Source organism: Microdochium trichocladiopsis, assembly GCF_020744255.1.
Source record: "Microdochium trichocladiopsis strain MPI-CAGE-CH-0230 chromosome Unknown B0I36scaffold_3, whole genome shotgun sequence".
Lineage (NCBI taxonomy): Eukaryota > Fungi > Ascomycota > Sordariomycetes > Xylariales > Microdochiaceae > Microdochium > Microdochium trichocladiopsis.
The window spans coordinates 1,989,870-2,990,723 of record NW_025763546.1 but is presented as its reverse complement, the minus strand read 5'-3'; the positions used below and the strand labels follow the sequence as shown (position 1 = coordinate 2,990,723).

General features: G+C 56.6%; 334 protein-coding genes and 1 non-coding gene across 335 annotated transcripts in view; 167 read left to right on the top strand and 168 right to left on the bottom strand.

Moving 5' to 3' along the window:
• Positions 1-113, top strand: part of B0I36DRAFT_318504 (uncharacterized protein) — a 1,798-nt gene extending 1,685 nt beyond the window's left edge. The window contains exon 1 of the mRNA XM_046153297.1: positions 1-113. This exon is cut by the window's left edge and continues 1,685 nt beyond it. The gene's annotated coding sequence lies outside the window, so the exon portion shown is untranslated.
• B0I36DRAFT_285800 (DNA topoisomerase) lies at positions 114-5,959 on the bottom strand. The gene is made up of 4 exons (XM_046151592.1): positions 5,526-5,959; positions 2,059-5,388; positions 1,726-2,004; positions 114-1,671 (listed from the first exon to the last, which is right to left on the bottom strand). Exons 1-4 carry the CDS (start codon positions 5,598-5,600, stop codon positions 316-318), a joined length of 5,040 nt encoding a protein of 1,679 aa, XP_046015597.1. The 5' UTR covers positions 5,601-5,959; the 3' UTR covers positions 114-315.
• A 2,674-nt stretch (positions 5,960-8,633) lies between these two features.
• Positions 8,634-10,797, top strand: B0I36DRAFT_93505 (uncharacterized protein). The gene is made up of 4 exons (XM_046163610.1): positions 8,634-9,308; positions 9,366-9,481; positions 9,563-9,647; positions 9,716-10,797. The coding sequence occupies exons 1-4, from the start codon at positions 8,837-8,839 to the stop codon at positions 10,720-10,722; spliced, it is 1,680 nt and encodes a 559-aa protein (XP_046015596.1). The 5' UTR covers positions 8,634-8,836; the 3' UTR covers positions 10,723-10,797.
• A 192-nt stretch (positions 10,798-10,989) lies between these two features.
• B0I36DRAFT_318499 (uncharacterized protein) lies at positions 10,990-12,732 on the bottom strand. Its single transcript, XM_046153296.1, has one exon. It carries the CDS (start codon positions 12,412-12,414, stop codon positions 11,029-11,031), a length of 1,386 nt encoding a protein of 461 aa, XP_046015595.1. The 5' UTR covers positions 12,415-12,732; the 3' UTR covers positions 10,990-11,028.
• Positions 12,733-13,090: 358 nt separating this feature from the next.
• Positions 13,091-14,413, top strand: B0I36DRAFT_347262 (pyridoxal phosphate-dependent transferase; the record flags this gene model as incomplete). The annotated part of the gene is made up of 2 exons (XM_046156551.1): positions 13,091-13,164; positions 13,219-14,413. 2 exons carry the CDS (start codon positions 13,091-13,093, stop codon positions 14,411-14,413), a joined length of 1,269 nt encoding a protein of 422 aa, XP_046015594.1.
• A 451-nt stretch (positions 14,414-14,864) lies between these two features.
• Positions 14,865-16,327, bottom strand: B0I36DRAFT_347261 (glycoside hydrolase; the record flags this gene model as incomplete). The annotated part of the gene is made up of 4 exons (XM_046156550.1): positions 14,865-15,958; positions 16,020-16,047; positions 16,112-16,191; positions 16,246-16,327. 4 exons carry the CDS (start codon positions 16,325-16,327, stop codon positions 14,865-14,867), a joined length of 1,284 nt encoding a protein of 427 aa, XP_046015593.1.
• A 1,170-nt stretch (positions 16,328-17,497) lies between these two features.
• B0I36DRAFT_t53 lies at positions 17,498-17,569 on the bottom strand. The gene has a single exon. It is a non-coding gene; the product is annotated as a tRNA-Ala (tRNA).
• Positions 17,570-17,929: 360 nt separating this feature from the next.
• B0I36DRAFT_318496 (ETC complex I subunit conserved region-domain-containing protein) lies at positions 17,930-19,051 on the top strand. The gene is made up of 3 exons (XM_046153295.1): positions 17,930-18,622; positions 18,713-18,817; positions 18,889-19,051. Exons 1-3 carry the CDS (start codon positions 18,069-18,071, stop codon positions 18,953-18,955), a joined length of 726 nt encoding a protein of 241 aa, XP_046015592.1. The 5' UTR covers positions 17,930-18,068; the 3' UTR covers positions 18,956-19,051.
• Positions 19,052-19,339: 288 nt separating this feature from the next.
• B0I36DRAFT_318494 (uncharacterized protein) lies at positions 19,340-21,450 on the top strand (the record flags this gene model as incomplete). Its single annotated transcript, XM_046153294.1, has 1 exon — positions 19,340-21,450. Exon 1 carries the CDS (start codon positions 19,655-19,657, stop codon positions 21,446-21,448), a length of 1,794 nt encoding a protein of 597 aa, XP_046015591.1. The 5' UTR covers positions 19,340-19,654.
• On the bottom strand, positions 21,451-23,130 carry B0I36DRAFT_318490 (uncharacterized protein). Its single transcript, XM_046153293.1, has 3 exons — positions 22,853-23,130; positions 22,108-22,690; positions 21,451-22,041 (listed from the first exon to the last, which is right to left on the bottom strand). The coding sequence occupies exons 1-3, from the start codon at positions 22,917-22,919 to the stop codon at positions 21,792-21,794; spliced, it is 900 nt and encodes a 299-aa protein (XP_046015590.1). The 5' UTR covers positions 22,920-23,130; the 3' UTR covers positions 21,451-21,791.
• A 165-nt stretch (positions 23,131-23,295) lies between these two features.
• Positions 23,296-25,904, bottom strand: B0I36DRAFT_318487 (WD domain-containing protein). The gene is made up of 10 exons (XM_046153292.1): positions 25,614-25,904; positions 25,510-25,549; positions 25,355-25,431; positions 25,218-25,289; positions 25,032-25,157; positions 24,952-24,972; positions 24,720-24,881; positions 24,605-24,664; positions 24,436-24,548; positions 23,296-24,381 (listed from the first exon to the last, which is right to left on the bottom strand). The coding sequence occupies exons 1-10, from the start codon at positions 25,689-25,691 to the stop codon at positions 23,541-23,543; spliced, it is 1,590 nt and encodes a 529-aa protein (XP_046015589.1). The 5' UTR covers positions 25,692-25,904; the 3' UTR covers positions 23,296-23,540.
• Positions 25,905-28,454: 2,550 nt separating this feature from the next.
• Positions 28,455-30,184, top strand: B0I36DRAFT_360849 (uncharacterized protein; the record flags this gene model as incomplete). Its single annotated transcript, XM_046158395.1, has 3 exons — positions 28,455-28,482; positions 28,540-28,836; positions 28,905-30,184. 3 exons carry the CDS (start codon positions 28,455-28,457, stop codon positions 30,182-30,184), a joined length of 1,605 nt encoding a protein of 534 aa, XP_046015588.1.
• A 666-nt stretch (positions 30,185-30,850) lies between these two features.
• B0I36DRAFT_318480 (uncharacterized protein) lies at positions 30,851-33,415 on the bottom strand. The gene is made up of 6 exons (XM_046153291.1): positions 33,319-33,415; positions 33,090-33,237; positions 32,798-32,933; positions 32,534-32,717; positions 31,758-32,467; positions 30,851-31,689 (listed from the first exon to the last, which is right to left on the bottom strand). Exons 2-6 carry the CDS (start codon positions 33,159-33,161, stop codon positions 31,349-31,351), a joined length of 1,443 nt encoding a protein of 480 aa, XP_046015587.1. The 5' UTR covers positions 33,162-33,237; positions 33,319-33,415; the 3' UTR covers positions 30,851-31,348.
• Positions 33,416-33,886: 471 nt separating this feature from the next.
• Positions 33,887-34,637, top strand: B0I36DRAFT_360847 (import inner membrane translocase subunit tim-21; the record flags this gene model as incomplete). Its single annotated transcript, XM_046158394.1, has 2 exons — positions 33,887-34,332; positions 34,394-34,637. The coding sequence occupies 2 exons, from the start codon at positions 33,887-33,889 to the stop codon at positions 34,635-34,637; spliced, it is 690 nt and encodes a 229-aa protein (XP_046015586.1).
• A 3,593-nt stretch (positions 34,638-38,230) lies between these two features.
• B0I36DRAFT_93377 (uncharacterized protein) lies at positions 38,231-38,947 on the bottom strand. Its single transcript, XM_046163609.1, has 2 exons — positions 38,892-38,947; positions 38,231-38,816 (listed from the first exon to the last, which is right to left on the bottom strand). Exon 2 carries the CDS (start codon positions 38,744-38,746, stop codon positions 38,273-38,275), a length of 474 nt encoding a protein of 157 aa, XP_046015585.1. The 5' UTR covers positions 38,747-38,816; positions 38,892-38,947; the 3' UTR covers positions 38,231-38,272.
• A 1,941-nt stretch (positions 38,948-40,888) lies between these two features.
• On the top strand, positions 40,889-41,629 carry B0I36DRAFT_318475 (uncharacterized protein). The gene has a single exon (XM_046153290.1). The coding sequence runs from the start codon at positions 40,907-40,909 to the stop codon at positions 41,351-41,353; it is 447 nt and encodes a 148-aa protein (XP_046015584.1). The 5' UTR covers positions 40,889-40,906; the 3' UTR covers positions 41,354-41,629.
• Positions 41,630-44,402: 2,773 nt separating this feature from the next.
• Positions 44,403-45,010, bottom strand: B0I36DRAFT_318470 (uncharacterized protein). The gene has a single exon (XM_046153289.1). It carries the CDS (start codon positions 44,948-44,950, stop codon positions 44,474-44,476), a length of 477 nt encoding a protein of 158 aa, XP_046015583.1. The 5' UTR covers positions 44,951-45,010; the 3' UTR covers positions 44,403-44,473.
• A 3,543-nt stretch (positions 45,011-48,553) lies between these two features.
• B0I36DRAFT_93297 (uncharacterized protein) lies at positions 48,554-51,058 on the top strand. The gene is made up of 3 exons (XM_046163608.1): positions 48,554-48,780; positions 49,248-49,442; positions 49,534-51,058. The coding sequence occupies exons 1-3, from the start codon at positions 48,776-48,778 to the stop codon at positions 50,975-50,977; spliced, it is 1,644 nt and encodes a 547-aa protein (XP_046015582.1). The 5' UTR covers positions 48,554-48,775; the 3' UTR covers positions 50,978-51,058.
• A 620-nt stretch (positions 51,059-51,678) lies between these two features.
• On the bottom strand, positions 51,679-53,295 carry B0I36DRAFT_318464 (2-nitropropane dioxygenase). Its single transcript, XM_046153288.1, has 3 exons — positions 53,131-53,295; positions 52,784-53,045; positions 51,679-52,713 (listed from the first exon to the last, which is right to left on the bottom strand). The coding sequence occupies exons 1-3, from the start codon at positions 53,141-53,143 to the stop codon at positions 51,882-51,884; spliced, it is 1,107 nt and encodes a 368-aa protein (XP_046015581.1). The 5' UTR covers positions 53,144-53,295; the 3' UTR covers positions 51,679-51,881.
• A 1,441-nt stretch (positions 53,296-54,736) lies between these two features.
• B0I36DRAFT_239411 (Dihydropteroate synthase-like protein) lies at positions 54,737-56,229 on the top strand (the record flags this gene model as incomplete). The annotated part of the gene is made up of 2 exons (XM_046149688.1): positions 54,737-54,979; positions 55,054-56,229. 2 exons carry the CDS (start codon positions 54,737-54,739, stop codon positions 56,227-56,229), a joined length of 1,419 nt encoding a protein of 472 aa, XP_046015580.1.
• Positions 56,230-56,865: 636 nt separating this feature from the next.
• B0I36DRAFT_360842 (uncharacterized protein) lies at positions 56,866-57,759 on the top strand (the record flags this gene model as incomplete). Its single annotated transcript, XM_046158393.1, has 1 exon — positions 56,866-57,759. One exon carries the CDS (start codon positions 56,866-56,868, stop codon positions 57,757-57,759), a length of 894 nt encoding a protein of 297 aa, XP_046015579.1.
• A 487-nt stretch (positions 57,760-58,246) lies between these two features.
• On the top strand, positions 58,247-59,915 carry B0I36DRAFT_360841 (uncharacterized protein; the record flags this gene model as incomplete). Its single annotated transcript, XM_046158392.1, has 2 exons — positions 58,247-58,340; positions 58,459-59,915. 2 exons carry the CDS (start codon positions 58,247-58,249, stop codon positions 59,913-59,915), a joined length of 1,551 nt encoding a protein of 516 aa, XP_046015578.1.
• A 1,685-nt stretch (positions 59,916-61,600) lies between these two features.
• On the top strand, positions 61,601-62,730 carry B0I36DRAFT_347248 (actin cortical patch SUR7/pH-response regulator pali; the record flags this gene model as incomplete). Its single annotated transcript, XM_046156549.1, has 3 exons — positions 61,601-61,750; positions 61,809-62,133; positions 62,213-62,730. 3 exons carry the CDS (start codon positions 61,601-61,603, stop codon positions 62,728-62,730), a joined length of 993 nt encoding a protein of 330 aa, XP_046015577.1.
• An 815-nt stretch (positions 62,731-63,545) lies between these two features.
• On the top strand, positions 63,546-65,374 carry B0I36DRAFT_318456 (large conductance mechanosensitive channel protein). The gene is made up of 4 exons (XM_046153287.1): positions 63,546-64,001; positions 64,305-64,505; positions 64,687-64,831; positions 64,952-65,374. The coding sequence occupies exons 1-4, from the start codon at positions 63,820-63,822 to the stop codon at positions 65,009-65,011; spliced, it is 588 nt and encodes a 195-aa protein (XP_046015576.1). The 5' UTR covers positions 63,546-63,819; the 3' UTR covers positions 65,012-65,374.
• A 288-nt stretch (positions 65,375-65,662) lies between these two features.
• B0I36DRAFT_382177 (uncharacterized protein) lies at positions 65,663-67,401 on the top strand. The gene has a single exon (XM_046160902.1). The coding sequence runs from the start codon at positions 65,774-65,776 to the stop codon at positions 67,154-67,156; it is 1,383 nt and encodes a 460-aa protein (XP_046015575.1). The 5' UTR covers positions 65,663-65,773; the 3' UTR covers positions 67,157-67,401.
• A 507-nt stretch (positions 67,402-67,908) lies between these two features.
• On the top strand, positions 67,909-69,621 carry B0I36DRAFT_318452 (uncharacterized protein). The gene has a single exon (XM_046153286.1). It carries the CDS (start codon positions 68,316-68,318, stop codon positions 69,366-69,368), a length of 1,053 nt encoding a protein of 350 aa, XP_046015574.1. The 5' UTR covers positions 67,909-68,315; the 3' UTR covers positions 69,369-69,621.
• Positions 69,622-71,420: 1,799 nt separating this feature from the next.
• Positions 71,421-72,224, top strand: B0I36DRAFT_360836 (uncharacterized protein; the record flags this gene model as incomplete). Its single annotated transcript, XM_046158391.1, has 2 exons — positions 71,421-72,012; positions 72,079-72,224. 2 exons carry the CDS (start codon positions 71,421-71,423, stop codon positions 72,222-72,224), a joined length of 738 nt encoding a protein of 245 aa, XP_046015573.1.
• A 991-nt stretch (positions 72,225-73,215) lies between these two features.
• B0I36DRAFT_347243 (proteasome maturation factor UMP1-domain-containing protein) lies at positions 73,216-73,778 on the bottom strand (the record flags this gene model as incomplete). Its single annotated transcript, XM_046156548.1, has 2 exons — positions 73,216-73,695; positions 73,776-73,778. The coding sequence occupies 2 exons, from the start codon at positions 73,776-73,778 to the stop codon at positions 73,216-73,218; spliced, it is 483 nt and encodes a 160-aa protein (XP_046015572.1).
• Positions 73,779-74,215: 437 nt separating this feature from the next.
• On the top strand, positions 74,216-76,585 carry B0I36DRAFT_318450 (P-loop containing nucleoside triphosphate hydrolase protein). The gene has a single exon (XM_046153285.1). It carries the CDS (start codon positions 74,317-74,319, stop codon positions 76,273-76,275), a length of 1,959 nt encoding a protein of 652 aa, XP_046015571.1. The 5' UTR covers positions 74,216-74,316; the 3' UTR covers positions 76,276-76,585.
• Positions 76,586-77,051: 466 nt separating this feature from the next.
• B0I36DRAFT_360833 (glycosyltransferase family 2 protein) lies at positions 77,052-80,451 on the top strand (the record flags this gene model as incomplete). Its single annotated transcript, XM_046158390.1, has 3 exons — positions 77,052-77,182; positions 77,531-79,218; positions 79,283-80,451. The coding sequence occupies 3 exons, from the start codon at positions 77,052-77,054 to the stop codon at positions 80,449-80,451; spliced, it is 2,988 nt and encodes a 995-aa protein (XP_046015570.1).
• Positions 80,452-81,022: 571 nt separating this feature from the next.
• B0I36DRAFT_382172 (propionyl-CoA carboxylase-like protein) lies at positions 81,023-83,229 on the bottom strand (the record flags this gene model as incomplete). The annotated part of the gene is made up of 3 exons (XM_046160901.1): positions 82,625-83,229; positions 82,414-82,508; positions 81,023-82,327 (listed from the first exon to the last, which is right to left on the bottom strand). The coding sequence occupies exons 1-3, from the start codon at positions 83,106-83,108 to the stop codon at positions 81,023-81,025; spliced, it is 1,884 nt and encodes a 627-aa protein (XP_046015569.1). The 5' UTR covers positions 83,109-83,229.
• Positions 83,230-83,385: 156 nt separating this feature from the next.
• B0I36DRAFT_382171 (uncharacterized protein) lies at positions 83,386-86,030 on the top strand. The gene is made up of 4 exons (XM_046160900.1): positions 83,386-83,542; positions 83,664-83,998; positions 84,113-84,522; positions 84,628-86,030. Exons 1-4 carry the CDS (start codon positions 83,490-83,492, stop codon positions 86,002-86,004), a joined length of 2,175 nt encoding a protein of 724 aa, XP_046015568.1. The 5' UTR covers positions 83,386-83,489; the 3' UTR covers positions 86,005-86,030.
• A 16-nt stretch (positions 86,031-86,046) lies between these two features.
• On the bottom strand, positions 86,047-88,260 carry B0I36DRAFT_421266 (major facilitator superfamily domain-containing protein; the record flags this gene model as incomplete). The annotated part of the gene is made up of 7 exons (XM_046162177.1): positions 86,047-86,822; positions 86,940-87,198; positions 87,283-87,442; positions 87,583-87,678; positions 87,749-87,833; positions 87,910-87,995; positions 88,071-88,260. 7 exons carry the CDS (start codon positions 88,258-88,260, stop codon positions 86,232-86,234), a joined length of 1,467 nt encoding a protein of 488 aa, XP_046015567.1. The 3' UTR covers positions 86,047-86,231.
• Positions 88,261-88,936: 676 nt separating this feature from the next.
• On the bottom strand, positions 88,937-91,033 carry B0I36DRAFT_318442 (fungal-specific transcription factor domain-containing protein). Its single transcript, XM_046153284.1, has 4 exons — positions 90,601-91,033; positions 89,842-90,512; positions 89,563-89,763; positions 88,937-89,491 (listed from the first exon to the last, which is right to left on the bottom strand). Exons 1-4 carry the CDS (start codon positions 90,939-90,941, stop codon positions 89,109-89,111), a joined length of 1,596 nt encoding a protein of 531 aa, XP_046015566.1. The 5' UTR covers positions 90,942-91,033; the 3' UTR covers positions 88,937-89,108.
• Positions 91,034-92,276: 1,243 nt separating this feature from the next.
• B0I36DRAFT_382168 (uncharacterized protein) lies at positions 92,277-94,814 on the top strand. Its single transcript, XM_046160899.1, has 9 exons — positions 92,277-92,633; positions 92,741-92,933; positions 93,055-93,163; positions 93,226-93,322; positions 93,410-93,444; positions 93,525-93,626; positions 93,732-94,249; positions 94,344-94,519; positions 94,603-94,814. The coding sequence occupies exons 1-9, from the start codon at positions 92,307-92,309 to the stop codon at positions 94,753-94,755; spliced, it is 1,710 nt and encodes a 569-aa protein (XP_046015565.1). The 5' UTR covers positions 92,277-92,306; the 3' UTR covers positions 94,756-94,814.
• A 765-nt stretch (positions 94,815-95,579) lies between these two features.
• Positions 95,580-97,859, top strand: B0I36DRAFT_382167 (acetolactate synthase; the record flags this gene model as incomplete). Its single annotated transcript, XM_046160898.1, has 4 exons — positions 95,580-95,621; positions 95,770-96,095; positions 96,224-97,443; positions 97,559-97,859. The coding sequence occupies 4 exons, from the start codon at positions 95,580-95,582 to the stop codon at positions 97,807-97,809; spliced, it is 1,839 nt and encodes a 612-aa protein (XP_046015564.1). The 3' UTR covers positions 97,810-97,859.
• A 1,259-nt stretch (positions 97,860-99,118) lies between these two features.
• Positions 99,119-100,383, top strand: B0I36DRAFT_238199 (aldehyde dehydrogenase domain-containing protein; the record flags this gene model as incomplete). The annotated part of the gene is made up of 2 exons (XM_046149588.1): positions 99,119-99,306; positions 99,402-100,383. 2 exons carry the CDS (start codon positions 99,119-99,121, stop codon positions 100,381-100,383), a joined length of 1,170 nt encoding a protein of 389 aa, XP_046015563.1.
• An 881-nt stretch (positions 100,384-101,264) lies between these two features.
• B0I36DRAFT_405995 (FAD binding domain-containing protein) lies at positions 101,265-103,559 on the top strand (the record flags this gene model as incomplete). Its single annotated transcript, XM_046161804.1, has 4 exons — positions 101,265-101,319; positions 101,387-102,009; positions 102,089-102,382; positions 102,479-103,559. The coding sequence occupies 4 exons, from the start codon at positions 101,265-101,267 to the stop codon at positions 103,460-103,462; spliced, it is 1,956 nt and encodes a 651-aa protein (XP_046015562.1). The 3' UTR covers positions 103,463-103,559.
• A 601-nt stretch (positions 103,560-104,160) lies between these two features.
• B0I36DRAFT_405991 (uncharacterized protein) lies at positions 104,161-107,954 on the bottom strand. The gene is made up of 2 exons (XM_046161803.1): positions 106,240-107,954; positions 104,161-106,177 (listed from the first exon to the last, which is right to left on the bottom strand). The coding sequence occupies exons 1-2, from the start codon at positions 107,819-107,821 to the stop codon at positions 104,217-104,219; spliced, it is 3,543 nt and encodes a 1,180-aa protein (XP_046015561.1). The 5' UTR covers positions 107,822-107,954; the 3' UTR covers positions 104,161-104,216.
• A 221-nt stretch (positions 107,955-108,175) lies between these two features.
• Positions 108,176-108,778, bottom strand: B0I36DRAFT_318432 (uncharacterized protein). The gene has a single exon (XM_046153283.1). It carries the CDS (start codon positions 108,708-108,710, stop codon positions 108,360-108,362), a length of 351 nt encoding a protein of 116 aa, XP_046015560.1. The 5' UTR covers positions 108,711-108,778; the 3' UTR covers positions 108,176-108,359.
• Positions 108,779-108,996: 218 nt separating this feature from the next.
• Positions 108,997-110,579, bottom strand: B0I36DRAFT_93083 (uncharacterized protein). The gene is made up of 2 exons (XM_046163607.1): positions 110,381-110,579; positions 108,997-110,162 (listed from the first exon to the last, which is right to left on the bottom strand). Exons 1-2 carry the CDS (start codon positions 110,434-110,436, stop codon positions 109,175-109,177), a joined length of 1,044 nt encoding a protein of 347 aa, XP_046015559.1. The 5' UTR covers positions 110,437-110,579; the 3' UTR covers positions 108,997-109,174.
• Positions 110,580-111,960: 1,381 nt separating this feature from the next.
• Positions 111,961-113,557, bottom strand: B0I36DRAFT_360822 (uncharacterized protein; the record flags this gene model as incomplete). The annotated part of the gene is made up of 4 exons (XM_046158389.1): positions 111,961-112,032; positions 112,090-112,466; positions 112,525-113,059; positions 113,126-113,557. The coding sequence occupies 4 exons, from the start codon at positions 113,555-113,557 to the stop codon at positions 111,961-111,963; spliced, it is 1,416 nt and encodes a 471-aa protein (XP_046015558.1).
• A 1,596-nt stretch (positions 113,558-115,153) lies between these two features.
• On the top strand, positions 115,154-119,113 carry B0I36DRAFT_360821 (armadillo-type protein; the record flags this gene model as incomplete). Its single annotated transcript, XM_046158388.1, has 9 exons — positions 115,154-115,172; positions 115,263-115,307; positions 115,372-117,416; positions 117,474-117,765; positions 117,822-117,976; positions 118,032-118,319; positions 118,397-118,714; positions 118,772-118,910; positions 118,977-119,113. The coding sequence occupies 9 exons, from the start codon at positions 115,154-115,156 to the stop codon at positions 119,111-119,113; spliced, it is 3,438 nt and encodes a 1,145-aa protein (XP_046015557.1).
• A 3,142-nt stretch (positions 119,114-122,255) lies between these two features.
• B0I36DRAFT_92997 (class VII chitin synthase) lies at positions 122,256-125,073 on the top strand. Its single transcript, XM_046163606.1, has 3 exons — positions 122,256-122,430; positions 122,487-122,653; positions 122,732-125,073. Exons 1-3 carry the CDS (start codon positions 122,398-122,400, stop codon positions 124,965-124,967), a joined length of 2,436 nt encoding a protein of 811 aa, XP_046015556.1. The 5' UTR covers positions 122,256-122,397; the 3' UTR covers positions 124,968-125,073.
• Positions 125,074-125,703: 630 nt separating this feature from the next.
• Positions 125,704-127,234, top strand: B0I36DRAFT_360819 (BAR domain-containing family protein; the record flags this gene model as incomplete). Its single annotated transcript, XM_046158387.1, has 6 exons — positions 125,704-125,735; positions 125,889-125,982; positions 126,073-126,155; positions 126,280-126,880; positions 126,973-127,104; positions 127,199-127,234. The coding sequence occupies 6 exons, from the start codon at positions 125,704-125,706 to the stop codon at positions 127,232-127,234; spliced, it is 978 nt and encodes a 325-aa protein (XP_046015555.1).
• Positions 127,235-128,186: 952 nt separating this feature from the next.
• Positions 128,187-129,549, bottom strand: B0I36DRAFT_360818 (uncharacterized protein; the record flags this gene model as incomplete). Its single annotated transcript, XM_046158386.1, has 3 exons — positions 128,187-128,503; positions 128,584-129,431; positions 129,500-129,549. 3 exons carry the CDS (start codon positions 129,547-129,549, stop codon positions 128,187-128,189), a joined length of 1,215 nt encoding a protein of 404 aa, XP_046015554.1.
• A 1,411-nt stretch (positions 129,550-130,960) lies between these two features.
• On the top strand, positions 130,961-131,533 carry B0I36DRAFT_360817 (uncharacterized protein; the record flags this gene model as incomplete). Its single annotated transcript, XM_046158385.1, has 1 exon — positions 130,961-131,533. One exon carries the CDS (start codon positions 130,961-130,963, stop codon positions 131,531-131,533), a length of 573 nt encoding a protein of 190 aa, XP_046015553.1.
• Positions 131,534-132,187: 654 nt separating this feature from the next.
• Positions 132,188-133,358, top strand: B0I36DRAFT_92902 (short chain dehydrogenase). Its single transcript, XM_046163604.1, has 2 exons — positions 132,188-132,969; positions 133,066-133,358. The coding sequence occupies exons 1-2, from the start codon at positions 132,341-132,343 to the stop codon at positions 133,226-133,228; spliced, it is 792 nt and encodes a 263-aa protein (XP_046015552.1). The 5' UTR covers positions 132,188-132,340; the 3' UTR covers positions 133,229-133,358.
• B0I36DRAFT_92903 (uncharacterized protein) lies at positions 133,359-134,209 on the bottom strand. The gene has a single exon (XM_046163605.1). The coding sequence runs from the start codon at positions 133,944-133,946 to the stop codon at positions 133,488-133,490; it is 459 nt and encodes a 152-aa protein (XP_046015551.1). The 5' UTR covers positions 133,947-134,209; the 3' UTR covers positions 133,359-133,487.
• A 1,200-nt stretch (positions 134,210-135,409) lies between these two features.
• Positions 135,410-138,582, top strand: B0I36DRAFT_92884 (uncharacterized protein). Its single transcript, XM_046163603.1, has 4 exons — positions 135,410-136,603; positions 136,656-136,835; positions 136,892-137,389; positions 137,458-138,582. Exons 1-4 carry the CDS (start codon positions 135,504-135,506, stop codon positions 138,455-138,457), a joined length of 2,778 nt encoding a protein of 925 aa, XP_046015550.1. The 5' UTR covers positions 135,410-135,503; the 3' UTR covers positions 138,458-138,582.
• Positions 138,583-139,777: 1,195 nt separating this feature from the next.
• Positions 139,778-143,266, top strand: B0I36DRAFT_238462 (putative serine esterase-domain-containing protein; the record flags this gene model as incomplete). The annotated part of the gene is made up of 1 exon (XM_046149617.1): positions 139,778-143,266. One exon carries the CDS (start codon positions 139,778-139,780, stop codon positions 143,264-143,266), a length of 3,489 nt encoding a protein of 1,162 aa, XP_046015549.1.
• A 915-nt stretch (positions 143,267-144,181) lies between these two features.
• Positions 144,182-144,781, top strand: B0I36DRAFT_318405 (uncharacterized protein). The gene is made up of 2 exons (XM_046153282.1): positions 144,182-144,200; positions 144,326-144,781. The coding sequence occupies exon 2, from the start codon at positions 144,341-144,343 to the stop codon at positions 144,542-144,544; it is 204 nt and encodes a 67-aa protein (XP_046015548.1). The 5' UTR covers positions 144,182-144,200; positions 144,326-144,340; the 3' UTR covers positions 144,545-144,781.
• Positions 144,782-148,550: 3,769 nt separating this feature from the next.
• B0I36DRAFT_318399 (uncharacterized protein) lies at positions 148,551-149,870 on the top strand. The gene is made up of 2 exons (XM_046153281.1): positions 148,551-149,436; positions 149,498-149,870. The coding sequence occupies exons 1-2, from the start codon at positions 148,961-148,963 to the stop codon at positions 149,541-149,543; spliced, it is 522 nt and encodes a 173-aa protein (XP_046015547.1). The 5' UTR covers positions 148,551-148,960; the 3' UTR covers positions 149,544-149,870.
• A 1,284-nt stretch (positions 149,871-151,154) lies between these two features.
• Positions 151,155-152,333, top strand: B0I36DRAFT_92820 (uncharacterized protein). The gene is made up of 2 exons (XM_046163602.1): positions 151,155-152,250; positions 152,318-152,333. The coding sequence occupies exon 1, from the start codon at positions 151,440-151,442 to the stop codon at positions 152,010-152,012; it is 573 nt and encodes a 190-aa protein (XP_046015546.1). The 5' UTR covers positions 151,155-151,439; the 3' UTR covers positions 152,013-152,250; positions 152,318-152,333.
• Positions 152,334-152,586: 253 nt separating this feature from the next.
• On the bottom strand, positions 152,587-154,475 carry B0I36DRAFT_347224 (uncharacterized protein; the record flags this gene model as incomplete). The annotated part of the gene is made up of 2 exons (XM_046156547.1): positions 152,587-154,032; positions 154,413-154,475. 2 exons carry the CDS (start codon positions 154,473-154,475, stop codon positions 152,587-152,589), a joined length of 1,509 nt encoding a protein of 502 aa, XP_046015545.1.
• A 1,281-nt stretch (positions 154,476-155,756) lies between these two features.
• Positions 155,757-156,234, bottom strand: B0I36DRAFT_92797 (uncharacterized protein). Its single transcript, XM_046163601.1, has one exon. The coding sequence runs from the start codon at positions 156,125-156,127 to the stop codon at positions 155,840-155,842; it is 288 nt and encodes a 95-aa protein (XP_046015544.1). The 5' UTR covers positions 156,128-156,234; the 3' UTR covers positions 155,757-155,839.
• A 1,500-nt stretch (positions 156,235-157,734) lies between these two features.
• Positions 157,735-158,318, bottom strand: B0I36DRAFT_92788 (uncharacterized protein). The gene has a single exon (XM_046163600.1). The coding sequence runs from the start codon at positions 158,202-158,204 to the stop codon at positions 157,794-157,796; it is 411 nt and encodes a 136-aa protein (XP_046015543.1). The 5' UTR covers positions 158,205-158,318; the 3' UTR covers positions 157,735-157,793.
• Positions 158,319-159,484: 1,166 nt separating this feature from the next.
• B0I36DRAFT_318389 (uncharacterized protein) lies at positions 159,485-160,568 on the bottom strand. Its single transcript, XM_046153280.1, has one exon. It carries the CDS (start codon positions 160,172-160,174, stop codon positions 159,716-159,718), a length of 459 nt encoding a protein of 152 aa, XP_046015542.1. The 5' UTR covers positions 160,175-160,568; the 3' UTR covers positions 159,485-159,715.
• Positions 160,569-160,706: 138 nt separating this feature from the next.
• B0I36DRAFT_92756 (P-loop containing nucleoside triphosphate hydrolase protein) lies at positions 160,707-162,464 on the top strand. Its single transcript, XM_046163599.1, has 6 exons — positions 160,707-160,914; positions 160,967-161,180; positions 161,237-161,289; positions 161,372-161,650; positions 161,724-162,046; positions 162,109-162,464. Exons 1-6 carry the CDS (start codon positions 160,857-160,859, stop codon positions 162,388-162,390), a joined length of 1,209 nt encoding a protein of 402 aa, XP_046015541.1. The 5' UTR covers positions 160,707-160,856; the 3' UTR covers positions 162,391-162,464.
• A 3,061-nt stretch (positions 162,465-165,525) lies between these two features.
• Positions 165,526-166,070, bottom strand: B0I36DRAFT_360811 (uncharacterized protein; the record flags this gene model as incomplete). The annotated part of the gene is made up of 2 exons (XM_046158384.1): positions 165,526-165,548; positions 165,614-166,070. 2 exons carry the CDS (start codon positions 166,068-166,070, stop codon positions 165,526-165,528), a joined length of 480 nt encoding a protein of 159 aa, XP_046015540.1.
• Positions 166,071-167,312: 1,242 nt separating this feature from the next.
• On the bottom strand, positions 167,313-170,716 carry B0I36DRAFT_382151 (uncharacterized protein; the record flags this gene model as incomplete). Its single annotated transcript, XM_046160897.1, has 7 exons — positions 167,313-167,859; positions 167,949-168,852; positions 168,929-169,635; positions 169,698-170,003; positions 170,073-170,211; positions 170,305-170,478; positions 170,625-170,716. The coding sequence occupies 7 exons, from the start codon at positions 170,714-170,716 to the stop codon at positions 167,728-167,730; spliced, it is 2,454 nt and encodes an 817-aa protein (XP_046015539.1). The 3' UTR covers positions 167,313-167,727.
• Positions 170,717-171,923: 1,207 nt separating this feature from the next.
• B0I36DRAFT_347220 (mitochondrial K+-H+ exchange-related-domain-containing protein) lies at positions 171,924-172,819 on the bottom strand (the record flags this gene model as incomplete). Its single annotated transcript, XM_046156546.1, has 2 exons — positions 171,924-172,305; positions 172,383-172,819. 2 exons carry the CDS (start codon positions 172,817-172,819, stop codon positions 171,924-171,926), a joined length of 819 nt encoding a protein of 272 aa, XP_046015538.1.
• Positions 172,820-174,317: 1,498 nt separating this feature from the next.
• On the top strand, positions 174,318-175,705 carry B0I36DRAFT_92674 (uncharacterized protein). The gene has a single exon (XM_046163598.1). It carries the CDS (start codon positions 174,527-174,529, stop codon positions 175,595-175,597), a length of 1,071 nt encoding a protein of 356 aa, XP_046015537.1. The 5' UTR covers positions 174,318-174,526; the 3' UTR covers positions 175,598-175,705.
• Positions 175,706-176,360: 655 nt separating this feature from the next.
• Positions 176,361-179,689, top strand: B0I36DRAFT_318359 (ubiquitin-protein ligase-like protein). The gene is made up of 6 exons (XM_046153279.1): positions 176,361-176,814; positions 176,880-176,949; positions 177,028-177,044; positions 177,106-177,182; positions 177,255-179,146; positions 179,210-179,689. Exons 1-6 carry the CDS (start codon positions 176,741-176,743, stop codon positions 179,396-179,398), a joined length of 2,319 nt encoding a protein of 772 aa, XP_046015536.1. The 5' UTR covers positions 176,361-176,740; the 3' UTR covers positions 179,399-179,689.
• Positions 179,690-179,979: 290 nt separating this feature from the next.
• Positions 179,980-183,808, bottom strand: B0I36DRAFT_285744 (vacuolar protein-sorting protein BRO1). Its single transcript, XM_046151591.1, has 4 exons — positions 183,238-183,808; positions 182,737-183,166; positions 181,505-182,656; positions 179,980-181,429 (listed from the first exon to the last, which is right to left on the bottom strand). Exons 1-4 carry the CDS (start codon positions 183,513-183,515, stop codon positions 180,215-180,217), a joined length of 3,075 nt encoding a protein of 1,024 aa, XP_046015535.1. The 5' UTR covers positions 183,516-183,808; the 3' UTR covers positions 179,980-180,214.
• A 1,501-nt stretch (positions 183,809-185,309) lies between these two features.
• On the top strand, positions 185,310-186,051 carry B0I36DRAFT_92646 (uncharacterized protein). Its single transcript, XM_046163597.1, has one exon. It carries the CDS (start codon positions 185,465-185,467, stop codon positions 185,963-185,965), a length of 501 nt encoding a protein of 166 aa, XP_046015534.1. The 5' UTR covers positions 185,310-185,464; the 3' UTR covers positions 185,966-186,051.
• Positions 186,052-187,782, bottom strand: B0I36DRAFT_92645 (uncharacterized protein). The gene is made up of 2 exons (XM_046163596.1): positions 187,484-187,782; positions 186,052-187,412 (listed from the first exon to the last, which is right to left on the bottom strand). Exons 1-2 carry the CDS (start codon positions 187,679-187,681, stop codon positions 186,138-186,140), a joined length of 1,473 nt encoding a protein of 490 aa, XP_046015533.1. The 5' UTR covers positions 187,682-187,782; the 3' UTR covers positions 186,052-186,137.
• A 907-nt stretch (positions 187,783-188,689) lies between these two features.
• Positions 188,690-189,348, bottom strand: B0I36DRAFT_360804 (uncharacterized protein; the record flags this gene model as incomplete). The annotated part of the gene is made up of 2 exons (XM_046158383.1): positions 188,690-189,016; positions 189,094-189,348. The coding sequence occupies 2 exons, from the start codon at positions 189,346-189,348 to the stop codon at positions 188,690-188,692; spliced, it is 582 nt and encodes a 193-aa protein (XP_046015532.1).
• A 1,900-nt stretch (positions 189,349-191,248) lies between these two features.
• Positions 191,249-194,301, top strand: B0I36DRAFT_92591 (transport protein Avl9-domain-containing protein). Its single transcript, XM_046163595.1, has 4 exons — positions 191,249-191,646; positions 191,707-192,130; positions 192,187-192,399; positions 192,463-194,301. The coding sequence occupies exons 1-4, from the start codon at positions 191,423-191,425 to the stop codon at positions 193,945-193,947; spliced, it is 2,346 nt and encodes a 781-aa protein (XP_046015531.1). The 5' UTR covers positions 191,249-191,422; the 3' UTR covers positions 193,948-194,301.
• A 758-nt stretch (positions 194,302-195,059) lies between these two features.
• Positions 195,060-196,811, bottom strand: B0I36DRAFT_239740 (stress-activated MAP kinase; the record flags this gene model as incomplete). The annotated part of the gene is made up of 8 exons (XM_046149711.1): positions 195,060-195,138; positions 195,231-195,414; positions 195,471-195,549; positions 195,620-195,976; positions 196,140-196,239; positions 196,365-196,538; positions 196,631-196,678; positions 196,756-196,811. The coding sequence occupies 8 exons, from the start codon at positions 196,809-196,811 to the stop codon at positions 195,060-195,062; spliced, it is 1,077 nt and encodes a 358-aa protein (XP_046015530.1).
• A 954-nt stretch (positions 196,812-197,765) lies between these two features.
• Positions 197,766-198,719, top strand: B0I36DRAFT_318350 (uncharacterized protein; the record flags this gene model as incomplete). The annotated part of the gene is made up of 1 exon (XM_046153278.1): positions 197,766-198,719. A coding segment is annotated over exon 1 (569 nt), but the record flags the coding sequence as incomplete, so codon positions are not given.
• A 795-nt stretch (positions 198,720-199,514) lies between these two features.
• B0I36DRAFT_264593 (glycogen phosphorylase) lies at positions 199,515-203,262 on the bottom strand. The gene is made up of 6 exons (XM_046151187.1): positions 202,769-203,262; positions 202,383-202,703; positions 202,058-202,323; positions 201,493-202,002; positions 201,227-201,434; positions 199,515-201,110 (listed from the first exon to the last, which is right to left on the bottom strand). Exons 1-6 carry the CDS (start codon positions 202,932-202,934, stop codon positions 199,927-199,929), a joined length of 2,655 nt encoding a protein of 884 aa, XP_046015528.1. The 5' UTR covers positions 202,935-203,262; the 3' UTR covers positions 199,515-199,926.
• A 2,220-nt stretch (positions 203,263-205,482) lies between these two features.
• Positions 205,483-206,852, bottom strand: B0I36DRAFT_240195 (G protein alpha subunit; the record flags this gene model as incomplete). Its single annotated transcript, XM_046149745.1, has 6 exons — positions 205,483-205,582; positions 205,644-205,882; positions 205,945-206,074; positions 206,124-206,252; positions 206,309-206,654; positions 206,729-206,852. The coding sequence occupies 6 exons, from the start codon at positions 206,850-206,852 to the stop codon at positions 205,483-205,485; spliced, it is 1,068 nt and encodes a 355-aa protein (XP_046015527.1).
• Positions 206,853-207,534: 682 nt separating this feature from the next.
• On the bottom strand, positions 207,535-208,668 carry B0I36DRAFT_347212 (uncharacterized protein; the record flags this gene model as incomplete). Its single annotated transcript, XM_046156545.1, has 3 exons — positions 207,535-207,591; positions 207,692-208,049; positions 208,544-208,668. The coding sequence occupies 3 exons, from the start codon at positions 208,666-208,668 to the stop codon at positions 207,535-207,537; spliced, it is 540 nt and encodes a 179-aa protein (XP_046015526.1).
• Positions 208,669-209,229: 561 nt separating this feature from the next.
• On the top strand, positions 209,230-210,150 carry B0I36DRAFT_92513 (uncharacterized protein). The gene has a single exon (XM_046163594.1). The coding sequence runs from the start codon at positions 209,382-209,384 to the stop codon at positions 210,060-210,062; it is 681 nt and encodes a 226-aa protein (XP_046015525.1). The 5' UTR covers positions 209,230-209,381; the 3' UTR covers positions 210,063-210,150.
• A 1,463-nt stretch (positions 210,151-211,613) lies between these two features.
• Positions 211,614-212,850, bottom strand: B0I36DRAFT_318342 (uncharacterized protein). The gene has a single exon (XM_046153277.1). It carries the CDS (start codon positions 212,739-212,741, stop codon positions 211,980-211,982), a length of 762 nt encoding a protein of 253 aa, XP_046015524.1. The 5' UTR covers positions 212,742-212,850; the 3' UTR covers positions 211,614-211,979.
• A 1,013-nt stretch (positions 212,851-213,863) lies between these two features.
• Positions 213,864-214,141, top strand: B0I36DRAFT_318340 (uncharacterized protein; the record flags this gene model as incomplete). The annotated part of the gene is made up of 1 exon (XM_046153276.1): positions 213,864-214,141. A coding segment is annotated over exon 1 (242 nt), but the record flags the coding sequence as incomplete, so codon positions are not given.
• A 267-nt stretch (positions 214,142-214,408) lies between these two features.
• On the bottom strand, positions 214,409-218,353 carry B0I36DRAFT_318339 (uncharacterized protein). The gene is made up of 6 exons (XM_046153275.1): positions 217,704-218,353; positions 216,103-217,640; positions 215,950-216,037; positions 215,208-215,882; positions 214,975-215,151; positions 214,409-214,864 (listed from the first exon to the last, which is right to left on the bottom strand). Exons 1-6 carry the CDS (start codon positions 217,936-217,938, stop codon positions 214,779-214,781), a joined length of 2,799 nt encoding a protein of 932 aa, XP_046015522.1. The 5' UTR covers positions 217,939-218,353; the 3' UTR covers positions 214,409-214,778.
• Positions 218,354-223,088: 4,735 nt separating this feature from the next.
• On the bottom strand, positions 223,089-223,598 carry B0I36DRAFT_405963 (uncharacterized protein; the record flags this gene model as incomplete). The annotated part of the gene is made up of 1 exon (XM_046161802.1): positions 223,089-223,598. The coding sequence occupies exon 1, from the start codon at positions 223,506-223,508 to the stop codon at positions 223,089-223,091; it is 420 nt and encodes a 139-aa protein (XP_046015521.1). The 5' UTR covers positions 223,509-223,598.
• A 548-nt stretch (positions 223,599-224,146) lies between these two features.
• On the bottom strand, positions 224,147-224,749 carry B0I36DRAFT_318333 (uncharacterized protein). The gene has a single exon (XM_046153274.1). The coding sequence runs from the start codon at positions 224,654-224,656 to the stop codon at positions 224,219-224,221; it is 438 nt and encodes a 145-aa protein (XP_046015520.1). The 5' UTR covers positions 224,657-224,749; the 3' UTR covers positions 224,147-224,218.
• Positions 224,750-226,996: 2,247 nt separating this feature from the next.
• Positions 226,997-230,472, top strand: B0I36DRAFT_92464 (fungal-specific transcription factor domain-containing protein). Its single transcript, XM_046163593.1, has 3 exons — positions 226,997-227,430; positions 227,502-228,398; positions 228,457-230,472. Exons 1-3 carry the CDS (start codon positions 227,096-227,098, stop codon positions 230,366-230,368), a joined length of 3,144 nt encoding a protein of 1,047 aa, XP_046015519.1. The 5' UTR covers positions 226,997-227,095; the 3' UTR covers positions 230,369-230,472.
• B0I36DRAFT_92455 (uncharacterized protein) lies at positions 230,473-231,270 on the bottom strand. The gene has a single exon (XM_046163592.1). The coding sequence runs from the start codon at positions 231,188-231,190 to the stop codon at positions 230,576-230,578; it is 615 nt and encodes a 204-aa protein (XP_046015518.1). The 5' UTR covers positions 231,191-231,270; the 3' UTR covers positions 230,473-230,575.
• Positions 231,271-231,992: 722 nt separating this feature from the next.
• On the top strand, positions 231,993-234,530 carry B0I36DRAFT_92437 (uncharacterized protein). The gene is made up of 4 exons (XM_046163591.1): positions 231,993-232,388; positions 232,462-233,629; positions 233,708-233,849; positions 233,967-234,530. Exons 1-4 carry the CDS (start codon positions 232,125-232,127, stop codon positions 234,352-234,354), a joined length of 1,962 nt encoding a protein of 653 aa, XP_046015517.1. The 5' UTR covers positions 231,993-232,124; the 3' UTR covers positions 234,355-234,530.
• Positions 234,531-234,847: 317 nt separating this feature from the next.
• On the bottom strand, positions 234,848-236,518 carry B0I36DRAFT_360796 (Pex12 amino terminal region-domain-containing protein; the record flags this gene model as incomplete). The annotated part of the gene is made up of 2 exons (XM_046158382.1): positions 234,848-234,868; positions 235,121-236,518. The coding sequence occupies 2 exons, from the start codon at positions 236,516-236,518 to the stop codon at positions 234,848-234,850; spliced, it is 1,419 nt and encodes a 472-aa protein (XP_046015516.1).
• A 503-nt stretch (positions 236,519-237,021) lies between these two features.
• On the bottom strand, positions 237,022-239,998 carry B0I36DRAFT_264583 (calcium-activated chloride channel-domain-containing protein). The gene is made up of 5 exons (XM_046151186.1): positions 239,656-239,998; positions 238,536-239,578; positions 238,036-238,473; positions 237,427-237,967; positions 237,022-237,372 (listed from the first exon to the last, which is right to left on the bottom strand). The coding sequence occupies exons 1-5, from the start codon at positions 239,715-239,717 to the stop codon at positions 237,270-237,272; spliced, it is 2,187 nt and encodes a 728-aa protein (XP_046015515.1). The 5' UTR covers positions 239,718-239,998; the 3' UTR covers positions 237,022-237,269.
• A 661-nt stretch (positions 239,999-240,659) lies between these two features.
• B0I36DRAFT_360794 (calcineurin-like phosphoesterase) lies at positions 240,660-241,780 on the top strand (the record flags this gene model as incomplete). The annotated part of the gene is made up of 3 exons (XM_046158381.1): positions 240,660-241,186; positions 241,261-241,342; positions 241,409-241,780. The coding sequence occupies 3 exons, from the start codon at positions 240,660-240,662 to the stop codon at positions 241,778-241,780; spliced, it is 981 nt and encodes a 326-aa protein (XP_046015514.1).
• Positions 241,542-242,706, bottom strand: B0I36DRAFT_92409 (uncharacterized protein). Its single transcript, XM_046163589.1, has one exon. The coding sequence runs from the start codon at positions 242,481-242,483 to the stop codon at positions 241,827-241,829; it is 657 nt and encodes a 218-aa protein (XP_046015513.1). The 5' UTR covers positions 242,484-242,706; the 3' UTR covers positions 241,542-241,826.
• Positions 242,644-244,688, top strand: B0I36DRAFT_92379 (concanavalin A-like lectin/glucanase domain-containing protein). Its single transcript, XM_046163588.1, has 6 exons — positions 242,644-242,921; positions 242,979-243,193; positions 243,272-243,444; positions 243,533-243,802; positions 243,872-243,984; positions 244,067-244,688. Exons 1-6 carry the CDS (start codon positions 242,803-242,805, stop codon positions 244,407-244,409), a joined length of 1,233 nt encoding a protein of 410 aa, XP_046015512.1. The 5' UTR covers positions 242,644-242,802; the 3' UTR covers positions 244,410-244,688.
• Positions 244,689-247,479: 2,791 nt separating this feature from the next.
• On the top strand, positions 247,480-249,482 carry B0I36DRAFT_347204 (acyltransferase ChoActase/COT/CPT; the record flags this gene model as incomplete). The annotated part of the gene is made up of 3 exons (XM_046156544.1): positions 247,480-247,522; positions 247,632-249,294; positions 249,356-249,482. 3 exons carry the CDS (start codon positions 247,480-247,482, stop codon positions 249,480-249,482), a joined length of 1,833 nt encoding a protein of 610 aa, XP_046015511.1.
• Positions 249,483-249,907: 425 nt separating this feature from the next.
• On the bottom strand, positions 249,908-252,078 carry B0I36DRAFT_92357 (putative adenylyl cyclase-associated protein). The gene is made up of 3 exons (XM_046163587.1): positions 251,808-252,078; positions 250,667-251,735; positions 249,908-250,594 (listed from the first exon to the last, which is right to left on the bottom strand). The coding sequence occupies exons 1-3, from the start codon at positions 251,849-251,851 to the stop codon at positions 250,151-250,153; spliced, it is 1,557 nt and encodes a 518-aa protein (XP_046015510.1). The 5' UTR covers positions 251,852-252,078; the 3' UTR covers positions 249,908-250,150.
• Positions 252,079-252,714: 636 nt separating this feature from the next.
• Positions 252,715-254,612, top strand: B0I36DRAFT_92347 (Ribokinase-like protein). The gene is made up of 2 exons (XM_046163586.1): positions 252,715-253,062; positions 253,215-254,612. The coding sequence occupies exons 1-2, from the start codon at positions 252,960-252,962 to the stop codon at positions 254,486-254,488; spliced, it is 1,377 nt and encodes a 458-aa protein (XP_046015509.1). The 5' UTR covers positions 252,715-252,959; the 3' UTR covers positions 254,489-254,612.
• A 13-nt stretch (positions 254,613-254,625) lies between these two features.
• On the bottom strand, positions 254,626-257,993 carry B0I36DRAFT_285717 (MCM2/3/5 family protein). The gene is made up of 3 exons (XM_046151590.1): positions 257,711-257,993; positions 255,039-257,625; positions 254,626-254,955 (listed from the first exon to the last, which is right to left on the bottom strand). Exons 1-3 carry the CDS (start codon positions 257,781-257,783, stop codon positions 254,922-254,924), a joined length of 2,694 nt encoding a protein of 897 aa, XP_046015508.1. The 5' UTR covers positions 257,784-257,993; the 3' UTR covers positions 254,626-254,921.
• Positions 257,994-258,862: 869 nt separating this feature from the next.
• B0I36DRAFT_360788 (uncharacterized protein) lies at positions 258,863-259,786 on the top strand (the record flags this gene model as incomplete). The annotated part of the gene is made up of 1 exon (XM_046158380.1): positions 258,863-259,786. One exon carries the CDS (start codon positions 258,863-258,865, stop codon positions 259,784-259,786), a length of 924 nt encoding a protein of 307 aa, XP_046015507.1.
• An 806-nt stretch (positions 259,787-260,592) lies between these two features.
• B0I36DRAFT_318308 (uncharacterized protein) lies at positions 260,593-265,207 on the top strand. The gene is made up of 2 exons (XM_046153273.1): positions 260,593-263,928; positions 264,031-265,207. The coding sequence occupies exons 1-2, from the start codon at positions 260,745-260,747 to the stop codon at positions 264,879-264,881; spliced, it is 4,035 nt and encodes a 1,344-aa protein (XP_046015506.1). The 5' UTR covers positions 260,593-260,744; the 3' UTR covers positions 264,882-265,207.
• Positions 265,208-267,471: 2,264 nt separating this feature from the next.
• On the bottom strand, positions 267,472-268,380 carry B0I36DRAFT_92318 (uncharacterized protein). Its single transcript, XM_046163585.1, has one exon. The coding sequence runs from the start codon at positions 268,206-268,208 to the stop codon at positions 267,645-267,647; it is 564 nt and encodes a 187-aa protein (XP_046015505.1). The 5' UTR covers positions 268,209-268,380; the 3' UTR covers positions 267,472-267,644.
• B0I36DRAFT_405952 (uncharacterized protein) lies at positions 268,378-269,893 on the bottom strand (the record flags this gene model as incomplete). Its single annotated transcript, XM_046161801.1, has 2 exons — positions 268,378-268,848; positions 269,511-269,893. 2 exons carry the CDS (start codon positions 269,891-269,893, stop codon positions 268,644-268,646), a joined length of 588 nt encoding a protein of 195 aa, XP_046015504.1. The 3' UTR covers positions 268,378-268,643.
• A 7,462-nt stretch (positions 269,894-277,355) lies between these two features.
• B0I36DRAFT_238850 (exocyst complex protein exo70) lies at positions 277,356-281,368 on the bottom strand (the record flags this gene model as incomplete). Its single annotated transcript, XM_046149645.1, has 6 exons — positions 277,356-279,031; positions 279,092-279,318; positions 279,783-280,226; positions 280,294-280,547; positions 280,605-280,951; positions 281,008-281,368. The coding sequence occupies 6 exons, from the start codon at positions 281,366-281,368 to the stop codon at positions 277,356-277,358; spliced, it is 3,309 nt and encodes a 1,102-aa protein (XP_046015503.1).
• A 2,434-nt stretch (positions 281,369-283,802) lies between these two features.
• B0I36DRAFT_264564 (major facilitator superfamily domain-containing protein) lies at positions 283,803-286,233 on the bottom strand. The gene is made up of 4 exons (XM_046151185.1): positions 285,718-286,233; positions 285,547-285,657; positions 284,773-285,469; positions 283,803-284,692 (listed from the first exon to the last, which is right to left on the bottom strand). The coding sequence occupies exons 1-4, from the start codon at positions 286,065-286,067 to the stop codon at positions 284,099-284,101; spliced, it is 1,752 nt and encodes a 583-aa protein (XP_046015502.1). The 5' UTR covers positions 286,068-286,233; the 3' UTR covers positions 283,803-284,098.
• A 1,658-nt stretch (positions 286,234-287,891) lies between these two features.
• B0I36DRAFT_318287 (uncharacterized protein) lies at positions 287,892-290,134 on the bottom strand. Its single transcript, XM_046153272.1, has 2 exons — positions 289,496-290,134; positions 287,892-289,428 (listed from the first exon to the last, which is right to left on the bottom strand). The coding sequence occupies exons 1-2, from the start codon at positions 290,075-290,077 to the stop codon at positions 288,118-288,120; spliced, it is 1,893 nt and encodes a 630-aa protein (XP_046015501.1). The 5' UTR covers positions 290,078-290,134; the 3' UTR covers positions 287,892-288,117.
• Positions 290,135-290,283: 149 nt separating this feature from the next.
• Positions 290,284-291,416, bottom strand: B0I36DRAFT_318286 (uncharacterized protein). The gene is made up of 4 exons (XM_046153271.1): positions 291,342-291,416; positions 291,144-291,284; positions 291,019-291,069; positions 290,284-290,958 (listed from the first exon to the last, which is right to left on the bottom strand). Exons 1-4 carry the CDS (start codon positions 291,342-291,344, stop codon positions 290,761-290,763), a joined length of 393 nt encoding a protein of 130 aa, XP_046015500.1. The 5' UTR covers positions 291,345-291,416; the 3' UTR covers positions 290,284-290,760.
• Positions 291,417-292,471: 1,055 nt separating this feature from the next.
• On the top strand, positions 292,472-294,511 carry B0I36DRAFT_360782 (uncharacterized protein; the record flags this gene model as incomplete). The annotated part of the gene is made up of 5 exons (XM_046158379.1): positions 292,472-292,559; positions 292,635-292,708; positions 292,773-293,486; positions 293,553-293,693; positions 293,750-294,511. 5 exons carry the CDS (start codon positions 292,472-292,474, stop codon positions 294,509-294,511), a joined length of 1,779 nt encoding a protein of 592 aa, XP_046015499.1.
• Positions 294,512-294,775: 264 nt separating this feature from the next.
• B0I36DRAFT_92159 (uncharacterized protein) lies at positions 294,776-295,581 on the bottom strand. The gene has a single exon (XM_046163584.1). The coding sequence runs from the start codon at positions 295,449-295,451 to the stop codon at positions 294,855-294,857; it is 597 nt and encodes a 198-aa protein (XP_046015498.1). The 5' UTR covers positions 295,452-295,581; the 3' UTR covers positions 294,776-294,854.
• Positions 295,582-298,350: 2,769 nt separating this feature from the next.
• Positions 298,351-299,997, top strand: B0I36DRAFT_360781 (cell division control protein 3; the record flags this gene model as incomplete). The annotated part of the gene is made up of 5 exons (XM_046158378.1): positions 298,351-298,432; positions 298,530-298,574; positions 298,635-298,772; positions 298,830-299,296; positions 299,362-299,997. The coding sequence occupies 5 exons, from the start codon at positions 298,351-298,353 to the stop codon at positions 299,995-299,997; spliced, it is 1,368 nt and encodes a 455-aa protein (XP_046015497.1).
• Positions 299,998-301,263: 1,266 nt separating this feature from the next.
• On the bottom strand, positions 301,264-303,634 carry B0I36DRAFT_318275 (uncharacterized protein). The gene is made up of 3 exons (XM_046153270.1): positions 303,353-303,634; positions 302,684-303,133; positions 301,264-302,592 (listed from the first exon to the last, which is right to left on the bottom strand). The coding sequence occupies exons 1-3, from the start codon at positions 303,389-303,391 to the stop codon at positions 301,744-301,746; spliced, it is 1,338 nt and encodes a 445-aa protein (XP_046015496.1). The 5' UTR covers positions 303,392-303,634; the 3' UTR covers positions 301,264-301,743.
• A 48-nt stretch (positions 303,635-303,682) lies between these two features.
• On the bottom strand, positions 303,683-304,419 carry B0I36DRAFT_318274 (uncharacterized protein). The gene has a single exon (XM_046153269.1). The coding sequence runs from the start codon at positions 304,225-304,227 to the stop codon at positions 303,829-303,831; it is 399 nt and encodes a 132-aa protein (XP_046015495.1). The 5' UTR covers positions 304,228-304,419; the 3' UTR covers positions 303,683-303,828.
• Positions 304,420-304,705: 286 nt separating this feature from the next.
• B0I36DRAFT_318273 (major facilitator superfamily domain-containing protein) lies at positions 304,706-306,921 on the top strand. The gene is made up of 2 exons (XM_046153268.1): positions 304,706-305,535; positions 305,620-306,921. The coding sequence occupies exons 1-2, from the start codon at positions 304,907-304,909 to the stop codon at positions 306,794-306,796; spliced, it is 1,806 nt and encodes a 601-aa protein (XP_046015494.1). The 5' UTR covers positions 304,706-304,906; the 3' UTR covers positions 306,797-306,921.
• A 401-nt stretch (positions 306,922-307,322) lies between these two features.
• Positions 307,323-309,747, top strand: B0I36DRAFT_238612 (pre-mRNA splicing factor component-domain-containing protein; the record flags this gene model as incomplete). The annotated part of the gene is made up of 2 exons (XM_046149629.1): positions 307,323-309,326; positions 309,412-309,747. 2 exons carry the CDS (start codon positions 307,323-307,325, stop codon positions 309,745-309,747), a joined length of 2,340 nt encoding a protein of 779 aa, XP_046015493.1.
• A 503-nt stretch (positions 309,748-310,250) lies between these two features.
• On the bottom strand, positions 310,251-312,004 carry B0I36DRAFT_347187 (hexokinase-7; the record flags this gene model as incomplete). Its single annotated transcript, XM_046156543.1, has 3 exons — positions 310,251-311,667; positions 311,727-311,744; positions 311,820-312,004. The coding sequence occupies 3 exons, from the start codon at positions 312,002-312,004 to the stop codon at positions 310,251-310,253; spliced, it is 1,620 nt and encodes a 539-aa protein (XP_046015492.1).
• Positions 312,005-313,279: 1,275 nt separating this feature from the next.
• B0I36DRAFT_92050 (uncharacterized protein) lies at positions 313,280-314,579 on the top strand. The gene has a single exon (XM_046163583.1). The coding sequence runs from the start codon at positions 313,388-313,390 to the stop codon at positions 314,429-314,431; it is 1,044 nt and encodes a 347-aa protein (XP_046015491.1). The 5' UTR covers positions 313,280-313,387; the 3' UTR covers positions 314,432-314,579.
• Positions 314,397-315,818, bottom strand: B0I36DRAFT_360775 (HIT-like domain-containing protein; the record flags this gene model as incomplete). Its single annotated transcript, XM_046158377.1, has 2 exons — positions 314,397-315,346; positions 315,740-315,818. 2 exons carry the CDS (start codon positions 315,816-315,818, stop codon positions 314,397-314,399), a joined length of 1,029 nt encoding a protein of 342 aa, XP_046015490.1.
• A 341-nt stretch (positions 315,819-316,159) lies between these two features.
• Positions 316,160-319,863, bottom strand: B0I36DRAFT_318265 (fungal-specific transcription factor domain-containing protein). The gene is made up of 3 exons (XM_046153267.1): positions 319,026-319,863; positions 316,651-318,965; positions 316,160-316,578 (listed from the first exon to the last, which is right to left on the bottom strand). The coding sequence occupies exons 1-3, from the start codon at positions 319,369-319,371 to the stop codon at positions 316,435-316,437; spliced, it is 2,805 nt and encodes a 934-aa protein (XP_046015489.1). The 5' UTR covers positions 319,372-319,863; the 3' UTR covers positions 316,160-316,434.
• A 6,352-nt stretch (positions 319,864-326,215) lies between these two features.
• B0I36DRAFT_239500 (fungal-specific transcription factor domain-containing protein) lies at positions 326,216-328,330 on the bottom strand (the record flags this gene model as incomplete). The annotated part of the gene is made up of 2 exons (XM_046149694.1): positions 326,216-326,708; positions 326,760-328,330. Coding segments are annotated over 2 exons (2,064 nt in total), but the record flags the coding sequence as incomplete, so codon positions are not given.
• Positions 328,331-330,145: 1,815 nt separating this feature from the next.
• Positions 330,146-331,455, top strand: B0I36DRAFT_360772 (uncharacterized protein; the record flags this gene model as incomplete). Its single annotated transcript, XM_046158376.1, has 2 exons — positions 330,146-330,445; positions 330,514-331,455. The coding sequence occupies 2 exons, from the start codon at positions 330,146-330,148 to the stop codon at positions 331,453-331,455; spliced, it is 1,242 nt and encodes a 413-aa protein (XP_046015487.1).
• Positions 331,456-332,197: 742 nt separating this feature from the next.
• B0I36DRAFT_360771 (uncharacterized protein) lies at positions 332,198-333,703 on the top strand (the record flags this gene model as incomplete). The annotated part of the gene is made up of 1 exon (XM_046158375.1): positions 332,198-333,703. The coding sequence occupies one exon, from the start codon at positions 332,198-332,200 to the stop codon at positions 333,701-333,703; it is 1,506 nt and encodes a 501-aa protein (XP_046015486.1).
• Positions 333,704-334,143: 440 nt separating this feature from the next.
• On the top strand, positions 334,144-336,170 carry B0I36DRAFT_382113 (pyridoxal-dependent decarboxylase-like protein). Its single transcript, XM_046160895.1, has 3 exons — positions 334,144-334,327; positions 334,390-334,552; positions 334,630-336,170. Exons 1-3 carry the CDS (start codon positions 334,279-334,281, stop codon positions 335,984-335,986), a joined length of 1,569 nt encoding a protein of 522 aa, XP_046015485.1. The 5' UTR covers positions 334,144-334,278; the 3' UTR covers positions 335,987-336,170.
• On the top strand, positions 336,171-336,750 carry B0I36DRAFT_318247 (uncharacterized protein). Its single transcript, XM_046153266.1, has one exon. The coding sequence runs from the start codon at positions 336,198-336,200 to the stop codon at positions 336,687-336,689; it is 492 nt and encodes a 163-aa protein (XP_046015484.1). The 5' UTR covers positions 336,171-336,197; the 3' UTR covers positions 336,690-336,750.
• A 1,978-nt stretch (positions 336,751-338,728) lies between these two features.
• On the top strand, positions 338,729-339,612 carry B0I36DRAFT_360768 (uncharacterized protein; the record flags this gene model as incomplete). The annotated part of the gene is made up of 4 exons (XM_046158374.1): positions 338,729-338,881; positions 338,954-339,026; positions 339,084-339,415; positions 339,484-339,612. The coding sequence occupies 4 exons, from the start codon at positions 338,729-338,731 to the stop codon at positions 339,610-339,612; spliced, it is 687 nt and encodes a 228-aa protein (XP_046015483.1).
• Positions 339,613-340,549: 937 nt separating this feature from the next.
• B0I36DRAFT_318237 (ras family protein) lies at positions 340,550-342,194 on the top strand. Its single transcript, XM_046153265.1, has 5 exons — positions 340,550-340,851; positions 340,994-341,086; positions 341,176-341,329; positions 341,403-341,608; positions 341,683-342,194. The coding sequence occupies exons 1-5, from the start codon at positions 340,792-340,794 to the stop codon at positions 341,815-341,817; spliced, it is 648 nt and encodes a 215-aa protein (XP_046015482.1). The 5' UTR covers positions 340,550-340,791; the 3' UTR covers positions 341,818-342,194.
• Positions 342,195-342,383: 189 nt separating this feature from the next.
• B0I36DRAFT_91897 (uncharacterized protein) lies at positions 342,384-344,005 on the top strand. Its single transcript, XM_046163582.1, has one exon. The coding sequence runs from the start codon at positions 342,659-342,661 to the stop codon at positions 343,724-343,726; it is 1,068 nt and encodes a 355-aa protein (XP_046015481.1). The 5' UTR covers positions 342,384-342,658; the 3' UTR covers positions 343,727-344,005.
• A 745-nt stretch (positions 344,006-344,750) lies between these two features.
• B0I36DRAFT_347177 (uncharacterized protein) lies at positions 344,751-345,218 on the bottom strand (the record flags this gene model as incomplete). Its single annotated transcript, XM_046156542.1, has 1 exon — positions 344,751-345,218. The coding sequence occupies one exon, from the start codon at positions 345,216-345,218 to the stop codon at positions 344,751-344,753; it is 468 nt and encodes a 155-aa protein (XP_046015480.1).
• A 4,277-nt stretch (positions 345,219-349,495) lies between these two features.
• Positions 349,496-350,275, top strand: B0I36DRAFT_91868 (uncharacterized protein). The gene is made up of 2 exons (XM_046163581.1): positions 349,496-349,552; positions 349,608-350,275. Exon 2 carries the CDS (start codon positions 349,698-349,700, stop codon positions 350,148-350,150), a length of 453 nt encoding a protein of 150 aa, XP_046015479.1. The 5' UTR covers positions 349,496-349,552; positions 349,608-349,697; the 3' UTR covers positions 350,151-350,275.
• Positions 350,276-352,210: 1,935 nt separating this feature from the next.
• B0I36DRAFT_318230 (uncharacterized protein) lies at positions 352,211-352,586 on the bottom strand. Its single transcript, XM_046153264.1, has one exon. It carries the CDS (start codon positions 352,534-352,536, stop codon positions 352,246-352,248), a length of 291 nt encoding a protein of 96 aa, XP_046015478.1. The 5' UTR covers positions 352,537-352,586; the 3' UTR covers positions 352,211-352,245.
• A 50-nt stretch (positions 352,587-352,636) lies between these two features.
• Positions 352,637-352,986, top strand: B0I36DRAFT_318229 (uncharacterized protein). The gene has a single exon (XM_046153263.1). It carries the CDS (start codon positions 352,659-352,661, stop codon positions 352,872-352,874), a length of 216 nt encoding a protein of 71 aa, XP_046015477.1. The 5' UTR covers positions 352,637-352,658; the 3' UTR covers positions 352,875-352,986.
• A 261-nt stretch (positions 352,987-353,247) lies between these two features.
• Positions 353,248-355,294, top strand: B0I36DRAFT_382107 (uncharacterized protein). Its single transcript, XM_046160894.1, has 2 exons — positions 353,248-353,726; positions 353,847-355,294. The coding sequence occupies exons 1-2, from the start codon at positions 353,466-353,468 to the stop codon at positions 354,987-354,989; spliced, it is 1,404 nt and encodes a 467-aa protein (XP_046015476.1). The 5' UTR covers positions 353,248-353,465; the 3' UTR covers positions 354,990-355,294.
• Positions 355,295-355,305: 11 nt separating this feature from the next.
• Positions 355,306-360,320, bottom strand: B0I36DRAFT_429519 (peroxisomal biogenesis factor 6). The gene is made up of 3 exons (XM_046162503.1): positions 359,814-360,320; positions 356,344-359,734; positions 355,306-356,281 (listed from the first exon to the last, which is right to left on the bottom strand). The coding sequence occupies exons 1-3, from the start codon at positions 359,980-359,982 to the stop codon at positions 355,582-355,584; spliced, it is 4,260 nt and encodes a 1,419-aa protein (XP_046015475.1). The 5' UTR covers positions 359,983-360,320; the 3' UTR covers positions 355,306-355,581.
• Positions 360,321-361,735: 1,415 nt separating this feature from the next.
• On the top strand, positions 361,736-363,984 carry B0I36DRAFT_347174 (sterol esterase; the record flags this gene model as incomplete). The annotated part of the gene is made up of 2 exons (XM_046156541.1): positions 361,736-363,149; positions 363,209-363,984. The coding sequence occupies 2 exons, from the start codon at positions 361,736-361,738 to the stop codon at positions 363,982-363,984; spliced, it is 2,190 nt and encodes a 729-aa protein (XP_046015474.1).
• Positions 363,985-364,669: 685 nt separating this feature from the next.
• Positions 364,670-366,687, top strand: B0I36DRAFT_360761 (4-coumarate-CoA ligase-like protein; the record flags this gene model as incomplete). The annotated part of the gene is made up of 4 exons (XM_046158373.1): positions 364,670-364,769; positions 364,841-365,478; positions 365,617-366,211; positions 366,353-366,687. 4 exons carry the CDS (start codon positions 364,670-364,672, stop codon positions 366,685-366,687), a joined length of 1,668 nt encoding a protein of 555 aa, XP_046015473.1.
• Positions 366,688-367,099: 412 nt separating this feature from the next.
• Positions 367,100-368,188, bottom strand: B0I36DRAFT_347172 (ATP11 protein-domain-containing protein; the record flags this gene model as incomplete). Its single annotated transcript, XM_046156540.1, has 1 exon — positions 367,100-368,188. One exon carries the CDS (start codon positions 368,186-368,188, stop codon positions 367,100-367,102), a length of 1,089 nt encoding a protein of 362 aa, XP_046015472.1.
• Positions 368,189-369,067: 879 nt separating this feature from the next.
• B0I36DRAFT_202854 (ascorbate peroxidase) lies at positions 369,068-370,179 on the bottom strand (the record flags this gene model as incomplete). The annotated part of the gene is made up of 2 exons (XM_046148792.1): positions 369,068-369,636; positions 369,705-370,179. Coding segments are annotated over 2 exons (1,044 nt in total), but the record flags the coding sequence as incomplete, so codon positions are not given.
• An 884-nt stretch (positions 370,180-371,063) lies between these two features.
• Positions 371,064-372,188, bottom strand: B0I36DRAFT_318218 (uncharacterized protein). The gene has a single exon (XM_046153262.1). The coding sequence runs from the start codon at positions 371,849-371,851 to the stop codon at positions 371,267-371,269; it is 585 nt and encodes a 194-aa protein (XP_046015470.1). The 5' UTR covers positions 371,852-372,188; the 3' UTR covers positions 371,064-371,266.
• On the bottom strand, positions 372,189-375,127 carry B0I36DRAFT_318214 (uncharacterized protein). Its single transcript, XM_046153261.1, has 4 exons — positions 374,906-375,127; positions 374,487-374,806; positions 372,878-374,083; positions 372,189-372,811 (listed from the first exon to the last, which is right to left on the bottom strand). The coding sequence occupies exons 1-4, from the start codon at positions 374,975-374,977 to the stop codon at positions 372,643-372,645; spliced, it is 1,767 nt and encodes a 588-aa protein (XP_046015469.1). The 5' UTR covers positions 374,978-375,127; the 3' UTR covers positions 372,189-372,642.
• A 1,365-nt stretch (positions 375,128-376,492) lies between these two features.
• B0I36DRAFT_239798 (SacI homology domain-containing protein) lies at positions 376,493-380,703 on the top strand (the record flags this gene model as incomplete). Its single annotated transcript, XM_046149717.1, has 5 exons — positions 376,493-378,417; positions 378,477-379,012; positions 379,067-379,176; positions 379,237-379,346; positions 379,404-380,703. 5 exons carry the CDS (start codon positions 376,493-376,495, stop codon positions 380,701-380,703), a joined length of 3,981 nt encoding a protein of 1,326 aa, XP_046015468.1.
• A 1,033-nt stretch (positions 380,704-381,736) lies between these two features.
• B0I36DRAFT_429513 (uncharacterized protein) lies at positions 381,737-385,573 on the top strand. The gene is made up of 4 exons (XM_046162502.1): positions 381,737-382,127; positions 382,218-382,375; positions 382,484-385,110; positions 385,182-385,573. The coding sequence occupies exons 1-4, from the start codon at positions 382,010-382,012 to the stop codon at positions 385,270-385,272; spliced, it is 2,994 nt and encodes a 997-aa protein (XP_046015467.1). The 5' UTR covers positions 381,737-382,009; the 3' UTR covers positions 385,273-385,573.
• B0I36DRAFT_318205 (proteasome A-type and B-type) lies at positions 385,574-387,112 on the bottom strand. Its single transcript, XM_046153260.1, has 4 exons — positions 386,864-387,112; positions 386,778-386,796; positions 386,180-386,631; positions 385,574-386,095 (listed from the first exon to the last, which is right to left on the bottom strand). The coding sequence occupies exons 1-4, from the start codon at positions 386,864-386,866 to the stop codon at positions 385,952-385,954; spliced, it is 618 nt and encodes a 205-aa protein (XP_046015466.1). The 5' UTR covers positions 386,867-387,112; the 3' UTR covers positions 385,574-385,951.
• A 344-nt stretch (positions 387,113-387,456) lies between these two features.
• B0I36DRAFT_318203 (GLUT4 regulating protein TUG-domain-containing protein) lies at positions 387,457-389,344 on the top strand. Its single transcript, XM_046153259.1, has one exon. It carries the CDS (start codon positions 387,774-387,776, stop codon positions 389,328-389,330), a length of 1,557 nt encoding a protein of 518 aa, XP_046015465.1. The 5' UTR covers positions 387,457-387,773; the 3' UTR covers positions 389,331-389,344.
• Positions 389,345-389,933: 589 nt separating this feature from the next.
• B0I36DRAFT_347165 (60S ribosomal protein L36) lies at positions 389,934-390,851 on the bottom strand (the record flags this gene model as incomplete). The annotated part of the gene is made up of 4 exons (XM_046156539.1): positions 389,934-390,037; positions 390,100-390,161; positions 390,253-390,353; positions 390,795-390,851. The coding sequence occupies 4 exons, from the start codon at positions 390,849-390,851 to the stop codon at positions 389,934-389,936; spliced, it is 324 nt and encodes a 107-aa protein (XP_046015464.1).
• A 2,339-nt stretch (positions 390,852-393,190) lies between these two features.
• Positions 393,191-395,659, top strand: B0I36DRAFT_91699 (uncharacterized protein). Its single transcript, XM_046163580.1, has 4 exons — positions 393,191-394,093; positions 394,146-394,380; positions 394,436-394,660; positions 394,721-395,659. Exons 1-4 carry the CDS (start codon positions 393,341-393,343, stop codon positions 395,578-395,580), a joined length of 2,073 nt encoding a protein of 690 aa, XP_046015463.1. The 5' UTR covers positions 393,191-393,340; the 3' UTR covers positions 395,581-395,659.
• A 959-nt stretch (positions 395,660-396,618) lies between these two features.
• On the top strand, positions 396,619-397,154 carry B0I36DRAFT_212137 (ribosome maturation protein; the record flags this gene model as incomplete). Its single annotated transcript, XM_046148930.1, has 2 exons — positions 396,619-396,761; positions 397,043-397,154. Coding segments are annotated over 2 exons (255 nt in total), but the record flags the coding sequence as incomplete, so codon positions are not given.
• A 1,458-nt stretch (positions 397,155-398,612) lies between these two features.
• Positions 398,613-399,210, bottom strand: B0I36DRAFT_360751 (uncharacterized protein; the record flags this gene model as incomplete). The annotated part of the gene is made up of 3 exons (XM_046158372.1): positions 398,613-398,669; positions 398,743-399,059; positions 399,153-399,210. The coding sequence occupies 3 exons, from the start codon at positions 399,208-399,210 to the stop codon at positions 398,613-398,615; spliced, it is 432 nt and encodes a 143-aa protein (XP_046015461.1).
• Positions 399,211-402,773: 3,563 nt separating this feature from the next.
• On the bottom strand, positions 402,774-403,931 carry B0I36DRAFT_382094 (uncharacterized protein; the record flags this gene model as incomplete). Its single annotated transcript, XM_046160893.1, has 3 exons — positions 402,774-402,883; positions 403,036-403,754; positions 403,844-403,931. 3 exons carry the CDS (start codon positions 403,929-403,931, stop codon positions 402,851-402,853), a joined length of 840 nt encoding a protein of 279 aa, XP_046015460.1. The 3' UTR covers positions 402,774-402,850.
• A 640-nt stretch (positions 403,932-404,571) lies between these two features.
• Positions 404,572-405,882, bottom strand: B0I36DRAFT_382093 (optic atrophy 3 protein-domain-containing protein). Its single transcript, XM_046160892.1, has 2 exons — positions 405,573-405,882; positions 404,572-405,486 (listed from the first exon to the last, which is right to left on the bottom strand). Exons 1-2 carry the CDS (start codon positions 405,798-405,800, stop codon positions 404,830-404,832), a joined length of 885 nt encoding a protein of 294 aa, XP_046015459.1. The 5' UTR covers positions 405,801-405,882; the 3' UTR covers positions 404,572-404,829.
• Positions 405,883-406,558: 676 nt separating this feature from the next.
• On the top strand, positions 406,559-409,713 carry B0I36DRAFT_360748 (kinase-like domain-containing protein; the record flags this gene model as incomplete). The annotated part of the gene is made up of 3 exons (XM_046158371.1): positions 406,559-406,900; positions 406,964-407,412; positions 407,481-409,713. 3 exons carry the CDS (start codon positions 406,559-406,561, stop codon positions 409,711-409,713), a joined length of 3,024 nt encoding a protein of 1,007 aa, XP_046015458.1.
• Positions 409,714-410,340: 627 nt separating this feature from the next.
• On the bottom strand, positions 410,341-413,262 carry B0I36DRAFT_429504 (uncharacterized protein). Its single transcript, XM_046162501.1, has 2 exons — positions 411,051-413,262; positions 410,341-410,968 (listed from the first exon to the last, which is right to left on the bottom strand). Exons 1-2 carry the CDS (start codon positions 412,936-412,938, stop codon positions 410,709-410,711), a joined length of 2,148 nt encoding a protein of 715 aa, XP_046015457.1. The 5' UTR covers positions 412,939-413,262; the 3' UTR covers positions 410,341-410,708.
• A 2,507-nt stretch (positions 413,263-415,769) lies between these two features.
• Positions 415,770-416,273, top strand: B0I36DRAFT_347158 (uncharacterized protein; the record flags this gene model as incomplete). Its single annotated transcript, XM_046156538.1, has 1 exon — positions 415,770-416,273. The coding sequence occupies one exon, from the start codon at positions 415,770-415,772 to the stop codon at positions 416,271-416,273; it is 504 nt and encodes a 167-aa protein (XP_046015456.1).
• Positions 416,274-419,122: 2,849 nt separating this feature from the next.
• B0I36DRAFT_318182 (chitin synthase-domain-containing protein) lies at positions 419,123-423,328 on the top strand. Its single transcript, XM_046153257.1, is given in 6 exon segments — positions 419,123-419,383; positions 419,402-419,428; positions 419,441-419,467; positions 419,489-421,212; positions 421,236-422,529; positions 422,591-423,328. The coding sequence occupies 6 exon segments, from the start codon at positions 419,284-419,286 to the stop codon at positions 423,031-423,033; spliced, it is 3,615 nt and encodes a 1,204-aa protein (XP_046015455.1). The 5' UTR covers positions 419,123-419,283; the 3' UTR covers positions 423,034-423,328.
• A 1,702-nt stretch (positions 423,329-425,030) lies between these two features.
• Positions 425,031-425,899, top strand: B0I36DRAFT_318179 (uncharacterized protein). The gene has a single exon (XM_046153256.1). It carries the CDS (start codon positions 425,135-425,137, stop codon positions 425,417-425,419), a length of 285 nt encoding a protein of 94 aa, XP_046015454.1. The 5' UTR covers positions 425,031-425,134; the 3' UTR covers positions 425,420-425,899.
• A 161-nt stretch (positions 425,900-426,060) lies between these two features.
• Positions 426,061-428,719, top strand: B0I36DRAFT_318178 (WD40-repeat-containing domain protein). The gene is made up of 2 exons (XM_046153255.1): positions 426,061-427,173; positions 427,251-428,719. Exons 1-2 carry the CDS (start codon positions 426,460-426,462, stop codon positions 428,400-428,402), a joined length of 1,866 nt encoding a protein of 621 aa, XP_046015453.1. The 5' UTR covers positions 426,061-426,459; the 3' UTR covers positions 428,403-428,719.
• A 1,182-nt stretch (positions 428,720-429,901) lies between these two features.
• Positions 429,902-431,398, bottom strand: B0I36DRAFT_360744 (glycoside hydrolase superfamily; the record flags this gene model as incomplete). Its single annotated transcript, XM_046158370.1, has 1 exon — positions 429,902-431,398. The coding sequence occupies one exon, from the start codon at positions 431,396-431,398 to the stop codon at positions 429,902-429,904; it is 1,497 nt and encodes a 498-aa protein (XP_046015452.1).
• Positions 431,399-436,162: 4,764 nt separating this feature from the next.
• B0I36DRAFT_347154 (uncharacterized protein) lies at positions 436,163-439,191 on the top strand (the record flags this gene model as incomplete). The annotated part of the gene is made up of 2 exons (XM_046156537.1): positions 436,163-436,473; positions 436,548-439,191. The coding sequence occupies 2 exons, from the start codon at positions 436,163-436,165 to the stop codon at positions 439,189-439,191; spliced, it is 2,955 nt and encodes a 984-aa protein (XP_046015451.1).
• A 1,351-nt stretch (positions 439,192-440,542) lies between these two features.
• B0I36DRAFT_360742 (uncharacterized protein) lies at positions 440,543-442,366 on the bottom strand (the record flags this gene model as incomplete). Its single annotated transcript, XM_046158369.1, has 2 exons — positions 440,543-441,596; positions 441,660-442,366. 2 exons carry the CDS (start codon positions 442,364-442,366, stop codon positions 440,543-440,545), a joined length of 1,761 nt encoding a protein of 586 aa, XP_046015450.1.
• Positions 442,367-452,075: 9,709 nt separating this feature from the next.
• Positions 452,076-453,914, bottom strand: B0I36DRAFT_91465 (Met-10+ like-protein-domain-containing protein). The gene is made up of 2 exons (XM_046163578.1): positions 452,777-453,914; positions 452,076-452,687 (listed from the first exon to the last, which is right to left on the bottom strand). Exons 1-2 carry the CDS (start codon positions 453,638-453,640, stop codon positions 452,121-452,123), a joined length of 1,431 nt encoding a protein of 476 aa, XP_046015449.1. The 5' UTR covers positions 453,641-453,914; the 3' UTR covers positions 452,076-452,120.
• Positions 453,915-454,023: 109 nt separating this feature from the next.
• B0I36DRAFT_91453 (uncharacterized protein) lies at positions 454,024-455,525 on the top strand. The gene is made up of 2 exons (XM_046163577.1): positions 454,024-454,110; positions 454,188-455,525. Exon 2 carries the CDS (start codon positions 454,314-454,316, stop codon positions 455,454-455,456), a length of 1,143 nt encoding a protein of 380 aa, XP_046015448.1. The 5' UTR covers positions 454,024-454,110; positions 454,188-454,313; the 3' UTR covers positions 455,457-455,525.
• A 148-nt stretch (positions 455,526-455,673) lies between these two features.
• B0I36DRAFT_360739 (Decaprenyl diphosphate synthase-like protein) lies at positions 455,674-456,808 on the bottom strand (the record flags this gene model as incomplete). The annotated part of the gene is made up of 3 exons (XM_046158368.1): positions 455,674-456,143; positions 456,234-456,630; positions 456,704-456,808. 3 exons carry the CDS (start codon positions 456,806-456,808, stop codon positions 455,674-455,676), a joined length of 972 nt encoding a protein of 323 aa, XP_046015447.1.
• An 897-nt stretch (positions 456,809-457,705) lies between these two features.
• B0I36DRAFT_318163 (exocyst complex component protein) lies at positions 457,706-461,120 on the top strand. The gene has a single exon (XM_046153254.1). The coding sequence runs from the start codon at positions 458,150-458,152 to the stop codon at positions 460,757-460,759; it is 2,610 nt and encodes an 869-aa protein (XP_046015446.1). The 5' UTR covers positions 457,706-458,149; the 3' UTR covers positions 460,760-461,120.
• B0I36DRAFT_318161 (uncharacterized protein) lies at positions 461,110-463,745 on the bottom strand. The gene is made up of 4 exons (XM_046153253.1): positions 463,170-463,745; positions 462,985-463,096; positions 462,415-462,893; positions 461,110-462,360 (listed from the first exon to the last, which is right to left on the bottom strand). The coding sequence occupies exons 1-4, from the start codon at positions 463,343-463,345 to the stop codon at positions 461,199-461,201; spliced, it is 1,929 nt and encodes a 642-aa protein (XP_046015445.1). The 5' UTR covers positions 463,346-463,745; the 3' UTR covers positions 461,110-461,198.
• Positions 463,746-465,770: 2,025 nt separating this feature from the next.
• B0I36DRAFT_217011 (ATP-NAD kinase-like domain-containing protein) lies at positions 465,771-467,318 on the bottom strand (the record flags this gene model as incomplete). The annotated part of the gene is made up of 1 exon (XM_046148980.1): positions 465,771-467,318. A coding segment is annotated over one exon (1,548 nt), but the record flags the coding sequence as incomplete, so codon positions are not given.
• Positions 467,319-470,170: 2,852 nt separating this feature from the next.
• On the bottom strand, positions 470,171-471,061 carry B0I36DRAFT_360735 (uncharacterized protein; the record flags this gene model as incomplete). Its single annotated transcript, XM_046158367.1, has 3 exons — positions 470,171-470,581; positions 470,659-470,816; positions 470,878-471,061. 3 exons carry the CDS (start codon positions 471,059-471,061, stop codon positions 470,171-470,173), a joined length of 753 nt encoding a protein of 250 aa, XP_046015443.1.
• A 358-nt stretch (positions 471,062-471,419) lies between these two features.
• On the top strand, positions 471,420-472,703 carry B0I36DRAFT_240079 (uncharacterized protein; the record flags this gene model as incomplete). The annotated part of the gene is made up of 1 exon (XM_046149732.1): positions 471,420-472,703. The coding sequence occupies one exon, from the start codon at positions 471,420-471,422 to the stop codon at positions 472,701-472,703; it is 1,284 nt and encodes a 427-aa protein (XP_046015442.1).
• Positions 472,704-472,738: 35 nt separating this feature from the next.
• Positions 472,739-475,088, bottom strand: B0I36DRAFT_318154 (uncharacterized protein). Its single transcript, XM_046153252.1, has 2 exons — positions 474,590-475,088; positions 472,739-474,376 (listed from the first exon to the last, which is right to left on the bottom strand). The coding sequence occupies exons 1-2, from the start codon at positions 474,705-474,707 to the stop codon at positions 472,953-472,955; spliced, it is 1,542 nt and encodes a 513-aa protein (XP_046015441.1). The 5' UTR covers positions 474,708-475,088; the 3' UTR covers positions 472,739-472,952.
• A 271-nt stretch (positions 475,089-475,359) lies between these two features.
• On the bottom strand, positions 475,360-478,466 carry B0I36DRAFT_318152 (ELMO/CED-12 family protein). Its single transcript, XM_046153251.1, has one exon. The coding sequence runs from the start codon at positions 478,022-478,024 to the stop codon at positions 475,724-475,726; it is 2,301 nt and encodes a 766-aa protein (XP_046015440.1). The 5' UTR covers positions 478,025-478,466; the 3' UTR covers positions 475,360-475,723.
• A 32-nt stretch (positions 478,467-478,498) lies between these two features.
• On the bottom strand, positions 478,499-480,773 carry B0I36DRAFT_382076 (MFS sugar transporter-like protein; the record flags this gene model as incomplete). Its single annotated transcript, XM_046160891.1, has 6 exons — positions 478,499-479,443; positions 479,510-479,625; positions 479,709-480,113; positions 480,219-480,375; positions 480,455-480,677; positions 480,752-480,773. 6 exons carry the CDS (start codon positions 480,771-480,773, stop codon positions 478,807-478,809), a joined length of 1,560 nt encoding a protein of 519 aa, XP_046015439.1. The 3' UTR covers positions 478,499-478,806.
• Positions 480,774-483,230: 2,457 nt separating this feature from the next.
• Positions 483,231-484,278, top strand: B0I36DRAFT_360730 (uncharacterized protein; the record flags this gene model as incomplete). Its single annotated transcript, XM_046158366.1, has 4 exons — positions 483,231-483,672; positions 483,735-483,745; positions 483,799-483,851; positions 483,930-484,278. The coding sequence occupies 4 exons, from the start codon at positions 483,231-483,233 to the stop codon at positions 484,276-484,278; spliced, it is 855 nt and encodes a 284-aa protein (XP_046015438.1).
• Positions 484,279-484,582: 304 nt separating this feature from the next.
• On the bottom strand, positions 484,583-486,201 carry B0I36DRAFT_91360 (uncharacterized protein). Its single transcript, XM_046163576.1, has 3 exons — positions 486,046-486,201; positions 485,192-485,767; positions 484,583-485,095 (listed from the first exon to the last, which is right to left on the bottom strand). Exons 2-3 carry the CDS (start codon positions 485,733-485,735, stop codon positions 484,932-484,934), a joined length of 708 nt encoding a protein of 235 aa, XP_046015437.1. The 5' UTR covers positions 485,736-485,767; positions 486,046-486,201; the 3' UTR covers positions 484,583-484,931.
• A 466-nt stretch (positions 486,202-486,667) lies between these two features.
• B0I36DRAFT_91320 (cytidine deaminase-like protein) lies at positions 486,668-487,531 on the bottom strand. Its single transcript, XM_046163575.1, has 3 exons — positions 487,073-487,531; positions 486,919-487,000; positions 486,668-486,861 (listed from the first exon to the last, which is right to left on the bottom strand). The coding sequence occupies exons 1-3, from the start codon at positions 487,438-487,440 to the stop codon at positions 486,799-486,801; spliced, it is 513 nt and encodes a 170-aa protein (XP_046015436.1). The 5' UTR covers positions 487,441-487,531; the 3' UTR covers positions 486,668-486,798.
• Positions 487,532-488,242: 711 nt separating this feature from the next.
• B0I36DRAFT_318144 (uncharacterized protein) lies at positions 488,243-489,416 on the top strand. The gene has a single exon (XM_046153250.1). The coding sequence runs from the start codon at positions 488,638-488,640 to the stop codon at positions 489,307-489,309; it is 672 nt and encodes a 223-aa protein (XP_046015435.1). The 5' UTR covers positions 488,243-488,637; the 3' UTR covers positions 489,310-489,416.
• Positions 489,417-489,458: 42 nt separating this feature from the next.
• B0I36DRAFT_91312 (Alpha/Beta hydrolase protein) lies at positions 489,459-491,305 on the bottom strand. The gene is made up of 3 exons (XM_046163574.1): positions 490,755-491,305; positions 490,543-490,683; positions 489,459-490,475 (listed from the first exon to the last, which is right to left on the bottom strand). Exons 1-3 carry the CDS (start codon positions 491,010-491,012, stop codon positions 489,609-489,611), a joined length of 1,266 nt encoding a protein of 421 aa, XP_046015434.1. The 5' UTR covers positions 491,013-491,305; the 3' UTR covers positions 489,459-489,608.
• A 633-nt stretch (positions 491,306-491,938) lies between these two features.
• Positions 491,939-498,747, bottom strand: B0I36DRAFT_372877 (succinate flavoprotein subunit; the record flags this gene model as incomplete). Its single annotated transcript, XM_046160151.1, is given in 17 exon segments — positions 491,939-492,158; positions 492,221-493,444; positions 493,503-493,692; positions 493,745-493,824; position 493,898; positions 493,954-494,011; positions 494,085-494,158; positions 494,426-494,634; positions 495,575-495,648; positions 495,668-496,303; positions 496,360-496,399; positions 496,409-496,419; positions 496,429-497,457; positions 497,515-497,877; positions 497,932-498,240; positions 498,308-498,529; positions 498,688-498,747. Coding segments are annotated over 17 exon segments (4,800 nt in total).
• A 263-nt stretch (positions 498,748-499,010) lies between these two features.
• On the top strand, positions 499,011-499,244 carry B0I36DRAFT_318124 (uncharacterized protein). The gene has a single exon (XM_046153249.1). The coding sequence runs from the start codon at positions 499,026-499,028 to the stop codon at positions 499,206-499,208; it is 183 nt and encodes a 60-aa protein (XP_046015432.1). The 5' UTR covers positions 499,011-499,025; the 3' UTR covers positions 499,209-499,244.
• Positions 499,245-500,337: 1,093 nt separating this feature from the next.
• On the top strand, positions 500,338-501,377 carry B0I36DRAFT_91222 (uncharacterized protein). Its single transcript, XM_046163573.1, has one exon. It carries the CDS (start codon positions 500,481-500,483, stop codon positions 501,201-501,203), a length of 723 nt encoding a protein of 240 aa, XP_046015431.1. The 5' UTR covers positions 500,338-500,480; the 3' UTR covers positions 501,204-501,377.
• Positions 501,378-501,552: 175 nt separating this feature from the next.
• On the bottom strand, positions 501,553-503,047 carry B0I36DRAFT_360723 (uncharacterized protein; the record flags this gene model as incomplete). The annotated part of the gene is made up of 2 exons (XM_046158365.1): positions 501,553-502,336; positions 502,473-503,047. 2 exons carry the CDS (start codon positions 503,045-503,047, stop codon positions 501,553-501,555), a joined length of 1,359 nt encoding a protein of 452 aa, XP_046015430.1.
• A 309-nt stretch (positions 503,048-503,356) lies between these two features.
• Positions 503,357-503,830, bottom strand: B0I36DRAFT_91211 (uncharacterized protein). The gene has a single exon (XM_046163572.1). The coding sequence runs from the start codon at positions 503,667-503,669 to the stop codon at positions 503,427-503,429; it is 243 nt and encodes an 80-aa protein (XP_046015429.1). The 5' UTR covers positions 503,670-503,830; the 3' UTR covers positions 503,357-503,426.
• Positions 503,831-503,991: 161 nt separating this feature from the next.
• On the bottom strand, positions 503,992-504,535 carry B0I36DRAFT_360722 (uncharacterized protein; the record flags this gene model as incomplete). Its single annotated transcript, XM_046158364.1, has 3 exons — positions 503,992-504,132; positions 504,235-504,380; positions 504,454-504,535. 3 exons carry the CDS (start codon positions 504,533-504,535, stop codon positions 503,992-503,994), a joined length of 369 nt encoding a protein of 122 aa, XP_046015428.1.
• A 1,867-nt stretch (positions 504,536-506,402) lies between these two features.
• Positions 506,403-506,783, bottom strand: B0I36DRAFT_347132 (uncharacterized protein; the record flags this gene model as incomplete). Its single annotated transcript, XM_046156536.1, has 1 exon — positions 506,403-506,783. The coding sequence occupies one exon, from the start codon at positions 506,781-506,783 to the stop codon at positions 506,403-506,405; it is 381 nt and encodes a 126-aa protein (XP_046015427.1).
• A 5,777-nt stretch (positions 506,784-512,560) lies between these two features.
• B0I36DRAFT_240160 (ubiquitin-conjugating enzyme) lies at positions 512,561-513,331 on the top strand (the record flags this gene model as incomplete). The annotated part of the gene is made up of 2 exons (XM_046149741.1): positions 512,561-512,780; positions 513,006-513,331. 2 exons carry the CDS (start codon positions 512,561-512,563, stop codon positions 513,329-513,331), a joined length of 546 nt encoding a protein of 181 aa, XP_046015426.1.
• A 411-nt stretch (positions 513,332-513,742) lies between these two features.
• On the bottom strand, positions 513,743-514,886 carry B0I36DRAFT_360720 (Anp1-domain-containing protein; the record flags this gene model as incomplete). The annotated part of the gene is made up of 2 exons (XM_046158363.1): positions 513,743-513,763; positions 513,822-514,886. 2 exons carry the CDS (start codon positions 514,884-514,886, stop codon positions 513,743-513,745), a joined length of 1,086 nt encoding a protein of 361 aa, XP_046015425.1.
• A 2,795-nt stretch (positions 514,887-517,681) lies between these two features.
• Positions 517,682-518,629, top strand: B0I36DRAFT_347129 (uncharacterized protein; the record flags this gene model as incomplete). The annotated part of the gene is made up of 1 exon (XM_046156535.1): positions 517,682-518,629. One exon carries the CDS (start codon positions 517,682-517,684, stop codon positions 518,627-518,629), a length of 948 nt encoding a protein of 315 aa, XP_046015424.1.
• A 2,414-nt stretch (positions 518,630-521,043) lies between these two features.
• B0I36DRAFT_405877 (uncharacterized protein) lies at positions 521,044-522,246 on the top strand (the record flags this gene model as incomplete). Its single annotated transcript, XM_046161800.1, has 1 exon — positions 521,044-522,246. One exon carries the CDS (start codon positions 521,044-521,046, stop codon positions 522,244-522,246), a length of 1,203 nt encoding a protein of 400 aa, XP_046015423.1.
• Positions 522,247-523,093: 847 nt separating this feature from the next.
• Positions 523,094-524,263, bottom strand: B0I36DRAFT_239211 (putative nuclear mRNA splicing factor-associated protein; the record flags this gene model as incomplete). Its single annotated transcript, XM_046149672.1, has 2 exons — positions 523,094-523,506; positions 523,609-524,263. 2 exons carry the CDS (start codon positions 524,261-524,263, stop codon positions 523,094-523,096), a joined length of 1,068 nt encoding a protein of 355 aa, XP_046015422.1.
• Positions 524,264-524,837: 574 nt separating this feature from the next.
• On the top strand, positions 524,838-526,676 carry B0I36DRAFT_360716 (uncharacterized protein; the record flags this gene model as incomplete). The annotated part of the gene is made up of 1 exon (XM_046158362.1): positions 524,838-526,676. One exon carries the CDS (start codon positions 524,838-524,840, stop codon positions 526,674-526,676), a length of 1,839 nt encoding a protein of 612 aa, XP_046015421.1.
• A 93-nt stretch (positions 526,677-526,769) lies between these two features.
• On the bottom strand, positions 526,770-529,887 carry B0I36DRAFT_318112 (uncharacterized protein). The gene has a single exon (XM_046153248.1). The coding sequence runs from the start codon at positions 529,575-529,577 to the stop codon at positions 527,034-527,036; it is 2,544 nt and encodes an 847-aa protein (XP_046015420.1). The 5' UTR covers positions 529,578-529,887; the 3' UTR covers positions 526,770-527,033.
• Positions 529,888-531,384: 1,497 nt separating this feature from the next.
• Positions 531,385-532,251, top strand: B0I36DRAFT_347124 (uncharacterized protein; the record flags this gene model as incomplete). The annotated part of the gene is made up of 1 exon (XM_046156534.1): positions 531,385-532,251. The coding sequence occupies one exon, from the start codon at positions 531,385-531,387 to the stop codon at positions 532,249-532,251; it is 867 nt and encodes a 288-aa protein (XP_046015419.1).
• Positions 532,252-533,680: 1,429 nt separating this feature from the next.
• On the top strand, positions 533,681-536,926 carry B0I36DRAFT_360713 (uncharacterized protein; the record flags this gene model as incomplete). Its single annotated transcript, XM_046158361.1, has 1 exon — positions 533,681-536,926. The coding sequence occupies one exon, from the start codon at positions 533,681-533,683 to the stop codon at positions 536,924-536,926; it is 3,246 nt and encodes a 1,081-aa protein (XP_046015418.1).
• A 768-nt stretch (positions 536,927-537,694) lies between these two features.
• B0I36DRAFT_360712 (heat shock protein 78) lies at positions 537,695-539,881 on the bottom strand (the record flags this gene model as incomplete). The annotated part of the gene is made up of 1 exon (XM_046158360.1): positions 537,695-539,881. The coding sequence occupies one exon, from the start codon at positions 539,879-539,881 to the stop codon at positions 537,695-537,697; it is 2,187 nt and encodes a 728-aa protein (XP_046015417.1).
• A 1,605-nt stretch (positions 539,882-541,486) lies between these two features.
• On the top strand, positions 541,487-542,775 carry B0I36DRAFT_360711 (uncharacterized protein; the record flags this gene model as incomplete). Its single annotated transcript, XM_046158359.1, has 4 exons — positions 541,487-541,526; positions 541,704-541,743; positions 542,094-542,476; positions 542,546-542,775. 4 exons carry the CDS (start codon positions 541,487-541,489, stop codon positions 542,773-542,775), a joined length of 693 nt encoding a protein of 230 aa, XP_046015416.1.
• A 791-nt stretch (positions 542,776-543,566) lies between these two features.
• B0I36DRAFT_239550 (cytidine deaminase-like protein) lies at positions 543,567-545,517 on the bottom strand (the record flags this gene model as incomplete). Its single annotated transcript, XM_046149698.1, has 3 exons — positions 543,567-543,722; positions 543,827-545,306; positions 545,369-545,517. 3 exons carry the CDS (start codon positions 545,515-545,517, stop codon positions 543,567-543,569), a joined length of 1,785 nt encoding a protein of 594 aa, XP_046015415.1.
• A 579-nt stretch (positions 545,518-546,096) lies between these two features.
• Positions 546,097-547,081, top strand: B0I36DRAFT_91072 (DNA replication complex GINS protein PSF1). Its single transcript, XM_046163571.1, has 3 exons — positions 546,097-546,296; positions 546,359-546,882; positions 546,951-547,081. Exons 1-3 carry the CDS (start codon positions 546,270-546,272, stop codon positions 547,042-547,044), a joined length of 645 nt encoding a protein of 214 aa, XP_046015414.1. The 5' UTR covers positions 546,097-546,269; the 3' UTR covers positions 547,045-547,081.
• Positions 547,082-548,625: 1,544 nt separating this feature from the next.
• B0I36DRAFT_91051 (sulfate transporter family protein) lies at positions 548,626-552,536 on the top strand. Its single transcript, XM_046163570.1, has 6 exons — positions 548,626-549,072; positions 549,140-549,865; positions 549,921-550,063; positions 550,123-550,666; positions 550,733-551,166; positions 551,221-552,536. The coding sequence occupies exons 1-6, from the start codon at positions 548,847-548,849 to the stop codon at positions 552,418-552,420; spliced, it is 3,273 nt and encodes a 1,090-aa protein (XP_046015413.1). The 5' UTR covers positions 548,626-548,846; the 3' UTR covers positions 552,421-552,536.
• Positions 552,537-553,008: 472 nt separating this feature from the next.
• B0I36DRAFT_372869 (emp24/gp25L/p24 family/GOLD-domain-containing protein) lies at positions 553,009-553,768 on the bottom strand (the record flags this gene model as incomplete). The annotated part of the gene is made up of 2 exons (XM_046160150.1): positions 553,009-553,214; positions 553,363-553,768. The coding sequence occupies 2 exons, from the start codon at positions 553,766-553,768 to the stop codon at positions 553,009-553,011; spliced, it is 612 nt and encodes a 203-aa protein (XP_046015412.1).
• A 2,152-nt stretch (positions 553,769-555,920) lies between these two features.
• On the top strand, positions 555,921-557,068 carry B0I36DRAFT_90998 (ADP-ribosylation factor 1). Its single transcript, XM_046163569.1, has 4 exons — positions 555,921-556,252; positions 556,341-556,585; positions 556,654-556,719; positions 556,808-557,068. The coding sequence occupies exons 1-4, from the start codon at positions 556,105-556,107 to the stop codon at positions 556,898-556,900; spliced, it is 552 nt and encodes a 183-aa protein (XP_046015411.1). The 5' UTR covers positions 555,921-556,104; the 3' UTR covers positions 556,901-557,068.
• A 700-nt stretch (positions 557,069-557,768) lies between these two features.
• B0I36DRAFT_318093 (uncharacterized protein) lies at positions 557,769-559,635 on the top strand. The gene has a single exon (XM_046153247.1). It carries the CDS (start codon positions 557,871-557,873, stop codon positions 559,296-559,298), a length of 1,428 nt encoding a protein of 475 aa, XP_046015410.1. The 5' UTR covers positions 557,769-557,870; the 3' UTR covers positions 559,299-559,635.
• B0I36DRAFT_318092 (U3 small nucleolar RNA-associated protein) lies at positions 559,636-561,838 on the bottom strand. Its single transcript, XM_046153246.1, has one exon. The coding sequence runs from the start codon at positions 561,676-561,678 to the stop codon at positions 559,768-559,770; it is 1,911 nt and encodes a 636-aa protein (XP_046015409.1). The 5' UTR covers positions 561,679-561,838; the 3' UTR covers positions 559,636-559,767.
• B0I36DRAFT_318090 (estradiol 17-beta-dehydrogenase) lies at positions 561,839-563,582 on the bottom strand. Its single transcript, XM_046153245.1, has 2 exons — positions 562,957-563,582; positions 561,839-562,870 (listed from the first exon to the last, which is right to left on the bottom strand). Exons 1-2 carry the CDS (start codon positions 563,348-563,350, stop codon positions 562,182-562,184), a joined length of 1,083 nt encoding a protein of 360 aa, XP_046015408.1. The 5' UTR covers positions 563,351-563,582; the 3' UTR covers positions 561,839-562,181.
• A 483-nt stretch (positions 563,583-564,065) lies between these two features.
• B0I36DRAFT_90942 (uncharacterized protein) lies at positions 564,066-565,361 on the bottom strand. The gene is made up of 3 exons (XM_046163568.1): positions 565,091-565,361; positions 564,704-564,996; positions 564,066-564,605 (listed from the first exon to the last, which is right to left on the bottom strand). The coding sequence occupies exons 1-3, from the start codon at positions 565,251-565,253 to the stop codon at positions 564,243-564,245; spliced, it is 819 nt and encodes a 272-aa protein (XP_046015407.1). The 5' UTR covers positions 565,254-565,361; the 3' UTR covers positions 564,066-564,242.
• Positions 565,362-565,907: 546 nt separating this feature from the next.
• On the top strand, positions 565,908-569,118 carry B0I36DRAFT_90922 (Indigoidine synthase A like protein-domain-containing protein). The gene is made up of 4 exons (XM_046163567.1): positions 565,908-566,654; positions 566,721-567,397; positions 567,471-567,767; positions 567,853-569,118. The coding sequence occupies exons 1-4, from the start codon at positions 566,247-566,249 to the stop codon at positions 568,856-568,858; spliced, it is 2,388 nt and encodes a 795-aa protein (XP_046015406.1). The 5' UTR covers positions 565,908-566,246; the 3' UTR covers positions 568,859-569,118.
• Positions 569,119-570,322: 1,204 nt separating this feature from the next.
• B0I36DRAFT_90892 (uncharacterized protein) lies at positions 570,323-572,596 on the top strand. The gene is made up of 2 exons (XM_046163566.1): positions 570,323-571,389; positions 571,458-572,596. Exons 1-2 carry the CDS (start codon positions 570,421-570,423, stop codon positions 572,481-572,483), a joined length of 1,995 nt encoding a protein of 664 aa, XP_046015405.1. The 5' UTR covers positions 570,323-570,420; the 3' UTR covers positions 572,484-572,596.
• Positions 572,597-572,740: 144 nt separating this feature from the next.
• Positions 572,741-573,946, bottom strand: B0I36DRAFT_360700 (sporulation protein SPS19; the record flags this gene model as incomplete). Its single annotated transcript, XM_046158358.1, has 4 exons — positions 572,741-573,377; positions 573,454-573,518; positions 573,620-573,813; positions 573,892-573,946. 4 exons carry the CDS (start codon positions 573,944-573,946, stop codon positions 572,741-572,743), a joined length of 951 nt encoding a protein of 316 aa, XP_046015404.1.
• A 1,477-nt stretch (positions 573,947-575,423) lies between these two features.
• Positions 575,424-576,324, top strand: B0I36DRAFT_318076 (uncharacterized protein). The gene is made up of 2 exons (XM_046153244.1): positions 575,424-575,603; positions 575,687-576,324. Exons 1-2 carry the CDS (start codon positions 575,541-575,543, stop codon positions 576,263-576,265), a joined length of 642 nt encoding a protein of 213 aa, XP_046015403.1. The 5' UTR covers positions 575,424-575,540; the 3' UTR covers positions 576,266-576,324.
• Positions 576,325-577,289: 965 nt separating this feature from the next.
• B0I36DRAFT_360698 (vesicle transport V-SNARE protein) lies at positions 577,290-578,188 on the top strand (the record flags this gene model as incomplete). The annotated part of the gene is made up of 3 exons (XM_046158357.1): positions 577,290-577,358; positions 577,467-577,580; positions 577,685-578,188. The coding sequence occupies 3 exons, from the start codon at positions 577,290-577,292 to the stop codon at positions 578,186-578,188; spliced, it is 687 nt and encodes a 228-aa protein (XP_046015402.1).
• Positions 578,189-578,801: 613 nt separating this feature from the next.
• B0I36DRAFT_90862 (ATP10 protein-domain-containing protein) lies at positions 578,802-580,245 on the bottom strand. Its single transcript, XM_046163565.1, has 2 exons — positions 579,634-580,245; positions 578,802-579,486 (listed from the first exon to the last, which is right to left on the bottom strand). The coding sequence occupies exons 1-2, from the start codon at positions 580,107-580,109 to the stop codon at positions 578,814-578,816; spliced, it is 1,149 nt and encodes a 382-aa protein (XP_046015401.1). The 5' UTR covers positions 580,110-580,245; the 3' UTR covers positions 578,802-578,813.
• A 300-nt stretch (positions 580,246-580,545) lies between these two features.
• On the top strand, positions 580,546-582,627 carry B0I36DRAFT_318071 (2-oxoacid dehydrogenases acyltransferase-domain-containing protein). The gene is made up of 2 exons (XM_046153243.1): positions 580,546-580,829; positions 580,918-582,627. The coding sequence occupies exons 1-2, from the start codon at positions 580,655-580,657 to the stop codon at positions 582,276-582,278; spliced, it is 1,536 nt and encodes a 511-aa protein (XP_046015400.1). The 5' UTR covers positions 580,546-580,654; the 3' UTR covers positions 582,279-582,627.
• Positions 582,628-584,065: 1,438 nt separating this feature from the next.
• On the top strand, positions 584,066-584,482 carry B0I36DRAFT_90854 (uncharacterized protein). Its single transcript, XM_046163564.1, has one exon. The coding sequence runs from the start codon at positions 584,162-584,164 to the stop codon at positions 584,429-584,431; it is 270 nt and encodes an 89-aa protein (XP_046015399.1). The 5' UTR covers positions 584,066-584,161; the 3' UTR covers positions 584,432-584,482.
• Positions 584,483-584,534: 52 nt separating this feature from the next.
• On the bottom strand, positions 584,535-585,367 carry B0I36DRAFT_360695 (thermoresistant gluconokinase; the record flags this gene model as incomplete). Its single annotated transcript, XM_046158356.1, has 2 exons — positions 584,535-584,972; positions 585,092-585,367. 2 exons carry the CDS (start codon positions 585,365-585,367, stop codon positions 584,535-584,537), a joined length of 714 nt encoding a protein of 237 aa, XP_046015398.1.
• Positions 585,368-587,122: 1,755 nt separating this feature from the next.
• B0I36DRAFT_347104 (uncharacterized protein) lies at positions 587,123-587,581 on the top strand (the record flags this gene model as incomplete). Its single annotated transcript, XM_046156533.1, has 1 exon — positions 587,123-587,581. One exon carries the CDS (start codon positions 587,123-587,125, stop codon positions 587,579-587,581), a length of 459 nt encoding a protein of 152 aa, XP_046015397.1.
• A 1,855-nt stretch (positions 587,582-589,436) lies between these two features.
• On the top strand, positions 589,437-590,178 carry B0I36DRAFT_90838 (uncharacterized protein). Its single transcript, XM_046163563.1, has 2 exons — positions 589,437-589,750; positions 589,843-590,178. The coding sequence occupies exons 1-2, from the start codon at positions 589,556-589,558 to the stop codon at positions 590,095-590,097; spliced, it is 450 nt and encodes a 149-aa protein (XP_046015396.1). The 5' UTR covers positions 589,437-589,555; the 3' UTR covers positions 590,098-590,178.
• Positions 590,179-591,260: 1,082 nt separating this feature from the next.
• Positions 591,261-593,454, top strand: B0I36DRAFT_372863 (dipeptidyl-peptidase; the record flags this gene model as incomplete). Its single annotated transcript, XM_046160149.1, has 2 exons — positions 591,261-592,908; positions 592,979-593,454. 2 exons carry the CDS (start codon positions 591,261-591,263, stop codon positions 593,452-593,454), a joined length of 2,124 nt encoding a protein of 707 aa, XP_046015395.1.
• A 937-nt stretch (positions 593,455-594,391) lies between these two features.
• On the bottom strand, positions 594,392-595,470 carry B0I36DRAFT_347102 (ribosomal protein L6e-domain-containing protein; the record flags this gene model as incomplete). Its single annotated transcript, XM_046156532.1, has 3 exons — positions 594,392-594,544; positions 594,623-594,958; positions 595,357-595,470. 3 exons carry the CDS (start codon positions 595,468-595,470, stop codon positions 594,392-594,394), a joined length of 603 nt encoding a protein of 200 aa, XP_046015394.1.
• Positions 595,471-595,871: 401 nt separating this feature from the next.
• B0I36DRAFT_318060 (proteasome complex subunit Rpn13 ubiquitin receptor-domain-containing protein) lies at positions 595,872-597,883 on the top strand. Its single transcript, XM_046153242.1, has 4 exons — positions 595,872-596,066; positions 596,135-596,207; positions 596,275-596,797; positions 597,042-597,883. Exons 1-4 carry the CDS (start codon positions 596,016-596,018, stop codon positions 597,574-597,576), a joined length of 1,182 nt encoding a protein of 393 aa, XP_046015393.1. The 5' UTR covers positions 595,872-596,015; the 3' UTR covers positions 597,577-597,883.
• A 578-nt stretch (positions 597,884-598,461) lies between these two features.
• On the top strand, positions 598,462-599,360 carry B0I36DRAFT_347100 (60S ribosomal protein L35; the record flags this gene model as incomplete). The annotated part of the gene is made up of 4 exons (XM_046156531.1): positions 598,462-598,464; positions 598,553-598,692; positions 599,014-599,239; positions 599,352-599,360. 4 exons carry the CDS (start codon positions 598,462-598,464, stop codon positions 599,358-599,360), a joined length of 378 nt encoding a protein of 125 aa, XP_046015392.1.
• A 932-nt stretch (positions 599,361-600,292) lies between these two features.
• B0I36DRAFT_90767 (uncharacterized protein) lies at positions 600,293-602,405 on the bottom strand. The gene is made up of 2 exons (XM_046163562.1): positions 601,012-602,405; positions 600,293-600,953 (listed from the first exon to the last, which is right to left on the bottom strand). The coding sequence occupies exons 1-2, from the start codon at positions 602,303-602,305 to the stop codon at positions 600,496-600,498; spliced, it is 1,752 nt and encodes a 583-aa protein (XP_046015391.1). The 5' UTR covers positions 602,306-602,405; the 3' UTR covers positions 600,293-600,495.
• Positions 602,406-603,526: 1,121 nt separating this feature from the next.
• On the top strand, positions 603,527-604,016 carry B0I36DRAFT_360690 (uncharacterized protein; the record flags this gene model as incomplete). The annotated part of the gene is made up of 2 exons (XM_046158355.1): positions 603,527-603,739; positions 603,855-604,016. The coding sequence occupies 2 exons, from the start codon at positions 603,527-603,529 to the stop codon at positions 604,014-604,016; spliced, it is 375 nt and encodes a 124-aa protein (XP_046015390.1).
• A 367-nt stretch (positions 604,017-604,383) lies between these two features.
• On the bottom strand, positions 604,384-608,443 carry B0I36DRAFT_90759 (uncharacterized protein). The gene is made up of 3 exons (XM_046163561.1): positions 608,007-608,443; positions 607,656-607,943; positions 604,384-607,586 (listed from the first exon to the last, which is right to left on the bottom strand). The coding sequence occupies exons 1-3, from the start codon at positions 608,169-608,171 to the stop codon at positions 604,494-604,496; spliced, it is 3,546 nt and encodes a 1,181-aa protein (XP_046015389.1). The 5' UTR covers positions 608,172-608,443; the 3' UTR covers positions 604,384-604,493.
• Positions 608,444-608,770: 327 nt separating this feature from the next.
• On the top strand, positions 608,771-610,393 carry B0I36DRAFT_90737 (uncharacterized protein). The gene is made up of 3 exons (XM_046163559.1): positions 608,771-609,549; positions 609,630-609,947; positions 610,025-610,393. Exons 1-3 carry the CDS (start codon positions 609,040-609,042, stop codon positions 610,130-610,132), a joined length of 936 nt encoding a protein of 311 aa, XP_046015388.1. The 5' UTR covers positions 608,771-609,039; the 3' UTR covers positions 610,133-610,393.
• On the bottom strand, positions 610,214-612,210 carry B0I36DRAFT_90742 (uncharacterized protein). The gene has a single exon (XM_046163560.1). It carries the CDS (start codon positions 612,110-612,112, stop codon positions 610,655-610,657), a length of 1,458 nt encoding a protein of 485 aa, XP_046015387.1. The 5' UTR covers positions 612,113-612,210; the 3' UTR covers positions 610,214-610,654.
• Positions 612,211-614,977: 2,767 nt separating this feature from the next.
• On the top strand, positions 614,978-618,672 carry B0I36DRAFT_238991 (RhoGAP domain-containing protein; the record flags this gene model as incomplete). Its single annotated transcript, XM_046149659.1, has 4 exons — positions 614,978-615,331; positions 615,401-616,097; positions 616,156-618,200; positions 618,262-618,672. 4 exons carry the CDS (start codon positions 614,978-614,980, stop codon positions 618,670-618,672), a joined length of 3,507 nt encoding a protein of 1,168 aa, XP_046015386.1.
• A 624-nt stretch (positions 618,673-619,296) lies between these two features.
• Positions 619,297-620,907, bottom strand: B0I36DRAFT_238320 (uncharacterized protein; the record flags this gene model as incomplete). Its single annotated transcript, XM_046149601.1, has 4 exons — positions 619,297-619,847; positions 619,907-619,997; positions 620,055-620,494; positions 620,574-620,907. Coding segments are annotated over 4 exons (1,416 nt in total), but the record flags the coding sequence as incomplete, so codon positions are not given.
• A 1,328-nt stretch (positions 620,908-622,235) lies between these two features.
• On the bottom strand, positions 622,236-623,850 carry B0I36DRAFT_318048 (uncharacterized protein). Its single transcript, XM_046153241.1, has one exon. It carries the CDS (start codon positions 623,434-623,436, stop codon positions 622,357-622,359), a length of 1,080 nt encoding a protein of 359 aa, XP_046015384.1. The 5' UTR covers positions 623,437-623,850; the 3' UTR covers positions 622,236-622,356.
• Positions 623,851-626,345: 2,495 nt separating this feature from the next.
• On the top strand, positions 626,346-627,512 carry B0I36DRAFT_360683 (uncharacterized protein; the record flags this gene model as incomplete). Its single annotated transcript, XM_046158354.1, has 1 exon — positions 626,346-627,512. The coding sequence occupies one exon, from the start codon at positions 626,346-626,348 to the stop codon at positions 627,510-627,512; it is 1,167 nt and encodes a 388-aa protein (XP_046015383.1).
• Positions 627,513-628,029: 517 nt separating this feature from the next.
• On the bottom strand, positions 628,030-629,450 carry B0I36DRAFT_318045 (C-3 sterol dehydrogenase/C-4-like protein). Its single transcript, XM_046153240.1, has one exon. The coding sequence runs from the start codon at positions 629,327-629,329 to the stop codon at positions 628,199-628,201; it is 1,131 nt and encodes a 376-aa protein (XP_046015382.1). The 5' UTR covers positions 629,330-629,450; the 3' UTR covers positions 628,030-628,198.
• A 663-nt stretch (positions 629,451-630,113) lies between these two features.
• B0I36DRAFT_318043 (ubiquitin-conjugating enzyme/RWD-like protein) lies at positions 630,114-632,597 on the top strand. The gene is made up of 8 exons (XM_046153239.1): positions 630,114-630,566; positions 630,626-630,659; positions 630,738-630,832; positions 630,928-630,949; positions 631,007-631,103; positions 631,177-631,188; positions 631,257-631,425; positions 631,479-632,597. Exons 1-8 carry the CDS (start codon positions 630,534-630,536, stop codon positions 632,364-632,366), a joined length of 1,350 nt encoding a protein of 449 aa, XP_046015381.1. The 5' UTR covers positions 630,114-630,533; the 3' UTR covers positions 632,367-632,597.
• A 252-nt stretch (positions 632,598-632,849) lies between these two features.
• B0I36DRAFT_238027 (NPL4 family protein) lies at positions 632,850-635,131 on the bottom strand (the record flags this gene model as incomplete). Its single annotated transcript, XM_046149576.1, has 4 exons — positions 632,850-633,245; positions 633,310-634,777; positions 634,850-634,974; positions 635,048-635,131. 4 exons carry the CDS (start codon positions 635,129-635,131, stop codon positions 632,850-632,852), a joined length of 2,073 nt encoding a protein of 690 aa, XP_046015380.1.
• Positions 635,132-635,759: 628 nt separating this feature from the next.
• B0I36DRAFT_382029 (uncharacterized protein) lies at positions 635,760-638,747 on the bottom strand. Its single transcript, XM_046160890.1, has 6 exons — positions 638,627-638,747; positions 638,147-638,438; positions 637,508-637,955; positions 637,056-637,440; positions 636,320-637,000; positions 635,760-636,259 (listed from the first exon to the last, which is right to left on the bottom strand). The coding sequence occupies exons 2-6, from the start codon at positions 638,355-638,357 to the stop codon at positions 636,209-636,211; spliced, it is 1,776 nt and encodes a 591-aa protein (XP_046015379.1). The 5' UTR covers positions 638,358-638,438; positions 638,627-638,747; the 3' UTR covers positions 635,760-636,208.
• A 733-nt stretch (positions 638,748-639,480) lies between these two features.
• Positions 639,481-646,447, bottom strand: B0I36DRAFT_318038 (Sec63 Brl domain-containing protein). Its single transcript, XM_046153238.1, has one exon. It carries the CDS (start codon positions 646,180-646,182, stop codon positions 639,529-639,531), a length of 6,654 nt encoding a protein of 2,217 aa, XP_046015378.1. The 5' UTR covers positions 646,183-646,447; the 3' UTR covers positions 639,481-639,528.
• A 763-nt stretch (positions 646,448-647,210) lies between these two features.
• On the bottom strand, positions 647,211-649,171 carry B0I36DRAFT_360677 (sugar transporter; the record flags this gene model as incomplete). The annotated part of the gene is made up of 6 exons (XM_046158353.1): positions 647,211-647,810; positions 647,888-647,971; positions 648,033-648,391; positions 648,466-648,716; positions 648,786-648,911; positions 648,999-649,171. 6 exons carry the CDS (start codon positions 649,169-649,171, stop codon positions 647,211-647,213), a joined length of 1,593 nt encoding a protein of 530 aa, XP_046015377.1.
• A 4,815-nt stretch (positions 649,172-653,986) lies between these two features.
• On the bottom strand, positions 653,987-656,058 carry B0I36DRAFT_360676 (uncharacterized protein; the record flags this gene model as incomplete). Its single annotated transcript, XM_046158352.1, has 3 exons — positions 653,987-654,127; positions 654,278-654,353; positions 655,277-656,058. 3 exons carry the CDS (start codon positions 656,056-656,058, stop codon positions 653,987-653,989), a joined length of 999 nt encoding a protein of 332 aa, XP_046015376.1.
• Positions 656,059-659,274: 3,216 nt separating this feature from the next.
• Positions 659,275-660,054, top strand: B0I36DRAFT_360675 (uncharacterized protein; the record flags this gene model as incomplete). Its single annotated transcript, XM_046158351.1, has 1 exon — positions 659,275-660,054. One exon carries the CDS (start codon positions 659,275-659,277, stop codon positions 660,052-660,054), a length of 780 nt encoding a protein of 259 aa, XP_046015375.1.
• Positions 660,055-661,016: 962 nt separating this feature from the next.
• Positions 661,017-663,700, bottom strand: B0I36DRAFT_264404 (eukaryotic ribosome biogenesis protein). Its single transcript, XM_046151183.1, has 3 exons — positions 662,724-663,700; positions 662,326-662,663; positions 661,017-662,256 (listed from the first exon to the last, which is right to left on the bottom strand). Exons 1-3 carry the CDS (start codon positions 663,598-663,600, stop codon positions 661,168-661,170), a joined length of 2,304 nt encoding a protein of 767 aa, XP_046015374.1. The 5' UTR covers positions 663,601-663,700; the 3' UTR covers positions 661,017-661,167.
• A 494-nt stretch (positions 663,701-664,194) lies between these two features.
• B0I36DRAFT_318023 (fumarylacetoacetate hydrolase family protein) lies at positions 664,195-666,076 on the top strand. The gene is made up of 6 exons (XM_046153237.1): positions 664,195-664,549; positions 664,632-664,871; positions 664,962-664,997; positions 665,109-665,357; positions 665,488-665,583; positions 665,691-666,076. Exons 1-6 carry the CDS (start codon positions 664,535-664,537, stop codon positions 665,925-665,927), a joined length of 873 nt encoding a protein of 290 aa, XP_046015373.1. The 5' UTR covers positions 664,195-664,534; the 3' UTR covers positions 665,928-666,076.
• A 114-nt stretch (positions 666,077-666,190) lies between these two features.
• B0I36DRAFT_360672 (zinc carboxypeptidase) lies at positions 666,191-667,501 on the bottom strand (the record flags this gene model as incomplete). Its single annotated transcript, XM_046158350.1, has 1 exon — positions 666,191-667,501. The coding sequence occupies one exon, from the start codon at positions 667,499-667,501 to the stop codon at positions 666,191-666,193; it is 1,311 nt and encodes a 436-aa protein (XP_046015372.1).
• A 1,114-nt stretch (positions 667,502-668,615) lies between these two features.
• Positions 668,616-671,792, top strand: B0I36DRAFT_318018 (uncharacterized protein). The gene is made up of 2 exons (XM_046153236.1): positions 668,616-669,893; positions 669,952-671,792. Exons 1-2 carry the CDS (start codon positions 669,097-669,099, stop codon positions 671,513-671,515), a joined length of 2,361 nt encoding a protein of 786 aa, XP_046015371.1. The 5' UTR covers positions 668,616-669,096; the 3' UTR covers positions 671,516-671,792.
• B0I36DRAFT_318017 (pH-response regulator protein palC) lies at positions 671,793-673,644 on the bottom strand. Its single transcript, XM_046153235.1, has 2 exons — positions 672,323-673,644; positions 671,793-672,256 (listed from the first exon to the last, which is right to left on the bottom strand). The coding sequence occupies exons 1-2, from the start codon at positions 673,496-673,498 to the stop codon at positions 671,978-671,980; spliced, it is 1,455 nt and encodes a 484-aa protein (XP_046015370.1). The 5' UTR covers positions 673,499-673,644; the 3' UTR covers positions 671,793-671,977.
• Positions 673,645-673,886: 242 nt separating this feature from the next.
• Positions 673,887-675,948, top strand: B0I36DRAFT_90458 (ALG6, ALG8 glycosyltransferase family-domain-containing protein). Its single transcript, XM_046163556.1, has 2 exons — positions 673,887-674,274; positions 674,398-675,948. Exons 1-2 carry the CDS (start codon positions 674,040-674,042, stop codon positions 675,927-675,929), a joined length of 1,767 nt encoding a protein of 588 aa, XP_046015369.1. The 5' UTR covers positions 673,887-674,039; the 3' UTR covers positions 675,930-675,948.
• Positions 675,949-677,498: 1,550 nt separating this feature from the next.
• On the top strand, positions 677,499-679,306 carry B0I36DRAFT_318012 (SURF4 family-domain-containing protein). Its single transcript, XM_046153234.1, has 4 exons — positions 677,499-677,869; positions 677,962-678,074; positions 678,155-678,648; positions 678,734-679,306. Exons 1-4 carry the CDS (start codon positions 677,709-677,711, stop codon positions 678,869-678,871), a joined length of 906 nt encoding a protein of 301 aa, XP_046015368.1. The 5' UTR covers positions 677,499-677,708; the 3' UTR covers positions 678,872-679,306.
• Positions 679,307-679,477: 171 nt separating this feature from the next.
• On the bottom strand, positions 679,478-684,844 carry B0I36DRAFT_264396 (lysophospholipase like protein). Its single transcript, XM_046151182.1, has 2 exons — positions 681,264-684,844; positions 679,478-681,081 (listed from the first exon to the last, which is right to left on the bottom strand). The coding sequence occupies exons 1-2, from the start codon at positions 684,439-684,441 to the stop codon at positions 679,718-679,720; spliced, it is 4,542 nt and encodes a 1,513-aa protein (XP_046015367.1). The 5' UTR covers positions 684,442-684,844; the 3' UTR covers positions 679,478-679,717.
• An 858-nt stretch (positions 684,845-685,702) lies between these two features.
• On the top strand, positions 685,703-686,845 carry B0I36DRAFT_239240 (translation initiation factor 2, alpha subunit; the record flags this gene model as incomplete). Its single annotated transcript, XM_046149676.1, has 4 exons — positions 685,703-685,780; positions 685,846-686,008; positions 686,072-686,279; positions 686,362-686,845. The coding sequence occupies 4 exons, from the start codon at positions 685,703-685,705 to the stop codon at positions 686,843-686,845; spliced, it is 933 nt and encodes a 310-aa protein (XP_046015366.1).
• A 521-nt stretch (positions 686,846-687,366) lies between these two features.
• Positions 687,367-687,771, bottom strand: B0I36DRAFT_347074 (uncharacterized protein; the record flags this gene model as incomplete). The annotated part of the gene is made up of 1 exon (XM_046156530.1): positions 687,367-687,771. One exon carries the CDS (start codon positions 687,769-687,771, stop codon positions 687,367-687,369), a length of 405 nt encoding a protein of 134 aa, XP_046015365.1.
• A 485-nt stretch (positions 687,772-688,256) lies between these two features.
• On the top strand, positions 688,257-688,841 carry B0I36DRAFT_360664 (putative mitochondrial inner membrane protease subunit Imp2; the record flags this gene model as incomplete). The annotated part of the gene is made up of 2 exons (XM_046158349.1): positions 688,257-688,417; positions 688,556-688,841. The coding sequence occupies 2 exons, from the start codon at positions 688,257-688,259 to the stop codon at positions 688,839-688,841; spliced, it is 447 nt and encodes a 148-aa protein (XP_046015364.1).
• Positions 688,842-689,179: 338 nt separating this feature from the next.
• B0I36DRAFT_285535 (mitochondrial carrier domain-containing protein) lies at positions 689,180-690,979 on the top strand. The gene is made up of 3 exons (XM_046151589.1): positions 689,180-689,600; positions 689,659-689,956; positions 690,026-690,979. The coding sequence occupies exons 1-3, from the start codon at positions 689,553-689,555 to the stop codon at positions 690,763-690,765; spliced, it is 1,086 nt and encodes a 361-aa protein (XP_046015363.1). The 5' UTR covers positions 689,180-689,552; the 3' UTR covers positions 690,766-690,979.
• Positions 690,980-691,177: 198 nt separating this feature from the next.
• On the top strand, positions 691,178-694,744 carry B0I36DRAFT_318006 (uncharacterized protein). Its single transcript, XM_046153233.1, has 2 exons — positions 691,178-692,097; positions 692,176-694,744. The coding sequence occupies exons 1-2, from the start codon at positions 691,317-691,319 to the stop codon at positions 694,416-694,418; spliced, it is 3,024 nt and encodes a 1,007-aa protein (XP_046015362.1). The 5' UTR covers positions 691,178-691,316; the 3' UTR covers positions 694,419-694,744.
• Positions 694,745-694,942: 198 nt separating this feature from the next.
• B0I36DRAFT_318004 (squalene epoxidase) lies at positions 694,943-697,419 on the bottom strand. The gene has a single exon (XM_046153232.1). The coding sequence runs from the start codon at positions 696,976-696,978 to the stop codon at positions 695,404-695,406; it is 1,575 nt and encodes a 524-aa protein (XP_046015361.1). The 5' UTR covers positions 696,979-697,419; the 3' UTR covers positions 694,943-695,403.
• Positions 697,420-697,747: 328 nt separating this feature from the next.
• Positions 697,748-699,696, bottom strand: B0I36DRAFT_382011 (nucleotide-diphospho-sugar transferase). The gene is made up of 2 exons (XM_046160889.1): positions 699,395-699,696; positions 697,748-699,307 (listed from the first exon to the last, which is right to left on the bottom strand). Exons 1-2 carry the CDS (start codon positions 699,464-699,466, stop codon positions 698,162-698,164), a joined length of 1,218 nt encoding a protein of 405 aa, XP_046015360.1. The 5' UTR covers positions 699,467-699,696; the 3' UTR covers positions 697,748-698,161.
• A 137-nt stretch (positions 699,697-699,833) lies between these two features.
• Positions 699,834-701,762, bottom strand: B0I36DRAFT_90376 (uncharacterized protein). The gene is made up of 2 exons (XM_046163554.1): positions 701,004-701,762; positions 699,834-700,943 (listed from the first exon to the last, which is right to left on the bottom strand). The coding sequence occupies exons 1-2, from the start codon at positions 701,497-701,499 to the stop codon at positions 700,189-700,191; spliced, it is 1,251 nt and encodes a 416-aa protein (XP_046015359.1). The 5' UTR covers positions 701,500-701,762; the 3' UTR covers positions 699,834-700,188.
• Positions 701,763-702,519: 757 nt separating this feature from the next.
• B0I36DRAFT_429425 (uncharacterized protein) lies at positions 702,520-705,217 on the top strand. Its single transcript, XM_046162500.1, has 4 exons — positions 702,520-702,671; positions 703,681-704,006; positions 704,147-704,614; positions 704,989-705,217. The coding sequence occupies exons 1-4, from the start codon at positions 702,550-702,552 to the stop codon at positions 705,006-705,008; spliced, it is 936 nt and encodes a 311-aa protein (XP_046015358.1). The 5' UTR covers positions 702,520-702,549; the 3' UTR covers positions 705,009-705,217.
• Positions 705,218-709,166: 3,949 nt separating this feature from the next.
• Positions 709,167-712,647, top strand: B0I36DRAFT_285526 (component of IIS longevity pathway SMK-1-domain-containing protein; the record flags this gene model as incomplete). The annotated part of the gene is made up of 6 exons (XM_046151588.1): positions 709,167-709,760; positions 709,912-710,026; positions 710,119-710,203; positions 710,270-711,642; positions 711,710-712,008; positions 712,114-712,647. The coding sequence occupies exons 1-6, from the start codon at positions 709,641-709,643 to the stop codon at positions 712,645-712,647; spliced, it is 2,526 nt and encodes an 841-aa protein (XP_046015357.1). The 5' UTR covers positions 709,167-709,640.
• Positions 712,648-713,177: 530 nt separating this feature from the next.
• On the bottom strand, positions 713,178-714,359 carry B0I36DRAFT_372844 (zinc-binding dehydrogenase; the record flags this gene model as incomplete). Its single annotated transcript, XM_046160148.1, has 2 exons — positions 713,178-714,213; positions 714,301-714,359. The coding sequence occupies 2 exons, from the start codon at positions 714,357-714,359 to the stop codon at positions 713,178-713,180; spliced, it is 1,095 nt and encodes a 364-aa protein (XP_046015356.1).
• A 565-nt stretch (positions 714,360-714,924) lies between these two features.
• On the bottom strand, positions 714,925-718,105 carry B0I36DRAFT_317990 (peptidase family M1-domain-containing protein). Its single transcript, XM_046153231.1, has 4 exons — positions 717,589-718,105; positions 716,698-717,515; positions 715,527-716,638; positions 714,925-715,465 (listed from the first exon to the last, which is right to left on the bottom strand). The coding sequence occupies exons 1-4, from the start codon at positions 717,843-717,845 to the stop codon at positions 714,986-714,988; spliced, it is 2,667 nt and encodes an 888-aa protein (XP_046015355.1). The 5' UTR covers positions 717,846-718,105; the 3' UTR covers positions 714,925-714,985.
• Positions 718,106-718,897: 792 nt separating this feature from the next.
• On the bottom strand, positions 718,898-721,120 carry B0I36DRAFT_317988 (Pre-mRNA-splicing ATP-dependent RNA helicase PRP28). Its single transcript, XM_046153230.1, has one exon. It carries the CDS (start codon positions 721,019-721,021, stop codon positions 718,967-718,969), a length of 2,055 nt encoding a protein of 684 aa, XP_046015354.1. The 5' UTR covers positions 721,022-721,120; the 3' UTR covers positions 718,898-718,966.
• Positions 721,121-721,249: 129 nt separating this feature from the next.
• Positions 721,250-722,420, top strand: B0I36DRAFT_317984 (uncharacterized protein). Its single transcript, XM_046153229.1, has 3 exons — positions 721,250-721,977; positions 722,067-722,127; positions 722,202-722,420. The coding sequence occupies exons 1-3, from the start codon at positions 721,592-721,594 to the stop codon at positions 722,235-722,237; spliced, it is 483 nt and encodes a 160-aa protein (XP_046015353.1). The 5' UTR covers positions 721,250-721,591; the 3' UTR covers positions 722,238-722,420.
• On the top strand, positions 722,421-723,973 carry B0I36DRAFT_317983 (uncharacterized protein). The gene has a single exon (XM_046153228.1). The coding sequence runs from the start codon at positions 722,836-722,838 to the stop codon at positions 723,697-723,699; it is 864 nt and encodes a 287-aa protein (XP_046015352.1). The 5' UTR covers positions 722,421-722,835; the 3' UTR covers positions 723,700-723,973.
• On the bottom strand, positions 723,973-725,676 carry B0I36DRAFT_360652 (uncharacterized protein; the record flags this gene model as incomplete). Its single annotated transcript, XM_046158348.1, has 4 exons — positions 723,973-724,683; positions 724,749-725,053; positions 725,108-725,533; positions 725,595-725,676. 4 exons carry the CDS (start codon positions 725,674-725,676, stop codon positions 723,973-723,975), a joined length of 1,524 nt encoding a protein of 507 aa, XP_046015351.1.
• Positions 725,677-726,266: 590 nt separating this feature from the next.
• Positions 726,267-729,128, top strand: B0I36DRAFT_317979 (Nsp1-like C-terminal region-domain-containing protein). The gene is made up of 2 exons (XM_046153227.1): positions 726,267-728,641; positions 728,718-729,128. The coding sequence occupies exons 1-2, from the start codon at positions 726,584-726,586 to the stop codon at positions 728,907-728,909; spliced, it is 2,250 nt and encodes a 749-aa protein (XP_046015350.1). The 5' UTR covers positions 726,267-726,583; the 3' UTR covers positions 728,910-729,128.
• On the bottom strand, positions 729,129-730,551 carry B0I36DRAFT_317974 (mitochondrial ATPase inhibitor, IATP-domain-containing protein). Its single transcript, XM_046153226.1, has 4 exons — positions 730,384-730,551; positions 730,091-730,237; positions 729,834-729,965; positions 729,129-729,637 (listed from the first exon to the last, which is right to left on the bottom strand). Exons 2-4 carry the CDS (start codon positions 730,216-730,218, stop codon positions 729,598-729,600), a joined length of 300 nt encoding a protein of 99 aa, XP_046015349.1. The 5' UTR covers positions 730,219-730,237; positions 730,384-730,551; the 3' UTR covers positions 729,129-729,597.
• A 2,020-nt stretch (positions 730,552-732,571) lies between these two features.
• Positions 732,572-733,699, top strand: B0I36DRAFT_240096 (14-3-3 protein-domain-containing protein; the record flags this gene model as incomplete). The annotated part of the gene is made up of 4 exons (XM_046149734.1): positions 732,572-732,632; positions 732,725-733,031; positions 733,100-733,341; positions 733,404-733,699. The coding sequence occupies 4 exons, from the start codon at positions 732,572-732,574 to the stop codon at positions 733,697-733,699; spliced, it is 906 nt and encodes a 301-aa protein (XP_046015348.1).
• Positions 733,700-734,691: 992 nt separating this feature from the next.
• B0I36DRAFT_238338 (elongation factor Tu GTP binding domain-containing protein) lies at positions 734,692-736,269 on the bottom strand (the record flags this gene model as incomplete). Its single annotated transcript, XM_046149604.1, has 2 exons — positions 734,692-735,682; positions 735,752-736,269. 2 exons carry the CDS (start codon positions 736,267-736,269, stop codon positions 734,692-734,694), a joined length of 1,509 nt encoding a protein of 502 aa, XP_046015347.1.
• Positions 736,270-739,501: 3,232 nt separating this feature from the next.
• B0I36DRAFT_90128 (uncharacterized protein) lies at positions 739,502-741,400 on the top strand. The gene is made up of 3 exons (XM_046163552.1): positions 739,502-740,055; positions 740,122-740,589; positions 740,654-741,400. The coding sequence occupies exons 1-3, from the start codon at positions 739,651-739,653 to the stop codon at positions 741,242-741,244; spliced, it is 1,464 nt and encodes a 487-aa protein (XP_046015346.1). The 5' UTR covers positions 739,502-739,650; the 3' UTR covers positions 741,245-741,400.
• Positions 741,401-742,085: 685 nt separating this feature from the next.
• Positions 742,086-743,178, top strand: B0I36DRAFT_360646 (uridylate kinase; the record flags this gene model as incomplete). Its single annotated transcript, XM_046158347.1, has 2 exons — positions 742,086-742,410; positions 742,496-743,178. The coding sequence occupies 2 exons, from the start codon at positions 742,086-742,088 to the stop codon at positions 743,176-743,178; spliced, it is 1,008 nt and encodes a 335-aa protein (XP_046015345.1).
• Positions 743,179-743,415: 237 nt separating this feature from the next.
• Positions 743,416-745,242, bottom strand: B0I36DRAFT_90100 (uncharacterized protein). The gene is made up of 3 exons (XM_046163551.1): positions 744,591-745,242; positions 743,714-744,464; positions 743,416-743,649 (listed from the first exon to the last, which is right to left on the bottom strand). Exons 1-2 carry the CDS (start codon positions 745,139-745,141, stop codon positions 743,717-743,719), a joined length of 1,299 nt encoding a protein of 432 aa, XP_046015344.1. The 5' UTR covers positions 745,142-745,242; the 3' UTR covers positions 743,416-743,649; positions 743,714-743,716.
• A 1,477-nt stretch (positions 745,243-746,719) lies between these two features.
• B0I36DRAFT_347053 (uncharacterized protein) lies at positions 746,720-751,064 on the top strand (the record flags this gene model as incomplete). The annotated part of the gene is made up of 4 exons (XM_046156529.1): positions 746,720-746,803; positions 747,436-747,941; positions 748,787-749,029; positions 749,435-751,064. 4 exons carry the CDS (start codon positions 746,720-746,722, stop codon positions 751,062-751,064), a joined length of 2,463 nt encoding a protein of 820 aa, XP_046015343.1.
• A 748-nt stretch (positions 751,065-751,812) lies between these two features.
• B0I36DRAFT_90081 (uncharacterized protein) lies at positions 751,813-753,977 on the bottom strand. Its single transcript, XM_046163550.1, has 4 exons — positions 753,539-753,977; positions 752,995-753,477; positions 752,831-752,938; positions 751,813-752,778 (listed from the first exon to the last, which is right to left on the bottom strand). The coding sequence occupies exons 1-4, from the start codon at positions 753,815-753,817 to the stop codon at positions 751,885-751,887; spliced, it is 1,764 nt and encodes a 587-aa protein (XP_046015342.1). The 5' UTR covers positions 753,818-753,977; the 3' UTR covers positions 751,813-751,884.
• A 510-nt stretch (positions 753,978-754,487) lies between these two features.
• Positions 754,488-757,575, bottom strand: B0I36DRAFT_317954 (P-loop containing nucleoside triphosphate hydrolase protein). The gene has a single exon (XM_046153225.1). The coding sequence runs from the start codon at positions 757,568-757,570 to the stop codon at positions 754,961-754,963; it is 2,610 nt and encodes an 869-aa protein (XP_046015341.1). The 5' UTR covers positions 757,571-757,575; the 3' UTR covers positions 754,488-754,960.
• A 1,218-nt stretch (positions 757,576-758,793) lies between these two features.
• Positions 758,794-759,803, bottom strand: B0I36DRAFT_421176 (uncharacterized protein; the record flags this gene model as incomplete). Its single annotated transcript, XM_046162176.1, has 2 exons — positions 759,688-759,803; positions 758,794-759,588 (listed from the first exon to the last, which is right to left on the bottom strand). A coding segment is annotated over exon 2 (645 nt), but the record flags the coding sequence as incomplete, so codon positions are not given.
• A 739-nt stretch (positions 759,804-760,542) lies between these two features.
• Positions 760,543-762,032, bottom strand: B0I36DRAFT_347050 (uncharacterized protein; the record flags this gene model as incomplete). Its single annotated transcript, XM_046156528.1, has 2 exons — positions 760,543-760,827; positions 760,890-762,032. The coding sequence occupies 2 exons, from the start codon at positions 762,030-762,032 to the stop codon at positions 760,543-760,545; spliced, it is 1,428 nt and encodes a 475-aa protein (XP_046015339.1).
• Positions 762,033-763,489: 1,457 nt separating this feature from the next.
• Positions 763,490-765,181, top strand: B0I36DRAFT_317949 (uncharacterized protein). Its single transcript, XM_046153224.1, has one exon. The coding sequence runs from the start codon at positions 763,576-763,578 to the stop codon at positions 764,719-764,721; it is 1,146 nt and encodes a 381-aa protein (XP_046015338.1). The 5' UTR covers positions 763,490-763,575; the 3' UTR covers positions 764,722-765,181.
• Positions 765,182-765,501: 320 nt separating this feature from the next.
• Positions 765,502-767,191, bottom strand: B0I36DRAFT_238245 (ribosomal protein S5 domain 2-type protein; the record flags this gene model as incomplete). The annotated part of the gene is made up of 2 exons (XM_046149592.1): positions 765,502-766,459; positions 766,548-767,191. The coding sequence occupies 2 exons, from the start codon at positions 767,189-767,191 to the stop codon at positions 765,502-765,504; spliced, it is 1,602 nt and encodes a 533-aa protein (XP_046015337.1).
• Positions 767,192-767,989: 798 nt separating this feature from the next.
• B0I36DRAFT_317945 (thiamine diphosphate-binding protein) lies at positions 767,990-770,932 on the bottom strand. The gene is made up of 5 exons (XM_046153223.1): positions 770,571-770,932; positions 770,303-770,407; positions 770,173-770,240; positions 768,413-770,104; positions 767,990-768,341 (listed from the first exon to the last, which is right to left on the bottom strand). The coding sequence occupies exons 1-5, from the start codon at positions 770,669-770,671 to the stop codon at positions 768,283-768,285; spliced, it is 2,025 nt and encodes a 674-aa protein (XP_046015336.1). The 5' UTR covers positions 770,672-770,932; the 3' UTR covers positions 767,990-768,282.
• Positions 770,933-772,933: 2,001 nt separating this feature from the next.
• B0I36DRAFT_90000 (uncharacterized protein) lies at positions 772,934-775,879 on the bottom strand. Its single transcript, XM_046163549.1, has 6 exons — positions 775,424-775,879; positions 775,209-775,364; positions 775,035-775,144; positions 774,212-774,955; positions 773,853-774,145; positions 772,934-773,790 (listed from the first exon to the last, which is right to left on the bottom strand). Exons 1-6 carry the CDS (start codon positions 775,478-775,480, stop codon positions 772,979-772,981), a joined length of 2,172 nt encoding a protein of 723 aa, XP_046015335.1. The 5' UTR covers positions 775,481-775,879; the 3' UTR covers positions 772,934-772,978.
• Positions 775,880-775,984: 105 nt separating this feature from the next.
• Positions 775,985-778,945, bottom strand: B0I36DRAFT_317939 (uncharacterized protein). The gene is made up of 2 exons (XM_046153222.1): positions 777,439-778,945; positions 775,985-777,381 (listed from the first exon to the last, which is right to left on the bottom strand). The coding sequence occupies exons 1-2, from the start codon at positions 778,658-778,660 to the stop codon at positions 776,321-776,323; spliced, it is 2,283 nt and encodes a 760-aa protein (XP_046015334.1). The 5' UTR covers positions 778,661-778,945; the 3' UTR covers positions 775,985-776,320.
• Positions 778,946-778,974: 29 nt separating this feature from the next.
• Positions 778,975-780,458, bottom strand: B0I36DRAFT_317938 (hemolysin-III related-domain-containing protein). Its single transcript, XM_046153221.1, has 3 exons — positions 779,731-780,458; positions 779,444-779,674; positions 778,975-779,384 (listed from the first exon to the last, which is right to left on the bottom strand). Exons 1-3 carry the CDS (start codon positions 780,313-780,315, stop codon positions 779,220-779,222), a joined length of 981 nt encoding a protein of 326 aa, XP_046015333.1. The 5' UTR covers positions 780,316-780,458; the 3' UTR covers positions 778,975-779,219.
• A 173-nt stretch (positions 780,459-780,631) lies between these two features.
• B0I36DRAFT_317934 (translation machinery associated TMA7) lies at positions 780,632-781,255 on the bottom strand. The gene is made up of 3 exons (XM_046153220.1): positions 781,137-781,255; positions 780,970-781,059; positions 780,632-780,899 (listed from the first exon to the last, which is right to left on the bottom strand). The coding sequence occupies exons 1-3, from the start codon at positions 781,156-781,158 to the stop codon at positions 780,811-780,813; spliced, it is 201 nt and encodes a 66-aa protein (XP_046015332.1). The 5' UTR covers positions 781,159-781,255; the 3' UTR covers positions 780,632-780,810.
• A 438-nt stretch (positions 781,256-781,693) lies between these two features.
• On the top strand, positions 781,694-784,642 carry B0I36DRAFT_89941 (kinase-like domain-containing protein). Its single transcript, XM_046163548.1, has 4 exons — positions 781,694-782,695; positions 782,747-783,651; positions 783,707-784,075; positions 784,138-784,642. Exons 1-4 carry the CDS (start codon positions 781,774-781,776, stop codon positions 784,363-784,365), a joined length of 2,424 nt encoding a protein of 807 aa, XP_046015331.1. The 5' UTR covers positions 781,694-781,773; the 3' UTR covers positions 784,366-784,642.
• Positions 784,643-788,546: 3,904 nt separating this feature from the next.
• B0I36DRAFT_317925 (uncharacterized protein) lies at positions 788,547-789,779 on the bottom strand. Its single transcript, XM_046153219.1, has one exon. It carries the CDS (start codon positions 789,605-789,607, stop codon positions 788,990-788,992), a length of 618 nt encoding a protein of 205 aa, XP_046015330.1. The 5' UTR covers positions 789,608-789,779; the 3' UTR covers positions 788,547-788,989.
• Positions 789,780-793,192: 3,413 nt separating this feature from the next.
• Positions 793,193-793,687, top strand: B0I36DRAFT_317923 (uncharacterized protein). The gene has a single exon (XM_046153218.1). It carries the CDS (start codon positions 793,262-793,264, stop codon positions 793,502-793,504), a length of 243 nt encoding a protein of 80 aa, XP_046015329.1. The 5' UTR covers positions 793,193-793,261; the 3' UTR covers positions 793,505-793,687.
• A 1,311-nt stretch (positions 793,688-794,998) lies between these two features.
• On the bottom strand, positions 794,999-796,429 carry B0I36DRAFT_238659 (kinase-like domain-containing protein; the record flags this gene model as incomplete). Its single annotated transcript, XM_046149630.1, has 2 exons — positions 794,999-795,693; positions 795,751-796,429. The coding sequence occupies 2 exons, from the start codon at positions 796,427-796,429 to the stop codon at positions 794,999-795,001; spliced, it is 1,374 nt and encodes a 457-aa protein (XP_046015328.1).
• Positions 796,430-797,660: 1,231 nt separating this feature from the next.
• B0I36DRAFT_405777 (uncharacterized protein) lies at positions 797,661-798,254 on the bottom strand (the record flags this gene model as incomplete). The annotated part of the gene is made up of 1 exon (XM_046161799.1): positions 797,661-798,254. One exon carries the CDS (start codon positions 798,252-798,254, stop codon positions 797,715-797,717), a length of 540 nt encoding a protein of 179 aa, XP_046015327.1. The 3' UTR covers positions 797,661-797,714.
• Positions 798,255-807,855: 9,601 nt separating this feature from the next.
• Positions 807,856-808,759, top strand: B0I36DRAFT_89890 (uncharacterized protein). The gene has a single exon (XM_046163547.1). The coding sequence runs from the start codon at positions 807,931-807,933 to the stop codon at positions 808,615-808,617; it is 687 nt and encodes a 228-aa protein (XP_046015326.1). The 5' UTR covers positions 807,856-807,930; the 3' UTR covers positions 808,618-808,759.
• Positions 808,760-813,606: 4,847 nt separating this feature from the next.
• On the top strand, positions 813,607-814,186 carry B0I36DRAFT_317913 (uncharacterized protein). Its single transcript, XM_046153217.1, has one exon. The coding sequence runs from the start codon at positions 813,737-813,739 to the stop codon at positions 813,992-813,994; it is 258 nt and encodes an 85-aa protein (XP_046015325.1). The 5' UTR covers positions 813,607-813,736; the 3' UTR covers positions 813,995-814,186.
• Positions 814,187-816,182: 1,996 nt separating this feature from the next.
• Positions 816,183-817,606, top strand: B0I36DRAFT_317912 (beta subunit of citrate lyase). The gene is made up of 2 exons (XM_046153216.1): positions 816,183-816,363; positions 816,462-817,606. Exons 1-2 carry the CDS (start codon positions 816,306-816,308, stop codon positions 817,457-817,459), a joined length of 1,056 nt encoding a protein of 351 aa, XP_046015324.1. The 5' UTR covers positions 816,183-816,305; the 3' UTR covers positions 817,460-817,606.
• Positions 817,607-819,341, bottom strand: B0I36DRAFT_317908 (uncharacterized protein). The gene is made up of 4 exons (XM_046153215.1): positions 819,147-819,341; positions 818,950-818,968; positions 818,583-818,874; positions 817,607-818,518 (listed from the first exon to the last, which is right to left on the bottom strand). The coding sequence occupies exons 1-4, from the start codon at positions 819,185-819,187 to the stop codon at positions 818,055-818,057; spliced, it is 816 nt and encodes a 271-aa protein (XP_046015323.1). The 5' UTR covers positions 819,188-819,341; the 3' UTR covers positions 817,607-818,054.
• Positions 819,342-819,995: 654 nt separating this feature from the next.
• Positions 819,996-821,294, top strand: B0I36DRAFT_89763 (ChaC-like protein-domain-containing protein). The gene is made up of 4 exons (XM_046163546.1): positions 819,996-820,181; positions 820,253-820,302; positions 820,376-820,380; positions 820,505-821,294. Exons 1-4 carry the CDS (start codon positions 820,091-820,093, stop codon positions 821,163-821,165), a joined length of 807 nt encoding a protein of 268 aa, XP_046015322.1. The 5' UTR covers positions 819,996-820,090; the 3' UTR covers positions 821,166-821,294.
• A 671-nt stretch (positions 821,295-821,965) lies between these two features.
• B0I36DRAFT_360626 (uncharacterized protein) lies at positions 821,966-822,736 on the bottom strand (the record flags this gene model as incomplete). Its single annotated transcript, XM_046158346.1, has 5 exons — positions 821,966-822,042; positions 822,100-822,344; positions 822,412-822,518; positions 822,591-822,663; positions 822,717-822,736. 5 exons carry the CDS (start codon positions 822,734-822,736, stop codon positions 821,966-821,968), a joined length of 522 nt encoding a protein of 173 aa, XP_046015321.1.
• Positions 822,737-827,526: 4,790 nt separating this feature from the next.
• B0I36DRAFT_347038 (uncharacterized protein) lies at positions 827,527-829,116 on the top strand (the record flags this gene model as incomplete). The annotated part of the gene is made up of 1 exon (XM_046156527.1): positions 827,527-829,116. The coding sequence occupies one exon, from the start codon at positions 827,527-827,529 to the stop codon at positions 829,114-829,116; it is 1,590 nt and encodes a 529-aa protein (XP_046015320.1).
• A 481-nt stretch (positions 829,117-829,597) lies between these two features.
• On the bottom strand, positions 829,598-831,229 carry B0I36DRAFT_347037 (uncharacterized protein; the record flags this gene model as incomplete). Its single annotated transcript, XM_046156526.1, has 1 exon — positions 829,598-831,229. The coding sequence occupies one exon, from the start codon at positions 831,227-831,229 to the stop codon at positions 829,598-829,600; it is 1,632 nt and encodes a 543-aa protein (XP_046015319.1).
• Positions 831,230-833,307: 2,078 nt separating this feature from the next.
• On the bottom strand, positions 833,308-834,520 carry B0I36DRAFT_317894 (uncharacterized protein). Its single transcript, XM_046153214.1, has one exon. The coding sequence runs from the start codon at positions 834,373-834,375 to the stop codon at positions 833,521-833,523; it is 855 nt and encodes a 284-aa protein (XP_046015318.1). The 5' UTR covers positions 834,376-834,520; the 3' UTR covers positions 833,308-833,520.
• A 1,733-nt stretch (positions 834,521-836,253) lies between these two features.
• On the top strand, positions 836,254-837,990 carry B0I36DRAFT_89732 (RfeD protein). Its single transcript, XM_046163545.1, has 3 exons — positions 836,254-836,749; positions 836,811-837,221; positions 837,281-837,990. The coding sequence occupies exons 1-3, from the start codon at positions 836,399-836,401 to the stop codon at positions 837,701-837,703; spliced, it is 1,185 nt and encodes a 394-aa protein (XP_046015317.1). The 5' UTR covers positions 836,254-836,398; the 3' UTR covers positions 837,704-837,990.
• A 1,039-nt stretch (positions 837,991-839,029) lies between these two features.
• On the bottom strand, positions 839,030-841,114 carry B0I36DRAFT_381975 (uncharacterized protein; the record flags this gene model as incomplete). Its single annotated transcript, XM_046160888.1, has 3 exons — positions 839,030-840,144; positions 840,239-840,428; positions 840,494-841,114. 3 exons carry the CDS (start codon positions 841,112-841,114, stop codon positions 839,030-839,032), a joined length of 1,926 nt encoding a protein of 641 aa, XP_046015316.1.
• A 756-nt stretch (positions 841,115-841,870) lies between these two features.
• Positions 841,871-842,603, top strand: B0I36DRAFT_360622 (acetyltransferase; the record flags this gene model as incomplete). The annotated part of the gene is made up of 2 exons (XM_046158345.1): positions 841,871-842,273; positions 842,359-842,603. 2 exons carry the CDS (start codon positions 841,871-841,873, stop codon positions 842,601-842,603), a joined length of 648 nt encoding a protein of 215 aa, XP_046015315.1.
• A 593-nt stretch (positions 842,604-843,196) lies between these two features.
• Positions 843,197-844,685, top strand: B0I36DRAFT_360621 (uncharacterized protein; the record flags this gene model as incomplete). The annotated part of the gene is made up of 2 exons (XM_046158344.1): positions 843,197-844,105; positions 844,437-844,685. The coding sequence occupies 2 exons, from the start codon at positions 843,197-843,199 to the stop codon at positions 844,683-844,685; spliced, it is 1,158 nt and encodes a 385-aa protein (XP_046015314.1).
• Positions 844,686-845,047: 362 nt separating this feature from the next.
• On the bottom strand, positions 845,048-846,544 carry B0I36DRAFT_347032 (histone deacetylase; the record flags this gene model as incomplete). Its single annotated transcript, XM_046156525.1, has 1 exon — positions 845,048-846,544. The coding sequence occupies one exon, from the start codon at positions 846,542-846,544 to the stop codon at positions 845,048-845,050; it is 1,497 nt and encodes a 498-aa protein (XP_046015313.1).
• Positions 846,545-847,137: 593 nt separating this feature from the next.
• On the bottom strand, positions 847,138-848,249 carry B0I36DRAFT_317885 (uncharacterized protein). The gene is made up of 3 exons (XM_046153213.1): positions 848,160-848,249; positions 847,282-847,891; positions 847,138-847,209 (listed from the first exon to the last, which is right to left on the bottom strand). Exon 2 carries the CDS (start codon positions 847,767-847,769, stop codon positions 847,335-847,337), a length of 435 nt encoding a protein of 144 aa, XP_046015312.1. The 5' UTR covers positions 847,770-847,891; positions 848,160-848,249; the 3' UTR covers positions 847,138-847,209; positions 847,282-847,334.
• On the top strand, positions 847,727-849,650 carry B0I36DRAFT_89697 (inhibitor of growth proteins N-terminal histone-binding-domain-containing protein). Its single transcript, XM_046163544.1, has 2 exons — positions 847,727-847,891; positions 848,162-849,650. The coding sequence occupies exon 2, from the start codon at positions 848,191-848,193 to the stop codon at positions 849,496-849,498; it is 1,308 nt and encodes a 435-aa protein (XP_046015311.1). The 5' UTR covers positions 847,727-847,891; positions 848,162-848,190; the 3' UTR covers positions 849,499-849,650.
• A 578-nt stretch (positions 849,651-850,228) lies between these two features.
• Positions 850,229-852,993, bottom strand: B0I36DRAFT_317883 (UTP-glucose-1-phosphate uridylyltransferase). The gene is made up of 6 exons (XM_046153212.1): positions 852,759-852,993; positions 852,564-852,691; positions 852,334-852,349; positions 851,908-852,003; positions 851,772-851,848; positions 850,229-851,716 (listed from the first exon to the last, which is right to left on the bottom strand). The coding sequence occupies exons 2-6, from the start codon at positions 852,644-852,646 to the stop codon at positions 850,426-850,428; spliced, it is 1,563 nt and encodes a 520-aa protein (XP_046015310.1). The 5' UTR covers positions 852,647-852,691; positions 852,759-852,993; the 3' UTR covers positions 850,229-850,425.
• A 660-nt stretch (positions 852,994-853,653) lies between these two features.
• B0I36DRAFT_317881 (uncharacterized protein) lies at positions 853,654-854,632 on the top strand. The gene has a single exon (XM_046153211.1). The coding sequence runs from the start codon at positions 853,664-853,666 to the stop codon at positions 854,195-854,197; it is 534 nt and encodes a 177-aa protein (XP_046015309.1). The 5' UTR covers positions 853,654-853,663; the 3' UTR covers positions 854,198-854,632.
• A 1,414-nt stretch (positions 854,633-856,046) lies between these two features.
• B0I36DRAFT_317879 (uncharacterized protein) lies at positions 856,047-856,992 on the top strand. The gene has a single exon (XM_046153210.1). The coding sequence runs from the start codon at positions 856,250-856,252 to the stop codon at positions 856,892-856,894; it is 645 nt and encodes a 214-aa protein (XP_046015308.1). The 5' UTR covers positions 856,047-856,249; the 3' UTR covers positions 856,895-856,992.
• Positions 856,993-857,355: 363 nt separating this feature from the next.
• On the bottom strand, positions 857,356-859,002 carry B0I36DRAFT_347028 (peptidase-like protein; the record flags this gene model as incomplete). Its single annotated transcript, XM_046156524.1, has 3 exons — positions 857,356-858,416; positions 858,499-858,806; positions 858,887-859,002. 3 exons carry the CDS (start codon positions 859,000-859,002, stop codon positions 857,356-857,358), a joined length of 1,485 nt encoding a protein of 494 aa, XP_046015307.1.
• A 1,836-nt stretch (positions 859,003-860,838) lies between these two features.
• B0I36DRAFT_360615 (major facilitator superfamily domain-containing protein) lies at positions 860,839-862,709 on the bottom strand (the record flags this gene model as incomplete). The annotated part of the gene is made up of 2 exons (XM_046158343.1): positions 860,839-862,331; positions 862,418-862,709. The coding sequence occupies 2 exons, from the start codon at positions 862,707-862,709 to the stop codon at positions 860,839-860,841; spliced, it is 1,785 nt and encodes a 594-aa protein (XP_046015306.1).
• A 1,744-nt stretch (positions 862,710-864,453) lies between these two features.
• On the bottom strand, positions 864,454-865,744 carry B0I36DRAFT_347026 (uncharacterized protein; the record flags this gene model as incomplete). The annotated part of the gene is made up of 2 exons (XM_046156523.1): positions 864,454-864,495; positions 864,566-865,744. 2 exons carry the CDS (start codon positions 865,742-865,744, stop codon positions 864,454-864,456), a joined length of 1,221 nt encoding a protein of 406 aa, XP_046015305.1.
• Positions 865,745-868,688: 2,944 nt separating this feature from the next.
• B0I36DRAFT_317867 (uncharacterized protein) lies at positions 868,689-868,961 on the top strand. Its single transcript, XM_046153209.1, has one exon. It carries the CDS (start codon positions 868,702-868,704, stop codon positions 868,921-868,923), a length of 222 nt encoding a protein of 73 aa, XP_046015304.1. The 5' UTR covers positions 868,689-868,701; the 3' UTR covers positions 868,924-868,961.
• Positions 868,962-873,341: 4,380 nt separating this feature from the next.
• On the top strand, positions 873,342-875,492 carry B0I36DRAFT_360613 (uncharacterized protein; the record flags this gene model as incomplete). The annotated part of the gene is made up of 3 exons (XM_046158342.1): positions 873,342-874,929; positions 875,002-875,058; positions 875,134-875,492. 3 exons carry the CDS (start codon positions 873,342-873,344, stop codon positions 875,490-875,492), a joined length of 2,004 nt encoding a protein of 667 aa, XP_046015303.1.
• A 1,027-nt stretch (positions 875,493-876,519) lies between these two features.
• On the top strand, positions 876,520-877,862 carry B0I36DRAFT_317860 (40S ribosomal protein S15). Its single transcript, XM_046153208.1, has 4 exons — positions 876,520-876,660; positions 876,782-876,858; positions 877,143-877,439; positions 877,519-877,862. The coding sequence occupies exons 1-4, from the start codon at positions 876,640-876,642 to the stop codon at positions 877,586-877,588; spliced, it is 465 nt and encodes a 154-aa protein (XP_046015302.1). The 5' UTR covers positions 876,520-876,639; the 3' UTR covers positions 877,589-877,862.
• A 702-nt stretch (positions 877,863-878,564) lies between these two features.
• On the bottom strand, positions 878,565-879,933 carry B0I36DRAFT_317856 (uncharacterized protein). Its single transcript, XM_046153207.1, has 3 exons — positions 879,646-879,933; positions 879,284-879,522; positions 878,565-879,084 (listed from the first exon to the last, which is right to left on the bottom strand). The coding sequence occupies exons 1-3, from the start codon at positions 879,778-879,780 to the stop codon at positions 878,931-878,933; spliced, it is 528 nt and encodes a 175-aa protein (XP_046015301.1). The 5' UTR covers positions 879,781-879,933; the 3' UTR covers positions 878,565-878,930.
• A 443-nt stretch (positions 879,934-880,376) lies between these two features.
• B0I36DRAFT_89513 (uncharacterized protein) lies at positions 880,377-882,385 on the top strand. The gene has a single exon (XM_046163542.1). It carries the CDS (start codon positions 880,720-880,722, stop codon positions 882,136-882,138), a length of 1,419 nt encoding a protein of 472 aa, XP_046015300.1. The 5' UTR covers positions 880,377-880,719; the 3' UTR covers positions 882,139-882,385.
• Positions 882,386-882,389: 4 nt separating this feature from the next.
• Positions 882,390-884,346, bottom strand: B0I36DRAFT_317853 (uncharacterized protein). The gene is made up of 2 exons (XM_046153206.1): positions 884,324-884,346; positions 882,390-884,159 (listed from the first exon to the last, which is right to left on the bottom strand). The coding sequence occupies exon 2, from the start codon at positions 884,157-884,159 to the stop codon at positions 882,768-882,770; it is 1,392 nt and encodes a 463-aa protein (XP_046015299.1). The 5' UTR covers positions 884,324-884,346; the 3' UTR covers positions 882,390-882,767.
• Positions 884,319-885,225, bottom strand: B0I36DRAFT_89527 (uncharacterized protein). The gene has a single exon (XM_046163543.1). The coding sequence runs from the start codon at positions 885,050-885,052 to the stop codon at positions 884,456-884,458; it is 597 nt and encodes a 198-aa protein (XP_046015298.1). The 5' UTR covers positions 885,053-885,225; the 3' UTR covers positions 884,319-884,455.
• Positions 885,226-885,828: 603 nt separating this feature from the next.
• On the top strand, positions 885,829-886,668 carry B0I36DRAFT_89474 (uncharacterized protein). The gene has a single exon (XM_046163541.1). It carries the CDS (start codon positions 885,900-885,902, stop codon positions 886,530-886,532), a length of 633 nt encoding a protein of 210 aa, XP_046015297.1. The 5' UTR covers positions 885,829-885,899; the 3' UTR covers positions 886,533-886,668.
• Positions 886,403-889,856, top strand: B0I36DRAFT_317849 (uncharacterized protein). Its single transcript, XM_046153205.1, has one exon. The coding sequence runs from the start codon at positions 886,804-886,806 to the stop codon at positions 889,612-889,614; it is 2,811 nt and encodes a 936-aa protein (XP_046015296.1). The 5' UTR covers positions 886,403-886,803; the 3' UTR covers positions 889,615-889,856.
• Positions 889,857-891,213, bottom strand: B0I36DRAFT_317848 (RmlC-like cupin domain-containing protein). Its single transcript, XM_046153204.1, has 3 exons — positions 891,036-891,213; positions 890,824-890,899; positions 889,857-890,581 (listed from the first exon to the last, which is right to left on the bottom strand). The coding sequence occupies exons 1-3, from the start codon at positions 891,068-891,070 to the stop codon at positions 890,012-890,014; spliced, it is 681 nt and encodes a 226-aa protein (XP_046015295.1). The 5' UTR covers positions 891,071-891,213; the 3' UTR covers positions 889,857-890,011.
• A 1,261-nt stretch (positions 891,214-892,474) lies between these two features.
• On the top strand, positions 892,475-893,563 carry B0I36DRAFT_360606 (Ctr copper transporter; the record flags this gene model as incomplete). The annotated part of the gene is made up of 2 exons (XM_046158341.1): positions 892,475-892,721; positions 893,196-893,563. The coding sequence occupies 2 exons, from the start codon at positions 892,475-892,477 to the stop codon at positions 893,561-893,563; spliced, it is 615 nt and encodes a 204-aa protein (XP_046015294.1).
• A 434-nt stretch (positions 893,564-893,997) lies between these two features.
• On the bottom strand, positions 893,998-896,187 carry B0I36DRAFT_360605 (uncharacterized protein; the record flags this gene model as incomplete). The annotated part of the gene is made up of 4 exons (XM_046158340.1): positions 893,998-894,773; positions 894,927-894,936; positions 895,086-895,250; positions 895,786-896,187. The coding sequence occupies 4 exons, from the start codon at positions 896,185-896,187 to the stop codon at positions 893,998-894,000; spliced, it is 1,353 nt and encodes a 450-aa protein (XP_046015293.1).
• Positions 896,188-896,731: 544 nt separating this feature from the next.
• B0I36DRAFT_89420 (uncharacterized protein) lies at positions 896,732-898,252 on the bottom strand. The gene has a single exon (XM_046163539.1). The coding sequence runs from the start codon at positions 898,121-898,123 to the stop codon at positions 896,777-896,779; it is 1,347 nt and encodes a 448-aa protein (XP_046015292.1). The 5' UTR covers positions 898,124-898,252; the 3' UTR covers positions 896,732-896,776.
• Positions 898,253-898,860: 608 nt separating this feature from the next.
• B0I36DRAFT_89424 (uncharacterized protein) lies at positions 898,861-899,417 on the top strand. The gene has a single exon (XM_046163540.1). The coding sequence runs from the start codon at positions 899,032-899,034 to the stop codon at positions 899,350-899,352; it is 321 nt and encodes a 106-aa protein (XP_046015291.1). The 5' UTR covers positions 898,861-899,031; the 3' UTR covers positions 899,353-899,417.
• On the top strand, positions 899,418-900,158 carry B0I36DRAFT_317833 (uncharacterized protein). Its single transcript, XM_046153203.1, has 2 exons — positions 899,418-899,667; positions 899,798-900,158. Exons 1-2 carry the CDS (start codon positions 899,564-899,566, stop codon positions 899,871-899,873), a joined length of 180 nt encoding a protein of 59 aa, XP_046015290.1. The 5' UTR covers positions 899,418-899,563; the 3' UTR covers positions 899,874-900,158.
• A 298-nt stretch (positions 900,159-900,456) lies between these two features.
• On the top strand, positions 900,457-903,311 carry B0I36DRAFT_317831 (kinase-like domain-containing protein). The gene is made up of 4 exons (XM_046153202.1): positions 900,457-900,877; positions 900,945-901,521; positions 901,593-902,185; positions 902,279-903,311. Exons 1-4 carry the CDS (start codon positions 900,839-900,841, stop codon positions 903,101-903,103), a joined length of 2,034 nt encoding a protein of 677 aa, XP_046015289.1. The 5' UTR covers positions 900,457-900,838; the 3' UTR covers positions 903,104-903,311.
• Positions 903,312-903,355: 44 nt separating this feature from the next.
• Positions 903,356-904,295, top strand: B0I36DRAFT_89376 (uncharacterized protein). Its single transcript, XM_046163537.1, has one exon. The coding sequence runs from the start codon at positions 903,608-903,610 to the stop codon at positions 904,106-904,108; it is 501 nt and encodes a 166-aa protein (XP_046015288.1). The 5' UTR covers positions 903,356-903,607; the 3' UTR covers positions 904,109-904,295.
• On the bottom strand, positions 904,296-908,142 carry B0I36DRAFT_89398 (centaurin beta). The gene is made up of 5 exons (XM_046163538.1): positions 907,812-908,142; positions 907,408-907,746; positions 907,275-907,341; positions 905,856-907,212; positions 904,296-905,797 (listed from the first exon to the last, which is right to left on the bottom strand). The coding sequence occupies exons 1-5, from the start codon at positions 908,004-908,006 to the stop codon at positions 904,483-904,485; spliced, it is 3,273 nt and encodes a 1,090-aa protein (XP_046015287.1). The 5' UTR covers positions 908,007-908,142; the 3' UTR covers positions 904,296-904,482.
• A 3,219-nt stretch (positions 908,143-911,361) lies between these two features.
• Positions 911,362-915,576, top strand: B0I36DRAFT_239109 (uncharacterized protein; the record flags this gene model as incomplete). The annotated part of the gene is made up of 3 exons (XM_046149666.1): positions 911,362-913,962; positions 914,021-914,605; positions 914,662-915,576. 3 exons carry the CDS (start codon positions 911,362-911,364, stop codon positions 915,574-915,576), a joined length of 4,101 nt encoding a protein of 1,366 aa, XP_046015286.1.
• A 1,388-nt stretch (positions 915,577-916,964) lies between these two features.
• B0I36DRAFT_405749 (uncharacterized protein) lies at positions 916,965-918,009 on the bottom strand (the record flags this gene model as incomplete). The annotated part of the gene is made up of 2 exons (XM_046161798.1): positions 917,303-918,009; positions 916,965-917,062 (listed from the first exon to the last, which is right to left on the bottom strand). The coding sequence occupies exons 1-2, from the start codon at positions 917,715-917,717 to the stop codon at positions 916,965-916,967; spliced, it is 513 nt and encodes a 170-aa protein (XP_046015285.1). The 5' UTR covers positions 917,718-918,009.
• A 3,038-nt stretch (positions 918,010-921,047) lies between these two features.
• B0I36DRAFT_89303 (hsp90-like protein) lies at positions 921,048-925,525 on the top strand. The gene is made up of 5 exons (XM_046163536.1): positions 921,048-922,013; positions 922,071-922,103; positions 922,163-923,256; positions 923,326-924,816; positions 924,885-925,525. The coding sequence occupies exons 1-5, from the start codon at positions 921,167-921,169 to the stop codon at positions 925,281-925,283; spliced, it is 3,864 nt and encodes a 1,287-aa protein (XP_046015284.1). The 5' UTR covers positions 921,048-921,166; the 3' UTR covers positions 925,284-925,525.
• Positions 925,526-926,902: 1,377 nt separating this feature from the next.
• Positions 926,903-928,287, bottom strand: B0I36DRAFT_360599 (high mobility group box domain-containing protein; the record flags this gene model as incomplete). The annotated part of the gene is made up of 7 exons (XM_046158339.1): positions 926,903-926,937; positions 927,063-927,323; positions 927,382-927,615; positions 927,672-927,726; positions 927,836-928,015; positions 928,075-928,108; positions 928,169-928,287. 7 exons carry the CDS (start codon positions 928,285-928,287, stop codon positions 926,903-926,905), a joined length of 918 nt encoding a protein of 305 aa, XP_046015283.1.
• A 1,720-nt stretch (positions 928,288-930,007) lies between these two features.
• On the top strand, positions 930,008-930,661 carry B0I36DRAFT_347010 (uncharacterized protein; the record flags this gene model as incomplete). The annotated part of the gene is made up of 3 exons (XM_046156522.1): positions 930,008-930,366; positions 930,421-930,535; positions 930,569-930,661. 3 exons carry the CDS (start codon positions 930,008-930,010, stop codon positions 930,659-930,661), a joined length of 567 nt encoding a protein of 188 aa, XP_046015282.1.
• Positions 930,662-932,053: 1,392 nt separating this feature from the next.
• B0I36DRAFT_89217 (uncharacterized protein) lies at positions 932,054-932,933 on the bottom strand. The gene has a single exon (XM_046163535.1). The coding sequence runs from the start codon at positions 932,736-932,738 to the stop codon at positions 932,088-932,090; it is 651 nt and encodes a 216-aa protein (XP_046015281.1). The 5' UTR covers positions 932,739-932,933; the 3' UTR covers positions 932,054-932,087.
• A 1,426-nt stretch (positions 932,934-934,359) lies between these two features.
• B0I36DRAFT_317805 (uncharacterized protein) lies at positions 934,360-936,402 on the bottom strand. Its single transcript, XM_046153201.1, has 2 exons — positions 935,923-936,402; positions 934,360-934,556 (listed from the first exon to the last, which is right to left on the bottom strand). The coding sequence occupies exons 1-2, from the start codon at positions 936,264-936,266 to the stop codon at positions 934,439-934,441; spliced, it is 462 nt and encodes a 153-aa protein (XP_046015280.1). The 5' UTR covers positions 936,267-936,402; the 3' UTR covers positions 934,360-934,438.
• Positions 936,403-937,350: 948 nt separating this feature from the next.
• On the bottom strand, positions 937,351-940,239 carry B0I36DRAFT_285454 (dual specificity phosphatase). The gene is made up of 3 exons (XM_046151587.1): positions 939,928-940,239; positions 939,383-939,700; positions 937,351-939,320 (listed from the first exon to the last, which is right to left on the bottom strand). The coding sequence occupies exons 1-3, from the start codon at positions 939,977-939,979 to the stop codon at positions 937,792-937,794; spliced, it is 1,899 nt and encodes a 632-aa protein (XP_046015279.1). The 5' UTR covers positions 939,980-940,239; the 3' UTR covers positions 937,351-937,791.
• Positions 940,240-940,616: 377 nt separating this feature from the next.
• Positions 940,617-941,277, top strand: B0I36DRAFT_89176 (transcription factor Pcc1-domain-containing protein). The gene is made up of 2 exons (XM_046163533.1): positions 940,617-940,774; positions 940,829-941,277. The coding sequence occupies exons 1-2, from the start codon at positions 940,737-940,739 to the stop codon at positions 941,130-941,132; spliced, it is 342 nt and encodes a 113-aa protein (XP_046015278.1). The 5' UTR covers positions 940,617-940,736; the 3' UTR covers positions 941,133-941,277.
• A 144-nt stretch (positions 941,278-941,421) lies between these two features.
• B0I36DRAFT_238782 (HSP20-like chaperone) lies at positions 941,422-941,883 on the bottom strand (the record flags this gene model as incomplete). The annotated part of the gene is made up of 1 exon (XM_046149641.1): positions 941,422-941,883. The coding sequence occupies one exon, from the start codon at positions 941,881-941,883 to the stop codon at positions 941,422-941,424; it is 462 nt and encodes a 153-aa protein (XP_046015277.1).
• A 3,187-nt stretch (positions 941,884-945,070) lies between these two features.
• Positions 945,071-948,804, top strand: B0I36DRAFT_238254 (uncharacterized protein; the record flags this gene model as incomplete). Its single annotated transcript, XM_046149593.1, has 3 exons — positions 945,071-947,526; positions 947,582-948,270; positions 948,332-948,804. 3 exons carry the CDS (start codon positions 945,071-945,073, stop codon positions 948,802-948,804), a joined length of 3,618 nt encoding a protein of 1,205 aa, XP_046015276.1.
• A 529-nt stretch (positions 948,805-949,333) lies between these two features.
• Positions 949,334-950,381, bottom strand: B0I36DRAFT_372815 (phosphomannomutase; the record flags this gene model as incomplete). The annotated part of the gene is made up of 3 exons (XM_046160147.1): positions 949,334-949,583; positions 949,696-950,150; positions 950,271-950,381. 3 exons carry the CDS (start codon positions 950,379-950,381, stop codon positions 949,334-949,336), a joined length of 816 nt encoding a protein of 271 aa, XP_046015275.1.
• A 404-nt stretch (positions 950,382-950,785) lies between these two features.
• On the bottom strand, positions 950,786-954,448 carry B0I36DRAFT_317796 (Sodium/calcium exchanger protein-domain-containing protein). The gene is made up of 2 exons (XM_046153200.1): positions 951,531-954,448; positions 950,786-951,456 (listed from the first exon to the last, which is right to left on the bottom strand). The coding sequence occupies exons 1-2, from the start codon at positions 954,176-954,178 to the stop codon at positions 951,126-951,128; spliced, it is 2,979 nt and encodes a 992-aa protein (XP_046015274.1). The 5' UTR covers positions 954,179-954,448; the 3' UTR covers positions 950,786-951,125.
• An 817-nt stretch (positions 954,449-955,265) lies between these two features.
• Positions 955,266-958,041, top strand: B0I36DRAFT_372814 (condensin complex subunit 2/barren; the record flags this gene model as incomplete). The annotated part of the gene is made up of 4 exons (XM_046160146.1): positions 955,266-955,342; positions 955,472-956,063; positions 956,131-957,714; positions 957,772-958,041. The coding sequence occupies 4 exons, from the start codon at positions 955,266-955,268 to the stop codon at positions 958,039-958,041; spliced, it is 2,523 nt and encodes an 840-aa protein (XP_046015273.1).
• A 6,127-nt stretch (positions 958,042-964,168) lies between these two features.
• On the top strand, positions 964,169-964,736 carry B0I36DRAFT_89128 (uncharacterized protein). Its single transcript, XM_046163532.1, has one exon. The coding sequence runs from the start codon at positions 964,176-964,178 to the stop codon at positions 964,623-964,625; it is 450 nt and encodes a 149-aa protein (XP_046015272.1). The 5' UTR covers positions 964,169-964,175; the 3' UTR covers positions 964,626-964,736.
• Positions 964,737-975,333: 10,597 nt separating this feature from the next.
• Positions 975,334-977,143, top strand: B0I36DRAFT_360590 (uncharacterized protein; the record flags this gene model as incomplete). The annotated part of the gene is made up of 2 exons (XM_046158338.1): positions 975,334-975,889; positions 976,023-977,143. The coding sequence occupies 2 exons, from the start codon at positions 975,334-975,336 to the stop codon at positions 977,141-977,143; spliced, it is 1,677 nt and encodes a 558-aa protein (XP_046015271.1).
• Positions 977,144-979,432: 2,289 nt separating this feature from the next.
• Positions 979,433-980,751, top strand: B0I36DRAFT_89095 (uncharacterized protein). Its single transcript, XM_046163530.1, has one exon. It carries the CDS (start codon positions 979,702-979,704, stop codon positions 980,452-980,454), a length of 753 nt encoding a protein of 250 aa, XP_046015270.1. The 5' UTR covers positions 979,433-979,701; the 3' UTR covers positions 980,455-980,751.
• A 1,553-nt stretch (positions 980,752-982,304) lies between these two features.
• On the top strand, positions 982,305-985,896 carry B0I36DRAFT_89086 (uncharacterized protein). The gene has a single exon (XM_046163529.1). The coding sequence runs from the start codon at positions 982,407-982,409 to the stop codon at positions 985,587-985,589; it is 3,183 nt and encodes a 1,060-aa protein (XP_046015269.1). The 5' UTR covers positions 982,305-982,406; the 3' UTR covers positions 985,590-985,896.
• A 307-nt stretch (positions 985,897-986,203) lies between these two features.
• B0I36DRAFT_360588 (sulfate permease 2) lies at positions 986,204-988,921 on the bottom strand (the record flags this gene model as incomplete). Its single annotated transcript, XM_046158337.1, has 3 exons — positions 986,204-988,381; positions 988,441-988,586; positions 988,645-988,921. The coding sequence occupies 3 exons, from the start codon at positions 988,919-988,921 to the stop codon at positions 986,204-986,206; spliced, it is 2,601 nt and encodes an 866-aa protein (XP_046015268.1).
• Positions 988,922-991,094: 2,173 nt separating this feature from the next.
• On the top strand, positions 991,095-993,327 carry B0I36DRAFT_264293 (rab-GTPase-TBC domain-containing protein). Its single transcript, XM_046151181.1, has 3 exons — positions 991,095-991,859; positions 991,927-992,720; positions 992,804-993,327. Exons 1-3 carry the CDS (start codon positions 991,350-991,352, stop codon positions 992,925-992,927), a joined length of 1,428 nt encoding a protein of 475 aa, XP_046015267.1. The 5' UTR covers positions 991,095-991,349; the 3' UTR covers positions 992,928-993,327.
• A 1,631-nt stretch (positions 993,328-994,958) lies between these two features.
• B0I36DRAFT_405731 (uncharacterized protein) lies at positions 994,959-996,264 on the top strand. The gene is made up of 3 exons (XM_046161797.1): positions 994,959-995,256; positions 995,339-995,416; positions 995,478-996,264. Exons 1-3 carry the CDS (start codon positions 995,038-995,040, stop codon positions 996,024-996,026), a joined length of 846 nt encoding a protein of 281 aa, XP_046015266.1. The 5' UTR covers positions 994,959-995,037; the 3' UTR covers positions 996,027-996,264.
• Positions 996,265-997,193: 929 nt separating this feature from the next.
• On the bottom strand, positions 997,194-998,843 carry B0I36DRAFT_346996 (hemolysin-III related-domain-containing protein; the record flags this gene model as incomplete). The annotated part of the gene is made up of 2 exons (XM_046156521.1): positions 997,194-998,531; positions 998,604-998,843. The coding sequence occupies 2 exons, from the start codon at positions 998,841-998,843 to the stop codon at positions 997,194-997,196; spliced, it is 1,578 nt and encodes a 525-aa protein (XP_046015265.1).
• Positions 998,844-1,000,854: the final 2,011 nt, after the last annotated feature.

The window sequence follows — 1,000,854 nt, the reverse complement described above, 5'->3', positions numbered from 1 at the left end:
AAGATTACTCGCGCCGCCAGACGAGAGTTGGTAACATCACAAAAACATGTAACATTTCACAAAGGCTTCCGTTCAGATAGAGATAATGAATAGATACCAATATCAAGGCACCGTCGTGCCCAAGCAATATCATGAACAGAGGCCGAAAATCACCAGCGCCTTGCCAATACCAAGAGACATCCTTGTCTGCATTTCTTCTCTGTGCACTCAGAATAGAATGATCTAGTCCCCCTCGTTGTGCTTTTCCAGTTCCTCTAAACACCCTGAATGCATAGTGCTCTCCATGAGACAACCAACTGACAAAAAGCTCGGCGTCTAGTCGCTTTCGTCCATGTCATAGTCATCCGCGTCCTCGCTGTCGTCTTCGTCGACATAGACCGGCTTGGCCTTGGCGGCGGCGGCACGACCAGGTCTGCCGCGACTAGCAGGCTTGGGCGGAGGCGATGAGGGCTCGGCGAGGTCGTCCTCCTCATCGTCGTCCAGGTCCATGTCAAAGTCGTCCTTCTTGGACTTGGGCGCAGCCTTCTTCTTGGCGTACAACTTCGCAGCCGGAGAAAGCTGCGTCGGCTTGGCAGCAGCTGCCTTCGTAGCAGCTGGCCGACCTCTTGGCTTCTTGGCAGCCGCACCGCTGGCTGCAGACTTGGCAGCAACCTTTGGCGAAACCTTGAGCTTGGCGTTCTTCTTGACCGCTGGTAGATCGTCGTCGTCGTCGTCGTCAGAGAGGAAGTCGTCCAGGGGATCGGCCTGGGGTGGCTTCGCTGGCGATGATCGGGCTAACATCTCGTAGTTTGTGTCGTCATGGCTATCCAAGTCGAAGGTCTTGGAAGGCTTGCTCTTCACTTTCAGAGACGTGGAAGGGCCATGGCTGCTCTCTGGTCTTGTCATGTTGTACAAACTGACTCGAGGTTTGTCCTCTGAGGACTCATGTGCTGCGCCGCCACCGATGCCTTTCACCATTGCGCCGATGTCGCCGAGCATTTGGTCATCATTGCTGTCCGAGTCCGAGTCGTCGAGGATCCAGGTCTTCTTCTGCACCGCGGCCGCGCGCTTGGTCCGCCCAGCAGGTGCTGGGGGGAGCTCTGGCTCTGGCTCTGGCTCTGGCTCTGGCTCCGGCTCTGGCTCGCGCTCGATTTCCTCATCGGCAGATTCCTCTGGTTCGACAGGCGCGGCCTTCTTGGCTGGGGCTGCCTTCTTGGCAGGAGCCTCCTTCTTCACAGGCTTGCTCTTTAGCGCAGCAAAGTCGTCCTCGTCAAACGCATCTGAATCATTGGCGCCATCAGTACCGGCTCCGTCAGACTTCTTCGGCTTGGCTCCGAAGACATCCGCAAATCGTGAGGCAGCCTTTGGCGGAGCAACCTTTTCCACCTTGGGTTTCGCCGCGGGCTTGCTCCCTCTCTGGCGTGGTGCAGGGTCATAATCATCGTCGTCCTTCTTCCGTCCGCGGCCCGCTCCTATCTTCTTTGACACGCGGCGACCCATTCTTCGAATCGAAGTCTTGATCTCGGAATCGAGACGGAGTTGGTTCTCCCACTCAGCCTCGAAATCGTCCAGGTCCCGACACCACAGGTCCTTTTCGCTGAGAGCCTCGAGGTCATCATGTTCAGCCTTCTTCTTAGCAATCTGCTCCTTCAGTCTGTCAAGTCGCTCTTGTGTGAACGACCAGATAGCCATCTATCAAACGTTAGTCATGCGCCGAAGAGGTAGTCACAATGGATGGGCACCTACTCCAAGCAGATAGTCGTAGTCTTGTGCACCGCCAGAAACATCGTTATCCTGTTCTTGGTCGCCGCCCTCGTCTTCGGCATCTTCATCGTCCTCGGACTTGGCCTTCTTCGCATCGCCTGACTTGGGGAAAGCTTCGTAGTTACGTGTGCGCAGCTCGTCAACAATGATGGCCTTCTTCTTCCGGCTGACAACAAGTTCGCCATCCATAATCTCCTTGATGAAGCGGTACTGATTCTGAAGCTTGCGATAATCGGCGTGGTACACACCAAGCCAGTGTGACTGGGGATCATGTTAATCAGAGTTCGGAAGCCTTGGATCCACGGGAGTGCTTACCTTGCGCAGCTTGTACATCTTCAGGCGGTACACGTAAAACTCCTCGAGAATATCCTCAACCTTCTCGTACTTGCGAATCATGCCGCGAGTGTCGAACGCAACCAGGTTGCTGGTGGCAATCTGTTTCTGCAGCTTGAACCGCTCCAGAAGTCCTTCCTCGAGCGCAGCCTTCATGTGCTTCTCATCCATCTGAATCTCGAAATGGACATTGTTGTGGTCGTTGAACTCCTTGTAGTCCTTGATGAACGACGGGGCCTTTTCAGCACGGATGATCTCTTCGAGGCGGGCCTTAAAGTCGTCTGTCCACATGCGGATTGGCAGCTCCGTGATTATGACCTCGTTGGGTTTCTTCTCGTCTTGGTAGGCAACACCATTGAACTGGTACCGGTTGGTCTCAGCAGGAACGACGGTTCCCTTCCAGCCTCTGAACCACGGCGTCATAGGCTCGAAAGGCGACTCGATGCCTTCCTCGCCTTCGAGGCGGCCCATGCGACGTTTCAAGTTCTTGATAATCTCCGTGGGGTGGTAATTGGGAATTGAGGTACTCCAACCTGTGCCGATACCATCTGCACCATTCACCAGGAGCATCGGGATAACTGGCGCATAGTTTTCAGGCTCGATCCGCTTACCATCTTCGACATTGTGGTTGAGATTGGGCTCGTCCAATGGGTGGAACACACGGCGGGCAAACGGGGACAAGCGCGTGTGGATGTAACGAGCGCTGGCAGCATCGGATCCACCGGCAAGTCGAGAACCGAAGTTTCCGCTGGGCTCAAGACAGTTGACGTTGTTTGAGCCGCAGAAATTTTGCGCAAGACCGATAATGGTCATCTGCAAAGACTGCTCACCGTGGTGATAAGCAGTCTGTTCTGACACGTAACCTGCCAACTCAATGACCTTCTTGTCTTTGACTAGATTGCGCTTCAGACAGGCGTAGATAACCTTGCGCTGACCGGGCTTCAGGCCATCAATCATAGACGGAATGGACCGCATGTTGTCTGCCATGCTGAACAAGATCAGCTCTCGGTTCACAAAGTTGTCGTAGGAGATAGTCTTTGTCGTGTGATCCAGATATGTGCCTGGCACAAACTTGCCGAGCCATTCCTTGCGAGCATCAGCTTTCTTTTTTGAGAAGGCCAGGTCAAAGAGTTCAGCCTCAGATGGCTGCATGACCTCGAACTCTTTCAGGTGATCGTCTAGGTTGGTGAAATAGACTTGTGCGTCTTCATTCGAACTCGTTCCCAGACCCTTGTAGTATTTGTATTGCCACTTCTTGATCTCGGCTTGGTGTGCCTCCTTCCATTCCTCGTACTGGGGCTGTGTGAAGAAAGACTTCATCTTGAGTGGCTTCTTGGGGTTCGGACCTTGCCAGACTTTGACAATCGGAGTGATGAACTCTCTGAAGAAGTCTGGAATCTGCAAGAGAGAGGGGTATTGAACCTGGAGGAAGTTGATCAACAGCCCCTTGATGTGACTGCCATCGTGATCCTGATCGGCCATGATCATCAAGTGGCCATAACGGAGACCCTTGACATCAGTGTACGTCTGCTTATGCTTCAATCCAAGGAACTGCTTGATGTTTTGGATTTCGGCATTCTTCGTGATCTGGTCAATCGAGGCATCGCGGACGTTTAGCATCTTTCCTCGCAGTGGGAAGACACCGATGCGGTCTGGGTCAAGGATCGCACGGCCTGCCACAGCTAAACTCTTGGCTGAGTCACCTTCCGTCAAGATCAGGGTACACTCGTGGCTGTGTCGTGTTCCAGCCAAGTTGGCGTCCACCAGCTTGGCATTGCTAACTCTGGAGCGTTTGCTGCCGTCACTCTTGGCCATCATCTTGTCTGCCTTCTGCTCGGCAAAGTGGATGATGTTGTTTATGGCATCAGTCTGGCCAATCTTCTTCAAAAAGCCATCTGAAAGTACACATTTGCTTCCAAACTGGCTGACCTTTGTCGTCATCTGCTCCTTGGTCTGCGAGTTGAAAGCCGGGTTGTTGATCAGACAGTTGATGAAGATGAAGATGTGATTCCGAATATGATTGGCCTTCAAAGAGTGGCCCTTCTTCTTCTTGTTGAGTGACTTCAACAAAGATTCACAGATCTGATCAGCGATGTAGTTGACGTGCGTACCACCAGTCGTGGTGGCAATAGAGTTGACAAATGACACCTGCTGAAACGACCCGTCTGAGACGGCAAAACCAATCTGCCATCGGCCCTTGTGGCCCTCGGTCTCGATGATGACCTTCGAGTTGGGACCAGAGAGATCCTCATCGCCACGCTCCTTTGCAATGGCCTTGGAGTAGAGCTCGCAATACTTGGCAAAGTTGAGCTTCAGCACCTCATCGTTGAGGCTGACTTTGACGCCTGAGACAGTTCCAGCCATATCATAGATACGGCGGTGGAGCAGCGCCTCGAGATCGTCGTCAATTCCGTTTGGCATGCCAAATTTGTCCCAATCTGGCTTGAAGGTAATGCGAACAAAGTCTTTTGAAGTGCTCGATGTGATTTTCGCCTTGGACATGTTGGTCATGTTGTTCGTCCATGTCTGCTTGTAACGCTTGCCATTCTTGGAGTCCTGGCATTCGAGTGTGAATTCGGTACTGAACACGTTACACAGCTTGGCACCATAACCGTTCCTGCCTCCCACAGTCTTCTTTTCGTTATCATCGAAGTTGGAACCTGCAAGGAGATGACCAAACACGAGTTCGGGAATGTAGACGTTTTCCTTCTCGTGGATTTCGACTGGTATGCCTTTGCCGTTGTTTTCTACTGACACTTGGCCTTCGGCACGGTTGATTGTGATCTTCATATAGGTCATCGTTGCGTCTCTCTGCTTGTTGTCGGCAGCGTTGACGAGGATTTCGTCAAAGATCTTGTAGAGACCAGGCACGAAGCTGACTTTGCGGTTCTCCATTTGCTGGAGTTCCTTGTTGTACACCCACATCTGCTGTTCGGTGCGTTCCACGGAGCCGATGTACGTGTCGGGACGCACAAGGATATGTTCGCGTTGTGAAAGCTTCTGATATGTCTCTGTGGCTGTCTTCTTGCTAGGCTTGGGCTCCGAAGGTCCGTCCACCATCATGCTGTCGTTCTCAATCTCCTCGAGCGGGTTGCCGCCTGTTTTCTTGACAGCTGGCTCCTTCTTCTGCTTCTTCTTGGTAGGTGGCGTATTTGTGAAGCCAGACTCGTCGTTGTTGTCATCGTCGTCTTCCGGCTTGGCACGCTTCTTCGGAGCGGCCTTGCTTTTCAGTGTGGTTTGGGCCATCTTCTTTGGGGCGGCTTTTGGCTTGGCGGTTGCCGCCTTCTTCACAGCTGGTTTCGCCTTTGGCTTCTGTTGTGGCAAGACGTGGTCAGTATTGGAGGTGACTTGTGGATGAGGGAAGGGAATGGGTTGTGCCTGAGTTCGTGGTGAAGTTCTGGGGAAGCCCTCCGAGGCAGAACGTATCACACGAATGGAATGTCACGTACAGCCTCGGGCGAGAACGCATCAGAGTCATTCTCGACGTCGTCGAAGACGGAGTCGTTGGAAATGTCGGAATCCATCTTGGCGGTTTGCCAGCTCGGCGGCGGGTACACGATGGCTGTGCGGTTCTTGGGGGCGTTATGGTAGTGATTGTGAGTGGGCACTGGGAATGAGCTCTGCGTCCCGTGCAGTCACCATGTACAATCAGCCTGGATTGCAGCTTGGGCGGACTGTGACAGTATAGTGAACGCGGTTGGTGGCCGATGCGAGCCTGAAAGGAGAGTGTTGGCTGTTTGCTGACGGGGCTGCACGAAATGAAACGCGCGAAGAGTGAGTATGGGAGAGCGCGAGGCCAATAGTGTTGCGCGCGAGGGAGTCGACGCTGCGCACCAGGCAGCTGCTGCAACTGTCTGTCGCCAGCAAGAGATGGTGTTGCAAGATTGAGGCCGTTGTTGACTTTGGCGTCGCCAGGCATGTGCTGCTTCTATCTTATCGCGCTATGTAAACATGAGACGCGTCCAAGCAGGGTTCTGGCCTAATTTCTGCCCCGCTCCACTCCTGTCATGCAGGCTCCGCCCCTGCACCTCCAGGGTCACCCAAAGTGGGTCCCGAGGCTCTGTGCCTGTTAGTGCTCACTTAAGTCAGCTCGGCAGAAGGTGAGCCAACCTTGTGATGTATCAACGATGACAGAACCAGCCTCACAGCCACTCCATCTGCTGTGCTGTTGTGGCTGAGAGGCAGAGCAACCGCCAAACAGTTACCAAGTCAGAGGGAGGGAGGTCTCACCAATCTGCAAGCCTGGAGCTGGAAGCATCCAGTCTTCAGCCAGTGTTTGTGACATCTACACCAGTCTCCCAGGTCATCGCCACGGGTGAACACGTCTTCGTGCGGTTTGCTTCATCTCGCTCCTCCTTCTCTCGGTCATGGCCAGCATGTTCTGTATCTCAATTCCAACCCTCCATCATCCTACGCTCCAAGCCCAGACAGAGCTCCTCCCTTCTTAGCTACGTACACTGACACCCACTGTCGATGGGAACTTTCAGCAACCCGCCATGAGCGGAGGATACACAAAAGCCAGGTGGCCTAGGGACCGTATCCGTAGACCCAACTATACGCGAAGCAATCTAGCGAGAGTTCATGCTGAACCACTGAGGCAATCACTCATCTCCCTCGTCACTGACATCATGGCCATCTACCAAACTTGATCTTGACCGATCAGAGCAACTCCACCACATGGAAATGAGATGCAGAAGCACGGCACTGCTTTCACCACGCCATGATGTGCCACAAAGATTGCCACATGGCTTCCCGCCGTGTCAAATCCACCATTGGTGTTATTTCTCCGCACTGAGAGCCTTGCACGACACACCATGGTTGTTGTGTGGACAAAGCTGTGCGCAGCAGAGTGTGCTGGCTGCCACAGGTGATACGGATTGAAAGAATCCAGATCTCCGTGTGTCCGTCTGTGCTTGAGTGGCCCCCTCTCCATGCCTCACCTTCCCGTGGTCACACTACGGGACCGCTTGCCCGCAAACAAGTGGAACGATGACTGCCAATGGAGGTTCGTAATAAGGCATCATCACGGCCACCTCGCTGAGCCCTTGATTGGCTCGAACTCACAACAGTCTCGGCTTCGACCATATCGTCAACCTCACCAAACTCTTCCTAGGACAGTTGCGGCTACAGACACGACAGTGGAGGGTCCTGGCCCCCTTGGTACGCGTAACCAGTGCAGTCCAAGCGCCGGCAACCTGAAGGAGGCACATGCCACCAGGACCAGAAGCTCTGGCCTGGCACAAGGGATTTTGTGTTGCATTGGCCTGTTCACTATATGATTGTGTACAAACGCAACTCGCCCGATCCGGACGCTTTTGATACGCTCAAGAAACCGCCGACTGCTCATGGCGGCAGCCTGCAGCCAGGACAGTTCAGTAACACCCTGGCCAAAGCCTCAAGAAGGGGGGGTTGACTCGAGATGCACGTTTCTGCATGCTCGTGTGCAACCTATCTGCCAGATGCACGTTGGCGGAAGGACACCAAAGGACGGGTGCAGCAAAGGTCCCCATAACTTGGCTCTTCAACGAGTCTATTCCTTGGTCTCCCAAAATTCACGCTCTCCTGGCTGTGGCGATATCTGCCAGGGATTGTCTTAATAGGACGGAGGAGGCATTGGGCAGTTTGGCAGACAGGCAAGCTTTTCATCTGGCATGCCGACTATTGAGTAACGCGAGCCTTTTGGAATCCAACCCCTTAAACTTACGTATGGTTTCTTAATATCCGCCTATTGACAGCTGTTGTGGAGCAGGGAATGGTGATTGACATGGGAGCACATCTCACCGGAGATTCCTTCGCCAGCTCCCACCGTTGCCAGATTTGCGACATCAAGACTGAGTGCAAAGCCTCGTAGCACAGATTGGCTGCACGGCCAACGCTCTCCCAGTTTCAAAATACCAGGAGCATACTTGCGCCGAGTCAGAACACGTGTGTCCTCATCGATCTAACGGACGCTGTAGCTTTCGAGCAGCTGTTCTGGCGAGGCCCCAAGCTCTTCCCCCGGCAGCTCATGCACGCTGCCGCTCCTTGACGGCCGACTGTTATACGGACACGCGGCGTCTATCAAATATCCGGAGCCACGAAATGTGCTCCAAATTCATTGTTAGGATGCTGCCAGACTCCCCTCTGTCAAGCAGACGAGTCCAGCTTCCACGCCCGACGTGCGTTGCCAGATCGGCTGTCTTGTCCGGATTGGGTGAACACTGCTTCTGGGACGGACGGCCAGATGAAACGAGTCTGGTCATGATGTTTCCCTCGTATCCGCGGTTTGTTCTGTGTATTTGCCTTTCTTCTCATGACCGGCGTCCTGAGGGAGAAACGCAATGCACCGAACAGAGCACTGCACAGGCCTCCTAGGCAAGAAATACCAGCAGGCCTCACATGTGTCAGCGTGGATGCAAGTCTAGGCGGCTGCTGCCACCTTCTTAAGCGCGGCACACTCTGGGCCCATAGCGGGATCGTTGCAGCCGTTCTCACCTAGAGCTCCGTTGTTTCTGCGGCAAGCGGCTGCGACGCTGAAGCGGTGAACTCTGGCTCGTTTCCAGAACAGTCGACTTACAAACGGCCAGACTACTTGAGCATCAAGTATACTGAAAGCCATCACTCGACGTTCGAGGCAAGGTCAAACACAGCGTGGACTTGTCCGAAACGACCCTTCGATCACCGTTCATGGAGGCAACAGGGACGCGATTCCGCTGACCTTTACAATCACTCGAATCCCGTGAACCTCTCTGTCGTGGATATAAAGCAGGCTGGTTGAAGCATGAAAGCATCCTTCCGCCAGGGCAGTGGTTGTAACTCAGAGGACCGGACAGACACATTGCAGAATCACAAGATGCATCCAGCTCGGAACCCCTGGCCCAGGCGCCCAACGGACCTGAGGATGAAAATTGATTATATTCTCAATACGACCCTAGGACCCAAAGAGGAAAGGAACTCTGTCACCTCGGGCTTTTCTTCAACTACTGACCATCAACACACGAAACGATCCTTACACCATATTGCACTGGCAAATCGAAACACTGGTAAAAGGACCCTTGATATACCGCGGACGAACAAACTCACGGGAGACGTCAATTTCCCACCATTTGAGGACCTTGATAGTGCGGTGGTGCGCCAGCTGCTTCCTTTCTGCATCACCACTCTGGGCAGAATCAAAAGTACAAGCAGGCACATCCCATACAACAGCGACAAGAAGGACTTTCAGCTGAAAACTGGCCGCGAAAGCATTGAAGGTATGGCCCTTGCTATTGTAGGTCGCTCTTGGACAGTGTGCTCACTTTAGTCTGCAGTGTTCCAATACGATTTCACATGTCCCAAATCTGGAAGCGTATACACAGTCATGTGGGACTACAACATCGGCTTGGTTCGGATTACCCCCTTCTTCAAGTGCCATGGATATGCCAAGGTACGTTTCGCATTCAGCAGAGAGCGAAAGTGGTAGCAGACCAGAAATGGACAAGCAGGGCTTGACTGACTGAATCGGCAGACTGTTCCTGGCAAAATGCTCAATCTCAATCCAGGTTTGAAGGATATCACCCACAGCATAACGGGAGGATCCATCGTCGCTCAAGGTTGGTTTGCCTCATTGTTTTGCTATGTTCTCAGTGCTTGTAGCTTAGGCTGATCACCCAACCCATAGGATACTGGATGCCTTATGCTTGCGCGAGGGCCATTTGTGCGACATTCTGTCACAGCATAGCGCCAGCACTGATTCCCGTATTCGGCATGGATTTTCCAGCATCTTGCCTTCCGCCGAGCTCGGAGGCATTTGGCTACATGAAAATCGATCCAGTCATAGTACACGCGGCCACGAGAGAGTCGGAGATGTTTCGTCAGCGCTACGGCAAGTTGAGAGAAAATAATGTTCCTCAACCAATCCTCGCAGTCCCAAGCTCTCGACCAGCGCCTTCAGAAGCACGCGAGACGATCACGGTACATTTGCGACCATCAGTACCATACTCTACTCATCGTGATCCTGGTTTTCCATCATCCCAGGATCTTGAGCTGGCACGAACCTCGCTGCCCACCCCCTCCTCCCGTGCATACTATCCCTCCCCCGAAACGCGTTTTATCAGGTCTCCAGAGTTCTCGATACACAGCTCCCCCCTTTCTTCCGCCTATGGCAATAGAGTCGCTAGAGCACCTGACTCTGCTCCGGTCTCCCCACGGAGCACGAGACCATGGCCGAGGATCAGCGCGCGATTCCCTGATGAGCGACTGCGCTATTCAACATCATTAGACCATACTACGCACCACGGTGCTTATTTGAGCCCATCTTGCAAGCGCAAGATCGATGACATATCTGTGGGGAACGAAGACACTGTAGATTGTTCCTCTCGTTCCAACTGTGCGTCTCGTAGCACTGGTTTCCAGGACTACTTCTCTCCACCTGACTCATCATACCCGTCCTCGACCTGCTCGGAAGCTTCTCCAACACCAGTCTCTACACGAGGCTCTCCAAAAACTCGTCAGGCAGAACCCCAAAAAGAGTCCCTGCCTCCTGCAGCAACCTTGTTGCCCCCTGACGAGCACGAGCGCAGACTGGATACAACGCAGACTCGAGATCTGGCTAGAGCACTGCTGGATTTGAGGGGTTCTGAGGACGAATCTCGGCCAGACAAGCGGCGGAAAAGAGATGCGGACTGATTGGTCCGCCAAGAGAAGTAATAGTCGGATCGAAACTATTGGTCCGTGGCGGAGGAGGGTTTAATAGCTTGTAACATTATAGCATCTTGGTCTTCGTATGGTTTGGTTGGAGGATTCTCGCGTAGTTCACGTAGTCAGCTGCACCGTGTTTAACAAGAGTCATTCTGTGCTAGTAACAGAGAAGAAAGCTTGAGTCTATCATAGCCTGCGGACCTCAGCGTTGGCATTGAAATATGCACCAGCTCACTGCCAGAGTTTCTGTAAAGATTTGACTTGGATATTCATTTATTTGTGCTGAAGCTATAGCTATGATCCGCCCCTCTCGGCTGCCTTCTTGCTTTTGAATTCGGCAACCCAAGCGGTGGCATCAGCCTTGGGCACCACAAATATCCTCACAACTTCGTCCACAACCTCCACCTTGCCTGAGCCCAAGATCTTGAGTAGTGGCAACTTCTTGCCTACCTTGATCAGCCCGCCCGCCATCGTCTCCATATAACACTCAACGCCGGCACTGGTGTATTTCCCCTCCTGGTCCCACGGCAGCGGGAAGATGTACTCGAGGTGGTCGCCGACCGACTGCATCTCATTGAACGCCTTGATGAAGTCGCTCTGCAGGTGTACAGGGTACAGGAGCACGGTCGGGAAGCTCAGGCTGCTCCGGGGATCATCCGGGTCCGGGACGAGCTCGAGCTTGGCGTCCTCCATCTCGGGCGGCTGCGCCGTCTCGCGGGTCGGGATGTTCCGCGCCTTGAGGGCCGCCTGGAGCAGCGTCGCGCGGCGCTTCTCCCGGGCCTCCCGCTCCGCCTCCTTGCGCGCCTTGGCCGTGACCTGCTCGTTGCGCTTGATAATGTCCCGCGCAACTGCCTTGAGCGAGGCATTGTTCCCGTCAATCTCCAGCCCGCGGGCACACGCGTCGTCAGCCTCCGGGATCCTGTCGACGGCAAGAAACGCCCGCGCGGAGCGGTAGTACGCCTTGACGTTCTTGTCGTTGAGGCGCAGTGCGGCAGCGCCGTCGAGCCAGCAGCTCCGGTAGTTCTTGAGCTCGAGGTGGCATGCCGCGCGGTTGCCGTAGAGCTGCTCGAGGAGCTGTTTCTGCTTGGCAACGGTGGCGTTTGCAATGTCCTCGTCTGTTGTCTCGGCCCACTTCTCGTCGACGGCTTGCTGCCGCTCGTCGTCGCTGAGTTTCCACCCACCCCCCTCTGCTCCGGGTTTCCGCTTCCGCTCCTCGGCCGCGAGGATCAAGACGCCCTTTGTGTAGAACTCCTTTGCGTCGAACCAGCGCTTTGCCTTGAAGCACTCGTTGCCTTGGTGCTTGAACTCGCCAGCGTTCTCGAGGGGCGTGCCCTCGTACGCAAGCGCCTTGAACGCCTCCGTCTCGTCGTTCTCCTCGAGCTCCGTCATGAAAAAGGGCGACTTCTTCAGCTCGGCGGCTACTTCGTCGACAGTCTTCTTCTCGCCAAATGCTGTCCGGGCCGGGGGCATCGAGGGGAGCGCGCCCATCATGACGTCTGCCAGACCTGGCGGACCCGGTGCTGGTATGGGGCCATGCTTGGTGCTTGAGGCGGCGGCGGAATCTCCTGTTGCTGGCTGACCTGGTGTTGAGGCAGCATCGTTTGTCTTTTTCTCGTGTTCCTTTTCAATCGCCTTCAGGCGGTCTGCCATCTCGTTGCTGACCTCTTGTAACTGGACCATTTTTTAGTTTCCCAAGGCTGCTCCCTTCAGGCCTGTCTCTCACTTGCAGGACCAGTTCAGTGGCGAGAAAACTTGATGTTTTCGGTAGAGGATATTTGAGCGTCTTTGCCTGCACTTATAAGAAAGTTGTGTCAACAAACCTGTTCCTGAGCTGGCTGGGACATGCTCAAGATGAGAGGCTGCCAGTCTGCTAAAAATCGACACAGATCCAGGCTGTCGATCACTTTGCCATGCGTGATGTCCCAACCCCAAAAACAATGTGGTTCCTGGCCCCCACATGTTGGTCGGCAATCGTCCCTGCGGACTGTCCGAATTGTACACGGCTGTTTTTTGCACGGAATCTTTGCGAGATCTGTGTGGTGTCCCAATTTCCTCCATCGGCGCCGGAGCGGGGCAGCAATTTTGTCACCACCAGGGCCGGCTCCGGAGCCGGCATGCACGCCACCCCCCCTGGAGTGACTCCCCAGCCGGCCTGCCGCCCACGAGCTGAGTCAATTCTTGGCAATCTGGAGCCTGTGCAGTTGATCGAGTGAGGCCTATATCGATTGGCGTGTTTGCAATCACCACCTCGAAGCCTGGTATAAAGAAAGGACTCTCGAGTTGTGTATTTGTATCTGTCCATTCGTACCCCTCCACACCTCAAAAACGGACACAGGTACAACGGCAATCATACACCATGTCACCTTTCAACCTCGAGACATGCGCTCGGCCAAACATACTGACTCTCGAGCCGTATCGCTGTGCTAGAGAGTGGGTTTCCTCCACATCTCAGAGTTCTTGACACAATACTGACACCGCGGACAGCGACTACAAGGACAACGGCACCAATGTCCTGCTCGACGCCAATGAGAACGCCTACGGGCCATCTCTGCCAGCCAGCATGCCCTCCTCGTCGTCGGGCCCCCAGATTGACCTGCTGGGCCTTCACCGGTATCCAGACCCGCACCAGCACGACCTGAAGCAGCTCCTGTGCAACCTGCGCAACACCCACCACCACACCCCCAAGGCCATCACGCCAGACAACCTCTTTGTCGGCGTGGGCAGCGACGAGGCCATCGACGCCCTCCTCCGCTGCTTCTGCGTCCCCGGCAAGGACCGCATCCTCACCTGCCCGCCCACGTACGGCATGTACGCCGTCTCGGCGCAGGTCAACGACATCAGCATTCACAAGGTCCCCTTGCTCCCCGCGCCCACCTTCGCGCTCGACACGGACGCGGTACTCGCCGCCCTGTCCAACGAGAAGGACATCAAGCTCGTCTACCTCTGCTCCCCCGGCAACCCGACGGGAAGCCTGCTGGCCAAGGAGGACGTGCGCAGGGTGCTCGAGCACCCGACGTGGAACGGCATCGTGGTCCTCGACGAGGCGTACATCGACTTCTCGCCCGACGGCGCCTCCCTGGCCGAATGGGTCGCCGAGTGGCCCAACCTCGTCGTCATGCAGACCCTCTCCAAGGCCTTTGGGCTCGCGGGCATCCGCCTCGGCGCGGCCTTCACCTCGCCCCCGATCGCCCGCCTGCTCAACAGCCTCAAGGCCCCGTACAACATCTCGAGCCCGACGAGCGCGCTCGCCTCGTATGCCGTCTCCGAGCAGGGGCTCGCCACGATGCGCGCCAACCTCGCCAAGATCGTGGCCCAGCGCGACAGGCTGATTGCGGAGCTGCCCAAGATCCCCGGCGTAGGGAAGCTGATGGGCGGCACGGAGAGCAACTTCTTGCTGTACGAGATCCTGGACGCGCAGGGCCAGCCGGACAACGTGACCGCCCTCAAGGTGTACGAGACGCTGGCCGAGGACAAGGGCGTCGTGGTGCGGTTCAGGGGCAAGGAGCACGGCTGCCTGGGCTGCCTGCGGATCACGGTCGGCACGGAGGAAGAGGTCACCAGATTTCTCGAATCGCTGCGGAGGACGCTGGCCGAGGTGAATGGGCAGGGTGGTGCCGCTGCTGCTGCTGCCAAGGACGAGGAGAAGAAGGAGATCGCGGCCAGCAGCGTCGTGGCATAGATGGAAAGATACACTTGCAAGCACATATAGAAAGGCTGGATGTTCATAGATATTGACAGGCACACGTCTTTTAGACCGCCACGCTCCATGCTTTCCTTTTCCAATCACCTTGACCGGAATCCCTGCATCTTCGGACAGCAGATTCCGAGTCTGTAGTCCGATTGAGTGTGACAACAACTATCTGAGCTGCAGTGTCCCTCCTTTATTAACGGGCAAAAAGGAAATAAAATCCCGAACCTACAATCACTACGCAGCATCATCACTCGAGCTTATCTGCCGTTGACACTGAGAACAGTGCTTTATGATATCATTTCTCGAATTATCCCGTTATCAAAGGCAACTTTTCGCACACCTCTAGTCTAGTGACACTACCGCATCTATGCACGTCCCAAAATTGCTCAGGAGTGAAATTAACAAAGATTTCTAATCAAAACCAGACCAGCCCTTCGTCTCAAATCCTGGTCAACTTGCCCTCTGTCCCGCTCGGCTGTGGAGGTGGCGGCCGAGTCCCCTTGACATGCTTGATCTGCCCAGCCTTGAGCGGCGGCGCCGCACTGCCAGACAAAAGACCCTGGATCGTCTCGAGGGCAGTCATCTGCTCCCCGAGCCCCGTCTGCCCGTCGAACCCGCCAGTGTACCACTTGTGTCCGCACGCGGTCCCGCTATCACCACCCGCACAGGCCTTCGCCGCCGCCATCGCGCTGGGCTTCAGCAAAGCCTCAACCGCTGGACGTGTTGATGGCATCATCTGCGCCGTATTCCACAGGAATCGCGACATATAAGCCTTAAAGCTCGTCATGTCGTAGTTACAGACCCCGGCAGCCTCACAGGCAGGCTCCCACATGACGTTCGGCGCGACGTTGTTGGGTCCGCCAAAGTATATCTTCGCGGCGTTGAGCAGACCTTGTGTGCGGTCACCCCAGGGTCCAGAGCCGCCGGTGACGTCATTCATCACGGCTGCGCCGTACGTGTAGATGCCCTGTGTGTAGGTAAAGCGGACCTGATTGGTGTCGGTACACTGCTTGTTGGCCCCGGCGCCGTCGTAGACGTTGTACTGGGCGTCGATGAGGCCGATCTTGGCGGACCAGTCGTACACCTTGTTCGCCCAGTCCACGTACGTCTGGTTGCCGGTAGCACGGGCCAGGCGAGCCGACATCAGGAAGAAACCGCCGTTGGCGACGGAATTCTTGTAGTTCATGCCGTTCGGGTTGTCGGGAAAGATCTGCCAGTTGAGGCCGCCGCCGCAGCTCGACATGTCCCACCGCGGGGCCATCGTGTTCCAGATGTTCTCGGCGATGGTGAGCCAGGGCGGAATGCTGTCGTCGGGCTGCGGGAAGTTGCGCTCCGCGGCGTCGAGGATGGCAAAGCTCCAGAAGGCCTGGTCATCGTTGCCCTCGCTGCCGTAGTGCAGAGGCACCATGAAGTCGTGCTTCGGGCCGACCTGGGACAGGAGCGCCTGTGTGATGGTCTCGTCGTACGAGGAGTCGCCGGTGTAGTGCGAATAGTCGAGCATGGAACCCCATGCCGCTCCGGCTTGCCACCAATCTGGAGATGACGTGTCAACACCATGTGCTTGGGAAATAATCAGACATGTAGGAATACTCACAGTGAGGCGCAGGGAAGACTGCGATCGTCTAGAGATAAGATAGAGTCAGCATTTAGGGTCGGTATTTGAGAGAAAATGAATGCTTGACATACCTCTGGGGTCATGGTGACATTGCCCGAGTAGTAGGACATGGTGTCACGAGCAATGGTCTTGACCACACCGTGGATCGAAGCTTGGGTAGCGGTCAGTACGATCGGAATCCTAATGGCGTACTAGGGCAACTTACCAACATCGTTGAGCACGAGAGCACTGGGAGCCAGGAACTGGCTTACCACACTAGCCGGATTGACCGATTTGATAAGAGGCATGGTGAATAGCTGGGCAAGTCGAGAGACGTTGTTGATTTGCTCTTTGACGAAGAAAACAATAATGCAGAAAGTAATGTACAACAGTCCTGTGTTGCAAGAAAAGGTAGATGATGTTGTGGCCACAAAGAAGTGTCGAAAGAATGTACTTGAAGAGAGAGTCGTCCAGGTATGGGCAGTTGGCTGTGAAAGAATGTGATGCTCAACGAGCGAAGCAACAAGGCACCAGTACCAGTCAAAGAGAACAAATCACCGTGACGTCGAGTCCAGGTAACGTGAGGAACTAAGAGATAGGAAATACAAAGACGGTAGGGCAAGTAAGCGATGGCCAGACGAACGACGACGAAGAAAGCAGCGGACAGGCGATCTTTAAGGCATGACAGGTGGCGCACGCCCCCCAACACAAGGGCGTACCAGTTCTATGCGAAACGACGCTACCTCGAGGGCCTCAGGCGACTGGCTGCTGCCACCAACTTGGTTGGCCGTCGACCCTCCGCCTGTGCCTTTAGCGAGCCTGGGGTGATGGACCTTCTGGGCCCGCTCTCGAGCTGTCAGCATAAACAAACACGGGAAACATCCGCCGGGGTCTGGGGACGCTTGCCATTGGACTGCCGCGGGCGTCCCCTGGCGATCCAGGGCTGGCCCGCTCGCTGGTGGTTAGTGACCAGTCGATGACTGCCCAATCCAGGTTGTTTCATGTTTCGACGCCAGCCAGCGCCTACGCTTTCGCAGGTGGGGAGCGGGCGGCGGTTCAGGGGTCTGCTAGTCAGGGGTGCTGCTCCCGCCTGTGGACTCGATTGGCTGCGCAGTGTTCAGGGCCTGGGCTCGTGTTCTAGGCGCCTGTTGGGCAATGGTCCCAAGCGAGACAACAACACAGCATGAGAACAGCAGGGCACCGTGGAAGACTTCGTGTAAACCTGGCGCTTGCCCACCGTCTAAGCGCGTTGTTGCGGGTACGAAAATAGAGCACCGCAGCATGGGGGATACAATTCCCGGCGTGCGGAGCGGCCACCGAGACCTGCGCTCATGGAGTGTCGGTAACCAATGAGAAAAAGAACTGCCCCAAAAAGTCAACTCGAGCATCCAAATAAATCACAGCAAAGCCTCGCTTGCCGAAAAGGCGATGAAATTGGCAAAAAGAAGGTATAATGGAGGGTTTGAACCTCCATGCGATGGACTCGCGGGGAATCGAACCCCGGACCACTCCCATGCTAAGGGAGTATTATACCACTAAACCACAAGCCCGGGTCGTTGGAGGAGCAATGCTTTATACACGTATATATACACACTACGTAGAGACATACATGCCAGAACCTGAGAACCCACCTTGTGACAGGTGCGATTGCCTACATGCCTAACAACATGAAAGAAAGGAATTGCCTTGACGGAGCGGCTCAAGCCTGGGTATCGTATTCTGCGATACAAAATTTCCCGTAAAATATTATATTTTCCCAAGTTGACAAGAAGATCTGTTGGATCACTTCGTTTGGCGCAGACGTTGGACAATCTGGAGGTGTCCCAATCACGTGCAGCAAGGAAGTGGGGCGCCGCCTTTGGAAACTGGCGCCTGCTCATTGGTGCACGCCAGCACTCTCGTCATGAAATAATAGCTCCCGACCCGAAGCACCGTCAACGAACAGCTACCTCTGGGGACAGCGACCTCAATCGACCGCCCTGCGACCCGACCCAGCACAGCAGAGGCCAATCCGACTCGGCGCGCACACACACACACCTACTAGAAGTCATGCGGCGGACACTCAGACTGCTTGCGGGCGTCAAGCCCGCCCGGTACCTCACCCCCGGCAACCCGACCGGCCTCACTGGCCTCTACACACACAGCTCGCCGCGGTCGAGCCTGATCTACCTCTACTCCAAGACGCTCGACCAGCTCAAGGAGTTCCCCGAGTCCTCGGTGTACCGGCAATCGATCGAGGCACTGACCAAGCACCGCCTGAGCATCATCCGGGCGGCTGTGCCCCCGGGATACGACGAGTGGGCGGCCAATGCCGCCAAGATCATCCAGGAGAACCCGGAGGAGTTTGAGGTCAACGCCGAGACCACCCTCGACGGCGTCCACGCGTCCACTGTCACAGCTGGCGGTGACGTCTTCCTTTACCGCTCCGACCCGACCGATGAGGACCCCCGCGATATCGAGTGGGATGGCGAGGCGCCCGAGCGCGGCAACCAGGGCCTCCGCGCCGAGCAGGAGCGCTACGAGCTCGGATACCTCGATGCCAAGTCCCTCGAGCACCCCAAGAAGGTCGAGTGGACTCCTGAGCCGCAATTGACTGCCAACCAGTAAGCGCCAATCAAGCAGATATACCTGATCAAGCATCAGCCCTAAAAGAGGAATGCTGGCCGACCTAACGTGTTTCATTTTCTCACCAGGATCGAGGAGCTTGAGACCAAGATTGGCGCCGGCCTCATTGAGGAGGTGGTTCAGGTCGCCGAGAACGAGCTGAAGCTCGTCGAGGTCATGAAGGAGAACAAGGTGTAAGTAGTCCCCAAACCGCGACTGCGAGACGGTGGAAATTTAAATTGAACTAACATGAAACCCGAAATAGCTGGGAGAGCCTGGAGGAGAAGCCTCCGGCGGGCCAGTGGGAATACTTTGAGCGGAACTCTGCCTAAGCGGATGGGGGGATGTATGAGTAGATTGGATCGCGACTGTACATAGGACACGGAAAGCGGAATGCTTGCCGAAATAAAGCAGCGATTCATTGTTCATTTGCATATCTCACTTTGGCCTTGATAACCAAAGCGCTCAACTTGACTTGGATCATTGGCACGGTATCAGCAGTGTGTCGTTTTGCTGGTCAGCTGCCAGATCCTTTGTGGTCAAGTAATGATATCTAACAGAAACCCAGCTTGAGGAATCTCTGCTTGCCTTGACGTTTCCGAGTGATATTAAGGGGACATCCATTATAAATGAATGAGCATGATGGGGGTTTAATTGGTGTTGAGATGTCGCTCTTTGGAGCTGAAAAATGGCCGTGATGCGGACCGGCCCGCTTGCCGACCTCCAGCAGATTTCGTGCAGCGGAGGCGTGCAAACACTAATCGCATCTCGACTTACACATCTTCTCCAAACAGCCAACCTCTGTCGCCTTGAACAAAGCAAGCAGCATCAGCTCAAAGAGGGCATCCGCAAATGTGGAAACAGACCATGCATCACATTTCTTGGGCTCGCCAATGACATTTTCCTGACCGCATCCCCCATCGCCTCGTCAGTGCTACAGCTCCAACGAATGCCATAATGTGAACAGCTGCGCCCACTACACAACCACACGTTGAAAGGAACCGAGCAGCCGCAGTTGAAACACATCCACAATGAGCGACGGGCCTTTCGCCGTCCCGGTCCCGGCATACCGGCTGGGCATACACACGGCACGCAAGCGCAAGCGTGCATCCCCGGCCGCCACAACCGCAGCAGCAGCATCACCATTATCGCCCACGGGATCGCAGGTCTTCACCTCCGCGGTTGGACAGCCGGCCTCGAGACTGCCTTCAGACTCGATCAACCCGCTCAGCCACAGCCCAGATACCCTGCGGCAGTTCGCCGTCGCCGGCCTGACCCCGGAGGATGAGAACCCGGCCGCATTGTACCCGGGCTTTCCGCACAAGGCGCTGCCCCCGGACGCCATCTACTTCCAGCCTGAGCTCGCCGCTGCCCGCCAGCCAATAGAAGACAGCAGAAGTTTCTACAAGGGCAGTGATGCGGACGTCGACTTGTACGACGATACCGAGGCCGAGGCTGAGACTGCAGCTGGCGCAGCCAGTCGCGCGCGAGGGCGGCTGGTCGTGCAGAAGCAGACGGCGCGGCTGAAGCACATTGCCGTCATGACGGCCCTGGTGCACCGATGCATCGCCGATGGTGACATCTCTCGTGCGAAGCGTGCTTTCGGGTTGCTCGCGCAGACAAGGGATGTGGATATCAAGCTCAACAATTTCTGGCTCGTCGGCGCCGAGATATTGATGCGGCAAGGGGAGACACCCCGGTCGCAAAGACGCCCGGACGAAATGGACGTAAGGTCTATGGCGTTGGGAAACAGAGGGAGAAGGTCTTCAACCGCATCCGCATCACCAGAGGCAGGACTCGACAGGGAGGAAGGTGGTCAGCAAGACGTCAACCTTGCAGCGGCCCAGGAGCCCGATACGGCGGCAATCCCCGGTGAAGAAGAAGAAGAAGGACAGACCGCGGCGTCAGCGCGCTGGGGCAAGGCCGAGAACGCAGACGTTGTGCGATCCTACTTTGAGCACCTCATCGCGCACTTCCCTTACGACAAGCACCGGCCGCACCTCGTCAGTGCCGTGGACTTCTATCCGGCCTTGTACAATTTCGAGGTCTACAACATATCAACAGAGTTTGCCGTAGCCTTGGAAAGGCTTGAGGTGGAATACCCCGAGGATTATGACGGCGAGCTTGGCTCACAAGATAGCGAGATATCCGATGACGACGCCGACGACGACGACGAGGATGCAGACCGCCGCCTCCTCCGCCACGGCGGCAGCCCAGACTCAGAAGACGCAAACTTCAACGTTGAAAATGATGATGGTGACGAACATGATTCCTCTTCCCAACAGCGACGGCGCCGCCGGCAATTCCGGCAGGAAGCGACAGACGAGATCCGCAAACAGACGCAGCTCCTCGCGCAGCAAGTCGCCAGCGCAATGGACCGCACGATGGAGACACCGCCCTTCGCATCACACCCGGAGCTCTTGCGCCTGCGCGCCAACCTGGCCATCTTCATCGGCGATCTCTATCTCCCCACGCGGATCGTGGAAAAGGTCCTTCGCGCTCTGGGGGTCCCTCGACCTGGCAAGGGGACGGGCAGTAACAGTGGAGGTACCGGCGGCGGCATCACGGGGTTAGCCGCAGGGACTCAGACCCAGCGGAGGAGGAAAGCCGCCAAGATCATGGATCATCTGGCCAAGTACCTTCGCGAGCCGGAGGAGCAGATCGCCGCGCTGGACATGCGGCCACAGGAGCAGCGCCGGGCGAGGGACTTGTTTCGGAAGGTCATAGGGCAGGGCGTCGCTGTGGAAGGGTGGGTGGAGGTATTTGTGGCAATGGTCGGGAGGAGGGAGGATGATGACGATGAGGAGGAGGCTGTTGGCTACTGAGGAGGTTCACATTCAGGATATCTCCTATGAGAATCTCGGTACAAATCACCAAGATCATAGGCAATCTACGCCGTGAATTTGTGCGCATTTTCCAAAAACACCATGAGAAGAGCCATAACGAGTTGCAACATAGCACGAGCCGTGTTTTACATATTTCTCAAGCACAATGTCTGGCATTGCGGTAAAATGAATCGCTTCTTCAGTGGAAAAAAAAACGTGCGCCTTGTTTTCATCTTGTCAAGAGCATCGGCATGCACCTCAAGATGGTTCTCTCACCCAGACCCGGATTCACCAAAGTCCTCTGTCATCTGACCATCCTCAAAACGTCCAGCCAGCCGCAGCTCTAGCTGATGAAGCACAAGCATCCCAGCCCGAGGTAGAACACGAGCAGGGGGTAAACAGCGATGCCGACGCGATTCTGCACCACGCCGCTGCCTCCCAGGATACTCACGCCCGCGGCGAGCGACCACGCAACCAGGACAAGATATACGGGGATCCGGGGGATGACGGGCAGGCCCAGGGCGGACATGAGCGACGCGAGAACCAAGGGGAATAGGGTGTAACCAATGATGCATATGCTCTGGGCAAAGGATCTGTGTTTGCCGCTGTCAGTCTGGTGTCCGTTCTCGCAGGCGGAACGACCTGGCGATAAGACTTACATGTTCCCGCCGAGCAGCTTGATCTGCAGCGTAACCACGGCCTCGCCGATCCAAATCATGGCAAACACGCCACTGAACACGACATCCTTCTGATTGTCCTGGGCCCTCAGGCTCAAGAAGAAGCTGAGCAGCAGGCAGAAGATGAGGGGCCCCCAGAGATCCCAGTCCCGCAGGCCGGGGCTCATGTTGTTCTGGTTGAGCAGGCTCTCCGGGTCCATCACGCGGCCCGCCAAGCCGACGAGCTCCTCGCGCGCGCCGCTGAAGCCGCCCGAGCGCAAGTTGGCGTACACCCCGCGCAGGGAGTCGGGCGACTCGAACATGGTGCCGCCCAGGAGGTACTTGGGGTACAGCACCTCGCGCATCTTGGACCAAACGGCGAGCAGGTCCCGCCGCAGCGTCTCCCAGACCGTTTCGTCGATGGTGTTCTGCGGCGCGCGCCGGTCCTCGCCCGGGATCCGAGAGGTCAGGTATCCCTGGTCGAGCGGGCGTGAGTTCGATGACGACGAGCCCGAGGCCATGTTGCCGGTCAGGGGTTGACGTTGGGAGCTGTTGCCGATCGGGTCGTCGAAGTCGTTGAGGTCGGCTGTGTGGAATGGATTTTGTGGTTAGCCAGCGTGTTGCGCCGAGTACGGGAGGAGCTCAACGGTCCATAGTTCTGCTGTGCGCGCTAGACAACCAGATCGTCATGGCGTCTGAGTCCATGGCTGCCTTGGCTATCATTGTCATGCTGAAGAGGGGTGCCTACCATCATCAGGGTCAATGAGATCGTCGTCATCCTCGATCGAGGGATTGCTGTAGTGATGTGAAGTCATGCTGGATGGTATTTTGGCTGGAGGGCGTCGCGATCAATGGCTGCGTTGAATGCAGAAGAGTCGTCCTTGCGTGCAAGGCCGGGCAGGGTGGCAGCTGTGGCTGATTCGGACGTTGAGTGAGTTGTCGTCTGAACTCGAAAGGCTGGGCCGGGGTCGTGAGAGCTGTCGTCGTCGGTGCTGGTTGGCCGTGATGGAGCGCGCCCTGGGCAGGCTGGAGCTAGGTAGCAGTTTAACGGGGAGGTGGACCCCAATATTCCACGGTCGCCTCAAGCACAATCGGCAGCCCCCCCTGGTCATACTGACGTGGGCCACACCCGCTAGTGTCGGGTAGGTGCCTGCGCTAGCGTTGCTGAGCACGTTGTGCTCAATCACTGTAGCCGAACAATTAATCCATTGTTTGGACATTCTATCACAGCCGTGTTCACCAGCATGCAACGAGTTCTTGATCTGTCGCCAGCAACAAGAATGTTCCCTCACGTCGCATGAATTTCCTAGCGTCTGACCTTACATAAAGCAACCATGCCAGTCACCTAGAGGCATCGTTCCCTGGGCGAGGTTGCCAGTCAACTCTCCATCTCCTTCTGAGAGACTTTGCGATTCTCGTGGACAACCCTATACGTATCAGGCCTTCTTCTCGTCACTCTTGTCCTTCTTGTCCCACCGCTGCAAGATGATGGCCAGGTTCTTGCTGCCCACCACCACACACCAGTCTCCCCCTGCGCTCCACGCCACCTGCCGCCCAACAAAATCCTTGATGGTGATCTTACTGGTGGAGTGCGCCTTGATGGCATCCTCGACGCGGGTAGTATCGTATTTGGCCGCCCACGCCGCCAGGGTTTCCGGCGGAATGGCGAGTTCTCCTGCTTGTGCTGCTGCGGCGGCTGCTGTCGTGTTTGCCGATCCTCTCGTGGCGGCAGCTGCACCTGCTGGCGGCGCTGCTGGAGCGTCCACATCCATGCTCCCAGTCCGACCTGACTCTACCGAGTTCCTGTCGCTTCCCTCCCTGACTCTACTCAACGAGTCGGGCCCGGTCCTAGCTTTCGCCTTCGACGGTTGTAGCCAAGAAGGGCGCTGCACTGCCGCTGTCTTGTCCCTACCAGTGTCCGTGTACTCGTCCATGAAATCGTGGTAAGTAATAAGCCGCGCGAGGTCCCAGAAGAAAATCTCCGAGTGGGCACTGCCGAACGCAAGGACCGGGTGCTTCTTCGCGTCATGGAATATTTTGAAGCGCATGTAGAACTGGAATCCACAACCGGGGGTGTGGAATTGTATGAGGCGCGTGTACTGTGAGGCTGTTGTTGGAACGAATGCGGATCGTGTCAGACGTTCAGTATCACTCGTTGTGGGCGCCTCTAGTGGTGTCGGTAGAGGGTCGTCAGACGAGAAGCCGTCAATCTGCCAGAGGACTATTATGTCTTCATGGCATGCCCGTGACATGACCAGATCCCCGAAGAAAGCCACACTGAATCCAATGTCAGCTTTTGCCAGCAGATATGCACAGCCTCGCTGGACGTACCAGTCTACAATGCCACTGTGGACCTCGGACGTGAAGAAGTGTGGATAATGGACCACGACTGGCGCTGGCGGCTGCTTCTCTCGCGATGCCTTGGGTAGATCAGGGAGTGTCCACTATAGCTCCAGTCAGATTTGTAAAGCTATTCATGTTGTGGCCTTCCCCGACTCACCATGCAAACGACATTGTCATGTCCAGCGGAGAGCAAATATCGGCCGTTATTGTGAAATGCCTGAAAATACATCAGCAGTACGCCTTGAATTGAGCCATCTGCATGCTCAACATACCACTGTCAGGAGGCTGGAGGAATGACCCTCTCCTGCAAGCAGACAAACGCACGGCTGATCCTTGTCTGCTGCGTCGAGGCTCCAGATCCGCACTGTTGTGTCGTCCGATGCTGAAGCAATTAGAAGAAAGTTGGTAGGACATGTCGACAAGTCGTTGATCTCCTGTGTGGTTGTGTCAGACTACTACCATTGTTTGACGAATCCTGTCATGATGATTAGGAGCCAGACATACAGATCCGTGGCCAACAAGAACCTGCACAAGTTGTTAGCCATGAGAAGTTTTCCATCCTAGACTATCCTCGGGCAACGTACTCTGACGAGCTTGCCGTGTATCACATCATACACCTTGATCTTGGCATCCCTCCCAGCAACACACAGAAAAGGTATCTCTGTCTCGGGATCCTTCGTCCATGTGCAAGTGCAGTTCAATGCTTCTTCCTACCCGACCTGTTAATATTGAGGGGGAAGGTTTTGTCTCTTGTTGAGACGGGCACTCACATCATCGTCCCTGATGAGCTGCACCAGCTCATAGGGAGGCTGTGATGTATTGCACAATCTGTATATTACAATCTTGCGTTTCAAACAGGTCAGTCAATGCAACGTGAGAGAGAACATGACGACGGAGGCGTGCTCACATGTTTTTTGCTGACGGCGGCGAATATCGGGTCATGGTCAGGGGCCCCATAAGGATAGAACTTGACATCGAAGAATTCTGTCCAACATCGTAGTCAGTGGTGTGTCAAGGGCCCGGCATGATAGGTCGCAGCGAGAGGCACTCGGCGGGACTCACCGGTATCCTGATCGTCCGAGTGCAGGTACTGGAAATCATCCTGATCGTCGTATCTCATTAGGGAGCGGCCAATGGATGACGGGCAGGATGGGCAGACAACCTACTTCGAAACCGATCGAGGCTTTGAGCCGGGGGAGGTCCCAATCGTGGTGGCCATGGGCTATTTCGAGTGCTGGTGCCATGGCAGCTAGCTGCACGGTCAAGGCTGTGGCATGACCACACCACGCCACGGAGCTGCGTTGGAGCGGGGTTTTGATGCAAGTTTCTGCTGCAGAGCTTCAGAGAGGCAGCAGGCAGAGGTGACTTGTGCCTATTACCCAGGGGCAGAGGTGTGTGTGTGAGTGTGTGTGTTTGCTGCTAAGTCAATAACACGCCAGTGTTGGGACAGGCACAGGTTGTCACGGTGGACCAGCAACGCGTGACGAGAGCGTGGCGGCGGCGGCGGTAAGGGCCCGCAGCCGTGCAGCAAAAGACAGGGCAGGGGCCCGGCTCCGGGCGGGGGTGACGGCCTGGTGGGTCCTGGCTCAGTGTCCGGCTGGAAGTGAACAACCAGCTTTCGGGAATTTCCAGGATTGGACGACAACCCTGCACGGCATGGATTATACCTGGCTGCTGTGCTTTCTGTAACAGAAGAAGCAAAAACATCACTTAGCGATAGGTTCGGGTGCTTTCCTTTCGCCCAATCTGCCCACCCTCGCGTCCTTCCATAGAGGCGAGGTGCCGGACCTTTTCTCGCCAGGTAATCCTGGAGACGACCCTGTGAGCTACGGGCACTGTACAAATGGACGCGACCTTCCTAAAGGGCCCGGGTTCTGGCCCGCCGGTGCACCTGCAGCTGCGAGCGTGGCTTGCCGGCTCTGTTCCGCGGTGACATGTCAGAGACAACGTCCCTCTGGCCTTGCCAGCATGCCAAGGCGGGGGTTTGCAGGCATATCCTCCGGCCGACCCTGCCTGCATGCCTCCAGCTTCATTTGCTCCCTCGGGAGACGACGTGTCATGTTCTACAGCCTCTTTGGCGAGAGTGCCCTTATGGCGTCACACACGGACGGCTGATGCCGTGCTGAGTGGGCACACCTGGCAGCCTCCCTCCTCAGGACAAGGAGTGGTCCGGATGCACCCAGCCCCGGGTGGGAAGCGAACACAGGACAAGACATGATGTGGCTGAAGGTCCCGCCATTCTTCACCCAGCCAAGCGAGGTATGTACACTCTTTTGAACGGTCATGCAAGCGGGTGCCGCCGTTCTCTCAGAGACAATTGCGCAGATATTGCCCTGGGCAGGGCAAGCCTCCTAGCACTGAGACACTGGCTGCCATGTTGGGGGTGGCCACAACGCAGGGAGACGCAAAGGCCTTCAGCTTCACAACCTTTGAACCCAACTCAACACCATGCAGCCAACGGTTGTCGCTGCAGTGTGGCACAGTGGCGGGGTAGCCTTGCCGGCCTCTTTCGCTCTGCAGCAGTCCCGAAGACACAGCTGCGGCCACCATGAACAGATGAGGAGACAAAGACAGGCTGAAGATGGCATCTAATTATGTGATGGTGCAGGCCGAGGCTGGATATGGGCAGATGCCAAGGTCCATGCGTCACAGAAGCACGGCGCGACCGAGACGAATGCTCCGTCGGGGTTTGAAAGCTGCTGTAAGTGTCAGGCGGCCAAGAGACGTTCCGAGTCTGGCGACGAGTGCCTGCCTGGTCCTGGTCCTGGTCCTGGTCAGGCCATGATGTCTCCATGTGGCACTGGCTGGCCGCAAGCAATTACTGTATATCAGCTTGAGTATAACGTAATTTGTTTCTCAAGGTTGATCTCTCGCAAGTGCTCGAGGGCAGCGCCAACGACGTCGATCCTTTGTTATTAAATAGGATCCTTGTCGTTGGCTGCAGTGCAGGAGCAGCCGAGGCCTGCATGTCTTAAGGTTGCAGTGCCAGCCTGCAACGGCACCCCTCCAGACTGCCGCTGTACCATGATGCGCATGGAATGACGTTCCTCCGCACCGGCCCCTCGCCCGCCCGACTTTATCTTCGGCGCTCTCTCCGCCCTCGCCCCATCGACGACTCCCCTTGGCCACACATCTTCCACTCGATCAATCCACCACGACACCTCGCAGCAATTGAGCTTATTAGAGCGGTCTGCCGAGCGTGACGACGTTGCCCCCATCTGGCTCCATCTCGGCCCGTTCCTGCGTTCCTGCAAGCGGACCCTACTATTTGCATCCTAAGAGCGTGCCACTCCCGCGCCTACTAGTACTCCATCCCAGCTAGCTCGACATCACACAACTGCCATCCCGCATTGTCGTCATCAGGCAACTTACATACTTGCCTGCCCACTAAAGCACGGCCCTGTTCCCCCCCCAGAGAGCTTAATCCCAACGGCTGCCGCCACCATCTTCGGCCCAGCTACCGGTGATACACTATCCTCATCTCGCATCGGCCATTCGCAACATCTTCTCGCGTGGGTTGCCCCACCAGAGTCAACGGTTTGCCGCCTGGCCATCGCAACGCTTTCCTCTAACGAGCATCGCCACGTGGTGCCGTATTGTCCTTCGCTACATCCTGAGACATTGCCACCGTCCCGCCCGTCAATCCAGCAAAGAGTGCGTCGGCTTGCTGCTCTGGCCGTGCCTTGGAATTCTTGGCCATAGTCACCACTCTCGAGGCATATCTGCAGAGAATAGCCTGATCTGCGGCGAATTCCTCCACGCTCGTCCCGCTACATGTCAGCGAATTTCACGCCCGGCACAACGCTATCGGTTTGGCTTGCACACTACTGCGGACTGTCTAAGTGGACCTTTGTCAGCAGCAACGCGTAACGCAATCTGAGCAGAGGATTTGTTGGAATCCTTTTCCCACCCAAACCTCATCATATACACCACGATAGCAATCGTCGAAACCCCAACGGCGGCTCATCAAATATACCGAGGCTTCCCCGCTGGACCATTTCGCACACATGGAGCACACTTTTATTACCATCCACAGTGAGTCCTCCAGCCCACAAAGGAGCGGATGATGGCCAGCCAGCTGACCAGACACAGACCTGAGCCCCGAGGCAAATATCCTATTTGTTTCAGACTCAATCACGGACATCCTAGGTTGGAGACCTCACGAGGTCCAGGGCAGGTCGTGCTTCGACTACTTCCACCCAGACGAGGTCTTTCTCGCACAAGCGATCCACAACCGCGGGGTTCTGCTGGATAAAGCGGCGGTCCTCAACTATGCGCGCATCATCTCACGCTCCGGAGAATGGATCAACTGCGAATGCTGTTTTACCATCGTCCACGATGTCCTGGTCGCGTGTACGAGTGTGTACCGGCGTAGCATGAAGAGCGAGAGTGAGTGCTTCCACATTTGGGCTCAGGCATTCCGTGGGTTTGGAACTAAACTGACTGTTGCTGTCAAGGGCGTGCGATCGAGGCCCCGCAGATTCGCCGCATGTTTTCCTCGTCGAGTAGAGATCCGAGATATAACATGTTGGAGCACCTCTCGTCCAAATTCACCACGCCCCCTGCGGAACGGGAGCCGCGGGCGGCCATGATTCTCAACAGGTTCACGCGTACTCTGTCCGTCATGTTCTCGACGCCTGCCATCGCATCCATTATCGGCCTTGAACCGGACGAGATCCAGCACAAGAGTTTCTACGAGTGCATCGCGCCCAATTGCCTGCCCGATGCCATCAGGTGCCTGGAGAGTGCCAAGGCCAACGATTCGATCGCCTACATGCGCTTTTGGTTCCGAGATCCACGGACGGAAGAGGACTCCGGGCTCCCTGACGGCAATGGCAATTCGGGCACGATGGAAGACGAATCGAGCAGCACCAGCGATGACTCGGATGGTGGTGCACCCATCGACGATCCGATGGAGGTCGACATGGGCACGACCTCTGATCCAGACGGAAGAGCATCCGGGCGCCGTAACCGCTCCCGTCGGAGACGCCTACCGCACATCGAATTGGAGGCCGTCATCTCTTGTACGTCCGATGGCCTGGTCGTAGTCCTCAGGAAGGCTCGACCGGCCATACCGACACTACAAGTGCCAGAGGCACCCCCAGTCTATCAGAACGGCCTGTTCGCCGCGCCATGGGGTGCCGAGCCGATCCACCCTCATGATCCTCCTCCGATGTATACCGACTACAACGCCAATGTGGCCCCTGGCCATGTGCAGCAAGCCTCCAACGGGCTCGCAGCCGGGGGCGAGTCCCAGATGCATCAGTTCATGCAGTCAATCCGAGACGTGGCCGTCTTCGCATGGGCCCTTGTTGGCATCAACAGCAACCTGGCAAAGTACTCACAGGGAACACCAGGTGGGGAAGCCCAGCCTGAGGGTTATCCCTCGTCCAGCACGGACAGAAGCAGGAGTGATTATTGGTCTCACGGCTCGGGCGACGAAGCTGCGTTCACTGCACGGCCTCAACGATCAGACGTGTCCTCTATGACGTCTCAGTATCCCTCTTACGGCTGCTCCACGGAGGTCTCGCCATATACATCCGATGACGCTACCATGCAGCAGCATACCGCTGCCAGAGCGCTGACTCACGACGACGGACAGGAGCACATAAACCGCCCGCCAGCTGCCTCGATGGCATCAGGCACCCGTCATGAAGAAGATCAGCGCCCTCGGTCACACTGGGGCGAAGAAGGCACGTCTCGTAATGTGATGGATCATAGCCGAGGCCCGGAGTGAACTGTCTGGCATGCTCCAAACAACAACGACGGCGTGGCCTCACAAGACCCGTCGTCGTCGTTATGGCCTGCGCTTGGCGCAGCCGACAACCACGGCTGGACCGTCGCCGAGCTATCCTGCTGAATGATTGGTTCACCAGCAATTTTGTCTATTGGTCAAAAAGCGTTGGGTTAGTCAAGTTTGTCTTTTGATATTCCCACTGTTTCAAAGAGTTTTGTTTACCAAAATTTGCTACGTTTTGCTTTCCATTCTCTTTTTGGCCTCGACTACACTCCGTATGGAGTAGGTAGAGAGACCTGGAATCTGCGCCGCCGACGTTGTAGACATGGTTGCAAATGTATCTTGCAATACTTGACTTGGCATCAGCGCCCCCGGCCCGCCTCGCTTTGCTTTCAACTCTCTCAATAAATGTTCTAAAAGTATTTTTTGCACAACCACGAGCGGAATCCGTGAAGGGTTTTTTTTGGGGGGGGTTTTTTGGTTTTGTTTTTGTTTACTGGATGAGGAATAAGAGATGGTGATGGCTAGGTGTGCCTAATGCAAGCCACAGTTACGTTAAGCGTGGTCTTTCTCACAACCCAATGTACGAACACGATACCAGGTCTCCCTCACCCACTCAAAAAGTCAAGCGATCAATCCAAAAGAAAAGACATGAACAAACAAGCTTTTTCAGAATGGCCTGGTGAAAACCAGAGTTTCAGCGCGCACCAGCGCCCGGGAACTCCATGCGCGCGCGCGGGCACAGCCCCCGGTCCTCTTGCCTCCCGCCCTTTGTTACCTCCCGTCAATCTTGTGACTTTCCCATTTCCAACATCACTTTTTTATGTTGCTTCTCGGCATGAATATTTTCATTCTTTGTTTTTGTTATTAGGCTTTTCGTCATCATGATCAGCTGGCGTGTTTCTTAGGCTTGCCAGCTTTTTCTTTTTTGACCTATAGCGTCTATCGAGAAAGGACAAAATAGCAAAGGGGGGGTAGCTGCTAGTCAATTTTTCTTCTACCTCATTTCACTCTCCTCTCAATATCTCGTGCCCAATCCTGCTGCGTGGGTCCTGCCAGCAGATTTATTCATCTCTATTTCCGTACCGTTCAGGAGGCGGGGTCGGGCTGGGTTTGCTTATATTGGATTGTGCCCCGGCTCAAAACTCTTCGAGCACTGCCGATCTAGTTGTTCAAGTAGTTGCGGATGGCGCCCTGGAGCCTGGTGGCTCCCTCGCCCAGCGCGGCAGTCAGGTTATCCAAGTCGTCGCCAGCCGTGATGCCAAACTTGCGCACGAAATCCTTGGCGGCGGACTCGAGGTCGCCGTAGTCGTCCGCGTTGTCCTCGTCTTCGGGGCGGCCAAAGTAGGCGTTGGAGGAGATCGAGGTGGCGCCCTCGAAACCTTGCAGGCGGTTCTTGGCCTCTGACTGGGCGTTGGCGTCGAATGCGCCGCGGCCAAAGAATTCGTCCGAGGAGATGCCCTTCTGCGCGCCAAACTTGTCCCGGGCAGTTCTATCCAAATCGTCTGCAACAAAAGTCGTCGTGTCAGTAGGGTCGCTTTGGTAGACTAGAGTCGTAGATGGATGCACAAACCTTCGACAGCAGCCTTCACCGGACCAACAGATCCGAACCCGCCAGCGTTCTTCTTGGGTGCCGCCGCAGGCTTGGGTCCGCCGACCTGACCGAACCCTAACCGGCCGAAACCCATGCCGAGCCTCTCAACTTCGGCCGCCGACTTCTCGCGAGTGTGGCCACGCGGAGCCACTGGCGTGGGGGAGATGACGTTTGAAGCCTCGCCCTTTGTGGGTGCGGCGACCTTCTTCGCCTCCACAGCCTCCGCCTCTGGGTCGTAGCCAAGCTTCTCGATGCGCTCTGCCTCCTCCTTCGCTTTCCGCTCGGCCTCGTCAAAGTCGATCACGTCGCCAGTGACCTTCTTGGCGCCGAGCTTGCTGGTGGTCTTCTTGGCACCAAGAACGTTGGTCTTGCGAGCTCCAGTCGTGCCTGTCTTCCGGAGGGCTGCAGATGATGTGACGCGGCTGGCAGCCGGCTTGGGGTCGGTGGCAGAATCGGACTTGGCAAGTGGCGAGGCTGACCGCGCAATGTTGGAGCCGGCTCCGAGGAGAGGGGAGGCGGTGCGGCCGACGACGGGGGGCGTGCTCGTCCTCGAGATTGGCGGGGTGGGCTTCTTGATCGCAGGCTTGTCCCAGGACGAGAAGAAGTCGTCGCCATGGTCGCTCGCAGGGGTGGAGGTGCCGTCGGCGCCGTCGGCAGCGACATCGGTGATGACAACTTCTTCAGGGTACCTAGATGTACCCACGTCAGCCACGCGGCGCTTGTAGAAAAATGCGCTTCTTGACAAAGCCACTTACTCCAGCGCATCACGCGCAGCGCGCTTCTTGAGTTCTTCCTTGTACTTTGTCGCGGCGGCGGACTGGTACTTGGTCTTGGAATCCTTGCTGGCAAGGGCAGCGCTTCCGCCGTTTGCGCGAAAGAACTTGGTGGCGGACTCATTCCCGCCCACCTTCATGATCCGGAGCTGGTCCCATTGCCATTCTACAATCAGGGCGGTCAGTAAGCATTGCTGGTGGTGGCCTCGTTGCGTGGCCGGCAAGGGCGTCGAGGGCGTGACATACGGTCGAGGTTTGTGGAGCGGACAAAGGAGATGTGGACACCGAGGTTGCGGTGGTTGGACGAGCAGTCGAGGCACAGGTAGATGCCGAAGGGGACGGACGTCCATGTCGGGTGCTTTGAGCCGCAGTCAAAGCAAATCTGCAGATTCACAAATTGGGCGCTGTCAGTATTGGGCTGCCTCAGTGCGTGCCAGTGATCCGGATCATCCATCGGCTCGGATAGGGGCGGTCGAGATGGGTGCTAGGTTGGGCCTGCCTGTCGTGAGGCCGCGAGGGAGGCCATGGGCGGACTGACCTTGTTGGCTTGCTTCGTCTTGAGCTTCTCAAAGATCTTCTGAGACTGCTGCTTGGTTGCAAGCGCGGCCATGGTGGTTGTTGGGGTGTCCGATGCGCGGACGTGGTGAGATGGTGGAGGAGGGCGATGTAGTGGGGTAGAGATGGTCCTGCTTGTGGTTGCAGGTCAGTGCCGAGCTTGCGTGCTTTCGTCGTGGAGCTCAGAGAGGTTGTTGGGACCGGAGACGTACCAGGGACGGGCTGGAATGCTGGAGACGCGTGCCTGGGCTCGCGACGGGACAGTTGGTGATGTGCAGACAGACAGACAGCCAGGGCAGTGGTCTCAGGTCTCGGGAGTGCGGCCAGATTTCGTTATGGGGGCCGCCGCTCGCTGCCCAGCCCAGTCGGAGCGATGCGACAGACATGGCACATCCACTGGTGGGCCCACAGCGGCACCAGGCCACCCCCACTTCCTGCCGCTTGAGGCCTAGCTCGCCCGTCGATTGTTCAATGGCAGACCCCGGCAAATGAGCTTGCATCGTCCAAAGTCCCCCGCCCCGCAGTAGCACATGTTGCGTCTTGCGACATGGAAGCTGTGGGAGCTCTCGTGCCCATCGACCTACAACAACCCTCTCACTGCCCACTAGCGCTTGACAGACACAACAGAAGCGCAAGCTACGATTGGCACTCAGCCCGTTTCAGGTACCAGGTGCATCAGCCCTGCAAAGGGACGACTCTGTCACCGAGGAACAACACGGCATCAACGCTTCAGAACGCCATCGCCAGCGCCATCCAGCATCAGATGGATCCTCGCCCACTATGACGAAACTTCTGCTTCGACCACTCAGCGAGGCCGTCCTCGCGCCACACTTGCGCCAGGCAGTCATCCCTCATCGGAGCTATGCCACGACCACCTCCGGCAAGTCGACCTCGGCGCCCGGCTCTAAACGCCGGTCCGTAACGCCCTTCAACGACAATGGGCACGTGCCCTGGAGCGAGCTCTCGGCGGGAGAGAAAGCCGGACGCGCAACCCAGCAATCCTTCAACTTCGGCATGGTGTTGGTTGGCATCGCGATGACGGGCGGCGTGGGCTATCTCCTGTACACCGACGTCTTCTCGCCAGACAGCAAAACTGCGTACTTCAACCGGGCCGTGGACAGGATCAAGAAGGACCCGGATTGTGTTGGTCTACTCGGTGATGCAAAGCAGATCACAGCTCATGGCGAAGAAACGGCGAACAAGTGGCGTCGAGCAAGACCCATCGCGTAAGTCTTTGTCGTCAGTCTCGTATCCCGCCATGGCCACGACTAACGTCATCGTCTTCAGCTCAACGCTCAAGAATGATCCGCAAGGCAATCAACACCTGCAGATGCATTTCTATGTCCACGGACCGCTCAACAGCGGGACTGTGAGTGTACATTTGATCAAGCGGGTCGGCTCCGACGAGTTCAAGTACAAGTATTTCTTCGTCGACGTCAAGGGCCACTCAAGGATATATCTTGAAAATGCCGACGCCAAGACCGACTCCGGAGACGGCAAATTCAAGCTCTTCGGTGTCAACTGGAAGTGAAACATAGCCTTCGTCCTTGCTTCCTGCGGAACGGGCGGGGGGCCTACGAGCTGTCTGAGGACAGCGTCGTTTCCGCGGCATGTAAGCAATAATGGAGCAACTACTTTCACGCCCATGGTTCTGCGGTTCGGGCCAATCGCTATGGTTGTATAACATGTAAAATATATATCTTCGAGTGGCATTTTCGGGCGTCTTGGCTACGGGGCGCAATGGTCAGCGCAGTATGGGCAACAGGGGATGTTCTTCAACGTCGAGATACTGAAAGTTCTCGATCACCAGCGGTTAGGCTAGCTTGGAAAGCTGCGAAAACGCCGATTGACAATGATGAGTCTGTTAAGTTTCAGTCAGTTTCGCTCGCTCATGACTATTTGAAAGGAGTCGATTTGGGTGACTTTATTTCTTCGTACAGTAACGCCAGCACGCAACGCCAATAGACTCGCCTGAGGTTTGCTAGCTACGGTCTTGCTCCAATTTCATGCTAAGGCCGCGCCTGCTTGAGCTACTCCATTACTACTGCCATGCGTCCATTGCCAAACGTTCACTACAAGCGAGCATCAAACGTTTAGCACGTAGTGTCGTGGAAGTTGGCCGACCTGATTTGGTCTCGAGCCTCCCCAGTTATCGGCAAGAAAGCTTACAACTCCATGCTGGAGAAACGAAAGAAACCTGGACAGTATATCACGAAGAGCGCGCTTCCGATGATGGCATAGGTCCATAGAATGATGTGTCAAACGACTGGCAACCAAAGCCGTGGTCTTTTGTCGTTTCGACAATTCACAAACGCAAAGCAGTTGGTGGTGGCTGCAGCATAATCCTCGATTTCGCATGGAAGAGTAATTGTAATCAAAGCAAGCGACCATTTTAAGCAATTTTACGTGGCTTAGCACTTTTTTTGCATCACCAGCTTCTTTTTGCACAGACAGGGAGAAATCTCAAGGCGTGAGGCTGCTCAGCAAATGTGAAAGTCATTAGCTACAACCTGGAAAGAGTGCCCGCTTGTGAGCGAATGTCCCAAGCACTTATCCACAATTGTAAACATCAATATGTTGCAGCATCACGCAAAGTCAACACACGTCGTCACTCTTCTTTTCATAGGGACTTGTAGAGTAGCTCGCCGCATGGACCACGGATATCTTGCAACCCAGCTGTTCGACGCCATCCGTCCTTCATAGAAGGACCCAGAGTTTTGATGACCTATTCGCTAGAATACAAAAGTACTTGCCACGCCATGTAAGGAGTAGCGATACGCACTGCCATGAAGCCTTTTCTTCCGGGCACCGAAAACGTACCAAAGGATGGACTCTGCTGGTATCGCTCAGCCCTCTTCTCTGCTTCGCATCAGCCAAACAACAGGAGCAGTACTCCGAGACCGGGTCCCCTTTGTACGCCCATGTTGAAACAAACACGCGCGGCCTCAGCAGTACGCAGCATGGGCACGGAGCAGGGGAGGTCGTGAAAGAGCGGCAGCTCTCAAGCAGAAGAGTGTATGCAGCAGCAGAAACGGGATGGCCTCTTCCCACGCACACACCCCCTTCCGGAAGGGCATACCTACGCCCTTTCCGGCAACGGTAGGAAAGAGTCCATAATCGTCATCAGCATCATCAGCATCCTCTCCTTCCTCTTCTCCGTCGTCGGCATGGGCCGATATTGCGTCAGCAGCAGGCCTCTTGCCCCCCGGGCCAACGGCAAGCATGTTTCCTGCCGCGGGAAACCTCGCCCTATTCTGCCAGCTTCCTGCAGATTGTTGCTGTAGGCTGGTGGCGGCGAGGTTACACTGCTCTGTGTCACGATGGCTCTGGAATGGGCCGACTTCTTTTTCGTGCAGTGCCATTCTTCTTTTTTCAAGAAGGAGGCCGAAGCGGAAGCCTCCCAAAGAGTCTCGCGCGGCTGGGAGAATCCGAGAGGAGATCGTCTCCGTTGTCAGATGCAGGTGGAGTCGGAGAATGTCTCATGATGCCCTCTGTGCGTGGGCGGCGCAAAAACATCACATGGTCAGGAGGTCTCGAATGGGGACCATTCTGGGCTGGAGGGGATAGAAAGGCCCAGGACATACGGCATCGTCAAGTTCCGATCTCCGACAGACCTTGCTGACGCTTCTGTAAGCCTAGACAAAGTATTGGTCCGTCACGCTGGAAGCAGGCGGTTGGATTGGCGTGAATACTCATGCTGTCCTTGTCCTGGAAGACATCTGCGTTTGCCGATGTATCCCATCGGAGCACGGAAGAACCAGAGAGCGCGGTCTGGCAGCCAGCCACGAAGAGGACTTGCTCTTCGAGACAGACAACAGATGCCCACACGGGGGGGCGAAAATGTAGCCGGTCAGCAGACCACCAGGGACGCCCCTTCGAGGCGATGAGCCGATCGACGAGCCTATTCGTCACCAGAACCTCACCGGTGAACGTCAGACGACAGGTTGGCGTGGACATGCAGATTCCCAAGGACAACTTGGATAAACTCGAATGACAACGATGACGACGACGACGACGGCATGGACCGTGGTTGAGGTCTTCGCGAGACCCGGGACAGGTTAGTCATGCACGGTAATCAATTCTCACACGTGGTTATCGAGTTTCAGATCTGGCCGCCCGGGTCGGAGGCTGCCTGCTTCTGCCGCTGCCGCTCCCCTTTCCCGCCTTGCATATCGTCTAGGGCCAGTTCCGTTGTTCATCTTACTGGGTCCCTGCAGCTGCGGATGCTGGGACGGGGGTCGAGAAGAGAATCACGAAGACCGCAGAGAAAAACAAGGGAATGGCGTCCCTAGGCGATGTTGAGAGGGGAGGGTCAAGGCTCTCGTATATGCACGCCACGATGCGTTGACGAAACAACTTGGCAGGAATGGCGCCTTTGCTCAGGCAGCGGTGGCGTCCCTGACCTTCACGAACTTTTCTCGGGTCCGATGATTAGGAGCTGGAACTGGACACCTCTTTCGGACACTAGGGTAAACCTGCCTAGAGAGGTCGTTCTATGCAATCTTGTGTATATCCTAGCAAGCACAGCCGACGCGTTTGTGTGTGGAAACAGTCTTTGAGTAGATGTTGAAATGCGCACGCCTACTCTTCTTCCCATGCTACCACAAAAAATGGAGGCTTCCATCAAGGGTAGTCTAAAATTCCACGGATTGTTGCGGATGTAATTGGACCTGATGAATTCAATCATATCTGGGTATCAAGTAGAGGTGTACAAGGTCAATCGTCGGCAGGAGGCTAGCGGAGAATGACTTTGCGAATTGGCTGCTCAAGCAGAAGGAGCAGCTGGGAAAGCGGTGGCGACGCAACTGTCGGCACAGCTCGCTTTCCAACAGTACAGGTCCAGGGCCACAATATATTCCCGACTTGGAGTCATGATGTAGCTCATGCTCACGATGTCATGCATAATTCCACCGCAATGATCGAGAAAATGAGCTATTTCTCTAGGAGAGCGGAGGGTCACTCCCGCAGGTCAAAAGTCCCCATGATGATGCGGTGCCTTGTGCTAGTTCTTTTGGATATTCATCATGTCAGATCTTGTAATTCGCTCTTCAGGCACTGTTACAATTTCTGTTGGGATTTCTAAATTCCTCTGGGTAATGTCAATGGCCTAGGACAGACAAAGGGAGCCATCAGCACCATCCCAAGAGCTCAAGCCGCCAAGGAAACCTAACAATAACCATCTTGTCCTACCACACGAAAACATCTCTTGGTCATTTTGGCATCTGCAGATGACCCACCTAGAGGCCAGTGATAGCATAGAGGTGGAAATGCTAGAAATAGGGCATTAATTTCTAATTGAAGGCGTGAGCCGGAGGTTCGCGTTATGCTTTCAGTTCTGAAAGTTCCGAGTGGAGGGTGGTACCCTTGACCAGCGTCGCAAAGCACTGCCCGCTCGTCGAACAGAGGCGGTGACGCGAAGAGGCTGTGCCTGCAAAGTTGAACTGGACAATCAAGAAGTCGTTTGTTGATGTAAACTTGGGGGTCGGCAGACGGACTGGGGAAAACTCCTACGATGAAACTGTGTTGCTTCGATAGACAGCCACCCACGGGTCGCCTGATTAGCAAGGTCACGCCCTGGCAGGAACTCCACATCTGGAAGCACGCCTCTTTGTGACACACATATAAATTCTTGAGGTGCATTTAGAGTGCTCCTTCAAATGATAGTTCCCTGCGAGGAGAAAGGGGGATGGAGGTGACGGCTCTTCGGTTACTTGTGGCGTTCAACGTTAGAACAAAAGCTTCACCTCCTTCAGATGTTATCAGCCACAGGGGGAAGGGTGCCTACTGCGGAGACATGGTTGACTTTCAGTGCTGTGTGCTCGACAGCTCCCTGGCGGAAAAGCAAACTACGTCCAGACAGCTTTCCTCTTGGCTTAAAGGACATGGCACACTGGCTCGTACAACTTGGGATAAACGAGGAGCCCAGTGCACAGGGCGACAGCCGAGAGGCTTATTCCGCCTGTCTTAGATGCGATGGGTCTGTGCGACCTCATGTTGTAGGCAGTGCACATTTTGGAGTCTCCCCACGCGTATTCCTGGCAGGTCGATACGCCTAGCCCAGCTATTTCCCGTTAGACTCAGCTTTGCTCGTTCGTAGGAATTGTGTATCACGACAATCTGGGTTGCAATGTGCATGATGTTGGATCTTTGCTAGCTCGCACTGCCTGTCCGCAAAGTTCACAGACTGACAGGGCTTCCGCAAAGAGCAGTCCGTTGCCCGCCTCTCTCGAGGTGGACTGATGCCACCACGTTAGGATGAAAAGGCCAACCCACACCTGGTTTAGAGACTGCTCGCTGAGCATTTCGGTGCTACCGTTGCAGTACATGGGTACTATAGATGGAAAATCCCCATGGAGTGTATCGCTTCATGCGCCTCTCCGGTTTCCATCCCGGGGAGACCTTGCGGACGCAAGAAGTACCATGCATGGAAACGGGAAGCGGTCAAGCTGGCCCAGGACCGTGACTCTATTCGTATTGGCACGCAACAGCCGCAGTGGTGCGGCCAGATCAAAGGGTATGTCCGAAGCTGGGTTACTTGCAGAGGCGAGAAGGTGACCTTGTCGACGCCCAGCCGGCACATGCAGCACCACGCATTGAGAGCAGCCAACCAAAGCCCTGAAGTAACTAGGCTATGCATACACAGGCTGCCAGCCGTGGCTGGCGGCGAACGGCAAGTGCCATTTGTGAAATGCGTGGAGGAATTTTGCAAGCAGCAGGGCTGGGCACTCTCTGCCACCCAATGGAGAGCCAAGAATACCACTTATTTGGACCTATGCCAGTAAGTGACTTCACCAATCATGCCCTGCCATTTAGTGTGATGGCATGAATAGCCAGGATTCTTTTCAGGGGTCGGAAGCAATCAAGCATGGCTGTGGCAGGCCTCACCTGACTTCAGTGGCCTTCCACCACAGTAGTTGCATTTGTCTAGCCTATTTCGGTGCCGATTCATCACGGCTATGGAAATGTGTGCCAATGGGCATAGCGGCGGCCGAAACCCCTGGCGGGGATGGTGGCTTAGAACTCAAGTTGAATAGCCATGGCCGTGGGATGACTTTGCGCCTGAGGCTGAGTCTTGCAAGACCAAACGTACAGGCAGCGGAGAAGCCTCAAAGAGGGATCGCTTTGTGGTTCGTAGTTTTCTGAGTAAAGGTGCCGCAGGGGCAAGTGAGTTCTATGCAGCCGGCTTACGCTGGGTCGAGGGTGCTGCCAGCTGGACGAAGCGGAAAATTGGTGAGCGACGAAGACGACCCCAAGAGGGAGTATGTTCTGGATGGGATTGGCACAGAAGGGCATGTGCGTGCGTGCTGGGTGCTCCTGCCCCCCCCCCCCAGGCAACAACACCTGTTGCCTCCTACCAACACATCCATCAACAGGCAGGCAAGCACGCACGCACGCATGTGCTGGCAGAGGCCCCCCACCATCCGTCCCCAGAAACCACAGGCGAGCCATCATGATACCGCCACGTCTCATGGCGGCCGGCCGACAATGACATACGAAGATCGGCAGGAGACAGGCTGCCCCAGCTGTTCTCCTTGCTTGTGTTGGCCGTCCTATCGACAGCCACCCTGGCCAGCAACCTCATTCCCGACAACAAGCACTGCCTCAGCAAAAGGGCCACCCAGACCAATGAAGCAGCCTTGCCCGGTCGGAAGCTGCCAATCCCTGATCTCTCGTCCGACCTTCATGAAACAACCGGAAAGGTGCCTTGACAAAGAGCCCTCTGGCGAGCAGGGAATCTGGTTGGCGCCTGGCGTTACACAGATTGCTCCACCCGGCGCAGGTGTCGAGTCCAGGGCTAACATGAGAGCCTCACGTCGGTGCCGAATCATCACTCCAACCCAGCAGGCCTGCCCCTTCCAAACCCTCGTCAAGCTTCCCTCGCCAAGCTACAGAGGCTTGAGGGTGGCCTGTCACCTCTGTGCTCCACTGCAATTCACCAGCCACCATGTAGCTGTCTTCATTCATAATCACCCTGACCTCGAGACCACCTCTCCCCCGGCCGCTTCTGTGGAATGCGAGAGCACGGCAATGCCATGTCCGTCCAGCCATCTCAAAAGCATGCTTGTTGCTGATCCAGCGCAAGAAAGAGTAGTCTTCGTGTTGCGCAGCAAACGGTGCTGCGAACTACCATCGTATCACCTTGCACGAGATCGTGATTGCAGGCCCGTCGATGGCATGTTGGCGCAAATTCACTGCCGGGGCGTCGGATGCCGGAAGGCCGTCGGAACATATCACCTTCTGGAATAGTCATGGTGTCACATCACGCCTGAATGGTGTGGGTCGTAAGCCTCTACGGTTGGGATGCCTATTTGCCACGGCAGTAGACTTGCGCTAGGATCGTCCAGCGTCACGTACTGGGGCGTCGCTGGCTTGCGGGGACCACAAGAGGCGGCAGGCTTTGCTTGCACCAAATCGTGCGTGGAGGGCAGCTTGGAACAAGGCACATGCTATGAGAGTTATGCCCAGGTACCAATTTCTTCTGCATGGTCCCGTCATCGCGGGAGCCAGTGAAGCGTCGTAAGGAAACGTAGAGTTTGGTCACTAGACTTAAACTCAGCGAAACAAAGTGGCGTTGCACGTGGTAATCCTGGTCAGGTTCCTGCAGATGCTCACGTCTGACAGTTGTCATTGATACCTTCGTCGTTATGATGATGATGTGTTCCCAGCACGTCCGCATGCCAACGAAACTGCCAGGTTCCGTGGACAAGATCATGCCAGGTCTATCGCCACCTCACCAGATTTGATACTGACAAGGCCATTTGCCACAGAGATCTGACGTAGTCTCACGGATATTAGCCAAGCAGTTGTTGATTTGCGTGCCTGTTTACATACGACTCGTAGGTCTGTCCCCGTTCACTGAAAGAAGGTAACCCGGCATTTGCACACAACTTACCCACCAGCTGAGTACTAGGGTCAGCGGCGATCCCGAACCGCAAAACTCTATGCCACGAGGTCGACTCCATTTCGAAATAGGGAAGACCCGTGCCCAGGGCCTCGGCGGGAAGTTCACCAGACTGGCTAACTGCAGCGAGGTAGGTTGACACTGCCTCCTTAGTGGCTTGACGGGCCACGGACTATCGCGAGTCTCTTTACCTCGTGTTCTTTGGCACGCGCTGTATGTCTTAGCAAAGGAAAACTACGCCTTCGCTATCGGAATCGGTTCGAATTTGGGAGGCTGATATTGCTCGTGTATCCTTCGAAACCTGTCCAGCAAGTGAGCACTGACGTTTTCTTGACCTTAGTCACGTAAGCGAGTCAATATTGACCGGCGGGAGCGTGGCAGAGCTCCGCCTTTACAAAGCTCCAAGAACGACTGGCGAGACCATTCATGGCGACTACCGCCAGCCTAGAAACTTGTGGCCAAGGCTTGTCCTTGTCATGCAGGGAAGCTATTTGCGGACTAGGATGGCTGAGCTTTCGGCGGAGAGCAGAGGGGAGTTGTGGGCGCAATTAGCAACGCAAGAATGGCAGGCCGATGGTTCGCACGGACCGTTCGTTCCGTTGAACATGGCCGTTGGCACGTGGGCATGGCTCTGACAAATCTGACTTCCAGCTACTTGATGCTCGCATGGCCACACCGAGTCGGGGTGATCCCAACGTAAGAGTGGGACCATGTCGGCGCCGAGGGCTCACAGGCATGCGTCAGGCAACCGGGGGCCGGGTTCAGGGTTGATTACCATCTGACATGGAGCTGCAACGATCGCCCGGCTCCGGCATGTGCAGGGTCCGGACCTCTGCTACTGGCCACGGCAGTGGTCACTAGCCGCTTGGACGGAGACTAGGCGATCATTGCCTCGACCCACTCGCCCCGGCCTGGCACATCGTCAGTGGAGAGGGCGCTAGGCGGAGACGGAGACGCCGCGACGACAGGCCCGACTTGTCTGTCAGCACGTCCTGCAGCAAGCCGTCCAACAGCCCATTTCCAGCCAAGACATGGAAGCGGATCGCCCATCCGCATCCGTCTGAGGACCTGTTTCCACGGCAATCGAGGGGGAGGCTGCCAGCATGCTGGGTACGTCGAGGCGAGAGTGGGCGAGTCTCTGCGGATGGTCAGATCTTCAGCACGTGAGGTAACTGGATATTGTCATGGACTCGGTGTCTCTGAGCCACGGTTATGTTGAGGTCGCCGCCTCACGTTTACCTTGTATCAAAGAGTCTTATATTTCCACGCCCCCTGATTCCACAGAGTGCGGGTGGTGACACAATGGCGGATGGTCGAAGGTGGCACTTAGACGACCGCAGTCAGAAATCATACTTTGCCATAGAAGCTACCAGGATGGACTGACAGATACCGCTGATGTAGGGCCGATACAAGGCACAGGACAAACTAGCCATATCTGAGATCTGAGGCTTAGATACACCAGATCATGTAGCTTAACGCCTTCGGCTGTGCGCCCCCGACAGCCAGTCTTGTCAGACCAGCCGGAAACCTTCCCCGGTGCTGAGCTTCCATACCAGCACAATACAGTCGGCGCCGACAAGCAGTCGAGTCTTGGACAACCTTCAGCAGAATGGCAAAGTTTGTGTCCAGGCTGTGTGTCAGACTTCCTCTTTTGGATTGGCCAAGGGCATGACTGCCAACAGAGGTCGCCTCATGTAACGGAAAGGGGCAGTCTGGCCGGGTCCTCGATTTGTCGGCTCGTAGTCTCTTCCCTTGCCGGGGCCCAGCATCTGTGGGTCAGGTCCTGGTATTTCCGCGATTCTTGGGCTCCCCTTGCGGGTGCCGACGACCACGCGCATCTAAAGTGTCAGCATGGGACCCGTGCAGGGCCAGAGTGGGCAACGATGCAGATATGCGAGTCGGCAGAGGAAGTGCAGTAAAAATAAACTACATCAACCTAAAAGGGTATGTTTGCGTGCAGCGCAGGTGTTCTAGAGGACGAGCGAACCGCGTAAACCCTCTTGACCCTGCGGCAGGACCTATTGGGCCATCCTTGCCGCCGCCGAGGGCGTCATCGCACAAGTCTATAAAGAGGGTTTCGACGCCTTCAGTCTGCCACGAGCGGCTCATGAATGAAAGCTTTGGAAAACATCCGAGTGACACGCACCTTTGGCGCTCTCGATTCTCGCCTTTCTCGGTTCTTATTTCTGCCCAAATCCATGCCTCTTAGCCATACGTGTATTGCTAATCACGAAAGGTACCAAAGTTTCTGGCTTCTATCTCTCTCCTCCCCAGTTCCAGCCCCTTAATGCAACACCACGGCGTGCTGGATTAGCTTCGCGTCCCTTTTTTGTGCGGCTTCCTCCTGTCTGTCCTACGGCGCCTTGATCCTCTTGCACGACACGACACGGCACCGGGGGGGGGGGGGGGGGTACATCCTCGCTCTCTTGACGTTCACTGTCGTCTGGCAGGTTAGCCCAAGTGGGCTAATGAGCTCTACACCCATTTTTCCACGTAGTCTTACTTCCACGCCCTTCACCTGCTGTCATCTCCCTCGGTGATTCGACGCGGTACTGGCATGAAGAAACGGCCGCGGGGCAAGGCAGTAAAGATGGCGTTGAGCTCGTGTTCGAAACATTCCACTTGCTGCTGCTCCTTGAGCTCGAGCCGTGTCGTGCCTCGCACGCCTTGAAACGCATATGGCCCCCTTTCCCGCAACGACGAGCAGACGTGTAGGCATCACCAGACCCTCGGACGGCAGGCAGACGCAAAGTATGCCCGGAGTGTGGCCGAACGCGCAAAAGGCAGATCCGACAAGATGGGGCGATGGATGATGACGACGACGGCGAAGACGACGACAGCAACAACAACCGCGACCACAGGCGTCGACATCGCGGGCCAGCGAGGCGTGTACACGCCCAGTTGTCATGCCCGCGTTCTTTCTCTCTCACACTCACACACATAGGCACATACACACGCTCTCCCTCATGCCCACGCCCCCTTCCCTTATACACCCCTGGTCCCGCATGCTGCTTCCCTCTTCTAGCTCTTGATATCTTCTCTTCGTGTACTTCACCTCATGTCTTCCCCTTTTACCACTCTTCTTTTGGATTAGTCTTGTGGCCCCCATGGTATCTCTTTGATCTGGTCCCTCTCTGCGTGTACATCTCCAGAAAGTCCACCAAACCTACCAAGTGGTCGAAGGGAGACCATCAGAGTTTGCGTCCCATCTTTGCGTCTTTGTACAAGTACAAGACCGCTGTCTGACCGAAGGCATTCAAACCCCTAGCAACAGACCCGTCACGCATAGACACACGCCATTCATCAGCACCAAATCCGACTCCACCCGCCGATAATCTTACACTGGAAAGCTCTCCGTCTTGCTCTTTCTTTGTCACATCAAGAGGACCTTGTGTTCGAAGTTGGAAGTCAACCAACGTCGGAGGCGGGAGAATCCAACACACAGACGGGAAGACCGGTCCGGCGCAGAAGCACTGCTCGGGTATAAGTGTGTCCTCCACCACCTCCAGGCTGTGGTGGAATCATTCTTCAACCAGAATATCAACCATCCTTTCGACATAAAGTGGCAATATCAAACCGTGAGTGGCCTCCTTTCAGACTTTTCATGGGCCTTGAACCTTTCAAGCCATATCCCCTCTGGCGGCGAAAATGTCCTTCGAGATGCCAGTGGCCTTCATGCGGACCTTCGCTAAACTGAGCCTGAAAACCACAAAGCTAACAACGTAGGGTCGAGTCTCGGCAGCGCGGGTACCAACAGACCGCTCCGGCATTCACCGCAAGCATCAGAGTGGTGGAAACGGGAGATTCTGTGCTGTACAATTCCTGCTCTCGCCCAGAGCACTTCTAGGCAGAAAGGAAGACAGGATAAGGTGAGCCTCAAGTGGGGATCTGGTGGCTATGATTCTGCTGGTGCACGAATTCTAGACCCCCCTGATGACGCAATGGGAGCGTGATGAATAACCAGACATTAGGACTTGGGGTTGCCAGAGACTGACAAATCTTCTGAGACCTCTGCAGGGCGTCGACGAAATCAGGGTGAGTTTCTCCAGTCTCGTCCAGTCGGATGGCAGTCCTGTTCGATTTGGCCACTGCCACGCTGGACAGCGAGTGGCTGCCGCAAGTGCAGAGACAACGCACAAAAACGCCTTGCGGACCTTTACCGGCTCGGGAAGGGGTCATCGGCGAGGTGGCCTCATTGTCGGGTTCACGCACCCTGTGCTCCAACCAGAATGCGGGCCGACCCTGAGCGCAAGGCAGGCCAGCGATGCGAGTGGTTGCCAGCATGGGATAGGAGGACACCGCCTTGATCCCCTCTTTGAAACGGAAGCTAACCACATGCAAGGCATCCACGTCGGAGAAGCAGTGCGGCAAGTCAGCTGCAGTACCGGTCAGACGGTGTGCATAGACCATCGTGCTTGGCGATAACAGGTTCGACGGCCCAGGCCGACAACAACCACGTCGACGATAAGCAGAGCGCTGCAGGCATCTGATCACTCTCTGACAAGTGTTGAATTGCCGGCAATCTTTTCGATTCGGAACCGGTAGCCTGAGCCGTCACCGCCAGATTGTTGAGTGGTTACCAGCGCCCAGGTCAAGCGGCAAGGCGCATAGAGCACGTCGATTGAGCGTGAATCTGCTTGCTCGGGAGCGTCAACAGGCCGGCCAGCTTCGAATAAAACCACAGCAGGCGCTCCCATTGTTGCCGGGCATCGCCACGATTCTTTCGTCTCGGTCAAACCCCGAGTCCAAGGCATATGTTCGTCGTCCTTGTGCAGACGCAGCCCACCCACCTGATTCCTCAGCGCGAGCCGTCTAGCTTTGCAGGCGGAAAGCTCCAACCCTGTGCATAACAGCGCGGGAAACTGACGAATAGGTGCCACAGCCGATAGGACGTCAGAGATCCTCCGCACGCTTGCTGCATCCGCGGCCCAACAACCTGAACCCCTGCCCCCCCTGTTTGCCTCGCTGCTGCAGGCAGCGGGTGGTGTCCGTCCCCATGAATCAGCCACTTACTTCAAAGGTATGGAATGCCAAATGTCCCTTTTCTCCTCGACCTTGCGCATGCTTCTCCTCTCTGCCTCCTGCTTTCCTAAACGGCTGTTCTTCGCTGCGAGACCTCTATGTCAGGCGACATAACTGTCCTACGGTCGGTAGTCCATTGCACCAGATCCTTGCCTCGAAGGCTGCAGGCGTCTGCCGGATGATCGACATCGATACTACTGCTGCGCCGCGGACCCACGCAAAGCCGGCCGAGTGCCAGGAGGTTCTTGACCTGGGTTGATCCTGGGCGAAGAGCCTAGACATATCGGGCGGAGCCGACGCGTGGGAGCGCAGGCCCCTACGGGGACGGCTGTCGAAGACAAGGACCACGCCCGGGAGGAGGGGCCGCGATGAGAAAGAGAAGCGCGGGTGGTTGCAAGCCAAGGAGCGAATCAAGGTAAGTGGCAGCAGAGACGGCGAACGTGAGGAAACAAGAGCGCTTCCCGTTGTGCCTCAGCCTGGTCAATCGCTCCGCGTCCCCACTTTCCCAGCTTGTTACTTACGGGCTGCGCTTTCCCAACCCAACAACGTCTTCACTGCAAGTGCATCGAGGAGCACGTTCCCCGAAATTACATTTGTCTCGAGCATCTTGCTCTCCTCCCACAGATCCGTACAGACACATATATGGAGTCTCGCGACATACACCTCTAGCACCGTGCTTTTCTCTTCTCCCACGACCCAATATAGCAGCCTCAGAAATGCACCTTGGCCCATTGCCTTCTCTTCCCGTTCACTCAGCATGACGCCCTTCCCCTACTCTACCCCATGTCTGTCCCCGAGCAGCAAGCACTTTGTGTGCGCAGGGGCATGGCAAGGCTCCCAACGCCCTGCTTGACAGTCTCATCTTTCACCGCTTCCTGTCCGTGACGGGCACGGCCTGGCGAGGCTCAAATGCTGCTTACACGGAGCGAAGCGAGTCGTGGCGCAACCCGCTCGCCTCTGTTGTGCCAGGGACCTGCACGATTCTTGGTCGTCAGCCATTCCTGCCGGAGCAGCACGAGCAGCAGAGGTTCTAGACTGGGCTGAAGGCGATCCCGGCAGCTGCTAGCCTTGTGCTACACCAGCCATGCACGACGCAGCGTCATCTGCTTCTGCACTGGCACGTAGCTGGACAGTGCTTCTTCCGCCACCCACCCGGCTCCTGCGGTCTGGCAAGCCTTCATGCCGGCTCTCGCCGTCCAGCAGATCCGTCAAGCCCCCCGGCTGCCATGGCTCTCAAGTGACTGGTGGCATCGTGCTGCTACGGACCCCCGACCTGGGGTCGCACAGCGGGCAAGGATAAGCTCATACGCTCAGCGCGAGGGCGGAGCTCGGGGACTTGCTGACTGGCGAGCCCAAAAGTGACGGCCAGAGCTTTTACAATCCCAAGCACTGGGCTCTTTGTCCTCTTTGCCCCAGACCTGTCATGGGGGAGGCGCAACTGCTGAACCACTGAGCGGCATCCTGAGTTACATGGAACCTGGACTAACACATGCGATGCTCTTCAGGCCCTCTTCTCAACATTCCCCCGGCGAGGCCTGTACACAAAGAAGCAGTTCCAGCAGCTTCCATTGTACACTGCCGCCCGAGCTTGCCAATGCTTCGGAGCAATGCTGCACAGCCAACGCCTGCGCGAAATGCCAAACAGAGCAGACCCTGGACACGATCTTGAATACTAACTCTCGTTTGGTATTTCATAGCAGGACTTCGAGTCCCTAGAGTATCTCGAGCTGCCGACCCCGATTGATATGCGGTACGTGAGCTAGTCTTATTCCTTCGACTCTGTCCACACCAGCCACCGTTCTGCGCCCGCGGACTCCGTCAGCGGCGCTACATCACACACATCTCCCATCCTGCCAGAACTGTTTCCTTGCATCAGAAGACCTTCTTGGCCGGGCATTTCTGCTTTCGCGATGCAGAACCCTCTTCTTTCGAAAATAGGGTAGAATGCTGCTGGGCACTTTCACGTACCACAACACCAGCGTCGCTAGCTTGCTACGCTGCGAACACAACATCATGTGTGTCGTGCATCATCCATCTTTTCCAACCCGGTGGCACGATACAAGCTGTTGGTGCCACCGTCCCCTTTCTGCTTGTGACATAGCCATTGAATACCAAGCTGTCCATTCGACAGCAAGGTCTCGGCAGCGTACCGGCGTGAGGCTGCATATCAGAGATCATGGCAACAGCTGCGCTGACACCTCTTTTCTGCGCATCTAGACTGCAGCACGACCATCATTCAATATCTTCTCTGGCCATAGATAACAGTTGCCAATCTTCATCGGCTTTCAGCGGGTTCCCAGCGCCCCTACTGAATTCCTCGACCGGATATCCTTCAGACGTGTCGACCTTCTATACGCCAAATACGCACGTCTTTTCAAACCTGGAGCCAAAGTCGAGGTACAGTGGATCCGAGTACGTGCGAGCGTTGGAGAGCATGCCATGCTGCTTTTGTTATGTGTTTCAGAAGATGAACGAGAGTATTGGAGTCATGCTGACGATGCAGCTTCGCTGGTAGCACTTCCTTGACAGGCATGAGCCATGTCCAACGTTCGACAGCTCTTCCAAACCCTTCATACAGCGCACGCGATCTTTACTCGCGTGCGATTCCATCGTACCCTGGAAGAATCGATCACGCGGCTAGATCAGCCACGGCGACCACTTCACTGAGAAGACACCCTTTGTCACCAACGCCAAGCCCGAGTGTGAGCTTCACAAGTCCCAACAGAAGGATGGACACTGGACAATTCGCCAACGGGCATTCCCAGAACATACCTCCGCTTCTGCCTCTGACGATGAATGGCAGGCTTTGCTATGCAGACCCAGGAAGCACCCCATTGAATCTCGATATTCAAGGAGCTATTGACAAAGGGTTCTTCTATTCCGAAGGCGACTGGACCTGCTACCGCCGTAATTATTTTGCTTGCGTATGCTCGTACAGTTACTCGCCCATACTGGCCGCCCCGATACAATTCACGCCGGAGAACTCGTCTCACACATACACGGTCTTCGGCTTCGCCATGTCAATATCTGCGGTCGTCGCCGAAAGTGATTCGCAACAAATCGACCTTGTGCAACACACGCCAAAGCGGGACAAGGGCCCGGTCTCTAAACCAGACAAAGTACGACTGGAACCCAAGCCACCACAGCCAATTGGGCTCTACGGTACTGATGCCCACGCTCGTATGTTCGAAGGCGGCTATATTACCCACGGGCGGGGCAACTATCCGGTGGATCATACTTTCGAGAGAATTCAATTCAAACAGGCAACCGCAAACAATGGGAAACGGCGTGCGGCCCAACAGTACTACCACCTGGTTATCGAGCTTTACGGCGATGTTGGCAACCAGGGCCCAGAGCATTTCATCAAGATTGCACAACGAAAGTCGGCAAAGATGATTGTCCGGGGCCGCTCCCCAGGTCACTATCAGCAGGATCGCCGCGGAAGTACCGGTAGCGGAGGAGGCAGTGCAAGTGGGATGAACGGCTACGGAGGTGGCCCATTGCTGGGCAGTGATTACGGCGCCGGGCCCTCCTCGTTGCTACCCCACTCATACGGCAGTGGTGGATTCGATGGTCGACCTTCCGGGCACTATTCTTCCACCCGAAATGCCGAGTTGTCCCGGGACACGACGATGACGGAAGACCCAAAGTTGTTGCCCGAATCCAAAGATTACCAATATTTCCCCGGCACGATATATGAAGGCACAACAGATGCAAACCACCACCGAGTCCAGATGTTTGATCACCGCGGCGATCACGCTGATGAAATTACTGCAGCTCGACATATTGGTGCTGGTGATGGCTCGCGCGTCAAGCATGAGTATGATGGCCATCCGTCGACTCTGTACAACCCCGGACCCGCCTACTATGCCGGTAGCTGCCAACGGTTTGAGGGCAGGGCCAGCTCGTCTGGATATTACCCGACCGTCCCGTCGCAATCTAACTGATTCCTGGCTTCAGAGCCAAAAAGCTCGCGCCATGTTCGTTTGAAGATAACATGCATGCATGATTGACGGACATGAGGGCAGGCAGAGACTACGCGTGTTTGCATCTACATTTGAACAGCGAAGGAGAGTAGGTGCGTCGCTCCCGTGTCGTTAAAGGCCAATATGGTTGAGTCTACAGCCAAGAGCTTGCTCAGTATTCTATTGAATACGTACTCAAGTAGCCATGGGCACTTTTGGCGTGGAAAAGTTTGTTACATTGTATTAAAGGGAGTTTGGCGGTGGTTTTCGGTTGTGGGCTTTTCTTTCTTCCTCCAGCGCAGGGACAGGTCACACTCAACTGGAGTTCGTGCAGCTTGCCTACAATATTTGTCCTCACCACCGCAGACTCAAGGACTGCAGCTTCGAACCGAGTTTAGCGACGCCGGGTGAGGATGACAATCAAGGGCAATCGGCAGAGATAGCGGGAGGAAAGCGCTCTCAATATCTTTTCTTTCGTTTCAGAGATACCAAACAGTGTAGTGGCTGGTGACACGCCATCAAGGACATTCGCTTCACGCATTCCCAATTGTCCCGACTGGCCTTTGATCCATTGTGATGTAGCGCATGCCGGTTGCATCGAGGTGGTTGTTAATAAACCTGCCGGAAGCTGGGGGCTAGCAGATTGAATAGCGATAATCACAACGATAGTAGCACCAGAAGCAACATTTTGTCCCAGCTATTATCAACATGATTTCCATTTATACTAATTCAGATGGTATACAAAATGTATCGGTCGCTTGCAAGCTGCAGCAATTTCTGGAGGGTATCGCCCACAGCCGTAGTTTCTTCTTTTCCTTGTTCTTCTTCACGGTTGGGCACAGCGCCGTGATCACGTTCACAACCACGTCGACTTCATCTGACACGCTTACAACTTGGCAATAGCCTTGGATCCCTTGGTAAGGGCTGCGTAGGCATCCTCCACGAACTCATCAACGACAGCCTTGGCAGTCTTGTTCTCGTTGACAAGGGCGGCGACCTTGCCCATGAGGTAGGGCCGGAAAGAGTCCATGACATCGTCAACATCTTCGCCCTCCTTGAGCTCGACGCCAGTGCCGGCAATGTCGCCAGACATGACCTTCTCGAGATCAGCCTCGTAAGGTAGCGTGCCCTTGGCGGTCAGTTCCTTGAGCTCAGCTTGCCGGTTCTCCTCCCAGTTGACAATGTAAGGGTTTCTGCGGACTCTGAGCGGTCTACCGGTGAAGATGAGGGTGCGGATGGTGTCGTCAAAGCTAGCAGTACGGACAGACTCCTTGTGGCCCTCGGGGGCGCCGGCCTCCTCGACGAGGATGAAACGAGTGCCGACCCAGACCGCCTCGGCACCCATCATGAGCGAGGCGGCGAGGAGGTTGCCATTGGCGATACCGCCAGCAGCGATGATGGGGATCTGCTTGCCAGTGAGGGGACTCTTTTGGCCCTTGGCAATCTGGACGCAAGCAGGGATGAGGACGGTGGTAGGAACGTCTCCGGTGTGACCACCACCCTCGCCTCCCTGAGCGCAGATGAGATCGGCGCCAATGTCAATAGCCTTCTGGACATGCTTGGGGTGTCCAACCATGTTCATGTAGAAGATGCCGTGCTTGTGGAGCTTTTCGACGACAGCCTTGGGCGGCACACCGACGGCGGAGACGAAGAGCTTGGCGCCGGACTCGATGATGATGTCGACGAGCTGGTCGAGCTTGCCCTTCGTGTAGTCGTAGCTATTTTGCGCAGGCACGCGTCAGCCTGCCACTTCCTCACGGAACAGAACAGGTGTGGCTTGAGGCTTACTTGGTCTTTCTGGCATTGCCACCAACTTGGGGTAGCAGCAAGTCAATGCCGAAGGGGGCATTCTTGTCGTGGAGGTATGACTTGAGCTCCGCGATCTGCTCCTTGAGCATCTCGGGGCTGTAGGACATGCCTCCAATGACACCAAGACCACCGGCGTTGGTGACGGCAGCGGCGAGCTTGGGCCCGGCGGCCTGGTTCATACCAGCGAGCATTATCGGGTGCTTAATGTTGAAGAGATCAGTGATCTCCGTCCGGATCTTCTCTGGAGGCGCGGCGAGCGCATGTCAGCAACCTCGTCGACTTGCATCGTCACACGATAAGCCAGAAAGAGAGCAGACAGAACTTACGTGGCGACGCCATCTTGCTGTGATGTTCGAGGACGCTGTGGGGAGATGCAGAAATGTGTGTGAGAAGGAGCGAGGGCAATGCAAGCGGAGTCGGCGGTCTAGAAACACAGCAGTTCGTGGAAAGATGGGGGGAGAAGGAGAAGAAGGGGAGCGGACGAGAAGGGTTATACAAGCAGAGACGGCAAAGGGGGCCACCTGACAGAGTTGGAGAGGCAGGCGCGGGGACAAGGCGGCGGTCGCGATTGCCGTAGGCGTCAGAGTGGAGTCTGGGGAAAGCGCAGCAACCGCTGAGCCGAGGCATCCATCCGCTGGCGCCAGTGGGGCTGCAGAGTCGCATGTTGTCGTCTCGTCCGTCCTTCACCCAACAGCCCACGCTAGCCCCGTCCTGCCCTCGTCTTGCGAAGTCACCACGAGTCGAGTCAGGACCCTGTCCGACCGGCTCGTCTGCAAAGATCCTCGTCCCTGAGGCCGGGGTCATGCCGTGGAGAGGACGAAGCTGGGTACCAGAGGATGACCGCCGGCCTGCATGGGGAGCCCACATGTGTCCTCTACTCCCCCGACACAGTCAGGAACCCACGGGTGACGGCTCACAAGACTGACAGCAAACATGACAGAAGTTCCCGGCGGGCGAGTCTGTGGATGACCGGCCTTTGCGGTCAAAGACGAGTCGCAAAGCTGCAGCCTCCACGGCCATCCTTTTCTCGACTCGCTGAACATCAAGTCTCCCGGGTCCGTAACAACAAGGGCACATCCCGAGGCAGAATGTATGTAGCACCACCTGGCGGGTGAGCGCGGGGAACCGGGGGATGCCAACCCGAGCTGATCCTTGGATTTCTGGGGAAACGAGACACCAAGCCTGCGTATCAGAGCAAAAAAGCAGCTGAGAGACAGGGCTTGTCACATGCTCACCAGGACGTCGAGTGGCGGTGGGTACGCAACCTTAAGTGCCTGCCCTTGGCCTTGGCTTGTCAAAGCCCGATCCCGCCGCTGCCGTTGCGACTAAGCTGGTTTCGTCTGGCCAGGGAATAACTCGCCGACAGCCAGCTTGCACCGCTGTGCTGCTGCTGTAGAATACCCTGCAATGCAGGACTCCGAGTCTATCGGATAACTGCCAAGAATATGTCAAGGCTTCCACCGCGATCACCTGCTCAGGTGGAACGCCAATTCAGAGAGTCTTGCTCGTCAGCAGGCGTGCAGAGATGCTGACGTGACGATTACTTCCAAGCATGCCCCGTGGATGGCAGAAGATGGGGACCCTTCACCGGACCCCACTATTACATGTCAGCGCCTCTGTGGCCGCGGGGGACGAGTAATTTTACAACCATCCGGCCCTGCAAGGGAGCACCGCAGCTCGTCTCGACGCTCGATTCAACGCCTGTCGAGCCTCACCGGCGTCTTCGTCCGCGCAGGTTCGACCTGTAGACCAGTCTGCCCTCACTCTGGTCGCTGCCAAATGGCATTGCGTGCTGGCTTGTGGCGACGCCAATTGAGCCAGATTAACTGTATCCCTCGATTGGCCAACAGGGCCGTGGCCGCGCACGATCTCCCTCGATTTCCCCATGCTTGCAGACAAGCCACTCAGACGCGCCGGCCATATCCGATGATGATGGAGAAGTCCTTCGCAACGAGCCCTGAACGGCAACGCTGCGGCTGTGCAGAGGCTCGAGATGCCAAACGGACAGCCTACATTGCCCTCGGGAGCAACATGGGAGACCGGGTCGCCATGATTGAGCAAGCATGCAAAGAAATGGGATCAAGAGGTATCACTGTGAAGAGGACAAGCGGGTTGTGGGAGACAGAACCGATGTATGTCCTAGACCAAGACAGATTCGTCAATGGCGCATGCGAGGTGCGTACAAATTCACAACAGTGTTGCAAGCGTGAAGGACTAGGCAGGCACTGATATGCCGTGCTCTCGTCCAGGTTGAGACAGAGCTCGAGCCCCTTTCCCTGCTAGACGAGCTTCAAGATATAGAAAATGCCATGGGCCGCAAAAAGGTCATAGATAAAGGACCGCGCAACATCGACCTCGACGTCCTCATGTACGAGAACGAGATTGTCGACCACGAACGTCTCAAGATTCCACACATCGGCATCGCAGAGCGCGAGTTTGTACTCCGGCCGCTGGCGCAGATCGCAGCCACGAAGTCTATAGATGCGACGAAACCATGGAAGATGATCCAGGACTACTTATATGATTTGCCGCCAGCCAGAGAGCCATTGTCAACACTCACGCCAATTGGCGAAGGGATACAGCCCCTTAATGCGCTAAAATCGCACCGGAAAACACATGTCATGGCCATTCTCAATGTTACGCCAGACTCGTTCTCAGACGGCGGCACCCATGTGCCAGAGTCGCTCGCGCGGACCATCATCAAGTTCGTCAAAGGTGGTGCGACCATGATAGATGTCGGTGGGCAGTCCACTGCCCCAGGACGGCCTCAGGTCTCTGCAGAGGAAGAGATCAAGCGTATAGTCCCTGCAATCGAGCTTATCCGCAGCCTGCCAGAAGCCCAGGGCATTGCCATCAGCATCGACACGTACCGTGCTTCTGTTGCAGAAGCGGCTGTCAAGGCCGGCGCAGACATCGTCAACGACGTCTCGGCCGGTCTCATGGATCTGGAGATGCTGCCCATGATGGCCAAGCTTGGCAAGACGGTCTGCCTCATGCACATGCGTGGCGACCCAGCCACCATGAGCCAGCTTAACGACTATCCGGAGGGCCTCATCCCGACTGTCGCCAAGGAGCTATTAGAGCGCGTCGCTGCCGCCGAGGCAGCTGGAATTCGGAGGTGGCGCATCATTCTCGACCCTGGGTTTGGCTTCGCCAAAGTGGGTGAGCAAAACATTGAGCTGCTGCGACACTTTGAGGAGCTGAAGAACTGGCCGGGACTTGAGGGCCTGCCATGGCTTCTGGGCTCGAGCCGCAAGAGCTTCATAGGCAAGATCACCGGCGTTGCGACCCCGGGCGACAGGATATTCGGTACCGCCGCGACGGTGACTGCTGCTGTGCAAGTTGGAGCCGACATTGTCCGGGTGCATGATGTCGTGGAGATGGGCCAGGTCGTCAAAATGGCTGACGCCATCTGGAGGTATTAGACAAAAGCCTCTGAGATTACAGGCATATTTTTGCTCAGAAGCATTGACTTAACCAAGACGATTTGACCATATCCTCAGATCATCGCGACTGAGCAGGAGCATCTTCAAAATCCAGCAAGCCTTTGGTTGGGGCCCAGTCCCAAACAAGCCCGGCCGTTTTGTGCCGCCACATGTATTTTGTGGAAATGACTTCTTGAGTGTCCCAAGGCATTCGAATGGAGCAGTGAGATGAGCCAGATTTGTGTCAATGATTTCCTAGACTGCGAAAGCAAGCCTTCTTGATGTGCATTTGTAGGCCTGCTCGTCTAACCTGGTCCACCGTTACAAACGTCAAAAGCGGGCGAGCCACACGCAACAAGGAGCAAAGCCTCCGCACCAATCCAGCGCTACGTCACCATTGCTACATCCCTCCGACTTACACGCCCGCATCGAGATGTTCGCAGGCACGACGATTATTTCTGGATCGTTATGCACAAAAAGGAATCATCTTGTAGCGGGACAAAGCACTTTCGGTCGTACACTTACCTTTCTTCAGTTTCAGTCAGGCTTGATTTCATTCATCACCGCATCAGCCACTGCTTCACCTCACCACACCTTCAGAGGGTTCATATTGCACAAAACCAACACCCAGCAGCCATGGCGGAAACTCATCACTTCGAGGCTAGCCGCCTGTTCGACATGCGCGGCTCTGTCGCCCTCGTCACGGGCGGCGGCACCGGCATCGGGCTCATGATCACGCAGGCTCTCGCCGCCAACGGTTGCAAGGTGTACATCACGAGCCGCCGGCTCGAGGTCATCCAAGACTCGGCCAAGAAGCATCAGCCCCCACAGTCGAGCGGCGGACAGGTTATTGCCATTGGACCCTGCGACGTGACCAAGAAGTCCGACCTGGAAAAGCTCGTGGCAGATCTGAGCCAGAAGGAGAAGTTCATCAACCTGCTGGTGTGCAACGCGGGGGTATCCGGTCCCAAGGCGGAGCCCGAGCACGAGGACGCCGAGGACCTCAAGCAGAAGCTGTGGGACAACGAGTCGCCCGAGGAGTGGTCTGACGTGTTCAACGTCAACGTCAACTCTGTTTACTTTACGACGGTCGCGTTCCTGCCGCTCCTGCAGGCCTCGATCGCGCCCAAGGGCCCGCTGGGCGACTTTGCGCCGTCGGTCATCACTATCTCGTCCATGTCCGGCATCATGAGGCATGCGCAGGGCCACTTTAGTTACAACGCCTCCAAGGGTGCCACCGTGCACCTGACCAAGCTCATGTCGAGTGAGTTCCAGAAGGCCAAGATCAGGGTCAACTCGATCGCGCCGGGCTACTTCCCGAGCGAGATGACGGCCAAGGAGAGCGACGACCGGCAGAAAAGCAAAGTGCCTGCTGAGAAGATCCAGGAGAAGGGCCATGTGCCGCTCATGCGTGCGGGCAAGGAGGAGGAGATGGGCATGACGGCGCTGTACCTTGCCCGGAACATGTATGTCAATGGCGAGGTCATTGCGGTGGACGGAGGAGTCTTGAATGTCGTCGCTGGACGGTGAAATAGTGGCTTGGATCTGAGAATCGGGGGAACTTCTCTCAAAAGTGGGAGGAGTGTAAGCTCTGTGGTCCCGTAGACAGGGGTGGTGGTGCATTGGAAGGAAGTCGTAGCATCGCAGAAACATGCCTCGTGCGGGCCTGTGACTCACAACTAAATATTGCGCAGCAGTCAACAAAGACAGCCAGGAATAATATCCAACAGACGCTGACAAGGCGGACTGCCCACAGAAAGCACCTGAGGTCTTGCCGTCGTGTTGACTCATTTCCCAAATGAGCTCACAATGTGAATCACTGCTTACCTTATGGCACATAAACCCCACTAACCCCGGCGTCTAGCGCCAGGCTCATTCCCCACGCTGTTGCGGGCGTCACAGGTCCCAGTGATACTTGACAACCTCCATCCCACCCGCCGGAGCTCTTGGGGTTTGCGTCTCTTGGTTTTCTCTCCTGCAAGCAAGAACGCATCATGTTCCCTGGCACCACCTGGGAATGCCGAAGAAAAGACACCCAACGCAGTTCACCAAGCCGCCGACGACCGCGCCGGCATCTCTCAGTCTCTCGTCGTCGTCCTCGCGCAATGCTGGTAAGCGCCATCCCCTGCCCCCTTCTCTCGTTGCCTCTCGCCGAGCTTCATCGCGAACAAAGTTCGGCTGCACTTGACAATATGAAAGCTGACCCGCTTGCGTGTGAATGTCCTCCAGACCACCATGAACGCTCAGTCAACGAGCTCCTCGCAAATATGCGACGGAGCACCTTGAACTCGAGCCCAAGCCCGGCCCTGCAGTCGCAACTCCACGCCTCGCCCAGTGTGCCTCCAGACCTTCGTAGCATCCTCCAACTCCCCGAGTCCCCGGCGCCCCCGCCTCGACGGCTCCAGCGCCGCTTCATCAACGGCCGCCGTGGTCCTCCCGGCCCACCGCCACCGAGAAGCTGGATAACCTTTGCCGAGTCCCTGCACGTGGCCTCCTCGCCGAACTACTTTGGCTGGAAAGACGGCACGACCAGTACCCTTCGGGCCCTTCCTCTACCTGGCGCGTATTACCCGAAAGAGCAGAGCCTTATCGCGATGGTCTTGCGCCGCATGGCCGTGGACTGGGACCAGCAGCAGGACTGGAACAGGTTCTACATCTACACGCTGCCGAGTCGACTGCGCACGGCGCTCATTGCGTACATATCAGAACTTTACCACCTGGGCCTCAACGCTCGGGACCTGCGGCTGATCCTGCAGGGCCCGCCGCTCGACGAACTCGAACAGTACGGTGTGGCGCCGCCGGACCTTGCCAGCTTGAATGAAGACGTCAGAGATCTCGATCTCACAGGATCGATAGGCAGAATGTTGAGCGTCAAGGAGGTCGGCGACCTACTCTTTCCGGCAGCAAAAGCACCTGAGCAAGATGCAACGGTGCTGGAATCCTGGGACGCGCCGGCACCAACAGCCGCACCCCTCCGACTCTTACCCAACCTGACACGTCTCTCACTCGCCATTGATCCGACCATCGCGAAGCCCCCGTCGTGGAAACACCTGCTGGCCATCGCCAGCAAGCTCAACACCGTGACGCATCTCAGCCTCGTCGGCTGGCCGGAGCCATCACTCACGCCCAACGCAAAGCACACGAAAGTCATATCCCCGACGACCGGCCAGTCCGTGCAGTACAGCGGTACGGGGACGTACAGCCACACGCTGGACGACGACTGGACCGAGGCGACGCTGATACTGCGCCGGCTGAGCGGCCGGATGTACAGCCTCGAGTACCTGGATCTCTGCGGTTGCGCGGACTGGTTCCCGGCGCTCAAGTACGTGGTGCGCGACGACGGGAACTCTTCCGCGTGTGTCGACTGGGCAGGAGACTGGGGCAAGATCTCGACGCTGAGGCTCACGTCGGGCTATGCGCTGCCGGAGTGGCAGGAGTCTTCCTGGGCAGGACAGGCGGCGCAAAGACAGGGGCAGGGGCAGGAAGGCGCCAGAGGCGGCAGCCGCCCGACCAAGGCTCAGATCATCAAGTACGACGAGTGGGTGAGAGCCGCGTCCGAGGTCGAAAAGCACATCCGCGTGCAGCGAGGCGGACGGGGGAAGTGGATCACAGTCGAGCGGGATGTCCTGCCCGAATATGCCAAAAAGGTGTTGGAGTGGGAGGCCGCGCAGCAAGCAGCGCGGTGACATGTGCTCCCTGGGGGACAAGTCATAGATGCCATTACAAAGACACGCAAATAGTCTCCGTCAAGAAATAGAAGAGAGACGTAATAGGGCAGTGACCTAGACTCAAGATGGATGACAGCCACGTCGCTTTGAGCAAGCAAGCACATACAAAAAAAAAGTACACAGCCACGATGCGACGAAATAGAGTTGGGAACAAACCCCACAAGCAAGGCAAGGGGTCCTGGCATGCTTAGTGTCGAGGCTAGCCAACTTGACGCTCCATCCACGTTCCACAATCACTGAGCATGGAATACCAGGTCTGGGTCGAAATATATGTTTCCTGTGTTGTGTCGATGAAAGATTACGTCCCCTTTGAGGCATGCAGCTCGCGGGGCAAGTAAGCAAGCGGCCACACTGTTGTCTCCTTGCACGCACGGAAGACGGATTGCAACCTGCATTCCAAGTGTGCGTTTCCTCGTTCGCCCAGTAAAAAGCAGGTGTAAGGAGAATGGCCACGACCAGCTGGCCTGTCAGCCACTTGACTTTGTGATTCGATACCCAGCAGTGAAGTGTCTGAGCGCCAGTTGTCCAAAAAGCAGGTTTCACCAGGGTCCAGCACGGAGGGATCGACAGGCCAGCGGTGGGCCTGTGGCAAGGGTTATGAAGGTGACGTCACAGCGGGTAGAGAAACCCCCCTGTTCGCTCCAAGACGTGCTGGCGCATTGTTTTACTTGGAGGGTGATATTGGTCGCCAGAGCTGCTGGTGATTTTGACTTGATGTGAAGATGCGGCAATGATCTTATTTGTGGTGTTGAGACACTTTCAGAAACTGTCGAATGGTGTTTCGCTCGAGAAATGGAGAGGGGTGCATGGTGCTTGCTAATGGGCACCGTCAAGAATGTCCGTCGTTGACTAGCTCAGCTCAAACCCTGACCATCCCGGCCCCAGGAAACACTACGCAGTATGGTCACAATGCCAAGCTTACCGGCTGCTACGCAAGCCAAGCTTCGTGTTTTTCTAAATGGACCATGGTCCGCTATGCACAACATTGCTTGCTTACCGCAAGAATCGTGTGGGTAAGGTAGGATCGCGGCTGGCGTTTCGGGGGCAGCTCCCATATCTGCTGGGTTTCTTCATTCCACAGGCCCACGAGGCTGTTGCATCATCGCCAACACCCCCCGGCCACACCCTGCATCGACACGGCGAGACCCTGAACTAGCCCGGCCTGGCCTGACTCGATTTGCGCCTCTGACCGCTGAGCAGAGCGCGCCAGCCACTACCGACAAGCTAGCCAAAGACCCCTGCCGCCCTCTGATATCACCATGGCCGTGTCAACCTGGCAGATGGACGCGTTCCTGGCGGTGGCCTCCACGTCAGGGCTGGGGAATGGCTGGCTTGCTGTCGTCCTTGTCGTTGGTCCCCTGCTTGCTAGCTCCAGCACAAGCTGCCTGTTTCCCATGACCCGTTGCTTGTCTTGCATGTGGCCCTCGTGGTCTCCGGTCGGGAAATACATATGATGGACCTCGTGCCCTTCCTGTTCCTGATTCCGTGTCCCCTCGCGTCGTTTCATTCCCCTCACTCTTGAGACGGCGACCAACCATTTCCGTGCCCAGCTATTCCTGGAGTTTCCCACTTCTAGGCCACGACGAAAGAACCTCGACAGAAAGACAAGGAGAGTGTGACGGTCGTCACCAGCAATATCCACAATGGGCGTCTTTGGCTCCTGGAAGGTCAAGACATGGCCGCTCTTCATCCCGCTGGCCCTGTCGATCGCGGCCTTTGTGCTGTCCATGATTGCCCTCTTTGCCGGCACTGGGCCGCAGCAGCAGGCTCTTGAGGAGTACCATATGCTTTCTGTAAGCTCACCACCCTCCAACGCTGAATTATCGTCCCTCAAGCTAAACATCAACCCAGCTCAATGTATCCGGCTTTGGTCAAGATCTTCTCCCCAGCTCGACCGAGAATGACCCGGCCCAGCCGTCGGAATCTAGTAGCGGCGGCTTCTGGGACAGCCTTGGCGACACCCTGGGCGACATTGGCGACGATATCCAGGACGCTGTGACCGACCAGGTCAACGACGTCATCGGTGATCTGGCCGACGAGATCACCGACAAGCTTGGTATCTCGCAGTGGTACAGCCTGCATGTCATGAACTGGTGCCAGGGCGACTTTGCACCCAACTCGAGCGTCGTCGGAGCGTGGTACAACACGACAAACTGCACCGAGAGGGCCGCCGGGAGTAAGTCCTTTCTGCACATATGCCTTGATATCCATCTTTCCCTTCAATAGCAGCAGCAGAGCTGACGAAACCCTGCCAGTCCGCTTCAACCTCACCGAGATCCTGAACCACGAAATCTCCGTCGGTCCCTTGCATTTCAACACGGCCGAGATACCCCTCCCCGAACGCGTGGAGAGGGCCGTCGAGGACCTCAACTCGGCCCTCTTCGCGCTCTTTGTGCTCTTCGTCCTCGGCGCCGCCCTGTCCGGCTTCTCCATCCTGCTCACCCTGGCGACCATTGCCTTCAGCGTGCTCTGGGGCCGCAGGAACGGCCACCGCCGGCAGGCGGGCCACAAGAAGACCATCATCGGCAACGCCGTCTTCAACTTCCTCGCGGTGGTCGTGCTCGCGGTCGCCGCCGCCATCGCGACCGTCATTGCCCGCAAGGCCTCGGCCGAGATCACGGACGCCGGCGACGAGGTCGGCATCTCGGCCAACGCGGGCATGAAGTTTATCGGCCTCTGCTGGGGCGCCTTTGGGGCCATGTTCCTCGCATTTGTGTTCTGGAGCTCCCTGTGCTGCTTCCCCCGGGTCACGTACCGCAAGTCGCGTGTATAAACGAATAAAAGCAAGCGGAGGCGCCGGCCCAGGATCGGGGGTCTAGCAAATGCGACTTCACCGACCGCGGCAGAAGCAGACTGCAACTTCTCAGACATCGCAAACCAATCCCAACAATCAAGACCGCTGCAATGCAGTGGATTTCGAGGAGGGAGAGAGAGAAACACCAACTAGAATTGAGAGGAGTCACTCGATTGACCCGGAAAACCAAAAGGGTCTCTCCCGTTTTGTTTTTGCGCAATTGTTCATCCGCTGCAACATAACCAAACTGAACAAACTCTCCCCTGCTACCCATGATTTACGAAACCCCAAGATACCATTTCTTTCTTCAGTTCTAGACTGTGTACCTAGCGCGTTGATCGCGCTTGATAATAGCTATAGCAGAAATCCACTAGACAATCCTCCAAGTTTGTAACCGAAATGGACAATGAATCGACATTTCCGCACGATTGGATGCCACAACCCCGACGTCGTTCGAATTGCATCAAATGTTTCAGAAGGGTGTGGTGTCAGTACTTGGGGTTGCACCTGATTATGTTGAGACCAAGGACCGACAACCATGTTTATTGGTGAATGTTGGAAAAGATAACTTTGGACAATTTTATGACTTTATTCACGATATAACTCCAGCCAAGTGAGAGCAAGTTGACTTGGAATGTAATTGGAAAGCCTGGCTTGAGTTTGCAGAGTTGTCGTTGACCAAGTTCTGACTTATAAGTGTTGGCAGCAGCAGCCGTGCTCCACATTCAAGAGGCTTGGTTCGAAAACTACCCGGGACCACCCGCACCTCCAACCTCTGGGCGACGACGGTGATCCCCTGAACAAGTACTCACCTACTTCTGCAACCTACCTTGATTCCATAAGAGACTGCAGGAATCTCCCCGACGATTGACTGGTTAGGAGATTTGCTGAATTAGCACCGTTGCTTATCATCTGACCCACGACCACCCCGAGGCAGACCCCTGAACCCAGCAGCACAACCCATCTCCACATCTCCGCCCCCCTGATCGCCAGACCTCCCAGCCCGACTTCAAGTTGCCCTTCATCATTATTGTGCTTGGGGAAACAAATCAGCACAACAACGGAAAGATGCCGCCCTCCTTCGGCCGCGGAGATAGCAGCAGTCTCGCGACAGACAATGGCCACTATCAGCATGACGAGGAGCGCACCGCGCTGCTGCAGACCGGCCAGCGCCGCTTCAAGCGCTTCTTCTCCGGGTTCGTCGACTTTGCGTTCTCGGGAAACGTGCTGGACGTTGCTTTTGGTTTGATGTAAGTGCCCACTCGTATTTGTCTGAGCTTTGTCTGTTTATATGCCTCAAAGTTGGGCTGCATGTTATGGAATGAGTTGGTGCGAATATTTGCCGTGAAAGATCACTAGTGCTTTTAGAGGCAATGTCGTCTTTTGCTGCGAGGGCATTCGATAGGGAACACCCTGCTGCCGAAACGGATGCCCTTTCACCGAGATAGGATGTCCTGGCACGAGCAGCATCGCAATGAAGCCGCAGCGTATCTCTTCCAGCGTTCATGACCACTATCCCTATGAACTGGCTGACACTTCATCAACGTCTATAGCCTGGCATCGGCATTTACAACAGTCACGACCTCGCTGGTCAACGACATCCTCTTACCGCCCATCTCGGTAATCTTCCCGCTGGACCGTAACATGCAGGAGAAGTTTGCTGTCCTCAAGCCTGGGCCGCGATACGAGGAGATGGGCGGGTATACGACAATTGAGCAGGCCGTAACGGACGGGGCGGTGATCTTGGCCTATGGGTACGTTTCCTAACTTGATCTTTCCTTTTTTTTGTTGCCGCCTTTCGGCGTACGATAGAATGATACGCAAGTTCGGGCTGGCTTTTCACTTGAATCCAAAGTCAATATGCCTCTTCACTGCCGAGGTAAGATAGAGATGGTCAAGCTGACACCAGCGGACTGGCACGAAAAAAAAAAACAGCAAATTTCTAGCCCACGTCATCAACTTCCTCAGCATGGGCTTCGCGCTCTACGGCATTGCCGCCATTTACCAGAAAGCCTCAAAGGAGCCCATGATCCGGCGTCAGATGAAGTGCCGGTACTGCCGCAAGTGGATCAATGAGAAGGTAGGTACCAACCTTGTCTATTGCCATTTCTTTTTTCAGATTTTCCTGGGCGAGTCCGATTTGGGACCCGCGGACAATCAGTGTTGAAATTGGTGGAGCTCTGCGCTAATCAGATTGTAGGCATTGCGGTGTGTTAATTGCAGCAGCTGGCAGGACGGCCGGGAGGATCTGGTCCACTGAATTTCATTGTCGAAACGTCATTTGAAAGTCTCTTATACCCCGAAGCACTGGTTGTTCTTTGAGAATAAATGAGGAGCGGCGAAGTTGTTCACAGTCAGGGTTTGCTACACATTGAGCTATCCTCGACTAGTTCCTCTTCACCACGGCCAAGTTGAAGCAAGATTATGAGTGTGAGAACCTGATTATGACGTGAGGCTGTAGTGATACAAAACAACACGCCTACCACGAGGTGGTGAGCTTTGACAGTGGCGCACCATGTCGGTGAATACGCAAACATTCCACTACTCCATCGGCTCCGTTCGATGGTAAAAGATTGTCCGATGCCTCGCTCCGAAGTTTAGTGCCTTTGAAATGACAATCAAGACATCTTTCAAGTCGCATGCACAAATGGAACAATGAAATGGTGGGCATCGCGAGCAAGCCACAGAACAAATGAGTTTCGATGCTCCTGAGATGGTTCTGCATACCTTACCTTGCTATGGTCAGACCCAGACCGCTTGGATCACCATACGAGAGTAGGTGCCTTGAAACGAAATGTATTGTCCCATGCCAGCTCAGGATCAGTCATGTTCGACGGTATATCAGCACTCGTGCCAAGCACATGATTCTTCATGACTTGTCCAGCCTCACATCACATCACAACAACTCCATCTCATTCTGCATTGCCTCTGGATATTGCCTTCCCACAACTTCATTGTTTTCAAGATCCCCTTGACGCTGTCTTCTCTCTTATTTCCAAGCCACAAGCCAGCGACAGACACGATGTGGTCCGGCGTCGCAAGAGTCCTTGCAGCCACTCTGGTCGTGGCAGGACCATGCACCGCACACCTGACCATGGTGTCTCCAAAGCCATTTGTGCCCGACAACGGTCCTCTTGCTCGGGACCCTCTCAACGCCGGCCAGTTCCCCTGCCGTCCTGAGGGCGGCGATCCAGCGAACTGGTTCTCCCGGACGCGCACCGCACCCAACACCATGGCCATTGGTGAGAAGCAGACCCTCGCCTTTGACGGGACTGCCATCCACGGCGGCGGATCGTGCAAGCTCGCTCTCACGAAGGACCTTGTCCCGACGGCCAGCTCAAGCTGGCAGGTCATTTTGTCCATCGAGGGCGGATGTCCCGCCAAGGATGGGGTGACCCCGAGCTCGTACGAGTTCACCGTCCCCGAGGGCATTACTCCTGGAGACTACGTCTTTGCCTGGACATGGATGAGCAAGCTTGCCGGGCAGAGGGAGTACTACATGAACTGCGCTCCCGTGACTGTCACTGGCGGCAGCGGTGATGCTCCGTCTCGTCGACACTCGGACAGCACGACGGCCAACGGCGAGCAGTCTGAGGACTCCCACGCTTCCAGCAATAACAGCACCGCAATGGCTCGTTACGATACTCTCAAACAGTCGTATCTCCGCGCTGCCTCGGCTTTCCCGGAGCTCTTCGTCGCCAACCTCAAAGACATGAACGATTGCAAGACGGGCGACAGCGCCGACGTCGAGTTCCCAAATCCTGGTCCGAACGTCATCCGCCCCAACCCCAACGCGAAGTTTGCGCCCATCACTGGCGATCTCACAAAGTGTATCCCCAAGGTAGCTGCCGGAGGAGCAGGAGGACAAGGGGAAGGAGGAGGTGTGGCGCCGCCTCCTGCTACTCTTAGTAACACCGGTACTGGAGTTTCAAGTTCACCCTCGACCAGTGCTGCTGCTGGCGTCAGCACCCCTACAACCACTACAACCTCGACGTCCCCATATGCTCCGCCTCCCGCTTCTTCTTCGGCGAGCAACTCACCTACCATCGGCGACAGCTCCGCGTGCAGCTCAGAAACCCACAGTGCCGGGAACGCTCCCTCATCGACCGGAGCAGGATCAGGCTTCACTATAACGACGCCGACCACCATGGCCACGACAACACAGCCGTCCGTGGCTCCTGTGCTGCCGCCTGCTGCGTCGAGCACCAATGGCAGTGGGACCACCACCGGTGGTGGCGACAGCAGCGCCGTGCTGCTCTCGGGTCCTTGCACGACCGAGGGTGCGTACAATTGCGACGGCAAGTCGTTCCAGCGGTGCGCCGCGGGTACGTGGTCGCCTGCGATGCCGCTCGCCCAGGGAACGGTGTGCAAGCTGGGACAGTCGGATACTCTGTGGCGGCGGTAAAAGATGTCGAGTTGAAAGGGACGCTCTTGCTGGGCTTCTGCCATTCTATTCTCGTGTCGAGGGATGGGAGCGTCGGATGCTCTTCTTTTCCCCCCCGATAAATTGAGTCCTTTGTCTTATTACATGGGGTTTCCCCTTTTTATGTTGAGTTGTGGTTGGAAGAGGCGTGAACGGTGTAAACTGCCACCATATGGATATCCATGACATAGGGTCTCGCTTCGTCTCGCGCATGACGCCTCCGAAATGCCATAATTTTACCTCTTGATCTATGGCAATAATGGTGTCTCAGGGCAACTTGAATGATTGATGAAGCTTTTCTTCACGAGGACTTGAAGCACATGGACTGGAGAGAGCCTTGCCGGATTAGCGCAGTTCTTTGTTTTTCCTTTCAGACGCAAGCAAAATCGAAAGAAGATACAAAAAATTAAAACAAAACAAATGAAGGGGTGCCAGACTGGGCAAAGACAGAATTATGAAATCGGTTGGGATTGTATTGCCAACACACGTGCCCATGCTGTAGTGCACAGCACGAAAACCTTCATAAACTATTTTTTCTTTTTATGGGATTATTTCAGATTGAGCACTGAAAATACCGACCAACAGGCGGTAGACCGCAACATTTCCCGTGGAATTTGAATCATGTTTAAGGACCGGCATTGCGATCGGAGGAACGGCGGAGGCTGTGCATTGTTCACCATTCCCCCGCCCGCCTCACCCGCCTTACACGACGACGACGGACAGGGGTCCGGACTAGGCTGTGCCTCGTTGGGCAATCACGCAACCGGTGGGCTTATTACACAAAGTAAATGGCCTGCACTGAGGCTGCTGCTGCGGCAGTGCTCGCCATACTAGGACTTTTATAGGCCTCTTGCGAATGTGCTGTTCTGACTCTGCCTGAATGGGCGCATTTTCTTCATGGGCAGCAGGAGCCTTCGAGACAGCCTGACATGAGGCCACCCGCTGGTCTGCTGATGGATGATAATGTGCGTGTGTGTGTGGTTGCGGTGGCTTGGTTGTGACATGATAAATAGCCTCGCCCTTACAGAGCAGCAGTTACTGCCAGCTCTGGAAAGGTAGAGCTTATCGAGAACAGCTCATCTCCCATACTCGGCACAAGACTACCACCAGGCGACGCCGACATAGCAACTCGAATACCAAGATGCCCGTCACCAGAAGCGCGAGTAGGCGATCTCAGACACCTGCATCGTCTGCTACACCATCCCGCATATGCAAGATACCCGCGAAAAGCAAGGCCAAGACCAAGCCAGCAAGCAAGACAGCGGCCCGAGGGATGCATAAGAAGCTCAGCAAGAAGCGAGGTTCGACAGCGGGGCGAAGTCCGGGGCCTGCGACTGCCGCTGCAGCTGCCGCCGCTGCCGCTGTCTTTGCCGTGCCCGAGCTCCTGGTCGAGATTCTCGCAAACGTCGATGACACCAAGACCCTGCTCCTCGCCCAGAGGGTATCCCGGGCCTGGCACACAGCCATCACGCAGACTGTCGAGCTGCAAAAGCTGCTGTTCTTCCACCCAGTCATCGCTCGGGAGACTGACGACGTGACGAACCCGGAAACTCGGCGTATCAACCCGCTGCTCGAGGAGAGGTTTCCGACTTTCTTCCCGCCTCATGAGCTACAGTCTGGACAAGATTTCTACCACCTGCACGCCATGCAAGCCGACTGGACTGACGGCAACCCATTTGGATTCATGGAAGCCGCCGGCAGCAGCAGGGCAGATCGAGAGCCGTACCTCCGCAGAGGTGCCTCCTGGCGCCGCATGCTCGTGCAGCAGCCAGCAGTCATGAAGCTTGGGTATATCCAGAACCAGGGCAGGAGTGAGCAGTCCTACTATCGGGCAGTCGTCGACTGCCGTGACGAACAGGGGCTCCGCATGGGCAAGCTGTACGATCTGGTCTACCAGTATGCCGGGTCCTGGAAGGCCGGGGGACTTGGCAATTTTACCGTCTACCGCCGCGTGCCGCGTCTCGACCCGCCCGTACACAGCTACAGCGCGAAATGTGGCGGGGAGGAAGTCGCCTTGAGCCGGTTTGGACCAGACGTGGGGTTTGTAGCCCTACGAAATGCAGCGGGCGACAGATACTTCCCGCTCGACGCGATAACCAGCAAAGGTGCCCTGCTGCCGGAGTATCTTCCGACAGAGTGGCAGCCCATTTCACTGAAGCTGGAGCATACGAACTCGCAAGACTGGTTCGGTTGAAGGGGGTCGCGGCTGTCTGTGTGAGCTTGGAGAGACACAAGAGGACGCCCTTTCGGTGGGAGTGCCACGAGTTAAACGGCGCAGGTGTAACAACGTTTTCATGCACATCACAGTTAATAGAAGTTAAAAACGAACCACGCTTAGTCGTGTGCTTATGAGTCCTGACGATCAAGGACTCAGAGAAGGCCCGCCGTCTTAAGCAAATGCAACTTCGGTGGCGTTGCGGAGGTCTTTCAATCAAAAACCTATGAGCGCCAGCATATTCGTTGCCGTGTCCTGCAAAGGCCATGTACAAGACACAACCAGCGAGGTGGTCGGCTGATGCTGGGCTGGGAACTGAGGGCTCGTCAACTAAATGGAAGCTCCGGATCACCGGTATACTTGCCCCGGAGATTAGAGTTTGTCTTAAGACGAAAGCAGCCCCCATCGAGGCGTCGCGAACTAGTTGCGGTTCCTGCCGCAAGAGGGCTCACGGATTGATCCGGGAAATTACCCGCAGTACGAAAGATGCACGGGTCAACTCGAACAAGACCCTCGCCACGATTGAAGCACTGACGAGCAGAGTGGCAAGCGCGGCGCCGCGCGTCTTTCGATTGACCGAACACTTGTGATGGTGACGTGATGACGAGATCACGACGCTTGACGGATCCCCCGCCAATGGGGTCCATGTCGGATCTTGCGGGCCAGGGACGCTCCCAATCACGCTTGCGGTGCAGGTGCATGCGTAAAGGGGACACAGCCGTCGTGACAGAATAAATCAAACGCTCGTACAGATCCCGGGTGCGGACTTGTTATTTGTCCCCGGCCTGAGCAGGTCCCACCTGGCGACGGGTCGGGCTATTTCTCGCTCCAGCCAAGCTGGGGGGCCGGTCCAGGATCACATCAGAACAAGCACAGGGCAAAGCCCCAGGTACGGTTCGAGGTTGAGTCTAGGTAGCTCGTGCCTGATATGCTGCCTCAGAACGGCACCCGGTAATGCAGCTACTGTCCATGCGGCGGGGATCTCAATCTGCGCCAAGTCGAGTCAACGACTGCACGGAGGATCAGAGGGCGGGGGGATTCAGATAAAAAAAATGGTGGGACTACATGGGCTGCAAAGAGCATTCATTCTGCGATGGAACGCCAGAAGGGCTCCTGGCATGTCTCACGCGACCACCGTAGATACCCCCAGACGCCACTGGATGCTCTCATCGGGTCTCCTGTGCGGCATCAGCACATATTTCGGTCGCGAGCAGCGCTTTGTGAAATGGGTCTCGACGCGGAGTCGGCAGAGGAGGACCAATGTCGCTCGCCCGGTGCCAAGAGGCCAAGGCCCACGGCAGCATGCTCTCGGCCGGGTCATATGTGGAGGAGAACGAGGCAAAGACAAGGGGGCGAGGCGCGCTTGCGCTTGGTGGGTGTCGATGTACCTGAGGTCCCTGAACTTGCTTGCACGGTGCGGCCCTGCCGACGACAAAGGAGGTGCAGCAGCAGCAGCGCGAGCTTGGCACGACCACCCCGAGCGGCGCTGCGCCCAGCACGTACTTGCACCTTCCCAGTCGGCACGCCCCCCCCAGCCCGCAGGAGCAGCGAGCCCACTTTGCGTGCAGCCCAACTGGCTCCGGCCCTCTCGATCCACGCCGTTTCCCCAGACCACCCGGACAGCACCACCACCTCTCTGTCTGCTCCACGCTCGTCCGCCATCGCCAACTGCCTCCTCCTTCCCTCTCGCGTCTGCATCCCATCACGCGCAGGCCTCATCACCGCCTACAGGGCATCCCCGCCAGTCATCTCGCCGACAACCATCGCCCGCTGTCGAATTCCCCATCTATGCGTGTGCGCCACCATTCTCGACCCGGTTCCCCCTTCGTCCGACCTTGATCTGCCTCGTTTCCAACCACTCCTTCTCGCCAAGCAACTTCAGCCTTCGACGCTCCCACGGTCTCAGCACCTGCGGCCTGTGTGCGACGCAGGCATCCGCTTGGCCCGGTCCCAACACCCATTGACTTGCGCTTGACACGTCTTCACGTCAGCGCTGGTTTACCGCCTTATCTCTCAGCACATTCTACCAGCATGTCCGACACATCACCCCAGGCTGCCTCTACTGCCGACGCGGCCACAAAGCAGAACCCCCTCGCCGTGCAGCAGCCTGCCGGCGACGTCGAAATGGAGAATCTCTCAACCATCCCGCCGAAGCCGGTCAATGGCGAACCGTCATCAGTCCTGGCAGAGCCTGTTCAGACCGGCGAGGCCGCAGCAGCTCCTGTAGCCACGACGGATGGGGCGGCAGAGGATACCGCTGCGCCAACTGCCCCGGCCAAGCCATCCGCCAATGCAGATGACGCAGACCTCGCCATCAACCCGGTTGACCCAGCAGACCCAGTCAGCGCTGGAGATCTTGCGGTCGACATAATGTTGGTGCTTGTCTCAAACGGCAACAGGCATCCCTTCCGCATCGACGAAAAGTATCTCACCAAACGCAATGTCACAATCACTGGCAACAGCGAAGACGGCAGGCCAGACCCCTCCAGCATTACTGTCTATACTCTGAAGGAGCTCATCCTCAGAGAATGGCGTCCCGATTGGGATCAGCCTCCAAGGGAGCCCAGTGCCATTCGTCTTGTTTATTTTGGAAAGCTTTTGGAAGATAGGATGCCCTTGAATCGTAAGTCTAACGATTCGCGATGATGAGTATGCAATACAGGACGGCAAATACTGACGAGATCAACAGAACAACGCTTCAAGATGTCAGTCACCAATGTCGTGCACATGACCGTCAAGCCCCAGGATATAATAGACGAAGAAGAGGCCACGAAGCGCGTCAAGGACTCCGCAACAGAGGGAAGAGCTCGGAGCGGATGCTGTGTCATCTTATAGATGTTTGCAAGCGGCACCGCGCTTCTTTTTGATGTCCTTGGCCTTGCGAAGCCAGTGGAGGTATCCGCCACATCGGCACGCAATGTGCTTGCCAAGTTGAGTGGGCTACGCTCGAAGGCAGAACATATCTTTTCTTGCTATATGGGTCTTGTTATCATTTCCATTGTATTTTCTTGCTGTTTTCGGGCATGGGTTGGCGTGCTTGGGTTTGGGTATACTACGACAGAGCGGTCTCTATGCACTATTGGAGGCCCCGACGACAGCAAGTCGAAGGCGAAGAAAGCAGAAGTGGGCGTGGCGGGCGCAAGAGGCGCCATGGGCTAAAAAGACACGAGACATCATTTGTGTATAAGCTATCAATAAGCCCTCCCGCACGTCGCGTTGGGAAACAGTCGATCCTTCTACAGTACTATTCAAGAGGCTTTTCATGATCAGGTCACGTTATTTTGCTTGACGTCTTTTGCCTTGTATGTACCGCCAGGTCATGACGTTAAGTGGGACAAGAACAACCGTGGATGTGGCATGCTTGGCCTCCCACTTTCCATAGAGCGTCTGTTTGTATGGGGCAAGTAGGCCTCAGCGTCATGATCAATCGATTGAAGTCTGTTGCTTCTTGGCTGATCTTCATTGGGGTATAACTACTCGCCCACGCTCCTGAGCAGATGTTATGGCACCAAAGCGGTCAACACTGCGAGTTGAGGCCTAGCAACCATGCAAAAGCCCTTGCATAATGAAAGCCTCTAGTGCACTACTTGTTTGATCTAGGCAGTCTAGATGGCTGCTTGAGGATGGGTGATGTTTTGCTGTGCTCTATCTCTATCGACCGCTTTCCGTTCGCTGACGCAGCTCAGAACAGCTCTTGCTACTCGTGATAAGCCGTGTTGAAGACATCGAGCCGGCACTGAGCTGCAAGCCGCACTTGCTATCATCCCGCTCTTCTGATATGTCGAAAGAGTCACCGCCCATATGACGAACCATCTCTAGAAAAGTTTCAAATCTTGAGCTTCCTCTCCATCTCCTCGTGCACGCCCACGCTCGCCCGCTGCTCCTCGCCCGTGAAGACGTCGTTCCAGTCGACAAAGGCCTCGCGCCCGCGGAGGATGTCCTCGTGGACGTTGGCGCCCGTGGGGCCCGCGCCGCGCGAGCCGCCGAGCGCGAGGGGCCGCCACTCGCCGTCTCGCGTGATCTTGAGCTCCATGCCGCGGCGGATCGGCTCGGCCATGCCGAACGTCTTGCGCAGCGACTCCATCCGGACGGACTCCTGGGTCGCCTCCCACGCCTTGAGGCGCGACTCGAGCGGGTGGCGGGACACGGGGGGGTCGCTGACGCCCGTGGTGGACTGGGGGTCGGGACCCAGGCCGTGCCTCAGGGTGTCGTGCAGGCCCGGGGCGGAGGGGGCTGATGTGTTGACGCCGTTGGGCAGGTGTGTGAAGGTACTGGTGTGGTCGGCCGCGGGGACGATGCGCATCGACTGTGTGCAGGGAAGGAGGGGCGTGTTAGAGCTTAGATTTGGGAGCAAGATATCGTGATGGGTTGGGCTTGGGTTCTTACCATCTTGGCGGTTTGTGTCTGGATGTTAGGCCTGGCGTAGGCTTGGTGGGTGTTCGTTGTGAGGGATTGACTAAGGGGAAGGCTCGGCGAGAAATGAAGTCAGACCTGGGTCTTGCTGGTTGTCGTCGTGGCGGTCGTGTTCGTGGTGGATGATGGACAACGATCAGAGCTCTGGTGGGGATGATGCAGCATCGCTGCTGGCTGAAGTGGCGGCGCAAGGCTGCAGAGACGACTCGTCGACGTGGAGCTCCATTGGAACCCCTCGGTCCACTTGTGGGCCTGGTGCAAGCTGTTGGAGTGAGCGCGAGTACGACACTGTACTTGGTGATTGCAATGGATTCTTGCCTGGCCCCGGTACCTTGGAAGTACTTCTGATTCACATCGACCCCAGGTCTGTCTTGGTCCGATATCCGGTGATATTTTGAATGACATCTTGGACAACCACCTCGAGTCGACTTTGTATTGAGGCGCGTGGTTGCAGCACACATTTTCGACCGACGCCGCCATCGTCCCTCAGAAGTATCATGACCCAATTGGCACGATGAAGCCGTCTCACTCTCGCCTTCCGGTGATCAACATCGTCAATGGCACTTTCCACCGTCACCATCCAAGTTCAGGCTTGAGCCGGTCCAATCCGGCCCTCTTCTCCGGCCTCAACTTCTCTCTGCCTTCTGGCACTGATAAGCCGTCACATTGGTGTGTCATAGGCCCGTCATTGAGCGGCAAGACGACCTTTCTCAACATCCTTCGTGGTCAGAACCTCTGCACACCTCCAACAGCAAGGGCTTATCCATATCTGGCCAGCGATGCTGTCCCGAGCCGCCTCAAGGTGCCCAGCAACGCAATCAAGTATGTGGGCTTCAACAACGAGACCCTGGCCTCTACGTCAGCCACGGCGACCTACATGTCGGCAAGGTACGAGTCCAAGAGGCTCGAAACGGATTTTTCACTTCGCGACTTCCTCACTGGAAACATGGAACTTAATCCTCTGCACCAAACAAAGGAGGACACTCTGGGCCCGGCATTATTCGACCGTATCGTCAGAGACCTTAAGCTCTCACAGCTTCTGGACCTTCCAGTCATGTTTCTGAGCAATGGCCAGGGAAGGAGAGCCAGGATCGCTCGGGCACTCCTCACATCCCCAGAAGTGCTGCTGTTGGACGAGCCATTCATGGGCCTCGACCCTCCGACTGTCGCTGGACTAAGTCCGTTACTGCATCAGCTGGCAAGCAAGGCAGCACCACGGCTTGTCCTCAGTGCGAGGCCCCAGGATCCTATCCCCAGTTGGATCACCCATCTTGTCTTTCTTAGAAATGACCTTCAAGTGGGCAGTATGGGCGAGAAGGATGTCGTGTTGGAAGACCTAAGAAAGTATGGCCGTGGTGTCTTAAATGCCACCGTCAAGGAGGACCCCTCGATGCCTGTGCATAATATTGTGCATATGGGCAGGATTCTGACCGAGAAAGGAATATCTGGGACGGCCCTGCTGGAAGACCCAGATCACAATCGGCAGCATGTGCCGAGACGTTCAGCCTCAGACAGCTCTCGGGTCATCGGCGAGCCAATTGTCGAGATGAACGGTTGTAAGGTCCAATACGGCGACAAGGTGGTTTTGGGCAACTGGACCCAGCAGGTTGATGGCGTTGAGCGGCCAGGTCTGCAATGGACCATAAGACGTGGTGCGCGATGGGGCGTGTTTGGACCCAACGGCTCCGGTAAAACAACAATCGTGTCCCTTGTCTGCTCTGATCACCCCCAGACCTACTCACTGCCCATCAAGCTCTTTGGGAGAAGCCGCCTACCTGAGCCAGAGTCCGGCGAATTGCCATTGACGTTCTGGGACATCCAGCGTCGTATTGGTCACTCAAGCCCAGAGGTTCACCAGTACATGCCACGCAGCTTGACTATAAGAGGGGTCATCGAGAATGCCTGGGCGGACACCTTTGGCACCAAGGCCAAGCTAGACGAGCAGGCTCGTGGTAAGGTCGAAGCTGCACTACAATGGTTCGAGCCCGAGTTGAACCCAAATTACTCAGGCTCGTCCAAGAGCGACAGTCTTGCGTGGGCAGATGACTTCATGTTTGGTGGGCTGCCATCCTCGGCTCAACGAGTAGCTTTGTTCCTGCGCGCAACCATCAAGAACCCAGACATTGTCGTGCTGGACGAAGCATGCAGCGGCATGGACGATGGGGTCCGCAACCGATGCCTGCTTTTCCTCGAGCATGGCCAACGGAAGACTTACATTACAAACGAGGATGGCTCAGAAACAATTGTAGAGAGTGAAGAATCGAAGACTGGCAGCGTCAGAATAGAAGGTCTGACGCAGGACCAGGCGCTGATCTGCATCAGCCACGTCCGGGAGGAGATCCCGGATTGTGTCAGGGAATGGATCTGCCTACCTGAGCCCAACACCAGCAATCCCGCGCGCTTCGGCTTAGCAAGAGCTCCTCTAAGCTCCGATGAGAAGAGCTGGAACGACCTTTGGAGTATGGGGAAGTAGGCGGGTGCAGAGTATCAGGCTAGCTGTTACAAATACGATGTGGAGCGGCTGGCCACCTGTACAACACGAGTTGTTGCTCGGAGGCAGTCGTTGTCGTCATCCGCGAGCACACAATACGGTACTACCAGCATAAACAAACAAGCTATGCTTTTACGGCTTCATTGCGACAACGGGTCTTGGAGTTGTGTTTTCGCGACCCAATGGACCTCATTGTGGATTGTGCCGCGAGGTCCACCCCAGGCTGCCACAATAACCGGCGACCGGCGAACGCAATTCCGCCGCCAGGAAGCCTAAAATGCAGGGACGGGAGGTGGAGAGCGCGCAAGGGGCATGCTGGTGTGCGAGTGGCTGCTGCGCTGGCGTGGGGACCTGCATCTCGTCTCACACAACTAAGGGGGGGGGGGGTTCCTAGGCGTTGCTGGGTCAACAACCACCCTACGTAATGCGCTGCCCAGCCAAAACAATCTCACAGCACAGCCCAGCTTCATGTCAGCCAAGACAAAGTGTCCGACAGTGCCGCTATAGACGTCCTTTTGGCGCCTTTCCTAGATTGCCGCCTCCCGAGCTATCTAGGTGCCCTTCTCTTCATCATAAGTCGTCGTCCCGCTCACCTTGATTGCTACCGTACATATTCCAGAGAGTGGTACGAGGTGCCCATCCCACACCGCTTGAGCATCAAAAGGCGGTATAGCCTTGTGCAAGCACATTTGAAGCAAAATCATCCATTTACAACTCATTCACACTGGTCTCCGTCCATCAGCGGGCTTGTGGACATCATGGACGGCTCCCGTCCACCTGACTACTCGCTACCGCCATACGACGATGAGCCAGACCATGGCTACCCAAGCCAAGGCGCTGCCATCAGGCTACTCACCTCGATGGAGGAACATATTCCAGAAACCAGACCGTATGTGCGCCCGCTGTTTACAGAACCCTCACCATTCATCTGCCCAGGCGAACCTTCAAGGACGGTCCCAGCCGGAAGCACCTCAGTCGAGACACCACCAAAGCCGGTTGCCTCCACGTCGCCAGCCCGGAAGCCGTTGGCAAATCGGACGCCTACTGTAAAGTTACAGAGGAAGTCTCCTTCGGCTTGGGATAGACGCAAGTCTCGCGAACCTCTTCATCTGCCCTCAATTCCAGAAGGCGTCTCCCCAAGACGGAGAAGCCTACATCAGAAGAAGGGCCTCAAACCCGAAAGCCACCACGTTACATTTGAATCTACAGAGACTAATGACCAAGCAAATGACGATAGTATCCGGCCAACTCCCAAGAGATCATTCCAGTCATCCTTGAGATCCGGTCACTCGCGAGAGTCCTCTTTCATGGACCCTCCCTACATTGCACGACCCGACTCGGCCTACGAGCCTTTCAGATCCAGAGATGGCGCCTCGTCACCAACTAGATCATGGACACCATCGCGCATGTCCACGGCGTCCTTGTCAGACTTCTCCCGGCCCACTGCGTCCAACGTCCAGTACGAGCCAGCCGACCTCAACGGTAGCCCTCGCCCGGGCACTCCATCCTCCAGATACGGCGGAAGCCCTCGAAGGCCGCTTCCTCCAGCACCACTGTTCTCTGGCGCAGCCCGCGACTCTTCTTACACAGCAGACGACGCGACAGTCAATATCCCCTTAGATCCCGACAATGACGACGTGTTTGGTTCCGATGTGACAGACAACCGGCCTCACCTGCACTCGTACGCATCCGACTCTCAGGCAACCCTTAGCGCGGATCCCAACGCCGATGACTACGAGGAAAAGATTGAGCATTATGGCTCTGCGCCTAGCGGCAAGCAAGAACGCCGTGGTGTCCGCGCTCCCGAGATGTCGAAGAAGGAGGTGCAACTCATCAACGGCGAACTAGTTCTCGAGTGCAAGATTCCGACCATTCTTTACAGCTTCTTGCCTCGCAGGGACGAGGTCGAGTTCACCCATATGCGGTACACGGCTGTCACGTGTGACCCGGATGACTTTGTCGAACGCGGCTACAAGCTTCGCCAGAACGTGGGCAAGACCACGAGAGAGACAGAGATCTTCATTTGCGTCACAATGTACAACGAAGACGAGATTGGCTTTACACGCACGATGCATGCAGTCATGAAGAACATCAGCCACTTTTGCGCACGCAACAAGTCCAGAACCTGGGGCGACAACGGCTGGCAAAAAATTGTCGTCTGCATCGTATCTGATGGCAGAGAGAAGATTCATCCTCGCACACTTGATGCCCTGGCTGCCATGGGCGTTTACCAGCACGGAATCGCAAAGAACTATGTCAACTCAAAAGCCGTGCAGGCTCACGTCTACGAGTACACAACACAGGTGTCGCTCGACTCGGACCTCAAATTCAAGGGAGCTGAGAAGGGCATTGTGCCATGTCAGTTGATCTTCTGCCTAAAAGAGCGCAATCAGCGCAAGCTGAACTCCCATCGCTGGTTCTTCAACGCCTTTGGCAGAGCTCTCAACCCCAACGTCTGCATCCTCCTCGACGTCGGAACACGGCCCGGAAGCACCTCGCTTTACCACCTGTGGAAGGCCTTTGACAACGATTCGAATGTTGCAGGCGCTTGTGGTGAGATCAAGGCGATGAAGGGCAAGTTTGGTGCGTACCTACTCAACCCTCTTGTGGCATCGCAAAACTTCGAGTACAAGATGTCAAACATCCTCGACAAGCCTCTGGAGTCTGTTTTCGGCTACATTACGGTTCTGCCTGGTGCCCTCAGCGCGTACCGGTATCACGCCCTACAAAACGATGAGACTGGCCACGGCCCGCTGAGCCAGTACTTCAAGGGAGAAACCCTGCACGGCCAGCACGCGGATGTCTTCACAGCCAACATGTATCTCGCCGAAGATCGTATTCTCTGCTGGGAGCTGGTCGCCAAGCGCAGCGAGCGGTGGGTCTTGAAATATGTCAAGAGCTGCACAGGAGAGACTGATGTCCCCGGTGAGTCTACTCATTTATTTTCTTTGCGTTCCCCCTCGCAGACAAGTACTAATCTCGTATCTAGACGCGCTCTCCGAGTTCATCTCGCAGCGTCGTCGCTGGCTGAACGGCGCCTTCTTCGCTGCTGTGTACTCCTTGGTGCACTTCAGGCAAATTTGGTCCACTGATCATACCCTCGCCCGCAAGGTGCTGCTGCACATCGAGTTTGTGTACCAGTTCATCCAGCTGTTGTTCACGTACTTCTCGCTGGCCAACTTCTACCTCACATTCTTCTTCATTGCTGGCGGTCTGGCAGATCCATTGGTTGACCCTTTTGGCCACGGCATTGGCAATGTCATCTTCATCATCCTCCGGTACAGCTGCGTCCTGCTCACGGCCATGCAATTCATCATCTCTCTCGGCAATCGACCTCAGGGTGCACGCAAGCTGTACCTGGCCAGTGTGATCGTCTACTCTATCATCTCGGTGTACACGGTTTTTGCGACGATCTACGTGGTGGTCCGCCAATTCACCAGTCTCAAAGACGAGATGACGCTCGGCAACAACATGTTCACCAACGTCATTGTCTCAATAACCTCGACAGTGGGGCTGTACTTCCTCATGTCTGTTGTCTACATGGATCCGTGGCACATGATCACCAGTGCTGCGCAGTACTTCCTGCTGCTCCCTAGCTACATCTGCACTTTGCAGGTGTACGCCTTCTGCAACACCCACGACGTGACTTGGGGTACCAAGGGTGACAATGTCATCAAGACAGACCTTGGAGGTGCTGTCGGCAAGGGTGGCGGCACTGTCGAGCTCGAGATGCCTTCTGAGCAACTTGACATCGACTCCGGATATGATGAGGCGCTTCGGAACCTCCGTGACCGCGTCGAGGTACCCGAGAGTCCCACTTCGGAGGCTCAGATGCAAGAGGACTATTACAAGAGCGTGCGAACATACATGGTCGTGGTATGGATGATGGCCAATGCCATCCTGGCCATGGCGATGAGCGAGATCTACCATGACAAGAGTGTTGGCAACAATGCCTACGTCACTTTCATCCTGTGGGCTGTGGCTGCTCTTGCGCTGTTCCGTGCGCTGGGCAGCTTGACCTTCCTCGCGACGCATTTCTTCGCCATGATTGTGGAAGGAAGAGTCAAGATGAGTCTGAAGGTGCCCGTATGGGTCGGTGGATTTGGCGAGAAGATGAGCGATACAATGAGCAGCGTGGTAAGTAGTGTCAAGCGGTAATGTGCCTTTATGTCTGGGATTTCTCTCTGTCGGCACATTTTGGTGGAGACGAAGTGTGTCATCATCTAGATATCATGTCAAGAGGCGTTTTGTCATTCATATTTACGGTCTTCTGGTTTGGTGGCGGCCCAGTTCCTTGGCGGATTAGCGACGATTCATGTATTTGGATGAGGCTGTTACGATAATGAGCACGAATGGTGGGAGACGATGTTTCCGCGAAGACTGCGCCAACCTCGCAGCTTGACCAAGGTAGATAGGCGTTAGGTTTGATTATACCCCAATGGAAGGTCGTTTGACGATTAGGAATTAGTTTTGACGTGGTGCGTAACTTCTTCGTGATAATGCGTCGTTGACGACAGTCTTTGTCGGCCGCCTCGTAGTGATGTGGCCTTGATGAGTATCTGGTGCCAATGTCTTGTTTGTATCTGAGTACACGTCAAGGTTTTGCCTTGGCTTTTGCTGGCAGGGTGATTTGAGCAATTAAGCTTGGTGCTGTTGCGCCTTCATCCAGTGAACCTTTTTCAATCTTTCAAGTTTCCTTCCCCCTCCTCTCCTTTACCTCCTTCTCAACTCAAACAAACTGCGGCCTCAGTACTCCTGCGATCCTCTGCTGCACCCTCTGTGGCAGGATGACCTCGTACATGTGTGCCACCCACTCTGCGAGCACCCTGCGCGTGACGGCGGGATCTATGACCTCCTCGATGCCGAACTGGTTCGCCGTGCGCACGGGGTTCTGCAGCCGCCGATACTCGTCCTCGAGCTGCGCGTACCTCTGCCTCCGGGCCTCCTCGCCCTCGGTCCGCGCAATCTCCCTCAGCTCGTGCGCGTGGCCAACCTCGATGCCCCCATCGAGTGGCAGGCTGCCCCATTCGCCGCTGGGCCAGGCTACGCGGGCATGCGGGTCGCGCGAGTCGACCATGATCCCGCCCGCGACGCCGTACACCCTGCGCACGATGACGGAGAAGATGGGGATGGTGGTGGTGTAGTACATCGCGGCGAGGTCGACGCCGTGGCGCATGGTGGCGGCACGCTCGGCGGCCGTGCCGACCGCGTAGCCCGGCACGTCGGCGAACTGGACCGCGGGGAGGTTGAAGATGTCGAGGAAGCGCAGGTGCCGGTTGATCTTGCGCGAGCCTGCGGCGTCCAGGGCCCCCGCGTTGACCTCGCAGTCGAGCGAGACGATGCCCACGGGCTTCCCGCCCAGCCGGGCGAGCCCGACGATCGCGGTGGTGCCCCAGAGAGCCCCGATCTCGAACCAGGAGCCCTTGTCGACGACGGTCGTGATGATCCGGCGCGCGTCGTACATCCGCGAGCGCTTGCGCGGGATGATGGAGCGCAGCTCGGGGCACAGTCTGTCGATCGGGTCAATGGGCGCCTCCTCGGACGTGTGGTGATGGGGAGGAGGATGAGGGCCGAGGACGGGCGGCATCTGGGTGCCCGAGTTGGGCAGGTAGCCCAGCACGGTGCGGATCTGCTGGAAGCACTCTGCCTCGTTGGCGGCGAGGTTGTCGATGCTGCCGTTGGTGGTGTGCATGGCCGGCCCGCCCAGGTCCCGCGGCGTCAGGCCCTCCTCAAACGTGGCGCCCGCGACCACCTTTGGCCCCGCGTTGAACATGGAGCCGACGTCCGCGGCCATGACGGAGAAGTGGCATGCCACCACGCGCGCGGCGCCCAGGCCGACCGCGGGACCCAGGACGGCGCCGAGGTTAGGGATTCCCGCGTTGAGCTGCTTCACCACGTGGCCGAACGAGTCCATCGGCGGGACGTACGACCATCCTGAAGACCGGATCGTGGTCACGGAGCCGCCGCCCGAGGAGCCGTCGACTAGTTTGATGATGGGGAGCTGGAGGGACAGGGCGAGCTTTTCGATGTAGACCTGAGGTGGGCGAGATGGTCAGTCTTTGTGTGTCCTGCGTCTGACAAGCACCAGAGAGGATGTTTATGTATATAATATTTGCTTACAGTCTTTGCTGCCAGGGCGCCATCTGCGTGTCCAGCACGCAAGGAGAAGTCGTCGGCCGTGAAGAGCATCTTGCGGCCATTGAGCTTGCCAAAGCCTGTGATATAGCGCGACAAGTCCACTTTGTCAGCATGTAAACCCTTGGCAGATGCTTGTTGGTGCTTCATCCGCCAGTCACATCCTTTTCCCCCCTTGCTGTAAAGACACTCGTACCTTGAACATTGTTCGACGGCGTGAACTTGACTGGCCGCTCCGACGTGGGCCCTGTCTGCTCCCACTCGACCTCGCCGCTCACACTGCCCACCTCGACGAAGCTGCCCGGGTCGAGCAGCTGGTCGACCCTCTCCCGCACCCACAGCTTGCCAGACTGCTTCTGGCGCGCGTACCCTCGGTGCGACGGGTCCGGCGTAGCGGCCATCCTGCGCAGCGTGTCGAGCTGCCCGAGGATGTCGGAGTGGTCGGCTGGTAGCTGGGCCGGGTCATCTTTGGCTCTCTGGCGGGTTCTTCTCTTGCTTCCTCTCAGTGGCATTGGCGCTGTTTCGACATCTTCCTTGGGTGATGGTCCACCAATGTGTCGCGAAACTTGAGCTAGTCGCTGTGCAGCAGCTGTGTTGTTCCTTTTGTTGTCGTCGTTGTTGTCGTCAACGGCACTCGACCCTGAGGACGAGTTGTCATTGTCGTTCTTGCCGCCAGCCATGTTGGTCCTCCTTTCCTTGTTCCGCGCACACGCCCTGTTTGCTTGCTTTCCAGGACTGTGAGAAGCTGTATATCCTTGGATTCTTTCACGATGTCGTCTTGCCACGGGACCAATCGGACCAGTCTGTTGACTGACTGTGTGGAGAAGGAGAGAGCACGCTTGCCTCGGCCCGCCCCCGCATCCCCATCTTTGGTTTGTGGGGGTGCTGGTCTGGGGTTCCGCATTCGCGGAACGACGACCCATTCAACTGGATCTTGGGCACGTTCACTGAGGGCCTGCCCGTTGAGATGCCTTTCTCATGATTCATCTGACGGAAGTCATTCGACAGCTAGCAAAGAGGCGAGTTAGAGGTTCTGATTCCTCACTAATTTCTCTTCGACCATGACACAAAGACCTCCAGCACGGCCGATTCATCGGCTGCTTGTTGCGAACAGGTAAATAAGTTGCTCTCTCGTGAAAACACTTCGCCTTTCAAGCGAAATTCTGGTTTCCTTTAGATCTATGCTCGTCAAATGCTAACTCACGGATTCCCTCCTTTCTTCACAACACCGATAGAGGCGAAATAGCAGCCCGCGTCCTCGCCACCGCACGGGAGCTCGACATTGTCGCCATCGCCGTCTATACGCCCGGGGACGCCACCCACGCCGTCCACGCCTCGCAGGCCATAGAGCTGCCGTCACCCGCGTCTTACCTGGACATTGACCACCTGGTCCACCTGGCGAGAGAGGCCCAGGTCGACGCGGTACACCCGGGGTATGGCTTCCTGAGCGAGTCAGCCGAGTTCGCGCGGCGCATGTGGCAAGAGGCTCAGGTCGTGGTGGTCGGGCCTGGCTGGGCAGTGCTGGAGAGGACCGGGGACAAACTGATGGCGAGGAGGCTGGCCGAGGAATGTGAGTCTTCTCTTCCCATCCATCCCCAGAATGTGTATGCCTGTCAGCTGTGTGGGTGTTGCTTGCAGCGTGAAAGGACGGACTAGCTCACGTTTGTGACTGATCAATCAAAAGGCGGCGTCCCCGTCTGTCCGGCCCTGTCAACTTCGACTTCATCGTTAGCAGAGGTGCAAGCTTTTGCCAGCAAGACGGGCTTCCCCGTCATGATCAAGGCCGTGGACGGTGGCGGCGGGAGAGGAATCCGGCTCGTCCGCCGGCTGCGGGACCTCGAGCACCTGCTCCGCCGCGCAGTCCAGGAGAGCCCCTCGCGGCAGGTGTTCTGCGAGAAGGCCGCGATCGACGGGTTCCGGCACGTCGAGGTGCAGATCGTCGGGGACGGCTCTGGCGGCGCGGCGCACCTCTGGGAGCGGGAGTGCAGTATCCAGAGGAAGTATCAAAAGATTGTCGAGCTCGCGCCGAGCACTATATCAGACAGGGCCTTGGTAGATACGGTGATTGAGTGTGCGGTCCGAATGGCGGAAAAGGTAAGTCACGAGGTTTCCCGTCATGTACGCCAGACACACTCATGTGTTGTTCTTTGGCGGGGTCTACATAAACTGACATTGATCCTGCCCGGGGAACGCTTAAAGACTCACTACTTCTCTCTGGGGACGTTCGAGTTCCTCGTCAACCCGGACACGCAAGAGTTCTTCTTCCTAGAGATCAACCCGCGGCTGCAAGTCGAACACACAATCACGGAATCCATCTGTGCAGTCGACATTGTGGCGATACAGCTCCGCATATCCCAAGGGGCGAGCTTGGCACAAGTCGGCCTCAGTCCTCATGCACAAGCAAACAAGGCAGCCGTGCCCTCGTTGCATTCAATCCAGTTTCGCCTCACAGCCGAGAAAATCGAGCTACCAGCTATCACGGATCACGATATCAACGGCAACGGTAACGGCAGCGGCCGCAAGGCCCATGACGAGAACAAAGACGAAGAGACGACCACGAATTGGACTCTGAGCATCGGCAGGATCCAGTCAGCGCGGTTCCCCCAGGGCAGCGGGATCCGAGTGGACACGCACATTGTCTCGGGCCACGACACGCTCGTCACGTCCGACTTTGACAGCGTAGTGGCCAAGATCATCGTCACGGCCGCGAGCTGGGAGGACGTCGTGCGCAAGGCACGGCGTGCGCTGAGGGAGACGCACATCACGGGTGTCAAGACGAATCTAGACGTCCTGCGGGCTATTGCGGCGTCCGAGGATTTCTCGCTGGGCAGATGCGACACCACGTGGCTGGAGGTGAATCAGGGCCGGCTCGTGGAGGAAGGGAGGCAGTTGACCCGTGCAATGGCAGAGAAGCAGGCGGCCATGTCGAGGAGGACCGGGACTGGAGTTGGAGGGAATGACGGGGGCTCTGGCCAGGCCTCGGGCACCACGACGACGACAAACATCATCAACACCACCTTGCTGTTTCGCAAAGGCGACGCGTGGTCCATCACGCTGCTTCCCCGGAACGACGAAGAACAAGATGCTAACGACAAGGCCAACACCGTCACGAATGCACCACAAGTCTCGGCGGCGCCGACACATCACCTCGAGCTCTCTCGCGTCCTGCGCAACGAGTTCCCGGCGTCCATATCCGCGGACGTCGTCCTGAGCGACGCCGCAGGCGGCTCCTCCAGAGCTTACACGATGCACGTGTCGTCGACGACCTCGAGCTCGACAGCGCTGCTGGCACAGAACCACCGCCGCGGGAACCCCAGCGACCCGGCACACGTGGTCGCGCCGTTCTCGGGGAAGCTGGTGGAGGTGCTGGTTGACGAGGGCGACGTTGTGAGCAAGGGCGACGTGGTCTGCGTCATCCGCCAGATGAAGATGGAGCTGGAGGTGCGGAGCGCTCGAGCCGGGACAGTGACCTGGGTCTGTGAGGCCGAGGACGAGGAGGAGATTGGCGAGGGTTTGTTGGTCTGCGAGCTGGCGCTGGATGGTGACAATGATACCACTGGGAAACCAAAGCTTTGATAGAGACAAATCGAGTTCACAAACACAAATGTCTAGTTATGCGCTCTTGGTGTTCCGTAAATTGTGTCAACTAGAAGGAGGTATCATTCTAGTGTACATCTGAGCTCCTGCCCGGAAGCGCATTTTCTCTGCTGGCGGACTGTTGCTATAACTAAAGATGGTGTGGCCTCTCACGTAGAGATCGGCCACACGAGCAAGTTGGAAATCTACCATTCCTACCAACCGCCTTAAGTAGTGTAACGCCAGTCAGGGTGGTCGTCGCCGAGGTTGTGTGCATCCGGCTCCTGGAGCCTGTGGTCTCTCTCGCCACGATCCCGCTTCTTGTTCTCCATTGAGAGCAAAACGTACAAGGCGGTGCAGGCGATTGCGCAAATGGCAATCATGCCCAGGCTGACGGAGTACCCAGTGACGTAGCGCGGGGCCTCCCTGTCGAAGAAGACGTTGGAGGCGACGAACCCGCCGACGTTGCCGACGCCGACCTGGACGGCGGCGGAGATCGACCGCTTGTAGTGGCCAGACATTGTGTTGGACAGCCATCCGAGGACGACGGGCTGGGTGATGTAGCCACCGCCGACAATCAGGAAGAGGGCAAAGTATCGCACGCCGACGGACAGCGAGTTCTGGCACAGGAGCAGAATGTAGCCTACAGTAGCCACTGCAATACCAAGCAGAGTGAAGGCGAAGCGGTGGCGAAGCCGGTCGGCGAGCCACGCCGAGCCAAGACAGAGAACCGTCGCGACGACATAGACGGGGATGGTGCGGATCTGGGCGTCGGCCGCCTTGAAGCCCATCTGGTTCAGGATGGTCGGGATAAAGAACTGCAAAGATGCCAAGTCAGCACACTAGACAGAAGAAGAACGGGCACATTGCTATGTTTCTGGTTCTGAAGATGGCCATGGGCGACACTTCTGAGCGGACAGGAAGGGCTAACTTACGGATCCAGCATAGCCGTTGTTGACGATGCCCATGTATGCAATTGTGCCAAGGTAGATCTTCCAGTCTTTAGCGACGCGGCGAGCGGCACGTTTGTCCAGGTGGTCCATCTTCGCGTCTCCAGAGTCGGCAGCCAGCCGAGAAATGAGCATAGCCCTCTCACTGTCGCTGAGGAACCCGGCCGTCTCCGGCCAGTCAGGAATCCACCACCTGCAGACGATGCCGATGACAACGGTAAGAAGTCCCTCGAGGATAAAGATCCTGCACAAAGTCAGCAGTTGCGCTCTCGCGAGGAACACGGCCCCCCGGGCGCAGCCTTCAAGGGAAGAGGAAAGAGTAACTCACCAACGCCATGACGAATATCCGCCGACGCCATGCATGTTACCAATGGCATAAGCGAGGAGGCCGGAGAAGGCACCGGCGAGGATAGCGGCGCAGAAGAAGAGACTCATGCGCCACTGTACCTCGTAACGCTGATAGTACATTGAGATTAGGTAGATACAGCCTGTGCCTCGTCCCATCGACATTAGCTCGTGTCAAACAGCCAGGAGTAGTGGGCATGATTCGCCATTAGGGGGAAAGAAGGCCAAATCAAAGTGATAAAAGCGCTTATGCAGTCCGTGTGGGGAGGTGTCAAGTACTTACCGGGCACGATGCCAGCTTCAAAGAAGCCAAGCAGGAGCCTGCACGCAATGAGACCACCGTTGCTGTTAACGAAGCCCATGCCGATAGTTGAGATGCCTGGCGCAAGTAGGCCCAGAACTGTGTTAACGATTGACCCCTGTGTAGCCTGAATAGCGCGAGCACATACCCCACAAGACCGTGATTGAGCTTAGCCACAGTGATGGAGAGATTCGTTTGATGACCAAGTTCGACGGTACTTCGAAGATGATGTACTATATAGACGGTTCAGCATCCTGTCAGCCTCACAGTGTTTGCAAGGTATGCGTTGCGTCGGCAGGGCAGTCTCACGGGGATGAAGAACACGAAGAGAGCAATATTGTAATCAGCTCCTTGCATGTTCAAGTCGGCCGTCATGCCCTGGATTCTCGCGTTGCCTGGCGTGTTTTGTGCGTTAAAAACTCGTGCCCAAGGACAAATGGAGTATTGTAGTCGTAGCCAGGCTTTCATACCAATATTTGTGCGGTCCATAAACGAAAGAAAGTAGATGGCCACCAGGGGCGGGATTAGGTGCCAGTCGCATTTCCGGAGCAGCTGCTTCTCCGCCGCCAAATCGATCGCCGTCTCGCCGGTTTGGGTCTTCTCAGACTTTTCGACGTGCTCGAGACCTCCTTCGATCTTGGCTGGAGTATGCATCGCCATGATGCTGCCGGCGTGTTGTATAGGTATAGGATGTATCAAGTTTCGAAGAAGGGTAGAGGGGTATTCAGGCTTGTCACAAAGGGAAGCCTTCTGATCACGAAGACGAGACTCGTTACAGGTAGGTGTGAACCTGGCCTTGGGGATTTATAGGTATAAGAGCTGTGTAGACCATGTGGCACAGCACGGGCCAGCCGAAACTGAGGGGTAGCAATACCGAGTCAAGCGTCACATAGGTCACACGAATTGAGCAACACAGGACGAGGCAACGGACCAGTGTTGGGATGTAGCTCCTCAGAGGAGACGAATGAGCACATCCAGAGCCAAGACACCAGAATGGCCAGAGATCGTGGGGGCCTTGCATCCCCGTGGGGAACATCCCGGCTCGCATGTCAGTCGCTCAGAAGGGGTAGTATCTTACCCCACCCCTCGGGAACTACCCAGGTGTCCCTTAACCTACCGGTTCGTTACCGGGACCCTAGCCTCTCTTCTCTCTACTAGTCAGTGGCGTGTTCCCATTGACAGATGAAATCTTCCCCGCAAGTCATGGAGGAGGTAAAAGTGATTGCATGGCGAGCATGGCATGTCGATGCCTCCCGAGCATCGTACACAGCGCTTTGCAGCACATTTTAGCATGGAAAGAAATGAGACTATCCAAATAGAAATTACTATGCTTCATGGCACTCAAGTGTTTGGTGTCCCGGTATGCAATACAAAGGATTTACGTCCTCTCTGATGTGGAGTTGCTTAGGCAGCCAAGCTACCAAAAGCGCAGCACAATGAGCAGATAGAAGACAATGCGTCCAGAGGCGAGCCGTTGGCATATCTCGACGCCTTTGAGGTCATATTTGCTACAAAAAGGCAGAAACTGAGTAGCCAAGACTATTCAATCCTGGGCCCGCGCCATGGCCACCTGCATGCATGTCATTGAGATCCGCCTCCCAACTGCCCAGAAGAGCAGGGATGTCAAAGTCAAAGTCTGTAAACTCGTCGAAGCTGTCCGTCCATTCACCGTCATGAGGATGCTGTTGTGCATTCTGTTCCTGGTGTTGTTCGTTCATCGCCGGGCCCTGTGCCGTGTTGTCAGGCTCACTGTGCACCACATCATTCGGAGTGAGCCGCGCTTCATTCTCGCGATTGTGTTGCTGTTGGCTCGGCTGAGCCGGCGCCATGGGCGTTCCTGGCCGCGTTGGATATGCTGTTGACGGCTGCCGGGACCTTACGCGAGAAGCATCTGCCCAGGACGGAGAGGTCAGCATCTCTCTTTCGGAGCCCACAGGTGTCGATTACAAGAGGAGTGTATACTTTGGACCATGGCCAAACTCCGCTGCCGCAGGAGCTGGAGAGAGCGCAAGTAAGATTCAGCGCGCAAGCTCTTTTGGCCTATGAGGCTAAGGGCCTCGATGCAGTCGTCCCACGCCTTGTCCAGCATGGTCGAGCCTAGTTTTCGGCGCAGCGGCGGGGTGCAGTCGGCGATGATGATTATGACGGAACACGTTAGGAGGTCTGCAGAGACGTGTGAGGGAACTGGACAACCAGACACAAAGTATGAAACGCGGCAAGGGTAGATGGCTCAATGCTTACAGAAGACACGAAACCACCAGGCACCAGTGACATCTGCGATCGTGGCGTTCTTGACGGACTCCACAAGGGCGCAGGCGATTCTAACACAGTCCACGGCTGTGTTGAACTGAAGCGAGTTGCTGAGACTGGCTGGCTGACGGTATTTAGGGCTTTCAGCTGCAGGTTCCTTGGGGTGTGCATGTGCGCCGGCGCAGAAGCTCGTGAAGCTAGGCCGATACAGCAGAATCTTGGTGTGCAAGTACCGCGCGTGGAGGACATTTGTTTGCCGCCTCAGTATCCGACCTCGTTCATCCAAGCCCGCCGGGAGGTCGGTGCGATCCCATCGCAGCGGCTCTGGTACTTGGTTTGCAAGCTCTTCGAGCTGGGAGTCTAGTTGGAGGATAGAATGTAGGTCCTCGTCGACCGTGCTTACGGGACTTCGGCGGCTGCGAAGCTGCTGGTAAGCAGGCCGTGCCTCCACAGAGGGGTAATACAATGTGCGCAGAATAGTACCCAGAACCGTGGCGCACTTGATGTTGTGCCGGGTGAAGAGTAGCTGCGAAGGCAGATCAGGAGGTTGCGAGGCGTTCTCCCGGTCGAGGCCGAGAAACTCATCATCGATGGCTCTTGGCAGTGGCACCTCCTCCGTCATGTAGACAGAAGGTGGTCGCCCCAGTGTCATGCTTACAGTCCTGGAAGCATTCTGGAGTTAGCGTCGGGGCCCTATCACGGTACTTGAAAAGCGACGATGAGACCGCCTGTAGGTGGCTCACGACTTACATATCCATCTGCACACAGCCATACCAGGTTCGGCGCCGAACCTCGAGTTCGAGGTCAGACAAGCCGGCATCGTTGCGAGACGACTGCAGGCCCAGCCCAATGGCCATCCGACAAGCGAAGCCGACAATGTTCCAGCACTGCGTGGGATAGTGAGTGCATGTGAGGTATTGTCCCACGAGGAGGAGCGCTTGGACATGAGCAAGGCTGCCATTCTCGAGTAAGTCCATCTTCATCAAGGCCCGTGTCCGCTCGAAGAACATGGCAGCCGCTGCCTCCTTCTCCTCGGGGGGATGATCTGAGAACTCGCACCCGAGAGCGAACATGGCATTAACAGCCGTCATGAAGACGTGGCGTGGACAGCCGTCTGCTCCCAGTCCAACATTAGTGGACACAGTCGTTCGCTCCCCATCTCCCTCACCTAACCACAAGCGCCGGTAGGCCGCCATGAAGGACACGGAGTGTGTCCATGGGTAGAAATGTGATTGCTTGAAAAGTATATGTCGATCAAGTCGTCTGCCAGCTGGCGGGGCGGTAGTACAAAGTGTGCCTCGAGCAAGGCACCGGAGCCCAGTGGACGCCCAGCTGTTGGCGACCAAGAGGACGGGACAGAGCCACGAGAGGCCGAAGCAGGTGGCTGCCGCGGAGATGCTTCATGGCCGCTGCGGCTGCCAGCGCCCGTCGAGGGCGACTGCACGATCTGCTGGACGAGGGAAACGAGCGACGACTTGCCATAGAATTCGTGGGTACGTTGGCCGCCAGGGATCTGGTCCGGGCTCGGGATGGACGCGCCCATGGCGCTGATCTGGGCGTAGTCGTCGACCGGGCCAGTCCCGGCGCCGGCTCCTCTGCCTGACGGGCCCAGGCGGACCTCAACGGGGCAACCGTGGAGCGCAGAGCCGTGGGGCGAGTCGCCGCTCCCGGGTCCGGGTTCATGGCGGGATGGGGGACGGCGACTACTGGTCCCTGTTGGAGAGGAAGAACCGGGGTCGGCCGAGGTCCGCTGGAGAAGCTGGACCTGCTGCTTGAGGCTGGCAATGTACTCGCGCTCGCTGAGATGCTTTGCGCTGTCGGCGATGATGTTGTACTGGCAGCCGGTGGCGGGACCGCTGCCGCTGCGCCGGGAGCAGGGTCCGCAGACGGGTTTCGAGCCGTCGCAGCGGACCTTGCGTTCCCGGCAGCTGTCGCAGGCGAGGGCGATGCGCCGCCGGCGCTTGCTGGGGCGGGGCTCATCCCTGGCTCTGCCGCTCTCCTCGCTATTGCTGTCGCGTGCAGTCGTCTCCATTTCGCAGTGCTCGAGACATTGCTGCAGGGAACGTGGGAGGACGCTGGATGGTGCAGGACTGACCAGACGAGAGCATCCCCAAATGTCTTACGTGACATCGTCGTCCCAACGTTGTTTGATGCTCGGCAGTGGCCTCCTCCTTTTCCCCAAGCCAGTGGGGTCCACGGGTACTTCCCGGTGCGGGGTAATGTGGGGCCAGGTGTGGCCCCCCCTGCACCTTCCTGCTCCGTAGACGATGCCAGACAGCACCACCACGAATCAGCTGGCATTGAGTTGCTTGGCCTCCACGCCATGGCCAGGGGCTCTTTGGCGACTGTGTCGTCCCTGGCCCTTTGCAGGATTGACCGTTGACTTCACTATCGCCGTCTTCTCTTTTTTTCAGCCCGAGCCGTCCACCGCAAACGCCATATTCACGTCTGAAGCAATGTTCACCAGTCCACTGAGGCGAACGATCCCCCTCAAACGGATCTCTGGGCGACAGAGCGGTTATCTCGCCGTGCGTCGTGACCCGAGAGGCAGCAGGTGCTTCTTGGCTCAAGATTACCACAACAACAGATCCCCAGGCGGCCGCGGCACCGACAGCTCGCCACAATCTTCTGTCGTCCGCAGTAGTGTTCAGTGGTCTGCAAGCTCCCCTTTCGCTTTCTTGGGCCTTGCCATAGGAGTAGTTGGTGGGTGGCTTCTCAACCAGCAAGATGTCGTCAAGGATCTTGATCAGCAACCATACGCCACCGTCGGGGAGATGGAGCGGGTGAGTAACCATCAACCCGGACAACTGATTGGCTGACAAAGTCTGGTGCAACCCAAATGGAGTTAAGCAGACCTGATTGATTCATTGACTCTTTGTTCCGAGTGCAGGCAGTGGGCGAGATTGAGCAGCAGCTTGGTCCAGATAGTGTCTCTACAGACAGTGAGATCCTGAGAGCACACGGCTATTCCGAGTGGTCCACCGTCAACATCGACAGACTGCCAGTGGCCGTTGTATTTCCCAATTCGACGGAAGATGTGTCTTCCATAGCCAAGATTTGCCACAAGTACAATGTTCCAATCAGTAAGTAGCGCTATTTGGAAACTGCTCGACTGCGTCTTCGCCCAAGAAGCGGTGTCAATCGGTTTAGCCACACTTGGTAATGACCAGATTACAATCATCATACTGACGCGAAACTTGATAGTACCTTACTCTGGAGGTTCCAGTGTTGAGGGCAATTTTTCTGCGCCTTTTGGTGGCATCAGCGTCGATTTCTGCAACATGGCTAGCATTGTCAAGTTCAGACCTGAAGAGTTGAGTCACAAGCATCCGTTGCATAAATCAGAGTTTCCCCACTGACCAGGAAGCGCCTCAGCATGGATATTACTGTTCAACCAGGCATGTCCTGGGTGCAGATGAACAACATAATCAGCTCGAGCGGCCTGTTCTTCCCAATAGACCCTGGCCCATCTGTATGTCATAAGTTTTGCCGTTTTCTAGCTGTATGATGGTTGCCCGCAGCAGCAGGACTGACAATTTGAACTCCCTTGACATCGAAGGCTCAATTGGGCGGTATGATTGGTACCAACTGCAGGTAAGAGAGAAGTGGCAGTACATGAGGCATTGGCGCCATGCAGGAGAGGCTAATCCTTTGGTTCATCCCACCATACGCAGCGGCACGAACGCCATTCGGTACGGAACCATGAAAGACTGGGTCGTCAACCTCACCGTCGTTCTCAGCGATGGTACTATTGTCAAGACGCGGCGGCGACCAAGGTAAGCTTTGACAGCCTTTCCCGACCGACCCTCAGCGGCTCGTGTGGCAAACTGAATTTGTGCACAACTGTCCGTCCTGACAAATGATATATGTGGAATCTGCAGGAAATCTTCGGCTGGCTACAATCTCAATTCCATTATTGTCGGCTCCGAAGGCACGCTCGGTCTAGTCACTGAGGCGACGCTCAAGCTGGCCCCTATCCCCACTCACACTGGCGTTGCCGTCATCTCGTTCCCCACCATCAAGACAGCCGCGAGTATGGCTATCGACGTGGTGCGGCGTGGCATCACCGTCGGGTGTATTGAGATTCTCGACGACGTGCAAATGCGGGTTATCAACCAGATTGGCGCGACCGGGCGAACGTGGCGCGAAGAGCCAACATTGTTCCTCAAGTTCACCGGCGACGAAGAACTGGTCAACCACAGCATCAGGGCGGTGCAGGAGGTGGCAAAGGCGCACGGCAACCCGGCCATGGAGTTTGAAAACGACGCAGAAAAGCAGAAAGTGCTGTGGTCGGCAAGAAAGGAGGCCTTGTGGAGCATGCTCGCGCTGAGAAAGAGCGGCAGTGAGGTGTGGACGACGGATGTGGCCGTGCCATTGTCCCGCGTCGCAGATCTCATTGGTAAGTGTTTTTCCGGGCTAATGAGAGTTGAAATAACTGCGTCGAACCACGCCCCGTCTCTATTTACTAATCTTCGCCGGTCCCCATTCTTCAGAATTGTCCAAGCAGGATCTAGACAGCCTCGACCTATTTGGCAGCATAATCGGGCACGTGGGTGATGGCAACTTCCACGAGACGATTTTGTTCGACGGCGCGAAGGAGCGCAGCCGCGTCGAGCAGAGCGTGCACCGGATGGTTGACCGAGCCTTGGAAATGGAAGGCACATGCACGGTGAGCGATGGGAATTGTTCCGGAGCCATGATAGCCATGTTGGTGAAGGTCACTGACTGATACATGAACTTGTACTCTTGTAGGGTGAACACGGTATCGGTCTGGGCAAGATTGATTCTTTACAGGATGAGCTCGGCGAAGGGCCTCTGGCCATGATGAGGGCGATCAAGACCAGCCTTGATCCCAAGTGGTTGATGAACCCTGGCAAAATCTTTCACAGACAAGCAACAAAGTAGTCCGCAAGGTTTGGGCATGGAGGACAATGAGGTGATTAAAACAATTCATACAAGGGGATATAGTAGTTCTAGAATCAAAGCTCTCTGTTATCTCTTCATGTACTTGCACGGGGTTAGGTAGAGGGAATATTGGAGCATAATGTCTTTTCGAGCCTGAATTGCATCCGAATTGCACCTGAACCGTTCCGGGCCATTTTTTTGAATCATCACTGGCATCACTATGGTACCTCTCGATATCCCAACCTCTATCTCTTCCCTGTTCTTTCTGTGCGTTCATATCCCCTACGCTGCCCTTTCAAGCATGTGTTTAACCGTAGTTGTCAGTTCCCGACTCTTACCCTTGCCCACCTTTTGGGTCTCCACTAAAAACCCCAACCAAGAAGACGTCTCCGCGGTGGACCCTTTTCCCCAACTTCCACTTTCGGCCGGCTCGAGTTCGGCTCGTACCCGACGAGCCAATGGGGCAAACAGCTCAGATGGCAAATTGGGTTCCTTGTCCCGTAAAGACATGGTCTCGGCGCATATTCTCGACAGAGTCGCGAAAGAGTACAGCATATGCCCCTCTCTTCTAGCGATGCGGGGACAGCCCGGCACTGAGGAGAAAGAAGACCGAGGGTACAATGATCTCCCGTGACAGGACGTGACCAAAACCGCCAATGTCTCCAGATCTGCCCTGCACTACAGCATCCTTCTCCCTCCAAATCTGACATATTTCTTTCAACTCGTGGCTGTCCCAGAATACCGCCTGGTCCAGGGCCTTGCACCAATTCTTACTTGCTCCTTCGTTGCGTTCGTTGTCGCCGTCCGTTGACTCGGTCCTAACCATGTATACAACTTCGTTCGCCTTCTTCGAGGCTCTGGTCGAGGTAAGCAAGTCTCACGCTCAGTATCTAAAAGAGCTTCCCCAGAAGGCACAGTCGGGAACATGACGAGAATTGAGATGAGAATGGAACCTCAACCTTGAAGCCCAAGCCGACTCTTGTCCGTGTCTGACCTTTTCTACGCCAATTATAGGCCGGAGTCAAGAACTGCTTCGTCAACCTCGGGTCCGACCACCCCAGCATCCTCGAGGCCATGATCAAGGGCCAGACCGAACAGCCAGACACGTTCCCGCGGATATACACGTGCCCGAGCGAGATGGTGGCGCTGTCCATGGCCGACGGCTACGCCCGGGTGACCAACGAGCCGCAGTGCGTGATTGTGCACGTCGACGTGGGCACGTCGGCCATGGGCGCCGCCATCCACAACGCCTCGACCGGCCGGGCCCCCGTGCTCATCTTTGCGGGCCTGTCGCCTTTTACGATCGAGGGCGAGATGAGGGGCTCGCGAACCGAGTTCATGTAAGTGCACACAGCTCTCTCGAAAAGAAAAAGCCCTTTTGTTCAAAGGCAGGTGACATTGCGTTGCGAATTTCGAAAAAGCAAAAGACTGACAGTGGCTTCCTTCCCACGTTTGCCCCCACCCGCAGTCACTGGATGCAGGATATCCCGGACCAGAAGCAGATTGTGGCGCAGTACTGCAGATACACCGGCGAGATCAAGACGGGCAAGAACGTCAAGCAAATGGTGCACCGGGCGATCCAGTTTGCGACGAGCGAGCCCCGGGGCCCCGTGTACCTGATGGGCGCGCGGGAGGTCATGGAGGAGGAGATCACGCCGTACAGCATCAACCCGAAGCTGTGGCGGCCCGTGAGCCCCGCGGCGCTCCCCGCGGACGGCGTGGCCGAGATTGCCGAGCTGCTGGCCGGGGCGGAGCGCCCGCTGGTGGTGACGGGCTACAGCGGGCGGGACCACCGGGTGCCCGGCGTGCTGGTGTCCCTGGCGCGGCTGGTGCCGGGGCTGCGGGTGCTCGACACGGGGGGCAGCGACATGTGCTTCCCCGCCGACGAGCCCGGGTGGCTCAGCATGCGCTACGGCGTCGACGACAGCGTCCGCGAGGCCGACGTCATCCTCGTCGTCCACTGCGACGTGCCCTGGGTCAACACGCTGTGCAAGCCCCAGCCCACCTGCCGCATCGTCCACCTCGACTGCGACCCCCTCAAGCAGCTCATGCCTGTCTTCTACATCGACGCAGAGCTGCGGTACCGCGTCGACGCATACACGGCCCTGGCCCAGATCGCAGACCACCTGCGGACCGCCGAGCCGTCCATCCAGGCCCGTCTGGGCGCCGAGTCGTTCGCGCAGCGCCGGGCAGCCCTCGAGGCCGCCCACGCCGCCTTCATCAGGGACCTCGACGCCAAGGCGGCGGTGGGTGCGGACGGCGGCGGCCGGCCCAGCTCGGCCTACGTGTGCGCGACCATCCGCGAGAGCCTGCCCCGCGACACCATCTACGCCATCGAGGCCGTCACAAACTTTGCCATTGCGCACGAGCAGCTCCGGACCACCCTGCCGGGCACCTTTATCAACTGCGGCGGCGGCGGCCTGGGCTGGAGCGGAGGCGGCGCGCTGGGCATCAAGCTCGCTGCCGACGCGGTGGATGCGGCGTCGGCGGCGGCCGTCAACGGTGTCAACGGCGTGAATGGTGTCAATGGTGGGAACGGGGTTCAGGGGGCAAGCAAGCCCAAGAAGCCACGCTTTGTTGTGCAGATTGTGGGCGACGGTAGTTATCTCTTCAGCTTCCCGTCCAGCGTGTACTGGATCTCGCAGCGCTACGGCATTCCAATCATCACGATTGTGCTCAACAACAAAGGTATGTTGGTCCAGTTTCTTTTCTCTTTGTTTTCTTTTTTTTTTTCTCCTTTCCTCTTGAAAGGTCATAATAACAACGACATCAAACTAACGTGAATCCAATCTCTCCACCCCAGGCTGGAATGCCCCCCGCCGGTCCATGCTGCTCGTACACCCAGACGGCCCGGCCTCCAGAGCCACGAACCGGGAGCTCAACATCTCGTTCGACCCAGCCCCCAACTACTCGGAGATCGCGCGGGCCGCGAGCGACGGGCACATCTACGCCGCGAGGGTCGACACGGCGGCAAAGTTCAAGGCCGCGCTGGCGGGCGCGGTCGAGTCGGTGGAGAGCGGGACCTCGGCGGTCATTGACGTGGCGATCCTGTAGGACGATGATGACTGACGACTGGTGACGAAGAAGAAGAAGAAGAAGAAGAAGAAGAAGAAGAAGAAGAGACAATCTGTAGCTGCCGTGCGCGTTTGGATATTTACTTTAGAGATTGTGTCTTTGGATGAGGGAGCAGCTTGGGTTCGACCATGTTCGTGTCGTCCATAGAAGAGGGAATAGAGCAGAACATAATTGCCCGGGGATCTGTTGTTCTACTTAATTCTTTGTGCTCTGCTCGCACTGAGACCATCACCATCACTGTCACTGCGCTACTGCATCTTACCTCATCTTTGCTTAGTAACACGCATGGGTGGCAGCTCGTTCAACAGAGATCCCTTCAGCAATGAGTGTGGCCAGCCAGACGTCGGACTCCCTGACTGGTGTTCCCTTCCAAACCAAACGAGCTCGACCTTTCCCTTCCTTTACCCCAAAACGGGAGTTCCCGTGGGACGTGGGGAGCACAAGTGGAGATTCGGGTAGTAGCCGAAAGAGAGAGGCCACACAAAAGTGGGGTAGGAGCAATTGGAGCTGCTCGTGCGGAGAACCCGGCCCACCACGAACGAATGAGGATCTCTCATGAAAAACCTATCCGGACCCCCCGCATCGTCACCACTTTTCATCACGGCCCGCTAGGCTCGCGAGACTGCGGAAGAGCCGAGCACAGCTACCGCATCAATGGTACACACCAAATGGAGAAACAAATGGGGGCGGGGCTTTTCCGCAAGACTGGGGCCGTAGTGATGACTTTCCCGCTTGGATTTGCCGGCCGGCATGAAGTAGATTCGGGCTCGGGGCTCGGCAGGCGTTTTGGACAGCACTGGGTCTTCATGGCACGGAATTAAGGGAGGGTCACGGAGGACGAGGACGATTATTGCAACGACATCGAGGATGTCCTGGATTTCCGCTCCCTCTGCTTCATTGACAAAGAAAAATTCCCAGTCAACTCACCCGCCGAATCAGTCGATCCATCCATCCAACACGCACGAAAACCACAAGATCCTTTAGCAGGAAAATGGGCGATATACGCGATGCCGCGGCCCAACAACAAGGTGACGACATCTTTGTCGTCCCCTTGGTCACCAACGGCACGAGCGAGATCCTGCCCAGCACGTTTCTCGTCACATCCCCGGCAACAGGCAAGACCGTATGGCGTTGCTCCGACGCCGCTCCTGCCGATGCACTGCGGGCTGTAGACGCGGCCAGCGCAGCGCTCGACTCGTGGAGCGCCACGACGCTTGCGCAGAGGCGAGACATCCTCCTGCGGGCGGCCGTGATCCTCGAAGGGCGCGCCGAAGAACTCAAGGGCTACATGCAAAGCGAGTGCGGTGCCGGGGACGCCTGGAGCTCTATCAACATTGCCCTGGCCAAAGACTGCCTCCTGGGCACCGCCAGCCGGATTGGCACGTTGGAGGGCCGGATTCCGGGGTTGAATGACCCTTCGGTGGGCGGGCTGGTGCTGCGAGAGCCCTACGGCGTCATATTTGCCATGGCACCGTGGTAAGTTTGCGACTTAAACCCCGTGTGGAGATCAGGCACCTTTATCTCTGGGAAGTAAGAGCTGACTCCTGGCTCGTGCATGTCCTATCACATAGGAACGCACCTTATGCTCTCGGATTCCGTGCTGTCGTGGGCCCTGTGGCCGCGGGCAATACGGTCGTGTTCAAGGGCTCTGAGCTTAGCCCGCGCTGCCTCTGGGCCGTTTGCTCGGTGCTCGAGGAAGCTGGTGTACCGGCAGGGGTCCTCAACTACCTGGCGTGCAGCCCGGCCAATGCCCCCGGGGTGGCCGAGGCCGTCATTGGCGCCCCGGCGGTGAAGAAGATCAACTTTACTGGGAGCACCGCCGTTGGCCGCATCATCGGCAAGCTGGCCGGGCAGCATCTCAAGCCGGTCCTTCTCGAGCTGGGCGGTAAGGCGCCCGCCATTGTGTGCGAGGATGCGGACCTGACGCTGGCCGCAGAGCAGTGCGTGCTTGGTGGGTTCCTCAACGCGGGACAGATATGCATGAGTACCGAGAAGGTTCTGGTGCACCAGAACATCCAGGAAGCATTTGAAGCCGAGCTGAGGCGAGCCGTGGACAAGCTTTTCCCGCTGGATCAGGACCCGCCAGTGCTCATCAACGCAGCGGCCGTCGTCAAGAACAAGGAGCTCGTCCGCGATGCCACGAGCAAAGGAGCGAGGCTGGTCCACGGCCGGCTTGGTGACGGTGCTGGTGGCGAGCTCAGGACGGCACTGCGGCCACTGGTTGTCGCAGGTGTGCAGCCTGGCATGGATATGTACCTGGCCGAGTCGTTTGGGCCGAGCATGTCAGTGATTGGGTTTGACAGCGACGCCGAGGCACTGCGGCTGGCCAACGAGGGCGAGTACGGGCTGAGCGCGGCCGTCTTCTCGCGGGACCTGCGGCGGGCGCTGCGGCTAGCGCGGCGGATCGAGGCGGGCGCGGTGCACATCAACCGGATGACGGTGCAGGACGAGGCAGCACTGCCTCACGGCGGCGCAAAGTCGAGCGGCTACGGGCGCTTCAATGCGGGCTTTGACGAGTGGACGAGGGCAAAGAACATCACGTACGACCTGTGACCAAACGGAGCAGGCGGGCAGTGAGTCCAAAGAGAAATAGATCGAATTGACGAATGCCGCTCTTGACTACACTACTCCGCATGTTGAGGTGACTTCTGGTGACATGTCCGGCGCTGCATGGGAGCGGCTCTCCCTCCTCCATCCCTTGGACGACTCTCGATATAGGTCACATCGAGTCGACTGCTGCCGGCCCTCTGAGGTTTACAAGATGCGCAGTCCGTTTATCGTGGCGTGCCTTCAAGGGCAGGAGCGATGCAGAGCACAACATACACCATGACCGGCCCCACACCACCCCCACAGCAGGGAGCCGTTCCCCCATGCCGCTCCGCCCAGCGTCCTCCCCCTCAGATTCCGGCCCCACCGATCTGGCCAGCCACCGCCAGGATCGTGAGTCCGGCTACCATTCTCGGCTCAGCCAGACACCACCCAACGCCTGCCGATTGTGCTGCCGGCGCCCCGGGAGCTATCCTTCTCCTTCCCATTGGCCAGCCACATGACCAGGGCCTCATCTATTCTCCGCATGTCACCTTCTGGTGAACTAGGCGTTTCCAGCAGTCTGGACTCTGGACCCCGTCTGTCTCATCAAGGGCTCCACCACGGCCACAATGGCAGTTCGGGACGGCACCGGTCCAGTTGGGGTCGTCATAGGCCAGCCTCGTCCCTCCACTCGGGTCGGCCGATTCAAATATCGGCGTCTGTCCGCTGTCCTCCCCAAGATCTTGTCAATGGACTTCAAGCTCGCCCTGTCCTCCATCCAGCTCCCTTTTGGACTCACTTGCACATATTCGTGGCGAACCTAGTCGGTTGAGCGTGTAAGCGCAGGAAAAAAATAAACAGCCTTACCCCGTCGACGGTCTGATTACGACTACAGGCTCTAAACCATGCCGATCCCCACGGGCAAGATGGAGCGCCCAGCAGCCACCTTCTATGACATTGGTATGTGTAGGCCCCGGCCAGAAACAATATAGATGCTTTCGAGCGGACAATACTGACTACAACACAGTCATTGTTGGCGCGGGCCCCGTCGGGCTCATGCTCTCGACCCTCCTCGCCCGCCTGGGCTACAAAATCAAGCATATTGACAACCGTGCCGAGCCCACCCCACGCGGCCGCGCCGACGGCATCCAGCCACGATCCATGGACCTTCTGCAGAACATGGGCCTCATGGCTCCCATCATGACCCACGACCCGGCCAAGGTGTACGAGGTCGCCTTCTGGGAGCCCTCGCCCGACGGGAGCGACAGCATCGTCAAGACCGGCGCGTGGCCCAGCTGCCCGTCCTTCCTCCAGGCCCGGTACCCCTTTACCACCCTCCTCCACCAGGGCCTCATTGAGCGCGTCTTTATCGACGACCTGGCAAAGTCGGGCGTCTCTGTGCAGCGGCCCTGGACCATCAAGGACTTCAAGACGACCGGTGAGCACCCAGAGCACCCCGTCGAGGTCCTCCTCGAGCGCGAAGACGGTCTCTTCCAGCAGAAACTGTATGCAAAGTACCTCTTCAGTGGAGAGGGCGCCCGCTCCGGCATTCGCCAGGCCCTGGGGATCCCCGTTACTTACAAGGATCCCATCTCCTACGTATGGGCTGTCATGGATGGTGTTGTGCAGACAGACTTTCCTAGCATCAAGGTATGCTGATTCCCGCTTCTGGATTCTCTTCATGCAAGCATAACCAGCACGCACTAACATGCCCTGCAATGACACACAGATGAAATGCACCATTCACTCCAACCGTGGCTCCATCATGGTCATCCCCAGAGAAAACAACATGGTCCGCCTGTATGTGCGCATTGCGTCGTCGGCCGATCCAGATTTCGATCCGCGCAAGGGCGCAACCGAGGAAGAGGTGCAGCAGATAGCCAAGGAGATTCTGCGGCCTTACTCCATCACCTGGGAGAACGTCGACTGGTTCTCTGTATACCCGATCGGTCAGGGTATCGCTGCCAACTACACGCTCGACCAGCGAGTGTTCCTTGGTGGCGATGCATGCCATACTCACAGTGTACGTCTCGGTGTTTTGAACGAATTCTGCCATTGCAATTCGAGGGAGAAAGCCCACAACTTCCAGTTCCGAAGCTAACAAAGATTCTCAATGCAGCCCAAAGCTGGTCAGGGAATGAACACGGCGTTCCTCGACGCGCAGAACCTGGCCTGGAAGATCCACGCAGTCGAGTCTGGCTTTGCATCCCGGGAAATCCTCAAGACATATGAGACTGAGCGGAAGGCAGTGGCCGAGGATCTCCTCTCATTCGACAACAAGTACGCCAAGCTGTTCTCCCAAAAAGCGCCACCGGCCTCTGCAATGGGCACCAGTGGCAGCGGCAGCAAGACAGATGGAAGTAACACCGAGCACGTCAACGACTTTGTGGAGACCTTCAAGGCATCCTGTGCCTTTACCAGCGGCTACGGCGTCAAGTATGGCCCCAACCAGATCAACTGGTCCGGCTTGTCTGAGTCGTCGTCGTCCATCCCCGGATCGGAGCTCCTCTGCCCTCGCAATGTCAAGTTGCAGCCAGGAAACCTGATGATGACGGCCGACGTGACGCGCGTGGCGGACGCCAACGTGGTCGCGCTGGAGCAGGAGATCCCCGAGAACGGCGCGTTCCGGATATACATCTTCGCGGGCAACCCGTCGTTGCCGACGACGGCCACGGCGCTGCAAGATCTCGCCACATACAGCATGGCCAAGGGTTCCTACCTTGCCGAGTATCTGCGGGACGACATCGAGAGCGTCTCGTACCACGAGCGGCACAACCCGCACAGCAGGCACTTCACCTTTTGCACCATCCTCGCCGCCCAGCACGGCGACGTCGACCCTGTCAAAATGCTCCCGCCCTTGCTCGCGCGGTATCGGGACCACGTCTACGCCGACGACGTCGACGACCGGAGGCTGTCCAGGGGACGCTTCGCGGCGCACACCAAGCTCGGCGTGCAAGACCTAGCTGATGGCGGAGTTGTCGTGGTCGTCCGGCCGGACGGCTATGTCGGCGCCAGCGTCTGCCTGAAGCCCGGCCGGGCGACCGTGGACGCGCTCAACTTGTACTTCTCGGGCTTCTGTGCCAAGCCACTGGGTTGCGCGTAAGGATGACTGCCGGGTCAGCAGTCGACGAGCGGGTGTCGCGTTATTTGTATATAAGCCTCGGGCGTTTCCTATTTGGATAGACCAGCCCTTGGGTTCTTCTTTTTTGTTTCGACGTCTTCAGCGTGCTGTATCGTTCATTAGACTGTCAAGAAAATATTTATACCCAGTGTTCACCAAATACTTCGGGCTCGCTCTATGGCGTTCTGTTGCATGGGATATCAGCGACATAAGCTTCACCTGATATTTTTGTGGCGTTCTAGAGGCCGATGGCAGTACGTGTTCAATCATAGCTTCTATACAGTACGCTGCAACTGCCATCATTTGGCTCATTTTGTGCTCGCAATGCTTCTTCCTCCAGAGAAGGAGAAAGAGAGAACAATACAGCCCATGTTCTACTGCCACAGGAAACACACACACAAACAATACAGATGTCACAGATTCGTGAGGTTTTTACCAAACGAAACAAATTCGGCTTGTGGAAACCCTAAGCCCTCCCAATCGATCCACATAAGTTCCTCGTCTGTGATAAAATACGGAAGCCCGGAAAGTGCGCGTGGAAAATCGCCAGGGGGGTCCTGGGCAAGGCGAGCTAATGGTGCGACCAAGTGCGAAGGCGGACTGCCTCGAGGAGGAGGCAAGTAGTATCAACCGGAGGTTCGTTTATTGACTTGGACAGATAGGCAACACATGGCGCAGTGTCTCCCTGTGCATGCGTGACGCTAATCATATCCTACATCATCATGCATTATATTCATCATCTCATTGCCAGGAAGCCGCCTGCAGTGTCAGGAACGCCTTCTTCCGTGTCCTCCACCTTGACCTCAACATCATCAATCAAAATCCTGCCTTTGGAGGGCACCGTCTTGGCAAGCACGACAGTCTCAATGCCAGCTGGGCTGTTTTCCTCCGGGCCCATCGGCAGAGCCTCGACATCAATGTGCATGTTGAGCAACGTCTTGAGGATGACCATGCTGCCCGCCTTGCTCATGACCTCGTTGGCATGCTTGCACAGGTCGGAGCACACGCACTCCGGGCACCCGGACTCGCAGTAGCAGCACTCGACGCGCTTGACGGCCTGCACGAGCAATAGGTCGATAAACTCAAAGGCCTTTGTGCTGATCCCCGACCCGCCGGCACCGCCTTTGGCGTCGTAGAATGTCAACCTCGCAGGCCGCTTGCGGGTGGTCTCTTTCTGTGCGAACTCCTTCATGCCCAGCTTGCACTCTGTCCGCACGTCTCCTGGCATGCTGATCACGTAGTTGGGCATGAGGCTAAGGATTGCATGCTCGGCTGCGTGGATGGCGCCGGCGACGTTGAGCCGCCTCTCGACCAGAATGTCCAGAGCCCTCTTCGGCACGTCGAGCCACATTCCTTTACTGTTGCGGATGATGGGCGGATTATCCACCTCGACCGCGTCCAGGATCCGTCGGCGCTTGTCCACTTTGAAGTAACCAAAGACATTCTGCGTGACGCGAATCGCGCCGTGGAATGCTCGGGACATGGACCCAGGGATCTTGCGGATGGCTTCTGTCTCTACGGGGTCAATGTCGGTGAAGTCGCGCTGCTGTGTTGTCCACTCGACCTTGACCTTCTCAACTTTGGCAATCTGCTGGTCGGGCTTGAAGTCTCGTACCAGATAGGAGTTTCCCTGGTGTAGAAATATGGCCCCGTCGTAAAGTGTGAAGAACGCCCTTGAAGCCTCCAGCTCTTCGAGGACAACATTTCTGCCGTGAGATATGTCGACAATCGCAAAGTGGTCGTCCTCCGTGTCCCTGATGGCAACCATATCCGATGGTTTCGGCCGGAACCGGTCGTGGCAGTGGTAGAACCCCAAGTCGTCTTTGATCAGTCTCTCTTCGGCAATCTTGCCCAGATCTTTGCTAAAGTACTTCGCATCCTCGACGGGATTGATCGGCATCTCGAACGCGGCACATTGGATGTGACCCTCGAGGACCAGCATGTTCTCCAGATCTACTTGAAGCTCACAGTTCGGTTTTGTGAAGAGTTCGTCCGGGTTCTGCATGTAGTGCTGATCAGTTGGGAAGCAGTCGCCGACAAGAATAGAAAGCGAGTCGCGATTTCTTCGTCCCGCTCTACCACTCTGTTGCCGCAGGTTCGCAATTGTGTATGGAAATCCCAACGTAAGCACACAGTCTAGCGTGCCAATATCGACTCCCAGCTCCAGCGCCGTCGTGGCGATGATCCCGATGAGCTTGCCTTCAAACATCTCGCTTTCGATCCGTCGCCGGTCTTGCGCAGTGTAACCACCTCTATAGCCCATGATGCGAGCCATGCATTCCGGGCGCCCTAGAGTCTCCAGCTCGAACTTGGCTGCGGTGACAAGCTCCTCGCATTGCTTTCTGACACGGCAGAAGACAATGACACGGACGCCACGAAGGATCAGTGCGCAGAATAGCCGTGCGCACTCGGCCAGGGCATTCCCTCGGCCGCTTGAGGGATCTTTAGCGTCTTTGAACGGCGTGTTCCAGCACAGGAACTCCTTGCGCCCAGACGGCGATCCATCGAAGTCTATGAGATGAACATTGTCCAGGCCAAAGATGGTCTTGAAGTGTTGCTCCGGGTTGGCGACAGTCGCAGAGCAGGAAATAAACCTGACTTTGCGGTTGCCCAATGCCGCACAAATTCGGCGTAGTCGACGCATGATAAAGGCGACGTGCGATCCCATAAGGCCATTGTAATAGTGCAGTTCGTCCACTGTTTGGAGACGAATGTGAGTAGGCAAGCACGGCAGATAATAAGTTGGGACGAATACGTACCGACGACATAGCGCAAGTTCTTCAGAAAAGAGCGCCATCGATCTTCCTGTGGCAGGATCGTGATATGTAGCATGTCCGGATTCGTGAAGATAATTCGTGCCTCTTCTCGAATCATGTTTCTCTCGGAAAATGGAGTATCGCCATCGAAAGTCTCAACCAGCATGTTTTCCAGACCTGGCATATAAGATAGCATCTCTCTCAAGCTTCTCTTCTGATCCTGCGCCAAAGCCTTTGTTGGGAAGATATACATGGCTCGGGTGTTGTGATCTTGCTCCAGGGCATGTAGCACAGGGAGCTGATAGATGAGCGACTTTCCCGAGCTCGTCGATGTAGCGACAACCACGTTCCGGCCGGCATGTAAGCTGTTGATAGCCTCAGTCTGGTGTGCGTAGAACTGCGTGATGTTCTTTGCATTGAATAGCGCATTCACCATGTCCTGGCTCAGGAGAAAATCGAGCTCGCCGTATACCGGCTCTTGTGCCTCGAAGACGCGATGCCCGTCGGGCACGATCTGCCCTGTGTACCAGGGGCTGTCTTTTAGCTCTTGGACAATCTCTGGGATATCCTTGCGCTCCGTGGGTATCGTCTTGGGGATAGTGCTTTGCACAGGTCTCGGCGTTGTCGGCTCAGAATCTGGCGGCACGGGCACATAGGTGAGCGCCTCCTGCTTGAGCACCATCTCCGGGTCCACGTGGTCCTCGACGCATTTGTTCAAAAACTCCACGATGGCGTCGTTGAACTTCTGGTTGCGCTTGCCGATTAGCGTGGTCAGCTGCTTCTGGCTGAAGACGGGCATCTTCACGTCCTCGTTGCGGAGCTTGCGGTGTGGATTTGTCGCCTCGCCTGTCTTCTTATTCTGCACCTGCCTCTTCAGATCGCCGTCGACAAACTCAAAAAACAGCACCTGTCTGCCTCCTTCAAAGGGCACCTCGTCTGGATGGTACCGCCCAATCTCGTCGAGCCCAGTCAGGCCACCAACAGACGCATCCGCCGCCGGACCTTGCGACCGAAAATCCTTCGCACGGCCAGACTTGAACGTGCTGTCCCTCTCAGCGCCCTTGACCTCCATCTGCAGCATGACCTCGTCCACGTATGCGAACGTAATGCCGTCCGACCGCAGAGCTTTAATGGCAGCGACATCCTCGATCGTCAGCTTCCGCTTGGTTTGCGTCTCAACGGCTGCCTTGATCGTGTCAAACGTCGTGGCAATGTGTTTGCGTGTCGAGCAGAATGTTGACACCAAGTTCAGCGCCCCATGGGTCTTGGCGAGCTCCTTGAAGTATGGCGGCCATTCTATCAGGCATACCGGGGTGGAGCTTTTCGCAATGGAACCTCTCGTCCTTTTGTGCTGGGAAATGCCGCGGTCGGCGAGCGACACATCCGCATTCTTATTGATCTGTGATGCTCCTTCCTGCTGCGAAGTTTCATCGTCTAGTCCTTGCTGTCCATCACTTTGTACCAAGTTCGCCGCTTGAGGATCGTCGTGGCTTTCATTCTCAGGACTTGCTTGGTCCTGGGTCCTTCTTTTGCGCTTTCGTTTGATCAGTTGGTTGGAGACCGTAGCGGCTCGCAGGGTAGGCATCTTGGCCCGTTTCCACCTGGTTCAGCGTGATCCATATCCTGGTACCAGAGTTGTGAACATTTGCTAGTTTGCGACTTGAGCAGTGGTCACTGACGTCAGGGACTTGGCCCCTTGTCCCAGCGCGCTTGGGGCTGTCCCGTCCGCACATTTAGGACAAGACACCGGCGCGTGGTCCCGTGACTTGAGCAGCCAATTTACGCAGCACAGTTCAATGCCCAAGTACTTTTGGGACACCCCGTGTCACGGTGCTGGTGTCCGAATTCTGGTTGACATCAAAGACCCAGCCGTGTTCACAAACGAAACAATTATCCCTCTGCATGCCTCACAAATCTCCATCGTGTGAACTTCTCTCAATGGCTTGCCCAGAACGAATTGATTTGTCTGTGTGTAAAACCCGTTGAAGAACTGCTACATTGTGTCAAAGCGAAAGATATTTGCGGCTCAAAATCATAAGCTTGTTATGGTGGAATTCATGAACATATTTACAACAGATCGTGAACGTCCTCATAGTATTTTTCGAGCAAAAGACCTGGACATTCTAAGGCACAGGTTCCGTCGTCGCTGTAGTCACCGTGAGCAGCCTCTCGTCCGAAGACGTCAAACCTTGAATCTTCAGGCTGTACTCCGTGTGCTCCTCGTTCCACTGCGCCAACACCCACTTGTATCTCGCATTGGGCGATATATATCCCTTTTCATCCCTTCCTTCCTCCTCAACTTCTAGGAAGGCCTGCATGCCCAGCAACGAGCCTCGTATGTCCCACGGACTCGTCCGCGTGATACACCGCTCCAACAACTTCAAGCCTTTCTCGCGAACCTCCTTGTCGCGGCAGTGCTGCGTTATATAGTGTAGCATCGGGACGACCTTGTCGTCAAGCAACGGTGTCGGCATCTGCGCATCGGGGATCTCGCTGAGTGCCCTATCGAGCAGGTTCAGCGCGTCATAGCATCGGTCACCGAGAGTGTCCCAGACGAGGTCAAGCGGATCCAACGCGGTCATGACAAGGAAACTTGACACTCGTGCAGCGAATAGGCACACCTGCTCATGCTCCCGCTGGAGCGGGTCTTCAGTACGCAGTAAGCGGGCTTGCAAGAACGAGCGCCATTCGTTGGTGCGGGCAAGAATGCTGGCTTGCTGGGTCTCCAATTTATCTATCAGGGCGCGATCGTTCTGCGCCAACACGTCGGCAATGCCGTGATGGGTGTGGTTGTACCAGACAGTCGCGAGACTGAGGAAGTGGTTCCAAGAGTGCCTAGAAAAGAGAAGATGATTAGATCCGCTTCGAGATGAGACAATGGTCGTGCTGAGTATAGGCCTTGCCCTCCCGCACTAAATGGAGAAAACACCAGCAAGGCTTACTCAAAGTTTTCAAGCTCAAGATTCGACGGAGGCATTGAAGCCTTCAGACTCATGGGGTGTGTGCCCATCTTGAGCAACCACTCGCAAGAGAAGTCTAGCGTGGACGGGCACATGGACATGCGCATGGCCGCTATCCGCGGTATGAGGTAGATCGCCTCTACCACGCCTTCATCGTCGAGTCTCGACCGGTCCAGCAGCACGTGCAAATCATTAATCTTGCTGGCACTCATCTTTTCCTTCAAGGTCACCAGCGCCGTGGCGACGAGCCGGTCCACAGCCCTCGCATTCCCCTGCAACATTTCGTAGACAATGAGCAGGATGGTGACCAGCATGATGGTCCGACATGGTATTGTGCGAATCGGCTCCGTCAGGCGGTCTCGGAACGACGAGATGGCGCGTGAGTACTGCTTGATGGCAGGCGCGAGATCCTTCCAAACCATCGACCCTTGCGGCGCAGAAGGCAGACCGAGGAAGGAGGTGATGGTCGGTGATGGCACCCGGCCGTCCTTGTTCTCATATACGCGGCCCAATGCACCAATGCCCACGATGCAGTGGAACACGCAGTCGTCAGCGTCCGCCTCGCGGAGGATTGTCCGATACCAGAAGTCTGCCAGCCCACAGCGAGACAGGTTCTCTGCCATGCGGATCTGGAAGTTCTCAAAGTACAGCGACTCCGCCTGAGTCAAGCCGCCCCCGCGCACCCTGGCCCCGGTCGGCACGTTTGATGGCAGCGCAGGAGCGAGGGTGAACGTTGGGTCTGGTGACTCGCAGCGGACCACATCGCCAGGGCTGGGCGGCTGGACGGCCAGGTCTTCACTAGGCGGCGAGTCGCTCTTGGATGATGAAGGGGGCGAGGCAGACGCGGACCCTGCCTGTGGTCGCGCATTCAGGACATAGTCGCATTTGAGGCCGGCGATCTGGCAGCGCAGGCATTTCGGTCGTTCCTCTCCGCATCGAATATGACGGCGTTTGCAGCAGATACAGCTGTAGGAAGAGGGTGCAGGAGTGGGTTAGCACTGGACTCTCCTTCCCAGGCGTCCACCAGGACGGCCCACCCCCAGTGGGTAGGTGGGTAGAGACATTGGTGAAAGGCATGGCTCGTGAGGCGTCTAACGAGACCAAGAAAAAAAAAAGGAGCCCACGATATATCTGTAGCGTAATATAGGCATCGGGACGTGAGGAAAATGGATGTCGCAACTCACCCAGTCTTGACTTTCGGCCGGTGTGCGCGGCGCCGTGGCTCTAGCGCGGCCGTCATCGTTTTCAGCCCAGCTCCTCGCCTGCCTGCGTGGCTTCTGCGCGCAGTTTCAGCTCACAGGGACTCTGGGGGGTTCTCCTCTCAGCTGCAAGCCCGTGCGGCTCCCGATGCGTGCAGCATCGGACCAGTCGCAGGGAGGTTGTTGGTGCGGTCCGTTGGCTGACACCGGGACTGGACCTATAGTCGCGGGGAATGCTGTGCAAGCAAAAAGGCGTTCTGAATGCACGTATTGCCGTCGCTGTGTCTGGCAGATTGAGGGAAGCGGGAGGAGACGGGAAGATTGTCTCTTAAAAGCCGTGCCGCTTCAAACGGCAGGATGCAAGGCCGGGGCAGTTTGGTGCATAGCGCAACACCCTACCATGCCAGAAGCACCTGCTTCTTGGTGCATGGGACGAAAGCTGGACAGGACGAGGTGCAGTACAGGCAGTACCCTGATGACCAAGACAAACGACTGCCTTGTCCTCTCCTCCCTCTTGGGGTTCTCGACCTCGCGGTGCAACAGGGGGCTTGTGAGAGTGGCCTCAAAGCGACCTCGGCCAGCAGGTTGGGCCTGGCCTCGAGGCGCCTGCCCGCGTGGTGGTATTATTGGCACCTGCATCACATCTGCGTGGGGCCGGACCGACTGGCAGAGACTCGCTGGGCTGGCAGGGGCAAGGGGTCTCGGGCTGCTGGGCCGACGATTATTGCGTGGTCAGCCACTGGCGAGATCGTGTACCCTGGTCAATAGGCGGGCTTCTGGCCTGCCTGTTTCACGTTTAGTCAAAGGCAATTAAGTGGCACCGCTCGCTCTTTTTTGAGGCAAGGGTGACGCCGCATGAAAGTGCTCGCTTTTGGCTAGTCTGGAGAGTCGGGCTCGGAACACAGATGACAAGGCATATTCTGCCCTGTGAAGCCAACAGTTCACATCGCAAGGACGCGAAGACACCTCACACGAACGTCTGGAGTCGTTGGGCGGTGCTGTCCGCTCCACCTCGGATGTGGCATTACATCAATTATACGTTGCTGGGTGCGATGCTATCTAGAGAACTGGCCATAGGCATCGCTGATGCCACGCTCGTAGGAGACGATCTATTCATCCAATTCAAGCAGGACCATTTCGAATTGGACCCCGCATACCAAAGTGACCAGACCCTTGCCACGCCGAAGTGTCTTCCGTTTGGTGAAGAGTCTCGATCCCCCGGCTCGTCGTTGAAGTCCTCTACAAGGATCTCTACAATTGCACAGTGACACTGCGCGGCTGCACCGTCGTCTTTGCAGGGACATGTGAGTTATTGGTTACGAGGAAGGAGACTGACAGTGACAAGGACCCAAATACACCATACCGTTCGAATCTGCCTTGGTCCAATGGAATACCAAATTTGGCGCTTTACTTGGAGCGAAGAAGGCAGGACAATGGTTTGGCACTAGTCATGCCTCGAGCCGCGATACCTGAGCCCCCGGTCTGGTTGTCATGGGTTGGAACAGGCTAATTATCAACCAACGGCCACGGCAGTGCGGGGGCCCTCATGAAAGTCGCCCGTGCTTCTATGCAGATTGTAATTCCCGCTGGACTTTCGCGACTTCGTTTAAAAAGGATTTGGCGTTGACGGCGTTCAGCTGAGAACTTCGTTAGGTACTACAGTGACAAGGAACCGGGTCATGAAGGAAGCTTACCTTCAATTGTATGCTGACAGGCTCCGCGTTACCCTCAAGCGCAGTAAAGGATATGGCTACTGACTTCAGCCCCGCCTTCTCGCTGAACTTCATCGCTGGGAAGATTGCCGTATTCAGAATGACGCGGTGCGTGGAGTCTTGCCGCATAACAAGTCGTACGATCTTGGCATCGCCGTCCTCTAGGCTAGACGCATCGAAACTGCCAGGAAGAGCCGCTCCAGTGTCCTCGTCGATATCGACGCATTGAAGTGGTACGTTGATCTTGAGGTTTCCAGCCCCTCTCTCCTTCCAAGCCTTGCTGAGCTTGTCAAGGTAGTAGATCTTCGCGCGAACTGACAAGATCGTAGCCTCGCCTGTCTCTCCGTCGTCGACAACCACTGCCATCTACGTCAGTATTTGGCGCTATTAAAACTTTTCAGTGGGAAGACAACTAACCTTTATGCAACTTGACCTTCTTCTTCTCGTCCTCTTCTGCTTTCTTCTCCTCGGACGTCTCTTTTGGTTCGTCTGCATCCTCATCAGGTTCATCCTCATTGTCCGACTCGGCGTCGCTTTCTGGGGCGCCGAATGCTTTAGCCGGTTTAGTGCTCTTAAATGCCTCGCCAGCCTTGCCGAATGAAGTGAGTTTTGCTCCGCCAAAGGAACTACCGAACCCGCTACCAATGGAGCTACTGCCGAATGGCTTCGACGCAGCACTGGCTTGGCCGAAGGGAGATGAGCCGCTGGACAGAGAGCTGCCGCCAAAGACCGAAGATGAGGAGGATCCCATTGTTTTGAAAGGAGAAGCTGAAGCAGTTCCGCTGGAGAACGAGGACAGAGGCTTGCTGCTAGTGGCTGAGAATGGCGAGGACGTGGTTGCAAAGGCAGAGAGCCCGGAGCTGCTGAAGGCTGACGCTGTTGTTTGTGTTGTCTTTTTCTTGTCTCCCTCGGAGGACTTCTCTGTTTCGTCCGTGTCCTTGGATGCGCTCGTCTGGAGAACAGAAATATTAGCACAGTCGGGCGGCATGGCGAATTGACAACTGCAGCTACTCCTTACTGTTGCCTCTGTTGTTTGGCCCTTTACCTCGCTTGACACGTCGCGAGGCCGCTTCTTCTCAGGCTCGGATCGATCACTCCTATTGTCGCTTCCTGCCAGCGGAGAGACATCACCGTTGGCGGTCTGATTCGAGCCCTGGGTTTCGTCAACCTCGTCATGAGCCCGCTTCTTCTTTGGGGACGAGACTTGTTCTTTCAATCGATCAATTCCAGGCTCGGCGGCAGAAAGCTCAGGGGTCGTAGCGGCTGCCTGTTCGTCGTCGCCATCCTTGGTTGCTGCAGAGGCGGCGGACGGCGTATCCACGGGGGCCGGCAAGCTGTTTTGTTTGTCGGAAATCGCAGTCTGCTTGAGCTCCTTGCGCGTGGCGGCAGTATCGGGGTCTTCGAGGCCGGCCCGTTCGGGCGACGAACGCTTCGAGGAGGAGTCGGTCATGGTGCAATCGGGTGCTCGTGATGAAGAGCGGTCCTGGTGAAAGTCCCGTGATTCGCGGCTCGTGCTGCGATGCAGTCGGGCAATCTGGATCCGCTGCAGGGAAGGTGGAGGCGAGTGGGGATGACAGCCAGAGAAGTGGCTTGGGAAGCACACCGCAAAGCGTCTGCCAGCGATCTCGGCAAACGAGCGAGTTGCTGGACTTCGCGAACGCGTTGCAGCTACGATGCGCGGGTGGGCTTTGCAAGAGCCGATGCGAGATGGGCACAGCCTGTGTGAGCTCGAGAGATCAAGTCTTGCTCTGGAAGACCTGAGCAGCACGCAGGAGGTCGCGCGTGTCGCAACTTTTGGCGGAAGCGCCAGCCTCGCACCATTGGGTGGGAGTCGATGGCGGATCGATGATGGTGTGGGGGCCCAAGGCCACGCCCAAGTGTGGTGATGGAAGGGCAGCAATGCAATGGGATGACTTGCAAGGTCGGCGGCAGTGGGGTTCTGCTCCCAGCACGACGGCTCCTACCAATGGCCGTCAAATGCCCAGGTGGTGGCGTGGTGGCTGCTGAGACGGCCAGCAGCGTCAGGGAGCGTATGAGGCACGATATCCATCATGTTCAAATCAGCGCCATGGTTGATGTACAAGCGGCCTGGACAGCCGCTTCTGATCTCATGCACTCTCCCAGTGTTATGGTGACGCGCTTCATCTGGGCGGCCCGTGTGCAAGGCGCATCATATCGGGCTCGTCACCATATCTACCTCAGGTAATCAATCAGGGAGATTCGAGGCTGTCAGTCTACTTCGAACGTCCAACTGTGCAGCTTCATCGTTGGATCGGGTGCTATTTTCAGGCTCATTGGGTAGTCTGAAGCAACTTGAAGGACTTGGCGATGCATTCAATTCACCACTGCACCAACATGTCCCAGTAAATCCGAGAGTCAACCGTGCAGGCCTGCCTCAAGAACCACGACGCTGACGAGCTGTATGCTCCCAAGGTCGAGAGGCACATGCTGTGATAGCGAAACCCGGACAGCTTAGAGCCAGACCAGCGGGCCCCACATGCACAAACTGCAGGAGGAGCGGCCAAACGGGCTAGAGGCGTCTGCGGGTTGGGCTTTCCCGTTGCGTGCATCATCAACTTGAGCCCCAATCTTCAACGGGTCACTGGCGGTGCTCTCCTCTCTTGCGACACTCACTCAGCCCATGCCTGACCCTCAATCTCGACGTCTCTGGCCCATCAGCAGCGCCCTTTCTGCAAGACGCGCCCATGCCGCAACCTAGCAGCTTCGATCTGCCATAGCCTGCCGCCACTATTCCTGGCGCTTGCCCCTCTCTCGACCAGAAACCCGCGGTCTCGTGCTGCTCCCGACAACGCCCACGCACCGCACCACACGCCCTGCCAAGTTATAGGCGACTTGCAGGACCGCCTGTTATCACGGCAGTCAAGCCACGCTGCAGTCCGATGCCGACCGAGGCCGAAACGCCGAATCTTTTGTACCATCGCGGCCCTCTCATACCTTAGCAGCGGCACATATCTCGACCAGTCCCCGAATGTAGCCATCCGCTCGCCACGGTCTCCTCAAGCTGTCTACTGCCGAGCCGTCCACCATGGACCGCTCACGAAAACGTATGCGCCTCCGGACCAAAGCTTGTGCGGCAGGCTAAATAGCTGTTCTGGTGCTTCCTCGTGTACTCAGCTGACTGGAGACTGCACTAGGGGACCTTTTGTCTCTCAACCGACGCGCCTGGGATGGAGAAGTCGGTATGCATATCTGCATAGGCTCCTCAGATCACGCGCCGTCACTAACAACATCGCATGAGCACAGATGTCTTCCCAGTCGCCTCGGCTCTCGACTCGTCTCTCAAGAAGAATACGGCATTCATCAAGCGCCTTCGAACAGCTGTTACTCCCTCTACGCAGAACACCTTCCTTCAAGAGATTCGAACCTTGAGCCTCACGAAATACCTGTCTGAAATCATCTCAGCATGTTACGAAGGTCTCTGCAAGCTCAAGACCTCTGGCGAGATCGATGCTGCCGTAGAAATCGTCAGCGCTCTCCACCAGAGATTCGGCCCGGCAGAGTTCACCGAGTACCTGGCGTGGCTGCTAGGAAAGGGAATGGCGACCCCCGACAAGAGCCTGCTGAAAAGCCTTGCGCCTGAAGTGCGTGAAAAGGAGGAGAAAGAAAGGCTCGTTCGGCAACGTGCGCTGCTCCGCATCATCACCGAATTGTGGCTCGTTGGTGTTGTTAGGACCCTCGAAGATGCCAAACCGGATGATGCCACGCGTGGAGCAGTGGGCAAAGGAGCCGAGCTCAAGCTGAAAGCTTCCGGTACAAGCAAAGGCGGAGGCGCAGAGCCGTTTCCGCTGGAAGTCCTGAAAGATCTGCTTGGGCATGACAGGGAACACGTCAACCTTCCACTCCTCGTGATATTCGTAAAGTCCTTCTCCTGGGATATCCTTGGAGTCAGATCGTCATCAGCAGAGAGTCGCAAAACAGTGGAGGAAGACGGCGCGACGAAGGCCGTGTCAGATGATCAGGCGGAGGATCCAGCGGCCAATGGCGTCATATCCTCTGATGATCCGCCCCTCTGCGGCCCTGAGATGCAGGAGCGCTTCCGGAACATCTTGAAGAGATATTTCGAGGACGTCAAGAATCATCTGCTCAAGGATCAGAAGAGTATTGTTGCACAAAAGGGCCGCAACTCGGAGGCTTACGTGAAATCTGGGGAAGTGTTCGAGGACCGTCAGGCCAACTTTGAAAAGCAACTCAAAGCACAGGAACGCCTCGTTAGCAATGCGCAAGTGTTGGCGGAAGCCATTGGTGCGGATATGCCGGATTTGAAGGAGTCTGGAGACGGCCTGAGCAATATGAACGGATCCATCGGCCTTGTCAAGACTGGTGAGTACCTTCGCGGTCACAGCGACGGTGCGGGCATCTGGGAGGACGAGGAAGAGAGGCGTTTTTACGAAAACCTCGTCGATCTCAAAGGCAAGGTGCCTGGGATGCTTCTTGAGGACAGCAAAAAGAAGAAAGCGGATACCGATGAGCAAGTTGGCAAAAAGGTCGAAGCGTCCGAGACTAGCGAGTTCCCCAAACCGGGGGATCCTGCGGAGGACCAGTCTACTGCCATTGCCAACAAAACAATTGGAGCTCAGGTTGATGCGATTCTTGCACGCCTACCGGAGCTGACGAATAAGGAGGCTGTCGATGACACAGCCACAGACTTCTGCTTCCTCAACTCAAAAGCATCACGGAATCGACTCATCAAAGCTCTCACTGAAGTTCCAAAGGGTCGCACCGACCTCTTGCCGCTGTGGTCACGACTGGTAGCTACACTTGGCCAATACATGCCTGATGTACCCAAAGGCGTGGTTGAATATCTAGATGCCGAATTCCGCAGTCTTCAGCGACGCAAGGAAAAAGACTTTCTGGGCCAAGTACGCCTCAGCAACATCCGATATCTAGCAGAGCTGTCAAAGTTCGGAATCGTCCCAGAGCATGTTGTTTTTCATTGCCTTAAAGTCAGCCTCGACGACTTTTCTCGAATGAACATCGAGATCATCTGCAACCTACTCGAGAATTGCGGCAGGTACTTGCTTCGCAACGCGGACACTTCACCACGTATGGCTACTTTTCTAGAGACTCTTCAGCGGAAGAAGTCTGTGCAGCATATCGGCCAGCAAGAGAGGATGCTCATCGAAAACGCAATATACTACGTTGATCCACCGGAAAGAGCTGCCATACCACAAAAGGAGCGATCGCCCATGGAACTATTTATCAGGAAGTTGATCTACGTTGATTTGACCAAGCGCAACTACACCAAGATTCTAAAGCAGATTCGCAGATTGCCCTGGAGCGATCCAGAGGTCAGTTCAGCCTTGCATCGACCTCATGCCTTGGGCTTTCAGATTAACAGTGCATAGGTCGTCGTGGTACTGCGCAAGGTCTTCTCTAGACCTGGCAAGGTTAAGTACGGCAGTGTCCATATCCTCGCTATTCTCCTCAGCGCTATCTATCGGTATCACCCCGATTTTGCGGTTGCAGTCATGGACGCGGTGGTTGAGTCGGTCAATCTTGGACTTGAGCAGAATGACTTCAAATACAACCAACGCCGGATTGCCGAAGTGAAGTATTTGGGCGAATTATACAATTATCGGATGCTCGAACACCCTGCCATCTTCGACACGATGTACAAGATTTTGACTTTCGGACACGGTAGGAGGATCCCTGGCGACATATTTGCTTGGGAACCATGACTGATTTGTTTGTAGGCGGCGCGCCTGTGCCTGGGCGCATCAACCCGTTTGATCTGCCCGACGATTATTTCCGTATTCGACTTGTTGCAACCGTTCTTGAGACCTGCGGCATGTTTTTCAATCGAGGCGCTGCCGGCAAAAAGCTGGACTACTTCCTTTCATTCTTTCAGGTAACACGACCCGAGCCAGACAGGCATGTACCCTCGTCACTGATGTTATTACTAGTACTATATATTCACCAAGAATCCTCTGCCGATGGACATTGAGTTCATTGTCCAAGATACATTTTCTCTCACCAGGCCGCAATGGAAGCTAGCTGTCAATGCAGAAGAAGCTTTCAAAGCGTTCCAGCTAGCAATAGCACAGGATCAGAAGAATGCTGGTATCGACAAATCTGGCGATCAGGACGACGGCTCTAGCGTGTCCTCGTCTGATGACGACGGCGATGGCGACATAGATCTCCCCGAAGCTGGTGGCGACGAAGAGTCTGACTTTGTCGAAGACGATCTCGAGGTATGTAATTGTGATTCGTGGCGGGTCATGGAATTGGCAAGCTCGATATCGATGGCTGATTTGATTGTCTGCCCTAGGATGCTGATCAGGCACTTGACTCTCCTGGCGAGTATGAATCTGAGGACGAGAAGATCGTCGTGACCCGTAATGCCGAGCAGGTCGATCCCGAGGATGAAGCCGACTTCGAGCGCGAGTATGCCAAGATGATGGCGGAAAGCTTAGAGTCGAGGAAATTTGACCGGAAGACCCTTTTTGACGTGCCGCTTCCCGTCCGCTCCAAGCGGGACACGTCTGCCACGGCGGACACAGCGCCCGAAGCTGAAGACGGCGAAATCGACCATGCACCAAGCACTATGGCTTTCTCGCTCTTGACAAAGAAGGGCAACAGGCAACAGGTACCTCCCCTTCCGAGATTGGTACAAGCCATCTGCGCAGACTAACAAATACCACAGACGAGGACGGTGGCGCTTCCGTCCGACTCCAATTTTGCGGTGGCTATGAGAACTCAGCAGCAGGCCGAGAAGGAGGAACAGCAGCGCATCAAGAATCTTGTGCTGAATTACGACATGCGCGAGAATGAAGAGCAAGACAGTACGCATTCCTGTACCTGGTACTCACGATTAACTTTACAGCTAATCAGACCTTTGGGTCATACAGACTACGAGAGACTACCTTCCTTCCACTCAAATAGGACTGAGAAACCCAGCAAGGATCGTGGGGCACAACGAGCTCGCCGACTTCAGCTGAGCGATGTTGACTGGTACGGACACACCTCATCTGATGCAGATTCGTAATCGACTTTCCCTCTCCAGCAGTCTTGGCCACGAAGGGCCTGGGCAGCAAGGCTGCCTAGGCTATGCACCTCAAATCTACGAAACTTGCATTTCTACTTTGCACTGACCAGAAAACCCAACTGACGGTCATGTCACCAATTCTAGGATTCCTTGAGACAGACCCACCGAATCGTCGGACAGTCCTAATGGCAAACGCTATGGTTTCACGGATCTTCGTGGTCAACATGGCGCAAGCCAACCATGATATAAGGGGGCATCATAGACAGCATTTGTCACTTGCGTGGCAATATGTGCCTGTCAGTCGCTCTTCCAAGTCTTGGTGCTACAGACATGCTCATGGTATAGAGCAGTACGGGCTCAATTTCACGGCGTCCCTGGAAAATTCCATCAGTCTGGCCACGTCATGGAGAGCAGATCGACCCGACAGGCACGGATATCTGGAGATGGCGGATATCCGAAATTTGCGGCAACGAACACAACTCGTGGCTGTTGATATTGAAAACAGTTGAGGCGGCAATCGGAATGGGACGAAGGACGTGGTGGGATTGCTCAATGTCAAGTCAGTTGTCAATGAGCAGGCCGTCCCCAGCTATTCCGAAAGGGGCAGCGCTGAGTTTGTTAAGGATGGGCAGTTGTCACAGATGCAATGTTGTTGAACTGCATACTCTGTGCTTTCTGTTGGCCGCGTATATGCCAGGGATGTCCAAGGGTTTTTGAACTAGAGGTCAGGAGCCAGTTTGCTTTACTGCATGGTCACTAAGCCGTCCTGGAATTCGAGATTTGTGAGAACCGCTTGTGTGTCGGGGAACTTTGACACTGTCGCGCAATCCATTGGCCATCGGAAGTTCCGGGAAATGCGCATCAAGAGCCTGGGGTCTGTGACTTGTCCTTAATCGTCCCCCCCCCCCCCCGGATTCTTGGCGAAGTGGACGTCTGACCTGAGCTAATTTGGTGCCGTACCTGGCGGAAAAGAGCCAGGGAAGTGCCGCCTGAGACCACGAGAGATCGTTAGCACAGGATTGTCGTGGCTTGTCATGGCCCATGGCGAGAGAGCCGAGCACGACAATGCTCGACGTGGTTTGTGGCTTGTTGAGGTGTCAGTGGTTCGGAAAATGAGCCGAACATGGGCCTTTTCGGATGGACGAAAAGTCTGCCTCAGTCTCGGGGTAACCGACAACGCATCGATGGGATTTTTGAGGTCATTGTGCCGTACCAGCACACCTCGGACGAGAAACAATGCATGAGTGCGTGCGTGCGGCGTGTGTGGCGAGTGCGTGCACGGGCGGCTGGGTTGGTGACGAGATCAGTGCCAGCTGAAACTTTGGTCCGGAGATCGTTGCGTGCTAGTCCGGGATCAACATTAAGCTTAGCGCTTGCGGGCCGAGTACCGTGCAACAAGCACACGCGAAGCTGGCACGTTCCTCTCAGGAACCAGCTTCTCAGGGACCGCTTACACGAGCGGCCGTGGACGAAGCGCTTCTGCCACTACTCGGTAATCACATATCGATTGTCCTTGCACCTATTTCATCCATTTGATGAGGTCGCCGGGTTCCGAAGACAGCGGTCCCCCACGCAGATTGAAAATGGGCGGCGATTGGAATTACGGAGCATGATTCTGCCCCATTGGGTGATTCTACGGCGGAGACATCCGGCCCTCCAGTAATAGAAGGTCCCCCGGAGGCAAAGGGGTGGTGGGTGGTGACGCGGGCGTGTCCACGAATGAGCTGCCCGGCTGCTGATTCTGTGCATGACACTGCCGTATGCGCTGTCCTTTGCGAGGACTATGTAGCTGGTCGGTTGCATCGAAAGTCTTTTCTTTGATCCCATGGGGTTTGGTCTGCGGGCCTATGCCAGCGCGGCGAGGATCCATAAGGTCCACGTCCAGAATGCAGAAAGGAGTCGAGACCAGCCTGTGCAGGTAAACAAGCCGGGCTATAGCGGCAGCAGTAAGAGTCTGGGCATTGCCTTCCCAGTCTGGGCAGTTCCAAGAGATCGTACGTGTGTGAGTTTGTGCTCAGCGCCTGGAGCGCATGGGCCGCCGGGGCCTGGGTGATGCAACACAAAACGGGCAGGGGCGGCAAGCGGCTCTTGGCAGGCAGGTGCGACCAGGGGCAGGCCACTGCTTCCCTGCAGCTGTGCGTCTTCCACCGCTGCGCCAAGCCTCGCGTTGGACTGCTGCTGCACCGCCAGCACCTCTCTTGACCAGTGGGCCTTGCGAGGTCTCCAAGGTCTCCTCCAGCCTCAACGGCCGCTGCCCACTCGGGTGCCCCTGGCGATGGGGGCGCCGCCTACGCTAACTTGCTTCCTGAGGGCTAGTGTCGCCCGTGGGCTTCGATTGTCTGCTCTGGAGCTGCCTCTGGCGTAATTATGGGAACAGACCCTTGTGTCGATGAATGCCCTGGCCTGGGTCATCATCGTGGAGCCTCAAAGCTGGGCCCGGCCTGTGAGTCGCATCCTGGGCTCCCTGGGGCTTCAGGCTCATGCACCTCGCAGCAGCTGCCATATAACATGTATTGTAACCGTCCGCCTCCTGGGTGCCGCCGGCCTTGGCTGGTAAGCACTCCCAAGTCTTGCCTTGGGCCTCTTTCTTTTGGCACACATGCAGTTCTGTTTGCTTTTTCCTTGATTCTGCCTCTTTGTCCACGGCTCTCTGGCCTGGTTTGCACCTTCACTCGTTTGTGCGCAACCTCGCCCAGGCCCATCCTCCCCTCTTTGGCCGAATACTCTCGTTCCGCTCAGGAAGCCGCCACATCTGTCCTATCGACTTTGCGCTCGTTTCGGCCAGCCTCCGACTCCTCCGGCCTAGATTCCCAGAAGCCACCGGTGCCGACAGCATCGTGCTGCCAACTCACCCGACGTCACTTTCCCAGAGGCTGAGACAACGCCTGCCCGCAACTGCCGTGCCACCAAGGACGGCATATTTTGCTATATTTAGTCTTTGGGTGCCTGAGCCATCTCATCGACACGCACAACCTGTACTGGGCCTGGTCGCACAGTAGCACAACCTGTGTCAACAAAAGTTCTACCATACTTGCTCTGCACGTAACTGCCAGATCGTGTAAGCCAGTTACGAGTTCAGCCGCATCACATTTCACCTGGTAGTACAACCACCAGAACTCGATCCCCGAGGGAGCTGAAAGACCACCATTCCGACGCCCGTTTACCCGAGAATATTTCACTCCAGCACAAACCCCCGTGTCAATCGATTCCGGTTTCCAGCTGTTCACTTTCACAGCCAAGCTGTGTGGCGTTGACATCTTGCAACGCCCCAGAGGCTGTTCAAGATGGCGGCCTCTACGGAATGGCCCGCCAACGAGGTAAGACACACCCAAATTCCATATCCCCGAGGACAACATCGCTCATCTTCAATCAGATTGCCTATACGGCAATCGTTGGTGTCATCATGCTCGCAGCGTTTCTAGAATGGTTCCTATGGCTGGCAGCCTTTGTCTATTGCCTCGTCAAGGTCTTTCAAAAAGCAGAACACTGGACAATCCGCCTCCTCGCCATTGTAATTGGGACATTATTCTGTGGGTTTCGGTAAGTGCTGGTCGACATCAATGAGGCACTTTGCCAGTCTAACTTTGTCGTACCTCATCATGCTAAACAACCATGCAGATTCATTTTCCTGCCGATCATGGTCGTCACATTGCCTCTCCCCGATAAAGTCGTGGAGCATTGGCCCACCAATCTTGTCTCTTTCTTGCAATGGTTCGGATTCTGGAGTTTCGCAGCCCTCTTGACTGTTCCGTGGCTGTTTTGCGTCTACCAGCTCGTCACCAACAACCTGGGGCGAACGAAGCGGACAAAGCAGGCCCTCGACGAGGTGTCGGCACCCAAGGTCGTCATCGTGATGCCATGCTACAAGGAGGAGCCCGATGTTCTTGTTACAGCTATCAACTCCGTGGTCGATTGCGATTACCCGCCCTCGTGTATCCACGTTTTCCTGTCTTTCGATGGCGACCAGGAGGACGAGTTGTACCTCAACACAATCGAAAAGCTCGGCGTACCTTTGACGCTGGAGTCGTATCCGAAGAGTATCGACGTTTCCTACCGGCAAGCCAGAATCACCGTTTCCAGATTTCCCCACGGCGGCAAGCGTCACTGCCAAAAAATGTCATTCAAACTCATCGACAAAGTCTACAAGGAGTACCTCAAGCGCAACGACAACCTCTTCATCCTCTTCATCGACTCCGACTGCATTCTCGACCGCGTGTGCCTACAGAACTTTGTGTATGACATGGAGCTTAGTCCCGGCAATCGTCGCGACATGCTCGCCATGACCGGTGTCATCACCTCCACCACAAAGAAGCACAGCCTGATCACTCTATTGCAGGACATGGAGTACATACACGGACAACTCTTCGAGAGAACGGTCGAGTCTGGATGCGGTGCCGTCACCTGTTTGCCGGGTGCTCTTACGATGCTGCGGTTCTCTGCGTTTAGGAGAATGGCCAAATACTACTTCGCGGACAAGGCAGAGCAGTGCGAGGACTTGTTTGACTTCGCGAAGAGCCACCTGGGCGAGGATCGCTGGCTTACGCATTTGTTCATGATTGGTGCCAAGAAGCGGTATCAGATCCAGATGTGCACGTCGGCGTTTTGCAAGACAGAGGCTGTACAAACCACTCGCTCGCTGATCAAGCAACGCCGCCGATGGTTTCTCGGGTTCATCACTAACGAGGTCTGCATGTTAACGGATTGGCGTTTGTGGAAACGGTATCCGATCCTGCTTGTCCTTCGCTTCATGCAAAACACGATTCGAACCACGGCGTTGCTTTTCTTCATCATCATTCTCGCCATGCTGACAACAACAAAATCGCCCACGGACCTTCCCATCCAGTTTATTGCGATTTCCCTGGGACTCAACTGGCTGATGATGCTCTACTTTGGCGCCAAGCTCAAGCGTTACAAGATCTGGCTGTACCCGGTCATGTTTGTGCTCAACCCCTTCTTCAACTGGTACTACATGGTCTATGGAATCTTTACAGCTGGCCAGCGGACATGGGGAGGACCTCGTGCGGATGCCGCCACTGCCGATGCGACCACAACTCCTCAGCAAGCCATCGAGCAAGCAGAAAAGCAAGGCGACGAGCTCAATGTTGTTCCCGAGACGTTTATCCCTGCTGCCACCGAGGCTGCGAAGAACAAGAAGGGCGGCAACATGAGTGGCATCACAAGGAATCGCAGCAAGCTGTTGCCCCCAGACAAGGTCGAGGGTCGCTTCGCGGCCCCAGAGAGAAAGGCCAATGGCTTCTACGCACACCCTGAAGAGTCGCAGTTCAGTGTCAACAACTTCCATGGCAACAGCAGTGGCCTCATGTCGCATTTCAACGACTCTGTTGATTCTTTCATGACGACGCGGACAGGCAACAATTCCGTCTATATGCCAAGACGAGTCGAGAGCATCATGGGCGAGGAGGATCGCAAAAAGTACGAGCTAGCTCAGGCAAGCCAGTACAATGCTTATCTAGGGCCGTCTAAGCACAAAATCCCACCAACTGGCCAGGTCTACGAGTTCTCCGACGCCGAGCTGGAGCGCAGGGGCTGGGCAAATGCGTCCGATGGCTCTTATTCCGACATTGAAAGCCCAGGGCCGTCTCGCGATCCCTCGCCTGCGCCTGTTGCTTCACGAGACTCCGGCCGCGGCCACCACTCTAATCTGAGCGTGCCGAGTGGCAGCAACCGCAATAATGCGCGAGGAGGAAGAAGTCCTTTGGGCCGTCAGAGCTGGATGCGAACGTCTGCTGTTGAGACAGAAGAGGTCGAGATGGAGGGTTACGGATCTGGCAGTCGCACTTCTCGGCGACAAGAGGAGCGATACACAGACAAGCCACAGCGCCGTAGATCTTGATGTGATTGGTTGACGTCCGTACGGGGATTGATGATGTGCGAGGCGTGGCCGCAGCCGAGACGCTCATTCTCACAGAGTGAGGGTGATGATTACAACCTTTTTTTGCTTATGATTTTGCATGGCGGGCATGAGCGCTTGGACTGGTCGGATAAAGTACACGGGTGTAGAAGCCATTAGGATACACGCACCCGCCGGTAATGGCGTTATGGCATTTAAGTACCTAATACATTAAAACATAATTTCGTGGAGTTGAATGATTGCACTCTGCTGTGCAATGTATTCATAGACCGTTCTGGGGGGCAAGACAGCATGAAATATGCGGTGTGGTGTGTTCAGCAATGATCTGCAGGCGTACAATGCCAGGTTCACGGTTGCTGGATTCACTTGTTGAAGTGCTGCCAAAGCGAGCTGGAAGCCTGATTGAATGAAACGCAGCCGGCCTGGAGCGACCGTTGTATGCCTGGCCAATGAGAAGCAGGTGCTGTGCCTCTCCCTGCCCTGCCCGCAAGCATCTGATACCAGCCAGAGAATGCTGGGTGCAGGTGTGCTGCGCCGTGCCCCTCCCCCTTCCAGGGTCTGGCTCCTGGCAGCAGGGCAGCTTGCATCCATCCACCCATCCATCCAGCAAGGCATTCATTCAGTCGGTCGATTTGGCTGCTCGACAGAAACCTGCCAACCTACTCTTCAACATCGACACTGCCCCTCGTCACAGCAACCTACCCACGACTCGCCCAAGATGGATTTCAAGGCCTTAGGAAACTCGATCACGTACGCCCATTCCCCTCTTCCCCCCAGAGCTTCAAACTGCGCTACCTTGTGCGCTCGGCTTGCGCAGCCTGGACCCCTCCTTTTGAGCTCAACGCGCGATGGTCGCTTTAGCCTCACGGTCATGTCCCCCCCAAGCTGACGCCGTCGCCATAGCCATTTGGGCTCCCAGTTCGCCACCTCGGTTGGGCCAGCCGCTTCCCGCACCTTTCAGTACACAAAGGAGCAGCTCGGCCAGGCTGAGGACAAGGTGAGTGCTCCGATGCGCCTGGTGCTTGAAGCAAATGACGTCGTGCCCCTGCTGATCACGAGGTGCTAATGCGGTCAATTGATTCAACAGACAGAGCTCCCGCCCGACTACATCGACCTCGAGAAGCGCGTCGATGCCCTCAAGCAGGTTCACACCAAGCTCCTGGCTGTGACGTGAGTCTGGTTCCTCCCTGCGACACCATCAGCCCCCGAGAACCAGTCTTGGCTGGCTGGCCTCGTCGTCGTGGTGCTTGATGCGACCGAAGCTGACATCTTCGCCTGTTCCCAACTTTTCCAGCTCCCAATACCAGAATGAGGCCTATGACTACCCTCCCAACATCAAGGAGACCTTCCAGGACCTCGGCCGCACCGTCAGCGAGAAGGTGCAGCTGCTCTCGACCGCGACCTCGCCCGCCGAGGCGCAGGCCGCGCTGACGGCCCCTCCCTCGGCCAAGCCACAGCCCAAGACCTTCAGCCATGCGCTCGCCCGCGCCAGCTTGGCCAGCTCGCAGCTGCTTCACCAGCAGCACACGGACGCCGGCGAGGACCCGCTCGCGACGGCGCTCGAAAAGTACGCGCTCGCCAGCGAGCGTGTCGGCGAGGCCCGCCTCGCCCAGGACGCCCAGATCCAGAGCCACTTCCTCGCGGGCTGGAACACGACCCTCAACACCAACCTCACCTTTGCCACCCGCGCCCGCAAGAATGTCGAGAAGTCCCGCCTCACCCTCGACTCGGTCAAGTCCCGCGCCAAGGGCACCACCTGGAAGATCCCCGGCGGTCCCCGCGACGAGCAGCCCACCTCGACCGAGGAGCTGAGCCCCGAGGCCCAGGAGGAGATTGAAAAGGCCGAGGACGAGTTTGTCACCCAGACCGAGGAGGCTGTTGGTGTCATGAAGAATGTGAGTTTGTGATGTGACCCATCCGTGCCAGTGGCTCGACTCTTTCAAGACGAAACCCCCCCTTTGCTGACCAGGACAATTCACCTTGCTAGGTTCTCGACACCCCCGAGCCCCTGCGCAACCTGGCTGAGCTCGTCGCCGCCCAGGCCGAGTACCACAAGAAGGCCTACGAGATCCTCAACGAGCTGCAGCCCATCATCGAGGGTCTGCAGGTCGAGCAAGAGGTTAGTTGAACGCGTCTCAAGCACGCGATGACAATCCCTTGCGGCATGAATTAGAGCAAGTTGAAGCTGACATTTCAGAATTCCACTAAACTAGGCTAGCTACCGCAAGAGCCGTGAGAGCAACTCTTAGACTGACTAGTCGGGAAACACTTTCTTCGCCCAGCGGAGCGGAAGAGAGAGCAGTGGGGTTTAGTGCGCCGTTTTCGCCTCAGCAATAGGGGTGCTATGGGTACCACCAGCTGGGTACCCTTTGATGGGAGGTTTATGCTACCCGTGCCATGATGTTTCTTGGAGATCAGGTATGCCTTGAAAACTTCATTTGTCGCATGGCTCATGCACTGAGCTAAGGAAATCGGCTTGGAGCTGTATCCCGCTCTTAGTTGAGTTTGCGTGGACTTGTTTTTGGTCAACTTGACTGGACCTGAGAATCTAGTCGGGCCCAGTCGGTGAATGCAATTTCTTCCCTTGTCGTCTAGCCAGGTCAGATCCGGCCAGAGCCTCATTTGTAGAATGTTGATTCCCTTGATTCGCTTAGATTGCCGTGTGGCCATCCTCTCCATCTATATACTCTCTGTGACGCCCACTTTTTGTTATTGCCCCATCTTTGTCAGAAAGCTCGGGAATGTTTTCATTGTTCAAAGGGTGTATATTCGGAGTGCGCCTAATGATTTGTGCAAGGGCAAGTGCGGTGTGTTTTGAGCTACTGCCCGAATTCTCACTTTTTGACCAGATTACGGATTAATGTTGTACATGGATTTCGCTTGTCCAGCCCAATTCTGCTTGAAGGGTCGTTTGTTCTCCCCTCTGTCTACACATGAACCCAAGTTCGATAGGGTTAGTGATCGGCGGTGAAGTACTATCGCGGGTGTGTTGGGCACATCTGATGATGATAGTGTTCCCCGCGTGCCATGCCGAGTCGTATATTCGCAGCTCCTGCTACCCTTCTCGATGGACAGGGGTTCAGCTATGTGCTCGGCACTGTTCTCTTGTCCCCGTTGTACTTGTCATTGTCCTTGGCACTGACCATGCTCTCTCGCACAAGTATCACGAACTGATATCTCGTGACAAAGATTCAGACTGGCCTAGGCTGGCTCCTCCACGCCGCCCATCTTGAGCAGCCACTTGTCCATTCCTGCAAAATTCTTCTCAAAATGGTCCTCGAACTTTTCGCACGCGAGCCACGTCGGATTGCCCTTTGTGTGGTACGCATAGCAATTGGTCGCGATCTGGCGCACGTCGGCGGCGAACTCGTCGCTGGTGGTGTACTCTTTCCGGTCCATTTTGGCCTTGATCGTGGAAAGATCCATTGGTCGTGTTATCTTTTCAAGGTAGTCTGGCACGCCATCGGTCTGGGGATTGACTGGCTCCCTGAAAGGGCCAACCAGGCGGGTCCAGAAGCCTGCGAGGAAAGGGTAAAAAATGGTTAGTTGGGTTCGACAAACATGCATCACTGAAGATAGGACAAAAAGATGGACTCACCAGGCCCGCTGAGCATCCGTCCGATCAGGTCCGCGCAGAAGACGAGCTTCTCTTCCTCGCTAAAGGGTCGACCAGGGGTGATATGGATATTGACGCGTTGCTTTTTGGCGGGCTTTAATGCTGTCGGCAAAGATGTCCTCGACGCCTTCCTGCTAGTGGCGGGCTTATGCCCGGCATCGGAGTGTCGGTGTTTCAGTGTCTTTGAGGGCCACTCCGCGCCTTCATTATTTCCGTCTACCCCGTCGTGACCATGCCGTCGCCGTGAAGGCAAACCAGCTCCTGTATGTGATGTCGAAGAGGCGTTCTTGGCCGTCCCAAAGTCCGGATTGCTCATAACAACCACCAGGTCGCTGAGAACGTTGTGCGGCAAGGACTTTGTGAACTCTTCCCGCGAGTCTGACGAGCGAACGTACTCGGCTGCCCAATGTAAGAGCAGCTTGCGGAGTGGTGAGCCCGCTGGCGTGTCTTCCCAGACCTGCACCAGCACCGGAGTTGCGGGAATGTGCTGGGTTATCCGGCGGCATTCCTGCATAGCCTCGAGCGTCTCCTCACACATACCGTGGACCTCTAGCTTGCTGCCAAGTCCATAAAGAGATATCAGGGTATCGTAGCCAGGCGGTGTTTCACTCTCCCCGAAAACCGACCGTGTGTACATGAAATTCTGGGCGAGGCCAAAGACTTCTGGATCGACTTCCGGGAGCTTGACAATGTGCTCGAGTTGATCGTTGCTTTGTGCTTCGAAGTGCTTACTGAAGAATGCCGATTTTGTACAGACGAGGTCCTTGTGGACACCAAAAGGTATCTCTTCTTGGCCTACCAAGACAATCACAAACATTGGATGAGGATCTCTAGCTTATCGTCAGCAAGGCGTGAAGTTTGCATAAGACTAAAGCTGTATCGAATGCCAATTACTGACCTCCAAGTAAATGCCCGGGTTGGCGCTGGGCCCGCGTGCTCGGCGTCCATGACGCCAATGTAGTCTGTGGGTGAATATCAGCAACGGAGTCTGGTTGATATCTGGGTGGAGGGAAATTAGGTAGCAGAAGGTACGAATGGGGATTTTGGGCGACGGGAAGATGCCATGGACAATATTGAAGGGGTTTGTTGGCTTGACAAGCACTCACATATAAGAAAATCAATGCTGGTATTCGTTCACGGGTAGGATGAGCCTGCGAAACGTCAAGTGAATACTTGGCGCTGTCCCTGCCACGGGATAGATCCGATTTTTGCGAACTCTTATCACGAATGCTGCGATTTGCCCAGGTCTGTACGCCGCTTTGCGTGCGACGACCCTGTGAGGTGAAAAGTAGCTGTACCCTATGGCTCTCATTAAGATTGTCTGAGGCATCTCATCTGAGTGAGTGAGGTTCTCACTGAAGGTCGCGACTGCAGCATGGGTGGGTCGTGGTGGAGACGGGCCTGGTCCGAGCGTCTTTCCATCTCAGCTGTTCTTGATCGTTCCTCCCCAGACCTGCCTCCAAAGTTTAGGTACCTTAAGGTAGGTAGGTGGCCTGGCTAGGCGGCCAAGATCTCTCGGCCATTTGATGCCACTATGGTTTGCTAATACTGATCCTGTTGTCTGAACCCCCATGCCCAAGTACCAATTGCCGGATCGAGCATTTGCAGGAGTTGGAGTGGCATCATGAGCACCAGCTACGATCGTCCATCGCAGCCAGCATGCCAATGGAGGGAGGCCTGGCGTCCTCAACCTCGGCGCGCTAATCTCTTTGAAGCATGCTCGGCGGCTTGCCTCGAGGGGCAGACAGCCCCTTAGCGCACCGCGTCAGGGACCACAGCCTCCCTCCCTGATGCGAGCGGCTGTTCAGGCAGCAGTTTAAGGAGTCTTTGGCTGAACATCTTGACCATTTACCCCGTGCTTACGGGCTGGTTTAGCCGTGACCAGCAAGGATGCCTTGGCAGGCATCCTCAACCCGAGTCGGGGGGATGGCCACGCAACTGCCCTGGCATTTCCCCAGTTCGGCCTGGCCGGCAGCCGCCATTGGCTCTTGTGAGCCCGCCCACGAGTCCTAAATGCTTCTGGTTGCGAGGGCTCCATTGCCATCTCCAGGCACTCGGTTTCCTCGTTCCGCAAGCATGCCCGCCTACATGACGAGAGATCTGTACTGCAGCCGTACATACGTACCTTATACGTATGTGCGTACTACCGCAGCGATGGGGTCGTCGTCACATAGGCCGCCGAGCTTGGTTGGCGCCCTCACAAGCGTCCAGGCACCCTTTTACAGGATCGTTGTGGTGATATATAAATACCTGGCCATTTCTGCAACCTTCAGCCTTGCGCAGAGTCAATATCGCCTTCCAGCTTCCTTAACCGATAAGCTTTGTAAATCAACTCGCTTTGCTGCCAATCAACTCGCCTATGGGCTGTGCCGAGTCTCGTGAGGTCGACAGTGCGTCTATGAAGTCGTTCTCGTCCAGCCGCCATCCAGAGGCCTCGCCCCTGATGCCTGGGCACGGGTTCTCCGAGTCGTCGTCCTCGCCGCAAGGTGCCACCACACGCTTCGTCGCACAGCATGAGCGTCTAGTCCTCGAGCTGCTGCCTTTCAAGGACGCAGCCAAGTTCAGCGACTGGCTCCAGAGCGTCTATGTCGTCGGTGCCTGGCGCGAGTTCTGCCGCGACTTCCTCGCCGATAATCCGCACTCCGTCGAGCCCGACAAGACCAGGACGGCTCAGCTCGCCCGTGACGCCATCAAGTCAAACGACCCGAAATACCTTCTCTACCACCCCGACAAGACCGAGTGGACCGACATGGACCACCACGTCCGCTTCATTGTCGTCGTGATTCAAGACAACCTTCTCAAAAAGCTGTGGTCCAAGGACGATACGAGAAGCAGTAATCTCGATGTCCCCAAGGCGGTCTACGAGGTTCTCGTCTTTCTCCGGGCGACGCTGCTGAACCCTGCGTCGAGTCCGCCGAGGTACGAAGACTAGGGCGGCGTCATGATCAATGTCGGACTATGGAAGATGGGACAGAGTCGGGCCGCGACTGTGGCACGTGGCATAGAGCTGTGGGCATGGCACACGCAAACAACTATTATATTGCGGCGTTAGTGGACAGCAATCGTTACAGAGATATCCAAATCAAGGTCACCGGCTACCCCTGCTGTACCAAATTATTCCGCTGGGAAATGTTTGCGCAAATGCGTGCTGAGGACCAGAATGACTGCAGGCTCCGTGTCCCACCCATGCAACGCAACGGCCGCCTTCACGCTGGGTGTTGTAATCCAAGCCCTGTCCGAGCCCGTTCCAACTACGCCTATGCCACATACTCTGGTACGGCAGTAAACCGCGTTTCTTTGCTTGCCGGGCTGCAGCATAAGCAGACGTCGGCTACAAGCCGACTGTTGTGAATCTTGAAGGAGGTCGGGATATCCCCGAGTCGCATTGGGTGGCAGGGCAATTGTCGAGTGAGGAATACCTACCTCAGGTAGCATTCATTACTGAAGGCCGAAAAGGTACGCTCGGCTTAACCGACTAAGAGCGATCCCCGCACCGGGTCCCGGCACCGGCGTCGGACAGGTCCCCGTCCTCGTCTCCAACTTGCGCTGTAAGTCGACCCCACCCAGGGCAGTGCGTCTTAGATAAGACGGAGCAGCTGGTCGGACAGTCCGACAGCAAGACGAAGCCTATACCCCAGGGAGCCACGCCGTGAGGAGAAATTGGGATCGAGAAATACTCTTTTTCTTCGTAAATAAAGAGTTCAAAACACGAGGACAGCACAAGTCAAGAACCGCATCAATGTCGCAAGCACCCACCAAGGTCGCCCTGGTGACGGCCTCGTCCGCCGGCCTCGGCGCCGCCTGCGTCAAGGCCCTCGCGCCGCACTGCCGCGTCGTCGTCAACTACTTCTCGCGCGCGGAAAAGGCCGAGGCCGTGATCAAGGAGGCCGAGCAGATCCAGCCGGTCTTCTACGATGTCGGCGCGGACCAACAGGCTGGACGACCGCGCTTCCACGCCATCAAGGCGGACTGCAGCCAGAAGTCCGAGATGGAGCGGCTGGTGCGCGAGACGGTCGAGGTCATGGGCCGCATCGACATCATCGTGTCCAATGCCGGCTGGACGCGGTTCACCAACTTTATGAACCTCGACGAGCAGGTCCGCGAGGAGGACTGGGACCGGTGCTACAACGTCAACGTCAAGTGCCACCTGTGGCTGCTGTATGCGGCCAAGCCGCACTTTGACAAGAACCCGGAAGGCGGCAGCTTCGTCTCGGTGGCCAGCTTGGCCGGCGTCAGGCCCTCTGGCAGCAGTCTGCCGTATAGTGTCAGCAAGGCGGCGCAGCTGCACTTGATCAGAGGTCTCGCGACCATATGTGGCAAGAGTGTGAGGTGCAACAGCGTCAGCCCGGGATTGTTGTTGACAGAGTGGTACGTCTGGACTCGCCCGTTTGGAGTTTGGTGCATGTGTTCAATGTAGTCCCTTTGTCGTCTGATTGCTAACATGTGCTCTGTTTTACACTGCAGGGGCAGTCAATTCCCGGAGGATGTCATTAATGCCAACAGGGAGAGGAGCGCTCTCAAGAGTGTGGCGACGGTGGAGGATGTTGCCGAGCAGGTCAAGACCTTTTCTCTGAGCAAGAGCATCACCGGACAGAACCTCGTCATTGATTGCGGCATTGCTATATAGTTCAGCCAATGTATCATACCTGCTCAAGCGGGCTCATTACTCCGCCGGACGAGTTATCGATTTCGCCCTGGTGTGAGCGTGAACAACGTCAGGGAGTTGGTGCTGAGGCTCATTCATGAGGTCCAATTGATACGACCGTCGTTAATCACAGAGCGATAAACATCTGTTTTCCCTAATAGATTCGCCCGTATATATTAGGTGTAAACTAAGTAGTCATGGTCCATGTAGTAGACAACGGCTTGGTCGTCCGATGAACACGTTAAGAAGGCCGTCTGTTATAGCACACGTCTTGCTCACTTGCAGCAGTGACGAGCTCATCACTTGAACACCATGTCAAGCCAGGGAAATAATCGAGAAATAGCCTCTGGTGTCGTGCCAGCTCCTGCTGTCGCCCTGGAGGATTCAGAATCGACGTTTGCCCGCCAGCTCCGCGCTGTCTCTGAGTACTGCCCCGTTGCCGAGCCATGTCTTGCCGCCGTCGGCCCATCCCGCGACCCCAGTCTTTGCCCCGCCAACAGCCCTCGATTTCGTGGGGCCAGAAGCGATGCAACGCCGTGTGCGCGAGACAGCCCAGACATGCTGCGGGCAGCGTCGCAAGTGCACCGTGCGCCGTGCGAAGATGATGGCCGAAAGGGACCATGTCGAGCCGCCATCGACTCGCTGTTGTCTGTCTCGCGAGGCATCCCGCCCGGCTTGCCGTTTCGGAGAGACTAATCATGAGTGAGCATGGCAGGCGTGGACGTTCCTCTCTGAAACCAGAAGAGTCGGAGATTTCGACATGTGGCAATGAGCCGGCGCGGAAGTGGACGGCAACTTGGTCCTCGACTGGTCCACAAAGTCCCCGCGCCTAAGGCCCCGTGATGTGGTCGCTTTGCTTCCTCGTGGCCCCCGAAGGCTATGGCAAGGCTGGTAGAGTGGTGCTGGTGGGGCATCACCTGAGGCGGGACACGCACTGGGGGTGCATGGCGTGAGGGATCGAACTGAGATGCTGAGTAGATGCTGCTGCTGCTGCTGCTGCTGACCCGCGTAGATTTTGAGACACAGCTGGGCTGCCTCCTCTTGCCATGGTCTTCTCCAACAGGCTGGCCTCTGTCAGGAGGGGCGAGCAGCGGCGGCAGGTAACCCCAGGGTCGCGGTGTCTTCCAGTTTGGGTAGGTGGCGCCAGGGGGAGTTCGGCGCCAGCCAACTGCGAAGGCTCAGATGATGGATGAGCACTGGTCTCTCACACAGTCCCTAGCGTGGCAGTAGAGCGGGCTGGGCCGTGGTTGGCAAGGCCATGCCTACGTGGGGTTCCTTGTCAGCACCAGATCTCGCCCACTTCTCAAGATCTCGGCCGGAGGGAAGGCTCTTCAACGGACCAGCCGGTTGTGGTGAGAATGAGGTGAATCAAATGTCCTCCGTCCAGGGAGAAATCACATGACGCACAACTGCCCAGAACAATGCGATTGTCGTGTCGACCCAGGAGAGTAGGGAGCTAGTGGTCTGGCAGCTGAAGCTAGGGCTGGGTAGCTCGTGAGCTATTGTCGCCCGCCAGGACAGTTGCCCGCACCAACAAGCCCTGGCGATCAGTGCAGTGCCTTGTTTGGCGTGTGCGAGGGGAAGAGCGGTTACTCTTGCCTTGATCCGTGCAAGCCTGGTGGGCTGTCAGGGGCCCTTCACCCGCCAGCGGGCGGCAGTTCCCCCCACTCCGCTCGACGACGCTCCAGCTGCTGCGAATGTTCCGATCAGAGGACCAACCCCTCCTCTGAGCGCGTCACGAGCGGCCTCAGGTTGCCAGGTCCCGCGCCTGTCCCTGGCCTCGCCTTCTGCTATACCTCAGCTCCCGTTCGCCTGCTTTGATTGCTCTTCGACCTCCAAGCAGCACCGTCTCTTCTGCCAGGAGGCCACCTCTCTCACACTCTCTGTTCTCGTCCGCTCCTTGCACCACCTCTCCAACACTCGCTCCGACAAGCGGCATCTTGACTTGTAGCGCTGCTGCCCGATGCTGCCCGTGCATATTGGCCCTGTGCTTATGCAGACACCGTCGTCCAGTGCGACCTCCCCGGCCTGTCTGTCCAATCCCAACCGCAGGGTCTAGAGGCTGCATGCAGGTGCGAGTCCATTCAGCAGCTACCAGTTGTCTCCTGCCCGCCGCACGACATCGAATCGCTGGCCTGGCCCAACGCCCATCTGCCACCCCTCGCCGTCTTCGATATCGCTCCTCCTCCTCACGACCGCCTCTTCCTGCGAAGCCCTCTCCTCCCGGGCTACTTGCAGGCACGCTCCCCACGATCGAATGGACTATACACACAATGGCACAGGAAAGCACAGGACCCGGGCATCGCGCCCTCCACGCACATCCTCCGAGTCCCACCGAAGCGATTGGGACCCTGCCGACGGCTTCGAGCACGGCTCCTTACCCACACGAGAACGACGCCGCAGCAGCCAGACAAAGGTCCTAGATGATGGCCGCAAGTCCAATTACTACCCGCCCACAAGCTCACGGCCCAGACGAGCCTCTGATGCTCTGCCAGGCCGGGCTCAAGACCCTATGCCGCTTACACCGCAATCTGCTGGTCATAGGTCAGGTCGCGCAGCTACAGGCTCCCGAAGTCGGGCCCCTGTGGGCAGCATTCGGGCACCCTCAGCACCACGGCGGGTCGTTGAAGAAGAGGACGATTCCTCCGAGGAGGAAGAGGAAGACGATGAAGATGAGTCCGAGGACTTTGAAGATATAGATGATGATGATGCCGTCAATGTTCTTCCTCGATCACGGGCAGCCTCAAGAGCGGCGTCACAACTTCGACGCGGCATCCCGCCACACCCCCGGGACGAAAGTCCCAGCACTGAAGGGGGCGGGGACACAGATCTGTCAGATGATAGTGCCCATCCGCTGAAAACACCTGCTGTGCGCTCACGAGCAGTATCCCGGGTAAAATCATCAAGGCGACCCTCCCGGTCCGAATTTGATGCCGACCCAGACTCCGATTCCGATGACGAGTCCAGTTCAGACATCTCCTCAGAATCCGATGTTGCCCTACGTAAATCGCGGAGAACTACACCCCAACGCAAACAGATCGAGAGTGCTCCGATCCCCGTGGTGTCGGATCTCGTCCGGACGCAGAAGACCACACCAGTCAAGAAGCGGCTCAAGTCTGCTCAGGACTTGGATGACGAACTGGAAGACGATTCGTCATCCTTGCTCGAGCGTGACACGACGCGTGACCTAGATCGACTCAGATCCCGACAACAGCTCCCAGAGATACACATCGCCAATCACATCTCTCCGACGAGAGAGCATCGTAGGCACCACTCTGACCCAAAGAGACCTGTACGCGGACAAAACTATTCTCCGCAGCGCAAATCTGGAACCAGACGTGGCCCAGCGTCGCCAAAGTATGTTGGTTGTGCTTTTGTGCTTGCGTATCCATACTAACAATATTGCCAGGGTTTATTACTCTTCCCAGTCATCTGCGAACAACCTCCACCGGTCTCACACTGCGCCAAGCTCATACGTGACTTCTCGCAGCGCACCAACCAGGCGCAGCAACTCGACCAGACGGTCCTCCAGTTGGATTGAGCCTCAGCAGACATTGCAAGCTGTTCCACGCCAAAGACATGCAAGATCGTGAGTCGTCCCGACCACCCAGGTTGCTCTGCTCTGCTAATCATGATTGGCCGCAGGAAATGTTTAAGTTGCGGAACGCCCGAATATCTCTCTGAGAAGCTTGCCTGCCGGCATCGACTTTGTTCTCACTGCCTGCGCACCATCTTCCGGGATGCAGATCCTATATCGCCCCCCATTTGTCCCTGCGGGCGGCTTATAAGCACGGAAGCTGTGGACTCTGCCATGATACCCAAAGACAAGAAGTCTTGGAACAGGCGCTATGCCAAGCACATTGCTCACACCCGTCGATTTTGCCCCATCGACTTCTGCGGCGTCTGGATACCACCGGATCTATTTGACCAGCACCAGCGGACAGGGCGGTGTCCCCAATGCACAATTCAAGTGTGCTTGACATGCAACCTAAACATGAAACTTCACAAGAGAAATCGTGGCTGTCCCGGATTAGATGCACAAACCATGGAGCATCTCGAAGAGGTGCGGAATCATCCTCAGCGCTTTTGCCGCGAATGCGAGTGCAGCGTCCAGCTCAGCGAGGACGATCGCCTGGCGGAATGGTGAGTGCCATGTCGATCAAGTGAAGAGTGTAAAGTCAGACTGTATTTAAACACTAACGACTCCGCAGCCACAAGTGCCACAAGCAGACTTGTGCAGCCTGCGACAAAGAATGGAGATCATGCGACTGCCCATGGTTCGTTGATGGACTAAAACCGGAGCGCCTCGCGACCCATCCTGCAGCGAAAGTCCCAGTGTTAGAACCACAAGTCCCCGAAGCACCACCTATCTTGCCGACGTCGCGGAACAGGAGAATGTCATCTTCTGGTCGCACCAACCGGAGCCGTGCAAGTCAGCATCACGAGGAAACGCGTCGTCGTCGCAGACATGATCGGACAGAACCAGCCTTCAGCCAACAGATTTTGTATGACGAGCCCGAAGAAGACTATGGCGGCGTTGTAGGCATTAGCAACACCCCAGGTCATTTCATGAACGACAATTACCGACGAGGGCATGAGTCAATTGTTGAGCCGCCATCTCCACCACTTCCGCACCCCGGTGTTCCCTTTGACAGAATCGAGGCCGGAGCCAATTATATATCCGGGGTCAATCGGGCCCGGGGTGTGAATGGACGCGTAGGCTCCATGGAACGCCTAGCTGAGCGTTTTTCGGACCAGAGGAATGGTGGGAGCCCTGGACATCGGTCCTATGGCCCAGTGCCAATGCAGCCATCACCATCTGTCCCAAGAATTATGGCTCCATCGACAACTATGATGATGCCAATGTCCGGCCCGCCTGCTCCTACACTGCGAAGGCACCATACCGTCGACGAAGAGCTGTCGAGCCCGCGCATGCAACCGATTGAGCGCACACCGATGCGTCGGCGCACCAATGATTTCGTGGACGACATTGAATGGCCATCACCCTCGAGTCATTCCACAAGGAGTCAGCAGAGCCGCCGCCGCGAGGCTGAGATTGCACGTGCCGAATCGCCCCTCGACGACAACACCAATGCCGTACAGCAAGCTGGCTTGTCAGGCGAGGGACGTGGAGCTGACAGAGTCGATGAATGGCGTCGACATGTCCTTGTCGCACCCGAACGTCGAAGTTCTGTGACGGCTCAAGGTTGATGCAGCTTTGCAGGTCCTGCAGGGCAATGGGTTCTCGCTGGTACCCTGACACTCTTTTGGGAGCCTTTGCATCACAAGCAACAACAAAAACCAGCGGCAAAGGCGACAAGGACGGCATAAGACGAACGCGCCAGCGCTACCGTTGACATCTAGCACGATGTAAGACAGTGAATTCACCTCGAGACTGGAAAGTGCCTCATGGAACATGAACAAGGACGACTTATGAGCCACGATATATGTGAGAGTCAATATGGAAACGAGGCGCAGGGTGGGCTCCATCTGGCACCAGGCGACATCTCGAAAGAGGCATGCCTCCATAGCTGTTAGATACCCGACTATGACTCGAATAGGCGTGAGGGTTGCTGCAGTGAGCCTCGACTGGAGTTTTTGCTTAGCTGAGCTTTCTCTCTACAACCAGACTGCACAATAGCATGAGCCAATGGCTATATTCCCAGTGTCGCTCTCTATGGTTCCGGTGCTCGTGTTGAACATATAAGCCATTCTCATGACATAGCAATACAATTTGGGCCATTTGTTCATAACACGGTCGTGGGATGTGCACATGGGCATCGTATGACCTTGATGCCTTTGCTTGCTGTATCCCAGCTGCTTGCGGAGCGACCCCTGGGGCTTGAGGCGACAGAGAGAGGCTCTGGCAATGCTGCTAAGCAATTAAGGATATGTGGGCGACAGGGGTGCCCCTGATGCCGCCCCATTGCATCTGAGCAGACCAGGATCGCTGCTTGAGCGGCGCTGGCTGCCATTGTTTCGACAACGGGAGAGTGCCAATGTTAAGTTTGATGTCATGGACGCATTCGCTTGTGTCGTAAAGGACCAGCATTGGTGTCGCTCCTTTCTTATCGCGCGGTGCCACGGCTGCTGACCTCCCCGCGCCGCCGCCCAATCGAGCTGGTCCGAGGCGAGCTGACATCATTGCCAACCAGTGTCCACATGGCCGTCGCTAGTGTGGTCCTATAGTGGTCGCTGAGCCAGTGTGTCAGTCGCCCCAGCCCAAGCTTTCCTCCCCCCACGCCGCCAGCTCCGCCGCCTGACCGTCTAACTCAGCCGATCGCGTGAGCCGCCAGCAGTATCAGACCAACGTTCCTGCCAGCCACAAGAAAATGTCTCGCGTCCTGCCACAACGGTAGCAGCCCCTCGACGCAGCGTAGCCTTACGTCCGCGTGAACTCGACTCGCGACCACCGCTCACACCTCGTCTGCAAGCCACGACACAAGCTCCGCGCTGCGCAAATGACTATTGCGACCCCGATATCCTCTCGCAGCCCACGCCTTCTGTTCCGTCGGAACAGCCGCTCTCAGGATGTTGCTCCTCCACCAGGTCGGTAGCGTCAAGATAGGCGAGGTTGTCCGCTATACCGTCACCTACAACCCATCTCGCGATCGCATCCTGCCCTCTCCCGAATACCTTCACCTTCGAATCCGCAACACCTCGCCGATCCCACTCCGCGCTGCTTTTGTCCACGGACCATATACCTTACATGTTTCGGCGTATCCTTCACACTTCGACCCTAATGTCAAATTCGAAAATCCTCGCCGCTATGGTGTCCCTGAGTTTGAACCTATGCTCAAGGCTGGCGGCACATGGACGTGCAAGCTTACGGTCCCCGACAATATCCGCCAAAGTGCCGGTGCTGGCGCTGCGGCGGGGAACTTCCATGCACCACCTGGCGTAGGCGCCGACGGTGAGCCTACCACGGCGTGTTGGATCATCGAGGTTGCCAGCCAGGTCATGTTCTCATCAAGCGCTGCCGTTGGTTACGAGGTTCTCCTTGCGCGTGACGAGAAGAGCTTCAACATCAGTAGCCTCCCTGCCGTGGGAAACTCCTCCCAGGTTCCGCAGCCGGGGCGGGTGAGCGACTTCCAGCAAAGCGTCGGCGCCAAGGACGGACACCACCCTGCTCAGCACATGGGTGTCTATAGCAAAGCTATCACGCTTACTGTTGAGGACACAGCGAGTCTTTGGAACACGCCAAGGTTACCAGACAGCACCAAGCACGAGGTCCAACATATCCCCAAGACGCTGCCAAGCCTCAGTGCGACGGAACTGAATCCGAAGCCGCAGCGCAAGAAGAAGGTTCACCTCGTCGTGCTGACGCACGGCTTGCACAGCAACCTTGGTGCGGACATGCTCTACATGAAGGAGAGCATCGATGCGGCCGCAAAACAAGCCAGAGCGGACAGAAAGGCTAGGAAAGCCAAGGAGAAAAGCCAGGCGGAAACAGCTGCTCCAGATCGTCCTCACGAAGCCAGATCGGGTGAGGGGTGTGGTGAAGACACAGACGATAACGAGGAAGACGACGAGGAAGAAGTCATTGTCAGGGGTTTCTCGGGGAATGCGACGAAAACCGAGCGCGGCATCAAGTTCTTGGGCAAACGGTTGGCACGATACGTGCTCTCGATGACCTACCCAGACCAGCCGTATCTGCCATCATTTCAAAAGGTGGCTGATGGCATACCGACAGCTGTCAAGCACGACGATCCAAAATCGCAGACCGAGGAAGGCGTGGCCAAGTCCGCCCATAAACACAGCACAATTCACTTGCATAAACATACGGAAGAGGCCGAGCGGGCTTACAAGGTGACCAGTATCAGCCTCATTGGGCACTCATTGGGTGGCCTTGTCCAGATGTATGCCATTGCGTACATTCAAAAGCACTCTCCGGAATTTTTCACGCAGATCAAGCCGATCAACTTCATTGCCATGGCTTCTCCTCTGCTCGGTCTCAGCAACGAAAACCCCATCTACGTCAAATTTGCGCTGGACTTCGGTCTCGTTGGACGCACTGGGCGAGATCTGGGCCTCACATGGCGTGCTCCAACAATTGCAAGAAGTGGCTGGGGAGCGCTTATGGGCAGCTTAGGGGAATCCGCCCACAAGAAGGTCGTTGGCGAGACACAGCCAGAATCGAAACCTCTCCTGCGTATTCTGCCTACGGGGCCGGCCCATACAGCGCTTAAGCAGTTTCGGAATCGCACAGTCTACTCAAATGTGGTCAACGATGGCATTGTACCATTACGGACTGCCTGCTTGTTGTTCTTGGACTGGCAAGGTCTCGGCCGTGTGGAAAAGGCGCGGCGCGAGGCTGGTCTTGTAGAGACCGTCATGGGTTTTGGATGGGCTGAGCTCACGGGTGCCAATGTCTCCGCACGCCGTGGGCCATGGCAAGCAGAGCGGGAAGAAGAGGTCTCAATACCGCCTAGCCCTTCGGACCCCGAGGGAAGCTCGCACGATGGCTCGCGTGAAGTCCCTCAGCCGGCGGAGAACGCCATGCTCGAAGACGACAGGCAAAGTTTACACTTAGCTGCTTCTATGCGGGATAAGTACAATGACGGTTCGCCTGGGCCAGAGTCTACATCTCAGACAAACAACGACTTTCCATTTGCTGGCATCTTCAACTTTTTCAAGTCTGGCGATTCTTCAAAAGCCCAGAAAACACCACCGCACTCGCCGCGTGACAACAGAATATATCGGCGAAGTCAGACCTTGAAGGTTGATGAATCTCGAGATCAATCGACTTCTCCGGCAAGGTCCACGGTCACATCAGGGAACGAGTTGGAGGAGGAGCACGAGAACGGCCCGCCTCCACGTACCACGATCCTAGAAGCCGCGGGCGACCTTTTGAACCCAGTCATGCCCACTGTTGACTACTTTCTCGATCCGTCAAAGCGTCCGCGCACAATCTTCCATGATCGCGTCTACCACCCGTCAGACATCCCTCCACCACCTACGAAGAAGCGCTCTACCGGGCTATCTTTTCGGAGGAAATCGTACACATCAGCCAATAGCCAGTCTAGCACAGAGTCGCCACCTCACAGAGGCACTGGCGAGAGCGGTGCATCAACGCCCCACGAGCCGCCCACGCCAGGCATCAAGAAGGCCGACTCAACCTTGTCGACGGGAGACTATTACGACAGCAAGAACCATCCAAAGCTAGACCCCGACGAAGTGGTTGACAGTTCGAGCATGAAGGTAGAGGAAAAGATTGCGCGAGCTTACCATCGAGATCTCAGCTGGCGCAAGGTCCTTGTGAAAATGGAACCCGACGCACACAACAACATTATTGTGCGACGAATGTTCAGCAATGCCCACGGATGGCCCGTGGTCAAACATCTTTGTGACACGCACTTTAGCGACGCAGCCTCTGCGCGCACTGCCGATTCCGCAGAGACGAATGCAGAACGAGCCAAAGCCCCCCACGAGGATCCCAGCTCGATGGGCGCGGAAACCAGTGCACAGCCTCAAGGCAAGAGCTACAATATGGACAGCAGCCGGAGAGAGAGCTCATTGGCCCGTACTGATACTGAGAACCTCGAAGCCGATGACGACGTGCCCGACCTCCCTTCCCAGGCGCAGGAGCGCGGCTCGGCACCACACAGCACGCACCATCACCACAGCCACTCGACATCGTCGTCTTCTTCGTCACCATCAGCCTCGAGGCCATCTCCCAAAAGGATAGACTCTGCAACATGGAGCGATCGTGACTTTGCCGACAGTGGCGACGACTCAGAATGGGACGCCGACATCGCTTACGGTGGCGACAATGCCACGCGCCTGCAGCCACCGCCGTCAGCCAAACTGGCGAGTGCGAAGAGAGGTGATGCTGGTCATGATGAGGGCGGTAGCTCTGAGGCAAGTGGGTGGAATTGGACCGAGAAAATTGTTGGCAAAGGGGCACAGAAGAAGAAGCAGTCCCCCTCCTCTACCGTGCCGGCGTCGACAACTGCAGGGCCTATCAGTCCGACAGCAGCGACGCCGACGGGCACGGCATCGTTCTCACTCACGTCGTAGTACATTTGGTGGGGAGTCGCGACTCAGTTGCCCTTTTGAGGTGTTTCATAGCCTTGGGATGGGACGGGCAGGAAGGCATTACACTTTCCTGTATACATAGTCGAAAGTACATATAGAGAGCATCACTACTAGAATTTCTTCATGGCGTGAGATATGCGCGATTGCTTTCCCGCTTGATCACCACGGGCCAAGAGTTGTAGCTTCAAACTAAAGATGGGGAAACACATAGATACACACTGCCACCCGCCGTGTATAAAGCTACTGCTTGAGGCTCTGTGGGGCTCTCATGTTCAAAATTCGCACAAGCACCAACGTGGACTTTTGCCGGCTTCCAACCCCCAACCCGACAGTGCTTGCAGGCTTCGCTCCCGGATTGTTTGGCCCTTCGACTCACAGTCTTCGTCGTGCACAGAGGATCCTTCTCCTCATGGACAATTGGCACATCGTCCGTGGACCAGCGCCCCGACTGCCCGAGGTAAGTTCCAGACCTCTTGGCCCTCCCATCCCCCGCTCCCGCTCCCCCCCCCCTCTTCTCTCCGACCGGCCCCTTGCAACACATGCATGATCGACGTCCGGGGTGGAAGCCGCTAGTGGCACACACAAAGTGGCGCGGAAGTAACCCGCCCTTCTGACTTTGCATGTGAGCCAAAGCAATTATTCTCGACCTTGGACGTCAGGAGCAAGATTTAGCGATGGCTGCGTCTCCTTTGCCAACACAACTGTCACGTCGCTCGGCACGAGAGATACAGTGCCTGGGAAATGAGCTGTCAATTCTTTTTGCTGTGGGCGGGAACTGCGGGCCGAGGAGATAGCTGTCCTTCGTAACGACGTGCTCGTTCTGACCGTGGTGTCTGGCCCTCTTTCTGTCGAACTTGTCGTCATCGTTCCTGCCCGCGTTCCGAAACACTTGCTGAGGCCTGATACTGTGGTATCCATGCGGACGAGCAATATTAGGTTCACCGGCTTGCAACGTTGACAAGGATCCTCTTGGCTCCGCAGCGAGGAACTTTTGATAGTGCGTTCCAGTGGCTGCCAGAGACTGAGAATCAAAGCCCGTACCTTTGATATGGGACGATGGCAGACTGCGGTGTCTGCATCGTGTGCCCAAGTAGTCTGATCGATAATTCTCGAGGTCGTTTTTTGCATTGGATCTTGTCAGGGAATAAAGTTACCTCGACACTCAATGAGCTTGCTTCGATCGATTTGCTCACCCGGTCTTGGGAGGTGGCCATACACTTGCCAGTCGGGACTTGGAGAGCGCCAGAAGGGGGGCGTTGAATGCAACGATGTTGTCATGCCACGACCTGGTCTCATCGGGTGACTCCATTGGCGCTTCACTGGTTATGCAGCACCAGCCTTCATATTAACCGAGGATATGGGACATTGTACGCGTCTCGTCCACATTCTACATGCACAAACCTGCAGTTGTCTCTTCCACGGCCATAAGAGTCGTGACCAATGCAACGCACCTATGTCGGACATGCATACTTTAGCCATGCACAAACCTGACTTGGAGATAAAACTCAATGCTGGGGTCTAGTTGTCATCTTGCTTCAGAGAGGATCCATCGAGTATACGAGACATCGTGCCTGGTGATGACGCGCGACGCACGATATGGTGCGAGAGTCACCCTCAGGCTATAACAGGGTGATATTGCATGCGATGAGACCGCTGCTAAAGTGCCACCCCCATACGAAGAGCACCCCTCGATATGAGCTGGTCTTTATCGATGTACTTTCGGTCAAGGTCTTGCACTGTCCCAAGTCGCGCAACATGACGCCGGGTCCTCGTTGAGGTGCAGATAGCGCCTCGCATGGTTCGTTTAAGAATCGTGTCATCCGACCTTCAATGTACAGCAATTTTCCCGCTGTATAGTAGCTTCACTTGAACCACGTAGCCGAGGCCTTTGTGAGCTCGAGGCTGGGCATGGTGCCTGGAGGATGCGGTTTTGCTCACTCAAGTTGGCGTTATACATCTGTCCATTGTTAGCCAGCTTCTCTTGCGGCTCAGAGTGGAGCGTTTCTCTGGTGAGTTTGCCATGGGTAACATGCTGAAAGCTTGTGATTATGACGGGGAGTCAACTACAGGTCTTGGTGTGAAGGGCCGGCCGCTTGTGGATGGGCGTGACATTGGTGCTGTACGCAGTATATTGAGGCTCTTAGTGCGTCGACTTGACGTGGAGAAATTGCGGAGGATCCATGCCCGAATCCTAGTCCACCGAGTTTAGCATGTGAAGATGCTCCAGCTCTTGCATTGTCCCCCATTACACCCGGTCGGCAGTAATGAATGGGCCCATGATGATCCGGTGGCTTGAATGCAAAGATTCGGTTGGACAATTCACGTATTGACGCAGACTTCGGGACCAGGATAGCGCACCGCGAGGCCCTTGGAGCTTGGCCGGACACCCGTGCCGTCGCCTCCAGGTCCAGAGATCCAACTGACCGTGTACAAGTCGCCGAAGCGGAGTCAATGCAGCCATTTGAGCCACGGGCCGCATTGGCATGCAACGGCTGTTGAAGAGCCACATCATCCGCAGGCATTCGAGAGCTCGCCGTGACACGGCGGCGGTGGTCCGGCCAAGTATGCAAGCCAGTTGCAACCTCGGAGAGAGCCACGCTGCATACACCAGAGCAGCATATCTCCTCGTTCGAGACAAACCATCCTCCGCAATAGATTATGGTTGAACCCTGCATGATGCAGATATGCAGGCAGGTGGAAAGCTACCCTGGATCTCAAGCTGCGCGGCGCATGAGCAATCACGACACGCTTGGCACAAGGGCCGATCGATGCTGAGCCCTGCGAGGAACCAGGAGACCGCCGAGGCATGCTCTGTAGGCCGAAAGAGCGCAGGCCGACTGGGCAAACACCGCCCGAGCCGGTCACGCAGGTGCGGGAAGTCAAAGGTCGACCTTCCGAGTTCGCAAGTGCTGCTTTGCCGGATCGTTTGCTGACCGAGGTGAGGCGTCCCCGGCCCAGGCAATCAGCCGTCGGCATGTGCGAGCTTCGGCAGGGTATTCGGACACTGCAGCCGATTAAGCCGAAAGCTGTGGTGGATGTTTCGCATCTGGCCCGGGCGACTCCGGCGGCGGCGAGATAAGGCGTGCCAGGCCTGGGGAGGTGTCCGGGGGAGTGTGGGGATGAAGGAGGCTTAGCTCATCCTGAGGTCGGAACAGGCCCGGTCGAAACCAACCACTGAACACCAGTCAGGCGATGACCTGTCACGCTCCGGGGGGACGTGTCAGGGCGTCATCCATCTCATCAGCACAACGTCGGACACTCTGGGGCACTCGGCTTGATAGTGGCGGGCGAGCGTTTGGGCAGGATGCTGGCGATGGGGATGGTTGGCTGAAGATGCTGTACACGGAGGAGGCCGCAAGGCGACTGACAGGACCGAAAAGATACCCCTGAATGAGCAGCCGTGACGGGATCGTGCGCTGGGGTTGCAGGCGGAACAAAGACCGCAGGCTGGCCCTGGGCGTCCAGAGGCGGCGATGGGCAGAACCCCCACGCCCCGCATGGCAGGGGAGAGGGGTGTGCAGTCGAGTGCAGGCAGGCAGAGGCGGAAGGGGCAGCAGAGATAACATGGCACAGTGAGCAGCACAGTGCTGCGCACGCCTGCCCTGTCCGTCCTGGCCTAGCCCCTGCTATTGCAGGTGTGTCGGATCGGCTCAGGGCCCCGGACCCGGGAGCATGATAAGCTGCTGCAACCAGCCCAAACTCCACGAAACGGGCACGAGACGAGATAGGACACACGGGCGCAGCCACAGGCACCACCAATCAAGCAGCTAACGCTCGACGCCGCCAGCTCATTGGCAGTGGGCCCATGATCGTTACAGGGTCGTCCGAGGCGAGGGACCCTCCTGAGCAGCAGTAACAACACCAGGAATGACGACGACGACAACAACGACGTGGCCAGCCAAGCAAGGAGACCCTTTCGTCCTTGGCCTTCGCGACCAAGCACCGCCGCTGCAGTGGCGGCTCGTGGACCATGCAGTCATAGCCAACGACGGACTTGCGCAATGGCATATCTCTGACCATTATCGACAAAACTTTCGGCTAAGCTGAGGCAACACAACCCCGTGTGTGGGCATCCCGCAGGATCTGGAGACCCCGGCCGGAATCCCCACACGCGACGGCACGTAGCGGCGGCTTATCACATCACCGACCATCTGATCATCAAATGAGCCCGCAAGCACGCAATCCCCAGCCAGCCGTTCCTGAGGCGGCCAGGACACGTTTGCCTGCCTGCTTGCCTGTGCATGACAGGCAGTGTCTCTCCCTGCCGGCTTTGGTCCCCGTCTGGGACGCAAGCACTTCGGAAATCTCCAGCCTGCTGCCATCAAACAATTAGGCATATTCCCCATTGAGCAATGTCGTAGACAGTGCAACTGAAACCCTCGCCCTCCAAACGGATATCTGCGTTGGACTCCCGGCCCCGTTTTCCCCTTGAGTGGACCGCTCAGTCCTTCTCATGGTGGTTCTGGCGGGCCCCATCTGAGACCTGCTTGGTAACGGAATGTGAAGGGTACTCCTCTGCATGCACGGCGATTCATTCATTCATGCGCTCTGCGCTGCGACAGACGAAAAGCAATCCCCCGCGTACTCTGTCTACAGCTCGGACTTCCGGCATAGTACTTGCAAGGCCTCCTTCCATACCTCCTTGCTTATTGACGAAGGCTCCTAAAAGAATGATGCTCTCGCACTCACACACGTTACGGTCATCACAGCCACCTCAAGGGTAACAAGTCACAGTGCGCAGAAGACGACGGCGGCCGTGCTGAGCTGCTACACCACCACCCTGCGAGGACCGGAACCGCGTGACAAGAGGTTCTCGACATTTCTGTAGTCAGGTGCCATGGGTGTGTGGGGGTTCCCAAGGTCAGCGACAGTCCGCGTGGCCACAAGCCCAGTGAAATGCTTGTCGCTACGCTTGTTCCCGTTGGAGGAGGACCGTCCCGTCATGGCGGTACACGCGGCTTTTCAAAAGATCGTGAGGCTTCAAACGTCCGGCTTTTCGGGACAATGAGCACGCGGGCATCCACCTCATTAGCCGCGCCTCTGGGGCATACCATGCTGCTCCACGAGACTGGGCAACAGATCCTAGTAAACCCATAGCACGCATCGCCATGAGCACAGTTGTGCCCTATCGATCGATCTCCTGGCCTCGTAGCCTTGGACGGCGGGCACAGTAGGTTTACCTTTCCTTCTGTCCGGCTCTCGACGGACACGACGTCATTAGAGCGACCATCGCGCTTGCAGGGCTTCACAGATACCGCAAGGGTGCCGTCCCTGTGGGGTTCGCCATCTAAGCGATTCAGCCCCGATCTCACGATTCGCACTTTCTCCGGACGAACCCCGGTCCTACAGGCAAATCAGAGCCCTGGTTGTTGGTGTTGTGGCCAGCATCGTTACGGGCAAACGCAGCGTGACGCCCCAGAGATTGCAGAGATAACGACGGTTGTTCTGGCCATCCATCAACCCCAGATTGACCTATGCGGGATGGCGGGGTTACCTACCCCCAACACAGTGACACTGGGCAGCCGGTGCTATCCACTGGAATGTGCCGATAAGTGCAGCGCAAGGTTGGTTGAATGGACGGGATAGCTACCGGGCGGTGTTTTCTTTGGTCACTGTTTGCAAGGATGAGGCGGTTCTAGACAAAAGGTGCATTTGGTATGCTCATTGGGTGGTCGGATGCTGCCTCTGACATCCTATCAACGGCTAGACTCCAATGCGACCATCCTCCAACACCCATTGAAGTCGAGCGATTGGATGATACGTGTCATTCGAAACACATCGCTCGATCCAATGGCAGACACGCACGCGACCCGACTGCTGGAGTGGGAATCAAGAGAACAACTATGCCGTGACAGCGGACCGACAACGCGACAAGCGACGCGCGCTGGCCCACGTTTTCTTTTCCTGCTCACTTGTCGCTCCATCGTCTACAAATCTCGACACAGTGCTGAGTTCGTCCCGAGCAGTCGCTCGCCCTTGCAGCCTAAAGAGGATAACGCAGGCGACGAGACAAGCAGTTTACGCGAGGTGGATGTTGGAGAAGGTTGGCAACCATTACGACTCAGACTTGACCTCGCACAGCAGAATTTTCAGGGCTTTGTGAAAAGTCGGTGTGGCAAAGCCAGGCGGTTGACTCTCATGCTTCTGCTGCTCTGACAAACGCAAATCAGTATTGCTGTGTCAAACATGAGGGTTTTCGGCAGTTGCCCACACCTTGTGGCTCGGTTTCCCCTCGCCTCCACGTTTGGCTGGGGGCTAGATGGCTAGACGCCCACTTAGTGCCACCATAAGGTGCCAAACCAAGCACACACTTGCACCATCCATAATGCCGCTCGGCAAAGAGAGGGTCGGTGTCGTCATGCCGTGCTCGGGATGACGGAAAGTCTCTGTTCCATGGCGTGCTGCTCTACTGGAATCTTTGTGTCATCAACCAACCGAGCAGAACGGGCAGAGTCTGGGGTCAAGAGCGGGATGCGCAGAATCTCTCGGGGAATTACTAAAGCGACCTGGAAGCATGCGCTGCCCAATCGAGACAAGCAAGGCAATATTGGAACAGGGCAGTGCTCACGGCCGACCTATTTCAGCCTGGATCCCTGGCCGCCGCCTAGCTGAGGCTTCTGCATTTCTGCACGAAGGTCCCTCCCCAAAGGAGTACTGTGTCAGATTAATGAAAAAAGCACCAGGACGACTGTCACACCCACCGCCCGCACGTCCGCCCGCAAAAAGAAACACGGGGAAGCCTCCGGGGAAGGCGGCAGCCATCCATGCTGCCCACCACGTACCCCGGCCCCTTGTTTGCGTGGGTGTGCTTGGGGCAGACGGACGCCCAAGTAATTGGTTGCGCCACCATCTGAAGCGAGGCGCAACCTTGTCTCTTGCCCAGTCAGCCAGCCAGCCAGCAGCTCACTGAGAGGGTTGCGCTCTCGTCTCGCCGTAAGCAGCAAGGCTGAGTGAGCGCAGCCTGCTTCGTATGTGCTACAAGACGAGCGAGTGGCTGCCTCCCCCGGTTGGTCTCCAGGGATTGACAGTCTTTCTCAGTCTCTCTCTCTAACTCTGCCAGGGCTCGTTTCTACTCCTCGTGTAAGTCCTTCGTGGGCGTGAAACACAGCTGACGTGTAAGTCAACCAATGGGTCCGTTGCCACGCAAGCACAGTGCCCGTATGCCTCACAAATTTCCAAGCCGTCTGGCGCCTCAGCTGCTTTGTGCGCTTGTCAGTTCGCTGGAATATTCCTCTCAGCTTTCAGTGTGCCAAGACTTGCTTTTACGACTTTCCTTACATGGGAGTGTCCAGGGTTCTGCGCGTAACTAAAAGACATCCGCGCTCGTGTAAGCCACCAAATTGAACCTTAAGGAAGGCGAAATCATCTCGTCAGAAGTGGCTAGCAGCATACACCGCTCAAAAACCGCCTGAACCTTCTCGTATGCTCTCTCCTGCCTGCCTCTCTCCAGTTTTTGGAGTTGGCAGCACCGGAGATATCCGTGTACAAGAGCCTCTTGGGGAAGCACGGCTGCGGTTGGGAGAATAGCTCGCTCGTGTTTCAAAACGCCCTTCTCGGCTGCCGCGGCGTCACACGCGCAGAGCATATCGAATGGGGTCACTTGCCTAGTTTGCACGCACTGCAGTTATGACCAACTTGGGTTCTTTTCAGCAATGGGGCAGGAGGATACAGCAACGTCAAAGTCTCGTGTCAAGTTGCACATGCTATTCCAAGGTCGCAGGGAATGTGGAAGCGGGACATCTCCATGGCTCTTTTACGTACATTCTGTCACCAACATGCATGCAAAACTCGGGATGGATCGATAAATGGACGTTAAGGATCGACCTGTTTCCGCCCGTCCCTGTTCCTCCTCGTGACCGCGCATAACGCACCTCATTCATCGACCTTCAAGTCAATTGTGCCACGGAGTGCGTCTTGTTCAGAATCTACACGTGGTGTTTTGAACAAGAAACTTGGCAATATTTGGCGCTCCTCTCATTCATTACATACCAACAAAACGGTCAACCGCCTGCCGAACATCAGTCATAGGGTGGGGCACCAGAGAGAAGCATTATGGAACAACCCGTAAACATTTCCCACCAGAAACACGTCATCTTTCTCCGGATCGTACCACGCGCGGAACGAGCCATCATCAGAGAAAAGAACGTGGTACATTATGTTATTTCTACTGTGCTACATCTGTTCGCGTCCCCCCCCTCTCCAAGAACTTGGCTGTGGTGTGGTTTCGCTTTACTTTGCTTTGCTTCGCCCTTTCGCTTCGACTTTCCTCGGCCCCGGCCTCCAGCAGCAGCACCACCACCACCACCAGCATGAACGAACCCTGGTTTCCTTCTCTGTTCTGGGGGAGGGGACAGACAACCTTTTGTGTGTGTGTGTGTGTGTGTGTAGACTCTCTTTCCCCACGTCTCTTTGCTTTTCCTCCCCGGGGAACTCTCCTCGTCCGGTTGGCTGGGGTCATCATTTTTTGTGCGGCTTATTGGAACTCCCCCCATCCTTTTTTTTTTTTTCGTTCTTTTCTTTCTTTGCTTCTCGCTTCCTTTTATTCCCTTACCTTCCCTTCCCTTCCCCAGTCAGCCAGCCAGCCACGGAATCCCTGCCACATCCCTCCCCCCCACACACGCACGGACACGTACTGGCACTGGCCTTGGCCTCCTGGCTCTGGTTGTGTCTGCGGCTGCGCTTCGACATTTCAAAACAAACTTTGATGCGGGGAGGCCAGCTCTCATGAGCGAACATATCATGTAATACCCTAGGGTCTCAATGGATGGCATCAAGTGCGTCACTGGTTCAAAAGATAAATTCAAAAAGTGAGGCAACATTTATGTAATACTTTGGGTTATGGAGGAGAGATCTATTTCCGCCGATGAGGGTTGTCTTAAAAACAAAAAGAGGTCTATGTAAGCCGCCTGCTGGGATCACACAATCCCAATGCCGCACGTGTGCCCACGTTGGACGGGCGGAGCCCGGTAAGTCGCCCAAAAATAAGAAAACAGACTGAAGGTGTATTTTCAGACCATTAGAAAACCTCCGTAGTGCGCCATCAACCGGGAGCAGGCTAGCGATGCTAGCGGCCAAATACATTAACAAAGGTGTGCCCGAACGCTGCCCAAACGGCACCGCCAGCTATCCCTACAGGAACAGAGAAGAGAATCGAGCCACGCCGGACTCACAGGGGAAAAAAAGAAAAACCACAAAATACGCCGCCCCATGTCTATGTTGTACTTTCTATATCCTTATTATCATCAATCATGACCCTGTGATCGGACGGTGGCAGGGCTGTGCGGCGGGGAAATTCCAAAGACTCAGGCGCGATCCATCAAGTCGCCTCCTGCCAGACTGCCGGTGGCAGAACTCCGGCCACTTGGGTTGAAGGTGTCCGAGGGGCCAAGTAGATCGTGGACCGCGACCTTGGGCATTTGCGGGACGGGAAGTTTCCTGCTGCCGTCCGGCCGGCTGATGATGTCGGCCAAAGACATGCCGCCAGAACGATGGCTGGGGGCACTGGTAGGCGGGGGCGGCTGGTGGTAAGGGCTGCCCTCCATCTGAGGCTCCAGAGGGGCAAGAGCCGGAGTGTGGCCCAGAGACAGGTTGCGCAGCGTGGGCAGCTCAACTCCAGCGTAAGGCCTCAGTCGCGGCGAGTGAGCGGGCGTGGCCAGCGGAGTGTGGTCAGGAGTTGGCGACAACGAGTCGTGCGAAAAGGTCGGCGACGAAGGAGCAGTCGAGTTGGGCGAGTTAGGCCTCGAGCGTTTTGAGATACGTCCAGCGTGGTTGTAGTGGTCATCATTATGCTCGTCATTGGAGTGGGATCTTGACATGTGGTAGGCGGAGAGGGAGGGAAGATGACCCCGGGAGCTGTGCATGCTGTGCGAGTAGTAGGGGTGGTGACGCGCAGAAGGCACGTGGTGTTCCCGCTCGACCTGGTGAGCAGCGTGGCCGAGGATGCCCATGCCAGAATCACGGCCGTAGTGGTGAGCAGGGCCTGGCAGAGCATACGAGGAGTACGAGTGGGGAGGGGACACGTTGGGAGAAACCAGGGTCGAGTTGGGAGCAGAGCGGATGGAGCGAGGGCCGGAAGGAGGACCCATCATGCCCGAGTCTGGCGACAATGAGTGGTTGATGGAGTGGTGAGCAGCTTGGCCGGCCTTGTTTCCCCGGCGCGAGTTGGGGTTGTTGTGTATCCGTGAGTGGCGGGTGAGCTCGTCAGAACGGGAGAACTTCTTGCTGCAACCAGGGTGCTGGCAGGCATGAGGCTTCTCGCCCGTGTGTGTGCGGATGTGTCTGGTCTGGTGCTCGAGGCGGTGGAAGGCCTTGTCACAGAGCGGGCACTTGTAAGGGCGAGGCAGCTCGTTTGTGGCCTCTGTGGCCTGGCCGCCAGGGAGGGGGCCGTTTGGCCGGATGACGGTGACGGAAGCCATGCTTGAATCTCCGTCGGCGTCGACCTGAGGTTGGCTGGTGGTGTTGCTGGAAGCAGAGTCGGCCTGAGCCGTCGCGGGAGGAGCGTCTGGGTTCAGCAGGTTGGAAAAATCCACCGCTGACTGTGAGCGTTGCATGTGATCGCCGGCCAAGACGGCGAGGTTGCTATCCTGAGGACGGTGGGCGGTGACTTGATGGTATCTGAGCCGGCTGGTTCGAGTCGAGTCGAAGCTGGCACAAATGCTCTCAGCAAGTGTAAGATGGTGAACAGCTAGTGGTCTGGCGTTGCTGGTGGCGGTTGCCCGAGTAGTTGTTGCGGTTGTTGAGTGGTGAGACTGGCGAGCAGCAGTAGTGGTGGTGGTGGTTGATGATGGGTTGATGCGGGAAAAGTCGAGAACCGGGGGCGCGGGGGGTATTTGAGGCAGGCAGGTGCAGGGAGGAGGAAAAGTTGGGGGAGGGGGGTGGGAGCGTCGCTCCTGCCCAGGCAGGTATCGCTGAGGGTGGCCTCTCCAGTCTCTGAGGGCGGCGGGCCGGGAAAAGATCTTGCACGGCGGGCGCCCGCGCCAGTCAGGCTGCTTGACACATGCACGCCGCACTGCCCTGGAGGCAGGTAGCCCCAGCCTGCGCAAGGCACGCAGGTGCGCCAGGTGAGCGAGCGCCGGGGCGGGAGGTGTGTCGGACGAAGGGACAGAGGGAGGGGGGTCGCGGTACGTACCTGCTCGGGTCTCCCGTCCCCAGTGCGCTGCCTCCACGCCCCTCCGGGGTACTCACGGTCCATGGCGGGGCCCCTTAGTGGTGCCCAGCACGGCGGGCAGCCACGTTCAGGCACTGCAACTGCGCTGGCCTCAAGCACTGTGCACGGCGGCCGTGGTGGCACCGTCTTCTGGCCCCCAAGGTGTTTCTGCATCTCTCCTCCCAATCCAGTTCTCGTGCTTGACTGAGCCTCCTCGCTGGGGCCTCACTCGTGTCCTCGGGCTCAACACCCCACGGCTGACTGCGCTTCTGATCATCGCACACTCGGAGCATGGATTGGCTGGCTGCCCGTGGCGCTGCGTACCACTCATCTTCCCTCGGCAGCCAATGTCTCTATCCACAGAGCAAGCACGTACTCGATGGCCGTTCTCTCCCCTTGACGGGAATCGCCATCGGAGCTACTTGAAGGACGCGAAAGCAGCGATTACGCAACTCGCTCAGGCTGACGGCAGAGGAAACGTGCTCCCGTTCTCTGGGCACGCACATGCTGCCGCTGCTGCTGGCTGCCCTGCTGAAGCTGCCCGGGCATGTTCGGCTGAGAACCCAAACGCAGGGGGTGGTGATAAAGCGAGCGCAGTAGTCCCGAAGGTGACGGAAACGAAAAATATGGGGTGGCGTGGAAGTCCTGCCAGAGAAAAAGAACCGCGCTGTGCTGGCAGCACAGAAGAAAAAAAAAAAAGCTCTCGGGGAGAAAGTAGGCCCAGTGGGGGTCGGCGCATGGGGGGCGTGGACAAGCAAGGCGGGGGGGCTCAGGGAGGGGCGTGGGTGGTGCGTCTACATATTCCCGGCCACAATCGAGCCTTCTGTGCCCTCAGTTGCATGTGCACGCCTCAGCAAGCATGCCTCGAGCAGGCCAAGGCTTATTATCCTCTCTCTCCTCTGTGCTTCACGACTCGACTTTCAAGGTGTCCGGCTCCAAACGATGCAGGACCGAGTGTGTGTGCCCTGCCCCGGATTGACATGTCGGCGGCGTGCACGTGGGCGGGCCCCCAAAGTCGACACTGATAGCTCGCACACCATGCCTACACCATATCATATGGCGCATGGCCATCACTGTCGTGCACATCATGAATCATGTCCCCTTCCCCGTCAAACAACGAGCATGGACCCGCCAGCGATAAGTTTGGGCCGGGTTGCCAACCACCACATCATCATCACCGGCGGTGCATTCAGGGTTCGTCGAGCTGTGCCCAAACGCCTCTCGTGCGTGCTCGCTCCTGGGTCCGGCAAAGGAGATAAATTACCCTTTATGCGCCGTGGACGGCCTGCTCCATCGATAGGTCAGTGTTGCGTCTCAAGGGACCGCCGCCCACCAGATCAATGTCCTGCTGAACGGAGCACCTCCAGGTCTGCCCGGCCTAGTCCCTCGGCGATCCTCCGGTACTATCGTCAGGGCGGGCACCTGTCGTGTGGGGAGAGCTCCCTGGAAAAGCAGGGCCCCCATTGCTCTCTGTTAGGCGCAGTGGGCGTCGACTGGGGCGGCTCTGACGATAGCTGACCCAGGGCTGGCCAAGAAGGGGGTGGTGGGTGTGTCTCGAAGCGCTCAAGCAAGCGCACGGGTACTGGCGCTTCTCTCCACACTGTTTGTGCCCTGCCACTTCTTCCCCCGTCTGGGGGACGGCAGACGAGACGGGAAGGGCCATCCACGAATCTCCTCTTGCGTGCTGATAACCTCATCTTGTTCCGAGTCGCAAGCAGGCTAGTCGCTGACACAATTGGCCGGTTTGGCTAGTCCTCCACCGAAGCTCAGGAGGCAATCTAGAGACGAATCCATCGCAGATTCAAAGATAGATCTAGGCTCGAGTCTAGTCGTGCACTGGCCTAGCCAAGTCAGCTCGAGCTGGCAAGCTGCTGCAAACCCCCGACTCGCAATTGCGACTTACGTCGTGCCTGCTTGCTTGTGCGCGTGTCGAGGCTCGCGGCCACGACACACGCAATCAAACACCTGTTCCTCCAGCTCAGCCAGCTGGTGTGACGAGTGCCTTGCTGGGCCCCCGTGCAAAAACCCTCTGCGTGGTGGTTTCGAGGCGAGCACGCGCCCACTCATTCGTCTTGGCATCCATCCCGGGGGGGATCTTCTCCAGATTCGTGGGTGTCACAGTAAAGTGTGAGGCTTGGGAGCAGGCTTGCCCTGGCAGCGAAGGGATATTACCCCCCAAAGGGACTCGCCTGGAGTACAGCATAGGCTTCGTCCCTTCCCGCTCCTTGTGTCGGCACCCCACGAATTGCCAGGAGAGCGTGAGGGTGTGCCACCCCACAACCTTGTTCACTAGTGACTCTGGTGATACTCATGTGCCGTTATCAGCAGGCAGCTCATAAGTCTCTCGGCGTTGCGCGTGCTCATCACCCGTGACCCCTGACGATGATCAGAATATGAGGGAGGTTGACAACAGAGCGATCGTGCAGATGAGTCCACGACTGTCTTCCATTCGCTTCAGGGGAAAGACGTCACCCTGACCATTGCGCAGTCGGATCGTCGCGTTGATGCGGTCATCATGAAACCTCCGTACCCCATATTTGACCTCGTCGACCTCGCCCAGTGATACTTCATTCTCAAAAATGGGCCAAAGCCCTGGTGGCATCCGTCAATGGAGCACCAGATATGTTCCGTACGTCGACCTCGCTGCAACGTTTGGGCCAGAACTCGAGTCATGCGTGGGCTCTGGCGTCATCGTGGAGCAGCTAACGCACATTCTTGGGGCGCTGATTATGCAATGTTTGCCTCTTCTGTAGGGGCGCCTTCACTGCCATCGTCCACGGCCTATTTGTCTCTTGGCAAGCACCTTGGACATTTTATCCTTCCCGTTGGTCGCGAATTGACAGCAAGAGTGGACTTGGTGAAGCAATGTGTTCGCACCGTAAGTGTGGGGGACAGCTGCAGCATGTGCTGATCCTGGGGAAGAAGTTCCGGGGCATTCTTCGGCGGCGACTGACTGGCCAGACCGTTCGGGGTGGATGCCATCATTTCTGTCGTTATCTGTCGCCTGTGCTGGCGCCATGCTAGGCACTATGCTAGGCACTGGGCAGTGCCAGGCACTTATATCGTCGAATACGGTGCACGCATCTCTCAGCAAAAATTAAAGCCTCTGCAAATATCCGTGTGCGGCTATTGTACCGTCCGCTTCGTTGTCAGCTCCTGAGCTGTAGAGGTGAGCACCGATGCATAATTGACTTGACAGCAAACAAGGAGGCCCAGTGCGTTCGCCGTGGAGGATTGCATGCTTGAGGGCATTCGCAGCGACAAGCTTCACAAAACAAAGCCGCACAGCGCTCGGTCATCTCATCATCCGCCTTAGGATACTCCATCCTCCGCAAGCACACCTTCTGCAACAAAAATCGCGATTTATCGGGCGTGGGTCTTGACGAGGGGTGGGGTAGCTCTAGAAGATAACGAACTACAGGCTAGCGAGCTCGGCGGGTATTGCGCCACGGGGAAGAGCTGGGGTTGGCTATGAGCCAGAGTTGAGCCGAGTTGAAAGCTGAATGTAAAGATAAAGTCACCGTGGAAAGCTTGTGCTGGGCGAATGCTCGGGCTTGTTCGCAAGTTCGAGCCAGTAACTGCGAGCAAGGTCTGAGTTTCAGCTGCTGGGAGGCGCCATCCAGTAACCAAGGCGTCGCATAATCTGTCGCATATGCTTCTGATAGCTCGTTCTGTCGCTTTGTGCCCAGTCACAATTTGTGGGCATACGAATACTATGCCTGCTATCAGGTTAGGAGGTTCAGTCTCCATCCTGCGTAAGCCTTTGAATGACATATTCAGGCCGTCTGCCTTGTTTTGGGGGTTGACATCATCCGTGATCCCCCGAGGGCCAGATCATCCCGGCAAAATGCTCCTTTTGTGAGCCAACCCCAGTTCTTTGACCTAAAACTGGGGGTCACAAATCTGGGGAAGTATCGCTCATGCACAAAGTTAGCCTCCTCATGGCGAATATGCTCAGTGGCCTAGAGGCATCAGCAGACCTGCAGCTGGCAGAGTATCTTGAAGCTGAAGTGTAATGCCTGTGAAGCACAGTGCTCAGATGGATTGCTTTGCCGGCTCTGACATGTGAAAGGACCGGGAGCAAGCGTTATGTTCCAACAACTGCACCAAGACCTGCTACTGAATTCTGGATTAGACTTGGGGAATAGTCCGTGCTAAGGTTTGATTCCAGCTAGAGGTCCCCCTTCGAGATGCGTTGATTGTGAACATTCTCAGACGGTAATCGACGACACCATCCTTCTGTCGCGATGTGTATCACTCCGGCTTGTCTTCTAGGTGCTCGTCGGCAGTGAACATCGGATTTGCGAAACTGTGAATGCGAATGACGGACGATTTCCTAATAGACTCGATTCGCGCAAGCAAGGGCATGATGCCTCACCGGGAAATTGCCCATGGCGTGGTCAGCGTCATGGGGTTGACCTGACATTCCGGCTTCGGATATTGTCCTAAAACCAACAGAAAGCGTTACTGGAGGTGCATCGTGAGAACGCGTCCGTGGACTCGCGTGGACGGCCCCGATCATGACTTCTAATGCAGATCCCTTAAACCTGCCACCAATGTTCCCAAAGTGCGGAGTCCAGGACACAACCTAATTGGTGGCCAGGCTCATAAATCCCCGACATGTTCAGTGTGTAGCACAATGCTGCGCGATATGTCGGACCGACTGGGAACCTCCCTCGTGGGTGCGCCCTCCCAAGGTTTTTTCTGGATAAACTGGGTCCATAGATATGATGTACTGGACGGCACATAGCTGGCGGTCTGGTATCGTCCTGAACCACATGTTACCAAGGCTGACCTCGCGCTAATAAGGTGGACGTAGGCGCGAGAGCGAGGCTTCGGCCCTTCTCCGCACCAGCGAACCACTCCGAATAAGGCCCGCTTCTCCACATGTGGAATTGGCATGGCCTCTAGAGCGGTTTGGGGCGGAGGCTCACGGGGGGCGGCAGGTCCGAGAATTTCTCTTGGGCCGCTGGCATGAAAAGGCTAGGGAGCCCGCGGGCTCCTAGTTTCCCCGAAGAAGGGCCCTGCGGCATGATAGGCATGCTCTCTGAAGCGCCGAAGCACTGGCCTGCACCGGGGCCAAGTCACCCCATGCACTCGAATGAGGTCTTTGATTCCCATGGTCGATCGTGGCTGCTACAAGTTGCAAAAGGAGCTCCGTCTGTGGGGTATCAGGTGCACGACCTCAGCACAGTATGCCTCCTCATGCGATTATGACGGTGGTGCTTCTGAGCTGTCGTCTTGTCCCATGAGGAGAGGAGCTTCCTGACCTCGGACCTCGATGGTCACTGCGCCGAGAATACGTCCACGGTGTTCAAGAGGTCCTCCCTCCCAAAGTATGAGCTGCTCGGAGTCGCAGAAAGAATCGACGCAACTTTTCTCACAGACATGGCACACGCAGACTTAAGGCTTAGGTGGCGTTGGTGTACCTTGCAGTTTCGGCTCAAAGTCTCCGCCATTCTCAAAACCTGCTTGGATTGAATCGGCCGAGTGTCACCAGCGCCTTCAGACGCCACCTGCGCTGGGGTTTCCGTCGTTGGGCAGACTTGATGTTTGGGCATAGCCCAGGTGGACTGGACCAGATCTCGTCGACCTCCACACATTGCGCTGGCAATGGTCACGCGCTTCCAGACGTGATAGCGGGTTTGCGGCAGTGGCATGGTCTCCTCTCGTCTGCATGTTGAGGGCGGATATCGCGTGCCATGCTCACGCCGCGACGTCGTTCTAGACCTCTCAAGCCCCATGTTGAGGCGCAAGCCTAGGAGGTTTGGATCCTGGACGAGGAGTCGATGTGGCTGACATGAAATGCGCAATCATGCTCTAATCCGGTCCAGACCCAGCTGGCGAAAGGGCTCGTCTGATCATACGGGTAAGGCCATGGCCTCCAGACCGCGGGGACAATGCTGGTGAATCAAGATTGCTGTCGGCTTGCAACCTAGCGAAAGAGACCACATGGTTCTGTCGCCTTGAGGCTCTGGCGGAACAAGTGAAAGCGCAGATTGCGGTGAGCTCCCAAGGCTCCAATCCAAGGATGCAAAGTGGCCTGCCCGGTCGATGACTTTGTGCTCCCAAAGAAGAGGGACATACTGCGTGGTGCTTTGCTACCAGTCCGGCCTTGGAAGTTCTTGTCCAACGCAGTAGAACATGTTTGAAGTGATTATGGCTGATGCAACCTGCGAGGTGCAGCCGATTTGGTGGACCCCCGCGTCTCCACAATTAATCGGGCTTCGTGCCTCGAAGCAGTCGCTTGGCTTCCTCGACGTCTGCAGGTTGCATCGTGGTCGTGACTTTGGTGCAGCATTCATCGATGATATTTCGCGGCACTTTTGACAACGACAAGGCAGATCAGGATCAGATTCACGGCGAGCCAGAGTACAAGGAGCCATCGGGCATCATCATGTGTGCTGGCAGTCACGTGAAGGGAGGATGGATGACACAAAGCGCACCAACCAGGACGTGGCCAGTTTCGACTTGAGCTCGACCCGTGCGTATACTCCTGTCGTGGCCGCTCCTGCCAGCAGCTGATGTCCTTGCAGATCGGATGCCGACTGTTTCTGCTGCGCAAGTTCTGGACGACCTAGGAGAGCAGCGGTCTCGCTTTGTGTCTACGGGCCTCGATGACCTTGACGAAGCCCTCACCCCTTTGCTCTCAGTGAGTGGACAAGACCAGGCCACAGCTCCTCGAGGGCTTGAAACCAGCCAAGTCGTCGAGATTTGGGGTCCACCAGGATCCGGTAAAACAGCATTTGCGTAAGATCAGGCATGACTTCGGACGTCTGGAGAACGAGATTGCTCACTCAATGTAGACTTCAGCTCGCGGCAAGTTCCATCAGATCTGGGCATCAGGTCGTTTGGGTTGGTCAGTAGCTCACCAAATCCTGTTGGACATTTATTTATGTTGGGTCCAGCACACAGGCTTGCGAGACTGACGGCGAGTTCAGATGGCTTTCATCCCATTTCCGGACAGAGATTTCACAATGTCTTGCAAGGTCACATAGACCAAGCTGAAGACCACGCAGAGACCAGCCCGGTTTCCCTGGATAGTTTGGATGCGTTGCACCACTTCACCACCCCGAGCCTGGCTCATTTGCTTGCGCTTCTGTGTAAACCGACGAGCTCTGCTATTCCAGATGGCACCTCGCTTTTGGTTATTGACTCGTTCTCCGCCTTGTTTAACCATGCGTATCCCAGGAATGTGGAAACGAAGAAGACTCCTAGGGGTAAGTATCACTCTTAGATTCTTTGGCCAATCGTGACACTGGATGACGCGTGGTCTGACTATGCGAATTTCAGGCCCAAGTGCTTCGTCAAGACGACTACAAGCTATACAGTTCATAATATCGAGTCTGCAGAAGCTTGCTGCCGCAAAGGAAATTCTCGTCGTCATCATATCTCAGTGCGCCACGAGGATGCAGGCAGACCGGAGTGCGATCATCGCGCCAGCCGTCTCTTCCGCTGCACTCGAAGCCGGGTTGGGGACACGCTTAGTAGTGTTCAAAGACTGGATCGGCCATCAGGAATCGTCGCGAAGTGCCAGCCTTGTCGGAATCCAGAAAGTCAATGGAACAGCAGTTCCAGAAGTCATCGGACAAGTGTTTGCATTTCAGATCACCACAGTGAGTCTTTCCATGCCGTGGCACTTGGACCTTATGAAAATGTCATGACTGACTATTCCCAGAGCGGGATCAGGAACGTTCGGGACAGTCCAAGCCAAGACTTCCACGATGTGGCTTACCACAAGCGCAAGCTGGACGATACTGGCTTCGAGATCGCTGATAGCGACGATGATGTATATGGTTGGATATCAGATGACGACACACGTATACCCGGAATGTCAACACAAGCCCAGGGTAGTGAGGATTTGCTTCTTGGCGAGAACGACGATTACGACAGCGTCAGTCCTCACAGTGGAGACGAAAGCGAGCTCAGTAGCCCGCCAGAAACTGAAGACGAGCTTTAGCCGTTGTCTTGACAGCTCAAGGGCTGGACCATGACAGCTTTTGCAAATCTCGGCAGAAAGTTGCCGTGAGAGTAGTGACCGTCTCGGCGTAACTATCCTCGCTTTTGTCGAGCTGGTCCGGCCGGCACAAATGTCGGCCTCATCCAGCTCAGGTTGTTACACATCGACCCCACAACAGAACCAGACCACCCGAGCAGTCGGCCAAATCCGGGCCCCGCGAGAACGTAATCCCCACAGCAGTCCTCTCGGCACACGACGAGCCTAAGCTCGCGGCTAGCGCGTTGGAGGTGTGACTTTTGACGTGGCGGCATTGTGAGAGACTGGCCCAGCGTTGTCCCCTGGATGTCTTGGCAGGGAACAGGGCAACATCCAACACAAGTGGTGTGCACTGCGGAACACACAAGAGAAACGTACAAGGCGTAGTTGGCAGGCGCTCTTTCGGTCGGGACCCTCTCTCCAGCCTTTGTTGCTTAGAACCCCTGCTTCTTAATGCATAGAGCCCAGGGACATGGGCGATCAGATCAGCCAAGACATGCAGCATCATCTACCTTTGACATGGGCTCTCGAGCGTGGCATGGATTGTCCTACAGGGACTGATGTCCCCAGCGCGGCTTCAGCCGCTTGAGGCAATGCGTATCCCTACAAAGGGGGCTTCCAAGGGAGAGGGAGCAGACAACAATTGGGAACTGGGGCCCGCACAAGGAGGGACACCCATGAGCAAAGCACACTGACTCACATCTTTGGAGAAACTTGACGATCCAATCTTTGCGGCGGCAAGCGAGAGGAGTCCGACTTTCCCCACGTTCTCCAGGCTTGCCTACCGCCACAACATAAGGTGTGTGCTGTGCCTCACACTGCCGCCTTGGCGCGGCAGATGGGCGACAACCACCGAGCAGGGTGGAGCCGAGGCCGCCTCGGGGTGAAAGAGTGGGCTTTGTACATCTGTAGTACAGATCCACGACGGGGGAGGAGTGCGGCCGAGCTTATTAGCGGTGGCGAAAGAAGGCCGGGAGAAGCATGTCAAGGGCACGTGGGGCGCCGCAGAATTTCTCTTAGTGTTCCCACGGTGGTGTGGGCTACAAAGTCTTGTCCTGTTGTTGGCTCTCTTCTTGCCGTCCATTGGGTCTGACCGCTCTGGGTTCTGCTCGCAGTCTCTGGTCGAGGGTGGCTTCACGGACCACGCCCGACCGCGAAATATCACCATCACAGTGAAAACTAATGACAGTTGTTGACTCGTGGGTCCGCATGTTATATCGCCCCCCCAAAGCGGGTTGACGCGGTTCAGTGCCAAGGCGATGCAGATCCTTTTGTGCTTGTGTGTGCGCGGCGTACGTGTCAGTTGGCTCTCGAGTTGCCCCGTAAGGCAAGTCCATCACGTTGGCTGCTACGCAGGGCAGGCAAATGGGTCGATTCTGCCCCAATGGTGCAGAAAGGACTGGAAACGATGACTACATGCGGAAAGTCTAAGCAGCTAATTACGCCTTGATCCAATCATCACGGCAAATCTGACAAAGTGGGAGCCGGAGACATCTCGCAGACGTGGAGAGTCGATCCATCCCTGCCGATCACTTACTTACCTGTCACACAATCTGCACTAGAGCTGGTCCAAGACTGGTCTGGTTATTGGTGAGAGGGAAACTTACGCTGGGGTGCTCACTCTCTTGCCTGGGCAGGAATAGAAGACATATTCTGCTCTCCAGCTTGGTACATAATCCAACATTGGCCGGATGAGCACACACTCAGAGGGTACCGGTCAGTATTACTGCGAATGGGGTCATTGACCTCAAAGTTATTATCCAATCACACAACCTGTGCCTGCTGTGATGTAGATGTGTATCGTCCTACAGAAGGACCCCTGCCAACACACTGCTTTGACCTTGACCCGCAAAGTCGAACCGACCGCCAACAACACCATCCTCGGTTGCAGTCAACTCCCCTCCCCAGATGCACATGCATGTTTGCTCTCTCTCGCGCTCTCTCTCTCTCCTTCCCCGCGACCGGGGATCTTCCCAGACACCTGGATCCCGAGATCCCGCGGGATCTCGTTTCGGAGTCGGTTTCTCGAGCAAAGTAGACTAGCTAGTGTGGTGCCATAACTGACTAGGCTTAGACGGCACTTGGCATGTTCCGGGGTCGTGTGCTCGCGTGCCTGCATCAGTGTGTATGCTAGTCAGCACAGTATCTAATCCTCTCGTTTTGTGATTGGCTCGAGGCCAAATGGCTGTGGGATCGAGCCTTCCTTTGGAAGCTGGACGAAGGTATTCGGTCTACCAAGTAGACTGACTCTTGGCTGTGACTTCTCTTGCGCCAAGTTGGACAATCCGATGAGGGTTATTCGGTGTAAGAGGGCGAGGACGACGAGGACGACGAGGACGGCAGAGCTGGAGGCATCGCTGTCGCTCTCAGTCACACCAATATCGTGAAGGGGCTGGCAAAGTAGGCATTTGAGGAAACGCTAAAAATCAGAACGGTCGTCCATACGTCAAAGCCGGCTCCAGACCTCTATCTCAAGGTAAAGAACCCGATGTAAGCAGGCTAGGTCTTCTAATTCGAAAGCTAAGGGTCACTCTGGATTTCATTGTTGCCAGTGCCTTCATTTTTATTTTTTATATTTTTAATTCTCTTTTCGTTCGCTAGGCGAGATATAACTCCTATCAAGTGTTGATGCTCCGCTTGGGTATCATGCCATGGAATGATTATCCTCTCGATACTCTCGATACTCTCCAAGAAAACCCTGATGTTGACGGACATCCTTTGAAAAACCCACGAACCGATGTCACCAGGACATGACGCCCCCTTCCTCCCATTCACCAAAACAGTGATAGGAAGTTCAGAGGCATCCCATATATCACAACCACCAGCCACGAGACGAAGGGGCCTGGGGTGGGGGATGGGGGTCTAGATATGCACACATTGTCCGACGGGCGCCGGGCCCGATGGGATGGAGTGGCGAGGGCAGGTTCGTGTTGTTGTCAAGGAGGTCCTCGAGGCAGAAGCACACAACGAAGTGGTCCGCCATTTGGAGGGAGCCGTGGAACGGAGTCTGGAGTCGGTTGTGGACGGGGATGGGCAATGAGAACAAGCCCCCCAACCTCGCTTCGAGATGTTGTGGGGGGGGGGGGTTAGATTGATCGCTTAGATGATGATGGTGAGAGGAGCTGTGACCGACGTGTCAGTGACATGTCTTTGCATCAAAGCGTGCAGCAGAGGAGGGAATACTCACGAGTCTGGTCGACAACGACTCTGAGCTGGGGCTGGAGCACCGTGTTGATCAAGGTGTTGAGCGGGAAGTTGGCGATGGTGGCGATCTGGGCAAAGTTGAAGCCACCAAGCTTGACGCGAGACAGATCGATGTTGCTGAATGCGCCAATGGCGGAGAGCTGGGAGAGGATGGCGACCTGCTGGAGCTGGAGAATCTTGTTGACAGTAAAGGCGTCCTCCAGGAAGAGGCTCTGGAAGGAGCTCAGGTCGAGGTTGTTCTTGAGCTGCAGGTTGACAAAGGACTGCAGGTCAAAGCCGTTGATGGCCTGGAGGTAGGCGAGATCCAGGTTGACGAAGCGAAAGTTGTTGAAGGGCTCGAGCTGAATGAGAGCGCGCTCCTCGACAGAGGCAGGGGCGGCAGGAGCCGCAAGGGCGGCCGAAGCCAGGCAGAAAACGGAGGTGATGGCAGAGAACTTCATTTTGGAGGATGTGAAGGAACGGAGCTGCTGGTGCTTGCAAAGTGGGTATCGTTGAATATCAGAGAATGTAGAACGCTTGAGATCAATGCAGAGACCAGCTCAAAAGATAGACAAAAGGATTAACAAAGAGCACAGCTGTTCTTCATTGTCAGCAATCGTGATTCGGGGACGAGTCAGGTCTAGGATAAAGGAATTAAGCTTACCTCTGAAAGAATGGAAGAGAAGCGAAGAGGGGGTTCGGAGACGTTGTCAGATTGGATGATGATGATGAAGGGAAACATGATCAGCAGAAGGGGGAGGAGTAGAGTCTATATATACAGAGTTGTGTCAACGCCACTTCTGACGATCCTCACCCGCAAGCTACTCAGGAGACTGCAAAGACTGTCAACCACCTTGCTGGGAGCGTTCCGAGGATCCGAATCACAGTAGACCTCCTTACCGGATGTGTTTCGACACAATACTCCGTCTTTCTCATGGGGAGGGGGCCATCCAGGAAGGTTTTGTGCCGCTTGCCCGGGAGGATCCCCCTCACGGCAGGCTTTGGACGCTGCCGAGGGGTTGTCTGGTCAGACCTCCGACCCATGCCAAACCTGGGGTGCCTGCGTCGGGCAAATACTTTGTGACTGAGTTGCCCGCAAATTCAACAGTCATCGACGTGATTCGTCCAACTCCCCTTCGCCAAGCATCGTGAGTTTTGGCGGACGATGAGGTCACGGAGTTGTCGCCGGGGACACAGAGGGGTCACATCCCTGTCGGCGATCATGCACGGCACTACCGATGACCGGGCGCCAGTGTGCCGTCTCTTCCATCCCAAGCCTTTGGGTTAGGCGAAGAGGGCAGATGCAACTCATCCGGTGCCGGGTGTTGCGGCGGCCAGGCCGGGGTGCGTCTCCATAAGACAAGCTTTTAAGCTGTTAGCCGTGCGCTGGGCAACTTGGGCTCAACGGCACACAAAGCTGCGACAAGGGTCTGATACTTGCAAGCCCCTGAGGTCCCTGGGACGAACCACCGGGCTATTGCTATAGGCCCAAACGAGCAGTCTGGAGCAGCAGGGGTGGCCTAGCATAGTTGAACCTGACACCGGGAGGGGTTCAACTTATCATGCAACGTGTGCCCCAGTGACTTGAGCGCAGCAGTCATCGCCCGCCGTTGCAGTGCGACAATGGGATGGCAACATAATAGTTGGGATGGGCCGCTCGTGATGCTACCCCCGTCTCAACTCCATTCTCGACCTGCTGAGCCAAAGACGGGGTCGACAGGGGTTAGTGTCAGAGATGGGAGGACGGCAGAGTCATTTTCGTCTCGACGCTTCTACGTCATTGGTCACTCTTGGGTGTCCCCATTGCCGGAAAGTCACGATACCGGATGCCGTTGGGCATATGGCGAGTGCTCTAGCCAGCCCCTGTAGGTGGAAAGGTGTCTCATGGCACCACTTCCAGGCGGTCCTGCCAGCTTCCGAGATCGTTTCCATCTCCTCGCGACCACCGGCTTCGGTTCGCCGCTGCTTATCAGAGGGCATATTCATTTTGCTCAACAACAAGCTTAAACCTTAGTTGGCGCATCGTGTTGGCTGCAGGAGTATGTACCGTCAAATGGGCACCGAATCGTAGAGACATCTCATGCAGATATGACTTTTGGTTCAATTCAAGACCCATTCTTAATTTTGTCTCCTATCCGTCGCTTGTTTCTCATTGTTCGTTGATCTGTTCCTTCCAGTCTTCTCGTCGAGACCAACGGGTTCTGTAAAATATGCGATCGCTTTCTGATTGTGTCCGTGAGCACGTTCATGCTGCAGAAAATGGCATCGTGTTAGTCTGGACACAAGACCGGTTTCATGTCGCGGAATCAAGGGCCTTGGTTTAATAATAGCACACTTACTCGTCGAGACTGCCATCGTGCGTAGCGGGTGAGGCTTTCGCAAAGGCGGTCAAGCACCCATTCAGCTTCAGAGACTCCCGAAAGCATTGGACTGTCTTCGCCAATCCAGTCCCACTCGATGAGACCGCTGTCCTCCACAACCTTGTCATCCTCTATTTCCCCATCCTTCGCAACCTCTAGCGCCACAAGTTCATCCTCCTCGTTTCTGGCGAGTGCTCCCTCGTCTAGTTTGTTGCGAGCAATTGTGGTGGCCTTCTTGAGGCTTTCACGGCTGCTGTATCGGATCAACCTGGTGAAATATAACCATTCCTCAAAGGTATAGTTTTTGGGCGGATGCATCTTGACATCGCGGGCGACGTGCCGAATGGCTGCTGAAAGCTGTGGCGCAAAATCATGTGCCGTTATAGCCACATATCGACGCTCTTCCAAGTTGCTCCCCAATACCTCCGTCTTCTCGGAGCCAGGGTGTTGTCTGTTGCTTGCTAGTGGCCGCCCCATATTGCTGTCCCAGGCCGATGAAGTAGGTGATCTATTTTTGTTCTGAGCCTCACTCATTTTCGTTCCATCTTTGGTTTCAGAACCCCTTTCCTCGTCCCCATCTTCAATGTTGTTGACGTCTGGAGCCTCGTCCGGATCTTGCACCTGAAACCCCTCTTCTACTCTCTTTTGCGCGTTGTGCCTGTCGATGAGCCTTGCAATTCTTTCTCCTAGTCTTGGATTTGCGTCCAGAACGACCTTGAGGAACCCTTTTTGTGGCAAGAGCCAGTTTGTTTTGCGGTCGACGTAAGAAACCACAGTATTCGACATTGCTTGGATCAAGATGGTGAGTGAAGGTACAGCAATGAGTGACCACACTATGAACACCGGTTTTCCAATATTCGATTTTGGACTTATATCCCCGTAACTGATCCACATGTCCACGTTAGTAGGCAATCGAATAACCAGGCCAGATTCTGTCACGGGTCCATCTGCCAACATACCCTATGGTCAATAGCGAAACGAAACAGAAGTACAAACTCTCAAAATACGTCAGCTCAAGCAATCTGGCCTCAGTGTGCATGAATATGACGCCACCCAGAAGCCACAGCATGGCAAACACGATGATAGAGAGGATGAGGGCCGTATACGACTTGAAGCGTCTGGTCTCCTTCTGGATGGCTCGCATGGCATTGAAGCGGTCTTCGTCTTCTTTGAGAATCAGTAGCCGGCGCCTAGGACCGCTCTTCAGACCTTGTGCAATGTCGCTCAACGTCGGCACTCTCGAGAGCCTCCCCTTCGGCTCGCCAGCGTGGTCTCCAAGAGTGAGAGCGCGGCGAAGGGTGGGTTGGTGCTCCGAAAAGGTTAGTGTTCTACCCCGTTGCTGGAACTTGCCATATCTGCTGAGTCCTGACAAGGAGCCGGAACGAGAAATGGCTGAGCCGGTGGATGGTCTCCTCGGTATACTACGTAGTCCAAGGCGCTCCCGGAGCTCCTTTTCCGAAGTGACTGACCGATCGATTGTCATGGCCCTGCGCCGGTCTTGGTGTTTCTTCACAATGTTATCTGACGAGATTGAGGCAGCAAATTTGGCGATCCTGCTGATGACCAGACCAAGCTGGATCACGCCAATGGGGACGTATAAAAACAAGAAGCCTCGCCCAGCATTAGTTGTGGGGACAACATCGCCGTATCCAATCGTCAGAATACTCTGTAGATGTTGCCAAGCAAGTCAGCACGGTGAATTGTGGCGTGAACAAAAGAATCACTTACGACGTGGCAAAAGTATAATGCATTTGCGTTGGACCACTGTTCAAGACGCTCGTAAATTCCAGCACCACCCGCAAGCCAGACAAAATACATGGTGGTCTGAAGAATTAGAGTACGCTGGTCGTCGTTAAGGTCGAAATCTTGCGGGTAGTGACCAAGAAGATATCCAGCCATGTTCGCCATGAGCATCAAAGAGCCAAGCATGTACAAGCCCGCAGCCAGTATGGCGTGCCAGTAACCTTGTCCATAGATCTCGCCGGGACCTACCGGAGGACTATAAATGCTCAAGCTGACAGTGATCGCGATGAGCTTTGCAGCTTGGGATTTAGCGTGTTTAAAAGCTGAATGGGTGGTGGACAGAGATATCACAATGCTTACAATACCGGAGGCTAAGAACCAAAAGAGGATTGACAGTGGCAGTGCCACGATATAACGCACACGACCGATGAAGTGGAGGAGAAGGAAGATGTTCCCAAGGAACCCGCACGCCAGTGAAACGCCGTTGCATGTGAGTTCCCTGACGGCGATGTCAGTGACGCATCGTAACGCATGAGGTGTTGTAGTATTCGCGAGGCGATCAAGGTCTTCGCTGAGGCGACGGCGTCCTTACCACTGGGGATCTCGTAGGGGAGTGCCAAAGTTGTCGGCGCCCTCAGGTAACTCGCCATTATTCGGGAGGACCACTCGCCAGACATTGACCAGTGCCGCAATGGAGAGCACATTGGACAACGGACCCTGGGTTGCTGCTATCAAAGGTACGGCTGTTGCACAGAACCACCAGTCCCTGTTGTCAAATACATGTCAATATCCCGCTTATAAAGTTCAATCTCGGAAAGGCATGTGTGCGAGGGTTGGTCACAGCACAGAACTCACTGCGGCATATCATCTGTTGGCCCCCTCAATTTCAGAGGCCCCAAGGCACGGATGTACTGGCTGTCGACCTGCTTGAGCTGGAAAGCATCTTTATTATTGTCGTCCTGCTGCCGATCAACGGCCGTCGTAGATGATCCCGGCGCAGACATCCTGCCGGCGCCTGCGGCAATGTCTGCCAAGCGAGGACAGCTGCAAGCAAGGAGCTGTTCGCTGCTCTCAATCGCACTCCACGTGGTAGGAACTGTTTGTCTTAATCGTCGATGACCCGCGCAGCCCTTTGTTATTGTTGTTGGTACATTTTTGATGTATCTACCGAAACACGAATGACACAGACGATGGAAAGAAAGGGGAACCAGTGATAGTCCAGATTGGTAAGAAGAGGAAAGCTGGACAAGAATGCTAGTGACGGACATGAGGAAGGAAGGCGTGTTTGATTCGCCTCGAGCACCACACCCTCGGCAACCAATCGAGACTTTGCCACACGATACGCGAACGTACGTTTAGATAGCCATGCATAACACGCAATAACAAACTTGGTTTAGGGCCACCACTCAAAACCCCTCAAGCAATAAGAGCAGGGCGATTGAGCACGCCGTGCATGCGGAGTCGCCGCTGGCTCTGGCACACTACCACTTGCGGTGGTATGGTAGCGCAGACGGGCTCCAGATCTAGCCCAACACCCTCGTCGCTGGCGCCAGGGATTTAAGGTTGCTTAGTTCCAGACAACAAGCCTTTTTTTGCACGATACTGAAGGATAACGCCGTGGTGCGATAGGCGATGCGACACAATGTGACCGGTGCCTCAGTCATCTGCCGATAATTCAAGTTTCATGCCGACCATGAATGCAAACTACTCGAAGCATTTTAGTGCCCCGGTTTTCTTATCTCATCTCCCAAGTGAGAGCTGTGGTCAACGAATATGAATAGTCTAGACCTTCTTGTTAAGATCCCTCGCTTTCTGGAATGGTGGAACGACGCATCGTCTCCTCCCGCCTGTGGTGATGTCGTCTACACTATTTGACCCTGTGATACATGGTCTTGATAGCGATTCTCCGCGGTCACCCCTATCTTCCGTAAGAAATCTTACATATCTCACATCGCAGAAAGCTGGTATTTCGCTATGATTACCGTGGCTAAAAGTATGAGTAGAGACGGATTGTCTGTGAACCAGACGATGCTAAGTGGTATTTGTCGAATGTACAAAAAGGGGTCCGCCGCGCCCGTCTATCCGCATTTCGTTTGCTGTCCGTCCGACCAACCCTCATCGTCTATCATCCGTAAGCGTCGGGTATGAGTCTGTCTTGTACATAATGCATGCTGCCCTTCTGTTGATACATAATTCATTGGCGTGATGTGGTCATGAGTTCTTGTTATCGTTCGGTTTCTCCTTAGGATGAGGTACAACCTGCTGCGCACCGCTTTCTTGGTGCTTTTCGTTGATGGCATTCTCGACTTGCCAGATCGCTCGCTCCAGTTCCACCTCGAGCTCTGGAATCTCGAGGGCTTTGACGAGCTCCCGGCCCTTGGCCTGCGTGATGAGTAACTCTTCCTTGTCCTTGCCTGGGGCAGTGTCTGTGCCTTCCTTGAGAAGCGGCGGATAAACTGAGCTGAGAGTCTGATTCGGAGCCAGTGACAGCAGGGTATTCGCAATGAGGAACTGAATGTGCTTGCCCCCGGCTAGGGCGCGCCAATGCGACCACGCACGGTAGACGAGGTAGAAGAATGGAAGATTGGGTACTCTGCAGGTAGAAATGTGTGTGAGCTCAAGCCTCTTGAAGGGCAGTCGGTCGCTGACAAAGAACTGGGCGGTACTTACACTGGCACAAGGGCGAACGGCGCACTGATGGGCATGCCAATCAGGGACCATATGAGTCTCGTCCTGTGCAGTTTTTCCCTCTCTGTGCCGAGCGTGTGCAAGACCTGTAGAGCCTTTGTTGTCGGGATGACCGAGTCAGGGTATATGAGCTGAGCCTTGTAGTTGCCTACAGTCTCTTCTTCGCGGCGGCGTGTCGACAGAGGCGGGACCGACTTGAGGCCCCATTCCTCGTAGGGTATCCTCCGCAGCGCGTAGTTGCCATAGTCGACGACCTTGCGCTGCCAGCCACTCTCCTTCTTCTCCCAGCCGGCCCAGAGCTTCGTGGCGCGGACGATGACCTTGTCTGCAATGGTCTGCTTCTCGGAGGGCACGACATGGATCTTCTGGGCGTAGAGCAGGGTGCGCCGGGTCGATATGGGGAGCAGGAAGAGGCGCATCTTCGCAGCTCGGGCTTGCGCGAGGTCGGACAGTAACGACCGGTTCTTTTGCGCGGCCAGGACCGATTTACCTGTAGTTAGTTGGTGGTGAACAAGAGGCGGGCGCCAGGAACAGAGATCGAGCGCAGACAGGCTGTTGCAGTGACAGAAATGATGTAATCAAAGTGGGCTGGCGCGCCAAGGATCACAGGCTGCAGCTCAAAGCTTACCGGAACGTGGTGACCCCAAGGTTGCGCTAAGCTCGTGCTCTGGTGCTTGGTTTCTGCCAACTAACCGGGGCTCACCTCATGTGTATTTTTATTTATTTTTTTGAGGAGTGTGTCGTTGCGAAGAATAGAGGAAGTCAGAAAGGCTTCTCGTGAAGACGGGATGCAGCAGAGCAGGACTCGAAAGATCCAGAGAGGCCGCAATGCAGCAGCGACGTGGGCATTTAACCTTGTATTTAATGCATGGGATTCTGCTCGATCGTGGTCCCGCAATGCACCCAAATTGGGGCCCTGGTCCCTGGTTGGAGCCCTCGATCCAAACTCCTGCCAACCAAGAGATGCGCCCACGTTGAGGCAGGCCTCATCGTGGCCAGCAGACTTTTATGGCCGATCTCGCCATGGGCTGGAAGAGCTGCCCCACGCGAGCGAGGCGGGCGGCGCGATTGTTGGGCGTGGCGGTGCTGCCCGAGCGGTGGTGCCTGGTGCCTACGTACACTAAGTATGTCCATCGCAAAAGAGGCCTCTCAGTCCAGCAGGGAGAGAGTCATGATGCGTGTTTCGACGCTGCGCCGGACCAGGCTGGATGGAGACTCTGTCCCGCCGCGTGGGGTCGTCTCTGATGTTTCCTGCAAGCCGGCACTAGCTTATTGCAACGTGTGCTGGGGGCCAATGGCTGTACCTCCCAGCTGTTCCCAGTTTATGACGCCCGGGCTCTCCCCAGGACCCAGCAAGGATCCCTTCCTGGGTGCGCCAGGCCTCTGACATAATAACGCAGTCAGCCCTGGGCAGCTCGACCAGGGCTCGGCGCCCCCAACCAGGACCCAGCCTCGCTCGGATCCCCTTCTCGCGCGCTTGAGCCGCAGCGCCAGCCAGCCAGCCAGCCAATCTTACCTGCCTGGCAACCGCGCCCGAGCCATCCGCTCCATTGCATCCGGCCGCAAATTCCCATTCTCCCCTCAACCACATCCAACGCTCCTGGCCGCGCTCTGCTCCAGCACGGCCAAACGCCGCCGCCGCCGCCTGCGCCTGCTGCCGTCACTCGCTCCTCCGTCTCGCCATTGCATTTCATTCGTGATTTTCTAATATTCTCTCCTGGTATCGCTACTTCTCAACCCATGCGGCATGACGTAATACAACGACTCTCCTGTCTCTCTCGCTCTTCTTCATTGGGGTTGGCTCAGCCCGCGTGTCAGCCCAGCCGTGCCTCGCCTGCTGGCTGGCTGTTCGTGCAGATGCTCTGTGCCGCACCACACCGCAACCCGTGCTCACCAGCCTTCGTCTCTCAACGATCCTCTCGACCGACTGCCACTTCCACACGTCAAGCCGGACATCGGATTCCATCTTTTCGCTTCGGATCCTGCGTCTCGGAACCACAGCCCCGCGCGTCTGAGGGCACAGCGCACGTGGCCATCGACCCCCGTGTTGCTCAACAACCTTGACCCAGCTTGCCTGGGCTCGCTCTTGAAGCCCGAGGCGCGCATTCCAACCATCACTTCATGCCATGCCGAGCAAGGACGCCAACCAGCTTCGGGCGACAGTGCCTCCGTGGGTCGAGGTCTATGACCCTCGCGCGCATGGGGAGGACGACGCGTTACTCTCGACCAAGCCGCCCAAGCCCAATGCGCCGCCACCCGCGGCTCGCACAGATTCTGGGAAGCGCACCCATCACTTGAGGCGTAGGGTATCCAAAGACGGCTACGTGGACTGGGTTGACGAGAAGTACGATCATGTGTCAAAGCTGCCTGTCTTCTTGAGGAAAAGGGCAGACAAGCCTGGGCGGCGATGGGACCACCTCCGGACGGCTGATCCGGTCATTATGGGCTTGGGCTACCGAGATCCCCATGAGGATCCATATGCTCGGTGGCGCGACTTTGTTCAGTCGTCGGCATATGGCCGCAGTCAGGGTGAAGAGTCGCAAATAGTTCCGTACGAAGAACTTCAGGCGCAGATGCCCGGGCTTGACCAGCCAGTCAAGTCGCCATATCATCATCTCGATCCAAAGGCCGCGAAAAAGTCCCGGAAGAAAACCATCATCGCCAAGCTTCGTGACTTCGCCCTGCGCCACCCCATGGCACCCCTCACCTTCCGCCTCGTCGTTCTCGTCACCACCATATCGGCACTTGTCGTTGCGACCCAGATCTTCAGAAGATGGCATGACCCGAGTATCCCCACCAGAAACACTGCCGAGACCTCACAGGCTGTAGTAGCCATCATCATTGACGCCATTGCAATTCCTTACATTCTGTACATGGTGTACGACGAGTATACAGGGAAGCCTCTTGGCCTGCGCCGCGCCGCTCAGAAAGTCGGCCTCTCGCTACTGGACGTGCTCTTCATTGCCTTCAAAGCCGCAAGTACTGCACTGGCTTTCGAGGCCTTAATATATCATTCTGGTGATGCCAACGGTGCCACTCAGGCGGCGATGGATGCGGAGGAGACTAACGTTCGTCTGGCGCGAAGTTTAGCCGCTCTGGTCACTGTTGGTCTTATCTCATGGATCCTCAACTTCACTATCAGCGTGTTCCGGATTGCTGAACAGCTCGGCGGTATAAAGGAACTGCAGGTGCAATGAGGACGTATCGTACTTGGCTGTGGCATGGACAGCAGGGGAGGATGAATATCAGAAAATGAGACGAATTTCAGACTATCGGTCTACGCTATTTCGGTCACGTTGAATCATTTTTGGCAAGGAGTTATGGAGTCATGGCATTATGCTGCGTGGCGCAAACAGCAATAGTCTGGACTGGTTGGCCGCAGCTGGGATATCCTGGGGACAATACTCATAAGCTCAAACAATACTCAAATCTGCACTCTGGCTTCGTGGTTCGTGGTTCCGTACATATGCTGCGCATCGTGCAAGACGTGTATTCGGCCGCCACTTGCTACTATTAGGGGCCACATCGAAAACACTGCATATTGCGGAAATCGACCTTAGGATTGGGTGGCGAAGGGGCCACATGTCCAGCATCGTCCGTCACGCACGAGCCTCAGTTGGGGGGTTATCAGCGAAAAGGAACTTTGCAGGTTTCGTCAAGAGTTTTGTCCTCATACAGTATTTAGCTGAATCTCTAAATAGTGTTCTTTTTCCAGACAGAATGGAAATCGCATTGAGACAAAATCTGGGTGGTCCTGAGGGTGTTACACAGCCAGGTACCTAGGTGAGCAGCACACCTGCAACGTGAATCCAAGTACCGAGCTACTGTATGCTGCCTGTTTGCCCCGCCGTGGCAGCCTTAGGCTGAGCAAGCTGGCTGGGAACGGCAGCCCTGCGGAGCACGTATCAGGACTGCGACTCGCTCGGCAAGTGGAGTCGCGCAGTCACCCTCCTACCGCCGCCGGGCCCGACCTGCCTGCTGCCTTCCTCCTCAAAGTCCCCACGTCGTTCCTGCCCGGCGCATGCACCATTGCACATTTCATCATCCCTTCTCTGGTCGCGCCTCGTCTCGGCTGGTGACACCTTCTCTTTCGACTCACCGTTCCTGTTGTCGACTGCTGGCCTGTGATCGCAGGCGGCCTGCTTTTTCAACGTTCCAGCCCGCGACACGCTCGCCCGTGTCGGTTTCATCCAGTCCCGACTCTCCCCACCTCATCCTGTCATCACAACCCCAGTCTGCCGCCCACGAACCTCAACGCCGTCCACCTCACGCACCCACGCTACGCACAGCACTCTCTCCATCCGCATCGATACGCAACTCCATTCCATACCTCCCTCACCATGACTTCGGTAGCCGCCACCCGGCCGCCGGTGCAGATGCCTCCGGCTCCCAACCGCGAGGACATCGACGCGACGTTCGTCCCGTGCCCCTCCTCCATGAAGACCAAAGACGCACAGTGACTAACGACCAGCTGTCCAGATGGCGCTACTTGGAAGCAGGCATATCGAAGATCATGATCAATCTGTCGGACGGCATGGATCTTGAGACTGTGAGTGTGCCATGTCTAACCGCCAGCGCTGCTCTATTTTGTTGGTGACTCGTAGCTGACTCTAGAATCATTCAATAGTACATGGGTGTTTACACGTGAGTCCAAACGCCTTCGTTATCACTTGCTCGATGGTGTTGCTAACAGTGCTCATCTCAGCGCCGTTCACAACTTCTGCACCTCTCAAAAAGCGGTCGGCCTCAGCTCTGGCGGTGTCGGCCAGCACCATCGTGGAGGTAAGTCACCACATACCGTTATCCGTAGCTTGTCTCTCTGCATTCGGAATGCTCTGCTAACGTCGTGTCAAGCCCACCTTCTGGGTGAGGATCTCTACAAGAAGCTCAAGGAGTACCTGAACAACCACCTGGCGGAACTTACCGAACAGTCGAAAGCATACACAGACGAAGCGCTCCTCACATTCTACATTCGCGAATGGGATCGATATACGACGGCGGCGAAATATATCCATCACTTGTTCCGCTACCTGAACAGACACTGGGTGAAGCGCGAGATGGACGAGGGCAAGAAATCCACGTACGACGTCTACACTTTGCATTTGTTTCAATGGCGGAGTGAGCTGTTCACGACGCTCAACGAGAAGGTCATGTCAGCGGTGTTGAAGTTGGTGGAGAAGCAGAGAAACGGCGAGACGATCGAACACGGCCAGATCAAACAGGTCGTCGAATCATTTGTGTCTCTTGGCCTGGACGAGCACGACGCAAGCAAGACCACACTCGATGTGTACAGGACACACTTTGAGGGGCCGTTCCTCACAGCCACCGAGCAGTTCTACGTCAGCGAGTCCAAACAGTTCGTCGCCGAGAACAGTGTGGTGGAGTATATGAAGAAGGCCGAGACAAGACTGAATGAGGAGGAGGAGCGTGTCAAGATGTACCTGCACCAGGACATTGCGCTGCCTCTGAAAAAGACTTGCAACAAGGCGCTCATCGCCGACCATTCGGCCATCCTGAGGGAAGAGTTCCAGGTCCTGCTTGAGAACCACCGAGAGGAGGACATGGCTCGAATGTACAGCCTGCTGTCGAGGATTCCAGACGGGCTCGATCCCCTGCGGCAAAAGTTTGAGACCCATGTCCGCAATGCTGGCCTGGCTGCCGTTGCGAAGGTGGCATCCGACGCCGAGAAACTCGAGCCCAAGGTCTATGTCGAGGCACTCCTTGAGACGCACACGCTGTACCAGGGTCTTGTCAAGCGAGCTTTCAGGGACGAACCCGAGTTCACACGTTCTCTCGACAATGCCTGCCGAGAGTTTGTGAACAGGAACGACATCTGCAAGGCTGGCTCAAACAAATCCCCCGAGCTCTTGGCCAAATACACCGACGTTCTTCTCCGCAAGAGCGGTACTGGTGTTGAGGAAGCTGAACTCGATGCTACCCTCACACAAATCATGACGGTGTTCAAGTACATCGAGGACAAGGACGTCTTCCAGAAGTTCTACTCCAGAATGTTGGCCCGGCGTCTTGTACACAGCAATTCGTCATCCGATGATGCTGAGACAAGCATGATCAGCAAGTTGAAGGAGGCGTGCGGCTTTGAGTACACCAACAAGCTGCAACGTATGTTCCAAGATATGCAGACTTCGAAAGACCTGAACACAGGCTTCCGCGAGCACTGCAAGGGACTCGACAGCGACAAGAAGCAATCTCTCGACTCGTCGTACTCCATTCTGGGCACCAGCTTCTGGCCGTTGACGCCTCCTAACACGACGTTCAACCCGCCGCCGGAGGTGCAGGCTGACCTCGACAGATTTACACTCTTCTACAAGAACAAGCACGAAGGTCGCAAGTTGACTTGGCTGTGGCAGCTCTGCAAGGGCGAGGTCAAAACCAGCTATTGCAAGAACCAGAAGGCGCCATACATGTTCCAAGTCAGCGTGTATCAGATGGCTGTTCTGCTCTTGTTCAACGACAAGGATGTGCAGACGTATGAAGATATTTCCTCTGCTACACAGCTATCGAACGACGTCCTCGATCCACAGATCGGTATCCTGCTCAAGGCCAAGGTTCTGACGATGAAGCCGGACGGGGACAAACCCGGTCCTGGCAAGACATTCCATCTCAACTACGACTTCAAGAGCAAAAAGATCCGTGTGAACCTCAACGTCGCCACAAAGTCTGAGCAGAAGCAAGAAGAAGTCGACACAAACAAGACAATTGAGGAGGACAGACAGTTGGTCTTGCAGGTATGTCCAGATTTGCAGAGTATTCTAACCGTGAATAATGTTTTGCTAACGTCTGGAATAAAGTCCGCCATTGTCCGCATCATGAAGGCGAGAAAGAAGATGAAGCACTCCCAGCTCGTGAGCGAGACCATCAACCAGATCAAGTCGCGTTTCGTGCCCAAGGTCAGCGACATCAAGAAATGCATTGAGATCCTCCTTGACAAGGAGTATCTGGAGCGGTTGGAAGATGATGAGCTTGGTTACCTCGCCTGAGACGCCAAATTCAGGGCTTGGGAAGGAGTACATACACCAGACTTCATTTGATAGGTGCTTTATGCGCATTATTAGTTGTTCAGCATCAGCCGGCCGTTTTCTGGGTTTTAGGGTGCCGCGGGTAGCGGCAAATCCGGCTGGGAAAGGGATAAGTGAGGCACATCATCCAATTGAGCACAGTAACGAGTCTTGAGACGAATGCATGAGAACAATCAACCCATAGCTTATGTCTCGGCAGGCTACCAGGCTCCGTCACATATGGCGAACTGGCGCGGGTCTGTGTGTGAGATATGCAGAAGTGACGTTCCAAAAGTAGCACTATTGTGATTCAAGTACTCTTTCAAAACAGCTCGTCAATCAGCATTACTCGACGTATCACGTTGGCGGAATGGTCCCGTCCACCAACCCGGCCCGCGAGGCAAGCCGCATAATATCGGCCTTCAATCAGTCTACCATGCTGCCCATCGGTATGCTGGAATTCTGTTGAAGCTCCTCTGCTTTTCAAGAGCAATTCCCTGCCGCCCGTTAGCACAACAGCCCAGCGGGACGCATTTTCACAATCAAGCGACGGCTCACAGGTTCGCCATGTCAATTCAATCATTGTTATTGCGTCGCGTCTTTATCTATATACTGGCAAGCACCGTGTTTACAGCGGGGCTGTTGAGACTGCCCACAGCGCCGGGGTTCTTTGTTGTTTGGCCCTTTTTCCCCGTGCGCAACCAACCAACCAGGCATCCTTCTGCGAGTTTTCAAAAGGAGGTGCTTCCAGGCTGTAGAGAGGACAGCTTCGCTCTCTCCTTTTCTCTTCTCCCTCTCTCACTTCCAAGCGCTCAGTCCTGCCCAGGGATCTTGCTGCTGCTGTTGTTGATGAGGTGGCTGGCTCTGTCGGCCGTAGCCACCATGTTGTTGTTGTTGGTGATGCCCATAAGGGTTCGACTGCAACTGGTCCTGCTGATCGTAGTGGAATGTCTGCTGGGGACCCAACGGTGGGGGGCCTGGCGGGGGAGGAGGTGGCACAAAGTTGCTCGGTATGTTGTAGCCTTGCTGCTGTTGTTGAGGCTGCTGCTGCTGCGGCGGCGGTTGTTGCTGGAGTTGGTGCTGCATGTGCTGCGGCTGTTGCGGCTGCTGGTGGTTGCCGTACGTGCTATACTGGTGCTGGGCAAAGGATGTCTGTGTGGGTGGAGGTGATGCAGGGCCCAGGCTGAAGCTTGTCTGGTTGGGTGGCGGCGACGTCGGTCCAGGATTGCGACCCCAGCTGCCCGGGTTGTATGTGGCCTGCTGTCCAAAGGTCGTCTGCATGGCAGATGGCGTGTAGGGCTGCTGCGGAGCTGGGGAGGAATATGTCGACTGCGGAGGTGGACTAGAGAAAGTCGGGTAGGTGGCCTGGTTTGGAGGTGGGGACCGAGGAAGCTGGTACTGGCCTCCGAAGTTCGTTTGGGGGTAGCTAGAGTTGCTTGGGCTGCTGAAGTTGAGCGGCGCCGGCGTCGGTCGACTCGAGGATTTGGCCGGGCCTGAAACATTGGGCTCTATTGACATTCGGTCCATCAGACCACGCAACCTCTCCCGTTCCAGCTCGGCTTGGGAGCTCTTGTTCGCTGCCTGCTCCTGCTCAATCTGGCTCAAGAGAGTGGCGCCCTCTGATCTCCTGTTGTTGACGAACGTCTCAACATTCTTCTCCAGGCTGTCGACCGTTTCCTTCATCTCGCTGTACCATCTCTTGGCACCCTGCAGCCCGGCTTCGAGATCGAGAAATTCCTGATAGGCTCGCTTGTATCTGTTAACAACCGACCCTCGTTGCCGCTGTATGGTCTCGTATTTGGTCTGCTCGGACCGCACGCGCTTATCCTGCAGAAGAGAGTTGAAGGACATATTAAGCTCTTTCATAAGGGCCGACTGCTTATGGTTGGCCTGTAGCAGGCGTTGTTGATGCGGCCGGAATTTCTCGAGCTCCTGCTGAAAGAGTTGCGTCTCAAAGTTTGAAATGGATTTCTTGTTCAGAATGAGAATCTGGGATATGTCGTCATTGTGAACCTGGGCAACAGATAAGTTAGCTTACCGAGACTGGTCATCGGAAATGAACGCACGGGGGGGGGGGGGGGGACAAACCTTCTCCTTCAAGTCCTTGAGTACCTGGTTCCGCTCACGCTTGACCAGGTTCAGTTTCTTCAAGATGTCCTCCACCCTGCTGATCTGCTCTGCCACGCTCATGCCGCCATCCTCGAAATCAGTATCCAACAGGTTTGCCTCGCCTCCAATAGGGCTTCCGGAGTTGCTCGTTTTGCCACGGACTTTCTGTATAGCTCGCTGGAACAGCTCGTCGACTCGACCGTGTTGCGCTGCATTCCGCATTTCTTCAATGTCTGCCTCGTTCTGGCGGAACTTGGCGTACAGCTGTCCATCACTGCGCGAAGCTTCGTCCAGGGCCTCTCGGTAATTGCGAATATTGCCTCGAAGCGTAGTAGTAAGTCTCGAGCTTGGTTGCTGAGTCCACTCGCTCTCGTACTTTGATCTCATCTTTTCGCAGACACTCTCCTCCATGTCAAGCTGTTTCGAACATCGGTCAAGGGTGCCAATGATGGAGTCTCTGTCGATTCTCAAAGTGTCCAGTATCGAAATTGGATTTTCGTGGCCAGCAACGTCGTCGCACCAAGTCCGGAAATCTTCATCAGGCAGTATTTCCTGATCCACACCTCCCTTGAGTACCTGTAGGGCACCAGGTAGTCGCAGGTAGTCGAGACTCGCAGCCATTTCGCTATTGGCTAGATCGACTCTCTCAGTTTCGGCGCGGACAAGTTTTGCCTTCTCTTCGTCGTAGAGACTGGCTGATTCCGTGACCGCCAACGGCACGATCTTGGCAAAGAGATCTGGCCCTGTGATGCGTTGAATATCCTGTCCGGCATACAGTTCGCTCACAGGAATTGGTTTCGCCGCTGGTAGCTTGGGAATCGCCGTGAGACTTGCCTCAGCCGGCACGGTCTGGTGATAGATGTAGTCGTTGTCCTTGAGAAGTCCTTGCAGCTTTTCTTGGATAGTTGTCAGGTTTCGTTTCGTGATCTCAGCAAGTGCTGGTCCCGTTTCTGAGGTCATGTTTGTGCTTGGCGCCATGGAACTGGGGAAATTGCTGGCGATCTTGCTCGCCTCCTTCGCCTGGACTTCAGCCACCATGAGCCGTGCGACAGCCACGCCGTATGAATTGGCGTCTTCATCGGCAAGAGCTTGGTAGTATTGCGCATTAGAGCTCATCAGGTTGTATTTAATCTGTCAACACACAATCAGCGACTGGTTGTGAGTCTCGCAACAAAAGTCAGAGGAATAGGACACCCGGGCACTCGACTTACCTGAACGAAGAGGAGCCAGACTTTCTCAAATATAGCCTTGTTGACATTCTCCTGCGTCCCTTCTACCGCCTGTTGGTAGAGATCGGCAGCTTGGCTCGAGAGTTTGGCCAGAAGTCCGTTCTTCTTCTGGTCGGCCACCTGCTTTTCCAGAAATACTTCCTGTGCTTGTGCCAGCATGATCTGAATAAGGGTCTTCACTGTCTCTCGGCTGAGGTCGGACGAAGGGGCGTGCAGAAAGTTCTCGTTTATGTAGGTGAACATGCCCGCAGATGCTTGGAAGGAGTGATATGCTGTCTTGAGCCCAGACTCCTCGGACCGTGTCTGCAACGCGGCATGGCACGAAAGGACGGCGCAGATGTTGAATATTATGGACGCCTTCTCGAACGCGAGCGAGTATTGGGCAGTGGCCTTGTGCGTAAAGGCGTCGAACCTGTAAACCGAGAGGCAAGATGTCAGCCGAGCTTTCCCAGGACTGCGCTGGGTATCTGGCGGGATGCGCACCATGTGAATGAGATTTTGATGTGCTGCTCGTCGACTGGGAAGCGAAGGTCGAGCAGCTCGAGCTGGCCGTAGTAGCGATACAGCAGGTCTCTGCCTGCGGTGCTGTCCTTGCCGGCACCCCGCATGTCCTGGCGGAGGCGGTTGAGGGTTGCGCACTCTTCGGCATAGCGCTCCGGATCGTCGCCGTACGTGTTGCGAATGTAGGCCTTGAGAGGGCCTATCCAGTCAATCTCGTTTGTGGCCTTGAGCGGCACCGAGATCATGGGCGTCTGCGGCATGGCGGCAGCCGGCGCACGACGCGCAGTGGGATTGTCGGGCAGCAAGTGAGACGGACGGGGTGCTACCGCGACTCTCTGCGTCGGCGGAGAAGGAGTTGGCAGCTCGAGACGGGACCGGAAGGCGCCGGGAAGGATGACTGTCGACACTGGGATGGCTGGGTAGGGTGAGATGCGCCAGTGTGTCGTGGTTCTCAGAGGGGCGGGTGGTTTTGGGCTCGCAGCTCTGAAGCAGCGTGAGCTCCCCTAGCGCACATCGCACGGTGATGTGCAGTGGCGGTTGGGCCAGGGCCGCCAAGTTGGAGAAGCCACACGCCTGGAGTGCGGGCCTTGGAGCGCCGGACTTGGAGGGGTGCTCACCGCGGGCGGGCACCTCAGAGTCAGTGTGGGGCCGCCAGGCGGTGGCATGGCTAACATCATCACCTGGGATAGGCCACCACCAACACATGCTCTCTCGTTCTCACGCTCGAGCTCTCCCTGTCACGCTCCGTCCCCCATCCACTGTGCCTCCTGGAAATTATATGCATGACATGGTTGCTCGAAGCACAAACAACGCCAGCACCGTCGAGGGAGTGATGCCCGGGCTGTGTCCAAGTCCGTCCCTTCTCTCTCCCACGAAGCCCAACCGACCCTGAGCCTCGTTCCCGCGCCTCTGCAAGCTGGTCACACGGCTCCCATGAACGTCGTTTGGGGGCTTGCAAGTGGCCGGTCACTCATAACCGGCAGCCTGTCAGCGGTGTTCCCTGCATGCAGTGACGGGCTGCCGGCCCCGTCAGTTATAGGCCCTGGTCTGGGCCACTGCTGCTGCTGCTGCAGATTCGGGCGTCATATAAGTTGCGCTACACTTCTGGAGTGGTAGGGCTCTCACGAGAGCGCATATGGCGGCCAGCACGGGGCCAAACTATCTAGTCCAAATCCCCCCAAAAGACGATTGTCCATGTAAGACGGCCCATTGGCAGGCAAGGTTGCCATGCGCAGACGAACGAAGCCCGAGTTCTGCCTGAGGCGCCAGCTCCCGTCGCACCATATTCACTTAGTGTATTCATCCAGGCGGCAGATCCCAGCATCGCATGTGATGGGTCGGCGCTGCAACTACCCCTCTCCCGTACGTCATTGGCTGTCCCGCCACCCCGGTCGGCCCCCGGCGCTTCATGCCCCCGCGGCTGCCGCGAGGCCCCGCCCCACATTGCCGGCGACGGCGCTTAATGTGCCTTTAGTATTGGACTTTCACAACGGCTTTCGCTTCCACGTTCAAGAAGTGCCGCCGGGGCCACGGCAAGTCGCTCAGACAAACCTAGCAACAGCCATAAGAATGCCCCAGGCAACTCTGTATGGGCTATTCGGTCTCAGATGGCGCCTGGGCATCATGAGTCAAGAGGCCCTCCAAATTTAGCCCGCACACGAAAGAAGCCCCCCCCTCCCCCCACGCGCGCTCGGCTCCCAAGCTCTGGGCCGCAACGGCAGTCAAATTTCCCCAAAGCCAAGCAGGCCCGTTCTGCGACCACGGGAATCCGCGAGGACCCCTTGATTCTTATCTTGACTTCTGAAGTTCCAGGGTCGCCCAACCCAGGGCCCGCACTGCTGCTAAAGATTCTCCACGTAAGGACATGTAAAGATAGCACAGGCCCGGCCACCCATATCATTTGCAATTCTTGAAGTGGCCAAGCTAAATCCCCTTGGGCCTAGCGAAAGGACTCCGACGGTGGTGCTTGGCCCGGCTTCAATTCAGGACAGACGCAACATGTTTGGATAGTCGTCACACTGGGCGCTTCTCAGGGGCAAGGCTTGCTCTCGTTTATGCGTTCGGGATTATATACAGAGCTTCACGCTTCACGCACCCAACCATGGCTGGCACTGATCCCATCTCGAGTACCCACGCATAACTGCATGACCGCGGCCTGTACATACGCTTCAATATCTATGACCAAAAAACAGTTCGCCTTAAATTTTATATGATACAAGAAGAACACAAAGCACCGGATGGCCTTGTCAACGGTGAACCTGACGCTGCTGCTCGTCTGATGCCCCGCAGTGTAGCAGTGCGTGCTTCGACTCGGCCTCTGTCCTCCATCCGCTTGCATTTTTCCAATCTCTCCTGTCTCACTAGCTGTCTAGAATGTTTCCGCTCTGGAACCGTGTCGGTGCTCTGTGGGGATTTTGTTCTTTTCTTTTGTACAAAGGGTCGTCCAATCGTTCTTCAGGTTATAGTACATTTTCACAAATTGCCTCCTGCGGTTACACCTCCGCCTGTAATACAACGCGAGCCCTTCACTAGCCGGAGCCGGAGCCGGCCTGCTTCTTGCCCCCGTCGGTATTGTTGTTGCCCTTCGCGCCATTGTTTTCCGAATTCGGCTTCTCGTGGCTGGTGCCGTCTGTGCCAGTGCTGCTGCCGGAGCCATCCGGATCGTGTCTGTGAGCAGGGTGGTTGGTCAGGTTGTGCCACATGGACTTGAGGAAGCCCTCGTTCTGGTGAGAGGCAGGGTCGTCGTCCTTGGAGGCTTGTGATGACGAGGGGGAGCTACATCGTCGAGACCTTAGCACTGCAACTCTGTACTTTGTGCGCCTCTCTCTCTCTCTCTCTCTCTCGTGATGGGAAGGAAGTTTGACAGGGGCGTGAGAGTGGACTTACGCATTCATGTTGACATTCATGATCCGCTTGGCCGTCTTGTCGCCCATCTCGTCCGCCAGCATCTCGACAATGGTCCGCTGGTTGGCCGAGAGATACTTTGGCATGGCGACGCGGAACTCGACCTTGAGGTCGCCCGTGGCGCCACGCCGCGAGCCGACCTTCTTCATGCCCATGCCTACGAGCGTCATCTTGTCGCCCGTGTTGGTGCCTGTGCCAACCTTGACCTTGACCTCGCCGTCGAGCGTCGGGATCGTCACCTCGCCACCGAGCAGCGCCGTCGTGAGCGGGATGTTGGCCGTGTGTAATATATCGCTGCCCGCACGCTTGAACTTGGGATCCGACGCGACCTTGACAAAGATGTACAGGTCGCCCCTCGCGGCGCGGACGTCCGGGTTCCCGCTCTGGCCCGTCTTCGGCGCGTCGCCTTCCCCATCGAGCCGCAACCTCATCCCGTCCTCGATTCCCGCGGGGATGTCGATGTTGATCGTCTTGCGCTCGCGCACGACACCATCGCCCGCGCACGTCTTGCACTCGGATCCGCGGGGCGCCGCCTGGCCCGTTCCGCGGCACGCGCTGCACGTCGAGGCCGCCTGGAACCCGCCCGTCATGAAGTGCACCTGCGCTCCGGAGCCGCCGCATTGCTTGCACTCGGAGCGCTTGGTGCCAGGCTTCAGCCCGCTGCCTGCGCACGTCCCGCACTGCACGAGCGGGTATATGTTGATGGTCTTGCTCGTGCCCTTGGCAGCCTCCATGAACGAGATGCTCGTCTGCACGTCAATGTTGTCGCCAACCATGATCTCCTGCTCAAAAGGGTTGCGGCCGCCGCGACCGCCGCCGCCGCCGGCGCCCCCGAACGGCCCACCCCGTCCGCCCGTGAACGCCGAGAACAGGTCGTCAAAGTTGAAGTTGGCGCCAAAGCCACCTTGTCCGCCAAAGCCGCCTGCTTGTCCGCCGAATCCGTGGAAAGGGTTGCCGCCCCCCGCGAAGGGATTACCTCCGCTAGGAGCAGGACCGCCATTCGCATCGAAGGCCGCACCGCCGAACTGGTCGTACTGTTCGCGCTTCTTGGGGTCGGAGAGAATCTCGTAGGCTGACTGGGCCTCGCCAAACTTGTCCTTGGCGGAAGGGTCCTTGTTGGTATCTGGGTGGTACTTTTTCGCCAGGCCGTAGTAGGCCTTCTTGATCTCGGCGGGTGTTGCGGATTTGCTCACTCCCAGAGCCTTGTAAGGATCCTTGATGGCATAGGAGGCCGATGTCGCATGGAATGTTTGCTACAATACGACAGAGTGTTAGTATGTGTCAAGCTCGGATGTCTGCTATCAAGTTCGGGAGCGTCACTCACCTTAGGCTGGAGCCTCGACCGGTGTGCTGCATCTGGGGAGGCCGGGACAGGTCGTTTGGATATCGTCGAGATGGAAGCCTGGGACGGCGTTGGCCGTTTGCGCAAGTGATCCCGTAGCCTCTGCCTGCGATAGATGTGGGCAGGAGACAGCACGCGACTAGGCAGTGCTGCCTTTGTGAAGATCGCTGGCGAGTTCATGATGTTCGTGTTTGGTGATGATTGTGTAACGTGGAATGAAATGCGGCAGAGTCTATGTGGCTATTGTCGGTCTATAACATGTCGGGCGGGTCCGGCTGAGAAGAGTTTGGAGATGGTCGTCGAAACTGACACAACGGGCGCTGTTGCGCAGGGCCTTAGAACTTTGGTGTGCTTGCCGGGCGTCAGTCGGGAGTTGTGGTGACTAGAGGGCGAGAAAACGTGCGTTACAGATAGGTCTCAGCCGCGGATGCCGGCAGCAGGATCGTGGACAACAGAAATCTTGAGCCGGGGCGGTGGGTTGGCACAATGACGCCCCAACTTTTTCGGCGGGAGTCGCAAGGAACATTCTCCAATCATCGTCGAGGTTCAGCCAATCACCGCCGGCCCAAACCCAAATTCTGCTTTGCTGCCTGAGGCCAGCAGCGGCTAGCGCTGTTACGTACGAATAGACCCTCACTAATGGAATCATGCAGCAGCTAGCATCGCGTCACAATCCAGTCGCGCCAAGGCTTGGGAACCTCCATATTAGTCCCAGTCTCGCGTATAGCCGCTCTGCCTCTTGCGAAGTCACTTTGAAGCCAAGTTCAGCACAAGAGCCCGCAGGCGTGATCTTTACTGCTTTGAAACCACGTCAAAACGCCCGCCTCCGATGGGCAAGGTAGAGCAAGTCAATTGCGGATAAAGCACCGATGGCATAATTGAACGGCTATGCTATGATGGCTGTTGCCAGAATGATTACATGCGAACAAGCTTTTCCCCGAGCCCGGACCGGCTCTATAACACCATTGACGCCAGTTAACTCCTGTACTTGATGGACTCAACACAAGTGAAATGTTTCCCAGGTATGAAGAACTCCCAAACAGGCTAAGAAAGAAATCGACCACCCTGAACCCTGGTATCGTAACTGTCAAGCAATGGGACATTTAACCCAACATATTCGGAAACCAAAACGAGGCGAACAAAGTTGTTGTTGACCGTAGACTTCCAAGCATCTGGACTGGGAAGTCATCATGGGAGAGGTGACGAGTGTGGTGCCAGCTTGTTCCTCCTTGGCCGCGCGATGCTGGGATTGCGGACCTTGTGCAAGAAGCTGACCACAACGTCATTTTCTTGAATTCCCAAGCCATTGAAGTGTTTCCGCACGACTTTGGCAAGATCGTCCTTGCTCTGGCGGCGATACTCGGCTCGGCGAGCCATTGTTGGTGATCGGAGACCAATGCCCGGCCTCGACAGGATCCAGTGGTGGTATGAGTTGGAGAAGCAGGTCGGGGTGTCGAGGCGGTACTCGCGGCGGTAATCGTGTAAGACGTCGCGGTCAAAGGTTGACCATTGTAGCTAGAGATCCGATACAATCCTTGAGTTAGCCACTGACAAGTTGTGCGGGCATGAGGGATGGCAGAGGTCGGGCTTACGCCAGGGGGTGCGACTGCTGGCAGAGGCGCCGCGGTTGAAGATGTGGTTGTAGCAGCAGCACTGCGCTGTGCCGCGTTGCTCGTCTTGTCGCCGTTGGCTCCAGCACTGTCTTTATCCTTGTCCTTGTGATTTGAGCCCATGGCACTCGCGCCTCGAGACATCTTTGTCGATCTCGAGGCCGCGCCGTTGCGTTCCTTCCCATTGAGCCCCTCGGACTTGGTCTCGTCGTGGTTTGGTTTGCTTTTCGGTGCCATCTTGGGTGAAACCTCGTGCGGTCAAGTCGACGAGAGGTTGATGCCCGTTGAGATCGCTGGAGGAAGAGGCCTTCGCAGCTGGGATGTTGGTCGACAAGAGCAGTGCAGGGCAGTCAAACTGTCTAAGCGCCGGAACTTTGAGTTATTGCTGAGTCTGACCGGTGAGGATGGAAATATTGACAAGACGTGGAGAGGCTCAAATCCAGAGTGTCGACGGACTACAGAAGAGAAGACGGAGGGGGCAGGAGACGTGGAAAGAAGCGGAGGGGAAAGGATCATCGAGGAGGAGTGGACGGGGCACGTGGGCCAGCAACGAGGAAGCGACAACGGCCTGCCGAGTGGGCGGCGGTGGTGCGTGGTGTGAATGCTGCGACCTGCTCAGTCGGGCCAATTTTGCCCATGTTCTTTTCGCGCGGGCTAGGGGCGCCAGCGGTCAAGGACCCAATGACGCAGCCTCGGGCCCCTGGGCGAGGGTCCCACTTGCCGATTCGCGTTATCGATTACGCTTTCATCCCCTCGGAGCTGGCTCAGAGGCGCCGCTGAGCCACTGGACCCTGCATTTGTCCGCTATGGGATAAGGTTCGGGGGGCATCCGTGATATTAGGGGATGTCCTCGTTGGCATGACCTACAAGGTCACCCGCAAGGATGCCACCTGGCGACATGTTTGGATGAAGCAGAAAGCGAGACTCATGCATATCAGCTCTGTGGCCATGGAACTGAAATGGCGCACAGAACCGAGCAAGTCACGTCTTACGATACCAATGCGTTGACCAAGCTTGGAATCATCCGACCACGGGAGCGGGAGACTGTAGCTCGGAAAGGGTGCGCAGGATGAGCAAGTGGCAGGCGACAAGCGCGCAGGTCCGTCCTTTTCGCCTTTAAGGACGGATTCGGACCTCCGTCGTCCATGACAGGAGATGGGTCTCTTGTTTGTTGCAGTGGGTGCTTGACCGCACAAGCCGGTCTCATGGCCATGCCCTGCGGCGGCGCTGAGTTATGCCATGCGGGACAGCTGGCATGCCGCCACGTCAGGGCTGCATTGCGCAGGCGGCGTGGGCCTGCCAGGTTGCCGGCAATGCCTGCTGGGTGCGCAGGGGTTGTTGAGGAGTGGTGAGACACGGCGGCGCCGCCTGGGAACTGGACCTTTGAATCCAAAAGATGCCGCGAGGACGGGCCCGCTGGTGTCGACTTCGATATCGGAGTGTTGTGGTTGTTTGCATAATGACCGGCCTGGCACCTGAGCCGTTCATCCAAAGATCCAAGAGTGGCGGCTCCTCTGGCGCATAGTTTTGGCGGCGTCCTTCCCTTTCCCCTCCAAGGATCACCCATGCACGTGTAGAGGGCTGCAACCCATTAGCCCCAGTCGCAGCAGCCTCTTTCCAGGTTCTCGTGCCTCACTCTCACAATGTCGGGTATCTTAAGGTAAGTACTTTACTTACTTTACGTAGCGTAAGTACCCTCATCGCTGACCTTCCAGTCCATCCGCATCCAGAAGTACAACATAGATATCGCTGAATTGTGCAAGCTTGCCGATCACGTGAGTGCATTAACGCCAACAGCCAGGCGCAACTGGACCAAGAAGCGGACCATCTGGTGGCGGCGTGGGAATAGCCCCCTCAACCTTGCGCTTGGCTCCTGCATCGGCCCCAGCTTTCCAGCCGCGACTAATTTATTATTATAGGCCCAGCTCCTCCTGGATGGCTGACCCCAAGCCCCGCCAGCATCTTTCGTGATACTCCGTCCCACAAGCAGCGGGCAACCGGCACCGCCCTCGTCAGCCTACTTTTGGATTATCGGTTGTCAGCCCTCACAACCACGCGATTGCCGCCCGCAGTCCTCCAGCTTGTGCCAGTCACGAGGAGCCGCCATTCGCCCAGACACCAGAGTGGGTCTATTCGCTCCTCCAGCACGCTGATCCACCTCAGCTCAAGACAACATCATTCGAACGCAATCAACTCTCCAAATACCCAGGATTGGCTCCGCGAGCACATCCCAGGCACCTCTCGCCCCGGCACCTGGGGCAATAGCAAAGAGGCTCGTGTCTGACGACGCCCTAGCGGCCTCTCGCCCAAGATGTCTGGCGTCGATGCCGCGGCCACCACAGCCTCAACCCCTGGCTCGAGAACGCCGGAAAGCAACCAGAAAGGTTTCACGCCGCTTGTCGCTGTGGTCGACTTCCACCATGCACGAGGACCCGAGGTAGAACGCTGGTTTGGCGTCGAAGAAGGCAGAGATCCGGCAGAGGACTGGGCCTGGCCGAACCTGCCTTTCATGGCTCTTAGCGACGGTGCTCACGCGTAGGTAATCTGATACTTTCTAGTGCTTGTCCGGATTTGCAGCTGACAGTCTGCGAACAGCTCTACAGAAGACTTCTCCTACTTCACCCTGCTACGGCCTGCTACGGGCGACGGACCGGCCACTTCGCTGTTCGGAATTTCATGCACACGACAACTCGATGCCTCCCAGCTCCTCAATCGACCTCCCGAGGTAACACGATCGACGGTCCAGAAGGCAGTAGTGGTGATTGCCGACACGCCGCAATTCTTCGGCATGCTTCGAGAACGTCTCTCCGTCGTAACAAGTGCATGGTTTCTGCAGCGGGAGTTCACCGACGTTGAAATCCTGCGCAGATTTCAGGACAGTCTTGCGGAAGAAAAGGAGCGTGGGCAGCTGAGCGAGGCTGATAGGGATCAGTATCTGGGCATGAGCTTGAGAGAGCTTGTCAGAGAGTTCAAATGGCAGACTCTTGTCCTGCTCAAGTGTTGCTTGCTTCAGCACAAGGTGCGATTGAGACCCTCGAACACTCACAACGCGGCAGCTAACACTATCGTGCACAGATGCTCTTCTTCGGATCGCGCTGCGAACGTCTTTGCATGATGCAGTTCTCCCTTGTGTCTCTTATTCCAGGACTTCTACGAAACCTGGAGGATTGTGCGGGACCAGAGCTTAACAATTACGAGAAGAATCTGAAGCAGCCTACAAGCTTGCGGACGAGTGATCGTTCGTCTCTGCTTGCCTACATGGGACTGCCTCTTCAAATTTTCGGACAGGTGAGTTCCACCACCAGATCTTGATGACCACAAGCTTCAACCAGCTACTAATATCCGGAGTAGGGTAGCTTATTTGGTCCCTACACACCGCTGCAGCAACTTGATCTTCTGGCAGACCAGAATACGAAATCATATATTGTCGGAAGCACGAACTCTCTTCTTTTACAGCAGAAAGATCGATACAGCGATATCCTCATCAACCTCGATGACAAAACAATCAACATCACTTCAAGCTCATTGCGATCCGCGTTGGCATTATCGCACGCAGACAGGCGGTGGATTGACGCGATCACGCAGGAGGTTAACGACACCTGGGATGAAGCAAATCCTGGCCGGCCTAAGACCATGGGCTACCGCGGCAGCGAGGAGTTCATCCGTTTGCAGTTCGAGGAGTATCTCTTGTCGCTAATATCCTCGGTCAAGTACCATAACTACCTGGCACAGAACTCACTTAATCCCCGAGCCGCGCTGCCACATATCGAAGGTGACCCGGCACACGACTTCAACACTGACTGGATTGATGTATGGGAAAGGACGAATAACTATCGCCTTTGGGTATGCAACACGGACTCCCACCTCTTTGATATTGTCGAGCCCAGGCACCCTTGCGCGGGTGGATTGAGCGTCGACGACGTTCAGCGCCGAATCCAGCAGCAGGTTCAAGATATGCACCTGGACGAACGATTTGCAGTCGCAGGAGAGGTCCTTGGCCGCAATCTCGCAGCTGGGCGTGAGAAGGCAAACACAATCTTCAATAAACTATACTCTGACATGGAGGCCATGCGGGAGGCACAAAGAAGACGCGCTGAGGAGGCAAGATCGCCGCCTCCATCTGCGGGACTCCCTCCTGCCGGTGCGGGTCATAATGACGACCACATGAATTCAACTGCAACATCATCAGTCGGCGCCAAAGCTGGTGCTTACATTGGTAGCTGGACATCGTGGGCGAGCCAGAAGCACAAACAAGCCTGGGGCCGGCCAAGTGCTAGCGAAAAGGTGTCTTCGCTCAATACCTCATCTACCAACAGCAGTTCTGGCGGCAGCGGGGGATGGACATCCGCATGGGGACGCAAGTCGCGATCCACCGACTCGGAGCGAACAACGCCGGTTCAAAGTCCTATTACACCGCACGCACCCAGATTCTCGATGCGGTCTGGCGTCTTCAACGACAATAACGACACAGCGCAAGTGCCTAGCGGCTACAGCGCCGTGAGGCCATCAACGCAGGACAGCTTTGGTGAGAGCATGCTTGACAGCGCAATGTCCGACAGTGGGCGCGAGTCCGTGTCCACGGCGCCGCCGAGTCCTGAGAGGAGACGAGATGCTCCATCGGCACCTCTTGCCGCGTCATCTGCGGCCGTTGCTTCTCCTCGACCCGTACAGACTTCAAGTACGGACACCACAGCCACAGCAGAACAGCCAAAACCAGACTTGTCCGCGCCAGCGACGACCGCGACCGGTACGTCGATGCAGGGTGACAGACAGCCGGCAGCGGACGACGAGCCAGTCCCCAGTACGTCCTCTGCGAGCCAGGAGCCCAAGCCATAAACAGATGGACCAGATGAGCTGCGAAAGGGTCAAAACGCGGCAGTGAAGGTCTCGTATCATACACTCGGAAGCTTAATGAAAGGCACGGACATGCATCGAATCCACATAATCGGCATCGGCATCGCAATTTCTTGGGTTCAGGAACGAAATCAGTTAGATCATTGTATATATCGCGTGCACACACGGGCCACGCTGGCTTTGAACGAATGAGGAAGACATGATTCCTTGATTGAAACTCATTCAAGCCCGATCAATCGCTTGTGAAATAGTAACCCACCTCTGCATTGGTGCACTCTGCACATTTGTCGGCACATCACGCCCGTTCCACAGCATAGCGAGTTAAGAAGAGTATACTTTTGCTCGGTGTGCAACAAGATGCAGGGGCCCACCCTGTTCTCCGTGAGGAGCTATTCGGGCGGAGAACCCCCCTCTTTATGCGTGTCATGCTGGCCCTCCGTCACTTATCTATTCCAAGCGAACCCGGAACAAGTGACTGGCGTGTTAATTCACGACAAGCTTGCTGCGCAAGCCAACCACGAAGGGACTAACCAAAAAGAAAAGTTAAGCCAAGAGAGAACCTGCGGGCTGTGATATCTGCAAGAAACTATAATACGGAGCCCATATCGGGGGTGACCCGTCCCACAAGCACACACTTGCCCGCACGTCACTCTTGAACTAAGCAGGACCACTTTCCAGTCCTCCATAGAATGTCCGTCCCACGAGGGACTCTTTCTCCCCCTCGCTGCGTTTTCGTGTACTCTATATGCAGCTACTTCTCACTCCCTGGATGGACCCTTTTGCTCTCCCGACAAATTCATGGGACCTGCGGCCAGTGCGATAAAGGACAGAATGAAAAATTTGGACCTGAGAAACATCGCCGAAACGCCGGGGCCTATTGTGTGTGTTTGTGTGTCTGTTTCGTTCGGGTGTATGTGACTCGCAAGGGTGTGTGTCTTGTGTGTCTCTTGTGACAATCATGTGCTTTATTTCTTTGTTTCACTTCGTGATATCATAAAAACTCGACGACCATTATGAAAGCTTCGCTGTGCCATATTGAAAAGACGACCCTGGGAGACTAGCTCGTGGACCTTCGGGGGGTATTTTCTTCTGCATTATTGCGGGGCGAACTCGGTGCCGTCACCTTGCTGCATGCTGGACTCTATGTTGTGGTAGTCGAGGATCTCCGAGTACCTAGAAATTATGTGCTTCCGTGTCAGTTATCCGGTGTCAAAACGAGATTTCCCGGCTCGCCCCGAAATGTGTCAAGAGGCAAAAGAACTAACATCATGATTTTCCATGTGTCCACCGGCAGGTCGGCGTCGTTGAAACTCCAGTCGAACTTCTCGTCGGCCACCGGCTCGTCGGTGGGGTCGTGGTAGGGCGCGAGGTACTCGTCGGCCAGCGCGTCTGTCGCGGTGACACGCTTCTTGGGGTCAAAGACCAGCATCCGCTCGAGGAGCTCGATGGCTAAACCGGGGTCAGGCTTTTGCTCACAATGGGGTAATAATTACATAACCACATACCGGCAGGGTCGGCGTTCTTGAACTTGTTCTTGAGAGGCTGCCTCTCGCGCTTGGGTAGCGACTTGACAAATCTCAGGGTCTGCGAAAAACAAATCGTTGTTAGCCAGCAAAATCAATTTTTCTGCAATTACACAGCATCCGTTGCTTACGTTCTCGCTGGCGATTGTGTTGATGACGTCATCGGGGGGAGTGCCGAGCAGTTCCGTAATTATCGAAAACTGGTTGACGTGGTCCTTTCCGGGGAAAAGAGGCTTGCCCTCGAGCATCTCGGCAAAGATGCAGCCGGCACTCCAAATATCGACCTCGACATCGTATTTTTGCCATGTGAGCATAATCTCGGGGGCGCGGTAGTATCTCGTCGAGACATAGCCGGTCATCTGGGGATCCTGGATACGGGCGAGGCCGAAGTCGCAAATCTTCAAATCACAGTTCTCGTTGACAAGGATGTTGCTGGGCTTGAGGTCGCGGTGGACGACCCCCGCAGAGTGAACGTATTTCAGACCCCGCTGTTGCAATTGGCAGACGTCAGTATATCGTGAGGCTTGCCCCACCATGGTGGCGATGGTCCGCGCTGTGCAGAAGTGCCGCTCACGGGCTGCCACGCCTGGAATCGTGCGCAAGCAGCCCTGTATGGCTTCTGCACATTGCAGTGGCTACATGGGAACTTACCATGATCTGGTAGAGGAAATACTGGATGAATTGCTTCTCAAGAGGCCGCGAAGTGAGCAGCCGGTGCAAGTCTGTGCCGAGAAGCTCGGTGACGAAATAGCTATTCGGGAACGCGCCAATGGTCAGCACCGCGCACGCACAAAACTAAAAAATCGCCCAAACCCCACGAGGGCACCGGGTCTGTGGGCGCAGGATGGTCAGGGTGGTCCAAGAGGCTCAACTTACATGTCTTCAAGGGGGGAGATGAAGATGTCGCTCAGAGAAATGACGTTTTCGTGTCTGAGATGCTTGAGCAGCTTGAGCTCACGGTAGGTTCGCTTGGCGAGGACCGAAGTGCTGAACGGCTTCATAATCTTCTTGACGGCAACATTCTGGTTCGTCAGCTGGTCGCGGGCGGAGCTGTGACCACGGGGTTAGCAACTGGAGCGCGAGGACGAGCGTCGCTGGGCAGAAATATTGCTGCTGGCCGGCTGTGCGGGGGAGAAACATACCAGACGAGACCAAAGGCTCCCATGCCCACAGGCTGCAAGTCGGAATATCTGCCGGTTGCGCATAGCAAGTCAGTTTCTCATGGTCCGTAGATATGGCAATAGTAGTCGCCGAGCCAAGGACGCACCTCGAGGTGATCTCAAAGGTAGTTCCAAAGATCTGGGCGCGCACGAATTCGGCCATTTTTGAGAGTAGGCGGTGCTCGGCTTGGAGCACAGCAACCTTTTAGTAGAGTGTACAAGTGGTCCTGAGGGATGCTCTGGTGGGCGGAGTTGCGCTGCTGGAGGATGGAGAAGCAGCAGTGTCTGTTGCCGGACGTGAGGAGGAGCGACTGTGGGCGCGCTGGCAGCGGCGTGCGAAGAAGTGGTGGTGGTTCTGGTGAGGAGGAGGATTGCGCGGTGGTGTTTTTTGTGAGGGGCGCCTGTCAGGGGAGAGGGTGGGACGGAGACAGCTGTGCGGCGAGGAAGCACGCGATAGAGGATGCTATACGGCGGCGGGCGTTGTTGTGCGAGTTGGAGAAGAGGTAGGAGGGAGGAAAGACAGGTTCTCGAGGCACATGGGAAAGTCTAAAGACGACGAAAATGGAGAGCGCCAGCAGGTTGGGGAGACGAGGAGTGATTAGAGAGGGGAGAGCCGATCGGACGGGCGTGCAGGTAAGTAGCGTAGGTGGAGGGGATGGTGAGTTGACAGGCCGATAGTTAGACAGACACCACGGCCGCAACACGCAACAAACACATGGAAAGCAGGAACCGCGGCGGAGACAGGAGGGCAGGCAGGGGAAAGAAAAAACTGCGTGCCTCTTTTTGCCTGCTTGGGGCCAGCCGCTGACAACGGGCAGCCAGGACGGAGACTGCGATCGCGATCGCAGCTGGCTGCTTTCGAGTGACTGCCCGAGTGGTACAGGCAGTACCCAAGAGACTCGGTACATACACGCTGCGTGCCCCTCACCCAGTGGCACTGCACTGTCTCTGCTGCTGCAATTGTCACTGGGGGGCTGACTGCCTGCGGGCAAGTGCCGGGGCCCGGCCGCCGCCCCAGCGCTGGGGGCTCCGGGCTGCCGCCTGCGCCGTTTCGACCACTGCCCGGGCCGATCGAGCCCTTGGTGTGCGATCGTGGCCCACGCTCGATCCCCGTGTCCCCAAAGCACCGCTCAGCCAGGCACTCGACGCTCCCTCCGGAGGAAATGGCCCTGCCTCTCCTTACCTTAAGGTAGTCTACGTCCCGATGCATGCCTCGCTGCCCACAGCCTGCCATCCGCGCGATCGACAGCAAGCCCCCTTCTCGAACACGCACGTCCGCACGCAGCCCAGCCATCGGAGACCAGACCAGACCAGACACCAACCCGGTCAGCCAGTCAGTCAGCTACTCAGTCAGCTACTCAGTCAGTCAATCTTGCCGGTTGCACAGCGCGTGACCGTCCATGGGCAGCCACGCAAACACACCTCCTCCCTCCCCCTGCCCTTTCTCTCCGCTTCTCTTCCAGCTCGCTCGGCTCGCCAGGCCAGGGCTCAGGCACCACGCATCGTCGATGGTCCATCTCCCGCGCCGCCGATCCTTCCTCCTCGTCCTCAAAATCATGATGGGAACCTGATTTTCTCCATGCCCTGCCGTCTCGACAACTCGGCACCGTCTCCATGCCATTTCCAAACAACTCGATCCCCCCGCTTCCCTTCCCTTCATGTCTTCCTCTCTCTTCTGTTCCCCCCTCTAACAACCCCCCCCCCATTCTCCTCCGTGTGGCGGCAGCTTTCTCGTGTACTGTATTTTTTTCTTTTCGCAAACCAGTACCTTAAGTACGCTAGCTATATCTCCTGTGACGGCCTTGACATATGACTGCCCTGTGGTCGCCACTGGTCTCTCTTCTGCTAGCTGGACCACCAGGCACCAGGCACTTGCCCCTAGTTAAGATACTTAAGGCTTGTGAACATATCCATCAGGTCAACGCGGGCACAGTCTGTCCCCATGAAGTCATTACAGACTCCAGCAGGAGGACTATTGAAGAGGGGGGCAAAAGGCATCACGTTTTTATTTTTCGGCTCCAAAATCGACAAAGTAATTGGCATGCACGAATCCAAAAGTCCCATTGGGGTGGGTTGACCCGATCTCCCGCTGGACACACTGCTTCTGCTGCTGCCGCGACTACTGCTGCTGCATGCATTCCCCGGGCCACTCTCTTCCTGAGACATAAAGAATGCAAGATAGACCGAACCCGGAGCCGGAAAGGCGCAAAAGGCAGAAGCTTTTGCACACATACACACAGACACACACACACCCAAGAAGAAGCCAAGACTTTCGCAAGGGAAGTTCCAGCAAGTGGGGAAACAGGGGCTCCCTCCCCTTCTCCTGAAGGCTGCAGCAAATCATCACTTGAAGAGATCAAAGAGAGAAAAAAAAGAAGGTCCTCTTCCACCATGGAGGTCTTACCAACCTTCTCAAAGTGCATGCATGCCGCTGCTGCACTTGAGCATACCAGAACTAAGCTGAAGTATAACGACACCAAAAAAAAAACAAAAAAAAGGTCAGTTGGCACTTGGCTCAGTCACAAAGCAATCGCCTAAACACAAACATGTTCGGGCAATAAACGTCACGACGTCATAGTTCCATCTTCCTTGTCGTATCACGGCCAAAGAAGGCCAATCGGCCCCTTCTCCAAGGAAACTGTCCCGGAAAAGAACCAATCCCTGCAACGTGAATAGGTCGAACCTTGCAGAAGCGCATGGCGCCTCTTCCTCACAATGACGTCAGTGGCCCTCCCCCCGCCCACAATGTCAATTGCCCATGCCCCCAATACCCATGTTGGCATGCCCATGCGGGCCGGAGCTGGGGCTGCCCCCGGCCCCTCCTCTCTTTGGTTCTGTCGGGTCTTTATCCGATGTGTCCAATTCATGGGCTGCTCTTACTGGTCCATCTTGCTCCGTGCCGCGAGTCGTGGTGAGAAATCTTGGTTTGGGTCCCGCTGGCGCCCGTCAATCGAGCATCGCCAAACACAACGCTCGACGCAAAATCCCATGGTTGTCGTCATCGCCATCTCTCGATAGCTCGTTCGTGCAGCCATGAGCCACGTGGCGCGTGCTGGATGCACACCCTCTCCCTTGAGAACAGAGTTCCGACTACAATAGGTACGCCAGGCATCACGAGACTGGACTTGAATTGTACTACACGTGTAATGCTGTCTTGTATTACTATGAACTGTGGAGAGCGAGCTTTGGTGGCGGTTGAAGGAGCACACAAACTTGAGGTCCTAACTTCTCGAGCACCCGCTTTCTTGTCCTTTCTATCGAGATCATCGATGTAATCTCTAGACGGCCAACGGCTCAATGTTCCAAATCTCCTCGGCGTACTCGTTGATGCAGCGGTCAGAGCTGAAGAACCCCATCCGCGCAACGCTGCGAATGCACTTGCTCACCCACTCCTCTTGGTTCTTGTACTCCTCGTCAACCATCTTCTGTGTATCAATGTACGACTGGAAATCGTCAGACACGAGGTAGTAGTCCCCATGGTCGCGGACGGCAGACACGAGAGCACCAAAGTCGTTGGCATCTCCAAACTTGCCGCTCGTGATGGCGTCGAATACTTTCTGAAGACCACTATCGACGGCATGTTTGCCATATGTGTGGTTGTGACGAAGGTCTTCCACATCTTCCGACAGGGTGCCGAATAGGAAGATGTTCTCCTGGCCAATCTCACGGGTAATCTCAATATTTGCACCGTCACAAGTGCCAATAATGAGACCTCCGTTGAGGACAAACTTCATGTTGCTCGTGCCCGATGCTTCAGTGCCGGCGGTAGAGATGTGCTCGCTGAGGTCGGATGCGGGGATGATAATCTCGGCCTTGCTGACGTTGTAGTCCTCGAGGAAGATGACCTTGAGCAGATCACCGACATCAGGGTCCTTGTTGACAACGGAACCAACGTTGTTGATCAGATGGATGATTTGCTTGGCCATCCAGTAGCCAGGGGCAGCTTTGCCACCAAAGATGGAGACACGGGGAGCCTGCTTCTTGCGCTCCTCGGCGCTCATCTCCTTGATCTGAAGATAGCGGTAGATGACGCCAAAGATGTTGAGCTGCTGTCTCTTGTACTCATGGATTCTCTTGACCTGAACGTCGAAGAGCGCGGCGGGATTGACGGTAATATCCAGGGTTGACTTGATGTACTTCGCCAGCCGTACCTTGTTGGCATATTTGATCTCGGCCCACTCCTTGCGGAAGGCCTTGTCGTCCACATACTGCTCCAGCTTGTTCAGTGTCGTCAGATCTTTGAGGTAGTCGTAGCCTCCCGTCTTGCTAGCAATCAACTCCGAAAGTCGGGGGTTGGCTTGGTGCAACCATCTTCTGGGAGTGATTCCGTTGGTCACGTTGGTAAACTTGTCGGCTCCGTAGATCTTGACAAAGTCCTTGAAGATTGTCGTCTGGATGAGGTCAGAGTGTAGCTCGGCAACTCCATTGACCTTGTGAGAGCCGACTATAGCCAGATACGCCACTATTTGCAAGCTGTCAGCATCGGGATACGTTATTCTCAGCTCACAGCGGGAGCAGGCCGATGCGGCACTTTGCGACCTGTTGTTACTTTAGCTAGTACAGGGAGCAACCACTTACTGCGGACCATCTTGGGCTGCGACTCTTCGATAATGGAGACGCGGCTGAGCATATCCCGATCATCTGGGAACCTCTTCTCTACAGATTGAAGGAAGAACAAGTTGATGTCGTAGATGATTTGAAGGTGGCGTGGCAAAAGGTGCTGGAAAAGACCGACGGGCCACTTCTCGAGCGCCTCGGGAAGGACCGTGTGGTTTGTGTAGCCAAACTACGCAAGAGCGAGTCAGAAAATGCAATATCATAATCCTTGAAGTGCTTGTACTTACAGTCGCAGTCACAATAGCCCAGGCCTCGTCCCACTCAAGTCCCTCCTTGTCGATGAGGATTCGCTGTAGCTCGACAACGGCGAGTGTAGGGTGTGTGTCATTGAGCTGGATAGCGACTTGATCGGGGAACTCTCTCCAGGCACGCTTCGACTTTTTGAAGCGACGAACAATGTCGTACAGCGAGGCAGCTACCCAGAAGTATTGCTGCTTGAGACGCAATTCCTTGCCACGGTCGAGGTTGTCATTTGGATACAAGACGGCGCTGATTGTCTCTGCTCTCTGCTGGTCGGCCACTGAACTCTCATACTCGCCGCTGTTGAACTTTTGAAAGTCGAACTCGCCACTGGCAGCCTTGCTCGACCACAGGCGTAGGTTGTTGGTGGAGGGCGTGTCATAGCCAGGAATGGGCATATCGTAAGCGACTGCAGTCACGGTCTCGCCGCCTTCCCAATTGGCGACGGTCTTGCCATTGGCATCCTGTGACTTGCGAACATGACCATAGAATTGGATCTGGACTCAAGATCAGCATCTGAACATATCTGCAGGAAAAGAAATGAGGGCTCACGTCGACAGTCACGTCGTGGCGTGGGAACTCCCAGGGGTTGAAGTCAAGCCAATAGTCCGGAACTTCGACCTGGTAGCCATCAATGATTTCTTGCTTGAAAATTCCATAGCGGTATCTCAGGCCATAGCCCCAGGCCGGGTAGTTGAGCGAGGCCATGCTGTCAAGGAAGCAAGCGGCCAGTCGGCCAAGACCGCCGTTACCGAGGGCAGCGTCGTTCTCCTGGCCGATGATGTCTTCGATTCTGAAACCCAGTTCATCCAGTGCACCTTTGACATTATGTTAGCTGTATGTGGCTGCTTTATGAATCATCCAATTTGCGGCATACTTTTGGCAATGTCCTTGCCCTTCACGTTGAGCATGGCATTGTCAAGAGCTCGGCCCATTAGGAATTCGAGAGACAGGTAGTATATCCGCTTGCTGTCGGTGAATGTCTGCCTCTGCTGCGTCTTGTTCCAGTCCTTGATCAGGCGATCGCGGAAGGCCAAGGCGGTGGCCGAATATGCGGCAACATCGTCGCAGTTGAACATGCTGCGAGCCAAGGTGGTCTCGACATGGCGGACCACTTCCTTTTCGAACTCGTCCTTGTTCTTGAAGCCGTCAAATTGGTTCTTGGTCCAGGCCTCCCGCTGAGGCTCTGGGATGGAGGCTGGAGACGGTCAATATCTCAGCAACAGGCCACTATGCTGGACAAGATGTTGGCAAAGGACGTACCTTCAACACTCTTGATCTCTCCAGCACCAAAGCCAGTGAAAGTGCGCTTGTGCTTGGGCCGAGAGATGCCAGCAGGCCCAACAGAGCCGCTGATGTCGACAATCGGGGCACCCACGGACGGGCGCCGCTCACGCTCACGCGAGGGCAGTCTCTGCTCGGTGGCCATGATGATGAAGCTTGGCGGTAGAGCGAGCGAGCAATTAGAGCTGAAAGCTGAGGATAATTGAGTGGAACGAACCAAGAGGAGAAGGGTGGAAAGAAAGGAAAAGATGGATCGAATGTTGAGCTGGACAAAGAGAGGAGCAAGATTGGTCAGATAAGCTGGGAGCGGACAGCACACGGCAGGGCCAGCTAGAAACGGCGAGCGGCAGGAAGGACGTGGAGGGGTAGGGACGGACGGGCTCGGCAGTCTGTTGGGCAGGAACACACTGGCAAGCCAAATGGACCTTCAAGGTTGGTTCGGGGCAAGCTCAAGGTCGGTGCTACGGCAGGCGTGATGAGTGTGGTGTGGTGTGGCGTATGGGCGTGGTGTGGTGACTGGCTTACACGAGCGCAGGTGGGCAACCGCCCTGGAATGCGGGGGTCGACGGGTCCGGAGGGCCAGGCCGCGCGCTAACACGACGGAGCTGCAGCCAGTGTTGCCGCCCTGCACACACCATGGACGGGGCGGGGGAGCTTGGTGCAGACACAATGGGACGATGCTCCTCACGGGCGTTGCTCTGCCTCCCGCCGTTGTTTCCTGATATTTGCTTAATCTGAGGGGGTGGGGGAGACAAGTGCTAGCATGGTGCTCGTCCGATGGCGTACTTCTCCAATTCAAAGATCATCAATTCGACCTCCTAGAGCCGCGCTCAATGCTCAGCTTCTGCCTCAGCCGGACGGCTTCACGCATCGGGTGGTCTGGTACGGGCTTTCTTTGCTTGATGTCAGCCCTGTCTTATATCGGCTCTCCTGGCTGGAGGGGGGCACAAGCAGGACAAGCAAGCTATTCGCGTCGAGGCACAATGACGACTTTGGCCAAGCATGCTGCAGCAAAAGCACGCCTGCTCAACATGGTGCAGCTGCAGTCATCCCAGCAAAACAAAGTGTCGTGGCTGACGAAACCCTGTCGGGATGTGTCGGCAACCCATTGCAGGCCCGCCCGACAGACCTAGTGGCACCGCCCTGCACCGGCTAATGTCAGTACTCATTGAGACCATCATGTCTGTATCTCAAGACATCCGGTCGCGTTCTGATGCCACAGGTCCAGCATGGACTTCAGGAGCTGTCAGCATGGCATGGCATGGCATGGCACACGCGTCGTGGCTCTCTGCTGGGCCGCCTCCAGAATCCAGAGCTCAGGACCCCGCGATTCCCCATCTATGGCGGCGGGGCAACAGCTGGGGGAGCTCAAGCTTCAGCGGGCGGGGAAGCTCATGCCTGGGCCCCCAGCTCAAACTCATGCGGGGTTAGGTAGGTCCACGGGTGCTGCTGGGTGTGCGTGCTGATCCACTCACCTGACGCATGCGGAGCACCGCAATCGACAAGACCAGACAGACGCAGGCGGCCGCGCCAGCAAGCCACTGGCTCCAAGGGCACCATGCATGCAGGTGCACTTGGGTTGGGAGGCTTTGGTCCATCCGCGAGCCAGCACTTGTCAATCCTCGTGTGCCTGGCTTTTCCTCTTATCGGCGATGGCTCGTTTATCGACTTGGGGGCAGAGCGGGTGACCTCACCACAATGCCAAAGCCCGCCCTTGCTGCCCACCAGCACGGACACGACATCATCAACTCAACCATGCCTTTCCGTCTCCGCGACGAGCACAAAGGCTCATCCCTGGCGCTGGGCGGCAGATCGCCGTAGACACGCCCTTTGTGTCGAACCCACATGAGAGCGGCCAGACCGTGGAAATCGATGATGAAGATACTGACGGGCTTGCATTGGGCGGAAGGTCTCCCGCCTTTGAACTGCCTCCTCCACTTGGGTCCGCCGCAGCCGATTCCACTCACGACCTGACACCATTGGGTTGCCAGTTTGTCGACTAGTGCTGTGGGGGGGCTCAATCCCATTAGATCTTCTGACAACGGCCTTTATAGAAACAGTCCTGCCCTGGTACCTCTCCCAAGCTCCATTGTCTCTCCCCAGGCTGGCTCGGAGCGTGCCAAGGTGTGGCTGATTGCTCGCCTGGAAACCCGCAGGCGATGACTGATTCCCATTGCTTGGGAGCAGTGCCGGATTGTATCCTTTAAAACATTAGTCCTAGAGCCACATGCCCAGTACAGACGAGTCTGATACGAGACAATGGGTGATGAACCATCTACGTGCTCAAGTGGGCGGTGACATCAAGCACTTTCCCATCCAAGGGTTCTCCCGGATGGCCCCGATGATTAAATCAGACATAAAGTCCTCACCACAACTGATTTTCATCGAAGAACACGCGAACGTGCTCGGGAGCTTTTCTACCTACATTACACATGCCAAATGGACATCATAATTATGTTCTGCCAAGCTGCGCATCCCAGTGACAGCCTTGGCCACTTCACGTGTTGTCGTCCTCACGTCTCACCGCGAGAGACGTGTTCCAATCGTCGTACCCAAACGCTAGGCTCCCTAACGCCATGCAATAAAACCAATATATAAAACGATGGATCGAGCGTTCCCGCCAAACACAGAAACGCCGATGCGATGCAAGAATACCAATTGTGCCGCCAGTTCGACTTCCAGGGTCGGATGGTTTACAGGATGCCAGAGTCTTTCAAGGCATTGTTGAGAATCGTCTCTTTTACAGCCGCAAATACTAGCCGAATATTTGAAGTGTCGGTCGCTTGTGTCAAACTGGCAAGCAAGGTTAGACGCTGCTGCTCATAAGACTTGGAATATCTGTCAGTAGACTCACTGTGGGTAGAGGTTTAGACTAGCTCTGTTAACCTGATTGAACCTCCACAACAAGTACTTGGCAGCCTTGTTGACATCGTTGCCGCCTGAGTAATCTGGAAAGTAGTTTCCGAGTGGCGACCTTGGCAACTTCACCTTGAAAATATCGACCTTATTCAGAAATAGGATGATGCTCGTACGCACGAACCAACGAGAGTTGACAACGGAGTCGAAAAGCAGCAGACTCTCCATCATGCGATTCTAAATCAATGGACAGGCGTTAGAATGTCAAGATGCGAGAACGACACAGAGTGCTAACTCACCTGGCTGCTTTCTTCGAGGAGAACCTGATCATATTCGCTCAATGCCACACAGAATATGATTGAGGTGACGTTTTCAAAACAGTGAATCCACTTCTTGCGTTCACTACGCTGGCCTCCAACATCGAACATGCTGGTGATGGCGTTAGCAGAAATCTCGAGACACAAGACGATACACTTACTGAATGCTGAGAGCTCCCATCTGGAATCGTGTTTCGTATATACCTGTCGTCTTTGTTCGAGCTCGCAGGACGTCCATTTCGCTAGGGAGATAGTCAGGGGCGCATATCCTGGTGGCCTCGTCGAAGAAGCTGTGGCGGGCAGATTAGCGCATTGTCCAGCTTGGTGCATGCGTAGAAATACTCACTATCCGGCTGAGTCCATCAAATAGAACTCGGTGGCATGCTCCATTAATTGATCGATGCATGGATCGTGCCAAAGAGCCTGGACTGCTGTGGCGACGTCCGGTTCAACGTGAGCTTGGGGTCCGGATTCGATCGAATAGTTGAGCAAGAACGTGCAATGCTCCTTTATCGGTTCTGTACTGGGTTCGATCTCGAACTGGTCCATTGCGATGATGACGGCCTTCGCGCATTCCACCAGGTTTTTGAATACTGTAGGTCGATAGTTGTAGAGCTCGTCCTCGGAGTACCCCTGGAGGTGGATGATTTTCATCTGTTTTACAATCGTTGACTTGCCGCTCTCTCCGGATCCTGCACGGTCATACCAGTTAGCAGTTGCCTCGCTACTCAGTCTGCACGGTTTGATGATCGTGACAGGTCCTTACCCAGCAGGAGGATTTTGCATTCTCGCCGGAGACGTTTCGAGTCCTCATCTAATACTCTGTCGATAGCCTGGCTCCGCTTCTTCTGCTCTTCCTCCTCCTTATTTGAACTCATGCAGCCACCCATGATCAGATCTGGCTGCGGGACCTTCTGAGGCCGCGCGCAATGTTCTCGCTTGGATTTCGATTGGCAGCTTTTCTGCAGACTTGCGAAAAGTTTCTGCGTGGGCGGTTGTGATGTGTAGCAGCAATACGTGGGCTCTTAGCCGCGTTGCATAGCCACAACGAGTCGCAGATGGCTGATGGTGGTCGCAGGCGGGCTTTGCTGCGCTGTTGCGAGTATCGCGGGTTCACTGACAACGTTCCCAGCGGTGTTGACAGGTTCGGTTGACGCCCGTGATGTTGTTTCTAGGCGTCGTGACTCGTCGCGATGCGCATTATCTGGTGATGGACGAAGACAGCGAAATTTCAATTCGCAGGACCGGGAGACGGTATTGTTAGGGACAGCAGGTGCGACGTGGTTGCTGGCCTGGATTATCGCAGAGGTTAGAATGGGTCGGAATGACGAAATGGACAGACATTGCAGAGATGACAGAAGAGGGTTCAGTGGCCGGAAGCTGGGTCAGAGTCGTGGGTTAGCTCGAGCGGAGCTGGGCCGGGCGGTGCTGGGCTAGTGGTGCCGCAAGCTCTGGAGCACCAGCCAGTGGAGCTGAATACTGTCAAGCTAACTCGCAGTCGCAGCTCCGTCGCCCACTTTTCCCTCTCCTCTTTGCGAGATAAACGGTGGCTTGCAGACAAGGATTATGTGTCTAAGATTCATGTCCACAACGAATGGCCAAGCAGTAGGAATGGCCCTCACCGACACCCTGCAAAGCGCATGCACACGCGCATGCGCAATTTGCAACAGCTTGGGATCTGTGAGGGCGTGCTTTGCGTGTGGGACTGCAAGGAATTGGCGCTACATACCACGAGCACAGAGGTTATCGGTCTGCGGACCAAGTCCAAATTGCCGGTGCCGAGCTGGTCTTGGGGTGAGTGAGTCGAGACACGACCCCAGCGGATACGGAGCCCTGCGTCTTCTGGTGCGAGGTGGCAGAGGACGCAGGATGGTCCGGGAGCATTAGAAGGCCAGGATGCCGGGACAAGGCGACGCTCTCGGGAGCAAAGGGGAGAGAGACCCTTGCTGTGAGACGAGGCAAGGCCTGGTCTTGTCGAGCTGGCTGCTCGATCAACAGAAGCGCACCAGCGGCAGCGGACACAGATGAGCTTTGATGCGGTTCGAGCAAAGCGGCTGTCGTTGGCGGTGGGTGCCGTGGCCTGGTCCCTGGTTCCGTGGGAGAAAGATTTAGCTGCAAAACGCAGTGTGTGAAGCAGCGACAAACTTGAGCGGGACGGGAGGCGAGGCGGGCAAGCCAGGAGTCGCGTGCGAGCAGCGCAGGCTGGAGATATGCAGCGTGGGAGAGTCAAGTGGAGGTTGGAAAGAGGCGGGCAAAAGATGGATGCGGACGGAAGTGGCGGGCCAGGCTCGCCTAGGCTGGGTAGACACGGGATCGATGAATAATGGCTTGTCTGGCTGGAGGAGAGCCCTCGAGTCTGGTCTGGCTGAGCCAAGCAGGCGGGTGGCTCCACGTCCTCAATGTCCATTTCCAGCAGGGCCCTGCACCCCGGCTTCGACCAGGCAGGATCTGCTATCAGGTGACGCAAGGTGAGTTCAACGCGCCGAGGGTGTTCCCCGGGGACTGGTCTCCGCCGCGTGGTTGGGAATAAGCAAAGCTGCGAAGACCGGCAGCGTATCGAGCAAGTGGTGCACGTACGTACGGACATAACAGCGCAGCAATCGCATCATCGTCACCACCACCACCACGACCCTGGAGTGCGGCCAGAGAGGAAGCGGCAGGTGGGTGCGCTGATGCGGCTCGCCAGAGGCAGGAGGCGGCGTGCATTGCATTGATTGACGTGCCTTCCTGGTCGAGGCTGGTGCATGCTCCGCCAGATTCGGCCACCGCAGCAACAACAAGCTACGTACGCTACCTTAGCTAAGTAAGGTATGTACCCAGTACTTCCTGTAGGTCGAGGTTGCAAGCTCGCAGCGACACTGAGCAGGGCTCACGCAATCATCTATCAATTATTGTGACCAGAGAAGCGCTGGCAAGGTTTTTTAAGCTCCAGCCAGGCCACCGCCAATCATGGCCAAACGGACCCAGGTAGCGTCACTGGTGCTCCGCCCGTGCAGCCCTGATCAGCTATGTACTGTAATTACTGGGCCTCCCCTGCAGAGGCTGCTTCCCCCGGCTCGCCCATCCCACGAGTCCGCTTGCATCCCAGCCACTCAGCACTCAAGCCACGCCATCGGCTCGACGACACGCATGCTCGTCACAGGCCTGGCAGCCCGCCCAGCCGGACGACGATCAGTCGTCGATAGCTTGGGGTCGTACGGAGTACGTTGACAACTGCCAGCCCGCCCGGGTGCCCTCGACGCTGCCGAGCAGCACTGCATGCAAAGACACCTCCACACCCTCTCGTCGTCATAACCTCGGAAGCCATCGATCCACCCACGGCGCCCACAAGTTGTCGGCGCCAAACTCTCTTTTCTCTAGCAGCTTACTATGGTACTCAACCGCGACTCCAGGCAGGTCTTGTCAAGCTCAAAAGTCAGATGGCCACGCGCAGATCGCAAACCCCGCTTACAGCCTGCTGGGAATGGTCGGAACCGGATGTGTCCCCGGCGGAGCGCGCTCGTATCCCCAGGTCGAGTCCGGTCATCTTCGGGCGTCCCTCTCGGACCGTTAAGAGGCCCACAAAGTCAACTTCCCGTCGCGCTTTCTCACTGCGATGCCTTTGCTCAGATGCAACCGACCCGAGCTCAGCTTCGCGTGTGGCTCACCCCGAGTCTGGACAGTGTGTGGGTTCGCCGAGAGCTCCCAAGTCTCTGGGTCGAGCAGGGGACCGCCTCCGTCCGACAGCGACAGGCATTGTATGCATGGCATTTCGTTCCACTCTGACCGCACCCAAGGTCTCCCGAACTTGGCGCATTTGTCGCAGCGTGCCTCGGATAGCTGACGACTCTCCGCTGTGCTCTTCAAGACTAGCCTCTCTAAGTCGACCTAGACGTTGGCGTCAGGTAGCATCAAAGTTGCTGTGCCATCCTTCTTCAAGAGCTCCAGCTTGGAAGCGCGTTAATTCGCTTATCGGACCCTCGAAACCGTTGGTGCAGCTTGAGCCAAGACGCCTTCACTGCCGGAGAGCATTACGCAAGCACCATGCCAATGGAGAGCTATCGAAGGGCTTTTCTGAGTCCAATAGCACAGATTGTAGGTGTCGCTTGCGGTATCTGTGATGCCGCACTGTGTCGTGGCATCAGCCGCCATCAACGGCATCTTCCTCTAGCCAAGAGGCCGGCGGGCATGCCAAGATGATAACCACGGGAAGGGCTCACGGCCGAGGTGGCTCCACTTCTGGTCCATTAATGTTTCAGAGCACAGACATCATTTCGGGCAGTCAATCGGGACATTCATGTCGAGAGACAAACTTCATCAGCCTTATGTCAAGCACACGCTGTGGCATGGAATGTATCAAGTGGGACCCGTGGTGTTCGTGCTTGACAGCAAAACGCCGAGGCGCCTGGTGCTGAGGTCGGGCATTGATCGGCGGGTTGTCTCCGCTGCATATTATCGAGTGGGTTCCGCAACAAATTATTGGATGACATAACTCTAGCAGCCCCCGCCACCAGCTAGGGAAAGAAACGATCTTGGGGGCATGACGGGGCTTCACTGTTGCTGTTTCGCTTGCAAGACCATTTGACAATACTCAATCAAGCACTCGATATCACGAGACTTCCCGCCTGCCAAGGAACCCCTGGTGCGCAGCGCGTGTGTCTCTGCGTCTTCAGCTGTCGCATGTAGGGGAGCCCGGAGCCTTGCGAAGCTCAGGCCTCTACAGTATTGACCAAGCTGCGGTTCGACGTCCAACCACAATAGTGTTTGATTGGCACAATTTCACATCCTTTCTTGTCCCAAGTCATCACAACACCCGACCAGGATCAACGTTTTGTGCTAGCAACCATGAAGGCAACGGGAGAATGCTCTGTCCCCGTCTTGTACACTCAGGTGCCATGACGAAGATATCTATCTGACCTCGCATACGGAGAAATCCACAGCATGCACGATACCCAGCCTCCTAGTCTTTGCTCAAGAGGGTGAAACACGATGCCATAGAGGTCGCCATGAACTCTGGGCATCCGTGACATGGAAACGATGGTGTGGCGCTCATGTGGCGCACGGTAAAGGGCAATCCCCACACAATGGGCAGCCTGCCGCAGCGGAGATATGTCCGATGAAATTGCATGCCTCCGATGTTTTCATCACGATTGTGGAGTCGTCAGCGAAAAGTGCTGGAACGGCTGGTCGAGATCCGCAATGAAAACTTTCCGGCACAGTTTGATGAGTATCTACGCCACATCTTTTGCCGGAGGTGCAGTACGTGTACCCCCAAGCTTGCTCACACGTGGTCTTTGACTATGGGTAGCAGGGCAGGGTCACCCCGGCCTCCCTTATATGAGGCTGTTGCACAGACCCAGATCGACTACGGCATGAGAAAAATTCCAGTTATGATCATGGAAAAAGGTATCTGGATAGCTAAATACCAGGCGTAGTATGATTTGGGCAGGGAGGCCGGGTAGGGAGGCCAGGGGGGGCACGAGGTGCTTTCCCAGCAGGACTGCCCATGTCTGTCAAGATGGATAGATGTATGGATGGGGGGCGACATGGGCCGCCACGCCCTTGCAGACGATGTGCGTTCCTTTGACGATTGGCAACTCACGTAAGCACGGGGCCCGGCCTGGCACGATACGCCCCGGATTCGGCCTCGTGCATATCTTTAATCTGTCTCTGGACGATCCGCCCCGGTCGGACAATGACGAGTCTCCCTGTCGGGCAAGGCCTCATCTCATTGCACCAGGACTCGGGACTTGGCGGAATGAGCATCACTACCGAGCGAATACACCAGCCGTGCGAGGCAGCGATCTGCCGGCATTAGCGATTCGCCCTGGCTTCCCAGTGAGACTGAGACATGCAGACACGGGTGCGGAAAGCAAGTCATGGCTCAGCTACAGAACAATACATGACAAGATCATTCTACGTATGCAGGAGACACGGCCTTATCCAGCGTCAGTCCTCGCGCCATCGAATGCCCCAGTTTCCCTTCGCGTAACTCGGCTCGACTACCTTGCCCTGCATCACGGCCTCGCATTTGCGCATCACAGGAGCACCGCTAGGGACGTCCGTGTCGTCAGCGCCTTCAGCCCCTGGGGTTCTCCCCGACCTTTTCTTCTTTTTGCTGGAGGCGCTTGCCTTGCCATCCATCTCACCACCATGGCGGGCTCCCACGGCGCCTGTACTTGCGACGCCCTCCAGGCCGACTTTGAAGCCAAACACCACGCCACGCCTCGCAGCGCAACGCACCATCTCCTTGCGCTGAGCCCGTTGCTGGCCCTCGATCCGCCGCCGTGCCATTTCCTCCGTCTCCTCCGACCGTTCCGCGCGGCCCTTTTCGCCGCCAACGCTGCCGTTGACCTCGGATACGATCTGCGCAGGTCGGACCCTCGTGCCACTTCGTACTGACAACGCGGCAGCCGTGTGTCCGTCGATACCAGTGCTGGTGGTCTTGGTGTTGTTGCTGTTATCATTGTAGTTGCTGTTGTTGTTGCTGTTGCTCGTAGATCTGTGAATTCCATGCGGGTGATGCTCTTCGTCCCCGCTACTGTGTTCCTCATCGTCAAGGTCGTAGTCCAGCTCGACGGCGCTGTCTCCGCTGTCCGTCTGATACTTGGTAGTCCCGTAGGAAGGACATCGTTTGTCTGCAGCGGTGTCTCTGTTCTTGCCGCCGCCGTCGTCGTCGTCACGAGCGTGGATGACGCGCGATGCCCGGTTCTTCTTGCGCCCGTACACCTTGGCCGGGTTCGATTGGCGCCCAAACACAATCTCCTCGACGTCGTCGCACAGCACGAGGATCCGGCCATCCCCCTTGGTCACCTTGGACTTTGTCTCTTGTGGTGATGGCTGCTGCTGCTGCTGCTGTTGTTCTTGGCCGGATCTGAACTCTTTGCTGAAATATCCGAAACTCTTTCCGCCGCGGATACCTGGCCGCCGCCACTGCCGTTGCCGTTGTCCTCGGGTGCCATCTTCTGGGATTCTTCTCGAATGTGGTCTGCGCTGCTCGGCGCATCATGATGACCGCGCTCACCCCCGGCACCACCACCAGCACCGCCGCCGCCGCTGCCGCCGCCTGTGTTGGCTCGTGCTGCCACCACTGCTGCAGCGACGTCCTCGTGCCTCTGCCCTTGCAGGAGCTTGACAAAGACCCCTTCAATCTCCCGGTCCAGCTTGCCGGGCTTGCTGTGCCGGCAGCGAGCAGAGCAGTACTTGACTGCGGTGTCGCCGCCGCCGCCGCCGCCATGTGTCGTCGTCGTCGTCGTCGTCGTCGTCCCCATGGCGGCGGAAGACATTGTCGGTGCGTTCTGACTGCTGTTGTGGTGCTTGTGCTGGTGCTGCTGTTGAGTTTTGCGCGAGCTGATGACCCGCCCGCAGGAGCGGCAGTACGGCGTCTCCTCGCCGCCGTTGGGCAGCAGGTAGTACGGCGCCGGCACGGCCTGGGATTTCCCAGGGCGGGACCACGAGTCCATCCAGCTCATTGTTGCGGCTAGTGTTGTGAAGGGGGTGGTGGTGATGTTGGTGATTGTGGTGGTAGGAGAGGACTTATTCCCACAAGTTCTGGCTGTGGGAGTTTTGTTCTTTCCACCCGCAGCTTTGTTTCTCACGGCGTTGATGGCACCAGCGGTGAGAGGCGAGACGGCCTGCGTGGTAAAAGATGCTTCGAGACCAGACCCAGGTGCCAGAGGCCGGAATCCTCGGTCGCACTCGACCCGCTGATGGTGCCGCTGCTGCTGCTGCCGCGGCAAGTATCGTCCTGTCCTGTTCCGCGGCAAAAGACGACGATGCAGATATCGAGCTACACGAGTGCGAGGCAGGAATTGCCGCTGTGTGGTGCGCCCTGCGTTCAAGATATTTGGGAACTCGTGCATATACTGCGTGTGAGTATAGCTGTAAATACCTTTTCTTTGTCCTGCTGCTCCAACCTATATGGCCGTATGCATCAAATACTCTTTCCATGCCCTCCCCTTTTCGTCTCGTCTTTCTGGTTTGCTGCCCTTGGGCTGCCGTCCTTTGTGTGTCTGGTATGCCGAGTCAAGGATACTGTAGCTGTGCGAAGCTGGAATGCCAGGGCAGTCTTCACCAGCTTCCTGTGCCCCCCGTTTTCAGCTCTGGTAGAGATCAATTGGGCAGGCAGAGAAAGGCGAGATCACGAGGAGGAGAAGGAGCTCGTGGATTTGAGTATCAACGCAGCAATAAATGACACTGTGGGGGGTGTCCCTCAACTGGTGATGTGTGCCTCGTGGTGGCATGAGCACGCTAGATACTGACCGTCAAGCAGGATGACGTCACGGTTCTGTCCCGTCTTTCCTCTCTGCGATTTGCTCACCTCTCCAACCGTCAAGTAATTGATGTCGATCAAGAGCGAGAGCGGCTACTTCCGCCTCGACCCGTCACCCGCGCGAAGATCGAAAGTGGGACAAGGAATTGTGCTCTGGGATGTTGTAGAATGATCCCGTGGTGCATCTTGACGTCGGCGGTTACAAGGAGAGGAGACATATCACCGCCAGCTCGGTGGGTCCAACCGGACAAAAATGTCCGTCCATGACCAAACAGTAAATGGCTTTGCTATTTTTGGGGGGGTGATTTCGACGACATCTATCCAAGCTAGTGCGGAGAAGGTTATATACAGGAAAAGTGAAAGGGTATATAGCAGAAACAACAAAATCAAAATGGCCATAAGCTGCAATGAACCTAGTAGCTCAACCCATGCCCGCTTCGTAGACAAACCCCATAGGACCTCATAGAACTCATCCAATGAATGCAATAGATGCAAAACACCCTAATGATCTTGTCATACCCGCCCTTGACGCCTCATGAACTACATCCCTCGTCCTGAACGCCAATCAGTTATGGCTCGTATGAGAAAACTTCAACAGGCCCGGCTTCGACACGGCGCTATCGTTCTTTGAGAGAAACGATTGAAATGACACTGTAATAGAAAGAAAAGGCAAAGAAATCGCCGAGGGTTCTAGTAAATATTGATCCTTGACGTCGGGGAGCGGTTGCTGCTGTTGCTGCTTCCGAATGATCCAAACTTACGATCAGATGGTCTTCGGAGCCCGAAAATGAGAGAGCTCTTCTTCTCGCTAACTGAGCTGGAGCTGTCGCCTGGTTGGATGGACTTCAGGGCCATACGGTCGATGTGGGAAGCCGGGAAGATTCCGGCCGAGCCTTTTGCATTCTGGCCAGACCAACACCAGTGGTCATCATACACCCCTTGATACATGCCTGGTCAGTTTTTGTCGCCAGCCACAAGTGTGTCAGAGACTTACAGCTGATGTTCTTGATAACCTCTCCCTTGTCAAACTTGAGCCACCTGTCGTCGCCCTTCTGACTCCACTTCCACTTAGCGACGGCTTGCAAACTGCTGTCACCACGCATGCGGACTTCATCTTTGGCAGGGGCGTCGATATGTACCGCATCAGCCTCAAAAGCGCCGCGGGTGCCGTCATGCCAACCAATTCCCCAGCGCCCGTTGTACTTGTCCGGAAACTCAACCCCGACAATGCGGGCACCAACTGCGAACTGGAGGACCGGCGCCCGATCCGGAGGGTTCCTGGACATTCCAAAAACGGCCTTCTTTGTCTCGGTCGCGACAGCAGTGGGAAGTCGGGCAATTTCAGGAACGATGCCTGTCATGACTGATGTTACCGTTGGCCTTGGGAAGTGAAGGTCGAAGTTGTCTTTGAGGTTGTCCGGGATCTCCTCAGTCTCAATGACAGTAAGTCCGGGAACAGCAGGAAGTGGGCGGGGGTGCCTGGACAGGTGAGTGAAGAAGTCCTTCTGGGACATGAAGACAGTCGCGTCGCTCTCCTCCATCGTCTTCCCCATGTGTATACAAAAGGGACAGGCGAATAGCGATTCGTCCATTGCTTTACTCGACAAGTGACATTTCTGGAGAGCTCTGATGCGGTAGCCAACGCCGCTGGCGACATAATTTCCGGTGGCTTTCGAGAGAAATTAGTAATCTGGCGCAAGTTTGGGGGATCTCAATCACAAGGTTTGAATACTCACAATCGCCTTTCAGGTCGCCCTCAACGGTTTTCCAATCGAGCTCAAAGAGGCAGCTGGCGCATTTCCCTACGATGCTCATGGCAAAGCCCTGCGAGATACTCAGTCAGTTTAGGAAGAACTTATGATATAAAAGGGCGGACGCTCAACACTCACGCCTACGGGTCGCTTCATCTTCTTGAAGGTGGAGTTGCCCTTTAGCATCTCCTCCGCCCCTTTGCAGAAGCCTTTCAGCTTGTAGAACGAACTGTGAGGGCCAATGCTGGTGTCGAATTGCCGGGGAGGCATCATCCGATTTAATCCTGAAGTGTATTCGTCATTCTCCACCGGTATCTTTTCCTCAACACTGGCCGCATATCGTGCCACTTCCAAGCCAGCTGCTTGTGATCCAGCTGATGCCATTGACGCATGAGCTGTGGACCTTGTGTCACTTCCTCTAGAAGAGCCCACATCTGTGTCCTCGTACAGGATGGGATGCGTAGACACACCACCGCGAGGGACAGTATTTGCCGCAAACCCGTGTGTTGACAGAGCTGAGAAGCTTGATGATCGCGGACCACCTTGCACGCTTGCATTGGGGCTGCTGGAATATTCTAGAACATCCAGGACGGAGCTATTAACCGAGTCCGTGGAGTGCTGCCGATTCCGATGTGGAGGGCGTTCTCCGCTGAGTGAGGTCTGTCGGATTGGGGAAGCAAGACTCTTTTTGCTAGAGCGAGTGGCTGATCTGTTTGGCACGGGGGGAGGTGAGCCCATGGGAGGGGGCACTTCAGACGGCGCATAACTCCAGTGAGAGCTATAGGAATGCGACTGCCACCCAGAGTGATCGGTTCCAGTCGACATTGTCCTAGAAGTCTTTGGTAATTCGTTGTATGCAACGGAGTGTTGTCTGGCTGGACTGCCTGCCTCATACGAGTCCTGCGTCGAATTCGTCCAGCGATGGCTGATATCCGGACTTCTCGAGGCTTCTGAAGGAGCTACAATGCTTTGAGACGCAGCCCTAAGCTGCCAATCATCGACCTCCTCTGCAGCGCTGACGGCTGTGGTATCATCCAATCTGGTTGTGTTAAAGGAGTCAAGTAGGTCTCCACGAGAGCTCATCGCATGGAGAATTGGCGACTCGGACATTGGCGCACGCCTCGGTAGTGGGATGTGACCGGGAGTTTGTGAGTCAGGCTTCGTCCGGGGTGCTCGGCCTACATCCCACGGGTTTGCCGATGGCGGACGTGGAGGAGGCTCGGATGGAGGATGGGTGGGAGGCGCAGAGAACTGGGCGGACGTTGTGGCCGTTCCAGGAATTCCACGAGGAATTGTGCCTGAAGTGCCATCCAGGCCTTGATCGGGACCGGCGACTGCACTGAAAAAGGGCGCTTCCGGTTTGGCTTCTGTTACGACTGGGGATTCGACTGCAAGTGGTGAAGGAGAGCCAATGATCATGCCTGTGGCAGGCCCGTCGCTCGCTGCTATGCTTCCAGTGCCGGCTGACCTGCTGGCTATCTCTGAAATCGGTCGTGAAGGTGGCTCGGGTGCTGTAAGTCGCATTCTCTTCAAGATATGAAGTATTCTTGGCGCTGTGTTGCGAGAGGCGCCCTGCAGTTCCTCAAACTTGGATGCTTCGAAGCCGTCCACCTCGATATAGTCGTCGAAGTCCCACAGGAGATTCTCCAGCTCGTATCTGTGCTGCGATATATCGTCTGCGAATTCATTAGGTCAGCATCACGGCTTGCGCACTCGAAAGATGCTCTGGGAGACACTACCATTCTCTTTGATCGCTATCACGAAATTGGCTCCGTAATCGGCGAGGTGTCTTTCACATAGCGGATCCATCTTCTTGAGGGCGCGATCGCCTTCCTTGATCAGGCCTTGGGCGGCCTTCAGCATGGCCTTGGCGACATCCTCTGGGGCGTCCTTGCTATTTTCGACCGCAAGGTTGCCCTTTTCCACGATTTCCTTGAAAGGCGCCGTGATCAGGCGCTCGACCTCGTCTGCCATGCCTGCGTGGAGAACGAAGCACGTTCAGATGGTGGCGGTAATGGCAACCAGGCTGAACAGGAACAGCAGTGTGGCCGGCCTCGTGCCGGCAGTCGATTTGGTCAGAACGGATGGAGTGGCGGGGTGAAACAAGAGGCACATGCAGGCTCCGATAGTGTCGTCGCGGAAGGCTGCCAAGAGAAGCTTGTAGGTGTCTTGTATGGGAAGGGCGTCTGGGGGGCGGAGGAATCTATGGCGGTTCGTTTGGCGTCGCAGTGCCGGACATTGGCTTGGCTTTTGCGTGGCAGCCCGAGCTGGAATTGGAGTTGTTGCTGGCAGGATCTGGGAGAGAGGGACACGCCGAGGTCGAGGTTTAGGCAGGACAGGGACAGCACGGTGGTGTTGTGCGACAAGCACTAGGCAGGCAGGACGGGCAGCCCTGCGACGGAGCGACACCAAGACCCGGGGCGGGCTGGGACAGAGTGCTCCTGATACTGGCAAGCAGGTCGCGGGCTGAGCCTCAAGGAAGCGGTGCCGTGTGGTGCCGTGCGCTGCGGTGCGGTGCGGTGCTTTGGGCGAGCGGTGTTTGGCGTGTACTGAGGATCGCCGGGCCCCCAACCGATAGTAGGGACGCAGAGGCCGTCAGGGACGGAGCTGACAGCCGGGGGTTATGGCCACCCAAGTCTCCGGTGCGACGCTGGGCAGCACAGTACCCTGAGTGGGCGGAGGAGGAGCTGGGGGTAGGGGGTTTTCCTTGGCCTGCCTGTGGCCATGCACTTGATGAGGAGCGGCACACGCAGCGAAAGTGCAGAGAGCTGAAGCCGAGGGGCAGGCGATGGCCACGCAGGACTGGCTGGTGGCAGAGGCAGGGTTCCGGGGTGAGGCTGCTGATAATGGCCACGGCCTGCACATCATCGCGACTCTCATTCGCCGTTGCGCCAGGCGCGACCCCAGGGGGGCGGGGCGGCAGAGGGGCGGCGAGGGGGTGGAGCAGCACTCGACTGGTGCTGGCCCACGCCTGGCGTCTCAACTCGCCGCCAGCCAGGCCAGGCCCCAAGTCTGCCTGCCTTAGATAGGTAGGCCAAGCCGACTCTTGTTGATGGCTTGCATCTGCCTGCCTGCCTGCCTGCCTGCCCGCAGTTGGGACTTGTTTCATTTCCAGGTCAGCCAGTGTCGGCCTCCAACAGCTGCTGGACCCTTGGACAGACATCACCACGCACTAACGACTCGCGCAGCCTTCTCCAGTGCCTTGCCAGGCTGTGGAGTGGGCCCCGGCGGGGCAGCCTGATAACGCTAGACTTACGGAGTACATACCGCGTACAGGATGCAAATGGCTCGATTCTACCAACAAAGCTCCTTGATCTATCGGAACATCCTTGCCAACATCGAGGAACCCGAGGGCTGCCAGCATAGATCATCAGGATCGCGCAGAGCGGGCGTGGCGGCAACACAGGCTTCCTTTCGAGTCAATCCGCGAGGCTGTGTGCAGCCAGTCGTGCATCACAGCCGGTCTGTTGTCCTTGCTACGTAGCTACCCCATGGCCACGAGGCAGACTGCACTGCTCAACTGCGCCCCTTCAGCCTCACATGCGCCCGTCTCGCCTGCGTCGGACCGGTGTACGTGCACAAGCTGTCCGTCCGTTCCTAGGAGCACCTTGGGAAGCCATGTGCGGGCCCAGATCGACCAGGTCCAACTGCAGGCCGGCTACCGAGGCGAATCGGCGGCAGGATCCGTCCGTAGACGGGTCGTGGCCGTACAGATCACGGGGAGCCTGCAGTGCCCCAATGCACGTGTGTGCTCAGCCTGCTGTCTCGCTGCAGCCATGACGTCTGAATCAAGCTTTGGCCCAGCCTGGGCATCGACAAACTTGAGCCGCGCGGAATGACTCTGCGGATCTTTGGAGGGGGTCCCAAGACAAACCCATGGTGGGTATGGTTTGGTTTGGTCACTAAACTGGACGGGTTAGCAAGGGAGACACGCGAATGCCACTGCATCTCCAAGGGTCTCAATGTTGCCCGGCCCGGACATTATCTTGTACGGCACAGTCCCCCCCCACCATCATTACACTTTACGGCACAACGATGCACTATCGCTTTCCTCTCCAGGGCAGGCGGCAGAACTGTAGATAAACGCACCAAGGGGCTCGCCCACTTCCCAACATCGGCTGCGAGGCTCGATGAGCACACTCGCGACCAATTTGAATGATTCTTGTGAATGATGCCAGCCATATCTGGCCTTGAGCACACCAAGCACAAAGACCTCCATTGGTTGATTGATCGGTTATCCATCCCCATCCCCATCCCCAGTTACGCCGAGCTGGTCCCGTCAAAGTCTTGCGTCCCAACCCTAATCGATTATTTTGGGGCCATTGATCTTGACGGCATGATCGAGCCGAATACAGCCTTCGGGATGGCGGCTGCCGAAGACAAAGCATGATGGCGGCAATCCGATCTCTCGCCTATTTGCCTTGTCGAAGGTGTTAGCATTATCTCGTCTGGTTGTCGTCTCGATTGCGTAGACTATTAATATCTGTACCTGCACAGGCACACATCCGTACCCATACAACCTAGACAGGGTCACCTCGGATGATTTCCTTGAGCAATTATAGATCTGGAGTGCGTCGAGCGCCGCGGCGTGCTCATCTTAGTTCCCTCCATTGGTGAGCATATGAGCCAGCGCAACCACCAGGCGATATTACAATCGATGACCTCGGAGGAGGTCGAACCAAGACCATACATTTGTGAGAACATGCTGCTGTTCCCAGAGTTAACTACAACACATAGCCACACCGGCTCCAAGTCATCGGCAGTCTCGACACAAGATATCAATCAGTTGACCATGGTTTCTGGTATTCTACGCTTCCAACAGGGCGTCCTAGACACGCATTCTCACTGATTTACAGCTGACCAAGAACTTGGACATGCGCCTCGTAGGCCCGTCCGACACGCAGAATCCTATGAACACAACGTGCCCTGGCAAATACAAATTTGGAAGGATTCTTTTAAGGACCAAGTCGGGAAAACATAGTAGTCCCCAGATGTATCCCATACTGGGTCATCAATTACATTAACGTACTCTTATAAAATGCTCACTGCAACACCTAAAAACTGGATAGCCATGGAATTCATCCGAGTCCTACACAACATTTACATAGAAAATTGGCCATGTCCCGAATATTCTGAAGTCTGCAGAAATATACAAGGGCTCTACTGGCAACGAATGAACCCACCCGCAAGGAGTTGGTGCAAAACCAAGCGTGCTATGGTATATCGAAAGGATAAGTAGGGAATGCTGATCCAAAGCATTAGTCGAGGTCGATTCTACAATATTGCTCCCGGATGTACGGAACTCTAGATGTTAGCATGGACTTTCAGTGAGCTACCACTGGCTCAAGGCGCCAACTCTTTATACGTCCCGGCAATTAGAACATCCCCGAAAGGGAAGTTACCTACCAGTGTGCTCAGCCAACAGCTTCCCGTACAGGAGCCTCCCTCCTACTCAACAATTTCTCCGATCTCAGTTCACCGCAGCCGGAGTCGAGCCGTTGGCAAGGCCAGCGCAAGGATGTGGTAAAGGCTGGCACCACCGTTGTAGCCGGAACCGGCCAAACCCATACATAACCTATCTGCAAATTAGCCAATAGTTCAGAAACGCGATTGGCTCTATAGATATGTAAACAGCTCGACACCAGGGCCTGCTCTTTGGCAAGACTCCGTAAGGAGTCAACTCATCTCGAACCTTTCTGCTGTGCGCGCAAGCACGCCCGATTTATTGATGCGACTCGCACAGCTACCATTGGCGGTTCCGGAAACCGGGTGGATTTTAGTCAGAGTTTGGTCATTTCTCTCGATATTCCGGAAGTACAGAAAAGTCTCGCGGTGGACACCGGTCATTCACTTTCAAGTCTTGAAGCAGCCCGCGGCTCCAGGGGAAATTATGTTTCGAGCCATGGCTGATTATGCTTGCATAATGCCAGCAGCTGCAAGACATCCGCGGTTGAGAGGGCGATATGCTGCACACAAATTAGCCCGGTGAGTCGGGAGCCTGGAAGCCTAGGTCGCATCAATGACGAAAAGGCGAGGTATCCAGTCTGTTGGGCGTAGGTGGTAAGTATGCCGTGGGATCTGTGTAGTCCTGCTGGGATGCGATGTGAGCAGGATCGGAAAACAGCTGATAGTGAGTGTTGGACGGCATCGCAATTTGCGGTATCCACGAATTTTTGCAGGTTGGTTCTCTATCCATTTATCTACTGCCCTTGCCAACTACAAAAGCACCATGAACAGTGTCCAGCGGCGAGAGATGGGGGATCGACCCCTGGCGAATTTGTGCTGGAAGGATGAGAGAGCTCATCACGCACGAGCCAGAAGTAATGGACCATGATGCAGTCTTCTTTCGTGACCAAACACATATCGTATCACAACTGTTCGGTTCTATATCTTGTCTTGGAAGTGAACGGGGTTGAAAATAGCTTGAGTGAAAATGCATGATTGATGAAGCCCCAGAACCATCTGCGTCGAGAGTGGCTCTCCCAAGGGCAGTCACGACACTCAGCTGCAAGAATGCTTTTGATGCTCGTCCGCATCGCTGTGGGATCAATATCATGTTTGACGGTCTCGCAGATACCAATTCTGTGTGGCAGTGATGACGGCGAAAAGGCTTCCATCGTTGGCAGGCACATCAAGATGCCTGCCAGTTGCCTGGGCGTGCTGCACTGTCGGTAAACCCGGGCCCATGAGTCCGCTTGCTCTTTACCAAATATGATTGATCATCACAGCCTAATCAGCGTTGGAATTGTTGTGATTGTTAACTCAATGACCAACATCTCCATTCGTGTTTGGCATGGTAATAGATATCAACTCGCACGCCATGTCTGCTGTCTTACTATGAAATTGCCGGTGGTTCTGCAGCAGATTGGCAGATTGCGACGCCCACTGCCAAGCCGGCGTAGGACGAAGGCGTTATTCAACACGTAGCGTAAAATACAGGGGCAGCCACAGCCAGGCTTGATGTTGTCGTTGTTGTCGTCGACGACAAGGATGCTGACGGCTCGGCTTGGTCACGGCACGGTTCTTGCCGGCGCCTCCATCGGCAGCCGCCGAAGCCCACAGGCGGCTGATGTGCTGCCAGGATCGGTGACTATTGCGGATGGACCGTGAGGAGGGAGCGAGTGTCATGCATCCGCGTGGGGCCGGATCGATGGTAGCGCATCAACCATCATCAGGTGACGTTCAATAAGGCGAAAGAGGCTGCAGGCGATTGCTTTTTCGAGGTCCCGCCGAGGACGGACGACATTGGCACCAACCACTTGATGGGTTGCGGACGAACCAGAGTCGGCGGACGCAAGCAGGGCATGGATGGCCCCTGCGGCTGTGTCCAGAGGCGTGACGAAGCCAAGATTTGGGGATCTTGGCTGTCCGGGCCAGATGGTCGTTGACAAATTCCCATGACTGGTCGCGCCTGCCACACCTTGCAAAATTGACGCAGCGCCCAAGGCCAGCGCAGCCATCGAGGCCATTGAGGTCCAACAAGCAAGACAGGCACCCGCGCGCTGGCACCTCATGCTGCTCCAACTCCACGATCCACCCGTCATCTGGCGTCGTTGAAGACATGAGATGCTTCCTCGCTCAGCGCGGCCGGTCCCTTGTCCCACTTGGGGCCGCGCTTCGCGGCATTGCGCAAGGTCATCATCAAATACTCTGTGGAAGACGGGAGTCAGTTGGCATCGCAGCCTCGATCCAGCTTGGGGGCGCGATTTGTCCGAGGGCATGCAAGAGACTCCGCATCCTTGTTTCTGTGGCCGCTACTCCGTACCCTCGACTTACAGCCCTTTCCTCCGCGCTAGTAGTTCATGACTTGTTCCTCAGCTGGCAGGCATATCCTGGTCCAGGCACTACTCTGCCCTTTTCCCAGCACCATGGTCAGATCGCCATCTCTCCTGCAGGCCAGCAGCCTCCAGGGTCCAGGAAGCCATCCCACCGACAGCCGAGCATGGCGTTCAACGGAGCTTGCGTGGGGGTTCACCGAAGCACCAGCGACTTTCGAGACGCGTGCCCCTAGAGTTCCTTGCCAGAAGAGGGAACATGCCTCGAGGACAGGGAGCGCGGTGCCATTGAAATTACAACATTTGTTCTGTCTCGGTTTCTCCACGGAGGGCCAAGTCGTTTCAGCCCTGGTACGCGGGCTCTATCTACGACCACTTGTGCTTGGCTGCCCATCTTGCCTGATGCCCGAAGTCGGCACGAGCCCTCGGGGGTCGAACGCTGTTGGATTCATGAAAGCCAGCGCTGGTCATTTGTGGAATTATTCCTGGGCAGCATCCACTGCATTGGCGACGTAGACCACAGATTGGCTCGGCCGATATCGAGCTCCCTGGTAAAAAGCATGTATCACAGTCCAGGTCTGGACACTGGCATCCAAACAACAGCAGAAGGTCTCACCGCGGCTCACAAGTTGGCTGTGCCTTGCATGACACGGCAAGAGAAACATGTTTTGCTTTGAACAGCGAACCAAAAGACAAGCTCTCCAATTTGCTGTGAGCGCATCCCACCCACATTCGAATAACATTGGCCGCCGTGACAGGAGACTCGACCGTCGCGTGGCGCGGCCCATGCATGCGACATCGCTTCCGATCAAGCATGCGAAGACTTCTTTCACGCAACATTGCAGACCAGCTGGTGCTGCCAGCAGCGCCACAAACTTCAGCGGTCCCAGTGGATGCGCCCAGCAAGATTGTACCATCCATAGTACAGACTAAGTATCTGCTCGATCATCGGCATGCCACACGACCATCTCCAGTCCAGCATCGCTCCCCAGCCATCACCCCTGTCCGCGTGCCGCCCGAAGGGAAAGTGGAGTGCGGCCGACAGCCACCATCGAGGTGATGCGGGAATATGAACTAATTAACACACTGCAGATTTCGAGACAAGAGCTTGGTTGGAGCATGCACAGTCATGGCTCGAAAGCACAGGGGCGTAAGCCGCACGGCTCCCTCGGTGACCAGTGCGTTTCCCGCAGGCGCACGTAGAGGAGTCCATGATCTGCCATTGTTCCACCACTCTTCCCCACCTCCAGATTCTCCTCTGGAATCCGACGTGGAGGGGCTCGGACTGCCCTGAGCTGCTGGCACCACCACCAACAACAACAACAGCAGCATGGAAGCACCATGGCCATGGGTCACTACCCTGGTTGCGCACCTAGCCAACACACTGCTTGGTCTGCCACACTTTTCATCGGGGCTGCACTGCAAAGTTTTAGAACCCTCTATTCGGCACTCTGACAGTCTGGAATCGGCTGTCTTGCGCCGGGCCACCTGGCTTTGAGAAAGGACGGACATAGGTACACTACGCTAGGGCCGACGACGAACGCCTTGGCACTGGGGGCTTTCAATCTCTAGCATGGTTGATTTCTGGGCCTCGAAGCCCTGTTGCTGCCCTAGTGGTCAATAGGGCACATTTCGTTTCCATTGTCCCTTTGTTCACCATTAACGTTTCGGGCACGCGCCTCTGCGCGCTCCTAATCCTGTCAAACTGCATAAGTGTCGCTGACGACGAGTAGCTGCCCATGGTTGGCCGTTTCCGCGCTCATTCCACAGTTCTCTGCGCAAGTCGTGTTTGGTGACTGGGGGTCTTTTCCCGCAAAAGCCTTGACCTGTCTGAGTCTCTGCTTGGGCAACGGAGCGCGCCAAGGTGTCCGTCGTTCGGGTCACACAAAACGTGTAGATTGCAGTCCCTTTCCCCTCCTCTGGGGCACACTCGGCATGTTGCGGAAGCTACCGGGCCACGGCGGCCGCAACCTGGCGACTCTTCAAATATGGGTGATCTGCCGAGGGCATTCGCATTTGCGTGAAGCCAAGTTCAGGAACGGACCGGAAACCTCAGAGAGGGACGGAACAGATTCTGCTTGCCCACATCAGATACGACACGGCAAGGCGAGACCCCTCTGCGCAGCCCCGGCCATATCCCTCCCCAGGCCAGCGGGCCCTTGCGACCTGCAACAACCCTTGGGAAGACATCCCAGACACCACAGCACGCAACTGGTGATGCCGACCCACTCGACCCCATGCTCGAAAGCAGCGAGCGCGCAACACCAACAGGAGGACCCCGGGCATGCATGGGCAGCTCGATAGGTGCGCGTGGTGGGCCGCTTGAGCAAATGTCCCTATGCCGCCCGGGGGGTCGCCTGCACAGCCAGACAGGCAGGCACGCGCAAGACACTGGGGCATGCGGTGGCATACGCAGGAAATGGTCTCACCTCGCCTGGCAGGCTGGCTGGCGCCCTTTTTGCCCAAAGGGCCCGAGCAGCCGTGGGTGCACATCACAGACGGACCCCCGCTCGCGGCTGCGTCGGGGTGGGTGGGTTTGGAGGGTGGCAGCCGCACTAGCTTAGCCTAGGCGGCAGCTCCTCATGACCCTCCTCATCATGGACAAGCCCGCCCAAGTGCGCAGCCAGCCGGGCCTCTCCTCCCGTCCCGCCGGCCCCCCATTAACCCGTTCTCCAATAATAGACAGCCCGGCTCGTCGACCACGCGCCTGCGCAACTACCGCTTCCCTCCAGACTCCATCTCAACCGCCTTCTGCTGAAGCGGCGAGCATCCTTCTTCCGCCTCGTGGTATCACGGCCTCGCTTGACAGTTCCCCCGCGCCCCATGTAGCACAACAACGCCGTCGCCCCCCAAAGAAGCAGCGACCTCGACTTGCTGGCTCGGAAAGCCCGCCTGTCTCACCACCTTTGCTGCAGTGTGCTCGGCCGCGGAACCTTCTGTCTGTCGATTCCACACGCACCAGCGCAGCTTTTCGGCTGCGCCAATACTCACTACCCAGCGACCACAGCATCCTTTTGCATTTGTTCAAAACCAGACGCCAAGCAAAAGGTTGGTGGCTGTTCGTCTCAAGTCGTGCAGCTACTCTCCTCTTGCTCCCGAGCGAGGCGGCTCGATCCTTACGAGATTCGTGCGAAAATCTTCGTCCTAGGTTGTCCATCACGACCTCTAGCGCTGTCAGGCGCAGCACCGGAAGATTGGCACGAAGACAACCCACCAACGAGCACCGGCGAGCATTTACCCGCGTGCTGACAACGAGCTGCGCACAGTCCCTGTTGCCGTCCTCGCATGCCTAGATCAGAGCACCAGAGCGCGACCGATCGTGTCTACTCCCCAAGGACAATGTCGACAGCTGAATCATGATTTCGCTAGTCCTGTCGCAGTCTTCAGAGATTCAGACAGTGCTGCCACGGGCACGTGCTGACACAGCCATGACACTTATGCAAGATGTTGGGGCTCAGCACGGGACGAAAATGGAGGTCGACCGGAGCCGAGCGAGGGGTCTCTCGGAGGACAGGCACTCGGAAGATAATGACAGTGACCAGGGTGGTGATGGGCAGGGCAAGAACGATGGCGACTCCAACTCGGATGGTGGTCCTGCTCGGAAACGGAGACGTAGCCGCAAGGGCCTCGAAAAGAAGTTTGAATGCCCGACCGAAGGGTGTGGGAAGAGCTATTCCCGTGCAGAACACTTGCAAGTCTATCCACCAGACTCCCACGCGCGAGTTGTCAGCTGTGATGGACTGATGCTAACTTGCCCTTCAGATATCGGCACCAGCTGAATCACGCTCCAAAACAAATATACCGGTGCGATTTCCCGGACTGCAACCGCACATTTGTGCGCTTGGACCTGTGCAACCGCCATAAAGATCGACATTCGGCGAAGGGCTCAACATTGAGTCGGCGGGACTCGTTGGTTGGTCAGTCGTCTCCAGTCGAGTCCATTAGACCTCAGCTCGGCATGACGAACAGCCCAGCATCACCAGAAGCCATGCGCCCCTCTAGCGGCTTCCTCAAGACACAGCAGCCGGGCTATCAGTACCAAACACACAGGGATGGCAGTACTGGTTCTTATAGTCCGGTGGCAAACAGCGCTTCGGTGGGATATGCGCCCGCCGTGTCTACAAATGGGGTCGCGACATACCAGAGTCAAGAATCAGCCGCGTACGGAAACGGGCACGGAAGTGCCCAGTCGCCTGACACTCGCCGGCAGGCTCAGCGAAGCAACAGTGGCAACTATGGAGTGCTCTCCCCGGTGCCGACACAGCACGGTGCCTATCATGGTCCTCAGTCACATGCGCCACAATCTGCGCCCGCAATGCCATATGTCGCGCCGCAGAATTTTCCGCCGTTCTCCTTGCCTCCATCCGACTATTCGGCAGCGCCGGTGTCGAACGCGATGCGGGACTCATCCCATGGCTTTGAGCCCGATCCGGCTGGCGATTACGTCGATCCGAGCCAGAACCAAGCGTCCGCCGACATGATGCTCCTAGACCAGATTGGGGCGCAGCCGACAACGATCCCTGTCTTTGGTGAAGGGTTCTCCAACAAGTCACCATACTCGTCGATTCCTGATGATCTCGTGGCGTACCTGTTCAGCACCGGTGCTCCTGACGCGTCGCCCACCATGGGGCAAATGATGTCAGGCAACCAATACTCTAGGTACGTTACTCTGCTGCACTGTTGCGAGTGATGATGCGTGCTAACTATATCCCTGCAGCTATGGCGACTACCAAACACAGTATAGCGTGCCATATTATGGACCTGATGGAGGGCCGCTTGGCTTCTTTCCACCGTCGAACCAGCCGCAGCAAGTCATGTCTGTCACGAACTTGCTTGACCAGAATCTGCCAGAGTCTCTACTGTCTGAGGAGAAGAGCCAGGAACTTTTTGATTTCATCAAGGACAGGTTCCATGAGAACGATCACGCGCCAGTCGAGCGTCAACGCGACAACATACTCGAGGGCAACCGGGGTGACGACACTCACATGCTGAGTCGCAGGATGATGCAACAGTACATTGGCTCTTATTGGCTTCACTTCAGCGACCAGATGCCAATACTGCACAAACCGACCTTTTCACCCGACAAGACGCCAAACTTACTCTTGCTTGCCGTCATCTCCATCGGGGCTGCCTGCCTTGATCGAACCCACAGCCCTCAAGTGACTAGGGCTGGCGCTCAGCTCTCCAATTTCTTGGCGTGGCATCTCAGGTGGGAGATCTTCATGGATGTCAATTTCCGGCCACCAGCCAAACTCTGGATCTTCCAGACTTTGATCCTGCTGGAATTATACGAGAAGATGTACTCGACAAGAGAGCTCCATGAGCGAGCTCACATTCATCATGCCACGACCATTACCTTGATGCGCAGGGGCCGATCATTGATTGGAAGATCTGCAATGGACTCACCGCCGAATCCCCGGGACGACAAGTCTGGCATGAATGGATCTCGCCATTCGTCAACCTCGGCCCAAGCCCAAACACCCGATGAGTGGTGGAACCACTGGATCACAAACGAGACGACACGGAGAACGGCGTTTGCTGCGTTCCTCCTGGACTCGATCCATGCCACCATGTTTGGCCACTCGACGGTCATGGTCGCTCATGAAATGCGGCTCCCGTTGCCGTGCGACGACCAGCTCTGGAAAGCCACTAGTGGAGCCGAGGTAGGCAGGATCGAGTCAAACTTGATGTCGAATGGGATCAAGCCAATTTCTTTTCTCGAAGGCCTCAAGCGGACGCTGGGCCACCAAGAGGTCCGGACGAACCCATTCGGACGACAGATTCTCATGGCCGGGTTGCTCAGTGTCAGCTGGCACATGAACCAGCGAGACCTGCAGATCAGCACGTTGGGCAACGGCATCACGCAGGCGTTGGGAGGTCGTGATAAATGGCGGTCGACTTTGACACGGGCCTTTGATTCTTGGAAGACCGATTTCGACAAGTCGCTGGAGCGCATCGAGGCGGCAGCTGATCCCTACAGCTACGAGAAGCGAGGCGATTCATATGTCGTGTTTGAAAGTCGCAATGTCCTGCACCACTTGGCCCACATGGCCATGCACGTGGACATAGTGGACTGCCAGATCTTTGCAAGGGCCAAACGGCTACTTGGGCGGGCCATTGGTTCGCACGATCTGAACAGCGCGCAGAGGCGGATGAAGGACCAGTGGGCGCCATCGGCAAAAGCAAGGGATGCGACCTTCTACGCTCTCAAGTTTCTTTGCTCGGTACTGCTGAAGGAGGACACCAGCTCGCCGCAATCCGACGGGACCAGCAGCGTGTCCGGAGTACCATACGTTGCTCGAGACGATGTGCTGCTGAACCGGCCGTGGGTCATGTACTTTGCCGCCTTGTGCATCTGGTGCTACGGATATGCTCTGGAGGGGCCGTGTCCTAAGGCACCGGTGCCAACCTCACAGCCCGAAAAGGTCGAGCAGATGCGCAACTACCTGCAACGTCTTGGGTCAGTGAGCTCCCCAGAGGATCTGAAGCTGATGCGAGGGATCAACCAGAATAGTGCGCTATTGATGGTACTGAAGGACTCGTTTGCGTCGACGCGGTGGGAGCTTCTGCACGAGGGCGCGAATCTGCTGAGCAACTGCATCCAGCTCAACGCCACGCCGGCTCCATGATAGAGCCATCCTTGGGGGGTTAGAGGGGGGAAGAAAACGACCAGACGGGGGACGATGCCATGACGTGTTCTTGTTGCATTAGCCAGCGAACCCTATGATTTTGCGATGGTGACGATTTGGAGTGGCACGATTTTGGCAAACGACTTCAAACACTTATTTCTGTTCAGGCCGGGGCTCTACTTTTTGAGCCCGGTAAGCTTCCAAGTCTTACTGCTCATTTGGGCATATTGGCACTTTGCGCAGCCATGGCAGGAGGAATACCTGCCTAGAGATGCATTTTTCTTTTTTTCCCCATTTCCACATATATACCCCCGTACAAGGCGCAGCCTTGAGTTTGAATGTACAGAATTGGAGACGAACATGTCCGCCTGCGATGTCTCGAAGAACTGCGTGTGTGGGGGATGTGCCGCTTGGGCCTGCGAAACTGGAGATCTGGCGTGCTAACCCCGTTAGCTCCGGAGCTGAGGGAGACATAGCTCCGCAAGTCAGTGGAAGCGGACTGTGGGGGGGAGGGGGGCTCAAGAGCATGGCGAATTTGTAATTTGATGTGCGGACAGGATGTTCTGCTCCAATCGTGCTGGAGAGGACGCCTGGTTCCAAGCCGACAAAAATGAGTAAGCGAAGATACACCCGTCGCCTTGTCATCTCCAGGTGCGGCGCGCGTACTTGTGTGCCCCCTTTCGCCCCCGGTGTGGTCGTCAGGCTGAGTATGAAGAAACGACCTGGGAAGGCTACTGTGCTTAGGTAGAGGAGGAGGAGGAGGAGGAGGAGCATCTCGCTGGTGGTGCGGTCGGCGCGGCCCCACAGCAACAGCGTCAGCATTAGCAGTGCTGCTTGGTGCCCCGCAGCGACCTAGCTCACCCTACCGTACTTACGTACTTGCGCACTTAGAGAACCCTTAAGTGCGCGCTCTTGGCTGAGAAGAAGCAGAGGTAGACATTTGTCAACCTCGACAGCTTTTGGGTTACACCCGGAGGCGCATTCATTCATTGTGTAGCAGTAGGATCTGTACTTCGCGGAGAGCCCAGGCCATGCCCCGCCCTGATGACCCGCAGGCTGATTCCCGCCTCGGGGCAAGGTGCTGTTTGCTGTTGTTGCCGCTGCTGCTGCTGCTGCATTCGGGGTCGGCGATAAGCCTCGTTTCGCGCCATGTGCGTGCGGGTGAGCAGGTGGGTGGATATGGTCTGTGGGTGTGTGCGGAGACAAGGCGTGCTCCAACGTTTAGTGATAACATCCAACATCTTCCTCTTCTCGACTCCACGCCCTTGTTCTCCATGTACCCTGATCCTCCTCCTCGTCTTCCCTACACTGCCTTGGGTACGCCAAGTAGGTAGTCCTGCGCCGCAGTCCGTCTTGGGCGCTCTTTCCGATCGCAGGGCTGGCCTGGACAGGGTCCACAGCGTCCGTAGTCCAACCCGGTCGTCATCTACACGAAGACATCGGGCTGCTGCCATCTCGGCCAGCATCTTTCGACTAACAACACACGGCTAGCCTCACTCGGGTCTTTGCCTGCCGCTAATCAGCACCTGCTGTCTACGGGCATTATACGCCACGAGGCAGCACCGGGGCGGCTACTTATGCACCCCTTGTTCACAAGCCACATCCTCTGACAAGGCAGAGCACCCGATCCTTTTTTCTTTTCGCCTACAACTGGCCAATCTCCCCGGCAGGCGACGCCGGCTCCCAGGCCTCAAGAAACTCTCTCAAGGAGAGAGACCGGCCGTCCACGGTACCCCGCCAAGCCCAATCCACAGCCATGACACTCCTCACGGAGCTCCCTCCAGAAATCATTCAGCACGTCCTCGTCCATGTGGCGCCACAGGATCTCGCCAGTGTGCCTCAGGTCTGCAAGGCCCTCAGCTATGCCGTGCGGGACAACGCGCCGCTCTACAAGGCCGTCTACCTGGCCCATCTCGACACGCCGCCACCAGAGATCGCCCCCAACGTACAGTGGGAGCAGCAGCTCAAGGACTTTGTAAGACTACAAGTCGTCTGTGGGCGAAAAAGAGTGAATGATAAGGTAAAGGGAGCTGGCACTTCGTGCCTCGGTGCATTCCCACGACTGTGACGGGCGCGCTGACTCCCTGGTACAGAAGAAGGAGCTGCCATTCGTGTACGACACGGTCACCACGCTACTCAGAAACGCAACCACAAAAGGCTCGAGGGCTTCCACCTCGGCCACGCATCCGGTTTCTCGCAATGCCCAGGTGCTCGCCTCGTTATTCGCCGACGAGACGAGCCAGGCAGCATTCCTGTGCAGGTCGTCCATATACGAGCGTGCTCGGGCGGAGACCATCTACAAGTCCAACAGCAACAGCAACATCCGCGGCAGCAATGGTGGCCGGAACAACAGCAACGGTGGTGCTGCTACCGGAGGTTCTGGAAGCGATAACAGCAACGACAGCAAGGACGAGATTATTGAACAGGATCCGCGCAAGACGGACCGCATGCGCAGCGCAAAGCTGCATTGCCTGTACGGCAAGCCGGTTCAGTTCGCTCATCCAGAGTCCCACCGCACACGACAGAGCCGGATGCGCCCCTTTGCCTGTTCTCGCGTATATGACCTGCGACAGTACACGCCACAGACGCAGTGGGGACCCTTTATGGGTGGCAGCGGCACAAGCGAGGAGGGCGGCGACGCCACCTTGAAGGTGGATTGGGAGATGGTCGAAGCTATCATGCTTGTTCTCGGCGCGAACCTCGAGAAGCTCGGGCTCGAGTCGTTTCCGATATACAAGAACTTCTGGGCCACGCCCTTTGCGGGCGTGTGGCCAAACTCGTACATGGGCTTGCCGATGCTCGCGGATGACGATGACAAGGACGAAAATGGAGAGAAGCGGGTGCAGTGTGAGAACTGCTCGAGGCCAATCTCGATGCCCCCACAAGCCCTCCGTTCGCAAGCAGACGACGACGAGGACAGTGAGGAAGAAGTAGATGCAAATGGCGAGAGGAAGAAAAAGAGGCCTCTGGACGACCCGTATGGCATCAACGGCACCTGGCTCCGCGTCGTGTGCTTCCTCGACTATAACGACTTCTTTGCATACAACTTCGCCCAGGAACCGCACCCTCTACCAGCTGACGTGCCGCGGCCAGCCATCGATGTGGGTGAGGCCACGAGGTTGATCCTGATGAAAATTGCGGTTACGGAAATTGAGGAGCCTGGCCCTGACGACGGGCAGGATATGCCAGTTGTACACTTCCGGGGTATCTCGCGGTCGCTGGACGACACCTGGGACGATAATGCGAACTCCGATCTGGCAGGTATGATTGCTATTCGAGGTGTGTTTGGCCGGTGGTCGGGGGTGTTGGCAAACTGCTGACCAAATTATTGCGTTGCAGGCACTGTCAGGATGACAAAGGAAGGCGAGGTACGATGGACAACAGTCTCGATATTCGGGGGTATTGAGCGGTGGAAGAGCGAGAGTGTGCAAGTTGGTGGCGTCAAGTCTTCTCGCGGCGTCCTGGGAAACTGGTTTGACAGGTAAGCTTGCCGTTCCCAATCATGGCCTCCTGAACCCCAGTCACAACATTGAGGCCTTGGACGAGGCAGTATCCACGGCTGTATAGAGTCGGGGCGTATGCTGACTGCCACTTACAGAGATTACGACCCGCGTGGGCCCGTTGGACCTACTGCGTTTTGGAAGATTTCAGACCGGATAGCAGCCAGCAACCACGAGCAGCGCGTCATGCTCAACGACTTCCTGCCCATCATCGATGTTGCGATGGACGAGGACTATGAACCTATTACCGACGATGAAGAAGATGAGGAGGATGAGGATGAAGACGATCAAGAGGGAGAGGATGATGACGACGAGGCAATGGATCACAGTGATGGAGATGGTGAAGAAGCCGGAGATGGCGAGATGACAGAGGCTGATGAGGCTGCGCAGGCCGCCTTCCTGGCCAGCCTGCCCGAGATTGAAATTATCGACGGAACCGACATCGAGATTATCGGATCGCAGATCATCTGGACGGAGAGGGACTGACGATTCGGGCCGGTGCCCTTTTCTGCCTGCTCTTTCTTGGATGCCACATTTTACCATGAGTTCAGGAGTCTGTATATGCCTGGCGCCTTTTCTGCCGGGGCCAAATAGTTTTGGGAGCTTTCACGTCGTTCAGAGGCGGGTCGGAGATATCTGGAGGCGAGTCTGTTTCGTCACCGTTTCGTTTACCTGCCTTGAAATTTTGTCCCCAGGATCTCAAGAGATATCGTACCTGCGCTAAGTGTGTGTACCTACGTTGGTATACACGGAATTCAAAAACACTCAAGCAAGCCTGGAGGCCAGCAGAGTTCCCTACAGGGGCCGCGGTGGAGTCATCTAGCCTGGAATTTTGTGATGACAAAAATCACAGTGACCAACGATACCAATTTCCAAAAGCAGAGGTATATTGACATGTGCAGTATGTATACATTTGTAAAACTTGCCGTCAACATAACTATGCAAATATATGCAGAATTGCAATGCCGCGCCTGCCCGCTTATGATAGCCACGATCCGAACTAAATGTGTATCTGTACAGGAAGAACCGGGGGGGGGGGGGAGGAGAGAAGCAAGCGTGACCGAAGGGCACATGTATGTGCAATGCGACCAAGCGCTGTGCAGAGGCCAAGCGCGCCAAAGAAATCCTGACTTTGCTTCCCATAAACCTTTGATCATGTTGTGTGCTTTTGAATGTCCAATCCCCTCCTCCAGCTTCCCTTTCCTTGCCGAGCAATGTCTCAATGCTCGTGCGTAGGTTATTATTATTACACCATGATCCGCCTCAGGCCCTCGGTCCCGCCGAGCAGTCTGCGGCCCGTGACCGCACACCGGCCCTTGCCGCTCTCCCATTTCCCTTCCCGGCTGCCACTGCCACCAGCTGCACCAGCACCGCCGCCGCCACTCTCGGGCTCGCTGATGCTGCCGCCGGCCATGAACGCCTCCTGCTTCGGGTGGGCGCCCTCGACCCAGCGGTGGATGCACGTGTAGCAGTACACGACTCCCGTCTGGCACGCGGTCGGCGTCGTCATGTCGTCCTCGCAGATCGGGCAGACCTCGGAGTCCTCTGGAGCGGGGACTGTCAGGATCGGGAGGAGGGAGGGGGTTGCTATCGGGGCGTTCTCGGCGAGGGGATGTGGTTGTGGTTGTTGGGTTGCGGGTTCCTCGCTGTCTGTGTTGTTGCGTGTATTGGTGGAGGCGGGGTGTTTCGATGATGATGTTGATTGTGATGCTGGCGGTGGTGACAGCAGGCCGAGCCCGGATATTATCGGTGGAGGCAGCTCCAACGTCTCGGCGGCCTTGCGCGAGAGCTGCTTTGCAAAGTCGGAGGCGTACCACCACTCGAGGAACTTGAGCGCGAATATGCTCGTCGGGAGTAGCACGCTCAGACTGCCGAGCAGGCGAGGCCCCAGGGTGCGCGGGTTGAAGAACCCGCCGGGGGCCGGACGGCCCGCACCCGCCAGGGCAGCGGCGGTGGGTTTTGTGAGCTGCTCGATGGCGTGGTAGTCTGCGCCGTTCATGCGGCGGACACGGGTGCCGATCAGCCAGAGGAAAGGGTTGTGGTACTTTGAGCCGTCAAAGAGGTAGGCGAGGTTGAAGGCGATGATGGCAAAGTAGTAGGCGGCGTGGACGCTGGGGTAGACGTTGCGGACAAACCACTTGTAGTAGTGGAGGATGCGCTGCTTGACGGACGGGTTGGCGGGCATGCGCGTGTAGCTGGAGCCGAGCAGGGCGCGCGGCGCCTCGACCTCGTACGTGTCGTCGAGCTTGCGCTTGAGGTACGGGATGCCCACCATGACGGCGAGGTTCTTCCACACGTCGCCCGTCGTCAGCTTGAGCGTGTCGCGCACCACGGCCGGGCTGCTCGCCGCCGCGCGCGGGACCTCGGCCTCGAGCGCCTTTTCGCGCTTGAGCCCGTAGAAGTGCTCGGTGAAGGAGCCGCCGCGGGTGAGCAGGTAGTGCCGCTCCACAAGCACCATGAGCAGCGCGTACAGCTCGTCAAACGAGTTGAGCGGCCGCAGCAGGTACCGCGGGTAGCGCTGCGTCGCCACCGTCAAAAGGTATCGCAGTGTTGGGGGCAGCAGCGAGCTGAGCTGCTGCTCCGACAGCAGCTCAAACAGCGACGGCTTCTGGTCGTCAAACGAGCCCCGGAGGGCCGCCATGAACTCCATGGCGCCGGTGACCTCGCAGAGCCGCGCTCGCTTGTCGGGATGCTCTGTGCTCGCGCCTCGTCGGGATGGCCGCCACCCGAGGTTGACGTCGCAGGTTTGAGGTGTCGTCAGCAATCGTCGTTCGCGGTGGAGGTGGTAGGTCGTGCGGGCGGCTCGAAGTGCTAGGTGGTGGAGGCCGGTATGCAGCTCGTTGGCGGTCCTCGCGCTGATGGTCGCTGCGCTGTCGACAATGAATGGGCCTTGGTGTTTATCGTCGGGTGTCGTGGGAAGTGGGCAGTTACATCCATACGCTACGGACTTAGTGTACGTACGGCTGCATGGTAAAGGGTGCCCTGCCCTGGTAAGTGCCGAGGTCCGGGGAAGGCCAAGATACAGTGTCCACACTGTATTCATACTCCAATATGGTCTATCCAAGATGCCACAAGGATCTTGGCAACGTTTTGTCAATCACGCATACCATACGGCGCACCATAAATATGTAGTTGTATCCTTCAAGTGAACTCAAAAAAGGTCACGTTATGACCGTCCATTACTCGCTTTTGTGTTCAATTACGCGTCCACCATCTCTCCCACTCTTCTTCCATCACAATCTCTATCCCTCCACTTCCTCCTCGCTTGCAACGCTTTACAGTCTGGAAATATAGTCCAGCATTTTGGATAGGCCATGATCATGCAGCGATACTGGCTGTTGTTTTGAGTCTGGACCCAATCAAGCTTTTGCCGTCTTGTTCGAAGCATGCTACGTCCACAGTCAGCAACGTTCCCGTGGGCAAGGCGCGGTGAGACTTACCTGAGAGAAGATGTGCCGACCAACCTGCACGGTCTCATCCATCCCCTGCTGGCGGTGCCAGAATCTATAGGACATAATTAGCTCAATTGAGTCCGAACAGGACCCTTGGACGACTCACGCTTGTTCAGGGCTTGATCCCTTGACAGACATCTCCCTGGCCTCTTCCTCGAGTGCCTTGCGAGTGATCTTCTCACCGCTCTGCACCGTGGGCGGGATGGGCTTCTGGGTAACTTCCTCACCAAGGCTCTCCTTCAGCATACGCCGGCGCATAGCGAATCTCTCGGCCTTCTCCTTCTGCAGGCCAGGACTCTCGATCTGGCTCAACACATAGCGTACAGTAAATTGCAGTGCCAGATAGATGTGCTCGGAGAGCAATATACTCAGCAGAAGACCCCAGAGCTTAATCTCCCACGGCTCACCACCGGGACCCTCGTTCTCATTGTTGAAGAGAAACACGATGGCAGAGCTCACAATGCTACCGAGCCAGGATAGGAACCCTAGTGAGTTGAGCCATGGTCCGATGGAGTCGGCACGCCAGGGAATGGGCCGCTGGCTAGAGACCGCAATCTTCATCGCATCGGAACGCAGCTCTACCCAGTTGTTGATGAGGAACGAAAGTGGAGCAAGCGGCCAGATGCAGGAAAACAATGAAAGGTAGCCTGGCCAGAGAACCATACGTTAGCAATGCCCACTAATGCAGTTATCCAAATGTGCGGCGCCATCTTACCAAACTGCACGGCCATCTCGCGGAGATCGCCAGTCACATCGTAGGTCGCCAAGCTCGCTTCATGGCGTACACGCTCCAGAAAGGCATGCTCGCCCTCAGGATCCGCAGCAGCGGCTTCCTTTGACGTCATCTTCTCGACTTGCTGCGTTGCCTTGCGCTTGACAATCGGGACAATGGTCTCGAGTGCAAAGTTGACGAGCTGAGCTGTCACAGTGAAGTAGACAATCTGATTCTTGAGTCTGGCCTTGTTAATCTCAAAGCCCTGAGTGGTGATGGCGCCCTTTGTCGAGATCTTCTCAGCGGTGACACGGAAAATGTCCAGATACGGGGCTAGAAGGTTACCAAACGGCATGTATACAAAGGCCGTGAGGAACAGCGGAGTGTAGGATGTGATGAAATTGATAAAGAACAGTTTCTGTACGAGGGCAGCGTCGTGGGCTAGTCATCTGTATTAGAGCAAAGGAGAAGCAAGACTTGAGCTAGGCAGGCGTGACACTTACCGTCTTGAGTCTCATAGTTCTCTGCTTCCGTCAACTTCTCTGCAAAATTGCCAAGAATCGTAGAAAGCATTGGCAGCACGCCAGTCAGAATCAGGGTTGGTGTGAAAACTAGGTAGGTCTTGAATGGGCCATTGTAGATCTGTGAGATGAAGATCTCTACTGACAAGCAGAAGAGATACACAGCCCCGAGAACGACGAGACATCCCACGGCGAAGGGAATCTGCAGCAGTTGTGTCTTGAAGCGATTGATGGGGGAGTAGACCTTGACGGCCTCACCAGTGACGGGATCAGCAGCCTCGTGGTCCCACTTGAAGTCGTTTCGAGGAAGTTGGATCTTTGAGACGCCGCGCACGCCCCATTGGACAGCCAGGTCAACCTCCTTCTTCTTCCACCACTCAAAGAAGACAACAGTCCAGACTGAGTTGACCACGGCATACAAGAAGGTGTAACGACCAAGGATCAGCCAGGCGCCAAACCCGAAGCCAGCAAGCGCAACCAAAAAGTTGAAGTAGGACTGCAAAAAGGCGAAGTAGAAGGCAACCTTCTCGCCGAAGCGGTCCCGGATGTTGTGCAGGTCCTTGTCGGTCAGGACATACTTTGAACTCCATTCCTTAATCCACTGCTTGTTGAAGCCATGATCATGCAGAGGGAATATGGAAGCGACGTGGCTCCATTGCCCCGATCCTGGGGTGATGCCAGCACCACCGTCGTTCTTGGGTCTTGTGATGAGCAGGTATACCAACCGCAGCCGCTCAGCGTCACTGATGGGTTCAGCCTCGAAGGCAGCAGCCACGTTCTTGTCTGGCGCTGCGGCACGAACGCCGTAGAGCCAATCCTGGACACGCTCGCGGTAGATCTGGGTCGTAAGATACTGGCCAGAGGCTACCTTGACGAAGATGAGCAGGGACGAGTCGTGTCCATCACGAACTTCGGTAGCAAGGCCGACTTTGGTGAGGCCCTCGACAAGCTGCGTGAAAGCGGCCTCAGCCTCCGCCCGCTCTTTGGAATCGGTGGGGATCTTGTAATGGATGGCGTAGTCGACACTGTGAGAAGGGGAGAAGGTCAGCACGAGTCCATGATTGTCATGTTCACAAGACCGAAAACAGGAGGGGAAAATTACCCCATGTTCGTTCTGAGGCCCGGGTCGTCGCCCTTGGCGTAGAGGCTCCTGAGACTCGACATGGTGCCTCGTCTCGTGCTATCGCCTGTCACTCTCTAGGGATGTCTTTGTGAGAAGACGAAATGAGGCCTAGGTGTTGTCGCAGCTCGGTGCGTGATCTGGCAGGCAAGAAGAGGTGGCTTCCAGAGGGAATTGAGGTCAAGTGCACCGAGACTGGAGAGCTGCTTGGAAGCAGGCTGATCACTGCCTTGCTAGCTGCTGCACAAGCCTGAGACAAGAGATCTGGTATCCTTGTTGTGTGTGCAACACCAATGACCGCGACACTGTCGCTGCCAGCTTGATTTCCAAGGCGGGAGCTGCTTCTGAGCCCGGGGTGGGTTGTCAACGTCATTCTGCGATGAGCGGGGTCGCCTTTTGGGGAAGCTCTGGACCTGGAGCAGGCATTGATCGCTAGAGCCTCGCCCGCTAGGGGCGTGCCTGCAGGGATCAGAGCAGCACTCCTGCAATCCCCAGGGACGATCCGGGCGGTCCCCCTGCCCGGCGCTCAACTCAACTCAATCTTCGACTCGCTCCCTACGCAACGCCCGTCTCGCCTCTTCAGAAGTCAGCAGACTCTACAGTCTGGCCGGATCGTGGTGCTGCTGTGCGTGCACGCTGTCAGTTGGCATCGCGTGGCATCTCGACCACGAGCATGCGCGCTGGCAGGGATCAGCAGCTCTCGTGGGTCCCAGCTCAACATTGGTGCACGTTATGATGACATCGTCACGCACCGCCCTCGACCTTGGAGCCTGCCAGCCAACGAGATGCAATGCATGCTTGGTCCAGCCGCATTCCACAATTACTCTATTCAGGATCCTCTGTCTCGCTGTCCAGACACCCACGGGGTGACTTCCCAGAGGGGCCGCAACCTGCCGGCCCTCATCACCACCACCAGGAGAAATAGCGCCCTGGCCAAGCCCATCCCGCCCTCTCCAAGCTAGGTCTGAGGGCTTGTCAACTTCAGGATGGGCCTCTTGCAGCAGCTTGCCACCCGGCGCTCAAGCAAATGGGAACCACCGACTTTGCTCGACTGCTTTCTAAAGTCGCCGCTGCAGGCGGTTGTGTACTGGTTCCATCTCCTCTTCATATGGCTGCGAGGCATTCCAGTGCGGCCCCCCAAAGTTGGCCGCCCTCTGATCGTCGTCTGCATTTCCGACACCCACGATTCACTGGTCCCCAAAGTCCCTGATGGCGACTTGCTTATCCATGCCGGGGACACGACCAGTCTCGGTTCCGTCGCGTCCATCCAACGCCAGATCGACTGGCTGGCTGCTCTACCCCACCAGCACAAGGTGCTCGTCGCTGGTAACCATGACAACTACTTTGACCCGGTGGCCAGGAAGGAAGAGGACGCACTGAGGAACTTGAAGCTGAATCTCAAAGGCGTCCATTATCTCGAGCACAATGCCCTGGCGCTGTCTTTCAGCAATGGCCGCCGCCTCAATCTTTACGGCGCTCCAGGCATCCCTAAATGCGGTGGTTCTGACAACGCGTAAGTACTGCCAATTTGGAAGCAAGGACCGGCTGGGTTACGCTACACGATACCGTACTAATGTCATGGAACAGCTTCCAATATCTCTCTCAGGACGACCCGTGGAGAGGTGCGGTCCCCCGAGATACGGAAATACTGATCTCCCACACACCTCCTGTATGTATTATTCTCCCTTGATCGTGAAGGAGCTCAGCAGACAGGTCTCGTGACTGACAGATTAAGCTTCATCATATGGACCTGAGCCTTGGCTGTCCGAGTCTACTCGCCGAGGTATGGCGTGTCAAGCCATTGGTCCACGTCTTTGGCCACGTCCATTGGGGCAGAGGCATGCGAGGAGCATACTGGGACGACAGTCAAAGAGCGTACGAAAAGTTCATGGGGCGGCAGGCTCACGGTCCGATCTACGACATGATCCCTTCTATGGCCTGGATTGATGCACTTCGCTTTCTGTTGCTGAACGTCAAGGCTCTCTTGTGGCAGTGGCTCATGCTGGGCGGTGTCAGGCCGAACGGCAGTGTCATGATCAATGCCGCTGTGCAGGCAGGAAACACAGGGAAATTGGTGAAAGACGACCCATTCACGATTATCCTGTAAAACTGCATGGCAAGCACTTGACCATGGCTCAGTATCCAGTCCTCTGCTACTGTCTTTTTTGATTTTCTACACAATGGAGGAAGTCGCAGGTGTGGGCTATACCTATTGACCGGTAATCATAATCACTAGTCTGCGGTAACGTTGACAAGCTCAAGTACTGGGAACACGGACACGAAGAGGAGCACGAGGACGAAAAGCTCATGTGAAATTTGCTGCCGGCCCCAGTGCTGGGACGGCCATCCGGATTTGCAAACCATGGTCTTGGTCGCTTGAGCTTTGCCATGGAACACCGTGACTCGATCGTTCTCGGCCAGATCGTGTCCTTTTGACTGGTGCTTGTCATCGGCCTTGTGGTTGCTGGAGCACTGGACTGGACCCCCCCCTTCGCACGCAGCCCATCACTGTGCACGCGATTGAATGCAGTGCCCTTGGAATGTGTGTTCGACAGTCGACACGGGTCCACTCTTGGTACGCGCATCGATTTTCGTATCACTGCGCACTCCGGTAATTCTTTTTCGTTTAGTGACGAAGATGACAGGTAATCAAAACACATGATAACCAAGTCCAGAGAGCCAAATCCTTGGGTAGAGAACTTCGTATGTATCCCCGACGACCATGTCATGGCCCCCCCTTTCGCGGTAGACACTGTTCGCGACTTTGGGGGCCGACTAGATAGCCAATGTCTCACCTTTCTTTGCGCCATTCCGAAGGTCTCATCTTCATTCCCCGATCAACCAAGAGCCCAAAGCGATGATACCACGGCATTCTTTGCGCCTGGACAGACCAGCAGACCCCCCAAGGGCATCGACCCACAGACTCCCTGCCATTTATGGGAGATGGCGCCTCGCCTTCCGCTCCGACGCGTTTCCCTTTTCGATGCATCCTGACATGCTTGTATCGTGAGATCTTCAACTGGGAACGTCAACCACTCTTTTTGCTGCCTTCGGGCAAAAGCCTCTCTTTTCGATTCTTCTCCGGAGAAGCTTGCTCTCCTTACATTCATTGACCAGCTCAAAGCCGCCATGGCTTCTTCCACTCTTTCCAATGTTACTTACGCTCTTTCATCTCACTACGCCGGGGCCAGTCTCCTGAGCAGTTTCGACTTCTTCACGGGGGACGACCGCAGCAATGGATTCGTAAAGTTGGTCTCATTGCAACTCGAGGTTTGACTTGACAAATCTGACCAAGAACCGCCTAGTTATCTCGACGAAAACAGTGCAATGGCCCATGGCCTCGTATCTGTCCAAGAGGGAAACCATGTGCGACTCGGCGTCGACTCGACCACTGTTCTGTCGACAAACGATACTGGCCGGCCGAGCGTCATGCTCACAAGCAGGGACAGCTTCACACATGGACTCTTCATTGCGGACTTCGAGCACATGCCCGCGTCCTCGTGTGGTTCCTGGCCTAGTTGTGAGTGGGCAATCGCAACATGGTTTGCAGCAGGGGGGCGGGAAGGTCGGACAGCTAACGAGGATTTCTCTATTGTAGTCTGGGCATTCAACAACAACACCGACGCATGGCCAAAGGGAGGGGAGATTGGCATTGTAGAAGGCGCCAACAACGCCATCAGAAACCTGTACTCGGCGCACACAGACTCTGGTTGCGCGCTGCCAGAAGGCGGATTCTTGGGCAGCCAGGGCTCCGAGCAGTGCGATTCGCAGGTGAGTAGTGGAAGCTGGACGCCGGACGGACGGGGGCAGGTTGTAATCGGTTGATGCTGAGACCACCACTTTTGCTGCACCTCTGCAGAAAGGACAGATTGGGTGCAACTACGCAGCACCGGCCCGGGATCCGACATCATATGGCGACGCCTTCAACGCCGCCGGGGGAGGCGTCTACGCGCTCGAGTGGGATGACGAGTTCCTCAAGATGTGGCACTTTCCGCGAGCCGGCGTCCCCGCGGATATCCAAGTCGGCCGCCCGCAGCCGTCCGGATGGGGCCTGCCACACGCCCTCTTTGGTGGATCGGGCTGTGATGCCGACACGTATTTTTACAACATGAGCCTTGTCCTGAACATCGTAAGGCCCCCTCTGAAACACAAAGCATGCGCTCGGCATGGTAAAACATACTCACGACTTGAGACACAGAACTTTTGCGGAAACTACGCCGGCGGTCTGTGGCGAGAGACAGAGTCTTGCGGCAAGCTCGCGTCTACGTGCGAGGCATACGTTGCCGGACACCCCGAAGCGTACACTGAAGCGTAAGCGGCGCGCTTTCCCCTTGCTGTGACTATGGCTCAGCATCTTATCTCGGCCACTGACAGAGTTGCCACACTGCTCTAGGTACTGGGACGTCCGATACATCGACGTCTACCAGAAGAAGGTTCCCAGGGCAAAGAGCGATTCCCGGCCAGACTCGAGCTCCCCTCGCCCCAGCGCGAGGCCACAACTGGCTGCCCACAATGTCCTCACAAAAACCGTGACCCTCAGTAAGGCCCCGGCACCCACGACAGGTCCTCTCGGACTCAAGACCATCGGGCGCTACGTCCTGCTTGGGTGCTTCGAGTCTGATGACGGCTACCCGACCTTTGACGAGGCGATGAACTCGACATCGATGACCAACTCGATGTGTATATCGAAATGCACGGCCGCCGGCAAACGGTACTCGGGTGTTCAGGCAGAGTAAGTCTCTCTCTCTCTCTCTCTCTCTTTTTCTCTCTCTGCCATATCCATACCTTCGAAAATACTCTGACTAACCCTTTCCATGACGTCTGCAGTACCTGTTACTGCGCCTCAGAGCTCGGGGACGCCTCAGCGCAGACCCCGTCGAGCTGCACAACACCCTGCCCTGGCGACGGCTCCCAGTTCTGCGGCGGGCCAGGGCGCAAGGAGCTATCATACTCTGCGGCCTCGCCGGGACCCGCAGGAAGGTTCACCGTCTACGGCAATCTCGCCAAGGAGCCGCCGCCGCCCGACGCGCCGGGCAAAGGCCGCGACGGCGCCGACGGCGTGGTGGTGACCCGCGTCGCCTACACGGACATCTGCAGCGCGCCGCCGCCCAACCCGGCCCGGCTGTGCGAGTACGGGTACTACGCGACGCTGACCAACCCGGAGGAGGCTGGTGGTGGTGTGGCCACCGTGCCGATGACCACGATCACGCAGACTTGCGATGCCTGTGGGCCGAAGAACGAGAGCACAGTGACACTGACGGTCCCCGAGGCCGTCGTGACGAGCGACGTGGTCGTCACCATAGTCCAGACGGTCTTGCCGCTCGTGGATCCAGTGGGCACAACGGGATTCCCGTCAGCGGCGGCGGCGACGGCGACGGGGCAGACTCAGGCCTTGCTCGGCACGGCGTCCGGGCTGAGCGCCTCAATAGGCGGGTTCGGGACGCTGAGCATATTGATGACATTGTGGCTGGGTGTTTTGGGGGCAGTTGTGTTGTTTTAGAAGGGACTACATGGAGTTTGTGGTCTCATCGTGCGGTGGGCGGGTATGTTGCGGTAGGCGAATGATACTCTGGAACAGAGACCACGGGTCTTCGTCCGTTCCTTATGGTTCTACGACGAGGACACAATCACATTCCCTGTCTCTCATCTGTATATACTTGCGTCTCCTTCACGACTCTCGTTCATAAGCCTTTCCCTGAAGCCTTACCCAAACTTTAGAAATATAGGATAGCTTGACTTAGTCCTGTCATGAGAATGTGCGCTGGTGCATGGAGGTTTCTCTCTGACGATTGGGCATGTTCATGTCCTTCAGTTGGCGAATTCTGTGGACAACCTGATTATGTCCACTGATCGCAGGGGGGCGGCTAGCTCATCCTGGCTGAAAGTCTTGACTCGCTTGAGGGATGTAAAGCAAGGGGTAACAACAGGAAAGGAGAGTAACTGAGGAATGACAGCACGTGTATGGAGTGTTTCTTTAGTGCCACGAATTGGATCGACAGGGTCCAGGGGCACTCCAGAGAAAGTATGTGCGACTGGTCGATATCACGACTGGGCTTGCTGTACACGAGCCCAACATCGACTATCACCATGTGCCGTCGGGTGAAGTGTCATGACACCGTGCATGCGGAAATGCGTGGTGTTGAAACTTGGAGGTACGATTTTGAAGGAGCCCTGGATTCCCGCGACGACTGAGCCGTGTCAATGATCGTCATGCCGCCATGTTGTGTAGCGTACATGTCGTCGGATCCGAGCCGTGGGCAGTTTGACAGCAGCGGGCTGCCCAGGGGCGGGCGCCCAGACGATGGCGGCTCTGGCGGACTTTGACGGGCTGTGTGCATGGGCGGTTTTTGTGTGGGGCCCCAGCTGTATGTATGGAGGGCGCTTGACATGTGAAAAACGCTGAGCCGCTGATGTGATGCAGGCCGGCCTGCATGTGCACGTGCTGTGCCTGTTCGCCGCTTGCCAACGGCACATGCACGGTCAGACGATCACGAGCATGCAGAGCCTTGACACGATGGACGGCACGAGCCGGCCGGTGCCCTTTGATCTCCATCGTCATCCTCTGTTGGACGACCACAGTTGGAAGGCGTTGTGCTTGCGGTCCGTGACGTATGGAATGAATGGCTCAGCCACGGGTTGGACGAGCATACCCAGGCCAGGACAAGAGAACCAGGCGTCTGTCGATCACACTGATCAGAGCGTGTTAGTGGACTTGTGGCTATGTTTACAGAGACGGGCTTTCTTGCGGCCGACGTCACAACCCGCCGGGCCGCATGCGGTTCCCAGGACACAGTCAAGCGCGAGCCGGAGCACTGGGGGGCCCGCACGGTAAGACCCCACGGCGGAATTCGGCGTCGGTTTCGAGCTGGGCCATGGGGGGGGGGATGGGGAAAAGATCTGGAGAAGGGCCGTCTGTGGGGGCCGGTTCATTCGGTGCCATGGCTGCCCACTGGCCGCCGCACGAGTGGGCGGCTTCTTTTAACCTCGGCACAGCTGCGAGTAATGGGCTGGGGCCGTGCCAGGGCCAGGCCGCCTGGCCGCGTGCTGTTTTGTTGCAAGACTACGCTAAGTAAGAGAGAATCGAGGCTGGAGACCGATGCCCGTGCCAGAAGCAGGCAAGCCGATAACGCAATGTGTACACTTGGAATGCGCTGGTATCGCAGCCAAAGCACATCCAAAAGCCGTGAGGGTCTTGCCCCTTGTCACCAGGCAGGTCTCCTCCAGACGGCTGCGTCTGCTGGGGTGAGAGTCGATGATGCATGATGGCCCGTTGACTTGGCTGTTGTTTTTGATGGGTGTCTGGCCTGCCAGGCAAGAGGATACTTTTGCCTTGAGACCGATGAATGGCACGGCGCGGCCTAGGCTGGTTGGGGCAGCCCCTTCCCCGTCTCACCGCGGCTGCACGGCTCTCGCGACGGCCTCGTCCTCCACCTTTTGCGCCCGCCCGCCTGCCCGCTCATCCCCACGCACACTCTCACACACACACACACAAAACCCACACCCACTCCAAACATACCGGGGCCAGCCAACCAGCCAGCCTAGCCCATGCTATTAATTGCCGGCCACGCTGCTACCACACCTCCGTCCCCGTTCGGCCTCGGCTCTCCGTGACGCTTCCTCTGATTACTTGACGCCCTCTCTCTTCCACTCTTCTCCTTTTCCCCCCTCCTCCTCTCCCCTTCTCCCCATCTCTTGCGCCGACAAGCTGCTGGGATGTGGGCACAACTGGCAAAGAACAGGGTACCAGCTACCGCCCTCAGGACCTCTGCCCGCCATCTCCAGTCTACCTACAAGACCAGCATCCTTATGGCTCCCGCCGCCAAAAGGAGCAACAGCTCCCTGCCTCAGGGTAAGAGAATGCGCCGCCCACCTTGCTCCAATCCCCATTTGCCCGTAGCCCGGCTCGAGCGACAACTCCTACCGAGCGTCTAGCTAACGAGAACCCCACTATGCGCCAGGCTATGTCGAGGACAAGTCCAAGGGCCCCATGTTGAGATACCAAGAGTCGCTGCCCAAGCTCCCTGTGCCAAAACTCGAGGAGACAGCCGCCCGCTACGTCAAGACCCTCAAGGCCCTCCTGAGCCCTGCAGAGCTTGCCACAAGCACGAAAGCCGTCCAGGAATTCATCAAGCCTGGCGGTGTCGGCGAGCAGCTCCAGCAGAGACTCGTCGCCAAGCGCGAGGACCCCAAAACCAAGAACTGGATCTACGAATGGTGGAACGACGCGGCCTACCTCTCCTACCGCGACCCTGTTGTCCCCTACGTCAGCTACTTCTACTCCCACCGCGACGACCGGAGGCGGCGCGACCCCGCCAAGCGTGCTGCGGCCATCTCGACCGCGGTCCTCGAGTTCAAGAAGGACGTTGACAACGGCACTTTGGAACCCGAGTACATGAAGAAGCTCCCCATCTGCATGGACAGCTACAAGTGGATGTTCAACGCCAGCAGAGTCGCCGCCAAACCCGCCGACTATCCGGTCAAGTTTGAGGCCAAGGACCACAAGTACCTGATTGCCGTGCGCAAGAACCAGTTCTGGAAGATCACCTATGAGGTAGATGGTCAGCAGCTCAACACTTCTGAGCTGGAGGCTCAGTTTGCCAAGGTTTACGAGCTCGCCAAGCGCGCTCCCGCCGTCGGCGCTCTGACTTCCGAGAACCGTGACGTCTGGACCGATGCGCGTGCTGTGCTTCTCGATGCGTCGCCCAAGAACGCCGCCGCCCTTGAGGCCATCGAGGCGTCCGCCTTCCTGGTCTGCCTCGACGACGCTGCGCCTGTGACCAACGAGGAGCGTGCCCACCAGTACTGGCACGGCGATGGCCAGAACCGGTGGTACGACAAGCCCCTGCAGTTCATTGTCAACGACAACGGCACTTCCGGCTTCATGGGTGAGCACAGCATGATGGACGGCACTCCCACGCACCGCCTCAACGACTACGTCAACGATGTCATCTTCAACAACAAGCTGGACTTCAGCAACCCCTCTGTGCGATCCAACTTGCACGACCCTGTCGCTGTCGATTTTGAGGTGACCAAGGAGGTCGAGGCCGAAATTGACCGTGCCGTCAAGGACTTCAACAAGGTCATTGGCCAACACGAGCTCGCCGTGCAGGCCTACCAGGGCTATGGCAAGGGCCTGATCAAGAAGTTCAAGACGTCCCCCGATGCCTACGTCCAGATGATCATCCAGCTCGCCTATTACAAGATGTACGGCAAGAACCGGCCTACATATGAGTCGGCAGCTACTCGTCGGTTCCAGCTCGGCCGCACAGAGACTTGCCGGTCCGTTTCCGAGGAGAGTGTCGCTTGGTGCAATTCTATGTCCGATCCTACGGTATCGGACGAGGACAAGGTTGCGCTCTTTAAGAATGCGACCGCTGCGCACATTGAGTACATCAGTGCTGCGTCTGATGGCAAGGGTGTCGATAGACATCTGTTTGGCCTCAAGAAGTGTCTGAAGGAGGGCGAGGAGTTGCCCACCATCTACAAGGACCCTGCCTTTGGCTACAGCTCCTCGTGGTTTCTTTCCACCAGTCAGCTCAGCTCCGAGTTCTTCAACGGATACGGATGGTCGCAAGTCATTGACGCCGGCTTCGGTATCGCCTACATGATCAACGAAAACAGGTCAGTTCCATATGTCTCGCGTGTGGATGACAATACCAGATCACTAACGTCCTGCCAATAGCATCAACTTCAATGTTGTTTCCAAGGGCCTCGGCAGCGCCAAGATGAGCCACTACCTCAATGAAGCCGCAGGTGAGATGCGCGATCTGCTGGCTCCGACCCTCGAGGCTCCCAAGGCCAAGCTGTAAACGCGATAATCACGACTTGCATAGCGACCCCGTGGACACACAAAAGGCTCGCGCGCGTGGCCTACCACCGGCGAACACGAACATGACGAGACCACCACTACTACTTGTATATAGCCACGAATGATTGCGAGCCAGCTCCATGTCTTTTCTGTTTGCTTTGCCTCGACAGAAACATACCGCATAGACGTGGCAGCGGATGAGGAATGTAGGGCCACGCGGGCAACATCTCGGCACCAACCCACGAGAAATCTGTCTGGTAGCCTGTAAGCATAACCTATATAGATTTCCCTGCATAGAGGTCAAGAAAGAAGAAAGAAATAAAGCCCAAAGATCTGAGATGCCTGTCTTGGTAGTCTGTAGTAAATGCAATGTTCGCGTGCTGGCGTGATGGGTAGAGTAATGTTGAGAACTCCCGCCCCTGATGACAGCTTTGATGACTTTGCACAGATATATAGGAAAACTACTTCAAGTACCTAGTAGCATCTTTGCAGACTTGTCACGCATGCTTGTTCTGAGATCTACACAAGTCTATCTCACAGACCACCTCTGACCATATATACACTTCTTTGTACTGCCGCACAGAAAAGATGACTTTCTTCTAGCTTGCCGTGTTGAAATCCAAATTGCTTTCCTCCCCTGCATGCGATCCGCATCCCCAGCCGAGTCGTCTAGCCGGCATGCTCCACAATCTCGTTGACCATGTCGCCCTTCTTCTCGTCGTAGTACGAGCAGATCTGGTAGGGCAGCGGGATCTCCTTGTAGTCATCGTCGGGACCCGAAATGACATTGACGTTGACGCCAGAAGACTTGCTCGTGAAGACGCGGGTGCTCGAGCTCTCCTTGCTCAGGTAGATCTGGGCGCCGTCGAGCTGGTCGAGCAGGATGGTCGGGAGCGTGCCCATGACCTGCAGGGCAAAGTTGGACGACTTGACGGCGTCGACGGTGGAGACGAGCGAGTCAATGACCAGGGACAGGCGCTGTGTGTTCTCAATGGTGATGGCGTTGGCCTTGCCCTTGATGACAATGGTCGTCTGCGAGCAGCGGCTGATGAGGATGGAATGCGACATCTCTGCCTCGATCTCAATGGGCTCCGCATGCTTCTCGTAATTTTCCTTGGTACGATCCATGTTAGCTTCTGGTGTGATGGCATGAAATGTGAGAGCTCTCCGTCGGGGTCTACTTACAATCGTCCACTTGTTGCCATCGAGCTCCATCTTGGGAGGCTTCTTGACACGCATGCTCTCGGGCTTGGGCTTCTTGCCAGGAGCCGGGCTCTTCCCCCGGATAGATGAATCACCAACAGCCGAGCCTGCCCTCAGCGAGGGGTTCTTGTGTGTCATCTCCGATTTGTCGACCTTGCGCAATCCCTTTGTGACGGCATCGCCCTTGTTCAGTTCGCTGAAGACCGCACCAAGACCGCCTCCAGCTGCAGGTGGCGCAGCCTGCTCCTTGATCTGGAGGACAGGCGGAGGACCAGGAGGAGGAGGAGGCGGAGGAGGACCCCCGGCGGCAGGAGGAGGGGGCGGCGGCGGCGCGGCAGATCCAGACGACGATACCGATTTGGCGACCTCGGCCGCAGAGGGGCCCTTGGGGTTCCAGGGGATCCCGTTGGGGAAGTACTGCTTGACGTATTCTGTGAGATCTCTGAACACCTGGTAGAAGCTCTGGATCCAGGCGACCTGGTCCGGGTTCTTGTCCTTGTGCTCCTTGAGCACTCTGTTGCCAAAGAACTGCGCCGAGCCGAGCGACTCCTCGACGTGCTTGAATGGCTTGGTGTCCAGAGTGACCCACGCGAGGACCATGATGCCCTCGGCCACTGCGCTCAGCTGGGCGAAGTCGGAGGAGCCACGGTTGTTCTCCTTGATGTCCCCGACAGCGACCAGCGCTTCCTGGATGGGCTTGATGAGGGACTGGTAGAGGGCGGCTTCGGTGCTCATGTTGGGCTTCTTGGCCTTTGCGGTGATGAGAAGGAAGGTGCGCTGCTTCTGGAAGCCCTCGAGGACCTTTGCGGCCTGTTCGGCGATGAGGCCGCCGAGCTTGTTGCTGGCGTCGACATACTTTGTGACGGAGGAAGCGATGAAGGCGTCGAAGTCCTCGATGGACTCGGGCAGCTCCTCGACCGGCGCGGCCTTGGGAGCGGGTGTCGAGGCGGGAGCGGACGGGGCGGGGGACGAGCCCGGGAGGGAGGCGGGCTGGGCGAGCTCGGTCGTGGAGGAGGCGATGTCCTCGAGTCGTGACGTGGCAGCCTCGAGTCTGTGGGAGGGGAGGCGTCAGCTTCGACATCCATGGATGACGCTGGCAGTTGGTGCTGAGGGTGTCACTCACCTCTTGATGAGGGTGGTCAAGTTGTGCATGCTGTTGGACGCCATGGCGGCGGGTGGTGCTGGGCAGCTGGCACGCAGCTTTGGTCGTCGGTGCAAGGGACTGCTGAAGTGGTGGCGACAAGACGCACTGCAGAGACGGGCTGCAATTGTGTTGTGGGCGCTGGTAATGTATGTGAAGCTGGGTGGTTGCTGGAGATGACACTGTTGGGCTGTGGATCGCAGCCAGCCAGGGGCAGCACTAACTTAGCACCGAGTCCGTGTCTGGTCTGTCTTAATATGGAGCTGCCTGGAGCTGCCTGGAGGTGACGATTCCTCGGCCGGGGGGGAGGATTGAGTTACCTAGAGTGGGCCTTGCCACCTTTTACGTACGTACCTACCATCAGGTACGCTGCTGCCCTCAAGTGCTTCCACCAAGTACAGCCAATGTCACCAACCCCCACTACACACAATGACCAGCGTCGAGGCCGTCGTTGCCCTTGCATAAGGGCGGCTCTCATACTTACGTACCTGAAGGTACTTTGGCCGTCGACCCATCCGACCACAGGTTGCTCGTACCGGCCAGCCCGCATTGGTCTTGCTGCCCAGTGTCCCGCACACCTACCTCTCTATTCGGAGCACCAGCTGGCTGAGCCCTTGGGCCATCACGGCGCTCTCACCCCTTAGGCGTCATCATTCGCTGGCCTGCCGACCTCGCCTATCAACGCCAGCCACGACGGCATGCAAAATTCCCAGCGGCTCTTGGAATTTACGTCAAGGTGACAATTTTCACTGCTGGCGGGCCTCGTCCGCCCCTCATCGGCGACCAGTCCGCTGTCGGCAATCAGATAAATCGCCGTATCGACTCAGGGACCAGCCTACCAACTAAGATGACAAAGCCCCACTAGGGTCCATGGCCTCGTTCTGACAATCTCGTCTTGTCTGCCCGTCCTCCACGCCCCGATTATCGTGCAACCTACATTGAGTCCTCGACTGCCGTGATCTTTCGCCTCACATCGTCTTGTAGAACAAATTTGCCGTCAGTCAAGCTGGTCAGATCTGGCCGTGGCTTGCCAGAGCACCGTGCTGGTGCTTATCTGACCGCCAAGTCGACCTATGGAACCTCCAAGCACCTTTGCGATTTACCAACCTTGATTCACAACAAGCCAGCACCACCATGACAGACCAGGCAGAACCTGTGGTGTCATCCCAGGTTGAACCAGCCGGTACTTCTTGCAACGATTCGATAGATTTCGTCACGTTGGGCATGTTCATCATAGGTAAGAGCTCTCCTCGTGAATCCTTGCCGTGAATCAGCACCACATGTGTCCCACCCTCTCGACACGAGGATGCTCCTTGCCCGCTTTCCACGGTGTTGTATACTTGTTCGCCAGGGTCTTCGGCGTGAAGTTCTCACTGAACATGCTTGCAGATGACATTGAGTATCTTCCTCCTAAACCGCCAGTCAAAGACATCCTTGGCGGAGCAGGTGCATATGCAGCTCTCGGGGCCCGTCTGTTTTCGCCAGCGCAGTTGTCACAATCCGTAGGCTGGATTGTCGACAAGGGCTCCGATTTTCCGGAGAGCGTCGCGAACACAATCTCATCATGGAACACTTCAGTATTGGTGAGGGACAACCCAAATCGGTTGACGACGAGGGGCTGGAACGGCTATGACAAGCACCAGAACCGCGCGTTCAAATACACAACCCCAAAGGTGAGGCTTACTGCGGAGGACCTCGACTCGTCCCTCATCAGGGCTCGTTCGTTCCACCTCATTTGCTCTCCAACCCGCTGTCGCGAGCTGGTCAATGAAATCAGATCCCGGCGCAACGACTTGACCACGGCCGAGGGCAACCACCTGCCCAAGCCCATCTTCATATGGGAGCCCGTCCCAGATCTCTGCACGCCCGACGAACTGCTCAACTGCACAAATACCCTACCTCTGGTCGACATCTGCAGCCCAAATCATTCGGAGCTAGCTGGCTTCATGGGTGACAGCGGGCTCGATCCAGAGACCGGCGAGATCAGCACTCGCGCGGTCGAGCGTGCCTGTGAGCAGCTCCTCGGGAGCATGCCGCTGCAATCCTTCTCCTTGGTTGTTCGCGCGGGCGAAAAGGGATGCTACCTGGCCAGGAACGGAGGCCGCAAGCGGAAAGCCCGCTCCGGCGAAGGGCGGCGCAAGAAGCCCGCGGCACACCTGCACGGCCCCCTGCGGCCAGAGATGGACATGGAGGCTCTCTTTGCCGGCCTGATGCAGGACAGTGACGGGTCCGTGTCGCGGGAGGAGATCGAAGTCGACCCTGGCGTCGAGCGCTGGATCCCGGCGTACCACACGGACAAAGAAAAAGTCGTGGATCCGACGGGCGGCGGCAACACGTTCCTGGGCGGACTGGCCGTCGCCCTGGCCAGGGGGAAGAGCCTGGAAGAGGCGGCGGCCTGGGGTGCAGTGGCGGCCAGCTTTGCGATCGAGCAAGTAGGCGTACCTGTCCTGGGCAGGGAAGTCACAGAACAGAGCAAGACGGGAGAAGCCGTACCGGAAGCTCTGCAAGTCGAGGAGGCGACAGGGCCAGAGGCGACGTCACCGGCTGCGGTGGCAGAGAACACGGATGCGACACCCACAGCTGCAAGAGAGACGTGGAATGGAGTTGTAGTCGAGGACAGATTTGAAGAGTTCAAGACGAGACTGGCGTTCAGCCAGGCGTAAACGAACATGAAGGCCAGCGATATACTCCCAGGCAAGCAGCTGGCCCTAATTCACACCAAAAAGAGGCTAGAAGGTTATAGACAGACTAGATGAGGGTGGTGAAAAGAGAATTTAGATCAGCCAGACATCACGTCAACCATTTATTGGCGCCAAAGCGGCTCGGGTCATCGCTTTATTGTACATCTCATGCCGGACTAGTTCCATCGTCGTCGCGTTTCATTGCACATCTTGTCATCCTGGGCATTTCATGACAACAGCCTGTGACCTCGTTCCGCTGTCCAACGAACACCCACCACTTACGCCACTTCCTGACATGGCACACCAAACATTTCCAAACGCCATCGCTTTGTCTATATTCATACTGCAACCACTCCGATTCCCTGTTCCTGCTCAGCCAGTTCCTGTTTGCCGGAAGGACGAGAGACTGAGTCGGTTAGATCTTATAAACGAGTTCTCCCTCAGTGTACCTAACACACGTATCGTCATTAGTATCAAGGTCTACAGATACGAAAGGGGTTCGTAATAGTGTTGCGGAAAGAAGGAAACTCACATGACCTGGTTCGCCTCGTCCATCTTACGTAGCGCCTTGACCGCCTCGTCGCGAGTGAAGGTCTGCGACGAGCCACCGAGGCGCTTGTTGACGGCGGAAACGACGTCGCCGACAGTGGCCGAGTCGTCATCGAATAAGTCCGTGTTGAGTAGCTGGCCGAGCGCGGTGCGGAAAGTCGAGAGCCGTTGAGGAGTGATCTCAGCATTGATGTTGAGCGCTGCCGCGCCCGAGGCGAGGTCCTCATCCTCCTCTTCTTCCTCATCCTCGTCGTCTTCCTGCGTCTCAAGCTGTGAAGCGGGAATGGAGGAAGCGAACGACAATTGCGACGTCGGAAGAGCGTTCGAGGAGGCTCCGGCATTGGTCCGACCCGAGCGGCGTGTCGCAGGCGCGGAAGCCTGCTCTTCCTCGTCTTCTTCTTCTTCCTCCTCTTCGTCATTGGCGGGAACAGAGCTGCCATTCCGCGTGCTTGCTGTTCGAGCACGACGGTTTCCAGCGCTGACCTGGCTGCGCCGATTCGACCTCGCAGCACTTGCCCGAGCGGTGGATCCTCTGTGAGCTGTGTCGTCGCCATTGTCATCCGAGCTTTCTTCCTCCGAAGAGTCGGACTCGACTTGCTGTGTGCGCCTGCGCTTCTTGCGCGACTCATCCTCAACCACTTCCTTGAACAGGGCGAAACGGAGGCAAGCCTCGGCGGCAGCAGCATCACGCTCTTCGACCCTGTTGGAGAGGCGGGACTTGGCGTGGGCTGTGGCGAGACGAATCAGAGTCTCAAGAGTACGAACGGTCAAAGGGGATGTCCTCCGCTGGTTGCCCTCCATCTCATCATTGCGAAGGCCAACGTAGATGTCGGCAATGCGATCAGAGGCGGCTTGCGTCAGGATTGGCTTGATACGGCTCTTGGCGTACTGGATGTATTTCTTCATGAAAGGGATACTGAGCACTTCATGACGCTTGTTGGCACCACGGCCAGAAGTGACAGTAACGCCCGCGTGAAGCATCGCGTCGTACTTCTCGAACACGTCTGTGGGCTTCTGCGTGTCGGTTTGGCTTTGTAGGGCGACACCAAGTGCTTGCTGGCCGTTCTCTCGGACTGGGGCGCCCTCGTCCGTGCCAGGTTGACGATACCGGTGCATGCGAAGCACGTGCTCTGAGACTTGTCTGTCCCGGGTGTCCTCAATGTCATCTGTAACGACAAACAACAAGTCGAAACGGGATAGAAGTGAGTCTGGAAGGGCGATGTTCTTGTGCGGGTCTTTATGCGGATCGTACTGGCCGAATATGGGGTTGGCCGCAGCGATGACACTGCAGCGGGCGTTCAACGACGTGTGAATTCCAGCTTTGGCAATGGTTACTGTCTGCTGTTCCATGACTTCGTGGATAGCAACTCGATCGATATCAGACATCTTGTCAAACTCGTCAATGCAGACGACGCCGCGATCAGCCATGACCATGGCTCCCGCCTCGAGCCTTCTCTCGCCAGTCTCCTTGTCAGATGTGACAGCAGCCGTCAGACCGACGCCGGACGAGCCTCGGCCAGTGGTGGCAATGGCGAGAGGCGCCGTGTTCAGGACGAAACGCAGCAGTTGAGACTTGGCTGTCGACGGATCGCCAACCATGAGGATATTGATGTCACCTCTCAAGTGAGTTCCATTCTCCAAGTTCTTCTCCATACCGCCAAGGAGCATCAGAAGGATGGCCTTCTTGATGTAGTCGTGGCCAAAGATACTTGGGGCCAAGGACTGCGAAAGAAGCTGAAACAGGTTCTTCTTCTTGGCGATCTTGTTGATGTTGCGAATATCGGTGTCGGTGATAGTCGCAGTGGCAACGCCCCCACTAGCTTTTGAGGACAACAGAACGATATGGTTGGCGAGTAAAACCGTCTTGAAGAGCGCGCTGTTGTGGTTGGTGTTTCTATTTCCGAGCGTTCTGAAAATGCCGACGAGCTGTATTCTGTCACCGGGCTTGACCTTGTCCACCAGGTCGTCGTCAAGGATGACATCCACACCCCGAGGCAACTGGCCAGCCGGTGCTCTCTCGGGCATCTCCTGTATCGAAATGGTCTGATGATCGCGGTAGGTGCAGAAGCCATATTCTGTGAGAAGTGGGTTTCCTTCGTCATCCTCTTGTGGGTACACACTGGAAGTCGTCTGGCCATTTGTCATTGTCTGGTCACGGTACTCCCGGTAGTGGAAGATGTTCTTCTTCTCGTTGTAGTGGACACTCTTCACGACCTTGGGGCGGATGAGAGAGGTTCTTGTCACGATGCCCTCAATCGAGACCATGTGGTTCAGATGGTCAGAAGACAGCGTCCTCGGGTTGCAAGCATTCAAGCCGAAGCTGCCGGCCCAGGCGCAGTAATACAAGACCTCGGCGTCGGTCTGATCTGGCCTAGCCTGCGGCAGCGTCTTCACAATCTCCTTGAGAGCGTGGTTGAACGCCAGAGTGTACTCGAAAGGGTCGAAAAGGAGACCGTCGGCAAGCTCTGAGTTGTGGTCCCGCACATGATCAAGGTTGACGACAAGGCGCCTTTGGTTCTTCTGGAGCATCAATATGATGTCGGATCGGTAACTTCGCGCATGCTGGTCGTCTGTTATAGTCAAGGCCCATCAGTCAGACCTGCAAGCACTTGAACACTTGCCAGTATTATACTGGCTGTCGGTGTATTGACTTACGGGGATCGAGGAATTCCTCTGCGAGACGAATGCGCTCCTTTGTCGCTTCGTCTCGGAGCATAAAGGTGTCCATGTTGGTGGCGGTGTGACCAGAATCTGGCCGATGGTGGCCGTATGCGATGCCGCTTCTGTTTATGGGAGAGCTCAGAGATAGCGCTGTCACGGCTTGCACCTCTCAGGGCCAGACTTGGTGAGTTGGTGAACAGTCGGCGGGGTGGTTGTGAGGTCAATACCGGGGTTCGAGATGGCGGTTGCACGGCAACTTGGAAGGGAGAGGGGCAGTGGGAACGCGAAAAGCGCGTCTGTAATCTCTACGACGCGAAAGCGCGTAAAGTGGTTTGTGTTACGTAAGCGCCTGTGACCCCCCATTGACCCGGCCCTCCTATGCCACCCTGGTGTTGCCCAACATCCTCGATGTCCAGATTACAGCATCTGCCAGCTCGAGCTCTGCATCATGTCTGCCGGTGCTCTGGCCTCTCCTATTGAAGTGATGCCGGCGGCCCAATGTGCTTTCAATTGAACCATTGTTGCGGTGTGGCCAAAGCTCAGCCAAGAACCGGTAGGAGGAACCATGAAATTCTTATAGCACTCAAGCAGCTTGTATCAACATCACCTCCGACAACAGGGGAACCTGACGGTGTGCAAATGTTCAGGAGAGCACTGCGAGAGGCAGCCCACCAGCATTGGGGCAGGCACCAGAATAAAACATTCAGTGGAGGTGCTGGCCAGTGGCTGTGCCAGCCGCAGTGGGCATAGCGTGCTGTGCAATCTTCCGCTATGCTCATGGCTTGCTGCAGCTTCAGCTGATCTACACGGCAACCGACCATGCCGACTTATTCTGGCTGCCTAAGCCATCCGGATCACATATGAATCGATCCACACCTCAGCCGACCCTCGCTCAAATCTTGGCATCAGTCGAAATTCAACTACTCATCAACCCACCCTTGGAGGCTGCTCAGAGTCCAACTTCACCACAGCCGTTAAGCGCCTGACATTATTGAACCATACTTTCAGCGGCTGCTACAATTCAATCACGTGCCCAGGATGGACGACAAGTCTGCACAGGCTGCTGGGCCAGTCCATCGACCCCGTGATGAAGACCACTCCAGTAATCCTCACAATGAATCATCTCAGCGGGCAGCAGGCACTTCAATGCCTCCGCCCTACTCGGGCCCATCTCACGCCGCCCTCGAGTCTCATGTCCAGCAACAGCAGCAGGGCGCGGTGCCACTGGGCCCGCAGTATTATCCCGGCCTGCCGGCGATAGACTATCGGCAATATCTGCCGCCGCTGTTTGAAATGTCAACAGACACCACAACAATAACGAGCAAGGCCAGCTACTTGTCCCAAAACCCTGGAGCCCTGGCCGGATTGGTACGGACATTAGCCGCCGTCCCGCCCAAGCCCATGATCACGCTGCAAGGCAAGCGAGGGAACAAGGTCGACTTCAACGTCAAGCTGAATCTCTTCAACCTGCTCGTTCCTCGGGATCCCGGCTTACGAATGGACTATCTTCGCTTGGTTGGGTCCGATGAAATGGCGTTTCGCGGCGGCGCACAGGCTGCACTGAAGCCGGACCTGACGTCTGACGGCGGGCTCGAGGAGTGGTGTGACCGCTTCTGCAAGGACCCGGCGACTGTCAAAACCTTTATGCTCGAGCGCGTCGTGGCGAACCTTGACACCAACTGGCTCGAGGGTCAACTGCGGAGTCTGGTCGCCGCTACGGAATACAAGGGCGTCGTGACGGTCCAGTTTCCCATAACCCACGCCAAAGTGATTGTGCAGAACCCGGACAAGGTCAATAAGTTCTTCACAAGTGTCACCACGCTCTTCGCGGGCAAGGCGAAGTATGAGGTCGTCAAGGCCGTTTGGCCGTTCGCAACGGCCAGGAATGGGGACTCGGGCCGCAAGGTGCTTGTGCAGAGCGAGAAAACGTGGTGGGAAGAGTGGAAAGAGCCGATTCGGTACGCGGTCGTGACAAAGCGGCATGGCTGGATCACCAACGAGGACAAGCTTGAGTTCATCATGGAGGGCAAAGGGAGGCAGATGCCTGGAATCAACTGGGAGGAATACTAACAGAGTAACAGTGGGGAGACGATCATGCCAGCATGAACGGCTTGAGACGTCCGCGATGATTCGGATGGATCTTTCCTGCTGCCTTTTTTCTCTTTCACTTTGGATGCATGGCGTTAAAGGCGTTGCTGGCTGTTTGCGACGACTAGGATAAACCGTCTAATACACAATTTCGAACCCAAGCAACCAGTTTGCAGTCACGGAACAGATATGTATGGTGTTTTTGAAACAACCACCCACACGGCACGGAGGTCTGATTGGGCAAGACAGCTACCATCCTGCCTAAAGCAAAGAATCGCTGCCAAGTCTGAGTCTCAATATATGGGTAGCTCAAGCTTTTGCGTTCCCGTGGGCCCACGGCAGCCGGCCAATGCGCAAGGCAGGGTGGCTGTGAGCGCGAGTTCCACTAAAGTTATAGCAGAGTGACTCACAGAGCACCCCGGCACAGTCATCCAGCACGCACAACCCACAATGCAGCCAGGTAGTTCTAGCTCGGGATGAATCATAATGACTTTTGGTCACACCCTGGTTGGTTGCAAGGTTGAAACAACAACTGGAAAGCTTGAATGGCGGGACCTGCATTGAGAGTCCCGTAACATGTCCACAGTAGCGCACTTAGTTAGTGCTGCTGCATCGCCGGGCAGGGTGGGGCTGTGCCTGGTTGACTCGAGACGAGAGCCCGTCTCCCGCGCCCCGCCACTGTTATACGAAGACCGCAGTCGACTGCGAACCAATGCTTTGGTACCCGGGCTCTATACATATTGACCTGTCTCGGCCCTACAACTTACATACACTGAATGCTTGTGTGTTTTCTCTTGATACAAATCACTTCATCCAGCTTTCTTGTGTATACCCTGTTCCTGCACATCAGCGAGCGCGTTGGCAATTTCGCCTAGTCTTCTTTCCATATTTAAGACCACTTCCCATCTTTCTTCAACTCACGATTGAGCATTTACCTGACATGGCAGGGACCCAAGAAATAGCGTCAGAGTCGGCCTCTGTGGCCTTGAGTTCTTACGACACAGCTCTGTGCTGGATTCCCGACGAGGAGAACTGGCCATGCCTGGACAGGCTACGCAGCTTATACGACAAAGGTTATGAGAAGTGGCCCCCGCATGTCAACCTCTTATACCCCTTTGTGGCAACAGACGCCCTGGAGCGTGCGTCCCGAGACATACTTTCTGGCCTGACATCATGGCGGGATGATGGTGCTGCGACACCCACAGTCCATCTCAACTCCACCGGAGTGTTTCCGCATCGCAATGACAATACCGTATTCTTGTCCGACAACGACACAGATAGGAAGCGAGCTGTCTCGAGGCTTCGCACTGCTATCTTGAAATCTCTATCCCAAAAGCCCTCGAACAATTTCCAGATGCACATGACCATCGGCCAAAGCCAGGACCTCAACTCAGACTCGCATCATTTTCTGGTACAGAAGGCTGGCCTGCTACCAACACAGCCATGGCAGATGGACAAATTGCACATCCTCGTACGGGAGAAGAGTCCAGCCACTGCCACAACCAAGTCCTTGAACCGGATGACAACCTGGGGCATTATCGACCTCAAGGCCATGTCCGTGGATGTCCTTCCAAAGCCGCTTCCTTTCTACAACCACGTCAAGCTTACTTCTAAGACTGGTGAAGACGCTTCGGAGTTGCAGGCGGAGACGGACGCCTCCTCCCAGCTACCTTACTGCTTTGATACACTTCAGCAGCGATGGGTCAGGTACAACGCGAGCAACAATGTCTCTATCGAAGCTGTAGCCATCCCAACAAGCATCAGTATCGCCTCTTACAATGTTCTGGCAGAGTTCTTCTATCCGGTCTCCTACCAGAGGTACCCTATTTTGGTTAGAAATATTCTGGAGAAGGGAGCGAAATCAGACATCCTCGTTCTGCAGGAAGTCACGGATGACTTTCTCACATATCTTCTCGGCAATAGCAGCATCCGCGAACACTACTCCTTTGCGTCCCACGGTCCTCCTCAGCAGGACGATCTTGAACCGCTGCCAAGTCATCTGAACGTTGTCATCCTCAGTCGTTTCCGGTTCACATGGAAACGAGTCTCATTTCAACGGCGCCACAAGACCTCGATCGTGGCTCAGTTTCCAGACCTGGCCGAGCAAGCGCCAGTTAGCAGAGACGGAGGCTCTGGCAAGACACCCTCTTCTCCACTGGTCCTTGCTACAGTCCACCTGACATGTGGCTTGACCGATGGCTCTGTCACTGCCAAGAAGCTCGAGCTACAAGCAGTCTTGAGATATCTGGAAGAGTCACATCCCAACAACCCTTGGATCTTAACCGGAGACTTCAACATCAGCACCAGTGCGCATGCGATTGACATGGCTCGGCAGAAGGGGGCAATCTCCCCCCAGACCGTGACATATCTACACGACCTCGAAAGCCGCCTGTTTGATGCCGGTCTCGTCGACTCTTGGGCCACAGCCAAGATTCAGCGAGGCGATGGTCGGCTGCTCTCAGGCTTGACAGGCGACCATCAGACCAGCTATGAAGAAGACGACGATGCCTTTGAGGGCGAGGACGGTGCGACTTTCGATCCCCTGACCAATGATCTGGCCGCCGAGATTGTTGGCAGCGGCTTCAACAGAAGGCCACAACGGTACGATCGAATTCTGGTCAAGGGACAGGACACATTCCACGTTGCTGGTTTCAACATGTTTGGGCAAGATCTTGGTGTTCTGGGGCCTCGGCACCCGACGAAAGCTGACCCCGAGGAGTCACTGGGAGCAAAATCGTACGGAAGTGATCACTGGGGCGTAAGATGCTCATTGAAGATCTCGACAAGTGCGGCGGGCTCTGGTCCCAGCAGTGAGAGCAACAACAGCACTCTGGCAACTGCTATACAGGTCAAGGAGGCTCCAGAGTCCCTCAGGGATGTCACGGAGCTGAAGCAATGCCTCGACCGCCACCAAGTCATGCCTAGTGCTCAAGAAGCTGAGCTGCGGGAGAGGGCGCTCCGGCTCTTGAAGGAGATAGTCCTGCAAGCCGACTCAAACACCACCACTGCTGCAGCCACGACCACCGCAACGTCGAGCACGCGAGGCCAGCCGTCCTTTGTGATGGTTCCTGTCGGCTCGTACGGCCTTGGTGTCTGGACAGCTTCGTCCGACGTGGACTGTCTTTGCATCGGTCCGGTCAGCTCACACGTCTTCTTCAGTCTTGCCGTCCAGCGGATCCGCAAGGCGGAGCAGCAGCAGCGATATCAAGTCGAGAAGGACGGAGCCATGGTCAGCAGCGTCCGGCTGGTCCGCAAGGTCCATGCTCACTCGGGCACCATGCTCGAGCTCGAGGTCCTGGGCATCAAGATGGACCTGCAGTACTGCGCATCCGCCTTCATCGCCGAGACGTGGCCCTACGCCACGCGCGTGGCCCCCAACGACCCGACTTTCCAGCTGTCTTCTCAGGCCCTCGCGAAGCTCAAGCCCATGCGCGACCTGTACTACCTGCGCCGCACGATCCCCGACTTTGCCGCGTTCCGGACTGCCTACCACCTGGTTAAGCTGTGGGCGAAGCAGCGCGGCATCTACTCGGCCAAGTTTGGCTACCTGGGCGGCATCCACATCTCCATCATGCTCTCGAGCGTCTGCAAGATGATATGCCACAACTTCAAGGGCCACACTGCGAGCATGTCCGCCGCGACGATCCTGACCACCTTCTTCAACTACTATGCCGACTTCGACTGGGCCAGCCACGCCGTGTACGATCCGTTCTTCCACACCGAGAGCGGCGGCGGTCGCGCCCTGCGCTATGTGCGGACTGCTCGGGAGCCCCTGGCCATTCTCGGCTGGCACGGCCCTGCTCTCAACGTCGCGGTCGCGGCATCTGCGCCAACAGCAAAGACGATTGCCGGGGAGTTCCGGCGTGCAGCTGCACAGCTCTCGACTCCCGGCATGACCTGGTCCGGTTTCATGGACGGGGCTTCCGGGCCAAACGACGTGGTCGGGGAGGCAGTGGGTGCCGCGGGTGTACCACGAGGTGGTATCAAGGCTTCGGGCTCCGATGAGTTCTTGGCTTCCTTCAAAAGCTATGTCAAGATTGAAGCTCAGTTCTGGGGCGTTTCCCTGGCCAAGGGTACGGGCTTTGTCGGATGGCTTGAGTCGCGATGTACGATGCTGCTTGTTGGTAAGTCCTTTGAATCTTTGATCGTGACTGTCTTGTCTTGTGTCAAGTGCTCTCTCTCTATGTCTATGAGTTTCCTGCTAATAATTGCGACTGCAACAACAGATATCGACAGACGTGTGCCTGGTGTTCATGCAAGAATCTGGCCAGCCCGTTTTGTGGACAGAGAAACCACCTCCACCGCCGCCACCCGTGACGCCGACGGCCACATCCAAGATTACAAGGGCTACTACCTCGCAGGACTCGAGCCGAGCCAGAAGAACACCGCCGAGCCAGCACAAACGATGATGACCAAGGACGAGTCCAAGGTTGTGCTCGGGGCCCTGCAGACGGCTCTGGCCAAGTTCGAGAGCCAGATCAGGGGTGATGAGCGGTTCTACGACGCCAAGTCCAGCTGGATGAGCGCGTCCGTCGTCAGCCGTCAGGATCTGGGAGATCTCGAGCTGGACGATCGCGAATGGGGTCAGTACACGATCGGCGATGACGATGACGACGAGGAAGACGACGACGACGACGACGAAGAGGAGGAAGATGACGACGAGGATGTCGACGATGACCTCGAAGCTCTCACCACCGCCGCAGACAAGGCCAAGTCCAGCAAGAAGAAGCGCGGCACCGGCAAGGCAGCAGCAGCAGCAACAAGCAAGCTCCCCACGCGGCCCGCGTACCAAGGCAAGTTCCGCTCCTCGGCCGACGTCATCAACCGCCTGCGCTGGGACCCGGACCTCGACAGCAGCGAGTACATTGTCGGCTACGAGGACCGGTTCCTCGGCGTGCGCGAGCGCGCGCTCGACGCCTGGAAGTCGGAGCAGACGGACGAGGAGTTCATCCCCCAGCACCGTATCTTGTACTTCAAACGTCGTGGCGCTGGCGGCAGTGACGCAAGCATTGTATGGCATCGGGGCCAGCGGAAGGATGATATTTTCGGGAGCGGTGTTAGTAGTCTTGGGCGTTGATGCATTTAATCGTGATATTTCTGAGAAGTAAATTACACCATCAATAATCCTCTATCAATTCATAATTCGCATAATGATGATGCATCAAAAAGGGAACCCATGTCCTACCAGTTACCACGATTGACAACTGAAGAGGTTCTGCTAAAGTTACATTCCCAGGATTCCGGAATGATCACGGGTCAAAATAAGGGAAAGAAAAAAAAAAGCCAGAGCCACAAATTGATAATGGAACAATAACGACGGGCTTCGAGAAGCCGCGGAAAAGCCCATTCAAGCTGCAGTTCAAAGGTTATTCACCATTTTGGGAAATGTGACCGAACCATGCACGAAACAAAACGACATGGATTGCAGCTTAAGGCTGAGAAGCAGAAGCATGGCACGACTCAGAGGCTGGCCTGTGAAGCGGTCAAGACAGCCAGCCGGGCCGGGGGGGGCGGGGGGCGGGGGGGTGCCAGCTCAATCCAGACCAAGGCAGGAACCACCCGTCATGTGACCACCAGCTCATGCGAGTCTGCACGGTGAGAGAGGCATGCATATTGGTGTCGTTGACCTAACCAGGGCTCTGCCGGGGTCTACGCCCTCAAGGTCTTGCCTGCCCCTGGACCTTTTTCTTCCCCTTGTTCGTTTTATCTTGACAGAAGTGCAAGGTAGCACATGTATGACGGACGGTTGTCACGTACTACATGATGTGGCGCCGCTGAATGTTCTTCAACGCTTCCGTTGATGCTGCTGCATACCTTGCTGCAAGGGGCCCAGACCGCCATTATGTAAAGGAGCGTCCATTGTCCAACCCCTGATCACCAGCTCACTACTACAACACAATCGCTGGGCTGGTTCTACAGTTTCAACATCCTGTAACAATGATCACCACCACTAGAGACCCAGAGCACAGATAGGACGCGCGCGGACGAATAAACCGCTAGGGAAGGACAACCACGCGTCGGGGAAATGTACCGTGACGCGGTGCATACGAATGCATGTACACCCCAGGGTCCCTCGGGCGCAACAGTCGTATGTGTGTGCGCGCGAAAGCCGGAATCTGTGCCATCGCACCACGGGCCTAGGCTGGAGATCAGGCAGGGTTGGGGTATGGCGCGGAAGTGTTTCCTCGGGAGCGAGAACGTTGGGTAGGAGTACATTTCGAGCACATTGTACATCAAGCGCTAATACCTGCTAGCCAGCTCGGCACATGAGCTTTAAACCGAAAACGGTAGCAAATTCTGGAGTCAGGTTCTGGTTTTGGCATAAACACGATCATGATCTCGGGCGCATGAATCCCTTAGCGTGACCATGTGGGTCGAGCCGAAATCCCTCGAGCATGAAAAGTGCAGACAGCGCTTGTCCCTTGATCCATGCTGGTGGGCATCAGAAGAATCCGTCTCGAGCATAATTAGAAGTCGAGGAGCTACGGCAGTTGGATGAAACCAGGATAGCCCGGTGCGTCGACGGCCGGAAGCAGCGCCAGTAGCCCTTCCGTCGGTGCCGCTTGACGACGGCGCCACCACTAGCGTGGCATCAGCCCAGTGGCGGTCAGTCCATTCAGCACTGTGTCTGAAGGAGGGGATCGTGCTGTCTGTGCTGCCCCAAGCCTTTTGATGCTCGGATCTGGGGTGCGTCCTTAGCTCGAGGGATGTATCTCGCAAAGATTCCGATCGTGAACTTTGACAAACCTTATTGACTGACAACAGTTGTTGGTTTATTAGTGCCCAAACTCCGGAAAGTCCAGGGGTACATCATTTTCGGGATAGCCACTTGCTCAGTCAACGGCTTCGAATGAGAGAAGATATGGGAAGGAGCTGGAAGCGATTAAAATACACGAAGAGCCTTGGTTTTCTGCTTGTCGTGACTTTGTATCTCCAAAAGCGCGGCGACTCAGGTGTTACGCCGTCGCGAATTGATCAATAATGGAGGCTGTCACAATTCGGCTTGGTTCCGCAAGAAAAGCTCCGAACTTGCTTCATGCGCGTCACAACGTTGTTCATGCGGGATGAGTACTTGTGCTGGGCTAGTGAAGCGCGAGTGAACGTTGAAAACGTGGCGACCTGCCGAACTGCCGCGGGTGTGATCACCACGACAAGGAGAAGAGCTGGTTGGCGACGAGATTTCGACGCGGTAAATTGTCCTTCCAGCACGTGTAAATGCAAGTCGCGCTTCAAATAGACCGTTCGTACCCTAGTTGGTACGAAAGATTGGCAAGTCCTCACTCTTAATGGATGGCCATCGAGGAGGACGTGGCATGCCAACGTGCCATCATACCATTTTCCCACCATGAATTACGGGTCCCCTTCATGCGTTTTCGGCAAGGCCGAATCAAAGGGTCTCAAGCCAGATCAGTTCTTTGAAGTTCGCATTGAGCTGCGCTACACTTGCCATAGTATGAATGTTCCCCCCAGTCAGCTGTTGTGGGTGCTTCGCTAGTCTAGTGGTCCGGGATGGACCAAGGTTGGTGCTCGCATAGTGTTTCCAAACTTTGTGCAAGGAAAGAGCCTGTTACCAATTGATGCAACCCGCTATAATGAAGTGCTGCGCAGCTTGTGCTTCATCAGAGAATACCTAGTACGGCATCCTGCAATGGTGAGGTTCCTTTGCGAATTGTGGGTTTGCTTAAAAGGTGGCGAGGTTGAATGGGCGGAAGGGCAACGGATTGTTCTCACGCTCATTCTTAGTCGGAGTAAATTCTAGACAACTCCATAGACCTGGAGGATTACATATGAAGGCTCATGGCAGGCGTTCATCCTGCAACTTTGTCAAGATTTGTGTATCTTAAGCTTGCACCAATGCATATCGACCATGTTCTGAAGCATGGGACCAGAGTGGCCTTTGACTCCCCGTGCCGAGGTCGAAGGCTACGGCAGAGAATAATGGTGCAGCTGAGAGGTCATGTGCAGGTCTCGTTGGTTGATGATCTGACCTGGAGGTGCAACGGCGTTGTTCAGATGAGCGATTGGGTTGGCTCATTGCTCGCCTATCACAGACTGCCACGCACTTGTGCCAATCTGTGCCTCGAAGCAGGAGGATCGCCTTGAATGACTCCACCTGCGAGATCACGCATCTCCTCGCGCTGCTGCGCGAACGTCGTGATGATGCATGCATGAGTCGTGACCTTGATAACGCCAAATGACGATTAGTACGTGTGGAGAGTATGCTCGTTGATTCGTGCAGAGTCGGGCGTCGGATCGACCTCGTGGGCGCCGCATCGCGCGTTCCTCCATCTATCACACAGCCACGGCACCTTGGCATGTGAGTGCGGGTCGCTGAGCTCCTTTGAAGGAGGGAGGAATTAAGTTTTGCGCGCCACGATGGTCGGTAGATGGTTGCCGTGGTCATTTACTCTGTCTGAAGCTCTCAAGGCTCGCTCCTTCGACAGCTTTCACTCCTTCGTTGCCAGGAGCACTGTCTGTGAGGCCAAACCAAGTGATAGGGCGTGGCGGCTGGTTGATTTCTGTGCAAGGGTCTTCTGCGTTGCTTCTCGCTGGTCATCACTCTTGTCCACAGCTGTCCGCTCGGCCGAGCAGTTCATCGCCGAGCCGTACTGTCTCAGATCGAGACCCGCCAAACGGGCACCGGCACGCCAAAAGAAGAACGAGTGCTGAGGCTCCTTTCTGCCTCCACGCATGCATGGTTTGTGACTCGCCAAAGACTCGCGGTAGTCGCTATCATATGTATGCTGGCTAGCAGGAAGATTGCTGTTGCATGTTCGGCTGCTTCCTCGTGGCGCAGGATGACTCTGTTGCAGCTGGGTGGCACGACAGATGCGGGGCCTCAGGGACTTTGAGGTGTTGTGCTCCACGGCGATGGCAGTCTCCTAAACGTGGATCTTGTGCCGGTCGAGCCGGGCGACGAAGGGTTCGAGTTGAAGGAGCCGAAAGATGCACTTTCACAGCCACTGGTGTAGGATGAGGACTGAACATCAAAGCCACCCATGGGAACGGATTCAGCCAGCTCTGGCTGCATGGGTCGTCTAGGCCTATAACCATTTCGAGTCCGACGCAATGACACGGCAGCAACAACAACAACAACAACAACAACAAACCCAGCAACAAACACTTGTCGACTAGAGCGAAATGCAGGTCACGGAGGACCGACACGTCATCGTGCCATGCTAAGCTGCTTCGATGCTCTAGAGACGGGCGAGTGGGCCTCGACTCTGCACGAAGTCGGGGATTGGTGAGGCGCCGTGTCGGACCGGGATGTACAGCACTGTACATGGAGCAGAGGATTGTGACGATGCATCCTTCATGTCTGCTTCAGGTCAAGCTGGCGGGAAGGGTTTCGGGCGCGGGACAGTCAGCTCGCTCGGCGGACCCCGCGCAGGTCCCCGCACGTGCTGGCGCGGGCGGGCTTGGAGCTCTTTTCCAGAAGCGGAAAGAGCGAGGAACAATCGCAGCGGCTGTGTGGAAGGAGCAGGCTGCGGCGGCGGAACCAACTGGCTCTGCGCCTGATGAGACGCCCGAGCAGCAGCACCTTGGGGGCGTCTGCCTGCACCATCCTGGTCGGGCGTGCGTCCCTGGTCCGCCTTGCCGACTGAGGTCATCGTCGCCATTTCCCGAGGTCGACGACCGACGTGGTGACTCAAGAACAGCTGGCGGCGGCTCGTGCTCGTGCTCGCTCCGTCGGCGCCGCAATCACTCTACCGTAGTACGTAGCCGCCGGCTCCCGTCCCACAGAAACAACAGGGCTCCATCCATCATGGGTCCGTCCACCTCTTCTGACACAAACAGGATCCAGTTGTTGTTCGCTGCCGAAGCAGAAATACCATGGGGCGGCAGCTCTGGCTTTAGCGGGATCTCAAGGGCAGACCAGCACACGGCCCGTCCCACAAGGGCAAGCCGACTTCGGATCCCCACGACCAGTGCAGAATGACCCCTCTCGAGCCAGTGTCTGATGGGCGTGCGTGGGCCGTCAAGAATCAGACCCAAACCACGACCAAAGGCCCAGGGCTGCTTGTGGCACGAGAAAACCGGCTTGGCAAAGCACCACCACAGGGCGAACTCGGGCACAGCGCTAGGCATGCACGCCAATGGGGTCGTCGAGGTGATAGGCTCCCATGTTGCAACTGTTTGGGACTGACTGGCTCTCAGGGTTCACCGGTTTCAATCCTGCAAGGCTGGCCGAGCCTGCTCCAAGCTTGTCAGCAAGCTCGACGCTTCGGGTGAGACAGCACATTCCAAATTAAGCCGCACATGTGCAAAGGCTTCCAGGTGACCTGCGTCTCAGCCTGCTTGCGCTGTCTGCACGGCTGCTCAGTGGCTCGAAGGCATCAAGACACACCGCTGACATGGCAGAGCTGGAAGACATGACGCGAAGTCCACGCGATGGGTCGTCATACCATGTCGCAAGGCCAGAAGCAGCGATCTCCAGCGCTCCCACTTGTCAAGTCTTGAGAGAGCGACAAATCCCGAGTTCTGCTTAGCGCTGTGGTGTATAAGTGGCCAAGTAGAAAGACTTCTCCACCACCCTCCGTCCAAATTTGGCATCTTGACAACACCGCCGCGCACGCCCAAGACCACGGCCAAACAAAAACCACAGCGGCAAGCCCCTCTCTTGTAGAAGCCCTCCAGAAACTTCGCGGATCCCTGCTTGTCCAATGCAAACACTTGCGCAGACTGGCCCACTCACAATATTCCCGCTCGATTTGCATTTTGTGCGCAGGCACCAATGCCCGAGACTCGAGGGTTGTGCTCCTGTGGCGCTGTCGAATCACCGTAGGCCCTCGGTCAAGGCTGTTGGGTTTGTCAAATGTACGACCGGACAATTTTGCCATGGCACCTTGTTGGCTGCACAGCGGTCTTCGCACGTGTTACCCAATGAGCCGTCGAGTACACGATCCGTGGAGCTGTTTGGCCTGTGGTGTCGCGCCTGCGCCGGATCAGGGAGCGTCACGCCAAACCTCGTGACCTTCACCGCTGTCGAGCCGCAGTGCCGGTAATACTATGGCGTCTCCCAGACATTCTGGACAAGGGCTCGGCTTTCACTCCCCACACCCCTCTCGACCCCCTTTCCACAGCCCGGCCTGGGGAGGAGGGCAGGGCCGAGCAAAAACTTTGTGTGGACCCTTAGCACCCTGGCCGCAACGTTCCCACCTTGGGCTTCGGAGACATGCTTCAGTTTAGTTGTGCCGCTAGGACACCACCCGCAACTATCCCGCTTCTGCCCTGCAATTGGTTTTATTCTGATTTTATCGATTCCCAGGGCCTGGCAAGTACTGTACAAGCCAGCAAGCGGCCTTGCACCCCAAACCCTGGTCCTGCCGCCGCGCCAACCCTGCCATGTGCTCTGGCAGCTTGTGGGCCCCTGTCTGTGACGAGCATCCACTGGCCGAGCATGACGCTTCGTGTCAATCTCCAACAAGGTTCACCTCTCCCTTCACTCGAGATGGACATATAAGGTGCGGGCTTCGCCCTCGATCGACGCTTGTCCTGGAACCAAGAAATCAAAAACACAAGCTTCCTCAGCCACTAGTCACAACAGACTCCCATCCTTCATCTTTACCATTCGACATCACCATCCTCTTCTCTTCGTACTCCATTCTCCAAGAAACGCGGCCCCGGAACAGTACATACATACATACACAACTTCCTGGGTAGAATCTCCCCAAAAGACTCTCGACAAGCTGAACAAGTTCCCAACTGAGTGCTGCACTTCGCTAAAGACGGCCGCCCACGGGTTTCTGGATCAGCACACGAACCAATACAGCAACCGCTCTGCCCTCAATCACACTCTGTCGCCATGTCCATCAAGGAGGTGCAAGAGCTCGTCAACGCCTGCTGCACTTTCTGCTGCAAGGCAGTAGACTTTGGCACCCACGACTATTGCAGCGACCACTACGCGTGTCCGCGCTGTCCAAACTGAACTGGGCACATCAGAGTTGGGGGTGCTCACCTGGTGCCTTCGGCCCAATCATCCTTCCGGTGCGGGGCTCGAATTTCGACAACTCAGTGCAACCCTTTTCACGATCGAGAAACTCGAAGGAGCCAGAAAAACCTTCGTGGGCAATCTAGACCCGCCACCCTGGCCGCGGCCCTCTTATCGGCATCATCACGCAATGGTCATGATCATGCAGCACACGTGTCATCGGAACCCTACGACAACTTTTTCCTCGGGCACCAAGCCCTCGGTTCTGCTGTTCATGGAGTGCTCCGATGGTCAAAGCCGTCGCAAGCCGCCCCCTCCATTTCCATTTCACGACCTGCAGCACAACAATTTTGCATCGTGAACCACGTTGGCATTTCTCCCTGACTTGTGCCCACACAAAGGACCATTTCAGTCCCTGGTCAGCACCCAATCAAACCCCCACGACGACCCCCACATCTTTTCGAAGACCCCATGTGGTTCGATGTCCACGATTTTTGTTTTCTCTTGGTTTCCTTGAGCGTTGTATAGCATGGCATAACAAAGCGTGAGCGCAGCATGACACAAGACATACCCATTCGTTTCGTTACTATTTATCTTCTTCTCGCACTTGGATCGTGGGGCGGTCCTTGTCCCTGGACAAACCCGCCCACGATCCTCGCAAGCACTCTTTGTCTCGAACAGCCTCGGCTGTCTTTCTTGCCTTTTGATTTCAGTTAGGCTTCGGTTTTCCTTCTTCCGGATCCCAGTTGACTTTGTCCTTATTATGCGAGAGATACCATCATGTAGGCGTTTATTTTTGTCCAACAAGGACGCATGTAACATAGGGGGTCACTTGGACCATGAGCACAATGCGACGCATTGCAACGACTTCAGAGTACCTTGGCATTTTCATGCTGTTCCTTTGCTGTGAACTGGATTGATGGCTGTCTTCACTTCACAAACAGCCATGTCCATAATTCCCTGAATGTGTATAACTGATGCTACCACATTTCGATCATGAGGCCAACCGCCAGCAACATTGGTAACGGATAAGCTGCTCGTCACCTGCCAAGGCAGCAGATTATACAGATGACTTGCTACACATACGGGAGATGTCCTACTGGTTCCGGGCACAGCAGGCTGCTGTCCCAGGCGAGAGAGGAGGATTCGAAAGCCCCGCAGCCAGCAGCGGGCCTGATACGCCCATGCGCACGACTCCCCCGATCCATCAACCATAGGAGAAGTCCCAGTCCCAGTGAAGGATCTCGAAATGCCCACGCACACGCCTACACTGAATATCTTCGGTCATCTTCGGTACTCCGGCGTCCTCCCTGCAGAACCAGAGCAAAAGCGAAATTACGGTGCCGGCAAGGAAGGGAAGCGAGAGGCCCCCACGGAGGACGTGGCAGGCAACCAGGCAGGCAGGGAGGTGTAAGCATTTGCCGTGCTGGACACGGTTCCTTACAGCACGGGGGCAACGGTCACAGGACCTGGGCGACAGCACGGGTGTGCTCTGTTTTGTTGTCCCTATCCCTCTCTCTCGTCTCTCTCCCTCTGCCTTTTACACATATGCCGGCTGACACGCGGGGGTCGCAGTGATGTGTCGCACTAGGAGGGGAAGCTCCGCGAGGCGGCCGCCACAGGTACAGTACTTTGAAATTGGACATATATATATATTATGACAATTTGATAATGAGAAGAGAGCACCAGGGGAGGGCGAGAGCATGAGAAAGGAGGGGGGAGTGAAGGTAGTTACAGCACGCGACAATGTACACTCACTCGGCCGTGTGCGACGTGAGTCTCGGCCGATGGACACGGACGAGATGGGGAGGTCGGAGGAGGAAGGGGGATTATTTGTCCCGCCCAGGTAAGGAGCCTGATGGAACTTGCCGTGGACTTTGGTGGTGGTGGTGGAAAAAGCAAAATAAATTGTGTTGCTGAAACGAGACCGGTTTGTCCTGTCGGTCCTGCTCGTGTGAGCAGGCGCTTCCTCTTTTTCGGAGAGAGAGCTTCAGAACTGGTGTTGTGCTTGCTGTCTGGATGTTTTGGCCACGCATGGGCTGCTGCAAAGGCGGTCCATGGTGAAGGGATGGCGAGAACAGATGTCGAGTGCAGTGCCAGTCTGCCTGCCTGCCTGCCTGCCTGTTGACAGTCGACCGAGGTCATTGTCCGCATGCTGGCCGACACTTGTGCACTTGCTGACAGCCAGTACCGCCGCGTGCGTGCGTACGTGTACAGTACAGGAGGAGCAAGACAAGCATCCCATGCTCGTTGCTGCATGATGGTGAGAGGTGAAAGACTGCTGGAGCCTTGCCAGCCTCGCCTCGCCATGCCCCCCCCCCCCCCCCCCCGTGTGTGTGTGTGTGTCCTCGTCCTCTGCCGGCTAGGTGGCCTAGAGCTAGCAGTCAGAGGGGGGAGACTAACCACTGACTGCTCTCGCGATAGCTCCTCACCACGCGGCCTGTTGTCGGGCTCGGATAACTACCTTGTACGGCACACGTCCGGGCCAAGGATTCCGCGCGCGCGGGGGGTGTTCCTGCAGAAGCAAGAGAAAGCGGCAAAGCTCACGCATTAGCCTTGCAGTGCTGTGCAGTGCTGCAGAAGCAGAAGCAGCAGCTACAGCAGCAGCAGCTAGGGGGCGCAGCCTTGCGTGGTTCTCCAAAATGCGAGGCCCGTCATCCGGCCGAGCTAGCTGGGACGTCCCAGCCTCTCTTCCCGCCCGCCCGTCCTGCGCGGGAAGCTCCGCGACTCGTTCGTCCTGGCTGGTCGTCCCCCCTGGGTTGGGTATGTAGGGCTGGTGTGTTTTGTTTCCGCAGGACAAGGGCACACAGATCATCGGGGGGGTCCCCCCTTGTTCGAGGCACCGCGTGACAGTAGCGCCTTGGAGGCAGCAAGGGCATAAGTTAATGCTCAGGGGCCTGATGCTGGCCATGGCTACGTTGAGGTAGGCTTTTGGGGTAGCTCCGTAACTTTCTTTGTTGGTCCATACACAGACAGGGCACATTTTCGTCTACAGGGTTGACGACATCGGTAGCTTGATGGTTCACCGAACCTCTTGAAAAGCCGCGAGGTACCAAAGCTGAGAGATGCTAAGGGGGCCCGGTAAGCTCGGTAAAAGAAAAATTCACACATTACTGTTGCCTCTTAGTGATGGGAAAGACGGGGGGAGGGTTCCGCAATGGGCGGGCGAAAGTTGTCGCGTTACACAGCATGGAGTTGCCAGCATATCTTGTGTCACTTGCCCATGCTCTCATCCCACACGGGCCCCTGCCATGCTGGGAGAGGCTGCAAGTACAGTGCGTCTGTAGGTGTGAGGCGTCGAGGCTCTGGTCAAAACCAGTATCGCCATTTTCGGTGAACAGCAAGCAGGAGGCCTGCCGAAGGAGCGAAGCGGGAGCTGAAGGCCGGGAACGCTCAGATATCACGCGTGGAGCAAACAGACCAGCGCATCCCCCCAACGGCGAGAACCAGATCGAGATCCCGCGCGCACCGGACCTGTGCCAGGGTGAGTCTGAGGTCAGTGCGGTATTTGCCGTCGCGACCATTGCGCCAGTGTCTGTCTTTCTCAACAACCAAGGAGGCGCCGAGGCCAACAATCATACGATCACTGAATCGAGGTGACGCGGTGTCAGAGCTGACGAAGCAACACGCGAGGTATATGCAGGAGTGTTTTTGTCGGGGATGGCAGTTGCAACATGGGAATGTCTTCGCGTGAACATGACACAAACACCTTGCATAATTCTGTATAAAGCACGGGCTCTCTTGAACTTACCGATCAGCGCGTTTGGGCCGTTGCAACAGCAGCCGGTGCGAAGGAAGATCTGTCAGGACGAGGTTCGTGATGATGACAAGTCGGATCGTATTCCAATGCTAAAGAGCATCGATATCGAGTTCGCACTCCCCGTGAGATGCAGTCCGGAAATCTGTCCGCCTCCAAGACCAGTCGCAGGTGCCATTCAGGGAAGATCGGAGGCCGGGGTGCGACGCCGCAGCGACAAGGCCTCTTTGTGCATGCCGAAGAACTGGGATGGGGGTTCATGTTTGACTGTGTTGTTGCCGAGGTGTACCCTAGTTGTTGGCCCTTGGAAATCAGGGTACATTCTCGGCAAGGGGGTAGTCAAGCCACAAACCCTGGAGGACAGACAGCGAGGGTTCCGGACGCAGTGTAACTTCAACGGCCAGTCTTTGTCGTGGAGTTCTTGATGAGACTCAATCTGCAGTCTCGGTTGGCTGGAGATCCGGTGCGAGACGTTCGTTCGGTTGATTGGCATTGCCGAGACTGGCAAGTGAGAGCCTGCGACAGGCTTGTTGGAACGGGATGACAGGAAAGTAGTCGGAAATTACGCTACGGTCCGGGCCATGTCAGGATGTCAAACATCAGCTAGGTTCCCCCCCGCACACATGCTGTTGAAAGATAATGCTAATTTGGAGGCATACGATGCATGCAGCACACTCCAATAAGGGTGGCGTGGCCCGAGACTAGCACCAACTCAGGAATAGGTCGTCCATGATACAGAATTGAGAGATCGGTCCGGAAATTAGGAAGCAGAAGTATCGGTACAAGCAGACCCTGGTCGTCGGCAAATAGTGAACCCGTTGGAAAGAAATATCACAGCGGAATAAAAGGCGCCAATCCGTTGTTGACATGCCTATTGTTTCGTGCCATTACTTGTAGGATTTTGGAGCTGGTATAAGAAACACAGGATCGCAGTTTGTGCTCACGAAAGCCACGTCGATGGCTCGAACATTGTATATATATCACCTACCCTCGGGCAATCGTTCTTGCTCAATACGGCTACTAAAAGGTCGGCACTCAGTATACGTAATGTCTCGTTCAATCGTATTCTTGGGTATCGTAGGCAAAAAGTAGATATACACTGATTGCAGTCAGTACAATTGAGGTAGTCCTGCAATCAGCGCGGCGTCTCGTTTCCACGACCGTCTCGGTTGTTCGAGGCAAAGTCAGGCTAGACAAGACTCAAGTCATGAGCCGCGCCCTCCTACATGTTGAGTCTGTGTGCCTCCATGGCCTGACCCGGACTATCCACCACACGGCATGCCACTAATGCACAAACGACGCAGATGACCCCAAAAGGGTGCTGCTCGCCCACCATGGCTGACCTTCTCCTGTCCTACTGCACACTGTTGCTCGGGCTATGCTGTCGAATGGGCGACGTACTCCGCAAGGATGTATGCATACGCATGCTGCGGGTGCCAAATGTATTCTGACCAAGCCTGATCATGTGTTCAAAGCATACTGACGAGCTCTTGAGCGGATAAACCCGTCTTTCGCCTTCCCGAGTACGACATTATACTGGACACTGACTGGTCGATTGCCAGGCTGGCCATCAGCTTGTGGCTTGGGAATCGGGCAGTTTTCCGGCTGCTACATAAGCATTGAAGCATTGAGAGCAACCCTGAGGATATGTCGACCATGGGCCTAGTCAGGTGAGCGTTCGCTCACAGGTGGTGTGCTGGTAGGATGTTCCCTGCCAGTGCTCCTGCATGCAAGAGTCAGACGAGCGATAAGCGTCCGCCACAGACCAGGTAGAGTCGACCCAGAAACACGAGGGTTCCGCGCGGATTCACCGGCCCCTATTCGTATCCTGATGGCCGCGATGCAGGCGTCGAGGTGCTGGCTCAATATAGAGTCAGGAAAACAGCAGCGATTGAGGACTTCGAGTACTTGACATATTTGCCTTTGCCTTTGTCGATTTCGTGGTACCGGTCCCAGAAACGACAATACAGAGGTTCCAGGATCTGTTGCATGTCCCTTGCGAACATCAGCCGCACCTCCTTCTCCATGCTATACGTCTTGTGACGAGCCACAATCTCATCAAAGCTCGTGTTGAAAGTCTGGAACTTGTTTTTGATGCTCTCTTTATCCTTGCTGTTGAGACTCTTCACGATCGAAGCCGACTCGATAGATCCAGACGGAGGCCTCTGAGCCCTGTTGGTGTGAATGACATCAAACAGATGCATAGAAACGTCCTTGCAAGCTTCCGAGTAGAGCGCCTTCGCCTTTTTGCGCCAGCCCTCCAGGGAGCCGAGCTTGCCTTCAAGCAGGGGATTCAGATCAGAGTCTCGAATCATGCGCTCTATGATTGTGACGTTGTTCGCGAGGAAGACGCCCAGTACAGATTTGCCCTTGAGCAGCACTCTGGCTTTCTGCTCCAGAGCCAGCATCAGTGCGTCTATGGAGTCCGTGCAGTAGTGGGCAAAGATCTCTTTTCCATCGGCGCCAATGTCAAAGGAGGAGAGACTTGGGATTGCATCAGTGCTGCTTGCCGCGGCTGCGCCTGACTTCCATCCACCATCGCCGAGTGAGATCATGATGCTCGAGATGGGCCGGAGGAATTCTACCATGGTCTGCAGACGCGTCATGGTCTCGGAAGCCACGGGTAATGGGGCGCCATCCGAAGGAAGCGCCTGGATGGCGGACACTTTTCGCTTCGTCTCCTCCAAGAGCTCGCCCAGAGATGCCTTGGCTGTGTCTCGAACAGGTCGCAGTGCAGCGCCCAAGGTGGCCTTGAGTTCCCCGGTCCGGGTTTCCAGGTTATTCGATAGGCTTGACATGATCTCAACAACCTCGTATGCAAGGTAACAGTCGGTCGTCAGGTGGCTTTTGATGTGGTTGTTGAGCTCTCGTACGGTGCGAGCGAGCTCTGCTAGTGGCGACTGGCTTGTTGTCTGGAATGCCGGTCCCCAATCCTGCCTGGTAAAAATGCCACATATGTTCTCGTACTCAGCCACGAGCAGCCCCTCCATGGCTTGAGCATACATGCCGATGCCATTTGTACCAGACTTGTATATCGCATCGGCAGTCTTCTTCCGCGCAGTGTTCCCGCTAGCATATGCCAGATTTACTAAGCTCTGCGAGAGGTATGGGCCTCTGATCTCGGCATAGATCTTAACGAGGGGGTTCTCGCCTGCCGTGTTGGCTGACACGTAGGCATTCATGAGCCCTAGCTGACCAACAGGGTCCCGTGAGATGAGCGGGAATGGATTGTTCTTGGTGATGAAGTTCAGAGGCTCGATAGATCGCGGTGTCTGTGCGCGCAGGACCTTGTCGAATGCACCTTCGAGTTGGGTGTTGCCGGACTTGATGAGACGCTGCAGGTCGGCCATGGTATCTCGGTTGGCACGAAGATTCGAGGCCTTCATATCGGCCAGGGCTTTGTTCAGCCGCTTGATCGAGTTGAGGTACATCGACAAGCCTGCTTTCTCGGGGCCTTGTCGAATAATGGCTTCTTCATCATTCTTGTTCTCGGCGGGTTGGCGGAGCTTCTCGATGGCTGCAATGACAGAATCGATATCTAAGAGCATAAGCCGGTCAATCGAGGATTACCGTCAGTCTTGAGGACTTATAGACGTACTGTTCCCCAAGACCTGGAGCTTCTTGGTTTCTCCGTTAAGAGGTCCGGATACATCGCGAACGCTCTTGCCGGTGGCCTCGAGCCGGCCGAGGCAAGCCTGTATCTTCTTGGACAATTGGGTCGTCTTGTCGAGACGCGAGTTGAGGACGTCGACCTCGGCGCGGGCCTCCTCGTCGGCAGCATGCCGCCCGTTGGCGAGCCCGACCGCCATTGTCGCCATGATAGAGCTGTCGCGTCCGGTTGTTCACAGCAACATGTAGCTTGACGTATCCCAAGAGGACAGGAGTCGTGGTGGGGCCTGCTCTTGCGCTGTGGAGGTGGAGTACAGTCCCTGCAGGGGAATTCCGAGCAACGTGTCCAAAATAGCTGACGCACTCACGACACTGTGCAAGACCCAATCCACGGCCTGGGCCGTCAATCCTCCGCATTGCTCATGCCAACAATAACAACCCAGAGCGACTAAAAGCCACAGGGTGCTCTATTCAGCAACGAGGCTCTGAACGCCGGTCAATTTCCATTATATGTTCTTTCTATTGTAATTGGCCTTCCCGCCAATTCGATCATGACACTCATCAACCTTCGAAGACCAGATAATCAAACGTGCTACGCATTCCTACCAGCAATCTGGTCTTCTTATACTGCCATTTCCAATTCCTCTTACCATAGCCGAACGCGCATGAATCAACTGGACTCCTTCGCGAAGAAGTTCTCAATCAGACGCCTGACTTTGCCGGCAATGAGCTCGACATCCTCGGCTGTAATGTTGTACGGCGGCGACACAATGATATGATCGCCCTGGACGCCATCAACAGTTCCCGACCCAGGGTACACGGCAATATTGTACGGGTCAAGAAGGCCAAGCTCGGAAAGCCTCATCGCGATGGCGGCATTGGCAGGGAATGGCTCCTTTGTGGCCTTGTCGACGACGAACTCGATACCCCAGAAGAGACCACGGCCACGTATGTTACCCACATTCGGATGAGCTGCCAATTGCTCTTGCAGGCGTTTCGACAAGAGAGCCCCCATTGCAGACACATTTGACACCAATTTCTCCGTCTGCATGATTTTCATGACCTCCAGCGCGGCGGAGCACGCAACCGGGTGGCCCTGATACGTGTGGCCGTGCACGAAGACTCTGCGTTGCATTTCCTGGTCAGCCATAGCATGGACTCGGTGAAGCTCATGGGCCGCAATCAACCTACCCAGTGCCTTGTTCCAAAGCGTGCGCCACTTTCTTGCCGACAAGGACACCTGCAATGGGCTGGTAGCCACCACCAAGGCATTTGCCAAGAGTTTGTATGTCCGGGACGACGCCCTCTTGCTCCCATGCGTGCATTGTTCCCGTGCGGCCCATACCGCACATGACCTCGTCCAAGATGAGGAGCGCCCCGTGCTTGTCGCAGACGTCACGCATCGCTTGGAAGTAGCCCGGAACTGCGGGGACGCATCCGAGGGCCTACCCGTCTCAGTCAGTGCTGCAATCCCAACACAGTCCAAGCGTTACACTGCTTACCGCACCAACGACCGGCTCTGCCACGAATGCGCAAACGGAATCCGGGCCAACTCTCTGGAATTCCCGGTCTAGCTCATCTGCAAGCCTCGTGACAAACGCCTCGTCGTCCTCCCCTTCCGCTTGGCATCGATATGGAAAACAGGGTGAAACCCTGGAGGTCCCTTCCAGCAGCATCGGCTCAAACTTTGCTCGACGTCCAGCATGCCCACCAAGTGAAAGTGCTCCAAGGGTGGTGCCATGGTAACTTGACAATCTGGCAATAAATTTGGTCCGCTGGGGTTCGGGGGAGGCCTTCTCCAAGAAGTACTGTCTGGCGAGTTTCATGGCCGCCTCCATGGCCTCAGAACCTGTCACCTTGTCAGCTCTCTAGCCATGCTGAACTCGATACAAGGGCCAGGCTTACCGGAGTTGACGATGTAGGCACGGCTCATGTGGCCTTTCGTTGTCTGCACAAGCTCTCTGCACAAATTCTCGTATGCCTCGGTGGAGTAGAAGGTTGTGGCACAGTAAGATACCTCGCTCAGCTGGGCGAGCATTGCTTTGTGGACACGCGTGTCGCCGTGGCCGATGCAAGCAACTGCTGCGCCCCCAGAAGCATCGAGGATCTTGCGGCCATCGTTGAGCGAGAGAAAGTTTCCGCTGCTGCCAACAATGCGTGGGAATTGTACCCGAAGATCTCGCGACAAGACTGCGGTAGACTCTTTCTTCACCTTGTCGCAGGGGAGGTGCTCTCCGTTGCTTGTCGAGCCGTGCGAAGCAGTCATGATGGAGGTTTGTCTTGTGTCGTTACGGGGAGGGCGACGTGCTCCTAGACAGTGCAACAAGGCAGGTTACGATTAAGGTTCGCGGGCACCACCGGGTTATATACCCCCTTGCTGGCCTTTGGGAGTTGGGCTCCCCGGTTTGGGGCAGGACGATCTGACCGCTCCTATCTCGGAGCTCCAAGTGACCAGAAACAAGAGTCGACAGCCCTCGGCCCGAAGCTGACACGGCAGCAACAACAACGACAGAAAGTCATATGGCTCCTGACGCAGGCGTGGCGCCCATTCCTGGTCAATTTCGCTCGAATTGACCAAGCGCTTGTGGGGCAAAGCCACCTCACAAAGCCTAGCGTGCAAGAGTGGACTGGCTGCTTCCCGCCACAGGCTTCGCTCCCGAAACTGGCAAGACTGGCCGCGCGATGCTTGTCGATTGCACGAGGGCGTTGGCTGGCAAAGAAGGCGTACCTTGAAACGTCCCGATGGATTGCCCCAAGCACGATGCTTACGAAGCTCAGCTGCGTCCGCACCGTAGGGGAAGCACAAGTCAGAACGAAAGCACCTCCAACTCGGCCAAGGCCAGGTCGGACGCCGTGTTCGCTAGAGATTCCGACGAATCAGAGCTCTTGCCGACCCCGGAGCCTGCCCGGTGCGGCATGCCGACTCTCGGGCCGGGAGTGGGCCCCCGGGACCTCCCTCGAGAATTGCTCGAGGCGGACCAGGACCAGTCCTCCCCGCCGAGGCAAGCGGGAAAACCTTGCGCGGCTCGCAACACTCTTGGGCAAGCGGCAGGGCGAGCCCAAAGCAGCCTGGTGCACGTAGCTCCGGCAGGGAGGCGCTGGAGATGGTTCGCTAGTGCCGGGATCTGAAAGGGCGAGCTGCACGCCGTGCATCCTCGATGCGGCACGCAGCCCCTGAGTGAGAGGTCTTTGCGTGTGCAACCTCTCGGAGTGTGGCCTCCATGTTGTGGCACAGGGATCGTGTGAACAAGGCGGCCCAACCAACACAAGGTGGCTCGAGAGGGCGCTCTTGCACGACATGCCTAGTGTATGTTCTCCCCCAAAGGACGTATCACATTGGAGGAAGAGAGGTACCATCAAGAGTCACGCCCTCCACAACAAGGCCATCTTGATCAGCCGGGACAATTTGAACCGCTTGACGCCAGGCAGCCACGATACAGATGGACTCAGCTTATCATTGCGAGTATGCATGCAATTCCTCATTCGATACGCCCTCGGCCGAGTCTGTTCCGATTCGCTACATGCCCCGCTCCCGAAATCCCCTTGGTGTTCAAAAAGTAGCCTTGTTGTCTGCTTCAGCCACTCTCATCAGCAGGGCTTGGCCATTCATCGTTATCATCCCCTCCGGTGAATGTTGTGATGCAGGAGGGGATGCCCGGCCTCGGGCCGAACGTGCTATGTTGCGGCCCCAACTGTTCCGCCATATGCAGTAGGCTTGGGGATTTCCGGCTGCCAACACATACAATGACACAATCCTGGCTATGTCCCTGGGATTGTATGTGTCCCCGTCTTCAAAGGGGAGAAGAAGAAAAGAGGGGAAATGGAAAGAACAACCAGGTCGGACGTGCTTCTCGACTAGTGTCACAAAACACGGAGAGCCCATTGATTGTTTAGTCAAGGTGTTGCCAGCGTATGTATCCCCCGGCTTATGCAGGTAAGAGGGAGTCCATTTGCTTATCCTCTGTTATCAAATCCAGGCTGATGCCTCTCTCTCTCTCTCTCTCCTTTTCCATGTCTTTACCACCCAGCTGCCTGTCTCGTGACATGGTAGGTCTTTTTTCTCGAGCATTCTTCGCCCTACATCTCGATACACCATTAACGCCGCCTAAGGAACGCAGACAGCGGAGAAGAAATGTCTTTGGGGGCGGGTGCACAACGCCCCCCCCCTCCTCACCGTTGAAAATTGAGCAGAATAAGCACAACGCAAGTCAGACGGCTATTTCTGTGCTGCTGACAAATGCCCATGCGGTCTCTGATTAAGGACTCAAACCGCGATTTTTCCTTGGGCATGTGATTGCCAGCTTTGCTTGAATGACGGACGTGGCGGTTCCTTTGTGGTATTGGCGACTAGATTGAGGATGGCATTGCTCTCAGACTTGCACTTTTCACCTATTCTTTCTCAGTCATTTTGGGGTTTTGATCTTGAGCTGCGGAGCTGCGGAGACGCCATTCCCAAGTGTCACCGCCTTTACCGTCTTTCTGTCAACAGAGTATATTCAGAATTTGCCCATGGCGTAATGACTTTTCGGGGGGGCTTCCAGGGTGCCCGCTCAGTGACAGCGCCTGGGAAGGCACATCATGTGTGGACCCTCGTCGCAGGGTCCGACCAATCAAGATATCCGAGGCAGTGCAGGCAAGATACGGATTCTCCACCATGTCTTCACTGAGACCAGTCAACATTGAGCAGTCATCGTTCATGATCTTAGTTATTATCTCTTTTCTTTGGGTATCCGTCTATGTGTCTTGAGTGAGCTCCTCCTATTACCTGTCCTCCAGTCGGCCAACTCCGTAAAATGCTACAATGCAGTGATGTCTATGCCAGCGCAAACCCTCCTGCATAAGTTTGGGTATTGACAGACTCATCCTCAGGGTGAATCCCGCTTCTCTTTGAAGGCTTGCTCTCTATCACCAATCCCCTCCCCCCGACCCCACCTCATCGCTAATAAGGCGACAACTACTCGACGATTGCCTGTTTCAGAAACGTAGACTCATCATCTTACTCGGCAGCGTACACAGCAAACTTGCTGCGACGCCGCAGCCGCTCGCCAGTGTAGTACAGCAGCCAGATGCCGACAATACCAATGACGCTCAGGCCGGCGAGGAGCGTGACGCCCCTGGCCACGCCGAGGTTGCCAAACAGGGAGCCCGCGTAGAGGATGCTCGCGAATGCGGACGCGCTGCGGAAGAAGTCGTTGGCGGCGAACAGGCTGGCCGCGTACTGGGGGTAGCTGAGCGGGACGTAGACGAAGATGCACTGCATGACGACAAAGGCGGCGGCGCCGTAGACGGTGATGCCGATCGTGGGCGCGATCCAGTGGATGTCTGGGGACGCGGTCCAGGCAAAGATGAAGAGGCCGATCGTGGGGCCAAAGGCGGCAAAGAGGGCGGGCACCAGCCGGATCTCGTGTCGTGGCTCGGCAGGGGCGAGCCGGTCCATCAGCGGGTTCATGTAAAAGTAGATGTACACCACGTATATCGCCACGCCGATGAGGCAGGAGACGAGTATGCACAGAAAGACGAGGCCCACTTGACCCAGCGACATGCCGTAGTAGACGGGGAAGACCAGCGGGAAGACCTCGAAGAAGGAGTACTGTTGGGTTTCAAATGTTAGCCATAAGCCCGTGGCTTCGTCGTGTGGTGGCGTGTCTATAACACGTCTCGTAGACTTACGTAGATGCCGTACACGATGGCCGTGTAGACCTGGACAAACAGGACGGCCGGATCCTTGATGGTGATCTCGAGAGGCTTGATGATGGCGTCGACAAGGATCTCCTTGCCTGTGAGACCGCGCCGGTTCAACTCGTCTTGGGACATGAACCGGGCGTCGCCCGTGATCTTACGAAGGCGGGTGGCGCGGTTGTACAGCAGCGCCGGGGTCGATGTCTCGGGGAGGAGAAACAGCATGGCCAAAAAGATGGGACTAGCACCCCAGATGATCTCGAGGAGAGACCAGCGCCAGCCCATTGCGGGGACGGAGTAACCAGCAAGAAGCGGGCCGAGAGCTGGGCCACAGTAGGCGGAAGAAACCCAGCCAACCAGGGCGTAAGGAAGCGTCTTCATGCCGAACATGTCGCCCATCGTGGCGGCGCCCGAGGCCAAGCAGGGTGAGCCGAAAAGCCCCTGAAAGAAACGGGCAACCATCAGGCCCTCGAAGCTGGAGGCGAGCGCGGTCGGGATCGAGACAATGACGAAGAGGAACATGGTGATGATGTACACCGGGTTTCGGCCAATGTTTGGCAGTTCGCTGAGCGGCGAGAAGATCAGAGGACCGATGCCGTAGCCAAGGACGAACAGGGCGAGGCCGAGAGATGACTGGGTGATGTTGACGTGGAATACTTCCATTACGCCTTCAATACTAGGAGTGTATCTGCGCCCGATCGTGTAAGTTGATTGGTCGGCTGGTGAGGAGAAAGCCGTCCTGTGACGGTCGGAATAATGACTTACATGGCTGAACTAAGGTAGACGATGAATGTGTAGAAGCCAATGATGCTGGAGACCATGATCCTCGTGCCTCGAGACCAGTTGTATGGATTCTCCTCGTCATCCGTACGATACCTGTGTTGATGACTGTCAGCCGAGGGCCATTCCCTACAGCAATCTACAAATATCCCTTACCAGTCAACCAAGATGTGGCCGTCTGCTGTCTTGCGGGGAGCAATGGGGATGGACTTTGTCTGTGTGATTGCCGGCATGATGACATCCCCGTCTTGTGACGACGCTTCGCCCTCGATGTCACTGGCTTTCTCGCGCTGGTTCTCCTCGTCGCGTGCGTCAGACAAGCTGGCAGGCCGTGACTGCTCTGAGAGGGAAGTCCTTGAAGCAGGCGTCGTCTTCTCTTCGATGATGTGGCGCCATTCTGCTGGGAACTCAAAGTCGGGCTTCTCCTCGGGATACTGCAGATACTTGTTGCCCGAGAGCAGGCGAATCGCCTTTCCCGCGGCTGTCTCGCGGAACCAAGCCGACATTGTTGTTGTTATCTGTCTAAGTCGATGGTGGCTGCCGTGGTGTGGTGTGTTTATGGGAAGGACTGTACACAGAAGGCACTTGCTTGTTGTTGCCGGTGCAATGGAAGGGTTTGCAGGTTATGGCAATGCTGTCAAGGCTTGGTATTGAAGATGCTGTTTTAGACGATGGGACAGGACAGATGGGATGGACATGTCTTATATGCATCTTGCCAGCGACGAGAACGAGACTGTCTGCTTGGCATCGCCAAATGCGTGCTGATTCCACGGCATGGAGTTGCACCGGATTTCAAACCAGGACCGTGCATATTTTGATATGTCAGGCAGTCTGCACCCACCGACAGGATGGCGTGCTGCAGCCGCAAAGTGCCAGGCGGGAGATCACAGATGATGGCAGTGGTCCGCCATTGGTAATTGGGACAGGGCCCTGGACGCGGGCAGCTAGAGCCGCATGCCAAGCCATCGGCACGGGGGACTCGAGACGTGGAGGGCCCTGGAACTCGATGGAGTTAAGCAGAAGAGAGCTTGGCGCGGGTGGGATAATTGCCCATTGCCAGGCGCCACGAGAGTGGGATACGGGCCAAGCACTGGTGCGCACCGGCTTTAACTGCCGGGGGGGGAGCGATTACAAAGCTGCCACCGCCAGAGTGCTGTCGATCTGCACCAAACTAGCCCTGGAGGGCCTCATAGGGCACACCTTACTGGCAAGGGGGTCCCAGTTTTTAAGCCCCCCCCTGCCATCATGTCCCAGCTGGGACCACGCCCACGTTGCTTGCTTGCTGACAGAGATTCACGCTGCCAGGCGGTGGACAAAAAAGAATCCTGATCCGGTACCGTCAGAGATCAGTATGAGCGTCCGACTTATTCTGTCATACCGCTCGGTCGCTGAAGACAGCACCCTCGAAAGCCATCTTGGCCAATCACAGAACCCAAGGTAACGGAAGCTGACGTTATGGAACGTGGCAGGCTTTTGGCCCGGCCTGAGTCACGCCCACAAGCTGCAAGGGCCCTTCGTATGGTTGTTTTCGAGCCCAGACATGGCTGCGTCCTGATACCACGCGATCCAATGACGCAAACCCTCCCCAATATCTTATCTTAACGCCAACCTAATCGGCGAGGAAATAAGAAAAGAAGCCATCTTCTCGACCGGAACTCTCGACCGCCAAATATGCTGCATATATCCTTTAAGTCCGGATGCGGCGAGGAGTCATGGTCAGCTTAAGCTGCTGTCCTCGCCACCACACATCATCCGAAATCCTTTTTCCCCCGCAGATTGTGGTGTTTGAGGGCTGTCTCTCGCGATGATATTGTAGAGTGCCAAGTGGCTCGCCAGAGATGCTTCGGCATGTGCCATATCCAGCAAGGCGTATGTACGAATGTATCCTCCTTTCCCAGAATTATCAAATGTGCTTTGACGACCGGGGCAGGCCGCAGGGAGACCAGGAAGCAGCTCCTACGGAACGTCCCGTCTCTGCCTCCTTCTCCCTTTCCCCCACGTAAGGCCTCGTAAGAAAGAGAAAGAATACACGAGGGTGATCTGATGAGCCAAGACGCAGAAGCAAATCAACGTTCTGGCCCAACTTTTTGCCCATTTGTATTCCTCCGAGCTTAATAATTGCAAGGCTCGTTCTCCCAAAACAGGGTTCTCCACTTCGGGCGCTTGTTGGGGCGGTGGGGGCTCTGGGGCACCTTGAGGCCCTGGACATACCTAAGTGGTGCCGTTCTTTTTTTGGGTTTGAGCACGTCACATCACGACTGCTGTGCTTTCGTAATCTTGGTTTTGTCATCTTGTCAGGAATCGGAGCTGCGTCCGAGCTGCATGAGTCGCTCCAACTTGTTCACAGGCCGCTGTAAAGACTAAAAAATCTCAAGAGCTTGCGTCCCCCTCACGATTGGACTTGGGCACATGGCCGCAAACTGATTACGAAACAAGGCTAGCATGAAGTCTCAGGTTTTGAGCATTCGGTAGATACGAAGGTCTTCTACGGCCTGACGTGTACAAGACTCCGCGAGGATTTCCTTTTGCGCAGAAAATAACATATGGCCACGGTACTCAGGCCACTGCGCTCAACGCACGCAACGTCCCAGGGTCCCTGTGAGCTAAGGAATGGGCCCGGCCTACAGCCTCGATAGATGCAGGGTCCTGTGTGCCAACGCTTGCATCACCACCCAGATTGCCCTGGAAGCCAGAGACGAACTGCTCGAGCTCCGCGTCCAGCCCCATCCCTCGAGCCCGGCTCTCCTCGAGCAGCTCCTGCGCCCGAGGGTCGTGATTCTGAATGCAGCGTTTGATCAGTTCAAGAGCCGTCGCCCGGCCCATCCAAGGCCCGTTACTGAGCGACTCCGACGGCTTGCGCAGCTCCCTGATGTCTTGAAGATACCGGAAGGCTGCCTCGTAGTTCTGCTGTCGCGCACTGATGCGGATCAGCCGGTTGTATGTGGCCCGATTCGGCTTTACGGAGAAAGACTCCATTTCGGCAACGATGAAGTTCCGCGAAGTCTCCTTGGTGCAGCGGCTAAGCAGGATGTGGAATGTCCTCAGGTCCGGCAGGTCTGAGCTGAAATTCCGCACCGAACGATACACGTCCAACGCGGCCTGGAAACCCCGCTGGGAGATGATAGCCTCGAGAACGACATTGAATGACGCGATTGGAACGCTTCTCTGGGCACGAAGCTTGCCGAGAATTTGCAGAGCCCGATCCGTGTCCGTCTCTGAATCCTGCAGGGTGAGGAAGATGGGCCTGGTGCTGGACGCATCGACGGCGAGACCCTCGCCGCTCATGAGGCATGTTACGGTGAGTGCCTTCTCCAGGTCATTGCGCTTGAGGCTCGCCTCCATTAGAGCTTCATAGTGGTGCATCCCGAGCTTGCGGCCTCGTTCTGTCAATAACTGAACGGCAGTTGTTGCAAGTCCTACGTCGCCTTGCCGCGATGCAGCATTGAGAACCTGCAGAACAACGCCATCTGAGGGGCTCAATCGGCCTGGCGCAACCATCCTCTCCCAAATGTACGTGATGCCTGCGTAGAAGCCATCTCTGCTGTACACGTCCAGTAGGAAAGCCCACGAAAGTAGGGAGCGCTGTGCATTATGGATCTTGACTGCGTGCTGCAGCAGCTGGAAGCTCTCGGTGTGGAAGCCGAGCTCGCCAAACTTGACCAGGAAGATGCTGAACAACCAGGGCGGGATAATGACGGGACTCTTCGACAGCTCCTCCAAATTCTCCAGCGCGAGCTCATATTGCCCGTCACGTAATAGCCCGAGAATGACGCTGATACGATCGTCGAGGGTGAGGTTGTACCACCGATGCTTCATATCGAGGAGTGCTCTGGAGCGGAGGATATAGTCGGGATGAATCGCTGTGACCTGTCGGGGTGTCAAGAATTGAGCGAAGATCTTTGGCAGCACAGAGCAATTCTTGGAAAGGACGAACCTGAAGAACCGCATTGTAGACTGCGGGAGTTGTGGAGATGCCAGCATTCGACATCTCCGTCAACAATGCCTTTGCGACTCTGGCCGAGCCCAGGAACGGGTCGACATTGGCACGAATGAGGGCCTCGTAGAGCAACGCATTGGGCGCCTCCTTCCGTACCCTAATGAGGAACTCCACCAGTGTAACTATCGTACGATAGCTTCCCTCCATGTTCTGTAGCTCTTTCAGCGCATCGTATATATGCTGTGTCGAGAACCCGTCGAGCTGCTCCGGCGGAGCGTCGGGCCTGATGGACAACAGTTTGTTGAGCCATGGTGCGCGCTTGTCCGCTCGGTCCAGGTATTGTCGGCGCGTTCGAGAGAAATGACTGGATCCGGAGTCGGTGGATTCTGCTGGATCACGCTTGCTCGAGATGCCGGTGCTGGTGTGCCGCCGCTGGAAGTGATCGCGAAAAGTGGCTCGGTGCACAGCAGCGATCGGCTGTACTCGAGGGCGCCGTAGGGCCTTGGTGAGCGTCTTCAAGCCCACAGAGGGGCAGAGACACCGCCAAAGCCCATCGTAGACAAGCGGGCTTCCCATCATTTGGCTCGGCCGGGATTGTGCACTGTTAGGCGCAGAAAGACCTGACGCGCCGAGTATTATCGGTCCTGGCTACGTGGGATGGTGAGTGCCGGCAGCCGCACGTGGAGAGCGTGGAGCTATCGATAAGCCCACAATACCACGATCTCGACGGTTCACCATGAGTTCGTGGTGTTTGCTCGCCCAACCAACATTGCATGATCATGATATTGGGAAAGCTTTGGTTCCATATATCAACAGCTGGCCTCACTTGAAAGAATCTACAGCATGATCAAGCGGAGCACTAGCATCATCTTGTGGCATGATATGGTGATATACTAGCATGCTGAAATGTTCAGTGCTTAATCTGTTTCGTCCTGGTCTGTCAGCAGGTAGACCCGGCGCCGCGGTATGTTGGCAATTGTCCAAAATGCAGCTGCAAATTGTACCGCGGTATGCCACGCAGTGCTCTCCACATCATGGAACCTCGCTCTCACACCGGAGCCCTCCAGTCTTCTGCGTGAGAGATAATTCATGGGCTGAGTGTGACACATCAATGCTGCCCATAGAGACGTCCGCCAGCGCAATTATCGAGCAGTCCCCGTGCCGGCGGTGTTGCCGTGCCGTCTTGCGATGTGCTCATGCTTGTCATGGAAGGGCTTCCAGATGGTAAGTTCATCCTAAGTCGCCACCGTACTTGCAACACTTCAGGCTGCACCGCCACGTCCCCTTCCCCTTCCTCGGCTCTGGCCGCGCCCACCGCGCCCGCCTCGGTCACCGCCACGGCCGCCGTGATCACCTCGCCCACCTCCCCTTCCGCCTCTGTATCCGCCCTGCTGGCCGTGCGACTGTTGTTGCTCCTTAACCAGGTCGATGATCTCGTCGGGGACGCGGAGGTATTTGATCTGCAGTGTGCACTTGCGTCAGAACGTGCACGAGTACTCTGACCCAGTTGAAAGACTCACGTTGTTGCCCTTGACGTATACCTCGGGGAGGCGGACGAACTTGTCGGCTTCCTGTTCTGGGTGTCAGTGAATCGACCGGCACAAACTGCGCGTCAATGGCTATCTCTGGCGGGATACACGCGTACTGGACTTGTCTGGACGACTTCTTTGAGGGTGAGGTTCATCCAGGTGTCGCACTGGACGAGGTGGCCGTTCAGTGTTTCGCCGTTCTTGAGCTCGACGAGCATCGGGTGGCCTTGCGCGGCATTGAGAAGACCTAAGGGTAACTGCAACGCGCATAGTCAGCAAGATGTCAGGATATGGTTGGAGAGGGCCATGCGCACCATCTTGGCAAGCCTCGTTGCGGCAGTGAGGCGCAACGGATGTTGTGAAATATCTTTGGAAATGCGGCGACAACCACAGCATCCCGCATGGATGGGCACGAGCTCGTCATGTCGCAACGATGGAATGGTGGGGCCGCTTGCGCTTACCTAAGGTAAAGAGGTCTCCCTGCGGACAGTCCAGGTCCGCACTATTAGAATCCTGAAGTCTCCACCACGAGGGAACCCATCAGCAATACCAAGGGTTCGTATGTTGCCGGTCTCACAAAATAACAATCATTCAAGCGTTCAAGTACCAGCGAGGTCATGATGGATGGCGCGGAAGGTTATGCCCTCTTCATAGCTATTCTTCGGATCATAGTCTCTGAAGGTCCTGAAGATGCTGTTGTGTGTATGTGTGTGTAAGCTTTCCCAACAACACATTGTTTGCCTGGGCGCGTTCAAGAGATGTCAGCCACGCGAGCTCCTAACGAGCTCCATACGAGATGAAGCAAAGAATATAGATAATGGCACAGACGTTGTTTTCTGTTTCAGCAAGGGCCCACGCCCGTACGTCTGAAAGCTTAACCAGGACACAGCCTCGGAGCTAAACGAGCTGCAGCAACCTGACAGGTCAGACGAGGGTGGGTGGGTGCTGACACTTTCCTCCAGCTGAGACTCTGCATGCTGCGCCGCGCAAGAGCCGTCGCCCTTGCGCCAGGCAGCCATTTAAGTTAGCGGCCACAGGCGCATTACAGTACACCGTGCCTCATGGTCGGGTGTGCCGGTGGTCTCATATGCTGTCAGCCGCTCCTCAGCTCGTTGGCGCTGTTTGCGAACCCGTGTGCCTTGGTTTTCTCAATTATGCTTCCCAAGGGCTGCTCCTCCGCATCCTACTACAAGCACAAGGTCTTGAAAGCACGCACATCTCGGGACGCTTGATTGCCTCCGGCCGAGTCTGTCGTCGTTGCGTCAGCACCCTCGCCAGTGACTGTGACTACGCTGCCGATAGCCCGGCGCCCCCTCGACGTGGCTTACTGTCATGCGAGCAAGTCCTGTCACTTTGCCTTACCTCCCCTTCGCAACCATCGCGTTTTCATGCTGCTTCCATTGAGCGTCTGCTGCGAATAGTGCCGAGTGCCCAGCTCGTTGCAATGCACGGCCTCGTGCGGACAGCAGCCATTGTGCTGGCATCTTCAGTCGTATCGTCGGCTCTCCCATTCAGTGGCAGCAATGACGGTGGTAAGCCGCCTCAATCTCCTTGACCCCGGCTGTGGCCGGGACGTATCAATCTCGACTGACCTTCCTCTCCCAAAGACAATACCTTACCCCAAGCATTCATCGACCTTGACGTGACAAAAGTCGTCGAAGATGTTCTCATTCCCAGGACGGTAAGTCTACGCCAAGTCGTGCCAATCAATGTCCACCCAGATCTGACCAGGGTGATGTGCAAAGCTGCTCGCATTCGAGGTCTCGGAAGCGGACACTTCATGTGGACACAGCAATGTCACGCTGGACGGCAATTCACTGGATGAGGACGAGGACGGAATGGGTGCTGGCACCATCGTTACCAAGCACGGCACCAGAGTCGACGCGGAATGGCGCTACAGCTGTGTCCAGGTGGACGACCGTCAACACTTCGAGCGAATCTTGACTTTCAACATCATCGACATTGATGGCTACCAGATACAGGGCCTCAACTTCACAGTGCAGTTCCAGCAGTTGGCCCCTACTGGCGTATCCCTGGTGGACGGCGCCTTCTCAGTGATAAGAGTCCCTACCACGACGGCAGGGCGCCTCGCACCAGGCACGCCGAGGAACAAGCCATTCAGCCTCCAGTCAGAGATGTATGAGCTCGAAATCCTGAACGCGCGGCTTGCCCGACTCGAATTTGAAATCGCTGCCAAGGAGTTTTTCATTGCCAAGTCATTCCCGAAATCCACGTTCGCCTCACCTCAATCACTATCCGACTGTACCAATATCAAGTGCTTCGTCATAACACTCTACGACACTTTCAAAACCTATCTCTCTGGCGCACACCGCGATGGCTTTCACAGAGACCAGAATGGGATGATCATTGTTCCGCCCAATGTCCCGGAGGCTGATGTTTCGGACGTAGCCGCAGAAGGCACACCGGAAAAACACGCCCCCCCGGTGCAGGACGAAGAGGTGTGTCACCACTCGTAGGCTGCAAATACTTCGCATCAATTTACTAACGCCTTGTGACCATATCAGACCATGATGTATCCCATCATCGGCGCCTCTGTACAACAAGTCCAGAGCCCGATTGTGTTGACATCAGCATCAGACTCGGTTTCGAACGAGGCGCCATATCCCGAACAGCCCACACATAAGCAAGACCATGCATGGCGACTTGTAAGTATACCGACCGATATCCACGTGCACACATGTGCTGATCCGTTTTCAAATAGTCGACGGCAAGCCTAACAGCCAGCCCCTTAAAGACCTCGGCGGCTGTCGGCTCATCTCTGCTCCTGCTTGTGGCCGTCATCTTTGCCATCCGGGCTGCCTGCACTGAGAAGGCACGTGAACGCCGCCGTGCCCGTCGCGCCGCCCGAAAGGAATGGCGCGAGAAACGCGAGGCTCGCCTCCGAGCCATTAAAGCGATCTTTGCCAACATCTGTAGCTGGCTGCACGAACGAACAAGCCGCAAACGGGCCGCAGGCAATGATGTTGAGAAGGAAGCAGCTGCTCGCGATGTCGCCGGTCAAGCACATCAGGGCCACGAAGAGCACCACGTCGACTCCTCCCGCCTGTCCTGGGTCGCGCCCACGACTGAACATGCAGCGGAGTGCTCAACCTCGCACCGCGAGCCAGAAAGCGATGAAGAGTCAACCACAATGGAGCAGGATCTCGCACACTTCCGCGCTGTTGCGGGACTCGTGGAGAACCTCTTCGCTTTCACCACCACCTCTAGCAACACTCCGGCTGCTAGTGATGGTAACACCACCACGAACACCACCAACGCCAACAATAATAGCAACGGCACCATCATGAGCCGTCTCCGCGGCGGCGTCGCCGCGTCAAGACTGACGTGGGCTTTGCGCCGCAGCAGTCTCCCGAGCTACAGCGACCCGCCGAGCCCGACGTCCACAGTGCCGGACTACTCGTCAAGCGACGAGACGCTGCCTTCGTATGAGTCCTCGACCAACAGTTTTGTGGGGTGGGACTAAAAGCCTTTCTCTGTTTCATTTTCATATTGTGTAAAGCGACGACTCAACGTGCAGGTGAACTATATAGGATAATACAGGCTACCAGCCCAGTGTTCTTCTTTCTTCTTTGTATCAGGCGCAGGGCATATATGCGCGCGGCGTGCAGCGCATGGGGAGTTGATGGGGATTTTTGGAACCAGACCTACGGTCATTGCTTTCTTTATACCAAGAAACTAGTATTCTAGTACAATACAGTTAGGATTGATGACGACGACGATCATTGAAGCTGCGACCGAAAACCACAAATCTTAAGGTTCCCTGTAGTAGTGACAATGGCTAAGATGTGTCTTGGCTCTCTCGGCTGTTAGACCTCCCAACCACACAAGGACTTTGCTGGTCTCCATGTCATGAGGTGAGGAAGGTCGGGTCTAATAGGTCTCGCCGGGCCAGTTCCTGCACTTGTGTCAATCAGCGCTGGTACGGGGCGATTGGCGAACAATCTGTCGAACAAGCCCCTGATCAAGATCGCGGCCATCAAAATTATGGCGGTGACTGACGCTTGAGTTGCGCCGAGTTTGACGCCTTGTGCGCCGTCCTCGATGACACACGAAGGAGACATGATATCAGTCGCACAGGCGCCGGGACCTTGCCTTAAGTATGACAAGCTGTCCTGGCAGAGTACAAGATGGCCAGTACGTTGGCACTGTCTCATCGACATATAGACGAGCGTAGGTTTCCTCCAACAAAAGTACAGGCCCTTGGATGATGCATTGCCTGCCTGTACTACAGCGGATCGTAATTGTGGATTTCGGTTGCTCTCAAAGGTGTAGAGAGCAATCACATCACACATGAAAAAAAGACACTGCTTCCCGAGACGCAGTTCCTCCGTGTCTGCCGTTAAATTCCGGCCTTTCAACTCCGTGGCCCAGGGCAAAAACCCATGGTTCGAGGCACAATGCATCACACCACGACATAAGTGGCGTGGCCGGCCCGAGGTTCTGCTCCACTCTCCATGCCAATCTCGAGCTTAATCACTTCGCGTGGCCAAAACAGGGCAATACGAGGACCAAGACCAGACGAGTGCACGATGAACCAATAGAACGTCGCTTCTTGAGCCCGCAGGTGGTCAGAAATGTACTGTTTCGCAGTGCGGGGTGCGCCTGACGCGCGAGCTGGCGAGACAAAAGTACGTGCAATGCATTCCTGAGCTCTCCCTTTCCTATGCATGTATGCGCGAAGAACACCACATCGGAGAATTGGGCAGCGGCTCTAATAAGGGGTCGACTCCTATTGTTCGCAGGGGGTTTACGAGGTAGGGGTCTTAGCAGGACAGGACGACACCAGGGTGCAGTGCGCTCTGCGTGCACTGGTGCCCGAGCTCGATACTCAGTCGGCCCTGAGCTGAGGCAGAGGGTCCTCCCGTATCATTTTTGGAGTGTGTTTTCGTGGCTGGTAACTGCGACCTGTGTCAATTCACGCGTCAGCTCCTTTGTTGTCACTTGACCCAGCTGGGTGTCGTTGGTGGTGAAACTCTTCGGTGACCTCGACGTATCGAAGGTATTCGAGACTTTGTTGTAGGTCTCGCTACGGAAGCAGAGTTGCCGGATAGTTTTGTCGTCTGGGTCTGAGGAGGGCGTCGCAGTCCGCCAGGTTGAGATTGGATAATTGGCTGCTCATTGGCTGGCGAGTTAAAAAGGAAGCGATCTGGCAAAGCCCAGCGCTGGCATTTAGAGGCTGGCCTGGACACCCCGGTCACAAGGGGGAAAGTGGGTGACCCCCCCAAGGGATTGGGATCAGCCAGGCTTGCTGGGGAACGTGGGATGTTCTGGCTGGTCAACTCAGGAGAAGACAATTCCTACTGTGGTTGTCGAAAACATCGAGATGGTCCAGGAAAGCTCTCATTGCTCGCGGCATTGATTTCACATGTGTCAAGACTTCCATGCGTCCTATACCGCCATGGCAGTGCTCCGTCGGCAGCTGCCGAGCTCTGGCTGAGCCAATGTGGTGACGAAATCGCGCTGCGCCGCCGCGACAGAACACGCTGGCACGAAGAAGTGGATGCTTCCCAAGGTTGCTGCGGCGGAATCCAGGCATTGGACGGTGGGTGGCTGCTCTTGTCGTAGTAATTATTGCTTGAGCCACGGCGAGCACGCGGGCACTGGGGCGGGAGCGGCGCAGGACAGCGCAGGGCGATGCGCTAGCCACCGCGATTACTGTTCATACCGCCTGCAGAGAGAGTGATGATGGCCTGGAGGTCCCGAGTGTGTTTCGTTGGTGTGATGCCAGGACAGGCTGGTGGTGTAGATAATATGTGGGTGGGTGGGTGTTTCGCAGAGTGGACACGGCAAACACAGGCTGGGCAGCGCAGGAGAGCTCCCCGGCCCGCACGTCCCCGTCGCGCCAGACGTGCGACCCCAGCTCGCCCAATCTCCCTTTGTACCTGCGCGCCTGCACGGCGCAGGGACGGTACCTGGCGAGGGTCGCGGCCTGCCGTGCAGCTAATTTGCTGGCTCCTGGCCATTCGTCTGCCAGGAGACACCACACACCACGCACGCACGCACGCACTTAGGAGCACCCCCTTCTCCTGGCGACGACCCTTTGGTCACACTTTTCCCCCTGCCCACGACCACTCCTCCAGCCCTTCGTGTCATCGTCACGGCTGCCTCGTCTCCTTCTTTCCTGTCGCCGTCGCGCTCGTCAGGTCTTTTTCACCCCGCCCTTCTTGCCTCCATCGTTTCGCTGTTGCGCCGCCGCCGCTACGCACAGCTGTCTTCCTCCAGCCCGAACAGCTTCCTTCTAGGCCAGTACCGCCGCTTCTGAGCAGCCGCACTGAAACGCGACGACCTCGCCGGTGAGTCCATCTCCCTCCTTCAACATCCACTCGCACCTCCCCGAAGAACATCACAAGTGTGCGGCTTGGGCGCAGTAGAGGTTGAGGAAGCACAGAGGTTCACTTCGATCACTCTGTCGTGGACCGCATCCCAAATCTCCCTGCTCTGCAGCCAAAAACCTCTTCCAGCATGCTGGGAGGAGCTGGAAAGACTTGCAAACCGGAGCAGCTTCTCCTATTCGGCGCTTACTGCATCAATTGGTGCCGGCGTCGTTGCTTGCAAGCCTTGAGAGCTCAATCTGACCCTCCCGAGAAAAACCGTTGTTGCCATTGTTGTCGCCATTATCGCCAAGCTAACTGGTTCGCCCATCATAGACCTAGCACGCTCTTTCTACATCGCTTAGATATCATCGCCTCACACATCTTTCGATATGGGTAAGTCAACTCCTTCTCTGTTGCCAGAGCGAGGAAGAAGCAAGAGCGTACGCCACCGGCATTCGCAACCCGGGCCCGCGGGTCAGTCTCGTGACTGCCACGTCCATCTCAAACGAACTTCCTTCCCACGAATCATCGATATGGTGCCACTTCCCCTCGCGTACCGTCAACGCCTGCCCTCGATGTCGGTTTCATCTTTGTCTGCTGGACGGAACACGGCATATCCACCCCAGAGGTCGTCCTCCCCTATCGGCCGGCTTCCGATCGGTTTGGTCGATTCATCCACTCTTGATTCTTTGGAATACCTGGCCATTGTTAAGAACATTTGTCATTGAGTGTGTGTGCGCGCACGGACAATTGTTTGTCACAAGGGAGATATCACAACATGGCGCCGTTCCTGAATCACCACAACAAAGCGAGAGCCCGGAGCTTTCAGCTCGATTCCCAGCCCGGTAGCACCAGATCTGTCCCGACATCACCCCCGAGTAGCAGCGGAAAGTCAACAATCACCGCAACGTCGGCTAGATCAGTCAGTGTGGCGCTGCCAACTGATCAAGAGAATCAAGATCCTGCGACAATCCGCCACTATCGCAGCATGCTGGTGGTCGACGCGCCAAGGCTGGCTCCGCTAGCACCAGTCTGCTATGATGAACTCCACGCCTACAACAATCTTCCGGGTACACTCTGCCACGACTGCCGACTGCCCGCTCTTGCTTCTTACTAACATGGCTCCTATTTACAATCGTCTCCGGGCTTAAGCTAATAGTTTCACAGAGCCTTCAGTCGATTCCGGCGCTAGCTCGCCTATTGCCGCCAATGGTAGGAAGCCTTGATTGATAACTCGAATCTTGCACAACAATGCTGACACAGGCTCCCCAGCTTCATCTGTTCCTATCAATGACAGCAAGAACATTGTTCGCAGAAAGCTGACCGGTTACGTCGGCTTTGCCAACCTGCCAAACCAATGGCACCGCAAGAGTGTTCGCAAGGGCTTCAACTTTAACGTCATGGTCGTTGGTAAGTACATTCTTGCGACAAGTCTGAATTCGAGGCGCTCGCTGACTGTGTCTCTAGGTGAATCTGGCCTCGGCAAGTCGACCCTCGTCAACACTCTTTTCAACACCTCGCTGTACCCTCCCAAGGACCGCAAGGGTCCCAGCTTGGACATCATTCCCAAGACCGTCTCGATTCAGTCCATCAGCGCCGATATCGAGGAGGCCGGCGTCCGCCTCCGCCTGACTGTTGTTGATACCCCCGGCTTTGGCGACTTCGTCAACAACGACGAGTCCTGGAGACCCATCATCGACAACATTGAGCAGCGGTTCGATGCCTACCTTGATGCGGAGAACAAGGTCAACCGCATGAACATTGTCGATAACCGTATCCACGCCTGTGTCTTCTTCATCCAGCCTACCGGCCACTCTCTGAAGCCCCTCGACATCGAGGTCATGCGCCGCCTCCACACGAAGGTCAACCTGATCCCTGTCATCGCCAAGTCGGACACTCTGACCGACGAAGAGATTGTCAGCTTCAAGTCTCGCGTAAGTGCAATGAAATACAAAGTCTTTCCACGAGGCAAGTCACTTACTCATACTCTCTGCTCCAGATCCTTGCCGACATCAAGCACCATGGCATCCAGATCTTCGAGGGCCCTCGGTACGAGCTCGACGATGAGGAGACCATTGCTGAGAACAACGAGATCATGTCGAAGGTTCCCTTCGCCGTTGTGGGTGCCAGCAACGAGGTCACCAACGCCGATGGCCGCAAGGTTCGTGGCCGCAGCTACCCTTGGGGTACCATCGAGGTCGATAACGAGGAGCACTGCGACTTCGTCAAGCTTCGCCAGATGCTCATCCGCACACACATGGAGGAGCTCAAGGAACACACCAACAACAACTTGTACGAGAACTACCGTACCGACAAGCTCACCGCCATGGGTGTTGCACAGGACCCCAGTGTCTTCAAGGAGGTCAACCCTGCTGTTAAGCAGGAAGAGGAGCGTGCTCTGCACGAGCAGAAGCTTGCCAAGATGGAGGCTGAGATGAAGATGGTCTTCCAGCAGAAGGTTGCCGAGAAGGAGAGCAAGCTCAAGCAGAGTGAAGAGGAGCTCTATGCTCGTCATAGGGAGATGAAGGAGCAGCTCGATCGCCAAAGACTGGAGCTTGAGGAGAAGAAGGCCCGCATTGAGAGTGGTCGCCCGCTCGAGAAGGAAGGCAAGCGCAAGGGTTTCTCCTTGCGATAGGCGTCATGACATTGGGCACTCGCTCTCTACGTCACACTATCTGCATACCCATGCTGCCTTTTCCTTCTTCGCTTCTTCGTTCTGCTCTTCATGCACACTTCCATTTAATCTATCTATCCATCTGAGGGACTGCTACGTCAGTTGCGTCTAGCGTCGACACTATCCTCACATCAAGCTTGTTAGAGTCTCAAGCGGATCTCATCCTGGTACGGTTTAGGTGCTCTGCCAAGGCTACCATCTTGTGCATGGTCACACTTTCCGATTCGACAGGGAAGAGTGATCATCGTACAGATCGTAGGGGTGACCAAAGCCTGGATGGGAAACCTGTAACCAGAGACAAGGCGACCCTCAATGCAGCAAGGCCCAGATGGATCCAATACCTACAACCTTGACGACGACATGACACCAATACCAACGATGGCGAGATCGGTCGGACCGGGCCGCCTCGTTTTTGTATTCGCTGCGATGCGGTGTTTCCACTCGTTGTTCGAACACGTTACGATACAATACCCGGGAACTGGTGGCACAGCAGGGTGACTGGCGTGGTCATCAAAGGGACGCAAGTTCTTCTTAATGTCTTGTTTCAACCATCCAAAACCAAAAGAGCATACCCTCCCCCCACTAGATGCTGTATTTTAAGGGAGGCTCCTCTGGTTCGCAGTGGCAGCCTTCTTCCGCGTGGTTCGTTCCACCGAGGAGCGTAGCCCGGAAAGAAGTGGCCACCAACCATGTGTACACATTCACATGTGGATCACACGAGCCTGTCCCTCCGCTACTGGTCTCCTTATGTCCTCACATATCTTGTGTTTTCCTTGTTTATTGCCTCTTCGTCTCCTTTCCTTTGATGTCTTTGTAGCAATTAGGTGTCAAAAAGAAAAATTCCCCTTAACTGCACTGATGGAAATGTCAAGTGATAATTGTGTTGTTCCATGCTCGGCGTACGCTCCAAACAACGCTTTGCAGAACCAGTGTACCACAGTTGGTGGCCATTGGATCTGAGGTGCTCTAATCCTCGTGGGCTGATATCGACAGGCTTGCGCAGGTCTCGATTTGGAGTTCAAGCATGCCGATGATGCGTGGAAGATGTTCAATGGCTAAAGGCGCAAAATATGACCACCTCAATGCATTTGATCTTGACAGGCGATCACCCTGTAGTGGCAAACCAAGGCTAGGGTTTAGTCATAACAAGTGTGTCCTCTGCACGTCAATCCTCCGGACTCAAGAATAAAGGATTTCAGAAAGGGAGAGTGCCACGAGTTCAAAACTTGTGTCCCAGGCGTGATTGGGTGGATGGCTTTCTTTCTGGTGGTACAACGCACCCCCTTTGGTATATTGTAGTGGTATTATACATCGTGGAAAGAAGCCGAGACGAGGACTCTACATGCTCGATACGGTATTTCCCAAAGTCTAGGTACTGTGTGTCCTAGCTGTAGTCGGTAACGTTCCAACATCCTCTCCCACCCCTTTTCGCGCCGCTTCTGCGTCCTCCTCTGCGCCGTCTTTGTTTATATACAGCCCCATTACAAGCACGTTGGTCCTCCTCCCCAGGCTTGCTCACCCTTGCATCAGCGGGATAACGTGTGGAGGTAGTGGTGATTGGAGCCGGGGTGATGATGCTCGATGGCGATCGACGTGAGTGTAAAAGGTCGCCTATTGTACATTTTCTGGTCCCTGATGCCACGAGCCAAATCGCTTGTCGACTTCTGCCATTTGCTCGACGACAAGGTAGGCAAGGACAGTCCTTATCTACTTGCGCTGCAGATACCAGTTGAATGCGAGCTGGTTAGTCTGTTGGTCGTAAGGAGTCGGCACCTCGGCCAGGCCCTTCCTGGCGACGGGGTGGCGCAGGTATACGGCGGAGCAGATGTTCTGGTTGACCTCGAGGTACTGCGGGATGTAGGCGAACGGCGCCATGTACGGGCGCGGCTTCCAGGGTGTGAGGTACGGCTTGCTCGGGTCGTGCGGGTTCTCCTGCTCCTGCGCGATCAGGTCGCGCAGCCGGTTCTTTTCCTCGGGGCTCAGGTCGTCCACGCTGAGCTGCTGCTTCTTCTGCTGCTGCTGCTGCTGGTCAGTGGCACTGTCCGCCGCCTCTGCGGCGCTGCTGTCCTCAACCTTGAGGCCGGCCACCATTTCTGAGAGCTGCTCCAGGATCTCGGCCGGGTTTGCACTGGCGCGGCTGCTCTTGCCGAGCAGAGGCTTCGACTGCTTGATGAAGTCACGCACACGGCGCTTCTGGGCGACGGTGAGCTTCTGCTCGGACAGCACCTCCTTGGCCTGCTTGATCAGGCCTTGTATCTCCTGCTTCGTGGGCGCCATGTCCTGCTTCTCGGCCTCGGGCAGGTCTGTCGTGTCCGGGTCCTGCTCGGCTGCCGAACCTGACGTCTCCTCCTCGTTGGCCTCTTCCTCCGCCTTGGCTTCCTCAGTGGCGGCCTCCTCCTCCCCTGTGGCCTTGGCGGCCTTGCCGCCGCGTCTGTGCTGATCTCGTGGCCGCCTTGGCTTCGTGCCGTGCTTGGGCAGGCCTGTGGCGAACATTACACGCTCCGGGTCGACCTGGAACATGTCGCCCGGGTTGAGTTGATATGAAGGGAACGGCATCTGGCGGGTGAGGAAGCTCCGGGAGTCAGTCTGATGTGTGGGTGCAAGATACTGCCAAAGGCCCGGAGGGGGGAAGAGGGATATAACGTACGACTTTGCCATTGACCTTGACGCCCCCGTGGATGCAGAACTGCGCTGCCTGCCTGGCGCTGCTGGCAAACATGGCCCTGAAGACGGCAATGTCCAGCCTCCGCTCCATCGGCGCAAACGTCATCTGCATGTAGGGCGTCTCGGCGCCGTTCTTATTCTGCGGGACGTCGCGCGGGCGCGTGGCGAGGCCGAAGCCCTTGCCGCGGGCCATCTCGGAGCCGTCGTTCTGCGCGAGGTACTCTGGGCTCGTGCTCGAGACGCCGAGCAGCCGCCTGGAGAACATGCGCGCCCACTTGCGCTCGACGACGTGCTCGCCATGGTACGCCCGCAGCAGGCCCTTTGCCTTCCATTTCTGCTGGAAGTACGTGTCCTTTGCGCCGTTGCCGAGCCCCGGGGCCCGCGCCTCGGAGATGTTGTAGAGGTTGTATTTGTTCCAGCTCTGCCGGATTTTCTGTACGCCGAGGCAAACGGGGGCCCCAATGGTCAGCACACGGGTCTATGAAGGTGAGGGGCAATGTCTGCACATGTGGTGAGGCGTTTTCCTGCTGGGGAGGGGGGCAGCTGCATCGCCAGTCAATGGGTAGCAAAGCTCCTGGTGCTCATCCCGGCAGGCGTGAATGGGGGCATCGCGAATGCCGTGGAATTGGACTGGACGGAGGGGCGAACGTACCGGCCGCTTGAGGCCGTGCAACCTCCTGGGCTTCACCATGGTGGCGGTTGTAGTGTTGGTGTTATCGTCGTCGTTGTTGTTGCTGCCCGGCCGCACCTCAATCTGCTGCTGCTGCCGTCCCTCTTTGGCCGCGCGATACCCTCGAAATTTTTGGAGTGCAATGCCGCATGCACGCACACGCTGGCTTGCGGGCGGGTGTGCTTAGGTCAGCCGCTGAGGCAGGTCTGGTTTGTGGGTCAGGCCAGGTCAGGTCGTGGAAACAAGTTCTCTCGTTGATGGGGCGCCTCATTGTTGTTCGTTCGTTGAGCCACAGTGTGGCGCTCCACTCTCAACCAGCCAAAGTACGCTAGGTACGTGTAGTCGACCTTTGAAGAGGGACCAATACATCCTGAGAGTTCTGAAGATGGGAATCTGCCAGTCTCGCATAGCAGGGACCAAGCCTCCGGGCCCAAAGGTGCGCGGTCTTACTGCCAGTGTCATGTCTCGAGCCAGCTGCACGTTTTTCTCGATTCAGCCACATCACCCGAGGCCACCACCACGTCCATCCGCGACGTGACAAAAACGCTCACCAACTCCACTTCGCTGGATTCAGTCCTATTCCCGACAGCGATCTTCGTTTTCCTTGCTGACGACGGAGAGACCCGTGTCTTCTGTACACACGCAAACACCCAGTGGCATCCATCTCGTATGGCTTCACCGCCCTTGCCCCTTTTTCTGCAGGCAAACCCAGATGCATGCACATACCTGGCACACTGCCGACCAGCAATCTGTTCAAGGTTCCCAGTGTGAGCGCGTCCAGCTGGAACCCCTCCTCCCAGGCATAATGTTATCTGGATTGATAATCTAGTGACGAGTGGCGAGGCGATGCAGTGCATGCTTACCTTCCCCGCATAGGGCCCCGAATGCGGACCAGTCAGTCCGGCTGTGGACAGACCGTGCTGCCCCTGGCATTGCAGATTGCCATGGGTTGTGTGATATGACCCTGTGTCCGACGGCAGTCGTAGAATCAATGCCTTGCAAGCTGACAAAGTCTACGACAAACAAAGAGTCTGACGTCGACAAGCTTGTGGTCCGTCGGCAACTTTGCAATCACGCGACAGGCCGAAACTCTAAACAAGCACCACGACACGGAAGCCACCCCCGGTTTCCGGAAGTCGGTGGGCGGCCCCGAACTCGGCCCCGCCCCCGTAACCGCCTTACCAGATCAGGCAATTCGCACCCAGATAGCGGCAGGGTTTACGCGGGATTAGCGATGCTGGGGGCCGTTGGTGTTGCGTTCGAGTGGATCAGCAGCGTAATCTGTTCGGGGATTTCCCCTCTTGGCTCTTCCTTTCGCTCATACATCGCGTTCCTGTCATGAATCGTGACTGGAACGCCACGGCGAGCAGGCTGGTCGTTCGTCACAACAAGCCTTTCTCACCTGCATGTTGCCGGGTCCATGGCCGCTTGCTCAGAACAAAGACGTCCTTGTCGCAAGAGTGTCAAGTGCTGTCCAAGTAACGTTATCAGCAGAACCAGTCGCAACTCGGCAAACAGAGAAGACTCATCATCCTAATGGGAGGCAACAGCCCTGCAAATGACGACGAGGGAGAGAACCACAACGCTTCCACGACCATGGCATCACCCAAATTTCCACCGGCAGACAACGTCATAAGGACCGCCGACGAAATCGAGAAGCCCCATGTACACGGGGACAGCGACAGCGACGGACACTCGATCACGTCCCACAAAGACGGAAATGGCGTCGCAATACCCATTAGTTTACAGCGGACCATTTCGCGTTTGAGTGGATCGCGATCACCTTCACGAACCCCATCCCGGACCATCTCTTTGATCCACGATGGTATAGAAACCCGGCACGAGCCTAGTCCGAGCATTGATCTTGCCGAAGTCGAGCTTGGCCCAGAGCTTCAGGAAAAGAAGACAACCACGGCACCTGATCCCTCAGATCCGAACCTGGTCACATGGTCCGACCCCGGCGAGAATCCGAAAAATTGGCCGTTTGCTCGGAAATGGGTCGTTGTCTTCATCACTTCCATGTTTACTCTGATGTCGCCCTTGTCGTCAACCATCATAGCACCCGCGCTTACGACCATCGGAAAAGACTTTGGCATCGACGATCCCGCCATACAGTTCCTCACGCTGTCCATCTTCATTCTGGGCTTCTCTGTGGGCCCTCTCCTGTAAGTCCCTCGTCAGCCTTCGTCAAGAGCCTGTCCTGTCTTGAGTTGGGGATAGTTGCTGACCCCAAGGTTTACCAACCACAGTTGGGGACCCGCATCTGAGATATACGGTCGAGTCATTGTCTTACAGCTCACCAACGCCGTCTTCTTTGGGTTCAATCTCGGCTGCGGTCTCTCGCAGAACAAGGAGCAGCTGATTGTCTTCAGATTCCTCGCAGGTTTGACTGGCTCGGCCTCTCTTGCTACAGGTGGCGGAGTCATGGGAGATTTGTTCGTGGCGGAAGAACGCGGTCGTGCCATGTCGGTGTACAGCTTGGCCCCCCTTCTCGGCCCTGCGCTCGGTCCTATCTGCGGTGGATTCATTGTGCAGTATGCGCAATGGAGATGGGCGTTTTACGCCACGACCATTTTCGATGCGCTGATCCAGTGTGCCGGGCTCTTTTTATTGCGTGAGACTTATGCTCCAGTCTTGCTGGCCTGGAAGAAGAAGAAGCTTGCCAAGGAGACGGGGAATACGGAGCTGCACACTCCTTTCGATAGCGTCAAGCGGACAGCGGGGGAGATCATCCGCACTGCCATCAGCAGACCATTCCGCATGCTCGCGACCCAGGTCATTGTTCAGTTTATGGCGATGTACCTGATGTTCTTGTACGGAGTTGTATACATCATGCTGTCCAGTTTCCCGGGGCTCTGGTCCGGGCCCGAACCTGATGGCTATGGTATGAGCATCAGTATTGGTGGCCTCAACTATATCTCTCTGGGTGTGGGGTTCTGGGCAGGAGCGCAGACTTGCGCACGATTGCAGGACCGGATATACGCAGCCATGAAGAGGAGGAACGGCGGTGTTGGCGAGCCCGAGTTCCGTGTTTTGATGATGGCCCCTGGCGCCGTTCTTACGCCCATCGGGCTTCTCATCTATGGCTGGACAGCAGAGTACAAGACGCACTGGATCGGACCCAACATTGGCGCTTTTGTGTTCGGGCTGGGCTCCATCATCGGCTTCAACTGCGTGCAGACATTCCTGGTTGACGTCTACACCAGATACGCGGCCAGCGCGGTGGGAGCCACGACTGTGCTGAGAGGGCTGGCGGGCTTCGCATTTCCGTTGTTCGTGCCCAAAATGTACGCGCGCCTAGGGCTGGGCTTTTCCAACACGGTTCTGGCCGCGTGCGCTGTGGCGATCGGTTGGCCGGGACCAGTGTTCTTGTGGTTTTATGGCAAGAAGCTCAGACAGAGGAGTCCATTTGCGGCTGGAAGCTAGACTATGTCAAAGTTGAGTGTGGCGGCGCTCAATACTCGTTGACTCATGTTAACACGCGATGTTCTTGAGGGTTCACGACAGCAATTAAAGTAAAGAGCTCCCAATGTTCACGTCGGCTGCAACCAAGGACGAGTTCGGCTTGGACTTTAGTTGTGACTTTGTTTGGAGGCGCACTTGCGCGCGGCTGGGAGTGGTCGATGTCGTTGGGAAGTGGGACCCACGGTGCGTGATTCTGCCTATACCTGAGCACTACGCACTGTCTGCAGGCACGACTGGAGCACGCGCCTGCACACTTGCGTGCGTGCAACGTGCAAGTCCTTACAGATCTTCCGTCACGAACTTTTGCCAAGTTGCGCCTCCGGCAATTCTTCAGCAACGCCGCCATCCCACACCCACCAGCTATTGTGCCAGCGAAGCTGACGGTCGCTGCCTCACCCGCCACCCTCTCTGCCGGCTATACGCAGCCGCCACCACGCGCCTGTCGCGCGGCTGACACGGACACCCGACCACCATAGCAACCGCCAAGATGCCCGTTGTCAAGGGAGGAGTGTGGACCAACATCGAGGATGAGATCCTCAAGGCGTCTGTGTCCAAGTATGGGCTGAATCAGTGGGCGCGAGTGTCTTCGCTGTTGCCGCGCAAGTCGGCAAAGCAGTGCAAGGCCCGATGGAGCGAATGGCTGGATCCGAGCATCAAGAAGATTGAATGGAGCAAAGAGGAGGACGAAAAGCTGCTGCATCTTGCAAAGCTTATGCCAACACAATGGCGCACCATCGCCCCAATCGTCGGCCGCACTGCGAACCAGTGCCTCGAACGCTACCAGAAACTTCTTGACGAAGCCGAGCAGCGGGAGGCCAGCGCCTTTGGCCTGACGGGACCCGAAGGCGGCGAGACGCAAGCTCCCACAGCAGAAGATGTCAGGAAATTGCGCCCCGGCGAGATCGATCCCGACCCCGAGACGAAACCCGCGAAGCCCGACACCATTGATATGGACGAGGATGAGAAGGAGATGCTGAGTGAAGCTCGTGCTCGTCTGGCCAATACCCAGGGCAAAAAGGCGAAGCGCAAGGCCCGAGAGCGGCAGCAAGAGGAGTCCCGCCGCCTTGCGGCCTTGCAGAAGCGCCGTGAGCTCAAGACGGCCGGGATCAACATCAAGGTCACTACCCGCAAGCCAGGTCAGATGGACTACAATGCCGACATTCCTTTCGAGAAGGCCCCAGCCCCCGGTTTCTACGACACCAACGATGAACAAGCCCGCAATGAATTTCAGAGAGCTGCCTTCGATCCCAAGAAGCAGCAGATTGGGAGCAAACGCAAGGGAGACGAGGACGAGGACCCAAATAGCAAGAGGAGAAAGAATGACAAGGATGGCACGTCTGCAGCGACACAAGCGGCACTCAAGGCCGGACAAGCCCAGAAGATCCGGGAAGCAGAACGGAGCAGTAAACGGCGCGCACTGAACTTGCCGGCGCCTCAAGTCAGCGAGGGAGAGCTCGAGGACATTGTGAAAATGGGTATGATGGGTGAACGCGCAAACTTGCTAGCCCAGTCGAGCGAAAATGACGCCACACGCGGGCTTGTCAACACATACTCGACGTTAACTGGGCAGACGCCGATTCGAACTCCTATGGCGCCACCACAGGAAGATCGGGTTGCCAATGAGATTAGGAACATTCGGGCGCTGACCGAGAATCAATCAGCCCTTCTCGGAGGAGATAATGCAGAGCTCTTTGAGGGCGCCTCCTCGACAGGTTTTGAGGGTGCTACACCACGAAAGCAGGTTATGGCCACACCGAATCCTATGGCGACACCTCTGAGAAATGGAGCCAATGGTGTCTTGGCCACACCTGACCGTGTCGGTCAGACGCCTCTTCGGACACCGCGAGATTCATTCGCTCTCAACGCCGCAGGGGAGATGCTACCACCGACGGGAAGTGACGCGAAGAGGCATCAGTTGGCAATAAGGAACCAACTTCGGAGCGGACTCGCATCCTTGCCGAAGCCCAAGGAGACAGAATGGGACCTTGAGCTTCCCGAAGATCAACAGGAGCCTACAACCGTCGATGACCTGCCGGAAGACTCGGAACTTCGCGACCGAAGAGAGCGCATGATCCGGGAGGCGCAAGAGGCGCTAGAGCGGCGGCGTCGGACCCAGGTGATGCAGAAGGAGTTACCGAGGCCAGAACGTGTAGAGCTCTCAACATTGCTGGAGAGTGCTGCAGCTCTGGCGGATCCGTTGGAAGCCATGGTGGCAAAGGAAGCAGCTCTGCTTATTGCTCACGATGCAGCCCGATACCCTCTCGTCAACTCTGCTGTTGCAGCGAAACAAGTGCCCCTGCAACAGATTGACGACGACGCTCTGGCTCAAGCCCGTCTTCAGATTTTGAGTGAGACGAGAGGAGACATCAAGCCTGCCGAAGTTGAGGCGACATTCAACCGAGAGAACAGCAACGCCATCCTCTTAGGACTCGGCTGCTACGAGGACGATGACGACGAGGAGGAGATTGCGGCGATGAAGTCCGCCTTAGCAGTGAGTTTTCCCACTTCTCTTTTCCGGCCCAAATATGCCCTCAACTATGAACCGACCTTACTGACCATTTCCCCACCCACGACAGTCTGTCCAAGAGTCCACCATGGCTACAGTTGAAAAGTCTGCCAAGCTCGAGAAGAAGCTCACGCTGCACCTGGGCGGGTACCAGCAGCGCGCGAAGATGCTGCGTGGGAAGATGGCCGAGGCAGCCGAGGCCCTGGAAAAGGCTCGCGCCGCGCTCAGCGCGTTCCGCACGCTCTCCATCTCCGAGGAGATCACCATTCGCAGCCGCCGCGAGGCTCTGATGGAGGAGGTCACACACGTCACGCGCCGCGAGCGCGAGGCCCAGGAGGAGTACCGGCGCAACAGGGAGGAGCTGGACGCGCTTGTCGCGCAGGACGGAGTGAATGGGTATCATTAGTAGACTTCCTCATCATGATGCTTTTTCCACCATGGACTGGGGACGGCTGGCGTATTTATTGCCCGAATCTTGCATATATGTGTACTACTGCCAGTGGATTGGTAATGCAAAAAAGAATCACGGCAAGGCTACGTGGGTTTGGCAGTGGAGAAGAAGACCTGTACATCTGTGTCGAGTAGGGAACTGCTGAATAGAGGGAGCATCTCCAGTCGTGCAGCTATACCGTACGCCCATCACAATGGTTGTCCTATTCGCACCCCGCGAAGAACGCTTTCACCTGGACATTCATTGTACCAGCGAGGCAAGTCTCCATTGATGATCAAAATCTGTTCTGTAATTCATAGCTCGTGTATTGCTCATCATATCGCATCATAATCTTCAACCCAATGCAAAACCCAATAAAGCTCGCTGTCGTCTGTATGCCCCGTGCGCTCGCCATGGGTATAAAAAGCAGCCCTCAAAGGCGCAGAAACAAGAAAGGCAACTAGTGAGAGAACACTGTGTTATGCGCAAACCGCTGTGGCAGAGCCAACAGTAGAAACAGACGCTGCTCGCAGTGATGCAGCACAGAGGACGCCAGCACCCGTGATGCCACCATCGTGGCACGGCTTGAGCACTATGCGGATAGCAGGGTCCTTGCCGAACTCTCTCTCCAAGATGGTTGCAAGGAAATGTTCGACATCCTCCAGGTAGTCCTGGAAGTGCATTATACAGCCGCCCGTATAACCGACGCCTAGTATTCTCGTCTCAGCAGACGAGTGCTCAGTACTCTGCTGTTGTGCCACCTTGTTCTCAAGTGCCCCCCGGAGTGGTATGTCACCTGCGCATGCTAACAGGCCAACGATGGCAGCGGCAATGATGCCCGCAGCTCGCAGCTCGATGGCCTTGGCTGTACGATACAAGACCTGCGCCAGGTCATCAGTCCAGGCAAATGAAGTAGCGGCTGTGCTGCTGGGAAATTCAGTTTCCAACGTCTGAACCAAGTCAGTGTCAGAGTGATCTGGTCGGAAGTGGCTGAGGAATTTCGTGGTCAGGCCGAAGCGCTCCAGAAGACGTGCTGGTATCTGGTCGACAGTATGACCCAGGTGGCCAATCATGTACTCGAGCAGTATCAGGCGGCCAAGCTCACCCAGGTACCGACCGGCGGTCATGTACTCGAGCGGCTGGAATCCGGGTGCTTCACCTGCTGCATCTAGCTGTTCATCCCAGGACGTAACGAGCTTAAACTTCCTGAGAGCGGGCGCAGTACCGTTGATGCTCCATTCCGTGTTGACAGCAATATTCTCGTGAACCGCTTGGCTTGTGGCCGCAACACCGATCTTGCTGGGCTTCTTACTAGGGTGAAGTGTGTCATCTCGCAGCGGGATGGTGGCATTGCAGCCTGTGCCTACAATCAGGCCCATGGCAGCCTTGAAAGCCTTATGCTCCTGAGATTGGTGTATGAATGAGACAAGAGTGGCTACGGAGTCGTTCAGAATAGCTGACACTGTGATTCTCGGCAGGTCTGCGGGAGCGGAAGCCTTATATCCGTTGCGCAAATGTGTCGCGAGGTCCATTTTGGACGACATTGTAAAGCCCTTCCCCATCGTCATAAGTGTGGCGTCCGAGAGTGTCTGTTGTACCATCGGGAAGCTGAAGGTGACGCCCATTGGCAGCTCGTCTTCTGGAGAGTAGTTGAAGGCATCGCGGCCTGCTTGCACCACCTCAACGATGCAAGTGCCAATCCACTTGAACAGGTCTTCAGCAGTCTGGCTCTTCAGGTGTTCCAGAATCGGCCATGACCTCTCGAGAAGCCTTTGAAAAGGTGGCGATCCTGTGTCTGGGGCAGAAAGGTTGGGATCTGATTGATCGGCAACGAGTCTGCGCTTAACCGCATTCCCCGGGAGTTCAATGAACCCGACGCGAAGGTTAGTCCCTCCACTACGTGGTTGTCAGCAAGGTCTATGAATTCCATACCAGCAGGCTGCTAGTGCACTTACATGTCTATGGCAAGATACCTGCACGATGGTCAGTATGAGCTGAAGGACGTGGCAATAGGCGTGAAGGACTGGTGAGGTGATGAGGGATCTTACCGTCCAGTGTGCTGGCCATCTGCAGGCCGCAGTATAGACTCCGCAATGGGGGTAGGCAGAAACTGATCGAGGGATTCGGCAGACAAGCGCTGGAAGGTCCGGTACATCTCATGGGACAATTGATGGGCTGTCTCCGTGCTACACTGGAGGGGGGCCAGATAGTCTTCAACGCTGAAGGGAGCCATCGCTGCTGTTCTTGTCCGTTCGGTTGGGCCTAAATCCCCTTGTGGTCGGGATGCTGCTACCACGAGGGCTGGAGGCTATGGGTAACCTTCCTATCTGGATGCTTGGATAGAGACCTTGAGAGCTCCGAGGTTCTTTGGACGAGAAGGTGAGACGGGTGGCGGTAGCCCTGATGACAGTCTCCCATGAATAAATAAGCAATGACCACTAGGTCGAGCCGTTTGTGCCCTCGTGTTCGATGCCCGGAATCTTGGTTGCCGGCCCTTGTCGTCCCTCTCGTTTTTCCTGCTTCTCAGAACGCTTTGTGCAGACCGGGGCTGATTGTCCGGGAGGACCCTGATCCCAAATCTGGGCAAGACCCTGGGCCAGAGGTGGGGGAGCGTCGTGTCAGGAGGAGTCGCTGCAGTGAGAAAGTCCCTTTCTCGGGGTCCAGCCAGGGACAGCAGATTAGCCGTGGCTGGAAGGTGGATGAGGGCGTCACGATGGGGCTGCAGTGGGTACGGTGCCGCCCTCAGCTAGATCTGGCCGTGGCCCAGTCGAACATGGCTCTCGGTTGCTGCGGATTGGGCCCGTAATGGCAGTGGCGCAGGACGCAGAAAAATCAGGGTCTCAGGGTCAGCGTGTGAGCTGCGGGAGCTGGGATGGCGATCGAAAGGGTCCTTCCTGCCGGCTTGGCTGTGATGGTGTTGAGAGCCAGGAACCGGAGCAAGCGCTGGTCTGGACCCTGCCTGCAAGGTGACGTTACGTCTGGCAGCGGGCCTGGTGGGCACTGTAGCCGCCTGCCACTGGCCGAACGGCTTGCTTGCCTGGACAATGTCGCCGCAACGAGGGGAGCCGACCGCTGCGACGGGATTCCTGAAGGATTCCAAAGGGTCCTGCAGCTGCAGCTAAGCAAGATTGTGGCGCTCTGATTTCTCGCGAAGCTGGTTTACCATGACAATGCAGAGTGTGAAATGTGGACAGGTCGGGGAGGACATGGCATGGCGGATCGTGCATTAGCTTAGCCGGGCAACAAAATTCACGAGGCGGGTCCGGTCCGTCCTGTCAGTCACCGCCCGGGAGGGGAAAGTGCGAAGGAACGAACAACCTCCCAGACGTGACTGCCTGCATGTTTGCTGCTGCGGACCACCTGCACTCAAGGTCTGCTTCGACGGCAGTCAGTTTGATTCAATGGTGATAACGACGCTGTGTGTGTGAGATACACACACGTGCATAATACCAAAGTCCAGCAGCTGTCAGAGCAAGCACGAAGTATGCCTCCAGAATCGTATGTCTCTGGTAAATCCGGGGTGCGAGACCCGTTGTTTTAGCAATGGGCGTGCTTGGCAAATCATCTGAGACAGTGCCGCTTAGGTAAGCGTAGGTGTGTGCCTGGGTGCTCTTGCATGCAGGCACGTACAGCACGGCTGGGGCTGGTGGATTGCCGACTACAACTCCAACCCATCATCCATCGTCAACAGAAACCCGCCCTTCCGCCTCGCTGGCCGAGTCGCCCAAACGCTCCCACCCAAAAGATGGCGGCCAAGAACATCCTCCCCACCGTCGAGGACTCGAAGCTCCCCGTCCGGGGACGCGCGCCCCGCCGGCACCGCGCCGTCGCCCTCTTCCTCATCGCCACGATCGTCCTCTACTGCCTCTATAGCGGCAAGTATACCGCGACCCGTGTCAGCCGCATCGTCGTGCACCAGTCCACGTCAGACGTCCCCCTGCCAGTGCCGCAGAAGACGCTCAAAACCCCGGCATTTCCATACTTCACACCGGATGCGGATCTGCCATCCGCTAACACGCACCTTGTGCCTTTGGAGGCGCACATCATGAGCAAGTGCCCCGACGCCAAGGACTGCCTGAAGGAGCTCGTCCTCCCCGCCATGATGCGCGTCTACGACAAGGTCAACTTTACGCTGTCGTACATCGGCACCCCGACCGAGAACGACGGCGTCGAGTGCAAGCACGGCCCCAACGAGTGCATGGGCAACATTATCGAGCTGTGCGCCGCCCACCTCTACCCGGACCCCAAGATCTATCTCGGCTTCACCATGTGCCTCACCCGTGACTACAAGCTCATTCCGCAGCGCGAGCTTGTGGAGGACTGTGCCCTCGAGCATGGCATCGACTTTGGCAAGCTCAACAACTGTGCCGCCCAGGACGATGGCGCGTTGGGCATGAGTATGCTGCGCAGCAGTGTTCAGAGGACGGCCGCGGTAAGTCTCCGTTCGTCATCATGGGGTGTGCCTTTTATCTGCTGTTGTCTACTCTATTCTGACATTGTCTCTCATCCCCAACAGGCTGGAGTGACGAAGAGCTGCACCGTCCGTTTAGACGAGCAGATCTACTGCATAAGGGACGATGGGGAATGGTCCGACTGCCCCTCTGGCGCCGGCGTCAATGACCTGGTCATTGCTGTAGAGAAGATTTACCGGAGGTCTTGAGCTTAAGCGGCAGAAATACATCAGTCCAGAGCTCCGAGGCCTCGCCCACCGTATAGTTCATTGTGACCGTGTCCATGCCCGTCTCCTCGTCCCCTTGCATGCCCTCGAGCTGCTCAATGATGCTGTCCAGTCCCACGGCCTTGCCGACACCCTGCGTCCCCGTCGGCTCCAGCATGACGTGCACCACGTGGATGTGGAAGTGGTAGTACGTCGGGTGATAGTGCACAAACAGCTTGAGCTGGTCGGCCTCGATCTCCGGGTACGTCGCGACCGTCGCGTCCACCATCTTGGCCTTCATGTGCCGCAGCCAGGGGATGTGCTTCTTCCGGAGGTCCCTCAGGCTCCACAGGTCCCGCCGCTCGACGATGCCGAGCAGGTGCAGCGCCTCGGTCGTCGTTCGGTCCCAGTGCAGGTTCGGCAGCATCAGGAACCCCTCGTCCCCGTCCCGGCCGAGCGGCGTGCGGTAGATGACGTCCTCGACCTCCTTGCGGCCCTCGATGATGTTGTACACCCAGTTCAGCCGGCCCTCTGCGCGGCTGGCCTCCATCAGCGGCCGCACGTGGTCCGCGTAGATCTGGGGCGTCTCGTGCACCGCCCGCGCGCCCTGCCGGCTGTGCTTCTTGATGTGCTTGTCCGTGCACGGCCAGATGAGGTCGATCTTGAAGTCGGCGTACTTGTCCTTCTTGTTGTTGCTGCTAGTGTTGTCGTCGCCGTCGCCAACGGTGAACACGGGCCCGCCGGAGGCCAGAAACCACGAGTAGATGTCGTTGTTGCCCAGGTTCGCCAGGCTGCGCAGGTTGCTTGGGAGAGCCGAAAGGTACTCTTCCGCGTCGGGCAAGGGGGCCCGATCCAGGATCAGAAGAGCCGGCTGCTGGTCGATTGCGCCGAGAAGGGTGATGCGGCGTCCTCCTCCATCTAGATCCCGCGTCATGGGGATAGTGATTAGTTTATGGCTGGCTGTAAAACGACAGATTCCCGCTCAGTCTAGCGGCAGGCTTGGGTTGAGAGGAAAGGCAGTAAGGGGGGATGAATTGCGGGTTTGATCGCGATGCTCATATCATTTCCACCACTGGCGTGGTAAAGATATGCGAGCAAGTATAACAAGGGAGTCGGGACGTGACCGCTCTCGGCATCTGGAAGTAGTCAAAGACCAAAACCACCATGCAATACTATTTTTGGGGGGTTTTTATCTTTCCGTGCGCAATAGCTCGTCAAGACGGCATCAGGGTGATCCCAACACTCTTCAGAGCGCACACATCGTGAGATGAAGCGGTCGGGCATTGAGAAACGAAAGGCCCAGTCACTCACCATGGTTCAGGACCTTCTCAAACTGGAACCGCGGAACGAGCTCCTCGGCACGCCTCTTGCTCTCCTCGGTGGTGGCCATGCTCGATTTCCAGCAAGGAGCACTTGAGCCCGCCTCACTAAAAGTTTTGTTGTGGGTTCCGGACTTTGCTTTCCGAGACTTTCTGGGTATTGGCAGGCGAGGTGACGTGTACCAGCTCAATGTGGCTCATGTCTAGCGGGAGCGGTTGTTCATGCCCCGCCTAAAGGTTGCGACGAGGCAAGACGAGATAGAGTGCAACACAAGCCAGCCCCACCTGGTGTGGCCCTCGAGAACACAGAACGTCAACCAGTGAACATTTGCCGTGTCCCCAGTCTGGACACAAGCACAAAGTGCTAGACTAGACAGGCCTATCAATCGCTCACAAGCCGGGCGGTATGCAGTTGAGGAGATATTACTCAATTCCAATCCTTGTCCTGCTTGCTAAACTTCGACAGATTGCTCCGTCTCTCAAAATGACACCAAAACACCGAGCGCTACCTACTCGACATCTCGTTGAACCAAGCTCTTTTAGAACCTTCCCTTTGCCGCTACGTGCGCCGGCCCAGTTCCCAAGATGATAATTTGTATCCAAACGCCATGCTACATCGTTCCCATTTTTGTACATTCATAAGTGTTCCATGATCCGAATTCTGCAAGTCCATTACCCACCCAGCAACTACAGCGCAAGACCGGTGCCATTCCCGGTCCACCGGTAGAGTCCAAGAAGTTCTCTACGCCTCTGATGCTGTTCGCCCAAATCTTCCGAGACACGTCCCTTCACTTGTGCGAGCGCGCTGCGCATAACTCTGCTGAAATTACGCTGTGGGAAAAGCATGTCAGCACTGGCACATCAATGCAAAAGCATCTAGTCATGTGTCGATATGAAGCTTACCTGATACTCCGTGTTGAGGGTGACCACACTAGCCTCGTGGGCTCTTACAATGCTTTCGCAAGCTCGAACCACACTTGGCGAGGCCTCACCCTGAAGTTTGTCTGCAATCAAGAGCAAGAGGAACGAGCCCTGCAGCAGGTAAATTCCGTAGAAGAATGGCATGAACTCTAGTCCAGGATCGTATTCGAGAATGTTGCCAATGGCCTCGGCCGCCGAGACAGCATGTGCCGTTGCATCGATAAACTCCTGGGACGAAATCCACAAATCGTTGTCGTCAAATAGATTGATAGGATCCCACTTCCCAGTCAGTAGAATATGCAGTACATGCATGACATGTGTTCCGTACGATGTGACTATCCTGGTCTGCACGTCCGACTCCGTCATCCTCGAGGAGTTGGTGTGTACGGATCGCCCCGATGGCGAATGAGTATCGCCGTGATCATTCGTGGTCGAGTCATTGTTCGTCTCGTCCGGATGGCCTTGCAAATTCCCGAGCTCGAATTCTTTCAAACTTTGCGCATAATCCTCCAGGTGGCGAACGATTTCCATTTGCTGTTCGTCCCATTGCGGGGCGGTCCGGAAGCCGATGCCGAAGCGTGGGTGGTTTCTGACGTGGTGAAGATCCACGATCTCGCCCAGGATGGTCATAAGTGGCAGGAAATAGCCAAAAATGCTGTGGCCAGAGCACTTCATTGGGGGACCACAAGGCCGGCTATGGTGGGCCTTGAGGAGATCGTCGATTGGGCGTTCTTCGAAGCTTCCGTTCTGCCATTCTGTGTCGTCCATGGGCTGTCTCAAAGATTCACACTCCACGTCGAGGAGGAACAGTGGCCGGTTGTAACAAAGTGCAAGATGCCGATCGACGATGTAGACGAGCCACCAAATGCGTCTTCGTTCCTCGCGTTCTTCTTCGGTGGCAGAGCCAGGGGTGGCACGACCGCCAAGAATCTCATCTTGCTGTGCATCACAGTCTGCGTCGAGGTGATCGTTGGAGTTGATGGTTGGATAGGATGGCAGTTCGCGTCCGAGCTTGAGCTCCCTTGCCAGAGACCAGGCAGCGTTCCACCATCGCAAGCTTGCGCCCTTGTATTCACTGGCAGACGCGACCGTCGCGAGATGTATATAAGTCGCAACGTCGTCAAGTGTGCCTGCTGCCCCAAAAGCGCCAAACTCGCCTGCAAGTCCTTCCATGCTGATACTGCCTGGGAGAGCGACGCCAAGTCCCCCGAGCGCAACCCCATGGTTGACTGCCGTTGTCAAAGGAGACCCTTCTCCCGTTGGCGTATGAATCAATGGCTTGAGCAGACTGACTGTGAGCTCGAGCAACTTTTGGCATATCCTAGTTCTAGCCGAAGGGACACTCGTAAGAGCAGGAGCATCACTAGTCTGAGCAGCAACCCATAACATGCTCGCGAGGAGGGCAGGCTGGCAAACCCGAGGTTTTCGTGGATGCAGGAACGATCGTTTCCGAAAGACTAAGCCAAGGATGTATGGTGACATCGGGTGGGCGTGGGCCGAAGATGAACTTGCGAAATAGAGCTCGATGAGATCACAAGCTAGCGAAATCGGGATGATATTGTTCAGATAAGGGAGCAGTGGCTGCAGGACAGGATATCGAACTTGAGAATATTTGTTTTGGGCCAGCTGTGGTTGGTAGTGGTTCGGAGATGATGCCATGGGCATCCAGGAGGGAGAGGCGGGATCCCTTGGCATCGAGTACCCGCCGATTTGATTCTGGTCCATCTGGAATGTGACGTGACCATCAGCAGAGTATGTGGGCGGAGTCTGACCAGACATTCCGAATGGGAGATTTGGATAGTCCGCGAGCTGAGCTGACCCCGGATTGAAGGAGTTTGGGCCCTGCCTCGACAGCATATTTGGGCTCAGGCCTGCACCTTCATAGGAGTCTGGGACTGTGCCGTATGCAGCCATTGCCATCGTGTTTGGACTTTCTAGTTGGGTACCTTCCATGGTCATCTGCTCTGTGGGAATATGTGGTTGGTGCGAGCTCAGCTCGGCCAGGCTTTGCAGGCCGGATGCTGGGTGGTTGTGGCTCGCTGTCTCCTGGGTCGGCAATCGCTCAAGACTGTCGTCCAGCTCTCTAGAGGTGTGTCGTAAGGACTGATCGCCGTTCGTCTCTTCGGCAGGTGTATCGGATGGCGATGCGGCGTCTGCCCGGGCCTCGGGAGAGGTGCCGCCATTATCTTCGGTGGATGACGCAGCCTTGGAAGCTGCGGCCTGCTGGGCAAGGTCCTTGCGAGAGGCTTTCCCCCGCTTCTTGCGCTCGCGCATATACTCGCAGCCGAGCCCAAACTCTGGATGAAATGTGTCAGTCCTAGAGTGAGATGTGCATGTGAAGACGACAGGATACATACCAACACAATGGGCACAAGGATGCTGGCCATCACACTTTGTGCGCAGCTGGTTGCACTGATCGCAGGCCCGGCTGATGCGTCTTCGTACGACACCCGACCTGCCATTTGACTTTGCCGCAGTGTCGGCATAAGGATGGTGCCGGTGTTTTGCTGGATTTGCACGTGCAAGTGGTGGTATCTGCACGCCTACTTGTTGTTGCATGTGGGCAACCCCATATTGATTGCCATGGCGGAGCGAGGTATTCTGCTGGAAGTGGTTCTGGCTAACATGTGCACCATTTGCCAGCCCGCCGGTCGCCTGAAGCGAGTGGTAGGGCGAGAACCTCTGGAGGGGATTTGACAGCATTTCGTGAGCCTGTGAGTCTAGCGTTGTATCTTGTGGTACAAATCTTTAGCCCAGGTCGGGTCTAGTGATGAGGTCGTTGGGATATCCGCCAGAAGGTGAAAGGGGATCACAGTCGATCGGTTTCCATGTCGGTGCTAAGGGGCCTCGTGAGGTGGTCCGGATGGCGATTCCCAGAAACGTCCGCAGTAGTTGCAATCCACGTCTATTTTGTGGGCAAATTGGAGTCGATAGCACTGGTTGAGAAAATCTCGCCGACCAAAAGCCAGGTGTCAAAGAGCGAGACTGTGAACCGGAAGAGACTGCGACGTGGAGCTTGTGCCCGTGCGGTTGGCGATGAACAGGCAAAGGCGATGGGCTGACGTGGGTGCCGAGCTGCGGCCAAGCAGAGGACTAGAGGCGTGGTCGGCGAGCAGAACCTTGGAAACGAGGACTGCCGTGAGCGAGTGCCCCGGCTGCTGACGAGGCGTTATATGAGTATGGGGAAGTCGAGGGGGAAAGGGTCACGGCTGCAGGACCATGAGTCGATCTGCAAGTTGGGGTTCTTGACTTGTTGTTGGAGGTGGGGACAGGCTGGAGGCCGGGGCAAAGAGTGCTTGGGCAGACGGCGGCGAGGAGCGGTACGAGCGAGGGTGGCGGTAGAGGGGCCCGTGTGCGGAACAACACCAGCCAGCATACATGGAAGACCACCCCGAGAACACGGCCCCGTCCGTGCAGAAGAAGCCCTGGGGTCTCCAAGTCCATAAAATTAGGGAGGGGACGGACTTGGACAGAGCTGGGGGCGATGAGGTTGGTGGACGAGGGAGGGGGAGGGGAGGGGTGGGCCGGCGGCCGTTGGGGTGGGCGCTGCGGAGGCGTCGAGAAGGAAAAAGGGCCAAGCACAGAGCGAGGTGGATTGCGTGTGGGGATGCGGGACGCTCGTGACAGTGTCTGGCCTGCTGCTCTGCTGCCTCGAGGTTCTTACGCCAGTAGAGGTTGGGTTGGCACGATCCAGGGTTCCCTTCCCATCCCATGCGCCCGGGCAGGCAGGCAGGCAGGCAGGCACGACGTGACTCGCCGGCACCAGTCCCGTCCACCCCCAGCTTGGGGTATTACACAGCTGGGGTGAGGCAAAGGGGACATACAACCCAACTACACGCACCCAGCTCCGCTTCGACATTGCTCTTCACCGTCGTCACTCTCTGGACCTGCCATCCTCGCTGGCGCTGGTGAGTGGTGGTGGTGGTGGCGGGACCTGCTTGCGGGATGCGGCCCAGGTGCGGAAACATCCACATCCACATCACGTTCGAGGCATCCCAGCCAGCCAGAGAAAGCTATGAAAAGTTACCTACCGCTTGCGCCCTAGCCTCTGTTCCCTGGACTGCGCCAAGCACAACCGTCATCCCATCGCCAGGAGTGGTCATGGCTCCAGTTGCAAGGCCTGGGGAAGAGCTCCGGTAGGCCGTCCCGGCTGGCTGTAGGTGCCATGCACGCGTGGCCCACCCGGGCACCGCCTGGGGTGCATGCGGAGGATCACCGCCATCATCACTCCTGCCACACACTTCACCGCGCCCTCTGCCATCGCAGTTCCAGGCCAGGCCACCAACACTGCCAGTCAGACTTCCCGTCCATTCGAGCTCTGGGTACCGCTTTCGCGGCTGTCCCAGGCGCGCATCACCACCATCGGGGGTGGATCGCTAGGCAGGTGATGGCAATCTCGGATTCAGCACAAGTGCGGCATGGATGTTCATCAATTGTCGGATCTGTTCGGCCACCTTGAATGCGAGGCGGATGGTGCCATATTATTGCGCACAGCCGAGCCCAGTCTCCTTGGGCCCCTCAGCGCCATCCTCCATGGCCACTGCCCCATACGCAAGGAACAGCACTCTGGAACGCGGAGGACTGCCCAGGCCGGCCCGGTAGATCGGACGACAGCTGCGTCAAGGCGAACAGATGCAAGGTTCTCTCCGGTCAATACAATGGGCTATTAAGACGAAGGGGTGGCATCTGCTTTTGAGGTTTGGAGAAAGCCGCCTACTTGGGCCATTCGCTGCATTCTCTGACTTGGCCCAGGTTTTCATCCACGAGATCGTGGATGCAAGCACTCCACTCATCGGTCCTTGGTGTGTCTGGTGGCCGACGAACCATGGCTGTCGGGTGGAGACTTACGCAACTTAACGGCGCCGTACCCCTGGGAGGCGTCGGCGAGTCGGTCCGGGCTACCTTGTCATCTGCAGAGCTCTATCCACCGCGGCATGCGATTGGTGGAAAACAGGCTTGGCCCGGGTGGCGATTCGACCGCACCCGATGCTTTCGCGGGACTCTTAAATAGACGCAGGTCCGCAAGCTGTCGGTGAGTCTCTCACTAGTACCGTCCTGGCTTGGTGCTGCGAGCAGAACGCCCATGTGGCTTATGGTCGACTGTTTCGACTGGCTCGCTTAAACGGATCCGCTCTAAGTGCTGGAGTGCTTGAGTCTCCCTCACCCAGCCAGGCGGGTGTGGATGTCATCTTCCACCAAAGAAGGACCAGGATGACAAGCACAGCGCTGTGAAAAATGACAATCACGTCGCTACGATGCCGAAACCTGACATGCAATACATGGGTCAGACCGGGCTGTTGGCAGTCAAGACCTCGACAGTTGTGATCGTACGGACTGCATTGCCCCTACACGCCGTCTGCGCCATCCATCGGGAATGGATGCTGGTGTGAGCAGTGATCGGCTCCAGTGGTTGTCACGAGGCCTTCATGATTGTTCTTAGACATCCGAAAGCAGTCATGCCAGGTATTGGATTTGGAAATGCTGGACGGTCCTTGCTGACCGAGTTATGACAATGGCGAACGACCAACTAACCTTGCTCCACCTTAAGCCGGCGATCCGTCCAATCAACCCGGGGAGCGGCCCGCACTCCCCAGGCCCTGCTTGTCCAGGGATGGGCAGCACACTGCATCATGGAGTAATCTCGACAGACTCTACATTCACACCTGGGCAGAACAACCTTGGAAGGCCTCACCAGTCGTGATAATCTCAATCATGAGTGGCACAAAGCCCTCAGCATACAGCGCCAGTTTCGCGGCAAGCGCCCGTCATTTCTTCGATTCCGGCCGAGGATCTATATCCTCTTGTCCCAAGATCCCATAGACATGCCTGTGATTTGAGGGCGCCGAAAAGGTCTGAAATTTCTCCACGACAATGCCTACACCGATGACATGGTTTCGTCATGCATGTAGACTAATGAGTAGCCTCAGTATGCAAGTATATATTGCGACGAGGTCAGGATCGGCTCCGGTCAGCGACAAATGTGTGTGGGCGGCCGTGGAGAGAAAGGACCAGCGACCGGCTTGAATGTGACGGCCTTTCCAAATAATACCAAACAAACATGAAGATGACGCCACAATGTAGTCTTGACGCATCAAACTGAGACGCTTCATCTGCAGGACTAATCCCTGCGATGATCGGCCAGGCTAGAGCTCATCTCGCCCTGCTCGACAATCCCAATCATACGCAGTACTACCAACTCACCCACCCTGGCAAAGGCCAAATACAGGACCCCTGGCAACCCGGCCTTCCTTTATGGCGTTCGCGCGTTGGAGGGAACCCAGAACATTGTGGAGATTAAGCTCTTTCTAGATTGTACTCTCTGCTTCGTTGGTGCGAACGGATTAGCCCGGCGCTCTTCTGCCATGGACTTGACACCACGTACCCAGGTTTCTCAAGAATAGGCCCCGTAAGTCTTACCTGCCTTGCGAAGCATTGAACACCATCATATCGCCCAGGTCTGAGCTGTCGTCAATGTAGAGAACCCTAAAATCCACAGCCTGGGCCGCTAAGTGGCACATCCACATGGCTCATCTCAATGATTTCCAAACATACTGGATCCCGGTATGTCAATTCGACAGGAGATGTAACCGGTCATGGTTTAACCAAACAGAGTGTTACTCGTATTCCTCCTGGCTTGGACCAGGCTGGCCAGTTCACTCGCGCAGCAAAGATGCCTGGTGACACTGCGGTGCAAACAGGGGAAAAGCAGCCCCTGCACAACAAGTGCAAAGAGCTCTTGTTGGCTTTTCTTGTGTGGCTACTAATCAAGAATGAGTCCGCAGGCTTTTCAAATCAAGGCTATCCGCAGCCACTAGGGCAACTCACAGGACGTGAGACTGGGGTAGTGCCGCACACACAGGACCAGACCACAGACGAGGAGACCCTGCAGGACATGCAACACCCAATACGGGGTGCGTGCTGGCTCGCTGCCGCGCTGCTGATCCGGGGGCGGGTCCTCGAGATGGCTGTCGCCCAACGACAGCAACAATGCGGGTGGGCATCCGGACGTAAGTAAAGAAGTGTACATTAGCTCACCCGCCTTACAGGGGCCCTGGGGCAGCAGATCCGAAAGCCACCGCTGGGGGATCTTTGAGCACGTTTCCTTGCCGCATGTGTGTGGTGGCCCTCCGGCCGAGCGGATGGACATTACAAGGGTGGCTTCACAGCCTTTTAGTTCCAAACCAAGCCGTACTCCGTCGCCCTGCGCCCAGCACCCCGACGTGCATTCAGCTCCTGCTGCTGCCGCCGCTGGTGGTGGCGTGCAACTCCGCCTCGAGGAGCACTTCGTCAATCTGTAGTGGTGCAACTGGGCGAGCAACATCGCCTCCGTAGTGGCGGGTGTTCGTGCTTGAGCTCTATAGGATCAACTCGCCCAGGACCGAAATTGCCTACCACGTCCCGTCATCTACGCCACATGAACTGGCACTGTCATCTCAAATCGGGGACTTCTTCCAGCCGAGGAGATGAGGCAGACGAGACACAAACATTGGTTTTTGTCAAAGCGTCATCTCCCCGAACCCCCTTACACCGAACCCTTAGAAACCCTCACAGGGGGAAAAGGCAGGTAACGAGAAGAGACAACGCCTTTCAGGTACACAGAACCCTGGGGCCCCCCCTAGAACTCGCAAGCTTGACTTAACTTTTCCCCGCGACTTCTGCAGGAGAAGAGCACCACGGCAAGTACCGCCCAAGCCCATCCACGGAAGCACGGGACGAAAGGTCAGCCAATGCTAACCGCATCAAGATTCCGGAGAATTGGTAGAGTAACCCCAACTCTCTCCGCTTTTTAATATCTAATTACAGGCTTGTCGGCCAGGCGGGATATCTGGTGCGCGTGCCTGGGCGTGTATGTGTGTGTGTGTGTGTGTGTGTGTGTGTGCCTGGATGGGGTGGGCATATATCATCATCACCTATGGGACGCCCACCTGTCCCCCGTCACAAACGTCGCGTGGTGGTGGACTAGATTTGGTGAAGTGTCGCTCGGAACTGGGTATCTCGGAGACTAAAAGAGCCCTTTCGTAGAGAGAGAGGGGTGCCACGTGGCGGACGCATCGCCTTCTTCAGCTTCAAGTCCAAGGGCACACAGCGGGGGAGATATGGTGCAATGCGCAGCTGTGAACAAGAAAATGGGGCACGTAAGGCTGTTATTGACCGCTACGCCTACTGGTGTTCCACATGTGCTCGTGTCATGACTGCCGGTGGCGGTGCTGATGGTGTAGGAAGTGTTGACTCCATAAATGGCTGTGGCTGACTTGATGTCAAAGTACCTTTTTTTTTTTTGTGTACTATGTAGCTGTCACACCATGGTCGACTCAAGTATAACTGGAGATGCGATTGGCTGGCTGGCTAGTTCACCACAGAGATTGCTCGTGGTCGTCTTGGCCGCTAGATCTCGTGCATGTGGGTTTCGGCCCTGTGTTGCCCTTGCTATTTCCGATGGGAATTTCTCACTCACACATACGTCGATACACCGTTTCAAGAGGCACGAGAGCTATTGGCACCGAGGTGAAAAGCAGATAGATGGATGATCCAAGGACAGAAGACAACCAGGACTAGGAGGAAGGCGGACTACTCAGTCACCCGTGAAGTAGTAGTATCGTGCAAGCACGGTGTGGCCATAGGATACGTTTCTTTGAATTGACTCTGGATTGTAATTTTAGGCGTTCACGATATTGAATCTACACCTACGGACTTCAAAATGAAATTCGGTCCCTTTGTTGCACATGATCTGTCCCAAGGGATGTCAACATGATTCTGTCTGGAAGGTCATCCGCTGCAGACCAAGAACTTGATGCTGGCAGGGAATCGATAAGTAGGCTGGGGTTTTCGATCATTATTATCTTTTCGAAACATTAGTGTAGATTTATCAGCCAAGAAGTGATGGCGTGATGGATAAAATGTTAATTCTTCTTGTCACAGTAATAGTGCTCTAATCCAGCCCAGTGAAATCCCAATTTTCGAGATTCCCCGGCAGTGAAGCGAGACTTTCGAAGCCAAAATCCCGCAAGGGTCCTGCCTCAGTGTCACTGGCGCGCTGTGCCGTTCCCACGGTCTTCCCATCGCTCGCGCCAAACATAAACATTGACGACTGCTCGGTGCCAGCACCAGGAGCAGCAGCACTCATATCCCACGCGTCGAACCCGGACTGCCATTTGGCACCGTCTTTAAGATACCAATCATCTCCATCCACGGCATATGCTGAAGTTGGTGTCTGATTTCGTGTCGTGCTGGATGAGACTGGAGCTGAGGTGACGCTCTGAAGGATGAGGTTGTAACCTGCGTTAAAGTCGGAAGGAGCTGCCTGTCCCACTGGAACTGGACGCCAATCGGCTTCAGTGTAATTGTCGATGGACAGCGGAGCAGAATAGTCAGAGGCGCCTCTTGCTGGCTCTGCCGTGTTGGCACCCATCTGTGGTACACTGTGGCGTTGGGGCAAGTTTAGCATAAAAGCCGAGTCGCCCTTGGCCGTTGGTGGAGGTTGTGGAGGCGAAGTTGATGGCATGTTCAAAGGCTGATTGTGACCCGGGCTCTGTTGCTCTTTTTTAAGTTCCGGGCTGTGCGTTCGGAGGCTTGGGCTCGGCGAAACCCTCGGGAGCGATCTGGGAGAGGGTACGTCTGAGGTGCTGAAAAATCCCCATCTCTCATCCGTCCTTTGTAGAACTTGCGCGGCCTCTTCTGGGAGCTCGCAATTCCATTTCCTGGCCAGCACGCTGATTATGCTTAGCGTGCGCCGACCACATAGCCAATCCTCGGCGATCTCTTCGAGATGCTTCACACCGTGTACTATGTCTCGTTTCGCCGTCTTCTCAGGCAAGTTGAGAAGATGGATAGTGCATGCAGAGTGAAGCATATAAACGGCTATGTTGCATATTTGTCGTAGGTTGTACGTCTTTTTGTAAAGCCTCATGAGCTTGGAAATGGCACCCGCATTCGCCGTGCACATTCGCCGCGGGGAAACGTGGGATGGCAGCGGCGACGCATTCGGAGCGTACCGAAGAAACGGGCGGAAGAGATGTATGTACTGGAGGTGGAAGAACATGCTGGGTCATGTTAGTATCGTGGGTCTGATCCATAATTAGCACATTACTTACTGCATCAAGATGACGTTTGGGAGCTGGCCATCTTTCGGCTCAAGCTCTTTTGGTAAATCCTTCCGCCAATCCTCAAGCCGTCGATGGAGCTCACTCAGCTTCTTCAACTCGACCGACTTGCTGTGCGATCGTCCGATGTGGTTCGGATGGTAGAAGAACAATAAAAGGTCACTGCTTATTTCAGACAGCTTCAGCAGCTGCAGACCAACAGCGCGTGTTCTGCTTGGCTGCTTGTTGACTTCATCGTATCCAGTATCCGTGTAGGGACTCCAGTCCTGAGCATCTTCATCGGGAAATACGTCGTATTTTGGAACGTTGAATGAGTTCTTCGGTATTTGCGGCAGCCGGCCAAGGTAGTTGGACCAACACTTGTCAAATAGGAAGCAACCCCAGAAGGTGACACGGCGGGCATCGACCTCCTTCTCGTCCAGATGCTGGTCCTGGGCGGTAACACCGGCAATGTCCATGTTGAGACCAAGATCCTGAGCCATCCTGAAGCTCATGCCGCTGTAGACCCAACCTTTCGCTTCCCGCCCACAACCCGCCTCCCGCACAGACATGAGAGCCAACGCTTGTACTGTTGTAAGTCTCGGCTTTTCATACTCGTCGTTGACCATGATGAGCCTCTTCGCCTCTGTGAAGAAGTGATCGCCCTTTGTCCAGCTGTCACCAGGTACAGCGTATGCTACACCGACGTTGGTAAAGTGGCAGCCAAGAGCCAACATGGCGTTGACCAGTAATGCAGAGCAGTAAGCTGTCCTATGTGCCGAGACCTGGGACTTCCCTTTCAGGAAGTCGCGATAGAACAAGCTTCTGGAAAGGGTTGTGAAGTATGGGTAATGCCAGTTCCAGTACATGTTGAGCAAGTGGATGACGACCTGCGGGTCTTCTGTCACATTTGTCCAGCTTGTGATGGGATTTGCATCGACCATGACAGACTCCTCTGCCTCTGCATCTCCATGAGGCATCATCTCTGTGCCAAGATAGATGAGATGAGACGTTCCTCCAATGAATCGAACTGAGCCGTTCTCGAGCCGTAGCTCGCCCATTTTGCGGGCCAAATCCCGCTCCCCTTCCATGGGCAAAGTGGTCGCATAATCATGGTCGACCTCAGTGTCATCGTCGCTAGCTGTATGGTCAATTCCATGGCCAGAGTTGACAAGTGATGTGGCCATGGCATCAAGATTGTCACAGGTCCGTATTTGCCTAACAATCTCGTGAACATCATCCTCTGCGGCGTTGAGGATGGCCTCTATGAGAATCTGCAAGGTTGACTCGTTTGCCTTGGTGCTGTCGACTTTCTCCTTGTAAACGCCCTTTCGCCTATGGTCCGAATTGGGATCGTACACGCAATCGGTGCCGTAGACACTGGCGCATGCCGCGCAGCTCGGGAGTGCTCCATCGCACTTTGATTTCCGCCTCCGGCATGCGACGCACGCCGTGGACACACAGCGGCGCTTTTGATTGTGCGGATCCGCACTCCTCCGCGGCTTCTTCCTTGACGGAGATGGATCCGGCTTGCCTGCGCTGTCGAGTTCAAACGACGAGGACCTGGGGGCCGGTGGCTCCATTACGAGAGCGGGATCTGATGCATAGACGGCAGACCAGCCTCGATAGTGCGCTTGGGAATGTGGACCACGTCAAAGACCACGCGGAGGGCTCCGACTGCCGGTGACAAGGATGCGGCACGCAGGCGCTCCTGCTCAGATCATGGACAGGTGACCCTGCCGCCTCTAGAGGCCCGGGAGAGCAGTGATGCCAGGATAGCTTTGGAGGAGAGGTGGGCTCAGTGTTTGGTTTCCTGTGCAATGCAAGTCGTGCGTGTCTCTGAGACGGTTGCGGAGGTATGGCTATCAGCTGCCTGCCTCGAGGGAATGAAGAGTGATTTGGGACTGGACAGTTGGGATGGGCGATAAGCCAGCGCGAGCTTGCTGTGCAGCACGAGGATCTGGTATCTGGTGCAGTTTGAGGCGGAGGGAGCCGTTTGATAAGCGTGCGTCTATGATTCAGTGCTTACAGGCAGTAAGTTCAGCCGGCCCGGAAGGGCTTGAGGCTACTGAGCTGCCAGTTCTTGGAGCAAATGCCAGCCCCTGGGCTGGGAGTGCTGCTCAGCACAGAGCTGCAACTGCCGCCTGGCTGGAGACGCAGCTGCGGAAGGCCCCGCGCACCGCCTGGGCTGCGGGTGCCATCTAGACTAGCATCCATCCCATAGGCTTGAAGGCTCTAGAACTGTCCACGGGACGTTGACGAGACCTGCTTTACCTGGCCACTCACAAACTCGGTGTTCCCAAGGTTGTCCTGCCCTGGGTGCAGTGCAATTATCATGCACGGTCGGGAGGCGAGACCCGTTCAAGGTCCTCGACTCGTTGATCGTTGCGAGCTGCTTCCCGAGGTCCGCTTTCTATACACAACAGGGCGGCTGCCTGACACAGCTCGAACGTGCATCTCAAGCCAAGAGATGTGCCTAGGGAGCTGATCCTCCCTCCTTGCGCCGAGCTGTGCTTCTCATGTTGGCTTTCTACAGAGCTAGGGCCTGACCGAATGGGATAAGCATCCAGAACTGGCTACCATGCCACTGGTATTTTGCATGTGCCTTTGGATGTTGGGAGCCGTGGCAATCTTATACATCAATTCAAAGGGCAAGGCTCCGCGAACTTCATATCCAGTTGCTCAGTCTTCGTCAATGATTTGATGATCATGATGATGAGGTCATCCGACAGCAACCGCTCGAGGCAGCCCTCGTGAGACGCGAGGCTGGCGCTGCTCACGATCGACCGCCTGCCAAAGACAACCAGCGGGGTCGGGCTGGGCAACTGTGGAGCCCAAGCGCCTCGATGTGCAGACCTGGGGCCGTGCTGCTGCACGAAAGGCTGCTGCTAGCAACGTCTGCCCATTGGCGCGCGCGGCAGAAAAAAACCCTTGGGTGGAGAGCTCCAGGGTGCGCGAGCCTCGCTGCCAATTCTTTTCCTGCGACTGCATATCACGCCTGGTTGCCAAAGACCGCACGAAAAGGAATCCCGCGGGAAGCGTCGACGACATCCAATCGGCCATTCCTCGTTCTGTGACTACAAGCCCGAACAGGTATGTCCTGCGCGCAACCATTCTTCAGTCTGGTGTCCCGGTCCCGGCACTCTCTGTGATTCAGCACCCTTGCCGGGTGACTCTTTTCGCCCGTGGCCGTGCCTGTCCACGCATGATTGCGGCCGATCGCGCACCATACTGCATCAATCGATCCTCACAAGCCAGTTGGAGAATCAAAGACGCCACATGACTGGCCTTGTGACTAACCGCGTGTTGTTTTTCTCATCAGATATTACGGCCCGTCCTGCAGTCGTTCATACCAGCCGAGTCAGCTGTTAGTCGCCCATCAAACAACTGTCGCCACCATGAGCGACCAGGAAGTCAAGGCTGTAGAGCCCGTCGAGGCCCCCGTCGAGGCCCCTCCGGCGGAGGCTCCCGCTGAAGCTCCTGCGACCGAGGAGACGACCGAGCCCGCGACTACCGACAACAAGGAGACCGAGCAGACCCCTTCCGCGAACAAGACTTCTTCTGCACACCAGGCACCTGAAGGAATGCTCAGAGTCAGCGGCAGAAAGGCTGCGGACGATAAGGTCTTCCGCAACAACGTCAAGTTTGACCCTTCGGTCCTGCCCGAGACCGATGACCCCAAGCAGATCCGCACCCAGGTATGTCTTGCCCCTCCACGCCCGCCATCAGAGAGTCGCGGCTCCGCTAATACATAAATGTCCTGCAGGTCGAGTTCTACTTCAGCAACAGCAACTTGCCGAGCGACAAGTTCCTCTTCGACCTTGTCGGTGGCGCCGAGAACAAGGCCGTCCCCGTCAAGCAGATCAGCAGCTTCAAGCGCATGAGACGCTTCCAGCCCTACTCGGCCGTTGTCAATGCTCTCAAAGAGAGCAAAGTCCTCATCGTGGAGGGCGAGGAGGGTGAGGAGACCGTGCGCCGCAAGGTCCCCTTCGACCCTTCCAAGCAGAGCCAGGCGGAGGAGCAGAGCATTTACGTCAAAGGCTTCGGCGATGAGGAGCCTACTTCGCAGGTTGACATTGAGCAGTTCTTTACACAATACGGCGCGATCAACTCTGTCCGCCTCCGGCGCGCTGAGAACAGAGCCTTCAAGGGCTCCGTCTTTGTGGAGTGGGCTGACAAGGAGACCGCGGAGAAGTTCTTGGCTCTGGACCCCAAGCCCCAGTGGAAGGAGCACCCCCTTCTCATCATGTCCAAGAAGGCCTACATCGACCAGAAGAACGAGGACATCCGGGAGGGGCGTGTAGATCCCCACAACTCCAAGTCCCGTGGCGGCGCTCGCGGGGGTCGTGGTGGACGTGGCGGCCGTGGTGGGCGCAGTGGTGACTCGGACGACTGGAAGAAGAGACGCGACCAGGACCAGCGCAATGGCTTCAAGGACCGTCGCGGCGGGCGAAACGACCGGGGCCGCGGTCGTGGCAGGGGTGGCAACCGCGGACGTGGCGGCCGCGATCGCCAGGACGGTGGCCGCGAGAACGGCACTCGGGACCCGGAGCAGCGCGACAACAGAGACGTCGGCCGTCCCAAGATCAACATCAGCGGCGAAGGCGAGAAGGAGAACGGCAAGCGCACCCGCGACGGTGAAGGTCACGGGGACGAGCGCCCTGCCAAGAAGGTTGATACTAAGGAGGCTGCTGCGGAAACTGCTTAAGCGGATGATTCCTCGAGTTGCCAGAATGTCTATTGCGATGGTCGTCACGAACTCGAGACCTTCCTCGAGGCAGACTGCTAGGAAATGGACTGCACTTGACCTGGGCTCGGGAGGAGCACTTCGGCGCTCGCAATTGCATACAGTCGATCATGTCATATTGTTCAAAAATTCGTTTGGGAACTGGCGTTGGTGGCTCCATTTAGACACAAGAATGATGGCATCAAGTTTTTCTGTCCACCGTTCCGTTGGTCACATTATGCATTCAACGGCAATGTGACATGAACGAAGTGATTTACACCTCCGCAGGCTCGATTTGAATGATTAGGTCGACCAACCAGGTTCGCGCACATGTCTCAGGCCAGCGGCAAAGTAAAACATCGACTCCAGGACACGGGTGGCGAAGGTTGTAAGCCCGTCACGGGAATGGGAGGGGAAGCTCCGGAATGGAAAACAGGGAATGCGGGATTGAAAAGTAGCATCGGATGGAGCTGCAGCCTAGAGCTAAGCCCTGCCTAGTGCTCCACGAGATCCACTTGGGGGAGAGCACCACCACACTTATGCCTTGGGGTGCTTGCACTATGTTGGATGCAAGTTCCCACGTTGGTCGTTCGTACAAGTTCCAATTCTCGGATGTTTTTCTCTTGTTCGTTCTTGCCCGTGCCAAAAAGGAAATCGCATTCAACTTTGCACCAATTCCACGCGGAGGCGGCATTGTGCTGCGCTGACACGACTGACCAGCGCAATGGCTGGCACGGGACACCCGATGTCCATGTCCATGCCCAACCGCGCCATGTCCATGCTGCCAAACCCATTTTCGAGTTTCAGTCGGCAGCATCGTCAAGCTGATGACAAGACTTTCAACCTGTGCGAACACCTCGAAACGCAGCCAATTGACCCCCAGGCCACCTCGCCCTTCTACAATGGCCGGATCCCCGCCGAAATCCGGACCCTGATATTCCAGTACGCACTTACAGGATCCCCCGCACCGCACGCCAAGCAGTTCACCCACGATCCACATGTCCGTTATGATCACGAACCCGTGCCTGTCCTGGACGACCTCCTCCCCATTTCCCAGCCCTTCCGGAAGACCAGCTACCTCGTCACTGAGCGGGGCTTCCACAATGACGAATGCCGGCAGGTCGGCGAGGGCTTCGACTGGCTGCGGCCTGACAACACGCGGCCCGTGGTGGACCACTACAATCTCCTCCTCACCTGCCGCCGGGTGTACCTCGAGACGCACAGCCTGCCGCTGCAGCAGAAGGAGTTTGTCTTCTACTGCATCCGCGGCAACGACCCAGACGCCGCGTACTACACCGGCGATCCGCAGTCCTATCTCGCCCAGCGGCTGAGCAGGCCCGCTCCCGGGATCCTCCCCGGAGGACAGCCCGGAGAGCCGAGAAAGCAGCAGCGGGACTTGTACCCGCGCCAAGTGAGGCTGTTGACCCAGCAGTACTGGCTCGAGGACACGCATCACTATCTCCAGAATTCCACCTCGTGGCACCGGTACCCTTACTTCATGGCTGACGACGCGGGAATGAGCAACAGCAAGATGTGGTGGGCGCCCCTGCGGCACCTGCGCATCACGCTGCGCCGGTCAGACTGGTGGGACTGGGAGCGCAACCGCGCCCTCAAGATCAGCCCTTACCGGCGGAGCGTGCGTGACCAGGCACAGATGGCGTTGGACATGGGCAGGACGATGGCATGGAGTGAGATGATGGCAGAGAGGCGGAGGAAGCGCGCCGTTGGTGAGGTTGCCCAGCCGGACGACTCCTGTGCTGGAGTCCAGGAGGACCAGCTCGGCTTATTCGAGCCGGACTCTTGGGGCTTGGCGTTCCGCGAGATGACGAATCTCAGAACGCTCACCATTGACTTTGAGACGGCGGAAGACAAGAAGGGCGAGATGGACAAGATTGTCGAGTGGGCTGTCATGTGGCGTTTCCCCCTGGCACCAGGTCATAAGCCATCAGAGCTGAGCACTGCTACTGCTGAAGGGGGCAAAGACGCTGGGGATACAGGTGAACAGTACAAGAGATATCTCTGTGCTGGAGGTCGTCCGGTCGAGAAGATGAGCTGGAGAGGCAACAAGGCATACTGGAGCATGCGCTGTACGACTTGCCCCAAGGGCCAGCGCGAGGCAAATGCGGCTTGCCCTGGTTGCCGTGAGAGGCAGAGGCTCACGGACAATGGCCTAGGCCCGCGCCTATATGTTTGGACGGTCAAGTGGACCGCCATGAGGGCGGATGAGTGACATGGAGATGAAGGCATCGATCATACTTTTGGTTCATATTTACATGCACTCATATTAGTAGGAATGAGAAGCTTGGCCATGTATTGTTCTGGGTTTATTTAACTTGGTGTTGGTTGCTCCGTTGGTCGCGGAACAGCGAGTTCGTTGTGAAACGAGTTGTGCGGCCGGTGCCATGTTCTGCAAGACGGGCCATGCATATCAGGTAGTCCTGCACAAAACTGAGCTGATTTACAACGTAGAAGACACTAAGAAGCAATACTTCCGTGATACCTCTTTTGGCACACAACACAAAAAGCACTGGCTGATCTTGACCTAACATGGCGATTTTACTGTAGCGTGGACTCCTCCTGGCTACCCCACCACCCATACGGGGTAATGTTCCCCCTCCATCGTGGAGGTGTTCTCCTCCAAACTTTCAAGCATGTAATTGAACCCTCCTTCTCAGACCTGTTGGAAGCACCGGGATACACGGGATTGATCGATTGACGTCCGTGCATACCAGTTTTCACCCAGATCAAAGACCAGCGAGTCCCAGGCAAGGCCATTGGTGTCGGGTCACTACGTCATTTTCCGAGATGGACTCAAAGCAGTTCCGCGAGGCTGCGATCGCGTCCATTGACGACAGTGAGTGCAGAGAATATCATTGTCATGAGCCGGGTGGGATGGCCAGCTTACGAAATGCATAGTCGTCAAGTACTACGACACCGTCGAGGAGCGTAGAGTTGTCCCCGATGTCCAGCCAGGCTATCTTCGACAATTGCTTCCAGACGGCCCGCCGCAAGACGGAGAGCCGTGGGCAGACATCCAGAAGGACATTGAGTCGAAGATCCTGCCCGGCATCACCCATTGGTCAGTCAAGAGCTCCTTCCTCGCGCTTCTGGTAACCCAAAGTAAGATACTGACAAACGAGATCAATTGCATTACAGGCAGTCTCCAAACTTCCTGGCATGGTTCCCGTCATCAAGCAGCTTTCCAGCCATGTTGGGCGAGATGTACTCGTCAGCCTTTACGGGTGCCGCCTTCAACTGGATCTGCTCGCCCGTCGTGACTGAGCTCGAGACAATCGTCCTCGACTGGCTGGCCAAGGCTTTCAACCTGCCCGAGGACTATCTCTCTACCGGCCCAACACAGGGCGGAGGTGTCATTCACGGCACAGCCTCCGAGGCCATTGCCACCGTCATGGTTGCAGCCCGGGACAAGTATCTTCGTGAGGCTACGGAGCATATCGTGGACGAGGAAGCCCGCGAGGACGCCATTGCCATCCGGCGCAGCAAGCTCGTCGCTCTGGGTTCGGCTGCCACTCACAGTGCAACCAAGAAGGCCGCGCAGATCGCCGGCGTGCGATATCGCTCTATTCCCGTCCATGCCGAGCACAGCTACAAGCTCACAGGCGACGAGGTTCGTAGCACCATCGAAGCCCTTCGTGCAAAGGGCCTGGAGCCATTCTACCTGACCGTGACGCTCGGCACGACCGACACCTGCGCCATCGACGACATGGACTCTATCGCCGACGTGCTCGCGGAGCTGGCACCCCCCAAGACCGCAGAGAACCGCAGTAACCTTGGCGGCGACAAGGGCGAGATCTGGGTGCATGTCGACGCCGCCTATGCTGGTGTGGCCCTCATCTGCCCAGAGTTCCAGCACCTCACGTCGGCATTCAACCGCTTCCACAGCTTCAACACCAACCTGCACAAGTGGCTCCTTGTCAACTTTGACTGCAGCCTGCTCTTCGTCCGCGAGCGCAAGCATCTCATTGATGCCCTGAGCGTCAGCCTCGCGATCCTGCGCAACACGCACTCCGACTCGGGGCTCGTCACCGACTACAGGGACTGGCAGATCCCCTTTGGGCGCCGGTTCCGCAGCTTAAAGGTGTGGTTCGTGCTGCGCACCTATGGTATCTCGGGGCTGCAGGCCCACGTGAGGAAGCACATCGGCCTGTCCGAGAGCTTTGCCGAGGGCATGAAGAAGCGGAGTGACTTGTTCGAGATTGTCACCGGGCCTCGCTTCGCCCTGACGACGTTCAAGGTGAAGAATTCCCGGGGCACGGTCGCCGAGACTGCCGATGTGGCAGCTGCTACAGCAGCCCAGAACACCTTGACGAAGACGGTGTATGACGCCATCCTTGCCGACGGCAGGATCTTCCTGTCTAGCACGGTTGTCGGAGACGTCTTTTGTATCCGCCACTGCCCGGCGACACCTTTCGTCGAGCAAAAGCATGTGAACAGCCACGTTGACATCATCACGGAGGTGGCGGAGCAGACGATCAAGGCGTTGACTCCGTGAGGAGCGAGAAAACAAATGTCGAATGTGTATACACTGTAGATTTAGACCTCGTCACAAGCGAGCGAGATTATCTAGACACATCTCCAAGATGCACATTGTTGCTTGTGCTTCCGCAGGTCAACGAGATACTCTCTGGCATACTTCCATAACAAGCTGTTTAAAAAGTCATCAAGTCATCAAGTCATCAAGTCATTCATATATCTCGTACGAAATGCCAAAAGCAAATACTTCCACGCTTTCAGCCGTGACACATGCAAGCAGATACAACACTGTACACGACTCTCAATCACCACGAATCCCTGCGACTCCTCCTCCGCCGATCCGACCGCCCCGCGTCCAGGGGCGGCTCAGTCGGCATGCTGTCATATCTCTTTCTCTCGAACCCGTCATCATACTGGTCCGCCAGGCGCCGGCCTTCCGAGTACAGGCTGCCGTTCGCGGTGGCGGTGGTGCTCGTAGCATCGGTCGTGGTGCCACTGACCGCGCTGCTACCGGGGTACGAGCTGCGGCTGTCATCCAAACCTCCGTTACCACGAGATCTGCGCTCGCTTCGCGGGATGCCGTCCACGTCTTCGACAAAGTACCGTTCCCTGCGAGACGTAGGGGGGTAGTTGTGATAGTAGTAGTGGTCATCGTCGTAACCTGTTCGCCCCCGTCCCCGGGAAGGACAATAGGAGCCGTCACGCCGCTGTCCTCGAGATGAGCGGGTCGAATGGTGTCCATCGCGGCTCTCATCATAATCATCATCGTCATAGTAGTAACCCCCTCCCCCACCCCTTCCCTCTCCTCTCCCTGTAGACCTCGACCCACCACCGCCCCCGGCCGAGGAGGACGGTGGAGGTGCAGGTCTCCGACTCGACTTGGCTCGGCCCCGACTTCCATAGCCACGAGCTTCGCCGTCTTCCTCCCTGCCATCCCGCCACTCCTTCTCCTGCCTCTCCTTCCGCTCCTCGCACTTCTTGACCTGCTTCTCCATGTTCCAGATCAGCCCCACGGCCGCGAGACCCAGCGCGAGCGGCTCGGCGAAGCCGTACCCGAACTGCTTCTCGAGCTCCTTGCGCGTGCCGCGCGACTCCGGGTCCGCACGGGACGGCAGGAGTTTGCGTGGGTCTACCTTGTCCCGCTTGACCATGATTGGAAGGGGTTTCCGTCAAACTTTTGGGGCTTGGTGGCAAGAGAGTGGTGGGTTTGTCAGTCTCGTGTGCCTCGTTTCCGGGTGCTTCTCGGGCTTTGGTGAAGTATGCAACAGGGACGAGAAATGATGTGTGTGGGCGATGGTGTAAGGTGATTTGTTTGCTGGTCTGCCAGAAGTATAGTGCTTTTGCTTGTACTGGATGGTGGTGTTCTCCACCACTGATGGTACGTGTGTTTATGTGTGTGTGTGTGTTGTGTTGAGTTGCGTGCGACCTGATTAGAGTTTGGGCTAAGGCACGGCAAAATCTCCGAACCCTGGAGTTTGGACCTGTCAAATGGGAGAAACAAGGCCCAGTGCAGGATGGAAAGGCTGCGATCTCCAAGGTCAACAAGGGGGAAGGGAATGTGACAATATGGTCTTGATCGAGAGATCGATGTCTTGCACAAGTGCTCTTCAAAGTTGTCGGTTAGGCGTTCTGGTGTTGCAGGAAAACTAAGGTGGTCCTTCGGAAAGTGAAGAAGAGGGACTTATGACCCTGGATGTGGGCAGCTTGAAGGACATAAGAGTAGTGGCGCAATACAACTGCGGATTAAGCTTATTCCCTCGGGCAACACATCCCAAGAGGCCGGGATGGGCTGGACCGGTGACGCGGACTGATATGACAACACCTGGCACTTTGACCGCTCTCTACCCGTCCATCGATCGATGTCCAGCGACACTGCTTTCGACGAACGGAGGGGAAGCCTGCACCCGCCACCAGGATATGCCATCATCGGGCAGCTGGACGTGTGCGGGAGGGACACGCAGGCTCCGACCATTCGTCGGGGGCGTCCCTGGGGTTAATGATAATATGTTATGCAGGGTCGACAAGTGAGACACACTGGCACGGCCAGGGAAAGCAGCCGATGATGTCATGGGCTGGAGTGCCGAGACGAGCAAGGGGGCAGGGATTGTCGTCCCTTGTCCCGCCTCCGCGCGGTGGAGCTTTGAGACCGCCGTCAGAAAGGAAGCCAAGCATTTCGTCAGTGGGATACGACAACGAGAAGAAGCAATGTGCAATGTATGATGAGGGCGCTCATGCTGAAGCACAGCTTAAACTCCTGGCTGGACTGTCCCCAGGAAGGTAGAATGGCACTCGTGAGTCGTTGGCTGTAGGCGTTGTGGGCGCAATCGGACCACAAAAGTTTCAGGAAACTACAGTATCTGGAATCGGCCTTACAGAGGGTCGTCTACCGTGAGAACTGTATGCAGGATATATCTCACTGCAGAGACGAGTCCTCAACATGACATGTAAAGTAGCAATGATGGAGTTACAGGCATTAAGAAGTCTCTGGTGTAGCCTCCGCCGGGTTCTTTGTATGTGGTTTTGCAGTGAAAGAATTGGGGGTTGACCATTCTGGCGCTAACGATGCAGCGCGGGGTAGGTACGCTTAGATGGGGAAGCTCACCAAACGCTGCGGTTTTACAGAGGACCGCCTCGAAGTCGTACGCGTCTTTCTGCCTGCTCACGACAACGCCCTGAGCTCGCCGACAGCTCCACGCTGCTACGCTTTCGGAACATCATGATCTGAACGAAGTAAACGTGCAAGTCCGACCTCGTCGCAGCCATGGACAACATCCACGCACCCACCGTGCCGTCGGGCGAGTCGTCACGGCCTCTCGCCAACGGCAATGCGGCCCATCTCTCGTTCGCGGAGCTCCAGGCCAAGAAGGACAATATGGAGGCCGAACTCAAGGCACTCAGCGGAGTTCTCGATTCGGTGTGTGCACAAGCTTCCAGGTGGACTCAGTGCCCGGAACTTGAATTGCTGATTTGCGGACCGTTGCTGTAGCACGGAGTCAACATGGACACGCCGCTTACGACGGCGGACGGGTTTCCCCGGGCAGACATCGACGTTGCGCAGAGTATGTATGCACGAGTTTCAGCTGTCGGGGAGTGTGTCGCTGATGGTCTGCGAATAGTCCGAACCACCCGGTCCCGCATTATCTACCTCCGGAACGACTACAAGGACCTCATGAACACGATAGAAAAATATCTGCACGAGCACTTTGCCAGTCTCAAAGACACCGAAGATGCTGCGCCAACGGCGACAAGCGCCGCAACGATGATGGGCGACTCGATTCCAGAGACCCTCGACGAACCCTTTGCCCGAGTCAACAGCGTTGCAGCCAATAGCCCGGCCGAGTCTGCCGGGCTCAAGGCGGGCGACGAGATCCGCAACTTCGGCTATGTGAACAAGGCTAACAACGACGGCCTGAAGAAGGTGGCTGAGTGCGTCCAGGGCAATCAGGGAGTAAGTTTTCGCATAAAGATTGTCCAGAGAAGTCACGGACGGGCAGGTGCACTAATTCTTTGCCTCAGCAACGAGTGCTTGTCAAGGTATCGCGACGCTCAGACGGCGGACAGCGACAAGAGTTGCGACTCAACTTGGTCCCTCGTTCTGATTGGGGTGGCCGAGGACTGTTGGGATGCCACATCCTCCCAATGTGACGGCTGTAGCCTTGATTCCCCGAAGAGCTTCCAGCCGCCATAATCTGTCGAGATGGTCCGCCTGGTGCTGACATGCATACCGATAGCCACGAACAAACTTGGTCCATGATCCACACGGCAGGAAAAGAGCCGTTCTGCTTACTTCAGCACATTCCACGTGTACTACACTCTGGACGTCAATGAGCCCAATGTAGCTTGCTGCCTGATGTCGAGGTTGACCTCTAGACCCGTCAACCTCTGCCACAGTACGATAATGATGACTTAGGTCGACACAGCGACTCAAGATGACAAATCCTTTCTGCTGGATCGGGCTGCATCAATGGCAAGTGCGCTGGGTGCCTATTGTGAGGCAGGAAGTTTCACTGTAATGGTGAAGAATTAGTCAGCACTGACGCAGCAACGAGGCAGCAACCGCTCGGGCAATGGAGTGGCAAGGTGCTCACGTCTGTTGCTATTGGGCGCCTTGCATTGGCATTGTACGATAAGACACTTGCGCCCGGAAATACGAGAATGAGGAGCAGCACAGCCAGATCTGACTCATAATCTGGGTACCCAAGACGAAGCCTAAATCACCATAAAAGACTGCCGATGGTGCTTCTGGTAGATGTACATAGCATTCATTCCATTTGCAAGCGCTTTGTGTCACCTGCAACCTTGGAGGCTTTCAAGGTTGAGCTCCACCTCTACAGGCCTGTTGTAGTAGCTGATAGGGAGCTTGCGCCACACCTGTCTAAAGTGCTTGCCTGTGACAACCGTGCACACGGGGGCTGTCGGCGCTGAGCTGGGTCCCTCACCAGCCACAGAAAAATCGTTCAGGCAAAAATTTAGCCACCCTCACGGAGGGGTAGTCGGGCTAGCGGTTGATCTGCCAGGCTCTTTGTTGACCGACAACTTTTCACATCATCGCCGCGAGGAGCCCAGCCCACCCTCTTCATTCCCGCACGCCCCTATCCATAAGGTACGCACCCGCAAGGAAACCACCCACGCATCCGTCCTTCAGACGAACTCCCACGTTGCTCCTGCCTCCAGACACTCGAGATCCATCTCCAGCTGTCGTTGTGCGTCTCCTCGCAGTAACCACGAGCCTGCAGAATCCCCCACTGACGTCAAGCCCGCATCCGCCTAGGTTCCTGTTTATATCGCAACACCACACCACATACACACGGCCAAGTCAGCAACATGGCTACCGAGACTCCCACCTTCAAGCTCGTCCTCGTCGGCGATGGCGGTACCGGAAAGGTATGTCCCGTGGGCATCATCGTCACCAGCTCCTCAGCTTGTCGCATGCGGCACCTGCCCCTCTCCGTCCCGATCGCGCATCGGCAGGTGCCGTTTCATCGCGTGCAAACATCCAGACTGACTGTTTCTCTTTCAACAACAGACCACCTTCGTCAAGCGCCACTTGACTGGTGAGTTCGAGAAGAAGTACATGGCCACCCTCGGTGTCGAGGTCCACCCTCTCGGCTTCTCAACCGTAAGTTAAACGCCCCACCCGCCGCGAGACCGATCATGAGGAACAGTCCGCGAGCTTTTACAATGCGTCCATTCTAACGCTCGCGCTAGAACTTCGGCCAAATCACCTTCGATGTCTGGGATACCGCCGGTCAGGAGAAGTTCGGTGGTCTCCGTGACGGTTACTACATCAACGGCCAATGCGGTATCATCATGTTCGATGTCACCTCCCGTATCACCTACAAGAACGTCCCCAACTGGCACCGTAAGTCGACCCAAGAGCTCCAGGCGACAGCAGCATCGAAGAAACTTGATCTAACCAAGATCTGTTTGTCCAGGTGACCTCGTCCGTGTCTGCGAGAACATCCCCATCGTTCTCTGCGGCAACAAGGTCGATGTCAAGGAGCGCAAGGTCAAGGCCAAGACCATCACCTTCCACCGCAAGAAGAACCTCCAGTACTACGATATCTCGGCCAAGTCCAACTACAACTTCGAGAAGCCCTTCCTGTGGCTCGCCCGGAAGCTTGTTGGCAACCCCACCCTTGTAAGCTCTCACCCCAGATGGTCACCCGGCGCGCTGAGACGACGCATGAGCCATGACCTAATGTGCCCCTGCAGGATTTCGTTGCCGCGCCTGCTCTTGCTCCTCCCACTACCCAGGTCGACGAGGCGCTGCTGGCCCAGTACCAGCAGGAGATGAACGAAGCTGCCAACCAGCCCCTGCCCGACGACGACAACGATGATGACTTGTAAATAGTCGGCATATAACGAAGGATGAGCCAGCCGAGGCGTGGCAAGGCGAATCGATAAATCGTCTCCCGGCACTCACGCGCTCGGTTGGTGAGGACATGTGGATACGACGACGGGGCACGATAATCATGTTGAGCTCGACACGGAGCAAGACTTTTATGACGACAAGTCGCGCAGTCTCGAGACAAAAGACGAAAAAGCGCTTTGATTTGGGAGGGTTGAACGTCAAGACATCCTCGAGGGAGGAGGTGTTGACTTTCTCCAACGCTTCGCTGCCGTTCGCCAGCTTCTAGATAGCAAGATAGCACCAGCCATAGACCTCACTGACGACCAAAGGATGAAACGGACATCCAACCAGCAGGCATCTGTTCTTTTGCAATTCTCTGGCCATGACTGTGCAGTTTCTAATAGACGGAAGTGCGGATGTGGCAGTGATGTTGCTACAGACCTTCTACTTGTGTCATTTTGCCTGAGTTCTGTAAAAGATTGACGGGGATCAGACATCACGAGAACCGGTCAGGACATTATGCCCAAGTCCTGCTCTGCAGCCTTGAACTTAAGGCGGTCGAGCTTGATGTCCGTTACCGGAGGTGAGAATGTGTCGAAATGCGGGCATCGCCCTAAACTATCGTAGCAGAGCGCACCTGCTCCGCCGTTCACCTAAGACGGCCATACCCCACCACAGGCATGCGCACTCTAACGTAGCAAGACACACCAACGTGATTTTTGCACAGCTCGCGATCTGCTACGAATCAGGTTCGGCGGACGAGTTGCAGATCCGGCTGCAGGGTGCGCAGGTCAGGGGCCCCCAATGTGTTAAAAGTGGCAGCAGGGCCGGCTGAGGATGTCCCGCGCCAGCGATGCTACGTTGCGGGTTGCGCCTGTTGTTCAATCCGGCACAGCATCCTCCCGTGATTATGGCAGGCGTGGGCCACACGATGAGCAGGCACAGAAGCGTCAGCAGCGGAGTGAGGGAATGGCCACTGGGAGACCTGTGATACCAGGAGCTGTGCACAACGATGGCAACGCTCGTGTAGTCGAAGCAGACGCAGCTGCGGCAGTGGCAACGGCAGCTTCTACCACGACTATTGCGAAGCAAGGCTACGGCGCGGGGGAAATGATGACGACGCCGACGACGACGACGATTAGCAAGGCGTACTGCACGCGGTGGGAGCGAAGGCGCATCGTCGAGTGGATGGGCGGGATCTACGGGATGTGCTGCGTGTGCTCGATGCCGCGGCCTGGGTCTGCGGTACCGCCTGCTGCTGCTGCTGCTGCTTCGATCCAGGCGGTCCAGCCAGCGCCGCATCCTCCGACCTCATCGCTCGGTCCTGCTGCCTCGGCTGCTACACCGGCGAATTCAATTACGAGCAGGTCGCTCTCGTGGACCACGGCATTCCGCAGTTCGACCGTGCAGCGAGCGCGCAGCAGTGGCAGAGATGATGATCGCGGCGGCCGGAAAAGCAGGGCATGCGGGACGTGCTGCCACCCGATCGACGTGAGCGTCTCGGCGGACGGGTTGACCTGCAAGACGAAGGGCGGTTCCCTCCTGTCAGCGTCGGTCCTCAGCAAGTTCGGTGCATCGGTCGGCCTGCGGGGGAACAAGCAGCAGCACCAAGCTATACCAGCTGAGCTATCAACGACGAGGTCTCTGCAAGGGCTTACTGGGCTTGCGGCAACGAGCACACATGCACGGGAGTTGATGACGACATATGGCGAGGACGACGGCGCAGTTCTTATCGACAGCAGCGATGCTTCCTCCACGGAGCGTTCCGCCAATACGCTGGCGTGGCTGAGTGGTGACGGCAGCAGTGGTAGCGGAAACAAGGGCAAACCAGCACTCGATTTGGACGAGAAAGCCGCCCGGTTGCGAAGGGCGCAGAAATTGTTGGAGAAGTCGGCAAGCGGATGAAGCCTTCTGGTTGGCTCCTTTGAGCGGCCGAGCGCCTCACCTTACAACAAACAGGGCAAGGCAAGCAAAATCTGGACTAATACCGTGGTTGTCACGTCGAATAATTGCACGCATGGCATAGATCGCACTATGGTCGTATGAAACGCGACAAAGTCGTGGTCATCAGGAGTTTGCCTCATTCACGTCATCTTTGAGCTGGGCATCATTGGCCTGCACATGAATGGGCACCAGTTCAGGGCTCGATCAGCCTTCACGGGCGACATCAGTAATGGGAAGCGAACCACGCGCGGTCATCTGCCTTGATCGGATCTTGTATTTCGGGTGACGAATTTTGGTAGTCCTCTGACGCCGCCTGATCATATCGACAAATGTGGAAGGGTCGGGCTTCTCTCATTCCAGGCCCGTGGGCGGACTCTAAAGAGTCTATGGCAAGATAAGAATTCGTCCTCCTTGACAGTCTTCACGGCTGTAACGACACGAATGAATTGGACCAGACATGAAGGCACGAACAACTCGAGTATTCAGGAATCACGTTCACAAAGCCCTGTACCCACGAATCAGACACGTTTCCAAAATGTACCATTTCTATATCCAGGTCTATTTCCAATTGTACATAACCCTCGGAGCATGGGCCTTGAACCAAAAAGAAACTCCAATAGCAGTGTTGTTGATGCTATGTACCACCGCGAGGTATGGGTATCAAACTGCGAAAAGGGGGCTTGGTTGCGAGGCGATGTGTCGCGCAGGCACACTGTTGCCACGCAACCACGTTCTCAGTGATTAAACAAGAACGTCGAGCCCCCGCGAGGGGAAGAACACCGAGAATAATAAGCACAACAAGCCGACCGTCCCCAGAGAATAATAGAACCAGTATCATCCGAGAGGCAATAGGAGACTATAGCCTTGGACGAGTGGTAGAAAGAAAAGTGAAACCCAAAGAAAGCATGCTCACGCGCTTGAAACACGCAACGCCATGGTCGAGGCCGATACCGCGTCAAGGACTAGCGGGTCAAAGCATGCTCGCCTAAGCGAGGAGAGCAGCACCGAGACCAAGCACACCCATGAGGAGGCCGGACTGGACGGCGAGAGCACCAGCACCGCCGACGGGGATGGTAGGCTGCGACGGAGCTGGGCTGGCAGTGGTGGGCACATACGGCGGCGCCGTGGTAGGGTAGGCAGCGGTGGGATAGACCACAGTGGAGTTGAGGTGGGTGGTAGGGTAGACCTTGGTCGAGGTGGTGTTGTGGACCGGGTAGGTGAAGACGCTGGTGGTGTTGATGTGGATGGAGCTGCTGGTGGTCGTCGAGCTGGTCGAGGTGCTCGACGACGTGGTGGGAGGAGGCGTGTACAGAGGGCACTCAGGGTTGGCCGGGTTGCACTGGGTCAGAGTGACGGTGGCGGTGAGGTACTGGGTGCTGGTGCTGTACGAGGTGACCTCGTAGTTGGCAGAGACGATGCCGGCGGCGAGAGCGAGGATGCTGAGAACGCGCATTTTGACTGGTGTGGAGTGGTTGATGCTGGTAGAGCAGAGACTGGAATGCAGATTGCGTCGTGATGTCTTGGAGCAGCACAATAGGCTTTGTTGTTGTGTAGCCAGGGGCGAGTGTCTCAGGAGTCAGGAACGGGCGGAAATAGACTTTGTGGGAGTGAGATCGAGGGTGAACCTTGTGGGACGTGGGTTGGGTTTAAGAGGCGTGCAAAAGAGTGTGAGGCGGGGGCTAAAGAGCGTGATTTTCAGAGCCGCGGTGGGATTGAAAGAGCGTAAAAGCTGGGTCTAGGACGGACTGGCGGAGGAGGAGGAGAAGAAGAGAGAGTCAGGACCGTGAGCGGCCGAGGATGGAGCAGGAGGAGGAGCTCTCGAGCAGCAGGCGACGGGGCTGATGGGGCCCGCAGCAAGGCTAGGCCCGGTTGGGCGCCACCCTCTGGGCCGGGCCACGCGGCAGCCAACCGGCTGTTGGCTCCCTGCGTGGATTCCTGCCAGGGCAGGTCCGTACCTGGCATGGGTGTTGCGCTTGCCCTGCAGCAACCTGCAGCCTGCCCGATCAGAGTCTTCGCTCGAGGACCACACACACCTCGACACATCTTGTCCCCCCCGCCTGCCACGACACAGCGCACCCGCGCACCGGCATATGCCCGCGTCGGTGTGCCTTGCGGCCTCCGCCTACGCCTTGGTGAAGCAGGACATGCTCTGGAGACACCAGCGACCAGAGAGCCACCTCGACAGACTGATCCTTGGCCTGCTTCGTACGAGTGTCGTCAGAATGCTACCAGGACATAATCACGACCGTCCTTGCAAGCGACACAGCCAATGGCCATCGTCATCCCAAGGAGCCAGCCAAGGGCGCACACAATGCGTCATTGCCCACGCCTTCCACGGTAAAGAGAGCAAAAGATAGACTCCGCGCGGGGCGGCAGACTTTGGCCATTCACTCCAATCACGACCTGACACCAAAGCAAGCTTCGAGTCAAGCAAACAGACTGCAGAGACTGCCGTGATGGACTAATTGGGTATTTGGTGTGCTGGCACCCAACTAGACAGCCCGATCCGATTCGCTCAGGCCGACGCCGACGCAGCTCGGCTTGCCATTGACGACTCACCCACAGCGACCAAGCAAGCGCTGTGCAAAATTTGTGCACTTGCATCAGCAGAATGGGTTGTGCCTGTGGATCGGGAGCCACTTCGGCGGTGGCGCGGCGACGGGACCTGCAGTAGCGCCGTCACTGGAGCTGAGTCAAACCTGCTTTGCACTGTCGGGCAGGGCCACGATCAGCCCGAATCGGCGGCAAGTTGGCTGACTCTTTGCATAGCATGCTGAGCACCAGCATCCCGGCTGATGCAGGCACCCTTGCCTTACGCTGTCGATCCCGGTTAGCTTCGCTGCAAGCCCAGCTCTGCTGGCTGGGCTGGGCTGGCATGTCGACCAAAGAAAAATCCCAACGGCTTCGAATGTTCTCGGCCGTGGTTGCTGAGCTGGCAGCAAGCCAACTCACAGGAAGTGGAGCTCAGGAACGACAAGAGCGCAAAATACTTCTCAGCGTCTCAGTCTCATTGCCCAGGGAGGGAGACGGTGCCTGTGCGCGAGCAGAGGCGTGGTGCAAGGCCGCAGGACAAGCAAGAGCCTTGTCGTCTCCGTGCACACCATCTCTGTTCCTGGGATGGTCCACCACAGAACCAGGAGCACTCTCGTGTTTCTAGATTTGCCCAGCCAACATCTCATTACAGAGCGCCCAAGAGTATCTCGCTGCACCACTTTTGTGAAACTAATTTCTCAAGTACCTGACCCTATCTCCTCCTCCATCAATAGCTTAATAGCTTTCATGGCATCTAACATTATATAGTGAAAGCTCCTGGTGTAGCACAGACCATTTAGAATCCTTCCACGCTTCTCCTTGAGATTGCGTGGCTCCAGCTCTGCGTCATGTGCATGGGGCGCTGAAATAGCGATACCTACCTCCTGAGGAAGCTAGACTCGACCGTTGTGAGCACTGCTTGACGTGGATTGTGCCCATTGAGGTTGATGTCTAGCCAGCGCCGCCTCAATGTCACAACAAGAAGCTGACCAAGTCTATGCAGACCGTTGCGGCCTCGCTGCTCAATTGCTGACTCATCCCTTGGGTGGCTCGTTTGCGTTGACGGCCACCCATTGGGCCGTCGCACATGTCCACAATGGCAAGACCCTTAAGACGCGAGGGGCTCTGAGACGCAAGCGCTGATCATATGCGTACTGAATGCCCTATCTCGGTCCATCGACAGCTTTGAGGAGAGTAGTAATGGTGCTTGCGTCGATCCAGAACCGAACATTCGCTTCACTTGAGGCTCACCAGGTTCAGCATCTTGACCTTGGGATGGTTGTGCGCCTGTCAACTGATGCGCAAAGAGGGAAATCCTTCTTTCTTTCTCTGCACTGCATGCAGTTCCGCTGCAATGACATCGTCGGTGAAATTCTGTTTTCCCCGCATCATAGCGTGTCAAGCATCAAGCAAGGAGGTAGGTGAGGGAAACGTCAAGCTCGCCAAGGTGGCAGTGACACCAGCCTTGTAACGACAGGGGGCTCTTGTCTTCACACAAACTTGCCCTTGAGCAAGAGCCTGAGACAGCCCAACTTGACCAAATTTACAACAAGGAACCACCTGTAGGTAAGGTCGAAGGAACCTATATACCGGACTGCACCATATTATGTGAGCCCCATCAATCACTTTGTCCTCTGCCAGCCGGAGAAAGGTGTCAAGCGGCGACAAGACCGCGATCATCTTCGTGCAGAAAGGCCACTGCGATACCAAGTATGGCTCATTCCTAACTATTAGCAATCGTCGACCAAGTGCGGTTTTCGAGGACCTAGACCTGTTTGCGAAACTGGCAGAAAACTCCAGCGGTCCAAAACTGTGCAAGCTATCAGAGCCATGCTCATTGACAACTTTAGCGTACACAGACAATGTACCGGGTGTTTGACCAATCCTACAAGACTACAGTTGTGGTATAACAAATGGCCAGCGAGCCGCAGCGGTATCGCTTCAAGTGGCATCCTTCGTTGTCCCGAGATGCGACCGGGGTCAACCTCACACTGATGAGAGAGGAGGTTCCCCTTTCTTGACGACGCAGGCCTTGAGGGGGCGGGGACTATCAAGCAACACTAACAACGATCCAGTGTCACATATGCGCAAGCAATGCCAAGCTCCATGCCCTGCTGGGCTGTATGCTGCGACCTGTGGTTAGGAGAAATCACAGTCGCATCGGGCTGGTCGACCGAGAGGGGCCGGGTCTTGAATCTTCTGCGGATCGGTGTTGTACAGATAGAGTCTCCAGGGTTAACAAAAAGGTCCCGGTACTTCTCGTATACCCGAGTGTGAGTGGATTGACCGCACCGACGACGTACTGGGACTTCCGAGCAGGAGGAGGTAATGGAGAGCACCCGAACCTATCGCGAACAATGCTTTTGCTTCTTCTGTTACAGACAGCACTACAGTCAAGTACCATCCATGCAGTGCAGGGATTTCGCCAACCCTGGCAACCCTATAGCCACCGGTATGAGGGATGACATGCTCGGTTCGGGCCACTTCTCCCCGAGGGCTGCATGATACACCAGGCGCATAGCGAGCTACATGATCTGAAATACTGCACCTTCGAACCTTCCTGTGTCCGACCCTGTCCTGCTTTTGAGCGGTTGTTCTTCCCGGACTCGTCTCGTGGCACCCACCAAGTCTTCGCTCCAGATCTGCAGCTCACGGAAAAAGCCGAGCCCGGACGGCTTATTCAAACCCACACTTGTTGTTCTTGCACTTCTCCTCGCACAGGTCGCCGCCGCGCAATACATAGTTCTGGCAGCCACATTGGCCATGCGTCCAGTGTCTGCAACGCTGCAGTGACAACTGCATGATCACGGCTGGCAAATCGACCGACATCGAGCTTCGCCGCAAGCGTCCGCCCGGTCTCAAGGCGCCTCGGCACACCAACTTCTGACGAGGGCTTCGACCAAGATCATAGTCGGAACTGTCGAAGCATTCGTCATGCCATTCCGCCGGGTTGATTATGGATTCGACTGACCGAGATTGTATCTCGGCATAGAGACCGCCTACAGCCGTCTTCCTGGCCACAGCGTCCTCATCTTTGGATGGCATCCACATATTGACTTGGTTTCCTTATTCGTTTGTTTCTTATTTGCTGGCTCGCTGTTCCTGATGTATAAACGATGGTGGATGATAAGAGCCTGTCAGAGAAGCTAGAGGGCCTGAATCAGTCAATAGCATCGACACGCGATCGGGTTGCGGAAACAGGTGAGCTTGCTTACGAGTGTCTACCCTTTTCGTCCTGCAGACAAGGTCGACCAGGTATGGATAGTAGCAGATCTTCTTTACGGCAACAAGGACTGATGAGGGCAAACAGGCAGAGAGACAGTTGTCAAGGCGAGCCGCATACCCGAACGTGCCGGACGTTGGGGTTTTATATCACAGCGGGCAGCCCCTCCCAAAGCTCATGCTGGCCACGACGTCAAGGAAAGTCACCCTTTCACGATCTCAACCTATGTCGAATCGAATCTTATCCCGCACAGGGTGGTTCTTTCAACGCTTAGCCCAAATGGTGCAAGAAATCATCCGCAGTAATGAGAGGCTTGCTGGTGACAGGGGACCCCAGGATGCCCTCTTGTGCTCTATCTCAGCCCGCCTGCTTTGCTTCAATAAGATCTCCGACTGGACTGTGCTGGGACCTTCAAGCATCAAGGAGCATCAGCGCTCGAAAGTATCCCTGCATGTCCGGGGCGCCCCCCGAAGACTGTTGCAGTGGCATCGATTGCAAACTATACCACCGAAGCCCCAGCCTATAGAGCCTTCCATCAGCTTGTTCGCGCTGCTCGGCGGAGCGATGCTCCATCCACCCAGCTACCAGTCTCGAGGACGCTGCCAAGGGTTCCTCGGTCTCGAGCACTAGGGCTTTTTTGTTCCGGTGTCCACAATAAGCGGCGTATTTTGCCGACTCCGTGGAGCGACTCCCGGGACGCGCATGACTTACGGGGCATTGAGCAATCAGCTACCCCTGCGAAGTTGGCAATCATCATGCTGAAGTCATCAACAGTCCACCAGTCTGGCTCAACCGTTTGGTCCAACAGGGGTGCGCCTGAGATGTCTGCAAGGCATTGTGAGGGCGTTCCACTGGCTCGGGCTCACGCTTTGCCAATGTCTACGTGCTAGCATCGTTCTGGCTCATAATGCGAGGCTGTGATGGCCCACTGGGATCACGGTATGACACAATGTCCACTGAGATATCATATGACAACTTGCCATGGCGTTTTAGAGTAGATCAGCGCAGTCTCTGGCAGCCCTCCTCAGTTCCAACTTGGATTGAGACTGATCTCCTGTCTGTCACCTTACATGCAGTTGGACCTTGGACTCTGTTGGCCCGCCAAGCGCCCTTTCGCAATTATTCCGTCTCGAAACCACGGGCTATCCCTGTTCTTGTCGGCAATGAGAGATTTTGAGAGCACTTAGCGCGTGCCCACGCCCCCACAACCCGCCGCTTCGGACGACTTTGATTGCGATGATGGTTAGATGATTAGTCGTGTGTTCCGTGCGCCCAATGCTCGCCCCGCCACGACCATCAGGACTCAACACGGACGACACATAGCAAATAGCTCACGAGGCACGGCGAGACACGGATCTGAAACTGTGACCCCGCCTGGATCCTGGCCAGCTGAGTATCCTGTGCTCGAGAATGCAAGCTTGGGCAACGAAGTGAATCCTGACAAGACATGCCAGCGTAACCACTAGTGACCAGCCGACATAATGGTCCCATGGCACATCGGTGGTACCTCTCAACGCTCAAGACGCAACGCCACCTACACGGAAAGTCTGAATGTATGTCCCGTCAAAGTATCACGCAGCTCCTCTCACCTGGTCGACGTGCCTCGACATTACTCGATCAGGAAGGCTGTCATAGCTTGGCCGTAGCACAGAAACCCTGTGCGGCCCCTGGTTCTGACTCGAGATTTCCTCCGGGGTTTCTGAAGCCTGACACGCGTCTGCTTCCGCCTCTAGAAAGCGTGAATCCAGCGGTGCGGGGCGGACTGCACGCCCTGGGCACGATGCAGGTCGGTAGCACTGTTCCGCCGCTTTGACGGTTGCGGTCCTCTGTCGTTGATCAAATAGGCCAGGCCTGCGTCCCCCACGGCGAGGCCCAAGCGTCGTCGCGTTGGTTTCGAGGTCGAGGGCCCCGGAATTTAAGGTTTCCAGAGTCGACTGCTGTCCCAATAGGTTCCCGGCGGATGTGGCTGCCATAATTAGTGAGGTAGACTGTCTGGGGTCTCCCTGCATCCCATCCATGCACGTTTCGAAGCCATGAATCATGTTCGACAATTCTATCCCGCTTGATTGGCTCATGTCAAGCACGAAGGCAGAAGTCATGCCTGACATGATCTCTGGGCGATCTTAGCTCACCGCGAGCCCGATCCTTGACGCTGCAGAACTGAGCGCAGTGCCGTCGGATCTCGATGTGGAGCAGGGCCTGGACATTGTACTCGGGGCCAATCCTGAGGTCCACGCGAGGCATTCTCCGGATGCTATGGGAACCTATTACCATGGATTATGAACACCAGGCTACCCTTGTGATCTTGGGACGCTTTTGTCATGATCGGGACAACGGACACACAGCTTCGATGGGAACCGCCGCGTGAGCTTGACAACAACGCTGTGCCAGTAAATCACCTCATATCAGTGAGGGTCTCGTTGGTGCCAAGCTGGGATTGCGGCACTTTGACGCCACGCATCTCTCCAAGTGCCACCGCGGTAGCCGATTTTCAAAGGACATGTTGCCCCCCGGACCATGTCAAGCACGCAGCATCGCCGGAGTGGCTCCATACGATATCCTCGTCTGGAAAGCGAGACGCACGGGACAGACCAAGGAGGCGCCGTCGGGAGTGGACGCGAGTCAAAATGCCAGGAAAGACCAGGCAACGGCACTTGAAAGGGAGGAACTTCGTCAAGAAAGTTGTGACACTCAGACCCAAGTCCTTGCGCGTGCTTATTATAACCTATATCATGGCTGTGTAACAGAAGGGAAAGGTAGCCGAGGCGGCCCCTGGCGGTACAATTAACCACGACACTAAGCACGCCACTAGCAAGTGACACGCAGGGTCGGTCGCTCTCTTGTCAACCCTATCTACAGCCCCTTTCCAGCGCAGCCACCGGCACGGAAGCAGCTCCGGCCCGAAGTGGAGGAGTGTAGTGATGGTTGTTGTGGCACGCGCGTCGGTGTGATTCAAAACCCCCGGGCTATGGAGGACGGAGGCCACCGCCACCGCCACCACCACCGCCACCATCATTGAGTCTATGGATATTTGGGAGCGGTCAAGAAAGACTGGGGGCGTAGTGATCTTGTCGCCAGGCTAGAAGAAGACGCTGGCGCGATCTTGGGCTGCTTCCGGGACGGGGATAACGGGATGTCATGCAAGGCAAGGAAGGCCTTTGCCGGAGCTGCATGACCAGGGGGGGTCCGCGGCCGGGACGTTCCCCCGCAGCCGTTGGGAGACTGGGGTCTGGCCACGCGACAGGCAGGGAGGGCCACAGCTCTTGGCCGCCGCGGCAGAGGAGCAGGACGAAGATGCATACCGACGACGATGGGCGGCCGGGACTTTTGACCGTCGCAGAGGTTGCACCGTGAGACGAGCGGGTCGACCCGGGTGCGGACCGGTTGGCTCGTTTGTCTCTGCTCTGACCGGGGGACCAAGATAAGGCGATTCTTTTCCAGGCGGTCCCTTGGTGGTGGGTGAAGGTGTCTTGGTCGCCAAGCAGAGCAGCAGCATGTGCTAGCTAAAGTAGCTGGCTCCAGCTGCTCCGGGTATGGTAAACGTATGTACCAGACGCACCTTGAGAAGATACGTACAGCGCTGAACCCCGCCATTGATACGGCGCGTGGGGGAGGCACCTGGGCAGGAGCAGCGCACTCCTCACGAGGTGGGGAAGTGGGTAGTCTGGTCTCAGATTCATGCCCAAGCCAGCGAGCCCCTAATTATGTGATGTGTCTGTGAGACACTCGACACTGGCCACGACAGCATCAACACCAGCAACCACCACTAAACGTACCAACCCGCCAGACGCCACCCCGCGCCTTTCGCCCATGCTGCTGGCAGCAAGAGAGCACTCGAAGCTTCAGTAATACACCGCCTCACCGGCCCGCAGCGCTCCCAACCACGACGAAAAAGGCCGCCTTCAATTCCTAATCACCGAGGGGCGACCTCTCGTCATCGCAGCCATGGCGACAAAAGCACCCGACGACCTCATGGAAGACCCGGCCCTCTACATCTTTACCTCACTCACCGCCGGCTCAGCCCATATCGTCACTGCCACCTCGCGCCTCGAAACCATCCTCCGCGCCAACCGTGTCCCCTTCAAGGCCCTCGATATAGCTGTCGACCCGCGGGCTCGCCAGCTTTGGGGCCGCCGTGCCGGCAAGGATCCTTCCGGCCGGCAGCGGAAGCTCCCCGCCCTGTTCCAGGAAGGCTTTCTCGTCGGTGTAAGCAGCGCCCTCCTCCTGTTGTCGCAACTGCAGCACCACATCTGGGCACAGTGCCCTGCTCAGCAACAAGCACCCTCATGCACACAATACTGACCCTGGACTCAAACCCCAAAACAGGACCTGGTCGAGATCGAAGAGTGGAACGAGTACGGCGAGCTCAAGGAGCATGTCAAGATCTATCATGACGAGTTCACCATCCCCACAAAGGAGCAGGCCGCCGCAATGGTGCCCCGGATGACCAAGAAGCCCGTCGCACAGCCCGTGGCCTCGCAAGTGCCTGCCGGCGCCGCCGGTGCTACCAAAACCGAGAACCAGAAGCCGACAGACGCGCCGAAGACGCCCGCCGCCAACGACCCGATGCGGGGGCTTGCCGAGCAGGCAGCACAAAAGGCCAAGCAGCTCAAGTCGGATAGTCTGCAGGCCAAGGCGCAGCCGAAGAAAGACGCCGCTGCGGCAGCAACCACGGCAGCCAAGGCTGACGACAAGGCTGCTGCTGCTAAACCAGCTGAGAAGACCGGTGCGGCCACAAAGACAGCAGCAAAGAAGGACGAAGCCGCAAAGGCTGATCCGGCAGTGGCCGCTGCGACAAAGGGCGTCAGTAACCTCACGATATCGGCGGACAAGAAGGAGCCTGGTGCGACCAAACCGACGGAATCTGCCGCTGCCGGACTTCAAAGTCCCACATCAGGAGCTTGGAAGTCTGGAGGCGGACCCACAGGATCGGCAGACAAGGGCTTGCAGAGCCCTACGACTGGCAAGTGGGCGGCCGGGACAACCTCTCTAGCCGGAGCTGCTGCTGCTGCTGCTGCTGCTGCTGCTGGAACCAAAGACAAGAAGGCTGCCGAGAGCTCTGACGACGATTCGGACGAGGATGAGAGCGATTCAGACGACTCCGACGATAGCGACGAGGATGAGGACGACTCAGATGAGGAGGCCAGCAAGAAGCAGAAAGCAGAAGAGGTCAAGAAAGCCGAGCCAAGCAAGGCCACAGAAGTGAAGAAGGATGAAGCCAAGAAGCCAGAGGTCAAGAAGGACACAGTACAACCAGCTGCCAAGAAGGACGATGAGGAGGACGAGTCTGACGACGACGATTCTGAAGAGGAGTCTGATGATGATGACGAGGACGAGGACGAGGACGATGATTCTGACGATGAGGAGGAGGAGGAGGAGGATGACAAGACGAAGCAAGCCGCCGGGGCGGCAAAGAAGACGGACGCAACAGCCAAATCTGCCACTGCTGCTCCTGCTGCCAAGTCCTAGCAATGTTTTGCGATGTCTGGAGTAGCACAGAACGACCGGGAACAAGTTGTTCGTAGGACAGGGGGTGATGTAGTTGTATGCATGTTTTGTAGCGGGCGGCGGCGAGTGTCAATTTTCCCTGGTTTCTCTTCAACAAGCGAAGCATATCTCCAACCCAACACTACTCTCTGTCCACGCACCTACATTGCCTGCCCTGTGATTATCCGCAAGCTTGTGTGCTGCCCGAACTTGACATGGTCATCATTCTTTGTCATTGCTCAACAGCGCAGCCTTCGGAGCCAATCAAGTACGGACAATGCTCTCTCTTCTTTTTTTTTTTTTTTTTTTCGTACGTTTTGACGTACATCACGTCTCCGCAGAATGCAACGTCGCGACCGAGACAGAGCCATTGGCCAAGAATTTAGACCCCTGCCCGTTCTCCCGTGCGCGTCCTGCTGTTGCTGGCCGCCTATAAAGTATCCATATATACATGTACACAACAAAGTGATTTTATGTGACGGGGCCACATCATGGTATATATTCTTTTGGAGTCTCCCATTTTGTCCGGGCCTCCGCTTTCCCCAGTGACGTTTTGCGTAGAAGAAGAGGAAGATCAGTAAAGTCCCTCGTCATCGCTGGCCGTTCCGTTCTGGAACTTGGCCGCCACGGCCTTTCCCTTGCCTTTCCCACTGCTGTTGCTGCTGCCGTTGACGCCGTCGGCGCCGCCTTCATGCTCATCATCATCATCCTCGTCCTCCTCGTCGCTCGCCGTGGCAATGGCCTTCCCTTTCCCTTTGCCCTTGTCTTTGGCCTTACCCCTTGACGACGAAGGGCGCGCGACGACAAGATGCTGTGTCGTCGCTGGTTGAGAATGATGACCATTCATCTGTGACTGGGCCTCGGGAGGAGAAGACGACGAGGCCGTCTTCTTGTCCTTGGTCCCCTCAAAAGTAGCCCGTACCGTCTCGTAGTGCTGCAGCTCGCCCGCGCTGACGGAGGGAATCAGCTCGCGGTGGGCGTCGAGGAAGTCCTGCTCCGTGACCATGACGGCGATATCCTCGGCCGTGGCGTAGTGGTCGAAGAAGTTGGCCGTCGAGATGGGGTTCTGCTGCTGCCGCTGGTGATGATTGTCCTCCTCGTCCTCGTGGCGCGCCGCGTTGAGGGCACGAATTTTGGCGTCCACCGCGGCCGCCTGTCGCGTGACGGCCTTGAGCATGGCGTCACTGCATAGCGCGTAAAAGTCGGCACCAGTGTACGTGAAAGGAAGCTTCTCTGCCACGGATGAGAGCTGGAGCTGGGGATGCAGAGTGAATCTGTAGCGTTGTTAGTTTAGATCCGGACATATGCGGGCTCTGTCTGGGGAAGGGTCACTTACTTCCTCGTCAGGGCTTCCATAATCTTGAGCTGCTTGTCGTGCGTGTCCGATACACCCAAGTACAGCATCTTATCGAAACGCCCAGGACGCAGCAGGGCCTGATCTAGCAGATCAGGCCTGTTGGTCGCACCGATGACAAACACACCACCGCCACCGTCATCGCCGCCAGACATGCCGTCAAGCTCGGCCAGCAGCTGCGACACGATACGGTCCATGACACCACCGCTGTCGCCCTGGTTGCCTCTCTTGGGCGCCACAGAGTCGAGCTCGTCGAAGAAGACTACACAGGGTCTTGCGTCCCGGGCGCGCTGGAAGACGCGGCGCACATTGGCTTCAGACTCACCAATGTACATGTTGAGCAACTCCGGACCCTTAACACTAAAGAAATTGAGACTGTACTCCGTGGCGATGGCCTTGGCCAAAAGTGTCTTGCCCGTTCCCGGAGGACCATAAAACAAGATGCCAGAGCGCTTCTTCATGCCCTTGGCAAAGAGTTCAGGCCGCTCTAGCGGCAGCTGGATGGTCTCTTGCACGGCGTCCTTGACATTGTTGAGACCACCAACATCGTCCCATGTTACGTTGGGGATCTTTGGGGCGCCGATCGAGTCTGCAAAGTTCTTGCGAGCCGCATCGACAGCGAGCTCGAAATCGCTCTTGATCAGCGATCGTGCGGATGATCCTCCTGCCACTTGAATGTCGCGGACGGTGACAGCCATTCCATCAATGGAGGCCTTCTTGGAGAGCTTCTCAAGTCTCGCCTCACGCGCAAGAACCGCACGCTCAACGACATCGACCAAGTCGCCAGCGACGAGCGCAGCCGTCTTGAGAGCAACGCCGCTCAACTCGACCTCCGGTGCCAGAGACACGCCACGGTTCTCGACGATGCTGCGCAATATGCCTTCGCGTTCGCCCTCATCTGGCGCACTCATCTCCAGCTCGTGGGTGAAAAGACCCCGCACGCCATCCGGCACCTTGTCCACCTCGGTCGTCGTCGCAATAAGTACTCTCGCGTCTGCCAAGACCTCCTTCATCGCGGTCACCATTCGATCTGCCGTGAGGGCCTCGAGGTGTCTGACAAGGAGAGCACAGCATTCCGGACCGCAGCTCATTGCGCGATCTGCACGAGCTTTGAGGAATCCCTCCGTCTTGACGTCGCTGCCACCCGCGCCGCTCTCATTGACAATGTCGTAGGCATCGATTGAGAAGGTGTGCAAGCCAATGTCTGCACAAGCCTGGGTGGCAGCAGTGGCTTTACCGATGTTGCGCTGGGTCGACACGAGCAGAATCGCCACCGGAGGCATCTTGAGGTGGATGGCTCTTTTGCTAGTGGCTGCGGCCATGAGCTCGCGGAGTCGGCGCCGCAAGGGCGACACGAAACCCCGCGCTGGCTGTTGTACAGCAGAGGACAGCACATGCTGCTCGAGTTGGGGCGACTCCTCGATGCCCAAGTAGCATGGCCAACTGCTGTCTTTTGTGCCTGGCAGCACGCTTGTGCCACTTCCCGACTGTGCTATTTGGGTCGTGCCCGTGTCGACACATGCCACGCCGCCCCATACGTCCTCTTCATCGTCCCCTTCTTCGGTCGTGTCGGATCGCTGCCGGATGATATGAGATATTCTGAACCACGCGACACCATCAGGTCTCGTCTTATTGCCAGAGCGGGCGCGACTCGAAGCCTCGAGCGCAATGATGTCGTCTACGTCGAGGCCACTATTAGATGCCGAGGTATCTTGTATCGTGCGTCCGAGTTGGGTGTCAATTGGTATCGCTACAATGTCGTCCGTCTTGACCACCCGTATGCTCTTTGCGAAGTGGCTCTTCAACCCACCGAGGATGGCAGTCTGCAGAGCCTTTTCTGAGGAGAGCGGTGTGCGAATCTGCTCAATGGTAACCTCCCGAGCATACGGTGGATGCGATGCCCCCGTAATCTTGGCTTGACCAGGACGAGGATACGCGAGCCGCTTCAGTGGAGCCAGGCGCACATACGGCGTGTTTTCCAGATTGGCGATGAGTAATGGAGACATGTACGCTGTAGGCCCGGACGGCTTCTGGATCTGTGACTCGAAGAATGAAGGCCTGCGGACGCCATTATCGTGCTTTGAGCTCGGTATTCTCGTCACTGGGCGGTGCGAGTATCCCTCAGGAAGGCCGTATACCTTGGCTGGTCGGCTGACAGCTTCGTCCGTATCAGAGTGAATAAAGCTTCCGAGTCCAAACAACCCACTGCCGTTTGCCGGCGGCTCTTCTGATGCCTCCACGCGGACCCAGTCTCCAGAGAAGCACCCTATACGCGTCAGGGAACTAATGTCTACGTAGATGCGAGCCTCCTCATCGTCAGCTGCAGTCGGCTTCGGGTGCAGAAGGTCTGACGGGATGGGTGTCATGAGGCCTTGTGCTTTGAAGAGCCGCCCCTTGGGTCGATCAGCCCGGGCAGTCGTTGCAGTAAAGCTCGAGAACACGGACCCGGGCGTGGCAATGCCATTGGTTTTCCTCCCTCGGCCGATCGTCATGGGTGTACCTGGCTGCATCGTGGAAAGGCCGCTGACGTTGGTGGTCGGTAGTGCCGGAGCTTGTAGCGAGATCATGTCGTCCAGCGAGTCATCAGACAGGTCATCCTCAGGCTCGAGATCCGATACCTCTGTTTCCGTCTCTGTCACGTCGTCACCGGTATCGGTAGGGGCATCTGTCTTCGATCGTTCCTCGGCAGCGGAGTAGAATTGGTCATTAGCCGTGTCCTCATCGTCCTGGCGCACGCCATTCCTCAATGCCCGTACTGCTCGATCTTTTTTGGTTTGCGTGCCACCTCTCGTCAACACGATCTTGGTCGTTGGGGCAAGAACACCTTGTGCGACGGGCTCGCAAAGCGTTACGACACCAGGGGTTGGCGGGGTGTGCGTGACGGGGTGCGGCGCAAGCGGCAGCGGGAACATGTCGCCATTGTGTACGACCTTGAGCGTGCTGAGAGCGATGCGGAGGGCTGCGGCCAGCCGGTCTGCGGGGGTGCCAGCAGCAACAACATCGAGACCCCTTGGAGGGTGCTCGTTGAAGAAGGTGCCCTCCCCGTTCTCGAGTCGTTTCACAAGATCGCTTTCCAGGCTGACGAACACTGTGTCGAGAGCGAGCGCCGTAACGTCGAGGACATAGACCTCGATGCCATTACGACTATGACTGGATAATTTTGAAGGGGCGATACGCTGGAGGGTTGTCGCGAAGCTCTGGAGCGCTATCGAGGATGGCGAGAACTGGACGGTCGAGTGGGCAAGAGCCGAAGACTTGACAATGGGTACGATGGTCCAGTTTGAGTGCTGCGGACTGGATGTGGGTGTCCACGGCGCAATGGCGACATGGTAGACGTCGGAAGTGTCTGTGGTACCGGAGTCGGCGGCCTCGTCTGCCGGGACAAAACTGTTAGTATACGGCCTGTAGAGCGCGCTGTAGAGCAATCGACGGGAGTCTCTTCCAAGGCATACCTTCCCGTAGGTGAGGGAACAAGTCTGCAAAAAGGTCGTCCGAAAGGATGCCCACATCACCCTTGACGTGCCCGTCAAGAACAAGGCGTGCCGAAATGGCCGCCTTGTCCTGTCTTCTCCTACGTCTTCGCCTACGAGAGGGGTCTGGCGAGCGAGATGGCGCAGCCATCTTGTCTTGGCCTGGGCGCGTCGCGTGGTATCAAGGTGTTTGGAGATTGCTGCCGTCAAGCCGCTGGCGACATGAAGCTGCACGGCTTGCTGAGCTGAAGGATTGTGCCCAGACTGCTGCGGGACATGAAACCGGTCAATCGGCCGTCCCAGGGCAAGCTGCGACAGTCGGGATTAGATGCACGCGTGCTCGGGCTGCTTGGAAGGGTTTGCGAAAGCACCGGGCTGCCGTGGTGGGAGAGGGTGGCCGTTGGTGGAGGGGAGTTTGAGCTGGAGGGCTGCTTCGGCTGAGCTGGCGGCGCGGGCACAGGCGCGGCAGGCGAGGAGGACCCCGGCTGGCAAAGCGCCGAGGCATTGACAGCCGAGCCTGGTGGTATGTGGTGCTGGACTGTCCAGCAAGTGGCCCCTAAGTGCGCTAACCCTGACCACTGGCCGGCAATCTTGGGGTTGGGGAATTCAGGGGTCCTCCATAGCGTCGAGCCCGCGCTGCCCACGGGGAGGCCGGTCTGGTGGTGCGTGCCTTTCTGAGCTGTCGGCCAAGCATTGTCAAATACCACCCAGATTTGCTCCCCTCGGCTAAACACGTTAGTGTAGAAGACATGTGTTCCACGAGACCTGGCGCCTCAGACTGGGATGCTGCACCACACCCTCGCGCGCTTTCTCGCAGCGCTCCAGTGGTGAATTGTACTTACACTTGTGTACATACCGTCTTGCTCGAATGGCGTCATTGGCAACTGCAATCCCTTGCGCAAAGGATCTCATCTGGGCAGGCGTGTGTGGCCTGGCCAGACCAGTGACATCGAGTGCCCCCCAGAGGACATCGCCTCTTTTGACCGAATGCCACGAGGGTGAGGCTCGAGGAGGGGAATCATGCCTGTGGCATCTGTGGCGACCCCAGCCAGCAAACGGACCGGATCTTTTGGTCCTTGACAGCTGCGATCTGAGACGATGCGCCAGGTGATCGACGGCTCCCACCACGAGTCCCTCAGCCTGGCGCGGCTGCCGAGCTGGCGGACTGACAGGTGTAGTCTCGCCTCTGGAGCGCTGCGAGCGGAGCAAAAGAGAGTGCACGCCTCAGTGGTTCACTGCACCATCGCCCAAGCCGTCCTAGCGCCATGCGCCACCTACTTGGACAGTACAAGGCCTCGCACATGTTTGCATGCGCGCTGCCTCATGACGTAGCGCGGGCCATGACGCCCACCCACCACTGCGCAGCCCAAGGGGTTGGTTGCCAACGAAGGCAAAAGAAGCGGCCTCACATGTCGAGTGGTCCCACTTACACTCATGGCGTGCGTGCAGCGTTATCGCGGCGCGGCAACACGCGTGTGTGGCGGCCAGGGCCGCTTGTCAAGCTCCGCGGCCCCTTGACTCGCCTCGATGCGGCTGAGTCTGGATAATGTCCATCTCGCCAGGGTAGAGGTCGTTGCGTTGGTGACGCTGCGTCTAATATTACCCCCCCCCTCCCAGTTGCTCAACACCGTAGCTCAACTTTATAAACCTTTTTGTTCTATCCATGTCTCATTATAGGCGTGCCTCCCTTGCTCGCACTTGAGATACACGACGGCGCGGACGGGCAGACTCGACAGACCCGCCCTGTGCATTCCTGGAAAACCTGCTTCACATCGCAGCCCATGCTGGCTTCCCGCCATTGCAATCTTGGAAGTGGGGGAGCAGCTCACAAATCGTCATTAATAGGCCCCGGCCCTCGCCAGCATCTTCACTCAACCACGGCGCCAGTCAGGTGCTTGTCAAACATGAATGGCACCATGCAGCTTGGGTCACAGCCCTCCGGCTCTTCCACAGCAGCTGCCGCCATAGACTACGCCCATCAGTCGGAGAAGCTCTCGCACCAGCTCTCGCACGATAAGGAGCACCCAGAGTCCGTTGCCGTCGAGGCCCGCTTCGTGACTCCCCAGGATCCTGTCATCGTCACGGCCGATGGCCACCGTCTCCCCGGCGTGCCTTTGCCCGAGGCGTACAAGCTCAACGCCCTCAAGGCTGCCCTTGACAAGGAGAGAAGTCCAGTCCGGCGGCGCTCACGAAGCCAGTCTACCGGGCACCTGAAGAAGGTCAAAGAGGCCACGAACCAGAAGCTCCAGGGCAGGAGGGGCCGCAAACCGAGCGAGGCCGCCCTGGGGGCTTCTTCACCGCCCTCACACACCAACCCGTTGTTCCCACCACTCCCGCTTTACGGTCCGCCGTCACTGTTGAGAGACATACAATGTATGACTTTCCGGGTCTCGGCATTCTTCTTGAGCGCCGCCTTCCTCGCCGTCATTGTGCTGGGTGCGCTGTTCACGAGTATACCTCCTTTGTGCCTCAGGATATGGTCGCGGCTCAAGCTGCAAGACCCCGACACAAAACGGCCGTTTCATCAAGAAGAGCTGCGGAGGAGTAGGACTCGTGCTGAAGAGAACGAGGCTTGGGTAAAGCAAAAGGCGGCGCGTGAGGGGGCGACCAACGGAACGAGCGACGAGAAAGGGACACCGCAAACGAGCAGCAGTAACTTCACGCCAACCGAAGGTGGACCTGATCCCATTGTCTGCGACCCGGCCTACTATGCGCGCAGGGTGGGCCTCGACATCGAGGAGATCCAGGTGCAGACCGAGGACGGCTTCATCATTGACCTGTGGCACGTCTACGACCCGCGCGAATACACAAAGCTCGATGATGAGGAGCGAGGATACCGCACGCCGGACCCGTTCACCGGGTCCAAGCGCAAGCGACTCCGGAACCCCAACCAGAAGCCAAAGTTCCCCGTACTCCTGATGCATGGTCTCCTGCAGAGCTCGGGCGCATACTGTGTCAATGACGACGACTCCCTCGCGTTCTACCTGTGCAAGGCCGGATATGACGTCTTTCTCGGCAACAACCGCTGCGGCTTCAAGCCAAGACATGTCTTGCTGGAATACTCGGATCCGCGCATGTGGGCGTGGAACATTCGGCAGATGGGCGTCTACGATCTTGCGGCGCTGACCTCGCGTGTGCTTTTCGAGACGGGGTTCGACAAGATCGGACTGATATGCCATTCGCAAGGGACAACACAGACGTTTGTGGCGCTGGCCAAGGAGCAGAGGCCGGACCTGGGAGAAAAGCTCACCGTCTTCTGTGCTTTGGCGCCTGCGGCATATGCCGGTCCGCTCATAGGCAAAATGTATTTCAAGTTCAGTAAGTGATGAAAGAAGCGCCGAAGTCACCTGTTGGATCAGACTAACAATGCTTTCCAGTGCGGATCATCTCGCCTGCAGCCTTCCGCATCATGTTTGGCATACATGCCTTCATCCCACTCATGATGGACATGCACGCGCTTCTCCATCCGAAAATCTACGGCTGGCTCGGGTACAAGGTGTTCTCGTTTCTGTTTGACTGGACGGACACGCGGTGGGACAGGGAGCTCAAGGACCGGATGTTCCAGTTCGCGCCTGTGTACGTCAGCGCCGAGTCGATGAGATGGTGGCTTGGCAGAGAGTGCTTTGCCAAGCACAAGTGCATCCTTTCCACCAAGGAGCAGTGGACGGCCGAAGAGAAAGAGGACGAGGCTATGGGCACTCTGGGCACTGTTCAAATCAAGGGACGGGAGAACGGCAGTGCTCTGGCAGACCAGCACGGCAAGCAGCAGCAGCAGCAGCCTGGCAGGAGACGCCTCAAGGGATCAACAGCATGGTACAACGAGCAGGTGTGCCCATTCGCGCTCTGGGTCGCAGGTAACGATGACCTGGTCGACGGCAAGAGGCTGCTGCGACGCTTCGAGAATGGCCGGGAGCCCCATGTCAAGGTTGTCCACAGCAAGGTCATTGAGGGATACGAGCACCTGGACGTCATCTGGGCGATGGATGCCCGAAAGCAGGTTTTTGACGAGGTGCGGGACGTGCTGTGGAAGACGTGCAACGTCAGGGACAAGTGCCGGGTGCCGGCTGGGTGTGAGGAGGTAGAGGCGTGGGTGAGTCCAAAAGAACAAAGCCAGACGGAAGGGGAGCAGTCGAGCAGCGATGCAGTCTCGTGATGGCCAGCGATGCGGCTATATGCAACCAAAGACGCGCGGGAGTAGGGCATTTTGTGTCATGTATGGGATTTGCAGTTGTCGATTAGATGGATACAGGATACACACACAGAGCGTGGAGTACAAAAGGTCGTGGATTCAACGTATAGAGCTCCTGTCTGACATAGAAATACAAATTGCACCAGAGCAACCCACTCGCACACTTCCGCGAATTTCACCGCTCGCGCGGGCTGTGTGTGTGCACGATGTCGGCGTGACGGAGAGGCTGGGGCTGCGCCGACCACGCCGATTACGCCGACCTAGGCCCAGACTGGGGCCAGCTCCGTGCGGAGAAGGTGGGGAATGCTTGGCGGCGTCCAACCCCACGCGCTACCCACGACACTCCACGGCATCCCGGGCAGGCGCGGAACGGGCCCGCATCCACTCGGCCCTCGCTGCTTCGGCGCCCCCCCCCCTGTGTCTCGTGGTCTTTCTCCGCATGGCGATGATCCATCCAATCTGCCTTGTTATTGGTTTTCACACACAACTACACACACAGACACACATCCATTCCTCCTCCCTCATGGCATTGTCGCCCTGAGCAGTCTCTCCCAGTCCCAGGTCCTGATATCAATTGCATCCCCTGCCCTCATTCGGTCATTGCCCCCCTTCACTCACCCTTGCAAGGCTGCCATCCCAATCGTCCACAATGCCGGTCAAGGCGGTCTACCCAGACGTCGTCATTCCAGACGAGGATCTGTGGACATACCAGTTTGAGCAAAAGTCAAAGCCCTTTGCCGAGGACAGAGGTACGTGCATCTACGCCAGCCACACGGGTCTCATCACAGCAACCTGACCTGGCCGCCGCGACGACACTCAGAGATCTACATTGACCCAGACACTGGGCGCTCCTACACATGGGCGCAGACCAAAGCGACAGCCCTCGAGTTCGGCCGGGGCCTGCGGGCTGCCTGGGGCTTCCAGAAGGGCGACGTACTTGGCTTCTTCTCCAACAACACGATCGACTTTGCGCCAGCCTTCTTTGGCGTGCTGTGGTGCGGCGGCGCCGCAATGACGGCAAACCCGGCCTACACGGCGACCGAGCTGGCGTTCCAGCTCAAAGACTCGGGTTCGCGAGGTATCATCACGCAGGCGGCCTTCCTGCCCATAGCCACCGCCGCTGCCAAGGAGGCCGGCATCCCCTTGGACCGCATCATCCTCATGGGCGACGGCCGGGACCAGCAGTTCAAGCACTTCACCAGCATCCGCGACACGGCCAACAAGATCTCTCCCAGCTCACGCGCCAGGCTCGACCCCAAGAAGGACCTCGCGTTCCTCGTGTACAGCTCCGGCACGACAGGCCTGCCCAAGGGCGTCATGCTCACGCACACAAACGTGGTCGCCAACCTCGTCCAGCTGCTCGACTTGGACGGCAAGTACAACGGCCTGCACCACACGGGCGAGCCCGACGGCAAGGGCGACAAGCAGCTCGCCATTCTGCCATTTTTCCACATCTACGTGAGTTATTCTTGCTCAAGGCAGCTCGTATTACCCGTCCTGCTACTATCCCCTACTCGCCATTTTTCGGCCACAACAACGACTCTCTTCTTACGCGTTTGGCGGACAAATCGCTAACTCTCGCAAAACACTTTACAGGGCCTCACCTGCATCGCGCTTCAAGGACTGAAGATGGGTCTGCAGGTCGTCGTGATGCCCAAGTTCGACCTCGAGCGCACGTGCCAGATCATCCAGAAGCACCAGATCACGTACATGTGCATCCCGCCGCCCATCGTGCTCGCGCTGGCCAAGCACCCGCTCGTGGACAAGTACGACCTGTCGAGCGTCAAGTGGCTCAACTCTGGCGCGGCCCCGCTCGGCAAGGAGCTCGTGGAGATGGTCTGGCAGCGGCTCAAGATCCCCGTGATGCAAGGGTACGGCTTGTCGGAGACGAGCCCGACCTTGACGAAGGGCGCCGTGGCAGACTGGGCAAAGTACAACGGCTCGTGCGGCAAGCTCCTGCCCAACATCCTCGCCAAGATTGTGGACATGGACGGCAACGAGCTTGCCCAGGGCGAGGAGGGCGAGCTGTGGGTTAAGGGACCCAATGTGTTTCCGGGTTACCTGAACAGACCCGAGCTCGCCGCCGACACGTTTAGCAAGGACGGGTACTTCCGCACGGGCGACATTGGGTACTACGACAAGAAGGGCAATTTTTACATTACGGACCGGCTCAAGGAGCTGATCAAGTACAGTACGTTGTTCTCTTTTTGGCCCATTTTGGTTATCCTTTCGCGCGTGGCTAGCGCACCTGGGTACTCACCTTCCAGAATCGCTCCACTCAAGTCATTTACATCTATACGATACTTATACTAACGGTGACGCACAAAAACAGAGGGCTTCCAAGTACCTCCCGCCGAGCTCGAGGCCAAGCTCCTGGGCAACCCGCAGATTGACGACGCCTGCGTGATCCCGGCGCACGACCGGGAGCGCGAGACCGAGGTCCCCCGCGCGTACGTCGTGCTCAAGCCGGGCACTGAGAAATCCGACGCCAAGGCCCGGGAGATCCAGGAGTGGCTCGACGCCCAGGTCGCCGAGCACAAGAAGCTGCGCGGCGGGGTGCGCTTCGTCGACGAGATCCCCAAGAACGCGAGCGGCAAGCTGCTGCGGAGGGTGGTCCGGGAGATGGCGCGCAAGGAGGATCGCGTGGAGCAAGGGGCGAAGCTGTAGCCGTGCGTGTGCAGTCAGCGGATGGGTTTGGAGGGAGGCGTCTGAATCACAGGCGTGGCTGGGAATTATATATGAGTACGTATCCATATATATTGTTTGACAAGTTCTGGCGGAAAGTGTAGGAAATTGGGCATCTAAACTTGAGCTCGAATGCACGGATACCAAACATATTGGCTGGCACATGGCTACGACTAGTATATATAGACTCAACTCTAGTATACGTGTTTCCATCCTTCTAAGATGTGGTTTCTTTTTTTGTACAAGGGGCAATCTGCCCTAGCTCATGTCCGGCCCTGGGATTCTTAACCAAAGCTCATTCTTACTCTCACACGTAGCCTACACAACAACACATCTCCGGCTCTTTTTGCAGACAACTTCCTCTGCCCCGGAACGGGGCTGCTTCAGGGCAAAATCAACCCAGGCGCTCACTCTCCTCGAGCAGCTTCTCCACCGTGAACCGACTGTCCCCCTTGCCAAACGCCTCGAGCAGCTCGCGCTTGGCCCCGTCGACGCCCGTCCCGCCGGCCCCCTCGCCGCCGTAGAACCGCTGCATGAGCATGAGCAGCCACTTTGCGTCGTCCAGGCTGGCCCCCCTGCCCTCGACCAGGCTCCCCGCCATGAGCACGACCCCCTGGTCCCGCGCGATGTCCCGGTCAAAGTAGTGCGTCACGCTGGTGTGCGGCTGCGCCCACTCCCCGCGCGCCTTGTACTCTGCGAGCTGGGTGAAGAGCACCGTCGCGGTGCCGCTCTCGGCGTCGAAGACCCACTGCAGGAAGTGAATCTCGGCGCCGACGTCGGCTCCCCGGGGGACGGGCAGGACAAAGATCGGGTGCTTCCGCGCCGTGAGCTCCAGGTGCGCGTAGGTCGTGCTGGGGATCACGGCGCACAGGCTCGTCGGCTTGTGCGCGTGCCGGAGCCGCCAGATCGCGCTCAGCTCCTTCTCGGGCAGGGCGCGCGCCTTGGAGAGGTCGAGGATCTCGGACAGGGGCTTGATCGCGGCGTTCTTGTTCTTGTTCTTGGCCGGTGTCGGTGTTGACTCGGATTGTGATTGTGATGGCGTTGGTGGTGGTGGCGGCGGCGGTTGTGTCAGGCCATCGGGCGAGGCCGCAGTGGTGGTGGTAGTAGTCGTCTTGCTCTGCGATGATGCCGCGGCGGTAGCAGTAGCCCCCCTCGGCGGCTCCGCGTCCGAGAGCAGCGCGTCCAGCCCCGGGACCGACTCGACGCCGTCGCTGCGCCGGTACTGGTGGATCTTGTCCTTGTACGCCTCCTTGAGCTCCGCGACCCCGCCGTGGCCCTCCTCGCGGGCCTTGCGCTCCAGCTGCTCCCTGTACTTCTCGGTCACGCTGCGCGAGGGCGCCTGCGTCGTCGCCAGGAACCGCACGTCGTGGACCGCCGCCCACCGGCGCTGCTGCTGCCGCTGCAGAGGTCGCAGGGCGGCGGGCTGGGCGAGACGGCGGCGCGCCGCCGCCGCCGCCGCGAGGGCACGAGAGGTCGGGAACATTTTTGTTGCGGTGGCACGCATGGTGGTCGTGGCTGTGACCATGCAGGTCCCGAAATGAAGTTTTTCCAGTACGCCCGCTGGCTGGCAGAAGCCTGTGTGGTTCGTCAAGTGTGTCGCTTTGGTGACTTGGATGCTGGAGTTGTAGATGACAAGTTCATCAAAAGTCTCTCTGAATGGCTGTCGGTTGCTGCCAGAAAAAGCTCCCGACGTCGGGCGAGCTTCATAGTGGGGCACCGTTCACCCACTCATCAACGCAACGCACATGAGGACCGCTGACGAAGGCGAATCCCCGTACAAATGTTCCAGCATCATCTTCAATTTCTTGTCAAACCTGTTATAATCTAGGGGGCGTGATGCCTTGGTCCAGTATCTCGCAGCTTCCGTGGTGGGACAGAGCAGGACACAGTCAATCACGGCGCAATCACGTTGCAGGCACGTAGAATAGAGTTGAGGCGAAATCCGGTTGGACAAGCTCTTCGCCACGTTGGAGAACAACAGTGTATCGATTACTCCAACGGGACGAAAAGGCTAGGGCGAGCCAATGAGAAGCTTTGGCATGGTGTTGCAGACCATCCTTGCTCCCCCCAAATTCCATCGTCTCATGAGTCACGAACATCATCACAAGACGACTGTGCGCATTTCCTGTAGCGGGTAAACGGCTTGTTGATCTACTCTAACACAAGCATACATCTATGGCTCAAGGGTCCACCAAGGTCTGACTAGCTCGCCATCGAGGTTCTCCTTCTATATCCGCTCTATGTCCACCTCTATGCTCGGTGCAGGCACAGCACCTTCTAATCTCGTGGTATCATAATGTCCTTCTTTTCCACCGTCGAACTCAATCAAAACTGACTGCACACCCTCTCACGCGTTGGTGGGCTTGAGGACAAAGGGCTCGACACCCTCCTTGAAGGGGACACCGAGCTCAAAGAGCTTGGTGATGACGGCAGAGAAGTCCTTGAAGAAGAGCTCGTTGTCCTTGGCGTACTTCTCGACCCACGGCTTCATGGCCTTGTCCTGGATCAGAGCCACATCAGCGGGCAGCATCATCAATGTCTTGCCCTTGTCCTGGAGCTGGTAAGGGCCGTTCCACTGGCGAGGAGTCCACTTCTCGGAGAGGAGCAGTGTGAAGTAGTCGTTGGTCATGACCGTGGGGGAGAAGGTCCAGGGACCCTCGAAGCCACTGCGGTCAGTGTGGCACCGGCCGAGAGCGTGGGCGCCAGCAAGAGCAACAATCTCCTGGTCGTTGAAGCCCATGCGGTAGAAGATGTCGCGGAGGTGCTTGCTGCCCTGGGCAGCGTCGGGAAGACGTCCATCGGGCGTGCAGGCGGCAGCATCACGATCGGAACGACCAGGGCGGTAGGGAATGATGGGACCCTGCATCTCCTGGATGGCGGCGACACCAGCGAGAATCCACAGGTCGGAATACGAGATCCAGGGGAACTTCTCTGTGGAGGAGCGAAACAGTCAGTGATGTTCCTATCTGAAGGCGTTGAAGTGCGCGCCCGCCACTCACTCTTTACAGGCTCGAGAAAGTCGCGAGCAATCTTGAGACCGGCATTGGCACCGTGGTCACCCTCGGGGGCGAAGCGCATGGTGGCGCCGTTGCTGCCACCGGTACCAGTCTCCTTGTCGTATGTGCCGGAAGCATGCCAGGCCAGTCTGACGAGGACGGGGCCGTAACTGCCGTCATCGTAGTCGTCCTTCTCCTCGAGACGGCTAGCGATCTCGTTGTAAACCTTCTGATAGTCCTCCTTGGTGGCGGAAAAGACCTTGGGGGAGCCGGAGCCCTGACCGAGGACAAAGTAGCCACCAGCACCCACGGCGGCGGCACCGGCGAGCCAGAGGAGGCCGGAAGAGGAGCCGGCCTGCTTGGGAGCCTCGGCCGAGTAGAAGCGGCGGCCGTTCTGGCGGAAGGCCTGGCGGGACGCAGTCGAGAGACCGCTACGAGAAGTGGTGCGCAGAGCGGCGCGGAGGGCCTGGCGGGACATGTTGGCAGCCGACATCTAGAAGGGTGGCGGATGTTAGTTAGTGGGGGTTGCGGAAAAGGACAATGGCCAGTATCCCGAGGATCGGCAGAGAAACAGAGACAGAGATGATGGTCCCAAGTGGTGATCGACTGGGGAGGCGGATATGCTTGTGGAGGTGTTCTCACCTTGTACAGGGTTATGCGGGAGCGACAAGGAATGTACGGAGGTGAGGAGGAGTGGTAAGACGAGGCAAAGGAGCACGAGATGGCGAGTCCGGGGAAGAAGTGGGAAAAGGCGACCCAGAAGCGCTCGGAACGGGGACCCTCTGATCTCACTGCAGGGCCTGGCCGAACCACCTGCCTACAGCAGCAGGCCGGCAACTCGAGAACTGCCAGACGAGCCGCCTGCACGAGGGTCCATCTTCTCGCACGCGGAGCGGCGCCGGCCGCATCGCAGACGACGCTCTTTGATATGGCGTTGATGCCATTGGCTTGGTCAGCATCGTCGGCCCACCGCACATGCTGTTCGGGTCCCACCATCAGGGAGCAGGACAGGGGACTGGCAGCGATGAGGGAGGGTCCTTTCCGTGGGACATCCCCAGCCAGCCCACATCTTCTCACAAGGGGCCCTCCGCCTCTGTCGGGTCGGGTGTCTCGAAAGTATCTGCAGAGTCATTCTGTCGGGTCCAGTCCTTGAAACCTTGGAGCCCCCAACACGCCATCTCCATATCCCTTCGCTGCGCAGACAATGGGCACTGTCTCCGCACTGTGATACTCCCTTCCCCAAGCGGGCTGCTTGAGGTGCCAGAGATAAGACTTAGCACGGTGCTGTACCTGCATGACATGTCATTGGCACACGCCACTGCGAGCGAGCCGAGTTCAGCTCGGCTGCTCAGCTATTCTCAACTTGGGGCCAACGTCGATTTTTCCTGGGTCCACGGCTGGCAGGGGCCGATACCTCCCTCCACGTGTTCGTCCGTCAGGCCAGTGGCCGTCACGGCAGCGGAAGAAGGAATATGCTTCCCGAAGCCTAGAATAATCCACGAGTCATCTCCATCCATCACTCTTCAACAGCTTTGCCTGGGCTGGGGCGGCAACGAGGTTCATGACTAAGGACCTCCTGTCTGCGACTCTGCTGCGTGCGGTGTGGGCTTCCCGCACGCACTGATATCGCGGAGCACTCGGCTCGGCTCACCAATTGCCAGCGCTTTCGCATTAGTGAGCACAAGCCCGCCTTTCTCCGTCTCGGCTTGACCTCGTGCTTTTCTGGGGTCGGTGACGGGTCTGTCGACTGTGCCTGTCTGTCTATTTGGACCCACCCAATTTAAGCATCGCCAACAGCCGAGAACAAGACAAAGCCGAGAGCTGCTGCGCCATGTGGCGAGAGGTCCTTCAAAGTTTTCTTTTTCTCTTTCTTCTTCTTCAATCATATCTGAGATCCTCTGCCAGGCGCTTGTGCATATGCGCTCGCCTGCCCGGAATCGCGCATTTGTATTACGGAAGCGAGTAGCCACGGGACGCGGTGGATACTCGGTCTCGCCGCGTCGTCGCCTCCCTCCATTTTTCCGTCGGCAGGACTTCTTACCACACACTGCGCTGGGTTTTTTGGTCATCTGTCGCGTTACGATCATGCTCCAGGTAACATCTATCTGTATACACCACTGCGTACAGCCCAGGCATGGAGCATTTGTCATCCCTGTCTGCCCAGAACAAACTCCCCTTCTTTGTTTTTTCGTGAAGACTCGTCCTGCACACCTGCTGGACAGACACGTTTTCTTTTTTTGTTGTTGTTCGTATTTGGCTTCTGGTGCTTCCACGGCGTTTCGTCTTTAGGCAGGGTACGCCTACTCTGATAGGGCTGACGGAGCTTAACGCCTGCTGTGCCTTGAAGGGGCCAAGTATCCCGTTCCGCGTAAAGCTGGATTGCTCCTCTCACCAGCCTCAAAGAGAAAAGTGGCCCAAACGCCAAGGACAGGACCTGGTATATTGCACTGTTTCCATCATGCACACAAAAAGTCCAGAGCAGGTCTCCAATCTTTGGTCCACTGACCGTGGTATTGGGTATTCGAATTATTCTACAGTTCATGCTCAATGTTATGTTTTGTGCGCTGCCTATATTGCCGTCAGGCACCCATCCATTCATTATTCCTCAATGCCAGACGCAGATTGCAGCATGATCGGTCGGTCTGTGCTGAGCTTTCCAATCTCCACCCCAAAGTGCCTAGAGCCGACGTCGTGATTCTGAGTACTTGGATGCCACGAAGACGACGACCCTGTACGGGCGAGTTCGTCCGTTCTCCTTGTTGCAATCCAGTGTGGCTAAATGTACAGAAAGGTGACGAGATGAAACTCAGCTTCGGATATCAGTGCCGAACAAGGCAGGCAGCTCGTTGGATACGAAGATTCTCCATGTTAAATTGTCTGCCGCAGCCAAATGAATGGGGTCATCAGAATTGCCCTTTCGGTATCTGAGACAATGTGAGGTTTAGGCGAACGGAGCATTGCCTTGTCCGCTACCCAAGGGCTCGCCGTAGTACTCGTAGTAACCTGGGTACCGATTCTCGGCCTTGAGTTTCGTTGCCTCGTCCAGAGGTCCACTGCTCACACCGTTCTCCTTGGCGGCAGACTTGTCAAGCATTGACAGAGAGGAGGGACTACATTGAAAGGTGATTAGCCCCATGTGAAAGCAGAGCAGCACGCAACGGTCCTGTGAAACTTACCCATATATCTCGCGATCCACTGCCAAGAACTCCTTCATCGCGTCCTTGCCACCCCGATCTTGGAGGTACGCCATGTAAGACAGATGAAGCTCTTGTTTGGATGCTGGTGAGATTCGACTTTTCGTGACCAGTTCAGTGAAGACATGCTTGACACGCTCAGATTGCTGGTCTTCCTCTCCGGCAACTGCCGGCTGCTGCAGCTCGAAATCGATCCACTTTTGCCAAAAGTGCCGGCTATCGGCATACCACTGCATGTTTTTGACGAACACGGTTCTCGCCTCTTCACTTGACCCCTTGGTCCTCCACAGAAGGTAGGCCCAGTGGCTCACAAGGACGGCCTTTGTGAAGAGACCAACATTTTGGGAGTCGATCTGCGATTTGAGTACCTCAATCGCAGCATCAAGTCCGCTCTGCCTCCTCTCGAGGTTGGCCCACGAAATGATGGCTTCGGCACAGTCAGGCAACTGCATCAAGATAGCCTCATGGATAGCGCGGGCCACATCGACACGGCCAGAAGACTCCTCAAAGTATGCGAACTGCAGCCGAATGCCAGGGCGACTGATTGGGACAAAAATTGTCGAGGCACGCATATAGATGTGACGCACTTCTTCCTGCTTCCCAGGCTGTCCCGCCATCCACTTTGCGTAACGAAACCAGAACTCGTCGTACAGAGCACATGTGACAACGCACCGCTCATAGAGGAAGGCTGTTCTGGCATAGTCGCCTGCGCTTTCTTCGAAGTCCAGGTATCGTCGCCAGCTGGTCAGCTGAGCATGCTCAAGCTCTGTGACATGGAAGTAAGGGCGCTTAAGCTCGGACTCGAATGTCCATCGCTTTGTCGTCTCTTCCTGTGTGTGCTGGAATATCTCGAAATACATGGCATCGATCTTCGTCCGTACGTCGCGTTCGACTTCAGCTTCTGAGCGCGCTGCAGCACCATAGGCTGCCGCTTCGGCGTTGACTTCAGCCTGGATGCGAGCCAAGGTCTCGGGTTCGCAGACCTCCGTCAATGGTTGTGTGTGGGCGAGCTGCCGGAACTTTTCGTAGTATCGCGCGTACTGGTGCATGGGAATGCTGATTACTCTTTGTAAGATGGCAAATATCCTGTCTTGGGCCTCTTGTCTTTCCTCGTATTCTAGGTATTTGTCCCAGAAGGGATGGGCTAGAAAATCGAGGCCCACGCAAGTCGCAGCTCTCTCGAAAAGCCTGTGATATTATGTCAGCTAACGCAAACTAAAGGGGAGCGACTGGAATGGGATGGGAGAGGGACGGCAATACAGGCAAAGGAAAGCTGTGCATAATGTGCGCGATCCATATCCGGCATCATGCCGCCAAGCGTAGTAGCGCTGGGCAGAAGAGGCGACAGAAGGTGCAACATGTGACTCTCCGCGGGAATCAGCGCCTGAGATACGACTGTGAGATTCTCCCCAACAAGTTTGGCTGTTGCTGGTATTCTCACCATCGGAAAATATGATTTTGCGCTTGTTTCATGGTGTGACTTGACAACACGGAGTGGTTGTTGCGGGAAAGGGTTTCGAGGCGCACAAGGCCGTGCTGTTCCGATGAATTATGGTTATGGGGATAGGAGGAGGCCCTTCTCAATACTTACTCTCTGACCAGGTGTGGGGTGTGTGTTGTCTCCATCTTGAAAGAACAATACGAGGTCCAGAGATCGACGCAGTTGGTGATGCTGGCGCATCCACGCTCATATATCATCTCGGCAGACTCGGGCCCGGAAATGTTGAACTCAAGGTCGGCATATTTCTTCCAGTACCCGAAGAGCAGCGGGAATTTGAGCAAGAAGCGGTCGTAGGCGTCGCGCAAGGTAGAGAGCGCCTGCGGGCTCGAGTTGCGGTTCAGGCCGCCTTCCTGGGCCTCGCATGCGCGGATGAGCTTCTCCCAGGACTCGAAATTGTCGGTGTCGGCTTCCTGTTTGTGAGCAAGAAATAAAGTCAGCACGGGTCAAGTCATGGCAAGATTTGCTGGTCTTCCAAGCCGGGGCCGGACGGAGGATTGCGACCAACTTACCACCTCAAGCGCGAGTGTCTTGATCTCTGCATTTTCATCTTCAGGCGCGCCAAATTGGTTGAAGTCCGACATGATTGCGGAAGCGGCGCTGCAGAGTGACGACGCAAAGGTACCAGAACGTGCGTGGCGCAGAGGATTCGTCGCGATACGCAGTATTGCTTGATGGACTTGTGTTTGCGATGATGAGGTAGTGGCTGAGGAAGGCGCGAGGCTGGCGATAGCCGCGCTTGAACCAGGAAAATGCGCGGGCGAATCAGAAAGAGGGTCAGCCTGCTTTTTGCGGCCGGCGCTGCAGAGAGCCCCACATACTGGCGTCGTGTGAGGAACCACTCCGCGTTACGTAAGCCATTGGTTTTAATATCCCAGCCCCATCGGCCATGCAAGAAATTTTGTTCATTCTTCACCAGCAAGCATCCTCCTCTCGCCAGACATCAAACACCACAATGGCACGCCTCAGGAGCCGGGACGCCTTTCGCCGGAGATCGCGCCTACCGGAATGCCCGCTAAAGCCTTGTGTGACCTGAAAACTGGCACATCATTTTGTCAAAGCTTTTGTCAGGTAGGTTCGTGCACAACCACCATCGAGCGTGAACTATCGTCGCGGACGCGTTCGAGATGAGATGGTGGACGCCGTGTCCGTGGTGATCGCATTCGAGTATGGGCCAAGTCCCTGAGGGCCCAGGCCTTCTCGCCATTCTATTGGTCTGCTGTTTCATTCCGTGTTCCCCTTGTAGCAGGTCAATGATGATACTCCAAAAACATATTATGATAGGAAGAGGGATATCCAAAATTTTGGAAATGATCTTAACTATATAATCTGAGGCCTGCTGCAAACACATCCTTATCCCCTGGGCGCCGATCCATGATAGCTAGTTTAGACCATCGACGAGTACCGTGACCTTTATCGTGAACAAAAGCAAATCCAGACAAGAGTCAGACACCGACCACTGCGCATGAACTCTCGAGGAGAGTGGTCGCAGACAAGCGTCTCAAAGTCTTTGGCAGAACCGTACTTTTGCTGAGCTGTCCAAGATAATTTGGATGTCGGCACACGTTTGCCATGCATGCACGATGCTTCTTACCAGATCAAGGGTGAATATGGGCAATCTGGCGTAGAAAACCGACAGACAGGCAGGATGGAAGCAGCTTGGGAAATTACAGGATGGACATCACCTGGGCAGCAAGAAAACGTGTCAGCACACACCAGTATTCGTGCCATTTTTGGGGTGTTTCCAGAAGAACAGGCGTATGCTGGCGCAGCTTGGCAGTGGAAACGGGGCGGAGGGGTCCCAGCGCAGTAGCCAGGCTGGCCAACCAAAACGTCATAAGCACTTGCGCCCAAGCTGGAGGCAGCTGACTGCTGCGCAGAGCACACAAATAATCAACGTGGGCATTCAAGCCACGACAACAGGTTTCAAACGACGAGCCAAGCCGGTGTAGCTCGATACGCACACCAATGGCGCAGCCAACCAAGCCTAGCCAACGAATTCGAATGCTGGCAAATGCTCGACTCGATACGGCTTGAATCGGACCTTGAAGCAGCTGCTGGCACAATCCCCATCGCCGGATTCTCCAACAGGTAGCACGATGGAGCAGCATCATATCGCCGGTCCGCCCACTGGCACAACGTCTATCCCTTCGTCCGAAAAGTCGAGCCAGCTTCTGATCCGTGACTATCCACACCGAGCGATCGCCATAGCGACTCCCACGCATGCCCTCATCCTTCGCCACAGCTCTACGACCTCGGAAGCCATAAACGATGGTTTGCTCGCCACGGTGCCGTCTGCACGGCCTCGCACCGATAATCACACGGCGAAATGCATGGTCGAGTTTGCACCGGTTACCAAGTCCCTGTTGGCGGACTTCAGGCCCTTGACTCCTCGGCCGGTGTACGGAACTCTTGGTCTCATCTCCATAGATCAGGATGTGTTTCTTTGTGTGGTTACTCACGCCACAAGAGTCGCTCAGCTGCGCCCTGGCGAGACCGTGGAGCGCATCGTGAGCGTCAACTTCTTCTGTCTCAATAGCGCAGCGTACGACAATGTGTACTTGTTGAATCCCTACGATACCGAGACGGCTGACTCGGCCTCCGTCTACGGCCAGAACTTGGCCAGGAGGGAGGGTGAGATCGAGTACCCATATCAGGAGTTGCAGAAGCTCCTTAGTAATGGAAGCTTCTACTATAGCACGGATTTCGACCTGACGAACAGACTCCAAGACCGGCCCGTTGATTCAGACACCTTCAACATAGACAACTTTGACGACGCCTTCTTGTGGAATTCGTTCATGGTCAATCCTTTGCTTCGCTTTCGCTCACGGCTCCGGCCTCACGAGCGCGAGGCGCTGGATGCTTCACGGATACTCACGTCTGCCATACGGGGTTTCTGTCTCACCATGACAATCCCGCAGTCCGCAGCACCTCTCAGAGCTGCAAACACTGGTCGACCATCTTTCCTCACGGTTGTCTCGCGTTTATCTTGTCAGAGGGCCGGCACTCGGTTCAACAGTCGAGGTATCGACGATGATGGCCACGTTGCGAACTTTGTCGAAACAGAAACTATATACTGGAGTCCGACGGGTGTCCTCTTCTCGTACGCCCAAGTTCGAGGCTCGGTGCCAGTATTTTGGGAGCAAGCTGCCGGACTCATTCCGGGGCAGCAGAAGATCACTGTCACACGTTCAGCGGATGGAGCCCAGCCTGCTTTCGACAGGCACTTTGAAGAATTAGAGCAATCGTACGGTGCTGTACATGTTGTCAACTTGCTCAGCGCCACCAAGCCTGAAGAGGCACAGCTGACCCAGCTGTACCATTATGGGATCCGGCACAGTCCACTATCACGCACTGGAACAACTCAAGATGCTGATCATGCCCTCCTGCGGCACACAGACTATGACTTCCATGCCGAGACGAGAGCGACTGGCTATGAAGCTGCCAGAGGCATTCGACAATACATAGAGAACTCCGCCGATGGCTTCGCATATTATCTTGCTGAGGAAACAGATGATATGTATGAAACAGGTGGAGAGCTGGGTGATCGCCGGAGGTTGGTGGTGGTGCTTCAGCAAGAGGGCATTTTTAGGACCAATTGTCTAGACTGTCTTGATCGGACGAATCTCATCCAAACCCTGATCTCGCAGCTGGCCGTCGAGTCGTTCCTCAACCACCGTGGGGAGTACGCGGCCTCAGATTTCTGGATGAGACACTCTACCCTCTGGGCCGATAATGGCGACGCTCTCTCAAGAATCTATGCTGGAACAGGAGCTCTAAAGACCTCATTCACTCGGCATGGAAAGATGTCTCTCGCCGGTGCTTTCGCCGATGCCCGAAAGAGTGCCACCAGACTCTATATCAACAACTTTGCCGACAAGGCGAGGCAGAATACCATTGATCTCTTGCTTGGAAGGCTAGTCGGGCAAGCCCCTGTGCTACTCTTCGACCCAATCAGTGACTTTATCTCCAACGAGCTTGCGAAACGCAGCAATGAGTATTCTTCGACAGAGACCGTCAACATGTGAGTACGCTCATATAGTTATTGCCCTTAATTTTCTCATTACTGACACAGTCTCATAGATGGGTCGGAACTTTCAATCTGAATGGCAAGACAACTGGCATCCAAGACGACCTTTCGCCATGGTTGTTTCCTCCGGAGCTCGGCTCGGAGCAGCCCGAGATTGTGGTTGTTGGCTTTCAAGAGATTGTCGAGCTCAGTGCACAGCAAATCATGAACAGCGACCCAACAAGAAAGCAGCAGTGGGAGAAGGCTATAAAGACGGCACTCAATCGAAGAGCCGATGAGTTGAATGGCGAGCGCTATGTCCTCCTTCGGAGCGGACAGCTTGTAGGTGCTGCATTGTGCATATTCGTAAAGTCTTCTGCACTGCCAAAAATCAAGAACGTCGAGGGAAGTGTTAAGAAGACAGGCATGTCGGGGATTGCTGGCAACAAGGGTGCCGTCGGTATCCGAATGGAGTACGCCAATACCCAAATATGTTTCGTCACTGCCCATCTTGCGGCAGGATTCGCAAACTACGACGAACGGAACCGAGATTATGCAACTATCGACCACGGACTCAGGTTTCAGAGGAACAGAGGCATTGTCGATCATGGTATGGTTTCCATCTGATTCGAAAGTGTAATACAAGGACTGACTAGTGACCTAGACACCGTCATTTGGCTGGGGGATTTCAATTACCGTGTCGGTTTGACTTACGAGAGAGCCATGGAACTTGTTCGGAGGAGGGATATTGAAAAGCTCTACGAGAACGATCAAGTACGTTCAGCATTACCGTCTCAGCCCGCTCGTGCGGCTCCCTTGCTAATAGCATCGCAGTTGAATCTTCAAATGGTTGCTGGTCTCTCTTTTCCGCACTACTCTGAGGCTCGCATCACCTTCATGCCAACCTACAAATTTGACATTGGCACAGATCGATACGACACCTCGTAAGTCTTGGCGGCGCTGGCATGGACAGTAAGTAGCGTGTGCTAACACCAGATCAGCGAGAAAGCTCGAATACCCGCCTGGACAGATCGCATCTTGCGCAAAGGCACGAATATAAGGCAGCTATGCTACAACTCTGCTGATCTGAGGTTCTCTGATCACAGACCTGTGTACGCCACGTTTCAATGTACTGTCAGTATTGTGGACGAGGCGAGGCGCGACAAGCTCAGCCGGCAGTTGTACGAGCGGCGTAGGGCCGAAGTGGGACAATCCGTCGCGAACTTGTTGAGCGAGGACTCAGATGAAGATGAAGATCTGATCGGTTACGATCCTATCGAGCCAGGGCTCCCACCTGCAAGTTCGGACCAGCAACGATGGTGGCTAGACAACGGCAAGATGGCACAATCAACAATCGCGCCGCCTAAAAGCTCAGGGAACAACCAGGAGGACTCCGTCATGACATTGAACCCCAAGCGACCTGCGAATCCTTTCACTCCCACTGAGGAGCCTGACTGGGTTGCTGTTCCTCGGTCCAACTCGAGGCTGTCATCCTTCTCATCATTGTCCAGCTCACCTTACGAGCATGTTGGTCATTCCATGCAACTAGCAGCCAGCGCGTCCACGATTCCGCCACGCAAGTTGCCGCCCCCATTCGACTCGACCAAGCTGGCAGGACAGACTGGGCGAATGCAGCTGGCGGACGACACGCCCGCCACGAGGCAAAGAGTCGAAGTTGCCCCTCCGCCGCCACCTCGTCGGACCACAGGTGCCCAGATTAATGCGGTTCCCGCCGCGCCCTTATCCACCACTTCTGTAGGCAGTTCCGAATCTGTCCCATTGAGCAGCACGGGGAGCAGCACAGCTACGCAGGGTGGCAACAAGTCCAAGCCGCCACCAGTAGCGCGCAAACCGGCACATCTAAGCACAACGTCCCCCGCGACCAGCCCAAGGCTGTCAGAAGCTACCATGACCGGTGACCCGGGCAAGACCTCCCCGCTGCGACCGCCGTCCGGAAAGATCTCTGATCTGACTTCAAGGCTTCAGGCAACAGGTCAGGGACATCTGACGGGCGGGATGCAGCGCACGACGTCCTTCCCGCTGAAAGGCACGGCCCCCGGGACGGGCCACCATCCAGGACCCACATCACCACCGGGCGGCGTCAGCCTGCCGGGCCTTGGCCAGCTTGAGCGCAAGGCGGTCCCACCCAGACGAGCCGGAACGTTTGCGGGTTCAGATGCGCAGGCAGCCTATCAACAACATCAGCCGGCTGGGAGAAGCATCCCACGGAAGCCTATCGATCTGCTGGACAGTGACGAGGGCAGCGACATGAATGGCTGGGAGACCTTGAAACCCACATGAAGCGATGGAAATCTGGAATACACAAAATCAATGGCACGTATAGATTATAGACGACGGCTCGCCTCGGCACGAGTCCTGAAATATCCCGAGGTCATCTCTGAAGTATCAGGCCCGATTGGTGCTCACGGAAGCGGACGGCAAGGACGGGCAACACGGCACGTCCTGGGAGGGGCGTGCCGCCGTGATGCCGAACAGGTTGACCCCACAGCCGCGCGTTTTCGTGGGGACTGCGCAACCGACAAGGGCACGCTTCGGACAGCTGACACGCGTGTTGTGGTCAGCGTTGAACATTTGGGGGCTGGGTGTTGGAAAAGCTGGACTTGGTCCACCGGGTCTGCTCTGGGAAAGACAAAGGTGTTGTCAGGGAAGACTAGAGGGCAGGTCACCTACAAACCAGGAGGGGGTAGTCGAACGCCACGACTCAGGTGGCAATCATTTGCAGGCTTGCTGTATGTCGCACGGTAATCATGAAGAAAGCTTGACGAGACAAGATAGTAGGGCCCCTCTTCCTCCGTGCCTACTGCGTATAGAGTTTCCAGACTGACATGGATGATGGTCCTAAGCTTCTTGCCGAGATGAGAGCAGACTTTGGGATTTGGTGACAGGAGCTTTTGTCTCGTGGCGCATTTGTCGAGTCCGGGGAGTGCGCCCCGATGCGTGCGTGGGCCAGAACGTGGCGGCTGTGGGGTATGCCTGGGCGGGTGTGCTGGACTGTGCGTGGCGGCGACTGGTGCGTACCTTGCCGGGCTTGCTTGCGGCGGCGCGGCAGGCCTCGAGTCGGCGATGCAGGCAGGGTCCCACCACCCCAGCAGACAAAGATTCCCCAGTCCGGCCACCTTCCGCGTCGATGGGCTTCTCTCTGATTTCTAATGACGCTCGACAGGCACCAAGTAGACAGCAGATTGTCGCACGCAGAGAGGCACTGGCCGGCAACATCCGTTCGTTGCCAGAGTGCTGCTAGCAGCTGCCATCCGCGCAGCACTCCAAACCCCCAAACCCGGCGACGCTAGAACCAAACCCAGCAGGCGCAGGGCCCCCAGGCACCACCACCACCACACACCACCCCTCCGTCCCGCATTCGAGACATCTGGCCTCTTTTTCCCCAACTGCGCCAATCCTTCTGCGCTGCGCACCGGCCCAGTAGAGACACATATTATTCCCCCCCAGGGCAGAGCCGCATTGGACTCCCACTCTCAGCTTCCCGTGTCGCAGTCCCAGTCCCCGGGATCACGCAATACTCAAGGGTCCTCTCCTTCTCCTTCTCGAGCCTGTCCTGCCCGCCTGTGCCTCCGCCGTCCAAGCAACCATGGAGGCTTCCTTCGCGCAGCCTATCGACAAGGTCCTCGCCGGCTTCGGCGTCAGCGCTGACGCCGGCCTGACCGACGAGCAGGTCAACACTCTCCGCGCAAAGCACGGCAAGAACTGTAGGTGTCCTCCCCAGAACGCAACCCCCCAAAGACGGCTGACGGCCGCGGCAAACTGACTGCATGCTAACTGTCCCTCGTGCGACCCAGCAATCCCGGAAGAACCCCCGACTCCTCTGTGGGAGCTCATCCTCGAGCAATTCAAGGATCAGCTCGTCCTCATCCTCCTCGGTTCTGCTGCCGTCTCCCTCCTCCTCGCCTTCCTCGAGGACGAGGGTGGCTGGAGCGCATTCGTCGATCCTGCCGTTGTATGTACTTGCCACCCTCGACCTCAAGTTGCGATTCCCTCTTTGCCGAGCGGCCTGCTATGGTTGTCAGGGTCACCTGCTAACACATGCGCTGTCTCCTGCCTCTAGATTCTCACGATCCTCATCCTCAATGCCGTCGTTGGTGTCTCACAAGAGAGCAGTGCCGAGAAGGCCATCGCCGCTCTCCAGGAATACTCAGCCACCCTCGCCAGTGTCATCCGCAACGACGGTCAGATCTCGCGCATCAAGGCCGATTTCCTGGTTCCTGGTGATATCGTCTCTGTGACCGTCGGCGATCGTATCCCGGCGGACTGCCGCCTAATCTCAATTGAAAGCAACTCGTTCGCGGTCGACCAAGCTATTCTCACTGGCGAGAGCGAGAGCGTGGGCAAAGACGACCATGCCGTGCTTAAAGATGACAAGGCTGTCCTCCAGGACCAAATCAACATGCTCTTCTCTGGAACCACTGTCGTCACTGGCCGTGCCCGTGCTATCGTTGTGCAGACTGGCTCGAACACCGCAATTGGAGATATTCACGAGAGCATTACTGCCCAGATCTCCGAGCCAACCCCGCTGAAGCAGAAGCTCAACGACTTTGGTGACTCTCTCGCCAAGGTCATCACCGTCATCTGCATCCTCGTCTGGCTTATCAACATTCCCAACTTTGCCGACCCCAGCCACGGACACTGGAGCAAGGGCGCAATCTACTACCTCAAGATCGCCGTTTCCCTTGGTGTCGCCGCTATCCCCGAGGGTCTTGCCGTCGTCATCACTACCTGTCTCGCCCTCGGCACACGCAAGATGGCTGCCAAGAATGCCGTTGTCCGCAGCCTGCCTTCTGTTGAGACTCTTGGCAGCTGCAGCGTCATCTGCTCGGACAAGACTGGTACCCTAACCACCAACCAGATGAGCGTCGCCAAAGTTGTGTACCTCTCCGAGAACGGCTCTGATCTCGAGGAACTGGATGTGCAGGGTACCACTTATGCCCCCAAGGGTGACGTTCTCCGTGGTGGCAAGGTTGTCCGTGACCTTGCACAGTCCTCGGCTACTATCCGCCAGATCAATGAGGTCGCCGCTCTTTGCAATGATGCCCGGCTCAACTACGACGCTCGCACCGGCAACTTCACCAATGTGGGCGAGTCTACCGAGGGAGCCCTTCGTGTCTTGGCTGAGAAGATTGGACCTTGCGCGCCTGCCAACTCGAACCCTGAGGCCTGTGTCCACCATGCTAGCGGTTACTACGACTCCAAGTACCCGCGCTTGGCGACTTATGAATTCTCGCGCGATCGCAAGAGCATGTCCGTTCTCGTCAAGGACGGTTCCAAGAAGAAGCTCCTGGTCAAGGGCGCGCCTGAGTCGATTCTCGAGCGCTGCTCCCACGCTCTGGTCGGTGCTGATGGAAAGCGTGTTGCGATGAGCAGCAAGATCTACGACACTCTGTCACGCGAAATTGTTGAGTATGGAAACCGCGGCCTCAGAGTGATTGCCCTTGCCAGCATCGACGACGTCTCCTCCAGCCCGCTCATCACCTCTGCCAAGTCCACCGCACAGTACGCCCAGCTTGAACAGGATCTGACTCTTCTCGGTCTCGTTGGGATGCTGGATCCTCCCCGCCCTGAAGTCGCTGGTGCCATCAAGGAGTGCAAGGATGCCGGCATCCGAGTCATCGTCATCACTGGAGACAATCGCAACACGGCCGAGAGCATCTGCCGGTCAATTGGTGTCTTTGGCGAGTACGAAGATCTCAAGGGCAAGAGCTTCACTGGTCGCGAGTTTGACAACTTGAGCCCTTCCGAACAACTCGAGGCTGCGAAAAAGGCCTCACTCTTCTCGCGTGTCGAGCCCAGCCACAAGTCCAAGCTTGTTGATCTCCTTCAGTCCCTGGGTGAGGTCGTCGCGATGACTGGTGATGGTGTCAATGATGCCCCTGCCCTCAAGAAGGCTGATATCGGTGTTGCCATGGGTTCTGGAACGGATGTTGCGAAGCTGGCTGCGGACATGGTTCTGGCTGATGACAACTTCGCCACTATCGAAGTTGCCATCGAAGAGGGACGTTCCATCTACAACAACACCCAGCAGTTTATCCGCTACCTCATCTCGTCCAACATCGGAGAGGTTGTCTCTATCTTCGTCACCGCGGCTCTTGGCATGCCAGAGGCTCTCGTCCCTGTTCAGCTCCTCTGGGTCAACCTGGTCACTGATGGTCTCCCTGCCACTGCTCTGTCCTTCAACCCTCCTGACCACGACATCATGAGACGCACCCCGAGAAAGCGTGATGAGCCTCTCATTGGCGGCTGGTTGTTCTTCCGGTACCTCGTCATTGGCACCTACGTTGGCGTTGCCACCGTTGCTGGTTACGCCTGGTGGTTTATGTATAACCCCGAGGGCCCTCAGATCAGCTTCTACCAGCTCTCGCACTTCCACCGCTGCTCGGCCGAGTTTTCCGAGATTGGCTGCTCCATGTTCCACGGCGACATGGCCAAGGCTGCATCGACCGTCTCGCTCTCGATTCTCGTGGTCATTGAGATGTTCAACGCTATGAACGCGTTGTCGTCCAGCGAGTCCCTACTGACCCTGCCTCTATGGGAGAACATGATGCTCGTCTACGCCATCTGCCTGTCCATGGCCCTGCATTTCGCACTACTCTATACGCCGTTCCTGCAGAGTCTCTTCTCGATTCTGCCGCTCAACTGGAATGAGTGGAAGGCAGTGCTCATCATCAGCGCGCCAGTCATGTGAGTGTTCCAGTCGTGCCACTAATTCATTGTTCCTTGTTTGTAATGCCCACTAACGATCTTCTTCACAGTTTCATCGATGAGATTCTCAAGTTCTTTGAGAGACAACTGTTCATCCAGAAGACGACAGACCATGCTGTCAAGGCGAAGAAGGAGGCGTAAACTGACGGACTGTGCATGCTTAGAGAGATGCCCCCCCCCTGAACCATTACCATATCCTTGCCCACATATCTCATCATCTGCATCAGCATCTGCATCAGCATCTGCATCAGTCCTTTGTAGAATATATATCTCGTCAGAAAGAATTCAAGTCTAGAAAGGCCATGGACAGACAAAGGCATGTGGCTGCCGCGAGTAAACAAGAGCATATGCATACGATAGCAAGAGAGGTTCATAGACAAAAAGAAGAAGAGAAAAGATATACATCAAATTTCACCACAACGACACACAGAACCCCCATGAGTGCACACGAAAAGGCGGATGAGCCACAGCAGTTAAGCGTAGGGAATGGAACATCAAGAGTACAAAAGATGAGCTGCCCGACACTACATGCCTGGAAGGGCACAGGCCTCTGGGCAGAGTCATGTCGCGGAACAATCAGAAGGACAGAAAATACGAGCTCACTGGATTAGCATAGTCACTACGATGAGACGTCACTCCGCCTGTTCGCTTCCAGACTTGTCCTCTAGGCTTGTCTCACAGGACCCGCTGTTTTGCATCTCATCTTCACGTCAGCAAAGCAGGTGACTTTGTCAGATTTGTCTGGAAGAACAAAGATCTATGTTGGGTGTCTTTCTCTTCTTTGCTGTGGCTCAAGTTTATTTCGCCATCTTGTGAATGCCTAATCTTGCCGTCCCTTGAGTAACCTCTTGGTCACCTTGTCCTTCTCAATGATGTATACGTGGGCACCCCAGCCGGACAACGCGTCTCTGTCGACGGCGTTGAGCAGCGCTTGTGAGATGGTCTCAAAGAGATCCTCAGGTTCCTGGTGAAGCATCCAATTAGTATGGGCAGATCTCGATCGGATGCAATGTGCCTGCGTGGGCAGGGTGGTGGGGTAAACGCGTACCAAATCGGGCTCCCACAAACTCTCGCACATGCCGAAGAGCTGCTCGCTCGCTGTTCCGCTGACGATGAAGTCCTTTGCAAAGTCGATACAGCCGATGGAGTCGAAGCCGCAGATGAAGGGCTTGCCCGACTTGGGCTCGAGACCGGCGACGACGGGGCTGACAAAGTAGGGGCCGAACCGGCGCTCGTACAGCGAAGAGGAGACAAGATTGGCGAATGTGGTTGGGGCAATGTTGCGCTCCTCGCGCAGGCGGTACATGTTGACCTTGTAGCGGAAGAGGTCTGAGACGGTAGTGACGTCCGTCGCGAGACCCGTCAGGCCTAGGAAGACGTCGCCGTACTGGAAGATCTTTGGGAAGTTGTTGGAGACTGTCAGAGCCTGCAGACCAAGGCGCAGGTCACATGCGATGGCCACGCAGTCTTTTCCGACCATGGCCACACAGGCGCCGCCATCTATTGAGGGAGCTGGTCAGCATGCTGTTTGTGGATAGGAGCCATCTGTGTTGTTCCCGGACTAGGCCTGTCAAGAGCTTCGAGGGGTGGCCGGGTGGCCGGGTGGCCTGGGAGGTGCACGTTTCATCACGGAGGGTGTTGCATACTGATATCGAACGGTGACGACTATATCGCAGCATCGGCGGGTTAGCTCCGTGTTCTCCTGTGTCCATAAACCAGATCTGCTACTCACCATGATGGCTATGCGGTCGTATCGAGGGCCTCAGAAGGCTGGCGAGAGGCGGTCGTCGACGGCTCCGCACCAAGGATGGCGATGGGACAGACGTGGAATTGAAGCCTGAAGGGCAAGCGGCAGGCAGGGACTCGGGGGAGGCGACGTGAGGTTGTCTGGAGTCGTCTGGTTGTCGTGATGCGGGTGGAGGAGGCTTGGGGTGTGGTGGTGCTGGGAGCTCGGGCAGCTCGCAGGCGCCCGCGGCTGACGTCGAGGCTGTCGAGCTGTCGTAGCTCGCTCAAGGCGGCGGGCCTGGCGGGTGGTGCCCACAGCAGCTACAGCAAGCACGCACAGGCAAACACGCTGTCGCGGCAGGTGCACGCACGCACGACCTACCAGAGGATGCCCGCCCCGCGCAGCCTCCCTCCTGCCGCAGGCTGCCCGCTGCCGGGTAACCCACTACCGCATCTTGCATCTCAGCCAAAGGTCCCCTGTTCTTCGTGAATGCCATGACCATAAACAGCTTCGAAGCTTTCCTGCGTCAGAGGCGTGCTCGCCATCTACCTACTGCCGCCCTGTTGCTGTGATGCCTCTCTGTGTGCTTGCGTTGCGGTGCCAGCTGTCTGGGCGTGTTAGCGACCATCCTCGCCTTGCCCACCCGTTTCCAGGGCCTTCGAAGCTCCCCCGCAGGCACCGGGCCAGGCACGAATGCTTGCGCCACCTGCTCCCCCACCTGACAATGCCATGCTCTGGCCAGGGTCGACTTCCCGCTTCGATATACAAGTCCCCCCAGCCCTCCAAACCTCCAAGTGGCATCCGCTTGCCAACACGGAAACACGGACCTAAGCGCCTTTCTTTGCAAATAGACTCAGCTGTTGGCTAGACGGATCGTACATTTGTTGCTCGCAACGTCACGCTCACTCATCCACGGATGGCGTCAAACGTCAAGGTCGTCGGCACTGACCTCCGGCAAGTCGTCATCAAGGTCAACCCCAGCACCCGCCTTACCGAAGTTCTCGAGCAGGCCTGCGAGAAGCTCAAGGTCTCTCCGGCACGCTTCCAGCTCAGGCACAAATCGAAGCTCGTCGACCTCTCCCACACATACCGCACTTCCGGCCTTGTACAGGGCGCAAGGCTCGAACTTGTCGCTCGCTCAAACACTCCAACACCAATCAGCGTTGCGCTCCAGCTTCCGCCTCCCGAGGGAGGCAGGCTCACGAAGAAGCTTCCTAGCGATTACACAATATGGAAGGTCCTGCGTCAGTTCGAGAGCGAAAAGGACGCCCAGGGCAGAGCACGCAACTTCACCGAGCGAGGAATCCCGGCGACGGCGAATGGCTCTGGCAGCGGGCAGCTCTACTACGAGACCCCTGTTGTCCAGCTAGGCAATGACACCCAGAAGCTGTCCACCTTTACAGACTTCCAGAAGACCTTGTCGCAGCTCGGCTACAACACCGGTGGAGTTCTGCTTCGATTGTCATTCCAGAGGACGGAGAGGACCTTCTTCGAAGCGACTACTGAGATAGACCAGTATTTCAAGGAGGACGTTGCCGACAAGCAGCCAGCGAATGCCGAGACTCAACAGACACAGTCGAGCGAAGTTCTTAACACCCAGACGGAGAGTACTTCGCAATCAGAGGCCGCCTCTTCTCAACCTGTTGCGCCTCAGCATGAATCGACACTGTCGACAGGAGTTGGTCAACAGATGGAACTCACTTCCGGAACGACACCACGGAGCGAGGAACCAGTTAGAGAGCAAGCCAGCGATGAAAATACTATGGTCGTCGGGCCCCCTCCTACTTCAACAGAAGCTCGGCCTATTAGAATATACGAAGCGCCGTCTTCAACCGCGCCAGCAGCCGCTGTCGACAAAGATGCGGATGAGGCCTTCGTTCCTGGTATCGAACAGGCCCGTGCTCATCAGAGCTTGCTGAAATCGTTGGGAGAGAACAAGCGGCTGCTTTCCGATCGCGAACTCGAGGAGAAAGCTGCTGCCCAAAAGGAGGCGCTGGCGAAGACGCAACAAATTCTGATTAGAGTCAGGCATCCCGACAACACGATGTTCGAGCGAGAATACGGCCAGGATGATACTGGTAGCGTCTTGTATGCCGATGTCAGGTCACAGATGGCGAATCCTACAGCGGCATTTAAGCTTGTCATCCCTCCTCGCGAGCTCATTCGAGACACCAATGAGTCGGCAGGCAAGTTGATCACTGGCTACAAATTGCGCACCAACACTCTCGTCAACTTCGTGTGGGACGAGAGCGTGTCCCCAGAGATCCGCAAGAAACCTTTTCTTAAGGATAGTGCTGCCAGCAAAGCGCAACAAGTCAGGATCCCAGACATACCTGATGTTGCGAGCAAGGCGAACGAGGCTGGCAACGGCTCATCCATGACAGGCATGCCGGCTCAGAGCAAGCCAAGCGCTAGTGGTGACGGATCTGGCTTTAAAAAGCCAAAGTGGCTGAAAGGCTTCAGCAAAAAATAAGATGATTGACGACATGGGAAGCATCGCATTTGTATGGAGTTTGGGCTTGATAGCGTTCTGTTTGCTAGACCATTCAGCGTAATCCAACGTATCATGGACAGATGCTATCCAAAAAAGTTTTACAATTGGTGACACGATACATGTACGTAGGAAGGAGGTTCTTGTACACCGCGCCGTTGGCTGTGCGTCATCAGAACATTGTCAGTGCGAACTTGGTATATCATTGTCGGATCGAGATATCATCTACGGAGGCAATTCCACCAGAGGAGTCATCGTATGTGAGTGTAAGCTCACGGTCTTGAGTCGTGAAAGAAAATCAATTGCCTTCCATAAAAATGACGCCGGACCATGCCATAATTTTTGTCCCTGTTGGTATCTAGACCTTAACAACATTTTTTTTCTTCTTCATTCCCGCACGCCTTTTCGTGGCGCGGTGGGCTGCCGTCTGCAGAGCCTGGCAGCAGATACATCTTGTCCGCCACGCATGATCCACCTCTCCCAGTGATCTTCATTTCAGATGATCCATGGGAGGGATAGTATCATGAAAGTCTCGCCCATTTCGAAAGTTTTTTTGTTACTTTTCAAAGATGGATCAGGACCTGCTTAGTGGGCAGCAGTGCGGCGAGACTCGGCGATGACGCGCTGGAGCTCGTCGACCTTCTTCTTGGCACGGCCGAAGGTACCGAGCTGTGATGCTGTTAGCTTGACTATTGTGCGATCAAGTCGATATAACAGCGCTGGATGCTTACCCTCTTCTTCGCGAGCTTACGGGCACGCTTGTCCTTGCTGTTGCGCAGCAACTCAACAACACGGCGCTCGTAGGGGGCAAGGCTGACAAGCGAACCACGTTAGTAACTTTATTTTCGAATTGGAAGAAAAAAAGAAAAAAAAGCACATCAGTTTTCTTGGGATAAAGACTTACCCAGCAACCTCCTTGACGATGTCACGGACGAAGGCGGTGCGCTTGCTCAGGTGGCCCTTGGTGCGGGAAACACGGGGCTTGACGACGCGAGCGGTGGTTTTCTATACGAGCAAAAGTATTCCAGTCAGCCCCAGCGTCCATCGTCTGCCATGACTTTTTTTGTGTGCGTGTGGGATGCGACGCAGAAATGTAGCAAGAGCAGAGATCCTCCACGAGGTGAGACGGTGGTCGTGAAAGGGTTCCGTTTGGTATGTAATGTATGCATGATGTGTGTGTCCATCCATCCATTCATTTATTCATTCCTCCTTCCCCTTCGCGAACAGCGGCGTCGGGGGCGCTCGTGGTCGGATCTCTTGCCTCCTTCTTCACTCTTTTTCCTCTTCTCTCTCGCGCGAGACATTGCTGCGGCGGGGCTTTTCGGCGATCGGTCGCTTTCTGGCTCTTGCTCGCAGGTTTTGCCGTGCGCACGGAGAGTAGGTGTTGTGTGGTTCGGATGTGGGCAAAGTGGTGATGCTACGGGCGGTGTGGGTGGTTCATCTTACGTGGCCACGGTTAAGACCGATGGTGAGCCCGGAGCGGGCGGGAGCTTCCTTGGCCATCTCTGCGGTTGTTGACGGTGATGTCGCTAGATGGGGGTTGTCGTTAGTATCGTCGATGGAGATTCCTCAAAGGCAAGGTCAGGGAGGAAGGGCCCGAAAAGTTTCACTGCACGGGGCTGATTTTGCCAATAACCCTTGGTGTGGGCAAATTGGTGGGGCGGGTATCAAAAGTGGGTCTGGGTCAAGTATTTACGCGAATGTGCCGAACTCGAACTGTGGCTGGTGTGGTTGTGTGGCTTGACCTCGAGTCCACCAGCCACAACCTGGAAGCCCGGGCTCCGAGCTTGTGGAAGGTGGAGGGAAACAGGAACAGACCCGCCCAGGTGCGGCAGATCGGCGCTTGTCCCCTGCATGACTGGGGCTCATAAACACCCGTCAAGCTCAGGGCTGCATTCCATTGGAGCCAGCGACGTGCCAAGGCATCACGATGGGATCTGGGCTCTAATTTAATTAGTCGCCCAAGGTGAGAACGATGAAGGCAGGGCCCTTGACGGTCCCATGCACGCGCATCAGGATGACCAAGAACCGCCATTCGGGCTTTTCATCGTATGGGAGTCCTCAGATGACTACCGAGGTATATTGAAGGTGCGAAGCCAGCAGAATGGTCGCCGAACAACTTGGTGGTTCCAGTGTCTCTCTGTAATGGCCACGCACTACGCCAGAGCACGGACACGGCGGATCTGTTGTTCCTCATCACCTACAGCGCCGTTTTCGCGCATGATTTGCAACTATGACGCTGTCGATGTCGCTGTCGACAAGGTTCCAGAGTTATCTGTGGATCCTGGATCTCCCTGATGGGAAATGTTTTGCTGGGCAGACATTACCCCTTATGACGCATATTGTAGCGATGCTAATTCGCTAGCCGTGATGCACATTGTGCTAGTGTGCAGCAAGCCTGCATGGCCGCCTTGTCGTGCTTCCCGTGCTAGCAACGCCTCCGCAGGCCGGCCCAGCCGAAAAGAGAACGTAATACAGTGTCTACGCTGCTCGCCGGCGTACACTATCTCTCCGCGGGAGATTGTCGCGTCGATAGTGTATTTCTCAAAGGACCGGCGTTCTGACTGCTTTTGCTTGTCTCGTGCTCTTCTTCGTCACATCACGGTCGCAGCCTCTCTCGAGAGAGCATTTCGCAAAACCAGTCCCAGTCTCTCGTGCTCCCACCTTCGAAATTTAGTGCCATAGACCTACACGTGTCTCACCTACCGTGTGGAGGGGATCCGCTGCTCGTTGTCTATTCTCCCAGACATTATTCATATACAGTGACAGGCTGTGTCTCCATTGCACAAAGTTTCGTGTCGGTATCCGGAGTCGGAAGATAAGTGTCATCAGCCTGTCACGGGGGCCGCCCAAAGTGTATTGTACTTAGACACCTGACGAGAACACAGGCTGACTGTGGCTTGAGTTTATGGGCCTGCTGCCATATCACCCCTCGGCCCTACATTCCTGCCCTTTGGTGACGTTGACTCCCTCGATCGGCAGGTAGGACCGTATCAGCGCTGTGCCTGCCATTGTCTCTGTTGCCGTCTCAACCTCAAGACGCACATGACCGGCCCAAACAGCTGCTCTGCCACAGGTCCTCACATTTTCGCGCCAGGTCTACTGGGGGCCCGACATGCCCAGGGCAGCCTCTCTTGCTCTCCACTCGTTCTGCATCATGACCAACATGCTTTGATGCTTTTTGGCTGTCTTGGACCCCCAATTATCTTCACCTTCTTGGAACAGACTGCTTGAACAATGGCCGCCGCCGTCGCAAGCCCCCACCACCACCCGCGAGATGGGCCTCGAAGCTGTTCTCTGTACGTCTCTAGGCAAGCCATGGATGAGTACGCAGCTGCCATATCGCCATTGCGCGCCACGAAAACAGTTTCGGACATTGATCTGGACGGTCTCGACTTCTCCTATTTCGATGCTAAGGCCACGTGGGAAGCTTGCACAGAGAGACCTGAGCCGGAGACAAGCCCACCAGAAGACATATCGAGGCCTTCAGGCGTGGTTATACCATCCATTGAAGTCGCAGTCGAGGCCGAACGCCAGGCGGGGACTCATGCAGCGGCTGGACACAGACCCTTTCAGAAATGGATGCAGAGCCTGCATAGGAGGGCTCGAAGGTCAGCGGCTCTGGACATCGCAGATTGCTCCAGAGGGGCAAACGATCTCCATCCTGAGCACTCTCGTCCTCACCTGTTGACGAGACAGTCGTCGTCAGGATCCTCCTTCGCCTTCCTGACAGCTGTCCACAGTGCTAGTATCAGCCTCGCCAGCACCAGTCTCATGGCCCCCAGGAGGCGGTTGCCGGCACGCTCTTCCCATGGGTGGACCGAACGAAGCAGCCGAGCCTCAACACCGGCCCCCAGATTCTCTGAAGACAGCTATTTCGACGCAAGCGCAAACCCAGATGCAGAGGTCATCGAGCGATCCTTACAACGTCGGCGCATCTTGGAAGAGCTTTTGAGCACCGAGGAAAGCTATATCAGTGATGTCAGTTTTTGATGAACGTCTATGTCACAATTCTGGCTTCTATGCCTACCACCCACGAAGGGCTCCGGCAATCAATAAACAGAAATCTCACGGAGATCGTGGAACTTCATCAAGAAATGCTTAGCGAACTCCATTTGGTGGTTCCATGCTCTGAGTTCCCCACAGCCGACGGCTTGGCCCTGGGGGTACATTCCAGTGTGGTGCCAACCAAACGCCATCACCGCTGGCACAGTCTCGACTCGGTTGACGAGCATAGAGGCGACAAGAGAAGGTCGCAGGCTGGCAGCGGTATGGTTGCGGACCCGGTGGTAGCCGCAGAGGTGGCGCGAATTTTTGCGCGTCGAACACATCGATTCTTCGTGTATGAAGAGTATGGTGCCAAGTATGAAATGATGATCAAGGACTTGGCATCAGCTAATCAGACTATTCCCGGATGGGAGTCATACCAAAGGGGTCTTGAAGCGCTCGCAGCTTCTATTGGCTCGGAACAGCAGAACCTAGACGATTTCAAAAAGTCCCTCACGATCGCGGATCTGCTCGTCAACCCAATTCAGAGAGTCTGCCGGTATCCTCTACTGTTCTCAGAGCTGCTCAAGTATACCCCGGCATGCGACTGCCCAGGCTCGCATATGGAAATAGAGGACGTTCTATTCCGGCTGCGAGAAGCTACTACTGAGATCAACAGAGCAACCGATGATCCCGACGTAAAGGCTTCCTTGGAAAAGACATGGCTGTTACAGGATCGCCTTGCCTACCCTAGTCAGGTACGTAGGTCGTGCACCACATCGCGTGAAAGAGTATTGACAGCATACACAGAAAATGGACTCGGCGTCCCGATCCAAGACCCGGTCTTTTGGGCAGATCCAGCTCTGTGGGGTCCTGCATGTCTGTTGGCAGAGTGATAATGGGGTCGAAGGGGTTTACATGATTTCGCTGCTGTACAAGGACCGGCTCTGCCTTGCAACGGCCGACAAAGGCGATCAAAGATACCTCATTCGGCTGTGTGTCGGTCTCGGCGGAGTTCGGATCGAGGAAGTCGACAATGGGCGAGGTGAGACCAAGCCGCAGGCCGACCACGAAATCATGCCGTGCTGACATTTGTCCAGGACTCCAATGCCACACCGCTCCCTTTTCCTGGAAGCTTGTATTTGAGCACGACTGCCAATTGTACGAAATCATAATGACTGCCTGTAATCCGAAGGAAGAGTCTGAATGGCGCTCACGCCTCACTCGGCCCGATCCTGAGCAAAATTTCGGCGTCTGCGAGGCTGCGCCCTCAGATTCGATGAGCTTGAACATCAAAAGCCTTGGGACGATCTTTGGCAAGCCTGGTAATTTTCGAACCCAGACTCCCTGGATGAAGACGAAGAGGTTTACTGACAAGCACTCAGGAACTATTGCTCGTCGCGTCTCTATCCAGCGAGCAACTACTGTTGGGTCCAAATCCGCGCTGTGCCAAGTGGTGCTCAAAAACACAACAACAATCAAAGACAGTTCTTCTCAAGCATCAGGATCGACCATCAGCCGGTCACAATCACTACTCACAACAAGTCCGCGGAACACGCTAGCCCCTGCTATAGCTGAGCGAGTCAGGTTGGAGGTTTTGCTTGCGGATGTGTGGAGTAGGGAGACCTTGCCTTTCCCGGGCATGACGAGTCGTTCGAGAAGTGAGCACTTGGTGCGCAACTCTGCATCTACCGTCATGCGCAAGCTCAGTGTGGCAAGCATCTCTAGCTCGTTTTCAAAACGAACAACACCGCTCGGGCCAGTAGCCAAGAAGCAAGACAGCGGCAGGGTCGTGCCACGGACGAGCTGTGGCGAGTACACATCCTCGGTGGAGGACATTGAAGAGCCCGAGCCAGGACTTCCCATGATCAGGGATGAAGCCGAACGAAGCAAAAGCAGTCTTCCGCACGCCTTGGACAGTGGGGCCGCATCCGACCTTGGTCCTCACCGTGACAGCGTACCACGCTTTAAGTCGGCCAAGTCGTACGAAGTTCTGAGGAGGGGAGAGGACATGCTGACTTGTGGAAGCCCTATCCTTCGGACGGCCTCGGTCAACAGCAGCCGGCACAAAAGGCTATCCATCAAGTCTGTCTCGTCACGTATCCTAGAAAAGGAGAACGTTGTGGAGCATCGGGCAGTGCCTGTAGTACGAGAACAACATGGACCGTTGGGGAAAAAGTGGGCTCGGGTGAAGACCTTGAACCGAGAGCTCAGGTCGTCAGGACTTCGCAGCCTTTTCCGATAGGTGGGGGATGCGCTTTTCGCCTTATGCTTGCGCAATAGCGCCAGGGGCTCTGTATCAGTGCCGGTATGCAGGTCTTCACATGGCCTGCCGGAGTTCATGTACTAGGGCCGTTGGGAGCGTAGTATGTACTCACCCACACGTGAGCATCGTTACAATACTAGGAAACACAGCACAAGCATACGACTATCTCTGAGACGAATATTACGCAGCAATGTGCTGGGGTCAGTTTCTGACCTGCTCGTCCACCAACAAGAGTGCTCAGTCCCACGGAACAAAGCTAGCGTACAGCTGTCAAAGTGCCTGACGTGGATGTGGAGAGCTGTCGCGGGGAATGACGTCACTCCGTGGCCTGTGGGTACATATGCTGCAAAGAGAAGCAAGCTGTTTATTTGCGGGGAAGGAGCTTGCTTTCGAAAACAACCAGTCGGCTACGATGTCGCGTGCACATTGCCAGATACTGTGCCTGGCCCGCAGCAAGCAATTGGGTCAGCCTGGAATGCTCGGGCGGACGTAATGTGCAACAGAGGGCCCAGGTACAATGCTGTTCCGTGCTGCCTGCCGTGCGCGGCTGGATGTGGGCTGGGGACCAGGAGGGAATGTTCCTGAAGCTCGTGATGGGCGCCCCACACCAAATAAGCAGGCAGGTGCCGGCCTGCCTGGGCCCGCCGGCTGCTTGTCCTTGTCTCATGACGTAGCTCTGGCATGACGGGAGCACGGCAGAGCACGGCATCGCCAGGCAAGAGTGGACGAAGCTAAGGACGCACCTGCCACGACCTGCCGCGGGGTGCGCCCTCAGCCGTCAACGCCGGTGCCAGACCAAGGACGTGTGACTCGTTAAATTCTAAAAGCTCCCCCGCCCTTTCACACCATCCGTCTGCTTTCCCCTTCCCAAACTCATCATACTTTTACGACAACTTCACCACTGCAGCAGCTCGAGAACCGCAGCTCTCTAACGACTTCACCCTCACTCTCACCAAGACTTACCTCTCCCCCACTACCAACACAAACACCGTCAACATGGTCAAGGGCGCCACCACTCAGACAAAGGTCCACTACAAGGGCAAGGAGGAGGACTTCATCATCTTCCTTGACGACCTCGAGGCCTACAAGAAGTGGCAGTCGGACAAGTCCGTCCCCCTCGCCCACTTCATATCGGCCTTCAAGATCTTCATCACCCACAAGTAAGTCCCAATGGCAATCTCTTCTCAGCTCTTCGGGACAGACCCAATTGGGCTTGCCTCCGCATGTCTCGTGACTTCCACGGCAGGATGTTCCAGCAGACCGGGCAATTGGACCGGTCGTGTGCCCCAAATGATGCCAACGGGAGCGGTGCAGTGGATGGGGCATCTGAGCGTGACTCTACTCGCACACGCGTGAAGACTCCAGAGATAACTTGGCTTCTTCTGCACTAAACCTCATGATAAGTGAAGAGAACAGGGTGCTAACACAATCGGCTCTACAGGCAAGGCAACCAGGGCCAGTTCGACGATGCGTCTAAAGCCACCCTTGAGAACGAGTTTGGCACTTCCGGCGAGGACGATGTCATCAAGGTGATCTTGGAGAAGGGCACAGTTCAGGAGTCTCAGGTCAGTAATTCTTGTTCTCGAGTGCTTACTCACTCTGAATAATGGCCACGTGCTAATGATCGCTACTCTACAGTTCCCCGAGCGCCAAGGTCCCAAGAACGACTCTCAGGGCTCCCAACTCTCTAGCCAGCCCTCTAGATAGAGAATAGCGGTTCGGCCAGACAGAAAGCCTCGCGCGCCTCCTCTGCTGCGCAGGCATTTCTATAGGCTCGCCACAGCACGACACTGTACACGCTATCCAGCTATCAGGAGGCTGTAGACGAAAAGCGTTGTCGCCAGGTCAAGGCTGGTGCTAGTGCAAGAGGGATCTCAATCTTCTGCGATCTCGAAGGTTTACCAGGAGCGAAAGCCCCTAGGGACAAGCCCTTGACAGCAAGCACTTCCCAACTCTGTAATCTTATAATGCGAAACGCATGAGATATGAATAGCCAAACAGAATCAATTTCAGCGACTTGAGCCACTTTGATTAAGCTGTTTGACGAGCTCCATGTGTTTGACAGTCCCACATCCCGGCACAGTCCACACGAGGGCATATTGTGTTATGTCTCTGGTCCATGCAATCAAAGTTTCTGTCGCCATGGGATGAGAGACATTACGCACGTCTCCGTTGTCCGGCTAGCAGGGGCTCTCATTTCAGCAAGGAGATCGCGATCATCCAATGTGATAGTCAGAGGAGACTTGAGTGAAGAGTGCGTGAGCGAGCATGGGATGAATCTACGAAGTTGCAGTGTTTGTTCCTAGGGTATTCCCCCGAGGCTATGATGGTGTGATTTTACTGCTCACACAACTCGGTATGGCCCCAGTTTGCCGTACTCCGGCAAATTGGTCAGTTCAGGGGTATTCTCATTTGTAAATGTTCTCCTGCCCGGTTTTTTTTTTATATTTTCTTTTGTCTTTGTTCATTTTTGGTGATTCAAAAAATTGGTAATTTCAAAATAGAGTCTCTCCTGCCCCGTCTTCTTCTCATATAAACTTGAACATTTAGCAAGAATCCATCCTCCAGAATATGGGTATCGGCTGAGAGAAGGAAGATTTACCACACACGGCCCTTTCCTCCAGCCACAAGGCCTGGGGGTTACCTGTGTGTGTGCTTCCCACCCCCATGTAAATCCTGCTTTGCTTCCCCCTCCTTTGCTCTGCTCTTGGAAACCTTCTATCCATCAATCCATCCATCCATCCATCAATCCATGGGGGTTTCATCATCCCCTTTGACGAGAAAAAAGCCAATACATGCCCAGCCGAGCTCAGCAACGTGCACGGGTCTCCTGCTCGGGTTGCGGTTTGGAGCATTTTGGCTGAAAAACGGGAAATTTGGTGGTTGGTAACTGCTCGATTTCTTTGGGGGTGGTGGTCGTGAGATCTTGAATTGTACAAAAGCGGAGATCCAACATCGAGCAGACCGAAACCTCTTTCTCTCCCCTTTCTAAAGTTCTCTCTCTCTCTCTCTTACACCTTGCCGGGGCGACCACGCTGGGGGAGACTCCAAGGCTTTGCACAGATGATCTACAAAGAGACGGGGGGAGTTAGCATGAGGAGCGTCTTTTGCCAGAGTGATGGTGCTTTCTGCATTACATACCTCGCCTTCGCTGTACGCCCAGAAGTAGACGACCATGGCTGTGACGTAGTAGATTGCCGAGTTGGTGCTCTGGTACATCAGGATCGAGGCGAGCGCTGCGAGCGGCAGGACGGCCAGGCGGGCTTCGAGGCTGCGGTGGATGCTGGAGCCGGCGATTGGCTTGAGGGGGAACTCCCAGGCCATCATGGCAAGGCCCATGACCAGGTTGATGACTTGCAGTATCGGCAGAGGCATGACGACCGGGTTGAGCGACTTTGTCAAGAAGTCAAAGAAGATCTTGGGCCAGAAGAAGCCCTCCACGGCAGCACATACTTGGTCTGGAACGGGGGCAACAAAATAAGCGTGTCAGTCGCGAAGGCTCTTTCCCGATCTGAGCGTGCGGGCGTCGAAAGGGGGGGAGTACGACTTACATGAAGCTGCGGTCAGGACAATCAGGCGGGCCCAGTGGTTCTTGATAAGTCTGCCCATCTTGACGGTTGTTGCTGGTTGGCGGGTCTAGGCGGCGGTCGCGTTTTGCTGTTGCAGATGTGTTCGTAGCTGACTTGAGGTTGAGAGATATCCCTTCTGAGGCGTCTTATTTGCGACGGCTTCTCTGTTCTTCTCTTTTCGGTGATTTTCCGTTTCCCGATTCCTCGTATCTTCGCAGTCGAAAGGCGACCCAAAAGCTTAGCGTCTAAAGAAGGAATTACAACGATTGGCGAAGGATCGACCCTCTGAGAGATGGTAAAGGATTATGCGAAACGAGTGCCCGGCACGGAGAATACGACCAAAGGAGCCGGAAAGAAGAAAGAAGTCGAGGGCGGAGAAGCGAATCGAAGTGCTGCGAGGTAACCAGACCTGCACACACGAGGCGAGAAGAAAAGACAGCGAGTGGTTGAAGCGAACAACGAATGCGGCAGGCACTGGAAGGGGAGAGGAGAGAAGGAGGCGGCAGTAGGCGTGGGCAGACCGGGCCGGCGGTTGGCTATATTGCAACGGGCGGCGGCGGTGCTGGGCTGGACTTTGTCGGGAGCGAGCCCACAGTTTGCCAGCGGTTCCTTGGTCTCCCCCGTGTTGCTTCAGGTGCTCTCGGGAGAGCAGGGGGGATGGGATGCCGTTGCGAGGGGCGCAGGCAGGAGCTCAGGCGGCGGCGTCGTCTGATGTGCCGGCTCTGGTGGTACGGTCTGGGACGACAGCGGGCATAGGGGGCTCATGGGCAGGGCAGGGCCGTGTCCCAAGGGGCCGCATCCGAGACGGCAACGGCGTCGGGTTGTCTGGCGGTGCACGACGAAGGGGGCAGCACTTGGGCGGGTTTGAGACGGGCGGGACGCAGGGCTGCCAGGCGCAGGGCACGCTGCTCTTTTGTAACATTCACAGCCATGTATGTACGCCATGTATGCACCAGCGCCCAGGATCGAGCGCACTCGGGACGTAGATAGATTGACTGGCTGATTGATTGATTGTGCATCCATCGCTGCCAGCGGCGACCAATACGGGCAGCGCGTGACGGGCCCAGGTCAGCGAGGCCAAGTTGTCGAGCCGCCGAGGTGGAGCGGCTACCGTGGGCGGTGGCTGGCGGTGGCCAGCGGCGCATGCGGCCGAGGGCAGCACCTTGCCGACGGTGGAGGGGGCGCCCCCAGAGGTGATTGGCCGCGTGGGGCAGGGCAGCCCTGGCGGCTACAGGAGGCGCTGGCCAATGGGCAGGTGCGACACTCCTCGTCGCTGCAGTGTCGCCGGGGGGTCGTCCAGCGCCCGGCCGCCCCACACATCTTCTCCTCTCCTCCTCCGTGTCTGCAGCTCGCCCACTCGTCTGAAAGAGCCTCATCACGGCTGATTACCTCCAAGCTCGGCCGGCGTAAGCACCGCCTACGACTCATTAGTATATTCCCTCTTAGGGACATCGAGAGACCGAAGGTCTTGCAGACTTGTGCTTGCGTCTGTCGATGCCGACCACACTCATAAGCATTGCCCAGGCTCACCAAGTCAAGGAGCCTCGAACTTCGAGCCGGAAGAACCATTGCGGCCTCCCAGGTCCCTGACAATGGTGCGCCGCCAGGGTCTCCGTCTGCAGCCGGCGGGCCAACCCTTGACAGATTCTGCAGCATACAGCAAAATGCACATCACTGGGCCTCGATCCTGTTAGTTTCAGCATGCGATCTCCGTTAGCCGGTGGAGATGCGTCGCCCAGCTAGTCATCGATTGCAGACATCAGCGCAAAACGGTCTTCAAGATCAGATCGCTGCATTCAGCCACATGATCGCTAGTCAGAAGCCGATCCCTTGGGGTTCGGTACCGTCTACAATTTGGGGCGGGGGGGGGGGGGCGCCATCTGCACGTCGCACCTTGCGCCCCAGACCTGTCGGAGACTGCCTTCAATCATGGGCAGAACGGCAACCAAGGCGATGATCACGGCCTCCCACGTTACTCCTTCTCACAGAGAATTCTCCAGCTCTCCGGAAATCAAGACAACTCAAGACACAGCCGCATGGTCGGGCCTGGCACTGCTGAGGCACGTTGTGTTTTGTGGCCGGGGTGTACCCTGGTCAGCATCCTTGCCCACAGGAGGTGTCTTAGCGTAAAACCCTGTAAGAGCTTGGGCCTTGACGAGGTTCATGATGCAGAGAACTCGTCAGCTTTCTGCAAGCGATCACTCTAGAGTCTCAAACCCAACTTTTGGGACGATTGTTCCATCATATCTCAGGGACGAGACGATCCCCGATCACTTGTTTGGAATCAAGACGGCAGTCAGCCGAAGCTTGCCGCCGTTTGGAAACACAGGCTCTAGTCTGACGAACTCAGCACTTCTACTCCGAGGCCAGGGTGTTGCGGGTCTCCTTGCAGTAGCAGCCTGCTCTCAGTCGCAACTCTGCACAGGCCATGCACATCCAGGAATGAATGTACGACATGCGACGTGCGGCGTGCAGCTTCTTCCTCGCGCTTTACTGCAGCGAAGATGCGCGCTTCCCGGCTTGCGTCAGACCTGATGCGCAACTGCAGTACATGCCATTCGGTGACCATCCAGCACCCAAACATGATCAATGTCATTAGGTGACAGTGATTGTGGCGGCCATTTCGGGTCGACACGAGCCGATAAAAATGGGAGACGGCCACATGACCCAAATACGGCAAGCCACATCTCACCGCCAAACAGGACCGTACGACTTACCAATTATCAAGAATCCACAAAACCACCGCCGAGCAAAAGCTCGGGGACCGTTAGATCTGGGGATCTCGCTTTGACCTGTGAGCAAAAGGAAAGCTCTGCATTAGCGGCACGCGCCCAGTACACAATTTCCCAATCAAGCGAGTCGGCGGCTCGAGGGCTATTTCTATTGGTTCAGATGAGCTGGCGAGGCCGTGACAGTGGGGGCGACCGAATCTGGCCATTGGGGGCCGCCAGACTGGACCATCCACAGCTTTCAGCAATAGCATGGAATTTGATTCCTTGGTTCATGTACATGATTCGTTGTTGGCCGATCAAAGACTCCGGAGCATTTCGACGTGACTGGCTTCAATTGATGGACCAGGGCATTTCTCTGCGCACGTGGCTGCCATGAGTAACATGAGATCCAGCTGGAGATCCACTCTCGTGCCGTCATGCCTTCTCCGAGCTTCGTTCTCCCCAAGGTGCCGCATGTCTCTATTGCGCATCCGTTACTGGCAAAACCCTTCGCGGCCTGTTCATAACTCCTGACAGGTAGAAGAACAGTCAAATTTTGTGCGAATGTTCGGGGCTGTGGGCGAACCCAGAAACTTGTCCCTGTTGGATGCCAATCTGCAGGCAACCACGTCCTTGGCGTGCGCGCCGGCGTGCCTAGATGTCACCGTTCCTAGTGTATGCGGAATCATATGAGCACGGCACAGGTTTATTTATAGGCTCGCATCCCCAGACATGCAGGCCCGCGCTTGGCCAAATGCCCTTGTCACAAGCGGACAGATGCAGCTTCGGCCCTTGGGCACATACTTCTTAGTTCCTGGATTAAATATCCTCTGGGACCATTAGGATCAAATGGTTGTGCAGAGTGTGATTGATCGGTCAGCGACGTATTGAGCCATCACCTCCAAGCACAGACACCACGGGCACACTGCCAAGGCGTGACTTCAGGCTGCTCCAAAGAACACGCCACAATCAGACTCGTAGAGTAGATGAGCGTGGGACAAGCTGTGCAGGTATCGTGTCAGCTCTGCCATGAAAGGTTCGCGCAGGCAAGCCACCCATGATGGCGCTCAGTGCAGGACCCAACAGGAATGGGCTCTGCCGCGCGAGAAATATGTTCAAGTCTGGAGAGCCACAGCGCTAGCCTATTCCATTACAAAGTCCTCCAGCCAAAACGCAAGCGCCCGCTGCCCTTCCTCTCCGAGATACCCCAAGATCTTCTCCTGTGCTTCAGGGTCGTCGAGCTTGTCCAAGTAATCACGGAATCCAGTCGTCAGGTCCGTCAGTACGTGGATACTGTGGTCCGAGAGTGGTTTGTGGGTGATACTGTGCCGCAACACTTCGAGAGTCTGCTCGATTGAGGCGTTGTTGTTCTGGGCTCGTGGCACCAGCTTTGGACGGCGGTTGACGCACAACTGTCGATGGAAGGCTACGAGTGTCTGTGGGACTAGCTCCCACGTTGCGCAAGGGACGACGGGGATAACAAGATCGCTTTCCATGAGGCTGAGGACAGACATGGGCATTGTCAGGTGGCTAGACCTCAACATGATGTAAAAAGCGAGGTTTGGTCCCATGACGTACTCGGCTTGCAGTTTTGTATAGAGGTTCATCGCACGGCTACTAGACGCGGCATTGTCTTTGCTAGCATATTCGAGGACAAACACAATGACCGAATCTTGGCCGCTGCCATTCAGGTAGTACAACCGCTCGATACGCTGCCAGGTACCCGCCGAAAATGTACTGCCTGCTGTAGTCCCGTCATCGACATCAAGGTCGCTCGTCGACACAAAGCTCGCGCGCAGCACAGACTCGTGCAGCTGGCGAGACTGCTGGGCTGGGAGGAGCATGGCGGCATCGTGGGTCTCTAGTCTGGCTTCTGCAGTAGAGTAAGCGTTCAGGTCTCATGAAAGTTGCTGTGACGCCTTGGAGAGTATGATGTACAAACAGACTTGCTTCCATACATACCTCTCCATTTGGCGGTGCGAAAGGCCATCACCGCGTTACTGCATGCTGGGCGTTGGCGGAGACTGGTGCAGAACTGAAGCCTGTCCATGGTGCGACAAAGATAGGGATCTAGAAGCTGCTGGCTGTTTTTCGTGAAGAAAGGGCCGGCGGCGCAAAGAAACATGTGTTTTTGTCGCACGGGCCTGTCTCCCAAGATTGATTCTGCACAGCTTGAAAGGCGGGCTTGACGCTTTCAAGGGCCGGAGCGGTCTCGTATGTTCGGTCCATTGAGCGGGCAGAAGTCTTGGTGGTGTTTTTGTGTGCACGACTTTGAACACTTGTACTTAGAATGCCGGTGGTCTGCGTCGATCAATTCGTACATCACACGGGTTGCTCCTTCCGTGCCTGTCGATCGTTGTGTGCATGTCTCTCATCACGGTTGGCGCCCGTGGAGCGCTTCTTTGGGAGGTGCGCGCATTGCCCGATTTGATATCGCGGTAGGTTTTATACACAAGTCAATAACACCTATCCGTTCCCTGTAAAGATGCCAAAGCCCGGGAAGCCTTAAGAGAAGGCTGATTTCAATATAGACTTGTACTTGACATGTGCAGCAGAGTCTAGTGAGCGTTGCTGTGGAGGTTTGGGGCTAGTTTCAATGTATTCGTGCAGTGGTGAAATCAACAAGCAAAGTGTTCCCATTGATACTGAGACATGCATCAATCAGTGGAGCGGCATATCGTCACGATGACCTCTGGTAGCATTTCTAGAATCGCTCGAACGTAATTGTAATATATCCTCTGAGCTAAGTGGTGATGGTATACAAGCAAGTAAAGCACAAATGTCTAAAACTGTCCACCCAAATCGTCTTGTCTCAGACACCAGCGTCATACTTCCGAGAAGTGTGCGCCCTGGTTGCCCGTCAAGGTTGAAACATAGGCCGCCATGCGCCGGGTATATGCAGAGTTGCTATAATACAAATCTATAATGAAATGCGGAGGAGGAGACTTTTACGCTGCCGGAGGGCTCTGTGGAGGCACGCCGCCAGCTGCAGACGGTCGCAGTTCCGGCAGTGCCACGGGCAAAGGCGAGGGCTCCAAGAGCGGTTTCTTCGTGGCCGGGTCTTTGAAGCCCTGTAGCGCCGCCTCGATCAGTCGCACGCGCTCCTGCTGCTGCTTCTCGGCCTCTAGCAGCTTCGCCTCGCGCTGCTCGAGCTCGTCGAAGCGGGCGGTGAGTTCCTTGATCCTCTCGTGGTTGGCGTCGGGCTTCTGGGCCGCTTTCTGGTACTCGTAGAGGATGATGGCGCTGGCCACGAAGAGGATGAAGGCGTCGCCGAGCACGTCAGCAAAGAGGTCTACGGCCTTCTCCTCGGGCAGGGGCCGGAATTTACGGCGCCAGACCTGAAGGAAATTCATTCTCTTCTTGGCGCCCTCTTCTGTGGTTGTAGTGCCCGTCCTCGGCCGCAGTTTTCTGCTCTCCTCCTTCTCGACTTCCTCTTTGGTCTTGACGGTGGGTGCCTGGGCCTTCTCCTTGGCTCGCAGCTCGGCGGCGGTGTCGCGCAGCAGGGACACATTCATGCGCATGTTGAACTGGTGTATGTACTGCCCGTAGCGGGCGGCGAACCTGCGAAAGCCGGGGTGCTCGTGCGCCTGTAATTTTATACGATTCTGCGGGGGTTCGGTGCCTACGGTCAGCCGGGGAGTCTTTTGAGCGGGCGAGCAGGAAACTGCCCAAAAACGACGACATCACGTACTGCGCCATATTTGGAAATGTGTCGAATGAAGAGCGAGCCGAGCTTGAAGAGCGGGAGGGCAACCATGGCGGTAGGCGGACCCGTGTGGGTGGCCGTGGATGTCGAGGCCGGTGTGCCCGAAGGCGGCGTAGAGGGACTAACGTAGCGATTGTGCCGGATGGACGGGAGTGCCGGCAGGGGAGCGGTGAAACGGGCGGTTCGACTCGTGGTATTTGTGACTCGAAGCATAGAAGCAGTCGTCGCGGCCGGACACCATTCCAGAGCAAAGAAGAAAGTGTGCTGTGGAGGGGCCGTTCAGTCTGTGGCCAAGCTCAGGGTTGTCTGACGTTTGGTGGGCGGGAGCAGCGGCGGCCGACGGAGCTTGGCTCGGCCAGGTCCCGCCCGCAGTCGCAGTCCACAGGGCAGGCACCAGCAGGGGTTGACCCGCCGTTGCTCCGGAGCAACGCGCCCCACACCGACTGGTGGCCCCTGATTCGTTGCGTGTTTGGCATGGCATGGCAGTCGTGTGTGTGTGCGCGCGCTGGAGAATCCCCATCTCAAAGTTGTTGCTCAGCAGTCGCAGCTCCAGGATTTGTTGTTCTTCAAGCTACAACGACCCTCGCCTCTGCGCCCATCACAAGCCCTCACCGGCAAACGACACCCAGGCTTGTGGCCTCATGAGCATCCTCTCGCCAAAGCCACTCACCCCTACCGACACCGCGACTGGCCGTATGGAAGTTGTTGTCGTCCCTACCACATCCACAACACTCGATATTTAGGCTTGCTATTGTCTTTTATGGTCCGTTGGTCCCTGAGCAGCATCTTCAACGACCGCCTGTCAAGACTACTACCGCCGCGCCTCTGGTACATGGACACTGACACGCCAGCCCTCCTCTCTAGACGTCGGCTCTATTTATATACATGACCTGATCATCCCGTCGTCGTCCACCACTCGAAAGTTTAGCCCATCACAGCCCGCTCGGCTGCCCGCTACCTTTGTTTTCCAGATGGCGGACAGAGTCTCGGCGGCAAAGCACGGTCTTGATTCTGACGCGTTAACTCCCCGCGACGTCAACGTCCAGCGCCCACCCAAAGCACAGGAGACCGCCGCAAAGGTCAAAGCAGCCCTGGCGTCCAAGCAGACCCAGAAGGACAAGGAGCACCCGCCTCCGCCTCCGCCCATTGTCTACGAGCCTCCCAGCTCAGACCGCAAGGATGGAGCCTCTTACCAGGTTGGCAAGATGCTCGGCAAAGGCGGGTTTGCCATTTGTTATGAAGGCTATCTCAATAAGAAGCGTTACGCCCTCAAAATCGTCCGAAGCAAAATGGCCCCAAAAATGGAGCAGAAGGTCCGTCCGCTCACTCACTGTTCATGATGATGAATCGCCATTGCTGACTCAACCGTCGTCCAGTTCCAAACCGAGCTCCAGATTCACTCCAAGATGAGGCACCAGAACATTGTGCACTTCCTGAGAGCATTCTCGGCGGATGCCTGCACGTACCTCGTGCTCGAGCTGTGCCCGAACGGATCCCTTATGGATATGGTCAAGCGTCGAAAGGGCCTGACCGAGCCCGAAGTGCGATTCTACTCCATTCAAATTGCTGGTGCGATTAGATATATGCACAGCAAAGGCATCATTCACCGAGACCTGAAAATGGGCAACATCTTCCTCGACCGGCAGATGAATGCCAAGATCGGCGACTTTGGGCTGGCCGCATTGCTCGTGACAGGCAAGGATATGCAGACAATCCGCCGCACCACGCTCTGCGGCACTCCAAACTACATTGCCCCTGAAATTCTCGAAAAGGGCAAGAAAGGCCATGACCACATGGTCGATCTCTGGAGTTTGGGCATCATCATGTGCGTACCATGTCTTGCCTACGTCAACGCTTAAAATGAAAGTGTAGCCGCTAACCCATTCACACTAGGTTTGCCATGCTGACTTCGAAGCCTCCCTTCCAGTCGTCCACAACCGACGAGATTTACAGGCGAGCAAGAAACCGTGATTACGAGTGGCCAACGCCAGAGACATCAAACAAGTATATCTCGCAAGAAGCCAAAGACTTGGTGGCGTCCATGCTCGAAGAGCCAGACCACCGCCCAGAGCCTGATGTTATTGTTCAGCACGACTTCTTCCTCTCTGGCCACATTCCGACACCCGAAGAGATCACTCCCAAGCTGCGCGACTACCCTCCGGATGCGGAACGTTTCTATGCGACCGAGCTGACACCTCAAATGGCATCATACAACCTGCGGATACTCAAGGATATGTGCAGAGCATGCGAGGTCGGTCCGTGGGCTGGTGAGAGGCCCACGCCTAAAAGCACGTGGAGAGAAATGGCCCTTGAGGAGAAGGCAGGCCTGACTCCCATCATCCCCCTGGCCGAAGGCATTGTTTATAGGCCCTTTGACGAAGTGAGGAGGGAGCAGAGGCTCCTCGATGGTCCCATTGTTGGTCCTATGCAGGCGTCCGTCCGCCATGGGGAGACCTCCGCAGCGGTGCACGACGGTCCATCTGGCCTCCTTCGTGCACCTCCCCAAAGCTTTGCGGCCCAACAAAGAGCTCAGAACAAGCCCGCGAAGACAAACACCGCCTTGCGCTCGCAAACGATGGCGGAAGAACCAACGGCGCCTGCCGTGACAGCTGGAAGTCTCCGCACTCGTGCAAGACGGGAGCTCAACACGAGCTCTACTGCGAATGACGTCCTGGCCAAGCCGGCTTCAAAACCGACCGTCAGGACATCGGCCTCGCGTTCTAGACCAATTGAGACTCGCACGAGGACCCTGGATGGTGTCTCCAACAATGTCTTTCCTGTAATCGAGGAGAAGAGCTCGAGCACTGAACGTATTAGGGCCATTCCGGAGCCATCACAGCAATCTGGGGCGCTTCCTGCAGAGCCACCATTGGGAACTTTGTTTGGTCCGGACGAGCGCAGAATGTCAGTCCCGACAACAAAGCCAGACATTGTACTTGAGCGCCTGTCGCGACTGCAGGCCGAGCTGGAGAGAGCCCTAAACTCTCGCTCCATGGCCGTCATGGGCAAGAGCCCACCACCTTCCTCACCTCATATTGTCGTGAAATGGGTCGACTACTCCAACAAGTTTGGCCTCGGTTATATCCTCAACGACGGAGGTGTTGGGTGCGTCCTCCGGAGCATCCCGGGGAGCGCGAGGGGGGGCAAAACGGTGACTCTCCCACCCTCGTGCATTCTCGTGCGCGAGGCTGAACAACATTGCGCACGCCGGCACGATCCTGGCTACCCGGATCGCCATCAGATTGTGCCCATGGCCAATTCGGTTCAGTTCTACGAAAACAACGGTGCAGGAGGCATATCGACCGTGTTTGTCAACCCCTCACAATTCAGAATCACGATCAACGAGGATGGCACGCCCAGCAAAGTGCCAGTTGGGCGAGACATCTACGACTATCGGAAGCGTGAGCTTCTTATTCTATGGAAGAAGTTTGCGAATTACATGATGGCATATGGTCGGGATCAAGAGGTATCTGAGGATTCTGGCTCTATCCACGCACCGAAGACAGACGCAGTGCAGTCGATGCCGCCGAGCGATGTAGTGACATTCTACCAGCGCATCGGTGATGTCGGTTGCTGGGTTTTCGCAGACGGTCACTCCCAGTTCAATTTCCCTGATCACACGAAGATCGTTCTTGATGCCGAAGGGACGTGGTGCCACTTCTGGCACCTTCCCCAAGAGGCAGCAGAGAAGCTTGCAGCAACCGGCGAGCTGGACGAGTCTGCGCTGGATGACCGTGCCGTTCTGTCGTACCCTTTGCAGACACTTCTCAATTTCGCGACCAAGCCTGCAGTCCGACCTGTCCGCAACACGACGCGTAAGCGGCCTGAAATCAACCCAATGCTTCAAGGTATCCCCGCGGCGAATCACTTTCGCCAGAAGATTGAGTTCATCCGGGGCATTATCCGCGAATGGGTGATGAACGGTGGTATCGGAAATAGCCGGATGTCCCGTGAACATCGGCAGCAATGGACGGGCTGTCGTGAGACGGTCCACAGTGGTCCAAGCAAGCATGTATGGGTTACCATTGGCGCAAGATGGGGTGACGAAAGATACTCGGCCATGGTCGACCCCAAACGCCCCGGCGAGCTAGGGGAGGAAGTTGAGTCGAAGAGGAGTTCTTCATGATGCTGATGAGAGTAAATGGATGGGGGGGAATGACATTGCCCTGTTTTCACTGAGACGAGCGCATCGCAAAAAGTCTCTTTTCTTACGAGCTATGGTCACGAGGTTACGATGGGAGGCGTTCTTGGGTTTCTTTTGCTTGTTCGTCCTCATAATCAGTCCGGGGGTTCTTGCACTCAGCCATACTCACTTGCAACGCACAAAGAACACTGACTTGTTGTTTCTGGCATTGTCCATTCTACTGCTCTGCATGGCATAGCGTATATAAAGTATAATCATCCCACACTCTGACATGCTGGCGTAAATAGTCATGGTCTTATGTGCACTTCCTGATGTCCCAAAAGTAGGGTAATCGGATGTCTCTGTCAACACAACTTGCTTGACACATTGCCGCATTAGCTGTCGCCGCGGACAACCTTCCCTTTTCCCTTACGCATCTTCGACCTGCCCTTCAAGTTATTGATTCCCTTTGTTGCTGAGTTTTAATACGTGGAGTATTTGCGTCGTGAAAGAGCAGTCCCCATCCGCGTAATTCTGCAAAATCGGGGTCTTGGTCTTTTGATAATCTTGGCACTACAAGATGGCCAGTAGTTGTATTCACGTCACAAATTCACGTGCCAAAGAACCGTTCTGGTCATTACGTCAATTTTTCGATGATGCGATTACGATGGCTGATGCAGTTGATGAAAGCTCGAGCGATGCGATGCAGGTGCGAATGAAGGGGGGCAAAACTCGAGACAAAATGCACCTTTTCCCATGACCTCCTGATATCCCAGCAGTGAAGAAAAAAAAGATAGAAAAGTCGACAAGCTCCTCCCTCAGCCCTCAGAGTTTCCAAGAATGCGTATGCGTGCTGCATGGTCGCACGACCAGCACCAACAAAGTGCGAAGCGCTTCGGTGTACCTGCCAAACCCAAACCACAACCTGATACCATGAAGCAAAGGTGCCTGCGCCGAAACCCTTGAATTCTGCTCTCCCATCGGCCCCCGTTGAACAATTACATTACGATGCAGTCTTTATCGTCCTTGGATTGGTTTTTCTTCATCTTTGCGTTGCGCGGAGGAGCAACATCCATAGGAACTCCGCGAGGACCGCCTCCACTGACAGCCTCGCGAATCACGGCCAGTCTCTGCTTGGCTCTCTCATCTCCAGCGTCGGCAGCCTTGACGTACCAGACATTGGCTTCTAGAATATCACGTCGGCAGCCGATGCCCATTTCCGTAAAATAACCGACAGCGTACTGTGCTTTGACAAAACCTAAGGCGAGATGTTGAGGTTAGCAACTCTGGCATACTCTGTCTCCATGGGGTCATGTCAGTAGTGACAAGAGCACACGTACCAAGTTCTGCAGATCTCCGTGCCCACTCGTACGCTTCCTCTTCGTCCTTCTCCAGCACAGGCTCGGCGCCAACCATGTACCATGCGCACAGCCCCATCATCGCTCCGGGGTGGCCACGATCGGCTGCGCCTGTGTAGAAATGGACGCTGAGCGCAGGATCCCGCGGGCAGCTGAGCGTCCCATGCTCATAAGCATCGCCCATGCGGAAACTAGCCTCTGGGTGGCCAAGCTCAGCAGCCTGAGTGAAAAGCTCGGCAGCGTAGCCCTCGTCCTTGAAGATGTCTTCGCCATAGCCCGTCTCGTACAGAGTGCCGAGATGGTAGGGTGCGGCATTGTAGATCGTGTCCGCCGCCTCTGATGCACGTTTCAACCATTTCAAACCCTCCCTGTAGCGAGATTCTCCCAAATCTCCAGACAAGCAGGCCTTACCGAGACGTGTCATGGCACCTGGGTGGTTCTTGGAGGCAGCTGTCCTCAAGAACTGAATCGCCTTGGTGGGATCTGAACGGCAGCCCCATCCAAATTCATAGCACAAGCCCGCACGGTAGGCTGACTCCGCGTGGCCGTGCTTGGCCGCGAGCACAAACAGCGGGAATGCGGAGTTCGGATCCTCCTTACCCTTATTGAATATGCCGGACGCGTAGCCATCAGCCAGGTAGTACTGGGCGAAAGGATATCCAGCGCTCGCAAGCTTGGTGAGAATGGCCTTTGCCTCTCGCACAAGCTCGGTCGGCGATGATTCGGCGATTTCTGGAGTGTCAGGCTTGGCCGACCCCTTGCGTCTCGCAGGTTCTGACCGGCTCAGCCCCTGCTCTTGCGCGGTCGAAATCAAGAACACTGCGAAGGAGTACTGGATGGAGAAGTCGTTTGTCTTCTTGACGTTTTGTCTGTACATCTCGAGTGTCTTTTGTGCGCTAAGTAAAGAAGCATTCGTGCCGACATTGTTGCGCAATTGTGAGTTGTCGAATGTGATCGGTGCCGGAGCTGGCTGTGGATACGGCACGTTGAGAAGTTCTGCATACGACTGTGGCCTTACGTCTGGCGATCGACGAGCTGCTAGAGGTGACTTGCCGCGAGGACCTCCATCAGAGAGCAGAGAATAAGATGATTGCGGTCGTGGCATGGAGCTTCTGCGGATATTGGAATTGGGCGTCAGGTGGCGGTTGATGCCTGGGTCTCCGAGATCCGTGTTGGACGAGTTGCGCGAATGCATTTCCAACGGCACACTGGCCACCCGCGGCATAAATGCTTGGTGGTGATACTGGAGCTGAGGCACTGATACCTCCTCCAGTATCGGATCTTTTAATGAGCCTGTCTGGCTGCCACTCTTCTCCTGAGGACCTGCCGAGACGGAGCTGTGGCTCGTCTCCACCGAAGAAGCTTGAGAAGTTTCTACTTGGGATGTCGAGGTTGTGTCAGACTCTCTGCTGAGCCTATCTTGCTCACCAGCACCCTGACCATTCACCGTGCTCGCCGTGGATTTCCCAATCTGGCCGGGGATATCTGAATGTTCGGAGCCCGGAGGCAGGGTCTTTTCGAGCTCAACACGTGGGGCCTGTCGCTGCTTCGGGAGAGTAGACGAGTGCGCATGTGATGGCGCCCTCGCTTGTGGTTGCTGACTCGTGACCGGGGCGTCGCTGGCATCGTGAATATGATCGTCTAGATACATGGAAACTCGTTGTTGTTGGAAACTGGGATCGGATCCTAGCGCCCGGCTGTCTGGCTGGAAGTTGAGTCGGACTGGCGAGACTGGGGCCATGCGGATGTTGCCTGGCATGTTGTTGGGGATCGCGCGGGGAGGGCTGACGGGCTTCCTGTGCAAAGAGCGGACGGGAGACGATGGAGAAGCTGCAGTCGCGGGCGGCGAATTGGCCGTGACTGAAGCCATGGCTAGGTGTCAGGACGACTGATGGTCCTGCGTTGCCGTTCCGTTGTCCACACCAGGTGCTTGCTTGACCCTGAGCGAGCTCGGTGGGACCTGTTGAAAAGGCCCCTGCGAACCTCTTTGTGCGGGAGATGCTGCGAAACGGCGGGCCACAGCGGTGTTTGGCAGCCAGCAGACGGTGATATGCTGTACCCCAATGGGCGGGACTGAGAGGCGACAGAACGAGGAGCAGGTGCTGGACTTGTCGGAAGTACACAAGCAAAGGCCGTGGGGTGAGAGAATGTGCAGGGACCGGCGGCGAGCGGCAATAAAGGGCTTGGGAAAAACTGGGGTGGGAGGGTATCACTAGATCAAACACGAATAAGTCTATGGACTGACGCAAGAGCCGGGCTCCGTCAAGAAACAGAGGCGCGGAAGGGCACAAAGACAGGGGCCGAAGGAGGGGGGCCAAGACTGGGGCCAGGGTTGGCGGTCAACTCGGAGGCGGTGCGGCCCACGAACTGTCGGCGCTGGCGAGCTGGCTGGGACTCTGGCGGGTTGCTTGGCTCGCTCGCCCTTTGTGGGAGATGCGTGACAGCGAGCGGCCCTGCAGCAGGCGATGCAAACAATGATGGGGATGGCGTTGAGAATGATGCTGGCTATAATGACAATGGCACTGCGCGCAGCCGCTCACGATGCCGTCGTTGTTGGGTGGCAGTCCCTCGAGGCAAACCAGCGTGCTTTTGTCTAGGACACAACGCCAGCTGGCCAAGGTAGCGTAGACGCTGGCAGGCGGGAAATTGGCTGGGGGGATTTGTTTAGTGATTGGAGTCGGCAGGGACGATGAGCTGGAGCTCCCATGGCTTGGCCAGGCGTAAGGCAGGCAGGCAGGCAGGCACATATCTGCTGTCTGTGAGCTAGTCAGTCAGTCCAAGTCACCTCCCGCCCATCGCATTGCAACAGGTCTCTCGTAGGCCAGCCGGCCACCCAAACCGACGCATCCCACGTCCCTCCCTCGTGTCCGCCTTACCCGGCTCCCCCGCCCACTCCGACCTGCCCGTGTTGGCGCCCGCAGGAGGCCGTGGCCCCGTCGATCTCACATCGCAGCGGCTCAAGTGGCCGGGGCCCGGTCCTTCACAGCAGCCTGTCCATCGTGTTCCTGCAGTCGTTCTTGGCCTACTGCCATGTTGGGAACGTTACCAGCAACTCCCCAGGACCATGGACGATCCAGCGGGGCCTGCCACAACAGCCGTAATGCCTCGACGAGGGTCCAAGCGCCACTCCTGTGGCGGTTTGAGATATCAGAAGGGCTCCAGGCGCCATCTTGCACAAAAGGACGAAGGCGCCAGTCCCGGCAGCTCGCAACCAGGGGCATGACATGCACACAGAAGCTTCCTCGCTGGCAGAGTTCCCGAAACGCACAGGCCTAGGCAGAAACAGCATTCAGCTGGGTGGGTTGGTGTGGACCACCAGCATCCTCGCAACCGCTCTCTCGAACACTGTTCATCTAACTCATGCGCCAAATGATCGGTGTGCTGCTCCACTCGAAGAAAGCTCCCGCCGCACGCTAATTTAGCTCCTGGTAGTGCTGGTCGCATTCCAATAACCTGAACTCTGGGTTCGCCAAAATGCAGAAGCGTTCACGTGGTGCTGTGAAGACTTCGGGGAAGCCTCGTCCGACTTACACGTCTCACTCAAGAATTTGACTGCCATCATATGCGCTAGCAGGCAGCCTGCCCGGCTCCAGCCAGCCATGACGTTATTGCTGCACAGGATAATTGATGGCAGGGGATGTTTCAGCTCTTTGACGCACATAAGAGAACCCTTTGTGGCCAATCTCGGCCGGTCTGGTGGTGCGAATCGGTTTGGCAGGCGCACCAAATCCCGGAGTGTTGGATTCTCGATGCCGACCACACGTAGCAGAACTGTCCGCTGTGCTAGTCACCTCTCACCAGGAGCACCAGATCCGTTTCGACCAGAACAATAACAAGCACGGCATCAAATCAGGATTCACGACCATGAACCCCAAGCCTGTTGCAACACAGGTAGAGTTCTTGGCATATCAATGTTTCACCATGCAGCCTTGGATTGCCAGGCCGTCCGTACTCAACGCCCGAGTTGCTCCTACGCGGCGCCTGCGGCGCCTAGCACCAGAGCGGGCATCCCCATTCCCTGATATCAATTCCTATCGCAATCGACGAGGCTGGGCGGGTTCACGCTGTGTGCCATGCTTCCGATGTCAACCCAATCGCTAGGATGTGCCAGGACAGTGGTTGAATACGCAGTATCGCCTTGGCAACGATGGCTTCGGCTGAGGTCTGCCGAGTGTGTATTTGTGCCGTCCTAAAGCCAAGCGTTTGGCCTCTCGACTGCTGCGGTTGGACCATGACATCGTCTTCGAACCAGACGAGATAAGTGCCCAACATTCGGGGATGGTAAAACTCGTCTCGCGCAGGTTCATTGCTATTAATACTTCTGTCTAACCATCTCTGCATCCGGCTTCCCGTGGCTTGCCCTTCACTTTGCAATTTCAGTGGGACAGTGGGGCGGAAGCTTCCACCGAACTTGTCAACTTGGGGAATGCATTGACAGCCGCAGTGGGGTTCAACACAGCACCTGGTAGACGACAGGACCAGCGCAGTGGGCAACGCGTGGGTACAAAGTGGACAGCGTCTTGTACTACGTAGTGCCTGATCGCAAGCTACCATAACCTTGGAAGGTACTTGGCCGACTGCTGAAGAGCATCAGCCCATAACCGCAGATCCAGTTCCCCAATGAGGTGAGCTTCACGATGTGCTGTGAGAGCATCCAGGTCTGGTACAAGGGACCACATCCCCGGCGTGATGTGCACTGGGATGGCCTTTACGACAAGACCTCACAAGGTTGCAGGGAGGCGACCCTCCCTGCCAGCCAGCTCTCCACAACCATGGGTGTCTGAATTGCGACCGTCATGGCCCATGTCTGCCGGTCAAAAGTCGCCGACAAGACCTCAAAACCCCCCGTACCAGGCGCCAACAGAGACCAGCCAGCGTCTGTCGCAAGCAGAGGCTCGCGTTGAATGCCTCGAGGTCGAAGCACAAAATGCGCCAGACAAACCTGAGCTCGCTTCTGTTATTGCGTCGCCTAACACCACCAGGCCGAGCACCTTCTGCCATCGTGGCATTTCAGATAAATCTGTGATACACCTCGCGCCTCATTGCGCTTACCAACCCCCGAGCCGTGGACCCATCGAATGGGATACGAGGTTGAGTATGCATCAGGGCCATCTGGGCTCCGGGGATCCAATGCACCGGAGACCCTTGCTGGTATTCCGAGGAGGAAGCACCGAAACAAACCCTGCAAACTCCGATGGTGGTTAAATGAATGGGTGCATTTACAGCCTGAGGCCTTGCAAGTCACGATATTCGGCGAAATCTCAATCAATGCATTCAAGACCGCAACTGGACGAGAAGGCTGCGCGGCGATCAATATCAAAAGCCGTCCTGTCGACCTTTAACTGGTCTGTGCCGCCGAGCCCTCGGCAGATCAGCATCTGGCGTTTGGACTGTGCCGCGACCCTGACACTAAGTTTCCGAGAACCTGCCATGTTGAAACTTCGGTTTAGTACTTTGTGTGGAGGCTGGGGACCTGTGATTCGAGTATGCCTTCGAGTGGGAACAGCTACCAAACATGAGGGAGCCACAATCGGGCCTATATTCTTGGACATCAGCTCAGGCGTCGCTGCATTCATGACTTCCCAGACTGGCGGCTCGATGGCATATCATGCGAGTATATAAACCGCTGCTTTTCACAAAGACGGCGCGTGCTGGTGCCCATTCGCATCACGCGCTCAGCAGCATTCCAGAGACTTTCCGGAATCCAAAAAGTGCGCCTCGTCGAAAGACTGGGAACGACGCCCGTTACGCTAAAGTGAACAAAGGACTGGCGCGGAGCAGCCACCGAGGCCTGGAGCCGAATCTGTAACGACCACGCGATGGAATGCAGATTGGGGATGCCGAGAACAAAGCAGGCGCGCCTGCCACCTTCAGGCAGAGTCACGGCACAAAAACAAATGTCTCAGCATCTCGCAGACACACAAACGTCCGTCGGTGGCCAGCACTCCACGCAGCAACCTTGTCATCAACGAGAGAGTATGGTGTCATGAGGCGCTGGTCGGCAGCCCAAGGAGGTGAAGTCCTCGAGCAGCCGTGTCTGCCTGGCTGCAGGTACATGCACACAACTTTTGTCGTCAGGCCAACGCCAACACCACCTCACTCAGCGTCGTGCTGTGCGTGGGATAGCGCACGATTGATTACGTCGTTGGCAGGGATGCCATCCATGCGTGTGGGGTTTCGCAATCCTGGGCTGGTGGCATGCCCTGCCCGTGCGACATGCTGGTTGCATGATGCTCAGTCATTCCCTGGTTAGTACACGTTGCGACCTTGCTTGCCCCCAGGGCCGCTGGCCTTTGGAATCCTGAGCGCAGGTAACCTCTGGGCAGTCCCCCCAGCCTAGTTCGGGTTCTCGAAAGACCATGGGCGAATCAGCGGAGGCGGTGGCCAGGGGTCCAGCAGGCCATCCCTTTTCCAACACGAGAAAAAATCTCGTCAAGCGCAGCTCCACAACCCATCACGAGATCGGAAATGGCCATTGGACCGAAGGCCGCCTCGCTCCCAAACAGGAAATCCCACCATGCTGCTCAATGAGCATCGCACCACCCGCCGGCCCCCTTTCTCACGCCAACGTTGCGCGCGCACCTTGTTTGGTTCTAGCGTGTGATCGGCAGGCAGGTCGGCGCTCAGCGACCCAGCTGGGCATACTGTATGTGCATAACACAAGGGATTTGCATGCGAGAGTTCCAACACGAAGCCCGCAAACAGGCCAGGGCTCGAGGCTTACCCGTCGAGCTGGCCCCGAAGTCTTTTCTTCAGAGACATGGCAACTTCATGCCCCCACGTCATGGTATGCCCTGCGAGCGGAGGAGCGTCCCTGGCCGCGCCTCACCAAAATAGATCGAGGGCGAGAACCCGGCAGACGTTCAGGAGGCGCCAGCCGCGCCGGGTTTTCTTCATTGGGGCTGCCAAGAAGCCCAGCGAGCACAGTGCCTCAGCCTCCCAGTCTTGTCTCCCCGTGTGCGGCCGAGCTGCTGGCCGCCTCTGAGGGGCTAGTGTGTGTGCGGCTGCAACGGGCCAGGCGAGCGCCTGTCGATCCTCCTATCCCAGGGCAGATTCCTCTGTTGAGCTTGGAGAGAAACAGTCAAGAATATCAACAGTAGGCATCTGCACGTCCACTATTCAACCCCCTGGCCGCCTTGAAGCTCGAATTGAATGTTCGGCCACAGAGTCGCTGTGATGTGCAGGGAAAACCCCAACCTCCAGAGTTGTGAGAAGCGAGGCTGTCCAGCCTCGCGCTGGCCTGCAGCAGCAGTCTCACGCATAGCGTACCTTGACCCAGATAGTCGCCACTCAGAGCCTCGGAGTAAGTAGGAATGGTGCTCAAACGCCAGACAATTTACCTCGCGGAGCTTGTGAAGGACTGTGGCCCAGGGCAAATGCACGCTAAAGGACTATCTTTGCGGCACGCTCGCCTACATGCGTACGCAATGCACTGAGCCGCATGGCGGGCGCCGTAGAGGATGCTGGACTGTCCATGAAAGGCCGGCCCTGGACGAGCTGCTGGAGGATCCTCCGTGCCTGAGTTAATGAGTGCTCCGTGGTAGCGCGGCCGTGGTGTGGAGCAGGGGTGGTTGGCGCTGCCGCCGTGCCTTGATTGACCAGCGGTTGCCCTCCAAACAACACAGACGCCCCCAAATTTCCTGGGTGGCTCTCCTCTCCTCCCCTAACCTGGCGCCCGTCTTCGCACGTTCCCTCCCAAGGTTGCATCGCCAACGCTCGCTCTGCCTGCCTGCCTGCCTGTCGCTGCTGCCACTGTCGCTGTGAGGCTGTTTGTTTTGTCAGTCTCTCGCTCATCCGCTCCTCGTCTCCGCCGCCGTGTCGACCTACGGCGCAGAGTACACTCGTTTTCCCCAGCCGCCCCGTCCTCTTCGTATCCGCTGTCCACATCGTCATTCTCCCCTGCCTGCCTCGTCCACTTCGTTTTCTTCCCCAGCTGGCACGCACCCGAGCCCAGCACCGCCCGCCCCCCGTGCGGCACGCGTTTCGCCCGTCCTCGTCTGAGACATAGCAAACCTGGCCCTGAGCGGCTTCCTTGTACGTATCCTCCCAAGCCTCCATCCTCATCCTTAAGGCATTCGCTCCTGGTCTGGCACGCTTCCTTCAGCACTGCTTGGGTTGCACGAGCTGTAATTCCTCGCCGTGCTGCGCTGCTGGCTCCAAACCTCGTGGTCCAGGAAACTGCGTTGCTAACCTGCCCGTTCCTCTCGACAGAAACATGTCCCTCCCCAATCGGCCTGGGGCGCGACAGCCCTACGACCAAAGCTCATATCGTCAATCACCAACCCGACACCAGCGGCCTAATGATGTCGAAACTGGTGGCTACCAACCCGTAGTTGGGTCAGGGAGACCGGGACACCACCGTGCGCCTTCAGGAACCTCCTTCGCCGAGACCATACGGAGTTCTAATCATGGAAACACAGAGAGCCAACCTCTTTCACCAACAATGAATACCCACGCAGCCTCTGCTGGAGGCCCGTCGCGCAAGAGGAGTCTCATCCGCCCGGAGAGGAACAGAATCGACAAAGACCACCCAAACTACCACTATCGCAAGCACGCAGCCAAGATGGCGACTCTCCCGTCGTCAACAGGCAACGACCCTCTCTACGAGGACTATGAAGGCACCACGGAAGTCTCTGGCGGCGCAACCACCCTGCACAGCACCTCCGATGTCTCGCCACCCAGAGCCCCCCGCCATGACTCCGAGAAGCCCAAGGCGAAGGCTGCGACTCATGAGGCCAAGCGTCGTCGCCGCTCAAGTGTTGCCAATGGCAAGATCTCCAAGTCTGGCAAGAAGAGCAAGCGGCAAGGTCCGCAGGAGGTGATTTCACCCCCAAGCGCCTGGAACGTTTATTGCGCAATCGTCACATTGTGGTGCCCGGACTTCATTCTCAACTGTTGCGGCTTCCGCTCCAAGGCTAAGCGCAGGGCGTGGAGGGAGAAGATGGGTCTGATCAGCATCATTCTCCTCATCATGACCATTGTTGGCTACCTCACCTTTGGATTCACGCAGACGGTCTGCGCGCAGCCCAGTGTGCGCCTTCACGCCAACGAAGTTGGCGGCGGATACATGATCTTTCACGGCACCGCGTACGACCTCACCAGATCCGGCCACCCGCCCGCCGATGGCATCCCGCTTCGGCAGGATGGGTCATTCCTGAACGTCCTATACGATCTCCCCGTCAAGTACGGAGGCACAGATGGCAGTTTCATGTTCCAGAACGTCAACGGCAAGTGCAAGGGCCAGATCAAGCTTGCAGAGGGCTCCAGTATCCCGCGCAACGACCAGGACCCGGACGAGATGGCCTGGTACTTCCCCTGTACAGCCTTCAACCAGGATGGCTCCTCCACGCCAAACTACACCTGGCCGTACTATACGGGATACTCTTGCCACACCACTCAAAACTCCCGCGATACCTTCTACCTCGATCTCAAGCAGACGGCATCGGTCTACTTCGATTGGGATGATCTGAAGAACTCTAGCCGCAACCTCGTTGTTTATTCCGGGAACGTTCTCGATCTTGACTTGCTCAAATGGTTCGACGAGACACAGGTCACGATTCCTGAACGCTGGAAGAACCTCCGTAACAAGGATCACCCCACCAACCAAGCCCTACGGGGTCGTGATGTCACGCGCGCTTTGCAGTCTACCGACGACAAGCTCATGGCCGAGTGCTTCGAGGAAATCATCAAGGTCGGCACTGTTGATACTTCGACAGTTGGCTGCATCGCATCTCAGGTCGTTCTCATTGTGTCACTGGTGCTCATTCTCTCCGTCGTTGGTGCCAGATTTGGTCTGGCAGTTATTTTTCAATGGTTCCTCAGCCGCAAGTATGCTGCACCGAAGACTTCTCAGACATCCGACAAGAAGAAGCGCAACAAGCAGATTGAAGATTGGAGCGAAGACATCTACCGCGCCCCTCCCCGTATTACTGGCGATGTTGGCAGCAGCGCCGGTGGTTCCGATCGCACAAGCAAGCGCGCCAGCACTTTCTTACCCACAACCTCACGCTTCTCTACCGTTTATGGCGCCGATAGGAATACTCGTCGCGCTGCTCCGACGACCATGGCAAGCCAGGCCTCTAGCGGGCCTCTTCTCCACCCGGGTTCCCTGTACAGACAGGCAAACGACAGCAAGTCGAGCATAGTCAAGTCTGACGCCTATGTTAGCGGCACTGGTGTCCCCCAACGCTTGACAGCTATGGCCCTTCTGGCTTCATCCACGAGGCCGTGGTGCCCCAGCCTCCAGCTGACTACCAGCCTTTCGGTTTCCCTCTGATTCATTCCATCTGCCTTGTCACTGCCTACTCGGAAGGAGAAATGGGTCTTCGTACTACTCTCGACTCCATCGCCATGACAGACTACCCGAACAGCCACAAGGTCATCCTCGTTATTTGCGATGGTATGATCAAGGGAGCTGGTGAGACCATGACGACACCCGAAATCTGTCTGGGCATGATGAAGGACCACACCATGCCACCTGAGGAGGTTGAAGCATTCTCTTATGTTGCAGTGGCCAGTGGCGCCAAGCGCCACAACATGGCCAAGATCTATGCCGGTTTCTACGACTATGGACATTCCTCGCGCATTCCTGTGGAGAAGCAGCAGCGTGTCCCCATGATGCTTGTCATCAAGTGTGGCACGCCTGACGAGGCGACCAAGTCGAAGCCTGGTAACCGCGGCAAGCGCGACAGTCAAGTCATTCTCATGTCGTTCCTCCAGAAGGTCATGTTCGACGAGCGCATGACTGAGCTCGAGTTCGAGATGTTCAACGGTCTCTGGAAGGTCACCGGAATATCGCCCGATTTCTACGAAACTGTTCTCATGGTTGACGCCGATACCAAGGTCTTCCCCGACAGTCTGACGCACATGCTGAATGCCATGGTTAAGGACCCTGCCATCATGGGCCTCTGTGGCGAGACCAAGATCGCCAACAAGAAAGCCAGCTGGGTGACGGCTATCCAAGTGTTTGAGTACTTCATCTCACATCACCTGGCCAAGTCATTCGAGTCCGTCTTTGGTGGTGTCACTTGTTTACCCGGCTGTTTCTGCATGTACCGCATCAAGGCCCCCAAGGGTGGTCAGAACTATTGGGTTCCAATTCTCGCCAACCCCGACATTGTTGAGCACTACTCTGAGAACGTTGTCGAGACACTGCACGAGAAGAACTTGCTTCTGCTCGGAGAGGATCGATACCTCACAACACTCATGCTGCGCACCTTCCCGAAGCGCAAGCAGGTGTTCGTCCCTCAGGCCGTGTGCAAAACTACCGTTCCTGACGAGTTCAAGGTCCTGCTGTCCCAGCGCCGTCGCTGGATCAACTCGACTATTCACAACCTCATGGAACTCGTTCTTGTCAAGGATCTGTGTGGTACTTTCTGCTTCAGTATGCAGTTCGTTGTCGCCATCGAACTGATTGGTACCCTTGTCCTTCCTGCGGCTCTGGCTTTCACCATCTACGTCGGTAAGTACTTCTCCTGTCTGCAAGCATTAAATGGTCATAGAAGCTGACATTTCGACTCTAGTTGTCATCTCGATTATTTCACCCGAACCACAGATTATTCCCTTGGTTCTGCTTGGTCTCATTCTCGGCCTACCTGGTGCCCTCATTATCATCACTGCGCACTCCTGGTCCTACGTCCTGTGGATGCTTATCTACCTCCTCGCTCTGCCAATCTGGAACTTTGTCCTGCCCACGTATGCTTTCTGGAAATTTGACGACTTCTCGTGGGGTGAGACTCGAAAGACGGATGGCGAGAAGACCAAGAAGGCTGGTCTCGAGTACGAGGGCGAGTTTGACAGCAGCAAGATTACGATGAAGCGCTGGGCCGAGTTTGAGCGCGATCGCCGTATGCGGGACGCCAACCCGTGGGGTTCGCGCGAATCTGTTGTCGGCGGTGGCTGGCATGGTGCCCCTCATGCGCCATACTCGCAGAACTACGACGACCAGTACTACTCGGACGCGTAGTTGTCTTGTCTCTGAGACTGGTCGAATGTTTGTTTGGTTCTTACTTGCGCAGGGCTGCTACGTGAGTCGTGGGCCTATGTGTGCGAATGACACAAGCAGCATTCATTGGCATGTAAGGGGAAAAACACATTCTTTGCGGTTCCTTTGTAACAGGACCAAGCGGCATTAATACGGCGTCCTGGGTTGAAAATACAACAACGACATTGCTTTTCTTAGACAGCTTTGCGAGCTCTCGGGGTCGATACTAATAGTGAGAGGATATAAATATCAAAAATATTTATTATATATATACACACACACACACACACACACACACAACGCTCCACCGATACTACTCGTCGTCCCTCTGTCGGTTGTGAGTTTTGACGCTGGCCAGTGTGACAATCGGTGCCACTGGCTCAATATGACCTGTCAACCTCGGCAGGCATGCATGTTGAGCCCCTGGGGTTGGGCGGCAATGGCAATCTAACTCTAGCCGGGGGGTGGAGCAATGTGATAGATCACTCCTCAAGGGTCGGACAACTCGTTGCCTACGGGGTAGGAGCCCCCTAAGTCATTCGACTTGAACCAGTAACCAGCAGTGTTTGTGTGGGTGAGTTGCAAGTGTTGTCGACTCGTACGATACCGATCAATGCGTGCTGCGGGGCGGGTTGGTTGGCTGGGACCAGGCAGAACTTTCTAACCCTCAAACCCAGGGAGAGGGGGGTTTCTGCACTGTTGAGCATCTTCTGAGCCCTGCTCTTGACCGTTTTAGTCGGTGTGCCAGGCTAATTCTTTTGTTTTGTTCTTGTTTTTGTTACCTGCCCTAGTGTGAGGTCAGGCCACAATGAGACGTGCATGACGGGCGAATACAGAAGACCGGGTTTCAGAGAGCAATGTCAACTATGCAGATTGCAGGAGAATTGGAAGAAACACGGAAAGAGAAAGAATGATGCCAAATAAAATGAACAAAACGGAATGGGGAGGCGGGTTAGTTGCTCCGCTCCCTGGTGGAAACTCGACACCCTGTAAAAGAGTTACCGCGGGGACGAGGGGCTGTTAGCAGCGCAGCGGAGACAAGCAAACAAAACTAAGGTTTGGACATGCATCGCCAAGAAGCGTCGGAGAATGCTCCATGGTCCGCAGCGTGCAGGAAGGCGTGCCGTGTAGGAAGTCAGCCTGGCCGTACGTTTGGTACCGACGGGTTGGTGTGTGTGTGTGTGTGGACGCCCGGTGAGCCGGTCGACAACGGTGAGGATGCCTTGCCGTGCTGCCCCGAGAAAGGTTATTTGATTCGTAGAAATGAAGGTCCTTGGGCATTCACGATATAACGAACCTGGATTCTTCAAGTGTGTCGGCAGGCAATGATGGATGATGGTCTTGGTGTTCCGATAAGCTACTGACCACCCCGAGAACATCTGTGCGGCGCCAGGACCGAAGGGCAGCCAGCCTCTCGAGGGGACGAACCGCCATGACGGTCTTCACTAGTGTCGGCCCCCAAACGTGGCAGCTGCCCCCAAGAAAAACGGTCGTTGCCACCAGCCAGAGCTGAGAAAGGATGGTCTCGGCGGTCCCGGATACCCGGTGGGAAGAATGAAGACGGGAGACGGCGATCGATATGGCGGAGGCGACGACGGCAAGTGCCGCACACGGGACGGGCGGGGGCCCAAGGCTTTTGCTGTCACGGAGCGAGGCCAGGGGTCATGGTAGGCTGGCTGGGGACGGGGGCGGCGGGCACGGTTCCTGCACGATCCGTTGGGTGCGGCCGTAGCGGTTTTGTGATCGATCCCGCGAGGACGGACGGGCGGCGGCATGTGGCTGCCACGGATTCGATGCGTCGGGCATGAATGTTTAGAGTTTGGGCGTTGCTGGCTATTGCCGTCATTGTGACTATGTATTTGCCCTCGCCGCTCCTACACGGCAGCAATCCCCTCCTCGGAGCCGTTGAGCACGCCCGGCTCCCCGGAGTCAGTCCCATCCAAGAGTGGTGGAATTAAGGTGTCCTCTGCTGTGCCTCTGGTGAGCAAAGTCCCTCCCTGTTAATTACTGACAATGGCTCCTGGCACGGGGCGCCGCCACGGCCGAACCTGGAAACACCCGTGTCTCGTCTCATCTCGCCGGTATGTCTGTCTGTCTGTCTGTCTGTCCTGTGCCGTCTTGTGATGCTCTGGTTCCTGCCTCTTGCCGTGGGAGCAGAGACCCCAGTCCTCCATCCATCGTTGGGTTGGCCGCCGTGCCTGCCCCCGTCCTGCAGGCATCATCCTTGCATCCGCCTTCGTCACGCTGTGCTTGCCCAATCCTGCTAATAATCCCATGCGACACCCAGCCAAGTCGGCTGGTGACAAGTCGGCCTGCGAGAACCAACGAGAGAGCAGTCCCCGTGCCCAGCATGTTTGCTCTGTCCTAATAGCACACAACCGTGACTCGTTTTTGTAATATCAAGTCAGACTCATCCCCCCCAGCTCGAGACCAACCAGTCTCACGTGCCATTCAACAATCACTCTTGCCGCCCCGCCGCTTGGCTTGTGTCCGCGTCTGGCTGCCGCTCGTCTCTCTCGCTGCTTCTCTGTGCCGTCCCGCCGTGTCTGAGGCACGCAGCAGCCCAAGCAAGCAAGCAAGCCACCGGATAGATATCTCATCATCATCACCACCATCAGTCATCAGGCTGCCGCGCGAGTCCGGCTCTCCTGACCCCTAGCGGGCAGAAACTGGGGTTTTGTTTCCGGCTCCCACCCTGTCGGGCGTGTCTGTGTCTGCCCATGCCACTGCACATGCCAGGCCGTCGCCAGTCGCAAGATCAGCAAAGGGGAGTAAGTGCGTTATCGTACGTATTTTAAGTAGCCACAGCTTGGAAGCTGCGTCGCCGTGAGGCATCATCATCATTGACGGCTGCAGCAGACGACCCGGTGCTGTCCAAGGCGCCTAGGTATCGAGCCTGCTCCACCGGACCACCATCCTGCTTGTGCCTGACTCGATCTGCCCCGAAGCCGTAGCCGCGAAGACATGCAGCCTGGCCAGGTCGTTCTCAGCACAACTGGCCGGCCACAACCACCAACAAGCTCGCCCAGCACAAGCGCATCAACGGACCACCACCTCTCTCTGCACCCGGCCCTCGCAGCCTCCGCCTGGCGCCACCACCACCACCCTCCATCCAACCACGGCCATCACCTCCATCACCACCACCACAACAACAACAATTCTGCCCTCTTCCACCTCAACACTGTCCAGGCCGACGGCGCCAGCGACAGCGGCCGCGGCATCGCCCAGAACCACAGCCAATACACTGCATCCAGTCATGCTTCCATAGGGCTGCACGGCGGAGCGCCCTCTGGCCCACTCGGCCCATCCCCGCACACGACCCAGAACCTCTATAAACACGGCGCGGATGTGGCAGCGCCGGATGCTTCCCCGGACTGGCTCCTACAGTGTCTGAATCCCACCGCACAGATGGCCGAGTTCGAAGAGGACAAGGCCGACGACCACAGCCCAGACGACAGCGATGATGACTATGACCTGCATCAAGGCAGTGGCGCGTTCCTTTCTTCAGCTGGCTCCGCCCAGGTAGACTCCACCATGGACGACTCATACGCCTTCGGAGAGCTATCCCAGCTGTCGTCCGACGACGAAGGACTAGACGATGTCGAGCCGCAGACACAACCGAGCGCCTTGCAGTTGCCTCTTACTATACCTACAAATATTCCGCCACACTTGCAGCTGCCGCCGCTTCCCGATCCTCCGCCATTCCCTCCAGACCACGGCCATCTCGTGGGCATGCCCATGACGCAGCAGATGATGCAGATCCAAGACGAGCACGATGATTTCGACGAGCTGATGCAGTCACATCCGATGGCCATCAGCCCTCCGAACGCCGTCTCTCTCGGGCCAGAAAATCTGGACGTGGTCAACTTCTTACGCCATTGGCTTTGTGTTCGGCAAGAGGATGTCTATCACGATGTTTCACGATATCAGGCCAGGCGCGCGATTCTGAAGCTGGCTCAGGAAGACGCGCGCAGAATCCGGCTCGAGGACCTCGCAGGTGATGAATGCGATTTCCAGGGGATAAACTGGCCGAGCCTCAAAGTCACTAGGACTGCCGCACGCCAGCGGCGCAAGGTTACCTACATCAATTATGTCAACCGGGAAGGTTCTGACGGTCAAATAGTGAGTACCCACACCAACGAGTATTGTCTGCATGTCTCGGGCCATGTCGGCTCACCTGTTGTTTCTTGCCTTGGTAGCCATTACCGCATCTGCGGCCGGATTGCAACTTTTACAGGTTTCAAGGGATGAGCATCAAACGTGATGTCCGCCTTCTGCACTTTCAGCTACGCAACATCCTGGGCTGCTCGTCTCGGTCGCGAGCCTTTTATCCGAGCTTGAAGGCGGTGCGCGAGATCAATCCGAACGACGGCAGTACAAAGGCCGCCATGACATTCGAGAGTGACAGCGATGCTCAAACATCGACCTTGACAGCCTCCCAGGATGTCCTCATCGCAGGCGGTTTCTTTGGCGACTTCAGATACCGATCCCTCAACACTGAAGATGCAACACCCACAAAAGGACGCTTGACCGACCATCCCAGCGGTATCACGAATCACGTTCAAATACACGAGGCTCGGCGGTCACACGCTCCGCTCGCGGCTTTTGCCTCGAACGACTATGGTTTCCGCGTTGTTGACCTGGGAACAAATCAGCATCTGTCGGAATCAATGTACGAATGTATAATCAACTGCTCAGCCCTAAGCCCTGACAGCAGGCTGCGTGTGATGGTTGGCGACCATCAGGATGTCTTCATCACCGACGCCGATAGTGGCCGCATCCTGAAGACGTTGGTGGGCCATAGTGATTTTGGATTTGCTTGCGACTGGGCGCCAGATGGATGGACAGTCGCCACAGGGAACCAAGACCGCACGGTCCGGATATGGGATGCGCGGTATTGGGACCGGCCCGTGGCGATCATTCCAACTGAGCTGTCTGGTGCGCGGAGCCTGCGCTTCTCGCCACTCGGATCTGGCCGGCGTATCTTGGCAGCGGCCGAAGAAGCCGACTATCTCAACATTATCGATGCCGGCACGTTCCAGACCAAGCAGACCTTTGATGTTTTCGGAGAGATTGGCGGCATCTCTTTCACCAACGGAGGCTCAGAACTCCTAGCTTTATGCTGTGACTATTACAGGGGCGGCCTCCTGCAACTGAGCCGCTGCGACCACGGGGCTGGCGACTCTTTTCTGTATCCGACTGAGCGACACGATGGTGTATATTCATCGCTGATTTCGCGCAGCAGCGACTGGCTGTCAGAAGCAGAACTAGAGGGGCTCGGCATGGCGAAGACTCCTACAGAGCATCGCCGGCAAGCATTTCTTGCATACGGAGATTTGATGCCGTTTTGAGCGGATCATTGTGGCAGGCGGGCAGCCTGCACCACGACCGATACGGGCCGATACGGCCGATACGGTGGCACAATGCTGACCGCATTCACATACTTTATAGCGTAGATATTGTTTTCTTTTACTCGTGGATACCTCGAGCACAACCGCATGCAATTGGTGTCACTGGCCACGCTGGCAATTGTCTCACGAGTTGGATGAGAGAATGAGCATGGAACGGAATGTCTGATGTAGCCGTCATATTTACCTTGTTTGTAGTATAGTATGATATACCCGCACGCGCGCACAAGCATCAATTGACACACTATTAAATCCCCTGACCGTGATACTACGGCTGTCGGTTATTACGACAATCGAGACTGGGCGGGGTTTCTGTATGTGATGTGGGAAAAGGCTGGGAAATGAGCCGCTGCTTGTGTCTGCCGTACACGATTCCGCAACCAGCCAGCTTACAATAGACAAAGCGGGAGTGTTTGCCCGACAACTTGTAAATGGCGAAGCGCGCTGTGTGTGTGTGGGGGGGGGGGGGGGGGGAACAGACACATCTACGTAACTCATAGATGTGCGGAAGCACAAGGACCATCATCATTCAGCGTGGGTAGTTTGTACGAGCTAGTTACTGATTTACATGCGAATCTGTCACTACACCACGGGTCGGCGACGATTCGCAAGGGGAGGGCAGGAAAGAGGAAAAGGGGAAGTGTCTTCTTGTTTTCACATCATCTTTCCTCTCCTCCGCACCCAGCATGCATGACGAGGCCACAGACCACACAGGACGAGACGACAACAACGGCACGCGGCTGGGAACACGCACAACAGGATCATTTACAGTAATGCAGAAGAGAAAAGGGTCTACCATTGGTCGGGAACAGTAGTAGTGACAGCCAGACACCTGTGTCTACGTGTTGTGTATGTGTACGTGTGTATATACGCGAAAGTGTATACGAGTTTTGAGTTGTGTGCCAAAGCGAGAGACAGCGTGGGCTCACACCCCCAGCCAGTAAAGACGTGATGGGGACAAAACACAACAACAACACCACGAGGTACCAGATGGATAATAAAAAAAGCTGAAGCAAAAAAAGACAACTTCGGATTTGATGATGCTATGGTTGCAGAGCCCCGCCGCTTTGCTGGCCCGACTAGGCTCTCTCGTGCGAGGGCGTGCTAGAGAGAGAGAAGGATAGGACAGGGACAGAGAGAGAAGACTTGTCAAGCGTGTGGAACGTCGGCACCTTTATCCTTTAAAGATCTCTAAAAAAGCGTGGCTTTGCGTGTTTGGATTGTCGACCACCTCCCCAAGACGACGGACCACTGGATCGTCGAGAAAAAGCAATGTCTGGTTTGTGTATGTATGACCTCATTTGTCCTGGTCCAAAATTATATTCAAGCAGGCTAATCCAACAAAGAAACTCGGTCATGTACATTTGGGCATCGGACTGGTGCCTCTGGGAGAGCCATGGACGGCTTACCCCCTCAGCATCAGCATCTCATGCTTTCGCTCTTTAGAAGGGAAGGCCAGCGATGTTGATGATACTGCTGACACCGAAGTGCTGCTCACAGGCGCAGGCAGTGGAGCCATCCTTCCAGCTGTCGTTGAAAGGAGAGAGGACAACAACCTTGTCACCGCACTCCTGGATGATGGACTTGATGGCAGCAGCCTGCTCAGAGGGGCCGGGGACGGCAGCACCCATGGCGTTACCAGCCGAGGGCCAGCCGGTCTCGAGGACGTAACCGCTCTTGCCAGGGCAGACGCTGCTGATGATGTCGAGCTGGCCCTTGACGAACTTGCCGGCATTGGCAGCACTGGTGGCGAGGTTGAAGAAAGCCCAGGCGTTAGCACCAACGACGTCGACGGCACCGCAGAGGGCAGCCTTGGCGTCGTTCTGCTGCCAGATGTTGACGGTCTCGGCGGTGGTGTAAGGACCCTTGTAGCCGGGCCACTTGCTCTTGGCGGTCTGGATCAGGGTAGCGATCTGGGCAGGAGTGCAGAAGCCGTTGATGATGGCCTCGTTACCGAGGACGGCAAGAGGAACAATGTCCCACTGAGCCCAGGCGGCAATGGCATCGATCTGCTCAGAGATGGAGGGGTGGTCGGCCTGGCAGCCGGGCTTGTCAACAAAGACACCAATGATCATCTTGACACCGTGCTTCTTGCAAGCGTCACCAACGAAGGAGAGGGTGTCGCAGTCGGTGGAGTAGGTGCGGATGGTGGTGATGCCAGAGCCGGCAATGGCAGCGATACTGGCGTCAACCTGCTCGCGGGTCATGCAGCCACCGCCCGAAGGAAGGTAAGGGGTGAAGGTGATAGCCCAGGGCTTGCCAGCAGTGTTACCGCCGAGACCGCCAGTCGGGGGCTTGGGAGTGTAGCCGGGGCCGTTGGACGGCGGGGAAGCCACGGGCGGGGGGGCCGGGGCATAGGTGGCAGGCGGAGGAGGAGGAGCAGCGACGTAGGTCTCGGCCGGAGGAGGAGGGGGAGGAGCCTCGTACTGGACGGCGCCGTAGGTGGGAGCAGGCGGAGGAGGAGCCGGGGTGCTGGTCGGGATGTCGAAGGGGCAGGTGACGACAGTCTTGGTGTCCGTGACGGTCGTGATGACAGCGGGGGCAGTGTAAGTACCCGGGGCGTAGGTGGTGCAGGGGACGGTGGCCGTGGTCATGGCGGTGGCAGACACGCAGATGGTGGTGGTCTCGGTGAGGGTGACGATCTCGGCCGGGAAGGTGTAGACACCGGTGGTCGGGCACGAGTGCACGATCGGGGTCGGGACGGTGGCCGGGGTGTAGGTCGTGGTCGGGGCTGGGGGAGCCGAGGGCCAGATGGTGGTGGGCTTGCCGTGGTAGGTGGTGTAGATGGTGGTGCAGCCGCAGGTGCCGTTGTCGGCCGCGATGCGCTTCTCGATGCCGTGGAAGGCGGCGTGGCCGTGGAAGGCGGCGTGGCCGTGGCCGTGGGCAGCGGCGCTGACACCACCGACGAGGGCCGCGGCGGCGGCAAAGGTCGACTTCATGATGAACTTTAGATATTAGGCGATGCTGTGCTCGTGCAACAGGAGAAACGAATGCCCGCTAAAAGAGTGAAGCGGTAGGTGAGGTTGTGCAGAAACGAAGGACGAACGCTGGCGGGGGTGCCTTGAGCAACGAGGAGTCGTTCCGTGAGGAGGAGGAGAAGAGAGAGGAGAGGGCCAGCGGGCAGCAGGAGCACGCCCCAATAGTTTTATTATGGTCCTTGGGGGCGGCGGCGCATGGGCGCTGCTGCGAGGCCCTGTCTGGCGCCAAGTCGAGATGGGCCATGCGCGCGCTCTGGCGGCGGCGAGGTGGCAGGGTTGGCCCATATTGCATGGCCAGCACCCTGGTCCGCACCAGAGTGGCCCGCGGCCACAGAGTCGCCGGGGTCACGCTCTCCCCTGGCTCATCTCCCAGTAGCCATCCAGCCAAGAGGCGAGCACGCTGCTCATTTCCTGGTTGGCAACCAGCCCAGGACTGGCGGCTCGTGGTGGTGTCACAGGCATCGTTATGCACCGCAATAATGTTAGTGCCTGCCGACATCTGGTCGCGAAACAGGTCTGGCATCTGGTGCTCTGCACATTATCGTTCAAAGGGCAACACCATTGCGTGCTCGCCTCGCCCTGTATGTGTTGCTGTCGGCTTGACATGTTTCGCGACTGAGCATCTTCTGGGCTCAGCATGCACTTCTCATGGGTGAGCCTTGAAACCGGCCCAGCCCGTCTGCTTGGCTGTTCATACAGTAATTATCGACTCCACCACCGCAAGCTGCCATTGCCATCCCGATAGACCTCGCCTGGGGACGTATTGACGGCACTCCGTTCATGGTAAGGATCGGCTGGGGACGGACGATAATGAAGGATGGGGCCTGACTGGGAGCAGGCGGGAAGGGGGCGATGACTGGGTATGCGAGTGCCGGCGATGGGTCGAGTCGAGCTGGACAGGCGTGGGCGAGAGGATGGATGGATAGGACACGGACGACGGTCACGAGGTGCTACCTAGAGCGCTACGACGCTACAGTGGGCGGGTTACCCGTGGGGAGGGCTCGAGCGGGCGGCGGTGGGCGCGTTGCGTTGTTGGACAGGCAGTCTGGCAGGCGGTCGGGGCCCAGTCGGTCGTGGTTTGTTGTCAGTCAGTCGGGTCGTCGTGAGCTTGAGCTCTGGACGGATTGGATGTTTGGCTGGCCGGGGTGGGGCTGGGGTCCTGCAAAAGGGGCCGGCGAATCAGAGGTGCAGGGCTGCTGCATGGGGCCTGCTAGCGCCAGGCACGAGAGCAGGTGGTGGCTGCCGCAAGTGGAGGGCTGCCCGCAGGTAATTTCCCCACGTAGGCCAGGCTCAGTAGTGCCCGCTGCCTCGTCCTTGGCCAGCTCGTGTTGCCAGACCTGCAATAGGGGCCGGCCGCCCTCGAGATTGCTCGCCCCAGTCCCGCCAGCCAGCACCGTGCCAGGCTATTGTTGGAAGCAATCGTGGTCGCCGCCCTCGGTAACTGCGTTACGCATCCTCCAGCGCGTTCCCACTCTCGACAGCCGACTAACGGTCCTATCGACGCCACTCGACTGTGTCCCGGCACGCTTCAAGGTGAGCGATGACGACGCCCATGTTCAGCCCGCGAGGAGCACCAAAACCCAGTCCCGGATCACGGCTTGAGACATTCGCGTCAGTTCTGTCTTCCGCGTGTCTTCTTGGTGGCCACTACTGTAAAGTGCGGTGTGCACGGACTCCGGTGAACGTATGGCAGGCTGGTTAGGCATTCTGCTTTGTACCACAATGTTCTACCGCCTGCCGGCACGCCAAGTTGTCGGCCAAGTCACTTTCCTCAGCGATCCGTGAGCCAGCACCCTTCTTGGGAGCAATGACTACATACGGGATTTTGCACGGAATCTTCACCTCGAGCCACCAAGCTGAATCGGTCCGCCAGTCTGGCACTCCGCGTCCAGCGCGTCGTGTTTACGAGTCTTTCGCGCTGCGACGAGCGAGACAAGACAAGACAGAACGAAACAATTCAAGACCGCCGCCAAGACACACTCACCGTCTAAATCTGGCTGGCGGCGCTAAAAGGTGTTCAGACCGGCAGATGTGAGCTGGCAATCGCGGTGGAGCTCTTAGCCGTGCCTCAGCCTAGATCAGGTTGACGCGCCAGCCGATCTGATCTATTGTCTGCTGGGGCACCTTGCGCAGCAGCCCAGACTGTGGCTGCCGAGAACGCACGAGTACCTCGATCACCACCTTTCCAGAGCTTCCGCGAGTATGGATTACAATTTTGCAATCGAATCGCTGTGTGTGCGAGCCATGCGCCAGTCCTTGTGTACTCTGACCGTCCCACACCTTCACTTGCTGGTACCTGCATTAGCTCCACTGTGTGCCAGGCTTGCATAATGCACTTGAACAGCTTACGTCAGACTGCAGGTCCTGTTGCGCGGAATCACCTGTGGACGATGCAGTTAGTGAGTGGCATCGCTCCGAATCGACAGCTTCTGTCAGCTTGAAGGCCCTTCTGGACACGAGAACCACTGCTGCCGCCCGCCTCGCTTCCATACGGCATGATCGCTGCTTCGAGCGGGCGTGGCGTCTTTCGCCAATCCAGCCCATGCCGATCTGCACGGCCGGTCCAGATTCGCTGCAGGGCTTGAAATTGCCAGCTCGCTAGGTTCTCCTTTTGTCCTCCGTAGCACTCCACAGACTTGAAAACGTTCCCTGTCGCCGCCGTTGGACTCTTCTGGACCTCATCGCTACACACCGACATGATTGGACCCCTTTCCTCCACGTTCTTATCCCCAGTTGATCCTGTGTGTCACGGTGATGGTGTTGACGTCGCCTGTACACGAATGCAGGGTGATTGGTCCAGCTCAGCGGAAACGGAACAATGTCGCCGCTCCGCTACAACACGTTGCCGATGAGAGTGATGGAGCTTGTTGCGAATCGTGCCTGTTGCTCCAGGCATTGAGGACTGTTAATCCCGTTGATCTGGCAATGAGAATCTGGGCTGCCCTGCCGAGCATACGAAGATCAGTGATGCTTGTTGCGCCTATCGCTGCCAGATGGAGTTTTTGCATCGCCCATCGATCAGATAGATGCAAGGGGTTATGAAGGCGAGTTTGTCGCTTGGGAGATCGCCCCATTACGATCGTGTCCCAACCTTCATCAGATCTTCTGTATCGTCTGATGGCAGCCAGCCAGGAACTCAACTTCTCATTCTCCTCGCAGGACTGACAACTTTGATGCTCCCGACCACTGACTGGTTCAGTTACGAACAGAGTAATGCTGCCTTCGCGGCAGTGACCTGACGCTCGCGCCGAAGCCGTGTCGGTCCCGTCCGTGCCGAATCACGACGACGCCACGGCCCTTCTGTGAGCAGACCAGGTTGTTCGGGCTGTTTCTCTATACTTGTCACTGTCAACAGACCCTGAATTCCGAAGCGGAGCTGAGCCATAGCCACAAGTTCCAACTGGCTTCTCCGCTCCATCGTGGCGCTCGTTTCCTTCTTTTCGTAACGAAATGGGTCACCACAGCGCACGAGCGAAGGGTCCCCTTGCGCCGTCTTGTGCCGGGGAGGGCTGCCGACCCATATGTTTCAAAGTCCCAGCATGACATGGGGTGGCTTGACGGCGGGCGGAGCCCCAAGGTCTGAAGGAATTTTAAAGGGTCCTCCTTGCCTTTCTGTTATCCTGGCCCTGCACAGACCGGGCGAGCCTGGCCATTGCTGACAGGCTGTGGCTGTACAGTGCGATTGGTGCTTGTGGCTGGCAGTCGTTAGCAGTGGTCGAGACGATGAGGTTATCATACAAGCTGGTGATCTATGCCAACCTCAAGACACTCGGCAATCCACGATACAGACATATGTCAAGCGCCAATGTCGCGGATGCAGTTACGTTTCTCACACCATGTCTTTGTGTCTGCGACGAAGGACTCGAGTTCCGTCTATCCAGCGCATCTGCGCAGTGAGCGCTGTACGCACTTGCTGCGTTTTTGCTTATTGCGTACCCAGCGCTGGGACCGCAAAAGTCTCCTGTCCACTGTCTAAACGCGTTCCGCGTTGGTATCTATCGTGGTTCGTCGGTCGCTTGTGCACTTGTAATGTCAAACACTCTTCTGCTGCCCCAGAGTGTTTGCTAAGTTCACTGTGGTGGAGCTACTGTTGCTAGCACGCTGGCAGGCTGTGTCGCTCCAAGGAACTGGCCCATGGCCGTTGAGATTGTCTGAGGAATGTGGGAACCAAGAGTCATCATATCGAGCATGCCAATGATTCTTTGAGTTCTGTAGGAGGCTTTGAAAGCCTTTGGGAAAGCCCTGGAGCCCGTGAAAGCTGGGGGATACAAGTTCGGCCTGCAGCATAGCTCCAGTCACGTGAGCGCGGGTCAAGCTGGCGCCTGCAGAGCTAGCCGCTAGCAACCGCCGCCCCATACAAATTTCTTAAAACGTGGGCGACGTGGTGACGGCAAGACCATTCGGAAGTGTCGCCTACAACATATATCTTTTTTGGCTTTTTCTTGTGGCCATTATCCGCGACCAGACCCTGCAAGTAACACGATGTTGCAGGCCTCCAGGAGATCGTACGTGTGCTGGAGGTGTGCGGTGCGCACCTCCAGCGGTAAAGAGAGCCGGGCGATAGCGACGACGACAAAAAAAGCCGGATCCGCTGCAGAGAGTATACGGGCGCAGATTGATGCACGGAGGGTAAGTCTTTGCATGCGGTCTGCATCTCAGTCGGCTGTGGTGAACATTCGAAGAGGTATCATGTTCCCAGAAGGTTAACAGGTGATTTTCAAGAGCATGGCTACGGTCAGGCATTCCGGCGGCCTGAGCAGCGCTGCGGCAAGAGCACTCGCGGGCCTCCCGGATCGTGAGATCAAGCCGCCGATACGGGAGCGCCTGCGTGCATGGGAGAAGGAGAACCCAGGCGCGGTGCAGTCGATGCTGACGGACCACGCCGCGGAGGGCGAGACTTCAAACACCTACACCCGCCCGCAGAACATGACCACAGTGCAGTTTGATATCACCAAGCCGCTGTTTGATGGGGACGAGCTGAGTGACCTGCGCTCGGACGATGCCCTGCTCCAGGCGGGCGATCTTGTGGAGTTGAGGTATGCTTATCCCTGGCCTTGGGCTTACAGGAGAGGGGAAAACTATGACTGCATGCTGAAACATTATGTTGTAGCTCGGGGGGTTCACGGCGACCAGCCTTGGCGATCTGCCTGGGCAAATTCAACGGCTATGAACACTACTATACGAGTAGCGGCAAGTGGTTCTATGGTATGGGGGTGAAGACGCTCTTCATGGTCAATGGCTTTGCCACTCCCCAGGAGATTGAGCCTGTCATCCGGGAGCTCCCGCCCTCGGACGCGCCACTGGAGCTTCTCAATGCTCTACAGGATCTTGGACACGGCCCGCAAAGATCAACAGGAGCTGTACTACTGCATAAGATGCTCGAGTTTGTGCAAAAGTCTGAAGAGATCTATCAGCACAACGCGGGTACGCTTGATGCCTCGAGCGCCTTCATCGGTGACCAGCACAAGCACCGCTACCTGACCCTGTACGAGATTGCGGACAAGTTGCTCCCTGCAGGAATGAAGACGAAGGGCTCATTCGAACCGGCCGCCCTGTACGCGGTTCACCGGGCGCTGATGCAAAGCGAGACATTCTTCCGACCGCTCATGGCCACGGGCCACCGTAGGTCTTACCTTTTCGAAGTCAGTCCTCTGTCGGAGGTTCGTACCGTACAGCGAGTCGAGCAAATGGTTCGTGAGTACATCCAGATCGCCGCCGTGACGGGCAACGCCACCCACGAGCTGCGCAAAAAGGGCACTCCGCCCTCGCTGGCCTCCTTTGCCCGCACCGCTCGCGAAGCTATCGACCAGAGCCGGAAGCATCGACCCCTCACCTCGTGCGGCGTGATCGGTCCTTCAGATGGCAACTTTGTGCCCACCGTGAAATGGTCGCGGACAGATCGCGACTTCTTGCATTTCATTGAGTTGTGGTGTGGCTACCGCAAGTTCCCCAATTACTCGCGGCTGCAAGCGCTTGGTTCTGCGATCCTGCGAGCAGTGGACCGATATCAAGAGACGGAGCTCTTGAACGGCTCGACAGGGTGGACCTTTCTGCAGGAGGTCGGCCAGATATCACCATGGGAGATCCCCGCACGATTCACCACTAGGTTTCCAGACGTCGAGATCGACAAGAACGGCGGGTATATACGTCCGCTGCCCGAAGGTCCGCTCGAAATGCATCTGCAAAAGGACTTGTTTGCAGGCTTGAGGAAGAAGTGGACCGGTGTTACCGCGTTCTGTATCGATGCCGACACCACAGTAGATATCGACGATGCCGTGTCTGTGGAGAAGACAGAGAAGCATGATGAGTTCTGGATCCATGCACATATTGCCGATCCAGGTTCCCGCATCTCGCCAGATACACCCGTGGCAAAGTATGCAGAGCTTTTGCCGCAGACGATCTATCTGCCTGGCAACTTCGAGCGGATGCTTCCAGAAAAGATCGGGCGTGCCAAATTCTCTCTAGCCCCAAAGCGGCCTTGCCTTACTTTCAGCGCGCTTGTAGACGAGTCTGGCCAGATTCTTGAGTCAAAGATTACCCCTGGTATTCTTCAAGATGTGGTCTACATGAACGGCGAGAACGTATCACGAGCTCTTGGCGAAGTTAGAGGAGAGCCGGTCGTGGGGACAGGTCAGCTTGCGATAGGCTCACAATCGCAAGAGGCGCCACCACCAAACAGACCCATGACCGAAGAGCCAACACCAGCTCAGCTAGAAGACCTCAAGCTCCTCTCGAGACTAGGGAAGCGCATGCACGAGAGGCGGCTCAGCCGAGGCGCGACGCCGCTATTCCAGCCTCGGGCCGAAGTCGACGCATATTTCCAAGCGACACAACAACCTGACTCAACGGCGCCGAAGACAGATCCCTCGATTCGCATCGGCTACAAACAGAGGACAGATACCGACATTGTCGAGAACGTCATGAAGCTTGCTGGTGAAGTGGCCGCGCGATGGTGCCATGACCGTGGCATCCCAATCCCATACCGCACGCAGCCCCACGCCGCACGTAACATGGAGCGCATTGCGCAGTACACCAGAGATGTGTTCTACCCACTCCTCAAGCAGGGAATCCGTCCAGGCGATCAACAATGGCGGCAGCTGCGCTCTCTTGTTGGCGTCGACGAGCTCACGACCAACGCGGGCCCGCACTGGACCCTCGGCGTGGACATGTACACAAAGGCCACCTCTCCGCTGCGCCGCTACTCTGACCTCATCGTGCACTGGCAGATCGAGGCCGCGCTTCTCGAAGAGCAGCGCCGCGGGAAGTCCCTGGTAGGGAACAAGGACGACACGTTCCTGCCCTTCCCGAAGGCGCAGCTCGATCGGGTCCTGCCGATGCTGCGGCTGCGCGAGCGCCAGGCGCGCGCTCTGACCAACGGCGACGGCGGTGACCAGTGGATGCTGTACGCGCTCGTGCGGGCGTGGAAGTTCAACGAGGCGCCCCTGCCCGAGACTTTCCAGCTCACCGTCGAGCACGTGCTTGGCAAGCAGTCCATCTCGGGCAAGCTCGACTGGTTCGAGCGCAGCGCCGTGCTGCGCGCCGACGCCCTGAACGGCGTCACCCGCATCGGAAACGTCCGCGTGGGCGACGTGCTGACTGTCAAGCTGCAGGACGTCAATGTCCATGCAAACAAGGTGCTCGTCGAGGCAGTCGATGTCGTCAAGAGCAGCAGCCTCGCCGCCGAGGCTGACTCGGCCGCCACCCTCGGTGGTGATGCGGCGTCAAGCTCGCCCGTGACGGCACCCATCTCTTGAGCGCGCTTGGTCGGTCGGTGCACTGCCCACTCACCTGTATAAACCAGCAACACTATCGAGGCAGAGTAGACGGGCGTACGCTTAAGCATAAGCGGTGTGTACGAAAGAAGACGGGAAGCGTGGAAATTGTATAACAAGAAGTAACATGTATCATCACCATCACCATCGCCACCAAGAAACATCAGCATGCATGCGAGCGAGACGACATCACGAATCGGGCAGTAAACCAATCATGGAGATTAAGAAATTGTACCACCACAACAACACATAGATTATTGAAAAATACATATCCCTTGGGGTATGTACACCGCAAGAGATAATTCATGAGAATCCCGCCGTTTCCAAGTGACTTTTCGTCAGATGTTGCCACCAATGAGTGAATGTCCTCCATCAAATATTTGACTGGCCATCCCAAGGCTCTCCTTGGAAGAGAGAAAGACTAGTTGGTCACCCTCGAGTTCTCCTTGTCGCCATTGCTGCCTCCTCTTCCTGGTCTTTGGAAAGCCGTTTTGGGTCGTGACGACTTGCTATTGTTTTGTCGGTCGACGGTTTTGACGCCTGACGGGCTTGACATGTCCACAACAGACCTGAATGAGAAGGACACACAGCCGCCGAGTATGACCGTCACCACTTTGACACGACGAAACATTGCAAGCTTTTGCGGAACACCATCATCATGTACGGAGGGTTTCAATGAACGACTCGGTTGATGGCGGTATACACTGCCTGTATATACAGTTTGTACATAGGTATACCTGACTGTTCCATGTATAAGCCTGTCCCAAACCCTGACCGTGGCCCATTTTCCATACCCCAAAATGCAAGCCCGTTAGAAACTCCAGGTATCTAGTTTGCAATACAACAATTAATCATTATTGGGAAAATTCAAACACCATTGTTTCAGAGCAAGGCCGCCTCCGAAGACCCCTTGCTCCAGACCCGTTGCTTTTCGTGTGATTTGGGATACAGAGTGTTTCAGTTGAGCAAATCAACGCCCAAAACACAACAGCATGCGATGCAGATTGACGCATAACTCCGCTGTGGAGGGAGAAAGAAAAAAGCAAAAAAGCAAAAAAGATAATGACCAAAAAACGCTCAATGGCGGCTGTCTGATGGAGTGGCGGCGACGACCCCACTTTGGATGCGGTGAGAGAGACCCTGAATGCGGGGGTGGAGTGGGAGATCGGCTCAGCATGACATAAAAGCAGCCAGTCGTTTCGTTTGCTGCACATCCTTGCCAGAATTGGCCGCCGACGCTGGAGATGTGAAGTCATTCTTGAGATCGTGAGGATGCGGAACGGGGATCTGCCTCGCCAGGGGCTCGGCCCACCTCCTATTACCACACAGGTTATCATCTCCGATTCCAGCCGACATTCCAAATGACATGCGCAATGTCTTTGGCGGTGTTGACGGTATCAATGACACGCCCTATGATGCCTTCCTGGCCTGACTGGACGTTGCCGTGCTCATCGACCGGCATCAGCATGCCAGATTCTGTCCGCTTCATGCCTTTCGGTGCCTCGAGGACACTGTCGGACGAGGACGACCGGTGGAATGATGACTGTCGATATGAATTCGCCACCGAGTCAACAGGACTCGAAATTGGAGCCTGTCCACCCATCTCCATGTCAAAGCCGTCTTCCTCATCGTAGGGGTACAAGAGACTGGCGGGCTTTGATGGCCGCAAGGTCTCTTGTGAGGATGAGGTGGATAGCACTGGACTGCCGCTGTGCTTCATGGCGGTCTCGGTTGGCTCAGGCGAGTCGATGCGGTACTTGAGCGTGGTCGAGGGTAGCATTGCTATCGTTTTGCTGTCGCAGACGGGAGCAGGAGCCCTGCGCCGCGGCATGACTGTTTTCTTTGCTGATCTAGTGGACTTCATCATGATCGCACCGTCATCAGACTCGCTGTCGTCTTCAAAGTCCCATCTGTGTGGCTCAAGTTCATCCTCATCGTCGTCGCCCTTGACTTCGACCGCTATGCATTGCTTGACTTGCTCGTCAAAATGAATGTGCTTGCGCTCAGCAGTGGGAGATACGATGCCAGAGTTGTCCGTGGATGGATGGGGACTGGTGCCGGAGCGACTGCCCCTGTGTGATACCATGGGGTACGCCATGTAATCCGTAGTAGACCGTTTGATAATAGGACGATGTGGGATACGACACCGAGTACCCTTCTGTTCGGCCTCGATTGCCGCAGTGGCCTGCTTGAGTAGTGAAGACGATGATATAGATTTTTGCAGCATAACCTCAGACATGCTTCGCTTTTTCAGAATAGGCTTCTTATGTCCGAATGATGGAGATCGCGCGCCTCTAGTGCGACCGCGGCTGCTGTTTCCCTCCAAAGAGCCCACGTTGCTGGGTTGAAGCGGCCCGTACAGCCATGTGACATCACAGTCCTTCAGCCTGCAATTAAGCACGTATTAGTTGAACGAACAGTCAGCAGAACAAGATGAGTAGCAGCCATACCAGTTCAGTGTTTCCGGCGACACAGTTTTGAGCCGGTATTTTGACTTCATCCACGTCCTCCAAGATGCATTCTCCAGCCGCGAGGAGTTACTATAGTCGCCTCTTTTTGACACTATATAGCGCCACGAAGACCAAATATCTTCTTCCTTCCAGTTGTGCGACAGGTAGTCAACATGCTGGGTCGGGTGGTGCTTGGCGGCCGTGTCGTCTTCCGCGTGCTCTACAGGGTCAGGAGACTGTGGCCTTGATGTGCTTGCCGACGACACATCCGGCTCTGTGGGCGACACCGTGTATGAGTCTCCGGTATGAGGACTTGCTGGTGGTTCCAGGTCTTCGATATGAGCGTAGAATGTAGCATCCTCAAAATCGGACAGCGTAGTGCCCTCCATCATCTTGTCTCTCATGTCAAAATCGCAAGAACCCCCATCTAGTGAAAGATTGGAGGCCGGAGTGGACGGATACGACGGGTTCGAAGAGTCTGAGGGGTGAAAATCGTGCGGCGATGGCGGGCCGGACGAAGAGCTTGAGCCGGGGACAATAACGGGGTGCCTGAAGGGACTCCTGAAGTCGTCATCGATGTGAGAGGGTGTGTGAGCCGAGTTGAAGTCGCCAGATTGAGACAAGAAGTGTGAATGGGAGTGAGACCGTCGCAAGCCGGGCGAGGAGCCAAAGATGCTCAGATCTTCGGACGAAAGAACTGCTGCCATGGTCACAGTGGCTGGGAGGGATCGTGCTGGTCCCAGACGGGGAGGTGCGAATGATGGCTGACGATGCGAGCTTGACTGACGGGAGCGCCGTCCACCCGCATAGACCCTGTGTCCCACCCACTCGATTGGAAACGCTCAAGTATGACAAGTGCAGAGGCCGGGGGCGATTGGGAGGTTGAGGCGAAGCCTTCGACGCCGAGAGTAGTGGTGATCAAGAGGTGAGGAAGGTCGAGCTTGGACTGAAGAACCTGTGGCAATGCGTGGCGTGGGCTTCCAGAAGGCGTGCGCGACCAGGGAGACGGACAAGGGTGCGATTCAGGCGGGCGGCGAGTCTGCAACAGGCGGACAAAGGTTGGCGTGCGCAGGCAGGTCGACAGGGTTCGGTTCGAGCAGGACCAGGGCACGACTGCAGAGCGAGGAGGCGACGACGACGCACTGGAAGATGGAAGTGAGGGTTGGACAGGACGGGTTGAGCGAGAGAGATAAGGAGGGCAGTTGAAGAAGGCGTGGAAGCGTCCATATGGGCAAAGTCTGTTTTTTGCGGTCGAGGGGAGGAGCGGGCAGGGCACGGCATGGGCATGGCACGAAGGGGGAGTGGGCGCTCGAGAACGCACGCTGGGTGTGGGGGGCGACTGCCCGGCGGCGCAAGACCCCCAGCCCAGCCCAGCCAGAGAGAGCCGAGCGAGCAGAGAGGCGGGCTTGGCCGGTGCCCACACCGGGCAGGCAGGCAGGTAGTGGCATGGCCTTTCTCCTCGAAACTCCAGGGTACTGGGCTGCTGCTGCACAACAAGTCCCTCCCTCCCAGGGCCGGGGCAGGGCAGGGCCACTTAGCACCAACGCCATCGCGCCGGCTTGCTTCGACCCACCCCCCTCCGCTCCTCTCATAATAGCAGTCCAGTCCTGTCCAGTACAGTACGGCACAGTCATTCTCCCAGGTCGTCGCCCCCCCCTTGCGCGTCGCCAGCGATCATCCAGCCCGCGCGGAGTGCCCGCACACCTGCAGCCTGCAGACGAGATCCCGGCAGATCGGAAGAACCGCCCTTGACGTCGCACCCCGTCCAGGGATCGAGACAGCATCCTTGGTGGTACCGCTGGTGGTTACACCACAACCGTCGGCCGTGGGGTCCCCTCCTACGATACCAATTCAGTCAGTCCCCTTCCCTGACGCAGCTGGCATGTTACGCGGCAGCGCCCAGGCATTCTGCTTCGGTCGGCACCCGGCTGGAAATGTTTGCAGCAGAGCACCTAATCAGACATTTGCTTCGAGTCTGAATCACGAGTGGCCTGCCAGAGCCTCACAACAGCGTGGCCGGAAGCACATCATGTTCCCTTGGCTTATCTCGATACTCAAAACGTCCACAGAGCAACGCCGGATGGGCCCCCTCTGAGACATGCTGGCGTGATACACGGCCACCGTGCCGTTGCCCACTCGTCCTGCATCAGCATGTAATCTACGGCACAGGCGGCCGTTGGAACGCAGGAAACCCCGGGATCCATCATGCATGCCCGATGCCCGATGCCCGATTCGCTCGAGGATGGGTGCTCGTCGTGCTCCTGAAACGTGCCAGCTGGGCGCTGTTGTTCGTTGTTCTGGTACAAGCCCAACGAGTGACGAGGTGCTGCCATCCTTGGATCAAGATAAACAAAAGTCTCAGTGGCAGGGGTGTATCTCAACGCAAGTTGTATTGCCCACAGGACCGCGCCCATGCAGCCTACTGACCCAGTGGAGCCAGGCGTGTAACTCTATCTCCTTGGTGGCCGGCTTAACAACGTAGCTCATTGCGCCAGTGCTCGTAGCTGGCTGTGTGCCCGTGCCACACACAGTTCTGTCCACCTAAACTCTCGGTGCTGCTTTCGCCTACACGGAGCCAACACCCAGCCCCTGTCTACTTGGCGTTATCAGCCCGCCAGACAATGCACAACAAGCCATGTCGAGGATGAACGTGACCTTGCAAGTCTGCGCAGGCTCTGCGGATCAACCAGGCGGCTCCTCGCAACGAACCGATCAGCCACGGCGCTGAAACAGCGCCTGGCCCATCATGGGTCCATCTGCGTCCGAACACCAGACGAAGGCCGTTCAGCTCGCGCCCAAGGGAGGCCAATTCGTTGCGGGGGAGTGTCTTGGCTTGCGAGACTGGCAGGGGTCTCTCAGCCAGTATTGTGCAGTGCTGCCTCGCCACAAACAACGGCTAATGCGGGCTTCTCCCCATGGGACGGCGGAGTAGATAGATTGCCCAGGCCAGGGACTGCGGGGACAATGTCTTATGCTTGCACTCGGTCAGAGGAGTCCCGTCATTCTTATGTGCGCTGGTCACGCATTTGCTTCTCGTATAGAAGCCCAGAGATCAGACTGCTGAACCTTGTCAATCAATCTACGCTGCCGGGCTTGACTGCGAAACTGAAGATCAGAGACAAGACAGGGACTGTCGAGGGAAACCTGCGGGCCACAAGCTGCTTGATACGTAAGTTATCAGCCCCCCCTAAACCACGGGGCTTGCCCTTCCAGGTGCTGGCTTCGATCGCCGCCAGGCCTGGTAACCTATCAGCTGCACTGCATGTGCTTCAATGGCTCTGCACAAAGGTTCGAGCCCAAGAAAAGACCATATTATTGTGCATGCAACGCAAGAGAGAGAGAGAGAGAGAGAGAGAGAGAGAGAGAGAGAGAGAGAGAGGACACAGAGAGAGAGAGTGTGTGTGTGGCTTGCCTAGACCATGGCCTCTGCTTCTCACCATGCATCATATCGTACCTGCCAAGATGCATTTTAAGTTGGCAAATGCCAAGCTCCCCATTCCAAGGAAGCAGCCAATGCCGCCATCGTCTTCTTCATCTTCCTCGTCCTCTTCTCCTCGTGATGGATAGATCACATCCAGCATCTGGGATAGCACATATCCCAGGCATCGAAATCCAAGGAACCTGCGGCTCGCCAGGCCGTGAGGTGCCTTCCTTGCGGCTCCTGGCCCTGGCGAGCTGGGGAAGCGCCAACGGGAGATCTCAAACAAACCCTCCATGGTGGATTGCCCTAGTGCCTTAGCGGTGCTCTCTCAACCACTGAGCATAGAGAAAGTCAGCAACTCCGCAAAGTGGACTCGCGCCTACGTGCTGCGAGCCCTGGCCGGCCGGCCAGACACTTCCAGCCGTGCCGGGAAATCCCCGTCACTCGGGCCTAGGAACTCGGCTGTGCAGGGACCGACCTGTCTCTATGCGCCCCTCCGTGGAGGTAGGCACCACGCCACTGGACTCCTTCGGAACCCGCGATGGGCAATAAGACACGAGTTGAGGTGATGACTCCGCAAAGTCTGTTTGGCAGTAGTTTCCAATCATTCAATCCGGTCTAGCAACGCAAGTCTTTCACAGTCTTATTAACCAACACTGGTTGACGATGCTGACCTCTTTCGAAAGGAGCCAACATTGGCAATCCGTCATCGCTATCCTAGCCTCCACGTCTCGGCCTAGTAAGGATTGGAGGGCAGGATAGACTTTTGATGACTGTTCAGATATCAAGCGACCAAGGTGGCCCGCGTTGCTCGGCCGGGGTTTTCCTGCACGTTGACTGACAGAGGGGGTACAGAACTGGCGCCAATTGAAAACCCACACACAGAGAAGCGACTTACTATCGTGCCAAGCTCGCCCGTCAATCTCCGCCAGCCGGGGAAACTCCAGGTGATCCGCGGGGCCAGGGTTCATCCAGCCTTTCCCATATTTGGTTCTGGGGGCATCCGGCAAGTACGGGGCACATAAGCTGAGACTGCTGGCGTCGAGTATGGCCACATTCTCCCGAGGACCCTGACATGTTCATTGTAGGTTCTGGTTGACCGACAATCGGCACTTGAATCACCTCATATTTTCGAGGATTGGCTGATCGGGTAATTACGCGAGCAAACAGAAGAAATAACCTCTGACACCACAGGTCGGTTGCGGCACGCCACTCCTCCGAACTTGGAGCAGAGGACTAAACTGGCGATTCTCGCCGGTCGACACTGCCCTGCGAATAGTCGCGAAGCTCAACGACATGTTTGGCTGTTTGAACAAATCCGGCCATGACCTGGGAACGCCGTGCGACTCGACGTAACAATGGCGAGCTTCACACATCTCATTCTTTGGCTCTCGTGGAGCTCGAACCGGTTGATGATAAGACCCTTTGGGGCGAGATACCTCAAGGACATTGGCCAAGCGATACGTCATTGGCCCAGAGACTCTGGGCTTGGTCATGGATGCGCCGCGTAAAGTTTACGTCACGGATTTGTGCTGAGTTTCGACGACGCCAAACTTATCGCGTCAACCTCCTGTCAGCGGCAGCCACGGTTCTCACTAACGCAAAAGAACTGTAACTCCCTCAGGACTTGTTCCGCGTCCCCGAGCTTTTGACAGCACATTAGGGTCGTCTGCACGAATGCTTCCGTCTGCAAGAGGGCCGTCTAGACCTTTCACTGAAGGTGTCACAAGCCTCGGTGGCGCTTTGGATGTGGTGCACATTTCTATTTGACGGCAAGCTCCGCTTCCACCTCCTCAGGCGTGGCCGCAATCTCGACCCCATCTCCCGGCTTCATCCCGCCCATGTGGTGATGACAACAAACGGCAACCTTACGCAGGGGCGCCTGGCCGCCTGGCCAGTCTCACCTCCGGCGGCACGGCACTCGTGTCTGCTCGGAGCTAGTCGGCCGGCCCATCCGCTTCGGCCGCCTGCGCCCATGCGGAGCTGCAACAGTGCTGCCCGTACCCCTATGGCCGTTTCGGGATCCTGACCCGCGTCAACTCGCGAAGCTTTGCGTTTTCGTACTGGCCTGGAACCGAGCTGGTCAAGACCTGTCTGATAGACAGTTCAATACTGCGCAAACGCCCCGGCTCCCGAATCACTAGATACAACAATACAACCACCTCATCCCTGGGCCTGTGGCGAACCATGTTGAAACATTGTGGATCGGCTGGGTGGGTATGACTCCGAGCTTCTGGGCTCTCGATATTGTCTCAGCACTGATATCGGAAGGAATTCCACCCAAAGCCTTGCGGCAGCAGGATCAGCCGAGCAGTCCGCATTTTTATTTTTTATTTTTTTAATCTTGGATTCCCGCTTTCTGTTACTCAGCCGACCGGGCGTCTATCCGTCCACGGCCCACCCGTGGCCCGTTCGAAAGCAGACCGAGGCGCCCGCCCGTTGTTCTCTGGCTCCCGTGAAATTCCCGACATGGCGCAGATTAGAGTTGCAAAGCGCAGCCTTGGTGGGAAGGGGACACTTGGGCGACCGGACTGTTGGATGGTCTCAGCCTCATGCCAGCTAACCGTGGGGGGAACGTGGAACGAGGGCGAAACAGCCATTGGATGCATGATATGCTGCAAGCAGGCAAAGCCAGCCATTGTGCTTGTATTTGACACGGCCCGTGGTTGGTGGTGATGATGATGATAGGCATGACAGACAGATTGACTTCCGAGCCCAGCACCTGCGAACGACCAGGCGGCCAGGTCTCAGTTCTCTGTCAACAGCAACAACAACAACAACACACCCCCAGCACTACCACGACGGGCGGCGGCAGTGCTGGAGACTTGAGGGCTGAGCATACAACAACTCAATTGAAGAGCGGCGAGGCAAGCCATTGCTCGCCAACGGGCACCACTGGCGGATCTAGAATGCAGCCTGGCTACGCTACCCTTGAGGTAAATGTTCTCGAGCCGCTGGATCACAGAGGACCCCTCAGGTGTCCAAGTTTGTTTGTGCTCATTCCCCACAAGACATGGCAAGACAGCGACGAAATGAGCGAGGGAAGGCCAACAGCACGGCACGGCGAGAGGGACAAGCTTGTGGCGGCGGCCTGGGGTACACGTCAGAAGTGAGACGTACAGGAAGGAAGCGAGACGGCGGTCGACTGCAGGGACGACGCCTGTGAGGCGGGGAAAGGCGCACCACCACGCAATGTGTTGCGTGATTTGAGGCGTGCTGCGTTATCAGTTCGCAGGCCCCCCCGTTTGTAGGTAGGTCACTTATGCCACTGTGTAAGCACGCTATCTGCAGCCAGAGTCAACGGCGGGCCACGGTCGTCGTGGTGGTGGTTGCACACCTGCAGGAGCAGCAGCATCAACAACAACAGCTGTCCCCCCTACCCCGCCTGGCTGCCGGCTTGTCCTCCATCATCAACCTTGGAAGGTCGCGTCGCTCCATGCGTCCCATCGGGGCCAATTGATCCATCACTCCTCCCTTTGCCCTACCGCCACAACCTGGCCCCGACCGGTCAGCCTCAGTTGCGCCTGGCAAGGCCCAGTCTTCTCGCTCCGGCAGCTGCTGGCCCCATGGCGCGCTCATCAACTTCCGACGTTGCATTGCATGGCCGAGCCCGCCCAGGAGAGCCGCCGCCGCCCGCTTCCTGGTGCTCGTCCACCGCCCGATGCCACCGCGCCAATGCTAGTCGCCGGCCTTCCCCCCGGGGATGGGCTGCCAAGGGCCGCCCGTCGTGCAGTGCTGAGGATACGTACTTAGTGTACATACCCCTTTGGCCAGCCACCACAGAGACTCTATTATGCCACATGCTGCCCTCCCCCGGCAAGCCTCATTGGCCAATCCGTTTGGATGCGTTCGTCGTCGAACCTTGGGGGGGCACGCCGTGTTATCCACCCTTGCCGCCTGCCGTCCCTCTCTGATCGTGACACACACCCACGCCATCTTGGTCGGGCCGGTGCGATCGCAAACGACACTCACTGTGCCGTATGTGCTGGCCACTAATTACACTTGTAGCCAGAAGGCGCAAGTAATCATTCAACCATAATCTCGCCCGCCAGAGGAGGTGGTATCATCCTTCAGGTGGTGACGGCAGGCAACACGCGGCTTTCCAAAGAGCGGCCCGCCGGCGGAGGGCCCAGGAATGAAAACGTCCAAACATTTTCACATGCATATTATTACAAACCGTGCAGTGGTCGCCGCCGCCGTCAGCGCTGGCTCGCTCGACCCGGCTCCGAGCAATGTACGAATAATTGAGCGCTCCTTTGTCACCCTACTCTGCCGCGGAAAACACGCCAAACTCAGAGTTCCAAGACTTGTCATGCTTCGGGCCGCACGCGCCAAACGGGTACCTTGAACCCCCCACTCTGACCTGGCCCTCCCGGTTGGCCGAGTCCGCGTGTTTTTCCTGAGGTACGGAGTATGTGCTGTCCGGATGGAGTGGGGAGTTCTGTAGGCATGACAATGTCTTGCCCTACGGAGTCTTGCCCGGAAGGCGGCCTTTTCGACATTGCGCGGCATGCCGCAAGTGACGTCCTGCTTTGTTTCCATAGCTGGTCTCAGCCCACCGAGGGAGGGAGTGCTCGTACCCCTCGAGGCACAAGGCCAGTGGAATTCATTTGTTGCAAAGGGCTCCCAATTTCGACATTGGTCTGACTGGCGACCTTCCAGGTGATGGGGAGATGGCAGCCTCGTGGTCGCTGCAACGGACAGACCCCGTTCTGGGCCGAACCAAAAGACCAGTTGTTCTACTGGCAAAGGCTAAGCGCTATGCTCCTGGATGGCGTGACAGGTATCAAACCTTGGTAATTATGGATCAACGTCTCGGATCGGAGTGAAAGCACCGTGCATGGGGGTATACTGGAGACGACGAGCAAAGACCGGCAAGACGGCACTCATACCATGATTGCATCGCGATGCAGCTTATTCCAGCACGATAAGCTATGTCGTTCGTACGCGGCGCCCAGCGCCGTGCCAGAACCCTGCTCGGGGCTCCCAATGCAGCAGCGTTCCCCGGAGCAGACTTAGCACTGCGGATCTGGCACCGCACATCATTCGCGGCAGGAGCAGGAGTAAGGGAGCAACGGCATCAGTAACATGGGTTTGATGGTAGCCGCAGTGGATTTACATCATGCTGGAGCCAGGTTGGCAAGGCGGCGGAGCATGTCGTGCTTTGGGTCCCCACAAGGCAGACTTGGCGGAAGCATATGGTTCGCATCCCCGGACGCGACGAGATCGATCAGACAATAAGACATGCGCAGCTAATCTTGGGGGGGGGGGGGGGGGGGGGGGGGAGGACGGAGGCCCCGACTGTGGTGCAATCGGTACGATTGCAAGAAGGCTGTGCCATGAAAAACAGGGCAGGAAAACATACCGTCTGTGGCTCCAAGGATGAGCGATGCCGCGCTAGACAACGCCCACATGCGCCAAAGGTTGCTGGTGCTTGCTCCCAGGCGGTTCGGACAACTGGCGAGGGCGAATGACATGCAGTACCACCTGCATGGCGGAAACGCGGTGGCGGCTGTCGCAGGGTGTGGTTGAAGTGGTTGGTGGTGATGACGGTGCCGGACCATCTCGCTGTGGCTGGCTGCTGTATGCGGAACAGAAAGAGTTGCATGCATGCACTGCATCCACGCATGCAGGGAGGGGGACACGAGCAGCGCCGACGCCTGTAGTGGCACTGTAGGAACATGGCCAGCCACGCGCGGATCTTCTGAAGCTGTGGCTCGCCATGCAGCTCGTGCATTTGGCCCAACGGCAGCGAGGGTTTTGGGTGTAATTGGCCGAGGGTTTGGCTGCCTCGAGGGCCCGCTGCTGTGGGCAGCCTGCACAAGCAAGCCTGCACCCATCTCGTGTGTGCTTATCTGCAGCAGATTAGATGCGTTGGTTGCTCTCCAAACTCCTGTCCGCCTGGCATGAGGTCCGCAATTCCTCCGAAGAACCATGTGTTGCTCGCCGACAGATTCGGCTTGCCTAGACGGGTATCTCGGATGGTGGCGATGATGCGTCTACTTGCCCAGGCCGTCAATCAGAGTGTCTTTAGGGAACCGCTATCGGTGAAACACAAGGGAGATCAGATAGCAACGAGAACGCGATGTTTCGTTTCTCGGAATTGATACGGGCACACGGGAAGCACTTATTCTCCTGATACACGTCAATCGCTTTCCCAGAGCATATCGCGGCCTGATAACAAAAGAGTTCTGTTGGCTTCGGCTCTTGGGGTGGATCCTGGCTGCAATTGGCAAGTGCTCTAAAGCTAGGCGTCGTTCTGTTCGTGCCTGAACTTTATCGACCTCCGACATCAGGCCGGATCTTGGCCTCGCGTGGAATCTTTGGTCCTTGTCGATCAATAGGTAGAATTCAATCACGGAAAATTAATGACAAGATCGTCGTTCAACTTGCTCTTGTGACGCTGAATTCTATCGCTCCTTGCTTGAATTCTTGCTGTATACGGTTGCTGATCTCTGGTCTGTCGTTGTCAAATCCCGCACGGCATGTGCATGCTAACCGCGTACGCAAACCGCTGGTGCGCACAAGTGTTGCAACGATAAAGCTCTAAGCGGCTCACAACCGCGTCTGGAAGCATTACAGTGAAACCATGTAGCCGTGTGTTTGAGATATGATTGCAGCATGTAGCAACTGTTCACCACACAAATTAAAGCTTTGGGAAGTGACAGAAGCTATCATCTGGACGGGACGTGCGCGAAAACGTCTTCATGGTAGCACGGTAGCAGGTCCTCTCCCGCTTGTGCCATGCCACGTCGCGTAGTGGCCGATGAACCGGAGTGTGATAGCATGTCAAGCCGTTCGCACGGTCGACACAACCAATATTTAGATGTGCTTGAGCTGATGGCATGGCAGCACATTTTGTTGCGTAACCATATTGAAGAACGACCAAGGGTTCCCGTCGTGGTGTTCATCGCGTTCTCAGTGCAAGAGCTTTTTGTTGGCTGTGTATGAATCTGACTGAACTTTGGTCACTTGCACGTCTGAGGTAGTAGACATGGACATCCGAGGCATCTATAGATCCCGATGCAGCTCTGATCTCCTTAGGACCGCGAGGCGAACGCGACTTCTGGAAGCAGTCTGAAAGAGGCGCAGAACATGTCCTTATTTGGCGCCACAGTCCGCACATTGTGTATGGCGGCCCTTCCTGGGACCTCAGGGTCACCCGGCTGGATTTGGACGCCCAGCTCGGTTGAGATACGTTCACAGACATCCCACAGTGGTGCGTCGCTGTCCACCTGTTTCGGTGCGAAACAGTGGACGTGGACCATGGGCAGCTTGGTGCTCGTATGAGGCTCAAACAGCTCCTCCTTGCCAACGTACAGCCCTCGATAACTGGGCAAGAAGCTGATAGCTGAAGCGGGGAGGTTCATGACGAAGTGCGAAATTGTGGCTGGTATGGGTGTGCTCTTCGGCTCGGGCCTCGGCGCTGGTGGCGTGACACTGGGGTTGGCCGCGTTCGCAAGATCTCGCCTACGGTCACGTTTATCCTTCCTCGAGGGCTCATGCAGCGCACTTTCGCCGTTCTGGAAAGCTGCAAAGACCGAGTCCGCGGCTTCAGTGACGAAAACTTTGCCATCACGATTGAATGGTCGCACGTATTGTGACACCTATCAACCAGAAAGACTCGGTTAGAACAAATGCAAGAACAAGAGCTGATGACAGACACCGCAATACGGCACACTGTAATGCCACTCACCTTGTTGCGTTTGATGGCATCCTCGAGGCAGTTGAAGCTTTCCGGATTATAGTCATTTGCCCATACGAACACGCCTTTTTTCCCTGCCGGCACGGCGAACGGACCGATGCCGGCCATGATGTCGCAAACGACCTCTCCCGGCTGGAACATGTCGATGAGGCGAGTGTGCTCGCGATGCAGCTTGCTGTTCCAGTACACTTTCGAGTAGTCGAAGCGGAATGTGCACTCGTTCTCGCGCACCTCTACGTTGAGATCTGGATCGCCAGCCAGGATTTCGTACGAGAAAGTGCGGAACTCGGACTCATTGCCGACATCAGCCGTCTTGTTGATGACCGTGCGGATGTTTGGGTTCTTGTCGACGAGTACCTCTGCAATAAGCTTCTTGTACGGAAGATATGCATCACGCAGATTCAGATGTGCCACATGTCCAGCTGTGTTGAAGCCAACTGGGATGCCATCATGGACGTCAATGGCCTCCGGAGGGATAAGCGAGGACATTACGTCCTCGTAGCTCCAGTAGTCGTATTGCAGAGTGAGGTCGAATGGGACGACGCCCACTTCTTGTTGGCTCACGGCTTCCTTGAGACACGGGCCCCAAGTCTCTGGGTTGTCGTGCTTGATCGCGGTATCAAGAAGCAAGCATTTTGAGCCCTTGGCGGCCATTGCAGGGTCTGGATGTGGCCGGATTGCCTGGAGGCGGTCCACGACGAGCATCTCGTTGGCCTTCTCGAGCGTCCTGCGCCACTTTGCAATCTTTGTCTTGTCCTCAACTGCCGCTGCAGCCAGTCGGACTGTCTTTGAGAAGAGAGCCCGGTCGAGGACACCAGCGGCAGACCGCACGACTGGGGGGCGGAAGGCCAGCATGGTTCCAGTCTCTGCTGAGCCGCCTGGTTGGTGCTGTGAATCATTCTGGTTAGCTTTGTGGTCTTGGGCTTGTCAAGTGAGAGGATGGCAGGCGACGAAGCGCGCGAAGTGATCATACTGCCATCTGTGTTGCGTCCCTGAAGGTGGCCGCTATGAATTTCTCATGCACGTTCTGTTCTGGACGTGATCCTGCTCAGATTCCAGGACCCGTGGAAGGTGGCCTGAAGTTCAAAATTTCAGCATAATTCTGCTACGGCAGGTGTGAATCGTCAAGTGCGGCAACGGACCCACTTGCCCCAACTTGATGTTTCCACGCTCATTTTCATGTCTGCGGCGTCTAAGAAATGGGATGCATGATTGGACAAAAATCTGCGATGCCACATGAGAGACGGCTGCATATAAGGGTTCCTGGCCTGGGACGCAGTCACCCATTGTGGGATTCTGGGACAAAGTGTTCGGTTGTTCAGAGAGTACGCATCGTTGCTTTTTGTCTTGGAGTGCCTGTCACGCTTCCGGTTATTAATGCACACGTCATTAACCATATTAGACTCTAGTTCCACCGCAACGTAGTCCGCTGCACAAGCATTCTGGTAATCTGTGAATCATTGGGGTCAACGAAACGAGACTTGAGCGATCACGGGACACTGATATTTATGATAGCGAAGTTGCAAGCATGTCGGCTCGGAAGAGAACGATAGATGCCTTCTTCGGGGGCCCCTCATCCAAGAAGGCGAAGCCGTCCGCGATAAACCTGCCAACAGGAGCTACCAGCAACGGGCAGACGACTCAAGCGGTTCACGGCTCTGATGAAGGGCGAAAGGAAATTAACGCCCAGATTGGCTTTTCAGAACACGATAGCTATCCATTCCCCATTGCTCATCTGCCACAACACATCAAGGCTGAGCTGTCGTCCCTCCCGAGCAGTCTCGAAAGGGTCATCAACGACCAGCCTGATCTAGACTTAGTCTACTACGAGCCGTACATACCCCGTTCTTCTGCAAAAGACCTGTTCTACCATCTCCGCTCGTCGCTGCCTTTCTACAGAGTCGAATACGATATCCAGCGTGGAGGCTTCTCGACGCACATACGCACACCCCGGTGGACCACTGTCTTTGGAGTGGACGACACGAGCCATTTTGCATCGTCCCTCACATCACCAGAAGGTAGCCTATCAGAAACCTCGCTACTAGAAGACCCAGGAGACCAAGCAGACTCAACGGCAAGCAAGATTGTGGTCGACGCCAAGACCCTCAAGCCAGTCGACGTGGCCAAGGAGAAGCTCTACTCGGGGTATACACACCCGCGCCCGATCCCCAAGTGTCTGGACGACCTGCGCATCAGCACGCAGCGCGCAGCAGGTTGCACCTTCAACTTCTGCCTGGTAAACTACTACGCCAGCGGGGCGGACAGCATCTCGTACCACAGCGACGACGAGCGCTTCCTGGGGCCCTTGCCGGCGATCGCGAGCTTCAGCCTCGGTGCGCGAAGGGACTTTATGATGAAGCATAAGCCCCCACCAAAGGCCGGGGCTGGGAAGGACGAGCAGGCCAACAACGATGCCAAGCCCATCAAGCTGCCGCTCGGGAGTGGTGACATGATCCTCATGCGCGGGACTACGCAGGCCAACTGGCTGCACTCGATCCCCAAGCGAAGCGGCAAGAACGAGGCCGACGGCGGGCGGATCAACATAACTTTCCGCCGCGCCATGGTCAAGGGCGGGACAGACAATTACTATCGGTACAACGTCGGAACTGGTCCTGTATACACGTGGGATGAGGTGAACCAGGAGATGCGGCCGTGGAAGAAGGACATTTGAAGACTGATCACCACGGAGCATTGCGTATATGACGATGCAGGGGAGCTGGTAAGGTGATTATCATTTTGATGCAGATTGACGCCATGTGGTGTCCGTCTAAGCTTTTCCTGGAGATACGCAAGGTCCCCGTTCTCTTCATTACAGCTGTGCCTCTTGCACCTCTCTATACCAACTCTGCGCATGCAAGGCCACTGGAAAGGGCCGGGAGGAGCCTAAACTACTTTCCCAACTTGAACGTCGCCTCCCCGTACTTGCGGAGGCCCTGCAGGAAGACCTGGTACCCCACGCCGTGGTTGTCCGGTGCGTAGTAAATCTCCGTAAGGCGGATCTGCCAAGGAGGGTAACCCTGGAGGTCAATATAAGGCTCGAAAGAGATGAGCAGGTCGGGCTCGGCCATGACGGCCTCGCTAAGCTCGTTGTCAATGACATCGGCGGTAATGTCGGCGGTAGACAGCTTGTCCTTTTGCGCCATGTCGGCAAGCACGCGTGTCAGGTCGACAATGGCCTCGCGGCCGTCCTCGGCTGACAAGAGCATCAGGCCCATGATCGGGTCCTGGTTGCGGCCGTAAATGGGCTCGGCGCCGCGCGCAAAGACGGTCAAGGAGGGGCCGGAGTGTTTGCCGAACCATCTGCGGAGCTTTTGGGAGACGATGTTGTGGACTTGCGGCATGTATTGCTTGAGGATGCCTGTGTGGCGCGCGTGTGTTAACAAAATACATGAGTCAAAGAGTCATGGCCAATCTCCTGAAAACTTGAGCAAAAAGTGCATGCGCGTACCTGTCTTCTCGTACACAGAGAGGTTCATAATACCCGCAGCGGCGCACCAGGCAGCGACTTCGGAAACCTCGTCAATGAGCTTCTCGACAGCGTCGCCTTTCCTGCCGCCCCCTTCGAGGGTGAGGATGATGCTGACATGCTGGGGCATGCGCTTGAGCGTGCTGACATCGTTGCGGATGTAGGCCGGGTCGTTGTGATGGTGGCGGAGGATGGAGGCGAGCTGGCCAGAGACGGCGTTGTACGCGATGCGAAAGCGGATGTAGACGGAGAAGACGGCGTGGACGAGGACGTAGAGGACGACGTAGACCTGGTTCTTGAAGAAGCGACGGAGGCCAAAGTGCGATTCGAGCTCCTCCTGCTTGGCGCGCTCGGCAAAGGGAATGAGTCGTTGGTTACGCTGGCGTGAATTGCTCATGGTTAGTCCTTTCGGGAGCTCTGCCGGAATTGAGCGATGGCTGGGTTGGGGGTACCTTTATTATAGGGTCGTTCATGTTGATGAGGCTGGCGTTCGCCTTGGGGGCGAGCTTGTCGTCATCGCGGTAGACGGTGCCCGTCTTTTTGGATTTGAAGGACATGTTCGCCGTACCAAAGAGCCGATATCGTTGACTACAAGCAGCGGCCCGGGCGGTGTGTGGTGTGTGGTGTAAAGGACAGAGAGCCCACTCGGCGGTGGAGAAAGGTTGAAGCTCTCGGTGCGAGGCAATTGGGTTGCGGAGGAGGACAGTCAGTGCTGTCAAAGGCCGCCGGGCAGATGCCGTCACGGACGGGAGCGAACGGGCGTGCTATAGTCAAAGTGGCAGGAGTCGGTCGGTGCTGGAAGCTCGTGGCACTTCACATGCGAGGGGTGCAGGGTTTGTGCTGGGCTGACAAGGGACGCGGCCGTGTCTGCCGGCTCGCACTGGCTGGGCCGGCAAAGGGAAGTACTGTAAGTGGGCGGGTTTGCGGGCAGCGTGTCGAGGGGAGCGAGTGTGGTGGTGAGCAGCAAGACAGGCAGGCAGGCCGTACGAGTCGAGATATAACAAGAGTGGAAGTGCCGTAGGCCCGGGCCAAGAGGTCGGTCCAGTCTGTCTGGCAGACAGTGCCGCCTTAAAGTCGTTGGGGATGTCGACTGGCCCGCCGCATGGCATTTGGGCGCAGCACGCACGATCCGCGCGGGTGAGTGGTTGGCCTGCGAGATTCCCTCGCACAACGTCAGCCCTGCACGCTAATTAACCTGGAAACACGGCTGTTGATCTGCGAGCTTGCAAACAATGCGCCACACATTACGTAGCACCCACAGAGCCAATTACGAGGCTCTCGCCAAGGTCATTTCTAGGCAGCAAACCTCGTGAACGTTGGCAGTTACCTGCTTTTATGTGCCGACGGACGTACTTTAAGCTACCCTACGTTAGTGTGTACTTTGTTCTAGGCATGTAGTAGGTACCTTAATTACGTTGACAATGCAATAGTTGGCGCGTGCAGTAGTGTTTGTCAAAAGCCCATACCAGACACACCTACAGTACAGTGAACCCTACCCGGGAGGTTTCCTCACACTTGAGCACCCCGGACAGCGGCAACACCCCAAGGGCGGGCGGCCAGTCTAGAGCTCCTGTGGAACAAGGGGGTGTCCACGGGTGGTGTCGCCAAACATCACAACCACAAGCCCTCGGGCCGCGATGTACTTGGTCCCGTCCCTCTGCCTTGCCATGACGGGCATTCCCTCGCCAGCAAACGACGTCCTTTGAGCCTGCTGCACGACCACCATCCCGCCAACGACTGCATCGACGACGCCCGAGTACCAACCCCCTCGAAGGGCCACTGCTGTCTCAACCGCCTGCCAGCCCCTCTCCACCACCATCGATTGTCGACATCGGCCTCGGCGCATCAGCCCACGTCTTCGCATGTCGACGCTGCGCCTCATGCTGCCCTGATCGCCAATGGATCGCCCAGCTTCCGGGTCCCGGGCGCTCTACCCAAAGGGTCCCAGCTTCACCCTCGAGGACTTTTCCAGCAAGGACTTCATCGTCCGCGACTTTGTCGACAGCCTCGCAGAGACAATATCCCCCACGAACCGCCGCTCCGGCCCCGCACCAAGCGCATTCGACCCGAAGCCCCTCATCCGGTCCTTTGAGAATGCCTTGCAAGGCCTAGGGAACCTGTCCGAGGAACTGCAGGAGAAGGAGTCGGAGCTGTTGTCCCAGGTGCGCCGCGCAGAGGCGCAGCACCAGCAGACGCTCGACACGCTCGGGCGCAAGCTCGAACAGTCCATCCAGCAGTTCGAAGACCTCGATGTCCAGCTCAACAACCCGCAGGGATCTGCGTCTTCACGAGGCAGGATATCCAGCTCGGACGGCAATGTTGCTCTACAGATTGGCGAGCGCCTCGAGGAGCTCGACCGGAAACGACGGCGAGCCCTAGACGCCAACTTCCTCATCCAGTGCTGGCTCCAGGTCAGCGAAACGGGCGAGCTCTCGTCACTCCAGGACATCCAGAGGCAAGGTGGTGCCGAGAACAAGGTACGCTGCGCCGTCATCGCCCAGCAGCTGATGCGCATAAGCCAGAGGCTGGACCCTGCTTCTTGGGCTCAGACGAATGGCCTCGGCCGGAATGCTTCAACAAATGGGAATTCCCCGGCGGGCGGCAGGGCGCACAACACCAGAGAGATCCTTGAGAAGTTCTGCGAGACGCTGGAGCAGGACCTGCTCAAGCAGTTCAACAACAGCTACCGGAAGCAAAACTTTGAAGATATGATGGAGTGCGCCAAGGTCCTTCACGACTTCAACGGTGGCGCAAGCGTCATTGCGGTGTTTGTGAACCAGCATCAGTTCTTCATCGATAGGGACCAGCTCATCGCAGATGAGGTCACGACGGACGGAGAAGTGTGGGAGCAACTGGCCGACCCTGATGCAGTACCGCCGGGAGTCGAGCCGAGTCTGCAGTCACTTGTCGACGAAGTGCGCATCGTCATGCAGGAAGAGTCCTTCATCATCCGGAGGGCATTTCCTTACTACGAGACTGTCCTCATCAAATTCATCCAGAGAGTCTTTCAGCAGTCGATACAACAGCGGCTGGAGATGGTTCTCGAGAAAGCCGACAGCATATCATCATTGGCGTTCCTACGGTCCCTCCATGCTTCGAGGAGCTACATCGGCACTTTGGTGGAAGACCTGAAGAGCCACGGCCTGACGGAGCACCCTGAAGCTTGCTCCGCGCAGATCGCGCAGTCCTTGGACCAACAGCTCGAGGAGCTATTTGTCCCCTACATGATGGGCAACTCGTACATTGACCGAGAGAAGAAGAGCTTGGAAGAGTTGTACAATTCCTTGCTGTTCAAGTACAATATATATCACTCGCGTAGGAAGAAGGCGCCGTCGGGTTTCATGGCCTCTCTGGCGCAGCAGGGAAACCAGCTGATTGCCTCTGCCAAGGACGCCTACCTCGAGCGCATAGACTCGACCGATCTCACACCAACGCAAAAAGCCATGATGTTGAGGGTCGCTGGTGTGCGAGACTCGGACAAGAACAAGAACGAGATTGAGGTGTCCGAGTCTGACGGAGTGGTCAGCATCGCCAACGCGAAGAGGATGCTGACCTGGTTGGCCGAGGGCGTGCGGCGCACGTTGGAGCTGGGCAGCCAGAGCGAGACACCCAAGGACGTCAACATCCTGCTCAACCTGCTCATAACGAGCATGGGCCACACGTATGTAGAAACAGCCCTCGACGCGGCGCTCGAGAAGGCCACCTCGCAGGAAAACACAAAGACGACGCCGGACCTCACGTACGTACAAAACATGCGCCCGGCCATCACCATCACGAGCATCATGGAGCGCTTCATCACGGCGGTCCTGATCCGCCTGGCTGAGCCCAACACCACTGTGCGCCGGAGCATGGAGGCACAGAGCAAGATGGGCATCGATGCGATCGAGAAGAAGGCCAGCGGCGTGGTCAAGAGCACCATCGACGTCATTGTCAACTGGGTCGCCAAGTCGCTCGCTCAGCAGAAAAAGGGCGACTTCCTGCCCCGCGACGACCTCGTGGGCATCGAGTCCCTCGAGACGGGCACGTGCAAGTCCATCTGCGACTTCCTGGCGCGCGCGACGTCGCTCGTCGAGCAGACGGTCGACGGGCAGAACCTCGAGGTCTTTGCCAGCGAGCTCGCCCTCGCCGTGCAGCGCCTCGTCTTCGAGCACTTTAAAAAGTTCAAGGTCAACCCCACCGGCGGCCTCATGGTCACAAAGGACATTGCAAAGTACGTCGCCACGCTCAAGGTGTGGCCCCTGACCAAGGAGGTCGAGATGGCCGTCGAGCTGCTCACCGAGATCGGGTACCTCTTCATCATCGGCCCGGACGCCCTCCGCGAGCGGTCGCGGAACCTGGGCTCGGGCGGGGCCGGAGGAGGTGCTGGTGCTGGGGGCGGCGGCGGCGGTGGTGGCGCGGGAGGAGGCGGAGGGGGAAGGAAGTTGTCCAAGGCCGACTTCAAGACGTTTATCCAGAACCGCGACGATGCGCGGAGCGTGGGCGTGCAGAGCGTGCTCGCGGGTTTGTAGTAGGCCGCCGCCGCCGCCAGCAGCAGCAGCAGCAGCTCGACTGAGCGGATGGGTGTTTCTAAGCACACAGAGGGAGAGGCCATTTGGAACCGCGTCGGGGGAGGCAACAACAGTCTAGGCGTCCTCCTCAGTATATAGGTCGCAGGAACAATGAAAATAAGGCCTGATCCTGTGCCGCCTGCTACTAGTTCCCGTCGTAGAGACCCGATGGATTCGGGCCCGAGAATTCCAGCGCATAGCTCACGATGCCGCGGTCAATTACAATAGTCCTGCTTTGTCAATGTTTGGGCCGGAGATTTTCCAACTCTTCACTCGCCTGCACAAAAGACTTGTCAGTTCAGGTCAAATCATGAAATGCCAGTTTTTGTCGTTATTCGTGGGCATATTAGAACACAAAGATCTCTGCTAGACCGCTGCTATCATCAGAAACAGTACATCATCACCGCCAGGCCCCTTGACTTAAAGACAAGAGGCCTGCTATACAATCAAAGTCGCCCTTCTTGCTCGGGCTGACTGATCCACGCATGAAACGTTCCACCTCGTTTCGCTTCTTCGGCGGGCCAGCAGCTTCCTTGTCCGCATTTTCTTGCTCTTCCTCCTCGCCGGCAGCTGTGCTGTCATCGAATATGTCGACCTTGTCGCGGTTCCCGCTCCCGTTGGCACCCTTGCCTAGCATTGGCGCTGTGTTCGCTCTCTTGTTCAGTAAAGAGTGGTGCTCGCCCAGAACACGCCCAGCTCGTCGGATGTTTTTGCTTGCCAAAACCGGGGGAAGCTTCGGGGCCGCCGACAGTTCTGGCAAGGCTCTTCTCCTGTGTGCTGGGTTGCCCTCCTCATCCGGGCTCCAGTTCTCCTTGTCGCTATCAGCTGACGGACTCAAGATCACGGAGAGGCTTCCCTTGCCGGCAGCCTTCTTCTCCGGCTCAAGTTCCTCTTGTGTCAGCCCGTCGTTCTCCTTGTCGGGGTGCTGCAAGGCCGAGGTCTGCATCATAGCAACACTGCTGGTCGTTCGGCTGATCTTGGGTTTCTTATGCCCAGAGCCAGTGCGGCCATGGGTCCTGTTGCTCGGTGGCGCATTTCGCTTGTTGGAGTTTGCCTGAAGAACGCCGTTGCCAGGGCTGCTTGACAAAGGTGCGCTTGAATTTTGTACCAAGCTGCTCAGGCTTGCCGAGCTGCTGCTAGATCGGAGAAGGCTGATAGCGGCAACAGCCGAGCCTGAGGACTCGCTCTCGGCTAATTTAGTGAGCTCGTCACGGCTGTCTGCGTCACAGCACGACTCCCAGGCGTGTACGTCCCGGGACCGGCCTCGACTGAGCTGCGGCGGAAGGTGGGCTGTGAGTGTTGAAATTGGAGGGAGAGTTACACCCAGAGGTGAGCTCCGGCTTCTCTGCAAAGTCCGATTTAAGCGGACTGGTGGCAAGGGCGTTGTATCTTGTGGCATCGGCGAGATGGAGGGCCGCGGCGGGGAGGGTTGGGACGAAACAAGCTCTGCCTTGCCTTCCAACGATAGTGACAAGCGAAATTGTGAAGAAGTCTGGCTGGCAAAAAGTGAAGAGGTGGAGAGACGGTGCGTCGACTCTGCTGAAGAAGGCATTGATTCAAACCTTGTCTCATTATTAGTCGGTATGGTCGTGGAGACATAGATCAAAGTAACTTACCGATGCTCATCATCATCACGGTGGGCGGCCGCCGACGGCGTGGAGAACGAATTGCTCATGTTCCAGCGATTCGACAGATACCCTACTGACGTTGAGAAGGACTGAGACTGGGTTTCAGGTACCCGCTCCGGCTCGGACTTCTGAGATGAGGACGGGAGAGAGTTCAGATCGAACGGCTGAGCTGCCGCCTTCACGGTTGACTCTGGGGCGGGAGTGCAGACTGGCTCGGCTGGTCTTGGAGAGGAGGAGGATGGCGGGGTTCCGACCTCCGCGCTGATGGGTTGCTGTTGTGGGGATGTCGAGCTTTGGCGCAGATCGAATGAAGATGCCGAGGGCTGATCGGCAATATCGCTGACTGCAAAAGACGAGTCTGCCGACAAGATCTGGACGGCACCGCCGTACCGCAGAGCCGCAATCTCCTCTGCCGACAACGGCCGAGACTTCCGGCGATCATTTTGGCGCCTGTTTTGGAACCAGATCTATTTGGAAGTAACATTGTTAGTCAAGACTCATGGTTGCGCACTTGCACACTGCTTGACTGTCACATGTCCAGCACTATCCTTGACATACCTGTACTTCTTTCTCGTTCAGCGAGACCTGCCGCACAATCTCCAGGCGTGCAGCCTTGTCGGGTTTAGGGTTCGCGAGGTAGGATGTCTCGAGGATCGTCTTGTCATGCGATCTGGATGTATCCAGGAGAGGTCAGTACATTGGCGATCCAAGGAATTGGGGGTGACCTGCGGAGCTTTGCTTACGTCGTCCTCTTCCGCTTTCCCTTGGGGTGCTTTTCGCTGTCTGAGCCATGACCCGGAAAACCAGACTCTAGCCTAAAGGAAGATTGCAGAGACAGAGCAGAGGAATCTGGGCTGATGCTCGAAGGGCTGCTCGAGAGCGCTCTTTCGTTGCTTGTGGGGAGTGTAGAGTCCGCCATAGTGAGGCTCGCGATTGTTGCGGGGCTGTTGTCCTTCGGATTGCAGAACTGTTCCAACGGCTATCTGTCGACTGAAAGCACTACTGTCGAGCTCGGTGCATAATCACTGGCTCGATGGCGAGTCGGACGGTGGGTGGCGAACGAGCAGTGGTGCCAGCGGCGAGACCAGACGCGGTGGAGCACAACAGCTAGCTGTCAGGAGCCACAACAAGGGCAAAGTGTATCAGATGCAGCGCGTATGGGGCGGTGTTGATACTTGTCGCGGTCGAAGCGTACTTCTCCCCACGAGGCCGACGTGAAGCAAGCGCTCGGGCGTGTATAGTGAAGAGGATGAGGAGGAAGAGAGTGGCGTGATTTGCAATGACGAGAGCGAGAGTCTGGAAAAGAAGCGGGCAGGAAGTGGTGGTGGTGGTGGTGGCATTGGCTTTGATAGAAATGGGGGACCGGGGTGGGTTTGTTGTAAAGCGTGTCGTGCCTTCTGGGGTCTGGGGTCCACAGGCGCGGTTCCTGGCCAGTACGTACCGCTGCTGGTAAGCAATGCCCCACAAGCGCGTCTGCGTCCACTTTGCACCTGAGCACCAGCCTGGCATCCTCCGACCGCCCGGCTCACAGCGCGTCACAGCGCTGTGGCCCTGGTTCCTGCCGGCACTTGAGCACTGTAATCTCTCGACGTGCAGCGCCCGAAGCCCACGCGACGCAGCCTGCCCAGCCTCCAGAGGGCGTCCGGGCCCCGCCCCACGCCCAACCTCTTTCTCTGGGGCGCTGCCCAAGGTACAGTGACTTGCAGCCTCCCAAGGCGCGTCGGCCAATGGCATAACACTCTGCCCGCCCAAATAGGAAAGTTGTTTATTCCCAGTTCCTCAAGTAACGGCCGTCCGCTCTCCCGCCTCTCCAGGGCGGACTCGGACATCCACAATCAATCTAATTCAAATCAGAACCCGCACCATTGACTTCGAGCATTTGTTGTTGTCTTGCCGTCAAGGCGCATAATACATCTTGATACATGCAGCACTTTCTGGAGACCTTTGACGCGCCGAGACATGGCCGTGCAGCCGTGTAATGACGAGGCCTCGTCAACTGCACCTTTGCGCCTGAAGCACAACAAGGCCGCATTGGTGCGTGCTCGCCCACAATGTAGCACTGCGACCAACTTTAAATAAAGAAGAAGCAGTACCCCTCCCTGTAGTTCGGCCCAATCTGCTCCCCGGGAATTGCCCTGGTGTCCCTTTGGAGCAAATGGCATCGCAGCATCTGTTCTGGACAGTGGTGCCTTGCCCCCGCGGTCAGAACAGGAAGACCGACAAAAAAACAAAAGCACACACTCCTTAGCGTCGGTGCTTGCGCCGTCCTAATTACCACATGTCTTTCTGACACGCGCGAAGATGCACAACACCTTCTACCCTGAAACGATGACGCGTGCTCACTCATCCATCGAGCGGCAGATGAGGATGATGCTGTCTTGTCGCTTCAGTCTGAACGCGCCGCAGCGCAACATGTCCGTATGAGGACACAGACGTATGATTTCAAGACATAGACTCTCAGGAGAAGATATGTGCTTAGGTCTCTGATTCAGGATCGGTCATGGCTCAAGTGTGGTTATCAATTCAAGACGCACAAGATATTCAGTCATTCATTCATTCGACCATCATCGATGCTGAGAGGAAAGGAACCGTGGCCGGCCTTGACCCTAGTACATCGAAGACCATACTGTACAGGCCTTTATTCGGCTTCCCCGCAGTCGCGTGCAGGGCGATGCAGGTACAACACGCTCCCCCTCCAAAGGACGTGACACCCATGTTCAGCAGTAGAAAAGGAAATTAGATCGACGCAGGCATCCTCGTATGCAACCCCTCGGGGCGCCTCGCATAGCCTCGAAATGTGGTGCACCATCAACAAGAAGAAAAAAGCAAGCCGTTGTGGATGTGGCTCCGACAAGACGCGCACGCGTGAACAGATGGACCTGGGGATCACGGAATGAACACCATTTCCGGCGGATCTTCATTTTCCATGTCGAGCTCAAGCAATGCTTCCGTGGCGTCCTATCCGGCATGTGCGTTCTTATCACGTCCCTGCTCCGTGCGCTTTTTACACCAGATGGCAGACCCATACAACATACTTTGTCACGATGCAAGCAAATCACCTCTTCGCTTCTTGAAACAGCCAGCATTGTGTGTTTTTGAATGATAGACTTGTATTTCGAAAAGCTCACTCAGGACTTGTCCCTGAAATTCGCTGTTATACCAATGTGGGGGTATATATGTGTTTATATGTAAAGAGGAAATGATGAAAAACTGTGCATGTCCGGATCAGCTAGCAGCTGACCGTGCAGGTTGTCGTCAACCACGTTTTCTACGCGGCGGTTCGTTTCTTGGTTCTCTTCCGTCTATAGTTGTGCGGTCCTTCTATAATGGTTGTGCAAGCACATCTAAAAGCCCAGCAGACTCATTTGTCTCCTGAGCGGGCTTGCGCTGATGCTGCCGCCGTCTTCGCTGGCGTAGCAGGCCGAGTCGGTGTCAATGTCCCACTCGGGCTCATCGTTGTTGTCATCAGCATCCTTGCCATTGTCCGAAGACGAGGCGTGCGTGCTGGTGCCGCTCTCAAAACCCTTCTGGGTGGCAGCTCTCGTGTTCCACTGCAATGTGCGCGACACGCTGTCAAACCACTCATTGCCCGTCTTCATGACCGTCGGGAAGGGGTACTGCGAGGCGCTAATGGTCACGTAGTCGCCGTGCTTCAGTTCCACGCGTCCCTTGCCGTCAAACGCGCAGTAAGCGGTGGCGCGGGAATTGCGCGGCACCGCCACCCGCAGAAGCATGGTATCGCTCAAGACCATAGGTCTGAACGACAGCGTATGAGGACAGATAGGGGTCAGGAGAATGGCGGGAAGGTCAGGGTGCACCAGCGAGCCTCCGGCGGACAGGGAATACGCGGTAGAACCGGTGGGCGTGGAGAAGATGCATCCATCCGCCTGAACGACGGTCAGAAGCTCGTTGTCGCCGTAGAGCTCCAGATTGGACACATAGGGCGACGGCCCACGGTCAATGAGGAGCTCGTTGAGAACCTCGAACTGCTCTCCTTCCTCGCCATCCCGGAACACGGTACACGTGAAGCGCATGCGAAGGTTGACCCGCATACCTTCATCGCCCATGATCTTGTTCAGGTGCTGCTTGTACTTCTCATACTCGAAAGTGGTCAAGAACCCGAGACTGCCCAGGCTGAAGGACAGGACAGGTGGGACGATGCGCTGGAACAGCCAAGAAGTGAAGAGAACAGTGCCATCGCCGCCCAGAGTCAACACGAGGTCGAACTTCTCTGGGTGGCTCCAGCAGAGATCGGGGGACCAATACCGCAGCATCGACTCGAAACGGGGATCTTCGTCAACGATGCTTGCTGCGCCAAAGCGTTTTGAGTTGCGCAGCTTAGCATCAACGTAGACGTTGACTCCGACCTTTGAACCATATCTTGGAGTTCTGATCAGCCAGGAGGTGAGTTCTCTGGTGAGATAGACAAGTTCGTTGTCCCTGGCCTTTGTGACGATCATGACGTTGCGGACTGCGCGCCGGATCGGGCGGCGCTGGAGCTGCTTGGAGACCTCCCGCACGCCGGTCGCAGTCTGGACCAGGCGGGAATGCGACATGTAGTCATCGTTCTTGATTTCCTCGAGGACCTTGTCAATGTTGACATTATCATCGAAACGGGTGTGGTAGAAGCAGGGCGACTGCAGAGCAGGGATGGCAGTCAGAGGCGAGTTTCTGTTTGCGGCGAGCTCGGCCAGGGCGTCGGACAGTCTCTGGGAGGACGAGGACGCCGGGCGCTGGGCGGCCGCGGAGGCGTCGCCGTTGAGCATGGCTGGAAGTGAAAGGGACTCTGGCTTGTGTTTGCGGGCGACCGAGGCAAGCGCTTTCATCAAGGTCTGGCGCGGGACTTGGTCGACCGAGGAGGCAGTCTTGCGGTGGCCGCGAGGGTGGGACGGAGCAGAGAGCCGGGAGTCGGCTGGGGCAGCTAGGTCGACGGCTGGGGCAGCTAGGTCGACGGCCGAAGACTCATCGTGAGCGAGCTTGTTGGTGGGAAGAGGCGCGGAGCGGAGGCCGGCATGGGCCGCGTCGTCAAGTGCGGCACCGCGGAGGATGCTGTGCGTGACGACCCTCGTCGACGCATCGGCCGGCGAGAGGTGGCCGTCTTGTACTTGAGCAGGAGCAGGCGTGCTGGTGTCGGAGTCCGAAGGGGCGCCAGCGGGTGCAGCGGCACCCCCGCTAGCCACGGGGTTTTGGGTGAGACCCGGGTGTATGCCCGAAGGGGAGTTCAAGGCCGCTAATCCCGCCATCTTGTCGAGCTTATTATTATCCACAGCGCAGGGGGATTATCCGAGACAAAGGAATGCTATGCAACACGCCCATGTCGAGTCAGCTTGTGCCACTTTCCCCAATGTCCCGCCAAAGATCCCTCGGCCGCCCGTCCGCCCTTTCTCTCTCGTCTCTGGCTCAAGACCACACTCGTCGTGGCTCCGTGATGCGCCTCGTCATGTGCGCAACGAGGATGCACGATCCCCAAGCCCTGCATGCAGACAGTACCATGCAGCCTCGGATTGGCCATTGCCGCATTTCCCCTCACCATGGCCTTGGAACTTTCCACAGCAGCCCTGCATGCACGTGGGCACATGCGAGGTAAGCCCCGGCCAGTCACAGATGTGACGGTGCCGGCGAGGAGATGGCTATGTCCGAAAGAGCGTGACCGGGAGAGGGAATGGATGTCTCGGGTTGAACCTACCACCTTGAGGTGTCTTCTTGCTAGCGCACACAGAGATGCCGTGTGACGTCGTCGGTTTCGGGGCCGACAAAAGTATCGAGGCAGACCAAGAACCAGCTTCGTCAAATGGGGTTGCAACGACAATTAAGGTCGGGCGCTAGATCGGCACTATGAACCAAACGGCGGGCCGGGCTGTTCTTCGAGGCCGAGAGACACTGGCGCACAAGAAGAAGAAACGTGTGCAAGACAGGCGTGCGTCGTTGAGGCGGCTTTCCCAGACAGAGAAGACGAAGAAGAAAGATGGCGCTGTGTTGCTGCAAGACCGCGGTGACCGAAAACTATGCTGAGAAAGGAGGACAGACAGTGAGTGACAGAAAAGATTATCAACCGCACCGATGGAGAACTACCAGAGTTCTACCACTGCCGAACTGCTCGCACTGCAAACTGCACGAGGCCGGGCCAAAAAGGGCGCTGCAGATCTAAAGAAGGTTAAAAGTCTATAAGGTCCGGGAAGAGGTCGAGGGACCAGCATCGACAGGTGCAGCCGAAGCTAAATAGGCGACCCTGCGATATTCAGCTCTGTCAAGGGTTGACAGCTCCTGGCCTTCTCCTGACAATGAGGTATGGTGTTCCACGCTTGGTGCACGTGCCCGCGATATCTTCACCAAGGGGACTTTCTGCTACCGCACAGGGGCAAGGGTCAACATGACCTGATGGCTGCATATCCTCCACGATACAGTTGTTTTGGACAAGAGTTGAGGTCCCGAGGCGGTGGGGGTCTCAAGCACTGCCGCGTATCCGCCATCAGCGATAGGGAAATTCCTGAGGCAGGGCAGGGGTTGCTTGTGAATGGGCGGGACGTTCCCGTCCCTGCTCGCTTCGTGTCGGTAGAGGTTCTACAAGCGACTGCTGGGGTCCGTCCTACGGCGAGTGCGGTGAGGACTGCACGCTCCACAGCAGTATCAACGGCGAGCTTCACGGGACGGGGATGGAACCTCGAGAGGATCATTGCCGTTACATGGCCCCCCTGAGATCGCGACCGCCAAGGCTAACAGTCTGAAGCAGGCGGGACCGGGGCTGCTGTCGTCTCAGCCGAGTTTGGCACTGTCAGCGCTACCTTGACACAAACCTCGATGCCACCTTACACTGGTCGAGCCGGCGGCAGCGACGGGTCTGTGGGGTTCTCGGCCCCGTCCAGGGCAGCTTCAGATGGTTTCGAGTTTCGCTGGGGGCAGGGGACCTCCGCTGCGGAGCGGTCCCTCCTCCACTTTGCAGGCCCGACAGGATAGGAGAATACACCGTTTTGGGCCAGGTATCAGGGTGGCGGCACCGCTTGTGTTGTTTATTCACTCACACGCTCACAAGCAGCTCATTGGTCGTTGTTAGAAGTGCGGTCTCCATTGCGGGTAAGGCGACTGATTTCCAGACGTTGCTAGAAACTGAGTCGTGCACGGGAGAATCCCCCGGCAACGAGAACAACGCCACAAAATTGCACAGCGCTTGGCCCTGGGCACACTGCTGGGTGCAAAGTCCTGTGGCCATCTTGCTTTCCATTGTCCGGCGTAACATGACTGACTTATGGCGCATGACAACGCCCTCTCGTAAGCGACGAGGGGTCCATTTCAGCCCGACGCGGCTAGCATATGCCCAGATGTTGCACCGAGCTGAGGCTTCAGATGCCAATACTCAGGGGCCCGGTCACCCCAGACAACAGCCGCTAAGGGATCCCTTAGCCTGTTCTCTATGCTGCACACAATCCTACTCTGAGGCTGCGGGGAGTTTGATCTAGCGCTTACGACCTGGCGCCCAGGTCGCTGGCCGATCTGATGTGTTGCTGAAGAAGCGAACCATGTTAGATGTGTCGCTGGTTTCGTAACAAGCGGTGCACCTTTGTGCAGTGCTGTCCTCAGAGACGGCGAATGTGAGGCTGTTGTCAGGTCTTCGATCCCGCCACCCTCTTCATGCTGGATGGCTCGATTTCCAAGCCAGCAAACAACCTTTCTCTGGCTCGTGGGATTCGCGGGTTTGCATGGGGCATCGTTGCTTGGCGTTTCGATCATGACCTCGCAAGCAATAGCCTCAGCCAAGAGTCTTCCAGTGGAGGTCCTCGGTTATCTTTTCCTGCATGGTGCTTCGTACAAAGCTCTTCAAGTCGACATCGGGGCTGCGCTCATCATCCATGTCAATGTCAGTGCCAGAGGGGCCGGAAGGGCAGCAGTAAGCACGAGCTTGGTTGTAAAGGTCGTCCCACTGCCTTGTCGTGAAACTGCCTTCACTTTCTGCCAGTATCAATTCGTCGTGCGAAGTGAAAGCGAACACATGGAAGCTCTTGGCTGTTTCGACCTGGCGCGGAGAGGGGTTTACGACAATCTCAGAGCCGCTATGTTTGATGCTGAATGACACCGGAGTGACGGTGGCGGTCAGTGGTACGCCAGCTGAGAGAAGTGACAGGACGGCAGTCTGGAGAAGCGCCGGAAGCATTGGCAGATTCTAATGAGCCGCCGTGTCAGCTCAATAACACTACAGATGCCCATTATTCCTCCGCCGCTGCTGGAGTAAGTACATACCAGACTGGCCTGGGAGACCTTGGCATTGACGTATTCGTTCTCCGGCGCCACGGTGATCTGGAGGATGACCTGGATGAGCGTCCGTGGGAAGCTGTTGACGAGAATGATCTGGCGCAGAGTCGCCTCAAGGATGGATTCGAGGTGGCGTTCGCGGGTACCTGGTTGTAACAATTAGCTACGGCAAGCTTGCACGACGGCTGTAAAGGAAGTACATGCCACCAACACCGGCTGCTGGCCGGACTACGACGTCGATGGCAGCCTCTTCTGGCAGCTCATCACGTCGCTGAACCTCGATTGGCCCGTTGACGGCTCCGACGATTGTATAGCCGGCATACGAGAATGTCGCGGATCCGTCTGCCTTGGGGAGGTGCGACAGACGCGCCTCTGGGTCGCTGTGCGACATTGTTTTCGTCGACGGCAGAGGGCTCTGGGAGGTAAGGTACTGTCTCGGTGCCGGGGCGGTCAAGGCTGCGGAAAGGCGCGTTCTTGGTGTTGTTGAGCTGCCCAGGTGCAGGGGAGCGCTTCGCCAGAAAAAATGATGCCGATGCAAGCTCTTGTCGATAAATTGGCAAGCTGGAGCTAGGCGCCACCCACTTTGTTCCCCACCATTCCATTGACGATGGGTGAAGTGGGCATGGCGTGAGCGTGGCGTGCACCCTGCGCTGCACCTGCCTGCCTATCCGCGGGGACATATGTCAGTGCGTTCCATGTGTGTTCTAAAGGCTCACTCTATCTCTCCCTCCTTTCTATCCGCAGACACCATGACGTCCATCTCGATCTCCCAACCCGCAGCTCCTGCTGCATCGCTACCAAATCTCCGGGAGAGGCTACCCAAGCTCGAGCCTAGAAAGAAGCGAGCGGTCCCTGCTGGATCCCAGCCAGTCCCGTCCACGCCGTCCCTGCCGCCACCGCCAACGGCGTCAACGCTCTCGTACCAGGTCCCTTCGAGGCGGATTCTCTCTACTAAGGACCATGATCTGTTCCTGTCGTCGCTTACTTACGACTTAATCCTAGCCTTCGTGTTTGGGCTGTCCGATGCTGTCACAGACACCCCAACATCGGACCTCAAGGATGCTGACTGCAGCCCCGCCGTCAAGAACCTCGTGGCGATCCTGGACGAGGCCGAGGCGCTGGTGCTCGCGACACCCCCTGAGGACGCTGAAGGATCACGATTCGGAAACAAGCTGTTCCGCACATTCTTGGACAAGGCTAAGAGTGCGAGTCCGTCCTGGCATTTGAGTCTCGGGTTGTCTTCGCCAGAGGCGATCGCCGAGGTGGAGACATATCTCAATAACTCGTTTGGCAACCGTTCGCGCATAGATTATGGCTCAGGCCACGAGCTCAACTTCGTCATGTGGCTTCTTTGCCTTTACCAGCTGCAAATCATCCAGAAGTCTGACTTCAAGGCTTTGGTTCTCCGTGTGTTCAGCCGGTACTTGGCCCTGATGCGGGCGATTCAGTCAACTTACTATCTCGAGCCGGCTGGCTCTCATGGAGTCTGGGGTCTTGACGACTATCAGTTCCTGCCCTTCTTGTTTGGAGCAAGCCAGCTCCTGCACCATCCATTCATCACTCCTCTTGCGATACACCAAGAGCTGACCCTGGAGGAGTTTGGGCACGACTTCCTCTACCTTGACCAGGTCAACTTTGTCAACAGCACAAAGACTGTTCAGGGGCTCCGATGGCACAGCCCTATGCTCGACGACATCTCCTCGGCGAAGAGCTGGACCAAGATCGAAGGTGGCATGCGCAAGATGTTTGTGGCTGAAGTGTTGCGGAAACTGCCCGTCATGCAGCACTTCCTCTTTGGATCTCTGATACCGGCCGTAGCCGACATGAGCGAGGAGCCCGCCGGCGGTGCTGACGATGCTGACGAGGCCGACTCTGGAGACGTATGCGCTGCGCATGGTGGCGTCAAACACGCACATAAGCTCAACAGCTGGGGCGACTGCTGCGGGATCAAGGTGCCCAGTGCTCTGGCCGCGGCTCAGGCAATGAGGAAACAGGGCGGAGGGGAGGCGCTTCGCAGGATACCATTTGATTAGTGAAGAGCAAGCACAGAATGAAAAAAATGCATTTAAACGATGTCTACGAGGAAATCTGTGCAAGAACGTGGCGCGAGACAGAAAAGATTCAAGAGAAGATTTGCAAATAGGTATTGTGGAAAAAGAAAACGCCGTACAAATAAGCCAAGTCTTATCATCATCATCGTCAGTCATGAGGCCACCAACCATTTTCTCGTCCTGTCATCTCATGCTGGAAAACACGAGCTCGAGAAAACCACCACAACACCGCTACTCCTCCATCCGTCGCGTCCCTCCCCTGCGGGCCGCACGATCCAGATCCCGCGAGTTCTCCAGGACAGCAGCACGCTGCTCGAGCTCGGCGATCCGGCGCTGCTGCCGCCGGATCTCGCGCCTGCTGCTGTCCCGCCCGCGCTCAAACCCGGCGGTCCGGCGTGCGAACGTGTCGAGCACGCCGCGGATGCCGTCCAGGGCGGCCGGGCTGACGTGCTGCCCACGCAGGAGCTCCATGACGTCTGCCGTGATGTTGACGGCCTCGCCGGGGTCGCTGCTGAAGCTCGTGCCGGGCGTCGTCGTCATGGTCCTTGATGACGACGACGAGGGTGTCTGAGCGGCGGCGGCGCCGGCGGCGCCGCTACGGCGCTGTGTGGATGGCGTGTATGTGCCGTCTATGGTGTTTCGCTGGCGTTTGCCTCCTGCTGCTCCTACTGCTCCTGCTGCTGCCGCCGTGGGTGATGTGTCTAGCCGATGGTGGGCGTTGCTGCCCGGTGCGTGCTGTGCGTCCTTGTCGTGCTGCGAGTTTGGAGCAAAGAGGACACGCCGGACCGATCGATCCGTCGTTGGCGTCGGTAGGCCGTTGCCGTTGCCGTTTCCACTGTTATCGTCGTCGTCGTCATGATAAAACGAGGCGAAGATGGATCGCCCGCCAGGCACGTTCGGCGTAGCAAACACATCGCGGGTCCTGACAGTGCTGCCGCCGCTCCACCCACCAGAGCGCTGCTCGATGGCCGCCAGCTCCTCGACCTCGCCGTCTGAGAAGTCGCTGAACTCGTCGTCGCCGGCGGGTGCTTTGCGTTTCGTGCCCTGCTGGGAAGGGTCCGTCTGGGACGCTTGTTGCTGTTGCTGCCGCTGGCTGCCAGACGAGCGCAGGGTGCGAGACGAGGCTGTGTGTGATGATGATGACGATGCATCAACGTGGTCGCCCATCTGAGTCCGTTGCTGCTGTCCTTCTCCCCGCCCAGCCGCCGATCCGCCGCTCTCGCTGTCACCGCTTGCGGTCTCGCTCCCTGAAGAAGCATTACCGCCGTCCTCGAGCCCGTCAGCCGCAGCAGCAGCGTCCCTGGCCCGCCGACCACTCCTCGAACGGATAGGCATGTTCTCCAGCGTAGCCTGCGTGAGTGGCCGTCTCCTTTCACTCCTAGCGCCTCCCGTTCCTGGCGTCGTGCGCGTAGGAACCGCCGCCGAGGCTGGAGTCGCCGTGAACGGCAGCTGAGTCTGGGTCAGCTCGCTCCGGCCGTTCGACAGGAGATAGTTCCTCGCCCGCGAGCTTGCCTCGTCCTCCCACATGAACAAGCCGCACGAGTTCGTCTTGGTCTTGTCCTTCTGGCAGCTGTAGAAGTGCCTGCCATTGTTGGCCGGGTTCTTGCTGTTGGCGGCTTTGAGGTACAGGCATGGCAGCGCCGGGGAGCAGTCGCCTGTGATTGGGACGGTCAGTGACAATTTGCAAGTCTGCAGCCGCTAGAAGAATGCATGCAGCGGCAAGCAAAGCACGTGAGGTTGTGTCGAAGGTCACCATGATGTTATGAGAGAAAAGGTTCCCCGTGGTAATGACCAACGACCTGCAGCCGGCAAGTGTCACCGCACAGCATAGAACAAATCTATGAAAGAAAGAAAATAAAAACACTGACAATACCATGTCCCATTCCTGAAATTCCCACGGTGGTTGCGATTCGCGCCCCTGGTCGGCGTCACCGGCTCCGCTGGTAACTCAGCCATGCCACCAGGCCGCACCGCCTCAGATGTCATGTCGTGGGAGACGTCACTTGCGGAACCAGATCATTAGACTCTCTCGGTGGACTTGTCCGGGCAGCTCTCGATATAGTCAGCGTCACGCCTGACTTTTCCGAAGGTATCTCATAGAGTCGACGGGTCAAATCAGTAATGCGACCTTCGTCGTGGCGGTCGAGCGCTAGACAAGCAAATGTGTATAGTGTGCGAGGAGAGGACGATGACGAAGTGGCCGCTGAAGCTGAGGTTGCCCAATAGTGGGGCGGGCGTCCCACCTCGATAAACGGTCGTCGTTTCAATTGTCCTCTTGTAAGTTTGTTTGGACTTGGTCTCTGCTCTGAGAACGCTTGGCGTTGCAGAGGAAAATAAAAAGGTAAAGCTGAGAAAGAGAGACAAAACACGCCCAGGAGAATTGTAGAACCTCGAGAAAAGAAACAACAGGAGGTTCATGTACCCCGGACAGCTCGCACGTACGTGCGAGCTGTCTGCCCCGCCAGAATGCCCTCCCCTGTCCTCCAACCAAGCCCCCCTGCTGAACAGAACATGCAGAGTTGCATGTAAGTGCCCCCGGTTCGTGCAGCACAGCTGAAGGGGCTGGGCACACTTGGCATCCAGCTCGGGCGGCAGTGTCAATAGATCGCCCGTGAGCACATTATTCCAACTGAGCTCATGTGGTGGTATTGGGCATGTGGTGCTTGCATGCAATTCCCACGTCCCATGCAACTAACTCTCTTCAGGTGGATTAGGCGGAGTTCTCCAATTAATTGCTATCTTCCAGCGTCCTCTGTATCAGGGTATATCGCGTTCTCAACACACAAAATGCTTCCGCCTACAATCGCTCCCATGGGAATCCGAAGACAAGGGCAGCCAAGATTATCACCGTCCTAGCTCTCCTCTCCGGAACTTGTAAAAATCATCAAACAAATAATAGAGACCAGTGAGAAGACACGTGGACGTGCGTTTCCACCTCCCGCGGCGGCTCCCTGGCTAATAGCTCTCTTGGCTGCGCGCACCACCCGCCGACCAAACCCTCATCATATATCATACCAGTAATCATCATCCAGCCCCTCGCGGCTGGGCACCTCGCCCGCTCCCGGTGGCGGCCCGGCATACGCTGCCTCCATCCTGACATTGAGCAGGCGGATCTTCATCCCGTAGTCCTCAACCAGCTTGGTCATCTTGTTGGTCTCGGACGTAATGGGCGACTGGTCGAGCAGCATGAGCAGGCCGTCGAGCCACTCGGACGCCAGGCTGTGGTTGATCGGGTGCAGCGTGAGCAGCGGCTGCTCCTTGGGATGCTCGCTGTCGTCGTGGTCGGACAGGTGGCCGTTGCTGTCACTCTCGACGAAGCTGAATATCGTAATCTTGGCGAGGTGTTTGGTCCCCCCCGCGGCACCTCCCAGACCGTTCCCGTTCGGCTGCATCTTGAGCGTGGGGTCGCTAACACCGCTCTTTGCGTCGTCATTGCTGGTGGTCGACACGTTGGACACGACCGAGCTGATTGTGCGCAAGTCAATCTTCTCGGCGAGCGAGTCGAGGGAGGGCTCCTGCGCCGTGCGCAGCGCGAAGTCCGCCCAGTGCAGATAGCGCCGGTTATGCGACAGCTTGACATACCGCCACAGCGTGCCGTTTGCTGCTCTCCTGTTGCCAACGCCGCCGGGGCCGCCGCCGTTGGCAGCAGCGTCGGCCGCGGCGCGGCTCTCCTTTCTCGGCGCGGGCTTTTGGAACCATGATCCCTGCAGCAGGCACCGCACGCGCTGCTCCTTGATAAACGTGAGGGCTTCTTGCTTGAGGACGTCGCGGACCTGGTATAGATGCTGTCCCCACTGGTTCTCAAACGAGAGCTCCAGAAGCTCCATCTGCAGCTCCCGCAGCCGGCTGCACTCGTACTCGAAGAGCTCCTCCTCGACCTCCATGACGTCCTTTGTCCGGCCTGCCTGGCCAATGACTTGCTCGACTAATATTCTCATGAGTTCGGCGACCTTGTCAAAGTCGGATTGCTCGGCCCCGGTAGCCTTCCATAGTCGGAAGAACGCGTGCAGACCTGCAGTATGTATCCTTGACCACTGCAGTATGAGCGGCCGGAAAAGCTTGTCCTGGTGGTCGGCGTCTGTCAGCTGATAGCCGCGGACGTCTTCCCAGTCCGACTTGTCGCAGTCGAAGTGCTCGTAGAGCGTCAGCGTGACCGCCAGACTCGCCCGGGCAATCGGGCATCTCTCGTGCAGCGGCTTCGTGGACTGCTCGAGCAGCATCTTCTGGAAGTTGTCCTCGTTCCTGCGCACGTAGTCGGTGAGGTCCATCATGCCCAGGAACCCCGTCTCCTCAAACTCCATCGCGGGGCTCTCCGTCTCGAAGCCGAGCCGTCTCCACTTCTCCGGGTTGTGTTTGCGGCTGCCCTTCTTGCCGTTCTCCAGGAGCTCCTCTATCCTGGCAATGGGGTTCGTGCTGCCCAGGTCCTTGAGGTCCCTGCTCGGCGCACTGGACAGGTGCAGGCCCTTGAGCGCCCGTCTGTGCTCCGGCTTCTCCACGTCGACCTTGACCTCCTTCCACTTGCGCAGCAACAGCTTGGTCAGAGACTGGAACTCCAGCAGCGGGTGCGCCAGGTCCTGCAGGGCAGAGCTCTGCATGAGGTTGAAGACGGCCTTGATGAGGCCCAGGTCCTGCAGCTTCTTGATGAACTTGGGCCAGTCCTCGCCCGAGCTCGCAGACTTGCCGGCGCCGCTGGCGCCGTCTCGCTGCTGGCCGCCCTCGTTCGACACGGCGTCCCGGATCAGGGCGTTTATGAGCATCAGCGCGTTGGCGCAGAGCGAGTGGTCGGCCGAGTGCAGCTGCTGGATGACGAGGCCGAAGAACTGCGGGTACACGGCGACGGCGGGCTTGAGGGCGCGGAAGCCAAAGGAGCCGGGGGCCTTGGCGGCGCCGAGGGTGCCGGCGGTAGATGTCGTCGGCGACGTCGGCGCGGGCGCGGACTGCGAGTGGCTGACGAGGGCGACGAGGATGGACATTGCGCCCCTGAGAATATTGACGAGCGGGTTGGTGACGACGAGCTCGACGATGCGCTCGACGAGGTCGCCGGCCGTGGGACCCTCGAAAATCTCCCAGCCCATGTCGACCTCGAGGACGCGCGTCAGGCTCTGCAGCGAGTAGGCGAGCGTGTTGCCGCCCGCAGTCATGATGAGCCGCCGCAGGATGATCAGGCCTCCCGCGGAAATGAAGACGTCGGCAAAGGCAGGGTCGTTGATTGAGGACTGCAGCTTGAAGACGGCCATCTTGCGCGCGGCGTCCTCATCGCTGGCCAGCCGCGAAAGCAGCGCGGGAATGTCTGCCTGGTCCATCGTGGGGGTGTTGGTCGTCGTCGTCGTCGTCGCCGCGGGCGTCTCGTGGAGGTGCTGTTGGCGCTGTCGTGTTCACCGGAATGGTTTTTTGACCGGGCAGTCGCAAGAGTCGAAAGGGCAAAAGTACCAGTGTCGCAGGCGGAAGGCTCGTCGAGATTATCGCCGCAATGTCATGTTAGACGGTATTGCAATGGGCGTGGGTTGTTGCCGTCGCCTGTCGGGATGGTTCGCTGGGTAAGGGGGGCACGAGAGGTGATCACCAATGAATCGAGCTTGGTGTTTACTGGGCGTGTTGCGCCCCAGGGTCCCGATTTGGCGCCAGTCGGGCGGGCCAGGCCTGCATTCAGGCACAGACAGGCACCTGGGAGTGGGGCAGATCCTTGAAACGTGCTCCGGATGCAGACCCGCCAGCCCCTGATAGGCCAGCATTAATAGAGAGTCCTTGTTTCGAGGCTCCCTGAAGATGCTGATCTCCTACACATAACTCGATCACGCCTGTGCATACAAACACGACGTTACGACATCTTCAACCTGGGATATTGGCAGCTGCTCTTCAGGCACGATTGTCAAGCCACAGCCACCATGTATCGATGCTGAAATGGCAGTGTCATTTTGGCATTTGATACTATGATACTATGACACGAATCCCCACGGACTCGTGCTGGTTCAAGCTGTTTTCAACATCAAACACCTCTATCGTATACCCGGAAGAACGAAGACCATATCTGGAATCTTTCCTTCTGCATTTGAGGCCCCCCCCCCTCAAGTGTTAGCTACGCCCGTCAAACCTTCTCTGACGTGGACACGCGCGGCTCATCCCCACCATTCAAACCCCCGGCGCCCTTGCGATCCCGCACAGCCTGGATCTCTGCATCCAGGCGCGACTCGCCCTTTCTCGTCTTCCACGCCGGCATCGAGCCCTTGGCAAACATGACCTCGATCTCCTCGAGCGTCTTGCCGCACGTCTCCGGGTAGGTGAAGAACGCCTGTGCCGCAGCGCCGAAGCACAGGATGCCAAAGATGATGAAGATCTTGTACTTGATGTTGACGAAGCCCTCCGGCGTGAACATGCCCAGGGCAAAGTTGAAGAGCCAGTTGGCCGTGGCGGCGAGGGACATGCCCGTCGCCCGCGTGCCCAGCGACCACACCTCGGCGGCGTAGATCCAGGCCACGGGCGCGAGGGTGAGGGCGTAGACAATGATGAGGAGGTAGCTGAAGGCGATGACACCGTAAGCAGGCGATCCCGTGACTCGCATCGTCACGTTGGCGTTGCCGTTGACGCCCTCGGGGACGTCGACAGAGTACCCGCCCAGGAGGCCAGCGACGACAAAATGGCATATGCCCATGCCCACGGCGCCCCAGATGAGCAGAGTGCGGCGGCCAGTCTTGTCAATGAAGAAGAACATGATGACGGTGAAACTATGTTGGTCTTCGTTAGCATGCCTGGTCCAGAAAAGATTTGGTCCTGGAGGAGAGAAGACTCACATGATGAACAAAGCATACTGCACACCAGCGCTGATGGTATTGGTGTCACCGGAAAGATCGGCCATCAGGAAGACATATGGCATGTAGTAGACCATGACGTTGGCGCCAGACATTTGCTGAGGGTCAGTCCCAAGTTAGTATTAGCTCGTAACGTGCTCGCGGAAGCGATACATCAGACGACATCGGGCAGTGCGCTTACCTGCCACGCCTGGACAGACATGCCCGCAAGCGTCCGCTTCCACATCCCGTTGCGGACGAACATCCTCCAGCCGCGACCTGTCTCGCGCTCGGCCGCAATCACTTTGACAATCTCTTCCCACTCGGCGACGACAGCCGGGTCGTGAATATTACCGCCTGCCTGGATGTCCGCTAGGATCTGGATCGCCTCTTCGTCTCGGCCGACCTTTGCCAGCCACCGGGGGCTTCGGGGGAGGAAAGGCATGCCCAAGAGCAGAATGACGCAGGGGATGAACTGGCAGCCCCAGGCAGTGCGGAACGAGGCCGTTCCCGGGATCTTTGTGCATCCGAAGCCGATAAAGTACATGACCAGGATGCCGACCTCGATGGCAATCTGCTGGCAGCACACGAGTGAGCCGCGTTGATTCTGTTGGCAGGGGCAGATTTTGTGTCAGTGTGATCGAGCAAAATTTATGGTCATCGTCTCCTCTGCGGGATGTGAGGCAATGACGAAAGCCTTGTCGGTACTTACGTGCTTTGCGATCTCGGCAATATGAACGGGGACCTGGGAAGAAGTGATGCCCACGCAGACACCGTTGAGGATACGACCAGCGATCAGACTACCTACGCCAGTCGTAGCAACCTGGACAGAGGTGCCGGCGATCCACCACAGGCAGGCGAACATGATACTGGAGACCAAAGAAGAGGCTTGTCAGCAAAACAAGAGCTCGTACGATTTAGTCGCCGTACGGCTTGTGTAGTCCGTACCTGTCACGACGACCCCATCGATCCGAAATAGGCCCTGCCATCAGGCTACCAACGACGGACCCGGCGGCCAGGGAAGAGCCGATGGCACCCTGGATGACTCCCGAGGGGTTGTCAAAGTACTCGATATACTGCTCCGAGTTGATGATGCCGGCCATTGACGAGATGTCGAAGCCGAATAGCATGCCTCCAACAGTAGCGACGAGCGCTATGAAGTAAGGCTTGGCTGGTGCGAAAGTGTCAGCATGATGCTTGTCTGGGCAGGCCATGTCGGGGCCGTGGGAGTCACATGGCACGTACTGATCTTGGGGAGTTTCGCCATGTTGGGCAAATCTGTTTAGACCCCTCGAGATTGGTATGTGTGAAGTCCAGTGCAGCAGCTTGCCGATCCTGAGAGAGATGCAGAAGAACAAGAACGGCGGGCTCGGGAGGGAACGAGGTCGTGTTGGACCCCCTTCTTATAAGCAGGTCATGCACAAAGCCCCCAGACTCCTCTGCGGCTATCCCCCTCGTCTCCCCCAGACAACCTCCCTCCCTCCACGGGGCAGATATCCGCTTTGGTGTGGCACCGGAGTGCTTGTTGTCCAGCATGATACCCGCACTTTCTCCAGTTTCTCCACAGTGGTTCTTAGCAAGTTCGGCGCGATCTACACAATGGGGTGAACTCAGATGGCACGAGCTTCGGCATGATCTTGCCCATGAACCCGTCGTTATCCGCAGATCATTGTACCTTGGCAAGGTCCTAGTTTCTGCGTCTACGTCGTGCTGACCCGCTTATGGCGGTCTGGCCTAAACGTCTAGAGTAGGATGTACTCTTATTAGGTGAGGCCAGCCTCGTATTGACCTCATCAAAGAATCAACAGGAAATTCCAAGGTGGTGAGTGACCCACCAACACTGGAAACACTGGCATGGTTTGCGCGCGAGGATGCTGGGCGCTCACCACCGTGCACCCCTGATCTAGTGATGTCATCCTCCGGGGACGCATTTGAGCCGCATCGGCTGCCCAGTCGCAAGACGCGTTGCCCTGATGCCGCCCTGCTGCCTCCCGGCAGGTGCCGAAACACCCAAGGACTTGGGTCCTGATTGGTGCGGCTAAAGGAGGTCTGGCACTAAAGCCTGGTGGCCCACAGCGGGTGTCAGTGCTTCCACCACCATGGCTACGGGGCTCTGATTTCATACTGGCTGCTGGGACTCATGGCATGATGATTCTGGTAGGAAAAGCACGAGGAGACTTACCCAATCATGTAGACAGCCCCCACAACCATATGTTCTCAAACTATCCAGACCAAGAAGGAGCAAGATACATCATCAGACTCGCAGCCGGTACCGATCTCACCGGGCGATCCAACCTGGATCAGAACCTTGGGATTGCTGGGTACAAGTCCGCCTTTAGCTTCTGAACATTGTATCAAAGTACGAGTGTGAGAGCTCACCTGGCATCTGAAAACTAAGGCCCAGAGGCAACCAGTTGCGACCTGGTTTCCCCACAATCGATACGTCCGAAGGGATAGTAATAGTAGATCTAAGAATACACGAGCCCACGTCGAGAAAGAGCATCTTGTCCAAACTGTCGTTAATCGCCAGCTAGAAAGCGGCCGTATCGTCCGTTGTGCCATCACCAGAGCCGCCCCAGTCTTTGGCGTGGATGATCATTGAGACATCCTGGTCTTCGTACTCGGGACGGGGACGCTCAAAATAGTTTCCTTTGGGATCCAGTAGGGACAAATATCTGCGGAAACTATTGGTCTTCCTTCCGTGAGAGAATCTACGGGCAGTTGTCGAACCTTCGTGGACCGGGCCGACGAGCCAGTGGTCCGCAAAAGATGACGAGCCCAGAAGTTTGCACTAGCTGAATCTACTGTACACCTGCCGCCCCGACCCCTGAGAGCGCAAGGTTCTCGAGGACGAGACCCGTGCTTCACGTTTCTGGTGCTGCCGCTATGGAGTTCATGTTTATGAACAATGAGTCCGTATCGGAGGCGGAGCCGACTGTGAATACTATGACTAGACGACAGAGGTTCCATGCTTGCCTTGTGAGAGAGGTTTCGAATCTGGAATGGACGAGTCTCGAGCCCAGGCAACCCTCGTAGTGTCCGCAGATTGAGATGGGAATATCACAGCATAAAGAAATACTCACCATTACCAACACCGCCATCTCCACCAAGCTTGAAGCCCCGTCCCCACGGTGTCCATGGTGATTGACTTCCATGCCTAGCCCCAGTCCCAGATAACCTGCACACCTATTGTGCAGCCATTAAACGTCAAGCTTCGTGGGTTGTCTTTCACAAGGATCCAATGTCGACCAACGCGGCGGTCAAGGACGAAATGGGACCAAAGTTCCGCGACCAACAAGAAGCGCTAGGGGCTAGCTATCCACAGATTTATTGGCAAAAAGATGAACTTTTCACTAAGTGCCGACATGGCACCGCTCGGCTCTATGCAGCATCCACCAGGGAGCATGTCAGCCTCGCCAACATGGTTGCGCGAGTCCAACTCCAAAACGAAACTAGTGCATTGTGGTTCGGCGGACATACACGAACCAACATATCTCGGAGACGAGGTGAAGACGTGCAAAATAGAACAACAAGAGAACGGGGGTCGAAAGGAACTGCCTGTATTTCATCTAAGCGATAACCTGCTCTGCTGTGTCTTTTCTCGAGCATTCTGCCTTCTCAAAGACCATTCATTACCGTCTCTTTTCAAAAAGTTGCCCCCTACCTTAATCTTACGATCGTGTCCCAAACTTCACAGCTTCCGAAACACACGAAAATATCGAAAATGGCCGGGCAGGGTCGAGTCTGGCTCATGCCCCTCATCCTGTACGCCTTCTTCGTCCACTTGGCATGCGTTGTGCGAGCTGATGAATGTGAGCCCGCATGGTGGTTGCCGGACGAGTTTGAGATACACGACATGCCGATCTTTACTTCTGCGTCATCTGCCCCTACAAACGCTTCCACTTTGCTCGCCAGCTCAACATCGGAGTCTGCCATTCCAACTCCCGTCGGGCCAAACCCCTTGATTACGACTGGGAACCTGAACGCCGGCGAGATCAGCTGCCGATACACAGCCAACACCTACGACACTGAGCTGGACTGCTGCACCTGCGCCAAGTTGGCCAAACGCTACGGTATTTCCGTCGACCTTTTCTTCCAGCTGAATCCTGGAGTCAACAAAGAATGCAACAACCTCCGCCATAACACGGAATACTGTGTCCGCGGTTGTAAGTGCCGAGTTTCTGGACAGTAGCTGCTTCTGCTAGCAATAGCTAACATTGAGAGTCAGTCATCGAACCTGTAAGAGCTTGGGACAGAAAGTGCGGTCTTCCCAATGGCAATGCCACTTGTAGGGTACCAGCTTTCCATGTTGTAACTCGAACACGTTCACTTGCGGTGATTCCGTGTAAGTATCAGATCATCTGAACAAGCCCCTGAGATTCAACTACTAACATGGGCCATATCCCTCGTTCACAACTGTCAGAGAAGAAGACTGCGCGCCAGGCATATGCTACGAAGGCCTCTGCTATGGAGACAAGATTTGGAGCACCACCGGCGACTGTGGCAAACAGCACGGGTATAAGAAGTGCGCCGGGAAATGGGGTGACTGCTGCAATGCTCAAGGGCGGTGCGGTACTGGCCCCGACTTTTGCGGGATCGGCAATTGCCAGCTAGGTGACTGCAACCTCTCCGTGTCCGTGCCAGCTACCCAATTATCCATGAGGCCATTCACAGAGTCGAGCACGGATTTGAGCTCCTCGACCTCCGGCAACCCAGAAACAACCACAGCACGACCAAGTATGACAACAACCACCAAGCCTCCCAGCACATAGATTGCGGGCTTCGACTCCCTCCCGGCCTGCGATTGAGGCCTGCTTCAATAAAATGCTCGGGCAGTACCCGGCGCTTGGGTGCGCCGCCCGCGACTCATTCTGCCTGTGCAACAATGCCAGTCTCAAGAACGGCCTTCGTGACTGCTCCAACGGCGCTTGCGGGACAGCTGTGGCTAGTCCTGCCATTGCGAATCGGAGCTCCTACTGCTCTCCTTCGACTGCAGCACACAGATCTGCATGGGAGTATCTTTCTATCGCGAGGGTAGAAATAGCTTGATGTAATCTATAAACCTTATCGCAGGCTATAAATAACTAGGTTCTAGATGTACTTTCAGTAGCAGAGTCTATTACAGCTAGTCTCATTACTCAGTCCTGGTTCGATACTGTCTTTCCACCTCAGAACAACATTTCCTAAGAGATTGGCATATATACTCTTACGCCCAACAATCTTACAGCAATCTTCTCCTTCACAGGAGAATTGCAGATCGAAGGGTCTATCAGCACTACGAGCGCAATATATACAGCTATCAATTCCAAGAGAATCACATCTTCCAACCATGCTCGCTGACGAAGGGGGTACTTGCGATGGAAGCCTGTCGGTATGCTGATGTGGTCTTATTTTCTTCCCACAGAGAGAGCAGTAGTATTGAGCACTACTCGGGTGCCGTCGGCCATCTGTCTCCCATTGAGAGACTGTGTAAGGGACCAGGTAGGATCATCCATTTCCTGGATCTGGGCTTATCAAACTGCTCGAATGGCGCTACTTCTTTGGCTTTCATGATGTCCTCGCGCAAGCTCATAAAAAAAGGATGCAGAGCTATGGGATCAGTGGTTCAGCAAACAGAAAAGATGGCCCCATTTTATGAAACCCAAAAAGAAATGAAATACGCAAGAGAATAGAGTACCGACTAACCGCTTATATAGTCGCGAATCGTGAGATAGTCGCGCTCAGGAGGAGGAACGACCTTCAGCGTCAACGCCCTTTTCCCGATCGGCCGCTCCTCTCCGCAGCATCGGATGAGGTATTCCGTGTCGGAATCCTCCTCCCAGCTGCCATCCTCCTTCATTTCCTTGGCGTACGGCCTCACATCATCGTCGAGATCTCCATAAGTGACAAACTTCGCGCCGGCGCAATAACGATGGCACTCGACCCAGTCCCGCTCGTACACATTGAGCTCCCTCATCTCGGCCGTGATAGAGGAGATCTTGACCGGAGTGGTGAGAGGAAGGTCCGCAATATCATGCCATTTGTCGGTGGTTGGATCGTAGAATGGCTCGAGACCGATTGCTGTTCGCCGTTCAGCGGCAACGGAGATGGCTGCGGGATACTCGCCTTCGAGAGGCCAGTGGATGCGCCAGTACCCCTTTGAATAAGTGAGAGACTTCCGTGCGCACTTGAGTTCGGACCATGAGGGATACGGAGGCTGGTCCGTTGAGTCCTCGTTCGAGGTTGCCATGTTGCGTAAATTGGCGGGAGTGCGCAGCAAGACTGGGCGTTGTAAGTCAGTTGCCCTGAAGAGAAAGTCCAAAAGGATGGAAGAATTTAGGGCATGCTAAGCTACTTATAAGGCAGCTTGCCGACCTTGATTCGCTGGCACCAAGGGCACGGTGCCACAAACTAGCCGGTCCACTGCAGGTGAACCCTGCGATGTTGGTTCATGTTGAATGCTTGATGGCGGTAAAGTCAAATTGCAAACCAACAGTGGTGGATTATTCAGAAGCTTAGCTCCTTTGGAGGTGTGGGCCGTTTGGGAAACCTGAGGTTACCTGATGATGGAAAGGCCCCTATATATTCTGCAGCCTCTCAGCGAGACCAATGGTTGGTTGTCGTGAGTCAGATTATGACACAAAACCACCAACATTCGGGCCATACCAACCATTTGCGTCTCCAGTGGGCCTTTCGAGACCAGACTTGTGGACATTTGCTGAGCACCAATAGACACGCTCAGTCGACCGGAACGAAGTGAGGCGTTTCCGCTGGGCATCTTGGGCCCGGAAGTCCACATCAAATTTCCCTTTCCTGGACGATAACAACAACCATAATTCGTCTCCAGCACTCGGTTGATTTTCACATTGCTCGGGTTCACACATTTTCCATGTGTTCAATATGTTCAGTAGAGGTCCATAACTCGCAGAGGACAGGTTCTGGGTATCCTGTTTGGCCACGCTTTTGCTGAAGCTCGGTATAACGATGCTGCACCGCTGCTCTTCATTGAAACGACCTCTATGGCCCCCGCTGTTTGCGACATGGTGCAACATTCTCTCACACCGGGCATACTCGTCGTATGATCTATAGGGCCAACGACAGCCGCCGAGAACCTTGTATGCCGAAGCCGACGAAAACCTGGAGGGACTCAAGGGCGGACCATTCCCCTCAAAATATTGGTAAGCACCGAACGCCTTCGTGCGCCGAGTTTCGTCTTTGGTGCTGTAACCTGGCGTGTTTCAATGGTTCTGTGCCGCTCCAGCATATGCCGCCCCATGGTATCTCCAAGATACAAATCATAGCACGGTCACGGATTACTGCGGAGGCAGCGAGCTTGCTGGTGGCAAAGCTTCGGGCCCAAACGAGAGAGGCAGGAGCTGTCTCGCCGTGTTAGCCACCTGAAAATGCAAGAAGGCTTCTTCTGGAATGCTTACCTCTTGCAGCCGAAGGACAGTGTAGTTCTCATCCTTGTCGAACATGATGATTGGTCCCTCCAAAGCGCAAAACTCGCGGATGCTAAAAAAGCCAGACTGTCAGCCTTGAAGCAAGCAATGAGAAGAGTCGGAAAGCCAGGCCCCGAGAACGTACAACTGACGGCACATGCCGCAAGGACTGGCGGGGGGAGCGATGTCTGTGGCAACAGCAACGGCCCTGAGCTTGCGGTGGCCCTCGGTGACGGCCTTTGCGATGGCGACCCGCTCGGCACAGGTGCCTACAGGATATGAGGCGTTCTCGACGTTGGCGCCGTCGAAGTAGGCGTTGTCGACAGAGATGACCGAGGCGCCGACGCGGAAGCGGCTGTATGGGCAGTAGGCTGTGGCCTTTGCCGCAACACAACGCTTGCGGAGCTCGTGGAACTCATTGACGGTCAGGCCGTATGTCTTGCACGTGTCCTCGACGCGGGCGGCGTCGCTGGCTGGGGTGGCGGTCCACGCCGGGATGGTCGATGTTGCCATGGTTTCTACAGGTGACTGCTTGAATGGATGAATCTAGAGTCTTTCTTTAATCGGGCAAGAAGTAGTAGATTTCTGCGCCTAGGTATTCCCTTTCCAGAGTTGGGAGAAAGGGGTAGTTGTTGTCTCCGAGGTCACCTGCTCTCCCCACAACCAGTCTTTGTCCCAGTGCGGAGGCCGTGATGTTAGTGCGTGGAGGCGGCCGCCGAACCGGCGCACTCCGGCGGTGCCAGATAGAGCTCGGCGCTGGACATGGTCAGCAGCGCCAGGCACAACAGGCAGGTCTTCATATCTTTGGTCGCGTGTGTGCCTGGTACTGCAGACTTGGGTAAGCATGAGTCCAAAGTATTGGACTGGTTCATGGTCAGATTACTGCACAATACACGACTTGTAGCCCGAGTCTGGCAACCACCCCACTGGTGGTGACGACTGCCTCTGAGCCCAGGCTGGATCACCTCAAATGGTTGAGATGCATCTCTCTCTATCCCCAACACTTTTGTACAGAACCCTTACATTTTCGAGTAAAAGCACTTGGAAGTCGACGAAACTCGCTCATCTCTTTTCATCTGTAGTCGTTGATCCCTCTGCGAGACAGTCCCAGCAACAGCCGCTTCCACCCATAAAGGTTGCTGGCAGGAAGGTGCCTACAGTGGGGACCCCACCGTTTGACAGACCCCGCCATGGATAAGAGCACAGAGCTACTAGCACGGGCCTATCGCTAGCTTCATAGACCCAACAGCAAACGGCGGCCTTGCCCGGCTCAATTGTCCACGCTGCACACGCGAGCCTCCAATTTCTGGTCCCCAGGCGAGAATGACGAAGTTCTTCAAATGGCCCTTCTAGGAATTGTCCGATTACAATGTGTCACGGCGGATCCTCGTGCCGGATCCAGCATGATCTGTCAGCCAGAAAATCCGGTTTGGAGCCCCATTGCGTGACGTCAGTTTGCGCGCGGCCACGGGCATCGCAGTGGAAGCACGGCCAGCCATGCCGACACAAAGTTAACAAAAAGGGACCTTGCTCGGCCTGGCACCTGTCAGGAACTAGCAAGCAAGAGTCAATCATATACACATGCGAAGGGGGCCCAGTAGAAATCTTCAGGACAACCACAGGGCTTCCTGTCGAGCCCAAATTGCAGATCCAGAATCCCAACTACTACCCGCAACAGACAAAAAAACGAATTAGACGCCCGCCGCCGCCATGCCGCACCCATTCCACCCCGACGACTTCCCCCTCAACGAGGATGTCTACCTCGAGCCGACCAAGATCTTCTATGTCAAAGGAGGTATCCACTTCAAGGGCGATGCCTTCATCTACGAGCTCACCGACAAGATCCGCAAGCCCTTTGACGACTTCAGCTCCTCGTTCCAGAAGGAGGCGGCAAAAGTCGCCCAGCGCATGTCCGAGGGTAACGAGGAAAAAGGCCAGCAGCCAGAGCCGCCAAAGTACACCATCACCTCGAGCGGCTCCATGATGCGGACGCTCAAGACCATGGTCGACCAGAAGGGCGAGAAGGTCTGTGACCTCAACATGACGTTTGTCTCGTTTGACAACTCGACCATCCGCTTCCCCCCCGGGAGCGAGCACTCAAGGCACGCCATCGAGATGTACCCCGTCGACGACAAGCTGGCCGACAAGCACGAGGCCTTTATCAAGAACAGCATCCCCTACTTCTGGGACCTGACGCAGGGCGGCCAGATCGGCTACCTCCAAAAGTGCCTCAACCAGAAGCGCTGCGAGATTGCCCAGTGCACGCCCTGGGGCATGGGCAAGGACCTGATCCTGGCGCTCAACGGCGAGGAGCTGGACGAGGTGGTTGCGCTGACGACTTGCCTGATCCTACTCAACGGCCGTAATGCTATGGACCACTAAGATCAGAGTGAGTGAGGTTTGGTTGGGAGAAGGGAAGGAAAGAGCATTTTAATGAGCACGAGATCATGTCCCAATAATGTATGACACGGCGTTAACGATTTTGTAAACATCTGATTTATTCCAATGTCAACAATCTATCCTGTTGTTCAAACGACGATTCTAGAAACATGGCTGAACGCGGAAAACCAAGTCTAATGCAGAGGGGGGAGAACAAACGTGTCAATAGGTGGCCCCCCAAAGATGGCCAGACCTCGCTCAGATCTTTTCCTCTCTGATATTTTTGGCCATCCTTCCCCTTTTCACGAATCCTGCGCCCAGCCCCAAAACTCGTAGATCTGCTCGACCACCTTATTCGGGTGCGTGAACGGGAAGTTGTGTCCGCCGGGCACGACGCGCCAGAACACGTTCCCTTCCCCGCCCAGCAGCGGAAGCGCATCTTCGGCATAATCCTCCTTGTTCACCAGGGTGTCGTGCCTGCCGAGCAGCACGGCCGTGGTGCCAGGGGCCCGGCGCGCGAGCTTGCGCCAGTGCTCGTGCTGGTCGAGCATGGGCGCGAAGCGCACCGTCGACATGAAGGCCGGGACGAACCCGTCGTGGTGGTGGATGGTCCAGTTGACGAACTCGCCCACGCGCTTCTCGGTCGCCGTGGGCTCGGCGTCCGGCCGGTCCAGCGGGTCCACAACCTCCTGCAGCGCGGCGTCCTCGAACGTCTCCCTGCCCGTCGCCGATGACGACGAGGTGGCCTGCGGTGGCCCGGAGGCTGTACCGTTGCCGTTAGCGTTGCCGTTGCTGGCAATGGCGGCCGGCTTGCGCTTCGCCACCGAGTTGGCAATGGGCTTGCCCAGCCGCCGCTTCGTCAGGTACGCGAGCAGCCGCTCGGGAATGATGCCCGAGGTGAAAATGAGCCGGGTCATGCGGCCAAAGTTCTCTGGGCGGATGATGCCCGCAGGCGCGAGCAGGATGAGCGTGTCGACCATGTGCGGGAACGCAGCGGCAAAGTTGGCCGCGATGCCGCCGCCGAGGGAGTAGCCGACGATGCTGAAGGCGTTGTTGCCAGTCCAGGCCAGGGGCGAGGAGGCGAGGACCAAGAGGATCTGTGTGGTGTAGAGCCGTGAGTCGTACTCGACGTCTCCGGGAGCGTCCGAGTATCCGCGGCCAAAGAGATCCTTGGGGTTGAAAGCCATGAGTACGGGTGGCACACGGTGGGACTGATCACTGGCAGGGGTCACTTACAAAAAGCATAACACGGCAGCCTCGCTCGGCGAGAGGACGGACAATGTCCTCAAGGGTCATGCACGAGGTGCTGATGCCGTGGACGAAAAGAACCTTGCGGCCGTCCTCGGGGCCGAACTCGTAGACATGGATGCTACCATACTGCACGTAGCAATGATTAGCACGACGGTCACCTCTACTTGGAGGTGGGCGAGGGTTGAAGTGCGACTCACGGGAGTTTCAACATCGCGACCGCCGGGGAAGTGATCATGCGTGTACACAATCTTGTCCCTCTCCGCCTTGGGTATCCTAGGCAGACTCGTGGTGACCGGGCCCCGGATTATGCGTTGGCGTTGAGGCCACAGGGCGATCCGGCTCAGGGCCAGAAAGGCGACGGTGGCTACCACGGTCGTCGCAACGAGTGTGGCGGCGGTTGGCTGGGCGCTCTGACTGTCAGAGGGATTACCCATGCACTTTGATATAGCCTCCATGACTGCGAGGCTTGTGGATCTCTACTTGGAAACACGCAGCTGAGGTGGTTGTGTGTCTGGAGTGAAGAGAAAACGCACGCTGCCGAGGGAGTGGACGTGACTATCACGAGTCAGATTTGCGAGATGTCGTTGGTGGTGGGGCTGATTGACAGCAAGGAGACAAGTCCGCGGGCTCACGAGACGAGCGGATTGACGAATTAGGACTGGCAGTTACAGAGAGTGCGTTACCAAGGGGAAATAAAAACAAAGGGTATCGTGCGAGCCAGGCGATAACTTGGAGAGAAGGAGTGCGAGTGCACGAGAGGGACGGACCTCGGGAGAGATAAGGTGTTCCAGGCACGGCAGGGCTGATAGCCCGTCAGGTGTCACCCACACCCAGCGCCACGTGGGGGCCCGACTCATCCAGAGAAGCAAAGCGCCTTACTTACCACCTTGGCAATCCCAACACGTACCAGCAGTGCGACCAAGCACTAGCCTCCATTGTTCAGAACTGCCAACAAGGCAATGTTCGACACTATGATACAGGGAAAATAACATGTGCTGATGCCCACGGGAGAAATTCACCAAAAACAGAACACGGACAGGAACAACAGATTTGGAACTTCTTGTAATTTTTGACAGACAAAATAAAGCGAATGCTAAGCGAATCCTGTACACATGCGCCTGAGAGCTCGCCTAGGATTACACAAGCCCCTTCTCAACGCCACACTCTTCAACATGGTATGACTGCTGGCGGGGCTTTCTCATCATCTCCTTTCCGAGACTTCTCTCGCTTCTGAGCGGTCAGACTCCCGCTTCGGGATAGCGATTAATTCGAGGCCTCTCGCTCCTGCTCCGGGACTAATCATCTGCTGACATTGACGATCCGGTCAATCGCATGCTGAAACATGATCGAGCCTGAGCCAAGATGCCAACACCGCAATCGCTTAGTAGGTGCGCTTGAAAGGAGGGACGGGCTTGCACTCGGCCTCATCAAGCGTCGTGGCAATGACGCCTCTGTAGGTGAGGTCGATCTTGCCGTGGGGCTGCTTCTGGTAGGTCAGGGTGTGCTTCATCCAGTTCTCGTCGTCACGCTCAGGGAAGTCCTCGCGGGCGTGGGCACCACGAGACTCCTTGCGGTTGGCGGCGGCAACAGCGGTTTGGGTACTAAAAGGTATGTCAATAGCTGAACGTGCTGTCAGGGGGTCATCAAAGTCAGGTCAGCTTACGCGCAAGTGAGCAAGTTTCTCAGCTCAAGGGTCTCAACGAGATCCGAGTTCCAGATCATGCTGCGGTCCTTGATGCCCACCTGGGAGAAAGTGCCATCGATCTCGGTAACCTTCTGGACACCCTCGTCCAAGCTCTCCTGGGTACGGAAGACCGAGACATCCGTCTGCATAGCCTTCTGCATCGCCAGTCTGATCTCCGCAGTGCTCTTGGGTCCATCAGATTTGCGAACCTTGTCAAGGTCCTCAATAGAAGCAGCACCAGCATCGGCGCTAATGGGCTTGTGGGCAGCTCCCGGGGTGCCCTTGTCGCGAATGGTGTGGGCGACGGCACGGCCAAAGACGACGAGGTCGAGCAGCGAGTTGGCACCAAGGCGGTTGGCACCGTGGACGGAAACGCAAGCGGCCTCACCGCAAGCGTACAGACCATTGACAACCTTGTCCTTGCCGTTCTCGTCCAGGGTGATGACCTCACCAGTGTACTTGGTCGGGATACCACCCATGTTGTAGTGGACAGTGGGCAGGACGGGAATAGGCTGCTTGGTGACATCAACACCGGCGAAGATGGCGGCAGTCTCAGAGATACCGGGGAGACGCTCGGCAAGAATCTCGGCGGGCAAGTGGCTGAGCTGGAGGTAGATGTGGTCCTTATCGGGACCAACACCACGGCCCTCGCGGATCTCGAGAGTCATGGACCGGGAGACGACATCGCGAGAAGCAAGATCCTTGGCAGTCGGGGCGTAACGCTCCATGAAACGCTCACCCTCAGAGTTGAGCAGGTAACCACCCTCACCGCGAGAACCCTCAGTGATCAGGCAGCCAGCTCCGTAGATACCAGTAGGGTGGAACTGGACGAACTCCAGATCCTGGTTAGGCAGACCGGCACGAGCGACCATAGCCATTCCGTCACCGGTACAGGTGTGGGCAGATGTGCAGCTGAAGTAAGCGCGTCCGTATCCTCCAGTGGCAAGAACGGTGTGGTTGGCCATGAATCTGTGAAGTGTACCGTCCTCCTGGTTGTAAGCGAGAATACCGCGGCACTCGCCATCCTCCATAATCAGGTCAATAGCGAAGTACTCGATGAAGTAGTCGGTGTTGTATCGCAGGGACTGGCCGTAGAGAGTGTGGAGAAGAGCGTGGCCGGTACGGTCAGCGGCAGCGCAGCAGCGGTAAGCCTGACCACCCTTTCCATAGTCCTTGGACTGACCACCGAAGGCACGCTGGTAGCTACATGGGATATCTCGATCAGTGTCTGCCACACAAACAAGACCCAGGATCAACCTACATCTTGCCATCCTCGGTTCTGGAGAATGGGCAGCCGTAGTTCTCGAGCTCGATAATAGAAGCAGGGGCCTCTCGTGTCATGTAGTGAATCGCATCCTGGTCACCGAGCCAATCGGAACCCTTGACCGTGTCGTACATGTGCCACCTCCAGTCGTCCTCGTGCATGTTGCCAAGAGCGGCGTTGATACCACCTGCAATCGTGTCAGACATATGTGGTTGTGTAGAGGGTTCGGGCCTTCTTACCCTGAGCGGCGACTGTGTGCGAACGTGTCGGGAAAAGCTTGGAGATGACGGCGGTCTTGAAACCAGCCTCGGCAAGGCCACTATGAGTCCTGTTAGTATAATATCGGCCACCGTTATGCTAGCACCGCGGTACGCGGCGCAGAAATTACTGACACTACAATATAGTCAGCATTTGTCAAGAACTTCATTCAGGGAACGGGGAGAAAGACATCCTGCTCTCAAACCGGCGCCACCAGCACCGCACACGATCGCGTCGTACTCATGATCCTGTTCAGACGAATGTGAGAGTCTGTCGTGATGTGTTGTGGTGTTTTGGGGGGTTGGCGGTTGCCAAACGTACGATGACCGGGTATTTGTTGCTGATGTGCACATTTGCCTCCTTGGCACGGAGATTGTTATTTGTCCAGATGCGAGCTATTAAAAGATTGAGTTAGAGAGCTGTTGTTGTCGGGCTGGAAGGTCGTCGCAAGAATATGGGATGCGTACAAGCAGGGCGGGTCGAGGAGAACGCCCGGGACTGGACACGCGCGAACTATTGCGATATTTCCATCAGCAAAAGCACATCATCGCCAGGTTTGACTTCGATGCGGCATGATGCGCGCGGAAGAGTTGGTCGTGGTCGGGTGATCATGATGAGCTTCGGCTTGCAATCCTCGGGTTGCCGCCCAATTGCGCCGGAACCGCCACAATGTCCCCGACCGCCGCTCTCATCCGAGCATCGCAACGGAGTGACCAGGAATGCAACGTACGGCAGAGCCAGTGGCGAGCCTCCGCATGGCCATCGAAGACGCCATGGCTGATATTTTTTCGAACGCTGCAAGAAACGTGAGCGGCTGCGGGGAACAAGTCGGAAAGGCGCCGCGCAAGATGATCGGTGCAGACGAACCCAGCTACGACTCGGCGCTGTATTTCGAGGTTGTCACGCGGAAGATGCGAGTGGGCGAAATAAGTCCCCAGGCGGACGGAGATGGGGTTGCTCGTGGTCGGGAGCGGGAGAGGTGGAGGTCGAAATCGCCTCTTCCGGGCGCCTGGGCAGTGGATGATGAGTACAACCCATGGCCCCGGGTGCCGGCCCTGGGCCAATCGGAGCCGGCGTAATTCAGATCGCCCTTCCCTTGAACCGAGGTCTTGCCGACCAATCATGTTTATGGTAGGGCCATTTTAGTGGGTCCCTTTCCAGCCGCCGGGAACCCTTCTTTGATATATCTTGAACGTTGCAACTCTGCTCTTGTGTCAATTGTAACTCATGAGCTGCTCACCGTAATCAGGGGATTTCAATTCCTTAGCACGCACCTCCTTCCAAATGATCGGACGGTCGCGTGGCGATTGGCCATCTCGTGGCAGTCCCGAAGTGGGTCCCGAGAAATGGACGGGTAACCATCGCGGGCTGGCACAAATGGCCGAGAAATTGAGCATACCAGGAACTTAGCATACTGACTTTTCAGGAAACTGTATTCGTGCTGACCACACAGGCTGTCGAAAGCCGAGGAGCTTCATTTTGAAGATTGGAGGCTTCCATGACCGGCCAGCCGGTGTAGTTTACATACCTTTAATGTCTAATCCTGAGGGCCCTCTCAATGAACGACACAGCATTCCCCGCCGCCTGTGTAAACACCAAGTGAGCTTTTCCGTCATGTTTCACTTTGCGTCCTCATCTACCTCATGCCGACCGTCTCGGAACGACGACTTTAGTCCTTGGAGTACAAACAAATGAGCGGTCCAGCGTCCCAGGAGGCCGACATATCCCAGTCTCATTAGACACATTAATGGCAAAGTCCTTTACCCCCTCAGGCCATGCGTACAGTTTCGTGGACTACCAGCCCTCTGCACCTCTGCACCTCTGCACCTCTGGATCCCAACCTGGACGAATGAAGCTGACCAAGCCCGGCTTTTCTTTGTTCTATCTATCTATGGAGCAAGCACATTCCTGAGCATGGCCAGGAAGTTATCCCGTAGCTTATGTACCTCGCTAACAGACGGCTTGGCAGGCTCGCCTGCGCTTCGCCTCAGTCTATCCTGCTTCTTTGACCGGCGCCGGCGCTCCGCCTCTATCGGATCTAGTTCCTCCTCCTCGGCCGCTTCGGCCTCCTCATCAGAGCCGTCATCGTAGTTCATATCTTCGAGGTCCATCTCATCGAGGCCAAAGTCACTCGCGCTGAAGCTCGGCATGCCTGGCAATGTGGAGTCTACTCCTACTTCACCCTCAGCAGCCATCTTCTGACGCGTCTTGTCGTGGTGCCACTTCTTGCGGGCTTCTTGCCAAGATATGAGCTCGTTGATCTCGTTGACAGCCTTTTCCCGGTCAATGAGGTTGGTGCTAACGCCACCCTCAAAGACGGCATTGATGTCGATCGAGCCACCAGCTGGACCCTTGCGAAGAAACTCGAGGATGCCTTCGATCCATCCCATGAGGGCCGTGAAGAGGCCGTTGTCGTGTGTATGCACCTCATGGACGAACTTGTAAAAGTTGTGCTCATGTCGAGCACACAGGTCAATAAAGGCCTGGACGGTCTGATTAGGATCGGCTGATGCATCCTGTTCTCGGCAACGTTCAACAACCTGGGATATAATGTCAGTAATGCGATGATACAGCCACTTCTGACGAGACTGCTTACTTGTATCATGTCGTCAACAAACACACTGAAGTCTGTGATGCTGTTGTACACGTTCGCCGACTTGTAAACCCGGACAAGAGGCTCATAGAAGATGTGGAAAAGGTCCCGGAAGAGCTGCAAGGTGACGGGCTCCTCAATCAGCTGCAGCATCATGGTCTTGTCTCGCTGACGCGTCTGGAGTTTCATGAGCTGCTTGAGGTGTGAGAAGAACTGAGCGCCCTGCTTGAGCTCCGCGTCGATATTCTCTACCGCACTATTAAACGCGACGTATGCGTTGTATAGGCGAGTGATCTGTTCTGGGGTCAGAGCCGGCTCAATCAGTTCTGACCTTAGCGCAGCAACGATGATGTCGACATCATCGGCAACAGCTTCTTCTCGAATTGCCTCTTTGATGGGCTCATCTGCCTCGCTGAACGTCTTGAGTTTCAACACGAGAAGGTCGTCCTCGATCTTGGCAGAGACAGCGTCGATCGACCTCTGGTAGTTCTTGATGCCATCGTTGAGAGCCGCCGAGAAGATGCGCTGGAGCAGCGACCGAGATCCCCACGGCTGAGCAAGGAACAGGTCGAGGACGCCGGACATGACAGCAGCAGGGTTTGCGATTCTGATGACGTTCTTGAGCAGCGTGTAAGGGATGAGTGAGTGTATCCTCTTGAGCTGGGCAAACAGTTCCGGGGAATTGTCTTCAGCCAAGAAGAGATGGTAGACGACGGCTGCAATCTCTATGCGCAGCCATTCGGCAAACTTTTGATATTTGACGCTGAGCTCTGGGATGGTCTCCTTCTCCTTGATTTCTTGGAAGAGGTTGGTGAGCCCATTGGATTCCACAATGTCGCGGCGGAATTGCTCCATGTAAACGTCTAGCTCAGCCGCGCGCTTCCGTGCGATCTCGTAGAACTTCTTCTGCTCCTCGACTCTCTTCTCGTCAACGACTTTCCGCCGGGCGATGTCCTCCACGTCTTCGTCAGTCGGTGTGATGTGGTTTAGAGTAAGGAACTCGTCGATCGCTTTTGTTCCAGCAATTTGCGGGCTTTGCAGCAGTTGCCTCAGGAATGCCCTCAATGATATACGCTGGTTTTCTCTCCATAGTATCGTATTCTAGAATTTGTTGTTAGTCAACACGTCCTCTTCCAAATAGCTCGCGTTGAAACATACCTCAGCCTTGGGACTTCCCGCCCTGGAGCCATCTGTAGATGGGCGTGGAGATGCACGAAGGGAGGACGCCGTCGACCTGTTTCGGCGATGATCCCGAACCGACAGGTTTTTCATTGATGCTGCAAGTCCATTACCCCGATTCACTGTCGACATGGAAGACACACTAGAAGCGTCGGAATCGGCACCATCACCAGCGAAGAGACCAGTGGCGTCAGTGTCGGACTTGTTCTTCTTCGGCAAGGGAGGCAAGATCTTTCCAGGCAGTTCGGTCCGTAGTCGCTTGTGCAATTTGACAAAGTCGCCATAGCGTCTGGAGATGTAGTACTCGAGCTCGCCTTTCCTGTGCGCACGGAGAATGAATTCCTGTACTCGAAGTCAGCTTTCCGTCTACGAATTCGGGCCACTTATAAGACTCACTGCATGTTTGTGATACCGAATGTTGCGTCGCTCTGAAGTAATATGTACGCCAGCGACGTTGACGTCCCAGCCGTTGATAAAGTTTCCCTGAGGCATGGTGTTGAGCACACCGGTGTCGATTGCGTCTCGATCAACAATCTCCATCTCAGCGAACCTTATTCGCTCTTCGAAGCCGGAAGAGGTGGGAATGCCCGACACCATCATGAGCTCCACCAGCTTTCTGCATTTTATCGCAAGCTTGCGGCGCTTGGTCTCTTCTAATCTGTCTTCGGAGGATGAAATGGACTTGTTCGCAAAGGACTCAAGGAACTGCAGCAATCCAACAAAGACATCAGCGGCGCTCTGTACGTATAGCGCGGACTTTTGAAACACATACCATCTGCAACTTATCCTGCCAAAACTCCTTCTCCTTGGCCTTGTCGAGAAATGGGAACTCGCGAACATGGTGTACAAAGATGTAGCGAAGTAAGGGGAGCTCCGAGTCGAGAGGAGAGACCTCGCCAAATTCTGACTTAAACGGTGCGCCGAACCTGCGCAGCGCCGTCGGGGAGTTGAGCTCGGAGATTTCCCAGTGGACCTGCTCAGAGATAAGCTCGCGCTTGAGATCTGATTCTGTGTTAGTACTGGTGTACAAAGCTGCTGCTAGAGCTACAGGACTGAGGACGACGAACAGTGCTCTTGCTTGCCGGTAAGCATTTGGCCAGACGGGGGAGAAGCAGCTTCGTGGGATGGGTTGCTGCTGGCCGTCGTAGGGACCCCGCCATTCAGGGCGGCAGACTGGCCGCTGGGCGGCGCTGACGTAGTAGTTGTGGCCATTGCTGCGGTGCTGATCGCCTCGGCTGGTCGCTCAATAAGCTCTGTAGTGGTCCTCTGTGCCCGCACCTGGTGCTTTGTCAAGCAGTGGTGAAGCTGGTCTTCAGCTCGAGGATAAGGAAGAGCGAGAGGGAAGAAGGACGGAGGCTGCGCTTATTTGGCAGAGCTGGGAGCTTGCGCAGCGACGCCGTGGATTGTCGAGCGCCTGGGCTAGCTAGCGCGATGAGGTCAGCTTTTGGCGGGACCGCATGGGCATTACAATGCCACTCGCAGTTGGCAGGATGGCGCGGGCCTGCCAGGGAACATCGAGTCAGGGGACCACTGCCAGGGTTCCAAGGTTGTTTGCCAGTGGTTGGCTGGGACTGTTGGGAGTCTGGACAGTCCGGAACCGGGCTGCCGTGATGGGGTTCTGTTTCGTGATGGCCTTGGGCGATGTTACAGTTGGGCTTGTGAGGACTGCGTAAGCGTACCTACATACGGCCTCGAAGCCTTGCTTGAGGTTAGTGAGTGGTGCGTTGCGCGCCTTCATACGCGTACCCGAGGTCACTCGGGTGCCTGCAAGCAGGAAAGGGCACGGGCTGCCCCTGCCCTGCTCATCATGAAGCAGTTCTGGTCGAAAACAGCTCACGCCTCGACGCCTGCGCTTAACAGTGTTTGCAAGGTTTAATCCCGTGTCTCATCCACCCTGGGGCATACCATTCGCAACCAAGCGTGCTATCATAGTGCGCCAGAGATTACCTGGGAGTGCCCGCTGGTCCCTGCCGTAAGTCCTCAAAGTCAACCTCCCGTGGTGGCCCGGACTGGCTGACCCGCGGTCCCAGAAACAGATCGCCATAGCTTCAACTATCGCAATTTACAAGCCGCCTTGCGACGCGCGGCCCGTCGGGGGGAGCCTCCTTGGGAGAGAGCGCCCTTCGGCCCAACCAGAGCATCATCACATCATCACTACCTTAGTATTCTGCCGCGCCTGTGCCACGGCAAAGAAGAGCGTGTGATCACTGGGACCTGGTGACGCCTGCCCCCATCATGACCTCGAGGGTCCGGCACCAGAACTTGCGATTGCATACAACCCATCCCAACGTGGTTGTCACACCTGCACAACCCTCCGAACGTACCAGGATCGGCAACGACCAGGGTGGCGGGTCTCGTCTCCACAAGACAGCCCAGCTAGAGATGCCGGATTTCCAGGCGTGACGGCTCACGGCAGTGTGTTTTACGCATCGCTGTGACTGAGTGCCGCAACAGAAGCGCTGCCAAGCGTGCCGTCCCGGTCTGAGCGGGACACGGAGCCTCCACAAGCTCGCCGGAGTGCCCTACGCTTGACGCTTATTGTGCGTACGTCACCCACCTCCTGTCCGCCTTGCATAGCCCCTGCCAGCCAGGCACGTTGCCAACAGCCTTGGAGCAAGCAGTAGCGCCGCAACCCAGCTCTCGCTCTCCAGGCTCCCATTTGCGAAACCACCCTCGGCGACGGAGGTGCCCAAAGGGGTTGCGCGCGCGCAGGCGCGGTCTTCTTCCTGGAGGATCTGGCATCACTCCGCGCGGAAAATAGCTGGAGACCCTGATGAGATCATCTCATCTGGCTCTGGCCCATGGCGAGCCAAGAGGGCAACCATCCCTGCCTTGTGACACACGAAGGAGTGACAGGAACCAGATGACCGGGATCGACAGCGAGCATCGTGCATGTGTGCCCTGGCCAGCTGAGTTCGAGCCCTGTCCTGCCGGCCAAGCCCACCATGGCTCCCTGCGTGAGCGGGCGACACTGCATTACCATGACAAGATACTGCTGGTCTTCTTTTGCCCCGTCGTCGATTTGCCCAGAGCCACAGGTTCAAGCATGCATGTCTTGGCTGCTGCTCCGATCTCTACAGTTGTGGCTGCCCATGGAGGGCAATGTGAGACTCTCCCACATGCAGATGGATGATCGGCAACGTTGGAAGTGTTTGGTGTCCGATCCGTCTGGGCACTCCATCAAGCACTCCATCGATCAAGCCTTGTCATCACCGCACTCGGAATTACGACCATGCTGGCGAATTGTGCCGTTTCTCGTTTGGTGTTTACATATACCACAAGTTTGTATGCCATTTACTAGAGTGGCCAAGTGCTGTCATCAGCACCCTCGTTCTCGGGAAGATCAAAGAGCGCTCTGCCATGCTTGCATTCGCACCATTCGTGAGGCTGTGTACAATTATAAGACCCAGAGATGGATGTCTCGGCACATGGAACCAGGCCTTGTTTGTCGACAGTTCCCCACACCCACCCGCGCTCCACGGCAGTCCGGCATGCCACTTTATTCTTTCTCTTCAGAGCACGCGAGATGGATCGCCGTAAGCTCGGTCTTCCCGTCAAAAACTCAATTGATTCCGTTAGTTTGCGTCGTCACTGTGCCTTGGCGTGCATGTGCGTGTGGACTGTGCGGCCTATGTCTTCTTGACTGCTCTCCATGGCCAGATGAGTAAAATGCAGATAATTATGTTCCAGGGTGATAGCTATCAGTCATCTCGAATTAGAATCCAACGCATCATGCCGCAGCATGGCTTAGCTCATCGTAGAACGAACTAGCTTCTATGATTGTAACTTGCTGCTCTTGAATCATTTTTGCCCGCTCATTTTACATCATGATCTGTATTGTCTCCTTGTGCAGGCAAACACCATGTGGCAATGCACAGAGATAAAAGCAGATGGAGGATTCTGTTATCGAGATGCTGCTCGCTCGCAATTTGGGTATCTTTGATCTTGCAAAAAAAGGAAAATAATTTGAGAGTGGGGAAAAAATCCAACATATGACCTTTATGCCAATCCCCGTGCCTAAAGCTCGTCAAGGACTCTCAGCACGTCCGGATCTGGTCGGTCCTCCTGTTGCCGTGCCCGGAAAGCCTCCGTGACTTCATCAATCAGTCTTCTTAAACCACCCACGGCATCATCCTCATGACAGCGTTGCTCTGCCTTGCTCTCAGCTGGGAGCGCGTCACCGAGGGTGTCTGGGCCAACATCTCCCCCCGAGTTTCCCGTCGTTACTGGCCTGTGTACGGCTGAGGAGTAGACCGAAGCCCCAGCTGAGCTAATACCTGATGACAGTGCCGATGCTGCTCCCACTGCCGCAGCTGTGGTGGACGCGGACAGAAGCTCATCCTGGTGGGCGCCCAGCAAGACTAGCAGCAGCATGATGATAGCAGTGGTAACAACTACCACCCATATGACCCTGAGGCGCTTCCTTGTGCGCACTCGCCAGTCCTGGTCCGCAGCCTCCCACCCTTCTACGCGCTCGCGCACACGGTCTACGCGCTCGGTCAGACCTTTCGTCTTGTCTCGACCAACAGTGATGCGCTGCTGTAGGCTCTTGATGCGGTCCTGGTGCTCGTCGAGCTCGCCAAATGGCTGTATCTGGGCCTCGATCTCCTCGGTAAGCTCGCTCGAGTCGTGCTTGAACGATTGGGCGAGATCGCTGGACAAGCTTGCGAGCTCGCGCAAGGCAACAATGGTTTGCTGGAGGGTGCCGAGCCGCTCGAGAACCGAATAGTACGAGTCGTCCAAAGTTTTGGTCGCGTCATTGGAGAAGGCGCTCAATTCGGCCAGAGAGGTTCGGAGCGCGCTGTGTAGACAAGCAACTTGGTCAGTTTGTGGGCTTTCAGCGTCTCAAGTACTTGCAGCTTCCCTGCACAGCGGTCGTATCTTGCTGTTGTTCGCGCCAGCAGAAGGAAGTGCAGTACCGGCTGTGCATCACTCACTTTGCACGACTGATAGCATCGGCCCGTTCCCGGAGCAGCAGTGCCTCCCGCTCCGCCTTTGTCTTCCCCTTCGCTCGTCTCTGTATGTCCCCAGCTATCACTCCGGAAGCAGCATTCGAAATGTCTATCTTGCCAGGACCAGCTGCACCACCTCCACCAACTAGACTCGGCCGCCGACTGCGGTCTAGATCGCTGCCAAAGTATGAAGAAGTTCGCTCTGAGCGTGGCATGTCCGCTGATGCGCGGCCAAAAAAATGGTGGCCTCCCGCCGAGCCTGGCACTGGCAGGAGCTGGTTCACGAGTCCGGAGCGGTGCTCATCGCGGTCCTTGTGGGTGTGGTGTCCATGGTGGTGTTGATGATGGCGGGGAGAATGCCGGCGCTCGTCATGATCTTTTAGGTCGCGGCCTCGAAGCTGCTGTTGTTGACGGTCTTTGTCATTGTGCCGGGGCAGGCGGACCGGTCCTGCGAGCTCAGTCAAGGAGCGCTTGATCTGGTGCCGAGGTTGGCGGTGCTGTTTGGTGCCCTCTGCAGTGTTTGTGGATGCTGCTGGCAGCGGGCTGTTCGCCTGGGCCATGGCCCCTCTGGCTGCGTGAGAGCCTTTCAAAGAAGACTGCGCAGGAGTTGTGTGCCGTGCGTGCTGCGTTCCTTGCCTCTGCTGCTTGAACGCAGGTGTAGGGGAGATGCAGTGATGGGTTGTGTATGCGGGACCAGCTCTTCCCAAGGGTTGTGCTTGGGTCCCAGCCAGCGGCGTCATACCTGCCTGGGTCGTCCCAGCCAGGGGCCTGACCCACTATGGTTGCACCTGGTGCTTTGGAGCGTCCCCGTCTTCCCACACTTTCACATGCATGCAATATGTGCAGAAGTATAATTCATTAATTATGACCTCAAGTCGTGCGTCAAGTCAACTCAACACGAGGTCAAGCCAGGAAAGTCTTTGCTTCATTTCCAAGGACTCAGCCCAGAGCTTTATTCTGATTGCATTGTCTCATGATCATCTTGAACCGAGTAATGTCTCGGACACTCTGCCAAATATAGGAGCGGCACCATTTCCAATCCTGAGAATCGCGCAAAATACAGCCATGTTCCAGGCACATCGCGCATAGAGGTGGTCCGGTAATTTCCTTCAAAGCCTCCGCCACACACACAGGCGAGACTTGAAATTCTCGCAGGCGGCCCCGAAAGCAAAAGATCGCCATTTCCAGCGAGTCGAGCTGCGAGTTTGGAGGCTGGTGCAACGATACTGTTCCCCAAACGACACCCCGAGCTCAACGAGGGCCTGTCGCTTGGTCGTGTACACCCACGGGGTCATGGGTCTTTCCCTCGGCCGTGCCAATGTCTCCTGTTCGCTGAGAGGTTCGGCACGGAGCATAGCCTATGCCTGCTTCCTCTTCGGTCGTTCTCCGGAGCTGGCTGCAGGAAGGCACATTGGGTCTTGTGCCTCTTCTACAACTACAGGCCTGCATCGGCTACAAGCTCGTCTTGCTGCGTAACCAAAGTCTGTGAGTTCCATGACTGCAACTAAGAGTTGATGAGCTTGTTGCGCTTCTCCTTGCGCTTCAGGCGCTCAACCCGCTTTTTGTGCATCGTCGCAGCCATCTTCTCGTATCGCTCCTTCTCAGCCTTGGCCTCGCGCTTGTCTTTGATCGCTTGTACTCGTCTCTAAATGGGTTGGAAGATCAACTCTGGTCAGCATTCCTGCATTATGCGATGCCGTACCCTGCCAATGTGGCAATAGGTCTGTATCGACTTCGGCAACCATACCTGACGCTCTGCCTCCTTCTCATCCTTCATCTCCTTCTCTTTCGCCTTGGTGGCGGCCAGTTCGGCGCGCGCCTGCGTGCGCTTCGCGAATGAAGTCAACCCCGACGCCGGGCGGAAGGCCTTTCTGGGGGCGTGCCATTGCTTGCCTAGGTCCGGTGAACATTGTCAGTGACAGTCCTTCGCGGCCGGCCGTTGGGCCATCTGGAAATCCCCGCGTACCGTTCCTGCGCATGCCTTGTGCTGGCACCGCAGTCTCGTCTTGCGTCTTCACCGGCGCATTTTGGGCTTGCTCGGAAGACATGATGGTGTGTTTCAGATCAAAATCACCGGGCAGCGATTGGGAGCTGGGACTGAAGCCACGAATGGGTGGGCGGTGGACGGGCTGATGCGCACGTGTTTTCGTCTCGTCACAGAGTCTGTTCGCCGTGGTGGAGTCGGATGGATGTGCCAGATGGGACCGAAATTGCAGACACTCCCGGGCTGTTTGTTGTCGTGCTGCCAGTTGCGTGAGGATTGGATGATCCCTGAATGTAGGGTAATGCAAATCTCGACGGGTTTTTTTTTCTGCCGTTACGATCAGGTGCTTCAGTGCTCCATGACCAGTAGCCGTCCACAAGAGCAAGGCGGTGAGCGTGGGGCCTGCCCCAATCACAGTGGGGACTTCGTCCGAACCGCGGATTGTGACATTCGCCATGCCCCAGTGCTCCTCCACTCTGAACAATCGCTCCAGGGTCCCCTTTCTCACCGCCCAGTGATGCCGGCTCCGCTGGCCCTTTCCTTCTTTGGGCAGTGCCTGAACGGGCCGAGGCTGGCTGACGGGCGTCAGCGACCCCATGGACGGACCCTAAATCGCGCGCATGTTCTCGTGTGCCTTCTTGCCAGCTCGCTTGCGGGACCGAGTCGTGACACCCAAACTGACCCGGGAAAGTCGGGGTCTGGGACAGAGGCGCGCCAGGTGCGCTGGCATTGACTCGTGGGCATGACACTCAGCCGTCGGCCGTAGCTCAGCAAGCAGCCTGCGCCCCCGGTCCCGTGTAAACACCAGGGACAACTCCTCATAGACTTGCAAGAGAGCTGCTAAGATGATGAACTGGCTCTCATCTCATTTCTAATCATGCAGTCCTAGACAGCTGTCAGACTGGTCCCAGCTCAGAAGCAGACTCATAGCGACCTCGAAGACATGGCAAATTGCGTGGCATGAACTGCAGGTGCTGGAATGCTGATAGCCACAACCAGTGGCGATCAGGGTCCGCATCTATTTGCCTGGGCCACGACCAGAATAGTGGGTGAAGCCGCGGAAGTTCTGGCACATTCACCACTGATTGCTGCGCCAAAATGATCAATCCGGCTTACAGTCGCCGTCAGCCTCTATTCTCGGCCTCTGCACCGGGGGCCCTGATGCGGATCAGCATGAACGAACTCAAACAAGGTGCCTTAGGAGATGCAGCTAATCCTGTGTGGTGCGCGCCCCGGTCAGCCTAGTGGAAGGACACGATACGATACGAGCGAGACGAGCTCGGCAGCTTAGGCGCCCTCAAGGTCCCATTGGCCAATTCCTTCAGCTGTGCCTTGCATAACTTCTAGCATCAGGGCCGTGCAGCGTTTTCGGGCATGTCCTTGCCTTTTGCACTGATACGAGGTGTTCATATTATCCCATCCAAGCCCCGACCGCCCCGTCTTTTTGTGCTCTCTGGCATTCGCTGAGGCCGCCGGGCAAAGCAAATATAAACATTGCAAGGAGGCCCTGCCTATGGAGACACTTTGTCGTCATGGGGCTGCCGATGTACCGTGGCGGCTTGAAAGCCCATGTCGGAAGCAATCAGAGCGGTCGGAGGCCGCGTGACCCTCGTCAGAGCGAGCCGCGGCCCTTTCATTCTACCTTTTGGACATGGCTGAGCTGGAGCAACACACGCACGCAGGATGCAAGTTCTCGCGGCTCATCCAGACATATCCAAGCCGAATCCTCTAACAGGCGAGCCATTTCAAAGTCTGGTGAACGGGGCTGCGGCATCGCCGTTGTCCGTCCATGGAAACAAACATGACGGAAATCTGTTTCTGACGTGCACTCAATGCACTAGGCCTAATGAAGGTCGAGAAAGTGGAGGGCCACTCCGAGCGAGGCTGAGCATCCAGATCGTCCATCCGCCTGTGCCACAGGGTGTTTTCTTTTAACGGTATTTGGACATGAGTACCTTAAGGTATGCATTATCGACAGCACAGCAGAGAGACATCGCGCTGTGCCATTCCCATGGACCCTGCTGGATTTGTGCTCTTGCGTGCCTGGTGGGTTGCAAAGCTGGCTGTAGGATTGCAGGCGACCTTTGAGAGCGCATAGTCGACCCTTGCATGGCGAATCTGGTACCTTGCAGGAAACAATCATCTGCATTGCCCAGGGTGTCTGCCGCTAAGCCGCGAAGAGGCAACCCCTGACCGCCTGGCGAGCCTGGGTCCCCGAGGGCCGCCAGCAAAAAACCTTGAGCGTCGGGACGTGAGTGGCCAGAAGCCTGGGCAGGACTTGCAAGGTTGCCCAAAAAGATCCACCTGCACATGCGGAGATGTCTGTGCGCGCCCTGGGTTGCGCCGGCCGAGCAGGCCCAGGGGCATCCGTCTGGCTTGAAACGGGTTTACAGGCTGGTTGGGCCAAGATGTCGGCCATTGCTGAAAGTCGACGGCGCGGACGGGCTGGCTGGGGATACAAGCCACGGGCGGCCAGACCAACACAAGACAATCCATCGGCTTGGAGGTGCTGATTCGGGAGGCGGCGCCCTGCTATTTGCTGCCGGGAAACCGCCCTGCAGGCCTGGCCAAGGGCATGTTATCTAGCATAAGCCGGATCTACCAGGGTGCAGCCGAAAGAAGCCATCGCCGCACGGAGTGATCCAAGACAAACCCACCATGGTAATGCAGACGGGCGGTAGCCAAGCCTCAACCTGGCAGGACGCATGTCGACTGCTCCAACTCGCCTCGCGGGCCGGACTGCGCACTCAGGCCTGGTACTTTGAGGGCTGTTTCTTCGCATGATTGCCTAGGTGATTGTAGAAGCAGAAACGTGGAGAGCCAGCTTATATCGAGAGCGGTCGAGCACGTTTGACATTACGCAGTAGCCGTGGTTCACCGATTGATTGGCCAGTATGGACCATTCATGCAAGGCGAAAAAGGAAGCATCTCAGATTCACGACCAGGCGTGCGTGCCCTATAACGTGGCTGCGAGTGCCTGGCGATAACGAGCTCGACAATTGCAGGTCGGTTATGAAGGGCGGCAGGTCTCGGCAGCCGAGGACAGAGACGCCTGGCGAGAAGAGCGTTGGCAATGACTCGCCAGTGCAGCAACTAATCGCGCAAGCCTGAGGCAGCGTTCTGTATCAAGCAGGATTGTGAGAGATGGTCGCATGCACCGCGAGCACGCCTGCACGCATGCACGCAGAATGGTCGCATCCATGCAAGGACAGGCGCAGACCCGGCCAAGGCAAGGTGGGCAGGGCCTGCTGCCGCGATACGGGCGAGGGAGCGCCTGGGGGACCAAATGGGCGCCCGCGCAGTGGGGGGGATCCCCAGGCCGTAATCTGCACACTGTGAGGGTGCAGCTGCACGCGGGCGCCCACGCTGCCTGCTGAGCCAGCCCAGCAGCGCCCGGTCTGTTCTGGCCGCGCCATCCACTCCCGTCCGCCGCCGTCGCTCTGGCTGGCTGGCTGGCCCGGCTGGCGCTGCTCGCTCACTCCTTTCCCTTGCGTCTCTGCCCTCCACCCACTCGGCCAGACACCGCTGCCCGTTGCTCTTCCATCACCATTCCCACAACAACCTCAACCAGCATCGACACCCTTCGCCTCAACCACAACCACCACTTGGTTCAGCTCCAGTCGCCCTGCCTGTTGTCTAGCGACAGGCTTCGCAACTGGTCCTGACCGTCCGCTCCTTTTGTACCATCGCCGCTTTTGCCTTCTGCCACGCCACGCCCCGCCGTGCTGCTGCTCGCACACCATCGACTGAACCATCCGCACACGTCTTCTCCAGTCGAGACTTTACCGCTACTACACCCCCATTTTTAAGACGCCTCAAACGTCGACATTGCAGCATAGCGCCTGTATTCTGGGTCATCCGGGCCGGGAACACATTCTGTTGCAGGATCAACTCAATCGGTCTCGCGCAACTCGCGTCCTCAATGTCACACTTGCATTCGGCGAACCACGACTAGGGACGTCCGCCTTTTCTGCTTCGTCTCGTCTCGTCTCGTCTCATCTTCGCCTGGGCACGTCTCAGTGATTCATGGGAGCCTTGGCTGGCCGATAATTCTATCTCAGGCTGCAGTGCAGCTTGGAATAAAAATGGCTACCACAACAGCCGATAGCACCTTCGAACTACCGGCTGTTGGGCTGCCGGGCGAATCGCCAACTCGCAACATCCGCATCCCGGCGCCCATCAAGATCGAGAACACGTCATGCTCTCATCCAAAGTCCCCATTTGGCACGTCTCCGGATCTCTCGCTGCCACCGCCAAACCCTCACTTCGTCTTTCCCGCGCGGCAGGAACCCTCTTCCGCTCCATCTTCGTACTCTAGGGCGACCGGACGGCGCACTAGGTCCGCATTTGAGCCTGCCGACCGACTGCCGGAGATCCTTCAACAAGGGACTGATCGCAGCCCGAGACCCTCGCCTGGCCTTCCTGAATTCAGCTTCAACCCTGGAGCCTCTCTCGCACCAGACAGCACAGCCCGCCAGCCACGATCTCCTGGGCGCTCGCCTGCGTTACCGGACTTCTCATTCAACCCTGGTGCGAAGCTCGACGATCAAGACTCCCTGCTCAGCCCTCCAAAAACACCGCAATCTCCACACGTGCCACCGGTCCGCCATGGACACCGACGTGGTGCCAGTGAGTTTGTGGGCGGCAAGCTCCGGGCTGGCGAGTCAATCACAGTTATGAGCACGAGCCCTACCAAATCAGAAAGCGGCTTCGCGTCTCCTCACCTCAAGCCCTCTGATCCACCCGCTCGCAGACGTGGTCACCAACATCGCCGCTCTGCAGCCATTTCGCAACACGACCTCACGATGATTCTCAAGCCTAGCAACAACTCCTCCCGGGGCAGCAGCGCCCCGACCAGCCCAGCCGCGCTCAAACCTACCTCGCCATTATTGAGCCCACCTGGAATGGAACCACCGATGCTTGACAGTGAGAGCAACGAGCCGACAACTCCTCTCGAGTCTATGGCAGCTGAACCTGAACCACCGGTCCAAGCCCCCGAGCCAGAAGCCGAGACCCCTCCCAAACCGGCCCCGCGTGCTCGAGTTGGATTCTCCGACACCCTCGAGTTCATACCTCGCCCATTGTCGCTCGTCTCGACAGACACCACGAGCACATTCGCAACGATCCGACCTGGTGGCCATTCTGCTTCCAACAGCATCTCCTCCATTATCTCCCTCGGCGGAGCCGTGGTTTCAGATCGGGACTCCGGGAATCTGCTCGGGTCAGTCACGTCCGCACCGAGATCGAATTCCCGACCGAGCACTGCCGGTGCCGTTCTTGAGAACACGCCCACTATTGCGGTGCCTCCTATTGAATCCATGTCACCTCGCCGGCGTAATTCGATTCCCCTCTTGATTGGGTTGAGTCAAGACGATACTACAGAACCATCAGTGTCTACACCAACCAAAACACCAAAGCGTTGGTCCTTTTTCGGGCTCGATCCTTTCACTGGCTCAAATGCCCTGAGTAAGGGGCGACCGCACAGCTCGGGCTCAGACAGCTCGAGAACGTCCAATAAAGTGACGACTCCCGAGCTCGAGCCTGACGCGGCACGGGTCGACGTTGTGGAAGAGGTCACTTCGAGCGTGAAGAAGTCATCTGGCAAGAAGAAGAAGCAAAAGAAGGTTCGTGCCTGGGGCACTTCAATCTTGACCCGAAAAGGCAAATCCCGTTCGGCCAAGATGATAGCTGGGCGCCGTCGGTCCCTGACGCCACCACCACCAAGAATAATGTTTGATGACGAGGCTTACGAAGACGAGCCTGACGGAGACGACCTGCCTCCATTCGCCCCCATGTCTGCAGCCACATTCCCAGTAGCGTCACACAAGATCACGCGCCCCAGATCGAGTTCCGACGACGAAGCCTCGTACCAGATGATTGATTTGGATGCTGCATTGGGTCCTTTCAATACCCCCACCTACAACGCCGAATGGGAGGCTGCCCAGCGCACGGGACAATCTTCACGGCGCCCTCTTCACAGTGCCGCGGGCATGAGAGGATTCAGCGGTCCGGGTATGCATTATCATCGCCGTGCTGAGAGTGCGCCGACCTTGCCTCCCTTTGAGGGCAAGTTCGGTATCAATCGCTTTGGGTCGTCCTCAACCATGGCCGACGTCTTTGAGGAGGACGAAGAAGATGATGATGCTTCTGATGCCACCTCGTCTATCAATTCGATCACAGCGCCCGCCGACCCCAAAGGCAAGGCGGTCGACTCATCTGCGTCCGAGAACGACTCTGCCGACACTCCCACCCAGGAAAGAGATCTTAGTTTTCTCTTGCCAGAGTCGGCTTTGGCATCGAACTCTATCAAGCGCAAAGGTAGTGGGTCGAGCCTTGACATGCAGCCACCTGGCTCTCGCATGAGAACGGAGACGGCCGGGGGTTCTCTTCACGACTTTGTCATTGTTGAAGAGGAATGCCAGCCTGCTTTGCGACCTGATTCCGAAACGTCAAGCATTTCGGTACCATCCCCAAGACGAAGCGCTCGCGACCTTGCACCCGTAGACGTCAAGTCCGTGAGCTTGCCGCCTCCATCTCTGATGTCCGCCAGCCCGTACTCGATGAACCACTCGTCATCGTTCCCATCCCCACGATCGCCCATGTCTGATGTTCACCGCATTTCGACTGCGCCCTCATCCATCGCGGATGAAAACAGCTTCCAGTCTCTGTTGATGGGAGAGCCGGGTCCAGAGATAGTGAGGATCTCTGTCGATGTACCGTCATTGACCAGCAGCAACTCTACGATGACTAGGGACAGTAGTTTCCTACCGCCAGTCCGGCCAAGAGGCAAACCTTTTCATGATCAGAGACCCGCATCCTTCACGTCCACTGCGTTTGGGAGGCGGCGATCGAGTCTGGCTAGCCTGAGCAGATTGATCAGCAGTGCCCATGGGGAAAGAAGCAAGCTGAGCATGGAGGTTGCCGTGGAAGACGAGCCTGAGCAGAAGGCAAAAGTAAGCAGAGCGAAGCGCATCAGTCGGATGATGCAGTTCTGGAAATCGAAGCAGCACTCCGAATCCTAGACGGTGTTTGGACGGCACTTGCCCAGATTGCTAGCACATCGATATCGTCTCTCAGCGTCAACTACGCGCCAGCCACGGTCTGTCTTGGGCCATGACGGCGCCGCAAGAACGTCGTGATGAGGCTCTGCGCAGTACGACAGCCATATCGCGCAATACTCCTTGAAATTAACCGCCCAATGGGTGGATTGCATAACGATGATTGCACGATTCTACAACAAATTTTCAGGCACGACGAGAGCTTCCAGTCGTGGCCCATGTATCTAGCAGACTACTTTAGGGGTGTACGGTATTGCCCGTGGGAGAGATTGATTATGGTTACAGATTAAGCATGCTTCGAAGGGTAGCGGCGGCATGGACGTCCCCACACAACTATGCGCGTGACACGCAACAGCATGGTGGATTTGTCTTCTGGGAAGCAATGCTGAGGCTGGCAGAGACAGTCGACACTTGATACTCGGGCACTAGGCGGGGTGTGTAGTGTAGTAATACCGGGCAGTAGTGCAGGTGGGAACTGCGCTGGGTCCTTTAACATAGCATAGCCTACGTTAACCACCTCAACACCAGTACCACCACGATGTCTCCCCCCAAAGGTGTGAATCTTGATTTCTGGGGCGAGTGTGGGGGCGGGTGGAGGCCCGTCCCCTGCCCTGCCCAAGCATCCCGAGGCTCGACCCAGCTGGGCAGGGGCCCACGGGCGGGTCGCGTTTAATCTTCAGCTTCAGCTTCTGCCCAGAGTCAGGCAACAACAACAACAACCAGTGACAATCGCCGCCAGCATTCAATTGGTACCGGCCCCCTCTGAACGGCCTCCTTCAATTGACACCCACGCACTGGCCTGCGCGGAAGACAAAACAGCCCGGACTTCTCGGAGTAACCTTTATCTTGGAGATATTCTGGAAGCCTTTTTGTTTCGCGCCTCTATTGAGCTGTCCGACACCGACCAATCCGAAAAGACGACACCCACACGCGCATGCGCGCGTATCTACTCCCGCAGGCCCCCCAACAGACAGACTTCCTTCCACATCAACGTCAACACGCCACCGCGGCACGGCAAAGAAGAAGAAGATATGGCCGGCAGCGGATCCAAGTCGAAATCGAGCAAGAGTGAGGGCTCGTCGTCGTCATCGTCACGCAGCGCGACGAAGCGGCTGATCAAGGAGCTGGGTGTGTGGGAGAAGGAGCGCGCGGCCGAGGCCGGCATCGAGCGGCTGGGACCCGTCAACGAGGGAGAGCTGCTCGAGTGGGAGGCCGTGGTCAACGGGCGGGGGATCGGGGGCGGCTATGATGGTGAGTTTTAATAGCAGATGGAGGAGGGCGATTGTTTTTTATTGAAGAGAAGCGATCCCCTCTTTGCCTTCCTCCCCCCCCCTTCTACTTCCCCTGTCTTCTTACCAGCTGGCGATAGCTGCGCCGAAGCTCGGTTCTCTCGATTCGTTGGGGTTTTATTATTATCCATTAAGGAGACCGACCGCACACTTTCGCTGACACATTGATCCCCCGGTATACTTACAGACGGCCGCTGGCTCCTACACATCTCGATACCGACAGAGTACCCCAACAAGCCGCCCAAGATCTCCTTTGTGACGCCCGTCGTCCACGCAAACATTGCCCTCGCCACCGGCGAGATATGCCTGGACCTGCTCAAGGACGCCTGGACCCCGGCCTACGGCATCCTCGAGAGCGTCCGCGCCGTCCGCATGCTCCTCGGCTGCCCGGAGACCGATTCCCCGCTGAACGTCGACGTCGCGGCCCTGATCCGCGCGGGCGACGCCGTCGGCGCGCGGAGGCTCGTCGAGTTCTGGGTCAATGATGATGGGGGTCGGTATCAGGGACGATGAAAGTAGCGAAACGCGCGGGATATGGGCTCGAGGTGATGGGGGAGTTGGCATGCGGCGAGGCAGACAGCGGTGAGGGATTGCGATTGGGTTCAGAGTACAGGGCAGCTCTGCATGTCCCGAGTTTGCAAAATAATGCCTCTTAGGTTTCCATTCACTCTTCAGAAGCACAGCGTAATTGTAAAATCATGACACCACACACGAAAATTGTCTCGCCAGACTGCCCTACATAGTTTAAGGGCACACATAAAACAAGTCGCGAGTTCGCGATGCTCTTTTTGACACTGTTCAATGATACCAAGATGACAATGACCAGTCGGAAAAACTCCGGTTCTCCTATGCAACAATGACCCTCATGACATAATATAGTAAGATTTGACTCATGGGTATGGGAAAGCAGGGCTTCCCAAAGCTCTATTCGTTGTAGTGGTAGACCTGACAAGCATTAAATCGTCAGCATAGTGCATTCAACACAGGAACGAGGCGTTCTCACCTTGTAGTTCGGAAGTCCGAACGGCTTGTAGCCTAATCTCCTCGCCATTTTGGCGAAACCCTCAGTCTCGATCAAGTGGTAGAAAGGGAATGCAGGAAACATGGCGCCGTCCCGATGGACGTCAGCCTTGACCAGCAACGCAGTGCCACCAACGCCGTCGAGGGGAACTTCAAAGTTGGGGTTGTTGTTCTTCTCCGGATCGGGCATTTTAGCCATGAGCGCTCTCCAGGTGGCCATCTCTTGATAGCCTTCGACGATGATGTCGTCAGGACCCATCTTCGAAGCCATTTCTTGCGCGGCAGTGCTATCCTGCCAGCTGTTGTAGTCATACGGCCTTTCTTCCAGCTTCCCGGTCTCTGGGTTGGTGTATTTCTGGAAGCAGTTCGCCACAATAAGGGCCTTGTCGTGGGCAGCCAGATCTTGGATGAGGGTTGGCGGTGTCTCAATGATATCACCGTCCAGCCAGAGGACCCACGAGGTATCGATGCCGAGTGTCGTAAAGAGTAGAGAGTTACGAGCTAGCGACATGGCAGCACGTCTGGCCTTCTGGTTCGACATCTTGTGACGCTCGCTCTCGTCCTGGGATATCAATGGCGTCTCAAAGTCTTCTCGCTCGATGACGACGCTCCGGAACCGATCCTTGACGGGGCCTCGCTGCGTCTTGGAGACTGCTGCCTGAAGCGCGGCTGTGGCGGCGTTGCCCTCTTTTGTCTTCGGCAGGATATAGCCGAGAGTGATGAGTTCGTGCGGATAGTTGAGCTTGAGCAAGTTCTCCCAGTACTCGGGGTAGAAGCGCGCCATGGGCGTAAGGATCAGGACAGCCTCCCGATTGCCAATAGGGTCCGGTGTGATGGTGACATTGTTCAGATTGTACCGCTTGACGGGCGGCCGGTCGCCGATAAGACTTGATTTCGTCGGCTTCTTTATGGGCGTCTTGCTTGTCGAGGTTGAGGAGTCGCCGCTGCCGGAGAGGAAGTAGATGATGAAAAGGCAGAGCACGGCTCCGATGAAGAGGGTGACATAGTTTGTCCGCCGCATGCGAACTGCCCCCATGGGCCGCACCATGTTGAGAGATGGGCAAGCGTCGTGCGTCGTGGACTAGCCGTTGTCGAGGCACGTCAGCGAAGTCGAAAGTGAGCGTCGCCAGCGGGCAGTGGAGCGAGGTGGAGGGCTCGAGATGGAATCAAGAAGTCCGGCCAGCCATGCAGAGGACTCGAAGCTGACTGTTGCCAGCAACCTGGCTTGACAATGACGAGGGCACGTCGTGGTGCTGTGGACAGGAGATGCGGCGCGGTCAAGGAATACGAGGCTCGATAAAGTCACGATGAGATGCTGATCGAATTCCAGGGGGAAGGCGGCGCCCGGGTGGGCTTGGCGGGAGCGGGCCCCACTCGAGGCAGGCGCACCAGGACGGACCTGCAACTGTGGTCAGTTTGCGGTGGCAGGCCCCATCAACCACCAGCTGCAGAGACCTCTGGCAGGAACCACGCCCTGCCCACAATGCATGCTATCTCGGCCAGTCCACGACATCCGAGCATCGCCTTGAAACTAGATACTGTCTGATGCGCTGCAAATAAGTGCTGCCATCACAAACCGATCTATCGCCGTCATGTAGCGCGCCATGATTCAACTGTCAGACCAAGACACGAAGAGACAAAGCGAGCTCAATCGTACAGTACCCATTCATACTCACGGGACCCTACCTTAATGCAAGTAGCGTAATTCAGCGTGATCGTACCCATTCGAAAGCCTGCAGACTTCTTTTCACGCGGCCTACGTAAGGAACTCTTCCCATAGTCACTATAAGCAGGTAGTCACTGAAACCTCGCAGTCTGCAGACGACCAGGCTCGCCCTCTGCCGTAATCAATAATGGCGTCAGCCAAACATGAACATATCCAGTAGTTTACGCCATGGTCTCGATCCATTATCACCGTGACCATACACACGGTAGGACGGGTACATCCCCGACCCGAAATCCCATAGGGCGACCTTCCCAAGCGAATTCGTCTTACTTTGCTACTCATTCATTGCCAGGGCGGATGGCCACGACACTGGAATCTGTTCTTAGCAGGAATTCAGCCTTGAGCCAGGTGCCGGGCGTCCCTTGCCGACCTTCTAATCAGAGCTCGAGCCGATGCCATGCAGAATGGCGTCAAAGTTGTGGAGGCTTCACGCTTTTCGAGGTAGAACTATACCCGGCAACAGCGACGATGGGGTTTGTGGCAGCAGGTGACGACCGAAGATTACCTGCGACGTATTTGATGAGACACGAAGCGACCGGGCTTCGCTCCGTCCGAGTAGGCTATCCAGATGCCAGTGAGTGAGTGCAATGGTGTGGCAGAAGAGGCATTTTAGTGGCCAGGCACCTTTCCAGAACCCACCCACGTGGGCAGCCTCGATGATGGACGACCGACGACAGCCTACATGATATGGACCTTTATCCTGGTTGCCAATTCGTCCAAACTTCCAGAGAGGCGGGCGGGTGACCAGAGCAAACTGCGGGCTGTTCGGGAATCATCCGAGAGCGTTGCAATGGATCTTTTGGTCCATCGCCTCGATGCCCGCCGCTCCACTCTTCGCATGAGCGTGTTTGGCCAGGGAGCTGGCGGCTTGAAGGGCCGGGTGCGGAGTGCTCAAGTGGCAAAGGCGACGGACAACCCCACGAGGACCCTGACCGTCGGTGCCAGATTGACAGGCTGTCCTGCCCTGTCAAGCATCCAGGGTTCACGCGCTCATATGCATGTCCACCCACCTACAGTAGCCCGCGGGCAAACCGAGCTGGGTTCCATACTAGGAGCTGCGGCATGTCGACGAGCCGCGTGAGGCCAGGCGAGCTTCAATGCAGTCCTTTGCAATGCCTGATGCTTGCCTTTGGGCAGCAGAGATGGGGTCATGGCTCGTGGTAGCCCGTGGCCAAGCGAAGTTAGCAGCACTAGCCAGGAGCTCTCCAGCAGGCTCGTAGCCCAGAGTGCTCAGTGCGGACAATGCTGCACTTGCCCAAGCCATGAGGGGACTGACCTGACTGGCCTGGGCGGCCGTGGTTCCCCACTGACTACCTTAAGGTGCCTCCACCCCCTTTCTCAGGTCTTAGCTGCCGGCCCAGTGGGAGCCCAGGAATGGGCTGCAGCCGCGGACAAGTGCCTGTCTTTCGTAAGCTGGCCGTCCCCTTTCCCAGACCATCTGGTGCTCTTTGCAAGACGTCTTGTCGCTCGGCAAAGAACAAGAAGAATAGCACCATCCGGGCAGCTTGGTTCCCTTGCCTGAAATCATTGTGCGACCGCCCTCACCGACGCGGCCTCAGGTGTGCAGCCGCTGGCGTGTCACATCACATCTCGGCTGCTCCCTTGCGCCTCCGCCGCCCCTCTTCGGCCAACCCATCCCCGTCGCCTCCAACCTTCTCGATCCTCCGCACTCGCTCGTCGTGCAGAGCGTGCAGGCAGGCCAGGCCAGGGCAGGCGAGCCAGCACCACCGTTGAGCAATCAATCTTTGCTGCGGGCGCACACACGACACACAATCAGACTCGGCACATGTGACGTGCCCAGCATAGCAGCAGATCGCCTCCGCCAGCTTCCCCGTGGTTTCATCCTCCGTCGGTCCTCGCCCTTCCTGGCCTCCGGCTAAAGGTCCGCATTCCAGCTGCCTTGCACTGCGTGAAGCACGGCCCCAGCCTGTTTCCATGCCTCACCTCTAAGGCGGCCAGTCCCTGTCGTCCGTGTGCATGCACCTTGCACGAGGCTGCCTGACCTTGTTGTGATTCATCTCTTCGCAGCTGCCGAGCTCTCAACCCTCTCTCTCACCTTGACCACCTCCTCTGCTACGCGGCTGCTCAAAGAGGGACCGCCGACAACACAACCCAAGATGGAGCCTGTGCCTGAGACCGAGAGTCTGGAGGAGTTCCGCTCCTCCCCATTACCAACCATGCGCTTTCACCACAGTCCGACTACGCCCATCATCACCCACGACTCAGATCTAGCTCGCAAACCGCTCAACGTCCGCCGGTCCACCGAGCCACTCTCGCCGACCTCGCCATGGAGCACCACTGCTCTTCCCTACCGGCCACGCACAACCTCGCCACTCTCAGGCTCACACACCCGGTCAAAGTCCACGGCCAGTCTCCAGCTGCCAAGCATGAACCGCACACGCTCTCTGCCTGGGCTCGATGGAGCCGGCCGCATCGTCTATCCGCCACTCATTCGTCCGTCGAGCCCGTCTGGGTCACCCAGCCGGCAGCGCGTTCCCCGCAAACCTACTGACGAGGCTTTCCCGTCTTCACCCGTGCGGACATCAGTTCTGGATACCGACCAGCGTCACCCCGACCGAAGCAGTTCGCCAGTGCATGGGGCTCCGCCTTCATCTGCCCTCAGAAATGCATCTCCTCTCCGCTACACCGTGACAAGCTCTGGAGGCCCTTCACTCCCCGGAACGCCTTCCAGCCTGGCGACTTCGCCGTCCTACAGGCCCGACAGTAGCCTGGGAAGCTACAGCTTTCCCAGCTATTCTCATTCTTCCTCCGTCCCATCAACCCCCAGCTCCATGAGGTCTCGAAGCCCTAGCATCTCTAGTCTGGAGACGATTCCGGATACGCCAGATGCCGAAGAGGCCGCTCTCGAAGCCGAGCGCATCGCTCAACTCAAAGCTGCTGCTGATGCTGCCGAAGGAGAGGATGGGAAAGGCCGTGGCAATTTAGACGTGCCGACTCGGGGGCGGACATTGGGCGTCGGCTCACGAGACAAGCGGAAGAGATGGAGTGTCTGTGGTGCAGAGCGACGAGGAGATCTCGACTTGGAGACCATCTGGGAGGACTGAGCCGAAGCGCAATTTCACGGGAACACTCTTGATATTATGCGTCTGCGCCACGCGCGTTTCCCCTTCATAACACTCTCTCTACCATGCACGACCTCACGGCACCATGGGCTAGCATCACTTCACCAGCATTTATTCCGGTTACTGCGCTTGGGTACTACGAGAACTCCAACTCGTTCTTGTTTGTTTTGCTTCTCGTTTTGACGGCGGCGTTATTGCTTTTACAAACTCACATAAGGATGTTCGATACCCTGACTGCATTTACATCTACACTCTCACTAGTCTTTATGACCAACACATCACCGAGAGTAACAAAGCCGAGGTCCATCTCTTGTATCTTCCGAATGCGCGGGAAAAGAAATTCCAGAGCAGAGGGCCCGAAAGCTCGAAAACACGATGGAGGCCACGGACGAGTATAGGGGAAAAGCCCATGAGATTGCATAGCCCAGAGAGAAAAGCATTAACCATGGTTCTGGGCACGAGGGGGGATGTTTGAAGCGACGGAGAGATCTAGCACGATCGAGGGCCCTCGGGGCATACATAGATCGACACAATCGAGATGTGTGCACGGAGCCACATGAGCGACAACGCAGAATCTCTTCAAAACCTTGCGCGTGCATCCTGTGACGATCGTGTTGGCCCTGCCTTTTTCCACCATTCTCTTCTGACAAAGCTGCTGGCCACGCGAGAAATCAGCAAGGGAGCACACCAGCAGACGCCACGTACAGGGTGTATGACCGAGACCTGTATCCCTCCCCACAGCCCCTCCCTTCTCGGATACAGTTGTCGTGTTGGAATGATAGGATCCTATTTAAATCCAAAAAAAGACCTGTACTATCCCCCTCCGTTGCAGAAAATGCCATCGTTCCCTTTCTCAGCGACACCCGTGCACAGCGGGTCTCACGGACTTGTTGCCTTTTGTGTAGCTGTGAGACAATAACGGACCCCTCCTTGCCCTTTGCCCTCCTTTGATTCAGACTCTCCTAGAAGCTTTGCGAGTAGCGGTGAAAATCAGCGGTCCTGGGGATTAACAAGACGCAAAAATATGTCGACAATCTAGAGAGGCATGAACGAGATGAGAGGGGATAGCCGAGGAGACTGATAGAGGTTGAAAGCTTGATGTCGACTTGTGTGGCAGAGGGCCTTGACCATGGTGTGCACTAATCCAATACTTTGTTGAGGGGCTGGAGGTCGAAATGTATATTGGATGATGCTGGTAGGGGGAGGGTGATCTCATGAGTAACTTGAATGTTCATGTCTGTCCCGCTGTAAAAGAGCAGAGAAGATTTGACATCCCTCGATATGGTCAGAAAAAGAGGGAAACCCATGGCCGCGAAACCTAATAGCTCATGAGATTGCCAACGCCCTGCTAACGACATCGTCGGGCCAATGCTGCGAGCAACTATCGCTTTTGCGTGCCCGGCTGTCCGTCGTCATCTCTTGCACTTCCCCTGCCCGCCTGGAAATGTGCTAATCCAGAGAAGTTCCGCCTCTTTATGACAGTGGATGGAACCATCACTACTACCATGCGGAACTCCGCGGGCTTCCTCAAGACAATGTGAGAAAGCCACAGGGGATAGTCAGGGCGAGGGAAACAATAATGGCAAAACGACACGTACACGCGCATGTACACGCGCATGTACGTAGGGTGCACATCTAACTGTACCTGGATAGCTTCAACTCCTCATCCCTTCTTGAGATGCTGATCTATTGTTTGGACGTGGTAGGAACTGATGAAAAAGAAAAGGTGTCCCGATTTTCCGCCCTTTGCATCTATCATCTGGCCCCCTTTCCCTTTCCTCGCCTTCTTTTCTTTACTCTCTTTGCTCACTTCATCCCTGTTTCTCGTGGCTTTGTCTTTCTGTTTTCCCTGAGTTCAACCTGCACACACACACACACGATACCCTTCTCTTCGTCCTCCTTGCTTTCGGAATTCCGTGTTGCAGTTTTTCGACCTGTTCGGCACGATCCATCCCCGAGCTACACGCTGTGCCAGGTGCCGAGCGGCGCTTTTCGTTCGTTCGTTCGTTCGTTCAGACGGCAGCCGAGCGACCACAAGGTAGCTCTCTCGCGCTTCTGACGGCACTGGCCCTCTTCCGCTGGTGGAGAAAATATTTGTGTGAAGCTGTCAAGTCCAGAATTTCAATCCTCTCGGATTACCGCAGCTCCGTCAGATATTTTCGGATATCATCGGGGGCCGAAGACGAAAACATTGCAAAACCGACAACGACAGCACCGCATTACCTACACAGCAAAGATATCCCACAAGAGGAGAACGTCCTCAAAAGGAGAAGAAAGAAGAAGAAGAAGCGTGGTATCTGTGCCATCTTTCCCCCTTACGCAACAAAACAGACAGACAAACAGATCGAAAATAAATGACGGAACCAGCAAGAGGGCGAGGAGCGAGGCCCCGAAGCATGCCTTGCACCACCACAAGGCCCTCCCGCCGCAGCCTGCGGCCAAGATATCGTGTCAGGTCGTCCGCCGCTACTGCTCTGCACCAACCCGCCAGCCTCTTGGCCATCTTGATGCTGGTGGCCGCTTGCCTCTTCGCGCAGACGTCTCTTGCGGCACCATCACCCCCGCGACCGCCGCCCGCTCGGGGATTTCACAATGTTGTTGGAAAGCGTGGATCACCGGCTATTGCGAGATCCGCGCTGCCGGGCACAGCCCTGGATGACGGTGACAATGAGCAGCAGCAGCAGCAGCAGCCCAGTCCGACGGTGGTCCATGGTCCGTCGATCCCCTCGCCTGTCTCGCAAGCTGGAGGGTTTGTGGTAGCAAGCAGCAGCAATACGCCTTCGCAGGGTGCCGCTTCGCCAGTGGTGGTCTTGAACAGCGGTCCGATTCAAGTGCTCACCACCACGACTGTCCCGGTTCCGGATCCTCCTGCAGTAATGGACATGCCACAGTCACCACCATCTCCCTCACCATTGGTTATCCTCGGGGCGCCGGGCCAGCAAGCCGGGCAACCGCAGCCGCCCTCGATACATATCACTTTCACGACTGTCGTTGTGGACGGGTTTCCGGGACTGCCTTCCCCTCCTCCGGCGGCCTCATGGCCACAAGAGCAGCAAGAGCAGCCGCCGCCTCCGCCGCAAACCTTGCCCGTCCAGGGATCACCGGTTGTCCAACAAGCAACAAGCGGACCCGGCGAGAACACTGTTGAGGGCCAGGGCAGCAACGAGAACCACCAGCCACCACCGGAAAATCCACCGGCAGCCCTCGTACCTTCAACCACAACAATCACAGAGAGCGTCCAGAAGACAATCACAAAAACCTTGGCGTACCGCGTCACCACCCTCTCCAAGACAGTCACGCAGATGGTCACTGTGACCAAAACCCTCACGCCGCCCTCCTCCTCCTCCTCCTCCTGGTCCTCGTCTGCCGCTGCTGCTACAGCTCCCAACGGTACGATGAGCAGCAGTACGGGGAGTGTGAGTGTGGCTGGTCTTCTGGGACTGAGTCAAGCCAGCGTCGCGACGTCCAACACTGCAGCGTTTGGGGCGAGCGTGAATGGGACAGCGGCCGCGGAGCCGGCTATCACCGCCGAGGCTGGGGACCAAGGAGATAGGCGAGATCGAGGTTATCGCCAGGAGTATCGACCCGCGCCGTTGTGACAGGCTCACAAGGCCCGTTCGAGGCAAGTGGTGATATTATACGTAGCTTTTTGATTGTCAACTGAGACGTTGAATTGTGCATTCTGGTTTGGAACTTGTACGTAGATGGCGCAGGCAGATACATGATCCTAATTTTTTAATTTTTTTTTTGTTTTCTTTTCGCATGACTTGCACCACAAGACAACGTATCATTACTTCAAGTAGCATTTGAGTCTATGATTTTCATGTCTTTTTATATTTGCCGAGAACGTAGCTCGCGGCCTTTCTAGCCAGGAGCTTGGTCTTCTTCAGACAGCCATCGTATGGCGTTGAATATCAGCATAGAAGACTGATGGATTTCTTCAACATAAGAAGAGCCCGCGATTTAGCGACGCCATGTGCAGAGCAAGGGCTCGGGGGCACTTTTTACACGGCCTGAACGAGCGGGACGTATCTAAGCGCGCTTGGCGATATGCTCCTGCATGTCATGGGTAGCTCATGTGATGCGCTCAGAATCACCCGTAAAAGGAGCGGGCTTTCTAGATCCGCAGATCGCTTGCCGGGCATCAAGGTGCCTCAACAGGTGGGTCGACCATTATTCTGTGACATATATTGCTCTCTTCTGGGAACGACCACCGACCCAGAGCTTGGTTGGAAGCCTCGACTGATCATGGATGCCTGTCTCATGCTTCAGACGTCTGAATAGATCAGCAAACGATGGCTTCTTCGACTGTGGCTGTCGAAATGTGTCGCAGGTATGAGTGGCATAAATATCGGTATGCGCAAGGATAAAACCCTTGTGTAGATATCTCGTGGCATCCTCTTCCACGGGACGTCTTGGTATTGCACGACGTATCTTCTTGACCCTTCAATGCTCATCGTCCTCCACATCCCCTTTGTCCTTGCCTGATTGTCTTAACTTCTCCTTTCCAGTCGCGATGGATGCTCTGACTGTCCTTCCGTCGAAAGCGCGGCCATCCATGAGGTTCACGCAGGCCTCTGCCGCGCTGGGATCTTTAAACTTGACGCTGGCCACACCATCGACCTCAAGGTCATACAGCACCACATTGGTTACAGCGCCAAGTTTAGAGCACTCGTCGCGAATGTCCTCCTTGATATCGAGCAACGCGGCCGGATCCTCCTCGAGCTCCTGCAGTGTGAACATGTGCCTGAGAATGACGACCCGATCCTTACGTGCGTTGGTCTCCAGTTGACCGCCGTACGGGTCATCGTCGTCCCAATCCGCCAATTTCGCGTCCAGCTTCTGCGTCCGCTTGATGACTTTCTGCTTGTCCTGCTCCCGCGTTTTGTCCTTGGGTTTTACGCCGACGCCCGTGATAGCATTCGCGCGGTCCGACGCGGCTCCATTCTCGGCATGACCACCACCTGCACCACCTGCAGCGTCCTTGTCGTAGGTGGTCTTCTTGTAGCTCGAGTCGGCGGCCTGGACACGCATGTTGGGATCCGAGGCGCTGAAGCGAAACGGGGTGTCGTCGAGTAGCATGATGGCCATGTCTACGCTCTGGGGCTTGAAGAATACGATGAGAGCGTCGCCCTTGAATTTGCCGTCCGCATCCGTATAAAGCTTGATGCGAGGATTGCCGCTGTCAATCTCCTCGGCAATGACGCCGCATTTCCTCGAGAACACGTCGTGGACCTCCTCGACGGTCGCGTCCGCGGGGAGCCCGGTCACGTAGATGGCGGTGTTTTGTCGCGGCGCTGGTGGCTGCTTGTGCTTCTTGTTGGGCCGGTCGGAGCCATTGGCCGTCTTGCGCTTCTTGTTGTTGTGCTGGCTGTCTGCGCCGTCGTCATCATCGCCGCCCACGCCGTATGCCTGCTGTTGCTGGCGTACGAGCTCCTCGTCTACCTGAGGGATCCAGCGCTTGAGCTGGTTGTCGAATTCGTACTCTGTGCCATCGTCGTTGACGGCAAGGAACTTGTTGTCGAGCCTCGAGAAGGAGATGCGCTCGTCGCTGTCGAACTCTTGCGGATCGGTCGGAAAGGGCAGGCCACCTGGAGTCTGGGCCGGGTCTGCCATGGTGTCCATAGGCGCTACCACCAGGCGACGCTAGAAAACAGGGTGCGGAGATGGTTCAAGGCAAGGACGAGCCGGAGATGTGAGTCAAGCGGAAGGAAGAAATGATCAGGGCGACGTGCCTAGCTGTAAGCTTGCAAGTGGTTTGCGACGGAAGCTCCAATGGAGCTAAGTAGCCTAGTTTCTGCGCGCTGATTGGCTGTCATGACCCCGGCACCTGCTGTAGTCAGGCACCTTGACGTACGTGCAGAACCAGAGCAGACCAGGCCGAACAAGTTACTTCAAACCATCTACGATAGTTGAAGTACTCCTGAAAAAAGCAGGGCGGCAATGATGTAAATCGCCGTCGGAGCTGCTTGGCGATACGCCTCATGTCCGCTCGAATGCCTACTCGACGCATCGTGTACGTAGGTGCACCAAAGTCCAACACAGGCGGCCATCAAGGTTCCAGTGGCACCAGGAACTCCACCCACCTTGAAAATGATGTCGCCATGTCATGAGCACATCGGCCTGCCCGCAGAGGTCGCCTCCCATCCGTCAAACACATCTCCTCCTCGGTTCGTCTTCAGTTTGCACAATGGGCCGCACTGAGCCCTCGCTCGGCCGGCCGCCGCCAGAGTTCCGCCGTGATGCTCGTGCCAAAAGGGCAAAAGCCACGGTGAACAAGCTAATCCCGGCGCTGCTGAATGCACACCCCCGCGCCCGCCGGGGCATCGACGCGGCAGAGCTCATTGTTGAGCCCGCCGCCGCGACCACTGCCAGAACAACCACCTCAACGGTTGAAACAACCAAGTTCAAGGATGCAAAACAGCCTGCGCCCAATGGCAGTAGCAGATCCTCCGGCAAGGGCAAAGCTAAGGGCAGGAAGGGTAAAGGAAGAGGGCACGGGGACAACGAGGAGGAGCTCACGGCTCCGGAGCGGCCCGGTGCCGCAACGGGCCCGGCGCTGCCGGACGTGGCTCCGGGTTCGAAGTCGAGGCCGGACAAGACCGCCAACCCTGCATCGGCAACACCGCCACGCATCCGGCTCGCCATTGCAGACACCCTCACCGTCGCCCGGTACCTCCTTGAACCAGCAGGCGATGATGCATGCGGCGCGACAGCCAGTGCCGCCAAACCCACCAAGACCACCAGGGCGGACCTCGCCAACACTACCTCCCGCGTGGGCATCCTCAACATGGCGTCCCCCCTGAGCCCCGGGGGCGGCTTCCTCAACGGCGCCATGACCCAGGAGGAGTCGCTCTGCATGCGGACCACCTTGCTCCCGTCGCTGCGGGACGAGTTCTACCGCCTCCCCGAGCTCGGCGCCGTGTACACACCCGACGTCCTCGTCTTCCGTGACGAGGCCGGTAACGACTTGGATAAGAAGGACCGGTGGTTCGTAGACTGCGTCAGCGCTGCGATGCTGCGGTTCCCCGAGGTCGAGGAGGTACCGGATGGCGATGACGGAGGTGTCAAATCCACGACAGACCAGCCACGAACTTCACCTGAGAATGACTTGGACTCGAACTCGGATGAAGAGGAAGAGGGAGAGGAAGAGGACGAGGATGGCGACGAAGACATCCACGAGGCACTGGTCATCAAACGCTATGCCAACCAAAAGGACCGCGAGGCAGTTATACACAAGATGCGCGTGGTCATGCGCATCTTCCAGGCCAAAGGGTGCCGGAAGCTCGTCCTAGGCGGGGCCTGGGGCTGCGGTGCATACGGGAACCCAGTCGAAGAAGTTGCCGCGGCGTGGCGGAAAGTGCTCCTGCCTCCGACACCATCGAGCAACAAGGCTGGCGGTAGTGGCCGAGCCAGACCCCCGAAAGAGAACTGGCATGGCATCGAGGAGGTCGTCTTTGCCATCAAGGGCGGCGGCATGGCCGGCCGGTTCGAGAACGCCTTCCTGGGCTCATCGGCCACGGCGCCGCCGCCGCTACCAGCTGCCGAGCATGCTCATGGCAGTGCGGGTGGCGAGCTCAGCGCTATCCCGGGCACAATCGACCAGATCTCGCCGACGGTCCTAAGCCAGTTCACATCCCTGGCAAGGCCACCATCGAGCACCCATGGCGGTGGAGGAGATTCGCAAGGACAAGCCCCAGAAGAAGACCCTGAGGCATTCAGGATGCGAGAACTACGCGAGCGCATCGCCACACTGGATCTGCAAGTCCGGCAGGCCCGCACGGAGCAGCTTCGAAACGGGCTGAGTGCGGTGCTTGCAGGACTGAGAAGTCAGTTGCCTCCTCACGAGCGGCTTAGTGATGCTGGAGCCGAGGAACAGGAAGAGCTTAGCAAGGAGGAGGAGGACGACGATGATAATGAAGAAGATCGTGGTAGTGACGATGACGATGATGAGGCTGACGGTCGTGACGGGCTTAGCACGGGCGATGAAGACGGCGATATCAACCGCGGAGGGGTCAGTCATAGATGAAGACAAGCCATACTTACTCTAGAATGGGTACCAACGCGGTTCAGCTGCGAGAGGCGATGCATGAGTCAACGGCTTCGAGCTAAGAACACCTCATCTCTCTTATGATATGCATTTCAATTTCGACATTGGGTCACTCGGCAACCCGGACTTGATTTGACTCTGTTAAATACAAGACAGAATATCTATGCTGCCCGTGTACGCCCCAAGAAGTAAAGCCCAAAACGCCATTCTCTATCCATCATCGGAATTGTGCGCGAATGATATATACAACTATGTGCTCGCAAAAAGCTCGAAGGGTGCCGGGCTCAATCATGAAGGCGCGTGAATCATTACATCAGAAAAGCCAGGCTCCGGTCTTCAAGCATTAGGATCCGACTCAGGAATCTCGAGCTCAGCCGGGTCAGCCTCGACGGGAAGCTCGACATTCTTGATCGGGTGGAGCAACATCGGCGGCAGGCACATACGGCCTTCGCCGCCACGCATCTCGGGCACGGAGGCGCCGGTTCTGCTCTGGTCCTCAACCTGCTCGAACTCCTCGCCGCCATCGTTGTTAACCTTGAGTCCCAGCCAGCGTCTGTACAGATTCGGCGCGAAACCAGAGTCGTAGAACCACGAAAGACCACGCAGGTTGTGCTCGCGCTCACCAAACACCGACGTCCGCGAGCCTCCGCTGGCGCCGTTTTTGCCGTTGTTCAGAGTCTGACCAAACACAGCCGTGGGCCATTCGCGATCGACATAGAGAGGATGCGGTGCAAAGACGGCCTTGAGACCATGGTGTAAGGCAACGGTAGCCGGCCACATCTCGGGGAAAGCATGGTGCTTTTTGAAGGCAGTCTCTCTGTGCATCGTCATCAGAAGACGGCGGGACATGCGCGCGGCAGTGATGATCTGAGCTCGGCGAGGAACCTTTGCTTCCGTCGTGTTGTAGCCAGTGATGTCGTCTGCGAGGCCCCAAGTGGTGCCCTCAGGATCGTAGATCGGGTTGAAGGCAATGTACTCGGCTTCCTCGCCTACGCCCCAGGAATAGCGGTCTTTCTCATAAGTCGTCTCTGGCTGGGGATCATTGTCGGTCTCGAACCAGTCATCCTCGTTAAAGGGGCGCACAGGACCCCAGATGGGCTTCTCGCCCCGGCCCTTGGCTTGCTTGTTCTCTCCCAGACCACTCCAGATGTTGTCAGCCCCGGTAGTGCCCATCTCAGACTGCACACGAGCCATCTGCTTGAAATCTTCCCAGCTCCCATGGACCGTCGGCAGGTAAAAACGCCCGTTGCGTTCCCAAAGTCCTTTGCGGGGTTGCTGCTTTGACCAGTTCTCTACCTTGCTGAAGAAGTCGAAGTAGTGACCTGTATAGCGAATATCCATCTCCCACTGCCAGAAGTAGTCGTACTCAGGGTGCTTGTAGGCAAAGTACTGCATGGCCATCTGCAAACCACGATAGACACCGTGCACCGGCAAGTCTGGACCACGAGCGTAAAGGTCATATATGCCCTGGTAGAGTGCCAGCATCTGGGTCTCTGTCCATAGGGTCACCATGCCCCTGAACTCGGCAGGGATGGACGCCTCGATGCGCTCCTTATAGATCTCGGCATCAGCCCACACGGGGAACTTGGCGTCATTCTTGACCTGGACGAGGAGGTGGACATCGTAGCGACCACCAGAGGCTAGAGACATCTCGGTGATGAGCGAGCGCAAGTTCATGACATCCTCCTCACGCCACAAAAATTCATCCCAGCAACGAATGACCACAGCAGTACGCGACTGCTTCTGAACAGCACCTTGAGATGATTCTGGAGGGGTGGATGATGTGTCTCTTGCCCCCGGGCCGCTTGTATCGAGTTTCGTCGATGAAGTCTCAGCCAGAATGTTCTTTGGTGGAAAGGCGGCCGGCTTTTCATGAATATAGAAGCCATGAGGGTCTTGATGGACCGCAGGCATATCTTTGAACCGCGCAGCGTTGGCATTGTAGCAGCGGCGCTGTGTCTCGGCCCAGTTCATGTCTTGCCACTCAACTTTAGGCACCTTCGACCATGTGGACTCGAAACCCTCCTTCTCACCATGCTCGCCAATGCCCAGCCCACCAGTTTTCTTCGAGTAGCCATAGCCATACGGAGCGTATCGGCCATAGCGTTCAAAGCAGATATCTTCGGGCAGACTCAGCAGCTCGTAGGAACCGACGACCGCATCCGGAAAGCCGTTGGGCCGGCCGTCAAAGTACCGGATGGGCGGTACGCGGACCTTGTTTGCACTGTCAAGGAAGCAGTCGTGAATCTGCTCGGTACCAGCCTTGAACACGCTCTTCGGGTATTGTGTAAAGTCTTTACTGCCTGGGATGCTGCGTCTCTCGGCAGGTAGATCGCCAGTCGAGTTGAGGAACAGGAGCTTGTCAAGTGGCAGCTCATCCTGGGCCCTAGGATACTCGGGCACATTGGCGGACAATGAGACGAGATTCCTCACACCGCCATAGTATCGTGTCAGAAAGTCGTAGGACTCCCAGAGCGGCGGAGCTGAAGGTCGCGCAGGAAGAAGTCCTTCGATGATCCTTCTATTCTCGTTCTGGCTTGCGCGGACAAGGCTGAGTATGAAGAGACTGATGAGAGATACGAGCCCGAGGCACAGGTAACGTGTAACCTTGCTTGGTAGCCGGTATGGAAAGTGAAAGCCTGGTCTCCGCGGGCTGGCAAAAGGTCGCCTGGGCATTATCGGGGCGGTCACGGAGGCAGCAGATGCTGAGACGTTCCGCGAGGTGTCGGGGCCCGAGGGCGAGGAGTCGTCAGAGTCATAGTCTGAGGAATCGTAGGAGTCGTCGTCATCGGAGAGCCGATCTTTGTTAAGCTTCTCGTAGACGGGCAATCCTGCTCCACGGCCTTTGCGCTTGGCCAGCGGGTTCTGAAAAACACCCATAGTGTCCTTCAGCGGCGCATGGGACCGAGCCGCTCAATCGGACACACTGGGTATGGCAAGACAATCGCGTGGCGCGGAGGAATGCTGGCGTGTCGGAGAGCAAAGGGCGGGCGCCAGTGATGCACTTGTGGGAGTGGAGGCTGGTAGCACAAGTGCTTCGTAACACTGCCTCAAACTTGTCGGCTGTTGTATGGAGGTATTGCGTTCTTTTCTTTAGAGTGCAGGCGCATGGACAAGAATAAGAAGGAGAAGAGGTGGCAGAGGTAGAGCTTTGGCAATGCAACTGCACAAGCTTCCAAGGTTGCTGGTCGTTTGTTGTGTTGAGCAAGTCGCCGCCGCCCAGGAGCAGGCATTGCCTAGCCTCGGCGGGGCATAGCCAAGCGCAGCACCCGCCTTTTGCACCAATCAGAGGCCGGGCGGGCGGCAGAACCGGCAAGAGGTGCCCACCGCCGACCAAGGCAATGAGGCAGCGCGATAAGGGGGCTGCTAGCCATGCCCTCTAACAAGTGTCCGTTGTCAAGGCAACCCGTCATTGACCACCTGAGCAGCACCTGGTTGGGTCTGGCTTGGAGGCATGTCCCCGCAAACTTAGAACACAGCGTAGTATTGGCCACAGAGAGTCGACGCTACGAGACTTTATCTAGGTGCTGATCAAGGTCTCCTCGCCATACATTGTGAATGGTCCATTCTCATCAGCTTCATGACACTCGCCCAGGCACGCGTTCCGAGGGCACACATACGCTAAGTGCAACTTGCCAGAGTGGATGGAACCGAGAGCCAGAAGACGACAGTGACCAAGATGACAAGGACTAGGACCCATCAGTAACGTCGGACTACAGCACCACACAGAAGGTTGCCTCAACATTTTATGAATGCCGGGAATCTGATGCAACAATTTAACATTAGGTATTCCTCTTCATCAATTCAGTGCTGCAGCCTTCTGGCGCTCCAGGACATTGCTGCTGCCGCAAAGCACCAGCAGTACATGGCCGTGTCAACCCGAACCAAAACCATTCTGTTCAGCTAGGCCCCCTCAGAGTTACCCCAGAGCTTCGAGATTTTAACCGCGTCCTAAAGAGCGGCTGACAGGGCCAAGCTCCGACAATCAGCAATCTCGGACATGCTGACATGCCCAGCGCCCGTGGTACCGATCGTAGCAGGGGTCGTGTTGAGTTTCCCTGGGCCTTCTTGGCCCGCCGCGGGGGGACTTGACGAACAAATGACATCAGGCTGGTTTGTGGATTCTGCTTATGCACCTCGACGCCGCATCGCCCATTGACTCTGGCTAGCTATGCCTGAGGATCCCCAAAAGCTTGTCACACGGCCACGAGTGGCCAAGCGAACCGCCCAATGTCCTGGACCACGCACCCCGTGCTCGTCGTAAAGCGCTTTCCTTGTCCGCCGACCTCGGCGGGATGCTAGGCCCTGCAGGAGGCAAGTCCTGTCCACTCAAAGTCGCTCTTATCCGATCACACGACCACGAACCGCTTCCCCCGGGTGAGGGCCATGGGCATCCATCTGCCTGTTGCAGCCAGATTGCGTACTTAGATCGTCAGAACCCAACGCCTCTCCTCATCTGGGCCGTGACCCCCTCAGTCCCTGAACTCCCACCGCTCTTTCTGTCCTCTCTCCTAGATCCCAATGACCGAACGACATCCTCGCCAGCTCCGAATCCAGTCTCGCGCTTTATAGTCGTCAAGCACGCTTCACCTAGAGCACGCACACTTCATCTGATACATAAATTCGAGACCCCTTTCTTCCATGCCTATCTTCTAGAGGCAGTTGCACTGTTATTGTTTCTGACACCATGGCTTCATGCTCGACTAGAGCCGAGACAACTCAATGGCAGCACACGGACGACGAACCCGTCAAGTTTCTCGTGACCATTACCCAGGATCCGATCTGTGTGACACTAGGGGCACCAGAAATCGTCACAGTCTCGGTCTGCCTGATCACGGCAATACGGCTACTTCAACCTACCATCCTCGTTCTTGTTGTCGCTTTTGTCCCCGTCCTCTTGTTCGTTCACAATGATTTTCAAAACTACCTAAAGCTGGGCCCGGGAGGTACACCGTCGACGTTCTTGGGTTATCTCAAGATCAACTGGCTCAAGCTCTGGGCGTTGCGGGATCCCTTCGAACCTCTCATCCAGGACGACGGTATAGAGCCAGCATGTGGCATGCTCCGTAAAGAACCACTGCCGTACCGCTGTGGTCCAAGACCGAACGTCGTGGGTATTGCACCCCAGCGACAAACAGACCAATTCGGCTCTCGGGAATGTTATCTAGCCCTAAGACGTGTGCTGGCACGGCACAGCCAAGAGCACAACACCATTCTAGGTCTCGGGACCTCGTGCTTCGAGAAGCACGGCATCGGCTTGTTTGCACGCTACCCCGTAAACAATACCTGCCAGGGCGAGATTGTTCACGTGCACAACTCCGACTACGCCATGCACATGAACCTGCACCCCGAAGACCAGAAGGAGGTTCTCGCAAAGGGCTGGGGCCAACGGCATCCTTTGACGGCACAGAGATGGCTTAAAATGCCCGTGCCCAAGAACTTCACCATGGTATATGCCCCACGCTCGCCAGACGAGCTCAAGATTGTCTGCCGTATCATCCAAGCAGCAGGGTACTGGGTCATGGCGAAGGATATCGAACTGCAAATGGACTGAGGTGGACGGTCGCCTCGCTAGGGAGTGTATATCGACGGGGAAGACCAGACACAATACAAGCCTCGATCGGCCGCTTTCAAATCTGCCTGGTGTGTGTTCAAATATCTCTTGCACAGTTGTGAATCCTTTGCCAACATACTGGACTCGTCTCGAGTAAATTGATGGATGAGAAAGCTCCATCGCAGGAGCAGGGAAAGTGTTTGGCGGAGTTGTGGAGTCTTGGATCGCCCAGCAGGGTTCGCCATCTGGCCGGCATGCACGCCGCGGTACCCGCTTCTTCTATGCATGGAGGCTGGCGGCGGCCCCTGGCTTCGGAAGCCCAGCCTCCCCGGGGAACGGCCCCGTGAGGCACCAGTACCGAGTGCCGCGACTTCCATTGGAGATATGCTGACCGGCCTTGGGCTCTGCGTGTTGATGTGCCATTCTTGACGCCTTCTGACACGTGTGCGCCAAACGACTACATCCGCGGGCGGGTGGCTGCCCAAACCTTCCGCCTGGCGAGTGACCATCAGGTGTGGTGGCCATGCTTCAGAACCACGCCAAGGTCTGTGGTGGTGGTGGTGCCCACAAACGGCAGCCGTTTCCGCCCGACCCTCTAATACATCCGCCCCCGATCTCACCAACTCATGGCTGACAAAGAGGAGTTGGAATCCGGGGTTGTCGCGGAGGAGATGGTGTAAGGAGGTCTTGTTTGAATGGACAAGCCTGGAGCGGCCCTGCCTGGTGACCTGTCGAAGTGTAAGCCTGCAGCGACAACACACGACAATGGCTCTGCTGTGGCAGACCAGGAGCCCAGCGCGATGGGATGGTTCGACAAGGGCGTGGTCCGACTGTCGTGGCCCTGCATCTGCCGTTTGGCGCCGGCTCCAGGCCGGCTCCGCCAGGCGTGCTTTGTTGCATGACTTCTCCGCTGCTAGCCTGCCCGATGGCCCCCTCCTTGTCTGCTCGCGGACTAGTTTAGTCAGGGCCAGTGTCGAGAGTTTATGCACCTTTCTTGTTGACGTTGGCTGATGAAAACAAACACTGGTCCGGCACAAGTGACAAACAACCCTCACTCTTGTCTTGCAGAAGCCAGAGACCAAGAGTTGAAAAGGGAACACCACGCCTCGCAACTGCACCTTGCCACCGCCGACTCAGACACATGAGACTGTCAGTGTATGGTGCGACAATCGACACTGGAAGGATACTGCTAGTGATTGACACTACAGGACGGGCACCCTAGACAAAAACCGGGGACCTGCCCAGTCTTCCCCTGCCACCTCTGCCCTGGTCCGGCCCCAGGCGAGCAGCATCAACCACATGCATGGGCTTGCCCGCTCTCGACTTTTCCACCTCTCTTCCCACCTCGCGTCAGTCCAGTCAATCATCTTGGGCCCTCGACTGCAGCAGGACCACACGAACCTGTGCTCACCGCTCAACTGCTGCAAGCATGGAGGCACCGCGGGACAAGCCAAAGTCCAGGGGGGGCTTCAAGGGCTTCATGAAGAGCCTCACCAAAGATCTCCGCAGCCAGGACCGCCGTAGCAGCTCAGGCCTGCAGCTCGCAGCGAGCAACGCGAGCGGGCACGCCCTCCAGCGCCAGGTCACGGCCACCTCGAACCACACAACCAACACGACAAGCACCAACCTGCCCTTGCACCAGGCACCGCTCTCGCAGCCCCCAAAGCCTGAGCTGCTCGGCGAAGCCACAGAACTCGCCGTGCACGTGTCTCTGACCTTTGAAGAGCCCCTCGACTTTTCCTACAGCCGCATCTACGAGGGCTCGCCAGCTTTCAGGGCCTCAGACGCTGTATGTCAGGCCCTGCTCCGCCGTGTCGACCACTGCTGCCAAGAACTCATCACGCGCAAAGACCCCATCGCTCTGGACCGCACCAATGTGGGCGACGGCACTGGCAAGCCGTTGAGGTTCGAGATCTGCACGGACATCATCCGTGGGTCAGAGACATGGGCCTCACGGACGTACAAGTCCTACCAAAAGCAGCCGCTGACCGGAGAAGCTGCCCGCGAAGTGACACTTTCGGCTCACCAGATCATTGGCCTTTTTATGCGACAGCATGACGATGGCTTTGTGTGGAAAGATGGCCCTTTTAGAGAAGAGCCTCTGCCAGCCCAAGAGACCTTTCCGTATCGCCCCGGTCGCGTGCAGCCTCTGACATGTGTGCCTCGCAACCTGTTCCTAGAGAAGCCCCAGTCCTTTGAAAGGATTCCAGGGTACTCGGTGCAGATAGAAATCACTAGTCAGAACCATTTGCCCAAGCCGCGTGAATGGCAGAAGACCATCGAAATCAACAGCACTCAGGCCACCCCTCTCGATGCAGCCTTGGGCGAGGATCTGTTCTTCGAAACGTCCTACGCTGTCGAAGGCATCCTCCGAACAGCACGCAAGGCTTTCATCCAACGTCACTTGAGTTGCACTTCTTCTAGACGCTGTGCCCGATGTCGTCCGCACGAGGGAGACGGGCTTGAGCTGAAGATTACTGTCACTAATAACATCGGGCCACGCTTCGAGCACTTGAACAGGACGATTCGGAGTAACCTTGGAGGCTTCCTCGTGGACATCGACTCAGACGAGACGATTGACATGCTCAACTCGCTGGGGTCCGCATGCTACACACTGCGGGACGAGCTCGACCAGAGGATCAACGCGAGGACTGATATAGAGCTCACCATCACGGAGTTGCGTGGGCGCGGATGGACCCTCGATGAGCCGCTGCATTTCACAATCGGCACCGAAAAATCGCACTGTCGCAGGGACACAGAGGCCATTCTGGATAGAGTCCAGACCGGCCTCGCCAGTGTCCTCCGCGGCAATGCGCTCAAGGTCCGCATGACGGCACACAAGCGTGGGCACTTCATTATGGACAAAACACTTGTCGCCCGAGAACCATTCGAAGCTGCTGCCGGCTCACCGCTATCCGGGCAGATTACAAAACGGCCCAAGCCCAATGATAAATCTAGGGAGCAAGTTGTGGAGCGTTTGCAGAAGCAAATCAACAAGGACATTGACATGGTTACTCTTGACACACTCACCGTCGTCGAGCCCGAGGAGGAGCCCGAAACAAAACCTCTGCAACGAACTGCATATGCCAACGCTATCGACACCGCGGAGACCGTTGCAGGTGCTAGGCAGGCAGTCACCATCGGCACAATCGCCAGCCCCAAGAAGCTTCACGATGAGCCCCTCAGCCCAGGCCGCACAAAGCGTGCCAACACAATCGGATCGCTCCTGTCTATTCCCTTGCTGGAACGTGATGACCACCAAGCTGCCGCCCCACTGTCGATCTCCGATACGAACGTCACAGACGAGACCGATCGGCCGTCGCTGCTGCGGCAGTCTACTCGAGCTATCCGGGATCCAGATACAGGAGCACGAGCATTTCCCCTGGTACCCCCTGCCGGCAAGTACTCCGGCGTAGACGAGACAAGCTTAGACTTGCATGAGGACCCGCGGGTACAACGCGGCTCTGATGTGGGCACGACTTTGACAGCAACCGACAACTCGCTTACGCCGTCAACACCGAGTCTTGTAGGTGCCGATGGACCATCAACAACCAGCAGCATAATAATCACGCCTAGAGTGCATGAGTCGCTCCGTCGGTCTTCTCGCGAGACCCGAAAGACTGAGTCTGTCGTGAGTAGCGAAGTCAGCTCGACCAGTTTGCGACGAGAGGATTCTGCATCAAGTCGAGGTTTCGTGGCTGTACCTCGCCTGCAGACAGCCTCGAGTGGACATAAATCGACACCTTCGCCCTTGCACAATGAGCAGATCGCAGCCCAAAACCTCGATACGGATGCTGACTTGCTCACTTCTCCACCGGAGGACATCGGGCAGCAGCAGCCAAAGGCTCGTCCCGGGGCACATGCAATCTATGACGACGCAGAATTCGCTCAGTCTAAGCCCGACTTTGACTTCTCGTCCCCAACCCCTGTTTCGCCCATGAGCAATGCGTCTGATGTGGACCTAGACCAATCAGTTCCCACGTTAGGTTTGGATGCTGCCATCCAAGACTCTCCACGGATGTCAAGGATTGAGCATCACCACCAGCAACACCATACTCTGCCAAGGACGAAGCAGAGGTCGGCAATACCGGCGATAGATACCGCGTCAATTTTCGACACGCGTAGAGCGAGCAGCCGGCCGTCGGACAAGAGTTTGGAACTTGAACCGAGCGACGACGTGGATGACATCGATGACGACACAGACCACAACGAGGAAGCCATAGAAAGTGGCCCGCCCTCGCCTGCCCAGCAACGACCCAGCACTTCCTCCGGCCCTCTGAGTCGCTCCCCTAGCGGAACGTTCCCGGCTCATCGGCCAGGGCACCAGCACCGCAAGAGTCTCGGCTCCGCGGGCTTCCTTGGCAGCTTCCGGGATGACCGCGTGGCCGAAATTATTGGTCTGCGCAAGGCACTGATGTTGTCACCTCCGGGAGCCGGCGGCAGCGCAGCAGCCGTTCCCCCGGTCCCACCGTTGCCGCGGCACATGGGGACCAGGTCTCTGAGCGTGGACGCCACCAAGTTAATGCGCGATGCCGCGACTGACGACGATGGCGGCGCACCTGTCAGACCAGGCACTTCGGGCGGTCTAACAGTCGCGCCTCGAACAGCTGAGGCGGATGACGATATTCCTCCTGTCCCGGCGATTCCTGCCCTGGTGAGCAGCAAGTCTGAATGATCCGGTAGGATCACGAAAGCATGAAAGTTTTTGTTGCAGGAGCAGCGCCTCCGCGACTAAAGAGCATTTTGGCTCTGTCACGATTTTTTGAATTTTTATGAAGAGCTAGATCGATTTGGCGTTCTTGTTATGGTGTTTAGGATACCGCGACTTTCACGAGTTGGTGGTCCCCGCTTGGGTGATGGTTCCTGTGGTACTTGGTTTTTTTTTTCTTTAACCAGTATTCTTTTTATTACTGGTTCCATGATGATGATTACGAGGATGATGGCACGACGCGATATGCAAGGCGGGTTTCGGTTTGGATGGAGACCAGGAAAGGTAGAGCAGGCATGGAAGGGAGGGTAACATATATATAGACATCACAGAGTACAGGCCAGGCAGGTACGGGCGGAGAAATAGAGAAGCGGATCGGCGCAATTGGGTTCCGGCGGGCGGACGTGAGCATTGCTCACATTGATTGACATGCCATGATGAGACCACACCTTTGCAACCACTGACAAGCTGCGACTCTGGATTATTAGATATGTATGCCTGATACTCAGTCTGACTTATCACGGCGAAATGAATTTTTCAAGCACGTCATGCGATGTAAAATGTGCAAAACTATATTACAATTTGGTTGTAATGTATACAATGTTACAAGGTCGTTTCAGTCGTAAAAATATTGTTACAGCCTTGCTATCCAGCATTAACTCATACAAGCATATTTTGTACAGGGAAAAAAAATTGGGGGAAAATAGAAATCGCAGTTCACGCCGACGAGACTGTTTACGCGGATGCGGAAGCATCGTGCACAGAAACCTCGAGGCCCGACCCGTCGGCCTTGACCTTGGCAGAGACATGGTCGCCGCCCTTGATCTCGCCGCGGATGATCTTGTCAGCCAGGCCATTGCTGATCTGATTGGTGATGAGCCGGTTCAGGGGCCGGGCGCCGAATTTGGGATCATAGCCGCGCTCGGCGAGCCACTCGCGGACATCGTCGTCCACCTCGAGCGTGATGCGGCGGTCGTCCAGACGGCCCTGGAGCTCCCGAAGGCGGATGTCAACAATGTCGCGCATGGCGCTCATCGAGAGTCGCTTGAAGAGGATGAAGCTGTCGATGCGGTTCAAGAACTCGGGCGCATAGTTGTTCGATACAACGTCCAGCACCGCCTTGCGCACGTCGGGGCTGATTTCGCCGTCCGGGGTCTCTTGGTAAGGATGGTGCGGGTTTGCGCCGACCAGGATGTCGGCGCCAAGGTTTGAGGTGAGGATGATGATCGTGTTGCGGAAGTCGACCTTGTGACCTTGGGAGTCGGTCAAGAAGCCGTCGTCGAGGACCTGGAGTAGCAATGCCGAGATATCGCGATGTGCCTTCTCAAACTCATCCAGCAGTAGTACGGCGTAAGGCTTCCTCCTCACAGCCTCGGTGAGCTGACCAGAGTCCTCGTAGCCGACATAGCCAGCGGGAGCACCAATCAGCCGAGAGATGGTGTGCTTCTCCTGGAACTCGCTCATGTCGAACCGGATGACAGCTGATTCGGTAGAGAAGAGGAACTCGGCGAGCTTCTTGGCCAGCAATGTCTTTCCGACACCAGTCGGTCCAGCCATGAATAGTGAGGCAAGAGGCCGATGGTCATCGCTGAGACCAGCACGTTGCAGCCTGACTACATCTGCAACAGCCTTGAGGGCCTCGTCCTGTCCACGGATCGAGTTGCGCAGCGCGTCTTCCATGTGAATCAGCTTTTCGACATGTCCAGAGGTGAGCTTGGTAACAGGGATACCCGTGACCCTCGACACGACGTTGGCAATGTCATCCGCCGTCACAGAGTCGTGGAGCAAGCTGTCTGGTCCTTGACTTCCCTCTTGCACGTCGCCCTCCTTGGGCAGCTTCTGCTCCAAGTTGGGGATGACACCGAAGCGGAGCTCAGAGGCACGTGCAAAGTTGCCTGTGCGCTGAGCCACCTCGAGTTCAGATCTCGCCTTGTCGAGGTCCTCTTGCACCTTCTTGAGCCCCTCGATCTCACCTCGCTCTTTGTCCCAGCGCTCAGTCAGGGTTTTGGCCTCTTCCTGGTACTTGGCAAGATCATCCTCAAGCTTCTCGCGTCGTTCGCGGCTTGCGACGTCCTTCTCCTTTCGGAGACTCTCAAGCTCGATCTGAATAGTCATAATCTTCTGGTCGAGGCGCATGATGGCCTCGGGCTTGCTTTCTTGTTGTAGTCGCAGGGAACTGGCGGCCTCATCCATGAGGTCAATGGCTTTGTCAGGCAAGAACCGATCCGTGATGTACCGGTTTGAGTACGACGCAGCGGCCACAAGGGCACCATCGGTGATTCTCACACCATGGTGGACTTCGTACTTTTCCTTGATGCCACGCAAGATGCTGATCGTGTCTTCTACTGATGGCTCGTCGAGGAGAATGGGTTGGAACCGACGAGCGAGCGCAACATCCTTCTCAATGAGTCGATACTCGGTGAGCGTCGTGGCTCCGCAGCACTGCAGCTCGCCCCTGGCCAACGCAGGCTTGAGCAGGTTGGAAGCGTCGATGGAGCCCTCAGCTTTACCCAAGCCCAGAAGTGTGTGGATTTCGTCGATGAAGAGGATCACTTGGCCTTCGGCCTTCTGGACCTCGCTGAGAACCTTTTTCAGCCTCTCTTCAAAGTCGCCTCGGTACTTTGCACCGGCAATCAAGGACCCAAGGTCCAGCGAGATGACCTTCTTATCTTTGATGCTTTCTGGGACGTTTCCTTGAACGATGCGTAACGCCAAGCCTTCTGCAACTGCCGTCTTTCCGACACCAGCTGCACCAGTGAGGATTGGGTTGTTCTTTGTCCGTCTTGAGAGTACTTGGATGGTGCGTTGTATCTCGGCGTCTCTGCCGATGACTGGGTCCAGCTTGCCATCACGGGCCTTGGCCGTCAAGTCGATTCCGAATTGTTCCAGAGCGGGCTTCTCCGGCTCGCCGCCCAGGTCCATGCGGTGGGTGCCGCCAGGAGGGTGTGGCCGACCACTTGCATATCCTCTGCTGAAGGGGAGAGAGGAAGGGACTGTGCGAAGCAGAGTGTTGCTTGTGGCGAGCACTGCAGCTCTTGACGCAGGTGATGGGCGGGCACTGAGTCTGGTTAAGGACGGGGGCGTAACCCGAGTGACCCGCCGTGTGGTTGTGAGCAGTTGTCTTCGCGGGAGCATTTTGTAAGTCGTGGATGCCGAAACTTCCAAAGCACAGGGAAGAAGATGATCAGAACTGAGGCAGGTCAACAATAAGTAATGGCGAGACCGGCATCGCCGGCTCTGGAAGACTACTCGCTTCTGTCGTGATTCGCCGGTGCCAGAGGGTTCTGGCTTTAAGCTGAAGAGTCACCGACCAATCTCGAGCTTTCTAGGATGTTCGCTGCAAGGGTGGGAGCGCATCGCTGTGAGATCATGGCGCGGTCACTATCTTATCAGCTAGCAAGACCCACTAAAAGTTTCTGTGCAGCCCAAGCTCCTGGCCTTGAATTGCACCATGGCGTGGTCCTTCAAACACCACTACTGGCTGCCCAACACGTCAGGTTGTGGTCTACCGAGTCATCTCAATTACAGTGCTGTCGGACAACCCAAAAAATGAAATATCGTGCAGATGAAGAGACAGCCAGGCGAGGTTAGCATTCGGACGGGCAAGACAGGCATATCTCGGAAATGAGAGACCCGTCTGGGAGAGCACACGGTGAGTCCGTGCTGCGTACCAGGTAGGAACCACTGCTCCTCCACATAAATTCCGTCGCGATGTCTTCACCGTTGCTGATCTTTCATTCACTCCCCCATTCCTCTCAGAATGCGCCCAGCACGCCCTTTCGTGCACGCCGCCAGCAACGCCTCTATTGAGCGTCCAACCACAGTCGCAATGCCCTGAGCTTGCCCTTCAGCCTCGCGGCTACCCGTAGGCTGCGATGTCGCGGTCCTAATAGCTGCTACGCCTCGCCAGGCTCAGCATCAGCGCTCCGGCAGCTGCACGTCAGACGCGTCTCGAAGCTGTGCAGGCCTGGAACTTTCACCAGGCCCAGGCGGGTACTCTCCAGAGACGAATTCTGGGGCTCTTCTGAAGGCCGCCAGCCAATGGCTGCGCGGTCACAAGCCGCATGCTGCTTGGGCGCGTCTGCGGGTGCTCCTGGTAGGCGGGTGGGCTGGGCTTTGTGCCTGAAATGGATCCCTCTAGCGGGGAGTCTGGCTTCTGCCCGTTACCCTGGAGGCTGCCCAGGAGAAGGAAGGACGAGGAGGAGGAGGGGTCGCGCTGTGTGAGGCGGGAAAAATTGGGAACACCCTTCCCATGAAATTTTGTTGCCATGCGCGGCTCCCGATTGCCTGAGAAAAAAGTTCGCGCGTCGGCCCAGGCATGCTCTGGTGTAGCCGCGCGAATTTTTTTACACGTCCTCTGGCCATGACCCCACCACCGGGCAACAGCCTCTCCCACCTTCCCTTTCCTCCCCCTCTGCAGAAAAAGCGACCTCTCTTCTTTCTGAAGTCCATCTTCGCCCACGACATCTTCACTTCCGTCCCCCCACACACAAGACTTCTACTTCACGTCGACGTCAAACACTCACAATGGGCTTCACTGATCTCCTCACCGACGCCGGCGCTGCCGGTAAGTTCTCCCGCAACCCCCCGCTTCCCGCCATCTGCCACCTTTCCTCCTGTTGCTGAGGTCCTATTGTTTGTCGTCCGCGGGCCGCAAATGACAGACACAGGACCCCGCGGCCAACCCTCTCCTTCATCCCTTCAAACTCCTGTCGCGCACATCGTGCTGACTCTCCGGATACAGTGCTCAACACCTGGGTTACCTCCCGCTCTTACATCAACGGGTAAGCCTCTTTCTGCCTTGCTGTTGCCGCCCGACGCATCCCACGGTCCTCTGCCCCGCACCGCCCGATCACCACAGACAACCACATGCGCATCACTGCACTCGGTTCTGGCTCGCTGCGACTTGCTGGGACTGGCGCTCTTTCCTACCCCCCTCCTAGATGATGAGAACCTTGGTCCGTGTTTCCGAGCAGCTTAAGACCCTGCGCTTGAGGACAAGAACAAAGCACTCTGTGCAACTCTGATATATCAATCACTACACCTTGTCCTTCCTGAACAGCAGTACCGAGGAGCTGGCGGCCACAGTTTGTTGATGAACCCGTGGTTCATATTGCTGACCTTCTATACTTAGCTACGCTCCTTCGCAAGCCGATGTTGCCGTCTTCAAGGCTCTCTCCTCGTCTCCTGACGCCACCAAGTATGCCGCCGCTGCCCGGTGGTACAAGCACATTGCCTCTTTCGAGGACGAGTTCGCCACCCTCCCCGGTGATGCCTCCAAGCCTTACACCGTCTACGGCCCTGAGGTTGCCGAGGTCACCGTGAACCCCGCTCAGGCCCCTGCCGCTGAGCCCGCTGCCGACGACGATGATGTCGACTTGTTCGGCTCCGACGAGGAGGAGGATCCCGAGGCCGTTCGCATCCGTGAGGAGCGTCTTGCTGCCTACAAGGAGAAGAAGGCCGCCAAGCCCAAGGTTGCTGCCAAGTCGGTGGTCACCATGGAGGTTAAGCCCTGGGGTAAGTCTAGCACATAACCGCTGAATCTAGCTTTGAAGCCACTTACTGACAATGCACTCCTTTGCACAGATGATGAGACCGACATGACTGCCCTTGAGTCCTCCGTCCGCTCCATCGAGATGGATGGTCTGGTCTGGGGTGCTTCCAAGCTTGTGCCCGTCGGTTACGGTGTTAGCAAGCTCCAGATCAACCTTGTCGTTGAGGACGAGAAGGTCTCTCTTGAGGATCTGGCGGACAAGATCGCCGAGTTTGAGGACTACGTCCAGTCGACTGACGTTATTGCCATGCAGAAGCTGTAAGCTTGTGCCATGACAGTAGCTCGAACCAATCATATCGGACAATCTTTGGCATGATTCACGAATTTAGAGGCACGACCCGTTTGATGAAAATACCCCGGCGAGGTCAGTCAGGTTGCTGCCAGTGCAAGCTCCTTGATCAGTCTCCGAGGAGTCCAAGAGACGTCAGGTAGACACCACAAAATAGTAAAAGAAATCGATGCGTCAGATGCCCGATACATAATTTTGCGCAGAAGTGCAGTGAGTGTATTTTAACTTTGGGTCGATGTGACCATACGACACGTGAGGGATCAGCTTCATGCAATTTCAAAGCTTCCTGTTTCTCCACAACTCGGCACGCACGCAGTCGTCCGATCAGGGGCATTGGAGAAATGCCACTGTGCGTACCAGTAAAAGCAAGCGGATAAGCGCTTCTGAAGTCAGAATACCCGTGATCCGTCCGGGGTTACGTGCACAATGTGTACATGCAATGACCTATGGTTCAAACTTTCTTTTTGTGTCATTGTTGTTCGCCTGCGGGTATCAATACAATGGCGAGTCTCTCTCGCGGGAACTTCGTTGTTATGCCCGCCTGTCTTTCCCCTCGTCCATCTTCCCACATTTTGCCGCTATATTCGTGTTGAATCCCATTTCTTTTTTTCGCCATTCCCATTTCATATCTGTCAAATCATAACTCATTCCCTGGCTCGTGCGTGTTGACACGGCTCTAGATTTCTTTTTCTTTTTTTTTCGTTGTTCGCTTCGAGGACCCTGGACCCATCAAAGTGGCATATATGGTGAGGGGCTTGCCCGCGTTAGTGGTGGAACAGACGGATCTTCTGCTCGACGACGACAATGTTGAGCTTCTCAGCAGTCTCGTACACGGCAGAGTCGTTCTGCGAGCCGCCGGGCGCGGCGATGTACTTGACGCCGGAGCGGGCGGCACGATAGACGTTGTCGATGAAGGGGAACTGTACACGCCAAAGGGCAAGAATTAGTCGTTGTTATTGTTTTCGTTGCTTTACGCTGCACGAAGAAATCAAGCCTTCGTTGGATTGGTGGGAGTAGAACTTACGAAAGCGTCGCTGGACACGGCGACGTCGGTCTGCTTGTTGAGCCAGTCGTTGCGCTCCTCTTCGGTGAAGGCGGCGGGGACCTCCTCGAAGACGGCCTCGAACTGCTCGCGCTCGGGACCAGATTTGGGTAGCTCGCCGCTGACGAGGAGGTCGATGGCGTTGCTCTTGTCGGGGCGCTTGGTGCCCTTCTTCCACTTGATGGCCAGGACGCGCGGGTGGAAGCGCAGCCAGAGGTTGTCGGCCTTGTCACCGGCCAGGCGGGTGCAGTGGATGCGGGACTGCTGGCCAGCGCCGAGGCCGACGACCTGGCCGTTCTTGGCGTAGCAGACTGAGTTGCTCTGGGTGTACTTGAGGGCAATGGTGGCGACGGTAAGGTCGCGTGTCGCGGACTCGGGCAGGGTAAAGTCCTTGGGCGTGACAGTGCGGCTGAAGGTCTCGGGGGAGATCTCAATGTCGTTGCGGTGCTGGGTGAGGTTGATGCCGTAGACTGTCCGCGTCTCGATCGGGTCCGGCTGGTACTCGGGGTCCATCTGGAGGACGAGGTACTTGCCACCCTTCTTCTTCTTGAGAATTTCCAGCGCGGCAGGCTCATAGCCGGGAGCAATGACGCCATCAGAGACCTCCTTGGAGATGATGCTCGCCGTGGGGACGTCCACAACGTCACTGAGGGCAATCATGTCGCCGAAGCTGCTCATGCGGTCAGCGCCACGGGCGCGAGCATAGGCCTGAGCAAGACCTGAAGTCTCGATGCCTTGAATGTCATCGACAAAGTAGACCTTGCGCTCCTCTGCAGAGAGAGGGACGCCAATGGCAGCACCAGCCGGGGAGACGTGCTTGAAGCTGGCAGCAGCGGGCTTGCCGAGGGCTGCCTTGAGCTCCTTTACCAGAGGCCAGCTGTTGAGGGCATCAAGCAGGTTGATGTAGCCAGGGGCTCCGCCGAGCACCTTGAAGGGGATCTGGCCGTTGGTGGTGTACGCCGCAGCGGGCTTCTGGTGGGGGTTGGCGCCGTAGCGGAGGGCCAAGTGCTGCTCGCCATCGCCGGCATACTTGGAGCGGAAGAATCCAGCAATGTTGGAGTCGTAGTCGGCAGTGTGCTCGAAGGCTTTGAGCGCATAGCGCTTGCGGCTCTCCTCCTTGATCTCGCCACTCTCAAGCTCCTTCAAGAACTCGGCGTAGTCGTTGGGGTCGCTGAGAATTGCAACACGGGCATGGTTCTTGGCAGCGGCACGGATGAGGGTCACACCACCAATGTCGATTTCCTCGACGGCTTCAGGGACGGTGACGTTGGGCTTGGCGACAGTCTCCTTGAAGGGGTAGAGGTTGCAGATGACAAAGTCGACCTTGTCAATGCTCTGCTCGGCGAGGTCCTTCTCGTCGGTGGCCAGGTTACGGGCAAGAATACCGGCGTGGACGGCAGGGTGGAGGGTCTTGACGCGGCCGGCAAGCATCTCGGGGGCCTTTGTGATGGCAGAGATGTCCCTGTGCCAGTCCTGTCAGCCTGGAGTTGTCTTGTAGAGGTCCCGGAGTGGCTGCAAGCTTACTCTACGGGGAATCCAGATTCCCTGATCATCTTGGCAGTGCCGCCAGATGCAAGAATGCGGACGGACTGCTGGACGAGGCCTTTAGCCAGGTCCAGCAGGCCCGTCTTGTCAAAGACGGAGACGATTGCGATCTTTTGTGCGGCCGACATCTTGGCTGGAAGCTTGGAGAGCTACTGTCGCAAGACTAGTGCAATTGTGACACAAGACCCTAACGAGTCTCGGAGAAGGGATTGGCCTCAGAGAGCTGGGTTTCAATGCTGGATGAGCTTGAGGAGAGACGCCAGGCTGCTGTCAAGAGCAAGAACAGCAGCAGGAGAAAGATTTGAGCGACTCAGGACGTGGAGACTACGACTGATGGGACAGTCCAAAGCGAGCTAAGGCGACGAATCAGCTTGGAAAGTACCAGTTTGATCCAGTCTAAGGCGCAGATAGCCATGGGGGAGTAGCGGGGTCATGACGGAGCTCAGGATCAACGACAATTTTTTGGGATTCTTGGGGTCAGAACAGAAAAGGCGGGACTCTGTCCCTGCTTAGCGTGGTGGTGGAGACGCCAACTTATTGTGTCCGCTTGACAAGGGCGGGGCAGACTTTTTTTCGGGGCAGAGCAGACCCTTCCTGCCGGCTTCGGCCTGAGAGTATGATTTCATTGGACACATGTGATCGCGCGTCAGCCACCCTCTCATGGGCCAAACGCGTGCAGCCCAGACCCCGCCATCTCCAAGCGCGTCAAGCTGTCTGGGTCACGCCTACGGCATCATCACACATTTCATCATTCTGGCCAATTCTTCGTCAGTGCTGAGCGTCGTATCCCATCTCCGTCTTTTCACAAGCCCTGCCAGCCACCCAGGAGACTGCTCGAAGCCAATTGTCGCTGAATTCGTGGACTTGGACGTTGGACGCCATGTACGGGGACCTTGGAAACAAGCTTGTAAGCGCCTTCACGTCACCGCCCACACGAAAGCCCTCATCGCAAATCTGACATCTGAGCAGGTGCAAAATGCAAAGCGCATGCAGAATCTAGCCCACCTGCCTCCTTACCAGACGGAAGTTGTTCGCGCAGTGACGAGGGAGGTTCGTGACCTGGACAAGGACGTCAACAGCCTGCTTGAACCCTTCCAAGGGTCCTTCGACCCAAGCAGGGATCAGGCAACGGCATGCACTCTGCTTGTAAATCACCTGTCGATGAGGCGAAACAAGCGGTGCCTCCTCGCCTACCATCGCACACGCACGGACAGGCTCGAGGAGCTCGTGTGGAAAGGTTCCGACATTGTCGATCTCGCCGGTCAGCAAGTCCGTGATGGGGCAGTGTCAACCGGGTCAGGTCTGGGCGATAACACCACCAGCAGTCTGAGTCCCCATGAAGAAGACTATGTTCGGCAGTACAGTGATTTGCTCGCAGCATATAAAGGCCAATGGACGGATATAGATCTGACGGGGAGCCTGGAGCCGCCTCGCGACCTGTTCATTGATGTCCGCGTGCTTAAAGATGCGGGAGAAATCCAGACAGAATATGGGTATGTCTGTGGCGATTGCTCTTTTCATCGTACAACACATCTGTCGATTTGCTAATTCGTATTTCCAGCGCAATCACCCTCACCAAGAACAGTCAGTTCTACGTTCGCCAAGGAGATGTTGAGCGTCTAATAGCACAAGGCTACCTGCAGAAGCTTGGCTGAACGTTACAGCGAGGACCACGAACGATACTTCGAAGACCTTCAATCCGCACGTCGCCAGATTGCCACAAGGCACTCACAAAGGCTCGTCTGCAAGCCATCGACACATACTCAGGATACGAACAGTTGTCTTGCTGTGGATTTTCTTTTGCCGACGACAGTTGCACAGGAGCATCTCCGCAAGCATATGCCGAAGGATTTTTTTTCGTTTAGAACGTAGCGTCCGTATGGGCTGTGGCACGCGGCATGGCCATGGTGGCCATCGTACCAAGGCGTCGAGCCAGTCCGTCCCGCATGTGTTGCTGCCGATGCCGGAGTGTAAATGCATCATGCATCCGCACTGGCAGCCGGTATGTATTTTGGCATACATGCGGTCACGGGCGCTTTGTCACCACCGCATGAGACAGTGTTCCACGGAACAATAATGCTGTTGCGCGCACAATTTCACGTGGCCTGGTTGGATCACCCATAAGTGATTCACTCGCATGGCTGCAGCAAAGCTCGCGCAGGTGCCGCGCACGACAATAAGTTCAGCCCGGTAGAGGTGCTGACAGTCAACAGCACGCCACAGCCCTGAATGGCAGCTAGCTGGGCCAACTAGCACATGTGCATCCGAGATGGACTCCCCCTTGCACCTTGCGATGGGGTCATCGCACAGGGGTCGTCAGCAGCAGTTAAGATGCGAGAAAATTTCGCACGCAAGACACGATGACGATGGCGTGCCAAGAGAGCTGGGGAATGTCTTGTATTTCAACGGCTGTGATGTCTTGGCGCGAAATGCCGGTTTCGGAATATGCTTGCACGCCAAACCAAGCTCAACATACAGTGTCGCTCGCCGAGGCATGATTGGGATCGGGTGGACATGGCTCACTTTGCCTCAAGGGCTTCTCCTGACACTGGACAGCATTGTCCAGGGGCACCTCTGGGTTCACAGCGGATATTGTGGGTGGTTCCCGAGCTGCAGCACTAGAAATAGCCGCCGACGGACGGGGATGTACTCGAGGCGGGGCCGTCAAACTATCGCGTAAGAAAGTGAAGCAGTATTACTTGCCCGTTTGTATGGCGATAAGCAACTGGGGAGATGGCACAATCCACGCAGAAGCTAATGCTGAATCAAGCTTCAAAACCACGCTAGCGTGCACGAAGCCTGCTTTAGACGTGAGTGTCGCGCACAACAAGATACCTATACATGCTTGAAACATGGCACAAAAAGTGGTGGCTAATACGGACGAAGGCGGTTCTGGGAATGGAAACGTTGCTCGGACCTTGGAGCAGCAGGTCTGGGGTCTGGACCGCCACGGCCGTTGGATGCAAACTCTGCGGCTCCCCTGCTGCATGCCCGGAGCTGCATGCATGCATGAGCCCACTTCCACTTGCAGCGTTGGCTGCTGGCTTTTGCCAGTCCCCTGCTCCAGGGCTGTCTTGAATGCGACGGTGGGTGGGAACGCGCCGGCCGTTAGGTCGTCATCGCTGGCATCCCTGTTTCATTGACGCTCGACAGCCGCAAAAGTCTAATGCGGGCCGACTCTTGAAGGACCGCGGGACCACTCCGAGTCAATTGAGACTATCCACCTCTTGCTTTCACGATTGCCACTCGAGCCTACTTTAGGAGCGACCCAGCTCGCCAGCCGACTTTGTTTTTCTCCGGCATCTGGGGTTCAACCCACCACTATATTGCAACTACATTCGTCCTCCGCTGCGGCTTTCTTCCCACGCCTTCCCACGCCTTCCCACGCTCGACGTCACACCTCATGCCGTCGCTTTAAATCCGACACCTGCCGAGCTACCTGGCTCATACGTCGGCCATGACAGGACGGGGCGTGGGTTTCTCCTCCTGGAGGAGTAGGTCTGGCTCTTTGGGCCGCCGTGCTCAAACTGGGGAGGACGAAGACGACATCCGCGAAGCAGACGGCGTGCACCTGCCTCGGCAGTCGCAACACGAACCATGGCTTCTCTCGTCCTCCTACAGCGCGTCCAGCCATCGCGAACCCACGCGATCGTTCGTGCCTGTTTCTATCCGGGATCATTTGGGTATGCGCCCAGCCTACAACACTGTCTGGCCACATTCATTTTCGAAGACTGACCAATCGTCCCGTAGCTCCGGTCGACTCCACGCAATATGCTCGCAGCGTGCGCGAAGACACTGCAGAGCTGGCATCCTATGTGCTATCGGACCAGTCTGACAAGCGCTCTTCACCCTTCCTACGGGGTCGACGATTATCCTCCACCTCGCACAATGCCTCTGAGACCCCCATCGATCGGCTCGACGACCTGCAGCCCCCTTCTGCTGACACAATTGCCGAAGTCTCAGAACCGCCCTCACCCGAGGCCATCGAGGAATATGCTGAGGCAGGACCTTCTATGCTCACAAGCATGTTTAGGCAGTCCCCGCCTGCACTGGTGGACAATAGCGATACAAACATGAAGCGGCCACGTCTTGGCAACCATCACGCTTATAACCCAGCTACACAAGATGCTGATGCAGTCGTACCCAGTCCGCCTTTGAGCATTGGGAATGGCCTAATATCTGAGTACACTCCGCTCCTCGGAGTCAAACCATTGAGCACGACCTCTCTTGGCGGCGAGACAGATCTTGAGGACCTGGAGGGACAGAAGCCAGTGCAGGACCAGCCCTCGTGGGGTAACTGGCTCTCGACCGTGACGGATCAGAGCGCCAGCAAGTTTCGTGGTGTGGCGGAAACCATACACCCAAAATCCTGGAGTGCGAAGAGCCTTTGGCAGAATGTCGTGATGCAGCCCGTCCGCTGTCTTCCGGCTGTCGTTGTTGGTCTTCTTCTGAATATTCTGGATGCTCTTTCATATGGCAAGTGCTTATTCCAACTAAAGGTCAGATCCTCTCAGCAGCTAACATAACAAAGGCATGATCTTGTTTCCGTTGGGCAACCCGATCTTTTCCAGCTTGGGCCCAGCTGGCATCTCAATCTTCTATGTCAGCACCATCGTCTCTCAATTGACCTTCTCCACCGGAAGCATTTTCCGAGGCTGTGTTGGCTCTGAATTGGTGAGCTTCGTCTATCCCCTCAAGCTCCGCTTTCCTGCAAACACTGACAGGAACAACAGATCGAAGTGGTGCCTTTCTTCCACAGCATGGCGGCGAAGATTACCCAGATCGTTGGGGAGGATCAGCCAGATGCTGTCATTGCGACAACAATCACTTCCTTCGCCGTCAGTTCGATGCTTACTGGCGTAGTGTTCTACCTCATGGGCAAATTCCGGCTCGGCTATATCGTGGGGTTCATCCCGCGCCATATCCTCATCGGCTGCATCGGAGGCGTTGGCTGGTTCCTCATCGCCACCGGTTTCGAGGTGTCCGGACGACTGGACGAATTCCATTACGACCTCGAAACCATCCAGAAGCTTTTCCAAACCGAGATCCTGCCGCTGTGGATCATCCCGCTGGCCCTAGCCATTTTGCTGTTTGTCCTGCAGAAGAAGATCACCTCACAGTATTTCCTGTCGGTCTACATTCTGATGATTCCGTTCGTTTTCTACTTCTTCGTGTTTTCCATTGATGAGCTGCAGACGGACGCCTTACGAACGACTGGGTGGATCTTCGAGGCTCCTCCAGATGATGAGCCATGGTGGTACTTTTGGACACTTTACAGTAAGTGGCATTTCGACAACTTTGTCACTTTTTTGGTACGATCCGTTGGGCTGACAGCAGTGGCAGAGTTTAACTTGGTCAGGTGGGATGCCATCGCCGAGTGCTTGGGTGCCATGGTCGCATTGACGTTCTTCAGCCTGCTGCACGTGCCAATCAATGTTCCCGCACTGGCTCAGAGCACCGGAGAAGACCACGCCGACTTGAACCATGAACTTAAGCTGCACGGCTATTCGAACTTCATCTCTGGCTGTGTTGGAAGCATCCAGAACTATCTCGTCTATGCAAACACCCTCTTCTTCATGAGGTCAGGAGGTGACAGCAGACTTGCAGGCTATATGCTTGCCGCACTCACCTTTGTTGTCCTGACCCTCGGACCTGTCGTGATCGGGTTCATCCCGGTAATGATGGTCGGAACTCTGATCTTCGTTCTTGGTTTCGAGTTGCTGGGCGATGCACTTGTCCATCCAAGGCATAAGCTAAAGCTTTCTGAGTATTTGACGGTATGTGCCCTTGATATGCCACATGTATGAAATTATAGGTGCTGACTGGAACAGATTGTTGTGATTGTCTTGACCATGGGCATATATGACTTCGTCACCGGCATTTTCCTGGGCATGATACTTGCATTCATTTCCGCCATTTTCCACTCGTCCAGGGTCCCTGCCATTCGAGCAACGTATACTGGTGACCAGGTTGGTTCAATGGTCCGACGCAACCCGTCGCAGCATCTCTACCTGCAAGCTGTTGGCGAGCAAACATACATCATCAAGCTGTCTGGGTTTCTTTTCTTCGGCACTATCGTCGGAGTCGATGAGAAGATCAGAGAGCTGATCTCGGACGCTGCTTTCAACTTGCACCCAATCAAGTATGTCATTGTCGACCTGGGACACGTCACTGGACTCGACTACACTGCTGGTGAAGCCTTCATGACAATTAGTCGGCTGCTTCACAAGCGAGGTGTCAATCTGATTATCAGTGGCAAGGATGCAGACAGCAGAATAGGCCGTGACTTGCGAGCTGTTGGGCTCGGTGAGGCTGGCATCGAGGTCATGTTCATGCCTGATCTCAACTCCGCCCTTGAGTGCTGCGAGAATGAACAGCTCAAGACCTTCTATGCTCGACAAGAAGCTCTTAAGATCAAATCTCCTCCGCCATCGAAATGTCTTGATGTTCCAGGCAAGAGGTCTATCAATCAGTCCTTTGACGAATTGTCCCACTCACCACGGAGAAGTCATCTTCACGAAGCTGCTGGCAACGTCTTGGCCAGGACCGAAGAAGCGCGCCGTGTCACCCGGTGGCAGAGCCTTAGCGAGCCTCTACGTCTGATGCTGCAAATCTTCCACGACCTCAGTGACAAGAACGAGGACTTCTGGTACAAAGCCACGCCATTCTTCACGAGGAAGGAGTACGCGGTGGGGACCGTACTGTATCACCGTGGGGAGCAGGCCAATGGATTCTATCTAATTGAACGCGGCGAGCTCAGAGCCGACTACGAGACACCACAGGGTCGACTATCGGAGCCAATTGTGCAGGGCACCACCTGTGGCGAGCTGCCCTTCTTCTCGGAGACTGATCGGACTGCGACCGTGCTGGCCGTCAAGGATTCCGTGCTTTGGGTAATGGACCGCGAGGGCTGGGAAAAGCTTCAGGCCAATGAACCCAGTGCGGCGCACGAGCTGCTGCGCGTATCGCTCAAGCTCACAACTGAGAGGTTGCATGCGATGACGAACTACATTTCTGCGGTTGGCAACTAGCTTGTTTGTACGAAGATAGCTCGCGACATCCGTAACGAATATGAATAAAAGCAGTGCTCCGTTGGTATGTTGTACTCCGTGTCGACCTTCTCCAGTTCTTTCATGCGACTGTTCCTGGAGCAGACGCAATCTTGTAGGCGGAGATTGCCATTTCCATCCTCTCACCAGTCAGTCTCGATGGCCCGACTTGCGGACCGCAGGTAGAAATCACGTCAAGCAAGGGGAAATGGTATGAATCGTAACATGCGCTCATCAAACGGGTCCGGTGAGCTTTGTCATCTTTTGATTCGTCATTCTGTTGAATGGCAGGTGTCACACCGAATTTATTGTGCCTGCACCGGTATATCTGACTCCAGATACCCTTCGAACAAGCCACAAGTGATGACCGGGACGTGGCGGCATAGTCGACTCGATCAGAGCGGTGCTTCTCTACGAACGCCCATTGCCATGCTCATCATCGTCTGCTAGAACCCGTTACTTGCCGCGTATATCTCCTTGCGCAAGTGCAGCACGTCCAGCTCTTTCCGAGGACAGAGAGCTAGTTTGGCATTTCCCCTTCCCTTCTCCTTTTCATTTTAAATTTTAAATTTATAACACGCGCTTGACCTCGAAGAACCTCCGGAGCCACCAGACCTGGAAGAGGGACTCGCCGATGACGACGCCGATGACGAAGATGTTCCACCACTTGACTCTGCTGTTTGTGCTCTCGGCCGTGTTGCGGTGGGTGCGCTCGCGGACGACAATGTACGACTGCTCGTCCTTGACGGAGGCGATGAGCTCGGCGAGGTGACGGACTAGCGAATTTTGTCAGACAATTGAAGCGCCGATGGCAGCAGCAGAAGGGGAGCCCCAGACGAGAGACACCTGAGAAGACGGAAATTGCAAAGGAGAGATAGATGGGTAGATGGCGAGTGAGGGAGAGAGAGAGAACAAGAGACTTACCCTCCGTCTCGAGCGGGTCCCGGTCCATCTCGTGCTCGGCGACATAGACGATGCCGTGGACGTTGAACGAGACCTCCTTTGTGTTTGCGCCCCAGCCCTCGTTGCCGAAGCAGTAGACAAACTTGCCGTCCTGCTTGGCGTCGAACGAGTAGTCGCCGTTGGAGACGGCCTTCTGGTAGGTCTCGTAGTTGCCCTGCGGGTTGGTGATCCAGAAGTCGATGTCGAGGTTGCCCGCGCTGCCGAACTCGCGGTCGCCGACCTGGAAGGTGACGGTCATCTTGTCGTCGCGGTGCAGCTCCTCGTGGAAGCACTCGCGGCCGTGGGCGGGCAGCTGGATGTTGTGCGCGAGGATGGTGGCGGGGAGCAGCGTGGCCAGGACGGCCAGCGCCGAGTTGAGGACGTGCATGGCTGTTTTGGTTTTGCGGGTGGGCCAATTGTCCTTGCCGTGGTTTGTTGTCGTCGAGATGCTGGCTGGTAGAGGCTGTCGTGGTCTCGTTGTGGTTGCTGGGTGCTTTCCAAGACACTCCCGTCACTCTCACAATGTGCTTAGTTCGTTGCAGGTGGCCCAGAGTTGGACACTTGTGATCTCCGTGGACCTCGAGCGCCAAGGTGGGTGTGGATCCGCCCTCCAATTTGGTACTAGCGCTGTTCCCCCCAGGCAAGAGAAGCCAGATGCTCAGGTCCAGGGGTTCAGCTTGTGGGAAGAACGGAAGACACAAACAATGCTTGCATTGTGTCCAACGACGCCGGTGCAGCACGAGATGGTTGACGTACCAGGTGCACTATCCTACGCTTTGGTGACGTCGGCTGGGGTTTCTTGGCTAGCCGTTGAGAATCACACGATTGAGACTTAGAACCCAAAGCAAATTCCCCCTGAGGTTTTTAGAAGGCTCCCATCCTTGGTATATGTGTCTGATTGTAGAGTTCCCGGTCAAGTCCATCAGAGGCACGGAGGGAGGCCCCTAGACACGAAAACCGACCCCCTTTCCAAGCTCTCGAGAAACCTCCAGCCACACGCAACCAGAGAGCTCTTGCGACATGCACATCTGCGAGGACGGGAGACGCCCGTGGTGGATGCGGCGATGCTGTGCCTATCACGACAACGCATCCTGGACAATCTCGTGCATCCACAATTCCCGTGCCTGGCTGGCTCGCACAAGGCCCGCCTGGGCTGGCCAATGAGACGGCCCAGTGGTGGCCAACTGTCTGGTTTGGAGCCCACTCTTGTGCTCGTCGACTGCCGGGACACCCATGAAGCATTGTGTCCTCTGCGGCAGTGCATCAAATATTGCTTGTCAACACCTCATGAGGAGCCGTAACTGTAGGTGCCTGGACGGCTTGATGAAGTTGGTCCCAGTCTTTGCCGGGAGGTGTACCGGGAGGGGCACACCAGGAAAGCAGGCCACAAGATAGAACCGATGTGGCTCGAGGTCAAAGATACTCTACCTTTACTTACTCATGTCCGTTGTGAACACCTGGCAGATACATACGTACCAAGTAGATCAGTCCCCAAGGTAGATGCGATCGAGCTCCCCTTTTTTCGAGCAACAGCTGGCCAGATGACGCAGGCAGCAGGAAAAGCCGCACCAAGCCGCAGGCCGTGGTGGGCCTCATGAGCGACAAGAAGTGAAGCTTTGCACAGGGGCTCTTAGAGCAGATGTTGCAGTCTGTAGGCACGCTGTTGCCAGGACAGGATGATGTCGTGTGAAGCCATCCGTCCACTTGCAGTCTCCCTGCCCAGGTGCCCTCCAGGCCTGGGGAGCCGCCGCCGCCAGGCCACAGGCATCTGGCATTTGGCATCCCTGCTGCCAGGTGCTCTCACTCACCGCCAGGCGTGCCCTGCTGTCCCGTTCGCCGCCCACGCCACACTTTGCAGAGCCCACCTTGCACGCCCTCACCCTGGGCCATCCCACCTGCCACTCCTGCCCGGCCGCCCACTCGCTCTGCTCAGCCAGCCCAGCCCAGCCTGGCCAGCCTGCCCTCCGCCTGCAACGCTTCGTTATTTCCTCCTGCCTCCGTCCTGCCTGCCTGCCTCACCCCCCATCATCATCCCCATCCACATCCACATCTCCACGGCATCAATCCCACGTCCTCTCTTCACTTGAGCAGGTCTCATTGCCGCCGTCTAGTAAGTGCCCCGGCTTCCTCTGCTTTCATCACATACTGCCCCTGCCCTCCATTTGCCACGGCCTCGTGGGATCTGACCCCGTGCGCGTTCGCTGCCTCGCCGTCTCTCCCACTTGCGCCGGCCTCGTGTGCCTTCGTGTCGTCCTGGCCACCAGCCGCTGCCTCCTCTGGAGTCTCATCGCACTGGCACTGGTCCTGCACGTGCGCGCCTTGCAGCTGCTGCCTTTACTTCTTTGTCGCAGCCTAGCCGGCATCTGGTCGTCCGTCGCAAGTCCTGGTCAGCCTCATACCCCTATCGCCGTTGGCTCCGCAGTCCATTCCGTCATCCACGTTACCCAGAGTGGCCCGTCACGGCGGAACTGGTACCTGCACATGTGTCCTTGGCCGTCGGAAGGGAGTTCATAAAGAGCATGCTGCGACACGACGGAGACTGGATTGGACGCATCGGACAGCCACCAACCTCCCCTTCGCTTATCACGGACCCCTGGCGCGACACTCTCCAAGAGTTTCTTCCCCTGATCCAGCGCTGACCGACTCGACGCTTTCCAGATTTCAAGTCTCAACCGAGCACCCTTAATACCCACCTCCCGTGTCTTTCGATAGCAGGTCGCCAAAATGGGTCTCACATTTTCCAAGATTTTCGACAAGCTCTGGGGCAAGAAGGAGATGAGAATCCTGATGGTCGGTTTGGACGCTGCCGGAAAGACCACCATTCTCTACAAGCTCAAGCTTGGTGAGATCGTCACCACCATCCCCACCATCGGTACGCACACCTGCTCCCCTGAACTTATTGGACGAACCACAACATGTCCACAACATCGATATCTAACCCAGCCGCTACCTCCATACAGGCTTCAACGTCGAGACCGTCGAGTACAAGAACATCCAGTTCACCGTGTGGGATGTCGGTGGTCAGGACAAGATCCGTCCTCTGTGGCGCCACTACTTCCAGAACACCCAGGGCATCATCTTCGTTGTTGACAGCAACGATCGCGACCGTATCGTCGAGGCCCGCGAAGAGCTGCAGCGCATGCTCAACGAGGATGAGCTCCGGGATGCCATCCTCCTCGTCTTTGCCAACAAGCAGGATCTGCCTGTACGTTTCCACCATCCTTGGATACGAGTACTATTTGCGGCCTGAAGCTAACTTGAAATTCCTCGCAGAACGCCATGAACGCTGCCGAGATCACTGACAAGCTTGGTCTCCACGGCCTGAGACAGCGTGCCTGGGTAAGTTTCTTCCATGATATGCGCGCTGCACTGAGACAGACATTGGGCGGTCGCTTTTCCTCGAAGGATTTGCTAACGTCCGCGACAGTACATCCAATCCACTTGCGCCACCTCCGGTGACGGTCTGTACGAGGGTCTCGAGTGGCTCGCTACCACTCTCCGCAAGGCCGGCCACCAGTAAAGGACCAGACGCGCTGCTTCATCTACCACGGCTCGGCTTCACATCGTTTCTTCGGCAGTTCGCATGGGCCGATTGTATTTCGCTTGTCATTTTCCGGAGCAATCGATATAGTCCATAAACAACGCATTTTTCTACTCCTACCCATCGGCTGCCCTCCCGCTTTGCGCCCGTGTTGTGAACACGCACTCGCTCATCGGGTGCGCCTGCCTGGCCTTCTGGCATACGAAGACGTCTATCATGAGTTTGGAACCAAAATGGAAGAGGCGTCACGGGATGAAGTCTGTACAACTTGTTATCTGGGACAGATCAAAAGAAGTATCTCCATCTGTTTGTGCCCTAGACACGAAGTATGACCCGAGCGCTTAGAATGGATATGTTGGAAACTATACTCTGTCTTGAAAACAGCACACCGTGAGATATGAACTCGCCCGTGGCAGGTTCGTTACGTAAGCCCTGGCGTTGAAAAACCCAAGGTTGGGTGCTCTGTGTTTGCAAAGGGTTCTTCGTTATGATTGGTCTTGTCATTGTTGCTTGATAGGACGGACCCCTGACATTGATAGCATGTGCGTGTCGTCCAGGGACCACCCCATTCTTGTGCATTGACGGGGTTGCAGCAATGACTTGAGCTGGTTCATCTTGGGGCAATTCCCCCAGCAAGCAGTTAATGTCTGTTTCAGCAAAGCTATCCGTAGCCCGGAAGATGAATGTGTTGTGCAACGAGGCTGTCTGGGAAAAGACATGACTCGGAGCTGTCCCAGCAGAGCCCCGCCATCGGCGCGGGCACGGCACTTGCATGTGGCCAACCTGCCCCCGCCAATTATGTTGCCCAGCGCTGGGCCCTCTGTAGCCGAAGCGGCATGTCCGTTATCTGCTTGCAGAGAAGGCGGCGTTTGTGTCGTGACCTTCCAACCTCCAACAATCGATTCCTTTGCATCTGATATCTGCCAATTGGTTGTTGACAGTCATCACGATGAGACTCCAGCGGGTCATTGGCCGCCTGCCCACGCGCATACACTCTCTCCAGCAGTCCGCGGCTGCTCCCTTCGGCGCCCGAGCTGCGTCATCTGCCGCTGTTCGGAGCTCCCCAAAAGCTTCACCGTCAACGACATCCTCACAATCCAGGAGCACCGTCGCCGGCAAGACCCAACCGCCGTTCTCCAGCAGCCGCCGTAGCTATGCCTCGTCCTCGTCGCCGTCGTCTGGACCGCTAAAGCGCACCGCGCTGTACGACCTGCACCTCGCGCACGGGGCCAAGATGGTGCCGTTTGGCGGCTTCGAGATGCCCGTGCAGTACTCGAGCCTGGGCGTCAGCGCCTCGCACCACTTCACGCGGACCAACGCCTCGCTCTTTGACGTCGGGCACATGGTGCAGCACCGCTTCGAGGGCCCCGGGGCCGTCCGGTTCCTCGAGCGCGTCACCCCGGCGTCCCTCAAGACGCTGCCCGTCCACCAGGGCACCCTGAGCACGCTCCTCTGGCCCGGCACGGGGGGCATCGTGGACGACACGGTCATCACGAAGCTCGGCGACGAGCTGTTCTACGTCGTCACCAACGCGGCCTGCCGCGACAAGGACCTCAAGTACCTGGGCGAGCAGCTCGAGCAGTTCCGCTCCGAAACCCCGGGCGCTGGCGAGGTCAGGCACGAGGTCCTCGACGGATGGGGCCTCGTGGCCCTCCAGGGCCCCATGTCCGAGCAGATTCTCCAGGATGTCCTCATTGATGATGGGAACCTGCGCGAGCTCTTCTTCGGCCAGAGCAAGTTCCTCAAGATCAAGGGCTGCAGCACCGGCCCCGTGCTCGTCAGCCGCGCGGGCTACACGGGCGAGGACGGGTTCGAGATCTCCATCAGCCCCGAGGACACGGTGGCCGTGACCGAGGCGCTCCTCGAGACCGCGGGCCCGGAGCGGCTCCAGTGGGCCGGCCTGGGCGCCCGCGACTCGCTGCGCCTCGAGGCCGGCATGTGCCTGTACGGGCACGACCTGGACGACACGACGACGCCCGTCGAGGGCGCGCTGGGCTGGGTCGTCGGCAAGGACCGGCGGGACCCGGAGGCCACCGACAAGTTCCACGGCGCCGAGGTGATCCTGCCGCAGCTCGTGCTCAAGAGCAAAGGCGGCAAGGGAGTCGAGAGGCGGAGGGTCGGACTCGTCGTCACGGGCGCCCCCGCGCGCGAGGGCGCCGAGATCACCGACAAGCAGGGCAACAAGATTGGCGTCGTCACCAGCGGGTGCCCCTCGCCGACGCTCGGCAAGAACATCGCCATGGGCTACATCAAGGACGGCCTGCACAAGTCCGGCACCGAGGTCGAGGTCTCGGTCAGGGGGAAGAAGCGGCCTGCCGTCGTGACCAAGATGCCGTTCGTCCCGACGCAGTACTGGAAGGGCACCGCGCCGGCGTGAGCACGGCCAGAAAAGAGCGGGGGAGAGCTGGGGAGTTCGATCTCATGACATGGGCACTGCATGGGCAGAGAGACGGGGTCATGAGATTTGATGGAACTCCTTTTGCAAAGGAGCAAAGGGGGGAACGGAGGGAAGTGCTTGTGCGCTTCCCGGAGAGCTTCAACGCATATGCCAAATTCTACTTATCGTGGCAAGGGGGAAAAGGCGAAGAAAGATGAAAAAAGACAAAAGTCAAAAGCCGGGTCATCAGGCACGGCAGAAGCTCCAGGTTGACAATAACCTATCGAGACCATTTGCGTGAGAGCCACAATTCAACTCGAGGGAGAATTGCGGGAAATAATATCGCGTTCTCATTATACTCGACATTTTCTGTTCTCTCTACCCTGATGATGATATCTATCGCTCGATCAAAAATGCCGCGTCATGTCCAAGCTCGGAAAGCACACTTCCTGGAAGACACCACCCTCATCTAGTTGCGGATCTCCCATAACCTGACCTTGCCTCCGTCGTTGCCCACAGCCAGCATGTCGCTCTTGCGGCCGAACGCGACGGCAGATATCCGACCCAAGGGCGTCTGCTCCGTCGGCCAGTTCCTGTACACGGTACAGCTGGGCAGGTGCGCGAGCCGCAGGGCGTCCTTCTTGTGCTTGCTCGCCAGAGCCAGGAGCTGCCCGTCGGGACTGAACGTCAGGACCGTGCAGGGCGTCGTGAGCTGTTCGAATGTGCGTGTGGGCGTTGGGCGGTCCTTGAGCGTGACCTGGTCCTCGTCGTCCTCCTTGGCGTCCTTGGCGATGAGGTTCTCGCGCTCGTAGATGTTGACGATGCCGCTCGTCGAGCCGACAGCCACCCACCTGTCGCCGCCCAGCAGCGCGGGCCCTGGCGCGCTCTTCCCGCTGCGACCTGGTCCGCTCAGCGCCAGCGCCGATGCTCCGGTGGAGCCCTCGTCGTTCCAGATACCCAGGAACCGCCTCGATGCCATGCTGAACTCTCCGACTTGTCCCCCCTTGCCGAGAATCGTCATGCCGTTGCCGTTGCTCCACCAGCAGAAATCAATGATGCCGCCCCTGCTGTCCAGCCGCGCGGCCGCGATCCACTGCATTGTGTTGACATTAAGGATGTTGATAATACCGCCGCCCTTGCGTGTCGAGGCGATCAGGCCCAGATACCGTCCGCAGGGGCTCGTCTTGAAGCGCTCCCATGTCTTCTGCTCCAGCCGGTGGCCCTGCACCTTGTTCGTCTTTTGTATCGCGCCCGTAGACAGCTCCCAGGAATGAATGTATCGCCTGCGGCCCGCGAAGAAGATGCGGTCGCCCTCGGGATACAGAAACTCGGCGTGCTGGACGGGGACCTGCTTGATCTGGACCGAGGTCAAGAGCGGGTTTGGCGTCGGGTGGGCGGTGGGCGCGATGTGGTGAAGGTGCATAATGGCGGACGTGCTCGAGGAGAGCAGGACGGGGAATTCTGGGTGGAACGACAACGAGGTCACGACTTCCTTGTGCGTGTCGGGGATGTCGCGAGACCGCTGGATGTCAATGACCTCGGGGCGAAGTTTTCTCGACCTCTGGCCATCGCCGCCAGCAAGGGCCCTGGCATCGCGGAGGAAGCGATCAAGAGGGAGAGCTTCCGCGCCGTCCACATCGCCCGCGCGCATATCCTCGTCCGAGTCACTGCCCCTGGCCTCCGAGTCGTACTCGTCGTCGTCGTCAGAGCTGGCGGCGGCAGAGGACCTCCTCCGCCGTTTCGAGGGCCGCTCCTCCGCCTCCCGCACCCAATCGGGCTTGGGGTTCAGCATCAAGAATTGCGTCCGCAGACGCCTGATGTACTCGGATCCGCTCACAATGTCCTCGGCCTCGCTGACCCGGAATTTCCGCAGTTGCGACACGCTTGCGAGCGAGATTGTGAAGCGCTCGTCGTCGCTGTCCTCCCACGCCGGCGGGTCACCGTGGCTCAGGCCAGCACCCATTCCCGATCCCTTTGTGATTTGCAGACCGCCCTCCTCGCCGTCATCGCCGCCGCTTGGTTTCGAGCCGCCCACGTCGAATGTGAAGAGGTCCGCATCGTCCATTTCGGCGCTGTCGGAATTGTCACCGTCCTCGCCCTCTGCGTGGCCCTTGCCACCCCCGAGTGCCGAGCTGGCACCGTCAATGCCCTCGCCGCTGAACAGAGCATCCTTGAAGTTGGCAGTGTCGCCGAGGACAAGACGTTCGAGCTCCTCCTCGTCAGAGTCCTTGTCGAATATGCGCGGGTCGTTCTGGGCCGGGAGGGAGTGCTCGTTGTCGCTGTCGTTGTCGCTGCCATAGACAGACTCCACCTCGGCGCTGGACGACATGAAGTCGTCGTCCTCCTCGGGAACCGGCTTGCCTTTCTTTGTGGGAGGCATCGTGACTTCGTTTTCTCGATGGCGCGCGTGTGCTGGCAGGAAACTGTTGTGACGAGCGGCAAGCTTTCTTGCCTGCACAAAACTTCCGAGGCCTGGCCAAACAATAATAGCACAGCACCAGAGGGCAGCAACAGCGACCCGTCGGCGGGCTTCCCAGAAATTTTTGGCTATCGATAGGACGCCAACGCGGGCGCTAGACCCCTGCTCGCAGCACTGAGGATAGTGGGTTTGGTTGCAGGTAGTGGATACCCTCCATGTCAGGCCTTAGGTGGAGAGCTTCCAGCCTCAACAAACATCCAGTCGACAACTTCATGGATACGACTTAGTTTCGAGCGTACATGATCCACAGGCGTATATCTACTGGTTCCATTGCAGGCACCGTTCAAGTAGATTAGATGAGGTCGTGGTGTCTCAGATATGCCTGCATCACCGCAGCTTCCGTTCTCCAGTTTGGCCTAAAATATCTTCTCTCCACTTGTGGTCGTCAAAGACATAAACGCCCATCACGATTCCTTGTAATATTTCTTCAAATCCGCGACAACCTCCCGACCGGTAAACTTGGCCATCAGTTCATTCGACTTGGCCCGCTCAGAATACTGCAGCCAGGACGGCAGCGCGCGGAACCATGGCAGCACATTGACGAACTTTGGGAGCAGCACCTGCCCGCTCCTGCCCGTGATGACCTGATCGTAGATGGCCTCGGCGACCGTCTCCGGGTGCAGCGTTGGCGTCATGAACGGCGTCTGGTTCGTGTGCCCGCCAAACAGCGCCGTGTCCACGGCCCCCGGGTGGACAATCACGGTCCGCACGCGGGGCGCCCGGTAGTGCGTCTTGAGCTCCGCGGCGAGTCCCTCGTGGAAGGCCAGCGCCGCCGCCTTGGTGGAGCTGTAGTCGACGACCTGCGGTGCGCCAAAGTAGCTCGCCGCGCTGGCGACGGTGACGACCATCCCGTGGTCCGCGCGGACCATGGCGGGCAGGAATTCGCGGACCGTGTAGTAGTGCGCAAACGTGTTGACCTCGAAGGTGAAGCGCAGGTCCTCGTCGGACGTATCGAGGATCGCCTTACCCCGGAGGACCCCCGCGTTGTTGATCAGAATTGTGGGTGAGCCGATCTCCTCGCGAACCCGAGTAGCGACTGCGGCGACTTTGGCGGACTTAGTGAGGTCGACTTGGTAGTAGTGGACATTTGGGCCTGGGCGATTTCGTCAAGACGTGTCAGTGGTGTTGGAGTACAGCTCGTTTTTACAGGAGCTTGTGCTTGTCTCTGGGAGACCTTACCAGTCTTGTAAGTCATAGGCAAGATGTCCAGCACAATCACCTTCATGCCCTTCTCTTCCAGCAGCCTGACCAGATGCCCGCCAATCCCGCCAGCTCCGCCTGTCACCACAGCAATCTCCCTTGGCCAATCGTACCTATCGCTTAGGCCATTGTTGATCACCCGGTCCGAGAGCCATGCGTTGGCCAAACGGGCCACAGCTATCCATGTGAGTGTGCCCAGCCGCGAAGCAGCCAGAGGGTGCAGCAGCGCCAGAGCCTTGCCTCGCTCCGTCAGTCGCGTGAGTAGAAACAGCGGGACCAGCAGCGCGGGGTTGAACGCGGTCCTTCCAATGAGCTGAAACAGGACGTCCGCGTAGAACCCTTCACGGGGGAGCCAGCGTTTGTGCGTGGGCATATTTAGTCTCTCTGCAAGGCTTTGGTGACCATTGCGGGGAGGGAGGGAAGCGAAGCAACTGCGAGGGAGCTATCGTCAATTGAGGGTATGAAATGATGTTCCCCCCTGACGAGCTGACGGGTTGAGTCAAAGAGCACCTGCCTGGCAACCTCAGAGTTGATAGAAATACAAGTTTGAGACGGTCTCGGTGATCAGCTGGGCAGGTCGCGCCTCAAAGCATTTGTGAACAAGTAGGGAAACAACGCCCGCAGAGTTGCAGAATGAGGACACAGCGAGCTACTTATATAATTGCGGGTTGTACCGCACGCTTGCAAAAGGATAGTAATGAACGGGTGTGGGGTGCGCACCGACTCACCAACTATATGCTCCACGGAAACACCAGTTGCTTACTTAGTGTAGTCAGGGACTCTAATAAATCCTCAAATGGGCCATTTGCTACTCCATGGCAGAGTATTGGTTCTGCAAGATGCCCCAGTTCGACAAATGCAAGGAAAATATACAGCTTGCGAGACCAGATTTTGGGTATTGTTATACCATAGTAGAAGCCAGTTCTAGGGCTGGTGCGTCGGTGCTGCCAGACCCAAAACGTTGTGCTAGCGTGGAGATAGTTGTGTCGAATGGGTGAGCAGGGATGTGTGTTAAACGCGGGGATCGTCGTATATGTGACGTATCCATGTATTGCGAATGCCCAAATCCTCGAGACGGGCAAGTCAAATTGTTGGAGAACAGGATGAATCCGGGTGTGCCGCATCTCCTGCGAACAAGGCCTGCAAGATTCTAGTCAGTGCCACCGAAAGTGGTTCGCAGGCACATTTATGGCCTCTGTCCATCTCTCTCGAATATCATGCACATTCTCGAGGAAAGTAATAGTCATGCTCCAAATTAACGAGTACTAAGACAATATACTCAACACAAGCAGGGACAGGAAAGCTGTCAACCACCTGAACGGCCATGCCGTTGCACCAGCACCCGCCCCCGGCACGGCGAATGTCTGTTGAACTGTTATCGCATCCCCCGGTGCGAACAGCACCCTTACGGTTCTGGTGCTCGTCAAGAAAGCCTCCTCGGCTTCCTCAAATGGTGCCAGGGGGTTGTTGAGAAGATCACAAGACGGTCGGCCCCCTTGACCCTCTCCTCCGCCAAAGTCTGAGCTGCTGCCGGCGATGCTCTGGATGCTGTTGGTGACGGAGATGGGCACGTTGAATATGGTGTAGTGTGACTCGCCATTGAGCAGGAAGTTCTGGCGGATAGAGATCTGTCGCGGGGTCGTTAGTAGTTGCTCTCCTGGCTGCCCCAACAACCCCTAGGAGAAGAGAGACTATCTCGAAACACGCAACATGATGATTGACCTACGTTGTATCGACCACGATCACTTTCAGCCGTCGCTGGCGGCCCGTTGCCCATCAGGCAGTCTGGCCAGATCCACTTGACGTGCTTGACGGTGCTGCCGGGCTCGGAGAGCATGATGTCTCCCAGGCTCGCATTGCCGGCCGAGGCCGTGGCATTGGTGATGGTGAAGTTGCGACCTGTAACGTAGCTCTGCAGAAAGATGGTGATGTTGTGGATGCGGCTGGGCGTATCGGCTGGGTACGGCGGTAGCTGCAGCCTGCCGTTGGCGGAGACGTCAAGAGCGACCTCGAGGAGCTCTGCAAGGTCGCCGTCAGTGACTGTGCCTCAGGCTGAGGAGACCACGGGTGTGGCCCAGGGAGAGTCGGGTAACAAGCAAAGTATAGTACTTACGTCCGCCGAGAGGCGTTCCGGGCTGCGGCGCATCGAGCACGGCAGGACCTGGTGTGAAGATCTGCCCGTTGGCGATGGTGAACTCCTGGGCGGTTGCCAGCCCAGACAGCGAGGCCACTGCGACCAGCGCAGCAGCGAACCAGGGAGACATAGTGACCAGCATGTCGAAATCACCTTATGGAATGGCGGCACCTGGTGTTCTCCAGCGCATACTCGAGCACAAGCAGACAATCACGAGCAGGCACTGAATGATTGTCGGCCGAGTAGGATGGGATGGGACGGTCTATACATGAGCACTTGGGGTCCGTTGCGGTGGTCGCATGGATACGGAGGGCAGGCTTGTGTGCAAGACCAGGTTCATGAAACCGGATTGTCGACGTCAGACCAGGGTCACGGAAAGACGGGACGCCGACGAGAGATTGGACCTCGTGCCTTCGGTTTCTGCCGAGCAGGGGCATTCATCTCCATAAAGAATTGACAACATGATGGGGAGGCCCTTTGTCAGGCGAATTGCAGACGACTTGTTAAAGAGACTTGCTCGACCCATCGACGTGAGCTGGGCCATGTAGATGGAGATGGGCGGCTGAGTGTTGGAGCCCTGTCTGTGGAGAACTCCCTGGCCTCTATCCATTGTGGTCACTCCTGCTCTCAGACACTGGCAGCACAAAGCCAGCGCTCTCTCTCTTCTTCCTGGACCACGCCAAGAACATTTCCAACGATGGCGCTACGCCTCCCTATCTCGACCTGTCGACCGGGCTGTCCTCCGCTCTCCACCTCAATCTGAGCAGTAGTCTCGTATGGTTCCTGAGCTGAACGGAGCGGAGCGCCGGTCGCCGGCCGGCCCACTGCGACCAGGCGCGCTACTCTAGGCGCACACCGTGATCGGCCACCGGAGGACCCTGCCGACGATAACCACCCGCGACTTCCTTTTAACTCCCCCCGCCGGGTAGCAACCACCACTGTCGGCCTGCTCGACCTCGACACTGCCCTCCTTTCAATTCTTCAAATCAGTCGAAGTTGGTGCGATCTCACGGACATTGCCTGCCCGTTCGAGAGCTTGCTGCAAAGCGGCCTTCAAAGCAGAGCCAGAAGCAACTCTTTGCGACGCCCGTGCATAACTCGGGGCTCCCCGCCGACCACCAACGCAACAGCAACAATGTTCTCCAGGACACTTGCCTCGCGGTCGGCCTCGGTGGCCTTGACTCGCCGCGTCGCCCATACAAGGACCGCCGCGCGTCTGTCGGCAGCGAGGGCGTTCTCGACCCCTTCGTCTCCTGTATGGCAAGGCGGGCTCAAGGACCTTCTCTACGTGTCTGAAGAAGTCACCGATGCCATTGCCACCAACAAGCCTGTCGTCGCTCTCGAGTCCACCATCTACACCCACGGTGCTGTCGAGGACCTGGGTCTTGAGGAGATTGTCCGGGCCAACGGTGGTGTCCCCGCCGTGGTTGGCATTCTCGACGGTGTCCCGTCTGTGGGACTGTTGCCGCACGAGATCGATCGCATGTGTCAGGGTTCGGCAAAGAAGGTCTCCCGCAGGGATGTTGCCTTCATGGTCGGCAAGGTGAGCGCCATCTCGATGTGGGCCAACCAACTGGTGGTCGAGGCAGCTGGCTAACCAAGTCAACAGGGTCTCATGGGTGAGAAGATGAATGGTGGCACGACCATTTCTGGCACCATGTTGCTTGCACGCCTCGCGGGCATCCGGGTATTTGGCACAGGTGGTCTTGGTGGCGTGCACCGAGGCGGTCACAACAGCATGGACGTGTCCGCGGATCTTACAGAGCTCGGTCGGACTCGTGTGGCGGTCGTGTGCAGCGGCTCGAAGGGCTTCTTGGATATCCCAAGGACTCTGGAGTATCTTGAAACCCAGGGCGTCCCTGTGGCGACCTTCTCCGACAACGGGGCGCCCAAGGTTGACTTTCCCGCTTTCTGGGCGCGTGAGAGCGGCATCAACAGCCCCTCGGTCGTGTACAACGTACAGGAAGCTGCCGCCATGATCCTAGCCCAGGAGCGCCTCAGCATTGAGACGGGGCTTATTTTCGCTTCACCGATCCCTGAAGAGTACTCCATTCCCAGAGACGAGATGAACAGCATCATTGACCAAGCCGTCAGAGAGTCGAATGAGCAGGGCGCCCATGGAAACGAGAACACCCCATTCATCCTCAAGAGGATAAAAGAGCTCACAAATGGCCGCAGCGTGCCAGCCAACAAGGCACTTGTCCAGTCCAACGTCGATCGGGCAGCCAAGATTGCCACCGCTATTTCGCAGATGGTCTCCGGAGATATTGTACTACCTGTGAAGCAGTGAGCCTCAAATCAAGCATTTTGCGTCTTCAAGTCTTGTGTACAAACAGTGCCTAATGAATGTGCCGTCCAGGGTGAAGTCAACTAGCCAGAGACCTGTAGTACCGCCAAATGCCGCCGCAGTCCAACCAGAGGCATCACCTAAGCCCGCCCATGCCGATATCCTGGTCGCTGGTTCAGTGGCTGTAGATCTGAGTTGCGATTACACCAGTGGGAATGCAGACAGCTCGCCTGCACCAAACTTGCACACATCTAACCCGGCTCAAATCAGCCAGTCCATCGGCGGCGTCGGGCGCAATGTCGCTCTCGCAGCCCACAGGGCAAACAGTGAAAGCAGAGTCAAACTTTGCAGTCTGATCGGTGACGACTTGTAAGTCCTGCTGCGGATTTGGTCCGCAACCCTTTGAGCCTTGCGTTCATATTTCTGTCTGACCACGATTTGTTGTCGATATTAGAGCTGGCTCTACAGTCCTTACTTCACTCGAATCATGTGGTATGGACACTTCCTTGGTCAGACGACTAGACGGCCAGCAGCACCCAGGAAACAGGACCGCGCAATACGTCGCGGTCAACGATGCCAACAAGAACCTCGTCATGGCCATGGCAGACATGGGCATCTTCACGGCTCAATCCTTCCCGGCCCACTGGCACGAGATCATCTCGACAGAGTCACCGAAATGGCTCGTCGTCGATGCAAACTGGTCCGACATCGACATCCGCTCCTTCCTCACCGCCGCGAAGGACAACAAGACGACCGCACAAGTTGCCTTTGAGCCCGTTTCCCTCGAAAAGTCTACACGGTTGTTCTCCGGCACGAAATCGCTCGCGCCGCTCCGCGTCTTCCCCAACGCAAGCGTCCACCTAGCCTCGCCAAATCAGTACGAGCTCAAGGCGATGCACGACGCCGCCCAGGCCAATGACTACTTTGAGTCGCAAAAGTGGTGGGACGTGCTAGATGCCTTTGGCCTGCAGGGGGCGCGGGACAAGTTTGTCGCCCTGACGTCTGCCGAGATCACGGACACGGGCATCCCGCAGCAGATTGTCCGCCTGCTGCCGTACATCCCGACCATCATCACCAAGATGGGCAGCAAGGGCGCGCTGCTCGCCTCGGTGCTCCCGCGCGAGGACCCGAGGCTCTTCGACGCCGCGCACGAGCCGTACATATTGTCCCGAAGCAACAGCAGCCCCGAGCACTACACGCAGGTCGGCGGGCTGTACATGCGCATGTTCCCGACGGTGGAGACGGTGGCAGAGCAGGACGTTGTCAGCGTCAATGGCGTGGGGGACACTTTCCTCGGCGTGCTGGTCGCCGGGCTCGCACAGGGTGGCAAGGTCGAGGATCTGGTTGACGTTGCGCAGAAGGGTGCCGTGCTGACGCTCAAGAGTGCCGAGAGCGTGAGTCCGAAGCTTGGGGAGATTGAGAGAGAGCTGAGGTATCTGTCTTCATTGGGGAGGCGGTGATTTTGCTTGGCATGTGTCTGTTACGGATACGGTATGAAATAGTGGTGAGATTCTGATGCGAGGCTCTTCACTATATAACTCTTAGAAAGGGGGGGGGGGGCAATTGGCTCGATACCAAGCTGTTCCCATCTCCACGAACCTGGGAGCTGGAAGCTTGCGTGCCTGTCGATGGGGCAGTCGTTCCTTCGAGAATGGCTCTAGGACAAAGTCAGCCCACTAGCGTTTTGCGCAGCAAGTATGAGAAAAAAGTCGCATGTTCGACCTTGGGGAGTGCTATGGGATTCCACTTTCCAGCATGATCACTCCCCTCGTCCGAATACAGTAATGACCTGCAGGCACTGTTCCTGAGCTATCGAGATTACGCCAGAACAAGGGTTCTCGGGACGATGGAGTCGCACAATGTGCGGACACTAGGAGCATGAGAAAAGTGCGCACCACTGGAAGCCCCGCACCCGAAATAGCACTTGTTTTATTATTAACTATAAACGAGTTCCCATGAATAATCAAACCCTCGATCTCTCAGCCTCCTAGGGGTTTCATCCGCGCTTGACACTGGACGGACGAGGACACGCAGAGCCGTAAAAGATCCTGCCTAAGCGCCAGGTGCAAGGACGGGGACAGCATGGGGGACAATGTTGGTTTGTACACCACTCCTTGCTGTTCTGCACGCGCTAGTGTCGGCGGCATCAAGATTTGAAATCTCGCCAACACAGTCTATGGCCAGCATCAGAAAAGTAAAATGATGCCTGCGAGCACCAAGAGGCGATGGGGTCGACTGGGTAAGTATGTTGGGCTAAAAATAGCGGGAAAAGGGACCAGCCGCTGCGGGGGCCGGCCGGCTCCGCCACCTTGCCGGGGCTTATTCGAACAATTGATAACGCTTGCGAGCGTTGGCGCGCGTGGAACTGGGGGCGGGGCGTCGAGGGAGGGCTGCTCCTTCCTCTTACCGTACTAGCAGCTGCGCCACTGCCGCGTCAAAGGACATTTTAACATTTGTGTAGTCCGGTGTTGGCTGCTTTGTCCTTTTCGTGACCGGCTCTCTTCCCCAATTACAACCAAGGAACATGCGCCAGACGCGAAGGAGGCTGAGCGCGTCTTTGATCACCCCAGTCACAGCCGCCCTGTGCTGCACCGAGCCTTGTCTCTGGCATCCAGAGACAAGCCTTTGCCCAAGTGGGTAAATCACCCGGGTCTGAGCCTGTCGACTCGGAAAGAACTGCAGGGATGACAGGACGACAAGCAGCTTGCCAGGCCCCCGGGCATCGTACCCATGCCTCTCCAGCCCGACGACGTGCATAAGCGTCTCGTTGCGACTTCAGCTGGGCTTAACAATCGGCCCCAGCCTATCCCGCACGTTATAACCATGGTGCTTGCCTGCCTCCATGAGTCCCTTGCGAGCAAACAATGCTGCCTCCGTCATCTGCTGTCGGGGCTCCCCTCATCTTGGGACGTAGTTACGAGCAACGCCCACGCGTCGTTGCCTCTTGGCCACCTACACAATAACTTTGTTGAAAGGAAGGGTACCTCTCCATCACGGGACCAGCAACTCGCACACCGGCAGCATGGACACTCTCCGCCAGCTCGCGAGGCTGCCCAGCGACAAGTTCGCCGACGATACTCCCGACATCAAGACGCTCCAGTGCATCTCTGTCCGCAACTACAACAACGCCACCCGCGAGCGTGGCTGGTCAGTCACCGACCAGCTTCCCTGGAACGCCATCTCGAGCCTGAGCGCCCTCGAGACAGAGCCAGACGTCAGCGCGGCTCTGTCCCTTGTCAAGATCCCCCGTGACGACAACGAGGTGATTGGCGTGCCCGAGAGCACTTTCCAGGAAACCTTCAACGCCTGCCGGCTCGATCCGCGGTTCCTCCATCTCATCCGCAGCAACCGTTATGGGCTGCACTACGAGTCCTGGCAACGGAGGCATTGCTACTATATTGGCACCGTGCTCTACTCGCTCATGTGGGCATTCAACCCCAGAACCCGAATCACCAGGGCAATTCTGCTCCTGAGGGACAGCGGTAGCAGTCGCTCCTTTGCAGACTTTCAACGCATTCTCAATATGGAGAGCAACAGGTTGCACACTCCATTTGTCCTGTCCTGGGTTTCTCTGGTGCAGCTCAGCAACTGGGTCGACCTAGTCACATATTCGCAGCTCAGAGCAGTTCGCACCCTCGAAAACACCACCGGTCACGGGCCCTACGGTGGTAACCCCGTCACAACCAAGCTACGGCAGCAGCAAGAGAATATGGAGGAGCTCACCAAGGCATCCAGGAAGGTCGGCTCCGTGCTTGTCGACCTCGCCAATCAGTCCAGGCATGTCGCCATCGGCCTCAGCATAGCCTCTCATCTCATGTCGGCCATCAAGCTCGACAAGCTCGAGTCGTACACCATGGATCATACCAAGGACATGTTCCTCGAGCAGCTAGAGGCTTTTACCAGCGGTATCCCTTCAATCAAGCGCAGTCTGACAGACTCCAAAGAATACATCCTGTACATCCAAGAACGCTCGCGGAATCAGGCAACTGTGGTAAGTCTTGACAAACAGGACCATGAGCGCCGAGATGCGCCCGACTAAGAGTCTGACAAAGTCCGCAGATTACCTCCCTGTTGACACACGAGGATGCTCGCATCAGCATCAAGCTGGCACAAGCCAGCAAAGAGCTCGCAGAAGCCGCCAAAAAGGACAGCTCCGCCATGAAGACGATCGCCATCATGACGATGCTTTTCCTTCCCGGTACCTTCTTTGCCGCGCTCTGGGCAGTTCCCAGTCTAAAATGGGACCAGCCCGGTGTCATACAAGACAACTTCTGGATCTATTGGGTCTTTACAGTCCCGAGCACAATCATAATCTTCACGATATGGTTTGGCCTGCACCGTTGGCGGCACTCTCCGATGCCAGCGATTTCAACTTTATCCCCTTCGTCCTCATCGTTCGTGTCCTCAGTCTGGCCCAGAAAGAAAAAGTCTAGCAAGAAGAGTAAACTGAATGCGACTTGGACCACCGGCAGTGACTACCTGCCTCTTGCGATCGGCGGGACGAACCCTGCGTCCATATCTCTGCAGCATCTCAACGACGATTTGCCAGTGCCCACATCAGTGCCGATGCATGAGAACATGCGATACGCCCCTCAAACATCGGTCCCCTTCGAATATGTTGCAGACAGCCACCGGGAGCAGACATCGGTGCCTTTTATGGATCGGCAGAACGAGCGCGAGCCGACCTCTGCCACTTACACCAGTCCGTATCACAACGATCTGGCTGCAAATCAACCCCCGTGGGTTCAGGACAATTCGTCCAGGGCGGCTGAGGCGCAGTACTATGCCGCCCCATGGACCACGCCCGGATCAGGGGAATATGTGCCACAAGTATCTGCAGTGTCCGCTCCGCCTGTAGCAGCAACAGCTCCCCCAGCCCACTACACCGGGTCCAGCGACACCTATGCGGTCCGGGTTCCCCCTTACGCTGAGACAGCTCAGCCGTCGGCCGCAGGCAACCAGCGAATGGGCATCGATACGCAAGATTGGGCACAGCCATCACCGTTGTCACCGATCGCTGGAGCGCACAGTCAGGGTCAGCCGAACATTGCGCCATACCCACCGACGACGCCACGTTCTAGATGATCTACGCTACCCTGCCATCATCGTCGTCTTCTTATTCGGGTTTTATCGAATATGGAAAACTGCCTGTTTTGTCGGTTTTCATCATCCTCTAGTGCCATTTCAGCGAGGCGTTCGGACCACGGGAATACAGATGTCGCTTGTCTAGTATATGTATATTTGGAAATGTCAATAATAAACAATCCAGCATGCTTCCGTGCGAATGATTATGCAAGCTTCTCTCAACTCTTAACATTTCCCGCTCCCCGTGCCACCCCGCTCTATAGCTTCGGCTTCTCCTTGCGCCCAGTCTTGACGTGCGGCGAGAACTTGCCGTCGAGGAGGTAATCCGGATACTTCATGCCGACATCCAGCCCGACCCCGGAGTGGCTGGCCCGCCAGCCCGCGCCGTCGACGACGAGGATATTGCCATTGACGTAGTTGCCCGCGTCGCTGAACAGGTACACCGTCGCATCCGCAATGTCCCTGACCGTGCCCATGCGCCCCGAGGGGATCGCGCGGCCCATTTCCTTGGAGCTGATCTTGCTGCTGGCCAGCCTCTCCATGCCCTCTGTTCCCTCGATGCCGCCGGGTGTGACGACATTGGCCGTCACGCCAAAGGGCCCGTACTCGAGGGCCACGGAGACCATGATGTTGTCCACGCTCGACTTGGCGGCCATGACGTGCGCCTGCATGGGCGAGCCCGTGTAGTGGAACGCCGCGGAGACGGCGATTATCCGGCCTCCGGTCAGGCCGTCGGTGGAGGGGTTCGGGTTGCGCTTCGCGGACTCGACGAGGTACGGGATCGTGGCCTTGACGGTGTTGTAGGTGCCCATCACGTCGATCTCCATGACGGTGCGGAAGGCGTTGGAGGAGAGGCCGGCGATCGGGGCGACAAAGTTTCCTGCTGCGCCGGCGCTGTGAGGTAGAGCTTTTGTCAGCTGCGAGCGCGCCGAGAGAAAGGGAGAGTGGCAGTCGGGTTGGATGAGCTTACATGACAAAGTCGATGCCACCGAGCTCATCAGCGCATCGCTTGGCTGCGTCGACGAGAGCTTGAGGCTGTGGTGGGGGAGAATGAGCATCACACGTCAGCCGAAAAAGACTCGAAAACCTCGGAAGACTTTTGTCTCCATCTATCCAAACAAGGCAGAAGGACGTACATCGCGAACGTCGCAGCCGCCGATGCCAATGACCTTTGCGCCCGAGCGGGCCGTGGCAATGTCGGCGGCGACGCGCTCCGTCTTTTCGACGTTGCGGCCGATGATGGCGGCGTTGGCGCCGAGGGCGACGAGCGCGCGGGTCTGGGCGGAGCAGATGGAGCCGGCGCCGCCAGTCACAAAGGCGACTCGGCCAGCTGTTTGTCGAGAGGGTGGGCCTGCGTGTCAGTCATGGTGTTCTCGCGGTGTCGTAGGGAGAGTGACTCGTTGTTTACCAAAGATGCCATCCTTCCAGGTGCTGCTGAGGTATTCGGACCTGGGGACAGGCATGGTGACGTCGTTATACGCGGCGCTATGGGGCTGAGACAGCGATAAGTTGCCGATGGGGAGTTGGCCGCCTTGGTGATGTGTAGCACAGCAGGTTGAGCTTCTTGTGTCCCGCGGTGTGGTGGGAAGGAATGTTCTGCGAGGAAAGAGACGGGGGAAGTCTTGATGCTTAGGAAGTGCCGAGAAGTGGGCTTCGCCTTGGGGCAGGCAGAGCGAGTGCGAGAGGATGGGGAGGAGCAGCAGAAGCAGAAGCCTCGGCTCTGGGGCTGGCAGGGGTCGTTCGTCAGCCTTGGGTCAAGTCTGGGGTTGGGGTCGAGATCCACACTTGCACACTCTGCGGAATTGGCGCCGCAGTGCCTGTCTGCGAGGGAGCGATGCGGAACGAGACAATTGGGATGCAACTTGTCGGCGACTCCCGTGCACGGGCTCAGGATAGTCGGGGAGAAGTATGATGCCTATTTTACGCGTGTGGTGTTCCACAAGATGCATGCTTACATCAGACCACAATGGCTTCCTTGGGGAGACATTCAAGCCGTGGCTGTCATGATAATTTTCAAAACACATAGCACCACAAACTCTGAGAAAGAAAAAAAAAAAGGTGCCGCCAGCCAGCCGAATTGCCGTGCTTGTGTATCGTGAAGCCCAGAGAACTGCAATTGGCTGCAGGAGTCGTGAGAAAATATTGACACCAAAATGCCGTTTGGACGTGCCAACTATGGCGTGTGTCACAGTACGCGGGCGCCTAAAGTACACATACTCCAGCCAAGGTACTTCCTGGCACAGAGTCAGGGCGCACACACATTTCAACGTGGCAGGGTCAGCAGCGTCGCAGGCGAGCGCCTCCTCGTCGTGAGATGCCGCACCAAGACAGATGCAATATGCCTGCTTGTATAAGTATGGATTCTTGCTCGGCTCAGATATGGTCCACTGCTCCAGGTTTCGCGAGGGCGCCATTGTGGTACCTAGCGGCATCGATCAGATCTCTGATGGCAGGGATTGGGCGGAAGTGACAAGGTGTGGGTTGCTGGCGTCAAAGCGGCTGCTCAAAGGCTAAATTGAGTCAGTCAGTCAGTCGTGCTTGTGCTCGCTGCTGGAACGCTAGCAAGCAGTGCTGGTTTGCGGCGATGCGTCATCATCAAGTTGGTCCTCCCTCCCTCACAAAGTGCATCCATGGATACATGAATGTGTGGTCATGACATCCGTGGACACAACAAGCAGCGTGCACGGGTACCCGCGACATGTAATAATGCAACATTGAATGAACAAACAAAACGAGGCAGGCAAGCAAGCAAATCGCTGGCCGGCTGGAGAACGCCCAAGGTACCTCGTCTCGCAGATGCCTGACGTCGACGGTACCTTAAGTACTGTCCAGTACCTCCAACTAGCCCGGCCCCGGTCGCCCGAGCAAGCCTGACCCCGCCGCACGCCACCTCCAGCTCGCGCCCATCCATCCCCAACAGCTCCCTGTCCTCCCAGTCATCTGCCTAACCGGCAGCGTGACTTCACCTCACACGACTCAGCGACAGCACCAACTACTACTGCTTCTCGTGCTCGTGGCAGACATTCTCGCCCATCATCGTCGCCATCCTCAGCAGCCATGTCGTCCCGCAAGGTCTCCATCTGCAAGTTCGTGGGCACCGTCACCCTCGGTCTGATGACGGTACGCGCCATCACAGTTCATCCCCCAGCCCAGCATCAACCCGGGCACCACCATCGCTAATCCACATATGCATGATATCACAGGGCGCCTCTTACACGCTTACCACCCTCACCATTCCGTCCCTCCTCGAGCTTCCCTCCGCCTCGTCGGCCGCAAAGGCCTTGCGCTCGCTCTCGTCTACTGCCTCGGCCAACCTCAACATCCTCACCACTGTCTCCTGCTCCGCTTTCCTCCTCGCCTTTGGGCTCTCGCCTCGCGGCTTCAGGCATCCCTATCTCCTGTACACCTCCTTCTTCTGCCTCGGCGCCCGCATCGCCGACTTTGCCGCGCCGATGCTGCTGGGTTCGCCGTCGTCCAGCAACGCCGCTGCACAGAGGAGAGCTGCCGCCGCCCAGCTGCGCAAGGACAAGGCAGCCGCACGGCGTATGGAGCAGAGCTACGAGATGCTGGGCTCTGATGCCCACAGCGACGAGGGCAGCGCCAGCATCAGCGGCGAGGACTTGGAGGACGACGTCAATGGTGAGGAGGTGCGTGCCGAGGTCCAGGCCTTTGTCAACACGCAGCTGCTCCAGACCATCATTTCGGGCGTCGGCTTTGCGATGGCTGTGGTTGGGATCTGGGGTGATGGTGCGCCAGCCCAGGCTGTTGTCATTCAGATCTAGGAGTGGACCTTAGTCTCGTCGAGACGTCGAATCAATCACTAGACGCCACTCAACCCTTTGGGGGGGGGGGGGGGGGGGGGGGCTACAATAGGCCGCTACCTTCACGAATTGAACTCTTCTTAGGATATGCGCAGGATTTCAGGATGCTTTTATGGTGTAATACATGATGGATCGGGCTACTTCTTTTCTGGGGCTCATTGGAGTTTTGGGATTATCAATATTGCGGACATGGAGAGCTTGGGCAAAGGCCACGGGCTGAGACTAGCTCCATGAACTTGTGCCCTTCATGGCATTTGTGCTTGTGATCAATGTGCCGCCAATTTCCAGTTTTAGTACATAAATCTACACACACACAGATTTCCAAGATCGTTGCGCAAATTATTTTACGAAGAAGCCGATATATTTCTCAAATGTTGCGTGCAGTAAACACAGCAGTCACCACCAACCTGAGTGATCAGTATTGCGGTGGATGAAACTGAGCGCCGTAGTTAGTATATGTGCACAATTGCAGGTCTGCAGCCCACGAACTCAACTCAAGCTGCATGTAATTAAGCAGATGGGCTACTTGTATAAGTTACCTGGCAGCGTGCCAAGCGTAGTGACATCCAGCTGCCGCGCAATCCCTGCCCGTCGGCCTGTGACGTCTCGGAAGCCCTGCAGGGGTCCCGCGCAGCGTCTCTCCACAAGCAGCCGCCGGCGCCGCCTGAACGAGTTCGAGCTACAATCCCCACAGGCACCTGCCTCCCTTGCCTAGAACCGTCCGCCTCACATCATCACCAACCTTTGGAAGCGACAGGACAGTTCCCATACGACTGGCACGGCGACCACCACCACACTGCACGCCTTCGTCTGCGATAACCTCCTCACAAGACTCCTCCCTGCTCTCTGTAGCCGGCCCACGACCGACCGCCTCCTGACCAGATCAGGCCAGCTCTACAGGAGTTCGACTCCCACGAAGGACCTGACCGGAACAGCTGTTCGCACACTGCTACCACGGCGTCACCAGCTCCGAGAATCGCCGCAGATGGCGACGGCAACGGGCAACCAGGGCTGGGCCCAGCTACGGCAGCAGGCGCGCAGTCTTGAGTCTCAGGTGAGCACACATGGCGCCCTTCATAAAGGCTCCAGCTTGCTCGCTTAGCACAGACGATGGCCGAATGCTAAACAATGCACTTCTTCTCTTGCGGTGTCCCCTTTACAGACCGAGACTCTGTTCCACACATATTCACAATACGCGACCGTGTCGAATATACCACCCAAGCCGACGCGGGAAGAGCAAGAGACCGAGACAAAACTGGAGGAGATCTTAGAAAAGGTAGTCGAGGAAACCCACACCAGCACGACCGACCGGCCACATCTGCCAGCAAAGAGAGGACACTCAAGAGCTAACAACGGAACCACGATTTGTGCCTCGCGCAGCGTGACAACGTAGTAAACCAGCTCGGCCGGCTGCTCGACTCGGAAGCGTCCCTGACTTCGTCGGCGCTCAAGCAAAACAACCTGTCCCTGCTGCGCGAGAAGCTCGCAGAGCACCGGCGGGACTTGATCCGGCTGCGCTCGAACCTGGCCGACGCGCGCAACCGGGCGAACCTGCTGCACAACGTGCACGACGACATCAACACGTACCGCGCGCAGAACCCCGAGGCCGCCGAGGCCGAGTACATGCTCGAGGAGCGCAACCGCATCGACAACAGCCACAACATGGTCGACAGCGTGCTGAGCCAGGCGTACGTGACCAACGAGAGCTTCGCCCTGCAGCGCGAGACGCTGGCCAGCATCAACCGCCGCATCACCCTCGCCGCGAGCCAGGTGCCCGGCCTGAACACCCTGATTGGCAAGATCTCGGCCCGGAAGCGGAGGGACGGCATCATCATGGGCGGGTTCATTGCTTTCTGCTTCATCATATTCTTCTTCTTCATGTGAGGAAGGGGGAGGCATCGGTGGTGGGACTGCAAGGTGGGCAAACGGGCCAGGCTGTGGCAGCATGACCGATTCTTAGCCCATGTGCCACAGACGGACAGACAGGCAGACAAAGAGCACGCCTTCTAGTGAAAAAGCCGAGGAGGCCGACTACGCCGGTTCAGGCCGCACGAATACAGCAGCGACAGTCATCGCAAAGTCATTAGCAGGTGTCTTTCTCTCTGGTAGTCTCAGCGTCTATGGCACTCCGCTCCTCAGGCTGCAGGCTGGGAGCAGAACCATTGGGATATTTGGCGTTTTTCTGGCTGGGCATTCTGCATGTTTTGGTTAAAGCAAATCACGTACTTGACAACTTTATAATGTAACGCCATGACACTGGTGTATTTCGAATCCGGACATTTATAGGAGCTTTAGGGGCTATTTTGACACGATGTGGTATACAGTGATCTATCATGGCGTCTATAAGTACGTATTATTACAAGTCTGTTATACAAAGGTAGATCTCGAAGCAGCAAGCCTTGAATCGGTTCAAGTCATGATAATTGCTCTTGACACATACATCCGTTTCCCCCTGGCAGTTTCGGAGAAAGGAAGCGAATCATGACGGCGGCGACAGCGACGACGACGATTATGCCTTGCCCGCCTCCTCCAGTAGCCGCTGCACGCTCCTGGCCAGGCCCTCGCGCTCGTGCTCCTCGGCGTCGGCGCTGCCCGCCCAGCGGATCCGGCACTCGCGGTCCACGAGGTACACGTAGCCGACCTTGCTGTTGAGCAGGCCCAGGCTCTCGCGGATCTCGTCGGTGATCCCTCTCCGCACGACAAAGTACTTGTCCCAGTCTGCCTGCGGGATGCGGGAGCGCAGGCCGGACATGAAGAGCCGGATGAGCCAGTACTTGAGCGTGTCCTCCTCGATGTTGATGTTGACGAGCTGCAGGGTATTACTACCACCACTACCGCTATCGCTACCACCGGCGGCCGCGGCAGCATTACTTTTGTTGCTGCTGTTCTCCGCGAGGAGGATCTTGGCCAGCGCCGGGTTCTCCTTGGCACCCGTGAACGACCGGGCCTGCGTCTCGCCCCAGACGCCGCTGTACACGCTCACGACCGAGACCTTGCCCTCTAGGCAAGGGGTGGTGTCGCGCGGCCGGCGGTCCGTCTTGAGCAGGGTCTCGCCGTACAGGTTGGGGAAGAAGAGCGACACGTCGGCGCGGAACGGGCGGGGCGGGGCGATGAAGGTCTTGCCCTTGCTGAACTGCAGGTTGCCCCAGTCGCGGAAGTAAGGGCGGGCCATTTTGCTCTTCCTGTCCGTAGCATCTCATTGTCAGCTTTGTTTGCAGTAGCAATCTACGTGCCTTTTTTGTGTGTGTGTGTGTGTGTGTGTTTTTTCCCTTTGGTTGTGTAACCAAGGGCGGCAGAACTCTCGTTCTGAAAGAAAAAGGGGGACTCACAGTTCCTGCCGCCGCTGCAGATGCTTGTCGTAGTCGACAAAGTCGTCGCGGCGCTCCTTGAGGGACCGGTTGTCGATGCCCGTGTTCTCGCCCGGCACCGGCGGGTAGGGCAAGCCGATCGGCCGGGGCAAGGGCTTGGGCTCGAAAGTCTCGACTCGCTTTCCGTACGATCGCGGCGCGTCTTCAAACGTGGCGGGGGCGATGGGCCGTGGCGGGCGTTGTAATGAGGAAGTCCCGGGCGCTGCGGCGGCGGCGGCGGCGGCGCTGTCTGGTGTGGTTTTCGGCGGCTTGTCCGTTGTCGCGCTGGCCGATCTCTCTGTCGTGATGTTGCCGGCCGTGCGGGTGGCTGCTGGTGCTGCAGCGGCGCCAGCGGCGGACTTCCTGGCGGGCTCGGCCAAGAGCCTGGTGGAGGACATGAATGTCCGCCATTGGCAGCCGAGGCAGACCAGTGATCGACTGGACCGCGCAAAAGACATGTCTGAGGGGTGGTGCTGCCGGCTTGCTGTTCGCGGTGGGCGGGTGGGAGAGAATGACGACAGGTTTGGTGACTGACAATTACGGCGGGCCGCCTTTTTTTGGGAGTCGCAAAGTGCTATCGCGCTATCCGCCCACCTTTGGTCGCTGGAGGGCGGGCTTGTTCCAGCCAGAGCTCGCCGAGTGGAGGCAGTGTTGGGTGTCCCCAGAGCGAATCACTTTCCCCAGGTTTTTGGTCCGGTGGAGCTGCGGCCGGGCACAAGTACAGCGCCATAGTGCTGTGCCCTGAGCGGTACATCGGCCCACGGAGGTCGGCTGCCACCGGCGTACCCCAGATTCGTCGGATACCAGCGGCGTAGGCGGGGGATTCTCGACAATGTTAAGCCGCCGCCCGCGGCTGCCCTTGGCCTGCAACGGCCGGAATGGCCCTGTGTTTTTCCTCGACTTTCTTCCCACGGTCGTGTGACATTTGCCCGAGCATATACATCAGTCCCAGTAATCTCCAGAAGCTCAATCGCCAAGCACCACACCGCGGGGACTCGACAACATGTTTCTCCAGCGCAGCTCTCGCGCCCTCCGTTGGCAATGGCGGACATGCCACGCTGTGAGCCGCAGGGCCGACCCTACCACGCACAGCGCCGCCCTCTACATGTCCAGAGGTTTCCGCTCGACGGCACGGATGCAGGTGGTCAAGCCGGTCCTGCTCGCAGATATAGGCGAGGGTGAGTCTCGGGGGGGAGTCCAAAGTCCTGTTTGTTTGATCGGCCGTGGCGACAAGCTGACCAGAGCCGCTGTTCCGTGGTCTACCAGGTATCGTTGAATGCGAGGTCATTCAGTGGTTCGTCGAGCCCGAGGCGCGAGTCGAGGAGTTCTCACCGCTGTGCGAGGTGCAGAGCGACAAGGCGTCGGTCGAGATCACGAGCCGCTTCTCGGGCGTCGTCAAGAAGCTCTACTACGAGGCCGGCGAGATGGCAAAGGTCGGAAAGCCCTTTGTCGACATTGATATCCAGGGCGACGTCAAGAAGGAGGACCTCGATGCCCTCACGGGTGACGCGCCAGCTCCGGCGGAAGCGTCATCGTCAGGAGCCGTGCCAGAAAAACAGGCACAGAGCACAGATGCAGTCGCAGAGCAAACCCCTACAGAGCCAGCACCCACAGAGAGCAGCAGCAGCTCAGGTCCGACGCCGCCGCCGTCATCAAAGCCAAAGGGCAAATCCGCACACCTGGCCACGCCCGCCGTACGGCATCTCCTCAAGCAGCACGAGATCGACATCGCGGTGGTAGATGGCACGGGCAAGGACGGCAGGGTGCTCAAGGAGGACATATATAAATTCCTCGAGGAGGGCAGTAGTAGCAGCAGCAACCAGGCCCCATCAGCAGCATCCTCTTCATCCTCGCGAGCACCCCCAGCCAGCACCACCGAACAAGTCGAGACCCCCGTGGCCCTGACCAACATCCAGACGCAGATGTTCAAGGCCATGACGCGCTCCCTGACGATCCCGCACTTCCTGTACACGGACGAGGTCGACTTCTCGTCGCTGCACGAGCTGCGCCGGCGGCTCAACAAGGTGCTCGCGACTTCTGCGCTGGGGGAGAACGAGGTCTCCAAGCTCTCGTACCTGCCCTTTGTCATCAAGGCCGTCTCCCTCGCGCTGTTCAAGTACCCGATCCTCAACGCGCGGGTCGATGTCGGCGGCTCCGACCCGTCCTCGTCCTCCAAACCAACCCTGGTGCACCGCTCGCAGCACAACATCGGCGTGGCCATGGACACGCCCTCGGGCCTGCTGGTCCCCGTGATCAAGGACGTCGCCTCGCTCAATGTGCTCTCGATCGCGGCCGAGCTGGTCCGCCTCCAGGCCAAGGCCGCCGCGGGCAAGCTGTCCCCCGCAGACCTGACGGGCGGCACCATCACCGTGTCCAACATTGGCAACATTGGCGGCACGTACCTCTCGCCCGTCATCGTGGACAAGGAGGTGGCGATCCTGGGCATGGGCCGCATGCGCACGGTCCCCGCGTTCGACGAGCACGACAACGTGGTCAAGAAGCAGGTCTGCAACTTCAGCTGGAGCGCGGATCACCGCATCGTGGACGGGGCCACGATGGCCCGGGCCGCGGACGTGGTCAGGCAGGCCGTCGAGGAGCCGGACGTCATGATCATGCATCTGCGGTGAGGTGACTATTTCCCGACTTGTGAGGAGACTTTTCGTCTGGCGGTAGGCCTTTTCTGGCCCGAGGAGAGGAGGTGGGTTTCCCTAGCGGTTGGCAAAAGTTGGATGTCATGACTAGGCCTGGCTACGAATCAGGTCCTGATACGGACACTCAGATGTAAATAGTCACATAGCATCTCGCAAGAGAGAGACTACATGGGCAAACCCCTGATTGCCTTGAGCTCATCGCTCGCCAGACAGATTCAAGCTGATGAACGATAGACAAAACACGTGCAGCGCATGTGGATGGGTCCTTTTCAATCAACTACCGTGCTTCTCAATCAGATGACCGTCAATCAATCACAGATTCCTCACAACCGGCAGGAAAAGGGAACACGAGCACGACTACTGCTGATTTATGTTTTTTTTTTATCTGACGTGAGGGGCGAGAGAAACTCGATGCGTACAGGCTAGCAATTCTTTTCAAGTTTTCTTCGTAATCTCCATCTAATGGCCCATCGACTAGGAACGAAAGTTACATTACAGACAAGTTTCGCACGGCGTGACATGCTCGTTAATGTTGTGCGCCCACGCACATGCTTTGCTCTCTGAATTAAAACTTCCAGTAGCCTAGCAATCCAGAAACTATGTTGCTTCATCGTTTTCGTTTAATCCGTCTCATTTATCTTTGAATACTTGCAACACTCATTGCCTGGAGTGAATGACCAAAACTTAAAGTGGGCAAAAAAAGAACGACCAACAAGCCAGAATGACCCCTCCCCCCCCCCCCCCCCCCCAGGGGAAAAAAAAAACCCCTCCAGGATTAGCGGAACCAGTTCCGGTGACTTACCTTCTCTCTTTCCACACGAAGGGGTGGGAGCAGCTCGAAACCGCACAGACAGACGTATTACAACAAAGACTTTGGATTCTGGGGCGCAGAAAGAGAGCCACGACGGAAAGCCACCCGAGCCCTCTTATCGCTGAATGATGCTTTCGTTTCGTCATCTTTGTTTGCAGACCAAAAACACGCCACAGCCAAAAAAAAAACCATCAATCTGACCATGTATTCTGCCATGCTGGCATTTTTAAGTTCCACCCTCACATCACCTCTGGGGCATTTGAAGGGCACACGGAACTGATTGCGTTGAGAAACTGCACACATTGTCAAATGTAGAAGATGGCGCTACTGGTACAAAGCCGTAAATCCCGTTCCCCTTTTGATGCCATTGGCGGAGAATCCTCTCGCATTAAGTTTTAATTTCGCCGAGTAACCAAGCTGTATGGCGGGCAGGAATTTGTACACGAAAACCTGGCTCGAGGGACACCGCTGAAGCAGGCCGGGGTCGTCACTTGGGGGTTGGCAAGGCTGGCATGCATGCGATCGGCCAAAAAAGCGCTTAAAATATGGTCTTGTATCCAGATGTGGCCTAGGTAAGTAAGGACTGCCAGGCTGGCTTTCTATGTACAGAATTGATCTCTCATGCAGGAGCCAAAATGATGTACAGCAGCGGCCGTTGCACCCTCGAGAGAGAAAAGCCCGGCCATTGGCGCCTGCAATGCAATGCACACTCTAACCCCGCAAATCGGGGCGCGGGTGGATGGGTGGGCGGGCGGTGGTGACTCCGTTGTCCTGCAGCAGCAGCAGCAGCCCGCTGGCTGGCTGGCTGCCGAGCAAACCCAGCCCAGCCGCAGGAGTGGGCGGCGGGCATGGCCCATCCATGTCACAAGACCACCAGCCGTGTATGACGACGACGCTGGGCCAAGTCAGCAAAGTGCTTGCTTGCGCCACCCCGGCACGGCCGTGCTCTTGACCGGTCAGAGGTAACCTCGATCAACTGGCCACACAAAGTCATGTGGCCACTCTGGTGACATAGCAGTAAGCTGCCAACACAGAGTGATCTGTCATCATGACGATGGATGCAGACCAAGGCCCGGCAGCTTTGCGCCCAACAGTTCCTCCGCCCTCCTCCACCTGCACCCGAAAGAGTCCCTGTTCCTCCCCTGGTCTCATCAACCACCCTCCCTCAAGCAATAAGCCTTGTCCTCGTCCAACGAGCCAATGGTGCTTTTTCGATATCCCCAACCCAAAAACAGGAGCAATTGATATGACGCCAAAAAAACACTCCAAGAAAAACAAACACCCTGTACGCCCCGTCCTCGTGCATGCAAAAAGCTGAAACACGCAGCTCTAAGGGTCTGCCTCAAGTCGCTGGTAAATGCAAAATATGACAAATGTTCGATATGTGTCTTCACTCGCGTGTGAGGGTCTTGGCGACATTTTTACCGCGAAGACTCGTCAACGGCTTGCTGCACTTTGCTCAGTGCCTCGGCGACCACGGCGTCCATGGTCTTGCTGACGTCGATGCTGATGACGTCCTGCTCCTCGGCAGTCGGCGGCTCGAGGATGGAAAACTGGCTGTGGACCATGTTGGCGCCCATGTAGTGGCCCTGCCTGGCCCCGACGCGTTCCAGCAGGACCTCCTCGGGCGCATGGAGGTAGATGAAGTGGAGGAGGACGTCGTGCGAGTAGTAAGGGGCGACCCGGATCACGTCGCGGTATTTGCGCTTCAGAGCCGAGCAGGTGACGACCACGCCTTCAGCACCGGCCGAGAGCTTCTGGAGGGCTTGCTCGCGCAGGACGGTGAGCCAGTCCCACCGGTCGGCATCGGTAAGCGGGATACCGGCGGCCATCTTCTCAATGTTTGCTTGGGGATGAAACTGTGAGAAACGAAGCCGTGTCAGTACCTGTCGGGCGAGTTCCCTCTGGTCCATCCAAGGTGTATATAATACTAGCGCGGCTGTGGGCAACAATGCCCCGGGATGTGCACACGACTTACCTCGTCGCCTTCGACATATGGCAAGTTCAAAGAGGTCGCAAGATGGCTGGCAACAGTCGACTTGCCACAGCCGGCAGGGCCCGTGACAAGCCAGATGTGGTGGTGCGCCGGCGAGGAGTGTCCATTTGTCTTGGCAATGGTGTTGTTGGGCGTGACAGGCGTCATGGTTGTCTTCTTGGGCGCCGGGTTGGGGCCGAGGTTGTTGATATTCATGTTGACCATCTTGGACGTGGGAGTCTGGCCATTGACCGAGACGGGTGCATCGTAGGACAGCATTGCTGGGTTTATAAAGTCGCAAAGCAGGGCAAGAGTTGTAGCAGAAGAGAAGAGAGGCGTGGGCGAGTGGTTCAACGGTCTGGCAATGACGGCGAGGAGGCCAAGGGATGCCCCGGGCTGTGAATCAAGAAGCTGGCGGTATAAGATGTGCAAGGGTCTAAGACAAGAGAGGCAGTGCTTCCACGACAAGACTGAGACAGGCGGAGAGCGGATAATAGCAAGATGCAAGGCTTGAAACCAAGTAAGACCAGAGGCAGGAGCAAGAAGAAACAAAACCCGCCTTGGGCAGGCGATCGCTTTATCTAATTAATGCCAGAGGGGCGGAGGGACGGAGGGACGGTCAGGCAAGTGCGTGCGTGAGTGAGCGACCCCAAGGCAGCGCGAGGCCGGGGCGGAAACGACGACAGGCGGGCGGGCTGCACAAGGGGCGCCGACCGAGCCGGGGTCGGTCCCCCCTAGAGGATCCCGTCCAAGGATTAGACTTTTGATCGCCTGGCGGCTGGGAGCAGAAGCAGCGCAGAACAACAATTCATGATGCAAGTCTGGACGTGCTGTGCGGGAGCGGACTGCTGGACCCCCCGGGGGGGACTGGGGGTGGGCGTAGGTACTCGAGGCGCAAGTACCCGAGCACTGCGGTGAGGTAAGCCGATGACGGTGCACGGACCGGGGCACAGTCCAGCGCGCCCCACGATCCTCCACCCACAGAAGGGCCAGAGAAAACCAAAAGAACCTCGCAGGCCCTGCTACCGCGTGGGGAGTCTGCCTGGCTCGGCCTGGTGCGCCCGCCAGAGCCTCCCCTGCACACCCGAGGTGGTGTGTGCTCATCCGCGCGATGAGGTCAATGGGCCCGCCGGGCTTCGGTGGAGGGGGCGGCCAGGAGATGGGCTGGCGGCGGAGATCCTTTGCGGTCCTCCTGGGCACGCGCCTTAACTCTGGACAGTAAGACAAGGTACGTTCTCGAGGGCCATATTTTCCCGACGGAACTGGCTCCTGGCACCGTCAAGGACGCTAGGCGCTGCTTTTTCCTGCTGACCAGGTGAGCCTTGGCCACTAATTGAAACACACCAAGGAGGAAATAGTTGCACAGTTCGCCCTTGTTTACCGGCAGCCGGGCTTGCTGCCGAGCCTGCGGCCGGGCCAATTGGGACCTTTAGCGACTGCCACAGCCTTGGAGTCGGCCTGGCTCCCGGGTGGGGGGCACCTTCTTGCCCACGTGTTTTGGGGGGTTTGTGCGATGCCACAGACCACACACATTATGCCAGCGTCCAGTCTCCTTGCCTCGCCCTGCGCGTCTCGGCGAGCACTCATCTGCTGTTCGTAGGCCACGGCCAGTGAGGTTGTTCCAGGCGTGTCAGATGACAACAGCTCCTTTGACAGGGTGTGCGGCACATCTGCGCCGTGCCGCACACAAAAAGGGAAAAAAAAGAAACAAGGGCGTCCGGTGGACTTTGCCATGCTGGTGGCTCGTGACCAATGAGATGTTATGCATCGCAATGCCATGCCATACGACCCCCTGGACACACTGGACGTTTCGCACCGCCATGCGCGGGTGCCTGCACGCTTTCTCACCTCTGCGCAGGCAGAACATGCAGCACCATGATGATTAGGGGATGACCTGCATGGAGCTACGGCCTGTACTGTTGGGAGGTCGTGCTCGGCAACCGGTGAGACGGACCCTGGGTATAATGGCCACATCGTCGACCTCCTGGTTCTTTCTGTGGCCTTGCGCCAGCCTGGCGACGAGATAATAGTAATATGCCTCCACCCCAATGGAACGCCCTTGCGGTCCGGGTGCTGATTTCAATGCCCATGCTGGTGTTAGCGTGCAAAAGGCCATGTGCCCACCGGGGAAGCGAAAGAGGTCCCGCGAGGCCTAGCATGCATGGCCGGGTGTGTGTAGGAAGGTACTTCTGTTCCGGCCACGCGACGGCGAAAGAAGAAAGGCATGGCAGAGGCGACGAGGAAAAGCCACTCGCACCCGGCCCCACAGCCGCTGATACGCGCCTGGGCCCCCGGCCGCACTTGTCTGCATCGCAGCTGCGAGCACGCCGTTCCATAACTCAGATCTGCATTGCAAAACGCCCGTTACCTGAGGGCATCGGTGAGGCAAGGCGAGGAGGCACAGGCGCAGAAAGAGGCAGGCAGCTCGCTTCCTCTGGTCCCAACTCTGGACCACATGGTTGCCCTGTTGGGGCCGTGCCCCGCCTGCTCTAGTTATAGTAGGTCATGTCAAGGCTCATAAACCAGGCGGACACACCCAGGTCTGATCGTTTCTAATTTCCTTCGTTTGGCTTCCATGACGCAAACCCCTCCACGGCATGAGCGCAACCACGTCCCAGGTTTGACACCCCACATGTGCCAAGCGCAAGACATCTTGATGGACCCCACGGCACTGCTGATCAAATTCTCCTCCAGGACATGTAGTAGCCGGCACGGGCTCGAATCCGACGCGATAGCCGCTGATGCCACATGGCAACTCGAGCAGAATCGGTCGTGTGCCTGACCCGGCAGCTTGGTCAAGGCGCCGCGCAAGATTCTCAAAGCCACATCTCTTTCAATGCAGACCACCTCCAGTCTCGACTCCACACCGTCACCGACACCGTCACCGACACATCTGGCCAACCTTGTCACGCTGCTCGCGTGACTATCACACACGGACCAGGCCCGGCCTGCCCCGAGCACGGAGACTTCATTTCGGCGCGCTCTGGCGTACGCCCACCCATTGTCCATAGATTGGGCAGCCAGACAAGGCATGCTATCATCAGTTCATAACACTGCCGAACCTGGCTGGCTGGCTGGCTGGCTTGTCCTTGCTCGCCTTGTTGGGCAGTCGGCTACAGCAGCCATGTTCAGCCACGCTATGATGGCGGACTGGAGCCATTTCTTAGCGCAGTGGGGGTGGAGCCGCCGAGGATCTAGGATACGGCGACGCCTCCTCCGCCGGAACTCAAATCGCCCACGCTGTTGTGTCAAACCCGGCGAAATTTGCATCGAGAAGCGGCATGGCCCCCACGCGCACCTGCGTGGGGGGCTCTCTGGCTTGCTGCGTGACCATTTTTCGAGTGCCACCAGCATACCGTCAGATCTCCACCAAGCAAATATTCCCATGTTTTCTCGCATGGCCCAAGCGAAATCCAGCGCTTCTCAGGCCTGACCACCGCGTGCGGCCAAGTACAGCACAACCAAAGACATGCCTCCATCGACCTAGAAGTTCTGCTTCGGCGTGCCGCGTGCTTTGGGGTTGGCAGGCCCTGAAGGTTCAATAGGAAACGCAGCGACGTGGAATGTTCATCGCGGAGAGTTTACAAAAGCTTACCCGTCGTTCATTGGGGCCAAAGCTTAACGACATTCAGGACGGGGCACCCATCCACCTTCATGTTTCGCCTTCAAGACGGGGGTTCCTGGCGGCCACAGCCCGTGGCCGATTACGTTGCCCAACATTGCTCCCTCGCTTGCTGCGATGCCAGGGGTCTTCGTACCGAGCGCAAGTCCACGGCATCTCACAAGCCCGTGAAGCTCAACAATTCCCCGGCAGGGAGAGAAGCGAGCCTTGGCTGGCGCATTTGTGTGTACCATTCTCAAGTCTTTCTCGAGTCTGATGCAAGCTGCCACAGGTTGTTGCATGCGCGCGCGCCAAATTTTACCAGCTGGGCGGTAACACAAATCTGCGTTTCCCAATCCTGCCAAGGGTGGTGGAATTGCCGATGTCCATGCCCAATCCGCTCCCGCCAGTTTACGTGACAAAACACGAACAGACACGGGTCCCGCCGCCTAGATTGGCATGGGCAGAGGCGAGTCTTTCTTGAATTATTGGCCCTCTTCGGCTCCTGATTGGGTTCGCATCGGAGTGACTTGCAAGCGAAGTACCTCTGCCTGGCAGGCTTTGGAGCCTGGTCAAAGAATGATCTGCAGCCGTTGCTAATCAGGCAGTTTTGGCTGTCGCAATGCATATGTCGGCGCCAGCCCACGACAGGCGGGAAGCGCCGCTCGGCTCCTCTGACGAGATATCAGGGCTGCTGCAAGTTCTCAACAATTCCTAATGCGTTTCCACAGCATGGTCTGAACCAAGACTGTGTGCGAGATTCAGACCACCTGCCTCGTGTCTGAGGGCGGTGACATTGTGGCTCAGCCCAGGACTGCGCCGGCTGGCTCACGCCTCGCCCGTCATGTAGGCATATCCAGCCGTGTATGCAGTCACCCCTTCGCTTGTCGGGCAGTGGCAGCAGTCTGCGACGTGAAGCTGCGCTGAGACTTCGTCTGCCAGCATGTCCTGATTGGCGGGCTCAGGCCCCAAGTTGCAATCTCTCGAGCAACAGACTCTTCAGGTTTGGTCACCCAGGGCTGGACCATTGCACGTCTGACCTAAATAGGGCTACGTCCAAGGTACTTAATCTGAGCTGCCCACGCATCAGACCATGTCTACCAGTGCGCCTCCACATCCCGAAAACCAGAGCTGACCGAACATATTGAAACAGGCAACACCACCTGCACAGCCCAGGCTTGGCCCTGGGCGTCAAAGGGTTACGGCCCTGCTCCAACAGTCAGAGAAAGGCGGGCGCTACTGCAAAGCGAGCCCGGGAGACGTGCGTTGGCCTCCGGATCCCGGTCTGGGCTTCGGTTGCGGCTCCGCGCCGGGTCGGCTCAATGTTGGACGTTCGGAATCACTGTATGATTTCCGACGACCGACGTTGGGATTTTTTTGCCGACCTCAGTCTCTGAGAGGACCATAAGCAAACAAGTCTTGTGCCGTATCAACCAAAATATGGTTTTTCGAGACAGCACAGCCGCCCTCATTCATTGTCTACACCGGCAGCTCAGCTCCGCCCCCGCCAATTTGTACCCGAGACGACAAGCAGACTGTTCTCACAGACTTTTTAATTACGCAGCTCGCCTCAGTTTCCCGGTAGAGTTAGACTCATGATGTAGATGTGGCATGTTCGGTCATCAGTCAACACTATTAACAAAGGATGACTGAGCTCCCTTTCCGTGGGCATGAACGTCAGCTCAGATTGTGCTTCTGCTTGCAGTGGTATACGGAAACGATTGGACTGTTTTTCGCCATGTCGGCTGCTTGATGATGACCTGTTTCGTTTTGCTGGGAGCTTCTCGTGCGAGAGGAGGATCGCAAGGGATAATCCTTCGAGCTTCTGCAGACACTTGCCGGCCGTTGGTTGATTTGTTCCGCATTCCGCAGAAGCGAGGGACAAAGACGACTGCCCCTCACTTTCCCCGCACTGCGCAACACGCTGGCAGATCTTACTTGCAGCCACTCTCTCCGACCAGAAGCCACGTTCGGCATAAAGGGGCCAGCCAGATAGTACGTTAGTCTCTGACAGCAAGTGTGATGAAAACAGCACATTTCGAATTATTGCGCAGCTGGTGCCTGGGCCCTGTTCCGAGGTCCGGAGTGACGGGTCGGAGTTCGCTGCTCAAGGAGGCAGGCGGTCGGGGAGCCACCGCACAATGTGCACGGCCAGGTGCGGCTGTTTGCGCTGTTGTCGCATGGGAATGCGGAGTTGAAGCCTTGCGGCGGGCAGCGGCGCTTTGCTCTGCTGGGACACTCTCACTGGCCACAGCTGGGTATGCGTGCTGCGTTAGGAAGGTCAATCCACGCCGGTGCACCTTCCTGTTCACTACAAGCATGAGTTTTAGGGTCTTGTTCTGCCAACGGGCAACCTCACGTGTTTCCAGCTCCCGCTCCAGCTCCAGCTTCCGCAGAACCTCACCTATTGATGGTATCATCGCTGCTGCTTCTGTCGCAGCTCCTCGTCCCTCTTATTCCCACTTCCACACTCTGAGCATACGCCATTGCCGCCCTCGTGCAGCTCTCAGGCTACAAACCCTCGTGCACAACCCCTCCTTCCTCCGCAGACCCTCCGCCCGCCATCTCACCATGGAGGCCCAAGAGCTCAAGCACTACCTGGCCGATGCCCCGCCAAGCGTCGTCCGGCTCGAGATCGAGAAGCACTTTGATGCCCTCTCGGACAAGCAGAAGCGCTATGCCCACCACATCAGCAGGGCCGCCTTCGAGGGCACCAGGATCGTGCTGAGGCAGATCTCCCCAGAGGCCGAAGCCATCTATGACTTCATCCTCGCCCTGCACAAGAGCTGTGCCGGGGACTGGAAGGCCCTCCAGGGCAAGGCTGGTATCTCGGATGAGGAGCTCAGCCACTTCCTCCAGTATGCCGCACAATTCCTGGGCAACAGTGGCAACTACAAGAGCTTTGGCGACTCAAAGTTTGTGCCACGGTCCTCGGAGGCTTCCTTTGCGGCCATTGCGGCCACATCTCCAGACGCCGAGGGCTTTTACAAGGCCACCAACGGCGGCATCTTCTCGGCCGAGAAGCCGGGCCTGATGCACCTCGGCTTCATGGACGCCGGCCACATGACGACATACTATCCCAACTGCACCGACATCACCAAAGCCGAGATTGAGGCCGTATCTGCTTTCATGGAGAAGAAGGGTCTTCTCCCCGAGAACACTCGCCTGAGAAAGGCCAAGGACGGTTCTTTCGAGATCCTCATCGCCTCTGCCATTACCTCTGTGCCCGAGCAGGGCGGTGACATCGGCAAGGAGACCAGTTTCACGGTCGAGGATGGCCCTCTTACTGGCAAAACCATCAAGCTTGTCTATGGCGACTATGCCAAGGAGATGGCCGCAATCGCCGCAAGCGCCAAGAAGGCGGCCGAGAGCGGAGACAACGAGACGCAGACAAACATGTACATTGCGTATGCCAAGTCGTTCGAGACTGGCTCCTTGTCCGCCTTCCTGGACAGCCAGCGCTACTGGATCAAGGACAAAGGGCCCATGGTCGAGTCCAACATTGGTTTCATCGAAACCTACAGAGATCCTGCTGGTGTTCGGGGCGAGTGGGAGGGTTTTGCTTCGATGGTCAACCTCGAGAGGACACGTGCCTTTGGAGCGCTTGTCGACGCTGCGCCAGAGATGATCCCACTCCTTCCGTGGGGTGCCGAGTTCGAGAAGGACAAGTTCCTGTCGCCTGACTTTACATCCTTGGAAGTCCTCACCTTTGCCGGTTCCGGTATCCCAGCCGGCATCAACATCCCCAACTACGACGTCATTCGTCAAAACGAGGGCTTCAAGAATGTTTCTCTCGGTAATGTCCTGAGCGCCAAGGCTCCCAACGAGAAGATCCCCTTCATCGCCGAAAAGGACTTGCCCATCTACCACAAGTATCGTGATGCCGCTTTCGAGGTCCAGGTCGGTCTGCACGAACTGACTGGTCACGGTTGTGGCAAGCTGCTCCAGGAGACATCGCCGGGTGTCTACAACTTTGACAAGGAGAACCCGCCGGTCTCGCCCCTCACTAACAAGCCCATCACAACATGGTACAAGCCAGGCCAGACGTGGGGCTCTGTCTTTGGCAGCGTGGCTGCTTCGTACGAGGAGTGCCGCGCCGAGCTTGTGGCCATGTACTTGAGCTGTGAGTTTCCGGCGCTCAAGATCTTCGGCTTCGGCAACGGCGAGGTAAATATGGACGGCGAGGCCGGCGATGTCCTGTACGCCTCTTACCTTTCCAGTAAGTATCTTCTGCTTCTTTCATCGTGATGCCTCTGATCTATCGACGCAACCGACTGACAGCTTTATAGTGGCACGTGCTGGTCTGGCTTCTCTCGAGATGTGGGATCCCAAGAGCCGCAAGTGGGGACAAGCACACTCGCAAGCCCGTTTCTCCATCCTGCAGTGCTTCCTGCAGGCTGGTGACGACTTTTGCAAGCTCGACTACCAGGGCGACGATGTGTCCGGCTTGACCATCAAGCTGGACCGCTCTAAGATCTTGACTGCTGGCCGCAAAGCCGTTGGCGAGTACCTGCAGAAGATCCACATCTACAAGAGCACCGCCGATGTCGAGACTGGCACCAAGTTCTACAACGACATGACCAACGTGGATCCGGAGTTCTGGGGAAAGAAGGTCCGCGACGAGGTCCTGCGCAACAAGCAGCCCCGTAAGGTTTTCGTGCAGGCCAACACATTCCTCGACGAGGCGACCGGCAAGGTCACGCTCAAGCACTACGAGGCGACGCCCGAGGGCATGATTCAGAGTTTTGCCGAGCGCAATGTTTAGATATATATGCGAAAATGTACAAAGTAGAGCAGCAACGGTAGTGATTTGTCAACAATGCATAGCGAAAACTGAACGAACTAGTCCCATTCCATTTAGCTACTTCGCACGTGTGAAGTTGTGTCTGTCGCGCTTTACGAGCAGTTCAAGGAATAGAGCTCAAATGTCCGAAATCCGAGTGCACTCAGTCTATAATGCTGTAAGCGGTATAGCCGCCGGTCAAGAGGCAGACCTCGAGCAAAGTACAGGTCGTTCCTGGGGAACCAACGTATTGTTACTACCGGTCCGGGCATTTTAGTACTCCGGATGAAAGAGTTCCCAGTTACCATATGTACTTTGCTCAAGCACGTTAGAAAGGATGGACGCGAAGGGGTAGCGAGAAATGATGTCACTTCCAACGATATGCAAGCAATTGTCTCGAGGCCAGGTTTGTTTCATCTTTTTTTTAGATTGTGTGTGTTGTTGTTCTCTTTGTTCCATTGTTAGGTTTTGGAATGCATTTCTCCTCTTTTTTCCTTGAGCAGAAAAAAAACGAAACAAGAACCCAACCCCCGGTGTCGTGTCATCACATGAGAACTGCCCAAAAGAAGTCAAGACCAACTCCCGCGCTTCTCTTTCATTGAATGTGTCTTTTTGCTGTTGTCCCATCAATAAAAAGAGAATCCTTTAATTGTTTTCCCGTTTTTGTTTTCGTTGGTGGTGGTGGTTTTGTGGTGATTGTGGTGTTTGTCCCCCCGTTGCGCCCCCCAATGTTGGTTTCCTTTTCACCACAACTCAGCCATTCTTACTCATTTCCCGTCTCGAATCAAATCCGTGTGTCATCATGACAACGATTTCTCAGCAGAAGAGGAAGCTTTCGGTGGCTGGCTGGGGAAATTCATGCAAAGTATGGAATTCGCTCCGGGATGATGTGGAAGATAGAGTGAGAAAAACAAACTGTCTACCACTTCATCTCGTGGGGCTTGTCACCCTTGCGCAGGCTGAAGGAGCTGGAGAGGTAGCTGGCGAGGAGGTCGACCTTCTTGATGCTGGCAATCAGAACCTTGTCGACGGCCTTCTGGTCGGCGGCGCGGCTGCTGCTGATCTCCTTCTTCTGTTCACGGGGGTAAAAACAATGTCAGTCTACCATTCCTGACGCTCATGTCCAAACTTGGTTGCGGGCAAGTCGTACCTGGGGCTTCTCGCCCTGCTTGAAGAAAGCGTCCTCGGTGGCCTTGTCGCTGGTCTTGTCGCGGGCAAAGTACTTGGACTCGGCAATCTCGCTGATCTTCTTCTCGTCGAGGCCGGAGACGTCAATCTTGTAGGAGGTGGCGATGACGTATCTGGCGTTGACTCTCCGGATGGGCACACCGTTGATCTTGAAGGGACCGGTGACGAGCAGAACACCCTGCTCGAGGTTCTTCAGGAGGACAACGCGCTTGCCCCGGAAGCGGCCGGCCAAGAGGATCAGGACGGTACCGGGCTGGAGAGACTCCCGAGGAGCCCAGGCGCGGATGGCCTTGCGGACCTGTATCGTGCGAACGAATTGTCAGTGAACACATCCTATGACTTGAAGAAGTGCGCTTGCTGGTCTCGTGAATGGCCGGATGTCTCTCTCGCTTTCTCTCGCTGGGCTCGCTGGTTGATCTGACAAAGGATGGATGTTGCGCGTGCACTACTTGCGTTGAAGGTGCTGCGAAACAATATGTCGTTGTTGCTCGATCCATTCCCTGTCTTCGCATGGTGTCGGGCGTACCCATGGTCATATCCGGAGGAATTCTTGTCGACCCAGACAATATTCGATGCCGGGGCGGTGGCACAGGGCTTGCGCGTGATGTTTGGTTGCTCGAGTTTGCGCGCCGTGATCCGAGGCGAAGAGAGACATCTGGCAATCGCTTTGGCCGTGGCACGACAGGCTCAACTTACGGTCTTGGGCTGAGAGTCATCGTCGGCAGGGTACCACTTCTGGGCCTTCTGGGAGTGGTGAGGGACCTCCCGGGTCGACTTTCCGAACTTCTTCTGTTGGCTCGGCTGCGACATTGTGACGGTGCTGTGTTGGCGTGGGGTTAGGGGGTGTCGAATTGTCGGTGATGTCGGCGGGCTCTCAGTGTTGAAGTTGAAGATCCAACCCAGCTTTGCAGCAGGTCGATTTCATTCAATTTTTTGTGTGGGCGCAATTAGCGATTGAACTACCCTGTGCGATTCGCGCTAGCACCGGCCGGGCATAGGCTGGTTCTGGTCTTATCTTATCACACCAGCCACAGTTTGCCCCGCCATGGGGCTGGCAGTCGACCGCGACTGTGGCTCAAGCTCTCGAGAAGTGGTGGGGCTCTACTGACCAATAGACGCATGGTGGGACCATCCGCGCCTGCCTCACCGTGGCCTTACGTATGATGTCTTGTAGCCTTGTCGATTGCGAGCTGGAAGCTCGTTTGACGACACCCGAGTTCTGCAGACAACAACGTTCTCACGCGCCGATCACGTCACCACAAGCTGCCATAAGAGAAGACAACTCAACCTCGGACAACCAGACACACACAAAGGAGGAATACCACCTGGAGCAAGGATATCCGCCGACAGTCACAATGTCCATAACACCTCTCATTACGTTCAAGGCGGGGATGTGCGATGTCGATGTTCGTCCAACCCGCAAGGCTCTATTAGTCCATGTCCGAGGCGCAAGGAAACTAACCTCACATGCTAGTCATCGTCGAAACCCTACAAAGTCCGACCGGATCCTCGCAAGGGCTACATTTTTCTATACCAGGGTGAAGATGGTAGGTAGCCGAGGGATGTTGGCTATGGCGGAGCCACATGGTCCTGATACTAATGTTCTTCACGCAGAGCTTGTCCACTTCTGCTGGAGAGAACGCGCCACTCCCATAGACCAGCCCGAGCTCGATCTTGTCATGGTGCCCGGTGACGGAAACTTCCTCGCATACGACAGCAGAGTTCAGACGACGCCGTCCGCCAAGACGAATGGCCGCATCTTCGTTCTCAAATTCTCTTCCTCTAGCCAGCGATATATCTTCTGGCTGCAGTCAAAACCCCAAGGCCGTACCGGCGACCCGACATGGTTCAGCAAGAGGGATCTCAAGATCGGAGATATTGTCGATGACCTTCTGCAAGGCGAAGAGATCGACGTAGCACGGGTGCTTGCGAACGTGGACAACAGTGACAACGATGACCGACGGAACAACGACGATGATGACGACGATGAGGACGACGCCATGGAAGATGTCCAGCGAAACTCAAGAAACACGCCTGGTGGTCGTGGTAGCGGTGGTGCTGGCGCAGATGCTACTGGTGGTGACATCCGGGACGAGGGCGAGGAATCTAGAGAAGGAGGTGCTGATGGTGCCAGAGCGTAGGTGAACAACCCCACCACTTCCGAGCCTACTTCTGCCACTGTTTCCAAGACCAAGTCATTACAAGGCGAAAAGAAAAACCGATAAAGAATAGACGCATCTTTGGCCATCAGTGCGGTGCACTTGGATGTGTCCTGTTTGAAACCTGCGCAGCTATGGAGCAATTGACGCCGGGCAGTGCGAAGATGGTTCATTCAAATCATGGCTCCCCAACTCGATCATTTGCTAATTGTGTGAATGCAGAGCTGCTCCCGGAGGGCAGGATGCTGCCACAGCGGTTCGAAACTTTCTGGACTCATTGAAGGGTGGAGCGTCGAGTGGCGGTGGCCAAGGAGAAGACAAACTATATCCCATGCTCTCAGATCTTCTGACACCATCATCGACTGTTCCCCTGGCACAAGATGCCAGCGAGGAGCAGATCGATACGCTTCTAAGCTTTCTTCCGCCAGCTGTTCTCATCCTCTCACAACAAGCAGACAGAGGGGAAAACGCGACGGAACCTACACCTGCTGCCATTGAGGCTGCGAAACAAGCAATGAGCCTGGGCCAGAAGAAGGCACTCCTTCAGAAGGTCTTTCGCAGTCCTCAATTTCACCAGAGCTTGTCTAGCCTGACCATGGCGATTCGCGATGGTGGACTGCCGAGTATCGCGGACGCACTACAGATCAAGGTCGAGAATGGGGGCTATGTGAGAAGAGGACAGGTCCCGTTGGGCGGTGGAGAGGCAGTCGAGGCTTTCGTCGAGGGAGTCAAGCGAACCGTCGAAGAGGAGAAGTGATTCGACAATTACTAGTATTCTCAGATGTACTGCGGCACGCTTTGCATGAGGCGCTCGCTGGTCATTTTGACAGAAGTTGCGCATGGAACTCGGAAACCAAACCGGTCGGGTTTCAGCGAGACATGCTACTCAATGTCGATAAGTTCCACAGACCGTGAGACACCCGTACTGCCTAAGTTGGGGGTGGAAGTGGAGCCGTGTCCAAAGTTGATGCAAGACCTCGGGACCCATGGATGCAGTTGAGATGCCACTCAACTATGTACTTGTGTTACCTGTTGAACGAGACTGGATATCCAAAAAAAAAAAAAAAAAAAAAAAAAAAAGGTGAGCATGGCTTGGAGAATGCTGAGCGCGGTGATGCTGTACTTTGCCAATCTTCCACGTCACAAATACATAGACTGTATTCCAATGACGAAGGAAGCCCAGTGATGGTGAGCAGTTGCACGCCTCGAGTTGTGGGCGAGGACTGGCTACAGGTCTTTGCTAGACAACGGAACCCACTTGAGACTACATGGGCTGCAGGAGTACTCACGGGTGACGTCCCGTCTTGTTGGCGCCGTGCTGCTGACGGGAAAGTTTGGGGGCAGCCAACAGGGGCAAGGCAAGGGTCTTGCTGTGGCTAGTGGTTGTGGCTATCCAGCCAAGCACAGACCACATGCGAAGTGGATGCCGACGTCCCCCCCCCTCCAAGCCTCTTTGCACTGCCCAAGCGAGCTCCCACTAAAATTTTCCCAAATTTTGGCCATTTCGCTGGACCCGTTCTGCGTGCTGCAGGAAATTTACGACCACCCAGCGATCCGCCGGCAATCATCACGACAACCGACCACAGCACCCCAGGAGAGGCCACCGATTGCCCATATCCCACGACAACCCCTAATCGCGATCATGGTATGTCGGACCTCTGCCGGCAGGCTCTCGTCATGCCATTCCGACGTCGACACGAAATTGCTCGCTAACTCTGCGGCCACGCGAATAGTCTACTTCCAAGGTTAAGAGCGGCGAGCTCTGGAACAAGAGCAAGGACGAGCTGGTCAAGACTCTGTCTGACCTCAAGACCGAGCTCGGCCAGCTCCGCATCCAGAAGATCACCTCCTCCGGCAGCAAGCTGAACAGAATGTAAGCGACATACATCAACAAAGCGTCAAACATTGTCCATCTGAGCCAATCGCCCGTGTCCGACCATGCACCTCGCCAGCCTCGCCGACGACAACCCATCTGCCGATACGCATTCCAGTATTCTTTGTACATCTCAAGCATCTCGATTCCGCAGCCCGGCTGGGTTTCACTGTCTGGAGAATATGCGCATGGGAATTGTTGGACACTGTTGATTACGACTTGGAACGAATTCGCGGCAACGGCATTGGCTCATTTGGAACGATAACACGACCTTGGGGGTGTAATTGTACTTTGTATGCTGACTGGTTTCCCGTCTCCCAGCCACGACCTTCGCAAGTCCATCGCCCGCACCTTGACTGTCATCAACCTCAAGCAGCGGTCTCAGCTCCGCCTGTTCTACAAGAACAAGAAGTACCTGCCTCTCGACCTCCGCCCCAAGCAGACCCGCGCCATCCGCCGCCGTCTGTCGCCCGCCGAGCAGGCCAAGACCCTGGAGAAGACAAAGAAGCGCAGCACGCACTTCCCTCAAAGGAAGTACGCTGTCAAGGTATGTTTAGGTCGGACCCTGCACAATCTCGGGGCACACTCATCAGCGTGCCCAACATTGCGCACAACATCCTATGTTGTCGGGAGCCCTTGCTGACGTTCTATTTCTCCAGGCCAACTAAAGCTTTTGACAATGCGTGGGTGATTCGTGGGACGGAAAAAGCAACTACAGGGCTGCTCCACCCTGGGCGATGCTGCAAAAAAACAAAACAAAAAGCGTGCTTGCCCAGTCGTGTGAGCCCTCGATGGAGCCCTTCTTCTTTACTTTTTCTTCTTCCAGACGGGTGGAAATAGAAGGCTAAAAAAAGTAAAAAAGAGAAACGAACAAGACTACGACCAAACGGGGGGATCATCATATCTTGCATTTTGACGGCAACGGCTTTTCTCGGGTTCATTCATAGGTGTTATACGAGGTTTTACACACTGCAGCAGCCAAAGAGAGCTGCCCCCGAAAATGCGAAAGATGAAAATTTTGCCGAATTCGGAGGCACATGAACAAAAAACAAAGAGAAAACAAGTTCAAAAAAAAGACAAGACCCAAGACCCCAGCCTCATGACCTGAGATTCTACATTGTGACGCATGTGCCATGGATTAGGAGGAAGAGGCGATGGCTGACTTGACATTGAGAGCCTGTCAAACCTTCTTGAGGTTTCACATCCGGATCCTTTTTTACTTTTCACGCCCGTGGTTGAATGCCCAGAATATGCTAGACTATAATCGAACCCGCCCAGCTGTCTGTCTCGTTCCTAGCAGCATTTGCCCATACTTTCAACGGGAGATTTCTGATTATTCTCGCCTTGCGTGGTTCTGCCATTCCAAGTATGAATATGCGTGCAGCCGCACAGGCTGACAACAAACCCGAAGCTGAGCCATTGGAGCAACACTAGTGAAAAGGACTTGTTCTAGGAAAGAACGGTATGTACCCATTTCCCTGTGTGACCAATCACTCCGGAAGAGAGGGGCGGGAACAGAAATCTACGCCGACTTTCCATTGAAGCACGAGACGAGGCATGACCTTGGTCTTGCACGTAGCTATGCTTTCTTCACCCTGATGTTTGACCGTTTTGAAGCTATCGACGCGCGTATGTGTGCGCGGAGTGCAACATGTGGACAAAGAAATTGTGAAAAACCACGTCGTTGTACTTTTTGGGCTTCAGTTCTTCGCTTCCGCCAGTCCCTCATGGACGTCATGCTTCGCTTCGAATTATATACATGGGATGCTATGACGCGGAAACACGTTCAACGCGCGGCTCAACTTAGATATCAATCAACGCCCAATCCCCCGCGACAGCAGGCACCGGGTTCACTGTAGACACATTCGTCTTCTGCTGCTGCTGCGATGACCTTGCATCACTCTTCTTCTTCTGCCGGACATGCTTGGCCTGGTGCCGGCGCAGCTGGTCGATACGGATGAACTGGCTGTCGCACCCGGGCTCATCGCACTTATACTTGTAGTCCGGATTGTGTGTCTTGCGGTGCTTCGACAGGTTCGACGACTCACAGAAGCTCTTGCCGCAAATCTCGCACTTGAGCGGCTTTTCGCCCGTGTGCGTGCGGATGTGCATCGTCAGTGCGCTCTTCTGCTTGAATGACTTGGTGCAGCCCTCGTACGGGCACGTGTACGGCTTGTCACCCGTGTGCGTGCGCTCGTGCTGGTCTAGCGCTTGTTTCGCAGAGAATCTCTCGCCGCATATCAGGCATTGGTGTGGTTTGTCTAGCAAAGGCATTAGTGTATAGCCCTTCAGAGCGAAGGTGATGGGTGTACGACTTACAGCAGGTATGTGTGGCAATGTGTCGCCGCAGTTTGTTGCGAGAAGCAAATACCTGGTCGTCACGCCGCATGCATCCCTTCCATAAGCATATGTATTTCGTTTTACTCGACATGAAGGTCACGTGGTCCTGACATAAGTGGTCGTTCAGTTGCTCGCTAGTTTCGAAGACCTTGCCGCAGACATGCTCCTGGTCGCCTGATTCGGTCGTCCCCAATGACCATAGGCAGGTATGCGATGCGCAGTCCGTCTTTGACTCGGGCGGACTTGAGTCCACAGTGGAGGCGTATGTGAGATCTGGCTGCGCTGGTGGTGGGGAGAAGTGGTGAGGTGGAGGGTCAGGATGGTCCAATCCGTCTAATATGCTGCAGCCGAAACCTGGAAACATGGCAGGATGCATGTCACTGGACGGTGCTTTCAAGTCTCGCAACGTGGCGGCGACGTCATGTTCCGCATTCGTGTGGTTGCATGACTGCTGGCTATGTGCTGTCGGGTGGTCCTTCAGATGACTCTCGGACAGCCAGTCGTCGTGGTGTACGTGCCACATGGGATCATAGTGCTCAGAGATAGCAGGGTCCAGGCAGTCCACATTGTCGCATGGCGTGCCCTGATCACAGCCATCTTCCTGACAGAGACCATCTTCACACGCCTCATCGTGGCAGACCTCGACAGAGCAGCACTGTTCGGAGCAAGAGACCATGCTGCAGTTGACCGAGGCACAGTCGTCGATGACTGGGCACGAGGTCAGATGGCACACTTCGGCGTTGGGATCGCAGACATTGCCCAGCTGCTGGAGGTTTTGGAAAGTCATGTCGTTGCCTTTATGATCAAAAGCCATGGGCAGCTTGAAATCCAGCGCAGGGCCGAGTCCATATGAATGGGCATGCGTAAAGTGTTGTGGCTGCTGAGACAGTGGCGTCGGCTGGTAGAAATCTGTGGTGAAGCCGAGGTAGGGAGTGCAAGGAACCGAAGAGACCGAATGACGCTGGCGAGCGTGACTGGCCTGAGAGAGTACGGCGCCTCGATGAGCTGCCGGGGGCTGATGGTGAGGGAACCCGCCAATGCCTGCAACACAGGTCGAGAGGCAGGCATCGTCGTGTGAGGGCTTTTGTAGGGCGAACGAGACCGAGTCGAGGTCGGCAAAGGCCTGGTCAAAGTCAAAATGGAAGTCGTCAAGCTCCTGGTGGCCATGGTGTGTGCTGGCGGCTGAGGAAGGGACATCGTCGCGTGACGAAGGCGAGAAGGGCGAGACCGAAGGGTCGATGAAGAGCCCGGCACTGTGGTGTAGAGGGTCCATGGCGGCGAGGTAGACCCTGTGACGAGAAATGCCAGAGCGACCGCGCTTCGCCCGTGTCACGTCGTACACGGCGAGCGCAATGTCTCGGAGCGAGCACGGCGGCAACCGGAGCCGGAGGAGGAGGAGGAGGCGGAGGCGGAGACGGAGGAGTGGCGGCGGCGCAACGGCGATGGTTGCAACAGGACGGGGAATGTGTGCGCAATGATCACCGTCAGGTCAGAGTTTAGGAGCCGGGGAATCGCGGGAGGGATGGACGGGGAAGCTCTCAAGGGACTCGGACTCGATTTCAGGGTCGTGCCATGGCGTGGAAGATTTCCAGGGCCGAGTGCGCGGCGCCGACAGAGCCCTCGAGCGGCGGCGGCGGGAGGTGCATGCAGTCAGTGTGCGCTGCACGGGCTGGAGACGAGACGAGTGCTCGCCTTTTGAGTCCCTTGATGGCCACTGCCACCCCAAAAACCCATTTCTGACGTGCCTGCCCTTTCGGGCGGCTCTGACGTAGCAGCCAATCAGCAGGCGGCTGTTGGTGAGGAAAACACCCCGCTGGTTCTGGTCCCTTGTCCCGCCCGCCAGCTTGCACAAGGCAGTCGCGGAATGAATGCATAACTCAGTGGTGCATCTAACTGAGTTGTGACAGCATGCGCAGCTGGGCATGCGCTCCTCTCAGCCCTGCTAGGTACAATACACCCCCCTTTGACGTCTCAGCTCCCCAGAGATAGTATCTCATTGGCCATGTAGAGCTGCCGGTCGTACTACGGACCGTCCAGTCCTTCTTGTATCTCAGGCCAACTATGGATCCTCTCGGCCCGGGACCCCAGCCGGCTGCCACAACAGCCCCAATTCCTCCGCCTTGGCATCCCCGGGCATCAAGCTAGGTGGTAGGTATCTAATCACGCAGCCCGCCGAGTGTCGAGGACACACTCTCGGGTCACAATCGCTGAGGCACAGGTACAGTACCAGACCAGCCTCATCCTCATCCTCCAACATCAGCCGTCGGCTCCTTCCCCGTACATTCGCTCCGCACACTCCACCCCCCACCTATTACCACAACCTCGGATCCGAGGACAAACGACACCAGCGCAGCGCACCCTTATCATTGGCCTCAACACCACCAAACCTGCCTGCATACCAGAAGGTACTTGCCTGCCACCCGCCATCCGCCCACTCACGACACGTCACGTCACATCACGTCCCGCTCCGCACACCACAGCCTGGCAGCAACCAATGGGCAACCTCTGCAGCAAGTCCGACGGCGACAACTTCTCCCAGCCGGGGAGAGCCCTCGGCACCGCGCCCGAGCAGCCCGCCCGCGCCGCCGTCCCGCCCTCGGCCGTAGCAGCCAGGAAAGTCGGCGGCCCGCCCCGGACTCTGGGCGGCGCGGCCCCTGCTGCGGACGGTCCTGACGATGCGCGCAGGAGAGCCGCCGAGGCAGCAGAGGTAAGCAAAGGGACCTACCTAGTCATACATGTTCTTCTTCTTCTTTGTCGTCTTCTGCCCAACTCACACCACGCACACCACCTTGCTTACACAAACACACGCACAACTACAAAAGGCCCGCGCAAACGCGGCGAACAGCAAGAACACGGGGAAACTCGCCACCCAGCTCGCCGCGCAGAAGAAGCAGTCGCGCAACGAGACCCTTCAGGAGATTAGCAACAGCAACGTGAGGCAGCGGGACGCCGACGAGGCCGCCGAGGCGAGGACACATAACTAAGCTCGCTCGTGTGCTTTGGTGTGTGTGTGTGTTTGGGGGTGGGCGGGCTGAGATTGTGTGCTTCTTATTTGTGTCTGCATACATGTCTGTCTGTCTGTTTGCTTGCTGAGCCCATTGCGCGTTGGCGATCAGGGCGATCGTGGGAAGAAGGCAGTTGCGGAGAGCTGGAGGAAGGGGTTTTGTTCTCTCTTTCTCGTCCCACGTATGTTGGCATCCGTGGCATCTATTTTCAATAAAGCCTTGCATTTTCGAAAGCATGATAAACGTGGTGACGTATGATCGGTAGAGGCAGCACGTCTTTTGAGCGTAATACTCTCACATGAGCAACATTGGGGGAAAAGCTGTATAAATGGAGGCTACTTGAAACCTATAAATTACGAGCCCTACCGAACAGCCCACGCGCCACACGTGTTCCTGTTCCAAGAATGCTTTCCCGCCAGCCAGCCAGGACCCTGACAACTCCCAGATCATATGGTTCTATGTTACAGTATACCTTCCTCCAATAGGGGCGCGGTTGTCCGCATCGGCCGCAGCCAGAGTGCCCTCCTTGAGCAGGCGAGTAAGCTCCTCCATCGCGTTGGCGACAACCAGCTCCGTGTCGCCTTCCACCAGAATGTAGAGCTTGGCCTCGCCTCCCGGCGGCACCTCCTTGCCCGCCGGATAGAACGTGCCCTTGGTTGTGATAGATGTGCCCGTGGCCTCCAAAATCTTGGCCACATTCGTGCGATTGGTGACTGCCCAGCGAGCCTTTTGTGGGAAGTCGTTGATCTCGAGAGTCGCATGGTACGCTCCCGCGTCAGGACCCTTGTTGTCCACGGGCTGTCCGGTGCGGAACTGTCCTGTCTTGCCAAGGCGGGCGTTGATCGCATTGATAGCTGCTGATGCCTTATCCAACGGGTTGTTACTGGCAGTCGGTGCAGGCACGGCGGCAGGCGGTGGCGCATCGTCTCGCTTGACAATCGTGTACTTGAGCTCCAGGTCGACCGTCTTGGTCGCGTCTCTCGAGGTGATGCCCGAGGCGGCAGTCTTGATCGCCGAGACGGCCTTGTCCGCCTTGTCATCTGACCTCTTCTTCTTGTCCTCCTTCTCGCCGTCCTCCTCGTCGCCTTCGGTGCGGTGGGACTTCCGCTCGCGCGCACGAGTCGCCTCTCTCTCCTGATCGAGACGGTCTAAGCCTTTGCCTCCAAAGCCAGACTGATCCTTGGCCTTCCCGGACTTGACCTTTTCCCTGAAGGACTTCCGCATCTCTTCGAGCTGCTCAGGAACAGGCTGACCGCTTTGTTCCAAGGCCTTCGCAATACCCACAGCGCAGTTCTCCTGTTCTGATGTTACAAATGTCACTGCTGTGCCGGTATTGCCGGCACGACCAGTACGTCCAGCCCTGTGGACATAATCTTCCAAGTGATTTGGCGCATCGTAGTTGACGACGAGCTTGAGCTGCTTCACGTCCAGACCTCTTGCCGCCACGGACGTGGCGATGAGAATCGGGATGACTCCATTCTTGAAATCCTCAATAGTAGAGTCGCGATCGATCTGGTCCTTGCCACCATGGATCGACATGCACGGATAGCCCTTGCGCATCAGCTCCTTGAGAAGATCGTCTGCCTTCTCTTGCCGTTCGACGAAAACTAGTGTGCGCGCATCCTCATCCTGGTCGTACAGCTCTCCCAGAAGCTCAAGCAGTCGGACAAACTTTTGGTTCTCTTCACGAATCTCAACGACCTGGGTGATCTCTTTCGCGACAACACTGCGGCCGCCAACGGTGATCTCGACAGGTTGGTTGAGAACCTTTTTTGTCAGCGCATCAATCAGACGAGGCATTGTCGCAGAGAAAAGAATGGTTTGACGGTCCGGGCGCATATTCGCAAAGATTTTCATGACCTGGGGCTCAAACCCCATGTCAAACATGCGGTCGGCCTCATCCAGGACAACGTAGGTTACGCGTCTGAGGTTCGTGACGCGGCCCTGATTGGCAGCTAACAGGTCAATCATGCGGCCAGGAGTGCAAACCACAATCTCAGCACCGCGCTTTAATTCTGCGATGTGATCCTTGATTGGGGCTCCTCCATACGCACAAACAGCACGTAGGCCCATGGCTTTGAGAAAAGGTTTGCAGTCGCGGTGGATCTGAGTGGCCAATTCTCGTGTAGGGGTCATAATCAGACCGATAGGCCCTTCGTTCTCCTTGAGAGGCCGCTGGTCCATGATGTGTCGAAACATGGGCAACAAGAAGGCCACCGTCTTGCCAGAGCCGGTCTTGGCCACACCGATGACATCTCTGCCTGACATGATGGCGGGGAAAGCCTGCATCTGGATTGGCGTGGGCTTCTCGAAACCAAGGCTGTCGACAATATCCAGGGTCTTCCGAGACATTGCGAGTTGCGACCATTTCTGGACCGGCTTCGGCACATCCTTGCCGGTCACTTTGATTCCATCGAGCTCGAGGCGTAGGTCGGCCAGCTCAGCCTCTGTCATGTCGGCAAGTTCGGCCGGTTCTACCCAGAAGTTCTTCCTGATCGGATCCAGCTCAATCTTGCTGTAGTCAACGGCAGGGATGTCCTTCTTCTTGCGTGCCTTGGCCTTGAGAGCACTCATGAACTCGTTCTGGCCGTCACTCTTGCGATAGTCGTAATCATCATCGCTGAAGTATGCTTCCGGTTCCTGTTCGGTTTCCTTCTTCATCGCTTGGGACGTCTTGGTTGATGGCCTTGGCGCCGGTTTAGCTTCAAGATCGTTCATGAACGCATCTAAGGGATCGACGTCATCCTCTTCGTCGACGTCCATCGTCTCTGTCGTCGCGGCTTGAGAAAGGTTCCCGTTCGTGTGCTCCGCAGTCGTACCGTTGGCGCTGTCGATTTGCATTTCAGACGCCTTCTCTGCATTTTCGTGCGCCATCCGCTCCTCTCGCCTCTCCTGAGCTGCACGAGCGGCAGCAGCTTCCTCCTCTTCGTCACCAGCAAAGTTGTCGGCGCCGTCGTCATCGTCATCATCTTGGACATCATATGATGTGTCGTCCTCGCCTGGCAGTGGTAGTGAGGGCAGCTTCGCTAATTTTCGGTCTGATGCCTCGTCTTCGTCCAGCATAAGCTTTCTCTTTTGGGGTGCTTTATCCGTGTCCGTGGCCAGCTTTGAAAACCCAAACCCACTAGCCTTTGCTCTGTTCTGAGCTAAAGCAGAGACCTTGACCGGTTGTGATGGAGCGGGAGCCAGAGCCGTTGTTTGAGGAACGATAGCGCCAAGCTTTGAAGCTGGCACGTTTCCCAGAGCGGCTGACTTCTGGGCCGCCTTCTTGGCTATAGCCTTTGGGTCAAATTTGCCAGCATAGGGCGTCGCGGGTGAGATTACGTCGGCAGGCGAGGCTGTGCCTGGGGAGTTTGCGGTTGGTGTAGCAGTGGATGATGCCGCAGTCGACTTGTTGTCCAGGTCTGTTAGCAGTTGCCGTGGCCCCGCCGCTAACGCCTCCTTCTGCTTCTCCCCTTGCTTTTCTTCCTGCTTCTTCTTCCATGCTGCCAGTTTCGCTAGTCGTTCGGCTTTCTTCTCGGCTTCGCTCAATCCGCCTGCTGGCTTGGACTGTGGATGGGCTTGTAAGCAATTGCTCCCAAACATGACGGGTGATCTTGAAAGATGAGCAAGACTTACGTCGGGAGCTTTTGGTTTCGCATTGTCAGTCGCTCCCGATGCACGATCGCGGCTGTCGCCGCGCCTGCTTCGGGGATGAGAGTCAGTAGTACCTTCGCGCCGCGCTCGGTCACGATCCCGGGAGTCGTCTCGCCTGTCACGGTGTGAATCTCCGTTCCTGTCTCGGCTCCGGCGCCGATCATTGTAGCGATCACGCGACCTTCTCCGGTCTCGTCCTCCGCGGTAGTGGTCGTCGTCCCGACGGCGGAAGTCATGGTCGCGGGGTCGTTCACGCTCGCGTTGTCGGCGCTGTTCAGAGGTGTATATCAGTGGTCTGTTCGTGTCGTGGAGACGCTGGTGATGCCAACTCACATCAAACGGACTTCTCGAGCGGCTCAGCCTGCCATGGTCTCGCCGGTCCCGATCGCGATCCCAATCGCGGTCGCGCCCACGGTCTCTTCTGTCATCATCTCTGCGCCTTCTGGATTGCTGGCTTCCTGGAGAAGTTGGTGAGCGTGAGTCTCTCAGCCGAGCCATGGTTTGGTTCTGGTAGTTGCGGCTCGATTGCAACTACAGTGGTGAGAGCTACCAGACTCGGCTCCGGGTGCCTCCAGATTAGAAGCTCGGTTCCAGACGATGGGACGCAGCGTCCTTGCTGTTGTGCAATGTCCTGCGCAGAAATGTTGTAGGCTTGAATACTGCACAAGCGTGGCTATGCTGTCGAAAGTCTTGAGGGGAGGTCTGCCAACTTTGTCGGGAGGGTACGCAGTCACTGCCTGGACGCCCAAGACTGATCTTCAAACTTCGAGAGTCGACTGCAACAACTGAGTGGGTCTATGCATCGACAGCCTGACGAGCCTAGAAGCGTGTTTGCACGCCTCAGCCACATGCGCCTGCGCCACACATTGACGTCTGCTGCCAGCAGCCAGTTCCATCACACGGCGCTGCGTGGGGCCCGGCTCCTTGCGAGAGCCCCACTTGATGTAACGCGCCAGGGGGAACGCTCGAGCTAGTGATTGGGCCCGGCGCCGGGTAGCTTGCCATGCAGCTTGGAGCATTCGATCCCTGGGGTAGAGAGCTTGGCTTGGGGAGCTCCAGGCCAGGCTCCCAGCCCCCTCCTTCATGCCCTGACAGGAGCGACGCTCGTGTGTGTTTCACGCGACAGCCCAGGCGGACGCCCCAAAACAAGAAAGTGCCCACACGGCAGGACAAGAGACCCCCCCCCAGCGCAAGGTCCAAGGGCCCCAAACATCGCCGCACGGTTGCACAAGTCTTGCACAAGCCTGACGTCGCCGCTTGCAAGGTCCAGATCACAGCCTTTTGCGACGACGAAGCTGCCTCACAAGGGTCCAGCAAACTTGACGACAACCTTGACCGCTCAATCGACCACACGCATCCCATCGCAATGCTCTGCGCCGCCTCCCGCGCCGCGCTCCGGCGCCTCGGCCCGACAGTCGCAGCCGTGCCATCTCGTACTTTAACAATCCGGCTGAAAGCTCCCATCTCGCAGGCGCAAGCAAACTGCGCCTTCCAAGGCGTGCGCCAGTTCGCCTCGGTCGGGCGCCCCAAAGCCTCCACAAAGTCTGCGACAACTAAGGCCGCCGCTACGAAGAAGACAAAGGCGGGCAAGGCCGCGAAGCCCAAGGCCAAGAAGAAGGCCGCCACCAAGCCCAAGCCCAAGCCTGCCAAAAAGACACCAAAGCCAAAGGCCCCGGAGACTCTCGCGATCGAAGATCGGCGCCAGCTCAAGAGAATAGCTATTTTATTCGAGCCAAAGACTGCCCCAGAATCAGCATGGAGGATCTATGTAGCGGAGAACTTGCAGGGCAGCCAGGGCACTGAGTTCGAGAAGGTTACGGAGAAGATGGCCGGTGTCGCACAGGCGTATAAGACACTTTCCGCTTCTGAGCTACAGGTAGGTGGCCTCTGTGCCGGTAGGGGGCGCGGGTGCTCTTGATGTGTAAATGGCAGCCACTAACGTGTAGAAAATCACAGCGATATGCCGAGAAAGCCGAAGAAAACCGGCGCGCCAACGCTGCTGCGTACAAGGCTTGGGTTGAGTCTCACACGGTGGAAGAGGTGTCCGCGGCCAACAATGCCCGCCTTAAGCTGAAGCGCCTCCACAACTACCCCAAGGGCAATGTCAAGACCATCAAGGACGAGCGTGCACCCAAGCACCCGACGTCTTCCTTCGGCTTCTTCACCAAGGCCAAGTGGGCCTCTGGCGAGTTCTCGGGCGGCCCGGACGGTCTCTCCAGCACCGCTGGAGCCATCAGCACCGCCTGGAAGAACCTGTCCGCTGCCGAACGCCAGGTAAGTAGCTGCTCCTAGCTTTCTCGCATTCCAGCATACCAGCACAACGATATCACTAACCAGAATCATAAACATAGCCATATGAGGATCTCGCACGCGCGGAGTCTGCTCGCTACGAGAAGGATTACGAGGCTGCCTATGGCAGAAAGCCCGTAGTGAGGAAGCGGAGCCCTGATACAGCATAAGCACCCCTTGCGCACCTGCAGGCTCTCTCCTCCCATTCTTGCGTTACCCTGATGTTCTTTCGTAATGATTCAGAAAGACGCAGAGTGGACTTGAATTGCTCAGCCCCTCCTCCGTTGGACTGACGACGTAGATTCTTCTCCTTACACACACATCATGTATCGAGCTCTTCCTGTAGAGGTTTTGAGTGCTCCTCCTCGGCGTTAGGTCTGGGCAGGGTTGGAATGGGTGCTTTTCGGGGGAGCTGCTCGCAACCCCCGTCTCACGTGCCAAGGTCGGCGTTGCTAGTGTTCAGGCCCACTGTGTATTTCTAGAGGTCGGTCTTTCAGTGGTCGGCAATATATCCGTTCTCCTTTGGTGCCTTTGTCAAGTCCCATTTCTTGAGTGACTTTGGGCTTTGAACGTTTTTTTGGGTCAAGTCTTATAAACCTAGTTTATATGTTTCGATTCTTGTCTGGCCATGTAATCAGAATATCTCTCGCTGGCGGAAGAGTACCCAAGTCCGCTCCCCAAGTATGCAAAATCTAACGCATTCCCATGATCAGGACCGCCTCCCCATCTGCATCGATCCAAGCACACTCGACAGACAAGATTTTGCGATAGCTCGTGAGCCAGAGCAGATAATACAGATATGGTGCCGTCTCGCCCCAGCAGTACACCCTGACCCTGGTGAACCCGACGTCTCGCGTGCAACGTGTCCCCCAGCCCGCGAGGCCCATGCCCACCCAGTTGGCGAGGTGCGCCCACGTGGCACGCTTGAGCTCGGCAGGCCACGACGAGCAGTCCACGTCCCAGTACCCGCGCTCTGTCGGGCGGAGCGTCCTCGTCTGGGACTTGGGCTGGGACTTGCGGCGTGGCTGGGCGTCCGCGAGCAGGTCGCGAAGCTGGGGCGTCACGAGGTCGGCGGGCCCGATGGTGTCGCTGGCCACGGCGGGCTCTGGGGCGTAGAGGTCCAGCGAAGCATAGGTGAAGCCGTGCGAGGCGAAGAAGGTGACGTTGGACAGGCTGCTTGTTGTGGCCTCTGTATTGGAGGACCGTGGTCCAAGATCACTGATGGCACGGGACAGCGCTTGTGGGGAAGCAAGAGTCGTGTTTGCTCCGGACTTGGGTAGGATCAGAGGTTCCGAGTCCGACCTGCTCAGAGTTGTTCGATTCGATAAAGCTGTGCTTGCATGCGGAAGTGGCCGAGCCACTACTTGTCTGTCCCGGTGCTGAGAATCCAGGGATACTGTCGTGGCAGTGATATGCGCTGGCCTTGCTGGTGCCTGAGTTACGGGCTTGAGCTCAGAAAAGGAGAGACTCGAATCGTGGCTGTCATTATGCAGAGGGGATCCAGACACCACGTCTGTATTTCGCGGTTCTGGAGTGATATTTGTTGGAGCTGGCCGGCGGCTGGGAGAAGGAGAGACGTAGCTAGGAAGCTGCCTGCTTCCAGGGGCATTGGCCGCACTTTGCAATGGCGAGAGGGAAGATGTCGTGAAACTGTCGAAGCCCTGTAGATAGTACTCGAGCAGTCGCGTAGGTGAGGTCAAGTCTGCCAGCGCTGACAAGACTTCTGGCTGCGAATCGCCAACGAGACTGCTGGGAGACTGCCATGACTGCGACGCTGAAGGCGGCACGGAGGGTTGCGATGAAGGCACGTGGTGAGGCCTGGCAACGCGAGGGGAGCCCGCATTGTCAATGACACTTCCAAAAGAAGCCTCCGGGGAGGCGATGGAGAACAAAGGAGCTCGTAGGTCTGGTGACGATTCGCAAGTGTGGCGTGAAGGCAGAGGCGCTGGCGGGTCCTGCCTGGATATGTATGAGATTGAGCTGGCGGGTTGCTCGGTGTGCTTGCAATTGTCGTCCGAGGCCGGCACAGCCAGTCGCTTGGCCGGCTCAAAGTCAACATATGCTGAAGCGAGTGCCCTGTATCTGGCATCGTCGACTGCCCTGCTTGGTGCTGCGATGTGCACAAGAATCTCGACGGGCAAGTCCTCCATTCGTCACGTCGAACATGGCCATCTCAAGCGACAAGCGGCTCAAGTATGGTCGTTGTTTGCACAATGGATATCCGACCCGCAGAGCTACTTAGTCAGTATCGCTTGGGGATCGTACCCTCGAGAGCCCAGCCAAAATTGTGGTGCATGCCCTTAGGCAACAAGGCGAACAGGGTGGCAGTTGTGATGCTAAGTAAACATGGTGGATACAAATCAATTGCGCAGATGCATTCACTGGCGTTATGATCTGCACAAGGTGTTTGGTCCACGGCACCACATCCACTTCCGCTGCAGCCCCTTTGCTAAGCTATCGGTGATGCAAACTGCCATCATGGTCATGAAGCTGTCCTCATCGCAATCTGTGCTAGTCTTTCCACGAAGTTCTGGCGTTGTGGCTGCCGAGCTGCAGCCTTGTGGATGTGATATTTCATCAATATCAAGTCATATGCAAGTCTGCCCGCTGTCCGCAGGCATAGCCACGATGCGGGCAGTCTATCATCGGCTTTCTATCCAGCATTCGGCACGCGACCAGGCTGCTCAATTTGCGCACAGCCCATCGTGGTGCATCTGACAGGTGTTGGGTAGCTGTTGATGCCCTCCATGTTTATTTTTAGTGTGCAGACTGGGCTGTGCTCCGCCCCGGGATGCATTCAAGCTTATTTTGGGACGCTCCTGTTTCTATTTTGCTCGCGAAAGTGGTCACAATTCACGACGGGACAACAGGTTCTGCCGATGGAGAGGCATTGTCGGGTCAATGACCGTGGTCGTGTGAAAATCAGAGACCCAACATAGCTCTGGCCCGAGCAGCTTGCAAGAGTTCCCCTGCAATCTTCGCAGGTGGATACCCTTTGTTGCAGTATTGCCCAATTGCTACTATAGTACAGTGGCAGTCTTGGCACATCCTCGTCTACTGCTCGGACGCGCGCTAATAGCCAGCACCACTGTGCCTGGAATGTCTCCAGGGGATCTCAAGGCGCTGTGATGCGCTATCCAACCTTGAGAGTAAAAGTACTATCTAATTACACCCCTGGCTTTCGTAGCTCATGGCCAGTGACAGTCGCGGGTGGGTCCGTCGTTCTCACCATGGGCAGTCAGCTCAACGGCAAGGCATGTGATGTGTGTCGCTGCAAGGCTGACAGCACCGAGCAGAATAGGACCCCTGATGTAAAAGGCAATTCGACGTCGAGCACAATCAAGCCAGCATGCTTCCGAGCCTGTCGGGATCAATAGAGTACCCTAGGGTAGTGCAACGAGGACGAGCTAGGCTGCTCTGACTGCGCTAACACACACATTAGCGGCTCCAGAGAGCCCTCAGAACACACCTCAGCGCGACTCGACGCGTCTGACTTTGACTTGTGTGTGATTGGGATAACCGGAAGCCCGTGACTCTGTGCGCTTAGCCACTTTCCCAGGTGCTTGTAGATCGGCAAGGGCGTGGTATGCAGTGCTCTCTGCGCATCGGCCACATGGGCGGAAGTGCCAAGCTGACGAAACCACCTCGTCGAACATCCTGCTGCGCCTCTAGTGGTCTCTCACCCTCTACCCTGCACGGGATACGTAAGTACCTAGGTAGGTAGCTAATCAGAGGCCATCGTCAAATGCGACGCAGAACGGCAAGACCTGGTTGTAAACATTGGCATTCCCAGCCGTCGAGACCGGCGGGGCGATGGGCCGACCCATAACACTGATGGACCTCCGTTGGGCAGAGCCAGCATCTGGATTTGACCAAGAAACCGGAATGTGTATTGTGTCAGAGTGCCGCCTCACAACAGCTGCCAAACTACCCGCCTTGCATGCCCAGCCCAGCCCAGCTCGTCTTGTCTTGTCGGGGCAAGAAGAGGAGCCACGCTGGACGACCTCAGGAGGAAGTGGCAGGGTGCGGGCTCGTCCAATAAACGCGCGACGCCGGGAGCCCTGCAGCTCGCCAACGAGCATCAGCCGCTCCCCTCTCGCAGGGCCCACAGTTGGCATTGCCGCCCCCCCTCTCACGCCCACGCCAAACCGCTTTTTCGGGGGCCCGACTCCATCGCGTGGATCAACCGCCGCCCTTCTGGTAGGGCACCACTCCGGAGCAGCAGCACAGCAAGGGGCCCGTCCTATCCTGTTCTGACCCTCGCACCGCAGCGGGAGTCTGTCCGTCTGCTCGACTTTCCATTGCAGCAACGCCGTCGTCGCCTCCTGCCGCCGCCGCCGCCTCCTCCTTCAGCCCGCCCGCCCTGCAAGGAACAACGCTCTGCACCACCCTCTCGGGCCTCGTTGCCAACACACCACCACCGCCCTCCTGAGTCTGCCACCGCCTGGCACGTCCGGCTCGACCAACCCCACGATCGAGCTCGAGACTCATACTGCTGTGCTTCACCGTCACGCCAACAGTGCTGGCAGTCATTGCTGCCAGCCTGAAGCCACGGCGGCCCGACACGGCGGCCCAGCGGAGACCACTCTCAATCTCGACCGACACGGATCCTCCAGCATCGCTCTCTACAGCCCTGTTGCTCCAGCCCACCGCCGCCGAGCTGGTTCCCATCGCAACGTCGTGCCTCCTTGCTGCACCTAGCCTGCGGGAGCTTGGCCTTCACTGCCACCACTGTTCCAAAATTGTCCCACCTGTCAGGAGCTTTGGCCGTCCAACGCTCCGCCTCAATTGCCTGCATTCGTCGCGCCAGGTCGTGGCTCCAGTCGAACCAATTCCTAAACGGCGCCTCAGGTCTGATGTCGGACAAGCCTTCTGCCACTGCAGTACTTGCCTCGACTTGTGTTGTGTACCTCCAGTCTCCAAGGCTGCGTCGTCCCAGCGACGCAAATCATAGCTCGGAATAGACTCTTTTGAAGGGTTCCCAGGCTTGAAACATCGCCAGTCGAGGTGCAGTGATGGAGAATGAACATCTCGGCGGTCCGCCCGATGACCGGGTCACAGGTTTCCCGCCCTACCAGCTCGATCGCTCTCGGTCGGAGATGACCGCCAGTCCGGCGTTCTCACAGAATGGCGGCTCCGCATATGGGCCACCGGCACCGCGGACTCCCGGCTCACCAGCTCTCAGCGCCAGGAGTGATGCACGCAGTGATCACCGTCCGAGCGATGAACGTAACAGATCTCGAGGCAGGAGTGGTGGTAGATCAGGGAGCGGCGCAGTACGCGTCTGCCACAAGTGTGGCGAACAATTAACTGGACAGTTTGTGCGCGCTTTGGACGGCACATTCCACTTAGACTGCTTTAAGTGTCGTGTGAGTTTGGGAGTTTCCGCCTCGCTCTATTGTGCTTGCATATAACTGACCAGGTCTACCCACCAACAGGATTGTGGCCAGATCGTCGCATCCAAATTCTTCCCAGCCGAAGACGAACAAGGAGGTGGCCAATATCCGCTGTGCGAGACAGACTACTTCCGACGACTCGGCCTTTTATGCCACCAATGTGGCGGGGCTCTACGCGGCTCGTACATCACAGCCTTGGATCGCAAGTATCACGTTGACCATTTTACTTGCACGCTCTGCTCCACAGTGTTTGGCGCGCAAGACAGCTACTATGAGCACGACAGCAACGTGTACTGCCACTACCATTACTCGACACAATTCGCTCAACGCTGCAATGGCTGCCAGACAGCAATCCTGAAGCAATTCGTAGAGATATTCCGCAATGGGCAAAACCAGCACTGGCATCCAGAATGCTACATGATCCACAAATTCTGGAACGTGCGCCTGACAACTCCGCAAGACGCTCCTGCACCACCCAAAGAGCCTGTCAGCGATCAAGACCGAGAGCTTATAAGACGCCAAGAGGAAAGCATGGAAGATAAAGTCTACAAGATCTGGAGCGTCCTGTCCACATTCGAAGAGTCCTCGGCAGCCTGCATCTCAGATATGCTGCTACACGTCAGCAATGGCGCGTATGTGGATGGGGTCTTCGTGGCCAAGAAGTTTATCGTGCATGTGGAGATATTGTTCAAATCAGCAGATCGCTTGGACGAGACCATGAAGCGTTCCGGCATGAGAGGTTTGTCGATTTCACCCTTGATTTTCCGAATTGTAAGCTGATACGAGTCGCATCCTAGGGCTATCATATGGCAGAGAGGCCAAGCTACTGTGCAAGAAGATTGTGTCCTTCTTCTCGCTATTATCTAAGACTCAGGATACAGGTGTGCGGAAACTCGGGGTCACGCAGGAGCTGCTATCGCTCGTGACAGGGTTGGCGCACTACCTCAAACTCCTCATTCGAATCTGCTTGCAGGGAACCCTCAAATTGGAGCGTGAACATCGTTCTGTCGAGGGACTGCATCAGTTTCTCGACGACCTTGGTGTTCTTGAAAACATGAGAACCGACGAATCCTCGCTTCAGATGACACTAGGGATGGCCTCGTTGTCGGCGAACGACTCTGACCAGTGCAAGCTGTGTCGGAAACCCATCGAGGATAGTTGTGCACTCCATGGCGACAAGAGATGGCATGAGGGTTGTGTCAATTGCACAATCTGTGGCAAGGAGCACGGGATGCCCCCGAATGAGGCCCGCGTGCATCGGGACGAGAAGATATACTGTATCGAATGCGAAGCGCAAACAGAAGAATGGGGCCAACCACTGGAGCGCGTCTCCAAGCTTCAGCAATATGTTTTCCTGCTGAAGGTGGCACTGGCACGACTTCTGGAGATCCTGAGAAACAGCGGCGCCCTGCCTCACACTTCGGAAGATCCTAATTTGAATGGATATGACTCCATGGACGGACACCGACTCTCCTTCAGCCGGGAGTCAGTTCTCCTCAGGTCTGATTCGCGCTCAAAATCGTACGCCGGCGATCCAGAACGCCATCAGAGGGAGGTATCATATGAGAACACGCTCAATGATGTGCGCCGACTCCGCAGCACACGCCTGGACAAGCATTTGTCAACAAGCCTCCGCAAAGCTCGATCTTCTAGAGTGATTGATGGGCCTGAGCGGGGCAATGGCAGGCCGGGTTCCGCTGGTGCCGACTCAGGGTTCCAAAGTCGGGATCCGCGAATCGACGAGGACAGGGAATTGGGGCTGGGCGCTAGCACCGAACAGTACTTTGGTCACCAGGATGCCCTCACTTTGGACGATATACCTCGAATTGTCGCAGCCGAGCAAGCTCGAGAACAACAACCCGCTGCCTATCGTCAGTCTCGACAGGAACTGTTTCGTTCGCCAGCAACCGACCCGTCGTTTGGGCCTGGCCATCAGCGAAGTCAATCTGGAGGTCGCGAACAAGACTACCGTGGCCAAGGCGAGCGATCGCCGCAAAGAGGCGGTGGGCGTAGGTTCTTCTCTGAGCTTTCTGGGCTTGAATACTTCATCGTGCGACATGTCGCTGTGCTCACTATGCAACCATTGCTTGAGTCCGAATTCACGCTGGAAGAGCTGCTTGGTCTCATCGAAGCCAGGAAAGCACCCACATTCTGGAACAAGTTTGGCAAGGCGTTTGGCACCAAGGAGAACAAGAAAAACGTCAAGAAGAAGGGCGTCTTTGGTGTGCCGTTGGAAGTCGCCATCGAACGCGATGGAGCCGACTCCACCGACGGGGTCGGCCCAGGTGCGCTGCGCATCCCTGCTATCGTGGAAGACATCATCACCGCCATGAAGAACAAAGATCTGTCGGTGGAGGGCGTCTTTCGCAAGAACGGCAACATCAAGAGGTTGACGGAGCAGGTGGCAGCCGTGGACAGAGACGGCTGTGATGCTGTTCGGTGGAACGACGAAACCCCGCACCAGCTGGCAGCACTTCTGAAACGTTACCTGCGCGAACTCCCGGATCCTCTCATGACCCAGAAACTGTACAGGCTCTGGACAGTTGCCACCAAGATCAGCGATGCGGATAAAAGAAGACACTGCCTGCACTTGGCGTGCTGTCTTCTTCCGCAGCCAAATCGCGACTCCCTCGAAGTTCTTTTCAGCTTTCTGAAGTGGGTATCGACGTTCCACCAGGTAGACGAGGAAAACGGTTCTAGAATGGACGTGCATAACCTTGCACGAGTCATCGCGCCAAACGTTCTGTACTCTACGGCTAAAAGCCCGAGCTTTTCGGATGAGCCTATGGTGGCAGTCTCGTGTGTGGAGGATTTGATTCAATTCATCGAGGACATGTGCATGGTAAGTCGCCTTTTCTTGTGCTGCTCATTCTTTGATACCAAAATACTGATGAGATGATAAGGTCCCTGTCGAGCTCATGGACATTCTTGGAGACTCTTCTCTCTTCAGTAACAGTGGTGAGATCACGACCAAGGAGATTCTGAAGCGGATCGAGAGCAGGGCCGTTAGCGGCGGCGTACGACAGTATGACGTTGAATACGCTGGACGACAAGATGCGAACAGGCGTCCATTGGCTACGAGGGTAGAGACAGATCCGATTGCATGGCAGAAGGAGAGCAGCGTCCGGCCAATCCAGGAGCCGGCATACCCTTCCGGCCAGAACCCGGGCACACCGCCGCAGAAGTGGAGGAACCCAGACTTCCCGCGCGGCGATGACGGGCTGGACCCTCCGGACAAGTCTCAGCGGCGGGAGTGGCGGCAGTCCGCGCCTGCGGGGCGGCCACCCAACTCCGTCACCACGGGCACGGGGTGATGAGTTCTCGTGTACTCGATTGTGTATCGGCATGCTCTCTCGGGACGCACGCACCTTCACATGCGCGATGCCCACTGCTCACTCGCACAAATACGTATCATGTACGCCGGGTCATATCCAAGGAAAGATCCGGATGCAGCGCAAAAGTTGTGTCCAGGGCCACGATTTGCCTTGTCCTGCCGTCTCCGCGAGACTGATGTTTTGCTCCATTTTTGCTTTCACGCGCACAAAGATACCGCAATACACACACACCAAGCATATTGAAACGGCGTTACATTAGTTGATTGGCACGAGCGCGGTATGGATACCACCAACGACCGATTTTCCAAAAAGAAGAAGATAGCAGGATGTAGAGAGAAACAAATCAGACCAGTGAAAGAAATGACCCAATCGCTTACGCACGAAGAGACTATGTGCTGATTCTAACCAACCACCCGTGTGACCATGATGAGACGGCATTTGTCAACGTAGATTATGGTGACAAGCTGCGCCACAAGCTCCTCAAATTTGCCTTTCTGACGTGGACGCCAATTCACGACAGCTACCTGCTAGCCGACCACGCCATGTGCGGATTCCGCTCCTGCCGGTGAATCGCTTCGTATCAGTCTATGTTCGCACTGTCGCTTAGGCCTTCACTAGTGTGCCGAGTCTCTTCTCAATGGTCTTGCGACCATCGAGCGTGTTCCAAACTTGGTGCGGCGCGTGATTGACAATATCCCAGTCAAGTAGCTTGTCGGTGATGTGGGTGAGATCGCGCTGCTTCTCCTCCCACTCGGAACTCTTGCGGATTTCGACACCCGAACTGACAATGCTGAATGGTACTCTGGGGAGCTGGATTGCCCTGCTGGTGTCCACATCACGCTTAGAGAGTGTGCCCGCAACCAGGTTCTCCTGCAGCTTGCTGAAGATGGTCTTGCCCGTCTGATAGGACGACCTGCCCCAGACACGGTCCTCTTTGGTACGGCCCTTGAAGAGAGCTCCGGGTACACGGTCAATGCCAAGCGGGGACAGTACACCGCGGATCCATAGCATGAAGCCTCGTCCAGGAGAACCGATTGTCCCGGCGAGGAGATCTTCGTGGAGAGGGTCGATAAGCAGCAGGCCTTTAACATCCTTGCCGTGACGAGCTGAGAAGATCCGAGAGTATATGGACCCGACGCCAGCGCTCATCAGGACTATGAAACGATTAGTTGCTTTCCCCAATGGACTCATTGAAACAAAGGGGGGAGCTTACCCCACGGTCCCTCCTCGCCAGCACGGGCAAGAGCCTCGCTCATGACCTCGACAGCCATACCAGCAGAGAGCGGAGAAGGCGCCGTGTCACTCTGAAACATTGGTTAGCGCCGTTTCCAGTTGAAGTACGAAATCATCCTATTACATACCCATGCGATACCAGGACGGTCAACAAAGCAGTAGCGCGAAATTGTCCCGTTGTTGATTGCGTCGTCCGCAAATTGCCACAGACCATCTTCAACTGGCCCCTCGCCGCCCTCGATCAGGACAGTCGGAAGCTTGTTGCCCTTGTGGTCCGTCTGGTTTCCATGGCAGTAGACGTGCAACTGGTACTTTTCGCCATCGACCCAGTACAAGTCGCCGGGGGGAGCCAGTCCAGCATCCAGGGCCCGCAGAATCAGGGTGCAGGTCATTAGAATAACGACAGCGACAAAGACGACCATGCAGATGATGGAGATGAGGACTGCAGTCCATTCACCCAGGCTGCGGCGAGTCTCGGCGCGTCCGGTTAAGCGTTGCTCTTCTTCTGATTTGCCCCACGCGACCAGTCTGTCAGTGACCAGCGTCCAGACAGCCATGAGAAGCGCCCCTGTTGGTCCGCCAAAGTACGAAGTCAGCTTCAAACCCATTGTTCTGCCTGGATCTACCGCGAGACGGATGTAGCTTACACAAAGTGCTGACCATGCCAACCCAACCCTCCTCGTGTCGCGTCTGTTCAACCGAGATGAGCAGCACTGTGTTGATAAGGAGGACGCCGCTCATGATGAGGCTGAGGATGCGGACCGCCTTGGAAGGCACGGCGAAGAAGATGAGGGAGAAGAGCAGGTTGGCCAGAGCGAGGCTTGCAAAGCTGAAGCAGAAGAAGCCAGACCCGCGCGTGTGAAACCCTGGGGGCGTGGCAAACATGGCGACGAGAAGCACCACCCACCAGGCAAACGTGGCGAGCGTGAAGAAGATTGTGAGGTAGCGCGTGGCGCGGACACTCCAAAGGTTGTAAGGAGAGACCTATCCATGCGAGAAAGAGATGTGAGCGATCATGATGCAAAGGGAGGAAGAGGCAAAGAGAGCTCTCGCAGAGTCGAGTGAATCGAGGAGAGCGCCCAATGGCTGGATGTTGACAACACTACTGGGGATGCTTACAGCTGGGTCATCCGGACTCAGGTATGAGGTGCTCTCGACGCGGTTGGGGAGCAGGCGAGTGTGCTCGTCGGGGCCATGCTCGCCCTCGCGTGTCTCGTGGCGAGAGCTGGGTCGTACATCCTCGTCTTCGAGGTCGTTGGACCTCCAGATCTTGTTCATGGTGGCGATGAGGATGATGAGGCAGCCCAGGTCGTTTCAGTTGCTCGCTCGGCTGCTGTTGCTACCACTAGAGGGCTCGTGACAGAGGGCCAAGGGGAGATGATGAGAGAAGGAGGCTTGGAGCTGGACAAAGAGGAGATGAAGTGGAAGGCGGAATGGCGGACTGTATCTAGGTGGGATTGCCGGGGTGCAAGATGGGAATTTGGAAACAATTGCGTCAACGTCACTGCAGCAGCAGTAGCAGCAGTAGCTAAAGCTCCTCCCTGGTGAGGCCAAGCATTACCCTGGCCGCGCAGATCGCCCATGAGTAACCAAAGTGTTGCCCAGCCGATCGATTAGGTCTGGACCGCCCGCACCGAGCGCACTGGGAGAAGGAGCCTCCCTCACTGTCGTGGCTGCCTGCCCTTCCTTGGTGCTTCCTTCCTCGTTGCTCTTGCCTTTAACTAGCCGGCGCATGTGTGCATGTGCCCGCCATTGCGACGTCATCGACTCGAACCCACTCCTCCACGCGATGCCCGATTCGGCGGCCCCGCGTCTCTGATTGGCTGGCCCGCGCCGCACTGGTGCGTTCTGAACCCTGCTGCCGCTGCTGCCCGCTCCGATCATCGACTCCAACATCGCCTACCAAGCAGCAGAACATGCCTGTGTCGTGAACCACTGGGACGAGGCGTTTTTGGGTTTCGTGAACTACAGTACACTCGCAGGCGCAAGGAAGCCTGTCTTGCTTCCTCACTGCCACCAATTGGCTGCTCTCTTGGTCACTTCTGCCAGATTCTGCGCTAACCACCAACACCCAAGTGACCCTGACCACATGCTCCTTGCCTAAGTACCTACGCTAGGTATGCTTACGTAGCTTGGTGCAGCCGTCAATTGCAGCGTGCCAGAGACACCGTCATACCACACCTCCACATCGTCGGGGTCTATGTCAGCCACCACCATCACCACCACGTTCATATCAATGACACCGCAACGTCCGGATAGACAGTCACTGGAAGAGTTTGGCCGTTCGCGTTGTGACAATGGCAAAAGGTATCTCCGGTTATTATTTATCCTAAAATGCGGGCGATGAAAAAAATAAACCCCACCACAAAACGACTGTTGTAACATACATGCTCAACGCATCACCACGCCAATGCCTGCCTGCTTCGCGTTTTAGGATTCTGCCTTGCTGTGGCATGTGCGCCCCAAGCTGCTGCTGGACGAGTGCCCGCTCATGCTGGATCGCGAAGCATGAGATAGCCGGCCGGCCGACGAAGACATTGACCACCGCTCCTCCCGTTCCTGCTTCTTGCGCTCCCCAGCCTGCCGCCTCATGATTTCGTCCGGCTTCAGTGGGCGGCCCGCAGGTTTGATCGCCTCGGGAGGCAGGGTGGCCGTCGGAAGATTCAGCTTCGCTCTCGCGCGGGGGTCATTCGGCGCGATGCCCGCCTTGCCAAATGTCTCGACCTTGTGCTGCTTGATGGCCTGGCTCGACGGCTCGGCTACGCTCGTCCACTCCTTGATCTGCGAGAGCCAGCCGCTCTTGGCCTCCCGCGAGCTTCTCTTGCTCAGCTTCGCCGTCTGCATTGTGTGTACGCTGCCTCCATCCACCGAGCTCCTGTCTGAACTGTACTGGCTCTGGGTCGTTGACTTCCGTCGCCTTGAAAACCCGCGCTGTAGGAAAGCAGGCGAGACCGGGCTCCTCTCTGGGCTGGAGGGCGAGCCAACGTCCAAGGTGGCCTCCTGGTTCCTGCAGGCTTCGACGTCGACGGGTTTAGGACGATGTGGCTGTGGTGAAGCCTCGATGGTGGTCTCCACCGTAGTCATGGCATGGATCTCAGCCTCACCATCTTGATCATCCAGCGACTTCTCATCGACAGGATCGAGCTTCTTTGAACATTTCTCGCAAATCACACTGTTGCGTGGTTCCTCATCGTCCTCGGGTGATGATTCGGGTTCGAGAAGCGACAAGTACGCCAAATACTCTGGTTTCAACGATGCTGGTTCTTTTTTGTCGTTCGTGCCTCGTGACGGGGATTTCTCGTCAAGTGATTGCCATGGAGTTCTGGGTGTTTGTGCTGTCGACAACCGCGAAGCGGGCTTCACAGCTCGGGTCGGGTAGGAGAAGTTGCGAAGCATTTCGCGCCGCGGTGCAAGCACGGAATGGCGCGCAAAGCCGTCCGCAGGTCCAGGCCGATGAACCGATTCATCAAGTGACTGAAAGGCCGCCATCCTGGATGATAGCGTGGCCATGCACACGGAAAGGCTTCACAGCCGTATAAAAGTCGCTGCCGACTTGTCAAGGATGCCGAGTCGTCAATGTGCGAAGGTATCCTCAGTCGTTGCGCGATGTTGCTTGAAGTTGACCCTTCGCACCACGTGTAAGAGAAAGAAAAAACGACCTCGTCGATGTAAAAATGTCGTGACTGGCTGTTCTATGCCTAGAGGTCGAAGAAGGGACAGCTTGAAGAAGCGTGTAAAGTGGAAAATGGAACTTCTGCAAGCAACAATGTATCTGTTGCTACAAAGGGTCCGCTCGGCTGGGAATTCGAGAATGTTAAATTGCCTGCGGGAGTCCCATCAAAAAGACCCTTTGGCCGGGGATTCAGGTGGGTTCACGCCTTGATGCTCGGTAGAACGCAGGGCAATGGCACGGCACAAAGGAATGATCGGCAGAGATCAGCACGCACAGTACGGTGGCGGGCTAGCAGAGCGGCGTCCCAACGGCGGCGGTTGCCCTCATTACCCACGCGCTGATGTCCGCGAAACGCTAATTAGGTCGAGCCGCGTTCTTCGCCTGTTAGAGTTTAGCGTGCTGAGACGGCATTGCCGCAGACGCCTGGCTCCGGGACTTTGGCCACTATTATCTTCTCGCGTGGACGTAGGCCAGAGCAATGAAACGAGGGGAAGGAGAAAATCGTCCCTCGACAGCGGAAACTGCCCACCAACGTTCCGTCTCGAGACTCGCGTTCGGGACTAATCGCTGCAACTGTGTGAATGGCGTATCAAGGGAGAACGAAGACGACGTTGTGGGGACAGCAAAACAGCTGTGAGGCGCTGGCGAGGGACGAGGGAGGAAATAGAGTTGGGATGGCGTCGGATAGGGAAGAACTAACTCAGCTGCGTCCAACTCTTGAGCGAGCCAGACCCAACGAGCTGGGTCGTCAGGAGGACCACGCACGCCCAGCTTGGGCTTGGGCACATGCTCTACAGTATTTAAGCACGTTCCTCGAGGCTGTGTGGAACGCACGCGCGTGCGAACACACGTTTGCTGCAGGACCAAACCCAACCTGTGATGCCTGCCAGCCAGTCAGCCAGCCCAGCCTGGACTCAGACGAATAGGCCGCCAGGTCGGACCCGCTCAAGAAACTCTCACGAGCTGCATTCTCGTGCGTTGAGCAAAAAATGTCTCTGGTTGTACCATAGTAAGTGAGACCTGGGCGCCGAGCGTCCGAGACAGGTGAAGCGTGACCGGCGAATTAGTCGTCAGAGTTCGTGTTGTCCCACACGTGGTGGTTGCCAAATGCATCCTGGCGACCGACGGAAATTGCCCGTGGCACTGAGACAAAACCATCACAATTGCCATGACAACCTTGTCCAGCAGTTACGTCCATTGTGTCTCGGAAGTTCCCAATAGGCGCAGGACCTCCAGTCCTGCGCAGCAGGCCACGGGCACAGTCGGCCACGTCAAAGGATTGTAGGCATGTCCACTGTGCCATGCCTGACCTAACTGCAAACGTCGGGACCAGCTGCGAGCCACCAGCCAGTCGGGACGGAGATTGTCGTGCAGTCGATCGGCCCATGGGTGCCACACCCCGGCTCGTGCTCCCTGCAGAGTCTGTACGCCCACCTGCAGCCCTCGGCGCTTGGAGGCTGTTCAGCTCGGGAGCCAACCGGGTTGCCACTTTGGGGGCTTACGACCATCATGATGTTCCCCATCTGTCGACCCTTTGGGACAGGCTCAGGACAGACACGACAGCGAGTGGTCGAGTCCTGCCTCGGGCAATACTGTGTCATCCTTCTTTCACTGGTGGGTGGCGGAAGATACCTTCCAGCATTGACATGCTTACTTTAGTAAGGCTCGCAAGGCTTTCCACGTGTGTCGCTGACTTGTGTATGTTAAATGCTGTGTGTTCCTGCTTTTCTGGTCGCATACCTGAATGCCCATCCGGACTTTGCGGCCGTGTTGGTGTTCTGGGCTCGGCTCAGGCCCCGAGACATGTGGTAGCTGGTGGCTTGCACGCAACAACCAACGATGCGCGCCAGGGCAATTTGGTGGTTTGCGATCATACGATGCGAGGCAACCATAGAGGTGAGTTGGGGATACTGTAGCCGCCCGCTAGGCGTGGGTTCTGATCGCGGGAAGCCAAGGACGGGGACGGGCCAGAACATTGTCCTTTCTTTTGTGCGATGCATGCAACCGACACAAGCTACGGTGGCTGAACCTGGGCCTTTGGCCAAGACTACATGATGGTCAACCTCTCAGGTGGGATATCTCGCAATGAGTGCGAGGACCGAGTCTCAGAACCGTATTCGAACGAATCTTCTAAACCACGTGTGCCGTGGAACTCGTGTGAAGGCAGCCGTGCCGGGGATGGGAACACCCTTCCCGCCATGAGCCGTAGAGCCCCCGCCCACTCGGGTTGACTCCTGAACAAGGTTGGCTTCATTAGGACCTGGCCATGTAACCGGGAGTGCCTCGCATTAGGATAAATCGTGCCGCTCTTGGTTGAACCGCGATTTTTGTGATTATCCTATCTTGGGTTTTCGTGTTTGACTTGGACCTCCAGGCAGGCACCCAGACGCAGGCAGACAGAGAGGCAGGCAGGTAGTGACAAGCATGTACTCAATGATGGAACCAATGAACTGGGCAGTGGACCTGTGCCCCACCTGACTAAGCCCCCGTATGAGGACAATAAGCATGTGGAGACCAGCCCCTAGACGGGTTGCTCGACAAGTCATCGCCAATACATCTCGCCAGAAGCAAGGATAACAGCGTTGGAAACAGTCCACAGATAGTCCCAAATAACCCCGCAGCATCACGACTGGCTAGTAGAGGCAGCGAGACGTCTTCCCCGTCGTGGCAGGGACGTCACGTCTCACATAGTCTCAGCACCATATCTAAAATTATCTGCTGCAGGGCAGCACCACTCCGGGAAACCATGCCCAGCCTGACTCTGAACACGAATATCACAAACGCCAACACGGTGGTGGCGCCATCGCCGCCCCAGGGAGTAGCTCAGATCTCGGAGCAACAGACACAATCCCATCCTCAAGCCGTACCAGAAGCGACCACCTCTCACGACAAGGTCGCCTCCGTCACACCCCACAAGGAAGAAACATCCACTTCACAGGATGCACGGCCAGGGTCGCCGCCGTCCAGGCGGTCGGAATCCCCTCAGAGGCCGCCATACAGCCCGATAACACCGCCGCTCCGGGCCAGCGAGCTCCCAGAAAGACCAGAGTACACACATCTCAACCAACTGCCGCAGACGGCAGTGGAGCCTCCCCGGCCGGAGCCCATAGACTTTGCCAGCAACCCAGATGTGCTCGCCCTGCAGAGCGCCATCGCCATCCTGCAGATGCAGAAGCGCAAGGCTTCCGCCGACATGGTGGCGCTGAGCAAGGCCAAGGAGGCCGCGCTGGCAGACCCGGCAGCCTTCCTCGCAGACCTGGGTAGTGGGAAGGTCGCCCAGGAAGGCGACAACTTGTTCATTGGGGAAGGCGGAGACTCAGACAGCAGTAGTGACGGCGGCTCCGACACAGACGATGAGTCTGGGGTGCCCTCGTCGATATCTGAAGATCCAGGTACCGCGGCAATGGCACCACGGAGACAGAGGAAGCCGAAAGCACGAGCGTCAAGGGCCGGCAAACAGCCAACAGCCAAGCAAAGCTCGCAGCCGTGGCACAACCTGCCAAAGCCACAGAATGTAGTCCGTATGCCGGCGATCAACTGGGCGCAGTACGCAATCGTGGGCGAGTCCCTCGACAAGCTGCATCAGGAGCAGGTCAGCGCGCCCACACAGGGCAGCCCAGCAGTGATGCAAGCCGACGGCACCTACGAATTCACGTTTGGCAGCGCCAGTGGTCCTGCCGGTATATTCAACAGGCAGGAGAAGCTGCTCGGCGTCGCGGCACCATACAACCCGGGCAAAGACAAATTGGCATCACAGAGAAAAGGCAGCAGTACGACGACACAAAATGGTCTCCACCAGCAGCAACAATCACAAAACAGCCAGCAGCCAGTCGCACCGGCAGGCCCGGCAAAGACACAACCATCTGGGCCTACTGCTGCTGCTGCGGCACCTGGCACGGCAACACAGCGCTAGAGTCGCCCCGCGAGCCTGTCCTACAGGGACACAACGACAGAGAAGCTGAAGAAGCAAGCCAAAGAAATCAAGGGCAAAGCCAAGAAGAGTCAGAGGGAGCGATCGAACATTTCGCTCAGGCAGAGCGCGGTTTTGAACTCCAGCAAGGCGCGGACACACTGCTAGGACGACTGGCATACAGTAGATACCCAGATGAGGGGGTGCATTGACCACGAACGATATGACTGAATGAGGCAAGGGAAGGTCATGACGCGCGTGTAGAAGCAGCAGCTTAGCAGAGTCGAAACAGGTTGTCTCCGAACTCAGGCTACGATGTGCCTTTCCATTATTGCGGGATGGGGATGGCTGCAGTACGAGTCAACCATAAGCGTAGGTTTTCCCGATCCCACCCCACAGCCTGGGGTAGTTTCGGTGCGCTGTCCTCGCTAGGCTTGCACATTGGTGTACATCCCAATGCTCGCCGGCCACTGTTTGTAGGTGGCCACACAGGGACCAAAGCGAATAAATATTATTAAAGATGTCTGTATACATGTCACCTTGGACATAGTCGTGTTACCCATCCCAACCTTTTGCCCTGACCTTCACGTTCTTCAATGCAAGCCTACTGCATAGAAGTGAAAGTACGCTGTTACTGCCATGATCCCATTCTTTTCCTCATCGTCCACGTTATCTGCTGTCCCCTTCGTCTAAGCCTTTACGGGCGCCCCCATCCGCGGGTCATTTTCCATGGTCCACTTGACAGCTCTCTGCACGCCCTCGGTGAGCGTTACAAGTGGTTCGTACCCAAGCCTCGTCCGCGCCTTTGAGATGTCATAGTACCGCGTCATTGTGCTGTAGATGATGCGCTGGCGGTTGAAGGTCGGAGGCTTGCGCATGATGCCAAATGCAATCTCGCTAAGCAGGCCGAGGACGAGACCCAGGTCGCGAGACAGCGTCCAGACGTGGCTGGTGCCGCGCGGGGACCCGGCGGCGCGCCAAATAGCGCGCATCATGTCCCAGAAGTAGACGGGGCTGCCATTGGTCACGATGAAGGCCTCGCCGTCGACGCGCTCGTGGTCAAGCGGTATCGTGGGGTTGCTGGCGGTGAGCAGCAGCGCGCGGGCGGCGAGCAGGTGTGCGTGAGCGACGTTCTCGACGTAGGTAAAGTCGAAGAGGTTCGAGTTGTCGCCAACCTGGACCTTGTCCTTGTTGGTCTTGTAGATCTGGACGGTGTGGTAGACGAGCTGAACGTCGCCCTCGCCAAAGATGCCCGAGGGGCGGATAGAGGTGGTGAGCAACTTGGGGGCTTCAGCGGCGCGGTTTGCAGCGAGGACAAGCTCCTCGGCCTGCGCTTTGGTCTCGGAGTAGTACTCGGTTTGCTGCTTGCCGCGGATCACGGGGTACTCTTCATCGGCGTTGACGAGGTCGCTGGTGTTGTCGCTGAGGATGCTGGCCGAGCTCGTGTATACGAGAGCCTGGACACCGGCCTGCTGGCAGGCGGCAATGACGGCACGAGTGCCGTCGACATTGACTTTCTTGAAGAGGTCGTTAGAGATGGCGGAACTGCCTTGGGCGGGGGGAGAGGCGGTATGGATGACGACGTCTGGACGGAGGCGGCCCAGGACCTTTGCGAGATTGTCGGCGTCGGTGATGTCGGCCTCGACGTACTCGACGCCGTCAGAGGCAGGGCGGCGGTTGCGCTGGCACCTGAGATCGACTACGGCAACGGAGGACGAGTTCCAGTCGCGGAGGACGAGGTTGACGACATGGTGGCCGAGGAAGCCGCAGCCGCCAATGACGAGGACACGGCCGAGATCGAGCTTGTCGGAGGGAGCCATGGTGGAGGGAGGCGGCGGGTTGCCTGTGCGGAGGTGGCTGCGAGAGCAGAGAAGTGGCCTGGTGAGTTTTGAGGGCCCCGGTGCTGATGTTGGAGATAGAGATGGAGGTGGTGGTTGTGGGTGGTGATGGTGGTCGCTCAATAGGGGACGCGCCTACTGGAATAGGCAATCCTGGAGAAATTTAGGCGGCGGAGCCCCCAAGGGGTTCCCGGCCGGGCTGACATGGGGGCCGGGACCGGACTATGTGCGCCATCGTACGCTTATGCAGACGGACCGTCTTGAGCTGGGGGGGGGGGGGGGTCAACAAGACAGGACCACGGCATCCGCCAGGTCATACCGGGTTGACAATCCAGAAGAGCAGATTTCTTGTCCATGAAGTCTGCGGCAAGCGTGGCTTGGATTTGGTCCCAGGCTGGGAAACGACCGGCGGACGGCGGCAACGACCACCAGAGGCGGGGCACACACCTCTCAAGAGGCGTGGCGATGGTCTGGGGACATCTGGGTCCAACAATGCGAGCGGGCAATCCTGGATTGCAAACAGAATAGATGCCTCGAAAGACCCACGGAGAAGGGCAGGGTCGCAGATTGTAGATGGGGCTCCTGATTTCTACATAGGGTAGTGTACTTAGTCACGCAGCGGAGCTTGAGGCTCACTGACTGCAACTGGTTGTTTGTGCCAAAAGTGCCAGAGCTTCGCATCGTGGCAGCGCGGCCATTGAGGGTTGCTCCTCCTCCAGCAGTGTCGGCCTCCACCAACATATCCCTGCCTTGGGCCTCACCAGACCCCGTGATCACCACCATCACCACCACCACCCTCGTCCTCCACCACAACCACCACAGCCATTCTCTTCCGCTTATCAGCGCGCCTGCCTGTCCCAGCTGCCCATTTCCGCGTGTCTTCTGGTGCGGTGCAAAGGCTCGAGATTGCACACCGGCACCTTGCAGCAGGCCTCGTTGTTCCAGCATCTCGTGGTACGGGTGTCTGCACCACCCACAGCCTGCAGCCTCCCCACACGTCAAAGTGCCTCGCCAGCCGGCTTGCTTTTTCAGGCAAACTTCACCGCTACGTATCAAGAGACAAAATAGGCTGCAGATAAAGACCGGCAAAACAGAAAGCTCCGTCTTGAACTAGATCCGCCATCGACACACAAACGCATCTTTCTCTCCTCTCCCTCCGCCGTGGCTGCCCATCCGAGTCACGGCCATGGCAGACCACTCTATCTTCCGCATCACAAAGGTACCAACCTTGTATCCGTCCTCATACACCCTCGCTGACACTATTCTTCATGGCAACAGGAAATCAGTGACCTCCAAAAGAGCTCGGATTTGTGTATGTAGTCTCGCATCATCTGGTCACGCCCCAAACATGGCGACTGACTTGCTTGCTCGTCTCACTACATCATCACAGCACTGGCTGTGGCTTTCCGTGACTCGGATGTCCGCAATGTCAGAGCCATCATCATTGGGCCTCATGATAGCCCTTATGAGTTCGGATTCTTCGAGGTGAGACGGCTAGAACTACAGGCCAGCGATAAGCAACGCTGAGAGACACCTCATGTTGGGGGCGAAGTCGTAGAAATGTACTGACCGCCTTGTAGTTTGCTATCAGATTCCCAAAAGGTCAGTCTGTCCACCACGTCTGCGAGACATGCCGCTCGAGGCCCTAACTTGGTCCAGACTACCCAAGAAAATTTCCTGCAGTGACATCCATGACGACGAATAGAGGCCAGTGTCGCTTCAATCCAAACATATACGCCTGTGGCAAGGTTTGTCTGTGCGTATCACTTTCCGAATTCATGACCAGATGTCCACAAGAACTGACAGTACGTCTTCTTGAATCTATATAGGTCCATTCTTGGGTTAGTGCAAGTTCCAGCGCCTGTTCTCCAGAGTAACGGCCGTGTGCTAAATAACTCATGTTCTTCAGTACCTGGAGGGGTGAGCCAGGCGAAGAGTGGTCGGCTGCGCAAGGCCTGGAATCGATTCTGCTGTCTATCCAAAGTCTCATGTCCTCAAATCCATACGAAAACGAGCCTGGATTTGAGAACAAACATGGAGAAACAGACAAGAAGGATCAGCTCGACTACGTCAGGAAGGTTCGTATCACAGGCTCGCAGACAAGTAGTTCCGAAAGCTGATGGGCATGAAGATTCGACACGAGACTCTGAGGGTCACCGTCATTAGACGACTAGAACAGCTTCTGGACATTCCGGAACCAGGTGGGAATCAACCTCCAGTGTTTGAACGTCATGCCTATGCCATTGACGCTACATACCAACATCCGGACGACGTCGAGACCGCGTGGGAGCCTTTCAAGGATCTCATCAAACACAGATTCTTATGGCACTACGAGTCCTATCTGGACGCCGTCAATAAGGCACGATTAGAATCTCCTGATGGCACTTCGTTTGCGCGAATGCCCTTTGAGGGAGCCGGCAACTCCATGGACGGGAAGTTCAACTACACGGCACTAGAGACGCGACTGCGTGCCATCAAAGCAGCCCTTGATCAGGAGGTAGTGCAGTGGACAGAGGAAGGCAAGGAGACCAAGAATCTCGAAAGCACTGTGGGCATCAACCTGGCTCGCCAGTACGAGCAAATCCGTGATGCGTTTAAGCAGAGCGGAGCTCCACGCAACGTGGAAATTCTCGATGGCAACCCATTTGTGTGGATCTTGACGTTCTTCGGGCGTCCCATGACAAATCTCGACGGCGGGATGTTCCGCGTCCGACTGACGTTCAGCCCACGGTTTCCCGAGGAACAACCAAGAGTGCGCTATGAGACCAAGGTCTTTCACCACCGAGTAAGCAAGGACGGCACACCATGCTATTTTCCTGGCAGCAGCCGCCGCGACGATGTTAGACAGCACATAGACGCCATAATCGAAGCGCTCGAGGAGGAATCACCCCCTTACGACCCGCGGACTCTGGTTCACTTGGAAGCACACAAGCTCTTTTGGGGCGATGCAGCCGAGAAGAAGCTCTACAACCGCAGGCTGCGCCGCTCAGTCCAGGACAGCATGGATGAAGCTTTCTGAGCTCTCGGACGTTGTGCGGTAGATGTTGGCCAATCATGATCTTTGACGGCGGGGCATCCGTCAACAGGCTATTATTGATCCTGCATAGAGTCATACTCCGCGGAACATGTGGTCTCTATGCTTAGCATTCGTCCGTGACAAGGTTCAACCATTCTACTGCCGTGCAAGCGCCACACGTCACTAGTATTCCGCTTTGGCTTACGCGCGTTAGAAAGAAATTGAGGACATCGCATATCTTGAAGTGTCCATGCATTTAGAGTAATGATCCGATACGCGGATCTGCGGAAGAGCCTTAACACCACCGTGGGGAACATTGAATCTGTATCATCACCACTAGTCTAGCTGCTTGCAAGTTGGCTCATTGTCTCGCCTCCGGAGAAGCAGCTCCTCCAGTCGTACTGGCTGCTGTATTTCCACAATATTCCCACTTCTAATGTTGGAGCCCAAAGAAACAGTTACCCCACTAACAGGCATATTCCACGCCTACAGATCCTTAAACTGCGCGCGGTCGTAGTGTGGCTGATCACGTCTTGGTTGCTGGTCGTTGACGGTACTGCTGCTGCTCTGGTCGGGTACGTGGTTGTTCCGCTCGTTCAGCCTAACGGCAGCAAGACGCTTAGTGAGCGGCTCACCACCACGGGTTTTCTGAAGATTAGGGGTTGCAGTAGAAGCAGAGGTTGACGATGGAGACAGTGAGGACAGCGACGCAGTATCAAGCTGGTAGCCGTCGCCGCTCGGAGGGCGAGGACGCTTGGGGATTCTCTCACCAGTCGATTGCAAAATGGCTTCCAGGGTCTGCCATCCGGGCATAGAGAACAACTGATACGTGTCGGCCAGATCCTGTGTGGTTGCGGCCCGGCAGAGAAGAGCCTCCTCCTCCTGTAATGACAAACGGGTTAGCACACCTCCATCGTGCGATCTGTAACAAAGACGTCAGACTTACTTTTGACAGCACTCCCATGCCATGGATGAATGCCAGCAATTGGAAGTCAGAGAGCGCTGCGACCTTGTTGTTGCCGCTAGGACCAAGCGCCTTGGCAACAGCACGAAGCTCCTGGCTTTCACCCATCGCCTCGCGGTTAGCGATGGGGAAAGTCGGCGTCGTGAAGAGTGGTTTCGGCTCCGCAGGGAAACCATGTGTTACCGTGACGAAGAGATATTCTACTGGGAATGATGGTTTCGCGTTCTCTTGGACTTCGAGTCCGTACTCGTTAATTCTGCGGTAGAAGACTTCTGGAATATACCTGGTCCGGCTCGTCGATCCATCTTCTTCCTCCTCGTCTCGGACGAGCATGACGTTCGGATCTGCCGACGGCTCAATAAGATCAGCGCGAACCATTTCGACAGAGTCGTTAGAGGCCTGGTAGGCAGAAATCGCGATCTGCCCAGCTTCATCACCAGACACTATACAGGTGACAAAGCGGGAGCCAAACCGCCCAGTGTCGCTCCATTTTGTGGCAAGGGGGTGCTGTGCTTGCAGCCGTGACGCAAAGCAGACTTCTAGGGACGACAGAAAGTACGAGTCGGCATGCCTCTTGCAGATTACCGTCCCGTCTCCAGCTCCCGCATCCAGCAAATCGGTAAGGATGACGCCGACCTGCTCAAGTCCGCATAGCTTGGCTACCTCGTTGACTGCGTTCTCAGCCTCAAAGGGGTTGAGTGTCACGCCATCAACCTCATCCACCTGCGGCGGCTCGTAGATCGCCTCCACCACCGCCTTGACTCCAAGCGGTACTTCAGTGTACTCAGCATACCGTCCGTATAGGTAACCTACTCGTTGCGACCCAGTCGCACGCCAAGAGTTCAGGAATGTGTTCACAATATCGAAAGATGCAAACTCGACGTGATCAACGCAGCGGAAACTCTGTGGCTGCAGCGTGATGGCGCTTGGCTGGCATTTTGTGCAAATACCTTCTGGCCACTGAGGATGGCCCGATGGGCAATCCCGCTTGACACGGTGGTAGGGCTCTTTGAGCGGCGGAATGAAGGAGCTGCCCAGCTCAGGTTTGTTGGTCGCGGAGTTGACCTTGCGGAGGTGCGAATGAAGTGACAGGTATTTGATCTTCTTGTCCTTCAGGTATTGAGGGTTGAAAGGGTCGAGAGGCATGCAGTAGTCGCACATGCCCTTGGGCGCATGCTTGCACATACGGTGGTCCCTTCCCCGTGGTATCTTGCCATCGAGCTTGTCTAATCGGTCGTCCAGAGGCGACTGCCTCACCACCTCCCATGGATTCTTGATAATGGCCGTCGGTGATCTCAGTGGCGCAGGGTTGATAGGGAAATCGGCCGTGGGCAAGATTGGCTTGCCATCAAGTCTGTTTGATGAGGTTGCCAGCGATGTCGAGCTCGTGGTGTCACCGTTCATGTTGGAGTCTAGGTGGGAGTACTTTATGAATATCAAATCTCCGTGACTACAGTCAAGCACATGTTGTTGTTAGTATGCCGGGAAACCAGAAGGAATGCGAGATCGCAAGTAAACATACTTCAGCCCTATCTGGCCAACCTTGTATTGCGCGATATCGACAATCTTCTTGGAATCCTTGGCCAGCGGGTCGGGGGACATGGATATCGATCGTGGGTCGACAGTGGGCGGAAGTTGTTGCGTGAGCTGGCAGATCAAATACGTGTGAGCGAGCTACCAGAGAGCAAAATGAGCAGGAACAACAGCCAGGGCGACTTACCATTTCACCAAGCGTCCCGAAGGTGTCATCCTTGTCGATGGTGATCCGGATCATGCCATCCGGCCCTCGGAGTCGGAGGAGCATGGTGGGCGTGGAGGCGAAAGGCTTCCGGGGCGATGCTCTTGGATGTTTCTCAGACCGGCTTCCCGGACAGTTTGGCACGGCGCGACGTAGAGATGAAAGACAGATCGCTCTGCGATCGATCTGCGTTGGTCGTATGCTGCTGTCAGGCTACGAGGACGTCAAGAAAGCTGCAGGCGTGGAGCGGTGGTGTGGGATCCTGCCCCACGTACTGATCCGGGCAGCTACGGAGGGAGCTGTTGTTGGTGGATGCTTGCGTTGGGCAGGTGGTAACCGGATCGTAAGGCCTTCGTGGGAGCTGCACTGGAACCTCCAGTGTACGTGATGAGGAGGTGGCAGAAGTGACGAGGGAGCAGAAAGACGGCAATAGTGGTGCATGTAGAGCTTGTGCTCGTGGCGAGTCGTGGCTGACTTATCGTCATGTCGAGGAGCTTCCACCCCCATGCACTCACAGTAGCTTCTGGCAGACCAGGCACGCTTGGCTGATGACGCGCTTCCTCAGGCACCTTAAGCACACCACGGACCCACCAGAATGCTCCTAGCCAATCAGGGCCTATGCGCGCCACAACGATTTCAGGACCGTCTCCTCACTCCTTCAAAAGCCATAAACACCAGGCAGCAGGATCAAGCCTAAGGACTATCACTATCTTTGTGTTCTTCTGACCTATACGAAGTTGAGCGTGTCTTGCACTACCCGTGACTGCTTCGACATCCTCCAAAAACTCCTAAAGCAGTTGTAACGAAGTTCTCCAGCGAGATGGACGGTGCTTCTCCTCATTGATTCTCGTTGCACCAGCGAAAAGCAACCTTCCCCCGTCATCGTGTGTAGCACCAAGTGATTCCCTGGCTGGCCGCGTTATCGCAGCCAGTCCGTATCTTTACAGATCAAGAGCTCCCCCTCCCCACCAGAAATGCGCTTTTTGCCTGCCGTGGCAATCTGATCTTTATCATGCTCAATGACCAGATGCCTCAAAAGCCGGGCATACTATCGATAAATGCAAAAACATCCGCCGTGAACGCCTCATAGAAAACAAGATTATTTCACAGCCGCATACCGTACCGACACGATCGCTTGGTGCTTCACGCTGTAGACTCGACCGCACCGGCAGCTGCGTCTGATGAAGTCTTGGTCTGTCTGGGGTTAGCAAGGCTGTATTACGCAACTCTGAGAGTTTGGTGATTCTGGCTTACCTCGTCTCCAGCCCCCTTGACCTCAGGAGCCTCCTCTTTGGTTGACTCGGAGCTCTTGGTGCTCTCCTCAGGAGCCGCTGTCTTGGATGCCGGTGCGCCCGAGTCAGGCTTGTCCGCGGCATCGGCGGAGGATTCCTTGACACCATTCGAGGTGGCCGTCTTGCTCTCTCCATTGACACCGTTGGTCGTGCTCGTGGGCACTGGTGTGCTAGCCTCAGCCGCATTGAGGATTTTTGTCCACTTGTCCAAGAGCGCCTTGGAGCGAGGCGTAAACTTAAACTCCTCGTCCTTCGGGATTGAGTCGAGTTTGAGCATCGCCTTGAGCACCTTGTTGATCTTGGTGGCTTTAATAATATCTGCCTCCAAATCAGGGAATGTCTCCAACTTGCCCAAGAATTCGGACATGCTCTTCATCTCTTCTTCTTGGGGTGGCGCAGTCCGATTCAGGAGGCCCTTCTGAAGGCGGTGACGTAGGAACAAGATCTCCTTCTGCTTTCGCTCCTTCTTTTCCTCGGGGCTGAGCTCAGGCTCCTTGGGAGTCTCCACCTTCTTGGGCTTTGCCTTGACCTTGAGGGTCTTGGACGACGCGTCCTTTGGCGAGGCCACACCATTAGCCTTCGGCGTCGAAGACGATGTAAGCTTGATTTTCGGCTTCTTGACGGAGTCCGATCGTTGAGGCGTCTGCAGTCAAATCAGCATCAATGTAACTTCCAGTATGCAGTGGAAAGAAACCCACCTCACTGGCATCTTCTGCCTTGCGCTTCTTCGTCTTTGACTTGGGCACTGCCTCATCATCATCACCAATGTCTGCCATGTCCATGTCGCCATCTTCATCGACGCCAGACTTGCTCTTCCGGGGTGTCTTCGCTGTCTTCGCGGAGGCCTTGGCTTTCTTCTCGGCTGCGGCGGCTGCCTTGGCCCTAGCTCTCTCCTCCCTTTCCTGGAGGGCCTGCTCGCGTTCTTCTTCGAACTTCTGTAGGAGATCGCGGTAATATTGAAGATCGTTGTTCTCGGCCGCAAGCTCGTGCGCCTTCTGCAGATCCTTGCGCATCTTGCTTGTCACCATGTCGGCAACGGTCTCTGGGTCAAGTTCGCTAAGATCCGTGTTGGGAGTCCAGGAGCTGTGAAGTCATGGCAGGTCAGTTACGCGATACGAGGAGATAAGGAGCTCCGCGAGGTCTGACGTACAATTCGTTGGTATACAAATACATCACCGGGAAGGTCCGATCAGCGGCTCTCTTGCCACCATCGGCGAAGTCGTCGCGGTATGTGCCATCTTCACGAGCCGCTGTGACTGGGCGCGAGCTCAGCATGTTCTGGGGCAGCATATCCTCTGCGCAGATGACGACTGGCCACGGTGGGAACCCCTTGAGCTTGGCAAAGAAATGATCGCCCGGCTTCGCGTCGAGGTTGAGTATCTTGGCCTTGGAGGCCTTCTTCTTCAAAGTTTTGGCCTTGCTGTCGCCGGCGGTAGACTTGCGACGGCCCTTGGCGGATGTGTCGAGCTGAGCTGTGGAGTCATCGGCTTTGGTCTCGGAATCTCTCTCTGCCGGCTTCTCGTCGCTAGTCTCACCCTGAGCGGTGGCGTCGGCACTCTCTTGCTTTGCGTCAGCCTCGGCGGGCTTCGAGGTGGGCTCTGCACAACGAAAACAACATTTGTTAGCTGACCTCGCTGGAAGCTACCGCACAGGTATTATCTGGCCGAACAGTACACCAATAATGCCCGCAAGTGTCGCGTGCGATGGAGTCGCGAACCGCGCGATTTGCGTGCATACACCTCAACCAAGTACCACCAGTGAAAGCGAGAGATAGTTCGGGTGAGCTCACCATCAGCAGCAGACGGCTTCTCTGCCGTCTGGTCGTCCTTGTCCTTCACGTCCTTCATCTCGACATCCTTGGCACCCGCGGCCGCAGGCGCGGCATCAGTGGCGCCAGCATCGGTCGAAGTCGGCTCTGTCACGGCATTGTCCTTGGGCGCGGGCGCAGCTGCCTCATTGTTCTGCACCGCAGGTTGCGCGGGTGAAGATTCGTCCGCCATGGTTGGCAAGCGTGGAGGCAAGAAGCACGTAGGTGGGACGCACTCTGACGCGACGCACGGAAGGGGGCGATGGCGATGATGCTGAACGCGATCGGAGAACATGTGTCAGCCTCAATTTAGATCTTGTACTGGACAAGTCGATGCGAAGACGAGGAGGAAAGGCGACGGGCGACCTGAACCGGCCAGGTGCGTGCTCAGCCTGGACGGGACGCGTCACGGCAAGGCCGAGGCAGGAGCTCTCCCAGCTGGGCGAGGCGGATCTCACGTACCTTATATTGCAGGCGGAAGCTCTCGGAAGGGCTGGACGAGCTTCGCGAGATGTAATTGAGATGGCGCGACCGGATCGTGGGGAGGTGATGAGGGCTGCGCCGAGTGCGAAGTCTGGAGAGGCTGGGAGGAAGAAACACCAACGGGCTTTCCTGCGCCTGAGGTCATGCCTGGGGTGGTTAATTGCGGCCAGGTGGGACCCATACCACCTGCAGTCTGCCTAGCGCGCCGGCGTGGACATAATAAGACCTGCCGTTTTGGCCGCTAGAGCATGCCAAACCTGGCCAATCTATTTTGCCCAGTCTCGTGCGCCTCTCTCCTCTCGCAGAGGCGCGCTCTCTCAGTCCCGCAGATCTCCTACCTCCTCGGGCAACCTTGGCTCGAGGAGCCACGCCACGACTGGCTGGCCCTCCCACGGTCTCGCCCTTTGGCGCCGCCCGCCCATAGAGCGACAGCATCATGCTTTTTTGGAGATAGCCCGCCTGCATCCAGTCATGTGACTTTGGACCAACAGCCAGCGACTATCTTTGGGCGCTCGTCAATTCGTCAATATCCCGGCTGCTTCTTTCTGGTCCTCGTGCTGTCAGTCACGCCCCAATGCATTCACTCTCATTTTTCTCAATTGACATCATGACATCTGTATGTAATGGCAGCCGCCAATGGCTGTTGATCTCAATTGCTGTGGCCGGTGATGCCAATTTCACAAACGCACGTGCCCTTCGTACCGCAATGTCAGCTTACGGAAGGGTGCTGCGCTGAGCAAAGACGCGGCCGTCACCGAACGACCGAGACACAAGACGACACTTGCGAATCACAAATTGTAACCTGTATTCATTATAAAATACAGTCTCTCTAGGTAATGCGTTGGGGACCCCAATGCCTTTGTGTCCGTGTCAAGAAATATTCACTCGTCATCTTCCTCTTCGTCCTCGTCCTCGTCCTCATCGTCGTCATCGTCGACATCCATGCCCTCGGCCGCCGTGATCGTGAACGAAGGCTCCTGATCCACGCCGACATAGCTGTCGCTCATCAGGAAGAGCTTGAGATCGTGCTTGCCAGCGGTTGGCACCGTGAACTCAAGCTTGGTCTGAAGCTGCTGCCCAGGAATCGTGACGCGCTTGATGGCCAGCAGGTTCTTCGTGCTCTCCTCGCCGACCACCAGCCACCAATTCTCCGTCTTCTTGACTGGGTAGAACGGTGCATGCACAGTCATGTCTGCCGGGCCGTCCTCCTCATCAACCTCACGCTCAATCCGGATACTCAGGTATGCCGGCTCGCCAGCGCGGATCTCGTCCTCGTCGATGACGTCAAACTCTAGCGTGATGTCGGGATACTTGTCATTGGTGAAAGCAGCAGCTTGGGCCAGCTGGTTCTGAGAGAGTCCAAGTCGTTTGACAAGAGTGCCATAGTTGGGGTTCTCCTCTGGGTTCATCGCCTCCATGAAGTCGAAGATGTCCTTGATCTCAAACTCGTTCGCGACCTTGACGACTTCTGGTGTGAAGTGCGGGATTTGCTTGAGTGGGCTATCGCGATCCCACATCGCCTGCACAACCATCTGAGACATCTCCATGGCGTTCATGGCATTAAGGTGTCCATCAGAGGACAAGACATCTACTGCCGCGCTCAGCAAGCTGAGAACCTTCGAAACGATAACCTCCTGATCCTTCGCGAGATCGATGGGCAGCTGCATCCTAGAGAAGTGGGCCTGGAGCAGTACGAAGGCCTTGAAGTGAGGCGAGTCGTAAACCGGCTCTGACATCTTCGCCGGCACTCGGTCGTAGATGCGACGGAGCAGGGTTTCTTCATGTCGTCGGATCTGAATAGCCTCGAACTCGGTCGCGGACGTCACAATCTCGAGTAAACCCTTGAGCTTCGTCCTTGCGCTCAGGGACAACAGGAACGTCTGCATTGTAATGTACGAGATGTTGTAGTATGCTGCAATCATGGCAGCATTCTGGGCTGCCACGGAACCATCCTCCTCGTCAAGGTCGACAATCTTGGACTCTGTCAGCTCCTTGAGCGTGCCCTCAATGAGGTCTGACAGGTACGTGTTGAAAGCATCCTCCGTCAAGCTGGGCAAGCTGTAGTAGCTGGGGTTTGCCAAAATGCGCTTGTAGAAGTATGTAAACGTGACCCAGCTGATGGCATCGTCCGTCGACTCAATCATCTTTGTGCTGACTTCTGTCACCAGAGCATCGTGCATAAAGTTGTGAAGGTGCGATTCGACGGGCAGTGCCTCATTGAGGAACTTTTTGAAATACTCGCGCTTGACCGCAGGCACCATCAAAACGCCACGACTCCGTCCGTCGCCAGATGGCCGAAGGGCTTTGCCAAACATTTGGAGAACCTCACTGAGCTGGTAGTCGACGTAGCGATGCTCACGGCCCTCAAAGTACTGCGTACCCATTACCACGACGAGGTGAGCAGTCGTGTCGAGTTCCCAGCAGACGTCACGAGACGCGACGAGTACCTGAATCGCACCCTGCTTGTATAAGTGCAGGACGATGCGCTTGTCGGACTGACTGAGCGCCTCGTGGTAGTAACCAACACCGTGGGAAAGTGCTTCAGCCAGTGCCTCCTCCCGAATTCTTTCCAGTAAAGGTCTCAACTGCTCCACGTCGACGTGCAGGAATCTGTCCTCGTCGTCATCAGCCAAGCATGCAGCTAGAATGTCTCTAGCGCTCGATCTGGTCTGCTTCCTGCTCGGCACAAACACCAAGGCCGGCTGGTCAGGCGACAACTCATTGATGGCAACGTATGTGGGCTTGGCCATTGCGAGCATCAGCGAGGGAAAGTGAGGGATCGAGAACGACTGGATACGGAGCTCAAGCGGTACAGGCCGCACGTGAGGGCTGAAGTTGTACGTGTCCTTCTTCTTGGCACCGATCCACTCACTGATGTCCTGAGCATTCGCCAGCGACACGCTGAGACCAATGATGCGCATCGAGATCTCGGCCGTGGTTCGGATGTAGTGCATGCGAGAGACAATGATCTCGTAGATATACCCAAGATGACCGCCCAGCAAATGCAGCTCGTCAGCGATGAATAGCTCAACGGTAAGGATGTTCTTCCGTCTCTGCCACTGCCTCGACAAGACATCCCATTGTGTTGGCGTCGCCATGATCAGATCACCTTTCTCCAGCAGCTTCAGGTCTGTTGTCGTGTCGCCGGTGAGCTTCACAATATCCTTGCCGCCACGAAGATGACTAAAGCGCTTCTGCCAGTCCTGGTATCTGATGTCAACCAATTCCTGTGATGGTGCAATATACACTGCGCGACCGATCTCGGGCTTGGACCAGTGTCGCAAGATGGCGAACTCGGCGCAAACAGTCTTGCCACTGCCAGTTGGGGCTCCAACGAAGACGTTCTCGTCCGTCCCATACAACGAGTTGAACGTTTGTGTCTGGATTTTGTTGAAGTATGTCCAGTCCGGATAAAGCGCGGAATAGTCCTTAGCCTTGAGCGCAGCAACAGGCAGAGGTTGCAGATCGAGCAGCTGTGTGTGAGGCGGGAACTTCTGCGGCAGAATGAGCTTACGGAACGAGACGGGAAGCCTCGTTTCCGAGTGCATCCATCTGTCCGAAATGACGGAGATGAAATAGTTTGGTGGCATGGGATCCGTAATGGGCACAGTGAAGTCGACTAGATGCTCCGTAGCTTCGCCCACAGCATAGTCTTTGCGCAGCAGGAACTGGTCGTAGAAGAGCACGTCCTCACCGTCACAATCCTCGACCATGATCCAGAAGTTCTCCGCGGAGCCATGTACTGAGTCGTCCCACTCGAAGTTGGGTGTGATGGACAGCTCTACCCGTAGCATAGATCGCGTCATCGGTTGGGCCTGCGCAGAGATCTCGACTCTGGGGAACTTGGACACAAGGGAGCAGACAGTACGGCCTGCCTTGGGCATACCCAGCAGCTCGCCCATGCGTGGGGGGTCGAGATCGAAGTAACTGCTCCATGGCACGTCGATTCTCTCCGCCTTGGCGATGATCTCCCGCGGACAAGAGGGGAATTGTCGTAGGGGCGTCATGGTGGGCCACATGCGCTTCTCGGCCATCTTGCAGAGATCTAACGCAGTCTTTGTCACGCTAGACCAACCCTTCTGCAGCGTGATCTCGAAGATGGCGCGCAAGATACGGCCTGCGGATTGCGTCACGTATACCATGTCAGCCATGAGCGCGAGACCATCGAGCTTGAGCCGGGAGATGTATGCTTGCAGCAAGACGTTGATCTTTGCGTGAGGCTCCTCGATACTCTCCTTGACCGGTATAGGCACCCGCCCAAGAAGCTTCGCCAACTCCAGCTTCTCGTCTTGACGGACGGGAATGTACTTGAATTCGGCACTTAGAGCAAAGACACGGAAAAGCTCAATCGTCGTGATCGACGGCTGAATCAGTTTGTTGTAAGTGTCCATGGAGCCGTGTGTGATGTAGTAGTGGGAGGATATCCTGCCCAGCTCAGTGGCCTTGAGCTTGCCCGTCTTCTCATCGTACGTGATAAGATTTGCCTTTTTAAGCACGGTAGCAGCTGAGTGAATGAGATCCACTCGTTTCTGCTCCAGGGCGCCGTCGTCCTCGTACTCTGCGCCAACACTGTACAGGCCAGGAGACCTGAGCATGCGCACGAACAGATAGGTATATCCAAGCCACTCGACACCCTCATCGCGAGTGCGCACGTTGCCAAGGACAATTTCAGCGTTGAGATTGTCGACGAGCTTGCTGACAAACTGACTCTCGATGGGCAGCTGCTGGTTAAGGAGGGACAGGTAGTATTGCATTTCGCCTTGTGTCGTAATAATGATACCCTCACCGTACGTGTCGTACTGAGGCCTTCCGGCACGACCAAGCATTTGCAGGACGTCCTGTGGGCTGAGCTCGATCCAACTACCCTTTTCGGGGGAGTAGACCTGGGTGCCCTTGATGATGACTGTGTGGGCAGGGAGGTTGACACCCCAAGCAAGAGTGGCCGTGCAAACGAGGACTTGGATCAGACCGTTGGCAAACAGGTCCTCGACCTCGGCTCTGTCAACTCTGCTCATACCAGCGTGATGGATACCAAATCCGTATGGCAGTAGATCTTTGAGATCCGCATCCGTAGCGTCGTTGCCAGCCTCGTTCAGGGCTTCTCTCGAGCCTGAGTCGTGCTTGAGGATCTGGTTGATAGTCTCCATCTCCAACGCCTTGTCGCGGATGTACTTGGCTGTCTTGGCTGTCTCCTTGCGGGAGTGCACAAAGATGAGCATCTGGTTGCGGTGAGTACCCACATGCTCGATGACCTTGTTGTACGTGATGTCGTTCATCGTCTTGAGCTGCTTGATGGCCTTCTTATCCGTGACACCAATGAACTCCTGTCTCAGCGGACAAGGCCTGAACGATCCATCAAAGTGGAACAGATCCTTCTCGACGTCTACCCGCAGGAAGCTTGCAACATCCTTGTAGTTGGGCAGTGTGGCGGAGAGACCGACCAGTCTCACAAGGTCGCCAGTCTGTTCGGTCTTGCGTATCGTTCTACTCACGATACTCTCCAGTACAGGACCGCGATCATCATGGAGAAGGTGGATCTCATCAATGATGATCAAGCGAACGAGGTTCGTGTAAGTCAAGTCCGTCGCCTTTCTTGTGATGACATCCCATTTCTCCGGTGTGGTGACAATGATCTGGGTCTCTGAGATTTGCTGCTTGGTCAACTGCCTATCACCGGTCAATTCGGACACGGTGATGCCGTACTCCTTGAGCCGCGCGCCAAAGTTGCCGACCTGCTCCTGTACCAGCGCTTTGAGTGGCGCGATGTAGACGATCTTGAATGCGTCCAGGTCTATATCGCCAGTCCGGGGGTCACGGTGCTTGCCGAGCTCTCGCAATATGGTGAGCATAGCCACGTTTGTTTTACCACTGCCAGTCGGAGCGCAGATAAGCATGTTGCCATCGTCCTGGAACGCGGACGGGTAGCACTTGGACTGGATCTTGTTCAGAGACTTTGCTGTGGAGAACGGGAGACGAGACCACTCAGGCATGTCTGTGATAGGAATCAGAACATCGCCAGGGTCGTTCCGCTTCTTTGGTGGCGGGACATGGATCTCTTCATAGCCCTTGAAGGTGCGTTTTGTCGAGCCTTCGGGCAGCCTGACCTTGGCGTTGGTCATCAAGTGGTTGCCCTGATCGAAGACGAGGTTGTCGAGGTTGATCAGCTTGCGTGGCTGCAGGTTGCCCACGAGTCGGCCGTCTTCCTGCTTGGGCTTGTTGTCCTCGAGGTACTCTTGCGGCACATCAATATCCATCTTGATCTCTACCTTCTTGGCACCGTCAGCGGCCCTCTTGCCATGGAGCTCATCAAGAATCCACTTGACACCTTCTGACGCCATCTCCCGTTCGAGAACCTTGCGGGCTTCGTCGTTCTCGGCCTTTGCGAGACGCGTGAGCCACACAACCTTCTCGCGGTTTTCGATGAGCTTCTGCACAACCTCGTGGTGCTCATAGTCAAACAGCTCCATGAGATCGTTCTCAATATCGCGGAGCTGCTTCTCATCACCGCCTGGCTCATCGGGTTCACCGGACAGTATATGTAGAGCCTGACTCGTCTTGTCGTGTTGTGTGTGTGCGTCAGGATAGATCTGGCCAATCTCGCGCTGCAGCCAGTACGCATCAATCTCGCGCGCAGGGATGTAATTCTTCTCTTCCTTGGCCTTGCGCTTGCTGTCAGCAGCACCGCCATCGATGAGCATCTCCTCTGTGCTGGTAAGAGCTTCGGCACGCTCGCGCGCAGTATCAGTCGCCGCGGCCTCGTCCTCGTCCTGGTCCTCTGCCTCGGCTTCGTCCTCCGAGGATTCATCACGGACTTCGTGGGTTATCGCGGCTTCATCATCTTCATCTTCGTCGTCGAATACGACGGCCACACCTTGACGGTCGTCGATCTCGCCATCGTCGATGCCAGCGCCGCCATCGCCCATGTCCTCGTCGTCATCTTGGGCATCATAATCTGTAATCTTTTTGCCTAGATTTACCAGTTCGTTGAACTGCTTGGGGTTGAGCGTGGCACCGAGCAGATCGTCGATCTCTTTCTTCTTGTCAAAGTCCTTGAGGTCTTCATCCTTTAGGTATTCCAGAACCGCGTCGGCCGCACTGAGAACAATCTCATGTGAGACATCGCCGAGATTGTTTGCGACGAGCGCCAGGATCAGGTTGTAGGTCTCGCGCGTCGCCGATGTCCTGGGCCGGTAGATCAAGCCCTCGACCATCAGATCGGTTTGGCCCAGGATACCGACCTGGCGAGTCTGCTGGTTTGCCTTCTGTTTCTGCCTCTCTCGCGCCAAGATGTCCTGGCCCTCGTCGAGCCCGCCGCGGGCGACGTCCGGCATGGCCTTCTTCTTAGGCGCCTCATCGCGCGCGACCCGGGCGCCCATGTCGGTGATGCTGAGGCGGCCAGCAAGCGACTCGGGGTCGCCCGTGGCCTCGTCGGTCCTCCGCGTGATGAAGCGACGATCCGCCTGGAGGACCAGGTTGGACATGGCCGAGTACTTGTACTGCGACACATCGCGCTGGTGATTGCTGTTGTCCGCCATAGCTGCTACGGTTTGCAGGCCTCGCTGCTGCGCTTGGTGGGATAGTACGCGCACACGCGTGCTTCGTCGTGGTCTGCCGCGCTGGTGGTCGTCTGCCTCGCCCGCTCGCCGCGAGGAGATGCGATAGGGTGTGTCCGTTCAGCCCTTGATCCGGTCAAGTCGGCGACACAATACAGTCTTCTATGACATTGGGCTTTGGAGATGTTGTGTGCAGCGCCGGGGGGGTTGCGAGCCGGCTTGTCGGGTTGAGGTGATGGTGATTGTGTGTGTCTGATGGAATTTTTCCAGACTTGCGGTTGCAGCCTGCTTCGACGCGGCTCGACGCACGCTAGAGCCGCACCCCAGCAGGTGCAGGCACTCTGGACAACGCTGAGTGGAGACGATGCATGGCTCAATCAACCAGCTCGTCCCAGCCAATCAAAAGGCTTCGATGTTCCGTGTAAGTGATCCTGCGAAACACAACACGCATATATTCTTCCCAGGTGAGGTCTACGAGAATACAAATCCACATGACGCGAATAGTGACTGTATGGCAGAATTGCTGTGCCACTTCATCGAGAAGTAGAACCAAGGCCTTGGTTGTCTTTACTATGCTAACTGCAGCGCACTTATCCCCACGCGAGTGCAGCTCAGTGGCCGAAGTGCCCTCCACGTTGGGTTTTGCCCTCACTGTTCACAAAAATGGAGAATTTATCAATTTTGTTTTGCTCTGTGACCAGAAGCATCCTGAGCAAGACAGGATGAGACGTGATGAATGCAGCGGCGGAGATGGAAAAGCCAGTGGCAAGTTTAACACCCACAAGAGAACCAATTCTTTCCCCTACACGCACATGCAAAGGCAGCATACTCTGTGCTCGTACTGGTTACATGCACAGGAGAATTCAGAAAGTTTGACAATACCATGGCATGAATAGAAGCACTAAGAACTAGACTAACGGTATCCTGCGAGCTTGCCGGCAACAGCTAAGTACGTACTGGGCATTTAAAAACCTCGCCAGGCCGATATGCGTCGAGCGCTAGATAAACGCTTATGCCTTGTGAGTTCCGGAGAATTCCTGAACATCGTGGTGGATGGCAGTCTCCTTCTCAACCTGCTCAAGGTCGAGATGAGCGACCTTGGCATCGTCGCCATCAATGACCTTGACAAGCTCCTCCAGAGTAGGGCCACGAGTCTCAATGTACATGAAGTAGACAAAGGTCAACTCGCAGAAGATCCAGCATGTGTAGATGAGGTACAGCTTCCACGAGTTGTTCTTGCCGAAGCCATCAAAGGCCAGCGGGTTCACGTAGGTGTTGAGGCAGAGTGCAGCCTGGACGGTCATGTTAAGAACCATGAGACCCTTAGCACGCAGCTTGTAAGGGAGAATCTCAATCGCGTAGCCGATGAGAAGGCCAGACCATGCGATCGAGTAAAAGACACCAAAGAGCCAGATGAAGAAGATCATGGCGTAGTTGGAACCGGGAGCGTTGTGCTGCTCGTAGAGACCGGCGGTCAGTGTCCAGAACACGAAGACACCGAACATGCCACCAGTTGAAAGGAGGAACATTGGCCGGCGGCCGAAGCGGTCAATGAGCAAAGCCATGGAGACGGAGACAATCAGCGACAGGATGGTCTGACCACCAGATAGCTATTGAAGACAAAATGGTCAATGAGACAGCTCGTGGCAAACATGATAGATTGGCCTGGGCATTGGACTGTACTTACACCAAATTGCGAGTTTGAGTCAGTGACGCCGGCGTTCGTGTACAGGACACCTGCGTAGTTGCTGATGATAGCGTTTCCGCTCCACTACATTCATATTGTCAATTTCCAGCTCTCTCAGATAGTGCTGAGACTTGCAGATACTGACCTGCGAGAACAGACCCAGGGAGAGCAGGACAATGAGGCGCCAGCGGTTGCCCTTGGTCTTCAGGAAGTCGGCATAGCTGCTGTTGGCCTTGCTCTCCATCTCCATTCTGATCGTCTCCTTGATCTCACGGTACTCGAACTGCACGGTCGGGTGGTTGGCGTTGCCGTTGGCGTGATACGTGGCCAGGATGTGTAGAGCCTCCTCGGCACGGTCCTTGGCAACGAGGTAACGGGGCGATTCCGGGACCCAGAAGATGAAGACAAGCTGGATTACGGACGGGAAGGCCTGCACAATAGCAGGGATACGCCACGACCACTCGTTGGGGATATAGTGGGTGCCGAAGGACAACCAGGCGACGACTATACGGAGAGGCATCAACTTGGTCAGTCTGTGTCCGAACGGAGAATGAGTTGGACACGCGTGGCAAGCTTACCGATGGCACCAGCGTTCCAGAGACAGTTGTAAACTGCCGTGAGACGACCACGGTGCTGAGGGTGGCAGAGCTCGGTTAGCAGCATGGGAGACGTGACCTGGGCCAAGCTGTTGCCAGCACCCATCAGGACACGGCCACCCATGAACATGCCCAGATTCTGGGCGAATCCCTGAACAAAGGCACCAGCAACCATAATTACGCATCCAATGATGATGGGCACCTTGCGACCGAAGTTGTCGGCAAGGAGAGGACTTTTGCGGTGTTAGATGATGAATTTGTGACAGCAAGCATGATTCTCGTTTCGGTGCAAAAGCACTTACACTAGCAAGATGGAGAAGATGCTACCAATCTGGTAGAGAGCACCGAGAAGACCAAGATCGGATCCCTGCGGGTTTCCGAAGTAGTCCTTCCAGGTCTGAAAGAGCTGTACAGAGTTGAAGAACATTCTGCAGCGGGGCACAGTTAGAAGAATTGTGTCCAAGAATGGCTCCAAGGCATGATTGGTGCTGGTCTACGCTCTGGCGACAACTTACCCATCGTAACCAGTGGTGGCAGACGCCATGCACAGCACAAAAGCGTAGAAGTAGAGCTTTCTCAAGCCAGGATCCTTCTTCCAGTCGACCTTCTCGAACTGGGGAGCCTCGTCCTGGGCGTGCGCCAGGGCGTCGCCATTTGGCTGCTTCTTGACGAGAGCACCAAGAGCCATCTTGAAAAGTGTTGGGTGTATGCTGTTTGCGGCCGGCCGACAGAGGGAAATGGCACGAGTGGAGAGCTCCAGGCGGTGCTACTCTTTGCCAGGAAGGGTGCAGACTCTGGAGAAGCCGTGGAGGACGGAGACGGACTGGGGACGACGCTGGAGGTGGAAGGGGCAACTAATATATGAGACCCGTCGACGAAACACGGTGTCGAGCACCACGTGCCCATGGTAAGGCGCGGAACTCGAGACAGCGGCCATGCGGGCCGGAAACGCAGCTGCCGTACCCAGCGGCGAGACGCGGACAGTGGTCGGTTGTTGCACGGCAGATACGTGTAAGCTCCAAGGCCTGGACGCGGCGTCAAAAGTGCCAACCCGGCGCCGGCAGCGCAGGCATGCGGGACCCCTGGCCGCGGGCGGCTTAATACCCCGGCATGAGAGATTGGGGGCCCCAGATGGGGAATCGGCCCTCAAGGATGGGGCATGGGGAAACGACACACACATGCAAGAAGAGCACCAAGGCTGGAGCCGTGCAGGGGCGCCGTGGCGTGGTATGGTGTGGTGGTGTGTGGGGTGTGGTCGCCATCCATCCACGCCACAGGAGCCCGAACAGGCCAAGCTCGAAGCAGGCGTGAGCTTGTCGTGCGACCGAATCGTGGGCGCGGCCCAAATCAGGCTCATTGCCTTTCTGGATGGCGCTGGGCTGGCCGCGTGGCTTTGTGGGAGCCCATAACTAATGGCATTGGGTTCCCTGGCGTCAAAAGCAAATAGCCGGGGTGCTTTGCATTGCGTTCCCGCCTCGGCTTGGGAAGTCTGGCAACGTCTGTCGTCTGGCGTGGAGATGAATCTGCAATTATCCCACATCACAGCGTGCATGCCAGCCCAGATCTTGACAGCCTTCCAAGCCTCCCGAGGTCGAAGATCAAGGCACCTTGAGGTACGTATCTTTACCTGTTGTGCTGCCGCTGCGGCAGGAGCAAGCCCGAGCCCTGGGCTCTTTCCGCAGCGTTGTGCACCATGCATTGGCATTCGCAGTCGCTCATTCACTTCACAAGCGCACTCCGGCACGCTGCTCTTTTGCATTTTCGCAGACCAGCCACCGGCATCACCCTGGCAGAAGCACCCTACGCCTCCTACGAAATACATGACTGTACACACTAGCGACCCTCGACTACCGGCAGCCAGCTCGCCCAAGTCGTCTCCCACGAGCCACCGCACCCACATCGGCATTTCGGGGCGGCGATCCGCCTACCACGCGACAACTGCCCACAGGGCCGCCCTTTGCCAGCCTCGCAGCCAGCGGCATGCATGTCTCCCTCTCCCCGGGCTAGGCTAGACTAGGTGGCCCCGAATTCTGCGCGGCTCCAGCCTGCGATATCCACCAGCTGCGATGGCCGAGGGACCAGGCGCTGGGTGGCGCCGGCCCAACGCACCCCAGACTGTTCCAACCACGTCCCGCCCGTAGATCTGCCACTCGAAAAGCCCCTGTCCTGCTTAGGCTAAAGCCGGCTAAATGCAGCTCACAGGACAAGCCCTCGCTCTACTTGGATCTCGTCCAACAAGCTCGAGTCTCGAATTGACAACAGCTCCTGGATATGAATCACCACTCATTGCACCCTTCAGGAATGAGTCCGGTTTGTCTCCCAGCTCGGACTGCAGCTCCGGAACCGGCCGCAGTAGCCGGCGGCCTCGTTGACCCAGTGGACAGGTTTCGCATGAATCTTACCTTGCGGCAAAAAGCCAGCCAAGGCGTGACCCAAATCTTAAAGTTAGTTTGGCAGTGTCCGGTAAAATCAACGACATACGACCCCAGCATGCTACCTTGCCTGTTGTGCCCCGAGCCCATGCAAATGTTTCCCCATCAAGGAGACTCGAGTCCACTTCTGTCATGTTTCTCATTGGCGCAAGTGTTTTTCCCGCTCGTGATCTACCCCGATCCTACGCTCGTGGGCTCGACCCCGTGACATAACGACTGATGCTGGCACGAACTGCGATGCATACCAGCGAACACCGGACGACTTGCGCGAGGACCAGCTACCTGACTACTACATACCGACTTGATGTGCATGATCCCACAACAGCCAGGCGACGTCCAGCGACATTTCAAGACGCTGGGCGAACAGACTGACCAGGAGACGTTCTGGCAGTCGGAACTGACCCAATACAACCCCAGCCTTCAAGTAAGGGGTGGCTCATAACCAATTGCAAGATGAGTAAGGGATTGCCCAGTTCCACCTCCCCAGTGACACTTGCCCGGTGTCGCTACCGCCAATTTCAGGTGTTGAGCGCTCGGCATGCACCTTTCATGACATGCCAAAACCAACTCGACGGTAATTCAAAGTGCTTGCATGGACCTTGGGCATGCCTTCTTGGCAGAAACGTGTGAGCATCACGTGGTTCCGGGACTTATCCCTTCCTCCGAAGGAACCACAAAGCCAAGAAATGCGGCTCAAGACGTGACGCATCTGTTCGCGTGTTGCTCGTTGACGCCCCATAGGGCGGTACAAGCAAGGGACCTGGCTTATGTTTTCCCAGGTCGGACGAAGACCAGCAGGGATCGCTCAGATTACTTGGATCGCGAGTACAGATCGGGCTGAAAGGGGCAAAATTGATGACCAGTGTACGATGCTGCTTTTAACCGACCGATTCGCCAGGAAGTGCCCAGCTGAGCTGGAAATGCGACTTTACCCGGCCAGGTGCGCGCCGGGCCAATATATTGAGCACGAATAACAGCGGAAAGCTGGACAGCGAAGGGTGAGTGGTCCAGCAATCCGTTTTCTTACCGAACGGCAAGCCTACGCTACGGTGGTTTCATCCGACAGGCCTCATTACCGAGCTGGTTTGCCGAGGTTGGAGTCTGGATACAAACCCGAGAAGTCGGGACCGTGCTTTGTGCCACACACTCGACGGCGTCGGCGGCGGCGGCGAAACAGCATGGCGTACACGTCTCGGTCCGCAACTTCAGCCTACTTGGATTTTATTAAGCCTAAAACAAAGTGCTTCTTGTTCGGTGGTTGTGCAGCATGTATGCTGAGGTCGAGAGAGCGGGTGGTTTGGCAAACAAGAAACATGGCACGAACCATGGTCTAAATGGGAAGTCTTCCACCCCCTTTTTGCTTTGACCCAGTGGAACCAGAGGCAGCTGGGAAGGCACAACATATAGATAGCGACGAGTGCCGAGGCTGGTGAAGTGTAGAAGGAAAGCTGGTAAAGTGAACCGCCGTCTCAGTCCAGGAGCCAACGTGTACTCCATCTGGCGCCATCTAGGCTGGCCAGGAGTTTGGAACATCCATGGATGGTCTTTGAGCTTCTGTAGAGGGCGTCAAGGACACGGGTTACGAACAAGCGCGGCTAATCGGATACAAAATCACGCGAAGGCAAGGCTGGACTGGGCGATGTTGACCATGACACGAGAAGAGGCTCACCGTGCTTTGTCATAAAAATTTCAGAACCTCGGGTACTGCTGCGTCGCTATGGGGGTGAGTAGGCCCCTTGAGACCCCTTGGTGAGTGTCGAGGCCAGCAGGATGATTTGGACGACGATTCGAATGTCTTAGCCATGACCGTGATCATGCCTGGCGAGTAAGCTTTTAGTCATGAGCTCGCCTCTCCTGGTTCAGATGAGTTGCGACGACGGTGTCCCATAGGGCATTCCCGATTTGCCCGTCATGCAACAGTATTCGTTGACTGCGAATCATGACGGCGACGGGCATGGCTCTATGGTGGCTTCCATGAGTCCTCCCATAGGTGCCCGTAGAACAGCTATATACAAGTCATTTAGGAGACGAGGGTTGAGTTCTTACCACAAGGACTCGATCGTGAAGGACACCCACAGGTCCTCACGTTTAGTGCTTGCGATGGCCCGCCCCCCTGTAGTCGATGGGCACACAAGAGCACACACAAGCATAATATATATGATATTCATACATATGCAGATAGATAGATAGAGAGACATAGAGAGAGAGAGAGAGAGATCAGTGAAAGGCTTGGGAATGTCGTATTCGCTGCATTCCTTCATCGGCGGTTTGTGTGATGGGCGTCCCCAGTCAGACTTGCATCTGCACCAGGTAATATGGAATCAGGCAGGATGCGCGGACGAGATCATGTCTCTTTTGATGTTACCGTACGAAGTTTCTAGCCGTTCAATTGTTTCTTAGGTTTTATGTCATTTCGATCTTGTCGATCTCTCTCTCTCTCTCTCTCTCTCTTTCCATTGCGTAACTCCTGGCATCGCTCTATTCAACCAGACAACTTTATGCGCCACAGAAACGTCGAATGGTTAGCCACCATGCACACTGCCCAGGGATAGAGGAAGGGTAGGAGACAATGGAACTGATAATAAGCTCGAAAAATAGGCAGGTTCCTTTTCTGGTCAAGACGACCGATGTCTGTGGTCTTCCTGGTAGGATGTCTTCCAGGCGGTCGCGATTGTCTTGTGTTGACTCGACCTGCCTGAGTAGGCGGTTCCACCACTAGTGTCTGATCCACATGTTCCAGGTGCGTCCTCTAATTGTGTACGGTTTGTTTTACAAAAAATATACAGATGATCTAACCCTACCCCAAACGGGAGGCTTTTGCTTTCACTTAGACTGTTGTACACCCAAGGCGCGCTCGACGATGAGCCCTTCTGGCACCGTCACAACTCCGACCCGTATTCTTTGAGTCCTGCCACCGTACCGTCGGCACCCCAACCCTTTGAGTATCATGCCAGCAGCATTCCATCATGTCGTCTATTTCGTCAACATCGCCCTACCCGGAACTCTTGAGTACCCGCGCCAACATCATCAACAACAACGGTCGTAACCCATGATTATCCCGGAGGCACAGATCAGACCTGGAAGCCGAACCCGGCCATGCAGCTCTTGTACTGCGCAATCGTCGACTTGCACTCTATCGTCGGGTCCGCCGTCTTGGAGAAGAGCATGCACTCGTCGCGCTGCGCCTTTTCGTCCTTGCATACGCAGCAGGGCTGGAGGGTGCGTTTGGCTATGGTCAGCACAATTTTTTTTTCTACCGATAAGAGGTCTTCGGGGTGCTTTTTATGAAGGATCCGAGGGTGCCGCGGTGGTCCTGGGCAAGTTTCTTGTTTGTGGAAGGGTCAAGGCGAAGGAGGGCGTACTTTGGGCTTGGAGGCTGCGTCGGAGTTGAGTGTCGGCTTGGGGGCCTCTGGCTGGGAGATGAGAGAAGCTGCGCGGCTCAAATGATTGTGTGTCAGCGGAGGACTCGCGGCTTGCGGCTCGAACAGGGCCCGTGTTGAGTGGGATGTCGCCAGAGCAGATCTGATCTTGCGCCGTGCGTGGAGGAGGGGGCGAACTCACGCATTGAAGCTCGTTGCGCGGCCATGTCGAGTTGGGAATATGTTGCCAGTGATCGAAGAGCGGTCGCGAATGTCTGTTCTGTCGAATGCCGGAGCTTCCAGTGAGTGTTAGGTGGTGTCGTAAGCCAGAAGTAGAGAGTAGTGTTGGATTTGACGATTTGCGACGGACGGATTTGTCAGGCTCCGGCTCGCGATGGCGACACCGGTACGTACCGGCCCGGGCGACAGCCCCACTTGAGCGCAGCTGGACCCCTGCCCAAGTGTAAACGAACTGAAAAGCGGGTCACTAACATATAAAGAAACATTCCAAGGTTGAGTTCTCGGCCAGTTCTGGCAAGTTAGGTGGTTTTCGTGGTTATCAAGCAGAGCTTCAATTTTATGGGCACGATTGACGCAATGCTTCTGCGGACAGAGATTTCAGGATTTTCGCTAAACGGCTTAACAACTGAATCACACAAAGAAGAGGACTCCCTCAATCTGCCCATGAAACAAACGTCTTTTATTTCATAAATTTAGTCAGATTCAAAGAAAGTGGTGACTATATCGCTAATGTCCTAGAGTTATTATACCCGGCGAAGAGAACCCAAATCACCTACTCAATCACCTCTGCCCGCCTCCGCCCTCATGGTCACGACATCCCCCAGCCCGCTCTGCTTCACGAACATGTTCTCCACCATCCCCCGCAACCCCAGCCTCGCCGCGACGAGCAACATCGACACCAAGGCGCCTCTCGTCAGCTGCCTGGGCAGGCGCCTGTTCTCCAATCCGCCCAGCAGATGCCCGACAACCCGCTTCGCATACTTCTCCGGCTCCATGGCCTTGCTGATATCCATGTACGTCCTCTTCTCGACCGTCTCCATCAGGGAGGCCGGATAATACGCGCTCTGCTGCGCACCAGCCTCGGGCTTCCACGCCGGCACTTCCAGAAACCTAGTGGCCACACTCCCCGTCAAGACTTGCACGACCTTGACGCCGAGAGGAGCAAGCTCAAGTCTCAGCACATCCGTCAGCGCGCCGACGGCGGCTTTACTGGCCACATATACGCCCTGGTACGGCGGAGGCACAATGGTGCTAATGCTACCCACGTTGGCGATGATGCTGTGTTGCTGCTGCTGCTCCCTTCCTCCTCCAGCTACCGGGGGCCGAACAAGCAAGGGCAGGCAGGCCTGCGTGACGGCCAGTAGCCCAAAGTAGTTGATCTCAAACATCTGCCGGGCGGCGTCGAGGTCCTGGTCCGCGAGCGGCATCAAGTTCCAGTACCCGGCGTTGTTGACCAGGATGTCAAGCTTTGCTTCCTTGGCACCGACACCCGTGCGGTGGTCTCCTCCTTCCCCTCCTTCCACGTCCGGTCCCGCGGTCAACTTCTCTCGCACACTCTCGACGACGTCCCGGATCTGTTCCTTGTTGGTGACGTCGAGCTCGAGCGTCTCGATGCCCATCTCAGCCAGGCCGGCCATATTCTCCAGCTTGCGGGCAGTCGCGAAGACACGCAAGCCGCGCAGGTGGAACTGTTTCGCTAGGGCGGCGCCGGCGGTGCCATCGGTGCAGCCGGTTATGAGGACGGACTTGGGACTGGACGACATCGTTCTTGTTCGTGGATATAGAAATCAGGGTGGGAGGGGTGCTAAAAGGTATGCTCTACCCAAGATGAAGAAAGCGGGTCTATGTTGACAAGATGGGTCTGAGGCGAAAGATGATATTGTTGTGCCCTGCAATGATGACCTCAAATGTGTCCATTGCGAATAGCGGTTGGCTTTTGGTCATGTCTCGACTTTCTATACTTACTTGACAGCCGTACCATAGTTCAATTAACTCTATGTCAAGGAGCGGAACTGCTCGCAAATCGTCCTGCCATGATACACGGGCTCATCGACAAGTCAAAGTCTCCATAGGCAACTAAGAACGGCCAGTTTGGCCGTTGACCCTGGACTGAACAACGGCTTGTACTAATATGGGTATCAATGAGCCTAAAACCCCATACTGATTGGTGGTATGGGAAGCTGGAACACCGGGATAGCCTGTTTGCAAGGTGTATCCGATAGCCTGTTGACAAAGGGGTAATCCACAACCTACCCCCACTTATGACCATACGAGGGACGACTTTGTCCGGGAATGTGATTGCATAATGTACCAACGTAGATTGGGCATCTGCTGTGCGAAGCTGAATGATAACCCGTCGCGCGCGGTATAGGATGTTCCGGCGTGTGCAGTCTTGAGCTCGCGACTGATGTGTTGGAGAGCCTCGAACAAGAATACACTTGACACTCGCGTGGTTACCATGGCTTGCAAGTCGAAAGACTGCAGCAGAGCTGTTTACGACTTCAACAATGCGTCAGCTACATACACAGTTGTCAAGCGACCTGCTCGATGTGCGTCCGGCACTATATGCTATTGAGCGTTTGGGTCGTCCAGCTTACAGCGATGATTCGCCAACAGATGTCCAAGAAGAAGACCCTTGTGTCCTGCCGATTTGTCAGGAAGTGCTCATGGCCCGTTCCGCACGGACGGTAATTATTGCAGGTCCCCATGCCAGGCTGTCAAAGGCAATCAGGCCCACGAGTCTCCTTGGTTGTCACATATCACAATGCCAAGAGAAATGCAGGTGTGGCCCACGATCGCCAAGGACTTGGCGCGGATGGAACAGGGCTGGAGAGGGCAATACAGCGCCTTTTGTCCTGCATCGTTTCGTAAGCACATGACGACCGCCCTGCGTAATAATGCACTTTTTGAGACAGGAGCTGATTTTCTCAGCGGTTACTCAAATGTTCAAGCTTGCGCGGCCGAGAAACCTGCATGCTTGGGGCCGTCGCAAGCTCGGCACCTGGCTCGAGACGTGCGTTCAACGACCTTGCGTTGTTTTTTTTCTTTCTCGGTAGACATGTCGCGATATAAGGCAACTGTCACGGATGCTGCCTGCTCGCATCGGTCGATCTGGCAAGCGGGACGGGGACAGTACAGGTCAAGGTTGTCGAGGGAAGAACGTTTGCGCTCACTGCTGCCATTTCAGACTCAAGGATGCACTCCACCCCTCTGCTTCGTGCCGGTCAACAGAATAAGCCAGCTCAATGCTGTGGCATCGTCTGAAGTGATACTGGAGGGGATCAGCGATGATGACTTATGGGGGCATGTGAAGATGCGGGGTGCGACATTGCAACCGTTCTCTGATACGTGGCTCACCTATTGATCTACCGTGAAGGCGCCGCCTCTGTGACGGGACGGGGCGGGCACTAGTAGGGGTCTCTCGAGCGGGAACGGTGCTCTAGAAGACCAGATCAGACGGAAGTGGGGTGCGTGCTGGAGTTTGGCAGCATCATGTGCTGCACCGGTCGACTCTGGGCCAGAGTTAAGCTTACTTTAGCTTTGGCTCAGTATGCGTAGCGGAATATGACGGGTCTTTGGAGGTCTGGCGGCTCGTCCTGGAGCGGGCCGATGCGAGGCCGACTACTTTCGGCACGCTGTCCACGTTCTTGGTTGGGACGAGTTGCATGCCGGAGCCATCCTGGTGCGTGGAGGCGAGGCAAACCGCGCAAGGCACTGCGAAAGGCGTGCCAACAGGGAGCCCCGGAGGACTGTGTTACAGTCGACCAGCGGAAGGACGTACCTTCGCATACCTTCGTCTAGGTAATCCCACCTGGGCAGCTCCGAAGTTTTTGTGTGGAGCACAACGACCCTGGAGCGGCGTGTCGACCCCACCCCCGCATTTCGGGTCCGCGCTTGCACTTGCGCTTGCACTTAGACTTGCAGAGGCGGGCTGCCAACCTTGAGCCTGCAGGGCGACCTGGGCGGTTGGAAGCGGCACGAAGTTGGACCAGTTGCCTCGAACCATCTTGATTGATTGCATCCCTCCTCTCTGCTTAGTACTGGCATCGCACACTCGACTCTGGCCCCACGCCATGTCTTGCTGTCACGACATCCTCATCACCAAGGTATCTTTCTTTATGGATGTTCTTCAGTAGCACTGTCGCGCCGACCTTTGGCTAAACAGCCATGTCGGCTCGCAGGATGCGATGCAGACGGCCTGCATCGTCGACTTGCCCGCCTGCCCTGACGAGGGGAAGCATCTGCTCCATAAGATGACGCCGCTCCAACTCTGTGGTGCAGAGAATCCATCTGCCCATGCCGGCAGAGGTCCCAGTCAAGCACGTGCACCTGTGGGCACGCCTGGTTAGCTGGTGGTGCGCGCACCACCCACCAGGTACCTGGAACTCGGCTCGAGGCAACCTTTGGATTGCCTGCCGTAGCTAAGCGTACGCTCTTCATTGTTTGCTCTATTCTGTCGCGACCTCGGGAGTCCCCAAGGGCTGGGCATGAGAGGGAGACTTGCTCCGTGGGCACGTCATTGGGGAAGACCCTCCGACTTCGCATTGCCGGTGGGCGGGTTGTGCCTGAGGGTCGGTACCACCCACACGCAGCTACATCCGCCATCACCACACCTCGGCGGCTCGAGTCCCTGACGCATGTAGTACTTTCTTACTTGGCTGTAGTTACCGCCGCGTGGAAGCCCCGTCGTGTGCGCGCACCGCCAGATAGGCCTTAAATCGCTTGCTCCTCCCCGACTTCTCAACTCACCTTGTCCACTCTATTTCCTCTCCGTCCCCAGCCCTTCTCCAGTCACGCTGTACATCTGCACGTTCTGTATCTCTCGCCTTTGCCTTCCCGCTCCTTCTCTCTGCCCTCTTCCGTAAATCATACCTCGCCCGCCTCTCCCTCCTTGCTCTGCGCCTTCCATCCACTCCTTGAGCCTTCAAACCTCCGGGGACTTTGCACTCCCTCAGACACACACTCCCTCCCATCGGACCATGGCCGCCATCACCGATCCCTACCACCTGCATGATGAGCAGGCTCCGTGCCCCGGCTGTGAGGCCGACATGGCACCCGCTTCCTCGTCCGACTTTTACGCGGGCCTCTACTGCCGTAACCGTCCACCCGTCCTCAACGAGCGCTTTAGCCGTGTCGCTACGGATCTCGAAGCGTCTCTCCTTCAGGCTCATCTGACAGACGACGACGAGATCACGGCCATCTCCCAGCCTGCCCAGAGTCCTCTGATTACCTCCGCACAAATTCCGGCCCTCGCTGAGGCATATGAACCTTCCATCGACTCCTTGGCTACTCTCAAGGGCGTCATCGACCACCCCGATCAACCCGACCAAGCTCGGCCATATCTTGTCTACGTCCTAGACAACCGCTGCCTCGATCCTGGCTACGACGTCGAAACATATCAAGCACTCGACCTCACCGAGCATGCCATGGCTGCTCACGAGATCAGTCACGCTCAAAGTTACCCCACCAATATTGAAAGCTGGGCACCCTTGCCTCCTGCTCTACTCGCCAACACTCGTGGCTCCCCTACTCCTGCCGCTCTCGGGCTTAGTGAAAGCTTGGTTCTGGGAGCAAAGTCGACCACTAGCAGCCGCAGCGTCATGACTGGCTCTTCCTGGTGCCCGGTCACCTATCCTGGTGATGAAGAAGAAGGGCCGTATGCCACTGACCTGTTCGTCTGCGCCACAGGAGGGCAATTTGACGACGACTCCGCCTCACCCTTCTCCATCGATGAGATGCTGATCAGCAATCTCGTCTAGCTGTGGCGCAGAACGATAATGATCAATGCGCGCGCCATGGCCGCAGCTGCCGCCTTGGATCTACTATACACCTTGTTCGATTGCTGATGCGAGGTCATACGATCTTGTTTCTGCCCCGGGTCGCTTTCCAGCTGGACGCCGCTTTTTGACCACTTGGTATCTCTACGGCTCATACTGCGCGGCTGGAGATGTTCTCACACACCCTTCAAACCGACACAGTCCCGTACAATACCTTGTCTCTTCAATCCTGGCGTTTGTCTTGACTACAAACGACTACTTTTTCATCTTTTCCTCTGCCAATCGTATATTTATTTTTGCAAAGTATTTCCAGCCATGAGCAAACTCCGCCTCATCGACATCTTTTTCTTATCCTGGGTTCAACTTACTTCTCCCATGGCCGTGGTCAAGACAAAAGCGACATTTCTCCAGTACATTGGTATACGAACTCAATCACGGCAGCATCCCCCGCGGCATATGTCATAGAATTCCGGCAAAGGGGCACAGCTCATTCCAAAATACATTTTCTATACAAAGTAGATCAGCATCAGCATCATGATCTGTATCTGCATCCGCACCCGCATAGAGCATGCATGGACGACATCTACGAATATATGCCCATGATGCTCGCCGTACACCAAAATATTTTGTTTGTCATCGTTCCTCAGCGTTCTTTGCTCATTTTTTTCTTGTCTCTTATTCTCCGTGTTCTCAAGGGATGGATCGTTGGCGAACAATGATTCGTAACATTCGCGTCAATTTCACGAACTCGAAGGTCAGTCAATGTCATGTCTGGCGGTCGGAGCGATGTCGGCCCGGAGAACGTTTGCCTGGTGTTAGGACACATGCACACTCTATCATGACCTTGCTGAATAGTAATGACTTTTCCTTTCTGTCTCATATTCTAGCTTTATATTTACCGCCCTAGTCCAAAACGATGATATGACGCCGTCGCTATTATGTGACTCCCTTCTTCTTCTCGCTTGTGCATGTTTCCTTCTTTGTTGATATACACGCGCCCTCATGCAAGATACTCCTGACCGGAACACCTGCAGAGTTTTCCCCCACCATTCCCCTTTTCCATCCTCCTCAAACACCTTTCTTAGTACCGTCCTCTTACTGCCACAGCCTGCACGTGCCGTCCGCACCGGCGCTGACACACCACGGGTGCTGCGGGTGCCAGTCGACGTCGAGGATGCCGAGCTTCTTGACGACCTTGTGGCCCTTGAGCATCTTGACGGGCACGATGACGGGGTCCTCCATGACGTCGTTGACGACCTTTGCGTGGAAGATCTGGAGGGAGCCGTCGTCGCTGGCGTCTGCGAAGAGGGGGAAGTGGCGGTGGAACTTGACGGCGCGGATGGCCTCGGTGTGGAACCGCATCGTCTTGAAGGGGCGGGTCGACAGCTCGAGCTCGTGCCACAGGAGGCGGCGGTCGTAGGAGCCCACGACGAGGTTGTCGCCGCCCGGGTGGATGTCGAAGCTCGAGATCCACCGGGCGCCCGGCTGGACCACCTTGACGAGCTCCTGGCGCTGCAGGTCGTAGCAGCGGACCATGCGCTGGGTCGCGACGAAGAACAGGGGCCGCGAAGGGTGGAACTGGGCCGTCTGCGCCAGCCCAGGGAGCTTGCGGAAGGGAATCTGGGTGAGGTGCTTGCTGAGCGTGTGGATGGCTACCGAGCTCCGCTGGCCCGTCGGCGAGACGGTGCAGAAGTAGTCGCCCCGGCGGTGCCACTGGAGCGTGCGGATCGGCGCGCGCACCGTCGCCTTGAGCAGCACGCCCTCGTCCTCGAGGCGGGCGCCGGGCCGGATCCATTTCGCGGGAGGGTCCTTGCGGGCCCCCGTGGCCGTGGTGAGTTGTTTCGCGTTGGTCGCGTAGCCGAAGCCGGCGTCCAGAATGTCCCGGCTTGCCTGCTCGAGCTCAGGGTTGCCGTACGCGGGGATCATCAGGAAGATGTCCTCGGCCACGACGGCCGCAAGGATGGATGCGTCCTGTCCCGGCCGCCAGCGCACCGTCTCCACGGGCTCGTCGCTGCTCAGCTTGACGGACCACTGCTGCTTGCCGTCCCGGAGGCCCCAGACGCGCACGGTGCCGTCGTCGCCGCCGCTGGCCAGCCACTCGCCTGTGGGGTCAACCGCTACTGACCGCACTCGTCCTTCGTGGCCGACATACTCTACGGCAGCTACTGTTGGGAAGGGGCGGAGCTATCAAGGAACAAAAGTCAGTCTGAAGCACTGGAGGAAAAGGATGTGGGAGGATGGGTTGAATCTCACCTCTTCAGGTCTCGGCAGTTTGGGCAGTAGAGACGTCGGATCAATGTTTAATCTGTTCTTGCGCACTCTGGGGGCCAGGTAGAGATCCAAGCACCGCTCGAATCTCTCCTTGACGAAAGAATCGTATGCCGGCGTCTTTCGCAACGAGTCGTACTTTTGAGGCAGGTACTCCTTGTCACGCTCTTCGGGATCCATCTCCTCCCACTTCTTGCGCTCTTCCTCGTCGGGTAGGTACTCGGGTGGCGGGTTGTAGCTCAAGTCGTAGCCTGGCGGCGCGAGCTTGGGCGCCGGGATATTCATGATGTGCGGTGCTTGAGGCTGCTCGTCGGCCCAGAGATCTGTCTCTAGTTGTCAGTCATTTGGAAGCAGATCGCCAAATATCTCATGGGAGACTTTACCATATGCTTGAAGATCATCATCCACCTCTTCCTCCTCCTCGTCTTCCTTCTTCGGCTCCTTGTATGGCTGAATGCGCCCCTCCTTGATCGCCTTGACGAGCTTCATGACCCGCTTCTGCTCGTGCTTGCTGGGAAGGAATCTCCTCTTGGGCTCGGGTGCCGCGCTCAGGGGCATTTCCTCAATCTGTGATGTGAACCACTCGACCGTGTCTGGGTAAGGGTCGTATCCCTCGGCCGGGATCTCGCCCATCTGCAGCTTGCGCAGGAGCTCGAGCTCGTCCTGGCTCAGGTTCAGCGGCTTGCCTGTCTGAGGGTCCGTCAGGCCGGTCCATCCCTTGGGCACTTCTATGCTGTCCAGCAGGTTGTCGAGCGCATCGCCGGCGGCAGGGCGCATGATCTTCTTGCCGTCAATCGTGTAGCCAATGTGAGGGTACGAGTCGTAGAAGGAGAGAGGGATGTTGCCGATTGTGTTGGCGCCTTCATTGGCGTCCGAGTCGTCCGAGTCGTAGACGGGGTCGATCTCCTTGTAGACATATCTCGTGCCGCCATTGGCGTCGGTCTCGACCGTGTAGTTGGGTCCCAGCTCCTCGTCGTCGAAGGCACCGTTGGTGGCCACTTTGCGCTCAGCGCTCTCGCCATCCGAGGGGACATCGTCGCTGGCTAGATCGTCCTCCTCATCCTCGTCGTAGTCCTCGGAGCCCGAGACGTCGCTATCGTTCTGGTCGTCGTCGTCGTTGTCTGTGAAGTCCTCGTCGTCGGATTCTCCATCAAGAACGCCTTCCAGAGCGACTCCGCCAAACTCGTCGTCAGAAAGGACCGCAGGGTCTTCCTGGGCGGTTGAAGCCTTGCGCTTCAGCGTGGACTTTGAAGGTGCCATGTCGGGCAAGTTGTGCTGGGCGACGGTGGCAGGCAATCGCAAGGAATTGAGCCTGGCGCAAAGTGCTTGATCCGTGCTGGGTTTGCACGCAGCAGGTCAGGTCCCCCAAGGCTCTAACTTTCACCTGCGAAACCCGCCAGAGAAAAAGTTTTAGTGGGGCCCGTCCTTATTGCCAGTGCACACCACTTGCCTCGGCGTATGCTGCGTGTTCTCCACCTGCCCGTCCCTGCCATGCAGCGGGTCTCGGGTCTTTCTCAAGGTGAGCTCATTCGTCTAAGGCTCCCCCTCTCACTGGCCATCCACCCCCACCCAGGAATTCGAATGGCAGGTTCCTGATTCCTGATCATAGTTGTTGTAAAGCTGTCGAAAGTGCAATACAAGGCTCTCGTCAATTGTCCTCTGCACTGTCACGCAAGATGGCCATCGTGTAGCAACCTTGGAAATCGACGATGGATTGTTGCTCGGCTCGGCTGGGCCATAATCAATAAGCAGCATCAATTCGCATGCACCTACCTACCGCGGGCGTGGAGAGATAGCTCCACTCCCGACCCCCGATGATCGGTCTGCATGCTCCGGAGTTCCATTCGTCCATCTCGAAGCTCGGGGCGGAGAGCCCCATGAGTGGTGGGATAAATGCGGGAGCTCGCATCATCACTCTCTTTGAGACCTTGTCTCCAACTCTTCTCCTTCCTCGATTGCCGAGGGTTCCTCCAACAATAATATATTTTTCGGTATTTTGCCTTAACTCAGGGTTCCAGGCATCTGAGAGACAAGTCTAGTCTCAACCGACTTGCACTTTTCTGGGTAGCTCTATTCAGGTTGTAGTCAGGCCAAACAAAGACATTTGACTTGGTGTTGCAGGTCTACTGTAACTTATCTCCAGTATTCTTTGCCCGGCTTCGCTCGTAGCCGTAGCAAGCCCAACAACAACAACATGCCGTCCTTCACGGTGAGTCTTGACATGGCATAGAAAACCGCAAACCCCATCACAAAGCCCACAAGACTGACCAGCTCCATATCCACCACGAAAGCGTCTCGTCCGCTTCCTCGCCACAGATGGCAACGTGTACTACGGCGACGCCAACTTGCCCGAGGGCGAGGCCGACATCGCCAAGACGACAAAGGCCCGCATCATAACCGGCAACATCTTTGGCAAGCACGACGTCACCGACCAGGTTGCCATCGTGCGCCTCCTGCTCTCCCCGCTTGCCCTCGAGGATGTGCAGACCGTGCGGTGTCTTGGGCTCAACTACGCTCTCCATGCTAAGGAGGTAATGTTTTGCCCACTTAAGCCCGATCCAGACAGAGGTCGGCGCGAAATGGGGGTTATTCCAAGGCTGATCTCCGTCCCGTGTCTGTAGTCGAACATGGCCATTCCGAAGTATCCAGTACTCTTTGTAAGTTTTGGGACTTGTCGCTTCTCGACCAGCACACATAGCTTTCTCTCTGAGAACGAAAAGATATTGGGGACACGAGGCTGACAATCTCCTCGTTCTGGAATCATCCAGTACAAGCCAGTGACATCCCTCTCTGGCCCGACGGACCCGATCCCAGTCCACGCGCTGGCCCAGGAGGGCGAGGGCCTCGACTATGAGTGTGAGCTCGTCGCCGTCATCGGCAAGGTCTGCAGAGACGTGTCCGAGGCCGACGCGCTCGACCATGTCCTCGGCTACGCCGTGGGCAACGACGTGTCACACCGGGACTGGCAGATCGCCAAGGGTGGCGGGCAGTGGTCTCTTGGTAAAGGGTTCGACGGTGTGAGTTTCTGACAATTTCAACGAGTTGCTGCCCCCGCCGCCGCCTCCACTGCGGCCACTACCAAGGCCCCTCCGTGGATGGCATCTCATATGACTGAATATAGCCGGCGCTGACATGTGTCTACTACAGTGGGCGCCATACGGCCCGGGAATCGTGTCGTCCCACATCATCAAAGACCCGCAGGCTCTGCGCATCAGCACAAAGCTCAACGGCAAGACAGTCCAGGTACTTCCTCCCTCTTTCACTGTGACTGCACTTTCCCACCACCACCAGCCCCCGGATCGACGTGAACAGCGCAGCTAACCTGGGAGAAACCGAAAACTGTGCCATAGGACTCTAATACAAGCGACATGATCTTCAACATCCGCCAGACGATCGCCTTCCTGAGTAAAGGCACCACTCTGCTCCCGGGCGACGTGATCTTCACGGGGACTCCGTCGGGCGTGGGCATGGGCCGCAACCCAAAGCTGTGGCTCAAGGACGGTGACGTGGTCGAGGTCAGCCTTGAAGGCGTCGGAACGATCAAGAACAGGGTCGAGTTTGCTGGATCCCCGCGGTCTAAGCTGTAGAGTGGGTGAACTGTGGTTTCTGGGACACTTGGCCACGAGACAGGTATGTCTTTGTTCGTGTTACATGAACTCTAGATGTCTCAAATATACAAGAACCCGCTGGTAGTTAACCGGTTGGGCAATGTCTATCGGAAAATTTGCATGGAGTAAGTATTAACAATATGTATTAATATGCACTTTGTGCCGGTGAAGCTATTTCCGGGTGGTTGTAATTGTTCCTGCTACTTTCCGCCCATAATGCATGGTCCGAGGACGACGTATGCTCAGCAGATAGCGGGCTCGCCAAGACCAATCTCGGCCGCGGAGAGGAGGAACTCCATGAAGCCGGCGTTGGTCTCGAGGATGTTGAGGTGGTACTGCTCCTCGGTCGGGTAGAAGGGGCACGAGGCGTTCTCATTGCCGAAGCCAAACTCGACGGTGTAGCCGTTGATGCGGTTGAGGCTGGGGTCGGCAAAGTGGCGCGAGTACGCGTAGTCGTCGCTGGCGCCGGAGGTCGGGTATAGGTAAGCGGCCTGCGTGACCTCGTAGTGGCGGCCGGTGGCGCCGTCCATGGCATTGCCGGTGCGCATGCCGGCGTAGATGACCTCGGACCAGTCCTTTGAGGGGATGTATTCGCCATAGACGAGGCCCTCCGCGGGGCTGTCTGGCATCAGGCCGCGAGAGGCATCATACTCGGGGTTCAAGAAGTTCATGTTCGTGTCCCGAGACTGGTTTTCGTCGCTGCCCCAGCTGTACAGCACAACGCCGGCAAAGGAATGGATGTCCATGAACCAGCGGACCTTGTTGAAGGTGTCCATCACCCATTTGATGGACTGAGACTCGGGCTCGGAGAAGGGAGCCACGCCATGGAACGTCTCAGCCTCGGGGTCCTCCGAGGCAACATTGGGGGCAACCGTGGGCGTGAACTTGGTGAGGTTCCACAGGAAGTCAAAGTTGCGGTTGAGGTCGACCGCGCCTGCCGGGTTGCGGTTCTTGCGCCAGCACTCGTTAGTGGCCTGGTCATAGGCGACACCGTCAGGGTTGCTGAGCGGCAAGAAAACGATGCCGGTGCCGAGCGCCTTGCTGACGTCGCAGCGCGAGTAGGAGCGGCCGCCGTAGGTGAGCCCGGTCTTGTGCTTGTCCGCATAGAGGAGATCGGAAATGAAGTACAGAAGGTTGTCGGAGGAGCCACGCTCGCGAGCATGGATCGCTGCATTGAGGTAGACACGGTAGGCCTCGTTGCAGGAGCCCTGGCCACCAACCTTGCCGCCAAAGATGGTCGCGTTCTCGTGAGTGACGTAGGGCGTCTCGAAGGTCTCGATGCCGTACTCGTTGACCAGGCCCTGGAGGCCAGAGCGGATCTCCTCGACGCTTAGGATGCTGTCGAAGCGAGTCTCGTTGGACTGCGTCCCGAGGCCGCGGGGGAACAGCTTGCCGCCCTCGAATCTGTCCGTCTTGCCGATGGCGAAGCCATTGTCGGCACCGGCCTGGCGGCGGCGGATGGCCATCTTGCCGTGAGCCGCCTCCTCAGGCAAGAGGCAGGCCTGGGCAAGAGGGCCGAGGCAGGCGAGGGTGCAGGCACTGGTGAACTTCATCTTGGCTGGATCTGACAGGAACGGAGTCGGTGAGGAAGGGTGCCGGCCAGCCCAGGCGGCGAAACATCGCGTGTATGCCAGCCTTTTATGTCTCTTGTACCCGGGCCCAGGCGACATGGCATAATTACGCAACGGCCTTGGCTAGGCGGAGGCAGGACCACTGGCGCCGAGGCGAGCAACACGGCCTGGGCATCCAAGCAAAATGATGCAGGTTCGCATCATCGTCATTTCCCCAGTGCCATACTGGTGAGACCGCTGGGCTCAAGACACGCCAAGAAGACATGGTAGAGGTCGAGTTGGCACCCAGAAGAGGCAGGTCGCCGGGATACAGTGGTTCTGTAGGGCTTGGCAGATCGTTATCGTCGGCCAGGATCCGGAGGAATTGCGCTCGGCCGTGCCGGAGCCCCGGAAAATCAGCTCTCGGCAGGGCTCCCGAATGTATCCTTTATTTGCGCATGTTATCGACAGCTCCAGGGGAAACTGCAAGGGTTCGCGTGCGCGATGTCGCTAGAATAGCAGAGGCTGAAGAGAAGAGAAAGGGAGATGATCGCGGAGTGTCAGACAGGCCAGAAAGACGGTAACCCTCCGCATTGCGTTTTTCTGCAGACTCTGGGTACAGAGATTGATGTCTGGGTGGCGCGACGGCCAGAAAACGACCTTGTGAACGCAAGCAATATGACGTCCATATGGTATCAAGCAGCCATATCGCTGTTCACGACATTGACCGACTCAACATCACCAAGCAGAGGTTGTGGAGTAGTGCAGGCCTCTTGAGTCCTGGCGGCTGTCAGTTGGCCTTACTACTGCCTGGTGCGGTAGAGGACTAGTGGGTCTTTTAACGCACCATGGCCCATTCCATCCGCGACTTAGACATGCTGATTAGCCCTGGATTCATCGAGTTAGACTCTACCACCTGCAGGTCAACCTTGGGACCTTGGGGGCTCTGGTGAGTCAATCTCTCTCTGCCAGGCAGCCCCCCCGGTGACCAAAAGCGGTAGCAAGCGCAGTTCCCCGGCCCTCAACCCCGCCATTGATCGCTCGAGGCTGAGCACCTGGAGGCATGCTAGTGGAGCAGCACGCCTGCTCTCAGCCACTGCTGCGTGACCACCTCCCACACCACCAGAGTAATGGCAGCCGCGGCACGCCTATCACAGCCCGCGTCCTCGCCACGGGCAGCTCCAGCCTGCAGCTGTGCAGCTCAGCTCTGACATTCTCGGTCCCTCTGTGGGAAGCAAGGCAGACCTCATGGCTGCAAGGCACCGTCCGCCGCCACTGCCCATGGGCCCGGCTAGGCTGCCCGAGCGCTCACAAGAGCAAACACTGATATACACGGCTTGCTATGATGGCTGCCTCGGGGGTCTCAAATCACTTATCCCTCCTCCTTTGCTCTTCTGCTCACCTCTGCAAATCATCTTGGTACGGCCTTCGCGATTGGGAGACTTGCGAGCCACCCACACGGTCAGCATGCTTCCTTGGCGATTGAACTGATCGGTCCCAAGGTGTGAAGTAAAAAGCACACGAGTGCTTCCAATTCGAGTATAACCACGCGGTTCGGGCATCCCAGCAGCTCGTGTGCTGCCCTGAAACAGAAACCCATGACCCAAGTTCAAGTCGAGGATCCCGGCTTGGGCGTCTCGCTTGTCGCCTCAGTCACCGCTAACCCCTTCCACCATGAAGATGCCTGGTGGGAGGACGAGTATGGAGGACCCATGTATGAAGAGAAAGGAAAAGGCGTGGGCCTCGGCACCGAGGAGGAAGACGACAGCCTTACCTTTGACGACCTCTTCAACAACCTTGATGACGTAGAGTGGAAGCAATACGACCCGCCGGTGGGTTTGCAGTGGATTGCGGAGGCGGACCCGGACGAGGTTGTCAGAGTCATTCGTGATTCTGTGAACAGGGTTCGAGAACGCATCGCACAGGAACAAGAGGAGGAGCTTCGACGGGTGCAAGAAGCCGCGGCAGAGCTAGCCAGGCTGGAGATCGAACAACAGCAACAAGTCCAGCAGGGGCAGACCGTGGCAGCCGACACGGTGATCACAACAGAGCAACGAGCGCCAACCGAGCCTGAAGATGTTTGTATGAAGCGTGCGGCCCCTCTGCCACGCACCTCCACGCATAGGCAGCCTTATGTCATGCCCAAGAGGTCCCTGAGGAAAGATATCCCTGCTGAAATACGCAGTATCCTCTCGCCAGATACAGGCGCAAAGCCCAAGTCTAAGCGGAATCGATCCATCTTCTCCCTCCTCTGGAAATCCCACGGGCCGGATAGACCAGAGACAAGCGCAGCGGGTGCGGCACGAAGCCTCTTATATCGTACGGACGACGTCGTTTTGGACCCCACATTATCTGCACGACCTGAAGTGAAACAGAAAGTCGAGCCAGTCCAGGTGTGAGTATGGCCTGACTTCGTATGATACATGTGAATTAATGCTAACTCTGTTCTATAGGGAATGCGTATCTTGCCTCGATGACTTCGACTCAAGGGACATGATCAAGGCCCCGTGCCACCACTATTGTGTGGATTGTTTCGAACGACTGATCGGTACAGCCTGCGAGAACGAGCAACAATGGCCTGCCAAGTGCTGTTTGAACCAGATTCCGGATGAGACAATCACCACCGTCATTCGTGGTGAACTGCTTGAGAAATGGCGCAACAAGGGCTGGGAGTGGGGTCTGCCTGTGAGCGACAGGATCTACTGCAGTGAGGCAAACTGCAGCGTCTGGTGCCGGCCCCACGAAATCAACCGTGCCCAAAACATTGCAACATGCCGCAACCGGCACCGGACCTGTATAATCTGCAGGGGTGCGGAGCATGGCAGGGAAGCTTGTCCCCAAGATCGAGACCTGGCACAGACCAACGAGCTTGCGGAAGAGGAGGGATGGAAACGATGTTACGGCTGCAATGCGTTTGTGGAACACCGCGAGGCATGCCAGCACATGACATGCCGCTGCGGTGCAGAGTTCTGTTACGTATGCAGCGCGCGGTGGCGGACATGTCATTGCACGATGGAACAGCTGGCTGCCGTCAAAGCTGAAGCGGACCGTAGGCGCATGCAACGAGAGGTCCGGGAGGCTGAGAAGGAAGCAGAGCTGCAAGAGATCCTACGGCAGATTGAGGAATACGAGCGAGAGATCGCGCTCAAGACTGAGCTGCTTCGTCAGGAACAAGAACGAATCGCCGAAGAAAGGCGCCAGAAGGAGCTGGAGCAGCGCATCCAGCGGGAGCAGGCCAGACGCCAGGAGGTCGCCATCAAGTTCAGTGGTCTACGAGAGGCTTTTGAAAGACTCCACGACATACAAAGATCCATGGTCCACGACATGCATACTCAAGAAGACGAGCAACTTACTACGGATAACGCAGCCAAGATGGAGGATCTCAAGGAGCGCCATGCCCAGGAACGAGAAAATTTGCTCGCAACCGTGGAAGACAAGATTAAGCTTCAGGAGGCACACGTCGAGTCCGAATATGCAGCCAGGCTCTCGGATGAGCGCCAGCTCGAGGCACAATACACCTCCCAACTCAAGCTGTACTGGGCAGGGAAGCCCAACGGTCAGGAACAGCTCGAATCATCTCTGAAAGACTTTCAAATCAAGATGGATCGTGGCTTCAAGGCATGGAGGAAATGGATGGACACCGAGCTCGCCACGTACAGCTGGCAGATGCGCGAGGAGCAGACGATTCAGTCGGAGCTCATGGCCAATGCGGAACGCCGGCTGCACGAGGCCAACCGTGCGACGATGACCGCCTATATGCAGCGTCGCGCGGGACAGCTGCGCTGGGTCGACGTTGTGGTTAAGGAGCGTGCCATCATGCTTCGCGAGATGGAGCATGCCGAGATCCACAATGGCGGCGAGGACATTGACGCCTGGTTTGCAGAGGCCACGCTGTCCGAGGAATCGGTCGCTGCGGCCACGGGTGCTCCTTTCGGCAGCAATCCAGAATCGGACGTGGCGAGGATAGCAGACAATGACGATGAAATAGGTGTGGCCTTGTCCCCTGGCGCCAACTGAGGTGTAGATGCCGAAGACTTGTATCTGTTAACTTTTAGAACTAGCTGATAGACACAACCACATAGTTGGGGCATTGACTGAGACGCACTCTAGTGGTCTTGACATCTTGTCTTTGGTCTGGCTCATGATATGTTCATGCATTGGAGGACTGTGCTTCCGGATCATCGCCGATTTGTTTTAGATCATGGAAATAGAGAGCATGTACTCGATTTTAGCATGGCCAGTAGCATAGTCAGCAGCACGGCATGGGTTTCAATCAGTTGCATCCAATATGTTGAAGCCGGTTCCAGATTCAGATATGTGGTGATTAAATCTCTAGCATCGACCACGGATGAGGGCAGGGTATATACCGTCCAGGCAAATGAGACAATGTATCTGACCAATTCCATGGTGACGACGATGATTTTTCGGCGTTCCAATATCGAATCGTCTAGCTCCATTCATGGTCGACCGAAATGCTCTCTAATAGTAAGATCTCGCCGACTCAGTCCGATAGTCGCCCTGGGTGCTTGGAAAGGCACCCACTGGCTGCGGTGTGGCCTGCCTATCCTCGTCGCCAGAGCTCATGCCGCCGTCGAGATGGTCGTCCGAGACACTTTCGTGCCTCGGAGGTGCTCGCATCGCGTCGAGGACTTCCTTGTCAAGCTCCGGCGGCTCATACGTCTTGACAGAGTAAGGATCTCTGCCGGACGGCAACCCGGCTAGTAACGTTGGTGGCGCGGGAACGGTCTGCGTGAGCATCTGTGTCGTGGTTGGTGTTAGTATCTGTGTGTCGCTTCGGGCTGATCGGCGACAGGGCCTACTCACGGTGTCGTTCATCTTTGACCACTTCGCGTTGAGCATCTCGAGGATTCTGATCTCCTCGAACTTGCCACCGTCAGAGCCCCACGTCGTCCCTTTCTCGACCTTCTTATCCTCCCGACGCTCTGACCAGTCTTTCTTCATCCTGCTGAGACTCAGCCCCTTCTTCGCTTCGGTGGATTCTACCCCGAGTTCCTGAAGGCCTGTACGCAGCCAGCCGATGGCAGTGCCTGTTTGCCCTGACATGTCCGCGTCCAGCCCCAAGAAACGACATGCCTTTGCCCGGCAGGTCTTGCGGAAGTCCTCGAGATACTTGAGGAAGCCATCGTTGAGCTTCGAGATTCCCTTCGCAGGTAGCGACTGGCACAGCGACGACGCCTGCGCGGCATGATCTGCCGCCGCGAGACAGAGCCGTGCGAGCAGGTGCACGCGGACCTTGGGGATTTCGGGGGCTCTGTACATCCACTCGCGGTCGTTCTGGTTCCTGTCCTGGGCCACGATTGCCGGGTACGGGTCGTCCTTTAGGACAGCTAGGATTATGGCCTCTGCCAGGGCCAGCAGGGACAGCGCTTTCGCCGTCGACTGTGCAATGTCTGGGCACGGAGGCGCTGTGACGTGCGATTCGCCGCGCTTGGCGAGGTAGCTGTGTACCGAGGCGGCATCGAGGAGGTGCTTTGAGGCTGTCGTGATGGCTGCTGTGCGGGCCTGGGCACTGAGGGAAGCCTCAGATGTTGAGTATAGGGGGTGTAGTGCTGCGCGGGCAAGCTGCGAGTGCGTGTAGCCCAGGGTTGCCAGCGTGAAGGAGAGCTCGTTCTCGAGAGACTGCAGCTTGACGCGGGCAGTTTCCCGGCCGGGGATGGCATTGTCTGAGAGGGTTGGCCGCCATTCTATACTTGGTGTGGAGGTCGGGGAGAGGCTGATGTGGTCATTCAGCAGAGGCCTGCGGCTCAGCCCAGCATCGAGGGCGAACAGATACGGGAGGTAGCTGTTGGTTGCAGCCACGACGGCAGGCAGGTCAGCAGGCTGGGAGGTCGCTGGGAGCCTCTTGTGCTTCTTCAGAGTGTCCCGCAGCCTTGCCCGGTGGTCACTGGTGCCCAGAGGCAGTGAGGGATGAGAATCGCTCTGGAAGCTGGACGAGAAGGTGAAGGATGACGTAGTAGGCAAGGTGAAAGGGAACGGCATCGTGAGGTTGAGGCTGGGCAGCCCCTAGGAGTCGTGCACTGTGCGCTGCAGGCCCTGATGGGAGTGTGTATGTCCAGGACTCTCGACTCTGAAAGAGGGCCTGAACTCTGTCAATGCTATGGACGATATCTCGAGTTTCCCTCACCAGGTCCCCATGACTTGCTCACCAACCGTCCCCAAGAAACAGGACGTCGCAACAGCTGCCGTGGGGGGAGGCCCTGGAGGGGCTGGCTGCCCTGCAGCTCCGCGCGCCGCTGAAGCTCACTGTCTTGGCGCCAAGTTTGGGTTGGACAGGTGCGCCGCAGGCCGTGCCTGCCGTGGGGCCCCGGAAACCCCTGATCCCAGCGTTCGCCTCACAACTCCAGCTGCGCATTTGGCGACATTTCCACAACGCGCGCTGGCAACCACCGCTGCTGCTCTCCCCAAACTCCCGCAGCTCCCTCGCTCGCACGCACACAATCGCGACAGCCCACACCACCAGATACGAGTTCAATTAGCGAAGCTGCCGCCATTCCTTGCCGGCTAGCGAGGACTCGTCAACATGGCCACCCCGGCGGCTTCACCCGCACACAATCCCCGACGCCGGGCTAAGAAGACGGCTCGCTTTGACGACAACCCTTCAAGGAAACCAGAAACGCTCGTCCGCACCCCGTCATTCCCCCTCGCGGCCTTGTTATGGCCAGCTAGAAGCTCGCATTCACAATGGGAAGTCCTGCCCTTGATTCTCATGGCGGTCGGCATCTTCAGGTGGTCGGCAGGTCTTTGGGGATACTCAGGTAAGTCAGCTCTACCCAGAGCAGTGGTCACCCATTGGGCTAGGCACGAGGGTCGGCTTCTGAATTTCAGAGCTGCTCTCGAAACATCGAGCACAAGGGCCTGGCTAACATTGCTCATCACAGGCTTTCAGAAACCACCTTTGTTCGGAGACTACGAAGCGCAACGCCACTGGATGGAGGTCACAACACAGCTGCCAATGTCGCAGTGGTATTTTCACGACCTCAAGTGGTGGGGACTCGACTACCCCCCTCTGACAGCATACCACAGCTGGCTCCTCGGCAAGATTGGTTCACTGATCGACCCCTCATGGTTCGAACTCTACACGTCTCGCGGCTCCCACAACCCGAACCTCAAAATATTCATGCGGGCGACCGTCATCGTCTCCGAGTACCTCATCTATATCCCTGCTGTCGTCATCTTTGTCCGCAGGTTCAGCCGAGCCTCTGGCATTGCGCAGTGGACCTCCAACGTCGCACTTGTGGCAATCCTCATGCAGCCAGGGCTGATCCTCATTGACCATGTTCACTTTCAGTACAACACGGTCATGCTTGGACTGGTGGTTGCTTCCATGTCGAGCATGGTTGCTGGTCGTCTGATGTGGTCTGCAGCCTTCTTCGTCCTTGCGCTGGGATTCAAGCAGATGGCGCTTTACTACGCGCCAGTCGTGTTTGCATTCCTCCTCGGACGTTCCGTGCTCTCGCACAACTTCCGCCTTTTTCTCGGAATTGCCGCCGTCACCATTGTGTCGTTTGCCATTCTGGTGCTGCCACTAGTCCTGGGTACGATATACGACGCCAGGCGAGGCATTCAGTCTCAACCCGACATCAATGGTGGCCGACCACCGCTACCCATTTTTGCTTTTCTCACTCAATTCATCAGCACCGATGCGTTCTACTACCCGGTTGTTGAGCAATTGGTTCAGATGGTCCATCGCGTCTTCCCATTTGCGCGCGGGTTATTTGAGGACAAGGTTGCCAATTTCTGGTGCGCCGCCAACGTGGTCATCAAGTTGCGCAAGTATCCGACCGCCGTGCTCCAGAAATTGTCTCTGGTCGCAACACTGGCGGCAATTACTCCGCCTTGTGCAGTGATTCTGCTGCGCCCGAGACGAGAACTGCTCCCTTACGCCTTTGCAGCCACGGCATGGGGCTTCTTCCTTTTCAGCTACCAGGTTCACGAGAAGAGCGTATTGCTGCCATTGATGCCGATGACTTTGCTGTTGGCTGGACATGAAGGACTGGGCAGGGACACGAGGGCCTGGGTGGGCTTTGCAAACCTGCTTGGAGCCTGGACAATGTTCCCGCTTCTTCAGAGAGTCGACTTGCGGGTGCCCTATGCCGTTTTCACTCTGCTGTGGGCATACCTACTCGGGCTTCCGCCAGTCTCGTTGAGCACATACTTCCAGGACTGGCCACTCGGCTGGCAGCAGTGGGGGACGGTGGTCGTGCACGGCATTTTCTACCTGTGCATGTGTGCCTGGCACGTGTTGCAGGCGACCATGACGCCACCCACAGGAAAGCCGGATCTGTGGGTAGTGGCCAACGTGGGCTTGGGTGCTGCTGGGTTCGGCATCTGCTACTTGTGGTGCCTCGGCAAGCTGGTTGTCGAGAGCGGCTACATGCAGGCCAGTGCCACCAAGCTCAAAACGAGATAAAGGAGGGATGTAACAACAGGGCGGGAAATGGAAGGCTTTAGACGTGTATATAACAAGACCAGGCCACGCCATGTAAGTAGATTGTGTATATCAAAAAGGATACCCATTGTTCCTTTGTGTCCGGGATCCGGTGTCCGGAGAGAAAACTTGAGAGGGAACGTGCTCTGATGGCTCGTGCATTCTTCCGACGGATCCCAGGGCAGATCTCCAGGGCGAGCTGGCATGTGCCGTTCACAATTGAGCCGTCTCTCTGAGCAGGCGCAACAATGCAAATGGTGGGCTGGACGACGATTGGCATGTGCTGGTAGCAGCAGGGCTGCGTCCACCTGTCTGGCACGCGCCACTAGCCGGATCTCTGAGCAGAGCGAGGTAACGTGCCTGAAGGGTTTCTCAAGACTCTAGCAGACACCAAACAAACCACGACGATGATGGCAGTTGACGAATTGGTGGGCGACTGGAGCTGCGGGGTCCTCGCTCCCCAAGTGGCAACCGTGTTCATAGAGAGGCATTGGGGAATGGAGGGTGCATGTGCGGAGAAGGTGGCATCGGCAGCCCCCAAGATGGCAAGTCGTTGACCATTCGAAGGGCTGGCCGCCATGCGACTACATTAGAATGGATAAAGAAGCTCTGGACGGGGCGACCTGGATGGCTGCCGCAAAGAGCTGGCAGCGGCTCCAGAAGCCAAGAGAGAGCCGCAACTAGAGACCTGCAGACAGCTCAAAGCCTGCCAGGGGGCGTTTAGGGTCCGGACCTTCCCCTTTGCGGCGTGGCATGCCGTGCCTGGTGGGGTTTTGTCTCCGATCGGGCAGGCCCGTGAGGAACACGGGAGCTCCGTGTTTCCTTTGTTGTCTTGAGGACACGGTGTATTCGACCTGTAAGCCCGGAGGGAGGTACATGTCACCACCACCCTTCACGGCACACACACCAATGGCACGAATAAACGTCATCATCGCTCATTGACCATGGATCAGCTGCCCACTGGGCCCAGGACTAGGAGAGATGATGGCGTCGAACGACCCAAGGATAATCACGAGAGGAATAAATAGCAACCGTCAAGGCTTGGCTTGCACGCGTGATCGCCTCGCCCCGGGCTCCGCCCTGGAGGTCCCCCTTTGCCCTCTGCTCGCCCACAACGTCGCTCTTTATGGAGGTCCAGAGAGCTCATGTCTCGTTGCGGCCATGTTTGTGTCGTGTATAACCACTCTGGGCCATCCGCTTCCACCGGCACGCCCTGCTGGACTCTGCCCTGATCCCAATTCCATCTTCTCGATTTCCTAGTCGCGACACCAGCCCATACATAGCTGCGGGTAGTTCTTCTGAACCCGCCCACAGCAAGCTGCGACAGAAGAGGAGAGAAAGAGAACAAGAGAGACCTCTTGTGGGTGTGTCTGAGAGTGAGTGTGCGTGCGGGTGTGGTTGACTGCCGGCAGTGCCCACCGTCCGGTCCCTTGCGCCGCTCCACGTTACAGCACGAGCTCCTCGCTCCAGTCGGGCCAGCTTGCAACTTGCAGGGTCCTCCTCAATCGACTCGACTCACCCTCGTCCGCCGCCCGCCACCACTCGTCCTTCCCTCACACCAAGCTCCGCTAGCTGCCGGCTCTTTTTTCGAAGGCCCCGACGCCCTCTGCCGCCACTTCATCCTTCTCTGCTCCTTCGACTCGCTTTCCGTTCGGCCTCTGGCATCCTTCGAGCTCCCGCTCCCGCTTCACCAACTGCCCAGCACAGCACAAGCAGCACTCACCAGCGCCCACACAGCAACACCAACCCCACCCCCCAGCCATGGCTCAGATCAGAGGCACCGCTGGCTACCAGCTCGGCGGCCAGAACCCCTTCGGCGGCCCGCGCCCAGAGGCCGCTGATCCCAGCCCGCTCGACGCCATCCGCCAGCAGACGAGCAAGATCGAGGACCTTCTCGACACCGTCTCCGAGCCCATCAAGCCGTACGTTGCCGCCGCCGCCGCCGCCGCCGCCGCCTCGGCTCGAGCTCAAGCGCCCCTGCATTTCCGCTGACCTGAATCTTCACTCGCTGCAGATACCTCCCTGCCATTGGCCGCTTCCTGATCGTCGTGACGTTCCTCGAGGATGCCCTGCGCATCGTCACCCAATGGTCTGACCAGCTTCAGTACCTCAATTCGTACAGAGGAAGTAAGCAGCCAATATGGCCCCCTCTCGCTAGAGCTCAGAGCCTCAGTGGTCATGGTTTGCTGACAGCCTCACCTTTACAGTTCCCGGTGGCGTCACGCACCTCTTCCTCATCATCAACATAATCGCCATGATCTCATGCTCAACCCTCGTCATCATCCGCAAGCACTCAGACTATGCTGTCGCCGGCCTCATGGGCGTTGTCGTGCTCCAGGCCCTCGGCTACGGCCTCATCTTCGATCTCAACTTCTTCCTTCGCAACCTCTCGGTCTGCGGTGGCCTGCTCATGGTCCTGTCTGATTCTTGGGTTCGCAAGACAAAGGCCTTTGCCGGGCTCCCCACTCTCGACGAGAAGGACCGCAAGATGTACTTCCAGCTCGCTGGTCGCATCCTGCTCATCTTTCTTTTCATCGGCTTCGTCTTCAGCGGCGAGTGGACCCTGTGGCGCATTGTTGTCTCTCTTATTGGATTTGTCGCGAGCGTCATGGTTGTTGTTGGCTTCAAGGCCAAGTTCAGCGCAACCCTGCTGGTCGTCATCCTCAGCATCTTCAACCTACTTGTCAACAACTTCTGGACTGTAAGTCATGATTTTACACGCCCCGTTCCCCCAGTTCCAAAATCGTAAGATCCAGCATACTGACATTTATTTTAAACAACAACAGCTCCACCCCAACCACCCGCACAAGGACTTTGCCAAGTACGACTTCTTCCAGATCCTCTCGATTGTCGGTGGCTTGCTCCTGCTCGTCAACGGCGGGCCCGGCCAGTTCAGCATCGACGAGAAGAAGAAGGTCTACTAAAGCGAGACGGATTCCCGCACGTACACACCCAAGCAGCAGCAGTAGCTTCAGCAGCTTCTTTTGCGTGCAAGACGCTTTTGTCGCTCTTCCTTTACTACAAACGTATCATGGCTCAAATGGCTACGAAGCTCCTCTTTCTGTCAGGTCATACACACACACACACACACGCACACATGCCCTGGCGGATCCAGGGGTTACGCATTTTCTCGGCGTACCAGGCGCGATTTGTCTTTGTTTCCCCAAGTCTCGAGAGAAAGAGAGGGAGAGGAGGGAGAAGAGAGGCGAGTCTTTGTTGTTCAAACGCAGACAAGGTGACGGGGACAGGAAAAAGAATCGGGGGGGAAAGAGCCAGCAGATGAAAAAATCAGAAAGAATACACTCATATCTAGCATGGGATTGGGATTACATGGGAATGAAAAACAATTTATGACCTGATCTTGTCCTTGCGTGTACGGCGACAACGCTGTGAAACGCACGATGCTCAAAAAAGCCGCGTCCACGTCGTGGCGCCAGTTACAGAGTGGTGTGGCTAATCCAAATCCACAGATGCACTGCCTACATTTACACAAGCACAGAAGAACGCGGGTGTGATTCGGCACGAAAGATCGGTTTCAAAGCAAATAAGCCTGTCAATATTATCGACAAACGACAAACGACATTGCTGATGTTCTAGGTCTACTCTAGTCTGTGCCGACGTGACATGTACACGGTAAATGGCTTGCTTGCAAGGTCGCATTCTACACATGCAGACGCCAATGACCAACCACGCTCGGTGATGATGAATGCAATGCAAAAAGACACATACACACACGCGCGCGCGCGCACAGGACTGGAAACGGCCCTTGTCTATATGCTTGCCCGTCTCGGAGCCATGGTGCGGCGCAGCGCCTTCTTTGCCTCGGTCTCCTCCACGAGCGGGAGCTTACCTTCGTCCTTGAGCTTGGCGAGGAACTTGTGGCCGTACTCGTAGCCCATCTGGTAGATCTCGTCAAACTTGCCAAAGTCGAGCGTGCCGTACTCGTCGATGGGTGGGCGCATGTAGATGCAGCCCGGCATGGTCTTGGCGCGCTCAAGCGCGTCGACACTCGAGACGTACGCGAGGCGGCCCTGGATCTCGGCGAGCGTGGGGGGGTTGGGGATCGAAGAAAAAGGGTTCCAGCGGTTGAAAAAGGCCCACACTCCCGAGAGGGAATCGCCGTAGGCTTGTGGCGTGTCGTCGTCCAGGGCTCCTACGTCAATGGCGAAGATGACGTCGGCGCCCAGAGACTTCATGTGGGAGACGGTCAGGTTGTCAATGTACCCGCCGTCCAGCAGCATGCTGCCTTCGTCACAGAGCGGTGGCAGCAGTCCGGCCAGAGACATGGATGCTCGGACATACCGCCAGGCATATCCGCTAGTGTGTATCTCACCTCTGCTTTTGCTGATGTTGGTCGTGTTACAGTAGTACTCGAGCCAGAAATCTTCAATCTGGTGGTTCCCAAAGGTCTTGAAAATACCCCGGTTGAACTCGTGGCCGGTCGTATAGGAAGCCGACGGGTACGTCAGGTCCAACGCGAACCGCCACACGCTGGCCATGCGGCCTGCAAACTTCTTCGCAAGGCCCAACATGGGCACAACATCAGCGTGGCGCGCGTACAGTGCTCCAATGAAGGAGCCAATCGAGGTGCCGCCGATGATGTCGATCGGAATACCGGCCTCTTCCATAGATCGTATGATGCCGACCTGAGAGATGCCTCGAGCGCCGCCTCCACCCAGAACTAGCCCAATGGATTTGCCGCACAATCGTCGAGCGAGTCTGTGAAAGTCGCCCTTGAATGGAGCCTCGGGGGAATAGTATGGTCGGTCACGGACCCTGCGGCTAGTGTACTTTTGAATCTCGGCTTGCAGGATCTGCACGCGTTGCTTCAAGGTAGTACCCGCCTTTCTTGAGGGCGTGGGGTCAACTGGCATTGTTTGCCGAAACGCCATCTGGATATGGAAATGGCCTCCATTGATCCACACCCGATGACGCAGCCACGATCTTGCCAGTCCTGGTTGCGAGTATCTGTCGGCATGGAGGAGTACCAGGGACTTCCTGGCTGTTGACTTCATACCGAGCATGAAACGCTCGTACTCGCCAATCTCTGGAGAACCCTCAGCAAGGCCGACCGTAAGAATACAGTCTGCTTGTGTGATGCAAGTCTGCGTCCATGGAGAATTGACATTGGTATCTATGACGAGTGTCTGTTGTTAGCTCTGAAGACAGGCTGTGCAGTGAATGACATTGTAGAGAGGTGAATGGCGGTCAGGAAAAAATTAGAGTTATTTTGAACCTTCATTGAGCGAGCTCGGGCAAGGTGTTTTCTCATCATTCCGCGAGTGGAGAAGTTGCGTGGCGACAATTTTGACTTACCGGCAATGTAAACAACAAGGCCATACTTTTCTTCCAAATCAGCCAAGTAGTGTGCGAGCTTGAGTTTACCCATTCGGTTGAAAGCATGTTTGCCCAGATGACTGAGAATGGCAGATTGAGTCAGAGATGTCGCTCCGCTTGGGGGGCCGACCTGGGTCAAGGCAGCCATCAAGCGGTTCCCGAACTCAACGACCGGAATGCCAGCGCGGACTGGAATGATCGCAACAGTCCTCAAGTTGAGCGTAGAGGACGTCTTGTAAATGGCTGTTTCCGAACCGCCATCCTTGGCAAGCATGGGATTGTCGATCAGGGTGCGCATGCGCGACGCAATAATCTTGGAGATTTTGATGGTGATGTTGGGATGTTCTTGTGCAAGGCTGTTGAAGAGCGTTCGCGGAAACTTGACAAGCTCCGTGTCGCGAATCGCGCTCAACGTTCCACTCCGAGCAGACTCTGTCAACACTTCCAGTTCACCAACACTGTCGCCCTGACCAAACTCGGCCCTGACACTCATGCCCCCATCTTGACGGTCCTCGACCTGCCGGAGACGACCGTTCAGAACGAGATAAATTGCCTCGCTATCCTCTCCTTTATTGAATAGCACGTGGCCAGCCTCGACCTGAACCCATTCGAGAGCAAAATCAATGTGCAGCAGTTGTCGAGGGAGAAGATTGGTCAGCCGTTTGGCCATGGTAAGCAGGACGATAGGGTATCTGTCAACAATCTTCTCCAGCTGGGCACGAGGGATGAACCCCACGTAAACATCAGTCTTCGCGACAATGTCAACGAAGGAACGATAAGACGTGACGGTGCTGATATAACCAGCGATCCCGCCAGGCTTGACAAGCCCGACCCTACGACGCTCGGGCCCATTTCGAGGTGTAGCCTCAGGCGTGCCGGTGGAGCTTTGATCTGGACGTTGGGGGCTGACAGACTCGGATGGTGTCCAATTATGAGGCCCAAGGGAGTCTGCCCTGCGCATGGCAGACATGAGCGATTTGCTGGACGAAGTAAGGATATCCCGGTCGGAATCGCCAGCAGGTATGCAAAGGTCAAGAAAGCCATCAATGACATAATATATGCCAGGACTGCGTTCGCCTTGCTCCACGAGGACCGAGCCTTGTGGGAAGAAAACAATCTCGGCTTCGTGTTTCAATTCGCTGGCTAGCTGTTGTGGTGTCGGAGTGCGGCCGATTGAGAATCCGCCAGACGTCATGGATTCTGACTCCCATTCAGCATTGTTCTCGAATGGCTCCATGAAACCGAAAGCGTTGTTGGAAAACACTGCCTTCTGACGTCTCTGGTCATAAGAGACGAGTCGGGGCGAACCCTCTACCGAATCTGCCTGGCGAGGTGTGTGACCTTCCTGCGGCATGCCCAGAGCATGGAAGACGCACTCCAAGATGGACTGCCGGAAAATGTTGTCCTCGTCAACAGACCCCCGCGGATCAATAGAGAGTCTGGCGCGTGGCTGAGCAGAAAAGTACTCAAAAGTGCGCTGTGCTAGAGGGCTAGGGTGCTCGTTTGGTGCCCAAGGGTCGCTGAGCGGCGTAGGTCGCGCTACAGAGCCACGTGCCAGCTGCACATTTGCCAAAAGATCTCCAGGGCCAGCAGTGTGGATGGATTGCCTTTCTTGAGGAGGTGCAATAGTAGAGGCCACAACGGACCGTGGCAAAGTCTTGCTCATTGCGTGAAGAGCAGCATCCTTGCGTAAGCCTGTGCTTCCCCGGCGGCCTCGCGAAGTTGCCGAAGTATTGTGCAGCGCAATGCCCTTGCCACTATCCTTGTCTCCAGTTCGTTCTCTTTCCATACTGAATTTCTCTTTAAGCCGGTCTAAAGCATCGCCACGCAAAACATTCGGCAGTTGGCAAGCGGTATAATCGATCATGTCTCTCTCTGTTTGAAGGACTTCACTGGTCAGTCCGAGATAGTCGTACGCCGTAGCAAGTGTCACACGCTGGAAGCGCGACAGGATGACGTGAACAATGTGGGCGGTTGCTTTTGGATATACGCGCGTAAGACGTCTGAAGGCGCTGGCAGGAATGATGGCGATTGTCGTGTCCACAGTAGCCCGAGCGATGATATCTGGATGTGCAGAATTTGTCCTGTGACTCTTGACAAATGCTGGCCGTGTCGGCCTAAACGGGGCCGACGAATCAAGAGAAATCGGCGGAATGCCAGACTCCGTCGTCTTGCTTGGGGAAACCGGCGTGATTGCCTCTGGTTCATGTGTTACGGTGAAATACCCATCGTGGACTCCATCACGCTGGGGCGTCCCAGGCTGCAGTTCGGATGTTGAACGGCGGTGCAAGGACCCAGTCTCCATGAATTCAGGGCCAGGACTCTCTTCTCCCGGAAGGCTGAGTGCAACGTTTTCCGTGAACAGCGACATGATCGAGAAAAGAGAAGACATGGGTGCACCATTGCGGACCTCGGTCAGCAGCTGATACCGCTGTTGGCCTGAGCGTCCATGTTCGTCTAGTCCGCCAGTACGGCGCGGAATACGTGTCTTTTCGGACTGTATCGTGTCACGGTGAGACGACTTGACAAAGATCTCGACCAAGCCGTCGACGACAATGCAGAAACCCTTTTCTTCTTCCAGGTTCAGTGTCTCGCCAGCAATAAGCTTCCTTGTCTGCATGCTCCTCGTGAGTTCGTGGAACACTGGGCGCTCAAGGTAGCCAAAGATCTTGATAGCGCTCAAGAACTCGTCCAGGTAGTTGGCCAAGCCGGGCTTGGCGCCCTCATGAGCAACATCCGGGAAGAGAACAAGCTCGGGCTCCCGGCGCTGAGGCTCAGGTGGCAGCCGCGAGTACATGTTGAGGTAGCGATACCTGACCACCCATGTGATACCAGCTCCCATGATCGCGGTCAAGAACATGAGCGTTGTCGCTTTCATGGTGACTGTCAGACTCGTGGAAAGCAGAGAGAAGATCAAGGTCGGCACCGAGATTGTTGTGATCTTGAGGCTCCAAAAGACCACAAAAGAAACGGCCTGGAGGACCCAAAAGATCAGCTTGCCGAAAAGGCCGAGCCATGACGAGGGCGGCACCTCTCGGCTGCCCTCCAGTGCTAGTGTAGAGGCTGCTGCTATTGCAGCTGCCGTAGAGTTGAGCGCGGCCGCGATAGTGCTGGAGCTGGCACTGCCGCTCCCAGCTGCAGCTTCAAGCATGTCCATCTTTGCTATGATTGAGATGCTGACGCAGACCCGCCTGAGCCAACCGGAAGACGATGCCAGAAGCGTGGCTTCGGTTGCATCACCAAGAATGCGCAAATGATGACGACTGTGATGGATTTGGCCGGGATGCTGCTGAGGCTAAATGTGCTCGCAAGTGATTGTCAAACACACGTTGTCGCGGAGCTTGGATGCACAGCCTGGCTCTGCGGCATGGCGGTCCGAGAGGGAAGAACGAGACGAGGGCCGAGGAATGGCCAGGGAGTCGGGTAGGAAGCGGACTCTGCACACGATCGGCGATCAAGGTGGAGGTACAGGGAGGACTGGCAAGCTCCGCGGCATGCTGGGCCGGGTCGGGATCTTGTGATCCAGGAGTGCAAGCTTGAGGGTTCCAAGTCACCTGGGCATGTTGAGGAAATGAAGAGGGAAAAAAGAGATGGACAGCGCAAATCTGCGCCGAGGTGGAGGATAGCTTTCTCGGAAGCTTGGGCCTGCTCTGCCGGGGCCAGGCGTCACTCTTTTGCAGCCCACATGCTGCATCCCGGTTCTCGAGCACACAGTGCCGTTCTGAGATGCTGCAAACAGTCCACGTTGACGAGCCCCCCCAGCAGCCAGAGTTGTAAATCGACACGACAAGGCTGCGTACAACAGATTAAAATACTGGACCATGTGATCCCATGATGGCCATGAGTTCTCGTCCAGACTCTGCGACCGAGACACAACAAGCGTGGCGTGGGGGTTCGCGTCCGCGTTCGTTGAGCCACAAGGCTGGCCGACCGTTTGGCAAAGATCCTCCAGCCTGGAGCTATGTATGCGGCACCAGCACTGTGCGACATGTGGCTCACACGATCAAAAGAACGGCCCGGCCTGCAGCAGTCAGCGGTGTGATCGCGGCCGGAATGCGCCGTTTAAATATGCCACAGCCCGAGCGGGCTCGCTGCACAGTTCTGGCTCACACATTAGTAAATTTTCGACATTTTGAACCCCTCCGTTGTGCCCCACGCAAGACTTGGTGACTCGCAGCGCAACCAGACGAGCCACGACAGACGACGACGAGCGACATCATCGCCATCCCACCGCTTCGCAACGTCGACAAGCCTCCCCTCTTCGAGAACGTCCGGATCGCCAGTCACTTCTCCGACGCCCTGCAATCCTAGAGCGACCCCGGCCCATCGTCTCACTCGTCCCTCAAACCCCCGCATCGCAATAACTCACGACACGCCACTTCGACTTCACCCAGTACTGAGCGCAACAAACCGCCAACATGTCGTTAACCAACTGCCGCTTCTACGAGGAGAAGTATCCGGAGATCGATAGCTTCGTCATGGTCAATGTCAAGCAGGTGAGCACGCGACAAGACACTGCGTCCAAGTACAGCTCAGATCGCTGACCCTGGTTGTCGCCCAGATCGCCGATATGGGTGCCTACGTAAAACTGCTCGAGTACGACAACATCGACGGCATGATTTTGCTCTCCGAACTTTCGAGACGTCGTATCAGATCCATTCAGAAGCTCATCAGAGTCGGTCGCAACGAAGTCGTCGTCGTTCTCAGAGTCGACAAGGAGAAGGGTACGCTTGAGCCACCGAAGATCCCACGTCGCGAAACGCTGTTTGGCTAAAACTTTCGGTTAGGTTACATTGATCTGTCAAAGCGCCGTGTGTCCCCCGAGGATATCGTCAAGTGTGAGGAGCGCTACAACAAGAGCAAGATGGTCCACTCCATCATGCGCCACGTTGCTGAGAAGGTCAACACCCCCATCGAGTCGCTGTACGAGAGCATAGCCTGGCCGCTTAACAAGAAGTACGGTCACGCCATCGATGCTTTCAAGCTCTCCATCACGTAAGTCACGGGGTTCTGCTCGAGTCTACTCGAAGCATAACAGTCATTACACAATCGCGCAGTCGGTTGACATCGTCCTTAGAAACCCCGACGTCTGGAGCGACATCACATTCCCTAGCGACGCCGTCTCGGAAGAGCTCAAGTCCTACATTGGAAAGCGCCTCACCCCTCAGCCTACAAAGGTCCGCGCTGACGTCGAAGTTACGTGCTTCGAGTACGAGGGCATCGACGCTGTCAAGGCTGCTCTCCGCACTGCTGAGGCTGGCAACACCGAAGAAAACCAGGTCAAGGTCCGACTTGTGTCGCCGCCACTCTACGTACTGACCAACACATGTCTCGACAAGAACACCGGTATCGCCCGGCTAGAGGAGGCTATTGTCAACATTCGTACCAGCATCGAGAAGGCTGGTGGCCAGCTCGTCGTGAAGATGGATCCCAAGGCTGTCACAGATTCCGATGATGCTGAGCTGCAAGCTCTGATGGAGAAGAGAGAGCGTGAGAACGCCGAAGTCAGTGGAGACGAGAGTGTCAGTGAGAGCGACGACAACGCCCCCGAGACGATGTAGAAAGGTGGAACAAAAAGTCGGACGAAATGCTTCGGAGGCCAACATACAAATCCGCCGGAGCGTACGCCCTGATGGGCGGCCAGGAGGAGGCTTCCCAAAGAGCACTGCTGCATCCGGCTACCCGATGGCCCGATGTTGTGATATCTGCACCCCGCCAGACCGATGGACACCCACACGAGTGTGGATAGTTGTCAAGCCCACAGCACATCTCGTTTTTGTCACAGAGCCACTGCAGCAGGCTCGGACCTGTCTCAACACGGCTTCAAAAGACGATCTGGCTGCGTTGAGACATCATCTACATGTGTTAGATTGTGCTGGGTTGATGATAGATACTCAAAAGTATAGGCAATAAAAAGGTCAAAATCATCCAAATACTCCTTCCGGCTTTTCTGCAATGCAACATGGGCCCGATCACACGATTGGGATGCCCGCATTTCCTGTCGCTAGAGAACCCTTTAACGCACATGCTGCATTCAGCGTGGTTCCAAGTTTGTGAGCGAGCGGCCAGCTGATATTGGCGTCTACCACAAACGAGCCCTATACCGAACGACTGCGACAGCAAGGATGAGCGACGCCCCAATGCAATGGCCCCAAACCTTGGGCCGCAGGTCAGGCGGCGCGAACTTGTACACTGCAAGGCCGTCGACGAAGCCAGCAAAGGCGGCGAGGCCCATCACGGTAGTCACGCCAGGCTTGTTGCGGCGGTATTGAAAGAGCACCAGCAGGGCGCCGAAGGCGAGGTCCCGCCCGGCCTTGGAGTAAATGAAGGCCTGAGTCTCGGGATTGCCGGCCGCAGCGGCCGAGGGTGAGGAAGGGCGAACGCCGAAGGTGAGTTGTGCCTGTGCTGGGCTGGCCAGGCCAAAGGCTCCGAGGCCGATGAAGGTGGTGCCGAGCAGGTAGCTCGTGGTTGTGATGGGGCAGATCATGGTGGTTCGGCCGACGCAGAGCTGCCGAGAAATCGACTGTACGGACAAGTCCTGTTGATTGTGTTCACCCTCTGATGTTCTGCGGAATAGCCCTTTAAGTAGTTGGACATGAGAATGAGGGGCGGCTTACATACTGGAAGTTGTACAAACTTTGAGTGAGACATTGGTGGCTGCAGCTCCAATGTGGGGGCCCATCACGCATGGTTCTAACCAGGGAAAGTTGCAGTCCGGCATTGTGGGCTGTGGCAGCACCTTCTAACCCTCCAGCATCGCAAGTCACCACAACGGCAGGTATAGCGAACTACAATCCACTGCTTTCGACTGCCCCATCCTGTCAGCACATGATCTGGAGGTCTTTTCTGAGGCGTGCAGTGCCGCAGCCGGCAGCAGGAGGCCATCAAGCCCGGGCCTCTTCGCTTGGCAGCAAGCTTCGGAATGGCGGAGCCTTCGCTGCCTCGACCCTGCTATGGATGCCCGTCATCATCATGTTCAACGACTGGGTGGCTGAGGTGACCTGGATCAGCGGCGCCTCCATGTACCCGTACTTCAATGCAGACAAGGACTCGACGATGCGCAATGATGTTGTGCTTAACTACAAGTTCAAGGCTCAGGAGGGGCTAAAGCGTGGGATGATCGTCACATTCTGGTAGGTCCTTTGAAAAGTCAAGCACTACATGCAACGGCTGTGAGCTGCGCAGAAGCTATGTCTTGGCCGACGGCACTCAATTGGAAACCACCAGAGTGCCACCCGAGGTTACAGTGTATACTAACAATCTCCCGTCAGGAACCCGACAAATCCGGAAAGCACGGCTGTAAAGAGGATCGTGGGTTTGGAGGGCGATGTAGTCAAGACAAGAAGTCCGTTCCCCGAGTCAGTGGTCCGGGTACCCGACTACCACGTCTGGGTGCAGGGAGATGGCAGCGCGCGGGATAATCTGGATAGCAACACATACGGCCCTGTACCCATAGGGCTGATCACAGGCAAAGTCACGCATATCCTGTATCCCTTCCATAAGGCGGGCCGGGTCAGGTGGTGGGAGCATATCGACAAGACGAAAGCCTCGCGTTGAGGATGATCCCAGTCCAACAAGCATGAGTCGTCTGCACCGGACGATGCGGCAAAGTGAATCAATGGCCATGACCATGTACCATGCACACAAAGCCATAACCAAGATCATGTGTTGAGCCGCTTGCTCCAGCGAGCTTCATGGAATCCAGCATTTTATTGAGCTGTGCCGTCTGATGCATTCCGAAGTTAGTCATGACTGTGACCTCGGGCTCTGGGTCCGTGTTAAGCTCAGCCGGGGTTTACTGGTGGCCGACTTTTTTGGTTTAGACCGATATCGCCGCTTATCGGGCGTAATGGGCGGGCGCTGCCTAGGGTCTCCTCGCGCAACAAAAATTGAGGGAGGGAGCCCCGTCATCGTGCCGCGGCGGGAACGTGGTAGCCCTCCAGCATAGAGTGCCCCTTTCAACAACTTCCCGCATCGCACTGCGGCTCCCTCGGAACGCCCTGTATTGTTCGCATTGTACTATACACATCGCTGTCCCACTTAGATTCCTTCACATACGCACGACTCTACGACCAAGAGCGCTTTGGGCGAGACCGCCTTTCCACGGGACTTCTGGCCCGCTTCCAGTTATCCCGACGCCTATATTTTACAACCTCTGCACTCGCCTATTGACGGAGCCGTGGGCTCGTGAGAATGGATGGTGAAAGCCCTGTGAATCCGATCTAGGGCCTGGCTTTTTACAGGGACGCGAGTTGAGCAATCGCAAAGATGACCGCTGGCGGGGAGGACGATGAGGGCCGTCCGCCATACCTTCATGTGGGTGATGATCCAGCACCATCCTTGATTTGAGCGGACCAGCTGACGATCTTCCCAGGCTATGATAGCTGGTGGAATTGGTGGCACGACTGGCGACATGCTCATGCACTCGCTCGACACGGTCAAAACGAGACAACAGGGCGACCCTCATTTCCCGCCCAAATACACATCACTCGGCTCATCCTACTACACAATATGGCGGCAGGAAGGCATCAGACGAGGTCTCTATGGCGGATGGCTGCCGGCCATGATGGGGTCATTTCCTGGCACGGTGCTCTTCTTTGGAACATATGAATTCAGCAAGCGGCATATGATCGATTATGGCATTCAACCTCATCTGAGTTATCTCACAGCGGGTCAGTACATCTGTCCTCTCAAGGACTCAGATGATCTTTGCACATTGGCTGACATGGTTAATGCGACAGGATTCCTTGGCGATCTTGCTGCGTCGATCGTCTACGTCCCTTCCGAAGTCCTTAAAACCAGGTTACAATTACAAGGACGGTATAACAATCCTTATTTCAAGTCCGGCTACAATTATCGCGGCACCTTTGACGCTGCCAAAGTCATTGTCCGCACCGAGGGCTTTTCAGAGCTCTTCTCTGGCTACAAGGCTACGCTGTACCGCGACCTCCCCTTTTCAGCGCTACAGTTCATGTTCTACGAGCAGTTCCTGGCCTGGGCGCGTGCCTGGAAAGACAGTAAAGACATTGGTGTCCCACTCGAGTTCGCAACTGGTGCAGCAGGCGGCGGCCTCGCAGGAGTCATTACTTGTCCCTTGGATGTGGTGAAGACGAGGTTGCAAACACAGATCGACACTCCGCCAGTCTTGACGCATACCAAAGAACGAGCCACGACAGACACGAAGAGCAAAGTCAAGGAGACGCACTCCACTCCGTCAAAGGAATACAAGCGGCCTATATCGACCTCCTCTCCATCTACATACACGCCAAAGCCAGGCGCCCTTACGCTGGATACAGAGTCCGTTACTAAGGGCCTCCGCCTCATCTATCGCCATGAAGGTATAGGAGGCTGGTTCAGAGGCGTGGGCCCGCGTGCTGTCTGGACCAGTGTTCAGAGCGGATGCATGTTGTTCTTATACCAGACCATATTGAAGAATCTGGACGTCTGGTTCCCATCTGAGACACCCGAGCTCATTGTATAATACTGGCGACAGAGATACCGATTGGCCGTCTTGTACGATGTTAAGGTTTTTTTTTCTGGCGGAGGCAGTCGCTGTAGACTAAGGAAGCATTTGCATGGCGTTGTGTGGGAATAAAGACAAGGATTAGACATGTCACTATAGAAGCCATCAGTCCCACGCGGAGGGGGACTTGTAAGTAAGAATCACAGAAATACACTCAGCTTACGATCGCGCGATTCTCCCGCTCTCTTTGAAAGTGTCAGCGGCGGGATTGCTACTGTCACCAGACGTGCACAGCGTCAACTCCCAGCCCATCCCTCGCTCTGTTGTGCTTAGATCATACCCCTCGCTTAGTGCATGGAAGTGTGGGTCGGGCCTTCCGCTCCGCGCAGAATCTCGCTGGTCGTATGTTTCTATCTTGTGCATGCCCGCCTGTAGCACCACATTCGACGACTGTCGAGCTGGATCCAAGGCCGTCTTTCGCTAGCGCTTAGTGAAGACATGCGGTCCTTACACATATCCAATTGAACGACTGATGCTCACGGCGCATTCTGCGCCAGGCACGCGACACCATGACGCCGCCCATCCCAGTACCCTCGAAAGCGGCCATTCGTGCTCTTCGAGGTCTCGCTTTGGGGACCTCCTGTGCCATCGGGGCTATCGTCGAAGACCGCAGGCGCCGCATCAGTACGCTGCAGACCGCAGTTTCCAACAAGGAGAAGCTCCAGTCGGCCAGACGATACCGATCGAATCCAGACGAGGCTGCTTCGTGGCTCCCGTTCGATGAGGACGCCGTAGCAATGCGATTCGGTCCACACCCTCATGATCAGCCACTTTCACTCGACGACCTGGAGCTGCCGGCCCGAAGAAGAGTCGATCACTCGAAGAAAAGCAAGTCAGAGAAGCTGCCTGCTTTGAACGAGGAGCATACGAAGAGTCAATCTGGGGCTAGCCAGGGACAACAGGACATCGCACCCTCAGCTTCACAACGAAAATCGTCTACCCGGCGAAAGCCTGTCCGGGTCGCCATCCCGCCGCAGGAACTCTTATTGCCCCCGGGCACTGTACCGAGCTTGCCTTGGGGTCTGTCCTCAAGAACCACACCAGGCCACGCTGGCGAGGGCAAGGTCGCGTCCTTGATCGAGGCCATCCAAGCAGAGCTCAACAACGAGCACGACAAAGCCAGCATTGACCGTGCGGTAGCCGAATTCCTTCGCGGGTGCCAGCTCACCAACGCGTACGAATCAAACGGACCGGCGTGGAAGTTTCTGTCAGCGAGGCTCGCTAAAGAGTGCCAAAAGCGAGGCAAATGGGAGCATGCCCTAGCAATCATCAACGTTGCCTTGAGGCCAGGTACGATTGACGAGGCAGACTTCTACGCCCACGATCCGATGATGGTCATGCGAAAACTCATTTCTCCTGACGGTTTAGACGCAATCTCCCGCGACAATTTTCGCACTGCCGTTCGGCTTTTCAACACCGTGTTTCCCGAAAGCCCTCACATGCACAGCCAAGAAGTCCATGATCTTGGCGAGGAACTTATAACACTCGCTAGCCGCATGAGGGACGTCAGGAGCATGGAGTCTGTCTATTGGCGCGTATTGTCCCAGTCTAACGACGGCGATTTTGTCGGGTGGTTCATCAAGTCGCTTTTCGACCTTGGCGACCACAAGCGAGTGATCAAATATTTCCTGCTCAACTACGCCAAGATGACACCGAGCTTCCAAGGCTTCCAGGATACAGTCGACTGCGTCGTGCAAGCTGTGGAGAAAACAAGTGCTTGTAAAGTCGGCCAAGTGCTACAGGCCCTTGCGCGTATGCAGGATGCAGCCGACGGCAAGTTGAGGTCAAGATGGATCATGCGTCTCCTCCACGCCCATTGGAAACGACACGAGGACTTTACGCTCTCCCAAGCTTTGTTTGAGGATGTCAGAACGCAAGGGCTCCTCGACCGCACCGCGCACCCTCAAGGCTCATATCGAGCCATCATTGAATTTGCTTTGCGAGCTGACGAAGAAGCGCAAGCTCAACAATACCTCGAAGAAGTCACACGGCTTTTCCCCGCGATGTGCATGGATATCCCGATTCAAGGATACTTTGCACTTCGGAAGGCCCGGGCCGGTGATTGGGCAGCCACAGAGGAAATGTTCGCGGCGATGCGACGATCATCAGCCTACAAAATGCAACAGGCTGAGTACTCGATGGCTTTTGTGCCTGTGCTCAAGGAATTCTCCAGAAAGAATTGCGTTGGTGATGTTCGCTTATTCCTTGACAAGTATACGTCACATCTTGCCGTTAAGCTCAACCCCTGGATGATGACGGTTGTTGCCAACAAATATGGCGAGGTGGAGGACAGGGATGGGTTTTTCGAATGGTTCGAATATTGTTTCGATTCGGGCGTAACACTAGACGCCAGCTTCTGCAACGTCATTCTTGATAACAGTCGGACGAGGTGGCGCTTGTCCTATTGGCAGCTGCAGAAGCTGTCCAACAGAATGAGGGCCCTTCACCCGGATTCATACAATGCAGTCACGCGCCGTATCCTCCGCGCCGCTGCCACGTCTTCCACCACAGGAACACCGCGTCCAATACGACATAAGGAGCTTGCGGTCGATAAACGCACCCTAGCGGGACGGCCTATGGATGCCCGGGAAGCGCATGATGCCATGAGTCACCACCTTGCTAATGGGAAACCCGCTGCTGCTCTCTTTCTTTACCAACGGGCAAGCAGTTATGGCATGCCGCACAGCGAACGATGTTTGCGCTTGGCCGTAATTGCGAGCTTCCATAAAGCTGGAGGTCACAAGGTTGCCCTGGACCTTATCCAGAAAGCACATGAGAGTGGACGCCCCGTTACGTCCGCGGCAACCGCTTATCTCAAGTATGAACTCGACAGAGTACGAGGATCACCTGAGAAGGTCTTCCGGCATATGCAAAGGACCGTACACAAGTTTGAGGCTCTGCAGATTGATGTGGAACCAAAGGCTTACGCAAACTCTGCAATCACATGCATCAAGCTGGGACAGCATGATCGAGCATTGCTGCTGTGTAAGCTTGCGATGGAAAAGGCTGGCACCACCAATCCCTGCTTCTCGAGACAGACGTTCCGAGCACTGCTGATGCTGCACACGCAAACCTTGAATGTGGACGGACTTAAAGAACTCATCAGCGCAATACCACAAAGCAAGATGGCCGATGAAAGGAACACCATGGACCAGCTCAAGTCCGTACGGCGTCATGTTCAAAACATGACTGGCAATGATGAACGGAGGACAGAAATTCGAGCGATCCTCCAGAGCGGCATCGACTCCACCAAGGCCCAGCGGGCAAATATTGCAGACCACAGCGCGGCTGTTTCGGCAGAGGCGTTGCGAATCATGAACGATGCCGTGGTCCAGTTCGAGAAGTTCAAGCAGATGGAAGAGAAGGCACGCACAGCAGCCATCGAATTGGAGCGCGAAGACGACGAGCGCCCAGACAGCGCCTTTTATATGATGCGGTACCGCATAGATGGCGACACAAAACGACTTGGGTACCGCATTTCAGGCCGGCAGGCCCCCCAATGGCCTAGCCCGCGTGACGAGGGGATCCCAGTCATGCTGCACCACGATGAGGATGTGCATCGTCACACCAGGGAGCTCGGTGCTGCTTCCGCCGCTGCCGCCGCCAATTAAGCTGGCAGCGCGTTGTCGAGAGAGCTGAGTGAGGGAGGCCCTTCCACCATCTGGGCTATCCATGTATATTTCTTGTACAATTTATCCACATCCGTCAGGGTGATGGTCTCTGGCCTTCAGCGAGCGCCAGGCCAGTCCTGCATTCCGCATTGGCGGAAGTGAGAAGGAGAGGACACATCTAAATATAACTAAGCTTAGAGCCCGTGAAAACGCTTAGGCCGGCCATAAATACTAAAACATACATCACTCGCCATCTTGCCCTTGGACGCCACCACTCTCCAGTGTGTGTGTGTGTGTGTGTGTGTGTGTGTGTGTGTGTGTGTGTGCAAGCGATAGGGAGAGATATCAAAATTTTCAAGTAGTCCTGCCACTGCTTCTCCAGGATACAGTATGTGCCAAGCCTGTGCGTCTCGACGACCGTATCTTAATTATGTGGTACTTACTATGTGCGTAAGCATTTCCTCATTCCACGATCACAACCTGACGCCGAGGCATTTCACTGTAGAATTTGATGAGAGCACACCTTGGGTCAGTGTTGTTCAAGTCATTACCATTAAATGTCTATATCTCGCCTCAGTGGCCTCACCGCCTGCCACCGGTCCTCATTTTGATCCATCGAGACCATGACGAGAAACCCTGGCGAGACAGGAGGCGAGGCGCAAGTGCGTGTGTGTCTCTTTCGTCTCTATGCATGTTGTATGATGAGTTTGTGGCGCAGACTTTGCCCAATGGCACATGTCAGAGAGCACCGCGTTATATATCTGTACTTTCCCCAGCCTTGTGAACCGCACTTCCTCGAGTCACATATCCAGCTCTTCCTTGTCTCCATCGTGAAAAGGAGCAGAACCCTGAAACAAAACTTTCCACAGCAGTATATACGATGGCTTTTTTTGTGCCACCCGCTTCGCCGCAAAGGACGCTGAGAAGAAATGCTCGCTGCTGCTGCTGTAATCTGTATCTTACCACCGTTGAATGATCTACTCCGTTATTTTGCCAGCTCTCGCCACAGAACAGGCAAGAACACGACGGAGGCTGTCCACAGCACCGCAATGGCGCTGTAGATATTGAGGGGCAAGTTCCAGAGGCCGTTGTCCTTCCAGTCGAGCCATATCGCGAGGAAAGCGACAGTGAAGAAGTGCCGCGTCAGGGTCGCCGGGTTCTGTAGCACGCCGCCCAACATGCTGACGGGCTCGTCGCTGTTGCCGCGCACAAAGTACTCGAAGCAGCCACGGCGCAGCTTGGCGAGGTTCGGGTCCTGTGCAGAGAACAAGCTGTATAAAGCCTGAGCCAGGACGTTGATGATGCCTGTAAGGCTCTTCCGTCGTTTGTGCAACTCATTCATTGCACGGGCTACCGCCGCCGTGTCGCCAAGGTCGGGCACCTTCTCTAAAGAGAGGACTTCGTTTAGAATGACAACGTCGTTCAGCGCGACCGTCATGCCGCCGCCGGTCAGAGGGTGTCTCATGTTCATGGCATCACCGAGCACAACGACACCAGGGTTCTGTGTTTGCTTTGACGGCGGAAGCCAGCTGTTCGGCATGCTCGATGGAATGCGGTCTTCTTTGTCGAGTGCAGCTAGGAATGAGGGCTGGACGGATGGTGGCAGGATTGGCAGGACTGTGTTTCTCATGTAGCCTCGCACACCACCTGCGGCTGGAGAAGCCTCTGGAAGCTTCTCGGGGACGTCCACCAAAACACGGGTCTCGTGTGTGCCGATCTGATAGAGGAGGACTGGTGATGGAGCACCAATGACGACGTGGCCGTGACCCTGGTGTGGAAGCTTGCAGTCTATCAACTCCAGGGCGTAGAACTTGCTGCGAACGATTGGACTCTCCGTTACATATTGCTTGCGGAACTTGGACGCATACCCATCGGCGATGATGGTGAGCTGGGCAAAGAAGGTGTCGGGGTTCTTCTTTCCAGTTTCGGGATCGGTCGTCCGTGTCTCAACTCCGAGGACTTGTGGGCTGTGGTCTCCCGTGATGGTGCTGACGACTTCGGTCTCGAAAACGGAGATATTAGGGTGCTTAAGGCAAGCCTTGCGAAGCTCGTTGATGAAACGGCCGTGGTGAAAGGCAACACCTTCTGGTCGTTTCATGTCGCTCTTCTTGGGGTGGGCCGACCCGTTCGGATGCCCATTGGCGTGACCATTTGCATGCCCATTTGCGTGGCCGTTCTTGCCGCTCGCAAGCATGGCCTGGGCATCCTTCTCTGGTATCACGTTGCCGGATTCGTCGAGATAGGGGTAAGGGATGGAGACGTCGCGGCCGTAGTAGATGACGTCGTAGCCAGTCGTAGGGATGGCGTCGATGCCCTCGACGCAGCCCTCGAGCCCGAGCTTGTGGAGAGAGCGCAGGCCGCCGGGCTGCATGAGCTCACCGACGATGCGGTTTGGCTGGCGCATCCAGCGCTCGAGGAGGATGACGCTGCGGCCCTGGTTGGCGAGGGTGTGGGCGACGGCACACCCAAACACGCCGGCGCCTACGACGACGACATCGGCCTCGTGGTCCTCCAGGCGCTGCTGGGCGCGCACGTCGTGGGTTGTTGTCGTGGACGTCATGGGGTGAGGAGGGCGTCTCGCTTTGGCTGTGTGTAGCGGGGTGTGTGGCGAATAAATCGAGAGGCAGTCCAGGGATGTCGCTTGCCGTGTGCTGTGTCGAGATAGGCGGTACTTGAGCAACTCGAGGGAGCAAGCGTCAACGACCCGGGAGGAAACAAAACGCTGCAGAGACGGAGAGAGAGTATGCCGGCCAAGAGACGGTGCGATGCAACAAATGACAGACAATGGCGGTATGCTTGGGGTGATGGCGGCAGGGGCGCTGAGGTGCTGGCGGGCTTCTTTTTGTGCTGGGGGGCGGCCGCAGTTGGCGGTCACGCAGGGGTCTGAGGTGTGCCTGGCAGGACGAGGGATCGGGCTGAGTGGTTCCCGTAAGGGCAGCGACAGATCGAGGAAGCAGGATCGAACAACTTAAAAAGCAAAGAGCAAAATTGCAGACATGGCTAAACACAAGGCAGAAGAGGCGAGCGAGGTCACCTTTTCTGGTTGGGCAATTGTTTCCCTCGCCCTCCTTGCAGCAAGGAACCAGCAGGGCCACGTGCGGTCAGATCAGATCAGATCAGCATGTCTCTGCGCAACTGCCCACTGCAGGACCACGATCGTTCGACTGCCCGCGCTCTAGGGCCATCTTCATTTTCCTTGGGCGGCAGGGGTGGTGGCAATCCACGCTATGCTCCAGGGGCAACATCTGATGGCGGATCCACCCTGAACACCACGGGAATATGCGCACCGAGACCCCTGTTTTTCTCAACGCGTAAGGTATGGGGCGTCTCTCGGAACGGATCCATTTCTCCTGCCCTGTCCTGTCTGCAAAGTCATGACACAATAGACTAGACACGTCCTGCCAACACACTGATTTGTGGTTTGCCAGATCTCTGGACTTGGACCTGCCACAGCCACAAAACGCCACCCGCGGATTTCAGCGATAGGAACATTTGAACTAAGCGGGCCCACGCCAAAGGACGTCTACTATGTTGTCCTGTCACATGTCAAGGATCTAAGGGCCTGGCTTTGGACATCCGGCCTTGTCTTACAGTGAGACAAGAACTCACGCTGCGACCCTGTTAACGCTTGCGCTCTTCATCAGGATTATCGTGCTAGCATCACGAAACACTTAGGTAGTAGAAGGCGGATATGCTTCGACCTTGTGAGATTCTTGTATACGGGTCGTCCCTCGTATCATGCGTCATGTCAGACGCCTTCTGTATACACCCAGCATCCAGCTCGCCCGCAACACAGCGAGGCCTATGGCCATTTTGATGCTGTCCGCAATCAGGTCCATCTTGCTGCCAGGTACCTCATGCCAATCGATCGGCACCTCTGCCACCTTGATGCCCGGGCTGCTGCCAATAGCGCTGCCGTTGTGGCCTAGGATAGGGACTGCCGGTGCTGACTCGGCTAGCATGAGCATCTCGATATCGAAAATCCACCCCTCCGTGTGCATATATGGCACAATGTGCGGCAACGCAGCTCGAGAGAAGAGCTTGAAGCCACACTGCGTGTCGCGGATTCGTGAGGTCGCCGGCGGGGTCAAGATCATCAGGACGAGGTGAAAGGACCGCATCAGGAAGTTGCGCATAGCGGAGCGCTTAACAACCGCCTCGCTCCCCACAAGGTGACCTCTGCTGCCGATGGCGACCCCCCGGTAGCTGCTGTCTGCGACCTCCTCGCAGCCCTCGACCAATTTGCCCAGATCGCTGAACTTGGAGGCACCATCCGCATCCGCAAAGAGGGCATATTCCCCGCGGACGTGGCGGAAGCCGTGCGTCACGCTGCCGCCCTTGCCTCGGTTCTTCTCCAGGTTGACGACCCGGATGATGTCGTGGAGGCCATTCTCCCGGGCAAACTGCAAGCAGACGTGTACAGTGTTGTCCTTGCTGCCGTCATTCACAATGATAATCTCGTACCCTGTAACATCTTCCCGGGGCGCATTCTTAACATGTCGACGGGGTGTCGTTGGGCGCGCCGTGCGGGGGCTGGTAGCGGCGCCTTTCGCGTTGGGCTGCGACGGCCGCCCAAAGGCAGCATCCAAGTATTCGACAGCCTCTTTGAGAGGACCGAGGATCCGGCTCTCCTCGTTGTACGCGGGTATCACAATGCTCATCTTGACTTCGGCTGGTTCGATGGAGCCCGTGTCTGGTATGTATTGCCCGTCGGGGTCATTCTTGTTGGACTTGTCGCTGGCCTGCCGCTCTGCGTGCCATCGGTCGTGCCAGCACGGTAGTTGTCGAGTTACGGTGCCTTTTCCATCGGGCGTCGAGGTCAGGTAGTACTTCTCTGAGGGAAGAACGGGCCGCGGCTTCGGTGCGAAGAAGTGGAGGACGGCGTACAGCTGGCGGTCAAAGGTGGTCAAAGGTGTCAGTACTTGGTAAATATGTAAAGGCCTTGCCTAAGGGCGCACGGCGCAGGAGGGCCTTACGATGGCGAGGAGAAGCGTGCCGACTACGGGCACACCCAACACCAGGATGTGTAGGTACTGCTCGGCCGCCATGGTGAGGTAGAGACGGCCGTCTTCACGACCTGTTGTGCATCAGGATCTTGAAATGGCACGGGATGTGTAGGTGTCCGCTTTTGCTTTTTCGTGATTGTACAGTACCATTGAGGTCACGAAGGAGCTTGCACAATGTCAATGGTAAAGATTTGGGGAACTAGTTGTCTCACCCATCTAAGTCCACCGAACGTGGGGATGGGGGTTTACTTGAGTGGACGCGTCTCAGCTGCAAATGGAGGGACTCGGCTGAGCTTGTGACGGCACCGCTTGCGCCTGAGAAGAAGCCACGGTGGTGGCCTCAGAAACCCACTTACGTAGCAGGCGGAGCCAGGCACCCAAAAAGACGCCCCACCCATCCATGCAACTACTCAACCGCTGGAACAACAATTCACAGAACAGCCTTGTTCAGAATACACCGCATACATGAAATCACGAGAATATAGAATAACCACTTTTCTATAGCTCGAAGGCATTGTGCTATCATCTTTTATGTCCCATGACGACGCTTGTGAGTGTAGCAATAACCAATGGTACGAACTCCTCAAACTCCTGGCTTCTAAGCAAAACCCATGGGAATGCATCGGTCAGATTATCGACATGCCCTTCTGGAAACATTCCCGACTTCCAAGAGACGACGAAACAAAGCGTGAACAAAGGGAAAATGCTACAAGTGATGCACACCAATGTGGAAAGTCAGCCCTGCGATGCTTACTGTCTTGTCATTAAGCCGACACAACTGCTGTGTCTTTGTTGAACCAGGCCCAACGCTTCTTCTTGCCTTCAGCATTGCGCTGTTCACGAGCATTCGACTTCTTTGCTCCATTGGCCGCCTTGTACTCCTTGGTCGGCAGCTCAGTCACCTCGGTATCTTTTGCCGACATTGCGTGCTTCGAAGCTGTCGCAATCTCGGGCTTCCGAGAGACGCTCACATCTTTCGGCGATGTCTCGTCACGACCACGGCTTGCATCGGCAGAATGCTTCTTGTTCTTCCAGAAGGCTGCACGAGTGTGGCGGGGGGCCGACTCCTCCAGTGCAGTCTTCTCATCGGAGAGAGCCTCCGCCAGCTTGGTGCCCGTTGGTGGCTCATACTCCTTCCTGGTTGTGGCCAAATCTGGGGTTCTCGCGATGGAGCTTGGTGCCGTGGAATCAATGGCTTCTTCTGAGCGCTCTGATGGCGATTCTGAAGTGAATGATGAGTTGGACGTCGTTGCTTGGGAAGAGCCGGTTGCAAGAGGAGGCTCGACAGATTTGGCCATAAGGGCCGCGGGGTTCAACGGGCTCACTCGGCGAGCGCTGCGTGTGGTCGATCTCGTGTCGGTTGTGCTGCGTCGAGCCATGGTTGGCCGAGACTGAGACGCTCCGGAAGCGCTCAGGTCAGAGATGCCTCTAGTGGCTGGGAGAAGCACAGGAGCTTGCTTCCTCGACCACATCTCAAGCCCAGACTCGACACTTGCCACACTAGTATTTGCAGAAGTGCCTGCAGCTCAGCGGTTAGTGTTTGGCTTGATTGTGATAAAGGAGATGTAGGAAGACGCACCTCGCCCATACAGACTTGAGGGGCCAGACAGTGTTCTGTTGTGCTTACGCCTCGGCATGGGAGGAACGACGTCCTGTCCACTGCTTCCGGGGTAACGTGCTCTGTGTCGGGACTCGACCAGGGAGGGTGCCCGGCTTGCCCAAGCGGAAGTGCCAGGCATGCTGCTGTAGCTATAGTTCTTTTGCAATGCCACAACTGGGCTTGCCTCGCTTGCTGGATATGTGACGTATGATAGGGAGCTTTGAACACGAGGGATCGAGGGCAAGCTGAGGCGGCTTGCGTCTCTCGAGATGCGCTGCTGGTTGGCGGCCAGGATGCGTGGCCGGTCTTCGGCGGCCCAGCAAGGAGGAGCACCCGTCATTGCATCAGCAGCCGCATGGCTCGGTACGTGAACATACTTGGGCTTTTGTGCCTCGTCTTTGGCCTTCTGTGCTTCTTGCTCCTTCTTCTCCTTGGACTGGCTCTTGCCGAGCTTGATCTTGCCGAGGATGGACATGGCGATGACAAGGGTCAGTCTGAGCCCCGGGAACAAACGAGAGGCTTGTATCAGACAAAGTTGTCGTCTTTGTCGTTCTGCCTCGGGTGGATAAGAAACGATCCGTGTTGAATAGCAGGGCCGAGGATGGATGAGAGAGACCTGTAAAGTAAAGTCAAGAAGCTGGGTGGTGTTGTAGGCAGGCCTCCTGGTGGGAGGAGGAAAGACGGTGCAAGCCTGGACTTATGCTGCGAGGGCAATGGGGAGGACTGCTTTTCAGGGCCGCCGCAGGTCGCACCTCGCCGTCAAGCAAGTGGCTCTGGCTCGCGGTAGCTCCATCATCACCCAGCGCTGCATCATGTCGGGTTAGGCCAGGAACAACACCGGGATAGCTCCGCCACCTAGCCTGTGGCCCGCAGTGGGCGGGAACAACTGCGCTAGCAGAGCTGGTCGTGCGTGGTTGGCGAGCCGTCCTGCGGCCTAATGCAGCCTCGTCGCGGAACCCAGGCCGTGGGACCTGTAGTCGCCATCGAGGCTGCTCACCGTGATGCATCGGGACGGCTGCTATCAGGATCCTAGTCCTGGCAGCTTCCGGGCTTTCCAAGTGCTGGGAACATGCTGCTCGTATAACGCGCCGGAGACAGGACAGGGACTCGTGGCCATGGCCTCCCGCTGGCTTGCAGAACTGCGTACTGAGGCGACTGCCGTCCGTTGTCAACCAGTGACTGGATGTGGGTGGCTGGCGAGATATGCTTTGCACTGTCCGCACGTGTCACTCCCAACTTACTTGGCTTGCAGGTATCAAGCAGTCCGCCGCAGATGCAGTTTGGCCGGAGTCTGGACTCCTGCAATGAGCAGGTGGGCGACGTTGTCGGCGGGCTTGGGCTCATGTCCTTTCCAGCCTAGGGCTGCGGCTTCCCGTCCTGAAACGGCTTGGTCCACGATTAGCATTCAGCTGGGACGATGTGAATGTCAGGGGAGGCAGATGCTAGAACACCAGCAGCCTCTTAGTCCCCACCCACGCCTGTGCCAACTCGCATCATTTGATGCACGCCATGCAGCACTCTCCCAATGGTCCTTCAGCTTCGCGCTGCCTTTGCAAGCATTTGCTTGATATCGGACGGCCAGGCTCGTGCCACGCGTGTCAGGCCGAAGGCTGCTACCACCGCGCCGCATGTCCAGCCAGCCACGGCGTAAGCAACCTGACCTCCTCGTCATACGAAATGGCACCACCGAGGCCATCTTAAGGGCACAACGGCATGGCCTCCGTCATCGTCGTTGGCTCGAGCAGAATGGAAAATCTGCGACAGCACTGTCCCCATTTAGACAAGAGAGGACCCACAAGTGATCGCCAGCAGGCATCATGGAGCGACCCACAAGCACCATGGACGTGGCCATCTCCTCGTCGATAGATCCAGTAGTGGTATGGGATATCCGGTGCTCATCAGATCCCCGATGGGAAACTGCGGCATATCTTGGCGTGGCCCGCACGAGCCAAACCCATCCATGCAGCGTTTTCTGCAGGACACCCTCCCAGCGTGTGGGGGTCCGCAATTCCGCCCAAAGGCGCCTGAGGCTATCTGCACGGCAGTAGCCTCGAGGCTCGTATTACTCGGCCTGAGCCTAGCTCGGCCCCAGCCGCCAAAGTGTGCCTGCTCACCGTCGGCCAAGAATTGCTGGGACTGCTGGGCGGTCGCAGACCGCCAGGTTCCACTTCCCGGCCCAGTCGAGCCCAGCAACGGGCAGCCACTGACGCTGGCAACGTTGAGTGTCCGCTGCTTCCGAGCACTTGATGGAAGAGAATGGTGAAGAACTGAATACGCAGGCCGTGGAAGGAGGGGAGTGTGCGGGTGTTCCTACCCCAGTACCCAATTCATAACTGCACACCCCACCTCCTCGACGTACCTCGTCCTCATCCCACCATGCAATACACAATATATCGATGAATTACCTTTCCCCTGTCATTGAGTGCAGTGAGCTATCAACGGCTATCTCTTCATACGAAAGACCTTATCTTAGCCAACACCAAGATGACGGACATCCAGGAGGGTGAGGCCGCACAACGACTTCGACACCATTTTGGAGTTGGACTTCGGCTGCCAGACGAGTCATTTGATCTTGCAACGGCTGCGGAGTTTGATGGTCTATGCTGAGATGCTGGATTGCAACACCAACTTCGGCGAGCTAACGTCCAAGTCCAAGGGCATCAGTGTTCTCAGATCACATCGATCCTGCTGTTTTCCATCTTGACGTGCCAATTCTCGGTATCTGCTATGGTTGTCAGGAACTTACCTGGATGACTGAGACCAGCAATGATGCTGGTGGCACTATCCGCGACGACGGCCGCGCCGATGTGAATATCCACAACAACGGAAACGCCTACATGGATAGCCTCTTCAAGCGCCTGGTAGACTCTATGCACGTCAAGGAAAGTTTCGAACACCAACCTGGTATCAAGTTGATAGTTGTTAATGGCTCAGAGCTCTTCCTAAGCCGTCTGAAGGGTGTCCACAAGCCGGGGAAGAAACGTAAGATCATTGGCGGCATACTTATCGACCTCTTCCAGCAGCAGGAGGCTATCCAGATCGAGCAAGAGGCAGAGAAAACACAAAATGCCGGTCCTGTCACATGAATTTTGCAAGGCGCACTTCACCACGACGTCTTCGAGGATATATCACACAACGGGCCCAGCGCCACGATCAAGACATACCACAACGTCAAAGGACTGCCGGAGTTTCTCAAGCTGAAACTCATCGAGCCTCTGCCCGAGATTTCAAGGACGGTATCCGCAAGTTCAGTCATGAGTTGGGCATTCACAGAGACCTAGTCATACGCCGCCCATTCCCTAGACCTGCTATTGCCATCTGTATCCTCGGCGAGATTACTCCCGAGCAAGTCCACATCGCCCCTGCCGCCGACCGCATTTTCATCTCCGGGATCCGTAACGCAGGTGTTAATGACGAGATGAGCCAGGCGTACGTCGCCATCAGCAAGGACCGTCGCGCTGTTAGCGTCCAGAGTGATGCTAGAGCGTATGGTCATATTGCCGTTCTGCGCGTCGTCGAGATGAGAGCAGCTGCCAGAGCTGAATTGGGAGATTGGGGAATTTATCGGTTGAGGCGTGAGGTCGACTTGAGTAGGTTTCACAGAGCGAGATTTGTCAATGATGGAAAGATAGCCATGGATCATGACTCTACCAATGGGATCTCTTTGTGCCTGGTGGATTGTGGAGGGAGGGGAGAGAGTTCCTGCGCCGGTACCTAATTCATAACTGCACACCCCACCACCTCCTTGAAGTACGTTTTCCCACGATGCAACACAATGTATCGATGATTGACCTACCCCTACGCCTGTCATTGAGTGCAGTGGTCTATCTCGGGCCTGCATAACATGATAGTGGTTGCTCCGGCACGTCCTGCCATTAATTGTATCGCTTCGTCGTCACTCAAAACAATATTCGGCCTTGATTGGCGCCAGCAGCAGCTCGTCGTAAATACCCTCCTACCATAGTACGGCCCATGCGGCCCTAATGAGCACCGCAGCCATTTTTAAAGCGATCCCAGCCGTAGCCATCTCTAACTTTGGCCCTAGATCATCCTAGTGCGCTCGGAGCAATCACCACAGCGACAGCTTGAAGACGATGACGTGGCTGAGATCAGCTGCTTCTTATTGAACACCTAGTACTTCGTGGGCAGCATATGGTTGATGTGCCTAGAACACACTTGTGTGTTTATCCCAGAAATTTAGCGACACCTCGATGAGGTGGAAGTGATTCCGAGCCGAATTCGGAGGTTCAATCGGGCGCTGAGAAAAACGTCACGTGTTCCTCGTCTCATTCATCAGCCAAACACGCGCCCTGAACCAAGTCAACCACATGATGAGGCACAGGATGTGATAGAGTCAGGCATCGTCGGTTCTAGCAAATAGCCTGTGGCTTGGCATTGGCTCACCTGAGTCAACGCAACAGGGTCTGCCTCGGTCCCGACGATGCTGACTTCGCTCGTCACGGTCCTCAAACGTGGTAAGGTTAATGATAGGAGGTTGTGTCCCCAATCCGCCTGGCAATCTCCCCGAAATCATCTGGGGCGACGAGACCAGACGCAGCATGTGATTACAATCCTGGAGTGGGAACGTTGTGACCGGCTTCGTGCCTGGAACTAGCATAAAGCTTGATTCTGCAGACACGTAAGCGAGGGCCGGCGCGGTCTCTTTTCCTTTGTTCGAGATACGGCATCCATGATGTTCGCCCGTCGCCATGTCCGCAGGCTTGCTGTGGGCTTTCTCGTAGATAAAGGCGCAATATGCAGGACTCACTAGCCGCATGCAAATGGTGCGTGAGCGCCGGCCAAATTTTCGCAAATCACGCGACTGCATCACGGGAACAGTGTTATCTCCATGGCGTACTCGACGATTCGCGAAGAGCTTCTATGCCGGCGATAAGGAAGCAATCACGACCTCTCGCGTCTTTCTCCATGAGCACGATCAGGAATGGCCGTCGTGCATTTTGTTCTGCCTCGGGAATCGAGCAGAACTGCATAACTGCAGAACTGTTATTCGAGGAGCCAATGACGAAGAACAACGGAGGCCAAAATCAGCGGTTGATCCTGGATACCCGGAAGTAGAACCCTGACATGCCGCTCTCTCGTTCCTGTCGGCCAGCTGAGTCCACCTCGCCAAGGCCGATCTATCCCAAAATCGACCCAGAAAAAAAGTAGGAGATTAATTCATCTCCGTGGACAACACCAATCTTTCACAAAAGGGCTTTTCAGCTAGGCTGACTTGCCGTAATGTTTGGCAAACTCCAATAGCGTTACACGCGAAGCGTCTTTCAATATGATAGCTATCCAACCCGATTGCCTGGGCCAGAAGCCCTTAGTCACCTTCCTATTGGGAGTCGCTCATTGAAGATAGAAGCTCTCCCGCTCAAGCGTGACAAATTCTGGATAACCTTCTCCTTTCTTTCTGTTTCGGAGAGTTCCATGAACTCAGTGGAAGACATGCAGTTGCCAAGTCGTGTGATCGCTGGTCATTCGTGGAAATTCAAGAAAGCACCAAGGAGGGTGCCCTGAGATCTTTCGCTTTCCGCATTGCTATTTTTGTGGAAGAAGTGCTGGGGGAGGCCCGAAGGCCTGGATTCATGGGACATGCTCATAGATTTGTGTTTGCTGGCGAAATGAATTTTATGCGGGTGCATTGTTGCCAGCTGGAAATGTGCTCGTCCCAGGACGGGGATGAAGACTTGTCATGGGAAGTATGCCAGTTTCGAATAAAGAAAGTTGCCAGGCTGCTAGTTGTAGTTCGGCCGGGGCACATACACATTGGTCTGCGGATTTTAGCAGGTCGTGCTTCAATAAAGCCTCTCTCTCTCTCTCTCTCTCTCTCTCTCTCTCTCTCTCTCTCTGTGTGTGTGTGTGTGTTTATGTATGTCGTCTGCCGCTTCTTAGCTGATATCTTGTAGGTGTTGGGAAAAGGCCGGGACGGCGAACTTGGTCCTCCAAACCATGGGCGAATCGACTTTAAGCTGGACAGTTCTGACGATGGAGGGAGTGTCCCGGCGGACGGAGGGATTTACTAGACTGTTTTATGAAACGGACGGTTGTGCGGGAATGAAGTGGTTATGGCGATCTCATTGACAATCTACATACCGGAATCGATGCTCGTTTTGGTAGCTGGGAAGTAACACGTTTCTAAGGAAGCCCAGTTGCCTTCCTGTGAACTGCGGGATGGCTTCTCGGGTCCTAGTTGGAAAATTGTAGTTTGGCAAATTGATGGAAAATGGTTGGTGTAATGTCATGTTCCTTGAGGTAAGTGGTAGTTTTACACAAATCTTCAAAAATTACGTGTTTCGTTGAATTACACGCGATTGAGCCTGACGGTGTCGAGAGATATCAAAACGAGTTCAGAGCTGATTATGGACGTCACTCGCTGCGCTCCTACTGAAATCCATGCGCCCAGCATCTAATGATTGACTTATATGTGCCTCGTGGCCCCCCCGGGATTCCGTGGGGTTTGCTGGGCAGGGATAATAAGCTGGGGGATGGCGATCTCCGCTTGCGGTTTGCCGACAGGGCCTACCTGCGGGCCGGAAAGAAACGCAATGCGGCGGGTTTCACTCTGCTGACGTAGGTATTCTATAGCGGGGTGGTTTACTGCACTGGCTCATTGAAAACTCGACAAGGACGTGTTGAGAGACTCGCGTCATTCCGGGCCAGGCTGTATGCGGACTGCGCGAATGCCCAACAACAAGCCAGATTTGTTGTCTTGGCTGGGACGCCCGCGCGCCCGGAGCGGGGCACGGGACATGCGAGGAGAGGGGCAGGCTTCTGGACTGCAGGATCTGGGGTAACTGAGACAGGAGAGGAGATGCCGTGGGCGCGCGGATTCGAGCGTTGTGTGTGGTGTCACGATACAGCGATTGGCAGCAGCAGCGCGTGGCCGCCACTTTTCGATCTCCACGCCGTGAGCCCTATTGGGGGGAAGACATGGAAGGCATCCATGGACGTCAGGGACTGCCTTGCAGCAGCACCGGTGGGGGCTTCGGGGGGGCAACCCTGCGCTAGCGACGGCCGTTGGCGGCGCTAGCTAGAAAACCCCTGCCTGGCAGCGGCAGCTCCTTCAAGGTTGCCCAGGCAGGTGGTCGCCGTCAGGCAGAGACGACGGCCAAGAGGCTAACCTTGATCTTTCCCAGGGTCCATCTAGCTATAATTTAGTACCTCTGTGCAGCATGCTCGAGGCTCGTGGGCAGCGAGGAGGACGACGTGCAGCGTCAGGTAGCTCTTGGTGTACAAGCCTGGCACGGAAATGAGACGGAGGGCGATCCTCTCGCGCCGGCACTTGCCGGTTTCGTGGCCAGGCAGGGCGGTGCAGTGCTCAAGTGCAGTGCGTGCAGTTGCCAAAACGCGGATGACGCAACAGGGCGCAGGCTCACTGGCGACCTTCTTTACAGACAGTGACGGTGACTCGTTGCACAAACTCGTGCAATGGTTCTCACTACCTCCCCCCCAGTCCACCACTGCTCGAATGCTGTTCTGAGCCCGTCGCCCGTGTCCAAACACTTTTAGTGCCGGCTCTCTCATGTCGGGGTTCTGCCTTGCTGCCTGACCATGCGACGAGCACTCACATCAATACTCGCTTTTGTCATAGTCCACCAGAACGGCCGCTTCCTCCTCCGCTGGTCATCACTTCTGCATTAAACATCTTGCAAACAGGCTTCCGCTCCGACTTCGCTAGCTCGTGGATTCAATCAGGCGCCGTCAGCAAGGCATCTTGCGATCGTCCCACAAGCCATAACTTTCATCTCCGAGGCCGACGTCTCTCTCTACCACTCGCCGGACTGGGTGCCTCGTCGTGCACGTGTCCCAAACCACTGCTTACCATTTAGGACTCTCTGCTTGTCGTCCCAGCAGCAGCAGAGGCTCGCAACCTCTCTCCACATCCTCTTTTCGGGATTGTCGCAGCAGGAAACCGTGGGGCCGCCTTCGGGCAACGACGATACCCTGCCGTATCCTGACTAATCGGCCCAGCATCCACACCCGCCAGCAGGTCTGTGTGGCACTTGGAAGCGCTTGATCTGGCCGGAGACCCTTGCCTGCCGCGGCGCCGGGCCCCATCCTTGGTTGCTGCTAGAGTTCTCACGTCACGCTGAGTTGCCCACGCCTGGCCCCAAAGCAGACCCACCGCCCGCCTCTCTACAGCCTAGCCTGGCTCCTGGTGCAGCGCCTGCCCGACCCGACCCTCGTAGAGCGCATCCATCGCCGCCGCCGCCGCCGCCGCGGTGGTCCCTCGTCCATCGTCCTCCTCCACCACTGTCCACCACCGCCTCTGTCGCCCGACCATCGCCCAGCGCCCCTGGCATCCGTCCTGCCCGCCACCGCTGCGGCTCCGGCACGCACCCGTCCCCAGACAGTCGATGCGCTCGAGCGCATTGCTGCAATCGCTTTGATAGCGACAACGGCCGACGTCCCGACTCCCATCAGATTCTGTCGCGTGCGCGCACAGCGTCTAGCGCGCGCCCAGCAAAATCGATCAAGGTGGCTGCGCTCACGCTTCTCAGCCAGGCCGACACAGAACTCTCCCTTCAACAACACTTTGATCTTGCGCCAGATCTCCTCCAGCACCATACGCGCCTGGCGACTGACCTTCGCTCTGCCGAGCCGCTGGCGATGGCGGCACAACAGGTGCCGCATCCGTCGACGGACAGAAAACGGGTCAAGGTCTATGAGCTGCGTCACAATGACTGGTTCGATCGTGGCACCGGGTTCTGTACCGCAGAGTTTGACACAGTTAGTTTCTTCCTGCCTCGCGCGCCGGCGCGGCTTGGCTTGCGTTGTGCCACCTCGGCGTCCCCTGCTCCAGCTTGTCACGCGTGTCGTGTTGGAAAGCGCGCACACAATGATAGAGAAAGGCTTGCTGACCATGCTGACCAACCCTTAGATGGAAGATGGCTCACAGCGTGAGCCTCGAGTCATTGTCGAGTCTGAGGAGGAACCCGATCGCGTCCTTCTGGAAACGCGAATTTGCAAGGAGGACGGTTTTCACAAGCAGCAGGGTACGCAACGTCGAGTCGAAAATGCGCAGGATCCCCATTCACTATGGTGCATGGTCCTTGTACATCCTCATGCTGACCTTGTGGCATTGTAGAAACCTTGATTGTATGGACCGAGCCGTCAAATGGTGTTGACATGGCCCTTAGTTTCCAGGAGTCGGAGGGCTGTGCATTGATATGGTAAAGCATTTGAGCCGAGTCATGCGCTGTCGGTGCAACGGCAAAAGATGCTAACGTCTTATGCAGGAAATTTATCAACAGCGTCCAGCAGGGCTATCACGGAGGACACGGTCAAGATGACAGCCTCTCAGACGAACTTGCCATGGACATGGTCAATTCGATTTCACTACCCCCAGCATCATTCCCCAACCTGCCCGAAATCGAGTCGCAGATGCGTATCATGAGCGGAAGTGCCAACGGGCGCGATGCACTGACAAAGTTCGTCATTTCGGAAGACTACATCAGCAAGCTGATCCCGTTGGTCAGCGAAGCCGAAGACCTCGAGGCGCTCAACGACCTTCATCGCCTTTGTAACATCATGAAGATCATCATTCTTCTCAACGACACTAGCATTATAGAGCGTGCGGTTTCGGACGAATGTGTCATTGGCGTTGTCGGAGCCCTCGAATACGATCCAGACTTCCCGAGCCACAAGGCTAATCACCGGCAGTGGCTTGAGGGAGAGGGTCGTTTCAAGGAGGTTGTACGCATCGAGGACACGACAATCCTCACCAAGATCCACCAGACCTACCGGTTGCAATATCTGAAGGACGTCGTGTTAGCCCGCATACTCGACGACAACACGTTTTCCGTGCTCAACTCGCTCATCTTCTTCAATCAAGTCGATATTGTGCAGCACTTGCAGTCAAACGGCAGTTTCCTCAACGAGCTTTTCAGCATCTTCAAATCACCAGCACAGCAAGAACCCCGGCGGAAAAAGGAAGCAGTTCTCTTCATCCAACAATGCTGCGCAATCGCGAAGAACCTGCAGCCGCCTTCACGCCAGACGTTGTACAACAATTTCATTGCCCACGGCCTGCTCCAAGTCATCAACTTTGGCCTACGACACAGCGACGTGTCTGTCCGCGTGGGCGCGACCGACATCCTCGTATCGATGATTGACCATGACCCCCAAATGATCCGGATGACGATTTACCGTCAGATGCACGAGAAGCAGCCGCCCTTGACCGAGTCCTTGATCGACCTGCTTCTGGTCGAGGTCGATCTTGGGGTCAAATCTCAGATTTCTGACGCTCTTAAAGTATTGCTTGACCAAGGGCCTCCCATGCAGCCTGAGGCTTTTGCCAAGTCCAATGGCGAATTCCTCCCCCGCACAGCTAGCAGATTGCCTCCAGGGCACGACCCGCAGCAGGAGCGTTTTCTTCACATCTTCTTCGAGACGTCGGCTACCCGGCTTTTCCAGCCGATCATGAATCTGCGCGACAGGACAGACATGTCCTTCACCGTGCAGCAGGCGGCCATGTTTACATGCCTCGTTGAGATATTATGTTTCTTCGTCCGGCAGCATCCGTACCGATGCCGGAATCTCATTCTGAGACACGATATGATACCGCGGATCACGCAGCTGCTTGGCGCACAGGAGAAGTTTTTGAAGCTGGGTAAGTTTGACATTGTTTCGCGCCCGCCATGGAGTGCATGATACGCCTGCTAACACGAATTTGATAGTTGCCATTCGGTTCCTGCGGCAGCTGGTTGTGGTGCCGGACGAGTTCTATCTTCAGCACTTGATCAAATCTAACGCGATTGGAGCACTTTTTGATCTTCTCGAGGCTTTGCTGCCTCGCGACAACCTGCTCACTTCAGCCTGCCTGGAATTCTTTGATGTCATTAGGAAAGACGACATGAAGACCACGAGCAGGATCATCGTCAAAGCATATGCGCCGAGGATCGAGAAGCTGCTGTTTATTGAAACATTTCAGGTCTATGGCGTGCGCTTCATCAACAAAGAGGGCATGGATAAGCCAGTGAGGACGGACAGCGAATCCCCGCAAATGGCGCGGTATTCCAATCCGACAGGCATGACCCGTCACGAGCTAATGGGGGAGCAACTGGCGACAAACATTACTGAGGACGAGTACTGGGGCGCATCTGACGACGACGACGACGTTCCATTGAGGAGCGAGAACGGCGAAACTCCTCTCGCTAAGCCACTGGTGGACTATGCCTCGGACGAAGATCTTGACGACAATGCAGATGCAGGGGCCTTGTCCGCAGACGAAGACAAGGCGGAAGGTGTTGATCCGAGGGAGGAAGGTGCCAAAGCCGCTAGCGAAGGCGCCGCACAGCCACCGCTCGAACGGCTGTCAGAGAAGCGAAGGCGGGAAGAAGACCAGGAGGAGGACCTGTCACAGCTGATACAGCACAAGCGCAGAAACAGCTCCTCGGCGAGCTCGAACGCGTCGAGTACGCATAGCTCGACACGCAAGAAGAAACCGGGCGCCACAAACGGACGAGATGGAGGAGGAGGAGGAGGAGGAGGAGGAGGACCAGCTCAAGGGGCCACGGCGAAGAAGATATCCATTAGCATTGGGCTCGGAGCGAAGAATGGCGGCAGCGGTGACAGCCAGGAGGCTGCGGCGGTAGAGACAGACGACAAGTCATGATGACGCGAGGAGGGCGGTTCCTGCTGTGTACCAATACTCGAGCCCTTACTTTGGCACTTTCTACCGGCTTGATGATGAATTCATGACCTCCCTTGGCCAGTTTCTCTCCAGTCTTTGCTAAGCCTGCCTACACTTGAGCTTTTGGATGATCATCGTGTGTGTAGGATACAGGCGTCTCATGGCGTGCATGAAAGTCTTCAGACAAGTTTGAGAACAGAGAGGCCACACACACTCGAGCTGCAAGGCGTTAAGAGCTATAACAATTTGACAGGTTACATTGCATGTCAAAAATGAACCACACAAGCAAATCAGATGACGGGGCGCATACAGAGCCATGTGCGTGAGAGTTACGGAGGACTCAATTATCGCATTCCAGCCAAGCATGCGTGTCTGGCGAGATTCCGAAAGAAACAGCTGGCTAGCTAGATTCCTTTTGGTGTCAGAACAAACAAACACTGATTACCAGTCAAAGAAGTATCCTACCTCCTGTCCCCTCACTCCTGGTACCGTAGTTTTGGGCGGGCCGGACCTCAAAGTTTCGCAGTCTCGCCAGGCTTGGAGATCTCAATGACCAGTTTACCAAACTGCTTGCCCTCGCCCATCTCCTTGAAAAGGCCATCAATCTCGCCTAGGTTATCCAGACCTTTTACCACGCGGCTGACGACGGGCACAATTTTCCTCTCGGCGACGAACGCGACCATCTCGGCAAACTCTGCCCTGCTGCCCATCGTGCTGCCTTTGAGCTCGACATTCTTGAGCACGGCCGACATGGTCCACGGCATCTTGGGCCCCGTCGTCATGCCATAGCAGCTGACCACGCCACCGGGCTTGAGCAGGCGCACGGCGCGGTTGACCACGTCGCCGCCAGCGCCGTCGATGATGGCGTCGATATAAGGGCGCGACTTGGGGAGCTGTTTGAGGAGCTGCTTGTCCCAGTCCTTGTCGCGGTAGCTCACACCACCGGCCGCGCCAAGCTTTTTGGCCTTTTCGAGCTTGGCCGGGTCGCCCGAGGTCACGTAGACGGAGCAGCCCTTTGCGACGGCGAACTGGAGGACCTGCAGCGCGACGCCGCCGCCGATGCCAGTGACCAGAATGTTGCGGCCCGGGACGGCGTTGCCGGACTTGGTTACGAATGCGCGCCAGCCCGTGAGCCCGACGAGCGGGAGGGCCGCGGCCTCGTGCGCAGAGAGGTGCTCGGGCTGCGGCTCAACCTCGGACTCGTGGACGGCCATGTAGTCCTGCCCGCAGCCAAAGGGGTACGCAACGCTGCCGCCAATGACGGAGAACTTGTAATAGTCCTCGGGGCCGTCTGGGTGCGCGGCCCAGCCGCGCGAGGGAGTGAGGATGACAGGCTTGTTGAGCAGGGCCTTGGTGGAAGCCGAGACGTCGGCGCCGACAGCAACCACGGTGCCGCTGCCGTCCGCGAGGATTGGATTCTCGAATGAGATGCCTGGGTACAAGTGCTGGCGCTGGAAGAAGTCGCGGTGGTTTAGAGCGGCGGCGTGGATCTTGACAAGGACCTCATTCGGACCAGGCTCTGGCTTGGGAACGTCATTGAGCTGGAGACTATGGATAGAGAGACACAACACAGTGAGATTGAGGTTTTGTTTGGGGGTAAAAGAGTGGTCAGTCATGGAGGAATGAAAGACTTACGGGTAGAAGACAGCCCCAGGCTTGCCCTCGATCTTCTTGATGGTCAGACGTCTCGACATCCTGTGCAGTCGAATGCTCTGGTCCTGTAGATCGGAGCTAAGGTTTGGTGTTGTGGTGAGCCAGAAGTCGACCACCCAGGCTTCAGATCTGGAGAGGAGGAAGGATAAAAGTACTTTGTTGGACGACCCTGGCCATCATGTACAAGGTCGTTGAAGCAAGAGCAAGGCGGGCAAGCTCGCAGCTTCCCCACGGTGACGACGGCGTCATTCCGCGCCGGCGCCTGAGGCCCCTGCCCGGTTAGTGCTGCTGCAGGCGCCGCTTAAGTTACCCCAAACTCGCCTGGAGAAGCCCCTCCACTCCCGAGGTAGGTCATCCTGGCGTGTGGGTACAGCAGTCCCCGCCTGGGTGCTCACCATCCCTACCTTCAGCACAGCCTTTGAGCCGAGGTTGCTGCAGCCAAACACATACACACTGACAGTCGCCCGCATCAGCAATTCTCTCGCACCACCGGAGACGGCCAATCTCTCGCACCGCCGGCGCCGGCCATCATCCCGTCAGCCGACTTGCGGTTCTGCCTGGCAGATACTCGCAGTATTGTCAGCGAACTACTTGGGAAACCCGGAGTGATATCCAAATCCGTGTATTTACTGTCTCTTTTCATTGGTGAGCTACATCATCTGACCTTCTACAGGTTCGCCCGGTAGCCGTTGGCGTCAACCCAGTCAGCCACGTCCTTGCCGTCACGCTCAATCCACGAGATCTTGCTGCGGATCGAGTCCTTGCTCTGCGCCAACGCCTGGTCAAACGACTTGGTGTCAATGTCCTTGAAGAAAGCCTCAACCTGCTCCAGTTGCTCCGCCCGCGTGAAGCCAGCCGTGCATATCGTCACCATCGATCCCAGCATGTTCGGGTTGCCATTGAGTCTCTTGTGAAGCTCAGGCCACTGCTCCTGCAGCCATTCGAACAGTGCAGTGATGCCCTCTGCGTGGCTTCGGAGGCCGGCAATGGGCAGGTACAGGTCCTGGTTCTTCACCTCGCCACTCAGGGACAGCTCAAGTGTCCGCTTGATGAGCTCGGGGTCGCGGGCGCGACCGAGCGACCGCATAGCTGTGTTGCGCTCGTCGCTGTTGGAGCTGCTGCGGAAGAAATTGAGGACGTGGTCGTACTGCAATATTGTTAGCACAAGCTTGCGACTAATCGGCACGTTCCGGAGTGAACAAACTCACCTCCTCCTTGCCGCCGTACTTTAGCGCCATGCCGAAGACGCTGCCACGGATGTTGGGGTGGATGGCGGACCTGTCCCCGGCCATGAACTTGTTGAACATGTCCTTGGCGGCAGCAATGATCTGCTTGTCTCCTGCCATGCCGGCAGCACCAAACAGCATGGCCTTGAACTGCTGCTCAATGTGGCCGTCCTTCTCCGAAAACTCCCATCCGATCTGGTGCGCACGCTTGCTACTAATGTCCTTCAAGAACGATTCGATGCCGTCCCTGACCGCCGCGTCCTCGAAGATCCACGCGCCCTGGACCGCGGCGACCCTGCCAATGATCTCGCTCCACACAACAAAAGATTCCTCACTGTCAAATCCCTTGAGCAGGTTGAGTACTCCTGAAGTCTTCTGGTAACCAGATGTGGCAAGAGCACCAGCATCGGCAATCATACCAGCTCGGTCCTCCACAGTGAGGCGACCGTCCTTGGCAGCCTGGCCAAGCTTAGCTAGACGCTCGGGAGAGTACGATGTCCGGTAAATGCTCGTGTGGTTGGCGTTGAGCTTGAAGAAATCGGTGTCCTTGACCTTGAAGTTGTCTTCCCTCTTGCTAAGAGTGACGGTCTCGTCAATGCCATCCTGAGTACGCAATCCAAGGAAGACCGGGTAGAGGACAGTGTCCTCCTCTGGCTTCACATCACCAGTGCGCAGGAAGCGGTTCTGCTTGACGTGAATCGTGTTGTCCCCTGCATTCTCAGTAACCTGTACGACAGGGTAACCGACATTCTTGGTCCAGATAGACATGATCTCTCTGACGGGCTTGCCACTAGCATCCTCCAGCGCCTGCCAGAGGTCTTCTGTCTGGGTGTTGCCGTATGCGTGCTTCTTGATGTATCTGCGGACACCTTCCAGGAATATATCCTCGCCAAGGTACGTGGAGATCATGCGCAGCACACAAGAGCCCTTCGAGTAGGAAATGGCATCGAAGATCTGGTCGACTTCGCTTGCGCGCTTGACCGGTACTTCAATTGGGTGACTGCTGCGGAGCGAGTCCAATGCCAAAGCACTTTGGAGGTTGTCCGTGACGTAGCTCTCCCACACCTTCCACTCAGGCCAGAAATGGTTGCAGCCTGCACGTGTGGTCAGTATTGAATTCAACACACTGCTTTACAAGACAGGTAACACTTACTCAACCAGCTCATCAAGGTGGCGAAACCCTCGTTAAGCCAAAGACCCTCCCACCAGTCCATGGTAACCAAGTTACCGAACCACTGGTGGGCGAGCTCGTGCTGGACAACCTCGGCCACGCGCTCCTTGGTGGCAGCACCGCTAGCCTTCTCATCGAGCATGAGATCAACGACACGGTAAGTGATGAGGCCCCAGTTCTCCATGGCACCAGCAGCAAAGTCGGGAATGGCAACCATGTCCATTTTGGGAAGGGGAAAGTCGTGTCCGAACTGCTGCTCGTAGTACTTCAAAGTCCTGGCAGCAAGCTCCAGAGAGAAACGCCCATGCTCGATATCCGAGCTGGCCGGTGCGTAGACTCTGATGGGTACACGGAAGGCGTTGGTCTCGATGTAGTTGAGTTCGCCCACGATGAAGGCACACAGATAAGTCGACATCAGCGGCGTTGGGTTGAACTTGACAACCTTCTTTGTCGTTCCGGTAACCTCGGACTTGATCTCTGACTCGGACGCAACATCCATGTTGCTCAAGCAGGTCAAGTGCTTGTCAGCAATCAGGGTGATGCCAAAGGTAGCCTTGTGAGACGGCTCGTCGAAGCAGGGGAACGCTCTGCGGCAGTCGTTGGCTTCCATCTGGGTCGTGGCGAGGATGCCCTCAGAGCCGTCTGGCTTCTTATATGTGGAGCGGTAGAAACCAGCCATCTTGTCGTTCAGCTGGCCAGTGAACTTGACCTCCAACTGGCACTTGCCCTTGGGGACGACATCCTTCAGTTCGATCGTGGAGACTTGCTTCGGCTCGTCGTAGGTGATGGCTGAAGATGATCTGCAATTGAAGCCAAATCATTAGCTTTGGAGATGCGACCTCGGCTGGATCTGTGTACGGCTAGCGGACTTACGTGACAATGCTTTCACCAGACTTGATGTGTGCGCTGTGGATGTCGAGCTCCAGGGTGTGGAGAGCGATAGACTTGGAGTCCTCCTGGACATCAAAGTCGATGATGGCAGTGCCTTCAAACGTGAACTTCTCAAAGTTGGGCTCGAGCGTCACATCGTAGTGCTTTGGGACGACATTGGTGGGAAGGAGCTCGCGCTGGGCCTTCGGGTCGGGGTTGGCACCGCCGGTCTGCTCAAGACCACCTGCGAATCGGCACATGTTGTGTCGTCGGTACGAGCAGTGTCGCTTGAATGTGCGGGTACTAAGTTTGGTCTCTGAAGATTGAAAAGACAGAGACAATTGCTGAAGGGGATTTCGTGGGACGAGAGTGGCGGGAGTCAGTCGATGAGGACTTGACCTGGCGTAGTGTAAGTGCAAAGTCAGCTGTCGTGTTGCTGGCTGGCCACCTGGTTTAGGAAGGTCTGGGAGTGGGGGCGGGGGAGCTCATGAGGAAGGTCAGGCAGGGCTGTGGAGTTGCAGGTTAGTGGAATGATGGGTACGAACTCGTAAGGTGAGGTGGCTGCCTGGATCCGGGACAGCTGGCTCAGCGCGTGGAAGCTCCGATAAACTGGGGAAGCCGGCAATTGAAACGGACTAGCAAGCCTGTGGCGGCAAAGACGAGGGGCAGATCGAAAGGCAGACATGCTGGGACAGCTCGAGGCTCTGCTCAGAACCCTTTGAGGTAGCGTCCAAAGTACAGCTCGGAATAAATACCAGCCAGTCGAACTCGAGGATAATACAACGGCCTGAGGCCCGTCTGTGCCAAATGAGCGGCACCTTTCGATGACCAGGTGGGGGTGTACAATCGTGGTACAGTGACCACTCGGAGTCAACTGTGTCAGAAATCCAAGTAGGAAACAGGGGCCTGTTTCTGTCGCTTCGTGGTGTCGTCAAACGGGTCGTAGAAGCAATAAGCAATGGCGATGAGAAATGATACAGTATAGTACAATAGCCACAATAACATGCGACTCTGGTGTCCCGGCGAGGGTTGTCAAGGCCGTGCAGCATCTGTCGAGACAATGCCGTGGGAAGTGCGCGGCCAGGGAAATCTTTGTCCTTTGCACGTTTCTAATCGCGACGGGCAGGCGGTGACTGGTCCCGATCGCCAAGCGTTGGCCCCCGGTGCCGGCCAAATGCAGGGTCTCAATTGCTCCTCGGCCAATCATGGAGCACAGCATGGATCAGAGGCACGCATTTGGTCAAGAGCCTGCCGGGCGGCGAGGACTTAGAGCAGCATTTCACAGTCTCCCAAAGCGTTTGAAGTGCCCACGTACTGCTACAACTGGGTGTTTTCTGTTTGTACACTGCCAGGAATTGACATTTGAAGACTATCTATCAGTCTAATCTCCTCGTCCTTTGGTAGGCTTCTGCTTGGCAGCTTCATGCTGCCGTAGGGCGTCTGGTACCTTGGACACAGGACTCTTTGAGATCATTTGCTTGAGATCGTACAAGACCGGAGCATCCTCGTTGCCAAGGAATGTGATGGCTACACCCTTCTTGCCTGCACGACCAGTGCGACCGATACGATGGGTGTAGCTCTCAATAGACGTGGCCATGTTGAAGTTCACGACCAGCGACACATCTGGCACATCAATACCACGACCAGCAAGGTCGGTAGCCACCAAGACCTTGGCTGTACCGTTACGCAAGGCCTGAAGGGCCGTCTCACGCTGCTCTTGTGTCTTGTTGCCGTGCAGAGTGACGACTGTAAACCCGGAACGACGGACCTCTTTTGCGACAGCCTCACAGTTCTGCTTCATGTTGACGAAGACGATGGCTGGCGCGGGGAACTCACCGCTGTGCAGAATGTTGAGGATGCGGTCCTGGCGTGCGCGTTCGCCTTGCACGAACTCGACTCGTTGCTCGACTGTATCGACAGCCTCGCCCTGGGTACCGATAGTGACGATTACTGGCGAGCGAAGATAGGTCTTTGCGATGCGTTCCACGGCTGGCGGCATTGTCGCCGTAAACATCATGGTTCTCCTCGTGCGGGAGGTGCCAAATGAGTTATGCGAATGGAACTGAGCGCCATCGATATCCATATCGGGCCTTTCATCCGTGGCAGGAAGGGCGTCTAGTACTTTTCTCAATGGCTCTTCGAAACCCATCTCCACCATTCGGTCGGCCTCGTCCATGATGACATAATGACATTGTGACAAGACCAGCACACGACGCTCGAGACAATCAACGAGACGACCAGGAGTGGCCACAATGATTTCTGCTCCATTGCGCATGGCATAAACCTGCTCTTCCAGCTGATGACCACCGATAAGTGTAACCACGTTGAAGCCAAAGGGTTTGGAGAATTGCTCCGCAGCAAGGGCAATCTGTTGCGCCAACTCTCTTGTTGGTGCGATGATCAACGCATAGGGGCCGTCGTTCTTTGTGAATTCCGTCAGAGGTGGCAATTTGGAAATGTAGTCCAGGAGGGGAAGGAGGAATGCTGCTGTCTTTCCTGAACCTGTGACGGCCACACCAATAAGATCACGTGCTTCGAGCGCAATAGGGATCGTGGCGCGCTGGATGGGCGATGGCTCCGCATATCCAAGTTCGTCAATGACAGACAGCAGTTTCGACGGCAAGCTTGACTCTCTCCAGTTGCGAAGAGGATGAGGCACGTTGCCACCTTTCGTGGATATGTCGAAGTCCTCCCTGAGAATGCGCCAATCCCGGGCTTGCATTTCTTCCAGCGTCTTCTCCGTCCAGCGTTTGCTAAAGACCTTTTGCTTGACCTCGTTGGCCCTTTCCCGCTGCCTCCTCGCATCTTCGGCCAGGTCACGAGCACGGTAGTAGCCTTCGATGAGCTGCCGCGCAAGGGCCTCGCCACGTTCTGGGTCAGGCTCTTCTTCTCTGATCGCCCTGGCCCGCTTGTGTATGTTGGCTTCGTTCTGGGCTTCGTCGTCGAGGGCAAGGTCGCCTGTCGTATCCTCCTGATTGTCCCAATCGAATTTGAACTCCTCCTTTTTGGTGCGCTTCCGCTTCTTGGTGGCTGAGAAAGTACTTTGACTCAGGTCCGGTCCCATGTATCGTTCTCGCAGGAGCGTCTCGTCTCGGTCCTCGGGCGGCGGCCGTTTGGTATTTGTCTTGGTATGGTTGTTTCCGTTGTTCATGCTGTTGCCGTTCCGATAGTCTCCACGGCGCTCGTCTCGGTAGCCATCGTTACGCGACCTGTCGTGCCCATCCTGGCGCATAGCCTTGGGCCCAGTAGGAACGCGCACATCGCGATCGCGAGGGTCTCGTGTACTACGTCCGTTGCGTGTGTCGTTCTGTTTGGTATCTTGAAGTGCTAGCTTCTTCTTTTCCTCCTCCTCCTGTTTTTGTTTCGCAAGACGCTCGCGTTCGGCCTTGGGAATGAACTTTGGTTTGAAGCCCGCGGTGATGGCACCAGGCGCCATGGTGGGTTGGGTATATGCTGGTCACAAACTTGATGCAAGAGAACTGGGGTCGAAACGCTGTGCTTGCAAAGGAGAATCGCTGGCCTGGTCGAGATTTTGAACTGGCTGCAGAGAGGTTGCTGGCATGCCTGCTTTCCGCGACGAACCACACATGGCCATGGCCCCACAATTACTTGTTACCTCGCTGGGCGGTAGGTACAAGCTTCTGCACGCTGGCTGTTTGGCCATAATTTTCTATATTTGTAGAGCCCTCAGATATTCCGACGCGTAGGGTCCGTGTTACAAATGGAGATGACTCCGAACTCGCGTGCAATATTAAACACGGTCACCACTGCTATTCACTACATACGTTGATCAGAGGTACGCCTCAGCCCTGGCCCGGGACCGGCTTTGTGGGGACGCTCCTTCCTGCGCCAGCGGAAAAGGTCCACCCCTGCGCAGTTGTCGAGTGGGTTGAATGCTCTGCTCAATTTCTAGAACTCGAATCGTCGGCGCACCACGCGGATAACAACAAGCAAAGCTCCCACCCTTCCAGCGAACAAGAACAGCACCATTCAGAGAAGACCAACGATGGCCGCGCCGGCCTCCAGATACGTCGAGCTTGCCAAGCAGCTGCATCCGCGCCTGCAGCGCTTCCTCGCCAAATACCCGCCCTCTCAGATCCTCCCCAAGACGACAAGCACAAACACAATCAAGGACGGCGCGACACCGAACCCGTTCCTCCCACACAAGCACCCGATCACCGGCAAATGGCACGATCCCGAGTACTCGCTGCGGCGGCAGGCTGAGCTCGTGAAGCTCGCGAGAGAGCAAGGCGTAGAGGAGCTCCTACCGTTCACTTCAAAGGGCACCGAGGAGAGGTTACGGCACAGAGTCGAACTCGGCTTACGTGTCCGTGGTACTGGTGTTGGGCAACGTGTCAAGGGTCATCTCCACGAGAGAATGCTGGCGGCAAAGTATGTGGTCTCTCCCAGCATGGCTCGGCCGCCTCCCCAGACGACGCTGGCTTGGTGCACGATATGGATACTGACAATGGTTACTACAGGATGGAGAAAAGGAGAACGGCCATGCTGGGCATGCCGAAACTCGTACGGGAGTGGCGCAAGGTACGTCTGAGAGATAACCTCCTGGATGCGCGCAGGATCATGATCGATGCTAACCAGTTAAACCACCACTGCAGATTGGAAAGGCGAGATGGAGCAAGTATCCCAGGTGAATCGACCTGCATTGGATTTTCTCGTGTCTTGTCAAACCATATGTACCAAATATCTGTATCACCGTGTACCAAAGTTGAGCAATATCAAATGCCGTACCTTTCCAAGCACACGCTCGAATTCGTAGCCCGGTTCATGCAAGTCCCTGTGCAGTAGTCTCGGGCTGTGGGCCTAAATTATCAGAGGCGTAACCCAGCTTTCCCACACCAGGATGGCCTCCAGGGCCGCATCACCACACACCTTTCTTTGATTTAAAGCAGCACGCAGCTGGACCGACTTCATCAGCAGCTTCGCTGGTGCCTTGCCGCAGGGGAACTACAAAGAGTCGTTCGCCCCCATTGCGTTGCAGCAACATGGTGCTCACGTGACTAAGCGAGTCAGCCCGGTCCCCCGTTGAAACCATTGAGCCCGCAAAACCGGTTTTCCCAATGGCCAACCACGACCACATCGGTCAGGCCCCTGTCAGTTCCAGGCCTGTGATCTCATAGATGCTCACAGTCACACTCAAAATCAACGGCAACAACACTATCGTCAAAATTCCTCAGATCAGTGCTTGCAAGACCGGAGGAGACACAATCCACGGGACTCCCGCCTCTCAAAATGGCTCCACCAAACGCAAAGCAGCCCACGCTTTATGAGATTTTATCCCTGACGCCAAAGCACTTGGAGGGTCAGACATCAACGGCACAGTCCAAGGTGGTCAAGAAAGCATATCACCGCGCCCTGCTCCAGCACCACCCAGACAAGACCAGTACAAGACAACCAAATGGCGAAGATGGAGAGACTACCGCCAGCAGCAGCAGCAGCAGCAGCAAAACGACCAAAAAGGGTTCATCGCCTCCAAAGGTGACATATACAGTAGATCAGATCCAGGAAGCATACACCACACTATCAGACACCAAGAAGCGGGCCGAGTACAACCGGTCTCTGCTCGTCTCGAACTCGTCGTCGTCCACGACGTCAAGGCAGCAGCAGTTCACGCACAGCGCAACCTTTTCCGCCACCCGCTCGTTCCAGACAGGGCTGGAGGTCGTGGACCTGGACGACGTGGACTTTGACGAGCGCAAGGGCCTGTACTTCCGCGCGTGCCGGTGCGGGAACCCCCGCGGGTACCGCTTCAAGGAGCACAACCTCGAGGAGAATGAGGACGAGGGCGTGCTCATGGTCGAGTGTCTGGACTGTAGTCTGTGGTTGAAGGTGCTCTTTACGGCCGCCGTCGTTGATGATGAGGACGGTGTGAGCAATAACAGCAGTAACAATAAGCAAGGAAACCAGGCCCGAGCAGCGTCTGTTTCATCACACCAGCAGCAGCAGCAACAGCAAGCTGCCAGACGAGATAGTAGTCAGAGTGTCTCGAGGGGTGGATCTACTGGCGAGAAAAAGGGAGGGTGGACCTTCAAGGTGAGCCTGGGGCTCTCTTTGGGTGGTTCTGCGTCCGCATCTGCTTCGTCGGGAAGAAGGTGAGGGCGCTTGCTGTACGTTCCAAGGAGGAAAACTCGGAGAAAGGCTTTGTCTTCGGGGCTAAAGAACATCTGGCGCAAGAAGTACGTTGAATCTATGTTAGCAGTCAGTCGCTGTTCATGTTCATAGTATCAGCTTGGCATCCATCTGGTGTACTCGTTTGAAGAGAGTCAAGTCCGGATGGACAGGCAGGGAATCACATCCTGGTGCCATGATAGGTCTGAAGAAAGTGGTCTAAGAAACCAAGAGCTGAGTATCATCTAATTGAGATCATGCCTATTTCCTTGTCTTTCGAGCATGTGCCACAAGATTTTCTATCACCCCTTCAAAAGCCTCCCGGTCCCCGAGCTTTTCGTCTGTCTTCTTTTTCCAGTACTCGAGAACTTCGTTGGCAAGCGTTTCCAAGTCTTTGAGTCCCTTCATATGCTTCTGTAATTCATCGTCCGTCATGCCGGTCAAAGCCTCCTCTGTCGTCGAGCATAATTGCTTGGCAGATACGAGGTCCAGTTCTGGACTTTCTGGCACTCCCTTTTTCTTCTTGGAGCTTGTCTTGAGCTTCTCTTTGCCCTTGGAATCCACAGAGACGCTGGAGTCGTTCGCATCGGTCTTGCGGACTCGGGACAAGGACCTGCTGTCTGTTGAAGTTCGTAACGAGCCATTTGAGGAAACTTTGTGTAACGATGGGAGAACCAGCTTCTTCTGCTTTGAGGCAGGAAGAATCTCGTCCAGGTCGACAGGAACTCCAAGCGAAACCAGGAACAGCCTTCGTATGTTTGATCTGATCCAGTCAGGAGGCTGAAGTGGCGGTGGCGCAGCCAGTTGTGACCATAAGGAAGCACTCCGCGAATTGAAGAATATTGGGTTTTCCTTTGGCGGGGATGCGAGTTGCGGAAGGTCTGATAGGTCTGGCGGATACAACGCATCCAGATACGGTTCCGTAGCACTGATTATCTCCTCAGAATCAAGTCCGTCGAGATCGAGAATAGGCTACATGAAAACCGCCAAATTAGAAATCAGCCAAGAACGCGGTGTTTCGAGCCTGGAGAACTTACAAAAGAAGGTGCCGACACAGCAGGCTGAGCCGGTATTGAGACGTCTGCAGTATTGGTGTCCGCCTGCTGGAAATTGTCGTCGAAATCCCCAAAATCATCTCCATCTTGATCTCCATCACCCTCTTCGAAATCATCGAAGTCATCCCCAAAGTCGTCGACATCGTCTGCCTCCACGTCTTCTTCATCTTCGTCTTCGTCACCATCGTCATCATCATCTTCGTCATCAAAGTTCGTGAGATTGTGCACACCGCCAGGACTTTTTGGCCGGGAGGGTTCTCCCGACACCTCAGGAGGGGTCGTTTCACCTACGCGGAGAATGGTCAATCGCGGTAGGGCAGCTTAGGAGTCTTTGGTCGTACCACTTGTTGTTCCTTCGGTCTCTAGGGAGGATGGCACGGGGTTGACTGCCGCAGTGCCGTCTGGTTTCCGCACAAGATCTGGTGCCGCATCCGCCTGGTGGAGGTCATCATGGAAGTGGTGTGTCTTTGAGTTTGGGGCGTCCTCGGACTCGTCCACGACCGTCTTCGGAATCGGTCGGTCCCCTGGAGTGGCCGGTGACCTTGGAGAGTTTTCTGCCTCGAGCTTTGTATCGGGAACGACCGCAATCTCGTCTGGTTCAGCGTCCTCTGTGCGCTTCTCGTACGCTTCAGTTCCTGGCACTTCACCGTACGATGGTTCATCGTCTACCCTCTCGACACGAGTCCTTGGGATTGGTGAGGTTGCTCTATTGCTTTCTTGGGCGGATTGGGCGTCTGAGAAGTGGTCCTCGGAGTCGGAGCTGTCCTCTACAGTATGATATCAGTACACCGCGGATCCGCACAGCAGCGTGGGTTATATACAACTTACCAAGAGCACGAGCACCTGGGTCTTCAGTGCCTTTTCTTTCGGGCGCCTCGAGGCTCACAGATCTCCGCCTGTCGTCCGCCATTCTGGCGACTTATTGTTGGGTCGAAGCAATGGGCGTCTTGTTCCGAAATTACGTCAGACTCGAAGTATCCCAAGATGTCGAGAATTTACGATGGACGATGCGGAATATTCCAGAGCTGGAGGGAAGTTTGGCAGCTTGCAAGATAGTACTGCTGTAGAGCTTGGGGGTTTGGATGGTGCTGCTGTTTCTGCTGCAAGATCGGCGAAGGGGATGAAAGTGATCGTGGTCTCGAGTTCCCCTGGAACCAGCCCTGGAGTGGTCAAGTGGGTGTGTATTCTTGGCGCACTGGTTCGTGGAGATCATTGTACCCAGCGGGGTCTACAGACCAGACCCCATACCTCCTCGCCTCTCCGCTGAGCAGTCCGACCCAGGGACGTGTCCAGCCACACTCACTGTCTTCAGCCACACAAGCGCTTCTGGAACTGAGACTTGCAGCTTCCACTTCTTGGGCCAGACACCAGACCCGCTCCACTGCGAGAAGCTTCCCTATTGGCCGAGACCTCCTGGCATGTTTTTGCCTGCAGCTGGGCAACAGCTCCGAGCTTGCAGCAGGCCTGAGCTTCTCCACGTCGAGGCGCCAAAAGTGCAGAGACGCGCGCAATGCGCACGCTAAAAAGTCCAGAGCGTCTCGCCAACGACTTTGCCAGCGACGACACCAGCAAACCGCAACAACACGCCCTTCAATAGCCACGACCGCCTTCATCGAGACGAATCCTCGTTCCGACTGACCGACCACATCGACGCATCCAGTTTCGGAGAGGCACGCCATTGAGCTTGGCGCGGCACTGCTACATTGCCAGCCCCCCAGGTCTCGAGCATGAACTGATTGACCCTGCGAGGTCTTGACGTTTTCCCGACAGCACTCGGTCAACACATCGTACAGCACTCACCACTCGGTGTCCTCGCCATGTCGTTTAGCTTCGGCTCCAGCTCGGCTGGCCAGGCCAACAATAGCACCACAAGCAGCGCACCTGCGAGCGGCGGACTCTTTGGTGGTGGCTCAACGACACCCGCAGCATCGACACCGAGTCTCTTTGGCAGTAAACCAGCAACATCAGGCGGCTTCTCTTTCGGCACTCCAGCTGCCGGCGGCAATGCCTCTACCGGGACAACTCCAAGCGCGGGCGCAGGTGGCTTGTTTGGCGCAAAGCCTGCAGAGCAGAAACCTCTCTTTGGGGCTGCGACCGGTGCTTCTCCAGCTCCTGCTACCTCCTCCGGCGGCCTTTTTGGCGGTGGTTCACAGACACCAGCTGCCGGCGGTGGCTTGTTTGGAGGTGGCGCTGCTAAGCCTGCGCAGTCTGGTGGTCTCTTTGGAAACACAACAGGTACATCATCAGCTGCTCCAAGCAGTACAACACCCGCAGCAGGCACCGGCCTTTCTTCTGGCGGCTTGTTCGGCAATCAGAGCTCCAAGCCCACAACTCCCGCCGGTACTGCCCCGGCTACACAATCAGGGGGTCTCTTCGGCGGCGGCGGCGGCGGCACTTCCGGTGCTGGACTCTTCGGCAATGCTGGCACCACTGGAGCGACCTCTGGCAGTCTGGCCACACCTGCGAAGCCCATGTTCAGCCTAGGGGCTTCTACTACCCCAGCCGGAGCGCCTCCGACGGCGGCAGCCAAACCAGCGACGAGTCTCTTCGGCGCTGCGCCAGCTGCTACAGGCGACAAGCCTAGCTTGTTCTCTGGGCTCGGCGGAACCTCACAGGCTGCCACATCCGCTGCTCCGTCCACCACTTCGGCCACGCCAGCTGCGACTTCACTATTCGGCAACAATTCAGCACAGGCAGCGAAACCTGCCGGAGGTCTGTTCGGAGCCCCGAAGCCTGCTGAGGGAGCAGCAAGCTCGACACCCAGTCTCTTTGGCGCAAAGCCGGCTGCTGGTACTACAACCCCTGCGCCCGCCACAACGGCATCGACAACTCCTGCACCGGCGTCTTCCTTGTTTGGACAGCCGGCCTCCAAGCCTGGCGACACGGCAACGGCCAAGCCGTCTTTGTTCGGCGCCGCTACCACAAGCACAGCACCAGCTGCTAGCACCGGCGCTACTACCTCTCTATTCGGAAATTCATCGACGCCTGCCTCCACAGCACCTGCAACAACCGCAGCCCCAGCCACAGCAAGTTCTCTGTTTGGAGCCAAGGCCGCAAGCACAACACCTACGACGACCGCAGCCCCAGCGACTGCGGGATCGCTATTTGGTGCAAAGCCAGCAGGCGATGCGTCTGCAGCTAGCAGTGCTGCGGCGCCGGCGAAGACCACTGGTGGCCTCTTCGGCGGCGGTGCAGCCACTTCTTCAAGCACCACACCTGCTACAACAACTGCGGCGACAACAAGCGCCACACCAGCTACCACCTCCGCGACGACATCCACAGCGCCTGCATCTGGAGGTCTCTTTGGTGGCGCGGCGAAGCCAGCGGCCGCCACTACTACGTCCACCACACAACCTGCAACCAGTACCACAGCCAATCTGGCTGCTTCTACTGCCGGTCCAACATCGTCCTTGGCGCGCCTCAAGAACAAGACCATGGATGAAATCATCACACGGTGGGCGAGCGACCTGTCCAAATACCAGAAGGAGTTCAAGGCTCAGGCTGAGCAAGTGGCCGCGTGGGATCGTCTACTGGTCGAGAATGGCGAAAAGATCCAGAAGCTGTATCTCAACACTTTTGAGGCGGAGAAAGCGAGCAGGGAAGTCGAGCGTCACCTGGTCACCGTCGAGAGTCAGCAGGAAGAGCTCGAGTCCTGGCTCGATAAGTACGAGAGTGAGGTGGATTCACTCATCTCCAAGCAGATCGGCCCCGGCGAGCAATTGGCTGGACCCGATCAGGAGCGGGAGCAGACGTACAAGACTGCTGAGAAGGTGACCGAGAGGTTAGACGAGATGGGTCGCGACCTGAGCAAGATGATCAAGGAGATCAACGACATTTCCGGTACCCTGAACAAGGGCAACAAACCTGACGACCCGGTAAGTAATGTACCACTCTGCGCAATTTATCATCTACAGGGTCTGCTCACATGCTAACGCACCTCCTTCACAACAGCTGAGCCAGATTGTTCGTGTCCTCAACGGCCACCTGACGCAGTTGCAGTGGATTGACACCAACGCCGCTGCTCTGCAGGCCAAGGTGACAGCCGCACAGAAGGCCAGCAGTCAGATGGGTAGCCAGTACGGTGGACCCGAGTCTGATGTTGCCGACAGCTTCTACCGCTCGTACATGGGCCGTCGCGGCTAGATGTGGTAGACAAGGACCTGGTGAAGCATAGGCCTCCGCTCCCCAGTGCAATGCTCCGGACATCTCGCAGATAGTGTACTGCGTACCTGTGGAGGGAGGTGCGCGGGGATCTCGGGAGCAGAAGAGGCCTGAAAAGGCCGTAATGTGGGTTTTGCGGATTCAAGGGGACAAGGGCATTATTCTGGAGACAACTTGTAGACAATTGAGCAATTGAGATCCACGGAAGGCTCGGGCAAAACCCGGCCGTGGCCTTTCGTTTTGTACACGTTGAAATTTTGACCCACGGCTTCGGTGCTCGTGATATCACGTTTGCTTCTACTCAAGCAGGCAGCCACCGATGGCCAGCACGTCGCATAGAGTGGAAGTCTTCCGCCGTGATAATTTGCCCTCAATCCATGCTATTGACCTTGTTTGAAATTGACATGTTCCACACATGCTGCATATTCACTAGTTTGCTTTGCTGCTTCTGATCCGACCAGTAGTTGCTATATGTGGTTATTTCCTAGAAGTACATGGCATCGTGAGGTTGATTTTCGTGGATGAGATTGTGAGTGGAGAGAGGGTAGCTCCGATAAGCAACATCTACCACGTCGCTGTAACCAGGCTTTTCTTCGCGGCCGTGGGCGCCGTCTGCCACAACTTTGTGTTTTTCCGTTTTTTTTGCACGCCTTTTGCCATGCCATGGCATCTAGTTGTGCTCGCCGCCCTGCTCCTTGGTGATCTCGTCACTGGTGAAAGTGTGCCCCTGGTTAGCAAAGCCGTTGACGAAAAGACGCCGAGGCAGGATCGTCATTCACCACTTGTCTCGGTCTCGCCGCCTAAGGCTGACAGCAGCGAGGTACGAGACCGGGGCGGTTAAGGACGACAGGTTGGAAAGGTGCGGCTGGACTGATCAGGGGGAGGAGGGGGGCGGAGGGAACTGACATGTGGTCGGACAGCTTCTTGAGGTGGGCCTGCTGCTCGGCGAGCTTCTTTTTGAGCTCCAGGAGCTTCTCCTTCTCGCGCTGGCGGATGGCGTAGTCCTCGTTGGCCTTTTCGCGCTTCTGGAAGGCGTCGCTGTTTTATGGGAGGGGGGGAGATCAGCTTGGGGTCGGCTAAACCGCTCAACTCAATTCCGCCGTGGGGAAACCGGGAACAGCGGATTTGGGAACTGGGCAAGGCTAGTTGGCACCGGCACGTACCTGCTGGCGGCACCGTACTTGGACGGAGCACCGGTGTCGCCACTGGCCATGGCGCGGATAGTGGTCGAGAAGGCGCGGCGAGGGGCAGAGCCGGCAAGGCCGCTCTTGGTGATGGTCTGGCGAAGCATTGTGAGGGGATAATGGGATCTGGACGGCCGGTGAACGTGACGTTGCAGGATGACGTTAGTGGGCTGATGGACCAGGTTGTGAAAGTACGGGAGGGAGCTCGGGATATATGGGCAGGCCTGGCAGGGGATCCAGGGAATCAATGCCTCGGGGGCTGTTAGACTTACGAGAGCTATGCGGGACTGGAGTCGAGTGAGGTGAGGTGATGTGATGTGTTGGAGGTGGTGTTGTGTTAGTCTGGTTGTGAGCTGAGGCAGCACCAGATGCAGGTGGAGGAAGCTTGAAAGTGGGCCGAGTCTGCGTCACTGGGAAGCTGGCGGAGCTACCCGGGCCGCTCGCCGCCCAAGGGCCCCTCAGTCCCGCAAATCATGGTTGCGGTGCCCCACCCACTGCCGGAATTGTGGCTGGTTATGTCAGCGTCGGCTCTCAGCCCTCTCTCATCCTTGGATGACGATCGAGACGAGTGAAGCGTGCAAGCATGCTGGAGCGGCGGGTCAGAGAGCACTTTGGGTGCGTCCAGAGACACCTAAACAGAGCGGTGAGGGCCTCGCAATCACAGAGCCAACTCGGGGTTACTTGCAGTGGTTCTGTGGATTCTTGCACTTGACACAGGCCCTTCGGCATGGCAGCGGCATTACGGCGCTCGCGATGAGGAGGAAGAAGATGAGCCGAGAGCAGTTTGAAGGTCTTTTTAAAAGGCGCTAGTTGTTATGGTAGATACCACGGGTTGTGCCTCTACCGTACTGGGCCCAACTAGATCTGGTCACCTGGGGACAGTGAAGAGGTTGAAGCCAGCTAAAGCTAGTCACACTGCGCATACTGGGGTGGCATGGGCAGCAGATTGCGTGCTTCGCAGGCGAGGCAGACCAGGCCGGCAAGGCGAGGCGGACCATGGATCCAGGTCAGCAACATGAAACCTGAGCTCGAAACATGTTGATACCTTGCCTGGTGCAGCCAGGAGAGTCTCCTCGACCAGTCTCCACAGCCTGCATGTAAGCTCCTCGGCTCCTCTGGGCAGCCTGGGCAATGTTGCCAACGGCAACAATGGAAGGAAGGGGTGCACCAATGCGTCAGTGGTGGAATCGACTGTTTGAGTATGTAAACAATGCCTTGGCCAATCTGTGGAATGAGAGGCAGACAATGGCGGGCCAAAGCTGGACCCGACACGACAGCAGCAGGACTTTGACGCGGCTGAGCCTCAACCCCACCTGAGTCTGCCATGGCTGCCACCTTTGGGGCGTCTGCCTGCTCTACATACCTTAAGGTACACATCACCATCAACAACCACCCACCAGACACAACAACGACCACGCGCCTGTTCTCACAATCACCCGGCATACATATCCAAGGAAGCAAAGGTGTGTTCACGTGCAAGTCCTTGCCGGCTGCAACCCCCGATGCTGTCAACGCTGTTCTCCTCGTGGGGGGGGGGGGCGTGCAGCAGGCGTGTCTGGTATCTTGAGGGCACGGCTGCATAACAATGATCCCCGCCATGCCCTGCACACCAGCACTGAGTGGTCGATCGGCCAATCCTGTCACCTGCCCTGCCCTGCCCTGCCATGCCTTGCCTTGGGCGACGTCTCCCTGGGATGGATGCGCAGGTGCGCTGCTGGGCGGAGCCTGGCTAGTCTGCCTGCCTGGCTGACCTCCAGCCGGCCCTGCCCAGGTGCGTCATCAGGTCCAGGAGTGTATCGGCCGCTGCCCGCCTGCTGCTGTCCACTTGCCCGCCCCAGCCCACGGGTGCCGCTCGTCCCCTCATGCGAGGGCCGCCCTTCATTTGCACCCCACCAAGTCTCCCAAGCCCGCTCGACCTCTACTCTCCTGATCGATCATTGCCTGCATCCCAACCATCTCTCACCATTTCCACCACAAACAGCCCTCACGTCGCACATTCGCGTCCTCTCCCACAAGATCTCTGGTACGCGCACCCAATCCCCTCGCCACCTTCGCGACTGCCTCCCATTCCTTCTCGTCGCCGCCGCTTGTCCGTGGTTGTTTTAGACTGCGCCAGGCGGCCTCAACCCAGGCAACGCGCGACACCGGTCAATTTGTCCCTCCCGCGTTGTCTCGCTCGTCCATCATCGCGATGAGACTTGCTGGTCACCGCCTGGCTCGCTGGGCATGCTGGCCGCGTTCATCGTTGGCCATCCACTGTGCTCGGCACAAGATACCCACTATCCAGCTCCGCCTGCCAACGACCGCCCCCTTTCTACACCACGCCTCCATCGTCGCTCATGAATATGCGCCTTTGACTGGCCCGCCTCACATGTCTGCTTGTTTACTGATTCGCCTTCGTGTACCCTCAGATCTCGATACCCGAAACCTAGCTCATTACCAAATCATCCATCATCAAAAATGGGTCACGAAGACGCTGTCTACCTCGCCAAGCTCGCTGAGCAGGCTGAGCGTTACGAGGGTATGTTTTCCATCGTTCACATCTCGTTCATGGGTCATGGCAATGCTTGCTGCCAAAGCATAACCCTGGACTGACCCCGAGCCCTGCATTAGAAATGGTTGAGAACATGAAGATTGTCGCCTCCGAGGACCGCGACCTCACCATCGAGGAGCGCAACCTGCTCTCCGTCGCCTACAAGAACGTCATTGGCGCCCGCCGTGCCTCATGGAGAATCGTCACCTCCATCGAGCAGAAGGAGGAGTCCAAGGGCAACTCTTCCCAGGTTGGCCTCATCAAGGAGTACCGCCAGAAGATCGAGGCCGAGCTTGCCAAGATCTGCGATGACATCCTCGATGTCCTTGATGCTCACCTCATCCCTTCTGCCAAGTCTGGCGAGTCCAAGGTCTTCTACCACAAGATGTATGTCTTTCTGCGTTTGTCGGGGCTCACAAGAGCGCACTTGTTCTGCGATACTGATTCCCACGCAGGAAGGGTGATTACCACCGCTACCTCGCCGAGTTCGCCATTGGCGACCGCCGCAAAGACTCCGCCGACAAGTCCCTCGAGGCATACAAGGCCGCCACAGAGGTCGCTCAGACCGAGCTGCCTCCTACCCACCCCATCCGCCTGGGTCTTGCTCTCAACTTCTCGGTCTTCTACTATGAGATCCTGAACGCCCCCGATCAGGCTTGCCACCTCGCCAAGCAGGCTTTCGACGATGCCATTGCTGGTAAGTGCACCTCGGCCACGTGTGTTCATTTGGATTGCCACTAACTCCTCGTGTGCTTGCAGAGCTCGACACTCTCAGCGAGGAGAGCTACAAGGACTCCACTCTCATCATGCAACTCCTGCGCGACAACCTCGTAAGTTGGCATCCACAAATTTGTTTGAAGAGGATCAATTCGTTAACTTCGCCACAAAGACCCTCTGGACCTCGTCCGAGGCCGAGCCCGCTGCCGAGTCTGCCGCGCCTGCTGCCGAAGCCGAGAAGCCCGCCGAGACCGCTGCTGCTGCCGAGGAGCCCAAGGCCGCCGAGTAAGATCGGCAAAACCTCCCAAAGACGATATACAAAAGAGGGCACTGGTTAGTGCCCAGGAATCTGGTTTGGTGTGTGGAGTATTCGATTACAAGAAGTCTCGGTCTCAGTTCAGCATGTTATTTCGTTGCTGGCAACCAAATTGCAACGCCAATTGGGGTAAACTTCTTCGATTCCCGCGGGATTAAATCCGAAGAATTCCTTTCTGGTCCTGTTCGCAAGGACGTTGCCTATTAGACTCTAATGCCGATCCGCCTGGACAAGAATAACAGAAAAAAAAAACCATTCCAACCTGCAGTCTTTGTCGTTTCCGACAAGGTTGAGCCTTCATCGAGTGAGGTGATATGCTTGAATAACTGACTCCACCATTTTTGTCACCGAGTTTCTCACGGCCACATCACCTGGGGGATTACGCCATGTGGTGTCGATGAACAGGTAAATTTTGTGGAGTCATGCTTTAGAACTCGTCCAGGTTGCATAGCCTCTCAAGGTTCGAAACACACGTCATGCATGGCGACACAAGGCATCAGGAATTGCTTTTGAGAATGTTTTATATCTTTTACTTCATTTCCTCTTTTTTCTTTTTCTTCTTCCCCCCTGTCGCAGTCCTTGCCCGACTGCCTGCACATCCACCTTCCTGCCCGAGATTCTTCAATCCGGTATACAGCTCAGCGTTTGTTTCTTCGCCTTTTGGCTGTAAAAGATTGATGTTCTATCTACACGGAAAATCACTGCGAGTGTAGTTGAAAGGGCACAGGAATTGCATATTTTCGCGTGTCGAAAGGTTGGCAACGACAGACTACCGTCCACGCCTTGTGACTGGTGGGGTGGGGTAGAGGCGGGCTGAGAGCTCTCGACCGCCCGTGATCAGACAAAGGCGCAAGCAACATTGGCAGAAAAGAAAACTCCCTCTCTTGCATGATACCAAGGACCTAGCGCTTAGGACTCGGAAGGCTCGAGAGTGACACCACTTTAAAGACAAGTTAGCACGAGCAGGTCAAATCGAGATGTTTGGGGGGGCATGATCATGGGATAAGGCAGGACTTACGCTGTGATGGTGGCCCATCCAATCAGACGCCAGTGCTTCTCAATACGTCTGGAAAGAGCAATCTTCTCGCCCAGGTTCGTGCAAGCCGGCGAGGTGAGGACCAGCTTGGCGGCATCCTGCTTGATGGCCGCGACCTTGGCACCTGTTGATGTGGAGCCAATGTTGACCATGAGGACTTCGTTCTTGGCCAGCTTGGCGACCTTGGCCTGCTTGCCATCCGCGGTCCTGACACCGAGAAGGCGCTTGAGCAGGTAGAAGTTGACTTCGATCTCGCTGTAGATGGCGGGAAGGCGTCCCTTGAGACCAAGCACGAAACCGACGAGGCGATCGGCACGGCAGAGAGTAGGGTCGATCCGGGTACCGACACCGATCAGACCACCAGGCACGGCGTACTTGAGGTCATTGAACTCGGAGTTGAGCGACACGATTCTGCTGCAGATGGGCTTGCACTTGAGAGCACCCTTCTCGTCACGGGTGACGATACCTGGCCTGATCTCAATCTCGTCACCGAGCTTGAGGACACCGTGCAGAATCGAACCACCAGCAACACCACCCTTGAGCTCGTCAATCTCCGCACCGGGCTTGTTGACGTCGAAAGAACGGATAACCATCATGTGGGGCTCTTGGGTGAAGTCCCTGGGAGGGACAGGGATGGTGTTGACAATGGCCTCGTTGATAGCATCAATGTTGAACTTCAGCTGGGCAGAGATGGGGATGATGGGCGACTTGGCGGCAGGTGTGCCCCTAACGAACTTGAGAATGGACTGGTAGTGTTGCTGGGCCGCCTCCTCGCGCATCAGATCGACCTTGTTCTGCAGGATGATGATCTTGTCGAGCTTCATGATCTCAATAGCAGCCAAGTGTTCTGAAGTCTGGGGCTGAGGAACGGTTTCGTTGCCAGCAATCAGGAGCAGGGCGGCGTCCATGACGGCGGCACCTGACAACATGGTGCTCATGAGAATATCGTGACCAGGGCAATCGACAAAGCTAGATGATGCCGACACTGTCAGCTAGAGTTCGTAACCTTGTGCTCAGAGCGATATTCAGAAGACTCACGAGACGTGGCGCAGCAGTCTGTATGTGCCACTGCATCCTTCTCTCTCACAAGGAGGGTCGACCTCCTTCTCACTCTTGTAGCTGCGGTAGCATGTCGGGCGCGGGCACTCGGCGTTGTCGCACTTGTAGATCTTGGCGTTTGCGTAACCAAGCTTGATGGTAATGTTGCGAATCAGCTCGTTCTTGAAGCGGACGGTCTGGACGCCGGAGATGGCCTTGACGACAGTCGACTTGCCGTGGGCGACGTGGCCGATTGTGCCAATGTTGATGGTCGCCTGGCGGGCGATAATCTCTGGGGTAAGGGGGGTGAGCGTGCTCAGGTCGAGGTCCTTCGCATCGGTCTGCGGGGGCAGGGTCGGTCTTTGCACGGGAGCCTGCGCCGGCGCGGCAGACTTCTTCATCGCGGACTTCAGAGGCTTCTCTGTCGTAATCTCCTCACCCACGAGCTCCTCCTCATCGGGAGACTCGTTGCCCGAGTCGGAGTGCTCCGACTCGATGTCGTTGCCGTACTTGTCCATGGTGGGCGCGATTTCCTTTCTTTTCGGGTGTTCAGAAATTTCGATCGGAGGTTCACGATATATCGGTGCCTGGGCTTATTGTCGCGGGTGGCTGTCGCGGTCGGGTATGATGTTTTGACGTCGTCGTCGTTCGAAAGCCTGCGGTCGGCGCAAAAAATCCAATTCTGTGGAGGGGCAGGCAGCCCAATGACTCCGCGGTCGATTAGGTAAGCACTTTGGAGGGGCACGCCTCTACGGTTACGGGGCTGCGTTCCAAGAGCAACGACTTGTCCAAAGCGGACTCCCAAGAGTGTCAGCCAGAACACGTCGACTGGCAACACTAGACCAACACGTATCACGATATTATCTAGACAACAAAAATCCTTTTGCTTGTTGTTGTCCTTGATTCGACTCTATCAGCGAGTTCATATGGTCAAAAACTGTTCGCATCTTGCCTACACAGGTTCGAGCTGATATACCCATGCCGGCTGACAGTTCTGTGCGCATCGACTTAGTGGGCCACTATGATTCAATTCTGTGGCGCACCTCCATGGATGCTGACTCATCACCCAGAGTTTCAAGTTCGAGTCGAGGAACTAACTATGAAGAGATAACGAGATCAGATTGAAACCGGAGTGGATTACAAGAGACACGACCGCCATGCTTAAGGAAAAAGTTGCCATTGCTCCTGGGAAAATCTACTTGGCCTCTTCTGTAATTCGTGGCCAGCATAAACCCACGCATAAAACATTCGAAAGAGCTGTGGCCTCACCATATTTAGACTCGATAAGCTCCAACTTGAATGGAAACACACCTTCAGAGTCAGACGTATGACTTGTCGTGTAGACAGTAGGTCCACATGAGCACGACATCTTGCCTTTGTATTTAACCCTCCAGCATTTGAAACCGAGACTCCGGCCCTTTAGCTCGAGCAAACATGATTGCGAAGTTGGCACGCACTCGAAAGACTTGTGGAAAAGAAATTAAAAATATTTCCATATGTGTGAAGGATCTCGTCCGGGGCAAAAATGCTCTGCATGGCAATACGACTCGTCGCCGCAAGCTGTTGATGGCGGACGTTGACGTACACGGCGACTTGAGCTGTAATTCCTGTTTCCGACAGTAATCCCGTCCGAACGGAAAAGGAGCAACAAGAAGAAGCACGCACTTGCAACGCCTCAAGGTCCTGTAGAGTTTCAGCAGTTTCTTATCACTCAATTCGCACGTGTTCACCTAGAGCAATCTGGACAAGTGCTCAACGGCTGGCTGTGCTGCACACGCCATCACTTCTTAGTAGTGTAGTCTTTACAGCGTATCATAATCTGATTCAATATCTGGGTGCGATAAGCCAGCAAACCACCTGAGCGGTATCCCAGAAGCCTTCTCAACGTGTGACATGACGGAGAGTACTAGCCGTCCGGCTGTGGCTTTGTCGCCGAAGTGCCGGTCATGTTCGTTCGAGAAGCAACCCGTGTCAGAGTATCATTGTCTCATGCATGTAAGACGAGATCAAGGTCGCGATAGATACGGTGAACATCACATTTTCAGGTGGGTGCCTAAAAATAAGTACTGGACGTCATGAAGGTGTCGCTCTGCACTCTCTCCACGATGACCTCGGGACATGGCACCCTGAGCAGTATCCTGTGAAGGGGTGGTACAGCACGGTGGGTGAGCGTATGCCGCAGCCTTGATGTTCTGGAAATCCAGCATTCGGGCCGGAAACCGTGAAGATGGTGTGCAGATTGCACTAGAGAGCCCGATCGGATGAAAGACACGTGGGTGCTCGTGGCCTTAAGTGCCGTCTTATGATGACCTACCGGGACTCGCGTGCATATCCGCCAGCGTGTGGGAGACTTTGGCCCGGCCCTGTGTGAATGGAAACAAACACCCAAGGTGACTTGGATCTATTTTGGGGGCCGGTGTAACCTCACGTGCCTTGACGGCATTGCTGCTGGTTCTGTCCTTGTTGCCACCACTTGGCTGCTGGCAGCGTCGCAATCGAGCCGGAGCACCCGCGGGCACAGAAGTGATCGTTTGGCCTGCGTGTTGTGATCTTGGTGGCCGGACGGCACTTTGGGTGAAGAAGGCTGGCCAATCCATGAAACCCTGTAAGCGCTCTCGGCACAGGAACATGCAGAGCAAGAAACCGGCAATCACGTGGGCACCGGCTCTCATTGGCTGCCGCCTGAGGGGGCGGGCGCGAGCTATGCCCTGTCCCGCCAATCACGCTTCTGCGGGAAGCAGGGGAGTGCCCCTGTCTGCCGCCACGCCCTGCCAATCACGACACAGAGCGTCCCTAGCGTTCTCTCTAGCCTGGCAGCAGCATGCACGGCCGACCCTGCTTGCCGCCCACGATTCCCACATCCCACATCCAACCAGCGATCAACCTCCCGCCAGCACGCCGCCCGGACCCTCCACAACGCCCAGTCGGCGCCACTTTCTATCCTCCCCAGCAGCACGCGCTGCCTCGGAATTCGTGTGTGGAAATGGATGTTTTCTGCGGCCGTGTCCCCAAAGGCCACCGCGCCGCCAGCGAGTGGACGATGTGGTGTAGCTCAGTCGCTGCTGACTGCAACCGGCCGCCTCACAGCGCAGGGTAGCAGCAGCACACCAGCACCTGCATGCAAGTCCCGGGGTGGTCCTCTTGGGATCTGACAATATCCATGGGGAAGGTGGTTGGTCGTACGGTGTCCGAGCTGCTTGGCGAAGCTCTGGAGCGTCGGCCAGACTTTGCGGACTCGACCCCTCCCGGCGACGGTCACCTGGTGCCGACATATAGTAGGCAGATGCTGTCCAGCCCGAGTCCAAGTCTCCTGATGCATCTTCTCTGACGAGCTCCGTACCATCAGTCGCCCAAGCGCTGTCTCTGTGACAGACCATCTTCAGCTCAAGACGTTGCTCCTGCAAGTCGAGTCACAAGTCTCCAGCAGCCGCCGTCGGAAGCCCTTGGTCGGCGGCGCGTAGCTCGTCCTCACCAGGATTCGACAGCTCTGGCCCTTTTCGGATTGCCATCTTCCAGCCAGCCTATCAGCATCCTCTACTAAGCACCCAGCTCTTGACTTGCTGCCCATCGGCCCACCATCCCCCGTTGCATCCGCTTGCATCCTTGCTGGCGGCTCGCCCTCTCAAGGCCCAATAGAGTGCGTGCGCCCTCACCTGGCGCCTACTACTCAAAACCACCAAGGTCCCCTCTCAAGCGGCCCTCAAGAACCTGTTCCTCGTCAGCTGGTCTCTCTCTTCCTCTCTCTCGTCTCGTCGTCGTTCCACTCTGTCAACCGTCGCCGTAGCTCCATCTCTGTCCAGCGTACAGTTTCGAGCACGCCAGAACAGGGAGCTGTCTTGCTTGCTCAACTATTCTCCTCAGAGCATTGGCCTGTCACACATCGTCGTCCTTTACCAGAAATGGCGCCACAAGACGAAAGGCGGCGGCCTGCTGCGCTCAACCTTGCTCCCTCCCGATCGTCATCTTCCGGTTCCTCATCCGGATCGTCCCTGAAGCAGCCCAGGACACCCAGATTCGCCGAAGCCACAACCGTCTACTCTCCCGTCGAGCACAAGTCGCTGCCTTTCAGTGATCGCTCGCAAGCCCAACAACCACAACCTGCAGATGTAGGCTTCGGTTACATCGGTGGCAATAGAGAGTCTGTCGTCATGCCCATGACACCAGCTTCACCACTCAAGAGTGCCATGAGGGTCCCCGGCACTCCTGCACGCAAGTTCGAGAACCCTTTGAGCCCGACCTTCCGTGAAGAGGAGATTCTGGAGAAACGCGAGAAGGACACCGACAAGGAGCAGGCCAAGGACGTGGTGAGTACTTGAAGACACCCGAATCCTTCCTCAACGAACTGTGACTGACCCGTGTTGTGTACACAGAGCATGAAAGCCAAGGTTCGACTTGCCAAGTTTGCCCTGCGTGGCATCGGCTTCAGTTGCTCACTCATCATTCTTGCCATGGTCGGCTCATCCTTCGCCATCTTCCGTGCGACGTCCGGTCTTGCTGCACAGAATGGTCTTCCGGCATGGGCCAGCAACACCCAGACTTGGCCGCAGATTGTCACCCTTGTCGCCGCGTGTATCTCGCTCCTCGCTTGTATCCTCATCTTTGTTGGCTACTGCCGTGGCGGTCACCGCCGGGCTGAGAAGGTCGGCGTCTACTATACTCTGTTCGCCGTTGGCTGGTTCATCTTTTCCATGCTCATGTGGGCTGGCACCGCAGGAGCCCTCCAGTTCACAAAATCGAACAGTGGTAACCAGGACATGTGGGGATGGGCCTGCGTCGACAACCACCGTGCCGATCTCTTTGCCGACAAGGTCGACTACGCACTTGTGTGCCGTCTTCAGGTGAGTTGTGTGCTCGTGACAATCGCATTTTGGAAGATCCAACAAGCTAACACGCCACCTATAGAACTGGGCTCTGATTTGCATCATCATCGAAGTCGTCATCGATGTCATCAGCATCGCTCTGTACAGCATCGTGTTCTGGAGATACTACTCAAAGAGGAAGCTGACCAAGTCCATGGACTTGCGCGACCGTGCCCGGTCCGATCTCTACCTTGCTCAGCTCCGGACTCAGTCTGCGCCCAACACTCCTGGTTTTGGACCCAAGTCTCCGGCATTTTCGCAATACGCAATGTCGCCGCGCTTCCCACCAACTGCATTCAAGTCTCTCGGTGACATCGCCGAGTCGCCCGTGTTCACACCCGCACCGGCAACGGAGCCTCTGTCAGCCTTTGCTAGCCCCAAGAGCAGCAACAGCCAGAAGACATTTGTCCTGCAAGCCCCTCCCGCCAAGGCGCCGTCAGCGACACCCAAGCTTGGCGGACTACGAACACCAACGACACCAAGCGCACCTTCACAGTCTCAAAGTATCAATGAGCACGGTCCGGTAGCTCCAGGAGAGCAGACGTACGAGGCTGTGCCCATTCCCGGTGCCTACGCCGATCAGGCTTTTAAGAGCCCGTCGGCGAACCAGACAACCTTTGGTCTGGCGAGGTGATGGGATTCGGTAAACCGTTATTTAGAGACGAAGGCAGATGAAACATGTACAGACGAGACGAAATCTTATTCTTTTGTTTAACAGAGCTAGTCGCTCCTGGCAGCTTATCAAGGCGTTCAAAGGCGGCAGGCTTTCCGAGATTCAGATACCTTTTGGGACCTTACTTTCTTCCTTCACAGTCGAAGGCGTGCGGGCACCCGAGCTTCCCTGGCAGAGCAATATCTGCCAAGTGGACAGATCGGGGGACCCTGTTACAGCATTTGCGCTGAAGTTTAGCATTATTCACAGGCTTCGCCCTCTGCCACCATTTTCTATATCATACCGCGCAGCTTAGAATCTGCCATGTAATTCAGAGACACACGATCTCCATGACACTCAATCATTAGTACACACACAAAAGTCATCCACTTAATCAATGTGACATTTGCAAAGTAGTCTCCTGTTCCTGCAGCAATGGTCTGTACCGCTGCTTACGTAAAGTACTCATCCATCAGGGTTGTCGAGGTACCCATAGCCGCTCCTGTCTGGGACGGAGTGGAGCTGGGCAGCTGGGTCGAGACCCAAACGTCATTTCCAAGGTTGCTCCTTTTTCCATCCGCAGCTGTCTCTCCAGATCACCATTTTCACGGTTCTGCTGCTGGCGCATGAATCGCTTCTGAATGCCGTTACTGTACGATATTTAGCTCTCAATTCTCACGCTCCTTAGACCCTTCGCTTCCTCTGATCATTCGATCCCCTTCTCGGCGGCAAAAACGCTCCAGCGGTACCTAGCAGCACCTCCCCCCCCTTTATCTGCCCTCTGGCCTTGGAACCGACCATACACACGTCACCGATCGCACCAATGGCAGCTTCCATGCAGCGCATGCTCTGGCGGCAAGTGACGGCGAAGGCCGCCCCTGCCTCCATCAAGGTCTCTGCGTCCGCTTCTCGATTCGCGGCAAAGACTGCCTCTGCATCGCCAGCCTTCTCGACCTGCTCCTCCACCACCTCGCGAGTCCTCCGAAACACTGCCCAGCGCCAGCCCAAGTTCGGGAACTCAAGCTTCCGCCGCACCTACAGCAGCGAGGCCCCCAAAGGCAACAAGGCCGCTGTCAAGTTCTGGCCTTTTGTCCTCGTCATTGTTGCTGGATCTGGTGGTTACGCACTGCTGGTAAACAAGAAAGCAGGTTAGTTCTGAGCAATGCGCACAACCTCAGCCAAGCTTATTACAGAGAGCTGACCTTGGGGGTATTTTCTCTCCTTCCTGTACAGACGCCATGCATGCCGCGAAGCAGAACCCTCAGATCGGTGCGCCCTCAAAGCCTACCCCGGCCTTCTCGCCCGACAATGTGACCGTTGTCTTCGTCCTTGGCGGACCCGGCGCCGGCAAGGGCACTCAGTGCGCCAACCTTGTCAGGGACTACGGCTTCACCCATCTCTCTGCGGGAGACCTTCTGCGTGCCGAACAGGAACGTCCCGGCTCTCAGTTCGGCGAACTCATCAAGAACTATATCAAGGAGGGGCTAATTGTTCCCCTCGAGGTTACTGTTGCGCTGCTGGAGAACGCGATGACTGCTGCCATAGACCCCAGTGGAAAGGGTGACGTCGCTGGCAAGAAGGGCAAGTTCCTCATTGATGGTTTCCCTCGCAAGTTCGACCAGGCCATCAAATTCGAGGAGGTCGTCTGCCCCGCCAAGTTTGTGCTCTTCTTCGATTGTCCCGAGTCTGAGATGGAGAAGCGGCTGCTCGAGCGCGGCAAGACCAGTGGCCGCGCTGACGACAATGCCGAGTCGATCCGCAAGCGCTTCCGCACCTTTATCGAGACTAGTATGCCCGTCGTCGACTATTACGAGAAGCAGAACCGCGTCATCAAGATTGACGCCCGCCCTCAGCCTACCGAGGTTTACAAGAAGACCCAGGACGCCCTGACCGCCCGTCTCGGCAAGGATCTTTAAACTACTCGAGTCGGAATGCAGACATTTCCCTGGCGCAAAGCATTTTCACTTCAAACGAAGCCATGAGCAACTCGAGAACGCGAGAATCGCGTAGTGCAAGCAACCACTTGGTCAATCCCAGGATATCCTCATAATATTTAAAACGACACCGCCCTATAGACCCGGGCATTTCCATTTTCCCCGTCACGCAGCAGTCAAGAACCAGTAGTATTACGAAATACAGACCAAGATCCAATATCTGTACGACTCAAGAAAAAAAAACAAGTGCAAAGTTTCATGTTGCATTTGCCCGTCTCTGCTGTAGTGCTCGAAAGAGCATCTTGTGTCCAGTTCACAATGCTCGACTATATGACGGTTTGGCAGCAGACACGAAATGCGAGATAGAGCTGGCGCCGTGAAAGTGGTAGAAATGGGGATATTTTCTTTATTTTTTTTTTGTCCCATTTAGAATTTGCTTTTCCTGTACCTCGACTTTTGTTGGTGTCAGACCGTCATGAGTTTGCTCTCTAAACCTCCACGCTGCTCTAAATCTCACCCTCTAGTCGTCGTCGTCTGTCCTCTCCTTCCGCGGCGGCCGCTCGCCGCGACGGTTGCCCCGCTCGCCGGTCGGGACGCCACCCATGCCGATACCCGCCAGCTTGCGCTCAATGTCCTCCTGCTCGCGCTTGCGCTGCGCCTCGGCGTTGGCCTGTTCGCGGCGCAGGGTGCCAATGACGGTCGTGAAGACGCCCTTCCACAGGTCCAGGCGGTCGCTAAGCTCACGCCACTGCTTCTCTCCAAAGACGCGGTACGTCGTCTTGTGGACGAGGAAGAGCTGCTTCTGTTGGGATAACCGGCCCTCGACGAGGCCGGCGCGGATGACGTCGATGGTCCAGATCTCGACCTGCTCCTGGGGGATGTTGAGGGCCTTGGCAATGGCCTGGTAGGGGATCTCCCGGCTCGAGATGCTCGCGGCGAGGCTGGCAAAGGTGAGAAGGCGCATCTTGCGGGTCAGCTTCTCGTCGTCGAGATGCTCCTTCTCTATGAAGCCCTCGTGCTCCTCGCAGAAGTCTGTGTAGTCCTCGAGGTCCTTCTCGGCAAAGATGTCGAGCAGTTCCGAGTAGACGGGATGTGACTCGGAGAGGGCCTGGACGGCGGGGATGGCCCGCAGGCCCTGGAAGTCGAATTGTGTGGGGGACGTGATGGAGGCCTTGACGGCACGGAGCGAGAGCTGCTGCGCAGCCTCGGACTTGGCGCTGTTCTCGTCAAAGGTGTTGAGCGCCTTTATCGTGTACTCAAACGCGGCCCTGAGAAAAAGTGTGGCGAAGAAGCCCACGTTAGCCATTTTTTCATGTTTTACTTGTTGAGACGCAGATCTCCTTCCCTCTCATTCCCACCCCCGGATAACTCCTCCAGAACGGTGAAATACTCACTCCTGATCGCCACTCTCGGCCGCTGTGTCGGCAATCTGCTCGTAGAGCTTGCGCTGGTCCTCCTCGGAAGTGTTCCACTGCTTGAACCACGTGTCGAGGTGGGGCAGGTACCGCTTGACGACGTCGAACATGCCGTTGTGCTTGAGGAAGCGCAGGATGGTGGTGAATACACTGTACCGAATGGGGTTCTCGGGCTTGAGCATGTTGAAGATGTTTGTGAGGGCGCTGAGGGCGAGGCCGGGCCCGTTGGTCGGAGACGAGGTGACGGGCTTGAGCAGGTTGTCGCAGACCCGGGGCAGGAGGGCCTCGGGCTTGTCGGACTGCAGGACGAGGTAGACGAGCAGGTTGTACGAGGCGGTAAACTCCTTCTCGGGCATGCTGTTGAGCGCGGCGGAGGCGACAATGATCTTCTTAAGAACGTCGTCCTTCTGGTCCTTCTCGAGCAGGGGCTTGACCTCGTCGCTGATGTTGAGGTAGTCGGCCATCTCCTGCGCCAGCTCCGCGAAGGAGCCGTCGACGAAGACGAGCTGAGGCTGGGCGGGGGCAGCCATGCTGGACGAAACTCTTGACGGGCGATACTTTTCTTTCCCTTTTGAGTCTCTCTCTCGAGGTGGTGGTGATCGATGTGATATTGTGGCCAAGACGGGGTTGATGGTTGGCACACACACACACAATGTTCCGGCAAAAACGGGCTGCGGGACCGGAAGGGACGAACGGGAGCCGGAGGTGCGAGGCTTGGTCGTGGGTTGAGGCTCACGAGATGCCGGTGCCAGGTAAAGAGAAAGTGGGCGTCGTCGACCACTGTACGGGATTTCGACCTGGTGCAGGCTCTGCTGCTGCTGCTGGTTGCTTGCTTGCTTGCTTGCTTGCTGCGTGCTGGTTCGGCCACTCACACTGTTCGCGCGCGGCGGGACGGGGCTGCCTGTGCTGCCTTCGAACCAGGGGCCTGCCCGCCCTGCCCTGGCAATTTCTTAGCGGCTGGCTGCGTGCCCCTCCAAAGATTTTGAACAATCTGCTGTGGCTGCCCAAAGTTGCTGCTTGGTGGGATGCCCAGCTGGCAAGCGAAGATTAACCGGGCACCCGCCCGCTCTGCCATCGCCATGCTCTGCAGACCCACTTTATGAAAAGCCCCACTCTTTTATCCTTCACTCTCTGTCTCTCTCTCTCTGTGTGCGCCTCTTTCATCAATCACAGACACGCATCACGGACGATGCAGCATCAAACACCCATGCTGCTCCTAAAGAATGAGATGCGATGAAGGGGCACAGAAACGCCAATCTAACTTTCGTCTCATGCTGCACTGATTTCACGCAGTTGTGCATTACCTCATCGTGAGGGCCACAGTCGAGAACAACCACAGAACGACAACAATCCTTTACGCTATTCCAAGGACTTTCATACTTGAGTCACTGCAGCCACTTCATTCCAATTTGTGATTTGCGATCAATATCTACAGACAGATTGTTGCAAAGGATTGCTATTTTCAAACCCCTTCACGATTGATCATCCCTTAATGCTCCAGATCTACCTTGACTAGAAGAAACTGCTTTTATTACACATCGCCATCGTTCCTTCGCAGAGTCGTCAACGAAAGGCAAGGCACTTCCTCCGAACAAGCTCTTCGACATATGGGAGCTGTCTCGGTTTGAAAATTCTCATTGTTATCCACGGACCCCGAGCTTGGCACACACGAGTCGAGATGTCGAGGAAGGGGTTGTCTCCACAACCAAGAGCCGAGCTGTTCGAGGCCTATTCAGGTGCAGGCACCCCCCGAGCTCCTGGATATATCCATACAGATTACCTCGACCACGCTTGGGCTGCTGCTGGCCTTGCACCTGGCAGCATAGCCTGCTTGTGCTGGTCCAATCTCGTCCTATTGCCAAAAAGGGTGGAGTGAGTTGCCGGACGGTAAATTTCCGGATCACCAGGCTTGTTATTGACAAGCTCATTTCAAGTCAGAACAGTGCAAGTTCAGGAGAGAAAGAAGAAAACAATCCTGTTGCTGCTTGGCGTGATGGTGGACCATACGCTACCAACAATCTGTGCACCACATTAACGCCGAAGCTTGACAAGCTCCGCGATGGTGGGCCTGCCCAAGGCCTGCCAATCGCAACTCTGGTTTCTGCGAAATGCCCGTTGGCCATCATGTCTGGCTCCTGGCTCTACGAAAGGGTCTCGGCCGACAAGCCGTTGAGCTGCGACGGGCGCCTCAGGTCAGCGCAAGCTGGAGGTCCATGCGACAGCTCAACATGATATTAACCTATGCTCAGCTGGCTGCAGCTAATAACGACGAGTGCCTAGGTAGGGCTCTAGCCTACATTACGCGCGACTAAGACCCAAGGGACCCGCCCCCAGCCGTTTCATGTACAGAACATCCGCGAAGGCTTGGATCGACAATGACACGCTTGGCGGGCCTGGAGCCAATGCCTGGCAGGATAGGATGCAGGGGCCTCGACTCCACCGAGGCGGGCCAGTGGACATCCGATGCTGTCAGAGCGACCCTCGCCTAATAGGTCGTGATGATGATGCTGCTAAGATGGATGGATGTGCTGCGTGATTCGTCCCCGGAGCTCGAACCACAAAATTGCAACACGGCTCGCGCCCGAGGCCGTGACAAGGCTGGGGCAACGACCAGTACCTATCACGCCTCACGGTGGGCGCATGAACTGGGCGGCCGTGCTGAGTTTCCACCCAATTGTTTTAAGAATGGCCTTGTCGCCAGTCTGGCCAGCCCTCGGCTGGAGGGCGGAGACCTAGTTATTCTACTTGCAACAGCGATGTCTTGTATGCTCCTGCGGAGAAGAATTGTATGCTCCTGCGGAGAAGAATTGTATGCTCGCAGTAGGTCTTGATGGGCTGGCCCGTCATCTCGCTTGGCATCAACCTCGGCTTCCAGCAGACCAGTCAGTTTCAGACGACATGGCCGGCAGACAGGCATTCAGCTGAGCGACCCTTCCGACGATACTTTACCAAACAGCTCCATCGGCTGAGGCAGCGACTTGAGACCAGAACGGCACCGTCACCGACACCGACACCGCCTCCAGAGCGTGAGCGAGGCCGGCACAGCATCGCCCGCGGAAAGGTTCCTGCCTCAAAGATGGGAGAGCATCGGCACCATCAGCGCGCGGCGGCCAGCGTCGGGGGAAGCACCCCGTTGTCCCTCGACCAGGAGATCCAGCTTGGCGTGGCCTCGTGGTCCAGAGGACCGCCCGAACCGCCAGCATGGCACAACCAGGACCGCAAGGGCGTGCACGGCGGCACCGGGCTCTACGCATACAGCATCACGACCAAGACGAAGCCCAAGGGCAAGGCGTGGCGCCCAGCCGCGGGCATCAAAATGTCAAATCCATTGTAAGTTCTGGTGGCTTGCTTTTCTTTGTCGATGCACTCGTCCCATTCGCTGCAGGCCAAGCGGTCCCCTAGTGGCTGCGATCTGCGTGTCTCAGGCCGGGCACTTTGCAGCCACAACCGGCATGGCATGGCGCTGCATGCCTCATTAGTGAGCGATCACTTTGCGTCGCCAACCCTTTTCGGTTCGGTCCCTTGCGCTCCATCTGGCGCAGATAAGTCTGTCTGTTGTTTGCCCTGCAGGCTGGAGAGGACCAGGGACGTGTTCCCTGAACCAGGAGCTGCGCCATCGAGCTGAAGCCCCTGGGTTAGTGCTGGCGCTGCTGGGCACAGCCCCTCGACCCGACCCAGACAGCCTGGCGAGCCATTGGACGCGGTGGCCCAGCTGTGGTCATGGCCGGCCTGCAAGCGCGGCCAGCAGGGCGCGACGATGGCCTCTCCCCACGCTGTCGTCGCAGGCCGATGCTGGTGCCCAGCAGGCTGCGGGCTGAGGTTGCCCGTGGGTACGACGACGAGGGACGGGATCCCCTGTGCTGGGGATACCCCTGCGCAAACACCCTGCAGTGGGAACCGGCCGGGCACTCTGCGTGGCGTGTCCCAGGTTAGAAGGATGGCCATAATAAGCACCAAGAAGCAACCAGCTGCATCATCGTCATGCCCCCCACAGCCAACGGCATCCTGCTTGTTTGTCGCCAGACATCGGACGGCCTTGCTCCAACTGCGCCGATCTTTGCTTCTGCTCCCTTCTGACATCCCTCTCACTCGTCACTTTTTCTCCTTCTCCTCGTCCCAGTGCACCTCGTCGCAAGCTGGTCCATCCTCACGATGCTGGCCCCGCAGTCCCATAGGGGCCGCCCAACAAGAGGGCCGCCTCCGGCGCAGTTGTCTGGTGCTGCCTATCAGCAGCGGCCCGACTCTCTGGGCATCTCGAGCCAGTACGGCCGGCCGGCCTCGTCCGTCTACTCGCAACCGTCGCCAGAAGCTGCAGTCTTTGCCGCCCAGCAACTGCGTCAGGAACACGGCTACTACCCCCAGAACCCTCTCGAGGTCTCCCCGCCAAGCTCTCCGGATATTGTCGGCCCCAGACACCGGTAAGCAGCCACGCCGTCGTCCTGCGCGTCAGGACTTATATACGCCGGACAGCGAGACAAGACGAGCACGCGACAGGGCACATGCCCAAGAGACTCTTCGCCTCGCTTCAAGTGACGGGGGCAACAGGACATATGCATACACATGTGCCTTCTTTGCGAGGACGGACGCCTGCCCTTTTCGACCAAGGCCAGGGTCCCGCGCCGACTCCATCGTCCTTGTTTCATATGCCGCTCCTTAATAGTGGTCCCCTCAGCCTGCCCTCGCCTTCATGCCACTTCCTGCACTCGACGACGATGCCGCCGTACAACTCTTTTTCTCACTTTGCGGGTTGTTGTCTGGTGCAACATTCTTTTGCTGTAGAAGCTCTGTCGCAGGCCGACTAACACGTCTATCCCACTCCACAGCAACGCCCGGGACGTCTCTCCCATAGACGAGCCCGACGACATGGCTCAAGCCACGGCCAACGGCTACAGCGCGCCGCCGCAGCGCGGCGCCGAGGCTCGCAGCAACATCCCCAGCATGCGCCGTGAGCGTCGCAAGAACAGCGACGCCGCCCGGCAGGCCCTCCGCGAGAGGGCCTCGCAAGAGCGCATGCACCAGCCCCAGCAGCGCCCTCACGACCACAATGTCCGCTGGGACCCGAGGACGGGCGAGCCGACATCGACCGACAAGGGCCGCAAATCCCAGGTCAACCCACAGGCATACGCCAGCGACCTGACACGCCGCGAAGTCAACGCCACGCCTCCGCGCCCGGGGCAGCCAGTCCAGCAGAGCAGCAGCCCATATGGCCCCCGTGTCACCCGCCGCGCGCCCAGCGCGACACCGGAGCCGGAACGCCAGACTCCTCCACGGCCAGCCTGGCAAGGCGGGAGCGGCCGGATGGTGCTGGCCGAACCGCTGCAAGACTCAGACAATGCGCCGCCCCTTGCAGTGTCACCACGCAACCGCCCTCCTCCCCTGGGGTATGCCTCTGCATCTGCACGCGGCGGCAACCGCGTGCTGTCCCCCGTGCAGTCCATGGGAAGCAGCGGCCGGTCGACTCCCACTGCAAGTGCCCAGGCGCAGTCGGCGCACTATCCGAGCCCCCCGCCAGAGGCCCGCCAGGCGCCTCCAGTCCGTTCTATGCCATCCAAGGAACAACAAGCTGCACCACCACAAACACAACAACCACAACTGCGACCTTCTGCGCCGCAGCCCCAGGCATATGCCCCGGACGTGCGCGACTCACTCAACGTTCCTTCTACAGAAAAGGCCATAAGACGCAAGCCGGCAGGTGGGGCAGGACACCACGCACAACCGTCCTGGTCGTCCTCGGTCTATTCAGTACCTTCTCAGCCACAGACGCCCGTGATAGCAGCTCCAACCAGGCCGCAACAAGAACAACGGGCCACACAACCAGACGCCCCGTCTGCCCCCGCCACTGCCGCTAGAATAGAACCAGACGCTCAGCCTCTACAATCCCAACCCGCCGGGCCATCAGTCCTGGACCGCAAGCGACCCATTGTGGCTGGCTACGAGGGACAGGGTCCGCGATCACCGCCCGTCGACACCGTTGTCAGGATTGACATGAGCTCGCCGTACCAGAGAGAACCGGCATCTGCCGGGGTCAAGTCCGCCACAAACAAGCCTCTCAAGAAGGCAGGGCTCTTTAGCAGTGGAGCCAACGACTCCGTCACCTCGCTCTCATCAGAGTTCAAGTCTCTCCCGCCTGCGCCACCTGAGGACGCCGCCAAGGACCGCGTCGCACAGCTCAACGCCAAGCTGTCCGCCCTCGGCAACAGACGGATCAACCTCAACACGGCGATCAAGCAGATGACGGAGCTCATGCCCACGGACAATGTCCTGGCGAGCGAGGCCGTCGTGCGGAAGCGGGAAGCCGAGAAGCGCAAGGTCGAGGCGCTCAAGCTCGAGCTCGCAGAGGTCGACCGCGAGTCCTACGAGATTGGTCTCAAGCTGCATCGTGCCTACAAGCGGCTGGACCGTGACGCCGAATACGAGCCCACCACGCTCTGGGTGCGTCGGGTCACGGGTTGAGAGTTGTCACCACGAGGGCGGCGCGAAAGCTTCTACTCTGGTATGCGGCAGAGAGTACCCCCAATAGGGCGGCGGGCTAACGTGCTCAACATTATGCTTCTTCGTTTTCTGTTCTTCTAACCATCATCATCACCATCACCATCGAGCGGCTTCCTTTACCTATCTCTTGAGGGGCACAATGAGGTCCATCACATGCCATCAGAGGCCTCTTTTCTATTTTTTTTTCTTCTTATTTCTTTTGTTGTGATACCAAAACCACGAGGCGCTGGGGTTACGGATTGAAGCTAGAACAGGCCATGAATGAAAAGATCACCAAAACACAATGCATCCGAGTCCACACTAAGCGTCGTCTTCCTGGATATTTCGGCTGGCCATAGCTATGTATTGTGACTGTTGTCAGTAGGGAGTGCAAGGTCGTGAGTGAACAGAACTGCGTACTGGTTATCACAAGAGCCATTGTAGCACGCGCAATATCGGCCATGCAGATCCCCATGACTCATGATTTTGTCGTTGCGGAGTCAGTGACCTTGCGCTCAAATTCGATCCTGGGTGCACTTGCTTGTGGCCATCTTGGATGTTCCGCCTTGGCATTTCATAGAAGCTTGCCAGAGCCATTGAGGGGTCGAGTTCATTATGCAGATTTTTCCCTGCTCGATTTAGGAGCACCTATGTATTAATAACAAGGTCTATGTTAGCCAGCAAGTCTATGCGAGCTAGCAAAATCAGACGCAAGCCGTCGTTGGGTACATGTGCTCAGTAAAACTCCCCCGGGTTTGACATCAACGCTACGCTCGGGATCTTTTCGACCGTCTCTCGCAAATCATCTTCCCGTCGCTCTGCCAGTTGGCATTATGGCAGGTATCTCGTCATCGCCCGAGTCCCCTGATTCCGATTCGGACCCGGACGTGCCCGCGGAGTCACTCAGTGAAATCGGATTCCCCGTGGCACCAAGATCTGATGCGACTCTTTCTGGTGAACTCTGCCCCAGATGTGATGAGACACGATAGCCTTTCTGCTGCAGCGACGATAGGCTGTTGCTTGTTTGCGGCGGGGGCTGGGCTCTATTTACGCTGGTGAATCCACGCGTAGGGTCCATCGTCGCTGGCGTGGCCGCTGTGCCCCCTAAGCCCGCAGATATATCCGCAGTAGCGACTCGGGGTATGGGCGGGCCACTGGACGGCAAAGGTGACGCGGACGCGGTGTTTACGCCGTCGACACGCTGTCTCTTGTGAGACGGCGGGTCATCGGTCTCGCTCGTGGTATTGCTAATCCCCATACGAGCGTTTTGCGCCTCGATCTCGGCTCGTGTCCGTCGGATACGAAGCCTGACGCCATATCTCTTGCGGATCACGCTTTGTCTCGTGCTGAAGCTATTGTTCAGATTTGCAAGCCTGGTTTTCCGCTCAGCAGGGTTTGTGATTGCTTCGGCCTCTTTGATTCGTGGTGCAAATGTCAACTCGGCCTGTCTGATTTCTTCGTTCATCCTGGCACGGGCTTGAGGGGTCAGATGGGCGTACGGGTCGGACGAAGACGGAGGCGTGCTGGCTGCATGCACCGCTGTTGGTGGTGGCGCAAATGCAGGAGTCGGGGTGGGAAGGTTGGGGCCTGTGTAGTGGTTGAACACAGGGCCTGGTGGTACTGGTACGGGGGTAGATGGTTGTGCTGGCGGCAATGAGGCCTGTTTCGAGGGACCGCACACCTTGTTAAGCTCATGCTAGAGAGGAAGATCAGTCTTGTCCTGCCAAAGAGACGTCTAATCAACGCACATAGTTGAGTCCACCTTTGGTCTTGAAGCCTGCGTTGCAGTATGGACACACATACTTGGCACCCTGATTGTCGACCGGTCGCGCTCTACACATGCGGTTTGCGACATGCTGTTTCTCGTTAGCTCTCCGCTTGGAAGCAAAGCAGTCACAATCCGGAGACTCACGTGGTTGTACACGCCTATATCATCGAATATGTCGCCGCATTGGGTACAACGGAACGTGTTCATGCCTTGCGGCTGGGGAACATACGGTGCCGGCGGCACGGCTGAGTTTGGGTGAGGGGGCGGAGGTGGTGGTGGCTGTTGATGTTGTTTGGGTGGCAAGGGCAACGGCGGCCGCGGCATACCACCAATGATCCTTTCGGAACTCTCGTCTAGGATGTCGCCCTTCTCGTAGCCAAGACGCTCGGCTCTGGCAAGGGCATTGATCAAGGCCTTTGGACCGATGGTCTGGAGGCGCCGTTCGAGGGCCTTGTCCAGGAACTGATCGCTACATCTGTTTAGGATGTCGTCGGCGAGTGCGTCGAAGTCCGGCGCATGGAACTGAGGTATGAGGTGCCTAGCCGAGCCTGGAGCAATGAGGTGGGCAAGCTGCTTGACGGTTTTGGCCACGACATCCTCGCTTGTGGTTGTGATCAAGATATTGAGCTGTATGCGTGGTTAGCCTGGATGCCATGCCTCGCTCGTGAATCAGGGAGCCGCAACGTACTATGAAGGCCTCGTGCCAGGCCGACCCCATCAGCGTCTTTTGCCAATTGCGACGGACAGCAGTACGCACGGCCTCGGGCTTGGCCTCCTGGATGCTGGAGTCGACCAGATCTCTATGTCTGTGAAACGTGGGATCGGCCTGGTGATTCTGGTTCGGAGAGGGAAAGTCTGCCGGAGGCCTGTAACTTGGAGGCCTCTCTTGCGAGTCCAGGCGGTATTTGGACATGTATGCCACCGGCGGCGGGTTGCCGTCGGTCGGCGAGGGCAGGGCGGGCGGCATTGTAGGTGACGGCTAACGACCTCGCGCACCAAGGACGGCATGGATCTTGGGGTGACAACTGGACGAAACAACACCCAAAGACTGCTGATGGGCTTCACCCGAACACTGCTTCAGAAGCGGATGGGCATGCAACGCGTGTACCGGAATGGATGATAGTGTTGATGCGTGCACAACTCGGTGCGGTGCTGCCGAGAAGGTGTGGTCTGTCGTCTAACACGGCAGGCACGCATCCACATCTAGCAAGTGAGGCATGCACACGCGCAGCAACCAAGTAAATTACAGCAGGGCACGGGTGGCAAAAGATATTTCGTCGCAATTGCCTCACTGCAGCAGATGACTCTCAGGCAGCTACGGGCAGGTTAGCAAGTCATGTCCAGAACTGCATGGCGAACTCGGACCTCAGCTGCTCACCGTGCGGCCGTTGGTGGTGGCGTCGATACGGCGTCGCGTGGAGTCGCGCTGCAAAAGGCATGCGAAAGTGGAATGGAGCATCGTTTTTCCAAAAAGGTAAAAGTATTGGACAAGAGCGCAGAGTTAAATAAAAAGTGATAAAGTATAGTGGGGTATATATCTGCAACAGCCAATCATCTCGCCTGGTCACGATAAATAACTATCCCTCTTTAGGCCGAGGCAGTTAGTTATTATACTAACCTGGAACACCTTTGATCCGTCCGGGCAGGCTCGACCCACGAGGTGGCACTTGCGACGCATTGATCCACCAGCATGCACTGTTATTGGACGACCATACACATCACTGAACAAGCATTGCTAAGCTTGACCATGGCATACTCATGCGCGAGTCGAATTTGTCTCAACTTCAGGTGTGCCCGCAGAGAGCTATAATGTTCTGGCTCGCCAGAGCCTAGATTTGTTACGCTGGTGGCTCGCGACGTCGTGACCTCGAGGCCCGTTAATCAGGTGCAAGTTCTACGAGCCCTTCCATTGTCATTGCCATTGTATTCTGTACACTTTCGCACAACGACGGGACAAGGGCAATACTGTGGATGAACGCTAGGGGACCAATATATTGAAGAGCAGCAACAACCGTGACGTGACCTCAACTCCAGGATGAGCATGGTGCTTTAGCATTCCCTTGTTTTCACACCACGACCGGCACCATCTTGGAGCCCCGGTGAAATATAATCACGATGCCGCAGCAGACTCTCCACTGACCTCTATGGGTCCTGCCTCAACCACACGGCCTGCATCGAGTCTCACGAAATAGTCTGCGTCCTTGACGGCCTCGAGGCGGTGGGCGATGGTGATGACGGTGCTGTGCCTCAACTCCTCGTGGAGGACGTCGTATATTGCGGCCGCCGTCTTCATGTCGATACTTGCTGTCGCCTCATCGAGTACGACAACAGGACTGCGGCGAAGCACGGCGCGTCCAATGCCAACGAGTTGTCGCTGACCTTGGCTCAGGTTCTTGCCGCCAGCATCGACTGCTGATTCGAGTGTCCACTCCTCGCCGAGCACGCGATGCAGGACTGCCAGACACTCTTCATCAGAGTGTTCCTGAAGTGGATCGATGTTCTTACGCAGTGTTCCCGGGAAGAGGACAGGATCTTGGGCAACGAAGCTGATTCTCTGGCGCCAAGCATGAACGTCAAGCTTGGCCAGGTCGATGTCACCCACAATGATGCTTCCAGACTCGGGTCGCATCGTTGCCAGCAGCGCGAGTGCTAATGTCGACTTGCCGGATCCAGTTCGGCCAAGGATTGCACAGGTTGACCCGCCGGGGATACTGAAGGACACATCCGACAACGAAGGATCCAAATGCGGTGCGTACTTGAGGGTGACATGGTTGAAGGTGATGCTGTCCGTGTTGGCGGGCCAGACTGCGGGCGGCCTGACATCTCCACTTGGTTCTTCGTCCAGGTCAAGAAGCTCAACCACGCGCTCGACTGATACAAAGTCCATCTGCAACTGTCCGTACATCCTGCAGAGCGAATGTGTGGCAGTGACGAACTGCGCAGCTGTGGTGAGCACAAAGGCAGTCATACCCGGCGAGAGGCCTTGGTACAAAGCTAGAGCAGTTAGGCTGAACGTCGATATCGCAGACAGTGCGTCGAACCTGTATTGGAGCCAAGCCTGCACGCTCCAGTAGAAATGGTCCATCTTCTGGAAAGTGTCCGTCACTTCGATGTTGCGGCTTTGAAAGTGCGGCTGGGCCTTGAATGCCCTGATTGTTGCAAGCCCATCCACCAATATGCCAAAGTTGGACATGAGTGGGCTCAGTGACGCCATCTCGAGACGGCGTAGACTTTGAGATGTTGGCAAGTAGCGTTTGAAGATGAGGAGGAAGAACACGGTCATGGCCATCGCAAAAGCAAAGAATATCGGTGTGGCGAGAGCAATAACCAACATGCAAGAACCCCACGACAGGATGTTCAGTGCAACCAACTGCAACGGATAAGCAATGCCGCCGTCAATCATGCCTATGTCCGACGTCAAACGGTTCATGAGGCGTCCTACAGGGGTGACATCGTAGAAGCGAAAATTGGCGCGACAGACTTTCTGAAGCACACGGGAGAAGAGATCCCGGGCAGCCACGAACATGATGATGAGAAAGCCACACTGCGACAACGTGAACAGAGCGGTGTCAGCAATGCCAATGACAAGGTACCACATGAGCCACGGTCGAACATCATCATCTGGTCGAGGCAGATTCTTGAAAAGGTCGTCGCCTGGACCAGTCACGGAGATGGCCAGGTTCTTGAAAGCCTCTGCCTCGGAATATGCCTCGCCCCATGCCTTCAGAAACCATTGGTTGAGGAGAAGTACCAATCGCCAAAGCACGAAGAGCGCAAGGACAACCGTCCACCATCGAAGCTTGCCGGCCTTGATGTATGTCCAATATACTCGTGCAACGACGCCTCCTGACGCGCGATGCTCGTCCTCAATGAACTTGTCCGGCACCGCAGCGTTGGTGTCTTCTCCGCTGGCGACGTGGGATCCTTCTTCAACACCCGCCGTGTTTTCTTTACCCTGCTCTCGAGCTAGGATTTCAGCCTCGCGCTCGATCTCACTAGATTCGAGAACTCTCGCTTCACCATCGATGATCTCGACGACTTGATCAGCGAGATGGGTGCACAAATCTACCCGATGAGTAACCAGCACGACGGTCCGATCCTGCATCAGAGGTCCACAGAAGAGTTTGCGGATAATTGACTCGGCGGTATTATGATCTAGAGGGGCCAGCGGATCGTCGAGTAGCAAGACGCGCGCATTGCTGTAGACGGCCCGGGCCAAAGCCACGCGGGCTTTCTGCCCTCCTGAGAGGCCAATTCCGTTCTCTCCAATTGCAGATAAGTCGCCGTGCTTAAAAGTGGCAAGGTCTGGAGTAAGCGCGCAAGCATCAATGACCTGCCTGTAGCGCACCGGGTCGTAGGGAAAGTTGAAGAGGATGTTATCCCTGATGCTCATGTTCTGCAACCACGGCGCTTGAGCGCAGTATCCTACCATCTCATTCGGGAGCACACTGTGGCCCGCAGTCTGGTCGAGCTCGCCAAGGATGCCCTCAAGCAGGGCAGTCTTGCCGCATCCGACTCTGCCGCACACGACGTTGAGACCAGGTTGGAAGCACAGATTGAGGTGTCTGAGGACAACGATGTTGCTTCCGGGCCACGCCAGTGTTGTGTCGTGAAACTCTATAGTGGCCGAGGTATCGTCGGTAACAGGTTCATCCTTGTCTGGCTCCTGCATGAACTTCTCAAGGCGGCCCATAGCCACAGATGCATCCAGCCACACCATGATGAGCTGTGGCACCTCCTTCATCGAAGACTCCAGCATCTGGAACAATGCCAAGGCAGGAAAGGCGATATCTATGCGCAGTGGACGGCCCGCAATATAAGTATAGGCGAAGAAACTGAACACCGGAAACAGTGCTCCAGCTGCGAGATTGGTTGCAGTGATGCCCATGCTCCAGAGACTTGACTTCAGGCGTATGTGAAGTTCCTTCTTTCGAGCCTCCATGATGCTGTCTAGCCACTTGTCCTGCCAGTCATACCAGCGAAGATGGCGAATCGCCTCGACAAACTGGGTCGTGGCTTGGAGACGCTCGTCGGTGGCCTTGCGCCGACTTTTCGACATGGCCAGCAGTATCCGGACAATTCCAGCATTGAGCAGTTGAATGATTACAATCCAAGCAATGCCAAGCAGAACTGAAGCACCAATCAATTGCCACAGGAGATAAACAGCAAAACAGAGCTGAAGTGGCTTGGTGATAATCGAGGGGAAGTCCCAGAAACGCTGCGATACCTCGTAGACGTCTCCTCGCATGAGATTGAGGATTTTGCCCATAGTTGCCGGCTGGTCTTTGGGTACTGCCGCCTTCGACTTTTGTTTGAGAAAAGGAAGCCAGGAGAGGATTCTCTGATGCAGAGAGCATATGACTTTGTCATGGAAGTGCTGATTGCCACTGTTATTAGCTCTGCGTCCACCGGGACAAGTGGTAGTGTTGGCATCATCCGCAGACTCTTGAGGCTTCTCTTCAATGTGTCCGCCCTTTGACTTGCGCGTGAGGGTCTTGGCGTAGACCATGGTGAGCATTTCTCCCCGTGACCTCTCATATGCACGGCGGGAAAACCACAAGGACAAGATAGCACACTGTGTCGAAACGAGACGCATAACAAGGATTGCCAGAGCGAAAAGAAACGACTCGTGTCGATGAGAGCTTCCCTTCGCGATGGACTGGAGAAGCTGCTGCAAGAGGACTGGGGTAGACAAATTCGCCAAAGATTCGAGTATACCAAGGCAGACAGTTGTGATGAGGTCGAGCACATTGGCCGTAAGCAGGCGACGAAGGATTGAGCCTTGGAGTTCTCTGAACAGCAGATGCAGCCGTTCGTGCTGGAAGTCGTAGGGCAGTTGCCAGACGTTCTCGTCTTCGAGGGTGTGATGATAGCCACGGCTCATCAATGGCGATATCCAAGTGACCGTCATGAATTGCCAGAGGGTCAAGTCATCTTCGGGACTCCTTAGTCGCGAGTCGGGTGATTCGAATGGTTTGGCTACGCCGTCTTTCGCTAACGCCGGATGCCTCATGGGCATGCAGAAAATGACCGCTATGGTCACGCAGTCTGTGACAAGACAGGCGATGAAAAAGATGTGGACATGTTTCACCTTGCTGTACCTGAGCAGGACTGATAAACTATCGCAGACCAGAACTGTAGCGAATATGACAAGTAAAGTCTTTGGGGTCTTCCCGGGCCGTGCAGCCAGGATGAGCAGAAGAGCCAGAAGCCAGGGAAGGGGTTCGCAGCTCCAGATTGGTTGAAAAGACGACCTCGTGGCGATATCGAGGATAGAAAGAGCCAACCCAATGGCTGATAAACCGAGGAGGCTGACCGCCCATCTTGACCAGCTGCGCGGTTGCCGTGAAATCGGCTCTTTTGCGAAGCGGCGGGTCCATCGTGGACCCTTAGGTAGTGCCAGCCGTGCAAGGTGAAGAATGATGCATGCTATCGCGATACCTGCCGGCAGTAGAGCCCCTATGAGGGCGTAACCTTCGGTGGTGCTCGGTACGCCACTGAGGAGAGGATGGGGCATGGCTGGCATGTTATATAGGGAAGTAATAGGTTCGAGCAGGACCTCGACCGGCCCGGAGTGTTTGGCAGCCATGGCGAGTAGAGTCTCAGCTAGAGGTGAAGGGTTGCGGCAAGAAATCCCATGACTCTTTGAATTGGGGCTAGGGAGATGTCATAGCTATGCTTTATATATGCTCGTCATCATACGTGACTGTGAATGTGGATTATCAGAAAAGAGCAGCACTACAAAAAGCCGTGTTAGCAACTGGAGCGCGGTTTCTTCCATACGTGAGTCAGGGTCGTCATGGATGGGGCACCTGCGGTTTTGGAGTCAATGCCTACCGCAGCTGAATACCCGCACTCGCCACCATCGAGCCGCTGGACGGGAAATGCAAATCGCGCTGTGGTGAAAAGTCAATGGGATGTTGAAGTTAAAGGAAGACGAGGCGGGCTGGTCCTCAGCCGTGCGAGGGAGATGGATGGGTACTTTTAAAGGTGCCGCGCTGCACTGCAGGGGCAAGACTCCACAGGGGGGCGGGCTGTTGTTGCACAGTGGCGCCTTCCACAAGCCGGAGGAGCCTGGAGGTCTTGAGCACCGGTGTACCTTCGTGGCGCGGCTCGCGATCTCGGATGACCTGCGAGACACCGCCCCCAACCTATTCGCCTCCTTGGACGTCTTATCGAGCGATGTCTGGCGGTGAGATATACGACGACCTGCTTCAGCTCCACATCACGAATTTACCAGCATCGGATTCCCCGACTATACCATGACTGGGTGGCCCGCTGCTGAAAGCACGCAGCCGCTTCTCAGTATTTTCGCGCGAATGTCGCCAGACCAAGATTCGGCTTGGAGCGGTTGCGAAGGCAGGATTGTCGTTGGATTATCCCGGAACGAGAATTGAATCACAATGATGACATTGCCAGTTATCCCTTCTGGTCACGTGTGAGCATTACATGACAATATCTCGATTCAGTCCGGCAATGGTTTTTCTTTGGATTGTCAAGTTTTTCTGTTAGGCTGTCATTCACAATGAACCCGCTCTTGCGATAGTATTTAAACCACGCGCATCATCTTGCATGGCTGTTCTGCTTTGAAATTATGTATCTGTAGTGCAGTCACATCCGGCCCGTGGTGTTTTCAGAAAGCTGCCACGTTCGCCCTTGCGGAGCACACAACGTAACACCATACTTCCACACTTAGAACTCCCCAATGCAAGCGAGCATGAGCCGCTCATAGTCCCCGCTTGTCTCGCCCTTGATGCGAGCCCCAAGAGCCTTGCCATACAGCATCCGATACTTATTCTTAACGCCAGCCATAAACACCTTGTCCCAGTGGTAACGGACGACCCTGGAAACGAGAAGGGTATCCTTGGTGCCCATTCCTGCCATGGACTCCTCCAGCAATATCGCCGCATTGCGTTCCCTGTCAGTTGCTGATCGGAGCTGGAACAGCAGGGCGTCCTTCATGTGGCCACTGAATTCCTTTGGGGGTGTCAGTGTCTTGTTTCGATGTATGCTGAAGCATCCGGAAATTCTGGACTTACACTGCGGATAACATCCTCAAACTTCTTCCGGAACCTCTGCTCGTACGTGCGGTTGATGGCCTGGATCTGCGCGTTGCTTCGCGTGCTCAGGATCGAGCAGACCAGCATCTCGTCCGTGCCCATCTGGCCCGCGGTCGCGCGATGCAGGTCCTTTACTTCCTGCTCGATGGCCTGCTGGTTTATCGGCGTGCTCTCCTCTATCCTGTTCCCTGCGAGGACGATCATGAAGTGTTCTTCCGTCTTGAAGCTGAGGTCGCCCTTGACATCGCTCTCGAGTGAAGCACGGAACTCTCTTGCGTAGGCGCTCTTGATTGCCGCCATGTCGGCGTTCGACCGGCCGAGCAAGACATCGTTGAGGACAGCCTCGTTCGTGCCGGGCCCCTTGAGCGCCTCGCGCAGCAGGTACACATCATGCATCAGAGGTCCCCGACAAAGCGCGACCAGACCCTTCTCAAACTCGCCACGAGTCTCCGATTCGATATCCTTGATCAGGTTGCGGCCAAAATTGCGTGTGAACGCAGCTTGGATGGCCTCGATCTGAAGAGGGTCCTTGGTCGACAGTACACGGATCAGGGTCTTCTCGTCAGTTCCAAAGCCCTTCATCGCATTTCGGAGGGCCTGCGCGTCAGGCGTGGCGTCCCACTGGATGATCTGAGGTGGCCCATATCCGAGGCTGGCCGGCGCCGGAGGGCCGCCATGTTGTGGTGGTGGCGCCCCGTAGCCGTGCTGGGGAGGTGGCCCTGGCGGAGGAGCACCGTATTGGCCTGGAGGGGGAGCACCGTATTGTTGATGCGGCGGAGGAGCACCGTACGGCTGCTGTTGAGGCGGAGGATACTGTCCTGGCGGGGGGTACTGGCCGGCAGGCGGAGGGTACTGGCCAGCTGGCGGAGGATAGTGGCCCTGTTGGGGCGGAGGCGGCTGGTGATACTGCCCGCCAGCAGGAGGTGGGTAATGTCCTTGTTGCGGAGGCGGATACTGCCCGGGAGGAGGATACTGCCCTTGAGGCGGATATTGGCCCTGCTGAGGAGGGTATTGGCCTGGCGGGGGGTATGTGCCAGCGGGAGGAGGATAGTGGCCTTGCTGAGGAGGAGGTGGCTGGCCGTATTGGCCACCTGGGTAGGGCTGCTGATTGTAGTAAGACATCCGAGGGTCGAGCAGAGTGCTGGCTGATAAAGATGTTGTGGATACTTGACACGGGGCCGAAGGGTGAAGAAGGTTGGTCGGGGGAAAAGTGGACGGTGCGAAGCTGAAAAACGATGCTGCTGCTGGAGGATGCGGGATGCGGAGTCCGGGCTGAACGAGGCCCAGTTCAAGCGTAGGGCAGAAGAAACAGGTCGTTGTGGTGGAGCCGGGGAAAGCTGTTTGGCAAGCTGTTGCCTGTTGGTGGGATGGCTATGACGAGCTTTGAGAGCTCGTGAGCGGGCGGGGTAGTTGGCGGTTCAATGGTCGTGCGTGTAAGCCAAGCCGAGACTGAATTGTCGACTGCTTGCAAAGAGAAGAGAACTATCGTGACAGAGGATCCAACGCTCACGACAAAGGAGCGGGGACGTTGTCCTAGTTATCTCTTTTTCTTTGGTGCTTGCCCATCCCGTAATTACTTGTGCATCGTGGCACTCGGTCGCCTTCATTGAGGCAGTGTACTCCCCACGTAAGTTTGCGTTGCGCAGCCAATCACGTCACGAGCGCAACTGCACAGCTGGGGGATCCACGGTGCGTCATAGGCAGGACATCCATCAGCCGCACCCCTACCGCGGCGCTGGCGTTGCACCGCCCCCCGTTGGTGAGGGGCCCTACTTGACTGGCGGCTCTCTGGGCCAATCTAAACAGTGCTGGAGTACTGCTTTGTCCCTCTCGCCATCAGGAACCGACGATGATCCCATGCTCAGCCACACCAGATTGTGGCCCGCCAAGTCCGCCCTTCGTACTTGCGGTAGAATATGCGGCTGCCTGTTCTGGTGTACGCGACACCCTTGTTGTTCAATGAGGAATGGACCTCAGGCCACCAGACCGTTGGGATGTCTGCTCGGGGAGCTTCGAGCGCCGAAAGATTGTGTAAGGGCTCATCCTTTTGCCTTGCGGGCGGTATGAAGCTCCCTCGTCAGCCTTTGCCGACCTGGTTGCTCCTGGGTGGCCGCGTCCCATTCTTGACGATGGTGGGATGTCCATCGAGGTCGCCGGCCAGTTCAGCGTCAGGGCAGCTGGGCCTCAGGACCCCGAGGTGGACCATCTTGTGGAAGAGATGAGGCTCTGCTGCTGCCGCCGTTGCTGCCGAGTCATGAACATGGTCGAATCGGGGCATGGCGGTAGCTTCATCTTCGACACCTCCACCAGCTTGTCCATCTAATCAACGTAGCCATTGGGCACGAGACAGCTAGTTACTTTGAGGATGCAGGTACCAACAGTCGCCGGAGCACCCGCCGGGGTTGTGCAGCGCAGGGACTCGGCCGGGACGGGCGGCGGGGGACCCCTGCTGAGCCCGGGCAGCCCAGCCCCCAGCCACCCGTGCACGGCGCCATCCCAGCCACCAGCCCCTCCATTTCCCCCGGCGGCGCGGGCCCCGTGAAACACATTCTTCAGTGAGTGGTCTCAGTGCTGCGAAACAGGGTCGTGACGAACCATCCCAACCTCTGCATTTTTGTCGCATCCTGCTCAACACCAGAGGGCCCTGTCCCGCGTGGCAGGGCCCATGGTGGCAGACAGGCCGAATAAAACCAGGCCACGTCCCTCTGACGCACATGGAGACTTGACCAGTCCTCGTGTCTCTCACCTGCTGCAAGTGAACCACCGTTCCGCGCTCCGTGATCGATCGCCAGCTCTACATCTCCCGTCCCCAAGAGGTTCCACGATGCGATCCCCCAGCGTGCCGGCCTCTCTGTGGTTGGCCACCGCGCTGCTCTTTCACAATGCCGGTGCCCTACCAGTTGCTGGCTTGCGAACGCTAGAGACGACGGCGACGATCACCACCACAACACCGACGGCTCCCCTCGTAGCTCGCGCGACGTGGTCTGTAGTGCCCATCAACGGCGGCGGCAGCGGCAATGGTGGGAGTGGTGGCAGCGGTGGAGGCAACGGCAACGGCAGCGGCTCCGGGAATGGCACTGGCAGCGGAGGCGGAGGCGGCGATAATGGTGGAAGCGACGGCGGCAACGGCGGAGGCGAAGGAGACGTCGACACGACGACCGTCTTCCAGACCGTCACAGCAGCGCCGACACCAATTACCACCACCACTGTCGTCGAGCAGCCTAGCACCAACACCGTCACACATGTTGTGCCCACCACAATCTCCATCATTGGCATCCAGCCCACAACCACACTCCTCGTGACAACAACCGTAGAGGACAATGACGGCAACACCGTCGTGCCCCAGCCGACAGCCATCCTCACAACAACAACGACAAACAGCATCCTCGTCCCCGTCCCGGAACCAACATTCGTGACAACCATAACCACGACCGACGCCAATGGCGCCACAGTCCTCCTGCCCACGACCGTGGTCCTCGTCTCTGCCACCACAGTCACAGAAACAACGGCACCCTCCTCCAACCCGACTGTGGTAATCCCAGCTCCTGGACCACCGATCACTACGACCACGACAGCATCGGCCACAACGACCGCGCTGTCCACCGTCTCCACACAGACATCCTCATCGTCGTCTTCCTCCTCATCTTCATTGTCTTCTACGAGCAGCAGCAGCAGCACAAGTATTTTCACCACAACAACTTCTCCCCCAGCGGTAGCAGCCACAATGACAACGACGACCTATGACAACGGGCTGTGGCACACCACATACCCGCCGTGGAACGGGACCCTAGCATACCGGTTCCGGTCCTAAACGAGAATGACTTTCATCCACTTCACTTTTTTTTCGCCAGTGCGGCATGTAGCCGGCGACGCAAACGACGAGATAAAGAACACGCGCGGCAGAATGTCATGAAATGACGAGGTGTATATACAAGGAGGGACTTGGGGTATTGTAATCTCGCTTTTCAGCGAAACACGTCTTTCCTCAATGAGAGGCAGAAGAAGAATTTTGGTCATGGTTTTTCATTTCTGGGTAATAGACAACGGAAAGAAAGCATAGCGACGGCAAAGGCGTTTCACCGGGCGCATTCCTCGTCTCTTCCACTGGGGTTTTCACACACCCGGGGACGAAAGATGGTGTCTTCTTTGGTTTTGATTTATATAATTTGGCCGGAAATAGGGAGGGAAATGGGGAATTCTTGCTGGACAATGGGTACACGTTACATTAATGGATAAACACATCAATCATGATTATGCATCAGTACCTTAAGGTAGCTTTTCGCATCGTGTCAAGTGCTAGTTCTTGTACAGCGACCTTACACACCTTGCTCCGTGAGCGTCCAGAAAGACGAGTCTTATTGTTGAGGGTCCTCTCTACTTGGTGCAAACCACGGTATTCTTCTTCCACTTGTAGATTGCGAGTATTTATTCCCACACGTTGCGGCTAGTCCCAGACACACGGGACGCATAAACTTGGCGAGGTTCACACAAACACGCACGCACAAGACACACGTCTCGGCGTTCTTTCTCAATCCCTCAACCCCCCTCAAAACCGTCCATGTTCACCCGCAGATACTATCATCGTCACTTTTCAGAACCGACCGCCATCCAGCGTGACGACCGCACTCCCGCTCATGGGCCGGCTCACGACGATCGCGCCCTCCATGTCCTTGTCGCTCACGGTCCGCTTGGAGTAGTACTGCTCGACGAGCGCCTTCTTGATATCTTCGACCTTGTCCGCGGGGACCAGGTGCACGCTGCACCCTCCCCAGCCCGCGCCGGTCAGGCGGCTGCCGTAGCCGCCCGCGCCGCGAATGATGCCGCAGATCTGGTCGATCTCGGGGCAGCTGCACTCGTAGACGTCCCGGCACGAGTCCTGCGTCTGGTTCATCAGGCTGCCGAGCCGCTGGTTGTACGCGACTGAGTCGTCGGTGCCCCCGCTGGGTGCGGCGGCGGGAGGGTGCTGGGTCGTGTCCTCGAGCAGCGCGAGGAACTGCTGCGTACGGAGGGCCTCGGTGAAGACGTGCAGCGCGCGCTGGCGCAGCTTGAAGAACTCGCCGCGCACGGGGAAGCTCGAGAGGAAGCGCGCCTTGACGTCCTCGACGGTGGTACCCGTCAGGGCGGCCACGTCGGCGACCGTGTAGCCCTCCTCCTTGTCCAGCGCCGACTTGGTCATCTCGATGAGCTCCGCGAGCTGCTCGGGGAGGGGCTTGGCATTGCCGCCGCCGTCCTTCTGCTGGGCGTTGAAGTAGTTGTCGTGGAAGCCGCGGAGGGAGACGCCGAGCGGGCCGGCGTCCTTGGGCAGCTCGGTGCCCGGGCAGAACTTGGCGTTGAGCACCGCCGCCGCCATGCTGACCTCGACGACGCGCAGGTTGTAGTGGATCGGGCCCGTGACCTGCTTGTTGGACGTGACAAAGGACTGCGCGATGAGGAAGCACAGCTCCGGGTTCGTCTTGGGGAAGAAGACGGGGCGCGCGGACAGCGAGGGGCTGAACGAGACGAGCAGCGCCGAGCCCATCTCGGAAAAGACGGAGGCGGACTGGTCCATGCTAATGAGATGGGAGAATAGTCAGCACTTTGAAGGGCTCACACATGGCCAACATTTATGAGGATCTTGCTGATCCAGTCGCAACTCACCCTCCCGAGTTGACACCAACGGCGCGCTCGCTGACAATGGCGACCTCGGTCAGCGCCTTCTTGTCAATGTCCCGCTCGCCGTTGGCGAACATGACGGCCAGCGCCGCGGCACTGACGAATGCTGCGCTGGAGCTGAGGCCGCCGCCCGCGGGGACCGTGCCGTCCATGAGCACCTTCATGCTGCGCGGCTTGAAGTCCTGGCCGTGCTTCTTGCGCAGCAGCTCCAGGGCGCCGCGCAGGCCGGCCTTGAAGTAGTTTGTCCACTCGTGCTTGGTGGCATCGATCTCAACGTCGCCGTAGGGCACGTCGAACTCGCGGGTCGGGAACCGGTCCGAGGCGACGTTGGCAATCTGCAGCTTATAAGTGCCCGTGGTGCTGGCGGGCTCGTCCGAGGCGGCGGTCGAGGACACGGCGACGATCACATCCGGATAGATGGCCATGGGCAGGCACGGGTACAGCGAGTAGTCGATGTGCTCGCCGATGATGTTGACTCTGCCTGGAGACCGCGCGACGAACTCTGCTGACGTGCCATACGTCTCCTGGAACTTTTCGAGGAGCGTATTCCAGCGGACGCCCTGCTCGCCAAGGGACTCCGCCGTGTAGACATCCTGCAGCGCCGTGGTCTGGGGGACGGGACCCGACATGGTGGTCTTTTATGGCTTGCTAAGTCGTGAAATTCGAAGTGCAAGAAGAGTCAAAAGTGTGGCAAGCAGGTGTCTGGACAACTGTAGGGAAATTTGGTTGGCATGCGCGCCCCGCGTTGATCGTGGACCGAGGCCGGAGATTGCCCCGCCCTGTGCAACAAGGAAAACAGCTTAGCTAAAGCAGCATATGCAGTCGCAGACTTCTGATGCCAAAGAAGCAAAATGATGGGAATCGAAAAGACGAGTCCTCTGTCGCAGCCTCAGGAGCCCTCATGGCAGCCAGGACAGCGGCGGGAAGCAAGGCGGGGTTCACGGCGCATATCCCCGGGCCAAGAGCCCCCGAGAGTGAAGCCGGCCACGATCCCATTTCCCCCACCACCCCAATTCCCCACAGCAGCCCCAATCAGGGCGCGGCGCCGAGCATTTCGCCGATGGGGTTTTCCCCAATGACATATACCTGCCCTGTATTCCGGCTCGGTGCGGTTTGTCGAGCCTGTCTGGTGACCAGCGTGTTCCTCTTCCAGGTTGTCACGGCATGGCAAGACCACAACCTTCTCTTCTCTACAAACCTCGAATCTGCATCGTGCTCAGGTCCAGGGGTTTCGGTGTTGTGGCCGGGCATTGCCGCAAGTGCCCGAGTCAGAATAGGGGACAGTGCAGACCATTGCCTCAAGTGCACGCGACCAAACGCCCCACGGGGCGCCCACGAAGGGGACTCCACAAGCAAATATTGCGTTGGTAGTGGCCCCTCCCCCTTCCAGTCATTCATCACAATCATGGCGTTTGATGAGCAACATGTTTAATAATGATGAAAGCGCTTGTTTTGTATACACTTGGCTTTATGTACAGAATATCCCACTTGCTTTTGGTTGATCCGTATGTTGAAAAAGCAGAAACCACCAGAGACACGAGCACTCCAATAGAGCCTCGATCCGCGCCTCGACAACTATCGCCCCATTTGGGCTTTTGCTGCTGCCATACCGTCGTGACATCGTCCTCCGCCGTCCTCCACGCTACGGCAAGTGCTCCTAAGGGAATATGGTCGAAAATTAAATCGTCAGAAATGCAATGCGTCAGTCGGAACGTCCAAGCTAGCTGTGGAGGCCGCCGGTCCTCGTGCGCATCAACTCTCTCCGCTTCTTGTCCTTCTCTATAAACATAAAACATAACAGCGGTTAGCATCTGGGTCTTTACATTGGATTCGGAAATGTAGGCACTTACCACCGTCGAACACAAGGAACTCGTGCAGACCCGAGCCAGCAGGCACCATGGGCAGAACGGGCACCTTCTTATCGGTCATGACCTCGAGCAAGGCCGGGCCGTCTGTCTCAATGAGCCACTTGAGGGCCTCGACGGTCTCCTCGGGCTTGATGAGTCTCCGGTGCTGAACACCCATGGCGTCGGCAAGCTTCATGAAATCGGGGTTCTTTTGGTGAGTGTGCGCGTAGCGGTCCTCGTAAAACAGGTTTTGCCATTGTGTGACCATACCCTGCTCCTCGTTATTCAGGACAATGACCTTGACGCCGATGTTGAACTGGGCAGCAGTGGACAGCTCAGTCAGGGTCATGTTGAAAGACGCGTCGCCGTCAATGTCGACGACGAGGGCCTCGGGCCGGGCAACCTTGGCGCCAATGGCGGCGGGAAGGCCAAAGCCCATCGTGCCGAGCCCGCCAGAGGTGACCATTGTCCGCGGGTGTCTCCACCTGAAATGCTGGGCAGTCCACATCTGGTGCTGGCCGACACCGGTGGCAATGATGGTGTCCTCCTTGCGATCCGCAGTGAGCTTGCTGAGCTCCTCAATCAGAGTCTGGGGCTTGATGAGGCCGGTGCGCTCGGCGCGCTCGTAGTGGTCCATGGGCCACTTCTTCTTCCAGCCATTGATGGCATCGAACCACTCGCTCCGGTCAGACATGCTGGTCTTGTTGACGTACGGCATGAGCTGCGACAAGCTCTGCGCAACGTCACCCTCGACTGCCTCGGTAGCCTGGACAACCTTGTTGATGTTCTTGGGCATAATTTCGAAGTGCACGATACCACCACGGCCCTCGAGCGCGGCAGCCTTGGCAGCAGGCGCAAACTTGGAAATGGCAAGGGTCACGCGGTCATCGAAGCGGGCGCCAATGGCAATGATGAGGTCAGCCTCCTGCATCGCCATGTTGGCAAAGGCAGAGCCATGCATGCCCAACATGTAGAGAGACTTCTCGTCAAGCTCGTCAAAGGCACCAAGACCCAGAAGGGTGGTGGTGACAGGGATCGACGCCTTCTCCGAGAGTTCTCTCAACAGCTCTACACCGCCCTCAGACAGGACGACACCCTGACCAGCGTATATAACGGGCTTCTTGGCGATGTTGATGAGATCACCAACACGCTTGATCGACTGCTGGAGCTGTCTCCTCGTGGCCTCGATGGCAACCTGGGAGGCTGCGCTGGGCGATGTGGGGAGGGCAGACTCGGTGGGGATGGCCTTGCGGAGGATGCTGGCGGTCACATCCTTGGGCAGATCGACGAGGACGGGGCCAGGGCGGCCGCTGGTGGCGATGTCGAAGGCTTCGTTGATTCTCCGGGGCAGCTCCTCGACGTTCCTAACCATGACGTTCCACTTTGTGCATGCTCTGGAGATGCCAACAACATCGGCCTCCTGGAAGGCATCGCTGCCGATGGCGCCGGTGACGACCTGACCAGTGAAGACAACCATGGGAGTACCGTCAGACATAGCATCCTGCATCGGAGTGATGACGTTTGTCGCGCCGGGACCCGATGTGACAAGAACGACACCAGGCTTGCCGGAGGCGCGAGCGTAACCCTCGGCCATGTGGCCGGCGCCCTGCTCGTGCTTGGGCAGGATGAAATCGAAGTGTTTTGAGTTGTAGATGGCATCGAACACGGGAAGAATGGCACCGCCAGGATAGCCGACTGTAGAGAGAAGTCACGTTAGTCATAGCTCAGAGTTCAGAACAGACAGCGGTACCAGAATTACGTACAGATGTGCTTGACACCTCTCCGGAGCATCATCTCGTGGAAAATCTCACCACCGGTCTTGCCGATGAACCTAATGAACAACGATGAGCTTCTGCGACGCAAATGTATATGTGTCGGACGGATACAACGTACGATTCGTCCATCTCCGGTGTACGGCGGGGCTGCAGAGGCTCAACATGGCTCTTGTCCTTGTTGGCGGCGACGTTGAAATGTGGCGCGGGAGCAGCCCTCGACGGCCTGTAAGTACACAAGAGGTCATGTCAGTCGCGTCACCACAAAAAAAAAAAGTCGTAGCTCGACCTCAAGAGAGTTGGCCAGGAGAGAAAGAAAAGACAACATACGCAGCGGCAGATGTGGCTTGATTCCTTACACCCGAGGGGGTCTTTTTGTTCTGGTTTACGATGGCAGAAGCCGTCTGGGGGTAGTCAAGGTCCGTCTCTGCTGTCTTGAGGCCTGAGCGAGGGCCTTGGCGGCCTTGTTGGCCTGCCGTGTGCGAAGCATGGTGGCGGTGGTGGGGAGCGAGACCGAGAACGAAGGTCGGAGGCGAGGAAGCGGACAGACTGCTGTGTGTTGGAGCAATTGGAGTTCAATGGTTAGCCAAAGATATGACCCGTGGATTGGTGACGATGAGAAATGGAGGAGAGCTGGGTTAGAGGTGGAGGACACCCCAAGGTGTGTGACTGTTTGTTAATGTGCGAGCGAAGAGATGGGCTGACTCGAGGAGAAGAGAGAGCTTTACCCGTTGTGTCGTTGTACCCTTGGGGGAATTGCGGTTAGCCGACGGGTACGGAGCGGCCGTGGGAGGAGACGATAGCAGCTTCGCAAGGTGACTCGTCGTCTGTCTTGGAGTCGGCGCCGGAGGGCAGGAGTGGTAGGGAAAGTTTGCTGGCAGCCGTGCCAGGACGAGTCGCTCGAGAGAGCAGAGCAAGGGCAGACGGCGACGATGGCCAGCGGCGGTCGGAGGGCCGCCGGCGGCAAGACAGTGGAGCAGGAGTCATTCACTATGGGCACAGGAGAGCGATCATCGGAGTCGCCAGCCGACCACTTTTCACCCGCCCAGGTAAATCGCCAGGGCCCAGAGCGAGACCGCGCTCACACAAATCAATTTTTTCCCCCTTCACGCCCGTCCTGATTGGCCAACATGCTCGCGCCTGAGGGGTCCTCCCCGCTTTTAACCCACCTTGGGCAAGGGACCCCACCCTCCGCACGCCGCCCCAAATCCTGCAGCCCTCCCGCACATGCACCAGCTCCTCCATCCCGAACAGTGTGTGGCTCGAGTTGTTCGCCAGCGGGCTCTAGATGGGCGACAAAGTTGTGGTTAGACAAGACGACCTAACCCAATGACAAGACACACGTAGCGGCGACACAGCTGCCGCTTTCGCCGTCGCCATACACCCGAGAGAGCATTCCAGAGACATGCGGCCGTGTTCGAATGCACTGCTTCTACTGCTTTGGACCGAGCGACTGACATTGCTGATCGGGGAACTGCTAGTTGTGCCTGGTTGGTTGGCTTGTTTTATTCCTCCCTTTACTGGCTCGGCACAAATTAAGCCACGTTCATTAGCATTGTCCATCGTCGCGCTCTTGAGCCCCATGTGATGATGCCTGGTGGTGTGATTCGGGGTCCAGCAACCACCTATGGCGCCTGTCGCGATCATGTCCAAGCTTCCAGCCCTCGCCCTCGGTCCTCAACGTCTTTGTCGATTGTTATCAGGCAGTTCTTATCCGTTCGCTGGGGGGAAGCCCTGCGTTTTCCGGACCTCATCCCTTCCAGGTCTGCGGCGTCCAAGTCCTTCTCGGTCGAACAAGATAAGCTGCCATGTAGACTAGCAATGGATCCGGCGGGCAGACGATCCATTTTGTCGGCAGTAAGAAAAGTGCCGAACAATGCCCCCATGGCAGTAATGCCCCGTGTTCGGTACTCTTATCATCAAGCACCACCGGGTCTTCACGGCATAAGGCGTCAACCATGGCTCTTCAAGCGCTCCGTTCATCCGCGGAAATGTAGTCTTGGTCGTCCGCTAATGTCGTGACTGTTACATGCAGTCGATCAAACCTTCCTGCAAGCCCACCAACCCAGAGTGTGGGGAACAAAGCCAATCCCAAAAGTGCGGGATGTGCGGGGCCCGTACCTGACAGACCAGACAGCTTGCTTCCCAAGACGGAAGGCAGTTATCGTGAAACCCTGCTAGCAAGGCGTCATGTTGCAGGAGCCCTGGGAACTTCAGCGCGAACATTGATGAGGGTCTACTACTACTATGCCGTTCTGCGGCCTGGCATAAGATCCATCCATCGCAAACCCGAGCTAGGACCCGTCTGCCGACATTGGGTTTCTTGGTGGCGCCTGCGGAACGCGTTAACAAGGCTCCCGGCTCACCAGACTCCCAAGCAATAGACCTTCTGGTCCGTGAAGCTTCTCATGCCTATCTGCTGTTGAATATAAATCATGCTGGCATGATGGTATCATTTTCCATAAAGGCTCCAGACTGCCGGCTCAGAAAATATAGATCAGAAGCGCTGAACCCTACCGGAGAAATCCCCGTGCACGGCTGGGATCACGCTACCAGGCATGAGCGCCAAATGGCGTGTTCAAGACATGTCCAATGTGATCAGAGAATGGTCTCGAAAAGTAATCACTCAATTTCTGTAAGCATGCGCCATTCGTGCAACGCGCTAGGGCTCTGCCACTCGTGTTCAGCTCTGAGGCACGATGCTTAATCCTCGCTATAAAATGCCCCGGAACCGTGCTGCTATTTTCATGTCTTTTATCTGGGCTGTTCTACCAGTGATGCTGTGCTGTTTTTGCAATCATAAGAACGTGGGGCTGAGATCTGTGTCGAAGCTGCTGTGCCCGTTGCTGAGATACATGAGCTGTTCCGGCCCCAAGCTCATGTCATAGCCCAAGAGGAAGTTGGAGTCCAGACCAAGCAGCGAGGCGTCGCCCTCGGAGAATCCTCCAAACCCTTCCAGCCCCAAGTCCAGGTCTGGAGGGATCTGCTGGTCTTGTGAAAGCAGGCCTGCCCCCCTCGGGGTTGGCTGAGAATGCGCTTGCTTGTTCTGCCGATGGTTCTGGCCCTGCTGGGCTTGTTGCTGATCTGTCTGGGGCAACATGACGGCCGATAGCGCCTCAAAGTTTCCCTTCTTCATGGCGTTCTGTTGCTGAGTGAGCTGGGCTCTCTTTTTAGTCGGCGAAGGAGGCTCGCTGGTCGATAGCGTCTGCACAACCTTGTCGAGCCCTCCGGCCATCAGCTTGATCAAATGCCACTTGCTGACAGACTGGGCACGATACAGCGAGATGAGCCGAGTGATGAGGTCTGTGACGGTGCTGCGCTCAATCATGTCGTCGCCTTGCGTCATGGCCAATTTGGCGAGGAACATGCACGCGAAGCCCGTCATCGAGTGGATGTACGTCGGCAGGCCGGATATCGCCTCCTTGATGTCGGCGTCGTTGAGGTGCAGGTTGATGATGGCGGTCGCCGAGTGTACGGCATGGGTTGCACATTCTCGAAAGTGCGCTGGAATCGTGGCATCACGCAGCCCTCGAAACACGTGAGAGTACAGGTACAGCTTTCCGAAGTGGAAGTGTAAGAGTGCCCCCTTTCTCGGATATGTGCCAATGTCTGCGAGATAGCTTCATTAGCCTCGGTCGAGTTTTGGCCGGTGGGTTCGAAAGTCGCCATACCTTTGAGTGCTGTTGACCAATGTCCCACGTATTGGTCAATTTGCCGCGCAAATGCAGATATTTGCATCAGATAAACCTGCGGTACCGTTTCCCCTGTGTCTGGCCCGAACAGATCACGAATACTTCGCAGGATATCAAGGATCACGACTTGGGACGCAAGTCGGACATCCTGCCCGTTCGCAAGTGGTGCTTTGATTACCTCCTGCCAGCCCTGTATTGTCGAATCTTCTCGAATGACAGACTGTCTCGAAAACAATGTGCTGAGATGCTGATCGCAGATGTAGAGCGCATACCTAGACCGACGCGAAGGGGTCAATTGCGTCCCCAATGATCAACTGACTTTCGTGTACGACACGTACCATATCCGCACAAAATCAATGGCTTCCTCATCCGGTTCCGCGATAGCCCTCCGGTAGTACCCTTGCAGGTTGAACTCTGCTGCCCGGCGAATGGCATATCCTGATATCATCCAGCTGATATCACTGAGCCAATACGAAGCGATGCACATGGCGCGCAGGTAATCACGGTCAATCCTCCTGCTGAATATGCTGCCGGCCATGACCCTACGGAATTCTTGGCTGCAGACACCGTAGTTCGCATTGCCTTGTGGGTCATGCAGTGCGGCAACCGTCAGCATGCTGACTGTGAGTATGCGACTCCGCCTCCTAGCCTGCTCCAGGCTCTTGATCGAGGTGGTGATGTGATATAGATAGTGATCAAGTTTGTCCTTGTATAGGAGGAATAGACGTTCAGCGTCGGCTAGCGGCAGCTGTCCTTTGGATATGAAGTCATCGATAGTATCGGATTTCGGCGTGGACTCCTGTCGAAGTGAATCTGGGGAGCGAAGCGCACTTAGTTTCGTGAGGTGATAGACAGACTGGATCGGGACGTTCGGCAGCTCATTGTCATCAACTGGGTGAGCTTTCGGGGAGTTGTCACAAGACGGCCCTTTCTCAAATTGTAATGGCTCTTCTGATATCGGGCTATGTTGCTCGTTCCGGACAGTTTCCAGAGGCGCTACAGGTGGTAAGTTGAGTGTCTTGAGAACAGTCTGGAGACTTGAATGCATCATCTCCATGTCTCGGATGATAGATTCCGAGAATCTATCGGGTTGCGCGCAACGGTCAGCACCTCAAACTCAGACGGCCGGAATATACACGACAAAGCTCCGCGAGTACTCACTGATTCCGCTCACTGATGAGCGTCTGGAGGCTTTTGTTCAAGACGCAGCCAAGGCCTTTCTCTGTGCATCGCCGGCATGGAGGACCACTACTATCCATTATACATTTAATCTGTGCCACAAAGGTCGTTAGGGCCTCTTCTCAGATTTCATGCCTTTGTTCAGTATGAGGCTACCTTATGCTTGCGACAGGCAGCGCACGCCTTGACTTTGCGCGAAATCACTGGCACGTGGGGTTGTGCCGGCGACTCGTCGCTTTGCGGGCGCCTTTGCCCGTGGCTGGGAGACGTGAGTGCCTCATGTTCAGCACTACGGTGACTGGTCGAAGGAGTCTGGTAGAGGGTGTGAGCAGTCACTCAATAATGATGGGGACGATTGGGCTGAAGGATACCGATATCCGCGGCTCTTGTTCGAGTCGTGCTTCGCTCCACGTCCTCTTGCGTGACATTGGTGCTTTGACGCGGCTGTGTGAATCCCGAGTATGCCTTTGCGACAAGTACCGAAAACAATTCACGACGCGAGGAGTTTGGGAGGCGAAACTTTGGGGCTGAATGCGCGGTCGTGGAGATAGGCTTCCCGGGGCCGTGGGGAGGTGGGAGAAGGAGGGGCCACGATCGACCAGGGTCACCGTCGTCCCACAGGGACCTCGTGGCTCGATATGCGCCGGATCAGCCGCCAATTTCTAGGCCACGGCCTGATTGGTATCACCAAGGGTTCTCCAACCTGTCAAGCTAGTGCAGGATAGCATGGCTTCCAGGCACACGAGTCGAGTTCCCAGGCGAAGCCAGACGCCTGGCCGGATAGCCGCATCCCGATAGCATGGGTGAGCAGCTCCGAATTATCGGCCGGCAGACGGCGCTAGGGCGGACGGGGAGAGCATGCGCTTATGTGACCCACTCGATGCTTGTCGGAAGATGGAGCGTCCAGGTCACTGATGGACTATTTGGGCAACAACCAGAAGGCACACCCCAACTTTTGACGAGCTCGTTCTTCAGAGTAGTTTCAGATTGTTACTTAGGGCTCTCCGTCTCGGGCAACTCGCTGAGAGCTATGGTATACGACGAACCAGACCTCACTGTCGCCGAGGTCCTCAGGAACGTCCGCGATGGGGAAGTTGGAGCTGGGGAACTTCGATTCCGGAGTGTTCGATCATCCCTGTTTCCATCGTGTTATCTTGGCTTGGTATTCATGATCGGTTTGTGATTCTTCCCGTCTAGGTGTGTCTTGAAATGGATGACTGTCATCCATGGAAGTTGTGGACATCGGCACGCTGATGCAGAACACAACCTTAGGCGTCCTCGTTATCGACATCTGGCATGTCTTCATCAGAGTTCTCTGGAGAATCGGAATTCTCCATCGCGTCTCCCAAGCCATCGACGCCGAGGTCGATCACTCGGACGAGTCCCGAGCCCATGGCAACAGCAGCCCAGCAGCTGAAAAGAGCATTCGGATTCCATGCAATCGACGTTACTCGGGTGTGTGGATCCTCAATAATGAGAGGTCCCGTGGCAAAGGTCATGGCTCCTCCTTCATCCATGTTGTCGAAGCCGTCGTCTTCAACATCACGCTGGGCCTTTTTGGCCGACCCTTTCTGTGCCTTCTTTCCTTTGCCCTTCTTATTTTCGGAAGCCTGTTTCCCAGTAAAGTTTGCTCGTGGGTGATCGTTGACCTCCGGAAGGTACCCGTGCGTGATTCGTACAACGCCTCGAGAGCGTCCGTGGTCTGGGCTGGGTTGGGCTGGTCTGTACTCATGTTTGAAGATTCTGATCTTGTTGACTTTCTCTCTGTATCCCATGATTTTGCGCAGGACATTCGTCGACCACAGTGATCCATCGGAAGTGCCGACCAGCAGAAAAGGGTTGCACGGGCTCATCGCCAAGCATGTCACTTGACTTTCGACAGTCATGATGTGTCGTGGTTGAGGGAATGTTGTTAGCCCTGAAAACGACACGGTCGAGTTCGCGGTAAAGTTCGTCGGCCACATGGATAGATATCCTCGCAGCACCTCGCTCCACGCAAGCAGGTTTGGCTGGAGCGAGACCGAAAGATTGGCATTGTACGACATCTCGGCAGAAGGTCGATTCAGGTCTGTCAACGTAAGAACTCCACCTATAGGTAGAGATGTGACATAGGACGGCTGTGAAGGATAGCCTGACACAATGTCGATAACACTACTACAGTGTATCGGATGTCTCTGTAGCATTTGGCAGGGGAACAGCGACCATAAAGCGATAGAGCCGTCTGAACAACCTACAGCAATCCTGTTCCAATTGACCCAGGTAAAGCAGGTGATTGCTACGGTGTGCTCGTTGGGGATCTCTAAGGTAACCATCGCGTCCTGTACCCGTTCTATTATTGGTCAGCCATCGCAACTTGAGATATAAGCAAAATGCATAACCGGCTTACCAAACCACCCATCTGATGAGCCGCCGAGCATCTTGGCCTCTACAACCCTTAGCTTGCCATCGGCGCATAATATGGCGAGGAGGGAGGCAACTTCATCATGGCCGATGGGAATCGGGCACCACTGAAGTCTCGCGACACGGCCCCAAAGGGAGCAGACAGCATGCATTAGCTGTGGTGGTCGCCGCGATGGACGCATGGTTCCGTCCCGACCTCTCTCGACGGGAAACTTCCAGATCTGTACACTACCCTCCGGTTGCGTGGAAGTAGTCGGTGCTTTGGAGAGATCCTGCTGGTACGCTTGATCCGCCTCGGGGATAACGGACATGGCCAAGAGTTGGTCCCGCTGGCTGGATGATGGTGCCCAGTTTATGGCAACAACAATACCTCCTACGTCCAAAAGCCAGCCGCCGGAAACAGGAACATCGTCTGCTGTTATTGAAGCGGGAGAGCCATCCTCAGACAGAAAGATACTGCTGCCTTGTTGGGTCAAATATGCTTTCTGATATCCATGCCCACCGATCAAGGCTGTTAATTTGGCATTCGTGCTAGGTAGAAACGACGAGAACGCAGCTTCGGGAGTCAATATGGCCGAGGACTGTCTGGAGCCACCATTGTCGGCGTGCATTCTCAATCGATCTCCGAGCCGAGCTCTCTGCTCTTCCGAGTACGTACTGGCCGTCCATGGATATGCTGAAAGGTCGATATGCTTCTGGTGAACTGGCCTTGGGGGGAGGACCTGGAAATCCCACCACGCTCTTGTGATGCGCGACACGATTCTGCTGTAGTTGTCCCGATCTCCGTAGAGAAGGATCACCATATCATGAAATCGCGTCCACCGTTTCAACGGGCCCGTGTATGCTCTCGTCCATTTTGCAGACGGGTCCAATGGATAATCTGGAACTGCATTGAGAGCCCGGGCCGACGCAACCTGGATCGGCACCTCTTTTTTCCTTGGCCGTGCAGCGATTGGCTTTGCATTGCGTCTACTCGGGGCGGGTTCCTCCTCCGGCTCCAGTTCGGACTCTGAGGAGTCGACGAGATCTAGCTGGGCGTCTTTGGCGTCCGATTCTGTACCGCCAGCTTCTTCGTCGCGATAGCCGTCCTCCGACTCCTCGCCACCAGGGGGTGCCACATTTGCGATTTCCTCTTCGTCTGAGCCCAGGGTGGGATCAAGATCGGACGGCCGATAGCGCTTTGCTTGATTCGACTTTCTAGTTCTCATGTTGCAGTCTGTGCTTGGGGCAGCATCCGTTTGATGTGCTGTGTTGAATGGGCTTTTCTCAAGTCACCTTGTGGTCGGCCGCAGCGGAGCTCCTCACTGCTCAAGGTTGGCGGAGCATGACTTCACGGTTAGTTCTGGCCGCGCAGGGTATGGCTGCTCAAAACACGGACGGGGAACTCGTTACGTCTGATGATGAGAGCCTAGACAGCATTGTGATCGGGAGTGCGCGCTTGTTGTCGCAGATTGTGGAAGCATGGATCATGGCTCGAATAACTTTTAGGTGCGTGAAATGGGTGGGGTGAGGTGTGGGCGCCATTTGTTCCTCCCCAGACCACCAGAGACAAGCTACAACAAGACACCAGTCGCGCAGGTGCCTTACAAGCCCCGACCATCTGTCAAACTCAAGGGACCAATTGCACATTTGGGCACAATCAGAAATACAGTGTGATGCTCAATTTGCAGGTACGTTGTGAGATTTGTACTAATTGTGCCCACAACGGAGCCAACGATGGGGTTGATGATGCATGGCGAATCCTTCCTTAGGCAGATCTCAGCATGTCTATAGCGGACATTGTGATCCCATGACTGCATGGTGGTGGTCAAAGGCCTTGATCATGCCCGTCAGATGCGACGCGGCCGCAAACACTATGAGGATGTGGAACAACTGATGCGAGCTGCCCCATATGTCGAATTTGCCAGGGAAATTCCGTTCTGGCCATCGCGCCTACAAGATATCAGCCCTGACGTCCAAGGTCAGCTTTTGACGGTCCGGGCAAAACTTACAGCATAGAGAAATGCCCCGAAGATGTAGAGGCCTCCTTGCAAAAGTACCCAGCTCAGCCCCATCTGTTCGTCCAACTGGCGGTAACCGTACATGCCAAGTGCATGACAGACCGGGACAACTCCTGAGGCACCAAGACCGACGAAGATGCCGGCACGGTACGGCCTCCAGGCTGGGGTCCGGAAGCTCTCAACCCAGGATACTACACCACATGCCAGACCCAGCAGGAAGATCTACAATGCAATGTTAGTCCTGAATGTGGAAGACGCCACCAAAGGATTATACGCACTCCGCCCAGGTAAATGGTCATGAGCCCTGGGTGGCAGAATAAGCCATAGTAAAGGGCTGGCACATAGCTGCCAACGATGAGCAGGACGATGCCGGAGTAGTCGAGCTTGTTGCCCCATTTGGCCACATCCTGCGAATGGTTCGATATGGTATGGTATGTGGCGCTCATCCCCAGACACAAGACCGCCCCTGTGAAGAAACAGGAGAAGACGAGAACATCCGAGCTGCTGGCGGTTTCATACCGGCGAGCAACGACCTGGAACAACCAAACGCTGCCGAACAGGAAGGCAGTGGCGCCAAAGACGTGAGTCCAGATGTTGACGGATTCGTTGTGGACGGCGAGCACAGAAGCGAACGAGGAGCGATAACTGTTGCTGTCGGCACGGTAGCCTGAGATTATGAACTGGTTATCACGACGCCATGTTGGGAGTTGATCCCAGATCAGTAACGCTGCTTGCTCAATCTTGTGTTCCACAATTTGAACCGCCTCTTTCAAACTGTCTGCCGATGTAGTCTCCTTGCGATTCCGATATTGGGTTGTAGAGTGAGGAGCGTCCCGGCCCGTGGTGGTACCGGTAGTGGCCATGTTGCTAGGGTTGTGATGCTGACGGTTCGAAGCAGGGCGCGTTCATCAATACCCCTTGGAAAAGACGTTGATCGAAGGGATTTTGACTTGATAATGTTGTGTCAGCGTGCTGGGATGCGGCACGTTTTTGTTGGGCCTTTCCTTTTCGGCTTGTGATTGTAGAGAGGTTCCGAGGCGCATAACGTGGCAGCTAAATCGCTGGGCCTGCTAGCGGGCAGAATGAACTATGGAGCACCAGAATGGCATGGGGGTCTTTTCCTATCCTTGCGCGCAACATTCCACACTTGAACACCAGATCACCAGGAAGCCACTAGGATGGAGTTAATGGAAGGATTCATAATGGTCTACGCTGTGTTGCTAGAAATGGACGCCATAAGCGCAGCACCGGGTGGCATCATGCCGAAGTCGAAATCAAGCCTTGTCCACGTCAATTCATGTCCTGTTCGGCCACGCGCTCTCTACAGAACTCGCCGCATGTCCATGCCTGGCGCCAGTCTACTTCTTGCCGCTCTTCTTGATGCCTCCGGTGGCAAGGGGGCCCTTTCCAGCAGCCTTCTTGGCCATCTCGGCTCTCGCCTTCTCGTCTGCGCAGTGCATCAGACTGGTGATTCACAACACCTGGTGAGCGGGCGCGAGCAGGTAGAATTAACTTACCGGCCTTCTTCTTCTCGAGGAACGCCTTGTCGTCGTCGTCGAGGTCCTTCTTCTCCTTCTTGGCCGCCTTCAGGGGCTTGACCTTGCCGCCTTCGCTGAGTATAAGCATATGCCGCATTTCTCCACAGAAGTCTCGCACAGCAGCTGCGCGACCAAAGAGAACTTACCTTCTCTGTTAGTGCCGCCCATGGTGTGAAGTGCTGTATGGTGTGTTGTGATAGAGACGAAAGAGTCGAGCAGAGATTTGTGAGATTCGATCGAACAGGATCTCACATGAAAACTCCCCTGGACGGCTTTTTGCACACTAAAGAGCGCGGGGCGCCTCTCCGGGCAGACCCTTGGAGGCCTGTGACGGCCAACGTGCGCAGACAGTGTAACTTGGCCCATTATCCGGCGGTCGGCGCCCATTCCACAGCCGAATCCGCACGGTAACTCTTGGGATTACCTTATGTAAGCACTCAGAGGGCACTAGTCAGGCCCAGGCGCCGACAAGCTCCGACCAGATCCACGACAACCGCGTGCTTTCCAACATCATTTCCAAGCTCCGCGTATCCGCCCCAGCTTATTGCGCCCTTGCATACACGACCGACATCGATTTGCTAGCTCGATCGTTTTGGCTCTCCGAGCCATCGACGCGCCGATGAGGAAGAGCTGAGCACACGCTTCCTGGTTCGACTCTTTTCTGCGCCTGTTACTCCTGCCAATTTCATTGACTGACACTCCCATTTCTTGATTTGAAGCCGAGGAAGCGTCGATTATACCCTCTTTCGGCTGTGACAAGTCACGCTGCACAAAGTGAGCGACATGGCGACCCCAGGGAGCTCTGATGAAGGGGAGATTATGGAGCGTGGCGGTGGGAGATCCAAGGCAACTACACTACCTCACTCTCGTGGAGCTGGTGTTGACCGTCTCGACAGACACCGAGCTAGATCCCCTGGATCGAGATCGCCTGACTATCCTCGAAGTCCGAGGCACCGCCAGTCTCATCCAGCGCGACGAAGCCGTTCTCCACGCGGTAACAAGCGACCTCGAGATGACCGAGACCGCTTCTCCGGCAACGGCCACGCAGACAACGACCATCGTCGATTCCGAGTACACTACGAAGACGCACGTGAGCGCAATAATCGCTCACGCCTCTCGTACGATGACGAAGACAGGCCATCATACTCTTCCACAGCTCTACATTACGACGACCGGGATCGGGAACGCGAGTATACCCGAGGATCCGGTAGAGATCGAAGCAGAGATCGGGACTTCGACCGACATACAGACAAACGCTCACGGCGTCGATCGCGGACTCCCGAGAGAGCTTCACACCGTGGCGCCAACGATCGCTCTGGGCCGCGACGCAACGATGAACGGCAAATGAGGAATGGTCCTGGCGATGGACGCCAAGCCGATATGCGCCGCCAACCCGAAGTATCTCGACCACATAATGAGCCCTTATCTAGCACTAAACTTGGTCGTGCAGATGACACCTCATTAAATGGCAAATCAGGCACCGACACAGTGGTCGACGATCGAGACTTCGAAGAAGAGAAACCCGTAGACGTCGAAGCCGAGATTGAGCGACGCCGGAGACGGCGCGAAGAGCTGCTGGCGAAGTCGCGAGGTGGGACACCGATGCTAGTCCAAGCTCTACAAACATCGGCGAGGGCAGTCGAAACCCCACAATCCATTGCGACAAGAGGAAGCACTCCAATGGCAATAGATACGCCAGGATCCGGTGTGTACATGTATGTTCCAGCAGAGGAATCCGTGCTGACGAAGCTTGTAGTTGTGTCGTCTCCGGCATCGCCTTCCACCCCATTCCGGGATGGTTTGTCACCTGCGCCACCAGATCTGTCCAAAGACCCTGGCTCCTTGATGTCCAATAGCAGGTCAGCCGCCGGTGAGGAAGACGGGCCCTCAGCTGCCGACTATGACCCGACGGTAGATATGCGGGAGGACGAGCTTCGTGACGAAATGCGACACGGTCAGATCGGGCCACACGGAGAACGACTTCCGGTTGATCAAAAAGCCGCAATTGCGCCTGTGCAGCCTGACGAAGAGTTGAAGAAGGCGGATGCTGACGATGACGACGATGGATTCGATATGTTCGCAGAGGAGATCGACGAGGACAAGTTGGTTGCGCCAAAGCCTATGCCATCATCTACTGTCCTGGACGACCGTAAGCTCCCGGCAACACTCACTCAAGCCAAAGCTGGAGGTATCCTGGAAGGAGACGACCTGGATGGGTACTACAAGATTCGTATCGGTGAAATTATGGATGGTCGCTACCAGGTACAGTCGACCCTCGGCAAGGGCATGTTCTCTGGAGTGGCCCGGGCCGTGGACATCACCAACAAAAAGCTCGTCGCCATCAAGATGATGCGAAACAACGATGCTTTGCGAAAGGGCGGCTTCACCGAGATCGCGATTCTGCAAAAGCTAAACGAGGCTGACCCAGAGAATCGCAAGCACATTGTCAAGTTCGAACGTTACTTTGAACACAAAGCTCACTTGTGTCTTGCCTTTGAGAATTTGAGCTACAACCTCCGCGAGGTTCTCAAGAAGTTCGGCAACAATGTCGGCATCAACTTGAGCGCAACACGCACGTATGCTCATCAGATGTTTGTGGCACTCGCACATTTGCGTAAGTGCTCCATAGTTCACGCCGATCTTAAACCCGACAATATCTTGGTAAGTCTACTCCCATCATAATGTCCAAATAAGAAATTCACTGACCACGCCATAGACGGATGAGAAATGCACCATCCTCAAGATTTGTGATCTAGGTACTGCGATCGACAAGTCGGACGCGGCGACTGCGCACAACGAGATCACGCCCTATTTGGTCAGTCGCTTCTATCGTGCGCCAGAGATCATGCTCGGCATGCCATATGATTATGCGATCGACATGTGGTCAGTCGGCTGCACACTCTATGAGATGTACACGGGCAAGATCCTGTTTACCGGCAGCAGCAACAACCAGATGCTCAAGGCCATCATCGAAGTTCGTGGCAAGTTCAGTGCGAAGCTTTACAAACGCGGTGAGCTCGCGCCATTGCACTTCGACGAAATGGGCAACTTCATCAGCGTCGAGCAAGACAAAGTTCTTGGAAAGGTGGGCGAATCACGACTCCATCAAGAAAGCTCGAATGAAGCTAAAGCTAACAATTTCAACAGACGACCGTCAAGACTCTGGCTGTGGTCAAGCCAACTCGTGATTTACGCACCAGGCTCATGGCTGCTTCATCTGGTCTCAGCGAAATAGCCCTCCGCGATCTCAACCACTTCGTCGATTTGCTTGAGAGATGTCTGGCACTGAATCCTGACAAGCGAATCACCCCAGTTGAAGCCTTGAAGCACCCCTTCTTCAGCTCGAAAACCGCTGTCGCTTTCAAGCAAAAGTAGCCGCAGCCGTCCAGGTGTGCGAAGAGCAAACTCTCCAAGAGTGCTCTCAGTCCTTGACAGCATGGACACGGTGTTGCCCAAAACCGGACCCTGGCAGGGACAGTCAGGAGGCTTACATAGCCTGCACGACCTCCCTTTTGGACTGGTGTCAAGTTGACGATGTAGATATTCTAGAACGATAGAAATGTATATCCTCTTTGGTCCTTGCTTTTGCCGCTATCCGCCGCGCCAACGAATCCATATTTCTGGACCTGTCTCCCCAAAGCCAAGGTGGACATTAGACATGTGCCTAAATAGGCAGTCTCGCGTAACCTGGTGTCCAGTTTGCTTCCGTGCCTACCTACGATATCAGCTACGCCTCTCTTTGGCCAGAAGAGCCAGACACCTCCAAGATACACAAGGTTGAGACTTCCAAACCGCCATACTACAGGAAACCCTACGGATAGAGCTCAAGAATAGAACGAAGCATGCTAGTTTGTGCAAAGACCCTGGTGTAGATCCCGATACGTTCTCCGTTTCGAGCTTCAAGAGATAGATAGACAAGAAAGCACGAATGTTTCATGTAGAACAAACTCCAGTGCCGTCCGCAAAATACAAGAAGAAGGGTGTGCATCTAGGATGGCAGTACAAACCTCAAGCTAGCACCATAGGATTTGAGATACAGCCACATGCACCGCCAAAATGTGATATCTCTTGGATGAGAGGCTCTGCCGATGGCAAAGTCCGCTCGAACACAAAACGCCATACACCAGGTATGGTAGGCCTTATTACCCTGCACAGTTCGCGGAACATGCCCGACCCTAACACCGGACCTTCCCAACCTAATACACGCTTCCCGACCAGTCAACAGCCAAGCTGCACGATCCGAGGGCCCGGAGACTTCAAAGACATGGATGTGGCTAAAAGTGTCAAAGCAGAACGTGGTCCTCGCGCGCTCGTATGGGCACCGCGATTTGCGCAGGACTACGAAGGGCAAGCGAAAAGTCTATGTCGATTCAGCCCAAGCCCGGCACGCCTCCGGGTTTACCAAGCCTCAGAAACAACTTTCAGCCGGGCCATCTGACGGGAGTGGCCTGCCGAGTGTCCAATGCCCAGCTGCGTGTAAGGGGGCTGTGGCTTGCCCACCACCACCAACAACAATCCCATGGTTGCACTAAAGTCGGGCCTCCGTGAAGGAAAAGTGCCCATGAAATGTTCCAGCCCTTCCAGCCGCCCCAGGTCCCCACAGCCGGGGGACGCCAGCCTCGAACGCCACTGGCTTTGCCGGGACGTAGCAGCAGCTTCCCGGCTGATGGTATGGCCCTCTTGACACATAGTTTCCTCGCGAGGCGTCTGTAGCCACGGAGTGTATTTGCGTGTGTCGGGTGGCTGAGAATCCAGATCGTGTCTGTGGGGAGCTCCGCTGTAATACTCGCGAGGCGGACGGGTGCCGTGACTCTTGCGAGTGTTGACAAGAAGGGTGTAGAACCAACAAACCCAAGATGACACGCTTATACGGCCGCCGCCGCCCAGTATCAGATTGGGTCTTGGCTTTGTGGCGCCCTTGATATCAGATCCCGGCAGAGTTCTTGTTTCTTCGTGATCACAGGTTTTGGTCGGTTTCCTTGATTAGTCAAACCCTGGAGCAACATTCTCGAAATCGCTCTTGTCGAGATGTCCCATGTTCTCCGGAACTTCGGCTGCGGGTCTACTACAGCTTAGCTTTAGGCCTGGTCGAACTTGATATGGCTATGCTCTTCTCTTCCGCGGTGAAGGGAGCGCAAGTTCGGCAGTTAACGTTCCATGCCTTAACCTTGACCCGATATATCCGCGACACGCTTGCCCCAAGCAAGTCACGCTGTAGAGGTCGGACAACAGCGAGATAGGAGATGGCTCAGCATGAGGTGATTCGGTATTGCTCGAGACAGTTGTCCTATCTGAAACATGACCACGCGACGACGATCACTGTGTCCGCCGTTCCGCTGTCAGAAAAAGATCGCCAGTCTGCCACCGCACACTCGACTGACTCGCAAAGCGTGTCCCTGCCAGTCACGGTTGCCAGGCAACAGAGTTTCGCGGAGCGCTTTAGAGGCTTGCCTAGCTAGTTACTACTGGTATTTTCCGAGGTAGTTGCCAGTGGCGAGCCAGCCAAGGAGCTAGAGCCGACGGACCAATGGCAAATAGATCTTTGGGGGCCGGCACATGGCCAAGCGAGCTCTGACTATTACTTCTTCAGCCAAGTGCTTGTGTCGATCCTCTTGTTGGAACAGTCGCGTGGGCATTTAGAGTTGACTAGTCTCCCGTACCGGTCGAGCCTCGCGGATGTCCTAGTGCTGAACCAACCACTTATATCCCTCCGGATCACACCACGAACGAGGCGACGCAGGACCTTTTGGAGACCGAGAACTCGAGAAGCCGTCCGCCATGCCAGGCCCTCAGCACAAGCATTGTCTGTACTGCTTGAGGCCATGATCGGCAGGAGATCTGCACGGAGCATGGCGTGATGCACGCGAGCCAGTGGGCCGATTAGTAGTAAAAGGTTGCTGCTGCGTTCTCTGGTGATGGGGAATCCCGTCTTGCCACGAACATTCGGCATGGCAAAGTTTGCAGATCCTGTGTCTGCTGGTTGATATGGGTGAACCCTTCTCACGTCCATCATAAGGTGGGTGGTACGAGAAACCATCCACTGCGCCATGCCCATATACGCGGAAAAATTGGCGTTGGGGAAATGCTTGGTTGCCTGGTTAGCAGTGCTAACCCTCCAGACATTCTTGATAGTGCACGGCGTGCACAAGAAGACAACAGCCTTGCCGTTCCTGGATCATGAATGCAGCGAAGATTCTTCAGCGATCATGCTCATAAACAGGCTGTTCAATAGCCTTTGATCTGCGGTCCTTGACACAGTCTGCGAACGATTCAGTCGTGGCCGCGAGACGCACGGCCTGGCAGATCTGAACGAATGTCTAGCGTCGACGGCTGTCGCATCGCACTTAGAACTAGGAGCACTCTGGAAGGAATTCACCAGCCTGAACGAAAGGACCACAAAAAGTTCCTCGGGCGGACTCGAACATTAGTCAAAGCACAACCCTGCTCGCCTCGGGATGTTCGTTCTGTTAGTCAGATACTAGAAGGGCACGAGTCGTAGTCCCCTTGGTCTATCAGGGATGACGTGTTGCCTTGGCTTCCACCATGCTCTAACACCGAAGCACCGAAGCTCAACTCCAAGGAGCTGGTCACTAAGATGGCTCTAACCCGGACTGGCCTGGCTGTCCATTCCTGAAGGAGCCTTATCAACTGCAGAGAGTTCCACGCGGGACGGTGCCAAGGGACTGCCAGAGGAAACTTTAGGCAGGGCCCGAGGTCATGTGCGCGCAGCCGACGACAACATCACTTTTGGGAATGGTTGCCGAAACTCTAAAAGGGCCTGGCCGAGGCGCGTGAGTTTGCAGGCGGCTTGCGGACGAGGCAATGACAGGTTCGCAATGATTTGAGTTCTGCTCCGGCCTGCCATGGCCGCAAAGTCTGCTAATTAAAGGTGAGACAATTGTCAACGCCTTGACGTGTGACATGACGTTTGCCACACGCTTTGCCCGGCTCGGCCTGTAGCATGAAGTGGTCAAGCGCGGTGGGCTTTTCCTCATCAGCTGAGATATACAATGGACAAAAGATACTTTCATCAATCATCCCCATCGGGGGCTGGTGCCTCTAAGTTACTCAGGCGAGGCTGCTTGACCGGTATCGCGGCACGTCGTGTTTTGGTATATTTGGCAAGAACTCTATTTCTCGTCATGGCACCCCCACAAGATCGGCCAGCGCGACACACACGACAGCCTCATACGGAAAAGCTGTCCGAGTCGGACCTGTGCGTGTTGGCTGTTGGCCAACCCGGTCTTCCGCGACCTCTTCGCGCATTCCCCGATCTCTGGGAGCGATTCAGAGACACTGCCAGAGTTTCCGGTCATCTGGCCCGATGGAGAACGGCGCCTTGTCGTAATCGTATCGCGCGTGTGCTTTTGACTTTTTGATGCTTTAGTTCTGTCTACGGCTTGTCTGACTAGGACCACTTTGGTCTGGGCTGGGTGGGTTAGGGGAGCTGGCATGCCAGTGAGACTCTATGGAGTTGCAGTCTCCACAGCTCATGAGGTTCGCAGTTCGTTGAGTGTTGTTTAGATGGATTGCATAGATCTCTCTTGCCCAACTGCGCACAACTAGTAGACTAGGAAGCAGGCACTGCGTTCACATACCCAAGTCTGAGTTTCTAAGCAGAAACCGGGACTGACAGCAGCCATTAAACACGGCATCATCCAAGCACATACTCCCTCCCCAGCGACAAATCTTAAGAATTGCCCCGAGACACAGATCGAGACGGGATCGATTTCTTCAGAAGCGGCCTGGGCAAACAGGAAGAGATGTTCATCCGCGATTGCAGAACTGTCAAAACGCCATTCCTTCACATCGGGATTTAAGCCTTCTCGCAAGAAAACCATGCGAAACCCACGTACGCACGCACGCACGCACACACACTAGCTAATCGCGGAGGTCTCAAATCCCACGTTTTAAACCCCGTCTCTTGAGTCTTTTCTTTCCTTTTGCTCATGTCAACGCCACTGTCTCACTGTCGGGAGACATTCGTGCGCCGACGGCCTCACTTCATCGACGATCGCACAAGGCTTTGTCTTATCAGCGTTTGCCACACCCACACACACCTGTCCTCATCCACCCTGGAAATCTCTTGCTCGCACGTGTAAGACGGTGCCTCATTGGTCAACGGAAAGGAAAACGCGAAACATGGCTCAGTTCTCAGTTTGAGACCAGTGTTTCGCACAAGGGAAATAGAAAAAATAAAAACGACAAGACTTCGGGGGAGGAAGACAAGCAAAAGCCAAGTCCACGTGGTTAAAATTCCCAGGGAGAAGACAACGTTTGCAAATGTCGCAAAGCCGTCCGCCGTCTCAGCCGTGTCGCTCGATCGTTCCGGATCCGCAAGGTTGCTCCGGGAGCTTAGCGGGCGAGAGAAACCAGAAACAGCGCAGCGAGTGCCACGCGCGGCAGCAGCAGCAGCAGCACCTTGTGACTTTTGCGCGCAAGACACGATGGCGAGGAGGGCCAGGGCTGGTCCCGTTGTCCGTCCCGTGCTGTGGGCAGAGTGGCGTGATAGTTTGGGCGTGGAGGGTGGTCTCCGAGCGCGGTGGACATCAGTAGCAGAGGGCATTTGCACACCGCTTTGTTGTGTGGTAGTGGGTTTGAAGGTTAGTCTGCCCATGCGCGGGCACCGAGGTCCCAAGCACGCACCGAGTGGTGTCAGCCATACAGACGATGACACGGCATACCGCGGTGCATCCACTTCCTCCCGGACCCATCCTCACTTCTTCATGCTATGATAGCCAACCAGACTATGGAGGCGGGACTTGGTTGTGTTGGCCATGTGGACCGAGAGTTGTCCCTGGCCCAGCCCTTAACACGGCGGGATATAGAAAAGTGGGACTCGACCGGCCTGTGCTGAGCAATGAAGAAAGAATGCACGCCAGTCGACTGCACCAGCCTCTCAAAAGAGTACCATACCTGCGACAAGTATTACTGTAGCGAGTTGGAGAACATAATTACCCTGGAGGACCTTTTGGCTGCCATGACCCTGACTGGATCTGGGCACAGAAGTAGGTAACTAGAGCCAACAAGACACAACCGCGACAACCATGTAATCGCCCGCCAGCCAGCTGGGGTGGGAGTACATCATGGGAGACTAGACGCCCAGTAGTGGCAGAGCCGACACCTTACCATAGTAGTTGCTGGCCGGAGCCTGACTCTGGGGTGTCCGTCTCGCGCAAGGGAGGGAGGCGAGACCAGACCTGCATGCATAATAGTCCACACGCATTGCATGCATGTATGCAGCCACGGATGCAGAGTACATCCGCCTGCATCTGCATCTGCATATGACTGCATGTCTGGGTCCGGTCGGCTGAGGGTGGCCCAAGGGGGGGGGGGGGGGGTCACATGGACAACCGGCCAACACTGGGGAGAGAAGGAACAAGAGTGGAAGGCTAGGCAAAGACTCCCATCTGAGCTGAGTTGAGCTGGCGTGCCTCCTGACCGCAGGAGCAAAGCAGCACCAGCCGTTATTGCATCGACGCTTGTCGCACGAGCAACCAATCAAGCCCGGCGGGAGAGATGGCTGCAGCATGCGGGCGATCCCAACAGCGTTGCACTGCAGCAGCATGTCCGCCTTGGTTTTGTCTTCGATGCGAGCCTGCCCGGCCACAGGCATGGAGAGAAAGGCAGCAAGTCCCGCCTCGTCAGGTTGACATCGCATCTCGCTTCTGGGCATTGCGTCGTCGCATTTCGCCTTCGCGATGCCACCCAACCACCATCTTCAGCACCTCTCTCTCGCTCCATCCGCTCTCCTGCTCCCATCCGGCTTTGCTCGCAGCGCGTGTGTCCATACAAGGTCAACCACCTGCCGCGTGGCGCCAGCCACTCTGATTACTGCTACCACCCCAGATCCAACACGTCTCTCTCACGGCATATGCGGTCCACGCTCCACCTTCAGTCAGCAGTCAGTCAGTCAAACTCGTGCAGCCCCTGTCAGACCTCAAAAGAAAAGGTGCAAAGGCGATCTCTGTTGCCGGCAGTAATATATCTGCTACCACGATGCAATGTGACGCCTCATCTGCCGGTGGCCGCTTCGGGGTGAGCACAAGCCGTGCAGAGAGGGGTGGCAGTTGGGCAATGCTCCCATCGGCCGCTGTTGCTTTCCAAGTGAATGCGCGCTGGATCATGCCGGCAGCTGACAGATGTGACAAGGTGTCTCTGAGCTGCATCTCCAAGTCGTCGTCGTCGTCGTCGTCGTCGTCGTCGTCGTCGTCGTCGTCGTCGTCGTCGTCGTCGTCGTTGCCATGGTGAATTGCGGCACATGATCAATGCCCATTGGGTTTCTTTCTTTTCGTTGTTGCGTGGAGACGCTGTTTCCAGCCCCCCACCTCCAGCACAACAACATCGTTGATTGGCAAGGCAAGGCAAAAGTGGAACTAGCACTCACGAGTGATCCATTGCTGTCGCACTCTGCCCCGCATCGAGCCTCAACTCCCAAGAAAACCTACGGGAGGCTTGGCTTTGAAAACCGGCCGACCAACCGGGGTAATAAATATGATCAGTCTCTTCGGGGCTCTTTCAAATCAGGGACCTGGACCGACATGATCACTGAACCTGACGCGCATGTAGATTCGATGTGGAAAAAAGCAAAGAGTGCCATCAGACCCCCCAGACACACAGCCGGATTCTCGGGGCAGCACTCGGCGTCATGCACAGACCAGCTCTTTGTCCAGAACGCTCTCCTCTTACTCCTGCATCTCCTTCTTGTTCGTGCCCATCTCGATATTGATACGACTCGTGCCATGCTGGAAGTGGTGCGGACGGCGGGGAGCCGGGTCGGCGATCAATAAATTGCCCAGCAGCCGCCAGCGGTTAGTGATGCTCCAGCCGAGGGGTGGTGCCCCAGCACGCCGTGAAGCACTCCAGGGACCGGCCCCGTGACAGACTTGACAGGCTGGAGACAAAGGCTAAAGGATTGGCTTGACGTCAGACCAGGGCGGTAGCTCAGCGAGTAGCTCGACGGGCCCTTCCCCGGGAAGCTAGGCAGGTCCTGCATATGCCTGGAGCACCACCACCACCACCACCCACGGGGAGGGATACCCAGGGTGGTTTTGCCAAGTGCAATGCGACCTCCTCCTCCTCTTCTATTCCAGACTGGCATATCGCCCACGTCGATGAGTCGATCCGAGGACCAAGCGTGCAAAATGTCGCGATCCGGATGATCTGCCCCCGCCGAGCAGCCGTAAAGGCGCACAATCTAATCTCGGATCAAATGTCAGCAGGACAGTGTCTGACACTCGTCCTTGTATGGGGGAAATACCAATTTCGGCACCGGCCAAGGGGGGGACATTTCACTCGTGTCGATCACCACAAGCTCCATCTGACACCGAGTCCCCCGGCCCTGTCATCGCGGAGATCAAGGCACGCTTTGGGAGAGCGGGAGGAACGTGCAAGAGACACACACAGGCGGGGGGGGGGGGGGGGTTTGCGACCGCAAGCGGTAGTGCACACACACATTGCCCTGCCCTGCCCTGCCCTACCCACGGATTTGAGCCAGAGACAAGGATCCAGGGTGTTGGTCCCCCAAGACTACCTACATACGTACGCAGTGAGTGTGGGCTTCTCAAAGCCCCCGAAGGATTCCGGGGCCCAGCGCAAGACGACGATGATGATAAACCAGTCATCTAGAGCTAGGCATTGAGCATGGGGTCCCAAGTCGAGAATGACCACCGCCTGCGCCGGGATGTCTGCTTGTAGCCCCCCGGGAACCTCGCCCGGAGAGGCTGGCAAACAAGCAGCCACGCTACTTACGCTCACTAGTTGCTGACCTGCACGAACAACCCCCCCCCCCTAGGTCCTCCTGAGCAGGCAGGCTGGGTATAGGCTTGGCCAGCTGAGGTGAACACCGACGAATGCAGAACCAGGATTAAGATCACGATGGCGAAACGAGGACCCAATCAGCTAAACTCAGCCCCTGCAGCAAACACCACCAGCAGCGCCAGCTGGTCGCAAGGGACTAACTAACTAAACAGTCGCACAGCCAGCCCTGCGCTAGCTAGTTTCTCGACTGCTCCGCCAAACGACGACCAACCCCGTCAGCTCAGCCACGCGGAAAATGCACAGCACTCGACGGCAGGAGCGGCAGCAGCAGCAACAACAACGGCACGGGATGGGTTCTCTAAATTTAATAATGCCCCCATGTCCTTCCAAACATGGTTCTATCCCCACGCTAATTCAGCCTTTTCAACCGCCCCCCCCCCCCCCCTAATAATGGTCATCCTACTCCTTTCGCATTGGCCCCCCTCCTTCGAGAACATGGTATGACGCGTGCATGATGATGATGACCACGGCGACTCGCCCCAATATACGACGACTGGCCCTTTTTTCGCAATGCTTGGCATCTTGCGCAAGCATTATCTGCAGCGGGCATCTTGAGAAACGGGAGAGGCAAAAGAAAGGAATCCGCCTTGTCAGACAAGGCACGCACCCACGCACGCACTCACGTAGGGACACAAGACACTACAGAGGAGTCGGAGCGAGCGCCGCCGTGCGTTGCTCAAGCACACATTACTAACTCTAGCACCTCCTCTCTCTCTCTCCTTCTCCCTTTCAGCCGTGGCTTCCGCGGTTTTGTCTGGTTGAGAGAAAAGAGACAAGTGAAGTGAATGATCGACCGTGCGTCAAATAGATTAAACCTCCCTCTAGCGTGCCTCGTTAGCTCTCTCTCTCTCTCTCTCTCTCTCCCCTCCCCCCCCCCCCCCGGCCAGCGACGCACGCCCCCAGAAGCGGCACGAAGGAAAGGGCCCATGCGTCCAAGTCAGTGTGTTTAGTGAGGTACGCTACGTAGATCTACGAATGAAAAGCGCAAGTCAGTCACTGAACGGTTGGAACTTTTCCCGCCCGCCTTGCGGCGGCTGCGGTATGTGCCATGTGCGCGCCCATCAAACAAGTTTACCCGCAATAAAGAAAAGATGGCAACATACCCTTCTGAAATCAAACATACGGAGCAGAGAGCAAGCACCTGGGTGTGAGGAGGTGACATGTAGCAATCGAGGCTTACATGCCCCCACATCTCGCGCACACACACGCTTTCAATGCTCTAGTTGTCGATCAAACAAGTGACTACTAGCCTTGCGACCACCACGCCAATTAAGGAAGCAACACCTGCTGCAGCGATCAGTGCGCTCATTACGCATCAGCGTATCGCGCCAGCACGCTTCACTTTGTTCTCCTGCACCAAGTCCGGTTGACCCTGCAGTTGGCAGGCAAGGCTCGGCTATGCAGGACGACTAGTGACCGCAATCGTGGATGTCTGATGTGGTTTTGCTGTCCTGGTGGCTCAGGGTTTCGTATTGTCGAGCAGGAATGCGCATGTCACAGTTGACCGATGATTCAAGTTTTGGTGTACGAATTCTATTTGTGATTCGTCCCAGAGGGATCCTTAGGCGCATCGGCCTGTGTACCCTACTCTCCCGCATTGAGCGAGATTTTGTTGTCGCCTTTTGAGGCTGAATGAAAACTCCGCAGGCTTGTGAGCCATAAGTCTTTCTAGTCATTTCCCATTCAACCAAGAACGCCATCATGATTTTCCCCATCCGTTATCGCTCTCTAGCAACGTTGAAAGAAATGCCTCAAACCAAAAGTGATGGTATGCAGAACGAAGGTAATTCGTAGCCCGGTCAAGGCACCACGCGAAGATGACAAAAAGAAAGGCGATAGCTCCAATGTGACTGGCTGTAACCCAAGATAAAAGAGAATATAAAAAACCACCAACTCCTCGCTGAAATGATACAAATGTCTGAAAGTGTCGAGTACATGGGAGAAGTGCGTCGTCTACCCGCGATTTTTGTTGATTAAAGATTCTGGTACATTTGTTTGGAAGTATGTGCAAAGCGCAGTGTACCGCAGAAAATCCAGCTGGCGTCCCAAAGGCTGAAGAATTGAAGTGCCGTGGGCGCGGCCCAAGACGATCAGGCCGGTGAATTCTAGTATCCAGGAATATGGGTGAAAAGTGGAACCTGGTGGTGGAAAGACACTGGGTGATGAGCCGGCGCAGGTGCGTAGCGGTTCACGACATCCCAAAAACTGAATGCGGCCTTCGGCGCGGGTGCTTGGAAGTGGCAAGGCTCAGGCACGTGGGCAGCGCGCACGGGGTGGCCATATTGTGGCACAAACTCCTGGAAGTAGGGCTTGGTGTCGAAGAATTGCTGCTCCGGAACAGCCAAGTGACCCACGGGAGAGGGAGCCTCATCGAGAAGTTCCTCCTCGTCGATCGTGGAGCAGCTCGAGATGAGGGAGCCATCATCTGATGAGCATGTTGACTCACAGTCAGAGTCCGAGTCTGAAGTGGCCAGGGAGGCGGCGTCGTCCAGATCATCCAAAATGGCCTCCTCACAGTCAACGTACTCCGAAGCCTCGGGGGAGGCGACGGGAGTAGGCAATGGCTGGAAAGCAGCGGTGGTGGGGGAATGGTGAACGACGCAGCAGCCAGGATGGCGTTGCGAAGCTCGCTCAACGTAATTCTCTGGTCCGGGTTGGGTGTGAAGATCCGTCCCAGGATGTGGTTCAAGTCATCTGACAGAGGCAAAATGGTCCTCAGGAAGTCAGAGTCGGTGACGAAGGCACGGTATGCTGAGTCCTCGACAGAAGCCTGTTTCCAAGGGTTCCTGCCGCAGGTCAGGTTGACCAGAATGACTCCCAGGCTCCAAACATCATTTGGGGGGCAGTAGTAGAATGGTCTCCGTGAAGAGGGGTTGAGGCACTCTGCAGAGGACGTTAGTCTCAGGCATGAGAAGGATATCGGTGCAGAGGGAGGCTTACCTGGAGACATGTAGAATGTTGAACCGCATCCATAATCCTCAGAACGCTCGGAAGAAGTGGCAAGTCCGAAATCGGCAAGCTTCACAGTCGCACCGTTGTTGGACACAAGGATGTTTTCCGGCTTGAGATCGCGGTGGTAGACACCCAGAGTGTGGCAGTGCTCAACGGCATCCAGGATCTGCAGGAAGACGCTCTTGGCGAGCTCATCGTTGCCAACATACTGGCCGCGCTCGGTGATGTTGAGGAACAAGTCACCTTCCGGGCAGTACTCGAGGACAACGTAGATGCAATCCGGATCATCCACAATCTTGTGCATGGACACAACGTTGGGGTGGGCGGAAGCCAGGTAGTGGAGGCGGAGTTCCTGATGCTGGAAAGCGACTTGGCGGCGGTCCAAGGGGGTGCCATCGGCATTGTACTTGCTGAGTGTCTTGACTGCGTACTGGATACCAGTCTTGACGTCCAAGGCCAAATAGACCACACCGTAGGCACCGGTGCCAATGATCCCCACAAGCTGGAGGCTATCGCCGAGAAACTTGCCTAGTCTTTCCTCTGGGGCGACGGGGATGTACCGGGGTTGGCAGACATTGGAGACAAACTGGGGCTGCTGGTAAGCGCACTTGTTGTCGTAGGCTGGCGAAGCCGGTGGTGAAGGATAACCATATTGAACATTATGCATGATGGCGAGGCTCTCCTATTTGCGTCTGGTTTGTAGTCTCCGTGGTGGGAAGAATCCTGTCTCGTATCAAACAGGAGAAACGACGCAGTCCAAAGTGGGAACAAGAGAAGAAAGTCCCGGAAATGTATGACACGAGGGTGCTCTGTCTTTCCTGGTCAGTTCCGTGGATGTCCTGTAGAAATGTCCACGGTGATTGTCCTGGTGGTTGATCAAAGGTCCCGGAGATGTCTGCTGGTTTGCAGGAGTGCGAGAAAGGCGGCTGAGACCGGAGTATTAACAAGGAGTGTCGACGTCGAGTAAACGGGTCAACCGGTGACTGGCGTGAGCAGCAAGAGTCGGCGATGTCGATGATGGAGTTGAAGTGGCGCGGGCAACGACCAGAGGGTATGGTCGTGCAGATATAGGACGGTTGGTGGTGGCGGAGGAGGGAGGACGAAGATGAGGAGCAAGGAGTGTAGTGAGGAAGTGAGTGAAGCTCTGGAAGCCGAGGTGTGAAGATGGGGACGTGATGTAGATATCTCGATAACGACGGTTTGACCGCGGAGGGGAGAACCCAGGGTCTGTCTTGGGCTGGGGGGTGTGAGTGTCGGGGGGGTGAGGAGCAGGCCGAGGGTGTGTGTGCGAGGGCGAGTTGAGTTTGAGGGCGTGCGCAAGCAAGGCCTGGGGTGGGGAAGGCGGAGGGGCGTACGAGATGGTGTGAGTGGAGACCGGGCAGGGCAGCAGGCAGGCAGGCAGGCAAGAACAGGCAGGGCAGGATGAGGCAGAGACAGGAGGAAGGAACGGGTGAGCAGGTGGTCCCAGTGGCTCAAGGCGGTCATGAGTGGGTTTCGATGGGAACCCCCTGCCCATTCATGTCGGGCGCCCGGGCTTTTGGGCTCGGCGGCGGCGGCGGCGGCGGCGTCGTTCACACACTCACACACATACGCACACGCACTCACACACACACACGAGTGGGCACATCCACTCACACGAATGCGCTCGCTCGCTCGCTCGCAGGCCGCAGCCATGCTCCACTCGTGATCAGAAAAGGCCAGCGCAGTCACCAGCGATCAATCAGCCCCTTGTCTGACGCACTTGGTCCCCACTGGTGCCGGGGCCTACAGCCCGGCCACGACGACAGCGCGACGCCGCAGAGCAACTTGCCGGGGGTTTCGAGGCGGGTGGGTGGGCAGCCAGCGAAGCCAGCCAGTCGAGCCAGTTCAGGGTGCAAGCGGCCTGCAGTCGCCCGCAGTAGCGCTCTATTCTTACCACCGGCTCCGTTGACTGGCCCTGCCCGGCACCCTCGTCAGCCTGCAGGCCTGGAGATTGGGCGGGCCCAGGGGCGGTCCTCGCGGCGGCAGTCGACAGAGGCACACAGGCCGGACGGGGCGAACAAGACAAGTCCAAGGCCCGCCCATGCCCAGGGTGGCGCCCCGTTCGAGGGAATGATGGGCAGCGACCGCAATCTTTGGTGACGCCGCCAATATCCAGAACCACCAGGATTGTCTGACACATGAGCCTGCTGCCATGGGTCCTGTTCAGGGGGTGTGGCCAACGTGGCAGATTCATCGTTCACGGGCCTTGCTGGCCAATCACCACCGCCTGGGACGACAGCAAGGGGATAGGGGGGCAACTTGTGTGGTGGTGACACTCGTCCACGACGTGTGGTCGCACTGGCTGTTCGAGGAACTGCCAACATGGACGCGAAGGTACTGGCATTCATGTAGGTACGGCTGGCGCCAGCGCGTTCCGTCTGCGTACCAGGGAAGCGAGCCTCTAGCATTGCCGTCCACGCTCCTGACTGGCTGAACAAGTCGTCATTGCCCACGCCGCTCGTGACTCGCATGCTTTGCCTTCGGGCGTGACTGCTGTGTGTGTGCGCATCCACAGTCTGTGCTTGTGGGCAATGTGCCGGGCCACTCATTGCGACTCCACTGATCTCCTGCCTAAAGACTTTAGGAATAGGGCCCGTCCTCCGCCTTCATGGCCCGTGGTGAGCAGTGGGAAGCAAGACTTGTCCCAAGTCTTGAGTTAATCGCCAGCTTCCACTTGAGACCTTTTTGGCAGCCCGTGATGGGGATCTTGGAACTCTAATCTTGGGCACGCTCTGCACCAAAACGACCCAGCAGGATCGCCCCTGTTAGAGTTCAAGCCTGTCTTGCTGCCATGCCTCTACCATAGTACAGCAGCCAGAGGAAAACTCTGTGCTGCACCAGAACAACATGGAACAAGCGGATATGCTGTTGCCCAGCCTAGCTGCATTGAGGAAAAATCGATTTCTCTGCCGCCTAATCAAAGTCGCTGCCTGCCAAAGTTACTGGCAAGAGTACATGGGTGACTCAGCCACGAGTCTTGCCATGTTGATGGCATTCCTCCGCATTCTCCGGAGCGAGTGGTCCCCCTAGAGTCAACAATGGCCGAGTTTGGGCACTTGTTTTTGTGGCATTCTCAGTCGAGTTTCAAAGCTTCAAACGAAATTATGTCGGCCAGCAGGCGCCGTCCCAGACTCCGTGTTGGGCTCTGGCATCGGCTGAAGTGCTCGCGTACATGGTAGCGAGATGAGCACCATGTAATTTAGTCGAGGGCCTTGTCGTTAATAGGGTCGAGGATCCGCCTTGAAACCTTGCTCCCGAGTAAACATGGCGGGAAGGCTGTAACATGAGATTCCGCATGAGCGATTCGAAGGGCCCCATGCAACACCCAGACGGTCGTGCCCGGGGTGCGACGCTACAGCCATCTCTGTGCGTTGCACCCAACGGCATGCTCTGCACATCCCGGCTGCACCTCTCCACCGTCTCAGCGGCCGGGACCATCAAATGCTCGATCAGCCCGTTCCGGCACGGACCCATATCTCTGCGCGAGGGCAATAGAGCAACTTGCCGGGTTCCTGACGAGCCGATGATCATGCGTCTGACGACTCAACCTTTGTCAGAGGTGCAGACTCTGCCTTGGGATCTATCTATCTCTGACTTGTTTCACTAAGGGGGGTTGAGGGAGGATTTTACATTCTTTCAGCCACGGCGCCAGACAAATTGAATTGTTGTAAGCACGGAAAGGAAAAAAGCCGCGATGGCCGTTCACAGATTTGCTTCGAGACAAAGACAAACCACCGTAGGCGAGGGTGACACAAAACGACCGGGTCCGTGCTGTGGCCAGCTACCGTCCCGCAGATCTGAGTAACACAGATGCCACCGTCTTTCCGGCATCGTACAGCAAGCCGCGACGAACTCCAAGGACAGGCAGCCCACATCTCTTCTCTCGAGCTGGTTGGGTGCATATGGTTGGCGTGGAACGGCAGGCTGCGGCTGCCTTGCTTTGCTGCCGCTCCTCGCCCGATTACATGACTGACGGATTGGCTGATTGACTGAGCGGCTTGGCGGAAGGACAAAGAACTTGACGAGCTGAGTCACGGAATAGATTCCAGCCATCTCATCTCGCATGTCCAGTCGCTTGTCCTCCCTGGCCTGCAGGCTGTGCCTCGCCGTGCGACCACTTGCGAGCCACGATGACCAGCGCCTTGATGCTTGAAAGGCGTTCAGTCAGGTGGCAGGTGGAGACTGACGATATTGGATGCGATGACTTGGGCCCAATTGAGGCCGTCGAGCAGGCACGCTTGGGGCTCTGCTACTCCCCATTAGCATTAGCACGGCCAGCCTCCCGCGCCTGGTGATATTGTCTGTTTGCTTGATCAGCCATGGGTCGTGTTTGATAGTCCGCTAGCAGCATCATAGCCTGGTGATGGTTAGGTGGTAGTCTTGAAGCCCCCAGAGGGCCCGAGCACCCACGGCAGCCGAGAGTGCACAGACGGGGTTGGGGACGGTGGTGGAAATGGAAATCCTCCTCTGCGCCATGTGGGCAGGGGTCGGCATGGCTCTGATGGGCCTTGAGAAGCGCCGCGGCCAATCACAGCCCCCCTTGCTGCTGCAGGGCAGGCTGGGTGGTGTGGAAGCGGTGTGCTTTGATGATGCGGCATTACGACGATCACCATGGCCATAGCGCCCCTTTGGCAGTCGTCCTACAGTAGCGGGAGGCGTCGCCCAGGGGCCAAGCATCAGCCCCAAGCCAGGACTTGTCGATGCTGCGCTGGGATTGGCAGAGTGGCTGTGACTGGGCGAGTGGGGCCCACCTCCCGTTTTCCACCCTCTTTTTCCATCTTTCCATCCTCGGCCGGCTGCTCGTGTTGCTATTCGCCGCCGCCTGCCGAGCCTGCCGTGTCTTTGTTTCTCTAATAGTACGACGGTCCGAGATGGGATAGGTTACCTGGGAAGGAGGCCCCAGCGCCAGCCAGTCACACGCCACGCGCTCAACCTCCTCCCTCGCTCGCGTGCAAGTCCCGGCCCATCCGTCATTCCGCCGCCGTGCTTTGCGGCCGCCAGCCTTTCTCATCGATGATGGCTCGTCTCCCCCCCCCCCGGCAGCACAAACACGCAAGCCTCGAAATCTTGGCATCGTGCAAGAGTGACACACATGGCCTCTCGGTCGAACCAGGTTTCAGCAAGAATGCACTATTTAGCTAGACCTTGCTCATTAATCGGGGTGCTTTGCTTCACGGCGGAGGAGAGCGTCAAGGAGCATTATGGAAGCCACCGACCCGTCCGGGACATGGATGGCTGGCCCCCAAGGGCCGTTATGCACTCTGTGACATTATTGATCGACGCCTCCAACGGACGACAAGGACCACAAAGCCCAGCAGCTATGATGCTCTCCCCCCTGGCCAGTTCGAAGAAGGCTGCCTGTGACCCATACCTTCCTCAAACACCCACAGCATCAGCGTCAGCAGCGTCAGGCGCCTTTGGGCTAATACTGCGCTGGTATTGCGATCCGCCCGCTGCCGCCGCACCGGTAATTATGGCCACGCTACGCACGGGTCCCACTGCAAAGTCCGGACCATGTGGCGTCTTTCTGGCAATGATCACCGGCCAATAGTGATCGATAGCTTCGATCAGAGGTTCGTTGAAGGCATCGTCCCCGGTGGTGGGTTGTGGCCCTGTTCGCTCTGTGTCTAGACCTCCCGAGGTGCTGCAGCTTGTCGTAAGCTATCTGATGATCTTTGCTTGGCAGCAGCGGGCGGCTGGGCAGCATCACATCACCACCAGACCCTATCCTCTAGCCTACCAGCGTAGGGACGGTAGTCGGCAGTTCCTGTCACGAAAGGTGCCGCAGCACTGCAGATGACTACTCATCTGCTCTAAAATGGTGCATTCATTATTAGTGTATGCATCCAGGCTCAGGCGTTGGCAGGTCAGTTCAGAACCCTTTCGGAGGCTTTACACATCATCGTCATTGGCCACGTTCTCCACTCCCAGCGCTAGCTACGCCGTCATTCTCGGGCTTCCCAGTTGTGCTCTGGTAAGCTGCACCAACCAGCTATTCGCCCTCAGCAACCCTTTCAGATAGTATCAGCACGGGTCAAAATCCTCTCATACACCCGTCTCGAAATGCGGACACGGCGTGTCACACACCAGAGAAAAGTACAAACCCGAACGTGACCAAGGAAACCACCAGAAACACTGAAGACTTGCAAGCAAGTATTGCCAGGAGGTGCGGCATGGTTCACTCTGATTGGTCCCAAGACCGCTGCGCCACACCACCTTTGCACGATCTACCAACCAGGCTGCGCAGACCACCGCTCAAGGGCCGAAAGGAACAGCAAGGACGAAAGACACATCATACATCATACATCACAAGACTTGGGAACAAGACCACTGCGTGATTTGCATCCCTTACGGGCACTACTGCACATACTTTTCCCGCCGCGGGACGGACAGCAGTGGCATATGATATGGAGTTGCATCACCCTGCAGGCGGCCAGCGCCTCACTCTTAATGACATGCTGCTCGTCCCGCTCACACACACGCTTTTCACAAAGTAAACCGTCGCTCGATCCGTTGCAGGCTGCATAATCGAGGGCCCTACGTAGTTGCTACGGTACACGGCGAATACATGAGCCATTATTGAATAACGTTTATTGTAAGGGAGCAACCGATGTAGCTTTGTTGTCTCGCTCGTGAACCCTCACTACATACTGCCGCCAAGGTCGTGTCTGCAGTGTCCCCTAATTTCTGTAGGCGCGCGCTCTCTTACCTTACAGTTCAGGTGATCTGCACCACCGTCGGACCACGTCGAGGCAAGATGCTGCAAAACTACGCACGCAGCAGACGTACCCGCTCCATGATGCTCAAACCACGCAGCATAGGACAGTATCATTCTGCCGGCGTTGCATACGTACGTACGCACGCCTTTTACCAACCAACACACAGAGTCAGTCAAGGGCTGCACCACCGCCTGCACATTGCTACCTCGGCCGGGGGACAATAACAAAAGACCTGATATGGAACATGCAAGACGACCCTGGCCGCATGTACTGCCCAGATGAAAAGAGCAGACCGCCTGGCAGGGCAGGGGTCGGAGAGGCTGGCTGGCTGGGAAGGCTGGCTGGAAGGGAGGGCAGGCAGGCCACCCGGATCTGCCGCGCGCGTGCTAAGATGAGATAGCACCAGCACATTGAGCCGTTTTGGGTGCAGCAAGGACATGTGAGCAACGAAACCAACAAAGCCGATCCCATCTACATGAACATTGGTGGTGGGCAGGCATATGGGCAGCCCATTCGCTCACGATCGACCAGCGTCGTCAACCTCGCCCCCCCCCTGGCTGAACGGTTACGACTTTTGTTTCTTCTTCCTCTTGGCCAGATGATGTGGGGTCCCTCTGGGGCCAATGAGAAGGAGGCTGTGCCCCTGCCGCCACGAGATGGGCCATGCTCTTTCCTTCGAGTGCCCATCTTGTCGATGGCCTGCATGAACACAATTCTTCTCATGGCGTATGCAGGCATGCCTGCACCCAGGCCTGTCTCTCTCGTCTCCCCTTTCACCCACATGCAGCATGGCATGGGCTGGTCAATGCCTCCTCAAGCCCTGCCCATCGGCCTTCTGGGCAGTGATCCCTCGTTTCTGCACTCCCTCACCACCCACGAATGCCCAATAAACCCACCTGGGCTTACCCGATTGTACCCACTTACCGTCCGGGGTTGCACTGCTGGTGGACTCGCCGTTTCCCCCCCCCCCCGCCCCAGCCTGAACATGGGTGCAGCCAGCCAACGAATCAAGTACCCCTGGTCGCACCGCTTCATGCCGAGCCAGTGAGGCGGTCTTGGGAGGGGCGCAGAGTGACTGATCTGACGCTGACGATGGAAGAAAAGGATCGCCCACTCTTTGCGACCCAGAAGCTTCCTGAATCGGGCTGCGACCGAAGAATACAACTGTGCCAGAGACGGAGGTAATCTCGTCAAGAGACTGCCAAGAACCAGGGGTGTCCCTTGCCTGGCCTGCCCGGCCTGATGCAATAATCTCGGGCACTACTGTCCGTCTCCAGACAGCTTTTTTTCACGCCTGAACGGTTCCAGCGACAGGCTTGCTGCTGGTTGCCCCCACCCCCCGTGCACAGGACGTCCAGTAGTCACACACACACAGGCGCACCTCTACATCCAATCCACCCTTGAGATTGGCTATTGCTACCTGCCACGACGCACCAGACGACTTGCTGTAAGCGAGGTATGCATCATGGCCAAGATCGACTTACTGTATCCTCATGGCGGTGCAGGTCTGAGCTCGTACCACTTTCTATCCGTTTTTCTCTTCCAAGGTCTGCTCGCCTTGGCATGGCTTGCCATTGGTCCAGGACGCACGAGTTCGCTCAGGACCGCGAATTCAATGTCCTTACGGTCATGTTCCCACACAGACATCGCCTGTCTCTCTCTCCCCCACGTAAAAGTGGCGGCCGGCAGGCCTGCGAGTCACGACCACGCAGGAGGGCTGACCAGAGTGACCTGCCCCCCTGCCTTGTCCCGCAGTCGCAGCCACAGCCGGTCTCCGTGTCAGGTCTGTCCCATGTGTCTGCAAGGCAAGCTCGGAAAGTTCTCACACTTGAGACTGCCACTCTATCTGGGACGAAAGAAGAAACCAAGTTTTCAGACCAGGGTATGTGTATGCATGTGTGTGTGGATGTGTATGCATGTGTGTGTGGCGCCTACTGTTGCAACGGCGGGACATTGCAGACGACAGAAGAAAGCAGCAGCTTTTGACGGCCGTCAAGTCAGGACAGGGCTAAACAGAGGGTGGTGGAAAGTGGAAGCCATGTCTGCCCCATATCGGCAGCGGGCATTATGGATCGGACGTTCCTGACACCCCTAGGGCATACAGTGACAATGCTAATATTCCCAATGTTGCTTCTTACACGATCACGACGTCTTTGACCGTTGATTCCGGACACGTCGGAGACCCGCAGGCCAGGCCAGGCCCTGCCCACCTGGCTGCTGCCCCTTACCGAACGGGATGAGGTAGGTATCCGGTGATTGCCGCGCGTTCATCTTGGATAAAGTACCATATTGGAACAGTGGGCTGTCAGGGAGCAAAGCAACGGGAAGCCCCGAAGGGATGCATAAGTTCAAGAGTCGGCTGTGGTTGCTCACGACTGATGAAGGGGTTCTAGACCAGCCCTCAGCCATAAGCGAGATCAAGATCAAGATCAAGTGTCGATGCTCCGCCTCGGGAGGATCGTGTGGTCTGAGCGCTCATGCCATCATGATTACAGCTGTCCTTAAAAGACTATACTGGTCGAGGGTGTGCTCGTTCGCATCCGTCCGGATCGTGAGCCTCGTCGTCGTCGCGCGCTGCATTGGCGATGGCTGTCTCGCTCGTCCTCGAGGCGGCCCCATGGACAGGTCTGGACCGCCCCCGGGGGCAGAAGAACGACAGTCGATACTGGTATACGGCTGGCTGGCTGGCGCCTCAACGACGCCACAACAAGCGCAGGATGGCTACCATAGTAGTTCAAACGACGGGAAACACATGAGGCTCCTGCGGCCGCAAACGTAGCCCAGCGGCGTCTCGCTGCTTGTGCGCTGGCGCGCGCCTCGCAGCTATAATCGCTGCGAATGTTATTTACGGTGTCATAGTTGTTGGTATTGGTTGCGATCATGGAGGTGTGTTGGCCGTCCTTCGAGTCTTTGCGTGTGTGCATATGGCTTGTCGATTGTAATACTCGGTAGCCGCGTGGCGCTCTGGTTCGGCACCAGGGCCAAAGCGTACAGCTCAGAGCCGGCGGCTGGCATCATGGCCAGCACGATCGTGACGATGCATCGTCCTCGGCCAACATCGCCGTGGCTTCTGCTGTTATTGGTGGTGATGGTGGTGGTGGTGGTGGCTGTTGTTTGTCGTTGCCTCGTGAGGTGGACACTTGCTGATGCGCCGCCCACTGGTCCAGCCAGTAGCGCCGCGTTCCCGGTGATACGGACAGCCGCCGCTGGCGGGAACCAGTGGGGCGGGCAGTGATTGGCTCCTGACGATCGCGCCTGCCCCAGCAGCAGCAGCGGACAACGGCCTCCAGGGCTGGCCAAATGGTCTGGTCTAGACCTCGAGCCCACTCCTGTGAGCCGCTGTTGTTTAAGCCTCACAACGCGCGCCAAGTGTGCGTGAGCCACGTTGTCAACGCCCCACGAGGCGGCGTTTCCGCCGCGCGCGCAGGCCCCGGCCAAGGCGGCCCTGCTAGGCCCTTTCACGGCCTTAGTCACGGCGCCGCATGAGAGCCACAGCAGCCTGTTGTAGCACACCAGACTACCATAGTAAAGGCTCGAGACAAGGTCATGTATGGTGTATGCCGTGCCGACTATACGACGCCTCCATCCCCACCCGTCGGCGCCCGCCCTCTCTCCCCCGGTCGCCGCGCCGAGCCCGTCAACTCGGCACGCCCGTTGCTGCGAGCCAGTCGGGACCGGCGAGCTCCTGTCATGCCTTGACTAGTCGAACCTTTATCTCTGTCGTCTCCCATAGGGGCGAGCAGAAGAGAAGATGGCGATCATGGCTGCAATCTCGCGATGCACAATGTCCATAGTACAAAGGGGAGGCGTCCAAATGGGCCAGGCGAGGCTCCTCGGCGGCCTCTGCACACAAGCCACACGACCTACACATTCCCACGTTTCTACAGCCACAAAAAGGCTTGGTCAACACCACCAGCAGGCGTGTCGTTCCGATCTTCTAGGGCAGAGTTAGCAGTTGCTTGTCTTCCCGTGTGTTCAGAGACATTGCCAGAGCTAATGGCCTGCGAGGAATGGCCCCCAAACTTTTCACCCGAGTTCACATTCTGCCTGTCCCGCCATGAGTGACTAAGGCAACACCAAGGTGGCACACTGAGACTCACACAAAGGCACCTGACCTGGCCCATGAGCGACAACGGACGCCGCAAAGAAAAGGGACCCGAGACACATCAGACGTTGTCTTGAATCTACACATGCAGATCGTGATTGCGGCTCCGTGGCTGTCAAGGCGGCCCCCCTGGCCCAGGCTTCGACAGGACAGCCCCCCCATTCCATTGCTGGAAGCTGATTCATCTGATAGAGCCACCCGCAGACAAGCCTGGTCTCACGATGCAAGATTCGAGAAGAGCGCCAGACCACGCCAAACAAGATCGAGCCCATCCGCACGTTCTCCCCGGCTTGAGCCATCTTCAACCACGGGTCTCAAACGCGTAGTTGCAAGACATGCACTACACGCCTTCCTGGGCTAGCGTCGAGTCTACGTCTCCCAACAGTCTGGCCACCCAGCCGGAACAGTCCACTTTTGTCGCAGTTTGTAAGACAAGAAATAGAGATATATAGTCTCCAAGTGAACACATTCGCACACAAGAATAAGGATCTAGACAAAAGCCAAGGCGCAGAACCGCACCAGAAACCACGTGTTTCTAGATTCCCCATCAACATCCCCATCCGCATCGATCCGCACTAACACCGCATTGTCAAAAGGCTGTGAGAAGCCGCCCCGCTTGGGCATTTTGCTCCGCCTCGCCATGACTGACGAAGATGATGCATTTCTGCAATCGTCCGATGGCATTCTTCAAGAAAAGGACACAAATCCAGACCCTGGTCTTTCCCGATCTTGTCACCAGGCTCGAGGCGCAGTCTAGACCCTAATGTTCTTTTGGCCATGTCGGAAGTCCGTACCGATCGAAAAACGTGACACGCGCCTATTCTTACACAGGCCCTTTGCGCCACACTTTATCAATTCTTGTGAATAGTGTACGCTGATATGTACAGAGATTGGACGCAAACAGCTTCCTGTACTGCACTTCACACACACACACACACACACACACACACGCCCCGTGGCACATGCCGTTCTTTATGCTCGCGGTGCTACCTAACTTACATAGCTGCTCAGACGACAAAAGCGCCCTCGAGGTCTCACCTGGTATGCAAACCCGTTATGGCCGCATCCGTCGGGGGCCTCATGCGGACGGAGCTCTTTCCGGCTCCCCTTTTCTACCCAAGTACCCAAACAACGAGTCAAAAATGCTTGAGGTGAGACATATCAGCAGCGCGCGCGACCAAACAAGGACAAGAGAGGCATTTGAACCAGCAATGTCCACCAAGAAAGAAAAACCTTACAATGTATTTTCTACACGTGAACTGAGAAAAGAACGATCCCCCAAAAATGTGATACACTGTGAAAGGTGCTTGTTGTGGTCTACAAATGGCTTTATGGCTTGAAGCCTTCAACCACTCCATCCTGTCTTGCACGTCTCTGTCTCTGACAGCCCCAAAGGCGCAAGAGCCAATCACCTTCAACCTTCAACCTCTTCCCACGCCCCAGGCACGGCCCGACCGTCTGGGTCTTGTTCCCCCCTTGCAACACCAGCTCAATCAATGCACACTCGGAAATCCAGAGTTGTTTGCTTTTGCCTTGCTTGATATGCTTGCTTGCTTACCTGCCCCGAACATTGCGGACCACTTGACTGCTGACAACACAATCTCTAAGCACGCACGCAAGGACGTGATTACCAACCCATTCCTAAGTCATTACTCAACTCAACACCAGACAGTCCCTGCTGCACACACAAACACACACGCAAAAAAAAGGAACTTTCATGCGAATACATCACATCATGCAGCAACCACCACCACCAACTTGCATAAACCACGCGCACGGGGGAGGGAGGGGGATACATCCCATGCTGTGCCCTCAACAACCGGGGATATTAAACCCCCCGTCCCTCCCTTCCCTTTCCTTTCCTTTGATCCGATGTTCACCGGAGACTTTTATCTTGAGCCCGGGTTGGGACGGGGGGATGCGCCGATTTATCAAACAGTCTTGAAACTGCCTCAGTGTGGGAGGAAAGGAAAGAAAAAAAAAATCGGGCAAAAGTACTTGTCCGGATGAAAATGTGCATGCCCCCCTGGCGCCGTGCCTGGTCCTTCCGAAACGTGCTTGGCGGGCGGCGTCGCAGCATCCATGTTGTGCTGGGCTGGTGATATATTGCACTCTCATTAACTGCCGCATGGGGTAGCAGAAGGGGGGCCTGGTCATAGTAAGCAGACGAAGGAAGCGGGGGAGGTAGAAAGAGATGCGATAAGAAATCCGGCGCTGTTTTAGAACTTGGGTCACCGTCTCCGTTTGATCGTCGTCGTCGTCGTCGTCGTCGTCGTCTCTCCCCGAGTTGTCAATGCATTCTTGTTTTCGGCTATCTGTGCCAATCGCTTGGCATTTCGGGGTGTGGGGATCCGAGAAACCCGAGTGTTGCTGTCTCGTCTTGTCTCCCCGGCCGCGTGTACACTGGAGACAAGACGAGACAAGACATGCCTTAATCCGAGATGCAATAATGTGCTGCTGTTTGCCTGTACGTCACCCATGTGACTTTCAGGATTTGCAAATTTGTAAAGTCGTTGTCAGCCATCTCATACCCAACTGCGAGTGGTGTCAACAAACTCTAGTTTCAGCTCCACAACTCCCCAGCTACGGCAAGCAGCTCAGAAAATGCATTTTCCCAAATCCTCGGGACCGGTTCGCCCCCTGCCATCCCTTGCGGCGTCGGAGCAACTCTCTCTGCTATAGTTTCCGAAGCAAACATGTACAACGGGCAAGGCATATGCGAAGAAAGAAAAAGTCCCCGCGTGTAGAAGGGAAGGGGATCCTCCATGCTCGTGCGGCGTGTGCAACCATGACCCGACAAGTTTGGGATACAGAATGCTTGCGCGTGCAATCGTCCGAAACGGTGCCGATGGCTACGTCAATTCCGGAGCAAAGGCTCAGGCAGGTATGCAGACCGACTAGCCGAGACTGCGCGTTGCCGGCGTAACACACACCGTCATCGAGGGAGCAATGTTTGTTGCTACCGCTGCACGCATCCGTGAGCCAGTTCGTCAGCGGACCACACCTAAAATCGTCGGATCCTGGAGCCTCCTCTCCCTTGCGCCGTAAAGCGAGGTCCTCTGAAGGTTTCCCTGCCCATCTTCGCGTCGTTCTTCCAGAAGGATCATCGGGGTGGCCACGGACCGATGCAATTGCTTGCATAGGGAATGATTGCCTAGCGCGTGCAACTCTGAGGGTGTCTCCCTATGAAGTCTCCGAGTTTCTTCGCGCGCGCCTGTGCAGAAGTCCTGCGCGACGTCACAGCGGCGATGGCCGACCTGGTTGGTGCTGTGCGCATCCTATAGCGAATCACTTCCTAAGGGATCGAAAATGTACACGCGGGCAGGATCCAAAGGGCCCAGAAATAACGAGGCGGGAAACAATCCCGGGTCCCTCGTACATAGTTCCTCGCCCATAAACCCCAGGGATTGCGGGGCATGCCCCGGGCAGGGTCGTACTAAGGGATTCAGGGTCTTCCGGCTCCTGAGTACAACGGGGCGACCTGGTGAGCTGTCTTGAGGGGGCAACGCAGCGATGCCAGGATCGAGCCTGCAGACACCGAGGCGGCATGTAAGACGAAGCCTCAAGTGCCTGCTCAGCATTATGCCGCTCGCAGCATTGAAGGGTCCACGAGGCGGCGCAGGGTCCAGGCGACGGGATCAGGGTTTCAGGGAGGCACGCGGCTAGAGCGTTGGACCCTGCAAATCTTAGGAATGAGGCTGCGCGGAAGGGCGAGCAACCCTTGTCGCCCGCTCCGGGCTGCCCCAAGGATCTGCCTGCCGCCCCGTTGAACTGTCACTGAGCACGCACCGCACCTTGTTTTTCTTCCTAGAGAAAAGGAAGCGTCGCCGTGTGCACAGACCGCTGGACCATCTATGCGCATTGCCTCGTGCTGCTGTGGCGGCAAGCCGTGTCGAGGCGGGGCTGTTGCATTGCAGACGCTCGTGACGTTCGCTCCCGACACGCAGAGACTGGTCGGGCTCGTGCACTCACAAGTGAAATTCTGTGCCTCGTACATCGGGATCTCCATGCTCTGTGCAATGCTGGCCTCGAAGAGTGTGGAGCACATTGAGCTGGAATCAGACCCTGCTATCCAGACGATTCGTCACGCTGAAATCATCCATGGATTGGTACTATTGAGGGATTGCATCGACGTCGTTGCACCCATCGGACTGCCGCACCACAGCCCGTGGGGCTGAGGTGTCAATCATGGCCGTGCTACAACAGACGCCATAGTTAGCCCTTGTGCGCCCGCTAGGGACAGAGGATGCGGATCGGTTTGCCTCTACTGGCACTCTGGGCCGCTCCATCCATTCCACGATCCTATCCTAGCGTGTGATTAACGTCAGAGCCAGCGAGAGTCCAGGGTACGCAGTCTAGGGTTGTGCTGGTCAGGGAGCTTCGAGGCGGGCCAGCCGCTTTGCGTGTCATCATCATGACCCAGGACCGGCAGCCAGAGCGGGGAGTTTGAGGCCCATCGATTGGATGCCATGGCCCGCATCAAGCTGTCGCCACTGGCGCTGTCTGGAGCCGTGCCGCCCGCCGTAAACAACAAAGTCCGTGAGGCTGCTGCAGCCTGCTGGTCGCATTAGCACGAAGCGCGTCGATCCTTTGGGAATAGGGCGCCGAGGGTGTGGCAGGATACTGCAGGCTGCTCAGCAAGAATGAACGTGCGTGCCTTGCCGCCGCCGCCGCGCCAACATGCCTGTCTGCTACTGTGGGCTGCCATCGATCGTAGTACGATGGCCATTGAGACTTGTGACGAAACAGTCGGAACAACGATTTGAATCCACCCATCCCTTTGCTGCACGGCGGCGACGACGGGCTGGGGCGGGAGCGCGATGGCGTCAAGGTCGGCGGCACGGCGCAGGCTCTGAAACAGCTGGCCAAGGGCCCGTCGATGCAGAGCGGAAGGCTACTGGGGGCCGTGGGCGTGACTGTCGAGATGCTTTGTTGGTGTCACTGTGGCTGCATGGGACTACCTACAGGAGAGGCGCGGGTGACCTTGGATGCAGTGTTGCAGTGGGTGGTGACAAAGGTCATTGTTTGGTGCCAGGCTTGCTCCTCGGTGGCGCCTTCCGCATGGCCTGCCTATTGTGTCTGGACCGCTCTGAGACATTTGGACGCCCATCCGCATCCAAGCCACAGTCGATCCCAGCCGCGGGCTCCGGGACTCGACATCAGCGAGACCATCAACCGGAGTGATCGTCTCGCTCCTCAGGCCCGGCTCCCCAGGCTCGTCTCAGCGATCGACCACCTCCGCTCCCCGATGCCATCACTGCGCAGCGTTGATCGCGCTCCGCCCCAGCACGGCATTGTCGACGGCTCCCCCGGGCGGAGGAGGTGTCTCGGCGCAGGTTTGGCAGAACCAAACCACTGGTTGCTGCCCCGAAGATGGCATCATTTCGCGGTCCACAATTGCGACCTGGTGCCAATCGCTGGCCCACTGGCGAGGGCTGCGCCCGGGGACGTCCGCAGTATTGTGGTGAGAACAAGAGCTGCAGCTAGGACGATCCACGACCCATCCTGTTGCGATGACTGGCATCCTTGACTCCAGCGAGGGAGCCATAATTAGCAATTGACAACGTGGTGTGCGTGTGGGCTTTCTCAACTGCCCTCCCGCCTGCGGCCGACCACCCGACCGGCCTTTGGGGTGGGGGGGGGGGGGGCGCGGAGTTGCCGCGCTGCCGGGCCTCCGGCCGCCTGCCCGGCCGTCCTTGTCCGCGCCGGCAGTTGCACCCATGCAATGCTATTATTGGCTGGCGGCTAGCAAGCGCTCTGGCATGTCGACGTCAACCAACACAGCACTGGTACAGTTTCATGATTGGCAGTGACTCGCCGTTCGTGTTAGTATAGGCCGGGGAATGAATCGTTGGCGAGATTACAAGTGGTAGGTAGCACTGCGCTCAACATTCTTCACCATCATCACCGGGCGCCTGTACTCAGATCACCATGCAGTGGTCGCTGCAGCGGAGATTGGCCTTCGCAGGTCACCGTAGCAACACCGCGTCCAAGTGCGTGTTGGAGAGGCTCTGCCGTGCACTGCATGTTTTGTCAGATTCGATGGGGGCTATCTACAGCAGGTTTGCATAATTCAAGACCACCGCAGGTAGCTCTTGCCATCGCACCGGGGTTTTGGTGTCTACGCAAAGACATCATGCTGCTGGTCTTGTCCAGGAAAGCCCTACTTGGTTGGTACCTGCCACTCATGTGACCGAGGTGAAAATGAGCTATTGACGGAGTCTGCCGCGGGCCACGGTCCATCTGTAGACACGCATTGGGTGTTGTGTTGTGCTGAGGACTCCAGGGTCACCGAATTTCCGCGTCCATCTTGAAGCCACACCACCCTGGTCCAAGCCGCGAATGACAGGTTTATTGATGGCACTTGCTTTTCTCCCTGATCCTTCTTCTTGAGACATTGACAGGCCGACGCGACGGGAAAGTGAGAACGCCTCAGGTCAGCTGGTCAACCGTGCGCCGCGCGCGGAATTCCTAGCCTCCATGCTTGTCTCAGGCACATTCATGCCCACCCAAATCAAGACACAACACGGAAAAGCCCATCACGCTTCCAGCATGACCAACGATGCAGGCGAAACGTCTTCATGATGGGTCCTCGTTTTCGACCCAGTGCCCTGTCTGAGACACAGATCTTCATCGACCCTTTCCGCCTCCAGGCCTGGAGCGTACCTTCTCACCTCACCTTTCCCAGCTAAGGGAGCGAATAATTAGTTCTCGCCAGACAGAGGCGCGACACACGACATCTCAGCCACACAAGAAGCAAGGAGCAGGAGAGGGCGGCAATTTTCTTCGTCGTGCAAGCTCAGAGCCTCGCAATGGCGCATCACCAGGCCATCCGCCACGCTCACTTCCCGAGAGTCCCATGACCCTGGTCTGAGACGAAGAGGCATTTCGATCTTCCTGCGACGGGCCGCGGCAGACACTCATTGTTGATTGTACAGCCGGCGTGTGTCAGGTGACGAGGAGGCATGCATGATGGCCAGAACCATCCCTTCTGGGGCGCCGAGTAGTGTTTGAGGAGAGCCTGGTCGCATCTGTGATATGGCCAAGCCGTACGTCTCATTCGCAGTCGCTTGCGAGAGCGGATGGAGGTAAAAGCGAGCATGGAGCCTGAGATCGTGATCGCCTTCCGATGACCCACGCTGCTTCCGTCCTGGTGGCTCGTGAACTTTGTTTTATGCTCGGGACAGGTCTCCTGGCTCCGGCATTGGAACACTCTCATCCCTCACTAACCGTGCAAAGGAAAAACACTACCTGGCTGTCACGGCATTCTCCCTCATCCCACACGGCAGATGGCGCAAATCGTTTGGTTCATGCTTCAAGAGGGCGTGTCACGAGCGCGGAGATGCCTTGTGGAGGCTTCCTTCTCCGCTTGGCCGATATGGCATAGTGGCGGCTGTGCCTGACTTCGCCTCGTCTACAATTTGCCAACCTTGAGACATCCCTTCATTCCGCGCACCGACGTCATGGTCTACACTTGACTTCGTCCCACGCCAGCATGGCGGAAGCTTGTAAGTCGCAGGCCAAGAAGGGCTACGTCCTACTTTAATAAACTCACAGCTACAGCGACCTATCTCCCGGGCAACGAGACATGGGATCCAGAGTGGGCTGATATCAGTCGTCTCTTTCTTGAAGATCTTATGGCTCCCAGCCTTGCGCGAGGTATTTCGGTTCAAGGAGCGGAAGAGACACAGTCTATAAGCTGTGCACTCCCGTCGAGCCGCAACGAAGAATGCAGGTATCTCACCTAAGCTGGAAGGTAAGGCTCACATGCTCGGGTCTTTCCATGTGAGGCGGACGAAGTTGTTTTCCAACTACCCGCATGCAGGGAGCTATACATAGTACACAAGACAGGACACAGAAGGAACAAATGACAGACGGGTGAGGCTTGCCTACGTTCCGAACACACAGCGGACGGAAAATGCGGAAGGTTCGCAATGCTCCGGCCCCCTTGCGATCATTGGCGGCCTGCCTGGCTGTTGCGCCGAATCGCAGGGCTGTCTACATAAGAGTGTCTTGGGGGCGGAGAAATGCCATGTCTCAGAGCCCAGATTCGTCCGCGTGCGTGCGTGTATCTGGCCTTTTCGGCTCGGTTTGTTATTGTCTCAGATCCGTCTCCTGGCCTCTCACAGGGCGGAAGTAAAACATGGTAAACAAATCTAGAAAAGGGTTTCGCGGAGGCGTGTCCGGAGGCCACGAACGCTTTGTCCATCTTGATCTTGACACTGCCGGGGCGTTCGTTTCGTTTCGTATGGAGAATGGATGTTCAATATACCACGGCGGGTACTCATTATCACCACACCCGCACACTGCCACGCTGGGTGGATATTCTGTGGCGTGACGGCAAATCTAAGGCTGGGCAGCGTGGTGTCCCTTCGCAACGCCACAGGGGGCCGGCGATGTTGGTCTATCCTTGGATGCGAACCACCTATTTCCAGGTACTACTCGAGGTGCCGTGCTGTTGGTCGCAAAGCACCGTGGCAGCTTCTCTCTGCCGTCCCAGGGCGAGGCCACTGATATAAAGGTGGCCTAGTTGGAGCGGCGAAGACATTGCTGCAGAGTAGTGCGAGCTGGGGCAGGAGGTGCAGAGTCCACGACTGGCTTCCATGCTTGGGGGCATCGCAATGTGATGAAGAGTAGAGATGTGTCCAAAACTTATGATAAATACCACCTTCTAAGTCTGCTTTTACTGGGGTAATCGGGGTAACCTCTTGAAAAGACATATATATGAAGGTAAGCACGCGGAGGGGGAGAATGTGCTTTGGATCCAGAGTCTGGCGTGTAAGAAAGGACAACTCCAACTAGGAGCGTAAAAGGTGCCACCTGCTTGACTGTACCTCGAGGACACCCAACCTATATTCCCGTGTGTTGCCATCTCGCGTATGCTCAGAGTGTCAATGAGGCAGTGAAAACGCCCAAGCTGACTGTATGAGCCGACACATGGTCTTTCACTGAAATAGGTCCAGCTGGATTCACTCGTCTTCTGGAAGAGCATGTCAAGTCTTGCCATACTCGCTCTGCGATCATTCTCTCAAATTAGGTCAGGGAAGTTTTTGAGAAAGAGACCAGGTCTATATGGGGTTGCCATTTCGGGGTTTCCTTTCTTCTTCTTCTTCTTCTTGAGTTCCGTTACCAGTTTGTACTGATCTAGAGCACAATTCGTAGGTTACCAGTCGTTACTGGTGCGCACAAGTGTGTAAACCGCGAGGGAAAGCTCGGATCGGAATTGGGAGCATGTGTTCTATACCGGTCATGCGATCCCCCTGGTCCCAATCGCGCCCGCACGTGTCGTCAGATGTGTGTCATACTCAAACACATGTAGCTTGTGTGCGTCTGCACCGTTCAAACATGTGTGCGCCTCTAGATGAGAAGAGTTGACGATGTAGATAGGTCCTATCAAGGGTTCGCAGCTCGGCGCATACCCCGCACAACTTCCAGGGATCCCCGGGGGCGCTTCCGCGCCGCTGGGATCGTGCACCGGCGCCTCGGCTCCTCCTGCCCAGCTGCCGTGGGGCAGGCCCGTCGTCTTCCCCGCAGCGCCGTCGTCCGCCGGCGCCGGCCCACCATAGCTCTGCTCTGTTGGGGGCGGACTTGCGCTTTCACAAAGACGACAACGACTCGTCATATCTCCGCCTGTGTGCGCAGTCTCCCAAAGCCGTCACAGATATCTGACCCGCCGACGAGGGTTCCAAAAGAGAGAGATGGCAGCAGCACTCTCGGCGCGCTCCAGCGCGATCCTCCGGCGCTCTCTCCTCTACGGTAATCCTACCCCAACCGCCGGGGAACCACGGCCACTCTCAAGAGAACTCGCAAAGTAGCTAACCAGTACCACCCGACGTCCCGCACACGACACACAGTCCCGGCCTCCTCCCCACGGATGCTGCAAAAGTCCCTCGGCCTCACCTCCGACAACATCACCTACGACCTCGAGGACAGCGTCACCCCGGCCGCAAAGCCCACGGCCCGCCAGGCCCTGCGCGAGCACCTCACCAACCTCTCCTCGTCCTCGTCTCCAGGACAGCGGCCGCTAAACATTGGCGAGCTCGCGATCCGGATCAACGCCGTCTCGACGCCCTATGCTCTCGACGACCTCACCGCGCTCGCGGCGCTGCCGCACCTGGACGCCATCGTGGTGCCAAAGGTCAACTCGGCCAGCGACCTGAGCTTCGTGACAGACGCCCTGCGGCACCTAGCTCCGGAGCGACACAACACGACAACGACGACGACCAGCAACAGCAGCACCACATCACAGGAAGAAGAAGAGGAGGCGTCCCGCCGCCAGCAGCAACCACTCAAGATAATAGCCCTCATCGAGTCGGCCCAGGCGATCCTCAACCTGCCCCAGATCTGCGCGTCCTCGCCCTACCTGTCGGGCCTGATCTTCGCGGCCGAGGACTTCGCGCTGGACCTCTCGCTGACCCGCACCCCTTCCCTGTCCGAGTTCCTGTACGCGCGGTCCGCCATCGTCACGAGCGCGCGCGCGCACAACCTCCCCTCAGCGATCGACCTCGTTTGCACGTCGTACCGCGGGCCCGAGGGCGAGGCCAGGCTCGAGGAGGAGTGCTCTGGCGGTAAAGCCCTGGGGTTCAACGGGAAGCAGTGCATACACCCGTCCCAGGTGGCCACCGTGCAGAGGCTGTTCGCGCCGGGAGAGAAGGAGGTCGAGTGGGCGGTCCGGGTGGTCGTGGCGGACGAAAAGGCCGGCCGGGCCGGCAGGGGCGCGTGGACGCTCGACGGGGCCATGATTGACGCGCCCGTCACGGGCAAGGCGAGGGCCGTGGTGGACAAGGCCGCCCGGTGCGGGTTCGACGTCGAAGGGTTGAGGCAGAAGTGGAAGGATCAGGAGCCGGAGTGATTGCTGTACACCACGCCTGAGTGCTTTACTTTGGTGTAAGTAGCAAGCGGGAAATGGAGGGGGGGCCCATGTGTCAAAAAGGGCATTCGTATTCTGCGTATTCCAAAGCCTTTGCGTTTGGCAAAAACTCGCCTATTGTTCAACTCGCAGCTGGCAGAGGGCAGTAATCGTTCAATTGATTCACGCGCATCATGACTAAAGGCTCATCAGTGCAATTCTACAATGCACCATATCCAACCGCGTACGTCTTCTTCGACTGGTTGACCAGCATCACCAATTATCCATCTGCGTGGTCATCATTGCTCGTTTCCATGCGAGCTTTGGGTATCTATCGTGGGCCATTGGCGTCTGCGGCAACACCGCCTTATCGTCACGCAATGCCGGGACAAGCAGAGCCATATCCTTCGCCAGGTGAAGAGGCCCCTCCATAGCATAAAGCTCCAATTGCGGCCGCTGGGCTGAGATGTGCCTTCCATCGTCACCTCGTATGGCCGCAACATTGAGTCTAGCACCTTGGGTTGAGTCCGCTACCCGGCGACCAAAGCGGTGGTGCCTTGGCAGCCTGAAATCTCTTTGCACAACCACCAGCACGCCTCTACTTGAGCTGCTTCAGAATCTCGAACAGGAAGTCCTCGAAGCTCAGCGTGATGTAGCCGTCGCGATCCTCGTCGTACTTCTTGAACACGTCGGTCATGCGCTTCAGGCTGATGCAGGCCTGGACGAACAGGTCGAAGCTGAGCACGTTGGCGCGGTTCTTGTCGTACGTGTAAAAGAGCGTCTCGATAAACTTGGGCGACAGCCGGTAGCCAAAGTTGACCAGAGCGCGCGTGAACTCGTCGAGGCTGATGCTGCCGCTGCGGTCCGTGTCGAACTGGTCGAAGAGCTTGCGCCACTCGGCGAGGAACGACCACAGCCCGCAGAACTCCTGGAAGCCAATGGTGCCCGACCGGTCGCTGTCGAACATGCGGATCATCATGCGGATCGTGTGAGGGTCGAATGGGGTCCAGTCGCCGTTGACGAGCGCGGCGGAGAGTTCCTTCTCGGAAAGCTGGCCGGTTCCTGCTCAGTGGTGTCAGTGAGGTGCACTACGGCGGGCCAAGTACATGGGGGTTCCCAGGCGAACCATTCTTGTCGACAGCCCTGAATAGCGGCAACATCGTGGGGTCGCCTCCAGTCTCGGGCGCTGGCGAAGGCGGTGGCCTGCTCGTGGCCGGGGGGCGACCATGCTGAGTCGGCCGAGGGCCAGTTGCGACAGGAGGTGGTGACATGGGGCCGCGTCCACTTCCAGTGCGGCCAGAGTCGTAATTGTAGCGATCATCGTGGCGGCGGCCAGAGTCTCGCCGGTCACGTTCGCTTGGTAGAGGGGGCGCAGGCTTGGAGTCGTATCGAGAAGGATGAGGCGCGTTTCCGCCCTTCTATATCGCGAGGCAGCGGGGGTTAGATAGTTGCGACGGGCATGCTTTTGTCAGATCCCGAAGGCAGAAACCAACCTGGTCAGGCTCCGCGAACCTATGAAAGAAGCCGTCAGCAAGCCATCTGCAGGAGGAGCAAAAAGGCGACAGGTGCCAAAGCCCGCAGCCCCGTGACGGGACTGAACTTTGTCAGAGGCCGCCTGTATGGCGGGGTACTGGCTGTGGTTGGTCGCGTGGGCCGGGGGGGGGGGGGCGGACAAGATGTCGAAACTCACCTGGGCAGCTCGTCCGGGTTGTAGGGTCTGTTGTATGCCATGGTTGGTGAGTCTGGGGCAGCTGCGAAGATGGAGAGACGAGAGGCAGGAGGAATGGGAAGCAAAGAAGAAAGACGTTGCGCGCTGGTTCTGGGGAGGAGGAGCTGATGGGACGGGGGCTGACTGCCAGGGCAGCTCTGCGTGTCGACCTGCCTGCCGTCCAGAGCTCACTGGGCTTCCATGGCAGCTGTGGTGGGGGCGGCACGGCTATTTGGCCGCTCAAGTTTAGGGGTTTGGCCCCCACTGGTTACGTCTCTGCCCCGCCAGCCCGGCACGCCGCCATCCGCCCGTCGCGTTCCACGGGTCAACCCTGGGCTACATTGGGTATCTATCTGCCAGTCGTCCCGAGGTGATGCTGCTGGTGAGCCTCGCCCGCGGCCCGCCGTTCCTGGAGACCGAAGTGATCTCGTGATCAGAAACCTGCCCGCGCCTGAGACGCCATAGCCACGGTATGCAAGTCAGCCGCTCCAGAACCATGGACGGCACCAGCGCCATTCAAGCCCAGCCGACCGAATAGACTGCGCCACGAAATCATCGCTACGTACTGCGTATGCGTAGCCAGGCCGTAGACCCAGTCCCCGACGAAACAGCCTTGCCGGAGGACCCTGAAGAATCTGGCCCTTCCAGAATGCCCCACCAAGTCCTGCCACTCACTGGGCTGCGCTGTGCTGTGGCCGTCCAGCCCCGATGCTCGGCCCCTGCCGCCGGAGGGGAGCCACCGCCTGTGGACCCCCGCCGTAGCCGCTGCCGCTGCCGTGCCGCCCCTGCCCTCTGCCACGCCTTCCTTTCCTTCCGTTCCGTGCCGGGCCCGATGGCCAGCCACTCTTCTGCAACGCCACCTTACGAGACCGACCAGGCCACCACCCTCCAAGTCATAGTCATACATACGCACTATACCCAGGACCATGACCCACGACGTCAACGGCGACTCGGCCGCCGACGAGTTCTGGCTCTTTGGCTATGGCAGCCTCATCTGGAAACCCCCGCCTCACTTTGGTTCGTTACCGACCCCATCTTCTAAGACCTAGCACTGCTCTCCTGCAGCGGACAAGGCTGACGCTGTCAAGACCGCAGGGTCCCCGGATACGTGACCGGCTATGTTCGGCGGTTCTGGCAAGTGAGTCTCTGATCCAGTAAACCCTCTTGCCTGGCCACGCCGATCCAAGCTAATCCTCCGTTCACACAACCAGGCCAGGTGAGACACAAAACAGCTAGGCCTGGTCGCCTCTTTCTCTCTCCCACTCTCCCTTCCTCAAGAATGGAAATATTTCGGTAGTCTTGTAATACCCAATACTCACCTCCAAGAAAAACAAAACCAGCGAGGACCACAGAGGCACCCCCGAGGCTCCCGGCCGGGTCGTCACCCTGATCGAGCGGGACTTCTGGGCCACCCTGGCCGACGACGTCCAACACCACGACTCGGCGCCCGACCGTGTCTGGGGTGTCGCGTACCGCATCCGCGCCGACAAGGTCGCAGAGGTCAAGGACTATCTCGACATCCGCGAGATCAACGGCTACACGATCCACTACACGGATTTCCAGCCCGCTCCTCCTGCTGCCACCACTCATGATGGACAGGGACGACAACAACAGCAACAACAACAACAACAACAACAAAACCTCCCGCCAACGGTCAAGACGCTAGTGTACATAGGCACGCCCACGAACCCGCAGTTCACCGGCGCCCAGGATCCCCAGGCCCTGGCGGAGCACATCTACCACAGCAGCGGCCCCAGCGGGACCAACAGGGAGTACCTGCTCAACCTGGAGACGGCGCTGGACGCGCTGGCCCCGCCGGACAGCGGCGACGCGCACATCACGGACCTGTGTGATCGCGTCAGGAGGATCGACAGAGGCAGCGGCGGCGGCGGCGCAAGCGCAGCGGTGGTGTCCCCCGTGCAGGAGGAGAACCATGGCGTGGGCAAGAATCACTTCCGTCGGCGGAGTAGTGTGGTCGAGCAGGAGGAGACAGAGAAGTAGACCCAACTCACTGCCTCGCACTCTGGGCCGTCTTCACTTGGTGCCGCATGCTCTACGAGAGGAACTCTAGTGCCAACCTCATACTAGCAGGGGCTGAATAGACTATTCATAGACTCTGTGAACCTGGGTCATAGTTGCATGCACATGCAGCTCACTTCGTGCCTGGCAGCGACGTGTCGGGAATTTTACTGTTTTTCATTTCTGCTCGTGCCCCATCTTCCAGGGACGACAAGCAAGCTATCTGAGTGCAGGGCTCTAATCTGAACGACGCTGAAAAGTCGTGCCAAAGCGTGCACCAGCTTATCCGGCCATCCTCTCTGTGGAAATGTGTCAACGGCCTTTCTGGCGCTGTGCCCGTGCATATTGTCCCCTGCTGTTGGGCCATGCCGCTCCTACGCGACGAAAAAAAAAAGAATGGCTCGCGCGGGGATGCGGTTGTGGTATTGGAGATCGAAAATCTTTTCGTCTTCCGAGATCAATGAAGAAAAGAGATTGTTGTGCCAATATCGAAGAAGAGCGTGCCGCTGAAAAAGAAAGTGCGACACGTCTCAATGAGCGAGTCTGGGACTCGTTGAGTGTGCGAAATTGTCCAGAGAAAAGAGACTCGTGTTCGGCAGTTGCGTATTCTTGCCGCCACGTATCGTACGGGTGAGAAGTCGTGCAGATTCGAACTCGCAGCACATGGGTATCATTCGCCGGGGCCTGTAAGGGAGAATCGAGGATGAACCAGAAGCATGCAGCAAGAAAGCAATGCACATCCAAGAGAGGGCGCCGAATGGAGATGGCTCGCCTGATCTGCTCTAGTACCGAGGTGGTCCTTGAGGAGACATTTGGCTGCTCTGGTCAGGGTAGCCGTAGGCCCCAGGCATCGAGTATCCTGTTGAGAAATTTGTCAGCTTTGCTATGGGACTCTCGATTGTCATCGGCTACGCACCCTGCGCTGGGGGCGCGCCATATGCGCCCTGGGACGGATAGCCGCCTCGTCCATATGCTGGGGCATACATTGCTGGATTCGGGGCCATGCCGTACATGGCGGGTTGGCCTCCAGCATAAGGCATCTGTGACGGGGCGTAACCACCCGCGACACCAAAGCCAGCAGGTCCGACCCGGCCTCCACCGTACCCGCCTTTTGGCCCCGTGTCCGAGGCCTTGTCAACACGAATCGTCCGTCCGTCAAACCTGTGCGGCACTGTTAGCACTCGGTTGTTAGGCATCGACCAGCACGGCCGGCATTGCTCCCACTCACTCGACGTTGTTCATGGCGGCAATCGCTTTCTGTGCATCCTCCTCAGAGCCATAACGAACAAACCCAAAGCCCCGGCTTCGGCCCGTGTCACGGTCCTTGACGACCACCTGTGTGCCGACGACTGTGTTAGTCACGAGGTCTGAACGGGCAACGTCATACGACGATCATCTTGCACCTACAGCTTCGTCAACTATGCCAAACTCCTCGAACTTTTGTCGCAGTGTATACTCCTCCGTGTGCCATGCAAGGCCACTGTGAAATGGTCAGAATCTGCGAACATAAAGTATGTCTTGCGAGGTGCTCACCCAATGAACAGCTTAGACATTTTGGTTGGGGGGGGGTGTGATAGTTGACAGAGATGTTGATGACTGCTCTCACTGCGTTAGACAAACTTTCTTTGAAATGGCCTGTTCCTGGTCTATAGCCAGCCGGACTATGGTATAGGCCCTGAGCACACCATGACTTACTGTGCCTTCTGCCTCAATGACCAGTAGTCAAAATTGTGGGGATAAGGTTGTGATGGCCGAACGAAGCTGCCGAGGTGGCTGACTGGGAATGAATCTGCAGCGGTGGAACGAAGCCGACTGGTTGTATACTGTCGATGAGAAGCGGCGAGCAAGCCGGGCGTAAAAGGCGTGGGATACTGAGAACAGGTACTGGAGTGGTCCCAGAACCAATGCACATTAGCCGAGTTATATAACCGCTGGCCAGCTTGGGATCAACGAGGGACAAGCCGAAGTGCGGATCAAAGTACTAACGGACGGGGTGACGTCGAGGTGGGTGCCACTCAATGGTGCCAGGGGCCCTGCTTGACTTCAGAAACGATCCGCAACATCGTCGACAAGGACTACCCAAACGACCTCATGGTCCGTTCCACACAGCCTGGGTCGGGTGGCCGATGTAGCCCCATTGATCCGAGCGTAATGGGATTGAGGGGTCAACCAATGCTTGCTGCCTCGCAAGCTTTGACCCTCCAGATGTGTGGTGCCCCTGAGACTCGTCCTGCTGCCAACATAGACACTTTCTTGGCGCGCTGGTGCAAGCTCGCGGTTGGACCGTAACGGGAAAGGCGGGTGATGATGAAGCTGTTCATCAGCAGGGCCGGCCCGCTGAAACCCGTTTCTTTCTGCTTTATATCCATGGCAGCTCGACGGCTTGCTGCACCACCTGCAAGGATGACCGACATGTTCTCCGTCCCTAGTGTTGCAGGATGGGAAACCTGCTCCATTGACAAGGAGTCTTTGAAGACGTCTGCAACTCGCAGCTGACAAAGATTTCATCCTGGGCGCCTCCTGTCCATGCAGAGCCCAAAGATGCAGGTATCCATGCGTGGCACGCATGTCGCCAGGTCTCCACAACCCACTCAAGCTTTTCCCCATGCTATCTTGGGCATGACAGGCCCTTGTCCTGAAGCCCTTTCAGGGGTCTTCTTTGGCGTCACAGCCTAGTGCCGTAATGGATGCAGTTCCACTCTCCCGCTCGCCAATTCTTGTCGACTGCGGGTATGCACTGGAAGGACTGGACGAAGGACAACGGCAACCATGCTTAATCTATTTGGTCCGTTTATAGAGTGACCACATAGCCTTACAAGTCTGTCTCTCAAGCGCTCGCAGCTGCAAGCAGCCAGGAGGCCCTCATACCCGGACCATGCACGGACAGTTGACGCGTAATCGTCCTCGGCAGCAATGTTCGGCTACTACGAAACTCTGTTTTGACGACCGGTGAGATCCCTGGCAAACTCGATCTGATGGAATCAAGCTGTAGAACAAAGATGCGCGAGAGTATGCGGTCTGTCCATACAGTCTTGCTCGCGCGAAGTGGTGCAAGCATAACCGAATCGGCGCCAGGGTGATGACTTCAGGAGACAACTTGAGACAGCTGGAACACATGGCCTCCCCGGGGTCAGGGCATAATCAGCAGAAGTGGCCTGTCATTCGGCTTGAGCCGCATGCCTGCTATACATAGCAGTCGAAGTTGTGAGTTGTGGAGCGCGCGTGTGAGCTGTTGATGCAGTTTGATGTTGCATCTGGAAGCTAGAACCATACTATTCGTGTCTTCGACCCTGTCGACACAGGTCCAAGGAAGCTCGTGATTCGTGCAGTCTTGTTTCATACCAAGTGATTCAACGGCACTCGTCGCCCGTTTTCCGGACGTCTGAACACGCCCTGGTCATGGCCGTCGGCAAGTTTTCTATCTGATGTGCAGCATGCGTTTCTGGTCTGGCGGCCCACGCGCGCATTGGTGGGGAACTTTCATGATCAGACTGCAACGCGGAAGCATGTGGGCGGGCCCGTCGCAGGAACCTTCGTGGAGTCAGGCGCCGTGCATGTGGGACGCTTGAAGCTTGATTTCTCTGACCACTTGTCCACAGGTTTTCGTTGTCCATGTTCTCCTAGTGGCCGCGTTCGCTGTGTAGCTCGACAGAGCCGCCGTGATATGGTTCACGCAAAATCTCGGCCTCTTTCGCAGAGGTAGTGGGAGCCACTTTGCTCATGGCCGCGCCTCGCAGACCATGCCGTAGCGCTGGCAGTCGAGGTCCAGCAGTTGACGTGCTTCAAGATGCTGGTTCTGGTGCTGGTGCGAAACTCTGGGACGGCAGCAGCTATGTGTGCCTGGTGAACCTGCAAAAGAACGAGTTTCATGACGGCTAACGGCCCGGGTCTTCCAGCCTGGCATGTCAAGTGCAAACCACACAAAAGCAGATCTGTCATTTGTGAGCCTTGGAGTCGTGTAGTGCTGTGAGGGTAATACTGCCTTGCAAGCGTCGTCTGCGAATACGTGAAGAGGGTCGCGTCTCAGATCGGCGCCAGGACAGCGGACTGCGTCAATCTGTCAGTCGGCCAGCCGGCTCAGCTGCGTCTGCCCACACGTCCTGGCCCCATGGCAGGAGCATGTTGATACGCGCTGTGGCGAACCAGCGGCCGTGTTGCGTGGACCGCGAAGCGCGAGCGACCAGCGGTGGAGGCGCCGGACATGGCGAGGCTGCCGAGTCGGCACCTGCGTCGTATCCCGCGGGCGAGGAAATGGCGTGTTGGCGATCATGCGGTGCAAGAACGAGGGGGCGCGATTTTCACCTGGGACAGCAAGAGTCGCATCTCGAGACTTTGCGCGTGGTTGAGGTTGCCAAGCTCGGCGTCGGAACCAGGGTCTGACGCACAGGTCACCTTGGCCCGGTGCTGCTTTCGGAGCTGCTGGTGTTTGCGATTGCTCCCCTGGATCGCCCTCTGTTTCGGGCTATTCTCGAAGCTTGGCAGCCATGCCATAATTGGAACCTCCGATTTTGGCCATCCAGTCTGGGCACGCTGCGTAGTGTATGCTTGCTCGGGTGGGCCTAACCTGGCGTCCTCTGCACCACCAGCGTCCAAAGTTCGACGTGTCCGGCCAGTCCACGCCGGATGAAACTCCTTGGCAGTCGCCTGCCAGGTGGTCACAGATCAGCATCGAAACGACTCGTTCCCGTGACCATGGTCCTGTCCTCGGTTTAGCAAGAAACAGAAATAGAAACAGAAATGGAAACATGGTTCCAGCGCCTCCGTGGTTGGGATGCTCGAGCTTGGGGGATCACCACATGCGGGCGGTCGCACGTGCTGGGGCTATTCCTGATTACACCCACAAGGGATAGCAAAGGCGCTGCACAGGCACAGGTTGTCCAAGACCGCAGCCTGTAACGCACCTCAAGTGACAGGGCTCCATATTCGAGGCGCCAGGGATGGGAGCAATAATACTTGTCATATAAGCGAGAGGTGCAGGGGTCGTTGAGCCGCATGCTCCCTGGCTGTCAAGCTGCAGCTGAAGTCGTAATTAGTTGGCTTGCTACTTTGGGCAGTACTCTGCTGTGGTTCGAACTTTCAACTGGCGGCCATGCCTAAGATACTCCAAGATTGCAAGCCAGGTGGCGAATGCTGGACAAGGAAGAGACTGCGCGTGCTTGAAGTGACCAAGATCCCTAGGTGGGCCGAGCAGGAGGAAGCAGACCTTGGCGTGAGGCTGTTCTTGCACGAACTAGAGGCCGCATGTCGACGTGAGCTGGAAGTGAAAGAGCGTTCAAGCTGCCAAATGAGATGAAGATTGAGCCTCGTCATACTTGACTCGCAGAGGACACTTGGACCCCATGAGGACGTGCAAGTGCCCAAGTGGTGTTCAAATGGCAGCCGTGGTGGCCTGGTTGCGCCTTCCTGGGCCTCTGGCAAACGTGAAGTGAGTGCTGTTGGACAACTTGCACCATTCACCAGCTGCCTCATGCAAAAGCTCATGCACTTATCCACTCCTCACAGCTTGAAAGGCGTGGCCAACCCTACGGGTTTTCTTGGGTCTCGGCCATCTCTGCTGGTGCTACACGGCCGGCTCTTTTACCTCGAATTGCTTGCCTTTGGTAGAGACTCTGCGGCATCACCTCGCCTTCCGTCGGCTGTAACACCCGCAGTGGAAATATCGGACCTTCTGCTGGCGTGAAACTATGCCGACTTCTGAGAGGACTCAAAGAGAAAATAAGGATATCATTGCCTGGCTGGCTGCGACGCTGGACAGCTCCGGCTCGACATGCCACAGCCCAGTTCCAGCTCTGCGACCGGCTTCTCGGACACGACAGCATCCAGAGTGGCTTGAATGCTATATTCCGACAGCTCCTGTTGACCCATCGATGGCAAATCTTCACCCCAAGCAGCGCCAGCGGAGCAATTCCTCTGATGCCAGCATCCCTAACGCAAATGGCGACCTTTGCCGCTCGAAACAAGAACAGTTCGAAAGGAGGCCAAGATGGAAAACCCGACCTGACAAGTACGAACCCAAGAAGCAGCGGAAAGCTCTCAAGCACTCTGCGAAAGCCCATGGAGGTTTGGAATCCCGGAACACAGCACAGCCAGACATCGAGGAGGCTGTTCCGAGGAAACGCAGACCCGTCCTGTCTTATAAGGGCAACGGGATATCGAATAAAGGCATCTCGGCAGTGATTTCGACAGGAAGAATATCAGTAGGTGCCTCTGCCTGGTCATGCTGCACATGCAGAATACTTATCAGACTTTAGCTACCGCTGCAACTTGGTCCCGGACTTTTTGGAAATCGTCGAAATTCAGATGTCCAGTCCAGTATGTATGCATCGTGCGAGATCACTACAAAATGTTTGTCACTGACGCCTGCTTAGCATCTGATCTTGTGTTCCCGAATGTCGGGATCACAACTACAATCAGGCCGTCTAAGAATACAACAAGACACAACAGAAGACTGGAACGTGAAAGAGCCGAAGCCTCGTCTTTTTTCCCGATACAGCTGAATGAGCCCACAACTAATATCGTATCGAATGAAAAGACCTCAGTAGTGGATGCCCAAGCAGACCTGTTTCCAAAACCGGGAATGTCCGGGATATTCCCATTTGATCACGAAAAGGAGAAAATGGTTCACAGACACATCCAAGAACAGAGCCACCCCATTGAACTCGAAGACATCAATTACGCCCAGCCTCTTGAGGAACCAGCGACTCAAAAGACTGGAGCTTCAAGATCGTTAATGAGTCTACACAGGGTGAGGTCGAGTAGTCTCAGCACAACGGAGCATACTGCTGCATCATATGGAGACGAAATGTTTGATATGTACAGGGAGACGCTCTTCGCCACGGGTGTGTTTCGTAACACTGGCATTGACATCATTGCAGACGGCATGGTGTGCTCTGCGGAGTCTCATCCAGATGAAACTGATGTATATGCACGTCGACTCGAAGGTCTGAGGAGTGAAGGAGCCCGGCCCACTTCCTGTTCACGAACGACTCTAGCGACCGGTGAAGCACCATTACAATCTACCAATGTTCATGTCTCTGGAGTCGCCTGCAGCCCATTTCCAGGTCCGTCTCCGTCTGCCGAGCAGAGTCGGACACAGGATATGATCACGACGCAACACACCGAGACAAAGCCTCCCATGCACTACGTTACTCATCATATCAATCAACAAGACTGTGTCAAGCTGGGTGATGCGGGCCGGAGCTCAGATAAATCCTGTGTAAATCCTGTTGAACGATCGAAAGAGTTGTGCGCACATCTGAGCCTTCAGCAAGCTTCACCCGCTGGAGATCAGCACGAACAACAAGACGGAGATAGGGGGAAGGAGGCGATACATGAGCTGGATTTAGACTGCCAGTACAGAGACACAGGGGAATCACTCTATGGGACCGTAGATCCATCTCAACAGACACCCCCCTTATTGAGTAGCTGCTCGGGAGGGCATCCTCACTCACAGCACCATCGCCACTCTCCAAGCCCCAGACCATGTTGCGATGGCCACCATGCAATAGCACAAAGCCAGGAGGCAGCAAGTGATGTCGTACCATTGCCCCAGATCCCGAGCTCCGGGTTGACTCATATGGCATGTTTGCCATCCTTGCCACGTCATTGTCAGCGCGACACAATCGATACTCTTTCACGAGAAATTTGTGATGACACACAGCTGCAGCAGTACAACGCAGGTCGACCCGCGTATGGAAGCGACGAGAACCGGAGGAGCGCGCCCAATAGCTTGCATTACCATATTCACAGCCACTCACCCGAGGACGGCGTCAACGCTATGCAAGACGAAGACATCATGGGTCACTCAGATTTGCGCGCCGTCTTCGACGAGTCGGCCTATAACAATGCAGCAGAGGGCTGGTTCTCGAATGACAGAATGGAGTATCAGGATATGCTTGATTTTTGGAGACCAAATAGCTTTAGGACCATGTGAGGGTCGTGCCCGTGGCAGACTATTCGCTACATATTATACGATACGACGAAAATCTGCCGGTGGTGTGTGTTGTGAATATGAAGGCTGTGACAGAGCACCAGTAGACGACTGTGATCCATTGTCCACGGAAGGGGGAATCAACAGACAGCAACGGCCACCCTGTCGCTTGCGATGAAAGGAAACATCTACACTTGGCAAGAGCCAGCGTGCTCAATCGAACGTCATTATTTGATTATTATACGAGTATGAGAATACTCTAGAGTTGTACAAGCCGCGGACTGCGAAGTTGCAGTCCAGAAAAAGTATCATTGTGCTTGAATCATACATATCCGCTCGAAACAAGGAAATGGAGTGGGAAAATGACAAGAGAAGTACAAGAATTTGGTCGTGGATTCGTATGCCAAGGTCTGTCCTTGACCGGGGGCCTTGTGGACGAAATATGAACCAAATACCGTCGCAGACCCAGAGCCGAGTGCCTGGTCTACATTTTAAGCCTCTGTGTGAGGAATGACATGGATGCGCGGGCTTTCAAGCGAGCTCCTTTCCCTAAAGAGGTAGCTGTCTTGAACGCAGACTCGTGGCCGGCAGTACTTCTCCCAGGTTTGCCAGCATCGCTCGATGGATGGTGTGAGCTTTGGTGTGAGCTTTGATTACGCCCTTGGTTGAGATGTTCCCTGCCATGGTCGATTATATCAGGACCCCACAGCATTTGTCCGTCTCCAGACACAAGAACCTCATCGCCACTACTCAGCTGCATGATTTCAGTACCACACTCCGTGTCGGACTGGTCTTCGCCGGGCATTTGCGAATTCGTTCCATCAACGCGCGTAGGCGATTGTGGCGGTGTCGCCGTGTGAGGCACGCCCGGGCGAGCGGCCTGAGCGACAACCTGACGCAGTTCGCTAAGGCCAAAACTTCTCGTCTTCAACATTCCGGTCGCAAGGCCCTTGACCTCTTTGTCCCCATCATGAGCGCCAATCCACACCCGTGCCCCTAGTTTCGCAGCAATCACAGCTCCACCAGGTGCACCAGAGTTGATGTTGCCACCCATCCACCATGGATTGTCAACCAAGTTCATGCAATGCAAAAGAGCTGTAAGCGGTAGTGCAGCTTCAGTCACGAGATGCGATGTGGCGTATGGCTCCAATGCTGAGTACGATATGCCATGGGGCGAAAATATGAGAGATACTGGGTGACAGTGGGAGGCGGTGCTCGGAATCGTGGCGATTGATTGACGAGCGTTGGCCTTTGAAGGAATGTTCAGCACCTGGGTGGAATACAGAGCCGATACTGGCCGTGATCGTAAGACGGACGAGTCGCCTGCTGAATGTGTTGAAGTTGGTGAAGTTGGCGAAGTTGGTAAAGGGTTAATGCTGGATGCTGATCGGTACGACCTGAGCGAGTGCGAGGACGCTGGAGGTGACGGAGGCAACAATAACTGGTTCGTGACGGTCAAGGAGCCTCGCGAGTCAATGAATGTAGTCTTGAGCGCTCCTGGAGTTGTCGGCGGCGTCACAACATGCGAGCTGGGGCGAGGCTGAATGGTGAGATTGTGTGTCGATGGGGGTCGATACGTTATGCCTATCGCGGCGTGAAGGCCTGCGATGTCATGCTTCTGCGGGATGAAAGCGACAGTCACCTCACCCCTGTGTCCGCCAGCGGCGATAGCAGGAACTGGTATGCGTAGAACGGCCTGCTTGCCGGTGATGCGGGGATCTTGCCATCGAGGGATTGTCCTAACCTTGCTGTTGTCAAAGTGCTTCCAGCTCCGGATCAGCCGGGCCGAGTTGGGCTCTGCAAGGATCAGGGTCTTTGTGTTGTGAGCCGGCAGCTGGCGCAGGGTAGCCTCGTTGCAGTGATCGCTCTTATGTTGACTGATTATGACGAGATCGGGCTCGGGTAGCTCCAACAATGAGGCGATACATGGTGCTTGCTTCTGAGTGGTGACGGATATGGCTTTGTGGAAGATCTCTGACGGGCCTGTAAGCCAAGGATCTAACAGGACGGTGAATGGTCGTGGTGAGACCGTGTCCTGGGCAGCCAATGGCAGGAGCGGTTCGAACAAGAGAAGGAAAGAGGCGTCTGAATTGAGTTGCTTCACGGTCAAGGCCATTGTCCAATCTGGCTGTGCTGTTATCGCGGTGGAAGGACTTTGCTATGCAGCAGTGTTCCAGGGGTGGACGCTGTCGACTGCGCCAATGTGAGACCTCAGCTGATCATTGTCGGCCGTGAGAGCTGGACAGTCTCTGGATCGTAGTGCCGCCTGCCGGGTTAGGTCAGTCGTCGGTACAGACTTCGGCGATGGTGTCGAAACAGACGTGATCTGTTCAATTGATCGTGGGACGAGCTGGATTTGACGAGTCCGGCCGGGGCGGCAGACATGGGACGGCAGGTGCCTTTTATCGTCAACTCAGCGGGATGGAAGGCGCGACTGGCATGCAGGCGACTCAGCCGAGACCAACGGCCGCGGCACCAGCTGAACACGGGACGTCGAGCTCGAAGAGAATGGCGAAGCTTGAGATGGGGAATGGGCAGATCCGGGATCAGTGTCGTTCGAGGATTGCATCAACAGCAGGCCAAACACGCGAGTGGCCACCCGGAGATGATGGCTGCGCGAGCGGGACGGTAATTATAAGGAAGCAAAGGACGTCTGCAGAACCTTTTCTGATGCTTGGAGGAGATGGCTGGGCGAGGAGGCAGCAAATGCAGCCCGCTTATTTGCTGCTTTTACCGTGGTGCAGGGCACATTGACCTCATCGTGGCAAGACGCAACATTGTCTCATGCTTCTTTGGGAGGATTGAGATGAACCCCCAGACCCGATCGACTTGCTTCGGCGGCCGGAAGCCAACCACAGCGTTTGGATGTGGTGGCCACGGCGCCGGCGCGAACAGGGAAGCTGGAGCCGAAGGCTGCAGGTGGTTGATCGCTATAGCGCCGCCCCTTTAAGGTGTCGTCACGCTATGGAGCCCTAGACCGCCAATGGTCTGCGGGCATGCACCATGCTTTCCAGGGCCAGCCACCTGCCTGAAGCTTGCCCACCTCGGAACCGGTAATTCGGCTACGGCCTTGCGCGAGAACAGCCCAGCTGTCAGGGCAGGGAAAGCGCAGAAAGGCAAAGGAGAAAGCTGACGGCTACTCGAACGGGGCGTCTTGGCTTGTCCAGCCTCCACGCATGTCTCTCCATGATTTGGTATAGCGGGGCATAACCTGGAGCGATTTCTGGGGGGGAATGTCATGTCTCGATGGTTCTGGCCTGACGTAGCACAAGATCAGGCCGTAGTCTGGCCCTGCTGGCACGCACGACGGCGGCTGCTCTATTGGCAGCATCCATGTCGATAATGTTCATGCGAACGAGCGCTTTGAACTGTCAATCAACCAGGGCACGTGGACGCGAGCGGATCGTCCCATGTATTGTCGAATCCCAGTCGCTGTGCTGTGCTTCGCTGTGGGTCGTCTTTGGTCGCATGTAAGATGCTTTCCCGCATATATTAGGGCAACCGATGCCTCTCTGTCCGAGTTCGCATCGTGAAGCATCCCCAACCGGAAGCTTACGCTGGCTAGTCTTGGAGAAGCAATTATGCACCGAGCGCAAAGACCGGCTTCCAGCTGGCAAGGCGAGTGTCCATAATCAAGCTCGATCTCGGCGAAACGTTATCTAAGGCAGAGGGATCGACAAAATTGGCGACACTACGGGACCTGTGCCGGGCTTTCGGAACAGGCACACTTCTTGAGTTGGTGAAGGCGTCCCCATTGGATAGTGCTGTCGCGCATCTTCCTGAGTCTGGGTCCGGGAGCACGGTCCGAGTCATCGGCAGTTGGCTGACAAGCTGGACTGCACGGCCAGGTGCTAAATGTAAGGCACTGCGTGGGCACCATTCAGTAACACTGCAAAGAATACGTACACTAGGTAAGCAGTACGCCGTGTGATGACTTTTAAGACTTGTCTGTCAGCCGCGGGATAAGAGGCAAACCCAGGCAATGAGTCACTAGAGTCGTACCAATCGCTTGTGATCAGATGCTCTGGGCACTGTACCGAAGCGTCGGTTTGGGTGTACCACAGTGAGTGGTTGCACGATGCACCTTCCACACCTTGAGGCATCCAGGGCTCCACAATCTTCACCATATCACCAGGGTCTGGCCATGCATCTTTTCTTCTTTTTTTTTCTTTTTCTTCTCGTTTTCCTGCTCTTTTCTCACACTTCCTCAAGCCTCTCGTTGCAAAGCTGATGACCTTTAGTACCGAAGGAGTGGCAAGGATTCGTCAAGACAAACCTGAAGAGCTACCAATGCTTGTAGCAATCTTCCGCCTCTTCAGACACCACGGTTTAAGCTGACAGCAGAATGGAAGGGGACCTGACTCTCAAGCTTGATCCGAGTCAGTCCTGGCCTGGGTTCAATCACATCTAGCCGAGGCCTGTGAAAGGACAATAATGTCCGGTCCAAGCTCGCCATACTACAGCGTGGTTTAACCAATCGAAAGGGCTCAGTCGTTGCTCGCCCCTGGCCACATGGCCAAATTTTTTTTTCTTTCCTTTTGGGGCGTTTCCAGCACAAGACCTGATTGCTCGGCAGGGCACCAACATGAAGTCCACATTCATTGGTACTTGTGATGCTACCTCATGCCAACGTGCATCCGACTCAAAATGGGCCATCTTGAGCTCGAGCCGATGTCTACCATCTAGCTGTCGCCTGAGCTTGTTCTGCGCTAGCAAGGCGTCGTTGGGTTGGCTGCTTGAGTTCCTCCTGACCGTCGTCTCGTTTTCAGCTTTCCTAATCAGTGACCAGGACCCTGTCCCCATTCTTTGCCAATCTATCGAGGAATGAAAGACCGGCAGATGCACATCCCAATTCAGCTGCCGGAAGCTGCAACGCCTCGAAGTACTTTTTGGATGCGCGCATGCCCCTCGAGTGTAACACATCGACAAGCGATGAGGGTGTCTGCACGGGGGGAAAAAGTACCTGCAGGCAGAGAAGGGGTCTAGAAGGCCACCAAGCGCGACCCTTCGCTCGCCAAGGTCTGTCGCAAGATGGATCCGGCCCGCTTGGGCCCCTCTTAGCCTGGCGAGCTTGAATCGGGGTCTCGCACCACCAAGTTTGAGGTTCTGTGCATGTGACTGCGCATGGGCGTCTCGAAGCTGGCGGTGTCCGGGCGAGGCGCCAGCCAGGAGCTCGAGATGATTGCGGTGAGGAGACGATCCGAAATTCTGAAGCGCCCTTCCACATCGGCCACGTTCGTGCGCTGTCCCGTAACGTAGCATGTGGTTGCGCTCTGTCGAAGCTGAGCTGAATCCTTCCCAGGTGAGATCTGGGATTTGTGTGCCTTCGCGGGGACGAGAGGACCTGGCATCGAAAGGGTTCCGCCTGATGACCCATCCTGACCAATGACCAGTCTCGCAAGTGGCGAAAACCCGCAAGACTGACGAAGACTTGGGCCCGCAACGAGGCAAAGGCTTGGTGGCCCGCCTTAAAGCGGAGCCTGCCCTTACCCACCAGGCTTGCTAAGGAGGCAGGCCCCCCTGTTGACAAGCATGGCTCGCATGAACTTGAGGCGCATCCTTGGTTGAGCTGGGCGGCGCGCTTTGCTACGAAGAGCGCATGACTTGACGGGCATGAGGGTAATGTCGAGAATGTGCAGGTGAGGAGGCTTTGCGAGACGGGGGCTGCAACGGCTTGCAGACGTTCTAGGGAGGTGCGAGCACATACATGTCCAGGCAAAGCTGAGAGCAGGCGACGAGCCTGACTGGAGACGACGAGCCTGGCGTCAAACACGGGCAGCATCCTGGGACGTCGTCGAGGCCCCGTCCATGCCATGTGCCAGGAGATCCACCAGGGCAGGGCAGGTGCTGCAGCTCTTTTGTCGGGTGCTCGTTGGGAAGGCCAGTCGAGTTCAGCAGAACGCAGCCCACCCGCAACCACCGACCCCGCATCCCAGCCAGCCCAGTCCCGTACATGCTCGATTCGACAAGAGTCAGCGTGCTCACAAGCAGCCCTGACCTGCGTTACGCCAGGCTCGACTCGAGCATGCCCGAAGAGCCAATCACCAGCCTCACCTGCCTCGCCCCCTCTCGATCCGGTGCCTCTCGTCCCCTTGCCTGCGCTGCCCATGTGGGTGGGTGCTCTCGGCTCTCGCGCCCCAGCTGCCGCAGGAGGAGAAGCTCTGCTCTTTCGCATGGGGAGCTCCTAGCTCTCTGGGCAGCTGCTGCTCTCGGTGCTTGGCCGCCCGCCCGACCTGGCCAGAGACAAATGACGAACTGCGCCAGTCTCCCTGCTTCCAGCCAGGCCTTTGCTATCATCTTCCTCCCTGTTCCGCTTTCTTCAACGAGCCTGGAGCTTCCCAATCGCCGTCTTTGGTCCAAATGAGAGCTTGAGCTCCAGCTTCCAGGCCACCTGGCAGAGCTCGTCCATCCCACCACCTAGAAGCTGTGCTCTCAACCCCACGGCTAGCACCTCTGGGAGCTCTGGCCCTCTGAGCATTGCTATCCGGCTCGCCCCAGGGCATTCCATCATTTCTTCCACAGCCGAGGAAAATTTAGATTCAATCTTCCGCCGGGCCAGGACAGGGCGTGCGAAAGCGTAGCGCTCGAGCTAGCCAGGCCTTCGCAAGAGATTCAATCATCCTTAGCCTGGCTCACTTTTCGCCCGCCGGAGAGGGTGGCTCGCCTGACCAACTGTTACTACATACTACCTTTTTCTGACTTCTGGCGCCCTCTCCAACCTTCTCCCTCTTCTCTCGTTTCAATCCTCCCCGTTGCAAGGCAGCCAGCCTCGAGGCACCCCGTGGCCTTCTGCCCCGTCATAGATATACCTTGCATTGTCACGGCCGACAGCTTCAAAGACCTTTCTGGTCAGACTCGTCGCGGTTCCATCACTTTTTCGTCTTATCGTCGAAATCGATACGGCCCGTCCCTGAGCCCCTCTGATTGAGACCTTCCAGAGTGGGGGTCGCTTCACGATGCCGCCTCGGTCGTCGCTCACGTCGAGCTTCTCCATCACCGATGCCAACAATGAGGTCGTCTGTCCGCTGTATAATCAGGATCATTCTAGTTGTCGCAAGAGATGCATTGGCGTAAGTTGCCGCTGTCCTGTCCCGCTAGCAGCCACGTCCACTTTTGGAGCTGCTGAGGTTGCCAGTCCACTCTCTGGAGGCGCTTGCGACCGTGCTGTGCCTCACATGTCAGCCTCAACGGCATGCATGCGGCCAAAGCTTCCATGACTATTTGAGTCCTAATACATGGAGCGGCGGGTGTTGACTGTTCCAAACAGGAAAAGAGATATCGTTCCATGCAGGAGCACATCCGGCGAGCACACCCTGAGCATTACATAGCGAAGCTCCCAGCGACCGAGGAAAGCTTCTTGTTGATGATCAATACGCCACCGTCAGAAAAGCCACAGAACCAAGGCACGCCCAACCAGCACCAACAGCAGAACAGAACTCCCAAGAGCCTCGATGCAAACAAGCTATATCATCATGACCGCCACGGCTACATGCGAGACGGTTCGAGCGCCCCCGGCACACCGCGACACTTGGACGATTATGTTAGCGCCTCTTTGCTCCCAGCCGCCAGTGCCGCAGCAGCTCTTGCACAGCTCGGGCAGCAACACAAGATCGAGCATGATTGGGACTCTGATGCCGTATGCCACATCATTTGCCATAATTGCGACTTATCAAGCTGCTGACTTACATCTGAAATAGGGCTGGCACTCAGACGTCGAAGGCCCAAGAATCCCCCGATCCACAATCGAATTGCCTCCAATTCATGACCCCACGAGCGACCCATACTCCCGCCTCAACGGTCCCAGCCGCAGAGATCTACTTCCCTCAATCCTCTCCAATTCGCCTCCGGGTCGTTCTTCGACCCTGCCACCGCTGCAGAGGTCGATGGGCGTGAGCCGACCCCGGAAGCAGTCGATAAGCAAGCGCAGCCACAAGAAGCAGAGATCCCGTGGCACCGCTGCGGATTGGTTTCGCCGCATACGAGACGACGACTTTCTGGACAGAAAGGCGCAGTCTGTCGAACCGTCCACCAATTTTGGGAAGCGATGGGAAGACCTGATCGATGCCGCCGCATCCGCTACTGAGGATATCGATGAGGATCGCACACCTGTGAGTCCACTAAATCTACCTTCCTCGGCTTAATTGTTTTACTGATACCTCGTCTCTAGATCCCACGCTCGCCCGTTTCAGTCAACCGAGCCTCACTCCCCCCATTTACGCAGCAGCATTTCCACGGATACCAAGCCTCGCCTCTGCAGCAGCAAGCACTTACGCCGCCATCGTTTGCACAAGAGCTTGCCGACCCATTCCCATCAGTTGAAAGCGGGGAAACCGGCGATACTTTCCATATAGGAGCTTCTGGGCTCTCCGACTCATCGCCCAGCTACTCATCCCAGGATGTCCACATATACTGTGCTGCATGCCAGCGTACATCGAGGTTGAAAGAGTCTTATGCCTGCACCGAGTGCATCTGTGGCATCTGCCGAGACTGCGTCAATATCCTTATGGAGGAGCAAGGCGCGCGGCGGAAGTGTCCACGATGTGCCACTGTCGGCGGACGATTCAAGCCATTCCAGCTGGACTTTCGGTGATTGACTTGATAAATGAAAAGGGCACACAAGTGCCGAAGGATGGGAAAAGACGGATTCTTTTCGCCTTTTCACCAGTTCAAATCAAGGTATATGGTCGACTGCAACCCAGTAGGGAATGCGATCTGCTCGTCAGATATGCAAGCACATTCCAGGACATCTTTCGGAGACTATACGTTCGACGAGCTCGACCAACCCCAGCGACTAAGCACTACAACCTGGACGCCGCCATCTTTAGGTCAATCAAGCTTGGCTTGTGAATCCACGCTTGAGATTCTGAAGTTCTCGAACATCGCACTGTCGACTGGGGGGCGTGCCAAGTCTACGTCCACTGCAATCACGACAACCAGACGTTGAGATCTGATCTACGAGTTCCTCGTCAAGCCTGCTCCCACCTATACATATCTGCGCTACCCGGCCATACTGACTTTTTGTGGCGAGGATCAGGCGCCATTATCTTTTTGCTTTTCACTAATGCTCGATTCCATTGACAGGAACAATTCTGGGTAGGCGTTGTGCATTTGATTTCTGGTAGGATTCCAAAGATTCCTGTTGCGCCACAGGAGAACACTGCCTTCAGGCGTTGTGGCTGTCTGTTTCATGCCGTTTCTGCATTTGCAATGCTTTCCTTCCTTCCGCACTCGCCACGATGGCGTTCGGGCCAGCCACCCATGGGTCTTGTGGGCTATTGTTTCTGGGGGCGTTCTCTACACTTGAATAACGGCGTTCTTTCTGGGTTGCCCTTTTGATACACATCCTGACTGCGCGAACACCGCCCAGACGCTTCTTCTCTTTAGCTGTCTTTGGGCTCACATTCCTTGATGCAAGGTTCAATCATTTCTGCTTTAGGTTACGTCACACGCCGCCCGAGTGGATACACGTTAGAAAGCTGCAATGAACATTTTCATGGTTGTACTGCTTTACTACGGAAACAGTGTCCATGACATACATGTGTTGCTTGCAACACGGGGCATAAATTGTCTTACTTGCGAGTATTCTGCCGGCCGAGCACGGCGCTCAAAACAGTGAAGGCTGTGATGCCTCTTATGTGTTGGCCTTCCACGCCAGGAATGCCGCAGTCATTCTGTTAGCCATAGACCACAATAGACTGCATACGGTTTTCCAGATCATCCCATATCCGGAGGGCAAGAGATAGAGAAGCGTGACTGTATTCGTCTGTGCCAGCTTCACCGTGAAAGTGGCCTCTTGAGAATTTTTCCTCGCGTGACTCGAACCTTTGCTTTAGAGCACGCACTCGTTCCAAAAAGAGCAATCCTTCAACCACGTGGACGCGAACTGCGTTGGGACGCCCCACACACACAAAATTCACTACTGCACAGCAGCACCGCCGAACTCGGCATCCATGACGCTCCGCGCGAGCCCGGCGATCTCTCTCAGGGGCTTCACGATGACCATTTCGAGGAACAGCTTCTCCTCCTGCGTCCTGCTGCTGCTGCTGCCGAGACCGGGACCAGGACGACCGCGCTGGTCCAAGAGCTTGCGCACGAGGTCCTGCTCGGCGTGCCGGCCGGGGAGGGCGCGGATGTCCTGGAGGATATCCTGGGCTTCGTGGTGGTAGGGCTGGATCAGCATGCGGTGGTGGTGGTGGTTGTTGTTGTTCTGGTGCTGGGCATCACTACTCGTGGCCGGCCTTGGGGAAGGGGATGCCGTCGACGACGAGGCGGAGCGCAGGACGAGCAGTAGTAGCACCTCGCATGTCGTCGGGACGTCCATGGTGCGCAGCACGGCGAGGATAGCCTTCTCTGCCGCCTGCAGCGCTTTCGACTGTGGCTTTTGTCGTGGGGATGCCGATGCCGATGGTGATGATGACCATTCTTCTTCTGCTGCTGCTGCTGCTGCTGCTGGCGCGGCCGCGTTGGCGAGGAGCTTGGCCAGTGTGAGCAGCCCCTTGACCCGGCCGGGTGATTCTGGGAACGGGTTGCGGACAGGTTCGACTTGTGTCGCGAGAAGGGATGATAGCGCCAGGCCGGCGGCGTAGTTGGCGCGGCTTGAGAAGTGGATCACGGCGTCTGTGAGGATTTCTGGAACGGGATGTATGGCGAAGGGAGTTGAGTGGGTGGTGTCGGCGAGAAGAAGTGGTTGGCAGAGGGACCAGCGACGGCGGAGGTCCTCGGTCGAGCCTGCGTCTGCTGTTGTGGTAGCGCCCGAGCTGCTGCGAGGCGGCGTGGGAAGGGAAGTAAAGGACGCTTGGACCTGGGCTATGGCCTTGGAGAAGTCCTTGGTCTTGCTGAGCGGCGGCGAGGTCTGTTGGCGGATGAGCTCAGAAAGGTCGGTCGCCAGGCTTAGGTCGTTGAGCTGTAAGTGAGGATAACGCTGGCAGGCCTGATACACGTCGAGGTCTTCGGCGCAGCGAGGACAGGCACACGTGAAATGGTACCGAGCCTTGAGGCTTGCTTGTCGCTGGGAGAGAGGCAGAGCTTGGTCTGCCGACGGCGGTGGTAATACATATGTTTGTTAGTGACTAGTATACTGTGCGTTGGCGATTTTGGTGCGAAGCATCGAGGGGGTTAAACCTACCGATGTATGATATCTCGACCTCGTCACCCTCGTTGATGGCCTGGTACGCACGCAGCACGGCAACGCGGCCGGAGAACTGCACGTACGCGCTGGGCAAGCACGAGTGGTTGACCATGGCCAGCTGCGGGTGCAGGAACAGGCCCGTCTGCCCGATGTCTGCGTCGAGGCGGTTGAAGGAGTTGACTTGCAGCTGTTTGTTGTTTACGTTCATTAGACGGGTGTTTTGTGGGCGCTGCAGAAGACATGGCCACACACCTTGCAGAGCACCTCCAGTGCCTCATTCTTCTCCCTCTCGCCCACCGCGCGGCCAAGGTAGTGCAGCGCAGCCATGGCCTGGAGCTCCATGTCCTGCCAGCTCACAGCCTCGGCACTGGACCTGTTACTGTCGTTGACATTACCAGGTGGCAGCCGCCTAAAGTCGTCGACATGGCTCTCGAGCTTACCCACGAGGGCATTCCGATCCGCATCGGAGCGGAGGAGGAGGATCTGCACGAGAGCCCGCACCGGCGTCGGGAGAGCGACATGCCCAGAGGCCGAGGTCGAGGCGCGGACGCGCTGGAAGACCTTGCACTCGAGCTTGTGGACGAGCTGCCAGTCGCGCTTCTGGCATGCCGGGCTGCAATAGGCGACGACCCGGCAGCCGGTGCAGGCACGCAGCTTGACGGGCGGTGTTGTTGTGGTGGTGTCGTTGTTGTCGGCGGGCGTGGCGAGGCAGTAGCTGCAGGTGTGGGCGAGGTGGTTCGAGTCCGGGATGGCAATGGCCGGGGTCCCGGCTCCGTCGAACACGGCAATGATGTCGCCGGGACGGACGGCCCGGGCGGCGAGCAGGCCCCGGCCCCGCGCCGGCGACGTCGGGCTCGGGATGGTGTAGTTCATGGTGGGTGTGTGCTCTGCAAACAAGTCCGGGATGGGCCAACAACCCTGGCCGTGTAATCCTCTAAGCTGTCAGCCACAAAGCTCGGGGCGGCAGTGCCCCATGCTACGGTATCCGCCTGGTGCCTCTGTCTACCCACACGCGACGAGGGGGTTGAGCATTCTCGGCCGCGGCTTCGATCGCGCAACACTAGCCGCTAACAGCCGGGAACGTGGCGGCGTAAGGCGCACCTGCTGACTGCATGCCTAAAGTATGTGCTTGTACTCTGTATACTCCCTCATCTTGTACGGGCAGAGGCTATAGAATAGGGCGGGCAGGCAGTTCCTGGCCCCCACCCGGTGCGGACAGATACCCCGCCTCCACAACAGGAAGCTCTTCCTACGATGGCATTCCTCCTCCGTCCAGTCCGGGCACCTCGGGAACCTCCACGCGGCCGAATGAGTCACGCCGGGACTTATCACTATCAAACGTCTCACGGCAGAGATTCCCAAACATGCCAGACATGGGTTGTGCCATATGTCGGCAAAGTATGGAGTTGCCATACGAGCGGATCATCGCTGGGCTGGACCCTGGCCGGAAAGGCCGATGTGGGCGACGACCAGGTCACCAGGGACCACGCACGGCGCCCTACACACTGCCATCCCGAGTAGAACAGATATAATACCTACATTGGCCCCAAGCGGGCCACAGGCATGAGGAGAGCCATGTCCGGGTGACTAGGCCACAACCATTCGAGTAGCCACACTGTTTTTGACAAGATGCCCCTCCAAGTCCACGCCGCGACCGCCGCCGACGCGGACCGGCTCGCTAAGATCGAGCATGACGCCTATGCCAACAACCCTTTCACGCCGTACCTGTTTCCGGGCCCGATGCCCGCCGCCGCCGGGCCGGGGCGCGCCGCCGAGCTGGCCGAGCAGCTGCGCACCGACGCGACCACGCGCTGGACCAAAGTGGTTGACACGGACATTTCTCCGGCAGGCGGCAATGAGGGCGGTCAGGAGCAGGTGATCGCCATGGCCAAGTGGCACGTCTACCCGGAGGCGGCGGCCGCGCCGACCCCTCGGACCTGGGGCCCGGGATGCAACGTCGAGGCGTGCGAGGCGTTGTTTGGCGGGCTGGCCAAGATGAGGGGCCGGATCATGGCGGGCAAGCCTTGTGTCTGTGAGTCAAACACACACGATATCGGCTGTTTTCTTGTCGGACGTAGCTTTAGATGCTGACCACCAAAAACTATTCTGTCTTGTAGACCTGCATCTCCTTCAGACCGACCCGAAGCATGAGCGCCGGGGAGCCGGGGGCATGTTGATCCAGGATATGCTCAAGAGTGCGCGGGAGCTGGGTCTGCCAGTCTTCCTGGAGTCGTCGGCCGTGGCGCATGCCTTGTACCTAAAGCACGGGTTCGAGGATATCGAGAAGCAGTCTCTGGATTTTGCCCCATGGGGGCTGGACCAGACGCACGAGACCTGGGCCATGGTCTGCGAGAATCCATGAGGAAGCCAGTCATATTGGGCGTCCAGACCAAGGAGAAGAGTTCTGAAGTGGTCCTACGTGTTTCACAGTAGGCGAGGAATCATAGCCATGTTTTCACATCATAGTCAATGGGACATTTTACACGTCCAGTGTTGGAGTTTGATACGCTGTGCTTGTAACATCAACGAAACTGCGGGATCTCCAGGAGTGGGGGCGTTGCATCACGCCTTCGTCATTGAACCGCGCACGACGGCAATCCTGTGCCCAAGAGTGCTTGCTTGATTTGGTACAACGATGCTTTATCTCCATATTTCGGTACTGCCATAGTTGACTCTTTAATCCTCAACCTCTTGTCAGTGTTGATTTCCCCTGACTGGACGAGCTCGAGACCTTGGTGACCCCACTATAGCTTGCATCTTGCCCCGGGACGCTAAACATCCTCAACTTCAACATCACCCATCGCAACAGTTGGTGCGAAACGTTTGTCCAACTGTGAACCTTGTCTGATTCAGATCCAGATCCTTGACCAGATAAAAAAGAGAGAGCCACAAGGAGGGGCCTTCGAGTTCTTTTCAGCGATGCTGTCTTTCCTCCGCAAGCCTGCAGCAACCACCATGGACAACCCCAACAACAGCAACATCATCATCCCCAAGCTCACAGCCGAGGGCGACGACCCGGCAGCTCCGCTGCAGAGCACATTCCAGGTCCGCGCCCAGGCCGGGGAGCCCGTCGCCGTGGTCCGCGTGCGCAACCTGCAGGCCACGATCCCGTGCGGCCGCGACGCCTGGGGCCGCTCCGGCAAGGTCCAGCCGGTCCTGCTGTCCTCGGAGCTCTCATTCCGGGCCGGCTTCGACGCCTCCTCCGCCGGCGACCGGCTCGTCGACTCGGAGACGGTGCACTACGGCAATCTGAGCAAGACCCTGCTCCGCGGCCTGGAAGGGCTGAATGGAGGGGGAGGGGGAGGCGGCGGCATCGCCAGCTCATCATCGCAACCAGCGGCCGCGGCCACAAACTCCACGGCCTCCTCCTCCTCCTCCTCCTCCCACTCACCAAGTTCCAGCGCCATCTTCGAGCTCCTCTGGGTCCGGCTGACCGGCCGCGTGACCGACGGGAGCCAGGTCGCCCTCCCCCCAGACCAGGTCCCCTTTCTCGACGCGAGCGCGCTGCGCTCCCTGTCCCTGACCATCCACCTGCCCAAGGCCTCCCTGCTCGGCGCGGGCGTGAGCCTGACCACCACAGCAAGCTTCAAAGACCGGGATACATTACTTGGTGGTGGTGACGACGGTGACGACGATAATGATGATGATGATGATGACAAAAAGAAGAAGAAGAAGCAGAAGAAGAATCCCCTGGCCGCGTACGCGCGCAGCCTGCGCATCTCTGGCTTGCACGTGCCCACGCTGGTCGGGGTCAACGCCAACGAGCGGCTCGCGCGGCAGATGCTAGTCGCAGAGGTCGAGATTGACCGGTTCGACGTTACGGGCGACGATGTTCATGACCAGATTGAGCGGGTTGTCGTCGATGTGAGTTTATTTTTCTTTTCCCCTTCGTCTTTCTTTTCTTTCTTCTATACTACACGCTCATTGCCGTGCTTTTCCGCGTTCTTTATTCATTTCCCTTGGTGCTGCTACAACGGCTACTGGCAGGTAACACTTGTTGTTGTTGGTATTGTCGGTTTGCCTTTATCTCTTGTGTCCTTTTTGGCCATCATGGCTTTCTTATGGACATGCTTCGTCGACTTATGACTGTCCCTGTTTTCATATCCTTCCCGGTGACCCGGCGATTCTTTTGTTATCTATCAAACGGCTCGTGCTGACAGTAGGCTGCCCCGCCCTTTCCCCCCGAAAAAAAAAGGCCATGGAGAAGTCCTCCTTCGAGACCCTAGAAGCCCTAGGCACACACATCGCCACCAAGATCCTCGACGAGTTCCGGCTCGACCCCAGCCGCCGCGGCCCAGACTCCCACGACAAAGACGACAACAACAACGACAACAGGTCCATGCGCGAGCGGGGCTGGCAGGTCCGCGTGTGCCTCGAGAAGCCCATCGCCGTGCCGTTCGCCGAGTGTCCGGCCGTAGAAGTCCGGATGGGCTCGGGCTTGTAGTCTGTACATATGTACCTCAAGGTACTTTGCTTTATATATAAATGTATGCAGGTCTCTTCATTTTATCTGAGCTAGGTGAGTCGGAGAGCAGGGTCCTGAGTTGGGAGCAGTTCCCGAGAATAGTGTCACCAAGTCGGCCATAGAGCATGCAACTAAGGGTCTGGGGAGAAATAGCAATAGAATGCTGGACGTGTCTCTCCCACGCCACGACGGCTATGTGCGTTATTCCCAATGTCCAATGGTCAAACGCCAATGTTATGTACTTCTAGCTGAGGGCCAACCCTCCAGAGAGACCATCACGTTTTCACATTACAAGCCTATCACACGCTACATACAGGGTTCGTGGTATCAATGCGTCCTCATCACAGCTCCATCCGGTCGCCCATGCCCTCCTCCCTCATCTTGCGCCCAATCTCGTCCTGATCCTCGTACTCTTCTTTTATCCTCGCCTCAACCTCGTCCCGAATGGGTCCTAGATCGGGTGGGATAGTCTGGTACTGCACGCTCGGCGCCTGCCCAACGAACCGCAGCTGCTCAGTCACATGCCGAACAATCTCGTCGAGCTTCTTGGGCGGGTTCCGGTTCTGGCGAGGCTCTCCCAGAATCTCCTCGAGCGTCGGGCACAGCGCCTCGTGGCGGAAGCGCTCACGCCAGGGTGTGTGGGCTGGAATTGTGGGTGAAATGTTGTGCTGGTGGCCGATGGCGACGGCTGTCTCGTAAGCCCACGCGCGAGCGACGTTGCGCGGTGTGTACCCGCCACCGCCGAACAGAATGAGCGGGATGTTTAGGCTCTTGCAGAACTCGACGCACGAGGCATGGCCCTCGACCAGCAAGTTGAACTTGCCGAGCCGGTCACCGGCGAGCGAGTCAGCGCCGCACTGCAGGGCAATGGCACTGGGCCTGAACTTTTCGACACATTTCGAGATGATTCGCTTGAACAGCGACTCGTACTGCTCATCGGTGATGCCATCGTTCAGCGGTACGTTGATCGCATGATGCGCGCCCGGGTTGTGCTCGCTCTGGGGTCCGTTGTCGTCCAGCGCGCCCGTGCCGGGGAAGAAATTCAACGGGTCGTACTTGTGGAAAGACACCGTCATGACGCGATCGGTTGAGAAGAAAGCCTCCTCGACACCGTCACCGTGGTGCACATCAATGTCGATGTACAGCACCCGAGGGTAGCACCGGAGAAGCTGTAATATGGCAATGACGATATCGTTGATATAACAGAACCCAGACGCCTCGGTTCTCTTGGCGTGGTGCAGGCCTCCGCCCCAGGCAACGGCGATATCCGACTGCTTGGACGTAATCTTGCGCGCGGCGTCGAGCGAGGCGCCTGCGGACATGGAGCAGTAGTTGTAGAGACCCTCAAATAGTGGACAGTCACTACCACCGAGATTGAACTTAAGATCAGGGTTGGGGTTGTCCACGTCCAAGGGAAGAGGCTGCGGGGCCACCGTTGCGAGGAAGTCGACGTAGTCGCTCGAGTGGAAGGAAGTGAGTTCCTCAAACGTGGCCGCACGAGCCATGTAGTTGTCCATTGCAAAGTTCATGCCGTACGAGGTGACGAGGCTTTTCGTAAGTGTGAGGCGCCAGGGCTTCATGGGATGTGTCTGGCCAAAGTGGTGCTGCTCCATGTCTGGGTTGAAGTGATACGAGACGTTGTAGCCCTTGGGCTTTGTGATGCCATGATCGTGGGCAGCCCGCTTGACCTTGTTGAGGTATGCCGCATTCTCCAGATCGCTAGGCCGGTCCAGGGGTATGTTGATTTCATCCCCTAGGATATGGGCATCAACATTGTGCGGCAGGTAGTTTGGCCTCGGCAACCGCAGCCGATACGGATTCGTGGGGTCAACTTCCATGCTCGTCGAGATGGCCCAGCAGCGGGCGCGTCGCTGTAAGGCCCAGTGATCGCAGAGGAACTTTTGATGCGCCGACAAGCAATGTCACGCTCTACGTGTGTGGTGAGGTGGCTGGCCAGGCGGGAGCAGGAACCGCGTCCCAGAGCACGATATATGCGCCTCTCAGATGGGCTCGGGCAGGCCTGAGGTGGAAAGCGCCGGGTCTTCAAGTGTCTCGCTGGCCAAGGTACAGTAGGTACGCAGAGAAGGCACGGCGTCCGTGAGTCGAAGCGGCAAGTAAGCTGGCAAAGGTGAGCGAGAGGACGAGGCTTGAAGGTGAAGAAGACTGAACAGGCTAGCGAGATGGGATACAGTGGTACAAGACATGGATGGACCCATGCAGGAACAAAACCCGCGCTAGGCTGGCCCCGCCACCGTCCAACCAAAGGAACCCCCGGCAGATCTGGCATGCCTTGAAGATGACCAAGCATCGCTGCATATTGCGGCCCTGACAATGGTGTGCCATCTGTTCAGACATGGATGCAAAGGACGAGCACGGCCGCGAAGTCTCCTTGCCTGAAAGGTGTGTCCTGACCATGGGCTGCACGTCGTCACGAGACCACAGCGTCCGCCACCGGCCATCGACGGAACCGCGTGGAACGTCCAAGGTTACTTAGTGTAGGTAGGTAAGTATTGTAGGCAGCTCGAATGGCAAACCTGGGGTCGTGCCAGCCAGAGAGCTGGGTTGACGTATGTAGTGGCTCCAGCAGGACCTACTCCAGGCCGCCACCGCTCTCTGCCTTGCCGTGCGTCAACTGCCACCAGCCGAGGCCGGCACAGCGTCACTTGTTCCGCACCTCTTCCTGCGACGACCACCTTGGCGACAAGAATACCATTTCTTGTTGCCCGTTCCACCTTCTGCACCCGCGCGCAAGCCATCCACCTGCCCTCGCCTTCGCTTCTGATAACAGCCTTCTCTTGCTGGTTTGCCGCTTTTGCTCGTCATAGCGGCCATCCGCAGCCCAAAGAGCCTGGCTGCTCTAACTGCGTCGGCGCCGCTATCGCTTTCCTTTCCCCCTCTGCACTCCACCAGCTGCGCACCCGGCTGGGGCAGTGACGCAGCATCTCGACGACAGAAAGGCATCAATTCCTCCCAGGCCGAGAGCTTTGCTTTACTTTGCTTTTCCTTTGCAGCCAGAACCTCGCCGTACGAGCGTGGCCCATCGCCGGCAACCGGAGCGGGCATCTCGAGCGTCGTCTGCTGCCTGGCCCCCTGCCCCCGTGCGCCAGCGACCGAGCGCCTGCCTGCCAGGGCCTCACCTGCCGCCCAGCTTCCCCAGTGTAAATTCTTCCAGGATCCGCCCACAGGTGAGCCAAACTTTTTTAGTCTAGCCTTGAGCCACCACACCCCGACCGCCCCTCTATTCTTCCTTTGCCCACACGCGCGTCGCGTCCCTGTCGTCACTCCTTAAACTGCGCGCCCGCCGTCGTCACCACAAGCCTGGACTCCCAGAGAGATGCGTGTCGCCTCATGACCTCTCCCACCAAAGGCACTGCCCAAATAGTGCCCTCGACTACGGCCTCCACCGTTCTCGTCACGCGTCGTGCCCCCGGGCTAATCCGGCACCATGCCTAGAGACGATCTCTCGATCGACTTTGTCAAGAGGATGGCGCCCTCAGCAGAAGCCCAGGATCCCGCCACCATCCTCGAGGACTGGATCCACCGCACTCAAAACCTGCCCGAGGAGCTGCGCTTCGTCCAGGACGAGATCCTCGACAAGGACAGAGCATACAACGACTGCGTCAAGACAATCGAAGAATGCGACCTCAAGATCCAGCGCTGGATTCGTGCCAATGGCAGCCACCAACCAAACCCGCGTGAGAACCAACTTCGCGAAACCATCCGCTCCAACTTCACAAAGGCCGACCAGCTCGCCGCCGAGAAGATCCACCTCGCCGAGAAGCTTAAGCGCATGTACGATAAGCACCTCAAACACCTCGATGGTCAGATAGAACTACTTGTCCGGCGGTCAGAGCCCGGCTTCGAAAACCCCGACGAAATACCATCCACTCTGCGTCCCAGCGCGGCAAACCACTCGAACACGAGCGTCAGAGTCCTGGCTGCAACGGCCAGCACCCCTCTCAACCCGATCCTCAACAATAGCTCCACCCCTACAAGCACGAAAGCGCCCGCAGTTGTGCGAGCGGCATTGTCCCAAACGCACCCGAGTTCTGCTCCAACGACACCCGCAGCAAGCATGCTTCTGAACCGAAATCAACGCGAATCGTCTGCCGGCCCAGGCATTGGCAGCGTCCCGAAACGACTTCCACGCGCCAACACAGGACTTCCCAATGCACCTGCCGCCTCAAGCGGACTCGCCCGGCATGCTTCCTCAGGACCTGGCACACCCAAGGGGGGGACTCCAAGTGTATCACGGGCAGGCAGTGTTGCACCACGGACAAGCAACAAGACCGTAGCTTCCACCCGGAAGACGACGCCATCTGGTGGTGTCAGCCGCAAGAAGCCACCAAATGCGAAGTCGACATTATCGAGGGTTAAGAGAGCCGCAAACTCGAAAGGCTCGCCAGCATCCACGGCAGATAGTGAGCTGTCGGATGCCGAGTCTGTCCAGTCCTCCGTGCGGGGGTCACGGGCGGGAAGTGGGACACCCGTACCACAAGCGCAGAAACGCCCGTCTCCGAGCGCAGATCATGATGGCGACGAAGATATGGCCGACAAGGAACCCGAGGCCTCGGCCTCAGGCGGATCAGACGATGAAGAGGAAGATGAGGAGGGCAAGAAATACTGTCTTTGCCAGCACGTGTCGTATGGCGATATGGTGGCCTGTGACAACCCGTCCTGTAGGTACGAGTGGTTCCATTGGAACTGTGTCGGCCTCAAGTCTGAGCCCGAGGGCCGGTGGTTCTGCCCAGCCTGTACCGAAGCAATGGCGATGCGCAAAAAGGGCAAGTGAGGGGCGGGTGGTGATGGGTGAACAGCGAGTTATCATTATTACACGCGATGGCGACCACAAGACACGGATTACTTGCGGTAAGCACCGCCTCACAAAGTCCTGGAATTGAGCCAGGCCATGATGTATCCAAAAACAAGCGACGGAGGCCATGAAGACCATCAACCGACCCCAGCAGCGGTCCAAGCCTATCTGTGCATCCCACAGAAAGAACGCACAATTGCGACATGCTCAAGGTCAACCCTTTGCACACTTGACGAAAGCAAGCCTAGGCTTCACCAGTAGTCGACAGTCAGCAAACCCGACAAGCTGCGCGGAAGCAGTATGCGCGCTGACGAGTCAGTATGTCGACCAGATCGGCCAGACAGGCTCATCCCAGACTGGGACGAGGAACCACGAGAATTGGTGGTCTAGCGCCACAACAATGAGGCACACAGCAGGGCGATCGGCGCCGCGCCCACCTTCTAGAAGACGTAGCTGGTGGCCCATTTAGATAGCTCGTCCACCATGGCCATGATGTAGCCATTTGAATACATCACCATAACCCCAATATTCAGTTTCCGTTACTGTTGCGTGCCAAGCATAGGAGGTTACCCACTTAGGGTAGCTGGCTGTCCTGCGGCTCTGTTTTGGTGGCACTGACGTGGTGGCTTCTCGGCCAGTTTATACAGTGGCGTCACAACAGCGGCGTTTCAGTATGTCTTCACGCAGATGCATCATTTACGGCAACGTGTAAGACGGTTCATTTCCCCTTTTTTGCATTACTTAAAGGCTTCTATTAGCACTAACATCCCGCCTGCGCGTTGCGGGTCAAGTGTTCCGCAAAACAGCTTTGCGCGCATGATGAAAAAGAACTGCTACCAAAAACAATAACGTGCTTGTACATGAATATCCCATGCCAGACCACAAAGGCACTTCAAAAGTACACATTTAGTGTTCGAGGAGGCGCAAGCTGCCCTGGACAACAACATTCTCAAGGATGGATCCCGGGGGAATGTCAATGGTAGAGCCCTCGGTCGCAACGATGATGACTGTGCCCTTAAGGGTGACGCCACGGTGAAGTGTCACGTTGCCGGTGATGGTGAGGTGGTCAAGCTCGATCATCTTGGGAATCGATGGGATCCTCTTCTGGAAGTCGGAAACCTTCTTGAAGTCACTGCCCAGCTTGATCAGAGGAGCATCGCCGAAGCGAGTGGAGCTCATTTGGAGCTGTCCGTGCTTGACAGTGTACAGGTCAGACTTGACGAGCATCAAGTCTGAGCAGGTCTTGACGGGCAAGAAACGGCGACGGGGCACGTTGACACCGTGGGCGTTCTTGAAATGACGGATGGCAGCACCGACAGCGGTCTCGAGCTGCAGGATGGAGATGTCGGACTCGCCCTTCTTGTCACCAGGGATGGTCTTGCCGTTGGGGATGATCTCCATCTCGAGCTCGTTGTTCTCGACAACACGCTTGATGGCCTTGAGGTTCATCCAGATGTTGTTGGTGTTGAAGTACTTGAACTTCTTGATCGACTTGAACTCGTTGACGTGCTCCTTGGGAACCTGGGCGATTTCGAGAAGTCTGACGGAGCCCTCGTAATCAATGATGGTGCCACCCTTGACATCAGCCTTGGTCTTGTTGGTCAACTCCATGATGTACTCGGCCTCGCTCTCGACCATGTGCTGCAGGATACGCAGGTCAACAACAGCGCCCAGGTTGTCGGCGTTGGAGAGGAAGACGATCTCGATGCCACGCTCGAGGAGGGTGTCAAGGATTCCAGAGTTGTAGAGAGACTCGAAGACGTCACCGTGTCCAGGAGGGTACCAGTCGTTGATCGAGGAATCAAAGTTCTTGGAGACAGGGAGCAAAGAGTCCTTGTAGATTCTAGGATAACGAGATTGGTTGAAGGTGAGGATGTCAACATTGTGACCCTCATACTTCTTGATGATGGCGGCCGTGTCGTCGTTCGTGTTGAAAGAGTTCATCAGGATGAAAGGCACGTTGGTGTTGTAGGTACGGTTGAGGTACTCGATCTGGCGGACCGACATGTCGAGGAACGACATGCCATCACGAACCTCAATGACGGACTTGGGGCCGACACAGCCCATGGAGGTACCAAGGCCACCGTTCAGCTTCAGGACAGCAAGCTTGTTGAGGAAACCAACAGACTCGGAGTTGGCGAGGTCCTCGTAGTCGACGACCTGACCCTGGGCAGGGGGGGCAATACGATCCCAGTCACTATCAAGGCGTCAGTATATGATCCCAATGTCTTTTTCAATTTGGAAAAACGTACACGGCGTTGCCCTTGGCTTTGTCGTTCAGGTATCGGCGGAAGAGTGAGAAGAAGTTGTCCATCTCAGTCTCGAAGAGCTATTTGGAGGTTAGCAACTCGAGAACAGGAATTCTTGCGGCCTTTTACAGGGACGAACCTTCTTCTGCTCGGGGTCGGTACAGGTCTCCGCAAGCTCAGTGAGGCGGTTGCGCATCTGAGCAGCGGCGACATTGGTGGAGGTGTTCTCGAAGGCCTAGTTGAATGTTAGAACTGGAACAGACTCTCCAAAAATCGCCGATTGTAGCGAAGTCGTTTGCCACAGCCACGGCTTCATGAGACAGAGATCTGCTGCGAGGTCGAAGTCATGTGAAAGTTATCGGCAAAACACCAGAAGTTTCTCCGCCATCGCTTGTGCCTGCCATCGGGAGAACAAGGTGTGAAGCACCTGCTTCAGCCGATGGAGTACCAGTGACGACAACTATTGACAACTGGACAGCACGATTGCGTGATGATTTGTCGAAAGGGGAAGCGTTGTCTGTGGCAATCGGTCGACGGCTACAAAGTAGAGCAAGCAAGAACTCACCATGTGGGACCGAGTCCTGCGAAACCGAAGGTTAGTTATCTGATCTACATCCACAATGATGGAATCATGTGCCAATTGGGGCTAGTAACGACGGTCCCAGTCGCGGACAGCCATTGAAGCTGTCCACAAGCTGAATCACGACGAGTCCAGGCCTCATGGCGGCATGGTTTGCAGGATGAATGTATTGGAAGGGAGAGGTGTTGCGATGTTTGGATCAGGGGATAACGAACTTTCCATGGTGCCTCTGGCCCTCCTCCTTGCCGCTGTCTGGCTTCAGGTGGGAGGGGAGCGCACTCTTGATCATGGAGGCCATAATGACGGTATCGGAGCTTCAGCGAGTGGGCTGGGATGGTGAGGACTGCAAGCAGCTTCGAGTTAGCAAGAGATGACAGCTCGAGCGAAAAGGGGGAGGCTCGGCCACGAACATTTTGTCTGCCGGATGCTTGACAGGCAAGATGGAGACGGGCTGGAGAGGAGTCGAGCGAGGCAGGGTGGGAGGAAGAGGAGAGCCAGCTCTTTTAAGAGCCGCGAAGACGGAGACGGGGAGAGCTGCGGCAGCGGGAGCCTCTATGGATCCCAAGCTGGCTGCTGCTATGATGAAAGGGCCCCCGGGAAGGTGGGGCCAGGTGGGCATCCTGGGCCGGGCCAGCTCGAAGCAAATTGACCCATGGCGGGGTAACTTTCCAGCAGCACAGGAGCTCCCAGCCCGGGAGCGACTGCAGCGGGAGGCGACAAACCCGACCCCAACTACAGTATTCCGACGAGCATTGCGCCTTGCAAGGGTAAAGCTCTGGCTGTGCAACGGGTTTGACGTAATCTTTGGTAACAGCCACTCAGCATGCCAACAAGACACCTCCGACCGCCCACGGCACGCACGTCTCTGGGCCGTCAACGCCTCCCCAGGCACCGCTCAGGACCCTACGATACGGCGTGGCCGGCCGGTCCCCGTCAGCCCTCACTCTGTGCAGTCCTTTCTACACGGCACCAGGCGAGAGACCAGCCCTCCCGAGTCGGCGACACAGGACTACATACACGCTAGTGACAATAGCAGCGACCACTCCGAAGCCACCAGCGGCTCTAGGTGCTTGCCTCACACTTTTTGGCAGCCCAGCTTGTGGCGTTGGGGCTACAGTGGTGTGTGTGGGTATTGCGTACCGCAACAGTTCAGCACTGGCCGATCCCGCCACACCCAAGCCCAGCTGCTTCAAGCACAACATCCTCGACATTCTCTCCCGACGACATACGACGATCTATGCTCCCTCGCCCCCTGACCCTGGCCCGCTCGCCGACACGTTGGGGCTAGGCCGTTGCCGATTCGACCAGGGAGCAAATGCGAGCAAATGGCCGATGCTCTCGTCAGCGTCAAACGAAGGTGCTGCTATGCTCAAAGGTCTTGGAAGTGCAGGGTGTCGTGACCAATATCCCCAACGATAGAAGCTCTGCAAAGAAAAAAGCAGGTGCCCACTATCGTCAGCGCCAAGGCAGAAACGCAATCGGCTCTCAGCAGGGCTTGCAAAGTTTCGCATCAAAAACAAGTTGTAGTCGTGCAGTACTCACATACATAGATTCGAGGCACTTTCAGATGGCTTGGTGGTGTTGGCTGGTGGGAACTACAACGCGGCAAGCGGGTCAACCCACACATCATGGCCTCCAGGAAATTACATGCATCTCCATGGGCGAGCAACGGGAAACCATCATCTCCACCGCTGAACCAAAAGAACCAGGTGGACGTGCTAGGAGAAGTTTGACCCATCCAGGCGGGTCACTCCGCTTACGCGCCGTACCAGTATATCGCCTTGTGTTCATGGTCAACGACGTCCGCAAGCTGGGGAGATGTTGCTGCACCAGGTTCTGCGCAAGCTGATACAAAATTAGAGCCTAACACACGGCAAAAGGCTAGAGCTGGCCATGCCAGCTGCTGCTGTCATCGGCTATCTCATCCAGAACTCAGCTGAGACATTTGGGGGTCACTGGTCTCGCTCCGGAACCGTACATTGATGAGGCCGTGCCTGCATGAATGCGGATAGCCATTCTGGATGGCCACTCTGCCAACAAACACGCCCCAAATTTTCTGGACCCTGGGTTGAGCCGTCGGCTGGGTAAATAGCGCCTTTTCTTGCCCAGCTGATGCCGAAGCTGATCTGATATCACGTCATCCACCAAGACGCACTATTCTTGTCGTCTGCCGTCAGCCCTACCACTCCGAGTGGTGGCGGTGCCGCCAGCTTCGCGGGATCTTACCATCGGTCATCCACCAGTCCATGTGCAAGCTGATGCTGCATCTCCAGCTAGAATGAGCGTAGGCACATCGGTGTTATTCGTGGTCCTTTGACACAATGGCTCCACGGAGCGGGCCCGGCCGGGGATCTCGTGGGGCGCTTCATCTCTGGACGACGGAAACTAAAATTGAGCCATGTTTGCGCCCTGGTACGATCGAAGATGCCCTGTGCCAGGCTTGGCCTCGCGGGAGTATCACAGGAGGCATGCCGTCCGGCGTGGTGTGCTTACCGCCGCTGCAGCCAGAATTCAATCAGCGGCGACGCTTGCGCAGGGGGATGCCAGATACAGACCACTGTATGTGCGCCTGCGCCTGTCATAGGGCAGCCAGTGCATATGCAGGCAAGGGTACTCTGCCCTTATCTCGAAGAGCGGGAAGCTGCGAAGGAGTTATCATGCGCCACGACCGACGGACTGAAAGTCTGGAACGGGCTCGGCTGCTGAAGCTTAGGCCAGTCCAAAGGGTCTCCTTCCCGAAAAGATGCCGCAGGCATTGCAATCATTGAAACTGCCCTGCTCTTCAACAAGACCAAAAGGGTGCTCCACGTGGATTACAACGGCACTGGACCCAGAGGCCGTGCATTAGTGGAACATATTGAATTCAGGAGACGACAGACCAAAGCACTTGTTGCCTTAAGGCCGGCTCATCCTGAGCGGTGAGGCGTGGGGCCTGTGGCTAGTGGACAAAGTTCCAGTCGGCCGGGATCCCTACCGCAGATCTGTATCGGCCCTCGCGCCGCCAGCGGTGACATGGCGAGGGGAGGACACAACTACGAGAAGCTTGGTTTACGGCAACCTTAATTGGAACCGCAGCCGCGTCTTCAGGGGTCCAGGCGGTGAAACGCTGCTGCGGGTAGGAATCTTTGACATCTGAAGACTGACGGAACTGACCAGGGATGGTCGTACACAAGCCGACAACCGAGTAACCATGTAAGCGAGACAGTAGCAGTACTTCTTGTGATCATTCATAAAACTTGCTCACTCCTGTATCGAGAAACAAAAGCCAGATCTAGCGAGCCATCAAGCCACTCCCGATCGCCGAATAACCTCAAAGTAAGAAGCTCGAGGTGTAAGCCATGAATGTATGAATCAATAAAACCGCCACTACAAACCCAGACAGAAGCAGCAAATGGTCAGGGCCTGGCTCTGGTTGTCTCAGGGCAGGTAACGAAGCAAACCAACTTCACTGGACTGCGCACATCCACCCAAATCACGAAGACGGCCGGTATGCAAGCTTCGAGCAACTTGCGTTTGTGGATTGATGGATTCGTCTCCCTAATATGTCGCTTCACCTGGGCTTTGACTGCCGGAACCCCCACAGGGGCCCCCCACTCCACATGCAGTGGCAGCTACTGCGGAAGGGTTCAGCTCGGTCAGGAACGAGCACGCCTTCCGAGCCGTCGATAGTCCGATTTCGTTGAAAGACGCAACACAACACGCAACCCATGCATGGCATTTTTCAGCCAACAAAGAAAATTAGCCGCCACACATTATCCTTCTTGTTCTTTTTCCTCCTCCACCGCTGAAACGTAGACCCTCGCCGAGTATCCCTACACAAGGAAAAAAAAACCCTTGTCTCATTGGCAGCATTTTACCAACCCCCCTTTCCCACAAAAAGGATTCCAGCCAGCCAGCCAGCATGGGCAGCGTCACCGACACACCGCCTCTGCCGTACTGGCAGGTCAACGTCCCGCCGGCGGAGCGGGAGGCCGAGTGCCCAGAGTTCCTGCGCAGCCTGAGCGCCAAGGACGAGGGCATCATCGGCACGCCCGACGCCGAGTACCGCGTGGCCTCGTGGCACGAGGTCCAGCAGATCATCGCGGACAACCGGCTCGACGCGTTCCGCCGCGTGCCCTCCCAGCTGCGCCGGTACCTCGAGTACAACTGGAAGCTCCGGAGGGACCATGGCAGCGTCATGAAGTTTGTCTTGTCGGAGCGGCTGGGCTGGGACGTCGTCGCCTTGCCATCATCCTCTTTGCCGAACGGTGATTACCACACCGCGGGAAAGGCGGAGCAGAACGCCGCCCGAGAGCCCTTTGCAAACGATGATGACATCAAGATACTCTGGAACGACTGGCCGTACGGCATTGATCCCAAGATCGTGCACCTGGTCGTGTGGACCAAGTTTGACCTCGAGGAGGACCCTGTCACGACCGATCTGACGGACCGCGCGAGGCGGCAGATTGACGACTATGTCGCCGACAAGTTTGGTCGGCATGTGGCCCGGGATCGTGTAAGTCATTTTCCTGCCTCGCAGACTTGGGATGCTTCCTCTCATCGATAGACCTCGGGATACCTGTTGTCTCGTTCCCGTCTGGACAAAAAAAGAGAAATGCTGATTAGAGTTGAATTTGGACAGTACATATGGTTCAAGAATTGGCGCTCGCTGAAGTCGGTTCAGGCTGTTGAGCATTTCCATGTCATGCTCTACGACCCGGATCCGGAGTTTGTGCAGCGGGTCACAAACGGTGATGTCCCCCTGTGTGATAAAGTATGAGGCTCTCGATGACAGTGACTGCTCAACCAAATATACAACAGCAAAGTCCGGCCACAAGACCTGACTGTGGCAGTCGTCAAGAACTAAAGAGCTATGGGACGCTCACAATTTGTATGAACATGAATCAACGAAACCTGGTGTTTCTCAAACAAGACCAGCAGGAACACATTTGCACCATCATAGATCTCATCAATTCGTTGACTGCATTTACGAGAATTACATCAAAAAGCCTCCGTCAGACGAGACATCTACACGGTAGTCTTCTCGCCGTGCGAGCAGGACTTGTTAAGCACGCCAGACTCCTTGGCTCTGGCCCACTTCTGGAACTGCGCGCGGATCGAGTTGCGCGAACGCTTGTTGACTGTGGTCTTGGTGCGTGGGGGCACTCCCTCGAGGTCCAGAGCGAACTTGGCCGCCACAGTGGCCGCAGCCTTGGCGTTGACGGTCAGGCCGTCCCAGTCGATGTTGTCCAGCGTGTCGCAGGCCAGGTGGTAGCACGGGTCGGTGGGTGCGCCGGCTCCGGTGAACAGGCCAGACGACGGGATACCGAGCTGCAGGAAGCCGACGTAGTCAGAGGACGAGCCGAAGCCGCCGTAGTAGGCGGGCTTGCCAGCGGCGACAAGATAGTCGAACAGGGGCTGCGAGACGACACGGTCGCCTGCGTTGGAGCCGTCATACACGGCGAACTCGGGGAACGGCGAGCCGATCATGTCGTAGTTGAAGTAGACACGGATCTTGTCGGCCTCCTCCGCGGGCAGCGTCTCGGTGTAGTGCAGCGAGCCGAGCAGGCCGCTCTCCTCGGCACCCCACCAGGCGAGACGGACCTTGTTCTTGATGCCCGTGTACCTGCGCAGCGCGGTGGCAATCTCAAGCAGGGCAGTGGTGCCGGAGCCGTCATCATTGATACCCGGTCCGGCCTGGACGGAGTCGAGGTGGGCACCAAGCATAACAACGTTGTTGGGGTCACCCTCCTTGGTCTCGGCAAAGACGTTCCAGGTCTCGCGGTCCTCAAAGATGGCGTCGATGACGAGGTGGACTGTCAGCTCTTCGCCGGCCGCGAGGCGGGCGACCCAGGCCTCGCCGACTGCCTTGTAGACAGTGGCAATGGGAATGAGAAGGCCAATGTTCTCGACCCCCAGAGTAGCGACGGTGGGCGTGCCCTCGGCTTGGTGCCACATGACGAGCGCAAGAGCACCCTTGGCCTTGGCGACCTTGAGCTTGTCCGAGACGGCGCAGACTCCTCTCCGGACGAGCGCAATCTTGCCCTCGACATCGATGCCCTCGTACTGATCCTCGAAACAGCCAGAGCCTGGTGGTGTTTACAGTCAGCAAGACGCACATTTAGTCATGCGAAGCACATTGGATAGATACAAATATTGAAAACTGCTCACCTCGCTCATCATCGACCGGAACACTGACTAGTGGGGCAGTCACGCCGTCGGGCAGCTCAGTGCCCGGGTTGTACAGCATGGCAACGGTCTCGACAGCCTCGCCATCAGGTCCAGTAAGCTCAAGGCTGCGGGTCTGCGAGAAGAAGGCGACGAAGGACTGGGTCCAGGTGGTGAAACTGCTGAAGTCTTCGCGAGCAACACGGCCGAGCACATAGTCGACCGATGCCTTGTAGCCGGGCAGGCCAAAGGCGCGGTTACCTCCATTCAGGTTGCCAATGTGGTTGAGGTTCCAGAGGTTGTTCTGGAGCCTGGTTGGCACGGGGGTGTTAGTCGGATATTACGGTTATAGACCATGCAAACTGTCCGGAGAAGGCGAGAGAGCACTTACTCGCCGGTCGTGATATCGGCAGCCAGCTTCTCGGGTGTCAACTTGTTGCTGTCGCAGGTTGCCGCTGCCTTGGCGACGAGCAGGCCCGCGAGCGCGAGCGACGACGCAGTTCTCATCTTGACGACTTGGATGATCAAGACTACTACCAGCACAGAAACGGGGAGAAGAGTCCGAGAGCTGTGCCGAGAGACAACAGGAAGGGGATGGCAAGAAGACGACGGCTTCGACGACCTTATAAATAAATTGTCACTTGTCATGCCAAGCCTGATGCTCATCAAAGGCGCTGTTCCGAATGGAGAAGGCGCAAGGATGGGATGCTGGAGGGCCCGGATCGGGTGCGCCCAGCCGTTGCTCGACCATTTGCGCGTGTATCGAAACCCCTACGAACAACATCACCACCGCCAACACAGTGTGACAGGGCCTGCACCTTGCCATGGTAAACCAGGATGCGACTCTGCAAGGCTTGGCTTGTCTCTTGTGCCTGGCTGCCAACCTTGCAACAGCGACCAAGAGCACCAGCTTCCTCGGATGTTTGCTGCCGGATGCTCGACCCAGAGTCGTGCGCGCAAAGCTTGTCTGGGCATACATATCAGACGAACGACACCTCGAGATCTTGTGTTCCCCTCACCCCCCTGGACGAGCAGGCTGGACCGGCGCGTCCGGAAGCCGGGAGGGTCAGGCAGAAGGCGACACTGAGTGAGCACTGTGGCGGTCTAGTATATGAAGTGACCTGTTTTTGCGCAGCGAGTCGGCCAAAACTCCAATCACGCGATGCCTGTGCACGATTCGTTGTTCTGCGCACAGCATTCTCCTGCCTGCCCTTGCTGCTGGGGGCGATAATCATGTCAGGCAGCCGGACGGGACCAACAGCTTGATGGTCTTGGCGCCCCGTTTGAGGGGGCATGGATCATCGCTGTCGTGCTTGATATGGAGCTCGTCCTTTTTATCGGTCCGCCGCCTAATCCCCTCACCCCGCAGAGAAGGCAGAGAGGACAATGCCAATTGTCCCCTGAGCCGTTGTGACACCATACCCACTGACGTCCACCGGCTTTGCCCTTCCAGATCTATCTATACTCGGGGAAGAAATTCGGTCAAACAAAGAATGGGCGTCTCCTCTCCGCAAAGTGGCGCAGTCGTCGCATTATCAAATACAACAAAGAGAAGAACCATCCCGGGGTTGCGTTGCAAGCGGGATCGTTGATGCCATTTCCCCAAGAGGCAGGTGCCAAGACTTTGTTTCTCTGCGCGGCTCCTCACCCCGGAGCGGATATCTCTCTGATGGGTACCGTATTGTAGTTGATTATTGCGTCCGCCCGTTGGTGACATCTATCTAGACATTCTGGGGACTGTGCACAGTGTTCCCCATTGGCACTTTTAGGGCGGGTGGTGCATATCCCATACATGATTCTTCTTGCATGGCAGTGCAGCTGTGTGAGTGTTGTTATGCAGATGATTCGATTGGAGGCGACAAGGGCGAGGGTTTGTGTTAGTGTAGCGTAGCGTAGCTTATTGCATTCCTTCGTGCCGATGCACATCTGACTCGAGCTCGGGTATGCCGAGGTGCGAGGCGCGATATATATCCATGCAAACCGTAAGGGTAGTGGGTTGTTTCCTGCTCATTTGCACACCAAACAGAACAGGATAATGCCCACGTAATGGACTCGCTCGGCGGAAGATAGTAACGTGGAAACGCCGGAGGATCAGTGGCAACGCAGTCGTGAGACTGACTTCCTAGGTTGACCGAAAGGGGATGATGGCTGTCATTCTGAACGTGCTAAGCACTATCTACTTGTATATACAAGACGTGGCGGGAATACCAGATTAAAACATTCATCCACCAGCAAAGGCTCAATCACATATATAGTAAGGGCCGTTTTTCACCCCTAGTCCATCATCGGTCCCTTTTGGAAGCCAGCACCACCACCAACATACCACTCACTGCATCCCCCAACTCAAGCCGTCACGTGGACCATCTTCTTGCCCCTGAGCAGCCTCGCCTGCACCCACACGTACGCGACCAGCAACAGGCCAATGACCAGGCCCGTCACGAGGAGGATCAGGTTCACGGGGACCGGGTTGCCGCCAAAGGTGACGCGGAACATGTAGTCGAGCAGGCTCTGGCTGAAGTTGAGCACGCCGGCGAGGCAGATGATGGTGCCGTACACGGTACCGAAGGTGCGGAAGCCAAACACTTTGGCGCAGTAGTCGCTGACGGCGGTGTAGTAGAACGGGCGGTACAGCACAAACAGGACAATGTTGGCGTAGCCCGCCCACGTGTAAGGGAGGACGCCGAGCGCGCCAATCGAGGTGGCCACGGCGACGAGGGTCGCGAGCACGGCCACGGTGCTCGTGCCGTCGAGGATCCCGCCGATGAACGGGATCGAGATGATGCCGCCGAGCGGGAGCGCGAGGTCGAAAAAGTTGTTCATCTCGACGGCGCCCTCGGGCGAGCCCAGCAGCGCCTCGTACTGGCCCCGGATCGTCGCGACAAAGTAGTTGATGCGCGTCATCTGCACCACGGTGAAGAGGCACACGAGCACGAACCACGGCGAGCACAGCTGCTCCCACGCCGTGGCCGCGTGCATCGCGCCCCACACGCCGCTGCGCTCGTTCTTGGCCTCCTCGCGCGAGATCTGCTCGTCGACCAGGTTCTTGCCCGGCTCGTTGCCGAGGAGCTCGTCGATCCCGGCAATCGCGGCCTGGTGCTCGAGGTCGCTCTGGCGCTGCTCCTCCCTCAGCAGGGCGGTCTGCTCGTCAACCTGGTCGTCCACGATGGCGTCTTCGTTGTCGGGGTCATACAGGGCGGCGCCGCCGCCGCCAATGGGGCCGGCATGGATGTCGTCCACCATTTCTCCCACCGTCTTGTACGACTGCTTCGGCAGGATGGTCAGCTGCGTGACAATGATCAGCACGGGCACCACCAGGTACGCGAGGAAGAACTCGTGGTGTCCAAGCGAGTCCCCCGTGCTCTCGTACACGAGCCTGTACACGAGGAACAGCGCGCTCGAGGCGTCAAATGCGCCCGTGAGCAGGGCCAAGATCAGGCCCGACCGCCGCGGGAACGCATTAGAGAGGTGATATGACGCGATGTACGTAAATGGTCCACCGAGCGCGAGGAACAGGTAACCGCTCAAGAAGCCGTCGAACGGGAGGTCGGCAGCGAAGGCGAGCATCAGGGCGCCAACGGCGAGGAAGCAGGCCCCCAGGAGCCCGCACACGCGGGGACCGTAGTGGTCGAGGATGGCGCCGATGGGAAGGGCGGCAATGTTGGTCGCCACGGCGGCGACGGTGAACATGAAGTTGAGGTGCAGCTCTACGCAGGTGTCGTCGCCGTCGCAGACGTCGCGGTAGGCGCCCTCTTTCTTGAGGACCGGCTTGATGGCCGCGTAGCCGAAGACTATGCCTGCTGCGAGCAGGCAGTTTATCACGGTGACGATGACTTGCACTGTAGGCGGTATTGGAGGCGAGTCAGTCTTGGGCTTCTCAAACAGGCTTATTTTCCCTGCCGCATGGCGGGAACAGACGACTTACAGATGCGCCTCCACTGCGGAACCTCAAAGGCACCAACAGACTGCGGCTGTTGGTGATGGTGTTGCTGTTGAGACAGCTGGGGCGCACCAGGACCGTCGAGCCCCTCATCGCCAAAGGATCGATAACCCGGATCCCAAGACTCTGGGAGCGGGTTGAACGTGATCTTGCGCGCCCGCAGCGACGCGGAGCCAATGGACGAGACGGAGCCACGGCGGGAGTCCCCATCCCCGCGGTTTGCGCCGCCAGGGATCCCCAGGAACGTCTCGAGCGAACCGACGCGTGGCAGAGACATGGTTGTGATGCGCCTGCCGACGTGACGGTCGTGCTTGCTGTACTTCGCAGTATCTGAGTACAGACGGGCTGTCCTGCTGAACTCGTCGGGGTGAGCTTTGCCTTATCGTGGCAAAGTGACGATGCCGCGCGCGTTGTAGTGAGAGGCGGACAGTCTGGTTGTCAGAGGAAGCCGACTGCCGGCAGATGGAGAAAGGATGTTCCTCTGCCCACCGAAGACCCCTGTGCCAACTTTGAAGGTGAAGTGTCTGTCGACCAATAATGTCCCCCAATGACGTGCTGATAAAAATACCCTTGGCGATGCCGTCCTCGCGAGGGGAAAAAAAAAGGTTCCCGTAAAACCTGGCTGGCGAAGATACCCTTGCCTCTCCCAGAAGGCTGACGAAAAGCTATCCCACTGATAAGCCAGAAAATCTCAGCGCAATGGGATTAGGAAAAAGGTTCTTGTGCTTATCGTAAGGGTATCTTCTCACGCAAGGTCAAGAATGATTTCCTCTCCGTGCTCTATCGAGCTGCTACTGCTGCTCGGTGTCCACACCTCGGGAGGGGATAAAGATAATGACGATACCGTTGTGAGTAATAGGTAAACCAGAAGAGCCAATCCCCTGCAGGCTTCCAAAGACTGTCGCTGGGCGATTGCCGCCGCCACTGGCTAGTGGGGGCCGGGGCACGAGACCTTGCGATTAGCCCTCGAGATAATAGCTGGCAGAGCCCAGCAGCTTGGCCCTATCGTGCAGACGCACGCTGTGGTTTTTGAGTTTGACGCTTGTTCGCTGACAACTGCTTGACTCTTGCTGCAGACTAGCAGTTATCGACAGATTGGCGTTTTTTTGGAGAGATAAGTTCGCAGGAATTGGGGTACCGTGATTGGTCTATAGGCTTGCGTTGATTGCCGGCAATTGGGGCCCTGGCTGGCAACGAAGAGCAGTGCAGGGGCAGTAGCAGGAGCAGAGACATTCAAGATGTGTGATGTGAGAGATGGAGGTGAACGAAGAGAGTCCTCGGACGAGGAACTCACAGGCCCCCTACTCCCAAGTCGTGAAAAAGAGTCTCGTGACCATGCAGAAAAAAAGAGAGTCATGGCATTACCTACAAGCAATGCACTTGATTCGAGGTCCCCCCAGCCCGGAAGCTGTCCGCGTCTCCAACAGTTTCTTCCCCACACGGATAAAACCGACCGCTTCTCTTTTCGCCTTCCCCAAACTCACGCGCATCCCCCCCCGCGCGCAGAGTCGGCACTTTGTCAGCAAGGCTATGCTAGACTGGGTCAAAACTAGCCGAAGGATGCACGCACGGAAAACCCTCCGCATCATCATGACATCCTGTCGAGTGGCTGATGGGCATATATGGGACCAGTGAGCTTCTTTGGTGTTCACCCCACGATTGCGTCGCATGCAGGTCTATCTGTCTATTGCGCTTGGCATGCTGAGGCGGACTGCACGGCCTCGGAGACCGCAGATCACTCACGCATGCACAAAATCCACGAGCTCGTGGCTATATCAGGAATGAAGCTAATAAAAAAAAACAAAGGAGCCACTCCGTAACGATACACAATAGAGATTATATTCAGTATAACACGCCGCCCATCAAGGCACCCCTTTGTCAAAAGTATATTGCTTGGAAGAGAAGATTTGCGACATAAATGTTGGAAGATCAGGTCGTTAGAAACAGCATAGCTTGTCAAAACGAGTCGCAAACAGTGGCTTGCAGTAAAACTCCTCGTGCCGTTGCGCATCCAAGGGAATCTAGTAGAACTCAATGATGGCACCGCCGGGGCCAACTCCAGTCTGTGATTTCGTCAGTTGCGGAATTCTCAAGATCGGGGGGTTCTAAAGGGTGAGAGATGGCAAGACTTACTGTGCAGCCGTTGGTGTCGCTCGAGCCAGTGTAGACGCCGTTGCTGAAGCCGCACTTGATTGTCACATCACCGCTCATGCGGACGTTGTAGTCGGGCTTGGCTGTGCTCATGGGCAAGTTCTGGAAGATGGAAAGGTACGTGATGCCAGCGGTGCGGCCAGTACCAATAATCATGGGAGCCCAGTTACCGCAACCGTCGTGGTCCTGAGCACAATCCCAGACGCAAGCGTCCTCAACAGGGATACCCTGCTTGTTGGCGTAGTACTGCAGAGTGGTCTTCTTGTTCTGCCAGATGTAGTAGTCGGATGTGTCAACGTTGGCGAGGGTGACGGTGGCGCCAGGTTGGACGTCGGTAGGGCAGACCATGTTCTCAGTGCCGGGGTAGTCGGTCCGGCAAAGAGCGACGTTCTTCTTGAGCTTGTTGACAACGGTCACACCACCAACACCGGGCATGCAGAGGGTCTTGACCTGGGGACGGCTGAGCTCGAGGTAGCCATCAGCGTTGCAGTAAAGACCGCCGATCGACTGGCCGGTGGCGCCCTGGCTAGCGGGCCACTGGGTCTTGACGTAGCCAGCAGGGCAGGCATACGAGCAGTACGCGTTGCTACGGCAGCCCATGCCCTTGATAGCAGTCTCGATGAAGCTGATGGCAGCATCACCAAGCTTGTAGCTGGGGACGTTTTGGATGCCAGACCAGCCACCGAGACCCATCCAGCTGATCGGGAGCGCACCGTAGTCGCTGGGGAAGGACGAGCACTTGATCTTCTTGTTAGGGAAGTCGGCGGTCAGGCCAGTGCCTCCAGTGGGATAACCATCGTCGGCAGGGGCCGAGGGCGAGGGGGAAGGCGTGGCCTGCTCGATGAAGACGGCCTGGGGAGTCGACGAGGTAGTGGGCTTCGGCGGCGGAGGCGGGGGAGGAGTGAAGACTGGGGTCGTCTCGCCGATGACGACGTACAGGCCGTTCTCGATACCCTTCTCAGCCTCGTCCTCCTTGATGACTTTGCCCTGGGGGTCTACGTAGGCGGTGGCGTACGCGGGGACAACGGTGGTCTGGTAGTCGCGCTCTGCCAGAACAGGAGAGCCCTCGCGCTTGTGAAGGTGCTGGTGGCCGTGGTGCTGGTGAGGCTGGGCAGCGACAAGGCCCGCCGCGAGGGTGAGAGAAGCAATAGCAGACTTCATCTTGACTTCAGTATATTCTGCGATGGATGAGTTAGCAAGTCCGAGGTACAACTAGCCAGTCTGTGCCTCGCATATCCGTCCCAAAGGGCCCAGCATCCATGTCCGATCCTGTCGTCGCATAGTCCGGTCTGGTGGTCGATACCACTTATGGGCAGTGCAATTGCAAACCGAGCGGCGGCGAGTCGCTACATAGATAGGGATTTTTTGTTGTTGCGAAAGTGCCGGCTCCTAGCAGGGCTGCTGCTCCTGATTGTCGCTAGATATCGCGTCGTCGTGTCCACGGCTGCAATGCTTGGGCGACCAGAGGATGGACAGAGACTCGGACCCCTTGGGTGGTTGCTGGACAACACAGTATGCGTCTCGTGCTTACCCTATTGATTGTGGATATTTCCAAAAAGCGATAGAAAAATGCTGAAGAGATTGGGTCTTGTGGCGGTGATAGCGAGCGTGAGAGTAAGGTTCCAGAAATGAACGTGGCGGAAGGACAGACGAGCCTGAACACTTCCAGTTGGATGATGGAACGACGCGCAAAGCGAGGCAGAAGAGACAGCGGGCTGTGGCGTGAAGGGAGGGAGGGGAGGAGGCGGGTAGATGTAAAGGGGAAGGGGCCAAATGAGACGATATTGGGTGCTACGCAGGCCCATGGCCGCCCTCATGCTGCCCCAGCCCAGGCGTAGAAACCGCCGGGGCAGGGGCGGTTTGCCAACCCTACGCTTTACGGAGACATGCTCGGCAGTCCACCACGCTGGGCTGGGCTGGACTCTCTGGGTCATGCTGCGGTCGTCGTGGGTGCGAGATCCCTGGCTGGGGCTGCCACGCAAGGCGTGGTCGCAGGCTATTGCGAGATGGCCTGGGCGGTGCTGGCGGCGTGTTAGCCAGCAACCAGACCAAGACAACAATGAAAAAGGGGAGCCCTGCCGCCGATCGGGGCCCGGCCAATCAGCGGCCGGCTGCTGCCAGGTACCAGCCCTTGTGCCTGGATCCGGGCTCCACCCTGTGAAATTACACCTTGGAGTGGCCGGCCACGCGTGCCCAGTTGGTGCTGGCCTAATTACGCTACTGTGCAGTCACAAGTTGCAAAGGTCGTCGCCGCCGCTCATCTTGCCCATCCATGAACACCTGCCCCAAGCCCCTGGTCCCCTCGTTCAGCCCATCCGCTCTGTGGACAAATCGCCGGGCTGTCTCGTCCAGAGCATGCCATAGAGCCCGCCCAGCGCTTACGAAGTTGGCGTGGCCTCGACAACGGCTGGGACACCGTGGGGAGGAGAACTCGCTTACCAGCATCACGCGCAATAAGCCATGGCACGCCCTCTTCGTGGGCAGAGGCTGCTGCTGGCTGGCCAGGAGACGCTGTCGCGCCGCCCGTGGGCCAGGAATGCAATGCCCAGGCAAGCCCAGCCCTCCACTGCCTTGTTCGCGCTGGTACCAGTCCAGTCCCTGCTGCTCCGTTGCCCCTTGATCGTCCGTGCCCCCGCCGCCTCGTTCCTCGAGCGCCAAGTCCGCGCGGCCTTGTAACGCTTTCTTACGCAACGCCCGATCCAGCTGCGGATGAAGCATGGTGAGCCCCAGCCGCTCCAGCCATCACGGCCATCAAGTAACAAACGCTGCTTGACTCAACGGCAGCTGGCCATCACACGCAGTAGACTCCATGATGCAGTCAGTGCCCATTCATGCATTCATGGCTTCGGTAGTCTGTGGCATGCAGTGTTGACGTCAAGTCCAGTCGTGGTCATGTGAAGCAATGCAAGATCATCGCCCTTGAAGGGTTACTATTCTACAGTACCCATCGCCCTTGCAACTCACGGCGCGACCCGAAACGAGTACTCAGTGGCATCCAAATTGCACAAGCGCCATCCATCTCCACGCGCAACTCCAGCCCTTCCTTCTCCAGACACCAGCGCTAAGCATGCACAATTTGGATGGCCCAGCCATTAGTCGACGCTAATCGGCAGCAATCCGCACATTTTCCCCTGGCTTGCCCTCATTGGGACAGCTGGCGAGCGTGCCGTCGCTCGGCCCTCGACACCAGCGCTCAGCCAGACCAGAGCAGCGGAGCCATGGACATTGCGGCGTGATTATTAGTTGCAATAACTCGGAAGTCTACGAATGCCAGATTGTAGTGCTTGCCATCCCTCTCGGCCAGTTCCTTTGCAAACCCCCCTTTGGTCGAAAGCCCACGTAATGAAACAAGGGAGGGCGGTCCACGGCGGCTGTGCAGAGCGGAACTATCCTTGCGCCGTGCTTCGCAACCACGATGACGTACCACCGCAAACACAACAACAAATGTTGGCATGCATCAAGAGCATTCCCACAACTAATCAGGTGCTCTAGCTATTTGCGTCGTGGCGATGCACTGGTGCCGCACCTGGAGTTCCAGCCTGGCGAGCCGATCCTACTCTTTTGATCACTCCGATGTCAAGCAAGGGGTCACTTTACCAACCGGGCAACTGCCGTTGGCTGCTATTAGCATAAATGCTACGCTCATTTAGCGCTCCCCAGCAAACAAGAGATCATCGAATCTCGAAAGTTTCACTTTTTCCCCGTCATCTCGCGTCAGGCTCGTGCTTGATAGCCCTCACCACCACAAAACACAGCGAGTCAGGCGCTGTGCCGGGCTCGGCCGGCTTAGTACGGTGAGCGCATCTTGTGGTTACGCGTGAATCAACGACCTGGCCTCCGCCCTATCTCAGTACATCTGGCAAGCTCCGCCCAGCAGAATCCTGCTTGCCATTGCGAGATGAATGACACGCGAGCGCATCAGGCTGGATCAGCAAAAAGTGACTTCGTGGTTCGCAGGAGACAGACCATGTGATCATGCTCGCTCAGGCCTGGAGTCGACCCTTTTAGTTCATTCGTCGTAGCAGTCGAGGAAAACTGTGCTCCGGTTTATTTGACGATTGCGCTTCAGTTTCACTGGGGACCGTCCGCATTTTCGTCCGCTTTGGACTGGTAGGTTCATGCGTCCAGCTCCGGATGTTGGGTTTCGAAGCGTCGCAGCAAGGGGGTTGGCTTCCGTTTTCTTCGTTCTAGGTACGTACGTAAGGTGCTCAGACGTGATTGTACGTCCCATCAGCCTGCGTGTCTCGTCCTGCCGTCTCAAAACGCACGCGGTATCAGCGTGCACTGGCGTCGTCAGGCTCGATAACTTGCACGGGAGTGTCTTTACAGGAAGAAGTTGAGGCTATCCACATGTCCTTGCCCCGAGAATTGTTCTCGAGGTGGAAGGGACTACTTGGAACAATTTTTTTGTGAAATAGCACGGAAAGAACACATCAATGAGTTGAGGCCCCCGAGGCTTGAATTGCTTATCGTGGCTGGTTGTTGTGGTAGCTTCCTTCCGGCCGACGTTCGGACACATGGAGCCCAGACCAAGGTAAGAATTGCTCACGCTAACGTCCGCCATTTAATCACCATCCATTCCGTGCCCCCAGAGCTTGATTATGATATGTGAGACCAGGGAAAGAAAGAATCAGCACGGCGTTCCGTCGACTTGCCCAGGAATTAGTTTCGCAAAGATGTGACTGTGATTTCCCGGTCTGGGAGAAGAAAGTCCGTCCAGCCCGCTGTACAAACAGTAGCGACAAGACGACAAGGGCCGAATTGACCAGACTATCAAGGCTGTCGCGGCCATATCCTGAGCGACGGGCGACTCACTCCGTGGCCCCATGCCACTTCTCTCCGAGATTGGCGCTTTCGTGGCACGTTGTCAGTTCTCAGGGCTGTTGTCTACATCGACAGGCCCAATTCAAGGTCGACGCTCTGTCTCGTGTGAATTCGTCCCTTGCCATCAATGCATATACCTCTCCCCGAGAATCCAGATGGAGACTGGGTGATGCTGAAATTTGTTTGCTTGTTGTCACACGGTTGTGCTGCGATAGTCCTTGCGGCCAACTTGGTCTGAACTTAAATAGAATACGACGCCCACTTGCCCAATATTGAGTCCCTTGCAATGATAAAAGGAATATGTGTCACAAGAGACACGACAAGTCTGGCAGGCAGCTCGGGGTTCCAGAACGGCCATCTACAAAAGAAGCCAGCATTTATTATCATACTGCATGACAATTCATCTATTTCGTCACGGCAGTTTCCCAGGGAAGAGGAAACCAAGCGAGATGAGCATCGCCATACATCATCAGCAAGACGAACTGGTTGCGAGATGATTCCTTGGGCCAAAGCTGGATATAGGAAGCCACACTCGCGACGATACACTATACCTGGCGAGCCCATATTCCGTAAGAAAATCAGAGCGCGAGGCTTATTGAGCCCAAAGAACATTTACAGGATGGGTGATCTAGATACGCTATGGCATCCCGTAGACCTTCTGTCCTTTGTGGCGGACCTCGTCATGTCGTGGTGAGGTGTCACAACGTACTCGACATACCGGGTGCAGTTGGGCATACCCAGCCCGATCTTACGCTTCCTCTCTCTCGAGACAGCTGTGCCAAATCCAGTGTTGAGAGCGCTGAGAACCATACACAAGTACACATTGTCAGTATCCACAGCCTGATCAGTCTCACGGTTGCCCTTGCGACATTTGTGGTATGTTTGGGACCACAGGTTTAACACCAGTATCGGCTTGCTCAACATCCTTGCTGACTTACAGCTCGCTGGAAACTGCCCACACGTGACCCAAGTTCGATGTCACGAAACAATGATTGCCGCCTGCTAAGAATCTGATACAGCAATCTTCTATGTGCCACACCTCTGCAACCTCTTATGGGCTTCTGATACTGTGCTCTCGGCCCGAGCCCATGCAAGTGTGGCGAAAGTATTGCAACATAGTGCTGCGGAGCCGGGAGCTTGATGACACAACGGTGCTTCTGAAACTTTACTCAAGCTCATAACCTGCCTGCTCAAATGCACACCAAGCAGGTATTTGGAGGCTTAGGACCACAAGCGCGTCTAGGGGACCTCGGGATGTATAAGTGGAGCAAAGACGAGCTTCTCAGAAGCGCCAGAGGCGGCGTTGCAGCTCAGGGACGCAAGTTGCCTTTCAATCGTTGCGTCTCGCTTGACTGCTCGTTTGTCTGGCTATCTCCACGCTGGTGTATGGGTGGGAGGAATATCGAGATTTGTGGCGCAACACGACTGCGAGAGGCTCTAGCCACAGTCCAGGCTAGCCAGCACTTGTCATACCTCCGTAACCTGGTGGAGCTTCGGGAAACCAACCCGCGCTAGTGGTGCCCACGACACCACACAAGCCCCCCCTGCCACGTCTGAATGCCAGATTGGGTCAGGCGAGGTGCGCTGCTGACGTTGCCGTGCATATCGGCAACAGGCTAGCGGGATTCTGTCCTATTCACCCATTGCTCCAGACGAACCACTGCGCCGTGGAGAAAGTGGCGTGAGGCGTGGGCGGAACCAGCGCCGTCAACCTTGGGAAGCCAGTCTCGGCCGCCATGAAATCTGATATCTGCTGTAAGGATGCCCGTTGATCCGAACTCGGGTACTCGCAACATACCCCAGACCTGGCTACGTCTGCCACTTTCCGGGCTCAATGAGCAATCGAAGAAGAAGACAACGCAGCGTCAGAACCACCTCCGCACATCTGCCGCGCCAGTCATGGTCCGTCTCTGCTCCACTCAGGCTGACGTAGTAGTGGTTTCGTGGAATTGACCAGGCGCCCGAGCATATCTGGAGAGGAGTGTTCGCTCCTACAGCACATCGAGCATCAGATGAACCGCGCCCTCGATCAATGGTCATCTGTAAAATGAATCCAGATCGTGCTGTGGAGAGATGATCCAATGGGACCGAGCCGCTACTCTTTTGCGACTCGGACAGAAAGATGGAGGAGGTCGGGCGGACCAGGGTTGCTGACCCAGCAGGCCAATAATGCGACCATGTCGCAGGTGCAATTGCCGGAGAAGGCCACAGCAGGGCCAGGTCACCACGCTATTGGGCTGGGGTGACGTCCCATCCTCGCTGGTAGTCGCGGGGCTGGCTGGGCTGTGACATCCGAGTCCTTGTCACATTCGCCCGATCTTCGACTTCAACATCTCGTATTCTTTGCTGAGAGCTCATTTGGGCAGAGATGGGTTGTGGGTCAGGGACAGCCATCCTCGATTGTCTCGAGTTATTCCCGTGTGGTCCTATCAGAGGGAGGGGCATAACTTTCCTCGCTCTCTCTCGACTATTGACTTCCGCTACTGGTATCGTCCCGATCGCGCGGCGCTGCCGCACAGCTCAGAGACATAAGCGCATCGTGGTCGGGCCCAGGCCGAGTTTATGCAGGCACCGTGGGGAGTCGGGCTGACGGGAGAGCCCACGACATGGCTGCGAGAAGTTGACGAGCGGGCGGGACGATTGTTCGCAGTAGCGCCCAGCCACGATGCTGCCGGTTGTTGATTGTGGGCTGATGGCCTCGTGTGGAGAGGCCGGGGTCACCCTTGACGCGCCTGCCTGGCAAAAACGGTGACACAGGAGATTATTGCTGATCCCCAGCCAGGTCTTTTTACGGAGCACCGACGGCCCCACGAGCGAGGGGGCCAGTACTATGTACCACCGAAACGGAACACTTGAAACGTAGCTGGATGAGGTAATAGGTAATAAGCAGGTGGCTGCTGCTAGAGCTATGCATCGATGGGCGAGAGGAGCGGTGGTCGCAGCTTGGATGTGACGCTGGGATTAGAGCGCTGGGGGACCGATCCCTTGCACGGGCAAGCGTGGAAGCGTGCCAGCCAGCTACGCATAGGTGACGGCGGGGCGAATCCAGCGCTCAAACTCGGCTGGAGCAGACGGCAGCAGGCACAGTCGGGCCTGGGATGGAACAACTGTACAGAGTGTACATGAGATACACAAGAAATCCAAGGGCAAGGAGAGGTAGTGAGACACTGTAGTTTCTGCGCCACCGGCACAGTGCCGCCTGTCAGCGCAGCGTCGCACACCTCGGCGCGCTGGGCGGGCAGGCAGAGTGACAAGCACATCGGATTTGATCCTGGCCACATCAGTAGCGGCTGGCGGAGTTGGTGCATCGTTGAGGTCGGCCTCGAAGTCGCCCCCCCTTCCCAGCCTGATGTGTGGCCACTCAAGTGCTGGGCCTTCTCCCTCCGCCCCCCCAGTCCGCCCCCCCCCGTCCCTGAGGCTCAGTCGTCCTTTTCCTTCTTTGCACCCCCAATCGCTCCCTCTTCCGCCACAATTCTCTGCGCCGCCCGCTCGCCCATACGCCTCATCGCCCAGCCCAGGCGCTGCTTGTCGCGACTGCCATGTTGGACTGCATTTGCCACTAATACTCGTGCAGAAGTCCCCTGGTCTTGCGATCGATAATCGCTTGCTCCTCTGCTCCGGCCCGAGGCAATTCTCCTGTCTACCTCTGAGCATGCGGCCGTGGCAAATTCTGCCATTGTTCATGTTGGCGCCAAACACCTACTGACTTATACACACCCACGCGCCTCAAATCGCGAACCACCAAACACCCCATCACCACTCTCGCCCAAGCAGCCACGCTCCTCAGCCACACAGTTGCGCCGCCTCGCCCTGGGAGCTTGACGATGCGCCCTTGACGCGCAACGCCCCGTCGCAGTCCATTCTTGTCTGGGTTCCAGACAATCGCCTCGCAGAGTGCTCAATTGCGCTCTCGGGGCAGCCCCAGCCCAGACTCATGGAGGCTGAGAAAGGTCCTGTCGTGACTGACCCCCCGCCCTTCTCACCACCCGCCTCTCATCGCTCCACTGCCCAAGCTCCCACCTCGATCGAGTCATTGGCGGTCGAGGCGGCGGCGCGCGCTACGCAGTCGCTGAAGCGGCAGCGCGAGGCCACGCCTACGTCGCCAAACTCCGACCTCGCCGCGCAAATAGACCCTGCGCTGTCGCCAACCAAGTCAGCCAGGCTGCTCAACGTCTCGGTCAGGCGCTCGCCTGCGCCTTTGACTGGCGCTGCCGCTGCAGAGGACGAGAGGCGCAGGCACGACGAGCAGTTCAGGCTACAGGTGACCGGCGCCAGCGACAACCCTGCCTACCGTGCGCAGGTTGCGCTCATGTCGGCCGAGTCTCTGGCGATGAGCCGTCCCCAGGATGCGCCCCTCATCGACGACCACCATGTCGAGCAGAACCACACCGAAGCGCACCATGGTACCGAGCATCATGTCGAACAGACTTCGGAGATGCAGCCAGAAGCTCAGATGGAGCACCACATTGAGCAACAAGTCGAACAACAACCCGAACAGTCAATCGAGCATCACGTAGATCCGCAACTGGACGCGCAGACAGCGCCGCACGAGACACAGCATGTTGCGGAAGTGCAGCACGTGGCAGACCCCTCGGATTCACATGCGACGGCGATGGCGATCACGGTGCCGACGACAGCGACTGGACCCGAGGTTGAGGAAAAGAGAGACATCGCCGCGGACGGCACAGTCGGCTTGCCACCTGCATCCGATGCGTCTGTACCCATTACCGAGAGTCCGGCCCCCATGGAAATTGATGGTCGCAACGATCGGCAGGGGTTTATGCCGCAAACCTCGACTACATCTGCAGAGGAGAAGGGCGGCATGTCGATGTCGTACCCCGGGCTTCTTCCGCCCGCCGAGTCGATGCCAGCACCACCAGCGCGAGGCATGACAATGCCCCTCACTTCAAGCAATATCGCGGCGCCACGATCGCCAAACTCGAAGAAGCATAAATGCCCATACTGCGAAACCGAGTTCACGCGACATCATAATCTTAAGAGCCATCTGTTGACGCATAGTCAAGAGAAGCCATATGTGTGTCAGACATGTCAGATGAGGTTTCGAAGACTTCACGACTTGAAGCGCCACAGCAAACTCCATACTGGCGAGAAGCCTCATATATGTCCAAAGTGCGATCGCAAGTTTGCTCGGGGCGATGCCCTCGCCCGTCACAGCAAGGGACCTGGGGGATGCGTTGGTCGTCGCAGCAGCATGGGCGGCAGCTTTTTGGATGACGATATGGAGGGCACCAGCCAGCTCGAGGGCGATTCCGTAATGACAGATGTCGTCTACGATGGTGCCAATGACGGCGGACTCTCGGATGAGGATCGCCAACGACTCAACATTCAAAGTCTCAAACCATCCCATGCACAAGCCAGTGATAAGGTCTCCGAGTCGCATCACACGCCATCGCATACCTATGCCTCTGGCCCATCCGACAGCGTGCTCGAGGCCTTGAAGTCGAGTATCTCAAACTTGGCCGCAAACGCGTCTGCAGAATCGCATAACGCAATCGCAGAAAGTAAATTACCACCCCTAAGGATGAATCCACTCTCGCAGGAGGATTGACCAAGCTGACATGGAGTTTTCTTAGACTACTCGCCGCACCAGTCATATGGTCGCGACCCTACAGACCGGCACTCTTCACCAGGTAAGTTTTGGCCGGCAACTTCGGTTGTACAGCACCAATCCCGACTTGAAAGCTGACACTACTCTGCAACAATAGGCTTCAGCGCTGCCGATGCGGCACGTTACGCTGCTTCTGCGGCTGCGGGCGCCACTGCGAGCGTCGCAAATGCCGTCGCAGCACACGGGCTGCCAAGTCAAACAGATCTGTCTACCAACGGGCAGACTGGTGGGAGTGGCGACAGTTCGAGCAACAACTTATTTGCGAACGATCACGGCATCTGGACATATATTCACAGTCTAGAGGAGCAGGTACGGCAGTTTAGCGACCGCCTGCAAGCCATGGAATCTACGGAGCGAAGTCAGGAAGAACGAATCGGCTACCTCACAGACGAGCTCGCGAATCTACGTCACCAGATCGAAGCGCGACCAGCGCTTGAAGTCGAGAAAGTTGACTAGGGCAGGCGGCCACACTATAGTGCGGTGGTCATCTGCGTCGCACCAGCTTGAGCTCGTGTCTGATAGCGAGACGGTGCGGCGCATGTCGCAGGTCGTTAAAGATGGTGCCATACGACCAAAAAAAGGCATGACACGTTTCCCGCGCTCATCAGCAGCACCCATACAATAACAGGACAGGAAGATATACCTGGCTTACAAAGCTACCAGCTATCTATCGACTGGAGGGTTTCATGGCAGTGGGATTTTACAGGAGAAGGGCGTTCCGGATGTGCTGGGTGCGTGCACATTCAGCACCAGCAAAAAGTTCATTGGGGTTTGATTCTTGACCAGCTCGTTCATCAGCGTTGAGCATCCCTCGTTTAGCACTCGTGATATCCATTCGAAAGGAGGTGTTTTGGAATTGAGGGGACATGGAGGTGACGATCTCAAGTGGTCACGCCGTCTCTGACTCTGTACCTCAAGTCGCTCTCGTTTCTGTTGATGTACAGTATATCTATGGATAGATAGCCATCGTTACGGCGGAAGGACTAAGCCAAGAGTGGGTCATGGTGCCACTAATACTATCACGAAAGACATGAGATCCACGACTTCCAAGATCAAATCTTCTCAAGATGCTTCACAATGACAACACGCTTTGGCGGCTGTGGCCGGCCGGATTCAAGACGGCCAGCCAACGACGCTTGTCTGACTACCCAACACGCATAGATCGTCGAACTCTGGCACCGGGATACCTCAGCAGTTGCCCATCCATCTCACCCCGTGTAAGGATAGTGCTGGGACACACCTCGGGCCATGCCCGGGGGGCGAGAATCGGGGTTGAAAGGAGCTGTTGCTCCGGCCGTAAATACGCGTAAATGTACGTACGTAGGTACTGCAAGTATCTCGGGAAACCCAAGAGCGGTTGCGCCTACCTGGGACTCCAAGAAGGAGTACGTGCACAGACCACCCATGCGCGACCACGAGGACCTGCACTTGCTCAATGGGTCCCCACACCACAAATTCGCTACTGGTTTTGCAAAAACCAGAAAGTGGTCCCCCTCGTCGAAATCCTCCTCCAGCACGACTACAATCTGAGAGCGCTCCCTGGATCAAGGAATTGCAACCATCGAGAAGCACACTCCCGGACACAACAACCCAATCCGCAAAAATGGCTGACGACCCTGATTACGTACGTTTACATCGTCCTTGCTCTCCGCGAGCACAGCCCAATGTCGTCGTGGGCGCTTCGCCAATGCGATCGATGAGGAATGCGACGGTGGACTGACATTTTGTTTTTATGCCGCCAACAGAACGCCGAGGAGGCCGCCGAGATCAAGAAGAGAAGACAGTTCCGCAAGTTCTCTTACAGAGGCATCGACCTTGATGCGTATGTTGCACCTCCGCCATGAATTCCAGAGCACCGGCCTTGAGCCACCGCCCACACACCACCACCACCACCACGTCCCGAAAACGGCACGCTCTCTCAACAACATCGATCCCGACTGGCGCAGCCCTTCTCTGTCGAAGACCATCTGCGAGGCAACTGCGCATTTTGCTGTGCTAGGGATCGAAGAGCGAGAAAGAGGAGGACGAGACATTATGCAATCATACACATGCTCAACAACCATGCAGACTTCAAAGGAAAAGACACTAACAGTCGAATACCTCTAGTCTCCTGGACCTCGACTCCGAGCAGCTCCGCGATGTCGTCCACGCCCGCGCCCGCCGCCGGATCAACCGCGGCCTGAAGCGCAAGCCCATGGGCCTGATCAAGAAGCTCCGCAAGGCCAAGCAGGAGGCCAAGCCCAACGAGAAGCCCGACCTTGTCAAGACTCACCTCCGTGACATGATTGTCGTTCCCGAGATGATTGGCAGCGTCATCGGCATCTACTCCGGCAAGGAGTTCAACCAGGTCGAGATCAAGCCCGAGATGGTTGGCCACTACCTCGCCGAGTTCTCCATCTCATAGTACGTTTCCCACCCTCTGCTACACTCTCCAGACGGCATAGTCGACGAGGGGACACTAGGTCGCTAACAACTTCTACAGCAAGCCCGTCAAGCACGGCAGACCCGGTATCGGTGCCACCCACTCTTCGCGTTTCATTCCTCTCAAGTAAACAGTCGATCGAGCGTTGGGGACATGTTGGCGAAAAGGGAAAAAGATCATGGCTGCATTCATCATACGGTACAGGCGAACGGGATGGTCTTTTTTACTACTCGGTAGTTGAGCTTTTGAAAAACAATGCCGCTACCGGCAACGATGCACAGGATGACGACGAAATGAAAACGCGTTGTCCCATGCGTGGGTCTGCTTGTTATGAGCAGAGAAATCAAAAAAGGAACAAAAATTCTCAAAGCGTCTTCAATACCAGTATCGTATTGTGTTTGTGCTCTGTTCTGCTGCGAATCTTTCGTGGGAGATGATGTTGGCGCCCGGGCCGCCCCAGCCATTTATGCATCTGTTGTTCTGTGTGCCCAGGTTCAAGGACTTTTGCCTTGTCACCTTGATATCTCGCAAGCGTCGATGCGTACCAAGATGGTCCTCTGGAGTCTTCCCCACTTCCATGTCCCGCATAATATATCTTGATGTTACCTTTCCACTTTTCCAGATGTACTTCTCTTTATGTGCATCCAAACCAAGCGGCGCGGGTCCATCGTTTTGGAACAATGCCAGTTCATGATCTGCTGCTCATGGAGCGAGCCACTCTTGCACATCGATCCAGAAGGCACCACACAAAAATAAGTGTCGGGTGCATGATCGACTCGAGGACAAAGTGGCGTCTGGCGAATGCGACATTCTCTCTGGCGTTCACTTGCCGGGAGATGATGTGCTCAAGAGGCCGCGGTAGGACTATTCCTGTATATCCTGAACGGAACCTTTTGTCCCATGGCGATTTCTTTTTTGATAAATCGCTCAAGTCTCGATGTTTTTGCGAGGCGTTTGAGTGTACTCGTTACCACTTGTCGAGTGACTTTTGTCAAACCCGAGCGTCGGTGTGGCAACAATGATGATGGGCTTAGAGAAGATGCGACATGTGGTGATTCCTTCTTGCCCTAGCGACTCCAACAAGACACTAGCCAGAGAGCTAGGTTGCGTTACACTGTTCTCCAGCTTCTCCTATTGAAGTGTACGAGCAAGCACAGGGGATCATATTGGCGCGCAAAGCTCCCCATCCATAGACGATGGAAATACAAATGGGAATTTTTTGACCATGCTGGGTTACCGAGACCCGATGCATCTTCTTGTGTGCCTACTTGCAAGCAGCTTCAGAGATTCTTCCACGTCTATATACTTTGTGGTCGGAAGTCTCTTGAAAGCTCCTCCAGATTTGTTGGCTCATCCGGTGCGTTCGCTGCTGGTATGGTACACCTTTCCCCCTCATATGCTCTTCTCTCGCTCTAATGGTGACTTCACCCAACTGTCCCGCCGCTCATCCCAGACCTTCGCTAATCGCCAGCTCATGATGACTCGTTCTTCTTGAGGGCGGCGAGCTTCTGGATCTTGCGCTCCTCCTCCTCCTCGTACTGCTTCCGGTAGTGCTCTGTGACGGCTTCGAGGTTGGCGGCGCGGTGGCCGGCAGGTCTTGCGTATGGCGAGCCAGTGTTGAAGAGCCTGCATTGGACATCAAGGTTAGTCTGCGCCGCGCGGGTAAAAAGGTAAAAACAAAAACGTCTCTAGCCAAGCCTCGAGATTCGCTTGTGCCGTCGCATATATGCGCAATCCCGTCCCACTCAAGTTTGGTCCTCATGCAACTAAAAACCACTACTTCCCCCAATGCTACTTGGAGAGACAAAAAACAAGGTAGACATACTCGGGCATCTTGAGCTCGACGTGCTGGTTCCTCTGGCCGTAGTAGAAGAGGTGCTTGTCGTGTGCGGCCTCCTCGACAATGTTTGTGCGGATGGTGTTGCGGCGCTCGGTCTCGTTGAAGGCGTCAAAGCCCTGGAGCCACTTTGTCATGCTTGACGGCTCGCCGTCCTTGCCGGGCCGGGTGATCTGGTATCCGAGAATGGAGAGCGGAATGGCGCCAACGAAGACGTAGAACGCAGTCTATGTGTGCCGCGTGCGTGTCAGTCCAGCCTTTTCTTCTTCCCCCTTGCCACCGTGACCTCGAGCCGAGTCACTGCGCGACTACGATCTCTCTCTCTCGCGCGAGAGTGAAGGAATACATACACCAAGGCCTTCGGCAACCTCTGGCGCTGCGTGGCCGTGGCCATGGTCGGAGGCGAATGAGCGAGAGCGCAGCGGAGAGGCGCGCGTTGCCGTCTGCCGGGCGGCACAGGCGGCTCTTGTCCGGAAGGCCTGCATTGTGTGGTCGTCTCGGGAGGGTCGTGAGGGCGGCAGAAGTGCGAGGGGGTCTGCCAATTGGAGCGTTGCGAAGCTGCAGATGTCGTCGTTCGTCGGCGAGCTTCTTGCGCTGGGCGTGCCGTGAGGTCAGTGGTTCGCAGTTGGAATTGAGGCAGTCTCGATTGGATGGGAGCTCGGCAGCCAATCAGGGCAGGAGTGGCTGCCTCCACCTTTGAGAAGGGGGGGGGGTTTGCTCTCGCCTGGGAGTGCTCTCAGAGCCGCCTGCAGGAGACTGTGGCCCACGAGTGCCGGGTAACCTTGAGAGCACTACACACTGCACGGCAGGCATCGAGACATGGGCTTGCATGCCGGCATTCACTTACAATCATCCATCGATCAACAAGACAATACCCGTCTTCTCAAAGAGGCTTTCTTTGCCAACATGCTGCGTGCTACAGTAGATACGCTAGGAAGCCGTGGCGGATGACTCCGGGCCCATGTGCATGGGCCCAAGCATCATCAACAAGAGCGAATGACTCTTTCTTTCTGCAAGCTTCTGCGTCGTCGTGTCCATTGGTCCCAGTTGCAACCTGGCCAATACAGAAACCATGGAAATTGGCCACATCAACCCACAACCCACCACTGCACACAGCGCCACTTATAAGGCTTCAACGACGACGACCACCAAAAGAGACATCGCACAACACTCACACAACTGCTCCATCATCGTGCGTCACGGCGGGGGCTTTCCTTCCAACACACTCACTGTCCCGTGTACTTGGGAACTGGAACTCACTCTGCCCTGATCACATCGTAATTCACCTTCAGGATACTTGTGTCAGACTCATCATCTTCCAATACTGCGTGTCAAGCACATTTGACGCTCACAAGCTTGCTTCACTGCATCACGCCACGCAGCCTGTACAACCTCCCACATAACCTGCACAACACGCAAAAAAAATGCTCTCACTCACGCGGCCACAACGGCGTCGGGCCGTGACAACAATCTCAACATTCTCACTTGCCTTCCTCGTCCTCCTCATCTCATCACCCCTTGCGGGCGCCGGCGCAGCCCCAGCTGCACCACCACCACCAGCGTCACAGCAATCGCCATCTGCAGACTCGCCAGATCTCATCTGCCACACGGAAAACCCGGCGGAATGTTATCCTCGCATCTTCTCTGCAACGCACGAGTTCCAGGTCGTCCATGACGACCAGGACCTGCCGCCAGGCCTCCACGTGCAGCTTGACATGCAGACCGGGCAGAAAGTCGCCAAGATCTACAACCCTAACGAGCAAGACGACCCAGCACTCGAGGGCCTGCCCGTGGACCACTCCGTCGTCCTCGTCGACCAGCATCCAGACTCGGAGGCGGCAGACAACTCACGGCAAGCTGGCCCCAGGCCCGGAGCACCGGCTTACGAACCCCACGGCGTGATCAAGGAGCCGCGCGAGCAGAACACCGAGTTCGCACACTCCCGCTCCATCGTCAAGGACCACGTAGCCCTCCCCGACGGCGTCGAGGCGGGCACTCTGGTCCCGGCCCTTGCGGAGCTCGAGGACCTGTCGCACGACATGTACTATGGCCTCAAGATCTCCGAGGACGCCGACCTCGTGCAGGCGCTCTTCTGTATCCTGCTCGAGCGGGACATGGACGCGTACCACACCACAATGGAGCAGACCTCTGATGCCAGCAAGACCGGCATGGAGGAGAGGCCCGATTTCCTGGCGAGCTCGATCCTCGCGGCCGCGATCAGGAATAACCCGGCCAGCCTCGCCGCGCTCGAGAAGTCCTGGGCCGCCGGCGGCCTGATGGACCGGTCGTGCAGACTGCAGCCCGTCTCGCTCAAGGATACCCTGTATGACAACCTCGCCCCATCATCCTTGTCCTCGTCCTCGTCCATGTCCACGGCCCAGTCCCGCTTCGAGTCCGACCAGACTCGCCTGACCCTCGCCGTCCTGCGGGGCCTATTGAAGAGTCCCGTGATTAGGGACGAGTTCCTGGCCTCCGGCGGGATGCGCCAGTTCCTCCAGATCCTGCTGACCCCCGACGAGGCGTGGGCTGCGCGCAAGGACAAGGTCGCGAGGATCGTGGCGGACACGTTCCTAGATACTGACGCCGGTGCCGTCACGGGCGTCTGGCCCAGGAACGATGAGGGCGGCAGCAGCAGCAGCACGGCGGCGGCAGCGACGCCGGACGTCGTCTGTGGCACTGCCGCGCAGAGCGGTGCGGGCTGGGACGATGGGAGTTGCTGGGACCATCACCTCAAGACGGTGATCAAGAACGGGCAAGGCGGCGACTGGGCCAAGGACCTGTTGGCGTTACTGCAGGCTGCACGGGCGCCTCAGACCCCCGAGGAAGCGAAGCAGGAGCTGTAGAAGATATCATTTCGTAATCAATGAATGGCGGATACCGTGGTTCTCACGAACGCATCAAATTGCCAGGTCCCATTGACGATATATCAAGACAACGTGACCAGTAGAACGGAGCTGATCTGCTTACATACGTAGGCAAGCTTAAGGACGGGCAAAATGTTCTTGGTTGACCGCACTCACAAAACGCGGGGGTGCCTACCGCTTCTATGGCTGTCAACAAGCAGAATTGCTTCGAATGTGGTGGGACCCTTACACGCGAGCTCCTCGTTTTATTGTATGCACTCTACAGTCAATGCTGGGCAGTTCATGATCGTAATTGATAAATATACGTCTCTCCAACGCGTGTAGCTCTGAAGTCTTTTCTGAAAAGAATCATGCACGTATTGATCATGCCACCCCAGGTTGATTGCCTGCCTATTTGACTTGATTTAATTTTTTCGTCTTGCCGGTTCTACTTTCTTTTCCAGCGTATGATGTCGCGGACAGGTCGATGGGCAAGCATACATCCAGGTCGGCATATGGATGCTCCTATCTTCGAGGTCTCTGTATACGTCGGGTCTTTCCCTCAGTGGTAGTGAGGTGTACCTGAATCACCACCTTGCACCTTTCATCTCTTCCTACCCAACATGCCATCATTCCGAACCACTCCTTGACAACGAGGCGCTAGAGTTGGGACTTGGGGTCTGAGACCCTACGTCGGTACGATTGATCATCTCGCCATGTTCCATTTCGTCGAATGCCTGCTGAAACCGGGCATGGAAGCCCTTGATGAACAGCAGGCTGGGCCGCGCCTTGAACCGCTTGCCGCGACTCATCAATGTCTCCGACTTCTCTAGCTGTTTGCAAAACTCTTCCCACGAAACGTCGAATATCTGGACGAGCTGCCGAGCCTCGTCAATCTGCTCTGCCTTGCGGAGGAGCAATATCAGCTCCAACACGGTCTGCGCAGTGCGGTGGTACCCGGGACCCCACGTCGCCATTGCATAGGTGAAGTTCTTGCGGGCCCATGCGATGGCTTCGTCAATCTCGCCGTCCTTTTCGGCCACCTGGGCAAGAATAGCATGAGAATTGGTCACGGCCGAAGGATAGATGGGCTTGCTTTCTACCATCTCGAGGGCTAAGCTTTTGGCCTCTTCGCATTGGCCGGAATGGTAGAGCATGAGGACTAGGTCAGAGTGTATCTGCTGGTCTGTTATAGGGTCAACGAGACCTTGTAACTTCCGCCGCCGCAGGATATTTTGTATCGAAGTCACTGCATGATGTGGATGAAGCCAGCCCGCGATTGTTCCTAGGAAGGTAATGTGGCCTTCTTGCAAATCGATGTACGGATCCCGAGGGTCGGCATGCAGTCGTGCCGTCTCCCAATAGGCAGCGAGCATATTCTGTAAATGAGGCTTGATCTTGGTCCAGCCCTGTTTGTGGAGATTTGAGAGGAGCTGCCGCACAGGATGGTTTATGGGACACAGTATGGTACATAGGCCAAGCGCATAGTTGACGAAAACGTCCACGAGTTCGTCTGACGATCGTGAAAGCTGTGCAAGGGCGCTTAGAATATCTGACAGCAGATGGGGTTCTGCAGCCGTGAGCCGTGCGCGAAAGTTGGCGAAGCAAAGCTCGAGCATGGAGAACCCAAGATCCGTCATATTGCGGCTAAGACAATTGGATCCGATGGCGACCTGACGGATCCAGACCAACGAATGTTCCGTGTTTGCCGGTGGCGTCCAAGTGCGACTTTCAAATGTTCCGAACAAGTAATTGTGAGCGATGAAGATGCACTCTTCGGGCAACCGCCACTGCTCCGGGGACGCCAGCACGCGTGGTGTCATCGGCTTGGGCGACGTAATTGCCGTGCCGCCGCATTCCACGGACACGATACTCAGGCGCTTTTGTTGAACGGGCAGTGCACGATCGAGGAATTGTTCCGCCTGCTTGCCTAGGGCCCGCCGTCCATGTTTGAAGGAGTCGGGAGTCTGATGCCTGAGATACTTTTGAAGACCCCACTTGTTCAGGCGGATTTTGTACATCTTCTCCCTGGCACACATGTCTGGCGGTTAGTCATGATCCTGCTTGTACATTCCGCCTTGAGACCTATGGCGCGATATCGCCGTTTGTAGGTGAGGATGTTCATCAAGGGCGTCCCGTGCCTGCGAAGAATCGCATGTAGGGAGGGTTTGGGCACGAGGCTTACGTGGCATGAAATCCATGCTCGTCGCGCATGATGCGCATGACATCTTTGAGCTTCCGCTTCTCGTCGATGTAGAGGTTGGCAATAATGTCGCGGTTGGCCGCCCATTCCTCCGGTGTCGCCCATCCCGTCGGTTCAGTGGCGAGGCCCATGTCGCCGGGCACAGAGCATTGGAGACCCGGAGCCGGAAGACCTGGCGGCTCGAAACGGGGGATGAGGAGATAGAGACGGGCAGTCCGGCAAGACAGCCCTCGGCACGGAGGGACTGCACCAAGGCTCGTGGTGGCTCAGCGCAAGCCTAACCACACAGAAGGGTCGAAGTCTGGCCCGGCTTACTTGAGTATGCTGAGCTAATGATGTAACGGTGCGGGCGCCGACGCTGTGGCAGGATTTATCGGGTGGGCATGGGTACGTGGATAGCCGACGAGATTCTGGACTGGACGGAGAGTATTGCTTTGCTCCCATTCCGAACTCCGGGCAGCCACAGGTCCAGGATCGCTCGAGGGGGTGCTGGTCCCCACCATGCGCGAGGTGCATTGGAGTCTTGGAAGGGACTCCTTCCCTGGTTTTACGCTGGGTCAGGAGAGGCGAGAGGGTACGCCAAGTTGGCGGACATAGCGGACGGGTGACGCTAGCACAGGCTCCATTCGCTGGGGAAATGTTCCCGGGGGTTGTCGGAAGCAACGGGCCGGAGCATGTTCCAGACAGAATCGCAGCGCCATTGCGGACCATCGGGCGGTGTCGACGAGGCGCGTCTTGCGAGGATGTAGGCCACGGGAGCGGCCACGATAGGCTTTTGGACGCGCATGTTTGTTGGATATTCGTCCACTGATGTCAGGTGACGGAAGATGCTGATGGTGGTGGCGTCAGGACGCAGCGCATTGTAGGTAACGTGGATGGGCCTGTGAGGCTGGGCAGTGCAAGAATCCCAGCCGGGATAGGCAAGCACCCTTGCTGGGTGGTGGCTGCTCACCTCACCCAGGCAGCCCTTGTGACGAAACCAGGCCACGGCTGTCGGGCTGGCTTGTCGACGAGCTCGATGTCTGTCGAGCAAGTGAGATCGGCAGCTAAGGTAAGGTATGGGCGTCCACATGGTGCGTCCGAGGTTGCGTCTGCTAGTTGCCTCATTCTTTGACAACGGCTGGACCGACCTGGAGTCGGCCATCGAGCAGCTGGGGTCGTGCAACTCCCACTTGCGACTGTTAGCTCACCCAGGTGGTAATTGATGGAAGTAGGTAGAGACTTGGCCGAGTCGGCGCCGGCGGGAAAGGGAAGGATGCGAATGCCTGCAATCAGTGACAGCCTCGAGGACTCTTGCTCAAGGGCTGCATGAGGCTTGCCAGTTGCATAAGGGTTCTGCCGTCCGGCCAGTGACGGCCTGCCTGCCCGCCCCGCAGGCGGCCTATATTTGGCAGCACACAACCCCGCCAACAGAGTGCAGCCTTGGTGGACATCCCACCCGCCCTGCAAGGATGCTCGTTGTTTGGATGGGATGGCCCCGGGATGCCAACTCCCACACCGAGATCCGGCCTCGATCGCTGGCTGACGGCATCCTGTTCGAGAGCGCAGGTTCCTCGCCATGTCGCATCTCTGCCCGTGCCGTCTCATCTTTGTGTCTTCCCTCCGTGTCCCAGATTGTTGCACAACAGACACCTCCCAGCTGGCTTGGCCTGGGACGCGCAAGCAGGGCCACTCGTTGCCGCCCGGCCTGCAGCCAGCCCAGGCACCACATTACCGGCGGCAGGGGCCACCTGGCGAATCAGCATCGACCCAGCCCTCCCCTCCGGCGCCTATTCCAACGCTTCATCTGTTTCGCGCATCACCACCAGCACTCCATGGCCTGCCATTCGTCCCGCGCCGGCCATCCGCGGTCGCCTGCTCCACAGGACATGTCGCTCGTCCTCTCCTGCCGTCCACTCAAGCGCCGCCATGGCCTCGCCAGAGCCATCGCCAGACGACGTGGCGACACTGTTGCTTCGGCCTCGCGGGCTGGCCGCGCTTGCGTGGCACGGTGGCCCATGGCCAGCCGCCGTCTGCCTCAAAACCGCGTCTCTGCCAATGCCTGCCCAAATCACAATTGAATCTCCTGCTTCTCCTCCCGTCGGAACTGTCGTCCTGTGTTTGTGACGCGGCCTTTACTCTTTCTTTTGTTTTGGTGCTGGAGTTGACTTGCCATCGTTGTGCCGTCCTCTGCACGTCCAGTCACGCCTGACTCCTAGCTTGTTCATCTTGACACTCCTTCCGTCAAACATCATCAACAGCCTCGATCACCTCATTACTCTGCACGCCAGACGAACGTTTCTGCCCCTGAGACTCTGCTCTTTTCATATCCACAAACTCTTTGGCCGGCCCCAGAGTTTTGTATTCTCTTCCCCAAGCGTCATTTGCCTTGACAAACATATATACACATACTCCCTTTAATCCGTTCAGTCGTCTGAAACTTTTCATCAATAACAAGAGGCCACCGACTAGCCGCCTTAGCAATGGCAACCATCGCCAATTCCCACCAGAAGGACGAGTGGGAGGACTGGGAAGACGAGGATGACTGCAAAGTGACCACGTCGACCTCACCAGACGCTCACCACAGCACTATCACCCCCATCCCCAACTCGGAGGATACAACTACGCTCCGTGGTCCTCAGAGCCGATACTCAGTCCAACGCCCCTCTCGTATCAAATCCAAGGGCCGCCAGAAGGCCCAGAACGCAAAAGCTGGCATCAAGCTCGTCACTGACATGTCAAAGTTCAGAAGACCAGCAGCATCGGGCCCCAAGTCGGCTTTGGCTAGCGCTCGGGAGGACAAGCGCGGCAAATTCGTAGACACTGCTGCCCTTCTTGCCCTCGAAGGAGAGCCGACCTCGGCCTCTATTGGCAGCTTCTCGTGGCTCAAGAAGAAGCAAGGCTATTCCCGGTTCAACAAGAGCGTCAAGAAGCACGGCCGTGGCCCGTCAGCAGATCTGTCTCCTGCTGAAAGACCCATTGTGATTGGCATCGCGGTGCCCGAAAACAACGCAGCATCCCATCAAGTCAGTCCATGGACTGCTGTCTTGGAGACACCAGCCAACATGTTCGGCGCCTCACATATTCCGGGCCAGCAGAGCCAGGCCCATTCGAATTCTTCACCACAACAACTGCGCTCCGTGTGGTCGCCGGACACAGAAGCCAGCATTTCTCCTCAACAGGGTCTCCAGACCTTTCCTCCGATTGCTGCTGCTCAAGGGCCAGGCACGGCACCACCGCTGCCGGCCACCAGCCGATTGAAGCAGACAGGGGATGCTGCAGTGACTGAGGATGATGATCTCGACACCCCATGTACTCTGTTTGAGGAGGACGGCAGTCCGCTAGCCACAAGAAAGTCTCTCCGGCCACCAGTGACGGCGATGACTCCGGACAGTGCCGCGTCCAGGTCGCATGGCTGGTGGGATCACGTTACAACCCCCTTTTCTGCAAAGACTCCTCACGACCTCACGTCCACCACTTCGCCTTCCACAGAGCAATGGTGGAAACACTCGAATGAGAAGAACGCAGAAACGTCTGGTTCATCAGCAATCCCAGCCCGGATCGTTGAGGTCCAGCAGTCTGAGAAGATTGCCCCTATCTCTACCAGTCACTTGACGCAACGCAATGCCGAGAGCACAGCCGAAAAGGCACCGACATCATCAGCCAGCAACACTGCCGCTTTTGCACCCGAGCTTCCTCCACCTTACTCGCCTCCGAAAGAGCAGGTCAAGTATGGCGTCGTGCTACCACCTGCACAGCTCTTCCCTCAACAAGCACGCGTGGCATCGCCACGGCCGTCGACACCGGGGCTGCCTGGAACGATGACCTCCCAGGGTTCGGTCGGTCTTTCCGATGTTCCGCTTACTCCTGCTGCTCTCGGTCATACGGCACTTCCAGACCGTGCGCCCGGCAGCCTGCCAGGCGATCACTTCCTCGAGGCCCGCGGACGCGCCAACAAGACCGAGCGGCAAAGGCGACGCCACGAGAAGGAAGATGTGGTTGCAAGGAAGGTCGGCGGCTTCTGGCGAGGCCGTGGCTGCATGCCTGAGAATGGTTGCATGGGTCGTACGGGCCGTGAAGGCCGCCAGCGACGACGGATCTGCCTGGGTGTCATTGGTGGTCTCCTGGCGCTCGTCATTCTCGCCATCGTGCTGGCTGTAGTTCTCACTCGGAAGGCCATCGTTACGCACACAGAAGAGCCGGTTTCTGTCTTCCTCAACTTGACCAACTTCCCTCCCATGCCGACGGGTGTGCTCACCATGTCCGGTCCGGACAACACTGTGGCGTTCTCGGATTGCATGCACCAAGGGACACCGAAGACGTCATGGAGTTGCTCCCTTCCAAAGGAGGAGCACGCTTCTGTTGCTCCATTCGCCGCGAATCAGCCCGAGTTCATCTTCCAAGTCCAATTCGATAACCACACACAAGCCTCCTGGAGTGTACCCGACGGTGCAGATCCCGTTACCATGGGATTCTCACCGAGCCCAGCGCCGCCCAAGTTCAAGGACATGGATTTCCTCGGCAATACTACCGACCGTATCGTCTCCGAGAAGAAGGCTGGAGAGGCGACGCCGTTCTACATCAGTCTTCTCCATTCTGTGAACGAGACCGTAGGACCCAATGTACTGGCCCGCCGCCAAGGTTTCAACAATCAAATTGGCTCAGGCGGCGACAACGGCACAGCCGACTTTGACATTGCCGACCAGCTTCCCAGACCTGGGCTGAAAGCAGATGGCACCATTGCGCCTGCCCATCTCTTCCCTCGTCCGGTCCAGCAGCCAATTCGCCTGTTTGACCGTGGCCTGCCAACCGAGCACTACGGCTTCTATACATACTTCAACAAGACCATCTTCATGAACGACAAAGTCAGAGCAAGCCCGTTGGACCGCGATGGCGGCGCGCCTCGGGAGGACGCGAACTATCTCGTGGTATTTGGTCAGGCGCGCTTCCTCGTACAGATCTGGACGCGCAAGGAGAACACGACACAGCTGCTCGGGAACGGCACGACGCCGGGGACAGAGGGGGCATCGATCTTCTCCAAGCCAGGCACGATGCCGTACCCTGTGACAGTGACTGAGGATATGCACGGAGGTGACCCGACCCAGAAGATCGACTACTACTGGGGGCTGACGGAGGACAAGCACGTCAATACCACGGACGCCAAGTTGATTATAGCCGATCGTGGCTTTGGCGGTGGGCTCGTCAACCCTATGGCTCAGCGCGATCCTTCGATTGGTGGGATTGATGGAGGGACGGGCGGTTGTCGGTGCGAGTGGGTGAACTTCAAGAAATAATTCGTGTCTTTTCGTCAACCCATATACGCGACACGACAAATGCACCCTGAGATGACAGCAAATGAAGATATGAGGTCGTCTTTCGAGAACACCGACTAGTTCGACACACTCACGCGAGCCGTTCTTCGACGTCGGGCGGCTAAGACGGGCAGGAATGGTCAGAAGCCGCCACCATGTTTTACCAATTGTATAGTTACGCATTTGTTTTCACACAATTCTTACAAAAAAGCATACACGCGGCTCAGGATCGAGACCGTACGAGGATTTGGCATAGTTATAGGTAGTTATAGCATAATAATCATGGCAACTTTGGTTTGAACCTCCCTTCACATCTTGAGCCTATTTGCTGAACTCTGGCGAACGTGATCCCCAAAGTGTGCGTGGGGGATGGGGGGATTCAAGCAGCGGCGGAAACAAGATTCGGGTCCTGGATCGACCCTTCCCTGGGCAGGGAGCTGGCCAGCGTCCCGCACCGGGGACACTTGCGCTTCTCGTCGCTCGCCATGAAGGCCGCGATGGCCTCCTTGATCTGCGAGCCGAGGTCCGTGCAGTGGAAGCTCGCCTCGTGGACGATGGTGGGCGCCTCAGCCTCAGCCTCTGCCTCTGCCTCTGTCCCACCACCGGTGCTGTTGCCGGCGCAGGTGTCGGACTGGCAGTACCAGCGCATCCGGTCCAGGCTGCCCTCGGGCCGGCGCTGCTCGAGCACCACGCCGACCGTGTCGGCGAAGCGCACGGGGTTGTGCGGCGTGTTGGCGGGGAGGAGGAACATGTCGCCCTCGCGGATGATGATGTCTTTGAAAACCTGCTTTGTGGTGGTGCCAGCGCCAGATGAAGAAGCAGCAGCAGCAGCCGCAGCAGTAGGGACGGTGTCGACGACCTTGAGCATCATGGCGCCCTTGTGCTGGTAGAAGTACTCTGGGGTTTCGTTGATGTGGTAGTCTGTGCGGGCGTTGGGGCCGCCTACGATCTGGTGTTTTTTTTTTGGCCCAGCGGGAAAATTGTGTGAGTATAGATTGCGGAGGTAAGAGAAGAGGGGCGATGAAGCCAACGTTTTTTCTATGGAAGTGAGAGGAGACAGATAGTTGATGTTGGTATGAGTTTAAGTGTAAGTGTGTGTGTGTGAGAAAGAGAGGGGGGAGACACCTAGGAACTGTACGTGTGACGATGAGAAGGGAGGGACTTTGGGGGGAAGGGATGAGTGTGACGGACCATGACTGTGAAGCCTTCGTTATACACGCAGTAGTTGTTGACGGGTGGTTTGAGGAGGTGTGAGTTCTCCTCGAGCCTGCGAGACAGACACCAAGGCCTTTATTAGTCTTTCGTGCGACTCGATATATCGTGACGGCATATGCATATATGTATCTTGAGACTCAGGTGCGGCGGATATGTGATGTCTGGCGATGGACAGCTGGCTTACTAACCACTTGGGCAGGTTGACAGGCGGACCAAGCGGCATCGCGAGTTTCTTGTATGTGCGCGTATAGATATTGCTGTGTCGATCTTGAAGCCACAGGCTGTGCTGGATATGCAGGGGCTATTCTATGGCTGGACGGGGCTGTTCTGAAGAAGAAGATTGCAAGTCCCGGAGAGAGAAAACACCCGACCCCACGCGTGGGAAGACGTTCCCCCCGCCCGCAAGCGGAGGGCCGGCAGGGTCCCACTTTTGTGGTTTGACGGAGGACCGGAACTGCCGGGCCTGGCCTCCCTCGATACGTCATGGAGTAGGAACTCTATACCTTGGTAAGATTGTGATTTCGCCAAGTGAAATTTCGTGTTGCGCACATGAAGGACTCAAGTCGTATGCATTAGAGAGTCTTGCTTAGACGATAGAATGCCTGGCGCTAGTGTGCCACCTTCTGCTCGGAAAACCCGGTATAAGTGAGCGGGTGTTGCACGGAGACTTGGAGGGCAATATATGACTCCCATCATGTCCGACTGACATGGATATGCTCTCCTGGAAGAGCAACAAGAAACTAGAGTCATCTCTGCTCATGCGACTCGTAGCGCCAGCTCGCACGTTGGACGTCAAACTCCCATCACCGATTGCTTGACGCCCTCATTGTCAAGCCTCTCAAGATGGCCATCATCGCTGACAGGCGCCACTGATACTTCGTGTGCTCCTACTCGCCAGCAGCTCATGCGAGGCACAAGCCTTCCACTAGACTGTGAGAGCCAGCTGCGGTAGTCACCTTCGCGACCGTCATTGTAGCACTACTTGATGTCGAGCAGGTTCACCATGCAGCATCGGCGAATCTCATCGTATCGCTCGAAGGGCTACACTGGGGAGCTCGTTCCTTCCAAGGCGCTGTCAACCTCTTTTGCTGTGCCATCAGACACGACTTACAGCTTCCTGAGGTTTCCGGGTGCGGGCCTTCTAGTGGCTTCCTACATTGTCCCTTCGACCGGCTTACCTACCAGCCTCCGGGAGGTCTGATGGCCGAGACGTAGGAGGGTCAGCCGAGTGTATGACAGAGAACCCTTCACCACGGGCAGATGACAAAAATGTCTCACCTGTCACTTTCAGTGGTTATTCTTACAGGATTGATGGTGGCGTCCGAAGCAAGACCTCGGAGTTCCCCCACAATGGGAGGACCCCTGGAGGGGATGCCCCACCCACTGCCAGTTTGGGGAAAGCGCCAAGGACGTCAAGGGCTGGGCGGGCCTAGTGTACCCTAGGGTAGACCCTGAAACAGGCCGCGACACTTGACCTCGGACGACGACCAGGACTCCTGCTCACCTCACCTCACCTCATCCCCTCATCATCATCATCATCACCGTCCTCTACCACTGTAGCTTCCCCAGCTGTACTCGACAGCGCGCACCACATATATCCCGAGTACACCCACCACATCTTGTCACCATGGACCACTCGCATATGGACCACAGCGGCATGGACATGGGCGGCGACCGCTGCAGCATGAACATGCTCTTCACCTGGAATACAAACAACCTCTGCATCGTCTTCCGCCAGTGGCACATCCGTGGCCCAGGCTCGCTCATCCTCTCCCTCCTCGCCATCGTCGCCATCACCGCCGGGTACGAGGCCCTCCGCGCGGCCGCTCGCCGCTACGACGAGCGTACCACCCGCCATCCCGACGCGCTGCCCAGTAAGTGTGACTTGTTCCTTTCTTCTCATGCGTCAGTTTGCTCCGAGCCTGGTCGAGCATAGGGGTGTAGACCCAGGGTGTCTCCCAGAGAATATATTCCGCCGAGCTCTCGTGGCAGATTCACGCTGTGATTATCGACTAGACAAAAGGATATAGGCTGCCGTTGGCTCTGCTTTTCGTTCGGCCCCTCCCCCCCCGCCGCCCTCCATCCCCGTCCAAACAGACCTAGCTCCATTCCTCCCCCCTCACAACACAAACAACACGCCGAACGGGATCGAAAACAAACTTTCCTTCTTCTCTGCCTCCATGTAGATTGAAAGCGGTCGCGAACCAAAAATCCCCCAAATGGCTAAGATATAACCTGCTCTGGACTTGTGGCTGCAGGCTGGCGGGCGCGGGCGGGCGGGACTTTCTCCTTTCCCCCTTTCCCGCTTCTTGCTCCACATTCCAGAGAAGATTCCCTGAAACCTATAGACCTCCTCTATTCCTCCATTTCCAGTCACGATCAGACACAGCAGCAGCAGCAGCAACCAGCAGTGACTGAATCAACCCCGTTCCTCACACCCACCATCATCGCAGGACGAAACAGCAACTCCACTTCCACGAACGGCGGCGGCGGCGACTACAGCAGCAACAACGGCGGCACAAGCAAGCAGGTCCGCCTCGTCAAGTCGGCCCTGTACGGCCTGCAGAACTTCTACGCCTTCATGATCATGCTGCTCTTCATGACGTACAACGGCTGGGTCATGATTGCCGTCGCGGTCGGGGCCGGGGTCGGGTACTGGTTCTTTGGCAGCTCGGGGCAGGGGACGCGGGCGTACAAGGAGACGGCTTGTCATTGATACGGGGTGAACAATTGAGGCTCTTTTCTTTATATTGGACGAGAATCGCGATTGGGGACTGGGAGGAAGTTGGGGCTCGACGACAAGGTTTCTGCAGGCAGGAAGCAGGAGGGAGATGGAAGGGAGAGGATGTGGTGGAAGCGGCCCAAATGGCGAGATCACTCGGAGATTCGAAGTGTGCAGATATATTCAGACTCGGAATGAGAGTTAGCGTCTATTCCGCGGAACACGCAGCAACCTCTTCACCCCATCCTCCGCATGAGATCGGACAAGTCGCCAGGGACAGAAAGGGCCATCGGTGTTTCGCCCAGTCTGAACAGATAGGATGTGTCATTTATATTTCGAGTCGAGTCAAGTCAAGCCGATAGCGCATATCTGCCATATGCTTGGACTTGGGCTCGGGCACACGAGCGGGCCTCACCTTCCCCAACTCTTCACATCTTCTCATCCTTGACAACCTCCTTGATCGCCTCCTGCCCGACCTCGTTCCTCTTCTTCTCGCCCAGCAGCCCTGCAGCCTCGAGCCTGCTGATGATTTCCTCGTCGCCGTAATGCTCATTGTGCTCAAACTGGGGCTCGACGCCGTACGCCACGCGCGCGACGTCGACAATGATCCGGCCGGTCATGCCCCAGACCAGGAACCTCTGGTCGTCGAGCAGCTCCTCGGTGCTGTCCTCGCCGCCGCCGCTGCCGCTGCCATTGTAATCATCCAGGCGGTCCGCGAGCGCGGCCTGGCCCGACTCACGCACCTTGGGGCGCACCACGCGCTGGTCGTTGACGGGGACGTGGAAGTTGTGCACGCGCCACGGCTTGCCGTGCCAGCGGGTCCAGCGGCCGTCGTACCAGTGCCCGCTCGGCAAGGGCTTCTCGCCGGCGAGCGGGTCGCGGTCCTGCGCGAGGAGGAAGTTGTGCAGCGGCGCCGAGAAGACGGCGGCGACTTCCTTGGCGTCGAGGCGCGGCATCATGGCTTCTTCGACGAGGTTGGTGCTCTGCTGTTGCTGGGATGAAGTGTTGTTGTTGCCTGTGAGTTGGGCATCGGGAGGGATGTCGTCGGCGTGCAGGAAGGCGACGCAGGGGCGGACGGCGATCTCGGTGCGAGCCAAGCTGCAGGGCAAGTCGCACAGGGCTTCTATCCGGAATGGCTTGGGGAGCTTGGCCTCGTCTAGAGGCAAGCCAATCTCCTCCCATGCCTCGCGGCGTGCTATTTGGTCTGTCACCATGGCGGTCAGTCCCGACTCTCTTTCTTGGGGTACACAATTTATCTATCCAGACACGGAGGGGCCAGGGGGGGTAGTGGACGGGAAGAGAAGCGCAGTCCTATCTGAGTGGCGTGCAAAACATGTAGAGAGAGAATTGCACTTACATCCAGTTTCCTCTAGTGTATCAGCCTTCCCACCTGGTAACGCTGCGTGTCCTATTTCCGCGAACAAGACAATCAGCTACTGCAGTTCCCAATTTATATCACAAGCACACCGGCCACTCTCCACGGTGAGCAGCCCCAGTCAAAATGACTGAAACGTACCAGAGAACTCCGCAGGCTCGCAGCCCGCATGGTGATGACGACCCTGAGGTCGCCCCTGCGGTCGGCGTAGAGCAGGACGAGCACGGCGGCGCGGCGGCTCACGGGGAGACGGTCCCACGTGGGGAACGGAGGCGGCCTGTAGGCGCGGAGGCGCGCGATGGCGGCCTTTGACCGGATCAGCATCTTGCAAGTCTTGTTTCTTTTTTCAGGGAAATTGTGTCCTATGTCTCCCAGCGTCGTCCTTGCGTGTGTGTGTGTGTGTATGTCCATCAACGACCTGAAAAGAGTTCCATATGACCCCTTTGAGCGGCCCTAAATGAGCCTCTGGGTTGCACTGGGCTGGATGGGTGGTGGTGGAGGTGGTGCTGTGTTGGTGAGGTGGTCCATTTGGAGGGAGCTGGGGGATGTGCGTTGCAGGCCTGATCTAAATGGATGGAGTGTGTCCAGACATCAATCGCCACGGCAGAGCGCAGCTTGATTGGCAGCAGTGGGGACGTAGGTGCCTGACCTCCCAGGCGCACTCGGAGAAGTTACCCCTTGACCCCTTTTACTGATTATTCTTGCCGTCGTAGTATTTCATTGAAATGGTTCATTGGGCAAAGAAAAGGAGCCAAAAGACAGACAACCCCCGTTCGTGGACACACGCCATCCATGCACCACCACCACCAGATGACGAAATAAAGTGGACTCGGCAACTTACCGCCGAGACGGGACTGAGCGGGGCCATGGCTGTCACATCCCAGTACGACGAGGCTCCCCCAGAAGGAACAACGAGAAGATCAGCCGCAACTCCCGACGACAGCTCTCCAGACTGGCTCGTATAATGGTCGACGCTAGAATGGCGCTGCTGTTTCCGTCGCTGCTGCTGTTGTTGAGCAGAGAATACCGGTGCACTGTCGTCGTCGTCGTCGTCGTGCGTGAGTGCCGGTGTCGCTGCGATGGCGAGCTGGGCAGCAGACCGCCGCCTGGACCGCAGGTTGTATCGTGGCCGCGAAGCACTGCTGGTGTTGTCGTCGTCGTCGTCGGTGTCACTGTTGTCCCCGTTGACGCAGATTGGGACAGGCTCGTCCAAAGCAGCAGCGGCAGTTGCTGCCGAGGACATTACTGTGTCCGTTGTTGCAATGGAACGAACGGATCGTGGAAGGAGTACTTGAGCAAGGTGGGAAAAAGAGCCACGGCTGTCTGGAGACTGGATGCACTGGAATGAGCCGAGGATCTGTCCAGGCCGGGCCTAGCTGTGTACCCCAGGGTAGCTGTGTGATTGCGGCAGCTGAACAGTGGCCAGTTTGTGCTGAGCCGGAGGCGGTGGGATGCGCAGTTGGGGGAACACGAGCGAAGAAGGCGCTCAGAGTGGGACGTGGTCGCCGCGGCAATGCGGGGTGCAGTAGAGTCCGCCCAAAACCCCCCACACTCGCATGGGCGCCCATGCTGGGGGGTGTCGAGATTGACCACAACTTAGATATTTAGTGATGAGTGAGGGCCTTGTCATTGTCTATAAGCATGTCAAATACATTTCTACGGCGTCTTTTATTAGTCAAAGGATTGGGTCGCCACAACAAACGACTGGTATTAGTGAGGCAAACGCAAGCTTCAGCCTCTGATAAGCACAACCACACAAAAGCACGCACATTTGCACAACACAACACATACACGCATACACACACACCACGGTCCGTCCTGTCGCTTGTCGCTCACACAAAGTTCTGCCCAAGCCTCGCATCCGCCGTGCCAGACTTGACCATCTTCCGCAGCGTCTCTCGGTCCCGCTTCTCCTTCTTCTCCTTCTTCGACTCCTCGGCCGCGAAGCCCATGCTCAGGCTCCTCTTGGCCTTCATCAGCATCGTCTTGACCCTGCCCGGTCCCGGCGACGGTGCCGGTGCCGATGTCGTCCGCCGTGGCTGGACCCCCGGCGACGCCGGCTCGTGCACAGCAGTCGCCCGCCCCACGCTCGTCGGCGTGACCGGGGCAGCTTCTCTCTGGACGCCCATGGGAGGCATCCGGGGCGTGCGATGCTTGGCCTGGACCGCGATGCTCGGGATAATCTCTTGGACGTCGTGGCTCATGCTTAGCCGCATCGACGACCGGCGCAGTGTCTGGGTCAAGTCGCCCAGCCCCGAGAAGCGCTTCGCGTACAGGCTGTCCTTGCGCCGCCGCCCGCCAAATCGCCTGTAGTCGTCATCTTCGCCGTCGTCGTCGTCGCCGTCCTCGAATACGCTCTTCTGCGTCATGACCGACATGTGTCTTGTCGTGCGAGGGTACGGCGTCTTGACGTAGCTGTCGGCCAGCGCGCGCTCGTACAGCTTCAGTGGTGGTGGGGCCGCCGCCGCACGCCGGGCCACGGCCCGTTCCGAGTACGCATTGGACGGAGCTGCCGCCGCTGCGAACGTAATGGTTGGCTGGGCCACCGGCACATCCTTGATGCCCAGACCCTCGGTAGCCCTTTCGACTGGAGACATGGCCTTCTTCGTCCCGCTTCGCCGACCTGCCCCTTGGTCCATCAGTGTAAAAGTCTTGCCGCTTGCTTTGATCCTCTCCACCGGTTTTCTGATCCTCTCCACCGGTGGGTCCGCAACGCTCCGTCGGAAGTCGTTGCTCTTTCGATACGATTTTGGCGTGGAGTTGTACGCGAAGGAACCAGAGCTGGAATACGTGCTGTAGATGGGCAGCCGGAGACCAGGGTCACAATCTGCCGAGCCGACCGGGGTGACGGGACTGCTCGACTCGCCCGAGTCTTCCTCGTCGATACCGCATCCACAGTCCGGGTGGGCCGTCGGAAGAATCTTGGAGACGTCCATGCCGTAACGATTGGGGTTCTGCCGGGACGTCATGTCGACTTGGTAATCTTCGGCAGAATCGAAGCTTGATGCACCATCAGAGTAGACCGAGGACGAGAACGAGGCCGGTCGTGGCGGAAGAGGCTTCTGCAAGTTCACGGGACTTCTTGTTGTCTTTGAGTAGGCACTCTGGAAGGCAGATGTCGGAGACCAGCCTTTCTGGCGCAGAGTCGACCGTCGTCCGGCTGGTTTTGTGGTCATCATGAATGAATGCGGACACGCCTGTGGCTGTATGGAAAGTGGGTGACCAGGTTCTCAAAGACACAACCGCTCGCGGGGTGGAGAGGCCATGGTACATGTATCAGGGCGCTCGAACAGACAAAGAGAGTGAGGCAAGTATCGGACAATTTGGGTTTGTGTTGGACGGTGACTGCTTCCGGACGTATGCGTCCTGTCATGTTGGTCCCTTTGTGACAGAGCCTAGACGTCGCCCACGCCACTGCCAACATGCCGGGTTGGTGCTCAGAAAACCATCACCAACACAGGTAGCACAACATAGTTTGGCGATCTCGGAAAGATTGTTCTGGGATCCACCACCTCCAGCCAAGCCGCGCTAGGCGACCATTCCCTGAGGTCTGGCCATGTCAGTTCAGACGGGGATTGCGTGCATGCCTGACTATCAACTGTCCAAGCCGGTCGACTTGCGAGAGCCGCAAGGCCATCGGCATTTGCGCGGGAAGACCGCCTGTTCATGCGCCTGGTGCATCTCTCGGAATCGTTTTTACTGACCGAGGTGATACACGGTCGACTCGACTGTCGCTTTCCACACATGAAAGTGACTGGATAGTGACAAGAACGAAGCTTTCCGTCCTGTCTGCCATCAAGAAGGTGGTGGCAGTGAACAGAGTTTCAGGTGAGACATGTATATCCAGCCCCCCACAGAGAGCCATCGTAGACTCAGCCAGCCCAGGCAGGTGGTGGAGCTTCCGCGCCGAGTCCTCTTAGCGGTGGTTGTAGCTAGGATTGTCATCGGGTCTGCCATGCAATGTTGGGTCAGGAAGCTTGGTGGAATCCTTCATCACTGCACTGTCCCAACTAGCACAGCAAACAACTGGTAGTCCAAATTGGGTCGAAAGAAATCGACCAAACCCCTTAAAGTTCGGATCTAGTTCATGTCAAGGTCGCTCTGCAGGCACATGATTTTGTGTGCAGCGTCAGAGAGTCTCGACTCAGGTGAGAGTTTGACAGAAGCTTCGACCAAGACAGCCGCTTGTGGACATGACTTTGTCGGTCGGAACTCCACCCGACGTGAGACATCTGTTCGAGGGTTTGCCCTGCATAGATTCGGGGAACTTGACTCCTTGATGATTGGTGAGGCTCTTTTATTGTCCGAAACCCGCGTCACAGCCGCTGGGTCGTCTCCTCGTGCGTCATGGTTGGCGAAGGGAATAAAGCGGCTCATCCGATTTCACCGGCACTCTCTGCTTATGTAATTCGAGGCAGGACCCGAGACATGTACGTACCAGACATCCTGCACGGTTCCCCATGACGGGACGGGTGACGGGGGTTTGCGTTGCCCGATCGCACAAGTGGGCAGCGGCAGGGCCCAGTCGCTGATCTGGTCACCTTGGCAGGCTGTGACTGAGGCGTCACGTCATTCGGCCCTCTCGAGACGATCCTTTACGCTTCCGCGTGCCAGTCATCATGATCCGAGTCCCGTGCGGGCGAACGACCAGCCCCCGACGGATTCGCAAGCTCCCCACCCGATCTCATGGGTCCGAATGCCCGGGGTTCGACAAAATAAGCGTGTGAGCGGATTTCATTGACCCTGCGAGCACGATCTGTCAAGGCCAGGGTCTGGGCACACCCGCGAGTCCCATGCCTGGTGTCTTTTTCGATGTATGACTTTTCAGAGAGCGCAGCTTAACCTCGTGGTAGAGAAGGTCTCGAAATAGAGGAACCAGCTATACCCACGGCTTGCTGGCCAATGGCTGGCTACCTGTTCGTGTTTTGAAGCTCAATAGGCATCACAGGATTGCCATCAGCTGATTCTGTGGTTGTGGCAAGGGGGGCCAGAGGCAGGCGGTCGGTTGCGCTCTACCGGCTGACTAACTAGAGGCTGACTACCTGGACAGCCTTGCAAGGCCACACTGCCCTCCCGGTTTGGCAAAAAAGCCTGCTGCGCAGCGAGGACGTGATGGTACCGAATGATCGAGCCATGGGCGACGTGTGCGGCCAAAGGTTGTGCTGGTGTTGTATGGTTGGGATGCTGAATGCCTCGAAGCCAGTTTCGCACCGAATAGAAACTTGTACGATCGTACCTCCTGCTGGCCAGCGCAACACCATGCTCAAAGCGTGGGCATGGGCAGCTCTGAGGGTCGTAAACGAGATGCGCCAGGCGGGACTGATTGAGCGCTTTGATGGAAGCTGTCTGGATACTGGGCTGTGCCCACATGAAGCGCGCCATAGCGGCGCCCCACTGGAGGAGCAGGCAGGCAAGCGGGCAGGCAGGCAGGCAGGCAGGCACCCACTGGGGCGGTCCAGCTCCCAGCCCGGCCGTTGCAACCGCCCGCCCCCGGCACGAAGCATCACCCAAGCACCACTTGCGCAGCACCTCCGCCGCCGTCGTTGACGGGTGTGACTTGCGCGACCTCCCCGTGACTCGAGCTTCCCAAGTCTCCCTCCCATCGCCCATCGCCCTCAAAGCCCTGCTGCCTCCGTCTCTTGCCCCTTCTAATATCCATCGCCAGGCTACCGCGCCTTCTCCTCTGCAGCTTCTCAGCTCTTTTGCGACGGCTCAGCAACGCGTTGGGTCTGCCTGTCGCGCATCGTTGCACAGCTCTTGCGCACAGTCACACTCATCTTATCGACATTGTTGCCTTCACAGTTCACGTCCTCACGTCGCTGCCACCCCCCGCTGATCCACCCAACGACCCTTCCAGGCACTCGCCCCAGCTGCCTGTAGAGCAGTCAGGCGTCATGGCGCCCCGCGAGAAGAGCCAATTGAAGCGTGGCCGAGTGAGCCCTTTCTCGCATCTCTCGCGGACCTGGACCTGGAGCCCTTTGCTAACGAGTCGTCGGACAGGAGTCCGCTGGTAGTCACGATGATGATCTGTCCAAGAAGCCCCGGCGCTCCGAACGGATATCGCATACGAACAATAACAACAAGCCCGAAGAACACCTAAAGACCCCAATAACCAAGAACCGGCAAAAGCTGCCTTCTCCCGTCACCAACCTCGAATCGTCCGACGAGCTCCGAAAGGAGGCAACCGTGGAGCCTCCAGAAGGCCGGCCAAGCCAGATTACCCATCAGTCACCCGACGAGGCAGTCTCTCAGTACGGCTTCTCCTCGCCGCCACAGGATACCCAAGCTTTTGCAGCATCCCAGTTTGTGGACCCTGACGCTGCCCTGTCGGAGGAGGTTGCAGATGAGGCAAAGGAAGGAGTCTGGGGCTATCTCCTACCTCTAGACACTCGATACGGGCGCTGTGTAGTACTGAAGAAGCGCTCGAGCTGCCCATTGCCAGAGACAGTTGGCGCGACCAAGACAGTCAAGCAGAGCAAGGAGAAAAGCCCATTACCAGAGGAGACAACGTATGAAAAGTCCAAGGTTGGTGGCATTCCAGCCGGCGGCTACTTGATCGGGCGCCATCCAGAGTGCGGTAAGGTTCTTTCGAAATCATCTTACCCAATGGGCCGTCCCAAGCGCGTCGCTGACACCAGTGATACGCAGATATTGTGGTGGACGATCCGGTGGTCTCAAACCGGCACTGCCTGCTGTTCACTGAAAACAAGGGAAAGGACACAGTCACCGTACTCGAGGATCTTTCCAGCAACGGCACATTTGTCAACGAGGCCATTGTCGGGCGCAACCAGCGTCGCGAGCTGCAAGAGCTAGACGAAATTGCGGTGAATGACAAAGCCCGCTTCATCTTCCGCTACCCGAGAAGCCGGTCCTCATCCGGGTTCCTGCAGCAGTACACCCTGCTGGAGCGTCTGGGCAAGGGCCACTTTGCAGAGGTCTTCCTCTGCGTAGAGAAATCTACAGGTCAACGCTTCGCAGTCAAGGTCTTTGCCAAGACTCCGGGTATGGAAGATCGATCCAAGACCGATGGCCTGCAGCAGGAAATCGCTGTCCTCATGAGTGTGGCGCATCCAAACGTCCTCTGCTTGAAGGACACATTCAACGAGAAGAAGGCCGTTTATCTTGTTCTTGAATTGGCACCAGAAGGCGAATTGTTCAACCACATTGTCATGAAACAGAAGCTGAGCGAAGATGCAACCCGGTTCTTGTTTAAGCAACTGTTCCAGGGCATCAAGTACCTGGTAAGTGCCCTTCTCTGCTTCTGCCCGGAGCTGCCCGCTGCACTACACTCTCGGCCTTGTGAGTGCTTTGCTGATACATTTGCCGCATCATAGCACGATCGGAACATCGTCCACCGTGACATCAAGCCTGAAAATATCCTGCTCGTTGACAAAGACTTGCATGTGAAGCTTGCCGATTTTGGATTGGCCAAGATTATCGGCGAAGAATCCTTCACCACCACTCTTTGTGGTACACCTAGCTATGTTGCGCCAGAAATCCTGGCCAAGGGCCGGCACCGGAAGTACACAAAGGCTGTCGATGTATGGTCGCTGGGTGTAGTGCTGTACATCTGCCTGTGCGGCTTCCCACCATTTTCTGACGAGCTCTACTCGCGCGAGTTTCCATACACGCTCTCCCAACAGATTAAGAATGGCCGTTTCGACTACCCCTCACCATACTGGGACTCTGTAGGCGACCCGGCCTTGGATTTGATCGACTGCATGCTTGTTGTTGATCCCGAGAAGCGCTACACTATCGACCAGTGCCTGACACATCCGTGGCTCACACAAAAGACACCTGGTGTCGCGGACAGTACTGATGGCCTAGTGGCCGGTATTGGAGGCCTTGAGGTGCATCGCCGCGGTGTCGCCCGCGAGAGGACACTGCTGAGCTCCATAAACTCTGTGCAGGTCACGCGCCAGATCGATCTGCCGAAATCGGGCCAGCTCAAAGTCTATGCGAAGAACCCGACTGCAGCCGACAAGACCAACGCCACGCCTGGTGAGGCGCGCCCAGACGATAAGCGGGCGGCGCAGGAGTTCATGGAACTGGGTGGTAAGGGCGACCAGCAGCTATTTGGGGACGATGCAGCGAGCTTTTATACAAAAGAGGAGGCGGAGCAGGCCAAGGCACAGAAGACGATGACAAACGGCAACTGAACAACAAGTGCCCGGATATAGTGGTCCTGCGCAAGAAGTCGTGAATAGGTTGTGACGAGCACACGAAGCTCCATCACCGCCAGCACGGCATGCCAGGAGGAGTTGTGGTAATGCTTTTTTCTCTCTCTCTCCCTCTCTGTCTTCCAGCAAATCACGGGTGCACAACATTCCAGGCTTGGATGTGGTTTGCGTGTTTTCCCGGGGGGCGCCATTTCTGTTGTGCTCCTATTTTCTTCCATAACTAGGGCGCTTTCATCTGCTGGGATCGCGTTGACTGTTCTCATTCTGCACTACAAAAAAATCTAGGAGTTGTAATCACGTGCCATTCAATCATATATATATATACCGATTCATGCTTCCATCCACTTGTGCTGCCATGTGACTAGGAACAATGATTGAATGCCGATCTCCTGCCTGACATGATGCTCTCCTAAAAACTCCACCGTTCGTGTTCCACAGCCAGGGGGTACGGTCCCAGACATACGGGCGTTGTCTCACGGTGCAATGTCCTTGCAAGAAATATACGAGGCGGCACGTCAGGAGGTTGAAAAGGTGGCTGGTCACACAAGCTTGAGCGAGACGAACTTTTGTCCAAGCGGAGCACACCACCGCAGCGCGGCCGCTGAGAGAGAACATCATTTGTTGCGAGTGACGGAATTCGGTCTATCTATACCCATTACGGTCATCTCTACGTGCCTTGGGGTGGCTTTGCTTTGGTATTCCAACCCTGTGATAAGAATTTCCAGCATGTACATCGCGATGCTGATTACCATTACTCTTTCGTATATGTGTGGACAGCGACGCTGCTTCGGTCTCTGCGCTACCTATATCCATCCAAAGGAAGGCCCAACGCCGTTGTCAAGGGAGAAGTGGCTGGGCCGGGATGCGCCAGCTGGGGCGCTCGCATCTGTACACGCACTCTATAGCGCAGCAAGTCAAGCCTCGAGCGGGCGCTTGCGACATTTGAGCAGCATGAGCTTCTCGATTGCGCTTTATGGGGGTTGAGTGACTGTTGGCGGCGTCGTGTCTGGTGGGAGAAAGGCGTCTAATGCCTACCCACCGTGCAGGTCTTTGCTGTGCATCGTGAGTTGAGCTTGCGTTCGCATAGCCAGACGAGGCGAAGGAGGATCCGTGTGCCTTCTGGCATGCAGGAACGGCAGGCAGAACGATTCTGTGGACGGTGCCAGGTGTAGCCAGTCTGTCCTCGACAGGAGCCGATCTGTCCTTCTCCACCAACGACCAGAGGTAGCTGGCATGATGGGTAGCTGCTAGCTAGTGTATGTCGAGTTCCGCCGCACTAGTCTTTGTGGCGGCGTCTGAACTGAGGATGGGGAGGACGCAGTCGAGGATATAGTCGAGGACGTCGATCTCCGGCGTATCTACCGCTCGGCGATTGGCGACCTCGCTAGCCTGCCCCCGGCACTAATACGTTTCTGTAGACGGTCCTTGTCACGAGAGGGTTGGCGCTCACTGGCGCTGGGACTCAGCGTGGTGGTAACTGAGCTCCCCATCGCGTCCACTGCGGCTACACGGCCGCGTTTCTGCTCTACAAACGCTTGCGCGCTTCGACTCAAAGGGAACGCTGGCAGAGTTGCCGGGAGCTCAGCACCATTTTGCAGCAGCATTTCTGCAATCGGGAACGGCACGGTCTTTTCTGGTGTTGCCGGAGTGGAGTTTGCGGTACTTGGTGAGGGCGAGGCCGGATCTGCTGCTGCAAGTGCGAGATAAACGGGATGTGTGCCGCGCACCTTGTCAAGCACGTTTGGATTGGCCTTGAGAGCTAGTGCGTAGATGACCTGCTGTATCTCGTTGCGCTTAATGGCTGCCAGGAGGGTCTCGTCGGGACTAGGATATCGAGAAAGCGTCGTCGAGATGGGCTCAACAAAGGCGCGATCCACATATTTCGCCGTGATGAACTTGAGGCGCTGCTCACGCGAAGCTTGGGGCCCAGGCTTGATATCGGCATCCAACTTCGCCTCCCAGATCATGTTGGAAACTCTGTTACCGACTAGGAGCAACAACTCGATGATATCGGCCGTGAAGGAAGTGATATCCAGTGTGAGAGACCGGACCTTGCTGATGTGTGTTCCGAGAGACCTGTGGATACCACTGCACTCGATGCAGAGGATTATCGCTAGATTGATCGAGACCCATTCTACTTTCGATGAGCTGCCACAGTCTGCACACCAGCAGTTGCCCTGGTCGTTGTCGCGTAGCATTTGTAACAGCTTATCGGGGTTTTCATCATAGCTGTTGCTTGGTGGCCGCATGCCAGCCGGCTTAGCGCCAACCGTGGTACGACGAGAAGCGTAGGCAGGTGCCGAGGAGTGACCTCCGTGCTGTCCATGATTCAGCGAGATACTCTTGCCTGTGAGAATCGACCCGATGTCCCTCTTGAGACTCGACGAGCTACCGCTGGATGGCGTGGAAGGCTTTTCCTTGAGACCACGTTCTACAGCACTCTGAAGTGCGTTGTTGATGGACAGGATCCAATTGGCCATGTCATCATCGGTTGTGGCTTGATATACCCTCTTGAACTGAGGAGTGATCACCTCAAAACAAAATCTACGCTCGGCATTCCTGGCCTCGCGGACGGAGGCCATGCGCAGATCGATGGGCTCCATGTGCAAGTCTAATTTCTGCTTCCAATTGCTGTATTCGGAGAGCCGGCCGCCATCAAGCACGACCCAGAACCTTGGTCGACATTAGTAGGCGTCGGGGAGTTAATCAGGGGTAGTTCATTGGTACTTACTTGTGCCAACCCTGTTTGTTGAGAGACAGAGGATCGACGTGCGCGCCAGGGCGATTGAGAGCCCACAGAAGGCCTTCTTTGCGATGCGACGATGTCTTGTCCACGAGCGTCAACTGCGACATGTCTCTTTCCTCAAGATCCCGGATGCCTCTGAACTTGGAGGTGGCAGCAGGACTAGTACTCTGTCCAACGCTTCCTGGTGATCTCGAAAGCTCAATACCCGCAGCTGCCATTGAGCCGGAGTTGCTTGAGCTCACGCCCCGCAACTGGGAACCAGTACTATCTGCGCGACCAAGCTCGGGTTCCGAGTTTGTTTGGTGGCCATTCGGTGACGGCACCGGTATTGGGTTGGAGCCCTGCATTGTGGACTCGCCATCATTCTGCGTACCGTTGCTCTTCTCGAGCACACGCCTCTTCTCCTCTCTTTCTCGCCTTTGGTATTGAAACTCTTTGTCAGCTTCTGTCACCTCAGAGGACAGTGCTTCCAGCTGTGGCAGGAGTTCATCGACTTTCTTTGCTGCACGGAGGAAGCATTGCGCTTGTGTGTTGGCATATTTTGTGAGATGTGAGAGGACTTCTTGCTCCTTGCGACCCCCGTGCAGATCTTGCATGAATGACGAGTAGTCGAAGCGTTTCAGTTCGAAGTTTCGCCGTTTGTTCTGGTACTTTGAGTCGCTGTCCGCTATTTTCTTGGTCTTTACCGGGTCGGTCCGCTGTCCTAGATAGCGTGAGACGTAGGCATAGTACTCCTTGCTTTCTTCCTCGAAATCGCGCTTTTTTGCCTCCGCCTGTTTGATGTCGTATACGTATAACTTGCTGATGGGATCAATGATGATCTTTTGCATATTGATTGTGTTTTGTCGTTCATAGGCTAGTATTTCGCGTGCGATTTTGTCGAAATAATGCTCAAGCGCTGGTCGTACTGCGTTGGCGTTGGTCGCGGAAGCTTCCCGAAGAGCATCGATGAAACTGACAAAGGCGTCGTTCGCCTCATTCTGTGCAGTCTGGGCCTGTTCCGCCTTCTTCAAGACCTTCTTCATATGGGTCCTCATGTTCCCTGTCTTCTGCTCAAGAGCTTTCATCGTCGCACGAAAGACGGGTCCATCGTCACTCAAGTTCATGTCTTCAGCTGGACGAGGGCATGATATGTCCACCTTTACAGACTCTCTCTGCGATTGCAAGCCTATTGGCAACGAGGGGGAGGCCTCTGAAGGAGGCATCAACGGGGACGCAGGCTCTTCGATCTCGCTGATGCGGGATTCGACTGATTGCGCCGACGCAACTCGTATCTTGGGGGGCACTGCAAGTTGAAAGACAGGCGAAGGCGAGTTGGGTTGGCTGATATAGCCCCCATTTCCTAGAAGAAGCCACCAATGTCAATTGAAGGGGACGGGCGAGGTTTTGATAAGCTGCACCCACCAGTAACCCAGAAGGAGAAGCTCGCCAATGTGACTAGTCGGTGGCCTCTCTGATCATACTCGACAAACTATGCAAAGGTCAGTTTGGTGTCCACAAAGCAGGTAATCTTGTCCGAATAACATGGAAGTCTTACGCTGCAAGAGTTTCTCCAGCCGTTTCCTCTATCTTCTGTAGCTTTTGGTGGTTTCCATTTCCACGACCAGTCAAATGTTACTGATGGGCTGCCGCCTGTGCTGTAATCTCCGACGAGCTCGACATTCGAGTTCTTGTGTAGATTCGGATCGGCGTGGAATTCTCTCGTCACGAGGTTGTCAACTTCTCGATGGTTGGAAGCATACACGTAAGTCAATCCGTTGATTAATGTATCGCCGCCCGCGGCATCTTGCCGGACGGCAAATGTGAACGTGAAGACGAGTTCGTCGTCGCTGCTCAGCTTCAGCAGGAAGCTTGGAGTGGCTGCCGGATCGGGATCCTGAGTCCAGGTCAGCTTCAGTCTACTACGACACAACGAGGACCTTCTTGTGCCAGCCGACTTACCTGAACGAATTCCACCGGCGAAGCATCTCCGACTGGCCTCGAGGCAGACACACGAGTGGGGGGGAACGCGTTGGGGAATACTGTGATTGAAGTGCGCTTCCTCGGGCTGGTAATCACCAAGGACGAAATTGACACTACAAGAGCCTGTAAGCGACACGGCCACAATGAATAGGGAAGAGTTGACAGTACGGACATCGGTTTGGGTCCCTAAGACAGAGGGCAGAGCCATCGTCAGGCCTGCTGCTGACATTACCCATTGTAGCAAGGTCGCGCACCAAGGTTCGGGCGGTTCATCAGTCGTATTTGTAATAGACGGTGAGGATATTTCGGATCGGTATGCTGAGGAACCGTCAGGACAGGCGCAGTCGCAGGTCGGCGGCTCTTCTTTTACAGAGGCAGCACTGTACGGGCTGGGCGACTAGATATATGGTGTGAAAGCACATGCGAGGGCGGGTGAGGTTCCGCAGCAGCGATATATGTAGGCCTGTCTAGAGGAGATGCTGGAAATCGCGAGCGATGTTTATGAGCCTGGTGCCACTTGGACGGTTGAGCCCGCGCGTGGCAAGCTGGACACGACTGTCTGGCAAGATGCAGAGGTAGAGAGGTAGAAGTGCGGGTTTCGCAGGCGGGAAAGAGCAGCAGTGACTGGAGCTGGTGTACGCCGAAGAAGGTGGCGGTCGTCGTCGCGGCGTGGCGGGGAGTCGTACTTGTCGAAAGGAGCACGGATGTGTGGGTATGTGCCTTCTTTGTCTGCAACTGTGAGTTGGCGCGAGCAGTGGCAAAGGGCAGGCAGGATGGGACGAAGCGATGGGGTTGGCGGGCTGCAGGTCGTTCGAACAAAGGGTCTGCCGTTGTCGACGGAGCGAGTCCAGATGTCGCAACAGCCTGCGAACCTACAGCGGCGACAGGCTGGCGGCGTGAACAACAGGACGGGGGGGAACTGGCAGGGCAGTGCAGCGCAGTGCAGGCCGAGAGCTCGCTGGTGGTGGGGCACCAGGGTGCGCGAGAGAGGGGGCGCAACCACGAACTTGACTGGGCCGGCCCCTTGAGATGACCGTCACGACTCCACCAAGCACTTGACGAGGCAGGCAGGGGATCAACCACACCCACCCGCATCCATCGACTTTACAGGCACCGGCGCCAATGACACACATGCCCCGTTCCTGTCCAGCAGCCCTGAGCGAGCAGCGCAAGGCGACAGCCGGGGGCTTCCAGGTGGGCCACGAGCGATCACCTGGCAAAGGTTCTCCTTCTTCAGTACTGTACCCACACCAGCAAGGTATTGTTCTCTGAGGTCCTTCCATCAGCTGTCGCCGAGTGGCTCATTACGCTACGCATTCAAGGCAGGCAGGCAGAAGGCAGGCAGGCAGGGAGGAAGGCAGGGAGCTTTTCTTGCCCAGCCCTTGCCGCCCTGATCAGCTGTGCAACGGCAGCCTTGGGACAAGGTTGTCCAGTATACTGCCATCTCTGTGTTTCTCATGCGTGACACGAGGTCAACGGCAGACCCACCCGAGAACGCCGTTATGCGACACTGGACGGCTACTCCAGGTTTGAGTCTGCCAAGCCCTGGATGTTTTCTTTACCCCACGCGCATAATCGAGCTGGTTGCCAGGAGAGACAGCGATACCAGCAGGCATGAACATCCGAGGTGGACTTTCTTGACGAGCAGTAGAGGCATTTCTTGGCCAGATACTGGCTGGCATGTGCATTTGCTGCACATGTTGCCTCGAACGTTCAATGTGTCACGTCGGGTCGCCACTGGTCTAGCATGTCACATGGCCAAGACAATACCTTGGTCATTCTGGTCGGTAGCAGTGACCGCCTGTGGCGTGGAGCCTCGTACTCTGGTCTCGTGTTGAGCAGCCGTGCGTGCTAGGCATGCGACAAGCCTGAAAAGCCTCGTGATTGCTTGTACTCAAACGCTGAACGACAAGAGTGTTACCGTGCCATGCCGACGCTCGTGCCTAGCCAGTGGCGCTTGCTTGGGTGCAGCATCATCTCATCTCTCCCTTCTGTCTGGACAAACATGCCCGCGGCACTTGGCTTGTGCCTCACGAAGCGACTGGGTTACAACGGGCATTCCTACACTACGCTAAGTACACACGTGGCCGAGTGCAATACTTGTCTTGTTAACAGTTGCGTCTCTAATATGCTAGGGCTCGGTCATCCCGAGCAAAAGCCACGTGAGCCACGTGCTCGTACACAAAGCTCCCGACCAGACAGGTGGACTGTCAGACCTTGGCAGACAGATCTGTGAGGCTTTGACGATTCGCTCGAAGCAATGTCGGATTACGAGCACAGGCGGGCCCGCACTGTCAACTAACGTGCAGGCAGTCGGGTAATGAAGAGAGTGGCCGATGCAAGACCCATCACCGCGCACTGCTCTTGTGGCACCTGCACTTTAAGGTACCCTGGGGGTACTAGCATGCTTTGGCGAAGGGCCCCCTGAGTATGGCCCGTCGAGACAAATGTGGCTGCTTTTGATTCTTTGCTGCAAGGACGCCAATCGAAGCTATCAAGAGCACCCATCTGTGCAAGCAAGCAACACAGGCAAGTTTCACCTCGGGACAATGTTGCAGTCGTGGAGGCGGATCTGGAGTTGGCGTTCGGAAAGAGGTTGCCTGTCGACAGGCACATGCGCCGGCGCACGAGCAAGGTCTGGTGCTCGCAGCCCGTGCATTCCAAAACAAACCTGGCCACAAGAGAGCATAACGTCATCCGCCAAACTTAGTACCTTGCCTTACACTTACTTGCCGATGCGGGCGGGCGCAGCAGCTCATGAGCCTCAGAGGCCCAAGGGGCTGACGTTCGCGCAGATGCCAGTTCTGACCGACAGGCAGTCATATCTTCTGACGGGTTGCGGACGTCCGTAGATGTCTGTCTGGCTGCGACCTTGACCAGCACAAGGCGGTATCGACAAGCCGTGAGTCGCAGATGAATGCAGTGTGTAACACCGCCGTGCCCGCATAGTCCGGCCCCGCTTGGACGACGACCCCTTAACCGCCCCAGCAGCAGCGCATCACCACCAAGCAAGCTCCAGAGCTGGCGAGGTGGGTGCGCAAGTGTGGGTGCTATCAGACACCGCCCAGGCGCCCAAGCCGCTCTTGCGTCTCGCAACAACCCCCCAACCCGTCGTCACCCAACCGTGACACGAACATTAGCGCTCTGCGTGACGCCTTCTTGGACTCCTTCTCCCTCCTGCCGCAAGCTATAGAGACGCTTCTCCAGCTCAAGACGAAACCGCCCTGCCTCGCCCGCCCGAAGTCCCATTGTGCGCCACCTCTCAAGCGCAGCCCCTCCCCTCCTTCTGGTCATTTGCGCCTAGCGACGCCCAATCCCTGCGCATCGCAACCCACTGACGTCGCCTCGCCCGACCACGCACGCCAGTCTGCAGCGGCGTCGAGGCCGAGACATCTCTCCACGCCGCACCGCCATGAGTGTCGCGCCGTCCTAGGCTCATCAATACCAGCCGACCCAAACCCCCGCCGTGAGCAGCTGCGCGGACCTCGCCGGCCAGCCGTATACCATGTCAGCCTCATCGAGGGCGTCGATGCAGCAGCCCTTCAACAGGCGCCTCAACAGTGTCCAACAGACCGCTCGCCGCGACCGGTCGAACTCGGCACCTTCACGGCAGGCCGCCGTCAGCTACGATGATGCCTACACATACGCCCTTAGAGTTGCCTACTTACACTACCTGCTCCAGCCAAAGACCAAGCGGAAGCAATGGGTGCCGGCACCGAAACCTCCGCAACGCACGCACACGACCAATGTCGGGGATCTTGTGAAAGAGTTCGTGCCTGGCAACTCGAGCAGTGTCAAGCTTCCGCACGGCATCAGAGGTGGTCTTGAGAAGCGCATGCAAGGGGTTATCACTGGGCAGGAGAGACTACCTGGCTACAACGACCCGGCTGTCAAGAAGACGTTTGCTCAGGCATACACCGCATTCACAGAGCAAGGGTTTCGAAAGAGCATAGACAAGGATCGCAAGGCAGAGCCTCTGGTGCTCATGTTCTACTCGTCGGCCACCAAAGCATGTATGATGGGACACACGCCCGGCGACGACTCGTGGAAGCACTTGGTCGACCGGCACCTTGCCTTGTTTGTCCGTCTTCTCAGCAGCCTGCTGCGGGACCAAGGCTATGAGCAGGCCAAGCCAGAACTGATGAACAGATTGACAACATTGGAGAACAAGCTGCTCACCAACGACCAGAACCTGTCGATTGGCGGCGAGGGTAGTGCCGGCACTACGATTGAGGTCATAGCACCGCTGAGCTATGATGTCAAGGACATGCCTCTGGTCCAGGTGGTTGCCCAGATCTTCGGCTTATCACATTCGGACGTCCAAAGCCATATCGATGCTCAGAAACCCAACTGGACGGAGGAAGCCGCGTTGAAGGATCTCAAGTCGTACCAACTTCGCTTGAATTCGAACGCACGCGGCGCGCTCAGGAGCCAAGATTTCGATCTGGAGGACGCCTACCAGGACTGGAAGCGAGCCGAAGCGCCACAATTGTCCCAGATGATGTTGGACATCCTCACAGCCCAGCCCACGCTTGCCAAAACTTCCTCACGGAGCAGTGTCATTCTCGACAAGCCACTCCCCAGCAATCCTTCAAGTTACGACGAAGATCAAGCCTATGCTGATCTGAGTAGGGCATTGTCCATGTCTGACGGAAGCGCATTTGGCATCGAGCACGCTCTAAGTCTGAGCTCGATATCGCTTGACGACACGCCGAGCAGCATCAGATCGGTAGATGAGGCCCAATACACGTTCATTCCCCCAGCACCCAGAGATTTCTTCAAAACTATTGTCAGTTATGTCCTCGAATTTGACGCCATGCACGACAATGGTAGCGACCAGACCGGGCCGTTCTCCAAACAGTCGATGGAGCTTCTTACAGAGCTGTGCGTCCGGTGGCGCCTACCGCAATTCACTCGCCTGGTCGTCTTCGTCGAAAGCGCCGCCAGGCGCTTCACGGACACGCTGTTCTCAGCTGTGGATCTTGACAAGACTTTTGATCTCGTCAAAGGTCCCCCGCCTCCGACTAAGAAAGCGCCGCACATATTTTTGTGGGAGGAGAACCTCGCTACCATAGACCGTGGACGCTGGACCATCAATGACCACGCCGTGTATCAGAACACGCTTTCCTCGGTACATGACGCGCTGCTACGGGAATTATACGACAAACTTATGCATTGCTACGAACCAAAGCCCCCAACGATTGGGCCAACCTTGTTTGTGCTTGACAACCAAATATACAGCGATCCTGCATTCTCCAGGAAAGAGGACGATGCAGCCGAGTTTGCCCGCATATTGAGGGCTGGCCTGGAAGAGCAGGCCGCCATGGTATATCGGGGTTTCTTGGATGCTGAGATTCCACAAAGTCAGGAGGAGTGGCATTTTGGCCACGTCGTTCAATTGGGGAAGCAAGTCGTCAAGCTTAGCGAGAGGATCAAGAAGCGGTATAAGAACAACCCGGAAGTAATGGGCGTCAATCCTCTCACAGTCCTGGTCAACACCACTTTCCCAAACTTCGAGAATGATGCGCATGACCTTGTGAGACGGATTGATCAAGTCTCCCAGGAGCGTGGAGAGGAGCTCGATGTTCAAGAGGGATTCGAGCTGTACAGGGAGCTCGTGGAGATCAGAACGATACATCGATCAGCGCTTCCCAACAAGCAATTTTCATTCGATGTGGAGGAGCTGCTCATCAACTATGTGTGGCGCTGGCTCCAGAATGCCGAACAGAAGGCTGATGAGTTCCTGGACGAGGCGATCAAGCAGGATCAGTTCCGTGTGCGAAGTCAAGCTGAAGGACATGTCCCACTGGACGCTGAACGCCACAGCCACTCTGTCATCGACATGTTCCAGCTGTTCCACCAGACTGCCGAACAAGTCTTCAAGCTGCAGTGGGCGAATGACGTTCATCATGCTCGGTTCATGACTGTGCTGGCCAAGATCTTTGCGAACAGCCTGGCAAAGTACTGTGAGGCTGTGGATCAGAAATTCAACCGGGAGATGGACGAGCAGAGACCTGAGGAGCAGGAAGCTACTGCAGCGAACAAGACTGCCCAGGGACGGTTCCTCCAGTATGCAAAGGAAGCTTGGAATGCAAAGGACAAGATGGAACCATTCCAATTCTATCCCGAGGTGAGTTGTAACACTAGCACTTCCACTTGATAATTTTGCCCACTAACAGATTCTGCAGTCTCTTGTCAAACTGAACAACATCGAGTGGGCCATGCAGGAGCTCGACAAGCTAGAAAGCTTGATGAACGTCGATGCTTGCGCCGCAATCCTCGAGAAGGTGGATGGCCCTACCAAGAAGCAAGCGCGACGACCAACGAAGTATGTCTTTACCATCAAGCTCGTCGAAGCTGAGGAGATCAAAGCATGCGATCCCAATGGGACAAGCGATCCGTATGTCGTCCTCGTGGACGAATATCAAAAGCGACTACATAAGACACGCGTGATCATGAGGACTCTCAGCCCGCGATGGGATGAGTCTGTGGAAGTGACTGTGACCGGCGCGCTCAACATTGTGGCAACAATTTGGGACTACGACGTCTTTGGCGACCATGACTTTGTGGGAAGGACGTCATTGAAGCTGGATCCCCTTCACTTCAGCGATTATCTACCTCGCGAGTTCTGGCTGGATCTGGACACGCAGGGCAGAATCCTCATCCGCGTCAGCATGGAAGGCGAGCGGGATGATATCCAGTTTTACTTTGGCAAGGCCTTCCGTCACCTGAAACGAACAGAGCGAGATATGGTGCGCAAGATCACGGATAAGGTAAGAGGTCAACCAAACCAGGCGAGAAGTACTGTCAGGACACTAACACGCTGCAGCTCACACGGCAAATCTACTTGTCTCTGTCCATGGAGGCTTTGCGGGGCCTTTTGGGTCGCGGCATTGCCTCGCAAGTCAACTCGCTATTCCGGCGCACATCGACGATACCACAGATATCGGAAGCGGATGTCGTCGGAGCTCTCAAATCTTTGTTCGACTACTTTGATGAGAACTTTGCCATCATGAAACAAACATTAACCGAAGCGACCATGGTCGCTGTCATGAAGCGGCTATGGAAGGAGGTCCTCATGGCTATTGAAGCACTCCTCGTTCCACCACTATCTGACAAGCCATCGACCCAGCGCCCGTTGACTCAGAAGGAGGTCGACATCGTCTTCAAGTGGCTTGAGCTGCTTTTCGAGTTTTTCAACGCCAAGGACGAGGATGGCGAGGTGTTGGGTGTTCCGGCCGAAGTGCTCAAGTCGCCTAAGTATCACGAACTTGCGTCCTTGGCCTTCTTCTACTTCGACACCACCGATAACCTGATCCGGTTGTCGGAGCGCATGACGGCTGCGACCCTCCAGCGGCAGCAGCAACAGCTCCAAGCCACCAACCGTTTGTCCGCGCCGCCGACCCTGGGTGGTGGGCTTGGCGGCGCGGGGCCTGGATTCGCCTCCATGGGCACAATTCGCCGTGGCAAGAGCATCATGATGAGCCGGAATCTGGGCACAATGCGCCGCGCCAAGGAGGAGAAACGCAAGGAGGCCCAGGCCGATCCTTCGGACGACATGATCCTGCGTATCCTCCGCATGCGGCCCGAAGCTGCCGGGTTTCTACGTGACCGGCACCGCCAGAAGGAGCGCCAGGCCGCGCAGGCCGCTGCGGCGCTCATCGTCAGGCAGAGTGTGACCCAGGGTTGGAACACAGGCGGTGGAATGGGCAACTTTGGTCGCGGAGGCGTGCCGCGACGCTGATCTGATTTGAGCGAGGAAGGCAGCACGAAACTCTTGAGGGAACGATTGACTAATTTCTTGTTTATATAATACTCCTCCGGCCGCCATTGCTTCGATTATGGAAGAGGTGTGGTTTTCCTGGACTTTGCGATGGAGCTCGTTGTTTTCTTCTCATGTGCTCATGTGGTCTTAGTTCCCCCGGTACTCCATCGTACATATTCTCTTGCCTTGCTTTGACTCTCTCCCCAGCAGCTCCAATACCCAACTGACTTTGAGATTACATCTGGTGCCACGCAGAGTGGTACTGATATTACAACTTTTGTCTGTTTAAGCTCCATAGATGATGCCTCTCGGATCATCTGATCGTGTCGTGAGGAGCTACGGCTTCTCAGGCAGAAGAGTGCTTTGCTGTTTCTGTTGACATTGTCATGTCCCTCATCGACATAGTTGCATAAAGCTTCACCTCGGCCAGGGAGGCTGGGCTATCACAAGTGTGCAGGTGCAAGTGCTTAGTGTTCATGCCCATGTGCTAGATGTGACCACTGTTGTTGTTTCGTCTCATTTCGTTTTGTTCCGTCTCATTTCTTGTCCCTCGCGGAATGGGCTCCGACGTCTGGCCTGAACCCTATTTTTCGCAAGCCCCTTCCCCCTCCTCCTTCTTCACTTGTCCGCTTGCCCGCCCCCCCCCCCCCCGTTCGTCTCCCATGTCAACGGCTATGCAAGCCACGTGTGGGTCGGTTGCCTCCCGAGCACTGACGCCTCTCCCTTATTGCTACCCTCTGTTCCCATGCCGGTGGGGACTTGGCAGGGTCTAGCTGTCATGTTCCTTGCCGGAGGCAGCCGTCTCGTGCCGATCAGGGTAAATCTGATTTGGCAAAGCCGGATGCCAGTGGCAGCTCACTATCGGGGAAGCATACTGCGTAACAAGGGCTTGGTATTCCGTTAGATGGCTTGCGGCACAGATTGTGCAAGGCGTGAGGATAAGACCAGCTGCCGAGCAGACGCAGGCAAGGCTCGTATCTACAGTACCACGGCGGGAGTACTGCAGGCCATGGACCGAGTGGGCCTAGCCTGTCAGGCGGGCGGCGTGTCATCTGCACTGAAGCGTGGATCATGGCCTCGATTGGTACTAGATTGCACTGCGCCGCCAAGCGCAGCGGCAACTTTGCGTCCAATCCGCGGAGGACGTTGTGTGGGGAGGAATGGACCCTTGGCAACTTTGCAGGTGGCGGAGTCCCTTTGGTTCGTTGCAGCAATCTCGAATGTGTGCTAAGTCGGTAAGAAGGTTCATTTGCCCGTCCCGAGACCCGGGCAGCTTAGTGAGTGCTACCTAGATAGGAACTGCACTCAGGGGCAGAGCTCAACTGCGCAGGCTGTACTCCGTCGAGAGATACGGTGCAGGTGGGCACTTATGTGCTAGGTTCTCGTCGGGGGCCGAAGAGCCTTGCCAAGGTTTTCCCATCGGGTTGGTTGTTGCCACGAGGGAAGGCCTCAACTCTCGAAAGCGCTATACGGGGCAGAGCAAGGGTGTTGCCTGCTAGATGTTGTGTGAATGGCTATCTTGATGCGTAAAAGGGGACCGCGTGGCCGACCACTGGCGATGCTGGGTGGGTGTGTCGACGAGAGATCAGATGGGATGGCGGGGCAGGGACCTGAACAGCACAAATGCAGGCAGGACCCTCAATTTTCTCGTGTGGTGGGGCGCGCCTGCTTGACATGCTCTTTGAGCATCCCTCTCCTTTCTTACCCACCTCGACGAAACAGCCATCGCTCAAGGATCGTCGCGACCACCATTGCCATTGGTTGCTGCTGGGCTTGCTTGCACCCGGCCCCTGGCTTTGAGCCCTGTCCGTCTCCAGATCACACTCTAGCCCGGCCTTGCAGATCGGCATCGAAAAGCCACTTGAGCACACCGTCGTCGACAAACTCGGACAAGCCGACATGCGACGGGCAGGCCAGGTAGGAGGGACTGAGCTGACGACAAACACGACGGTCACCTCATACAACCGGTTCCACGCCTGGCCTGGCAATACACCGTTGCTACCGAATGACCAGCCCTCGAGCCATACAATGGTGCCATACTCCTCCTTGCCCGGCCCAGGCAGCGCCACCACAAGCTTGGCTCTTTCTCTTTCCAGCTTATCAGTTATGGTACCCGCCATGCCATTGCGCTCGCTTCACTAAAGCCCACCCTTGAGCCACTACCTAGGTATCTCTCACTGCTGAGGTGCTGCACCCCGACGCTACGGCTTGTGCCAGACACCTGACGTCATAGGGGCACACTCCCTAGAACGCTTCGGGAGCCCATGTGGGGAAACCTCAACAGCTTCAGCAAGGGCGCTAGCCTGAACAAGACGAGGGTTTCTCAAGCCCGTAAACCACTCGACCACGTCGGTCCCTCGCTGCCTCAGGCACGACCGACGGAAAAGAAAGCCCACTTCTGTTTCCTGTCGGGCGTGCCATCCGTCTAGCAGGCATACACGCCACACACAACCGATCCAGCGAACCCCCTTGTGAGCCTGACTGAGATCGGCAAACATGAAACGGGCCAGGAATGAACACCACCAAGCTTCGGTCCAGCCATCCTGGTCTCAAGTTGCTTCACGACGACGACCACCACCACCAGCATGTGATTGCAGCGTCTACGTCTGATTCAGCGTCGTTCTCTGCAAGTCACTGAGCAGGCCTCGTCCGCCCGACTTTCTCAAGCTGAAGCGACACAACCGACCTACTTGATGTACTGGGCCAGGGTCGCGCGCCATCCGATCCAATCAAGGGCCTTTGATGTCCAGACAGACGCCCTGAATGTGGGCACTGCTGGATCACGTCCTGTGGGAATTGTGTCGAAATATTGCCACCTCGGAATCGCAGAACCACAGATATACGCCTTGTTCCGCGCAACCACCTGAGACAAACATGATTCCCACACTAGGAGGGCAGCCACCAGAGCCTTGCATGCAGTAGGAAGATTCATTTGCTGCGGGCACCAGGTATCTAGTCCTCCAGCAAGACCGGCATACTGGACCACCAGTCCAACGGTTCAGCGTGGTCAATTGCAACCGACGAGACGCGCCGATTGACATGTCTCTAAGCTCACTCACACAATGATAACTGTTTCACTGATTGTCGCTGAGCTGGCGCTTCGAAGCCTTTCCGCGCCTTTTGTCTGATGTAGATGCCACGACCAGACCTTTTAGGACGACAGTTTTCCGAGATAACAAAGTTTCTTTTTGCTCGCTCTTTTCTTATTTTCAATTTTCTTTTTCAGTCTTACCACGTTCCCGGTTTTGCGGATGAAAACGATACTGCAATCGGACCGTGACCATTGCCCAGGAGGTTGAATGCTAGCTTCAGAGTGTTTAGTGCATCGATCGTTGGCCTGTACGATGCCCATTCCATACTTGATCCAATCATAGCGCAGCCATCGGAGTTGAGTTCAGTTGTGAGCGCTGGCCAACGATCTTCGTCTGCGTCTACTAGGGACCCCAGCCTGGCACGTTAACCCGCCTCCCTAGATCCCGAGCAGAGGATTGGGCCAGCCCACGATGCGACGGCCTCTCGCAGGCAAAGCATGCGAGACTCTGCGAGGCGTTGCCACCCCCTGTCTTCTTCGACTCCGCTAGGGTCTCCTCAAGGGGATGGACCAGACCGCATGTTCGCACAGTTCACGCGAGGCGGACGTACAGGACCTACGAAAGTGGTTTCATGCACCAGTGGAGGCACGCGTGGTTGAGGCGGGCGGCATTTTACAACATGGCCATTCATACTCAGAACGTTCACTCCCGGTACCAGTGTCTGCCCACAAGGAGGAGTCTATTGAATCAAGGTGCAATGAGCAGGGCTGAGCCTTGAAAAGCGAGAGAGCTGTCAATGGCACACACTGTGCTGTCAACGACTACCGTACGCATGACGGGTGGCGCCTCCAGGCAAAGCTTGGACCTGCTGCCACGCTAAGGGCACTGGCAGAGTGCTGGCTATTCTGTGTGTTCACTAGCGATGCTCAGCTCGTAGTGCCATATTTTGTCAAGGAACGGCGACTACTCGAGGACACGAGAAGAAACCACGTCCATCACCAGTCCAGGCCGAGAGCTGTGGAGGCTGTTGCACTGAGAGCCGAAGAAGCGCAGAAGAGGTGGCGGAACGGCACCAAGAAAGGGTCCTTGCAGACAGACTACCTTAGAAGGAGCGTAGCCTGATGGGCCTGCATCTGACAGCCGCAGGCTCCGATAGGGGGGGAATAAGGGTGGTGGGGTTAGTTGGCTGCGCTGAAGCCAGCAGAGGGGGACAATTTGCTAGAGAGCAGAGCCTGCCTGGACAGGACTGCTTTCTGTCTGCCAGCCGGCCTGTGGCATGGACCAACGAGAGAGACCGTAAGGGGAGGTGAGGAGCAGAGGCGAGGCCAAGACAAAGAGATGGGTGGGCTGCCGGGCTGCCGGGCTGCGGCACTGGTGGTGATGCTGGTGCTGGTGCTGGTGCTGGTGCTGCAAGGTAACCCACGGCGCACACACCATACCGTCGAGGACACGGGAACGAACGAGAGGACTGACGAGCTTGTGTGCCACGTCGCGATACGTGCTCGAGGAGCGGGTGGTCTTTGAGAAGCCGCCTCGCAGGGTCTTGTCTCCACCCATCATCTGGGCACGCACGCACGCACGCACGCACGCCTCCCCCTCCCCCTCTCTGCCCGGAGCCCGACAGACAGCCTGAGCGACGACGGTGCCACCACCACACCACCCCCTTGCCAGCCACGGGGCGAGCAGCCAGCTAGCGCCCAGTCCAACCAGGCAACGTGCTCACGGGTGCCGTGCGGGCCTACCCTGCCCTGTCCTGCCTGCCTCGCCTGCTTGCCGTCCCCCACCCGTCCGTCCTCGCTGGGCCACCCCAGTCACACCCGCCGTCAAAGGACCTCTTGCTCCAGCTGGGCAAGTGCTGCTTCTCCGCTGCCGCCGCCGCCGCCGCCGCCTGCACCCGTCTAGTTTGGGGCTCGACTCGACTCTGCAATTTGCAAATTGGCATCCGCAACTGCTGGCCCGGCTGGTTGCTTCCACTCCTCTCCTCCTTCCCCCAGGTATCTGCAGCTGCCATCTGCCTCTCATCGTCCTTTGTCCTCGTCCTCGTCGTCGCACACTCTCGACTCGGACTCCCGCCTTTGTGCCTCGTGCGACCCTTCCGCTCCCTTGCCCTTTTGTCGCCCTGTTGCGTGGCCGCCGCCTTGTCGTCGCCGGCTTCCCGCCTGGCCTCCTCCCATCTTCCGCGACCGCCCACGCCACCCAGCACCTCTAGGCTCCGTCGCGGCCTCACCGTCCCTCTCCAGCAACATCATCATCATCAACAACAGCAAGCAACAAGCAGCAACAACGCCCCATCTGTAGCATCGCAATACTGCTTCTGCACAGCTAGATATGCCTCACTACCAGACGACTTAGTACCTCTTAGCTCACTGTCGCCTCGGCGGCACACCGTCACTCAACTTAGCCCCCCCCCTGCCCGTAGTTTGCCATTTCGCGGCTGCATCTCCACAGGGTCAAACAGCCGCCAGACTTGCACAATAGCTCGTCGATATTGCCGCAATCATTTCGAGCTCTAGCCTGCCCACCCCGCTACGTCTGCAATGAGAGTCATGGCCGACGAATCGGCCCTGGCGTCGGCTGCAGCCATCGTCAAGTCGCTGGCCGTATCCCCCAAAGACCCCTCACCCGTCCCCTTGGGCACAAACTCACAGATCCGACTTGCTGGGTCAGATGGCCCTGCCAAGGAAGCCCTCGAGCGTGAACTCTCGGCCCTTGTCCTCAGGATTCAGCAGCTTGAGGCAAAGGCCAGCAACTCCAATCAGCCCAACTTTCCTGCCACTCCCAATGAAACGGCCGACTCCCTCTTTGGTGAGGGGTCCTCTTCCCCTACTCTCACAGACCCAGCCACTCATCGCAGCAAATCTGGCACAGGTCGCAACGGCGCCACCGAAGAGCGAAACACAAAGGGGTTCCCCCTGACCGACGAGGCCCTCGAGGGCCTCCGCGAGCACATTGATGACCAGTCCAAGGTCCTGGACAGTCAACGACAAGAACTCACAAGTGTCAGCGAGCAGCTACTACAGCAGAAGCAACTCCAGGAGAAGGCCCTGCGTGTCCTTGAGGAGGAGCGCGTGGCCGCGCTGGAACGCGAGCTATGGAAGCATCAGAAGGCCAACGAGGCTTTCCAGAAAGCACTCCGTGAAATCGGTGAGATTGTGACTGCCGTTGCCAAAGGTGACCTGAGCAAAAAGGTCCGCATGAACACAGTCGAGATGGACCCCGAAATCACAACATTCAAACGCACGATCAACACCATGATGGACCAGCTCCAGGTCTTCGCAAGCGAAGTGTCCCGTGTCGCCCGAGAGGTCGGCACAGATGGCATGCTTGGAGGTCAAGCCATGATTGAAGGTGTTGATGGCACATGGAAGGAACTGACAGACAATGGTACGGATCTCTGGTTTACCATTTCTTGTGGTAGTTTGCTAACTTGGATTCGTTCAGTAAACGTGATGGCTCAAAATTTGACTGACCAGGGTAAGTGGGATGCGGCCAATTCCAGTCACAAAGACGTGCTGCTCACAATCATGCTCTAGTGCGAGAAATTGCAACTGTCACCACGGCCGTCGCACATGGCGACTTGACCAAGAAAATCGAAAGACCTGCCAAGGGGGAGATTCTACAGCTTCAGCAGACCATCAACACCATGGTGGAACAACTACGTACTTTCGCATCCGAAGTTACTCGCGTGGCTCGTGACGTAGGAACCGAAGGAATCCTTGGCGGCCAGGCCGACGTCATGGGGGTACAGGGCATGTGGAACGAGCTCACAGTCAATGTCAATGCCATGGCCAACAACCTATCAACACAGGTCAGGGATATTGCTAAGGTCACTACCGCTGTAGCCAAGGGTGACCTTACCCAGAAAGTTCGTGCCGAGTGCCGCGGCGAGATTTTTGAGCTCAAATCAACCATCAACTCCATGGTGGAGCAGCTGCAGCAATTCGCGCGGGAAGTCAGCAAGATTGCTCGCGAGGTCGGTACCGAGGGTCGTCTCGGCGGTCAGGCCACTGTCAACGACGTGGAAGGCACTTGGCGAGACTTGACCGACAATGTCAATGGCATGGCCATGAACTTGACAACGCAGGTGCGAGAGATTTCCAAGGTCACAACCGCTGTGGCACGGGGAGATCTTACCAAGAAGATTGGAGTCCCCGCCAAGGGTGAGATTTTGGAGCTCAAGAACACCATAAACTCCATGGTAGACCGCCTGGGAACTTTCGCCTTCGAGGTCAGCAAAGTCGCGAGAGAAGTCGGCACAGACGGAACACTTGGCGGCCAGGCCAGAGTCGACGATGTTGAGGGCAAATGGAAGGACCTTACCGAGAATGTCAACACAATGGCGCTTAACCTCACGTCTCAGGTCCGAAGCATCTCAACAGTGACTCAAGCCATTGCTGATGGCGACATGAGCCAAAAAATCGACGTCCAGGCCAAAGGAGAAATACTCGTGCTCAAGGAGACCATCAACAACATGGTAGACCGACTTTCAGTCTTCTGCAATGAAGTCCAACGCGTCGCAAAGGACGTCGGAGTCGACGGCAAGATGGGTGGCCAGGCTGACGTGGGCGGCCTGAAAGGTCGCTGGAAGGAAATCACTGCAGACGTGAACACCATGGCGACGAACTTGGTAGGTTGCATCCAGCCTGGAGTCGTCTCGAACGCTCTGCGTATATGACATTACTGACACCAACTTTAGACCACACAAGTGAGGGCCTTCGGAGACATCACTAATGCTGCTACCGATGGAAATTTCACAAAGCTGGTTGACGTGGAAGCGTCCGGGGAGATGGACGAACTCAAACGCAAAATCAACCAAATGGTCTACAACTTACGGGATAGTATTCAAAGAAACACTCAGGCCAGAGAGGCTGCCGAGCAGGCCAACAAGACCAAGTCGGAATTCTTGGCCAACATGTCACACGAGATCCGAACTCCAATGAACGGCATCATCGGCATGACACAGCTCACACTTGATACGGATCTTACCCAGTACCAGAGAGAAATGTTGAACATTGTCAACAACCTCGCCAACAGCTTGCTCACAATCATTGACGACATTTTGGATCTGTCCAAGATTGAGGCTCGGCGCATGGTTGTAGAGGAAATACCTTACACCCTCAGAGGCACCGTCTTCAATGCTTTGAAGACCCTAGCCGTCAAGGCAAACGAAAAGTTCTTGGATCTTACATACCAGGTGGACAGTTCTCTGCCAGACTACGTCGTGGGAGACTCTTTCCGCCTAAGGCAAATCATTCTCAACCTAGTCGGAAACGCCATCAAGTTCACAGAGCACGGAGAGGTCAGCCTTACTATCAAGAAAGCCCAGAATACCCTCACGAAAGATCCACAAGAGTATGCTATCGAGTTCACCGTCTCGGACACGGGTATCGGGATTCCACAAGACAAGCTTGACCTCATTTTCGATACCTTCCAGCAGGCCGACGGCTCGATGACACGCAAATTTGGTGGCACCGGTCTGGGTCTGTCGATTTCCAAACGCCTGGTCACTTTGATGGGAGGTGATGTCTGGGTTAAGAGCGAGTTCGGCAAGGGCAGTTCGTTCTATTTCACGTGTGTGGTGAAGCTGGCCGAAGGCGAGTTGTCGAACATCGACAAGCAGCTGAAGCCCTACAAGGGTCATCAAGTACTCTTCATCGATAAAGGTCGGACGCAATTCGGCAGCCAGATTGTGAGCATGCTTAAGCAGCTCGACCTTGTGCCCGTGGTTGCCAATAGCGAGGGCTCGGCGAACAACACTGGTTCCAACGACCCTCCCTACGACGTTATCATCGTCGAGTCAATTGAGACGGCCCGCAAGCTGAGAGCGATTGAGGATTACAAATATCTGCCAATCGTGCTCTTGGCGCCTGCGGTGCACGTTGCTTTGAAGTCGTGTCTGGACTTGGGCATCACTTCGTACATGACGACGCCGTGCCAGCTCATTGATTTGGCCAATGGTATGGTCCCTGCCCTCGAGAATCGCGCCACGCCATCGCTGGCCGACAATACAAGGTCATTCGATATCCTGCTTGCCGAGGACAACCGCGTCAACCAAAGGCTGGCTGTGAAGATTCTTGAGAAGTACCACCACGTCGTGACCGTGGTCGGCAACGGTCTTGAAGCTGTCGAGGCTATCAAGAAGAAGAAGTTTGATGTCATCCTCATGGATGTCCAGATGCCCATCATGGTGAGTTCCCGATATCTGTCCTGCTGTCACAGCTTGTGTGTCTTTTGATGTTCTAACAGACAATTTAGGGAGGTTTTGAGGCAACTGGAAAGATCAGAGAGTACGAACGCAGCTTGGGAACCCACAGGACGCCCATCATTGCTCTGACTGCTCATGCCATGATGGGCGATCGCGAGCGTTGCATACAAGCCCAGATGGATGAATACTTGTCCAAGCCACTACAACAGAACCATCTGATTCAGACCATTCTCAAGTGCGCCACACTTGGTGGCGCCCTCCTCGAGAAGAACAGGGAGAAGGAGCTCACACAAAATGAGAAGATTCGGCCCAGACCCAGCCTTGAAGGTAGGGCCATGACCTCGAATGAGCCAATGATGGGCTTGAGCAGCCCTGCGCTCGTCACGGACGTCAGTAGGGATCCGTTTGAGCGGACACGGTCGACACTCTCGGAGCCGTCCACGAAATGAAGATTCCGGTAGTTTGACCGGTCAATATCCGACGCAACAGGAACTCTTCTCTTGCGGTTACTGCTTGAAGCGGGCTTTTCATAAGGACATGGAACACCGGTGCTTCAGCAGGGAATGGTGTTTTGTCTGGCGGTGTTAACCATGTCGTTTTCTGGGCGTTGTCGTGTTTTTCCCCTTTCCATTGCATGTGCTGAAGTATGGCACAATGCTCACACGGATAAGCCCTGTGTGAGGCCTGGTTCAAATTCATTCTATTCTCGGGTCGAAAGAAATTATTCTTCGTGGTCTGCACATGGTGTTCGCGTGTAGTGATCTGCTCGCTGTGTACTTCGTGATCAACAGGGGCAATGAAAGGCTTGTTCCTATTCTTCGTGACATTGTGTTGCGGGATAGGCATGCTCTCAATTGCAAAGCGGCAAGTAATAGTGCTTTGGTCACCTAATTTGTCTTCATAGGAATGGCGGCCTAGCGATGGGCACAGTCGATGATGGCATGCTGGGTGTCACTAAGTTACACATTGACCCGTTATGCTCATGCTCGCATTACATTGGTTTTGGCTGGTTCAAATATGGTAGAAGGGTGGATTACAATGCCTGGTAGCCGTGCCAGGGTTTTATCTTTCGTGACTATGTACCGACGCTCTCGTGGGGATATACTTGTCATGACATGAGATGTTCGTTACAACCAAATATGATCCGTGATTCCACACGCCATGCGCAAAACTCCTTGAACGCCAAACGACCTTTTTAAGCAGGACCTCTCAGACCTTCCAGTTTCCAATGCAAGTTCAAGTTTTATGTAACAATGAATCATGTACGCTGTCGTAATAAAACAATAGGGTATCCTCGGAATAAGGCGGTGTATCTCCAACAGTTGACCAGATGTTGAGAGCTCCGCGAGGTTTGTCCTGAGCTTGGTTTCGGGTGCGTGAACACCCTAATCCTTAGCACAGGTAAATTTTGTGTTGTGAAGAATTATGCAGCTGTTGCCATTGGGGAGCATTGGGTCTCGTTCGTTGATCTGAGCATTCGTCATCAAGACGGTCGCCGATCGACTATATCTCGAGCTCGCAAAAGCGCACTGATGCCGTCCAATCCGCCATCTCGTTGATTTTGTAGCTTTGCATCGGACAACCTGGAAGAGAGCCCGGGAAACCCCATGGGCTCCATCTGGATAGGCATCTTGGGATACGACGAAACTTGGCATCCTACAAAATTGATTAGCAAAAGGAAAAACACGAAACCGAAAAGAACGCCCTTGAAGGTGTATAGCACGTACCGTTGGTATAGGTCGGCTGTACTCCTTGCATTGGAACGTCTGGTGGAACGCAAGGCGAACCTGAGGGAAAGCCGAGCGAAGAAGTCCGTGGAGAAGGATGCAACGGCGGAATTGGTTGGGACAAGTAGGATGGCTCTGGTTTGGAAGAGAGTAAGGCATGGATCGGGAGCGAAGCGTCGCTAGGCGTTCTTGGGAGGCTGTGGGAGACCGATGACATACTTCCAGAGGATGAGGGTTCGGTCTTCAACGAGGGCGGACGAGATGCAGATGCAGACCCTGAGGACATGGAAGATCTGCTTCCGTGGTTAGGCGTCGAAGACAGACTGGGCAAGGTTTTGCCGTCAGTGGATGCATATGTCATTCGATGATCGTGTCCCTGCAACCATGGTAGTTTCGTGTTGGAGGCATCGATGGACGTGCGGTGTCCATTCGCCCAGCCATTCCTCCCACCAGCAGGTGGCAGGGGCTCATGAGATATTGGACTGGACAACCCCCGCATACGATTGCGGGCCAGATTATCGGATGTCAGGCTCGCAGTTGTCATCGGCTCGTCGGCATAACTGATCTTGCCAAAGCCATTCGCGCTGGGTACGAATTCAGAGGTTGTCGAACCAAATCTCTGTTGGCGACTGGGAGGCGGTTCACTCCCATGAGCGCTCTCAGAACCACTGCCATGTTCCGCAGAGCCCATCGATCCGCTTGTGGCGCTTGCACGGTTGCTCTCCGAGCTCTCCGCTTTGAGACGTTTGGCCGCATCTTTCTCTGTGAGCCCATTAGTCACGATTGATAGTACAGCGTGTAGTCCAACGGGTGAGCGAACCTTGTGTCTGGATTGCTTGTCGCTTGCGGAAATCGTTCAAGTATTCGCAATACTTCTCGTAGTCCGCGGTCTTCTTATAGTCGGCAAGCTCCCGATTGTATCTTTCCTTGTCTTCCTGAGCTTGAGTTTCGTAGGGTTCCCGCTCGGCGCGAGTCAGACTCTGCCAGTTCTCACCGACGAGCTTGGCGATCTCCGTGAATGTTAGCTGCCGCCCCTTGAGGTCCTCACGCATTTCTGGGTGCATGTATTAGCTAGACCATTCGCTAGGGTTGACAATAAGATCTACTCACTGTTCGAAAAGAGAACATATGCCGAGGGCGGTCGTTCGGGAGCATTTTCATCGGGCTATGCTATTGTTAGCAGAGAGAGCGTTGTTTTATTTCGGCGACGCCGAGGGAAGAAGTCATGATAGCAACGTGGCTGGACAAAGGGGTTCGGAGATGCTCAATCATACCTTGGGATGCCTTCGATATTTCCTTTTTGTGGAAGATGAGCCGTCGCGTGCGTCGTTCTTGGGCACTACATCGGGTCGACCAGAGTCGACTCTGCCATCCTCGATACTTTGTCGGGCTGGAGACACAAGGGACACCTGCGCACCAAGTCCTCTCGAGTTGGCGATGCGACGTTGAAGTTTCTGGACGTGGTCAGCCTGACGTAATGACGTGCCATGATCCGTTGTAGGCAAGTGCTTACTCTTCGATGTCCAAGTTTGACACCCAAAGCATCTCTGTCGAGTAATCAGCAATGAGACCTTGTTGTAGTGTGGGCGCGTTGCGAATGCACTGACAAGTCCGACTCGGTAATGTCCAGAATTGTCTCCCAGGTATCAAAGCCCTGGTCGACAAAAGTATCAAGGTACTGTGACAGACCCAACTCTCCAAAGATGAGTTCGAGTGAGGACGTCATATGGCTGAATTGCACAGTATGGGCACGGCCAGAAATAGGAATCTCGGGTTATTGGGCAAGCATTAAGATACTTGTAAGAGCGCAGCTGGAATGCGACGCGCGGAGCAGCTGCAGAAGGATGTGTCGGCGGTAAACAGTCGAGTCTTGAGGATGTGTGGGCTGGTCTGTACCAGCTGAAGAAGCGGCTGCGACCGGCGGTTTTGCGGTAGGTACGTCAGTGGGACGAGTGCCGTGGAGTACTGTAGTTTATGTCTGTACAACCTGCGTATCCAGGAGGGAATATGGATCAGCCAATGTGGCAGTGTGAAGGAGCACCAGTGATGTGCCGAGGTGGTAGCAGGATGAAGGTATGGATGGACCTGCAACAGCCGCGACCAGCTTGACGAGGACGCTGGCGGATGCTGGAGGACACGAAAATAGGCTCGTCTCAAGTAAAGCCTAAACGTGCTAGAGGGCGCCGAGCACTGCCAAAGAACCACAGGACCGGTCTAATAACCAGTCGACACTGCGCGATGCTGTGCGAGGGTTGTGCAGGTGGCTCTTGACGCCTCGTGTGTGCTGGAGAACAAGGGGGCAGAGAGGCGAGAGCATTCGGAGGGTGGGCCGTGGGAGGTGGGGAGGTGTAGCTTACCGGGAGCAGAGTCGAAGGCCGTGTCCACCGTGCGAAGGGAAGGGGAGGCAGGCGGGTGGGTCCGGAGGTCTAGAAGTCGGGAGGCGCCTGGCACAGGCGCACAGTGTTGGTTTGTTGCAGCTAGGCAGTGTGCAGTGACCGAATCAGGCCAACGTACCAAGACAGCACCTGGTTGCTTGTCGGCTCTCCAATTCTGGTCTCAAACTCGTGTCGACCAGTCCTGGTGGCAGCCACTGCAGGTAGGCTTGCCTGCTGCTGATGGGGCCTTCGATGCAGTCTGGAAGCCCACACGGCGATTTTGCTGATGGCAACTTGCTGCTGTTGGCGTGCTAGAGCTCTCAAGGCCTTGCCGATCGTATAGAAGCGAACGTGGGCGAATGGACGACTTTGCTGTATTCTGGTAGCTCGAGACTGTTGTTGCAAGTGCCTTTACTCTTCTTGTTTTAGGGGTGGTGATGGTGGTGGTGGTGGTGGTTGTGAGTGATGTTGTTGAAGGTTGGTGATGGACGAGGGCCTGGCAGAGCACATGTGGATGTTGTTTGGGCGGATGTGCAGGGAGCGGAATGGGATGTTAAGAGGCAAGCAGGATAGCGCCGCCTGCCGCTGGATGCAAGAAAGCGGGAAGGACATCATCGGAGTGTGCATGGCGAAGAGATGGAAATCGAGTATGCCATGGCGGGCAGCTGGTATCGGCGATGCAAAGCTCGATCCCCATGCCGTTTGTCAGATCTCGATGTCCCAGCACTGTTCTCTGGATCGGCCGGACACCTCGCCGCCGCCCGCTCATTGGGCTGCCGCCCATTCGCCCACCCACACGGCTCTGGCGCCTCGCTGGCTGGATGCTGTGCCGGGCAGGCAGGAACCGCCAGGCCTACAGCAGCAGGTACCTACTATGGTAGCATCGCAGCCCTGGCGCTCCAGCGTGAGACCTCGACATGGCCCTGCCCACCACCTTCAGCACAGGCAATTAGGCCTCCCCACTCCTAGCTGCACCTTGACGACAGAGGGCAGTAGCTGGGGCCTGGCCGGCGAGCTAGAGGCAGCGTTGCATGCTTCCAACCTCTGTTAATTACATGGCCTGTCCCAGCCATGCCCCAAAACCCGCTACAGCAATGGCAGGTATGGAAGGGAGCCAAGTCTGACCCGTGGGACAGCCTTGGATTGCCCATGCTTTTAAGTGTCGTCAGAGCCTCCACTCGTCGCAACAAGGCTGTCTGCCATCTTCGTATCCATCCTCGGCCTCGGGCGGGCCAAACTCCCATGGTCGTCCAGGCCAACAGCGGTGGCTTGTGCTGGGAACGGAGGAAAAGGCCCGCATGGAATCCCAAGACTGCCGTCCTCGCCAGGCACAACTTCGCTTATGCCGATCCTTATCCATGTCACCTCACAACACCAGGCAAAAGAGGTACAGCGCCGATCAGTCTGCGTCCCATCAGCTTGCTGGGAAGGTCTCATCCATCCAGGGTGTCACTTAACCATGTGTGCTTGTGCGATCCGGCCAGGCTCGCCACGAGATCTACTCTTGGCTTCAGGGCAAAGAAGCCCATGGTGCAACCGCCGCATTGTGGTAAACGCACATCGCCCATGCAGATCTGCGGCCAAGCTGCTGTTGCAAGAGTGAGTCGGGTGCCTCGACATGATTGCGCTTAGCTACTGTTTTCGCTCAACGGAGGACGACAAAACCTGGCTCGCTGTCGATCCGAGATCACAGCTTGGAGCATGGAGTTGACCTTGCCGGGATGAATTGACTACGACTTTAGGAGCCTCCGCTCGTGCGTCAGCGGAAACATCATGGCCACTGCGGTGTAATGTCATGTCAGGTGAAGCGCAATCCCAGACAAGCACGGTGCAACAGTTGCGAGAGACAGACAGGCGCGTCTAGGCGCCTCTTTTTCAAGCGACCTCCTACACAAACAGTATCTGATCGGATAGTCAACGACAGTGACCATGCCCAGGCAGTCTCGCCCAGATATGCCGACAGGTAGTTCACAAGCTGGCAGGATTCTAGTTGGCAGGCGACCAGACTAGAGCAAAGCGACCAAGGGACGCCCGACATGCATCAAGCCGATACACAACTCGGCCTACAGCACATCTGATGCTTGTCTCGAGGATCGAGATCGACAAATAGGAACGAGCTACAGTCCGACCGAGAGCTACAGCGAATGGAGCAAGATACCAGCCTAGGCTAGCCCTTGTCCCTGCCGCATGGTGCTTGGATCCCACAACCCGCCACAGATTATCTTCTCGAACACTACCTACAAGTCATCATATGGCACTATGGCACCTTCGGACGGATCGATGATCGTTGAGCAGCCAAGCATGGGGACCATGTAGAGGCAAGGCCTGATCCTCGGCAGTCGAGGCACATTGCGCTTGAGCGTTCCGTGATCTGGAAAGAGTAATCTGATCGACATGGGGCCGTTCGGGCCGTCACTCATTGACCTTTGTCGCCAGATCTCCCAAACTTCAACGTGGCTGGTGCGCAACCCATGGTTCAATTGCTCGAGCTTGCCGAGCTGATCACGGTCGAATTGCTGCCACAAAATCGAGGTTTGTTGTCGTGTTCATCCCTTGTCTGGGCAATGAGAGTGACGGACAACTCTAGACAGGCCAGTGTGCTAGCAGGATGATTGATGACAAGGCCACGGTCTCGGCAAGACAGGGAAGGCGGAATGCCAGAGTCCAGAAAGGGGAAAGAGAGGCGGTGCTGCACAACGTCGATACATCGAACTGAAGGTGGAGAGCAATGACCTCAGGGTGGGTGAGCGCTACCTCAAGTATGTCGTCGCCAGGCACAGGCAGCGCAGTGTCGCCATCGAGAAAAGCGTGGGGGATCGGTCGAGGAAGCCGCGCAGAGACGGCGGCTAGCCAATTGCGAGCAGGGCTGAGTGTGCGACCGCATGTCCGGCTCTGAGGCCGGGGGGGATGCTTTCGGTGGGGGAAGCTTTCTGTTTTTATTGTCCCGTCAAGGTTGCTGGTGTCTGAACCGGCGTCCTCTTCAATTTGGCGCTGCCACTGCAGGTGAGGGAGGAACTTGCAGCAGGCGGCATATGTCAGCTCCAGGGCTCCCACACTACACTGCGTCATTCCCGTTGCACTAGGGCGCGCTCTGCCAATATGGCTTGTGGAGTCGGCTCCGTTGTGAGCCGGACCGGGACAGTCGCAAGCGTCACGGGTCGGCAGCTGGAGACGCGCCTATTTCCTGTTTGCGCGCACCTTTTGCTGGTCGGATACGTCCCCAGTGTGTGCGGCACTGGCTATCGCAATCAGCCAGGTCGGACATGAGCGTCTGGTGGTTCCAGGTATCAAGGTTGTCTTGACGTTCGAGGTTGCACAGCACACAAGCAAGGGTGGACCTGGTGGAGCCTGCAGCCATGTGCACCGGTAATGGTTCCGATGAGCCACACGAAGCACAGGCCAGCCAACATCGCATATGACGATATTGGCAGGCAGAACCCGAGTTGTGCATGAGCAAGGGCTGGGATGCGTGGGCGGCCATCTCGATGCGGATCTGCGGTGACGAATGAGGGCGCGTCTCCGGCTGCATGCACAAGCGTGCAAGTGGCATGTTGTTGTTCTCTGTGCCGCATCCAAGAACACAATCACCGATCTGTGCAACCCACGACGCACGCCATGTACACTTCCCCATGCTGCTGGCAGGGACCAGGTCGGCTCTGCTCTCTTGATCCGCATCGGCTGCTTGCGAGACGGTTTCCGAGAGCGGCCAGGGCATGGGTGGTGGTGCTTGCTTAGCTCGATCCCAGGCGACGGACTCCCTGCTCACAACCATCATCTGTGGACTGACTGAAATGGACTGCATGCGTGGATGCAGGTGCTCCAGACTCTATGTTGGCCCCTAACAAGCTAACGGAGCATATCCCGACGCTAGGCACTCGCATGCCTCGTCCATCCCCCATCCTAGTCACCCAAATTTGACCATCCTGGTACGTTCGACGCACTGGAGCACGTTCCAGGAAGGTATCAGCAGGGAGAGAACAGCAGACTATGGGCTCGGCCAACATGGTGTCTAGATGCCAAAGGTTGCAGAACGCAACTGTCGACAACTGGCCACGGTCTGGGAGGCCATGGAACCGCGACGAGCGAGCCTCACCCCCCATCTGAACACGATAAGCTTTGGTATCGCCTACTTCCCGGACCACCTGACACAGATTCGATGATGATGGTGGTGCTGCTGCTATCGCGATGGCTTGTCATTGAGAGTCGCAATGATGCCCCTGGCACTGCTTCGATGCCAGGCATGTAGACGGGGCGACGCCAGGTCCAGAAAGATATGTGCAGGCCACTCCCGGGACGAAGCACGGCGGGCAAGAAGCTCCACGAAACGTGAACGCCGACCAGCTATGCGTGAAATCCGTGGCAGACATGCACAACGAGCCCCTGAAAAGGACGACTCGAGATCCGGAATGGCAGGCGTCAGTCGGCTGGGTATCCGCCTTGGATCACGATTCCAATGGCATCCGCCACACGGCCGCCGCACACGCCGTGGGCTCATCTAGTTCTGTGTTTGCAGGTCTCCAGAATGCGAGTCTACCGCCATGCTATTATGTCATGGACAATCTCGGCTGCCCCAAGGTCGGACCACCCGCCACGCGGCGATGGGGTTCCACCAGGACTGAGACACAACAAGCGCGGACTTTTGGGGCACAGTAGTTCCGTAGAGGTGCCAAGTGCTTGTGAACGCGGGTCTCGGAGAATCGATCGAGGAGCAATAAGATATTGGTGCTGCCGGCAGGGCAGGCGTCTGCGGGTTGCGAGCCAGTGATTGCAATAATTAGGTCGGAAGCGTTCGTTGGAAGAGAGCGCGATGCGGGCGGGCAGTCACATGGAGGCGTGATGGCGGTTTGCCAATACATACGCTGCGCATGGGACCCTACCCCCCTTTGGTACCCTGTCGTGTCGGGGTCGCCTCGCCCTCCAGGGCTGTCGACGGAAGATGCCGACGAGTGGCCTGAATGTGTAAGCTTTGATGGTTGGCTGCTGATGGGAATGTCGATGCCGCGCGCAGAAAGCGATGGGGTGAGGCAGATGCCTGGTGTAGAGCCAGATTGCCCTTCCATGGCAAGTGTGGGGGCCCTGGCCAGACATGGCATTTTTTTAACCGCCGTGGCCTGGTCCAAGGTTTCTGCGACGAGAGCCTGACTGGACACGCAACCTCCTCGCTGTGACCTGCACCCAGCGCCCCCCCCCCAAGGGTCTGACCGCCGGCAGACAAGCACCAGAACCTCTTGCCTTCAATTGCCATCATTGACTCCTTTGTCTCGCAACCCTCGCCCCGGCCGGCACAATAGAGCACGTCTGCCCACAATGGCCCCATCACAGCGCGCGGGGGGCTCGGTCCCTGCGGATGGCAGCAGCCGCGACACGACAACGACCACCACCGCGCAGTCTGCCCAGGCCGAGCTGGCAAAGGTGAGCCAACCCCTCTCTCTCTCTCTAATTGAAGAGAGCCAGTGGCAGAGTCGAGACCGGGCCGTACCCAGACCAGACCGGCAGGCTGCTCTAATGGGCCGGAAACAAACTTGACATATCCCTTTCCCCCTCCCCAGACGCCACGCACTGACACCGGCATTGGCACTGGGCTGACACGGAGAGTCTAGGCCTTCCAGGATCTCGCCAGGTACGTGCGGACGTCGTGCCACCCGAGGTTGTGCATTGCAGCGGCTGTTGCGCCTGGCCACGGCCCTTTGCAAAGTCCCATCCTCGCCTCGCATTCGCCATTCTGCCTTTCGCATCCCGTGGCCAGAAACCCCAGTGTCTTCTCCCCCCATCCCTCCCGAGTGGTTTGCCACTGGTACGGCACTGTGCCCGTCTCGACAGTGCAATTGCTGTTTCCGGGGTCCCGGGCGCATGCCCTCGACATTCGCCAGGGGAAACGAGGGTCGCTGGTTCGCCAGCTGCATGTGCAAGACAGCGCACGGTGGGCACTGGACCCTGACGATCCAGACCCTTCCCGTCCTCCGGGACCCCCTTTCCCTTCTCCTCCCGCCGCGCTGGTCGCCTGGCAGGGGACTGCGCATTGTCGGACCCAGCACCGCATTCTTCCGCATTTCCCATGTCTCGATCGTGGCCAAACGCCATCATGTCTCCCGTCGCTCATCCTCTTTCCCATGCCCCCTCCCCAAGCCTCGGGCGCCTGCCCACGGGACAAGCCGTCCTTCTCACAGGTCACCATATCACCGGCACGCTGAACACCAGCACAGTGCCATCGGCCCGCTCCTCACCGACGTCTTGGGCAATCTTCGGTAGCCTCACAATCCGAACTGCCTGGTCCAGCTGTGGTGGAGCACTGCCCAGATGTCACCACTCACTTTCCCCCACGGGACGCTGCTTGCAGGTCAGAGGACACACGTTCATTCGTGCCCGCCAAGCTCCTGACTCAAGCCACCACTCTATGCCAGGCGTCGGGCATAAGTCTGATCCGGTCGTCTGTCTTGTGACACACCTGTGCTTCTAATCAAGAAATGTACCCCCGACACATCCCAGCAGACCTAGATCCCCCGTCCTTTTCCACCCTTAGCCAGAAGCGGCATTGGCGAACGAGGCAGACACTGTTTCGCGCAACGCTCTGCAGCTGCGGACCGCTCCCCATTCGCACGAACGGTGTCCGAAGTCGTGCTGTCGTGCCAATGGTTTCTCCCACTCTGCCCCTACAGCTGTGGATGCCAACTTTCTGCTCAAAATGGCCTGGTCTGGTCCTCCATTGTCTCGAATCAGCCGAGTGGGCGTGCTCTTCTTGTGGACGGCAACGCACACAAGGAGTGTTCTATCAAGCCGAGATTCCAACTGCTTATTGATGCGCATGATGTGATTCACACTCTGTCCGCCCGCCACTCTGATGCTGGCTGTCATGCCACGGATACACCCCATGGCCCATGCCAGTCATGGCGTCCTTGACAGCACAACTGAGTGATTGTTTCGCTTTGGTCGCTCGCCCCATGTCCATTTCAACACACAAACACTTACACGTGACTGTGAAACCACAGGGGTGAACAACACGCCGCAGCCCTCGAGGCCAACCTGTCGAGCCTAGAGAGCAAGCTCGATGCCCTGCTCGCCTCGTTTGGTGGCAACTTGCCCCCAGAGCTTCTCGAGGAGGACGACAACGACAACGACAACAATGGCAAGCGCGAGACTGGGGATGGAGGCAAAGGCAAGGACCAGCAGGACCATGGCGCAGACAGGACGCTGAAGGCGCCAGCTGAGGAGAAGGGCAAGGACGAAGGCAAGGATAATGGTACGGATGAAAGCACAGTTCCATCGTCGACTTCGTCCTAGCTGGGCTGTGAAGGCTGTGGTCGAGTAAAGTATAGAAAGCGGTATATATCATGACCGGAAGTGATCAGGTTACGGTTGAGTGGTCTTGAAATAGCAGATCAAGTAGACTTTGGATGAGTGTCTACGATCATGAAGAAACCCTCACAATCAACATTATGACTGGTGTGCCGCGTGGCCCTTCCTCGCAGAGTATGTCATCTTCTTGTTTTCCTTGAGATGTGCACTCCGTCTCTCAATACACTATATCCATTTGATAATTGGGAGAAAGATCGAATGATTTAATGCCCCTTGAGCTCGCCCAGTTGTTGGTTTCTTCTGGTTATCTTGGTTCTCGAACTCTCACTTCTCAAACGGACAAAGCATTATGCCAGACAGACAGGCATGTCTAGGCTGGCGTGAAGCCAAACCCGCTCACACAGCCCATTACAAACTAGCAACCTGTCTCGGGTTCTGTTTCTGTCCCGCCGGCGAGAGAGAGTGAGTCTGGCATGAGACCAAGCACTCTGTCCCGTTCAATCGGCACGGGAAACCACAAGGCGAAGCAGTTCCGCAAACCATACAAAAAGTGGACTTTGTTATTATATGAGAAGGGAAAGATCCGAGTCAAATAAAATTTAAAGAAAGGCATGCCACGCCACGAACTGGACAAGAAAACAAAACAAAACAAAGCAGAGAAAAAGCGGAGTGAAACCACAAAGCCACACACAAGAGCAGGCCCGAAACAACCAGCCCCCAAGGTATGCGACCTACACCGCCGAACAAGCGCATCTGCCTGGGATGACTTGTTTTATCTGGTAGCGCTGAAAGAGACAACGCGGCGCGGGCGTCACAGCCCGTCTCTGCGTGGTGAATGCGAGAGAACTTTACAGTCGAGGCAGAACCGCACTGTCCGAGGGGGTTAATCTGGAAAACCCAGGCCTTTCGTGTGGGATTGTGTCAACCCATCCTTGGCTGAATTTGAGAGTTGGTGATTGGGGTTTTTGATATTATCGACAACTTCGTTTAGAATGAAACCGTTTGAAACCAAAAATTTGGGATCGATCATTCTGCAGTACGCAAAGTAGCATGTGCAAAGTCGGATCTGAACATGACACAGACGTCATCCGATACATACGGCCATGCAGCACACAGGGAGCACGAGATGTCGACCTTTGATTGTCACTGCTTCACCCTGGATGCGGTCTTTCAAGCCCTTCATGAATGACTAACCATTGGGTAGGTCGGATTGGTGGACTTAAAACTGGACAAATACAATACAGTGCCATGGAGAAGCCAAAAAGCATAACCAGTACAAGATTTCGTGAAGCCATGCAAGCAGAAACACACTCCAAAACGCCAAAAACACCCCTTTTGCCCCAAAAATCCGCATCAAGGATGACTTCGCCACGGAAGTCCGCTCGGCAGAGACCCCAAGAACGCCTGTGCATGCAGAGAGGGTGTGAGTCGTGAATATCGTCATCGTCAAGTGGTGGTGGGTGCCCGTAAGATTATCAAAGTAAAATGATATGCAAGAAAACGCAGCAAAAGAAGCGAATTCTCCCACCCCGGCAGGCGCGACCGCCGAAGGATCTTCATCCCTACATAGCCGACACCTTGCGCACGGTCGACGCGGCGCTGGGATTGGCGCTCACACTGCCAACCCGTCCACTTGTCTTGCGAACGCCGGAGGACTCCTTGGTGCGGCTCGACTCGGTGGAGCGCTTGCTGCCACGAACCTTTGTCAGAACGCCAGAGGCGCTAGCAGAGCGCACCGGAGAGCTGCCGACATGATCGGGGATGCTCTTGGGTCGGCCACTGCCAATGTTCTCGGCATCGTTGGACGCATCGTTGTCGATAATTTGATAGACTGTTGTCGTGGTGTGGCTGATCGACCGGCTCTTCTCGCTGCGAGCGGGAGACTGAGACGCCCGTTGACGAGAGCGCATGCGGATATGTGCTTCCTCATCAGAACCGTTGCTGTCTGACTCGCGGTGGATCGAGATGATCTCGGTCTCTTGCTCGTAAACCTCCTCCTCAAGCGTGGTCTGGATGGTGCTGCGCTGATACGGGTGGTGCCGGTCGACCCGGCTGGTCTTTCTCGGCTGTCCTGGCGTAGGAGCAGGAAGGAAGTCCTCTTGAACTCCCGCGTTGCGACGCTCGGAGTCCATCTCGCTGAGTGGTGTCCGATTCGAGGGGCTTCTGTTAGGCGGGGTCGAGTTCTGAGCATTTCTGCCCAGCGACGCCTTCTGCATTGCCCGAATCGGAGTGCTGGGAGCCGGGTTCGAGGCAAACTCCTTCCTCAGCTTCCTTTCCAGCCGCTCCTCGATCCACCACTGGCGGAAAGTGCCCTGATTGATGTGAAGCCAGTGTTGCTGGGGGCCAACGACCATGCCTGGTCGCATGAAGCGCATGAACGAGATGATTTCGTTGGCTGTAAAGCCGTGTCGGTATATGAGGTAGGCGCCAATGAGGCAGCCAGTACGGCCCAAGCCAGCCTTGCAATGAACTGCGATCCCCTTCTTCTTCACTGTGATAGTCTCGTGAGCCAGCGTGATGAATTTCCGAACGGTGCTCAGAGGAGGACAGGTGCCGTCCTCGAAAATCATGTCGAGATGCTGAATGCCCAGAGCTTCAAAGTACGAGGGGGAATACAATGGAGAGTTCAACCGAACCACCAGCCCAATGTTGCGCTCGACAAAGTGCTTGAGCACGTTCTTGAATGGTTGGGGAAGCATGGGATCCGCGTTCACAGCGCCAATGGTCTTGGGAAGTCTCTCAAACGCCTCGGAGGATTCAGAAACACGGGCGACCGGCGTCTGCTGAGGTGAGGCAAAAGCCAGGAAATGAGGTGTGATCCAGTTGAAATCTCCGTGCTCCACACGCTCAAATCTCTCGTACTCGTCGAGGTCAAAGTTGTCCAAAACGCAGCAGCCTTCCTCCTTGGCCTTCCAGACACCGTAGACGACATCCTGCACGGTCAAGCCGTAATCTGCCTGGCTGTAGCCAGCATCGCGGAAAGGCATCAACGGGGGATCGATCTGCGCGATCGGCGCGAGGGCGAGATGAGGCGGCCACGACTGGATCAGAACCATGTAGCATGCCAACAAGCAAGAGGCATTTGCGCGACCTGTTATCTCAAGGTCAGCAAACTTTGAACACGGCATGCACACCCTGTTTTCAAAGACTCACTCCGCGCGTCTGGCCGGCTCCAGAAGACAATTGGGCGATTCTGGTTCTCCTTGGCACCAAGCAGATCATGGAACTGTAGGGCGAAGCGGTACAGGTGACCGATGTGCAGCGGGCCAAAGTCGTGGTGAAACGCATTGTACAGAAGCGTGTCGTCGACGGTGAAGTAGCACGGAGCTTGTCTGCTGGTTTTCGACTGAGCGGCCGGGTCTACCGCGCGCTGGGAGCGCTTGGACGGTGATCCACGGAGAGATGGCTCGGGGTAGGGGAACACCGTGTCGGCTGTGGGAGGTGTAATGTATGAGGCCAGATAGAGGCGGTCTGGCAAGAATGTCAGCAATGTCGTTGGTGTTGTTGTCCACATGAATGGAGGCGGTGTAATATTCGAGATGCCATCCCAGCCGCCATCGGAAGCATTGAACCCCCAGCCACCAGTGATGCGCTTCTTGGACGTCTGGAGAAAAGAATACATGACGGTGCCGGTGTCAAGCTGGGCGCAGCGGAGGTTTCGTGGCCGGACGGAGGCATAGTGAAGCGCATCGACATACCTGGGAGATACTCAATGACCTGCCCCGTGCTAGAGCTGCGCGAGGAAGGCATGACGGGCAATCTGAGGTCACGCGACCACTGCTGCGATCTTGAATCAGGGAGAAGGAGGTCGGGGTGCGCAGCGGTGCGTCGGGTCGGCGAAGAGGCGGGCGTCGGGTTGTCAGGCGGCCACGGCAGGAAGGATCATGAGCAGAGGATGTCGCTGAACGCAAGTGCTGGGCAAGGGGGCGGATGCAGGCGGAGGCGGAAGGAAGTGACTGGCAGAAGGGAGAAGGGAAAGTGCGGAGGTGACGCAGGTCGAGATGCTCTTGTAGTAAGGAGTATGCGAAGCGGCTGTTGTTGTTGCTGGCCCGGCCTGGAGGCTACTGTTTTGACCGACAGGGGGTCTTTGTTTTGTTGCCGTGCCCGATCTGGCGGCAGCTGGCCCGGGCTTGGGGCGGCTCGACCCGCTGCTGCTCGCCACCACAACCTTGGAAGGTGCTGTAGGTTGCCAGTAGCAACCGCCCCGGTCCCCTCTGCTTGGGGCTGAAACGGCCGACGGGGTCATCCAAATGCCAGTCCCGTCCCGCATCGGCCACTATGCCGCCTGTCAGTCGCTAGGCTGAGACTCGCGCCGCCGCCGTTGCACACGGAGCCTCTTGGAGCACAGCCACAGCTACACACTACAGCCCCCGTGCCCCTCTAGAAACAAGCTCCTGGCAACGTCTGTGAAAATCAGAAGCATACCACATTCCTGAGCGCGGCATCTCGACTACCCCACTACAAACAGCTTTTTCCCACACCACGCCACGACACAGCCCAAGACACGATGGCGTCGTCCCTCGATGAGCGATACCCCTGTCGAATGTGAGTCTCATCTTCCCGACACAATGGTCCACGTGTCTAACAAACCATGTCCAGCGTCATTGATTCCCCGTTCCCCACCCCGCGCCTGGCTTCCATTGCGCTCAAGGCTCTGCAAGTCGACAAGGAGCTCTCGCCGCTTGTCCACCGCTCCTTCTCGATCGCAAAGACACTCGACATCACCGAAGACGGACAAACGCTCCCCGAGGGCAGTATACTGCGAACCGATTACAGAGCTACCACGAATCGGATGCTTCGTGTCGCCGTCAATTCGTTCATGGAGAGCCTCAGCCTCGTGCTCGAGGTCATGGAGAACCTCGATGAAGACGTGCTAGCCGCCAGCCAGGAAGCCTCGAAATGATTCCACACCGCTCCCGCACAGGCTTGCAATTCATACGCATGTTGGACATCACACTTGGTGAAAAGGAACCTTCGGTAATGATCTGGCAAAGCCCGGTGGTCTACAGCACCCATTCGAATACCTCGATTGATGTTTACATTTACGGTTTTTTTTTTTTTCGTTTAATTTTTCTCCTATGGCGTTTGTATAAAGCAGACTGTCAAGCGAGGGAAAACAAAGCCTAAGCGAAACCATCAATTCCGGCTGGCAAAAGTCAAAATTTCGAAAGAGTCAAGTCCACCAATGGTCGTCAATCAATATCCACCTTTCGAATCTCGGTCCACTCCTTTTCGACTTTGGGAACGGTGACGATCAACAGTCCATTCTCCATTCTGGCACTGATGTTGAAGCCGTCGATTTCCTCCTTCTCGCTCGCACCAGCTGGTGGCAGGCTGATGGTACGTTCAAACATGCCAATTCGGCGCTCGCCAGTGACAAGGCCCTGGACAAAAGTCTCGTCACCGGGGCGGTATACGACACCAGCGACATTGACGCTACCCTTGTCGGCATCCCAGTGGACACCAACGTCCTCCTTGGAACATCCTGGCAGCGCCACATGGAGGACATATGCGTTGTCGGTGCTAAAGGTGTCAACGGGGGGAACAAAGCTTTCGCCGTCTGCATTCGTCTGGCCTGCAGTCGCCCGAGCATTTGCCTGGGCAAAATACTCGCGTATGGTGTCGGCAATCGGATGGCGGTTGAAGGCATGCATCAGGGGACGCAAGTCGAAGGGTCCGCTGTACTCAGGCGGCGGCGAACTCTCGTGACGTCCACGGTGTCCACCCCGGCCATGTCCACGTCCTCCAGGTGCCCACGTACAGCCACGGCCTCGACCACGGCCTCGATGACCGAAGCCCGGACCAGGCGGGTGTCCAGGGTGTGGTGGGTGACGCGCATGAGGCGGAGGAGGCGGAGGTGGTGGGTGAGGTCCTACAGGAAACGGTGGAGGAGGAGGGTGAGGAGGGAGGACGGTTTCGTGGGTGCCATCCCCTTCGGGCGCATCCCTCATTGTGTCTGGGGACTTCTCTCCTTCAAAGTGGTCATTTGGTTCCTCATCAGCGGATGATTCGTGACCGGGACCGCTGCTGTGGTGGTGATGGTGACGATGCGCATGCCGACTACCGCCTCCACGACCCCAGGGGTGGCCGCCTCCGAACGCGGGACCCCAAGGACCCCATCCGGCATGAGCTCCCCAAGGCGTGCCGAAGGCAGCGTTGCCGTCCGCGGCAGCCGCCCAGGGGAAGCCAGGGCCATATCCGGCTCCGGCATGGTCAACACCCGCGCCAGCTCCGTTGGGATGATCCGGGTTGAAGGAATTGACAAAAGCCCAAAAGGGCTCCTGATTGTTATTGTGGTTGGAGTTCGAGTTGGCCATGTTGTAGATGATGCGATGGTTAACTAAAGGAGTTACGAGCACTACTACAGAACAGAGCTGATGCTTTATATCTTCAATTCAATACTGGGGCTACATTAGGCTAGTAAGAAGGCATACGCCATCACCATGTGTCACAAGAGATAGGCAGCCAGTCGAGCCGCGCAATGATGTGCATCCCCCAGAGTGCGCACCCACGAAAGGTGGCGACGCCCTGCCAGGCACCGAGATAAAAAGCAGGATGTGGTATACGCAATGCGCTATCTTAGGTGTGGTGCAGGATCGAGCTAGCTGTTTAGCTTCTGACAACCGTAACCTGAGAGATGAGTGGTTCGCTTCCCCGCGTCGTGGTGGTGTGTCTCTCAATCGTGCCAGGCTCAGCATGACTGCTCGTCTGCATCGAGAGTGGGAGAAAATGATTTCCTTGGGCGATGGTTTTTGACTATCATGCGATGCTGTGCCATTTGCGGAATATGCCTTGCCTGGACCGGGGATCGCGCCGACGTCGGTTCTGCCGCGCGGCCCCTTTGGTCACATTAGAACAGCAAGTACGTTCGGTACGGAGGTCCGACGAGGACGCAAAACACTCAAGGTCGTCTGGAAGGACGCGACGTACTAATAGATTATTTACGGCCTCTCTTCTCCCAATCACCAGTTTCAGATCGGGGTGGGATTGATCCCCACGGCAACTACATGGCACTGTCCCTCAGAATCACTGCGATACGAGGATCAAGGAGGAAATAAGTCAGATGCGGTCATGGGATCACGCAATGATCCATCCACCTTGTCCTCCCACAGATGGACAGCCTCGAATTCCCTTCCCTGGCCCGGGCCCGGCTTTTGTTCCAGTGTCATGACTCAGTGGGGGAGAATAACAAAGGCGACAAAGACTTGCGTAAGCTCATTTCAGTATGGGACTGCGCGGCCTGGGTGCTGGTGTGGGCGTCACTGGCGTTGGCGGCGGCGACTTTGCTACAGTCCTGAGTTTAGGCACCAATATTTCTGGAGAGGCCCTCTTACAGGTCAACTTGAACTAGACGATTGGAACCTCCAAGTGTCACCTGTGGCTGCAATTGCGAGCTAGAAGATTCCACGCGAAAAAGAAAAATCCCGTGCCATTCTCGGGATGCGAGAAAGGGACGCAAATATTGGCTGAGCCCGTATCAAGCCTTTTGGCCGGTCACCTTTGCTGGTGCTGCTGGTGCGAGAACAATTGCACAGACAGGATGAAACCTAGCGCCGCGCTGGAGACAAACAAAAAAGGCCCAGTCGCGCCGCAGGCCGTGATTGGCTGCATCAGTGATTTCTAGCTCGAGTTGGGCAGGCGCTTGTAGGGCTCGGCAGTATCCGCTCTGCAACAGGTGCCGACCCTGAACCTTGTCAGCACCAAGCAAGTGAAGTCTAAGGCTGAAGTGTCTCGTTGCGTGAGGAGGACTTGCTTGGGCCCAAGCAAGCGTACGTGGTGAGCGAGTCTGGTAATAGTTGAGGGGCCTATTGCTTGTAAACCGCAAGCCGGAACAGTTTCCAGCTGAAACCGACAAGCAACTGCCCAGTCCAAGCCAAAGTGCACTATGTATGGGCCAAAGGCCAGATGGCATCGGTACTTCGGCAGACATGGGGAAAGAAGCCAGTTTCTTACGAGAGGGTCACAGTCTTGCCTACCGGTGTTGCGCCCCGGTGGTGGCCAGAGTGGTATCTCATGTGAACAAGAGCCATGGCGAGGTTGTGGTCTTGCATTGGGCGCTTGCAGGAGGGCACCCGTGGGGCTCCATTTCTGTAGCCGCCGGCGCTAGTTGCCAATCAGCACCCGCCGCCAAGCTGTAGCGGGGCTGGCCGGCCCTCCAGCTCCTCGCCCGCATCGCTCACAGGCCAGACTGGACTGCCCGACACCCTTGGAGCTCAGGTCGAGCGCGATGGGATGGCAACGCCCGCCAACGAGGTGGGGGAGGAGGGGAACAGAGAGAGACCCCTGGTGGTCGCATCGTGCTGTGAGCCTGGTCCAACTGCCCGCGCGCGCGCTGGGCGCATCGCATCGTTCCTCCCACTAGCCCAAGAGCTGTCCGACGGGGCCCCTCACGAGCTCCTCAGGACCGCAACTCCCCTTTTTCCTCTTGCCGCTTGCGCCAACTTGTCCACCTCTTCCTGTCATCTTTTTCTCCTCTTGCAAGTCAAAGCTTGTGATCCTGCTTCTTGGGGGTCCTACACGTCAGCCTGATTGGTGAGGTGCTTCACTGAGTACAACGGGCAACATCTCGCTGCCCGTTCCTCCAAAGACCTTGAAACGACAGTTCTACCTACCCCACCAGGCCTCGATCACAGCGGCCACCCTCCACCACCAACCACAGCTTCGCGGCCGAGCTTCTTACACTTTTTGGGGGGCCCAGCAAGCAGGCATCTCCAGGTCCAGATCGTGCTTAGTCTTGCCTGGGACCTTGCAGTGCGCGTTTCACCCTCGTGTTGGTCGAACTGCTTGTCCCTTGGCTTTGCTAGCTAGCTGTCCCACAAGGCAGCTCGCTGACGAGTCACCATGGACCGTCGCCATGGTCGCCCCGACGAGGAGATGTTCCTCAGCAAACCCTCGGAAGGTGGCGATAGCCCGACCGTGGAGCCTTTGAGAATCTTCAAGCCGCAAAGCCCTCCTCCCTCTTCGACTTCCAGTCCTTTCAACTATCCAGCTCCAGCATCGTCAAAGCAGCCGACGTTTCCCCTCCCACCGGGAGCCTCGAGCTCGGCTGCCCCTCTGCCTTATCCCGAGGACGATGACTTCCGACCCAGTCAGAGCTCAAGGCCTCCCTATCCAGCCGACGGCGGCAGGCGATATACAAGTCCCAACAACGACACTTCTCCACGACTAGACACCAGCCCAACGGCGGACAAGCGCCCCGGACTGGCAGAGCGTCGTGGTACTGCCCCTCGTCCTCTACCAGGAGCCTTGAGCCCGGCAAGCCCGGCTTCTGACGACGGCAACCTTTTTGCGAAGCCTCTGGTCTCCCAGCAGCCGCAACACCCGGCAGCTTCCAACTTCCCCAATTATCAGAAGAAGCCTTACTATCCACCTCCAGGAGGCCACCCGTCCGAGTCGATACAGACCTCGCACGTCAGTCGGCCACAAGGCAGTGAGCCAGGCTTCCTTCAGAAGCCCATCGAGAGCAGCATGAACCGATTCGCCTCGACAGCGTCCACTTCGACGACCAGGGCCAGCCGTGGATCTCCGCCGCCGCCGGAAACACCAATTGTCGAACCCGGCCAGATTCCAGGAGGGGGAATCGAGGCGAGATATGCCGCAGCTGGCATCGCCGGGACAGGAACCCTCAGCAGCTTCCAGAGCTCTGCCGCGTCACAGCGATTGGCGCAATATGGACAGCAACCGCCACAACAGCAACAACAGCCCGCTCCAGCGGCACAGAGTCGGCCGGCTCGGCCATGGACACCTACGGAAGATCACGGCACCCAGCCGCATGGCCCGCCTACAGTTTACCAAGGCGCGGAACCGGTCCCGAGCGGCCCAGCACCGAGCACGCAAAATGCGCCTGGGAGCGCCTCCGCCAGCACGGCGGCAGGCTCGAATCTCCAAGTCAGTGTTTTAGAGCAGGACTTCCAACGCATGCAGATGGCCGGAAACGACCCACCTCCTGCGTACTCGAGTATAACCGGCAGTGGCGGTGCTGGCTATCCCGCCGAGAAGCAACGCCCCGGTGCTGCTGGTGCAGGTCCAGCCCCAGCTGGACATCCAGCAACTGGCCCGTCGCAAGTAGCTTCGCCACAGAAGAAGCAGGCCGAAGTTGGTGCTGGACTCGCCTCGCCGGCGCTGCAGCATCCTGGGCATCCGGCATTTGCAAACGATCCCAAGCCCGAGGCGTCCACAAGTGCGCAGACGACCCACAAGCCTCAGCAAATCATCACACAAACTCCTTCTCCGTTTCAGGGACAAGGTCCGTCTTCACCACCGCCTCTGCCTGAGGGCTGGATTGCACATCTGGATCAGAACTCTGGCCAGTATTACTATATCCACTTGGCGACGCAAGCGACGCAATGGGAGTTTCCGAAGGGGCCCAACCCCATCCAACATGACGTTGCGCCACTCTCGCCAGCAGCTTCGACGTACGGCAATCCCTTGGCATCACCTCTGTTCGGAAAACAAGCAGCTCTGGCTTCGCCGATGTTCCCGCCCCAGACACCCGGCTACGCAGAAAGTATCATGAGTGTGGCTGCCTCGGCTGCGCCGACTGCTGCTGGATTTTCCGGGCCGCCTCCAGGTGCTGGCGTGGACATGTACAAGGTTCAGCCCACAAACGGCGTCTATTTTGGCCCGTATCTGAGATACGTAAATATGGACCTCGAGCGGGGAGTCTGGCTCGGAAGCATCTTGATCGTCACCGATGCGCCCCAGCCGCCGACGATCCACCTGCATAAGAGTGCTGATCTCTCTCCAAACCCTCGCCAACTTCAGCCGAACTGCATTTACACACATCAACGATGGCAGTTTCTCAAGTACGATATTGACATTCAGATGGAAGATGGCCCCACCCAAAGATGGACTTATGCCGTTACATCTCACTTGGGCTGCACAAGATACGAGTTCATTGTCGCTGGCAAGAACGAGACAAACTGGCGCTTCATTGCTCATTCTGGCAACGACTTTGCCGCGAGCACCACGCAAGCGGAGCGGAGCAAGCTTGGCGGCGTTGGTTTCATGTGGAAAGACGTACTGCAGAAGAACGTCGACTGTGGCGGCTTCCACGTGCAGCTTGGCCTTGGCGACCAGATCTACGGAGACAGGTTGTGGAAGGAGGTCCCGTTGCTGAAGCAGTGGTTGGCTATGCAAGGCAAAGACAACCGGCAAAAGGCCTCATGGACAGCACGACACGAAGAGGATGTGTCCCACGCATACTTCCACTTCTACACGAGCCACTTTGACCAGCCTTTCCTCCGAGAGGCCTTTGCGCAGATCCCCCACGTTTGCCAGATTGACGATCACGACATGTAAGTGATTATAATGAGGATGGTTTTTGTGCAGGCATGCTGATTGAGTCGGCAGATTTGACGGCTATGGTTCGTACCCCGAGTACATGCAAACCTCACAGACATTCAAGAACATTGGCAGAATAGCGATCGACATGTATCTGCTTTTCCAGCATCACACCACGTTGGAGGTTCTGCGAGGCATCAGCCATGATCTAGATCTCTTCACGGTCACTGGCCAAGGTTGGCACTTTGTCAAGCACCTCGGCCCTGCTGTCGTCGTCATTGGCGCCGATGTTAGGTCTGAACGGAATCAGACCCGGGTCATCGCTGGACCCACGTACCAAGGCTTGTTCCCGAAGGTTGCAATGCTGCCTCCCAGTGTGCAGCATTGCATCTGGATGCTTTCAGTGCCAGTTGTGTACCCTCGACTTGACACAGTGGAGACTTTGGCCAACACTTTCGCCACGGGAAAGAAAGCTGTCAACACGACTTACAACATGCTCGGCAAGGTGACGTCGTCGGTGGCTGGCATTGTCGGTGGCAAAGACGTGGTCGCGCACGGCTTTAGCTCTGTGAAGAAGGCCGTTGGTAAATCAGGTCTCATGGGCAACGTCGTCAATCAATTTGGCGACCTGGACATTGGCGAGATTTTGCGCGACATGTGGACACACGAGTCCAAGGACCTTGAGCGGACGTACCTGATTCGGACCCTGCAGGGCATTGCACACCAGAAGGGTATCAGAATGACGTTCTTGTCGGGTGGTGAGTTCTGCTCCGTGTTCTACGCTTCCTCATACTTGTACTGACACAACCATTGTCGCAGACGTCAATGCCGCTGGTGCAGGCTTAGTCCACGACCCAAGCCACCCAAGCGACCATAAGACCATGTACCAGGTCATCACTTCGCCCATCGTCGCGGCACCCGCAGCGCAGTATATCCTTAAGCTCCTCCACAACAACAAGGCACAATACGTGCCAGCGAACGGACAGAAGAGCACGCACGAAGTCAGCGACACCAAGGAAGACATGATGGAGATCTTCCACACCGACGCCTCCGGGGCGCCGCGCGAACTCAAGAAGCTCATGGGCCGCCGCAACTACGTCGCCGTCGTGGCATACGACCCGGACCAGGCGCAGGGCATGCCGCAACAGCCACCGCACTTCCAGCAGCAGAATGGCAACGGGCTCAACAAGCTCAGTCTCGCGGTGGACTTTGTCGTGCAGGGCGACGGGGCATTCACGGGGCCCACAAAGTACGGACCAGTGATTATCCCTCACCTAGAATTTGGCAGGTGAGCCTTGGTACCGGCGGGACGGAGCTAGAATCAAGGAGGGAAACAGCAAGGAGGGTTTGAGCTGCATGGCTGGAGAAACGAGTAGAAGAGCAGGCATATGGCACTGGATATACCTTTTGAGAGTCGTCGTCGTCTTTCATTTTTTGGATACGAGTTTTCTTGTTAATATTGGTTCATTTAGCTAGCCGCTTCAATTCCGAGTACAATATTTGGAAGCACACGCAACATTGATGACAGGCCGCTTGTCTGGGGGTTTGTTTTGTATCCTTTGATCGTGACTTTGTGGACCACTTTGGGAAGCTTGCTGCACCTGCGTCGCGGCCCGCAGTTCCTCAATCACGATGGCAGCAACGTGATGACGCCGAACATCACGTTCAAGTACGACAAGAACCCAGCGCTTTGACAGTCATGTAGAATGCTAGCATACAGGCAAGTCTGACAGTCCCGTAGATCTCAGAATTGTTTCTTGTTTTAATTGTTTTCGTTCTATCGCGGGGCGAGACCGTCTGGGGGATCCATGGGATCCATGTTTAGACGTCAAACAGCTCCTTGAGGATCTTCATGGTGTCCTCAGGACCCGTGACGGAGTGGCCCGTCGTCCGAGGGTCCTCGTAGATCTCGTAGTCGTTGCCGCCCTTGAAAGTCTTGTCGCCGAAGAAGTGGATTGTGGTGTACTCGACGCCGCCCTTCTTGGCCTCGCTCTCGAGGTGGCCGAGGCAGTATGTCTTGTCCCAGCCGGTGGGGAACACGTCGAACGAGATCTGGCCGCCGATTGAGAAGCTGTGATGTGGAGTACCCCCATGTTAGTTTCCTCGTCCAGATCAAAAGCAATAAGAGAGAGAGAGAGAGAGAGAGAGAGAGAGGGAGAGCGCAAGGGCGAGTCCAAACTCACGTCAGGCCCAGGTCGCCGAACTCCTCCTTGAGCTTGGCAACAAATGTCTCGCGGATCTTGTGCTCCTTGTCGTACTTCTCGTACTCGTTGCGCTCGGCAGTGCTGGCGTTGCGGCCGATTGGGCTGATGTTGACCATGCCGTTGCGGAACTCGATAAAGGTTCCGCGCTTGACGGGGATGTCGAGGTCGGCGACGTAGTGGAGGACAAACTTGACGAGCTGCTTGTACTTGTCCTCGCCGATCCACTTGATGAAGCTGTTGCTGGGCAGCTCCTGACCGAGCTTGTAGGCGGTGAGGCCGTTCTCGCTGAAGCAAAAGTCGAACATGGCGGTCACTGGCCGGCCAGGCGCGCCCAGCTGCTCTTGCTGCTTGACGAGGTCGGAGCCACCGACGAAGCCAATGGCGACCTTCTGGCGGAGAGCTTGGAGGGTCGCGAGCATCTCGGAGGAGACTTCCTAGAGAAAGGGTTGAAGCCATGAGTTAGTGGTTGGCCGTGGAAAGGTGGCTGAGCCAACTGCTTGGGTTTCGTGGAGGAATTGGATGCGCCGGAAGGAAAAGGGCGGGGGCTGGCTTACCAGACGGGCTGGTGTGAGGGTGCCATCGACGTCAAAGAGGCAGATTGTGTTCTTGATAGGGCGGTCCTCGAGAGGGACGACGCCCTGGCTGGCGACCGCGGCACTGGCCATGTTGATGGATTGTGGTGTGTCTGGTGGGAGTTGTGTGAGAATCGAAGCTCGAAGGGGCATCCACGGATAGAGAGCTGCCGTGGCAAGAGAAGACGTAGAGGCAGAAGCTGGAGTGGGAGTTGTTCAGATAGTTGTATGTAGACGCGGATCGGAGGCGAGGCGGGCAGGCCCAGGGGCAAGAACAATGGCTGCCCCTCCTTCCCTGAGGAGCTAAGCTCCAGGAACCCGCCTGGACCCTGTTGCTGCTGCTGGCGGTCGCGGGCCCCACCAACTCAAGCACCCGGAGCCTCGCAGCCAATCGTTGGGGGAGCCTCCTTGGTTGTCTGGCTGTCTTTGGCATGTGCCTATTCTCTCACGCGGAGCTTGGGCTGCATCTGTAGCAAGGTGGAGGGCTCCCCTCATCATGACAAGTACTCAATCGGCCAAGATCATAGCCGGCCAGTTAAGCAGAACCACGCGCCCGATCTCATTCGATATCAAATTTACTGCTACTTCAGAAAGTGTACTTCGCTAATGGCTGCTACTCTCGTCGAGAAGGCAAAGATATGCCGGGTATCTGGTGTTCAAAATGTGTTGGTAGTGTACTGGCCATGGTTTCTTCCAATGGGGACAAGGCAACCACCTATGGGTGCCCAGGTCCAAGTCCGAGTCATGACAAAAAACATTCGGGCCATACTCATGCTTGGATAATTATGGACAAGTCGTAGAAGGGAAAACACACGGAGTGAAACTAGGCCGACTCAATCAAGAAACATCCTGCCAAGCCCCCGTTATTTCGACGACTAGGTTCGTGATTGTGCTCACCGACCACAGTGCGATGAGGAAAATGCCTATCCTTCGGCTCATGATCCACTTGTTGTATGGAATCACGACAAGTAGCGCCACCAAGGTGACGAGCAACGTGATGGCGGATATCATCAACGTACCACTGACGTGGATGTGGTACGCTTTGTACTCAAGAGTCCGTTCGGGATGCTTGTGATGTTTCTTGTTGGCCGACTGGACAATCTGGTAGGCGCCCCCCAGGCCGATACCAAGAAGAATATTGAGTAGAGGGCCACCAAAGCACGCAGACCTGGATTCAAACTCAGGAGTCAGTTTGTCCCAGCTAGGCAGAGAAGTACGGGAAAGGTGGCTGGTGAGACTTACAACGCCATGACGGAATACCCAAGCCGTGCAACAGTAATGTCGGCAACCAGATCGCCCACAGAATTGCCCACTGCAAATACTGTCAGGCCGAGTATAGCCTCGGAGATATTCAAGATGACACCAAAAGCCTTGAGTACCCCGACAACTTCGCCCGCGATCGTGGAGATCCACGCAATCGAGATGCAGAAGCCAAGGAAGCAGAAGAGAAAATGATACTTTGGGCGCCTCTCAGCCGAGGTCAACGATAACAAAGCACCCAGGAGGACCAGCGACACGACCAGAGAGCCCATAATGCCCCTGATGAGCACCATGGCAGGTCTTTCTAGGTCCTCCAAGATGTTTGCCCACACGATGACGACGCAAAAAAGTGGCCCAGTAAAGACCTGGATTATCAGAAGCCACCTATTCCAGCCTCCCGTCTCGTCAGCGAAATTGCTAGAATCCGGGCCAATGTCAGACGCCGGTTTGCCAGCATGAACCTGGTTCGAGAGGGGAGGAAAGATGTTTCTTGGCGATGATTGTCCTGAACGTGGCTCATCCACTTCAATGAGTGTAGGAATCGAGATATTTGAAGTGGTCGCGCCTCGTCTTCTCTGATATCGTTGCCACTCTGTTTCGTGTTCGATGTGCGCGTTGGGTTCAAAGGACACTGCAGGAGCGACATTGCCCATGTGACCCGAGGCTGGGTGCTCTGTGATATCTGCGCCCATGTCGTCATCCGTCGTTTCGCTCTCTACGACCGGAAGAGTGATGACAAGCAAAAGAACGCTAGGCACAGACAAGACGCTGACGAGCTTGGAGCCAATGCTTTTACTCTGCCAATCCGTCAGTGTTGGGAAGAGGGTGTTGAAAAGCACATGTGGTGCTGGCAGATGATGGTAAGGCCACCAATTGATCGGCCTCCGTTCGACTGGCGTCGACAGACTCATAAAGCCGGGACGGTCATCTAACCCAGGTGTTGGCAGGTCAAGTCGCGGAAGCTGTGGGTGTTCTGGGTGGGGAGTCATGATCATTGGCGAGTCTGTAAAGCGCGGGAATGGCGAGGTTGCTGGCGACGAGAATTCGCTTCCCATGGGACTAGGGATTTGGAGTCGAAGTTGTGTTGCACTGGGGTCAGAGGGACCGCCGTCACGCGTGGCAGGCTCTGCCGGGTTTGCTCCTCGCGGCTGATCGGGAAGCGGTGGCGCAAGCATGCCGTCGACAGTGTGAGTACTAGTGGCCCGACTTCGACTTGCTGGAGATTGTCCTTGTAGCAGATCCGCATCTAAAGACAAAGGGATGTTACCCGACGACAACGCTCGGCTCCTAGCCGCAGCCAGCGCATCGGCGGCAGCTTCATGTGCTTGGAAATCCACCCTAGGCGCCGAGAACACTTGACCTGGGGGCGTTGAAAGAGCATCGTGTGACTGGCTTCTGTGGTGCAAGGGCCTCATGTGCATGTTTCCTTCCTGCTGCAGCGAGGCAAGTACCGACCGGAACTCAAGAGCTCCAATCAAACTCGGCCGAATCGGGGCGATGGTAGTATTACTCCTAGCTCCCCGCGGACGATTCACGCGCATGCTGCTCGTCATCTCGGCGGCAATATGTTGGGCACGATCATAGTCCTCGTCTTTGTCAGGCGCTTCCACGTCAATGCGTGGGCCTCTCTCCAGCACACCAATGTCGACGCTTGCATGCATTGGGTGCATTGGCGGCCGCTGCTCCGTGGGTCGGTCGGCTGCTTCGTCGGGGAAGTCCCTGTATGGTTCGAGTTCATCGGTGCTGCGGCCATCCCCAGACAGGAAATAGTGGCTGCGCGACGCTATCTCCTTTGCCTTGCGATTGTCTTTTCTCTTTTCGTAGGCGTGCCATAGTACAACAAAGATGACGTAGAAGGCGTAGAAGATGACCATGCTGAGACATTCCCATAGGTAGATGTCGCCGTCGGAGAGGAACACCATGGTGAAGGAGACGGCCACAAGGAAGAAGAGCACGTCGCGGAGAAAAGTGCTCTTCATGACCTTGAACTCCCGCACGAGGGCCATGGAGCCAGCCACGACGGCCGTGATGAAGCCAGCAGCGCCAATAAGCTCTCCGACCGCCATGCTGCCACTATTGGAGCTCATGGCAGCAAAGGTGCTGAAGACATCGGGGGAGCCGTTGCCAAAGGCCAAGAACGTGACGCCTGCGAGGCTCTCGCTGAGGCCAAGGATGGTGGCGATGGTGCTTAGATTGATGCTGAAGAAGTCGCTGGCGGCGATACCGATGGTGGTGAAGAGCATGCCGAGCCAAACCATCAGGACGACAAAGGCGAGAGGCTTGGCACCCCCGAGGCCGCAGTAGTAGAACTGCAGGTACTGGATAAGACCGGCCTCATCATCCTGGCAGTTGCGGCGCACAAACGCGCACTTGTCGTCGGCATCGTGGACAAGGCGGCAATCCTCGCCGGCGCGGCGCTGGAGAGAGCGGCTGTGGAGTGAGGTGGGCGCTGGTGCAGGCTGGGGGCCCCGAATAAAGAGGCAGTACACGGCGAGCAGGCTGAAGATGAAGACTGTCGCGTAGAGAGGCCGCTGTCTCAGGCGCTCGATCCTACGCCGAGCTCGTGGCATGTTGAAGGTTTTTGAGCCGCCGATGCGGGCCGCGACATGGCCGCCGTTAGGGTTGACCATGCGGCACGGGAGCGATAAGGATGACGATGCCGAAGCTGGCGTCGGGCGAAGGCCGTGAAGATTGCGCCGCTTCGGCGCAGTGTAGCGGCTCACGGCTGGAGCAGAAGAGCAAGTCTCGTAAGCAGTAGCAGCAGCAGCAGTCTGGTAGCAATGAAGGATGTAGAAGCCAGCCGTGGAGTCGCCGGCTCGAGGTGACGAGAGTTGGCTGAGCAAAGCCTCCCCACTGGATGCTGTGCCTGTCAGAGCGCGTGCGCAGCCAAGGAACTTAAGGTTAAACCAGAGCGTGCACAACTGGTGACGACAGACTGGGCCCCGGAGCTTGGCTGCCCACAACCCCGGCCAGCCAGCAGCGAATGGACACAGGCAGGTTATGGTGCGGTGCCTGGAAAGCACCCACCCACACACACACAACGACGTTGGGGACACATGGGAGAGCGGCCGCTCGCCTGCCCACGTTGTGCTGCCTGTTTGGGCAGGTTGCGCCTCTTGACTTGGCATGGGCTCCCTCCCTTGGCCCACTGACTGGGCCAGCTCAACTCAACCCATCATGATGCCTGGCAGACCTGGGATGCATCTACCATGTGTCAACTGTGGCTCCCTCTGTCCTCGAATCACCTCGGCACACATTGCCCGTGGGACCATGGGGGTGATTAATCCAATTGTCAAAGGTGGAAGTGAATCACGAAGGCCACTTGACCAGACCCAGGCTGGATGGACCCGGCGCACAGCTGGCCTAGCTTGTTTTACTTCGCATATCGTCTGTCCTTGGGATTTCACGCGTGGGTGCCTTAATGGTTGATACGAGTAACCTGGGCCTTGAGCCAGCCATGATTGCATCGTCTTCTTCTTTCCCGCTGCCTCAGTCGTGATTATGTCAGCAGCCGTGCCTGGTCGGGCATGTGTCAACGGGCCTGCTGGCCCGTGCGGGGTCAACAGCCCATTTGTTTACTTCCGGCGGCCTGCACGACGGGCGCTGGGGCGGCACCGCCAAAGCAAGGGGTCCTGAGATGCTTCATAACACCAGACAATCCCCTCCCCCTCCTCATCACGACACGACATCGCCTCCGCGCATGCACCCTCACAGAAGATGCCTCGCGTAGCACAGGCTCCCCGTGTCGCCTCTGGCACAAAGCCTTCGGCCGGCACCGCCAGCTCCGCCATCAGGTACGTCGTCCCGCTCTGCACGCCACCCCTCTTGCCCTTTGTTTACTCCCTGCGTTGCCTGGCCCATCGCATGGGAAACCACAACCCCTGCATTTGCATTTGCTGAAAATGTGCCCACAACTCGCGCAGGATCCCTCTCAACGACGACGCCCAGGAGAAAAAGGGCCGCCTGCACTCGCGCAAGGCCCTCCACGAGAAGCAGATCAACGAGCTGCAGGCCGCCGCCGCCACGCCTAAAAAGGGCGCCCTCAGGCTGGAGAACGGTGCTGAAAATGCGTCTCCCCGCTCGGATTCGCGCGACCCGCGGCTCGGCGGGGACGACGACGACGACTTCGCCATGGGAGGCACCGGTGTCACGCCCATGAAGCGTGTGCCCATCCTCGCAAACTTTGAGGAGTGGATGAAGATGGCCACCGACAATAAGATCAATGCTGCCAACTCGTGGAACTTCGCTCTCATCGATTACTTCCATGATATGTCCCTCCTCAAGGAAGGCGACGGCGTAAACTTCCAGAGGGCAAGTTGCACGCTGGACGGCTGTGTGAAGATCTACACCAGCAGAGTCGACAGTGTGGCCACGGAGACCGGCAAGCTCCTCAGCGGTCTGGCCGACAGCAACGCAAAAAAGAGAGAAAAGGACGGAGAGGATGGGGAAGGCGAGGAGAGCGAGGACGAGGTTGACCAGGACGGCAACGTGATCAGGAGGACGAAGAAGAAGCGGGTATGCCAGATTCTGATCGTGATGTTGGGAAGGACCCTTGACTGACTTGGACCAAACACACTTGCAGCAACGCTCGTCTGAGGCAACCCTTGCGTCGTCATTTGCTTCCCTTCAGCTCAAGAAGCTCGAACTCGAGTTTGCGGTCGACCCGCTTTTCAAGAAAGCATCAGCTGATTTCGATGAGGGAGGTGCCAAGGGTCTCCTGCTCAACCATCTCATGATCGATGCTCAAGGACGCATCGTCTTTGATAGCAGTGATGACAGCAACGATGCATCGGCAGATGTCATTAAACCGAGGAGAAGGGAGGACTTCACAGGGGACGATGAGGCTGGTGGTCCAGAGGACGAGGAAGACGAAGCTACCATGATCGCAGATCAGCTCGAGCAAGAGGCAGAAGAGGAGGATGTCGAGATCGACATCGCGGCGCTTGGAGCCAAGTTCTTCCCAGATCTGTCTCGCTTGGACGAGCAGGACGTATGCCCTTCGCTCAAGAATTTTGACCTCGGTAACCCCTCCGATTCACTCGACATCCCATTCTTGCGCGCTCAAGAGGACGACAACGAGGATGACGCGGAGGATGGCTTTGGTGGGATTGGCAACAAATCAGGCATGGATATTGATGATGACAACCATGCCGGGTTTGATGACATGACCAACATGGGCGGCTTTGATGTCGACGTTGCGTTTGGTGAAGGTGGTGAAGCCTGGGCCAAGGAGGTCAAGCTGGAGCCTCAAATGAGACCATTCGATCTCGGACTGGAGGATGCCGAGGCTGGTGCTGACGGCGTCGATGGGGTAGACGACGACAACGGCGATTTTGTGGTGTCGATGCGACGGGGTCAAGGAGATGACCAAATGCATCAGGACATCCTCGGATATTTCGACCAGGCTCTCCAGAAGAATTGGGCCGGCCCCGAGCATTGGCGCATCAGGAAGATCAAGGATGTCAACAAGCCCGAAGGGGCGACGCGGACACGCAAGGAGAAAGAGCCCTTTGAGATTGACTTTGCGTCACCTCTCGATCCGAAGCTCGCAGACGCCATCTACACCCAGGCGTCAAGCAATTCTGCCATCTCCATGCCCAAGAAAGACTGGAGGTCGAAAACCCGCAACCTGCTCCCGGACGATAAGCACTTTAATTCGACACAGCTTCTGAGCTTGTTCTTGAAGCCGAAAGCCCGGCTGAGCCGGAAGGCCCGCATGGGACAGTCGAACGGCCTCTTCGGAAACCACGGCCAGCACGACAATATGGCGCCTCGTGACATGGACGAGGCTTTCTGGGCGCAAAATGCACCCTTACAAAGCACTGAACAGGATGACATGCTTCCTCAAGGAGATTATGATGCCAACTTTTTCGACGACGAGATGCCACTGCCGGGCGGTGGTCTCCTGGACGATGACGATGACATGGAGTTTGCGGATGCTCGAGACCACTTCTCACCTGGGGGCGATGCTGCACCCACAACAAATTTTGGCTTTACAGGCCTCATTGACGGCGGTCTGACGATGGGTGGCTTTGGTACCCAGCTCGTCACATCGACACGGCGTTTAAGACCAGAGTACGTCAACTTTGCGCGTGTCGCGAAGAAGGTCGATGTGCGACGCCTGAAGGAGAACATGTGGAAGGGGATGGGTCTTGAGCTGGCAGAGGTGAGTTTCCAAGCTGATCGTGTTCCGTATCATGACACATGCTGACGAATATGACAGGAACCCGAGCGGACACCAATGCCGACGCCACAAAAGGATGCAACAGTGACACCTTCGGAGCCCGAGCAGACGCTGCTGTTCACAGACGTGATGAACAACTTGCAGTCGGCATACTCGAAGTCTGCAATGGGAGACATCTCCACAAGTTTCTGCTTCATCAGTCTGCTGCATCTGGCCAACGAAAAGGGACTCGTCATCAACAAGACACCAGAACTCACCGAGCTGGAGATTAGGAAAGATTGGACAGCAGAGTTCACAGGGGAGGGATAGGTTGGTGTGTATGTTTTGCACAATTTGGATTCGATTCGGTGAATGATGATGAATGAGACACGTCGATACCCATAACGGAAGGAAGGCTTTTCATGGGATTTCATGCGAGGACTTGGGGCAAGCGAGATGCTAGCATCATTTCGGACCAAGTAATAGAAGGCCACTGTTTTCTGGGCACTCGTTACCATAGTGTCGACCGTGAAGCGATGGTTGACCCCACAGCGAAGGAGTGTAGCACTACAGTGACTTGGTTGCCAGCAGTGACACACCCGGTGGCGCTCTGTTGATTAACATTGGCGAATGGCAGTCACCATATTTAAAGGTACAGATGCCCATAGTCCATGCATCCTTAGGTAGGTCGAATGACGGAGAAGCCACACATGATATGACGCTCACACGCCCAACACCCTGTGGTGTCGAGCGAGAACGCCATAACGACTTGATAAATAGTAACCTGCTAGGCTCCCTTGGGGTACAAGCAAGCTTGCGCAGCAAATCATGCAGAAAGTGCCTCTGTGCTGGAGCCTATAGTCAAGAGGGGGCGCTCGAAAGTCATTGTCGAGCGTTGGAAGTCAACCCCGTCTTCTTAACCGCAGGCAGGCGGCACACGTTCTGAGGGCAAAGGCCAGGGGCATTGAGCCAGGCAAGCCGTCCAATACATTGCCGTCTCAAACTGTCTAGAGCTAGCAATCATCAGGCGGACACCCTTTGGGGGCCGGCTTGAGATGAAAACTTACACGCCGCCGGGACTGACATCTCCCCTCACAGCCTCCCCTTCCTCCTTTCCCTTTCCCTTTCCCCACGACATGGGCTTCCTACGCGCCGGAAGAGATGCTCCCTGGCCGTGTCGTGCCGTACCGTGCCGTGTGGTGTCGGGGTGAGCTCCTCCGCTACGAAATTGGATACTATCGTGTACTCTGCTGCCGACCCTGTGCGTTGTTACACATCGCTCCGCCCCAAAGCGTCTCATCCTGTGTGAGAAGCCATTCACTTTGCCGTGCAGTCAAAGGCAAGCGGTCAGATTTATGGTGTATGTTTTTTTTTTTTTGTTTCTTTCTTCATGTTCGTGGAGGCACTGGAAGGAACTCCAAGTGGAGAGGTATCCGGCACGGGCGAGGTCAGGTAAGCAGTAGACTATGGGCCTACGTGCGCCGTGATTGCGTTTTCCACGTATATGGGAGAGATCCTTTGTGCGCGGTTTGGTTGGTATACTTCTCTTTCTCGCGGCACTGCTATAAATCGTACACGGCTTCACAGGATCTATCTATCTGTGTCTCCCCTCTCTCGTGCCGTATGAGGTTACCAAGCCAAGTGCGGGTAGCACGCGTCCTCGATGACTTGGGCCCGTCTGTCGTGGGAATGTCGCTGGCGGCCGCTCGCGGATCTTACCTTTTGCAATTTCCTATATCTATTTTTCCTTCTTCATCTTCTATTGATGGTAAATTTCTCTCATGTTCTGTTCTCTCCTCGCCTCTTTGGACGTTGCCAATCTGAGTGAGCATTGGGCACACTGTCCCGTGTCTCCAAGCCCGCTTTGCATGCGTTCTGAGACAATGCTCGTGCTTCTGTCGAGGCGGCGTCGAGGAGCGAACGGGGATCTTTTTTTGTCATGGATATGGAATTCCAGGCACGGCAAGCCGTGGGAGAAAAGACAAAGGCCCCAACGCCGCGGCCGCGTGAAGACGGTGGTGAAGGATATCTCCTCCAGGAGGGGTGAGACATCACCCTTCTGAGGAGGGAGAAGAATAAGGAGAAGGAGAAGAAGAAACGACAGATCTGCAGAGGCACGGATTCCTGTCTGTTGGATAAACGGCACACGCTGAGAAAGCAAATCAAAAGAAAAACCAGACCAGGAAAGCAAAAGAATGCATGCAGTAGCAGCAGCAGCAGCAGCAGCAGTAGCGGCGCAGGACGGCACAGTCCCGTGACAGCGGCTGGGGTTTCCAGGCTCGATATACACATGATGATGGTGACTGCATTCTCGGGCGCGGCCATGCAGACAGTGACAAGGAAACACATGGGCTTAGAGGATCGATGTGACTTGGGCGATTCACGATCCGAGAGCGCGAGCAGTGGGGATATTTCCTACATATACTTTCACTTGGAATTCAGTCTGCCATGAAAAGAAACAACCGTATGTGAGTACAACCGTATGTGAATACAACCGCGGGAATAAAGAAGAACTTCAGGATAATTTAATCATCCTTCCATCGTCATGCCAAACAACACAAACCTGTTTGCCTGAGATCTCCCGGGACGTGCGGACAAGGGTATCATCGATGCGTCCTAGACCTCCGCGGCTAGAAAGTTTCGATAGTGAAGTGAATAAAGAACACAATATAATCATTGATCACAAAGCCTCAAGATCACCATTACCCCTTGCTGCTCCGTCCATGTTCATGCGATACGCCGGCAACAAGTCAAGAGACTTGGGAAACTACATTACCGCCAAAATGACATCTTGCGTCCCACGAGGAAAGCCTTCAGCACATCTAGTCATTGATCCCAAATGCTCCCAAGGATACAGGGCGAAGAACCCCCAGTCGTGTCAAGTCCCCACAACACAATGATCTACACAGGGGATTCCTGGCCACATGGTCCGCTCGAGGCATCAAAGTAATCCTGCGTACGCGCGTCGTTGCAAGTGTGTTCACGGAGAAACCCTCTGATGGCTCATCAGCAATCCCAGAGACACGCCGTTGTTAGAGGGCATCCATGTTACACGACGGAGAGAAAGAAAACCAATCACAGTCTGTTTTTCTCCATTTCCTCTGATACCACGCTCGCCAGACAGCCCGCACGACCCCCCAAAAATGGCGGAAAACCAGGAAGCGTCTATTCGAGACATCACCGGATATCCCTAGAGGAGGCAGGCCAGAATACAACAAATCACATGCAGCGTGCTTGTTGTTCTCAGGCCATCGCCAAACAGCCTCAGACGCGCCGTGGCCACCACCAGCACGGCCCCGGCAATGACTCGAGGCCCGCCGTCGCCTTGCATGATGTGCAGTGCAAGCAGAAGTGGCGGCATGACTCTCCCTCTCGGTCTCTCTCTTTCCATCAGCAGAGATAGCAAGTGCATGAGCACGTACCCGCCTCCACACCCACCCACTCACACCACATACCACACACCTGCACACATGCACGAGTAAACATGCGCCACAAAGAAACCATAATTCATCCCCGGCGGAGTTCCGGTTAGACCATGAGGACCGTGTATGCACGAGCACGCGGAAAGACCCAAGCAAAGACACGAGCACAAGCCCCCAACACGTCTGTGGCGTTTTTTTCTTTTCTTCCTCGGCTGTTCAATGGGGACAGGCAGCCTTCAATATCCGGCTTACCAGCCAACCAGCCAGCCTGTCAAGCCAACATGCAGACCTGACTCGAGAAGTGAGACATTGTCCCATGCATGCCGATCTGGGGGTGTCAATGTGTGTGTGTGTGGGCGCGTGCGCGTATGTGTGACAGGAAATCAGGGGACCACGGAAAAAGCCGCCCAAAAAAAGCAAAGAGACGGCCGGGACCACATGGCAGCAGCCAACAACAATAACAGACAGGAAAAGAAAAAACAATGCTAGACACAGACGTTGAAGAAACCACGACGCCACCGCCATGACCTCTCGCTCTGCTTGGACCACACTCACTTTGCGCTGCTTCCCATTCTCACCGGCGATCAGGGTCATAAGAACCGTCAAGAGAGGAAGATCAGCGATCTCGATCGCGATCTCGAGAAGTGAGGCATGGGAAAGTAGAAGGACGCGGAAGACGAACGGGAACAGAGCCAAAACCAGGCTTTGACAGGTCGGTCCAAGTATGGGGCCAGCAGCGCCATGACCAAGGATAAGGATTCGGGAGCACCCCGTTCAAAACCACCCTAGGCGGCGATCGTGGGAGCGATCTTCAGGCGCCTGGAGAGAGAGGAGCCCTTGGTCTCGCGCCAGCGCGACCCTCAGACCCTTCCTTGTCCCTGTTTTCCCAGCGGATCATGAGTCCGTGTGTCTTTGGAGGGAGCGTGTGCTCCACGAGGACCTGGATCCAGGCACCAGTAAGCAGACTAGCTCGCTGATTGGCGTTTGGTTGAACAGCCACACAACACGGACGCTCTCCACATTGCGTTTGCCCTGTGCCCGTGTCGTACGTCCCCTGGACGTTCGAAGGACTTGACGGCCAGATGCGATCTCGAAAGTGTAGTGTCTTGCGTTGTGCCGGTCGGAAACGCCAGCATGCCGGACGTGTAGGAGATACTACCCGAGACAAGGGATCTTTGTAACTAGACCCTTATTCATTACTCCGCATAAGCTGAAATACACACGGCATTTTACATTTCCACTTGCGCCATGAGCTACTTTGCCACCGCGTCAAGCAGCTACGGAGTTCCAGGCGCGATTTCCACCAAATAAGACCGATGGGTAATGCGGAGCTTGGGGCGTGTGGGAAGGGCCTCCAAGTTGAGGCAGGCTTCGGCGTAGAGAAGGGACGCCCAGAGAGGCCATGTAGCTATCTTAGTTCTATACATGCGGGCAACTAGTACCATGGAACATGCAAAGAAGGACGGGGCTGAGGCACAGTCTGTCCTTGGTGCAGGAAGCTATACGGGTTCTGGGGGCCTCGAAAAACGGTATAGCGTCAACGAAGTGTCTACATGTGCCGGCCGAAATCAAATCACCGTGTAAGTGAGCCGGCCATTCCCGGACGCTAACCTAGCCTCAAGTAGCTTGAATGTGATGGCCGTGGTGGCGCGGCCGCAATAATGAACAGTCCCATGGCTCTGAACGCCTCAAAAGCCGTAATGCAAGCCATCTTTGCTAGCGGCCTGGCGCTGACGCTGAATTTGCGCTCTCTGTTCGCTTCGTCCAGCATGTCTCCTCCACATACACGCGCTAGGCTCGGCTTGGCACTCGTTCAGCTCGTCCCTTGGCCGAAATTTGATCGGCCACCACAGTGACCTGGGCTTGGGGATGTATCTGCCATAATCGACGCATGGGTGTGTTCAATAGTTGCCGCTGCTAGTCAGCCTCCGGGGCTGCTAGCATCAGATGAGACGACTGGCCCCGTGGCTGCTCGATGCGCTACCTGGCCGTTTGACGTTACGCTATCCGGAGCCAATGTTTGGCCTTGGTGGGCTTGCATGCTTATCGAGACTGGCGAGGAAAGTTCCAGCCGCCATCCAATAGCTCGGCTACCTCGCACGAATATGTTCGAACATGAACCAAGTAATGACCGAGGCCAGCAAACGGCAGGAACGCTGGCTCCGGCTTCTTGGCTTGATATATCCTCATGCCGTGTGGGTTTTGGGACGGCATTGTTGACCGCAGTCGAGCAACTCAATAACAAGGAAATCGCCCTTGACCAAGGACTGCAACAGCCGCTACAGCACCCGGGTGAGGCTGATGTATCGGGGTTAGGTCTCCTTGGAGGATTAGCTCTCTGAACCCATTGCACAGTGTCGAGAGAGCCATAGCTCGATCGGCTGACATGAGGTTGGTACTGTTCGAGTAAGGTCAAGAGCCCGCGTTGTTCATGGACAAGGTCTACGGCAGCAGAAGGACGGCTGATCGGGCCACACTGTCAGATGGAAGCCGCCGTAGAATGGACGTAGAAGCGACGTGCAGCATTGCGGACAAGCGTGCGTGTCTTAGTGGGATGCAGGTCCCTGAGTCGACATGGCGAGTTTTAGGGGTCGTTGGTCGTTTCCATGGAGGGGACTGCCCGCGGGGCGCTGCTCGCTGCAAGGCCATGACGGCGGCCGAAAGGTGGTTGTGTGGACTTTGTGTGTCGGCCATGGTGTTGCGGGTGTTTCAGTTGCGCCGCCATACCTGCATATGCACGTCGAGTCATGGTGGCGGAGGGACGGAGCCGTGTTGGCGTGCCAGTAATTAGTTTGGCCACATGTGCGCATCGCTATCCAGCCAGCGGAACACGCCTTGCGCGTAGCCGTGCGGGATGGTGACAGATGCCATGTGGCTGGGCTGGCGAGGCGTCGTATCGTTGGCCGACGCCGCCGTAGGCTTCGCCGTCAGACCACGCAGCTGACGCACGGGGTCGGGACCTCCCCAGTAGCGAGCTGGGCAGCTTCAAAGTTGAGCGCGACAACACTCTGGAGTTTGTGTCGTTGTTGACTTGAGGCCTGCATGCGGGCGTCCGTGGCGCAGGCGGGGGTGCTGCAGGTTGCAGCAATCGAGACCCTCGACCTCGCTGCTTCCACAGCTTCCACGCCTTCCAGGCTCTGTTGCGCCTTCTGGGACAGCAAAACGCCTGATGATACAGCTGCCCTAGGCCGCCCTGGGCAAAGCAAACACGGCCGTGGTGCCCCGGACTGCACACGAACACATCCAGTAACTACATCGCCGTCTCCCCGGCCACAACTGCCAGCAAACATCCTGTCTGAGCGTTCTCCCACGAGTCCCCGGCCGAGAGGCGTCGTCCCCTCCTCCGAAGCAAGCGCCCGGCCCGGTCCTCCTCCACACCACTTGCATCATCCTCATTTCCCATGCAGGCCGGCTTCAACACCGCGCCCGCACTACTTTAGCACATCCAGGACAAACGTCAGCGCCGGTGACCATGCTTCCTCTGCTGCGTGACACCTTGCCAAGCTGCCGCTCTCTGGTAGCGTTGCTCCAGTGCTGCTAGCTCCCTCCCTCCTGCGCCCACTCGAACCATCGGTTGACTCGTGGCCGACACATGGCCCATGGCACGCCACCATCCGATCCCCATCTCTTCCGTGGCCGAGATAAGCCCCATCAGCCTCGACAACAGCGACGGGCGCAAACATACAGACACACTCTCTGCCCAGAACAGCTGAGATGCACCATCGTCACACAAGAGACCGCGCTTGTGAACGGCTTCGCGCCGTCTCCAGCCCTCGCAGGAGCATTAGGTCCCCCCCCAACCCACACGTGCAGCTCTATGTAAGGACCTATGACCGGTCCAAGCCTACGATCGTCAGATCGCCAGCCGTTGTCTGTGGGGAGACGTCACTCGCATTATGCACTGCATGGCAAAGCAAGCTAATCGAGTCAATGGCGGTGGCTCGAGCCTCACCGCAACGGGCGGTAAAGCAGGTTTTCAGCATGCGCCACGACGAGGCGGGCGCAGGCCCGGAAATCAAGCGTTGCTGTATCGACAGGCGCGGTATCATGGGGGACGAAGCCTCGGTGGTCTCGCTCAGCGCACCAAACGAGCGAGACGGGCTAAGTTGGTCGTGTGACCGATGGTGTTAGACATTTGTACCAGAATGAGGCCCTTCCAGATAGCCATACGCCCAGGCTGCGCCTTGTCCAATCGCGGGATCATAGAGAACCACGTATATCTTGCGTGTTAATGGTGGAAGCAGAACGTTAAGCGATGCGCATGACGAAACCGGGATTTCTATTCTGCCGGTGTTGCCCACTTCTCCAAGCGCGTCTCAGTTCCGGGCGGACCGCCATGGAACGAACCGTCCCACCAGTAACAATAATGGAAACGGCCAGCTGCAATAATCAACAAACAACGACGAGTACAACGAAAACAAGAGGCTGCCTCTCAGTGGCGAATCCGTCTTCCACCGTGACAGTCCAAGTCACTTTCTCCCGACAATCACATGAAACACTGCCCACAAAAACAGCTCCATGGACCCAGCCTGTCAAATGCTAAAAGAGATAACGCCGCGGTGATCACTGTGTTCTTCCGCCACATTGTCATGTCGAGAGACAAGGCAGTCTCGAACCTTGGTCAGACTTTCGACGTGCTATTTCCAGCATCATGCCTAGAAGATTCCCCAGTTTGGCAAGTCGATAACAGGGGGGTCCCTGGCCGGAGCGTTATCCGCTGGAAATGTACTGCAACTTACGCATGCCTGCATAAGTGAATAGATGAGCCGTCCCCATCCCGACGAAACAGGATGTTCTATCCACACCGCCGGTCTCCATTCCTGGCTTATTAGTCCGGCCGGCGATATGATGCCCCCGCAACTGATCCCGCCGACATCAAACAAGGAAGAGCCATGCGCGCAACAGCAAACACAAAAGTAATACACATGGGAAAATGGTACTTTGGTAGTTTGGGTGCGCGTGTGGGTGTGAGTGCGTGTGTGTGGCGGCAGAACAAGCATGCTCATACGTTTCGTAAAATCGTTCCATTGCAGACTAGGTTGGCAAGTCCCCTTCCCTCTGTCTGTATCTTTGTGGCGCTAACTGTGGCCACGCGCGGGTGCTTCAGTCAGAGACAAGTGACATGGCGCTAGCACGCCTATTCAGCACCCTAGGCCCTATCGAGCAAGCGGGATGAGCCCTAGTGAGTGTGTCAGCGATGACCAGCCCGCGATAGCGCAAGCTTGTGCATATGGTGGCTGGAAACGCGGCCTTCCATGCTGGCCTTCTGGATCAAACTCCACGCGTGGTCATGACTCCAAATATTCTACGGGGACCATGGCTCGGTGATACTCCACAGCTTGGATTCGTGTGCCCAGAGGTACGTACCTGGGCCCTTTTGGTGTTGTGGTGATGCAGGGACCAGTCCATTCCCACTCCCCTCCCTCTGCTTCCCCAGCACGTGTGCCTGGTGGCGTCGTTGTGCATGGGACGAGTTCGCGCGGTGTAGGTCGGGTAGGTCCCGATTGCCCAGAGTTCCCAGGCTAAGGTTTTGGGGCCCTTTCATGCCTGGCGTTGTCCGGTTGGAACATTGTCTCAAGGAGCTTTCGGCCATATTCACGTGGGCGACAACGCACCACCGTTGGGGAGACATGGTATTAATCTCGTTCCCCACACAAAAAGGACCCAAGCGTCGCCACGCCGGGGGTGGTCTCTTGTCGTCGTCGCCGAGACACTGTTCTTGAGACATTCTGGAAGAACTCGAGGCACCACCGTTAAACCTTTTGCGCGGGTGCCCAGGTCCTGGTAGCCTTGCCCGCAAGGGAGGGAGGGAGGTGCCGAGATTGAAGAGGATCCGAAACGAGACAAGGGCCCGCTCCCGGGTTATGGCAGGCAGAGTACGGGGGGAGTCCCTGGTCCTCGCATGGAACATCCAGAGGACGAGCTCTGCGTCCTGCAGCACCGTTGTCGGCTGTAACCTGTGGACCACAGGTACATGCTGGGAACACCAGCAGGGGGAGCCGGGCAAGCCCGTGTTGCTCAATGCCACCACCCCCAAGCCTTGCTGGTAGAACTGCCCCGGGGGGGGGCCCTGGATGGGGTAAGGGTATCTGGTATTGGCCTGCAGGGGACCGCTCCACAGATAGCCCGGGCTGACACGCATGCCAGGCACGGGGAGACCGGCGGCCCAGGCGGGTGGCATCATCCAAACTCGAGAGCCAATAGCATTTTCCTCCGTCGCCAGTAGTGCACCGACGAGGTTGGAGGTCTGGCCGTAGTGCTCCGTGCTTGGTGTGCGGTGGAGCTCAATAACATGATCTTGCAAGGCAAGGGCCCTTCGGTACCTGCAATGGGTCGAGTTCTCGAACGCTTGACAGGACTTGGGTTCGGATCGCACTGGCCACAGAATGGCTGGTTCCGACTTTGCGGTTCATTGAGTCCTCGCCATGCCAGCTCTTTGAACGCCCCGCTCCCGCACCGCGTGGGCGTCGATAGCTCCGGCTCGCCCACCGGACGGGTTGCGCAGTTGAGACATTTGAGCCGCAAATGCAATTTCATAGACATTGAAATGTAGGATGGGAGATGACGATGCTGAAGACAGGTGGGTACTTGACGGCAACCCGCGGCTCATCACCAGCCTCGCCCACGGTGTGTCCACTGAGCATTATTGCAAGACATTATTCGCCAACGATGGCGGTGACGAGATGGGCAGGCATGTATAGTGTGAACTGCATGCAGGTCTCCAGCGGTGTTGCGCCAAGCGAGTCGAAATGTCGACTAGACCTCGAGCATGCTCCCCGCAGACAACGGAATAGACGAAGGCTCTGTCCGTCCCCGCCTTGCATATCTTGCGCGTGAATCGTACCAAATGCTTTGTACAGTAGGCACAGATGGCTCACTTGAACATCAAAGGACCTTCCTATCCGTGGAACATGTGGGTGTGCTGCCTTGGGCCGAACCCCGGAGGAGGGTCAATGCTGCACACCCGCCACGGGAGGAACAGACGGGCGGGAAAGTGCACGGAGCAAGCGGCTGATCGTCTTTTGGTGCCTGGCCTGGCTCGGCACGAGACGAAAGGGACATCGAGCAACTCACCTGCCAGACCAGATCTTGACGCTGGACGATGTAACCTCCCCAGCTTTTGCCGTGCACAACTTGCGGATCTGTGACGCTGCGTTGCCTCGCGTGAAGCGTCTCCGAGCATTCCACTTCACATGGGCGGGCATGGGATCGCAATATCAACACGGGACGAGTGAAGACTGGTTTGATAAGCCACTGGATAACGACAGCATGCTGTGATAGCACGACTAAGTGGCGACTCGCTGTGGGGGCGCGTGGGATTGCGACGCCCTTGGCAATCTTGTTGCTGGTACTTGGGGGCGGGGGGTGTGGAATAATTAGCCGACCACTTCTCGAGGCAATGAAGTGACAGCAGGAGGAACCTTTGGTCTGCCAGCTGCGCACTGGGTCATTAGCGTGGGCGCCATTGCACGGCAACCACCATTGTTTGCCAGCTCACAAATGAGAAGTATCTTGCATGGCTGGTCACAAAGATGTAATTGGCTCAGCCGAAGAGTTAGCTGTGCAGCTTCAATGACTACCTGAATTCGGGCCCAGTCAGCGAACTTCACCAGATTACGCAGATCGATAAAGCGTTGTGCCGCCTCGCCACATATGGAACGTCCCCTACCAATAATATGGTGTTTGTGTCGTTAGTTTACATGTGAGCGCGTGCTGATCTTGAATATAAGCTATTGGTGCGCCCGCGTTCCGTGGGAATGGGCAATAGTCCACGCTCGACGCATCACCGCCTGCCGATCGTTAGTCAGGGTCCTTTTCCACTACTGCTAATCCTGGTTTTAGAACTGCGGAGTGGAATGGAAAGCAGGCGAGTCGAGGCAGATCTCGCCCGCTAGTAAGGCGCAGTCTGCTTTGCAACACCTGACAAATGGAGAGAATGATGCTCCCGATATAGTGAGTCAGGTCAGGACTTGGTGATCTGCGTTCCTCTGCGCTAAGATGCTGCCAAGTCTTGGAGCCATGAGAACGGGATTTAGCACCATGTGTGACGGCTGGCAGCATGTCCAAGGGTTTCGGTATGACGTGGAACACACCGTTCATTGGCCACAACTGCGCTATGCTTGATGGGAAATAATGATCAGCTTTCTCCAAAGTTGGAGACTCCTACCGGCACTGGCCGTCGACATCCCGCGCACGGCTTAGGTTTGCACGGACCAACACATCGAGCCCTTTCCAAATCAGGCCTGCGAGCCTTCCGTTATGTCATCTGCGTGGTCACGGCTGGACATGGCACGTCTCGCGATAGCCTCTTCATGGCTTTCATGAAAGTTGCAAAGTGGTTTTCGGGTCTTATCGCAAAGCTCCTTCGGCGGTATGTCGTTACCTCACTGGGTCTGGCCCCAGTGATGGTTGCTCCACAAATCGCGACGACACAGAAATTCGTCAGGACATTGCTGAAACCATGGCGACGACCCTGAAGGAAGGCCGGCACTCAAGAACGCTTCGAGAAATCACCGGGAAGCCTCCTATTGGTCAGTAGGTTTGAACCTGCATTAGTGGCACTGTCTTCATGCTACTGGGACAAATAGCATTGTGGGCCTAGCGCATGGCATTGTGAAGGATCCTTCTCCTTGCACACTCACTGGCCGTTGTTGTTGTTATTGTTGGTGATGCTGCTGCTGTGGGATGCTGTACGCACTGTGCATGCTAAGGTTCCAGGCAGTTGACGTTGAGCCTGCGCTTTCGAGATCATCGTGCTCCGTGTCTATCAGTGGTTGTACACGAGCTTTGCAGACCTTGAGACCAAAAGACCAGAAACGCGGCAGATGCCTAACGGTTCTGATGCCGGGCAGTCTGAATGTGCTGGGGAGCACCCGAATGTACTTTTGTGGTGGCTTTGGATGGAGTGAAATGGAGAGATGGTACCACATGCTGTTATCGACGTCTTCCCCGTTGCGTCGATTGCTGCTTCGCATGCCTCGGGAGCGATGTGTGCTGCAACCCGTGCTTCAGCTGCGAGCCGATACGCTCTCGAAATCCAGGACATGCACCACGCCAGACAGTGCCCTTGTCACCGGTTCGTCTGCCTGGTTCGGGTGGGCCTCCGTGTCTGAGCCTGGTCGGCTCTGTTAGGAGGACTGACTGGAGAGGCCTGACGCTGTGCAACTCGTGAAGCTTGGCTCTGCCTCGTGCAAGGAGCCCAAGGGCACTTGAAAGCAGGAGGCTTATCTGCGTGGGGAAGCCGGTGATACTGAGTGGTCTTCTAGACCTTTGTGCAAGATTGGCAGGTCTTCCAGCCCGGTGGCACCCGTCGGCCTGCGGGTTCCGACGTGCGAGGGCCCTTGCCCATGCAGCATTGCCGCAGCCAGGCCTGCATGTGCAGCGGCGTGCAGCGACGGTTGGTCCCTGCAACTCGCGCAGGCTGAAGGCAACGACTAGAAGTGACTTGCTCTCAAGCTCTTGGACCAAGCGCCTCTAAACCAGTGGGCGACTTCTCCGTAACAGTGGTGCACAACTGCGGTCTGGAAGCCAAGCTCGCCAGGTACACGGTATTGAATATGATGCAGGCAGGCCATGATGAAAGCGCGCTGGCGCCACCTTGGGCCTTTCGCGTCGGAGCCATGTCTCGTTTGGCGTTGGAGGTGGCGAGCGTGGGGTTTGACCGAGCGTGGGTGTTTGTCTGGGGTTCAGTCCAGATTGGGAGAAGGGACCGAGAGCTACGTGCCACCATGGTTTCTCGAAGGAAGCCTTCTGCTGCTCGTGTGAATCGGCGCAGTGTGATGACGAACGTTTCAGGGCCTTGGGCTGTTTCGGGAGCGAAGGCCGTGGGGCAGAAGAAAGCCAATATCTGTTCCGGTGTGTTGGTCCGGACAAGCATGGTGTGTGCCAGAACGGCAACTGACCTGGTGGTGTTGTGGATTGGCCACACGGCGACTTTCAGATCCTCGCTAAGGTCTGCTGGCAACCTTGATGGAATGCTGTGAGCAGGCAGGCTACGCCGTCACCGACTGAACTGTGACTGAGCGGCGTCTCTGGCCGAAATGAACCATCCTCGCGCTGGCGACGCCGCCCTTGCCAAAGATACCACCGTGGAGTTGTGCAAGAGGGGAACGGTGCGGGGTGGAAAATGGGATGTGCATTGGCGGTGCCAAGTTTGGAGGACGCGAGCACCTGGGTGATGCAGACTAATGCAGGTCCACAGCCAGGCACTTGTGCAGGAACGGCCGACCGTAATGCGCAAGCGAGGTTGTATTTAATGCGCGCACCGGAAGCGGGCGTTGCACTGCACATGTTTCTCTCAGACTCGGGGGCCGCGTCGCTCGCTCAGACTCGACTTTTGCAGGCTCCCCCAGACAGCTGCAGCAGCGAGAGGGCAGAGTCTCCATCACCATCACCTGCAGCATGCAGTGTGCAGTGTGCAGGTGCTTGGCTGCATCTTACTGATCACGGCTCTGGGTTTCAGCTCACCGCCAACCAGGAAACAAGGCTACTGTAAGCCGCTCACTGGTAGAATGAGCTGTCGAACTATCAACACAATGGTGTGTACTAGTGACCACAGCGGGTGTTCGTCGCGAAAACTTTTTTTTTTCCCTTTGCTTGAGTTTTTTTTCAGTCACTTCTTACTGTTCTTCTTTTTTCCCGCATCGTTGAGGTGTCTTGGTCCTTTCTTTTCCGGTCCCACAATGAAACGGTGTGCTGGGAGATCGGCTGGTGCCGTAACCAATCAGATTCAGGGACGGGAATTTGGAGCTACATGGCTCCCGGCGCACTACAGTATATCACAGAGGACATGATAGCAGTTCGTTCAGAAGCCCGGGATGGATCATTTGTGATGGGTCGCCGGATATGTTGGCCTTGGCTGTTCGGCTGTTCTCAGCTCGCTTATGGGTGCGAAGTCCTCTTATTGGGAAAACATGTGCGAGGTCTCCATTGCAGCGGAAAATTTCAACGCACCTCAGGTGACATTCCTTTGCCACCCGGGAGCCTGGGCGATGTCAAAGAACCTCGGGATGAGGTCACAAACTGACTTTGAGTGGCGGCCTCTGGATGGATTAGAACAGAGGGCCGCTTCTCCTTCGCGTACGCATTGGTTCCTGGCGCTGACGTGCGGTGGAGCTGCAGTGTGTGTGTGTGTGTGTGGGTGGGTGTGGCTGCCCACCTATGCAACCACTTTGCACCTGTCTCGTGTTTCAGAAACATGTGCCTGACTCTCTGGCTGATGTGATGGACGGCGGTTTTGCCGCTCCACGCGAGGCGGGCGGTGCCGCCGGCTAGAGGCGAACCGCCTTCGTGCGCGCATACGCATAAGCGTGTCAAGACCTACACAGTTGTGACGAGTCTCAACCGATCGTCTGCCTGCCAGTGGCTCCTGCTGTTGAGGAAGCACCTCGGCTAGGCTAGACTTGATGTGTGCGCAGCTTTTCACAATTGACCGAGGAGATTTCCTTTGCCGGCCGTGCGCTCTGCCCCCAACCCCGGCATCGCCTGGACTAGGCTGTGCCTGACAGAGGCCCGGAAGCTTGACTTGGGTTCCGCGGCCCGGGTTGACATGGATTCGAAGCGGTCAACCCAGAGCCAGAGAGTATTCCAAGTTGGGTAGGTCGGTTGAGTACCATGTCCAGGAAGACCAGGCACGCAGGATACGAGATAAGGCGTTGCTCGTCGGCCAAGCCGTCGGGTTGCCTGCTGCCAGGAGCCCATCTATGGTACTGGAGAATGGCCGTTGCGATGGTTTGGCTGGCGACGTAAAGCTCGACTTGCATTGTACCAGCGAAAAACCTCGAGATCTTCGATGCGAAACGCCACGCTGCGTCGACATTGGCCAGCAGCCAGGATCGGCCCTCCACTTGCGCTGCACGCACGGCCTGGTGAGCAACGCCGCGCGCATAACGCGTGTGCTCGACCCGGCGCTTCACACGCCCGAGAATGTCATGCTCGCCAATGCTCGACACGGCTGACGCTTTGCGGGATGACGCCGCTGTCAAAGAGGGCGGATGGATAGGGCAGACAGGATGTGACGGCCAGGTGCGTGCCGTCGATTCGCCCGTGTCACTGTGCAGGCGTTGCGCGGGCCGGGCGAATCGGACGGCGTAGAGGGCAAGAGGGATGCTCGACTGGCTCGACTGGCTCGCCGCCTCGCACAGATGGGGGGGCCAGCTGAGCACAACTGCGAGTCCACCCTTGCACACGACTTTGTTCCTCTTGGGCGCTCCCGCACAACCTATCAGAGGTGCAGTTTTATGCATGGACGGTGCATCGCTCCAACTGGGCGCACAGGGGCCCCCACTGGGTGCAGGCCCACTGCCCTCTTATGCACCCGCTGGCTGGCTGGAGCCGCTGCGCACAGGGCCTCTGTTTGCCTGAGCCCAGCACGGTAATCCCACTCTGGCGTGGCAGCGATCACACCCACAGCGCCTTTACGAGTCGAGAAACGCGCAGTGATTAGTCCAGCTCACGACGAAGGACGGGCGCCCTCTTTGCCCGCCCGCTGGCCCGCCCCCGTCAACCTGTCAAGCGATGGCACTTGCCAGTGATAGGCACAAAACACACATCACGAGTCGACTTTTGCATGAGCATCTGGCCCAGTTGATGTGCTCTGCTGAAACCGCTAGCCTGCCTCGCCTCAAGTGGGCGACAACATTCGCCTCCCGGCCGACTGACTGACTGACTGGTGTACCACAGGACGGCACCAGCCCCAGAGGCCCGCAAAGCCCACCCGGCGCAGCCCAGCATTGCTCCGTCGGCTTCTTACTGGACCTTGCTCTCTGCTCGAGTCCTGCCCTGTCCTGCTCCCGCCTCGCCTCGCCCAGCCAGACCAGCAAATCCGCCTTCTCGCCGTACCCAGTTGCAGCTGACAAGCCTGCTGTTGGCGCGAGTGCCTTAGCGGATGCCCTTCTGCTTTGGCTGTCATGTCCCGCAGGGTCGAGAGGGTCCATGAGGGTCGTCCTGGCGAGCTAGAGTCCATAGGGAGTTCCCCGGCTGGCCGCTGCGTTGACCAAGAGGGCCTGCCAAGCCTGTGAGGGCGCCCGTGTCGCCCTCTAGCTCAAAGACCCGTATGCATAGTGTCGTATGTCCGTGCAGGCCACCATGTCGTCCTCGCAGAGGAACCGGTGGTGGCTCTCCCAGACGCGGCCAGGGTCCGTGGGCGGCCCAGAAGGGTGCATGGCCTGTGCTGTCGGGGAAAAGTACCCCTGGGTACGGCGGTACTTCCACGAGCTCATTGTCACACCCCTCCCCCCTGCCTGTTCTCTTCTTCTCTGACCCCATCCAGAATTAGAAGATACTGGCCGCTGCTCAAGTGCGAATCTCCGCGCATGGTGGCTTCGCCCCCTGTCGAGTCCACACCCAGGAGCCCTGCCGGGCCCCCGGATAGGCCAACTAGGGTGCCAATCGTCGGCGCCGCCTCATATTGTCCTCGACACCTGCTGGGAAGCCACCCCAGTCCTCGTCTCCCACCACGGGCACGGATGAGGGCCTGCATGGGCCGCGGGTGGTGCCTGCTGGGTCGCCGCCCATCCCCCATCCCACGAACGGACCCACATGATATTGACCGGGGGTCCTCATCAGACGTTGTTGATCTGTCTCTGGGCCTGTCCGTCCCGCTGCTCGACTTATATCTCGAGGTCCCCTTCAAAGACGCTCGTCCTCCTCCCCGGCCCGTGATCGACACTTGACTTGGTCCGGACGTGGTACCCTTCTCATTCATAACCATCCCCGGTTCCTGCTCTTCTCTGGTGGCTCATGCTCTCGGAACCCTTCGATATCCACATCGAACTTCCTGCCCTTCATTAAGTATTATATAGGTCGTGTCCTACCATCCTGTTCGACCCCCATCCCGTCCTTTGAAACCACTATCACCAACGACAACCTCGACCAACACCAACAGCTTTGCCTATCTACCTGACTTGAAGACTCGGGAGTCGAAAGTCTTGTAATAGGTCCGCTTCATGTATCGCGTTGCCGCCTGAGCTACAGACCAGCAGCAACTCGGACAGTCGATCAACATCACTAAGACTGCCGTCCACTCCTTGCACAAACGTTTCGCACCTGCCAACTATTAGGCGGTGGAAACCTACCATATATATACTTTAATAATTAAACTCGTCAACAGGTAAGTCTTTGGAGCTGGACACAGTCAGAGGGGACCTTGGGGAAATGCGAATGCTGACCGATATTTCACATCAAGCAGCCAACAGAAGCCATGGACGCTCACATGATGGCCTCGCAGATGGGTGCCGTGCCTTACTTCTACTACACCCAGGACGCCCGGCAAGACAACAGGCAGCCCGTCCACTACAGCCACCCTCACGCTGCCTACCACCAACAGCCACAGATGTTCCCCATCGTGCCGACTCTGCCTTCGACTCCCATCTACTCGAGACCTAGCTCGTCGAGCTCGCAGCATGCTATGATGCACAATAAGGCTTTTGCTCCCGTCCCGAGCATGATGACCCCCATGGGCTCTCCTCACAGTGCCCACCGCCAGAACGTCTGCCTTGGACAGCCTACCAAGCTCATGCTCGAGACAGACCTCGGCGAGCACGAGGGTGTCTACTACCCCGGCACGCCGGCTCTCTCGACCTCTGGAAGCTCCTTGAGCAGTCCTGGAAACAGCGCCAATGACATGCTGGCCACGCCATTGAACCCCATGTTTTCTGGCCTCGACGGCTCAGAGCCTGCGAAGACCGAGGTGGAGCTTGTGCCTGAGACTGCCGTCAGCTTTGACTGGTCTAGCGGCTCGCCCCCTTTGACACCTGGTAAGTCCAATATTGCACAGGAAGCCAACGAGGCGATGCGAGCATGCCGTGGCCCTCAGCTGCAACAAACGGCGAGGACCCCTTGACCGTCTCCACACCACTCGTTGCTAACACAACACTTCTCCCACCGCAGTCTACTTCCAGTCCCAGATGTCCGACAGAGCCGCGTCTCTCGAGGCTAGCATCTCTGGTGACTTTGTGTCCACCACCACATCCGCTTGCCCGTCGTTGTCACCATCACCCCCTCCATACGCGCCCTCTGTGGCTTCCGAGCAGGACTTTGACTTCTGCGACCCCCGCAACCTGACGGTCGGCGGCATCGCGTCGAACCCGGCTTTGGCTCCGGAGTTCTCCGGTGCTTCCACTCTGGACGAGGATCTCTCCATCGCCAAGAACACCGCCGCTGCACACTTTGACTTCGCCTCCGAGATCCAGCACGGTCTCACCACATTCGACGACATCTCCGACTTTGAGTCGGAGGACGATTTCGTCAACGGCCTTGTCAACCTCGGTGAGCAGTCGACCTCGGAGGTCAAGAGATCGCGCTCAGGCACCTGCTCTACCACTCTTTCCTTGGGGGCTGAGAACTTCCTCGTCGGCGGCGACTTTGACTTTGAGGACACCACCTCCTGCGCCACCGCCATCACCTCTCCGGCTGGCTCCACGGAATCGGATTCTCACATCTCCAAGAAGCTGAAGAAGGCCGAAAGCGCCAGCACCAAGCCCTCCATGAACGTCGCTGCCGACTCCAGCGCCAGCAGCGCGCAGGTGGCTGGCCAGCCCGATTCCGCCAGCGCGGATGGCACGACTGATGGCACTACCCCGTCGGCCTCATCTGCCAGTGCGGCTGGTCTTCCTGCGCCTCCTACCCGTCGGGGTCGTAAGCAGTCCCTGACGGAGGATCCCACCAAGACCTTTGTGTGCGAGCTTTGCAACCGTCGCTTCCGTCGTCAGGAGCATCTGAAGCGCCACTACCGCTCTCTCCACACCCACGACAAGCCCTTTGAGTGCACGGACTGTGGCAAGAAGTTCTCGCGCAGCGACAACCTTGCGCAGCACGCCCGCACTCACGGGAGTGGTGCTATCGTCATGGACCTGATTGAGGGAGAGGAGGGTCTCGAGCAACAGGACTATCAGAATCTTGGCAAGGTGCTCTTCCAGGTTGCATCCGAAGTTCCCGGCAGCTCCACAGAGTCATCTTCTGAGGACTCCGCGAGTGAGATTTCGAAGAAGAAGCGCAAGCGGTCCGAGTGATTCTTCGAATCGTCAGACGCCTTCTCTTATCACACAACACATGGTCCTTGACCCTGTACGCCCGCTCACGACTTCTCACGACTTCTTCACACACACAACCAGACTCGTGTCTTGCCAGTCTGCTAGGGTTTCTTAGCGGGGCATGCTTTCACAGCATGCTTCGAATTGGTTCTTAATGGGGCGCCGCCAGCGCATTTGCAGGGGTTGGGCCAGGGGCACCGAGGGGCCCATGGCTCTTTAGTGTATTATCATCATCCTCATCATCATCTTGCGAGCATCTGCTTTCAGCTTGATTTCACCGTTCAGCAGTCACATGGCGATTGATACACACAGACAAATTCACCCACTCAAGACGGTGGTGGAGAGGAGCAGCAGGTTCATTTTGGCCCGGCGTGGCACACGGTTGAATTCATTCGTTATTTGACATTCAAGGCACATGCGTGGGGTTGGGTTTACAATTATGGGTAGGGGAAACTGGCACGGAAAATAAAAAACAAACCCTGTCCTGATCAGAGGTTCACCGGGAAGCGCATTTGGTTTTCTGTCTGTTATACCTGGGACGTGGCATATTTGATCTTTTCTCAACACTCGTTGTACTAGTCTTTTGCGGATGGACACATCATAGCTCGGCGCAGCACAGTCTCGCCATATTCTGAGCAAATTGAATCCTCGTCTCTCTGGCAGCGGACCTCAAGGTCTGTCTAAGCCTGGCGACTTCACAAGCACATTGTCCTCTACCTTGCCATTCGTGCCAATTGTCCGCTTGTGAGCCCATTCTCTTGTGCGTCGACGAGGCGTCGAGCACTCGCTTGCCTGGACTGTCCATGGCTTTACTGCCGGGGCTAGCAATGGTGTGTGACCCCAAATGCGCAGCAGATTCAGCGACTAATATCATGTTGCCCACACACACACACACGCACACACGCACGGCAAGCAAGGCACACTATACCCAGCCGAGGATTACTCCGATCATTTGTCCAGTCAGAAGACGATCTAGAGTCGATCCGGACTTGGTGTGATCGCAGTCCCACCTTTTCTCTAAATTGGTGATCGATCAATCAAACTTTCTGTACTACTGCAGTATAATGAGCGCAACGCAACCCAGATTAGAGTTTTGAGCTAGTTGTCGAGGGTTGATCCCGTGTTTCACCATCAGCATCCGTCTGGCTAAACCATCGTGTTGGTTCCAGTGAGTGTGCGCCCACACACACACACACACATAGGTGTATACACACGCTAGAATCTCCCAGCGTGTGGAACCTTTGGATAAGCTCATGGTCGTCTCCCCCTCCCAAACTTGCAGCTGCCCTGCGTACTAGCGCAGAGATGAGAGATCTACCGGCCAGCACGGCGAATCTGCCTGCCTGAACCCTGGGGGGGGGGGGGGGCGCCACGCACTCTTTGCATCAAGGGCTGCAATGACACCTAACGCATCCCGAACTTGGCCGTTACTATTCCAGGGCCTTCTACACACACACATAACAGGCATTGACTCTTCCACCTCCGGGAGTGACCGACTTTCTTCCAAAGTTCCCCCCACGCGCGCGCGCGCGATGTAGTACAGGAAAACCCCATCGATGTGGGTAGCGACTGTGGCGTTATCCACCTGTATCATCCTATCACACCGACACACACACGCACATATATCTATGCCTAGGTATATACATACACACACACGATGATAGACACAAAGGGCCACCGGACAGGATGACTACCTCATCAGTCTTGGTTTTGGGACCTTGCTGGATCCTTCCGAAGCATGATTAGTGTCCTGGGATATTGGGGGGTCTGGGGTACTTTTGGAGTCGACGTGTGTCAGCCACGTGGAATCAGCACCTTGGCGGCGGGAGAATGTTCCCATTGAGCACTAAGCTGGCTGGCTGGCTGGACTGGCTTCGCCTCAAGGGCCTCCTTCCCCCGTCCTGTATGCGACGAGCAGCAATTGGCTGAGCGGATGGGCCTGCCTGCCTGCCTGCCTGCCTGCCTGCCTGCCTGCCTGCCTGCCTGCCTGCCTTTCATGCCTGCCTCTAGACCAGACCGCCCATCGACTCTAGCGTCCCGGTTGTAGCACACACTACGTCAAGCGAAGTTACAAAGTCCGCATGGCATTGATTATCGATGGCGGTGGACACCAGTCGCGGGGCTGGGTTTGGTGGGCACCACTTTCTCAAGCCCGTTTCCTCCCCCCAAAGGGGAAGCATAGCTCCGAAGCCACACCTGCGACGAATACTGCGCTAGTTGGGAACGGTTTGCCTTTGCCCACCAACCCGGGCGTGGCACTCAGCTAACACGACACGAAGACGAGGCGGCTGGGGGGACGTGGGACGTGGAGAAAATGCACCCACGGATGGAGGCGGTGGCTGGCTGCTTTAGCTTGAGCCCGGCGCGTGGAGCCGAGACATGATGATGATGATAATGGACCTCGATGGCGGCGCCGTCGACCTCTCGCATGCGTGGGACGACCGACGGACCTGTAACCTGTAACCTGTGGCGGTAGCAGTAGCAGTGGCAGGACGAGCTCTTGGCGTGGGGGAGGGAGTGATAGTGCTTGCTGTGGGATGCGTGGCTTGGAGAGGGGGCCTCACGATGTCTCATCCAACTATACACTAAATATGGCGAAGCGGGTTTCCAACGACAGCCACATAATATATACGCTTACACATACTATCATGGTACTATGGTACACGTGTGCGCAGCTGCATGCAGATATGCCGGCTCTTCCCCCCCTCTCCATGCTGCTACACCCACGCACGTGGTTGTGGCTTGCTCGCTTGTCTGTCTCATCTAGCTGCCGTCTGGCTGGGCTTGGAGCCAGGATGTGGGGTTTCCTTCTTGATAACACTGCGATACGACCAAGTGTGTGGGCTTCTGCTTGCTGCTGCTGCTGCTTGCATGGTCTTTGTGTATCTTTGCATCATGCATACCGTGGGGGGACTGCATGCGGTGTGCGTGTGTCGGTGTGTAAAGTAAGTATCTTTGCCGCCGTTGAATTTCCGTTGCTTCAGACCATCACCAACCCAGGCAGAATCATACACTGCGCCCCCCTCGTCAGATTTGAGCAGCACGCTGGGCATCAGTGTAGACCATGGAGGAGGCTCTGCCAAAGAAGTCCCATTCCAGACCGAATGCCCAAAAGAGCCAGCCCGTCAGGCTTTTGGGACAGGGTGGCACACCAGCCAAGGGGGACCCCGGGATGCAGACAGGGCCCTTCTGTAACAAGGAGATACCTCTCCGTCCGTACCTTGCTTCCATGGGCACCAATCATTACGGGACGACAACACCGAAGGGTCTGGGGGGTTTCCCATGGGTGAAGGAACCTTCTTCGGCGTTTCGTTTTTGTGTGCCTGTCTGTTGGCGATCAGGGTCTCCCGGCTGGCTGGTCGACTGACTCGCACGTACGATATCGCGTTGTTGCGCTGCTGGGGCGCTTGGGAGATGGAATTTAGGTGCTTCTAGATCGAGCATGGACCATTCGGCTGGGGATCAGCATATGGCCAACTGTCATTGATGTGTGGCTTGCCAATCTCGCTTGGACTAGAGGCGGTTGATGTTCAGCGCGCCCAAATGGCCTCTCATGCATCAAGTACCTCAAGGACCCGGCATCAAACCTGGAGCTGAAGCCCACTCTTCTTCTTCACGCTTGCAGCGCAGCTCAGCACAACACACGCCCCTCCGGGGGAGACGAAGTAATTGACGGCCTGAGGTAGTGCGCGTTGCTGGTCGGCAGTCAATTTCTTCAGATGCCGCTACGGGGAGGATCCGCCCCCCCCCAAATTGACTGGTGCATTTCTGGCCGTCTCTTTGAGATAGCGCACTCTTCGGCTGTACCTCCGCTACTTGGTGTATGTAGTACGGGCTTGTCGTTGCGTGTTCTAATCATGAGGCTTCTCCACCTGCGCGACAGCGGCGACAGAGAGGGAATCCGCCTTTATCTTATCCTTCATGGTGGTGGTGCTGCTGCTCTGTCTCCCCATCTGATAACGAAAAGACACGACGGTGGGACTTTGCGACCCGCAGCGCGTGCAGGTTCTGAGCACAAGTTGCGATAAGGCATATGTAGATGGGGTCTGTCGAGACAGAGTTGGAGCCGTAAAGGTCCAGCCAGGTCAAGGTCCAGGTGAGTAAATTCTGCACTGACAGGCCACCACCACCACCACCTGGGGACTTGGCAGTGGCTTGCTCGCGCTGCTTCTGCCGTGCTGCTGCTGCTGAAGAAAACGGCCTGCAGATCCGAGCACGTGCTCGGTCCTAGTACTGCCGTGCGTGCTGCAGAGAACAGGACCCTGGGAGGCACCGGCTGAGACAGGCAGGGTCCAGTGCAGCACGAGCGCGGCCGGCAGTTGGGTGCGTGGTTGCTGCACGGCGCAAACTCTAAAAAGGCAATGGAACAAAGTACATGGCCACTCACTGACTGCCAGTCTTTTTTTTTCTTTTTTTCTTTTCGAATCCCTCAAGTCGCAAGTCGCACAGAGCCAGGCCAGGCCAGAGGAGCGGTCTACAACGGAGATGCCTGCTTGACTCGAGGCTGGGCAGGATGCTGGCCGCCGGGTCCCCGGGGAGAGGCGACCCCTCGCTTCCGGCGCAGTGGTGCTGGTATCCTCTTTGCATGGAGGGGCGTGTGTAACACGAGCGGTTGCGATGCGACAGAAAGATTCCAGAGGGCTTCCTTTTGCCCAGCCAGGGCAGGCCAGGCGGACCAGACCCTGGCGCTGGGCAAAGGTGCCGTGCCGGGGCAGGCGCGGCCCCGCCTTTCCCTCTTGGGGCCCTGCCGTCTTTTCCTCTCCACGCCACGTTAGTTAGCGCACTCAGGCCCGGCCACCTCAACCGCCACTGATATGTCCATCTCCTCGACGCGAGATTGCAAGCACGGACGGCCTGGCCGCTACCACGCCGGCTCCACGATCTCCATCTGCCATCACCGCGAATGCCATCCTCGCCTCTTCCGGTCCCGACCCTGGACACCCGCCTGCGCCAGCCAGTGGCCTAACCCTCTCCGCACACGCCAAAGTGCCTAGCTTGGCCGATCATCCTTAGGCTCCTTTGGTCGTCTTCGGATGCCCTCTCTCCCGGGACGGACCACACCAGGCAAGACAGCTGATAGTTGCACCTCTATCCCTCCGCCCTCAGAAGCCACATTCTGGACGAGGCTCGTCACCACCTCCGACCCAACCTCGCCCACACCACGCCACCCCCGGCCCCTTCAAACAGCACCGTCTTGGCCAGCCACCAGGCACGACGTTGCGCCGCACCACGGCCTGTAGGCATGGCCACGGGCGCCGCTCAAGGGCCGTCGCTCGACGTCGTGGCCCTGGTCTCCGGAGGCAAGGACAGCTTCTACTCCATTCTCCACTGCCTCGCCCAAGGCCACCAGGTGGTGGCCCTCGCCAACCTCCATCCGCCCTCGTCCTCATCCACACGGGTCCCTCCCGTTGCTGGCATTGCTCCCGCGGCTCAGCACAGGGCATCCGGGGGCTCGGACTCCCTCTCCACCGCGGCTCTTGCCACCCACAATGCCAATAATGGCAGCAGCAGCCATGATGATCCGCCAGAATCCGACCTGAACAGTTTTATGTACCAGACGGTGGGGCATCAAACAATCCCATTATACGCCCAGGCCACCGGGCTGCCCTTGTTCCGTCAGCCCATCCAGGGCACTGCTATCCACCACGGCATCAGTTACTCCCCCGACGGCCACCACCGGCGTACTGACCATGATGCCGCCGGCGTCAACGGACCTGCGGACGCAGGTGCGGACGCTGACGACGACGAGACCGAGTCTCTTGTCCCTCTGCTGCGTGCGGTGCTGAGAGCTCACCCGAATGTCAACGCCGTCAGCACCGGAGCCATCCTTTCAACGTACCAGCGCACGAGGGTCGAGTCAGTAGCCATCCGCCTGGGCCTCGTTCCGCTGGGCTATCTCTGGCAATACCCGGATCTGCCCCGGTCTTTGCCGCCGCCGCCATCGTCATCTTCATCGTTGGCAGTGGGCGTCGGGAGCGCCGTGGTCGATGATGATGCCCAGCTCCTCCGTGACATGGCCCACACGGGTCTCGAGGCACGTATCATCAAGGTGGCCAGCGCGGGCCTGGACGAAGGCACACTATGGGAGAACGTCGCTTCGGAAACAGGCATCAGCCGGATCCAGCGCGGTCTGCGGAAGTTTGGTGGTGGCGGGAAGGGTGCTGTGCTCGGTGAGGGCGGCGAGTTCGAGACTCTCGTCGTGGATGGCCCTCCTGAGCTGTTCAAGGGCCGGATTGTCGTTCACGAGGACGACCGGCAGGTGGTACGTGAAGGCGGTGGCAGCGAGTGGCTGCTCATTCGTAGAGCTGCAGTCGAGATGAAGACGGACTCGTCCGCAGCCAATGTGCTGCCGGCGGCTCAGAGGAGCGTGCCCATACCGGCACTGCTCGATAGCAAGTTCGAGGCAGTCCTCGAGGTCTCGGGGCAGCAAGTCGTGCCCGAGAGCACTGCTCATGATGACCGTGACACTCTGTCTATGAGGCTGCCTCTGGCAATCAGTACTCCTTGTCAAGGCGGCAATGCTCGTGCATGTTTTATTGGCGAACCGGATGCCGGCAGTGTACAGCAACAGACTGAGCGCGTCGTTCGTGACATCAGATCCTACCTCGCCGAGCGCTCTCTCGAGCCGGTGGACATTCTCAATTCCATCATTGTGCTCCGGCACATGAACGACTTCCCGGCCATCAACAAGCTCTATGGCTCCCTCTTCACGGAGGCCAACCCGCCTGCCCGGGTGACAATTTCCTGTGGCGACCAGCTACCCTCCGGATGCCAGATCGTCGTATACCTCGTCATGCAACGCTCGACAAGGGACGAGCACAGAAAGGGCCTCCACGTGCAGTCGCGCTCGTACTGGGCACCCGCCAACATCGGGCCATACAGCCAGGCGATTGCCTACCCCTTGCTGCCGCCATCGAGCTCTACGACCGATGGCAACTACCACTCGCTGCCAGCTGCGGTGTCTATAGCCGGGCAGATCCCCCTGGTGCCCGCGACCATGGAGTTTCCCACACCAAGGAGCAGTAACAGCAGCAGCAGCGGCAGTCAGGGACCGGACGTCCAGCAGATCACCCTCGCGCTGCAGCATCTCTGGCGAGTCGGCGCTGCGATGGACGTGGCATGGTGGACCAGCGCGGCGGCTTACTTCCCGTCTACCACCACCACTTCCACGGCAGAGAACAATCTCTCCAGCTCACGGCCATCACCACCACCACCAGGAGGCGGCGCCGCGATGGTCAAGAACAGCATCGCCGCGGCCGCCGCGTGGCGGGAAGCACACGTCTGGTCTGCCCCGCGCAATAATGCCAGTGGTAATGACGATGACGAGGGGCCGGATCTCTGGGACAGGCGGTACAACGCGCAGTACCAGTCCTTCGCCTCGTCCGGGGCAGCGGGAGGTGGCGGTGATGGAGATTCTTCTTCCGGACCCCCGCAGCTGCCAAAGTGGAATGTCGTAGACGCTTTCGCTGCTGCTGCTGATGACGATGAGGATGACGATGACGAAGATGCTGATTATGGAGACGAGGAGGCACGGGAACGTAGACGGGCGGCCCAGAGAGCCCGCAAGATGGCGTACGTCCCGTTCTTCTTCGCCGCCGAGGTCGAGGAGCTGCCCCGGTCCGCGGGCGTCGAATGGCACGCGCACATTGGGCTCTCCAAGATCCCCGAGGGCTCGGTGCGGGTGTGTAGTAGTACCACCACCATCGCCACCACCGCTGCTGCTGCTGCCATCACGTCCGCTGAACCCGCTCCTGGCAATGAAGAAGGCAGAGGCAAGTCGGGCGAGAGGGACCTGCAGGATGAGGAGGAGGAGGAGGAGGAGGAAGGCGAGTTCGTTATTGAGCTACACCACGTCGCCGTCACCACGGGGGGGCATGGTGGCAGCAGCAGCCCTGGACTGGGACCGGGACCGGGACCGGGACAAAGCACATACCTGCACACGACCGCCGTGCTCCGACGCGGCGCCGGCGCCGGCGACAGCGGTACATATACAGGAAATACCGCTACCTTCGCCCTTGCCGACGCCGTGCAGCACCTCCAGCGGGCCCTCGCCTGGTCCATACCCACCCTTCTCGGCGGCTCAGGGGAATCGAAGAGCGAGGCGGTGGTGGCGGTGGCCAAGGGCGACGGCGACGGCGACGGCAACGGTGTTGCTGCTACTGCTGCTGCTGCTGCTGCTGCGGCGCCGTACTTGGTCTACACCGACGCCGCGGGCATCGCGGCCCCGATCCCGGTTCCCGTGGTCGTGCCGGTCTCTAAAGTGTACGGGTCGCACGGATCAGCATCGTCTTCGGCTCCGGCCTCGGATCCAGCTGCAGCTGCAGCTTCCGCTTCCGCGGCTGTGATACCGTGTCACTCCCTCCACGACGGCCAGGGGAGGAGACTCGCTGCCGTGGCGCTCTTTGAGACCATCTTGACCTCCTGAACTTGGGCGTGCTCTCGTGCAGAGGGAGGCAGTCTTGCAGGTTGTGACGATTGTATAAGACCCCAACCGGAGGGAGAGCAGCAGACAGCCCTCGTGTCATCGTTCGTGGATTGGTGTTGCCTTCATAGATAGATGCCAAGCTAGGTATTCGTCACCAAGTATGACGAGCTATCTGAAGATATACATGCATCAAAGCTAGCTACATGACGAGCAATATGGGCAGCCACTCCCGGAAGGCGCGTAATCTTGCAAGAATGGTATATCACCAAGGAATCAACTCGGAAACGGGCAGGAGAGCGTGCTCTGGGGCTCGCTCTTAGTCAATTTGCTGCAGCGTCTTTCAGCCGCGCAATGTAGTAGTGTGTGTCTGGCTCGAACTTGCCTATTTCTTTGTCCCCAGACTCGTGTCAAGCAACCCCATATGCATCAAAGGGTGCGACATGGTTGTCCCATTTATGCATGATCCCAAAACAATCCATCCAAAACGCCAAACAATGCCTCATCTTTCCCAAACTTCAAAAAGGTTGTGGCCGATTCCACTGCAAATAGACAGACAGGCAGGTGTTCCAATCTGGAACTCTCATCACTCTTTGATCCCCCTTTCCCGGCCCTCTTCAAGGCGTAATCCCAATGTCTGATCCTCCACGTGTCTCGACTTCCGCTCTGGCTTCGACATTGGCAATCGCACTTTGCAAAGCACTTGTCAGGTCCGTGTGGAACAGAGGCCGGTTCAAGCCATGTACCACCACTCGCCGTTTCGCCGCGGCGTGATTGTTGGAAACGCCTGAGCTGCTGCTGGCTGCACCCATCGAGCCGCTGGGCTGCACTTGGGAGAAGCCTGTTGCCGCGATGCCCTCATCTTCTTCTACACTCGAGGCTTTACCAGCGGCCACGTGATTATTGTTGGTCTTTGTTTGTATGCCATCAGGACCCAAATCGTTTTGAGTACCATGGGCGGACTGCTCAGTGGACTGCCCAACGGCATCCTTCTCGCCGTGCTCGTATTCCCGAGCAGCAGCTGCTGCAGCGGACGAATCACCACCAATCTCTGCAATGCTGAAGATCGACCTCCACTCCACGTGCTTGCCGTCAGCTCGCTCAGTGGGATAGCCAAATCCAGCCGACACTAGGGCGCGTTTTGTCCACCGGGAGTTGATGCAGGCCATATGCCAGTCGACATAATCAGGCTGAGTGTAACGATCCATCTGGTTCCGGACGTCGATAAGGTGCTGTACGGACGTAACATCCACGTTGCTGACCGAGCTGAAGTCCAAGATGATCGCCTTGAGGGTGGGAAGACTGGTATCCTCTGCATGGCCCTTCTTTGGACCCGGATCATTCCAAGGTCTGTCACCCGGGCGGGTATACGTATTGGTGGCGGTACGCCGAGTGTTGGCAAAGATGTAGTTGCTCAAGAATGTGAGCGTAGAAGTGGCACTTGGGTAGTTGAAGCTCTCCTGGAACCGATAGATGAAGACACCTGGATATGGGCTGGAGATCTCGAGTTCGGGGTTTGACCCGTCCGCATTGCCAATGGGCAAGAACAGATTGCGCGTCGCCATGGAGCCGGGGTCCGCCGAGTCGGACTGTGGCTTCATGGTCCCGTACGAACCCACCACATTATTGTCGTTGCCAATGACGTGGTCGCCAAGTACAGAGTGGACCTTGACCTTGCCCAAGAAATCGCCCTTGGACCGGAGGACTCGGTACATGTACACACAGAACGAGAGGACCATTGTGACGTAGATGCCGTTCTCGATGCTGCTGAATACAATGACGATGACGCCCACGAAGAAAATGAAGACCTCCAGAGGCGAAACACGCCAGAACTTGTAAAGCGTCTGGGGAGGCGTGATCAAGTCACCCACGGCGTGGATGATGACTCCCGCAAGTGCAGCTTGTGGGATCCAGTAGAACATGGCACCGAGACAGTAGATGGCGATCAGGACCACTGCAGCAGTGATGACACCAGCAAAGGGTGTGCGCACTCCAGCCTTGGATTTGATGGCAGTGCGGCTAAAGGATCCAGTGGCAGGATAACCTCCCAAGAAAGGGCCAAGAATGTTGGTGACACCGATCGCGACCATCTCCTGCGACGGGTTGATTGTGTAGTTGTTGACGCGGCCGAAAGACTTCGATATGGCAATGTGTTCGATGAGCAGGACAATGACCGCCGCGGGCAAGTCGTTGACGAACAGCGATATAATGTCTTTGTTGATTTTGGGCACGGCCGCGTGTTGGAAGCCGGTCGGAACCGGGCCAAGAAGCTTGAAGGCCGAAGTGCTGCGCTCTCGATTCACCAGCCAGCTTATCAGCGTGTACAGCAAAATGATGAACGCTGTGCGTAGTGTAGACAGGAAAAAGAACAGCTTTGCCCTCTGTGGGAACTTCTTGGCGTAATACGTGCAGGCGAAACGGATGCAGTAAAGCAGGAACAACGCTGTCAAGCCTACAGAGGCATCCAACGTCGTGGTCGGAAGGCGCTTGAGGGTGTTGATAATCACCAGGTACGTAGCCTCCCGGGTGTTTACTCCAGTGATGCCAAGCATCGTGGAGACCTGACCAGAAGCAATGCTGATGGCCGAGCCAGTCATGAACGAAGCGAGCGACACCAGCGGCATGAGCTCGACGATCCAACCACAGCGAATAAGTCCGATAAAGAGGACTATGCAGCCGCAGATCACGGACAGGGCGCAGGCAACAATCCAAGGCTGGTCGCGGTAGGCTTCAGGGTCGGCCTCGATGGCACGGGTGACGATGCTGCCGACAAGAGTGGACATGACGGCGACGGGCTAGATGACGTTAGAACAAGGCTGATACTACGACGGAAGACGGGCGGAACAAGACTCACGCCAATGGTAATGTCCTTTGAAGTCGCAAAGAACCAGTAGCACAGAACACCCATGAATGACGAGTATAAACCAAACTCGACTGGCAAGGCGGCAAGGCGGGCGTAGGCCATTCCCTGTGGGATGACGACGGCACCAACGGTGATGCCTAGTGACAAGTCAGTGCGTGGTTCTGGGATTGGGATAACAGGCAAGATTTTCCTCACCAGCTACGAGATCGCCCAACAACCACTGCAGGTTGTAGAAGCCGATCCATGAGAGAAAGGGGAATAACGACTTGAGATATTCGGCGACATCTCTGGCAGTTGGAATGAGCTCATCAAGCCACTCGGCGGAGCTGGGCTGTTGTTCGACGAAGCCATCGGCAGTATGGTTGGAGAAGACGGACTCGCCGCGAGTAACAGGATTGTCGTACTCGGGCTCCTCCAGCTGAATGCCAAGGGCCTTGGCCAAAGCATGGCCGATCTCTCTCCTCCGCGACATCCTACAGAGACGAAACACCGGACCTGGGCAGAGAAGCTTGTTGTTTGTCGCAAGCGGCTGTAGGGCGGAGGCCAGAACAATTACCGTGTCTTGGCAGGGGTCAGCTGAGCAGTGACGTGCTTGACGGTGGCGATGGCGTGATGGCTGTCAACGGTGGCCTTGCCACGAGGTGTGATTTTCAGGGTCCTGTATTTAAATAGAGCCAGAAGCACATGCTCTGACTTGGGATATTTGGCGTCGCAAAGATAATGTATAGGCAAGAATATCAGAGATGTGATCTAGGGCGAAGGGCGCACCCTGAAGAGCGGAATCAGGCTGTAGTTGATGCTGGCTGCGGTAAGCCTATGTCCGAGCGATAGGCTGCGGAGCGTCACGCGGAGGTTGGTAAGGTGTCTCGAGTGGCCAGGACAGATGCAGCTCCCCAAGGTCTAAGTACCCCGGTGACAGTGGTCACGCTGATGCTTCTCGTCGAGACTGTGTGGTTGGTGTTACAGTAAGCGATAAGCTGTTTGCCGCAGGAACACTACTGTGAGTGAGAACCGCGTGGTGATGCAAGATGCCCCAAAATGTGATGGGCGAGCGCGAGTGGCTCGTCGTCGAGTGCAGGAGCAAGAAAAGCAGATACGGGCCGAGGACAAGAAAAGATATAATATCAGACAAGTAGTAGGTAGATGACGACTGTGCCCTCGAGCACTGCAGAGGAGGCAGGAGCCGTGGACTTTGGCCGGGCAGCCTGGAGTGGGTGGCACCGGCTCCCCGTCAGGGCAGGCCCAGGCACAAACTGGGGCGCATGCCTTGGCGCGCCTCCGCCAGACCCGCGTCCGCACCCGCTCCAGGGGATGCTGAAGATCATTATCAATCAAGCAAGGCACTGCATGCTCACCGTGACTTTTGGCCTTTGCCAACCTGCTGCAGGGCGCTTGGTTTTCCGGCTGTTCCGTCGCTTCCCTGGCCATGTCGCAGCTGGCTCTGCAGCCCTCCAGAATACTCTCTGTACACGCTTGGTGTTCTTGACAGCCCCCTGCCAGGGACGGGACCAGAAGCGCGTTGGCTTTGTCACCGCCAGGTCCATGCCAAGCTCAAGAGCCATGACATTACTATGACGGCTGTCCGCTGTGCAAGCTTCAATTCTAACTAATCTAATTAATGGCAACGGCGTCGACGAAGAGCCTGTCGCTGGCAAACTCGACTGCCCGCTTTTGGAAACTCACGGGCCCCGGCCAGCCAATCAGCTCGCATCCCGCCGGCGGGTGTGGCCCGTGCACGATGGTGTGATCGGGTCCAGCTCTGATGCCATCTCGGCAGTGACGCGCATCTCCATCCAGGCACAGCGGAATCAGTCCGTATGTACAGCATCAGCATCGATTACGAATGGCTGCCCCCTCGTTCCAATCCCTATGCTTATATTATATGCCTCTGATATAGACTATTACCAGCAGGCAGGATGCAGGCCTCGCTAGAAGTGCCGCCCTGTGTCACCGCGGCACTCGACTCGCTCTACTCCACCCACCCACAACCAGCAAGCTCCATGACCAAGCCCGCAATTGTGAGATTGACATCCACCACAATCGAGATGTCTCGCCCGCGTGTTCGTGCCTGTCTGGGAACAGCCGCCAAGGATTTTGAAAAAAAATTGAAAAAATTGTGTGACTGGGAACCAGCAAGAGTCACGGGGCAAATACACGAGAAGATGAGGGCTGATGTCGACCTGAGGAGAGTCGAGAAATGGACTTGAAGGTCCCTTGATACGCCAGCCTGTGCCTCTGTGCAGCAGAGTAGAAATGAGCATCGGGAGCAGGCCTGGAGGATGCATTGTAAGTGCGTTCTTCCAGGAAGGCATCAGGTCTGACGTCAGGGTGCCCTGCTGTGCTGGCTTCTTATCGGGCTGCTCTTGTGCTTATCGCCCCGAGAACCAGACGCGACCCTCACCTCACGCAGATCCGACGCGTCTTGGTAGGGGCTCTATTCTGGGAGATGTGGATCTGGCCCAGCCCTTTTCTCAGGGACAGCTCCGTTGCCCGCGGACCGCTGGGCCGGAGACGTCGAATGTCGCAACATGCTTAGTATCGCCGTCATATGCGGCGGATTGCCATGCTTGAGATATTGTACAGCCACACCGACTGCAAGTCAATTGGCACCCTGCCAGTCAGAAGGCGGTGTCGAGTGCCCTGGCGGTTCATGCAGGTGTCGAGGTACCTGGGCTAATTCAGTAGTTAAGTGCGTACCTTATGGTAGTTGCTAGCAAGTGCCAGCCCCGCGTATTTGCCTTGAGCCGCAACGTCGCAGTGCGTCTCGACCAACCACCACCACGACGAAACCAAACCACCACGTCAACTTAGGGGCCAGCATTCGCATCCACGGACGGGCCTGCCCATTGCTCCTTCCCCATCTCCGCCACCCCTGCGTGCCTGATTGGACCTTCTGAGCCATGCCAGCACCGGCATCGAGTCCCTCCAGGGACGGCCTGGGCCCGTATCTCGCCCACCCTCACAACAGCCACGTCTTTGCATCGTCAACCACAGAGCTCAACCCGCCGCCCTCGCCGCGCACCCAGCGCACCATCCGCAAGCTGCAGTCGGCGCACAACCTCGGCGCCGCCGCCCGCTTTGGCAATGCCCCCTCCCTCATCGCCCAGCAGCGCCTCCACAACCTCCAGGACCGTCCACCCTCGCCTTCCCGTCAGCCATCAAACAGATCCCCTCAGAGGCACCGCGCCAACTCGGACGCCCGGCCCCCGCAGCTGAGCGCCTCCATCTACGGCACTCCTGGCCCGTCATCAAGACGGCCAGGCCTCAAGCCCACGTCGACCGCCGCCAATGAGATGTCCCTTGAGCGTCTGATCCGAGATGGGCCGCCCGCCGGCGACGTGGACGGCGCACTCGAGAGTGCTCGGCTTAAGGTCCTCGACCAGGGCATCAAGAGTGACAGCGACGGCATGGTGAGTCTCCTAGATTATGCAAAGTCTCGCATGAAACCAATGTGATAGCTGACCCACAAGCCACTAGTCATCAACCCGGATATATGTCTGGCTGATCCTGCTGGATGCCCCCATCGTCAAGACCGACGACTACATACAGCTGATCCACCGGGGGCCCTCGCCTGCTTATTCCAAGATCCGCAATGACACATTTCGCACTTTGACTACGAACCCGCTGTTTCATCGTCGCGTCAGTGAGGCCTCGTTGATTCGCCTGCTGAACGCGATTGCGTGGATGTTGCACGATGCCAAGGACAAGAGCCGGCCCAGCAGCAGCAGGCAGTCTGTTGGCCCGTCGTCGGCTTTCCAGACTTCATTGGACGATATTTCTCAAATCGCCGTGACCTCATCTCCCTCAGCGAGCCGAGGCCGCTCAAGGGCCCTGACTGCGACAACGGACGGGTCTGAAACGAATGCGTCCGAGCCTGGGACGTATGTTCAGGGCATGAACGTCTTGGCTGCTCCGTTCTTGTACGCCGCACGGAGCGAGGTTGAGGCATTCGTGGCGTTCCACCGCCTGCTCACTAAAGAATGCCCAGGCTACATCAGAGGCGCCATGGACGGTGTGCACCGCGGACTGGCCCTCGTCGACAAGGTGCTGGCTATCGTGGATCCCAAGTTGAGCCTGTACCTCACCTCGAAGGGCCTCTCAGCAGAGATATATGCCTTCCCGTCTGTTCTCACCCTCTGTGCCTGCACGCCTCCACTGCCCGAAGTGCTACGCCTGTGGGATTTCCTATTTGCCTATGGGCCGCATCTCAACGTGCTCTGTATTGTGGCACAGCTCATCATAATGCGAAATGACCTGCTTGGTTCACCAAGGTGAGTTCGATGTCAGCCATGCTTCCGTGAGCCGCCGACCGGCTGCAGGGAAGATGAAGATGTTAACGATTATTGTCAATCAGTCCCAATAAACTCCTGCGGCCATTCCCAGCCCTGCAGGCTGACCCGATCAAGCGCACTGCTTTAGCGATCATCAAGATGATCCCCGACGACGTCTATGCCGAGATCACAACGCATGCCCTGTGAAGGGCAACACCCACGTACACAAGTACGAAACTGCCGATCAAGCAGGACGCTTACGACGTAATGAATATTAAAAGCTGCATGAGGGAATGAACATGAATTGGATTTGTACCAAAACGCAATTGCACCCGAATTGAAGCAGGAGTTGGGTCGGAGAAAGGTTACACCTAGTGTATTTGCAAATTTAACAAGGGTCTCCATGCTTTATGAAGCCGCAACTGTGGGTTGGCTTGAGGCTCTGTTTGCTTATTGCTGGATGAGAGTGCTCGACTGTACTGCGCATCATCTGGTGTGCACCTCCATTTGCATTTCCACCGCTAATGTGCTTTTGAAACAAAGTTGGAGTGTTCAATATGCGCGAACTTGACATGAGCTGAGCCAGAAAACGTACGCGAGCAAAGGCAGGCTGTCTGGTCACGAGAAGTACAAATATGACTTTGACCAGGGTTTTTTGGGCCTTTTTTTTTTCAAATAAGGGCAAGCAAGGCGTCTATATTCCTTGCTTGCCGCGCGGCAGGGGTTCACTGCAGTGAAGTGAAGAGCGCTCTACGGAGACAAGGGATGGAGGAGTTGTGGACTGCCAATAGTACCAAACCTGGTTCTCCCTGCCTAAAATCTCGGCTAGAGTGACCTTGGAGCGCAACTGTCAGAGTGCAGAGACTGCAAGGCCTCAACCTGGACTCCTCTGTGCTCGGGTAGATTTAGCAACGTTCGGGGCAGGCGCATTGGGAGTGCCCCGATGCGGAGCAAAAAGGCGGTGCCCTTTGGTGGTGAGGTGTAATTAGTTGGTACAACCAAACGGACCAACAACGCAGGCTCGGTCAAACGAAAGCTCGCCCCCGATCAACAAGCTCATTGTCGTGAACAATCTTGCTACCGGCTTATGCAATGCCCCGCTATCTTCTCAAAAATCCCAGTGCCATACGTATTCTCTACGAAGCTGGCATCCCGCATCAAGCGCGCAGTCATACTTGAGCCGGGTCCTTCTCAGCTCTGTTGTCGTCATTGACAGCTCTCTCTAATTGAAGTCCAGAGGATAAATCAAGGGGCTGGGATCTATCTCCCTCATCGGTGCGCAGTGCGTGCGCAGAACACACCAACACAAGGCCACGATATTTGCCTCGCCTCCAGCCACTCTGAGACATTGCCGCCCTACCCACGTAGCCTCAAGCGGAAAGGGAGCAGGAGTGCCCATGCCAACCCACTGCTAACCCCTTTTGATGATCCCTATTTTAGAGTGCCGTTCGTCTCATCCTCTGACGCAAGGCTATTCATCTGGGGCGTATGCCTCGTGTGTTTCTGCCGGACACCACCGCGGCTGCCCTTTGTGTGTATATGCGCTTGCACCTGCCGGCTACCGGCCTGTCTTACTGCTGACTGACAGGTGGTCCTTCAACTCTATCCAGGGCTACATGTACTAGCCACAACGACTGACCTCGAGGCCAGCAAGGGCAGAGAAATAGACCAATGTCGCAGGAATGCAGATGACTCCAGGGGCTTGGATCGCCGACTGCCTAGCAGCCCTGAACTGGATGCAGTGTCCTGCCTGTGGAGATGCAGACGCTGCGGCAGGCGCTTGCCACAGCCTCGTGATCTCGAGCGGCCCGATATCCTGCGATTGAACCCGATCAAGGGGCTTGTCGACGGCTGTGACAGGTCGAAACATTGGCAGCAAGGAGAATGTGGATAGCCAAAGGGAAAAGAGGAAGGAGTTGTCGAAAGCCCTGCATGGCCAACGCTGTCGACCGAGATTCGACTCACGCATACTAGGGGGCATCGCGGAAAAAAAGTCATTCTCAACCATTGACTGCGTGTGTTGATCTATATATCAGTCACAGACCTCGCCCTTTTTCGGCTCAATTCCTGCTCTTTCCTCACATCGTCTCGCCATCGTTCAAAGACTGTCGTTCATTTACACAACGTCGTTCTGCCAGCCGCCCCAATAACAAACACTCTTTCGCTCACTTACATCTTTACCGATAGCATCACCTTTTCACAGAACAACACTATTCTCTAACAACGTTTCTCTAACTTCATATTCCGGCACGACGAAACCGGAATCTCTATATTCCTTCACTTTTCGCGGGTGCCATTGCTCCTCCAAGATCACACTATGCAGATCGTCTCAACTCTAGTTTGGGCCGCTCTCGGCCAGTCCGTCCTTGCCAACACCAGACAATATGCGCCTCTAAATGCGCCCAGGAGAGCCGAGAATGCCAAGCGGTTGCCCCAGCAGTCAGAGGTTCTCTCATGTTCAGAGACTTATGGCCCTGGCTCGATGGCCTGCGGCAAGCCTGACCTGAGACTCTGCTTCAACCCTACGGCTGGCGAGGTACGTTTGCGCTGCTCATTGGCCGTCACCGGCCAATGGTTCGCATCTATTTTATAGATTACTGACTCTTGTGTTTTTGCAGTCTTGCTGTGGCGTCGATGGCGGATTTTGCGAGGCTGGCTTCCACTGTGCTCCTGTCCCGAGCTTCTGCTGCAAGGATGTAAGTGAAAACATTCACCTCTTTTACGGTTTCATTAATGCTAAACATCATCACCATCAAGGGCGAGGACTTGGAGACGTGTGCTAGAAACGCCGGCTTCGCGCTTCCCACTGAATACAGCGCGTGGCCCATCTCGGAGAGCGTCACCTCTTCTGCCTCGGTCTCCGCCGTCACCCTTATTGCCGACCATTCGACGCTGTCCAGCAATGGCACTGTGCACTCCTTCTCTCCCATCACTGCTGCGGCGACCACCGCCACCATAGACTGCGACGACGAGGACCTCACCACCTCCTTTAGAGAGCAGGTCCTGCCCGCGCTGACCAGCAGCACCACTTACGTGGCCCCTGCTACCACATCTCACGTGGCCGCCGCCGCCACTGACGACGAGTACACCTTCTCCTTCGAGCCCGCGCCCACAATCGCTCAGGTCCAACCCACGACAAACTACACCCTGCCCATCATCACCCCCGTCCCGCAGCCGTCCACCACCGTCAAGCCTATCGTGGCGATCGCCGGCGCCCCCTCTGGCGCCAGGCCGCCCTCGGCCGGCGGCGCAGGGTGGTCATACGTGCTGGCTGTCGGGGCCGTGATGGTCGTCATGGCATTTTGAGAGAAGGCGCTGGGCGGTGAAGTACATGAGGGATGATAAGAAGTGGGAAAGGGGGAGCAGTGATAGAATTCGGTACATTGGGAAAACTTTCTCACAATTTTTCGCCACGGAGTTTTTCGTCTCGTTCCTTAATACTCTTTCCTTTGTTTCATCGGGGTCTGAAGAAGAAAAAAGGGATTGTCACTGTAGTCGCGGCGCGCACGCCGGATATACGGCATCCATTTATGATACCGGGAACGGAGGGGGGGGGGGGGGCACGAATGATATTTTGCTTTTAACATTCTGGAGACAAAAGTCATGTAGAATCGTTAGCCATTTGTTGCGTGGGGATTCTATATATAATGAGGCTAACTTAGTGCAGAAAATACACTCATAACAAGACGAGCCTTTTTGCTTTTTCCTTAAAGGAGAAGACAGGAACTCCCGTCAAACCACCAGACAAAAGCCGAGAGAGAAACATGTGCCCATACAGGTCATGCTATGGCGAGCAGCTGAGGCGTCGCACCCTGCCTCCCCCCTCCCCCCTTAGCCCCCCGGCGGCGCGAGTAGAATTGCACAGTGATGCCACTTCCCTATGCTCTGCCGCCAACGTACGGCATTTGCTCGGTGTGGGGAGAAAGCGTGCGGGCCGAGGTGATACGACAAAGCAACAAATCAAGACAAATGTGATGCCATATATGCCCACCTTAGGTACCTACCTACCTACCCACCTAGGTAGGCAGGTAGGCCGGCCTACACTGTCTTGTCTATTCCGACCGTTTCCGCACAGGAGGAACAGTAAAAAAAAGAAAACCCTTCAGGCAATGTAGACGCCGCGTGGGAGAGTAGAACCCAGATACATGACCGCCTACACGTCTCTCAAGCGGCCAGGCGAATAATCTAGAAAGTTGAATTCGAAAATATGTATGCTTGTATGAACCATGTACTCGTGTAACGCTCCCGCTTCGCATCGCTATGTTCGGTCTGTCATCTACTAATAGTGGTTCAGAGAAGAAGAAAAGAAAACCACCAGCATGTATATACAAGAAATATTATAGACCTGTTTCGGGTCTGTCGCTCCTCTAATGTCCAAGAAAACCAAGAATCGGACACCACCTCATGCCCCTATGCAAATCATCCTCATTCCGCATCACCTCGTGACCACGTCTCGGCGTATAAGGAAAAGAATCAGTACGCCGGGCAGCCCTCTTGCGCGCGCTGGAAGGCACCAGAGAAGTGCTGCTGCATGGCGAGGAAGTGGTACACAATGCCGCCCAGCACCGCGACGTGCCACAGGTTGTGGGCATTGCCAAAGTAGTCGAACGCGCCTGGGTACCACCGCTCGGGGACCTTGCTTGCGTAGATGACGGCGCCGACGACATACACGGTCAGAGACTTCATGAGGTTCGAGTCAGAGTAGAAGTCGAGCGCCCACTGAAACCCGCGAGTGTAAATAACCTGGAAGATGGGGAGAAAGCCCGTGGCGCCGAGACCGATAAAGAAGGCGACGCGGACCCAGGCCATGTTCTGCTCGTTGAAGCGTGGGTTCCAAGGGAGGATGACGCCAATGATGCCGAGCACCATGGTCGCCGTGATGTACGACCAGCGGCTGACGGGTTCGCAGTAGAAGACGGTGTACTCGGTCGTCATGATGGACGCGGCGATGAGGAGGGAGATGCCGGTGTAGTCGACGCACGCAAAGCACTCCATCAGCCCCTGATCCGCGTGACAGTTCATTGTGTGCCAGACAGTGCTGCAGATCAGGCACTTGCAAGCGGCGAAGAGGAAGACACCCGCGATGAACATGTCGGTCTTTGTGTAGAGCGCAAAGTTGGCAGAGGATGGATAGAAGTAAAAGGCAATGGCGAGAACGACGACCAGGCCCAGGGCGTGCGTCCAGATATTGACCGTCTCATTGGACACGCCAAACATGGACCGCACGCAGTCCAGCGATGTTTCGCGGAACCGGTAGCCGCTGTGGATGTGCGGGTTGACGCGCCAAGGAGTAGGGAGCTCGTTGTATGTCAGGTGGCCCTTCTCGCGGGCTCGGGCGATGGCCTTTTGCACCGTGTCTTCGAGCGATTCCTTGGCATGCCGCGCTTGCTCAAATCCTTCATTCACCACACCGCGAGCACGCTCAAGACCCTTGTCCATGACCCTTCGACCTTCGTCCATGAAGCTCTCCGCGGCGTCGGCGGCATTAGCAATGCTCTGGTCCCGCATTTTGACTGCCCGGTTCTCGAAGTCGTCCAGCATGTTGTCGAGCAGTTCGATGCCCACGCGGGCTTTCTCGTTCATGGACTCGGCTGCCGCCAGGGCATCGTGGTATCGTGCGTCGAGGGTCTCGACCATGACCTGAAGTCTTCGGCGTCCGGCACCAATCATCTCGCCAGAGACGAGGGAGCACCTTTCCCGCACAGCCTGCAGTGTCGCAAATGTCCTGGCTATGCTGGCATCAAAGCTATAATCGCTGAGGTTTTCAAAATGCTCGAGGCGACGCTCGAGCTCTGTGAGAAATTGGTCCATCTAAGCGGTCGCAGCAAAGTCAGTAAGTCTGGGTCTGCGGTAACAGCGCCACCGTCTGTGGGGTGGGCTCACCTTGAGCAAGAGAGCCTCCTCTCCGTCCATGAAATGGTTGACAATGGACTTCCTCCGGCCAGAGGTTAGTTGTGAGCCCGGCCTGCGTTGCCGAGGCTGAGCATCCTGGGTGTCGTTTCCGGAGGCGGAGGCTGCCACCGGAGAGAGCAGTTTGCTGCCATCCTGTTCTTGCTGCTGTTCTGAGCAGCCTTTCCGTGTGTAAGACGAGGCATAAGACATGTTTGCGGAGGTGAGGTCCATGGTTGAAGGAGGCACCCCGCGGCGGGCGGCGCAGGGTCAAATATGAGGGTTGGCGGTCTTGGAAGTGACAGGGCGTGTGGGATTTGCAGTCGACAAGAGAGGGCAGCCGGTTGGGTGGCTACTTGAAAGGAGGTGAGGAAAGACCTGGGGGAGGCAGGGGCCGGGGGGCTGTCGAGCCGAGCGTGGAGATCGTGGTAATTATTCGCTTGCAGTGCTGGCCGGGGTCCTGATGCGTCTAGTGTATGATGGTCTGCGCTGGGAAGCGTCGCGGGGGAGAGCCCGAGGGATACTGGAATTGGATTGCCTGGCGCTGTCAAAACAGAGTCTAAGGAGCGAAAGGGAGGGGGCAGGGAGGCAGATGTAAGTTGTTTGGAGAGAGAGAGAGAGCATTAATGCGGGCGTGGAAAACAAAATGAAGATGTGAGCAGAGCAGAGGAGGCCAGGCCAGGCGCAGCGGCACGGGCTGGGCGAGGATGTGGCGATTGGTTGTTGAGGCGTGGCTCCGCCGATGGTCGGGGCCCCTGATTGGGCGGGCTGTCGAGGATGGGGCATGTACACTTCTGTACGGGGACGGAGCAGGGGCGAAAACACCTTGCCGGCCGCCCGATTTGGGGCTGGGCTGGGCAGGGTCCAGCGCAGAGGTATGCAAATGGCATCAATCGACGGCAATCATGTTCCCTGCCGTGGTCTCCGGCCAAGGCCTCCGCCGTGTGTGCTGCACCGGGCCGGACTGATACGACACAGGAGCCGCCCTGTCTGTGTCTCTGCCTTTGTCTCTCGTCTTGTCTTGTCCAGGTCTCAATGCGCTGCCCGTGGCCACCACGCCCTCCCTCATCCCTGGCGACAAGTTGGCTGGCCGTCTGCGGTGGGTGGCATGCGCTAGAATGTTGTCGGCTGTCCTATCAAGCCGCCCACGCCCCGCTGTGCTGGGACGTGTCCAGGGCCGCCAGGCATGAGCATCTCATGGAGTCATCATGATCGCTATGTTTCTGTCGCCCGTGGTGGTCTAGCTCGTGCTTTGCGAGCTGTGTTTACCCATGTTTAGCACGTCGAGATGACCATCACTTAATAGCCGTCCCAACAATAGTGGGCTCGTCCTCTTTCGGACGCTGCCGTGGGGATCCTTGCCGAGGCCGGCCATCCACGCCCGAACAGCCAGAGTACAACACGCTCTTGCAAGTGCAGGTTACCTACAATGGCGACGTTACAGAGACGTCGTGCGTGCGTATTTTAGGAACCACGCCGTGTATCAAACTGCCAATGAGAGGTACTGTTCCTTAAGGTTGTGCTGCATACAGTACAAGGCGGTGCAGAATTGTCAGACGCCGTCACCGTCCCCACCCCGGCGGCCCATTTGGTCGACGCCGGCCGGCCCAGAGCGGCGTTTTCACATGCTTGGATGCGTCCCGCCGGGCACCGATAAGGCCGTTCTTTATCACTCTGCATTCCGGAGCTCATCAGCATTGCCACCCGCCATGTGATCGCTGCAGCGTCCCGAGATCTGCTTCGAACCATGTCGTCTGGCGGCAGGACTTGACTGTGGTCTCAGCCTCTTGGTCGTCTCACATGCACAGGCTTGCCCTTCTGGCAGGTAGAGTGCTCTCTAGAAGCTGACGACCAATTGGTTAAGAACAAATCTGCTTCCACTTGAAGGGCAAGCAGTGGAACAGGCAGGCAGCGAGCTTGCCATTGGTATACGCTACGGTAGCATAGCCCTCGAACTGTGCTTGTCAGCGCTCACAAGCATTGAAGCCACTGCGCATGCGAGCCCACTCTTGCCAGCCAATCTGGCATGACGCCGTGTGTCTATTATTGGTCGACGCCCATGCCACAAAGTCACCGCAAGCAATAATTGTTGTCGTGACCTCGGACTCGTCCTCCAGTCCGAGTCGCCTAACTGATATGTGATCCTAATTGGCAGAAGCGCACCTCGATGCTTGATGGCGTTGGTGGAGCTCGAGCCCCACTCCCGTCTGTAACCCTTGCCAACCACGCCGTGGCAGGCACGGAC

What these genes read in the sequence shown, in the direction of transcription:
- B0I36DRAFT_285800 (XM_046151592.1), bottom strand. Translation starts at nt 5,600, where the DNA reads ATGGATTCCGACATTTCCAACGACTCCGTCTTCGACGACGTCGAGAAT. An exon ending in ATGCGTTCTCGCCCGAGGCT is followed by an intron (nt 5,389 to 5,525) that starts GTACGTGACATT and finishes TTGCCACAACAG; the next exon opens with AAGCCAAAGGCGAAACCAGC. An exon ending in ACTACGACTATCTGCTTGGA is followed by an intron (nt 1,672 to 1,725) that starts GTAGGTGCCCAT and finishes AACGTTTGATAG; the next exon opens with ATGGCTATCTGGTCGTTCAC.
- B0I36DRAFT_93505 (XM_046163610.1), top strand. Translation starts at nt 8,837, where the DNA reads ATGAAAGCATCCTTCCGCCAGGGCAGTGGTTGTAACTCAGAGGACCGG. An exon ending in TGGCCGCGAAAGCATTGAAG is followed by an intron (nt 9,309 to 9,365) that starts GTATGGCCCTTG and finishes TTTAGTCTGCAG; the next exon opens with TGTTCCAATACGATTTCACA. An exon ending in AGTGCCATGGATATGCCAAG is followed by an intron (nt 9,482 to 9,562) that starts GTACGTTTCGCA and finishes CTGAATCGGCAG; the next exon opens with ACTGTTCCTGGCAAAATGCT.
- B0I36DRAFT_318499 (XM_046153296.1), bottom strand. Translation starts at nt 12,414, where the DNA reads ATGGTCCAGTTACAAGAGGTCAGCAACGAGATGGCAGACCGCCTGAAG.
- B0I36DRAFT_318496 (XM_046153295.1), top strand. Translation starts at nt 18,069, where the DNA reads ATGCGGCGGACACTCAGACTGCTTGCGGGCGTCAAGCCCGCCCGGTAC. An exon ending in CCGCAATTGACTGCCAACCA is followed by an intron (nt 18,623 to 18,712) that starts GTAAGCGCCAAT and finishes TTTTCTCACCAG; the next exon opens with GATCGAGGAGCTTGAGACCA. An exon ending in GTCATGAAGGAGAACAAGGT is followed by an intron (nt 18,818 to 18,888) that starts GTAAGTAGTCCC and finishes AACCCGAAATAG; the next exon opens with CTGGGAGAGCCTGGAGGAGA.
- B0I36DRAFT_318490 (XM_046153293.1), bottom strand. Translation starts at nt 22,919, where the DNA reads ATGACTTCACATCACTACAGCAATCCCTCGATCGAGGATGACGACGAT. An exon ending in TCTCATTGACCCTGATGATG is followed by an intron (nt 22,691 to 22,852) that starts GTAGGCACCCCT and finishes CATTCCACACAG; the next exon opens with CCGACCTCAACGACTTCGAC. An exon ending in AAGCTGCTCGGCGGGAACAT is followed by an intron (nt 22,042 to 22,107) that starts GTAAGTCTTATC and finishes CGGCAAACACAG; the next exon opens with ATCCTTTGCCCAGAGCATAT.
- B0I36DRAFT_318487 (XM_046153292.1), bottom strand. Translation starts at nt 25,691, where the DNA reads ATGGCACCAGCACTCGAAATAGCCCATGGCCACCACGATTGGGACCTC. An exon ending in AAGCCTCGATCGGTTTCGAA is followed by an intron (nt 25,550 to 25,613) that starts GTAGGTTGTCTG and finishes TACGACGATCAG; the next exon opens with GATGATTTCCAGTACCTGCA. An exon ending in ATGACAATGTCGTTTGCATG is followed by an intron (nt 24,549 to 24,604) that starts GTGAGTCGGGGA and finishes CTGGAGCTATAG; the next exon opens with TGGACACTCCCTGATCTACC.
- B0I36DRAFT_318480 (XM_046153291.1), bottom strand. Translation starts at nt 33,161, where the DNA reads ATGGCCGCGCTTGCAACCAAGCAGCAGTCTCAGAAGATCTTTGAGAAG. An exon ending in CCGCTCCACAAACCTCGACC is followed by an intron (nt 32,718 to 32,797) that starts GTATGTCACGCC and finishes CCCTGATTGTAG; the next exon opens with AATGGCAATGGGACCAGCTC. An exon ending in GGTGAAGGCTGCTGTCGAAG is followed by an intron (nt 31,690 to 31,757) that starts GTTTGTGCATCC and finishes CTTTTGTTGCAG; the next exon opens with ACGATTTGGATAGAACTGCC.
- B0I36DRAFT_93377 (XM_046163609.1), bottom strand. Translation starts at nt 38,746, where the DNA reads ATGCACCTCAAGAATTTATATGTGTGTCACAAAGAGGCGTGCTTCCAG.
- B0I36DRAFT_318475 (XM_046153290.1), top strand. Translation starts at nt 40,907, where the DNA reads ATGAGAGCCTCACGTCGGTGCCGAATCATCACTCCAACCCAGCAGGCC.
- B0I36DRAFT_318470 (XM_046153289.1), bottom strand. Translation starts at nt 44,950, where the DNA reads ATGTGTGTGAGTGTGAGAGAGAAAGAACGCGGGCATGACAACTGGGCG.
- B0I36DRAFT_93297 (XM_046163608.1), top strand. An exon ending in TCGAGGTACAGTGGATCCGA is followed by an intron (nt 49,443 to 49,533) that starts GTACGTGCGAGC and finishes CTGACGATGCAG; the next exon opens with CTTCGCTGGTAGCACTTCCT.
- B0I36DRAFT_318464 (XM_046153288.1), bottom strand. An exon ending in GGCAATGCCAGAAAGACCAA is followed by an intron (nt 52,714 to 52,783) that starts GTAAGCCTCAAG and finishes TGCGCAAAATAG; the next exon opens with CTACGACTACACGAAGGGCA.
- B0I36DRAFT_318456 (XM_046153287.1), top strand. Translation starts at nt 63,820, where the DNA reads ATGCCGCCCTCCTTCGGCCGCGGAGATAGCAGCAGTCTCGCGACAGAC. An exon ending in GACGTTGCTTTTGGTTTGAT is followed by an intron (nt 64,002 to 64,304) that starts GTAAGTGCCCAC and finishes CAACGTCTATAG; the next exon opens with CCTGGCATCGGCATTTACAA. An exon ending in GCGGTGATCTTGGCCTATGG is followed by an intron (nt 64,506 to 64,686) that starts GTACGTTTCCTA and finishes AAAAAAAAACAG; the next exon opens with CAAATTTCTAGCCCACGTCA.
- B0I36DRAFT_382177 (XM_046160902.1), top strand. Translation starts at nt 65,774, where the DNA reads ATGTGGTCCGGCGTCGCAAGAGTCCTTGCAGCCACTCTGGTCGTGGCA.
- B0I36DRAFT_318452 (XM_046153286.1), top strand. Translation starts at nt 68,316, where the DNA reads ATGCCCGTCACCAGAAGCGCGAGTAGGCGATCTCAGACACCTGCATCG.
- B0I36DRAFT_318450 (XM_046153285.1), top strand. Translation starts at nt 74,317, where the DNA reads ATGAAGCCGTCTCACTCTCGCCTTCCGGTGATCAACATCGTCAATGGC.
- B0I36DRAFT_382171 (XM_046160900.1), top strand. Translation starts at nt 83,490, where the DNA reads ATGACACAAAGACCTCCAGCACGGCCGATTCATCGGCTGCTTGTTGCG. An exon ending in CGGCTGCTTGTTGCGAACAG is followed by an intron (nt 83,543 to 83,663) that starts GTAAATAAGTTG and finishes CAACACCGATAG; the next exon opens with AGGCGAAATAGCAGCCCGCG. An exon ending in GAGGAGGCTGGCCGAGGAAT is followed by an intron (nt 83,999 to 84,112) that starts GTGAGTCTTCTC and finishes ATCAATCAAAAG; the next exon opens with GCGGCGTCCCCGTCTGTCCG.
- B0I36DRAFT_318442 (XM_046153284.1), bottom strand. Translation starts at nt 90,941, where the DNA reads ATGACGGCTGTTAATGCCATGTTCGCTCTCGGGTGCGAGTTCTCAGAT. An exon ending in GGCTGTGTGCAGATGGATAT is followed by an intron (nt 90,513 to 90,600) that starts GTAAGTCGTGAG and finishes GAATGCTTCCAG; the next exon opens with GACTGTAAGCATGACACTGG. An exon ending in CTGGTGGTTTCGTGTCTTCT is followed by an intron (nt 89,764 to 89,841) that starts GTAAGCATTGAG and finishes ACGTCTCTGCAG; the next exon opens with ACCTCCTAACGTGTTCCGTC.
- B0I36DRAFT_382168 (XM_046160899.1), top strand. Translation starts at nt 92,307, where the DNA reads ATGTTCACCAGTCCACTGAGGCGAACGATCCCCCTCAAACGGATCTCT. An exon ending in GTCAAGTTCAGACCTGAAGA is followed by an intron (nt 93,164 to 93,225) that starts GTTGAGTCACAA and finishes GAAGCGCCTCAG; the next exon opens with CATGGATATTACTGTTCAAC. An exon ending in AAGACGCGGCGGCGACCAAG is followed by an intron (nt 93,627 to 93,731) that starts GTAAGCTTTGAC and finishes TGGAATCTGCAG; the next exon opens with GAAATCTTCGGCTGGCTACA.
- B0I36DRAFT_405991 (XM_046161803.1), bottom strand. Translation starts at nt 107,821, where the DNA reads ATGCCTACCCTGCGAGCCGCTACGGTCTCCAACCAACTGATCAAACGA. An exon ending in GAACTTGCGCTATGTCGTCG is followed by an intron (nt 106,178 to 106,239) that starts GTACGTATTCGT and finishes GTCTCCAAACAG; the next exon opens with TGGACGAACTGCACTATTAC.
- B0I36DRAFT_318432 (XM_046153283.1), bottom strand. Translation starts at nt 108,710, where the DNA reads ATGCCGACACCGTTGCTTGACGACAAGGTCGTCCCGATGCTACACTAT.
- B0I36DRAFT_93083 (XM_046163607.1), bottom strand. Translation starts at nt 110,436, where the DNA reads ATGACGGCCGCGCTAGAGCCACGGCGCCGCGCACACCGGCCGAAAGTC. An exon ending in CGGCCGAAAGTCAAGACTGG is followed by an intron (nt 110,163 to 110,380) that starts GTGAGTTGCGAC and finishes CTCTTCCTACAG; the next exon opens with CTGTATCTGCTGCAAACGCC.
- B0I36DRAFT_92997 (XM_046163606.1), top strand. Translation starts at nt 122,398, where the DNA reads ATGGCGGCCTCTACGGAATGGCCCGCCAACGAG. An exon ending in CGGAATGGCCCGCCAACGAG is followed by an intron (nt 122,431 to 122,486) that starts GTAAGACACACC and finishes ATCTTCAATCAG; the next exon opens with ATTGCCTATACGGCAATCGT. An exon ending in ACATTATTCTGTGGGTTTCG is followed by an intron (nt 122,654 to 122,731) that starts GTAAGTGCTGGT and finishes ACAACCATGCAG; the next exon opens with ATTCATTTTCCTGCCGATCA.
- B0I36DRAFT_92902 (XM_046163604.1), top strand. Translation starts at nt 132,341, where the DNA reads ATGTCGCAAGCACCCACCAAGGTCGCCCTGGTGACGGCCTCGTCCGCC. An exon ending in GGATTGTTGTTGACAGAGTG is followed by an intron (nt 132,970 to 133,065) that starts GTACGTCTGGAC and finishes TTTACACTGCAG; the next exon opens with GGGCAGTCAATTCCCGGAGG.
- B0I36DRAFT_92903 (XM_046163605.1), bottom strand. Translation starts at nt 133,946, where the DNA reads ATGATTAGTCTCTCCGAAACGGCAAGCCGGGCGGGATGCCTCGCGAGA.
- B0I36DRAFT_92884 (XM_046163603.1), top strand. Translation starts at nt 135,504, where the DNA reads ATGGACTATACACACAATGGCACAGGAAAGCACAGGACCCGGGCATCG. An exon ending in CGTGGCCCAGCGTCGCCAAA is followed by an intron (nt 136,604 to 136,655) that starts GTATGTTGGTTG and finishes CAATATTGCCAG; the next exon opens with GGTTTATTACTCTTCCCAGT. An exon ending in GACGATCGCCTGGCGGAATG is followed by an intron (nt 137,390 to 137,457) that starts GTGAGTGCCATG and finishes ACGACTCCGCAG; the next exon opens with CCACAAGTGCCACAAGCAGA.
- B0I36DRAFT_318405 (XM_046153282.1), top strand. Translation starts at nt 144,341, where the DNA reads ATGGCAGACTGCGGTGTCTGCATCGTGTGCCCAAGTAGTCTGATCGAT.
- B0I36DRAFT_318399 (XM_046153281.1), top strand. Translation starts at nt 148,961, where the DNA reads ATGCTGCCTCTGACATCCTATCAACGGCTAGACTCCAATGCGACCATC. An exon ending in ACTCTCATGCTTCTGCTGCT is followed by an intron (nt 149,437 to 149,497) that starts CTGACAAACGCA and finishes AGTTGCCCACAC; the next exon opens with CTTGTGGCTCGGTTTCCCCT.
- B0I36DRAFT_92820 (XM_046163602.1), top strand. Translation starts at nt 151,440, where the DNA reads ATGTTATTTCTACTGTGCTACATCTGTTCGCGTCCCCCCCCTCTCCAA.
- B0I36DRAFT_92797 (XM_046163601.1), bottom strand. Translation starts at nt 156,127, where the DNA reads ATGAGGTTATCAGCACGCAAGAGGAGATTCGTGGATGGCCCTTCCCGT.
- B0I36DRAFT_92788 (XM_046163600.1), bottom strand. Translation starts at nt 158,204, where the DNA reads ATGTCATTCAAAGGCTTACGCAGGATGGAGACTGAACCTCCTAACCTG.
- B0I36DRAFT_318389 (XM_046153280.1), bottom strand. Translation starts at nt 160,174, where the DNA reads ATGGGGCTTGAGAGGTCTAGAACGACGTCGCGGCGTGAGCATGGCACG.
- B0I36DRAFT_92756 (XM_046163599.1), top strand. Translation starts at nt 160,857, where the DNA reads ATGGATGACACAAAGCGCACCAACCAGGACGTGGCCAGTTTCGACTTG. An exon ending in TTTCGACTTGAGCTCGACCC is followed by an intron (nt 160,915 to 160,966) that starts GTGCGTATACTC and finishes ATGTCCTTGCAG; the next exon opens with ATCGGATGCCGACTGTTTCT. An exon ending in GCATCAGGTCGTTTGGGTTG is followed by an intron (nt 161,290 to 161,371) that starts GTCAGTAGCTCA and finishes CGGCGAGTTCAG; the next exon opens with ATGGCTTTCATCCCATTTCC.
- B0I36DRAFT_92674 (XM_046163598.1), top strand. Translation starts at nt 174,527, where the DNA reads ATGCCGAGCAAGGACGCCAACCAGCTTCGGGCGACAGTGCCTCCGTGG.
- B0I36DRAFT_318359 (XM_046153279.1), top strand. Translation starts at nt 176,741, where the DNA reads ATGACTTCGGTAGCCGCCACCCGGCCGCCGGTGCAGATGCCTCCGGCT. An exon ending in CGCGAGGACATCGACGCGAC is followed by an intron (nt 176,815 to 176,879) that starts GTTCGTCCCGTG and finishes CCAGCTGTCCAG; the next exon opens with ATGGCGCTACTTGGAAGCAG. An exon ending in CGGCCAGCACCATCGTGGAG is followed by an intron (nt 177,183 to 177,254) that starts GTAAGTCACCAC and finishes CGTCGTGTCAAG; the next exon opens with CCCACCTTCTGGGTGAGGAT.
- B0I36DRAFT_285744 (XM_046151591.1), bottom strand. Translation starts at nt 183,515, where the DNA reads ATGCCGCAGACGCCCATGATCTCGGTGCCGCTCAAGGCCACAAACGAG. An exon ending in TCTGGCTCCTCTTCGTTCAG is followed by an intron (nt 182,657 to 182,736) that starts GTAAGTCGAGTG and finishes GTGTGTTGACAG; the next exon opens with ATTAAATACAACCTGATGAG. An exon ending in TCAAGGACTTGAAGGAGAAG is followed by an intron (nt 181,430 to 181,504) that starts GTTTGTCCCCCC and finishes TCTGTTGCCCAG; the next exon opens with GTTCACAATGACGACATATC.
- B0I36DRAFT_92646 (XM_046163597.1), top strand. Translation starts at nt 185,465, where the DNA reads ATGATACAAGAAGAACACAAAGCACCGGATGGCCTTGTCAACGGTGAA.
- B0I36DRAFT_92645 (XM_046163596.1), bottom strand. Translation starts at nt 187,681, where the DNA reads ATGAACTCGCCAGCGATCTTCACAAAGGCAGCACTGCCTAGTCGCGTG. An exon ending in GGTCGAGGCTCCAGCCTAAG is followed by an intron (nt 187,413 to 187,483) that starts GTGAGTGACGCT and finishes GTCGTATTGTAG; the next exon opens with CAAACATTCCATGCGACATC.
- B0I36DRAFT_92591 (XM_046163595.1), top strand. Translation starts at nt 191,423, where the DNA reads ATGTCTGGCGTCGATGCCGCGGCCACCACAGCCTCAACCCCTGGCTCG. An exon ending in CTTAGCGACGGTGCTCACGC is followed by an intron (nt 191,647 to 191,706) that starts GTAGGTAATCTG and finishes GTCTGCGAACAG; the next exon opens with CTCTACAGAAGACTTCTCCT. An exon ending in GTTGCTTGCTTCAGCACAAG is followed by an intron (nt 192,131 to 192,186) that starts GTGCGATTGAGA and finishes TATCGTGCACAG; the next exon opens with ATGCTCTTCTTCGGATCGCG.
- B0I36DRAFT_264593 (XM_046151187.1), bottom strand. Translation starts at nt 202,934, where the DNA reads ATGGCCACCGAGCAGAGACTGCCCTCGCGTGAGCGTGAGCGGCGCCCG. An exon ending in GGGCTATTGTGACTGCGACT is followed by an intron (nt 201,435 to 201,492) that starts GTAAGTACAAGC and finishes GCTCTTGCGTAG; the next exon opens with TTTGGCTACACAAACCACAC. An exon ending in GCAGCCCAAGATGGTCCGCA is followed by an intron (nt 201,111 to 201,226) that starts GTAAGTGGTTGC and finishes GCTTGCAAATAG; the next exon opens with TGGCGTATCTGGCTATAGTC.
- B0I36DRAFT_92513 (XM_046163594.1), top strand. Translation starts at nt 209,382, where the DNA reads ATGGCCACGCGCAGATCGCAAACCCCGCTTACAGCCTGCTGGGAATGG.
- B0I36DRAFT_318342 (XM_046153277.1), bottom strand. Translation starts at nt 212,741, where the DNA reads ATGGCCGGATCCTCGTGCTGTGCGACGACGTCGAGGAGATTGTGTTTG.
- B0I36DRAFT_318339 (XM_046153275.1), bottom strand. Translation starts at nt 217,938, where the DNA reads ATGGCAGACGAGGTCGAGCGCCTGATCACGGCGCCTTTCAAGGAAATC. An exon ending in GATAGCGATCAAAGAGAATG is followed by an intron (nt 217,641 to 217,703) that starts GTAGTGTCTCCC and finishes ATGAATTCGCAG; the next exon opens with ACGATATATCGCAGCACAGA. An exon ending in GCTCCGAAGACCATCTGATC is followed by an intron (nt 214,865 to 214,974) that starts GTAAGTTTGGAT and finishes TTTCTATTACAG; the next exon opens with TGTCATTTCAATCGTTTCTC.
- B0I36DRAFT_318333 (XM_046153274.1), bottom strand. Translation starts at nt 224,656, where the DNA reads ATGGTACAATCTTGCTGGGCGCATCCACTGGGACCGCTGAAGTTTGTG.
- B0I36DRAFT_92464 (XM_046163593.1), top strand. Translation starts at nt 227,096, where the DNA reads ATGATTTCGCTAGTCCTGTCGCAGTCTTCAGAGATTCAGACAGTGCTG. An exon ending in TATTCCCGTGCAGAACACTT is followed by an intron (nt 227,431 to 227,501) that starts GCAAGTCTATCC and finishes CTTGCCCTTCAG; the next exon opens with ATATCGGCACCAGCTGAATC. An exon ending in TCAGGCAACCAATACTCTAG is followed by an intron (nt 228,399 to 228,456) that starts GTACGTTACTCT and finishes ATATCCCTGCAG; the next exon opens with CTATGGCGACTACCAAACAC.
- B0I36DRAFT_92455 (XM_046163592.1), bottom strand. Translation starts at nt 231,190, where the DNA reads ATGCTGACGCTGTTGCTGTGGGGCCGCGCCGACCGCACCACCAGCGAG.
- B0I36DRAFT_92437 (XM_046163591.1), top strand. Translation starts at nt 232,125, where the DNA reads ATGACACTCCTCACGGAGCTCCCTCCAGAAATCATTCAGCACGTCCTC. An exon ending in TGCGAACTCCGATCTGGCAG is followed by an intron (nt 233,630 to 233,707) that starts GTATGATTGCTA and finishes ATTGCGTTGCAG; the next exon opens with GCACTGTCAGGATGACAAAG. An exon ending in CTGGGAAACTGGTTTGACAG is followed by an intron (nt 233,850 to 233,966) that starts GTAAGCTTGCCG and finishes TGCCACTTACAG; the next exon opens with AGATTACGACCCGCGTGGGC.
- B0I36DRAFT_264583 (XM_046151186.1), bottom strand. Translation starts at nt 239,717, where the DNA reads ATGTCGAGTCTCAGGAGCCTCTACGCCAAGGGCGACGACCCGGGCCTC. An exon ending in GAACTATGAGACTCAAGACG is followed by an intron (nt 238,474 to 238,535) that starts GTAAGTGTCACG and finishes ACAGATGACTAG; the next exon opens with CCCACGACGCTGCCCTCGTA. An exon ending in GGATCAAGCCCTGAACAAGC is followed by an intron (nt 237,373 to 237,426) that starts GTGAGTCGTCCA and finishes TATGTCCTATAG; the next exon opens with ATTCTGGCACCGCCAGCAGG.
- B0I36DRAFT_92409 (XM_046163589.1), bottom strand. Translation starts at nt 242,483, where the DNA reads ATGGCGCAAAGAAAGGTGAGACATTGGCTATCTAGTCGGCCCCCAAAG.
- B0I36DRAFT_92379 (XM_046163588.1), top strand. Translation starts at nt 242,803, where the DNA reads ATGGCTTCTTCCACTCTTTCCAATGTTACTTACGCTCTTTCATCTCAC. An exon ending in GTGTGGTTCCTGGCCTAGTT is followed by an intron (nt 243,194 to 243,271) that starts GTGAGTGGGCAA and finishes TCTCTATTGTAG; the next exon opens with TCTGGGCATTCAACAACAAC. An exon ending in CCCGAAGCGTACACTGAAGC is followed by an intron (nt 243,985 to 244,066) that starts GTAAGCGGCGCG and finishes ACACTGCTCTAG; the next exon opens with GTACTGGGACGTCCGATACA.
- B0I36DRAFT_92357 (XM_046163587.1), bottom strand. Translation starts at nt 251,851, where the DNA reads ATGGCGTCCAACAGCATGCACAACTTGACCACCCTCATCAAGAG. An exon ending in TTGACCACCCTCATCAAGAG is followed by an intron (nt 251,736 to 251,807) that starts GTGAGTGACACC and finishes CCCCTCCCACAG; the next exon opens with ACTCGAGGCTGCCACGTCAC. An exon ending in ATGGCAACAAGTGGACGATT is followed by an intron (nt 250,595 to 250,666) that starts GTAAGTAGACCC and finishes GATCGTACCAAG; the next exon opens with GAAAATTACGAGAAGCATGC.
- B0I36DRAFT_92347 (XM_046163586.1), top strand. Translation starts at nt 252,960, where the DNA reads ATGACAGACCAGGCAGAACCTGTGGTGTCATCCCAGGTTGAACCAGCC. An exon ending in GTTGGGCATGTTCATCATAG is followed by an intron (nt 253,063 to 253,214) that starts GTAAGAGCTCTC and finishes ACATGCTTGCAG; the next exon opens with ATGACATTGAGTATCTTCCT.
- B0I36DRAFT_285717 (XM_046151590.1), bottom strand. Translation starts at nt 257,783, where the DNA reads ATGGACACCTTTATGCTCCGAGACGAAGCGACAAAGGAGCGCATTCGT. An exon ending in AGAGGAATTCCTCGATCCCC is followed by an intron (nt 257,626 to 257,710) that starts GTAAGTCAATAC and finishes TGACTATAACAG; the next exon opens with ACGACCAGCATGCGCGAAGT. An exon ending in GACGAGGCGAACCAGGTCAT is followed by an intron (nt 254,956 to 255,038) that starts GTGAGTTTCCTT and finishes TACGTGTGTTAG; the next exon opens with GTACACTGAGGGAGAACTCG.
- B0I36DRAFT_318308 (XM_046153273.1), top strand. Translation starts at nt 260,745, where the DNA reads ATGGCAGGGACCCAAGAAATAGCGTCAGAGTCGGCCTCTGTGGCCTTG. An exon ending in ATGTACGATGCTGCTTGTTG is followed by an intron (nt 263,929 to 264,030) that starts GTAAGTCCTTTG and finishes CTGCAACAACAG; the next exon opens with ATATCGACAGACGTGTGCCT.
- B0I36DRAFT_92318 (XM_046163585.1), bottom strand. Translation starts at nt 268,208, where the DNA reads ATGACCACGGCAACCATCTACCGACCATCGTGGCGCGCAAAACTTAAT.
- B0I36DRAFT_264564 (XM_046151185.1), bottom strand. Translation starts at nt 286,067, where the DNA reads ATGTCGGCTTGGTTCCGCGAGACAGCCGCGGGAAAGGCGATTCGCCTG. An exon ending in GTCTACCTTAGTTCAGCCAT is followed by an intron (nt 285,470 to 285,546) that starts GTAAGTCATTAT and finishes GATCGGGCGCAG; the next exon opens with ATACACTCCTAGTATTGAAG. An exon ending in CCATCGTGTACGGCATCTAC is followed by an intron (nt 284,693 to 284,772) that starts GTAAGTCTACGA and finishes GAAACCCAACAG; the next exon opens with TACTCCTTCTTCGAGGTCTT.
- B0I36DRAFT_318287 (XM_046153272.1), bottom strand. Translation starts at nt 290,077, where the DNA reads ATGATGGGAAGCCCGCTTGTCTACGATGGGCTTTGGCGGTGTCTCTGC. An exon ending in TCTACAATGCGGTTCTTCAG is followed by an intron (nt 289,429 to 289,495) that starts GTTCGTCCTTTC and finishes ACACCCCGACAG; the next exon opens with GTCACAGCGATTCATCCCGA.
- B0I36DRAFT_318286 (XM_046153271.1), bottom strand. An exon ending in AAGTCGTCCAGACAAGTCCA is followed by an intron (nt 291,070 to 291,143) that starts GTACGCGTGTAT and finishes CACCCAGAACAG; the next exon opens with GAAGCCGACAAGTTCGTCCG. An exon ending in TATACGTCAAGGGCAACAAC is followed by an intron (nt 290,959 to 291,018) that starts GTGAGTCTTTCA and finishes TGCACACTGCAG; the next exon opens with ATCAAATACCTCCGCGTCCC.
- B0I36DRAFT_92159 (XM_046163584.1), bottom strand. Translation starts at nt 295,451, where the DNA reads ATGCATTGTGCCTCGAACCATGGGTTTTTGCCCTGGGCCACGGAGTTG.
- B0I36DRAFT_318275 (XM_046153270.1), bottom strand. Translation starts at nt 303,391, where the DNA reads ATGGTGAAGCCCAGGAGGTTGCACGGCCTCAAGCGGCCG. An exon ending in TGCACGGCCTCAAGCGGCCG is followed by an intron (nt 303,134 to 303,352) that starts GTACGTTCGCCC and finishes CTCGGCGTACAG; the next exon opens with AAAATCCGGCAGAGCTGGAA. An exon ending in TCAAGGTCAATGGCAAAGTC is followed by an intron (nt 302,593 to 302,683) that starts GTACGTTATATC and finishes CTCACCCGCCAG; the next exon opens with ATGCCGTTCCCTTCATATCA.
- B0I36DRAFT_318274 (XM_046153269.1), bottom strand. Translation starts at nt 304,227, where the DNA reads ATGCACTGCATCGCCTCGCCACTCGTCACTAGATTATCAATCCAGATA.
- B0I36DRAFT_318273 (XM_046153268.1), top strand. Translation starts at nt 304,907, where the DNA reads ATGGGAGGCAACAGCCCTGCAAATGACGACGAGGGAGAGAACCACAAC. An exon ending in TTCTCTGTGGGCCCTCTCCT is followed by an intron (nt 305,536 to 305,619) that starts GTAAGTCCCTCG and finishes TACCAACCACAG; the next exon opens with TTGGGGACCCGCATCTGAGA.
- B0I36DRAFT_92050 (XM_046163583.1), top strand. Translation starts at nt 313,388, where the DNA reads ATGCAGGCACGTACAGCACGGCTGGGGCTGGTGGATTGCCGACTACAA.
- B0I36DRAFT_318265 (XM_046153267.1), bottom strand. Translation starts at nt 319,371, where the DNA reads ATGCTGTCAAATCCCCTCCAGAGGTTCTCGCCCTACCACTCGCTTCAG. An exon ending in TCCTTGTGCCCATTGTGTTG is followed by an intron (nt 318,966 to 319,025) that starts GTATGTATCCTG and finishes CATTTCATCCAG; the next exon opens with AGTTTGGGCTCGGCTGCGAG. An exon ending in CCCTCAACACGGAGTATCAG is followed by an intron (nt 316,579 to 316,650) that starts GTAAGCTTCATA and finishes CTTTTCCCACAG; the next exon opens with CGTAATTTCAGCAGAGTTAT.
- B0I36DRAFT_382113 (XM_046160895.1), top strand. Translation starts at nt 334,279, where the DNA reads ATGGACTCAAAGCAGTTCCGCGAGGCTGCGATCGCGTCCATTGACGAC. An exon ending in GATCGCGTCCATTGACGACA is followed by an intron (nt 334,328 to 334,389) that starts GTGAGTGCAGAG and finishes CGAAATGCATAG; the next exon opens with TCGTCAAGTACTACGACACC. An exon ending in CTGCCCGGCATCACCCATTG is followed by an intron (nt 334,553 to 334,629) that starts GTCAGTCAAGAG and finishes ATTGCATTACAG; the next exon opens with GCAGTCTCCAAACTTCCTGG.
- B0I36DRAFT_318247 (XM_046153266.1), top strand. Translation starts at nt 336,198, where the DNA reads ATGCCAAAAGCAAATACTTCCACGCTTTCAGCCGTGACACATGCAAGC.
- B0I36DRAFT_318237 (XM_046153265.1), top strand. Translation starts at nt 340,792, where the DNA reads ATGGCTACCGAGACTCCCACCTTCAAGCTCGTCCTCGTCGGCGATGGC. An exon ending in ACCCTCTCGGCTTCTCAACC is followed by an intron (nt 341,087 to 341,175) that starts GTAAGTTAAACG and finishes CGCTCGCGCTAG; the next exon opens with AACTTCGGCCAAATCACCTT. An exon ending in GAACGTCCCCAACTGGCACC is followed by an intron (nt 341,330 to 341,402) that starts GTAAGTCGACCC and finishes CTGTTTGTCCAG; the next exon opens with GTGACCTCGTCCGTGTCTGC.
- B0I36DRAFT_91897 (XM_046163582.1), top strand. Translation starts at nt 342,659, where the DNA reads ATGTCCCGCGCCAGCGATGCTACGTTGCGGGTTGCGCCTGTTGTTCAA.
- B0I36DRAFT_91868 (XM_046163581.1), top strand. Translation starts at nt 349,698, where the DNA reads ATGCTGGCCACGACGTCAAGGAAAGTCACCCTTTCACGATCTCAACCT.
- B0I36DRAFT_318230 (XM_046153264.1), bottom strand. Translation starts at nt 352,536, where the DNA reads ATGATGGTGGCGGTGGTGGTGGCGGTGGCGGTGGCCTCCGTCCTCCAT.
- B0I36DRAFT_318229 (XM_046153263.1), top strand. Translation starts at nt 352,659, where the DNA reads ATGCAAGGCAAGGAAGGCCTTTGCCGGAGCTGCATGACCAGGGGGGGT.
- B0I36DRAFT_382107 (XM_046160894.1), top strand. Translation starts at nt 353,466, where the DNA reads ATGGCGACAAAAGCACCCGACGACCTCATGGAAGACCCGGCCCTCTAC. An exon ending in AGGAAGGCTTTCTCGTCGGT is followed by an intron (nt 353,727 to 353,846) that starts GTAAGCAGCGCC and finishes ACCCCAAAACAG; the next exon opens with GACCTGGTCGAGATCGAAGA.
- B0I36DRAFT_429519 (XM_046162503.1), bottom strand. Translation starts at nt 359,982, where the DNA reads ATGGCTGCGCCATCTCGCTCGCCAGACCCCTCTCGTAGGCGAAGACGT. An exon ending in GTTCCCTCACCTACGGGAAG is followed by an intron (nt 359,735 to 359,813) that starts GTATGCCTTGGA and finishes TTGTCCCGGCAG; the next exon opens with ACGAGGCCGCCGACTCCGGT. An exon ending in ATGGAAGCCCTGACGAGGAA is followed by an intron (nt 356,282 to 356,343) that starts GTAAGTGACCCT and finishes ACAACGCTACAG; the next exon opens with ATTCACTCTGCATCCCCAGC.
- B0I36DRAFT_318218 (XM_046153262.1), bottom strand. Translation starts at nt 371,851, where the DNA reads ATGACAAATGCTCCATGCCTGGGCTGTACGCAGTGGTGTATACAGATA.
- B0I36DRAFT_318214 (XM_046153261.1), bottom strand. Translation starts at nt 374,977, where the DNA reads ATGTCGGACTTCAACCAATTTGGCGCGCCTGAAGATGAAAATGCAGAG. An exon ending in AGACACTCGCGCTTGAGGTG is followed by an intron (nt 374,807 to 374,905) that starts GTAAGTTGGTCG and finishes GCTCACAAACAG; the next exon opens with GAAGCCGACACCGACAATTT. An exon ending in GTGGATCGCGAGATATATGG is followed by an intron (nt 372,812 to 372,877) that starts GTAAGTTTCACA and finishes CTTTCAATGTAG; the next exon opens with TCCCTCCTCTCTGTCAATGC.
- B0I36DRAFT_429513 (XM_046162502.1), top strand. Translation starts at nt 382,010, where the DNA reads ATGGAGGCTTCCTTCGCGCAGCCTATCGACAAGGTCCTCGCCGGCTTC. An exon ending in CATTCGTCGATCCTGCCGTT is followed by an intron (nt 382,376 to 382,483) that starts GTATGTACTTGC and finishes TCCTGCCTCTAG; the next exon opens with ATTCTCACGATCCTCATCCT. An exon ending in ATCATCAGCGCGCCAGTCAT is followed by an intron (nt 385,111 to 385,181) that starts GTGAGTGTTCCA and finishes TCTTCTTCACAG; the next exon opens with TTTCATCGATGAGATTCTCA.
- B0I36DRAFT_318205 (XM_046153260.1), bottom strand. An exon ending in GTTTGTGGGAGCCCGATTTG is followed by an intron (nt 386,096 to 386,179) that starts GTACGCGTTTAC and finishes ATGCTTCACCAG; the next exon opens with GAACCTGAGGATCTCTTTGA.
- B0I36DRAFT_318203 (XM_046153259.1), top strand. Translation starts at nt 387,774, where the DNA reads ATGGCGTCAAACGTCAAGGTCGTCGGCACTGACCTCCGGCAAGTCGTC.
- B0I36DRAFT_91699 (XM_046163580.1), top strand. Translation starts at nt 393,341, where the DNA reads ATGAACGTCTATGTCACAATTCTGGCTTCTATGCCTACCACCCACGAA. An exon ending in GGAAGTCGACAATGGGCGAG is followed by an intron (nt 394,381 to 394,435) that starts GTGAGACCAAGC and finishes ACATTTGTCCAG; the next exon opens with GACTCCAATGCCACACCGCT. An exon ending in GACGATCTTTGGCAAGCCTG is followed by an intron (nt 394,661 to 394,720) that starts GTAATTTTCGAA and finishes ACAAGCACTCAG; the next exon opens with GAACTATTGCTCGTCGCGTC.
- B0I36DRAFT_382093 (XM_046160892.1), bottom strand. Translation starts at nt 405,800, where the DNA reads ATGCTTCGAGTCACAAATACCACGAGTCGAACCGCCCGTTTCACCGCT. An exon ending in ACATTTCCAAATATGGCGCA is followed by an intron (nt 405,487 to 405,572) that starts GTACGTGATGTC and finishes GAACCCCCGCAG; the next exon opens with AATCGTATAAAATTACAGGC.
- B0I36DRAFT_429504 (XM_046162501.1), bottom strand. Translation starts at nt 412,938, where the DNA reads ATGGCTTCAGTCACGGCCAATTCGCCGCCCGCGACTGCAGCTTCTCCA. An exon ending in ACGGAGATCTGCAGAACTTG is followed by an intron (nt 410,969 to 411,050) that starts GTACGTGTGCTC and finishes ATCTCGCCTTAG; the next exon opens with GTTTTGTCAAAGCACAGTAC.
- B0I36DRAFT_318182 (XM_046153257.1), top strand. Translation starts at nt 419,284, where the DNA reads ATGTCCCTCCCCAATCGGCCTGGGGCGCGACAGCCCTACGACCAAAGC. An exon ending in GGCTTTCACCATCTACGTCG is followed by an intron (nt 422,530 to 422,590) that starts GTAAGTACTTCT and finishes TTTCGACTCTAG; the next exon opens with TTGTCATCTCGATTATTTCA.
- B0I36DRAFT_318179 (XM_046153256.1), top strand. Translation starts at nt 425,135, where the DNA reads ATGTCTGTCTGTCTGTCTGTCTGTCCTGTGCCGTCTTGTGATGCTCTG.
- B0I36DRAFT_318178 (XM_046153255.1), top strand. Translation starts at nt 426,460, where the DNA reads ATGGCCGAGTTCGAAGAGGACAAGGCCGACGACCACAGCCCAGACGAC. An exon ending in AAGGTTCTGACGGTCAAATA is followed by an intron (nt 427,174 to 427,250) that starts GTGAGTACCCAC and finishes TTGCCTTGGTAG; the next exon opens with CCATTACCGCATCTGCGGCC.
- B0I36DRAFT_91465 (XM_046163578.1), bottom strand. Translation starts at nt 453,640, where the DNA reads ATGCTGGCCTTCCGCCCCCCAGTCGTGCGGTCTGCCGCTGGTGTCCTC. An exon ending in ATGCCATCAAACGCAACAAG is followed by an intron (nt 452,688 to 452,776) that starts GTGAGTGGCATT and finishes TCTGGTTGATAG; the next exon opens with GTGTCACAATACGTGCGACC.
- B0I36DRAFT_91453 (XM_046163577.1), top strand. Translation starts at nt 454,314, where the DNA reads ATGTCGGCTCGGAAGAGAACGATAGATGCCTTCTTCGGGGGCCCCTCA.
- B0I36DRAFT_318163 (XM_046153254.1), top strand. Translation starts at nt 458,150, where the DNA reads ATGGATCGCCCAGCTTCCGGGTCCCGGGCGCTCTACCCAAAGGGTCCC.
- B0I36DRAFT_318161 (XM_046153253.1), bottom strand. Translation starts at nt 463,345, where the DNA reads ATGGCGGACTCTACACTCCCCACAAGCAACGAAAGAGCGCTCTCGAGC. An exon ending in GGAAAGCGGAAGAGGACGAC is followed by an intron (nt 463,097 to 463,169) that starts GTAAGCAAAGCT and finishes GGATACATCCAG; the next exon opens with ATCGCATGACAAGACGATCC. An exon ending in TGAACGAGAAAGAAGTACAG is followed by an intron (nt 462,894 to 462,984) that starts GTATGTCAAGGA and finishes ACTTCCAAATAG; the next exon opens with ATCTGGTTCCAAAACAGGCG.
- B0I36DRAFT_318154 (XM_046153252.1), bottom strand. Translation starts at nt 474,707, where the DNA reads ATGACATCTGAGGCGGTGCGGCCTGGTGGCATGGCTGAGTTACCAGCG. An exon ending in CAGGAATGGGACATGGTATT is followed by an intron (nt 474,377 to 474,589) that starts GTCAGTGTTTTT and finishes TCCCAATCACAG; the next exon opens with GCGACTGCTCCCCGGCGCTG.
- B0I36DRAFT_318152 (XM_046153251.1), bottom strand. Translation starts at nt 478,024, where the DNA reads ATGGACCAGGCAGACATTCCCGCGCTGCTTTCGCGGCTGGCCAGCGAT.
- B0I36DRAFT_91360 (XM_046163576.1), bottom strand. Translation starts at nt 485,735, where the DNA reads ATGGCAACCTCGAACGAGGACTCAACGGACCAGCCTCCGTATCCCTCA. An exon ending in GATTCGCGACTATATAAGCG is followed by an intron (nt 485,096 to 485,191) that starts GTTAGTCGGTAC and finishes CTGATCCCATAG; the next exon opens with CTCTGCATCCTTTTTTTATG.
- B0I36DRAFT_91320 (XM_046163575.1), bottom strand. Translation starts at nt 487,440, where the DNA reads ATGGCAACATCGACCATCCCGGCGTGGACCGCCACCCCAGCCAGCGAC. An exon ending in TGCGGCATGTGCCGTCAGTT is followed by an intron (nt 487,001 to 487,072) that starts GTACGTTCTCGG and finishes TGGCTTTTTTAG; the next exon opens with CATCCGCGAGTTTTGCGCTT. An exon ending in CTGTCCTTCGGCTGCAAGAG is followed by an intron (nt 486,862 to 486,918) that starts GTAAGCATTCCA and finishes ACGGCGAGACAG; the next exon opens with CTCCTGCCTCTCTCGTTTGG.
- B0I36DRAFT_318144 (XM_046153250.1), top strand. Translation starts at nt 488,638, where the DNA reads ATGCCGCACCCATTCCACCCCGACGACTTCCCCCTCAACGAGGATGTC.
- B0I36DRAFT_91312 (XM_046163574.1), bottom strand. Translation starts at nt 491,012, where the DNA reads ATGGAGGCTATATCAAAGTGCATGGGTAATCCCTCTGACAGTCAGAGC. An exon ending in GTCGCGATGTTGAAACTCCC is followed by an intron (nt 490,684 to 490,754) that starts GTGAGTCGCACT and finishes TGCTACGTGCAG; the next exon opens with TATGGTAGCATCCATGTCTA. An exon ending in GCTGCCGTGTTATGCTTTTT is followed by an intron (nt 490,476 to 490,542) that starts GTAAGTGACCCC and finishes TTCAACCCCAAG; the next exon opens with GATCTCTTTGGCCGCGGATA.
- B0I36DRAFT_318124 (XM_046153249.1), top strand. Translation starts at nt 499,026, where the DNA reads ATGGCGCGGGCCTGCCAGGGAACATCGAGTCAGGGGACCACTGCCAGG.
- B0I36DRAFT_91222 (XM_046163573.1), top strand. Translation starts at nt 500,481, where the DNA reads ATGGCTCCCTGCGTGAGCGGGCGACACTGCATTACCATGACAAGATAC.
- B0I36DRAFT_91211 (XM_046163572.1), bottom strand. Translation starts at nt 503,669, where the DNA reads ATGGCGATCTTTTGCTTTCGGGGCCGCCTGCGAGAATTTCAAGTCTCG.
- B0I36DRAFT_318112 (XM_046153248.1), bottom strand. Translation starts at nt 529,577, where the DNA reads ATGGGTGTTTTTCAGAACCCGCTGGCCAAGCGCAAAGGCCGTGGAGCA.
- B0I36DRAFT_91072 (XM_046163571.1), top strand. Translation starts at nt 546,270, where the DNA reads ATGTACGGGGACCTTGGAAACAAGCTT. An exon ending in GGGACCTTGGAAACAAGCTT is followed by an intron (nt 546,297 to 546,358) that starts GTAAGCGCCTTC and finishes ACATCTGAGCAG; the next exon opens with GTGCAAAATGCAAAGCGCAT. An exon ending in GAAATCCAGACAGAATATGG is followed by an intron (nt 546,883 to 546,950) that starts GTATGTCTGTGG and finishes TCGTATTTCCAG; the next exon opens with CGCAATCACCCTCACCAAGA.
- B0I36DRAFT_91051 (XM_046163570.1), top strand. Translation starts at nt 548,847, where the DNA reads ATGACAGGACGGGGCGTGGGTTTCTCCTCCTGGAGGAGTAGGTCTGGC. An exon ending in TCTGGATGCTCTTTCATATG is followed by an intron (nt 549,866 to 549,920) that starts GCAAGTGCTTAT and finishes AACATAACAAAG; the next exon opens with GCATGATCTTGTTTCCGTTG. An exon ending in GTACTTTTGGACACTTTACA is followed by an intron (nt 550,667 to 550,732) that starts GTAAGTGGCATT and finishes CAGCAGTGGCAG; the next exon opens with AGTTTAACTTGGTCAGGTGG.
- B0I36DRAFT_90998 (XM_046163569.1), top strand. Translation starts at nt 556,105, where the DNA reads ATGGGTCTCACATTTTCCAAGATTTTCGACAAGCTCTGGGGCAAGAAG. An exon ending in CACCACCATCCCCACCATCG is followed by an intron (nt 556,253 to 556,340) that starts GTACGCACACCT and finishes ACCTCCATACAG; the next exon opens with GCTTCAACGTCGAGACCGTC. An exon ending in CCAACAAGCAGGATCTGCCT is followed by an intron (nt 556,586 to 556,653) that starts GTACGTTTCCAC and finishes AATTCCTCGCAG; the next exon opens with AACGCCATGAACGCTGCCGA.
- B0I36DRAFT_318093 (XM_046153247.1), top strand. Translation starts at nt 557,871, where the DNA reads ATGAGACTCCAGCGGGTCATTGGCCGCCTGCCCACGCGCATACACTCT.
- B0I36DRAFT_318092 (XM_046153246.1), bottom strand. Translation starts at nt 561,678, where the DNA reads ATGCCTCCCACAAAGAAAGGCAAGCCGGTTCCCGAGGAGGACGACGAC.
- B0I36DRAFT_318090 (XM_046153245.1), bottom strand. Translation starts at nt 563,350, where the DNA reads ATGCCCACGCACAAACGCTGGCTCCCCCGTGAAGGGTTCTACGCGGAC. An exon ending in GCCTATGACTTACAAGACTG is followed by an intron (nt 562,871 to 562,956) that starts GTAAGGTCTCCC and finishes GAAATCGCCCAG; the next exon opens with GCCCAAATGTCCACTACTAC.
- B0I36DRAFT_90942 (XM_046163568.1), bottom strand. Translation starts at nt 565,253, where the DNA reads ATGCTGGTCACTATGTCTCCCTGGTTCGCTGCTGCGCTGGTCGCAGTG. An exon ending in CGGAACGCCTCTCGGCGGAC is followed by an intron (nt 564,997 to 565,090) that starts GTAAGTACTATA and finishes GCGACCTTGCAG; the next exon opens with AGCTCCTCGAGGTCGCTCTT. An exon ending in GTGATCGTGGTCGATACAAC is followed by an intron (nt 564,606 to 564,703) that starts GTAGGTCAATCA and finishes ACCCCGCGACAG; the next exon opens with ATCTCTATCCGCCAGAACTT.
- B0I36DRAFT_90922 (XM_046163567.1), top strand. Translation starts at nt 566,247, where the DNA reads ATGTTCTCCAGGACACTTGCCTCGCGGTCGGCCTCGGTGGCCTTGACT. An exon ending in TTGCCTTCATGGTCGGCAAG is followed by an intron (nt 566,655 to 566,720) that starts GTGAGCGCCATC and finishes CCAAGTCAACAG; the next exon opens with GGTCTCATGGGTGAGAAGAT. An exon ending in AGTCTGATCGGTGACGACTT is followed by an intron (nt 567,768 to 567,852) that starts GTAAGTCCTGCT and finishes TGTCGATATTAG; the next exon opens with AGCTGGCTCTACAGTCCTTA.
- B0I36DRAFT_90892 (XM_046163566.1), top strand. Translation starts at nt 570,421, where the DNA reads ATGGACACTCTCCGCCAGCTCGCGAGGCTGCCCAGCGACAAGTTCGCC. An exon ending in CGCGGAATCAGGCAACTGTG is followed by an intron (nt 571,390 to 571,457) that starts GTAAGTCTTGAC and finishes CAAAGTCCGCAG; the next exon opens with ATTACCTCCCTGTTGACACA.
- B0I36DRAFT_318076 (XM_046153244.1), top strand. Translation starts at nt 575,541, where the DNA reads ATGTCGTCCCGCAAGGTCTCCATCTGCAAGTTCGTGGGCACCGTCACC. An exon ending in TCACCCTCGGTCTGATGACG is followed by an intron (nt 575,604 to 575,686) that starts GTACGCGCCATC and finishes ATGATATCACAG; the next exon opens with GGCGCCTCTTACACGCTTAC.
- B0I36DRAFT_90862 (XM_046163565.1), bottom strand. Translation starts at nt 580,109, where the DNA reads ATGTCTTTTGCGCGGTCCAGTCGATCACTGGTCTGCCTCGGCTGCCAA. An exon ending in CTGCAGCGGCGGCAGGAACT is followed by an intron (nt 579,487 to 579,633) that starts GTGAGTCCCCCT and finishes TGCTACGGACAG; the next exon opens with GAAGAGCAAAATGGCCCGCC.
- B0I36DRAFT_318071 (XM_046153243.1), top strand. Translation starts at nt 580,655, where the DNA reads ATGTTTCTCCAGCGCAGCTCTCGCGCCCTCCGTTGGCAATGGCGGACA. An exon ending in GCTCGCAGATATAGGCGAGG is followed by an intron (nt 580,830 to 580,917) that starts GTGAGTCTCGGG and finishes GTGGTCTACCAG; the next exon opens with GTATCGTTGAATGCGAGGTC.
- B0I36DRAFT_90854 (XM_046163564.1), top strand. Translation starts at nt 584,162, where the DNA reads ATGACGATGGATGCAGACCAAGGCCCGGCAGCTTTGCGCCCAACAGTT.
- B0I36DRAFT_90838 (XM_046163563.1), top strand. Translation starts at nt 589,556, where the DNA reads ATGCAGTCACCCCTTCGCTTGTCGGGCAGTGGCAGCAGTCTGCGACGT. An exon ending in TAAATAGGGCTACGTCCAAG is followed by an intron (nt 589,751 to 589,842) that starts GTACTTAATCTG and finishes ATATTGAAACAG; the next exon opens with GCAACACCACCTGCACAGCC.
- B0I36DRAFT_318060 (XM_046153242.1), top strand. Translation starts at nt 596,016, where the DNA reads ATGTCCATAACACCTCTCATTACGTTCAAGGCGGGGATGTGCGATGTC. An exon ending in TCTATACCAGGGTGAAGATG is followed by an intron (nt 596,208 to 596,274) that starts GTAGGTAGCCGA and finishes TTCTTCACGCAG; the next exon opens with AGCTTGTCCACTTCTGCTGG. An exon ending in GGTGCTGATGGTGCCAGAGC is followed by an intron (nt 596,798 to 597,041) that starts GTAGGTGAACAA and finishes GTGTGAATGCAG; the next exon opens with AGCTGCTCCCGGAGGGCAGG.
- B0I36DRAFT_90767 (XM_046163562.1), bottom strand. Translation starts at nt 602,305, where the DNA reads ATGGACCCTCTACACCACAGTGCCGGGCTCTTCATCGACCCTTCGGTC. An exon ending in CATTGCCACACATACCTGCT is followed by an intron (nt 600,954 to 601,011) that starts GTAAGTCGTACA and finishes TGCCTTTGCTAG; the next exon opens with ACAAACCACACCAATGCCTG.
- B0I36DRAFT_90759 (XM_046163561.1), bottom strand. Translation starts at nt 608,171, where the DNA reads ATGGCTCGGCTGAGAGACTCACGCTCACCAACTTCTCCAGGAAGCCAG. An exon ending in GCTCGAGAAGTCCGTTTGAT is followed by an intron (nt 607,944 to 608,006) that starts GTGAGTTGGCAT and finishes ACCTCTGAACAG; the next exon opens with CGCCGACAACGCGAGCGTGA. An exon ending in CGAAACCAAAAGCTCCCGAC is followed by an intron (nt 607,587 to 607,655) that starts GTAAGTCTTGCT and finishes GCCCATCCACAG; the next exon opens with TCCAAGCCAGCAGGCGGATT.
- B0I36DRAFT_90737 (XM_046163559.1), top strand. Translation starts at nt 609,040, where the DNA reads ATGCTCTGCGCCGCCTCCCGCGCCGCGCTCCGGCGCCTCGGCCCGACA. An exon ending in TTTCCGCTTCTGAGCTACAG is followed by an intron (nt 609,550 to 609,629) that starts GTAGGTGGCCTC and finishes AGAAAATCACAG; the next exon opens with CGATATGCCGAGAAAGCCGA. An exon ending in TGTCCGCTGCCGAACGCCAG is followed by an intron (nt 609,948 to 610,024) that starts GTAAGTAGCTGC and finishes TCATAAACATAG; the next exon opens with CCATATGAGGATCTCGCACG.
- B0I36DRAFT_90742 (XM_046163560.1), bottom strand. Translation starts at nt 612,112, where the DNA reads ATGGAGGACTTGCCCGTCGAGATTCTTGTGCACATCGCAGCACCAAGC.
- B0I36DRAFT_318048 (XM_046153241.1), bottom strand. Translation starts at nt 623,436, where the DNA reads ATGGCCACGCTATCATCCAGGATGGCGGCCTTTCAGTCACTTGATGAA.
- B0I36DRAFT_318045 (XM_046153240.1), bottom strand. Translation starts at nt 629,329, where the DNA reads ATGGCTCCCTCCGACAAGCTCGATCTCGGCCGTGTCCTCGTCATTGGC.
- B0I36DRAFT_318043 (XM_046153239.1), top strand. Translation starts at nt 630,534, where the DNA reads ATGGCAGACCACTCTATCTTCCGCATCACAAAG. An exon ending in CCAAAAGAGCTCGGATTTGT is followed by an intron (nt 630,660 to 630,737) that starts GTATGTAGTCTC and finishes ACATCATCACAG; the next exon opens with CACTGGCTGTGGCTTTCCGT. An exon ending in ATGAGTTCGGATTCTTCGAG is followed by an intron (nt 630,833 to 630,927) that starts GTGAGACGGCTA and finishes ACCGCCTTGTAG; the next exon opens with TTTGCTATCAGATTCCCAAA.
- B0I36DRAFT_382029 (XM_046160890.1), bottom strand. Translation starts at nt 638,357, where the DNA reads ATGGCGGACGAATCTTCACCCGCGCAACCTGCGGTGCAGAACAATGAG. An exon ending in TATTTGTATACCAACGAATT is followed by an intron (nt 637,441 to 637,507) that starts GTACGTCAGACC and finishes ATGACTTCACAG; the next exon opens with CTCCTGGACTCCCAACACGG. An exon ending in TCAAGGGGGCTGGAGACGAG is followed by an intron (nt 636,260 to 636,319) that starts GTAAGCCAGAAT and finishes AACCCCAGACAG; the next exon opens with ACCAAGACTTCATCAGACGC.
- B0I36DRAFT_318038 (XM_046153238.1), bottom strand. Translation starts at nt 646,182, where the DNA reads ATGGCGGACAACAGCAATCACCAGCGCGATGTGTCGCAGTACAAGTAC.
- B0I36DRAFT_264404 (XM_046151183.1), bottom strand. Translation starts at nt 663,600, where the DNA reads ATGGCACCTTCAAAGTCCACGCTGAAGCGCAAGGCTTCAACCGCCCAG. An exon ending in TGATGATCTTCAAGCATATG is followed by an intron (nt 662,664 to 662,723) that starts GTAAAGTCTCCC and finishes AACTAGAGACAG; the next exon opens with ATCTCTGGGCCGACGAGCAG. An exon ending in AACTGCCGAGACCTGAAGAG is followed by an intron (nt 662,257 to 662,325) that starts GTGAGATTCAAC and finishes GTTCCTTGATAG; the next exon opens with CTCCGCCCCTTCCCAACAGT.
- B0I36DRAFT_318023 (XM_046153237.1), top strand. An exon ending in ACGCTCTCCATGCTAAGGAG is followed by an intron (nt 664,872 to 664,961) that starts GTAATGTTTTGC and finishes CCGTGTCTGTAG; the next exon opens with TCGAACATGGCCATTCCGAA. An exon ending in CGAAGTATCCAGTACTCTTT is followed by an intron (nt 664,998 to 665,108) that starts GTAAGTTTTGGG and finishes GGAATCATCCAG; the next exon opens with TACAAGCCAGTGACATCCCT.
- B0I36DRAFT_318018 (XM_046153236.1), top strand. Translation starts at nt 669,097, where the DNA reads ATGACCCAAGTTCAAGTCGAGGATCCCGGCTTGGGCGTCTCGCTTGTC. An exon ending in AAAGTCGAGCCAGTCCAGGT is followed by an intron (nt 669,894 to 669,951) that starts GTGAGTATGGCC and finishes TCTGTTCTATAG; the next exon opens with GGAATGCGTATCTTGCCTCG.
- B0I36DRAFT_318017 (XM_046153235.1), bottom strand. Translation starts at nt 673,498, where the DNA reads ATGCCGTTCCCTTTCACCTTGCCTACTACGTCATCCTTCACCTTCTCG. An exon ending in GGTCAAAGATGAACGACACC is followed by an intron (nt 672,257 to 672,322) that starts GTGAGTAGGCCC and finishes ACCACGACACAG; the next exon opens with ATGCTCACGCAGACCGTTCC.
- B0I36DRAFT_90458 (XM_046163556.1), top strand. Translation starts at nt 674,040, where the DNA reads ATGGCCACCCCGGCGGCTTCACCCGCACACAATCCCCGACGCCGGGCT. An exon ending in AGGTCTTTGGGGATACTCAG is followed by an intron (nt 674,275 to 674,397) that starts GTAAGTCAGCTC and finishes TGCTCATCACAG; the next exon opens with GCTTTCAGAAACCACCTTTG.
- B0I36DRAFT_318012 (XM_046153234.1), top strand. Translation starts at nt 677,709, where the DNA reads ATGGCTCAGATCAGAGGCACCGCTGGCTACCAGCTCGGCGGCCAGAAC. An exon ending in CCTCAATTCGTACAGAGGAA is followed by an intron (nt 678,075 to 678,154) that starts GTAAGCAGCCAA and finishes TCACCTTTACAG; the next exon opens with TTCCCGGTGGCGTCACGCAC. An exon ending in TTGTCAACAACTTCTGGACT is followed by an intron (nt 678,649 to 678,733) that starts GTAAGTCATGAT and finishes AAACAACAACAG; the next exon opens with CTCCACCCCAACCACCCGCA.
- B0I36DRAFT_264396 (XM_046151182.1), bottom strand. Translation starts at nt 684,441, where the DNA reads ATGGACATGCTTGAAGCTGCAGCTGGGAGCGGCAGTGCCAGCTCCAGC. An exon ending in CCTTGTTGTTTACATTGCCG is followed by an intron (nt 681,082 to 681,263) that starts GTAAGTCAAAAT and finishes CACTCGTCATAG; the next exon opens with ATACCAATGTCAATTCTCCA.
- B0I36DRAFT_285535 (XM_046151589.1), top strand. Translation starts at nt 689,553, where the DNA reads ATGACCGCTGGCGGGGAGGACGATGAGGGCCGTCCGCCATACCTTCAT. An exon ending in GCCGTCCGCCATACCTTCAT is followed by an intron (nt 689,601 to 689,658) that starts GTGGGTGATGAT and finishes CGATCTTCCCAG; the next exon opens with GCTATGATAGCTGGTGGAAT. An exon ending in TCTGAGTTATCTCACAGCGG is followed by an intron (nt 689,957 to 690,025) that starts GTCAGTACATCT and finishes TTAATGCGACAG; the next exon opens with GATTCCTTGGCGATCTTGCT.
- B0I36DRAFT_318006 (XM_046153233.1), top strand. Translation starts at nt 691,317, where the DNA reads ATGACGCCGCCCATCCCAGTACCCTCGAAAGCGGCCATTCGTGCTCTT. An exon ending in CAACGTTGCCTTGAGGCCAG is followed by an intron (nt 692,098 to 692,175) that starts GTACGATTGACG and finishes CTGACGGTTTAG; the next exon opens with ACGCAATCTCCCGCGACAAT.
- B0I36DRAFT_318004 (XM_046153232.1), bottom strand. Translation starts at nt 696,978, where the DNA reads ATGACGTCCACGACAACAACCCACGACGTGCGCGCCCAGCAGCGCCTG.
- B0I36DRAFT_382011 (XM_046160889.1), bottom strand. Translation starts at nt 699,466, where the DNA reads ATGGCGGCCGAGCAGTACCTACACATCCTGGTGTTGGGTGTGCCCGTA. An exon ending in GCACGCTTCTCCTCGCCATC is followed by an intron (nt 699,308 to 699,394) that starts GTAAGGCCCTCC and finishes TTTGACCGCCAG; the next exon opens with CTGTACGCCGTCCTCCACTT.
- B0I36DRAFT_90376 (XM_046163554.1), bottom strand. Translation starts at nt 701,499, where the DNA reads ATGTCCATCCTCGGCAAGATCAAGCTCGGCAAGAGCCAGTCCAAGGAG. An exon ending in CTCAAGTCTGTATGGGCGAG is followed by an intron (nt 700,944 to 701,003) that starts GTGCGTCTTCCT and finishes GCTGAGCTGCAG; the next exon opens with GCACTTCTGCAAATACTAGT.
- B0I36DRAFT_429425 (XM_046162500.1), top strand. Translation starts at nt 702,550, where the DNA reads ATGGTCCTTCAGCTTCGCGCTGCCTTTGCAAGCATTTGCTTGATATCG. An exon ending in CATGTCCAGCCAGCCACGGC is followed by an intron (nt 702,672 to 703,680) that starts GTAAGCAACCTG and finishes TCCAAGTCCAAG; the next exon opens with GGCATCAGTGTTCTCAGATC. An exon ending in GAGGCGTGAGGTCGACTTGA is followed by an intron (nt 704,615 to 704,988) that starts GTAGGTTTCACA and finishes CTCCTACCATAG; the next exon opens with TACGGCCCATGCGGCCCTAA.
- B0I36DRAFT_317990 (XM_046153231.1), bottom strand. Translation starts at nt 717,845, where the DNA reads ATGTGCCGATTCGCAGGTGGTCTTGAGCAGACCGGCGGTGCCAACCCC. An exon ending in CACCTTGATGAGCTGGTTGA is followed by an intron (nt 716,639 to 716,697) that starts GTAAGTGTTACC and finishes CCACACGTGCAG; the next exon opens with GCTGCAACCATTTCTGGCCT. An exon ending in AGTACGGCGGCAAGGAGGAG is followed by an intron (nt 715,466 to 715,526) that starts GTGAGTTTGTTC and finishes ACAATATTGCAG; the next exon opens with TACGACCACGTCCTCAATTT.
- B0I36DRAFT_317988 (XM_046153230.1), bottom strand. Translation starts at nt 721,021, where the DNA reads ATGGCGCCTGGTGCCATCACCGCGGGCTTCAAACCAAAGTTCATTCCC.
- B0I36DRAFT_317984 (XM_046153229.1), top strand. Translation starts at nt 721,592, where the DNA reads ATGGCCGCGCCGGCCTCCAGATACGTCGAGCTTGCCAAGCAGCTGCAT. An exon ending in GAGAGAATGCTGGCGGCAAA is followed by an intron (nt 721,978 to 722,066) that starts GTATGTGGTCTC and finishes TGGTTACTACAG; the next exon opens with GATGGAGAAAAGGAGAACGG. An exon ending in TCGTACGGGAGTGGCGCAAG is followed by an intron (nt 722,128 to 722,201) that starts GTACGTCTGAGA and finishes CCACCACTGCAG; the next exon opens with ATTGGAAAGGCGAGATGGAG.
- B0I36DRAFT_317983 (XM_046153228.1), top strand. Translation starts at nt 722,836, where the DNA reads ATGGCTCCACCAAACGCAAAGCAGCCCACGCTTTATGAGATTTTATCC.
- B0I36DRAFT_317979 (XM_046153227.1), top strand. Translation starts at nt 726,584, where the DNA reads ATGTCGTTTAGCTTCGGCTCCAGCTCGGCTGGCCAGGCCAACAATAGC. An exon ending in GCAACAAACCTGACGACCCG is followed by an intron (nt 728,642 to 728,717) that starts GTAAGTAATGTA and finishes CCTTCACAACAG; the next exon opens with CTGAGCCAGATTGTTCGTGT.
- B0I36DRAFT_317974 (XM_046153226.1), bottom strand. Translation starts at nt 730,218, where the DNA reads ATGCTTCGCCAGACCATCACCAAGAGCGGCCTTGCCGGCTCTGCCCCT. An exon ending in AAGTACGGTGCCGCCAGCAG is followed by an intron (nt 729,966 to 730,090) that starts GTACGTGCCGGT and finishes CCCATAAAACAG; the next exon opens with CGACGCCTTCCAGAAGCGCG. An exon ending in AAGAAGCTGTCCGACCACAT is followed by an intron (nt 729,638 to 729,833) that starts GTCAGTTCCCTC and finishes CACTTTCACCAG; the next exon opens with TGACGAGATCACCAAGGAGC.
- B0I36DRAFT_90128 (XM_046163552.1), top strand. Translation starts at nt 739,651, where the DNA reads ATGGCGCCACAAGACGAAAGGCGGCGGCCTGCTGCGCTCAACCTTGCT. An exon ending in AGGAGCAGGCCAAGGACGTG is followed by an intron (nt 740,056 to 740,121) that starts GTGAGTACTTGA and finishes TTGTGTACACAG; the next exon opens with AGCATGAAAGCCAAGGTTCG. An exon ending in CACTTGTGTGCCGTCTTCAG is followed by an intron (nt 740,590 to 740,653) that starts GTGAGTTGTGTG and finishes CGCCACCTATAG; the next exon opens with AACTGGGCTCTGATTTGCAT.
- B0I36DRAFT_90100 (XM_046163551.1), bottom strand. Translation starts at nt 745,141, where the DNA reads ATGGCTGCCCCCGCCCAGCCTCAGCTCGTCTTCGTCGACGGCTCCTTC. An exon ending in GCCGAGAGTGGCGATCAGGA is followed by an intron (nt 744,465 to 744,590) that starts GTGAGTATTTCA and finishes ACTTTTTCTCAG; the next exon opens with GGCCGCGTTTGAGTACACGA.
- B0I36DRAFT_90081 (XM_046163550.1), bottom strand. Translation starts at nt 753,817, where the DNA reads ATGCCGCCCGCCCTGCCCTCGCCGACCGACGGCAACCCGCCGCCGGTG. An exon ending in ATATAGGCGTGTACAACCAC is followed by an intron (nt 752,939 to 752,994) that starts GTGAGTCTCCGG and finishes AACGAGAAACAG; the next exon opens with CATGTCGCAAACCGCATGTG. An exon ending in CCAAAGGTGGACTCAACTAT is followed by an intron (nt 752,779 to 752,830) that starts GTGCGTTGATTA and finishes CTTCCTCTCTAG; the next exon opens with CATGAGCTTAACAAGGTGTG.
- B0I36DRAFT_317954 (XM_046153225.1), bottom strand. Translation starts at nt 757,570, where the DNA reads ATGGTGTGGCTGGATGCATCTGTGGCTATGGGCCGCCTTGAGAAGTTC.
- B0I36DRAFT_317949 (XM_046153224.1), top strand. Translation starts at nt 763,576, where the DNA reads ATGGTGGCAGACAGGCCGAATAAAACCAGGCCACGTCCCTCTGACGCA.
- B0I36DRAFT_317945 (XM_046153223.1), bottom strand. Translation starts at nt 770,671, where the DNA reads ATGCTTCGCACACGGCAGGCCAACAAGGCCGCCAAGGCCCTCGCTCAG. An exon ending in ACACCGGAGATGGACGAATC is followed by an intron (nt 770,241 to 770,302) that starts GTACGTTGTATC and finishes GTTGTTCATTAG; the next exon opens with GTTCATCGGCAAGACCGGTG. An exon ending in GAGAGGTGTCAAGCACATCT is followed by an intron (nt 770,105 to 770,172) that starts GTACGTAATTCT and finishes TTCTCTCTACAG; the next exon opens with TCGGCTATCCTGGCGGTGCC.
- B0I36DRAFT_90000 (XM_046163549.1), bottom strand. Translation starts at nt 775,480, where the DNA reads ATGTCACGCAAGAGGACGTGGAGCGAAGCACGACTCGAACAAGAGCCG. An exon ending in AACAAGAGCCGCGGATATCG is followed by an intron (nt 775,365 to 775,423) that starts GTATCCTTCAGC and finishes ACCCTCTACCAG; the next exon opens with ACTCCTTCGACCAGTCACCG. An exon ending in ATTGATTTTGTGCGGATATG is followed by an intron (nt 774,146 to 774,211) that starts GTACGTGTCGTA and finishes GCGTCGGTCTAG; the next exon opens with GTATGCGCTCTACATCTGCG.
- B0I36DRAFT_317939 (XM_046153222.1), bottom strand. Translation starts at nt 778,660, where the DNA reads ATGAGAACTAGAAAGTCGAATCAAGCAAAGCGCTATCGGCCGTCCGAT. An exon ending in CTCATCAGATGGGTGGTTTG is followed by an intron (nt 777,382 to 777,438) that starts GTAAGCCGGTTA and finishes GACCAATAATAG; the next exon opens with AACGGGTACAGGACGCGATG.
- B0I36DRAFT_317938 (XM_046153221.1), bottom strand. Translation starts at nt 780,315, where the DNA reads ATGGCCACTACCGGTACCACCACGGGCCGGGACGCTCCTCACTCTACA. An exon ending in TGACCATTTACCTGGGCGGA is followed by an intron (nt 779,675 to 779,730) that starts GTGCGTATAATC and finishes ATTGCATTGTAG; the next exon opens with ATCTTCCTGCTGGGTCTGGC. An exon ending in TCGGGGCATTTCTCTATGCT is followed by an intron (nt 779,385 to 779,443) that starts GTAAGTTTTGCC and finishes GATATCTTGTAG; the next exon opens with GCGCGATGGCCAGAACGGAA.
- B0I36DRAFT_317934 (XM_046153220.1), bottom strand. Translation starts at nt 781,158, where the DNA reads ATGGGCGGCACTAACAGAGAAG. An exon ending in GGGCGGCACTAACAGAGAAG is followed by an intron (nt 781,060 to 781,136) that starts GTAAGTTCTCTT and finishes TACTCAGCGAAG; the next exon opens with GCGGCAAGGTCAAGCCCCTG. An exon ending in CCTCGAGAAGAAGAAGGCCG is followed by an intron (nt 780,900 to 780,969) that starts GTAAGTTAATTC and finishes TGCACTGCGCAG; the next exon opens with ACGAGAAGGCGAGAGCCGAG.
- B0I36DRAFT_89941 (XM_046163548.1), top strand. Translation starts at nt 781,774, where the DNA reads ATGGCGACCCCAGGGAGCTCTGATGAAGGGGAGATTATGGAGCGTGGC. An exon ending in TTAAACCCGACAATATCTTG is followed by an intron (nt 783,652 to 783,706) that starts GTAAGTCTACTC and finishes ACCACGCCATAG; the next exon opens with ACGGATGAGAAATGCACCAT. An exon ending in AAGACAAAGTTCTTGGAAAG is followed by an intron (nt 784,076 to 784,137) that starts GTGGGCGAATCA and finishes CAATTTCAACAG; the next exon opens with ACGACCGTCAAGACTCTGGC.
- B0I36DRAFT_317925 (XM_046153219.1), bottom strand. Translation starts at nt 789,607, where the DNA reads ATGGGCAGACTAACCTTCAAACCCACTACCACACAACAAAGCGGTGTG.
- B0I36DRAFT_317923 (XM_046153218.1), top strand. Translation starts at nt 793,262, where the DNA reads ATGATGATGATGACCACGGCGACTCGCCCCAATATACGACGACTGGCC.
- B0I36DRAFT_89890 (XM_046163547.1), top strand. Translation starts at nt 807,931, where the DNA reads ATGGCTTTATGGCTTGAAGCCTTCAACCACTCCATCCTGTCTTGCACG.
- B0I36DRAFT_317913 (XM_046153217.1), top strand. Translation starts at nt 813,737, where the DNA reads ATGACCCACGCTGCTTCCGTCCTGGTGGCTCGTGAACTTTGTTTTATG.
- B0I36DRAFT_317912 (XM_046153216.1), top strand. Translation starts at nt 816,306, where the DNA reads ATGGCAGCAGCACTCTCGGCGCGCTCCAGCGCGATCCTCCGGCGCTCT. An exon ending in CCGGCGCTCTCTCCTCTACG is followed by an intron (nt 816,364 to 816,461) that starts GTAATCCTACCC and finishes CACGACACACAG; the next exon opens with TCCCGGCCTCCTCCCCACGG.
- B0I36DRAFT_317908 (XM_046153215.1), bottom strand. Translation starts at nt 819,187, where the DNA reads ATGGCATACAACAGACCCTACAACCCGGACGAGCTGCCCAG. An exon ending in CAGGGCTGTCGACAAGAATG is followed by an intron (nt 818,519 to 818,582) that starts GTTCGCCTGGGA and finishes ACCACTGAGCAG; the next exon opens with GAACCGGCCAGCTTTCCGAG.
- B0I36DRAFT_89763 (XM_046163546.1), top strand. Translation starts at nt 820,091, where the DNA reads ATGACCCACGACGTCAACGGCGACTCGGCCGCCGACGAGTTCTGGCTC. An exon ending in GAAACCCCCGCCTCACTTTG is followed by an intron (nt 820,182 to 820,252) that starts GTTCGTTACCGA and finishes GACGCTGTCAAG; the next exon opens with ACCGCAGGGTCCCCGGATAC.
- B0I36DRAFT_317894 (XM_046153214.1), bottom strand. Translation starts at nt 834,375, where the DNA reads ATGCTACGTTACGGGACAGCGCACGAACGTGGCCGATGTGGAAGGGCG.
- B0I36DRAFT_89732 (XM_046163545.1), top strand. Translation starts at nt 836,399, where the DNA reads ATGCAGGAGCACATCCGGCGAGCACACCCTGAGCATTACATAGCGAAG. An exon ending in ATGATTGGGACTCTGATGCC is followed by an intron (nt 836,750 to 836,810) that starts GTATGCCACATC and finishes CATCTGAAATAG; the next exon opens with GGCTGGCACTCAGACGTCGA. An exon ending in TCGATGAGGATCGCACACCT is followed by an intron (nt 837,222 to 837,280) that starts GTGAGTCCACTA and finishes CCTCGTCTCTAG; the next exon opens with ATCCCACGCTCGCCCGTTTC.
- B0I36DRAFT_317885 (XM_046153213.1), bottom strand. Translation starts at nt 847,769, where the DNA reads ATGCCCGCTCCGGTTGCCGGCGATGGGCCACGCTCGTACGGCGAGGTT.
- B0I36DRAFT_89697 (XM_046163544.1), top strand. Translation starts at nt 848,191, where the DNA reads ATGGCGCCCTCAGCAGAAGCCCAGGATCCCGCCACCATCCTCGAGGAC.
- B0I36DRAFT_317883 (XM_046153212.1), bottom strand. Translation starts at nt 852,646, where the DNA reads ATGGCCTCCATGATCAAGAGTGCGCTCCCCTCCCACCTGAAGCCAGAC. An exon ending in CCGACCCCGAGCAGAAGAAG is followed by an intron (nt 851,849 to 851,907) that starts GTTCGTCCCTGT and finishes ACCTCCAAATAG; the next exon opens with CTCTTCGAGACTGAGATGGA. An exon ending in AAAGCCAAGGGCAACGCCGT is followed by an intron (nt 851,717 to 851,771) that starts GTACGTTTTTCC and finishes ACGCCTTGATAG; the next exon opens with TGACTGGGATCGTATTGCCC.
- B0I36DRAFT_317881 (XM_046153211.1), top strand. Translation starts at nt 853,664, where the DNA reads ATGCGAGCAAATGGCCGATGCTCTCGTCAGCGTCAAACGAAGGTGCTG.
- B0I36DRAFT_317879 (XM_046153210.1), top strand. Translation starts at nt 856,250, where the DNA reads ATGGGCAGCGTCACCGACACACCGCCTCTGCCGTACTGGCAGGTCAAC.
- B0I36DRAFT_317867 (XM_046153209.1), top strand. Translation starts at nt 868,702, where the DNA reads ATGCGTCCAGCTCCGGATGTTGGGTTTCGAAGCGTCGCAGCAAGGGGG.
- B0I36DRAFT_317860 (XM_046153208.1), top strand. Translation starts at nt 876,640, where the DNA reads ATGGCTGACGACCCTGATTAC. An exon ending in TGGCTGACGACCCTGATTAC is followed by an intron (nt 876,661 to 876,781) that starts GTACGTTTACAT and finishes TGCCGCCAACAG; the next exon opens with AACGCCGAGGAGGCCGCCGA. An exon ending in AGAGGCATCGACCTTGATGC is followed by an intron (nt 876,859 to 877,142) that starts GTATGTTGCACC and finishes GAATACCTCTAG; the next exon opens with TCTCCTGGACCTCGACTCCG.
- B0I36DRAFT_317856 (XM_046153207.1), bottom strand. Translation starts at nt 879,780, where the DNA reads ATGCAGGCCTTCCGGACAAGAGCCGCCTGTGCCGCCCGGCAGACGGCA. An exon ending in AGGTTGCCGAAGGCCTTGGT is followed by an intron (nt 879,523 to 879,645) that starts GTATGTATTCCT and finishes CGGCACACATAG; the next exon opens with ACTGCGTTCTACGTCTTCGT. An exon ending in GTCGAGCTCAAGATGCCCGA is followed by an intron (nt 879,085 to 879,283) that starts GTATGTCTACCT and finishes TGTCCAATGCAG; the next exon opens with GCTCTTCAACACTGGCTCGC.
- B0I36DRAFT_89513 (XM_046163542.1), top strand. Translation starts at nt 880,720, where the DNA reads ATGCTCTCACTCACGCGGCCACAACGGCGTCGGGCCGTGACAACAATC.
- B0I36DRAFT_317853 (XM_046153206.1), bottom strand. Translation starts at nt 884,159, where the DNA reads ATGTACAAAATCCGCCTGAACAAGTGGGGTCTTCAAAAGTATCTCAGG.
- B0I36DRAFT_89527 (XM_046163543.1), bottom strand. Translation starts at nt 885,052, where the DNA reads ATGGTCCGCAATGGCGCTGCGATTCTGTCTGGAACATGCTCCGGCCCG.
- B0I36DRAFT_89474 (XM_046163541.1), top strand. Translation starts at nt 885,900, where the DNA reads ATGTCGCATCTCTGCCCGTGCCGTCTCATCTTTGTGTCTTCCCTCCGT.
- B0I36DRAFT_317849 (XM_046153205.1), top strand. Translation starts at nt 886,804, where the DNA reads ATGGCAACCATCGCCAATTCCCACCAGAAGGACGAGTGGGAGGACTGG.
- B0I36DRAFT_317848 (XM_046153204.1), bottom strand. Translation starts at nt 891,070, where the DNA reads ATGCCGCTTGGTCCGCCTGTCAACCTGCCCAAGTG. An exon ending in CCTGTCAACCTGCCCAAGTG is followed by an intron (nt 890,900 to 891,035) that starts GTTAGTAAGCCA and finishes TCTGTCTCGCAG; the next exon opens with GCTCGAGGAGAACTCACACC. An exon ending in ACGAAGGCTTCACAGTCATG is followed by an intron (nt 890,582 to 890,823) that starts GTCCGTCACACT and finishes AAAAAACACCAG; the next exon opens with ATCGTAGGCGGCCCCAACGC.
- B0I36DRAFT_89420 (XM_046163539.1), bottom strand. Translation starts at nt 898,123, where the DNA reads ATGATGACCACAAAACCAGCCGGACGACGGTCGACTCTGCGCCAGAAA.
- B0I36DRAFT_89424 (XM_046163540.1), top strand. Translation starts at nt 899,032, where the DNA reads ATGTCAAGGTCGCTCTGCAGGCACATGATTTTGTGTGCAGCGTCAGAG.
- B0I36DRAFT_317833 (XM_046153203.1), top strand. Translation starts at nt 899,564, where the DNA reads ATGATCCGAGTCCCGTGCGGGCGAACGACCAGCCCCCGACGGATTCGC. An exon ending in GGGTTCGACAAAATAAGCGT is followed by an intron (nt 899,668 to 899,797) that starts GTGAGCGGATTT and finishes ACCTCGTGGTAG; the next exon opens with AGAAGGTCTCGAAATAGAGG.
- B0I36DRAFT_317831 (XM_046153202.1), top strand. Translation starts at nt 900,839, where the DNA reads ATGGCGCCCCGCGAGAAGAGCCAATTGAAGCGTGGCCGA. An exon ending in CGGGCGCCATCCAGAGTGCG is followed by an intron (nt 901,522 to 901,592) that starts GTAAGGTTCTTT and finishes AGTGATACGCAG; the next exon opens with ATATTGTGGTGGACGATCCG. An exon ending in TCCAGGGCATCAAGTACCTG is followed by an intron (nt 902,186 to 902,278) that starts GTAAGTGCCCTT and finishes GCCGCATCATAG; the next exon opens with CACGATCGGAACATCGTCCA.
- B0I36DRAFT_89376 (XM_046163537.1), top strand. Translation starts at nt 903,608, where the DNA reads ATGTCCTTGCAAGAAATATACGAGGCGGCACGTCAGGAGGTTGAAAAG.
- B0I36DRAFT_89398 (XM_046163538.1), bottom strand. Translation starts at nt 908,006, where the DNA reads ATGTCCGTACTGTCAACTCTTCCCTATTCATTGTGGCCGTGTCGCTTA. An exon ending in CGCCGGTGGAATTCGTTCAG is followed by an intron (nt 907,747 to 907,811) that starts GTAAGTCGGCTG and finishes ACCTGGACTCAG; the next exon opens with GATCCCGATCCGGCAGCCAC. An exon ending in CTTCTCCTTCTGGGTTACTG is followed by an intron (nt 907,213 to 907,274) that starts GTGGGTGCAGCT and finishes GGCTTCTTCTAG; the next exon opens with GAAATGGGGGCTATATCAGC.
- B0I36DRAFT_89303 (XM_046163536.1), top strand. Translation starts at nt 921,167, where the DNA reads ATGAGAGTCATGGCCGACGAATCGGCCCTGGCGTCGGCTGCAGCCATC. An exon ending in GAAGGAACTGACAGACAATG is followed by an intron (nt 922,014 to 922,070) that starts GTACGGATCTCT and finishes GGATTCGTTCAG; the next exon opens with TAAACGTGATGGCTCAAAAT. An exon ending in TCAAAATTTGACTGACCAGG is followed by an intron (nt 922,104 to 922,162) that starts GTAAGTGGGATG and finishes ATCATGCTCTAG; the next exon opens with TGCGAGAAATTGCAACTGTC.
- B0I36DRAFT_89217 (XM_046163535.1), bottom strand. Translation starts at nt 932,738, where the DNA reads ATGCAGTCCATTTCAGTCAGTCCACAGATGATGGTTGTGAGCAGGGAG.
- B0I36DRAFT_317805 (XM_046153201.1), bottom strand. Translation starts at nt 936,266, where the DNA reads ATGATATATACCGCTTTCTATACTTTACTCGACCACAGCCTTCACAGC. An exon ending in CTGCGGCGTGTTGTTCACCC is followed by an intron (nt 934,557 to 935,922) that starts CTGTGGTTTCAC and finishes GTCCGCACGTAC; the next exon opens with CTGGCGAGATCCTGGAAGGC.
- B0I36DRAFT_285454 (XM_046151587.1), bottom strand. Translation starts at nt 939,979, where the DNA reads ATGCCTTCCTCGCGCAGCTCTAGCACGGGGCAGGTCATTGAGTATCTC. An exon ending in GGTCATTGAGTATCTCCCAG is followed by an intron (nt 939,701 to 939,927) that starts GTATGTCGATGC and finishes CATTCTTGCCAG; the next exon opens with ACCGCCTCTATCTGGCCTCA. An exon ending in GAGCCGGCCAGACGCGCGGA is followed by an intron (nt 939,321 to 939,382) that starts GTGAGTCTTTGA and finishes TTGAGATAACAG; the next exon opens with GTCGCGCAAATGCCTCTTGC.
- B0I36DRAFT_89176 (XM_046163533.1), top strand. Translation starts at nt 940,737, where the DNA reads ATGGCGTCGTCCCTCGATGAGCGATACCCCTGTCGAAT. An exon ending in GAGCGATACCCCTGTCGAAT is followed by an intron (nt 940,775 to 940,828) that starts GTGAGTCTCATC and finishes AACCATGTCCAG; the next exon opens with CGTCATTGATTCCCCGTTCC.
- B0I36DRAFT_317796 (XM_046153200.1), bottom strand. Translation starts at nt 954,178, where the DNA reads ATGGTCAACCCTAACGGCGGCCATGTCGCGGCCCGCATCGGCGGCTCA. An exon ending in GGGTATTCCGTCATGGCGTT is followed by an intron (nt 951,457 to 951,530) that starts GTAAGTCTCACC and finishes GTTTGAATCCAG; the next exon opens with GTCTGCGTGCTTTGGTGGCC.
- B0I36DRAFT_89128 (XM_046163532.1), top strand. Translation starts at nt 964,176, where the DNA reads ATGCGGGCGTCCGTGGCGCAGGCGGGGGTGCTGCAGGTTGCAGCAATC.
- B0I36DRAFT_89095 (XM_046163530.1), top strand. Translation starts at nt 979,702, where the DNA reads ATGCGTGGCTTGGAGAGGGGGCCTCACGATGTCTCATCCAACTATACA.
- B0I36DRAFT_89086 (XM_046163529.1), top strand. Translation starts at nt 982,407, where the DNA reads ATGGCCACGGGCGCCGCTCAAGGGCCGTCGCTCGACGTCGTGGCCCTG.
- B0I36DRAFT_264293 (XM_046151181.1), top strand. Translation starts at nt 991,350, where the DNA reads ATGCCAGCACCGGCATCGAGTCCCTCCAGGGACGGCCTGGGCCCGTAT. An exon ending in AGAGTGACAGCGACGGCATG is followed by an intron (nt 991,860 to 991,926) that starts GTGAGTCTCCTA and finishes ACAAGCCACTAG; the next exon opens with TCATCAACCCGGATATATGT. An exon ending in GACCTGCTTGGTTCACCAAG is followed by an intron (nt 992,721 to 992,803) that starts GTGAGTTCGATG and finishes ATTGTCAATCAG; the next exon opens with TCCCAATAAACTCCTGCGGC.
- B0I36DRAFT_405731 (XM_046161797.1), top strand. Translation starts at nt 995,038, where the DNA reads ATGCAGATCGTCTCAACTCTAGTTTGGGCCGCTCTCGGCCAGTCCGTC. An exon ending in TCAACCCTACGGCTGGCGAG is followed by an intron (nt 995,257 to 995,338) that starts GTACGTTTGCGC and finishes GTGTTTTTGCAG; the next exon opens with TCTTGCTGTGGCGTCGATGG. An exon ending in CGAGCTTCTGCTGCAAGGAT is followed by an intron (nt 995,417 to 995,477) that starts GTAAGTGAAAAC and finishes ATCACCATCAAG; the next exon opens with GGCGAGGACTTGGAGACGTG.